The sequence below is a fragment of the Hylobates moloch genome, unplaced genomic scaffold (genome assembly GCF_009828535.3).
Source record: "Hylobates moloch isolate HMO894 unplaced genomic scaffold, HMol_V3 SCAFFOLD_2, whole genome shotgun sequence".
In the NCBI taxonomy this organism is placed as follows: domain Eukaryota; kingdom Metazoa; phylum Chordata; class Mammalia; order Primates; family Hylobatidae; genus Hylobates; species Hylobates moloch.
The window spans coordinates 156,090,923-157,032,925 of record NW_026652277.1 but is presented as its reverse complement, the minus strand read 5'-3'; the positions used below and the strand labels follow the sequence as shown (position 1 = coordinate 157,032,925).

Below are 942,003 nucleotides of genomic sequence, written 5' to 3'. Positions count from 1 at the left end.
TTTGAGACAGAGTTTTGCTCTCTTGCCCAGGCTGGAGTGCACAGGCACGATCTCAGCTCACTGCAACCTCTGCCTCCCGGGTTCAAGCGATTCTCCTGTCTCAGCCTCCCAAGTAGCTGACATTACAGGCATGATCCACCAGGTCCAGCTAATTTTGTATTTTTAATAGAGACGGGGGTTTCATCATTTTGGTCAGGCCGGTCTCGAACTCCTGGCCTCAGGTGATCCACCCTCCTCGGCCTACCAAAGTGCTGGGATTACAGGCGTGAGCCACCCAGCCTGGCCTAAAGACAAGTTTTCAAAAGGAACTTTCATTAATCTGAGAGAAAACAAAACAGCTTAAAGTTATAGAGAGGTACCTAAGTGTGCAATTTATAAGTTATATACATAACTATCAATTTTATAGTTAAATTGAAATGTATTAAATTCAACTATTTAATCTACATTTTCCTTAAAAAGAGCTAGAATGAAAGATCTTGAATATACAGAATAGGATTAATAATGAGTATAGATTTGGGGTCACGGTTGCCTATGCTACGGCTTTTACAAGAGCAACGTGAAAGTACAAATTCCAATTCTGACCAGCTGAGCTATTTTACTCAACTTTGCAGGCTTACAACAATCTCTCCTTCTTGTATAGCTCCAAGGACTCTTCCCACACAATAATTTATTGGAACAAACATTTATAGCTGGATGATGGTATCTACTCAGTTACCTGAAAAGGAATGGAGACTCAAGAGACAATCTTCAGCCCACGGTTCTTTCGAAACTATCCTGAGAGGCAAATCTCAATCCCGATCAACTGTTTACTCTCTTTAATGTCTTAGGCATAGTTTCTTCAAATTGAACTCTGTGTAGAATCAATCTTCTCCATAAAAAAGAACTCTGTTGTTCCTCTAAGTTACAAATGCATACATCAGCTCTCTCCTCCTTTGAAAGTATAGGACAGATTTCAGACTTCAGGTCTGGATTTCTCAATCTTTTACAAGAGTTTGGAAAAAAACACAAAACACAACCATCTGACCACTGGACACTGTTTTATTTTTCCTTTCAGTCTCACGAAGTAGTCAAATTAATGTCATAATCATGTTTTATTTTTCCTTTCAGTCTCACAAAGTAGTCAAATTAATGTCATAATCATGTTGGTATTCACACATTTTTCCTGTGTTTTTTCCCATGTGTGGGATCTTGGTATAGAAACCAGCTTTTGAATTTTTTTTTTTCCAGCCAGTATCTAACATTCTGGCAGAATGAGAATGAATAAGAGTGACATTGTGACAGACAGAGTTTTAATTTTAAATTTTTTAGAACTTGAGTATATTTTAGTCTTTTCAACTTATATGTGTATATGTGCATGTGTAAAAGATATTATTCAGATCTTAGTTAAACATAAGTATTCTTCCTTCCGAATAGGAAGATGTTTGAATTAGATATTTAGTTAGATATATATTGGTTGCATGTAAAAATGAACCTAAATTGGCCTAAACAAAAATTATATTTCTCCAAACATGGCTGGATTGAGGGTTCAAAAGCTGTCATCAAGTTGTCTTTTTACTCAGACTTCCCCTGTGCCGCTCTCTGTCTTTGGCTCTTTATGGAAGCAAAATAGGCAGCAGCACTAGGCGTTCCATTCCATGAGGCTTCTTGTTCAGCTGGGAAGCCGACCTTTTCCCAGAAATCGGAAAATGTCAGCATACCTGCTTGACTCAGATTGGGTGGCTGGACAATGTCTGAACCAATCAGAGAATGCAATGTAGAGATTGGTTCCACAAATTCCTGTTACCATAATGATGCATGGATGATAGGAAGCCAGAAAAACTACCTTCTTCTATGAAAAGTCCATTACAGGACATGAGTTGTCTTTAATTTTTGAAATACTTGTATTAAAATCTATGAGGGCAGTTGGAAAGCAGCTGCACTCACTACTTATGGTCTGAAGATTCAGCTTAGGATAAGCTATACTAAAATACTTTGAGACATATTTCAAATCTACAGAGACAATAAATTAAAAACTCCACTTAACAGGTCAGTTTATGGTGTAGGTATTGGTATATTTTGCAAATAATTCTCAGAATGTAATTATAACCAAAATTAGATTTGAGTAATGCCCTACTTAACCCAGAAACTCAATTTGGAAACTTGAGTAGGAGGCATAGGGGAAATAACTTTTTCTGCTTTATTTTAGTTCTATTACTATACATGATATTTGATAAGGACATGTTGACCTCTACTTGTTCCTTTTCTTAATAAACTCTGCCTTTCTTTTAGCTTAGTTCACCAGAAAGCAACATGCATATATTATCTTAACTCTTCCCTGAAATCCCTTTGTGAAAGTTTAATATTATCCTCTCAGAATCCATCAAAGGCTAATGCAGGAAATGGCCATTCATAGACCTTTTTAAAAATTTTACCTTACTTTAAGCATGTGCAGAATGTGCAGGTTTGTTACATAGGTATACACATGCCATGGTGGTTTGCTACACCTACCAACCTGTCATCTAGGTTTTAAGCCCTGCATGCATTAGATATTTGTCCTAATGCTCTCCCTCCCCTCACCTCCAAACCCCCAACAGGCTCTGATGTGTGTTTTTCCCTTTCCCGTGCCCATGTTTTCTCATTTATCAACTCTCATTTATGAGTGAGAACATGCGATGTTTGGTTTTCTGTTCCTGTGTTAGTGTACTGAGAATGATGGTTTCCAGCTTCATCCATGTCCTTGGAAAGGATATGATTTCATTCTTTTCTATGGCTGCATAGTATTCCATGGTGTATATGTGCCACATTTTCCCTATCCTCATAGACCTTTTTGCACCAACCTAATATCTTCCATAAAACAAAATTTAAAGGTACTGCTTACTGCGTTATCAGTTGCTTCTCTGCTCTGTATGAATCCCTGCAGGGAATTCCTCCTGGAACAGAATTCCTACCTGGCACACAATGTTTGGAATACTGAGGAGTTTTGTTTGTTGTTTGTATGTTTCTTTTATAATATTTAAAGGACCTCTAGAACCCATTCTGTTTCCTTTTTGGTCTTGTCTACAAGGAAACTAAAATATATATCTATATTGCTAAATTTATGTTAAATCTAAATCATATTTACATATAAAATTAATGATTCAGCATCAGGTTTTTTTTGTTTTTTTGAGACAGAGTCTGGCTGTGTTACCCAGGCTAGAGTGTAGTGGAGTGATCTTGGCTCACTGCAATCTCCGTCTCCCCCGTTCAAGCAATTCTGCCTCAGCCTCCCAAGTAGCTGGGAATACAGGTGCCCACCACCACACCTGGCTAATTTCTTGTATTTTTCTTTTTTTTTTTCCTTTTTTTTTTGAGATAGAGTCTTGCTCTGTCACCAGACTGGAGTGCAGTAGCATGATCTCGGCTCCCCACAACCTCTGACTCCCTGGTTCAAGCGATTCTCCTGCCTCAGTCTCCTGAGTCGCTGGGATTACAGGCACGCACCACGATTCCCAGCTAATTTTTATATTTTTAGTAGAGACAGGGTTTCACCATGTTGGCCAGGATAGTCTCAATCTTCTGACCTCATGATCAGCCCGCCTCAGCCTCCCAAAGTGCTGGGATTACAGGAGTGAGCCATTGCACCCAGCCCATTTTTGTATTTTTAGTAGACGAAGTTTCACCATGTTGTCTAGACTGGTCTCAAACTCTGGACCTCAGGTGATCCATCCACCTCGGCCTGCCAAAGTGCTGGGATTACAGGCATGAGCCACTGTGCCTGGCCTCAACATTAGATTTCTGTAGTAATCAATTTTCTTCTCTTAAAAGCCTAACTATTGCATTAATCTTTATACGAACTTATTTGTCTGATGTTTGAAAAATGTCTTAGTAGTATGATAGTGGCCTCAAATTTTACTTGGAAGTAAAGGTATAATAATAAATTTTAAATATACATTAACTTCTGAATTTACACATAAAGTTGATGAAAAGTTACGTACACAAATTTTTTATTGCTAAAGTGAAAAGTGTTGTGGAAATGGAGAGTAACGTGAAAGTTCACAAATCATAAAGTGTAGGTTTAAACATTTTTTTTTCTTTTTTTTTTTTGAGATGGAGTCTCGCTCTGTCACCCAGGCTGGAGTGCAGTGGTGCGATCTCGGCTCACTGCAAGCTCCGCCTTCCAGGTTCACACCACTCTCCTGCCTTAGCCTCCCGAGTAGCTGGGACTACAGGTGCCCACCACCACACCCGGCTAATTTCTTTTTGTATTTTTAGTAGAGACGGGGTTTCACCATGTTAGCCAGGATGGTCTCAATCTCCTGACCTCATGATCCGCCAGCCCTGGCCTCCCAAAGTGTTGGGATTACAGGCGTGAGCCACCACACCCGGCTGGTTTAAACTTTTTTCTAAAAACTGATGAGGAAACACGACTCCCAATTAAGTAGTGATTAATAATAAGCGAGATAACCTGAAATGAAATATCACACTGTTTCTTGATGTGGTACTCTAAATTTTGCTCCAATGTATTCATTGCTTAATTTATATTGTGTCTATACTGCCATCTAAACAAACAAAAAAAAAAAACAAAAAAACAAAACAACAACAAAAAAAAACCACTTTTAACACATATTGAGCTGTTAGGTCATTTATTCATTCTATTTATTCAGTCACTAATTCATTCGTTCAGCAGATACTTATTGAGCACCCACTAGGTGTTAGGCACTAAATTTTCAACCCCATTCTTATGAAACTAACAGCTAAATGAAAGAGACAGGCATCAAATAAACGAAAAAGTCAGCTAACTATATAGTGATAAAATAATAAGTGCTATGCAGAACTCAAAAACAGAGTGTTAGGGAAACACAGGAGATCACTGGTATCAGAGCATCAGAGAAAGCAACTCTGAGGAATCTGACATTTAGGCTGAATTCTGAAAGAATGGCGAGAGTTAGCCAAAACAAGGAGGTCAAGAGAGAGAAACTTCCAAGCTGAGGAAAAAGCCGGAAGAGCCAGAGGCAAGAAGGAGGCTGGCACATTTGAGGAAGTGAAAGGCCAGTATGGCTGCAGCTTGAGGAGTGAGGGGGAGGTGGCAGAAATGAACACCTGTTTAAACTGCCAGATCAGTCAAATAAAGCCAAAAGCGGGGCAGACAGTATAGGGGCTGAAAAGGTCAACAACAGAAAAGCATAACAAATTTGTTTTTTTGTTTTCTGAGACAGAGTCTCGCTCTGTTGCCTAGGCCAGAGTGCAGTGGTGCGATCTCGGCTCACTACAACCTCCACCTTCCGGGTTCAAGCAATTCTCCTGCCTCAGCCTCCCAAGTAGCTGGGACTACAGGTGCACACCACCACGCCCAGCTAATTTTTGTATTTTTAGTAGAGATAGGGTTTCACCATGTTGGCCAGGATGGTCTCGATCTCTTGACCTCGTGATCCGCCCCGCTTGGCCTCCCAAAGTGCTGGGATTACAGGCGTGAGCCACCGCGCCTGGCCAACAAATGTGTTTGATCACAGTTTTAGGTAACATGAGAGCCTTTGGAATGAAGACCCAAAAATATAGGGGAAATTATCAATTTTTATGCTTAGGTTAGACAAAGAATGGACAGCTATGTAAAAATGTGATCAGGCCAAAGGTTTTCCCCCAAGGACTAACGTGATAGACTGAGGAGGAAACCCAGGAAGTGTGGGCTCAGATTCTTGGCTTCTCTGTGTGGCATTCCTTCCTCCAGGTATGGGGGCAGGACCCCTCTAGAATGAGAGTCTTAATTTCTTTATGGCCAGCTATTACGCAGAAAGGTGGGAGAAGGTTAGAGTAACATATTTGGTCTTTATGCTTGCTTTGGGGAAAGGGAGTTCTGGTTTCTATGACCCACCATGGGGGAGAGAAATTCTAGTTTCTATGACTTGCCTCGGGGGACTTTGAAGGATGAGAGACAGGAGGGCAGGAGAAGGTCAGAGAGAAACTTTGCTTCTGAGGCCTTCATTCTGGGGTGTCATTTTCTGAGCCCCAACAACAGCAACAGATACGGTGAAGCAATTACCCTTAGACTCTCACTGTTAAACTATTGCATGAGAAATTAATATATGTGCTATGGTGCTGATTTTTTTAAAACTGCATTTTAATATGAGAAAAAAAATACATGACTGTTTGTTGCTAATTTATGGTGAGTTATTCCCTCATTAGTCAACACTCATTTATTGAGCACCTGCTTGGTACTGGCGCTGGGTATACAAAGATGAATAGGAGAGACACCTCTTTTTGCCTTCATGCAACCTGGAGTCTAGGGTAGATAAAGACAAACAAGCAGGCAAACACCTGGGACTTATTCACAGATCAGCAGTAGTGGAGGCAGCCGTTCCACAGAGGAAGGAGGGGAGTAACCAATGTCAGACAGTGGCCACAGCAGTGTGGGTAAAGCAGTTGTGAAGAATGAGCAGGAACCCAAGACCCCATAGCACAGGAAACATTCCCCAGCCAAGAGACACGGACCCTGGCTGACCCCCACTCACTTTAGCCAGGTATCAGGGAGGAGCTGTTTTGATATCACCATGTCAGGGCTGTCAGGAGCAATTCTGTCCTAATTCTTGATTATCCAGGGATGATTGATTTTATTTCCCTCATAAAACGAAGGCACTACTGACTTGGAGAAACATGCAGCTTTAGAGGTTGGGTTTTTAAAAGAAAACGATTTATGTTTTCTAACTACAACGTAAAATATTTGACAAATGTCAAATTATTTGACGCTGTGTGTTTGCATTTGAGAAAAATTGCAGCCATCAGCATGCATAAAATTAACACCCCTTGAAAAATGAGGAAGTACTATTGCAGTTAGTAAATTGTTTCCCTCTCTGACCACAGAAGCAGAGGCTGGCAACAAATTTGATTTACAGAGTAAATATAATTTCTACAGTTGGGCTGAGCCTGTTGTTTTCTTAAAGGAAATATATTTTAGTTTGCTCTATGAAAAACACACATTAGCATTTTTCAGAACATTAGGAACCAAACACAGTATCATAAAAACATAGAAAAAAAGGAACTAATTTTATCTTCTAGTCACAGATGATGTTCAGAATCAAAACGACATGTGACTAATAGTCAGATATCAAATTAGTGGGGCTCTGCTCTTAACCACATATTACTCCATATCTGTTTCTTTATGGTAGCAGAAGACAAGACTCCAGCAGTGGTTCAGCTGTATAATGGGAATATGAATATTCCAGAACTTTCTCTCTGCCAGGTGATTGAGAACAACAGTCTCTTAATATTATCTGGCTTTGAAAAGTATTGGCATACATTTGAACTAAAGATTTTTTTAAAAAATAAAATCTGGACGGGCACAATGGCTCACGCCTGTAATCCCAGCACTTTGGGAGGCGGAGACAGGAGGATCACGAGGTCAGGAGATCGAGACCATCCTAGCTAACATGGTGAAACCCCATCTCTACTAAAAATACAAAAAATTAGCAGGGCGTGGTGGCGGGCACTTGTAGTCCCAGCCACTCGGGAGGCTGAGGCAGGAGAATGGCATGAACCTGGGAGGTGGAGCTTGCAGTGAGTGGAGATGGTGCCACTGCACTCGAGCCTGGGCTACAGAGTGAGACTCCGTCCCCCCAAAAAATAAATGAATAAAAATAAAAAATGAAATAAAATCTAATCTCTTAAAGAAAATTATTCTGCATTCAAGTTAAAACCATTGAAGGTAGTCCCATGGGCCCTTGTCCTGGGAAAGCCACTATTCAATCAGCAACTATTTATGGGAGATTCAACACGGAGAAAAAACTAACAAAAATTCCTGCCTCCATGCAACATACAGGAGAGAGCAGAAGACACAGAATAAACAAGGAAATAAAACTTTCCTTTCCAGAAACAATAACAGACCAAAAATGGGATTTTGTAAAACGTCATCCTGAACTAGTCACAGTAAAAAAAAAATTTTTTAATAAAAAAAAATATATATACACATTGAATACACTCCACAAAAGAGGAGGCTCCTCTCTGTCCCCAGAGCTTGGAAGGAAGCTAGAAACTTCGGGCAGAGGATTCTGAAAACAAAGCAAAGCTCAAGCATTAATGGGCTGCATGTTTAACATTTGGGGCTAGGATAAGGTGGTCAAAGATGGGAATCGTAAAACAATGTCAGTATCCTCGAACACTTTTCCAAGTCAAAGTGGAGTTGAAACAGTTAAACAGACAGTCATCTGAATAAACAGGAACCCGTTTCTATGGAGATGACAATGGGGGACGGGCGTGACTCCCATCTACCTTCCCTTAGCAAAGCTTCTGGGGGCGTGTTTTGCTTTATGCGACCCTTTCCAAACCCTGACCACAGCAGACAGCACAGGGGTGAGCACTGATTGGAGCAATCTGTTTACTGTCCCCTGTTGTAAACCAGAGCTGCCTAATTTTGAGAAACAGAGGCCGAGCCATCAGATGTAGGGGAATGGAAGCTGATGCCAACGGAAGCCCGGAGGTAGACTAGGGCCCCGGAAAAACGAAGAGGAAACAGAAATTATGAGTAAGCAGCGGAAGTTGGTAAGTAAGCCTAGAGAACAGTGAGAAACCACGTGCCTCGTGATTCTTGGTGACTTTCCTGCTTGTCCCCAGCCCAGGTCCACGTTTCTTCATTATTATATAAGTAAATAAAAAAACTAAACAAGCCTGGGCACAGTGGCTCACGCCTGTAATCCCAGCACTTTGGGAGGCCGAGGCGGGCGGATCACGAGATCAGGAGATCGAGACCATCCTGGCTAAGACTGTGAAACCCCGTCTCTACTAAAAATACAAAAAATTAGCTGGGCATGGTGGCACGCACCTGTAGTCCCAGTTACTCAGGAGGCTGAGGCAGGAGAATTGCTTGAACCCTGGAGGCGGAGGTTGCAGTGAGCCTTGATCATGCCATTGCACTCCAGCCTAGGCGACAGAGCGAGACTCCATTTCAAAAAAAAAAAAAAAACTAAACAAATCCTTTTTCTTGGGGTCACTATAATACATCTCCAGAGGTTTCTTGCAAACAAAAGAGCCCAAACCACACACTGAGCCCCATCCCTTCTTCATCTCATGCTGAGCAGCAATGTCAACACCAAGAAAATGATTTCCTATGTCTTTAAGGAAGGATAATCATAGTCACTGGTCCAAAATGAAACTTCTTACTGAAATGACAATTGAAATTTTTCCTAGTCAGTTCACAGAAATGCTAGTTTCTTATTTTAAAATGAGGACAGATCCAGAAGAGATAAAGGGATTTAGGGAAATGGACATTTAGAAAAGTGATAGCCCCATGGGCCTCTGTCCTGGGGAAGCCACTATTCAATTAGCATCTGTTTATGGGGGATTCAACAGCAGGGAAAACCCAACGAAAATGCCTGTCCCCCTGCAACATACAGGCAAGAGAGGGAGACATAGAATAAACACAGCAAATAAGTAAAATGTACAGAAAATGTGCAGTGTGTTTTTTCTAAAGAGAAAGAAGGAACGATGGGGATATATAGCTGGGCTGGGGAGGCATGGATATTTTAGGGGAGTGGCCGGGAAGGCAGTTGTTACTAAGATAACTTGGATGAGAGGTGGTTGAACTCTGCACCGTATTGAGAATAGAACTAATGGGACTTTTGTGTTGGATCAAATGTGGGATGGAAAAGGAAGAGGGGAGTCAGGCATGAGTCCAAATTTTTGATCTGAGTAACTAAAGGATGGAGTTGCCATTTTCTATAATGGGGAAGACTGGAGGAGGAATTTCTTTGGCAGGAAGGTGGGGCCTAATGGGAGGTGTTTAGTTCATGAAGGCTCTGCTTTTATGAATGGATTAATAATGGATTAATGTCACTATGAAAAGGGCTGGCAGGAGTGGGTTCACTGTCTTCTGCCAATGTGAGGACACAACACTTGCCCCCCAACCCTTGCCCTTCTACCTTCTGCCATGTGAGGATGCAACAAGAAAGCCCTCATCAGATGCCAGGGTGTTGATCTTGATCTTCTCAGCCTCCAGGACGGTGTGAAATAAATTCCCGTTCTTTATAAATTACCCCGTCTGTGGTATTCTGTTATAGCAGTGCAACACAGCAGTGATAATACGTAAGTAGAGATGTCAATAGGGTGTGAAGTCAGGCATGGTGGTGCAGCTATAGTCACAACTCAGAAGGCTGAAGTGGTAGGATTGCTGGAGGCCAGGAGTGCAAGGCTTTAATGTGCTATGATAGTGCCTGTGAATAGCTACTGCACTCCAGCCTGGGCAACATAGTAAAACTCTGCCTATCTTTAAAAAAAAAAAATTAAATGAATCTGTAGTTCAAGAGAGTAGTCTGAGAGGCCGGGCACAATGGCTCACGCCTGTAATCCCAGCACTTTGGGAGACTGAGGCGGGTGGATCACGAGGTCAGGAGATCGAGACCATCCTGGCTAACACAATGAAACCTTGTCTGTACTAAAAATACAAAAAAATTAGCCAGGCATGGTGGTGGGCACCTGTAGTCCCAGCTACTTGGGAGGTTGAGGCAGGAGAATGGTGTGAACCCGGGAGGTGGAGCTTGCAGTGGGCCAAGATTGTGCCACTGCACTCCAGCCTGGGCAACGGACTCCATCTCAAAAAAAAAAAAGAGAGAGAGAGTAGTCTGGGCTGGAGACATAAATGTAAAAGTTTTCAGAAGTCTCTGTATATGAAGTCTCCATAGATTTAAAAAAAAAATAAAAGGAGAGATCTGTCATAGCCCATTTGGGCTGCTATACCAAAGTACCATAGACTGAGTATTTTATAAACAACCGAAATGTACTTCTTATAGTTTTGGAGGCCGGGAGACCCAAGATCAAGACATCAGCAGATTCGGTATCTGGTCAGAGCCCATTTTCTGATTCACAGATGGTGACTTCTCACTTTATCTTCATATGATAGAAGGCACAAGGCAACTCTCTGGAGCCTCTTTTGTAAGGGCACAAATCCCATTCATGAAGGCTCCACCCTCATGACCCATTCACCTCCAAAAAACCCCATCTCCTAATGCCATCATCTTGGGGGTTAGAATTACAACACCCGAATATTTTAGGGGACACCAACATTCAGACAATAGCAAGGTCCAGTGACGGAACCCTGGGGCACTTCTACACTGACAGGCTAGTATCAGGATTCAATCCATTGGATAAGGTAGAAAACCCAAATAATGGTGTCTGAAAGAACATGGATGTCTGGAGGTGAGTATTTCAGGCCTAGCAAGCAGGTGCATGACATTAACAGTGATCTAGGTTCCCTTTACTTCTCTGCTCTGCTGTCCCAAGCCCATGGCTTTCACCTTCACAGTTGCCTTAGAGGTGGAATATGGCCACTGTAGCTCTAACAAATACGTCTGCTTCAGGTAGGAAGAAGGAGAAAGTGGGAAAGGGCAGAAGAGCTTTCTTAGGAGTGTAACCCAATGACTTGTGCCTACGTAGCATGGGAGAGATACAGACTGAATTCACCTTGTCGAGTGAGAATCATGTCTGTACTAGTGCAGAGCTGGAAAGTCTTGAGCAAGTTGATAACTTGTCTCTGCCACAGATTTGTCTTTTGAAAATGGGAATAATCACGCTGCTCACCTCTAGGTTGGTAAAAAAAAAAAAAAAAAAAAAAGATTATATGCTTAGAAAATTTTCTGCCTACAGAAAATGCTCCAAAAGTAGAGTTTTACAAATTAAGTAAATGATAATCGAAATATAAAGGAATCATTTGATTTCCACTGTCTCATCTCCAACCCAGTCCCATGAATTTGGATTTTTGGTGATGGTAATATTTTAGTGGAGGAAACTTGAGTTCACTGGCAACAGTTGTGTTCCTCTAGGACTGAAAATATCAACTCATAACCAGCTAGCAAGGAAGGCAATTGTCTCACTAATTTTGTAAATATTCCTTGTGGTTTCCAGAAATTATTTGGAAACAGAAACCTAAAGGAAGAATAGATTAGTGCTCAAAATCGATAATATGAATGAGAATATAATGTAATTGTCTACTCCCAAATTGATGAATTAGGACCTATGTGTCATACAAAATTTTAGAAAACATATAGGCTTAGTCACCACTTAGAAGTTACTTAAGTAACTTTTATTTAAGGGAAAGAGAAGTTAGAAACCAGGCACTAATATTTATTTTAAAGAGTTAATAATTTAATACATTAGATTTTAATAACTTTAACAAATTATAATTTAAAACAAGATATACATATTCAATAACCACTAAAAATTAAGAGATATTTCAGTTATTTACATATATATGGCCATAAGCTAAATATTTATAAAGTAGTAGAAATGTATTTTTAATAACTTTTTTTTACTTTTTATCCACTTCACTATGCTGTGTATTGCTAAGCCTTTCTAAATGTCTCATTTCCTGTTGTAATTGTTAAATACTATAAATAGATTGTCATTTATTAATTCATGTAAAATACTCATTTAAAAGGATTTATTTGTTCTAATGTTGCTCCTTTTACTTATTTATTTTTTTAGAGACAGGGTCTCACTCTGTCACCCAGGCTGGAGTGCAGATGGCGCAATCAGGGCTCACTGTAGCTTTGACCTCCCAGGCTCAAGTGATCCTCCTGCCTCAGCCTCCCAAATAGCTGGAACACAGGTACATGCCACCATGCCCAACTAATTTTTAAATTTTTTTTGTAGAGATGGGGTCTCCCTATGTTGCCCAGGCTGGTCTCAGACTTCTGAGCTCAAGTGATCCTCCCAGCTCAGCCTCCCAAAGTGCTGGGGTGTGGTGTAAACCACCACAGCTAGCCTTATGTTGCTCCTTTAACAAAGGAGGTGTGGTCATGCCACTGCACTTCCAACCTGAGTGACAGAATGAGACCCTGTCTCAAAAAAAAAAGAAAGAAAGGAAGGATGGGTACAGTGGCTCACACCTATAATCCCAGAACTTCAGGAGGCCAAAGCAGGCAGATCGCTTGAGCTCAGGACTTTGAGACCAGCCTAAGCAACATGGCGAAACCACATCTCTGCAAAAAAAAAAAAAAAAAAAAAAAAAATTTAAAGGGAGGAAGACATTGGCTGGGTGTGGTGCTCATGCCTGTAATCCCAGCACTTTAGGAGGCCGAGGCGGGCAGATCACAAGGTCAGGAGTTCGAGACCAGACTGGCCAACATGGTGAAACCCCGTCTTTACTAAAAATACAAAAAATTAGCCGGGCATGGTGGTGCGTGCCTGTAGTCCCAGCTACTCAGAGGGCTGAGGCAGGAGAAGTGCTTGAACCCAGCAGGCTGAGGTTGCAGTGAGCCGAGATCATGCCATTGCACTCCAGCCTGGGCAACAGAGCAAGACTCCATCTCAAAAAAAAAAAAAAAAGGAAGGAAGACAATCTAATATCCTGAACAAAGCTTTAATTTCTTAAACTCAAAAAAAGGCTAACTACCATTTGTGAATTCATCATTTTAGTTTATTCATTTATATCAACTAATATTTATAGAGATTGCTACATCAATCAATTTTATGTGTATTTATTGGCAACAAATACACTCATATTTTGTCTGGAAAAAATGTCTTTACCTTCAGATGTTTGCACTGCTTATAGAATTCTAAGTTGGTTGGTATGCTAAAAATATCAGTCCATTGTCTTCCATTGTCATCTAGCTTTCATCAGTTTGTTTCTGCTTGGAAATAATGTGTTTTGTCCTCTGGATGCTTTTAATATTTTCTCTTTGTCTTTGGTTTTAAGCAGTTTTACCAAGGTACACACCTTGGTACCTTGATGTGCTTGGGTTTTATAGAGATTCTTGAATGTTTGACTGGATATCTTGTGTCAGTTTTGGAAGCTTCTCAGCCAGTATCCCTTCAATTATTGTTTATATCTCATTCTCTTTCTCTTTTCCTTTTGGGGATCTAATTACACATATGTAAGAATTATCACCATTTTTCATATATCTCTTCTTCTATTTTTCATCTTTTTAATTTTATATTTCTTATTTAGCAGTTCCATAATCCTTTCTTTTACTGTCAAATGTGCTGTTTACATCATCTGATGAGATCTTTTTTTCTTTTTTTAAAATTTTAAAAAAAATTCTCACAGTGTTGCCCAGGCTGGTCTCAAACTCCTGGCCTCAAGTGATCCTGTTGCCTCAGTCATCTGATGAGATCTTAATTTTGATTATTTATATTTCTCAACTTGGATCATTTTTATAGATTCCAGTTCTCTGGCAAAATTTTATATTTATAAATCTATTTTCTTAACTTCATTATTACCATTTAAAAGCCTCTGTCTTGGCCGGGCGCGGTGGCTCATGCCTGTAATCCCAGCACTTTGGGAGGCCGAGGCGGGCAGATCACAAGGTCAGGAGATCGAGATCATCCTGGCTAACACGGTGAAACCCCGTCTCTACTAAAAATACAAAAAACTAGCCGGGCGTGGTGGTGGGCGCCTATAGTCCTGGCTACTCGGGAGGCTGAGGCAGGAGAATGGCATGAACCCGGGAGGTGGAGCTGGCAGTGCGCCGAGATTGTGCCACTGCACTCTAGCCTGGGCAACAGAGCAAGACTCTGTCTCAAAAAAAAAAATAAATAAAGCCTCTGTCTTTATAACTCTAATATATAGGCCATCTATTGTTTCTGCTTTAGTATTTGCCCACTTTTTTTCCTGTCTCTCGGGATGTCTGGTAATTTTTTACTTAATGCCAATCATTGTGTATGATGAGTTATAAGATCACTGGATAATATCTTCTTTTAGAGATGACTTTTTTTTCTAAAAGACAGAGAAGCGACACATCATCTTGATCCAATCAGTGACTGAACTAACTAAAATATAAGAGGTCCTTGGAAATGTCTGAACTTAATTTTTGTCTCTCTCAAACACTGTGAAACTATCTCAAGTTCTGCTTGGTTTCTCAGCCTCTTAGCTTCCACTTTCTGCTTTATTGCTTATATTCTCACACTGGAAGCTCAGGAATAATCAAATTCCCCGAGGGAAAAAAAAAGAGTTGCAGAATATCAAACCCACTTTTCTGCAATTCCCTTTTCTCCAGTCTTGGCTCCTCAAGTACCTGACTAGTATTGAACTCCAACCTTTGCCTCTCCAGCCTTGTGAGCCTTAACCGTTCTAAGGCCTTTCCTTCTGCTTTTCCTCTCACCTGGGCCACTTACATATTGAAAAATGGCTTGAAAGGACAACCCACAAAGAATGTGAGGTTTACCTCAATGCATTTCCCTTGACTCCAGAATTTGTGCCATTAATTGCAACAGTCTTAGTTGTTCTCAGATGTCTCCAAAAGCTGTTTTTTAAAAAATACTTTTTACAAGCTTTTTTGTTATTCTTGTGTTAAAGAAAAGATTGTTCAATGATACTTGTTAAAGCACAGTAAGGAAGACTTTATTCAAGATCAGCAACATATGTTTAGGGACCACTGCAACAGGGTCTTGTAGTATGAAAGATTGGGCTCAATTCCAAATATAGCCTGGGCAAGTGGGAATTTATAGCTAAGAAAGAGGGTAGAGGGTCTGTGATAAGAAAAGAAAAATTACTAGCAGGAAACATCAGGGGTAAGGGAATTCTGACTAAACCCACCTAACAGGATTCTTGCTGAAGACAGGCCAGGGTGATCAAACATCACCTGTGGTGGGAGGGGAGGGATAAGAAATCTGATCATATATCAAGGGTGATCAGATATTAAAGGTAGGAGTTCTTGGTAAAATGACTTAATAGTGTTCTTTTCTAAAACTGGATTTTATAAGGAAGTGCATAGGTGGGCCTAAGAGAAGGTTCAGGACCCTGACTAAAGCTTAGCCAAGCAAAGAATCTTTGTCCCTTGTCAGAAGAGAGGGGTTAGTCCAATATAACCTACTGCCTCACAGATGCAAGTGGAAATTTTCTAACAAGATTTTTGCATTCTTCTCTGTATATTCTTACCAAATATTTTTTCTCCCTGTCATTTTTTACTTATTATTTAAACTTAATGAAGTTTCACTATTATTACTATATTATATAATTTAGTTTTCACATTTCTTATTTATTGAACTCTGTATCATTTTAAATTCTGTATCTTTTTGGCTTCTAACTTCATAATCCAAATTCTCTTTATAAGTTCTCTGTGTCTAAAATAACATCCATTTTAAGTCTGTTGATTAAATGGCTTTATTTCTAAATTTATAAGAAAGTAATTGTGATTTTTTAAAAAGCTGGCCCACATACATTTTATTCATCTCAGCATAAATTCTTTTTCTTCTATCATTTGCTTTATTCTCATGAAGAATTTTAAACTCCCTTGTCTGAATATTCATCCTTGCCTCTCACAATTTTTATAATATATTCTACTTAAAGGGAATCTGAAACTCGAACTTGCCTGGGATATTATAAATATTCTATTTGTTTGAACTTTGTATTCAAATAGTTGTTTCTTTATTACAACATTCATGTGAGTACTATTCTCAGCCAGAGGTCTAACAAATAATTACATGTTTGCAGATTTCATTCAAAGAATGCAGAGATCCATGAATTTTACTCATAACTTATTCTCTTTTATGTCAGTAACAAGTGGAGGAAAAAACAACATAACCGCCCAATGGGTTCACCTTGCCTGCTGCCTAGACAAAGCCAATTTATCAAGACAGGGCAATTGGAATGGCCAAAGAGTAATACACGCAGAGCCAGCTGTGTGGGAGACTGGGGTTTTATTATTACTCAAATCAGTCTCCCTGAGCAATTGGGGATCAGAGTTTTTAAAGATAATTTGGTGGGTAGGGGCTTAGGAAGTGAGGAGTATGGATTGGTCAGGTTGGAGGTGGAATCACAGGGGGTCAAAATGAGGTTTTCTTGCTGTCTTCTGTTCCTGGGTGGGATGGCAGAACTGGTTGAGCCAGATTACCGGTCCAGGTGGTGCCGGCTGATCCATTGAGTTCAGGGTCTGCAAAATATTTCAAGCACTGATCTTAGGTCCCCAGGAGCAATTTGGGGGGGTTCGGACTTTTGGAACCAAAGGTTGCATGACCCCTATGTTGTCATTTCGAATCTTGTAGCTAATTTGTTAGTCCTGCAAAGGCAGACTGGACCCCAGGCAAGAAAGGGGCCTTTTCGGGAAAGGGCTGCTATCAATTTTGTTTCAGAGTCAAACCACGAACCGAATTCCTTCCCAAAGTTAGTTTGCCCTACGCCCAGGAATGAACAAGGACAACTTGAGGGTTAGAAGCAAGATGGAGTTGGTTAGGTCTGATTTCTTTCACTGTCGTAATTTCCTCAGTTATAATTTTGCAAAGGCAGTTTCAAAACTACTCAGTATTTTTCCAGATACAAGTAATCACTGTCAATGGAAAAGAGTCAACTCTGTGAAATACCTGAAGGGATTTATTCCAAGCCAAATCTAAGTGACCAAGGCCCAAGGCACAGTCTCAAGAGGTCCTGAGAACATGTGGCCAAGGTGGTTGGGTTACAGCTTGGTTTTATACAGCACAGGGAGATACAAGATAGCCATCAGTGCATGTAAGGTAGACATTGGCGTCATCTGGAAAGGCAGGATAACTCGAAGCAGGAGCTTATAGGTCATAGGTACATTCAAAGACTTCTTGATTGGCAGTTGGTTGAAAGGGTTAAGCTTTGCTTGAAGAGTGTAAGTCAGCAGAAAGAAACGTCTGTAGTTAAGACAAGCAGGGGGTTGTGGAAGCCGAGGTTCTTGTTACATAGATGAAACTTCCAGGTCATAGGCTTCAGAGGAATATATGGTAAATGTCTCTTATCAGACTCTAAAAGGTCCCAGACTCTTAATTAAATCTCTTCTGTATCAGGAAAAGACCTGGAAAAGGAAGGGGATTCTCTACAGAATGTAGATTTTTCCCTGCAAGAGATAGCTTTGCAGGGCCATTTCAAAATATGTCCAAGCAATGTATTTTGGGGTAAAATGCTTTGATTTCTTTCAGGGCCTGCTATCTGTCACGTGATACTATACTCAGGCCAGGTTGGAATTTGGTATCTTATTGCTACAAGGAGTCTTTTTTGTCAGTCTTAAGATCTCTGTTTTAATGGTAATGCTGGTCGGCTGTGCCTGAATTCCAAAGGGAGGAGAGCAGAAAGAGGCAGGCCTGGACTCCCTCTTTCCATCACAGCATGAGCTAGTTTTAGTTTTTCGGGTTTTCTTTGGAACCCTTGGCTGAGAGGAGGGTTCATTCAGTCGGTTGGGGGGCTTAGAATTTTATTTTTGGTTTACATCACAAAGTTTGAAATCCTATTTTGTGAAAAAAATAAAATCTCATAAATGAATACTGGGGCTGCCTGCCACAGGGTGACTTAAAAAAAAAATATAGCAGCTCAATTGATAATTAAAATTTACCTTCCCAGCATAAACTTTCTAATAGCAAACTGCCCTCAGTTGTTTCTGAAAGCACACAGAGCTCTTTCTCACAGATGTTCAGCAATACCTCCTGTACCTGGTTCTTCTGCCCCAAACTCCTGGTCAAGGTACTCTTTTCTTGTCTCCTCACCTGATACACATGCTGAAATTGCTGTGATGCAAGAGCAGCTAAACTCTGTAGGGGAGGAAACTTTTTTCTTCCGGCCTTCCTAGGTTCTTGGCTAAAGTCCATGTAACAAAAGACAGATTAAAAAGAGAAAGACAGGCCGGGCGCGGTGGCTCACACCTGTAATCCCAGCACTTTGGGAGGCTGAGGCAGGCGGATCACAAGGTCAGGAGATTGAGACCATCCTGGCTAACACGGTGAAACCTCGTCTCTACTAAAAATACAAAAATTAGCCGGACGTGGTGGCGGGTGCCTGTAGTCCCAGCTACTCGGGAGGCTGAGGCAGGAGAATGGTTTGAACCCGGGAGGCGGAGCTTGCAGCGAGCCGAGATCGTGCCACTGCACTCCAGCCTGGGCGACAAAGCGAGACTCCATTTCAAAAAAAAAAAAGAGAGAGAAAGACAAATAGAAGTTTATTAACACGTACATCACATAAATACACATTAGAGAAACTCAGGGATGAGTAACTCAAAGAGGTGGCTAGAATTTGGGCTTAAATACCATCTTCAGTTAAAACAGTGTGCCAGAGGCAAGTTATTGGAAGGTGACCAGGAAAAGTACAGTAAACAAGGGTAAGATTTGTTATGCAGATTTCAGTCAGTGCCTTCTTCACGGATATGTCTTTCAGTCATCCTCTCCTCAGTCATCCTCTCCTCAGTACAGAGGGAGAAACCCTCACATGGATATTTCCTTTATAAATTATCCTTATAATTTATAAGGATATAATTTATAATTTATAAGGATATTTATATAAGGATATCACATGGATATTTCCTTTATAAATTATCCTTACAAAAGGGTAACATACTGTTTTCAAAGCTTCTCCTGCGTATGCTATGTAATCAGCTTAAAATAATCCTTATCCAGAGGGATGTTTTGGGGTTCATATTCAAGTGTCCTACTACTCCAAGGATGATGGCCATTGCTAACTCCACTCAGGCCTAGGGGTCAGCCTCTTCGCCTCAGTCTACATCATGCAGCTAACTTCAAACTGTAGCACTTAATAAAATTATACTGTCGTTTTTGAGGCAAGGTACCCAAATGGAAAGGCATCTTGCAAACACTACGAGAGGTGGCAACCCTCACAGTTTAATCTCAACTTAACTTCAGAATCCTCATAGAGTTGCCCCCAGCCAGCTTCAACAGAGTAAGGGTCACATTATTCCAACTAACAGGAATTATTTTTTTGATAATAACTGTGCCTAACAGTCCAGATCACCTAAGACAGCTTAAGAGAAAAAAAGAGATTGATTTTTACCTTTCCTCAAGTCTAATGTCCTAAGATCGGCTCTTCTTATTCAAGGAGAAGAGATGTCTCCTTCACAGGAAAGCCTACCCCTACCCATTGCAGCGTCATCTTGCATCACGACGGCATCAAAACTATGACACCAAAACATAATAGTGTAGTGTTCATCATCTTGGATTATTCACTCTTAACTCATATAGGACATAGGACATATTATGGACTGCATGTTTGTGTACCTCCAACATTCATATGTTGAAATCCTAAGCCCCAGTGACATGGTATTAGGAGGTGGGGTCTTTGGGAAGTGATTAGGTCATGAGGGTATGAGATTAGTGCCTTCATAAGAAGGAGAGAGACTAGAGTTCAGTCTCTCTATCATGTAATACACCATTTACAAAGCAGGAAGAGAGGTTTTAACAAGAACCTGGCCATCCTAGCCCACCCTGCTCTCGGATTTCCAGAACTGAGAGAAATAAATGTTTGTTGTTTAAGCCACCCAGCCTACGGTACTTTGCTGTTGTTGCCGGAACTGACTAAGACAGGCCACAAACAGTCCAGTTCAGGTGGAGCTGCAGACGACGTGGTCCTGTTCTTGATTGTTTTTCCTCTGTAAGAGGTAAATATTCCTTCTGGATGTCCTTCCTTCCAGTTTCTCCAGTTTAGTACATCTCATGTAAAAACGAAACTAACAACAATAAACTGCTTAAGGCAGAACATATGCAGCATCACAAGGTCAGCTAGAGGCTTTTTCAACAGTAGACTCTAAATTCATAATCACACACACACACACACACCCCAAAAATCACAAAGTAAAGTCTCAGAATCATGGCTTGGGCTTATGGACAAGTTACAGTTTCATCACCAAACAGAACACTCTGCAGCACCTGTCCTGCATTCAGATCTGCCCACAGATTCTTGATTTACATTTGTATAACTAAATTATCCATTCAAGATGTTTCATGCAAAAGAAAAGAAAGATATGGCTCAGAGATAAGCTGAAATCTCTTTTAGCAAGCAGACTTGCTTGCCACTTTTTGAAAAGTTTCTCCAGCTTCCACTGATCAAGATGTCAAAAAGCATTAGGGCCACATTTTCAACCAGCATTTGCAGTGACACAAAGTGCAGCATAGGCAGAGAGGGGATAGGCTGGCCAAACCAGCTCCAAACTGCAGGCTAGAAAGCTTGTGTGTCTGCCTCAGCTCCAGATGAAATGACTGACATTTAAGTTATTATTTCATCAATTATTATATCTTAGTACTTATACATAAACACAATAACGATTGTGTGGTATTGAAACAGAATGGGCCTGGCACGGTGGCTCACGCCTGTAATCCCAGCATTTTGGGAGACCGAGGCGGGTGGATCACCTGAGGTCAGGAGTTCGAGATCAGCCTGGCCAACATGGTGAAACCTTGTCTCTACTAAAAATACAAAAATTAGCTGGGCCTGGTGGCCAGCGCCTGTAATCCCAGCTACTCAGAAGGCTGAGGCAGGAGAATCACTTGAACCCGGGAGGCGGAGGTTGCAGTGTACTGGGATCGTACCACTGCACTCCAGCCTGGGCGACAGAGTGAGACTCTTGTCTCAAAAAAAACCAAACCAAACCAAAACAAAACAGAATGACATGGTTGTCTACAGTGCAACAATATTAAAATTTACTCAAAAGATATATACTTGTCCTTTTTAACAATTTAAACTCTTCTTCATTAGGTAGCTGGATGCTTTGAGCTTAATCTGAAGGCTTCGGAATTAGAGAGATAGAGTGGCTATCCTTAAACTGCCAGAAATTTACTTCTAATAGGTGTATTGTGTGAATTGTGGAAGAAGACATTTGTATGTAGGATGGATAGCTTCTGTTTTGGAAGGTATCACTTTAGTGAGTGTATAAAGTCATTCCTTATGATTAGTGATGTTGCACACCTTTTCATACACCTGTTGGCTATTTTATCTCTTCTGTGGAGAAATATCTGCTCAGGTCCATTGCCTATCTTTTATAAATCAGATTCTTTGTTTTTCTGCTATTGAGTTATAAAGAATTCTTTTATAAATCAGATTCTTTGTTTTTCTGCTATTGAGTTATAAAGAATTCTTTATAAATTTTGGATATTAAGCCCTCATCAGACATGGGGTTTGCAATTATTTTTTTCCCAGTCTGTAGGTTACTCTTTCATCCCGTCGATTGTTTCCTTTGCTGGACAGAGGTTTTCATTTGATGGAGCCCCATTTATTTATTTTTATTTTTGTAACCCGAAGTTTTGGTGTGATACCCAAAATATCATTGCCAAGGCCAATGTCAAGAAGCTTTTCCCCTATGTTCTCGTCTAGAAGCTTTATGGTTTCAGGTCTTACATTTAGGTCTTTATCTATTTCAAGTTGACTTTTGTGTGGTGTAAGACAAGAGTCCAGTTTCATTCTTTTGCATATGGTAATCTAGTTTTTCCAGCACCATTTATTGAAGAGACTGTTCTTTCCCCATTGTGTCTTCTTGATGCCCCTTTCAAAAATTTGTTGTCCATGTATGTTTGATTTTATTTATGGGTTTCCAGGGCCCTTTTATATTTTTTTAATTAATTTATTTATCTAAATAGAGACAGAGTCTCACTATGTTGCCCAAGCTGGTCTCCAACTCTTGGGCTCAAGCAATCCTCCCTCCTTAGCCTCCAAAAGTTTTGGGATTACAGGTATGAGCCACTGTGCCTGGCCCTTTTTGTATTTTAATGTCAAGACTCTTTGAGGAATTAATGATGAATTCTACTTTACTAAGTGTGTAGTTTGGACAAGAGGCAATATTGACTACTTTGTTTGTACAAGGTCACATGCTAAGCACCTTTATACTTATGTTAGTGAGAACAAATAGGCCTATCATGCAACTGGGAAAGGAAAGAAGAAAGAAAAGGAATTAACATTTAATATGCATCTACAAAGGCCTGTGATGTGTACTTCGTGTGTGTACACAAGATCTACTGTTTAGAAATCTTGTTGCAAACAAGAGAAACTGATTGGGGCATATTTAAACAGAAAGAGAATTCATAGCTAGCCTACTGAATCTAAGAAATATGGAAAATCAGGTTTGAGAAATGGTAAGGAATCATATAAATCTAAGCAGAAGAGTCCTGGCTCAGAAATAACTCTGATTAACATTTGCTGCTGAAACCTCTTCCCATAGTATTGGGGCTGCTGGAAATTCTCCACCCACTGGACAGTCACCACTGCACCAGGAAATAACCTCTGCTCCCTGTGTCATTGCATAACTGCCCAGATTCAAAGTTCCAGCTGGGAGTGTGATTGGACAAGGCTAGGCCATGTGCTACTCCTAGCTGTCAAATAGGGAATGGAATGTATGCCCCTCTTTACCTTTCACAGGGGTAGACAGAACCCTGCCCATCACCAAGACTTATCCTTATTCAAGGTTTGAAATAGAAAGAAGACTTGGATGCTGAGCAGTCAACACAATGGCAAGCATTCACTGTTGTTTTACTACTTTGGTTTCCTAATTTCTATATTTGTCACTTGTCCTTTATGGTAAAAATTTGCATGTTAAAATAAATATTCCTGTTTAACATGACTCATTACCTAGTGGGAAATTTACCCACCTCCTCAAAGGGAAATGACCCAACATCTCAATAATTTCTACATTCAGCTCCAAATCTAAGATCTCTGGGTGATACTCATTTCTCCTCTAGTGACCATATAAATCGATCTTCATGTAATGTAAGTATGGACTGAATTGGAAAGTAAACCACTAACAACATAGTCCATACACAGTAGTGTGGTTGGAAAACAACAAAAAACTTTTAAAAGGAGTATTAGTTGGAATATATAGCAAAACAAGGAAGTGAACACAAATAAAGGCTACAGTAGTCATATCTGTAACTCTTCACAAGATATTTTATGATGTGTGCAGTATTTACAGCTTCCCTCTTCCACTACCTACTGCATCTTGCCTTTGTTTTCAGTCAGCATCTGAGCTGGTCAGGGTTTGTCTTTGGAAGTCCTACCAATATAGTGATGCAGTTGGTCTTCATTAATTTTTGCAGCCAGGCAGGCAGTTGTATCGTTTAGGTTCCATCCATACTTTTATCTGTCCTTCTTATATAGCAATAACCATATATGCCCATGGTAGCCAGAGTCAGTGACTCCAAACAGTTTCTTAACAACCATCAGCCCTCCCACTCTGCCTACTTGCCTCTTCGTTTGATAGCATCTAGAGCTCTAAGTAGGTAGGTGTCCATTTAGCTTTCATTTTAAAAGAGCCATTATGGCCATGTGGAAGCATTGATCACTTGGGTTCTGAGATCTCGAATGCAGAAGAACCCAGATGTGAATATTATCCCCCCACTTCCACTCTGGGTCCCTAGACCCATGTGTTTTAATTAATCAGGAGCAAATTTGTGTTAAAACACGTCTGGATAAAAATCAGTTTAGCAAAATTGCTTTTAAGATATTTATACAGATAAAATGATATAATTATTTCTTAGTCTTTCATAATGAAGCCAACATTTAACAATAAATTCAATACTGCCTTTAAAAAGCCATTTGTTTAGATATCCAAAGAATACCCAATACCATGTTGAACAAGAATGAATAGAAGAGGAAAAAGATGAATGGGAATAATAAGGTTGTCCTGGAAATCTCCATATAGGCAAGAAAACTATAATTTGGAAAAGTATGTTACATCCTCTTATGAAAATAATTGAAAGGGCATAAGCTCACCTGAATATGTTACTATAGACAAAAACCACGATCTACTTTTCCTCAGCCAAATTTATGATTTAACTCATAAATATTTGTTGAGGCCATGCACAGTGGCTCATGCCTGTAATCCCAGCACTTTGGGAAGCTGAGGAAGGAGGATCACTTGAGGCCAGGAATTGGAGACCAGAGTGAGCAACATAGCAAGACCTTATTCCTACAAAAAATAAAAAATTAGCCAGGGGTGGTGTCATACACCTGTAGTTCCAGCTACTCAAGAGGCTGAGGCAGGAGGATTGCTTGAGCCCACGTTCAAAGCTGCAGTGAACTATGACTGTGCCAGCCTGAGCGGCAAAGTGAGACCCTATCTCTAAAAAACAAAACAAAACAAACAAAAAACCCCAATCATTTGTTGAGAACTAGTAGTGTGCTCTGGCTCTCTGTTCAACCTGTCTTGGTCAATACTTTTGTCAGTGAAGATATAGCCATAGGCTTATCAAAAGTATAGGTGGCAACAGTGTGATATTTAAAACATCTAATAGTAGAATCATGATTCCAGAATGGCACAATAAGCTGGAATAATGATCCAAATAGAGATACCAGTTAAATCCTTAGGTTCAAAATAGCAACTACATAAGCACAGAATTACAGAATCATGTTTTAAAACATCACAGAAAGAAACAACAACATAAAGCAAAACACAGGGGCTTGAGTTGGCTGCAAGTATGGTGAGAGTCAAGAACATGATAAGGCCACCAAACAGATAATGGCTGTTGGCTGCTGTAGAAGTGCAGTGCCCAGAAGCAGAGTAGGGTCCCCTGCTGCCTACCTTGGTCAGGCTACATCCCACATGCTGTGCTAGCTTCTGCATCTTTGCAACAATACAGGGATGAACTGTGGCAGGAAAATCAGGCTGAGGAAAGGTTTGGAGACTATGTCATATGAGGAACAATTGAAGTGGGAATATTTAGATCAAAGGCCCATATGGTTTTCAGACATTCGAAGGGCAGTCATGAGGAAGTGGTTTGAAATATCTGTGACTCCTGATAACAAATGCTTAGACAGGGTCTGAAAAAAACCTATCTTCATGCCTCAACCATTTGCCATTCAAGCCCAGTTGCTGGCAGGCACATTTTGTATAGCACATCCTTTCACAGAGAATGTCAGGGGCTGTGTCTCTGGAGCGTCCCAGAAGTTTGACCCTTCCCATCTGTGAGCATGCCCTGGAATAAACATGAAAGACATCAGAGAAAACTTTTCCTCTGTCTCTAGTACTTTCTGAAATGGCTGCAAGAGGGAGCGTTCAAAAATAGGAGCAGCTCAGTAGGACTGGAAGAAGACAGACTTTTCTCTGATCTTTGTGGAAGGAGACACTGATGGAAACCAAATCTCATTACAACCTTAAGGACCTCATTTATTCATTCATAGTTACTGGGCACTGACTCTGGGCCAGGCACTGTATTGAGTATACTCAAATAAAATACACCATTCTTGTTTCTAAGGAACTCACAGTTTCCTGGGGATGTAGGCAAATAAATCACTTCAATGAAAATTGTTGAAATGCTACAGTCAGGGCTATTTTCCTAGGTAGATCTAGTTTCCTACTTTACACAAATATTAATAAATCATTTTCATTCCTTTAAATTGTTCTATACTTAATTCCAAATATTCTGTGGATTAAAAAAATGCAAACTCATTAAGGAAGATGAATATCTTCCTAATTAATTGAGATTATTTACTATCAGAGACAGATGGAGGATCTGGATCCTTTCCCAAGACCTAATGATACATGCAAAAGTCTACTTATAGTTATTATGTTAATGATTCCACAACTCTAATAGAAGTTATCACTCAGCCAACTTCCTTGGGCTTACATTATACATAGTACCTAATTCTTCTATCTTCCTATAGAAATCTACGGCTACTGTCCAGGATGATCCATTCAATGTGTTTGGGATTTTTTAAATATGTGAATATCTTTCTGACTGTAACAATTTATAAACTGGTAACACTGTAAAAGATTTAGATGCCTTTTCATTGAACTGTTTTTTATAAATGAGTCTTTGTTCCATGGCCAATCCACAGATGTTATATAACTATGTGGAAGCAATTCTTAATACAAATACCAAAAAAAAATTTAAATGCATATGGTTATAATCCATAGCAATTTTTCTGGTGCCTTTCTATCTTAAAACCTGTAGGCAAATTGTCTTTAAATAGAGGATTGTAAAAGTCAATATTTTAAAATACTAGAAAGCTGTTAGATCTCATTTCCCTCCAATTTATGTCTTAATACATACACACCACATGCTCAAAAATTTCCAATCTTTCACAACACATCAATCAAGTAATAAGAAAAACTGGACTACCACTACCAAAGATGTCAAAGTTTCAATGGGAGAGTTATGAACAAGGAGAAGGCTTTTGGGGGAACAATTCTACTTAAGAGTGAGTGGAAAAGGTAATTTAAAACATTTAAGTTACGCTGAATTCATGATTATGATTTCAAATTGCTATTTAGTTATATTTCATATTGCAGGCTATCAAAATTGCCCTTCTGCAGCCTCTGGAATGTTAAGTTGACAAACGAGACAGTTATTTACCTCTTTAAAAAACAGGATTTACACACAAAAAGGCACCCACCTAAATATGTTTTATTAAAATGGAATGAGGTGGTATTTTCTCCTTTAAATTGTTTTCCTAGAGCTACCAAAAATTTGCATTTATAGAAGAGTGGACACAAATACCTCTGGGTTGATACAAACAGATATATGGAGACCAGCGGTGAGAGTTGGTTTATGACACTCATTGGACTTCACTTCTTTTTCATTTGGCTTCATTAGAGTCTGGACTCTCTTCATTGTTAGTTTCTCTGGTTTCTGCCAGAGTCTTCTTAAGTACTTGGATAACCGTCTCTACCTGCTTTACTTTTGTTTGCCTATTCTGTTTTGTTTGCATTCATTTTTGTCTGAAGATTGGTTCTATCCTGTTGCCTGTTGCCACTTGTTTCAGCTCACATGGGCAGGCTTGGTTGATAACCTTGCTCGTCACCTCTTGAGCCCTTCTTTTACTGCTCTTTTAGTGGAAGTGACCCCCTTTTGTGCATCGTGGTAGTGATCGCCTTTTCCATTTATCTCTAAAGACATCTGTACAGGATACATTTCTTCCTATTTCTTTGCATCATTTAAAAACTGATATAATTGAATTTTGGATACTTTCCATGGCTTTTGTCTGACTTGTAGTCACAAATTATGGAGTCTTTCTACTGATATTCTCACCTTGTGTCAGAAAATGCCTTTAACTGATATATTTATAGCATTATTCACTTCTGTATTCTTTATGGATACAATCGATGAGCCAATAATGCCAAATAAATAACAAAGCTCAGCAGTAATAACTTCTTCACCTTCTTTTCAAATACTTCCTGTTATTTCTTTTCTTTTTGTTCATTGCTAGGGAATCATGGCTGTTTAATAGATTTCAGTTGACTGGAAGATTTATTATAATTCTTAATGATACAACTTTGGCTAGTGGTAGTTTCTTTTAGGTAGGTTCTTACGTCTTTTTGACAGTACTTTAGAAAGTTTTGAAAGCTTTCTTGCTTTCTAGCACAAGGCAGTTCAAGCTATCTTGCACATTTCTGGGCCAAACAAAGACTGAGATGTTTCTCTTAAGAATCCTTAGTTTCTTTTAGTTAAAAAAAAAAAAAAAAAAGACCAGGAACTGGGTGATTGGCTGCAACATGGATTGACATTGTTCCTAGATTATTTCTGTATCAAAACTACAAATGTTTTCTTTTAAATTTAATATTTATGTTAATATTTCTACTTCTGTTCTAAAATTACAACATTCCTCATTAATTTGAGGAATTCTATAATTGTAGCACATTCTCTCTTATGTAAGAATACTTATATTTACTTTATATAAATGTTAAGTAATTTATAATTACTTATATTCTTCATTTGCCTGAGTGCCAAGATGCTAACACCAACATCAGTATGAACAATAAAGTACTGAGTTAAGCTTAACCTTTTCTACATAGTTACTTTTGTTTTTAGAAGGTTTTCCAGAAAGAAAATGCATTCCATTCTTTCCTGAGCCATAAACATTTCCTTGTATAGCATGCAACATTTCCTTATTCCCTCAGGAACCTAATATATCATGGAATGTTTTATTTGCATTTCATGAACCCAAGTCATTTGCCTAGTTAGTACTATGTATATGTGTACTTCCATCCAGCGCCAGACCAGTTCAAAGTGTTTCATTTTCTTGCAAGAAGATCAAGGAAAGACTTTGTAAGCGAGTAACATTACATGCAAACTCAGGCTTTTGAGGTTTAAACTGAAAGTCTCTTCTTTGACCCAAGATCCAAAATTCATATATATTAAATATGTTATCTGATGAATTATCACTCATCAAAAACACATTTGTTAATTACCAATGACACTACTACAGAACTCTAATTTTTCAGAGGTCTTTGGATAAATCAAAATATACATTACTTTAATATTTTATGAATTCAAAACTTTCAAAAACCACTTTGGAATATCAGAAAATAAGCAGAATGTGTCAAAATAAGACAGTTTAATACAAATACTATGTACATTTACATAAGGTAATTGCATATTTCTCTGTCAATTTTTATGCAGAAATCTGAATTTGTATCATTTATCCTTATACAGAAAAACCACAAAATCGCATTAATTTTCCAGTTTTATTACACAATATAAATGTAGTTACCTTTCAAAGCTTAACACGGCTTTTTTTGTTTTTTCTCTTTTCTTTTTTTTTTTTTTTCAAGACGTAGTTTCACTCTTGTTGCCCAAGCTGGAGTGCAATGGCACAGTCTCAGCTCACTGCAACCTCCTCCTCCCAGGTTCAAGTGAGTCTCTTGCCTCAGCCTCCCTCGTAGCTGGGATTTCAGGTGCCTGCCACCACGCCCAGCTGATTTTTTTTTTTTTTGTATTTTTGTATTTTTAGTAGAGATGGGGTTTCACTATGTTGGCCAGGCTGGTCTCGAACTCCTGACCTCAGGCAATCCACCCGCCTCAGCCTCCCAAAGTGCTGGGATTAAAGGTGTGAGCCACCGCATCCAGCTAACTTAACAGGTTTTTAATACAAAATCACCAAATTTTGGAAGAAATGTTATAGAAAACCCACTAGATTGATTTTTGTGGTTGCTGTTTTTCAAACTCTGTCTTTCTAGATGGGTTTCGCTGTTAGGGACTGATTTAAAACAGCTACTTTTTTTTTTTCTCCTCTCTCTCAGACCTTTACCCAGACCCAAGTTTCTAATCCCTTTGTTGGCCTTATTTTCCTCTTACTAACACAAAACTAAATTTCTCTTCTTATGCTTAAAAATCTGACTTAAAACGTATTTGTTAAAACAGCTTAATTCATATGATATTCAACTTTATATACCTACATGTATACTACCATCTTATTTTTAGCTAAATATACAAAAATTCATCTAAGCAAAATATTCAAATACATTTTTTTTTTTTTTTTGAGGTGGAGTCTTGCTGTGTCGCCCAGGTTGGAGTGCAGTGGCACGATCTCGGCTCACTGCAAGCTCCGACTCCCAGGTTCACACCATTCTCCTGCCTCAGCCTCCCGAGTGGCTGGGACTACAGGCGCCCGCCATGACGCCCGGCTAATTTTTTGTATTTTTAGTAGAGACGGGGTTTTACCGTGTTAGCCAAGATGGTCTCCATCTCCTGACCTCGTGATCCACCCCCCTCGGACTCCCAAAGTGCTGGGATTATAGGCGTGAGCCACTGCGCCCGGCCTCAAATACATTTTTTATCATATGTTTTTACCCAATAAGGCATCGTAGTTTCAATTAAGCATATATATATATATAGTTTGCTTCCCCCCCAAAAAACATTCATTCTTTAGATCCTAAGATCTCTGAATTTAAAATTTTGAATTCTAAGAACTTATATTATCAGCCTGTCAAGGGTTCCTTGCTTTGCTTTGTTTTTGTTTTGTTTTAGGGGAAGGGACAAATCTTTTTTTATTAATACGCACAGAGTTGCTTACTAAGTACTAAATAAATACTAAAATATGTACCATGGTCGGGGGGTGGGGATTAGTTCATTATTATCTATATCAAGTTACTGTGAAAGTAAAGGTCAGGCAGTGGAAGCATTGATTTCTGTGCACAGACTTGGTGGGGGCTTGTTGCCCCATTCAGTGTGGGGCACTAGAGTACAGCACTTTCTTTGGTGAGGACTCTGATGATTCCAAACCCATTATATCTTGGGTGTGCTCTTCTAACCCATGGAAGACTTAGTGATCACGTCTCAAGAGCTTACCCTTTTTTCCAGACCATCTATAGAAGATTTCCTGGCAGTCCTAGAGGAAAAATATATGGACGTTTATGGGGACTTCATAGGAAGGTAGCTCTGGAACTCAGGGGACAATGGAGTTGCAGAGGCTTACTCAGACACTCATGTCGCCAGTAGCAGGTATTATTACTTTTAATAATAGTAATATTTTCACCCCAATAAGGTCATCTAAGATGTCATCTTTTGTATTTGGTGGCACTATACAGATACCCGCGAAAATTCCCCTGCAATTTTTCCTTCATATTTTTTAATGATTTTGCAACCTCTCTTGGGTATGTATGAGAAAGACAACTAGGAGTTTGTCCTTCCCACAGAGACCATGATTTCGCCTAGCCATAGTTTCTGGTATCAAGGTCCCAAGTTGAGTCTAGGAACTCTATGTTCCACAAACCCAGGGGGTCCCACTTCCATTTTGTTTGAACAGTGACCCCTGGAGTTAGGTAACAAGGCATCTCAGCCAGGATCCAACTACAATTTGGGCTCCTAACTGGCACAATTCCAAATTTACACAGAATGGGGGCCCTGACACAGTTTAAAGAAGAATAGAAGAGATGTGGTGCTTCCTTTGTAGTCCTTGAGCTTGAATTAAGGAACACACAAGGGAAGTTATTCTCCTTTTTTTTTTTTGAGATGGAGTCTCGCTGTGTCGCCCAGGCTGGAGTGCAGTGGTGCGATCTCAGCTCACTGCAACCTCCGCCTCCCTGGTTCAAGTGATTCTCCTGCCTTAGCCTCCTGAGTAGCTGGGATTATAGCCGCGTGCCACCACGCTGGCTAATTTTTGTATTTTTAGTAGAGACAGGGTTTCACCATTTTGGTCAGGCTGGTCTCGAACCCCTGGCTTTGTGATCCACCACGTCAGCCTCCGAAAGTGCTGGGATTACAGGCGTGAGCCACCGTGCCTGGCCGAAGTTCTCTTCTAAGGACAAACCAGTCATATAAGATATATTAGGAGCAGAAAGGCTCTGAAAGCCTTTTGAAAGGCAGATAGGTTCAGGTAATGGGCTCTCTTTAAGCCTATCAATGGACAGTTAGCCTAGGCATCCCCTCACCATGAAAGGGAGGGAAAAAAGAGACATAATTGGGAAGATAAAGAGGCAAGGTAGCAGGAGTCGAAGCATTTGCTCACTCAGTCCCAATGCTGTTGACCATCTCTGCTGTTCCCAGGGTTTGTGTTGTTCTAGATCCTATCAAAGCCATACCAAATTATTACAGAGAAAAAGACCACACATAGAATTTAAAAATTAGTCCATGCTCTTTGATAAGAACTGCATTGCAAGAAGGAAGGAGTGTCCACCAGCTCAGAACTAGGTGACCACCACACACCTGTTTTCTAACACATCAAAATGACAGGCTTTCCTTTCAAGACAAGTTCAACCTTAGACCCCTCCTGAGAATTGCTTTGTGATCAGCAGGGGAGGAGGGGCTTCATGACACTCATGTAAGGGAGAGAAGAACTTCTGACCCTTAGGGAGGGGAATCAAAAGAACTTATCATACCATACAGAGAAGAGAAAAATGAACCTTATAGTTAGTTAGTTAGAAAACCTCAAAAAGGCTATTTGAAAGGGATGCTTTTATCAAACCTCTGAAAGGAGTCACAGTGCTTGTATGGTAAAACATCATGGATCTATCATCTTTAGAGACTTAACTATTTGGCAAGTAGTACTGTCTTATTTAAAAGAGCCAATTTTTTTTTTTCATCAAATGTCATCTACCTAAGGACAGATCAGGGTGGCTTAGACAGGACCTCTGAGTCCTGTCTAGTATCAAGGTCCCAAGTTGAGTCTATGAACACTATGTTCCACAAACCCAGGGGGTCCCACATCTATTTTGTCTGAACAGTGACCCCTGGAGTTAGGTAACAAGGCATCTCAGCCAGGCATCTCCCCAAGTGGGGAGATGATCTGTGAGTTCCCTTCCCTCACTAAGATTCTGCAGACCCCACGATAGCTGGCAAACCCCAGGACAAGGAGGAATGAGAAGAGGGGAGGGAGGGAAGAAATATCCCTGTCCAGGAGGTCCCAGTCCAAAACCATGGGTGGCCTGAGGACTTCAAAGTTGGGACTATTAACATTTGACATTTCAGTTAATCTGCATTATTGCCTTCTTCTTGTCATTAGTGAGGTTCATTTGGGTATCTTGTGGCCAGAGTTCTTTCAGGTGGGATATGTTTCCCAAGTTTCTTATAGGGCACATGAGCCAAAGGAAGCAGGATGCCACAAAAAGGGTGACATGAGCCCTTCGAGTTCAGCAACTTTTGCTCCCAGGGTTGTTGACTATTCACATACCAGCTGGTCTTTCCTACCCATGTGCAGCAATAAGGCGATCCATCCCCAGGAGCAGCTGGGGGCAAGCCAATGGGAACAAGCCAATGGCAACACAGATTGTCTTAGTCTGTTTGTGTTTCAATAAAGGGACACCTGAGGCTGGGTTGTTTATTTAAAAGGAGATATTTATTTGGTTCACAGTATTGCAGGCTGCACAAGACGCATGCCAGCATCTCCTTCTGGGGAGGGTTTCAGGAAGTTTCCACTCATGGTGGAAGGGGACGGGGAGCAGGCATCACATGGCAAGAGGGAGGAAGAAGGAGAGAATGTGGAGGAAGGTACCAGGTGCTTTTTAGCAATCAGTTCTTGTGGAAACTAATTGAGCAAGAACTTGATTCCAAGAGACTGGCACCTAGCCATTCATGAGAGATCTGCCTCCATGACCCAAAAGCCTCCACCTCCAACACTGGGGATCAAATTTCTACATGAGACTCTGAGGGGACAAATATCCAAACTATATCACATACTTTAACTGGGACCAATCACTTGACCTTCACTTCCTCTTGCTGGCATGCAGGGGTTGGAACAGTGGAGTCTGCTTTAGGGGAATGTCATTGCTGCAGCCCATAGTAGCCACTAAAATCCAACTCTACCCTCAGTGGACACTCTGGATGAACAAGTCAACATGCAGTTCTATGCTTCTGAATCTCTACTACATCCAGCAATGGGATAAGGAGGAGCTCTTCAAAGATGGGGAGGTCCAATATTCCTGCAAAATAACACACCTTATTCTGATCTTCCTTGAAGAAAATATTGACATGAGCCAAATGTCCCCTGTAGAATGCATGCAGCAGTTGTATTAATTTGAATTCAACAGAGAATTGGTATAAAGGAGCCTATCCTAGAATCTGTCTGCATTATTTATAAGAAGACTTTCATGATGAAATTGTTAATATAAAAGTGTAAGAGTAATAAGGCTACTTAAGAGGTGGGGCTCTTTGCAAGTACAAGTGTGGTACCCAATATTTATACAAATTTCAAACTATTTTATTTATGCAAGTCCATCTACTCTTTACTAGAAATAATATTTGCTTGCCTAATTTTGCTGAAAAGTGATAAAACTAAATTCTTTTCACAGGGTGGGAATCATAGTTCACTTTTAGTGCATATTAAAGAGTTGTCACCATGGGAATTGAATATTGTAACCTGCTGTATGGTTTTGTATTTGGATTAATACAAAATAATCTGTTTGATTACAAGCCCACATTTCCCTCCATTGTAGAAAGACAAAGGTGATGCCTGCTGAGTGGAAGCAGTATAGAACAATGTGCCCCCACCACCCCAAGCCAGATCTAGCCTAGGCCAAAAATATAAATACCACAACCAGGAGATGATACAATAGATTCCTTCACCTTGGTCCTACGCAGCAACAATTTGAAAATGTTATTGGTGTAGAAAATACTAATCCCCATTCACAGGCTTTATTTAAACACATAATTATTGGAATTAATTAACAAAGATTACATGTTTATATTAAACCACATTTACTGTGTTAATTTCATAACAATCATATACAATAGGTAGTCCCCCATTCTATGGAGTAGGAAATTGAAACTAAAGAAATTAAAATATAGCCCAAGTAAAAGACAGATCTGGAATTCACGTGGAAGCTATTTGATTTTAAGGCTCGTAATCTTAATTATTTAATGATTTCTGCTTCCTTTCAGCCCATGGTAGAATAGTACAGAATTTATAAACTTGTATACTTGAAAAAGATCTTAAGTGAGTCATTTAGTTTACCCCTGCCCCCTTTCCAGTCATTTCTTTATTAGTATTCCTCAAAGAAAGAACAACCAAGTCTCTACTGGATATTTCCAATGCTGATGCTTTTTATTTTGAGGGATAGGTCATTTCATCACTGGACTGCTACAATGGTTAAACACATCTTCATGGTAAAAATCAGAAAAGAAGACAATTCTGACTTCTTTCTTCTATAAAATTCACCAGTAAACAAGAAGAAGAAAAAAAGGCAGAAAAAGGGAAGCTCTAATGTTAGGGAAGCCAGAAGAATTGAATCCATTAACCCCAAACCACAACGGATGAGGACTAGAACACAATACATAGTGAGTGGTAAATGATTCAACAGGAAGTGTGCTTCACAGGGATGAGTTGGATGTAAGTGGGACAGGCTAGCAGTGAGAGGCAAGCTGATTTCCCTGGTAGACTGGAAACACTAAGGAATTTAAGGTTAATACTCTGCAAGTGGAGATACTATTGAAATTAGCAGTAAAGCAGGTGACTACAAATAGTAGGATGGTTTGATGGCTGTTGGGTTTGTTTGTTTGTTTTCAGAGATGGGGTCTCACTATGTTGCTCAGGCTGGATTTGAATTCCTGTGTTCAAATGATCCTCTCGCCCACCCCTGTCTTCCAAGTAGCTGCGACTACCACGTGCGCACCATCACACCTGGCTTGTTTGTTTGTTTCCAGTTAGGAGAAGGAACAGTTAGAACAAAGGGTCCTAAATGCCACCCTTCAAAATCAAGCCCCTTTCAGGATACCTGAGGATTGTTCTCTGAAGAAGCTTAACCAGAAAGGCTCTGAACTGAGTGATATGAGGCTCAGAGGAGGACAAGGGTGAGCAACAATGACGAAAAAGAGAAGAGGTTAAACATCTGAGTCTCCAGACATTAAAACCAAGTAAGCATCCAGAATAATAAATGAAAAAAAGATCTAAATCAAATTTAATCATTGTGAAACTTCAGAACATCATGATAAAGATGCCAAACAGTTCCAGAGAGGAAAAAAATGGATCATATCCAAAGGATTAAGAATAAGAATGACCTTGCATTTTTAAGAAACATTAAAGAATAAAAGACGGGAAAATAATATGTCTTAAGATTTTTAATAAAAATTATTTTCAACCTAAAAGGTTACATCTAGCCAAACTATCAATCAAGTAAGTATAAGGGTATCCAAAAGATATTTCAGGCATACACACAGTCTCCCATAAATGCTTTCTCAGGAAGCCACTAGAGGATATGTTTTCCTAAATGAGGAATTAAACCAAGAAAGAGGAAGAATGGGAGCCAGGAAACAGGAGAGAGGTAAAGGGAATTCCCAGAATGACAGTAGGGGAAGTGCCAGGACCACAGCTGTGTAGCAGGCCTAGAAGCCACCAGCCCAGGCTGGAGGAGGGGGGTCAAGTTTCTAAGAGTGTTTGTATGCGGGGATCATATCTCCAAAAAAATACTAGAATACATAAATTATTTGACACATTTGACCTTTGGGAATATTGTACAGAAAGATTTACAGGCCTCTTACGCTGTTTGGGAAGACACAGTATTCTCAATACTAGGCAAATGAAAAGAAAAGGAAATTATCAACTCCAGGAAAAACAGAAAGTTGCATATGAATAGAACTATAATCACAATGCTCTACCTGGTTTAACAGTAAACATTATTTCAATAAAGACAATATAGGGTATGAATTAAACATTGAGATATAATTTTATGGGGAAAATGAAGAGAGGAGAAAAAGGGGAGTGTAAATAATGAAAATCTTCATCTACCATCGTGAGAAGACAATAAATAATTTCAAAAATTGGTGAGTTGACAGATAGCAATCAAGGCATTTTATTTATAAATGATAAAGTAAATCCCCCCCAAAAAAAATCTACAACGGTTTTATGTTATTACCTCTAGAAAGCATCACAAGGTTGGAGGAAGCTGTAGGAACAAGGAGTTATTGTTTCTTGGGATAAGCTTTTTAGCATCATTTGAATTTTCAAATTATTTTCCTGTGATATTTGCGTAAACAGTTAAATGTATTTTCAAAAAATAAATGTATTCTTTACAAAAGTTCAAAGCCTTAGATGTGTAATTTGTGTTCTCTTAAGGTTGATTTTACAATAAAACACTGAGCTCTATTAATTTGCTGTCTTTATTAACCTATCCCAGTATTTTGGGCCCCTATCAGGCCACAGATAAATTCTTGGGAGTCACAGTTTTGCATGTTTGTATTCTTTTCAATTATACTTGAAAATGCATATGCCTGTTTTGGATCTGGGTAGCCACTGTGTAAGTGTTATTTTGATACCTCCACTATCATGTGTGTATCTATTCAAGTTAGGGCCAATTAGCACTACTTTAATAATTGCAGGACAATGAGAAAGAATAGGAGTTTCATCTATTCAGGCTGCTATAACAAAATACCATAAACTGAGTGACTAATAAACAATGGAATTTTTTTTTTTTTTTTTTTTTTTTGAGACAGAGTCTTGCTCTGTCGCCCAGGCTGGAGTGCAGTGGCACAATCTCGGCTCACTGCAACCTCTTTCTCCTGGGTTCAAATGATTCTCCTGCCCCAGCCTCCCCAGTAGCTGGGATTACAAGCATGCGCCACTACATCTAGCTAATTTCTGTATTTTAGTAGAGACAGGGTTTCACCATGATGGCCAGGCTGGTCTTGAACTCCTGACCTCAAGTGATCCACCTGCCTTGGCCTCCCAACGTGCCGGGATTACAGCCGTGAGCCACCGTGCCAGGCCAACAATGGAAATTTATTTCTCATAGTTCTGTAGGCTGGAAAGTCTAAGATCAAGGTGCAGGCGAATTCTGTGTCTGGTGACTTCCTCGTACAAGGCCTTCTTCTCACTGAAACCTCACATGGCAGAGGGGTAAGGGGTTTCTTTCAGATCTTTTTTTATAAGAACAGTAATCCCATTCATAAAAGCTCTACCCTCATAATCTAATCACTTCCCAAAGGCCCCGCCTCCTCATACCCTCACCTTGGGGTTTATGATTTCAACACGTGAATTTTGGGGGGACACAAACATTCAGACCATAGCAAGCAGTAAATGATGCACCTGTATCAAATGAAGTCCCCATGAAATCATAGCAGGCCATATGAATAAAAACTATGTAATAATTTGAATGAATCAAGTGTTGAGGAAATTCCCAAACCACATTGTAGTAGAGTACCAGAAACTCAAAAAACCCAGCAGTCAATATAGTATTCATGTTGCACGTAGCAATTTAAGTTCAGCAAAACAGTATCTGTCACATAAAAGTAGTGTTATTAATTTGAGTCACATTTATTGATTTTGTAGGCTTTAAAATATACACATTTTAAAATTTATATAACTAATGTAAGCATAAGGAGTTTATCGTATTTTCATTTTAGCAGTACATGTAGGTTCAAATAATAATACAATTCTTCAAATAATTTCCACATTATTTAAGTTATTCTGTTAAGTGAATCTATACATTATTTAAATTTGAAAAGCACTGACTTGTTTATATTTACTAAGAGATCTGATCAGGTCAGTTTGCTACGGTCCAGGATGGAATGCCACCCAATTTGTGGCACTCACCAAGTATTCATTAATTTAGAAGAAAGTACTTTTCTCTTTCATCAATTTTAATTCACCAACTTAATTATCAAATAATATAGTGAACAGCTTCATTGTCTTCAACACTGGAATTTCTTTATCCCGACTTCTGCTTGTTGGGTGCACTCATCTATATATAACTTATGCCTCCCCTAAACTCAGAGAATAAGTAGGACAAAACTGGGGGTGGGATGTTTTCATTTCCTTTTGTTGCCATAACACCTTATCACAAATTTAGCAGCTTAAAAACAACATAAGTTTGCTATTTTATATTTCTGGAGGTCAGAAATCCAAAACGAATTTCTTTGATCTAAAATCAGTGTCGCAGGATTGCATCCCCTCTGGAGGCTCTAGAGTAGAATCTGTTTCCTTGCCTTTCCCAGCTTCTAGAAGCTTCCTGACCTATGCTGAGGTCATCAAATCTCCTTTTCTGCCTCCAACCGTACTGCCTTCCTCCCTCATTTATAAAGACCCTTATGAGGCTGAGTGCAATGGCTCACGCTTATAATCCCAGCACTTTGGGAGGCCAAGGTGGGTGGATCATGAGGTCAGGAGTTCGAGACCAGCCTAGCCAACACATCGAAACCTGGTCTCTACTAAATATACAAAAATTAGCTGGATGTGGTGGCAGGCGCCTGTAATCCCAGCTACTCGGGAGGCTGAGGGAGGAGAATTGCATGAACCCGGGAGGTTGCAGTGAGCTGAGATTGCACCACTGCACTTCAGCCTGAGTGACAGAGCGAGACTCTGTCTCAATAAATAAATAAATAAATACCTTTATGATTACATTGAGCCCACTCAGATAGTTCAAGATAACCTCCCTACCTCAGGATCCTTACTCACATCTGCAAAGTCTCTTTTATCATGTAATGAAACATATTCACAGGTTCCAGGGAGTAGGACATGGAGATCTTTTGGGTGGCATTATTCTGCCTCCCACAAGGAATGCCACTATGCCTAGCCTGTCCCCAGAGCAGAAACTGATGGAGGAATCTGCTTTGGAAGTATGGGAACACAAGCTCCAGAAAGAAAAATAAAAGGCGAATGGATGTAAATTAATAGAGAGGCATTTTATGGTGAATCAGAAAAAAGTTTCTTTTTCTGAGGAGGATCAAGGAGCATGTTGAGGATTTACAAAGTGTGGGAAAGCTACCAACTAAGGAAGAAAAAGCAGACTGCTTCCCTGAGGGTTTGTTTGAGATGGGAACAGTTACCTGGGAAAGACTGTGCTCCAAGGTCACATCAATTACCACGCGCATGAAGGTTATACTCAGTTCAGCTCCAAAATCACCATCTACATGTTTATTTCAAACTTTGCAAACAAACCAAACAATGACATCAGAATTAAAATGGTTCCACCACCTCCCTGTTCTTATGCCATTGTTTTTCTTTTTCCATGATTCCTATAAGAAACCTGACACTAATTAAGCTAGCGCAAGAAAAAGAAGAAGATGAATCATCCACCACACTGGAGATAAACCAAGAAGTAAGAAAAACTGATCTCTACCCAAAAAGGACAACAATGGTGAAAGACTGCATTTGCAAAGGGGGTGATACACTCAGAGTTTAAATTTCCGAAAGGACAAACAAAACATGGAGAGTCTGATGAGATCTTCCAGCTGCTTCTCTCTGCTAAAATATTTCCCCTGGCGACAGCTAGGGAAGCTTGGGTGTATTTTCCCCTTGCTGTGTCATACGATGTTCCTTTCCCTACCCCCACCTCCTCCAGACTGCTGCCTCCATCAGTGCCTGTGGCATGTGTGTGTGTGTGCGCGCGTGTGTGTATGTGTGTGTGTGTATTGGGTTTCTCTCTCTCTTGTAAGAACACAGCCAGCCCGCCCTCTCCTGCTGTTGCTGCAGCTCTGACTTGCTTTTTCCTGCCTCTTTCCTCTCCTCTCTCTTCTTGCTTAGCTTCTTGCCTTCTGGTAAGTATGACAAACACTCCCCCAAGCCCTGTGAGAAGATGTAGGGTGCGGTTTGCGGTGTTCGAAACTTGCAACTTTGAGATTGCCAGTGAACTGTTGGAGAACTTTTCATTGTTGTATTTATAAATAAAATGTGTTGCTTAGGGAGGGATGTGTCTGTGATAGTCATCTGGAATAGCCAACACAAGTGAAAAGTTCTCTCCCTAGGGAGGGGAAAATAAGGCAATAAAGTTTATATAAGATAAAAGTTAGAAATAATTTCTTTGCCACATAATATAAAATGGATGATTGAAAAGTAACAAAGTTCTCTGACTTTGTTTTTTTCCTTCTTGTTAACTTGTCTTGAGGCTACTTTTAGGAATTTAATTATCCTGGGCTTTATAATGACTGTTCTGTTTTAAAGTAAATGTGGAACAGGAGTTTAAAGAATAGCCATGGAAGTAAGAATTTAAAAAATCAATGATTGTGGCATCTCATAAAGAATAAATCAAATACAAACAGCCACTTGCATTTAGACTAACCGAAGTAAAACTCCTATGGACAGCTTATCTTAAATTAATTATTTTGAAGTTCATTTTACTTGAGATTTTATTTCATCCTAAAATAGTCTCCCCGACTTTAAAACCCACGTATGGATTTAAGCCAGTAAATGTTTACTGTTTTCAATTTGACTGAAAAAGTATTCTCTTGATTTTCAAGGATGAAGTGCTAAATGGCATGACTCATTTTAGAATAGCTTAAAATAACTTCTGGATGGACAGCAGGTGCCGTGTGTCTTTCTCCGTGTTCAGGGGAGGCCTAAGTTATATATAGATGAGTGCAATCAACAAGTGAGGTCAGGATAAAGAAATCCCAGTGATGAAAATAATGAAACTGCTGCATTATTTGATAATCAAGTTGGTGAATTCAAATCAGTGAAAGAAGTAAAGTACTTCCTCTAAGTTATGAGTGTTTGGTGAGCATCACAAGTCGGTGGCAATGTCTGTGTGTTGAATTTTCTGTTCTTGTTGGTGTCCGAGCATTCGATTGACATCTACTGCCCTGAGAACAGGAAAAGGAAGCTGTGCAGTTGTAGAACAGTATGATTTTGTTTTCACTTTCATGTTACCACAACAGCAAAACCTGCGAATTATGAGGATCTTGCCATATTTTTATGCTGCTATTTAGCAGCATCACTGTTAAATATTATTTACTAATAAAATACACCATAACTTAAAGGCCTAAACCAAATCTATTGCAACCCTTGAAGTGGTAATAGTCAGAAACCCTGGAATCTCTGACTCAGTTCCATCTCTCACCCTTTCCTAAGCGCCCTTATTATTGCTGAATTATTTCTTGAGTTGGTCTCCTCGTTTATGAAACATTGCTACTTCTTAAAAATCATTGTTTTTCTAGAGCTTCCTGACTTAGAAGAGAAAGTTGTAATCTGTTTTTCTCTTTTAAAAAATTGGTTTACATGTTGGAATAAAAGAGTATTATAGAAATTTAAGGAATTGTTGTTATAAGCATCATCATGCTTTTGTTTTGTTTTGTTTTGTTTTTGAGACGAAGTCTTGCTCTGTCACCCAGGCTGGAGTGCAGTGGCGCAATCTTGGCTCACTACAACCTCCGCCTCCCAAGTTCAAGCAATTCTCATACCTCAGCCTCCCAAGGAGCTGGGACTACCGGTGCCCGCCACCACACCCAGCTAATTTTTGTATTTTTAGTAGAGACAGGGTTTCACCATGTTGGCCAGGCTGGTCTCCTGGCCTCAAGTGATCCACCCGCCTCGGCTTCCTAAAGTGCTGCAATTACAGACATGAGCCACAGCACCCGGCCCGTGTTTCCATACTACTTGGTTTATTTATTTATACCTTCCCTCATTCCCTGTCTTAATCTAAAAATGATGCCAGTTTAAGCCTCAAAAAAAGCATTTGTGTTGCTTATCTGAAAAAGAAAATGCCAGAAAAGTGAGAAATGTCTCCTCTATCCGGTGTAATAATGAATTTACATCAAAATATTCATACTAAGCAAAATATTGATTTATGGGTCAAATAGAGCTTAGAGATGTTATTGTTATGAGTCATTCAAATAAATTCAATGGCTCTTCTATTAAATATTTTAACTGAAAGAAAACTAATGCCACTTTAGATTTAAACATTTTAAATATATACAGTCATGTATCCCCAGTGATTGTTAATCTACATAGAATTATACAGGAAAATGATAACACAAACTGACGAGTGTAAGCAAAATGACAAATATGGCCACAAAAAAAAAGGCATGAATTACTTTCTTAATGTGAATAATAAGGAATACCACTGAAAATTGAAGATCAAAAGCAAAAATATGCCAGTAGCGTGACTTGATTTGGAAGAACAACTTTCCACTGTCCCTACTTTAATAATTGTAATGTAGCAGGACAAGCCACAGACAAAACCCTTCAGACACCAAGTTAAAGAAGGAAGCGGTTTAATTGGCCGGGAGCGTCAGCAAGACTCATGTGTCAAGAGTCGAGCTCCCCGAGTGAGCAATTCTTATCCCTTTTAAGGGCTCACAACTCTAAGGGGGTGCATGTGAGAGGGTCGTGATTGATTGAGCAAGCAGGGAGTATGTGACTGGGGGCTGCATGCACTGGTAATTAGATCAGAACAAAACAGGATAGGGATTTTCACCGTGCTTTTCTATACAATGTCTGTAATCTATAGATAACATAACCTAATTAATCTCTAGGTTATAATTATCTAATAATCTATAGATAACATAATTAGGTCAGGGGTCGATCTTTAACTACCAGGCCCAGGGCGTGGCATCAGGCTGTCTGCCTGTGGATTTCATTTCTGCCTTTTAGTTTTTACTTCTTTGGAGGCAGAAATCGGGCATAAGACGATATGAGGGGTGGTCTCCTCCCTTAGTAACATCAATGGTTTGTGAAAGGACATTCACTCTATGTTAGAGACCATAATTAGCTGGTATTCACTTGGGGGATATCCTTACCATTGAAATGTAGCATTGATATGTAGCAACTAGGTTAGCTATATAAAGCCTAACTGTGCTTACCACTAGATACTACTCCCAAGATGGAGGCTAATCACTCTGAACAGCTCTCAGCGGAAAGACAGTCAACACCTCCAGGTGACAGTTCATCATTACCCAGTCACGATGGCCTGGAGAAGGAAGATGGCCAGGATTCTTCAACCCCAGTCCAGCCATCAGAGAAAGAGGCAAGTGTGCACCCCGATATCTCTGAAGAGCTGAATCGACAGCTGGAAGACATCATTAACACTTATGGGTCTGCTGCCAGCACAGCAGGGAAAGAGGGCTCCGCCAGGGCCAGTGAGCAGCCTGAGAATGCAGAATCACCTGACAACGAGGATGGGGACTGTGAGGAAACAACTGAAGAGGCTGGAAGAGAACCCGTTGCTTCTGGAGAGCCATCCACTGTGAAAGAGCCCATCAGCAATAAAGAGCAAAAATTGGAAAAGAAAATCCTAAAAGGATTAGGCAAGTAGTTATGTTCAAACATGTGACTTTTCTGTATGGTATTCCTAAAAAAAGGGGCACTTCTTCCAACCTTCGCTAAAAGCCACATCTAATATTTGGATGACTGTAGTAGCCTTCTGTATTTTCCCTTGCTGTATTTGTCCCCAGCCCTTACCCCTCAATGGAGCTCAGATGAACTTTTCAGAGTGCTACCCATTGACCCTTAGTTCCATGGCCTCCTACTGCTCCAAAATCTTTAACATGTTCTCTAAGATCCTAATGATCTAACTCCAACCAGTCCCAGTTTTATCTCAGATTACTCTACCCTACAACATCACCTACCTGAACACTCTGTCTCTATTACCACTGCCACCACTACTGCCTAATAGCTAGTCATTCTGATCTTGTCTTTCAGGCCTTTGAACATGCTATGCTCCATCGCCCACAAGGCCTGTGTACATCCTAGTTTCTTTACCTAGAAATCTGTACCTATCTTCAAGTGCCCAATGAGTGTTTATTAATGCCTAGTCTTTGTAAGGCACTGTGCTAGGTGCACAAAGATAAATAAGTCATGGTCTTTTGGTCAAGGAGCTGTAAGTATAGAGAAACAGAAGACATGTAAATTAATTATATAGGAGAAGTGCAAAAACAGGAAAAGGAAAATTTTTTAGGAGAACATGGGAGATTGGTAACACCAACAATGGCTGTGAGAAAAGGGTGAGAATGTTAATTTTTTTAACTATGAGTGAAAGCATGTTACTGTACATAGGAAAGTCCCTCTGCTTGTTTTTCCTGGTGGAAACACTCACTACGAATACCCCCTCCTATGTGATACTTTCCCTGACATGCCCAGGTAGAGTTAGCATCACCTTCCTTAGTTTTCCATTAAATTTTCTGCAGCAATTGTTTGTTTATATACCCATCTCCCATGCTAGATGGAGAATCTATCAAGGGCAGAGACCACATCTTATTTGTTTCTGGAAGACTGTGTGGTAGAGTGAAAGATCATGAGCATTGGAGTCAGAACTGGGTTCAAACTCCAGTAACCAGATTATCTGTAAATCCAAGAATATCCCTATACTGGAGTAGAATATTTTTCTGCAGTGAGCAGGTATATACAAACCTACCCACAAAGACCAAGGGAGCTGAAGGCCAAAAACAGAGGCTGACAAATCCACTTTCTCAAAAGAAATATTTAATAGGGGCTTACAAACAGTAGTGCTGTCTTGGGCAGCAGTGAGACAGTGAATCCCTGCACCCACTCTCCAGTAAGTGTCCTTTACCTAGCAAGCTTTTAGGTAAAGTCATGTGCAGCTGGTCACATCTCAGAATTTCTTGCCAAAAGTCATGACCACTGGGAACGTTAGATAAGCATCTTTCTGAGGGATTGTCTATGTGACAGGCATTGTTTAAAGACCTTGCTGCAGAACAGCGGTCAACCTTTTTGGCACCAGGGAAGACAGTTTTTCCATGGACTGGGGAGGGATAGTTTCGGGATGATTCAAGTGCATTACATTTATTGTGCACTTTATTTCTATTATTATTACATTGTAATATATAATGAAATGATTATACAACTCACCGTAATGTAGAATCAGTGGGAGCCCTGAGCTTGTTTTCCTGCAACTAGACGGTCCCATCTGGGGGTGATAGGAGACAGTGACAGATCATCAGGCATTAGATTCTCACAGGGAGCATGCAACCTACATCCCTTGCATGTGCAGTTCACAATAGGGTTCGCGCTCCTATGAGAATCTAATGCCACCGCTGATCTGACAGGAGGTGGAGCTCAGGTGGTAATGTGAGTGATGGGGAGCAGCTGCAAATACAGATGAAGTTTTGCTCTGTCGCCTGCCACTCATCTCCTGCTGTGCAGCCCAGTTCCTAACAGGCCACGGACTGCTACCAGTCCGTGGCCTGGGGGTTGGACATATCTGCTGCAGAACACCTTGGTATGGAGGAGTCAAACGTTGGTCATCATGGCAGGTTTCCTTTAAGACGGCATCACTCTTGCCATGCAACAGGCTGTTTTCCTACAAATATAGCTATGATGCTAAAACCCATTGCTACAGTGCTTTCAAGAAGGGCTAAATGATACATTCAGATAGCATACTTGACACAACTAGTATAAAATTAAAAGAACCCAGGTAATAACTTTTAAGTATCTTCAAGTTCCAAAGTGCAGGGTTGGAATCACTCTAGTGTCTTGGAACATGGAAAAACATAATAAAATTGCTCTGTGTTACAGAGCAATTTTTTCTTCTCTGACCAAACATCTCAAATGTGTCCCTCTGCAAAGTTGGTCATTACTCAAGTTTCTGTAAGACAATATACAAAATCTCATTCCAGAGGTAAGCAACTTCAAGTGTTCCTAACCAGAAAAGTTATTTTTCAATCACCCTAAAACTTTTACATAGGAATTGGTGTGTGTGTGTGTGTGTGTGTGTGTGTGTGTGTGTGTGTGTGTGTGTTGAGGGGAAAGATATGAAGAAAGTAGGGATAAAGTTAAAATAACCAATTTGGGTTTCTACTTTCTTCCACGAGTTATTTCATAATCTGCATGAACCTTACAATTACCAAATAATCAGGATGATGTTTTTAAAAATTCCAACTCCCTAATTCTGCCGCTATTTACAAATTACCAAATTCCACCTGACTGTGTTTGACCAAAATCAATGCTTGTGGATTAGAGTATCTAGGTGTGTCCACTTTAATTGAGTGTGTGTGGGCTCATGACCTTTCTGTGCCTTCCCACTCACCATCATTAGCATATTATTGTAAACACTGTGCTATTTAACAGCTACATTATGCATGAAAACAACATTTTTAGGCTAACCGCAACTTGTAACCACCATTTTAAACTGTCAGTTGCTTGCAAGTAGCTTTGGCAGCCTTCTTAGCTACTTTTCAGTTAAGTGGTACTGTGCCATTGTCTAGACTAATGGTTTTCCAACTTAACTGTTTATTAGAATCAATTGCAAAATTTGTGAAAAATGCTGCTCCTGAGCCCCCACACACATATATTTGGAGTTTGTAGGCCTGGAGTGAACCTGATCTTGTCTCTCAGTTCTTTGAACATGCTATACTCTATCTCCCACAAGGCCTGTGCACATTCTAGTTTCTTTGCCTAGAAATTTCTACCTATCCTCAAATCCCCAATGAGTACTTATTTATTTATTTTTATTTATTTACTTTTTTTCTTTGAGACAGAGTCTCACTCTGTTGCCAGGCTGGAGTGCAGTGGCGCAATTTCGGCTCACTACAACCTCCGACTCCCTAGTTCAAGCGATTCTCCTGCCTCAGCCTCCCGAGTAGCTGGGATTACAGGCATGAGCCACCATGCCCAGCTAATTTTGGTATTTTTAGTAGAGACGGGATTTCACCAGGTTAGCCAGGATGGTCTTGATCTCCTGACCTCGTGATCCACCCGCCTCGGGCTCCTAAAGTACTGGGATTACAGGCGTGAGCCACCGTGCCTGGCCCACAATGAGTATTTATTAATGCCTAGTCTTTATGACGCACTGTGCTACGTGCACAAAGATAAATAAGTCATGGCTTTTAGTCAAGGATCTCTAGGTAGAGAGGAAAAAGAAGACACATAAGCTAATTGTCATATAGTATAAGTGCAAGACCAGGAACAGGAAAATTTTTAGGAGAGCATGGGAGATGTTCACCCTGGGTAATTTTGACACAAACAGATTGTGGAAGCAATGGTTCTGATTCTTCAGAAAGTGTTTTCTCCACTCTTTTGGAGAAAATATAAACATCTGGCTGTGGTCTCCTTTTATAACCTATTTGGACCTCTTAGAGAATTTTAATAAGTCATTCAACCCATATCTGAAGATATATTCTTAGATTTTGCTTATGTACTTGATCAAAGATGTCTTTAATCATTGCATTTATTAGATGCTATTTGCTTTACTGGTACATTTGAGATGCTAAAATGTTTTGACTCTCTACTGCAACATTTTCCAAAGTGTGTCTACTTTGGGATGCTTGAGATTTCACAAAGTTAAACAGTTTCTTTACTGCCAGAATTCTCTGACCTTTACTGTATACACAATGAAGATCTAAAATAGTGATGAGCATAGTTTCCATCATTTCTAAAACTTATTGACTGATTGGATCAACGAGAGACTTTTTTTTTTTTTGAGACGGAGTTTCACTCTTGTTGCCCAGGCTGGAGTGCAATGGTGCGATCTCAGCTCACAGCAACCTCCACCCTCCGGGTTCAAGCAATTCTCCTGCCTCAGCCTCCCAAGTAGCTGGGATTACAGGCATGTGCCACTACTCCCGGCTAATTTTGTATTTTTAATAGAGACAGGATTTCTCCATGTTGGTCAGGCTGGTCTCAAACTCCCGACCTCAGGTGATCTGCCTGCCTCGGCCTCCCAAAGTGCTGGGACTACAGGCATGAACCACCGTGCCTGGCCAAGAGCCTTTTTTTTTTTTTTTTTTTCCACAGAACACCTTGAATATTTGGGAAATGTCTCTACAACCTAAGCACCCAGGACTTATTTTTCCTTTTGAGGCTGCACATTCTCCTACAATAAACACAGTACTTACTGGAGCAGTTGGGGGAATATTTAAAAATCTCTCTTGTGGGTAAAGTCACTTTCCCCTTGGCATCTGAAATAAAAGAAGTGAAAACGGATTTCCCATTATGCAGCACCATGCCACGTTCACATCTGAAGTATCCCCTTTGTTCTCCTACTCGCATCCTCCAGGCTCAGAGGTATCTCTCATTTATCACTTCTTTGACATTATGTGGGCTGGGAGAAAAACAAAGCTCATTCACAGGGCTATTCTGAGCTCAGAATCCATCTAGTCAACCTACTAATTTTATAGACAGGGAAATTGAAGCCTAGGGAGTTTCAGAGTCCGCCAAAAAATGTTACTCATCTAGTTGATGTGATTGCGAGATTAGTCATAAAGCAAGGGATGGACCTTGTGTCACTGACATCGCAGGACCAAAGTGGTACAGAAGCAAGCATCATATTGGTTAAGGAGCATTTATTGCAGCTCAGTTAATGAATTTTGTCTTTCTAGTTACAAGTGAGCTTCAGTGGTACCTTCTGGGAGGCTCCTGACTAGGATATCAGTATTCTGAAATGTCTTCAGACATCCGTTTACATAGTCTTCCTTTATTTTTTGAGACGAAGTCTCACTCTGTCGCCCAGGCTGGAGTACAGTGGTGCAATCTCAGCTCACTGCAACCTCCACCTCCCAGGTTCAAGCGATTCTCCTGCCTCAGTCTCCCATGTAGCTAGGATTACAGCCACGTGCCACCATGCATGGCTAATTTTTATATTTTTAGTAGAGACGGGGTTTCACTATGTTGGCCAGACTCGTCTCAAACTCCTGACCTCAAGTGATCTGCCCACCTCACCCTCCCAAAGTGCTGGGATTGCAGACGTGAGCCACTGTGCCCGGCCCCTAGTCTTCCTTTGAACCATTCAGTCACTCTCCCAGATAGTCTGTTTCATAGGTTTTAGCTGGATTTCTAGTTTCTCTGAGAGAGTAATAACCTGCTGCTTTGATATTTTCTGAAGGAGATGGTATTTTCTGAAGGAGACTAAATTTTCTGAAGGAGATAAGAAGACCAGAGGAATTCAAGGGAAAGAGGAATAAGCAGAGACAAAGCTTGACAAGTAGATTCATAGAGAAGCTAGAACCTAGACCAGACCTTGATAGGGAGGAGAGTTTACAGAAGCAGATGGGAGAGAAAAGCCTTGAGGAAAATTATTAGTACTCTCTTCTGACCAAGGTAGGGAGTGGATGGATGAATATTTTACTGTTTTTTCTAATATTTTTATTTTTGTTATTGGTAATCGTGTATACACATCATCACCATTGACCTAATGAGAACTCCAGATCCACTCTTCTACTGAGCGAGAGGCCAAAGTTGCCCTACAAATACGACAAGGCCCCTGAAAGATAAGAGATAGAAAACGTCAGCCAAAGGGAACAACATCTGACAAGAAAACACAGGCTAGGTGGTATTTTTGAAACTGATAGAGGACTTAAAACCAAATGAAACAAGCAAATGAAAGCCCTGACAATGAGTGGTGACAGTGAGGAGTAAAAGAACCTTTGTAAATTTAAAAAGTGGACCGTAATAGTCTAAGATAACAAATATGCCATCCAAACAATGTTGCTTTTGTTTTGTTATCTAAATCAAGCTAAAAATGGTGAAAGCTATTTTAGTTGTGAAATGACCAAATCTTAAAGATTGAACTCAGAATCCATTTAGTCGAGCCACTAATTTTATAGACAGGGAAATTAAAGCCAGAGAGTTTGAGAGTCCACAAAAAAAAAAAAAATCACTCAACTAGTTGGTGGCAGAGTCAGTTCTGGAACCCAGGTCTCCTATCCTTAGTCCAGTGTGAATTTAATAATACTTTCCTTCCTATCCCCTGCATACATGAATTTTACTTCCCTTAAAAGATATCTATAGATGCTCAGGAATTATTTATCTCATGCTTATTTTTAGAAATCATATCATAGTAAAAGAAAAACAAAACTAACAGTGAAATATAAATCTAGGTCTAACATTTGAAAGAGGGACATTCACAGTCTTTTCTGGCTTTAAGTTTCTGCCACAATTCATGGAAATCAGGAAGGTGGTTAGAAAGGTACACAAGTACGTATTCATAATCAAATTTAACCCCAAAGTTCTAAAAAAAAAAATTTGGAAGAGAAAAGGCATACTTTTGTTTTTGAGAGATGGAGTCTCGCTCTGTCCCCCAGGCTGGAGTGGAATGGCCAATCTCAGCTCACTGCAACCTCTGCCGCTCAGGTTCAAGCAAGTCTCCTGCCTCAGTTTCCCAAGTAGCTGGGACTACAGACGTGGGCCACCACGCCCAGCTAATTTTTAGAATTTTTAGTAGAGACAGGGTTTTACTATATATTGGCCAGGCTGGTTCTCCTGACCTCTGGTGATCTGCCCACCTTGACCTCCCAAAGTGCTAGGATAACAGGTGTGAGCCACCGCGCCCGGCCAGAAAAGGCATAGTTTTGAACACATTAAGTCTGCATAAGTTGTCACCAAACTTAGTATAAACAATCATTACTATGCTAAAAGTTTCAGAAAAATCCTGGTCCACATTTCTGCAGCTGGCTTAGTTGCCTTTAATTTCAGGTTTTTTGTTTCTTTCTTTTTTTCTTTTTTCTTTTTTTTAGACAGTCTTGCTCTGTTGCCAGGCTGGAGTGCAGTGGCACAGTCTCAGCTCACTGTAGCTTCTGCCTCCCTGGTTCAAGCAATTCTCCTGCCTCAGCCTCTCGAGTAGCTGGGATTATAGGCACATGCCACAACACCAGCTAATTTTTGTATTTTTAGTAGAGGCAGGGTTTCACCATGTTGGCCAGGATGGTCTCGATCTCCTGACCTCGTGATCTGCCCGCCTTGGCCTCCCAAAGTGCTGGAATTACAAGCATGAGCCACCGCGCCCGGTCAGTTTTTTTGTTTCTTTGATGTAAAAATAATTTCTCCATCTTCCAATAAAACTGTGCCAGTGACCACAGCCTTATGCGACAGTGCTGTGTCTGCTGCACCGGTGGTTCCACTTTCATGTAGTCTTCCTACCATGCTGAGCATTTCGCAGTGTGGTGGCTACATGCTCACATGCCTTCCTAGCTTTCATGAGGAAGAAATGAAGCTTGCTTTGGAAGGACACATTAGGGAGAAGGCAGGTGATTCCTTCCTGATAAAGCGTCCCTGAATAAAGTCGGTTTTTCCTCTTGTGTTTGACACTGTCACCAAATGACCCCATTTCCATGGAGATGTAATGATAGCCTTTTGTAGATGATGAGCAAGTCTCTGTCTACTCCCCTCCTCCATGATTACTTCATACAGCACCCTAGTCCAACAACACCAATGGAAGTTTAAAAACTGAGGTCAGTGATGTTGTAATTTATGAATTCTGCACATGCCCATCTCCAGTTTCCTGGATTTTTTTTTTTAAATTAATCTCCAGTTTTAGTGCTTTTCCTGTGAGACTTACAAATAGAAATTCTGTTTTCCTGGATTTTTTGTTGAAGGGAGGAATAATTTTTGAAGGCATATTGATGCACCTTTTTTTTTTTTTTTTTTTTTGAGACAGAGTCTCACTCTGTCACCCAGGCTAGAGGTGCAGTGGCATGATCTCGGCTCACTGCAAGCTCCGCTTCCCAGGTTCATGCCATTCTCCTGTCTCAGCCTCCCGAGTAGCTGGGACTACAGGCGCCCGCCACCACGCCTGGCTAATTTTTTGTATTTTTAGTAGAGACAGGGTTTCACCGTGTTAGCCAGGAAGGTCTCGATCTCCTGACCTCGTGATCCACCCACCTTGGCCTCCCAAAGTGCTGGGATTACAGGCGTGAGCCACCACTCCCGGCCGATGCACCCGGATGTTAACCTTCTATACAAAACAACAGACTAGAGCAGAAATAGACCTCAGTGTGTGTGAAGATTAAAAAACAAAACAAAACCAAAAAGAAACCTCTTCTCACAGTTACAGAAAATAAAACCAAAAGGGAGAAGATACTTAATGTGGGAAGAAACAAGAACCTTTGAACTCACTCATTTCTATCCCTCCCAAACAAGACATGTAATGGTTTTACATGTCAGTACACACACTGAGAGGTATCCCAGGATACATAAAACATCACAGGTGAGAGTAAGACCTGTTTTTCCTCTAGTTGGTCACAAAAAAATTGTTTTCATGACAGTGTTTATTTGATTCACATGATACGAGTTTGAGCTATAGTTGGCTTTGATTTTTTTATTTGTTTGTTTGTTTTTTGCAGTGGAGTGCAGTGGTGCAATCTCAACTCACTGCAATCTCCACCTCCTGGGTTCAAGCGATTCCCCTGCCTCAGCCTCCCGAGCAGCTGGGACTACAGGCGTGTATCACCATGCCTAGCTAAGTTTTTGTATTTTAGTAGAGATGGGGTTTCACCATGTTGGCCAGGATGGTCTTGATCTCCTGACCTCGTGATCCGCCCGCCTCAGCCTCCCAAAGTGTTGGGATTACAGGCGTGAGCCACCACGCCTGGCCAGCTTTGTTTTATTCTATTATTATCATCATTTACTGAGCACTTGCCATGGGCCAAACACTGTGTTGCATCCTGGGCCAAGAATGATCAACAGTACAGTCTCTTGACTTTAATAGATGACACTCTAACTTGGGACTGTAGTCTTCATGTGGGCACCTTCCCTGGACTGAAGACAAGGGTGAAGGGATGGCCTGACCAATGCAAATCCATCCCTATCACTAGAGGGATAACCCAAAGCACATGCCTGGCAGGGGCGAGGCGTCAGTGATTATTAGCTGCAAATGCCACAAGCCATAATTGGAGAGCTGGGAGGGACCCTACTCACACTCACCTTCCCCTGTTTTAGGCTAATCTGAACTGACTCACTAGGCAAAGATAGACAAAACTAACTGTTGGGAATGAGGTCATTTTAAAAAAAAGTTTCCTTCTATTTCTCTAGGTTTCTCTAGCATCAGAATTCCACATGAGAGTGGAGTGACTTAGAACAAGTAGGCTAGCCTTGGATTCAAGCCTTCACTCTGCCAGCACTAATCATGTAACTTTGGACTTTTCTGGGCCTTAAATACTAAAATCCATAAAATTAACCTGTTAGTCTGGATGCTCCTTGAAATTCCTTCTAGACCCAAAATTCCTTGGTTCCATGTAAAGTTGCCAGGTTTAGCAAAGGAAAATACAGGATGTCTAGAAAAATTAGAATTTCAGGTAAACAACGAGTCATTTTTTAGTACAAATATGCCCCATGTCCTATATTTCATCTGGCAATCTTAATTTCATGACATATATGCCACTCCAAGATGAAAGCAAGTACTCTAGACAAGGGGAAATGTCTGTTCTTGGGGAAAAGATTGTCAAAGTTGTTAATTTTCTTAAGCAGATTTATATCAGGAAGTGTGGGCTTTGTTGTGTGGCTTGACCACCCTACTCTGATTAAACAGAGTGGTTTTCACAGATAGGTAGGGAAGGGAAAAATGCCCCACCTTTTTATAATTATTTAACAGGGTTAATTTTTTTTTTTTTTAGTGTAGCATAAACTCCAACTGGAAACAAAATGAAACTGCCAACGGATATTAAGGCCCTAGGTGGGGGAAAGGAAGGCCACAGAAGGCTGCGTCCATTATCACAGAGACACAAAAAGGCTTGTGGAAAGGCTCTCCATGTCTTCGCTTGGTTTTCTTTCTATAATGAGTTTATTCTATTTGGTAGGAAATAGGATCAGAGTTATTCCCACTCCAACGCCAGGGAATGGGTTTATGTACAAAAAGAGAAACTTGGTTCCCCCTGAAAGAGGGAAAAGAAGTACCAAAAGAACAAAAAACACAGGAAAAAATGGGCAGGCTACTTCATCAAGCTTCTCTGCTTTTGGCTGGAATCCTAGCAACTCCGTGTTCCTGTTTCATACTAGTCGGAAATTTTGATTGGCTGTTTTGCTTCCTTTTTGCTAATTCAAGTGGGAAAACGGGTGACGTATTCTTTCAGAAAGTATTTTTGATGTATTAAATCTTCTGATTCTGAAGAATACAGGGAGGAGAAATAAGAACGTATTCTTGTGATGAAAACTGGGAGACTTCTGTTATAGCAAACATTTATTGAGAGTCTGCCATGAACCTCACACCGTACCACACATTCACAAACTTCCCAACTAACGTTCACTCTGTAAGGTAGGTGTCATCATTTCTATAGGAAAGAAAATTACATCTGATAAGATGAATGGCTTAGCCAAGGTTGGGAATAATTAGCAAGTGGTCAATCTGAGACTCCAGCCCTTATCACCTGACTGTAAATTCAACACTTATTTTTTTCATGTCTTTTTTTTTAAGGCAAAGAAGCCAACCTACTAATGCAAAATCTGAACAAGTTGCAAACACCTGAAGAAAAGTTTGATTTTTTATTCAAGAAGTATGCTGAACTGGTAAGATCTTGGATTAGCTTCTTTTCTCAGAACGATTAGTGAGCCCAGTGCCTCTAGCTTCAAGGAGCAACAAACACCTGCCAATCCGAGAATGAATTGTAAACAGCAACATCTGAGGTCTGTGCGCTAACCCTGCAGATTATGAGACCCGCAGCTAAAGTGTGGCATTCTCTCTAGTAAAGCTAGGCAGTGGCCTTCTCCTTTATTTCTGCTTCTTAAAAAATTCTTTTGAAGGAATGCCCATCAGAATCTCTATCTGTTCCATTTGGTTATCTAAATCAGGGAATGAAAATAACCTGTATCACCCAATCCCAGTGACATAGGTACCTCTCCCTGAGATGCATTGTGACCAGAATCACTAGGTTAATTCTCACATGTTAGCACCTCACTAGCTCCTTTTGATTGTGTTGGTGTCATGTTGAGAAAAAGGTAAAATAAATCTTACCATACATTAAAAGTTCATACTAATAGTAGTGAAGTTAGATGGAGCAAACAATTGAACTTATTTTTATAGAAGTTACTGAGAATAATCTTTCTTTTGTACATATATGCATTTTTAGGTATATTGACATAGTTTGGGAAACTTTATTAAAGTCATTCAGTTGCCTGAGATTTTAATATTGGACTTGGCATTTATATATGTGCATCAACTCTGTTGGATACCGGAATACTATAGGAGTGGATGAGCTGTTCTAGCAACTTTCAGCATGTACTATATGGGACATATTTAAGTTATTTATAAACAAGGAAATCTATTTTATGTCATTGTTGTTTAGAAGAATTGCATGAAATCATGTAGTTGCAAATAAAAAGTAGTTTGAGGCAAAACAAAAATTCTTTCACTTACTTCTTTTGGAGAAACAGTGACAGGAGAATGCAACTTTAGAGACTACATCTAGCAAAAAATCCCTCCAGGCAGTAAGTTGAACTGCCCCCAACAGTAGATTTACCATTGCAGCTAAGGAAGCTTAAACCTGAGGACATCTCACTTGCATGGGCCCCCTTGAGGCCCGGGGCCTAATTCTCTTTAATTTTTTATTTTGAAGAGGGCCTCCAAAACTGAATAAGCTTCAGGCCCACAAACTCTTCATCCCTGTTGATGGAGTACACTTTACTAAGTGACTTGTTTTCTTTGTTTTTCACTCTGAATCTAGTCCTGTAATCTTTCTCTCCTTCTACCTAATGTGTCCTGTTATGCTGAACTACTATGCAGTAGATCCAGAAAAATTCTGAAACTCTACATGACTGGCTGTTTGCTTACCCCTGCCAACAGTATTTTTAAATTCTTTTTTAGACACACAAACTACATCATGAAGATATATAATGCTGAATACACAAAATAAACAAAAATATCTCTAATCCCTCATGTAAAATACAAACTTTGTTTTATGCATATTCTTTTCGTGTTCTACTGTGTATGCAGGTTTTTATTATAATTACAGTCATAAGGTATATATAAGTTGATATCTGGTTTTCTTACATGACAGGCCTTTTTCCATATAATATATAGTCTTCACAAATATATTTTGTAAAAGTTGTGTCATATTGCATTAAGCGGCTGTATCTACTGATTCAATAATTTGAATATATTTAAATTCCTCTCACTGTTTTGCTTTACCAAATATTTCTTCATTGAACACTATCACGTATTAGCTTTGTTCTTTTTCCTTTTTTCTGATTTTAAGAAAAATTTCCAGAAATAGGATTACTAAATTAAACAAGATGAGTGCTTTCTGGTTTTTAAACTTTATGGCCATATTGCTTTCCAAAAGAGCAGTAGAAACTCACAAAGCAAGTATCAGTGTATCAATTTTCTTGCAACTTGTATTGCACTGGCTATTAACAATTTCAATACTATAAAATAAGTTAGGTGTCAAAAATAATATTTTCTCCCCAAATCTGGCCCCCACTCTCACGTTTCCAGGTGATTGTCACCTATCCATCCTTGCTCTTTTTAGTATTTTCCGAGTCATTTTTCGTTTACCCCTTCAATTTACCAACTCATACCAAGGCCATTCATGTTTAGTTTCCAGCGCCATGTTCTATGCTTGAGGGGACTGGGCGGCATTCTAGGCTAATACAAGAAGTGATGTATGGTGTTACATTCCCACAACAGTACACTGGGGAAGCATCACTTTTCCAGACTTAACCGATATTTTCTCCATGAGCCAGGGTTGTTCATCCTGGTCTCAGGGAACTCCCTGTGTCTACTCATCCTCCTAGCAAAGCAGTCACCCCCAATAAACAGGAGATTGCTTTTCCAGAGACCATATTCAATTCAAGCCTTACTTGCTATACTTTGGCATTTGTATCATCTCATGTAATAAACTTTCAAACCTGAGAGATCATCCTAGAAAAAATGAATAGGAGAAAATTGACCCAAAAAACTTATTACATTTCCTTTTCAGAAAAGAAAAATTATGAGGAATTTCAATTTTTTACGTGGAGACTAAAGCCTATTTCCTTGCTCACTGATTTGGATATTAATATAGAAAACGACTGAAATATAAGTGTTCACATAGAATAAATCAGCAAATTCAAAGCTGTGAATCAAACTGCCACTCTAGCTCACTCATCCTTGCAGAGTCTAAATCCTGTAATATTATCTGACATTGTATTCATTAATAAATAAAGATAAGCTCATTAATAAGTAAGGACATTTCATGACTAAATTAGGAAATGGCCTGGGAGAAATATTTTTCGCATTTAATTTCCTCAATTCTTATGTAGTTAAGACAACATCAGTAATAGGATTTTAATTTAGTACTTAGCATTCATTTTACTTTTTAACTTAGTAAAAAAAGAGAAAGAAAACGAGAAATTACGGACAGAAATTCTATACGCCTATTACAATTGTACAGAAGAACTATGCTTAAGTTAAATCACAAAGCCAGCATTTGACTGAAGCTAGGCAGTAAGAACCTAGAGGGCAGGGAACGTGCATTTTTCATTGTCTTCAATGCCAAGAATCACTTGAATATTGGCTGAATTCTTTTGTTAATAATTTAAAATTTTTTAAATATAAAGGAAAGTTCTGAAGTATTATCTGGCTTAATATTAGAAACAAGATAAGCCAAGCACAGTGGCCCGTGCCTGTAATCCCAGCACTCTGGGAGGCCAAGGCAGGCGGATTCCTTGAGCTCAGGAGTTCAAGACCAGCCTGGACAATATGGCAAGAACCCATCTCTACAAAAAAATTAGCTGGGCATGGTGGCACACAACTGTTGTCCCAGCTACTCAGAAGGCTGAGGCAGGAGGCTGGCTGGAGCCAGGCATTTGAGGCTTCAGTGAACTATGAATGATTGTGCCACTGCACTCCAGCCTGGGTGACTGAGCAAGATGCTGTCTCTAAAAAATTAAAATTAAAAATAAAAATAAAACATTAAATGGATAATGAGCAAGCACAAATCATTTCTCTTTTCAATTTATGAAACACCTGTAGGGTGTCTTCCTCCTGACACTCAGATAAAGCCACATAGTGCAGAGTTCCCTAAACAGGGACAGTTTTGTTCACCAGGTGGCAATAGACATGTCTGTCTGGAGATATTTTGGGGTCTCGCAATTGGGCAGTGCTACTGGCATATAGCAGGTAGGGGCCAGGGATGGTGTTGAGCAACTTACAAGGCATAGGACAGCCCCAACAACAAAAAATTATCTGGCCCAATATGTTACTTGTGCTGGGATTCAGAAGCCCTGACATATGGTTTAATCTTCAGAAGGTAAAGTCTAAACCAGAATGGCAATAATAATCACAATATATAAATTTATTTTATTTTATTTTATTTTTTTGAGATGGAGTCTTGCTCTTGTCGCCCAGGCTGGAGTGCAATGGCACGATCTCAACTCACTGCAACTTCCGCCTCCCAGGCTCAAGCGATTCTCCTGCCTCAGCCTCCCGAGTAGCTGGGATTACAGGCGCCCGCCCCTAGGCCCGGCTAATTTTTGTATTTTTAGTAGAAATGAGGTTTCACCATGTTGGCCAGGCTGGTCTTGACTTCCTAACTTCAGGTGATCCGCCCGCCTGGGCCTCCCAAAGTGCTAGGATTACAGGCATGAGCCACCGTGCCCGGCCTACAATATATAAATTTCAAGAAAGGACAATAGTCATTTAAAATCCAAATATATGTACAAGAAATTTCATGCCGATCTAATAACTATGGTGCAAAATGAAAGGCTCACATCTATACTATGAGCAGCTTAGCATGAGAATATTTAATAACAGATTATTTATTTTCCAAGGAGGATATCTATTTCAATCAATATTTTTAGTAATATGGGTCTTGTTTTTACAATGCTAATTTCCACTAGTAGCTAGAAATTGCACATAAGTATGAAGATAGAATATCATATATACATATCCTTAGCTTTATCTGGCAAGGGTTTAAAATGCTTATTTTAGGGTGGCAGGAGGGAGAGAGGAAAGAAATAAAATGTGAACTGAAGAAAGTGTGACAGGTATTCATCTTGCTCAGAAAGAACAACTGCTTTTTTATTTATTATTATTGTTTTTTGAGATGGAGTCTTGCTCTGTCGCCCAGGCTGGAGTGCAGTGGCACAATATTGACTCACTGCAACCTCCATCTCCCTGGTTCAAGCAATTCTCCTGCCTCAGCCTTCCAAGTAGCTGGGATTATAGGTGTGCGCCCCCATGCTCGGCTAATTTTTGTATTTTTAGTAGAGATGGGGTTTCGCCATGTTGGCCAGGATGGTCTTGATCTCCTGAACTCATGATCCGCCCGCCTCAGCATCCCAAAGTGCTGGGATTACAGGCATGAGCCGCCACACCCGGCCCCAATGGCTTTTTAAAAATGGGGAAACTGAGGCATGTGTCAGGGCTCATGTGGCATCTGTATCCATTTGCATTAGGCTCTGTGAGGCACCAGAACACCTGAGGTCCAGAAGAACCAGGGCTTTTCCTTTCCGTTCACCAACAAAGTCGTTATCAGGACTAGTACTTACCTGACTTCAGCACCATCTGGACCCTAAAGGAACTGAGGCCAGTGTAGGAAATGGCACTAGACAAAGGGCTGCTGCCTGAATGTGGCCCCAGCGATGGTCAGTCTGAGATCGACACTCCTAGAGTCCACTGATCTCTCTCTGGAGGCTTCTGAGGTTGATCCCCATACTCCCCACACCAGGTCTAGAACTCCATAATAATGTTGCCAGATGTAACAAATAAAAATACAAAGTTTAAGTTTCAGATAAACACCAAATAACTTTTTGGCAAAAATATGTCTCATGCAATTTTTGGAATATATTAATACTTATGCTAAATATTATTTCTTATTTATTTGAAATTTAAGTTTAACTGGGTGTCCTGCATTTTACTGACAACCCTACCCTAGAACTTCAGCATCCAAGATGGAAAGTACAGTGGTAAGTTGGTTTCATGTTCCAAGGCAGTCCTGATACAGTACTTTAGTCGTGGCTGCTGGAGGAACGTGAGAAGAGTTCATCTGGGCTCAGCAGAAACCAGCAGAATGATTTATTTGTTATAAGCATAGAGCGGGTGCGGGTGGGGAGCAGCAAGGCATGTTACAGATATTTGCTATTCATGCTGTTGAATCATGCAGTAGCTATTTCTGATGCTTTGGTGAAAACCCGTCAATGCTTAGGTAGTGGAAGGGTACTTTCTCTTCTCCTTTCCCACACACAAACAATCCACACTCATAGCTCAAAATTATAAAGAAGAGGACTTCATCTTCTGTTCACCAGGAGGCTGCATTTCTCTTTCCTATTTTTAAAAATAGTGCTAGAAGCTTGTTTCAAGGAAGAATTAGGAAAACTAAATGCAACCCAAGCAGACAGACTGTTGGTCATTGCCTCAATGCAAGGCATCGTCATGAACTCTGGCGGTTTACAGATTCTGAGACATGCCTTTCTATTTTGTCTGGCTATTCAATATTGATTAGATAGACTCAGGAAAAGTATTTCTAGACCATCCAAAAGTAGATCAAAGTAAAAAGAGACTAATAATAATGAAAAACCTATCAACGCTGTGCTCTAAAAACTATATACCTTCAAGTACTACGAAGGTGACATTTGTGAATTTCATTTACTTCCAGAGGAAGAGATAATAGCAAAAAATGTTTCCAAACAACCACAGAGTAATCTTTAGGCTTGCTTTTTTTCTATCCACTCCAAGAAGATCCCTGCCATATTCTTTCATGTTTGTATCTCCATGTGTACAGCTGGATGAACATCGTACTGAGCAAAAGAAGTTAAAGCTCCTCCAAAAGAAACAGGTACAAATTCAAAAAGAAAAGGACCAGTTACAAGGTGAACACAGCAGAGCTATCCTCGCCCGAAGCAAATTGGAGAGTCTGTGCCGGGAGCTGCAGAGACACAACAAGACTCTGAAGGTATGTCCCCATGGCTCAGAATAACATACTTTCTTCAATGGGGCACAGAGACAGGCCTCTGCTACTCATGGAAAGAGTGTGAATGTTAGAATCAGAGAGGCTTGGCTTCAAATACTGCCTCTGCCCCTTGCTTGCTTGTGACCTTAAATAATTTTACCTCCTTGAGCTACTTTCTTCATCCGTAAAATGGAGATTAGACCAGCTTCACTGTGTGGCTGGGAAAAATTTAGATGAAGTTGAATATGTAAGGTACCCACACAGTACCTGACACGGTGCAGGCCCTTAATAAAATGCATACCATTCCCCTTACCTTTCTATTATGTTGAGTTTGTTTATAAGATGGGCCTTAGTTCTTTTTAAAAAATACATTTGTAAAGACTCAGCATTTTTGATGTTATAATGAATTCTGCATGACATGAGATAAATAGACACACACCAAATTGACACAATGAAGTGAGATTGAGAACCAAAATGTCAATAGTCATCTGAAAAAAAGGAAGCTATTGGAGAAAGCACTGAAGCTCTTCAGGTTTAATTATTCAATCTAAAAATAATAGACTGATCACTTCATTTGGTCTGCATGGGTTTCATTAATTACAGCGTAAGCCCTAGCAGTGTGGTTAATTTGATTACACAGAGACACTAGCTCCATTCAATATAGCAAGATGCAGAGCTCTCCAAGATGATACTGTGTGCATCCCCGATCCCTTTCCAGTGGAAGATCCTAAAGCTTTTGACAAATAATAATTAATTAGACACCAGTGTTCCTGTGAGGTAGTTATTATTATAAGCATTTAAAAGGAGATACTTCAAGAAACAGAGTACATGAAAATCATTGTTGAATTCGTACAATTTAGTTAGGAAGAAAAATAGAAGAGAATCATGGTTCCTCATCTTCCAAATTGTTTTTTGATATTTGGGAAATGGAGAACCAGTGTGATGAAGTCAAAGTCTCAAATGGCAAGTTTTAGGAGATGGGCTACTGGCATCTTGTCAACAATGGTACTGAAGACAGACACCTGGGCTGAATGGGGGCCTGAGGATGGAAGCATCGTCCTCAACTCAAGATTTGGATTCAAAGGATGCATAAATCTCTTGTGTGCCTACATAAATCCACTGTCTCTCAGTAATGTTACACAGTAAGGAGATAAAAATTAAATCAGATAGGGTGGGATCATTTATCAACAAAGAGATATAAAGAGTAGAATGATATAGCATGGTCTTCTTGGGTAGTATTGAAAGACAGAATGTTCAGCTGGTCACAGTGGGTCACATCTGTAATCCTAGCATTTTGGAAGGCCAAGGCAAGAGGATCACTTGAGCTTGGGAATTCGAGACCAGCCTGGGCAACATTTATGATAGCGAGACGTTGTCTCCACCAAAAATCAAGAAAATTAGCTGAGTGTGGCACGATCCTGCAGTGCCAGCTACTTGGGAGGCTGAAGCAGGAGGATCATTTGAGCCCAGAAGTTAGAGCCTGCAGTAAGTTATGACTGCACCACTACACTCCAACCTGAGTGACAGAGCAATGTCTTAGAAAAAAGAGAGAGAGAGATCTTATTAATACCATCCAACTGGCTAGAGACCCTCCTCCACCAAAAAAACAAAGACAGAATGATCAAAGTAGCAGGAGACCCTGTAAGTGTGCCCATATGCCCTCAGTAATGGCTTCTCATTATGAACAATGACATTAAGTATCATTATTATGCCAGAAGTTATGCTAAGTGCTTTACACACATTATTTCATTTAATCTTCATGATAACCCAGTGAAGGTTAATATCTCCACTTTATTGATGAAGAAACTGACACTCAGCAATCCAAATCAGTTGTCCAAGATCAAGCATATTTTAAATGTCAAAATCAGAATTCAAATTCAAAATATTTTCAAATTTTCTAATTTTTTCTTTGACCCAGGGATTATTTAGAAGTGCTATTTAATTTTTATAGCCTATCATACATGGTCTATCTTTATACCATATGTACTTCGAAACAATGTTTTTCAGATGTTGGGTGTAGTGTTCTATAAGTAACAATTAGCTTTAAATCATTTATGTCTTCTTTGAATTTTTTTATCTATCAATTGCTGAGAAATGAGAGTTAAAAATCTCCTCATATAATTGTGGGATTGTCCGCTTATTTTAATTATGTCAATTTCTGCTTTATGTACTTTGAAGCATTAATATTAGGTATATATACATTTATGATTATTATGTCCTCTTGATGAATTGGTGATTTTACCTTTATGAAATGTCCCTTAGTAGTCTTTTTTTTTTTTTTTTTTTTTGTGTGTGTGTGAGATGGAGTCTCACTCTGTCGCCCAGGCCGGAGTGTGGTGGTGCAATCTCGGCTCACTGCAACCTCCGCCTCCCGGGTTCAAGCAATTCTCTGCCTTAGCCTCCCGAGTAGCTGGAATTACAGGCACCCGCCACCATGCCTGGCTAGTTTTTGTATTTTCAGTAGAGATGGGGTTTCACCATCTTGTCCAGGCTGGCCTTGAACTCCTGACCTTGTGATCTGCCTGCCTTGGCCTCCCAAAGTGTTGGGATTACAGGTGTGAGCCACCACGCCTGACCAGTAATAATCTTTGTCTGGATGTCTACCTTATCTGATACCAATTTAGCCACTCTAGTTTTCTTACTCTTACTGTTTGCCTGGTGTATCTCTTTTCATCCATTCACTTTCAGCCTGGGTCTTTATATTTAAAGCGCATCCTTCCAAAACAGCATATAGCTGGCTCTTACTTCTTTTCATTCCTACAGTATCTGCCCTTTAATTGCAGTACTAATCCGTTAACATATAATGTACTTATTGATGTGGTTTGATATATGTCTACCATTTTATTATTTGTTTATGACTTGTCACCTCTACTTTATCTTGTTCTTTTCCTGCCTTCCTTTGGATATTTGAATATTTAAAAATTACATTTTATCTCTTGTATTTTTAAATTATGACACTACACATTATCTTTAGTAGTTGCTCTGTGATTACAATATACATTCTTAATTTTTCATAGTCTTCCTGGAGTTAATGTTGAATTACTTCACATAACATGTAGTAACACTGCAACTAAATAGATCAATTTACTCCCTCGGCCTTTAAGCTATCATCATATGTATTATATTTATATACTTTTGTAAAGCCAATGAGACATTGTTATAATTTTTACTTTAAACAATAATATGTATTTCTTCTTAAATTAAAGGCAAAACTATATCCCTTTTATCTACCCAGATGTTTACCATTCCTGATACTTCTTATTCATTCTGTAGCTTCACATTTCTGTCTGATGTCATTTCCCTCAGCCTAAAGTACTTCTTTTAGTATTTTTTATAGTACAAATCTGCTGGTAATCAATTCTCTTAGTTGTCTTTTATCTTTAAAACATCTTTATTTTTTTAAAAAAAATTGAAGGCTAAATTCATTGGATATAGAATTCTGCATTGAGAGAACCTATTAGTGGGTTTTTTCCTTTTAGCCTTAAATAAATGTGCCACTATACTGGCTTTTAAAATTTCTCATGAAAATCAACAATCATTTGAATTATTGTTCCCCCGTATGTGGTATGTCCTTTTTCTCTGCCCTTTTCAAGGTCTTTGTATTGATCTTTGGTTTTCAGAACTTTTACTGCTTTATGGCCAGGAGTGGTTTTTTTCATATGTATCCTACTTGGTATTTGCTAAGCTTTTTTGTATCTGTAATTATATGTCTTTTACCAAATTTGAATTTTTTTCAGCCCTTATTTCTTCAAATAGTTTTTCTGCTCCACTTCCTCTCCATCTTCTTTCCTTCTAAGATTCTAACTCTATGTGTGTTAGACCTTTTGATATTGTCCCACAGGTCGAGTCAATCTTCACATTCTTCACCAATACTTTTTCTCTTTTATTTTTAGATTATCTTATTTTGATTGGTCTATCTTCACATTCAGTGATTCTCTTCTCTCTCATTTTCATTCTGCTCTAAACCCATCCAGTGATGTTTACATTTCAGATTTTGCAATTTTTAATTTCAGAATTTCCATTTCATTCTTTTTATACACATAATCTCTCACCTGAGATTTTCTACCTTTTCATTCATTGAGATAATATTTTCCTTTACATCATTAACCATAGTTATAATACCTGTTTTAAAATATTTGTCTGCTAATTCCACATTTGCAGCATTGTATAACAGGCCTCCTCCAATTGTCTTTTCTTTTGAGAATAGGCCACATTTTCTTGGTTCTCCATATGTCAAGCCATTGTCTATTGGATCCTGGATGCTGTGACTATTATGTTGTGGAGAATCTGGATTCCACTATATGCTGAATACTTTTTATTTTTTTAAGCAGACAATTAATTTGGTTAGATTCAAACCATAAACTTTGTCTCTTGTTGAACAGCAGCTGAAATCTCAGTTCAGTTCTTTTTTACTTAGCTAGACTGCTTTGCACATGTGTGGCTCAAGGCCAATCAGATTTGTGTAAAGTTTATTCACAGGATCTGGGCTCTATGTCTCTGACTCTCTCTTTTTTGGGGTGATCTTCCCCTCACTGTTGAGGGACTATAGTTGTCCAGAACTCTGTATTCTTATTCTTCCAATATGAAAGATGGTATGTTTTATATGAGAATTTTGCCCACCTCATACTCCTGCCAACTGCAGATTTCCCTCAAGCTAAAAGCTATAAAAAATAGGAAACTCATGTACAAGTGCCAACTTCCCTCTAGAGTCTGTCTGATTTTGTTTACTCCCTAGTGTCATCATTGTTTCTTGCATTTCATCCAAAGTTTATAGTTGTTATTTGCAAAAGGGTCAACTTGATATGAGCTTCCTTGGCCATACTAGTGAAACAGCTTAAGTGTACCTAAATCTAAAATCCATGTGCTGGGAGCTTGGGAAGATATAGAAAGACAATGTATAACTAGGTATTTCCACCATCACAAATTTTAGCTTTTACTTTTCTTTATTAAAACCGCTTCTTTAATGAGTCAAACACACACACACACAGAACCTCACAATTTAGGATAACTTAAGAAAGGACTGATGAAAGTCTGAGACATGGGTTTGTTTCAAGAAAATGATACATATATTCGAAGTGATAAATCTGAGCCTCAAACTGTGCTGAAAAAGAACTGCCTAGTAAGAGAGGCGTAAGTGTCTCAGGGAGCACGATTTTCCTAAAGAAATGAGAAGCATTTGTTATCAGAATATCACAGAATTTTAATGTGGAAAAGACTGTAGGAATGATCTAGTCCAAGCTACTCACATGTCTGTACATAAATTAATAATTCATTGATTCATTAAATAAACATTTACTGAATACCTATGGATTATGTGCCAGGCACAGCACCAATTGTAAGATGCACAATCATGCTTGCAAGGTTTTTTTCTTTGTTATCTCAGACTTCGTCCCTCAATTTTATTGACATTATTTTGACTTTGAATAATGTATTTGATAAAGAAAATTTTATCTCAGACACTGTCCAAATGATTGAAAATCCTTTAACAATGGAATCAAATTTTGTAAGATTTTGCTAGATTTCTTTTTGTCTCATTGAAAAACAATATAGGCCAGGCGCAGTGGCTCAACGCCCATAATCCCAGAACTTTGGGAGGCCAAGGTAGGCAGATTATCTGAGGTTGGGAGTTTGAGACCAGCCTCACCAACATGGTGAAACCCCATCTCTACTAAAAATAAAAAAATTAGCTGGGCTTGGTGATGCGTGCCTGTAATCCCAGCTACTCAGGGGGCTGAGGCAGGAGCATCACTTGAACTCGGGTGGTGGAGGTTGCAGTGAGCCGAGATTGTGCCACTGCACTCCAGCCTGGGCGACAGAGTAAAAAAAAAAAAAAAAAAAAAAATATATAATATATATATATATATATAAAATATACATATATATATATATATAAATGCAAGATTACATCTTTTGGGCCAGGATTGGGGGTTATGATTGTTTGTTTGACATTTATTTAGTGCCAATCCTAACATCTGTACCTTCTTTCTATAGCCAGTTCCCAATTTAAAAAAAAAAAACAAAAAAAAACTCAGACTTGCATGGGGTGGTTCATTTATTCATTAATGGAATATTTGTAAATACAAATGGAATTCAAATCATGGTCTGTAGTTCTGATTCCAAACTTGCTGACTTCTAAGCTAATCAGGACCAATGAGGAAACAATCGCAATCACACATATATTTAGTTGCTCCTAACTGGTAGCCATAATCATTTTTAGCGAAACACATATAGTGTTAGTATACAAAGTTCAGGGAAATAACATCTCGGATAGTTTGTTTCGTCAGTTTAGGAAGTACAGATATCTTCAATACTCCTGAGAAGTTGTTGCTTAATAAAGGTTTATAACATGAATAAACTATGATTCTGACATCAGGAGTCACATTAGAGTTAGGAAATGTGTTGTTACTGTAGAGGAAAGAAGAAACCTAATGATAAAATATTTTCAGAGCATATATTTTCAGCATCAGTTTTTATTTGGGTCACATTATTCTGTTATGATAAAGGTCTGTACAATTACTTCTGTTAAAAATTATTTCTTTTAAAAAATCTTGTTACATAATTTGAACTTGGTAGGCAATCAAATGCAGTATAATTTTACTTGCCAACAACGAAGTAAGCTTTCATATTAACAATTAATCAGAACTGAAAGGAATCCTAAAATGTCTGTATCATTTGTCAGCCACGTAAATGTCTCTATCTTTGGTAGGATGTAGCAAGATTAAACTCTTTTATTCAAAAAGAATAAGAATAACAATCACAAAGCAATTCTCAATATAGATATGGAGGAAATTGGAGCTCATTGTTAGTGGCTAGCAATGAATGGAGAGTTTTGATTTAGGAGAAAAGAGAACAGAAATGATATAAAAGTTAATTTGCAATTCTTCAATGCAAAGCGGAAGAAGGAAAATTAGACGTTTCACTTTAGAGTTAAAGAAGATTTGAAACTTAATATTGCTTTCAGATTCAAAATTTACATTGAACATTTTAATTACCCTCTGTGACACATTTAATGATTGTTCTTTAAAAAACAAAAGAATATCCAGCATATTTGGAAAGATTCCCTTTTATATTCTTGAATGGCTGTAATTGAGCTATGCTATCTTAGTTTCCTTTTTTAAAGCTTTTTGATGAAAGTTTTTTCTCAGGAAGAGAAAATTTTTATTGTGATCACCCATATTTACAAAACTTGGTAATATAATTATGTGGTTAATATCCATGGTTTCTATAGAGAAATATAAGATCTATTGTTCTCCCTTTACCAAACCAGAGAAACACATGATCTGTCTCATCTATCAGTAAACTCAAGGGGCCTTTTTTCAGGCCACAGCCAAGAGATCGAAATCGTGTGGCTGTGTGTTTGTTAGAAATCGCTGCAGTTCATTCACTCAGCAAGAGACCTGTCATCTTTAAAACAAGTCTATTCATCACTGACTACAAATTCAAGGCCTTCACAGCACCTGTTCTGAGTAATTATGTACTCACAGCTGAAACCTTTACTCATACATTTATTTTGGGGCTGAGCAGCTTTAGCTCTAGAGAACTGAGAAAAAACATCCCATCTACTCTGCACACTAATCTCCTTTAGGTGACCTAATCCTGAGTTCTATAAACCCGGGGTGCATTTAAACAAAATGTTTTGCTTTTTATCCGCAGGAAGAGGCGCTTCAGCGGGCACGTGAGGAAGAAGAGAAAAGGAAAGAAATCACAAGCCATTTCCAGAGTACCCTCACGGACATCCAGGGCCAGATCGAGCAGCAGAGTGAGCGAAATATGAAGCTCTGTCAGGAGAACACAGAGCTTGCAGAAAAGCTGAAAAGCATCATCGATCAGTATGAGCTGAGAGAGGAGGTGAGAACCACATCAAACAACTTAGAACAGTACATAGATCCAGATCTGTGTGCTAAAGGTGGGAACTTGGTTAATAAGACAGTTATGGCCAGCCCTCTCAACTGATTAATGTTCAGGATTGGATTTCCTTGACTAGCCAAAATGAAGACAGATGGTCTTACAAAATACCTGACTGAAAGTTATATGGGATTTCTTCAAAACTGGCATCACTGCAAAGGCAATAAATAGAAAGTGATAGGCTGTGGGCACAGTTTTCCTTGAAAATAATATTTCTCAGCCTTTTAAAAATCCTCTCTGTATAGCCAAAAATAACTCACACACTCCCTCTTAAGAATTGCCATGTCATCTAAATTAAGAGTCTGTATTCTGGCTGGGCGCGGTGGCTCATGCCTGTAATCCCAGCACTTTGGGAGGCCAAGGCAGGTGGATCAAGAGGTCAGGACTTCGAGAACAGCCTGGCCAACATAGTGAAACCCCGTCTCTACTAAAAATGCAAAAAAAATTAGCCAGGCGTGGTGGTGGGCACCTGTAATCCCAGCTACTAGAGAGTCTGAGGCAGGAGAATCTCTTGAACCCAGGAGACGGAGGTTGCAGTGAGCTAAGATCACACCACTGCACTCTAGCCCAGGAAACAGTGTGAGACTCCGTCTCAAAAAAAAAAAAAAAGAATCTGTATTCTATGTACCCTACCAGGCCAATAATAGTATTAATAATGTAATCATTGTAATAATAATGATATCATTTATTAAGTGCTTAGTTTGTATCAGGCAATGTGCTAAGTGCTGTACTTAACATACCATATGGCATTTAATTGTCTCAACAATCTTATGCACTAGATAATAATATATTATCCATATCTTATAGATGAGAAGCAGAAGCTAAGAGATTAAACCACTTACCCACAGTCACAAGAGGCAAAAGCCTTTTACTTTGAATAGGTTATATTAGGGGGATGATCAAGGTCTTTTGTTATCCCCTTATATTTTAATATTTAATGTATTTTTAAGATTCCAGACACCCTCTCAGGATTTTTATACACCATATTCCTTTCCCTATCCCACCCAAATTTTAAATCTCTGCTTTAAAATGTAACATAACATAGTCAAAGCGGCTCTGTTGGCAACTTGCTAAGATTTTATCAAGCACAAAACTGAGCCAACAGCATATGGTCGCAGTGGTTAGGTAAATCAAGAAACTCCTCACAGTAAGCCAAAATGCCATGCTACCATTTTATCTTGTCACGAGGATCAATCCTGCTCCAGAATGGAGGTTCAGACTAAAGAAGAAAGGAAGGAGTGAAAGGAAAATGTCCATACTTTTCAGAGAGATCTCAGATGGGAATGGGCTGCTATACTACTTGTATATTCCTGGGACTGGTTCTAAGTAAAGCCCAAGGGTAGAATTCCATGTTCTGTTTCTGATGGGACCTCCCAGTGACCAGGAAGTTATCCATCCTGAGGTAGAGTTGGAAGTTTCTCTTCACCAAACTAGTCCAGAGGTCAAAAGGTGTGGCGAGGTCTGCACATTTGCAAATCAATTTCTCTATGACCCTTGGCCTTGTCATCCCCACCAGAGCAACAGAGTAGAATTCAGGGGGGCTGAGGCCTCACTCCCAGACCTCGGACCACATGCTGGCACCCCAAGGCTTTCTCACAACACCAGAGGCAAGAATGCGGAGAATTCATCATGATACATTGCACAAATGTTGCGATTAAAAGTGGTTTTATTTTCACAGAAAGAGCCAAAATACCAAATGATACAACTGCAGCCCCTGTATATTGTATACTGATACATCATTGTCTGTGCTGTCTAGCATAATAAATAGCATCATATCTAATAGTTACCAAATGTAGAAAAATATTGTATGGATCTTTTGGCGTTGACACTGCTTAACTCTGGGTTCTCTACCTTTTATAGCTACCTTTGTGTGTGTGGTGCAAAGTTGGGGGGAGGGGTTCACCAATTTACAGCTTTAGTATAAAGCTGTAAGTGATGCCAATGCATTTATCCCTCTCTTTTTTAAAATCTTAAAACCTGGGGAATGTGTATTAATGTGAATTATTTTACTCTGCATTTTTAAGCACCAATAATAAACCAAGCTTTCTATGTATACTTTATTTTTCTTAGCATCTGGACAAAATATTTAAACACAGAGAACTGCAGCAGAAGCTGGTGGATGCAAAGCTTGAGCAGGCCCAAGAAATGATGAAGGAAGCAGAGGAGCGACACAAACGAGAAAAGGAATATGTACTTATTATTTTAGTCATTGTGCATATCTGGTCTACCTCAGTGTCAGAGACACTCTGAGCAAGCTGTTTTGTATTTATTTATTTGAGACAGAGTCTCGCTCTGTCATTCAGGCTGAAATGCAGTGGTGCGATATCGGCTCACTGCAACCTTGGCCTCCAGGATTCCAGCGATTCTCCTGCCTCCCGAGTAGCTGGGATTACAGGTGCCCACCACCACGCCAGGCTACTTTTTTTGTATTTTTAGTAGAGATGGGATTTCACCATGTTGGCCAGGCTGGTCTTGAACTCCTGACCTCAGGTGATCCGCTTTCCTCGGCCTCCCAAAATGCTGGGATTACAGGCATGAGCCATTGCGCCCGGCCGAAAGTCGTTTTTATAATGGTCAAAGAGCACTAGACTGATGGAGAAAGAGCCCCAGCTTCTATGGAGAACTAAATTAGCCAGCCCAGTCTGAGGCACTGTATCTACACTACTTTCTACATAAAATAGTCATTCATCCATTCCACACATATTTTTCAAGGGCCTGTTATCTACTAAGCACTGTATTAGGTGCTGGGACATAGCCGTGAACAAGACAGAGAAGGGGCATCTCCCACTATGGAGATTAGAGTCTAACTGGAAAGAGACAGGCAATAGACAAGCAAACAAGGGAGGGTCATTTCAGACAATAATCACCACTAAGGAAGTAAGGAGAAACTGAGAAGGGGCCAAAGGGGACGTACTTTAGATTGAGTGACCAGGAAGGCCTCCTGGAGGGGAGAATGCTTGAGCTAAGCCTTGCCTGATGAGGAGCTGCCACTTGGAGCATCGTCTCCAGCATCTGCAGCAGCAACAAACGCCCTAATGCTAGAACCAGTTTGGTGTGCTCCAGAAACAGGAAAAGGTCAGGGAAGCAAAAGCATGGGGGAAAGGTTCAAAATGAAGTAGGAGAGGTAAGCAGGGGCCAAACTGTGTAGCTTTGTAGGGCTTAAAAAGTCGTTTGGATTTCATTCTAAATACAATGGGAAAGTACTGGGTGCTTCTGCAAAGGAAATGATGGCATGATCTGCTCTGCATCTGCTAAGATTAATTTGGCTCCTGGATGGAAAATAGACTGCAGAGGGACGAGAGAGCAAGAAGACAGTTAGGAGGCCACTATAGCAATCAGATGAAATATGACGATGACTTGGTTTAGGGATATGGCAGCAGAAAAGAGGGGTGGAGATGGATGAAAGTTGTTTTCAATGTGAAATCAACAGGCAGTGCTACAGACCTGAAGCTGGTGACAAAGAGAAAAGGAAAAAGTCAAGGATGACTCCTAAGTTTTGGGCTGAGGAAACTGAGTGGCAGTGTTTATTGATATCTCATTAATCCCAAGCACTCCCCAAAAAGCTGTAAGGTCATTCTACAGATGAGAGAATTGAGGCTCCAAGAAGATACGCAACTTGTTAAGGTCGCACACTGCTGACTGAGCAAGATGTGTTTTGATCTTATGTGCATCTGTTCCCAAAGCCCACACTCTCTGTGATGGTGCATCACACCCAGACGTGTGTTTCAGAGGTATAAGTTGACGCATATATCTGTTGCTGGGGTAAGAGAGAGGTAAAACATGGTCCATGGACCAATTATTCAAATTTGGCCATTTCACATTTTGATCTTGAGCTTTTCATTTACTTAATATCAGACCAGAATCAATTCAATTGATTAGAATAGTAATTTTAAAATAATTTTTCAAACATGGCAACAAAAAGACAAATTTTGGGCAACATAATCTGGTGGACATTGGATAATTTCAAATCAGAAGTCCATGTTCTCTTAAGAAAAAGATTAATTTATGAAATCCATCTACAACCTAGCTCTGAAAGCAAGAAATAAAACATTCAATCATTATTCACAATCCAAGAGAACAGAAATTCCACCATTGGTGTAATTACCCTCTTGGGTAAAATATGCTTCCCGCAGGATATCGATACTTTGCTATATAACACGAGACATGAAAGAGAAAGAACTAGACAAAGATGCACATGAGAGACATTGGAGAGCAGGTTTGAGACGACCCAGCCTTAGCAAGAAACTAGCACCTGTTTTGGTTCAGCAAAACAGATTTGAGTCAAAGAGAGGGAGCTCATCTCAGTTCTTAGAAGCTAGCCACCTACCTACCTGGGTTGCAGCTCGGACACCTCCTTTTGGAAGCAATGAGATATCAAGTCACTCAGGCAGAATAGGCAGCCACCAGCCTCCCTCGAGGTTGGGGGTCACCAATCACAACAAAGCTGCATAGCCAGCTCACAATAAGCAGGCACAGTGCCACCACTCCCCTCAGATGGCCAGAGGGGACACTGTAGGGCTTCTATTCCACAGCTGCCCCAGTCCTCTCATAGGACCAGTTGGTTGCACTTCTATGAGAATCAATCTTCATTGCACCCTAGGAGGCATAGAGGAACAAATGCAACCCATTTTACAAATGGAGAGGTTGGGTCATGGGAAAAAGACAAACTTAGATGAGGAAAAAGAAGCTTTCCAGTTTTAAAAAATAATGATTTTATTGTTAGTTTTTTTCGTTCTGATTATATAAGTAATACATAGACCTCGTGGACTTTTTTTACAATAGGGATAAACTAAAAGTAGGAAATTTTAATCAGCTTATCTTCATATACAAGAGAAACTTCTTAATTGATAGCCTCCAGACTGACTAGCCAGATTGATCTCTATGTTCACTATTCTCTCTGTAAAACGCACTGACCGATGCCCACAGTATGCTGACTCGCAGGTGTACCAAGCCACTCTCTGGAAGGGCTACAAAATTTGCCCCAGTTTAGTAAGGTGGAGCTTACCAAGAATCAGCTCTTTGCACAAACCTTTTCTTTCCAATTGCACTTGCTTTTGTGTAAATCAACAGGATGTTACATAAACTGATGAAATATAACTATGAAAACAAAAAACTGTGCAAATTATGCTTAGTGCTTTGAAAGACTAAATGCAAGCAAATGGCAAAAAACAACTGTAAAACTAGATATGAGTAGGTATAAAAGACTGGGGGGAAGTGGAAAACTCTAGAGAATTATCCAGACAAGCTGCTTCATAAGTATTTTTAGGTTCTAGCACTATTGCTAAACACACACGCACACAAGCCTAACAACCTAGAAATCTTATATGGCACACTATGGATGTGATTTTTAAAAATAATAATAAAAACCAAACAAAAAACCCTCTGAACTCTCATCAGAAGATCCATACCCAAAACAAAGACCACAGCCCTACCTCAAAATTGATAAATAGACATTCATCTTAAGTTAAAATTGCAAGCTTATATATGAACGTGTCATTGTATGCCCAAATCACCTTTCCAATTTAACCCATCAGCTCTCAGGGGCCAGCATTTAGACCAATAGGTCAAACTTCTAACCCATATTTCTCAACATGTAATCCACAGGCCACCAATATCCAGACCATTCTGGGTATTTTCTTTAAGCACAGAATTCAGTCACACTCTGTACTTCCTAAATCGTATTATCTGAGAGGCATCTGCATTTTAATATGTTCCATAGGAGATTCTGATGCATGTTAGAAGCTCTGTGTCAGGAATCAGGGACAAAGACCAAGGATATACGTATTTCTTATTGTATCACATGTGCTACGGTGGAGAATAGTCTAGGAGAATGACTCTGGGTGTACTATAAAGAAACAGTTGTTGGCTAGGCACAGTGGCTCACGCCTATGATCCCAGCACTTTGGGAGGCTGAGGAGGGCAGATCACGAGGTCAGGAGTTGGAGGCCAGCCTGGCCAACATGGCAAAACCCCGTCTCTACTAAAAATATAAAAATTAGCTGGGCATGGTGGCAGGTGTCTGTAATTCCAGCTACTGAGAAGGCTGAGGCAGGAGAATTGGTTGAACCCAGGAGGCAGAGGTTGCAGGGAGCTGAGGTCACACCACTGCATTCCAGCCTGGGCGACAAAAGAGAAACTCCGTCTCAAAGAAAAAAGAAAAGAAATAGTTGCTGACAAAAGTGCACCAAGTGGGGATGTTCTGGAGAGGTTCCAGCAGAGGCTGAATGATTGTTGGCCAGGATTGCTAGAGAAGGTTCCAGAATGTGGTGGGAAGTTGAATTTTTTGTGATTCATACTTGAGCTGGAGACTTTTTTTTTTTTTCATTAAAACCACTAGTTTATAGTTGAGAATCCAACTTCTTTAGACCAATTATTTTCTTAGCTTTCTTTTTCTTTTTCTTCCTTTTTTTTTTTTTAGAAATGGAGTCTCACTCTGTTGCCCAGGCTAGAGTGCAGCAGTGCCATCATAGGTCATTGCAACCTGGGATTCCTGGGCTCAAGTGATCCTCCTGCCTCAGCCTCTCGAGTTGCTGGGACTGCGGGCATGCACCACCACTCCTGACTAATTTTTGTATTTTTGTATTTTTTTTCAGTGACAAGGTCTCCCTATGTAGCCCAGGCTGTTCTCAAACTCCTGGCCTCCAGCAATCCTCCCAGCTCAGCCACCCGAAGTGCTGGGATTATAGGCATGAGTCATCATGCTGGGCCTGGTTTTTTAAGCTTTCTTAGATTCTCTTCAAAGTTCCAAAAAATTACTTAAGGAGGTTAATGAGCAGGTTAAGTTTTGTAGACAAATTACAGCCAAATAGTAATCTAAAAGGCAAATCTGACCATCTTTCCACACACCCTCTCTTCTCATAGTTGCTGAACCAGGCGGCAGAGTGGAAACTTCAGGCAAAAGTGCTGAAGGAGCAAGAGACAGTTCTGCAGGCTCAGGTGAGGCCAGGCGGACGAGGCATGGGGGCGCTGTCCTCACTGTCCCCAGATAAAAAGGCTGGGGCCAAAGGTGGGCAGCAGAAGTCCTCCTATGTGGCAGGGGATTGGGGGATGGAGTTGCAAATGAAGAACAACTTCACATTTATTCGTATTTTTAAGTAAAAATAAAAGCACAATATTATATCTATGAAAAAGAAATGTTCTGCGCCAGCAACATCCCGTCAAAGGTTTGTTGACAGACAATAGGGGACAGTACGATGGTCAACAGAGTCAGCCAATGTCCAGGTTCCCATCTAGGGCTTCTTATTTCCACTGTGTTTCCCCTCTCATTGCCCTGTTAAGAAGAAAACGTAAACTGCTCAGATGCACCATCTATGACTGGCTATTCTTAAAATGTCCTCATGTTTTGATATTATTTATCATAAAAAGAAAATGAGGCCGGGCGCAGTGGCTCATGCCTGTAACGTCAGCACTTCGGGAGGCCCAGGTGGGCGGATCACCTGAGGTCAGGAGTTCGAGACCAGCCTGGCCAACATAGTGAAACCCCGTCTCTATTAAAAAAATACAAACACTAGCCGGGTGTGGTAGCATGTGCCTGTAATCCCAGCCACCCAGGAGGCTGAGGCAGAAGAATCACTGGAACTCAAGAGGCAGAGGCTGCAGTGAGCCGAGATCACACCACTACACTCCAGCCTGGGCGACAGAGTGAGACTCCATCTCAATTAAAAAAAAAAAGAAAAGAAAAAAAAAGAAAGAAAAGAAAAGAAAATGAGAAAAATAGTCACCACTCAAGTTTCTGTGCCATCAGAGGTTGACCTTGTCAGTGGTGAATGGATAGAAGTGGCAGGCAAGTCAGGAACCATTTTGATTTGGCTGCATGGCAACTTTTATGTGCTTCTATTAGACTCTGGGGGTTCCTATTTCAGACTCAAAAAAAGGGGGGACCATTCTGGACATTTATGCCACAGCTGACTCTGGAAGAAAGCCAGACCTACCCATCTTCCCCCTACCTGGGGCTCTGCCTGTCCTAAATAATGGTCCCTGTGGGTTCCAGGAGTACCATGCTGCCACAGGCCACAGACTTCCACTGCCCTGGGAAACACCCAAGTGCTAAAGGGACTGTGAGGTCACAGGGAGAAATTCACCGAAGGCACGGAAATCAGAAACCTTCCAAGTTGGGCAGCATTAATTTAAGATTTATAAATGTTTATATGCTGACAGCTGAGTACTTGTTCATTGTAAACACACACACACACACACACACACGCACACAAACACACACACACACAAATCGTGTTCATTGTAAAAGATAAAAGCAAAAAAGAAATTTAAAATCACAGATTATACTACTACATAGACAAAAATATAGGGAACATTTTCATATCTAGCCTTCTTAAAGTATATTTCTGCAATGTATATATAGCAAAGCAATAATAAATTATTTTCTCCAGTATGAACTACTCTCTGATAATAAAGAAGAATTGTCTTAATACACTAGATACATAGAAGTTAGAACTATAATGTGTCTGAAGCAAAGGGCCCAGAGTTACAAACTCAAGATCATCCTTGAGGCAGTCACGGAACTCATCACATCATGGTGTAGGATGGGTAGCTGACTGCCGGCTGTCTAGCAGAAGGAAAGGGGGTGTGACCTCAAGGAATCAAACCAAGGCCTCTAATTCTATCTGTGCCTCATTCACCACACAGAGCCTTGAGGGGAACAATAAATAATACTTGAAGCTGTGCACTGTTCACATCATCTGCCACATGCAATCTCTACTCCTCCATGCAAAATGAAGACAATCAACTTGAGCAGAGTAGATTATATTGTTAAACTGTGGGCTACAGAGTGATTCACTCAGCTGGCATCAGAATTGAGGCCTCTAATGACCTGTACAATACAAATATAAAGGTTTTGATCTAATTTCCCGCTTATACCCCCTCAAACTTAAAAAACCATCCACTAGGGGTTCTAGATTCACTATTGTTCCTCATTCATCCCTGAGTCCAGGCACGGGGTTAGAGTCCTGGCTCTTTTACCGAGAAGCTGTGTGACCCCATGCAACTCACCTAAACCTCTGTGGAACTAAATTTCCTTGTCTGCAAAATGAAAATGCTATAATGAATCAATGACCCTAGCCTGGAGTCCTGCAACCCCTGAGAGGCCTTTGACTTTTCAGCGTTTCCAAAACATCAGCATATAACGTAGCAGCTAATATCTAAAATGTAGTTGTTTCTGATATTACTTCACCTCTTGCTCAGCAACTGTGGATGGAAATTATGCCTATGTTTAAGTTTTTAAAAGGAAAATCAGTTAATGCATATGTAATATATGTAGTTGGTTTTCAAATCATGCATGCAAAGCATTTTGCTCAGTGTCTGGACCAAAATAAGCATAATTAATTCAACCAGTATTTACTGAGCATCTACTAAGTGCTAGGCATGGTTCTAGGTTTGGCGATATAATCATCAATAAGAGAGAGAAAAATCTCTGCTTGACTATTAATTAGTGTATGAACTAGTAGTATTATTTCATAGGTAAGGATTCAAATAAGGAAATATGGAAATATGAGAGGGAAATATGAGACAACAGGAATCTTTTTTTGTTTGTTTTTGAGACGGAGTCTCACTCTGTTGCCCAGGCTGGAGTTCAGTGGCATGATGTCAGCTCACTGCAAGCTCCACCTCCGGGGTTCACGCCATTCTCCTGCCTCAGCCTCCTGAGTAGCTGGGACTACAGGCACCCGCCACCACATCTGGCTAATTTTTTGTATTTTTAGTAGAGACAGGGTTTCACCGTGTTAGCCAGGATGGTCTTGATCTCCTGGCCTCGTGATCAGCCCACCTCGGCCTCCCAAAGTGCTGGGATTACAGGCGTGAGCCACCGCGCCCGGCCCAACAGGAGTCTTCAGTTGCAAAAAAGTTGAAGAACCACTAGAAAAGATGATCTCAAGATGCTATTCAGCTGTAGTTCATGAGCATAGAGAACTTCCAGAGCTGAAGAAGTGTTGCCCTAAGCTAAGTTGACCCCGCCTTCTCCATTGCCCGCAGTGTTCCACAGTGCAGGCAGCCTCACTAATTGCAAGAACCCTCCTTTGTCTTTCTTTTTTGTCTCCAAGTTACCTTTGAAATTCCAATAATTACTTAAGCCTCAAGAAGAAAATAGAAGTCCTGAATCCCTATGTGTAATCATGTTTAAACAAGCTCCTCACTAAAAAGTATCAACATTATATTTCTAAAACTTCTAAACTTTGAAAACAAACTCTATCACAGATTCTTTCACATAACACTCCAACACTTCCTTTGGTTTTACGCTGTCTTTAAAGGGGTGGGAGTAGCAGGAGGCCAAGGCCAAGGCCTCATTTCTAAGGTCTGGGCAACAGAATTATCAAGGACAGATTATGTTATTTTCCTGGAAAAGTCACTTTTCAGTCATAAGACAACTGCTGGCCAGTTGGGGGCAGGCTTCTCACTTAAGGAAGCGATGCCTGGCTTTCAATTATACAAGCCAAGGCAACAGAATTAATGTCAGAGATGATCAATGGGATACAATTGTCACTACAAAATAGTGTTCTTTGGATCAACAAGGGTGAAGACAGTAGCAGATGTGGGAAGTCAGCAATATCTGATGTGGACACAAAATACTGCCCAAGGAGAAAGATGAGTGGGTAAATTGTGGAAAGCATGTAATCAGAGTCTTTAAAGTCTGAAATCCTCCCCATACCTCTACAGGTGAGAGAAGAGCACTGCTGCACCTGTTCTTGTCATAGGACTTACTCCCAAACCAAATCTCACAGGTTCACCAAGACGATTCCTGGACACAGTTGTTTCCCATCTCTATGAATGTCTGTAATTAAAATTTGGTGCTCAGTGAAAAATTGATGCAATTTTTGTTGTTGTTCTAATCATAGAAGAGTTTGTTTCTATTTCTGCCTCTGGCAGGGGAAATGCTGTGCATGACCTCTGGATGTCCTTCCCTGGCTCTGTGAAATACCAAAGTGAGACTGGGAACATGACACACGAAACCAAACATGTATCCTGTCAGCACGATAGTGAGAGGGAAGACACTACCAAACAAATATTCATTTAGTAAACAAGAAGTACAAACGTTTAGGAGAGTGTTAGAGTTATCTGAGAAATCCATAGTTTTTGCCACCAGACAGAGAGGTCAAATAGGAAGAAAAGCAAAATGTTAGACTGGTCACTGGAAGGAAGAAATGGGGAATTGTTGTTTAATGTGTATAAAGTTTCCATTTTGCAAGATGGAAAAAGTTCTGGAGATTGGTTGCACCACACTGGAAATATACTTAGCAATTCTGAACTATACACTTAAAAATGGTTAGGATGGTAACTTTTGTGTTATGTGTATTTTACTACAATTAATTTTTTTAATAGAAAGCAAAAATGAAAACCATAACTAGAAAAAGCACAGAAGAGCTGGTGATGAATCAAGACACTACTTCTCAGAACTCTGGGTGTGTCTGTCTTCTCCATGCTCATGAGCCAGCAACAAGAAAACATAAGAAAAGGAAACAAATTAATACACCCAGTTAATACACCACAAAGAACATTCTGCCTTTTTCTTTTTTAAAGCCTTTACTTTGAGACACGATGGAAAAATCTAACAGGTACAAATGGAAAAGTAAGACATGATGACAGCCTTACCCAGTTAAGTGAAGACAATCAAACCCGAGGGCTTTTAATGCCTGTTAGCTCATATTGAGGCTGAAGTCCTGGGGGTGGTTGTTCTTGCTGATTCCAACAAGGCTGCATCTGTGAGATGGACTAGACACGTGCTCACTCCTGCCCCGTCTGTCTGCAGCCCGCAACTACAGTGCTGCAAGAGGGATTGGGAGGACCAGCTCAGGAGACCACAGTGTCTGAGGCCTCTATGTAACTCTGCTAGAGTTACTGATAAGTTGGAAAAAGAATGGGGAGAAATTAAGGAAAAAGTTAAAAGAGGCCGGGCTGAGAATACAAATGAAAAGATTTTTGTGATAAAAGGTGACCAGAATCTGCTGGGGGTAGTTGTTCCCACCCTAGGCCAATGGATGATGTACAGGATAGGTAGCCAGTCCCCAAGAGCTAACCCTAGGGCACAGTATCTCAGACCAAGAGGTCTGACCCATTTGTGGGCCCTGAAATTAATTCTGGCCCACAGTGGATTCCAACCAGTATTTTGAAAAAAAAAAAAAAAGAAAACACAGTTGAACAGAATATGTCAGAGTGCCTTGCACATGATTGGCTGGGTACAGTGGCTCATGCCTGTAATGCCAACACTTTGGGATGTTGAGGCAGGAGGATTGCTTGAGGCCAGGAGTTTGAGACCAGCCTGTGTGGAAAAAAAAAAAAAAAAAAAAAAAAAAGCCAGGCATGGTGGCATGTGCCTGTATCCTAGCAACTCTGGAGGCTGATGCAGGAGGATCCCTTAAGCCCAGGAGGTTGAGGCTGCAGTGACCTAGAATCACACAATTGCACTCTAGCCTGGGTGACAGAATCAGACTGTCCCTTAAAAGAAAGAAAAAAAAAACCACAGTAAATATTGTCTTATGCACCATGCGTGTGTGTGTGTGTGTGTGTATGTGGGAGAGAGAGAGTGTGTGTGTCTCTCTGTGTGTGTAAAACCCTAGAGCCCCTTCTTGGCCATGAATTCCTTGATGCCCCTTTACTCTGTCTTCTTTAATCTGTGTGTCAAGGAATCATGAGAAACAAATTTTGGTTCTGTCACATACTCACAGTACTAAATGAGAGATTTCAAAATGATGATCAGCTGTCATTTGGCTTTTCTTTGGATAATCTGTATTCTATGGAAATGATTTATGTTATCATTGCTGTCTACTGCAGTAAAATCTCCACTACTCCAAATTATTGGGGAAAACCCATTCTAGATAAGCAATTTTCTGGGCTCTAGGGGTTGTTTGACTCATACATATTCCCTCTCACACCCACACCCCAAGACTGGAAACTCTCCAATCTGCCAGCTTTCATTCAGGGTGCTTTCTGTACTTTAAAAAAGACAGTCTCACTGATAACACCAGTCGGTGCCTTCCTTCCAGTTGATAACCCAGCCTTCCTGGTCTATCCAGTGCAGCCAGGGCCCTTGTTTATTGATGGATGCTGCAAGTCTGCTTCTTCATACAAAAAAAATATGTTGTATGAAAATGTTATACCCATTTGAAGACTTGGCACTATTCTGGACACTCAAGAGTACCAAAGATTCATTTGAAAATTGAGGCTTGACCAATCTGACTCATCCATACTAAATCCTCTCTCATTCAAAACATGCTACCCTAATATTATTTTCAAAGACAAGATTTTAATATTTTATCACTGTCATTAACGATCAAGTATTTACACACTTTCCTTCCCTGTGTTGCCCCATTTCCACCCCGAATGCAAGCACTGGAATTAAGGACTTGGCGATACAAATGCTCCTCGCTATATCTCTATGGTGAGCCACATACTTGGCAAATGCAAACCCATACAACGCTTCTCTGCAAATTAAAAAAAGGCATCTCTTTTTCAAGACTCATTACTTCCATCTGTGGAAAACTGATGTAATAAACTGATTTTGATAAAAAGGGACATTTAACTGCTATTGGCTAGAATGCTATATTCATAAACATACAAAACTCTGATGTCTGAAACAGAAATGCCAACTGCCTAGAGTGGCGTACAACCTGCATCACGGCAACGGCCCTCGTCCGTGTCCAGCCCACATTGCCTTTATCACGTCTTTTCATTTGTCTATTTTTTCCCTTCCTTCAAGACCAAGTTCCATGTTTACCTTCTCCATAAACATGTGGCTCACATGATCACCTGCCACGCTCACCTTCTCCGATCACCCACTGTCCTTGATTGACTTTGTAGCCATTGTCCCATAGTCAAGTTGTCTTTGAGATGGTCTTCCCATTAGAAGTGCAGGTCCCTCAAATGCAGATCCATGGGTTAAATACTTTTGTACATACAGTCCGTGCACGTAGTACTCAATAAATGTTGATAAAAGTTTTAATATAATGAAATAACATTTTTTTCTTTTTTTTTTTTTTTTTTTTGGAGACAGAGTTTTGCTCTTGTTGCCCAGGATGGAGTGCAATGGCGTGATCTCGGCTTACTGCAACCCCCGCCTCCTGGGTTCAAGTGATGCTCCTGCCTCAGCATCCCAAGTAGCTGGGATTACAGGTGCCCACCACCACGCCCGGCTAATTTTTGTATTTTTAGTAGAGACGGGGTTTCACCATGTTGGCCAGAATAGTCTCAAACTCTTTTTTTTTTTTTTTGAGACGTAGTCCCACTCTGTCGCCCAGGCTGGAGTGCAGTGGCATGATCTCGGCTCACTGCAAGCCCCGCCTCCCAGGTTCACGTCATTCTCCTGGTCTCAAATTCTTGACCTCAGGCGATCCATCTGCCTTGGCCTCCCAAAGTGCTGGCATTACAGGCATGAGCCACTGCGCTCGGACTATTTTTCCATTTTTCTTTAAAGAAGCATTTCAATCATGCTCACTGGCCTAGGTTAATGTTGTAGTAAATAAAATAATTAAACATATTACTAATACTATATTGAGAATTCCTTTAAATAATGAACAATGACATGTTTTCTTCTGGAAGTATTCTGAAAGATCCACTCTTTCCTCTGTTCACAGCTCACTCTCTACTCAGGAAGGTTTGAAGAATTCCAGAGCACACTAACTAAAAGCAACGAGGTGTTTGCCACGTTCAAACAGGAAATGGACAAAGTGAGTATTGCTTATCACCAACAAAATATTGACATTTTCTATTTTGACAGGCAAATTTCCTTTGGTTTCCTTTTTCTCTCACTAAGATATTTTGGTGCATTTTGCGAAGTAATGAAATGTTTATAGGTAGGAATGAGGTTTGGGCTGTATTTTTAAATTGGTAAGTATCTAGTGAATTAATCTGAGCAGGAGTCCAAAAATTCTAGGTTACATTTTCACTCTGAGGAAGAATAGTTCTTTTTCTAACCCATGGATAACTTAAAAAAAAAAAAAAAAAAAAAGACCAGAGCTAGCAATTTAACATTATGGTGTGTATACACTGAAGTCAAAATACAACCTTCTAAGAATTAAAAAACAAACAAACAAACAAAAAAAAAAACTTTTGGCCAGATGCGGTGGCTCACGCCTGTAATCCCAGCACTTTGGGAGCCCGAGGCATGTGGATCACAAGGTCAGGAGTTTGAGACCAGCCTGGCCAAGATGGTGAAACCCCGTCTCTACTAAAAACACAAAAATTAGCCAGGCGTGGTGGCATGTGCCTGTAGTCCCAGCTACTCAGGAGGGTGAGGCAGGAGAATCGCTTGAACCTGGGAGGCAGAGGTTGCAGCGAGTGAGATCATGCCACTGCACTCCGGCCTGGGCAACAGAGTGAGACTCTGTCTCAAAACAAAAACACAAAAAAACAAAAAAACTTCTATATAAATATACAAAAGTAGAATGTTAGAATAGGAAATACCATCTTATAAGAACCTTCTTAGAAGAGAATTTAACTTACGTAATTAATGTAATGTAACTGACAGAGCCTTGAATGAGAAGATGAAAGCCTGAATTCAATTCTGGTGTGTTCTTTCTCATCAAGTGGTCTTACTCATCAATTCACTTAACTTCCTGAATCTAATTTTTTTTTTTTTTGAGATGGAATTTCGCTCTTGTTGCCCAGGCTGGAGTGCAATGGTATGATCTTGGCTCACTGCAACCTCTGCCTTCTGGGTTCAAGCAATTCTCCTGCCTCAGTCTCCCGAGTAGCTGGGATTACAGGCATGTACCACCATGTCCGGCTAATTTCATATTTTTAGTAAAGACGGGGTTTCACAGTGTTAGTCAGGCTGGTCTCGAACTCCTGACCTCATGTTATTTCCCCCTCCGCGGCCTCTCAAAGTGCTGGGATTACAGGCATGAGCCACCATGCCTGGCCTCTAATTTTTTTAAATCCATGCAGATACTACTTTCCCTGCCTAACTCACAAGATTGTGAAGTTAAATTATACATTTTGGAAGGGATTTTAACTTTTTACGTATATTTTTCAAATATAAGGTGCCAGTATTATAATTTAATGTAATGTTTAAAGCTTGTTCAGTGTCTTCCCAACACAAAATCAGCCATCAGAACTGTTTCTAAACAGGGATAGGCATTAATGGTTTTGAAGTGTAGAAAACATCCTCTTAAAATATATTTTTAAAATATTATGATAAATTTTACAATGAGCAATCTGAAGAAGATTGACACTTGTTAAATGTTACAGTTCTCCCACTTCAGAATGGAACTATCCATTTTCTTAATTTTTTTTTGAAATTCTAGCATTTTAAGATTGGAATAAATTAGAACAGGAAAAAGTGTTTTTCAAAATTATGTAGTTTTAAGAGTGGAATAAATATTAAATCAGGAGTTCTTAATCTTGGGTCCATTTATGGACATTAGTAGTTTATCTGAGAACTCTCTAGAAATTACAAAAAACAATGATGCACATATGCACATTTTTGTGAAGTGTGGTCCCATAGCTTTCACCATTCTTAAAAAGATTGATGACCTTAAAGTTTACAAACAACTGGCTGGGCGCAGTGGCTCATGCCTGCAATCCCAGCATTTTGGGAGGCTGAGGCGGGTGGATCACTTCAGGAGTTCAAGACCGCCTGGCCAACATGGAGAAACCCTGTTTCTACTGAAAATACAAAAAATTAGCCGGATGTGGTGGCAGGCGCCTGTAATCCCAGCTACTCAGGAGGCTGAGGCAGGAGAATCGCTTGAACTCGGGAGGCAAAGTATGCAGTGAGCCAAGATCACGCCATTGCACTCCAGCCTGGGCAAAAGAGTGAAAAACAAACAAACAACAACAACAAAAACAAAAAACAAGAAAAAAAAGAAGTTTACAAACTACTAACTAAATTAAAATATGATCAAAATTAAAAACCTAGCTTGTCCATAGAGCCAGGGGCTGACAGTCTTGGGCGCAGCCTCTGGTCTCCGTGGGTACCCAGCTTCAGGCAGCTTGGCACCAAGCAGCGAGTGCCCAGCTATGTTTCATACAAGAAAACTGCACCTGAGTACATGCCTTGTTCTCCACTTCATCCAAACAAAGAAGAGATCCTACAAACAAGAATGTGAGTAGCCTCAGGTTCGAAAAAGACAGGCTGCATTTTATTCACTTCTTACTTCCTCGCACCCAGCCCAGGGCCTGGTGACCACCAGACATTCTATATGCTTCACTAAATGAAATAAAATAATGGCAGCCCCACTATTCTGTTAATTCACCTAAATATTACTCTACCTCTCCAAACTTCGGTTTCTCCATTTATAAAATGGGGGTAAAATAAATAATGCATGTAATCACATTTTGTGAACTCTACCTCACTCTATAAATGTAAAGACCCAGAAAATACAGAGACTGCTTTTGTGTAGCTACTTCTCAGATGTGCCCAGATATTATCAACATTTTAATGGCTAAAAAGGCCATACCAGCTTTCCCACTGTGATAGTCTTCTATTCAATACAGTAAATATCCTAAATTACAGGCTTGTTCACGGAACTCCATAAAGATATTCTTTTAAATGAAAGAAAAAGCAGTGACAAAACCATGTGCCCCTAAGTCATTTCCCGTTTCCTGAATTGGCTCAGGTGCAAATAAGTTTGCTCACCACTGCCCTAGATGGCTCAGAAATAAATCATGACTCTGCTGCAATCTTCATTCTTGACATTGAACATTTGTTTGCTTCAGCAGCTGGTAACAAAAGGACTTCTCCTGGTCTCACATGTGGAGCTAATAGCTTCCTTGATATGTTAACTCTTCAAGATTAACACACACTCACTCTAATTTCTGTAGACAACTAAGAAAATGAAGAAGCTGGAAAAGGACACAGCCACATGGAAAGCCCGATTTGAGAACTGTAACAAAGCTCTGTTGGACATGATTGAAGAGGTGAGGAAGTTTCTCCCTTAGCTTTAATCCTCTCTGTCTACTCAAAATATTCAGACTTATGATACAATTATAACCTAATAGTACAAATGGTTATGTGTGAAAAAGAGCTGAATTTGGTGTGGCAGGATGTGACATTTTAAATTGTAATAAGTATAATAAGAGCAAAGGTCATTTAGAATCAGGTCCAGACTCACAAAGAGTTTTGTGACCCTAAGTCACATGCTTACCTGTTGATTCTATAGCTGTACCCAGGGCAGCTGTCCCCTTTAAGGGCTGTGAATTCCTTAAAGGTAGGATGAGTGTCTTATTTTACTTTAAATTTCCCCAGTGTCTGACACATAACAGGTGCTGAATAAATTAATTAGTTGATTTGAACATACTGTGAGAAGACACCAGCCCAAGCGTCCAGTGCACGTGCTATTTTCTAATATAAACAGATATGGAGATATCTTTTTAATTCCTCCAATAGACATTTAAATACTGATCTCATGCCAGGCTCCAAGTAGGTTTTGAGAGTACAAAGGAAAAGATACATGGCCCCTGACCCGAGAAGTAGGGCTTACAGGTGAAGGTCTCTCCATGTATAACGAGTGGAGAAAAAAAGGTCTCAAAGGGACAGAGTAGCTTAGAGGTGAGGTGAAGGAGTGAGATAATCAGGAACATTTTCATGCACAAATAGACATTTCTAGAGGAAAAAATTGAACCGTTTGAGCAGCCAGCATCATGAATTAGTATATGGTGAATTTCTATGTTATAATTACTGTTCTAACAATTCTTCTCAAATTGCAACCAATTCCAAAGAGATATTACTCATCAACATAAATCAAGTGGCCGCTGGGATTAGCACATAGCAGTTTATTCATAGAATAGATAAGGAAGGCATTGCTGAAACCCAAGTCCCAATCCATCTCATTTATCTTGCCACAAGTCTTGCTTCTACCTTCTAAGTCTCAGAAGCAGAAAATTCATCCATAAGATTTGAGAGGCTATGGACCAAAGCAGAAGGAAGCCTGACCATCTTTCTTTCCCAATGAATAGGCTATGGTGATTAAAAAATCTACCAGTCTAGTACACAATGCCAAAAAAAAAAAAAAAAAAAGGAAGTGACGTCCATGACCAAGCGTCTGTTCAGCCTCTAGTAGACAAATTCTGGGACAAATAGTTTTGCTTGTTTCCAGAGAGCATCCTAGACATTTTGCTTATCATGTCATTTCATGTGTGTGTGTATGTGCGTGTGTTTTCACACCACAGAAAGCACTGAGAGCTAAAGAATATGAGTGCTTCGTGATGAAAATTGGGAGGCTAGAGAACCTCTGCCGTGCTTTACAAGAAGAGAGAAACGAACTCTACAAAAAAATTAGAGACGCAAAAATATCTGAAAAGGATGACCAAAGTCAGCACACCTCCGATGAAGAGCCAGAGTCAAATGTCTCTGTGGATCAAGAGATTGACGCAGAGGAGGTTAATAGTGTCCAAACCGCTGTGAAAAATCTGGCCACAGCCTTCATGATAATTCATCATCCAGAGTCAACCCCGCATCAGTCCAAAGAAACCCAACCCGAAATCGGCAGTTCCCAGGAGAGTGGTGACGCCGCTCTCAAGGAGCCAGAGCAATCCCCTCTGATCCCTTCACGGGATTCAGAGAGTCCCCTGCCTCCCCTAACTCCTCAGGCTGAAGCCGAAGGAGGCAGTGAGGCTGAACCTCCCTCCAAGGCCAGTAATTCTCCTGCCGTGTTGGGAGAAGAAACCCAATGCGAGGGTCTCCCTGTTGGCGCACAGGCTGATCAACAATCCTGGAAGCCAGAGGCAGAAGCTTCCGGTCAGGCCCCACAGGCTCCCACCGACGCCTCCCTACAGGAGATGGAGGCAGATGTGCCTGCTCCAGCATGCACAGCAGAAGAGCACGTTGCAGCCATGGTGCCTGCATGCGAGCCCAGTAGGCAGCCCCCACCAGCAGCAGCAGAGGAGCTGCCAGCAGGGGCCCAGCCGCGCAATGTGGCTAACACCAATCTGCAAGGCGTCGACTAAGCCTCGCCGTGCCTTCAGAGGCTTCTTCCTGCCTCTTTGCATATTCAGCATAACAGATTGACTTCTGAAAAAGGCATTAAGGGCTAGAGATGTCAAATGGAAGAGAATTAGGATCAAGACATTTTTTAATGTTAGGCAGAACACATTGATTCAGACTTTGCTATTTGTTGTCAATTTATAACTGATTTGAAGGTTTTCTATTTAACACTGGTTGACAGTATAATTTTCCCAAAGGGCAACAAAACATACAGATAGCAAATTTATATTACTTTTCTGTTAAGATAATACTTAAATTTGTTAATCACCAGTAAGATTTGATGTTTAAAGACTTCCACTGCAATATATAAATACTGAAAATGTGATGTTCTGCTTATTTGGATATATAGTTTAATAAGTTCCATAGTAATTTATGGATGTCCAGGTTACATTTAAACTATACATATACATAATATATACATATGTGTATATTTATATGTATATATACACATATGTATAGATGTGTGAATATGTGTTTATATACATATATGCACGTATATATTTATATGTATATATAAATGCATTATTACACATACATTTCTCTCACCCCTTAATGCATTTTTCTCAATGCAGAATATTTAGATGCTAATCAAAAAATGATCTCTTACTTGCACTTGGGACTATGGTAGACTAATGCTCTATAAATCCGAAGTGAGTTTGGACTGTACTTAGGCTATCATTATGTTGGGCAAAAACAAGTAACCCAATGGTAGATAAATGAATTCAACCAGTTGATCAAATGGCAGAAAAGCAGACTGCAATCTGTGCAGACAGCATGGACACAAAGATGGCCACAAGGAGCCCAAAACAGAAAAGAGAACACAAGCTCACCTCTTGCAGCTGCTTCTCCTACACTTCTCAGCCCATTGCTTTGCCGCCCCCTCATGTGCCAGGGCATCCCATTCCAGGCTTCCTGCAAGGAAAAGGGTTGGAAGTGGGAAAGGGAGCTAGGGACTGAGGGGTTAAGGGACCTCACACTAAGAAGGGCCTGTGCTTTGATCCCCTACCTCTTGCACTACCAATGTCTCAAGACAGAATATTCATATCTTGCTGTCAGACCCAGTCTATATTCTAAAAGCTTCTGCTCCTTCCTTCCCAATTTCTCCTTTGCAGCAGGAAATTACACCCAGCCCTCATCTCAATTAATGCTAAATAAACCTATTGTTTTTCCGAAACAGATATCTACACTGGGTCTCAATATCAGTGATGAGGCTTACAAACCAACACTTTTTCTGCCATGAGGATTTCTCTTCAGGCCAGAAGTACAAAACAAAAAACCAATGGATCTTAATCAAAATGATTTGAAATATAGGTGAGGATTCAGGAGAAAGCAAAAGCTAGAAACACTTGGGGTTGTCAATATGAGTATTACATTAACATTGCTTGATGAGAACCTCTAATGATACTGACAACATAAATTACCTAGGGTGAAGGATAGCTGCAACAATGAAACAGGAAAGGAGAGAGAGGAAAGGGAAGGAAGAAAGGAAGGAAGGAGAAGGGAAGAAAGAAACAATATCTAACCCAACCCCATCTTAAAAGTTGAACTCAAGTAGAAAAATGGATAGAAACAAAATTCTCTAGTACTCATCCAGGAAACCATTCTTCAATGTTGCATGTGGCTGTTTGCCAAGGCACACAAAGTACTTGTAGGCAGCAACCATATGCTACAAGAATTGTAAACTGCATACAGTTTGTTTGAAGTAGACACTGAGGATAATAGCAAAGTTGCTAGGCAGGAAAAAAAATCAGGAAAAAAGCTTGTCGCTATTTGAGAATCTGTATATTTTTAAAGGCTTAAAATATTATAACCACAGGGTAACCAGCCAAATTCAACATTACTGCAAGTCTTAGAGATTTAAACATTCATTTGATTCAGAGCTAAATATTCACCATAATCCAGGAGGGTCTCCTTCCCCACTGCAGAGGCAGAATGTCCAAGAATGGAGTAAGATTAGTCATAGTAAAGTCTCAGTCTGAATGTTTAGCAAGAGAAACAGGCAGGAGAGGAACCCGAAGGCAGTAAATCAAATATTCTAAAACCCAAAGTTCATTATTTTCATCCAAAAGACTTTCACAGAAACACATTACTCACAGCCACGTATATCTTGGACAGAGTTTCAGATGGAATGACTTGCCTGAAATTTGTAAAGCTTAATATAGGTTTTGGGGGAATTATTTTAATATTCAAAGAATGTTTTATTATAGTCCTTTGTGTTAAAATTCAGCCTTACTAATTATAACAACTCATAAAGTTCTAAATTCAGAAGGAATATCTGTTCTTTATCAAGTGTATGTAACTATTTTTTAGAAATGCCATCTACTTTCTAGAAACACTAAAGTTATTGTTTTCTAAATAACTGTAATTTATGTATCTATTAAAAAGGTACTTCTCTTCCCAAATTCTCTAGTAGTCATCTTTTTAACTTTGATCTATTTTTATTACTTCTATGTTTCAACAATACCTAATGAAAATTATGGTTTTATTCTGTAGTTAATTTTTTGGTCACTAAATAGAATTACGTGTAGTCAACACTTTGAAGACATTGGTGTGTGTGTGTGTGTGTGTGTGTGTGACAGAGACAGAGAGAGAAAGGGAGGGAGAAATAACAATGAGGCTACAGTTAAAAATCACGGAGGCCAGGCATGGTGGCTCACGTCTATAATCCCAGCACTTTGGAAACTAAGGTGGGAGCATCACTTGAGCCTGGGAGTTCAAGACCCGCCTAGGCAACATAGTAAAACCCCCATCTCTACATAAATTTTTTTTTTTTTAAATTAGCCAGACATAGTGGCACACGCCTCTGGTCCCAGCCACCTGGGAAGCTGAGGCAGGAGGATGGCTTGAGCCTGGAAGGTTGGGGCTGCAGTGAGCCATGATCATGCCACTGTACTCCAGCCTGGGTGACAGAGTGAGACCCTGTCTCAAAAAAAGAAAAAATCTCACTGAGGCCTACAAGAGAAAAGCACTGGAAACGGAGCGCCCAGGGCTAATAAGAAAACAAAACCCAGACTTCTCTGCCTGGCCCTGCAGCGCTGGTGGACAGTGCTCACGTGGCTGATCTGTTTCTCAGTACCAACCTCCCATTGTGTCTGGAATTTGTGGGTTCTTGGTCTCACTGACTTCAAGAATGAAGCCGCGGGCGGACCCTCGCGGTGAGTGTTACAGCTCTTAAGGTGGTGCGTCTGGAGTTTGTTCCTTTTGATGTTCAGATGTGTTCGGAGTTTCTTCCTTCTGGTGGGCTCGTGGTCTCGCTGGCTTCAGGAGTGAAGCTGCACACCTTCGCGGTGAGTGTTACAGCTTTTAAGGCAGCGCGTCTGGAGTTGTTCGTTCCGCCAGGTGGGCTCATGGTCTCGTTGGCTTCAGGAGTGAAGCTGCAGACCTTCGCGGTGAGTGTTACAGCTCTTAAGGCAGCACGTCTGGAGTTGTTCGTTCCTCCCGGTGGGCTCGTGGTCTCGCTGGCTTCAGGAGTGAAGTTGCAGACCTTCGCGGTGAGTGTTACAGCTCTTAAGGCAGCATGGACCCAAAGAGTGAGCAGTAGCAAGATTTATGACAAAGAGAGAAAGAACTAAGCTTCCAAGTGTGGAAAGGGACCCCAGCGGGTTGCCGCTGGGGCGTGGGCAGCCTGCTTTTATTCTCTTATCTGGCCCCACCCACGTCCTGCTGATTGGTAGAGCCCAGTGGTCTGTTTTGACAGGGCACTGATTGGTGGGTTTACAATCCCTGAGCTAGACATAAAGGTTCCTCACATCCCCACCAGATTAGCTAGGTACAGAGTGTGGACATAAAGGTTCTCCAAGGCCCCACCAGGGTAGCTAGATACAGAGTGTCGACTGGTGCACTCACAAACCTTGAGCTAGACACAGGGTGCTGAGTGGTGTGTTTACAAACCTTGAGCTAGATACAGAGTGCCAATTGGTGTATTTACAATCCCTCAGCTAGACATAAAGGTTCTCCAAGGCCCCACCAGACTCAGGAGCCCGGCTGGCTTCACCCAGTGGATCCTGCACCGGGGCTGCAGGTGGAGCTGCCCGCCAGTCCCGTGCCGTGGGCCTGCACTCCTCAGCCCTTGGGTGATCGATGGGACTGGGCCCCGTGGAGCAGGGGGTGGCGCTCGTAGTAGAGGCTCGGGCCGCACAGGAGCCCATGGAGGGGGTGGGAGGCTCAGGCATGGCTGCTGCAGGTCACGAACCCTGCCCCAAGGGAAGGCAGCTAAGGCCCGGCGAGAAATCGAGCGCAGCGCCGCTGGGCTGGCACTGCTGGGGGACCCAGTACACCCTCTGCAGCCGCTGGCCCGGGTGCTAAGCCCCTCATTGCCCGGGGCCGGCAGGGCCGGCCGGCTGCTCCGAGTGCAGGGCCCGCCAAGGACACGCCCACCCGGAACTCCAGCTGGCCCGCAAGCGCCGCGTGCAGCCCAGGTTCCCGCTCGCGCAAGCTCCTGCAAGCTGAGGGAGTGGGCTCCAGCCTTGGCCAGCTCGGAAAGGGGCTCCCACAGTGCAGCGGTGGGCTGAAGGGCTCCTCAAGTGCCGCCAAAGTGGGAGCCCAGGCAGAGGAGGCGCCGAGAGCGAGGGAGGGCTGTGAGGACGGCCAGTACGCTGTCACCTCTCACCATGAGACCACGTTTTCCACAGGCTTGTCTGCCCTGTGTCCTCCTGGAGGAAGGGAGGAACCGTAGAAGGTGCCGGTGCACTTTTCCTCTCTCCAGCCCTCCTGACTGCTCCAAGAATTTCATCGAACAAGACTCAAAGAGGCCCAGCTGCTCTGCCTTTTGATTCTTCTCCCTCTCTCAGTCCACACTGACCTGGGAGGAGCTTCTCAAGCACCACATTTCCTAGCATGCTGTGAGAACAGGATTGTGAGCTAGGAAGGGAGAGAAGGTAAGACCTGCCCGTAAGGCTGATTTTGCTCCTTTTGGCCTGGTATTGACGCACACGTTTTAAATACCCCCTTTTTTGAGATTATAAAAGTAACGTGTTCTTTGTAAAACTGATGGTGCTTTTCAATAAGACCAACAAGAAACAGGAGAGGCAGATGGTTTCAGGACAATTTTCCCAGCCCATTCTCCTCTAACCAGTAGTTAAATCCAGTATTTGGGAGAGTAAAATAATTTAAAATGTAAAGAATTTGCTAATGGAAGATGTGAAATGAAAATAAGGACTCTGGCCCCCGAAGTTCATTCTCATCATAAAGTGGTGAGGAGGATTTCACAGGGAAGTGGGGCATAAGAGTTCAATTTTCACAAGGTTTAAATAATTTCCATTTCTGTATTTTAGAACTTGAAAATTAAGGTTATCATCCATGAGAGCACTCTGTTGGAACAGAAGCTTTCATGTGATAATAAAGATTTTTCTCAACGCTATTAAGTTGTATCCTCAATACTGAAGTTAAGTCTCTTTGGTGGTATCTCTTGATAAAAGTTCTACAAATGCTAGCTTCTGTCACATGTGCATGTGAATGCACACACACATACATATACATAAATACGGAGGTATAAAATTTGACCTAAGTTTAATTCTGGTCCCATAGATGAGTATTTACACCAATATTTTCTTTTCTTTTTTCTTTTTTGTGAGACTGAGTCTCACTCTATTGCCCAGGCTGGAGTGCAGTGGCGTGATCTCGGCTTACTGCAAACTCCACCTCCCAGGTTTAAGCCAGTCTCGTGCCTCAGCCTCCTGAGTAGCTGGGATTACAGGCACCTGCCACCATGCCCGGCTAACTTTTGTATTTTTAGTAGAGACGGGGTTTCACCATGTTGGCCAGACTGGTCTCAAGCTCCTGACCTCAAGTAATCTGCCCGCCTCGGCCTCCCAAAGGGCTGGGATTGCAGGCATGAGCCACCATGCCTGGGCTCACACCAGTATTTTCGAAGGATACTTAGTATTATCTTTCCTGACAAGAAAAAACTATAAAAAAGAATCGTTTCCACCGAATAAGGATATTTGGTAGAAACATTTAACTAGCAAAATAAGCCTAGAAATTCATTGATCTATGGCACAAAAATTATTCACGAAGCTACTTCACCTTGCCAGGAGATAACAAAAAGGATAAATTATTTCAACAGCACAGTCAAGCTCGGCTAAACTCAAATGCAAGTCCTTCTTCCTGCTGGATTTTAGAGCCCAAGATTTCTATTCATGCCAACGTCTATTCCACTTTGACTTTTTTTAAGTGATATAATGTTCAATTACCTCAAATCATAACTAAAACATACTGACATGTAAAACTCATTATTTCAGAACTGACAGTCAGTTGATGACATTTTATGTCAAATAACACAAAAACTACTTGCTAGAAGCCAAGCAAGAAGACAATATAAGAGGAAAAAAGGGAAATACTTTCAATCTGATAGCTATTGTATCTATTACATATGTATATATGTTATAGGTAAAATATCTAGAATAGACACATTACATCATTTCTTTTTCTTTTTTTTTTAGATGGAGTCTCTCACTCCATCCCCCAGGCGCTGGACTGCAGTAGCACGATCTTGACTCACTGCAACCTCCGCCTCCCGGGTTCAAGCAATTCTCCTGCCTCAGCCTCCTGAGCAGCTGGGACTACAGGCATGTGCCACCACACCCAGCTAATATTTTGTATCTTTAGTAGAGACGGGGTTTCACTGTGTTAGCCAGGATGGTCTTGATCTCCTGACCTCCTGATCCACCTGCCTCAGCCTCCAAAAGTGCTGGGATTACAGGTGTGAGCCACTGCACCCAGCCAATACATTACATATTTTCAAAAATAATGTGAAAGAGTTCAAATCTATAAGCTATCATATAGAGGGTAAGACCTTAAGATAAGATATGACACATAAGATAAAACCGTAAGACTATTAAGAACAATGAAAGGAAGAGGGACATAAACTGGTGAGCCCTTTTGGGGAAGCATAATAGCAATAAAAAGCCCAACCCGTGATGACCTTAATGCACTTTAACACCACAGCTCCAACCTGGAGAATTTTTACACACAGGGTTTGTAGGGTTGCTGCCTTGTTTTCTTATTTGTGTTTCTTTTAGAATAATAAAGGTGGTCAGGCACAGTGGCTCAGGTCTGTAATCACAGGACCTTGGGAGGCCAAGGCGGGTGGATCAGGAGGATCACTTGAGCTCAGCAGTTGTAGATCAGCCTGAGCAACATGGCGAAATCCCATCTCTATAAAAATTACAAAATTAGCCAGGTGTGGTGGCAGGCACCTGTGGTCCCAGCTACTTGGGAGGCTGAGGCAGGAGGATCGCTTGAGCCTGTATATTAGTCTGTTTTCACACTGCTATGAAGAAATACACGAGACTGAGTAATTTATAAAGGAAAGAGGTTTGACTCACCGTTCTGCATGGCTTGGGAGGCCTCAGGAAACTTAAAATCATGGTAGAAGGCAAAGGAGATGCAGGTGCCTTCTTCACAGGGCAGCAGGATGCAGTGAGTTCAAGCAGGGGAAATTCCAGATGCTTATAAAACAATCAGATCTTGTGAGAACTCACTCACTATTGAAATGGGAAAAGTTTCCTTATCCCCATTGCAGGGCATGTGATGGGGGTGTGGCTTGCTTCTTATCCCCATTGCAGGGCGTGCCCTTCTGCATGCTCCCCTAAGGGTATGTATGTGTGGTTATTTGTGTGTTCATGTATTTATGTGTCAGTGTGTACTTGTGTGTGAGGGTGTGTATGAGTATTTGTATGTAAAACGTGCCGGTATGTGTAGTTTTCTGGGAGTGCATTGTATGTATGTAGTTCTATATGAATGCCTGTAGTTGCATGTAACTGTATTTATGCATAATAAAGTAATGGAGCCGATGTAAGGGTAATGATTATATGCAAGTTTACAATGGGTATGTGTTGGGGCTGGGAACTGAAAAGCTGAAACACTGCAGGTGTAATTTGAGTCATGTGGCTACCCACTTTTTCATAGGATCACATCTTGCTGCAGACTTTTGTTTGCTTAACTAATCCTCTTTTGCTTACAGTGTCACAAGGCTCTCACTATTTTGGCTTCTGAACAAACAGGCAGGTGTGTGAGGCTGCAAGTATAGTGTCAGCTATTCATGAAATAATTGCATGTACCACCAGCCCAATGTGACAGTCATCATGGACTCACAGCTCCATCCCCAGGCAAGGCAAGGAGTATGTCTTGAGAAATTCTCCACGCCATTCCTCACAGAGACCAGCTGCAGAGCACGGAGTACAAGAACTGGTAGCAAACAGGCTAAATTGATTCCGGCCTGCCTAAGCGGAGAGGAGCTCTTCAGATGGTTACTATCTTTAACTAGGGTGATGTCCTTGGAGGCAGAGTCCCAGTCTCCTTTTTCTCTGCTATTATCCAGCTGAAATCAAGCCCCTGAATAGTTTCCCTGAACCAAAAGCCAAAGAGAAATAGTGTCCAGTCCATTTATGTTTTAATCAGTGAGTCAGAAGGTAGCAAACCAGGACTGATTGTAGATCCTACTGGCCCATCAGCCATGCCCATAACTCATTCTTTGTGCCAAGAGATTTTTTGCTGTGATACAATTCATCTCCCCAAAATATTTAGCACTGACTAGCTATATAGTTGTAGGTGGACCATCTGGCTTCTCCCTTGCCCATTATTAGAAAACTGATATTGAAGTCCTTCAATTCAGTCTGGGAGTAATTTAAAGCAATACCCAGAGGAAGGAGAAGGAGAAGGAGAGCTTTTTATAGCAAATTAATTGTCTGCCATGCATGTTAATTAATTGTCTTCAAAAGTTAAAGGGAGCAAAATAGGTAAACATAAATAAAAGTCAAGGATAGAGTGGGAGAATATAGTCACAGTAAATACAATGAACCATTAATGTCCAGAAAAAAAAGAAATAGTACAAAATAATAAGAAAAGACAAACAACTCAGAAGAAAGTGGGCAAGGGGAATGGAAGGTGGGGTGGGAGGTGCATTGTCTATCAGAGAATATTTAATGGTAATAAGACCAACCACATGCCAGTCTGCTTTTTATTGTCATCATGCACAGCAGTCCCAAATAATGTGAGTGGTAGTTTTCCTCCCCACCAGAGATGATCACTCCCGCTGTGTGTCCCACCCTCATTTGTAAGCTCCTGGCAGGGGACATGAATGGACAGTTTGTAGAAGAAGAAATACAAATAACTAAAACACATCAGGTAAATAAAAATAAACAGGCCAGGCATGGTGGCTCACACATGTAATCCCAGCACTTTGGGAGGCCAAGGTGGGCAGATCACCTAAGGTCAGGAGTTTGAGACCAGCCTGGCCAACATGGTGAAGCCCTGTCTGTACTAAAAATACAAAAATTAGCTGGACATGTGGCAGGCACGTGTAATTCTAGCTACTTGGGAGGCTGAAGCAGGAGGATCACTTGAACCCGGGAGGTGGAGTTTGCAGTAAGCCGAGACCACGCCATTGCTCTCAAGCCTGGGCAACAAGAGAGAAACTCCATCTCAAAAATAAATAAACAAATAAATAAAAAATAAATAAATAAAATTTAAAAATGACACGCAATCACTTTTGCTCATTAGCCTGACAAAACTTTCATACTGATAATACCCAGTATTAGAAAGGATGAGGGCAAACGGGTATACTCAGAAACTGTCAGTATGGTATTGGGTCATCTGTCCTTTTCTTGTACATTTATAGGAGTTCTTTCAAAGGGCAATTTGGAAGTATTGATTATCTTTCCCTAATGTGCAAAAATAAAAATTATTTAGCAAAGAGCAGACATATTGCTTTTTCCTGCCCATGTCACTGCCTCGGAAAAAATACCGTGTCCTGGATACATGCAGTCTGGATGGGGCCGTCAAGCACAGAGCCCTACCCACTCACCCAGTCCTGGCCTCGAGGGACAGGCCTAAAACAGTGTAACACTTGATACAGTGTTTAGTTCGAAGACAGTGGCAGCTCCAGAACTGCCATAGAAGAGGGCTTATGGACTGCAATTGGGTTGAAAGTGGGGCAGGAGACTATTTGGCTTGTCATGAAGTTGCACTTTCACACTAATTTTATTCATACATTATCTGGGGGTTTGTGTGAACTGAAGCCACTCCGATCCAGTGTGCCCACATGTACCAAGTGGGGTCCGGTCTAACCTAGCTATTGGGTTTTTTTCTGCTGTAATTCTGCCTACCAAGAGGAATCACCTGCAGATAGAATCAAGCCAAGAGGAGGTGAGTGGAGTTGCAAGAAGAGAAACAATCCTGGTAACCATATTTCAGCCCCTGGAACATGTTGGTCTTTTAGATCCATTAATTTCCCCTTTTTTTTTTTTTTTTGAGATAGAGTTTCATTCTTGTTGTCCAGGCTGGGGTGCAGTGGCATGACCTCAGCTCACTGCAACCTCCGCCTCCCGGGTTCAAGTGATTCTCCTGCCTCAGCCTCCCAAGTACCTGGGATTACAGATGCCCACCACCATGCCCAGCTAATTTTTTGTATTTTTAGTAGAGATGGGGTTTCACTATGTTGGCCAGGCTGGCCAGGCTGATCTCAAATGCCTGAATTCAGGTGATCCACCCACCTCGGCCTCCTAAAGTGCTGGGATTACAGGTGTGAGCCACTGCGCCCAGCCTGTTTCCCTTTTTAAGAGGGTGTGTTTGCATTGCTGGATGGGTTGCTGTCATCTGCATCCAAACAGCAATGAATGGCAGAGATGAGAAGAAGCATGAATGGCTACACCATGGTGGCACACCAAAAGAAAAGGGGTCTAAATTCTAATAATTAACTTCTATGGAAATAGTTCCAAAATCTCATTTCTCATTTTAATTTCTCAACATACCTTTAAAAACTCTTTATTGCAAAAATGATGATTTATTACAAAGTGAATTCTCTCATGTAACCCACCACCTGGGTCAAGAAATAGAGCATAGTCAAGCATCCTACAGGTTACCCCTCCCTCCTTCTTAGAGAAAAGCACATTTGTTTTGCCTATGTGTGTAGATGAGTGCATGTGTATGTGTGCATTTGTGTGTGTAAGGGGGCTGTTTTTTGTTTTTGTTTTTACTTTGTGAAGGTATCCTTTTATGTCTGGCTTCTTTTGATCAAAACTATATATGTGCAATTCATCCATGTTTTGGCTTGTAGGAGTAGTTCATTGATTTTCATTGTCGTATAGTGATCTATAGTATGAATATACCACAACTTATCTATTCCAATGTTGACTGACATTGGAATTGTTTCCAATTAGTGTCCACTACAAATAATGTTGCCATGATATTTCCTATGTGTATATGTAGGAGATAAATTGGTGGGTTATATGACATGTGTCTATTTCAGATATAGGAGATACTACCAATCAGTTTTCCAAATAGATTGTAACAATTATTTCAATACCAGTGTATGAGTGTTCCCATTGATCTATGTCCTCCCTACACATCATGTATCAGTTGTTTTTATTTTAGCCATTTGGAAGTATATAGGAATATCTCACTGTCGTTTTTTTGTTTGTTTGTTTTATTTTGTTTTGTTTTTGAGACAGAGTCTCACTCTGTCTCCAGGCTGGAGTGCAGTGGTGTGATTTTGGCTCACTTCAACCTCCGCCTCCCGGGTTCAAGCGATTCTTGTGCCTCAGCCTCCTGAGTAACTGGGATTACAGGCACACACCACCACACCTGGCTAATTTTTGTGTTTTTAGTAGAGACGGGGTTCTGCCATGTTGGTCAGGCTGGCAAAACTCCTGACCTCATGATCCGCCCTCCTCAGCCTCCCAAAGTACTGGGATTACAGGTGTGAGCCACCACGCCTGGCCTCTCACTGTAGTTTTTTTTGTTTTGTTTTGTTTTGTTTTGAAACAGAGTCTTGCTCTGTCTCCCCAGCTGGAGTTCAGTGGTGCAATCTCGGCTCACGGCAACCTCCATCTCCTGGGCTCCAGCAATGCTCGTGCCTCAGCCTCCCGAGTAGCTGGGACTATGGACGTGTGCCACCACGCCTAGCTGATTTTTGTATTTTTTGTAGAGACGGGGTTTTGCCATGTTGCTTAGGCTGGTCTTGAACCCCTGACTTCAAGTGATGCGCCTGTCTCAGCCTCTTAAAGTGCTGGGATTACAGGCATAAGCCATGCACCTGACCCTCATTGTAGTTTTAATTGGCCTTTCCTGATGACTAATGAGGTTGAGCACCTTTTTGTATAGTTATTGGTCAAGTGTATAGCCTCTTTCGTGACATGCATATTCATGATTTTTTTTCCCTCATTTCCTATGGTTTATCTGTTTTTTCTTGTTCATGTGTAGTAATGCTTTATATTTCTGGAAAATAGTACTTTATTACTTAACACAATTACAAATCAGTTCTCCTATTCTGTGGTTTACCTTTTTATTCTCTTAATGATATACTTTGATAAAAAGAATTTATCAATTTTAATAGTGTTCAATTTATCAATCTTTTACCTTTTTTGACAAATACATTTGTATTTTGTTTTTGTCATCTTTGTGCTACTTTAGTCATAAATTGAATGTTCATGTATATGTGTGTCTTTTTCTCTTTTTTTTTTTTTTCTTTGAGACAGGATCTCACTCTGTGGCCCAGTCTGGAGTGCAGTGGTGTAGAGCAATCTCAGCTCACTGCAAACTCTGCATCCTGGGCTCAAGTGATCCTACCACCTCAGCCTGGGTAGGTGGGACTATAGGCGCGCATCACCAGCCTGACTAATTTTGGTATTTTTAGTAGAGACAGGGTTTCTCCATGTTCTCCAGGTCAGTCTTGAACTGTTATGCTCCAGCAATCCACATGCCTCGGCCTCCCAAAGTGCTGGGATTACCACTGCACCTGACCTATGTGTGTCTTTTTTCTAAACTCTATTCTGTTCAGTTGATTTGTTTATCCTTGCACCAATACCACATAATTTTAATTAGTGTAGCTTCATAATAAATCTTTATAGCTGATAATGTAAGTCTTCCTGCTTTGTTGTTCTTCAAAGTATTCTTAACTTCTTAGCCCTTTTACTTTCATATATAATTTAGAATCAGCTTGTCAGTCTACACACACACACACACACACACTGGGGTTTTCATGGGGATTGAATTTAATGTATAAATTAATCTGAAGAGAATTGAGGTTTTTACAATATTGAGTTTTCCAATCCAGGAATGCGGTAAATATCTCAATTTATTTAGTTTTTCTTTGACTATTTTCAGTAACATTTTATATTTTCTTGGTGTCTTTGTTTATTTTTCATTAGATTTAATTCTAGATGTTTGATGTTTTATGATACAATTGAAAATGACATAGTTATTTAAATTTCACTTCCTATTATTGTTTGCTGCTGATATACAGAAATATAATTTTTTAATGTATTGGCTTTGTAGCTAGCAACCTCATCAGATCCACTAGTTAATTACAATAGGCTATTTGTAGATGTTTTTGGATATTCCAAACACACAATCATGTCATCTAGAAATAATGGCATTTTTTTCTCCCTTTCCACTCACTGTCTCTTTTATTAATTTTTCTTGCATTATTGTACTTATAAGAACCTCTTGTAGAATTTGAATATTTATGGTGATAGTGGGCTTCTTAGCTTATTCCTGATCTCAAGGGAAAGTTTACATATTTTGCTATTAAATAGAATGTTTACTATATGGCATCTGTAGATATTTTCTATCAGATTAAGGACATTCACTTTTATTCCTAGTTTGCTATGAGTATTTGTCATAAATAGGTGCAAATTTAGCAAATGCATTTTCTGTTTCTATTTAGATAATCATGATTTTTCTCTTCTGTTAACGAGGTGGGTTACAGTGATTGATTTTCAAATGTCAAGCTAACTACATTTTTAGAACAAATTCAGGTTGGTAAAGAAGTAATATTCTTTTTACATTACTGGATTTGGTTTGCTAGTATTTTGTTTAGGATTCTTGCATCTATGTTCACGAGAGAGATTCTTTGTAATTTTCTTTTTTTACAACGTTCTTGCCATTATAAGTTGGGAAGTATGGCTTACTTTTCTATTTTGGGGGAAAAGTTTGTATATGTTGAGTGTTCTTTTTTTTCTTAAATATTTAGAAGAATTCTTTGATTAAGTTATCTAGATTTGGAGTTTTTTGTGGAAAGGACTTAAATTGTGGATTTAATTGTCTTTAATATATTTTCCATTGTCTGTGACAGTTGTGATATGCTATATTTTTCAAGATACTAATCTATTAAACCTAAATTTTCATATTTATTGGCACAAATTGTTTATTATATTCTCTTAATTTTAAAAATTCTGTAATATCTGCGGTAATTTTCCAATCCTGATAGTGATTATGTCTTCTCCCTATGCCTTATCAGAAAGCTATCAATTATATTATGATGTTCACAGACCAAATATTGGCCTTCGGTTTTCTCTATTTTATTTTCTTTATTGTACATTTGTTTTCTATTTCATTCATCGTGTTAATTTCTTAATACCTAATTTGTTGTTCTTTTTCTCATTTCTTGAGCTAGAGTCTTAGATCATTAATTTTCTTCCTTCCCCCATCCCAATAAATGCATTTAAGACTACCTAAGAATGGCTTTAACTGCATCCCACAAGTTTTGATCTATTATGTTTCTTAAAACTCCATTCAAAATATTTTTAAATTTTCTCTGTGATTTCGTCTTTCACATATGTTTAAAAGTGTATTGATTCATTTCTAAACATTAGAAATTTTCTACTTTTATCTTTTAATTAATAGTTTAATTGTGTTACAGTCATGGACTATACTATATGATTTAAATCATTCGAAACATGTTGAAACTATACAGTTTCACATACAGTCAATTTTGGTAAATGTTCCGCCTGCAGTTGTTGAGTGCAGGCAGTGTTCTATATGTATCAGTTAGGTCATTTTATTAATCCTGTTGTTCAAATCTTCTTTAACCCTATTGATTATTCATTTGTTTATTTATTTTTGGTCCATTGACCAAAATACCAGTTTTTGGTCCATTGACCAATAAATTCGGTCCTATCAGTTAAAGCTCTTACTATCAGTGTAGTTTTTGTTTTTGTTGTTATTGTTGTTGTGTTCTGAGATAGAGCCTCTCTGTTACCCAGGCTGGAGTGCAGTGGTGCAATCTCGGCTCACTGCGATCTCCACCTCCCGGGTTCTAAGCAATTCTCCTGCCTCAGCCTCTGGAGTAGCTGGGATTACATGTGTGTGCCACCAGGCCTGGCTAATTTTGTATTTTTGGTAGAGACAGGGTTTTGCCATGTTGGCTAGGCTGGTCTCAAACTCCTGACTTCAGATGATCCACCTGCCTCGGCCTCCCAAAGTGCTAGGATTACAGATTTGAGCCACTGCGCCCAGCCCGTTGTAGATTTTTATATGTCTCCATTTTGTTCTATCAGGTATTATCTTATTATTAGGTGTATAAAAATTTATACTTGTGATATCTTTATGTTGGATTGACCACTTTATTATGAAATATCTTTTTATCTGTAGTATTGCTTATTGCCTTAAAGTCCACTTTGTCTGAAAAAAGTATAGGTACATGAGCTTTCTTGTGGTTAATATTTTCATGCTGTATCTTTCTCCACACCTTTATTTTCAATTTTCCCAAATTATTTTAATTTGCAGTATGTACTTCTGTACAATATAGAGTCTTGTTTTATGTTGTTTGCTTTATCTAGTCTGACAATTTTTGTCTTCTAATTAGAGATTTTGATTCATATGTATAAAATTAAACTCACCACCTTGCTATTTATTTTATACTTGTGCCATCTGTTTTATGTTTATTTTTATTCCTTTTTAAATTCTTTTGGACTTTGGATTATATATTTTTATTATTTTTATTATATTCCCCTCACTGTTAGCTATTTTTAGTTATTCAATCTTTCCTTAAGCTTTTAATGGATACCATAGGCATTTCAACATTCATCTTTGACTTATTAAAGTCTAATGAATAATATTATTTTGCCACTTCCTGGCCAAAGCAAGGCCTTGGAACATTTTAACTCCATCTAATCCTTTACTCCTATCTTCTGATTCATCATCCAGTTTATGATCATTTTCTCTTTAATTATATCTAAGCCACTGTTATACCAATCCATTGAGTTCTTAATTTCAGCTATCATATTTTCCAGTTTTAGACATTGTATCTTTTTTTTTATAGTTTCCAGTTTTCTTGTACAATTCTCTATCTCATCGTTTAATTTATTGAATGTACAAATCATCATTATCTTAAACTCCACGTCCGATCGTTGCAATATCTGGATATCTTAAGTGTTTTTATCTTGGTTTTCAGCAATTTTGCCTAGAGATATACTAGATATTTTTTGTTTGAATGCAGAGCAGTTTCTGGAAAAAAAAAAAAAAAAGAAAGAAAGAAAGAAAAATGGAGATGATTTAAATCTCTGGAAAGTGTTGTCTTCCTGAAGAGAGTACTTATTTTAGCTTCCAGCAGGCAGTTAAGATGGAACCAGTTATCTTACCCAGTCATAAACTGAGGTGATTTGAAATTGGGCTTCAGACTTTTTAGGGAACTTTATTTTCTGTAGTGTAATTGTTTGAGGGTCCCAACTAAAAGCATGGAGTGTTTGCCAGGGCCCTAAACCGTTAACTAGCTCTAAAATCCAATTTTCGTTTCTGATGCCCCATGAAACTGTAGGATGCTTTGCTTAGTGTCTCCTCATCTCAGTCACAGGTTGCATATTTGCAAGAGCCTTCAAGGAGAAAACCAGTCCGAATGTTACTTCATTTCTCTTTTTGTTTTTCTTGACCCTTTCAAGTTTTTGTTGCCTAGGTAGCTCTCCAGTGCCTTCCAACAGACATTCTGCGTGTTTCATCCAGTTCTCCTAGTTATTCTTGGATGCAGGGTTACCCTGCAACAACTGATTCTACCCTTACAAGAAGCAGAATTCCCATCCAGCTTGTCTCTTGAGCATCAATTTCATTATCTTGAGATTCTGAAGATGCATCATATTTCCTTTGAGTTCTAGTATTTGGGTTCCATGATTTGGGCTCCTCTGAGTTTCTGTTTTATTTAAGAGCCAGCTATGGAGGACCAGGTTTGTTATTTTAGCTAAGATTTTGACCTTTATCATTATCTGATATAATGGAAATATTAAAGGTCAACCACGGTTGAAACTGGGCAAGTAAGTTTTATCCTATGTGCCAAAGAATCTGTCTGAGGCCAAAACTGGTCTGGGAGGAAAGTGTGCCATAATAAGTTAATAACGCCAACCCTAGAAGGAGGGGAAGGGGCAGCACATATGCCAGGCATTTGTCAGACGCAGATATGGTGACACACATATGGATCCAGCTCTCTAAGGAGCTGCTTCGTCTCCACTTAAATTTGAGAGACTCATGGCTACCTCACTCCTACCTCCCTTTGGATGGTATACAAGGATTCACTGAAATGGCAGATATTCACCCCATAAACTAAAGTACTAGCAAAAAACAAATCCCAGTGACCTGTGGTTTCCCATCACTTTGTGTAAGGATTTGAGAAGTTTGAATTAAATAGAAATTAAATAGCCTGTTCAGGCTTCTATAACAAAATACCATAGACTGGGTGGCTTACAAACAACAGAAATTTATTTCTTGCAGTACTAGAGGCTGAGAATTCCAGTATCAAGGTACCAGCAGATTCGGTGTGTGGGAGATCTGCTTCTTCATAGACGGCCATCTTCTCACGGTGACTTCACGTGGCAGAAGGGGCAAAAGATCTCTCCAAGGTCTCTTCTATAAGGGCACTAATCCCATTCATGAGGGGTCCACCCGCATGATCTAATTATCACCCAAAGGCCCCACTTCCTAATACCATCAGTTTGAGAGTAAGGATTTCAACATATGAATTTGAGGGGACACAGTTAGTCCATAATATCAGTTGAGATTCAGCTGTCAGGAAATGAAGGGTAATTATGGTGACCATATTTTCTAAACCACAAGTGAAAATCCGGTTGGACAAAGCCTAATACTCTTATATCAGCAAGAAAACAGAACATTAGAAATCAAGACTGACCAGGAAAAGCCAGCTCATAGGTATAACAAATATAATTCTGCCACCAGTTCAAGATACTCTAGATTTTTGCTGACTTGGTTCCAAGATGGGGCTTTAGAGAGTTTTCCATATTGATGGGATTTTCCAGACCAGAGTTATAAGAAGGAAAGGCCTGCCTGCCGTCTCAGCCTCCCAGCTGCTCCCAGACACATCTGTGGGGAACCAGATAACTGACTCCTAACCTGTTTATTTTAGCCCAGTGGCTTCGCTTCTTGACGTCTCCAGTCTCATGGTCACATTCCAAAGGCCCTCACTCTGAAACTGCCTGCAAGCAGGGACAAACAGCAGCAGCTGCCACCGCACTGATAATGGGTTTGTGTTGCTGCTTGCCCAGAAAGGCTGCTTTGAGCTGATGATTTGCATTTCTGCTTGCCCAAACATACAGCCTCCGTGCGGCCGCCAGCTTCTGCACAGAGAGAACAGCAGTGCCACCTACTGAACCGCTGGAGATGTAGCCAGCGACTCAGTCAGCTCAGGCCTGCTTGTCACTAAATCTGGCAGGACTGTGTACCCAGCAACCGGACTGAAAATCACCTTTGTACAGTGATTAATAAGTAGGCCTCCTCTTCTGCCAACTTGAGTGATTGTTTACCACTGTTAGGCTGAAAAAGTCTCAAGGAAGTTTATTTTTCTCTGAACAAATGAAACCAAATTGCGGTTGGGATCCAGGCTGTATCCCACTTCAGTGAGAAATGGGCGAGCCAGCAATTGTGGAGTTGAACATTGAATACAGTTAGTGAGTACTTACCCTGTGCTAGACACTGGGTGAGGCACCGGGATAGAAGTGTGAATGAACTACACTAGACAAGCAATAGAAAGATAATGAACCTATACCAGCATTCCACAATTGACAAAATACACTCAAATAACTCAGCCACAATTTACTCCACAGAGAGTATATCTCCAAGGATGGAATTTGGGGGAACCAGCTTTCTATTCTCCCATGGGTTCCATTGCTGCTGTTGCCAAGCTGAGATCCAGAAGCCATGATGACTTCTTCAATGGTTTTTTGGGTTTTTATAAATCATCAATTAACAAATAATATTATGGAATCTTTTTTTTTTTTAGACAGAGTTTTGCTCTGCCGCCCAGGCTAAAGTGCAATGGTGCAATCTCAGCTTACTGCAACCTCCACCTCCCAGGTTCAAGTGATTCTTCTCCCTCAGCCTCCCGAGTAGCTGGGATTACAGGCATGCTCTACCATGCCTGGCTAATTTTTTGTATTTAGTAGAGACAGGGTTTCACCATGTTGGTCAGGCTGGTCTCGAACTCCTGACCTCAGATGATCCATCCACCCTGGCCTCCCAAAGTGCGGGGATTACAGGCGTGAGCCACCGCGCCTGGCCTGTATTTGGAATCTTCTTCACAAAATTGCTGCTTTGCAGATGCCCTAAGTATCTGCTTGGCCTTCCTCCTGGAAAATCTTGCCTGGACAACTCTCAAAGTGCTAAATCTTTTTGCAGTATTCACAAACTCATCTATGTGTGTTAATAGCACATTTCTGACAATTATTAATAAAGTATATTTTATATGTTTTTGGTGTCTAATGACATCAGAAAACCTTACTTAAATATGTGCATACATACAAACGTACTTGTACTTGCTTATATAAGTTAGTAATTAAGCACCCTATTAAGTCAAGAACCCAACACATACTGAATTGGTCACACATTTGCTGCTGAGCAGCAGAAGCTGAACACCCTGAAGGGGACCCTACCATACTGAAAGACACTAATGCTTCAGCCACCATGTACAGCTGCCATCCAGTCATAGTCTAATGAGTTATGCAGGTGTGACTCCTCCTCTAAAAGGAGAGACCAGGTAAATACAAATTATTGGAAATGGGCAAATCAGTGTCATGTTGGACACAATGTTCATAGCTTTAAGACTGATTGCAATATTCACAAACTAAGCTAAAATTTCTTTTCTTTTTTTTTTTTTTTTTTGAGACAGACTCTTGCTCTGTCACTCAGGCTGGAGTGCAGTGGCACAATCTTGGCTTACTGCCACCTCCGCCTCCCAGGTTCAAGCGATTCTCCTGCCTTAGCCTCCCGAGTAGCTGGGATTACAGGCACCTGCCACCATGCCCAGCTAATTTTTTGTATTTTTTAATAGAAACGGGGTTTCACCGTGTTAGCCAGGATGGTCTCCATTTTCTGAGCTTGTGATCTGCCCACTTTGGCCTCCCAAAGTTCTGGGATTACAGGTGTGAGTCACCACGCCCAGCCTAAGCTAAAATTTCTTAAACAACTACTATGAAAATTATATGTGAAGCAGGATGAAGCAGACGTTAATCCTGCTAAAGTGTCTGGTATTTTACTATGATTTTACTTTTGAAGTGGGCAATAATTTAAATATTATGCATTAAATATTTACATTAGCTCTTATTTTCACTCATAAATATTCAGTTATCATGTTCCCTACCCATCCCCACTCCCTTCTTTTTGCAAGCTTCTGTGCAAAGTGGCTTTGCAAACATGTTTCCACTCAATCTTTCAGCTGCTGACTTCAGAGACTTTTCTTATACGACTTATTCTTTAATTCCCATGATGCAGTCAAAGGGAGGTTTTCAAGTACTAAATGTATAAGCGCAAGGCTGCTGTCAGCTGCTACAAGTCCACATTTAGCCATTAGGTGTGCTGCTAGGAGAATAGGCACATACCACCCTGGGCATCTCTCAGAACCTTCCACAAAATTCTGAGACCACTCCAGGCCTCATTCTCGCCAAAATACCTGCACTGTTCTAAGGATAGGCATTGTAGCTTATCTAGGTCCCTTTAATTTTTATTTTATTTCAATAGTTTTTGGGGTACAGGTGGTTTTTGTTACATGCATAAGTTCTTTAGTGGTGATTTCTGAGATTTTGGTGCATCAGGTACACCTGAGCAGTGTACACTGTACCCAATATGTAGTCTTTTATCCCTTACCCCCTCCAACTCTTCCCTGCAAGTCCCCAAAGTCCATTATATCATACTTATGCCTTTGCATCCTCATAGCTTAGCTTCCACTTATAAATGAAAACATATGATAATTGCTTTTTCATTCCTGAGTTACCTCACTGAGAATAATGGCCTCCAGCTCCATCCAAGTTGCTGCAAAGGCCATTATTTCATTCCATTTTATGGCTGAGTAGTATTCCATATTGTCTATATACCACATTTTCTTTTTTGTTCTTTTCTTTTTTTTATTATTATTATTATATTTTAAGTTTTAGGATACATGTGCACAACATGCAGGTTTGTTACATATGTATACATGTGCCATGTTGGTTTGCTGCACCCATTAACTCGTCATTTAGCATTAGGTATATCTCCTAATGCTGTCCCTCCCCCCTCCCCCCACCCTACAACAGTCCCCGGTGTGTGATGTTCCCCTTCCTGTGTCCATGTGTTCTCATTGTTCAATTCCCACCTATGAGTGAGAATATGTGGTGTTTGGTTTTTTGTCCTTGCGATAGTTTGCTGAGAGTGATGGTTTCCAGCTTCATCCATGTCCCTACAAAGGACATGAACTCATCCTTTTTTATGGCTGCATAGTATTCCATGGTGTATATGTGCCACAGTTTCCTAATCCAGTCTATCATTGTTGGACATTTGGGTTAGTTCCAAGTCTTTGCTATTGTGAATAGTGCTGCAATAAACATACATGTGCATGTGTCTTTATAGCAGTATGATTTATAATCCTTTGGGTATATACCCAGTAATGGGATGGCTGGGTCAAATGGTATTTCTAGCTCTAGATCCCTGAGGAATCGCCACACTGACTTCCACAATGGTTGAACTAGTTTACAGTCCCACCAACAGTGTAAAAGTGTTTCTATTTCTCCACATCCTCTCCAGCACCTGTTGTTTCCTGACTTTTTAATGATGGCCATTCTAACTGGTGTGAGATGGTATCTCATTGTGGTTTTGATTTGCATTTCTCTGATGGCCAGTGATGATGAGCATTTTTTCATGTGTTTTTTGGCTGCATAAATGTCTTCTTTTGCGAAGTGTCTGTTCATATCCTTTGCCCACTTTTTGATGGGGTTGTTTTTTTCTTGTAAATTTGTTGGAGTTCATTGTAGATTCTGGATATTAGCCCTTTGTCCAATGAGTAGGTTGAAAAAATTTTCTCCCATTCTGTAGGTTGCCTGTTCACTCTGATGGTGGTTTCTTTTGCTGTGCAGAAGCTCTTTAGTTTAATTAGATCCCATTTGTCAATTTTGTCTTTTGTTGCTATTGCTTTTGGTGTTTTAAACATGCAGTCCTTGCCCATGCCTATGTCCTGAATGGTATTGCCTAGGTTTTCTTCTAGGGTTTTTATGGTTTTAGGTCTAACATGTAAGTCTTTAATCCATCTTGAATTAATTTTTGTATAAGGTGTAAGGAAGGGATCCAGTTTCAGCTTTCTACATATGTCTAGCCAGTTTTCCCAGCACCATTTATTAAATAGGGAATCCTTTCCCCATTTCTTGTTTTTGTCAGGTTTGTCAAAGATCAGATAGTTGTAGATATGCGGCATTATTTCTGAGGCCTCTGTTCTGTTCCATTTGTCTATATCTCTGTTTTGGTACCAGTACCATGCTGTTTTGGTTACTGTAGCCTTGTAGTATAGTTTGAAGTCAGGTAGCATGATGCCTCCAGCTTTGTTCTTTTGGCTTAGGATTGACTTGGCGATGCAGGCTCTTTTTTGATTCCATATGAACTTTAAAGTAGTTTTTTCCAATTCTGTGAAGAACGTCATTGGTAGCTTGATGGGGATGGCATTGAATCTGTAAATTACCTTGGGCAGTATGGCCATTTTCACGATATTGATTCTTCCAACCCATGAGCATGGAATGTTCTTCCATTTGTTTGTATCCTCTTTTATTTCATTGTGCAGTGGTTTGTAGTTCTCCTTGAAGAGGTCCTTCACATCCCTTGTAAGTTGGATTCCTAGGTATTTTATTCTCTTTGAAGCAATTGTGAATGGGAGTTCACTCATGATTTGGCTCTCTGTTTGTCTGTTATTGGTGTATAAGAATGCTTGTGATTTTTCACATTGATTTTGTATCCTGAGACTTTGCTGAAGTCGATTATCAGCTTAATGAGATTTTGGGATGAGACAGTGGGGTTTTCTAGATACACAATCATGTCATCTGCAAACAGGGACAATTTAACTTCCTCTTTTCCTAATTGAATACCCTTCATTTTCTTCTCCTGCCTGATTGCCCTGGACAGAACTTCCAACACTGTGTTGAATAGGAGTGGTGAGAGAGGGCATCCCTGTCTTGTGCCAGTTTTCAAAGGGAATGCTTCCAGTTTTTGTCCATTCAGTATGATATTGGCTGTAGGTTTGTCATAGATAGCTCTTATTATTTTGAGATACATCCCATCAATACCTAATTTATTGAGAGTTTTTAGCATGAAGTGTTGTTGAATTTTGTCAAAGGCCTTTTCTGCATCTATTGAGATAATCATGTGGTTTTTGTCTTTGGTTCTGTTTATATGCTGGATTACGTTTATTGATTTGCGTATGTTGAGCCAGCCTTGCATCCCATGGATGAAGCCCACTTCATCATGGTGGATAAGCTTTTTGATGTGTTGCTGGATTCAGTTTGCTGGCATTTTACTGAGGATTTTTGCATTGATGTTCATCAAGGATATTGTTCTAAAATTCTCTTTTTTTGTTGTGTCTCTGCCAGGCTTTGGTCTCAGGATGATGCTGGCCTCATAAAATGAGTTAGGGAGGATTCCCTCTTTTTCTATTGATTGGAATAGTTTCAAGAGGAATGGTACCAGCTCCTCCTTGTACCTCTGGTAGAATTTGGCTGTGAATCCATCTGGTCCTGGACTTTTTTTGGTTGGTAAGCTATTAATTATTGCCTCAATTTCAGATCCTGTTATTGGTCTATTCAGAGATTCAACTTCTTCCTGGTTTAGTCTTGGGGGAGTGTATATGTCGAGGAATTTATCCATTTCTTCTAGATTTTCTAGTTTATTTGCGTAGAGGTGTTTATAGTATTCTCTGATGGTAGTTTGTATTTCTGTGGGATTGGTGGTGATATCCCCTTTGTCATTTTTTATTGTGTCTATTTTATTCTTCTCTCCTTTCTTCTTCATTAGTCTTGCTAGTGGTCTATCAATTTTGTTGCTCTTTACAAAAAACCAGCTCCTGGATTCGTTGATTTTTTGAAGGGTTTTTTGCATCTCTATTTCCTTCAGTTCTGCCCTGATCTTAGTTATTTCTTGCCTTCTGCTAGCTTTTGAATGTGCTTACTCTTGCTTCTCTAGGTCTTTTAATTGTGATGTTAGGGTGTCCATTTTAGATCTTTCCTGCTTTCTCTTGTGGGCATTTAGTGCTATAAATTTCCCTCTACACACTGCTTTGAATGTGTCCTAGAGATTTTGGTATGTTGTGTCTTTGTTCTTGTTGGTTTCAAAGAACATCTTTATTTCTGCCTTCATTTCATTATGTACCCAGTAGTCATTTAGGAGCAGATTGTTCAGTTTCCATGTAGTTGAGCGGTTTTGAGTGAGTTTCTTAATCCTGAGTTCTAGTTTGATTGCACTGTGGTCTGAGAGACAGTTTGTTATAATTTCTGTTCTTTTACATTTGCTGAGGAGTGTTTTACTTCCAACTATGTGGTCTATTTTGGAATATGTGTGGTGTGGTGCTGAAAAGAATGTATATTCTGTTGATTTGGGGTGGAGAGTTCTGTAGATGTCTATTAGGTCCGCTTGGTGCAGAGCTGAGTTCAATTCCTGGATATCCTTGTTAACTTTCTGTCTTGTTGATCTGTCTAATGTTGACAGTGGGGTGTTAAAATCTCCCATTATTATTGTGTGGGAGTCTAAGTCTCTTTGTAGGTCACTAAGGACTTGCTTTATGAATCTGGGTGCTCCTATACTGGGTGCATATATGTTTAGGATAGTTAGTTCTTCTTGTTGAATTGATCCCTTTACCATTATGTAATGGCCTTCTTTGTCTCTTTTGATCTTTGTTGGTTTAGAGTCTGTTTTATCAGAGACTAGGATTGCAACCCCCGCCTTTTTTTGTTTTCCATTTGCTTGATAGATCTTCTTCCATCCCTTTATTTTGAGCCTATGTGTGTCTCTGCACGTGAGATGGGTTTCCTGAATACAGCACACTGATGGGTCTTGACTCTTTATCCAATTTGCCAGTCTGTGCCTTTTAATTGGAGCATTTAGCCCATTTACATTTAAGGTTAGTATCGTTATGTGTGAATTTGATCCTGTCATTATGATGTTAGCTGGTTATTTTGCTCGTTAGTTGATGGAGTTTCTTCCTAGCCTTGATGGTCTTTACAATTTGGCATGTTTTTGCAGGGGCTGGTACCAGTTGTTCCTTTCCATGTTTAGTGCTTGTTTCAGGAGCTCTTTTAGGGCAGGCCTAGTGGTGACAAAATCACTCAGCATTTGCTTGTCTGTAAAGTATTTTATTTCTCCTTCACTTATGAAGCTTAGTTTGGCTGGATATGAAATTCTGGGTTGAAAATTCTTTTCTTTAACAATGTTGAATATTGGCCCCCACTCTCTTCTGGCTTGTAGAGTTTCTGCCGAGAGATCAGCTGTTAGTCTGATGGGCTTCCCTTTGTGGGTAACCCGACCTTTCTCTCTGGCTGCCCTTAACATTTTTTCCTTCATTTCAACTTTGGTAAATCTGACAATTATGTGTCTTGGAGTTGCTCTTCTCGAGGAGTATCTTTGTGGTGTTCTCTGTGTTTCCTAAATTTGAATGTTGGCCTGCCTTGCTAGATTGGGGAAGTTCTCCTGGATAATATCTTGCAGAGTGTTTTCCAACTTGGTTCCATTCTACCCGTCACTTTCAGGTACACCAATTAGATGCAGATTTGGTCTTTTCACATAGTCCCATATTTCTTGGAGGCTTTGTTCGTTTCTTTTTATTCTTTTTTCTCTAAACTTCTCTTCACGCTTCATTTCATTCATTTCATCTTCCATTGCTGATACCCTTTCTTCCAGTTGATCGCATCAGTTACTGAGGCTTGTGCATTCGTCACGTAGTTCTCGTGCCGTGGTTTTCAGCTCCATTAGGTCCTTTAAGGACTTCTCTGCATTGGTTATTCTAGTTATCCATTCGTCTAATTTTTCTCAAAGTTTTTAACTTCTTTGCCATTGGTTCGAACTTCCTCCTTTAGCTCGGAGTAGTTTGATCTTCTGAAGCCTTCCTCTCTCAACTCGTCAAAGTCATTCTCCGTCCAGCTTTGTTCCATTGCTGGTGAGGAGCTGTGTTCCTTTGGAGGAGGAGAGGTGCTCTGAATTTTAGAGTTTCTGGTTTTTCTGCTCTGTTTTTTCCCCATCTTTGTGGTTTTATCTACCTTTGGTCTTTGATGATGGTGACGTACAGATGGGGTTTTGGTGTGGATATCCTTTCTGTTTGTTAGTTTTCCTTCTAACAGTCAGGACCCTCAGCTTCAGGTCTGTTGGAGTTTACTGGAAGTCCACTCCAGACCCTGTTTGCCTGGGTATCAGCAGCAGGGGCTGCAGAACAGCGGATATTGGTGAACTGCAAATGCTGCTGCCTGATTGTTCCTCTGGAAGTTTTGTCTCAGAGGAGTACCCAGCCGTGTGAGGTATTAGTCTGCCCCTACTTGGGGGTGCCTCCCAGTTAGGCTACTCGGGGGTCAGGGACCCACTTGAGGACGCGGTCTGCCCGTTCTCAGATCTCAAGCTGCATGCTGGGAGAACCACTACTCTCTTCAAAGCTGTCAGACAGGGACATTTAAGACTGCAGAGGTTATTGCTGTCTTTTGTTTGTCTGTGCCCTGCCCCTAGAGGTGGAGCCTACAGAGGCAGGCAGGCCTCCTTGAGCTGTGGTGGGCTCCACCCAGTTCCAGCTTCCCGCCTCTTTGTTTACCTACTCAAGCCTGAGCAATGGTAGGTGCCCCTCCCCAGCCTCGCTGCCGCCTTGCAGTTTGATCTCAGACTGCTGTGCTAGCAATGAGTGAGGCTCTGTGGGCATAGGACCCTTCGAGCCAGGTGTGGGATATAATCTCCTGGTGTGCCATTTGTTAAGCCCATTGGAAGAGCGCAGTATTAGGGTGGGAGTGACCTGATTTTCCAGGTGCCATCTGTCACCCCTTTCTTTGACTAGGAAAGGGAATTCCCTGACCCCTTGCCCTTCCCAGGTGAGGCATTGCCTTGCCTTGCTTCGGCTCACGCACGGTTCACTGCACCCACTGTCCTGCACCCACTGTCCGGCACTCCCCAGTGAGATGAACCTGGTACCTCAGTTGGAAATGCAGAAATCACCCATCTTCTGCGTCGCTCACGCTGGGAGCTGTAGACTGGAGCTGTTCCTATTCGGCCATCTTGGCTCCACCCACATTTTCTTTATCTACTCGTTGGTTGATGGGCATTTAGGTTGGTTCCATATTTTTGCAATTGCGAACTGTGCTGCTGTAAATGTGTGTGCATGTGTCTTTTTAATAAAATGACTTCTTTTCCTTTGGGTAGATACCCAGTAGTGGGATTGCTAGATTGGATGGTAGTTCTACTTTTTGTTCTTTAAGGGATCTCCATACTGTTTTTCATAGTGGTTGAACTAGTTTACATTCCCACCAGCAGCATAAAAGTGTTCCCTCTCACCACACCCACTCCAACATCTGTTTTTTTTTAATTTTTTATTTATGGCCATTCTTGCAGGAATAAGGTGGTAGCTCATTGTGGTTTTAATTTGCATTTTCCTCATCATTAGTGATGTTGAGCATTTTTTCATATGTTTGTTGGCTGTTTGTATATCTTCTTTTGACAATTGTCTATTCATATTCTTTGCCCACTTTTTGATGGGAGTATTTTTTCTTGTTGATTTGTTTGAGTTCCTTGTGGACTCTGGATATTAATCCTTTGTCAGATGCGTAGTTTACAAATATTTTCTCCCATTCTGTGGGTTGTCTGTTTACAACACTGAATATTTCTTTTGCTGTGCAGAATCTTTTTGGTTTAATTAGGTCCCATTTATTTTTGTCTTTGTTGCATTTGCTTTTGAGTTCTTAGTCATGAATTCTTTGTCTATGCCAATGTCTAAAAGAGTTTTTCCAATGTTATCTTCTAGAATTTTTATGGTTTCAGGTCTTACATTTAAGTCTTTGATCCACCCTGAGTTGATTTTTGTATAAGGTGAGAGATGAGGATCCAGTTTCTTTCTTCTACATGTGGCTTGCCGGTTTTCCCAGCACCTTTTATTGAATAGGGTACCCTTTCCCCACTTTATCTTTTTGTAAGCTTTGTCAAAGATCAGTTGGCTATTAGTATTTGGCTTTATTTCTGGGTTCTCTATTCTGTTCCATTGGTCTATGTACATGATTCGTTCTTTTAGCTAAGCCTTGCTTTGGCTAGGTGGGCTCTTTTTTGGTTCCATATGAATTTTAGGTGTGTTTCTTCTAGTTCTGTGAAGTAGGATGATAGTATTTTGATGGGAATTGCATTAAATCTATAGATTGCTTTTGGCAGCATGGTCATTTTCACAATATTGATTCTACCCATCCATGAACATGGGTGTGTTTCCATTTGTGTGTGCCATCTATGATTTCTTTCAGCAGTGTTTTGTAGTTTTCCTTGTAGAGATCTTTCACCTCCTTGATTAGGTATATTCCTAAGTTTTTGTTTGTTTGTTTGTTTTTTACAGCTATTGTAAAAGAGGTTGAGTTCTTGATTTGATTCTCAGCTTGGTCATTGTTGGTGTATAGTAGGGTTACTGATTTGTGTACATTAATTTTGTATCCTGAAATATTGCTGAATTCATTTACCAGTTCTAGGAGCTTTTTGAATGAGTCTTTAGGGTTTCCTAGATATATGATCATGTCATCAGCAAACAGCTACAGTTTGACTTCCTCTTTACCAATTTGGATGTTCTTTATTTCCTTCTCTTGTCTAACTGCTGTGGCTAGGACTTCTAGTACTATGTTGAATAGAAGTGGTGAAAGTGGGCATCCTTGTCTTGTTCCAGTTCTCAGGGGGAATGCTTTCAACTTTTCCCCATTCAGTATAATACTGGCTGTGGGTTGTCATATATGGCTTGTATTACCTTCAGCTATGTCCCTTCTATGGCAATTTTGCTGAAGGTTTTTATAATAAAGGGATGCCAGATTTTGTTAAATGCTTTTCTGTGTCTATTGAGATGATCACATGATTTTTGTTTTTAATTGTGTTTATGTGATATATCACATTTACTGACTTGTATATGTTAAACCATCCCTGTAAACCCATATGAAACCCACTTGATCATGGTGGATTATCTTTTTGAAGGGATGTTGAATTTGGTTAGCTAGTATTTTGTTGAGGATTTTTGCATCTATGTTCATCAGGGATATTGGTCTGTAGTTTTTTTGTTATGTTCTTTTCTGGCTTTGGTATTAGGGTGATACTGGCTTCATAGAATGATATAGGAAGGATTCCCTCTTTCTCTGTCTTTTGGAATAGTTTCAGGATTGTCACGAATTCCTTTTTGGATATCTGGTAGAATTCAGCAGTGAATCCATCTGGTACTGTACTTTTTTTGTTGGTAATTTTTTAAATTACTGATTCAATCTCATTGCTTGTTATTGGTCTGTTTAGAGTTTCCATTTTTTTCCTGATTTAATCTAGAAGGGTTGTATATTTTCAGGAATTCATCCATCTCCTCTAGATTTCCTAGTTTGTGTGCATAAAGGTGTTCATAGTAGTCTTGAATGATCTTTTATATTTCAGTGGTATTGGCTGTAATATCTCTAGTTTCTCTCTCTCTCTCTTCTTTTTTTTTTTTTTTTTTTTTTTTTGAGACTGAGTCTCACTCTGTCACCCAGGCTGGAGTGCAATGGTGCGATCTCGGCTTACTGCAACCTCCACCTCCCAGGCTCAAGCAATTCTCATACCTCAGCCTCCCAACTAGCTGGGATTACAGGTGCACACCACCATGCCCAGCTAATTTTTATACTTTTAGTAGAAACAGGATTTTGCCATGTTGGCCAGGCTGGTCTCGAATTCCTGGCCTCAAGCGATCTGCCCACCTAGGCCTCCCAAAGTGCTGGGATTACAAGCGTGAGCCACTGCACCTGGCCCTGTTTCATTTCTAATTGAACTGGTTTGGATCTTCTCTCTTCTTTTCTCAGTTAGTCTCACTAATGGGCTATCAATTTTGTTGCTCTTTTCGAAGAACCAACTTTTTGTTTCATTTATCGTTTGTAGTTCTCTTTGTTTCAATTTTATTTCAGTCTGCTATGATCTTTGTTATTTCTTTTCTTCTACTGGGCTTGTATTTAGTTTGTTCTTGTTTCTCTAATTCCTTGAGGTGTGACATTGGGTCGTGTATTTGTGCTCTTTCAGACTCTTTGATGTAGATGTTTAATATTATGAACTTTCCTCTTAGCACTGCTTTTGCTGTTTCCCAGAGGTTTTGATAAGTTGTGTCACTATTATCATTCATTTCAAAGAATTGTTTAATTTCCATCTTGATTTCATTATTAATCCAAAGATCATTCAAGGGCAGATTATTTAATTTCCATGTATTTGTATAGTTTTGAGGATTCCTTTTGGAGTTAACTTCCAGTTTTATTCCATTGTGGTCTGAGAAGTTCCTTGATATGATTTTGATTTTCTTAAATATATTAAGACTTGTTTTGTGGCCTATCATATGGTCTTTTTTGGAGAATATTCCACATGCTGATGAGAATAATGAATATTCTGCAGTTATTGGGTAGAATTTTCTATAAATATCAGTTATGTCCATTTGTTCTAGGGTGTAGTTTAAGTCTATTTTTTCTCTGTTGACTTTCTGTCTTGATGATCTGCCTAGTGCTGTCAGTGGAGTACTGAAGTCCCGCACTATTATTTCGTTCCTATCTCTCTCATTTCTTAGGTCTCGTAGTAATTATTTTATAGATTTGGGAGCTCCAGTGTTAGGTGTATATATATTTAGGTGCATATGTAATATCTTCCTGTTGGACTAATCCTTCTATCATTATATAATGTCCTTCTTTGTCTATTTTTACTGTTGTTGGTTTAAAGCCTGCTTTATCTAAGAATAACTACTCCTGCTCACTTTTGGTTTCCATTTGTGTGGAATATCTTTTTCCAGCCCTTTACCTTAAGTCTATGTGAGGTCTTATGTGTTAGGTAAGTCTCTTGAAGACAGCAGACACTTGGTTGGCAGGTTTTCTTAAATCCATTCTGCCATTCTGTTAGCTTTTTTTTTTTTTTTTTTTTTTTTTTTGAGATGGAGTCTCACTCTGTCACCCAGGCTGGGGTGCAGTGGTGCAATCTCGGCTAACTGCAACCTCCGCCTCTGCCTCCTGGGTTGAAGTGATTCTCCTGCCTCAGCCTCCCAAGTAGCTGGGAATACAGGCACGTGCCACCACACCTGGCTAATTTTTTGTATTTTTAGTAGAGATGGGGTTTCACCATGTTAGCTAGGATGGTCTCAATCTCCTGACTTCGTGATCTGCCCGCCTTGGCCTCCCAAAGTGCTGGGATTACAGGCTTGAGCCACTGCACCCCCGACCCATTCTGTATCTTTTAGGTGGAGGATTTAGGCCATTTACATTCAATGTTAGTATTGAGATGTGAGGTACTGTTCTATTCATCATGTTAGTTGTTGCCTAAATACCTTGTTTTTTATCATTGTGTTGTTATTTTATAGGCCTTGTGAGACTTATGCTTTAAGAATGCTTGAGTTTACTGTATTTTCAGGTTTTGTTTCAAGACTTAGAAGTCCTTTTAGCATTTCTTTGTAGTGCTGGTTTGGTAGTGGCAAACTCTTTAAGCATTTGTTTGTTTGCAAAAGACTTTATCTCTCCTTCATTTATGAAGCTTAGTTTTGCTGGATACAAAATTCTTGGCTGACAATGATTTTGTTTCAGGCAGTTAAAGATAGGATCCCAATCCCTTCTGACTTGTAAGGTTTCTCCTGAGGAATCTGCTGTTAATCTGATAAGTTTTCCTTTATAGGTTACCTGATGCTTTTGTCTCATAGCTCTTTAGATTCTTTCCTTCATCTTAACTTTAGATAACCTGATGACTGTGTTCCTTAGTGATGATCTTCTGGCGATGACTTTTCCAGGAGAGCTTCTTATAGCTGGATGTCTAGATTCCTAGCAAGGCCAGGGAAGTTTTTCTCAGTTATTCCCTCAAATAGGTTTTCCAAACTTATAGATTTCTCTTCTTCCTCTGGAACACCAAATATTCTTAGGTTTGGACATTTTACTTAATCCCATATTTCTTGGAGACTTTGTTCTTTTTTTTTTTTTCTTTTTTTCTTTGTCTTTGTCTGATTGGGTTAATTCAAAAGCCTTTTCTTCCAGCTCTGAAATTCTTTCTTCTACTTGTTCTAGTCTATTGTAGAAACTTTCCACTGCATTTTGTATTTTGCTAAGTGTGTCTTTCATTTCCAGAAGTTCTGAATGTTTTTTTCTCTATGATATCTATTTTTCTGGAAAATTTTTCATCCATATCCTGGACTATTTTTTAAATTTCTTTAAGTAGCCTGTAATCCCAGCACTTTGGGAGGCTGCGGCGGGTGGATTACTTGAAGTCAGGAGTTTGAGACCAGCCTGGCCAACATGGTGTATAACCCCATCTCTACTAAAAATACAAAATTAGCCAGGTGTGGTGGTGCATGCCTATAATCCCAGTTACTCAGGAGTCTGAGGCAAGAGAATTGCTTGAACCCAGAGGGCTGCCAAGAGTTGCTGTAATTGCCCTGACTTGGTTGGCCTCCAGCCAGGAGGTGGCACTTGCAAGAGATCACCAGCTGTGGCAGTAACCAGTGGGATTTGAGCTTGCCCTGAGTTGGCCAGGGAAAGTATTCTGGTTTCTCAGGCAATGGGCTCCCAAGAGTTTATGTCCTTTGTGTTAAGCTATCAGGGCAGGTAGAGAAATACCATCAGGTGAGGGCAGGGTTAGGCAGGTCTGAGCTCAGACTCTCCTTGGGCAGGGCTTGCCACAGCCACTGTGGGGATGGGGGATGGTTCTCAGGCCACTGGGATAATGTTCCATAGGGGAGTACAACTGACTCTGGTATACACTAGAATTTACAAGGGGAGTGGAGAATAGCTGGGTGAATGATAGGCCTCACCCAGCTCCCATGCAGTTGGCAAGGCTGGTCTCAATCCTGCAGTGCCCTGCTAACAGTGCTGGGTTTAGATCCAGGCAGCCTGCACATAGAACTCAGACCTGCCCTAGGCTATAAGCTTCTGCACTGAGAAAGCAAGCAGGGCTTTTAGGCTTTGCCCCTCCCATCTGCCCACAATGCCAGGTGCCTAGCTCCTGTGCTTGTGTCTGCAGCACACTTCCCACTTGCCCCCCAGATTCTGATCAAGGGAGTTAATGCCCACTCAAAATCGTGTCACAAAATTCAGTTGGGAGCTTCTTTCACCCTGTGACCCCTCCCTGGGTCCACTGGCTGCCTTCCCCAAAGGCCCCTATGAGATACAGTCAGGGATGGCTTCCCTGGGCTCAAGCTGGAGAATGGGAGTGCTGCAGAGTGGGAGTGCTTCCATCAAGAAGAATATAACAATTAGGACATTAGGCTGGGAGCAGTGGCTCATGCCTGTAATCCCAGTACTTTGGGAGGGCGAGGTGGGTGGATTACAAGGTCAGGAGTTCACCACCAGCCTGGCCAACATGGTGAAACCCCATCTCTACTAAAAAATGCAAAAATTAGCCAGGCATGGTAGCCCTAGCAGGCACCTGTAATCCCAGCTACTTGGGAGGCAGAGGCAGGAGAATTGCTTGAACCTGGGAGGCGGAGGTTGCAGTGAGCTGAGATCGTACCACTGCACTCCAGCCTGGGCGACAGAGCAAGACTCCTTCTTGAAAAAAAAAAAAAAAATTAGGACATTAATGGAAACTTCATTTCAGCAAGCTGTCTAACATGTCAGAGAATAGAGAGATGCACTTGAAGTTTAGAGAAGCACAGTTTGCTCTAAACCAAGGCTTTAAATAGGAATGTTTTTTAAAAAATTCATACGTATACCAGAACACCGATGAATTTTTTTTCCTCTTGTCCCAATTTCAACTCAAGTCCCAAGACTAAGTATAAGTGCTAAGGTATCTCACATTCTAGAGTGGAACTGGACTGTCTTTGCAGAAATTTTAGGAAGTGGCCTCAAATCACCATCAGTGGTCAACCACCTTTAGCTTATATTTGAGAAAACATGAATGATGAAGAGGGGGAACACTGATGGGTGTGGATGACTTTGAGGAGAATTGTTAGACTCCTGAGCAATTTCTCTCTTCTTCCTTTGACAGGGTGTATAGTATGAGAAGACTTAAGAGATGGGTAGAGAAAAACTAAAAAGCATCCAGAGAGGTAGGGGGAAAAAAAGCTAGAAGAGTACATTGTCATGGAAACCAAGGGAAGAAAGTGTTTCAAGAAAAAGGGAGTAGGCAGCTTTATCAGGTGCTGCTGAGAGGTTAAGCTAAGAAGTGAAAAGCACTTATTGTATTTAGCAATTATGGGACATTGGCTTCCTTGATTAGAGCAATTTTCCCCAGAGTGGTAAGGGTGGAAGTGAGATTGCAGTAGGTGAAGCACTAATGAGAGAAAATCCAGACAATTCTTTGAATTAGGCTGTGAGAGAAAAAGGCTAATAACTGAACATGTAAATTCCAGGGAAGAACTTTTAAGATTTAAAATTAGGAGTATATTTATCCAAAGGAAAGAAAGTATGTATAGCGAAGAGATATCTGCACCCCCATGTTTATTGCAGCGTTATTCATAATAGACGTATTGTCATAATAGACAATACATGGAATCAACCTAAGTGTCCCTCAACAGATGACTGGATAAAGAAAGTGTGGTATTTATATACAAATAATGGAATACTATTCAGTCATAAAAAAGAATGAAATCCAGTCTTTCACAGCAACTTGAATGAGATTAGAGGATATTAAGTGAAATGAGCCAGGCACAGAAAGATAAATACTGTGTGTTCTCACTCATATGTGGGAGCTTAAAAAGTTCTGCTCCTAGAAGTAGAGAATAGAATGATAGTTACTAGAAGCTGGGAAGGCAGGGAGGGAGGATAGGGAGAGGCGGTTTACAGATACAAAATTACAGCTAGATAGAAGGAATAAGTTCTAGTGTTCTATACCGCTATAAGGTGACTAGTTAACAATAATTTCTTGTATATTTTCAAACAACTAGAAGAGATGATTTTGAATGTTCCTAACACAAAAAATGATAAATGTTGGAGGTGATGGATATGCTAATTATCCTGAATTGATGATTATACATTGTATACATGTATCAAAATATCACACTGTACTTTATAAATATGTACAATTATTACATGTCAATTTCAAAAGATTTACTAGAAAAATAAGAGTATAAAGCACTCAAGGAAAATTAACCTGCAATGTCGTATGTACTAAACAGAGACAATATCCTACAGCATAGTGAAAGCTGCGGGTCTTGAAGAGCTATATGTACATACACGTAACTTTTTAATAATCTTTAAAACAAAGATAAAAGTTTATTTGTTTAGGTCCCATTACACAACCAAAATAAAAATAAAATATAAAAGAAACCAAATGATTGAAGTTTGAAATTCCTAAAATGGCCAATTTGTACAATAGTGGAAAATTTGATCAAGGTTTCTGAGAAGTCCAGGGCTTTTTCAGCTAAACCAGAGGATACATGATGTGCATCACTGAAATGGTTCTTGGTTAGTCCAATAGAAAAGAATGTATAACCATGTATACATGGATATGATCTATGCCAGTTAGATTCCTGATAAACTCAGTCTGGGACAGATTTCTGAACTGTACTATGTAACTAGATACAAGTGAGAAACTTTCAAATGGAAATTTCATATGGCATCATTTCAATCAAAAGAAATAATAAAACTAAGAATATGTATCACTATTAGAGGAGAAAGCAGTGGTTATGGTGTGGGTACTGCAGTAAGTGACTGGCCATAGCATGCTAGGAAGGTCATATTGTAACGAGTAGGAAGCAGTTAATTTTCCCCAGTGCTTTCAGCTTTGAGGCCAGTCTAAGGCTTTTCTCCAACATGTTTATAGCAAAGTGTTTGAGTCAGCCAGTGTGAGCAGGGTAATGCTTTCTGTCTTCCATTTCTTTTTTCACACAGCCAAATAAAAACACAGACAAACCAACCAACCAAGCACTGACGAGCCAGTAAAGAGGGAACTGTGGAGGAATCAGGACTGAGAGAATCTCTGATACAGCAGCAGAAATAGGTAAAAGGTACTAGCGTTAGAGAAGTGTCAAAAGACAAAAATCTCAACAAATTTAGTTAAATGATTTAATTGGCATTTACTTGCAATTCATGAATTGGGCAGCATCTCATCTAGAAATAGGCATTATGCTGGGGGCATGTTGGAGCAGTCAGTTTTTGTAAGGTAGCTTGAGCAGGAATGAAAAAACAACATAGCACAAAGAGTGGATTGGTTAACATCAGGTTGTAAGGGTTAAAGCAGATGGGATTTCCTTATCATGCCAGCTAACACTGGCCTGTTTGGGGCATTTGTCTATCATCTCTCCTGATTTTTTGGAAGGTCAGATTACCAATTTAGTTTCAGTTTGGTGATGTGGAGCTTCAGCGTGAGTGACTCCATTTTGATTCCATCTGTTCTACTGGGGCCTAATGCAGGAGCTCAGTCCAAAATATTGGCCTCCATCAATTTCACTTCACAGGAAATTGGACAACTCTTTAAAGATAAGAAAGACAGAATAAAGTTCCAGATATTGTGAAGTTTGGTAATTTGGGGGCAAGAAGTTGAAGGATTTTTAAATTTATTTCAATGTAAAGTAAAAGTCAAGGTTATCTCCTGTGAATGAGGAGGAGGGGTTTGTGGGTTGGGTTTAAAGAGAATAGAGAAGAGATTTAAATATAAAAGCTGCCAGGAAGAATAGGGGAGGAAAAATGATTTAAAGAACGTGAGACTGTAGATCTATAGAGACTGGACAGAGACCAGGAAGGTAAAATGACCCAGACGCATGGTGTGGTGTGTTCTCTAGCAGCTGCCCAGGCCATGACTAGGCTCAGAGAAGGCAGCCCAAAGTTGGTGTTTTGTCACTGCAGTTACAAGGGGTAACAAGAAAAATATTGACAAGATGGGAATTGAAACACTAGGTCATGAAATTTAGGCTGGACTGGGGTATCAATCCCTCAATAAATCTTTGTTAACAGGGAAGTGAAAGAAAATAGAAACCTAACAGAGACATCCCACCAACCTAATCACTGAGCCCTACTGATTTTATATCCCAAATGTCTGTCCATTCTCTCCACCTCTCTCCACTTCCACTCTCACTACATGGTCACCAGCATCTCTTACCTCCTGACTCATCTCCCAACATCTACCATTAATCACGGCATCCCAAAATTACTTATTAAATACCTAAATCTTCATTGTTTTTCCCCGCTCAATATCCTTCCATGGTGTGCTAGACAGGGTCCTCGGTTAACATGGAGGTCCTTTGACCACGCTACATATGGCATGGTCTTTTATTTCTCTCACCCTACAGGCACTCTTATCTGCCATGCTCCAGGTAGCAAATGTCCCTCTTAAAATATATAGCCCAGATCCTAGACACCAAGACAGGATTAAACATGCAATGGTGTTATTAGGGGAGATGCCTGTGAGAGAAAATAGAGAAACAGAAGACACTGGAAGAGCTGTCGGTACACAATGCAGATCTCACCCCAAGTGTAGAAGAGAGGGAAGGAAGGTGGGAGTGCCTGGATTACTAGGGAGCCTGAGGAAAACCTGGCAAGGCTGCAGGGGAGGCCTCAGCTAAGGATGGCCTTCAAAGGAGTCCCGTGTCTTCCAGGAATGGGCCTGCCTTGATCACCTGGCTGTGCTCAGCTACTGGCTGGAGCTACCTATGAAAGTCTCAGAGCAAACACATTGATAGATTTCAGAGCATTGTTGCTGGGCCCCGGTATGATTTTGCTTCCTGTCATTGGAGGTCTTTGAGGCCCATTCTTAGAGCCACGAGAAATCACTTCCCATTAAAGTCTTAAAATTGAGTCTTAAATCCTTAAAAAAGCATCATGAATCCTATAAATTTTAGTCTCCACCCACCACTCAAGCCTTACCCCACCCCACTTTTTTACTGCTCCGGTCATACCAGGCTTCTCTCAATTCTAGAAATGCACCATGCTCTAGAAAGGCACCAATCGAGGCCTTTATTAATTCAGCATCCCTTACCAGCAAAGCTCACTCTGATCCCATCTCCACCTATGCCTGGCTATATTTTTACTGAGCCTTTGCTCATATCTTTGCTTAGATGCCATCTCCCCAACTCCTCTGCCTATCTCCCCCAGCCTGGGTTCAATGCACTATTATGTGTAGCGGTGAGTTCTTCTCCTTTTTAGATGAGTCACTCGAGCAATAGTCTGTCTGGCATCGAATTTCCTGCCAGATGAGGTGGCTCCACAGCAGCAGAGCCTGTCTGCTCATTCACCACTGGACCCCAGGGCCAAACCCAAGGTGATGCTCAAGAAATGTTCAATAACACATTTGACTAGCTGGTAAAAGGACATCAGGTAGACAGCAGCTGTTAGCAAGAAATTGGTAGAGTTGCAGGTTTAGAATGCTAGATAAGCTTGAAGCTTAGGAGAAAGAACTTAGTGAAAAACCTAGAACAGGAAGATTAGAAAGGAAAATTTTAAAAAATAATTTAGTTTGCAAAAAAAATTAAGGCAAAGATCTTACGATATGATCATTTTACTGAACTGAGTGTGAATCTAGGATCTAAATATAGGTATTTTTCTAACAACATGGGCCCTGTAGGCTACACCCGTCAGGATTAAATTTAGCTGCATACAGCAGGAAACCCAAATATGAACCTTTATCGGTTGGGGATCCCAGCATGAAAGAGATGGCACATTGACATTTTGGGCTGGATGATTAAAAAAAAACAACAAAAAAAGAAAGAAACAGATGGCATGTTCGAAAGAGTTTAACTGAAACAAAGTTTAAAGAAGCCAGTATTTATAGAGGTATGGACAGGGTTCAGGAAACAAAGAGGAATGATGATGCTCCCTGGGGTTAGCAGCAGTGGGAGGCCATTACCACCCCTAGGCTGAGGGATGGTGTGAATGGAGCCCATCAAGAGCTGCAGCCTGGGAGGAAGGGCTGCTGAGCAGGTGCTATGGCCATAGAAGAACAGAGCCTCTGCTAGACCCAAGACAATGCAAGCAGGGAGTGGGGGAAATAATCCTTCCCTTCTCTTGCATTGGTCTCCTGCCATGCACCTCAATTGGCCAAACCCAATTGGAAGCCAGAGAGCAATGGACCCTCCTAGGGCACAGATTATGGAAGACAGAGTGGAGGAGGGATCTTGGGGAGAGAGCTGCAAAAGGAAAATAACCAACACAACAGCTTACCTGTCTCACATTGTAACAATCTGGAGGTAGGCACCCTGGCCTGAGATGCTGACTCCAGGGTCCTCAGGAGCCCAGGCTTCCTTCCTTATAGTCACCTCCCATTCCAAGATGACTTCTGGAGCTCCTGACCTCTCACTCTTTTTCCAGGAAGCAAGAAGGAGAAAGGAGAGAAGGGGTACCTTCCAGTTGAGTAGGGCTTCTTTAAGAAGTTCCCCAGCAGCCCTACCCAGGACTTCCACATAGATTTAGTATTTTGTCTGGGCATGTTGCTTCCCAGAACAAAATCCGGGTTTATTAGTTAAGAAAAAAAGTACAATGGATATTGAGTAGGCCCTCCTAAAACCATGCTTGAGGAAACATTGCCAGAAATAGTTTTACTGAAAGATGGTAGGAGCTTTCTCAGGGATTTTTGTTTGTTTGTTTATGCTGCCTCTTATACCAACTGATAGGGGTTGAATGTTTGTCCCCTCCAAAACTCATGTTGAAATTTACTTGGCCAGTGTAACAGTATTCACGGGTGAGAACTTAAGAGATGATTAGGCCATAAGAGTTACGACCTCATGGGTGGGATTAATGCCATATAAAAGGAGAGTTCAGCCCACTTTTACATCTTGGTCCTTCTGCCTTCCGCCACGTGAGAATCCCGCCTTCCTCCCCTCCAGAGGATGCAGCATGCAGGGTGCCATCTTGGAAAAAGAGAATGGCTTCACCAGACACCGAACTTGCTGGAGCCTTAACCTTAGACTTCTCAGCCTCCAGAAATATGAGTCAATAAATTTCTGTTCCTTATGAATTATCCAGTCTCAGGTATTCTGTGATAGCAGCATAAATGGACTAAGACACTGACTTAATAACCTAACATCTGTTTGGGTTCCTCAGATTCCTGATTCCTCTGTACAACTTTCCTGGACTACAGAGACCTTTTTCTTTACATTTACATCGTCTTAGTCACATAATTGTCAAGGAATATTTGTCAATCAATGATTGATTGATTTCCGTAACTGATTGTAATGTATCATACCTCCAACTAGTGAAAGATGAAAAGTCTTCATTCACACACTCAAGAAATATTTATTGAGTGCTTACTAGGTGCCAGGTACTACTCCAGATGCTGGGAATACAGCAGTGAACAAATAAACAAAATCTCTGTCTACATGGAGCGTGCATTATAGTGAGGAAAACAGACAACAAATATGATACATAAATACAATATACAGGATGTTAGTTGGTCATAAGTGCCTTGGACAAAAATAAAACCAGTAGGGGAAATAGGAGGTTAGGCAGCAGTTGCATTTTCAACAGTCAGAAAAGACCTAATTGAGAAAAACACATCTCAGTAAAACTGTATAAGCGTGCATGATCTAGAGATAACTGAAGGGAGAGTAGAACAGGAAAAGAGAATAGTAAGGGTAGTTCCCTGAAGGGATATAATAGGTGGAATAATAACCCCCCACCCCCAAAGATGTCCATCCCCTAATCCCTAGAACCTGTGAACATGTTAGGTTATAGGACAAAGATTAATGAGAGTTGCAGACAGAATCAAGGTTGCTAGTCAGTTGACTAGCAAATAAGGGAATTATTCTGGATTATTGGGTGGGCCCACTATACTCACAAAGGTCCTTAAAAGTGAACATGGCTTGAATTCATTTTTTTTTTTCAGAATTGGAATTAAGAAAATAACCAAAGATAGTATAGAACTCAATAAGTGTTTTTGATGTCTTAGAAACTGCTATCTTGGCTGAGGTTTTAATTTACCTTTTAATTGAATATAAGGGACATTGCAGTAATATTTCCTATAAGTTATATATATTTATTAAGGTTTAAAGAGATCTGGGCCGGGTGTAGTGGCTCATGCCTGTAATCCCAGCACTTTGGGAGGCTGAGGCAGGTGGATCGCCTGAGGTCAGGAGTTCGAGACCAGCCTGGCCAACATAGTGAAATCCCATCTCTACTAAAAATACAAAAACTTAGCTGGGCATGGTGGTGGGCACCTGTAATCCCAGCTACTAGGGAGGCTGAGGCAGGAGAATCGCTTGAACCCGGGAGGCGGAGGTGGCAGCGAGCCAAGATCACGCCATTGCACTCCAGCCTGGGCAACAAGAGCAAAACTCCATCTCAAAAAAAAAAAGAGAGATCTGGAGATACTGTAGCTATGACTTCCTTTATTATTATAAAAATAGTATGATAAAGGTTAACAACAATAGCAATAATCATTATTGCTACTACTATTTTCTAAACTCTCATGTTCCAAACACTCTTAGTTGCTGGAAGTGTTGCTTCAAATATGTTTTAATGTATCCATGGAAGACTTATTATATGGCTTAATTGGAGCATTTAAGATTACTGCAATCTATATGGTAGATTCCTTTCCTTTTTTTTTCTTATCTCACCCTTTCCTCCCCAAAGAAAATATTTGCTGCTGACATCTATTATGTCTTACCTGTGCATTTTCAATGTTATTTTTGAGGTCTGGTGTCTTTCATAGTAGAGTGGTTAGGGACCATCAGCAATTTCCTAGAAGAGTATGATTTCTGTTGGATTCTTTAGAAGATCCCATCTAGTAGATTTTTAGAGAACATGATGGAAAAATGTCCTCTTTAGTTCATCTCAGCAGACGTATTTGGAGAAAACAGCAAAACAAGCAGAAGAACAAAGGGAAAATTGACCAATTCCTCAATATAACCATTTTTCAAGGAAATCACTCAAGTTAGCATACAAAGTCATCATTGGGCTTTTAATATCCAGTATTTACTCAACTTAACCATGCAACTATAATTATGGCATCAACTTGAAGTTTATCATTTCTGATCACTTTGTTTACATTAGGTTGTCTTCAGTTTTGTGGTTTAACTTTTTAATGTGATAGAATTATTTTTCAATGCAATTTTGTAAAGATGGACCTCATGTAAATCTGTCAGTTTTTCTGGTTCTTTTAAAATTTTTCACCACAGTTGGATGAAGGTATCTCTTGAACCTATTCAAATATACTGCACATATTCTGGATAATTCTGTGTTAGACACTCTAGCTGTGCACAGGCTTCTCAGACTTCACAACAATGTCACATGTAGAAAATAAAAATATGTGGCACACTGGGGTAAATTTGAGGAATTTTAGGGACATCTTACATGGGCCTAGGTGAAAATAATCATTGTGTTTTCTTTACATTATGTAACTGTCATAAAACTACCAAGTGAAAGGAATGATAATAAATATTGCTTCTATAAAACTTACAGAATAAAGTGTTTTAAAATTGTTTAAAAAGTGGACATGGGTGGCAGAAAATGAGGTTAGAGTGACACAATGTGAGAAGGACTCAATCCATCCTTGCTGGCATTCAAGATGGGGGAAGGGGCCATGAACCAAGAAACATAGATGGCCTCCAGGCATTGGAAAGGTCAAGGAAACAAATTCTCCCTGAAGGCCCTTGAGAAAGGAATGAAGCCCAGCTAACACTGATTTTAGCACAGCAAGACCTGGCCTGTGTCAGACTTCTGGCTACAGAACTGTAAGATAATAAATTTGTGTTGTTTTAAGCCACTGTGTTTGTGGTAATTTGTTACAGCAGTGAGAGAAAACAAATACAAGTGGCAACACACCTGGTATTTTAGAAGAATAGCAGGGAGACCTCACTGAGACAGAGCGAGCAAGGGAAAGAGTGGTAACACTTCCCTAAAAGTTTACAGAAGTAATTCGGGGCTGGATCAGGTAGATTCTTGTTGGCCATTTCAAGGATTTTGACTTTTACTCTGAAAGGAAAATATTATACAGTTTTGCAGACAGGGCTGTTTTGATGGAAATACATTGAGAGGCCAAGGCAGAAGCAGTTGGATCAACTGGAAGTCTATTGCAATAAGGTAAGCAAGAGACAATGACTCGTATCAAGCAGTAGTGCTGCGTTGTGTGAGGTGGTTGAATTCTAAACATATTTTGGTGACTGAATTGACAGGATTTTCTAAAACTTTGGGTATGGAATATAAAAAAGAAGAATTTAGTAGGATTCCAAGAATTCTGGTCTAAGCAATTGGAGTTGTCAGTAATTGAAATGGGGGAGAATGTAGAAGGAGCAAGTTTGGAGAGAAAGATCAAGAACTCCATGTTGGACATGCTAAGTCTGAAATGTCTAATAGATATTCTGTGAGACTATATTGTTATTCAAAATCATTCACTCCTTTCCAGTTGATGGAGTATACTCCTGTCTCATTGACTTTGGTCTTGGCCATGTGACATGCTTTGACCAATAGAATGTGAGAAGATGGACTAGGCACGGTGGCTCACCCCTGTAATTCCAGCACTTTGGAAGGCTGAGGTGGGTGGCTCATGAGGACAAGAGATCAAGACCATCCTGGCCAACATGGTGAAACCCCGTCTCTACTAAAAATATAAAAATTAGCCAGGCATGGTGGTGTGCACCTGTAATCCCAGCTACTCAGGAGGCTGAGGCAGGAGAATCACTTGAACCCGGGAGGTGGAGGTTGCAGTGAGCCGAGATCACACCACTGCACTCCAGCCTGGTGACAGAGCAAAACTCCGTCTTCAAAAAAAAAAAAGTGAGAAGATGTGACATATGCCATGTTAGAGGCATCAAAAACTTCCCCCTGCCCTCTTGCTCCTGCTCTCTGGTGCAATAGAATAGCACAGAGCAGATACAGATAGTGCCTTTGGCCTGGGGTCCTAGAATAAGAAGATCAAAAAGATCCACTTATGAAACAGGGAGAAAATGTAACCCAATCCACAGCTTGGAGCTGGGACGCAGCTGAGCTGAAAACCCATGAGCAAGAAATAGATGTTTGTTTCAGCTACTGACATTTAGAGGTTGTTTTCAAACTAATATAGTCTAGAGTTTAGAGGTCTAGTTTGATATATCTAACTCTAGGCTAGATATATCAATTTAGGAGTCTTCACTATATGGTTGTGATTTAAGCCATGAAACAGACTGAGGTCACCAAGACAATGATAAAAAAAAAAAAAAATGGAGAGGGTCAAAGACTGGGCACTGGGGTATTCAATTGTTGAGACTGGGAGAGGAAGAAGGACCACTTAAGGAGGAATTGAGAAGGAGCTAGCCAGTAAGTTAAGAGGAAAACCTGCGACAACTGGAGTCCTAGAAGAGGAAGTTATTGTATTAAAAGCTTTTAAGAATTTAAGTATGATGAGGACTGAGAAATGACCACAGGTTTTAACACATGGAGGTCACCAATGATCTTCACAACAGTAGGGTTTTTTGTTTTTTGTTTTTTGTTTTTTTTTGAGACAGAGTCTCGCTCTGTTGCCCAGGCTGGAGTGCAGTGGCGCAATCTTGGCTCACTGCAACCTCCGCCTACCAGGTTCAAGTGATTCTCCTGCCTCAGCCTCCCAAGTAGCTGGAAATATAGGCGTGTGCCACCAAGCCCAGCTAATTTTTTTTTTTTTTTTTTTTTTAGTAGAGACGGGGTTTTACTGTGTTAGCCAGGATGGTCTTGATCTCCTGACCTCATGATCCGCCTGCCTCGGCCTCCAAAAGTGCTGGGATTACAGGCGTGAGCCACCGTGCCCAACCCACAACAGTAGTTTTAATGGAGTGATCAAGTGAAAACAATCACTCTTTGTGATCATATTCACTTATTCATACATTCAATGACTATTTCTGGAGCATCTCCTATGTGACAAGCACTGTTCTAGACACTTGGCATATATCAGTGAAATAGACTCCCCCAAATCAAACAAATACCCATGTCCTTAACAGACTTAGATTTCAGTGGGAAGAGACACACAATAAACAATAAGCATGCTAAATGTGACAAAAGGTGATAAGTGTTATTGAAAAGGAGCCCAAAGGGTTGCAATTTAAATAGTGTGGTCAGGGTAGGCTTCATAAGAAGGTGACATTTAATTAATAGCTTTAAAGAGCTGACTTCTTGATCCAAGACTGTATTCAAGGATTTTTATTTTCCTCTATGCACTCAGTTTACAGTCCTCAGATGGCATTAAGCCATTAAGTATGTCTGCAAGACTAGTGACTCCAGAGGGTTCCCAAATTGTTAATTGGTTGAATAAATAAATCAGAAGTAAAAAACCAAGATTCAGCCTCCACTTATTTCACTGTTATACTTAGAATAATCCAATTAGTACTGTGATCTATGAGAACCACTCAATAAAGAAAAATCATCTTGGATTAAGTCCAGTGAAGGTTCCTAAAGGATTATCAACTCAAAAAAAGCCATTAATATTAGGTTATTAAAAAATGAATTAACTGTATGCTTAGCTGCTCACAGAAGAGGATAAATTGAGAGGGATGTTAGGAACTCCAGCTTTGGGAAGTTACTTTCGCTTGACACAGACCTGAAATTAGCCTTGTGTTTCTTAGGAGGCCAAGTGCGCCCTTTTCCATTCTGTCTCGCGTCCCTGTGGTTGCTTCTTTAAGGCTGTTAATGTCTGAATGAACTCAACACAACTCCCTGAGTCTCCCAGGTACACCGCCTCACACCCAGGATAACCAAAAATGAATAAGTAACAGAAATATTCCACACATTGTTTCTAATTTTCAATCATTTATTGAAATATGTGAAAGTGTTAAGGGCTAATAATTAGGAACCCATTCATTAAGGTTTTCACAGAGGAGAGGAAAGATTTTGGTGAAAAAATCTAGCCCAGCACTGTCCAATAGAACTTTCTCCAGTAATTGAAACGTTGTATAATGGGTGCTGTCCAATATGGTAGCCACTAGCCACATGTGACTACAGAGAACTTGAAATATCATTAGTGCAATTGATAAACTGGATTTTTTTTTTTTTTTTGAGACAGAGTTTTGCTCTTGTTGCCCAGGCTGGAGTGCAATGGTGCGATCTTGGCTCACTGCAACCTCCACCTCCCAGGTTCAGGCGATTCTCCTGCCTCAGCCTTCCCAAATAGCTGGGATTACAGGCATGTACCACCAAGCCTGGCTAAGTTTGTATTTTCAGTAGAGATGGGGTTTCTCCATGTGGGACAGGCTGGTCTTGAACTCCTGACCTCAGGTGATCCGCCCACCTTGGCCTCCCAAAGTGCTGGGATTACAGGCGTGAGCCACCGCGCCCGGCCAGATAAACTGGATTTTTAATTTAAAAAAAAATTTAAACTTCATTTGAACGGCAGTATGTGGCTAGGCTGCTGTACTGAATGGCACAGCTCTAGAGGTCTTGATTCTAAGCAATTCTTGTATCTGTCCCCCTTTCTATACAGTACAGGGATTGGGAAACAGGATTTTTAAGGTGCCTTCTTTTTCTGACGTTTTCTAACTTTTTAATCTTAACTACTTAAATAATCCCACACAGGAGCACTGCTATGGTCTGAACGCTTGTGCCTTCTCCTCCAAATTCATATGTTGAAACTCTAAGCCCCAAGGTGATGGCTTTTAGAGGTGGGACCTTCAACACCTGTGAAAAGAAGAGAAAAACAAAAGCAAAAAACAACAGAAGGGGTGGGGCCTTTTGGGAGGTCATTAGATTATCAGGATTCTGATCTAATCAGAATCAGTTTGGTGCCCTTAGAAGTCCAAGCATGCTTTGTTCACACCTTTGCCATGCGAGGACACAGCTAGAAGACATCATCTATAAGAAACAGGCCCTTGGCCAGGTGTGGTGGCTCACTCCTGTAATCCCAGCACTTTGGGAGGCCAAGGTGAGCGGATTACAAGGTCAGGAGTTCCAAACCAGCCTAGCCAATATGGTGAAACCCTGTCTCTATTAAAAATACCAAAAATTAGCTGGGCATGGTGGTGGGCACTTGTAGTCCCAGCTACTCGGGAGGCTGAGGCAGGAGAATCACTCGAACCCGGGAGGTGGAGGTTGCAGTGAGCCGAGATCGTGCCACTGCACTCCAGCCTAGGCAACATAGCGAGACTCTGTCACAAAAAAAAGAAAGAAACAGGCCCTCACCAGACACCAAATCTGTTGGCACCTTGATCTTAGACTCCTCAACCTCTATAACTGTAAATAATACATTTCTGTTGTTTATAAGTTACCCAGTCTAAGGTACTGTTATAGCAGCCTGAACGGACTAAGAATCACTTTTATTCTAAATGTGTAAGATGTGAAGGCAGTTCTTATGATCCAGGTATTTTCTTTACTGTTAATATTTTGACATTTGGTTTTCTGAAAGGAATCCCCAAGGAAGTAGGCACCAAAAACACAAAACTAGGAAAGAAAATTGTCTGAATTCCCCACAGCTGCCAGCACATTTGTTTGACAGACAGCTAATGGGCACAGCCCTATAGTAGGCATTATGGATAGTAGTTGTCAAAGACATAGCCCCTGCCCTAGAGGAGAGCCTACTTGGAGTGATATTCACATGGAATCCCATCACGTGACTTCCATAGTACAACAGCTAGCAATATCTCTGTATCCCCCATCTGAGTGACTTCATACCTGACAAGATCAACCTTGCTAAATGCTGACATAGATCCTATAAAACTCTATTTTCATCTGGCTCTGACCTCTCTCCCTGCAAACCTCCACAGCTGCAAAGACAATATTGTCTTTGAAGAGGTGAAAGCTTACGTCCTTGGCCCAAACTGGAAATCTGACCTGGAAGTTTGTATTTTCAAAAAGAGCACATCTCTACAAGTTGAGAACTCCATTTATTTCAGACCTTTCTTATTTCCTTTCTTTGGGTTTAATAATAAATTCTGAAATCCTCAGACTCATAATTAATATCTTGTTAATTAAAATTATATGTAAACCAAGAAAACTAAATGCCAAAGTACTTGCTCTAACCTCAATATAGAGGCAGTTCTAATAATAAAAAACACCAATTTGACTATTTTAAATATTCTTCTTAGATAAAATCATCCTTTTGAATTTTAATGCTTAGCAGTTTTGAATATAAGCTTTCTCATGTAGCTTAATTTTCTAGATATTTTCTTAAAACTTTCAACTAATGCAAATCCAAACATGCAACATGAAAAACATCAAAAGAGAAATCATAAACTTTTGGGCAACAGAATATGCCTGTCACCTCCTTTGCAATGCTTTTACCCCAAAAGCTATAATAAAACATTAGTGCTTCTTACGCTACACATCATATGATTGCTTACTGTTAAAACCCCAATTCCAAAGAACCACAGGTTATATCCCACCTACATAGAATACCAGGTTAAAGAAATCTGGGCCGGGCATGGTGGCTCACGCCTGTAATCCCAGCACTTTGAGAGGCTGAGGTGGGTGGATCACCTGAGGTCAGGAGTTTGAGGCCAGCCTGGCCAATGTGGTGAAACTCCATCTCTACTAAAAATACAAAAAATTAGCCAGGCATGGTGGCACATGCCTGTAATCCCAGCTACTCAGGAGGCCGAGACAGGAGAATTGCTTGAACCCTGGAGGCGGAGGTTGCAGTGAGCCGAGATCGTGCCATTGTATTCCAGCCTGGGCGACAGAGCCAGACTTCGTCTCAAAAAAAAAAAAAAGAAAGAAAAAAAAGAAATCTGGAAAACAATTGAGATTCCAACACAATTTTTCAAAAGCTCTTGCTTCCTAGCATACATACAAAGTGCTACATATGCATTAATAAATCTAACAAAAATGTAAAAGAGACGTTAGGAGTGAAATTTCTCTTTGAGAAATTTTTCAGTTCAATAAAATTTGTAAAATAAAAATGCAAACCTTATAAGTCAAATGCTTTGTCAGAATTTCAATTAGATTTTTTAAAAATAATCTACACTTAAAATTTCATGTTAGGGTAGATCATAGATCTGATGGGCAGCTGTTTGTTTTTACATAAGAGAAGCAAATGGATCATTTTTCCAACCAAAGAAGAAATAGGTTTTTGAGCACAGGTCTCAGTTTGAAGCTGACCCAACTAGGGAAAAAACAAATACGGCTGTCACAAAATTTCTATCCCTCCTTATGAAGACGGATTTTATCTGCCTACTAGTTGCACAACCTTCTCAACCCTCTTCTCATCTCACTGCCTCACTGAGGCCTGGTTTTATCTCCCTTTCCGTCAACACACCCATCGACTTGAGAGACATAAAGTAAAGCCACTCTCAGAAGCTCCTGTATCCACGACACAGGGTCTGCAATTCCTCCACTGCTATTAGAGAACTCTTCAGGAGCCTCTTAGTAAGAAAGCCCCTGGGAAGCTTTCTTAGGGGTTACCAACTGGTTGGTGATGGAAAAGGCCATCTAACATTGAGCCATTTTCCTCATCCGTAAAATAAAAGTGTTGTCAGACAATCTTGCCCTAACATAAGAATGCTTCCAGAAATAACATAAATGATCCTAACACGGAACATCTTTGGCACTTACTCCATGCCAGTGACTGCAATAAACACTTTATTTAATGATTTCATCATTTAACACCCCCAGGTAGGGACTCAATATTTACAGGTGAGGGAAGTAAGGATTTAAACGAGCTTGAGCAGTAGAATCTTCTCTCAATCAACCTTTCCTTAACCAATCCAGCAATTAACTGCCTCTAAATCGCTTTGTAAAGCCACACTGTGATGAATGACCTCGGCCAGATGAATGCTGGGAGCTGGGAGCCTCCTCGCTATCAGGTACCATCTACATATGGTTTCCCCCAGCAGAGTTGTGTACTTACCAAAAGTTACTCAGGTTTATTCCCAGACTTGCTTATGCCACAGTTACGTTTGCTATTGCAATGATGTTATTTAATAAAACAGTGCATAAACCAATGAAATATAATTATAAAAAGAAAATATGTGTTAATAACTCAGTAGGATGCTTTGAGCAGATGAGGCAAATCATATACACAAAATACTGAATGAAACATGGGGAAAAAAACAGCAAAAGATTAAAAAAATGGAAATCCTACGAGTCTAGAGAAGTTCTATATTTATAGTATTTCTCATGTGTCATTAAGTTCCAATTCCACCTTAAAGAGAACCAAATGGGAAGCATTCTTACAGTGCATCATAAATGAAGGTTTTGCAAGAAAGTGTAGTCCTACAACTAGAGGGCCTAAAGAACCAAATCTGTCAAATGAAATTGTATTACTGATTTAAATAAAATATGATATACAAGTTATCCTGGGTAGGGAGGTGTAGCGGGGAGAAGAGGGTATTTTTTTCTGGCTGATGGAGGTATAATTGACACAGAATAAACTAAACATATTTAAAGTATACAATTTAATAAGTTTGACAGATGTCTACATCTGGGAAACCCATAACTACAATCAAGACAATGAACACATCAGTCACCCCCAAATTCTCTCATGTCCTTTGCAATCATTTTCTTTCCCTTCTCATTAATATTCCTCCACCCATCTCCAGGCAACCACCAATCTGTCACCAGATTCATTTGCATTTTCTAGAGCTTTACATAAATGGAATCATACAGGGTGTAGTCTTTTTCTCTGGCTTCTTTCACTTTAATTATTTTGAGGTCCGTCCATGGTGTTGCATGTATGAAGAATCTGTTCCTTTTTGTTGCTGGGTAGTACTCTACAATTGCATATTGCACTTCTGTTCATTCTTCTGTTGATGGGTATTTGGATTGTTTCTGTTTGGGGCTATTACAAATAAAGCTGCTATAAACATTCATGAATGAGTCCTTGGGTAGACATATACTTTCATTTCTTGAATAAATGCACAGGAGTGGAATGGATGGGACATAGGTTAGGCACACGTTTAACTTCTTAAGAAAACTGTGTTAACTGTCCCACCAGCAGTGTAATAGAGTCCCAATTACTTCATATCTTTGCCAGCACTTGATATTATTTTTAATTTCAGCCATTAAAATGGGTGTGAAGTCGTACCTTATTGTGGTTTTAATTTGCATTTCCGTAATGACTGACAATATTGAGTACCTTGTGTCATCATTCCTTTTTCTGTTAACGTGTTTGTTCAAATGTTTTTTGGGGGAACTTTTTATGTATTCTGGATACAAGTCCTTTTCTTCCAGTCTGTGGTGCTTGTCTTTTTATTCTCCTAACAATATCTTTTGAGAAATTCTTAATTTTAATAATATCTAATCTATCCATTTTTGGATTTTACATTTATATCTGATCCATTTTGAGTTAGTTTTAAAAATATGGTGTAAATATGGATCCAGATTGGGTTACTTATATATTTTTGCATATGGATATCAAATTGTTCCAACTCCATTTGTTACATTTTCCTTTATTCAATGAATTCTCTTTGTACCTTTGCCGAAAATCAACTGATTATAGGGTCAACTTGTTGATCTTCTTGCTGATTGTAGGTAATTATTTTCTCAACTAACTTCTTTTTTGATTTGCTGACTAATTAATGTCTGGGTTTGTCAAGGAGCTTTTACTATATCCTGATAGTTAAGAAACTTGTTGCAACAGGAAGGACAAGAGAAAGGACAAAGTAGGAAAGAGAGAGATAAGGATAAGTAATATAGGCAAAACTATCACAACAGGTAGAAGAAAAAGGACTAGAAAAAAAGTGGAGGACATTATTTTAAATGGCATTTTCCCATCACCAAAGACCACCCTTAACCCAGTATGACTCTATCCTATGTTTTTGTGTGTTTTGTTTGTTTGAGACGGAGTCTTGCTCTGTCGCCCAGGCTGGAGTGCAGTGGCGCAATCTCAGCTCACTGCAAGCTCCGCCTCCCGGGTTCACGCCATTCTCCTGCCTCAGCCTCCTGAGTAGCTGGGACTACAGGCACCCTCCACCACGACTGGCTAATTTTTCATATTTTTAGTAGAGACGGGGTTTCACCGTGTTAGCCAGGATGGTCTCGATCTCCTGACCTCGTGATTCGCCCACCTCAGCCTCCCAAAGTGCCAGGATCACAGGCGTGAGTCACCACGCCCGGCCGCAACTCTATCCTGTGTTTCAAAAACTTACATCTTTAAAGTAAATTGCATTTATTAGGTAATTCATTTGTTTTCATATATTATTCATCAAAGGCATATGCTACTGCCAGTGTTTCTGAGCAGCTTGATAACCAAGATTGCTGTAACTCCTGCCAAAAGTAAACTGACCTAAACTGACCTTTTAGGTATCCTGTGCAGCCTTGTGGTGGGTAACTTTGTGATCTCCATTAAGTTTTCTGAAATATGCACAGTAGCCCCCAGGACTCCCACTATCCCACTCCCTGCCCAGGTCATTCTCTTTTTAGAACCATGGGGTTCTGGAGCCTCAGAGGAACGCAAGCCTATAGACTTCACCCGGCTTTACTTCCCTCATCAATCACCTGCAGTGTCATCAGAGCTTCAGAAAAATATGCAATTTGTTAATGTGATGAAAATAACAAAAAGGCATAAAGCATTTATTCAACCAATGGTTTGGCAGTAACTCAGAATACTGCTAATTAGCAAGGGACAGCCCCCAAACCATAAAAAAATTGTCATTCCTTAAGAGAAACATGTAACCAGCACTTTTTCCAAGACTATATGGAACTCCAATAAACCCTGATCAAGTCAAGCAACCCTCAACAGTCTGGGATACCAGAGCTTCTAACACGATTGTGAGAAATTGAAAATTAAACACACCTAAAGAAACTGTTAGAAAAGTTAGTCAAAAAGGAAAACCCTACCCAAACTGGATAGATCAATGCTATCAAATCCGACAGCTTGACATGTTTGAATCCAAAAATAACTCAGCTAGATCCCCAAGTGAACAAAATGATGAATTCTTGGTGTAGACTGTGAAAACGTCACCTTATACCGAGTTCTTAAGCAATCATCTATCTTAACAAAAGAACAGATGTCAACAAATTAATGCATTAAAAGATGAGGTGAAGACACAACTGTTGACTTCAATTTTTTTCCCTTTTAGAAAGTGTTCTTTTTCTAAAACGGGATGCTTCCAGTGTGCTCATCACTCCTATGCAGAGGGCCCAGGTAGGCCTCACAGAATTACTTCTATGTTGGCACCTGTGTTGCTGAAGCAAGGGCTACTATAGCTTTTAAATCTACTCCCTTGTCACAAGCCCAAATTATTTCTCAACTGAAAACGAGGTGCCCATCCACTGATACATATATTGACCAAATCTGTAGTTCCCACACCCACAAGGCTCCTCTCACTTACTTCTGGGGACTCCCTGCTGTGTACAATGTCCAGACACTTCTCCTTCCATGTTTGTGTATTACACCCAACCTCCTAGGAGACAGAGTAGCAAACATAAGCAGCCATGTCTGCTCATTTCTGCTTGCTAACATAATTTCACAAAGCGCTGACTCCACAATGTGCAGCTCTCTGAAAGCATGCTTTGAGGACAGACGTATTAGCAGACGGTCCTCCATGTCTCTTGCCTGGTCACTATATTCTTTAAAAGATAAATGACCCTAGTCCTTTCCTTTTCTAATATATAATGTCTGACAGGCTTAGTGCTTATGCTTCTGTAATCTATAACCAGATGTACTCTTACACCCAAACTTTGATGTCATTTTGCACGTACCGAACCTCCAGCATCTGTATATAAGCAGTGGGTTGAAGTATCTGTGCTGGAGCAGCCTGGCAGAACCTCTCTCAAAGGCTGCTCCTGGGCTACAGGCCTCAGCCTACAGTCTTCAGTAAGACTTCTGAATAAAACTACCTTTAATTCTTTAAAAGGTTGATATTTTTTCTTTAGTCAACATCAAGTTAGATAGATATTTACATATCTGGTAAAAGTGTACATGGCTGTAACTGACATTTTCTTTCCCTTAGTCTAAGTGCCATTCATATAGGCCCCCCAATTTGTTACCCTTAGCATCAGAAAATGAAATCAGTAAACACAAAATGAAAGCAACAACAAAAAAATTAACTTCAGGATCTAAAGTTCACATTTAAAACAGCTTCAAAAGTAACATGGACAACTGGCAACGATCTCTTCAGGCTACTAATGTCTAGATCTGACAGTTAATATGCTAAAGGTGGCCAGTATGCAAGTGGTAACAGAAAACAGAAGGGAAAACCGAAGAAAGCTCATGGATTCTCTACCTCTGAGCAAGAGTTAGCTAGCTGAATGTTACCGAATCTCACTTTGAGGACTAGGAGTGGGAATACAGATTTAATTCCTAGTTAGTCATTAACTATGTGAACTTATTTAGATTTAACTTCTTTGGGCCTCAGTTTACTTCTAAAATGAGTACAATTGTCAAAGAAATTTAACAAACATTTACCATGTGGGTAAAACAAAAAGCATAGCCCTTGCTCCAAATTCTGACACGTCGAAATTCTATGACTGTTATGGCTATGACTTTCTCACTCTTAGAATAATTGGGTTTATTAGGAATTACAATTAGTTGTATGCTTGATTTAGATATCTAAATTTTTAATCAAGTGTAACAGAACCGCTTGAGATGGTGCTCATCACCAAGAAATGGTGCTATGGTAGCCAATTCCATTTGAACACTGATGAATGTAACCAGTGTTGTTTTACTGAACTTCACGAGACAAACTGCCTTATTTTTACTTTTGCTGTTTCTGAGGCTTAGCAATGCCAGGTAGAGCTAATATAATTACCACAATGCTAAAAGTTTCTACTAAAGAAAAAATATGCCTTAAAAATACATTACTATTTCAAATATTACATCTGTACAGCACTTTATTGTCCTCAAAGGTAGTTCACATTCAGCAGTAAGGTTTACCTCACTGCAGAGTTGAGAGAACAGAAAAAGAAGAAAAGGTCAAGACAAGAATTTTTTCCCCCTTTGAAAATTTAACCCTTTACTAAACAGCCTACATAGTTAGCAATCTAATTGCTGCTGAATTTGCCAAATTTAAGTCAAAACAATATAAGCAAGATCTAAAGTAACGGAAACCACCAATAAGAAATAAGAATTTTCTTCCATTAAACTTAATGCTTACCAATCACCATTTAACTTCATTTTTTTCTGCAACTTTTTTCCTTCTGCAGTAAGAACTGTACTTCCCTTAAAATTTCAAAGGAATTTTGCTGACCATAAATTACATCAGTAGAAATCATATCCCAAGTCCTTTATAAGGCTTTAAATAAAGTAAAATTTATGCCTCAGACATCTGCATTAGTAAGTAGCAACACAGGCTTTGAATCCACTGGCAGACTCAGGACTTTCTTTACCCAGGTTTCCTCAACTTATCTTCTGTTCTAATGTTTGTGGATTTCAATCTATTGGCCAAGAATGATATTTGAATTGAAGAGGACAAGGAGATTTAAGGATAAACTATTCTTGATCACAGTATATGAAGTCAGCAAGACGTTCAATTAGACTTTTTTCTTTGCTTATAATGAAGAAGCATACGATCAAGTCTTTTCATTATGAAAATTGTTACAGGCCTAGGAAACAAAAACATCTGTAGAATAATCTATTGTCAAAAATAAAATCAGATCAAATTTTAAAATTGTATGTTTATTGTGCATACAAAAGAACAGTTGGAAAACCTGGAGACCTCAAACCAAAATGGTTAGAAGTCTGCGCACAGCAGTTACAGCACCATTTATAAAGCATAAGGAAGAAGTATTTTCACCCTCATTTATAAATGGCTATTACACGTTAACATTCTTTATAAGGAAAGCAGACCAGTTGTTGATTTGTCTACACAGTAGGCACTCCCTTATCCTTAGGGGATCCTTTCCAAGACCTTTCCTATACATTCATACCTATGATAAAGTTTATAAATTAAGCACAGTAAGAGATTAACAACAATGACTAGTAATAATATAGAACAAGTGTATGAGTATACCAGCATTACTCTTGCGCTTTGGGGTCATTTTTAGGTAAAATAAAGGTGACCTGAATACAAACACTGCAATACCAGGACTCATCTAGCAGCCTCGTAAGTGACTAATAGGCATCGGACATCTACAGCATGGATCCACTGGACAAAGGGATGATTCGCCTGCTGGACAGGATGGCACAGGACTTGAGATGTCATGATGCTACTCAGAAGGGTGCACAATTTAAACCATGTGAATTGTTTCTGGAATTTTCCATTTAGGTTGACCATGGGTTACTGAAACTGCAGAAGGCAAAACAGCAGATAAGGGGGGGACTACTGTAGCTAGTAAGTTTGATTTCACCAAATCATGCTGACAAGGCCTTGCACTTTGTTTTGTTTGATTAGAACTAGCATTTCAGGGAAATCAGGATGACTTAAGTTTTGGCTATGTGGCTATGGGTGGTTGACCTTGGGGTATATCTAATCTTTAACACTATACTATCTATCCAATAGAATTCCCTAAAACCAGAACAATAATTTTGGACTATTCATATAGAATCAACTTTGTCATACAGAAAGCTTTTATTGCAAAGTGAGTTTACATGTGATACATGACTTGCAAGCAGCATAAAAAGTTGGTAGTTTTTATTAGCTGCAGGAGTGACTTTGAAATGGTTACCCGAATAGTGATCAAAACCTCAGAAAGCTTTCTCTTCATCTTTTCTGACCAGACAATCCCACTGCTCAAAAATCTCAATGAAAAATAAGGTGACAAACTAAAGACAGAGTACAATGTTAGTTTCCGGAATTTTATTATTTTTAATACATACATTTCACAAACAGAAACCCTCTAAAACCACACACAATTCCACAACCAAATGTTTCAATTTTATCAACATTCTTTAACTATTTACACTGTCTTTCCTCAACAAAAGTGCAATCCAAGACATCTTGACAAGAAATCTTTACTGACAAGAATTTATTTTTGAGCTGGTTTTAATGGAGCCCATTCGTTATATTTTCTTTCAATTACCTGGAATATTCAGTGAACAGGACATAGAGATGAACTGGGTTAGGCAGCATCCTATTATAGGAAATAAAACACTAAACAAGAACACTTTCTCCTCACTTCCTTCCCAGCCTCCAATGAAAGTTACTCAACAGCTGCTACCAGGACACAAAACAGAAAAGCAAACTGGAGTTCTTGACCTAGACACAGGAGAACAGACTGTGTATTAAGCATCAGTCTTGCAGGACTAAACAAAAGATTTAGCAAATTAGTTTTGGTGCTCTAATAAGGTACATATCAGTCTTATCTGTTAGTTTTAGAGTTCAAATACCTAATTAATAAGATTCTTTTTTGATGAGTTAATTTTCACCCAACATATATGAAAATAACTTTTACTCAGAAAATGAACTTCTTGCACAAAACCTAGAAGTTAAAGGGCATTTAAGGAAAGCTCCTCTGTAACTAGAATGGGATAATTCACCCAACTCCCCAACTTCATGGCACCATGTCTATCTTTTAAAGTATAAAGCCATTATATCAACTGCTTCAAATGTAACAAGAGAATGAAGAGGTGAGATGGCCTGAAGAGAAAACAATCAGAAATTGTCCTCTCACTAAACTAAAGTAGATCTTTGTTACTTGTTCAAGGTATAAAACTCTTAAAAATAAATAATTAAAAAATATTAAGAGTAGACAAAAAATCACTTTGAAATTATTAGTCACTCTTAAGGCTGCTTCATTTTACTGAACACTATTCATCAGAAAAATAGAAATTGGATCTCTTGGGTAACTAATATCCTTTTAGTATCCTAACTACAACAAAAATAATAAACTTTTTTGATATATTCCAATTCCAACCAAAGTATTCAGGGCAAGCTTGGGGTATTAAGGTCAGTAGATTTCCAAAATAAGATTTATCTTCATGGTGTTGAATGCTCGATTACATGTTATTCCCAAATCGGCCAAATTTTGCCTCTAGACAAGAATGAGTCGTCTTAAAGGCAAAAGATATTCTCAGATATGCTTCATGCTCTCATGCTTTTCTACTTTAGCATCGAAATAATGTCCAAGAGTAAACTTTACCCAATTACAGTAAAACCTCATCCTATTTATTGTTCAGGGGGTAGAAAGCCATCTAAAAAGGCAACATGGAACACAGCATACACTACACCGACAGCAGTTCTAAATTCAGGAGCTTGCTGAATGCAATGTATAGGTCAATTGTAAGCTTCAGAACAACAATATAAAGCAGGTTTCACTATAAAATTTTAGGTGGGTTAAAGATCAGCATCATAAATATTTTACTATTTAAATTCAGAAATAAAATCCAAATGGTATTACGAGGACAAGAGAAACTTAGCACTTTTTGCATCTGGGTACAGGAGAGAATCAATAAGAAAATAGTTAATTCACCACTACAGCTTTGTGCATTAAAGACAAGTTTGCAGAAAGCTATGTCTTACAATCCTCTTTTAGTTGCATCAAACACTGTCAGTTCAATGACTTTCTACTTCTTATAGGCATTTTATGCATTTCTTCCCACTGAAATGTTTTTTCAGATGATCAAACACCAACCTAGATGCAGCAAACCAAATCATCCAAACTGAAAGATGAAAAGTATTAGTCAATAACATTGGTTCTTTAATGCTGCGTTGTTTCAAACAAAACATCAAATACTTCATATAGAACTGAAACTTGGCTGGGCGCGGTGGCTCACGCCTGTAATCCCAGCACTTTGGGAGGCTGAGGCAGGCGGATCACAAGGTCAGAAGATCTAGACCATCCTAGCTAATATAGTGAAATGCTGTCTCTACTAAAAATACAAAAAATTAGCTGGGCGTGGTGGCACACGCCTGCAGTCCCAGCTACTTGGGAGGCTGAGGCAGAAGAATTGCTTGAATCCGGGAGGCAGAGGTTGCAGTGAGCTGAGATCGCACCACTGCACTCCAGCCTGGATGACAGAGTGAGACTCCGTCTCAAAAAAAAAAAAAAAAGAACTGAAACTCACTTGCAATATTGCCTAAATACTTCTGAAAAGAAAAACCACACAGTAAAAAAAAAAAAAAAAAAAAGGTATAAACCGAATGAATAATATAAAATGTTCACATCAACCCCAAATTTGGCTATTCATAAAATGATTTTCAGCATTCTTTTAGCATATATGCACATCATACATGAAATTATCAAATTAATTTTTGAGAAATCATATTCCAATTCTATAAGGGTATGGGACGTCAGTCTACTTAAAGCATTAAAATCTACTGAACCAAAGGCTGTATTTTGGAATGCCCAATGCTCTGACTAATCAAGTTCTATATATATGATCATCTTTTTTCATCAACAGTAAGGTATCATGGGCTTTTTAGAATGGTCTATTTTTCAAACATACTGCTATACATTACAATCACTGATTTTCCAAAACATACTTTTAAAAGAAATAGTAAAATTATTTTCTTCATCATCCTTTCACACTTTTCCCTTCCCTCTTAAGGTCAAATCTTTGATTTTGGAAACTCAGAATTAAATGGGTTAAACATGGCCATAAGCAATTTTGAGGACAATAAGTGTGGCAATTATTGGTTCTGAAGCTCACCAGTTAGATTCTATGGCCGAGAGATTTACCTGTGAGAAGAATCTGACACCAAATGACACTTCAACAGTGCAACCTGCAATAAATCATCACTGCCCAAATCATGTTATTCATGGGTTCTCCTTAAGAGCTATATTACCAACTGCAAAGACACAATTCAAATGATTGAGTTCTGCCTTCTTGCATTATTTCCAAATTCATTTCACATATTCTGTTATAGGTCAGTTTACCTAAACATATTTGCAACACTAATATCTTTCATATGTCTTACAATTTGGATATTATTTTCAGCATGAAAAACGAACTGGCAAATTACAATAGCGATAGAAACAGCACTTGTGCCACTTTCAGGTCACCTGTCAGTGTGAGTAAACTGCCTGCCCACGTGTGCTGCAGAACACTAGGGTGAGATAGACTAATGCGCTATTAGCTCTCCAGGCACAGACTTACATTCACTTGTCACATATTTTTCCAAAGGCCCAAGGAAGATCTAAAAGAAGGTTTCCAGAAAGTTAACATTTTAGTAAGAGTTTCCTTCCAACTCCTATCAAGCTCTTAGTTTATAACCACAAATTCCTTTCCTAAATTCACCCCATCCTCCCCACCAACTTAAAGCTGCATCAAAGATTCTTGGTAAGAGTGAACCCCGACCCAAATGCACAGGATTACCCATCTGGGCTCTGGTCAAAACCACAGACTAACACTCGGGATCAAGACAGGGCAAGGGCAGCCCCTATTTTAGTGGCACACATACAACAAAGTAACTCTCCTTTAAATTAGAAAAGAAATTAATGTCACAGAATGTTTCCCTATAAAAGATATGTAATAAAGTAATAATATCAATAAAATAGCTATTACTAAAGCAAAGCTTTCATCAATAAGCTTCAAGAACTTTGAAGGAGGAAAATGGCTTCACGAAGTGGTAGTCCAGGTTCCCACAGTGTGGACACTGCTGGACGTTGCTATATTCGGAGAAGTACTGCATCCCGATCCTCACGTCGATCACCGGCTTCCCACAGTGCTTACAGTTCAGGCGGGCCTGGGGGAAACGGACACCATCAGCCACAACACCCCTCCGTTTCCCAACACTTGTCAAAGTCATCCAAACCAAAATGCTGGAAAACTGATCAAGGGCTTTGCAAAGCATCCCTTTTATTATCAAAAACAGGGAAATGGGGTATGCCTGAAAGACTCCCAACTTCTCTCCTGATATGCAGCACTGCTAGCTGTTTCACCTACTTATGAGAAGAAAATTCTAAACTACTACTGCCTAAACGCTCTCCACTGAAGTTCCCTAATAAGAAACCCCTCCCCCTGGATTTTAAGACAGTGGCTGATGCTGGCTTCCCTCACCCAAACCTCCACGAAACTTCTTTGAAATTTCATTTTTCATTCTACTCTATATGAAAGTTGCATTTTCTTTGATGTAAAAATAAAATCTCCCAAGATACTCAAGTAAAATTAGCAATCCAGGAAGTGCGGTGCTGGTCTGAGGCTTCTGGAGTTCCCAGCACCCTGCATCTTCACTCATGCCTAGCCTCTCCTTAACAGCACAGTCCTGGAACCTTTCAGCAACGGGTCCAGGACTTAAGTGAATAACCAGAAATTATACATAAAACAGACTCAATTTAGACTCATTTTTAAAATGTACTTAAAAAGTATAATCTCAACTTGTTCTCAAAATACTCATGGGAGGTAGGTAGTGTTAGCTGACTTTTAGATAATGCAACTGAAGCACATGTGATAAAGCACCACGCCAAAGACCACGGTTAGAAAGCAGCAAGGCAAGGCTGGAGTGAACCAAAGCAGCCTGCTGATCCTCAGCCACTGCAGGAACTACTTTTCTGTAACCTGAAATAAACACTCTTTTAACTACGTAATCTCTCTGAACAACATTAAAAGTGTGATTCTGAGCAAATCCGTCTTCACCCTGTTATACCTTTCTAAGAATCAGTTATTGCTTATTTTTGGCTACATCTTATTGAAGACTTCCCTTGATTCATTAGTAGCGTCTAACACTTGTATCCTCACTGATTTTTTTAAATTAACAATAATCGAACATATTTTCCATTTCAGTAGGGGGCCAGAAAAGAAAGGTCTGGGCTTCAATTGTTTTAAGGAAGAAATTCAGTGTATGGTGAATACCAAGAGGCTGGGTGTGGCAGGATGCTGTTCTGTTTTTCTTCCTAAAGACATGGAAATAACCTCATTGCCTTTCAGTGGTGTACCAGAAAGAACACCAGAACAGGAGTCACACGGTGCAGTCATGGCTGTGACACAATGTATGTAGACCTGGGTAAAACATCCCAAGTTTGTAGGCCTCCACTGTATGAGGAAATAAGGAGGTCGGTCTAAATCCCAGGTCCTTTCCAGTGCTAATCTTCTGAGTTAACAGGCTCAAACGTTCTTTCACTTCCTTATTTCTTTAATTTAAAAGATAATCCTCCACGGTGTGTGTGCAGAGGGGAGCCACTTCCTCTGGTTTCTCTCAAGAGCTGGCATTAAGGCACAATAACTATCATAAAATGCCACAGTGAATAACTACTGATAATAGTAAAGATACTCTCTTTACAAAAATCCAGCCATAATGCTAAAGACATAAAACTATACAGTAACTAATAAAGTATGTATCAGCTATTTGTACTAAAAAACCAGGCTGGAACACTTTAGAACAAAGAAAAATTTCTCTCCTGCCCATGAGAGTATCAAGGAATTATATAACAAGCTGTTTTCTTCCCTAAGCACTTGAAAATAAAGCAAGATATTTCCAAGGATTTTGTCTCCTGTGATTCTATAGGTTATTTGTGTTTTCATACGTGAATACTTCCCTCTTTTTCTGATGACAGCTAAATTTCAGATGTCCTCATAGCATGAGACAATGCCTCCTTTTAGTAGTGCTTTAAGGATTACAACCTCAAACACCTTACAAGGCAGGCAATTCCTGGATAACTGTACTATCCCACAGAAAGAAAACAAGAAAATCCTGTCTATTTAACAAAGTGACTTTCTTCCTTTTGAATAACTTTTTTTCTATTAGAAATTTAGTATAAGCTAATCATACAGAATCTTAGAAAATATACTCAAGCAAAAAGAAAACTAAAGGAACCATTCAGCCTCCCACCACTGAGACCATCTGGTAACAGGTTAGCAATTCCCTTTTCATGCTCACTTACTTACAAATGCAAGCATATTATTATGCCATTTTATAACCTGTTCTTTTGACCTAATATACTGGAAATGCTTCCCACATAATTATTTATTATTCTACAGTATTCCTTTTAATGACCACATAGTATTCCACTAAATGACTACATTACAAGTAGTAGCTCAGCCATCATCGCTGGACTGAATTTCTTCTTTATTGCCAGAAGCATCTTCCCTACATGCACTTGGGGACAGAAGCCTAATATCACCCAATGCTCCCTCAGTGTGTTCAATACCTACCTGACAACATGGAGAGGCAGCCAGGATGTCGTAGGTGTACATAGTGCCCAGCTGGTGCCAGCTGCCATCCCACCGTGACTTACACTTGATGCAGATGATCTTGTGAACCCCTTCCAGGCAGTCCACACACACCGCATACAGGTGCATGAGTCTCCCTGTGAACAGAAGACACAAGGCTCTGAGTGGCCATCATGGAAATCACATTTCATCTCCAAGGGGATAAAAATGTTTCATCTACCAATTATAAGCAAAGATTTTATCATTTGGATAAATATAAAAAGAAAAATCAATATTTAGTACACAAGCTGTCCTTTCAGGATAATGATGAATTACTAGCTGTTGTCAATAAAACATGTATTTTTAAGTTCAAGCATATTAAAAACTTGGCTTCAATTCACTTTTCCAAAAAGTGCTGCTGGACTTACGTAATGGGTCCATCCAAATTCAAGTAGCAAAGCCACATATACTCAAAACCAGCCTGTACTGTATTCATGCAGGACTTCCTGCTCAAAAGTTTATGTTTAGCATATAGAGACTTAACCAACAACAATGATCTTGTCACATGCTCTCACCCCCTGACAAGTCCCATCATAAAAATCAAAAGTCTGTCTTGGGGACTGATAGCCCAGAATTACACCACAACCAAAATTACTATGTTAACCATCCTTGTCCTCAAAATGCTCAGCCATCACCACATCTAATTTAGGAACCAGAATTATATCTTACTTGTAATTTTTTAAAAGAAGTTCAATGTCTTATTATTCACTGAGCTCTTAAAAGTTACAACATGATCCCCCTCCATTATTTGATAACATCTTAATGTTTACAAAGGAAAGATGTCATCCTAGTGTATATGGAAGCATCACAGTTTAAATAATTAGGAAAGAGTCAGAATGCCCAGAATCTGCCCAGGAAACGTATAACAGCAACATTTCTGCTCTCTGTGTGGAACCCAGGGCGCTTCCCCATGTTAAAAACTACCATCAGGATAACACGTAATCCTAAGTGGCCTTGTATTCAGAATGTGTTGCTCACTGCCATCAGTCAGACTATGGATCTTCAGCACTCAGTAGTAAGGACCAACCTGCTCCTTACCGGATGGAAAGGTATGTATGTTCTATCTACAGTACTTAGGGGGAGCCCTTCGTTTGCATTTGCTTGCATGACCCCCTTCCTCCTTGAGGGCAAGAACCATGTCTTATTCATCCTTGTAGACTCAGTGACTAGCACAATGTCTGGGATGTGGAAAGCACTTTATAAGTGTATGTTGGGTAAATGGATGGGGCATATTAACAGCCAAAGACAGATAACCTTGGGGGCCTTTACGCCAAAAGGGGGAAGGATGACAAGAACTTCTTGAAATACTGCCCACCTCTGCTCTACCGCATTGAAAATAAAAGGGTCTCACATGCCACATCTACTCTGGCCTCGCGGCATGTTAGGAAGTCCGTTCAAGGATCCAGGAGCCACTGGAAAAAACTTCATTTGCACTCTCTGTCCTGAGTACTCAATGCAATTCCCAAACATTCCCAGGTACAGAGGCCACAGCTGAGAAGGGTAAGGGCAGCCTTAGACACAGAAGTCAGGTGTTGCTAACAATGACCATAATGATGAAGACAGAATAACTTTTACTAAGAGTTAACCGAGGGTATGGCACTATGCTACCAGCTCCATGTGAATCATTTCATTTAACACTAACAGCAACATTACAAAATAGGCATTACTGTTGCTTCCACTTCTGAGAGTAGGAAGTGAGGCTTACAGAGCTGAGCAGCTTGCCCAAGTTCATAAGATAATTAAGTAGCAAGTCCAGACTGATTCATGTCTCTCAGATCCGTAACCTACAGGCAACTCACTGGAACACCTGGTCTGGACTGAGTCTAGATTTGTTTCAGTTCTGCTACACATTGTCCTGACCACAGAGAATTTTGAATTTCTAAACCCTTTGTGAATTTAAACAAAAAGCCGACTCTTCGGAGAACAATCATATGTGGTTCAAAGTGGTAAAGAAGCCCAATAAGAACTTCTTAATTAGATCAATCTTAATAAATTATTAAAGCTAAACAGAACCTATTTTCAGAGGAAAAGAGAGCAAACAAAGTCCAGAGACAGAGTCCGGGGAGGGCAGTGAGGGGTAGGGCAGGGCGAGGGAGTAGTAATCCAGAGAGAACCACTGAACACAGCAAGTACTGCAGCAGCATGTCAGCCCTGCATGCTGTGCAATCCTGTGGCCTGCAGTGTGGCCCTTCTATTGGAGTTGAAAATGCCTTAAAAAACACATGGTCAGGCTAGGTACAGTGGCTCATGCCTGTAATCTCAGCACTTTGGGAGGCTGAAATGGGATGATCATTTGAGGCCAGGAGTTCAAGACCAGCCTGGGCAATAATACAGTGAGACCCCATCTCTTAAAAAATTTTAGGGCTGGGCGCAGTGGCTCACGCCTGTAATCCCAGCACTTTGGGAGGCCAAAGCGGGTGGATCACCAGAGGTCAGGAGTTTGAGACCAGCCTGGCCAACATAGTGAAACCCTATCTCTACTAAAATATAAAAAAATTAGCTGGGCGTGGTGGCGGCGCCTGTAGTCCCAGCTACTCATGAGGCTGAGGCAGGAGAATCGCTTGAACCCAGAGGCAAAGGTTGCAGTGAGCCGAGATAGCACCATTGCACTCCAGCCTGGGCAACAAAAGTGAAACCCCGTCACAAAACAAAACAAAACAAAACAACAAACAACAACAACAACAAAAGTTTAAACAAATTAAATAAGCCGAATGTGGTGGCTTGAGCCTGTAGTCCCAGCTACTGGAGAAGCTGGGGCAGGAGGACTGCTTGAGCTCAGCAGTCCAAGGCTGCAGTAGCTATGATCACTCCGCTGCTTTCCAGCCAGGGTGATAGACTGAGATACTCAAAAAAAAAAAAAAAAAAAGAAAAAAGAAAAGAAAAATAGAAGAATGCGTGGTCAGTAATTGGTGATTAAAGACATGATTTACATTTTATTACTACAAATCAGATGGCATGGATTTCTCAAAGATGTGGCAATAAAAATGCTGATATGTGGTCAAGGCCTCACTTGTGGCAATGATGACTTCTCTGTTAATGATTAAACACCCTGATCTTCAGGTTTTACATCAAACCTGAAGTTTGTATCTTTGTGGTGCACATCTAATGTGTGCATTATCTATTTATGTATGTCTATGTTTTGATGTGTACATATACACACACGCAAGTACTCAGGCCTAATTTTCACCTCTTTCTTCATCTGCTCCCTGAAAGGTACTCTCAAGATTTGGTCGTGGGTTTATCATATCCTCCTTCCTTTTGTCTTTTCTTCCTATCCAAGAGCTCTTCCACCTTCAGGATTTTAACTACCACTGTTATAAACTCCCAGTGTTCAACCCAAATGCTTATTTTTAACCATGTTTGCTAGACATCTCCACACAGAAGTCCCAACATCCCTTCAAACCCAACACACAGAAACCTCATCTTCTGCCCGCAAAACCAGGTCCTTTCCCCACCTTTATCTACCCATCTCCTTTCTCTACTCTTGCACCATTTATCTGGTCTAGAAACAAAGTGAATTTTGTTTCTAAATTCACAAGCTGTAATTTTTCTTTAAAATAACCTCTTGACAATATCCCCTCCCTTCCATTCTGTCCACACCTTTTATCTCCTTGCATCTAGACTACAAAGTCTCAACTCGGTCTCTAGATCCCACCCCTTTCAATTCCCGCACCTTTCCTCCATGTGACTGCCTGCTTTAAAAACACACTGAAAATCTTTCCATTCACATTCATAAAGAACATATAGCAAAGTTCTTTATTATGGCTTGAAAGTACTTCTGCAATCTGTTCTCTCCCTTTTCTCCCTATCCTACTCCTTTCCCACTCTAGAACACCCTTGGCTCCAACCAACCAGTTCTCTCCCTATCTCCTGATCACAACCTGCCCTTCTTCTTTTTAACCACCCTTCCTTTGCTTGCAGGCACTCCCTCCTCATCAACAAACACCTGACCTGGGTAGACCCTCTGCTTACCAAGATCCAGTCTACCTTTTGACATCAGCATTCATACTGCCTCTTTTTATGAACCAAGCCAAAGTGGTCCCTTCCTCTGGAAATTATAGGACACTTAATGTACATCATATCCAGGTGTGATACTAGAACTTTAAGCCTGGTAAGTTAGTTACATTTTATAAAAGCATCTTATCCTAAGATTATAAATTGATGACAAGCAAGAACTGATAGTACCCAGCATGTGTGAAATCCGTAAGTTTGATCAACTGATGAATGGATTACATGAAAATAATTTGTCCATCATGGATAGAAAAAGAACACTACTATTCTCATATATGCTGTACCCATATTCATCTTCATAAAAAATGTTTCAAGTTTTACAATGGAGAAATAAAGGTGTTTCCATCCACTTTCCTCTAAAATTACCCCCAAACAGGATAAAAAACCAAAAACACAAACTCCATCTTCCATGAAACAATGAGGTTATTTCAACCCTGAATTAAACTATATGAAGTCAGAAAGTAGACTGAGGGATAGTAAATGGTTAAGCTCAGAAACTGGACAAGCACCGGGGAGTTCGTAGGGAGCAATAAATTACAAACAACCATAAATTCTATGCAGCATTTTCCATCAAAAAGCAGAGTATTTCAGCATCATCTGAACCTGGGCTAGACTTAGGACTTACACTGATCAACAAAATGTGACAGGAGTGATGTTACTCAGTTCCAAGCTTAAGCCTCTAGAGAGAGACTCTGCAGCTTCCACTTACATCTCTTGAATCCTATCCTGAGAGCAACATGTGAAAAAGTCCAAGCTAGCCTACTGGAAGATGAAAGACTACATGGAACAGAGACAAGCCATTCTGGCTGAGGCCCCCTAAGCCAACCTAACAATCCACCCACAGAATTGTGAGAAGTCATTAAATTATCCTTTTAAACTACTAAGTTTTGGAATGCTCTGCTTTATAACAAATGCTAAAAGATATAGGGAGTTAGGTACAATTCTCAAAATGAAAGAGACTACTCTCTGCAATTTCAGCTCCCTTTCCTTGCTCAGAAAGATGGCACAAGAAATTACATACATGAAACAAGAAGAGAACGCATTAAAAAGAGCTCTTGGAAATTAAAAATGTAAGAACAGAAAATTTTAAACTCCGTAAAAACACCAAAATAAAAAGTCAAAGAAATTTTCCATAAAGCAGAATAAAGAGATGAACAGGGCCATGTATATATTTATTATATATCCTTTATTATATATAAAATAAAGGAGTTCTCCACTCCAACAAAAAAATAATCTAAGGGGTCTAATATCTGATTAATCAGAGTTTCATAGAATTTTTTAAAAGTGAAAATAGGGTAGTGGAAATTATCAAAGAAATAATACAAAAGCAAATTTATCCAAATGGAAGATGGTAAGTTTATAGAGCCAAAGGGCCAAGAGAGTACAGAAAGCACGACAAATAGAGAAAACTGTGTAAAAGACCCACATATGGTGAAATTTCAGAACACTGGGGATATACAAAGAAAATCTTAAAACCTTCATGGAGGGGTGGAGATGGAGGCAAAGACAGGAATAAGAGTAACATCAGGCCTCTCAAAATAGCGACGTTGTAAGATGGGAGACAGTAAAGAAATGTCTTCAAAATTCCAATGGGAAAATATGTATAACTTAGAAGACTACAGCCAGCTAAATAGCGATGGAGAGTGAAGATAAAATCAAGATATTCTCAGGCGTTCAAAGTCTCAAATCATCTATTCCCATGCTCCCTTTCTCAAAAAGCTGCTGGGGGATGTTTCCTAAAAGCTGAGAGAATAAACTGAGAAAAAATAAAATATTGAGATCTAGGAAACAAGATTTTTAAAAATAGGACAGAAATGAAGGCATTCCTAGAAGGACAGCTATGTGGTACACCAGGTCCTGAGTGCACCAGGACAGGTAGAAGCAGGAGAGTAAGAGTCTCCACAAGGGGCATTTTCAGGGGCAAAAATTTTTTCCAAAAAAAATCTGACAGGTATGTGGAAATGTTTTTGAAAGATGGTTTGTAAAGCTGCTGGAGAGTGAGAACTAGCCAAAGTTAAAAAAAAAAAAAACTATGCAAATGAAGATAATCAATTAACCCTAATAAAAACAAAAGGAGTCCTAGAATATACGGTACTATACAATAAGATAAAACCCTATACTTCTTGGCTCAATATTAAATATATATATTCACATTAGTAAACATTAAGGATTTAACCAATAACTGTAGTATCTCATCCTGAGAGGAAGGAGGAGAGAGATGCACAGTCATCCACCTTCAAAGCCAGTCAATAAACAGATAATATGTAAATCTGGAGAATGAAGACAGCAGTATTTACAATCACGATGTCAAAAACTTGAAGCATCAGCTAAGATTTGAAAATGTTTGGGTACTGACATAGCAGGGTTGGTGGGAAGGAGACAGGTGGGGATATATCATTTTTACAACAAGCTTTTTAGCACACATTTAAAGTGTAAACATGTTATATGTGATATGTCTCATCTTTATGGAAGTTCAGTAGTTGTACATGAACTGACAGATTTCTTATACTAACCAACCTCGTGTCATTCAACTTCTGGCTGAACTGTACCAAGTCCTTATATGTCATCCATAGGAATAATAAGCTTCCCCATCGCCCCTCCTTCCACCACCACCACCGGGCTAATGCCTGAGCTTTCAATAATCCTGTTTACTTTTTGCTGCTATCAAGACACTCTCATCTTTCATAAACTTCAAAATTAATTCAACTAATCTAAAAATACCTTGGCCCTTTTCTGGCCACTGCTTTTCCTCATTGTTAGTTTATAAGGATCTAAGAGGACACACAGCTAGCTGGGCCCATTAAACAGGTTTACAGTAAGTGACAAATATGCAACAACTCCACTAATTTCCTTCCCCATTATGCAAAACCACACACTGGCAATCCTCTCTTCAAATTACAGAACACACAAAATTATCCGCTAGGGCAACTGTACTTGGTAATGTGACATCAGGGTAAAGAATCACCGCGTCACTGGGTGAAGCTGAAATATTCGAATGTTACCTAGCACCTGACTAGAACAAAAAAACATTGGTGAAAACTACGCCAAAACAGAGCAATCCGTCTTGTTTGCTGTTTGGTTTTTAACAAACAGAAAGCAGGCAAGGTGAATTAACACCTATACCTTGAAGGTGACAAGGAACATCATATTCGATCTCATCATGTCTCGACGGGCTTAGGAACAGAGTTCCATCCACCAGTGGGAACTGTTCAAACACCGGGAGCGCCCGGTGGCACAGGGCACAGTTTACCACGTTTCTGTGGCTGGCACTGAGCGCGGCCAGAATGAACTTCCGCAAGTCCTCCCCCTGGCCCACTTGGGCATCGTCTTCCATGCGCACGTGGAAAGTGTTCAGCTTGTGCCTGGGGATGTGAGTGAGGAGCTCGGAGAGGTCCAGCCGCCGAAGGAACTGCACGGGGGTGTCGAAGTGTCCCCCCCTGTGAACTGACAACCCCGCAGGGCTGTAATCAAAGTGGGCATTTCTGAACACATGGCCCCCAGCCATGGCCTTCTTGTGAGGCTCCAGATGGATGGCGTTCTTTAAGAACTCCCCGAGGTATCTGGAGGAGCGGGGGCCGCTAAAGTGGGCAGGAGAGAGGATGGAGTAGCCCGTGGGTGGGGACTGGCCTGGGGAGCCGCCGGGGGAACGGGCACCGTAGGCTGTGGTACCCACTGCCTTCTCCTGGGAGTTCTGCCGGTCCATGGAATGTCGGCGGGGGAGGTCGTGGCTCGGGCCTTTCTGGGGCTTATTTGGGGGCCTGCACTTTTTTGCCTCCTCCGCCGCCTCACCAGGAGGCCTCCCTGTGTTCTTCTCGGAGCCAGACTTCTTCTTTTTCTCGTCCTGCATCCGCTTCACCTGATACCAGTCTGTGTCCTTCTTCAAGTGGCCCTGGCCACAGCGGCAGGAGCAGAAGCGGAAGGCCAGGTCATAGCCCTTCTTTGTCCACATGTTCTGGCGGCATTGCTTCTCGTTCCAGCTGCGCGCGCGGCCGATGCAGTTGAACTGGACGAGGATGCTGCTCTCCCATTCGTAGAAGCACTGCAGGTGCATCCAGGTGCTGCAGGGGCAGTGCTCGTTGTTGCACACCACCTTCTGGTAGTCGTCCTTCTCCAGGTCCACCGGCCTCCCGAAGCTGCAGATCAGGGGAGTGGCACATGGGGCTTCTGGGGGAGGAATAAAGAGAGAACAGATTTCAGATTTTTGGATTAGGGATACTCAACCTGTACTTGCAACAGTATGCTATAAGGTTTTTCTAAGACATGAATATAATGAAAGGCAGTTCCAGGGTTCCTTTAAAAATGAATCACTCCAGTGAACCAGGGAATAATATGACGAAGGTACTTAACCAACCAGTCTGGTGGAATCTCTAAAAAGGACCTTTAAAGCCCTTCATCCCGAGCTTTAGGTTGTCCTGAATACCAGAAAGCCTCTGGAACATAGACGGTCTCATGCCCATTTCTCGTCTAAGGTGGTCTGACACCTAATGGCAGGGATATTGAATCAAACTAATTGTTGGTCTACACAAAATTACAAAGCCAGGCTGTGAAGGAAAAAAACAGAATTCTTCCAAAGCTATCAGGACAGGAAGTGGGAACAACATAGTTGTACTCTATCTTAAGTACATGTCCCACACACACAGTGCAAATAGCCAAGCCAGTTCCCAGAAAGGACAGAAAACATGGTGACAGAAAGTAGAATCCACTAACCCAATTCTTAAGAAATAAACATGATTCACGGATATGGGAACTCCACTGATTCCTTATAGCTATTCAATGATAACTGAACATCTGAGCTTAGAATTTATTTCTAAAATGTCAAAAAGACATGATAGAGTCAGTAAAAAAAAAAAAAAAAAAAAGTGGTTGCCACAGGGGGTAGGGGAGGAGCAGGTGAAGAACAGAGGATTTTTAGGGCAGTGAATCTATTCCTATGATACTATAATGGCAGATATATGTCATTATACATTTGTCAAAATCCATAGGATGTACAACACCAAAAGGGAACCCTAATGTCAACTATGAAATTAAGTGACAATGATGTATAAATGTAAGGTCATCGATTGTAACATATGTGCCATTCTGTGTTCACAGTAGGGGAGGCTGGAGGAGGGCAGGAGGTATATGGGAACACTCTATACTTCCAGTTTTTCTGTGAACTTAAATCTGTTCTAAAAAATAGAATCTGTTTTTTAAAATGAGAAATAAAAGGACATGTATGTATAAGTCCCGGTTCCATGAGATACTAGCTGTGTAAAAGTGAACTGGTTATTTCATCTGTTTAATCTTCGATTTCTTCAACCATAAATGGGCATAATTACAGTAGCTACCTTACAGAGATTTTCTGAAGATTAAAGAAGAAATGCTTATAAAGAGTTTAGCACAGTACCTGGCACATAAAGGACCATTACTGTTGTTGCTGCTGTTCTTGTCGTTAGCTGACTGTGACACAGCTTGGGATATTTTTATTTACAAAAGAAGCTGTGTAATGAGGTGGCCAGAGGTGGAAAGGGCTAATGCAGAGATGGCAAAACTGACCAAATGTGGGGCCAAACTGGGAGACTGAGAGTCTCATAGTGCAGGACCAAGGAAGCAAACCTGTTGCCATAGGCCCAAAAGAGTGGCTGCCGGTTGTACGAGCGGGGGTTAGTATGGCTTACAGGCCGGGATGACAAGGGTGCTTCAGGGAGTCATACAACTAACAGCCTTCCCCACTTGTGTCTTGGCATTTCTACAATTTTCAATACAATTCATCACTCCCTTACATTCTTGCTTGCATTTCCGTAGGGTTTTATACCATGCAGTTCTTTTGCCTCCCAATCCCCAAAATAAGTACTCTCCAGGACCAGTGCTCAGCATTTCTCTTCTCATCCTCTAGGCAGAAGCTAAAAACTACATCACCAATTCTTAATGAGGGCACTACTGGCATCTGGACAATTCTCTTCCTGTAATGCACTGGACAGCCCAGTCCAGCACACTACAGGAAGCAAGCATCACTGGGCCTGAGCACTCAGTATCTGTAGCCCACCCACCCCACCTTCCCCATCATGATACCCGCAATGTTCATAACACTTTCAAAGGGCAATACTACTACACTTTGAAGGGCAATACTACTCTCCCAATTGGGAACCACTGGGCTTGGTCATGAAGCAGTTTAGATTCTGTGTATAGATGACAGAAGCTAAAGGCAGACTCCCAGCCTCAAAGTTCTGCTCTAGAAAGCTCCCCTGGTGGCAGAGTGGGGCACGGTACTGGAAGTAAGGAGGCCAGAGGGAGGGTGCTGTGGGTTGAGAAATGAGGAGTGCCTGCGCTTCAGGAGCAATGTGAGAAGACGCTGAGAGAGAGAGAGAGAGAGAGAGAGTGTGTATGTGTGAGAGTCCATGCTGACGGACAGCAATGTGGGAGCAGCAGGGCAGGGAGGACGGAAAAAGACTTAGGGCTGCCCTATTTAGGACCCACCGATTTGGAAGTGCCTGTGTACCACCGAGGTGGAGAAGACATGAATTTGACTGGAGCTCAAGAGAGCTAGAGCTGTGAATACAGATGTGGAGTCACTCACCCACAGATGAAGGTCAAATCCCTAGGACTAATGAGATGCCCAAGAAAAATGTGAGGAGTGGGCAGAAACCACAGGCCAGGAAAAGAATCCTGGGATGCAAGGACTGGAACCAAGGCTGGAGGAGAAGATTCCCCTGCAGAGACTGGTAAGAAATGAACTCAGAATTTACTGAAAAACAAGTCAGGAGAGAATTATGTCCAGGCAGTCAGAGGACAGCACAGTGGCTCACGCCTGTAATCCCAGCACTTTTGAAGGCCGAGGTGGGTGGATCACCTGAGGTCAGGAGTTCGATACCAGCCTGGCCAACATGGTGAAATCCCATCTCTACTAAAAATACAAAAATTAGCTGTGTGTAGTGGTGCACACCTGTAATCCCAGCTACTCGGGAGGCTGAGGTGGGAGTATCATTTGAATCGGAAGACGAAGGTTGTAGTGAGTAGAGATTGTGCCACTGTACTCCAGCCTGAGTGGCACAGTGAGACTCCCTTTCAAAAAAAAAGAATGGAGAACTGCAAAATGTCCCAGAGCACCAGGTAACATCGGTGCTTCTCCACCTCTGCACTACAGACATTTGGGCTGGATCTCTGTTGTGGGAGCCATCCTGTAAGATGTCTAGCAGCAACCTCACTGTCCATCCCATAGAGGCCAGCCCCACTCAATGTCTCCAGGCACTGCCAGGTACCCCCTAGCGGGTAAAATCACCCCGAGTTAAGAACTCACTAGATGCAATAAGCCTGAAAAGTCCCAGCCAAAATGAGCGGTGAGCCAGGCACTGTCTCCTCAGGGAGAACAGCTCCAGTGGAGGGCAGGTAAGAGGTGGACAGTGAGGTGAAAAGGCAGAAACAGGGAGACTCCAGGAAACTCTTTCCAGAGGGTAACTGTAGGGCAGGGAAAGAGCATGGGCAGGGGACAGAAGACAGCAGAGGCTGAGCCTTAACACCATGTTCATGAGCTCAGGGAATACAGGCCAAAACCTCAGGACAGCTTCAAGACATATGAGAGGGAACAAACCACGTGACTCCTCTACTCAACAACGTTCCCAACCTTATCCCTGCACACTGAACCACAGACACAACATTCCACCAAATCAATCAGCAGAGGGTGGTGGCAATGTGGACCCATAAAGCCTGTACAAATATTAGTTCTGTCATATGTTACAACTATCCCCTTCAGGTGTGGGATTTCAGGGCCTTGGCAAAATGGCCCTACACCAATTTGTCTACCTCTATGTATTAATATTTGATCACCGTGGTTTCCCCTTAATCTTCATTTGTTCAAATCCCATTCAGCCACTGACAGCAATTCACAGTTCAGACTCCGCAACCAGACTGCCTGAGTTGGAATCCAGGCAGGATCATTTATGAGCTACATGCTCTTGGACAAGTTACTTAACTTCTCTTTGTGTCAGTTTCCTCTGTATAAAATGCAGAAAACAACAGAATGTACCTTAAATGGTTCAGAAGAATGAAATGAAAAAAACTATACACATGCTGAGAAAGCACCTGGCATCTAGTATACTTCCTTCCCATTCCTACTGCTTCAAGGCCCACCCCTCTACACACCAATTTTACCAGGATTGCCCCCCTATCCTGACTCCAACCCTTCTCCTCCCCTCCCCGATGGTCTGGCCCCAATCTTACTTGGGTCCCTCATCATAGGGACTCTCTTCATAATCCCCACCAGCTGACGACTCAGGAGAGGAAGGCTCTTACTCATCTTAGTGTTCCCGGCACCACTGGGCCCAGGCTTTGTAAAACTCCAGTGTTGAATAAAGTCGCATTAAAGACACTGGCTCACCAAACCCACACATGACAAGAGGAGCAGAAGTGAAAAAGAGAGCTGTAATCCTAGACAGTCAGACCTGGATGTACTGAAGCACACCAAAATAAGTAGAAGAGTGGTTTGAAACTGAGTAAATTCACCAGTCACCTGGGCTGTGACCTTTAGAGGCCTTTAAAATGTTAATTGGTCAATTATTAAGTGTAGTTGTTTTTATCTTGATCCTTCAGATGAAGAGCCTTGAAGTGAACGTCACTGAAATGTAACCACAATAACCAAATTTTACTAACCCAAGACCAATAAAATCAAATTAGGCCAAAGGAAGATCTAACTAACATTTGCATTCACAATATTCCAAGTGTAAATGCTGAGACTGACTTGATATTTCTTTGAAAAGTATTTTCACATTAAAGAAAGGTGGATTAAGAGAGGAAAAATTCTGTATCTTTTCAAAAAGCAGCAAATATATCATTTAAGCAATACTAAGCACTTCCTACATGCCAGGTCTTGAGCTAAGAGCCCTAATGGTCTAACAGAAGTGCACGCATGAAACACGGACGAGGTACCACAGCTGTGCCCCGTCCCTGTCCCTTTAACAGTGTTTGTCATGTTCACAGCCATGCTCCACTGTTTCCTAACCAGCAAGCCTCTTCCTTGTATAAAGAGCCCCCACTCCAACTTGCCAGCCCTGCTTGTTTATAGTCAGCCACTTTGATGTGGCCTTGCGGGTAGGCTTCAAAAACAAATACAAGGCCAAGAGCATGTTAAATATGCCCAGTAATACGCACAACAGACACCTCACCCTATTACACAGCAGCAGGGTGAGGCTCCCAGGGAGACAGGCAAAATGGGGTAACAGGGTGGGCCTCAGGAATAGTCAGGGGATGTCTGACAATGCTTTTGCCGAGGTGTGTTGTCCTCTAAACTCGGACATTATTTCCTTCAAGGCTGGGTTCAAACATACCTTCCTCCCTCATTAGCACCACCCCCGCCCCTGACACACACACACTACACACACACATTGTCCAAACTGGAAAAGCAGCAGGGAATAATAGAAGAGAGGTGTTTGGTGCCAGGTCTGCTCCTGATTAGTTGTTTGACATTGAGCAGTTTTGTTTCCCCATCTGTAAAGTGGGGATAAAATGCTTGCCCCATTCAGCTCATGTACATGTAAACACTTTATAAACAGTAAAGTTTCATAAAAATATTTACTTATATGCTACTTCTACCATAATTTTATACCACTGTATTTCACTCCCCAGATAAATGCAAACTGCTCCAATGCTTTCTACTTTTTCTAATGTTTTGAACATGCCATACAGTAAGTGTTTAGAAAATAAGTAAGTATGGCCAGGCATAGTGGCTCACGCCTGTAATTCCAGCACTTGGGAGACTGAGGCCAGAGAATCGCTTGAGGCCAGGAGTTAGAGAACAGCCTGGACAACATAGTGAGACCCCGTCTCCACAAAAATTTTAAAAAATTAGTTGGGCTCAGTGGCATGTGCCTATAGTCCCTGCTACTCAGGAGGCTGAGGTGGAAGGATCAAGTGAGTCGAGGAAATTGAGGCTGCAGTGAGCCTGGGCAATAGAGCGAAACCTTGTCTCCAAAGAAAAAAGAGAACAGCAGTCCCGCAAAGGCATAAATGGAATATAAATTGATCTGATACAACTAAATCTTCAACAGGAGAGATGGGAGAAGGGTATCATACACTTGTGCCACCAACTTCCCTTGGGGCATTAATCTAAACTGTGATAACCTAACAAGCAAAACAGAAAAATGCTCCTTTACACAGAGTTGGCATTGTTTAAAAAAGTATATAAACTTTCCAAGGCCTGTATTTTAGGTTCATCATCAAGTATTCAGTACCCAGCTTCTATTTCTCCTGCTCAAGTTAAAATAAATAGGGTTCATGTGATTCTGGGCAAAAATCTCAGTTTCAAGTCTGGACAACAGGGTAGCTGGGCTGAAGTCACCCGGGCCAAGCCTATCTCGTCTCCCCAGCTTTCTTACCCTGCATCCTGCCCTCACTTCAGAACTCTGTGCTCCTCACCTATTGGAAGAGGAGGATCACACTGACTGCCCAATGAGCCCAAATCCCCGGACAACCTCATTCACTGAGGAGCCTCATAAACTGGACATTGCTATTTTCAGCTTTTAAACTATGAGTTAAATATTTTTATCCCCCCTTAAATAGTTGCATCATAAGCAAGTGGCAAGTTGGGTGGAATGAAGGTAAGGAGGGTCTTAAGTCATATGAGGCTTTCCAGGCAAAATCTAAAGTAGGGACGACTTAGTCACATTCATCCTTGCAAACCCACTACTGCATAAGTAAGTGATTAATAAATCTTCTGATGAAGGAAAGAATGACCCAACCAGACTCAGTCCTCTGGTTGTGACCATAGTAACAGAGAGAGGGTGAACCCATGGGGAGAACCAGCCCAGCCGCTGGGGAGGCAGCTACAAAGCTCCAGCCAGGTCTCCTAGACTCAGTCCAGGCCTTCTCTGTCAGGACAGAGCCTGGCCCTCACCCTCACTTCCTCAAACTAACATCATTCCTGCTACCCTCCTTGTGGCACCCAGGTACCATTTTTTTTTTTTAAAGGAGAAAAAAAGGACATGTATGTGTAAGTCCCGGTTCCATGGGATACTAGCTGTGTAAAAGTGAACTGGTTATTACAAATGTAAGGTTTCAAAACTGTTTTATTATTCCTCTTATGTGGGAACAAATCCCCTTGTTTGCAGAGAGCATGGTCCTCTTAGGGTATGAATTTCTGACCAGTGTCCTCCATCTCCAGCTTCCCGACTCCAGACTGTGGGAGATGACATAGAGCCAGCCTGCCTGGATGTGACTCAGCTCTGCAACTTATTAAAGACCTTCGGCAAATCACCTAACTTCCCTGTGCCTCTGTTTCCTTACCTGTAAAATCCTGTAAAATGGCAGAAATAATAAATTTTTTTTCAAATTTTTTTTTTGAGACGGAGTTTCGCTCTTGTTGCCCAGGCTGGAGTGCAATGGTGCTTTCTCAGCTCACCACAACCTCCGCCTCCCAGGTTCAAGGGATTCTCCTGCCTTAGCTTCCTAAGTAGCTGAGATTACAGGTATGCGCCACCATGCCTGGCTAATTCTGTATTTTTAGTAGAGACAGGGTTTCTCCATGTTGGTCAGGCTGGTCTTGAACTCCCGACCTCAGGTGATCTGAGCACCTTGGCCTCCCAAAGTTCTGGGATTACAGGCGTGGGCCACTGCGCCTAGCCCAGAAATAGTAATATTAATACCTACCCCAAAAGGGTTGCCATGAGGAATGAAGAAGTTATTAAAGTAGTTAGAACAGTGCTTGGCACCTAAGCACCAATTTTTTTTTTTTTTTTTTTTTTTTTGAGACAGGGTCTCGCTCTGTTGCTCACACTGGAGTGCAGTGGCATGGTCATGGCTTACTGCAGCTTCAATCTGCCAGGCTCAAGCCATCCTCCCACCTCAGCATGGGACTATAGGGGCTGGGACTACAGGTGCATGCCACTATTCCCAGCTGATTTTTTTTTTTTTTTTTGGAGACAGAGTCTCGTGCAGCACATCTGCTCACTGCAAGTCTGCCTCCGGTTCACACCATCTTCTGCCTCAGCCTCCAAATACTGGAATACAGGCCCTGGGATTACAGGCGTGAGCCACCGCGCCCAGCCCCAGCTGACTTTTTATAAAAAAATTTTGTAGAGGTGGGGTCTCACTCTGTTACCCAGGCTGGTCTTGAACTCCTGGGCTTAAGTGATCCTCCTGCCTTAGCCTCCCAAAGTGCTGGGATCATAGGTGTGAGCCACTGCACCTGGCCAAGCACTGTTTAACTATAAGCAATTGTTAATAAATGCCATATCACTTTATATTACTTGTCATAAAAATCAAGAGATTTTGAACAAGTTCAGAGCAAAGCCACAACCAGGAAGTGGCCATCCATCCTCCTTTCTCCACGTTAAGTGCAAGGCTGGCCAAGCTCACCAGGAGTTGAGCACTTCAGTGTTATTATATTCACCCCCTCTCATTTGCCCCCTTTCGCTACATGCAGGCACACACCCTCCTCCACCTGTGCCTCACCTCAATCCTGTCCCAAGCCCAATCCCTTCCACATCTTCCCACAAGCCCAGGGAGGTGCCAGCCTTCTTAGCTGGGAAAGTACCATCCCACTCTCTACAGCCCTCTTGGGCCAAATGTTGCCACTTGCATGCTCTCCCAACTTACACTTTTGTCAATCATGACTTTTTATGTGTGCTTTAGGCTTATGAGGGGCAAGAAGTAGATTTCTTCTTCACAACAAAGCAGTACGGCATGCATAATTCACTCAATATTTATTGACTAGTTTCAAAGAAGTAGAAGGAAAAGGAGACCTTCGAAATTATCTTCCTCCAACCCCGTGAAGATGATGTTCTCAGTGTCAGACAAATAAGTACTCTGTTATATTGTCAAGAGGCATGTGAACTAGAGCAACTCTACCTTAAATAGGAGCTGGGTAAAATGAGGCTGAAACCTACTGGGCTGCATTCCCAGATAGTTAAGGCATTCTAAGTCACATGATGAGACAGGAGGTCGGCACAAAATACATATCATAAAGACCTTGCCGATAAAAACAGATTGCAGTAAAGGAGCCAGTCAAAACCCACCAAACCCAAAATGGTGACGAGAGTGACCTCTGGTCATTCTCACTGCTCCACTCCCACCAGTGCCATGACAGTTTACAAATGCCATGGCGACGTCCAGAAGTTACCCTATATGGTCTAAAAAGGGAAGGCATGAATAATCTACCACTTATTTAGCATATCATCAACAAATAACCATAAAGTGGGCAACGAGGGCTGCTCTGTCTATGGAGTAGCCATTCTTTTATTCCTTTACTTTCTTAATAAACTTGCTTTCACTTTGCACTGCAGACTCGCCCTGAATTCTTTCTTGTGCGAGATCCAAGAACCCTCTCTTGAGGTCTGGATCGCGACCTCTGTCCTGTAACAATATGTATTTTTAAACCTAAGCCATCTTTCCCTAGCATGGGTAACAGACATTCATGAAGCATGACTGCATTTTACTCATGGCACATGGTCCTGAAGAATTTACATAATTCAGAACAGATTATTCCATAGTCTAAGGAGACAGAGTATGAGGAATGCATACTCAGAACACAGAAATGTGCCATCGTGCTGTATTTCTGCTTTACTTATACTTTTTAATTCTATCAGCAAAAACTCTCATACTTCTGAGTTTATTTCATAAATTAACAGCATGTCATGTCCTGGTATCGTTTATCACATCTAATTTCTTTTCCAAAGTTACTGATTTCCAGGATGTTTTTCAGCACCAGTATTAGCACACTTAGGTGATATTTTGAAAGCTACAGGCTGGACACAATGGCTCACGCTTATAATTCCAGCATTTTAAGAGGCCAAGGCAGGAAGGTCACTTCGGCCCAGGAGTTCAAAACCAACCTGGGCGGCCGGGCACGGTGGCTCACGCTTGTAATCCCAGCACTTTGGGAGGCTGAGGCGGGCGGATCACGAGGTCAGGAGATCGAGACCACGGTGAAACCCCGTCTCTACTAAAAAAAATACAAAAAATTAGCCGGGCGTGAACCCGGGAGGCGGAGCTTGCAGTGAGCCGAGATTGCACCACTGCACTCCAGCCTGGGCGACAGAGCGAGACACCGTCTCAAGAAAAAAGAAAAAAAAAAACAAAACAAAAAACCAACCTGGGCAACATGGTGAGATCTCATCTCTATCAAAAAAAGAAAATACAAAAATTAGCCTGGTGTGGTGGTGCGTGCCTGTAGTCCCAGCTACTCAGGAGGCTGAGGTGGAAGCACTGCTTGAGCCTGGGAGGCGAAAGCTGCAGTGAGCCAAGATCATGCTACTACACCCCAGCCTGTACGACAGAGCCAGACCCTGTCAAAGAAAAAAAAAAAGAAAAAGCTATAATAAAGATTTTAAATTGTAACAGTGAATGTAAAAAATAATAATAATACAAAACGTCACCAAAATCCTTACAGAAGTTCTAGCAACAAGAAGAGTTCACATAATACTGCCACAAGTTAGTATTTCTGTTTATAAGATAAACATATAAAATATAAACATATAAAATATCAAAAATATAAATGGTGCCACTGGGTAAGAAAGCATTTTTATAATTCAGTTGACCTGACAGCTTTGAAAATATGAAATGGCTTCACACATAATTTGGGAAAACATGCTTGTTGAAATTTTGCACACAATGTGAAGCTTTTATTAATATTATTTATATGTGATTAGTTGAAATTTGCATAATTCAATTTGCATATAATGGGATCACACTGTACTAGAAAACAAATTAGCAGACTGCCTTTTCTCTTGTTTGGAGATTTAGATCTTGAGGGTACTAAATCATTGAAAACTACGCAGCATCCTAGCACGAACATGCTCTGCATAATGTGCTCTGAAGGAAATGTAGATTCAGGAGCTCTTGGAACCAAATCACACTATCATAAAATGGGAAGAGGACTCCAGACTGAGCATATGTGTAAGTGTATGTGTGTGTATATGTACGTGTGCATATACAGTCATGTGCCATATAATGACGTTTGATTCAACAATGAACTCTGTACACAACAGTGGTCCCATAAGATTATAACTGAACTGACAAATTCCTATTGCATAGTGACGTCCTAGTATACCTACCTCATTTTTCCCCTACATTTAGGGTAGCCTAAGTGTACAGTGTTTATCAAAGTCTACAGTAATGTAATGTCCTAGGCCTTCAGATTCACTCGCTGACTCAGCCAGAGTAACTTCCAGTCCTGCAAGCTCCTTTCATGTGTAGGTGCCCTACATGTGTGTACCACTGTTTATCTTTTGTACTGTATTTTTACTGTGCCTTTTCTATGTTTCTGTATGTTTAGATACATAAATACCATTGTGTTCCAATTGCCTACAGTATTCAACAAACCTGCTGTGCAGGTTTGTGGCATAGGAGCAACAGGGTATACCATCTGGCCTAGGTATGTAGCAGGCTATACTTTGTATAAGTATACTCTATGATGTACGCCTGATGATGAAATCACCAAATGACACACTTCTTAGAATGTATCCCTGTGATTAAGCAATGCATGACTGTATATATACAACTGCGGAGAAACTGTCCAACCAGTTGTTAAACAATCCTATTTTTAAAGACTTCATGTCAGTCTTTAGTACTGTATTCCAGTATTATCCTTGCTTAGGAGAAAATAAGCTTGATTTTGATTATCTATATTAATGTCCTCCTTTATCAGCACAAATATTCAAAATGTGGCAATACTCAAACCTCTTTATTCATAGTTTATCTATGTGATTTTCATTTACCATGTAAATTACAATGCAGTGTAAATGTTGGACCTGCTTCTTCTCTCTTGATGAGCCCCAAAATGGTGCTGGGAGGCCAAAGGCCATGGCCGATTTGGCCCCTTCCCCTTACCTCTGAAATCCCAATGACCTCTGCTGAAAAGACTAATGACTTTACCCCTTCCCTAGTCTGCCCAACAGGTAAAGCATAAGACTGCATGATTAACTGGCAACACGGGTCATGTGTAGACCAGTTACTGGTTAGAAAATACAACTCACGACTCCCTGCTGTTCAAAATATTCTAAAAGCTCAACTGATAATAGGTGATATGATGTCTACATATCCCCTAGATCAGAGTTCCAATGGGGAAGTTTGGCCTACATTGAGTCTTATTAAACCAGTCCAGAGTTTTTGTTTTGGAATGTGAATCAGAATGCTGTTTTGCTGCAGCACACATTCTCCAGGTAGCTAAGACTCCCTCTCCACCCCATTCATATGCACTCTGTCCTCTATATCTGTGGGTTCCACATCCATGGATTTGACCAATTGTCAATGGAAAATATTCATGGAAAAAAAATGGATAGTTGTGTCTGTATTGAACATACACAGGCTTATTTTTCTTGTCATTATTCCCTAAATATAGTATAACAACTATTTACATAGCAATTACATTACTTTGATACCACAGAGCTAGGGAGAGGGGGAGGTACTAACCAAGTTAAAACACCACAGCTCACTGTTTTTATTATGAGTCAGTCATTTCTCTTGAAAGAACACTCAGAAATACTGTAAGCCTTTGGTTAATTTCCAGAGTTCTGAAAAATTTAATTTTGGTAATTCTTGCCAGTGTTCTTATTGCTTTCATGGAGCAGCAAACTTCTGGAGGCCCTCACTCTGCCATCTCAGAAGTCCATCTTAATAAAAATTTAAGTTTTTATATATATATTTTGTTATAGGAAAATATGATAGGATGATCAGTAAAATACTTTTAAGCAGGACAATACCCTGTCTTAGGATCAAATTCTGAGTACAAACTGAATGGAAATAAAGAAAAGAATGTAAAATTTCTATTTTTTTTTAGGCCAGGTGTGGTGGCTCACACCTGTAATCCCAGCACTTTGGGAGGCTGAGGCGGGAGGAACACCTGAGGTCAGGAGTGACCAGCCTGACCAACATGGCGAAACCTCGTCTCTACTAAAAATACAAAAATTAGCTGGGCATGGTGGCACGTGCCTGTAATCCCAGCTACTCATGAGGCTGAGGCAGAAAAATCACTTGAACCTGGAAGGCGGAGACTGCAGTGAGCCGAGATCGCGCCACTGCACTCCAGCCTGGGCGACGAGAGCAAAACTCCGTCTCAAAAAAAAAAAAAATTATATTATTTTTTAAATGGATGATAATGGTTACCAAGTTACTATGATAATTAGGATTCTGTTTGCATAAATTACAATGTTTACAATGAACTGGAAACTGTATCTTCAGCATCTATTTAAGCCTTTAAAAAACTGGGTGTGACAACTTAAAAATGTACAAGAATGCTGTTTTTTTTCTAATTCTCTTAGGAGATACACAGCAAAAAAAGTTTGATTGATTAATACCTTCAGATCGGCATTCTGAAAACTTGACTATGATCATGTCATACACACATTCAGAAACCTCAGAAACTCAGACTAATGCTCCAAGTTCTTGGGTCATGTTCAAGGAGCTCCTGTAATTAGGCCCCAGCCTTGCTTTTCCATCTGATCACCAGCTAGGGTAAAGTCTCTGCTTCAGCCTTGGCCCATCCCTGTGGCTGTAACATGGAAATTAGATAAAACACAGGAGTGGACAAAGAAGCTAACTGCAACCCACTGATGCTCCACACTGTGCCTCAAATTCACAGGGTGTTAAGGAATCATTTCCTATATACTACTATGTACCCACAAAAATTAAAAATAAAAAAAATTTAAATAATCATTTCCTGATTAACTGGCAAGTATTATTTAAAGGAAAACTCAAAAGGTTTTAATATAAATTTCCTCAAATATTTTTAAGATCTTTTTCTCTACTAAAAATAAAGACACTAAGCACTACACATAAAGGAAGGCTAGTACTTACAAAAATATTTTGTCAACTTGTTTTAATTAGTATAGGAGCTCCAATGAGATCACTTAAGCTTATCTGTCTTAACCTTTGATGTAATTTAACCTCCCCTTATGTTATTTTAGTGTGTGAACCTGCTCCAAAGTGAGTAACAAATTGAACACAAGGCAATTACATTCAGTTAAACATGTTTTTCTTTGCTTACAGGAGGATTTAAACACAAAGCTTTTACTCAGGCAAACCACTCTGTCAAAATAAACATGGAAGCTACACACACACACACACACACACACACACACAACTCTTCAATACAGTTAACAACTTGGGTTTTTAACATTCTCTTAATATATTTAGTCTGTTCTCCTGGACCCACCCTTTTTTTACTTTGAAATCAAAACCCACAAGTCTACCCAGCCTCAAATTCAAACTAAATAAAAAACTACAGGCTTGTATTTTACCTGTTATTTCCATTCTGGCTCTGACACTCTGATCTCAGTAAGAAATCACATCAATAATGACTATGAAGTAGAAGATTCATATTTTCCTTGTCTAATAGAAGCCACCCAAAAGAATATGGACCCAGAATATGCCTGGTTTAGGCTGAACATCAGGATGAAGATAATGGTGTCATAGTTTCCTAAATGTTTCTTACAAGTATCAAAGTTTCACAGAATAGAAATAGGACAATCACTTTGGTCCAGATTCCACATACTCTTTCTGAGCACAGGAAGGCTCCTTTGGTGATGTGCCCAAGGTCATTCAGCTAGTAAGTGGCCTTCTCTCTTGTATTTCCACCCATACTGCACACAGGACAATTGAGAGCACAGAGCCAGCTTATATGGAGAGGTGCTGACCCCACAGCTTTGTGTAACCAGATTGTAGTATGTAGTTCTACAATTAAGAATAGTGTCTTATTCAAAATGTTCAATCCTCATATTAATCCTTAGAGTACTTAAAAAGTAGGTAAGAAAGTAATGGCAAAAATCGCAAATTACTTTTGCACCAACCTAAGTATACCACGTTAAAAAAGTACTTAAACTCAATTACAGTATAAAGGTTTCCTGACCCCAATCTTTGCACTCCTTAAAAATAACGACAAGAAAGTCAATCTGCTCTAGTTAATAGAATTGCTAAACTCAAAAGAGGAGGATTTTCCTTTGAAAGAATGTAAAGAAACACCATTCTCTCAGTATGGAGAATATCAAATTAAGTAGCAGAAAAAGCACTGCCGGGAGAAACAGAAGTTCAGCCTGCCTTGCCTGCATTCTGTTTAGGTAAACGGATTGAGTTAACACACCAACTCCCAAGATGATTTTAAGACTACTGTATTTAAATCAATAAAATCTCAGCACGATGTAGCTAAATTCACTTCTTTACCCTATCCATACCCTAAAATAAATGAAATCCTTACACTCCTTTGTTTTCCACAGGCCTTTTTCTGCCCTGCTGAACTTCCTGAAATATACTCTTTCTGCTCCCTGCGTCCCTTCAAAATAACCTGGTAAAATGCTTTATAGTGATCACTCTGGCAGTCATTCCGCTAGGTTCTGGGGAGAAAAGACAAAGCTTTTGCCTGGGGCCACACTGCACGGCCTATTTCTGAAAAGCTGCATCAGCAACCAACAGGCAAGTTATAGAATCTGTTGCAACAAGGAAAAACTTGTCAAAGAAGAGGGCATGTCTAAGTCTTATCTATACCTCAGTAAAAATGAAAAGTAGACTCAACAATCAGTCATGATTGTTGTGAACTAGCAGTTCACATATACTAACTTGAAGCAACTTGCTATAATACGGTTTGATTTCAAGGGAGTATTTCATAAAATTTTCTAAGGAAAATTAAGTAAACTTAGAGTTACAGACACCCATTGATAGTTTAGGCTAGTGATATTTTAACTAAATGTTCATTCCTTTTCCAATTACTAACTTTTGTGGAACACAGATATAATTTTAGGGTATGACCATTCTCGAAGACTCAAAACTATTCATTTCAAAACCAGAGGGGAAAAATAATATAACATTTGTGAAAAGAGTTACCAAAAAAATCTAAAACTTACTTTCTACTATTATAGAATTTGTTATATTACCTATGATTATATTCAACATATATATATTGTAAATGAATTCTAACTCGTATGTCCAAAATTGATCAAGAAAAAAATATTTAAAATTAATTATTTAAAAATTACTCAGTCATCTTTATCATCTATTTCTTTTTTTTTTTTAGCCCCACTCTCACCCCCAAAGTCATCTTTAGATCACATATATCACAGAACATTAAAATATAAGTTGAGGAAAACTGATTTATTCCAAAGCCAAAAATTTCAAATCTGAGTGTCTCTCATGAATGAAGCTAACAAATTGTTTTTTGTCAGCCTAACCCCGAGAAATATAATGATTCCATATAAAATACTGATACGTACACATGACCAGTATTTCATAACCACAGAAACTGTTTGGATAAAATCCACAATATAGTTTGGTAAATTCACAATTCTATAACCTAATTTAAAATGCAAAACCTAAAAGGGAGGTAAGGAAACCATGGAAGTCTGATGAACATTTCAAAATGCTTTTACAACAACATGCAAACTTCCACTCCATATGGCCCTAGAGGCAGGTAAAGAGGAGAAAGCAGAAAAGCCTGAAGTGAATCAAAATATAAACTATGTGAGGCATAATTACGAATCCAGATGCACACTGTACATCATGCAGCACAACAGGCCAAAAATAAGGCTCTGCTGATCAAATGGTTAAAATCTAAGTGGACTCTGCTGTTATAACAAAATCAGGAGAGCTCAGGGACAGGATTGATCCACAGATCACAACAAAAGAATTCCAAAGTCAGCTATGCTCACACTGGTGAAAGAACCCTCCTCAAGGCTTCAGTTACCTCAGTTTCTCCTCACTGTGGGGTAAGAAAGGCCGTTTGCAGTAGCTCCAGAAGGTCTCATTCAAAAAACTGGGCTTGCCCTGAGACCAGCAGGAGAATGAATACTACAGATTCTCTGGGCAAAATTTGCACAGCAAGAGCTCCCAGATCCAAACTTGCAGAGAAACGAAAGGCTCCCCCCAAGCAGCAGAATACAGATTTGGAAGACCAGCATTCACTGCAAACTCCCTGGGGGAAAGCCAACATCTGCACTGGTTCTTCCAACAAATCAGTGTGTGCATTCATCACTGGTTGGGAAGCAGCCACACTACACCACATTACAAACAGAGAACCAAAAACTCACCTAGAAAAAACTAAAATCCCCAAATCATGGCACAACGATTTGCTTTTCCAAACAGCTCTATGGTTTGAAAAAGAGCTCGTCACAAACAGTATCATGTTATGCTCACTTTCTGCAGATAAAACTTGGGCTTGGCAAGGTTTGGCAGCCTTGCAAAATGGCAGAGCCAGATCTCCACCTATAACCCATGTCTCCCAAATCTCACACTCTTTAGAACAGGAATGAGTTTGGAAACCTCTTCCAAATCACAGACATCTGAGAAAGCACAAAGGCTGCCTGGATCAGCATGATGCATGGTGTGTGAATAAACTCTTGGTTCAATCGAGTGCTATGTTCTCATTTTATTAATATACACATGTAATTTCAGTTCAACTGCCAGAAGGAGAAAAATGAGAACTTTCTTATGATTCAGCATTTAAGTCTGTTATCATGAGCAACTTATGGGCAATTTAGCCTTAAGAGGCCTCAGTTTGCAGCCTTGTTCTTGAGAAGAGGCAATTACAAGTAAATAATGAGTCTTTATCTACAAGTGTCAAAGTCCTACATAGCTGGAAAAAAACTACAAGGGATTTTAGAAATGTGCAAGAAGAGACGGGTATTGAGCAATGGAGCTCAGCTATTGACTCGACAGCAGCGAGTGGCCAGAGACTCGGAGAGGAGGTAAGGGAGGGCAGCAAGAGTTGCAACCAATTTTTTTTTTTTTTTTTTTTTTTTGGGAGACAGAGTCTCGCTTTAATGCCCAAGCTGGAGTTCAGAGGCATGATCTCAGCTCACTGCAACCTCTGCCTCCCAGGTTGAAGCGATTCTCCTTCCTCAACCTCATGAGTAGCTGGGATAACAGGCATGCGCCACCACGCCCAGCTAATTTTTGCATTTTTAGTAGTGACATGGGGTTTCACCATGTTGGCCAAGTTGGTCTCAAACTCTTGACCTCAAGTGATCTGCCTGCCTCGGCCTCCCAAAGTGCTGAGATTACAGGCGTGAGCCACCACACCCGGGCGGGTTGCAACCAATTCTGAGAAACAGAGCCTTCCAAATTAAAAAGTAAACACAACCTCATAAATGTAATAGCATTACTGTGCACTGGTATACAAATAAACTCAAAGTTGCTAACTTTATGCCACGCCCAAACTGCTTTGCCTACAAGTAATTTCACAACTTTCCTCACACTCCCTTACCTTTACCTTTATTTCTATACGGATGTTAACATAATCGTACAAAACTGTAAAATTTCTAACCAGCAAAGACAACCATAAACAAGGCTGAAAGACAAACAATAAACTAGGGAAAGCATATGTCAAAAAGTACCCTGAATACACAAACACTTTGCAAAAATCAGTAAGAACACAAATACCCTATTAGTAAAATGGACAAAAATCACAAATAAGAAAAAAATACAAATGATCAATATAAATATAAAAAGATATTCACTGATGATCCAAAAAATGCAAACATTATGACAATGAGATGTGATTTTTCATCCATCTGATTGGCAAAGATGAAAATGGTAATCAAAATTTAAATTACAGAGTGCGAAGGAACTGCACCACCACTGATGGGGTAAACTGGCAAACCTCGTCTGTAGGAGCAGTCTGGCAGTATGTATCAAACCAGTGATCCTACTGCTAGGACTTTACCCTAAAGATAATCACATGCTAGTTATGAACTCTGGTCCATTAAGAACAGGAAATGCCAGTTCAAATCTTCACAATCTCCCAAGCCAAGACCAGGAAGCCCTTCTGTGATAGAAGGATCAGATCAACATATGTGTACAATGTGTGAGTAAAGTGCTTCCTTGGTCAAGTATTTTCTTGTTTTACAAATGTAATTTCAGTTCAAGTACCAGAATGACAAGCACAAGGCTTTTTTCTTTTTTTAGACAGCATCTCGTTCTGTCGCCCAGGCTAGACGCAGCTCACTGCAACCCTTTCCTCCTAGGCTCAAGCGATCCTCCCACCTCAGCCTCCCGAGTAGCTGGGACTACAGGCACACACCACTACATCCAGCTAATTTTTGTATTTTTGCAGAGGTGGGGTTTTGTCATGTTGCCCAGGCTGGTTTCGACCTCCTGGACTCAAGTGTTTCACCCACCTCAGCTTCCTAAAGTGCTGGGATTACAGGCATGAGCTTACGCCCGACCCATAAAACCTTTTAAAAGTAATGTAAATGTGCCTATTCAGTATAAAAGCCGTATTGGTGTTTTTACACTGAATTTCAGTCTTCTCCTTTAAAAATCTGCATATAGTTTTTCATTATTTATGTACGTATGTGTGTGAGTCAAGATGGACCCAACATCAACAAGATTCCAACTATAAAGCATGGGGGTCAGGCACACTTCCCTACAGCCCAGCCTTTTCTGCAAGAAGGGAAGGCCATCTCTGAAGCTTAGTGTCCTCATACTCAAATGTAGACTGCAGACTGCAGGTGTCACACCTGACTCCTATTAAACACTCAAAAAGGGGAGCTGTGGCAACTTCACTGTTCCTGTCACTAGGAATGGCTGCTTCTCCTTTCTTAAGTTCTACAGCCCCAACACACCAATCACCCAGGAGTCTTCCCTAATTTGCTTCTGCACTACAGCACATCACCTTCACTACTAAAACTATATGCCTAACATAGTGGAACTGTATCATCACCGAGGTAAAGAAAGTCACTGTGACACGTAGGCACTGCCCAGTAAGAACGGATCCAAGGAGCTGGAAACCATTTGGAAGAATTCTTTGATCTTCCCTGTGTTTTTAGGCATGTACACTTCTGCCTCCACCACAGCAGGCACTTCTTATTTTTCAATGCCAGGCCCTCTTCATGGCTTCTGGCAGCACTGTTCTGGGCTCTCCATGTCTGTTCACTGACACCTATCACTAGCCATCTCAGGCTCCCGCTCTCAGATTACAGACTGTACCCGCTGCCAATCAACAATAGCCAGAACTTGATTCTGTACATTTCTGTTTTGACTTCTGCCCACTGAGCTGTGTTAGGCGTAACTAGTGTGTTACCTTAATAAGAAGTTGTGTTATACTAAATATTACATTGAAATAAGCATCACACTCAGGAGTGCTCATTTATAAAACGAAAACAAAGCTTGTGACTCAGTTTCAACATTAGTGTCCAAATATAAAGATGACTTTATAACTCGAAGGGACATGATCTAAAGTATGATCAAACCTATGCTTACCCTTAGGGAAAAATATACATTTTCAATGTGGCAAGTAGCTGCTTAACTTACCTGAGCAATTTGATACCTTACTACCTTTTGTCTGAATTCATCCTCTTGATCAGTGTTATGAAGGAATAGATCTTAAGGCATTCTATTTTTAATGAATTTCCAATAAAATGAAATAAAGAGAAATGTGAATTGTGACACCTGGACCATCTTTTCCTATCCGACTATCTGTAATTGTTCTTGGTGGGGGAGAGGGGGGTAATATGATTTGAGTGGCAATATATTGTGGGCGGGTCCAGAATATGCCACTGTGGCATAAAAATTAAAGAGCTGAAAGTGATTAAGTTCCTGAAATCTCTTACTGGCCTAAAAGCAGAGGCTCCCAAAAAGAATTCAATTAACATAAATCCCCTCCCCAAGAGCAACCAAGGAAGAGCGACTCATCACCAGAGATGAAAAGTCTTCACACCACGCCAAGCTGATATTACCACAAAACTATTGCATCTTCCATCTATTCTACTAAAGGCCCACTTATCTTTCCAAAAAGTCCTTTGTTTTCCCATAAGTTCCCTTTTCTCCCCTCCCCTTCCCCTATTAAAATAACATACAAGCCCCTACTTCTAACCATTCGTTTGACTCACATTTTTCTATGATTAAATGTCTTTTATCTTGCAATCTGTCTCTTGTCAATTTAATTTGCAGACCCTCAATCACTAAGCCTAAGAAAGTAGAGAGTTTTTCCTCCTTGACTATTTAAATCTATGAAATACACTATATTAGGTGTATATATGAGAACAATGCTAACTTTCTCATTAAATGCTATCTAAGCAATTATATGACTACATTTAACACTTCATCGTCCTCTTTCCTCACTTTTCTTTAAGCTTCCTCTTAATATCTTTCTTGTTTCTCACTCTTAGACTTTTCAAGTATTATCCTTATCTGTACAATTTAGCAAAAGTAATTTGTCTGAAAACTCGTAACATTTTAAAGTATTAGAAATGGTACTGACTTTTTGCTAGTTTATAAAAAGCTCTCAAGTACAATTAAGCTAAAACATCCTGTTGATTAAATAAAGCAAGTTGCTATTTCACTAACCACTGAAAACTGGAAGCTTTCTGAAATATATAAAATTAAAACACACAGTCACTCTGTACAAAATAGCATCTCCCCTCACCAGAGTTTATTGTTTTAAAGACTGGTAAGATGTTGACAAAAATAAAATGACAAACCAAGATAATTAGTACAACTTGGCACAGAGATATACACTTTCTACCTAGGTATGAAAAATAAACCATAGGGACAAGCCCCTGCCTCTAGAGAAAATCTTACTTGCTCAAATGGTCCCAATCCCTCCCACTGGCATCTAGTTCTCTGATGTTAACCTCAATTAGTAACCTCACATGGCTCAGAAAGCACTGGGCTGCTGCTGCCCACCAACTAAGATAGGCTTTCCATACAGCAGTCTTGGATCCTGCGACACTGTCATCCTGCTGGGCAGAAAAGCAGCATGTGCCATGTGCCCTCTGCTTCATTGAAAAACCACAATTGAGGGTCCATGGCAGGCTCCACCTCCAATCCTTTATTAGCTGTATTAAAAGATACTCATTCTGTTAAAATATATAATTTTACAAACTTGTCAACAACCTATGATTACCCCCTTTTCAAATTCAGCTGACCATGTCCTTGCTTATAAACCTAGGTGGGCGGTTCTCCACTGGCTACAAACATCCAGATTTGACTGTCTGACCCAGCCCCCTCTCCAGCCTCCAGTCCTACCACGGCGCCTGACACCGGCCACATCAAACTCCTGGAGCAACCAGAACTCAAAGCCCTTTTTCACTTCCCTCTGTTTGGAACATCCTTCCTCTATCTTTAGAATTCACTGTCTCTCTTCCTGCAAGACTCAGCTCAAATGTCCCCTCCTCCAGGAAACATCATTTTCCCCACTGGGTATCCACAGTACATTATCATGGCTCCTGTTGTTTCCATGTCTCTCTGCCAGCTTCACAGTGAGCCCTTGATGGTGTGGATTCTGATCCTCCCCAAGTATAATTTAACATTGTACTTCTCAGTCATAGGAGACAGTAGGTGCATAATAAATATGTAGTAAATGGATGAGTATATAAACAATGAATTAGGATCTAATGAATGAGGATCTAATGAATCCCGTAGTTGCCTGGAGAGAGGGAAGGATCCTGTGTTTAATTCTCAGTAACACTAAGCCCTGGCTGATCCCCCAAAATACATCCTGGGCTCCTCACCTCCTTTCAGCTACACAACTCCACATACTCATTTGACTTCTCCATCTTCAAATCCAATACTTACATTTAACCCAATATTTTGCCACATATGCTCCTGCTCTTTCACAGCTGCCCTTGTTTAATACGTGGAATAACTTACTTGCATTTCTTTCTTTTTTTTTTTTTGAGATGGAGTCTCGCTCTGTCACCAGACTGGAGTGCAGTGGCGCAATCTCGGCTCACTGCAATCTCCATCTCCCGGGTTCAAGCGATTTTCCTGCCTCAGCCTCCCGAGTAGCTGGGATTACAGGCACGTGCCACCACATTCAGCTAATTCTTCTATTCTTAGTAGAGATGGGGTTTCACCATGTTGGCCAGGATGGTCTCGATCTCCTGACCTGTGATCTGCCTGCCTCGGCCTCCCAAAGTGCTGGGATTACAGGCGTGAGCCACCACGCCCGGCAGCATTTATTTCTATATAAGGAAGATGTACCCATTTTTACATGTTGCTTTTTGTTTGCTTATTCTTAGCTAAATCATCTGATTTTTTCCCAGTAAACTATGATAAGAAAGGGAAGATGGGGGAAGAGTAGATAACCATTTTGAGTCAAAGCAGTGCTTGAATAAAAACTTGCATGGTACTACAGTCTTTTTCCGCATTAATGTCTCTCAGTGTCTGTTCTTAACAGCACAATGGCTTAACAAGCTTTTTAGTTGGATAAGGTTGAATAAACCACAAAATTTACAAAGCTGTTGTTGACAGGGCTCATATCTGCCAGGCCTTGTGCCAACATCTTTCACATATATTGTTTTCCTTCAAAAAAACACCTCAAAGGATTGCATTTAGAAAACAGAGGCTGAGAAAGGTTAAATAACCTGCCCCAAAGTCACTCTGCTATAGCGTAAGTTATGGCACCTAGCTTTACACCCAAGCCAGAAGTACCCAGTCTTTTTTCACTAAAGCTTTAAAAACTCCAGACCTTACTTTATAAGATTAGAATCATGATGCAGACAGAATTTCAAAGGTCTATGCTTTCATCTTCACTAACTCTATCACCAGTTACTAAAATATCATCTACCATTATTACTTTTGTTTTTGAGACAGAGTCTCATTCTGTCACCAGGCTGGAGTGCAATGGCGCAATCTCAGCTCACTGCAATCTCCGCCTCCTGGGTTCAAGTGATTCTCCTGCCTCAGCCCCCCGAGTAGCTGAGATTACCGGAGGCCGCCACCATGCCCAGCTAATTTTTGTATTTTTAGTAGAGAAACAGGGTTTCAGCATGTTGGTCAGCCTAGTCTCGAACTCCTGACCTCATGATCCGCCCACCTCGGCCTCCAAAAGTGCTGGGATTACAGTCATGAGCCAACATTGCCTGGCCACCATTACTACTTTTTAAAATCTCTGTTTGTTACCAAATCACTAAAGACTACAGAAGTCTCCAACAGAAATATATCCAGCCTTGGAAAGTCTCCCTATGTATGACAGCATCTGCTCCAAATTCCCGATGCAAATGGGGCCCTCCAGTTGCTGAGACATTTTGAATGTCTCAGAATTCACTGAGCAATTCTCCAGCATGCCTTTAAAACAACCAGGGAATGATGAGACCATGGGGAAAAGCACTCTAACCACAGCAATGTCAAACTGGTACAACCTTTCAATAAGGCAATCTGTCAGCATGTATTAAAAGTCATGAGAATATGCATATCCTCTGATATAGCAAGTCCATAGGAAGAATTTTTCCTAAGTACATGCTGTGGTTTGAATGTTTGTGTCCCTCCAAGATTCATGCTGAAACTTAATCCCCAGGGCAACAGTATTATGTAAGGTGGAGCCTTTAGAAGGTGTTCAGGCCATGGCCAGGCGCGGTGGCTCACCTGTAATCCCAGCACTTTGGGAGGCCAAGGCGAGTGGATCACGAGGTCAAGAGATCGAGACCATCCTGACCAATGTGGTGAAACCCTGTCTCTACTAAAAATACAAAAAATTAGCCGGGCGTGGTGGTGGGCGCCTGTAGTCCCAGCTACTTGGGAGGCTGAGGCAGGAGAATGGCGTGAACCCGGGAGGCGGAGCTTGCAGTGAGACGAGATCGCGCCACTGCACTCCAGCCTGGGCGACAGAGCAAGACTCCGTCTCAAAAAAAAAAAAAAAAATTAGCTGGGCATGGTGGCGCATGCCTGTAGTCCCAGCTACTAGGGAGGCTGAGGCAGGAGAATCGCTTGAACCTGGGAGGTGGAGGGGTGCAGTGAGCCGAGATCACACCACTGCACTCCAGCCTGGTGACATAGTGAGACTCTGTCTCAAAAAAAAAAAAAAAAGAAGGTGTTTAGGCCATGAGGGCTCTCATGAACGGGATTAGATCCCTCATAAAAGTGCTTGAAGGAACAAGTTCATCCTTTTCACCTTTTCTGCCATGTGAGGATGCTGTGATTTTCACCAACTACAGAATCTGTTGGCTGTGACCTTGGACTTCCCAGCTTCTAGAACTGTGAGAAATAAATTTCTATTGTTTATAAATTATCCAGACTGAGGTATTTTGTTGTGGCAGCAGAAACAAATTAAAACATGAAGTAATTAAGTGGACAAATGCCCAGAAATATATGAATAAGAACCTAAAGGTAAACAATAGTGGAATGATCAAATTTCCAAGGTGCAGACATATGATGATGCACCTGTATATTTACTGCTCTGCTAAAATGTCCACAAACTATTCTACGTGTAAAAATCAGATTATAAAATATATGATCTTCTTTTTGCAGAAACTATATACATACCTTTAAAAGTTTTCTGAGAAAAAAAATTTAAGGCTGCAAGAACATATATCAAAATATTAATAATGTTGATCTCTTAAGTGGTGGAATTATGTGTTTAACCAGAAAGGCAAAGAAAGCTTTTTTTCTACAATGCTTATTTTATTACTGGTAAAATAATAAAATAACACAATATTTTCAAACAAATAAAGCCCTTAAAAATGCCAAAGAGGGCCGGGCGCGCCAGCTGACGCCTGTAATCCCAGCACTTTGGGAGGCCGAGGTGGACAGATCTCGATGTCAGGAGATCAAGACCATCCTGGCTAACACGGAGAAACTCTGTCTCTACCAAAAATACAAAAAATTAGCCGGGCCTTGTGGCAGGTGCCTGTAGTCCCAGCTACTTGGGAGGCTGAGGCAGGAGAATGGTGTGAACCGGGGAGGTGGAGCTTGCAGTGAGCCAAGATAGTGCCACTGCACTCCAGCCTGGGTGACAGAGCGAGACTCCATCTCAAAAAACAAAAATGCCAGAGTCGGTGATCAAAATCAGTTAGGACAGATTTTTTTTTCTGCAAAGAATCTCTTCTGATACCTTCAAGTTCTTTAAATTATTCATAGCTAAAAGCCTGAAGTAAACTCATAGGAGGATTAAGCTGCAAGAGATTTTCCCGTTTATCTCCCGTTTTCAATTCTCCATGGAATGAAATATATTCTTGGCCTTACAGGAAAATTGACATTGGAGGTTTAGTTTCTAGAACTTAAGGACAGGTCACAGATCCTGTAACAAGTAAAGAATGAGAGAAAGACGAGACTGCGCATAGAGCACCATGAACGGCGCACAGAAGAGCTCTTCACTTTAACACACAAAGTGTACAGGAAGAATCTTTGATGCATGAGGCAATATTTTCTGCCAATCTCCATTAAAAAGGTGGATTTCAAAAGACAACATCCAAAGGCAAATACTTCTTGAGACCCAAAAAACTGACTTCTAGATAAGGCAAGAAAATGTTTTCTAAGATTATAATGGTAACCTATATACCTTAGATCCTCAACAGATATTCCTTGATTTGAAAATAAACAGCAAGCAAACATTTTTCATTTTCCTACTGATGGATATAGGTAATTCAAATGTAGCAGGAATTAAAGTAAACATCTAAAAAGAAACGATTTAAAATATACTACAAACCTGGGTTATAAAAAGTGTCTTTAGTGGCCTAAATATGCAGCAAAATACAAATCCTGTGCATAGGGAACAGGTGGTACTCCAAAAAAATCTACTTGTAAACAGATATATGGAATTCGGAACGCATTTTCCCATGAAAACACTGTTATAATGGTGGTTAATTCCCAGTCTCCTCCACAAAGCCTATTTAGTTGTTAGTGAGAAATATTTATCCCACACCTGTTTTATGTGAATGGTACTAGTGGTCTAAACCAAGACATCCATAATGCTAGGGGAATAAGAATGGCTCTCCTTTCACTCAGAACTGAAGCTTCTCAGGAGAGTCCCTCTCCATAAAGGGTTTCCAGGTAAAGAGATGCCACCCTCAAGATCATACTCTCTTCCTGGGGGGAGCCCAAGTCCAAATGACCAGTCAACTGGGAATTGGGGGAGTGTGTGGAAGGCCCTGCCCCTATTATTTAAGGTGAGATAACCCTGAAAGGCCATCCTACCTCCAGAGCTCCCCAAGAGAGGATCAACTGGGGTCTCTGTTACAGATGCATCACAGTTCAACTCTTGCTTCTGCCCAATCCTGCTTCCTTCCCTCCTCCACTAGGAATGATGTCAAGAGCCCTCTCCAGTAAACCTCCAGCACATGTATCTCTGCTCAGGCTATTTCCAGGATCTAAGACAAACAGCTAATACTTCATAAGCTGGTACTATAAATCAGACACTGTTCTAATCTATCTACTGTATGTAATCTATTTATTTTAAATATATTTAACAGATAGATATAGATATTTTACTACATCTGTATGGCTACAATCCCATTTTACAACGCAGAAACCAATGCTCAGAGAAGTTAAATGACTTGCCCAAGGTCATTTGACAAGTAATTTGAGAAGCCAGGATTTGAATCTAGGTCCACCAAATGGAAAGCCAATCTCTATGCAAACGAACTCCATCTGCTAGAAACAGTTCCATGAATTAAGGCAGACTCTGCTGCCCAAGGGTTCTAGTGGCAGTAAGGAATGAGTGGAGTGATGAACCATGGTCATCCAATAACAGGAATTTATAAAAGTACTTAAGATCCAGGCCCAATGAAAACTAGATATACTACGATCAAGGTTTCAAATATTTTTAGGCCTGATGCAAAAATGCAGAAGCCTAATGGAACCAGAATGAAACTACGTATCTACCTTTTGATAACTAGATTCTAAATATAACCATTGGTAATCTTGTGTACCTACAATGAAAATGCAAACAGTATGTGCAGACAGATTACTATGTAGGAAAAAGATGGGGTGGTCTTTTACTCCAGTCCCTGAAAAATAAGCCTCATAAACTAGTATCTTAAAATTAGTATCTAATAAATGTCTTATTAGCGGTATGATATCCTAAGAATTAATATTAAACTTACTCAAGATGCACAACTGCAGCCAGTTCAACTTCTCCAACCACAACTATACCGCAGCTTCCCCAAGCTCTCCCTAGCTAGTAATCTTCCTTTACAGAATAAGTATTTATTTATGCCCACTTGACAAACTGAACAACTAAAAGCTAATATTGCCCTGCCCTGGTGGCCCCACTGCCCAAGAGCTACAAGACACAAAACCATTCTATAAACTCCAAACAACTACAAATAAACACTATCAATTTTAAGCGAAGTCATTAAGTTTGCATGTTTGCAGATGCAGATAACTGACTTGAACAGTGAAAACAAACTATTTACAAGTTTCAAAGAATATCAAGTACCTCCTTTCTTGTAATAATCACTTGATTTGTAATTGCCGTAATTACAAAATCTAATGTCACAGTTAAAAAATTGAAATACACTTAAAACTACTACCAATAATAATTTTAACATTAAAAATCCAAATATTGGTCCTTAGTTGATTTTGAGAATTTACATGTCTCTTGCCCCTTCCTCTTTAAAAATTCACCAGTAACAACTCTCCCAAACCCCTACCTTATAAACTATAGCTTTAAATATCAAAGAAAAAAAGAAAGAAAGAAACGAAAAGGCATTTGATTTTGCACCCAGGAGTCCTCAACATCCAAGTTCAGTTATCATCAACTGCAGAACTGAGGGGGGTTCTTCAAATTAAGGTGAATCATTCACGAAGACTTCACATCACGTCAGAAACAAGAATCGGGCATCATAAAATTTGGCTCACTCCTCTAATATAAGTTACATCCTCTGACCCTGACTATGGGAATGGTGGCCCATTCCTTTTTCTCCCCGCCTTTCACTTAATAAAATAAGCTCCTAATCAGAAACAGCTCTTCACATACACCGTGCTGCTAAATATACTTGAGTTTGCCACTTCAGAGAATAATAATAGGGGCCCCTTAACCAGTTTGTTATGTACAAACTAGGGGGTACAAGTAGCCTAAGAAAAAAATTTCCTCACGCCACCTTAAAGTGGTCTAATCTTTTGGAGCAAGAAAAAAAAGGAAACTGCGAACTTGAAGCTTCCACACAGGCCAAAAAAAAAAGGAGCGGGTAGGGGGGTGGGCAGAGCAAACCAAAACCACCACCAGAACAGGAATGCAAGCTCCCTGAGGACCAGGATGTTTCGTTTTGATCACCGCTGGATCCCTTAGTATTGAACACGGTACTTGTAACACTGCAGGTAATCTTTTTTAAATGAATAAACGAAAGCTGTCATCATTGTTCATGCACTCTTCGTGAGAAACTTTAAGCTCATTATATATGTAACCTTTAAAATAACAAGAACTGGGAGCATAATAGGGAAGGGGCACTCTGAGCCTCTCAATAACAGTAGGAGGGAGCCAGGGTAATTTTTTTTTCAAGTTTACACATGAGGAAATTGAGGCTCTGGAAGACTGACCTTTCCAAGATGACAAAGTTCTAAATAGCTGAGCTAGAAGCCTGTCCTACCCAGAGTCTGAGCACCTTTCTCTCTGCCACATCAATACCAAAATGAAGGTTAAAGCTAGGAGAAAAACAAAAGAACATAAAGAACACAGGCTACCCAAAACTAGTATTCTGAAACATTCACAAACGGCGTATAAGTTTGTTTCTGAAAATAAACAAATAAATCTTCCTATTTCAATATTGCAGAGACACAGCCAACGGGGCCTACAGTTCTAACAGGCGACATTCAGCCGCCTATGGTCAGAGCACTGTACGCTGCTTTTAAGTGCAGGTGCCCTGTTTAAAAGGTGCCTGATCTGGCTGGGCGTGGTGACTCACGCCTGTAATCCCAGCACTTTGTGAGGCCGAGACGGGCGGATCACGAGGTCAGGAATTCGAGACCAGCCTGACCAATATGGTGAAACCCTGTCTCTACTAAAAATAACAAAAATTAGCAGGGCGTGGTGGCAGGCGCCTGTAATCCCAGCTACTCGGGAGGCTGAGGCAGGAGAATCGCTTCAGACCGGAAGACGGTGGCTGCAGTGAGCCGAGATCGCGCCACTACACTCCAGCCTGGGCGAAATTGCAACCTCCGTCTAAAAAAAAAAGTGCCTCATCTACATAAACAATGGCTTCAAAAGCTGAAGGTGTAAATTAAAAGTCAGATATAACAATTCAAATCTCCCTTCATTAAAATACCTACATTGTCTTCCTGGAAAAAGTGCCTGACTAGAGGAATTCAAAGAACTGTCCAAATAAGTAAAAGTGTTTGCCCAGCACCTTATAACGAAAACCATGGCTCTGTAATGAGAACAGAAATCCTGTCACATCTGGGCCAGTTCCTAAGTGTTCCCTCAAAAGGAGCATTCAGGCACTACCTAAGATTATGAGGCTTCCTTCTGAAAATGTTAAGCAGAATGACATAGAGAATGATTTTTCTTTTCTTTTTTTTTTTTTTTTTAACTGCGGGCTGAGAACGGAAGTCAAGTTCAGATTCTCTTCCTTCCTCAAGCAAGCCAAAAAATTAAAGAGCAAACACAGAGGCCCTAAATGTCTCGAGGCCTCTTCACCTGTGGCGATCGACGCAGCAAGCCTGGGTGTGCTGAGAATTGAGGCTCTCCTTCACTCCGGGGGTTACGGGTGGCCTGGGAGCACCGGGAAGAATTAACCGGTGCCTAAGTTTTCAATCGGATCATTCTTCTCAACTTGGGCGGCTCTTTCCTCCCTTCCTTCCTCTCTTCGGCCCGGCACACACGGCGGGGCAGTGCCAGCGCGGGCAGCCGGCTGGGCCCGAGGGCAGCGCTGCCGCAGCCAGGAGCCCCTCAGAGTGTGGGGCGCGGGCTGCCCCCTGCGCGGACACCGGACAGGGGTCGCAGATCCGTCCCCGCCGCCAGGCGTGGGGACCGCGAAGGGGCAGCCGCGGCGGGGCGGAGGGGCGGGGTGAGCACTTCCTGACTCTCGCATTGTCCACGCACCGCCCGCGCCACCCAGGGCCCCGCCACCGCGCCTTCCCCGTCGGGGAGGAAGTTGGCGCTCGCCCCGCCAGCCCCGTCTTACCGTTTTTGGCATCGCCTGCGGCCGCAGCCCCCGCGGCGGCCGTGGCGTTCGCCGGGCCCGCCGCCTCCGGGCCCGGCGCCGCCGCCCCAGCCCGAGCCGGCCGCCGCCAGGAGCCCCGGCCGCCGCCCGCCGGCCCGCCGTGCCAGGCCCCGGTCCTTTTCCTGTCGCTTGTTTTTGCGGCCGCCTTTGCTGTTTTTGGGGTTGGGCATCTCGCTCGCGAGCGTCCAGGTAGGTGCCCAGCGTCAGCGAAGGCGGATCCCAGCTGCACGGCCGCTCCCGGCCCTGCGCGAAGCCGGCTCCGGGAAAGAACGGAGGGCGCGAGCCGGCGGTTCCCTCGGCTCCCGTCTAGCCGCACGGCCCGTGCCGCGCCATCCCGGCCGCCGCGCCCTCTCCGGCTTCCTGGAGCCGGCACGCGGCCACCCGAGGCTTGCAGCCGCGCGGGCGCCGCGGGCCCGGGGCGCAAGCGAGACGCTCCCGAGCCGGAGGGAAAAGGCGGGTCTCCGGCTTGTTTTGATTCGGCTGCACTGACACGCTCTGGGCCCGCCCCCTCCCGTGACGACACTGGGGATTCGGCCTGGCCGCGCCCACCAGGTGACCTCACGGTTGACGGGACCGCCCGTGTGACGTCACGCCCCGCGCGGGGCCGGCCCACCTCGAGTGACGTCATCCAGGCGTTCCCCACCCCCGGCCTTCTGGGCTCCCGGACGTTCGTAAGCTACCCTTCTTAACTTGCTCCACCCGCCAGTGCAGTGGCATGTGGAGTTCTTCGGTGGCCTCCTGGCCTTAATGTAATTGAGGCTTAGAATAGTATAGTCTGGAAAAATAAGCTGTGACTAGAGCAAGAATGGAAAACAAAGGATTTTGGATTAATAACTCATTCAAAGGCTATGCCTTTCAGTAACAGTAATTAAAGAAACAGGGGACCGGGCGCCGTGGCTTATGCCTGTAATCCCAGCACTTTGGGAGGCCGAGGCGGGTCGATCACGAGGTCAAGAGATCGATACCATCCTGGCCAACGTGGTGAAACCCTGTCTCTACTAAAAATACAAAAAAAAATTGGCTGGGCGTGGTGGCGTGCGCCTGTAGTCCCAGAAACTCGGGAAGCTGAGGCAGAAGAATCACTTGAACCTGGGAGCCGAGATCACTCCAGCTTGAGCAACAGAGCGAGACTGTCTCAAAAAAAAAAAAAAAAAAAAAAAAGGAAAGAAAGAAAGAAACAGGGTAGAGTTCCCAGACAATGGGGATGAACACCAGGGTCCTGAATGGGAAGCCTTCACAGTCTGGTGGTGAAAACAATTCACTCAAACAAGACCCATCATCCAGAGATGTAACTAGATGTCGCCTGGACTCTGAAGCAGTCCTTGCTTGGGGGGAACCCGTCCCTGTGCATAGGGCTGAGTTGTCCTGAAAGATAGGTAGCCAGGTTATGAGCAGTAGGAAATTAGGTGACACTTGTGAAGACAGGCAATATGAGGGCAGGGGACCCCTGGGAAGAGCTCCCCTTGATCTCTTTCTGCAATTCTATTCTACCTTTTCGGCCAACACCTTCCCTTCCTTCAGGTCTCAGCTCAAATACATCACTTCCACAGAGACCTTCCCAGGAGAGCTGTCAGAAGTTCCACCCTGTTATTTTCCTCCTCCATCTCTAATTATGTTGGCAATGTACGTGTTTACTTATTTCTTGTATATCTCCCTCTCACTGAAATGAGACCTCCATGGATAGATTTTATCTGCCTTGGGCACATCAGAGAACAGCTGGCATAAATTTGTTGAATGTATAAATTAGGTTCCTTCCTCACGAACTTTGGAGGAAAGACTAGTTTAGCTGACAGCTTTACAGTGTTCCCCTTTTATAGTGTAATCTTTAATTCAGCCCTTTAGTAAAAGCTCTGTCACGGTGTTGTTGTTACCATTAGAGGGTCTTGACTGCAAGTCGTCCATGTTCTTGGCATTTTGAACACACAATTGGACCAAACGCCCAGCAAAGCAAGGAAAGAAGAAAGCAGGGATTTATTGAGAATGAAAGTACACTCCACAGTATGGAAGCGGCCCCAGCGGTGGCTCAAGGTTCCGGATACAGAATCTTCTGAGGTCCGAATACCCCCTTGGAGATTTCCCACTGGCCACTTCATCCTCACCTCATGTAAATTAAGTGGTGACCCACAATTAGTCTGATTGTTTGCTTTCGTTAACCAATCAGAGGCTGAAGTGGAGTTACAAAGGTCACACTTCTGTGCAAACACACTTTTTGCACACTTCTGTTTAAAAAGCAACCAATCAGAGGCTAAGGTGAAGTTACAAAGTTGCACTTCTATGCAAACAAAGACTCCACCCGCAATCAGTCTGATTGGTTTCTGACAGCCAATTTCCCATCTGCCACGCAGAAAAGGTGAGGGTTTGCAAAGGGAGCAGCTTCTGGTCCTTTTGTTACTCAGGTGTGGAAAGGTAGGGTTTTCCTTTCAATTTAGTTTAGGAAGTGGGGTGAAACGCCCTTAGGTTCCCTGCCTCCAGACTCTATTCTCTGCCTCATTGTGAACTATAGAGATACAGACAGGAAAGTACGAGAAACAATACTCTCCCCCACATTCAGGTAATGGAGACGGGATTCTGATTGTGAGCTCTGGGCAACCATAGCAGAGTGCATAACAGAGCCTGGAGCAGCAAGGAGGAGCAAGCACTGGATACTCAGGGGAAATTGCTGGTTGGACTGTTTAGTAGAAAAAAAAAAAAAAAAAGATGAAACTTTTAATTCCCTAATATGTGTTAGAGGATAGTGACCCTTTAGAAGGCCCTATTGATAGGTAGATATTTTGTGCTTATATTTTCATGTCTATTTCTTCCCAACCTTGAAATCCCCTAAGTGCTAAGAGAGCAGGGATTGTGCCTAGCTTTCCAACGCTACAGAGTCCAGCATAAACCTTGACCCACAGTAAGTATTCAATAAAAATTTGTTGCATGGAAGATACCTAAAGCACTGTTCTTCTGGCTACATTTTCCTGAACCTTAAAGTCTCAGCTAAATCATAAATTCTCTAGGAAATCTCTGACAACCCAAAACTAGACTTGTCCCCAGATACTCCCTGCACCTTCCTCACCACAGCAGCTTACACACTGGAATATTGCTTTGGTGGCCACTTGGACACCAAAAATGAGGGATGAAGGAGAGATTGAAGTCAAGAAATTCTGAAAATCAGAGGAAATGATGATGGTAGTTAATTAAAGGGAGACTTCCGGGGGAGGGCAGTGGATCTGTGGAGGAAGATATTGAATTACTGTTGCCCATTCAGACTTAGCTTAATTTCATTATTGATACCACTAGAGGTCTCAAAATATGTTGGTGATGTTAGCTTTGGCGTTTCTTTTTTTTTTTCTGGTTTTTTGTTTTTTTTTTTTAAGTCGTGAAGGTGAAGACATTTTGGGTTAGAGTACAAGAAAATTGAGATAATTATTTTCTTGAATAAGCACATTGCTGTCATGCCATATTGGATCAGAGTTAGTATTCATGTACCCTGCAGACAGACATTCACACCAGCTGCCTCCCACCTCTACATAACTGAGAATTAAGAATTGGAAACCTTCCACAAAAATATCCTAATTGGCTCAAAGCACCCAGACATCCAGCCAGTTGCTGTTCTGGTTAATTGTGTGAGCTACCTCCTTCTATTCAAACTGAAACAAAATGAAAAGGAGGAAGGAGAAGCTTGCCACTTCTTCCATGCTCAACCTCGCTAATCTATTTTTAGCCTTAGTCAAATTTGATGCAGAGGCAATAGTTCTGATTTTATTGCTACAAAGACAATATACTAAAATCTAGGAATCTACTAAAACTAGAAACAAAATTTAGGTGAAGTTAAAGGACTCCATTTCCTGTGTTCTATCCTGCTGTCCTAGCCCTTTTCCCACCATTTCTGAAGGTGAGAGAGAGAGACAGCATACCAAAAGACAAAAGATGGCAGATGGTACAATGGACCATTCCCCTTAGAAACTTCCAGAAGTATAAAGAACTCCAAGGAACTGAGGAAGCCACTCCGTTCTGTACATCTACACTTGCCTTCTCATTCTTCAATTTCCCTGATCAACTTGTGCTCTGAAATAAACTTCAAAAAAATTATACCTCTATCCCAGGTTTCCTTCCCCCAAACCTCACTCATCCTATTGCTCACTTCTCTGCAAAAACAAAATAAAGCACAGCAACAAATCAAGGGCATCAAAAGCAAACAATTTACACCCTTAAGAAAGGGGTGGGCTAATCTTCAGGCTGAACTGGAATAAGCAGTCATTGTTTCAGTGCCCTAGTTTTGTTCATTTGACGTTTTGTGCCTGTCTTCTGAGCTCTTGGGGTCAGCTATGTTTGGGTTAGGTTTAAAGTACAAAATATATGTGTTAAGGATAATTGAAGACTTAGAACATAGGTAAGAAGCCAAATATCCAAATACACCTTGATCCAAAAAATCATATAGGAACTCAGAAGGAATTCTGCAGATAACACAGTAATGCACCCAAGAATATGTCCACAATTGAAACATAAGCTAAAAGGTACTAAAGCCTGATCTGCTAAAAAGTCACTTCAAATAAATACACCTGGAGCAATGCATTGTCTTTATGCATCAGTTTTTTCTTCTGGAAATAGCCTCTCCTATGGCTACAGGTTTTCTTTGAGGAATAATGACAATTGTGATTATAAAAACTTTGGAAAAAATGGAATATTAAAGCAAATAATAATATTGATTAATAAATCCCATGGATCCACTCTCCCTTTAGGCTGTTCCCAATTACCAATATTAATATTTTTCTCAAATATTTGCCCTTAAAATCTCTTTTCCATCCTTTAGTTGTCACTTTTACATTATTTTCATCATCTACAAAAGCAGTCGTAAAAAAAGGTCAGAATTTTGTTCAGTGATCCCTGAACTTGCTGCTTACTCCAACTTCTATGCCTTCCTTGCTCACACTATTGTCCCAGTTCAGCATCAATACTATCTTAGTCCCCAGTAATCCCAAAAGAACATTTCCTTCAACAGATTTATTTATTTATTTACTTTTTTTTTTTTTTTTTTTTTTTGAGATGGAGTCTCACTCTGTCGCCCAGGCTGGAGCGCAGTAGCGCAGTCTCGGATCACTGCAACCTCCACCTCCCGAGTTCAAGTGATTCTCCTGCCACAGCCTCCTGAATAGCTGGGATTACAGGTGTGCGACAGCAAGCCCAGCTAATTTTTGTATTTTTAGTAGAGATGGGGTTTCACCATATTGGCCAGGCTGGTCTTGAACTCCTGACCTTGTGACCTGCCCGCCTCAGCCTTCCAAAGTGCTGAGATTACAGGTGTCAGCCATCTAAGAGGCTGCGCCCGGCCTAAGAGATTTATTTTTATGTTTATTAACTTTGTTTACTGTCTGTCCTTCCACACTAGAATGTAAGTTTCAAGAGGGTGAGGATTTCTCTGTTAATCTTCTGTACCTAAAACAGGGCCTGGCATATAGTTAAGAGTTTAATACATATTCATTCAATAAAAGAGAATGGAGAGGAGCACCTAAAAGAATAATTTGAGCCAGATCTCATGAAGAAATAAAAGAATTCTTCTAAAACCACATTTTTATGTTCAGCTAGCATAATATTTAAACCAAGAAGGGATGGCTCAGTTTGGTCTAGATTTGTATAACAAGAACCCATATAATAGCAATACCTTCATCTGCAATTGCAGTGGCCATGGAATTATCCATTTCTACACCTTGTATTTCTGATATCTCCTCTGGAGTGTCACTGAAATCTCAAAGATTTTTGTCACCTAATTTTTATCAATATCCCTTATGTTTATTCCCAGTTAAAATCAGCACTTTTCTATTCTGCCATTCTAAAGCTTGACTTAACCACAGTGCTTCTGAAGGCTGTCTGCAAGATTTGACTTGGATAATACAGCATTGGCCCTCTCTAAATGCCTCTTTTAATATGGCACTAGTTATCTATTGCTGCCTAACAAATGACCCCACAATTTAACAGCTTAAAACAAAAAACGTTTATTATCTCACAGTTTCTGCGAATCAGTAATCTAGAGATGGCTTAGCTGAGTTCTCACAAAGCTACAGTCAGCCAACTGGGGGAGGATCCATTTCCAAACTCAGTCCTAGGGTTGTGAGCAGGATTCAATATTCCTCGTGGGCTGCTGGCCCCAGACCTCCCCTCAGTTCTTTATCACAGAAGCCTCAGCCTGGTGCAGCTCACAACAGGGCAGCTGGTTTCATCCAAGGGAGAAAAACAGGGAGCATGAGAGAGTAAACAAGACAGATGCCAATCTTTTTTGTAATCTAATCTCAGAAGTAACATCCATCATTTTGCTGTACTGTTTCTTGGAAGCAAGTCACCAGGTTTAGCCCAAGCTTGGGTGGAGGAGAGTACACAAGGGCATGAACACGAAGGGATGGGGATCATTACAAGTCATCTTAGGGCCAGGCACAGTGGCTCACGCCTGTAGTCCCAGCACTTTGAGAAGCCAAGGTGGGTGGATCCCGAGGTCAGGAGTTTGAGACTAGCCTGGCCAAGATGGTGAAACCCTGTCTCTACTAAAAATACAGAAATTATCTGGGCATGGTGGCACGCACCTGTAATCCCAGCTAATTGGGAGGCTGAGGCAGGAGAATCACTTGAACCCGGGAGGCGGAGGTTGCAGTAAGCCGAGATCACGCCACTGCGCTCCAGCCTGGGCGACAGAGCAAGACTCTGTTTCAACAACAACAACAACAACAAAAAACCATCTTAGAAGCTACCTACCACAAATATATTAATATACTGCTTGCACTCTAAGTTCTCATTTTCAAGGGCTTCAAGTTTAGTTTATAAGATAAAAAGCATGGAAAAAGTTAAGACCTTATTCCAGTTCTTCCTTTCCACACTGCTGTTTCAACTGATGAAACTTTGATGATCTTGGATGATAAAATTTCATGAATTTACAATAACTTTTGCAAAAGATCTTTGGCTTAAGTGTTTCAGGCCTCTATAGTTAAAGAACTATTGACTTTTAGAACAAACACAATGTGTAGTTAGTTCATTGTTGGATCTGAGGATCTACTTCAAGGACACCTATTTTTTTTCTAAGTGCTAAGGCTACTGCTCTGCTTGTTTCTGGAGTTAATTTTGATTGATCTTGGCTAGAATTTTCTCTCAAGATTCAGCTTCCTCCTTTATTTCTACTTGGAATGATTTCTACCAAGAATATTCTGAGGAACACTAGTTATATAAGACATGCCTCTATTTCTGTGGTAAAATAAGTCTAGGAAACACTGTATATTGCATGAGTCACAATATATATTAGCATAGTAAAGATCCTAAAAGTCCAGCAGTAAAGAAACCTGTTTACTCTCAACTTAGAATTTCCCAAATGTATATAACCTATAAATCCTTTTACATGTAATGCTCATTAACATTCTGTGGAAGTAGAGTCCTGCTGAATATTTTTAGGGGAAATAATGCCTTGGAACAACAACAACAAAAATCTGTTTCTAGCTGGGCACAGTGGCTCACACCTGTAATCCCAGCACTTTGGGAGGCTGAGACAGGCAGATCACTTGAGGTCAGGAGTTTGAGACCAGCCTGGCCAACATGGTGAACCCCCCCGCCCCGCATCTCTACCAAAAGTATAACAATTAGCTGGGTGTGGTGTCAGGTGCCTGTAATCCCAGCTACTCGGGAGGCTGAGGCAGGAGAATCTCTTGAACCTGAGAGGCAGAGGTTGCGGTGAGCCCAGATGGTGCCACTGCACTCCAGCCTGGGCGACAGAGTGAGACTCCATCTCAAAAAAAAAAAAAAAAAAAAAGAAGAAGAAGAAAAAGAAAAGAAAACAATCTACTTCTGGCACTAGCAATCAGGTGAGTATTGATACAATGGTGAAAAGACAGATACTGAATCCCTCTTGTAAACAACCAGTTCTTTAGAAAACTTCTTGGGAAATATCTTCAAAACTATAAAACTGAAACTGTCAGAAGATATAACACATTAAGTACTAATTCTAAATGATGTACACAGTTAAACATTCATGGTATTGCTTCCATTTTAAGAAATTTCAAATATGCTGTAATTGTTATATGTAACAAAAATTTACCACCACATGAGCAATCAGTTTCACATTTAGTCCAGTAGTGACTGCTATGTATGGTTCTGGAGTTAATTTCAATCAATCTTGAATAGAATTTTGTCTTAAGATTTCCTTTCCTCCTGCAGAATATTTGTTCTAAGTCCTTAAATGCAAACATGGTACTGCATGGATTAGAGATGAACACAAATGTGCTACTCCTCTCTTCAAAAGGTGGAGTCTGTTTGCCTTCCCCTTAAACCTAACTTGGCCCTGTGACTTGCTTTGACCAATTAGAAATGCAGCAAAAGTGCATCAGGCTGTAGTCTGGACCCTAAATTTGCTTTTGCTCTCCCAAAAGCCAGCCACCATGCTGCAAAGAAACTTGAGCCAGACTATGGAATGATGAGAGGCCACATGGAGAAGGTGACAAAGCCTCTGTCCTTAACCAAACTTGAGTCAGGCCCCTCTGATTCCTCTTTTTGACTAGGCCCCAACCTTGCCTTGCCCTTGGCCTGCTTAGTTCTGTTTTAGCAAGAATCTTGCTGGGTCAATTTCATAAAAATCCCCAACTTTCCATATGAGATCAGCCTGGCCTGCCTTCAGCAAGAATCCTCTCAAGTCAGTTTGGCCACAATCCCCCTAACCTTTATGTTTCCTCTTAGTAACTGTCTATCCAATGACTCCCACCCCTGCTCCTTGGCTATAAATCCCCACTTTTCCTTGTTGTATTTGGAGTTGAGCCCAATCTTTCTCTCCTAATACAAAACTCCATGGTAGTAGTTCCCCGAAAAGTTTGCCTTACCATCTCTAACAATTGTCATGAATAACATTTTTCTTTAATAAAAGATCATGCACATGTGGAAGATGAGAAGGGATATTCGTGTTCCAGCCCCAGCCAAGCTCTTAGTTTCGTGGCAATTTTGCCTTCAGGGACATTTAGCAATGTCCAGGGACATTTTTGGTTGTCACTTCTAGCATCTAGTAGGTTGAGGCCAGAGATGCTGCTCAACAGCCTACCAATGCACAGGACACAACAACAAACAATTATCCAGCTCCAAATCTAGTGCCAAGCTTGAGAAATCCTATCTTAGCTGAATATAGATATATGAGTCACCACAGCTTTACCACATGGAACAGATTGCCCGGATGAGCCTAGTCAACCCACAGAATTGTGAGAAATAATAAATAGTTGCTGTTTTAAGCAACTCTTGGGGTAGTTTTAGTGCTGTGCTGTTGCTAAACTGGCTGGGAAGGGAGGTGGGAGGGAACTCTGATTTGTAGCATTTCTAGTTGCCCATGGTATAAATACTCCTACTGTGGCCAATTTTAGGTTATCAGCACAAGCCGCTGAACTCAAGGTTGGGAAGAGATGTGCACAACCAGCTCTTATGAGCCAATGGGAAATGATTAAATTGTTATATTATAGTAGGCAACGGAGGCAACATCCCATGTACAAGATCTTCTTATGCCTGAAAGTCTAGGTATGGCCACTTCCTATATGCTGTTGATCACCTAGTCATAGTTCTCTACTTGTATATTGTGTTAACATTTCTACTAGAAAATTCTATTTTAAATGCTGAGACATTGATTCTGCAGCCTTCCTGGCTTGGGCCATTTTTTTGCACCATTAAAGTTGCCAAGTTGGGTTTAGTCAACAGTCTCCCACAGAGGATCACAGCATGGACTGTACTCCAAACCAATCCTACCACACTCTCCAATTTGTAATATTGTGGCCCATGGTCTGGTTTGGGTTAAAACATTGCCCTTGGTAATCTGTGGGGTTTCTTTGTAAAATGAAACACCTGATCAATACCTAAAGGAGCTGCTCAAAAGTGGAAGCAAGGGTGACAAGAGTACCACTGTGTCTTGTTTGGACCCACACTACGGTGTGCTTTTGTTAAAACAAAACAAAACAAAACAAAACCTTTCCCTTCAAGATAGAGGAAATTCCTTCCAGCATATAAGCAGAAAACATTTGTTATTCCCTAGAGCAGGCACTTCTCAGGTTTCAGGGTAGATGCCAGCTTTAGATCCAATGAAGAGTTATTATAGTTTTGTGGTTAGGGGTGTGTGTATGGAGCCAGACTTTCCGAGTTGCAGTTTTGGCTTGCTAGCTGTGTGATCTTGGGCAAGGTATTTGTGAAATGGGGATAATGGTATCTATTTCAGAGTTAAGACTGATAATGTATGTGTAGTGCCTAGTGCATAGTAAGCTCTCAATAAATAGTGGTTGTTATTACCAGGAGCATTTACATTTTATATTCTTTGTTGCTATTTGCCTTTCTTCTTTTTAACTGTAAGTGCTATTTAACTTTCTCATTTTTAACTGTAAACAAGATTTTTTTTTTTTCTAAAAGCAGTACTAGTTCTAGGTCAAGGATAAACTCTTTTCAGCATACAACTGTAGTCTCATCCCAGAACAAACCACATCCCACTTCCTGTTGCATGCAGATACAGATACCTTAAAGGGACAGTTTGTACCAGGGACCCAAGCAGGATGCTAAGATTGCAACAGAGCGCACTCTGGTGTACAAAGCTGGGAGCCGGCGGGGAGGAGATTATGAGAAGCAATGCTTTGCCCAAGTTTGAAGTTGATTTGTCCAGCTCTAAGAAGTTATTGTAAGTTACTAGATAAGAATGATGTGATGAAAACATCATTTTGGAAAAATACTCTGATAGTAACATTCAGGATTGATTTGATAGGAAAAGCGGTGACAAGGAAGCCAGCTGAAAATCTATTGTATCATTGTTGGGATGAGACGATGAGAATTTGGGGTTAGGGAGTTAAAAGGAGAACCGAGGAAAAGGATGACTATAGGAGACATTTTAAAGGGAAAAAAAAATCAGAGGACTTAAAGACAAACATTTGATCTTAAAGAAAAGCCATCCCACCAACATCTTATTCTGTTTAGGTCATACCGTAAGTTTCAGTACCCACAAATAAATTGCTAGCATTTTCTATTCTAGTAAAGCCTGTAAGTGGAAAAAATAACCCAACATTTGCTATGTTGGTTTGTTTTCTTTTAAAGGACAAAATTAATCTACTATGAATCAAGACTTGAAAGTTCTAGGTGAACATAGCACTTATTCCAAAATTGACCACATAGTTGGAAGTAAAGCACTCCTTAGCAAATGTAAAAGAACAGAAATTATAACAAACTGTCTCTCAGACCACAGTGCAATCAAACTAGAACTCAGGATTAAGAAACTCACTCAAAACCACTCAACTACATGGAAACTGAACAACCTGCTCCTGAAGGACTACTGGGTACATAACGAAATGAAGGCAGAAATAACGAGAACAAAGACACAACATACCAGAATCTCTGGACACATTTAAAGCAGTGTGTCTCGGGAAATCTATAGCACTATAAGCCCACAAGAGAAAGCAAGAAGAAAAACCCTTCAAAAAATCAATGAAGCTATGTATTTTTTGTAGAGATGGGGTTTCATTATGTTGGCCAGGCTGATTATATATATATATATATAATTTTTTATTTATCTATTCATCCATTGATGGACTTGGGGTTGATTCCATATCTTTGCTATTGTAAACAGTGTTGTGAAAAACAAATGAGTATCTTTATGATATAATGATTTCCTTTTCATTGGGTAGATACCCAGTGGGATTGCTGGATCTAATGGTAACTCTATTTTTAGTTCCTTAAGAAATCTTCATACTATTATCTATAGAGGTTGTACTAATTTACATTCCCACCAACAGTGTATAAGTATTTCTTTTTCTCCACATCCTTGCCAACATCTGTTTTTTTTTTTTTACTTTTTTTTAAAGACAGAGTCTCACTTTATCTCCCAGGCAGGAGTGCAGTGGTACAGGCTCAGCTCACTGCCACCTCTGCCTCCTGGGTTCAAGCGATTCTCATGCTTCAGCCTCCTGAGTAGTTAGGATTACAGGTATGTGCCAACACACCCAACCAATTTTTTGTATTTTTTGTAGAGATGGGGTTTCACCATGTTGGCCAGGCTGGTCTTGAACTCCTGGCACTAAGTGATCCACCTGCCTTGGCCTCCCAAAATGCTGGGATTATAGGCATGAGCCACCACACCCTGCCTTCATGTTTTAATAATAGCTATTCTGACTAATGTACGATAGATTCTCATTGTGGTTTTAATTTGCGTTTCTCTGATGATTAGTGATGTTGAGCATTTTTTTCATATGTTTGTTGGCCATTTGTATGTGTTCTTTTGAAAAATGTCTAGTCATGTCCTTTGTCCACTTTTTAATGAGGTTATTTGTTTTGCTGTTGTTGTTTGAGTTCCTTGTATATTCTGGATATTTGCCCCCTGCTGGATACATTGTTTGCAAGTATCTTCTCCCGCTCTGGAGGCTGTTCGCTGTGTTGATTATTTCTTTTGCTGTGCAGAAGCTTTTGTTTAATTAAGCCCCATTTGCCTGCTTTGTTTTTGTTGCTTGTGCTTTTGTCTTACTCACGAATTTTTTGCCTAGAGCAATATCCAGAAGAGTTTTCACCAAGTTTTCTTCTAGTATTTTTATAGTTTCAGCTCTTACATTTTATTATATTATATCTCAATATGGGCTGATGGCTTGAAAACCAAACCCCAGTTCAGTAAAAGCGAGTCTACAGAGTTTACTTAAGCAGACAATTTCATTATGAAGTGGTAAGTACAATGACAAAAATATGCTTAAGGTGCTGTGAGATAACAGAGGGGACACAACTCTGGTTTTATTTTTCAGGGTTGGAGCAGAAATATCATTGAGAAGAGATTCTGGAGACTTCTACAGTTTCTAAAGGAAATATACACATTTTGTTGCAAACACCTAACTTGCTGCAACTATTTATTATGGATGGAATATTGTGTTTAAAAGGCTATCCCATCACAACGAACAAGCTTCATATGAAAAAATCAAAGCAGGTTTTAATTGAAAGATTCTCACTTTCTTTTTACTTTGCATATCTTGTCTTTTCCTTAATATTAAATATAAGAAATAATAAATTAAGAAAGTAGAGTCTATCTGTCTGAGAGGTGGGTGTCTAAAGAATCAATAAGGTTTTAGAGTTATATCAAGTGAAAGCAGATTTTCTCAGAAATCCAAGACCACAAAACAATAGGTGTTCTTTGGAGAATCGTTCTGGTCCCATGTTGAATTGCACTTTTTAAAAATGATTTGGTCAAGAGTTATATCTCTACCTAATAATAGAAAGAGAAGAATAAAACAGAAAAGGGAATTTTAAACATAAAATAACCTGCACATCTGGTGTCAAAGAAAAAGTCTTAGGTTTCTAACCCATTCAATAAAAAAGAGTAACAAGATTTGCCTTGAAGCGAAAGAAAAGTAGAGGGAAGGTAATATGCTTCTATGATTGGTTTTATGAAGGTAGTGTTTTCCTTCAGGATTCAGCCAGATATGAAAGAAAAGTAGCACGTTCCAGCCTTTTCATAGCGTGACTAGCTTCCTCATCAACAGATACAGAGGAGCCTCCGTGCTCAGTCCAGGTATGTGGCAGACGGGACCTCCACAGCAATGTGATTGGCACTAACACCAGATAACCAAGGATAATGTTAGGTTCCCACAGATAAAAATGCACAAAATGAGAATGAGTGGCACAGTTGAGAAATCTGAGACCTCCCTTGCTGACCACCTGAGGACCTTTGGAACCATTTGCATAGACTCCTCTGTCTTGAAGTACTTGTAATTATTTGCTGAGATGACAAAACTGTTATTTAATATCTTTACCCAGCAGTGCTTTAGATGCCAAGGTTGACAACATTTGGGGGTGTCCCAGAAATAAAAACTGAGTGTTTAAAATTCATCTGTCACTCTGAAAGGGGGTGGATCATTTAGCGAAAGGATCTTTTGTTTGCTGAGCACACATGAAGTCATCCTCAGGACTGCAGACACTTGAAGACAATATTAAGAGATGGGTGAGGAGGAGACGGGGTGAGATACATTTCTATGCATATGAGAATGGAAAGGTAGGTGGGGAGAAAACCAGGAAAAGAAAGAAGCTGGAGATCGTATGAGGGGGAGGGAGGATGAAAGAGTAAGAGTCCCATCAACTGCAAGTGGGGACAGAGATCTGGGGGAGGAAATGGATTTGGAGGAGGAGACCTGTCTCAGTAGTGAAACATCTTGCCCTGTAACTACTTTCTACCCACCCCAGTCTCCACCTACTCACACGTACATATATAAAATCACAAGTCAGATACCAACTTCTCAACACTGGGATATGAAGTAGATTTTCTTTTGGGAATCAATAGTCATGTTCAATCCTACACTACGTGTGAGGAGAGACACATTCTTCCTTTATGTTTTCTTAACTCTGGCAAACTAGTAAAAATAACTGAAAAATGGCTGTCCTCTTTGGCTTCACCTCACTCTTGCCAACTTTAGCCATCGAATGCCCAGGCCCTGTGGATTCTGCGTCCACAGTCCCTCACAAGTAGACTGCCCTCTGTTCCGTTCCCACTGCCAGTTCCCTGATGTGACCTTCCTTGGCTTCTGGAAGAATGCTGTCTCTACCTCTCATTACCCATGACACTATTCTCTACTTCACTTACCCTGTTGTGCCCATTCCAGCTTATATTTGAATAATTTATGAAGATGCCATATCCCTTAGTGCAGTAACTGCTGTATAAGAGCTGCCTTTTTTTCCACCTTTATAGATTTGAGATGACCTTACACAAAGATTTTAAGTGTTTTAGGAAATCTTTGTGAAAGCGAAGGAGAAAAAAAGGATAAAGTGAAGGAAAAGGGAACCAGAAGGACACAGAAAGGAACAGAATGGAAAGGGAGGGAAGGGAAGGGAGTGGAAGAAATTCGGTAGTGTCTTTTTATGTGGGGTATAAAATAGACCTTCAGAACAAGTCTAATTTTATTCCTTTTCAAAATAAGCTTCTTTATACCCTTTATTTTTCCAAAAACGGATCCTCATTTTCTTTGGAATGAGCATCTCAGTTGTACCTTCTAAGAACTTAAGTCACACAACATTTACACATATCCAAATACCAATGTTTAGTGCCATATTTTTCACTTACTCAAATACCTCTTCTAGTTTGTTTTCCTTTAGAATCAGTGTTTTTTATTCTTAATAGAAAAGTGCACTAAATAGTTTGGAGACTGTTCAAAGTAATCGTATTTTACTCTTTACTTCATTTAGCCTTCTTTAGTATCTGAGGTATTTCATGAAGGCTAGTATGTCATAGATCTACAATGATTGTTTCCTCATTTCTGTGGCTCAGAAAAATCTGACAAGAACCTCTGCAGCTGCATGGTTATAGTCTCAGACTGTGATCCCCAGCCAGGTGCAAAAACAATGGCTGCCTATTAATATCCCCGTGCCAGCTGTTATCCCTACACGTGCAACATCCGGGTGCTGAGGGGGAAAACATCGTTTTATCTGCAGCCTCCCCTTTTTTGGTAAGGAATAAACTTTGCTGTCAACTTTTAAATGGCTCCTAATGAGTTAAAAGAAATAAATTATGTTTTATGCAATGTATTTTTCATTCAAAGGACTAATGACAGACCCTTTTAGGACCATCCTTATGTTTGAGGCATATACAGAGCACAGGACTTCCAGCCGCAAAGGTTATTGGTGGAAATGATATATGTGATTTCACTCAGGTCTGCAATGGAAATCAATCTTCCATGAAAGTACTCTGTAATCAGGTATAATTGACATAATGAATAGGTAAAACATGAAACAGAAGAACACATTGGCAGGTAAGAGGTAAGGGGGGGCCAGGGAAACATATGTAAATGGAATCCAAAACCATAAACTAGTTAATATTTCAGTTTTTGAAAGTTACTAACAGTCTAAGGGACACCCAATAAAATGTGATGGGCTCCAGCTTAAAAATAAGCCATACTCTTTATTCTTGATGAGCTGAATTATCTAAAGTCAGAAATGTGGCACCAACCAAAGTATTCAGTGTCAGATTTATTTTATTCAAAGTCATATAATTTTACATTGGGAAGAGACCTTGCAATCCAACCTTTCATCAAGCACTGGAATTCCTTCCACTATATCCCAAGCAGATGGACATTCAGTGTTAGCTTGACTCCTGACTTAACCTGATCATTTAGACATAGCTTGAGCTTCTCCTACAACAGTGAGCTAGGCACTCTGTAAGGCAGTCTACTATATTATTGGATGTTTTTGGTTCCCAGAAAGTTCCTTTTTAGGTTGAGATGAATCTTGCATTTCTATAATTTCTGTCCATAGTTCATGGCTTTGCTATTTGGAAGATGCTGTATTCTAATTTTGGGGGCAGCCTTAGGTTGCCTAGGTTTGATAGGGTGATGGTTTAAGATATCCTAGGTCCAAAGTGTAGGGAATTAAGAGAGGTGAAATAAGTACATACTTTTAAATCCAGCAATTCTTTTTGGGTCTAAGTAAATAGCATAGGTCATTATTATAACTTATATTTAAGGTATATTCAGAGTTAAGCATAGATAGTTAAGATTTAAAGACCTGTAACACTTAAGTACAATGCAATACTTTCTCATCATTTAATTTTTTATGTTTATCTAATATCTGTAATCTCCCCAGCCTAAGCTCAAGCAGGTTAAAAGTTTTGGGAGTAGGAGACGTAGGAGACTTTTTGGTGAAGAATTTTTCCCCAAAATATATTATTGGATAGAATTTACTTTCCAGTCCAAAAAACTTGATGTTGAAATTGTCACTTATAATCAGAGGTCTCAGTAGACATCTGCATTGTTCCAGCCTCGGTAGAGCTTTGGATTCTGCAAGCAACAATCAAACTCTACCACTTACCCTGCTTCTGAGGTTAAAAGCAAGTGCCTGTCCTCATTTTGATAGTTAAGATCTTATCTTCTCTTGTTTTTCTACCTCTGATAGGCTGTTCTGGTATTTATCCTGGGGGCAAAACAGAAATGTGGTTGATTTCTTTGTGGCTCAAACTGAAAGATCATCAGGAACATGCACAACACACACACACACATACACACACACACACACACACACACACACACACACACACACACACACACACACACACACACACACACACACACACACACACACACACACACACAAAAGCATTAAGCTCCCTGAGGCCTTGAGGCCCCTACTGTCACTGCATTTCTTTTCTTTTTTGAGATGGAATTTCACTCTTGTTGCCCAGGCTGGAGTTGCAGTGGCACGATCTCGGCTCACCACAACCTCTGCCTCCCAGGTTCAAGCAATTCTCCTGCCTCAGCCTCCCAAGTAGCTGGGATTATAGGTATGCACCACCACACCTGGATTATTATATATTTTTAGTAGAAATGGGGTTTCACCATGTTGGTCAGGCTCGTCTCAAACTCCTGACCTCAGGTGATCCACCCGCCTCGGCCTCCCAAAGTGCTGAGATTACAGGTGTGAGCCACCGTGCCCAGTCTCTCACCACATTTCTAACTCTCCTTCTTCATTGGTAATGGATAAATCACCATGTCTTCTATCTGCTTTGGGTTTTTCTTCTTCCTCTAAACAAATTTTTCAAAGGGTTATATTGTAAACATTATAGATTCGTACTTTTATAGGTGACTAATATGCTAAATTCTTTCTGGACAACAGTGGAGCTTGTATTTCTTTCAGATGCTTCAAAGAATATAGAAATGTAAGCTCCAGGAAGCATGCCAGAAACACTTTTGAATCCAAATGGCCTGGTTGAGCTAGGTTATACTGAGAAATTTGAGATATTTAAAAGTCATTAGAGCTGACAGAATAATAAACACCTATTCAAATGCAAAATAGTTCTTTTTCTCTTTACCTTTTAAAGTCAGTGAAAGAAGGTTCTCACGATTTTACAGCTGTTAAAAAATTTAACTATATGTCACCCACTTTCATAAATATTTACCCAATTTAATCCTTAAAACAAGCCTCGAGGCATTACTCTCTGCATTTTTGAAAATAAGGAAACTGGCTTAAAGAGGAAGAGTTGAGACATGCCTGACAATCCCAGGAGTTGAAGTTGAGGGAGTCTCATGACTTCAGAGCCCAGGCTGTTCACTCTATCATGACTGTTCCAGTGATCTGCAGGCTCACTTTGGTCTGCTATTACAAATAAAAGAGACCCTTGAATTTGCTTTCTAAATAATTATCTTCATGCCAGTCACCGTGGCTCACGCCTGTAATTCCATCACTTTGGGAGGCTGAGGTGGGAGACTGCTTGAGCCCAGGAGTTCAAGACTAGCCTGGGTAACATAGTGAGACTTTGTCTCTACAAAAAATACAAAATTGGTCAGGTATGGTGGCACACACCGGTAGTCCCAGCTACCCAAGAGGCTGAGGTGGGAAGATCGCTTGAGCCTGGGAGGTTGAGGCTGCAGTGAACTGTGATCTTACCACTGCACTCCAGCCTGGGCAACAGCGCAAGACCCTGTCTAAAGTAATAATCATCATGATAATAACAATAATATTCCAAACATCTTTTGCCCAGTAAATTTTGATGTTTTGGTTCTCAATCTATGGGCTGGGTAAGACATGTCTTTTGCTGGAGATTTCCACAGGTAAATTGGAAGAAATGACATTTAAGACATGTTTCAACTCTTATGATGGTTAGTTTTATGTCAACTTTACTGGGCTAAGGAGTGCCCGGATAGATGGTAAAACACTATTTCTGGTGTGTTTATAAGGGTACCTCCTGAAGAGATTAGCATCTGAATCTGTACACCAAGCAAGGAAGATCATCCTCACCAATGTGGGCAGGTATCACCTAATCCATGGAGGGCTCAAATAGAACAAAAAGGTAGAGGAAAAGTGAATTTGTTCTTTCTGCTTGAGCTAGGACTTCTATTTCTCTCTTACCCTTGGACATCCGCATTCCTGGTTCCTGGGCTTCCAGGCTCAGACCAGGACTTACACCTTCCACCTGATTCTCAGGCTTTCAGACTCTGACTGAATCACAGCACCAGCTTGCCTGGTTCTCTAGCCTGTAGACAGCAGATTGTGGGGCATAAGCCAACTCCCATAATAAATCTTTATGTATATGTGTGTGTGTGTATGTATGTGTGTGTATCACCTATTGTTCTGTTTCTTTGGAGAACCCAAATACAACTTTAAAACGTGATTTTGTGAGATTACATATAACAAAAAAGAAAAGAAAAATAAAGAAACATATACTTAAGTATAGACATATTAAGGTAAGTGAGAGTCCTGCTTTGTTTAAGACAAGTCTCACCTGTGAACAAATCTTTACGTGACCTAAAAACTTTAAAAAACAAATTGTGGGAGGCTTGCCTTCAGAGATTATGATTCCCAATTTTGTTCTTTTATTTTGTTTTTTGTTTTTGTTTTTGTTTTACAGCTACCAGGGACACCAAATTTTAAGAATCTTTGGCTTCTTAAAAGTAACCTTTTTAAAGCTCCCCAGGGAATTTTACTGTGCAGCCAAAATTGAGAGCCACTGATTTGGGGTGTATAGGGAAGGCCTGTGGTGGGAGGTGTTGGGGAATGGGACCTGGACAGAGGATGGCCCTCTTGAGAGTCTACGTTTCTGCTTGTGATAAAGAGATTGTGGGAATAAATACCACAACAGGCATTAATCTGCATTGTCTGCGAAGGCTAATTAAAGGAGATGAAGCTTGAGCAGAGTTTTGAAAGATAACAGAGTATAATTTTATTACAAGCAAAAAGGAGGCAAGATTAGGTCAGAAACTTAGATGTGTCAGAGTGAATTATGTTCAGAGTTGGAACAAAGCTTTAAGCTGAGAACGGTTAAAGAATACCGAGAAACCCACGATCCAAACTTTGTTTCCTTTAGGCACTCAGTAAGTAGTAATTACATTTCACTGTAGTTGAATTGAAGTAATCTTAGTGGAAAACCATCAAGTGGCTCAGATTAAATTTTTGTATTTACCACTGTATCCATTTAATCCTGGATCCACTCTCTCGGATTTAGAAATTCTAAAACCCAGGAATTGCTCTGTTCATTCTCCTTCCCATTGCGTGTCATCTTTGTAGCAGCACAATGAGTGGAAATAGATACTATTAGCAACTTCTACTTCCTGTCTTGAGCAGATCAAATATCTCCCTAACCCCATTCAATGAAAGATAATGGGATCTTTAAACTGTCCCAATATCCACAAACATAGTGCATCATTGCTCTTAAGGGTCCTTATGATGATGGTCCCATGACTACAGGAGAGAAAGATCACATTTTAACAAAACATTTCCACTGAATTTTATAATCTAATAGTACCTTAAGAATTACGTCTAGTTCCTTGAAAAAAATTATAAAACATTTTCCATCCTGTTTTAAATATTACTTTTTTGTTCAAAGTCCATAAGTCAAATATGGATAGTTTATGAAATACATAAAGGACTTTTCACTAGCTAATGAATTTAGAGTGAAATTTTAATACTTACCTGAAAATCAAACATGACTTTCCTGTCATGTTTGTCCTGTATATTAATCCATTCTCACGCTGCTATAAAGAACTGCCTGAGACTGGGTAATTTATAAAGGAAAGAGGTTTAACCGACTCACAGTTCAGCATGACTGGGGAGGCCTCAGGAAACTTACAATCATGGTGGAAGGGGAAGCAAACACGTCCGTCTCCACATGGTGGCACAAGAGAGAGGTGCTGAGTAAAGGGGGAAAAGCCTCTTATAAAAGCACCAGATCTCCTAAGAACTCACTCACTATCACAAGAACTGCATGGAGGTAACTGCCCCCATGATTCAATTACCTCCCACCGGTTCCCTCTCCCAACACGTAGGGATTATGGGAACTGCAATTCAAGATGAGATTTGGGTGGGGACACAGCCAAACCATATCATCCTGTGCTTCCCTTAGGGACTGTGCAATCAACGCTTAAAGATCAGCAAACTGTAGCCCCAGCATCCAATCAACGCAACAAGCTTTTACCAGCAGTCACTATTCACAAGTAGCAAGGCATGGCAGAACAAAAGATCCTAATTGTCTTTACGTGGACATGTCATAAGGTATGCTGGACTCATTAATATGATTTGTGAAAATAGTGGAATATCTGACCTTGAAAAACACAGAAACAATCACAGTTTGTCTTTAGTGCCACCATCTCTCAATCATAAATTCATTCATTCACAAAATCATTCATTCAACAAACACTTCATGAGGCTGTACTATGTGCCAGACACATGTTTGTGCTGTGTATTAATCCGTTCTCATGCTGCTATAAAGCACTGCCTGAGACTGGGTAATTTATAAAGGAAAGAGGTTTAATTGACTCACAGTTCAGCAAGGCTAGGGAGGCCTCAGGAAACTTACCATCATGGTGGAAGGGGAAGCAAACACATCCCTCTTCACATGGTGGCACAAGATTTTTTTTTCATAGAGACTGAGTCTCGCTATGTTGCCCAGGCTGGTCTTGAACTCCTGGGCTCATGAGGCAGTTATCTCCATGCTGTTCTTGTGCTAGTGAGTGAGTTCTCAGGAGACTAAAAGCAAGACAGGCTATTCTCTGCTTTCATAGAGTTTAGTGAGGAAAACTAGCAATTAAGAGTTAAATAAAAATTATAATTTAAAATTGAAACGTAAGTGGTATAAAGGTAATTAACAGTGGGTTATGTGAGACATGTGTAAGAAGGAACCAACTCTGCACATAGAGAGAAGAAGGCTCTAGATGAGGCTGAAGAGTGAGGTGGTCACAGCCAGGTTTTATAGACCTCTTTTCTATTCAGCTTGGATCCTATCTGCTGCCCAGCGCCAGGAGCTGAGACTAGCCAAGGACACCTTCTGCAGAGCCCAGACTGAGCTGGAGCCTTCCTGTCTCCTTGGTGAAAACTCTCCCGCAGCAGACTCAGTGTTGCATTATGTATGCATGCATGCTCCCGTCAGGGGTGTCGGTGGAGCAGGGGCGGGGTGGTGGGCCTATTTCTCCATGTGTCTCTGTGTGTTGGTGGGGGTGCATATTGCTAGCATAATTCACAGGTTTTAATTTATTTTATTTATTTATTTTTTGAGACAGAGTTTCACTCTGTCTCCCAGGCTAGAATGCAGCATTGCAATCATGGCTCACTGCAGCCTCAACCTGCCAGGCTCAAGTGATTCTCCTGCCTCAGCCTCCCAAGTGGCTGGGACCACAGGTGTGTGCCACCACACCCAGCTAATTAAAAAAATTTTTTTTTTCATACAGACAGGATCTTGCTACGTTGCCCAGGCTGGTCTTGAACTCCTGGACTCAAGTGATCCTCCCACCTGGGCTTCCCAGAGTGCTGGCTGGGATTACAGACATGAGCCACTGCACCCAGCCTCAGCGTTTTTAAAAATAAAGTTAATTATTTTTTTCTCCTGTAGCTACAAACTTAATTTTTTTAAGAAAACTAAATGGGTGATTATTCTTCACATTCATTGCTTGCCAGAAAGCCCAAACATACTGACAGTGTGGAAGCCACTTCAGAGAGGCCTATGGAACCTCTGACCCACTAACTTTTTGAGGTAAATAGGGGATAGGGAATAGGAATTCTACAACAAGAGCTTTGAAGTCTGTGATTCATGTCAGCGAGTTAGGGAACATCTCAGGGGGACCTATGTGACAAGCCATCAGCTGTGGCTGCACCATTTAGCTTTGAAGTCCTTAACTTTTTAAAACCGGCACCCCTTTTGATACACATAAGAAACTCATACACTCTGTTACTGGTTGAATTGTGTCCCACTGAAAACATGTTGAAGCTCTAGCCCCCAGTATTTGTGAATGTGACCTCATTTGGAAATAGAATCTTTCAGATGATCAAGCTAAGATGAGGTCATTCGGATGAGCCCTGATTCAATATGACTGCATCCTAATAAAAAGGGGAAATTGGACACACAGGGAGAATGCCATGTAAAGGCAAGGTGATGCATTGACAAGTCAAGGAAAGCCAAAGGCTGTCAGCAAACCACAGAAGCTCAGCAAGAGGCATGGAAACTTCTTGGAAAAGAGAGAGCAGATGAAGCCAAATTGACAAACCAGATTGAGAAGTGTCAGATCTGTATCAGGGCCTATGCTTTCCCTAACCAATCCTTTTCCCCCTTCATTTTATTTTTCCCAAGGTTTATACCCTAATAAACCTCCTACAGTTAAAATAGTTTTTCAGCATCTGCTTCCCAGAGAACACGATGACACAGCTGTACATATGATCACAAAATTTCTGATCTCAAATTATTTCTTTTAATTCCAAAAACATACTGGAAAAGAGAAGAATAAGAATCACAGTGGCATCAGACTTCTCAGCTGCTAGACAGGGTGTTGAAAATAATAGGCCTATTTCCGCAAAATTTAAGTATAACAGATTTTGTGGCTATACCATAGTTCTATACTCAAACTGTAGGGCTTAAAGGGAAAAATGATACACATACATGGAATCAAAAAGCTATCCTGCCACATGAACTTTTGGGGAAAAAAATTCTTAAATATTTTCTCCAGAAACATTGAAAATAAATAATCAGATAAGACATATTAATTAAATATTTTTTGTTTGTTTGCAAATAACGGGAATCTATGTGAACTAGCTAGGCAAAAAGGTGAGTTTTTATAAGGAAACAAAGTTATGTGGACCGGCAAGGTGGCTCACGCCTATAATCCCAGCACTTTGGGAGGCTGAAGTGGGTGGATCACTTGAGGTCAGGAGTTTGAGACCAGCCTGGCCAACATGGTGAAACCCTGTCTCTACAAAAAATACAAAATTAGTTGCGCGTGGTGGTGCGCACCTGTAATCCTAGCCACTCAGGAGGCTGAGGCAGGAGAATCGCTTGAACCAGGGAGGCAGAGGTTGCAGTGAGCCAAGACTGCACCACTGCATTCCAGCCTTGGCATCTCAAAAAAAAAAAAAAAAAAAAAAAAGCTATTTTACAAAATCTGTCTTACATTGGGTTCCCTAGAAACCAAAGGCTGAAGCAAAATCTCATGTGCTACTATTTTATTAGAGCATACAAGCCTAGGAAGGAGAGAGGGGACAAAGCCAAGAAGGGAAGGAGGGAGAGCAACAACATGAGTGTGTTACCAAGCGTGTCATCCTTTGGTATCCAAAGAGATAAACTACCAGATCTGACGGGAGTCTCTATTTTCCAGGGAGCTTTATAAATGACTGAATATCAGGACAGTCTGTCCAACAGCTCCCGACTCCACTGGACAGTGGATGGCTCCACAGCGAGTTGACGTCTTTGTACTTTTAAGTTGCACCATCATAAATGGGCACCACACAGATCCTGAAATTTCTCAATGCTTTAGAATCAAAGGGGAAGCCCCAGAAAGCAGGTGACCTGTGCAAGGGGAGAGGCAACCGGTGTTGGCAGCAGGGCCCTGTCTGATTGTGCATATGAGAAGTCTGAGCCCACCTATAGCTACTTACTTGTTGGTCGCAACAAGAATTAGCCAAAGATTCTCGAGACAGGCAGAGGTGAAAGGATCTGAAGTGCATTTTATTTATTTATTTATTTTGTTTGGTTTTGGGTTTTTTTGAGATGGAGTCTCACTCTGTTGCTCAGGCTGGAGTGCAATGGCACAATCTCAGCTCACTGCAACCTCCACCTCCCAGGTTCAAGAGGTTCTCCTGCCTCAGCCTCCCAAGTAGCTAAGATTACAGGCACCCTCCACCATGCCCAGCTAATTTTTTGTGTTTAGTAGAGACAGGGTTTCACCATGTTGGCCAGGCTGGTCTCAAACTCTTGACCTCAGGTGATCCACCTGCCTGGAATTACAGGTGTAAGCCACTGTGCCAGGCCTGAAGTGCGCTTTAGAGGTATCTGAATCAGAGTCCAGGATAGAGTCAGGCCTCTGCAATAGAGTAAATCCAGTGGCTGAGACCCAGGAAGAGCACAGCCACCCTTGTTTTTCATTTCTCTTTTTGCTCCTCTCTCAATGTCAGGCCTCCTCAATCAAGGTCAACTTGATTCTCTATGGCTACAGATGGAATTCCTCAGACATGAAAAGTGATTTAAAATAAAGTAAGAGAATAGCTTTGTACAAACCAAAGATGATGAGGAGAACACTCAACTCTCTGAATCTAAGTTTAAAAAAAAAAAGAAAGAAAGAAATAACCGGAATAACACATCATATGACTAGATGAAAGCCCAGCTATTATGAAGACATAAATATTTTCAAATTAATTTATGGATTTAGTGTGATCGCAATCACTGTTGCAATGGAATTTGGAAGAGGATCTAAAAAGATTTTATTTTTAGCCAGAGAAATCAGTGAGATTAACTTTTAAAATGAAAATCAAGGGTAGTATGAATAAATTAGATATTCCAGCTGTTAAAGTCAGTCCTAACTTAAGGACTTGGAGAGGTTCTTGGAAGCTGTGACTTTAAGTGAAACAATGTATAACAAAACCAACTGTGGCTGAGCATGGTGGCTCACGCCTGTAATCCCAGCACTTTGGGAGGCCAAAGTGGGTGGATCACTTGAGGTCAGCAGTTTAAGACCAGCCTGGCCAACATGGCGAAACCCTGTTCCTACTAAAAATACAAAAATTAGCCAGGTGTGGTGGAGCATGCCTGTAATCCTAGCTACTCAGGAGGCTGAGGCAGGAGAATCACTTAAACCTGGGAGGCGGAGGCAGAGGTTGCAGTGAGCCGAGATCATGCCATTGCACTCCAGTCTGGGCGACAGAGACTGTCTCAAAAAAAAAAAAAAAAAAATTCTCATAAACTTTATTACTAATGACATTGAAAGAAATGATATTATTCAAGGATCTGTTCTACATTGTTGGGCTTAAAATTAGTTTGCAAGAACCTATTTATGACATTGAGGACCTATTATATATCCCATTATATTTAGGCTGACATAAGAATAAACAGATCATGAGAGAGCAACGTACAAAATAGATAGACAAGAATAGCCAGATAGCCCAGAATGTCTCTGGGCTATTAAAATTAAAATTACATTAACATAAAAATTCAAGTTATTAAGCCAATACTGAATCTGATAATACTTCAACTTGGGACTGTCATAGTTTTAGCTTGTGCATTTACTGCTCTCAATCTTTGCCATTTAGGAATTTCCTCTTCTTATGAACTCAAGATGACATTAAAGTTGTTATTTTTATGGCCACAGTGCCATAAAAAGACAGAGGCAGTGGCTACCCTTCCCAATTGCTTCTACTCAATGATGTTGGCTTGTCAGGCCAAGATAACTGCCATGTGCATAAATGATAACTGGTACAAATCAAAGTAGAGATGTATGAGTTAGATGTGTTTGGTACCACTAGAGCCTACTGACCTTTCTCAATTGGGGTTCTGTGAGAAAGTTAAGAGAAAATGATTTTGATTATGTCTCAATTGCACACACCCCCCCACCCAGATGATACATTGCTAATGCCATTACAGACACATAAGAAAGAAGTTAATTTGGCCAGGCACAGTGGCTCATGCCTATAATCCCAACACTTTGGGAGGCCAAGGCAGGTGGATCACCTGACGTCAGGAGTTTCAAGACCAGCCTGGCAAACATGGTGAAACTCCGCCTCTACTAAAAATACAAAAATTAGCCAGGTGTGGTGGCAGGTGCCTGTAATCCCAGCTACTTGGGAGGCTGAGGCAGGAGAATTGCTTGAACCTGGGAGGTGGAGGTTACAGTGAGCTGAGATTGCACCACTGCACTCCAGCCTGGGCAACACAGCAAGACTGTCAGAAAGAAAGAAAGAAAGAAAGAAAGAAAGAAAGAAAGAAAGAAAGAAAGAAAGAAAGAAAGAAAGAAAGAAAGAAAGAAAGAAAGAAAGAGAAAGAAAGAGAGGAAGGAAAGAAGGAAGGAAGAGAGAAAGAGAGAGAGAGAAAGACAGAAAGACAGAGAGAAAGAAAGAGAAAGAAGAAAGAAGAAAGAAAGAAGAAAGAAAGAAAGAAAGAAAGAAAGAAAGAAAGAAAGAAAGAGAGGAAAGGAGGAAAGAAGTTAATTCATTGTGTACGTTGAATACTTCCAAGCTTAATCCTCTCATGAAATCTTACTTGGGAAGTGTTAACATAGAATACACTTGCACAGAGCAAAATGGGCCACTTTTTTTGAGTAATTTGATGTTTCAATCTGTTACCGGACCCCACCGCTTACTCAAAGTTAGCCTTTAGCTTGGGGGTTTCCTCAGTATTGTCCCTTCCGTGGTTGCCAGAAAGATGTTAGCAGAAAGGGGTCCCGATCTGGACCCCAACAGAGGCTTCTTGGATCTCACACAAGAAAGAATTCAGGGAGAATCCATACAGTAAAGCAAAGGCAAGTTTATTAAGAAAGTAAAGGAATAAAAGAATGGCTACTCCATAGACAGAGCAACCCCGACGGCTGATGGCTGCCCATTTTTATGGTTATTTTTTGATGACATGCTAAACAAGGAGTGGCTTATTTGTGCCTCCCCTTTTTAGACCGTATAGGGTAACTTCCTGACGTTGCCATGGCATTTGTAAACTGTCATGGCACTAGTGGGAGTGTAGCAGTGAGGACGACCAGCGATCACTCTTGTCGTCATCTTGGTTTTGGTGGGTTTGGGCTGGCTTCTTTACAGCAAGCTGTTTTATCAGCAAGGTCTTTGTGACCTGTGTCTTGTGCCAACCTTCTATCTCATCCTGTGACTTAGAATGCCCAGTAGGTCTCAGCCTTATTTTACCCAGCCCCTATTCAAGATGGAGTTGCTTTGGTTCAAATGCCTCTGACAAATCCAATAAGTACTAGACAGGCAAAATTGTAAGACAAATAACCTATTTTAGCATCTGTGTTATGGCCTCAGGAAATCTTGTGGCCTAAAAAGTTTAATCTCCATCAGGTTTTTATTAGTTCACTAGGATTGCTGTAACAAAGTACCACAAACAGAGTGTCTGAAACTAATGTATTGTGTCACAGTTCTGCAGACTAGAAAGTCTGAAATCAAGGTTTTGGCAGGGTTGGTTCCTTCTGAGGGCTGTGAAGAGAAGAGCTATTTCAGGCTTCTTTCCCTGCCTCGTAGACAGCCATCTTCATGTTCCCATGGCATTCTCCCTGTATGGCTGGCTGTGCCCAAATTTCACCTTCGTATGAGGAGTTGGATTAGAGCCCACCTCAATGACCTCATTTTAACTTTACTAACTCTATAAAGACCCTGTTTCCAAATAAGATCACATTATATGGGAGTGGGGGTGGGACTTCAAGAGATGAATTTGTCAGGTTGCATTCTGGCTATTTAACCCGTAACATAGGCTGTACAGGGAACTGTTAGTTTTGAACTGAAATCTTCTTTTCAGTAATGTTTTTCAAAAATCACCACTGCTTCCAGGAGTAGACATACAATACAGACTTGAACAATCAGAGAAGCCTATTGCTGTGGCATTATGGTTGGTTTAGGGATGGCCACATGACTCAAATCAAGCCAATCAAAACCCTCGCTGGGACTTTCACTGTTACTATCAGGAAAGATTGCAGGGGCCGAGGACCACCATGTAAGCCTAACTGCAGATTGCCATCTTGGGTGGCACATGGATAGATGCTGCCTGAAAATAAAGTCAACTGTACTGGATGAATGGCACACTGCCCAAATCACTCCCTCTGGACTGGGGCATTGATGTTTCCAGCTGCTTGGAATATTGGCAGCTGATGGCTCTCAGCTAAGTTGTTCTGCATGAATTGCCCTCAGCAAGAAAAGCCACCTCGCCCAAGGACTGATGGATATGGGGCTGAGAGCTTATAAAGGCCCAGTCCCCTTTCCTCAAGACCAAACAACCCTAGATAGGTTTATTCAGTACCAGAGCTCATCACAGAATCAGCTGCCTCCCATGCCCAATCTTGCTTTCTTTACTCCCCTTAGCCATGTTTCTATTGAGAGCACTTCCCAGCCAACTGCCTGCATTCAACAAATACTCATCTCAAACCTATGACACCAGCACAGAGGAAAGTGGCATTGTGAGATCTTGATTACTTGTATCAGACTATGGATTCAACCCTTGCACCTGTTGGCTATACGAGCCAATATATTTCCTTTTTTATTTTTTATTTTACTTATTATATTTTATTTATTTATTTATTTTGAGGCAGGATCTTGTTCTGCCACCCAGGCTAGAGTGCAGTAACACTATCTCGGCTCACTGCAACCTCCGCCTCCAGGCTTAAGCCATCCTCCCACCTCAGCCTCCTGAGTAACTGGGACTACGGGCATATACCACCATGCCCAGCTAATTTTTGCATTTTTTGTAGAGATGGGGTTTCTCCATGTTGCCCAGGCTAGTCTTGAACTCCTGTGTTCAAGAGATCTAGCTAGCATCCCCTCTCAAAGTGCTGGGATTACAAGCATGAGCCACCGCCACCAGCTAGGCTACATTTTAATGACAGAAAAGGAAAATAAGCAAGTAAGAAATTAAAAAGTAGGTCTTCAGTTCCAAGATGGCTGAATAAGAACAGCTCCAGTCTGCAGTTCCCAGTGTGATCGACGCAGAAGATGGGTGATTTCTACATTTCCAACTGAGGTACCTGGTTCATCTCATTGGGACTGCTTGGACAGTGGGTGCAGCCCACGGAGGGTGAGCCGAAGCAGGGTGGGGTGTTGCCTCACCCAGGAAGTGTAAGGGGTGAGGGGATTTCCCTTTCCTAGCCAAGGAAAGCCGTGACAAACTGTACCTGGAAAAATGGGACACTCTTGCCCTAATGCTGTGCTTTTCCCACAGTCTTAGCAACCGGGAGACCAGGAAATTTTCTCCTGTGCCTGGTTCAGTGGGTCCCACACCCATGGAGCCTTGCTCACTGCTAGTGCAGCAGTCTGAGATCAACCTGCAAGGCTGCAGTGTGGCTGGGGGAGGGGCATCCACCATTGCTGAGGCTTGAGTAGGTAAACAAAGTGGCTGGGAAGCTCAAACTGAGCAGAGCTCACTGCAGCTCAGCAAGGACTACTACCTCTATAGACTCCACCTCTGTAGGAAGGGCATAGCTGAACAAAAGGCAGCAGAAACTTCTGCAGACTTAAATGTCCCTGTCAGACAGCTCTGAAGAGAGCAGTGGTTCTCCCAGCATGGCGTTTGAGCTCTGAGAATGGACAGACTGCCTTCTCAAGTGGGTCTCCAACCCCCATGTAGCTTAACTGGGAGACACCTCGCAGTAGGGGCCGAGAGACACCTCATACAGGCGGGTCCCCCTCTGGGACAAAGCTTCCAGAGGAAGGATCAGGTAGCAATATTTGCTGTTCTGCAGCCTCTGCTGATGATACCCAGGCAAACAGGGTCTGGAGTAGACCTCCAGCAATCTCCAACAGACCTGCAGCTGAGGGACCTGACTGTTAGAAGGAAAACTAACAAACAGAAAGGAACACCATTAACACCCACAAAAAGGACATCTACACCAAAACTCCATCTGTAGGTCACCAACATCAAAGGCCAAAGGTAGATAAAACCACAAAGATGGGGAGAAACCAGAGCAGAAAAGCTGAAAACTCTAAAAACCAGAGTGCCTCTTCTCCTCCAAAGGACTGCAGCTCCTCACCAGTAAAGGAACAAAGCTGGACAGAGAATGACTTTGACAAGTTGACATAAGTAGGCTTCAGAAGGTCGGTAATAACAAACTTCTCCGAGCTAAAGGAGCATGTTCAAACTCATCACGAGGAAGCTAAAAACCTTAAAAAAGATTAGATGAATGGCTAACTAGAATAAACGGTGTAGAGAAGACATTAAATGACCTGATGGAACTGAAAACCGTGGCACGAGAACTTCATGACGCATGCACAAGCTTCAATAGCCAATTCGATCAAGTGAAAGAAAGGGTATCAGTGATTGAAGATCAAATGAATGAAATAAAGTGAGAAGATAAGTTTAGAGAAAAAAAAGAGTAAAAAGAAAGCCTCCAAGAAATATGGGACTATGTGAAAAGACCAAATCTACATTTGATTGGTATACCTGAAAGTGATGGGGAGAATGGAATCAATTTGGAAAACACTCTTCAGGATATTATCCAGGAGAACTTCCCCAACCTAGCAAGGCAGGCCAACATTCAAATTCAGGAAATACAGAGAATGCCACAAAGATACTCCTCAAGAAAAGCAACCCCAAAACACATAATTGTCAGATTCACCAAGGTTGAAATGAAGGAAAAAATGTTAAGGGCAGCCAGAGAGAAAGGTCGGGTTACCCACAAAAGGAAGCCCATCAGACTAACAGCAGATTTCTCTGCAGAAACCCTACAAGCCAGAAGAGAGTGGCGGCCAATATTCAACATTCTTAAAGAAAGGAATTTTCAACCCAGAATTTCATATCCAGCCAAACTAAGCTTCATAAGTGAAGGAGAAATAAAATTTACAGACAAGCAAATGCTGAGAGATTTTGTCACCACCAGGCCTGCCTTACCAGAGCTCCTGAAGGAAGCACTAAACATGGAAAGGAGCAATGGGTACCAGCCACTGCAAAAACATGCCAAATTGTAAAGACCATCGATGCTAGGAAGAAACTGCATCAACTAACGAGCAAAATAACCAGCTAATATCATAATGACAGGATCAAATTCACACATAACAACATTAACCTTAAATGTAAATAGGCTAAATGCCCCAGTTAAAAGGCACAGACTGGCAAATTGGATAAAGAGTCAAGACCCATCAGTGTGCTGTGTTCAGGAGACCCATCTCACGTGCAGAGACACACATAGGCTCAAAATAAAGGGATAGAGGAAGATCTAACAAGCAAATGGAAAGCAAAAAAAGGCAGGGGTTGCAATCCTAGTCTCTGATAAAGCAGACTTTAAATCAACAAAGATCAAAAGAGATAAAGAAAGCCATTACGTAATGGTAAAGGGATCAATGCAGCAAGAAGAACTAACTATCGGCCGGGCATGGTGGCTCACGCCTGTAATCCCAGCACTTTGGGAGGCCGAGGCGGGTGGATCACAAGGTCAGGAGATCGAGACCATCCTGGCTAACACGGTGAAACCCCGTCTCTACTAAAAATACAAAAAATTAGCCGGGCGAGGTGGCAGGCGCCTGTAGTCCCAGCTACTCGGGAGGCTGAGGCAGGAGAATGGCGTGAACCCGGGGGGCGGAGCCTGCAGTGAGTCGAGATCGCGCCACTGCACACCAGCCTGGGCGACAGCGAGACTCCGTCTCAAAAAAAAAAAAAAAAAAAAGAAGAGCTAACTATCCTAAATATATATGCACCCAATACAGGAGCACAAAGATTCATAAAGCAAGTCCTTGGAGACCTACAAAGAGACTTAGACTTCCACACAAAAAAATGGGAGACTTTAACATCCCAGTATCAATATTAGACAGATCAATGAGACAGAAGGTTAACAAGGATATCCAGGACTCAAACTCAGCTCTGCACCAAGAGGACCTGATAGACATCTACAGAACTCTCCACCCCAAATCAACAGAATATACATTCTTCTCAGCACCACGTCACACTTATTCTAAAATTGACCACATAATTGGAAGTAAAGCACTCCTCAGCAAATAAAGAATGGAAATCACAACAAACTGTCACTCAGACCACAGTGCAAATTAGAAACTCACTCAAAACAGCACAACTACATGGAAACTGAACAACCTGCTCCTGAATGACTACTGGGTAAATAACAAAATGAAGGAAGAAATAAAGTTGTTCTTTGAAACCAATAAGAACAAAGAGACAATGTACCAGAATCTCTCGGACACATTTAAAGCAGTGTGTAGAGGGAAATTTATAGCACTAAATGCCCACAAAAGAAAGCAGGAAAGATCTAAAATCAACACCCTAACATCCTATTAAAAGAACTAGAGAAGCAAGAGCAAACACATTCAAAAGCTAGCAGAAGGCAAGAAATAACTAAGATCAGAGCAGAACTGAAGGAAATAGAGACACAAAAAACCCTTCAAAAAATCAATGAATCCAGGAGCTGGTTTTTTGAAAAGATCAACAAAAGTGATAGACCACTAGCAAGACTCATAAAGAAGAAAAGAGACAAGAATCAAATAGACACAATAAAAAATGATAAAGGGGATATCACCACCGATCCCACTGAAATACAAACTACCATCAGAGAATACTATAAACACCACTACACAAATAAACTAGAAAATCTAGAAGAAATGGATAAATTCCTGGACACATACACCCTTCCAAGACTAAACAAAGAGGAAGTTGAATCCCTGAATAGACCAATAACAGGCTGTGAAATTGAGGCAATAATTAATAGCCTACCAACCAACAAAATTCCAGGACCAGATGGATTCACAACCGAATTCTACCAGAGGTACAAAGAGGAGCTGGTACCATTCCTTCTGAAACTATTCCAATCAATGGAAAAAGAGGGAATCCTCCCTAACTCATTTTATGAGGCCAGCATCATCCTGATACCAAAGCCTGGCAGAGACACAACAAAAAAAGAGAATTTTAGACCAATATCCCTGATAAACATCAGTGCAAAAATCCTCAATAAAATACTGGCAAACCGAATCCAGCAGCACATCAAAAAGCTTATCCACCAAGATCAAGTTGGCTTCATCCCTGGGACGCAAGGCTGGTTCAACATACGCAAATCAATAAATGTAATCCATCATATAACAGAACCAAAGACAAAAACCACATGATTATCTCAATAGATGCAGAAAAGGCCTTTGACAAAATTAAACAGCCCTTCATGCTAAAAACTCTCAATAAACTAGGTACTGATGGAACGTATCTCAAAATAATAAGAGCTATTTAAGACAAACCCACAGCCAGTATCACACTGAATGGGCAGACACTGGAAGCATTCCCTCTGAAAACTGGCACAAGACAGGGATGCCCTCTCTCACCACGCCTATTCAACCTAGTGTTGGAATTTCTGGCCAGGGCAATCAGGCAAGAGGAAGAAATAAAGGGTATTCAATTAGGAAAAGAGGAAGTCAAATTGTCCCTGTTTGCAGATGACATGATTGTATATTTAGAAAACCCCATCGTCTCAGCCCAAAATCTCCTTAAGCTGATAAGCAACTTCAGCAAAGTCTCAGGATACAAAATCAATGTGCAAAAATCACAAGCATTCCTATACACCATTAACAGACAGAGAGCCAAATCATGAGTGAACTCCCATTCACAATTGCTACAAAGATAATAAAATACCTAGAAATCCAACTTACAAGGGATGTGAAGGACCTCTTCAAGGAGAATTACAAACCACTGCTCAATGAAATAAAAGAGGACACAAACAAACGGAAGAACATTCCATGCTCATGGATAGGAAGAATCAATATTGTGAAAATGGCCATACTGCCCAAGGTAATTTATAGATTCAATGCCATCCCCATCAAGCTACCAATGACTTTCTTCACAGAATTGGAAAAAAACTACTTTAAAGTTCACATGGAACCAAAAAAGAGCCTGCATAGCCAAGACAATCCTAAGCCAAAAGAACAAAGCTAAAGGCATCATGCTACCTGACTTCAAACTATACTACAAGGATAGAGTAACCAAAACAGCATGGTACTGGTACCAAAATAGATATAGAGGCCAATGGAACAGAACAGAGGCCTAAGAAATAACACCACACAGCTACAACCATCTGATCTTTGACAAACGTGACAAAAACAAGAAATGGGGAAAGGATTCCCTATTTAATAAATGGTGCTGGGAAAACTGGTTAGTCATATGTAGAAAGCTGAAACTGGATCCCTTCCTTACACCTTATACAAAAATTAATTCAAGATGGATTAAAGACTTAAATGTTAGACCTAAAACCATAAAAACCCTAGAAGAAAACCTAGGCAATACCTTTCAGGACATAGGCATGGGCAAAGACTTCATGACTAAAACACCAAAAGCAATGGCAACAAAAGCCAAAATAGACAAATGAGATCTAATCAAACTAAAGAGCTTCTGCATGGCAAAGGAAACTACCATCAGAATGAACAGGCAACCTACAGAATGGGAGAAAATTTTTGCAATCTACTCATCTGACAAAGGGCTAATGTCCAGAATCTACAAAGAACTTGAACAAATTTACAAGAAAAAACCACCCCATTGAAAAGTGGGCAAAGGATGTGAACAGACACTTCTCAAAAGAAGACATTTATGCAGCCAACAGACACATGAAAAAATGCTCATCATTACTGGTCATCAGAGAAATGCAAATCAAAACCACAATGAGATACCATCTCACACTAGTTAGAATGGAGATCATTAAAAAGTCAGGAAACAACAGATGCTGGAGAGGATGTGGAGAAATAGGAACACTTTTACACTGTTGGTGGGAGTCTAAATTAGTTCAGCCGTTGTGGAAGTCAGTGTGGCGATTCCTCAGGGATCTAGAACTAGAAATACCATTTGACCCAGCCATCTCATTACTGGGTATATATCCAAAGGATTATAAATCATGCTACTATAAAGACACATGCACACATATGTTTATTGCGACACTATTCACAATAGCAAAGACTTGGGACCAACCCAAATGTCCATCGGTGATGGACTGGATTAAGAAAATGTGGCACATATTCACCATGGAATACTATGCAGCCATAAAAAGTATGAGTTCATGTCCTTTACAGGGACATGGATGAAGCTGGAAACCATCATTCTAAGCAAACTATCACAAGGACAGAAAACCAAACACCACATGTTCTCACTCATAGGTGGGAATTGAACAATGAGAACACTTGGACACAGGGTGGGGAACATCACACACCAGGGCGTGTTGGGGGCTAGGGGGCTAGGGGAGGGATAGCATTAGGAGAAATACCTAATGTAAATGATGAGTTGATGGGTGTGGCAAACCAACATGGCACATGTATACATATGTAACAAACCTGCACGTTGTGCACATGTACCCTAGAACTTAAAGTATAATAATAATAATAAAAAGCAGACAGAAAAAAACTTAAAAGGTACAATTTTAAGTAAAGGCTACACATCCAAAGCTAGCCTTAGGGGAGTGGGCTGCCACAGAGGCTGGCTCTACCAAGTTGGATGGCATAATTATATTTGAGCAGAAGGGGCCATTCCCAGGTTCTGTACTTATGTCACAAAGGCTCTTTGAAAGGCTACTATGACTAATTTAAAATCATCCACGGAGTCTGGGAGGGGCCTTGCAATCACCATGCTGCCCTCTGGTGCTACCTTTGACCAACACCTAGCTAGGCAACTCCAGAGATGACTATCTTAACATCCCTGGAACTTTGTCTCCATGGACTTCACCTCAGTCCTGCCCGTCTCAGATCATCCCAAATGCCTTATGTGGATTATTTCACTTAGCACTCAAAAACCCCTGTGAGTGGACATTGCTATCTTCTCTGATAGGTAAGAAATCCGAGCCACAGAGAGAGTAAGTAACTCCTCCCAGGTCAGAAAATGATGGAGTGGTTCTGGTCCCAGGCAGTTTGACTCCAGAGACCTTCGCAGTCCCTTTGGAAGCCTGCACAACTTAGCGATACTTGGCCCATGGTCACACCTGTCAGGGTGCCCATCAGACTTACACCTGAGTCTGTGTTTCTGGCAACGTCAAAATCAAGAGAAAAGAGACTAACACGTATTGGCCACCTACCTCATTCCAAATGATTTTTTTTGTGTAAGTCCATTTAATCTAATTTTTTTTTTTTTTTTTTTTTTTTTGAGACAGAGTCTCACTCTGTTGGCCAGACTGCAGTGCAGTGGTGCCATCTTGGCTCACTGCAACCTTCGTCTCCTGAACTCAAGCAATTCTCCTGCCTCAGCCTCCTGAGTAGCTGGATTACAGGCATATGCCACCATGCCCAGCTAATTTGTATGTATGTATGTATGTACGTATGTATGTATGTATGTATTTATTTTTGAGATGGAGTCTTGTTCTGCCGCCAGGCTGGAGTGCAGTGGCACCATCTCAGCTCACTGCAACCTCCGCCTCCCAGGTTCAAATGGTTCTTCTGCCTCAGCCTCCGAAGTAGCTGTGACTACAGGCACACTCCACCAAGCCCAGCTAATTTTTTTTTTTTTTTTTTTGGTATTTTTAGTAGAGACGGGGTTTCACCACGTTGGCCAGGATGGTCTCCATCTCTTGACTTCGTGATCCGCCCGCCTGGGCCTCTCAAAGTGCTGGGATTACAGGCATGAGCCACGGCGCCCATCTTAATTTTTGTATTTTTAGTAGAGACGGGGTTTCTCCATGTTGGCCAGGCTGGTCTCGAACTCCTAACCTCAGGTAATTTGCCCGCCTTGGCCTCCCAAAAGTGCTGGGATTACAGGCATGAGCCACTGCACCCAGCCTAATCTTAAAAATTTTTAAACCTGCAAAATTGACATCATTGTTCCCAATTTTCACAGGAGGAATTCATGCCAGTAGAGTTTAATTAATGAGCTCACAGTCCTCCACTTAGTGCTGGAGATAGGTCTCAGACCTGAATCTGGCTGACTCCAAAACATGCACTCTTATTAAAACTGCAATTTAACCAGGCTATTTTTTCAAGCAAATGGTCTTCTTGGTCTATTGAGATTCAGTTATTTATTTTCATTCAGTTTCCTCTTTAATAACAACTGAATAGAATTCTTTATGTTGGAGATTGAGAGTATAAAGAGATTAATTGGGAAGAATCCAGGCCACGCTACGGATTTGCCCTGCTCTTAGCCTGGATAAATATTCGTGTCCTGCTATTTTTAAGGAGTAACAAGCAGGGGTGGTTACCATGCAGTCCGTACATGCTTTCTCATTAAAGAACTGGTAAATGTTTCCAGTCCCAGGTGAGCAGGGCCAGAGCCTTGTCTTTGTCACAGTTTCTAGCCTCACCCTTTCCCCACTTCTAGGCCTGACCTTGCCAGATTACTCTTTTGAAGTAGTCCTGACTTTGCAAGATTCTCCCTGCAATTTCCTTAGGCTTTTTGCCTTCCATCAGGTGACCATAGTAACTGCAGGGCTATTATTTCGCATTTCCTGTCACTGCTGGCATTTGTGTTCATTCATATACAGTATTAAACCCGTCACTGATTGCAGGATCCTTCGCTGTCAGGTCCTGAAGATTTTTGGACTCCTGATCTGTTCTGTAATTTTTTTGTTCTTTGCTCTGCCTTCTCAAACCAGCGATTTCTCTGTGTCCACCAACACCTGAAGACGATCTTCCAAGGAAACGCACCTTGGCTCCAGTACCACAAGGTCAGTGACCCCTTTCTGGCTCTCTGCACCCTCTCGTCCATCCCTACTACCAGGCTCGGTAGACATCCGGTCTCTTCCTGGGTGTCTGTTGTTCACTCTAATTATCAGCTCTCATGCTCCTATTGTCTTCCTGAATCTTGGATCTGTGCTCACATCATGCTTAGAAGAGCCATTTCTGCCACCCCTGTGGTTTTTGGTGGAGAGGATTAAGTTCCTTAGGAATAGATGGCTCTTTTCTCTATAGTTGCTTCCTGGATCCCCTTTGAAAAGATCTCTTCCACAGCTTCAGGGTAAGGGACAAAAAGATCTGCATTTAATATGCAGGCTTTGCAACCAGCCTTGCAACTGCTTTTCCTGCAGAAAACCCTTATAGTACCTAAAAATTATTTTACTATTTCATATTCTGCCCCCTTGCATATAGGTTACACATTTTTATCGCCAAGTTATAAATTATGTAATGTACTTTTTAATATAGTTAATATAAGTACAATATACTAAAAGAGCTGATGCTGCTCTTTAAGCATCGAAGTTAAGCTATAAAATACAGACTTGAACTTTGGTGCTGATAGTAAACACCATTTTTCTGTTATTTTGTCATGATATAGTTACGAGTGCTTTGATAAATAACATATGCTTATTACTCATGCCATTTCCTCCAAAATGAACTCTTTAAAAATTTAAACACAAGTCTATTACAATAACATTTCACAACATGGCTAAAAATAAAAAGAATCACATTTGATGAGCATTTACTATATGCCATGCTCTGAGCTAAGCACTTTGCAGACATTAGCTCATGTAGTTCCTCAACAACAAGAGGCTGGTGCTATAACAATAATTGTTAGTGAGCCAGCTGAAGCTCAGAGGAGTTAAATAACTTTCAAGTCTCAGAACAAGGCCACAATGGAGCTTAACTCCAAAGTTCAAACCTTAACTATCAAGTCATATTTGCCTCCCAAAACTAGATAAAGATAAAAGGTGTGTTTGTGCATCTGTGTGTGTGTGGGGGGGGTGTGTGTATGTTAAAGAGAGAGAGTCAGAGAATCAGTTACTCAGAGCATAACAAACTGCAGAGTCTCACCAAATAGTTTACTACGAAGAAATCCTCATTCTAGATTCAAAACACTTACAGATAGTAAGCCAAAAAAAAGACGGTATTTTTATTATACATAACCTATCATTTATACAATTTTATGGTGTTGCAGGAAATTTCTTAAGGCATAGTACTAACAATCAGATTTGTTTTCATTGTTTAAATGTGGCTCATGAGAAATAAACAGCAAATGAGTCCAATAATTCCTTAAGTCCAAACCATGGTTAATGGTAAGGTGCACAGGAAGTTGAGTTAAGTTTTTCCCCCTTTCAGCCTACAAAATTACCGTTTGGTATATTGCCACTTTACAGTGACAAATAGGCAACTACTTTACCCAGATTTCACTGTAAAGGGTTGTGATGTTAATAACAGCATTCACAGTGAGTCATTGTGCCAATAGCACCAGCCACCACAGTCATGATACTATATTTATTACAGGGAGATGGTGTTATTAAGGCTACAAAATCAGAACATGCCATTTGTCATCTTGCCATTAATCTGGAAAAAAGCAAATGACTCCAGTTCAGCCCCAGAGTAGGTCCAAGAAGTTCTCATTTGTCCCTAGATTGACGAGAAAGTGCCAGGGTCTCTTTAATCCCTTCCCTATTTTGCCATTTCAGTCAATGCTGGCCCTTGAGAGTTGTGTTGGCACAGTCTATATTGCCTGCCCTTGCTGGAGGCCTTGGGGGCATCAACTATTGCATGCTGGCATTCACAAAGGGGCTCTGGGATTTTCCAGAAAACAAAACAAAACAAAACCACTTTTCCCCCAAGTTACAGGAAATAAGTCTTTCTAACTGGACACCAAGATCTCCTAAATCAACATCACTGAAACTCACAGTGAAATTACTTATCAAAATAGACACTCCTTTATAAACCTTGTGATGGAGACTGTGAGTTGGCTGCCTCAACATGCAACTCCTCCTCCTTCTGATTAGAAAGATTGGACATCTAAAAATGATCTTTCCAAACCCCCTTACGGCTTGGGTTCTGGATATGCATTGTACTCTGCCCAGTACATGAATCTTGTGAGAAGCAGAAGGGAGAAATGAGATGGAGGCCATATTGCTGCCAATGTTTTGGTCATTTTTTTCTGCAGCAATGTCCCAGTTCCTGTTCTCAGCTTCCTAGGTGTGGAGGGCAGTTGAGCAGCAATGGTCATGCCTTGATTCCAGCTTCCTGACCACTGCAACACAGCTGCAAAGCTGCATTCTTGAACTCACAGCTCTAGTAGCAGTCTCAGGAAGAGTACCTCCCCAGGGTGTCAGATCCATACGTTCTTGGACCTTTAAAGCAACCCAAGCCTTTAATGTTGCACTAACAGGATTGTCTGCCACAGGAAGGGCACACTCTCAGTGAGGCTAGCCTCAGTGAGGCTAGTGGACCAACAGAGCAAAGACATGAGCTGTGGAGGAAATTGGACAGGAATGCTCCTTCCAGGAAGCAGATCTAGGGCCTAATCAAGGACCTCACTTCATTGCCAGGACTCAAGTTTTCCCTATTTCCACCTAGCAGGAATTCATAATTCTCATTAACTAATGACTGCCATGCGCTTCCCATTCTTTGCTTTTCTAAATGAAATACCTATGGAAGTTACCCCGTTCCTACTTCTCCATTGTATTTTGGACGTGGGGTGGAGAACAGAACACTTTTCTATTCATTTATGGGCCAGCAAACCAAAAGATCCACTTCCAGCCCTGCTGGAGAGGATGGCACACCACCCAGAGATCTTGGACTCTGAGTCGGTTTTAGTCACTGGAAGGGTGTTTGGATTGTCTCCTTCAGGGAAGGAGTGAATGTGTTCAGTATGTGAGAAGAGTATGCATATTTGGAAAGCAAGAGAGAGGGACTGTGGTAAAGACTAATTGTCCACTAAAATCCATTAAGGGACAATGACTGACACAGTATCAAATCTATCTATCAGCATCCCTTACAGTTTAGTATTGTCATGTTAGTAAATTCTGGCTGATGGAATGTGAATAGAAGTAACTTCTGTCTCTTTGTAGTGCCCCGCAAAAGGAAGGGGTGTGTGCTCCCCGCCCTTTCCCCTTTCCTGCTGCCTGGGAGATGAGCTTTGGGAAAGACAAGACACTTATTGAGCATGGCAGAGCATCCCACTGGTACTGACCTGATTAATTCTGGACTGTTAGGTGACAGATTTATATTGCTGTCTTATTCAAGCCATTGTATATTTGGATTGCTTCACTATAAAAGCTTATTTCGTACTTTAATATTTGTATTTTATACTAATGCAGAAACAAATAGAAAAGCTGATGACTAGCTGAACCTAGGACAAAATCTGGCAAACTAGAAATAGAAATTAAAAACACATATAATATTACCAGTTCTTACTGTTACAACTCCAACTCCTGGGACTTTGTATTTCTGTGGTGTTTGTTGTAATCTGGTTTTTTTTTTTTTTTTTTTTGGAGACGGAGTCTTACTCTGTTGCCCAGGCTGAAGTGCAATGGTGTGATCTCAGCTCACTGCAACCTCCACTTCCTGCGTTCCAGTGATTCTCCTGCCTCAGCCTCCCAAGTAGCTGGGATTACAGGAGTGTGCCACCACGCCTGGCTAACTTTTGTATTTTTAGTAGAGATGAGGTTTCACTATGTTGGCCAGGCTGGTCTCAAACTCCCGACCTCAGGCAATCCACCCGCCTTGGCCTCCCAAAGTCCTGGAATTACAGGCATGAGCCACCGCTTCTGGCCGGTCTGTTGTGATCTCCAAGGCATCTTCATTTCCATCTCCTCCTGTCTCTTTTCAGAAGCTGGTATCCTCATAATCTTTCCATTGTCCCTTTCTCTGAACCCATCAGTATAAATGGAGAATAGAAGACAACTCCTAAATATTGGGCACTTTCTCCATGCCTGTCACTTTGCTGAGCACTTTATATGATGCAAGGTATACAGTATTATTATCACTATTTCTCAGATGAGAAAAGTGCAGCTCAGAGATACTTATTAATTTCACCTAAAGTCATTTGTCTAAGTGACTAGTGGCACCTAGCTAAAAGTCAGTTTTTCTGACTTTAAAACTTAGAGATACACAGTTATACACAGCTCTATTAATGCAATTTCAGGTGTCACTGAGTTGAATAGAAAGTGGGTTTCCTATCTGTTATCTGTAGAGTCCCTGTATCATGACACATAAATATTCACATATTTTTGGAAAGCACATTAACCCTTCAGCTCTTTGGGGGACTTTTTTTTTTGAGACGGAGTCTCGCTCTGTTGCCCAGGCTGGAGTGCCGTGGCACGATCTTGATCTCGGCTCACTGCAAGCTCGACCTCCCGGGTTCACGCCATTCTCCTGACTCAGCCTCCCAAGTAGCTGGGACTACAGGCACCCGCCACCATGCCTGGCTAATTTTTTGTATTTTTAGTGGAGACAGGGTTTCACTGTGTTGGCCAGGATGGTCTCAATCTCCTGACCTCGTGATCCACCCACCTCAGCCTTCCAAAGTGCTGGGATTACAGGTGTGAGCCACCGCGCCCAGCCTGGGGGACTTTTATTTAATGTAGTAATGATGCCAATATAAGACAAGTGGCATTGATGCCTTTTTTGCATTAATTATTAAACACTTTAGGTATTTTTCAATATATAATGTACTCTCTTTCCTTTAGGAGCATCTAGTGTTTTCCATCCTGCAGATTTATTGAAAAGAACATAGCATCCTAATGAAATTGATTTTTTCATAGCCCAATCTTTAAAAAATTGAACAAAATAGAGTGGACTCTACCCAGAAATAAAATATCAAAATGTATTGTGAACAATATAGGTAAGCGTTATTTTGGGGAAACATTCTAATGTATACACACACAAGAAAGATAGAGAGAGAGAGAAAAAAATAAATATATATATATATAGTGTCCTAGGGCTGCCATAACAAAATACTACAAACTGGATGATGCTGGCAGGGACGTGTTCTCCCTGAAGCCTCCAGGGGAGAACCCTTCCTTGCCTCTTCCTGGCCTCTGGTGGTTGCTGGCAATCCTTGGTCTTCTTTGGCTTGCAGCTGTGTAACTGCAATCTCTGTCCTCTTCTCCACGTGCCCTTCCCTGTGTGTGTCTGTTCTGTGTCTCTTCTCCTCTTCTTATAAGGACAACAGTCATGTTAGACTGAGGGCCCACTCCACTTCAGTATGGCCTCATCTTAACTAATTATGTCTGCAATAACCCTATTTCCAAATAAGGCCACATTCTGAGATTCCAGGTGAATATGCATTTTGGGGGGACACAATTCAACCAAGTAAAACCAAAAGAAAAGCATATATATATATATGCTTTTTAAATATAATGTGTATGTTTATCTACTGAGCCAATAAAAAATGTAATTCTTCCTGTGGGTCCTGATCACAAGTATGAAATCCTTTGATTCTCGTTGAAAGGGACGTGGCATCTGCTTCTCACAGTATCAGCCAACTACGACCACACATACTGAACACATAAGTCCTAAGAGGATGCCAAGTAGACAAGTGAACTGAGCCATGTGTAGGCTCAACTTAACACCCACTTTCACATTTATTTGATGATAGATGTGTGGTTGTCTGGATCAGTGAGTGGAACTCATGATAAAATTTTGGAAACAGATGATGTCTAAATTACTCTAATGATAGTCTTTATGATGTCGGTGAACATGAGGAATTGTAATTATTTTTCAGCCACTCAAGTGATTTCGAGCCAAATTTGAACTGGTAACCTAGAAAGGAGTTTCTTGAGTATACTGATGATACTTCAAGGATTTCAAACTTCAAGGTAGTCATAACGTAAACATAGAAAGTTTCAACTGTATATTATTATGAAACCCACACGACCAAGGACCAGAAACTGGTAAATTTCAAGGATACGATGAGCAGTGCCTGCTTTTATTTTTAAAAATTTCTTTCACACCATAATATCATGTTTTCCTAAACTAAAACATTTCTGATATATTGCTGATACAGTTAGAAGTTCATTGGGAAGAGCTGAAGCAAATATAGCAAAATGATGACATCCAATTATGGTGAGTAGAACATGGATACTTCCCATAATATCCTCCATATTTTTCTGTATGCTAAAAACATTTTTGTCTTTCTTTTTTAAAGAAATGAGTTGTGCCAAACAGTATCATTTTGCTTATGCAGACCTCAAAGCCTCGACTCAATGGCTGCTGGGTTCCATTTTCAAAGCTCCTGAATCCTCCCAACCTCTTCTCTGGCCTTTGATGTCACATAGTCTTCAATGTCACCAGAAGACTTAAGCCTTAAGTCCCCATTGTGGAGTGTCATCCAGGGTTCTCTCCAGCTATCTGGTTAGTTCTCATAGTCTCAGAATGCCTTCAGTATCAGCTCCTGGGGAGCCCCAAAAGGGCTTGCCACAATAATATCCCCTCCTAGGGAAAGCGTGGAGCCTGGGCACTGACCCCAGCTCTGAAAGAGGAACCAGGCACACAAGTGTGATGTGTATGTTGAGCATGGCAAACTGACATGGGGACTTGTGTTCAGGGGCATCTAAAGGTCCAGCTTCAACAGGGCCCCATGGCTCACGCCTGTAATCCCAGCAATTTGTGTGGCTAAGGCAAGATCACTAAGGCCAGTCTCTACAAAAAAAAATTTTTTTTGTTTGAGACAGAGTCTCGCTCTGTCGCCATGCTGGAGTGCAGTGGTGCGATCTTGGCTCACTGCAACCTCTGCCTCCCGGGTTCAAGCAATTCTTCTGCCTCAGCCTCCCAAGTTGCTGGGACTACAGGCATGCGCCACCATGCCCAGCTAATTTTTGTATTTTTGGTAGAGACAGGGTTTCACCATGTTGGCCAGGATTGTCTCGATCTCTTGCCCTCATGATCTGCCTGCCTCGGCCTCCCAAAGTGCTGGGATTACAGGCATGAACCACGGTGCCCAGCCAAAAAAAAAAATTTTTTTTTTTTTAATTAGCCTGGCACACACCTATAGTCCCAGCCCAAGGTGGTGATTGCAGGTGAGCTGGAGCAGAAGGATCAGTTGAGTCCAGGAGTTCAGGGTTTCAGTGCTATGATCACGCCACTGCACTTCAGCCTGGGTGACAGAACTAGACCCTGTCTTAAAAAAAATAAAAAAATAAAAAACGAAGGGCCATGAATGACAACGGGATATGGTAGTGGTATTCAAACTACATTTTGCTCTGCTGCCTTAAAAGAATTTGTAAAATTGGCCAAGGGCAGTGGCTCCCGCCTGTAATGCTAGCACTTCGGGAGGCTGAGGAGGGCAGATGGCCTGAGCTCAGGAGTTCAAGACCAGCCTGGGCAACACCGTGAAAACCCATCTCTACTAAAATACAAAAGAAGTTGGGAGGCCGAGGCGGGCGGATCACGAGGTCAGGAGATCGAGACCATCCTGGCCAACACGGTGAAACCCCGTCTCTACTAAAAAAAAAATACAAAATATTAGCTGGGCATGGTGGCGGGCGCCTATAGTCCCAGCTACGAGGGAGGCTGAGGCAGGAGAATGGTGTGATCCTGGGAGGTGGAGCTTGCAGGGAGCCGAGATCACGCCACTGCACTCCAGCCTGGGTGACAGAGCAAGACTCTGTCACAAAAAAAAAGATTTTGTAAAATTATGTACTGCTTCACACATTTTATTCCTGATTCCAGAAGTACAGAATGAAGCATTAGATTCTCATAGGAGTGCTACCCCATTGTGAACTGTGCATGCGAGGGATGTAGGTTGCAAGTTCCTTATGAGAATCTAATGCCTGATGATCTGTCACTGTCTGCCATCACCCCAGATGGAACTGTCTAGTCGCAGGAAAACAAGCTCAGGGCTCCCACTGATTCTACATTATGGTGAGTTGTATAATTATTTCATTATATATTAAAATGTAATAATAATAGAAATAAAGTGCACAATAAATGTAATGCACTTGAATCATCCAGAAACTATCCCCTCCCCCGATTCACAGAAAAATTGTCTCCCACCAAACCGGTCCCTGGTGTCAAAAAGGTTGAGGACTGCTGCCCTAGAAGTTTGATACTCATAAGTATATGGTTTTAAAAGATCTGAACAAGAAGTTGCTTTTAGCAGTCAAAAATTTCACTTTGTCCCCTGCTAACTCCATTCTACCTCCTCCACATAAATTTATCCAAATGTAGTATCATTCTATGCTTAAAAATCTTTTATAGATCACCACACTGTATGATCTGCACAATTGTGTATATACATTGAACATTTTTTACTTTATGTGCCCATAATGCTCTAATTAACATTTTCTGCCATTACAATTGCTAATACACAGTTGATCAAAACAGATCAACATGCTGACACTTGATAGATAATTATTAAACATAAAAGAAAATTTTTGTTGGGAGTGCATCTCTTTATGAGATGAATGTGCTTTGTTTTTAAAATTAGTTCTTATGTCTATCCATGAATAGTATTTATCAATAATATGAAAATGATTTGACGTCATTTTTGTTTTCATTTTATAAATGTAAGGGCTAAGAAATCTTGCTTATGTGAATAAATGGGGATAGAAAAGGTTTTGCTGAAACAAAAATCAGTCAATCCTTTCAACTCATTCTAAATTTTATGTCAAAAATCACCTAGTGATCTATCATAACATTATTTTTCATGTTCTAGCAAATGACAACTTGATTAAGCTTGTCTTCAATTTTGATAGAAGAAAAGAGTTGGAAACCACCTGGCTTGCAAAAGAGGTTTTTATCCAGGTATCAGGGTTTTCTCCAAGAAAGGCTTGCCAAGACTTATCAAATGGTTATTAAATATGTATGTTATTTTTGGCTCAAAGGCATTTTCTAAAGTAAGATATATTCAAAGGGGTTGGGAAAATAAAAATTCTGTCTTTTAATGTACCTTAGCCAATTCAGAATTTTTAATAAAATTATTTCTATCTTCTCACATGTTTTCAATATGTTTTACGTCAAAACTTTGATGACCTAAGACAACAGATTTAGCTCACCGAATCTGTGGAAAATGTTTGCCATCCAACCTGATTGGCAAAGGCAACATTAGGCTTACATTCTTCAGAAGGACTTCAGTTTCCAATTCTAATAAATATGTTGATATGGATTTTAAGGAACATTACAAAAACCATTAAATTTAAATTTAATAATTTAAATTTATTAAATTATGAAGAATATGTTATAAAGTAGATTGCTAAAAGTCATAAAGTCATTATGTAGAGGTAATAGGATTTTTAATTTTTTTTTTTTTTTTGAGACGGAGTCTCGCTCTGTCACCCAGGCTGGAGTGCAGTGGCGCAATCTCGGCTCACTGCAAGCTCCGCCTCCTGGGTTCACGCCATTCTCCTGCCTCAGCCTCTCCGAGTAGCTGAGACTACAGGCGCCCGCCACCACGGGCTAATTTTTTGCATTTTTCGTAGAGACGGGGTTTCACCGTGGTCTCGATCTCCTGACCTCGTGATCCGCCCTCCTCGGCCTCCCAAAGTGCTGGGATTACAAGCGTGAGCCACTGCGCCCGGCCGATTTTTTCATTTTTATAATAAATTATAAAACAAGAAAATAATGCGATTTCTTACAACAAATCTATAGTTAAGTGATGTAATATAAAATTCTGGCTTGGTAGAGGTCCCTAAAGTGGGAGAAGGAGTTCTGTGGAAGTGGGTGACAATGAAGACCCTTCCTAAATGTGGCAGCCAGTTCTCAGGCAGATCAGTTTCAAGTAAGAGTATGTATGGAATTTGAGAACCTAGAAATTGATTCCCTTAGAACTGTGTGCTCACATGACCCTTGGAAAGTCTTCAGGTACTCCCAGGAATATTCTAGTTTGAAGGCCACTGCTATTAAGAACCAAATAACCAACCTGCTTTGATACCTAAAAAAAATCAAACACATAATCAGTAACAATTATTATTGAGAAGGGCCAACTCTCATCTATAGGTCAAGAACCCCCCCACCCCAGATTATCATTAGTCGTGCTTGTTCAACTGAATATCTCAGCTGGATAACTCATAGTAACCTCAAATGCAACACATCCATAACTGAATTTGTTGTCTTTCCACTGAGGCCTGCTACTCATCCTATATTTCCTGTCTCAGAGCATGAAACTAGCATCTCCACAACGATCTGTGGGAAACGCTGTTGTTGGCCACTCAGTATCCATTCTTCACTAACAGAATCACTTTTAGTTCAGAGAAGCAATCTATTCAGCTTAAAAACTTTCTTGGAAATATATGCAATTTTTTATTTTAAAAAATAATAAGTAAACAAAGACACATAAAAAATAAAATAATTCAACAACCAAAAAATAAAGAACCTCCCTTGCAACTAGGGGTAGCTAAGCAAACTTCTCAGGCTACTGCATATCATAATGACGTGGGTGGGACATCCAGGAAGGCTTTTTTTTTTTTTTTTTGAGATGGAGTCTCACTCTGTTGCCCAGGCTGAAGTGTAGTGGTGTGATCTCAGCTCACTGAAACCTCCGCCTCCTGGGTTCAAGCAACTTTTCTGCCTCAGCCTCCCAAGTAGCTGGGATCACAGGCATGCACCACCATCCCCAGCTAATTTTTGTATTTTTAGTAGAGATGGGGGTTTCACCATTTTGGCCAGGCTGGTCTCGAACTCCTGACCTCAGATGACCCACCCACCTCAGCCTCCCAAAATACTGGGATTACAGGCATGAGCCACCTTGCCTGGCCCAGGAAGGCTCTTTTTAAAAGGGCTGTCTCTGCCTTTGGCCCTTCAACCCTTCCCTTCATCCAGCCTGGACCAATGTGATGCTGAAAGTAGCACATGCATCTTACATTAACAGGATGACAAGCACGAGGATGAAAAGCCATTCTAGAGAAGGTTGCACAGAAAGCTAGGAGAGGCATCACAAATCTGCAGAATAGCAATAGATTGTGTTGCCAACTGTGATAGTCAAGCACAATCCTGACATCATAACCAACCCAAAAACCTGGACCATTCCCCATGGCTCCTTCTCTCTCACTCCCGACATCCACCTAGTAGCCAAACCTTGATTCTTTTATATCCCTAACATCCCTACTGTCACTCCTGCTTTCTCTAACCCTGTAGCTAACTGCCTTAGTTTGAGACCTTGCTTTTTGGTTTTCCCGTTTTTCTGATGGCAAGCTTTTCTTATTAGAGTCTCAGCTTGCGCCAAAGCTTTAAATAGCTTTTGTTGCCTGCGTCATGAAGCACCAACTTCTTCAAGAGAAACACTAGATCTTAGCATATGCTCTGACTCTTCTTTGCCTTGCTAGACTGATTTTTGACCATATTTCTCCCATCCTTCACTCCAGACAAACTGAGCTACACTAAGTTGTCCTTTGTCTTTGGACCCTTTCTCTCTCTCCTCTGTCCGCTGAAATAAACTTAATCCCTCACTCCATCATGGCAAACATCTACTCTTCTCTTTTTTTTAGAGACAGGGTCTCACTCTGTTGCCCAGGCTGTAGTGAAGTGGCATGATCAGAGCTCACTGCAGCCTTAACCTCCCAGGCTCAAGTGATCCTTCCACCTCAGCCTCCCAAGTAGCTGGGATTGCAGGCACATGCAACCATGCTCCAATAATTTTTTAAAAAAATTTCTGTAGAGACATGGTCTCCTTATTTTGCCCAGCCTGGTCTCAAACTCCTGTGCTCAAACAGTCCTCCCACCTTGGCCTCCCAAAGTATTGGGATTACAGGTGTGTGCCACTCAAGTTAGATCACTCTTGAAGCCTTTCCCAGATCCACTCCCCCCTTGTTGAAAAACATAAAGATAATTATGGGATTAGTAAAATGATTTAATTATTGCATTCTTTCTGAGACATGGGAATTTAAAATGCCACAATCTACTATATGGGTGTAGAAAAATTATTGTTAACTATTTCTGTATCTCTCTATGTTCTATATCTATCTATCTCTGCCTATAAATGACAGTTGGCCTTTCTCAGCATAATAATAATTGTTACTGAGTATATGCCTGGTGTTTTTAGATGTCAAGGAAGTTTGGTTGTTTGGTTTTTTTTTTTTTTTTTTTTTTTGAGACAGGGTCTCACTCTGTCGCCCAGGCTGGAGTGCAGTGGCGCGATCCCAGCTCATTGCAAGCTCCGCTTCCCAGATTCACGCCATTCTCCTGTCTCAGCCTCCCGAGTAGCTGGGACTACAGGAGCCCACCACCACGCCTGGCTAATTTTTTGTATTTTTAGTAGAGACAGGGTTTCACCGTGTTAGCCAGGATGGTCTCAATCTCCTGATCCGCCCGCCTCGGTCTTCCAAAGTGCTGGGATTACAGGGGTGAGCCACCGCGCTCGGCCATTTATTTGGTTCTTAATAGTAGTGGTCTTCAAACTAGTAGTGGTCTTCAAACTTGAGTACTCCTGGGGATACCTGAAGACTTTCCAAGGGTCATGTGAGCAAAGATGGTTTTAAGGGAATCAATTTCTAGGTTCTCAAATCCCATACATACTCTTACTTGAAATTGATCTGCCTGAGAACCGGCTGCCATGTTTAGGAAAGTTCTTCATTGTCATCCACCTTCCCAAAAGTCATTCTCCTATTTTAAGGAGAAAAATGGACCTCCGCCCAGCCAGAATTTTATATTACATTACTTAATTGTTAATGTAGATCACTTTACATACATGAAATTTTATCAATTTATGGATTTATGAATATATCACTTAATGTATACCAATTTAAATTCAAACTATGCCCTTTGAATTCATCCCATTATGGCTGACATAATTGGTTATGATTTAATTGTTTTGCTGTGTTAAAAACAGATCAAATTTTAAAATTGTTCCTAGGGAAAATATCTATTCAACTATCCCCCATATCAACAATAGTTTATTGTCAGAACATTTTCTGTCACTGGCACAATTTCACTGGAAATCGTGTGTAGTGTGCACATTCACTTTGAATGTTTGTTTTTTTGGAATTTCTTGTATAAGGCAACTTGCACAAATAATATTGCCCTGTTTACTTCAAATATTTTCCCCCTTAAGCCATGACTTTATTTGCTTTGTTGAATAATAAACATAACAGATGAAAAAAATAAAAGAAACTAACTGTAGAAATTTATCGTGCACAAAGGAACAGCTGGAGAACAAGGAGACCTGAAATAAAATATGGTAAAACGTCCTGTTTGTGGCAGTTATGGAACAGTTTATAGAGCATTAAAGGAGCAAGTATTTTGACTTTTTTCATGACTGGCCTTTGGACATTAATGTTCTTTTTAAGGCAAGCAGAGCTGTTTAAGCTTATTTGTCTACAGCTAATTGGTTTAATTTCACTGAATCATGTTGACAAGGATGTAAAGCTTATATTTTGTGTTTCATTTATAAATAGAGCTAGCATTTGGGAAAATCAGGATGACTTAAGTGTTGGCTACATGAGTATGGATAGATGGCCTTGAGGGATATCTAAACTGTGGCCTCCATTTTTTATCCCTTTTAATGTCAAAATTATCATTTTCTTAGAAGCTAATGGTATGACAGAATCAGCCAAGTAATTTCTAAAAATTGCCTCTTAGACTAACATCATTATTTTGTATATCTTATTAACATTGCTGTTAATGTTGGGTAGTGAATGATGCCTGGGTGGTTACCTGCTTATTAATTTGCTTTATGTAGGCTCTGATCACAGCTCCACCAATATATCAGCATTTAATAAACATTTGGGGATGATAATTGTATACTAACAATGTCAGTCATTCATTTAGCCATCACAATACAGATACCATCATGCTTTATGTGTTGATTATGTACTCAGAGTTGAGAAGGGATAATGATACCCAGATTTTTGCTTGATTGTGTTAAAATAAACACTGAGTTTGAAACATCTGGCCCGTCTTTGTTTTTCTATAATATCCATTGATTAGTAACCATTTTTAAAGGCCCTTTCTATAATGTCCATAAACCCTGGTATAATGTACCAATTAAAAAAAAAAAAAGGCCGGGCGTGGTGGCTCACACCTTTAATCTCAGCACTTTGGGAGGCCGATGCATATGGATCATCTAAGGTCAGGAGTTCGAGACCAGCCTGACCAATATAGTGAAACCCCAACTCTACTAAAATTACAAAAATTAGCTGGGTGTGGTGGTGCACACCTGTAGTCCCAACTACTTAGGAGGCTGAGACAGGAGAATTGCTTGAACCTGGGAGGCAGAGGTTGCAGTGAGCTGAGATCAAGCCACTACACTCCAGCCTGGATGACAGAGTGAGAGTCCATTCCAAAAAAAAAAAAAAAAATGGGGTCTGGCACAGTGGCTCATGCCAGTAATTCCAGCACTTTTGGAGGCCAAAGCAGGCAGATTACTTGAGCCCAGGAGTTGGAGACCAACCTGGACAACATGGCAAGACCCCCATCTCAAGAAAAAATACAAAAATTAGCCAGACGTGGTGGTACACACCTGTGCTCCCAGCTACTCGGGAGGCAGAGGTGGGAGGATTGCTTGAATCTAGGAGTTTGCAGTGAGGTGAGATCGTACCACTACACTCCCCAGGTGACAGAGCGAGACCCTGTCTGAAGAAGAAGCAGGAAGAGGAGGAGGAGGACGAGGAGAGGGGGAGGGGGAGGGGGAGGGGGAGGAGGAGACTTAACCTATTTCCTTAGCTTGTTGGGCATTTATTTTAAATTATCATATAATTCACTTAATTAAAACACACTTGCAAAAACAGGGCACAATGCTCCAGGAATGGGGTGTCAAACATACAAAGAGAATAGAAGCATCTGCCCTTGCTCCTCAGCACGCATAGCATAAAACTGAGCCCAGTCAAGTTGCTTCAGAAAGAGCTTTTTCTTCCAGTCCAATACAGAACTTTCTTCTTCTTCTTTCCCATGACGGCCACTGCTCAGTGTCCCCTTTGCCACTTCTCACTCTCCCCATTAAGCACAGTCTCCAGCTTTTATTCCCATCAAGTGCCTGTCTGGGAACAAGATCAGCAAGACTGTTTGAAAGAGGGAGGAAATGGGAGAAAGGAGTAGAATAAAATGGACCAGAAAATTCGAGGGATGAAGAAGAGAGAAAAAGAGAGTCCTTCTCCCCATTCACCTTCTTTATGGAGACTCTTAAAGAGAGAGAAGGGGCTGGAAAGATGAGGGGAAACTTCTCCTGGCTCCTCCCTCACCCCATCTTTCAGGCGGCGTCCCAGGGCCACTACTCTAAACACTGTCCCAGAACCCTAGCCCCAGCCTCTTGCCACCTAAGTGTAAGTGTAAACTCTCACCAGGAGATGGAGGCAGGGAAGACCTGCTCTCACTGCCTTGCTGCTGAAAAAAACTTGCAGCCAGGATGGCAGGAAGGAGAGAGCAATAGAGATAAAGAGAGGGAAAGGTAGAGGGGAGGAGAAGAAAAGGGAAAGGAAAAGAAAAAGGAAAAAGGAGGAAAGGAATATGGAGAGAAGGAGGAAGGGAGAAAGGAAGACAGGTAGGCAGGTGGGCAAGGAAAGGAAGGAAAGACAGGGATCCCAGGAGGTTTAAGGAATGAGGCCTTCTGCTGGGCGCGGTGGCTCACACCTGAAATCCCAGCACTTTGGGAAGCTGAGGCGGGCGGATCACGAGGTCAGGAGTTCGAGATCAGCCTGACCAACAGGGTGAAATCCTGTCTCTACTAAAACTACAAAAATTAGTTGGGCCTGGTGGCGGGCCCCTGTAATCCAGCTACTCGGGAGGCTGAGACAGGAGAATCGCTTGAACCTGGGAGGCAGAGGTTGCAGGAGCCGAGATGGAGCCATTGCACTCCAACCTGGACAACAAAGTGAGACTCCATCTCAAAAAAAAACAAAAGGAAAAAAAAAAGGAATGAGGCCTTCTTCCTCCATGGGGAAGGGGGTTTAAGGAATAAGGCCTTCTTCCTCCAGACCTTGTGGAAAGGGATTTGGCAACTCATGTGCTGGGCATGTGTCCCTTAGGACAGTAGCTACAACACTATGTAGACTGTTTCATCTTGGCTGGCAAGAGGAGGGAAATAAAGGCCTTAAAGCCCAATAGCAGACACTGGATCTGTGACAGTAGCCCTAGCAAGGTGACAGCTGTAGCTGTCTGCGACAGAGGTCACATTTCAAATGCCTACAGGGCCAGACTGGTAACATGACAGTAAAGCCAGCCAAGGGGTGGCTCTGGGGACCGGGGGAGCCCAAGCCACAGCTGTCTTTGTTTTCCTCCTGCCAGATCTGTTTTATTGTTTTAAGAGAATCCAGGAATCCATGTTTTTTGAGAAATCTCCTGATTTTTACATGTCAACAACTAATTGTTATTGTTTTTAAACATATGTATCAAAAGGAAGTACTTCTACGGGCCATACGTAATCAATAGGTTCAATGTCAACTAAACATTTTTTTCTGTTCATACAACTTTGTGGCAAAAGACCTGATCACCCATTTTTGATATTTTCAGGAGGTCTAGGAAAGGGAAATAGGCAATCAAGAAATTAATTGTGAAAACAATTACCTAAGGAAATGGTTAAAGTTACATAAATAGGGATACCATCTATGTGCACCTGGGAACATAATAGCTCCCATTTATAATGTTATTTTGGAGGGGAAAAAAAAAACATTTTTCAACTTCCAATAACAACAACAAAAAGAAACAAACTTTTGGAATTCAACCCCTTCATTGATTGAAGGATACTTTTATATACAGTAGTTTGATATAGGAGGGTTTGCTATGCGATATGATCTAAAGACATTTTGGAGAATTCCTGAAGACTTAGCTTGCTATCTGATGTTCTTGATATAACATAAATATCTAGTCGCCGCTATAACTAAGCTACTTCAGCCAAGATTAGTATCATTGCCCATGGCCCATGCAACACTAAACCATAAGATCATATATCACTCGGAACAGGATATAAATATCTTCCAGAAGATTGATGTGTTCTGCCTAAATATATAGTGAGGGCCATTTAAGCTGAGTACAAAGCTATTTTAACTCTAAGCAGGATTTATAGATGCTGTGATGGTTAATTTTATGTGTCAACATGGCTAGGCTATGGTACCCAAATAGATGTTGCTATGAAGGTATTTTTTCAATGTGATTAATTTTTATAATCATTTGGATTAAGTAAAGAAGATTACCCTCCGTAATGTGTATGGGCCTCATCCAATCAGTTGAAGGCCTTAAGGGCAAAAAATGAGGTTTCCCAGAGAAGAAGGAATTCTGCCTCAAGATTGTTAGAATTCCTGCCAGAATTTCCAGCCTGCATGCCTGTCCTAGAAATTTCAGACTCACCAGCCTTGACAATCACATGAGCCAATTCATTAAAATCTCTCTTTCTCTCTCTCCATCTATATATATGGTCTCTCTCTCTCTCTCTATATATATACACACACACACATACATATATATATATATCATACCTTAGGTATATATATAACGTATCTTAGCTATAAAGGAGACTAGATATTTATGTTATATCAAGAACATCAGATAGCTAGCTACATTTCAAGAATTCTCCAAAATCTTGTTAGATCATATCTCGTATATATGTATGTGTGTGTATATATATGTGTGTGTATATGCATGTATGTACATACTTGTGTCTATATATGTGTTTATATGGATGTGTGTGTCTACACATATATATATATACGCACACATATAGACACACATACATATAAACACACATGCACATACATATGAACACACACACATATACCCACATGAAAAAACGTATTGGCTCTCTTTCTTTCAAGCATCTTTACTGGCAAAATGCCCATCAGTGAGGTCTGGAAACTACCCTTCCTCCAGTTAATCTCTCCCACCTAATCGTCAGTTCTACTCTAAAGCATTATTTTTCTAATGTAAGGCTTTTATCTCAGACAAAATGTGAACATGATGAAGTTAATACTTTATAATGTGGCTGTTTTCATGTTGCATTATAAGTTCTAATTCTACCATTGTCTGTATCTCTTACTCTATGGTGAAATAAGAGCAAAGGACCTAATCTTTATTCAGCAGGTACTTTTTTTTTTTTTTTTTTTGAGATGGAGTCTCATTCTATTGCCCAGGCTGGAGGGCAGTGGTGTGATCTTGGCTCACTGCAACCTCCGCCTCCCGGGTTCAACTGATTCTTCTGCCTCAGCCTCCTGAGTAGCTGAGACTAGAGGCACACGCCACCATGCCTGGCTAATTTTTATATTTTTAGTATAGACGGAGTTTCACCATATTGGCCAGGCTGGTCTCCAACTCCTGACTTCGTGATCCACCCGCCTCAGCCTCCCAAAGTGCTGGGATTACAGGCGTGAGCCACCATGCTCAGCCCAGCAGATGCTTTTTATACTTTAGTCTACCAAACTTCTGAAGTAGACATTATTTTTATTATTGTCTCCATTTTTACAGAGAAGAAACCCATTTCTATTGCACATACCTATTTACAGCTTGATCAATTTTCAGTCTGAGCACATGTGTAGCAAGCAGCTAGATCAAGGAACAGAACGAGACCAGTACCCCAAAAATGTCCTCAAGTACTACATTGTGTATGTGCACGTGTGCATATAAAAATGTATGTGTGTATGTGTATGAATGTATATATATGCATGTACACATCCAGATATCCACATAAAACCTGCATTTTAACAAGATCCTCAGGTGATGTAACTGCTACCCAGATCAAGACAGAAAATCTTTCCAGGCCGAGCACGATGGCTTACACTTGTCATCCCAAAACTTTGGGAGGCTGAGGTGGGAGGATTGTTTCAGCTCAGGAGCTCGGGACCAGCCCGGGCAATAGAGTGAGACTCCCATCTACACAAAAAAATTTTTAAAATAGCCAGTCATGGTGGTATGCACCTGTAGTTCCAGCTACTTAGAAGGCTGAGGTGGGAGGATTGCTTGAGCCAGGGAGATTGAAGCTACAGCGAGCCGTGATTGCACCACTGCACTCAATCCTGAGTGATGGAGTAAGGCTCTGTCTCAAAATAATAATTATTATTATCAAAATAATAATAAATATCATTATCAAAATAATAATAATTATTATTATTATTTCCAGCACTCCAAATAGGCTCCCCTTGAATCTCTCCTAGTCACTGCCTCCTCTCAAAGGTAATCATGATCCTCACTTCCAGTAGCAAAGATTAGTTTTGCTTGTTTTTATACTATTTATAAATGGAATCATACAGTGGGTATACCGTTTTTGGTTCCAGCTTCTTTCCCTCAGCCTCATTGTAGGATTCACTTACGTTGTTAACATAAAATTGCAGTTCATTACGCTCAGACTCAGAGATTGCAAACCATCACTGAAATCATATAAGTAAGTTATTTGACCAAGATCACATAGCTGTAGTAAGCAACAGAGCCAAGATTCCAACCCAAGAGTGTCTTAAGCCAACGTCCATGGCTTTCTTCTGCTCTACCAATGTTTCCCAAAATAGCATATGGGAAATAATTTTAGGAGGTGCATGGGTGAAGATTAATAGTTATGCTTTTCTTTTCTTTCTTTTTTTTTTTTTTTTGAGACAGAGTCTTACTTTGTCACCCAGGCTGGAGTTCAGTGGAGTGATCTCAGCTCACTGCAACTTCCACCTCCCGTGTTCAAGCGATTCTCCTGCCTCAGCCTCCCAAGTAGCTGGGATTACAGGTGCCTGCTACCATACCCAGCTAATTTTTGTATTTTTAGTAGAGATACAGTTTCACCATGTTGGCCAGGGTGATCTCAAACTCCTGTTCTCAAATGATCCACCCACCTTATCCTCCCACAATGCTGGGATTACAGGTGTGAGCCACCAGGCCCAGCCTTACAATTCCATTTTTATGAAGTTCAAGAAGAGGCAAAACTAATGTGCATAACAGGTGGCAGAACAATGATCACGTGAGAGAGTGATATTCACTGGGAAGGGGCATGAGGGAGCCTTCTGGGGCTAAGAAATGTTTTCTATCTTGATAGGAGTGGTAGTTATCTCTCTCTGTGTGGGGGGGTATAAAAATTCATGACGCTATATACATAAGACTTGTGCACTTTATCACATATTCTAAAAAAATCAATACAATTCAAAACAAATAAATGCATTTCCACTTCTCTTTTAAATTTAATTTATTTTTTAACTTTTATTTTAGGTTCGGGGTACATGTGCAGGTTTGTTATATAGGTAAACTATGGGGGTGACATGGGGGTTTGGTGCACAGATTGTTTTGTCACCCAGGCACTAAGCATAGCAACAGATAGTTTCCTTCCTTCCTTCCTTCCTTCCTTCCTTCCTTCCTTCCTTTCTTCCTTCCTTCCTTCCTTCCTTTCTCCCTCCCTCCCTCCATCTCTCTCTCTCTTTTTCTTTCTTTCTCTCTCTTTCTCTTCCTTCCTTCCTTCCTTTCTTTCTTCTTTCTTTCTTTTCTTTTTGAGACGGAGTCTCCCTCTTGTCGCCCAGGCTGGAGTGCAATGGCGCGATCTCAGTTCACTGCAACCTCCGCCTCCCGGGCCCAAGTGATTCTCCTGCTTCAGCCTCCCAGGTAGCTGGGATTACAGGTCTGGGATTAGCCACTACACCGGGCTAATTTTTGTATTTTTAGTAGAGATGAGGTTTCACCACATTGGCCAGGCTTGTCTCCACCTCCTAACCTCAGGTGATCTGCCAGCCTCGGCCTCCCAAAGTGCTGGGATTACAGGCGTGAGCCACCAAGCCCAGCCCAGATAGTTATTTTTTCTGATCCTCTCCCTCAACCTACCCTCCACCCTCAAATAGGCCCCAGTGTCTGTTGTTCCCCTCTTTGTGTCCATGTGTTCTCAATATTTATCTCCCTCTTCTAGGTGAGAACATGCGCTATTTGGTTTTCTGTTTCTGAGTTAGTTTGCTAAGGATGATGGCTTCCAGGTCCATCTATGTTCCGGCAAAGGACATAATCTTGTTCTTTTTATGGCTGCAGAATGTCTCATCATGTATATGTACCACATTTTCTTTATCCAGTCTACCAGTGATGGGCGTTTTAGGTTGATTCCATGACTTTGCTATTGTGAATAGTACTTCCATGAACGTTCATGTGCATGTGTCTCTCTAGTAAAACGATTTCTATTCCTTTGGATATATACCCAGGATATATAATAAGACTGCTGGGTCGAATGATAGTTCTGTTTTTAGTTCTTTGAGGAATCACCACACTGTTTTCCACGATGGTTGAACTGATATACACTCCCACCAGCAGTGTGTGTTTCCCTTTCTCCGCAACCTCGCCAGCGTCTGTTTTTTTTTACTTTTTAGTAATAGCCGTTCTGACTGGTGTGAGATGGTTATCTCACTGTGATTTTGATTTACTTTCTTTAACAATTAGTAGTATTGAGCATTTTTTCATACGCTTGTTGGCTGCATGTATGTCTTCTTTTGAAAAGCGTCTGTTTATGTCCTATGCCCACTTATTAATGGGGTTGTTTTTTGCTTGTAAATTTGTTTAAGTTCCTTATTGATTCTGGATATTAGACCTGTATCAGATGCATACTTTGCAAATATTTTCTCCCATTCTTTAGATTATCTCTTTACTCTGTTGATTGTTTCTTTTGCTGTGGAGACGCTCTTTCATTTAATTAGATCCCGTTTGTCAATTTTTGCTTTTGTTCCTATTGCTTTTGGTGTCTTTGTCATGAAATCTTTGCCAATTCCTATGTCCAGAATGGTATTTCCTAGGTTTTCTTCCAGGGTTTTTAGAGTTTTACTTTTTACATTTAAGTCGTTAATGCATCTTGAGTTGATTTCCATACTTAAAAAGTCAGTCTACTTAATCAAAAACCCTAAATGAAGAATACTTCCAGTGTTCTGTAAGTATTGTGAGAACTAGGAAGATGAGAGTCACTTTGTAAGAGGTATTTGGGGCACATTGCCCTAGACCACAGCAGCCTCTAGCAACAGCAATGCCTGAGAAGGGGAAAGGGGATGTAAACTTGTTTCTCAAAGCATAGTGTGAGGGCCAGCAGTGTTGGCATCACCTGGGAGCTTTTTAGACCTGCAGTATTTTGTGGCTCACTTCACACATGCTGAAACAGAACTTGCACTTTAACAAGATCCTCAGATGATTCATCTGCCCTGAATGGAAAACAAAAGCACTCCTAGAGAAAGTAGGAAGACTAATTGTTTCACTAGCATCGGTTTCATCCTCCTAACTGGATTGTAACCTTCTTGAGGACAGCACTGAATAGGATCGGAGCACTCAGACTCACACTTATGCTTCTTCCTAGCAGAATAACTTTGGGGTTTACTAGATTCCCTCAGAATATGAAGTGGGAATAATAATAACAGTATCATTATTAATACATACTTCATTGGGTGTTGTAAAGATTAAATAAAATAATGTTTGTGCATTGAAAGTACATGTTTTAAAAGAGCTGTAGGCTTCCATGGCTAGATGGTCTGTTAGAGTCAGAAATCTGAACACTGTCCTTTTATTCACACAGCATGCTTTGAGAGGTTTTAAGAATTCCAGCCTCACAACAGATGCTTGCAATACCTTTTGGTGGGTAAGATTCCTAAGAGAGAAGAAATTAGGTCTCCTCATTTTTATCCTCTGCAACAGTGTTTCTAAAACTTTCACATTTAGAACAATCAGCTGGATAGTTCATAACAATCTGTTATGACAGATTCTTGAGTTCCATCTGCAACGTCATGCTGATCCTGGCAGTCAGTGGATCAGAGTTGGAGTAACATTTATCCACTGTATTAGTATACTTCGTACTTGGTGTTTGTTCAACACATTACTTTTCTTAATTTTTTTGTTTTTTGAAGACAAGGGCTTGCCCTGGAGTGCAGTGGCATGATCTTGGCTCACTGCAGCCTCGAGCTCCTGGGCTCAACTCAGTCCTCCCACCTCATCCTCTTAAATAGCTGGGACTTCAGGCACGTGCCCCTACACCCTGCTAATTTTTTTTTTTTAATTTTTTTGTAGCCAAAAGATCTCACCCTGTTTCCCAGACTCAAAACTCCTGGGCTCAAGCGGTTCCCCTGCCTTGGTCTCCCAATGTGCTGGGATCACAGGCATGAGCCACCACACCTGTCCATTATTTCTTTATAGTGACTATTAAACATATATAGGCAATGTATAATTGGTAGAACATAGTTTATGAAACAGTGCGTTAATTGTGGGCAGTGAAGAATCATTGAAGTTGTGAAATTTGTATGTTAAGTAGATCATTGTAGTATGGTAAAATGATTAGGAAAGAGAAAGCTATTTTGACTAACTGTTCATGATAGGAGATATTGACTGTGATGTACATGTACGTTCAGTGTTTCTTTAGGTATACTTGACTTATTCATTGAACACCTATCCACTAATCTCAAAAGTATTCCTTGGGATAGTCTCCACTCCTATCATTTTTCCTCCTATTCATGAGAAGGAAAGATTATGACAATGGTACAGAGTTGTATCTAGGAAATGAAGAACTAGAACATTGAATTGAAAGGTTTTGAAAGGGTTCATAATTTCTTTTCACTTTCTATTAATGTATTCTTTTAAATTCTCTTAATAATAAAACTCTTTTGTCTAAAAAATAATAATAATAATAATAACATTTGTGGCCAGGTGTGGTGGCTCACACCTATAATCCCAGCACTTCAGGAGGCTGAGGCGGGCAGATCACGAGGTCAAGAGATTGAGACCATCCTGGTCAACATGGTGAAACCGTGTCTCTACTAAAAATACAAAAATTAGCTGGGCATGGTAGCGCACACCAGTAATCCCATCTACTTGGGAGGCTGAGGCAGGAGAATCACTTGAACCTGGGAGGCAGAGGTTGCAGTGAGCTGAGATCCTGCCACTGCACTCCAGCCTGGAGAGAGAGTAAGACTCTGTCTCAAAAAAAAAAAAAACAAAAACAAAAACCAGTTTGTAAAGTAGTTAGTACATTGCCAAGTACATAGTAAAATATTAATAAATGTTAGCTATTATTATCACCTCCATTCATAATGAATGAGGCGAAGGACATTTGTTCATTTGTTCAACAATTTTTATTTAGCACCTATTATGTGCCTGGTATTGTTTTAGTCACTAAAGACACAACTCTGAACGAAACACACCAAAAAAAATCCCTGCATTGTTGGGGCTCCTGTTCTGGTGTGAAGGATCGTGGTGTGCAGCAGATGAGACCCTCCAGAGAGAAATATAGGAGGCACTCAGGAAAATCTCCTAATTGAGCCTTGAGATATCTGGTATCACTGTGTACTGATTTTTCCTCCCAGATGGGCTGTGACCACCGTTAGTAAAAGAAGTGTGCCAAGATCTTTTCACACCTTCCCTAGAGACAGGCTGCAATGAAAGAAAATGTAGCACCTGCAAATCTCTGGCTTAAAAATTCTTTTTAAAGACATCTTTCTTGTTCTTTTGATGTTTGTGTCTCTACAAATAAATTGGGAAGAAATGTGTCCATTTTGTATCTCAAAGAAAGAAAAATAATGACAGAACATCACATGGCACCATGATTTCTGCCCCAGGGAGGTGATAACAAGGTCATAATCCTCCCTGCACAGCTGGAACAGTTGCCTAGGTGGGCAGAACTACCTTGTGTTCACCCACTGTCTAAATGAACCACACCTGCTCTGGGATGCAGGCCTATCACAGCTATCCACGTCTGGAAGGAGGCTGAAAGCAATGCAGGTAATACTTGAATATTTAGCGTTTGATTTGATGGGGAACAAAAGGAAAAGGAACTCTTTCACACTTCTCTGTCTCTTGGTGTTCTTCTATTTTTGTCCTATTGTATTTGAAAGAAACCTGTAGTCTAGCCCAAAATGAAGAGTCATCTTGGATTCTGGCAGATCCTAAAAGACAGGCTAGTAAGTTGCTTTGGAGGACCTTTTTGTAGTCTCTTCTCCCTGCCCCTCATCCGCTTCCCCCATTACATGGGCCACTGCATAATAAGCCGCTGAGAACACCTAAACCTGTCCAGAAAATCATTCCTGGGCTCAGACCTTCATTCCCAGCATTCTTGTCCCTCTCTTCTCATGTTGTCACGTTTCAATTTGGGTTGGGTTGAGCCCTGTAGAAATGCTAACAGCAGGGAGTAATTAGACCTGGAATACAAATAGTCTAGGGCCATCAATGTTTTTGTTCAGTTAACAATCTAGGAATCTGGACTCAAATTCTGGATTCAAGTAACCTCCAATGTCAGACTATCTGGATTGCAGGAATTTATATCCTAATTCACTCAATTTGGAATTTCCCACCTCCCCAGATACCACGTTCTTAGAAACTCAAGCTACAGGGTTGTTTGCTTCCTTAGCCCCAGACTTACCAGATCGCTTTCTCCTTTTTCCTCCTGCTTCACACTGGTCTATCTGCATGCTTTGCAGTCAAGTCTTCCTGAATCACAACACCTACACTTCCAAGCATTTGATAATAAAAGTGAAATTAAGACTTTTACAGTAACCTAATAATTTTCAGTGGAATTTTGGCTCTTTAGGACATTTCCCTAAATATCAACAACATACAAGTAGACACCTTTTGTTAAAAGTTTTACCAAGCTATTTGCTTGAACATTGTTTTTATTTATTTATTTTTAGAGACAGGGTCTCACTCTGTCACCCACACTGGAGTGCAATGGCACTGCCCTAGGTCACTACAGGCTTGAACTCTTGGGCTTAAGTGATCCTCCTTCCTCAGCCTCCTGAGTAGCCAGGACTACTGGTGGGTGCCACCACATCTGCCTTTTTTTTTTTTTTTTTGAGATGGAGTCTCACTCTGTTGCCCAGGCTGGAGTGCAGTGGCACAATCTCGGCTCACTGCAACCTCTGCCTCCCGGGTTAAAGAGATTCTCCTGGCTCTGCCTCCCCAGTAGCTGGGACTACAGGCACCCGCCACCACGCCTGGCTAATTTTTTTGTATTTTTAGTAGAGACGGGGTTTCACCGTGTTAGCCAGGATGGTCTCAATCTCCTGACCTCGTGATCCACCCACCTCAGCCTCCCAAAGTGCTGGGATTACAGGCGTGAGCCACCACACCCAGCCTAAACATTGTATCTCAAACTATTTGGACTATAGTTCATCCAAGTAAGGAAAATGACCCCATGCTCCACCAAGTCTGATTTTCAGTAAGAGAAAGAACTGAGTGATAAAAATAAGCCATCACTCTATAAGCAAACACAGTGGGTTTTCTCTATACATCTACTCTAGCAATAGAGTGTAAATTGTCTACATCTCGAGTTCTAGTTTTGGGAAAAATTAAGCCCCAAATAGCACTGCTACAAATATATGTCACTACTTGCAAATGTCTAATCAAACAACCAACAAATTTATAGTAACAAAGCTAAATTCAGTTAGTCATTAAATAGCCAGAATGGTAGCAACTGAAAATCATGACCAATTCAAGAAAACGTTGATGATGCACCGTTAACAAAGTACCCTTTCAAAAAAGTGTAAGAATTCCAACCATCATCACGTGCATATGCAATACAAGCTCCACAACACGTACACGTGTGGTATTGGGAGTCAACCAGACTTGTCGGTAGACTACTGAATTCAATTTTTCATCAACTCTAATAGTACATTACTTTTAGTTTATAAATGGCTATGTTTAGCAACCCTTAGCTTTCTTAGTAGGTTACTAGTGAGCATCTCTTAGCCTTAAGTAAAATGAAAGTCACTTGTCCCTAAGCACCAAAAAAATACCTGGCGTGTTTCGATCAGCTTTGAGCTCCTCAAGAGGACCCTACAGTGGGCCCCATTTTGAAAACCATGGTACTAACTTAGAACATGCAAACTAACGGTTCCTTGAGGCCACTTGCTGCCCCGTTCCTCCTTTATTGATATCGCTGCCCCAAACCTACTACATAAACTCCCCTTTCTTAACTCACTGTCTAGTTTTCTCTTTGTTATCTAGTCTCTCTCAACCCAGAGTTTGAGGCCTCTCTAAACTTCTACCTTTATCCAAATCTTCCATTTCTTACTCTTATATTCTTTAATTACCCGGGGAATGTTCTACTCAACAACAGCTTCATCAGCCAGACCTGTCCGTGGTGGAACCCCTATCAGCTACAGCTCTCTGGGAGAACAGCTACCACCCTTTCTGCCCCTGCAGCAAACTCCTGTGTGTGTATGGCTCTTGCTCCCTCATTCACACATACCTAAGACTAGATTGTTCTTTATTCATCCCCAAACTTTTCACTTTTGACAAAGGTTTATTTTTATTTTTCTAATTATAAAACATTGCTCTAAAAATTCAGCAATGAGATGAAAGGTTTGTCATTTCATAAAATATAGGAGACATGTGTTACCTTTCTGCAACAAAGTAGTCATTTATCATCCAAACATTGTATGATAAAAGTTGCCAAAACACTGATAATTTTTAAAAAACTATAGAACACCCCCAATCAAGGAAAAATAATTGCCAACCCATATTCTCTCTTGTTATTTCAAGCTGTAAGTAACCATGGCACATGAGCTTCTGGTGCACAAAACAGCAACCACGGCAAACAAACTCTTCTTCCTCATTCATTCATCCATGCATCCGTTCATTCATCCATTCATTCAACAACTATTTATTAAGCACCTAGTATTTCTAGTGCTGCTGTAGTCATTGGAGGGTCATCAGTAAACAAACAGTCTTTGTAGGATGGACAAAAGTACAGTGAGTTATGAGAGACAGAGATTTGGCCTTCAAACAAAAATCTACCAAAGGAGAAGCTAACAATCGTAAATGTGTCTCTGAATTTAGTCCCATAACTTTCAGTAACCTTCGTTTCCTCCCCTTGAAGGCAGATGACGTTAGATGTTGGCCAGTGACTACCTCCTCCATTTAGTATAAGTCGCCTTCAAGGCCCAGGTTACCTTCAGAACTTCATGAAACAAATAATGGTAACAATTATAACTCCAGCAACAATTTTCCTGCCAAAAGAAATAATAATAACAACTAACATTTATTGAGCAATTACTATATTTCAGACGTTTAATCCCCACAATAATCCTACGAGTTAGGAGTAATTATTTTCTCCACTTTACAGGTAAGAAGAGACCAAGACTTAGAGGTTATTAGATTTATCCACCATTCCAAGCAAAAGATCTATTTCCTCGATCTGCTGAATGCTTTCTGGCTGGTATGGAGAGTCCTAAACTCGGTGGCTGACTCCAGCTCCAAAAATATTTCATTGTTATCAGGGTCCTTTGTACCAATACTCTTTGCAGCCAGCTGTCAATAAGCTCCTTTTCTGCTGATTATAACATCAACAGACAATAAATATTTAATACATGTGTAGACTGTTTACTATTCTAATCAAATAGTGCATTTCTCAAAGTTAATTTGGTACCTATTTAAGGAGACACATAATTGGTATTGAATTGCATGGCAATTAGATAAAGCTATTCCAATAAATTCTGTGATTGGCCCCCAAATAATTGTCTTGCATTTTTATTCTCATTTAAAGAAAATTTCCTGCTGGGCACGGTGGCTCATGCCTGTAATCCCAGCACTTTGGGAGGCTGAGGTGGGTGGATCACCTGAGGTCGGGAGTTCAAGACAAGCCTGACCAACATGGAGAAACCCTGTCTCTACTAAAAATACAAAATTAGCTGGGTGTAGTGGCGCATGCCTGTAATCTCAGCTGCTTGGGAAGCTGAGGCAAGAGAATTGCTGGAACCCAGGAGGTGGAGATTGCAGTGAGCCGAGATCGCGCCATCGTACTCCAGCCTGGGCAACAAGAGCAAAACCCCATCTCAAAAAAACAAAAAAAATTCCAAGATCTATCATTTTCTGCTATGATGTGCACTTTCTTCACCTTTTCTTTCTACATGTCCTCTTCCTCTGTTTCTTCAGAACACACTCACGTGAAATAAAACATAACAAGTCTAGGTTATATTTCCCAGTGGCCTAAATCCCACATTTCCCAGTGATGAGATCTTCCTGGGTTTCTCCTAGCACACTATACCTTCTTTCTGGATCCTCATCTCTGCCAGGATGCCCTAGAGGCTGAAGGATTGAGAAACAGCAGAAGTCAGGCAGAGCTTGCCTTGAGAGGGCTACAGATGTTTAGTATGCTGGAGAGTCACATGAGAGTGATCTCCACCACCGATGATGACAAAGTGAGCTTAAAAATGAACTCTGGATTGCCTGCATTTGCGATCTGGGAGTCTAAGAGCAAAAAAATTAAAGAAAACATTTTGGACTGCAAAAAGGAGAGAGGTTTTCCAGATAAGTATGGCAAATCAATTAGCACTTTAATATTCTGTTTCTCCTGAACCATTTTTAAATGCAGCAAATACACGAAGACAGTCACAAATTCACAAGGACAAAGAAAATATGAGAGGTGACAATAGCTGATGAGCAACATCAATAATCTTTTGAAGTTAAGAAAGCAGAGAGAAGAGTAGGAATAGGCTTAAGATTAAGCTGCCGCCTACGCACCTATGGATAGGGATACCAGTAGGAATTGAGCCAATCTACCCTCACAGAGGCCTAGCGAGGCTCAGGACCCTTGTATACCTGGTATTTTCAGGGAACTCTTAAGGCAGGAAAAAGGTGTGTGATTGGAATTAGGAGGTTGGTTGCTCATCTACATACTACACTGGTAGACCGGCCCCTGGTCCCATCATCCTTCCCTTGAATTCAAGTAACTCTTCCTCCTCCTGACTACACTTGGAGTTCAAGGTCTCCAAAAAAATGGAGAGGAAGTATTTCCATACCAGAGGATCTCAGGCATAGTAGACAGCAAGGGTGGGGAGCAAGGCTGAAGAGAGGAGTGAATAAATTTTGGTAATTGAACGGTAGGGCTCCAGTTTCTTCCCCTGCTTCCAGAATGCCTGCACCCACGAGATACACCCAAGCAGAAATTAGCAGACCTCTTCAGAAACAACCCTGAAACCCTACAATTTTGATGTTTGGAATTTTCACAATGAAAAGCTTGCTTACCAACTGACTACCATATAACAAAGCTCAGTTAGTATCTGTTGGCAAAAACTGGCCACCAATACAGAGCCTCTGATCAGTTTCCTAGTGACTCACCGTTAAATATGAAGAGATAGCCAAAGATCTCTAGATATTTGAGGAAATACTCAGCATAAACACACAAAAATAGAGATACAAACAAATAAATTGACAAAAAAGGACCTCATTTGAACAGACAGGAGGCAGTAGAAAACATCGATGAAGTCATGATTAATATCCTCAGGGAGATGAAACAAAGCGTCATATTCATGAAACAGGAACAGAATTCTATCCTTTAATAAAAGTGATGGAAATTAAAATCCAAAAATGGAATTAACTCTTAATTTTTAACAAGAAAGCAAAGTAAATTTCTTAGAAAAAAGAACAAAAAAGCCCACAAAAGACAAGAGGGAAAACTTAGAATATTAAAGTACCAATTCAGAAGTGCCAGCATCCAACTAGTAAGAGTTCCAGGGAGAAGAAAAAAGAAGAAAATAGAGAGAAATAAACTATCAAGGAAATGACACAAGAAAACATCCCTAAAGTAAAGAACATAAGTTTCTGTATAAACAAAAGATAAAAAAAGATGCATGCCCAGGTTTAATATGGCAGCACATCAGAACCTAGGGATTAAAAGATTCCAAAAAGTCCCACAATTTTAAAAAGTCACATAAAAATGATAAAGGATTAGAATGCTACCTGACTTCTCAGCATCAGCACTGGAAGGTGGTTGACAATGGATTAATCTATGATGGCTACTTTCTCCTCCCAGAGCTTTCCTTTCTCTCTCAAATCTCTTTCCCTCTCTCCCTCTTTTTCCAAGGAGTCATGCTACCTCAGAAGTTGTTGGCAGCTATTTTTTGACCGGGAAGAAAGCCAGACTTAGAAAGAAAGAAATAAAACATATTACAGATGGCAGAATGGAGAAAGAAGGAAATCAGGATTTAGGGGCAACGTCATTGACTTGCTTGATCAAATCATCCCCAAGGTCCTCCCTCTCTCCCAACATTATATTACATGTGCCAAATAGTTACTCTATAGCGATTTGTGGCCCAGCCTCAGAAATCATTAGGATCATTGCACTGTATTCTATCTGTTGAATCAGTCATAAGTCTGCCCGGATTCAAGGGGAGGAGATGTAGAACAACCACAGGTTCTGAGAACTGAAATGAGCAGTAGGCCCTGAGGCTCAAATGCAGGCGTTCATGATCTAGGCAATGTGTTTATTGTACCACAAAAGCATTCATAACCCGTGGACAAAGCACCCTAAGGAACCAGAGTTATTTCAAGGAATCCAGGAAACCGTGTGTACCAAGCATTGTTAACTTAAAAAAAAAAATCACAAGATCTATAAATTTGGAAAAGGAGACTTTATTTCTTATAAAGGGTTACAACCTGCAAGGTGGCCATCTGGCAAGCTGGGAGGGCTACACCAAAGACAGGCACTTTGAAGGAGAAGGGACTGGGGGAGAAGATACATGATGAATGGGTTAGCTAAACATACATATTCAACAGGAGCTATGGATATTCATGAAGATGGTCCTGATGCAGGCTAGGGAACAAACATGCATGTTACACACGACCCAGGTTCACCTGCAGGTGGAGACAAAACATTTAAATGCATTACAATTAGGCCGAATTGTGTCTTTTCAGGACATAATTTTGCTCTCTTCAAGACACAAAGACACAAGTGTGCAGCCTCTGTAAACTGGCCAGAATCAGTCCATGGTCAGTGGTCTTATGAGGAGAAAGTTACTGAAATCGGTCTTTTGCCCAATCAAAGATGTAGTTATGTCTTGTGGGAAAAGGGTTGGGGGTCAGTTAGTCAGCATCTAGTGGAGCTGCAAATTGTTATAATATCGTTTCTCTCAAGGCCAGTGCTTGTTTAGCTGCCAGAGAAGAAGAAAAGCCTCCTGGATGTCAGAACACAGTTATTCTTTAAGTGCAAGAGTGCATGACTTAACCCTTGCCTAGCATGGCCTCTTGTTTATAATTTGGTATCTTACTGCCACAAAGAGTGTTCTGTCAGACTTATGATCTCTACTATAACATTAATGCTGGCAAGTTGTTGTGTCTAAACTCCTAAAGAGTTTAGACAACATAATAGGGAGTCATAATGTGTTGTGTCTGACGTCCTGTCCTGACATGCTGGGAACTCAATTTTTAAGTTTTTTCCGAGGTCTTCCCAAAAGGGAATTCATTAGGTCAGTAGGGAGTTTAGGATTTTATTTTTGGTTTATACATTTTCTGTAGATTGAATAAATAATGTACCTTTTATACATAAATAAATGTATTATTAGCTTTAAAGTGTAAGTATTAACTTTATGATTAGTAACTCATGTAAAACCTTTGCTAGGCCAGGTGCGGTGGCTCATGCCTGTAATCCCTGCACTTTGGGAGCCCGAAGCGGGTGAATCATCTGAGGTCAGGAGTTCAAGACCAGCCTGGCCAACATGATGAAACCCCATCTCTACTAAAAACACAAAAAATTAGCTGGGCGTGGTGGTGTGTGCCTGTAATCCCAGCTACTCAGGAGGCTGAGGCAGGAGAATCACTTGAACCCAGGAGGTGGAAGTTGCAGTGAGCCGAGATCATGCCACTGCACTCCAGCCTGGGCAACAAGAGCAAAACTCTGTCTCACAAAAAGAAAAGAACAAAAAAACAAAAACAAACAAAAAAAACCTTTGCTAAAGGTAAAACAAAGCTTTGTATTTTTGTACTATGTTTTATTATATTATGTATTTTATTCATCATAGATACTGCAAGTACAACAAACAGGTGAAGGTGACATTTTTTATGTTTAAAAAGGGTGATCATATCTTCCAAGTTGAAAGTTACTGTCTTCATATTCTACCATAAATCCCGGAGAACCTCTGAGAAGAGGCTTGTTAGAATGCAACCACAATGCCTGCCGGATCCACAGGCACTGCGGAGGCAGCTCAGCTCCCTGATCCTGTTGCAGGAACTCTAGACAGCCATTTACCCAACTCTTCCCTCCCCTAATCACAGCCATAACTGATTGGACCAGGGGTAGGCAGCCGACCCAGCCAATCCCAGGCTGATCAATGACCTATGAGGTGGCTTGGAGCATAAAGTTACCAACTAGAGACAAACTGAGCTACTCAGGATTTTTCTATCTATTTGAATTCAGACCTTATACAGCATAAGATCACTAGCAGCAAGAACCAGCACCAATAAATCAAAATAATGAGGGAACAAACCAAAGATTAAATAGAAGCTATGAATTAGAGAAAAGATAGAGGTTGAGGAAGCTAATTAGAAGCATAAAGAGAAGCAAACAGAAAGAACTGTGTTTTAGTCCATTTTTACACTGCTGATAAAGACATACTTGAGACTGGGTAATTTATAAACAAAAAGAGGTTTAACAGACTCACAGTTCCATGTGGCAGGGGAGGCCTTACAATCATGGTAGAAGGTGAAAGGCACGTCTTACATGGCAGCAGGCAAAAAAGAGAATAAGAACCAAGCAAAAGGAGTTTCCCCTTATAAAACCATCAGATCTCGTGAATCTTACTCACTATCACAAGAACAGTATGGGGGAAAACCGCCCCCGTGATTCAATTATCTCCCACCGGGTCCCTCTCACAACACATGGGAATCATAGGAGCTACAATTCAAGATGAGATTTGGGTGGGAACACAGCCAAACCATATCAAACTGGATCTGTGAAAACAACAGAGTGGTGTTAACCGGGAGGCCCCAGTGCGGTAAAGGCTGATTCTTCACCAGAGCTGCCCATCAGAATCAGCCTGGGAAACTCTTCATGGAAATGCTTGGGCCCCATCCAGACCTACTGAATCAGAATCTCCAGAGTATTCATTCATTCATTTATATTTTTTTATTTTTTTTTTTTATTTTTTTGAGATGGAGTCTGGCTCTGTCACCCAGGCTGGAGTGCAGTGGCCTGATCTCGGCTCACTGCAACTTCCACCTCCCAGGATGAAGTGATTCTCCTGCCTCAGCTTCCTGAGTAGCTGGGATTACAGGCATGTGCCACTACGCCTGGCTAATTGTTGTATTTTTAGTACAGATGGGATTTCACCATGTTAGCCAGACTGGTCTGGAACTCCTGACCTCAGGCAATCCTCCCACCTCGGCCTCCCAAAGTGCTGGGATTACAGGCGTAAGTCAACACACCCAGCCGCCAGAGTATTTAGATGTTGAAAGAGCTACAAAAGCCATTCAGACACGTTCTGGTTAAGAGCCCTCAGTCTGTAGAGGCCCCATCATGGTAAAGGGCCCTCTGTTGGCTTTCAGTGGAGTCCCATATCTTCCTAGTTGCCCTGTATACATCCTGATGGTTAACCCCTTTTACCTGGCTAAGTGAATCTCCACTCCGTCTAGCCCAAAGTGTCTAACTAAAACATTCAATGAAAAGAGGACTACAAAAAAAAATTATTCTTTAAGGAATCTTTTATTGAAGCTGCTAGAGATAAAAACAACAGTAGAGGAATTTTCAGATAGATCCGCCTTCCAGACAAGTGTGGTTGTTTCAGATTTCTCATCATAAAAGGCTCCTGAGGAGCTGGTTTTCTTTGAAGAGTTGTTTATAGCCTTTTTTAAGAAAGTGGAAACCCAGAGATTATTTGCCTATAAATAAATTAAAGGTACACACATTTCTCTTGACTTTTTCTCGATTTATGAGGCTATAATGAGTCCAATGCCTCATGCCACAGAGAAGCCAGCTTGTTCCTTTGCCATGAAATATTTGTATTTTGTCCGTCAATTCATTGAACTGTTCCTCCTTATTGTCTGGAATTGTAGGAATTGTGCTCAGACACTAGGGAGATCTGGGATGTCAGTGTTTCCTTACGACAAAGTCCTCAGATCCACATTTCTGTAACTTTTTTTTTTTTTTTTGCTGGCTCGTAAATGTTATAACTGCTGTTGATAGTAGAATCTTAGATTCTGAAATAATTTCTTTTCAAAAGTTAATTTTACATTTTGCCATGGTAGCTTCAGTGACTCAGCCATTGTCCTGAAAATGAGATAACAACGTCAGACGTCTTTAAATTACGTTAAATAGGCATTTGTTGAACCCTCAGTTTATCCAGTTTGGAAATTATCTAATCTATTCCACCTTTTCAACCCTGCTCAATCACTTGCCCCACTCCTGTTTTCTAATTTTGGCTATTGTAATGGTATATGGACAACTATCAGCTGATGGAATGAAAAGACAATTGCATCAATATATTAAGTTACCTGGTCTGTAATTTAATTAATTAATTTTTTTTTTTTTTAAGACAGAGTCTCCCTCTGTCGCCAGGCTAGAGTGCAGCGGCACGATCGTGGCTTACTGCGACCTCCGCCTCCCGAGTTCAAGTGATTCTCCTGCCTCAGCCTTCCCAGTAGCTGGGACTACAGGTGTGTGCCGCCACGCCCAGCTAATTTTTGTATTTTTAGCAGAGTCAGGGTTTCACCATGTTGCCAGGACAGTCTCGATCTCTTACATCGTGATCCACACACCTCGGCCTCCCAAAGTGCTGGGATTACAGGCGTGAGCCACCGCACCTAGCCATTAATTATTTATTTCTTTAGAGGCAGAATTTCACTCTGACACCCAGGCTGGCGTGTAGTGGCACTATCATGGCTCACAGCAGCCTTGAATTCCTAGGTATCCATGAAAGCCTCCCAAGTAGTGGAGACTGTAGTGGGTCACGCCACCACAACCAGTCAATTTTTTAAATATTTTGTAGAGATGGGGTCTTGTTATGGTCTGGAAATCCAGCACTCAAATGATCCTCCTGCCTTGGCCTCCCAAAGCGCTGGGATAAGTGTGAAACACTGTACTCAGCCAGTAACTTATTTTTAAATTGTAACTCCAGGACACTAGGGTATGCTTGGACTTTCTATGACAGGAACTTAAGAAAATTCAAGAATGCAAACGTGTAATGTAACTTTAATCAGTTTTCAATGAACAGTCATTCACTATGAAGATGATAAGCTATAATTATAGATTGTCTTACTTAATCTCAATACACAAAATAGCAATGTTACAGAACTTAAAAATTAAAGTTTCTTTATAATTAGTGGTACTTATCAAATTATTTTATGTAAGCTTTTTTACAGTTCTTTGTAATTCACGATTATTAAGACATACACTTAGAATTGTTTCTTCTGTCCTAAAGGTTCAAAATAATGTCCCAACCTTCCTTTCTAGCCTCGACTGTTGTTACACCACTTTCCTTCTGTCCCTCAAATTACTTGCCTTTCTCTGACTTTGTATGCAGCAGCAACTCTACCCCTAAAGTCCTACCCTGTTATTCTATTGCTTTAAAGCCCCAGGAAACGTCACTTTATCCATGAAAGCCCCCCAGGTCCCCTCAGGAATGATTCTTTATCTTTGCACCCATATCTCTATATCATTTACCCAAAGCTTCTTTTATACTATTTATTAATAATATATAGTACTAATTGGGGTTTTTTGAGGACTAGAATAGAATTTTGTTTATTCTTATTGTGCTTTGCTTTAGTCCTTCCTAACGCCTAGAACAGTGACTTGAACAAAGTAGATGTTCCATATTTTCATTGCGTGAATAAAGGAATGTTGGTATACAACTGTTGATAATCTCTAATTCCCAGCCAACTGTAGCCAATGGCACTTATTACTGACATAATTAACTGCAATGCAGCTTATGGCCAAGAAAGAGTATTTTCACTGTGAATATAGCTCAAAAAAATCAAATCTATGATTTTAAATTTTAAGACCATGATCCAGATAAAACAACTATGTATATGTGAAGTTGATACAAAGAACTAACCATCTTGAATCTAAAGGAAAATACATAAAACTGTATCATGGATATCAATGGTAGATAGAAATGATATTCTGTCAGTTTTCTTACAATAACTGAACAATCACATGAATATACCTTTTCTGGAAGATGTTCATTAAATGTTAAATCATCAAGGGCTGAAAACTAAATTTCATTTGATGCTCCCCAAGAAGACATTAAACAAATCATGACAGATTAATAATTTCAACTTCTATAGATTTTTTAAGATTCTTTTTGATTACACAAGGTCAGCTGCCTCATAAAATTCTGTTAGATGTCTTTGGGCTTCCTACATTGCTTCCATCTAAAGGTTGCTTCAATTTCTCAGCCTAGACTTTTACAAAGCCTGTAGATTGTTTGTCTTTTGTATTTTCTAAGTGCCTGATAATTAAAATTTCAATTTAATGGTAATGAGAGTCAGAAGTAGAATTATCTATACAAATCAAAATTAAGGTGAAAATCAACCATGAACCGTAATTCCCAAGTCTCTGTCTACACTCCTATGCCTTTACTTAGCCTGGGTTCTAGAAGAAAATCCTCACCTACTTACTACACGTTTCTACTTTAACTACCTGAAGTTTACCATGCCCAGATCAAACTCCCTGAAACTAGCCCTCCTTCTCCATCCAATTTTCCCACCTCTGTTAATTAGTTCATTATTCTCTCAGTCACTGAGGGCATATATGACGGTAGCTTTTGACCATTGCTTCTCATTTACCTTTTCATTTTCTGCCACATAATCGTAAGGATTCATTCTTCAAAAGGTCTCTTATTTCTACAGTGAACCCATGTTGTTCCCATGTAGCCAACATCGTTTCCTTTAGAAAACTACCCTTTTCTTATTTGAAATGAGGTTGTGAAGCACAATAACTCACCCCATCCCCACTGAGAAACCAGCATGTTACCTGTGGCCTGTCAGTTCAAGGTGTCTCATCTCCTTGGTAAATGCCATTGGTCAAAGGGGTAGGTTTATATTGCAGTGGAAACAATTAGAATTCCTTTCTTGGAATTCATAATTAGATATTATAATAAATGTTCCTGCCGGGCGCAGTGGCTCACGCCTGTAATCCCAGCACTTCGGGAGGCCGAGGCAGGTGGATCACGAGGTCAAGAGATCGAGACCATCCTGGCCAACATGGTGAAACCCCGTCTCTACTAACTATACAAAAAATTAGCCGGGCGTGGTGGCGGGTGCCTGTAGTTCCAGCTACTCGGGAGGCTGAGGCAGGAGAATGGCGTGAACCCGGGAGGCGGAGCTTGCAGTGAGCCGAGATTTCGCCACTGCACTCCAGACTGGGCGACAGAGCGAGACTCCATCTAAAAAAAAAAAGTGCTCCCTCTACTAGAATTGCTAATCTAGAAATAAGTGAATTTGCAACTACTAGCAGCATCTTCCCAGCTATATGCAGGGAGCCTATTTACAGTAGAAAGACATCAAATCAGAGAACGCATGAGAGCCAATATGGAAAGGCAGAGAGTTTTGACAGTTTAGTCCCTGGAGCCAGCCACGCTCAGTCTACGCCATCCCCGGAATTGCCAGTTAGAAGAGTCCAATTTCAAAATGCAGACTCTACAACTTTCTACCTAGGTGAACTTGGACAAGCTACTTAACCTTTCCGTGCCTCACTTACCTCATCTATAAAATGGAAGGTACTATTAGTACCTACCTCACAGGGTTATATAAGAATTGGCATTGTAAATGCTCAATAAATGTTAGCAATAACCAGCAAGTGCCAGTGAATGCTAATGTTGTTTGATCTACTTTGAATTGGGGTCCTGTCACAGCAGAAAGAGTACAGATGAGAGGGCTTTGATTTTAAAAACATGCTTGGAGTTCATTCTTCCCCCACCTTTGCATTATGGTCACCCCCATGAGATTCCTGAGCAACATTTCAGCTGGCTTGTCTGACCACTTGTTCACTCTCTACAATCCACCTGAATCACTAGTGTGAGGGCCATCTGCACTAAACATCACTGTCATCATGGAATGACCTGGCTCCAATTTCTGTTCAGATTCCTCTTCCTGGTTTCCCAGGTCCCACTTTCATTGTCCAGTGAACCACCTCTCTCCCCAGCATTCTGGTCGGCCTCATATCCTGCCTTTCACGAGATCATGCCTTGCCGATTTGCGTCCTGCCTTTCCTTCAGTCATCACCCTCATCATCCCGTCTTTTTTTCCCTCGAGATAATCAGCTGCAATCATTCCTCGATGCAAGTTCTGCCCCCTCCAGGGTATCTCCCCTGGCCATTGTGGCTCTCACTGCTTTTATTCTCCTTGGTATTCCAAGTCATTTTAAATTCTGTAACATGCAGAGATTATCCCATATTGTTTCAGATGGGTGTAACCCAACTAGAATGTGAAGTTTTTAGGTTAGATTTTTTTGGCCTGTCCCCTAACTCAGCCGTAAGCACACAATCAGCCTCAAAATAAATATTTTGTATAGGGTCCAACCATAACACTAACCATTCCTTTTTTTTTTTTTTTTTGTGAGACCAAGTCTCGCTCTGTCACCCAGGCTGGAGTGCCGTGGGGCGATCTCAGCTCACTGCAACCTCCACCTCCTGGGTTCAGGTGATCCTTGTGCCTCAGCCTCCGCAGTAGTGGGTATTACAGATGTGTGCCATCACGCCCAGCTAATTTTTGTATTTTTAGTAGAGTATATTTTTGTATATTTAGTTTCACCATGTTGGCCAGGCTGTCTCGAACTCCCAACCTCAGGTGATCTGCCCACCTCAGCCTCCCAAATTGCTGGGATTATAGGTGTGAGCCACCGTGCCCAGCCCTTCCTATTACTTAAATTTGGTAGTTTTGAGAGAATTTGTTTCAGATTAACATAACTTTTACTGCAGTTACCTAATCTTCATGCAAAAACTCATTCTGAGAAGCACACAATTACTTAAATGACAAAATAAGGCAAATTTAAGACAGTTACATGTCTTTATTACATAAACATTATAATATTTCTCATAGGAGTTGGTCTTCAGTTTGCTTGTTGCTTTCGCGGAATGTCAAATATCTATAGAAAATGTCTAATTATTTATGAAACAAACATTCCCCTGTCCCTGGCGCCCAAAAAATCTCATTGCCTACAATTCCCAACCAGATTCCTGAGAAAAATAATAGGATTTGTTTATTTTATAGCATCATACATAAATTTTCTTTCAAGATATCAAAAAGGACAGACTTCTAAAACATGAATCTCCTTTTGTTTACAAAGTTCTATAAAAATACATTAAGTATGTTCAAATGTTTGTTCTCTCACTTTATATTCCAGTTTACCAGAAACAAAAAATGGCAGTACATAAAGATAATGTAAACCACATTAATCTTGCAGTAATATAATGTCAACATCATCATGAACACCTTGCAGAAGCAGCTCTCCTGGATATGTTACAATCTTCCTTCGTTTTGCAGCTTTGAGAGTTCCTACCAATGCTTCAAAGAGGTTGGCACATTTATCATCTCGGAAGAGGACCCCAAATTTCACGCTTAACTTTCCATCAGCATCTAGTTTCAGAAAATACATTGTTAGCAAATGCAAAGTCTGTTTCATACCCTCAAGTATGGAAGATTTACAAAATCTTTAACAAATTTCTAACTATGGGCTATCCAAGATTACAATTTAACACTTAACAGTCATAAATTCAACATATTATCTTCCCTGATCCAAAAAGTAATGGAATAAATACATGTTATATGCCTCTTAGCCTTAGGATTATCCAAAGACTGAGAACCAACATTTACAAAAGTTGAATACTGCAGATGAATTTCTCTCTATTTTTATTTGTTAATTGTTATGTGAGTTTTTGAATCAATAAAGACTACAAATAAAAGAGAAAACCAGGATCAAGAGCAGTGTTTCTCTAAGTGTGTTCTGAACACTCAGAATCCCCAGGGTTGGAGTGGGGGGCTCCTTAAAAGTGCATAATCATCAGCCATTCATCAGGACCACTGAATCTGAATTCCCGGTAGTAGACTCAGAAATCTGTATTTCATATGAGCCCTAGATTATCTTATTTGGAGGCCAGTTTTTAACATAGACATTGAAAGTTAAGATAGACCAAAAGTACATCTGCTGTTAAAAATCAATAACCTGAAAACCTGGAGGCAAGAGTAATCTGGGAGACACCTCCCTATCCTTGGGTGATTCCTTTGACCACTTGACTGAATCCCTGACCTCTTCCTACCCCTCTACTCCAAGTTCTTCCCTTCCAAGGTTACACCCACTGTCAAGAGGATGGCCATCACAGTGAGGGGAGGACCATTCCTTGACCAAAGGTTCTTGAGTTCCCATGCTCCCTGGCTAGAACTTCCGACTGGATGCTTGGCAAACTCCTACTGTGAATGCAGCACTGTGTTAGACACTAGAGGCAGACATAAGTAGAGAATCACTTTCTAGCTTTCAAAGCAATGACTTCGATTCCCATGAGGAAATAAGGACTATACACATAACAAAGCAACAGTACAAAGCAGTATGTGATTGGATGCCAAATGAGAAGCAAAGAAAATACATCCCGGCCGAGTGCAGTGGCTCATGCCTGTAATCCCAGCACTTTGGGAGGCCAAGGTAGGAGGATACCTTGAGCCCAGAAGTTTGACACCAACCTGAGCAACATAGTGAGACCGCGTCTCTCCTAAAAAAAAAAAAAAAAAAAAAAAAAAAATAGCTGGGTCTGGTGGAGTTCACCTGTGATCCCGGCTACTCAGGAAGCTGAAGCAGAGGGCTGTTTGAGCCCAGGAGTTCAAGGCTGCAGTGAGTCATGATCGTGCTAGTGCACTCCAGCCTGGGCAACAGAGTGAGACCCTGTCTCAATAAAAAAAAGAAGAAAAAAAGAAAATATATTTTACAGTTTGGAGGAGGGCAAGATGTCTTTGGGCAAGAATGGTAAGGAAGACTTCATGGAGGAGGCAGTACCTCTTCTGGACTTTAAAGGAGACAATAACCGGAGCTTTTTTCTTTTTCCTCATCTTCATTGTGATGATATACATGGAGCTTTTTAAAAACCTAACAGTCCTCAGTTGAAATCTCTGCCATCTACTAGTCGTTTGGCCTTGGGCAACTTGTTTAAAGCTCCCTAAGCCTTGGCTTCCTCCTGTGTAAAATGGAGACCTGAACATCTTTTTCTCAGTGCTGCCAGGAGACACGGTTCAAAAGCACTCGGCACAGTGCCTGGCACATACTGAGCATCAGCAACCAGGGGCTCTGTTGTGACTGAGACAAACGGGGAGAGTGTGCCAAGCCACAGGCAAGGCTGAAAACGAGTAAGGTGGCTGGGGGAACAGTGACCAGCGTGCGTAGTTTACTCACCTGAAGTAGATCATCTAAGATGAGAAGGAGGACAAAAGATGTTCTAAAGGGAAAACAGGGAATCTGACCATGTTTGGCCTGGAAAGCAAAGATGCACCTCTTTGATTTTTCAACTTCTACCTACATGACACTGTGTGCAACAGGAACCTGTCACTGATTACAGGTAGAAGTGGAGCTGCTGGTAACCTCAGGCAAGTCCTCTAAGCTCTCTGAACTTCAGGTATCCATCAAATGAGGGTAAAAATACCTCTCACAGGGCTGTTGCAAGGATTAACAGACATAATAAAGATAAAGCCTCTTATAGAGTGCCCAGCATATAATAAATTCTCAACTTTGGTTAAAATTTCTAAAGGCACCAAGGACAGAAACCTGGGTGTAATCTTGGAGTTCTCATGGCCCCTCACCCCTCAATCTGATAAATGTTTGGGTGATTCCACCTTCTTTGTGCCTTCTGTGGCTACTGCCTCTCCTCTCCAGTGACAGTTAATTCCTTGGTTCAGGCCCTAAGTGTTTCTCACCTGCATCGCTGCAAGCTGCTCACTGAGAACTCTGTACCAGCCTCCTTTTCCGCATTTTTGCCCCTCAATACATCCTCCACATGGGTGTGGAAGAAAAAATGCGGAAGAAACTTTATGAGATGCAAAGCTCATTGTTACTCTTCTACTTTAATCCCTCTTTCTTTCTTTTTTCTTGAGACAGGGTGTCGATCTGTTGCCCAGGCTGGAGTGCAGTGGTGTGATCACAGCTCACTGCAACCTCGAACTCCTGGACTCAAGAGATCCTCTTGAGCCTTCCAAGCCTCCCATGTAGCTGGGACTACAGGCGTGCACCACCAAACCTAATTTATTTTTATTTTTAATAAAGATGAGGTCTCGAACTCCTGGGCTCAAGCAATCCTCCAGCCTTGGCCTCCCACAGTGCTGGGATTACAGGTGTGAGCCATCTCATCAAGCCTACTTTAATATTTCAATGGCTCCCTATGACCTTCTAAATAAAGGGGAGTCCATGGCCTCACAGAAGAGGTTCTTCATCCTCTGGCCTTGCATCTATCACTTGCCTGGTCTTCTGCCATATCACTGCACGTACCTTCTGATCCAGTCACAATGAACTACTTGCCGTGCCTAAGATTATATGACAGATTCTACCTTTGTAACAGTGCCCATGTTCAGTCGTCTGCCCAGAAACCCAGAAACTTCCTAGCTAAATTCTTTTTCTTCAGGAATGAATTCAAATGCCATCTCTTCTAGAAGTCCTTCATGATCCCCTCAGTTGAGTGAATAGCTCTTCTTATAAAACTGAGTATCTATCTATCAAAGCACTCACCATCATTTATAGTATTAATAGCTAACACTTATTGAGTGCTTGCTATGATCCAGAACTGTTCCATGCATTTTACAGTCATCAAAATTCACTTAATCTGTATTTCATGGAAGATAAGACACAATTGATTACAAGAAGCATCATTATTTTATATTATAATTAAACTGCCAATTTAACCATAGCATGCCATGTACTATAAGACGCATTTTTATTTTAGAGTTTTTTTTTCTTTTGAGATGGAGTTTCCTTTTTGTTGCCCAGGCTGGAGTGTAATGGTGTGGTCTTGGCTCACTGCAACCTCCGCCTCCCAGGTTCAAGCGATTCTCCTGCCTCAGCTTCCCAAGTAGCTGGGATTACAGGCACCCGCCACCAGGGCCAGCTAATTTTTGTATTTTTAGTAGAGACGGGGTTTCACCATGTTGGCCAAGCTGGTCTCGAACCCCTGACCTCAGGCAATCTGCCTGCCTTGGCCTCCCAAAGTGCTGGGATTACAGGCGTGAGCCACCACACCTGGCCTATTTTAGAGATTTTTTGATGTGAAGAACTGTGTCCTTGAAATAGAGTATTATTGTTTTACGAATAAGGAAAACAAGGCACAGAAAAGTTTAGTAAAGTAGCCAAGGTCACACAGCAAGTATGTAGAGGAGCTGGGATTCATTTCCAGAGAGTCTGACTTTACAGCCCATGTTAATGACTTCCCTCTAGGTACTTCCAGTTTGTCTGTCTTTCAGCTACCTAAAGAGGACCTCAAAGATGGAGATGGAATTTTGTTTATTTTTACATCTCCAGCACTTGAGCACAAAGGGGACACTAAAAAAAATTTGTCGAATGAAAGAATTTAAATTTCCAAGTGCTCTCTCCCCATTTAATCTTTTTTCGCTATATGAAAAATGAGACTTTAAGGAATTTGACTTTGAATGAAAAGATAAAACTAAATTCATCAGTTTTCATCTTGAGCTCATACATCATATGTAGACTAAAGCAAAATTACTCCAGATACAACTTAAATAATTAACCATAACTTGTTCAAAGATAACACATATCTATATATGCTTTCAAACTCAATAAGTCATCTTTTGCCAGGAATGAGAAAGTCAAGGTATCCTGATGAAGCTGCGAAATTAAAAGTATTTCCATGCTTATAGAAGTTATGATAATTATCTTAAGTCTTCTAATGTGAAAGCTAATTTTGAAGTGGAATTTCAGTTTGCCTTACCAGAATAATGACACTCTTCTAGTAATGTAAAGGTCAGAATTTAAAAACTAATTGAATATGACCAATAAACACTAGGCTGACATGGATAAAGAAAAGAAAACCCTACAAATCTTTGGAAATCTGCCTATAACACCTATAACTATCCAAACAATAGTAATGCACGGCTGGGCCCAGCAGCTCACGTCTACAATCCCAGCACTTTGGAAGGCTGAGGCGGGTGGATCACATGAGGCCAGGAGTTCGAGACCAGCCTGGCCAACATGGCGAAAAACTGCCTCTAGTAAAAATACAAAAATTAGCTGGGGGTGGTGGCGGATGCCTGTAATCCCAGCTACTCAGGAGGCTGAGGCAGGAGAATTGTTTGAACCCAGGAGACAGAGGTTGCAGTGAGCCAAGATCACACCATTGTACTCCAGCCCGGGCGACCGAGCAAGACTCTATCCCAGAAAAAAAAAAAGAAAAAAGAAAAAACCAATAATAATGCTGCCAAGAGTAAGATGACCTCACTGAGCTCAGGAAAAATCAGGAGTGTGGGAGGAGGAACAGGAGGGACACCACTGTGGAAAATAAGACTCATCAGGCCTCCATCAAGTGGGTGTGGTGAAATGGGTGGGAGAAAAACCGAGTTAGGGAAGATTGTTGATTTCTTTGATTAGGAAACTAAATACATTATGGCTGGACGAAGCGGCTCACGTCTGTAATCCCAACACTTTGGGAGACCGAGGCAGGCAGATCACTTGAGGCCAGAAGTTCGAGACCAGCCTGGCCAACATGGCAAAACCCCATCTCTACTAAAAATACAAAATTTAACCAGGCGTGGTGGTAGACACCTGTAATACCAGCTAACAGGCAGGCTGAGGCACAAGAATTGCCTGCACTCAGAAGACAAGAGGTTGCAGTGAGCCAAGACGGTGCCACTGCACTCCAGCCCAGGCAACAGAGCGAGACTCCATCTCAAAAAAGAAACTAAATAAATTACATTTTCCAATGTCTTCTTGGTGTTCTCTTCAAACAATACATTCATTCCCATTCCAAAACCAACTCATGGATTTCCCCCTAAACTGACCTGCCCTACACTTCAAAGTCCTACCTGAGATGCAAGACTTCATTGAGTGCCCCCAACTACTACAACTTCCAATAATCCATTTTGAAGGAACCGTACTGCATGTCAGCACTTCATAGTTCAGCATACCATTTTTTTTTTTTTTGGATAATTGCCTCATGAGTTTTTTATTGTTTTTGTTTTTGTTTTGAGACAGGGTCTCACTCTGTCCCCCAGGATGGAGTGCAATGGCTTGAACACGGCTCACTGCAGCCTCGACGTCCTGAACTCATGCAATCCTCCTGCCTCAGCCTCCAGTATAGCTGGGACCACAGTTGCATGCCACCATGCCTGGCTAATTTTTCAATTTTTTTGTAGACATGGGATCCCCCTTCGTTGCCCAGGCTGGTCTTGAATTCCTGGGCTTACGTGATCCTCCCACCTTGGCCTCCTGATGTGCTAGTATTACAGGCCTGAGCCATGGCACCTGGACTATGAGATTTTATCTGTTTTCATCAACTAAGTAGTAAAATCCCTGAGGAAAAGGAATACACTTTATACCACTTGTACTACACAGTTATTAGCATATATAGATACTCAATAAGTATTAACTGATCATATGATTCAACTCAGTTGTTGACTAACTTAGGGCTTAGAGTCCATACCAGCTTTAATATGCCTCATTTATCTTTCCTTGGTACATTTCAGTAATGATGACTCGGGTTTGATACAGAAATAGAGTGACTAAGACAAAAAAGAGGGAGTAGTAAGAAGAATAAAGGCCCCCGAAGATATCCATGTCCCAATCCCTAGAATCTGTATGTTACCTTACATGGCAAAAGGGACTTTTCAGATGCAATTCAATTAAGGACCCTACGACAGGGAGGTATCCTAGATTATCTGGGTGAGCCCAGTGTAATCCAAAAAGTCCTTAAAACAGAAGAGGGAGGCAGGCCAGGCACGGTGGCTCACACCTGTAATCCCAGCACTTTGGGAGGCTGAGGCAGGTGGATCACTTGAGGCCAGGAGTTCACGACCAGCCTGGCCAACATGGTGAAACCCCATCTCTTTAATGTTTGTTTGTTTGTTGAGACGAAGTCTCGCCCCATCACCCAGGCTGGAGTGCAGTGGCACAATCTTGGCTCACTGCAACCTCTGCCTCCTGGGTTCAAGTGATTCTCCTGCCTCAGCCTCCCTAGTAGCTGGGATTACAGGCACACGCCAGCACTCCTGGCTAATTTTTTTCTGTATCTTTAGTAGAGACAGGGTTTCACCATGTTGGCCAGGCTGGTCTCAAATTCCTGACCTCATGATCCAATCGCCTCAGCCTCCCAAAGTGCTGGGATTACAGGCATGAGCCACAGCGCCCGGCCGGTGAAACCCCATCTCTAATAAAAATACAAGAAACTAGACTGGGTGTGGTGGCTCACACCTGTAATCCTAGCATTTTGGGAGGCCGAGGCAGGTGGGTCACCTGAGGTCAGGAGTTCAAGACCAGCCTGGCCAACATGGTGAAATCCCATCTCTACTAAAAATACAAAAATTAGCTGAGCGTGGTGGCAGGTGCCTATAATCCCAGCTACCTGGGAGGCTGAGGCAGGAGAATCGCTTGAACCCGGGAGGCGGAGGTTGCAGTGAGCCGAGATTGCACCACTGCACTCCAGCCTGAGTGACAGGGTAAGATTCCGTCTTGAAAAAAGAAAAAAATTAAAAGTGGAGGATGTCAGTATGATGCAATGTGTGGACTCAATCAGCTCTTGCTCGCTTTGAAGAGAGAGAAAGGGAGTCATGAGCCAAGGCAACCTCTAGAAGCTGGAAAAGGCAAGGAAATTGATTCCCTCCTGGAACCTATAGAAAGGAGTCCCCTGCCAACACCTTAATCTTACTCCAGCAGGACCCTTGTCAAACTCCTGACCTACAGAACTCTTAAGATATTAAATGTGTTGTTTTACGTCACTAAATTTGTGGCAATCTGTTACAGCAGGAACAGAAAACCATTGCAGGGGACATTTGATATTAATGGCTTAATGGAATTTTCCAGGTGTGTCCTGTTACTTCAAAGGATTTGTGATTCGGGAACAGATAGTGCTTTAAGAAGAATCAAACTATAATGACACAGATCCTGAGAGCTTGTGAGGTACTTTCTAGAACTGTTTTTCACTTACATGATGTAATTTTAAAACTTAGAGTTCTATCATCCTAGTTGTTGCTGAATGTGTCTATTATTCTTATTATTTTCAAAATGCTCCCCAAATTCTTGCATATCTCATCTGAGATGTACCAAATACCTAAAGCCACAAGTATAATAGTAATTTTCATTACGACTTAGGAAGACACTAACACTACCAATTTTGCATGTCACTATCTTCAAGGAAGCTGCCTAGTTATTGCTGAAGAAAAAGATAATTTTTCTTAAACACTACCTAAAGGATGATTTATTTTAGTTATATTACTTAATATCTGATTATACAAAAAAGATTTGGAGAAAATAAAGACAATTTAGTATAATTTAGTATAATTTCAATGTAAATCCCTAGTCATTTAGAAGTTTGTAAAACGATGACATTTTAGATAAGATGATTTAAAAAAAAAGAAGTTTGTAAAATGACAGCAGAACAAAGCAGAAAACATGAATTTTAATAGTATGATAAGTAAAAATTTGAACATGATTCAACTACCAAATTTCAATGCAGTCAAATAAAAGAAGCTTGGTAATTTGCTTTCTATTGAAAAATAATGAAATATCTCAACCATTCCCTGCATCAGAATCACAATACCTCAAAAGCCCCGTGTCTCCAGATGTCAATTCCTGGCTAAGGGCAGTTATAACCTGGGGTTGTGGGCAGAGCTGCCACACCTGTGTCCTGAAGCCCTGGGTGACCCCTTCATAGGCTTCTCCAGCATGCCAGTCTCACCTGTTCCAAGGTAAAGCCAAGATAAATACTCTATCTCTGTTAGATACTTACTTTTTGAACCCAAACGATGAATTTCCTCCACTAAGAGGTTAACCTCATGATCCACATTCATTGCTGCCTGGGAGAGAAAAAGGAAGTCTAAATTATCACCATTACATTCCATTAAGCACATCTAAATCCAAAAGCCCTTTGTCTTGTTCAGGTCGCATTTGTCACTATTAATTTACCATGTTCCTTTTCCTAAAAATATTTGTGTGATGCATGTGGCACTGAAGTGTCCCCATTTTCCCTCTACCTTTGTAACCGCCCCCTCAGCTCCCTGCACTCCTATTCTCCACGTCTGTGGGGGAGAATACAGCCATTCTCCTTGCACCCACGATTCACTCTGAGTAGGTCCTCTTCATGGTACCCTGCCAGGCACCAAAAATACAAAAGGTGTGTAGCACAGGATCTGCCCTCGGGGATCTCACATTCTAAAGGCAGATGAGGGCCTGCAATGAAGAGCAATGAGACGAATACTCTTTGAATGGTGGGTCCAAGGCATATGGAAGCACAAAGGAGGAAGCAGCAGGAGCCTTCCTGGAGGTCACTGGGGAGGAGTGGTCCAGCCAGACAGGTGGGGTAGGGCACTCTATACAGGAGGAAGTGCATACACAAAGCAAGGCAACAAAGGAGAAAACGCACAGCACACTTGAGGCAGGCCTAAGCTAGCGGCTGGGCACCCCAGAATAAACTGACAAACACTCCCTGCCCTTTAGGAGCCTGTAGTCTAGTGGGGGAAGCAGATCAATACAACAGCAATTTTAATACCATCCGGTCAATCCAGTGACGTACAGGGACGTCATGGCCTTCTCTGGGCAGTGCCCAGTAAATCTGATTGCAATAAATAGCTCGTGCGTGGCAGCGGGCGCCTGTAGTCCCAGCTACGCGGGAGGCTGAGGCAGGAGAATGGCGTGAACCCCGGGGGGCGGAGCCTGCAGTGAGCCGAGATCGCGCCACTGCACTCTAGCCTGGGTGAAAGAGCGAGACTCCTTCTCAAAAAAAAAAAAAAAAAAAATAGCTCGTGGTGAAGATCATTCATCTGCAGATAAGGAGGAGTTCAGAATAAAACAAAAGCTGAGCCTTACCTTGGTTCACTAAGTCCTCCACGAGCTGGATTCCGCACACTGTTCCAGCCTCTTCCACCCCCTTGAACTCTAGGCTGTAGCCACGTGGGACTTTTTAATCTCTCAAATGCCCCTTTGTTCTCTTACCTCCAGCCTTCACACATACTGTGGCTTCAACCCAGACTATAGCTATTCCTCCTTCCAGGAGCTAATTCACACACATCCTGCTCCAGCTTAAATAAAAGCCTTCCCTGAAACCCTGGAGGAGGAGCACCTCCCTCACTGTGTGTTCCCACAGCACCGGGTGCTCCTCTTCATTTCACTCAATTGGAATTACATTTCTGGACTTTCACTTCTACAGGGTAAGCTCCCCTCTGCAGGGATCTGACTATAATGCTCACTGCTCTATCATGTCTGGCACTAAGAGTAGAGGGTAAAGAAATATTGACCTCATGAACTGAAAAGAACACGCAAAGGCATGAGACGGATTGGAAGTACACCTGCAGGATGTCAGGAAGTATGAGCAACTGGGTAGAAGATGCATCAGTTCACAGTCTGTTTTCAAATCATAATTTTTTCAAATCATATAAAGGACCAAAAAGGTGGAGTTGTGTGTATGGTTTCCTTTGGGGTGATAATTTGGAAGAAAGAACTTTATCCAGATGGATTGTGACTAATTCTTGCTAGCTGTTAAAAACAAGAGTGACACCTATGACTATATACCACCTGCTTACATGATATGGATTGGGGCACTAGATTTTCTATCTGCTAATTATTAAAAGTGCCACTACCATCTGCTCTGTTGCTTGTGCGAATATTATAATTTAAGAAGCTTAGATTGCAATAAAATGCAAAATGTTCAATTAAATGCATCTTCATAAAACTTAATATGAAAATTTATAGTGTTCAAATATTGGGGACTTTGTGTTGGTGAAGTAATATCTGTAACATTATATGCAATTCAAGACATAGTTTAAGAGAGATACTAAAAAGCTAAAATATACACAGAGTACACAGCCACTAGGCCTGAACACCATGCCATGAGAATAAAAGTAGGAAAGCCCGGGCGCGGTGGCTCACGCCTATAATCCCAGCACTTTAGGAGGCCGAGGTGGGTGAATCACGAGGTCAGGAGATCGAGACTATCCTGGCTAACACAGTGAAACCCCGTCTCTACTAAAAATACAAAAAAAAATTAGCCGGGCGTGGTGGCAGGCACCTGTAGTCTCAGCTACTAGGGAGGCTGAGGCAGGAGAATGGCATGAACCCGGGAGGCGGAGCTTGCAGTGAGCCGAGATCAGGCCACTGCACTCCAACCTGGGCGACAGAGCGAGACTCTGTCCCAAAAAAAAAAAGTAGGAAAAAACTATTAATAGCAGTGTGGTGGGCAACTGTTGTTTTGTCTGCCCAGCACCCATTTCCCATTCTGGCACCAGCAGCCTATGTTTTGTTTGGATAAAGCCTTTCCCTCCTTATGCTAAACCCACGTATCCTGGTAGAGTCTTACCCTGGGCTCCAGAAGCAGTTCAGGGCCAGAATGATTGGTTTGAGGCATGAGGTAGCTGAGCCCATCCAGAACAATGAGGTTCAGCCCTGTGATTTTGCTAGAACTATTAGTAAAATGACACTCTCCTTTCACTGGGTTCTAAGATATTAGTTTATAGTCCCTGATGTCAATGGCCACCACATGAGAACAGCTTGCCAGGAATAAAGCTAACACAAAGAAATGTCCAGCCATATAACAATGACTGAGCCTATATATGACCCTGGACTTTCCAGCTCTGTGAACTAGTATCTTTCCTCTTTTTGCTTGTGTTGGTTTGATTGAGTTTCTATTACTTGCAGTCTAAAGAATCTTGACCCATAAAGTTAGCTTAGAGAAGAACTGCTGCTTTAAAAAGAAAACAAAAAAAACTAAAGCTCTTTTTTATGTACTTATACGAATAGTATTTCTTTGTGTTCCTCTACTGGGTAGGGTGGATAAGTGTAATAGAAAGGCAGATTTGAGAGCCATATAAAAAAGTTCTCTAGCAATTAAAATTGCCCAACAATGAATAAAGTTTGCACCCTGTTCCTAGAAATATTAATGCAGACATAGTAAGGATCTGTGAGGGATGATGAGGAAATTAGCCTGTACTGGACAAAGGGAGAATGAAAATGTCCAGAGAAATTAAGGAACTTTCCAATTCTCTGATTCCCGACCCCCTGGAAAGATGTTACCTCTTTAACACCCTTTTTCGCTCCTTCCTCCCACCACCAGCAGCACACTTCAGACTTAGCTCTCATTGAATAATGAGAATCAAAGGGGAAATTCATCTATTATATATAGTACGCATACCTGCATTATATTAAGCAGATGCACGTTCATCCAATTTTAAGCATGAAAGGCAACCAGCGTTTCTTTATAATTAATTACACATCAGGCTCCTTATCTACGTTAATTCGTGTAGTTCTAAGAACCTTGCAAGGCATTTATTTATCCCCATTTTAAGGATAACGAAACAGGGGTTAACGCCCCACAATCAAATGCTGTTTCCACCACATCGTGGTGGCTCTTCTTTCACCCCTTCCTCTTCCTCTTTTGCCATTATGCAAATACACTAAATATAATAGTGAGTGGTATTTGTATGAAATGTGACATGCTGAGCTCTTACCAAGGCAGAACACTTACAAAGCAAGAAAGGCTCCCTGCCCAGACCACCATAAATAGGAAAATAACAGGTTTAGAAACAATTGCTAGCATACATAATTTGACGTTTTATTTATTTAATATTTAGGAGAGGGGCAAAGGGGGAAAAATACCTATTGTGACACAATCCTTGAAAGACCCATGGCCTTTTATAATAAGGACAGAATCCCAGGACTGCAGTGAGCAAGATGAAGAACAATGAAGGGGCGGAGGGATGAAGAGAGGTTGATGGGTATAAATACAGTTAGAAGAAATAAGACCTGGTGTTGCATTGATCAGTGCGGTGACCATAGTTCACATTAATGGATTGTACACTTCCAAATGGCTAAAAGCAAGTAAGTTGAATGTTCCTAGCATAAAGAAGAGATAAATATTTAAGATGATGGATATCCCAATTACCCTGATTTGGTTATATGAATGTAACACATTCTCACGAGTACCGTGAAACTATGTCTAAGAAAAAAAAAAAAGAACAATGAGGAGAGGTGAGAAGCAGAGCAAGTCTAAGGGGAAGAGCTTAACGGTGAGAGGCTGGGCCAGAAGACAGGAAAAGGCTCCAGGGAAGGCGAGGCAGATGCCGGCCAGGCACTCTAACTGTCGTCGCAGAATCGATTTCGGCTTTGTGCGTGGGAAACACAAAGGAAGCGGAAAGTCGGAGGACTAGGCAGAACCTTCCCCCAGGGCATTGTTATTTTTCAAAAGTTCGGAGGCAATGCATGGAGATTTTCTAATATCCAAGGAAATAAAGCCTACTGGAATAGATATGTCTGGAACCAGGAACCAACTTTACACACTCGGGCTGGGCACGTTTTCCCAGCCCTCCTTCGCAATCGCGGACAAGCAGCTGGTGCGGGTCAACGGATGACTGGGCTCCTTCCTCCCTGGGGCGCGCTCACTCCATATTTGGCCATCCTGCTCCCAGTTTGGGGTTCTGCCTGGTAGAGGTCCCCTAACCCCGTGCCCTGCAGCCCATTATCACACGGTCACCGCCGGCACCAGTGCAGGGCTGGGGAGCGCGGAGCTGGGCCCCCAGTTGCGGGGCGGCACCGCCAGCGCCCGGGAAGGGCCGCGTCCCGGAAGCCTTTGTCTCCGCAGCTCCCGGCCCGGCGCCGCGGGTCCGTCTCCCCTGTGGCCCGGGCGCCCCGAAGCGCCGCGAGAGCGAGCACCCAAACCGGGCGACGAAAACGTACCCTGCCCCGGGCTCCACGAGCCCCTGCTGTCCCCTCACGACTCTGCACCCCCTGACCTGGGGCGCACAGAGCCGCACCCACCTCCGGGGCTGCAGAGTCCACTGCCCTGAGGCCACCACGTTCCTCTGGGCAGCCTCTCCCCTCGCCCCCAGCCCTTCCCCACCCAGCTCTGCAGAACTGGCTCCTGAACCACCGCCAAGTGCAAAGCCGACACGTCGCACCGCGGTAAAAATCGTTCCATTTCTGCCGGCTTCCCAGTCCGCCCCCGGCCGGCGAAACGTCACGTGAGCCGAGTGCGGAAGTCGGCCCGAGAGGTGGGAACGTGGGCGGCGCGCGCCTCCCGGGACCCCAGCCCGCGAGGTCTCAGCCCAGCCGGTCGCAGCCTCCGCGCGCTCTGGGCCCCCTCCCGGCCCCCTCCTGACCCGACTCTCACCGCAGCCCGCGGTGCCCGGCGGCGCACCACGGACACCCGGTCCATCCCTGCTACCTAAGCCACATCTGCCCGGGCGCTCACGCACCTCTCTGCCCTGTTTTCCTTCCCGCCGGAGAACTGGTGCCGCTTGGGTCCGGACCCGGTTACCTTCTTCAGTGCACTGGGGAGGGCGAAGCCAAGGAAGGAAGTGGCTGAGGCAAAGAGAAAGACGGCTGTGGAGGAGGAGGAGCAGGGTAGGGGGAAAAGTAAGTGTTTCTGCGCTCAAGAAAGGGGCCGCCCACACTCCCAGGGACAAGCCTATGAGGAGGAAACTCAGGGGAGGAGACGTCCAAGAAAGGGGCTGACTCCAGACAGGTGAAGCGCCCTGGGCTCCTAGGAAAACGGGCCTAGAGCCTCGATTACCCCACTTTTCCACCGTGCTACTCAGAGCCAAGGATCCCAGGATCTGCATCTGATCCTGGGCGTCGATTTCCTGCAGGATTTCTCTCTCAACGTAAGAAACAAAGAGCCCCCAAATTGCTGAAGGCTGCTAGAAAGAACGTGGCATTCATGGGTTCCGGATGTCGGGGGCCTCCAGAAAACTACGACTCATGGCTTAATTCGCAAAACGAAATGCAATCTTGAAAGCCAATTTGTCAGACTGCAAAGAAATTTTACTTGGACATAGGTAGTTGTTGACCCTGAGTCAGTATCGGTTTCTTCCCTTGTTCATTCATTATTTCCTACATTTAACTTCGTAATTCAATTTATTCATACTCCCTTTGTTTTAGTCACTGTTATTTTACTACATGCGTGTGTGAGAGAGAGATGCTTACCATACCCAGAGTCCTTTTGGAAAGGAAACAGTTACCCAAACTATTTCTAGAGCAGGGGTTGCACAAATAACTACAAAAAACGTTCCTTACCCCCTCCCCACCCTGAGCACAGCTAATTGAAATTAAGAGTGATCACGTGACCCAAGAGCGCACAATCCATGATGTAGTCATCATCCTGTGAGGTGACCTGGAGCAAACAGTTCTCATCAAACACGGACTCTGTTTAAGTTAATTAGACTGTTTAATTAGTAAGCCAATCAGACTCTCCCTTGGAAATGGAAAGTGGAGAATGCAGAGACGGAGCTATCTGATGTAAGAGAAAGGTTGGAGCTAAGAGAGGGTAAGGCAGAAGGGGCCAAAATGGGCTTCGGATGCAAAACATTTGAGTAAGCAGAAACCAGGAGAATGTAGCAGCAGGTTGGGTGGAGGCACAAGTGGTAGAAGCCAGTCACAGACAAGCTGAGACCAAGTGATGGAAGGAGAGCAACAACGACCTGCTTCCCAGGGCCATGTGAGTATCCAGTTCCCTGGGGCTCCACTGGATCCATCCACTTCCCACGCTTCATTCTAGTCTTTAGGGTGAACACCTGTCTCTTGGGTGTGAGTGAATGAGTCTCTGTTCTGTAATCTTCAACAAAGGTCTGATTCTTCTAAGTGTCTCATGGCAGATAAAGTTTAAGGTGACTCCAAGATCCTTTAAGACCTATTTTTTCTTTTACTTGTTTTATATTGTTACCAAAATGATTGAGGCCTATTTTTTTCTCACCAAAAGAAAGCTGAGAAGTAAGCCGGGCGCGGTGGCTCACGCTTGTAATCCCAGCACTTTGGGAGGCCGAGGCGGGCGGATCACGAGGTCAGGAGATCGAGACCACGGCGAAACCCCATCTCTGCTAAAAAATACAAAAAATTAGCCGGGCGTGGTGGCGGGCGCCTGTAGTCCCAGCTATTCAGAGAGGCTGAGGCAGGAGAATGGCGTGAACCCGGGAGGCGGAGCTTGCAGTGAGCCGAGATTGCGCCACTGCACTCCAGCCTGGGCGACAGAGCGAGACTCTGTCTCAAAAAAAAAAAGAAAAAAGAAAGAAAGCTGAGAAGTTATAGTTTATATCTTTCACAGTCGACTTAAGGCAAAAAAATATAATTCAAGAAAAATTTATTTAGCAATTATCCAAGCAGGACCTCGCTATTTTGGCCTGTGACGGGGATCACAATTCATCAGTCAGATAATATCCAATGATAGGAATAATGAGTCTGGAGTGCACCACTTCTGTTATGATCAGGTAATTAGTATTGCCCTAATTGCCAACCAAAGAAAAAGAAATAGGTTACTTTACCTAAAGAAGTAAACATCCTTGTTAATATAAAAATAAACTCACCCAAAAGATACTTTGTTTACACGTATGCTAAACTAACTATAACACAAGCTTTATGTTAATCTATAAGGAATTACAATTTAAGAAAATTGTTTTGTCGGCTGGGCGCGGTGGCTCATGCCTATAATCCCAACGCTTTGGGAGGCCAAGGTGGGCGGATCACCTGAGGTCAGGAGTTCGAGACCAGCCTGCCCAACATGACAAAACCCCGTCTCTACTAAAACTACAAAAATTAGCTGGGCATGGTGGCACATGCTGTAATCCCAGCTACTCGGGAGGCTGAGGCAGAAGCATCACTAGAACCCAGGAGGCGAAGGTTGCAGTGACCCGAGAGCGTGCCGCTGCACTCAAGCATGGGCAACAGAGCGAGGCTGCATCTCAAAAAAAAAAAAAAAAAAGAAAGAAAAAAAGAGAGAAAAAAGAAAGCTGTTTTGATAAAAGAAATATTAAAAAATCTTAACTAATATTTTTCTTATCCAATCCTACTCCAAACAGACTTTTGTTATCTTTTCTTATTCCCTCAGGAATATCATCATGTACAATGTATACAACGTGGAAGTTTAACCTAAAAAGAAAATAATACAATTTATCAAATTAAAGAGTATTTAATATCTTTTAAATAAATGTGGCAGCCACAAAGCGCCAATACTAAATGGTCCAAAGTAGCCCATGACCTGTCCTTTGTCAAACAGAACTGAAAGTAATGTACATTTGAAATATTAAAACAATCCTTATCCATGTATTTAATTGCATAGTATGGACCAGCACTTTCCGAAGGAAATAAAATTGTGAACAACACGTCCAATTTAAAATTTCTGGTAGCCACATTTTTTTAAAAAAAGGTGAGATTTATTTTAATAATATGTTTTATTTCACCCAGTATATCCAAAGTACTATCATTTCAACCTGTAATGGATATTTTGAAATTATTAATAAGATATTGTACATTCTTTATTTCGTACTAAATCTTGTAGGTCTGTTTTGTATTTTACATTTACCCAACATTTCAGGTGCTCAATAGCCTTCTATGGCTAGTGGCTACTGTATTAGACAGTGTAGCTATAGACAATTCCAGAATAAAGCATTATATTATATGCTAATACTTTACTTAAAAACTTACTACATGTTCCTGGAATTAGAAAAATAACACTATGATATTTAAACGCTCATGGAAAATCGAAGTCATTATTTTAAAAATGCATTGTCTCCACTGTAATGAATAGAAAAAAACTTTTCTATTTTCTCCTCTATCTTGAAGGATCTCTAGGATGGCAATTCCATCCTGGGTACATACCCAACAGAAAAGGGGGATATATTCACCAGGAGACATGTACAAAATATTCACAGGAGCACTGACTGTGCATATTTCTTTCTTCTTTTTTTTTTTTTTTTTTGAGATGAAGTTTCATTCTTGTCTCCCAGGCTGGAATGCAGAGGTGCAATCTTCACTCACTGCAACCTCGGCCTCCCAGGTTCAAGTGATTCTCCTGCCTCAGCCTCCTGAGTAGCTGGGATTACAGACATGCACCACCATGTCCAGCTAATCTTTGTATTTTTAATAGAGATGGGTTTTGCCATGTTGGTCAGGCTGGTCTTGAACTCCTGACCTCAGGTGATCCACCCACCTCAACCTCCCAGAGTGCTGGGATTACAGGCATGAGCCACTGTGTCTGGCTGTATTTCTAAAATACATAATATTTCTAAAATACAGTGACTCAATCCCCCAATAACATCAGAATAAATTGATAAATGCGGTACATTCATATAATGGGCTATTATCCACCAAGGAGAACAAACAACCAACAGCTGCATGCAACATGATGAATCTCACAAATACAGTATTGAGTGAAATGAGGGTGACTATTATTCCTTTACGCAAAGTTTTAAAAGCAGGTTAAACTAATCAGAAGTGTTGGGAGTTAGGATAGTGGTTATTCCTGTTGGATAGTGAAGGGTAGTGACTGAGAGGGGGCACGATAGTGGCCTTATGAGGGGCTGATAATGTTCTGCTTCTTGACCTGTGTACTGGTTACATTAGTGTTTTATTTTTAAGAATTCATTAAGCCAAATACTTTAGATAAATATGTATACTTATATATGTATGTATATATATATATATGTATGTGTGTGTGTGCGTGTGTGTGTGTATATATATATGTATATTTTTTTCCTGTTTTAAAAAAAACATTTTTAAAAATAAAGTGTAGTTGTCAGGCTATGCTTAAGAAATATAAAAAATAAAAATGAAGAATAGAGTATCACGATCAAGCAAGGCATATTCCAGGAATGTAGGGATTATTCAACAACATTAAGAAATGTAATAATCCCCTATGGCCTTATCTCCAAATTTTATCTTATTCCTTAAAATGAGGTTTCTCGTTTGGACTTTTCATTCTAGTTCAGAATGTCATCACCTTGTGTTCTCATTTATGAGGATAGCAATGATAATGATGGTTACATATGTTGGGCACTAGTTCTTGATCCAATTGTAGTATGGCTTGAGTGCCTTGGATGATACACAGAAGTAAAAGTAAACTCTGTGCCCTTAAGAAATAATGTAAAAAGAATTATACGCCATAAGCAAGTGGGATTTCTCCCAGGAATGCACAGTTGCTTCAACTTACAAAAATTAATGTTAAATAATTAATTATATTAATATATATAAATTAAATAAATAGAAAAATCTGCATAATCATTTTATTAGATGCAGAAAGAGCATTTGACAAAATTCATTATCCTTTCATGATTAACTGGGAATACAAGGGAACTAGAAATGGAAGGGAATTTCCTCAACCTAATGAAGGGCTGCTACAAAAAAACCACAGTAACATCATACTTAATGGTAAAAGACTGAAAGCTTTTCCCCTAAGATGAAGAACAAGACATGGATGTCTGCAAAAGAATCCACTAATAAGCTAATAGAACAAATAAACTAATTCAAAAAGATTGCAAGATATAATATCAATATACAGAAATCAGATGTATTTCTATATACTAGCAATGAAAAATCTGAAATGAAAATTTTTTTAAAATTCTACTCCAATAGCATCAAAAAGAATTTTTGCGCAGGCAACAAAAGCAAAAATAGACAAAAGAAATGACATCAAACTAAAAATCTTCTGCACAGCAAAGGAAACAACCTACAGAGTGAAGAGACAACCTGTAGAGTGGGAGAAAATATTTGCAGACCATACATCTGATCAGGGGTTAAGATCCAAAATATGTAAGGAATTCAAACAACTCAATAGCGAGAAAACAACGTGATTTTAAAATGGGGAAAGGCACTGGGCGTTCCTTTAATCGCGTGTCTGTAATCCCAGCACTTTGGAAGGCCGAGGCAGGCTGATAGCTTGAGCCCAGGAATTCAAGAGCAGCCTGGGCAACACTGTGAAACCTCTTCTCCCCCCCAAAATGCAAAAATTAGCTGGGTGGGTGGTGCATGCCTATAGTCACAGTTACTCAGGAGGCTGAGGTGGGAGAATTGCTTGAGCTCGGGAGGCAGAAGTTGCAGTGAGCCAAGATCATGCCAGCACACTCCAGCCTGGGTGACAAAGGGAGAGCCTGTCTCAAAAATAAATAAATAAAAGGCAAAGAACCTGAGTAGACATTTCTCAAAAGAAGCCATACAAGTGACCAACAGGCATATGAAAAAAATGCTCAACATCACTCATCATCAGGGAAAAGCAAATTAAAATCGCAATGAGATATCACCTCTCACCTGTTAGAATGGTAATTTTCAGAAAGGCAAAATATAACAAAGTGTTCCGAGGATGTGGAGAAAAGGGAGCCCTCATACACTGTTGGTGGGAATGTAAATTGGTACAGGCATTATGAACAAGAGTGTGGAGGTTCCTCAAAAAATTAAAAATAGAGCTATCATGTGATCCAGCAATGTCACTTCTGGGTATATATCCAAAGGAAATCAGTATCCTGAAGAAATATGAGGCCAGGTGCAGTGGCTCAACGCCTGTAATCCTAGCACTTTGGAAGGCCGAAGTGGGTGGATCATGAGGTCAGGAGTTCAAGACCAGCCTGGCCAACATAGTGAAACCCTGTCTCTACTAAAAATACAAAAATTAGCTGGGCATGGTGGCGTGTGCCTGTAGTCCCAGCTACTTGGGAGGCTGAGGCAGGAGAATAGCTTGAACCCACAAGGTGAAGGTTGCAGTGAGCCAAGATTGCACCACTGCACTCCAGCTTGGGCAACAGAATACTTCTCAAAAAAAGAAAAGAAAAAAAGAAATATCTACCTTCCCATATTCATTACAGCACTATTCACAGTAGCTAAGATACGGAATCAATACAAGTGTTAATCAACAGATGAATGGATAAAAAAAAACAGTTTACACATTATATGGTTTGGCTCTGTGTCTCCACCCAAATCTCATTGCAAATTGTAATCCCCATAATCCCCACATATCAAAGTAGGGACCTGATGGGAGGTGATTGGATCATGGGGGCAATTTCCCCCATGCTGTTCTCATGATAGTAAGTGAATTCTCATGAGATCTGGTGGTTTTTTGGGAGTTCCTCCTTCACTTTCACTCACCTGCTGCCATGTAAGATGTGCCTGCTCCCACTTCCACTATGATTGTAAGTTTCCTGAGGCCTTTCCAGGCATTTGGAACTATGAGTCAATTAAGCCTCTTTTCTTTATAAATTTCCCAGTCTTGGCTATGTCTTTATAGCAGTGTGAAAACGGACTAATACAACACACACACATCCCCAGTGAAATACTATTCAGCCTTAAAAAAGAAGATCTTGTCATTTGCAACAGCATGGATGAACCTGGAGGACATTATGTTAAGTGAAGTAAGGCCAGCAGAGAAAGACAAATACTGTGTGATCTCATTATATTCAGAATCTAAAAAGGTTAAACTCTTGGGAGGCTGAGGTGGGTGGATCACTCGAGGCCAGGATTTCAAGACCCACCTGGCCAACATGGTGAAACCCCATCTCTACTAAAAATACAAAAATTAGCCGAGCGTGGTGGCGCATGCCATTAATCCCAGCTACTCGGGAGGCTGAGGCAGGAGAATCACTTGAACCTGGGAGGTGGAGGTTGCGGTGAGCCAAGATTGCGCCTCTGCACTCCAGCCTGGGTGACAGAGCGAGATTCCGTCCCCAAAAAAAAAAAAAAAAAAAAGAGTTGAACTCACAGAAGCAAAGAGTAGAATAGTGGTTACCAGGGGCTGGGAGCAGGGCAAGGGATGGAAAGATGTTGGTTAAAGTATACAAAGTTTTAGTTAGACAGAATGAATAAATTCTGAAGATTAACAATGTATTGTATATTTGAAAATTGCTAAAAGATTAGAACTTTTTTTTTTTTTGAGATAGAGTTACGCTCTTGTTGCCCAGGCTGGAGTGCTCTTGTTGCCCAGGCTGGAGGGCAATGGCGCAATCTTGGCTCACTGCAACTTCTGCCTCCTGGGTTCAAGTGATTCTCCTGCCTCAGCCTCCTGAGTAGCTGGGATTACAGGCATGTGCCACCATGCCCAGCTAATTTTTGTATTTTTAGTAGAGACGGGATTTCTCCATGTTGGTCAGGCTGTTTTTGAACTCCCGAACTCAAGTGATCTGCCCACCTCAGCCTCCCAAAATGCTGGGATTAGAGGCGTGAGCCACCGCACCTGAGATTAGATCTTAAAGTTTCTTACAACAAAGAAATGATAAGTATGTAAGGTGATGATATGTTAATGAGCTTGATAAAATCATTTTACAATGTAAACATATTCAAAACACATTGTTCACCTAAATAAATATAATTTTCGTCAATTATACCTTAAAACAAATTTTAATACTCAGAAAAAAGAATAAAATGCTTAGTAATAAGTTTAATTAAAGGAATGCAAAATTTGTACACTGAAGACTAGAAAATATTGTTGAAAGAAAACTTTATTTAGAAAATCTAATTAAATAGAATGACATCCCATGTTCATAGATTGAAACACTTAATATTGTGGTGATGACAAAACTCCCTCAAATGATCTACAGGTTTGATGTTATCCCTGTCAAAATTCTAACTTACTTTTCTCAGAAATTGACAAGCTGATCCTAAAATTTATATAGAGATGAAAGGGACCCAAAAAGCCAAAACAGTCTTGAAAAAAAAAACAAAGTTAAAGGATTCACACTCCCTGATTTCAGTTTGCTGCAAAGCTACAATCAGTGGTACTGGCATAAGGATAAACATACAGATCATGGGATAGAATTGAGAGTCCAGTAATAAACCTATTCATTGATGGTGAACTGATTTTTCACAAGAGTGCCAAGACCATTTAATGGGGAAAGATGGTATTTTCTTTTTGTCTTTTCTTTTCTTTTTTTTTTTGAGATGGAGTCTCACTCTGTCACCCAGGCTGGAGTGCAGTAGCACGATCTCAGCTCACTGCAACCTCCGCGTCCTGGATTCAAGCAATTCTCCTGCTTCAGCCTCCCGAGTAGCTGGGATTACAGGCATGTGCCACCATGCCCGGCTAATTTTTTTGTATTTTTAGTGGAGACTGGGTTTCACCGTATTGGCCAGGCTGGTCTCGAACTCCTGACCTTGTGATCCACCCACCTCGACCTCCCAAAGTGCTGGGATTACAGGTGTGAGCCACCGTGCCCAGCCAAGATGGTATTTTCAAAAATGGTGCCGGGTCACTGGATATTCACATGGAAAAGAATAAATTGGACCCCTATTTCATACCATTATATTAAAACTCAAAATGCATTAAAACCTAAATGTAAGAGCAAAAATCATAAAACTGTTACGAGACACAGGTGTAAGCTTCATGACTGTAGTTTAGGCAATATTTTCTGAGATATGACACCAAAAGCACAAGCAACCAAAGAAAAAACAGATAAATTAGATTTCATCGAAATTAAAACATCTGTGCCTCAAAGGACAATCAGGTGAAAAGACAACTTACAGAATGAAAGAAAATATTTGCAAATCATATAACTGATAAAGATCACATATCCAGAATGTGTGAAGAACTCTTAAAACTCAATAATTTTTAAAAATCCAACTTTAAAATGGGCATTTTGAAGTCTTTTTAAGTAAAGACTTTTTAGTCTTAACTAAAGTTAAGACTTTAAAGTAAAGACTTTTTAAAGTCTTTTAAAGTCTATTTAAGAATTTAAATAGACATTTCTCCAAAGGAGATACACAAATGGCCAATAAGCACATGAAAAGATGCTTGACCTCATTAGTGATCAGAGAAACGCAAATCAAAACCACAATAAGATGCTACTTCACTATATAAATAAGATTATACCCACTAGGATGGGTATAATCAAAAAAATGAACAATAATGAGTCGATGAGGATGTGGAAAAAGTTAAGCCCTCATATATTACTGGCAAGCATTAAAATGGTACAGTTTCTGTGGAAAACAGTTTGGCAGTTCCTCAACAAGTTAAATATATATTTTACGTTCTTTTTTAAGTGTCATATACATATATTATATACAGGATATATTAAATATATATAATATATATATTAGAGACAGGATCTCATTCTGTGGCCCAGGCTGGAGTGCAGAGGTGTGATCATAGCTCACTGCAGCCTCCAACCCTCGGACTCAAGCGATCCTCCTGCCTTAGCGCCACCCCCCCAACCCCTAAGTAACTAGGACTATAGGTACACTCCGCCACACCCAGCCAATTGTTCACATTTTTTTGTAGAAACAGGGTCTCATTTTCTTGTCCAGGCTGGTCTCGAACTCCTGGCCTCAAGCAACCCTCTCACCTTGGCCTCCCAAAGCCCTGAGATTACACACATGAGCCACTGTGCCCAGCCTAGATTTTACATTCTTTGATCCAGCATTTCCATTTTTGGTTATATACCCAAGAGTACCAAAAGCATATGGGCTGTGCACAGTGGCTCATGCCTGTAATCCCAGCACTTTGGGAGGGCAAGGCCGGTGGATCACTTGAGCCTAGGCATTCGAGACAAGCCTGGGCAACATGGTGAAATCCTGTCTCTACAAAAAATACAAAAATTAGCCAGGCATGGTGGCACGTGTCTCTAGTCTCAGCTTCTCGGGAGGCTGAGGTGGGAGGATCACCTGAGCCTGGGGAGGCTGAGGCTACACTGAGCCGTGATCACACTGCTGTACTCCAGCCAATGCAACAGAGTGAGACCCTGTCTCTAAATAAATAAATAAATAGAATGAAAGCATATGCACACATTAAAAACTTGTACGTAAATGTTCATAACAGCATTATTCATAATGGTCAAAAGGTAGAAACAACCTAGCTTGTGAAGAAATAAAATGTGGTACATCTACACAATGGTCTGTTATTCAGCCATAAAAAGGAATAAATGCTGATACATGCTATAACACAAATAAATCCTGAAAACATCATTCTAAATGAAAAAAGCCAGAAAAAAAAGGCCCCATATTGTATACGTTTATTTATATGATAGCAGATAAATTCAGATCAAGCAAATCCACAGAAAAAGCAGGTGGATCTGTGGTTTTCAGAGGCTAACAGGAGGTAAGCAGTTACTGGGTGCAGAGTTGGTGTGTGTATGGGGGGGAGGTGATTTAAAATGTTCTGGAATTAGATAGTGGTGAAGGTCGCACAGTCTTGTGAATACACTAAAAACCGCTGAATTGCACAGTTTAAAATGGTGGATTTTATGATATGTGAATTATATCTCAATTTGATCTTTTTTTAAAAAAAAGAAACAATGGGAAGACAAGACTAATAGATGATTAATAATTAAAAGCTAAATCAGAGACCAAATAAAGATAATTTAGCTGAAATTTTTTTTTTTTTTTGAGACGGAGTCTCACTCTGTCGCCCAGGCTGGAGTGCAGTGGTGCGATCTCAGCTCACTGCAAGTTCTGCCTCCCAGGTTCATGCCATTCTCCTGCCTCAGCCTCCCAAGTAGCTGGGACTAGAGCCACCTGCCACCATGCTTGGCTGATTTTTTGCAGTTTTAGTAGAGTAGGGTTTTCACCGTGTTAGCCAGGATGGTCTCAATCTCCTGACCTCCTGATCTGCCCGCCTTGGCCTCCCAAAGTGTTGGAATTACAGGCGTGAGCCACCACGCCTGGCCTGAAAAAAATCTCAGACAAAAGGATTGATTAGACTGTTCTAGGAAGGTGTTGCCTGTCCCCACTGCTGCTTTATTCATTCATTCATTTATTTACTCATTCATCAAATATTGACTGAAAACCATTATGTGGCAAGTCTCATGTGTCTCCCTCCCAAAACTTGGTCAAAGACAACAACCTTCTCATATGAAGGAGGATCATTCTTTGTCAAATGAAGACGAGGACTCTTCTAAACTGGCTTATTATACAAAACATATCACCATTATTTCTAGAATTTTCATGGAATTTTCCTGTTTTTCTTTTATCCTTCCTCCATATCTTGCTTTATTATTTTTTTCTCTTCTCTAACTCCCAAATTGGAAACAATGTCTTCAACAAAGCTCTTTAATTGTAAGACATGGAAACATATTAAACTAGCTCCAGTAATTGAGTTATTGAAAGGTTACAACAGAGATTCTCATGGATATCCAAGAATAAGAAACAAAAACATGCAAGTGACCTTGGCCTTAGAATGGAAACGTTAGGACCAAAGCACTATTGTCTCCCATGAGACAACTCTCTATCCCTCCCTCCCTCCCGTCCTTCTTTTACTACGTGATTTCTAATCCCCACCAGCTCCCCAGTAACTGACGTTGCAAATGGCCTTGGTCTCCTATGGCACAGCCTCTACTGACAACCCTACTGGTAATGGTTCAACTCACCATTACCAAATGAATACAGTCTTTTAGTATCTTAATTCCAGACTTTTTTTTTTTTTTTTTTTGAGACAGGGTCTCATTCTGTCACCCAGGTTGGAGTGCAATGGCACAATCATAGTTCACTACAGCCTTGAACGCCTCGGCTCAACCAGTCCTCCTACCTCAGCCTCCCAAGTAGCTAAGACTACAGGAGCACCACCATGCCCGGCTAATTTTTTATTTTTTGTAGAAATGAGGACTTACTACGTTGTCCAGGCTGATCTTGAACTCCTGGGCTCAAGCGATTCTCTCACCATGGCCTCCCCAAATGCTGAGATTACAGCACGAGCCACTATCTTGGCCTCCAGATTCTTTAAAGAGAGAACCTAACTGACCTAGTTTGGATGGATTATTAGTCATGCTCTCCCCATGCCCTGTCAAATCTGCTATGCCCACTACTAGGGCTGCTCCTTCCAAAAGAGATGCATGAGATCGTTTCTCTGTGAAGGACCTGTGAGAGAGGAGTCACCCCTACATGTGTCTAACAAAGAAAACAGCAACTCTTATTGTTCGGTAAGTAGCTACGAGACCCACATGGATATTTTCTTTTTCATTCTTTTTTTAAAACATTTTTTAGAGATAGGGTCTTGTTATGTTGCCAAGGTTGGTCTCAAACTCTAGCCTCAAGCGACCCTCCCGACTTAGCCTCCTTAGTAGCTGGGACTACAGGTGAGATACACGGCACCTGGCTCTAATTTTCATTTACACTTAAATTAGTTAAAATGAAATAATATTAAAACTTCAGATCCTCAGTCATAGTAGCCACATTTCAAGTGCTCAATTGCCACAGGGGATTAATGACAACTGTATTGGATAGCACAGAAATTTTCTACTGTCTGAGAAAGTTCTACTGGACAGAGTTGTTATAGATGGTAAAAACAACAACAACAACAAAAAATAAAACAAAACAAACAAACAAAAAAACCACAGGAACATTGCTAAGAACTCTAAGATGATAACCACTATTAATTTTTCCAATTCATCCCCCACTTTCAACCCACCAACTAACAAATTTACAAATAACCTTTTTTTCTAGGCCTCCTAATCTTCTGATAAGAAATCTAAACTATTACCCCAAAATAATCCATTGAAAAGGCAAAATCTAGGACAGCCCTAGTCAGTTTGGGACAACTAGTCACCCCACCCAGGGTTCACCCTTCTTTTTTGTAAATTTCTTTCATTCAGTATACAGTCCTTCTACTTCCTTTTTTCTGAGTCTTTGTTGTAGCTCCAGTAAGAGAGAGGCTACATTATCCTTTATTGAGCCTAGGCCAAATGGTCAGTGCTGCCAACTGAGAATAAAATTTCCAGATCATTAAATTCAGTCATGAGGGCTTAAGTGCTAGGTGCAAAGAGCAGCCAGACAGGCAGCTGTGGTGATCACAGTGGAGTCAGGGGTCAAGGAGGGCACCAAGAAGCACAATTTCTAACCAAATATCTAAGGTGCTGTCTCGGGAGTCTACAAAGCCTCGAGTGGAAGGGGTTAATGCCACAAAGCATTGCAGTGGCAATTAATCTGACTACACATTAGGATCACCTGCCAAGCTTAAAAAGCAGTACCTAGGACTCACTCAAACCAATTAATTCAGAATCTCTGGGACACCCATGTTTTAAGGTTCCGAAGTAATTCTAATGCGCAGTTAAGATTGAGAACTACTTGGTCTAGACAAGCTTGTGAAGCCAGCAGCCAGTGAAAGCTCACAGCAGCAGCTGCTCCAAGGAATTCAAAAAAACTGCCGCTGCTTTTCAGCTAGAGGGGCTCACTGATGTCTTTCTAATGTATCCCACAGAATGTAAAGTGTCTCTGCTGCTCTCTTCCTGGGCTCCATCATTCATGGTATCCCTAGGAGGGGCACTCTTTCAGGATGAACAGAGGATAGACTTATACCTCGGCAACGCAGAGGCCCAGCCACATCGCAAAATTTAAAGCGTGTTCAGGAGTGTCTCTTTCGCCATAAAATATCTCCACACCATGATTTTTCACATGGAATTCCAGTATTTACACATATAGATCGCTGTCTGTATATGTATATACACACACACAAACATGTCAAATAAGCATACAGTTTGCAAAATCAGGTGTCTATAGAGACAGGCAAATAACAGTGATTGAAATAAGCCTGGCTGACTTCCTCTTTTGAAGGCGGAGCTCCTGTTCCGCTGCATGTGGGAGTGTAGACCCAGTGTTACTAGACTGTACCGTTTTCCAAGAAAAGATAGAAATCTGGATTTTTTGAAAAACCAAAACTTTCCTTTTAGAAACAGATGCGGCAACTCATTAAAATGTTTTAAAAACAATGTCCAGGCCCAGTGAAATCTTCCTGCAGGCTGGAAAAAGTCCCTTCAAAAATAGAAATGTCTTTGGGAGTAGCAACAGAAGATTTGCTTTCTCTTGTCTCTCTGTTGGGAAATTTTTCTTTTTCTACAAAGCAAATATTTCCTTCAGTTTATTCACGAACCCCTCCCTCAATCCTGCTGAGGGCTCAAGATTCCGTTTTCTCTTTGTCTTGACATTTTCAGAAAGTACTTGAAGTTTGCTGCTTCTATCCCTCACCACCTACCATTTATTTCACTACTTATAATCTGGCTTCTACCTTCACCTTCTTTCTTCCATTTTTTTTTTTTTTTTTTTTTTTTTTTGAGATGGAGTCTCACTCTTGTTACCCAGGCTGGAGTGCATGGCATGATCTCGGTTCACTGCAACCTCCCTCTCCATTTCAAGTGATCATCTGGCCTCAGCTTCCCGAGTAGCTGGGACAGGCGCCTGCCACCATGACCAGCTAATTTTTTATTTTTTTATATTTAGTAGAGACGGGGTTTCCCATGTTGGCCAGACTGGTTTCAAACTCCTGACCTCAGGGGATCCGCCCACCTCAGCCTCCCAAAGTGTTGGGATTACAGGTGTGAGCCACCGCACCTGGCCTACCTTCACCTTCTTACTAAAGCTGTTCTCTCTAGCCTAAGGTCACTAATGACTCCCAACTGGCAAACACAACAGCTTGTTCCCATTTCTCAATATTCTGCAGCTCTCCATAGCACTGGACATTGTCACCAGTCCCCTCAGTCACGGTCATCCCCCATCATGGAGACTAAGTGGTTCAGGCATACTGCTGGCTTGGAATCTGGGCTGCTGGAGATCGGAAAGAGCCCACTCCAGCTTCCTTGTGTCAGAATCTCTAGGGAGCTTCTTAGAAATGCAGAATGTTAGACCTAGAAATACAGAAGTCTGCGTTACATGAAGTTTAAGATGCTCTGTTCTGGGCTACCCTTCAGTCTAATGTCAGGTTAATTTTCTGAAAGTACAGCTTCAAAATTTCCACATGGTCTATTAAATCAAATAAAAGCTTTTCACCACCTTTTAAAACCTTCCACAACTTGACCACTATTACCTTCCAGAGTGCTGACCCTCCAGTGCCATCTGTGATAAACCATGGATCTATCAAACTGCACTACATCCTATTCCTGCATCTGGTCCAGACTATAGTGAGGGCATGGGGTGGAGATCAGTTTCGTTCTGTAAATGTTTATTTAGTACGTTCTTGCCTTCCTGCCTTTGCTCTGATTGTTCCCTCTGCTGCCTGCTGAGTCCTCCCCTCCCACCCTACCTTTGCCTACTGAAATCCAAGGCCAAACTTTAGTGCCAGCTCTGGCACTGAAGCTCCATGTGCATGTACAAAGCAGAGGCAACCCAGTCACGCAGGCTGGCTGTAGTTCTGTTTGCATGTGTTCTTGGAAAAATTACAAACCTCTATGAGCCTCAGTTTTCTATTCTAAAACTTAGTGATAATGAAATCTGCTTGCGGAGTTGTTGCAATGGAGAAATAAAATTGTGTGTGTGTGGTGTTTGTTTGTTTGTTTGTTTTGACACGAAGTCTCACTCTGTTGCCCAAGCTGGAATGCAGTAGCGAGATCTTGACTCACTGCAACCTCCACCTCCTGGGTTCAAGTGATTCTCCTGCCTCAGCCTCCCATCTCATACCACTTTTATGTAATGCAAATATCACCCTCACCTTGACTGTACTCAAGTTCATGATTCCATATCCTCTAGGAAGTTCAATGCTCTTCCTTATATTTTTGGAAATTCTTGGGATATATGTTCTCATGCTTTCTGCTGGTTCTGAGTTCTCTAATTCCAGTTACTTCTCACATTTCATGGATGTTCAACCATTTCCCCCAAAAAACAAGCATGAAAGAGCTCCATTTCTTAATTTATTCCCCATATCAACCTCTGTCCACCCACCCAAGAAAAAAACTAGCATTTGGGGCTGGGCATGGTGGCTCAACCCTGTAATCCTAGCACTTTGTGAGGCCGAGGCAGGCAGGTAACCTGAGGTCAGGAGTTCGAGACCAGCCTGGCCAATGTGGTGAAACCCCGTCTCTACTAAAAATATAAAAAATTAGCCAGGCGTGGTGGCATGTGCCTGTAATCCCAGCTGCTGAGGCAGGAGAATCGTTTGAACCCAGGAGGCAGAGGTTGCAGTGAGCTGAGGTCGCACCACTGCACTCCAGCCTGGGCCACAGAGTGAGACCTTGTCAAGAAGGAAGGAAGGAAGGGAGGAAGGGAGGGAGGGAGGGAAGGAAGGAAGGAAGGAAGGAATGAAGGAAGGAAGGAAGGGGAAGAGGAAAGGAAGGGAAAGGAAGGAAGGGAGGGAAGGAAGGGAAAGAAAGGAAAGAAAAAAGAAAAGAAAGAAAAGAAGAAATGTCCTACCTATTTCAAAATCCGTTTAGGTGCCCCCCACCCCACCTGTGGACTTGCTCAGGGCCCCTGCTCCTCCTAGCTCCGGCCTCCTACCTGCTGCCAAGCCCTGTCCTCACCAATCCCTGTCTGTTTCCAAGTTCCTACTCCTCAGGCACCAGAACTTCCAGTTCTCTCCTTTGTTATGCAGAGCAGTTTAGTTTTCTAGTCCAAAATCCAAAGCCTCATTAATGTGCTCTGCTGGGAACACAAAAACAAACAAAAACAAAACACCTTTGCCTCTGACCCTTGGGCAGCTTGGAAGACCTAGCAGAGGCTTCACAATTTATCTTTTTTCCCTTTATTTCATTTTTCTTTCTTCTTTTTTCTTGCCCATCTCCAGCCTAAATCTCTATCAGTGAAAGTAAGCTTTATAGCAACTTGTTTTCTCAGTGACGTGAATTACGGCAACCCTCTTGGAAGACAAAGGTGCTAAATGTGTTGTTTTAAGTAACACATTTATGTAAGCTTGTATTGGAACTTGTATCATAGTCGTTTCCCCTTAGCAGACTACGGTTATTGAGGGTGGACAATGTCTTATTCATTTTGTGTCTTTGCAATGCTTGGCCCCATGCCTGACAGGGAGTGGGCGCTCAATAACTGTTTAGTTGAATGGACTTGAGGGTGGACTATCTAACCTCTTGACCCTCCTCAGGGCTATTTGAAATGCAAGATTAGATGTATGAATCAATTATCTTAGCCATTATAGACTAAATATCTGTTTAAATTTTCACCAAAATTTAAACAAATTTCTAGGGAAGAGGTAATGTTTTAAAATTTGCTATGTATTAAATACATATAATTATCTGCATTTATATTCCATTTCCACTGTCTTTTTAGTAAGATCAATGTCTAGTATCTCTACCCTTGCTGTCTCTGGATCATATTCAATTGAAAGAAGCCACTAAAATTTGTAAAAGCTAGTTGCAAACATTTTTGATGGGCAAAGTGGCAAGTAATCACCACAATAAAAGTTTCATTGATATTCTAATTTCCAATACGATGTGAATTTTAAATGTCATTAATTGCATGTAAAATCCTTCATAATAGCTGCCTTTTAGCTATCAGTTATTAGTGAGTGGTCATAATACACATTTATTAACTCTTCCTGAGAGAAATTACAGAGACAACAGAATTATGGGTTGATATATTTTGTGAACATAAATTTAAAAGATCTACAACAGTAAATTTCTTTAACTCTTTTGGCAGTCTTTTCTATATATTTAATTGAGGGATAAAACAGCAAAAACATGTGAGGGAGGAACATAGACCACATTCTTTTCTTCTTGGTCTTAGCAGTGTTGATTAAAGCTGTTTAGGGTGTTCTAAATATAAGCCGCTGGAATTCTTTGATAGAGATTTTTTTTTTTCTACAACAAATTCCAATCTCTTCACTGATTTCTTAAATGCTCACAACATGGTTTTCATTGCCACAAACTTCCTTAAAATAGCTAATTGCCTTCCTTGGGCTTATGAAGTCCAATTCAGCATGACAGGTTATCACTCAAATATTTGGATTTCAATTTAAAAATTCAAACATCTAGATGTTTCTAGATGGGTTTCTTTTCTAAGTATTTAGGTGGCTTTGGGGTGCTCCTCCACGTATGACACATATCAAGAAGACTGATTAATGTTAATCAAGTGTAAGAGGATTTTATTTATTTATTTGTTTGTTTGTTTATTTTTTGAGACAAGGTCTCTCTCCATTGCCCAGGCTAGAGAACAGTGGTGCCATTTCAGCTCACTGCAACCTCCACCTCCTGGGCTCAAGCGATCCTCCCACTTCAGCCTCCTGAGTAGCTGGGACTACAGGTGCATGCCACCACGTCCAGCTAATTTTTGTTTTTTTGTTTTGTTTTGTGTTTTTTTGGTAGAGACAGGGTTTCGCCATGTTGGCCAGGCTGATCTCAAACTCCTGGGCTCAAGTGATTCGCCTACCTTGGCCTCTCAAAGCCCTGGGATTCCAGGTGTGAGCCACTGTGCCCAGCCAGAAGATTATCTTTGAAACATCAATATTAATATACAGGAAAAACTTCAACTGTATGAAAAATTATGTTATCCACCTAGGGTCATCTATGATCTACAAACAGTATTGCTATACATGCAAAATCAGATTGTTTTCACAAAAGTGGTTTTAATATTCATAGAATTAAAAACAGAATAACTTGGATTTCCTAGTGGTTAATCTAATTTCCAACATATTAATAAGATTTAAAGCTTATGAGAGAAAAGAAGGACGATGAGTAGGTATGTAATAGTATTGCAAAAATTTAATACTAGTATTTTGGCCGTTCAGTTATATTTGTCAGTGGTAATTATAACCATTAAACAAACATTTATTAAACAAATATTTATTGAGTACCTGCTGTGAACTTAATAAGTCACTTTTTCTCCCTAGCAAGGGGTTTTTGGTCTGATATCGAGGACCATTCACTCTCTGGTATCTACTAGATAATGCTTGACCTAAAATTCTCTAAGTCCCTTATTAAACTCTCTCTTCTCAATACTTTACAATGATCTTCAGAAGCTTTTGTCAGGCTGTTAAACTATTGTTCTGTCCCCGTCAAGAGTAGAGAACCTCTGATAGCTAGCTAAATCCAAGCTGATTTGCAAACAAATTAAGGCTAAAGATGCTGTGAATATACATGGAGTGAGGCAGCCATTTGTGTGGAAAGATTTGAGATAAGAAATATCTTCTACTAAGAATACCAGTTGCTGGCTGCAGTGGCTTATGCCTACAATCCTAGCCCTCTAGGAGGCCAAGGCAGGAGGATGGCTTGAGCCCAGGAATTTGAGACCAGCCTGGACATCATAACAAAATTAAGAAAAAGGCCGGGCACAGTGGCTCGTGCCTGTAATCCCAGCACTTTGGGAGGCTGAGGTGGGCAGATCACGAGGTCAGGAGATCGAGACTATCCTGGCTAACATGATGAAACCCCCTCTCTACTAAAAATACAAAAAATTAGCCGGGCATTGTGGCATGTACCTGTAGTCCCAGCTACTCTGCAGGCTGAGGCAGGAGAATCATTTGAATCTGGGAGGCAGAGGTTGCAGTGAGCCAAGATTGGGCCACTGCACTCCAGCCTGGGTGACAGAGTGAGACTCTGTCTCAAAAAAAAAAAAAAAAAATTAAGAAAAAAATTAGCCTGGAGTGTTGGAGTGCACCTGAAGTCCTAGCTACTTGGGAGGCTGAGGTTTAGAAGATTCTACTTTTTAATGATCAAATGTCTATTTAACTATGTTTATAATGAATTATAAATGACTTTAAGTACATAATTATTGACTGTGTATCACTGTATATTTGCATCAGTTTTATCTGTGGCCCATAATTTTCCAATAAGCCACTGCCAAATGACATGTATTGAAAAACACCTCAAATTTGCTTTATGGTAACGTTTAATTCACTATATGCTCCCAATGGGTCTATACTATGGAATTAACTTTCATCATACTTACATACTTACTCACTTATACTTAAGTGAAGTATAATAACTTACTGTGCTACTTTGCCATTTATAGATATTGTTTTAAGATATATGAAATGTGTAGAGGCCCTTATTCCTGTAAATAAGCTAAATGTTACAAGGTAGAAGTTTACTATAGTTTTTTTATTCTCTTTAGGTTTTTATTATCAAAAAGTGTTTTGTTTTTTGTTTTCCCCAACAAGAAAAAGTAGGTCCAGAGAAGCTGGTGCCTTCATCCAACACTTGTGAAATGTTAAAGCACACACTTTGGTGCCCAATAAGCCAACTCTACCACTTAATGTGTGTCCTTGGGCTCAATGTCTCATATCCCTCATACATAAAATGGGAATAATAATACCTTCTCGGTAGAGTAGTAGTGAGGCTTAAGTTGTACCTAGACCTTCAAAGCAATTATTCAATGAATAGTAGCCATTATTATTGTGTACTTTGTGATTAAATGATGAACCTAACCTCACACCTGTAAACCCAGCACTTTGGGAGGCCAAGGTGGGTGGATTGCTTGAGACTAAGAGTTTGAGATCAACCTGGGCAACATAGTGAGTGAGACCCGTGTCCCTAAAAAATAATGTAAAATTAGCCAGGTGTAGTGGCATGTGACTGTAGTCCCATCTACTTGGGAGGCTGAGGTAGGAGGATTGCTTGAGCCTGGGAGGTTGAGGCTGCCGTGAGTCATGATTGTGCCACTACGCTCCAGCCTAGATGAGAGAGAAAGACCCTGTCTCAAAAATAAAAATTAAAAAGATGAACCTTGCCTGCCCAGGCCTTGGGAGACACCTAGCCTAGGGTGAGGCCAGGCAGACTATCATGGAATTGGTAGGTGGGATTTTTGTGTTGTAGCCTAGGTCCAACACAAGAAAGTTGGTGCCATGCTCCTTGTACTGACTTGCATGTTTTAGGGATCCAGGAAGCTGAAGGAAATTGCCATGCTGTCACAGCGGGAACTTCTGATCTTGCACAGACATGGTAACCCAATTTTCTATTTAGCTATAGAGGGGTTAATATGGATTATACAGAAACCCCCTTGGCCTTCTTCTTATCAACTGGATGAGACATTCCAGGACTTGCAAAGAGGCCCTTTCAAATAATATCAGGTGCTCAAGGGGATAAGTAAGAGTGTGTCTTAAGCCCATGAGTTTGAGCTTTCATGGTGTGCCAGAGCAGCTTACTCACAGCCTGGTTTTCTACCTGTACAGCAGAATACAGGAAGCTGTTCCTCAGAAATTGCTAGGAAGCTAGTATGGTTCAGGAAACTAATGAGCATAATTACTCAAAGGAACTTGACAGGTGGACCCTACAGGTAGGCTAAACTGGAAACAGGGTAGTGGTACAGATAACCTTGACTTTGTCCTAAAGCTCAAGGATAGGGCCTGAATCTCTCCCTTCCCTTTGGGGAGAGGAGGGGAGAACTTAGCTTGATTAGGACACTGGCCAAGGAGCACAGGGTAAGCTGGGGCTTCACTGGGCGAGAAACACAGAAGTTATAGGAGCAGAAAAAGTCAAAATTATGCAGGACAGCTGATATGGTGTGGGAGTGTCCCTATCTAAATCTCAACTTAAATTGTATCTCCCAGAATTCCCACATGTTGTGGGAGGGACCCAGTGGGAGGTAATTGAATCGTGGGGGCCAGTCTTTCCCATGCTATTCTTGTAATAGCGAATAAGTCTCACGAGATCTGAAGGTTTTATCAGGTGTTTCCGCTTTTGCTTCTTCCTCATTTTTCTTTTGCTGCCGCCATGTAAGAAGTGCCTTTCACCTCCCACCATGATTCTGAGGCCTCCCCAGCCATGTGGAACTGTAAGTTCAATTAAACCTTTTTTTTGTTCCCAGTTTCACATATGTCTTTATCAGCAGCATGAAAACAGACTAATACAATGGCCAAGATCCAAAGGGCCAGAAGTGTAAAGAGCACCAAATCTAGGGGTTTAGTTCAGAAAAAAGGCAGCTAATACAAGAAAAGGCAGAATATAAGCAAGGCAGAATGAAATGTGGTAGAGGGGTACAAAAGGGAGAGAAAGGAATGGAGTTTCTGAAACATTTTCTAGAATATCATTTAATGACTTGTTACAGGGACTGAAGAGGTGTTGATGGCAAATGCTGTGTGTGGGTGAGCACAGATTAAAGGGTCTGGGATAAAGCAGGCAGGTAAGAGGGAGGTCAGTTATTATCTCAGCCGAGGCTGGTTTTAAACTTCTGTGGTTCAGCTCTTGATCCAGAACGGGGAACTTCCCACCTCTTCTCCTTCCCCACCAAAAGCAAAGCCCTTGTGTCTGCTGAGCAGACCATGGGTGGAGTCATGTCTGCATTGGTGTGGACAGGAAGGATGACTGGTTTGGTCCCTGAGTGTAGACAAAGGGGTTCTCTAGTAAGTCTCTGTTTTTAGCCTCTTATTCACGGGCCCTTAAACAGTGCCCCTCTTTTTATGTTTGTTTGTTTGTTTTCTTTCTTTTCTTTTTCTTTTTTTTTTTTTTTGAGACAGGGTCTCACTCTGTCACCCAGGCTAGAGTGCAGTGGTGCAATCTCAGCTTACTGCAGCCTTGACCTCCCTCGGGCTCAAGCAATCTTCCCACTTCAGCCTCCCAAGTAGGTGGGACTACAGGCGTGCACCACCACACTCAGCAGATTTTGTTTATTTTTGTAGAGGTGATGTCTCACTATATTGCCCAGGCTGGTCTCCCACTCCTGGGCTCAAGCAATCACCCACTACGGCCTGCCAAAGTACTGGGATTACTAGGATAAGCGGCCATGCCCACCTTGGTGGTCCTTTCTGAGATCTGCTCACCTTGCTCCTCTTGAGCAATGATGCAAAGGCTTCTTCTTAGGCCTCTTCTCCAGGATCAACTCCAGATTCCCAAAGGGTCCTCCGGTAAGCCCCTCCCACGGGAAACCCCTCTCATGGGACAAGCCTTCCTCCCCTACTTCTTTTTTCTCTCTGAGGCATTGCTTGTCTTCCTTTACATTGCCTTTATTTCCTGTGACACTTTCGCAATATATTTTGAGAATTTAGAAATTAGTTTACTAATTAAAAACTGAAAACTTCACATTCCTTGAGGGAAGGGAGAGCTTAACTCCACATCCTCCCTGGCAGTGAGGTGGAACATTCACATTCCAACTTTCTACTGCAGACAAGCAAGGGAAGACAGGTTTCCACAGGGAGCAGTCTGAAAGTTTGTAAGCTACGGCAAAATGTTCACATGAAAGGGGATCAAAGGCCGTTAGAGGAGAACCTGACATCCTCAAACCAGGAACAAAACCAAGTTTGGACTTAGAGCTAGAAGCAGGGGTGGGGAGCTGCATAGATAGAAAGTGCAACAGAGGGGAGAAAAGTTAACTAGCATATATTTGTCTTCTCCACTGTATTATAAATTCCTCAATGGCAGGGATCGTGTTATTTGACTTTGTGTTCTCAGCATCTAGTAGTTATTAACACATAGTATTGTGAGCATTGGTATTAGGCAAAAACAATCAGACAAACAAACAAAACACATAATAAATGCTCAATAAATATTTATGAAATGAATTAAACTGACCAAACTGTTTTCATGGTAGGAATTAATACATATGTTCAAAGCCCCAGGCTGCCTTAAAATTCCTAGCATCTCAGATAACTTTTGGGGATTCAAGAGTTCATTGAGATACATTCTAGTTTTTATTTTTTATTTTTTTATTTTTATTTATTTTTGGAGATGGAGTCTTGCTCTGTCGCCCAGGCTGGAGTGCAGTGGTGCAATCTCATCTCACTGCAACCTCCGCCTTCTAGGTTCAGGCGATTCTCATGCCTCAGCCTCCCGAGTAGCTGGGATTACAGGCGCGAGCCACCATGCCTGGCTAATTTTTGTATTTTTAGTAGAGACGGGGTTTCACCATATTGGCCAGTCTGGTCTCGAACTCCTGACCTCAAGTGATCCACCTGCCTTGGCCTCCCAAAGTGCTGGGATTACAGGCGTGAGCCACCTAACATACATTCATTTAATGTTTCAATACATCTTGAAACATTAATTGAGATTCCACAACCTTTTGGAGATTCAAAATATATTGAAACATTAAATGAATGTATATCAATGAAGGTCCTGAGAACTAGGAGAAAGACAAAAGGAAATAGGCAGATAAGTACCTTGGTATAGAAAAATAAAGTAAGTGATGACTTTTTTATTCCAAAGGCTGTTGCCTTTTAATTCCACTCTACTTGATCTAACTAGAGCACAGCTAGAAATATGGAATAAATAATGCTTATCTCCAAAAAGCATTCTTTATCAAAATGATGAAGGCAATAGGGCAGGAACTACAAAAAGGAAAATGTCACATAGGTTCTGGGGTCTGACTGGTGTGGAGAATCAATCACTTTGCTAAGGCTCAGTCCGGTCAGCACAAGGATTTGTGTTGTGGGAATATTGTTTTGCTTTTCTCTTTATTTCATCCTTCTGTCTATTTTTACTCACGCTCTTCCATTTCCCTTTGCTTCCAAGGCCACCTCTAGTTCTATTCTCCACTTCCCCACCTTCAGTGACCCAATATGAAACGTCATCACGTTAATTTTGTTAACTCTCACATGTCCTGTTCAATCTGTCAAAGTATAGATAGTCATCCTGCAGTTCCTTCCGGAAGGAGGGGTCAAAACATGAAACTGACCTACTTCTGGCCACTCCAGGCCTGTGCAGGACAACTTTGCTATATATTCTAAAAGTACTCTTTTTCTCTATTAGACCATGCACCATGCCGTAGCGTAATTACTTGTTTACTCATAGTGAATGTCACCATCATTTGCTTCTTTGCTATTTAAAGGCAAGAAATGTTTTCTTTAAATCTTCAAATTTAGCACAGTGTCTGACATACAGTAAGTATTTAATAAATGAGTGAAAGGGATGAAGGGAGGAGAGAAGGAGGGAGCAAAGGAAAAAAGGAAGGAACAAAGGAGGAGGAAAAAAGTTAATTAATTAGTTGGGAAATTCTATCCAAAAAAGAGAGTAAAATTTGATACTAGATGATTTGTGGAAACCAATTATTCATAGGCAAACAAAATCACTGTAACTGCTCCTTAGCCTGGTCACTTGAAGTGAACTGGCTAATTAGGGAGGACATCTTGAGTTAGATCAGAGAGACTAACATCATAAGATCACGATATGTTGCAGCCTGCAGAGTAAGGTAGGAAATTTAAGCAATTGTTTATTTCTGTTTTTTTAAGGATCCTTAATTCTACAAATACAACCATTAACAAACACTAAGCCGAACTAACCAAATAACAAACTTCATTTGTTTTTCAGGCAACTTAAGGGAAGTTTTATTTTTGACTTTGTAGCTGCATTTCTCTAGTTCTCTTATTTCTCGTTGTACATATAATGATTATCTTAATGACTGCCTTCCTCACAAATAATCCTTTGAAAGTGATCCACTTTAGGCTGGGCGCGGTGGCTCACACCTGTAATCCCAACAGTTTGGGAGGCTGAGACGAGTGGATCACCTGAGATCAGGAGCTTGAGACCATCCTGGCCAACATGGCAAAACCCCGTCTCTACTAAAAATACAATAAGCTGGGTGTAGTGGCACGCACCTGTAGTCCCAGCTACTCGGGAGCCTGAGGGAGGAGAATTGCTTGAGCCTAGGAGGCAGAGGTTGCAGTGAGCAGAGATCGCAGCATTGCACTCCAGCCTGGGTGACAGAGTGAGACTCAGTCTCAAAAAAAGAAAGAAAGAAAGAAAGAAAATGATTTATTTGAAATAAATTAGTTTATTGAATTAGAAGAGGAGATTTTCCCAAAAAAACTACTTTGGTAAAATAAATAACTTTCTGTCTTTAAATCAAAATATTGTTCCAGGAAACATGGGTTTTGTGAATCCTGGGGCCACTGAGACTAAGTATTCTTATTGGCTTCTTATTGGATTGACACTTTGAATGTCTTTATTATATGTCCCCTTCTCTCTTCCAACCAAGAAATCATGTAAGCTGATCTCAACCCCTAACCTCCATTGACCCCCATGACATCTGGGAGAAGAGCAAGGAAAAGAGGAAGTGCTGGAGGCTGAGCTATAAGTGAAAGACACTGTATTACTTAAATGATTACAATTTAACAGAAAGATCCTGAGATATGATTAGTGACAAAATTAAGTTCAACCTGGTTGCTGCTACTGAGGAAGATTATATTCCCTGGAGAAGATTTTTAAAGCTACATATAGTGTTTAGAATGTTTGGTCCCAAAACACTGATGTACCTGCATCAAAATAATTATTTAAAAAAGACAAGTAGATTTTAGGCACTAAATGCTTACAGGCTGTAACACTTGTTGATAGTACCCAAATTACTAGACATGGTCAGGCTTTCTTTGTGCAGTGGATTTACAGAACAGTAACAACTTGAAGACTAGGAGGAAATTGATATTATAGATGATAATGATATGTTGTAAATAATTGTTTATGTCTTAATAAAGGATCTCCTCCTGGTTGTTTAAATTATTTGAACAATAAGCAAGAACAAATATAAATAATCCAGATTTTAATTAATTATGTTTGTCTTTGATAATAGTTGCCAGTTGTTAAACACCACTGAGATAACAATTTTGACATACGTTATCTCTTATGGTTACTCTGACCAAATAAGGCATCCCTTTTTACAGAAGAAGAAAATGAGGCTAAGAGAGATTAAACTTGCCCCAGATTATTCAGCTAATAATTTCCAGAATCAGGCTTCAAACCCAGGTGTATTTTACCTCAAACTAGGACCATTCTGTTTCTCTTTCAACTTATTGCCTTCTTATTGTTACAGCCAATCAAGATTTATACTCGTTTTTACTTTCCACAGTTTTAGTTTTTAAGATTGCGCAGAGACAACCACCAACAGTCCTTGGAAATTGAAACATGGACAACAGCAAAGCATGCCATAGTTTTAAATGGAAATAGGCGCGGTGGCTCATGCCTGTAATCCCAGCACTTTGGGAGACCAAGGCGGGTGGATCACCTGAGGTCAGGAGTTCAAGACCAGCCTGACCCACATGGAGAAACCCCGTCTCTACTAAAAATACAAAATTAGCCTGGTGTGGTGGCACATGCCTGTAATCTCAGCTACTCAGGAGGCTGAGGCAGGAGAACTGCTTGAACCTGGGAGGCAGAAGTTGTGCGCGGTGAGCCGAGATTGCACCATTGCACTCCAGCCTGGGGAAACTCTGTCTCAAAAAAAAAAAAAAAAAAAAAGGAAATAGACTTTACAAAGCAAATAACCTATAGCTCTAAGCCTGACAAAGGGTGATGAAACGTATAACAATGTAAAATATTCTCATGGCAGGACCATGGGGAATTAAAGAAAATAGTGAAGGTTATAGAAGTAGCACAAAGGTCAGGTTACTTTTTGTTGTTGTTGTTAATAGTTTGAAAAGATCAAGTGTTTGGAGATGATCCTATCCAAGTGCAAAGGTTTTGCTTTTGAAAAACTACTAATGGTAAGCAACATGCATTTAGCTTTTCCTACAACTACTTCTGCATGTTTCGGTCCTAATATTATAAAGACAAAGAGGAAACCACTTTGACTTTTTTCAGGTTAAAAATTCAAAATCCTGAAAGCACACGCAATTGAGAATATTTACAAAGGAAACTTAGAGGAAAATTGCCTTGCATAGGGTAGATAAGTCATAACCATTTGTTGGTTTGACTTTTGTTGGAAGGAAAATGCTTTTTTAATTTTTGGTTAATCTCTTCTGATAATTTTATTTATACAAAAAGTTGATTTATTTTTCCTCTACCAACAGTTTCATAAAGGTTTCCATGCCTTTGCTCCTGATAAATCTAATGCTAATATGAGATCTTAAATTTATCTGGCATTTTCTATTTCATGATTAAACTACTGATTTATAAGTGCAACATCCAAAAAATAATAAGTTTATGATTCTCTCCTAGTTAGGTAATGGAAATATATCCCATTAGTAACATTGCCTCATGTGGTTTCTAGAGAATAACAGTTGTTTTTCTTAAGTTAATCTTATTGTATCATTTATATTAATGACTTCAGAAGAAGAAAATAAATAAGATTCATAGTTGAACACACAAGACTTGCTACAAAAGATATAACAAAGAAATAAGCGAGGCTGGGCGTGGTGGCTCGCGCCTGTAATCCCAGCACTTTGGGAGGCCGAGGTGGGTGGATCATGAGGTCAGGAGATCGAGACCATCCTGGCTAACATGGTGAAATCCTGTCTCTACTAAAAATACAAAAAAAATTAGCCGGGCGAGGTGGCGGGCGCCTGTAGTCCCAGCTACTTGGGAGGCTGAGGCAGGAGAATGGTGTGAACCCGGGAGGCGGAGCTTGCAGTGAGTCGAGATCGCACCACTGCACTCCAGCCTGAGCAACAGAAAGAGACTCTGTCTCAAAAGAAAAAAAAAAAAAAAAACCAAAGAAATAAGCATACAATGTCAAATAAATGGATGCATTTTCTACATAAATACATTTATATTACATGTAATACCTATATATAGTAATTATACAATGCATTTATTTGATATATTTGACTATATGACATATAGTAATACATACACATACAGGATGTAATGTGGATCTATTTATATGTGTAACACATCCATTTATTTGGCATTGTACATGCCTTTTTTGTGTATTTTAAACAAATGATGTTAAGAAGGATATTCACTGAAATGAGGTTGCCTGTGGATGGTGGGATTACAGGTAATTTTTATTTTTTATTTTCTAAGTTGTTTTGAGTTTTTACAATAAACATGTTTACTTTTACAAAAATAATAGATTTCTCAAAAATAAAAAACAGAAATTATAATTACAAGGAATAAATTACACTCCATCCTAAATTCTACATCAAACAAGAAGCATACATTAAACACCTGGATACCATGTTGTTCTGAGACAGAGTCTTGCTCTGTCTGTCACCCAAGCTGGAGTACAGTGGTGCGATCACGGCTCACTGCCTCCTGGGTTCAAGCGATTCTCATGCCTCAGCCTCAAGTAGCTGGGGTTACAGACATGGGCCACCATGCCTGGCCAATTTTTGTATTTTTAATAGAGACTGGGTCTCACCATGTTAGCCAGGCTGGTCTTGAACTCCTGACCTCAAGTGATCCATTCACCTTGACCTCCCAAAGTGTTGGGATTGCAGGTGTGAGCCACCACGCCTGGCCCCAACTCCAAGTCTTTATGAGAAAATGCCACAGATAATTCAACAGCAACTATTCCTAGCAATTTACCATCGTAGTGTCTTCCCAAAGCATCATTCTTGATTTTTATAGACACAAAAATAACTTTCTGTTTTCATATTTAATGTGTTTATGTAACATTTAATCCAATTATAATAATTACAATAATAAGTATAAGAGGATGGTAAGCACCAGCTAACTCAACTAATGAGAGCAGAAGTGTGTAGGTGGCTTTCTTAGATCGGGTTTCCCAGGAAACCTGATGGAGATTTGGAGATAAGAGGTTCACTGGTAATTGTCAGAACAACACTCATGAGGAAGACAAGAAAGCCCAAAATTGGGCAGAGGGAAAACTGTAATGTGGTAGCAATGGAGGCCCCCACCAATCCCTGGAAGATCTCTGAAGCTGAAATGACTCTTCAAAGTTGTCCCAAAACAACAAGGACCTTTAGGCTCCTAAATCCACTGACTAGTCATTGGATGTGGACTGCCCCTGTGGCAGAGGTATAACTTGAGTAAGACAACTTGGTTCTCCCAAGGGCATTTCCTGGAGAGGGATTCAGCTGTGGGTCCCTGACATCTCAATACTTTCAGTAGCTAAAAATACGAGCGCGTCAGTCCTGGTGGGTGTGGTAATCTGGGTTGCATACCACAGCCAGCAGCCACCACAGCCCGTGCTGGCACCACACAGATCCACATGCTTTATATATTTACTCCATATGGGAATAACTCTTCTAGCATTCTGATTGGTCTCATTTCCTGGAAACTGTTACAAGAGGAAGGTTAGTGGAATGAACTACATTTGCCACCCCTGTAGCTCATGACAAGGCCACATCTGATCCTCATTGTCTCCTTTCTACTTCTCATTCTACATCCCCCTCACCCTTAGCCAACACCTCTGCTACTCTAGGTGGCTATTCTTGCAGGGTGACCCAGATTCTCATCCCCCTGGTCTGAGTCCTTTGTCACCACACCCTTCTCAGACTATGGCAGTTACACTTATCCATTTACCATCAACACTGAACAGGGCAGTGTTAAAGAAAAAATTATTCAATGACATTTGTTAAAGCATGGTAAAGCAGACTTTATTCGGAACCATGCAGAGAGGCATAGGAACCACTGCAATCAGATTTTGCAGTAAGGCAAAGAGATTGGGCTCAACTCCAAATGCAGCTTGGGCAAAGTGGGAATTTATAGCCAAGGAGCAGAGTGGGGCTCAGTGGATGGAAATTACATAAAGGAAACATCAAAGGTAAGGGGGATTCTCTGGCTAAATCGACTGAACAGGATTCTTGCTAAAGACAGAGCAGGATGATCAGACATCACGTGGGGAGAAAATGGAAGATGAAGAACAGGATCAGCTTTTCAGGTTGATCAGATTGATCAGAATCAGCTTTCCAGGTTGGTCAGATTTTCCAGGTTGATCAGATATTGAGGCTGGGGGGTTCTTGCTAAACTGACTTAGCAGGTTCTTTGCTAAAACTGAATTTTACAAGGAAGTGCACAGATGGGCCTAGAAGAAGTTTTAGGAGCCTGACTAAAGTTTGGCCAAGCCAAAAATTTTTATCAGGGGTAACAAGAGATATCAATCCCAATAGATCTCTTAGGTGTTTAACTTATTCTTTCCTGCCTTAATTGTGTAAAATAAGTGTTATTTCCTTCTGATGAGTAAATTCAATTACCCTCAGGTATGTTAATCATTTTGTTCTCTATTAAGGAGCCCTTAGTAACCGGATTGCATTTGTGGCTGAAATTTTAATGGGACTAGTAATAAGCCTCATAGTGGAAGCACTCCTCTTTGACAGCTAGGACCTCCAGACGCCCAAAGCCTAGGCCTGGAAGGGGTCTCCAAGTGGGTCACTCCTAACAAAGGCAAGTGGGGCCAATCTAACTTTCACCACTTGGTTCCCTGTCTCATAGAGAGCCCACTGATCGGGGACACTGTAGCATATACAGTCATTAATTTAGTGTCCTCTCTTGGCAGAGTATCATCTCCAAGCTGACACACAGCTACACCTTCAAAAGACCATTCTATTACTCTACTGGTCAGCAGCTTCCATGGGGTATAGTATGTGAGAGGTCCCATGGTCACGTGTTCAGTGATGTACCTGTAAGCCACCTAGAGCAGCAGAGGTGTTGGCTGAGGGTGAGGGGATCTAGAATGAGGAGTAGAAAGGAGACAATGAGGATCAGTTGTGGCCTTGCCATGATCTTCCAAACTGTCTCCTTCGAAGCCCCTGACCAACCAGCCAAACTCTTTGTTACTGTCCCTGGGTTTAAAGTATATACTCATCTTGGTCCACCTCTCATTGATGTGAATGGGGTCTTTTGTTCTGAAGAAATATTACACAGATTCCAGGTTGATGATATAAATATTCTGCTAAAACACCCTCCAATAGTGGTGCCAGCTGAGGCCCTGAGGGCAGAAAAGCAAACATATGCCCAGAATATATTTGATTATAGTAAAGATAAATCAATTTGTCACCAAGTATCCGATTGGTCTCCTTGAGGAATGATCCTGTGTCGGGAACTGAACTTGGGTCTCGCTGGCAGGTTGGACATATGGCATTGGTAAGTGGGAATCTATGGTATAGGGCCCACGTGTAGCTTCCGTTGCTGCTGCAGAAGCCATTCAGTTCTCGAACCCAGTGTGCCAACATGGGGGTGGCTGATTGCAGGGGCTGCCTGACAGTAACTCGCCAGGTCGTTTTGTCCACTTGGTTGTCTTGTGCCTGCTCTCTACTTAGTTGTCTTGGGTGTGAACATGTAGTACAAAGATATTCCCACTTCATGTCCCTTCCATAGGCTCAACCACATGCTTTTCCCCCAGATATCCTCCACTCTGATCTTCTAAACTGTCTCCTTCCAAGCCCCTGACCAACCAGCCAAACCCTTTGTTACTGTCCCTGGGTTTAATGCATATGCTTATCCTGGGCCACTTCTCATACACAAAGTGAATGACTAAGTGCCTTAACTGAAACCCTCTCCAGTAAATTTCCGCTCACTAATGTTCTTTAGGTCCCCATACAAGTTGGGCTAACCCAATTTTTAACTATTCTGTTCTGTAGAAGACACTCCTAAGTGAATAAAAAGGCAAGCCACAGACTTTAGAAAATACTTGCAAATCACATCTAACCAAAAAAAACTTGTATAAACAATGTATAAAGGATATTCAAAACTCAACAATAAGAAAACAAAGAACTCAATACAGGCCAGGCACAGTGGCTCATGCCTGTAATCCCAGCACTTTGGGAGACTGAGGCTGGTGGATCACTTGAGGTCAGGAGTTCAAGACCAGCTAGGCCAACATGATGAAACCCATCTCTACTAAAAATAAAAAAAAATTAGCCAGGCTTGCTAGTACATGCCTGTAATCCAGCTACTTGGGAGGTTGAGGTAAGAGAATCGCTTGAACCCCCTGCAATGAGCTGAGATTGCACCACTGCACTCTGGCCTGGGCAACAGAGCGAAACACTGTCTCAAAACAAACAAACAAAAACAAAACCAAAAAAATCCGCAATATAAAATGGGAAAAACTTTGAATAGACACTTCACCAAAGAAGATATTCAGATGGCAAGTAAGTACATGAAATGGTGATCATTTGTTTTAGGGAAATGCAAATTTAAATCACAGTGAGATGCCACTACACACCTATTAGAATGACATTAGAATGGTTTATGAGGTTGTAGAACAAAACTAAAATTCGGATGCACTTCTGGTGGGAATGCAAAATAGTTCAGCCATTTTGAAAAAATGACATTTTTTTGAAATAAAGTTAAACACATTAAGCATTCACCAAACAATCCCACTCCTAGATATTTTATTAATAATCACCCCAAACTGGGAGTAACCCCAATGTCCTTCAACTAGTGAATGGATAAACAAACTGTAATCATCCATACAACAGAATACTGTTCAGTGCTTAAACCACTGATGCAAGCAAGAACATGGAAGAATCTCAAATGCATTAATCTATGTGAAAAAAATCCAGACTTAAGAGGCTACATACTACATGATTCCATGTATATGACATCTTTGGCAGAAGAATAGGAACAGCAAACAAATCAGTGGCTGCGGGGGGCTGAGGGTGGAGAGTGGAGCTGAGTACAAAAGGGCAGCACAAAGGAATTTTTTTGGATTGTGGAATTCTATATCTTGATTTTGATGGTGGCTGCACGACTGTTTGCATTTGTCAAATTTTACTGTACATAATTTATTTATTTTAAAAACGATATTAAAGATTTTCAGTTAAAAAACAGCTGATGTATTTGCTGGCAGTAACCAACTAGTTGGTTTTACCTGAAAACCAGCATTTTAAAATCTGTAGCTATATAATATAGACCACCTGTATTAAAATAGCTTTCTCGGTCGGGTGCGGTGGCTCACGCCTGTAATCCCAGCACTTTGGGAGGCCGAGGCAGGCAGATCATGAGGTCAGGACATCGAGACCATCCTGGCTAACACAGTGAAACCCCATCTCTACTAAAAACACAAAAAATTAGCCGGGCGTGGTGACGGGCGCCTGTAGTCCCAGCTACTCAGGAGGCTGAGGCAGGAGAATGGCATGAACCTGGGAGGCAGAGCTTGCAGTGAGCCGAGATCGTGCCACTACACTCCAACCTGGGAGACAGCACAAGACTCCGTCTCAAAAAAAAAAAAAAAAAAAGAATAAAATAAAATAAAATCGCTTTCTCATGATGTCACTTTTAAAACTGATATTACTAAAAATGTGTAGGAAAGATTAGGCTTGAACTCAAAGGGCCAATGTGTTACATCGTATTTCTTTTCCTTTATAATTGTAAATATGAATTTAAGTGACAGATCTAGAGAAAAGTTTAATTCATTGTGAAACTGTTAGCCCTCTACCACTCAGCCCACCCAGTATCCATCTGGGAACTGAGGAGACAGGCTCCTCCTCTTGCAGGCTTCCCTGTCTTTCTGGGCTCCTGCTTCCATGGGGGAGTATGTATTTGTTTGGAGGGGCTCTCACACAGACACACTGCTTCTCATAGACTGATGACATCTAGGACTCTGCCTCCATCCGGGGATGTGTATGTGCAGGTTGAGGCAGTGGTTGCTGGCAGTAAGGTCCATTCAGTTGCCTCCTAGTAAGCCCATAAGGAAAGGAGTCTGACTTTATTATTTTTCTTTAGAATGTGTGGTACTCGTGACTTTTGGTCTTCAGCTTGGCCTTGGTTGTCACTGAGAAAACTACTCCATGTTCTGTTACAATAGGAAAGCCTCATAGAGCAATAGAACCATTGGAAGAGTCCCTCTCAAAATCTGATAACACACATGTTGTGGCCAATTCAGTTATTTGGCCAGGGGTAGGGGGAAGGAGTGCATGAAGGAATCAAGGGTGCTAGCAGAGTACCCTGGACATAATGACAACAAGGTCTCTGAACTGTATGATCCCTGAGGACAAGACCATGAAGTTTGTTTTACAATGGCACAAGATGTTCAAAGTATATTTTTGAATACATTAACTATGTGCTGGTATTGAGGAGAACCTGAAGTTTATAAGGAGCATGTTAGTCCATTCTCATGCTGCTAATAAAGACATGCCTGAGACTGGGTAATTTATGAAGGAAAGAGGTTTAATTGACTCACAGTTTAGCATGGCCAAGGAGACCTCAGGAAACTTACAATCATGGCGGAAGGGGAAGCAAACTTACCCTTCGTCACATGGTGGCAAGGAGAAGTGCCAAGCAAAAGGGGAAAAGCCCCTTATAAAATCATTAGATCTCGTGCTTACTCACTATCACAAGAACGGCATGGAGGTAACTGCCCCCATGATTCGATTACCTCCCACCAGTCCCTCCAGCAACATGTGGGGATTATGGAAACTACAGTTCTAGATGGGATTTGGGTGGGGACACAGCCAAATCATATAATTCTGCTGCTGGTCCCTTCCAAATCTCTTATCTTCACATTTCAAAACACAATCATGCCTATCCAACAGTCTCCCAGTCTTAACTCATTCCAACATTAACCCAAAAGTCCATAGTCCAAAGTCTCACCGGAGACAAGGGAAGTCCCTTCGGCTTATGAGCCTGTAAAATCAAAAGCAAGTTAGTTACTTCCTAGATATAATGAGGATACAGGCATTGGGTAAACACACCAGTTCCAAATGGGAGAAATTGGCCAAAACAAAGGGGTTACAAGCCCCATGCAAATCTGAAATCCAGCAGAACAGTCAAATCTTAAAGCTCCAAAATGATCTCCTTTGACTCCAGGTCTCACATCCAGGTCACACTGATGCAAGAGGTGGGTTCCCATGGTCTTGGGCAGCTCCACCCCTGTGGCTTTGCAAGGTACAGCCCCCCTCCTGGCTGCTTTCATGCGTTGGCATTGAGTGTCTGTGGCTTTTCCAGGCACATGGTGCAAACTGTAACTGGATCTACCATTCTGGGGTCTGGAGGATGGTGGCCCTGTTCTCACAGCTCCACTAGGCAGTGCCCCAGTGGGGTCTCTGTGTGGGGGCTCCCACTGCACATTTCCCTTCTGCACTGCCCTAGCAGAGGTTCTCCATCGGGGCATCACCCTTGCAGCAAAATTTTGCCTGGGCATCCAGGCATTTCCATACATCCTCTGAAATCTAGGCAGAGGTTTCCAAACCTCAGTTCTTGACTACTGTGCACCCACAGGCTCAACACCACGTGGAAGATGCAAAGGCTTTGTTCTTATGCCCTCTGAAGCCACGACCTGAGCTGTACCTTGGCCCCTTTTAGCCACAGCTGGAGTGGCTGGGACACAAGGCACCAGGTCTTTCTGCTGCACACAGCATGGGGGCCCTGGGCCCAGCCCATGAAACCATTTTTCCCTCCTAGGTTTCTGGGCCTGTGGTGGCAGGGGCTGATGCAAAGGTCTCTGACATGCCCTGGAAACATTTTCCCATTGTCTTGGTGATTAACATTCAGCTCCTTGTAACATATGCAAATTTCTGCAGTGGGCTTGAATTTCTCCCCAGAAGATGGGGTTTGCTTTTCTACTGCATCATCAGGCTTCAAATTTTCCAAACTTTTATGCTCTGGTTCTTCTTGAACACTTTGCCACTTGTAAATTTCTTCTGCCAGGTGCCCTAAATCATCTCTCTCAAGTTCAAAGTTCCACAGATCTTTAGGGCAGGGGCAAAATGCCACCAGTCTCTTTGCATAGGAAGAGGGACCTTTACTCCAGTTCCCAAAAATTTCTTCATCTCCATCTGACACCACCTCAGCCTGGAATTTATTGTCCAGATTATTATCAACATTTTGGTCAAAGCCATTCAACAAGTCTCTAGGAAGTTCAAAACTTTCCCACATCTTCCTGTCTTCTGAGCCCTCCAAATCTCTAGGAGGTTCTAAACTTTCCCACATTTTTCTATTTTCTTCTGAACCCGCCACACTTTTCCAACCTCTGCCTGTTACCCAGTTCCAAAGCCACTTCCACATTTTCAGGTAACTTTACAGCAGCACCCCACTCTTTGCAGTCCCAATTAATCGTATTACTCTGTTCTCATGCTGCTAATAAAGACATACCCAAGGCTGGGAAGTTTATAAAGGAAAGAGGTTTAATTGACTCAGTTTAGCATGGCTAGGAGGCCTCAGAAAACTTGGCAGAAGCGGAAGCAAACACATCCTTCTTCACATGGTGGCAGTAAGGAGAAGTGCTGAGCAAAAGGGGAGAAGCCCCTTACAAAACCATCAGATCTCCTGAGAACTCATTCATTAACAGGAGGACAGCATGGGGGTAACCGCCCCCATGATTCTGTTACCTCCCAACGGGTTCCTCCCACGACACATGGGAATTATGGAAACTACAATTCAAGATGAGATTTTGGGTGGGAACACAGCCAAACCATATCAGGAGCAAGTTTTTTTTGTTTGTTTTGTTTTTTGTTTTTTTTTGTTTTGTTTTTTGAGACGGAGTCTCGCCTTGTCACCCAGGCTGGAGCACAATGGTGTGATCTCAGCTCGCTGCAACCTCTGCCTCCCGGGTTCAAGCGATTCTCCTGCCTCAGCTTCCTGAATAGCGGGGATTACAGGCGCACACCACTATGCCCAGCTAAATTTTTTTTGTAATTTTAGTAGAGGTGGGATTTCGCCATGTTGGCCAGGCTGGTCTCGAACTTTTGACCTCAGGTGACCCACCCGCCTCAGACTCCCAAAATGTTGAGACTACATGTGTGAGCCATCGTGCCCAGCCTAGGGTGCCTGCTTATTTGAGGACTGGAACGTGAGAGTGAAAGGACAGCATGTTATGGACTGAGAAAGAAGTTTCAGAGTTCCAGAACTTGGAAGTGAAGCGATCCCATAATTACTTTGGGTTGCTAAAGAGGAGTGGTGCTGGAGGTTTCTAAGGTTAAGGGTGCAAAACTAGGAGGAGATTAGAAGACAACGGGTCCTTCAATAGCAACATTGTTTCATTATAACATTGATGAGAAAAAATAAATCCATTCCCTGCAGGGACCACTGTCTGGATGCTCTCCCTATGTCTGTGTGGGTTTTCTCTGAATCCTCAGGTGTCCTTCCACATCCCAAAGATGTGCACATTAGATAAGTCAGGGTGTCTAAATGGTCCCAGTGTGAGTGAGCGTGGATGTGTGTGTGTGTGTGTGTGTGTACCCTGTGATGCAATCACATCCTAGACAGGGGCTGGGGCCTATCTGTCCCACGAGCCACTGGGATAGGCTCCTGCTACCCACAACCCCGAACTGGAATAAGTAGGTAGGAAAATGAATGTAAGTGACTGAAAAATAAAAATGTGTAAAGCACATGATGATCATACAGATACAAAACAGTAAACAAGGTGGTGCCAGAGAGCTCAGCAAGCCACCATGTTTGCAATGATTTTGAACTTCACTTTGCAGACATTTATTCCTTGATTTAACCCACCACCAGGACAACCATGGTAACTCACCAACACACCAAAAATAGGGTAAGTAGTTATTTTTTTTAGTTAATCATTTTAGTTGCATGTGTAACTTACCTTTACTTAAATGTTTAATATTAGAAGTGTTTTGGTCTCGATTTAGAAATTTGGTGATTTTATGACCAGAAATATGTCACAGGAAGTTAACTCTTGTTTGTAGCAAATTATCAATTAGCCTATGATAAAATTGGTTTCGTGATACCGTAACCAAGTGCAGGCTTGGCTGCTCGCCCCTTGCAAACCCAGTAACAAGGGGTGAAAGGAAAGTGACTTTATTTTTCAAAGCTAGCAGTGGGGAAACAGCAAGCTTACACCTCTGGGAACTGCTTCAAAAGTCTGGGCTGAAGGCAGAGGTTTCAAAAAGGCAAGCTTGATATGGGAGACATGCAAGAGTTGTGCCAGGAGCAGGGGCTGTGTGTCTTGCTTCAATGCCTATCTTGAGTTATGGTCCATCTAAAATGCAGGCTGGCGTCATCTCGCCTGTGGCCAGGCTGCAGATTATCTATCTTGAGGCAATCTTTAAGTGGGGGACAATTCTGCAGCTGGGCCTTTGTGCCTAGTTCATTTTAAATTAGCCCCTGGAATTTTTAAAAAGCATATAGTTAGATAAATGTGCATTGGGTAAGGGAGTACATTGTGGGAAATAGAAGGGAGTGGAGTTTCAAAGTATGTTTCAAGGCTATATTTTAAGACTAAAGAGAAAAGGTTTCTACGGTTTGTTTCAAGGTTACATCTTGAGACTGGCAAGAAAGAAGAAAAGAAAAAAAGTTTTGTTTTGAAGCTAAACTACTTGGTTACAATACCTTGTTTTGCTTAAAATTAGTTTCCACGGACCTATCCACAATAACGTTAATTGAGGACTTACTGTATTGAATGGCTTATCACATCAATGTCGAAATTGATGCTTTCATTCATTCAACAAATTATTATTGATACACATTATGTGTTACATACTGGGATTTGGCACTGTGGCGATGAAGAAATATTTTCCTTCTTTTCTTGCTTGCTTTCTCTCTCTCTCTCTCTCTTTCTTCTTCTTTTTTTTTTTGATACAGAGTCTCGTCCTGTCTCCCAGGTTGGAGTGCAGTGGCACAATCATTGCTCACTGCAGCCTCTATCTCCTGGGCTCCAGTGATCCTCCCACCTCAGCCTCCCGAGTAGTTGGGACCACAGGTGCACACCATCACGCCTGGCTATTTTTGTATTTTTGGTGGAGATGGTGTTTCACCGTGTTACCCAGTCTGGTCTTGAACTCCTTAGCTCAAGCAATCCACCCACCTCAGCCTCCCAAAGTGCTGGGATTACAGGTATGAGCCACCATGCCTGGTGAAGAAATATTTTCTTAATAACAAACTTAATAAAGAAATTAAGCAAGATAGGGTAGTGATTTTTAGAGTTGAGACAGCCTGGAGTTTGAATCCCAGATCCGGGTATTTAATAGCAACATGACTTACACAATACTTAACCCATTTTGCCTCAGTTTCCTAATCTGTCAAAAAAAAAACCAAAACCTAGTAGTACCACTTAATAGGGTTGTTGTGAATAATGTGGTAATTAGTGTAAAGCTTTAGAACAATGCCTGAAACTTAGTAATTATTCAATAATTAGCTATTAAAAATGTAACAGCTATATACGTAATGTCAGATAGTGAAAAGTGTTATAAAGAAAAAGAATTCAGGTTGGGTGCAGCAGCTCATGCCTGTAATCCCAGCACTTTGGGAGGCTGAGGTGGGTGAGCCCAAGAGTTTGAGACCAGCCTGAGTAACATGGCAAAACTCTGTTTCTACAAAAGCCATACACACAAAATTTAGGTGGGCATGGTGTCCTGGGCTTGTGGTCCCAGCTACCTGGGAGGCTGAGGTGGGAGAATCACCTGAGCCTGGGAGGTCGAAGCTACAGTGAGCCAAGATAATGCCACTGCACTCCAGCCTGGGCGACAGTGGGAGACTCTGTCTCAAAAGAAAAAAAAAAAGAATTCAGATAAGGGGATAGTGCATTGTGGGATTATTTTAGAGCAGCTGTTGCAGGAAGGCTGCTCTGAGGAGGTGACACATGAGCAGGGACCGGAAACCATGTGACAGAATACTCCATGCCATGGTTTGTGGAAGGACTATTTTAGATGGCAGGAACAAAGGCCCTGGGGCCGACAAGAGCTGCAAGGCCTAGGAAAGGTGGCAGAGAAAAAGATGCCAAGACAATTGTGAGCCAATCCCTACCCCACTGTGCTCGTCCGGTTTACACCGTTGGAAGGCAGCTGTCTTGGGGGGCTCTGATCACTTGCTGCAGGTGCCCTGAAAGGGCACATGAGGGGCTGCTGTAGCAAACTGAAAGTCTTAGAGATGGGAAATAAGCTTAATGGATAGTATTTACTTACCTTTATCAAATATACTAGCCAAGTCAGAAGACATTGACAGGTCTACAATCCCTTATCTTTCTTAAAAAATAGATAATAGAATGCCTGTGACTGTGTACATATTAACATTCTACAAAGACCTGGAGTGAAATGAATAAATATTGACACTAAGTGGCATCCATTAAGGCTAGAAATAGCTTCATGCAAGCTTAGTTTAGATTTTGCCTCCAAATGAGGCAGGGCAGGTTTTACTTCCAAAGGGTTACAAAAAAAAGTCTTGGGTTTTCAGTGCTCTTTGAATTTTGCAATTACAGATAAATGACTGGGAACCTGTAATAATTTCCTCATATATGTCATTTATAGGATCCGCACTCTGGGAAACAACTTGTAGAAGACAAAATAAAAACCAAAACTCTGTGTAATTCTGCCTTAGCTCCCGTCTTTGAAGTATTTTATATTTGCTAAAGTATAAATTCTTAAGATATTCTACTTGAAATAGCTGAAGAATCCCCTCTCTGGGACAGGTGCAGATTAAAAGAGTGCCACTCCATGATTTTCATAAAGGAGAAAATAAGGAAGGCAGCCCCTGTGGGCAGCCCCGGACCTACACGAGTTGACAGAGTTGAAGGTATAAATGTAGAGTATTAAGTTCCCAGAGACCGGAATGACCTTGTGAACAAAGAGGACAACTTTGCCAGTTTTCCCCTCTATTCAGCACATTTTGTTTCTCAGGTGAACATGGCTTGAAGCACTAATGAGATGAAGCCTCAGTGTTGGTGTCTACGTGGAGGCTTGCCGGATAGCCTGGATGTTCACAGTCCTTCCGAACAGATGGAAATACTGCATTTATCTTCATCTGTACCAAAAAGGTACAGATAGAATGATAATAACCTGAACAAGGCTCCCCTTTCAATCCAATTATTTAGACGCTTAGGACCAGAAACTGCGAAACATAAAAACTGCAACCCGTATCTTAGTTATCTCGGTTTTAATGAGCTGCCGGCTGTTTCCTGCTGCACCCCCCTTTCCGGGGGTCTTGCTGCTGAGATCTCCGCGCACAGGGCGGCTCGGTCATCCCGCCGCCGGGCGCCGACCACCAGGGGGCGCTGCGGCCTCCTCCCTCTCCCGGGAGCGGCCAAGCCAGCCCGGTGGGTGTTTCTCTCTCCCTCTCGCGCTCTCTCCTCCCGGCCTCACATCCGGGTCTGGAGCGCGGCCGCCGCTGTCACTGTTGGTGCGGGCGCGTCGGGGCCGGGCCGGGGCGCTGTAAATGGCGGCGGAGGGAGGCGGAACGGCGGCCACGCTCAGCCCAGATCCCCCGAAACTTTAGGTTCGAAGCCCCACAACTTTCCGGGAAGCGCTGCCGCTCCGGAGGCGTGGACGGAAGGGGAAGCCGAGGCGGGAAGTCTGGGGGAATCGGCAGGGAGCCGGGGAGACTCGAACCCGCGGCGGGGGCGGAGTCCACCAGTGCCTCGCGCCTCCGCGGCCCCCGCCTCTTTCTCTGCACCCTCCCCGCGGCCGCGGCCGGGGCCGGAGTCGGAGCCGCAGTCGCAGCCGCAGCCGCGCGCTGCGCCGAGCCCGGGACTGCGCCGGGCCTCACAGGCGGCGGCGCGCCGAGCGCAGCCGGGCCCCCTCCTCGCGACCTCCGGGCCCTGTTGCTCGGGCGCACCTGGCGCGTGTGAGGCCGGGGCCGGCGGCATCGGGAAGCTAGCAGGAGGCCGGGCCACGGGCAACCCCTGCCGGCCCAGGGTCCTGGGGCCGGGCCCCGAGTAGTGCATGCGGGGCGGGGCGGCCGTGAGCCGGAGGCGAAGATGGAAGGCTTAACGCTGAGCGATGCGGAGCAGAAATACTATTCAGATCTCTTCTCCTACTGCGACATTGAGAGCACCAAGAAGGTGGTGGTCAACGGGCGGGTGCTGGAGCTGTTCCGGGCCGCGCAGCTGCCCAACGACGTGGTCCTACAGGTAACGTCGCGTCCCGGGGCCGGCGGGCGGCTCAGGCCTGCAGTCGCCGGCCTCCGGGAGTGGGAGTGGGCTCCGATTCCTTGGGGGCCCGGCGGGGGGCTGGTTCCTCGGGGGTCCCCGCAGCGGGCAGGGGCCGCAGGTGCCCGGGAGGCCTGGACTCGCGCCGCGGCCAAGGGGGAGGGAGTTGCCCTTAGAAGACGGAACTCCTGTGGTGGGGATCTGAAGAGCCTCAGCCGGTATCCCCCACGACCCTGAGAATCTGTGCTCTTACACTGCAAGAGCTATCTCACGTGAAGGATCTTAGGTTGTTAATGTGTGTGAATCCTAGAACCTGGCATATACAGAGCTTTTCGGATCCTGCAGAGTAGTGAAGTTATCAGTACGGGCAAAATGGTTTTTTTAATTCTTGAATTAACCGAGAAGACGCGATAAAGTGAGTTTTATAGATTTAGGAATCGAAGAAGCAGTTTTTTTAAAGGAAGCAAAATTCTTAGGGAAATTTTTAAAAATGTGAACTAGTTAGTAGTTTTACAAGTAGGCAGACAAGAAGTTGTAATGATCTGTAGAACATGTGTATGTGATGAGACTGAACAATGTTTTTCAACAGGCATTCGAAAGCATTTGTGGAACTTGTGGATTTGGGTTGGGAGATGAGTATTGAACAGCTGGTAGGCAGAAGTGCGTATTTGCGCTCATCTGAAGCCCTGGAGGAGCAAGCCCTATAGGTTTAAAGCCTTCTTTATCATTATCTGCTTTTGCAACAGAAGACTTCCTAGAAGTTCTTATCTAATGTATGTGGTGAGCATTAATGCTACTCTGTTTAATGATTCATAGCTGCTAGTAGGAGTCTGTCTAAACAGCATATTAGGAACAGGTTTTAAGCTTTCATCTTTTATATTGAACCAAGCTAGTTATCCACATCTCCAAAACTTAAAGCCACATGTATAGGTGTATGTAGTGGACTGCAGAGCATTGGACCAGGGTTTTGAGGGCTGAGTCCTTGACCCTACTCTGCTGTTAACCAGCAACGTGACTTTGGGTCAGGCTCTTTCCCTTTTCAAGCATAAGTATGTTCATCCACAGAATGAAAGCAAGTTTTTTCCAACAAAAATTCTGTGAAGTATAAAAATGTCCACACACAGGCCTCTGTTTTAGAAGTTAAGTCTGCATTAACTATGACTAAGTTGAACGAGTTCGATCTTTTTGAATGTTCTTGTGTTTTATATTGCTTTTTTAAAGGTGGGATGTCTTATGTGCCAGTGAAGGGCAATGAGGAGTCCCAAATTCGTTCTGTTGAAAAGGGACAAATAGTAAATATTTTGGGCTTTGCTGGCCGTATATGCTCTCTGTTGCATATTCTTCTTTATGTGTTTACAAAACACAAAAATGTAAAACCATTCTTAGCTCAGAGACATACAAAACAGAGCCTGTAGTCTGCTAACGAAGGGTGCTGGTAGTGTGGTCTATGGTACTCTCCTCTTACAGCTTTAGAGTAGAACTTAAAGATCTGGTCAGAACATGCTCATTAATGATACTCTTTTTGCTCCTTTTGAAGAAATAACAAAGTATACCTTCAAGTTAGGATCTAAATAAAATTAAGAAAAAGCCTTCTCTGTTCTATTTTGGTTTGTCTTTGGGGTGAGAAGGAGTTGAAATAAAACTTTCAATCTTTTTAATGGTACACAAAGACTTTAGAACTTGAAATGTAATTTTTAGGACAGACACATTTGCATTAGTGAATCTTTACTTGAAACATGTTTAATCCAATGCAAGTTATTTTTATGTTTTGCTCAATTTTATTAACATTCAAAAAATAAATTTCCATTGTCTTTTGGCATAAAGAGAGAACTTAAATATTCAGGGTTCAGTTACAATTTGGAACTCCCTGAAAGCAGAACTCTTACAGTAATGTATACTAAATAGCAATCTAGATATCTTGAAGGCAATTTACTTAAAAATTGGTCTAAGACATAGAAATATGAGACAAAAGGAAAATGTGTGCTTAATTCTCTTAAGGGAGTTTGGGATTGTCTGAAAACACGGTCCTCCATTGCTTTCTAAGTGGGAAACATTTGGGGCAGCTCATATCTAATGCTTAGTTCTCTACTTAACACTGGGCTAGGCATTGCAGGCATCAGAAGAGTAAGAAGCTCTTAAGGATCTTGTCAATTATAGGAGTACTCATGTATAACATAAGGTAGAACGTATGCCATAGGAGAGGTGCCAAGTGTTATGAAATACTAAGGAGGTATGACCAAGAAAGGCTTTTTGACTTAATTCAGATGGACTTTAAATTAGAGTGGAGTGAGGGGAGTGGAATTATGAGGGCTTCCAGGCAGAGAAAAAACGTGATCAAAAGTGGAAAGTGTAGGAGCCTTTTCAAGGACTAGTGTTTTCAGGATAACAGAACATAAAATTAGAAAGAGGCCATATTAGGAAAGACTCTGAAGAAGGGCAGCAGATACGATATTTCAGCAAGCAATGGAGACCCATTGAAAAGTTTTTGACTTTGAGTGGCAGAAAGGGTAAGGAATGACACTCTTTCAGTGGTCTGGATTGGGTGCTAGGTCATGGACATCCAGCCAGGGTGACAGCAGTAGAATAGAAAGGGAGAGACTGGATACGTTATTGAAGGACTGCTGGGTAGCCACTGTATGAGGTGCTTTGTGGAATAATGTTTAATTGAGGCCAGACTATCAAGGTTGGATGGAGAGCTTTGAACTAATTGTGTAGGTAACAGGGAGTGGTAGGTTTAAGAGAAATGACTCATAAAGCAGTGCTTTAGGAGTCGTTTGTCAGGGCCACAGGAATTAGAGGAATAAAACTGTAGACTTAACTTGGGGGCTGATTTTGTATGGCAGATACGAAGTGAGAAGCTGGGTCAGTGGTACTCAAACATGGGAATGAGGGTGACGGTGGGGAAGAGGCATTTGGCAGTGTCTAAAGACATTTTTGATTGTCATAACTAGAGGGGAGAGAGCAGTTCTACTGGCATCTAGTGGGTAGAGGCCAGAAATGTTGCCAAACATCCTGCAGTGCACAGGATAGCCTCCACAAGAATTGTGTGCCCAGGATGTCAACAGTGCTGAGACTGAGAAACCCTAACCTGGACTGTAGTGGTGGGAGTGGGACAAATCAGATATGGGCTGGGCACGGTGGCTCATGCCTGTAATCCCACCACTTTGGGAGGCTGAGGCAGGTGGATCACCTGAGGTCAGGAGTTCGAGACCAACCTGGCCAACATGGTGGCGCATGCCTGTAATCCCAGCTACTCCGGAGGCTGAGGCAGGAGAATCACTTAGAACCTGGGAGGAGGAGGAGGTTGCAGTGAGCCAAGATCGTGCCACTGCACTCCAGCCTAGATGACAGAGCAAGACGCTGCCTCAAAAAAAAAAAAAAAAAGAGAGAGAGAGAGCGAGAGATGGTAGAGATTATGAAGGTAAACTTGATAGGCCTGGGTTTTTTGGCAGTGTTTTGGTGAGAGTACAAGGGGGCAAGGATTATTCTTTGGACACCACTCACAGTTAGAAAAGGGGCAGGAAGAGGGCTTACTTTTCAAAAGAGACAATGGTGAGTTTGGTTTCATACATTTTTAGATGGCAATTCAGATCTCTTGGAGACAGTTGGAAGTGGGTGGAGATTTGTCCACCCCGACTGCTCGTTCTTACAGCAGTTTAGGTTCAGAGGTTTGGGATTTCTTCCTCTGTTTTGCTCACCTAAGTGTTTAGGGGCGGGAGACAGTGTCACATAGACTGGGCATGCACATACATATCAGGACCTTGGTTGCTACAGTAGTTTTCAGTGTTTGTTAGTAAAAGTTAGTAGGAGACTGAGTCATTTGGGGTCATGAGTGTAGAGAACAAATAACACTGAGTCCACAACCGAACGAGGAAGGAGCTGGCATTTATTGAGTGCCTATTACGTTCCTTTAACCAGGCAAATCATTTTCATGGAAGAACTCATTTGATTCTTGCAACAACCTTGTGAAGTGGGTGTTATTCTTGTTTATTTTTATTTTTATTTTTTGAGACAGAGTCTCGCTCTGTTGCCCAGGCTGGAGTGCAGTGGTGCAATCTTGGCTCACTGCAACCTCCACCTCCCAGGCTCAAGCGATTCTCCTGCCTCAGCCTCCTGGGTAGCTGGGACTACAGGCATATGCCACCACCACACTCGGCTAATTTTTGTATTTTTAGTAGAGACAGGGTTTCACCGTATTGGCCAGGCTGGTCTTGAACTCCTGACCTTGTGATCCGCCCACCTCGACCTCCCAGAGTGCTGGGATTACAGGCTTATTCTTGTTTACTAACTAAGAACTTGATAGCAGAGAAGTTAAATAATTTATTTGTGAATATTCATATCTCTCCCTTACTATTATTCACATCCCAGCTCTTACCTTCTCTGGTCATGTGGTTTGGGAGCAGGGTGAGGAATAAAATTCAGTTGGTCTGATTTTGACTTGCCCATAGTTCTTATGAACAGTAGGGATTTTAGAATATCTGATTTTGAGTTACGTATCAACTTCCTCCTTTGCGTAGTAAGTAGTTAAACGTATGATGATGTCTTGAAACACAGCCACTTCAGAGAAAGAGGGAGATTCTTGTAGTTGGTATTCGGGGCACACACAGATACAATTTTTCTTTATTACCACTGTCAGATGTTTTAAGGTGTGTTCATTACATTTGCTTTGGAATAGCAGAGGAAAATCTATTCTGAGTTTAAGAGTTTGTTTTTGAAGACAGAATATCAATAGACAAAGTGAAGGAGTGGATGCTTTGTAAAATTATGCTCCATGCCACATAACAGCAAGATGAGGGGGAGAAAAATCTGGCTCATAGGATTTAATCATGAGGAATTTTGCTGTCTGCTGAGCAAGAAAATATTCAGTGTTGTGGCTTAAAAGTCAGCTTTTCCCAAAGTAGTTTATTTTATTTTTTAAAGATTAGGAAAAATGTACTATTTACCACACTAATCAGAATGTTTTCTTAGCTTTCACCAAAAGCTTCTGTTTTGGGAAATGTCTTAAACCTTCATACAGACTTTGAATGCATAATAGGTTGATAAAAGGTTCTAGCACTAACTGTTCTTTCATTGAGGTTTGTAAGCAATGTACCTTGTTAATGAAGCTGAAAATCTTTAGATCATTTGTGTTGAGCAATATCTTGTTAGAATATTTGCATAACACATAAATTTAATGGGGAAAAGCAATAACAGTGAAACAAACCATTTTGTTTTTCTCTTGAAACTTGTTTAAATCAATTACAAGATCTGGCATTAGTGAGAAGTTTAAAAATAGGAAAGCAGAGCTCATTTCTGTGTTGAAAGTTATAAACTTAATAAGTCTCAGGTTTGTTATTCTGGAGTAGTGGTTTTTAGTTCTGAATCACTAAAATAATTGTAATAAACTACAGAAATAATCTTGCCTTAATCACTTACCTATACACAGTTGAAAAAGATACTGTTTGTGAAAGAAGTCACAGTCAATGTCTTTCTGTAGTGTCCTATTTATTTACTTTTAAAATTTCTGTCTTCTTGAGTTTCTTGTGCTAGTTTCAGTCATTTTGTTTGTTTGTTTGTTTGTTTTAATCAATAGCTCAGAGTTAGAGTTTTAGTATATTGGGAATTCATGCCAAACATTTGATGAGCGACACAAGAGCATGAGAAGCTGGTATAAAGAGCACTAACTGTGGGAGGCAAGTTCCAGTTCTGGCATTAGCTAACTTTGTGACCCTGAACAAATCACAGAATGTCTGATTTAGCTATGGGATTGGGTTTTCATGATTTCTGACTCAAATGAGAGTATCTTTGTGTAGGAGCGGCTAATCTATTCCAGCCACACCTCTTTAAAAGTAGCACAAAGTCGGCCGGGCGCGGTGGCTCACGCTTGTAATCCCAGCACTTTGGGAGGCTGAGGCGGGCGGATCACGAGGTCAGGAGATCGAGATCACGGTGAAACCCCGTTTCTACTAAAAGTACAAAAAAATTAGCCGGGCGTGGTGGCGGGCGCCTGTAGTCCCAGCTACTCGGAGAGGCTGAGGCAAGAGAATGGTGTGAACCCGGGAGGCGGAGCTTGCAGTGAGCTGAGATCGCGCCACTGCACTCCAGCCTGGGTGAGAGAGCGAGACTCCGTCTCAAGAAATAAAAATAAAAAAAAGTAGCACAAAGTCTTGTGGTTAATTGCTCCACTATCTTGACACTGGAACAGGATTATTTGACATTCTTTGAGGAATATAAAGAGCAGATACATACAAGAGGAAACTGATGAAAGGGTCATAAATCCATGGGTGCTTAGTTCTTCAGGGCCGTGAGAATTTGAAATGGGTGATAAGACTTGTCATTTCTGATGTTTTCCCTTATATATGTTTTATTTTCTGTAGCCTTTCCTATTATAGATGCATCTTCACTCATCTTTTCCCTCTGTGTAAGAAATTTTTCTAATGGAAGTTAAACTGTATACCAGATTTCATTGAGATTTGATAAATTCTAAGACTTAGGCTTTTTAAAATTAAGAATACTACATCTCTTCTCCATTTTGTTTCGAGAATTAGCCAGGTGTTGAATTTGGGGTCTGTCTCATTAAATAATGAAGCCCGAATTTATTAGTCTGTCTCTTTTGGGTTGTTGGTTCCATTGAGATTCTGCTGCACACACTGGACATCTTCTTAGAAAACATAGTTCCAGGGGACTGTTGTGGAGTTGGGGGAGGGGGGAGGGACAGCATTAGGAGATATACCTAATTCTAAATGACGAGTTAATGGGTGCAGCAAAACAACATGGCACATGGATACATATGTAACAAACCTGCACATTGTGCACATGTACCCTAAAACCTAAAGTATAATAATAATAAAAAAAAAAAGGGAAAAAAAAAAAAGAAAACGTAGTTCCACAGAATTTTGCACTTAATTTGTGATTTCCAACCTTCCCCTAATTGAGTCAAGCTCATCTTATGGACTTCTACATTAATTCAATTTTAAGGAAGAGCAGGCTGACCTGTGAAATGCTAAACATTTCTTTGTCTTAAATCAGTTTTAAATACTTTGAACAAAGACCTCCTTGTGGCTGTTCTTTGTATTGGGGGTATACATGCAGTGGTGAAGGATCAAGACATCTTCTCTGACTTGTGCCAATGTCAAAAAGAAAAAGAACTGGCCAGGCATGGTGGCCTGCACCTGTAGTCTCAGTTACGTGAGAGGCAGAGGCAGGAGGATCACTTGAGCCTGGGAAGTCGAGGCTGCAGTGAGACAGTGAGACATAGTAGACATAGTAGTGTCATTGCACTCCAGCCTGGGTGACAGAGCAAGTCTCCGTTCCCCGCCCCACCACCACCCCCCTTCTCCCCCCACAAAAAAAAAGGAAAAAAAGAACTGTGTACAATAATAGAGAATCATTGGGTGGTAGAATCAGAGGAGGTAGTGGGGACCTACTTAGGTGTAAGGGAAGGCCCCTTAGAGGACGCCTGGATAGGGGGACAGGGGAGGGAGAATAAGGTGTTTCTCCCTTGAGAGAACTGGGAAGGGCCTGAGGCTGTGAAGAACGCAGTGTGAAGAGCACAGTGTGTTTAAGGAACTGAAACTATGGACAAGAGGGGAGAATGGCGGGGACTGCATAAGGCAGGCCCTTGTACTCAGTGATAAGGAATTTGGATTTTAGTGGAAATATACTGAAAGTTTTTATTTGGGGGTGTAGCATCATCTGAATTATACTTTAAAAGATCATGCTGACTGATGTATGAGCAAAAAGAATACTGGGGGCAAGTGGAAGCAGATAGGCTAGTGGATATGCAGCAGTCCAGTCAGCAGACAGCAATGGCTTAGATTAGCGAGGTGGCAGTAGGATAGAGAGCAGTGGACATATCTGAGAATTTTTTAGGTGGTAGAAATATGAAGGCATAAATAGGGTTGGATATGGAACATAAGGGAGGGGAAAGAACTCAAGGATGTTGCTGGAAGTTGCCACTATTGGATGGTTGGAAGAGGAGTGGATTTTGGGGGGGTTGTTTCGTGGGAGAGGTAAGGGTGAATTCAGCAGTTCTCCTTTTGTCTATCTTAGTTCTCAGAAGCCTGTAAGATTGTCAAGGAGGCCTGTTAGAGAGATCGATACATCTTTAGGAATTCAGAGATACTTGGCTTAGAGATGTCAGTTTGAAGATTGTCACTATGTTAGTGATACTTAAGGTAATGAAAATGAATGAAATAATTGAAGGAAAGATTATAAAGAAGAAAGAAAGATTGACTAGAATTGGAATCCTGAGGAATGCTGAACATTTCCAAGTTGGGTAAACTGGAAGGCTTCTTGGAAGGAGGCTAGGAAGCACACAATCAGAGTGGTGCAAATTGGGAATGTGTAAGGTACAGTATTATCATGTCATGGATGCCAAATAATGTAAGTATTTCAAGGCGGGTGGGTAGCCAGCTGTATTGAGTTTCACTGAGAGGCTGAGAACATGTGGGCAGGAATGTGGCCATTGGATTTTGGCAACCTGGAAGTTATTAGTAACTTCAGTGAGCCAGTTTCATGGACTAGTGTAGATGGATGCCAGATTTGAGTGATTTGAGGGATAAATGATGGCTGAGGAACTAGAGACAGGGTGTATAGGTAGCTTTTAAAGAAGTTTGCCTATGAAAGGGAATATATACAGGGTAGAAGCTAGAGATGTATGAGGATATAAATGAAATCTTTTTGTTTGTTTCTTTTTGAGTGTGAGAAATTCTGCAGAATGATTTTAGTTGTTAGGATTGCTAAGATAAGGGAGATGAGAAGTCCTTGAGAAAGCAGGAGTGGTCAGGATCCTGACTGCACAGAGTCCTTTGATAGGAAGGGGATACTTTCTCCGTTTTTTTTTTTTCTTTTGTGATGGATTCCCACTCTGTCGCCCAGGCTGGAGTGCAGTGGTGTGGTCTTGGCTCACTGCAACCTCCGCCTCCCAGGTTCAAGCGATTCTCCTGCCACAGGCTTCAGAGTTGCTGGGATTACAGGTGCCCACCACCACGCCTGGCTGATTTTTGTCTTTTTAGTAGAGACAAGGTTTCACCATGTTGGCCAGGCTGGTCTCGAACTGCTGACCTTGTGATCTGCCTGCCTTGGACTCCCGAAGTGCCGGGATTACAGGCATGAGCCACTGTGCCCAGCCACTTCCTCAGTTTTAACAGTGGGGAAGAAAGAACAACATGGTTACAGACGCAAGTAGGAATATAGATTTAGTGGGTGGAATATAGATTTAGTGGGAGGATGTTCTGGCCTAATGGCTTTTATTTGTTTTTTACAAACTGAGGCGGGATTAACAGTATAGTAGTGACATAAAATCTTAATATGAAAGTAAGAAAAAAATACATTCACATTAGCTTTAAAGAGGCCTAACATACTTAGGAATAAACTTAAGAAAAGAGTCACCAAGATTTTTGTATTTAAAACTACAAAACAGGGCTGGGCACAGTGACTTACGCCTGTAATCCTAGCACTTTGTGAGGTCGAGGCGGGCAGATCACTTGAGCCCAGGAGTTTGAGACCAATCTGGGCAACATAGGGAGACCCCTGCCTGTAAAAAAAGATAAAATAAATTAGCTGGGTGTGGTGGTGTGCACCTGTGGTCCCAGCTACTTGGGAGGCTGAGGCAGGAGGATGGTTTAAGCCTGGGAGGCAGAGGTCAGGGAGGCAGAGGTCAGAGAGACCCGAGATTGCGCCAGTGGACTCCATCCTGGGCAACAGAGCCAGACCATGTCTCAAAAAAAAAAAAAAAAGGAAAAGAAAAGAAACAAATAATTGGGCTTTATTAAATATTTTTAAAACTTTTACACTTGAGAGGATCCTTAAGAAAGTATAAAAAGATAAGCTGCAGATTGGGGAGAAATATTTGCATATTATAAACATGGTAAAGGTCTTTAGAATATGTTTGAAAAATCTTACAACTCACTTATAAAGAAAAAAAAAAAAAACTCAGCGAAAGCCCATTCTTAGGCTTAAGCCCATTAAATAGGTATTTCACCAAAGACAACAATAAGAGTGGCCAATAAGCATATGAAAAGATGTTAACACCATTAATCATTAGGGAAATGCAAATTAAATCACAGTGATATACTATCACGCGCTGACCAGAGTGGCTATAATTAAAAAGACTGACAATACCTAGTATTTGTATTGTTGAGAAACTGGAACCCTTAGACACTTCTTGGGACTGTAAATGACACAGCCACATTGGGAAACAGTTTGGCTTTTTCTTAAAAAGTTAAGCATAAATTTGCCACAGCAACCAGCAGTTCCACTCTTAGGAATCTGCCCAAGAGAAATGAAAATACATGTGCAAATAAAGAAAGGTATGTACATATCTGTTAGCATTATTCACAATAGTCAAAAACTGGAAAACAATTCAAATATCCATCATATGCTGTTTGAATAAAATGCGGAAAACTATTCTGCAATAAAAAAGAAACAAATTAGTGATATATGTTATAACAAACATGAATGTCAAAAACATGGCTCTGGGCAACATAGCAAGACCCTGTCCCAAAAAATTAATAAATAAAATTAGCCAAATGTGATGGCACCCGCATATCATTGAAGCTATTCTTGGAAGGCTGAGGAAAGAGGATAGCTTAAGCCCAGGTGTTTGAGGCTGCAGTGAGCTGTGTTCACGCCACTACACTCTAGCCTGGGTGACAGAGCAAGACCTCATCTGTAATAACAACATGCTAACTGTCAAACCAAATACAAAAGAGTACATATTGTGTGGTTACATTTATATGGACTGTCTACAAAAAGCAAATCTATAGAGATACAGCAGATTAGTGGTTGCCTGAGGCCACAGCAAGAGAAATGGTCTGGAGGAAAATACTTGGGTGACAGAAAAATTCTAAAATTAGATTGCAGTGATAGTGCTCTATACACTCTATAATTTTCTTAAAACTCAATGAATTGTACACGTACGATGGTTGAATTTTATGGTGTATAAATTATACCTCAAAGCTATGAATTAAAAATTACAAAATAGTCATCTTGGAGAATGTAAAGGTTGAGTGTGGTGGAGAATGAAGGACTGTGTACTGCTTACATAGTTTAATTACAAAACTTCAGCATAATGTAATCTGGCATTTGATAAAAGATTTAAATTTTGAAAGATGATGTACTGATAGATTTTTACGTGTAGAGGAGATTGCCATATCTCATCTTCCAAGATTCATTAGAACTGAGTATATTTACATTACATTAGCATGAAGCTAACATTTATTCACTGTTCTGTGTGACAGGGACTGCTCTGCATGCTTTATATGTGTTATTTTACAAGTACATTATTTATTGACCTTAGAAGGGGCTAAAAATAATATGATTTAGAATGAAGACCAGTTTCCATCTATTGACCTTTGGTGGTATGATGAATTTTTGTACACTTAACTCAGATATCTTAATATTATGGGAAATTACAGAAATACAACACCTCAAAGAATAATGCGAGTTTGAAGTAGTCATGACTGACAAGTAATAATTTTAATGAAATAGTAGTTTCAATCTACAGGACTATTTTGGGTTGCTTTGTCCACTGGAATAATCACTGTCACTATCATGAATCTTTTTGTGGGCCATTCTAATGTTACTTAAAGGGACTGATTTGGTGTCTTTGTATTTTGAAATAGCTGTATTCAATCTGAGTTTGCATAAGTAGCTAGATCTTGGGCCCAATCCTCACAATTATAATAGCATGTTCCTTTGGAGAAAAAAAAATTGCATAAAGTGATTATTGCTTCTTTTTGTCCATGGGTTATGCAAAACGTCGTACTTGGAAATAGAAATATCTATATCCTTGAAACAAGAAATCATTGTCTGGAAACTAAGAGTATACTAGTTTTTCTTGGTGTCTCATTTGTGACTGAAAGGATCAGAGGTTTGACTTCAAAGTGTTTATTGATACTGTATATTAATAGCTGATTTAGAAGGATGCATATTTTTTCTGAAGCACTTCATTATATTCCATAGAAAAGTAATTACAACACCCTAGTAATTTTCTGTGTCAGCAAGTATTGAGTGTAGTCAAAATAGCAGACTTTGGAATATGACAGTTCTAGATTTTGAATCTCCAGTTGGTGCTTATTAACTTCTCATCTTTTGTAAGTACTTAACCTCTCTTGAGATTTTATTTCCTCATCTGTAAACTGAAGCTAATACCATTTCTGAAGGTTTTTTTTTTTTTTTTTTTTTTTTGAGACGGAGTCTGGCTCTGTCCCCCAGGCTGGAGGGCAATGGCACAATCTCGACTCACTGCACCCTCCGCCTCCCAGGTTCAAGTGATTCTCCTGCCTCAGCCTCTCAAGGAGCTGGAATTACAGGCGCCTGCAACCGCGCCCAGCTAATTTTCGTACTTTTTAGTAGAGATGGGGTTTCATCATGTTGGCCAGGCTGGTCTCGAACTCCTAACCTCAGGTGATCCTCCGCCTTGGCCATTTCTGAAGTTTTAATACTACCAAACTGATAGTGCCTGGTTCTTAGAAGGTGATCAAGTAAGTTTCACTCACTCAAGCTCTGCTTTATAGGAGAAAACACAGAATTTGTAGAATCTTGGCTTTAGTACTACAGAAAATTGTCTGTTGTTCTTCAAACCTAGCTTTATACCTTTCGTTGATTTTGTTGTGTGAACTTAATAATGCTTTCCCAACCCTTTTATTCTGTCAGTAAGCCTTTTGTTTTGCCCTTTCACTGGATAATGAATTTGAGGGTTTGCTCTCTTGAAGTGAAGTTTACCACTAGAGGACTCAAAGAATGATTCTGAGGTTTTGAGCCTACAGAATGGTGATGCCATTAACATGGAAATAAAGAAGCAGAGGGCAGGGTGGGGGGTTTGGGGAGAAGATAACGTGGTGAATTTTGTATGTGCTGAGTGTGATGCCGTGTTCATTCCTTCTGGGCAGCAGAGTTAGGAGGGCATTTGAAAGCTTGAGAGTAGTAGCTGGGTGGCTTTAGAAGCGTGTGCAGACTTAGTGGTGGTTCCTGAGTGAGGCTGTTCACTAAAAATGAGGACTGCAAGCCTAATTTTTTTTTTTTTTTTTTGAGACAGGGTCTCACTCTGTCACCTAGGCTGGAGTGCGGTGGCATGGCATGATCATGGCTCACTGCAGCCTCAACCTCCCAGGCTCAAGGGATCCTCCCACCTCAGCTTTCCAAGTAGCTAGGACTACAGGCACATGTCACCATGCCCAGCTAATTTTTGTATTTTTTAGCTGTTGTTAAACTCCTGGACTCAAGTGAGGATTACAGGCATGAACCACCATGTCCGGCCTTAAAGTCTTTATATTTGAAATACCTTTCAGAGTTAATTAACTCTGATATTGTCCCAGAGATTTAGGTTTCTGTTTTCACTTAAGACCTCAGGAGTTTTCTGAAACTTTCTTGAAACTGTTAGGAAGGCCATGTGGGTGTGGAAGTATAATGTCTTCATCTGAAATTAGGTCAGCCTCCAAAGACTTGAATCTTGGATGTTAAACCCAAAGGCACCTTACATTTTAAACTCAAAACACATTTGGACATTTAACATAAGAGGTTTTAGCTATTTGTATAAGCAACCGCTAAACACCTGGACACATAGTCATTGTATTTAGCTGAGGAGTGAGCCTTGGAGCTGAAGAATCTAGCCTACCTCTTCACATCAGCATCTCATTTGCAGCTTTGTGATTCTCATGTAACACAGGATCTCATTTAATCCTTGTAATAAGCGTGCCATTTCATTATCAATAGGAAAGTGTATCCTCTTACGATATTCAAGAATTGATAGATTCTTGAAGGTTTGTAGACAGATTTCTTGAGGTTTAGTTAACCTGTGGCATTGCTGTACCATTTGTTCAGGGCATGGATCTATTGAATTCCTATTCTCCATATATTCAGAATTTTTTTTTCAATTTAATACCCTATAATTACACCCTTCATTAATTCAACAAACACCATTAAACAACTGCTGTGCTCCAGGGTATGTACCTAGGGCACTGGGTTTGCAGAGGTGAGTGAAGGAGACATGGTTCCTGTTCTGGAAAACTGAATCTTCTAAGCTCCAAGGGGTCACTGTGCCTGTCTGCTTCCTGACTGTACTCCTGGCACATTGTCAGTAGTGAATATTTGTTGAATGAGTGAACATGATTTATCTTTTTTCCCCAAAAATATGTTTGCTTATCTCTAACCTTAATATACATTGCCAGCCAATTCAAATGATAGTAATAATTAATGCTGATGTAGTGCCTACTATATCAGCATTGTTTGTGGCCCTTTATATATGATAATTCATTTTACTTTCAATGATCTGAAGTGGATACAGTTTATTATCTTTATTTTTAAAATGACACAGAGGATAAGTAACTTCTGTACGATTACACCGCTAGTAAGTCGTAGAGCTGGGATTTAAGGAGTCCTGCTTTAAACTACTACACTCTATGTATGTTTCATGGAGGCTTAAGAGTGAAAGTCAGATTACTTTCTGACAAGCTTGTGTATTACTCCTTCAAAAATGTTTTCTTGGCCGGGCGCGGTGGCTCACGCTTGTAATCCCAGCACTTTGGGAGGCCGAGGCGGGCGGATCACGAGGTCAGGAGATCGAGACCACGGTGAAACCCCGTCTCTACTAAAAATACAAAAAATTAGCCGGGCGTGGTGGCGGGCGCCTGTAGTCCCAGCTACTCGGAGAGGCTGAGGCAGGAGAATGGCGTGAACCTGGGAGGCGGAGCTTGCAGTGAGCCGAGATTGCGCCATTGCACTCCAGCCTGGGTGACAGAGCAAGACTCCGTCTCAAAAAAAAAAAAAAAATGTTTTCTCATTCAGACTTTGATTCCCAGTAGAATTTTTTACAGTCTTTATATTATTGCTGAGGTTGTATTAAACTTACTGTATTTTTTCTTGGGATCCAGAGCAAATTCTTCCTACAATGAATTCCTTTCTACATTGAGATATTTATAGACTAACTCATTTTATAGTCCTTTGGTTTCCTTCATAATTTTTATCACAGGCTTACTTACCTAAATTTGAATCATCAAGTTATATCTCTAGAATGTTGTATCATCTTTCATGAATTAGAAAGGTCTTTGAAATAATTTTTGAACTTTCACTTAAAATGCCATGTGTTTTTTGTTTTTTAGTTTGACATCCTACTTGAACTTTTTCCTGATCATCCCAACCAGATAACCCCTCCTTCTGTAGTCTCCCAACTCTATTCTGTATGTTTGCACTTGGATACAATTTGTACTTTAGGTTATTCTTCCTGTGTATCTGTTTCCCTTGATAGGTGGCAAACAATTTGAGGGTAAGTTTTAGCCCTGTTTGTTTCCTTTATTATCACTTCGTTCCCGTTAGGCATTCACTCAAAACCTATTAGACTGCTTAGTTGGTGCTTTAGAACTTCATTCCTCATCAGTACATTGATGGGTCCTAGCCTAGCCTCTTCATTTTATCATACCACTTAAAAAATTCCAAATTATAATTAATGAGTTTTTTTCAACAGTATGGAACTCTGAGACCAGACCGCGTAGTGCTTTCAATTAGACTGTGAATATTCTCGTTAATACTTTTAAAGTTGGTGAGGTGATGCTAGTCAAACACACTGAGCATGCTTGCTAATAACTTTAAGGAATTGTTACGTCAAGGCTGTTCTCTTAATTTTTTTTTTTTTTTTTTTTTTTTTAGTGGTATCGTGGCTCACTTTAGTAGTAAACTCACATGCATTTCTCTGCCCTGCAGAGGCATAATTTTTCAATTGTTGAACTTGACAGTGAGCAAGCAGTGGTAGACAAGCATGTAGTCTGAATAAGAAAACAGGTCAGTGGAGTTTCTCATTTAATTTAGTTAACTCTTTTGGAGGGAAGGTATAGCATGCCCATAAAATGAATGGTGATAACAGAGAGCATTTCAAATCTGAGTAGTCATGCGTAATCAGCCTTAAAAGCTTCTACCAACCCACTGCTACCTCTCACAGGCTTGTTTCTGATTATTCTCCTAATAGGGACTTTGTGTTCCTTCCCAGCAGATCTGTTTTTCTGTTTCTCACACAGCTTTTACTTGTTCTTTATCTATTCTTCTTTATCATGTAACTTCCCTCATCTACAGGACTCTCTCCTCACTTTCGTGCTTATTCCGCCCCCCTTTTCAAAACATGGCTTAATTGACTTTTGTAGGTTTTGGAAATTAATTTGAACAACTTCACTCTCACTGAGACCAGTTTCCCTCCTGCCTATCCTTTTGTATATGTTTTGTACTATATTGATTTTTGTTCATTTATGCTGTTGCTTGGTGTGTTTATGCCATTGCATGGCTGCTTCTCCAGTATCTCTATATCCCAGCAATATTGTGAGCAAGTTGTGAATAAAACTCAGATTTCTTTTCTTTCTTGATGCGCAGAACAGCAAAAACACATAATAGATGTTTAGAAAACATAGTCAACTTTTTAGGGCAAGCCATTTGCTTAGCCCTGCTTTGCTGTGCATTCATAGACGTGATTGGGATGATGACTTAAGGCAATTCTGGGCTCCTCACCCAGGGAAGTGAAAAGTGGGGGTGGTGAAGCTTGAAGCCTTGGATGTTCCACTGCCTAGCACTATGGGTACTCTCTCCCCACCCCAATCAACATTCTGGGCATGAGAAGAGAAGGAGGCAGTAAGAACAGAACAATAGCACAGAATTCTCTGAGCTCTGACTTCGCTGCTTTGCTGACAAGACGTTGCTGCTTTCCGCTCCCTCCCTTTCAGGATCTTTTTCCCTTACCTACCCCCACTTTTTTTTATATATAGCAGAGTAATTGTAAGACATTTTTTAAAAACTGGTAATTTATTGGCAACTAAAAAAATAAATTATGGTAGAATCTGGATACCTTGGCACTATAGCGTATACTTTTTTTTTCATAAAATATAATGAGGCACAACTAATGCAGAGTTCCAGTGTGCCTGGCTGCAAGTGGAGGCCCACAAGTCAATTTAGAGATGAGGGTGCTGGGTTGGGTCATGGTACACACAGGATTTCACACATTCCCTATCACAGGCCACTGAGACATGTGCCATGTCAGAGTTACAGATTGTACTACTTGTCATTATCTCATAGGAATAGTAGAAACTGCAGATCTTAAACCTTTGAAAGCTAATGACCCACTGTATTCTGTGCCTTCCTTCAGAACACTGAAGAATTAATGGCTGGTGGAAGGGAGCTTATGGTTAGATTTTTTCTGTTTACCACCCACAGTTTTGAACCCTGAGAGATAGAAATCTTTTACTTCCCTAAGTACATTTCCCTGTAAGATTTGATTCTGGAGTGAATCCAAACTTAGCGTTTCTCACTAGCACTTAACAAATGGCAAAAAGGGAATTGTCATAGTTACTAATTGTATTGTTTCATGGTTATTTTCTACATAATGTTCCTTTTTGCTTCTGGTGTTACTCATTTGACCCTGCACACCCATCTAGCTGCCTTCCTATTTTTCTTCTTCCTTTTACTGCCAAATAACAAATGACCTGATTTCTTCTCTACTGCCCGTAACCTGGGCACTAGTAATCTAACTTTTATTTTTATTTGCTGATTTATCTTTTGAGACAGGGTCTTGCTCTTTCACCCAAGCTGGAGTGCAATGGCATGATCTTGGTTCACTGCACCTCTGTTACCTGAGCTTAAGTGATCCTCCCACCTTAGCCTCCCGAGTAGCTGGGACTACAGGTGTGCACCACCATGCCCGGCCTTTTTTTTGGTATTTTTATTAGAGATGGGGTTTCGCCATGTTGGCCAGGCTGGTCTCGGACTCCTCAGCTTAAAAGCAATCTGCCTGCATTGGCCTCCCAAAGTGCTGGGATTTTAGGTGTGAGCCACTGTGCTTGATGTAATTTAACGTTTATATTCCCACCTCCCCCCTTTTTTAAAGATATTCTTAAAGTTCATTGTTATCCTAATCACCACATCCAGTGACCTTTCACTTTCCTTGCAATTGGCAGTGAATCACTACTCGGTGGATATTGTCTCTTCTTGTTCATCATGGAGCTGAAATACTCTGTCTTTAACATCCTGATTGTCTTCCTGCTGTCTGCTTTGGAGTCAGCTTTGATTCCTCTTTTCCATTTATCCAACTTACAAAGTCCTTCAGATTCTCTTTGAAAGGACTTAGCCATTCTTTTCTGTTCTTAGTGTTACTCTAATCCAAGCTCTGAACGCCTCATTGATAAACTACTATAGTGGCCTCCTAAATCTTAAGCTTTTCTGTGATTGCTGAAGAATAGATTAGTGAATTATAAATTATATGCTACTCTTCTGAAATGTTCAGTGAAAATTAGTGTGGCATTTAGAGCCTTCATCATCTAGCTTCAGTGTACCACCTAGCCACCACTACGGTCCTTGCATTGACCTATTGGCACCCTGAATTGTATTGCCTCTCTTGTTTTGACTGATCAAAAACCTGCCCATTCTTTAAGGTCTAGAGATGAGGTACTTACTAAAAAAAGAAAAATCCCAATTCACAGTAACCTCTCTCTTTATTTAATTATTACAGGGGCCAAGTACTAATTATATAGCACCTATAATGGACCAGACATCAAGCTATTTGACATATATTTAACTTTACATTTAGAGATACATATTTCAGTTTTTCAACTGAGAAACCTTGAGCTACAGAGAGGCTACATGTGCAACATGAGCTGGGATTCAAATTCAGTTTCATGTAATGGCAAAGCTTGTGCTCAGGTTGCCAACCATTTTGATGCTTAAAATTACAGCCTTACTGGGCACAGTGGCGCATGGCTGTAATCCCAGCACTTTGGGAGGCCGAGGCAGATGGCTCACTTGAGACCAGGAGTTTGAGACCAGCCTCGGCAACATAGTGAGACCCCATCTCTACAAAAAAAAAAAAAAATTGGCCAGATGCAGTGGTGCACGCCTGTTAGCTGCTCAGGAGGCTAAGTCAGGAGGGGTTTGAACCAAGGTTGAGGATGCAGTGAGCTGAGATCACGCCACTGCACTCCAGCCTGTAAGACAGACCTGGGAGACAGAGCAAGACCTATCTCAAAAAAAAAAAAAAAAAAAAAAAAAATTACAGCCTTATATCATAGATTGTGTGTTGTTTGCAACTAGGGCAGAAAGTTTTTGACAAAAAGGGTTCTGTGTTAAAATTTTGTTTTCCTCCCAGGGCCAAGTATGTATTTTCAACATTGTATGTAAGTACTTAAGAGGAGAAGACTTTGATGAGACGTTTCTATAATGCTACTAGGTACAATAACTAGTCTGCTATTCAGTGTTAGCACATTCTATACAATATTGAGAATACATGAAAGACTGCAGATATGGGCGGGTACTTGAATCAAGGAGAGGCAGTAGAGCAGCCTTATGTTTTGTTCTGCAAAACGTGAGATGTGTACCCAATTCTTGCACATAGTGAGGAAGCTGTTCTCTTGTTGTTTTTCACATCTGATTATTCATGGAGAAAGTTGCAGCTTGGAGCTAGTAAATTTTTTTTTTAACACCGTTCTCATATTATTTGCTCTCTTCTTTTAATAAAGGACAGGTAGGCCTTGATGTAGCTGTAAGCACATTTAGCAGACAGTGGTATTTGGCTGAAATTACAGTTTTGTTTTCATCGAATATATTATTTTTTATCTCTATTTCAAGTGAAGTAGAATTTTCCATTTATACATGATACAAAGTTTCTTTTAAAATACGTTTAACTTTAAAAAAGTGTCTCATTTAAAGAAAAAATACTAAGTACATAATAGTGCAAGTGGTCCATGAACATGACAGAATTTGTGAAGGTGGTATGCAAGTGTCTGAAATTTGGGAGATACTGGCATAGTGAAAAAAGCCAGGCTTTGGAGTTCTACAAAACTGGGTTCATATCTTGGCTCTGCTAATTTCTAGTCAATATCCTTGGGCAAGAACTTTCTCTTTGCCCATTACTTTGATTTGTAAAATGAAAATAACAATGCGTAATTTTTAGGGTCATTTTTGAGGATTGTATTAAAGAAGTACTGATACACCACTCAATAAATGATAGCTTTTTCATCATTGTCACTTTTATTTTATTTTCATTTAGTCAGCTTAAAATCCTTGTTGGAATTTTTAAGTTGAAGTTTAATTCTTAGGAGTTACCACCATCAAGCAAGTACAGATGGTCCCTGACTTAACAATGATTTAATTTAGGATTTTTCACATTTACAGTGGTGTGAAAGCGATACACATTCAGTACACTCCTCAACTTGTGATGGAATCACGTTCCAGTAAACCCATCATAAGGTGAAAATATTGTAAGTCGAAAACATACTTTTGACTTGGGATATTTTCAGCTTAGATTGGGTTTATTGGGATATGACCCCATCATAAGTTAAGGAGCATCTGTACTTAACTGCTCTGAGCCTTAGTTTCTCTGGGCATTAATTAGTTTTTTTCTTCCTGCGTTTGGGGAATAAAGGTAACCCCTGCCTCATAGGATTGTTTTGAGGACTAAATGAATTCATTCATAAAGGACCTGGAACAGCGCCTGGTACTTGGAATAGTGCTTTATATAGCTGTTAGCTACTACTGTTGTTATTCTGGTAGGAAGCAGCTTTTTGCAGATCCTGAGGCTCTTTTTCTTTGTTCTTATCATGTGTTGGGGATGGAGTGTGTTTAGTGATGTTTGTATGTGTTCATTAAGTACCTACTGAGTATAAAGTGTTGCTGCACTGGGATTATGGTAAATAGGCAAGGGAGAATGAGAAAGTCTTCAGCAAAACTACTCTGAACTACCTTTACCCTAAAATTATTGCTGCATACAGCTATAGAAACTCAAAAGGAAGACACTAATAAATCCCAGCAGATCGAGTGGCCTAAGGTTGAGTCAACCTCAACTTTTGTGTGTGATACTGTACTTTTTAATTGAGTGAAATGTGAATATAACTTCTTGTATGTTTGATCTCATAATCATATTTAAATAACCATCTGTGTTATTTTTCAAAGGAGTCACATATCTAATCTATGTCTGGCACTTTGGCAGAAATAGATTTTTAAAGATTAGATGTTGTCTTATCCATTTTATGTTGCTATTTTAAACAGAATACCATAGACTGGGTAATTGTTAATGAAAAAAAGATTATTTCTTACAGTTCTGGGGGCTGGGAAGTCCAGGGTCGAGGAGCTCGTATCTGGCTAGGGCCTTCTTGTTGCATTATCCCATGATGGAAAGCAGAAGGGCAAGAGAGCACAATTGCATGCTCAGGAGCAGGCCCAAATTGCCTTTTATAATGAATCAACTGTGATAAATTACATTAATCTATTCACGAAGGCAGGGCCCTTGTGACCTAATCACCTCTTAAAGGTCCTGCCTCTCAACACTGTTGTTGTATTGGAGATTAAATTTCCAAAGCATGAACTTCAAACCGTAGCCTGTGGTTTAAAGCATATCTTCAAACCATAGCAGATGTTTTCAGCAGGTAGTTTGTGTTGTAGTTATATGAAATGTTAGGAAATTTGCATTCAGAGAAATGATATTTGTATTAGAAGGGACCTTAGAGATAAAATTCAACGTTTTCATTTTTTTAGGCAGAAGCTCGAGAAATATGATACCTATCAAAACTTGGTTCTGCGGCCTTCCAACCAAAAACTTAACAACTCTTGTTTTATGATGTAACATACTAAAACTCTGTTATAATGCAGCTTATTGGATGAATGTACTACTGGGCAACTATGATCCCTTATTAAATAATGAAGTGATAAAGAGCATGGGTTTGAATCTAAGTTCTGTCACTTGCTGTGTGTCCTTGAGCAAGTATGGTCAGTTCTCTCAGCTATAAAACAGTACCTACCTCATAGGGTTGTTAGGATGATTAGGTTAGTTAACACGTTACGAGCTTGGGACAGTACCTGACACATGGTGTGTGCACAGTTAATGCTTGTCATTATTATAATAATCATCTTTTTTGTCATTCTCACCCTGTGATAACCCATAGCACTGGTGTAGTACATTATCCTAACAGTGGAATGGGTTTCTCTTTATCATATTATAAGTAAAGAAATTTCCCTGTCCCATTTGCTCCTGCTTGACCAGTGGTAACAGATATATACCAGAAATTATATCATGCTTAACTCTGTTTAACCACGATTCTACTCACTTGAGATACTTGAGAGCTCCACTGTATTCTGTGCACTTAGGAATAATTGTGGGCTCCTGCTTCTCCCACTAGAGGAGCAGTAGTGGCAACATAGTACAGTTGGTGAAAACACACTCTGGAATCTTCAACTTCATCACTTACTGTGACCAGGGATAAATTACTGAGCCTCTCTGTACTTCAATTTTCTCATCTGTAAAATAGGATAGAAATCTCTGTCCTTCTGGGCTAAGATGATTAAATGAGCTATAAAGTGCTTAAAATGATGCCTGGCCCACTGTGTTTAAATGTTTTATTGTAAACTTTTATGATTTTTTAAAATTTCTGATCAGGAGTCGTTGTAGTTCTGGAATAATCAAGTTTCCATGTAAGAAAAGAGAGGTTTGATTATTAGTAACTGGTTCTTGAAAAATACTACTCCTTAATCAAAACATTAATATTTTATGTGGCATATTGTAAGGCAGCAGTTTGCAGGTGTTGTCTTTCCATGTCACCCTACACACTTTATTGGTTGAATGGGATTATTTATCTTCAATGAGTTTTACAAGCAATTATGTCTGGGTTTGCTTAAGACAGTCCTGGTTTATGCCTCTTGTTTAGGCATAATTATAAACAGTGCCTCTTTCACTCTACACATGTCTCAGTTTGGATGTAAATTTTATGATCACCCTAAGTAAAGATAGTGATCAAATTAATTTTATTGGACTATCTTCATACCCCATCATATTTTCTAAAGGCAGCTAGTACTATTTCAAGCTTCAGTTTTAGGTGGTTGTAGTATTTTTCAAACTACTTTTGCGTACTTGTGGTTTTTCTCGTTTCTTACCTTTAATCTTTTTTTTTTTTTAAAGCCTTTTTGTCGTCGTTGTTGTTGTCATTGTTAATGTAGATAATACAAATAATTATTTTAATTGGGAATTTGAGACCTGGATCAAACTATCAAACTTTAAAAGTAGTCATACTATTTTTCACATTGGAGTTCTTATGTTTGAGGCTATCAGAAGTGTTTTATTTGTTTAGATAACAATGACAGTGAGACTGATTATAAGCAGTAAAATATTTATTGGCCTGTATGTACTACTTTTATCAGAGTAGACTGACAGTGGGAGTTTCTATTTCCTAAAGCAAGAATTTATAGCCAAAGAACCAGGAATCACATACTGCTAAGGAGAATCTCTTTAACTACATATACTATGCAGAAATTGAAGTCAAGAACTATAAACTTCTTAAGCTGCTTCAGTCCTCTTACATTGGTTGTTTGACTCAACCCGTTCTTTATGATTCCCTTCCATAGCAGGTAGAGTGAATTCTACCCTCCCAATATTAAGAAGCTTCTAGGTCCTATAGCAGTAATCTATATTGTGATGGTGAGTTCTCTTGATGAATTTCTATGAAAATATTAGTAGAGGAAGAAGAATATGTATATATATTTGAACTTTCTGTGCTGAAAAGTTACAGAAGACATTTCTAGGGGTTTTTTTTTTGTATTGAGAAATATACCTTTTTTATATGTATATGCTAATACTTGTATAGAAAGGAAATTCTTATCTCGTACTTACGTAGTTTTTCTTGTCTATTTTTAAAATTTTTCCTTAACTGACAAAAATTGTGTATATTATGTACAACATATTTTGAAATATGTATACATTGTAGAATGGCTAAATTGAGTTAATTAACATACTTATTTTGTGTGTGCACGTGGTTCTAATATTTCTGTGTTTAAGTACCTAATATGCAGTAAGGGCTCAAGAAAAGTCTAATGGTACTATTTAGCTGTAATTCTTCTGTGATGAATTTTATGCATTTCTTATTTTTTGAGTTATATGGACATCATTACGTCCATCATTACGTCAACATCATAACATATAGACAGTTAATTTTACCTAAGGACATAGTGTTGGGGGAAAGACATGGAGAATTTTCCCTCACTGAGGTAGGAAAGTGGTTGAAATGTAAAATGGAAGTTATAGATAAGTAAAATGGAGTTTGGGTGAAAGGTAAAAAAAAAAAAAAAACAAGAGAATGTCTGTTTACGTAAGTGTTAAGATAAAATCATGGCAGGAGAAAGGAAAGATGCAATGTGGTCTTGGTGTGCAGGCTTGAAATCAAGGAGCATTTGAGTTGTGTAAGCAAAGCAATGAGCAGTTAAAAGTTTTAGATGAGAAGTGTAGTGAAAGTGAGATGAGCTATTTGCTCTAATATAACTGATAAGTATCTCAAAAGGGTTGAAATGATTGCATTTCACTTTAGAAAGGAGTAAGGAGTTTAGGAGGGAATTGGCAGTGGGGTTGGTCACTAAGGCATAGCAAGAGTCACTGAGGAATATATACATGGCTTATGAATACAGTAATAGATATGAATTACCCTCTTGTTTGTTGGATTGTGCTAAGTATTGAAATGAAGTTGTTTTTGTAAGGAAAGAAAATATTAGAGATTAGTATGTACCCGAAGCTACACATAGTCTGTTTTGATAGCAGAAAGGAAACAGCCATTTTGGAATGACTGTGCTTTGGCATGTGTCCGTCCTCTTTGCCACTGATTGTTTTTCCTTGGACTTTTCTAACAGTGTACTTCAATGCTGAAGATGATGTAAAGGTGTACGTGGATTGTGTGTAATCAAAGCCACTTGGACAAAGCAAACATTGTTTATTATTAGAAAATGTTTAATTTTTAAAGAAATGGTGAACATGATCTTTCCAAGTAAGAAGGGGTTGATTCAAATGAAGACTAACAATGAATTCGGTAAACCAGGAGGGTATGGGCATGACAAGGAGCAATTCCCTTCAATAGGTATTAAGTGCCTACCATGTGCAAAGAACATTGCCAGACCTTGCAGTGGATTTCAGTGTACCTAAGCCATAGTCCTGCCCCCAAGGAGCTTAGTGGAGGGGAATGTGGGTATGGAATGTGTGGTGTGGTTAATGTAATAAATGGATAATACTAGTAACTCAAGTGGTAAAAGTTGGGGTACTAGCACAGAGAAAGAAAAGATCATTTGGTTATGGAGTGGGATGGATAGAAAATGTTACAGGAAGGAAGTAGGTCTTAAGATGTATCATGAAAGAAGGAAGGGTCTAATTTTATTATTTATTTGTTTATTTCGAGATAGAGTCTTGCTCTGTCACCCAGAGGTAGGACAGCCCAATCTAGGTTGGCCAAAGTAAGTTTGGGGAGGAAGGTTGGGGTTATATATTATGGAGAATCTTGAATGCTGAACTTAGAAGTTTGTTCTTTAAAATACAATAAAGTTATGTGGAGCTATACGTTAGGACTGTTAATCTTGTAGCCTGTGTGTAGGAGTGGAGAGGGACCACAGAAAAATTAATCATAAATAACATTTCATTCATCCAACCAACAAATATATATTGACACTGTGTGTCAGGAGTTGGTGTAGGTGCTGGGAATATAAGAGGCCTTCCTTATTCTCTTGACTCTCATTCTTTTGGGAGAAACACAATAAATAACAGTAGAGTGCTTACGGAAGGCCTCTGAAAGCATGACACTTAAGGTGAAACCTGAATGACAGAAGAGGTCTGAGAGGAAAACATACTGAAGATACAGCAAGTGTGAAGCAGTCTTGACTTACTGAAGAAAGAAGGGAAGAGGTATTTTAGAATTCTTGTATTATTTATTCTATTGGAATATGTATTTAAGGGCTGTACTGACATACTGGTGAAGGATGAGATAATGTATTTTTTAGTAATTAATTTCCCTTGGTTACTACTCAATTGTCTTAATACCTTGAGTCATTTTGCCAGATAACAAGATCTTATATAAAGCTATTATATTTTATATATATAAAAATATATAATAATTCATTGATGGCCTTAGAATAATTTTTTTTCTGGGTATCCAGTGTCTTAGGCAGCTGAAACTCTCTAGGACCATTATATAATTGGGAAGGCAGGTTAATATATAATAATGCCTGTATGTAAGATTATCTTTCATGAAACTTGGTCTTACCCTTCTTTCCTACCCTGCCCTTAACCTACTTGCTAAAGGACACAAAGGGACATTATTGCAGTCTTGCCATTTATTTTATTGCCATTTTTCCGTATTATGAATACCTTTGGGACAGAACATGCAAGTAGGTCATCCAAGTGTTGTGTTTGGTCTGCATATTTAAAAAAATTCTTTTGACTCCACACTAGCATTTGAAAATGGGAATATATTATAGAAAATTCCGTGTATCCAACTTTAGAAGAATCTCTTCATGGTGTCATTAGGCAAGTATTCTTCAATAGCAGCAGTTAGCTAGAGTTGAATAGCAGCTGCTTCCTTTACACCTGCACTCCTTAGTTCACTACTTTCCTCACCTTGCCAGTTTTGCTAATTCATATTAATTGCTTGCTCCCATAAGACATGGTTTTCAGTGGCTGCTTTAAGGGAGGTGTAGTACACAGTGATGGGATCAAAACCAAGAATTCCTTTTATCACTGTCCTCTATTTTCACTCTGTAATAGCATTTCTCAAAGTATGGTCTCCAGACCCTGGTCTGTGAGGTCAAAGTTATTTTCCTAACAATAGTATTATTAATTACCTTTTTTACTGCGCTGACACTTGCATTGATGGTGTAAAAGTCAGGGCAGATAAAACTTTTGGTTTCTTAGCACAAATCAAGGCAGTAGCACCAGACTGTGCTAATATTGTATGCTGGACTGCCAAGCAGTGTCACTTAAGAATGCCCTTTGAGCTGGGCATGGTGGCTCATGCCCAGCACTTTGGGAGGCCAAGGCAGGTGGATCACGAGGTCAAGAGATCGAGACCATCCTGGATCCCCGTCTCTACTAAAAATACAATAAAATTAGCCAGGCGTGGTGGTGGGAGCCTGTAATCCCAGCTACTAGAGAGGCTGAGGCGGGAGAATGCCGTGAACCTGGGAGGCGGAGCTTGCAGTGAGCCGAGATCGTGCCACTGCACTCCAGCCTGGGCGACAAAAAAATAAAGCCCTTTGAGTAGCAATAAAAATTACTAATTTTATTAAAATTTGACCCTAAGCATACATCTTTTTAATATTTTATGTGATAAAATGCTAAATGTGAATAAAACACTTTGGTTCCATAATGCCTGTCTTGAGAAGTAATTACATAATTGTGTGTGTTGAGAGCTAAAGTAACTACTTTTTTCATGAGCATCATTTTTCTTGAAAGAATAGCTGACTTAGGTATTGGGCAGACAGTTTCTTGAAAATGAAGGAAGTGGGCCTGCCATTTAAGGAAAACAGGTGATGTTCTTTGTTGCTAATGATAAAATTCAAGCTTTCCAGTGAAAATTACGATTTTAAAGAACTTTTATCTACTACCATGTGCAGATACTTCCAATACTTAATGACTTTTCTGGTGAGATCAGTAGTGATATTAACAAATGTGATTTGTAAAATATTTTACAAGCAAAATTGTCACATTTAGAAAAGTTTGTTGATGTGGTTTCGGATTTATATTGAAATTAACCTTTAAGCAGCTACCACTTGTTGAATTTTGATGTAGTATCGAAGAATAATCATCAAAATTACCTAAAAAGCTATCTAAATACTCCTTTTCCAGCATGTATCTGTGCAAAGTGTGAATTTCCTCTACACTTTAAATGAAGCAGCATATCAATAAATTGAATACAAAGGCAGAGAAGAGAACCTTTTCCTAAGCTAGACATTAAGGAAATTTGCATGTTTGTAAAATGATACACTCTTCTCACTTTATTTTATTTATTTATTTTTTTTTAGTTTTGGAAAATAGTTATTTGTATAAAACTGTGTTACATGTGATAGGATTATTATTGTTTTACATGAATTTATTGATACCTTTTTATTTCCCATTTTAAATTCTCATATGGTAATATCAATAAATATAACCCACAAAAACAAAAACTTAGGGAAAGGGGTCCTCGGTAGTTTTTTAAAGCATGTATAAGGGATCCTAAGACCAAAATTACTAAGAATCACTGCTCTAGAGTCTACAACATTGAATCCCAAAGTGTTTTATATAGAGCCTCTGATACATAGACCATTGGCTCTAAAGCATTTTTGTAGGTATTAAACCAAAAGGGGGTTTGTTTCTAGATGGCAGGATTTTTTAAAATTACCTCTTGTGGGCTAAAAATGCATTCTGAAGTCTCCAAAGAGGCTGTTACATACCTCAACTTACTCGACTACAGAACCTTTAACTGGACTGGTGTTGTTTGGAATACATTTTGAAACTACTACTCCATAAGCAAGTACCATTGAAGTTCTGTCTAGCTATGTCTTGGAGGCTTATGGGAACAGGGAGTCTTCAGACTACCCTGGCGTTGAATCCTAACTCCGCCACTTACTAGCCTCGGTTTTCTTTCCTATGAACCGGGGATAATGCTAGCCAACATTAGAGGATCGTTCTGAGCATTAAGTAGAATAACACGTAAACACTCCTAATAATAGGTATTTGCTATAATTGTTCCATCCTTTATTGTAGATGTGAATCTTCATTACAAGGATTCCCATGTTACTTAAGTTAGTGAGTCAGAATTGTGGGGCCTAGTCTAACAAGTTAGTAGAACAATAGAAGTTATAGTGACTGGCTAGCCAGTGTTGTACATTTATAAGTCGATCAGACCAGGCTTTTAAGGCATCAAAAAACATAGCATGCCCACTGACCCAGTTCCATTTAAACGGAATAATTTTTACGAAAATGAAAGCGGTAGAATAAACTTCTCATTTTTAACCTATGAATGACTGAAAAGGGAAGATCCTAATTTTGATTCCATTTTATTATATTAAACTCATTCATAAAATTTCATTTTGGAAAGGATATTGGCAGCTTATCTCAATATTGTGTATAGTTCCAGTGCAGTCGTCATTGTGTCTTTTGAGTTTTTTTGTTTTGTGATTCAGCTCATGGATTCAGGCTCTTACATGTAATTGAGCATCTACTTGACTTCGGTCTTTTCTCACCAGGAATAAGAAGTAACTTCCGTGTACCCTTATTGTTCTTAGCGTTCCCTGCAGTCTCATTCTGGGCATAGGAACAGAGAACCTCACTATGCACTTAACCACTCTTTGCGGTCACTATGTGCTAAGCACTGTGGAAAATCAAAACATGCTTCAGGACTTCTCGGGGGTACTTGCCCTGAGGAAGCTGACATTATCCTGGCAAAGAGATCAGGTATAGCATGTCATGGTGGAAGAAGAAAGGCATACATTTTTATTATAACTCTGCCATTTATTGGGCCCTCTGGCCTTAGGCAAGTTGCTTTTCTCTTTTTTCCTCTGTAAAATGATAGTACCAATTCTACTCCATTATATCTGGAAGTAAAAATAGATGCTCATGTAATTTTCTCCTTGGAGAGTTCTTTGGGTCCTTATTAAAGAACTATTCTTGTTTTATAGTTTTAAAAACCCACTTCTGTTTTTAAGCCTATGGCATACAAGGCAAAAGGGCAACAACTAGAGACTGCTGATAGAGCAAAAAACGATAGTTTGGCAACAAGAAAAAAGTCACAGATTATTACAAAGAACAAAACAAAAACTGTTAATAGTGTTATTCCATTATGTGAAAGAAAAACATTCCACTTTTTTTAAGGCCTTGAATACATAATTGCATTATACTACAGTGTACTAATATGTTTACAAAATTTGCATTGTCAAAAATCTATATGCTTTTGTTCTCACTCATAAGTGGGAGTTGAACCGTGAGAACACATGGACACAGGGAGGGGAGCAGCACACACCAGGGCCTGTTGGGGAGTGGGGGGCGAGGGGAGGTAACTTAGAGGACTGGTCAATAGGTGCAGCAAACCACCATGGCACACGTATACCTATGTGACAAACGTGCACGTTCTGCCATGTATCCTGGAACTTAAAGTAAAAATGGTTTCCATAAAAATAATTTCTGCTCATGGTTTTAAAAAGTCAGATAGTTCACAAGAACTTACAATAAAAAGCAACCATTTCCTCTGCTTTCCCTTTTCCTGTATTACTTAGTGTTGTTTCCTGCAAAAACCACTTCAAACTTATTAAACGCTTTCTTCAATGATTATTTCCATATCTCTTAAAACTCCACTTTATCTAGGTTTATCATTTATAGACATTATCCAAATATAGAAAGTAAATGAAGATTTCATTCAAGTTACTTCTCTGTATTCCCTCAAGTTTTATGACAGGTTCTCTGTTACCTTTGAAACTTTCTTTCTTCTTGTCCTGTTAACACTTTTCTAAGTTGAGAATGTGAGCCAATGCCTTTTCCTTTCACCTTTCTTATACTTCTCCCACTCGGTTTCTTAGTGGTACTTTCACATATGTAATATTAATAACATTTATATTGTTCTGTAACCATAATTAATTGTTTAATATGTTTTGACTTTAGGTTGAATCTAAAAGTTGAAAATGAACCAAAAATATTCATGTGATGGCTATATAAATATTTTCATGGCAGAGCCAATTATTCAGTATTGTACTATGATTACAGCTTTTCCCCTGGGGTTTCTTAACTGTCTTTCCTTTGTTCTCACAGTTTGCCTTCATAGCCGTTGCATTCTTCTTCCTCTTTATTTTTCCTGAAAGCTTCCTCCTGGAGACTTCTGTCATTGTACGTTGATCTGGAGTGGTTGCTCTGTAGGCTGGTTGCGTAGCTGACATCCTGCAACTTTTTTTCTCTGTTTTGTTGGCATGTATCTACTTTTTCCTGGAAGCTGTGTCTTCACACTTTGCTGAATGACATCCTTCAGTATGTTTCCAAGAATGGGTTCATAGGAGATAAACATTTAAAAGTTTCTGCGTGGTTGAAAGTGTCCATTCTTTCCATGATCTTGATGATAGTTTGGATAGAATTCTAGGTTGAAAATTTTTTTTCTTAGAACTCTCTGGATATTGCTTTATTGTTTTCTGATATTCAGCGTTACTGCCAAGTCTCATTCCAGTCTACTCAGTATTTCTTACATGATTAACACTTCTCCGCCATCTCTAATGTTCTCCTCCCATCTCTAAATGTTTTAGGATCTTTGTTTTCTCCTTGCTGTTCTGAAGTTCACAGTAATGTGTTTAGGAATGTTTTTGGTTCATTTTGAGCACTCTGGATCTTCACAATCTTTAAAACTTGTGTCCTTTAGCTTTGGGCAAAATATCTTACCTTAATTATTTACTCTTCTATTTTCTCTGTATTTGTAGACCTTATTTTAATAAAAATTTGGTCCTTCTAGATGAATTCTTTTTTTTTTTGTATTTTTCTAATTTATCTTTAATCTTCCTACTTCTGGAGACATTTTTCTCTATTTTATCTTCTAGTGTTTCTGTTGAGCTTTGTATATTTCAAGATATCTTGTTCTCTGTTCTTTTAACATAGTATCTTGTTCTTGTTTTACAAATGGAGTATTTTCTAAAATCTATCAGAGAATAGGCAGTAGAATATTTTTAAGATTCTTTCCCTCTGTGTGGTTTTTTTTTTCTGTTTGTAAATTTGGCAGTCCTCTTCAACTTTATAGGCTTTCCCCAGGTGCTTATTGATCTTTGGTAAGCTGTTCATATTTAAGGATGAGGCAATAGAAAAACTGACTGAGTTCTGTGCACTTGGGTGTAGCTTATCTTTTTTTGAGGGAGCGGGGAATAGCTTCTTAAAAGGCTGTCTTACTTTAGGTGGGGTGGGTCAGGTGCTGATTCTTAACTGGGATTGGTAAGTTCTAGAAAGACTTACCAGAGGCAACAACAAAGTCTATACCAGCTGTCCTAGTTTTTCTCTAACGTTTCATTCTTTTAGATATACCATCCAGTGCTTGTCTGTTTGCTTTTGTTTGGAGGGTAGGGTCTGGTTGCTAGTATCTGTGAGCAGCAGTAGAGATGGGGGTCTTCATTCTCTGTCTCAGTCCCATCCCTAGTCATACCTAGCATTTCTGGGTGAGTCTTTGGATTTTGTTGGGCAAATTGTTTCTTCGTGGGTATTCTTGGCACTCATTTCTTCTACCTTACTTCATTAGTCACTATTCTGTTTTCTAATTGCAAAAATTTATTGAAATTTTCTGGCAGCTAACTTCCCCTTTATTATTGTGGGTTTATTCCCTTACTGTCATTATAATGAGAGTCCTGAAGGCAGAGCAGGTAAAATCCTGGGCTCAGAACTTGCAAATACTTAGGAAGACATGAGAGCATCCTATATTTTAGAAGGCTTTCCATCAGAAATTATAACACTCATCTTAGTGCATAAAGGCGTTAACTCTTGGCTCTCAAGAAAATGTGGTTTTCAAAAATAATTTAGTCTTTGAAGTCTCTATATAAAGTCCACTATGATCAGGGTAGTAAATGGAAAGTAATAATGATATTTCTGGGCCAGATACTTTATTGAATACAGTCTCATTGAATCAAGTGCTTTATTGAATACAGTCTCACTGAATGCTCACAGCAACTGAATGAAGTAGTGTATTATTTTCCTCAGTTAATATATGAAGAAACTGAGGCACAGTAAAGTTACATTCTTGCTCAAATACTGTATGAATGACATAAACCATGATTTCCTAGCCGTGTTGATCTGTACAGGTGTTAAGTGAACTACAGTCTAGTTTATCTTTTTTCCTAGAAGTTAGTGGTTTTTTGTTAAATATTATGGAATGAAACATTTAGAAAAGTAGTCAGTACTGACTTCTCTAGGCTGATATTCCTTGGTAAAGCCAGTAAAGTTGAGGAAAACATTAACTTCCCTCTCTTATCTCAGACCACAGAGCCAGGATTTTGTGCTGGTCAGTTAGATGTAATAGTCACTCATAGTATTTAGTACTTTACTGTTATTTACACACACACACACACACACACACTTTTTTTTTTTTTTTTAAGAGACAGGGTTTAATTCTGTTGCCCAAGCTGCACAATTCCTAGCTCACTGCTATCTGAGCTCCTGGGCTCAAGTGATCTTCCCACCTCAGCTTCCCTAGTAGCTAGCAGTTCTTGTAGAGACAGGGTCTCACCATGTTGCCCAGGCTGATCTTGAAATGCTGGCCTCAAGCAATCCTCCTGCCTCAGCTCCCAAAATATTGAGATTACAGGTGTGAGCCATCATACCTGGTGGACTATGTTACATATTTAAAGCATATTCCATTTCTAGAGATGTGTTCTATAGTTGTACAAGTGCACAAAGACATGCACAAAAATGTTTACGATATTATTTGTAATAGAACACTGGGAAAACCTAAATATCCATCAGTAGGGGATTGGTTAATTTGTGATAGGCACATCCATCCACACAATGAAATGCTTTATAAAAAAAATGAGATGTATGCGGATAGAGAAAAATCTTTGAGTAATATATGAAAAAATCATGTACAGTGACCCTACCTGTGTAAGATGTATGTATTATGTGTGCTTGTGTGTTTGTGTACATGTAGAAAAAAATTAGAATATATGAAAGGAAGTGTTACTTTAAGTTTACCAATGTGGTAGCTTTATTACAAGTTGCTTTCAGATTTATATTGCATAGCTAATAGGATACCTTGGGATTAAAAAGTTACCTGTCTTATGTAATCACCTTTTATTTTCATTTTATTTAAAAGAATTAATAATTGTACATATTCCTGGGATACATAGTGATGTTTCAAATATATAATGCGAGTTTGTCCAGTCTGCAGCCCACGGGCTGTATGTGGCCCAGGATAGCTTTAGAATGCAGCCCAACACAAATTTGTAAACTTTCTTAAAGCATCATGAGATTTTTTGGGGGATTCTTTTTTTTTTTTTTTTAAGCTCATCAGCTATTGTTAGTTTTAGTGTATTTTATATGTGGCCCAAAACAGTTATTCTTCCAGTGTGGCCCAGGGAAGCCAAAAGATTGGATACCCCTAATACAATGTATAGTGATGAAATCAGGGTAATTAGCATATCTATCATCTCAAACATTTATCATTTCTTTGTGTTAGGAGCATTCAATATCCTTCTCCTAGCTATGTGAAACTATATATTATTGTTAACTATAGCCATCCTAGAGTGGTAGAACTTATTCCTCCTATCTAGTTGTCATTTTGTATCCCTTAACAAATCTCTCCTTATTCCTCCCTTTGTCTACCCTTCCTAGCCTGTGGTATACTCTGTTCTTCTTTTTACTTCTATGAGATCAACTTTTTTTTTTTTCCCCACATATGAGTTTGACTTTCTGTTCCTGGATTTTATTTCACCTAACATAATGTCCTCCAGTTCCATCCATGTTGCCATGAATGACAGAATTTCATTCTTTTTTATGGCTGAATAGTATTCCATGGTATATATTATATAGCACATTTTCTTTATCCACTCATCTGTTGTTGGACACCTGGGTTAATTTCGTATCTTGGCTATTGTGAATAGTAACACAGTAAACATGGGGGTGCAGTGTCTCTCTGATATAATGATTTCCTTTCCTTGGATAAATTCTCAGTAGTAGGATTGCTGGATCATATGGTAGTTCTATCTGTAGCTTTTTGAGGGACCTCATACTGTTCTTCATAGTGGTTATAACTAGTTTGCATTCCCACCCAAAGTATATGAGCTCCCTTTTTTCTGCAGCCTCGCCAGCATTTGTTTTTTTGTTTGTTTGTTTGTTTGTTTGTTTGTTTTTGATAATAGCCAGCCTACCTGGGGTGAGATGATACCTCATTGTGGTTTTGATTTGCATTTCCCTGATGATTGGTAGTGATGAGCAGTTTTTCATATATTTGTTGACCATGCATATGACTTCTTTGAGAAATGTCTTTTGGGATCATTTGCCCATTTTAAAATCAGTTTTGTTTTGTTTTTTGCTGTTGAGAAATTTAGCTCCTTGTATATTTTAGATATTAATCTTCTGTTGGATTGTTAGTTTCCAGATATTTTCTCCCATTCTGTAAGTTGTCTTTTACTGTTGATTGCTTTCTTTGCTGTGCAGAAGTTTTTAGTTTGATACAATCCCATTTGTTTATTTTTGCTTTTGTTGCCTATGCTTTTGAGATCTTATTTATAAAATACTTGCCCACACTGATGTACTGAAGCATTTCCCATATGTTTTCTTCTAGTAGTTTTATTATTTTGGGTGCTATATTTAGGTATTAGATGCATTTTGAGTTGATTTTTATATAGGGTGAGAGGTAGGCATCTAATTTCATTCATAAAATATATAATTTGGCACGATGGCTCACACCTGTAATCCCAGCACTTTGGGAGGCTGAGGCGGGCAGATCTCTTGAGGTCGGGAGTTCGAGACTGACCAACATGGAGAAACCCCATTTCTACTAAAAATACAAAATTAGCCGGGTGTGGTGGCACGTGCCTGTAATCCTAGCTACTTGGGATGCTGAGACAGGAGAATTGCTTGAACCTAGGAGGTGGAGGTTGTGGTGAGCCGAGATTGTGCCATTGCACTCCAGCCTGGGTGACAAAAGTTTTTTGAGGAACTCTGTCTCAAAAAAAAAAAAAAAATCTATCTGTATCTCTGTATTTCATATGGATATCCAGTTTTTCCAGCACTGTTTATTGAAGAGACTGTCCTTTCCCCAATGAGTGTTCTTGGCACCTTTGTCAAAAATCATTTGGCTGTAGGCTGAGTGTGGTGGCTTATGCCTGTAATCCTAGCACTTTGAGAGACTGAGGCAGGCGGATCACTTGAGGTCAGGAGATCAAGACCAGCCTGGCCAACATGGTGAAACTCCATCTCTACTAAAAATACAAAAATTAGCCAGGGGTGTTGGTGGACACCTGTAATCCCAGCTACTCAGGAGGCTGAGGCAGGAGAATCGCTTGAATCCAGGAGGTGGAGGTTGCAGTCAGCCAAGATCACGCCATTGCTCTCCAGCTCTGGGTGACAGAGCAGGACTCTGTCTCAGAGGAAAAAAAAAAAGGAAAAAAAATGCTACTGATTTTTGTATATTGGTTTTGTTATTTTGCAGCTTTACTGAGTTTATCAGATCTGAGAGTTTTTTGGTAGAGTCTTTAGATTTTTCCATTTATATAAGATCATATTACCTGCAAACAGGGACAATTTGACTTCTTCCTTTCCAGTTCGGATGCCCTTTCTTTCTTTCTCTTGCCTAATTGCCCTAGCTAGGAGGAATTGTTACGTCTGATGGGGAATGTAGGATCTTTAAATTCTATATCCTTAGCTATTTTATTTTACCATGAGCATGTACATTTTATAACATTAAAAAAACAAAGCGTGATAGTTTTCAGTATTATAGCAGCAATCACTAACTGGCCCGCGGTGATTTAGATTTCCTTGGTGAGTTAGAAATCTAATGGGAGCAGTTTGGGAATCTATATCCTAATAGGTATTTCAAGTGGTTCCCATGGTCAGATAACTGTGCTAGAGTAAAAGTGAACTGCATACAAATATGCATAATTAAGATTAAGAGGAAATCACTATAGAAAAAGAATGAGACTGCTTTGAATGATGCTCAACTAAGAAATTATAAAATTTGGAGATGATAAATGATTCTCTAGGAAATTATTAAATCTTAGAGATGGTAAACCTAGCTTATTTCAGATAGAATGGAAGAAACTGAAAAACATACGAGAGCTATTGCCTCACCTGTATCACAGGTGAATTATTTCAAATCTTCATGAAACACCTAATTCCTAATCTATTTAAAGTATTTCGGAGCAGAGAGAAAAAAGTAGTTTGCGAGCTCTGCTGAAAAAGCCAATATAACACCAACTCCAAAGCATGGCAAAGATTATGTATGCTTTAAAACTTAATTGTTCTAAGATTGTGGTTAAAATATTTTATAAATATTATTTGAAAAAGTAATACACCATGTCTAAATGAAATTCATTCCAGGAATCAAAGGATGGTTCTATGTTAGGAAATCTGTTAATATACTTACTTATATCTTAATATACTTACTGATATCAATGGACCAAAGAGAAAAATTATGATCTTTTAGTTTTCTGCGCAAAATCCGCATATGATAAAATTAACATCTATGTGGTTTTTGAAAATATAAAACCCAAGACAAGATTCTTAGAAGAACAGAACTAGAACTAGCTTTTTTTTTTTTGAGATGGAGTTTCCCTGTTGTTGCCCAGGCTGGAGTGCAATGGCGTGATCTCGGCTCACCACAACCTCTGCCCCCCGGGTTCAAATGATTCTTCTGCCTCAGCGTCCTGAGTAGCTGGGATTACAGGCATGTGCTACCACGCCCAGATAATTTTGTGTTTTTAGTAGAGACAGAGTTTCTTCATGTTGGTCAGGCTGGCCTCGAACTCCTGACTTCGTGATCTGCCCACCTTGGCTCCCAAAATGCTGCGATTACAGGCGTGAGCCACCGCACCCGGCCTTAAGAGTTTCTTTAACCAAAGATATTGGCAGAGTGTTAGCCAGTATCATGCTTAATGATAAAATACTAGAAATTATCTTGTTAAAGTTTGGAACAAGACCATAAATCAGTTGCTGCCCCAAGTAAAATCTCAGTTTATTCTGACAAATGATTCTAAGGATTATTTAGAAGAATAAGTATATGAGGATAATTCAGAAATTTCTAAACAGCAAAAAAATTGAGTGGTGGACTAATCCTATCAGATGTTTAAATATAAAGGTAAAGTAATTAAAACATTGGGTTACAGCTCCAGGACTAGCATACAAAACTGTAACATAAGGAGCCCAGAAATAAGCGCATATAAATATAGGAGTTGCTTTTCAAGTTAATGGAGAAAAGATGAGTTTTTAAATAAATGGTTAACTTTTTCTTTCTTTTTTTTTTTTTGCGGGGGGAGACAGAGTCTTGCTCTGTTGCCCAGGCTTAAGTGAAGTAAAACCATCATAGCTTACTGCAGCTTCGAACTCCTAGGCAAAAGTGATCCTCCCACCTCAGCCTCCTGAGTAGTTGGGACTATAGGTATGTGCCACGACATTCAGTTAATTTTTAACTAAATTTTTTTTTCATATAGATGAGATCTCACCATGTTGCTAGGGATGGTCTTGAACTCCTGGCCTCAAGCAGTCCTCCTACCTTGGCCTCCCAGAGTGTTGCAATTACAGGCATGAACCATTGCTCCTGGCCTCAATAGTTAACTATTGAGGAGGATCAAAAGGATATCTGATTTGTTTCTCATTCCAAAATAAATTCCAGTTTGGTCAGACTTGTATATTTTCAATATTAATCATAAACATTCTAGAAGAAAACATGTATAAAGACCTTTTTTCTAAGTCTAGCAAACCCAAAAGTCCTAAAGGGGAAATGACAAACTTGTATAAAAATTGGAAAATTCTGTATCACCAAAATAGCTTTTTTGGAAAAAACAGATAAACTAGAAAACAACATGTGCAATATGATCTGGCTTCTGCCTAAGTCATCAGCTCCATCTGCTGCATTCCCTCCTCCTCATCAATTCTACACACACTTACAGCTACACTCTGGTCTTTCCTTCCTGTGGGTGCTCAGTAAATAGTCATTGAATAAATGAATTAATTCCATGACAGTTTGCAGGTCAATACGTATAATATAATAAAACCTTTTTTTATGAGATGGAGTTTCAGTCTGTCACCCAGTCTGGAGGGCAGTGGCGTGATCTCAGCTCACTGCAACCTCCATCTCCGAGTTCAAATGATCCTCTCACCTCAGCCCCCCGAGTAGTTAGAATTACCAGTGTGCACCACCACACTTGGCTAACTTTTGTATTTTTAGTAGAGATGGGTTTCACCATGTTGGCCAGACTGGTCTTGAACTCTTGATCCCAAGTGATCTGCCCTCCTTGGCCTCCCAAAGTGCTGTGATTACAGGCATGAGCCACCACCCCGGCCATAATAAAACTTCTTAAAATGAATAAAGAAGATTAACCATCCATTTAAAGTTGCCAGAGAACAAGTTGGGCAAGTCAGGAAAAGAAATGCAAATGGCTAACAAATATAAAACTTTTAATAAATACCAATTAAAACAGCATTGAGATTCTGTTTCCCTTCTTGAACCCTACCTCCGCATTTCTAACCATTTCCCTGGTATCTTCCCAAAATGTCAACAAACCATACTGTGATCTCCTTTTAGGTCTTCCCTATGTCTAGCATATACCTGGCATATATTAGATGCATTGTTATATAAACAAAAGTATTTAAGATATGTAATGATCCTCTAAGAGGTGTCAAGTGGGCAGAAAAGAGTAGAGGATTGGGGCTGCCTGACCTTCCCTTTTTAAACTCCCCTTTTCCTCATAGTTCACTTGATGGTGTTAACCTGCCTGTTTATTCTCTTTGCCCTTTTACATTTCTTCAGAAGGACATGCTCCTTAGTGGCAGGAACAGGAACTTCTTCCAGTGCTGGTCAGCCAGCAAAAATGACTTTTTTGTGTATGTAAACAAATGGCTGTTATTGTTGTGATACAATTGCTTAATCGTTAATAGGTGCTTTTTTTGAAGTCCTGTGAATACTTTTGTTCAGACTTAATACCACAACATCTCAGATACCTTATCTTCCTTTGAGTGTTTTGGAAAAATAGACTAAAACTGCTCTCTCTATACAAAAGTTTGTGTTATTTGAAAAGATACAACAGGAATGCCTAGTGTTTATTTTAAGATAAGATTATAATATCTGCATAGTAGAAACCTCCAGCTTTCAGAGTTATGATTTTGTAATCTGAAATCCTATTTTTTGAGTCTAATATTTACTTGTGCTAGCAAGTCTAGAAATACTTGTTGAAAGACTGGAATGATTAATGTAGATCCTTGAACACTTTCATGCTGTAAAAAAAAAAGGACAGACAAATTTTGTTTGTTTTAAAGAAGAGTAGTGTAGCCATATTAAACACATTTGGAAAACGAGGGAAAACCCGACGCTTAATCTCATCTAAAAAAATTGTGATAGACTTTCTAAAAATAGTTTCCAAATTTGTATTTATGTGGTTAAAATTAGGTATCTTGCCTTTCTTCCCCACTTGATAAATCCTTAGCATTTTTCCATGTTGTTATATCATTTAAAGACCATCACTTTAAATGGCTGCATAATAGTCTCTTAGTCACATGGTCCTATTGTATGTGCAGTGCTTAAGAAGAGTGGGTGGTACGTTGTTTCTTTAAAAATGTGACTCATAACAAAAAATTTATTCTAAGAAAATTGCTAATCATATGGATTTTGATAAATAGGAGAATGATGACCTTATTGCAAAGCAGTGACTTTTTGTTTGTAAACATATGAACCTGAAACTTGAGGAAGTTGGTTGTCAGTTGTGAGTATTATACCATCTATTAGATAGATACTTTGAGACGTTACAAACAAGTTGGGTAGCTGCTTATTTTTGAAGGGAGATTTTTGTTGTGAATCTTAATGTTAACATTATGTTATTTTATAGATCATGGAGCTTTGTGGTGCAACAAGACTTGGTTATTTTGGAAGAAGTCAGTTCTACATTGCTTTGAAACTTGTAGCTGTTGCCCAGTCTGGTTTCCCTTTAAGAGTGGAAAGTATAAATACAGGTAAATAAAGAGTACACTAGTAACTGAAAGAAAATAGGCTTCTATTACAAATGAAGTCAAGTCAATAGAACTCTTGTGTCTTTCTGATCTTATAGTGGCATTTGTGACCTTGAGTGAAGTGTCGTGACTTTATTCCCACTACCTTGCATTTCTCACTTGAAAATACTAGAAAAATATGTCTGTCCTGTATTACGGCACAGTATACGTACTTCATCTGTATTTGACTATACGTACTGTCCAAATGGTGATTTTTTAAGAATTAATTTACCAAAAGTTGTTTAGAAATATTTTAGGTGAATAGTTTTATTAAGGTAAATGATAAATTACAGCAACCATCTTCATATATAGCATCCCTGTGTTCTTCATTTCTAATAAAACAACATTATACTTTGTATTTTTGTTTGTTTGTTTGTTTGGGAAGGCTGTGGAGGCTCCAGCGGAAATTAAGAAGTAACAGTTAACCTAAACTTTTTGATCGATAGAGACAATATTAAAATATTGGCAGATTAAAATCTAGTTACAGACATCTGACCACATTACAAGTTTGTATTTGTCCATTTTCACACTGCTATAAAGAAATCCCTGAGACTGGATAATGTATAAACAAGAGAGGTTTAATTGACTCACTTCTGCATGGCTCAGGAGGCCACAGGAAACCTACAGTCGTGGCAGAAGGTAAATGGAAAGCAAGGCATATCTTACGTGGCCACAGGAGAGAGAGAGAGAGAGAGAGAGAGAGCAAGGCGGAATAGCCACAGACATTTAAACCATCAGATCTCATGAGAACTTGCTCACTATCACAAGAGCAGCATGGGGGAACCGCCCCCATGATCTAATCACCCCCTATGTGGGAATTACAATTCAAGATGAGATTTGGGTGGGAACACAGTCAAACCATATCAAAGTGTTACATCAGATAATTTGTTTTTCAAGTATTTAGAGGCTTGTTGATGTGAAAGAAGATAGAAATTCTATAAAGATAGGCACTTAAATGCAGAGGGTTCTTCATTTTCATAGAGTAAAAGGGAAAGAGAAAAATTAAGATTTTAAAAATAAATCTGTACAGAAAAATTTCTGTAAAATTCTGTAAATATCAGAATTTGTAGAAATAGTTTTAAGTACCAGTTTAGTTTATTGGTCAGCGGAGGTTTCCATTGTGGACCTCTAGTTTGCCACACATCATTCTTCTAGTGTTGGGAGTTTACATTCTTTTCAGGTAATTTTGAATTCTTTTACATGTATATTGAATAAGCTTAATAGTTTCCCTCCTTCATATGGAGGTTCTAAAGAGAGACGAAGGTAATCATATAATGGAGGTAAGTACGCTTTCCTCTGAAATGATTTTGTAGCTGTATTTTTTCTGGTCTAAAAGTATCACTTATGATTTACCTGCAAACAGTTTCTCAGTCCTTCATCTTTCTCCTCTATTTAAAATTGAATGTAGAATATTTGGCTGTAGGAGAGCCATAAGCCAGACTGCAGTGGATAGATAAATACTCTGTACCATGTTTTTGGTGGGTGAACAATAAGGTATTTTTAGGAATTTCTGCCATGAAAATTTCTAAATCTAGTCTCAGTGACATATTCTGTGTTTTACTTAGAGGTCTAAAATCTTACTTTAAAGACCCGGTGTGAGTAGAAGCAGCCTAGGCTTTGGGGTCTGACTGATCTAGGTTTAGATCCTAACTGTCAGTTACTACAAGCATGACCTTGGCATCATGGAGGCTCAGTTTGCTTATCTGTAAATAGGAGCTTTGCAGGAGTACTGTGGTTATGAGGTGAAATAAATATTCAATGACAAGTATAAGGCCAAACATATGTAAACATTTGATGTAGCCATTGTTATCACTCATTAGAAGGAGAATTTGGTTTTATTACTTTTCTAGATAAGAGTCTCCCTAAATAATGTAAGGGAGATGATGGTCCAAATTTTGTGATGATAGACATTTTGTGCCTCTTGTTTCTGTATCCATTTTTACAAAAATTCTAATATCTAATTCATGTCTTATTTTAGTTTTCAACATGTATGTCGTTTTTTATTTTGAAGTAATGATTATTTTGTGGTTAACAGTAAAGGACCTTCCTCTGCCAAGATTTGTTGCTTCAAAGAATGAACAGGAATCTCGCCTTGCAGCCTCATATTCTTCAGATTCTGATAATCAAGGGTCGTATTCTGGTGTAATTCCCCCACCACCTGGCAGGGGGCAAGTGAAAAAGGGATCCGTAAGCCACGATACGGTTCAGCCTCGTACATCTGCAGATGCACAGGTAATCACATGCATGTAAATATTGGCAGCTGATGCCCTGTGCAAATGCTTCACTAAAGCTCTTATTGGTAGCTTAATAATTAAAATGTCTCCTTAAAATTAAAATTTTAAAATAATATTCTTTTCTAGGAACCTGCATCCCCAGTAGTTTCACCACAGCAATCCCCACCAACTTCTCCACACACATGGAGGAAGCACAGCCGTCATCCCAGCGGTGGGAATAGTGAGAGGCCTCTTGCGGGACCTGGGCCATTTTGGTCTCCCTTTGGTGAAGCACAATCAGGTATTTAGAGATTGATTGATTAGAGTGTCATTGTGTTGCCCAGGCTGGTCTTGCACTCCTGGGTTCAAATGATCCTCCTGCCTCAGCCTCCTGAGTAGGTGGGGATTATAGGCTTGTGCCACAGAACCTGGCTTAGAGATTTTTTAAAAGTAACAATTATTTAGGGTTGTAAATTGAAGGAAACCTGGTAATATTCCTTCAGGAGTTGCCTCCAAGATAGTTTTTAATTGTAAGTTTAAGTTAAATAGAAGCAAAAACCAACTGGAAATTTGTAAGTGGATACATTGCTTTGAAAAGTGGTAATTGCATTTATGTGTATCTATGATGTTTAGACAAGTTTATGGATACCAGATTCTCTAAAGGTAAAATGAATAATTATTTCCCAGAATATTATGTATATATTACATAAATTTTATTGACAAGGAGAGCACAAAATAATTGAAGATATTTAAATGAGGTATAATTTCTAATTGAACAGAAAAGATTCCATTTTGGAAATTGTTAGATTTCTTCAGAGTAAGAGTTTGAAAGAAAACTTCCTGGTAACTTAAGTTTTTTCCTCAAACATGAGTCAGCATGTTTACCCATTCTCCTTATAGGTTCTTCTGCTGGTGATGCAGTGTGGTCAGGGCATTCCCCACCTCCACCTCAAGAAAACTGGGTCAGTTTTGCAGATACTCCACCAACCAGTACTCTTTTAACCATGCATCCTGCTTCTGTCCAGGTGTGACATTTTATTGGTATTGCATTTTTATTTGCTTCATTCAGAGTGTTGCTCCAGTCATCGTTTTTATATTTTGCTGTTGCAGATTTTATAAATGCAAATCCACTCATTTATTTAAAAGCAAAATTCTGCTCTGTGCATTTCAAATCTGTTATCATTGGAATGTTTCAGCTGATTTTATTTCTGTTTCTGATTTCCTAGTGAAGTTTTGAAAGGTTTCTGCATCTGGAAATATATTTGCTTGGCTTTCTTAGCACATTTTCATAACTTTCTGTTGCTTACATAATTGCTGTCATTCTACTCATTTCTATAATCATTGTGCAAAAACATATCCAATAATCTGACTGTAACAGATATGTGGTTTTACATTTTAAATATACACAAAAAGCAAGTTTTACTTTCAAAGATAAATAACCTAGCAATCTTGGTCCATATAATCATGTAGGTAGATATTGTACTGAGGAAAAAATGTTTCATTACAGGACCAGACAACAGTACGAACTGTAGCATCAGCTACAACTGCCATTGAAATTCGTAGGCAATCCAGTAGTTATGATGATCCCTGGAAAATAACAGATGAACAAAGACAGTATTATGTAAATCAGTTTAAAACCATTCAGCCTGATCTAAACGGATTTATTCCAGGTGAGTTGTTGAAAACAGAAGTTCTTCTAGATGGGACAGGACAATCTCAATTTCATAATCTCAAAGACATTGTTTTATTGGTCATAGATTTTAATTATAAAATAATTATCAGATTATCTAAAAAAATTTATAATCACTGGGGGCCAAAAACGTGACATATTCACATTTTAAAAATATCTTTTCCCAGTTAAAAAAGTCTAAGACTCTTACATTCTGTTTGTGGATCCGTAAGTTCAGAATAACGTTAAACAACACTGTTTTAATATTTCAGGATCTGCAGCTAAAGAGTTTTTTACAAAATCAAAACTTCCTATTCTTGAACTTTCTCATATTTGGTAAGTGTGGTATATCATTAGTTGGGTAACTGGGTTGCTTCCAAGGAGTTTCTAGCAGATAGATTTTAGAGCCTTAAAAAATAAACAACTAACCCCTTCAAGAATGCTGTCAAAGAACTCAGTATTGCCTTACAATAGCCAGCTTCTCTCTTATTCTGCAGAAAAGAAATAAGTGATACTGATACAGTAGTTCTTTGTAAAGGGCTAAAATTCTTTAAGCTGCATCAGCTGTTTTTTTGTTGCTAGCATAATGCATGAGATAAAAGTTTGCACATACATGGTTATATTTATCCCATTGGTTTTTTATCAAGTTTAGTAAGTCCTATACCATGCCATAAGTTTAGGAATGGTGTTAGCTTCCATTTAACCAGAGACTTAAGAATAGCTGTGTTGGAATATCGTTCGAATTGGCTATTAGAACACAAAGTGTAATCACAAATTACTTTATAAAAACAGGCCAGGGCCGGGTGCGGTGGATCATACCTGTAATCTTAGCACTTTGGGAGGCCGAGGCAGGCAGATTGCCTGAGCTCAGGAGTTTGAGACCAGCCTGGGCAACATGGTGAAACCTTGTTTCTACAGAAAAATTAGCCAGGCATGGTGGCACACGCCTGTAATCCCAACTACTGGGGAGGCTGAGGCACGAGAATCACTTGAACCTGGGAGGTGGACGTTGCAGTGAGCCGAGATTGTGCCACTTCACTCCAGCCAGGGTGACAGAACGAGATTCTGTCTCAAAAAAACAAAAACAAACAAAAAGAAAACACAAGCTGGGTGTGGTGGTTCACGCCTGTAATTCCAGCACTTTGGGAAGCCGAGGCAGGCAGATTGCTTGAGCCCAGGAGTTCAAGAACAGCCTGAGCAACATGGTGAAACCCCGTCTCTATAAAAAATTAAAAAATTAGCAAGGTGTGGTGGTGCAAGCCTGTAGTCCTGGCTACTTGGGAGGCTTACATGGGAGGATTGCTTGAGTCCAGGAAGCAGAGTTTGCAGTGAGCTGAGATCATACCACAGCACTGTAGCCTGGGCAACAGAGTGAGTCTGTCTCAAAAATAAATAAAAAACAATTATCAGATAAACATAAATGTTAATTCCAGTGTGTATCAATGTTATTTCTCTATATTCTAAATCATTTTTAATAGGTTTTTGGTAGCATAGAGTGCTGTAGTACAAGGTAGGTAGATAATACCTAAAACTGAAAACTCAAAAACTGGTAATATATGCATGCTATTTATAGTTTAAGGCAATAAAGACAAAAGTGGTTGTCTGTATCCAGGAAAGGGCATAGACAGAAGGTGGAGTGGCTGTATTTCTGTTTTAAGCCTTGCAGTTCTACTCAGTGATTTAAAGTACGTACATGTCAGCCAGGTGCGGTGGCTCACGCTTATAATCCCAGCACTTTGGGAGCCCGAGGCAGGTGGATCACATGAGGTCAGGAGTTCGAGACCAGCCTGGCCAAAATTAGCCAGGCATGGTGGCGCGTGCCTGTAATCCCAGCTACTCAGGAAGCTGAGGCAAGGGAATCGCTTGAACCCAGGAGGTGGAGGTTGCAGTGAGCCGAGATCGCGCCACTGCACTCCAGCCTGGGTGACAGAGCGAGATTCCATCTCAAAAAAATAAAAACAAAAAATAAAGTACATATATGATGAATTTTGATAACATAAAAACAAACTTTTAAAAAATGTCACTAACTTATTACGTATGCCTTCTAAAAATGCATGTGAGTTACAGGTCATTCTTTTTGGTGACCTTAATTATTGGGGCCGCTTTTTAGAGAATTTCAAACACACAGGAAAGCTTAAAGAAGAGTACCATAAGCATTCATATACTACCACCTAGATTCTGCAGGTAACATTTTGCTACATTTGCTATATTACACATCTTTCTGTGTATGGGATTTTTATAATTACAGAGTTTTTGCACTATCTCATGGAAAATATTTCTCTTGATTCTTTTTGAGAAATAAAAGGATCCAAAGCGGAATCTGATTATATTCACAATAAACTTATCTTCTAGGGAACTCTCAGACTTTGATAAAGATGGTGCATTGACACTGGATGAGTTTTGTGCTGCTTTTCATCTGGTGGTTGCTAGGAAGAATGGCTATGATTTACCAGAAAAACTTCCTGAAAGCTTAATGCCCAAACTGATTGATTTGGAAGATTCAGCAGGTAAGATTGGGAGCTGAAGAGAGTTGTTTGCATGCCTTGATAAACATAATGCTTGATTCTGAAAGAAAAATCAAGATAGAAGTTAACCTTAGCTTAATAGCTTAGATATTTCATCAAGTGTACATAGATTTGTCATCAGAATAGGATGTATGGGCCAAGCTTGGATTTGTCTTATTCAGTCTATTTTAAAAAATAAAGATGAGTAATATATACCACTATTTTACCTTTGTATTTGTGACTTGCCGAGATTTGAAGAGCATTTCAGTGTCTTGTTATTTTGCTATCCTTTAATTGTGATATATATTGTCTCAAGTGGGTAAAGTAACCCATCTTCGTTATAAACATTTTTCTCTTTAATACGTCTAAATTTGTTGAAGGGAAATTACCTGGTTCATCATTAGACCTTTACAGTTGTAAGTATTTTTCTTTAAAATACCAAGCTCTCTTCTGCAGACTCTAAAGAAATCTGGACTTTTTGTGTATGATTTTAGAGAATGCTGTGTTGTTAACAAGAATGCTAAATGTTCATATTTATTGGGACCTTTCTTTCTTTCTTCCTTTTCTTTTTTTTTGAGATGGAGTCTCGTTCTGTCACCAGGCTGGAGTGCAGTGGCACGATCTCGGCTCACTGCAGTCTCCACCTCCCGGGTTCAAGCGATTCTCCTGCCTCAGCCTCCTGAGTAGATGGGACTACAGGCACACACCACCATGCCCCGCTAATTTTTGTATTTTTAGTAGAGACGGGGTTTCACCATGTTGGCCAGGATGGTCTCTATCTCTTGACCTCATGATCTGCCCGCCTCGGCCTCCCAAAGTGCTAGGATTACAGCCGTGAGCCACCATGCCCGGCCTGGACCTTTCTTTAAAAAGAAAAAGAGTATCAGGGGTTAAAAATTAGTACATTTTTCTTAAATTCTGAGTGAATAAAAGGAAACCTAATGTTTAATTCTTAATGAGCCTAATTAAAATAAATTATTGTCTTCAGTGTTTCTATCTAAATTCTCACTTGGATATGATGATGGAAAGAATTTTATACTTTTAAAAGGGAAGTTCAAATAGAATTTGGCTCTCAAATGGGCATTTATCTATCAGGCAGCATCTCTTTAACCTAAAAATATACATGGTCTGACTTACTTGTCTAAATTACACAGAAGGAATCAGATACATGAAATCACTGTCACAAAGAGAACAGTCTCCTTGGAGTCAATAATCTGAATGTGCTTCTAGTTTTGCTAATTTCATCTGTGACCTTGGGCAAGTTCTAGTCATTTACTATGTTTTTCTCTTCTGTTTCTCCACCTGAAATGTGGATTTGATGCCATTCACATTTCAGTACCTGAATTGTACACTGATCTTTTATCAACCAATAGGTTGATTCTAAAAATATGACATTGATTTTAATTTCTTAAGCACATTTTTCTATGATAATCCTAGGATTTTGGGATCATTTCAGTTAGTTGTGAAGCGTCAGCCTCTGACTTGAGCTGAAAGCTTAGTATCTTTATTAGGTAATTTTGATTCAAAGTACTTTGATTTACCTACTTAAGAAATAAAAACAACTTCTTTGTTAAACACCTATGATAGTAACCAAAAGAGAAGAACATGTGGTAACTTCACACTTTCAGTGTCATTGATTTAGAAATTGGATTTGGACCTAGAGCTTTTATATGACTTCAAGCCTTTGAAAACCGACAGCACAGTAATACAAGAAACTAATTTAAATGAAGTTTAATCTCTTGTAGGTGATTTTGTAGAGGCTTGTCTGATTCTGTCGTCTGTTATATTTGTCAATGAATCTGGCTTTTGCATATATTTAATGCAAATATTCCTTTATTTAATTTAAATAAAAAACAAGTTCTTTGTAAATTGGATCTATAAGGTTGATGGTTCAGGAAGAAGTTTTTTTCTGGGCATTTGTCTTTTTGTCTAATTTTACACCTGTTAGATCTGTTTAGCAAAGACAGACTGATTTTATTGCCTGTGTATATCTGTGCACTGTTGCTCTAAATATAATTTTAAAAGTATCACAGACCCAGATAGTTTTTTTCCCCCTCACAGCATATGGTTTTCTGACCAAATTTGTTGTAAACATTTGGATCACACGGTATTATATTACATTCAAATCTGCTTTTCATATTTACAAATGATCAATTTTGGTATTCTGTTGATTCTGGGGTGATGTAATATAAATTTTCATTTTTCTTCCACCTATCATAAACCTGAGATTCACATGGCAAAAGGTCCTTTGAATATAGAAATTGTCTTGTGACACTGTGGGTCCGTCAGTATCCATAAAAATCATTATAAAAAAATTAGCGGGGTGTGGTGGTGTGCACTTGTTGTCCCAGCTACTCGGGAAGCTGAGGCAGGAGAATTGCTTGAACCCAGGAGGTGGAGGTTACAGTGAGCCGAGATCACATCACTGCATTCCAGCCTGGGTAACAGAGTGAGGCTCCGTCTAAGAAAAAAAAAAAATAGCTGTGTTTTTAAAAGGTCACGGTTAAGAGGGTAATACTCAAATAGTTTCTTTTGGCTGACATTAGAATTTATTGTAAATATTATTCTGTGGAGCCTTTCTGACTATAGGCAGAGGTGGTTTCTCTCGTTTCTGATCTCTCATAGCATTTTCTACATGCTAATTACTGAAACATACCACACTAAATCCTGTTTTGTTTTTTTCCCCCTTTCTATCACTATACTCTGAATTCCTTGAAACAAGGGAAATGTATCCTATTTATTGTAGTATGCTCAAAACATACAACTTTGCCAGGCACTGCACTAATATTGGATGAATTAATTCTACATGTGTGCCATTTTCAAAGGAAGATATTTTTCTTGACGTTTTTCTACATTTGAAAAATATAGCGATTTGTTATCCTAGGTTTATGATGTTGGGACATACTAAAATATTAGTTCCACAAATTATTCTATACTTAAAGTTTAACTCTTAGAAGCAAATAGATGGTGAGCAGTGGTCATTTGAGTTACAGCTCCTTGGAGTAACATGCTAGGCTTTCTATAGGCATGCAAACATGGGTGGGGTAAATGTGCGTTTTTTCCAAAATTACTTGAACAGGTATGCAGGGTTAAATCATAGATAAAATAGAACTACTAAGGATTATAGGTAGAAGTACTTCTGTTGACCTGAACTAGAATATTTAATAATATCAGCACCGAATTTAACATTGAAAATAGAAAGGGAAACTTGATTTTTGTTGTCTTACAAAAGAAAGCATACAAAAATTCATCTGCAGAAAGAGCTTTCTGAAGCTGAATTAAAGAATATTTAGCTTTTTAAGAATGTTTGTCTTTAAAAAAAAAAAAGATTAAGATGACCTGCTACAAACACGTTGAGGTACTCTACATTTTAATATCTAAAGAATCTTCTCCTTTGCAAAGCACAGTTACAATTACTTCTGTGATTGTTTGTTACATATCTTTCTCTCAAACTAGACTAGAGCCTTCTAGGAAGGTAGGAACTGGATCAGTTTTGTTCGTTATATCTCAATGCCTAGCGAGGTGCAAATTGAGTACAGGAATAGACAGACATTCACATTGTTGAAATGATTAAATGACTGAGGCAATGATTTTTAACTATTTTTTACCTTTACACCACACTGCTCACATGTGCAATTCAGCAATCTCTGTTTGAGATGCTGAAAGAAGGAAAGGGATGTGTGCTTCCCTGTCTCCATCTCCTTCTGCATGATCCCTACTTCACACAGTAGATTTGGGCACATGTTTCATTGTTGTTTATAGGGTGCATTGCATGGATCTACAAACTCTGAGAAGTACTTCCAACATGAATTTTTTTTTTAAGCCAGAGAAGAGAAGACACATGAGACTTTCCATGAATAGTTTACTAGAAATCCACATAAATTCAGATTTGAGACTACCTTGGTGCAAGTAAATCACTGTTAAGAGTTTCTCTTATATTCATCCAGAAATTTTTAACATATATATAAAAACCTACACACAGGTATTGGTGTTTATACAAATGCACTCATACTATATATCCTTGATTGTTTTTTTCTTATAATATTGGACATCTTTATACTTTATAATTGATATGGTTTGGCTGCGTCCCCACCCAAATCTCATCTTGAATTCTCACATTTGTGGGAGGGACCCAGTGGGAGGTAATTGAATCATGGGGGCAGGTCTTTCCCATGCTTTCTCATAATAGTAAATAGTCTCACGAGATCTGATGGTGTTGTAAGGGGAGTTTCCCTGCACAAGCTCTCTCTTTGCCTCCTGCCATCCATGTAAGATGTGACTTGCTCCTCCTTGCCTTCCACCATGATTGTGAAGCCTCCCCAGCCATGTGGAACTGTAAGTTCATTAAACCTCTTTCTTTTGTAAATTGCCCAGTCTCGGTATGTCTTTATCAGCAATGTGAAAATGGACTAATAGAATAATATATAGAGCTATCACATTTATGATTCAAGGTATTCCATAATATGATGTACCTTAATCAGTTTCTTATTGATGGATTTTGGGGTTGTTTTCTGGCTTTATCTTTAAAACACTGCTGCAGTGAACATGCTTATATGTATATCTTTGTTTTGTACAAATAACCTAGAATCTTTGTTTTTGAAAATTCATTATTCAGGTACCCTTAGTTGCAGAGGAAAAAATAATGAAAATATGCACTAATGCTTGTCATTAGCTTTCTAATTAAGAAATTACTTCTCAAACCACCCCTACCCCCCAAACATACTCTGTCCCTGTCTGTCTCCCCCGACCCTGCCGTCTCTCTCTGTCATGTGTCATTTCTTTCCAGATATTTGGGTATTGTAGCTGATAAATCAGTACAGTTGAATTACAGATATTAGTAAAGATACACCATTTAATGAAATTGGTCAAAGTAAATAGAACTCAAATCCTGACAAAGACATTGACAAGCAAGGGCAGATAATACTTGAAGGGCAAAAACTCTATGAGGGTGATAGCAATAGTAGGGGCTTTAAAAGATTATGGTTTTGGCCAGGCACAGTGGCTCCCAGAAGCGCTTTGGTAGGCCAAGGTGGGAGGATCACTTGAGGCCAGGAGTTTGAGGTTACAGTAAGCTATGATCTCACCACTGCACTTTAGCCTGGGTGACAAAGCGAGACCCTGTCTCTAAAAAAAAGATTATGATTTCAAATTCAGTGGATTAGTAAGTGTCCTTGGGAGTAACTAATGATACTCATAATTATTTTTTGTAGAAGTGAGCTTTTTCCTTTGCAATTGTGCTATGAAAGTCAAAAGTGAAAGATGAACATCTCTGTCTTCCTCTGTTAGAGAACTCCATGGGAATGGGACCCTTGTCTTGCTCACTACTGGATCTTGAGAGCCTGGAACCCTATAGGCCTTCAGTAAATGTTCACTGACTCAATTAGTGCTTTTTAATTTTGCCACCAAATTATACCCCCCAAAAAAGTAACATTATCTTTCTCCCTGCACACCCTCCCGGCAAGATAGAGTCTTGCTCTGTTGCCCAGGCTGGAGTGCTGTGGTGCGATCTTGGCTCACTGCAACCTCCCCCTCCCAGGTTCAAGCAATTCTCCTGCCTCAGCCTCCCGAGTAGCTGGGATTACAGGCATGCGCCACCACGCCTGGCTAATTTTTGTATTTTTAGTAGAGACGGGGTTTCACCATATTGGCCAGGCTGGTCTTGAACTTCTGACCTTGTGAAGCGCCCGCCTCGGCCTTCCATTCCCAAAGTGTTGGGATTACAGGCATGAGCCACCACTTTATCTTTCATTCTTTGTTCTTTATACTCCATTTCCACTATTTCCTCTGTAAAATTTTAAGATAAAGCTCCAATTAACTGTTTTCCTCTTTATGGAATTTTAGTATTTATTTTGAATGGATTAACTTTAAATGGATTTTTTCCCATGTTTAGCTATCTTTGGATAATAGGAACCCCCTATATATTGTAGGTAATATTCTTTGAACTATAATAGTTGAGTCAGATGTTGATCAGTACTGTCAAATGTTGATCAATACTGTAAAAAGTCAGCAAGTTCAGTTTAATAAGAATTTTGGGCGAATATTTTGTTTCTTTTCAAATCTTGTTGGACACGTTTTTACGTTGATTTTTTTAAACCTTTGGTTTTCATTGAAAACAATTAGTCTCCTACATAGACCCTCTTTTAAGGTAGTCTTACTGAATAGGTTTCATAAACCCTCTTAAGGTCTGCTTACTAAGTTTCCATTTTGTGAAGTGTTGGGGAAAGGTGGAGTTCATTTTGGAAATAGAACTTACTAGTTTTTTGATGCATATAATATCATTCAAGAAAAAACAAAGCACATCTTAAATTTTATCTTTCTACATATGCATTGCTTATGCCTGAATTTTAAATATGAATGAAAAAGTTACCATTTATAGTTTTCCTTGAAGACGTAAAAGTCATGAACACTTGATTGTTTTTCATTTTCCATTTTTTTCTTACAAGAATAATACTCTTCAAATAAAAGTTATTTTTGCCTTGATAAAGTTATTAAATGAGGTTGGAACATTGAACCTTCGTTATTGAATAGCTTTCTAGATTTGTTTGCTGCTTGAAAGCAAAATAAGGTTTAAACTGTAAGACTTTAAGGGAGTATATATATTTCTGTAAGATTAATAACAGCCAGCAGTCACTTTTCAGACAATTTTTTAGTATATCAATTATAATACTAAGAAAATAAAAGAAATTTAGGATGTGTAGGTTACAAAGCTAGAATAAAACCAAAGCTCTGAGAAAGAAGTTGTTTAGCAGGTACACTGTACTGAATTGAATCAGGGAACTTTCCAGATTCTTTGAAAGGATAGAAAGGTGAAACTTCTTCCAGTGTTTGCAAACTTAAAATAAATGTAGAATAAGCTGTAGGTCAGTGTGATCATACTGGGTTGTCTCTTTCAGACACACTTTTATACGTGGAAATACTTTTTGCATAACAGCCCTTTTGGGGTTAACTTTAACGAATAATTTAGGCTCATGCTCTTCTTTTTCAGCCCTGATGCTCTGATGATGTCAGGGGCAGAGCAGAACCCACAGGAGGGAGGCAGGGTTGACACAGTGTTCCAGCAGGAGGCTAGGTTGGAACACTGCATCAGGTAAGAGTAAAACTACACCCCTGCCTCCGGAAAAATACAGTCTTAAAGACTAACATTTGTGGGTGGGCAGGAAGCTCTTTGTTGGAGTACTTATTTGGAGCAAAGTTGAAGGAGGTACAGTTTATTTCTAGACTGCATGGTTGTCCATAGACTCTTGGTTTCTAGAACATAGGAAAGAAGCAATGTGTAATTTTGCTAATTTATCCCAGAAACAATTTTTGGATTTTCTAGGACAGCAATTTTTCAAACTTTTAAATCTTTTTTTGTTTGGTTGGTTTTTGTTGTTGTTGTCGTCGTTGGTTATTTCAATGTGGAATAAACTTTTAAATCTTAACCCTTTAGGCATTCTTAAAATTTATGGACCCCAAGAGTCTTCGTTTACCTGGGTTAAATCTATCAATACTTACATTATTAGAAATTAAAACTGATTAATTTTTGTTTTTACTTTATGTAAAAAAGCAGTAACAAATCCATTACCTATTGGCATAAATATTTTTAGGAAAATAACCGTATTCTCCAAAATTAAAGAAAAAATTGTAAAAGGGGTGGCATGATTTTACATTTTTGCAAATTTCTTTTACATCTGTCTTAATAGAAGACAACGAAATTGTCATATTTGCTTCCACATTGTCTGTTGGATATGTTGTTTTGTTTGAGGTATACCAGGGGTCTAAAAACTAAGCCCTGTGAGATCCAGCTTGCTGCTCATTTTTGACTAGCCCACAAGCTGAGAATATTTTTTCTTTTTAACTGTTGAAAAGAAATCAAAAGAATAATATTTTATTACACATTAAAAATTGTATGAAATTCAAATTTCAGTGTCCATAAAAATTGTATTAGAACACAGCAGTGCTCATCATTTATTTATGAATTGTCTAGGACTACCTTTGCACCATAATGGTGGAGTTGAATTGTTGCAACAGATACCTTATAACCACAAAACCTAAAATAGTTACTATCTGGCCTAATATAGAAAAAAGTTTCCAAATTAAATCTAGCCTCACACAATAAAAGGAAGGACTATTTCATGGCTTTTTCAGATAATGTAATTATTCTTTGGTACTACATCAAAGCACAAATGGTAATTTCTTAAAGGTTACTTGCAGTGTGGAAGCTGAAGCCACTTTAATGCATTTTTTGTACTTAACTTGATTTTATACCATAATGCATTGGATATTTGTAAAATATCAGTTCATTGAGTTACACACATCTTTCAGATGTTGACATCTTTCATTATAAAATATTTAAAAAGTGTATTTGCTGATTTCACAACATATCAAGCCTTTAAGTTCTGGAAGCTCTTGAGATTATGGACATGGATATACATTTTCCAAAATTTGAGTTTTCCCTTGAAACCTTCAGCGTTGTCATTAGTAACAATTGGACACAAATACTGCAAACATTGCTTTCCTTGAAATGACAAGCTCACTTTGTTCAAGCTCACTTTGTTCATTTTTGAGAAAATGCCTGCTCAATACCCAAGTCTGAATTATTATAGATTATCAGCTATTCTTTCAGGAAAAATGGTGTTCCACGAAAAAAGTGGCTTGTTCAGCTTACAACTGAATCACACAAGTACTTTTCTGTGAGACAACCATTGTACTTTCATATGCAGCAGAAATGCTGTGTATATGTATTTTCCATTTTGACACATAGAGGAAGATGTGTTTTTAGGGCTGAGATTTAATAAAATTGATTTGTACTGCTTCATGAACATTCATAAGTGAGATCAGCATGCATATTTTCATTTATATTTAATGCTTATGTATGTGGGGGGGTAAGGAATACAATAACTAAGTGAAGAGTACAATAACTATATTTTGTCGCCACTGCCTTGATTCAGTGCAAATGTCAACATGGGAAAAGCATTATTACAGGAATAGTTTTCACTTTTCAGATCTCTAAAAGAGTCTTTTGAGGACTCTTAGAAAGGAGTCTGTGGTCCACAGTTTGAGGTCCACAACTCTAGGAAAATAACTCTATTGAAATAGCGATAAAGTATAATTATTTGGGTGACTAGCATTTCACTTTGCAGCCTCAAGCAGCTAGACCCACTGCAGCTTTGTACCAGTGAACCAGAAATACTCCCAGAATCTGTCCCAAATCATAACTGCCCTGAGGTGGGGGTGTGGTACAGCCTGGCCCTAAATTTGTCAGTAGAAGAAATCATGAGAACTGTGGTCTTGAAAGCCCAACCAGGACTTCCAGATTGCCCTAAGATTGATGTTTAAAAATAAAGTAATAGAGTCTTGCTTTAAATAAATTCTTTTGAAAATTAGTCATCTTGTAGTTAATACTGTTTTAATTCTGTTTATTTTCTTCAGTACTCACCTGCTTTGGGGAATCCCTTAAAGATACTTCTTTATTATTCTCCTAGTAGATTTTCACTTTCAGTATATTGTCAAATTTATAGCTACTGTTTCCCTTTCCCTTTGTTATCACTGGGGATAAAGTTTCATAATTTTTTTTTTCCCACTGAAAACTATCCAATGAGGAATTTGGTACTATTGTTTATCCTAGGTAATTTTTTCATAAGTTCTTCTCTAAGAACTTTGAGTTGAGGTCCTCATAGAATAGTATGTGAAGTCTTCCTACTTCTGTACTACCCAGACACTTCTATTGAGAAGATAAGGACTTAAGAAAGAAATAATTTCTGATCTTAGAAAACAAAAATCAGTCAGAATACAATTCTGGACTGTAGATTAGAACTTGCAGTGTGGTATAATTATAAAGGTATAATGTCTGGGTAAGTAAAAAGGAAGTATTTTGAGGGAGGCATGTAACAGAATAGCAGAAAGGACATTTTGAGAACTTTTTCAACTGTCAATACGTAATTGTGGTCCTAGGAAAATGACAGTAAAGGTGAATGAAGTTAAATAAAAACGAATACACAAGGCAACTGATTCAGTAAGTACTGAGTGCCCGTATGTATTAGGCCCTATGTTAGGACCTAAAACTTAAAGGATTTACTAATGAATAGATTGAAAAGTTAAAAGTTATACATTGCTAGATTATATTATATGGATGTCCATTTAGAAATCTGAAGTATAGTGCTAACATTTAATGGCAGCTGTCTTTCTGATGGAGAAACTCAGGTGCTGTTTTATTCAACTTGCCCAGGGTCAGACACAATGATATTGGAACGATATTTTTGATATGAGTTCTAAACCGATTAGGTACTCCCTGTTGACTGGGGTTATATTCAAAGCCAGCTTGGAAGAATTGGAATGAGAGTTTAGTGACCTTTGAAATTCCTTCTGTTTTTAAACATAATTTAGAGTTATTTTAAATTAAGCTTAACTGTGCTTAAAAGTAGAATATGATACCTCAAAATACTTTAAAAACAATTTTGAAATAGTATAATGGATTTGTAACTATCTCAGTTAAGTCTGTAAGTGCCAGTGAGCTTAATAATAAAAGTTAAATTTCATACAGGGCTTATTGACTTTGCTTTTTTCCCGTGGCTGGGGACTCTCTCCTTTTGCTGTGTGCCTTGCAAGTATGTGCTGTTTTTTTGTTAACAAGGGAGATTTGTAGAGGATATGTGAGTGAATTAGTATAAATCAGCAGTTCCCAAAGTATATTCCAAGGGAATACTGAAGGATTTTATTTGATGAAAAGGATGTGTGTCTGGAAAAAAAAAGTGATTTAAACAAAGCTTATTTACTTTGAGACATCACAAGTCTTGATATACAAATGTGCATACGGATGCTCCAACAGAGAATTATTGTTTCCCCAAACTTGAGCAGAAAACCTAATTTTTCAAAGCCACCTTACTGATGAGTATTCCATGGAATAGAATACACTTTGGGAAACTGGTATAAATCTATTTCTGTTATCAGAAAATGATTTTAAAGCATGTGACCTATTGTAATATAACTATGTATAACCTTCTTCTTTTTATTCCTAACGAGATTTTATTTTCATGAAAAGCTGTGGTTTGGGGTAGACCACAAGTAGCAGGAATAAGTAATATCTGTTACAATGCTTACTCTGAGAACATGAGGAAAGGAGATTTAGATTATATATTACTACTTGTGAAAATAATCTGTTAGCTTTTTTTTATAAGTAAATTTGCCTAAAATAAACTACAATGTAGTCTTTATAGAAAATTTCTCTATTTTTAAATTGCAGATGTTGGGGATCAGCCAGGTGAGGTAGGTTATTCAGGCTCTCCTGCTGAAGCTCCTCCAAGCAAGTCACCATCGATGCCATCACTAAACCAGACATGGCCTGAGCTGAATCAGAGCAGTGAGGTTAGCAAAGCTTTCCTTTTCTTTCATTAAAAGTTAATCTTTTAAGGTAAGATGTTCCAAAGAGGGTAATTTCAATCTGTTTCTTCCAGCATGCATGCATAATTGAGAGAACATATCAGATACACTATGATAAATGTAATTATGTGACTTTTTCGAGGTTTTCAAAGTATACTGTTGTTTGATTTCCACCACTTATCCCCTTTAAAACTTTGTGAGTTTAGAGAGGCAGATTCAGGAAGTTTAACCATCAAAAGGTAAATGACTTGGCCAAGATCTCATATCCAGTGAGGGACAAGAGTTAGGATTTGAACGTAAGTCCTTTGATATCTAGTCAACTGCCACATCCACCGTGTCACACTGCCTTCTCAGTCCTGTAAACAAGGTATGTAATAGTACATTTGGGATCTTAGCATTGGAAATGATAAGTGACTGATTCAGTTTCCATATGAAGAAAGTATGTTTTACAACCCAAAACTCTGTATAATTAGTTTTCTTCAATATAGAATGTTTAGCCATATTAACTGCATTAAAGATGTGTCATATATGACCAAGCACAGTATGCAAAATGGAATTTGGGACAAATGCACTGTTCCCCAGTTTCTTTGAAACTCCATTATGTAAAGCATCAAAAGGGCCACTGATTAGCATAAGGGAAGAGGACCTGAGGCCCTGCCTCCCCTAAAACACCTGCTTAGGCCCTTCTGTTAAATTTTAGTGCCCTGGAGAGCTCCATGTAGAAACCACTGCTCTAGCCTATTAGAGCAGTTTTCTTTGTGAACAAGTTACATTTTTTTCTTATTTTTTTTTCTTTTTGTAGCATGTAGGAAATGCTAAAAATGCAAAAGTTTGTTCACTTTCAGGAAGAAGTTTTAAGCTTCTGTCCTTTCCATGCCTTTTTTTTTTGAGAGGGAGTCTGGCACTGTCGTCCAGGCTGGAGTGCAGTGGCGCAATCTCGGCTTACTGCAAGCTCCGCCTCCCGGGTTCACGTCATTCTCCTGCCTCAGCCTCTCCAAGTAGCTGGGACTACAGGCGCCCGCCACCACGCCCGGCTAATTTTTTTTGTATTTTTAGTAGAGACGGGGTTTCACTGTGATCTCGATCTCCTGACCTCGTGATCCGCCCGCCTCGGCCTCCCAAAGTGCTGGGATTACAACCGTGAGCCACCGTGCCCGGCCTCCATGCCTTTTAAAGCCAGAAAAATGCTGGATTAAAGAGCATGCTAGATAATTTTGGACAGTTGGAAAACAGAAGTAACTGGTGGTTTTTTACTATTTCCTGCTTTATGACATAATTGCAGCCAAGATACTTGTGTCTGAGACATTATAACATCACACCATCCGTCCTACTATTGGATGCAAAACCATTAATACATGTGTTTTTCTAGATGAAGGGATTAAACCTTGAAAGAGTTTGCTAAAAGGGTTTATGGAAAGTAAGGTAATTGTTGTTGAGACACTACTATTTTTGCTGCATCTATTCATTTTGTGTGTTTTTTAAAAACCAGTATTACATTAAAAGAATATTTGTATTCCATTGATATCAGTTTGTAAATAAAAACAATTCTTAAGCATCTTAAATCTAAAGCCCATGTTCATTCTGAATAAAATCATATGTGATCATTAGAGACAGAAATGGAAGTCCCTTCTAAATTCAGATAGTAGTAGTTGCATTTTCCCTGCTTAAATATTCCCATCAAGTTTTATTTATAGTATTGGTAATGAGGTCATGAATGTCGTAATTTTTTTCGATATGTGAAAAATCAAAATGTTAATAAATCATTGATTTTGAGACATCTAATGATATTTCTAAAAATATCTAGTTAGGATATGGAATTTAGATTACATCTTAATTGTCTTCCACAAAGCACTAGTAATCTTTCAACATAGATTTATTTAGCACCTGTGGTTATGGATGAGACAGTATAGGAGATGACCCTAATAATCTCTAACCTTTATGGAGCACTTTTGATATGTCAGTTCTGTTTAAAAAACAATACAAAAACAAACTCTTTATGTATATTAACTCTTTTAGTCCTCTGAACAATCTTATGAGGTAGATATTATGTTACAGATGGAGAAACTGAAGCACACAGAAGTTATATAACTTACCCAAGTTTGCACAGCATAACTGGGATTCCAGTAGTCTGGTTCCACAGCTGTGAGCCCTTAAAAATTAAGTACGAAGATGATAAGAGAGTCCCTTTGTCCTCCAGGTAACTTACATGCAGTCTTGTGAAACTAAGTTAAACTTCATGCCACCCAAATGAGGTACACAAGTAAATACCTTCTTTTTGGCAAAAATCTTCTGTAAACTTTTCTCCACAGTTAGATAATTAGGATTTTAAAACTTCCTTCTGTGTCCCTGTAACAATAATTATTGAGGAAAAAACTAATTATATTAACAGATATTGATAAGTAACTTTCCTGAAGTGATGCCACATGATAAAAGTAATTATTGTGGGATTTTAAATTCATGAAATACTTTGGATCAGTATTTCTCAGAATATCTTAATTTTCATATGAAAACTAATCTGTAGGAAAAGTCGTTGAATTATTGTATTAGCCATTTTTGTAGGTAATTTTCACCAGTGTGCTCATTTGCTAATATTTAATTTTTACATATCTCTTCTCAACTTAAATGTCACTATTTTAAATAGTAAGTTGAACTTTGAAGCATAAAAATGTGTACTTTCCCAAAGAGGATTTTGGTTTATGGGGTAGTTTTGTCTTTGTGTAAATATTCGTGTGTATACATTGTATGTGTGTAGATGTTTTTTCCTCTTTAGAGGATAACTGATAATTCTTAAGAATCAGATTTAAATGATAATTTTAATGCAATTTTGATGTAAAAATTCTATACCATTTTATTACTAAGATCTCCCAAACAAATGGAATTTACTATAATTAATATTGACTTATCACTCCACCTGTTTTAAGAGGTATGATATTTTTTTGTGTACCTCTTTTAGTAGAGTAGTGTTTCATACCAAAATACATCTTCTGTATATAACTCATGCTCAGATGCTTGATTTGCTCTCATTGTGGCCGCATTCTGATTTTTCTAGCATGGGGTAGGGAGTGGGGAAGCGGGGGTGTCTGATTGGCATTTCTGTCTTGTGGTCTGGCATGGCCCTGTTTGTAGTGCTGATTGCAGGGGTTGACTTGCTACAGATTGACATAAGCTCTACATATATTAATTCCAGAATTCTTTGCATTTTATCTCAGTTATATTTTATTAAATATCTATACATATGTGTAAAGTATGTGCACGTACATAATAGAATCATCTTTCAGGGGTCGCACTGGCAAGTCGCACTGACTTGCTTTGTTTTGAACAAAACTTTGATTCATTAGGATCACAAAATCAGTACATTAACATTTGAATGTTCAAAGAAGGATTTGATGTTATTCTTTCTTTAGTCAAGGCATGCCTCTTTAGCATTTTTACTTGGTGGACATTTATATCACTTAGACTTTGTTCCTGTATTGTGTTTTATTTTAATTCTGTAAGGCTTTAAATCTTTTCCATAGAGATTGCAATAAATCATTACTATACTTTTAATTGTGAAGCTCCTCACCTTACATTACAAGATGACCCAGAATAAATATAAAATATTGATGGAAAAATAGAAATTACTGAATTTTGTTAAACCTATGAAACACAACTTGCAGTGCAACCTCTGAATTACTTTGCTAAATCTTCTCCAGTGATCTTTTACTCCATCTTTCTCATCATGCTGACTTGTCTCTCCTCTGTCTGTTCAGCAGTGGGAGACATTTAGTGAACGCTCTTCAAGCTCACAAACTCTGACCCAATTTGATTCTAACATTGCACCAGCTGATCCTGTAAGTCAATCACTTAGCTTGCTTGTTTGAGATTAATTTTATTAACCCAAATTTCCATTCATTATCGTTTTTAGCTGATATGCATGATTCAGTGGAGTGCTTAGAGGGAAGTGGCGGCAGGCTTTTCAGTTTTTGTGTGCTTAATGGTGGGAAAGACATTTTTTGCCATTCCTTTTTTCTAGTTATTTTGTTGAGAGAAAACTATGTTTTTAAAATCTGGTACATGTGTCTAGAGAAGCATTTTTTGTGACAATCTATTTGGTTAACCTTATCATTTGCTAATTAAGTGTATATTTTATATACATAGTGTTTATTTCAGTGTAGTGACACTTTATGTATTATTTGTATGCTTACACATCATGTAATATGTCCTACATATGTAACTATGCAATGTCATCTTTTATTTTGACATGCCAAATGACACGGCTTTTATTTAATTAGTATGTTGAGTCCTGTTAGAGAGAATCAAGTTCAGCAATACAAGATGTTGGTCAAATATTCCCCTTATGCAAAGGAGCCTCTGTCTTGTCTTCTTGTGGCTTACTGTGTTGCTTTGAAAATGCTACAAAGTTCACATCCTGATTTAAAAATAAATTCTGTCCCCATAGAGTTAATTTAATATATGCTACACCTGTCCCTTTGGTTTTTTGAAAACCTTAGCTGTTAATCGTTCTTCTCCCTGTTCACTTCTCTGCTTTTTCTTTTTCTTTTTCTCTCTCTCTTTTTTTTTTAAAGACAAGGATGTGCTAATAAGCGCTTTCCAAAAAAAAAAGAGGGAGTAAGCAGGAAGTGAAGAAGTGTGTAAAGGCAGGATTTTAAAAATGAGCTGAGTAGAAAGATGGAGAAAATGACATAAGTCATTCTTTCTAGATGATCTGATCAAAGACAGCCAGCATTTATTAATTAAATGTAAAAATGGTCTTGTCATCTAAAGAGATTTTGAAGAAGTGGCATTTAAAGATAAAGTATACCTTTAGCAGTTAATGGGCCTTTGATGTGGTTTGTTTTTTGTTTTTTGTTTTTTGTTTTTGTTTTTTGAGATGGAGCTTCGCACTGTCGCCCAAGCTGGAGTGCAGTGGTGCGATCTCAGCTCACTGCAACCTCTGCCTCCTGGGTTCAACTGATTCTGCTACCTTAGCCTCCTGAGTAGCTGGGACTACAGGTGTCCGCCACCACGCCTGGCTAATTGTGTGTGTGTGTGTGTGTGTGTGTGTGTGTGTGTGTATTTTAGTAGAGGCGGGGTTTCACCATGTTGGCCAGGCTGATCTTGAACTCCTGACCTCCAGTGATCCACCCACCTCAGCCTCCCAAAGTGCTGGGATTACAGGCCTGAGCCACCACCCCTGGCCTGATGTGTTTTATCATTTTAAAGAATTTATATGAAATCTAGAGGCTGCTGTTATATTTATTGAATTCAAACAGATAATGTACCTTTTTAAAATGTTTATTTTATAGTCTATTAATTATTCAAGGACCAGTTGATATGTAGATTATCTCTGCCTTTTGCTTCTCATTTCTTGCTACATTTAAGGCATTTATTTTTTATTTTAGTCTCTGAAAAATGTAGGAGAAATACAAGGCAATGATTGAAAACTTTGCTGCTTATTGGCAGCTATAATTAAGATCTCTTAGGAATTGACTAGTTCTGTAAATTAGAAGTTTTACCTTTATGTTTTCTTTTTAAGTTTAAAGTTTTACCTTTAAGCTTTAAGTTTTGCTTCTCTATATTATTCCTGTCTGATTATTGTACAGTTAAGCTAATATGAAAGTACTGTATATGGGAAGGAAGGTTTGATGTAGCAATAAAGAAATGATTATATTCTCTAACCCTTAAAAAATAGTGACAATAATCACTCATAGTATTATGATTCTTTGTCAGGCCAGGCAAGAACATTATGTATAAAAATCTAGAACTCAGAAACAAAATAAATTGACCTATGACTGACAGGAAATGTAGAGAAATAGTTGGTTGAATAGCAGTGATATTATTGACATTTCTTGGAAATAATATTCATATTTGCAGCTCTAGTGTCTAAAATTACGTGGCTCAATACTTTGTTATCTCTAGTGTGTCAGGAGGCTCTAGGAAAATAGAGTGATTAATTTGCTTTTTAAACTTGAATTTAGACCTCTGAATTGGATTTTAAAAAATTGTCATTCTTAAATATTTATGTTTATAATGTAATGCCTAGAAATATCTTATTTATTTTATGGTGGCAAACTTCAATCTGAACTTTGTTTCCCAACCAGTATTCTTACTTTAAATTTTCAGTTAGAAGAGTAGCCTGCTTTCTCTTAGTTGTGTCCTACAGTGTCTAAGTTTCTTAACCTTCATTTAATACTTACCTGAAGTATTACCCATCTACAGACCCACTACAGCCTTTAGCCACAATCCCACATGATCCTTTGCAAGGCTTTGTATAAATAAGGATTATAAGTAAGTAAATAAGGCACATTCAGATTACAAGGGAATCACCTAGGGGGGAAAAATTCTACTCTTCTATTATGAATTTAACATTTCTTACAGTATTGGAAATATTTAACATACTATTAAAAAGAAACTAAATTATAATAATTAGCCATTTGCTCAGTCTATGCAAAGTTCCAAACTGGTCTGTAGCATTTAGAGACAACCACTACGCAGTGCAGTGACCCCATTTGCAAACCAGATGGTTAGTTATTAAGCTTTCATAGTTCTGATGAAATTGAGATTCTGATGGTCTTGTTTCCAGAAACTTGATCTCTTTTCTTCAACTGCTTGTCAGTTAGTAGCCTTTGGTAGAATCTGCTTCTGCTAGGATATACATGAATGAAAACACTAGGAAAATTGTAGGCGGATGAGAAGTGTAATGCGTTAGTCTTTGTTGTAATTGATTGCACTGCAAATATATGAAAATGCTAGTTAACATTCCCAGCTGTTCCAAGCTTTATAAATCTGATTTTATATACACATACACATACATCAAATATAGATTAGATGAATGTTATGAATTAAAGCATCTAAGAAGTTTTTCTTTTTTAAAATTCCTAGTTTGCTTTGTATTTGGAATAAGAACTTACTTTCGCATGAACTATCATTTTTTTCTCCTTTGATCTTGCCTTATAAAGGTAAATTCTGATTTTCTTAACAGTTATTTCTGGTATTAAATGTAAATTAAGAAAATAGTAGAGTTGCTCCTAAAGCCATGTTTTTATAACCAACATATAACTTGATATCTTAAAGGTATTCTTACAAATACTTTCCTGAGAATGACTCATTATTATGACAAATCTAAACTTTCATCCATCTATAATGTTAATATTATTTGTAACTATAATTTTTGAGTTGTAGGGCAAATGTTAGGTTGGTTGGTTAAGTACATGAACCCTGTCCAGATTCTCCCTGGTGTAGAGGCAAGAAATTACTTTGAATGAATTTGTTAGTATAACAGATGTAAAGAATTTGTTACAAGTTGTTTGAATTCAGAGATGAGCATAAGGCAAGGAGATATGTCAGATAAGAGAGGGTATGCTGGAACTTCGCTTTCTCAAGCAAGGGCTTGGTGTTAGCACAGTACTGCCTCACCAAAACAGTTTCCAACTTAAACTGAAAGGCCATTATCCTCCACACTAAATTATAAACTTAATTCATTACTAGATATTCAAAATTTAGAATCTCAAATTCAGTCTTTAGCAGCCGCATATACAGAGTGTGAACTGACCCCTCATAGAAGGAGCTGAGCCCCCTTGGTGATGTTTCTCAGCTGGTCTATTGCTGTTGAGCCAGGTGCTTGATCTGGTTCTGGTTTCTGCCCTGAGAGTCTCAGTCCCCAAGATCAGGCCTACCTGTGTCCCAGGTATACCTCTCTTTTTCTTCTTTTTCTGAGAGGCTACCATTGTCTTCATTCTCTCATCCTTTCTTTTGTGCTTTCATTCTAGTCAGAAGTCTTTACTATCAATTCCTTTAGTCCTCTAACTAGACTAGACTCTCATGAAGTTTAGAAATATCAACTGTATTACAGTAATGAAAAAGGTTTAAGGAAAGTATTAGCTTGTTAGAATGGGAATCTTGTTCTTCTTAAAAAAATGGATTCCTTTGTGGCAGTTTCATGCTAAATTTTGAGACAATCAAATTTAAACACTTTTAATTAATCCATAGGAAGTTTGTATTGTGCCTACTATTGCAATGTCATAGGCATCTCATTAACTTTGTTTTATAGGTTAAAGAAAGTGTCAAATTTTCTTGAGCAGTTTACTGAAAATGAGTTTTCAGTCTGTTAGTTTTTGGATTCTCATGAAATAGTTTATTTTAACCTCAAGGCTTACATTCGCATAATTTTATCAGATCATTCCTCACTTTTTAATATTGTCTTGAACTGTGTTTTTATAAGAGCATTTTTTAATGTAAATCTTACACACACACATACACACACACACACACACACACACACACACACACACACACACACACACACACACACACACACACACACACACACACACACACACACACACACACTTTTTGAGATGTGGTCTAGCTCTGTCACCTAGGCTGAAATGACATGGCATGATCACAGCTCACTGCAGGTTCTACTCCCCAGGCTCAAGGATCCTCCTACCTGGCCGGGCACAGTGGCTCACGCCTGTAATCCCAGCACTTTTGTAGGCCGAGGTGGGCGGATCACAAGGTCAGGAGTTCGAGACCAGCCTGGCCAGCATGGTGAAACCCTGTCTCTACTAAAAATATAAAAATTAGCCGGGCGTGGTGGCAGGTGCCTATAATCCCGGCTACTTGGGAGGCTGAGGCAGGAGAATCGCTTGTACCTGGGAGGCGGAAGGTTGCAGTGAGCCAAGATCGCACCACTGCACTCCAGCCTGGGTGACAGAGTGAGACTCCATCTCAAAAAAAAAAAAAAGGATCCTCTTACCTAAGCATCGTGAGTAGCTGGGACTATAAGTCATGGGCCATGCCCAGATAATTTTTATATTTTTTTAAGAGACAGGGTTTCACTGTGTTGCTTAGGCTATTCTCTGGGCTCCAGTGATTCTCCTGCCTTGGCCTCCCAAAGTGCTGGCATTACAGGTGTGAGCCTTGGTGCCCAGCTTTCATGTAAATCTTTAATCACTCCACTTAAAATGTTTTTTTTTTTTAATTAAGCAGATATTAGGCATATATGGTGAGCTTGATTTTTAAATAGAATTCTGGAGCTTTTAACTTACAAAGCTTATCTTCATGCCTGCCTTTGTGTAAATGGGAAAGCCTGTCCACTGGTTTTTAGTTTTGTTTGTTTTGATTATTGCATGGCATTAGCTTGACATTTTAATACAAATTCTTTATTTCCTCCCATTTGTCTCTAGGATACTGCTATTGTTCATCCAGTTCCCATTCGTATGACTCCAAGCAAAATCCACATGCAGGAAATGGAACTTAAAAGAACTGGCAGTGGTAAGGAAGCTGTTGCTGGTTTGTATTTTAGTTTTACATCAAACTAAAATACGTAAGTAATCATTCTGTCAAGGTTCAAATTTCTTTCATCGCTTATTTTTTAAGCTAGTACTTTCTACAATTATGTATATGTTCATGCATATTTATTTATGTTGCTGTTTTTAAAAGGAATTTATTTTAAATTATGGAGTTTTAAAATAAGGACATTTGAAAATATGACATTTCTAATACCCTGTGGGTTTTTATGTTCACCCTTGTAAATTTACATTTAAAATATGTTAAAACTTTAACTGAAGAGATATATGTTAAAATAAATTTTGGCTTTGAAATTATATATTTTGCTTGAACTCTTGGAATGTTTCATTTTAGACTAAATGTTTCAGGGTTTCTCAAAGGTAGATTTTTTTTGTTTAAGTCAGCATTATAAATTAACTTACTTTACAGTTTACATGTGTAGCGTTTTGTTTAAGTGTGCTACAGGAATAAAATTAAGTGTGAACATGCAAATAAACTTTTTCATTATGAACTATCTTCTATTATGGCAGAAAATAAAATTATAAATAAACAGTTTTACATTTATTTTTATTAAAAATATTATTTTGTCTTACATTTTATGGATTTACCTGCCACTTCTTTGGATATTTAAATGAAGTCTTATACTCTGAGCTTTATGAGTTTATCTGTTCAAATACCTATATCTTGTATTTTTACCTGTTAATTCTCTATTAGATCATACAAATCCCACTAGCCCATTACTTGTGAAACCATCTGACCTTTCAGAAGAAAATAAGATAAATTCATCGGTGAAATTTGCTTCTGGTAATACTGTAGGTAAGTGAAGTTTACTAAGTCTGGATTTAGAGTCTGACTATTTCAGATGTGTACCCATTTAATACTGTCTTCACTAGATAAAGTAGAGGAGAGTGAACCCTTTCGAACACTTTGCCCTATCAGTGAATAAATGGTTGCCCATTGACTCCTGCTTCAGTGCAGGCTTCCTGTTTGCCATCCCTCTCTGTGTAGCCAGGTTTGATCTTATGGCTCTTCCTCAGTAGTTCCTTCCTTTTCTATCACACAAGAAATTGTATATACTTTCATTCAGCCAGTGTTCATTGGATACAGTATGCTGAGATCTGTTCTAGGCACTGGGGATTGAACAGTAAAAAAAGTCTTTGCTGCTATAGAGTTTACATTCTGTAAGGGAGATAAAAGGGGGATAAAAAATAACTCAGAAAGTAACTAATACTGTGGATAAAAATAAAGCTGGGAAAGGGTGGAGAGAGTGCCATTTTAAATAGGATGGTCAAGGAAGTCCTTCCAAAAAAATGTCATTTGAGTGAAAACTTGAAGGAGATGAATTCAGCTGTACAAATCCAGAAGGAAAATTAAGGCACAGCAAATAGCAAATGTAGAGCCCTAAGGCAGGACCTGCTTCTACTAGAATAGCGAGCAAATACCTGGAATAGAATTAGTTAGCAAATTTGACAGGGAAAGGTAGCAGTGGTAGGATAGTAACAGGAGGCAGTGTCAGACTTTCTTTGACTTAGATGAAAAGCCAATCGAAGGTTTGAGTGGAGGAGTGGCATGATTTGAGCCTCCTTTTTAACTGGGTCACTCTGGCTGTCCTAATGATAATAGGCCAAAAGAAGGCGAGACAAAACAGGACACAATTTAGGAGACAGGGGTAATCAGGCAAGGGAAGATGGTGACAGCTTGGTGTCTAGGGTGCAAGCAGTGGAAGTAATGAGAAGTGGCTGGACTGTGGCTATATTGTGTACATTGTGGAGGAAAAGACCTCAGGAGTTGCTTTTACCTGTGTGCTATAGGATGTAAGAGAGAAAGGAGTCAAGGGTGGTTCCATGGTTTTTGGCCTGGACAACAGGAAAATGAGGAAAACTGATAGCCATAGGTTTGTAGGGAAAGAATCAAGTTCAGTTTCATATGCATTAAACTTGAGGTGCCTGTTAAAATATCCAGATGGAAATATGTTCATTTTAATGTCATTCTTGTACCAACTAGATGATTCTGTGATTTACAAGAAAAAGGAAAGAGATACATTTTGAAATACAACTAAAATAACCAGTCCCTTCAACTTATGACTCTTGAATGTATGTAGTAATATTCCTTCAGATTGTCTCTAGATTTTCTATCTTAAAATTTCTTTTTTCTGTCACAACTCTTAGTCTATTTCTGGGATTCTCTTCTGCTTCATAAGACTTTGAGGAAATTGAAAATAAATGTTTCCTCTGCAGAAAAAGCTGGGATCCTTGGCTAATTTCATAATTGTTATTATTGTATAAGCACATTTTATTCCCATGTCAAATTTTTAATTTTCACATTAACAATTTTAAAATTACTTTTATTCAAAACATTTCTAATTTGTTCTTTAAAAGTGACCTTTTTGTCCATTACAGAAGTAACATATTTATTGTAGAAATGTAATAGATAAAAATGAAATAATTATTCATATTCTCACTATTCCACAAATGTCTATGATTAACAGATTCATTGTCAACTTTAGTTCTCATTCTGCACATATGTAAGTTATGTTTGTATCTAATGTGAAATTGTAATACAGTCATCCCTCAATATGTTTAGGGAATTGGTTCCAGGACCCCCATGGGTACCAAAATCTGTGAATGCTCAGCTCTCTGATATGTAGAATGGTGTACTATTTGCATGTAACCTATGCACATCCTCCTGTATACTTTAAATCGTCTCTAGATTTCTTATAATACTTAATACAATGTAAATAGTTGTTTTATTGGGCCAGGCACGGTGGCTCACACCTGTAATCCCAGCACTTTGGGAAATCAAGGCAGGAGGATTGCTTAAACCCAGGAGTTAGAGACCAGACTGGACAATATAGCGAGACCTCATTTCTACCAAAAAAAAAAGTATGTACACACACACACACGCACACACACACACACGCATGCAAACTGTATTAAAAGAAAAAGTGGTCATGCTGTATGGTTTTTTATTTGTGTTATTTTTATTGTTGTATTGTTACTTTATTTTCTAATATTTTCTGTTTGCGGTTGGTTGAATCCTCAGCTGTGGAACCCACAGATACAGAACCACAGATTTGGAGGGCCACATTGTATATGTACTATTTTGTGACTTATTTTGAATATTTCTGCATCATTAAGTGTTCATTATTTTTTCTAGACTATAACTTGCTTTGTCTACTGTGTAAATATGCCATGATGGATTTGTAGTAAATTTTTTACAGTTAATAACACTAGGATGAACTGTTAGCTTATTATCCAATCTTTGATTATCTCTGGCTTGAAATAGCATATCACTTATATTTGTTTGGAGTAGATAGAGCAAAAAGTAAAGAAATGATTATTATTAAATAGGACATATCCCATTTATCAGCAGATGGTTACAGTAGTTCAGACTCTTTTACTTCTGACCCAGAACAGATCGGGAGCAATGTAACTCGTCAAAGGTCAGTATTTCTGTCAATGAAAAGCATGTTAAACTATCTTGCTGCATTTTAATGTTTAAGACTAGAACCAAGCACAAATGATTTTGTTCTCTGAAAGCTGTTAGGTTACTTTTTGATTTATGTAAAAGACAAGTAATTTTGATCCTTTCCAACTTGAATAGAAAAACAAAAAGAACCCTGACTTTCTAAATGGTATTTTGTGGAAGCTCTAAAAAGAGGTGATAACTTCTTGGTGATAGAAGTTTTATAAGTCCTTTTTGTACCTAAACATTGAGAGTCTGTTAAGTAATACATGTATAGCCTTATGGTAAGTACCAAAAGAATTCTATGTTTTAAAACACCATCCAAAAGCACAGCCCAGTGGTGGGCCACCTCCCCACCCTGAAGTTCTGCGTTACATATAACCTTTCAGGCACAAACAAGAAAGGTGTGGGATAGGGTGGAGGAGGCTAGAGATTTGTCTGCAAGGGCTTTAACATCCACAGAAAGCTGTGTGCAGGACAGAAACATCTTTCTCTCCTCACTTTTTGCACATGTTGAGTATCATTTTGCTGCACGCCTGGTGGATGTAGCGAGGATGCAGAATCTCCAAACAGCTTAGAGTCAGAAGGCTGCTTGTCTTCCTTTCTGATTCTTCATGTAGTTCTTCCTGTGTTTCTTAGCATTCTCAGTCATCTTGGATTTTACTCTGCTGTTTATTCCCATATTAGCAGATCAGATTACCAGAGTCTTTGGAGACTCTTTTCAGAATATGAAAGACTTTGGTAGCAAAGAAGTGAATCTCTAGGGTGAGTTGAGTTTGAGCATAGTCACCTCTAAAATGAGATGGCCTGTGCGGACACATGAAAGGGTACTTCAGCTTACCAAAATCCAGACCTTAATAGGTTGAAAGCTAACCATATCTGAAAGTAGACTTCCCTTTTTACAATTTTTTTCAGACTATTATTACTTTTAATTGAATGGGAAAGTGTAACACTAAGTATGCAGTCTATTATGAAATCATGTTGACAACTAAGTTTCTTTTCAAAATTTTTGAGGCAGGGCACTTCTGTAATCCTAGCACTTTGGGAGGCTGAGGTGGGTGGATCACCTGAAGTCAGGAGTTCGAGACCAGCCTGGCCAACATGGTGAAACTCTGTCTCTACTAAAAATACAAAAATTAGCCGGGCATGGTAGCATGCGCCTGTAATCCCAGCTACTCGGGAGGCTGAAGCAGGAGAATCGTTTGAACCCAGGAGGCGGAGGTTGCAGTGAGCCAAGATGGCGTCACTGCACTCCAGCGCCTGGGCAACAGAGTGAGACTGTTTAAAAAAAAAAAAAGGAAATTTTGCTTAATAACTTTATTAAAAAAATTGTTAGCCACATAAAATAATCAGTTGTTTAGGGTACATCATAAGCAGTGCTATCTTAATTTATTGTAACACTTACATACTTGAGTGTTGAGAAAATGTCATGCTAATAAGATCCTTTGCTGCTTAGCCAAGTTTGAATGTTTAAAAAGAAAAAAGCTCTGATACCAGTAGCATGACCAATTATGATGGGGTGAATTTTGCAGGTCTCATTCAGGAACGTCGCCTGATAACACTGCACCACCACCTCCCCCTCCAAGGCCACAGCCCTCTCATTCTAGATCATCATCTTTAGATATGAATCGGACCTTTACAGTCACCACAGGTAGGGGCTAGAGAACCGTAATGTACATTATCATTTAATTTTAAAGTTAATCCAACACACATACACATTTTATTTTTGTTTCTATTAATATGTCTTTTAAAAATATTGATCTGGTCGAGTGTGGTTGCTCACGCCTGTAATCCCAGCACTTTGAGAGGCAGGCAGATCACCTGAGGTTATGAGTTTGAGACCAGCCTGGCCAACATGGTGAAACTCCATCTCTACTAAAAATACAAAAATTAGCCGGATGTGGTGGTGCATGTCTGTGGTCCCAGCTACTCGGGAGGCCGAGGTGGGAGAGTCCCTTGAACCTGGGAAGCAGAGGTTGCAGTGAGCCAAGATTGTATCACTGCACTCCAGCCTGGGTGACAGAGTGAGACCCTGTCTCCAAAAGAAATTTACAGAAAGGAATTGTATTATAAAATGCAGAGGGGGCAATGTTTTTCTTAAGACTAAATTTGTTTGATCAAAGATGAATGGCAGTAAGAAAAGTTAGGGCAGAGGATGATGAAGTTATGTTTTAGTCACTATGAGTTTAGAATGGTGAGGAAAAGTGAAGTGTTAAGTGAAAGGGAAAATTTGGAAGTTTTCATTTGATACCTAAACAGCAGTCAGAGATATGCGAAGAAAATCAAGATTGTGTGCTATTATGGAAACAGGCAGGAGTATGCCAGGAGGGCTTCATGTAATAGAGGTAAGAAGCAAAGTGAGATCTGATGAAAGGCTGTGAGATTTGGTATTTAGGTTACATACAGACCATGTAACAAGTTAGTACTTGCCTTCTAATACTTAACAAACATTCTTAGAAATCTTTATCATGTAGTCACATTCATTCAGCCTATTTCTTCTATTAACAAAGTGGTGATACAGTTACTAAAAAGAAGACTTTTGTATTCATGCAGGACAACAACAGGCTGGAGTTGTTGCCCATCCTCCTGCAGTGCCTCCAAGACCACAGCCCTCACAGGTAATTCTTCAAGGTATTTATTACTAAATGTCCCATGATCACTTTGCCTGCTAGGTATTTAATTCTATTCTCAAATTATTTGGAAGGTCAGGAATGATCTGTTGGTAATCTTTAATGAGCATTTAATTCAGTGAGGCTAAATCTCATTTTGAAAGATGCACATTTCAAGAATGATCTGAGTTATTTTTTGAAAGAGCCTTAAAAGTGAAACAAGTGATAATGTCTTGACAGAGAAGAGTTTAGTGGAAACAACAAAGGATTGGGAGATAGGAAATATCCATTAATGTCCTGGGTCTAGCAGTGACTCACAAAATCACTTCACCGGGCTGGGTGCAGTGGTTCACAGCTGTAATTGCAGCACTTTGGGAGGCTAAGGCAGTAGGATTTCTCAAGCCAGGAGTTCCAGACCAGCCTGGGCAACATAGTGAGACCCCCGTCTCTAAAAACAAAACAAAACAAAAAAATTAGTCGGGTGTGGTGGTGTGCACCTGTAGTCCCAGCTACTTGGGAGGCCGAGGTGGGAGGATCTCTTGAGCCTGGGAGATCAAGGCTGCAGTGAGCTGTGATTGCACCACTGCACTCCAGCCTGGGTGACAGAGTGAGACCCTGCCTCAAAACAAAACGAAATACCCCAAAATAACCTCACTGCATCTCTCTGGATGTGTTTACTACATGAGTTAAGGAAGTATAATGACCCCTGCATCCCTTCCACATCAAAATTAGAGTGCTGTAGGAGACATTTATAAAATGCTTTGGGACAGCCTTAGTGGCTAAAGTTAAGGATCACATTATACATAAAATGAAGGAATGAGACTTAGCAGGGACTTGAAAGATAAAGTGGAATTTATTGGAGAGCAAGTATTCCAAACCGAAGGTATGACATCCACAAAGCCGTGGAAGTTTGTGTTAAGCCTGGCACATTCCTCATGGGAAAACAAGTTAGTTCAGCACAACAGGAGTAGATGTGTGGAGTGATGAGAAATGAAGCTGTCCATATCGTAGTAAGAAGGATAGAGTTTTTCTTAGAGGAGATGAAGAATTTTTAAAGGGAAGAGACTTCAGATTTCTTTCTTTAGTATCCTTTACTTCCTTTGTTATAAAACATCTCACACTCTATTTTAATTTCTTATTTACTTATTCTCTTCTCCTGCTCCGGACTGTCAACTTTATTAGGGTATAAGTGGGCCTCATTTGTTTTGTTCACAAATAGATATTCAGTAAACATATTTTTAGACTGAAGATGGAGCAGCATTGGTCTGGCAAAGGAGTGGAAGATGAAGGGAAATGTTCCTGACATGTTGGGAGAATGGAGCAGTGGTTTTCACACTTTAAAAAGAGCAATCTTTTTAAGAAACATAGTGAAACATTAAAAAAAATATTTAAGGAAGAAACTATTGTACATTAGCCCAATTAAGAAAAAAATACATGCAAATGGAGAATGGGGGTAGGGCCAAACCTACCCTCTCCTTCAGTGTACTTTGTTTGCATTACAGTTTTTGAAAAAAATATCTTTTTATTGGAGGTTTATTATCTTAATTTTTTTTTTGGTGTCTTAGCATTTCACTTATGGTTTAATCATTTATGTAGAGCTAAATGTTACTGTAATACACCTCTCTGAACTTACAGATAATAAAACAGGGCATCTTTATATACTAAGTTTTCAAAGAAGAAGATGACTCTGTGACACTGATAGGCTGTTAAAATGTGTGTTCCTCTGTTTTGAACCATTGCACAGGCTCCTGGTCCCACTGTGCATCGCCCAGTGGATGCCGATGGCCTCATAACTCACACTAGTACCTCACCTCAGCAGATACCAGAGCAACCAAATTTTGCAGATTTCAGCCAGTTTGAAGTATTTGCTGCATCAAATGTAAATGAAGAACAAGATGATGAAGCCGAGAAACATCCAGAAGTCCTGCCGGTCAGTTTTCGAGGGCTTGGCTAATTTTCTGCAGGCAGTCACTTCCCATACCATGTTGTGTCAACAGAGCAGATATTAGAGGGGACATCAGTGAGTAAAATATTCCTTGGGTTAGTGTTTCTCAACTTTTTTATTGGCCTCCAATATCTGCTGGTTGCAGTGTAATGCTTACTAAGTATCAGAGTCTGGTGGGGGTGGGGGATTGTTATCACATGCAAAGACACCACCACCTGGCCGTGGCTAAAACGCTGCTTTGGGGGTTTCCATCTTAATGCCAAGCATCTGTCTGTGTGATTTGGTGAAGATTTCCCTGTCATAAGAGGCCATGGTTACCATAGCTCCACTCATTGCAACTTTTCCCCAAGGGGAATTTCGCTAGATGTAACTTTTAGATCTAATTACAACTTTAACTAAAAACAAATTTCAGCCAAACTTCTAATAAAAGCATTTAAAATTTGTATGAGAGTAAGTTGCCTTAGTTAAGCAAAGACTATAGGATACCAAAATTTAATATTCACAGTGTTCTAGGACATTCTATTGTAGTTCCAATGGCAAGAACCTCTCTAGGAATCTCTGACCTAAATTGCTGAGCATAAATATGGAGTTGGAGAGACCAGAGGAGTTCTGCAATCTCTTTATATAGGTCATAGCCATGGAAAATTTCCTACTAGCTCCCTTTTAAAACTTATAACTTTCTGCCGTGTCCATTAGGGACTGGGCTGCATCTAGGAGGGTCAGAGTGGGCATGTAGAGGTGTGCACAGGGTACCGTACCCACTCCCCTGGGTGGATGCCTGCCTTCTCCCAACCATGAAGACTTCCCAGACTAACCACTTAGAGGTTCGGTGCAGTGGCTGCATCCTCACCCCGTCCTTCATTCCCTCACACATTTATGACCCGCGTCCTCGCCTGTTCTCCTTTCTCTCACACATCTATTACATAGCTGCATCCTCGCCCCCTCCTCCTCTCCCTCACACATCTACTACCTGCATCCTCGCCCCCTCCTCCTCTCCCTCACACATCTACTACCTGCATCCTCGCCCCGTCCTCCTCTCCCTCACACATCTATTACCTGCATCCTCGCCCCCTCCTCCTCTCCCTCACACATCTATTACCTGCATCTTCACCCCGTCCTCCTCTCCCTCACACATCTACTACCTGCATCCTCGCCCCGTCCTCCTCTCCCTCACACATCTACTACCTGCATCCTCGCCCCGTCCTCCTCTCCCTCACACATCTATTACCTGCATCCTCGCCCCGTCCTCCTCTCCCTCACACATCTATTACCTGCATCCTCGCTCTGTCCTCGTCTCCCTCACACATCTGTTACATAGCTGCATCCTCACTCTGTCCTCCTCTCCCTCACACATCTATTACCTGCTCTCCCCTCTGCCTTTCAGTAGCAGAGAAAGCTCATTTAATAAAGTTTCTTCAAGTTTCTTATCATCATCTCAGTTTTCTTGTCAGAATATTTAACATTTTACTCTGATCTGTTACATATTCTATATGCATAATTACATGTTATGTATAATTAATAGTGATAAATATATTCATTTTTAGGCTGAAAAAGCTTCTGATCCTGCAAGTTCTCTTCGAGTTGCCAAAACAGATAGTAAAACTGAAGAAAAGACAGCTGCTAGTGCTCCTGCCAATGTGGTATGCAAAATGTCTTTTATAATAATAATTTTGTACATCATAAGTTATGTGAAATAATTTTTAGAAATAAGGTCAACCAGAAATCATCTAACCCATTTCTCTGCCTTTAACTGTAGTATAGTCAGTCTAGCTCAGAACAAAGTCTGCATATTTAATGGAGATGATATTCTGTAATCTATGTTAAATATGTGTCACAGGTTCTCAAAATTTAAGTGGTTATTACATTCTTCCCAATATATAAGGTAGAACTTCTTTATAGGTGAAATTCAGTTTCTTTTATTGTAGTCTTCAATATAATAAAGAAAAATTATCAACCCTCTAAGGTTGTTGTTATTCCCTGTTCTCTTAACTTGTTCTTTAACTGTTTTAGGTCTAATTTTTTCCCCAGCATTTTATTATGAAAACGTTTAAGCATACAGAAAAATTGAAACAATTTTTCATTGTACATCAGTAAATTCACTACCTTATACCATTATTATTTTAGTATACTTGCTTTAATACATATCTCTCCATGCCATCTGTTCATCCGTCAATCCTTATCTGTTTTATGTATGTGTTAGTCCGTCTGCATTGCTATAAAGGAATATGTGAGACTGGGTAATCTGTAAAAAAAAGAGGTTATGCCGGACACAGTGGCTCACACCAGTAATCCCAGCACTTTGAGAGTCCAAGGCAGACAGATCACTTGAGCTCAGGAGTTTGAGACCAGCCTGGGCAATGTGGTGAAACCGTCTCTATAAAAAGTACAAAAATTAGCCGTTTGTGGTGGTACGCGCCTGTAGTCCCAGCTACTTGGCAGGCTGAAGTGGGGGGATCGCTTGAGCCTGGGAGGTGGAGGTTGCTGTGAGCTGAGATAGTGCCCTACACTCCACCCTGGGTGACAGAGTGAGACCCTGTCTCAAAAAAGGAAAAGAGGTTTATTTTGCCTCATGGTTCTGCAGGCTGTACAGGAAGCATGGTACCAGCATCTGCTTCTTGTGAAGCCGCAGGAAACTTAGAATCATGGCAGAAGGCAAAGTGGGAGTAGGTGTGTCACATGGCAAGTGAGGGAGCAAGGAGAGATGCCAGGCTCTTTAAACAGCCAGCTCTCATGTGAAATCAGAGTGAGAACTCATTCATTACCTTGAGAAGGGCACCAAGCCATTCATGAGGGATCTATCTCCATGACCCAAACACCTCCCACTAGGCCCACCTCCAACATTAGAGGTCGCATTTCACATGAGATTTGGAGGGGACAAATATCTAAACTATATCAGTGTACTTTAGATTGCAAATATCAGTACACTTTCCCTTTGAGGGAATAATTTTGGTAACTTTTTTTTTCTGTTATCTAGACATTCCCAATAGTTATAAAAACAGCATGTGTTTCTGAAGTGCTGAAATTCTACTTTCTGGACGCTGTGTGTGTATTAGTCTGTTTTCGCACTGCTATAAAGATACAACCTGAGACTGGGTAATTTATAAACAAAAGAGATTTAATTGATCACAGCTCCACATGGCTGGGGAGGCCTCAGGAAATTTACAGTTATGGCGGAAGGCAAAGGGGAAGCAGGTGGCAGCATAGAAAAAGAGTGAGGAAGTGCCTCACTTTAAAACCATTAGCTCTTGTGAGAACTCCCTCACTCTCGTAAGAACAGCATGGGGGACCACCCCCATGACCCAGTCACCTCCCACCAGGCCCCTCCCTTGACACATGGGGATTACAATTTGAAGTGAGATTTGGGGACACAGAGCCAAACCATATCACTATGTTTTATTACATTAGTAGTCCTGTGAGTTTTTAAGTAATGAACTTTATTTTTGTCAACTCACAGTAACAAATTAAAAATATCACTTAACTAAAGAGATAGCAGTTGACTATTGTTTTTATTTATTTACAGGTAAATCAAGTTACGGTAACTGCCAAAATGCTGTTTTTTATTCTGCCAAGGGCAGATTCATAATCACCAACAAACTGTCAACTCATTTTTAAAAGTTGTAATTACTGTGCATATTAATAGTGATGTTTTTGGTTTTTTAAAGAGTTGCCTAGCTTTCCATTACTTTATAATGTTATTTTATTCATTAAGATAAATGTTAGTATTTTTGAGTAAGAAATCCTATGGTGATAATGCATAGATATTTCTGGAGACTGCCTTTGTTTATTGTTGAACAGGTATATATTGATTCTGTATCATATTTATGTTAAAACTGTGAATATTACAGTCTTGCATCAATATGTTGCTCTAAAAATATTTATATTGCAGGTATATTCATGATTGTGGTGTCAACTAGAAACATCTTTTCCCACTGTAATTTAAGTTAGCTCTTGCCACAAATATATAGATTTAAAGTAGGACAAGTAACTTTCAATTTTCCAAGAGCAAATGGCTTAAAGAAAGCAAATGGTGTTGCAAAGTGCTAACTATGAATGTCTTCAGAAATGCTTATTATTAATGAAATTCTTGTCTTAAAGAGCAAAGGCACAACACCACTTGCTCCACCACCTAAACCTGTTCGAAGAAGATTAAAATCAGAAGATGAATTAAGGCCAGAAGTTGATGAACATACACAAAAGACGGGTGTCTTAGCTGCTGTTCTTGCATCACAACCTTCTATTCCCAGGTAATCAAAGCTATTCCTAGACACATTTAATTACTAGGAAGAAAAAGCACAACAATTAAAAATAATCAAACTGCGCCAGGCATGGTGGCTCACACCTGTAATCCCAGCACTTTGGGAGGCTGAGCTGGGCAGATCATTTGTGGTCAGGAGTTAGACCAGCCTGACCAACATGGTGAAACCCCGTCTCTGCTAAAAATACAAAAAAATTAGCCGGGTGTGGTGGTGCACACCTGTAGTCCCAGCTACTCGGGAGGCCGAGGCAGGAGAATTGCTTGAACCCAGGAGGCGGAGGTTGCAGTGAGCCAAGATGGCACCACTGCACTCCAGCCTGGGTAACAGAGCAAGACTCCATCTCGAAAATAATAATAATAACAATAATCAGACTGAAGTAAATTATGGTCAGACTAGTTCTTTAATTGAGCAGAGCCTTGTTATGTATGGGTAGGTATTCTTCCCATGTTTCCCCCTTTATTATTAAGTTGAATTTCAATTCTATTTTAACACCCTGTTTCAAACCCCGTAGCAGTACATTTTTTAAACTTGATAGTTTATAGTAAAACTGGTATTTTAATTATGGTGTTCTAGGCCAGGAATCAGCAGATTAAGTCTTAATGGGCCAAATTCAGCCTATGGCCTGTTTTTGTATAGTCCATGAGCTAAGAATGACTTTTTCTTTTTTGTAGAAGAGAGAAGAAAAAATAGAAGAGAAAAGAAAACAAAAAACTAGAATATGAGACACAAACTCTTTAGCCCACAAAGCCTGAAATTATTTGCTATCTGGTTTTTTACAGAAAAGGTTTGCCAGTACCTACTTTAGACTCTTTTACTTAAATTCAGGTGATTCTACAGAAGAAGAACTTTTTTAATAATTTCTTTTTTTTTTTTAACCTTTCCTATGGTGCTGAAGCTTATATACTACTGCAACTGAGCAAGTGAGGTTGAGCTGTGCTAGTAAGGAAAAAGATGCTCTTTTTGCTTCTCGTGTTTAGAAATAGATCAGGAAGGAATAGAGAGGATTTAAGATAAGAAATGAAGGTTATGGGTTTTTTTGCCTTCTTTATCTTCTCAGATCTATTGGGAAAGATAAGAAAGCTATTCAGGCATCAATTAGACGTAATAAGGAAACCAACACCGTTTTGGCCAGATTGAATAGTGAATTGCAGCAACAATTAAAGGTAATATAGTTTCTGAATCTTTATAATGTTCCTTATCTTAGTAAAGAAGCCTAAAGAGAAGGAATGTGACCTCAGATACCTCCAAGATCACATATATGATTCTCTTCTCTAATTTTCTAGATGCTTTGACTGTGGTTAGTTTACCCCTCCCCGCCACACACACACACACACACTCACACACACACACACACACACACACACACACACTTTTTTTTTTTTTTTAAGAGACACGATCTCGCTCTATCACCCTGGCAACCTGGGCTCAAGCTATCTTCCCACTTCAGCCTCCTGAGTAGCTGGGATTACAGGCGTGAGCCACTGCACCCAGGTCCTAGTTTGTCCTTTTATCAAAGACAACTCAGATTCCATTAAAGGGACTTAAACAGGTCTAAAGAAGAAGAGAAGTGGCAGCAATTTCAGTCGTCTTGCATGTGGAAAGAGAAAAGGCAAGCCTTAAATAGAAATGCTGCTTATGCAGTGTGTACTACTGTTATCTAATACCTGAGAGGAATGTGTTTGTTTTCTAGTAACTATAATTTCTTTGCATCCCTAGAAATAAAAATTACTCCTACTTACTCCTTCCTTATTGAGTCAAAAAAAAAAAAAAATTACTCCCAGAATCGCTTATGGTTTCCCAGCATTATTAGGTACTCATGTCCTACAAACCAGTGGTTCTCAAACCTTAAGACATATACAGGTAATCTTGGGTCATGTTAAAATGAAGATTGTGGTTTTTGTAGAGCTAAGGTGGGACCTGGGAATTCTGCATTTCTCATAAGCTTCCAGGCAGTGGAGATGTTGGAGCACTGTTGGCCCCACTTGGAATAGAACAAAGATGAGATGAGAGTCCATGGAAATGAAAAATGAATGCAGTTAGTTAATTCTTGTAACATTCTGTTCATGCTCCTCATTTAGCATTTATTACACTGTCCTGAAATTATTATCTGTGACACATTTGTCTCTCTGTCCTACTACAGTGAACTCATTGAGGGTAAATCATAATCATTTCTGTTTAGGAAGACCACGTAATATACCATCCAAATCAAGACACTTTTGAGAGGAAAAAAAGAGGGTTGAATTATTATTATTTAGGCCAAGACACTGGGTATAAACTGGGATTGTCCTAGATAAACTTATGACCATCTTGTCCCTGTCCTCGAAACCTGGTATGTTAGGCATTTGTTAATGTCTGTTGAATGAATGATATAAACTTATGACCACTTTGTGTCTATCCCCAAAACCTAGATCATATGTTAGGCATTTGGTAAACATCTATTGAATGAATGATATTCTTGTATAACTCTGTGATCAAAGGAGAAGGCATTTTTAGTTATATGATTATTAATTTAGTCCATTGTACAGGAAAAAAGAACTTAAAGACAAGCTTAGTAGTATAATACCATGAAGATGAAAATTTTGTTAATGCATGTTTTTCTGAACCAGGGAAGACCATTGAAACAAGTATATAGAAGCTATTTTGAAAAATTACTTTTTTCCTTACTTCTGAGAACAGAAAATGGGAAGTAAGGTACAAAATAGAGGTAGTTCTGGTTAAAACACAATACTGTCCATTTGAAAGAGAAAAAAAGGAAAGTAAGTAAGTTAGAATATGGTGGCTAACTGAAAAGACTGCCTAAAATCAACATTGATTAAAAATTCTGAATGCAAAGTTATTCTTTGGGAAACTAAAGCTCAAAATGAGATCTAGGAGTTGATGTAGCCAGATGTCATCACTAGGGAAAAGAAGCTACATTAACAAATTCATCTACAGTTAACCCAGGGGGCAGGTTTATTGCAAAATTCAGGTGTTAATACCCATTTGTTGCAAACAGTGACTTTTCTAATAACTAGACATTCTATTACCCTGATTTGTGTAATAAGAAAATATTTGAAATTACTAGGATCTTATTTTAATATTAAACATATAAAGAAACTACATTTCTAAAGTGAAGTATACTTTTAACATATGAATAAGCTCTCCCTTAGTTGTCTTGACAAATTTAAATTGTTTTCTTGAAGCAGAGCTGTTGTTAGATATTTCTTCATTTTTATATACTTTGAAACATAACTTGGCCTTTGCATCTTTTTCAGGATGTTCTTGAGGAGAGAATTTCCCTGGAAGTTCAACTGGAACAACTTCGACCATTCTCTCACCTATAAGCCAATTGCCGTTAACTGTGAACATACTTGTTTTTAAGTGGTTTTGGGTTCAAAGCCAATTTGGAGACCCAAACATTCAGCTCACTGCTTAATTCAACATTAAATTTTATGATTCTGTTTTGCCCTATATGTTCACCATTGTATTTAAGTATCTTTTATTTTTTAATTTCGACAATAAAAAGGTCAGGATGACGTTTTCTGGAGGGTAGATTGTGTTTGTTGGCACACCCACCTTTTCTGTTCCATAGCATCTGGGATACGCAGTGCTTCTATGGCTAATACCACACACCAATTTAATTTATAGAATGGGCTGCTCATTTACGTCTCAGTCACAGACTCAGAAATAAATTGTCAGTTTGTCCGTTTATGTTTAATATTTTACATAAAGCCTCTATTCTATAAAAATCTTTAGAAAGAATTTCCCATTTAATTTTTGATTTTAAAGAATTATATTGGATAAGGCGGTTTTCACCATAAGCTAATTTACTCTCTGCAGCCATCTACATTCTTCACAAATCATGTGGTACGTTCAAGCCTCTTTTACATGTCAACTTGTGACAAATATAAACATGTCAGATTTTATATTTTCCTTGTGGAAATGTGATCAACTTCATCAGCGACTTCGAACTATTTTATGTGAGCTTGAATAAATCAGTAGTCATGTAAACTTATGAAATAGGTATGAGTAATGGCCTTTCTTAATTTTTTTTAAGTATTGTTTTAAAACTTCTGAGGATCTCAGTTATTCCCAGAATAAAGGGAAATTCCTTAAGATTTCTAGTTTACCTTTAGCCATCTTGTCACTCATTCTTTTGCTATACAGACAAGTTTTTCCTATTAATGAGTTTCTGAAGTATGCCTTATTCAGGACAGTATACTGTTGTAGATTTTGTTTAATATTATATGATATATACATTTTGATCCATTGCTAACAGCAGGTATTCCCTTTACGATTTATTCTGTCTATAGGATCATAGATGTTAAACTGCATGGATATATCTTGGCAGAATCAGAAGTGTGGTTTTACACCAATAAAACAGCATACTATTTTAACTTTTGTTCATCTTTTTAACAAGATTTAAAGTTTTAAGAAATAGAAGATTTTGCATTTTCATTTCTGAAAGAAAAATGTTTAAATACTGTAGATTCACAGTCCTAAACTGCAGCGATAGATTTTGTTACTATAAACAAGAATATGGAGAACAAGGGAAACTGACAACTTCAGCCAAGTGGCTTTCAGTAAGGCTTTAGTTGTTAAATAATCAATTTAAAGCATTAAAGGCCCAGGAAACTACTCAACACCTATTTTTTTGAGAGTGTTTGTTTTAAAAGACATTTTTACTCAGCTGCATTTCATTACAAGCAAGTTTTGCTGTTTCTATTTATTTTTGTTTTTTAAAATTTGCTTTTTAAAAATAGCCTTCTAATTTAACAATGTCAAAAATATTTTTTAAAGCTTCTTAGAATTTAGCCTTCCAATAAATAACACTTAAAAATTATAGAAAACTTTTTAGTACTTTGTAGTGGTATATCTTTAATGCTCCCTAGAGGAGTACATTCGTATTAAGGATAAGTGTGACAAGTTTTTGAGGAAATTGCCATTTGTATTTCTTGTCCTTTTTTTTTTTCTTTTTTTTTTTTTGAGACAGAGGTTTGCTCTTGTCACCCAGGCTGGAGTGCAATGGAGCCATCTCAGCTTACTACAACCTCCTACTCCCGGGTACAAGTGATTCTTCTCCTGCCTCAGCCTTGCAAGTAGCAGGGACTACGGGCGTGTGCCACCATGTCTGGCTAATTTTGTATTTTTAGTAGAGATGGGGTTTCTCCATGTTGATGAGGCTGGTCTCAAACTCCTGACCTCAGGTAATCCACCGCCTCGGCCTCCCAAAGTGCTGGGATTACAGGCTTGAGTCACCAGCGCTCTTATCCATATTTTAAATCAATAATTGTTTCATGAAAATGTTAAAAATGGTAAATCACCAACAAATTAAAATATCTTTCTAGACTGATCACTTAAGAAACACTTTCATTCTGCTTTTTTCATTAGATCATAAAACAAAGCTTTACACAACGTGCTTGCTCTGTCTTAGGTTTCATCACATCAAATTACTCTAAATAATATTATCCATGAAATATAGCTACCAAAAGAAGTAGTTCAAAATTTTGGACTCAAAATGCACTTACACATTCTACATAAGTGAGCACAAGTGATAAAGTTTAGAAGTTGGAAAGATCGTATGGGTCATCTTAGTTTATCTCATCATCCATGACAGTTACTCTGTTTCTTACTAGGTATTTTGGAACAGAGCATACATGTTGTCTGTCTTTGCTGGGGAGAATTGGCACCCCTGAAGTTTTCAAGTTCAGTCTCACTTCTCCATACTGCTTTTGATTGCATTTTGAAGTACTGACAGCCATAGGAACTTATCATCCTCTATTTCTGTAGCACAAATCCATTTATATTTTGGGCCTTGAAGAATAAATGCATTCTTGGCATCTGTAAAAGCATTTGAGGTATACTAATTAATCTTTGCAGGTAACAATCAAAATGAGAAAAAATGTTAATACTCAAAAATCATCATCTTTAAGAATTTTTTAAAACCTAAAAAGAAATACATATCCAGTGTAGAATATAGCTTCCTAAAATTACTGAATAATTCAAATGCAGTGTAAAATGATGTCTTTATATTACAGTTATTGTAGTTAGCAATTATTTTAAAGACTAACGGATAGATGATGTAATGTTTTTTAATTCCTTGTCTCAGTCACTCCAGAAGGAACTGGAATCAGTAACAGTCTTTACTGATAGTTGTTATAAATAAAGATGCTAAGAGCTAGACCTAGACAACCTCAGTATGAGAGCCAGTGACAGAATCAAGCCAGCTACTGAGCTGAATGCCCACTATCTATTAGGTTACTTAACAATGTTTTGACATAGGTCACAGCTGATTGTCATGATAGGAGGGGAACTGAAGGAGACATGTTTCATACACTAACCATACCCAGTGATGATAGGTAATTAAGCCTTTTTAACCTGAGTTTGTATTCTAGTTGGAAATACTCATATTTTTCTCAGGCTCAGATTTAGAATGGGGCTGAAGCCACTGGGAAATAGCCCTTTTATTTAGTTTGGTACTTCTGTAAGGTCTTGGGTTCCAACTTTAACCAAAAGTCCTGTCTTTACATGCAGTGAAAAACATTGGAATGAGAGATGTTACATTCAGATTGCCTGGCCTAACAGATACCAGAATAAGATATAGATGTAGATCCTTTTAAGCTTGGGAAGTAAAGTATAGGATAATAACAAAATAGATATAGTGGGTTTAAGTAGGATTTCGTTTTTGTGACAAAATGATATTTCTATTGGAATTATTGTGCGTGAATAATTTACCAAGCATCCTTTGCATATCTGTTGATTATTTAACAATTCCCAGCTTAGATGCAAACTTTTTTTTTTTTTTTTTTTTTTTTGGGAGACGGAGTCTCGCTCTGTCACCCAGGCTGGAGTGCAGTGGCGCAATGTTGGCTCACTGCAAGCTCCGTCTCCTAGGTTCACGCCATTCTCCTGCCTCAGCCTCTCCGAGTAGCTGGGACTACAGACGCCCGCCACCATGCCTGGCTAACTTTTTTGTATTTTTTAATAGAGACGGGGTTTCACCGTGGTCTCGATCTCCTGACCTCGTGATCCGCCCGCCTCGGCCTCCCAAAGTGCTGGGATTACAAGCGTGAGCCACCGCGCCCGGCCACACTTAGATGCAAACTTAAGGAGGAAAAGGTAGTGTCAAATATGTAATAATCACTTAGTCCTAGTAGAATGGGAAAGTAATAGATAAAAATTTAAAATATGCTTTAAGACTGTGGCATCTTCAGACAGTATAGAATAGTGGTTGAGAGCTCCAGCTCTCATGCCACTGCTTCAAAGAACGGTAATATGGGGCCTTGCCTCCCTTTGTGATTTTTGAAAGCTGTTTTCCTAATATCTTAAGGTTCGTATCTGAATGCCAGAAGCCCTGTCTTTAACTATTTCAAAGGTAGATGAAAGTTTACATTGTTTAATGAAATTCTAATATTGGGGGAATTATTTGCAACCTGGTAAATTATAATTCCAGTCGTTTTTCTACTGTTCTGTTAAGAGCTTTACATTATATAGCTTTTTGAAGGTATCTGTCTCTTGGAAGGAAAAGAATACATACACTTGGAATCTGGAATATTTTCTATGAGTAACCGATGAAGGGCCACTGACGCAATGAACTGGTAGGTTGTTTTTGAAGTCCTCTCAAATGGAGTATGAGATGTGCCCCGACTAGAAATGAGCAGTGCATCATTGAAGAGGAAAAGGCTGAGATCATGGATGTGTTCATAGAGCCTGTGTTAAAATGGAGAAGGTACAGTTTTAATACATAACATACATGCTTTGTTACATAGTTAACCATCTTGAAATTGATAAGTCACTAGTCAAAGCTTTTACCCCACTACTGACATTGTGAATGGCTGGTTGAAGTTCTCAGTATAATATTCCTCCTGATGTGATTCACCCCTCCTGTGTCTCTGAGGTCAGGTTAGTACTGTGGGCCATCAGGGCTCCTGGTGAAGTGCTTTGAGTTTGTCCATGGGACAAGTATTTGATAATCCATGTGGAAAAAATTTTGAACACTGACTTTCCCTTCTTTATGAAATGAATTACTTTGTGTCTGTGTTGTTAAATTTTTGTCAGTGTTGGTATTTTGATGTATTTGGGCAATCTGAAGAATATAAGTCTTTTGTTTTGTTTCACCTTTAAGGATAACAAGGCTGGGCGTGGTTACTCACGCCTGTAATCCTAGCACTTTGGGAGGCCAAGGCAGGCTGATTATGAGGTCAGGAGTTCCAAAACCAGCCTGGCCAACATAGTGAAACCCCGTCTCTACTAAAAACACAAAAATTAGCCATGCATGGTGGCACGTGCCTGTAGTCCCACCTACTTGGGAGGCTGAGGCAGGAGAATCACTTGAACCTGGGAGTCAGAGATTGGAGTGAGTTGAGATTGCGCCACTGCACTCCAGCCTGGGCGACAGAGCGAGACTCCATCTCAAAAAAAAAAAAAAAAAAGGATAACAAGTTGGGGTAGAGAGAAACACAAGAACTGATGTGGCATGAGGTATATTAATAGGAGAAAAAAGCATTTATGTAGAAGTAAATATAAACATTTTTACTTTTGATTGGAAAGTAGTAGATAACCTAATATAGTTCATTGTTTGAAAGGTAAAAATTAAATAGTTCTTTGTTTTTGCTGAGGTTGCTACCATGGTCAACTGTAGGCATATTTATCAAGGGGCAAAATTTGGTGTCCTCAACCTCCCATCTGTTATCCTCTTTGCTTTTCTGTCATTGGAGCGAGATTGCTGTGTTGGGCAGGCCTCACTGTGCTCTAGTGTGGGTTAGTCCCACTGAACTCTCCTGTGGGAGTGTTCTAGCCGAGCAGTGAGTGGCGATAGCCTGGGAGGAGCTTGGGGAACCCCACCCCACCGTCCAACTCCCCAATTCCCCCTCCCCACCAGGGGTGGCTAAGTGAAGCAAACTAAATGTTTTAATAGAGCATAATTGTTTTCCTTCCAGAAGCATCAAGCAACCCTCAGGAAGTTACTCTAATGAAGAGTCTATATATTTATGCTTGTTCAGGTCTCTTATTTTTCATCTTCACCATTTTCGTTTAATTTTTAAGTTGTCAGAACATAAAGTGTTACCAAACGCTTAAGTGACATCGATCCCTGCTATTGGCTTTTATTTAGTGTGCCTCTTTCCCCTCTACTTTTCCACATAGCACGGCCTCACCCCTGTCTTCACTCAGGTCACCCAAGTTACCAACCTAGTACATATCCTTCCACTGTTTTGTACTTGCTCGGGTAAACACACACACACACACATCTATGTACAGGAAAGGTTATTGCCATTATCTTACAAAAATCTAAGATTTTCTCTACTCTTTTCTTGCTTTTCTCACTCAGCAATGGAAATCACTTCAAGTTAATGGATAGGACTTTTATTCCGTCTTTTGAATGGCTAACTAGTACTTCATGGTGTGGGTGCACCATCATTTATTCAACTCTTCCACTATTGATGGGTGTTCTCTTTGATGGACATTTGCTTTGTTTAGAGGCTTGGGTCCCCTCCTTTTTTCCCTCCCTCTCTCGCTTACTTCATTTTTTTTTTTTCTCTATTTCCACTGTGAATGTTGCAACGAACAGATTTCTTACATAGAAACAAAGTCCTAATATTTGTTCTTCTGTCAGATACAATTCCTGAGAGTAGGACGGATTGGTCAAAGGCTACACAATAGTCCCTCCTTATTTATGGTTTCCGTTTCCACAGATAAACCTATACATAACTGTTACTACTTTATGTCATTATAATTGTTCTATTTTATTAAATATTGTTAATCTCTTATGGTACCTAATTTTTAAACTAAACTTTATCATAAGTATGTATGTACATCAAAAAACGTGATGTTATAGGGTTCAGTACTCTGAGGTTTCAGCCATCTACTGAGGGTCTTGAAAGGTATTTTCATGGATAAGGGGGGACTGCTGTGTATATTTTTATCAAAGACCTCCAGGTTGTTCTTCATAAAAGCTGCTATAATTCATATTTATAACTCACTTTATATAGTAATGGCTTTAATTTGCTTCTGATTTACCTGGTGATTTTGTTAAAATGCAAATTCTGATTGAGTAGAGCTAGGGTGGCCTGAGAATTCTGCATTTCTGGCAAGCTCCCTGGTGATGCTGAGTCCACACACTTTCCTAAGGAGCAAGGCACTTCAGTCATTTGTTAGTTACAGCTATGCCTAAGAACTGGGCAAAGGACTGGATCAGGTAGTTTAAAAATGTCCAAGAGTACCATGTTTCAGGTTCAGCTACTTGGACAGCGTTAGGAAGTAGGAGTTGTTTAGGTGTGTGGGTCAATGGAAACATAGTGGTCACCCAGCCACTAGAGCTAGCTCTTTCTTGCAAACATTTTCTGCTTGTCTTTGGTTATGATTTAGGCTGGAAGGAGTGGGGTGCTTCACATTTACTGATATCTTGCAAAAAAAATATTTCTAGATCAAGTCAATAGGTTATTCTGAGAATAAAGGAATGAATAGAACTAAGGATGAGGGAGAGAGGAAGCAAGAAAGGCAGGAGGTGCATTTTAAGTCAGTGATGGGCAGTCTGTGGTGAGTAGCCATTTTGAATAGGCGAAAGAATTCTACCATGGTCTTGCTTTTTTGGGGGAGAAGGGGAGCCATATTTTTTTTTTTTTACCATATCCATGATAAGAACAATTATTTCTCCTATCATAGAAGTTTAGAAAATGGTTTAAATCTGTAATAAAACTGCTGTATCCGAATTATCAGGAAATATGCCAACAGAGTGCTTTGAAGAAGTAGCATTCAAAGAGGTACTTGCTTTGGTAAGTTGGTGTTCAGTTTTTTTCCTTTGGAAGGGACAGCGCTGATATTAGAGGTGAATGAAAGAGAATTCCAGTTTTGTGACCCACTTGGACCAGGTGGATGGTTGGCCCAGGGAAGGAATGGAGCAGCCACACTAACTTGAGCTTAGAATTGAGCCGTTTGTAATCCAAGGACATGAGTGAGGGAAAGACACAATGAGGTTATTATTTCATTCTGATTCTGAGAGGGCTATTTTATGTATGATTTTTATCTAGAAAAACTTTTCAAAAGCCATTTACTAAATTAAGCCCCTCAAGATCTCCAACAATGTTTATCCACAGACCAAACACCAAAAACTCTAAAAATTTAACCGTTCCTCTAAATACGCAAAAGCAGATACAGTCATCCCTTGATATCCGTGAGGAATGTGTTCCAGGACCTCCTGCGAAAACCAAATTCTGAGGATGCTTGGTATTTGCATATAATCTGCATATTATCTCTAGATTACTTATGATATCTAATACAATGTAAACACTATGTGAATACTTATACTGTATGAGGTTTTTATTTGTTTTTTTAATTGTATTTATTTATTTTTTAATGTTTTCCATCCTCAGTTGAACCTATGGGTGTGGGGCCTGCAGATATGGCTGTAATTTCACCTTTAGTATTGACATAATGGAGTAGCTGCAGTGGCTCTTAGTGTTTCACAAATCTGCCTCTGCTCACACTCAGAACCAACTGAGTTTTGTTCTGAACTTGAGTAGAGTTTCTTTGCTTGTTTACAGATAGATTCAGTGATTCAGCAAAATGGAACACAGCTACTATAATGTACATTCTTAACTCCATTCTAGAAGTGTTTTGTTATTGTTGTTAAACTACTGTATTAGCCAGCACAAGAGACACAGAGAAAGGCAAGAAGTACCCAACTTATATAAATACATAAAACTTTAAAAGAAAGTTTTAGGCCGGGTGCAGTGGCTCACACCTGTAATCCCAGCACTTTGGGAGGCCGAGGTGGGCAGATCACAAAGTCAGGAGTTCGAGACTAGCCTGGCCAACATGGTGAAACCCCATCTCTCCTAAAAATACAAAAATGAGCCAGGTGTGGTGGTGCACGCCTGTAGTCCCAGCTACTTGGGAGGCTGAGGCAGGAGAATCGCTTGAACCCAGGAGGTGGAGGTTGCAGTGAGCCGAGATCATGCCATTGCACTCCAGCCTGGGCAACAAGAATGAAACTCTCTCAAAAAGAGAGTTTCAGTACATGGACAACAGCAGGTCATCAGCACCACTGTGAGCTGACCTGAGTCAAAACTGTTTATCACCTAGCCTGGTAGATCACAGTGGCATTTGGGGTCCCCAAAATGAGTCAATTCTGGACCAAAGTCTAGTATCCTTGAGAAGCCTGGGTACATTTTCTCCGATGCATAGTTACCCTGCTAAGTGACTGTAGATCCCTTTGGGGAAGGCTAAGAGGAAATTTACAGTATATCTTTTTGGCAGTATAATAGGATATTTCCCCAAGGAATATTGGCCTGGGAAGTGGATGGCTCTATTTGATGAACAAGGCCAGGCCTCTATTCACCAGTCCTGCACTACTTTTGTACCTTTGGCAAGACTCCATTGGAAGAAAAAAAGGCATGCTTAAAAATCAGCAAGTTTCGGCCATGTGCAGTGGCTCACGCCTGTAATCCCAGTACTTTGGGAGGCCGAGTTGGGAGGATCATCTGAGCCAAGGAATTCAAGACCAGCCGGGCCAGCATGGGAAGACCCCATCTCGTTAAGGAAAAAAAAAAAAATTCAGCAAGCTTAAAATCACAGACATGAAAATTAGTGTTTATGAAAAAAAACGATAACACAGAAGTTCCAAGGTATAAAATATATTCTAAAAGCTTAACATACCCAAAATAATGGTCCATGTCCTCAGAGGAACAAATTGCCCTCTGAATTTCCCAGCTCTTAAAATAACTGTATGACTTCATCTCTATTTTAAATTTCATTTAGAATGCGAACACTTACTCGTTCTTTTTGTGTCATAGTTATTGTTTGTTATTTGTGGCCAGGTGCAGTGGCTCACACATGGCCAAGATGGGTGGATCACTTGAGGCCAGGAGTTCAAGATGAGCCTGGCCAACATGGTGAAACCCCATCTCTACTAAAAATACAAAAAAATTAGCTGGGAGTGGTGGCACGCCCCTGTACTTCAAGCTGTTTTGGGGAGGCTGAGGCATGAGAATCGCTTGAACCTGGGAGGCAGAGGTTGCAGCGAGCCGAGATAACACCACTGCACTCCAGCCTGGGCAACAGAACAAGACTCTGTCTCAGAAAAAGAAAAAAATATATATGTGTTTAGTAATTGTTACTGTGTTAGTGAGATTATTATGAGGAAGGCTTGGTTCACCTTTCTACCTTCTGGTCCAATCACTGGAAACAGCACTGCCTGTGCACTGGGAGACCTGGTTCTAAATTCCAGACCAGCACTTATTCTATGACTTTAGGCAACTTACTTAAGCCAGATTGCCCACCCATAATGTGGTTCCTGGCCTACCTGCCTCATCAGGTAATTGTAATTAAATCTATCAAATGAGAGAAGCTAACATATGGTAAAGTGTAAATCCTTATATGAATTGGTCTGTATGTATAAATACAAGCAGAGTATGTTTCCTCTAAGTAAAAATTCCTGGTAGAAATCATGGGGATGGCATTCCTTGGGTTTTATGTGATTTTCTAAAATGACAGAAAACAAAGTTGCAGGCTAAGTATTGTGTGATATCTTTTGGAATATGAGCCTGTTTGCGTTTACCTAATTTCAAAACTTTTTTTTCCCCTGTAGAGACGGGGTCTAACTATGTTGCCTAGGCTGGTCTAGAACTCCTGGCCTCAAGTGATCCTCCCACCTCAGCCTCCCAAAGTGCTGGGATTACGGGAATGAGCCACCACACCCAGCCAATTTCAAATATTAATTTGAAATTACATTTAAATGTATTAGCAAATAATATAAATGTAATCACTGAGACAGTGTTGTTGACCTAAAAGGAAGAAGCTGAGGCAAAATCAATATAAGTAGAGTTTATTTGGGCTATTGGGGACTGCAACCCTGGAGCATAGATTCAGTTACCAGGAATATACACCCCAATTAGTAGCATTTACAAGTGGATTTTTAAAGAAAAAGAAGGGGCAGTTCCAGAGTTACCAAGATTTTATACTAAAATAGCACAAGCTATTGATTGACTATAATTGTTCTTTGTCTACAATTTCCAGTAATGTGAAGATAATGGGTGAGGCAGCCCAGGAACAATTACGCCTAGGCAAGCATGGATGGGGAGGTGTGACTGAAGTCCCATACTCATGTCTCTCTGGGCCTGGTAAATTTTTCATACCTCATACCTCATAGCTCAGAGTAGTGCCTATTTAAATATAAATGTACCTCACAATTAGAGCGTAAAATGGTTTTGGATTATCCTAAATCTTCAAAGTATTCTCATTTGTCCAAGTACTGAAGACCAAAGTCTAATTTCTAATAACTAGACCTCCAGCTTCCAGTCCACATGTAAAGAGCTGGGAAGTTGTAGGCCAGGTGTGGTGGCTCACTCCTGTAATCCCAGCACTTTGGGAGGTTGAGGCGGCGGGGGGGGGGGTCACAAGGTCAAGAGATTGAGACCATCCTGGCCAACATGGCAAAACCCCATCTCTACTAAAAATACAAAACTTAGCTAGGTGTGGTGGCGCGTGCCTGTAGTCCCAGCTACTTGGGAGGCTGAGGCAGGAGAATCGCTTGAACCTGGGAGGTGGAGGTTGCAGTGAGCTGAGATTGCGGCACTGCATTCCAGACTGGCAACAGAGCAAGACTCCGTCTCAAAAAAATAATAATTAAAAAGAAAGAGCTTGGAAGTTGTCAATTCTGTCCTCACAACAACAACAACAAAAAGTAGCTGAAGAACTCAGAATCAACAGCTTTTCTCCCATCCTTTATAGAATTGAAGTTATCACCCCAAAAGCTGGAATGATAGGCTGCTACAGAGAATCAAAGCTTATCAGAAACAGAAATTGCCTGCATGGAGTAGGGATGCTTGAAGGGTATTGGCTTAATTACTAGAGATAAAGTGTGGACTAGCTTTAGCATTTAATAACTCTGGGCTCGCACACTGGTGTGAATTTTGCCTCTAGGAGCCTGCCAGATTCTTGCAATGAAGAGCTAATAAAAATTTCCTTATTCTGGCTGGGCGTGGTGGCTCACGCCTGTAATCCCAGCACTTTGGGAGGCCAAGGCAGGTGGATCATTTGAGGTCAGGAGTTCGAGACCAGCCTGGCCAACGTGGTAAAACCCCATCTCTACTAAAAATACAAAAATTAGCCAAGGAGTAATGGCGTGCACCTGTAATCCCAGCTACTCAGGTGGCTGAGGCGGGAGAATCCCTTGAGCTTGAGAGGCAGAGGTTGCGGTGAGCCGAGCTCAGGCCACTGCATTCCAGTCTGGGTGAAAGAGTGAGACCCTGTCTCAAAAAAAAAAAAAAAATTTTTATATATATACATATATATATTCTTACATGGTAGAGAGGAGAAAAGTACCATTTTGAAATATGCCCAGAGTATTTTGTTCTTAACAAAGGCGTGACCTCAAGGGAAACTTGTACTAGAACCTAACCAACTGGGACTTTACCAGCACCTAATCAACCTGGGAGAAGGGAAATACCCAACTCCAGCCACCTCTAACCTTACTGTCTCATGTTAGAGGTGGGAAAAAAAAAAACAAAAACAAAAACTGAGAAGCACTTGTGAAGGTCACAGTCCAGAAGTGACAGACTCATTGAAAGACTGAAAATTGATCATAGAACTATAGAATGTTTCTCCTCCTCTGACATCTTAACTACCACAGCAGTAGGACTCTGGTATAATAATGGGATTACAGCTAAAATAACTGCAAGTTTCAGACCCTATTTAAGAAGGGGTCTCTAAGGAAACCCAAAGCTGATAGGGAGAGAAAAGGACGCTGGAGAAAACTGTAGCCTCTGATGCCAAGCTGCAGCAAACAGTAAATGTGACCTAACTCCCAGCCAGATAAACATAAAACTTCACACTGAAGGCCTGTTTAGTTCCTTTTACCTGACACATCATGTCTGCTATTCAACAAAAAATTATAAGGGGTGCTGGCTGGGCATGGTGGCTCACTCCTTTAATCCTAGCACTTTGAGAAGCCGAGGTGGGCAGATCACCTAAGGTCAAGAGTTCAAGACCAGCCTAGTCAACGTGGTGAACCCCCATCTCTACTAAAAATACAAAAATTAGCCAGACATGGTGGCATGTGCCTGTAATCCCAGCTACCCAGAAGCCTGAGGCAGGAGAATTGCTGGAACCCAGGAGGCAGAGGCTGCACCACTGCACTCCAGTCTGGGTGACAGAGTGACACTCCGTTTCAAAAAAAAAAAAAAATTATAAGGGGTACTAAGAGGCAACATACACAGACTGAAGAGACAGGGCAAGCATCATAACTAGGCTCAGATACAGTAGAGATTTTGGAATTATCAGAGCAGAAACTTAAATATGATTAATATGTTAAGGGCTTTAATGGAAAAAGTAGACAACCTGCAAGAACAGACAGGTAATGTAAGAAGAGAAACCAAAACTCTAAGAAAGAAAAGGTAATACCAGAAATAAATATAACAGAAATGAATGCCTTTGGTGGGGTCATTAATACATTGGACACAGCTGAGGAAAGAATCAGTGAGCTTGAAGATATGTCAACAGAAGCTTACCAAGCTGAAAAGCAGAGAGAAAAAAGACCAGGGACAAAGTAGGGGTAGCGGGTAGGGACCACCAGGGGAAAGAACAGAATATCCAAGTAATAGGGACAGTTACAAAAGGCAAATCATATGCATAACGGGAATACCAGATGAAGAGAGACAGAAGAAATATCTGGAGTAATAATGACTGGAGATTTTACAAAATTATTGACAGCAAACTATAGGTCCAGGAAGCTCAGAGAACACAAAACGATAAAAAAAATCTACATCTAGGCATAATACATTCAGATGTAGAAAATAAAAGAGAAAATCCTTGTCACTTCAGAGAATACAAAAACAAAAACCCACCTTACTGTCAACAAAGAGTCAAACTCTGTAAAATAAAGAGATTTATTCTGAGCCAAATATGGGTGACCAGGGCCTGAGTCAGTCTCAAGAAGTCCTGAGAAAATGTGCCCAAGATGGTTGGGTTACAGCTTGATTTTATAAATTTTAGGGGGACAGAAGTTACAGGCAAACATCAGTCAATACATGTAAGGTATACATTCATTTGATCCAGAAAGATGGGATAACTTGAATTAAGGGCTCCTAGGTCATGGGGGGATTCAAAAGATTTTTTGATTGGCAATTGGTTGAAAGAGTTGTTATCTAAAGATCTGGAATCAATAGAAAGGAGTGTATGGCTTTAGATAAGAGATTTGTGGAGACCAGTGTTCTTAGGTAGATGAAGCCTCCAGGTAGCAGGCTTCAGGGAGAATAGATGGTAAACGTCTCTTATCAGACTTAAAAGATAACATACTCTTAGCTAAGTCTCTCCTGGATCAGGAAAAGACCTGGAAAGAGGAGATTCTCTACAAAATGGAGATTTTCCCCAAAAGAGATGACTTTGCAGGGCCATTTCAAAATATGTCAAATAAATATATTTTGAGGTAAACCATGATTTATTGCAGGGTCTGCTATCTGCCATGTGATACTATACTAGAGTTGGGTTAGAATTTGGTATCTTATTTCTACAAGGATTTCATTTTATCAGTCTTAAGATCTCTGTTTCAATGTTAGTTTTGGTCAGTTGTGCCTGAATTCTTAAGGGAGGAGAGTATAATGTGGCATATCCAATCCCCCCTTCCTATCATGGCCTGAACTCATTTTTCAGGTTTACTTTGGAATCCCCTTGGCGGAGAGGAGGAGTCTATTCAGTCGGTTGGGAGGCTTAGAATTTTATTGTTGGTTTCTATTAGCCATAGAGGAACAAGGATAAAAATTACACTGGACTTCTCTTCAGAAACCATGTAAGTAAGAAGGAATGAAATAAGGAAAGTGTTAAAAGAAAAAACCACCAACCTAGAATTCTGTATCCAGCAAAATTTCCTTCAAACAATAAATTTTTTACACACAAAAAATTGGAGAGAATTCATTGACCTTAGTAGAACATTAGGAAATGTTAAAAGAAGTTCTGCAGAGAGAAGGAAAATGATATAGAAAATCAAACTTATGTAAAGAAAGGAAGAGTGTTTGAGAAGGAATACATGAATGCAGAATAATCTAATAATCAAAAACTGGAATCATCATAGAATGTCTTCTACCAAACCAGTGTGTTTAGAATTGCTGGTTTGGTAGCTAGTTTCTTTCCATCACTGTAGCTCTTTTCTATTGCTACTGACCAAAAAAAAAAAAAAAAAAAAAGATCAAAGAAAACAAAAATGTCATGACAATGAGAAAAGTGACATATTGTGTGATTTGATTTTCATTTACGATCTAGTCTAGGTAAGGATGGAGGTGAGGGGACTGATTTCTTCCACCTACTCTGCTACCCTGTGCCTTTGAGGATCATTTGTTGAAATATTCATTGAAATAACAAATCAATTTTTATTACATTTATTGGAGTTGAACAAATTAAAGGAGTTAATTCCCCTCCCTTTGGTTGCTGTTTGCTGAATCACTCTTTATCATTAATACTGAAAATCAAACTTATGTAAAGAAACGAAGAATGTTTGAGAATAGAATTTTATTTGATTCTATTATTTTGTTATTTATTTTATTTCTATTTTATTCATAGTTTGATGAACAGTTTTCTAAAGCAGAGATCACCACACTATGGCCCACACCTGTTTTTGTAAATGAAGTTTAATTGGAACATAGTCATGTTTGTTCATTTATATCTTGTACTGTTTATGAATAGTGTATTACTTGTTATGTGTTGTGTTATTGATAGAGCTGCTTTTGTTTTACAATAGCAAAGTTGGGTAGTTGCCACAGATATCATCTGGCCAGCAAAATCTGAAATATTTACTACGTGAACCTTTACAGAAAAGTTTGCCCATCCTTGTTCTAAAGGAGTAAAGGGGATACTAACTTATAAAAATTAGCATCCTTCCATCTTTTTTTCTTACGCTGCTCTGAGCATCGTGCAAACTAAATAGTGTAAGGTATTTTTAAAAACTGACCGCAATAACTATCTGAGGATAATAAATTGGTCCTCTCTTTCTTACATTTGAGCAGATCATTGGTGTGAAAATCCCACAACACTTGGAGCTTAGCTAAGTAGAAGAGTGGCCGGGTGCAGTGGCTCATGCCTGTAATCCCAGCAGTTTGGGAGGCCGAGGCAGGTGGACCACTGGAGATCAGGAGTTTGAGACCAACCTGGCCAACATGGTGAAACCCTATCTCTACTAAAAAGACAAAAATTAGCTGGGCGTGGTGGCGGGTGCCTGTAATTTCAGCTACTTGGGAGGCTGACGCAGGAGAATAGCTTGGAGGCAGAGGCTGCAGTGAGCCAAAGTTGCGCCACTGCACTCCAGCCTGGGCAGCAGTGAGTGAGACTCCATCTCAAAAAAAAAAAAAAAAAGAAAAAAGAAAAGTGACCAACCTTTAGAATGGCTGCTTATGTGGAGTTTGTGGTCCTGGCAGGGACAATTTACTTCTCCCATTCTATCCAGTAGCTGGCTGGAATGCGAACATGGTGATAAAATACCCTACACTATCTCAGAGGAAGTCGTCTGTAACTTTTCAGTCCAATGCATAGATACGTTTCAAACCTACTGTGTCAGACATTGTACTGAATGCTGGAGCTACAGGACGAGTAAGACAGTCACCTGCTTGGAAGGTGTCCACAGCCTTAGGATAGTTAACTATTGTTTACCTTAAAGAGAAACTTATTTCTTCATCACAGCAATGAAGTTGGGCTACATCTTGTACCCTAATCAGATATCTGTTTACTTCTGATAGAGTCTATAAAATCAAAAACAAAATTAGAAGTACATATAAATTTTTTTAAATAAAAAAACTTACTACTGCAAACCATTTTATATCCCAGAATATGCAAATGTTAACTAAAACACAGTTCAAGTATGAAAAAGTGAATGTTTTCACTGTTTATGAAACAGGTTTTCTTAGAAAGATCACAGTATTGACAAAGAAAACGATATTTAAGGGAAAAAATAGTAATTTTTGTCAAAGTTTTAAAACTACTGACATGATAGTTTTATTTGTAAGTGCTTTCCTAATACCAAAAACAAAGTTGGGGTTGAGGGATAAGAAGGTAGCTATTAAGAAAAAGAAGTAGGCTGGGCGCGGTGGCTCATGCCTGTAATCCCAGCACTTTGGAAGGCCGAGGTGGGTGGATCACCTGAGGTCAGGAGTTGGAGACCAGCCTGGCTAATATGGTGAAACCCTGTCTCTACTAAAAATACAAAAAAATTAGCCAGGCGTGGTGGTGCATGCCGGTAGTCCTAGCTACTTGGGAGGCTGAGGTAAGAGAATTGCTTGAACCCTGGAGGCAGAGGTTGCAGTGAGCCGAGATTGCACCACTGCACTCCAGCCTGGGCAACAGAGTGAGACTCCATCTCAAAAAAAAAAAAAAAGAAAAAGAAAAAGAAGTGAATGAATTGGTACGGAATAAGAAGTCAAACCTTTATATTGATCTAGTTATGGGGATGAGCTCTTGGTGTGAACAGTGATCCAGAGAGAGTTTTGTAAACTCTGTGAGTTTCAAGAATTTGGGTCTTTGCAGTCCAATCAACCTCAATTATCTTTCCCTATAAAATGTCCAGACCAAAATTATGACAAAACAACTTCATCTTGCTTCCCCAGTTTGACTAAATAAAAATATTTCTAATCAATTGATACTTTAATTCAACATAACTCACATCCTGAGCTCCTCCTATATGCCAGACATGAGAAAGCAAGTAAATCATAGCTCACACATGATGGAGCTCACAGTTTCATGAATAAAGGATTGCAGTAAAATGTAACAGGGATGTTCAGGATGCAAAATCCCTACAAAGAAGCCGCTCACAGCTGGAAATGCTGGGGGAAACTTTGCAAAGGAGATGATGATTGAACTAGATTTTTATAGAATGAATAGGAGTTTATCCAGTGAAATAGGAAAGAAAAGCAATTTCAGAGAAGAAAGAGTATGTGCAAAGCACAAATGTGTGAAAAGAGGTTAATATTAGAGAATCGCGAGTGGATCTGTGTGGTATGATTATAAGGAAGTCAGGGAAACTAAGAGATAAGGGAGGGTGGGGCCAGATGAAATTCTATAGGTTAACAGGTCGCTAGCAGAGGCCTTCTAAAGCTTTTTCAGATACCATCAGGGTGCAGAATCCTACACCAGGTACCATATGCAGGGAGATAGAAAACAAGAACACGGCTGGGTGCGGTGGCTCACGCCTGTAATCCCAGCACTGGGAGGCCGAGGCGGGCGGATGACGAGGTCAGGAGATCAAGACTATCCTGGCTAACATGGTGAAACCCCATCTCTACTAAAAATACAAAAAATTAGCCCGGCGTGGTGGTGGACACCTGTAGTCCCAGCTACTCGGGAGGCTGGGGAAGGAGAATGGTGTGAACCCGGGAGTGGAGCTTGCAGTGAGCTGAGATTGCGCCACTGCACTCCAGCCTGGGCGACAGTGCAAGACTCCATCTCAAAAAAAGAAAAGAAAACAAGTAGAACACATGGCCCCTTTCCTCAAAGGGCATCGTGATCACAGTAATACCAATAAAGGAGCAAAGATTGCCGAAAAGTTATGGGATAGGGACAAGCTCACTTGTCCCCTTCTTATAGAGCAACCTTGCAGATAACAAGGATGTGAAATGGGAGAGCATGGCAGTGCCTGGCACGTAGCAGGCATTCCACAAATGCTAGCTGCCTTGGGATCTGTAGGTCTCCTTTTGCCAGTGACTGGAGGTTGTATTCATGAGCAGAAGATACAGCAAGTTCCTAAGAATACATACAGGGCATCCCCCGATGATTCTCTGTATATCTGACAGATGATCCTTCATATTGATGTTTTGCTTCATCTAGGGGAAAAAAAGTACTTTTAGGCAAACTAAAATTGTGACATTTTTATTCATAAAAGAAATAGATTAAAATATTTTATGGCACTTGATACAGGGCTTGGTATTTTCATATGTTATAATAGAAAGTTTCAGATTTCTGGGCCGGATGCAGTGACTTTCATCTGTAATCCCAGCACTTTGGGAGGCTGAGGTGGGCGGATAGCTTGAGCTCAGGAGTTCAAGACCAGCCTGGGCAACATGGTGAAACCTCGTCTCTACACACACGAAAAAAAGCCAAGCATGGTGGCATCTGCCTGTGGTCCCAGCTACCCAAGAGGCTGAGGTGGGAGGATTGCTTGAATCAGGGAGGCAGAGGTTGCAGTGAGCCGAGATCATACCACTACACTCAAGCCTTGGTGACAGAGCCAGACCCTGTCTCAAAAAAGGAAAAAAAAATTTTTTTTTCAACTTTCTGTACCCAATGTTTTAAAACAAAGGCAAGTGACAAAACTGGATGCAAAAAAGTATCTGCACAGAAAAACGTGGTAGCAGTTTATATTCAGCCCAGATGCCTGTTTACAGTATGCACAGTATAATGATAATATGTTCAGAATGATAGTACTGTACTCCAAGGTGCTTAATTACTTCTTCAGAGAATAATTATGATGACCATTGTACTCACTGAGGCAGGAAAGCTAATTAATGCATTGAAAGTACTTTCAGAAACAAAGGATTTTACTTTTTTTTTGCCTTTTAGTTGTGTAAAAAATCAGTCCAAATACTTCATTCTTCAAACTTTCATAAAAATTTTATTATATTTGTACAAATATCTGAAAACATTGTCTCATGTTGCTTGGCTTAGAATAGATGCCCTTAGTGTTGGAAATCACTGAACACACTATTGATTTAGCATTAAAAGGATGAAAGACTTTAAAGCAAAGAACCCCACAAGAAGATAAGGTGTCTCAGGATCTTTGAGTGGGAGTACCACAAAGGCATTGTAACATGTTTAAAGGACACAGATTCTTATCAGCAACCAACCTGATCTATATAACCTTTATATTTTTCGATTTGGTCTATTGCAGTGGTCAAGTCCCCACGGTCAACATGCTCTGCAGGGGTATGAAGCCTGACAGCGTAGAGAAGATTAAGGTATTCTTCAAATCTTCGGGATGGGTACAGCAGCAGCTCCGGCAGGCTGTATGAGGCATAGAGAAGGGAGCTCTGGTCTCTGAAGGCCCAGGAATGCCCTCTCGCCGGGGGGGGGGGCCCTGCTGTGCTCTCCCTCAGAACATACCTCAGCATTTTGGTAACAATGGTCTTATCATGCCTCTTCAGGAAAGTTCGGAATGCTGGTATCATTTCTCTGCACTAAAAGGTGAGGATTATATTGTCAAAACTTTATGAGATAGTTGTAAAGTCCACTGTTCCACTGAGCAAGTGCGATCTCTGGTATGCCTGAAGCAAAAGGGCAACACCTATGTCTAACCAGTTAGACTATTAGTAGTGCCATTGGTGTCTTCCTAATATGTTAAGAATGTGTGTTGGCTGGGCGCTGTGGCTCATGCCTGTAATTCCAGCACTTTGGGAGGCCGAGGCAGGCGGATCACGAGGTCAGGAGATTGAAACCATCCTGTCTAACACGGTGAAACCCCATCTGTACTAAAAACACAAAAAATTAGCCGAGTGTGGTGGCAGGCGCCTGTAGTCCTAGCTACTTGGGAGGCTGAGGCAGAAGAATGGCGTGAACCTGTGAGGTGGAGCTCACAGTGATCCAAGATCGTGCCACCGCACTCCAGCCTGGGCAACAGAGCGAGACTCTGTCTCAAAAAAAAAAAAAAAAAAAAGAATGTGTGTTATTTATACATGAACCTGACCCTATTCATTGAACTTAATCAGTATAGACAAATAAGAACGTACTTTGCAACCAGGTGGGCCTGGATTTGAATTAGAATAAATCAAATATATAACCTTGTCAAATTACTTAACTTTTCTGAGCCTCAGTTTTCTCATCTGTAACATGGATATCATCTCTAATGCTTGTGGTGTGGAAAAAAAAAATCCTATCCATAAAGTGGCTGTCAAATAGTAAATGTTATTTCAGTATAGTAAGATCTTGACTATTAATGGTATTCACCTTTAATACTTCTGTTAATTATGTTTTCCATAGTAATATTTATTTTACAGGTGTTCTGCTATACTTAATATTTTTTTTGTTTTTTGTTTTTTTGAGACAGAGTCTTGCTCTGTCACCCAGGCTGGAGTAGAGTGGCATAATCTCGGCTCACTGCAACCTCTGCCTCCTGGGTTCAAGCGGTTCTCCTGTCTCAGCCTCCCAAGTAGCTGGGATTACAGGTGCCCGCCACTATGCCTGGCTAATTTTTGCATTTTTAGTAGAGACGGGGTTTCGCCATGTTGGCCAGGCTGGTCTTGAACTCCTGACCTCAGGTGATCCGCCTGCCTAGGCCTCTCAAAGTGCTGGGATTACAGGCATGAGCCACCGCACCGAGCCTTAATATCTGTTTTAAAATGTATTCATTTATCACTATTAGAGCACCTGTGAAGTTACCTCCCTTTCCATGCCTAAAAGATGTCAGCAATGCTAACTTATAGAAATAAAATATTCACTGATTTCATTATTAGACTTTCGGCTAAGGCCAAGTGAAATATTCATGGATTTCAATCATATTAATAGCTAACATTGGCTGGCATGGTGGCCCACACCTGTAATCCCCGCACTTTGGGAGATAGAGTTGGGCGGATTGCTTGAGCCCAGGAGTTTAAGACCAGCCTGGACAACATGGTGACACCCCGTCTCTATAAAAAATACAAAAAAAAATAGCCAGGTATGGTGGCACATGCCTGTAGTCCTAGATACTTGGTAGGCTGCGGTGGGAGGATCACCGGAGCCTGGGGAAGTCGAGGCTGCAGTGAGCTGTAATCATGCCACTGCACCTCAGCCTAGGTGACAGAGGGAGACCCTATCTCAAAACAAACCCCACAACCAAATAACTAACATTTAAGCTAAGTACTTACTTGTGTGCACACACTGGGCTAGTGAACTAGGCATCATTATCTATAGCTAAAAAAGTTTAGGCACCAGTGTGTTCCTGATACCATGTGATACTTTGCTCCAGTTCTTGTCTCCAAGGTCAGTTCTAGGAAACTACCTTATTTATGTAACTTTTGAATCATCAAGTTGTCCAGCAGTGACTAGACTCCCTGGGTGGGGTAGAAGGAATACTACAAAGGAAGCTGTCCAAGGGCAGGAGCCCTCCAAAGGCCTCTCAGCCCACAGGCCTTTCCTGCAGGGCCTCAGTGAAGACGAGTGGTCACAGTGGACTCTGGCAGAAGTGTGCTGCCATGTGACAAGGTAGCCTTTTCTAGGCTTTGGCTACCAATTGAGGAGGGAAAAAAGAGGGATTTTATCCCCATCAGAAGGTATCCCCACAAGAGCAGCAAGTGGTACATAAGGGAATTGGATATTCCTGCTCAGATTAAATAATGGCAGAAATTGCAACAGGGAAAACTGTTAATAATTTACCCTCTAGGAAATGTAAGACCAAGACATTCCTTACTTGATAGTGACATTTCATAAATTGATTGTTCTTCCATGAAAGACATGGATGATTAATTTATTTTCTACATGAGAGGGTGAACTTGTCAAGGATACACAGGATTGTAGTAGCAGAGTGGATTCCAAGCTCAATTGTGGAGCATTTTCCTGTAAGCTGAGGGTATCTGGGGCAGGTGAAAGCCTGGCCGTTTGCATGAGGATGAGTTCAGTTTAAGAACCAGTTCCTGGCAATGCTGGGTGTCAAATATTGTGCTAGCTCCTAAGTCAGGGTTCCTGTCCTCAGAGGTCACAGTATGGGAAGAGAGCTGGGAGCTAAGAGCAGAGAAGCCTTTCTTATTAACGCTGGTCTTTCAGGTTCCACACGTAACTTCCTTTCTAGCTCAGGTCTCATAGAATGATGGAATTGAAACTCATTTACCTTCTCAATAGTTTTCAGAATGACAGGGTAATTGTTGAAGAAATTGGTATATGTGTTCAACTGGCTTCCAAACTTCGTGACTATTTCTCCCACACAGTGAGCTGGGCCCCATTCCTGCAGTCTGTCTCTCAGGTTATCTAGAAACTGCCTGTGGTATGAGAAGAGCATAAGCATGAAATATTCACTTGTGATAACTTACAAACCCAAATATCCATTGTCATCAGCATGGACATTTTCACCCTAGTCCTTTATGGTAGGGTTTTGGTCAAGTCATTTCTTCTTAACACAGAGAAGTGCAGATTTGACAGGAAAGGGAACTGGGACGTGAAGGAGTAGGTTGGCCGGGGTGGAATCCCATCTCTTCACCTCAGTTCCTTGAGTCAGAACCACACAGTGGCCACGATACAGCTGCCGCCTAATGTCCTAGTCTCTTGCCTCCAGATAGGCAGATGGGTGAAAGTTCTTACAGTTTTTAGAAGAGAGTGCTCCACTGTCTTTAACAGCTGAATGCCATAGCCTCTGCTTAGCCCATTTCCCCAGGGCTCTAAGAAAATCCCTCATTCATCCATCAGAGGCCTTGAACAGTGGAAGAGGCCTAGTTCAACCTCTTCACTGTAGGAGCTGGGGCCCATTGAGAGGAAGGAACTTGTTCCAAGTTACCTAGAGAGTTACCATCAGGGAAGCACATACTCAGGTTGCCTCCCTTTACCACAGGCAGAAATGATCACTTTTCTCTCTCATGTTATGCACTTGAAAATATGTTGTTATTAAACTGACCCCCAGCCTTGGGCTTTCTAAGCTAAGTGTCCTGGTGGCTTAATCCCATTAAATCCTTCTGGTTTTTTCCCGTTGCTCAACTGAACATTGCTGATTAGGAACGAGCATATGGCTCTCCTCCTTCCTGCTATCTTTTGCATGGACAGTCTGTTGGTTACAGCAAGGGTTCCCAGCCCCCAGTCCGTGGATAGGTACCGGTCTGTGGCCTCTTAGGAACCAGGCTGCATAGCAGGAGGTGAGTGGGGGTTGAGTGAGTGAAGCTTCACTGATATTTACAACTGCTCCCTGTTGCTTGCATTACTGCCTGAGCTCCAGATCAGCAGTGGCATTAGATTCTCACAGGAGTGCAAACACTATGGTGAACTGCACATTCGAAGGATCTAGGTTGCATGCTCCTTATGAGAATCTAATGCCTGATGATTTGTCCCTGTCTCCCATCACCCCAAGACAGAACCATCTAGTTGCAGGAAAACAAGCTCGGGGCTCCCACTGGTTTACATGATGGTGAGTTGTATAATTATTTTATTATATATTACAATGTAATAATAATAGAAATAAAGTACACAATAACTGTAATGCGCTTGAATCATCCTGAAGCCATTCCCCCCACCCCTGGTCTGTGTTAAATATTGTCTTCCATGAAACTGGTTCCTGGTGCCAAAAAGGTTGGGGACCACTGGATTACAAAATGCCTAGGTCCTGAATGCCACTCCTTGCACCGTGGCTGTGAACGGGGGAAGAGTTGTCCTTGGGAATCACTACTGGTTGCAGCCCAGTAGGTAATGTGATGAGGATCTCTCTGCTATAATCAGGGTCCCTAAAAGGGGCAGAGCATCATTGCACCTCCATACCGCTTTTGAAACAATGAAGCATGGGCTCTTCTCAGTGCACAATGAATATTTTAAAAAATACATATTCAGCGTTTACCTGTTGAGACTTAAAATCTGTAGAATATCAGAGAAAATGATCTGGATATTGGCAGCACTCAGAATTGCCCTGTTTGATGACAATGCTGCCTTCAGTGGTGCGACATAAACATCTCTCACAATTTCCAGCATCTGCACGTATTTTCTCTCACTCTGTAAGAGTTCCCTGACAACTCTAGCTCGCTTTTCTGCTGAGTCCTTCTGGAGTATTCTCTCCTGTAGAGAAGCGTTAAGAACTCAAGTCAGTGATGGAGAAGTAGAAGTGCTGAGCAGTCAGGCAGCTACACGGAGACCCCCCTTGCTGGTTTGTGCTGTTCAGGTTGAAGGGGACTTCACTGGGGCTGCGGAGGACCCTGCTGTCCATCACTTGTCCCCAGTATCACCAAAGACTCCCTCATATCAGGCCAGCCTGATGGCCAAGTAGAGAAGGGACTTTTAATCTTGGATCTAAAGGAAGGCAGTTTGAAACTTATTTTTATCCATCTGTCCATCCAAATCCATATTAGGTGTCTTATGCTGGTGCTGGCCATGTAATGATGAGAACAAGACAGAGTCCTGTCTTCATGAAGGTTACAGTCTAGTGAGGAAGCCTTTGGCTCATCTACTCTTGTTTGTTTTTCTATTTCTTTTTCCAAGTAGTGTTTTATTGATTATCCTGCAAACAGAAGAACTGAAATGAGCTAGCCGTCTGCTACAGTTTGAATGTGTCCCTTCCAAAATTCAGGTGTAGCCAATGTGACAGTATTAAGAAATGGAGCAGTGAAAAGATGACTGGGTCATGAGGACTCCTCCTTCATGAATGGGATCAGGTGCCCTTAGAAAGGGGCTTGGCAGAGGGAGTTGGTCCTCTCTTGCGTTCCACCATGTGAGCACTCCAAGAGAAGGCCCTTGACAGATGTTAGCATCTTGATCTTAGACTTCCCTACCTCCATAAAGAATTTCTGTTCTTCGTAAATTACCCAGTCTCAGGTATTATATTGCAGCAGCATGAACAGGTAAAGACACTTTTTCTTTTTTTTTTTTTGAGACGGAGTCTCGCTCTGTCGCCCAGGCTGGAGTGCAGTGGCGCAATCTCGGCTCACTGCAAGCTCCACCTCCCGGGTTCACGCCATTCTCCTGCCTCAGCCTCTCCGAGTAGCTGGGACTACAGGCGCCCGCCACCACGCCCGGCTAATTTTTTTTGTATTTTTAGTAGAGACGGGGTTTCACCGTGGTCTCGATCTCCTGACCTCGTGATCCGCCCGCCTTGGCCTCCCAAAGTGCTGGGATTACAAGCGTGAGCCACCGTGCCCGGCCGACACTTTTTCATTATTAGCTAATTTGCTTCCCCAGCTGACATATGAAAAATCTGAAGCATATGCTCTTCTTTCAGTATTAAGGATCTAACTTCAGTATTAAGGATAGACTTGGAGCTATGAGCCCATCTCTCCTGGCTAGCCAGGTTGCCAGATGTGCTATGTTATGTTTCCAACTCTTGTTTTATGTATTTATTTATTTATTTATTTTTCTTTTGATACGGAGTCTTACTCTCTTGTCCAGGCTGGAGTGCAGTGGTGTGATCTCAGCTCACTGCAACCTCCGCCTCCCGGGTTCAAGCGATTCTCTTGCCTCAACCTCCCGAGTAGCTGGGACTACAGGTGCATGCCACCATGCCCAGCTAATTTTTGTATTTTTAGTAGAGACGGGGTTTCACCATGTTGGCCAGAATGTTCTCAATCTCTTGACCTTGTGATCCACACACCTCAGCCTCCCAAAGTGCTGGGATTACAGGAGTGAGCCACCTTGCCCAGCCTCTTGTTTTATTTTTTAATGCAGAGGTGAAAATCATACACTGGCCTAAAGAAATTCCATAGCCTGATGTTATTTGTGCTATGTTTATATGGAGAGAGAAATTAATTTTTATTGCTGGTACTAGATAATTTTTCTTTTATCTGCATATTTCAAAAGCTATAAAATGAGCATCTTTATACCAGAAAAGTTATAATATCTAAATTTCAAAAACATAATGTCCTTCAACTTGAGCCTAGAATTATTATTTTCCCTCCAGCCCTAAGTATACCCCACACTGCCCCCAATAAAATATGGCAATACTGCTTCTGCCACTCCTGGTGCTGCTTGTGTTCTCATTCACTGCAGACCTGAGGTGACTCCAGCACTCAGCATGGTGAACAGAAAGCTCAAGGAAGGGTCAGAACTGCTCATATTAATTTTAGGGTGGTGGGCAGGGTGGTTCCTTGGTTCAATTTAACATTAACAGGCATACACCACTTAGTAAACTAATGAAAGCCTATTGTGAATAGCAAGGCTTGTCAATGAGGCGGATCAGATTCCAGTTTGTCAGATGGCCAATCAATGAAACAGACACACCCGCAGAGTTGGAAATGGAGGTTAAAGATACAATTGATGTGTTTCAGCAGCAGGCAGGAGGGGTCCAGTAAAAAGAGAACTTGCTGCTTTACGCCAGAGGCTATTCTTACAGACCAAGACCGCATTCTCAACTAAAAAACTGCAATCTTAGCCGGGCGCGGTGGCTCACGCCTGTAATCCCAGCACTTTGGGAGGCTGAGGCGGGCGGATCACGAGGTCAGGAGATCGAGACCATCCTGGCTAACATAGTGAAACCCCATCTCTACTAAAAATACAAAAAAATTAGCCAGGCGTGGTGGCGGGCGCCTGTAATCCCAGCTACTCGGGAGGCTGAGGCAGGAGAATGGCGTGAACCCGGGAGGCAGAGCTTGCAGTGAGCCGAGATCACGCCACTGCACTCCAGCCTGGGCAAGAGCCAGACTCTGTCTCAAAAAAAAAAAAAAAAAAACTGCAATCTGGTTCCACTACATCCTAACTATTACAGTATAGTTTGCTCTATTCTTTCATTTCCTTCCCCATTCCTTTATTGTACATAAGGTAACTGATGAATATGCACAAGCATTTTTAAAAAAATTAGTGGCTAATGGTATGGCTAATGTATTAGTGGCTAATGGTATACCATCAACATCAAATGGAGATGAGAAGGGGAAAAATGCTTCTGTGAAAAGACTTCCTTGGCCACGTGCAGTGGTAATCCCAGCACTTTGGGAGGCCGAGGCGGGTGGATCACTTGAGCTCAGGAGTTCGAGACCAGCCTGACCAACATGGCAAAACTCTGTTTCTACTAAAAATACAAAATTAGCCGGGTGTGGTAGCACATGCCTGTAATCCCAGCTACTCAGGAGGCTGAGGCAGTAGAATCACTGGAACCTGGGAAGCAGAGGTTGCAGTGAGCCGAGGTCATGCCACCACACTCCAGCCTGGGCAACAGAGCGAGACTCCATCTCAAAAACAAAAAACAAAAAACAAAAAAACCTCCTTTCTCCTTTCATGGCATGCTCATTCAGCAGTTATCTTTATATTCCAATCTGTTATTTTGCTCTCATTGTTTAACAACAGCAATATATGTATATATGTGTGTGTGTGTGTGTGTGTGTGTGTGTGTGTGTATCTGTATCTAAATCCTTGCATACCTTGTTCAGTTGGAGAATTCTAATGTTTTTCATTTATCATTGTAACACGAAGGGCACATTTTATAATGTTTTCATACATACCTCTTATATGTAGGGCAATCTGTCTTTAAGTGAGGATCAATTAGTTGATAAAAATGATTCCCAGATAGTTTTTCCTTCAAGTCAAACACCCTGTTGTTTAAATAAGTGTCTTGTTTAAAATGAAAAAATGTGTAATGCTATGTGATCTTCACAAAGATGAGTTAACCATAATTTCATTAACTGGAATTATAATGTAAAAATAACTTAAGAGAAAAATGAGAGAACTCACTGTATTTGAAATGTTATAAACACACTCTTCTTTTTTTTATTTTTTTATTTTGAGACAGGGTCTCCCTCTGTCACCCAGGCTGAAGTGCAGTAGTGCAATCATGGCTCACTGCAGCCTCGACCTCCCGGGCTCAAGCAATCCTCCTGCCTCAGCCACCAGAGTAGCCACCACAACAGGCTAATTTTTATAATTTTTTTGTAGAGACAGGCTTTTTCTGTGTTGCCCAGGCTGGTCTCAAACTCCTCTGCTTAAGTGATGCACCCGCCTTGGCCTCCCAAAGTGCTGGGATTACAAGCATGAGCTGCCAAACTCTTCTTGTTTGTTTTCCAAACACATGGTCTGTATAGAATACCTATTTAGAAATATCTAATGAGGTAAAAAATACATCTGCATCCCACTTGGCAGGTGGCTTACAGTCCATATTTTTTTTTATATTATATGTGTATTTCTGTATGTATATATTTTTAAATATTGGAGTTATCCAACATTTATAATCATTTTGAACTAAGGTTTTCATTGTCAAACCTTGTGGTGTTATCTTGAAACCACTATCAGGTATTATTACCAATAGTCAGATGAGATACCCTCATATCCACTGCTCTATGGAAAATGCTCCTCCTGGGTGTTCCTAGGGATGGGTTTGGGGCAAGTGGGCATCCATGTCCTGGGGCTCCACGGCCTGCACTGTCTGCAGCAGATGGACACAGCCAGGGTGTCTGGGGCTGGAAAAGAGCCCCAGGTCTGAGCTCAGGGCTGCAGGACTTAAGATTTTTCTTGCCCAATTGTCTGGCCTTAGGGAAGTCATTTGACCTTTTTTCCCCCATGTAACTTTTCTTAACTCTAGTTCTTTATCTATAAAATGTGGCTAGGGATGTGTCCTTTATAGGATTCTGAGAATGAAAGGTGATAATAAGTGTGTTTGTGTGTTGAAGAAAACAAAACAACACACCCATGCCGTGGGTTACACAGGACGGGACCCGCCCCTGCTGAGGCTGCAGCTTCCTCCACACTTTACTTTTGACACAGAAAGACGGAGCCCTAGACATTGTGTTCATTAGACTCAACTTTTGAAGTCAGACTGTAAGTTGGTAGATTAATTAGAAACTGTGAGCCTTTGTCCATGTGCCATTTCTTTAAAAGACATCCTAGTATCATAAAGGAAAGTCAGGGAGTAACATACAGATTGGTTTTGCTCCAAGATGTTACACTGCTATCCTTCTGGCTCAACTTCTTTTCATTCCAGGGCTTATTTGAAAAAAAAAGTCTGCCAGCTGAATTCTCTCTAATAATTTTTGAGGTTTTTTTTTTTTTTTTTTTAATCCCCCAAAGGGAAATTTTCAAGGAAAACGAAGAACTAACCAGAATAAAGGCTGAAATTTCACTATCAGGAGCAAGACCAATGGTAAAGTTACATTATGTAATAGCTTACCAGATTAATCAGTGCTTCAAAATTTAAATCATTTTTGCTGAGCCTGGACTTTGTGTCCCAAGAATTGTCTTCTACAACATTTCTTTCCTGAAGATTGAATGGAAACTTGGTTATTGGAGGCAGGTCTTGACATCTCTGAAAACTCAGTACTGTGTCCACAGGAGGCCCTCAGAAGCCTCTGCCTTCAGCCCCAACCACAGCATTCCCTACACACAATGAGTTAAGTGCTTGCAAATGGGATGCCACTCTTAAATTCAATTTTATGTTTTTTAAAAATAGCCTTTGCTTCCTTTGAACTACATAATATTTGAGAACTAAATCCAGCCTAGCTCCCTCTTCCCTGGGAGCCAGGGGAGTGATGCTGGGCTGGGGCTCCTCCCAGGCTTAAAGACTCACACACATTCCTGGGTAACAGCCTTCTTTTTCTTTTCTTTTTCTTGAGACAGAGTCTCACTCTGTCACCCAGGCTGGAGTGCAATGGCACAATCTCGGCTCACTGCAACCTCCGCCTCCCGGGTTCAAGCGATTCTCCTGCCTCAATCTCCTGAGTAGCAGGCTTACAGGGCCCACTACCATGCCCCACTAATTTTTGTATTTTTAGTAGAGATGGGGTTTCATCATGTTGGCCAGGCTGGTCTGGAACTCCTGACCTCAGGTAATCTGCCCGCCTCGGCCTCCCAAGGTGCTGGGGTTACAGGCATGAGCCACCGAGCCTGGCCAGGTAACAGACTTCTGCCTCAGCTCTGCTCTGTTCCTTCTCAGTTGAGGGCAAATAGGTTATTTTATTTTTAAGATCCAGAAGGAAAAGCTCACAAAACTCACTCCTTTTTTTGCTACCAAGTGAAAATATGTCATAAACAGTTCACATACCCTTTCTAGACCTGCACATTTAAATAAGGCTTATTCTTTCTTCACTTTACCTTGTTAGCTATTCTTGCTGTGGCCTCCCTAAAACTTAGCACATTTTTTTAAAGCCCTCCACCCCCACCCCTGCTGCCTGCAGCATCCCAGGTCAGCAACAGAGCAGTGGTCCTGTGTTTATGTTGAGGGATGATGATGGTCAGTGGTCGTTATTGCTGCCTTCCTCATCAAAGACAAAACTACCAATGGCAACCCTTGGATGTCCAGGGATGAGGCTGGAAGAATAACTTCAATTTGTAACTAAGACTCCTTTTACCTTACTCTACTGAGGCAAAAGCGAATTTTTATTTTGGAGATGCCACATTGCTCTGGCAGCCTGAGCCTCTGCAGAAGAACCCTGGTCTGCAAAGCTGCAGCCAGCTAGCTCAGTCCTAGATGGCAGGAGGTCTCACCTGAGCCTGAGTGCTTCCTGTCTGCTCCAGGGAGTCTTCTAATGATTTCTTTTGTCCTCTGCACCTGTGGCTGTCTCATACCAGCCTGGCATGTATCCATACTTATGGCTTGGGGCCGGGGGAGGAGATCTACTTGTTTTTGTTTTGTTTCGAGGCAGGGTCTCACTGTTTACCCATGCTGGAGTGCAGTGGTGCAATATTGGCTCACTGCAGCCTCGACCTCCAAAGCTCAATTGATCTCCCACCTGAGCCTCCCAAGTAGCTGAGACTACAGGCATGTGCCACCATGCCTGGCTAATTTTGTTCATTTTTTTTAGAGACAAGGTCTCACTATGTTGCCCAGGCTGATCTCAAATTCAAGTGATCCTCCTGCCTTGGGATCCCAAAGTGATGGGATTACAGGCACGAGCCACTGTGCCCACCCAGTATCCTGCACTCCAGCGTGGGTGATGGAGTGAGGCTGTCTCAAAAAACAAAAACAAAAACTCTCAGGTTGGGCCAAGATTAAGATAACCCAAACAGCACACAGTTGTATTGTGGATCTCACAGATAAGGGAGCCATCTTTCTCTGGGAGATCACCTGACTGTACAGGCTTACATGAAAATTTATGCACTAAAATTCAGGTGTCATCACGGACCCCCCCATACCATCTTGGCTATTTTAGAACCTGCTCCCTTACAACTGGGCTTTGTTTCACATTCCGGCTCAGCAGCAACTTACTTTTTTAAATATAATTTTTTTCTTTGTGGATAGGACATTGATTTGGCATAGTAATTTTGTTTGAACCTAAAATTGGCAAGTTCACTCATTTTGTATTATATGTTTAATTGCCAGAATTTTTACAGCTTAATTTTAGATTCCGATGCTGTCTTTTACTTAGTTTTTATGGATGAATTCAGAGGAAGAAACATGGCAGAAACTTTGCACATTTATAAAACAATTATCATTTTGGGTTGGTGGGTCTTTGCCTTGGCTCTCCAGGACATATAAGGAAGACCATTTAAAAAAAGCTCACAGAACATGTTAGGAATTTTTCCCTAGGATGGAGCATAGGCAGACACTATTTTCCAGAGACATTCTAGTCATTGCTGATGCTTCTGCCAGCAAACACTCAGCTGCCTGGATAAGGGGCCAGAAATAGTTGTGAAAATGACAGGTAGAGTTCAGGAACAACTGTAATTCTGGCGGGCAGTCATCACCATGGTTGCATGGTATCAGTGTAAACATTATAGGCAGACAAAAACCAGGAGCAAATAATGATTGGGCAGCAGAATGATAGGTAGGTAGGTAGGTAGGTGGATGGATGGATAGATACATGGATGGACACACACGCACACACAGTCCTGGATTTGACAGATAATCCGTATTACACAAGCCTCTCTGGGAGGGTTTTTTGTTTGTTTGTTTGTTTGTTTTTGAGAAGGAGTCTTGCTCTTGTCGCCCAGGCTGGAATGCAGTGCTGCAATCTTGGCTCACTGCAACCTCCGCCTCCCAGGTTCAAGGGATTCTCCTGCCTCAGCCTCCCGAGTAGCTGGGATTACAGGCGCCTGCCACCACGCCCAGCTAATTTTTGTGCTTTTAGCAGGGACAAGGTTTCACCATGTTGGTCTCGAACTCCTGACCTCAGGTAATCCACCCACCTCAGCCTCCCAAAGTGCCAGGATTACAGGCGTGAGCCACTGCGCCTGGCTGGAAGGGTCTTTAAAGCAATTATCTCAGAGAAGCTTTCATTTTCCCCTCCTTTGTCTCCTGAGGCTTCTGAATGAATATCCAGCTTTAAAAATAAACCCTAACGTAAGGAAAATCAGTTTTTCTATTTTTATCCTAATGCAACACTGACGTTTAGCTGTGGTTCTTCCTCCTAGAGGTCTCCGCATTTGTTCTGTGGACTTCGTGCCCAAGCTCTTTAGTGTTAAATAGTAGAGAATCAAATGAGAATCTAATATGTATTTGTTTCTAATTCGATTTTTTTTTTAAATCAAATTTCCAGGCATTAAGGAGTTTTGCATTTTTCCAGTTTTATTACAGGCAGACAGTGTAGCAATAGAGGGCCTGATTTCTAGCAATGAGGAACTTTCAGCCCAAATTTCATGCATTATTTTATGAACATGATGAGCTGTTCGGATCAACAGCCAGTTGAAAAGACTTCATTCATTTTGAATTTTATTTGGCAGAGGAACTCGAGGAGAAAGTGTCTCAGAGGAAGTGCTCCAAGTGATCATTTCCTCAGGTGTCAATGAGCCCAGAAACGGTTCTCACCGAGTTAGGTCTTTCACATGTGAGAGAGTGGCACTTCAGAGGAGGAAGCACCTTAGTTTGGTCCTTATTGCTTTCTTGTTCCAAAGAGGGGCTTTTTTTATGCCTGAGTTTTGAGGTAATAGCTTCACTCTTAGGAATAAAGGTGGGTGAAAGAATCCAATAAAGTTTCCAGGGAGTCAGGAATCAGCAGATGTTGAAAGGACTTTGGAAGAATTTGGAACCTGTGTAATGTGGTTATATGTTGATCATTCCCTTTAGTGAACCAAGGAAAAATGAGTGGTATTAGAGACCTGGGTGCTGTTTTTCAGGTTTTCATAGGCTAAAGGATGGATGGAGACTATGTCCACCCTTTTGGGAGAATAACCTCCAAGAATTTCAAAGAGATGGTGGCTAGCATAATGAGACGAAAGCAGCAGCCTCCGAGAAGCAGAAAGAGGAGTCTGGACTAAATGCCCATCTGGCGTTCCCACCCCGGGGTTCCCATCCCAGCCCGTGGGTTCTGTTAACAGGCGCTAATCATGCTGCACCACCTATTTGTGTATCAGCCTCATCCTCCACAAAGGCAGGAACTGTCTTACCTTGCTGTCTAGTCCCAGGATTTAGCAGAAGGTCTAGCACGTGGTTAGCTCCTGCAAATATTTAGAGAATGGAACTAAAAAGATGATGAATTGTCCTCTGCCTGAGAAGTTTCCTGAAAATATCGATTTAGGGGCAGGGCAGCCAGCAAGCAGGGCTTCAACCTGTAAAGGGCTTAGATATCCCTGGAAAGGCATTTAGACTCCTCTTGGGATGGCCAGGCGTGGTGGCTCAGGCCTATAATCCCAGCACATTGGGAGGCTGAGACAGGAGGATGGCTTCAGCCCAGGAGTTCAAGGCTATGGTGAGCTATAATTGTGCCACTGTACCCCAGCATGGGTGACAGAGCGAGGCCCCATCTCAAAAAAAAAAAAAAAAAATTAAAAAATAAAGACTCTTCTCTCAGGGAGATGCTTGTGGTTGGGAAGAATAAGCCACTTGGGCACTTTGTGGGGGAGGGGAGGATTAAAGTAAGGGTTGTGCTATGGTAACAGCAGAAGGGTAGGTCTTTTTTTTTTTTTTTTTTTGAGATAGGGTCTCACTCTATTGCCCAGTCTGGAGTGCAATGGTGCAATCTTGGCTCACTGTAACCTCTACCTCCCTGGTTCAGCAATTCTCCTGCCTTAGCCTCCCAAGTAGCTGGAAGTACAGGTGTGCCCCACCATGCCCGGCTAATTTTAGTATTTTTAGTAGAGACGGGGTCTCACCATGTTGGCCAGGCTGGTCTCAAATTCCTGGCCTCAAGTGATCCACCCGCCTCTGCCTCCCAAAGGGCTGGGATTACAGGCATGGGCCAAGGATGGGTCTTAATGATGGCAGGCCGTGTGCTGCTGAGTTCATTTGGGGCAGCAGGCAGAGGGGATGCTGCCTCCAGCAGTTCTCCGTGTCTGCTCCTGCCCTGCCCTGCACTGTCCTTTAAAGAAGCATTAACAAATACTTTCAGAATATCAGGTTAATAGGGCAAAAATGATTTGCCTGCTAGAGGTGCTCACAAGTCTCTTACCCCCAGCAGCCCTCCATGGTGAGATTGTGTTAGGGACTGCCATCCCACGCCTTCAAACATCAAAGACAGGTGACTTTTCTATGGACATAAAATGGTTCTAAAATCGTATTTTCCCCTACATAGAAATCAACTATGTGAATGACAAGGTGATTCTCAGCATTTCTTGAATCCTGGTTATTTCATGTAACCAAGAATGCTTGGATTCCTAATATAGTACTGGCAAAATTATCCTTTTTGGCCTGATGAACTAGCTTTATTTATTTATTTACGACAGAGTCTCACTCTGTCACCCAGGCTGGAGTAAAGTGGTGGGACCTTGGCTCACTGCAACCTCTGCTCACTGAACCTCCCCGGGTTCAAGCGAACCTTGGCTCACTGAACCTCCCTGGGTTCAAGTGATTCTCCTGCCTCAGCCTGCTGAGTAGTTGGGATTATAGGCGTGCCACCATGCCCAGCTAATTTTTGTATTTTTAGTAGAGACGGGGTTTCACCATGTTGGCCAGGCTGGTCTCAAACTCCTGACCTCAAATGATCTGCCCGCCTGGGCCTCCCAAAGTGCTGGGATTGCAAGCGTGAGCTACCGCGCCCAGCCAGAACTCGCTTTAAACCCATTTTTTTTCTTTAATGAATTTGAATCTCAACTAAGAAAAAAAAGAACTATTCTTAGTTTCAGCCCCCGCAAAAAAAAATTCCCCTTAAGTTCTCTCAGGGCTCAATTGTATAAATGGCAAAGCAAAATGCAAATTTCTACCTTTCTCCCCACAACCAAATAGTGTTACTCAAGTTAACATGTTGCAGTTTATGCTTTTAAGCGGCTTAAATGTTACTCATATTATGAAACTACAAAACACCCTATTTTAATAATACTTCATGAAAATAAAATTCTTCGGAGAAATGACAAGTTAAAGCTTCCCAGTAGAGCTCATATAATGATTTATGAATTTCTTTATCACATGTGCCTAACTCTACAGAAAAGCAATGGCATAAAAATTCAGCAGCAACTTTACCTTCATGAATAAACTGAATGTTGTCTTTGGGTCACATTTTGTTGGAATAACATTTCCTTCAAAATCTTTGATCTTTTTACCACATTTCTTCAGCAGAAAATATGACAAAAATTCCAGAGGTTTGTCCTAAAGAATGCCCACGCCCCCAAGAAAAATTCCCATTTAAAACATTCATCTGAAATACAGGTGTCAATAGTGCAGCAGAAGAGAGAACACACTTTTTAGCAGGGATTTCAGCTTTCTACCTAATTAATTGACATGTCCAGAAAACAGAGTGACTAGTGCTCAATTCGAGTCAGTACATGAGACTTTCTAGTTAATCTCATATTCCAGTGACCATATATACTCTTGGTTCTCAACAATTTGTCACAATCCAGTTAAGACACCAAAATTTTATGGGAGGGTCTCTCAAGATCTTTGGAACCAAAGTGACCCACACCAACCCCTTGGCCAAATGAGGAAAGGGGACAGGAGGGATCTTGTCGTCTTTCGGGGGAAGAAGAAGGCCTGGGAGAGAGGCTGCAATAGCAGAATTGCTGGGAAAAACATGCTGGGGCTCTTAAATTTGGTTCCCTCTCAGGCTATAGATTTGAGCACCATCCAAATTATATTATACATGGTTATTTTTAAATAATTAGGTGGAAATAAGTACACTGAACCGACACCAAGCACGCTGAGTAATCCTTCAGTGTTTTGGGAGACAGTGCGGGGGCATCTCTGTGAATATCCCTGCTCATTTTATCAGCAAGGCTTGCCAAAGGCCTTTCGTCACTGGGCTGCCTGAGCCTCACTGCAGAGCTGAGACTTCACAGGAAACAAACTACAGCTAACGCAGCTTCGCAGCCCCCACCCAGTGCAGGACAGCTACGCCCAGAAATGCCTGGTGCAGACCCAGGAAGCCACACTGAAACAGGAGCAGATACTTGATAATAAGGAGAGAGAGAATGAGTGCAGAGACAATGTTAAATTCACCCACAAAGTCGAATTATGATGGTGGAAGAGAAAGATTTGAGACTCTCCTTGAGAATTCCTTGGAAACTAGAGAATTTAGATTATTGAATATGTTAACAGCAGCCCTATCTCCATTCTATTCCTGACTCTCCTCAGATGGAGAGCTGCACGTTGCATTTTCTTTTCTTTTTTTCTTTTTTTTTGAGACAAGAGTCTTGCTTTGTCACCTAGGCTGGAGTGCAGTGGCACGATCCCAGCTCACTGCAACCGTCACCTCCTAGGTTCGAACAATTCTCAGGCCTCAGCCCCCTGAGTAGATGGGATTACAGGCACCCACCACCATGCCTGGCTAGTTTTTGTATTTTTAGTAGAGACGGGGTTTCACCATGTTAGCCGGGCTGGTCTCCAACTCCTGATCTCAAATGATCTGCCTGCCTTGGCCTCCCAAAGTGCTGTGATTACAGGCGTGAGCCACCACGCCCGGCCACATTGCATTTTCCTATAGCCATGCTGTCCTCTTTTGGGGGTGGGAGAGCTGTCTGGAGACTGGCCTCTCCTCACCATTTTCTGAAATGTGGACTGGCTTCTTCTCACTGTTTTCTGAAGTGTAGACTGACCTTAATGAGAGAGAAACTTGGATCTGTGTCTGATGAAATTATTTCTTTGGGCTTCTCCTACACCCATCCCCAGCCGAATTACTGATTTGCTTCTTTCTGTTCTGTTGTGCTCTCTTTCCCTTCCTCTCTCATCTAGCCCCCTTTCTCTTCATCTTTTCACATCTGGGTCACACTTTCTCCGGTTTCTCCCCAAACTAGGAATTGGTTTCTCTGTTGAGTAAAGTTTATGTGAAATATAAAGCCACTAACATGTTTTATTAAAAAAAAAAAGTCACCTCTGACTGAAATTAAGCACAAGACAGAAAACAGGGCACAATGTAATAAACTTTAAATAACCTAGAAGATTTTCCTACTTGTCTGTTTTGTGTACTTAACACATCTTGGGCCCAGAATCTCTTAGTGGCTGTTTTTATAAACTGATGTAATTTCTCTGAGGAACTGTGCTCTGAAAGGGATAAACTGGTCAAAAAAATTAATAATAACTGCAAACAATTTATTTAAATGTTGGTTTTCATAGTTTACTTTCTTCAAAGAAACACTTACAGAATCTTCTTTTGACAACTCCATCAATCCATCTGCCAGAGCTTGCGCAGTCTCTTGGTTGTTTAGAATGTTGGTCATACCCATGGTGTCAAACATAAACTGCCCTGTAAATATAAGGCCACATGCCCTATAATTGATTTATGTAAGAAATGAGATTTAAAAACAACTCAGTCCTCACAGTTGCACTTTTTTTTTTTTTTTTTTTTTTTTGAGACAGTATCTTACTCTGTTGCCTAGGCTGGGGTGCTGTGGCAAAATCATAGCTCACTCAGCCTTGATTCCTTGAGCTCAAGTGATCCTCCCACCTCAGCCTCTCAAGTAACTGGGACTATAAGCATGCACCACCGTGCCTGCTTAATTTTTAAACTTTTATTTATTTGTTTTTTTTGAGATGAAGTCTCGCTCTTGTCACCCAGGCTGGAGTGCAGTGGCACAATCTGGGCTCACTGCAACCTCTACCTCCTGGGTTCAAGCAATTCTCCTTCTTCAGCCTCCTGAGTAGCTGGGATTACAGGTGCCTGCCACCACGCCCATCTAATTTTTTTTTTTTTTTTGTAGTTTTAGGAGAGATCAGGTTTCACCATGTTGGCCAGGCTGGTCTCGAATTCCTGACTTCAAGTGATCCTCCTGCCTCAGCCTCCCAAAGTGCTGGGATTACAGGCGTGAGCCACTGTGGCCAGCCAATTTTTTAACTTTTTGTAGAGATGGGGTCTTGCTATGTTTCCCAGGCTGGTCCCAAACTCCTGGCCTCAAGCAATCTGCCCACCTCAGCCTCCCAAAGCATTGGGACTACAGACATGAGCCACCGTACTGGACCCACAGTTGTTTTTTAGTGGATAAAAAGGCAAAGAATAGCAGTAAAAATTCTATTATGCAATGAGGATTTCTACTATGATAAAATATAAAATGAACCAAAGTAATTTAAATGTCTAGCCTATAAAAAGTGCCCACTCTGGCAAAGCTGATATTGAATGAAATGTATAAATTGGACAATTAAGGAGAGAGCATGTGAAAAGGAGCTCAGTAAGTTTAAATGTAAGACTCTGGATCCTACCAGAAGTTCCTCTATATTCTCCTTTATCTTTGTGCTCAAGTAGGCATTTTTTTTTGTTTTTTGAGACAATGTCTCACTCTGTTGCCCAGGCTGGAGTGCAGTGATGCGATCTCAGCTCACTGCAACCTCTGCCTCCCCGGCTCAAGCAATTCTCATGGCTCAGCCTCCTGAGTAGCTGGGATTACAGGCACACGTCACCATGCCCAGCTAATTTTTGTATTTTTCTGTGGGGACAGTGTTTTGCCATGTTGCCCAGGCTGGTCTCAAATTCCTGAGCTCAAGCAATCCACCTGCCTTGGCTTCCCAAACTGCTGGGATTACAGGCATGAGCCACTACACTAGGCTTCAAATATATAAATATTTTAAAGTCCAAAGTAAATAACACGCAAACATACATACACAGACATCTTTTAATTTTTAAAATATTTTTAACACCATGCAGTTATTTAAAAAATTGTTTTTCCATTTTCTTCTCATTGCCTACATATATTATATAATAAATACTCTTATCTTTAGCCAGGTGTGGCAACTACTTGGGAGGCTGAGGCGGGTGGATCACTTGAGGTCAGGAGTTCGAGACCAACCTGGCCAACATGGTGAAACCCCGTCTCTACTAAGAATACAAAAAATAGGCTGGGCACAGTGGCTCACACCTGTAATCCCAGCACTCTGGGAAGCCAAGATGGGCGGATCACTTGAGGTCAGGAGTTTGAGACCAGCCTGGCCAACATGGTGAAACCCTGTCTCTACTAAAAATGCAAAAATTAGTTGGGTGTGGTGGTGCACGCCTGTAATCCCAGCTACTTGGGAGGCCCAGCCTGGGCCACAGAATGAGACTCCATCTAAAAAATAAAAATAAAATAAAAATTGGCCAGCCATGGTGGTACATGCCTATAATCCCAGCTACTCAGGAGGCTGAGGGAGGAGAATCCCTTGAACCCGGGAGGCGGAGGTTGCAGTGAGCCAAGATCACACCATTGCACTCCAGCCTGGGGGACAAGAGTGAAACTCTGTCTCAAAAAAAAAAAAAAAAAACTAGGAGAAATACTTTCTCCCTGTTTACAACTTCATAACCATTTTAAAATAATGGTTGAACACCTTCTAAATGTGATAGAGTAGGTAGTACAAATAAGCAGGAAGGCAAATCCCTGTTTTGGAAGCATTTATGTAAAGAGATATTGGACATATATTGACAGATACCTGCTTGCACGCTTGTGTGTTACAGCTCTTGTGTAGATAGTAACTATGTAAACAGACCTTAAATATGGAGCTGGGCAGAGGAAAAGAAGAAAGGCATAGATAGAGGGTGATTTGATTCATACGGTGTTTTAGTCAGGCGGAAAGTAGTAGGGGAAAAATTGAATAGATATGAATAGTTGCAGCTGAGAAAAAGAAAAACTCTTTACCTAGATGGTGAAATATACTTAAAGAATGGACTAATTTAGGTAAAGATGCAAAATTGAGGAAGTAAATTGTTTTCAAAGGGCTCTGCTGTGATCATTCATTCCATCATGGGGCTGGGGTGTGAATGGAAAAATTCATTCAACCATGTTCAATAGGCTCAGCAAAGGCCCATGGAGCCCATCACTAAAATATATTTTAGATAGAAAATAAATAGAACTTAAATTGTAGAACAATTTATGTAATAGGTGCTGGGGTATAAGAGGTGCTTAACTTTCAGAGCAAATTCTAGTGGGAAAAGTGCACAGCTCTCTGGCTTAGCAAACAGCAAATTGTGTCTAGGTAAATAAGTGACAAACAAGAATTAATAAGATGGTAAAATGTTAAAATAAGAACGAGCTTCAACATTTTGAACCTGAATATATTACCCTGCAACACAAGTAGCAAGACTGCTTACCTATCATCCTGCCACTGATGCTCTTCTGCAGTTCCCTGAAGAGAGGATACAGCTGCTTCCTTACTGTTTTCAAGGTTTCTTCTAGGAAGTCGGTGAAGCTGGACCACGTCTGTAGCTTCGATTCGCAGAAGTAGATGGAAGAGGGGGCCTTTCCCCATTGGGATCCCAGCCAGTCACTAAGAACTGACATGATTTTCTTCTGTTATTATTGCAGGCTTGAGCTCAGATGAAAGAATTCTATGTCTTGTTTAAAGTACAACAAAATCTTAGTTGCATTTGTATTGAGTTTATTATTGTATCTCATTAGAAGACTAATAAGACAAACACCCATCCTCTGTTTTCAAAGGTAAAATTAGAAACTTGAAAAGGATTCAATGAATCATCTCAAATGCATGTCTACTCTTTGATAGCTGAGGCTGACATATTCCATTCAAAGTTTAAAAAAAAAAAAAAAACAGCTGCTGGATTGTGCATTGGGAAGCTGAACTGTCATCTGAGGAAGAATGCACTGCTTTATCTTTTCAGTCTAAAAGTGAAAGCACAAGAAATCCCACGCTACACGGCTTCCCCATCAGGCCATTGGAAGTCAACCCTGTCATCGCCAAATCCTTATCTTTCTTAAATTATGTCAAACTGCTACCTCGCTCTACAAATCTGTCTACAGGACTGTAGCAGGTGCTTAAAGAAAGTTTCTCTTCTTAAAAAACAGTTGCTGGATGATGCAGTGGTGTGTTAAATTTGATTTTCTGTCCTGAATGGATATATAGCGTATTTGTTTTGTTTCCTCTACTGTTACTGATAGACATGTGAAAAAGTTCACAACATGTTTTTGTTTTTGTTTGAGACAGAGTCTTGCTCTGTCGCCCAGTTTGGAGTATGGTGGCACGACCTCGGCTCACTGCAACCTTCACCTCCCGGGTTCAGGCAATTCTCGTGCCTCAGCCTCCCGAGTAGCTGGGATTACAGATGTGTGCCACTACTGCCCAGCTAATTTTTGTATTTTTAGTAGAGATGGGGTTTCACCATGTTGGGCAGGCTGATCTCGAACTCCTGACCTCAGGTGATCTGCCTGCTTCAGCCTCCCAAAGTGCTAGGATTACAGGCATGAGCCACTGCACCCAGCCACAACATGCTTTTTTTTTTTTTTTTTTAATAAGGAGAATGAGAACAAGAGAGGGAAAAGGAGGGTGAACAGGAGGAAGGGAAGGCAGAGGAGGAGAAAAAGAAGAAACCCTGTTCCCAGCCAGATGCGGTGGCTCACGCCTGTAATCCCAACACTTTGGGAGGCCGAGGCAGGTGGATCACAAGGTCAAGAGATTGAGACCATCCAGGCCAACATGGTGAAACCCCGTCTCTACTAAAAATACAAAAATTAGTCGAGCGTGGTGGCACACGCTTGTAGTCCCAGCTACTCAGGAGGCTGAGGCAGGAGAATCGCCTGAACCCAGGAGGTGGAGGTTGCAGTGAGCCGAGATCGAGAACGTGCCACTGCACTCCAGCCTGGCAACAGTGTGAGACTGTCTCAAAAAAAAAAAAAAAAAAAGAAAGAAAACCTGTTCCCTATTACCAGCAACAGTGTTCATACCCTGCTGTGCTCTGCTAGGCCAGTTCCTCTCTCCACAGAGCCAAATATGCTATCATTTGGTGATGTTGCTATATTAACTAAAATTAGCAAGTGACCTCTGCTTCAAAACTATGTTAGGTCAATGCACTTTTGTTATAGCTACAAAGAATCTTTTCCCTTACCAGTTTCACAGTTGTGCCAGTTTTCCCAAGTTCTAAAAGGCCCTTGGCATTTGGGAGTAGAGAAGCAATGATTTATATAGTTTCTGCATTGCTCTCAGCCCTACTTGATAGGGATCAAGGGTGTTTTAAAGAAGAAAATGAGTGGCGTCAGTGTAACAAAGCAATTTGGTTCTCTTGTTGGGCAGCTTGTGTTACATTTTAATCTAAATTTGCAGCTTTAGTATCTAAATGAAAGTTTGCTTTCAGGTATATTTTCTCTGATTGTTTTTCCTCTGAGATAATGCTACTGTAATGGAAGCTAAGCCAGCCTTTTTGCCATCTCTTTGTAGCTACAATTTATTTTCCAAATAAAACTATATTGACTATATATATGTTACTAAGAAAAGTTTTTCTTTGTACTTCTTATTTTTCTAGATCAGCAACTTTGCTTAATTGTTAAAGATTATGTTTTCAACAGAGTTTTTGTAAATGATGGTTTGGGGCAAATATGTACAAAAAATAATCCTCTTCTAAGCAAATGACTGAATGATATGAGATTACCTCGTTTGGAAAGTAATAGCGTTCCTTCAGGGGAGGAATGAAAGAGAGTAATGGATATCAGCCATACCAGTACTATTAACTGGATTTTGTCTTTTGGTGATTCTGGAGTTGGCTTGTGTTATTGGACATGGCGCTCAGCTCCCGTAACACTTACTGTGCTGGTAAGAGCCAGTTGCAATCCCAGTGGGGGCCGTAAAGAACGTGCCAGTTAGTTGAGACAGCTGGGAAAGAACTTCAATTCCTGCCTCTGCATAGTCAAAAACACTTTCGTTAGTTTCCTCATATGTTTTGCCATGGAAGATCATATAACTTGGATATTTGTTCCCTCCAAATCTCATGTTGAAATCTAATCCCCAGCGTTGGAGGTGGGGCCTGGCAGGAGGGATCATGGGGGCGGATCCCTCATGAATGACTAGTGCCATCCCCTTAGTGATGAGTGAGTTCTCACACTGAGTTCACACAAGATCTGGTTGTTTAAAAGTGTGTGGCACTTCCTCCCTCTCTCTTGTTCCTGCTTTTGCCATGTGACACGCCAGCTGCCCCTTCACCTTCTGCCGTGATTATAAGCTCCCTGAGGCCTTCACCAGATGCCAAGCAGATGCCAGTGGCATGCTTCCTATACAGCCTGGAGAACCATGAAGTAATTAAACCTCTTTTCTTTATAAATTACCCACCCTCAGGTATGTCTTTATAGCAATGCAAGAACAGACTAATCCAGAGCAGTTAAATATTACATAGGGGCACTAAAGAGATGGCCAAGAAAGGCCGCTAGCAGTTCTCATCTTCCGTTCAAACCTCTCCATTGAACAGTCCATGAACACTTTATCGTTCACCCCTAAATACTGAAGCTGAAACAGTCTGAGGACTAAACTACAGGATGGGGAAAGAGGGCATGGAGTTTGATCTGAGGCTGATTCTCAGATTTGGAATACCCAGCCCAAAGAAAGAGAAAAATCTATATATTTTTTCTAAAATAGTCTGACTCAAAGGAGAAGTCTCATTGTAAGAGGACAGATTTTAAAAAGTTAAGCACAGGATGGAATATGATGGTTAAAATTTAGCCCCTTCCCGGGGCAAAGACTTCATGACTAAAACACCAAAAGCAATTGCAACAAAAGCCAGAATTGACAAGTGGGATCTAATTAAACTAAAGAGCTTCTGCACAGCAAAAGAAACTATCATCAGGGTGAACAGGCACTCTACAGAATGGGAGAAAATTTTTGCAATCTATCCATCTGACAAAGGGCTAATATCCAGAATCTACAAGGAACTTAAACAAATTTACAAGAAAAAATCCCCATCAAAATGTGGGCGAAGGATGTCAACAGACACTTCTCAAAAGAAGACATTTATGCCACCGTCAAACACATGAAAAAAAGCTCATCATCACTGGTCATTAGAGAAATGCAAATCAAAACCACAATGAGATAGCATCTCACGCCAGTTAGAATGGTGATTATTAAAAAGTCGGAAACAACAGATGCTAGCGAGGCTGTGGAGAAATAGGAATACTTTTACACTGTTGGTGGGAGTGTAAATTAGTTCAACCATTGTGGAAGACAGTGTGGCGATTCCTCAAGGATCTAGAACCAGAAATACCATTTGACCCAGGAATCCCATTACTGGGTATATACCCAAAGGATTATAAATCATTCTACCATAAAGACACATGAACATGTATGTTTATTGCAGCACTATTTACAATAGCAAAGACTTGGAACCAACCCAAATGTCCATCAGTGGTAGGCTGGATAAAGAAAATGTGGCACATATACACCATGGAATACTAGGCAGCCATAAAAAAGAATGAGTTCATGTCTTTTGCAGGGACATGGATGAAACTGGAAGCCATCATCCCCAGCAAACTAACACAGGAACAGAAAACCAAACACTGCATGTTCTCACTCATAAGTGGAAGTTGAACAATGAGAACACATGGATGCAGGGAGGGGAACATCACACACTGGGGCCTGTCAGGGGGTTGGGGGGAAAGGGGAGGGAGAGCATTAGGACAAATACCTAATGCATGCAGGGCTTAAAACCTAGACGATGGGTTGATAGGTGCAGCAAACCACCATGGCACATGTATACCTATGTAACAAAGCTACACACACTGCACTTGTATCCCAGAACTTAAAGTAAAAAAAAAAAAAAAAAAAAAAAATAGCCCTTTCAGTGGCACAACATATAGATTGAATTATTTAATTCAGCATACAGGTTGAATTACTTGGAATGAAGTGGGTAATTTATTTTAACTATTTGTGGTCCTAGAATAAATAAATACTCCAAAATGCTTCAATTACTGCATGAAACAGAATGACAGCAGCTGAAAGTTTGGGATGTCTCTCACTGATGTCTATAGCACTTTCATTGACAAATTCATCAATGAAATCCAATAGAGAGTCCAATGTACATATACATAGTCAATAGATTTCAACAAAGGTGCAAATGAAATTCATTGGAAAAAGGATAGTAGTTACAAGGAATGGTGATGAAACAACTAGCCATATGTAAAAAAAAAATTAACCTCTATCCATATCTCATATATTACATTAAAAAAATAGTCAAGTGGATCACAGACCTAAAAGTCAAACTTAAAACTATAAATCATTTAGAAAAAACATAGGAGAAAATCTTAGTGGCCTTTGATTAGGTAAATCGTTTTTAGATATTATGCCAAAGCATGATCTATACAAGAACATTTGATATAATTGATTTCATTGAAATTAAGAACTGTGCTTCAGGCTGGGCGCGGTGGCTCATGCCTGTAATCCCAGCACTTTGGGAGGCCGAGGTGGGCAGATCACTTGAGGTCAGGAGTTCAAGACCAGCCTGGCCAACATGGTGAAACCCTGTCTCTACTAAAAATATTAAAAAATTAGCCGGGCATGGTGGCGGGCATCTGTAATCTTGTAATCCCAGCTACTCAGGAGGCTGAGGCAGGAGAATCGCTTGAACCTGGGAGGCAGAAGTTGCCCTGAGCCAAGATCGCGCCATTGCACTCCAGTCTGGGTAACAAGAATGAAACTCTGTCTCAAAAAAAAAGAAGAAAAAAAAAGAACTGTGCATCAAAAGAAACTGTTCAGAGAAGGAAAAAATATTTTCTACAGACTGTAGAAAATATTTTTATCCAGTATGTATAAAGAGCTCTTAAAGCTGAATAAGAAAACAAGCAACCTAGTTTTTAAGATGGTCAAAAGAATGGCAAATAAGCACATGAAAAGATCTTGAGCATCATGAGTCATTAGGAAAATGCAAATTAAAACTGCAATGAGATACCACCACATACCCACCCAAATGGCTAAAATTAAAAAGACTGGCCATACCAAGTGTTAAAATGATAGGCAACTAGAGTTCTCAGATACTGATTGTGGAAATGTAAAATGCTAAAGTCATTTTGGAAATCAGTTTAGCTGGTGTTTTCATAAAGTTAAACATACACCTACATATAACCTTGCCACTCTACTCCCAGGTATTCATCCAAGAGAAATGAAAGCATAAGTTCATAGCAGCTTTATTTGTAAAAGCAGAAACCAGGAAGAACTCAAATTTATCTATCAACAAATTAATGGATAAACAAATTGTGGTATACGTGTACAATGTAATAATTCCCAGTAGTAAAAAGGAGATATTGATACATGCATCGGATGGGTAAATCTGAAATAATGATTGAATGAAGAAAGACAGAGAATACATACGGTATGATGCCATTTACAGAAGATTCTAGGCCAGTGCTTGCTTTGGCAGCACATATACTAAAATTGGAACAATACAGAGAAGATTAGCATGGCCTCTGCACAAGGATGACCTGCAAATTTTTGAGCTGTTCCATATTAAAAAAGAAAAAAAGGAAAAGGAAAATTCTAGGCCAGGCGGGATGGTGCACACCTGTGATCCCAGCAGGCTGAGGAAGGAGAATTGCTTGAGCCTAGGAGCTCAAGACGAGCCTGGGAAACATAGGGAGACCCTGTCTCTACTAAAAATAAAAAAATTAGCCAAGCATGGCATTGTGTGCCTGTAGTCCCAGCTACTCAGGAGGCTGAGGTGGGAGGATCACTTGACCCCGGGAAGTTGAGGCTGCACTGAGCTGTGATTTCACCACTGCACTCCAGCCTGGGCAACAAAGCAGACCCTGTCTCAAAAAAAAAAAAAAAAAAAGAAAATTCTAGAAGATGAAAACTAATATATGTGAAAGAAAGACCAGTGGTTGCCTCAGGTTGGGGGTGGGGAGAAGCAGGAGAGAGAAATTATGGAATGGCATGAGGAAACTTTTGGGGGTAATGAATGTGTTCATTTTCTTGATTTTTCTTATGGTTTCATGGGGTAGGCCTACATATGTCAGATTTAGTCAATTGCACACTTTAATTATGTACAGTTTATTGTATATTATATTTCAATAACGCTGTTTAAAAATGTTAATGCCAAAAAGAATGAGTCTCAGATTCTTAGATTTTTGGCTTATGGGGTAACTGTTGAATGATATTTTTACTGAGGAATCTGGGAAAGGAGTAGGTTTGGTGCTGGGGAGGCAATCAAGGGTTTGATTTAACTTTGAGATGTCTATTAGATGTGAAAATTAAACATCCAGTATGAAGATTCCAAGTGGGAATCAGATATGAGTCTGCAGCTCAGAGATTTCAGAGCTGGAGACATAAATTTGGGGGTCCTCAGCATATAAATTACATTTAGAGTCATAGTGATATGGTTTGGCTGTGTCCCCACCCAAAATCTCATCTTGAATGGTAATAATCCTCACGTGTCAAGGGTGGGACCAGGTGGAGATAATTGAATTAAGGGCGCAATCTCCCCCATCCTCTTCTCATGAGAGCGAGTGAGTTCTCACGAGATCTGATGGTTTTATAAGGAGCTTCCTCTTTTGCTCAACTCTCATTCTTCGTCCTCCTGCCACCACGTGAAGAGGGATGTGTTTGCTTCCCCAGCCCTGCAGAACTGTGAGTCAAGTAAACCTCTTTCCTTTATAAATTACTCAGCCTCGGGCAGTTATTCATAGCAGCGTGAGAATAGAATAATACACATAGGAATAGTGAGACTGCCTAGGGAGGAGAGTGCGTATGTGGAAAAGGAGAGAGGCTAGGATCAAGCCCTAGGGAATATTTAAGGATCTTGCGGAGAAAGAAGAGCCTGCAAAGGAGATTGAGAAGAGGGCACTGAGGTGGGAGGAAACAGGGAGAGTGTGGTATTAGGGACAGCAAGAGAAGGAGTATTTCAAGAAGGGGCGTTCCTCTGCATCAGATGCTTCCATGAAGTCAAAGCGAGGTGGGAATGGAGCAGGGACCACTGGATTTGAGCACATGGAAGTCACTTACAGTCCTCCAAAAGTAGCACCAGTAGAGACAGAGACTCATTGGAGGAGCTTGAGGAGAGTGGGGGAGGTGAGGATGGAGGGCCTAGAGGCAGCAGCATCACCATCACCTGGAAAGTTGATAGGAAAATTCTCTAGCCCCACCCCAGACTTAACTGAGTCTGAAACTCTAGGTGGGACCCAGCAGTGTGTAGTTTAACCAGCCCTCCAGGTGATATGGATGCACACTCAAGTCTGAGAACCTCTGGTCTTGTCAATTTAAAAAGTGGTGAGGGAAAACTTATCGTCCTTTTATTTTTTTAAGGCAGGAGATACCACAGGTGTTTCTGACTTGATAGAAACAATCCACTAAAGAGAGAAATGAGGGCATAGGAGAGGATTGGATGTAGAAGTCTGGAGAAGATGAAAGGCAATGGGCTAGATTCCAAGTGCAGTATCTGATCTTGTTTGAGAGGGGTGCTTCTTCCATCAGGGCAGAAGGGAAGACAGAATAAAAAGTAAAAGGTGGAGCTGGTGGTGGATTCGACGGTGGGAGGAAAATTAGGGAGTTCCCATATGATTCAGTTTTCTTGGGGAAGTAAAAGGTGAGGTCAAAGCTGAGAGGGTTATTGAAAGATTGTCTAAAAAGAGATAAAATTGTCATCTCAAAGAGTGTGAAAATGAATTTACCAAGGAAATTGCTCATCAGTGTTGCAATCCCATTTGACAGTTATGTCACCAAAGTAAAGTTAGACTAATCAGAACAGTTATATCACTTATTCTAACAGTCTTTAAAGCTGCTTTAGTACCCACAGGTATAGCGTGTGCAGAGAGTTGTGTTTTAACCAAATGAATTGAGATTTAGCCAAAAAAGAGAGATAAGGAAGTTCAGATTCTTTGCAAGGGAGTGATGATAAAGTTGGGCCATTAAATCCAAGTTTAACAAGGAAGGAAGCAAAAATGAAGACGTGATGATAGTGAAAAAGTTGGAGTGTGTAGGCTGGAGGTCTTAGACAGAGAATTGCTGGGCCAGGTGTGGTGGCTCATGCCTGTAATCCCAGCACTTTGGGAGGCTGAGGTGGATGGATAATGAGGTCAGAAGTTCTAGACCAGCCTGGCCAATATGGTGAAACCCCGTCTCTACTAAAATTACAAAAATTAGCCAAGTGTGGTGGCGCATGCCTGTAGGTCCCAGCTACTTGGAGGCTGAGGCAGAAGACTCACTTGAGACCGGGAGGCGGAGGGTTGCAGTGAGCCAAGATCGCGCCACTGCACTCCAGCCTGGGCGACAGAGCGAGACATCTCGGGGGGAAAAAAGAAAGACAAAAAGAATTGCTGTGGTGGGGGTATTTGAGTACATGATTTGAAAATGGCTCTCAAAGATAAATACTTGAAATCAAGATTTTAGGAGTGATGCAGCTACTGGGCTGACAAGCCTAAGAGGGATGCCTGAAGTGGTGGAAGAGAGACATTTGGACTGAGAAGTCAATGATCTTTGATGCATCCAGGTGGATATTACATTTGATGGGAATTTCGGGGCCCAGAATGGTGATAGGAAGCCTATTTTTTGAGTGTCGTTAAGTTTCACTTGAGACAATTTTTATGTCACCAAATCCACTTTTCCCGCTTTATTCTTACTCTGCCTTTCAATACTTTCCCAAGTCCTTTCTTTTACTTCTCCACTTAAAATATTTGCTTTGTTATTATTATAAAAGTAATATGAGTTCATTACAGGAAATTGAGACAAAATACATTTTTTAAAAGGGAGAAAAAAAGGAAAACTCACTTATATCCAACTAGTGTGAACACCTTGGTATACATCCTTCCAAATCTTTTTCTATACATACACCACCTCACACATATGCATGTTTTAAACAATGAGATCACACCATCCAACTCTTTGTAACCTAGTCTTTTAAAACTAATTTCAAAAGTAGAAAAGTAGAAAAATTATAAAACACATCTAGAAATAGGTGCTGTTAATATTTTGGTATATTTCCTTTTGGATTTTTCTGTGCATATTTTTCTTTCTTTTTTTTTTTCCTGAGGTGGAGTCTCATTCTGTTGCCCAGGCTAGAGTGTAGTGGTGCAATCTTGGCTCACTGCAACCTCTGCCTCCCAGGTTCAAGTGATTCTCCTGCCTCAGCCTCCCGAGTAGCTGGGATTACAAGTGCCTGCCACCATGCCCAGCTAATTTTTTCTATTTTTAGTAGAGATGGGGTTTCATCATGTTGGCCAGGCTAGTCTCGAACTCCTGACCTCAGTTGACCTGCCCACCTTGGCCTCCCAAAGTACTGGGAATACAGGCGTGAGCCACTGCACCCGACCAGCATGTTTTCTACATAATTGAGATTTAATATATATATGTATATAAATATAATTGGAATAACTTTGTAAATTTACACGTTTAAAACAATTCTTTCCCATTCTTTTTATTTTTTCCTGTCCCCTGATTGAAGCCTGCCAGGGGGCTTGCTTTGCATATGTTGAACAGTCGTGTGAAATTCGAGGAGTAGAAAGAATTTTAAAACTCACAGTTCCCCAAGGAATGGCTAACAACAACAACAACAACAAAGTATGAGAAAATTTAATTTCACATTCTCTCTCCCCTGCTCTGCTTGTAAACATTGTGCATGAATGCAGAGCTTTTATTGAACAGATCTCCAAAGAGTGAATTTGACTTAATGCTTCTGAAGTTTCTCTTCGAGCATAGAAATCAACTTTGAATCACAGTTGCTGATTCTAGACAGGCAGCCATTTAAAATGATATCAGCAACCTCAGTTGTCATTAGCTATACTCATCTTTACAAAGCACTTCACTGTTTTTAATATTATCTAAGAATTTACACTATGTTTATTATTTAAATATGTCATCTTGATATTCACAAGTCCTTCAGATACACTAAGGTACTGTTGTTCCAAATTTCATATGAGGAAATGGAGGTCCACAAGTTTGCCTAATGCCACAAAGCTAAACAGTGACGTTGGCGGGACTCAAGTTCAGGTTCTTGGTCACCAAAGTTCATGCCTACTGCAGGTTCAGAAGGCGGCAGGGGGTGTTTTCTCGGATTGAATGATTATGGCTCCTATGATGGTCAGGCACTTTCCCTTATATCCTGGATACTGGTGTTATTGTGTTTTCCAGAATAAATATAAATAATGCTCCTGGGTCTTGCCATTTAGGGACCATATTTCTGTAGAGACAGGTTACTCTCATCACTATCCCTCACTGCTACTTTCCTGAAATACCTGGATATCTGAAGTATAAAGAAAAAAGAAATTGACACGTGAAATGTGACTGAATCATTTGACCCAGGGACACTTCAATAATTAACAACATATCCCCATGAAGTGGCATGGCCACTGTCTCTCTATAAGGTGTTCTGAGCTAACCTGATGCTCCAAGGGGCACGAAGAAGTCCACGTGACCCCCTTCTTCTTCAGTGGCCACATAGCTTCCTAATTTCTCCCAGAAATCTCTCACTTCAGGCCTTAGTAAATTTTTAATACCAATTTTATAGCCTGAGGAAAAAAAATCAAAATGTCATATTAGTTTGTAACATAATCCTGAACAGAAATTATTAGCAGTTTGTGAAAATATAAGCACAAAATCAAAATGCCATCTGCCTGTAAGACCAAGATACCTGAGGCATCTCTCCTTCCTCCCGCACCGTGTTGGGGCCGTCTCCATAGCCCTGGTCTCCTTCACATCCTGGGTAGATTGGACACTATGCACTCAGGTTTATAACATTGCATTTCTGCCTCCACTGTGCAGCAGGGTAGGATATCAGGCGCTTGCAGGGTTTAGGGGGATGGCCAGCAAGTCTTGGAATTTTGCAGCCAAGTTCCAAAGTAGAAATGTTTCCCAGGATTGTCAATCAAAAAATAAGTAGTGCAGAGCAGAAGTTAAGACTCCCAGAGATGGTAAACAGCAAGTGAAACTCTCCTTTTCTCTCACTTCCCGACAATTCTGTGTGATGATTCCACTAAGCTGCATGGGTCTGGACTCATTTCTAAAGGAGTCCTGGAAGCTCCGCATCCCCAGGCTCCCATGATGAAATGAAAACAGGCAAAGAATTCTGGTGTTTCACTCCCTCCCACTGGCAGGTCTAGATAGGGTAGCAGACTTTGTTTTGATGTTGTTTTTAAAGCAAAAGCTTTTGGGAAAACACCACAATTATATAGAAGGAAACTAGTTCTTTGAGGTATTTTGTTATTGTTACTGTTGCTTAAGAGAAACAAAATAAGGGCCAGGCGCGGTGGCTCACTCCTGTAATCCCAACACTTTGGGAGGCCGAGGCAGGTGGATCACAAGGTCAGGAGTTTGAGATCAGCCTGGCCAATATGGTGAAACCCCATCTCTACTAAAAATACGAAAGTTAGCTGGGCGTGGTGGTGCACGCCTGTAGTCCCAGGTACTCAGGAGGCTGAGGCAGAAGAATCGCTTGAACCCAGGAGGCGGAGGTTGCAGTGAGCCAAGATCGCGCCACTGTACTCCAGCCTGGGCGACAGAGCGAGACTCCATCTCAAACAAAAACAAAACAAACAAAAAACACCCAGAATGAGGAAAAGGCAGAGTTTGAAAACTTTTCTTACTTGGAGAACAAAAAGGCTGAGATCAAGAAACTCTAATAGGACATTCCACATAAGATAAACTTACTCCCATCATATAAACTTGCCAATATCTCTGCACCATTTAGAGAAGCGTTACCATGTCATTATAAATTTAAACCCCAAACAAATAGTATCTGTGCTTTACTTTGGGAGGACATAGGAAACTGATGTGGAACACAACTTGCCCCAGGCACAGGTAAGCTAAACAAGGAAAACCAGAAGTAAGGTAAAGCGAAACAAAAGTCAATTAGTTTCTGCCAATGATAAATTTCACTGAAACTTTCCAAGTACACGAAGTCCCAACCACGGAGATGGCAATTTGACGGGTGACTCAGGGACTCACTTTGCCATTTTGCTGGTTTACTCCAGCCATATCTGGGACGATCTTATTCCTTCTCTCCTCTCATCCCACAATAATGGAAGATTTCATTTGAGTAAGTTTTAAAACAATTTTACTTTAAGTATAAGCAAGGAAGAATGCAAGCTATAAGAAAAAAATAGAAACTAGACGTCTACTTCTAAAACATTCATCATCTCTTTCTCCCGAAAACAAAAAAAGTAACAGTTGAGGTTTGTTTTGAGGGGCAGAGGGCTGGGGGTTTTTTGGTTTGCTTTTGTTTTTCTTTAAGACGGGGTCTTGCTCTGTAGCCCAGGCTGGAGTTCAGTGGCTCAATGGCTGACTTCAACTCTGCCCTGCCAGGATCCTCCCAAGGAGTAGCTGGGACTACAGAGGTGTGTGCCACCACACCCAGCTAATTTTTTTGTACTTTTTGTACAGATGGGGTGTCGCCATGTTGCCCAGGCTGCTATGGGCTCCTGGGCTCCAGAGAGCCACCTACCTCAGCCTCCCAAAGTGCCAGGATTACAGGGGTGAGCCAGCATGCTCCACCCCATTGAGATGTTTGATGGCTGCCCTGTAACAAGTTGATGGTATCAGCCATTCTTTTCCTTTGTAGTATAAGCCAACTAGGAATATAATAAATGTTGTTAGTGTACACCAATTTATAGATCTTGGTATTTGCTATTAAAATTGCTGCACTTTCATCAAATTTAAAACTTTTGTGCATCAAAGTGTACAATCAACAGAGTGAAAATGAAATCTATGCAATGGGAGAAAATATTTGCAAATCATATATTTGATAAGGGAATAATATTTGGAATCTATGAACTCCTATAACTCAACAGTGAAAAAAATCAAATAACCCAGTTTTTAAAAATGTGCAAAGGACTTGAATAGACATTTCTCTGAAGGAGATAACCAAATGGCCAACAAGCCTATGAAAAGATGCTTGACATCACTAATCAGAGAAATGCAAATCAAAACCACAATGAGATATTACATCCATGAGGATGGCTACTATTTAAAAAAAAAAAAAAAGGCTAGGCGCAGTGGCTCACACCTGTAATTCTAGCACATTAGGGGCTGAGGTGGAAGGATTGCTTGAGGCTAGGGGTTCCAGACCAGCCTGGACAATATAGTGGGACCCCATCTCTAAAAAATAAAAATAGAAAGAAATTAGCTGGATATGATGGTGTGCATCAGCTACTTAGGACACACTGAGGAAAAAGGATCACTTGAGCCTAGGAGTTCGAGGCTACAATGAACTATGATCACGCCACTGCATTTCGCCTTAGGCAACAGAGTGAGGCTCTGTCTCCAAAAAAACCCAACAAAACAAAACAAAAAGCACAGATACACACAGAAAATAAGTGTTGGCAAGGATGTGGGATGTGTAGAGATTGTAATCGTTGTGCACTGTTGGTGGGATTATGAAATAATGCAACTGCTATGGAAAACAGCATCGAGATTTCGAGATTTCTTTTTCTTTCTTTCTCTTTTTTTTTTTTTTTTTTTTGAGATGGAGTTTTGCTCTTATTGCCCAGGCTGGAGGTGCGATCTCGGCTCACCGCAACCTCCGGCTCCCGGGTTCAAGCGATTCTCCTGCCTCAGCCTCCCGAGTAGCTGGGATTTCAGGCATGTACTACCACGCCCAGCTAATTTTGTATTTTTAGTAGAGGCGGGGTTTCTCTATGTTGGTCAGGCTGGTCTCGAACTCCTGACCTCGGATGATCCACCTGCCTCAGCCTCCCAAAGCGTTGGGATTATAGGCATGAGCCACTGCACCAGGCTGGAGATTTCTTTAAAAGGTAAAAATAGAACTAAAATATAATTCATCAATCCCACTTCTGGGTATATATCCAAAATTGAAAGCAGGATCTCAAAGAGATGGTTGCATACCCATATTCAACAATAGCAGCACTATTCACAATAGAAGTGGAAGCAACCCAATTTCCATCAGTGGATGAACAGATAAACAAAACATACTATATACATACATGCCCTTAAAAGGAACACATACAACACGGATGACCTTTCAGGACATTATACCAAGGGACATAAGCCAGTCACGGCTGGGCAAAGTGGCTCATGCCTGTAATCCCAGCACTTTGGGAGGCCGAGGCAGGTGGATCACTGGAGGTCATGAGTGCAAGACCATCCTGGCCAACATAGTGGAACCCTATCTCTACCAAAAATACAAAAATTAGCCAGGCATGGTGGTGGACGCCTGTAATCACAGATACTTGGGAGGCTGAAGCAGGAGAATCGCTTGAACCCCAGAAGCAGAGAGAGGTTGCAGTGAGCTGAGACTGTGCCGCTGCACTCCAGCCTGGGCGACAAGAGCAAGACTCTGTCTCAAAAAAAAAAAAGTCACAAAAAGACAAGACAAATACTGTGTGACTCCCCTATAAGAGTTATCTAAAATACTCAAATTCATAGAAACAAAGTAGAATGGTGGTTGCCAGGGCCTGTGGAGAGGAGAAAAGAGAAGTTTTTTTTCAGTGGGCACAGAGTTTCAGTTTTGCAAGATGGAAAATTTTTGGAGAGCTGTTTCACAACAATATGAACAAACAATACTGAACTGCACACTTCAAAATGGTTAAGACAGTAACGTGTTTCTTTAATCAAAACTTGAAAAAACGGTCATCAAAAAAATTGCTTCACAGTTAGGGTGTGGTGGCTCACCCCTGTAATCCCAGCACTTTGAGAGGCTAAGGCAGGAGAATCACTTGAGCCCAGGAGTTTGGGACCAACATGGGCAACATGGAGAAACCCTATCTCTACAAAAAATACAAAAATTAGCTGGGCGTGGCGGCACACACCTGTGGTCCCAGCTGCTCAGGAGGCTGAGGTGGGTGGATCACTTGAGCCTGGGAAGTCCAGGCTGCAGTGAGCCGTGATCACACCACTGCACTCCAGCCTGGGTGACAGAGACCCTGAATTTAAAAAAAAAAAAAGAAAAACTTCACTTTTTTCATAAAGCCAAAAAATCAACACGTCTTAGCAACTTGGAACTGAAATAGTCCTCCAAAAGTCACACTGTGGACAAACTGCACAGCACGAAGTTCCATGGTTGTTCATCCGCCAATCCCCAGGCTTACCTTGGAGTAAATTGATTTCTCTGCTATCTCCATCGCTAAATATTCCCATGCTCTGTGCCTTCTGCCCATCCAGAGCTTTCTCTATAAGATACAGCAGGCTTTCTAAGGTTACGCTGTGTTCATATACCACAGAAACAACACCAGACTTCACACTCGCCACCACCATCTGGAGAATGAAACCAAAGCTGTAAGAGCCGAGACTCACTATTTTAGAATATTTATTAATGAAAGAAATAGAACGGATACAAAATATGCCGTGATTTCTAAAGAATTTTCTTTTCAGAGATTACGGAAGAAGATAAGCTTCCTCCTTGGTTTCTATTAAAATTAGTTTATTTCTAATTATAAGAGGAGAAAATTAAGTACACATGTAAGTCCACTCAGAGATAAATACTATTAACAATTTAGATTATTTTCTTCCAGCCTTTTTATCTTTGTGCACACCATGCACAAAGACATATAAATAACTTTTAAAAAGTAATAGTGGGCAAGCACAGTGGCTTACACTTGTAATCCCAGCACTCTGGGAGACCGAGGCTGACAGATAACTTGAGCTCAAGAGTTCGAGACCAGCCTGGGCAACATGGTGAAACCCCGTCTCTACAAAAAATACAAAAATTATGTGGGTGTGGTGGCATGTACCTGTAGTCCCAGCAATTATCCTGCCTTTGCCTCCTAAAGTGTTGGGATTATAGGTGTGAGCCACCATTCCCGGCCAGCATGATGCATTGTTAAACACTGGAAACTATGGCCCACATGGAGATCAAAGATCTGATCTTAGTTTCATGTGGATCCACTGAGCTCACCGGTTATCAGTGATTAGAGCTGACTCCTAGATGCCCGGAAGAGTGAGTTCATATCTTAAAAGGAGCCATTTTGTTACAAATAGAAACTTTTCTAAGTATATATCCCTATGTGTGCATATTAATACATGCAGGTACACACATACACATACATATACACTCACATATATAGATACAAAGGTCGTCTTTGTGCTTCCTTTTTTATATTATTCATATTAAAATTATATAACTTCATTATAGAAAAGCCAAACAGGATTTCTGACATTCTTTTTTGAGATGGTGGTTACATAATACTATTTGGGAATTTCAGAGAAGTTTTAAAGTAATTCTTAATCAGCATGCTCCTTTTTTGGATTAAATGCAACAAATCCAATTCAACAAAAATTTATTGGACATGCACACTGATATGGTCTGGCTTTGTGTTCCCACCCAAATCTCATCTTGAATTGTAATCCCCATAATCCCTGTGTGTTGAGGGAGGGACCTGGTGGGAGGTGACTGGATCATGGGGGCGGTTTCCCACATGCTGTTTTCATGACACTGAGTGAGTTTTCATGAGATCTGATGGTTTCATAAGTGTCTGGCATTTCCCCTGCTCATTCTTCTCTCTCCTGCTGTCATGTGAAGAAGGTCCTTGCTTCCCCTTAGCCTTCTGCCATGACTGTAAGTTTCCTGAGGCCTCCTCGCCATGTGAAACTGTGAGTCAATTAAACCTCTTTCCTTTATAAATTACCCAATCTTGGGTATTTTTTATAGCAGTGTGAGAACGGACTAATACACATACACGCTCACAAATGTTCAGACACAGAGGTCTACATGTAGCATCAATGGGTGAAGCTAAATGAGTGTTGGAATTTTAGAATTTTAGGTTCTATTGTTTGCAACTTTGACACTTGAGTAAGTTGTCACCTCTCAGTTAAAAGTTTGGGCCTTTAGGCCAGGCACGGTGGCTCACGCCTGTAATCCCAGCACTTTGGGAGGCCAAGGCGGGTGGATCACGAGGTCAGGAGATCGAGACCATCCTGGCTAACACGGTGAAACCCTGTCTCTACTAAAAAAAAAAAAAAAAAATTAGCTGGGCGTGGTGGCGGGCGCCTGTAGTCCCAGCTACTCAGGAGGCTGAGGCAGGAGAATGGCATGAACCCAGGAGGCAGAGCTGGCAGTGAGCCGAGATCACGCCACTGCACGAGACTCTGACTCAAAAAAAAAAAAAAAAAAAAAAAAAAAAGTTTGGGCCTTTAATGCTTTTTCAAAATAATTTTGATTTATGATTACCTTTATTGCTTCTAGTGTCTTACTCTGTCACCCAGGTTGGAGTGCAGTGTCCTGATCACTACAATGTCCACCTCCTGGGTTCAAGCGATTCTCATGCCTCACCCTCCCGAGTAGCTGGGACTACAGGTGCACGCCACCACACCCGGCTATTTTTTTTTGTACTTTTAGTAGAGATGGGGTTTTGCCATGTTGGCCAGGCTGGTCTTGAACTCCTGACCTCAGGTGATCCACCTACCCTGACCTCCCAAAGTGCTGGGATGATAGGCGTGAGTCACTGCACCCAGCCTTTTATTTTTTTGTAGAAACAGAGTCTCACTCTGTTGCCCAGGCTGGAGTGCAGTGGTGTGATCACAGCTCATTGCAGCCTCCATCTCCTGGGCTCCAGTGATCCTCCCACCTCAGCCTTCTGAATAGCTGGGACTACAGTTATGTGCCACCACACCTGGCTTGATTTTCCTTTTATAAGTTGAATCATTTTTCATACACATGGTGGCCAAAAGCTTGTCACACACCCTCTAGTCTAGATGAAAAAAAAAAAAAAATCAGGACAGGACTGGCCTCATAACATACTCTACCTCATACGCAGGAATCCGGGATGATATTAACATGAAGTGTGGCCGGAGAGCATATGAAGAGCTGTCATCATTTTTATGAACTCCATGCCAATTTTTCTTTGATAATAAAGGGTAGGAATGGCTTCCAGAAATATTGCTTCTACGGAGAAAAAGGAAATACAAGAAGTTTTCATTTTCTCTTACCTTGAGTTTGGTAAGCATGCAGCATATGTCTCTGGGCATCAGCTCTACTCTACAAGGCACGTGGCCTCCATGCCTCAGCCTCACCCTGTGTTTTGTGGGGACAGTGGCAAATGGAGCTCCTGGGTGGGGTGAGGCCAACTCTGTTCTCTGAGCCTGTCCTCCACCACATGTGGGATGCTGGAACAGTCTCTTGGAACTTACTTACCTCTTATTGGGCACTTAAATGAATGTAATGACATATTTGGGAGTTCAAAAAGATATTTAAAAAGAGGCAGGTGAGAGACTTTGAATTTCCTTCTAGGCCTCAGTTGTTCCTGAATAATGTCTTCATTCTCTCCACAGCCGCCCTTACCCCCAACAATACCAGGAGTAGGGGCTGCCCTGTGCTCCTTAAAATTCTTGTTATGAAAAAAAATTTTTTAAGTGACAGGGCCTTGCTCTGTCACCCAGGCTGGAGTGTAGTTGTGTCATCACAGTCCACTGCAGCCTCAACTTCCCAGGCTCAAGCAATCCTCCCACCTCAGCCTCCCGAGCAGCTGAGACCACAGGTGTGTGCCATCACACCCAGCTTTTTTTTTTTTTTTTTTGGTGGAGAGGTAGGGTCTCGCTATGTTGCCTAGGCTGGTCTCCAACTCCTGAATTCAAGTGATCCTCCCACCTCGGCCTCCCAAAGTGCTGGGATTATAGGTGTGAGCCACCATGCCTGGGGTCTTAAAATTCTTAATGTGCCTTGAACAAGCAAATGTACATGTACACATTCACAAATGTTCAGACACACAGAGATCCATATGTAGCATCAGTGGGTGAAGTTGAAAGTGTTAGAATTTTAGAGTTTTAGGTTCTAGTGTTTGACACTTTGACATGTGGATAAGTCATGTCACCTTCCTAGGCCTCAGTTTCCACATTTGAAACATAGGTGAGTGAGATTACATTATCTCAATAATCCAAAGTTGGCTGGGCATGGTGGCTTACATCTGTAACCCCAGCACTTTGGGAGGCTGAGGCCAGTGGATCACCTGAGGTCAGGAGTTCGAGACCAGCCTGGCCAATATGGTGAAACCCCGTCTCTACTACAAAATACAAAAATTAGCCAGGCATGGTAGTGTGCGCCTGTAGTCCCAGCTACTCGGGAGGCTGAGGCAGAAGAATCGCTTGAACCCAGGAGGCGGAGGTTGCCGTAAGCTGAGATCGTGCCACTGTACTCCAGCCTGGGTGACAGAGTGAGACTCCGTCTCAAAAAACAAACAAAAAACTCCAAAGTTAAAAGTTAAAAAGAGATTCTAAGCAGATGCACAATGGTGATGGTTATGAATCTCAGATAGAATTGAATTTCTGGTAATTTCACTCTATAGTAGGGTTTGGTAACTGAATGCAGCTGATGTTTCTCTATTTTGGGTAATAAAAGAATTATATTTGTACATACAAATATAAGTGGAAGTTATATTTGGATACTCTTACTTCGTGGAAAACACTTGTGGAAAAATGTTATTTTTGCTCAATAACTTAATACAGAAAATATACTACATCCACAATATAGCTTCAATGCAGAGTTGAGAATATGTAAAGCCGGGCTCAGTGGCACATGCCTGTAATCACAGCTATTTGGGAGGATGGCGGGAGGATTGCTTGAGCCCACAAGTTTCACACCAGCCTGGGCAATGTGGCAAGACCTCATCTCAAAAAAAAAAAAAAAAAAAAAGAATATTTAAAATGTCAGTTTTGTATGTTACATGTTTACCTCTTCAGAAGGCATGTTTGACTACTGTTCTAGAAAATTAATTATCTTTACTGATATTTCATAGGATATGAGCCACAGAATTACACAAGATTTCTGCGTGATAGCTAAATTTGTTCTAGAGTGAATTATTGGTATTGGGATGGTGTTGAGCCTTCAGTAGATGGAATTTTGCTTACCGCTTGGGCAAGGTTTCTAACGATGTCAAAACAAGCTGTTTCTCCAAAGCTTCGTGTAATCCCACTCGCTCCCTTACAGTCTGGGAGAGGCGTGGTTGGCATCCGGGCTTTAGCATGCTAGAGCAGCAAGTTCCACTCACCCAAGGGGGTCGAACTTTGAATAACTCCTCTGAAAAACAAAGAGCAGCAGGCAGGGCTGATTACTTCATACTTCTCCCAGCCAAGTCCACACAGATAAAGGCATCAAAAATAAAGCTGTACCAGGGCAAGTTTCCAAATGACAATAATTACAGCCATTTTCATGCACTCGGTTTGGATTTCTCATCCTCTCGGCACTGCAGCTGTGAGCTACCAGTCATTTCAGGTCAAGAAACAAAGCTCAGAGAACAAGCAACCCTTTTCTTGTGGAGACCAGTTAATCAACTGATAGGTGTTACATTCATTTGTGCCCTTCTTCTTGCCTTCAAGCAATTCCTTATTTGTCACGATCTCACCAGAGGGTGAGTTAGTGGGAAGAAAGCATGGGACAACTCAAATCAGTTTTGCTGTTTTCTTTTACACGCTGCGTAAAGCATGAGGCCTAGCTGAGGTTGGGCACCGTGGCTCTGCCTGTAATCACAGCGCCTTGGGAGGCCAGGGTGGGTGGGACACTTGAGCCCAGGAATTCGGGACCAGCATGGCCAACATGGAGAAACCCCATCTCTACAAAAATACAAGAAATTAGCAGGGTGTGGTGGTGTGCACCTGTGGTCCCAGCTACTCAGGAGGCTGAGGTGGGAGGATCACTTGAGCCTCAGAAGTCGAGGCTGCAGTGAGCCAGAGATCATACCATTGCACAGCCTGGGTGACAGAGTGAGACCCTGTCTCAAAAATAAAATTAAATAGGGCACGGTGGCTCATGCCTGTAATCCCAGCACTTTGGGAGGCAGAGGCGGGTGGATCAGGAGGTCAGGAGATCAAGACCATCCTGGCTAACACGGTGAAACCCCATCTCTACTAAAAATACAAAAAATTAGCTGTGCGTGGTGGCGGGCGCCTGTGGTCCCAGCTACTCGGGAGGCTGAGGCAGGAGAATGGCGTGAACCTGGAAGGCGGAGCTTGCAGTGAGCTGAGATTGCGCCACTGCACTCCAGCATGGGCGACAGAGCAAGACTCTGTCTCAAAAAAAATAAATAAAATAAAATAAATAAATAAATAGGGGGCTTAACTGAAAGAGGCTTTAAAAAGAGCAGAAAGAGCTGTCCTCTTTCTCCTTTTTTAAATGCTATTTTCCCTGCTTCCATTTTCACTTGCATTTCTCCTCCTCTTTTCACCACTCCCAATTCCTCTGTTTTGAACCTATTTATTTGCTCTTTGCCCATGTTCAAGCATCTTTCCCCTCTTTGTTTTTGATCTTATAAGCCTGAGAGGAGCCAGAATAGCAATGGAGGTACTGATATTTAACCTTATATATATTGTCTGAAATCTTTGTTTTTCTCGTCAATTAACTTGAAATATACAATAAAGAAAAAGGCTCATCTGGAAAATACTTAAGACCGCCACTCAGAGTGTTCCAAAAGACAGGGCTGTCCTCTGTGGGAATTTGTATGTGAATCCATTTGTGTCTATATTATTTACCTAAGATATAAAGGTTTAAAATGCTACTTACTCTTACGTAGTGCAATTTTCTCCCAAATTCTTTTCCTCAGGCACTTTTCTCTTTGTCTCTCCAGTAGTTCCTCATCTTCTGTTTTGGGTTCATTCAGCGTCCCATAAGTAGCAGCAGCCTCCCTAGGTGTCAGCCAGTCTAAGTGGGACACACAAGCAACGTAATGGCGCTTCCAAGCACCATACTCATTATCTGTTGGAGTATAGGGCAGAAACCATCCGAACTTAATGCATTTGGGCATCCACAAGCAATCCTTCAGAAACAAGAGGAAGATGAGTCACAAATTGTTTACAGACAGTTTTCTAGCAATAATATTTTCAGGTACACAGATACTTTTTCATTACACTGAGATTTCTGGTACAAAAATCTCAGAATTTGTATGCAAATCCATTTGTTTCTACAATGTTTATATTTGATTTTTTTATATTTTATTTTATTTAACTTATTTATTTTGAGACAGAGTCTCACTCTGTTGCCCAGGCTGGAGTACAGTGGCGTGATCTCGGCTCATTGCAAGCTTTGCCTCCTGGGTTCACGCCATTCTCCTGCCTCAGCCTCCCGAGTAGCTGGGACTACAGGTGCCCGCCACCACACCTGGCTAATTTTTTTGTATTTTTAGTAGAGACGAGGTTTCACAGTGTTAGCCAGGATGGTCTCGATCTCCTGACCTCGTGATCTGTCCGCCTCGGCCTCCCAAAGTGCTGGGATTACAGGTGTGAGCCACCGCGCCCAGCCTTTTATTTTTATTTCTATGTTTTTTTGAGATGGAGTCCCGCTCTGTCGCCCAGGCTGGAGTGCAGTGGCACGATCTCAGCTCACTACAACCTCTGCCTCCTGAGTTCAAGCAATTCTTTTGCCTCTGCCTCCTGAGTAGCTAGGATTACAGGCACATGCCACCATGCCCAGCTAGTCTTTTTGTATTTTTACTAGAGACGGGGTTTTGCCCTGTTGGACAGGCTGGTCTGGAACTCCTGACTTCAGGTGATCCACCCGCTTCAGCCTCCCAAAGTGCTGGGATTACAGGTGTGAGCCACTGCACCTGGCCAGATATAAGGTTTTTAAATGCTACTACTGACTTACTATCTGAACTTGACTTGGAAATAAGAAGCATGTTTTGTTCCACAGGAAAAATGTTATTTGATGAATATATACGTTATATGTGAATGTATGTATTAGACATCTTTGTGACACTTATCCAGCGTTCCAATAGCATTTGGTTACGTTAACCCTAGATTCTGAGAATTCAGATTCTAGCAATAGTGGAATAGTTTCTTTCAGATTAACCCTCTCATTGAGAATAATTTTGACTGAAGCGTACGATATTGCCAATATGCAGCCATTTTGACATATGAAAAGAGAAAATTTCATGTGGTTTGAACTAATGAAATATCTAGACCAAATATTATACAAACAGTTATTTGAAGGCTATATTATAGAGCTATCAATGCAATAAGGACTTGTTCAACCAAGACCCCAGAAAGAAGGGAAACCCAGAGAGGTAAGCCTGATATTTGGCATCACTTTTTACTTCAAGGCGTTTGTCAGTTCCAAAGCAAAGCTTGTTAGGCTGAGAAGCAGAACAGAAAGTTATGACTAAAAGACTTAGATGCTAAAAAAGAATCTTAGGCATTCTCACAGGGAAGAGAGGACACTAATGGAAATTTAGGGCCCACTAAGAGGGGAGAGCCTTGGTAATCACACCAGCTTTCAGTTAAGATTCTTTTCAGGAAAGATAATACTGAATTAGACAAACTCTCACAAAGACTGAAGCCAGCTTTGAAATATCTCATTCCTTGACTGGATTTGTAGGATTTGTTCCTAGCACTAGATGTGCCAGAAGCAAAAGTAAATTCTCTCTGAAGGAAGATAACATCACCCAGAGACTCAAAGGATCACATTAATTTTGTATACTCAGTATCTGGTACTCAATGAAAATTAACTAGAACACACAATAGACAAGAATTCTTTTTTCTTTTTGGTTTTTAATAACTATAGAGAGATCCTCAGGTGATCCAAATATTGTAATCATCAGACATGAACTTTGCGGAAATAAATAATATATCTAAAATAAATGACTAGGTAGAAAATTTTGGCAAAAGAATTAAATCAATATTCTAGAACTGAAAATATAACTGAAATTTACAACTCAATGGATGGGTTTAAGATCAGATTAGAATCTAGCTAAAGAAACAATTAGTAAACTGAAAGATAGGTCCAAAGAAAATCCAGACTGAAATATTGAAGGTCACAGAAATGGAAAATGTGTATAAAAGAATATGAAAGTTATGAGACATGGCGAATCTTTCCAACCTATAAGTATTGGAATACTAGAAAAAGGGAGAGAATGGGGCAGAATCAATATGAAGAAATAACATCTGAGAACATTTCAAAACTGATGAAAGACATTAAGTGTCAGACTCAAAAATCACTACAAAACGAGATACATACAAACACCTAGGTGTATCAGAATAACATTACTGAAAATGAAAGAAAAAAAAAGTCCAAAAAGCAGCTAGAGATGATAGAAATGTTACCTTTAAAGGATCAACAATAAAACTTCTGACTTCTCAAGAAAAAAAAAATATATTTTCAAAGTTCTATAAAAAAAATTAGCTGCCAACCTAGAATTTAAATTTCTTATTGAAATAATTGTCTAAGTATGAAGATGAAATAGATATTTTCAGACACACAAAAACTAAGAAAATTTATCAGCAGCACACCTGTACTAGAGGTAATATTAAATAGAATGCAAAAGGAAAATGATCCCAAATGGAAACTCAGAGATACAGAAACAGAAAAAAATGAGCTACAGAAAAAAAATATGGTCACATACAAATATTGACTACATAAAACAATAGTAATAAAGATTTGTGAGATATGTGTTCATGTGTTATATATGTTTATTTTATACACTTGAACAATGGGTTTGAACTGCATACGTGCATTTATATGCACTTTCTTCCACCTCTGCTGCCCCCAAGACAGCAAGACCAACCCCTCCTCTTCCTCAGCTTCCTCAGCCTACTCAACATGAGATGATGAGGGTGAAGATCTTTACAATGATCCATTTCCACTTAATAGTAAATATATCTTCTCATGAATTTTTAAATAACAATCTCTTTTGCCATATTGAAGAAACAGTATATAGTACATATACAAAATGCGTGTTAATCGACTGTTAGTGTTATCAGTAAGTCTTCTGGTCAACAGTAGGCTATTATTAGTATATATAAAATAAAAATCTTTAACAAAAGCATGGAAACTGAGAGGAGGGTAAATGAATTTAAAGTGTTTTAAGCTCCCTGCATTGTCTTAGAAATGGTAAGATAACTCAAGGCTATATGTTGTACTCTATGGTAACCATGAAAGAACTGTTAAAGAATCCATAATTAACCATTGAAAAAAGTTTAATTCACACAAAGGAAGACAGGGAGGAGGAAAAAAACATAAATGGGACAAACAAAAAATAAATAGTAAAATGATGGATTAAACACAAATATATCAGTGTTTACAGAAATAGAAACAGACTAGGCCAGGCACGGTGGCTCATGCCTGTAATCCCAGTACTTTGAGAGGCCGAGGTGGGTGGATCTCTTGAGCCCAGGAGTTCGAGACCAGCCTGGCCAACATGGCGAAACCCCCTCTCTACTAAAAATACAAAAATTAGCTGGGCATGTCTATAGTCCCAGGTACTTGGGAGGTTGAGGTGAGAGGGTCTCTTGAGCCTGGAAGACAGAGGTTGCAGTGAGCCAGATTGCATCACTGTATTCCAGCCTGGGTGACAGAATGAGATCCTGTCTCAGTAAAAAAAAAAAAAAAGTATGCGTATAATTACATTTTATTAAATATTTTTACAAGAAAATGAAGAGACAACGAGGCCAGAGGCAGACTTAATGGCAAAAGATGTTGATTTTAAACAGCTGCTGCTGTTAACTGCTTTCAACTGCTGTTAACAATCTCAATGTATGTTCTTTAACAGATGTTAAGACAATAAGGGATTAGTTGAGGCTGTGGTTGTGTAGCAGTTTCTAGAGCTGAGTTATCAGAGATAAAATAATATACAAAATCTAAAGCATAAATCATTTTTCATGAAGAAAAGTGAACTTCTTGGCTGGGCGTGGTGGCTCATGCCTGTAATCTCAGCACTTTGGGAGGCCGAGGTGGGCGGATCACAAGGTCAGGAGTTCGAGACCAGCCTGACCAACATGGTGAAACCCTGTCTCTACTAAAAATACAAAAATTAGCTGGGCGTGGTGGCGCATGCCTGTAATCCCAGCTACTCAGGAGGCTGAGGCTGGAGAGTCACTTGAACCCAGGAAGCAGAGGTTGTAGTGAGTTGAGATCGTGCCACTGCACTCCAGCCTGGGCGACAGAGCAAGACTCCGTCTCAAAAAAAAAAAAAAAAAGGGAACTTCTTTAACCAAGATAAAATGTTTTCTAAATAATTATACTGCATATTTAAAGATTTTTTAAGTAACAGGAATTATTGGACTAGTCTATATTCCTTATTTATTTACAGAAATACATTATTGTATTTCACAGGAATTATTGGACTAGTCTATATTCCTTATTTATTTATAGAAATACATTATTGTATTTCACTTATCCCCATTTTTTCTCTCAAGGGTAAGTTAATGACGGATCAGGTACCCTCAGCTATTGTCTTCAGGGAAGGGAGCTACCTCAGTAGCCTCATTAGAGATTACAGCTGTACTTGTGCCCTATTACTAGGAAGTGACAAATAGTAAACCTGTTCAGTTAAAAACTTCCAGGGCCAGCTGACTTGGGCAGCGGCACACAAATCTTTCGGACTCAAAAAGGAAAAGATATATAGAGAAATGAAGCGTGGTAACACTGTAGAGAAGTCCACTTTGGCCACTTGCATCCTTTCTGAAAACCAGTCTTGGACAAACCTAAAAAGAAAGAGAAATTTAGTTTAGAACACTAATGTCTAAAATTAACTAAAAAGTCAGCATAAATATTGGTCATTGATCGTCCTCCAATGTTCTACCTATAAAAAATAAATCCTAACAAAACATAAATCTAGATTTAAAAAATTTTCAGGCCAGGTGCAGCAACTCATGCCTGTAATCCCGGCACTTTGAGAGGCCAAGGTGGGTGGATCACTTGAGGTTAGGGGTTCAAGACCAGCCTAGCCAACACGGCAAAACTCTGTCTTTACTAAAAATACAAAAAATTAGCTGAGTATGGTGGTGCATGCCTGTAATCCCAGCTACTCGGAATGCTGAGGCAGAATTACTTGAATCCGGGAAGCTGAGGTTGCAGTGAGCTGAGATCGTGCTACTGCACTCCAGCCTGGGCAACAGAGTGAGACTCTGTCTTAAAAAAAAAAAAAGTATTCGCTTTGAATTTATCCGTTCTAAAAAGGAAGACAAATAGCAAGAATATCTAAAATTCACAGGAATAAACAGTCTTGGAGTAAACCTAGTTTGGTTTGATTTTCAAGAGAAAAAGACTATAAAACCTTTTCACTATCAATTTAAAACTGAACTCAAGATTTTTAATGGAGTTGAAATTCAAAGCAAAGATATATTCACTGAGATTTTCTTGTGTGTGGACGTTTTTTGTTTTTTTTTATTTTTTTTATTTTTTATGAGACCAGTGCTTCTAGAAGAAATTTATTTTTCCTTTTAAGTGGCTGCCTGTATTATAAGACCAAATTCTCTTCCCCACTGGACCTAACACATTATATTATGTGATTTATTTAATCCTTCTTTTGACACAAAGCTGGCCACATTCTGAAATGCCAATCGTTTCTCCTGAATGGGTAGCAGGTATAGAAGAGACTAGTGTGCTGTTACGGGTCAGTAACAGGGTTTGCTCAGCCTGGCGTGGCCACAGGAAGAGTGCGGAGAGACTCAGTGGGGCAATAGCCATGTGCAGAAGGGGAGAAGGAGATGATGGCTTCTGAATGGCTGGAAGATTGGTTGTTTACAGGGGGTTGGGAAAAATCTAAAGATTATGGGAGCTAGGTTTCTCACTTTTGGAAAAAGGATCTACAAATATGTAAAGGAGGAAAGCTAGACTAATCTATATGGAGTTGGAGAGAAATTGGAGATATCACTGTAAAATCTCATGTTTTAAAATATGTATATAAATGAATGATACACAGACAGATGGCTGTATATGTACACGTGTGTACATATATTTCATCTTAGAGCACCTAAAAGCAATGACATCCCAGAAGCAATGAACACACCATAAACTCAGATCTTGGTTTCTCAATTCCATTTCCTAATAAAATAAACCAGAGCTTACTGGAGAAATGGCTGATACCAGGGCAGGGACAAGGAAAGTATAAGATGGGTCTGGAAAATCTTGACACCAGAAAATAAGGAAGTACTTAAAGAATCATGGACATACCAAAAGAATACAGAAGCCAATTTATTAATAAAGTCACTCCCACTGGCAAAATATGGAATAATTTGAGTATCAAAGTAAATAATTAATGTAATATAGCCTATTGAATAAAATAGGCGTTCCTGAGTCCATACCGATATAAATATACCCATGAATGAATAAATAAGGGAGAAGGAAAACTGCCTCACAGCAGAACACCAATTAATACATGCAGAAGGAATTAAGAAATTAGGAAATCACCATTTGAAGGCCATCATAGTAATAATTGCTTCAAATAAGAATCATCAATGGGTGGCTCACGCCTGTAATCCCAGCACTTTGGGAGGCCGAGGCGGGTGGATCACCTGAGGTCAGGAGTTTGAAACCAGCCTGGCCAATGTGGTGAAACCCTGTCTGTACTAAAAATATGAAAGTTAGCTGGGCATGGTGGTATATGCTTGTAATCTCAGCTACTCAGGAGGCTGAGGCAGGAGAATCGCTTGAACACAGGAGGTGGAGGTTGCAGTGAGCCGAGATCGCGCCACTGCACTCCAGCCTGGGTGACAAGAGCAAAACTCCATCTCAAAAAAAAAAAAAAAAAATTAATGAACGCTAAAACTAGTGGGTGAAAGCTTGATAAGAAACAGGATATACATAGAATGGTTTTTGATTACTTTAAAATTAATCAAATACTTTTAAATTGTTTATTAAATATAAATTAAGTACAAAATAATTAGCTATCTTAACCAAGGGATATAATCACTAGCTATGGGACAAATGGACATGCTATGCCCCCCGATGCGATCCACTGAGAACACAGCAGCATTTCCGTGCTATTCCTGCCAAGAAGGCATAACCTGAGCGTAATCTTGAGGAACCATCACCCAACCAGAAATTGAGGGTCATTCAACAAAGCAGCAGGCCTGTGCTCTTCAAAAGTATCAAGTCATAAGAGACAAGGAAAACCTGAGCATTTGTTCCACATGGAAGGCAGATCTAGAGACATGGAAACTAAATACAGTAGATAACCCTGGGCTGGATTCTGGACCAAATGGAAAAGGATGATTATAAAGGACATTGCTGGAGCAATCAGGAATATGGGAATGGAGTCTGCAGGGTGGATGTAGTATTGTATCAGTGCTGATTTCCTGGTAATGCTGGATATACTTTGATTTTTCAGCAGTGTGTCCTTATGTTTTAGGAAACACACATTGACACACTTAAGGTAATGGGCATCATGTTCGTAATTTACTCTCAAGTGATTCTAAATAATAAGGCAAAAATGGTAAAATGTTAGCTATTAAACTGTTAACTATTTTTTTTTTTTTTTTGAGACAGGGCCTGGCTCTGTCACCCAGGCTGGAGGGCAGTGGCGCGATCTCAGCTCACTGCAACCTCTGCCTCCCGGCCTCAAGCAATCCTCCCTCCTCAGCCTCCCAAATTGCTGGGGACTCCAGGCATGGACCACCACACCCGGCTAATTTTTTTGTATCTTTAATGGAGATGTGGTTTCACTATGTTGCCCAGGCTGGTCTTGAACTCTTAAGCTCAAGCGATCCTCCTGCCTTGGCCTCCCAAAGTGCTGGGATTACAGGCATGAGCCACTGTGCCTGGCCATAACTATTAAAATGTTAACTAAATGAGGAAGTCCAGGTGAAAGGGATAAAGACATTATTTGTACTATTCTTGCAACTTTTCTGTAAGTTAAAAATTATTGCAAAATGAGAAGATTTTTTTTAAGTGGCTAAAATATTTTAAGTTTGCTTCAGTTCCAAGTTTTAACGATTGCTGATTTATTTTCTGTGTTCTTCCTCCCCTGGCCTTAAGTCACTGCTGTTTTTTTGATCCCTGTCCATGTAGCCTTGTCACATCCTGAGACAAAACAGAGTGGCGTAAAATGAACCTGTTGGCATGCCGTTGTGAGGAAAGAAACAGAGAGAGTGAGAGTGTTTGTGTGTGTGTGTGTGTGTGTGTGTGTGTGTGTGTGTGTGTGTGTAAACGGCAAAGAATGGAGCCAGGCCTGTACTGGTAGCATGTAGTATCCACAGACAGAAGTGTCACTTGAGGATCTTGTCAGTATCAACAATAAAGCACAGGTAATAACTGTCATTTCCTTAGAGATTAACATTCAAGCTGAACAAGACTGTGACAATGCCAAGAACAGTTAATCTCTAATGAATTACTGTCCTCATGGCCTGAGTTAAACTTCAGGATCATTTTGCTAGCCTTTGAGATAAGTTTTACTCTCATTTACTTGGAATTATAAAATAGATTAATAAAATAAGAGGCAAAACAGAGATGTTTCCGGCCTCCTTTCCAAAGAAGGGTCTCAGTATCTTTAGATTTTCATGTCTACTACCTTCCCACCTCACAGCATCTATTGTTCCATCCCAGCAGAGCAAAGGAGAATTGAATATGAATTTCTTCCAAAAGTAAACCTTGGTTATACATATTTTATATTTGTTCCTATTCTATGCTGCTACAAGGACACGTTTGAGTATAATGAATCTTATGAAGAAAGAAAAATGCTTCCGTCACATTAAAAAAAAAACATAATCAGCAGAACTAAGGTAGGGTAGTTTGTAGTAATGACATTGCGGGGCTCATCACATTTTAGTTAATGTTGCAAAGTAAGAAATCTGTGAAGAGAAATAACATGTAAGGAGACAGTGAAAAAACGTGTTTTGCTCATTTATTGTGATGAGGATGGTGTCATTTAAATAATTCATGATAGTGCTTCACAGTGTGCCACTGAATGTACAACGTGTACTTTGCAAAAATAACAAAGCTTAGTAATGTGGGACTTGAATTTAATTCTCTGCTCTTAAATTTCTGATAAGTAGAAAGAAGCTGCCAAAATTGTGATGAAAATGACTAGGAGAACAGCTTGGAGAGAGGCCTGTGGAGGGGAGAGTGGATTTGGCAGAGGTCCCTGTTTTCTGGTTGCCTAGGCAGCACCTCTAAGCCTTGTCTGGTGGCTTCTTTACAAACACTTTTATGGCTTGGTCAGGGTCTGGGGTGCTGTTCATACCCCAGTTTCAGTCCCTGGTGCATGTTGTTTTTTTTAAAATTATTTATTTATTTATTTTTGAGATGGAGTCTTGCTCTGTCACCCAGGCTGTAGTACTATGGCGTGATCTCTGCTCACTGCAACCTTCACCTTCTGGATTCAAGTGATTCTGCTATCTCAGCCTCCTGAGCAGCTGGGATTACAGGTGCGTGCCACCAAGCCCGGCTAATTTTTGTATTTTTAGCAGAGACAGGGTTTTGCCATGTTGGCCAGGCTGGTCTCGAACTCCTGACCTCAGGTGATCCTCTGGTGCATGTTTTAATGGGGCCAAAAGGAGATGACACAAGGGCAAGGGGAACCATAGGCATCTGTGCAACTCCTGAGTTGCATGAAAAGGAAGACAAGTTGGCAAGTGACAAATACCAGAGGCCATACAAATGTGCTTTTGGATCCAACAATTTGTCTTCTAGGGGTTTCCCTAAAACAATGATTAAAGATATGTCTAAGGATTTAGCTAAAGGATGTTCCTCTAAATGTTGTTTTTAGTAGCAAAAGCTGGGGAAAATAAGCTAAATGTCTGAGATAAGTTATGGCATATATATAAAATCTAATCTTCCTAGAAATCAGTAGACTGAGCTGAAAGGGAAATCTATGTGATATGGTTTCGCTTTATGTCCCCACCCAAATCTCATCTCGAATTTTAATCTCCATAATCCCCACATGTCAAGGGAGGGACCTGGTGGTGGGTGAGTGGATCATGGAGGTGGTTTCCCCCATGCTTTTCCTGTGATAGTGAGTTCTCACGAGATCCGATGTTTTATTGGTGTTTAACAGTTCCTCCTTTTCTCTCTTTTGCCTGCCGCCACGTAAGATGTGCCTGCTTCCCCTTCCACCATAATTGTTAAGTTTCCTGAGGCCCCCCCACCCATGCAGAACTCTGAGCCAATTAATGCTTTTATCTTTATAAATTACCCAGTCTCAGGCAGTTCTTTATAGCAGTGTGAAATGGACTAATACACTATGAACTAATTTCAAACAGCTAAAAGCGCTGGGATTATAAAGCATAATCTCTTCAAACGGAAGAGTAATGAAAAAAGAAATCAAGTTATAAATTAAAAAAAAAAAACACAAGGACACTAAATGGGAGCTGAAATTGAGAAATTCACAGAAGAATTGGGCCCAGTCTTGATGAGTAGTGCTAGGCTTTCCTACTGACAGGAGTCCAGACCTTGCAGGGAAGAAGCAAGGAAGCACACCTTCTCCTGGGCTGCTAAAGGAAAGGGAGACCTGGGGGAAATCAGAACAGGCCTGTACCTTGCATGGGCTTAAGTCCATATTAAATCTCCTGGCACGTTAGAGACCCTGAGCTACCATAGAAACATAAACGCTGGTGAGAAAATAAGAAACCCAAGGGGTTCTCGGAGAGGAAGATACACATGTGAACCACCCCATGTGCCTCCACAACCCAGGGCAGTTATCCTCCCTTTGGAAAATAACCTCAGACTAAAACACCATGAGGGAAGGCCAGCAAATGAACCAAACAAGGGATCTGTCACCTCCAGAACCGAAGGTAATGAAATAATCCAAGAGATTTTAACATAAACATGCTGAAAATATTCAAAGAGAAATCAAGGTAATAATAGGAGTGAATGTTTGAAATGTTCATTTGGAAAAAAAAAAACCAGACATTTGAAGTAAAAAATATATAGTTTTTGAAATTAAGAGAAAACTGAGTAAGTTGGATAATAAACTTGAAACCAAAGGAGGGAAAACTAGAGAATCTTAAGCAAAATCTGTACCGTTGAATATTATGAAGTCATTTAAAATGATAAAAAAAATTGAAGACATTTCACTTAGTTTAATGCACTATTATCCATATGAGAGTTTCATGCAGCATACAAAGTTCCTGAAATGTGTGGTAAATTTTGTATCTGTGCACCTATGTGTCTTTCCTGGGGGGAAGATTTATAGTTTTTGGTGCAATTTGAATACCTCTTCTCAAAGGAATACATGATCTAAAATTGTTTAATTAAATTGGTATGTGCATGTTTACTGTGATTGTACAGTTCACTGATTCACTTATTAAATCAACATTATTTTGAATCCCTTCTTATATTCTGGGGTTTTAATGAGACAAAAAAAGAAAAATGACACAATTCCTGCCTTTATGGAGCCTACAGTATGGTTAGGGACAGCACCAATTTTAAAAAAAATCTAATAAATAAAGGTGAAATTACAACTGTCGTTAATCTGCTGAAGAAAAAGTACATGTGTGGAAAGGCTTCCCTGCAGGAGCTAAGTGGGTTAAAGGCAACTGGGAGAAGAAGGCAGTGGAGGTAGAAGAGCCTCCTAGGTAGAGGGCAATGTCAAGGGCAAAGGCAGCATCCCTGAGGAGCTGGACGAAGGTGAGTTGGGCTGAAGCACCAGGAACTATGGAGAAAGAGGGAAGAGGGGAAGCTGAAGGGGTGGTTAGAGCCATATCCCTGCAGGGCCTTGGATGCCATGTTAAAGGTTACAATTTTTTAAACTAAAACTTTTAAACAGGGGCATGATGACATGGTCTCAGGGCCATTTGAGAAGCCAACACTGACTGCACAGGGAGGGGTGACAGAGTCCAGAATGATGGGGAGACCAGTTAGAAGGCCATGGCCATAGCCCAGGCCAGAAATAATGGTAGGTTGGCCTAAGGTGGTATTGATAGAGATGTAGAAAATTGAACACATGAAAGATATTGGGGGTAAATTGATAAGTGGTGATTAGATGAGTCTTGGGTTTCTAACTTTTGAAACTGGATGGCTGGTGGTACCATTAAAATAGAGAATATAGTCACATTGTGCCTACAACGATTATATATACTTGCACATGTTGGTTTTGGAGTGTTTTCAAGACATTCAAAATTAAATATCAAGTAAGCAGCTGGATATATAATTAGGAACTCAAAGGCAATGACTGGGCCAAAGATAAAAATTGCCTGATCACTGTTATAGAAATACTAAATAAAGGCCCGGGTATGGATCAAGTGCTCTACACAGACAGCACAGAGTGAAAAGAGAAGCAGAGTTCCCACAGGCTGGAGGAATGCCCACATTTAACGACACGTAGAGGATTTGTCATTAAACAGCATGGAAAGGACAGAGAGGTAGGAGGAAGCCAGGTGAATCTTCTATCACGGCATCCACAGGAAGATTGTCATTTCGAGGAGTGAGTACTTGTTCGTACTGAAAACTGCAGAGAGGACAAGCAAGATAACTGAAAAAAATCCAAGAGTCCTTTGGATTCAGCCATATGGACTTAAAAGGGCAAAAACCAGTTTAGGATGGGGTGAGTAGTGAGTTGAAACTGGGGATCCGGGGACAGTCCCTGCAGATGACTCCAGAGCAGGGGTATGGCCTGTGGACTATATCTATTCGTTTTTGACATCCCTTTTTGCAAAATGTTACTGGAACACAACCACACCCATTTACTTACATATTGCCTGTGGTGGCCTTCATACTGCATCGATAAAGCTAAGTCGTTGAAGCAGGGATCACAGGGCCCACAAGGCCTAAGATTGTTGCTATCTGGCCCTTTAGAAAAAGCTTGTCCACCCTAGTTGTGGAGAGATTTGGAGGGAGGGAACAGAGCACAGAACACAGTGGTAGAAGCTAGATTTTTCTGAATATACCTTGTTTTCTAGATGTGACTTCTGTAACCATATGTCTTTTAATATTAAATTATCAAACAAAATTGGATTTGATAAAGGCAATCCCTAAAATTCAAAAGCAAGGCAAAACAAACTTAATTGTGTATTGAATTAGTTGAATAGCCATACAGATTGGGATTATTCCATTTTAAAACACAGAAATTTAGGCTGGGTGCGGTGGCTCACGCCTGTAATCCCAGCACTTTGGGAGGCCAAGATGGGCAGATCACTTCAGGTCAGGAGTTTGAGACCAGCCTGGCTAACATGGTGAAACCCCATCTCTACTAAAAATACAAAAAATTAGCCGGGCATGGTGGCGAGCGCCTGTAGCATACTACCTACTCTGGAGGCTGAGGTGGGAGAGTCGCTGGAACCCGGGAGGCAGAGGTTGCAGTGAGCTGAGATTGTGCCACTGCACTCCAGCCTGGGAAACAGAGTGAGACTCTGTCTCAAAAAAAAAAAAAAAAAACCACAGAAATTTGACTCTATGTCCCTAAATGTGGCACATCTTAAGGACAACAAGCACTGCAAAAATTATTTTTAACTGATTTCAGTAATGATATATAGGGAGTGGTAGTGATGGTTTTGTTGTTTTGGGAATGTTGTGCATGTATTATTATGGAACAAAGGAAATGAGTAATAACGTCATTGGGAACCAAGATTTCCTATGTGAAATCCTATGTGAATTTCCTATGTGAAAGAGATATGGATGCAATACAGAAAGGTTCAATACAAATCCTGTTGACTTGAGTTTGAATTGAGAGTATGGATCCGAACTCTTGATGCATTGTAACTTTTCTTTAAAGTTATTTTCTAGTTCTGTGTACTAAAAATTCCTAGAAACTATGAACCACCTTATAAGATACTTATAAGAGTGCCCTATTGGGGCAATACCTAATACCAAATATTATTTCCCACCGAAGGAAACAGCTCCTTGGAGAAATGGTGATCCCAAGTCAAGCAGGAAAAGGACAAGATGAGCGCAGAAGATTTTATCACACCAGAAAGAAAAGAAAGTATTAGAAACCAACAGGTGTGGTGGCTCACGTCCTGTAATCCCAGCACTTTGGTAGGCCAAAGTAGGAGGATAATTTGAGGCCAGGAGTTCGAGACCAGCCTGGGCAACATAGTGAGACTCCCATCTCTACAAACAAACAAACAAACAAAAAAATAACTTAGCCAGCACCTTAGCCTGAGTGACAGAGTGAGACCCTGTCTCAAAATAAAAAAAGATGAGAAATTAACGTGTCAAAAGAAGTCAAGAGTTATCTTGAGGAGCCTCCCCTGGCCAGGAACAACACAATTTGAATACCAACAAGAAAATAACTGAAATGGATTGAAACATAAGATACTTAAGTTCATGCGTTTATAATACTACAAAGAACTCAGTGATCAATTTTGGAGGATGACATAAATCCAAGCTATTGGTTAGAAAATTGGTAAATAAAATCAACATGTGTCTTTCCTGTGTGAACTCTACCTCAGAGGAAAGCAACTCATTAATGAGGGAAAGTTTCTCTTTATAGAAGTATTCTAACTAGTAGACAGAAAAGGAAGGACGAGGTAGTATGTCGACATTTTGTAACCCCTAATGAAATAGTGGACCCATGCAAAGATTGCCAATGGCAGCTAACGGCACACAGAAAAACCAGTGGAACTCGCCAGCTTCTGAAGGAAGAACAAAACACCACCTTTGAAGTATTCTTATGAAAAAATCAAACCTGACTTTCATCAGGCCCCAAACTACCAGTTTTCAGGAAAAGGGGAGGCAGAAGGTTACATTCAGCAAAATGCAGACTGTGGGAAACTCTACAAGACAAGGGAGAAAAGAAAAAGAGTGAGGGGAGAAAACCTATACATTAAAAGAAGTCTAGACATCATATTAATCAATTGCAATGTATGAACCTTATTGGGTCCTGAGTTAAATAAATTATTTTTAAAGTAAGAAGTTATGAGATCATTGAGGAAAACTGATTACTGACTAGACATTTGATAATTATGAATTTTTTCAGGCTGATAATGCAATTGTGATTATATTTTTAAAAATAGTCCTTTATAACACAGGAAGGGGAACATCACACACTGGGACCTGTCATGGGGTAGGGGAAGGGATAGCATTAGGAGATATACCTAATGTAAATGACGAGTTAATGGGTGCAGCACACCAACATGGCACATGTATACATATGTAACAAACCTGCACGTTGTGCACGTGTACCCTAGAACTTAAAAGTATATAAAAAAAAGTCCTTTATAAAAAAGTTATGTACTGGAATATTAAAGTAAGAAATGACATGATCTCTAGAGTTTGCTTTAAAATAATTCAGGGGGTGGGCGTGGTGGCTTATGCCTGTAATCCTAGCACTTTGGGAGGCTGAGGCGGGTGGATCACAAGGTCAGGAGTTTGAAACCAGTCTGGCCAACATGGTGAAACCCCGTCTCTACTAAAAATATAAAAATAAGCTGGGTGTGGTGGCTCGCACCTGTAATCCCAGCTACTTGAAGGCTCAGAGGCAGGAAGACCGCTTGAACCTGGAAGGTGGAGATTGCAATGAGCCAAGATTGTGCTGCTGCACTCCAGCCTGGGGGACAGAGAGAGACTCCATCTCAAAAAACAACAAATAATAACCCAGGGTATACAGGGAGGTTACAACTTTGGGAAAATAGATGAAATAATATGAACCATGAGCTGATGATTGTTAAAAATGGGTGCTGAATATACTGGGGTCCCTTATATTGTTTGTATATGTGTTAGGCCCTTTCTGTGTTGCTATAAAGAAATACCCGAGACTGGGTGGTTTTTTTTTTTTTTTTCTGTTTTGTTTTGTTTTGTTTTGTTTGAGACAGAGTCTCACCCTGTTGCCCAGGCTGGAGTGCAATGGTGTGATCTCAGCTCACTACAACCTCCGCCTCCCAGATTCAAGCGATTCTCCTGCCTCAGCCTCCAGAGTAGCTGGGATTACAGGCATGCGCTACCACACCTGGCTAATCTTTTGTATCTTTAGTAGAGATGGGGTTTCACCATGTTGGCTAGGCTGGTCTTGAACCCCTGACCTCATGATCTGCCCATCTTGGCCTCCCAAAGTGCTGGGATTACAGGTGTGAGCCACCACACCTGGCTGAGACTGGGTAGTTTATAAAGAGGAGAGGTTTAATTGGCTCACGGTTCTGCAGGCTTTACAGGAAGCATGGTGCTGGCATCTGCTTGGTTTCTCAGGAGGCCTCAGGAAGCTTCCAATCACGGTGGAAGGTGAAGGCAAAGCAGGCACATCACATGAAGAAAGCAGGAGCAAGAGAGTGAGACAGTGGGGGATGGGAGGAGGTGCCACACACTTTTAAATGACCAGATCTCTCAGGAACTCACTATCACGAAGACAGCACCAAACCATGAGGGATCTGCCCCCATGACCCAAACACCTCCTGCCAGATCTCACCTTCAGTATTGGGGATTACAATTCAACATGAGATTTGGGTGGGAACTAATATCCAAACTCAATCAGTATAGTTTGGTTTTCTTTTTTTTTTTGAGATGGAGTGTCTGTTGCCTGGGCTGGAGTGCAATGACGTGATCTTGGCTCACTGCAACCTCTGCCTCCTGGGTTCAAGAGGTTCTCCTGCCTCAGCCTCCCAAATTACAGACAACTGCCACCACACCCAGCTGAGTTTTGTATTTTTAGTCGAGTCAAGGTTTCACCATGTTGGCCAGGCTGGTCTCGAACTCCTGACCTCAAGTGATCCACCCACCTCAGCCTCCCAAAGTGCTGGGATTACAGGCATGAGCCACCACACTCAGCATTATCTGTATGTTCTAATGCTTCTACAAAAGCCTGGTATTGGTGTTGAGCAGGCAAAGAAGAATCAGGGCTCTCCCACATGCTGTCCTCTCCAGATAGAACAGTCATTCTCTAAGTCTTTGCTTGTCTGACTCCTGCTCATCCTTCAGACTCCAGTGTAAATATCCCATCCTCAGGGCAGCTTTCCCTGACCATCTGGCCTAGGTGAGGTCCCATTACTTTTCCTTTGTCACTTCTCACAGTCATAGCTACTTCTTTGTTATGTCAGGCTGGCCAGGCCGGCCTTGGATCATGGGAAATGACGCATAATGCATGCACACACACCTACTGTTGTTACCTAATTGCAGTTTGACTTCCTGTGTGTTCATAATAACTTAGGGCCAATGAGGTGATATGGTTCCGGGGGGTGGAGCCAGAAGTAGCTGGAACCAGTATAGTGGGTTAGAGTCCTGTGGCTGGTGAAAGCTATTTTGGCAACAACACAGGCAACCAGATCAGGTGATGATAGTGGAGTTTTAGAGTGACATGTCTGGGGTACAGCCAGAATCTCCCCATCTCCTCAACAACCATTCCTGCTGCCCACACGCGTCCCTATGGGAGTCTGGCTGACACTGAGCACTCCTGCTTAATGCCATCTCATAGCCTTTGCTGAAACCTGTGTCCTTTACACTTGATGTGCATTACAGTGTAATCTAAGCGCTGTTTCGTGTTTTTATTCTTGCTGACCCAGTCCTTTTTCAGGCTCCACCATTTTTATTTATTTATTTATTTATTTATCTATTTATTTATTTAAGACAGGGTCTCTGGCTCTGTTGCCCAGGCTGGACTGTAATCGTATAATCCCGGTTCACTGCAACCTCCACCTCCCAGGCTCAAGCAATTCCCCTGCGTCAGCCTCCTAAGTAGCTGGGACCACAGGCACACGCCACAGCACCCAGCTAATTTTTGTATTTTTTAGTAGACACAGGGTTTCACCATGTTGCCCCGGCTGGTCTTGAACTCCTAAGCTCAAGTAATCCGCCGGCCTCAGCCTCCCAAAATGCTAAGATTACAGGCGTGAGCCACTGCGCCCGGCCTCCTTCACCATGTAATGTCTGTCTCTATTATTGTCTTGTTCACTGCTCTGTCCCTGGCAACTGGCAGAGTGCTTGCAGCATGGCTGGGGCTAAATAAATGTGTGTAAACTAAAATAATAAATGAAAAAGAATAAATGTTGAAAAATAGAAAAAGAAAATCACTGCTTGTATTAGTTTCTTGTTGCTGCTCTAACAAATTTGTAAACAAAGCTACCACAAATGTAGTGGCTTAAAGCAACACAGACGGATCTTATGGTTCTGGAGGTCAGAAGTCTGAAGTCATTTTCTCTGGGCTACAGTCAGTCCCCGTGTCTTTTCTTGCTCCTGGCAGCTGCCTGCCTTCCTTGGCTCATGTCCTCTTCCTCCGTCTTCAAAACCAGCAGTGGAGCCTCTTCGGCCTCCCCATCAAGGGGCCAGAAGCTTTGATGTCTGGCTGCTTCCAGGGTTCACCCTTTTTCTATCTTAGTTTTATTCCACTAGAATATAAACTGCAGTTGGGCAGGCCCTTTTCCGCTCTGCTCACTGTTGAGTCCCATGCACTCAGAACTGTTCTTGGTCCATGGTGGGCACTCAGTCAATATTTGTTCAATGCTAAATGAAGAAACTAGCTTTTGTCATGCTTCATGTACTTACCCTTCTGTAGGTGAAATAACCCTAATTTCTATTTGGCAGTGCACACAATTCTAAAGAAGCTGACACCACAGCTCTGAAAAGCACATGATCAAGATACAGGCCAATCCCCTGGCCACAGCAAGTGGCCAGAAGTGGGCATGGGCCTAAATGAGTCGAATCAGAGTAAAGCCCAAACAAATGTTTTTTTTTTCTTCTGGACACGTCTGAGGGAATGGAAGGAGAAAGCCATGGCTACAGAGGCAGAACAGAGGCGCAGGAAGAAACAAGCCATTGGTTTCACTACGGAAGCGCTGCAAGAAGCTTCAGCTGCAGGAAGACCCATATCTGGAGTTTTCAATGATGTGAGAATAAACTATTTCCTTCATTATTCACGTCAAGTTCGGGCTGCCTGCAGTGAAACACATTCTAAAGCCAGTAGGTAGCATCATAAGTGCAAAATGAAAAAGGCACCCACAGAACTGGAACAAATTTTGTTTCATTGCACTGAGACTAGAAGGGATGAGACAGCTGATGTGATCTGCGTTCCTGACTCCAAGCAGGAGTAGAATCGAGATGGAAGACGCCTTGGGGCTTTCAGGTCTCCCACGCCTGTGTCTGACCCTTGGCTGTACACCAGATCACCTGGGGAACTTTGTAAAAACAGCTTCTTCCACCCCATTCCATTGTGTTGAGCCAAAATCTCTAGGGGTGAGGCTCATTATCTGTCTCACAAACTCCAAGTGATTCTGAGGGACCATCCCTTAACAACTGTGAACTTCCCATTGGTAGAAGGAAGCAGTATAGCAGATCCTAATGCTAATGCTGACATCAAATTCAAAGCACTGAATGTATGTATCGTGGTCTTAGAAGTATGTATAACTCATTTCTGAATCACTTTATTGAAGTCCCAAATTAATTAAATACTTAGACTATGCATGAGAGTCTGAAGGCCTTTCTCTTGTGTGTAAAAGGAATCTGTTTCACTGCTAAATGCTTTTTGTTTTTTCCTTCCTGGTTCTCAGATAAAATTTGGAGAGTTGAGATGACCAGAGAAGTGACTACTAGATAAATAGACTGTTATGGACCATTTTCAACCTATTTTTCTTCCTTTCACTGTAAACAATTAACGGCAACTTCAGATTTAGCAAATTCAAGGAATCAATGATGTTATCAAGGGCCAAAGATTTTTTTATATTTTCACTTTGCCATCCTCAACTGTTTACTTTGGTCCTCGGGCTTGTCCCAAAATAGTTCTCAAATAACTAACTGCAGAGAGCATTGGTCTTCACAAAACAGTGACCACAGCTAGCAGGATGGAAGAAAAGATGTTCATCCTCAAATCTTGTTTAAGTTTCTTTCAGCAAGAAGACGACTCTCCACCCTTATGTCTCCTTGGGCAGAATTAATATCTACATACCCTTTCCTAAAGCAGACACCATCCAGGGGAGGCAGTGATCATGATGAATTTAGTCCAACCCTGACCCACCCTTGGTAGGGTGGGGGTTACTTACCAGCCACCCCTGAAGCATAGAATGCCTGGGGGTGGGGGGGAATCAGGGTTTCTGTCGGGAAGAGGGAGAGGAATGTGGAATGGCTTGGCTGAGCCGGTAATCAACAGTGTCTAACCCGGTAAGCAGGAATTGAAGAAAGACAAGGGGAAAGATTTCTCCAGCCATCTTGAATTAAGTAATGAAAACCTGAATGATGCAAAGTATTAGTAATCTCCTATATTCTAACACTTGGTTTTTTGTTTTTTGTTTTTTTGTACATGAAGTCTTGCTCTGTAGCCCAGGCTGGAGTGCAATGGTGCGATCTCAGCTCATTGCAACCTCCACCTCCCAGGTTCAAGCGACTCTCCTGCCTCAGCCTCCCGAGTAGCTGGGATTAGAGGTGCCCACCACCACGCCCGGCTAATTTTTTTTTAATTAAAACTTGGAATATTTTGAAAAACTCCTTCCTCCTATAAAGCTACCAAATGAAAATTTTTTTCTGATTATCTTCTTGTCATTTTTGGAATTAGGAGTGCTTTAGATATCTGAATTCATTCAACAAGTGTTTATTGAGTGGCTGCTATGTGCCTGGTATGGCTCTAAGTGCTAGAGATGAAAAGAGTCACCAAAGTCTTTGCTGTCATGGAGCCGTCATTCTAATGGGGTAGGCAGACTGCAAATAAGTCCTGCATGTCACATAGTGTCAGGTGGTGTCAAGCGGTAGACAGAGAAGCTCAACATGAGAAAGGGGGAGAGAGCAGCTCCACACACTCACAAAATGGGAGTGAGAACTTCAAGCCAGTGGATGTTGCCTAATATAGGCCAATAACCTTCCCTCCATCCACACAAAGAGCTTTGGCTTTCTGCTTTCTCCCTTCCTTTTAAAACTCAATTATTTTCTTTTTTTTTTTTTTAAGCATCATCCACCTCTAAAAACCATCCCAATCGCAAATGCTAATAATTCATGCAGTTATCCTTAACCAGCCCATGTGGGTAGAAGGGCAGGAACATGTGCAGAATACTGGGCAAAGGGGAAGGAAGTGAAGATGACTCAAATTTCCAGACTTGCCTTGGATACTTAGAAAACAGTCGTTTTAGATACAAGTGTACACTTTCACTTTGAATACTCCCCTCTCCTCTTTGACAAAGATTCTCTGCTTGACCAAACTTTAGTCAAGCTTCTGAAACTTCCCCTTGGCCCACCTGTGTGCACTTCCTTATAAAATTCTGCTTTAGTAAAGAGCCCTGTTAAGTCAGTTTAGGAAGAACCCCCTCCCTCGGATATCTTACCAGGTTCCTCATCCTCCACCCTCCCCCAGGTGTTGTCTGAGCACCCTGGCCTGTCATCAGCGAGAGTCTTGTTGGGTCAGTGTATTCAGATCCCCGCTTACCCCTGATGTTTCCTCGAGTAATTTTCCATCCACTGAGCCCCATCCTGCTCCTTGGCTATCTGCCCATGCTGCATTTGAAGTTGAGCCCAATCTCTCTCCCCTGACGCCATGCAGGAGTCCCTATAGCTATCTCCAAGGTTCTCAATAACGTCCACCTTACTGTCTTCAGCAAGTTTCATTCGATGTTTTTTTCTTTAACCTCTTTACCATCTCCACACAGAAATACTCTCCTTTTAAATGGACATTCAGTAACTGAGAGTGATGTGGCTGCTCTATATTTAAAATTAACCTAGGAGTATGTTGTCTCTGAAAAACTGCACACCAGATTGCTTCACAGATCACAGCTGAGACAGACGTCCTTCAAGTGAGCCCTCACAGGCTGCGTGGGAAGAATGGAAGAGGGGGTATTGAAGTGGGAGAGGGGGCTGTTCTCTCTTAATACACCTTGGTGGATATTTTTCTGCCCTCCAACCCCATTTCAAGTCTGCTCTGATGGAGACAAGTGACGAAAGCAAATCCTTCATGGGCTGTTTATGATCTCACACGCACACGCACATTCACACCTGGGTCAATGCATTCCCCCTCTAGGGAATGCAGTTGCATGAAAGCTGCCCCACCCACCAGGAAAGCTGCAAGTTTGAGCAGCTCCGGCTCTGGAACCAAAGGCCTTTGTTTGAGGAATTACCAGGCACTAAGCAGAGGCAATTCAAAACCAGTCCCACCAGTGTGGCAAGGAGACTGATTCAAACTCCTCACGGGTTTCTCCGAGTGTAACAGACACAAGCAGCCCAGTTTCCTTTAAGGAGTCACAGGAAAGGTCAACCTAGTCAAGTGGTAGGGGAAAGACATCACTGGAAACCATTAGTCATGTGGACGACAAGGGGCCATAACATACTGAGAAAAGCCATAATTGAGGTATAAAGTTGCTAGGCATGAAAGACAAGCAGAGAAGGCTTCCCAGGAGAAAAGACATTTTAATTTGCCAGAAGGATGGTTTATGAAGCTGAACCTTTAAAAAATGTCTTAAATATCATAAAATTCTACTTAGGAAATCATCTTAAAATTTAACAATAGGGAATACTTATTAGGACAGGAAAGAAAACTCTAAGATATTCGAATATATCTCATAGAGATTAAGAATAATTTTTTAAAAGAAAATTGTGTTGACAGTTTCCATCAATATTGCAATACCCTGTTTATAACTGAATTAAAACAAAATTATTTGGAAATTATAAAACCATCTAAAACAATGGCCTCTCTACCTTGAAAGAAACGTATTGCACAAATATAGCCTAGCTTACATATAAAGATTTCAAGTATTCAAATAATGCTAATTTCTTTCATTTATTAATTTATTTACAGTCATTGGGTAAGCAAGACTATGGGAATAATTGATTCAAAAGAAATGCTTAATAATTAAAAATTGATTGCACTACCATTGGACCCAGCAATTCCACTCCTATATGTATAGCTAAGAGAAAACATCCCTATGCAAAACTTGGACACAGATGTTCATAGCAGCACTATTTATAATATTTACAATAATCAACTGAGGAGTGGATAAAATATGGCACATCCATATAATGGGATAATATTTGGCAATAAAGGAAAGAAGTACTGACGTGCAACAAAATGGATGAACCTTGAGAACACTATAATATGTGAAAGAAGCCAGTCACAAAAGACCACATACTGTCTAATTCTATTTATATGAAAAGTCCAGAATAGGCAAATTTATAGAGACAGCAGATTTGTGTTTGCCCAGATCTAGAGGGATGGAGATGAGTTAATGGGTAGGGGGGTTCTTTGTGGGATGATGAGATGGTCTAAACATGTGGTGATGATCACACAACTCTGCGAATGTACCGGAACCACTGAATTGTACCGTAAATGGATGACTTTTATTGTATGTGAATTATATCTCAATAAAGATGTTTAGGCCGGGCGCGGTGGCTCATGCCTGTAATCCCAGCACTTTGGGAGGCCGAGGCAGGCAGATCATGAGGTCAGGAGATCGAGACCATCCTGGCTAACACGGTGAAACCCCGTCTGTACTAAAAACACAAAAAAAGTAGCCGGGCGTGGTGGTGGGCGCCTGTAGTCCCAGTTACTCAGGAGGCTGAGGCAGGAGAATGGTGTGAACCCCGGGGGCGGAGCTTGCAGTGAGCCAAGATTGCGTCACTGCACTCCAGCCTGGGCGACAGAGTGAGACTCCGTCTCAAAAAAAAAAAAAAAAAAAAAAGCCTGGGCGCGGTGGCTCACGCCTGTAATCCCAGCACTTTGGGAGGCCGAGGCGGGCGGATCACCAGATCAGGAGATCGACACCATCCTGGCTAACACGGTGAAACCCTGTCTCTACTAAAAATACAAAAAATTAGCCAGGTGCGGTGGCGGGTGCCTGTAGTCCCAGCTACTCGGGAGGCTGAGGCAGGAGAATGGTGTGAACCCGGGAGGTGGAGCTTGCAGTGAGCCAAGATAGCGGCACTGCACTCCGGCCTGGGAGAAACAGCGAGACTCTTTCTCAAAAAAAAAAAAAATATGTTTAAAGGAAATTTGTACTAACTTTCATGGAACTATGAAATACAGTCTGCTCTCTGAAGAAATGCTGCTGCTATCCAAAACAAAACAAAACAAAACAAAAAAACAAAGTACTTTCACTGAACAGGTTAGTTTTATATTTTTGTCTCACAGAAAAAAGAATTCAGTTACCGGACAAAGGATGCAATTTCCAGTGACAAAAAGTCAGGCCTAAGTTAAGCTGCTTCAAAATATACCACAAGATCTCTAATGACCTCCAGTGGTCACAACTAAAATTGCCTGGTTTATGATACGTGAGCCTAGAACATGATGCACAAAGTGGTTATAAATGTGAGGTCTGGTCTGTTATTTTCTTATCTTGAAAGCTGCAAAGTTGGAGTAAAAGGAAACATAGCCAATGACTATCATAAAATGTCTCTTCCCCCTGATTTTTCAACATTGACTGAGGGGCCTGTTTATCTGTGCCCTGTCTTTGCAGCCTCTTTCAACAGAGCCAGGAAGATGCCTGTCTCCTTCCAGTGACTCCATGGGGAGAGTCTGTTAACAATCTGCTTTGCACCCACAGATGCAGGAGTAGCTGACAGGTGAGGAGGAGTGAAAAAATGGCTGATCAAAAGAGACTGGCAGGAAAACGTGTAAGAAAGAACAAGAAGCAAGTACTCCACCTAAAATATGCCAATTTGATCATGCAAAACTCTCAGATATTTTTGCTGGGTCTCTAAGACATCCGAAGGTTACCCTCTCCTGCAAGCTCACCACCAAGTTCTAGTGAAAGTACCTAACATCAAATGATGCCATACCTAGAGTTTTTCTAAACAAACATTAGTAAATAAGCCCAAACCACTTCACAGTCTCCTCTGTAGGCCTGATGAAGTCCCAGCTCTCTCTCCTCTGCGTAAAAGATTCATTCGAAAGGACAGTGTTTCAGAAATAGTATTCTATTATTTTTACCCTCACTGTTGGCCTCGGGCTACCAGAAATCCTCCAGACTAACATAAGGCCTTTTATTTGGCATTGAGGGCTGGAAAACCATCCTGCCACATACCTGCTACCAGCCTGGCTGGATTCTTCAACCACACCCAGGCAAGCTGGAGGGCTCTCTAGAATATTTCGGTCAGCCCACACATATCTTGAATTTCACAAAAGAGAGTCCGTTTCTAACATTCATCTGGCTGGTTAACAAGCCACGGGTTGTTTTGAGAATAATGTCTGATATTTGCTATGCTAATTAGTAAAGTATCTGATAACTCAGGTATTGTGACCTTCCAATCTAGAGCTGGCTAATGACCCCTAGGGTATTCATTCCTGACCAGAACCGGAGCTGACCCCGGGCATAACTTCAACTCACAGATGTCACACCGTCTGTGCTGAGTGTTTTAAAGTAAATTATAGACATGACATGAGGAAAGGGGAAGAAAGAGAAAGAGAACCCTCCTGGCAATCCTTGACTAGGGCTGTATAAGTCTTGCCCATATTCCTAAATGTTTCAACCACTGTCACTTGTCGTATATTTTGTAGATCCATCCATTCATTTAATGATTATGCCTACCTATGTCCCAGACATCCATTTGCAATATATTGTCTGTCTGATGGTTCCAAGGAAAATTTAATATGCTAAGAACGTCAAAAATTCACTGACTGAAGCCATTCTGTTTTTGCCAACATGAAACAGTCCCACCATAGTATGAAAGCGTTAAATCCTCCCCAAGGCTTCGTTTTAGCCTCAAGGCAAAAGCAGGCACTGGAAGAGTCTGTTTATAAATCTTAAAATATCAATTACCTAGTTTTTTTTTTTCTCCCTAGGAACAAAAAATCTCTTAAAGGTTATATAAACATTTATATACAGTTTTCTTTAAGAATCAATGTTAATTACATCATTAGGCTACATTTACCTTAATTGTGATTTAGTGCATCTTAAAAAAATCGCAAATAAGAATTCTTGACGTTGCTTGTTAGTCCAGAGGTCAAACCAATGACTTATAAGAGCCACTCTTTCCTGAAAGAGCTATAAGGGGGAGGGGGAGAAGTGACATTTGCTGTACAGTTCATTGTTTTTAATTGCTAAGCAATCTTTAGACAATCTACCAGCAACCTCACAGCTAATATTTGCAGAGTGCATTACAGTTCACAGAGCGCTTTCACATATATAGAGAAAGGTCTCTCCTTTCAGGTTAAACTTTTTACCCAGGGATACTGACAGGCCCAGGCTTGTTGGGTGGGTTGATGTGAAAGACTGGCAGGGGTGTAATTATAGAGGGGCCCAAGAAGGGCCTCTGGAAAACAAAGAGGTAATGATTCCTGGATCTTGTTTCTACCTAGGCTAATGTGGCCTAGGGAAACAGAGTCCACACATTTCATTTTGAAAACATATACGGGCTACACTCATTTAATTGTGAAAACAGGACCATTTGAGGTAGGTATAACTTCACTAACTCACAACCCTGGATCTTTATAGCACCCACCAAGATGAAAGTAAGTATCGCTAAATAGCCAACAGAGACGTGTCTCTAGGGAAGACATACATTAAGGACCAGAATCCCCCAAACCTGGGTTTCAGTCCAGCTTTGCTCAGATAGAGATAACAAACTCACCGTTATTATCATAGGTCAGGCTTTAGTCCCAGCCTGGTCTAGTCTCCTTCCCTGGTGAATGAGGCTGAACTCACAAGAGCACCCATGAGAGCTCTGAGCACTCAGTTTGCCTTCTCTATTGCCAGAGCCACCATAGGCCATTAAATGATGACTTCCTGAATTACCTTAAAATAGGAGAGGCATCCCCAGGCCACATGGAACCATCCAGTTGGCACAGGAGGGAAGAGAGAATTACAGAAATACACAGGAACACATTGCATGAACACTCCCAGCCCCCACCACCAAAAGCACCTTCTCATCTCCTCCCCTGTCTACAGCAACTGTGTATCCTGGAGGTCTCTATTTTGCTCCTGGAGGTACTGAGTGGAAAGGGAGGCCATCTAGAACCTCCCTTAAGGTAGGAGATGAGGACTGGGGTGAGAAGAGACTGTCTTTGGGACAAAGCTAAGTTTATTTTTGTTTAAACTGAAAAGCTAAATTCTTTAGAGAGTTTTTCTTTAAAAATATGGCAACATGAGACCCAATATATCACAGTAAAATTAACCTTACGAATTAAACTTGTTCTGTTTTAAAGTATGTAACTTACCTGTCTATTTAATGACTTGTTGCTAAAAGGTGTCCAGGCACTAAATCTTGTGTGGAAGCTCTCCATTTCTGGAGTTCTCCAGGAAGAATCCCCAGCTGATGTCTCAGCAGATTTTCTTCCACTTCTAGAAACTACAGGTTTATTTCAATAGGTGTGCAATTAAGATCACCTAGAAATATCCAATATGTTAATGTCCTTATAGGAATTATATAATTATAGAAATTCACATATAACATATAGATAGAATTATAATTCATGCGTGTACATGTGTATATATACAATTCATCTGTGTAGACGATAAGCCATACAAATATACACAGAAATCCCATTAACTTCAAATCATTGCAATTATTCTATTCTTACCTACTTTCACCCAAATCTGAATTTAAACAAAAGTTGTTTTTTACTTTGCTGGGAAAATGGGAAGCATTAAAAAGGTTTCAGGAAATGCTACTTAGAAACTGACATGATTCATCAGCCAAGGAGGTTGACTTTTTCTTTACCTGGAAAATAAGAATTTGTTATTTTGTTTTTTCAAGATGGGGTCTCGCTCTGTTGTCCAGGCTGGAGTGCAGTGGAGCAATCTTGGCTCACTACAACCTCCGCCTCCTAGGTTCAATCCATTCTCCTGCCTCGGCCTGTGGAGTAGCTGGGATTACAGGTGTGCACCACCATGCCCGGCTAATTTTTGTATTTTTAATAGAGACAAGGTTTCACCATGTTGGCCAGGCTGGTCTCGAACTCACAGACCTCAAATGATCTGCCTGCCTCAGCCTCTCCAAGTGCTGGGATTACAGGCATGAGCCACTGCGTCTGTCTGAAAGTAAGAATTTGAAGTACTAGAAGATGACATTCCACCTGCCCATCTTTTCAGGACAGAGGTCAAAGAGAATATAAAGAAAAACAAAATAGGCTAATGTATTATTTATTGCGGCATAGCAAATTACTCCAACATTTTTCAGCTTAAAACAACAAACACTTATTTCAAAGCTTCTGTGGTTCAAGAATCCAGGCACAATTTAGGGGGGTACTGTCTTAGTCTAACAGCGCTACCATAACAAATTACCACAGACTGGGTGACTTGCACAACAGAAATTTATTTTCTCACAGTTCTAGGGGCTATAATTCCAAGATTAAGATGTCATTAGCATTGGTTTGAGGAGGCTTCTCTTCCTGGCTTGTAGGCAGCTGTCTTCTCACTGTGTCCTCATGTGGACTTTCTTCCATGTGCATGCAGAAACAGAGATCTCTGGTGTTTCTTCTTCTTTCTGCTTCTCCTTTTCCTTCTTTTGAGACAGTGTCTTGCTTCTGTTGTTCAGACTGGAGTGCAGTGGTGCAATCATAGCTCACTGAGCCGGGTGCGGTGGTTCATGCCTGTAATCCCAGCACTTTGGGAGGCTGAGGTGGGTGGATCACTTGAGGCCAGGAGTTTGAGACCAGCCTGGCCAACATGATGAAACCCCGTCTCTACTAAAAATGCAAAAATTAGCCGGGCATAGTGGCACACAGCTGTAATCCCAGCTACTTGGGAGGCTGAGGCAGGAGAATCGCTTGAACCGGGAAGCAGCGGTTGCAGTGAGCCATGATCGCGCCACTGCACTCCATCACTGACATCCATCACTGACAGCAAGAGTCCATCTCAATAAATAAAATAAAAATCATAGCTTGCTGTAACTTTTAAACTTTTGGGCTCAAGGGTTCTTCCCATCTCAGCTTCCCTAAACACTGGGATTACAGATGCAAGCTGCACCTGGTCTCTTCTTATAAGGACACCAGTCCTCTCAGATTAAAGCGCCATGACCTTGTTTAACCTTTATTCCTTATAGGCACTATCTGCAAATACAATAATAATGGGGGTGAAGGCTTCAACATATAATTTGTGGGGAAAGGGGATACATTTCAGTTCATAACCAGTACCTCTGTGTCAAGGCTCTTATAAGGCTACAGTCAAGGTGTTTGTGGGGACCGCGCAGTCTCACTGAAGGCCCTGCAGCTCATTCATGTGGTTGTTGGCAGGATTCCTTTCCTCATGCTCTGTTGGACTGAAGACTGCAGTGCTCACCAGCTGTTGGCTGGAGGCCTCCCTTGCTTTCCTTGCTACATGGTTCTCTCCATAGGGCAGCTCCCATGGCAGCAGGCTTCCATCACAGTGAGCAAATGAGAAAGCAAGAGAGGGCACACCAGAGGGAAGCCACAGTCTCTTTGTAACCTAACCTCAGAAGGGACATCCCATCAGTTTTGCTATATACTGTTGGTTAAAAGCAAGTCACCAGGTCCAGCCCACACTCAAGGGGAGAGGATTAGATGACAGCGTGAATAGTAATACAGCCTGTCATAGTTTACCCTTTGGGTCAGTTCCTTTCCTTTCCCATATGCAGAACACACTCACACATTTTTAAGGAAAACAACCCCAAAGTTCCATCTCATCAATATTTTTAGCACAGAGCTCATGAGCTAAGAATGATTCACAGGGGTCTCTCTATAGATACAGGTATAGCTCCCTTTGATCCAAATACCTTTGAACTAAAAAGATAAGTTATCTGGTCCTTGCCTCTGTAAACAACATATATCATGGTAGAACAAGGAAAGGATAACTGCAATAGATGGTCCCATTTTTTTTTTTTTTTTTTGAGATGGAGTCTTGCTCTGTCCCCCAGGCTGGAGTGCAGTGGCGCAATCTCGGCTCACTGCAAGCTCCGCCTCCCGGGTTCACGCCATTCTCCTGCCTCAGCCTCCCGAGTAGCTGGGACCACAGGCGCCCGCCAACACGCCTGGCTAATTTTTTTGTATTTTTAGTAGAGACAGGGTTTCACCATGTTAGCCAGGATGGTCTCGATCTCCTGACCTCGTGATCCGCCCGCCTCAGCCTCCCAAAGTGCTGGGATTACAGGCTTGAGCCACCGCGCCCGGCCATAGATAGTCCCATTCTTAAAGAAGGATGACATATAAAAGGATTCATAGCGATCCTGAAACGCAGTTTCAGAAGGCTGGGGCGCAGTGATCATTTTGTCTCCAACAATCACATTCTCTTTTAGACCATGCCAGTGATTCCCTTGACAATGTCAACTTCTCAAAATATATCCCAAATTATATATTTGATTCTAAGTAGTGCTATGTGCCGCAATTGTTTAGAGACACTTTTTTCTCTCTAAGTTGACTGCAGATATTTTGAGCATATCAGGCTTCCTTAGAAAAAGCCAAACCCTACGTCTTTCTTCCCTGAGATGTTTTTCCAACTCAAAGTATTTCCTGGGTACCACCTTGTTCCATTCAGAGATCCTAACAATGGTGTGACAACCATACTTTTGACTGGTCCTTGCCAATAGGCGTAGTTTTCAGCATCATTTATTGCTCAAAGGCCTTCTCAGTTTTTTCTTTACTAGTTGAAGATGTGAGTCAGTTATTCCTTCCAACTGCAAATCCCTCAGTTTTGAGACTCTCTCTGAATTCTTTTATATTCCTGCTTACAAACCAGCCAAATATTTTCTGAGCTCCTCTATTTCTTCCAGTACTTTGGCAAACGTGACCTGTAGTAATAAACTCATTCTAATAACATTCATTTTCTACCTCTTTGCATAAAGTACAAGCTCATTGGTATATAATATGCCCTTTAATCTATTCCAGGCTATAGTTTTACAACTTTTTCCCACTGCATCACATGGATTGCCATCTTTTCAGGTCTTCCACAACAATTTCATGCTGTCAGACTGGATGGTAATGCCACATAATATAGAATGTGTTGCTGTTGTTATGGCAACATCCTACTTCTGGAACCGATTTCTGTATCTACTAAACGTTCAAGGAAGAAATAACACTACACTTACACAAAATCTTCCAGAGAATAGAAAAAGTGAGAATGATTCCCAAGTTCTTTTATAAAGTTGGTATAACCTTTATATAATCTTAACACCAAAACCCAAGGACTTTACAAGAAAGAAAGATTACAAGCATATTACCAAAAATATAGATGCATAAATCCTACCAAATATGAGAACACCAAACTCAGTAATACATAAAAACAGATCATATATCACCAGCAAGTTGGATTTATATAAATTTTGTTTGACATTACAAAATCAATGTACTTCTAATGAACAAAAAAAGAAAATTATATGATAATCTCAGTATATACAAAAAGTTTTCTTTTTGTTTGTTTAGACAGGATCTTGCTCTGTTGCCCAGGCTGGAGGGCAGTGGCTTGATCTTAGCTCATTGCAGCCTCAACCTCCCAGACTCATGCAAGCCTCCCACCTCAGCCTCAGCTGAGACCGCAGGCATGCACCACTGTGCCTTGGCCTCCCAAAGTGCTGGGATTACAGGTATGAGCCCCGCAGCTGGCCCAACAAGTGTTTTTGATAAACCTCAATACCCGTTCATGACAAGATCTCAGCAAACCAGGACTAGAAGGGAATTTCCTAATCTGAATAAGGGCAAATACAATAACCTATAGCAGACATGACACTAATGGTAAAACGATAAAACTTTCTCTCTGTTCACTACCACTATCTTTGTTTAACATTGTTCTGGAGGGTCTTTCCAATGTGATAAACCAATAAAATAAAATGTATAATAATTTAAAAGGAAAAAATAGGCCAGGCGCAGTGGCTCACGCCTGTAATCCCAACACTTTGGGAGGCTAAGGCAGGTGGATCACTTGAGGCCAGGAGTTTGAGACCAGCCTGGCCAACATAGCAAAACTCCATCTGTACTAAAAATAGAAAAAGTAGCTGGGCATGGTGGTGCATGCCTGTAGTCCCAGCTACTCAGGAGGCTGAGGCAAGAGAATTGCTTGAATCGGGGAGGCGGAGGTTGCAGCGAGTCGAGATTGCGCCACTGAACTCCAGCCTGAGTGACGAGGTGAGACACTGTCTCAAAAAGGAAAGAGAAAGGAAAAAATTAAATTGTCATTATGTATTATTAACATAATTGTATGTAGAAAAATATTAAAGAATTTACAGATAAATTGACAGATTTAAAACACAAGCTTGGCAAGGTTGCTGCACACTAGGCTTACGTACAGAAATCAATTGTTTTTCTGTATACTAACAACATTTAATAAGCAACAATATATCATTTATAACAGCATTTAAAAATCCAATATGGGCAGAGGCAGGAGGATTACTTGAGTCTGAGAGTTTGAGACTAGCCTGTGCAACATAGCAAGACCATGTGTCTACAAAATTTTTTAAAGAAAATTAGCCAGGAATGGTGGTGCATGCCTGTAGTCCCACCTACTCTGGAGGCTGAGGTAGGAGGATCACTTGAGTCCTGGAGGTTGAAGTTGCACTGAGCTGTTATCTTGTCCTTGCACTCCAGCCTGGGCAACCGAATGAGACCCTGTCTCCAAAACAAAAACAAAAACAATCCAATATAAATCAAGGTGGGACAAGTATTCCAAATAGAATACTAAAAATTTTATCCAGATAAAAATTTTAAAGACCTAAAGAAGAGTATACATCTGTGAAGATATTGATTCTTCTAAATTAATCTATTACTCAATACAGTCTCATGAAAACCCAGCAAGTGTGGGGTGTGTGTGTGTGTGTGTGTGTGTGTGTGCATGGCTGTGTGTGTGTTTGACAAACTGATTATAAAATGTGTATGAAAATGCAAAGGGTCAAGACTAGCAAAGACAACTTTAAAAAGAACAAAGTGGTTGGACTTACTCTACTTGATATCAGGACTTACTTATTATAAAGCTAGTGTAAATAACAGCATGAGATATTGGCATATGAATAAACAAATAAACCAGTGGAACACAGCAATTATTCAGAAACAGACCCACATACATATGGACACTCTACCTATGACAAAGGTGGCACTGCAGAGCAGTGGGATAGGATGGCTCCAGTCAGTAACACATGGGGTAGAACAATGAGAACCATGAGAAATAATAAATGATTATTGTTTAAAGCCATTAGATTTTGGGATGGTTTGTTATCCAGCAGTAACAAAAAAAATTGGTACCTGGAAGTAGATTATTGCCATAATTAAACTGAAAACCTATGATACTGGCGTTGGGACTGGGAAGCAAGTGGAAATTAAAAGGGTGTGGAGGAGATGGTGTAGTGGAATCTAGAGTAGGGCTAGTGAGAAGATGACCGGCATTATGTAGCAGTGGGAAGTTAGTAACACTGTTACCTGCACTAATGTGGAGGATAGAAAATGTGTCAATGAATTTATAGACCTGGCTAAAGAAATTCTGAGTAGGATGTAGAAAGTGCTGATTGGCTCCTTTTGCTGTCCAAGGTGAGAGATATGAATTAAACTAAAAGATCTGTTTAGTTTTGCGGCAAATTTTAGTGATAAAGAATGTCTAGGCCGGGTGCGGTGGCTCATGCCTATAATCCTAGCACTTTGGGAAGCTCAGACAGGTGAATTGCTTGAGCTCAGGAGTTTGAGACAAGCTTGGGCAATATGGCAAAACCCTGTCTCTACAAAAAAATACAACGATTAGTGGGGTTAAAAAAAAAATTACCCCTGGGACAGCAAGACCAACCCTTCCTCTTTCTCTTCCTCCTCAGCCTACTCAACATGAAGATAAGGATAAAGACCTTGTCATGATCCACTTCCACTTAATGAACAGTGAATATATTTTCTCTTCCTTATGATTTTCTTAATAACATTTTCTTTAGTTTACTTTCTTGAGAGAATACAGTATATAATACACATAACATACATTATATGTTAATCGGCTGTGTTATCATTAAGGCTTCCAGTCAACAATAGGCTATCAGTAGTTAAGTTTTGGGGAAGTCAAAAGTTACACATGGCCAGGTGCGGTGGCTCATGACTGTAATCCCAGCACTTTGGGAGGCGGAGGTGGGCGGATCACCTGAGGTCAGGCGTTTGAGACCAGCTTGGCCAACATGGCAAAACCTCGTCTCTACTAAAAATAGAAAAATTAGCTGGGCGTCTTGGTGGGCACCTGTAATCCTAGCTACTCGAGAGACCAAGACAGGAGAATCGCTTGAACCTGGGAGGCGGAGGTGGCAGTGAGTTGAGATTTCACCACTGCACTCCAGCCTGGGGGACAGAGCGTGACTCCATCTCAAAAAAAAAAAAAATGTGAATTTTCAGCTGCACAGGGGATCTGTGCCCCTAACTCCCACATTGGTCAAGGGTCAACTGTAAAATAGTTTTAAAGAATCTTAAAGTCTTTGTCCCATAGCACCCCAATCCATAGTCCAAAGCAGAGAAGGACCTGTCTCAAAGAGACTTGTGGATATAGCTTTTGTCTAATAGAATAAATTACAATTACATACATACAAAGCCCACAAAATTGTCAAGAGCCTTGTTCTCATGAAAGCATGCCCAGCTTGAAATAAGAAGGACCAAGAAATTTTGAAATAAAAAGTCTCTGAGCTACCATTTTAAGCTGGGTGTCTGGGGAAACAGATAACGTGTCTTTTGAGCTCACAGGTCTCCAGATTGAGAGGAGTTATGAACAAGGAGCCTCATTTGCAACTGGACCTGACGGAGATCACAAGAGACTGGGCTTCAAGCCTCATACCATAATTGGAAGACACTTTGGTGGTGTCTTGGTATGAAATAAATGTATTCTGTGTGCTGCAACTATGAATTGTGGCTAGAGGGAGGAACACAGTATATTGTTTGTGCACATGGCCAGGAACAATTGCTCCCATCCCTGTACCCACATACCAGTTCTCCATCAAGAGGTGGAGTCTATTCTTCGCCCTCTCCTTGAATCAATCTGCACTACCACTGGCTTGTTTTAACCAATGGATGTTGTGGAAGTGATGATGTGTGACTTCTGGGCATGGACCTTAAAAAGACTTGCACCTTCTATTTTTGCACTCTTGGAATCCAGCTGCCATGTAAATAAGCCTGGGCTGGGATACTGGATGACAAGGGACCATATGGAGAGAGATTGAGCCAGCCCCCAGCTGTTTCAGCCACCCCCGTCAAAGCACCAGATGTGCAAATGAAGTCATCTTGGATATTTCAGTTGCAACTAAGCTCCCAGGTGCAACCACATGAATCACCCCAGCCCCCAACACACAAAGAAGAACTGCCCAGATGAGGCCAGCCAACCCATAGAATTGTGAAAAATAACATGTTTCCTATTTCAAGCTACTAAACTTTGGAATGGTTTGTTATCCAGAACAGACTGACAAAGCCATGTGTTGGTGAGCATCCAGAGCTCTCACACAGCTGGTGAAAGTGCAAATTGGTATATGTACTTTGAAAAACTATTTGGCGTTATTTCTAGAATAATGCCAAACTTGACCCAACTGGAAAAAATATACATGTGGACTAAAATATATCACCAAGAAGATGCACAGCTGCACTGGATAGCTCCAAACTGGAGACAACCCAAGCATCCACCAATAGTCCAGTGGATAAATCTACTGTCATGCATTCACGCAACAGAATACTATATGTCAATGAAATGAACAGCCTGCTGCTACACAAAACAGTAGGGATGAATCACACAACACATTACACAGAGGAAGCTGCGAATAAAATAATACATGTGGCACGGGTTCATTTACCAAAGTTCTACCCTGTAGTGTTAGACATCAAGATAAGGTTTACCTTTGGGGAGGAAAGAGAGGGTAATGATTGGAAGGGGGACACAAGAGGTTATTCTGCATGCTGGTGCTGATGTAGAGAGGGAGCCCTAGACTTCCCTGCATGCTGTGATTCATTGAACGTTACACTCATGATCTGCATGTTTTCTATGTCCTGTATTTCAATCAAGAAGTTTATAAAATGATATTTACAATAACATCAAGTACTACTAAGTACCTGGAAAAAATTAAGAGTGCCAACTTTATGAAGAAAATTATAAAACTTTATTGAAAAATACTTTTAAAGTCCTAAATAAATGGAGAGATATGTCTTATTCATGGATTAGGGGACTCAGTAGAGTGAAGAGATTAACTCCCTCAACTTGATCTACAGATTCAATGCAATCTCAGTAACAAATTCCAAGAAATATTGTGTGTGTGTGTGTGTGTGTGTGTGTAAAACTTCAAAGCTGATTCTAAAATATTTATGGAACTTTAAAGGGCCAAAACCAGTAGTCTTGATAAACAAGGAAGGGAGCTGTGTTTCTAGATACCAAGACTTACTATAAAGCTGTAGTAATAAGATGATAAAGGTATTAGTTTGGGGACAGAAAACAAAACCTGTGGAACAGAAGAGAAACTCCAAAATAGACCCAGGTATACAGGGGCACTTGTTAGATGACAAATCAGAAGGGGAAGGGTGGATTGTTTCATTTATAGAAAACAGATTATCTGTTTTATAAAAGAAAAGAAATTGGACCCCTTTCTCACACTATATACACACACGTCAACTATCTAAAGTTTTTTCATATATATAAAATCAGTTACACATGGTCTGTGAATCCCCAGAAGACAAAATTAGGAACAGTGGATGATGTCAGAGAGGAAGATTTTGGCTCAATCTAAGTGGGAAAAAAATCACTCCACAGCTCTCGCTGTCTCCAGAGATTATGTCCATTACTGGAGTTGGTAAAACTCAAGGTGGACAACCACTTGTCAGTGATTTTCTAGCTGGGATTCAAGCATCACAAACATCTAAGTTTCTAAGGAACCCTCTGTTGCTATAAATTCCAAGAAGAGAGAGTACAATGTGGCTTGGTGTAGCTGAAGAAACTTTATTAAAGAGTCAGAATAATTCCAGAATAAGACAGACATTTGCAGTGCGTCTGCTGTTATTACATGTCAAGAGAAGAAGCACATTTTTTCAATGAATATATTAGAAAGGCATGTATCGTATTAGGAACAATTTTAGAAATGTTACAGACGAGCAGCATGGCATAGTGAGCACCAGATTTGGATCTCTGCTCTGACTCCCCAAAATTGAGGCTTTACAAGTGATTTAGTATTTGGGCCTCAGTTTCCTCACGTGTAAAGCAAGACAGTAATGTGTCTTGGCAAACTATATTATAATAATGTGTTGTTCAGATAGAAACCTCTTGGCAATGTGGGAAACTAAATACCTCCTTCTGAATCAACACTAAATGAAAACAAATTCTTAGTTTCATAAGATGCCCAGCTGTTGTTATGTGAAATCCCTCCAAGAGCCAACATATGGGATTTTTATTTAGCAAGTTCTCAAAATTGTTATTATACTCTGTGTTAAGGGATTACTGAGTTATATAATGAGCTGAACATTACAGAAAGAATAGTCGCTGTCTCTGCTGGTGGGCTTAAATATATGAGCATAGTATAGTATATTGTGTGTGTGTGTGTGTGTGTACATGCATATATGTACAAATTTGAACAGGATTATTTTCTCTTTCCTTTTGTTTCTTTAGAGTTGGGATTTCACTGTGTCGTTCAGACTAGAGTGCTTTGGCACAATCATGGTTGCTGCAGCCTCAAGCTTCTGCCTCAAGTGATTCTCTGGCCCCATCCTCCCGGGTAGCTGGGGCTACAGGCATGACCAACTGCTCCTGGCTCAGGGTTATTATCATTATTATTATTATTATTTTTTGAGACAGAGTCTCTCTGTGTCACCCAGGTTGGAGTGCAGTGGTGCAATCTCGGCTCACTGCAATGTCCGCCTTCTGGGTTCAAGCGATTTTCCTGCCTCAGCTTCCTGAGTAGCTGGGATTACAGGTGCACACCACCATGCCTGGCTAATTTTTGTATTTTCAGTAGAGATGGGGTTTCACCATATTGGCCAGGCTGTCTTGAACTCCTGGCCTCAAGTGATCTGCCCACCTCGGCCTCCCAAAGTGCTGAGATTACAGGCATGAGCCACCGTGCGCTGCCTGCCTCATATTATTTTGATTATGTGAAGATATTAGTTTTGTTGACTATTCAACCCAGGGAGAAATGGCAGCCTGGCAATTACTACTTCTTTAATGGAATAATTTCTTTTCATATTCTAGCCTTTTACATTCCTCCAAATAGTAGTTCCATAAGATATTAATGAGTATTTCCCCAGAAAACAGGATCTGTGATTAAATGATTGAGATATTAAACTTATTTCTTTTTTGTAGGATGTTTTGGATGTTTTAATATGCTTAATGTTCATAATGAATCTCCAAAAGGGGAAAATAATACCCAGCATTTTCCTTTGTTCGTTGTTATATGGAGACTATCATAGTGTGTATTGATTATCTAATGGGGTTATCATACTGTTTATTTAATGCTGTGTAACAAATTGTCCCAAAACTCAGTGGCTTAAAATAACACTTATTATCTCACAGTTTCTATGAGTGACAAGTGTAGACATAGCTTAGCTGGGTCCCCCAGCTTAGGGTCTCTCACCATCCAAGTGTCAGCTGAGGATGCCACAGCTGGACTGGGGAAGAATTAACTTCCAAGCTCACGTAAGTGATTGTTGGCGGGATACAGTTCCTCCTAAACTGTTGGAATGAGAGACTCAGTTCTTCGCTGGTTGTTGGCCACAGGCTCCCCTCCCATGTGGGCCTCTCTATAGTTTAGCTCACAAAATGGCAAATCACTTCCACCCAAGTGAGTAAGCAAGAGAGCAAGAGCGGGCAGGCAAAGTGGAAGCCGCAGCCCTTGCGTGGCGTAACCTCAGAAGTGACAAGTGACACACCATCACTTTCTGATTCATCAGAACTGGGGTTTAGCAAACACAGTCAGCAGGCCACATCTGGCCCACCACCAGATTTTATAAAGTGTAATTGGGATACAGACAATCTCATTTGTGTATTATCTGTGGTTGCTTTTCTTCAATAAATTTCATTTATGAGTCTCTTGTTTTCCTATTGTTTCCATATTTACTCAGTATTTTTCTTCATCTACTTACTGGAGAATTTTTTTTCTTTTTTCTTTTTTCTTTTTTGAGACAGAGTCTCGCTCTGTCACCCAGGCTGGAGTGTAGTGGCATGATCTTGGCTCACTGCAACCTCCATCTCCCTGGTTCAAGCAATTCCCCTGCCTCAGCTACCCACGCCACCATGCCTGGCTAATGATTTTTTTCTTTTCAGTACAGACGGGGTTTCACCATGTTGGCCAGACTGGTCTTGAACTCCTGACCTCAGGCAATCTGCCCACTTCAGCCTCCCAAAGTGCTGGGATTACATGTGTGAGCCATCACACCTGGCCTCTGTGGTTGCTTTTTTGGCTACAACAAAATTAAGTAATCGGGAGAAAGACCATATGGCTCAGAAAGCAAAAAATATTTATTATCTGGGCCTTTACTGAAAAGGTTTGTCAACTCCTGCATTATAGGCATCTACCCACATCAAAGGGGAGGGGATTCACATAAGCCATACAGACCAGGAAGCTGAGGTCATTGGGAGCCATTTTAGAAGCTTCCTCCCACAATAGTGTCTGCCATAGAATAGGTATTTGGCAAGTATTTGCTGAATGAATAAACGGATAATTGTTCTATAATTGCAGTTCAAACCATAATTGCTATGGTTTGAATGTGCCACCTCCAAATATCAGGTTTCGAACCTTAATGGCCAACATAATGATATGAAGAGGTTGGGCCTTTAAGAGATAGGTCATGAGGGCTCCTTCCCTTGTGAACTGGAATTCAGACCCTTATAAGGCTTCACACAGCATTCACCTCACTTGCCCTTCCACCTTCTGCCATGTGAGGGCAGAGCATTCCTCCCCTGCAGAGAATGCAACAACAAGGCATCGTCTTGGAAGCAGAGAGCAGCCCTCGCCAGCCAACCAGACCTGTCAGCACCTTGACCTTGGATTTACCAACCTCCAGAACTGTGAGAAAGATATTCCTATTCTTTATAAATTACCCAGTCTCAGGTATTTTATTATAGCAGCACAAATAGAGACATGCATCTGCCAATTTTCCAAATTCAGGGGCTAAAAAAGCAAGTTATTAGTAAGAAAAAAACAAATTCTTTCACCATTAGGATTTGACAACTGTGTCACAACTGTGACAATTTATCAACTCTGTGATCTTCTTACTAGCAATTTCCATCATTATGTTAAATGAGTCATATGGTAAAATAAGCTTAGAATTGAATTAAATGTAGATTTGACAGATTATTCTTTCATGACATCAGCAAATTAGAAAAAAGGAAGCATTTTATGGGATTCATTTGAGATAAGAATTCATTCTAGGGCAAGAATACTTATTGTGCATTCTGGTTACAATACAGCAGTCACCAGTATCTTCTATATACCAAGAGAGGCTCAAAACCTTAGTGTACAAAACCAAACTCTCAACCATTTTTCATCCTTTCTGTGTGTCTTTTCTACAGAAGCTAAAATACTGTGCCACGAAGTTTTTCCTTGATCATTTAAGAATGATCTTGTTCTTCTACAAAGTGGCATGTCTCTACTGGAAAAGTAAACGTTGTGGCTGCCATCTCACAGCCCAGCTTTTTACTTCGAATTGAAACTCCAGTGTGGGTGATGCAAACTGGAGGCCCCTTTGTTACCTCGCTCTGTAAAGCAGGGGCCTAAATGCTTCTAAAGTCTGTTGCAAGAAAGGAATAAAATAGAAGACCCCAATCTGTGTCTCTCCTCATTTGTAACTGGATCCAACAAACATGCTAAGTAACAAGATCAAAATGGGGAGGGGGACGTGTAATAAATGTATTTAACATCTTAATGTTTGTCTATACTGACTAACACGGCACTAGAAAATCTCTTCCCCTGTACACTGGCTCATTGAATCCTCAGAATCACCCTGGGAGTTAGATTATAGAAGAGAAGGACATGGCAGAGAAAACCATCCAGTTGGCATGCAGTGGCTCACACTTGTAATCCAGGCATTTTGGGAGGCCAAAGTGGGTGGATTGTTTGAGCTCAGGAGTTCCAGATCAGCCTGGCCAATATGGCAAAGCCCCATCTCTACAAAAATCAGTCAGGTGTGGTGGCATTCGCCTGTAGTCTTAGCTAGTTGGGAGGCTGGAATGGGAGGACTGCTTGAGCCCAGGAGGCAGAGGTTACAGTGAACCAAGGTCCACGATTGTGCCACTGCACTCCAGCCTGGGCAATACAGTGAGGCCCTGACTCAAAAAAAAAGAAAAGAAAATCAGAAAATCATCCAAGTTTACACAGGTAGTAATCGGCTATCAAGTTTCAAAATTATACTAGATTTTTCCTAAAGTCTAAGTGTAACTTGAATTGGATATAAAACGGTATTAAAAGAAAAACTTCAGCCGAATTAAATTTAAAAGAGTTTAATTGAGCAATGAATGATTTGTGAATCAGGCAGCTCCCAGAATCACAGCAGATTCAGAGAGGCTCCCGGGGTGCCTTATAGTCGGAACAAATCTATAGACAAAAAAGTGAAGTGATGTACAGAAATCAGAAATTAGGTACAGAAACAGCTGGATTGGTTACAGCTCAGCATTTGCCTTATTTGAACACAGTTTGAACACTCAGCAGTGTATGAGTGGTTGAAGTATGGCTCCTGGGATTGGCCAAGACTCAGAGATTGTTACAGGCACATACTCCTAAGTTAGGTTTTCATTCTTGTCTACCTATTAAATTAGGTTGCAATTCATCCACAAGGATTCAAATATAAAAGTACAGAGTCCATCTCAGGCCATATTTAGTTTGCTTTAACAACTGCTACGGATGTATTTGGAAATACATTTCTATGTCATGGCTGACTATCCTTTACAACTGGTATATGATGAGGAACTTGGAAATTGACATTGGCATTTCTATGCTTAGTCAAAAGAAGGATGGGGCCTGTTGTGTGACAACCTGTGATATGGCAGAATAATAAGAAATATATATATTGGTCTTTGTCCCTGGTTCCTGACATAGAGCTCCTAAAACTCTTGTAGATAGGGATGCTAGGAGAATCTTTTGTTCTATTACTTGGTTTTTGACCCCAGTTCCTGACACAGAGCTCCGAAATCCCTTGGAATTTCCTGGGTGATAGGAGCATCTTTTGTTCAGATGAAGTGAATCTTGGTGGACCCCTAGATAGCTTCAGGATGGGGGCTGGTTACCAGGAAACCAACCATGTGATTATGCAGCTGGAACTTTCAGCGCCATCCTCTGACCTCTGGGGAGGAGAGAAGGGCTCAAGTTGAGTGATCACCAATGGCCAATGATGTCATCAATTGTGCCTATGAATGAATCCTCCATTAAAATCCCAAAGGACAAGATTCAGGGGTCTTTGGGATAGCTGAACATGTGGAGGGGCTGAGAAGGCATGCAAGTTCCGCACCCTTGCCCACATACCTTTCTCTGGGCATCTCTTCTATCTGGCTATTCATCTGTGTCCTTTGTAATATCCTTTATAATAAATGGGCAAACATAAGTGTTTCCTTGAATTCCGTGAGTCACTCTAGCAAATTAATCAAACCAGAGGAGGGGCTTGTGGGAACCCAGATTTGTAACTGGTTGGTTAATCATAAACAACATATAGTCACAACCTGGGACTTGTGATTGGCATTTGAAGTGGAGGGCAGTCTTTTGGGACTGAGCCCTGAACCTATGGGATCTGACACTAACTCCAGGCACACAGTGTCAGAACTGAGTTAAATTATAGGACGTAGAGTTGGTGGACACTGGAGAATTGGTTGTTGGTGGGAAGAAATTCCCATACATTTTGGTGACAAGAGGTGAAGGGCTGTACTGAGTGTGTGAGAGTAAAGAGAAAAAAGTTTTTTTTTTTTTCCTCTCAGAACAACCAAAGCCAGATTAAAAGATGAAATGGCTGAACAATTGCCAGCCCATATAGAGAGCTAAATCCTCACTGGGATCACACAGAAGAGCCATGATGTCAATTAACTGTTTCCACAGGTGATCTGTTATACAGCTGGAGAAATGCAAGTTAGTCTCGTCCTTCTCCACTACAGTAGACAGAGTGGCTTAGAAATTAAAACATTGCTCCTTGGCAGAGGTATGTACCTACATTCGCGTACTTCTGCAATTCATACATGCAAATTGTACAATGATTCCTTTATTTATAAAAAATTTACTTCCTTAAATATGCTTCCAAAAAGGTATCTGGTTCTAAAGATTGCACAAAAGAACGGGAGTAGAAGAAAACTAAGTGTGCTTGGTGAAAAAACAGAAATGAAAGACAATTCCAGTTGAGTTAAATGTCCCACATTTAGGGCATGTAAAAATACATGCCAGTATATAATTTTTATTAAGTACACACTAAGCAATGGATAATGAAAATAATGGCGTGTTTTGAGGAAACCTGGGCTATTTATAGTACAGGTGGTGATAGAAAATACCATACTTGTGCTGGTATTTTCAAATGGTGGATGTGCTCACTGATTTATAAGTTCAAAGCTATAAAATTAAAGCTGTAACAAACAAGATGCAACTGTTGCTATAAAACTTCCAAGTCCTTAACCCTTCTTCCTCCCACTGAAATAATTGTTTTTAGAGCATGATTTTTGAGGTTTCTGTGGAGCACAAATGTCAGTTCCTGCAAAACAGACTTTAACAGGCTTAGATACAATTGCACGGGTTGCAGTGAACTTTAATACCGATGATGTCAGGATATTGTGTTCTGATACATATGCAAAGTTTATTAATAAGCACAGCATCGGTATTTTAAAGTCGATAGTTTAAAGTACCACTGTTTTATTTGTCCTGTTCATCAAATCTTAGCTTATTAACTCTTAGAGCTATCCTTACAACCACGACCTGTATTCACAGTGGATTTTTTGTATTTCTCCTTCACTCCCCCAACCCAGCCCCCACCCTACTCCCTACATTTTTGGACCCCACAGGAGGAAAAAGGGCGAGAACTGTCAGAAGGAAGAAGGCAGTTGGTGTGAACCTATGAAAATCAGCGTTTTCCAAAGTGCTCAGGAACTTTACTTAGATCCCAAACCAGTTCTCTGGAGGAGGTAAGAGTTTACTTGCCATGGCCCGATGCAAACCCTACCCTACCCGTGGATTTTGTTTCTCCCCAGAGCCTCTTGAGAATCTTGGTTAATTCCAGAGCTGCTAAGGGACTCCAGGGTAGCGGAGGGAGGACCCTGCGCCCCTCAGCGCTGCTTAGGGTCTTCCTGGGCGGCTGCACTGGGAAACTAAGCCGGCCCAGGCGATGTGCCCCGGGCGACCCCAAGAAAGACTAGCGGCTCAGAAGCCACGGGCTTTACCTCTAGGAAGTGGCCATGAGGCCCGGTACAGTGGCGGTTGTCTCCTCTTGGAACCGCGCAGTGAAAAGCGAGTGCGCCAACTCGGGCCGCAGCTCCGGAGAGGGGTGGGGCAGGGACAGGGTCATCTCCATAGGGATCCAACAACACGGAGCCACCACCCCGCCCCTCAGGCCCGCAGCCCCTCCCGCCGCCGCGCCCCGACGGCCAACCTGGATCTCCCCAGCCGCAGTAAGCAAAGCCGCCCGCGCCGTGCGAACCACCGCCCTTCTCTCCGCAGCCGCAGCGCGAGGCCAGCTAGGCTCGGGTCCCGGCTCCTTTCCCTGCCTCCAGGGAGCTTGCGGTGGGAGAAAGCTTCCGTGGGGTCCCGTGGGTCGCGGCACGTCTCAGAAGCCCTTCGAGGTGCCAGACCCAAGGCCGTGGGACCCCAAGAAGAGACTTGGACACTGAAGCCAACGTTTGCTTGATCTCAAAGCCAGCGATGTTAATTAAGGCTGTGTGATGAGGAAAGTGGAGTTTCTTATTTTTTGTCATGTTCATCTTCAGCAGATCCTCAGAAAATGTTAATATTTACTGCAGAATTACCAATTTCAGCATTATACAGGAGATACAAAAACAAAATTGCAAAAACAAAACCAAAAAACTCTTCCTCATAGTTTCTGGTCAAAATGCCTTTTAAGTATTTGTTGTGAAGCCTGTTTTTTTCTTTTGTATGTAATAGTTATGGCCACGAAAAGATGCTCACAATACATTACTTACAAAAAGCAGCTTAGAAAACCACCAGAATGGTAGGATCTATTTTTTTTGCAACGTGTTTAAGAAATCTGGGAGTATGTACACAAATAGGTTAAATGGTTTGCTCTGGTAGTTCTAAAAATCATCTGTAATTCAATTTTTTCTACAATGAATAAGCAACATCTATGTAATAAACCATAAGTTTCATTCTAGTAAAGTTTCTTATGAGAGATGGGATCTTGCTATGCTGCCTAGGCTGGAGTGCAGTGGCTACTCACAGGCCTGGTCACTGTGCACTATATTTTTATTTTTATTTCAATTATCTTTTTCATCTGTATGCCAGTAAAATCATCATCATACATATAGCCTAGAACTCCTGGGCTCAAGCAATCCTCCTGCCTCAGCCTCCAGAGTAGCTAAAAGTACTGGTGCCTGTCACCAAACCAGGCCTTAAATTTTATTCTAATCCAGGCACTGCATTTTTTCCTGTTTCCTTGAACATATGTTTAGTGTGAAAGGATACAAACTAGATAGATAAGCTAATATTTCGCTACCCGGGACCCATCTAGGGCCCTGTGACACAAAAGGCGAATTAAGCAAGTGAATAAACAAGGTCAATCCACTGCTCTGTCACAACCCACAGGAACCAGCTTTTTGCTTTACTCTATCTCAGGACCAATCCCAGAAAAACATGTCACATGACAAAGTGTCCTTTCGCCCTGTCAGACCCTAGAGTACTACTTTTTCCCCTTAAATCCCTATTCTCACAATCCAAATGAAGTTTCCTCCGTGATGCTGTAATTTTTAAAAGGGATATTAAAAAGACCAATTAACTGATCAAAATACTTTGAATTCAGAAAGCCAAAAATTATTAAAATCAAGATCTGAAAAATATTCAATAAGTCCCTCTCTTCCCCTCCCCCAATTAGGTGCTTATTTCTGTGGCCTGGAAACAAGGAGACAGAAGCATGACCATCTTCTGCAACATAAAGGTAACTGAGCTATAAATAAGCAAAATTTGTTCTATCCATACCATGGTGTATGATTCAGCCAAAAAAAGAAATGAAGTACATGCAATAACATGGATGAAGCTTAAATCCTTGAAAACATCATGCTAAGTAAATGAAACCAGTCACAAAAGGCCACGTGTTATATGATTCCATTTATATGAAATGTCTAGAATAGAAAATCCAGAGAGCTGGAAAGGAGGTTAGTGGCTGCCAAAGGCTGAGGGGTTTGGGGGACAAGGAGTGACTGTTAATGGGATTCTTTTTAGTGTGATGAAAATGTTCTACAATTAGATAGATCACGGTGATGGGTATATAACTCTATGAATCTACTAACAATTGCTGAATTGTACACTTTAAAGGGGTACATTTTATGACACGGATTATTGTTTCAATAAAGCTGTTTTTAAAAGGTGGTGAAATGAATGTTTACCGAGCATTACTGGTGTCAGCTATTGTGCTAGGCATTTCTCTTTTTTTTTTTTTTTTTTTGAGACAGTCTTGCTCTGTCACCCAGGCTAGAGTGCAGTGGTACAATTTCGGCTCACTGCAACCTCTCTGCCTCCTGGGTTCAAGCAATTCTTGTGTCTCAGCCTCCCCGATAGCTGGGATTACAGGAGCCCACCACCACGTCTGGCTAATTTGTATGTGTTTTTAGCGGAGATGGGGTTTCACCATGTTGGCCAGTCTGGATATTGAACCCCTGACCTCAAGTGATCCACCTGCCTCAGCCTCCCAAAGTGCTGGGATTACAGGCATGAGCCACCACGCCCAGCTTGTGCTAAGCATCCTGTATGCGCTTTTTCACTTACTCCCCGTACAACCACTACCAACTTGGTTCTGACCTCATTTTCTAGATTAAAAAAAAAAACAAACCCCAACCTGAGTAAACGTGCATGAACACAAAGTTAAGGGGGCAGAATGGCGATTCAAATTAAGGTCTAAGTAACTTTAAAGCTCACATTCTTTCACCATACCAGTATTTACATGTACACAAGGTACAGAATTTGCAAGGAAGTTCTAGAACCTCAAATTTTATAAACACAGTTTACTTTTAAGGATTGAACCGTTGTATTTCCCAGATTGAAGACTATATGGGTTTCTTCAAAACAGACAACAGAGATTAATTTAAAACAATTACTTTATTAAAAAATAGCAAATCTCACAAATACTTATTTAATTTCTTATCACTGGCCACTGGAAAACACACCAGCGTGTGTACTGATTGTCTAACATAAACTGAAGCTGGGCTTGCCACAAGACGCCTGTGCATCATCAGCTTGCGATCAACACTGGAATAAGTTTGGTGAGCTCGGGAAAGAGAAGTCCCTCAGCCCCGTCAAGAACATTAGCACAATGCATTTCAAGTATAATCCCATAAGGCAACAATATGAAGCATAGCAGCACAATCTCTGCATCGCATTTCCTGATTAAGCCTTCAACAAGGCCTAGGCCTCCAGTTATGGCGAATTATAGCGAGTCACATTTACTAAAAGCATAAGTGAAAACGATCATTGCACTTGCACTTTAATTACTTTAATTCCTTGTTGAGGAAGATATTCCGCTACTGGATTTGGCTGGAAAGTAAAGACTGCTGCTTCTCTTCAAATCACAAGAAAGCAAACTGCATTTCATTTTAGCTAGCAGAAGTATTTGGAACATCTTGTGCATCTGCCAAATGGAGTTTTTGTCTGAATTCATCAGTTAAGAAGATTTTCATTCTATACGGGGTACTTCTTTTACATTTCTGAAAATTACATTCAGGAGCAAAGAGAAAGAGGTATTTAAAAAAGAGATATGTTCTTGCCGGGCGGGGTGGTTCTCGCCTGTAATCCCAGCACTTTGGGAGGCCGAGGTGGGTGGATCACGAGGTCAGGAGATCGAGACCATCCTGGCTAACACGGTGAAACCCATCTCTACTAAAAATACAAAAAATTAGCCGGGCATGGTGGCGGGCGCCTGTAGTCCCAGCTACTCGGGAGGCTGAGGCAGGAGAATGGCATGAACCTGGGGGGGGGGGGGGGCGCGGGGGAGAGGGGGGGCCCCCCCCCCCCCCACCCGGGGGGGAAAAAAAGACCCCCCCCCTCAAAAAAAAAAAAAAAAAAAAAAAAAAAAAAGAGATATGTTCAAAGGAAAAGCTCTTGTGTTGCTACTGAGACACTCAGATGTGGTAAGACAACTTTTAAATGTAGTAAATTATACTCTATCTAGAATTTGAAGACTTTTTTTTTTTTTTATTTTAGAGATAAGGACTCACTTTGTTGCCCTGGCTGGAATGCAGTAGTACGATCATACTTCACTGCAGCCTCGAACCCCTGGTCTCAAGCAATCCTCCCACCTCAGCCTCCCAAAGGCATGTGCCAACACACCTGGCTAATTTTTCTATTCTTTGTTAGAGATGGGGGAGGAGTCTCACTATGTTGCCCAGGCTGGTCTTGAACTCCTGGCCTCAAGCAACCTTCCTGCCTCGGCCTCCCAAAGTGCTGGGATTACAGGTGTGAGCCACCACACCTGGCCCAGAATTATTTTTAATGTGTCAATAATCATTTTCACAGTAAGGAGCTGATTAGAGACAAACATGACAAGACACTAGATTAAAAAAATCTTTTGAGAAGACACCACTTTATCATCTTTGGGAAAACAATTCTGTTTAAAAGTCCAAAAATAAAATCATTACAGCTCTAAAATCTTTTCTATAATTCTCTTAATTGTTCCTCAAGAAGACTGGAAATAGGATGGGAATCTTGCATGGCTTACTCATCCTTTCTTACAATCACTGTCTTCCATTTTTCTCACTGACCTGTATTTATCCACCTGTTACTTATTTTTTAAGACCCAATTCAATGATATGAATACACTGAAGGCAACTAAATGCTTGCAGTACATGTATGGCAGAGGTTGCAAAAATGTACAGACATAAGCATTGCCATCAAAGACATTCTTGTCCAGTTGGAAGGCTGAGATTTAACACATGTAAAAATCAACAGATAATAATATAAGGCAGAATGCTAGGTTAAGGTACAAATGAAATCCTTTATGGAAGTGGTCAGCTTTAATGTAATGTGATAAGGAGAACAAGGAGGTGAGAGTAACTCTAGGTAGGAGGTACAACCTGAACAAAGGCATTATGATGAGAATGAACATGATGTGTTTCTTGGGCATCCAGAAAACCAGACTGAGGGGAATGAAAAAGAAAGAAAAATACAACAGCATGTACAGGTTGTGACCAAATTATTAAGAACCTTTAAAATAGTTGACATGGTTAAAAAAATGGTAAAAAATAGAAATGGCAGGAAGAAAGTGATGTTTCAAGAATATTAATTTTGTAGCAATACCTAAAGTTTAGAGCAACACTGTCCAGTAGAAATACAATGCTGGCTGGGCGCGGTGACTCACACCCGGAATCCCAGCACTTTGGGAGGCTGAGGCAGGAGGACTGCTTGAGCCCAGGAGTTTGAGACCAATCTGGGCAACATAGCAAGACCCCATCTCTAAAAAAAAAAAAAAAAAATAGCTGGGCATAACGTACACCTGTAGTCCCAGCTACTCAGGAGTCTGAGGTGGGAGATCAACTGAGCCCAAGAAGTCGAGGCTGCAGTGAGCCATGATCATGTCACTGCACTCCAGCCCGGGTGACAGAGCAAGGCCCTGTCTCAGAAACATATATATATATATATATATATATGTGTGTGTGTATATATATATATATATATATACACACACATATATATGTATATAATATTTTAAGAATTATTTCAACATGTAATCATTATAAAAATTGAGATATTTTATGTTCTTTTAAGGATATTAAGTCTTTGAAATGGCTTAGTGGCTACTATATTGAACAGTGCAACTCTAGACCTGGAACAGAAAATTGAAAACGTATGGAATCAGGTGACGAGGTCCTGGATTATCATGTAGCGAGTGAAGGAAGAATAGAAGCAGAACTGATGATACTGACGATACCTGACAACTGTAATAAAGAGATGGCAAACAGACTTCATATCCAGATCCAGGCTCAATGGCAGAGAATGCCATGTGTGATCAGCAATGTCTGCCATGGTCCTCGAAGGCATTTAAAAATATTCTTGGAGACTGAATTAACAGAGACAGCCGACAGAGAGGGAAATTAGGAGGGGAAAGTTTAAGTCTGATAGAACACCTATTACAGGTGAGGAAACTATGGTTGCCAGATTTTGTTCAAGGTTACACGGCTGCCTACCAAGCATTCCAAAGCCTACACTCTTATATTATATAGGGTATTATGCTGCTATGTTTGTGGTGGGTAAATTCCACCACAGGTTAAGTCACAGAAAGTGGTAAAACAAAACAAAATTCTAAATGTTTAACAAAAACTCACAAAAAAGGGCCAGGCGTGGTGGCTAATGCCTGTAATCCCAATACTTTGGGAGGCCGAGGCAGGCAGATCACCTGAGTCGGGAGTTCAAGACCAGCCTGGCCAACATGGTGAAACCCCTCTCTACTGAAAATACAAAAATTAGCTGGGCGTGGTGGCAGGCACCTGTAATCCCAGCTATTCAGGAGGCTGAGGCAGGAGAATTGCTTGAACCTGGGAGGCGGAGGTTGCAGTGAGCGGAGATCACGCTACTGCTACAGCCTGGGCCACAGGGCGAGACTCGTATCAAAACAAACAACCAACCAACCAACCAACCAACCAACCAACCAACCAATCAACCACATAAAAGGACAGGAAATACTTAAGTGTCATGGCAGAGAAAGAATATAAAGCATTGAAGGAATATAGTAAAAAGAACTTCTTGCAGGAAAAGCCCCTTGATTAACTCAAATCTTACCCTCTTCTTTAACTCTTTCTTGACAATAATATCTTACATTAATCTCTCCCCACAGTTTACGTAGCATCTTATTTTCTTCATCTGCAAAATGAGGGGCATAACACCACCTACTTCCAAGTAGGGCCAAATAAGATAATGCACATATCCCCTTATACAGTACTGGGAAAATAGTAAGTATTCATGAAGATTAGCTATTAATCGCCATTACAGGACTTGGATATACTTCCTGATTTCTTTTGCCCAGGATGGAAATGGCACGATCCCTACTCACTGCAACCTCCGCCTCTGAGGTTCAAGCAATTCTCCTGCCTCAGCCTCCCGAGTAGCTGGGATTATAGGTGCCCTCCACCACACCTGGCTAATTTTTGTATTTTTAGTAGAGAGAGGGGTTCACGATGTTGGCCAGGCTGGTCTCGAACTCCTGACCTCAAGTGATCCACCCGCCTCAGCCTCCCACAGTGCTGGGATTACGGGCATGAGCCACTGTGCCTGGCCCCAATTTCTTAATTGTTGTTACTGCACAATTCAGCAGTTGATAACAGTATGAATATAATCTTATAGCAATAATTTATATATATATAGTTTGGAAATTTTCACATATGCATCAGCAGTTAATAACAGTATGAATATAATCTTATAGCAATAATTTATATATATATAGTTTGGAAATTTTCACATATGCATCATCACATGTAGCAATTACCCTGTATTACAGAGAACACTTTGAGACGTTAAACAATTTGCCCAAGGTTACATGATCAAAATGTAGAACCAAACTTCAAAAATCAAATCTCTACAACCAGTATCCTTTCTATGTCAATAACTGGTTCAAAGGGGATGTCTTACCTCTCAAATTAAATTATTTTATAGGCAGGATCATTTCTCATTGTTCTTTTGTACCTTACCATTGTGCCTGTTAGGTTCAAAAATACATTTTGAAAAGTTCTTAAAATAATTGCTTTAAATTGAAATGTCAAAACCTGAATATTCTACATGTGTCTTGGTGATCTCCTTTAAGCTAATCCTATAATACACTAAGTACATTTAATTATGGAATGTCATTTCACAAGCTATGTAAGCATCCCTCGAAGCCTGCATTTTAATAATGTCTAGTTTTCAATTTTATGCACCTAAAATATCCTATGTGATGATATTAAGTATAGTATATTATCTCTGAATATCTCACTGCCAGTTAGCCTCAGAATCTAAGCTTCAAAATAATTTACATAGCAACTAACCTAATCCTCAGTTCTCATGATAAAAAATAATTTGTCTTAAAAATTCAAAAACAGTACAAAGCAAAGCAGAACAAACCAGAAACAAAATTTCAGCATAGAAAACAACAAGAAAATTCCATTTGGAACCCAAAGTGGGCAGGGAATGGTGTCTCATGCCTGTAATCCCAGCACTTTGGGAGGCTGAAGGGGGAAGATCGCTTGAGCCTGGGAGGTTGAGACTGTGGTGAGCCATGATCGTGGCACTGCACTCTAGCCTGGGCCACTGAGCGAGACCCTGTCTCTAAAAAAAAAAAAAAAAGAAAAAGGAAAAAGGAAAGAAAACCAAAGAGGAAGAGTGACGGCCTTAGTGAATAATACTATGTGTCTTTTTTCCACCATATCTAAATAACACATCTCTCTAAAACTTGATTGAGATTATTCACCAGAAATTGTAAGTTGTAAACTTTTCACTGTTGATAGTAGGCAAAGGATACATGGAAGAATTCAATTCTTCTAACTGTAAAACAAAGAAACAAATTTATTTTTAATTTTTATAAGATCAATATAAATAGTTGTTAACTATTTCTTTTTAAATAAATTATTTTTCATTTAAGCTTTCCTGTGCTGGTCACGGTGACCCGTGCTTATAATCCTGGCACTTTGGGAGGCCAAGGCAGGAGAACTGCTTGAGCCCAGGAGCTCCAGACTAGCCTGGGCAACATGGTAAGACCTCATCTCTACAAAAAATAAAAAAATTAGACAGGTGTGGTGATGCACACCTGAGGTCCAGCTACTTAGGAGGCTGAGGTGGGAGGATTGTTTGGGCCCAGGAGTTTAAGGCTGCAGTGAGCTCTGTTAGTGCCACTGCACTCCAGCCTGGGTGACAGAATGAGACGCTGTGTCGAAAAAAAAAAAAAGCTTTCTGTAAATGAAAAAGCAAAGTACTAAAGAAAAAAACTTTCAAAAAATTTTCAGGCTAAAAAGTTCCTTTTTGCAAAAATAATTATAAAGTAGCATTGACATGTATGAAACAAGAATATGAGGAGAGAGGCCAGGCATGCTCTTGCCTGTAATCCCAGCACTTCGGAAGGCTGAGGGGAGAGGACTGCTTCAGCCCAGTAGTTTAAGTCCAGCCTGAGCAACATAACAAGACCCTGTCTCTACAAAAAAATTAAAAGAATATGAGGACAGAATGAAACCAGATTATAAAAACTGAGTTTTATAAGTATTCCTAAAACCAGGCATAATAACAATAATCTCTAATAAAGTTTTTAAAAGAAAAAAATTGCCATTTTAATGATTAAAATCTTTAAAACCATCATAGATCACAAAAAGATTTCATGTCACTTAATTTTCTATATGAGGTAGAATTCATCACTCCTTGTCTTTGTCTGTTTGGGCTGCTATAACAAACACCATAAACTGGTGGCTTATAAACAACAGAAATTTACCTCTCATAGTTCTACAGGTAGGAAAGTTCAAAATTAAGGAGTCAGCAGATCTGGTGTCTGGGGAGGGCATGAACCACTTCCTGGTTCATGGAACAGGAGGGCTTTCTCCCCATGTCCTCACATGGTAGAAGGGGTAGGAGGTTTCTCTTGGGCCTCTTTTATAAGGACATTAATCACATTCTTGCCTGAATCACCTCCCAAAGGCCCCATCTCCTCCTACCATCGCCTTCTAAGTTAAGATTTCAACATATGCTTTCCGGGGAGGACATAAACATTTAGACTACAGCATTTTTATCTTACAGAAGGAAACATTTGAATTACAAAAATGTTAACTAAATGGCTCAATGTTGTTCAGTTATAACCCAAATGCAAACGCTGAACTAAACGAAGTCTTTCTGGTTTCAAATTCAGTGTTCTTTTCACTGTACCACTGTTATTCTCCTAAATGTATAGCAAGTTATACTTATTATCTGTTAAGAGGAAAAAAATGTAAAACATGAATTGGTAAGGCCAGACACCGTGGCTCACACTTGTAATCCCAGCACTTGGGGAGGCCAGGGTGGGCGGATCACTTGAGTCCAGGAGTTCTAGACCAGCCTGTGCAACATGGTGAAACCCCATCTCTACTAAAAACACAAAAATTAGCTGGGCGTGGTGGCATGTGCTTATAGTCCCAGCTACTTGGGGGTGCTGAGGCAGGAGGATCGCTTGAGTTCAGGAAGTTGAGGCTGCAGTGAGCCCAGATGGTGCCACTACACTCCAGCCTGGGTGACAAAGTGAGACCCTGTCTCAAAAAACAAACCAACCATGAACTGTAAATGGAAATACTTGCAAGACTGAGTAAGACAGACATGAAATAAAAAGATTATAGACTTGAAATAGTGAAAGTATTGGCATACAAGTTCCCCCACATTTACTTATTCAAGAGAGAGAAAAACAGTAGAAATTAACCCTTTTTCTCAACGGTTAATAGGGAATCTAAAACTAACGTGTGTTGAATTCAATTTTTATTTATTTTTGTTCCAAAAAGGATTTAAAGAGGCAAATTTAGTTAACATTTCTCAGTATAAAAATCATACCTCGTCTTATATGCTAAACAGTGTACCCTCCAAAATTCATGTCTTAGTCCTCACCCCCAGTATCTCAGAATGTGAGTAGATTTGAAGACAGGGGTTTTAAAGAGGTAATTAAGTCACAATGAGGTCATTAGGGTGGGCCCTCATCCAGTGTGACTGGCAGGAAAAGCAAAGTTGGACACTTGGCATAGAGGAAGAAGCCATGTGAACATGACGGCTACTACAAACTGAGAGGCCTCAGAAAAAAGCAACCCTGCCACCCTGAGCTCCAACTTTAGCCTCCGGAATCGTGAGAAAATAAATTTCTGTTGTTAAAGCCACCCAGTCTGCGGTACTTTGTTTTGGCAGCCCTGGCAAAGTAATACATATGGCAATGTACTAAATTAGCAGAAATACCAAATGTAGTTCTGTATTTAAAAACAAGTCACCACCATCTGAGTAAATAACACAAAATGTATTAATCACATCAGGAAAGGTCTTTTTGACTACTATCTTCTGTATCTTAAGATTTTATTATATCTGTACAGAAGCAAATATTTTGCTTTCAGATTTGCCAGCATCTGTATTCTGAGAATACATGCTTAGATGTAAATATGATAACTTCGTTGGAATATATTTCTTGAAAAAAAAGAGGAAAGTTTTTATAACATGGATGAAACTTGAACATCAAGTAAAATAATCCATTTAGGCCACATACTGTATAATTCCAGTGATATGAAATGTCCACAATAGGCAAATCCATAAAGGCAGAAAGTAGATTAGGGGTTGCTAGGGGATGAGGAGATGAGAGAATTGAAAGGTACAGGGTTTCCTTTTGGGGTGGTGAACATGTTCCACAATTCAACAGCGATCTGCACAACACTGTGAATATGCTAAAAAACACATGATTGTATAAATTAAAATAGTTCAAAAGGTACATTTTTTGCAACAAAAAATTTTTTTAAAGAACAAAGAAAAAGAATTACACTTACATCTGACAGAAGCCTATCCAGATTGGAGTCACTGGCTATTTTTCTCTTATCCTCAGGAAGTTCCTCTAACTCCCCATAGAGCTCCAAATTCAAGCGAGCTAATTTCTCCTGCATTCCCCGAACATGTTCCATCTGTTCAATGGAACATTCATTTCCTTGGGAACATTCCAGAACATTAATAATGATTAGGACGGTTCAAACTAACAGCATTGGGTAAAAACACTTAAACTCTAGGTGCTCTAAAAGAAACAGGTTTTGTTTCTTCTGTAAATTAGATAATCATTAATATTTTCTGTGTTTAATAACAAATCAAATTTCTGACCAAGAAAACAATGACCCACTTAAGAAATGACCTTGGGTACTAAAGAAAATCATATGGGAAATATTTCAGGCCAGGCGTTGTGGTTCACGCCTGTTATCCCAGTACTTTGGGAGGCTGAAGCAGGTGGATCATGAGGTCAGGAGATCAACACCATCCTGGCCAACATGGTGAAACCTAGTCTCTACTAAAAATACAAAAATTAGCTGGGCATGGTGGCACGTGCCTGTAGTCCCAGCTATTCGGGAGGCTGAGACAAGAGAATCGCTTGAACCCGGGAGGCAGAGGTTGCAGTGAGCCAAGATCGCGCCATTGCACTCCACCCTGGCAATAGGGCGAGACTCTGTCTCAAAAAAAAAAAAGCAAAATCAGGCTGGGCATGGTGGCTCATGCCTATAATCCCCACACTTTGGGAGGTTGAGGCAGTAGGACTGCTTGAGCCCAGGAGTTCAAGACCAGCCTGGCAACATGGCAAGACCCTACCGCTACAAAAACATTTTTAAAAAAACACACATTAGCTAGGCATGGTAGTGCATGCCTCTGGTCCCAGCTACTCAGGAGACTGAGGCAGGAGGATTGCTTGAGCCCAGCAGGTGAAGGTTGCGGTGAGCTGTGTTCAAGCCACTGTACTCAAGCCTAGGTGACAGAGTGAGACCTTGTCTCAAAAAAAAAAAAAAAAAGAAAAAAAATCATCCCATAAGTAGAGAAATATATTTTCTTCAACAGTAATATAATATGTAGAAGCAAAACAGCACCATCTAATCATCTCCAGTTTGACAACTACCATTTTAACTGAGTGACCCAACATTTTGTAATAATTTGAGTAAAATTCAGAGTTCTAGGCCCAAGTGGCTCATGCCTGTAATCCTAGCACTTTGAGAGGCGAAGGCTGACAGATCCCTTGAACCCAGGAGTTCGACATCAGCCTGGGCAACATGGCGAAACCTTGTCTCTACTAAAAATACAAAAAATCAGCCAATTAGCTAGGCGTGGTGGCACGTGCCTGTAATCCCAGCTACTTGGGAGGTTGAGGTGGGAGGATCACATAAGCCTGGGGAGGTTGAGGCTGCAGTGAACCATGATCACACCACTGCACTCCAGCCTGAGTAACAGAGCGAGACCCTATCTCAAAAAAAAAAAAAAAAAAAAGAGTTCTGGCTGGGCATGGTGGCTCACGCCTGTAATCTTAACACACTTTGAGAGGCCAAGGTGTGAGAACTGCTTGAGTCCAGGAGTTCAAGACCAGTCTGTGAAATATGGCGAAACCTCATCTCTATAAAAAAATACAAAAATTAGCCGGGTGTGGTGGTGTGTGCCTGTAGCACCAGCTACTTGGGAGGCTGAGGTGGGAAGATGGCTTGAGCCCAAGGAGGCCGAGGCTGCAGTGAGCTGTGATCGTACCACTGCACTCCAGCCTAGGTGACAGAGAGATACTCTAGCTCAAAAAAAAAAAAAAAGTTCAATAACGACTTCCGATGTGAATCATTGTTTCAACCAATTATGTATTCTTCCTTTAAGAAATATAAATAAAAACATTTATGAAGCATGAAGAATGTTATGAAGCATGAGCAACACTATGTAATATTTTTAACTGTATACACAGTTGTCAACACAACTTAATTGCTAAAGGATAGGTCTTACATTACGTATTGACCAAGAGTCCTCTGAAGTGACATTATCTGCCCAGAGCAACTAATTTATACACATAACATATTATCTTTTCATTCAGTTTAAGTACAGACTCTGCAATGATAGTATAATTTTTTCAAAAAAAAAAAAAAAAACCTTTCTATTTTTCCTAAAGGTACTATACAGGTAAAATATACCTCAGCCAAAGTTGAAGTACATATCCTGAATAAATATGAATTAATGTAAATTATGCTAGTTACCTCTAGCCAGCTTTATAACATCTTCATAAATGGACTATATGACGTTATGTTAAGGACTACTAATGTTGAAGCTAGTTATGGCTCTCTCAAAATCGTCCTTTCTTCACAGTAAAATATGTCACATTTCCTCTATTTTAATCATGTTTTTCAACATTAGTAACCTGGAAGGTCAAGTGGAAGAAACAGAAATATCTCAAGATATGTGTTTGTGTGTATGTATGTTTGTTTGTATGTATGTAAACGTACAGTAAAAATATAAAGAGGTAGAAATCATACGGGAAAAGATGGGAGTCAGAGGACGGATCTAGGTGACCTACCATGAGAACAATAGAAGCTTCAGAGGCTAAAAAGGAAGAGATGGAAGAAAAATAATAAACAATAGAAAATATGTTACGTGAGATGAAAGATGAGTCAGCAGATATGAAGGGCTCACTGATTCCCAGGCAGATTGATGAGAAAAGACACAGTCCTAAGCATATCCTGGAAAATGCCTAACCTTTAAAGATAAAAGAAAAACATCTTTTAATCATCGAGACAGAAAAATATAAATTACCTGCTAAGAAAGAATCTGACTGGCAATGGAATTCTCATCTGCAACACTTATTACGAAGAGTAATCAGTAGGATAACAGACATAGACAAGAAAGGACTTCAATCCAAAAACACAAAGGCAACATACAGTAGGGGAGGAAAGGTGCTGGGAAAATGCAAAGACGTGGAAGTGGTCCAAAGATTACATCTCAAGGGTAGGAGGGAAGAAGGGAAGAGAGGGGAAGTGAAAATACTCTGAAGATACCACCTTACTGGGATGGGCTAAAGCAAGGAGGTAGGGGTACAATAAAGTATTTTGTGAAATAATCTGCTTTTAATATCTTCTTTTCAAATATTAGCATAACCAAGACTGGAAATCCAGCAACTATTGAAAGAAAAGATACAGACATGTTTGGGAATGCAAAAAGTAAAAACTTTTACAAGGTTAAATATACCATAAACAAAGTGCACAGACACAACAAATTTGGTAAACAAAAATAAATACGTAATAGAGGTCAGAGGGTTAGTATCTAAAACACAAAAGGCTCTTTACAAGTGACAACAACAAAAGGATAAATAACCAAGTAGAAAACTGACAAAAGGTCCTGAAAAGGACCTATCAAACAATCTACCAAACACACACGGATCTTCACACTCAATTGTAATAAAAGACATTTCACTTTACACCAAGAGAATGGCAAAAATTAAAAGACGAATAATACCTACTGCTTGGTGGGAATTCAAGGAAAAGCATTTCTTCATAAATTGTTTATGGAACCTAGAAGTGCAGTATTGTTTTTTTTTGCAAAGCAATCTGCATACTTCTATTAAAGTTAAAATTACATATATGCTTTGACCCAGCAATCCCACTCATGAGAATCAATCCCAAAAGAATAGAGGCACCAGCCTAAAGATCTATGTAAAAAGATGTTGACTACGCCATTGTGTTTGGTGGCTCAAAATGAGAAACAAAGTAATGCCTCTCAATAGGGACATGGTTGAATAAACTAGAGTATATTCACAACTTGGAATATTATGTTGCCATTAAAAAAGAATGAACTAGAGCCATCCTAGGTGCATTAGAGAGATTTCCATCAGATATTCTTTAGTGCAGGAAAGCAAGATACAGAATATCTTATATACCATTTGTATTAAATAATGAAAATAAAAATATGAAAAGATATATACCTGGATTGTTAACAAATGGTTGGGATGAGGGGAAGTGGAAGTAGCAGAAGGGATAAGAGGGAATGGGGAAGTCAAGTAACAAAAACATGGGGGAGGGAAAGAATACTTAAAAAAATCAATATGTATGTGGACATTTACGCATTTGTATAAGATTATGCATCTTCTAAAAAACTGGGGAAGTTAAAATTTTTTTAAAAGATTATGCATATTATTGAAATTGCTTTTTAAAATATTGAGAAATAGGCCAGGCACAGTGGCTCACGCCTGTAATCCCAGCACCTTGGGAGGCCGAGGCTGGCAGATCATGAGGTCAGGAGATGGAGACCATCCTGGCTAACACAGTGAAACTCCATCTCTAGTAAAAATACAAAAAATTAGCTGGCCGTGGTGGCACATGGCTGTAGTCTCAGCTACTGGGGAGGTTGAGGCAGGAGAATCACTTGAACCCGAGAGGTAGAGGTTGCAGTGAGCTGAGATCGCGCCATGGAACTCTAACCTGGGCGTCAGAGCCACACTCTGTCTCAAAAAAAAAAAAAAAAAAAAAAGATTGGGAATAATCTTATCATTAGAAAAAGCTTACAAATAAGTTCCAAACTGCACATGAAAAATCTGACTATCTTTTGTGAACTCTGTGACTATGAAAAAGTACCTATTCAGAATTTTTAATGGGACAATCAGTTAACTATTCTTATATCCTCATGAAAAAACAAGGAAACAGGATTCTTTTAATTCCTAACTTTAAATCAGGAATCCCAGGCAAGAAACAAGTTTAAGCTTAAGAGGGTAAGGGAAAATGATCTCGATACTTTCAAAATGAAGACACTAAGTCTAAAATATTTTAACTGACCAAGACTGTCCCTCTTATTTGTTAAACTTGCAAGATACTTATTCCATAATGGCAATCCTACTTCAACATTTCAACTAACCCTCCCTCTTAAAAAAAAAAAAAACTTTTTCCCAGAAGTTTTAGAAGGCAAATTATATTCTAAGACAAAATCTAGGATGATTGCCTTTATGCCTGTGGGCTCTTTTTTTCTTAAAAGAAACTGGCACTTTGAAAAGGAGAGTAAAATACACACAGAAAATAGGATGCAAACATCTTAGAGAAAAAAATAGTAGAGAAACATCTATTGCTTACCAAATGCTTGAAGTTTTCCAGAGTGGAAATCATTCAAAAGACTGAGCAGCCCTCTCTCCATCTCCTGAACATCTGAGACATCAGTGAGGAAGGAGTGCTGAATCGGAGTTGACTGAGCGCCTTTTCCCTCTCCGCCCTGAGGTTTGGTCTTTTCTTTCATTACTCTGTAAAGACGATGCAATTAACTTTAATTCTATCTTTTTTTTTTTTTTTTTTTTTTGAGACGGAGTCTTTCTCTGTCCCCCAGGCTGGAGTGCGGTGGCGCGATCTCGGCTCACCGCAACCTCCACCTCCTGGGTTCACGCCATTCTCCTGCCTCAGCCTCCCGAGTAGCTGGGACCACAGGCGCCCGCCAACACGCCCGGCTAATTTTTTTGTATTTTTTTAGTAGAGACGGGGTTTCACCGTGTTAGCCAGGATGGTCTCGATCTCCTGACCTCATGATCCACCCGCCTCGGCCTCCCAAAGTGCTGGGATTACAGGCTTGAGCTACCGTGCCCGGCCAACTTTAATTCTATCTTTTTAGGCTATTCTAGATTAAGCTTTTGCTTAATTTTTTAGTGAAGTAAATGGAATTTCCCTTAAAAGCAAGAAATCAAATAGAGTCAATACTAAATAAAACCAGAAACTCCAAGCCAGAAACCAAAAGAAAAAACAGGTTGTGAAAAACCTCAAACAAACGTATAAAATATAACTACGAAGGCATATAAAAAGTTTGATTAATACATTTATATAATATGCTAATTCTTTGGACTGCAGAAAAGAAAACTTGTAAGTCTCTATTATCCTATGCTTTATATTTCATTTCTCAGTAAAACATATTACACCTTTCCCTTCTAAACTTTATTTGTTCCTTGAACTCTCAGTAGTTTTACAAATGGTTATGGGGTCCCTACTCTGTAGCCGACATTATCTACAAATGCCCAGTCTAAAGAGAAGGGAAAATATTTAAGTTCATAATCACCATGTAATGGAATACTAAAAACTTGTTATCAGCCTTGACTCCTCCGACTTCCTAAGGCTCCTACATGCAGTCATGAAGTCCTATCAATTATACCCACAAAATATCTAATCTCTCCATTTCTCTTTCTCCCATGCCACCATCCCATCTCTTAACCAAATAGCTTCCCAACCAGTCTCCCTATCTCTGTGGGTGATCCCTGATCACCCCACGTGGCAGCCAAGTCCATTTCCAAAAAGTAAAATCAGATCATATAATTTGCTTAATTAAAAATGCTTCAGTAGGCTGGGCACGGTGGCTCATGCCTGTAATTCCAACACTTTGGGAGGCCCAGGCAGGAGGATCACCTGAGGTCAAGAGTTCAAGACCAACCTGGCCAACGTGGCAAAACCCTGTCTCTACTAAAAATACAAAAATTAGCCTGGTGTGGTGGCCCACACCTGTAGTCCCAGCTACTTGGGAGGCTGAGGCAGGAGAATCCTTTGAACCCAGGAGCTGGAGGTTGCAGTGAGTTGAGACTGTACCACTGCACCCCAGCCTGGGTGAGAGTGAGACTCTGTGTCAAAAAAAAAAAAAAAAAAAAGCTTTAGTAGCTTTGCATTGCCTGATGAATATAATCTAATAGCCCTAAGAAACCCTATCCTCATCTATGCTCTAGCTACTGAATCTCTTTAGTTTCCTAGAAATCCATTATCTTATCTTCTTCTTACGTGCTAATCCTCTGCCTACATTAGCATCCTTCCACTTACTGCCATCTTTGGCATGCTACCTCCCACACATCTTCAGTTTAAATGCTATTTCCTCAGGAAGGCCTTTTTGGAACCCCTACCTAAATTAGTCCCTATTACACATGTCTGACATATACCAGGCTCTCAAATACTTAAGTGATGATGTTATACACACTGCAATATAGGAAGGGAGAGAAGCAGTTCATTCAGTGTGGGGCCAACCAGAGAAGGCTTCCTAAAAGTGATAAGTAAGCAAAGACTTAAGGAACAGGTAGGGGCTAAACTGGCAAAATGGGAGAAAGAGTAATTTATCTTTATAACCCAATGCACATTACAAATCCCGACATAGAAGTATATTCAGTACTCAATTTTAACATAATGTTGAATGAAGACATCTTCAACACAGCTGTCCTCACCACAATAACGATAAGATAAATAGGGTATATATATGCCCAGGGAAGGTAGGGGAGGGCGGATACCAGAAAGAGACTATAATATGAAAGAAGTTTAGAATACATACATTGTTGACCGTAGGTCAATAACACTTCTTCCCAAAGCAAGGGCTGCATTTTATGTATTATATACATTATGTAATACCTTGTTGCTCAAAGTGCTGCCCATGACCCATAGAATCAATCTCACTTGTGAGCTTCTTAGAAATGCTCATCTGAAGCCCCCCATCTCACACTGCTGCGGAATTTGTATTCTAAAAAAAATCCCTGAGAGATGCATATTCACATTTAAAATCTGAGATAAACTATTACAGAGTATAAGGTTTCAGCATGACAAACGTATTTTTTCCTCTCAAATTTGGAAGTTTTCTCCGAGTAAACTTTCACATCAGTTCATCATTTAATAACCCTCTCAGAAAACAAACACAAAAGATTAAACAAAAACCTGTTTATTCCTGCTTCAATGTTATGTCACACTCTCACTTTATGTTAACATAATTCAACAATAAAGCAAGCACACAGTGAAATAATACGATGTGCAAAGCCCCACTGTAAGTACTGTCAGGCACACAGTGATAATCCAGATAGTCCCGGCCCTCAGAAGCCTACATCTACAAGAGGGTATGGAAATAAAACCACCAATAAAAACGACAATGATGCAAACAAACTGCTTTTAAAAATATAGAGAAAGGAGTGATTACTTTTAAAATCTCTTGGTTTTCTTTTTCCACCAACTGTAAACTTATTCAAAATCTGACCCTAATTAAACTCCTCCATGACAAAAACCCCATTCTGATAATTTATTCGAAGGAAATCCTCAAAACTCCTGTTTATCATTTGGTACTCATTGGAATACTTCTTCCAAATATTCTTGTCTTTGGTATGTCCCTTCTGTTTCGATAAAGAGAGATCATCATCAAGGCAGTAATCTCATCTTTTATTAGGTGTAAACCCAGCGGCTACAGAATGCAACAGGCATTTCCTTAGCTAACTTGCCAGGGTGAGATTGGATGTGAGAGTAAATTTATTTAATAATTAGAAAGAAGATTGACATTATACAATACTTTTTTTCCTCTAAAGCTATAATCTTCCCTTCCAAATATCTAATCTTCCCTTCCAAATATCTAATACTATAAAATACTCACATATATGTAACAGTAACATATAACATAGTTAAACTTGTCACTTCTGTTTCCTTTAAATATCCTGAATGCAAATGATGTTCACCAAATATTAATAATGATTATTTCTAGGTGGTAGAATTTTCGCATTTTGAATTTCTTCTTTGAATTTTTCCAGTTTGAATTTTTATAAAAAAACAGATTATTTATACAAAAACAATGACATCATTATTTTTTAGAAATAAAAACTGCAAGCTGGGTGTGGTGGCACATACGTGCAGTCACAGCCCCTCAGAAGACTGAGGCAGGAGGATCCCTTGAGCCCAGAGGTTCAAGGCCGGCCTGGGCAACACAGCGAGACCCCATATTTAAAAATATATGTGTGTAAAATAAAATAAATTGAGAAAACTACCAAGGCACAAACACTCAGCTTAAAGAAAAAAGAGAGAAAGAAAGAAAGAGAACAAAAAACCCTGCTGACTTCTTCACTTTTTCCATTTCTGACTAGCTCATCAACACAGTCAAAAAGTTTTCTTGTTCTGTATATTTTAATATGAGACAAAGTAAGGGCCTTCAAACCATAACTCATTTTGCATTTTCTAGTATCTATACACTGTAACTTTCATAAATTTTTCTTCTAAATCACACATAATGGGTGCCTCAACTGTTTTAAAAGTCAAGCCAAGACTAAAAAAGTGTTTAAGAAGAGTTGAGTCAGGATTTACTTTAATGGTATTTTACTGTAAACATGTAAAATAAAAGAATTCACCTTTTTAACTTTGGTCGCTGTGAAGTTGACTGTGATGCAGGATTTGAAAACCCTGTGCTTTTACTCACTGGAATGGCATTTTTTTTGGCATTGACAACCTGAGTACAGTGGGCACTAAAAGACTTAGGACTCCTCCTCTTCACTTTCCGCTCTTCCATTGTTTTAAGTTCCTTATTGCACCACGGCCAGCTTCTTAAGACCTAAATAAGGAAATACAGCAATTATATACGTATGCTATCATATGCAAACATGAAAGAAATTCAAAGACCCATTTCACAGGTCAAAAGAGGATCAATAATTCCAGAGGGCATAAAAGAAAGTTAGAAAATGGGTCTCTTAAGTTTAATCTACTCTACTATGTACCCATAAGCCCTTAGCAAAATTGTCTGGTAGACAGTTTTTTTTGTTGTTGTTGCTGTTTTCTTTTTTACCATTGTCTTTATTCCTTCATCCTACAAATATTTACTGATTCTCTTCCACAAGCCAGACACTATTGTGGGTACTGGGAAGACGGCACTGAACAAGGTGTTTGCCCTCAAGAAGCCTACATTTTGCAAGGGGCACAATATATAAACAATAAACAAATGATCCACATAATATTCCCAGCCTGATTCAAGCTTCAGGTGGCCTTTAGGTCTTTCTTCCAAAATGTATGCTCAAGAAGAACCAACTAGATTCAAACAGATGTATAATTGTCAGGGGGATTTTACTAGCATTTTAAAAATCAACTAGAAGCCTTACTTCAACTACTAAACAGAAACTCAGTTTCTAGCTAGGGCTAATAATGATTCTAGCTTGGTGATAAGTGAAGTTCTAGAAAATCAAACTTGTTCGTTGCCTATTTTGAATATACTTTCTCATAACCATTTCCCAACAAACACGAATTTTATGATATATATTTGGTTTTGCCCGTATCAAAAAAGTTAACAATGTGAAGTTACAGATGGCCCTTCCATGGGGAATATGTGTAAGGCCTCCTAGTTATCCCTACACAATCCCCTTACTTTATATATTCATCTGCTCTATTTTCTAAAATCCATCTATTTAAAAATACCCTTCTGGCCGGGCTCACGCCTGTAATCCCAGCACTTTGGGAGGCCGAGGCTGGCGGATCACGAGGTCAGGAGATTGAGACCATCCTGGCTAACACGGTGAAACCCCGTCTCTACTAAAAATACAAAAAATCAGCCGGGCGTGGTGGCGGGCGCCTGTAGTCCCAGCTACTCAGGAGGCTGAGGCAGGAGAATGGCGTGAACCCGGGAGGCGGAGCTTGCCGTGAGCCGAGATGGCGCCACTGCACTCCAGCCTGGGAGACAGAGCGAGACTCCGTCTAAAAAAAAACAACAAAAAACACTTCCATATTTTATTTGTGTATAGTTAAATTTTTCTTAACTTCATTATTTCATGTATCATAATGAAGAATTTATACGGCTATCTACCTCATCAGGTTGCAAATTGCCTTCTAGAAACATTAGGCCGTTTTTGGCATGTTGTGTTTAATTTGGGCATGCCATGACCATTCAAAAAGATTCAAACCCATTGCTATCGCTTAAAATAATTATTTGAGAAATTCAATAAATTTTTTTTTCCTTTTGCCTGGACTTAGTGCCACTGGCACTGCAATTTAAACCACTGAGCTTAAATTGGCTGACGCTAGACAATTACAACTGGAGCTACAATACTGCCAAAGAAGAGGCTTTCTGGGAAAGGCTCCAATGCCCAGTCTCTAATCCCAGATACCACTGGGTGTCAATCCACTTAAACCTTGGCTAACAATTTTTCTTTTAAGAAGCATTTGGTAACAGAACATTAATTCTGGTGTTGTTTCAACATGCAACACAAATCAAAGTTTGAACGATGCCTGAATAGAGACGATTAGTTCTCTGAAGAGGCAAAGATCTGAAAATATTTATGATACGCATAAACACGCTGGCCTGAAATTTAACGATGCTACTACACACTTGGTGGTACAAGAAAAAAAAATCTAGGAAGTAAAGCAATGCAAATAAACCAATGGTGGTCTAAACCACAATATTCCGGGGAGCCAGCACTCGCGATTTCCTCGTTTTTGGAAAGCTACATCTGTCACAAGAGCACTGAAACCCTTCTTGTATATAAAACAGCAAAGAATGTTTTAGAGAAGGCATAATAAGTAAACTGCTCATAGTTACTTATTCACACAGTGGTTTTAAGTGCCAGGTCTTGCCTCCAAGCAGTACCACTGGGCATCCCTCTTGACATCACCTCATTCCCCTTCCCCAATCTACCGAAGCGATGACCCTTCACCGCCCAGTACCCAGCAGTGACCAGAGTGGTGGGAAGGGCCTAAAGGGGCAGGTTGCAGAGGTTCCTTTGCTTCCACTACATACCTGAAGAAGAAGGGTATTGGGGCCCCCTTCCGCAACCCGCAAAGACCCGACAGCCTCAGAAGCCACCGCCGCAGCCACAAGTAGAGCCCCGGTCACATCCCGGGACCCGCGCCTCCGCAGCGCCCTTTGTTTACGGAAGTGACGTGAGAGGCACAGCCTCCTTGCCCCAAGCGGAAGCCCCGCCTTTTCCTGCTCCCCCAGTGTCGCTCTTGTCTCCGCCCTCGGCATTTCATTGCTTCCCCTGTCCTGCGTTTAGCTGTAACTCCGACGGGCGTGTTGGGCGTGTTGTTTTAGGCTCTGTGACCCAAGAGCAAGACGCATTAAGCGGGTGCAGTGGAGGTAGAAACGGGAAATGCAGTACCCTTTCTGGAAGCTACTCCTCCCCTGGGTGAGTGTTAGAGCCCCCCCCAAGAACTACAATTCCCAGAATGCTGTTCGAGCACGCCCGAAGGCGGAACCAGAGTGTCGTCATGCAACTGTTGCTTGGTTGTTTCCGATTGGTTACCCGGACTTCTCGCGGTTAAACTAACTGGCTCCAAGGCGGCGTGAAGAGTGTGATTCTGTTCAGCGACCGTGATTTTGTTCAGCGACCGTGATTTTGTTCAGCGACCATGATGCTTGAGCCCCTAATTGAGAGTCTGTTACCACTATTAATAGGTACTCTTTTCGGGCCCTACACATAACGGTACATCTAAACCTCTCTACAATTTTATGGGTAGGTGTTATAATCTTTTACAAATGGGGAATTTGAGGCTCAGAAAGGCTAATTGATGCAGGTGTCTCTCTGTCTTCAAAGGTAGTTCTACTTCTACTATACTTAAAGCCTCTGGAGAAGGAATTGCAGGCTGAGAGAAAGAGATCTATCTTAAATGAGGGAAGAAATGCACGTTTCATTGCCTGGTCTGGGTAGCCTTACCGGTGTGGGAGTGGGAGGTAGGAAGGTTTTAGATTCACAGGTCCTTAGATTGAAGGCACTCTGGAGGAACACCATATAGCACCCCCCGCATTAGCTAGTGGGGAAACCATATCTAGAGATTGTATCCATGCCAGAAAAGGCAGAGCAAAGACAACTCCAGTCTCTTGGCTTCTAGGATAGGATGTTCTTCCGCCACCCGCCATTTAAAAAAAAACAAAAAACTATTGAAATGTTTTAAAAAGAAAAGCACAGAGTAAACACTTAACGCACCCACTATCCAGAACGAACAGATTTATGAATGAAAGAAATGGAGCATTACAGATAAAGCAGGTGTTCCCTATTCTCAGTCCCACTCTACTACCACCCTCAGAGAGGCAACCAGGATCATGAATTTGATATGTATCTTGCCAATCTAGGTTTCTATATTTAAATTATTACTATGTATTATAAACAGTATGTAGAATGGTTTGGGGCATTTGAAGTTTTACATGATTGCTATTATATTTTGTGTATTGATCTGCAACTTGATTTTTTCACCAAATTCTGTTTTTGAGAGCTATCCACATTGATAAATATAGCTAGACTTTATCAAATAGATTTGCCACAAATTATTTGGGAATTCCCATAGTGATGGATGTTTAGGTTGTTTCCCATTTTTCACCATTACAAACACTACTGTATAGTCTGCTCAATATCTTTTCCCAGTTTCTCCTTTTAATTAATCTCGAACTGTCTTATTTGTATGAACAGAGCTTGCAACTGGTGATTCACATGCTACTTTTTTTTTTTCAAATTGGTTGCTAACAGCTAAAATTGAAAGAATAAAAACAATGGATCTGTGGCATCCCATGAATTAATGGGAAGATCTGACTACATTAGATCTGCGTTGTAGCCTGGCAACAATCGTTCAAGCTGAAAAGCATCTGCCTCCTTTACATCAGTTCAAGTAATATGAAGTTTTTCTTTGTCTTTAGTACCCATCGGAGCCCTGTAGCATTTGTGTTTACAACCTCCAACATGATGTAGGAACACAGGAAAGTACACTTCTAAATGTACATATTTCAGGTATTCAGAAATAGGTATTCAGGTCCCTCTTTTAGCCACACCCTGTGATAGGTGGTCAGGATGCATCTATCATCAAAAGGTACAGGAGCTTTATAGTCAGAGATCTTATATTCCTGATGTAAGAGACTGACAATAAATTAGTATGCAAATAAAATAGTTTCATTTAGTCAGATGAGAGTCCTGAAATAACAGCTTAAGGTCAAAAGTAGTTTGTACTGAAGGAGAAGTATCAGGGAAGGCCTTCCTGAAAATGCAGCTTTGAGGTAGAGATATGAATAAAGTGCATGAGCCAGCCATGGAATGATCTGAGGAAAAAGAGTCCTTGAGTGCCAGGCACGGTGGCTTTTGCCTGTAATCCAGCACTTTGGGAGGCTGAGGCAGACAAATAGCTTGAACCTAGGGGTTGGAGACCAGCCTGGGCAACATAGCAATTCCCCGTCTTTACAAAAAATACAAAAATTAGCTGGGCATGGTGATGCAGGCCTGTAGTTCCAGCTACTTGGGAGGCTGAGGTGGGAGGAACACCTGAACCCAGGAGGTCAAGGCTGCAGTGAGCCATGATCATGTCACTGTGCTCCAGCCTGGGTTACAAAATGAGACCCTGTCTCAAATAAATAAATAAATAAATAAATGAATAAGAAGGAGAAGGAGAAGAAAAGAAGCATCCTTGGATAAAACATATGGCTAAAATGCAGGCCATTAGGCAAAATGAACTTTAACATGTTTGAGGAAGCAGAGGGTTAGTGTGGTGAATTGTACTGGGCTAGGGACAGAGTGACGCGAGATAGAGTTGTTGTAGAGGTAAAATTTCAAGTGTGATTTCTTCAATCTAAAATCTAGAGTTCCTCCCTGAGAGAGATGATCTTTCAGATTTTCTAGATTTTCCTTTAATTCCTTTAAACTGTAAACATCCATTCTTTGGATTAACTGTTAAATGCAGACCTTGTATAAATTACTCCAGTCAGATACTTTCTTCCTTAGGATTATATTTAGAGGATGGGAGCTTTGATTAACAAGACCCTTTCCCTGCCTCCCAGTACTCATACATTATGTAGCATAGGTAGGTAAGGAGGAGTACTGCTGGCGAATTTCCTAGTAGTGGCAGTGGAGAGCCATTGAGACAAGAATCTGCTGGGGGCCCAGAAATCTCTATTTAAAAAACTATTTGTCTTATGGAAAATTTCAAACATACATACCGAGGCAGACAGAAGACTGTAATGAATCCCTCATCCAGCCATTAACCCCTGGCCAATGATGTCAATTATACTTGTTATCAGTGATGTTGACCCTCATCCTTTGTGGAATGGAATTTTTGTTATGTTATGTTTTAGGGTGCTATGACGATAAGAAAAGAAACAGGGATTTGAGAAGAAAATTATAACTGAATTTATACTTACAGATTTTTGATACCATAATCTCAGGTGATTCACATGGACACACGTAAACACATCCACAAGTGCAGCTAGAAGTAAATCACCCAGAAACTGTCATTGTCCTTGTGCATTGTATATACAATGTAATAATTTCATACCTTGGCCAGAAAACTGTGATGTCTGTCTTGCAAAGCTGTATGTAGTAGATAATGTGATAACCTGTAATATTGATATGATAAATATGTATTGAGATGAAACCTGTAAAAAAAAAAAAAGCCCCTCTTCTGACATTTTTCAGTCTCTAGTATTATATTGAAGTAAATCTCAGATATAATTTAATCCCTAATATTTTAATATAGATTGCTAAAAGATTAAAACTTTTAAAGACTTCACCACAATGCCTTTATGATTCCTAAGCAGCAATGAATGATTAATGTTATTAAATAGTAAGTATTCAAATTTCCATTCGAATCATAAGTGTCATAACTTTTTTCACATTTTGCTTGAGTCAGGAACCTCTCTTTCTGTAAGGTCCTCAGGTGATGGATGGGTTTGGAAGCCTCTCTTGTACAGCCTCATTAGTTGAGCTACAAACATGCATTGTCCTTTCCCTTCAGAAAGTTAGGGCGCTATGAAAGCAGGAGTCCCCAGCCTCCAGCTGTAGACTGGGACTAGTCTGTGGCCTGTTAGGAACTGGGCCACACAGCAGGAGGTGAGTGGCCAGTGAGGGAGCATTACCACCTGAGCTCCCACCTATTGTCAGATCAGCGGTGGCATGAGATTCTCGTAGGAGCCTGATCCCTAATGTGAACTGCGCATGCGAGGGATCTAGGTGGGCGGCGCTTCTTATGAGAATCTAAGGAAACCCTGATGATCTCAGGTGGAACAGTTTCAGTTTCATCCCCAACCCCCACCCTCCCCATGCATGGAAAGATTGTCTTCCACAAAACCGGTCCCTGGTGCCAAAAAGATTGGGGACTGTTGCTCTAAAGGGGAAGGCAGGTATCTCAAAGCAAATGTATACTCTACCTCAGTGCCTGAAGTACCATCATTCCTGTATTGTCCTTTGTGGTTCTTATAGGGAAGAGATGTTGTTTCTTGTTTTTGTTTGTTTTTACCCGGAAGCCTATCCATCATTTTCTAAGTATGCCTCCACTTCCATTTCCCCTGATGCCAGAATGCCTTGGCCAAGATAGTAACTGCTTAATGCTTCTTTGCATGTCTGGCTCAGGAAACAGCTAAGAAAAAAGATAAGAAGTCATAAAGCAGAAATGAGCTTGGCATGTTCACGGAACTGAAAGAATCCCAGCGTAGTGGTCTGGAGTGCAGGGGAACAAGGAGAAGTAGTATGAGATGAAGCCTCCAAGGTTGCCAGAGGGTCAGGTCAGGAAGGGTTTTTTAAACCAACGAAATCTGTATTTTTTCCCCTAAGCACAGCAATAGGCATTGGAGAGTTTTAAGGCATGACATGGTCTAAGTTACATTTTTAAAAGATTATTATATAGAAGAATGGAAACAGGAAGGCCAGTTAAGAGAAATGGGCCATAGTGTGGTGGTATATAGGCTTCATTTACAGCTCAGACCTGAAAAGATAAGTTATTTCAAAAGTCATGCTGTACTATGACTACTATTATGAAATTTGGTAAGATTCCTTCTTTGAGGCACCCTCTAAAAAGGGTGCCAAGTGATTGGATCTGAACTATCCAGCACTGAAGGCCTTCAGAGAGCTGTGCTATTGTAGATGAGCAAGCCTTTTGGGAACTGTTAATAGTGAAAGGAAGAACTCTTGGTGAAGAGCTGTGAGCCACCATTTCTGGAGGAGCATGATATGGTGTCATGGAAAGTGCACCAGACCAGGAGTTGGGGTAAACCCCGTCTCTTGTCTACTCCAGGCTGTACACTTTTTTTTTTTTTTTTTTTTTGAGATAGAGATAGAGTCTCACTCTGTCACCAGGCTTGAGTGCAGTGGCAGGATCTTGGCTGACTGCAACCTCCACCTCCCAGGTTCAAGCGATTCTCGTGCCTCAGCCTCCTGAGTAGCTGGGATTACAGGCAGGTGCCACCACACCCAGCTAATTTTTGTATTTTTAGTAAAGACAGGGTTTTACCATGTTGGCCAGGATGGTCTCAATCTCCTGACCTCGTGATCCCCCCCGCCTCGGCCTCCCAAAGTGCTGGGATTACAGGCGTGAGCTACTGTGCCCAGCCTCTAGGCTGTACGTCTTAAGCATTAGTGAGAGGCCCAAAAATGAACACAGAGGCTCTCACCATTTTAAGTATTTTGTTGTTGTTGTTGTTAATAGCTTTGGAAAAACAAGGGGCAAAATCAGACTTTAAAAGTTATATGGGCCAGGTGTAGTGGCTCATGCCTGTAATCCCAGCACTTTGGGAGGCTGAGGCAGGCGGATCACGAGGTCAAGAGGTGGAGACCATCCTGGCCAACATGGTGAAACCTTGTCTGTACTAAAAATACAAAAATTAGCTGGGTGTGGTGGCACATGCCTGTAGTCCCAGCTACTTGGGAGGCTGAGGCAGGAGAATCGCTTGAACACGGGAGGTGGAGGTTACAGTGAGCCGTGATTGCGCCACTGCACTCCAGCCTGGTGACAGAGCGAGACTCCGTCTCAAAAAGAAAAAGTTATATGGACAGACATTTACAACATTCCTACATATATGGTTATTTATAAACTTGCCTTCATCACTAGGCTATAACTTCCTTGAGGGAAAATATGTTTTATTTGATTTTTGTATCCTAAGCACATTGCAAAGAACATGACATAAAGTAGGTGCTCAATAAATGAGGCAGGAATGAATGAAGCTTCCTGATTTTATTTCCGAAAGTAAAGTGATTCCAGCAACCCCTCTTTAAACCAAAGTAGGCCCAGTCATAATGCTAATCAGATGGCATCACTACTGCCCAGGCAAGTGCTCTTTTTTTCTTAGCAGAGCAATTCTGGCTACACCAGCCTTTCTGCCAAGTGGTTTGAAGAAGAAACCCATCCTAAAGCTTAGGGGAATCATTGACTGATTGGTTCTTAAAAAAAAAAAAAAGCGTAATATTTGGGATGGTTTCAGGTTATGATTCTACAAAATTTACTTTTAATCCAATTTCAAGTTCAGACTTCCTTTTTAAGGCCAAGAGTAAACAGGATTGAGGGATGGTTATCAGCAAGATAGGAAGATGATTCGTTTTCCCAATATCCTGTCTCCAGGTTCTTGGTTCTTGCCATAGGAACACTCCAGCTTTAGAAGAAGGTTTGTGTTGCAGACTTAGCCAGACAGCAAAGGATATCATGGGTCAGCAAACTAGCAGTAGTGCATTACAACCCTTCCTTCAGTTTTCTCTTTTTTTCTTGAATTTTAGTCCAAATTCAGCAGTGTTATCATCAAGAACCACAAGACTGCTAAGAAATATGTGTAGAGATAGCTTACGATATAGCAGAAGAAGAGGAAGGAAGGGAGGTAAGAAAGAAGAAAGGAAAGAAGAAGAAAGAGAGGGAAGGAGGAAGGGAAGCAAAGGAAAAGCTTCCATAACACTTCGTTTATATCTCTATTTTAAAGTAGTTATTTAAAACCCAAACTGCTACCACTCTGAATTTTAAGAAATTGACATAATTCCTGTCAGTGGGGAAATATTAAATATAGGGGCAGGAGAAAGGATGAGACTCTAGGTAGAAGACCCATTGTGTTGTCTGAGAGTTGGATGTGCACAGGTGGGCAGGAGGCTGAGTTTAAGGATATGAGATTGAGAACGTTGAATTATTCTATATAATAAAGTTGGAAGAATTGTTCACTGGGGTGAGTTTGGGGGTTGGGATTGTTGCTAAGAGATAGCCAAAAAAAAAAAAAAAAAAAAAGAGGTCGGGGGCAGAGGGAGAAAGGCCTGTCAAAGTGGTAGGAAGGAGGAAGACTTTAAAAAGAGAAAGAAAGTCTATTATTCAATTTGCAACTGTTAATGTTACTGTAAATGGACACACCAACACACACACACATGCACACACATCTCCCATGCTCCCAGACATCAGAATAAATCCTCTATAAGCTCACAGCTTGTCATGAATGAATCATTATGATAATCAAAGAAAGGGGGTTGTGTTCCACATCTTTGGGAGATTTCTTGGAGATTGAAGATGAAATGGGTGTAACAATAAGGAAGTCCAAAAACTGAACTGTGTCAGATGAAGCAGGAGCTAAGACTAAGTCCAAGTTGAATGGGAAAATGACAAACCACTCAAAGGAAGGAAGTAGGTCATATACATCTTTATATTCTCAAAGCTTAGCATAGTGTCTGGCATGTAACAGAAACTTAGCAAATGTTCATTAAATGAATGAATAAATGAGGAAAAATTAGATTCATATGATAGCAAGTGGCAGAATGGCATTATTAAATCAAATGTCAACATAACTCACATTTCTTATTCCAGAATTGGAAATCAGGTTCATCTTAGTCATACCTGCCTCTGATCTCCAGGTGGCAGTATTTTATCATATTAAATTGTTTTGAGACAACAGATTCCATTTACTTTTTGAGAAAGGAGAACATAAATGTATTTAAAATAAAAATTCAATTCTGTAGCTCATTTCTATAATTGTACAGAACTAAGTAAGCAATAGAATATGATTACATGAGATTATAGATTTATTCCCCAATTTCAATATAAATGAGAATTATTGGTAGTTCCTGAATTCAACCAGTTTTCTAAACCTTGAAGGTAAATACAAATTGGTGTGCTTTGTTTACAAAATGTATATATTTCTTCAAAGTATGAAAATCTGTGTGTGTGTGTGAAAGAGAGAGAGAGTGAGAGAGAGGAGAGAGAGAGACACAGGGACAGAAAGAGACAGAGAGCAGTAATATGTTTAGAAGTAGTTCACTTCCAGGCCAAGCATGGTGGCTCATTCCTGTAATCCTAGCATTTTGGGAGGCTGAGATGGAAGGATTGCTTGAGCCCAGGAGTTCAAGACCAACCTGGGCAACACAGTGAGACCCTGACTCTATTTTTTTTTCGTAAAGAAGTAATTAACTTTCAACAAACAGGGTAACCAGATGAAGTAGAATGGGCAGTCAAATCTAAATTTCAGATAAACAAGGAATATTTTATTCATATGTCTCGTGCAATATGTAGTGCATACACTAAAAAAGTCTTCCTTATTTTTCTGAAATTCAGATTTAGCTGAGAGATCTGTAATTTCCTTAGCTAAATCTGGCAACCTTACCAACAAATATTCTTTTGTTACTGTTAATCCCAAAATAACAGAACGTTAAGGGAGGCCCCACTTCTACCAAAAATAAAAAATTTAGCCCGACACAGTGGTGTGCACCTGTAGTTACAGCGATTTGGGAGGCCGAGGCAGGAGGATCGCTTGAGCCCAGGGGTTCGAAGTGGTAGTGCACCATGATGGTGCCATTGCACTCCAGCCTAGGTGATATCTCTAAATAAATAAACAAATAAAACAGAACTTCAAGTCTGCAAGGCAAAAAATCGTGTTTCCTTATTTGGAGAGATAAAAAGGAAGTAGCAGGCAGGGGCAGCTTTCTTGTAAGTCTAACTTGATTGCTTTTTGTGCTCTACCCATTCGGAGTCAAGCCCCTCAGCTGAGTAACTTATCTTCGGGAAACTGAGCTCTCTAGCAAGTGCAGATGGTAAAGCCTAATTATTTTATATAAATGCAGTGTTTTACAGCACCCGTGAGTCTGGTTGCAAAAGCCAGACCCTGTGAACAATGGAAAAGATCCCAGGCCCCTTCACCCTCTAATTTATATTTTCCAGGAGTACCTGATCCATAGCAGCTATGATAACAGAAACAGATGAATTGCTTAGGAAGTAAATTCTCTTTCAAAATGTAAAGGACTTTCTGGTAAATCAAATGAGATATAGATTTATACACATTTGGATATTTAATATAAACATTCTATCTTCCAGGTAAACTATGCTTCAAAATTTCATTCGTAAATAAATTCCTGAACTCAAATTTTCCATAGAAACAATATTATGAGTGACAGTCAGGTCTTTTGGTTACCTAGTAAAGGTATATAATTAATTGATTATATGACTGAAACACTGTATTTGCAGTTAAAGCATGCTTTTTTTTTTTAAAGGTTGTAATAGTATTTTTTAAGAGTAAAAATTTAAAACCTTTTTTTTTTCTTTGAGACAGAGTCTTGCTCTGTCGCCCAGGCTAGAGTGCAGTGGTATCATCTGGGCTCACTGCAACCTCCACTTCCTGGATTCAAGCAATTCTCATGCCACAGCCTCCCATGTAGCTGGGACTACAGGCGCGCACCACCATGCCTGGCTAATTTTTGTATTTTTAGTAGAGACGGGTTCGCCGTGCTGGCCAGGCTGGTCTCGAGCTCTTGCCCTCAAGTGATCCACCTGCCTCAGCCTCCGAAAGTGCCGGATTGCATGTGTGAGCCACCACGTCCGCCCATTGAAAAGCTTTTTAAATATTGAATGTTCATGTTTGAAAAAATATAACCTACGTTTATTTTGCTCTTGCCTTGTTCCTGACCATTCTTAAGTGCTTATATGAATTAACCCTTTTAATTCTTATAACCCTAGGAGGCAGATTCCGTTATGATCCCTTTTTACAGATAAGGAAATTGGGGCAAAGGTTAAATAGCTGCCCCAAATTATACAGCTACTGAGTAGTGGAACTGGGATTTGGACCAACCACAGGCACATTAACCACTGTACAGCACAGTTTCATTAGCTTAGGATAAAGAAGGACCTGAACCGTCTGAGAAGATTGTGAAGGGGACATCTGAACACCATCTAGGGTGGTACATGGTATTGTTCTCTGAGCCTAGAACGGTTCAAGGTAAATGGCTGGTCTTTCCCTTAATTTAGGTATATGATGAATAGTACTTTTGTGCTTGTCAACTGTAGTGGAGTTGTTTTGGAGTTTATAAATGGAACAAAGGCTGTCAGAAAGAGAAAGATTTACTTGAGTAACTGGATAGTGGTTAAGAAAAGCTGGAAGGGGATTAACAAGTACATGCTTGTGGGGTGTGAGAAAGAGATTGCTGGGGTGGAAATAACTGAGCTGAGACCTGGAAAGAAAAAAGAGGGAAGAATTTGACTTTACATAATTATTTACATGAAAAGGGAGGGGAAAATGGGAGGGATATTGCCCTGTATTATGGTTTGTTCTAACTTGTTCAGATGTGTGATAACCCACTGTGGTTCATGTACCACAGCCATGGCAATAGTGCATTTACCAGGGGCCCCGACTCCAAATGATAGTCTTATGTCCTTAAGAAAGAGTCCAATTTCGACCTCAAAGTGGTTGTCTTTGGACACCCCTTCTACCCTCTTTCCTCTCCCAGAGCATTAGATATGAAGTCATGAGAGTGAAGGGGAAAGAGTCCTGGACTTATTGTTGGGGGAACAGAGTTCCAACCCTGCTACCTAACTAGTTCTCCTTTTGTGAGTTGAAGTATTTGAGCCCCTCTTTCCTAAGCTGCGAAAACAGGGATGATTTTACCCACTTCATGGTTTTGTTGTAAGCATTAGGCGAGGTGCTGTATGTGACAGCATTGAATAGAAAGCATGACTGGGGGTCAGGAGGGGCAATGATCCATATTCATTCTGTGATCCATATTCATCTGTGGCCATGATAGGGGCCTCTCTCACTTAACCACCAGTAACTGTTGACTAAGGGAAGGATCTAGATATTTATTTACCATCTACTATGTATGCTATAGAGTGTTAGTGTTAGCCAGGAGCTTGGGTTCAGAGATGGGCTGCCTGGGTTCAAATCCTAGTTCTAGCTGTGTAATTTTGGGCAAATAATTTGAACTCTCAGAACCCTGTTTCTTTCCAGTGAAGCCAGAGTCATAATGAGACCTTCCTCAGAGGTTAGCTGTGAGGTAGGAGACAGTCTGTAGGAGTTCACAGTCTATTGGGAGAGACAGGTTTGTAAACAAGTGATCACAATGCACCACGTGGTAACGTGTAGTCATGGAGACAGGAATAAAATGCTTTGGTAGCATGGGGAGGGGAGGGGAGGAAGTGGGGACTAACCTGGCATAAAGGTTCAATGAGAGACATGAGACGTGTGTGTGTGTGTGTGTTCATATGTATATATAGACATATACACCTGTTTGGCCAAACAAAACCGTTCCTGTCTTCAGGCCTAAGGATGAAGCTGAACTGGCTCACCAGGTCCTTTATGCTTGGGCTCTGTGATCTCCACACCCCCTTACTCTGCCGCCACTTGCTATTCTCTGCCTTTGGAGGCATTCCATGACTCTGTTTTTGCACATTCTGTTCCCTGACATAGAATGCTCTTCCATATCTAAACACCTCCAGAGCTCAACAGAGATAGCAAAAATATCATCAAGAGTACAAGAATAGCCAAATCAACAATACAAATAATTTCAGCAGTTTAGAGTTAATAAATACCCGTGATTTACATGCACAGTCTCATCTATGCCTTTTTGTTTTTTCTTCTTCTTTTTTTTTAAGATGGAATCTCGCTTTGTTGCCCAGGCTGGAGTGCAGTGGTGCAATCTCAGCTCACTGCAATCTCCACATCCCGGGTTCAAGTGATTCTCCTGCCTCAGCCTCCTCAGTAGCTGGGATTGCAGGCACCCGTCACCATGTCTGGCTATCATCTAAGCCTTTTTAAAGCCTTAGAAGACAAGTACTGTATTTAACCCTATTTTAAAGTGAGGATTATTGTAGGTAAAATATACTAACTAGCCTTTTGTAAGTCACACAACTGGCCAGTAGCACAGCTAGGATTTTTACCTAGCTCTGGCTAATCCTAGAGCTCGCCTCTTAACTTCTGTTGTCTCTCAAAATTAATTCCTTGGGCTGGGCGTGGTGGCACACGCCTGTAATCCCAGCACTTTGGGAGGCCAAGGTGGGCAGACCACATGAGGTCAGGAGTTTGAGACCAGCCTGGCCAACATGGCAAAACCCCGTCTCTACTGAAAATACAAAAATTAGCCAGGCGTGGTGGTACACACCTGTAGTCCCTGCTTCTCAGGAGGCTGAGGCAGGAGAATCGCTTGAGCCTGGGAGGTGGAGGTTGCAGTGAGCTGAGATCGTACCACTGCACTCCAGCCCTCCAGCCTGGGTGACAGGGCAAGACTCTGTCTCAAAAAAAAAAAAAAAAAAAAAAGGCCGGGCGCAGTGGTTCACGCCTGTAATTCCAGCACTTTGGGAGGCCAAGGTGGGTGGATCACCTGAGGTCGGGAGGTCAAGACCAGGCTGACCAACATGGAAAAACCCCATCTGTACTAAAAATACAAAATTAGCTGGGCGTGGTGGCGCATGCATGTAATCCTTGCTACTCAGGAGGCTGAGGCAGGAGAATCGCTTGAACCCGGGAGGCAGAGGTTGGGTGAGCCGAGATTGCGCCATTGCACTCCAGCCTGGGCAACAAGAGTGAAATTCCATCTCAAAAAAATAATAATAAAATTAATTAACTCCTTAGTAAAGTAATTCTGCAACTTAAATATCAAAAACAAAAATTCTCCTCATATGTAATCTATTAGTTTTATTGCCTTTCTTATTACAATACCCATCATAATTGTTTTATTTTATTTTTCTAAATTGCAAAAGTAAAGTTTATTATAGAGAGTTAGAAAATATAAATAACCAATATAACAAGAGTAAGGAAATTATTATCCATAATTTCACATTCTAAAGGGGAAACCCCCAATTTTAATCAATAGGGTATATCCTGTATGATTTCATTTTTATGACATCCTAGAAAAGGCCAAAACTATAGGGAAAGAAACAGTGGTTGCCAGGATCTGGGCTACAAAAGGCATCAGGGCAAATGGAAATGTCCTATATGTTGATTGTGGTGGTGGTTACATGAGTGTATGTTTTATTAAAATTAATAGAACTGTACACTAAAAATAGTACATTTTATTATAAATTATACCTCAATAAACCTGACTGAAAAAAATTAAAACCTTGCCATACATCTTTCCACTTCCACACTTTTCTTATGCATATATAGTAAATATATATCTTTTTATTTTTTAGAGACGGAGTCTCAATTCTGTCACCCAGACTGGAGTGCAGTGGTGTGATCTCGGCTCACTGCAACCTCTGCCTCCCGGGTTCAAGCGATTTTCCTGCCTCAGCCTTCAGAGTAGCTGGGATTACAGGCTCACAACCACACCTGGCTGACTTTTGTATTTTTAGTTGAGGCGAGGTTTCACCGTGTTAGCCAGACTGTTCTCGAACTCCTGACCTCAGCCCACCTCGGCCTCCTGAAGTGCTGGGATTACAGTTGTAAGCCACTGCACTCAGCCAGTAAATATATGTCTTCTAAAAATAGTTTACACTATATTATTTTTCATTAAATATACTTCAGGTTTTAAAGCATTTCTAGACTTATACAAAAATTGCAAAGACACTATGGGGGTCCCATATTCATTCCACCACATTATTAACATGTTACATTAGTATGATACATTTGTTATGATTAGTGAGCCAGTGTTGATGCATTGTTAGCTGAAATCTGTAGATTATTGTGATTTCCTTAGTGTTTACCTCATGTTATCGTTCTGTTTTCGAATCCCATCCAGGATACCACATTACTTTTTGTTGTCATACCTCCTTGGAGACCTCTTGGTTTTGACATTTTCTAGAGTTTCCTGTGTTGATGACTGATATGATTTGGCTCTGTGTCCCCCTCCAAATCTCATCTCGAATTATAATCCACACGTGTCGAGGGAGGGAAGTGATTGGATTATGGGGTCAGTTTCCCCCATGTTGTTCTCATGATAATGAGTGAATTCTCAGGAGATCTGATGGTTTTATAAATGGTAGTTTTTTCCTGGACTCTCACACTCACTCCCTCCTGCTGCCTTATGAAGAAGGTGCCTGCTTCCCCTTCGGCCACTATTATAGGTTTCCTGAGGCCTCCCCAGCCATGTGGAATTGTGAATCCATTAAACCTCTTTCCTTTATAAATTACCCAGTCTCAGGTATTTCTTTATAGCAGTGTGAGAACAGACTAATTACAAAGAACTTGGAAATTTTGAAGAGTACTGGTCAGGGATATTGTAGGATGTCCCTTTACTGGAATTTACTTTTCTGATGTTTTCCCCATAGTTAGACTGGGGTAATAGGTTGTGAGGAGGAAGACCACAAAGGTAAAGTACCATTTTCATCACATCTATTTTATGTTTTGTAACCTTTTTTCACTCAAATATGTATCAAAAGCATGTTTTTTACTTGATACATATAAATCTGTAGCCTTCTTGATGGTGATAATTGTATTCTGTTGTATGGATGTAGCATATAATCACCTATTACTGGACACTTAGAGATTCACTGTGGCGTTTTCACTATTACAACAAATGCTACAATAGATATATTTGTGCAAACATCTTTTCAAATTTGTCCAATAATTATTATTGTGTTTAGACACAGGTTCTCACTTTGTCGCCCTGGCTGGAGTGCAGTAGTGTGATCAAAGCCCACTGTGGCCTTGAACTGCTGGGCTCAAGTAATCCTCCTTTCTCAGCCTCCCAAGTAGCTGGGCCTACAGGTGCACCCCACCATGCCTGGCTGCTTTTTAAAATATGTTTTGTAGAGATGGGGTCTTTCTGTATTGCCCATGATGGTCACAATTGTCTGATTGTTCTGTTAGGTAATCCTGAGTGATGTAGAGTGTCTGAAGCAAACTGCATTCACTTTTTTTTTTTTAAAGGGCTTTTGGTACATAGTACTAAATTGTCCTCCAGAAAAGTTGTTACCTATTTGGTGCTCTGTTTCCTCAAATTCTAGCTAATAGTGGATATTATTTTTCATTTCAACCTTTGCCAATTGTAGTAGAAAAATGTATTGTGTTGCATTGTATTTAATTGTTTCCCTGTTGGTATCTTCTTCCAGATAGTGAGGTCCTAAAGGAAAAAGACTATATTCTATTCATTTTCAGATACCCAGAGTCTAAGTTACTGCCTGAAAGAAATAGGCACTCAGCAGAAGGAAGAGAGGGAGCAAGGGAGAGAGGGAGGGCCTGAATCCAAGAGCGATTGTGTGATCTGACAAGATAATTCATGCTAAGGAGAGGAAGGGTTTTCACCATCACTGGGTGCAATTGTATCCTTCTGGGCCAATGGCCCATATGTATTATGTAATCTGAAGGGGTGGCACTACTAATGTGAGCTTCAGACCAGGTAGGAGAGAAATCTACACTAGATAAAAAGAAGGTAAACAGGATCTTACCGTTTTCCTCAAATCACAAGAACAATAACTAGGGATTTGTTTGACCAACTCTGAAAGGGAGGATCACAGTCCCTTTAAGCTGTAATGCCATTCATGTATTCTCTATTATAGCTTTTTGAAACAATTAGGTACATTTGTGATTTTCAGATCTTTTCCTATTTTCCTTCTTTCTGTCAGTACCATCTTATATATGTCACCTTGCTTATTTTCAGTCATGGCTGCCAAAAATCTTACTGTTTTCTCCCTGCACACTTCCCCAATATTTTATTTATATATTTTCTTATAAAACCTTGACTTTCTCTTCTTCTACATGCTTTGAAGCTATCCTAAATCTTGATGTCACTTGTAAATTTACTATACCAACATAGTGATAAATGTTACTTTTTCAATTTATCACCGGAAGAATGATAAAACAGTATAGAAAAGGAATATGTGTTTTTGGCTGGGCCCAGTGGCTCACACTTGTAATTCCAGCACTTTGGGAGGCTGAGGCAAGCAGATCACCTGAGGTCAGGGGTTTGAGACCAGCCTGGCCAACATGGTGAAACCCCATCTCTACCAAAAATATGAAAAATTAGCCGGGTGTCGGTGGTGGGTGCCTGTAATTCCAGCTACTTAGGAGGCTGAGGCAGGAGAATCGCATGAACCCAGGGAGCAGAGGTTGCAGTGGGCCAAGATCACGCCATTGTACTCTGTCTTGAAAAAAAAAAAAAGAAAAGGAATATGTGTTTTTATATTAAATATTTTAGTTTTATTTTCTAGTTTTGCAAGGTTGATTCATTTACTAGGGTCTCAAAAAAGAAAAATGTTCTTGGAATGCTGATGGTAATTCAGTAATTGTTAAATTTTTCAGTTTTCAATCGGAGATTTTCTCAAGAGGACTCTGTTTAGAGTACACTTCCTATCTAAGAATTCCCATATGTGCTTCAGAGTGATTCCATGTCCCTGCCAGTTATCATTTACTCTCTCCCTGGAATGTGGGAGTGCCCTTACTATTCTTCCAGTCTGACCTAACAGAGACTAGGCCCCAACTTGTAATACAGAATTTGTTTCCTGCTAAATAAAACAACAATTTTTTCACAAATTAGCAAAATGATAAAAAAAGAGAGCATATTACACACTAGCACACGATGAAGAGAAATTCAAAGAGCTAGACATGTTTCTGGAGTAAGAAGCTCTGCAGTGTTAAAATTAATTTACCATCTTTTTATGGTCTATAATGTATCTCTCTAATTATTTATTATTTATTTATTTATTTTTTTGAGACAGAGTCTTGCCCTGTCGCCCAGGCTAGAGTGCAGTGGTGCGATCTCAGCTCACTGCAACCTCCGCCTCCCAGGTTCAAGTGATTCTGCTGCCTCAGCCTCCCGAGTAGCAAGGATTACAGACATTTTTGTATTTTTGTATTTTTTGGTAGAGATGGGTTTCACCATCTTAGGCTGGTCTCGAACTCCTGACCTCATGATCCACCTGCCTCGGCCTCCCAAAGTGCTGGGATTACAGGCATGAGCCACTGTGCCTGGCTTATTTATTTATTTTTTGAGACGGGGTCACACTTTGTCTCCCAGGCTGTAGTGCAGTGCTGCGAGATCACCGTCGATTTATATTTATCTTATACAAATTAAAAATAAATTTGTTTCTTTGTTTTGCAGCTAGAAGAATTGAATTCTTCCACATATCCTTTGCCAACTGTCAGTAGTGAAAAGTTTACAATTTATAATTTCTGGTGAATAGTCTCAATCAAGTTTTAGAAAGATGTGTTATTAGATATGGTGAAAAAGGACACATAGTATTATTCACTAGGGCCATCACTCTTACTCTTTGGTTTATTTTCTTTTTTTTTTTTTTCATTTTAAGAGACAGGTCTCTCTCAGTGGTCCAGGCTGGAGTGCAGTGGCATGATCACTGCTCAGTGCAGCTGCAACCTCCTAGGCTCAAGTGATCCTGTCACTTCAGCTTCCTGGGTAGCTGGGACTGTAGGTGCTGCCACCATGCCTGGCTAATTTTTTAATTCATTGTAGATACAGGGTCTCACTATGTTGCACAGGCTGGTCTCAAACTCCTGGCCTCAAGCAGTGCTCCTGCTTTGGCCTCCCAAAGTGCTGGAATTACTGCGTCCAGGCTATAATGAATCTCTTAATAGCTGAATCTATTAGCAGAGGGAAATAGTTGATGCTACCTTATTACATAAACTAGAGCATTTATAGGATGGTGATAAAATTAAAGCACGCATTTCTTAGTGAAACAAACCATTGTTCCTGATTGTTCATCAGATAATTTATCATAAAATTATTTTTCCTTTGTACACATGTGGAGTTATAGACATTTATATTGCTTTAAAATTGTCTTTAGTTTTTTCTCATATTGCCTTAGTTTGTAGTAATTTAGAGTAATTAGAGTAATATGAGTAATTAGAGTAATTTCTCATAGTCTTAGTTTGATTACTTATAAATTATTCAGTACTTTCTTTCATTAAAACATTATTAATAATATGATATTTGAAAAGGTAATATTCTCTATTGAAGTTAAATTAGTTTATGTTCTCATAGCACATTTTTTGTTGATCTGAATAAGTTATTTTACTTGGCTAACAATGCCTAGACAACCTTACTATTAACTCTAGCAATCTAGGATGTATAATTGTGTTGAGATAAGTAGAAGTCAAAAGAAATAAAAGGTGGGAATCAATGAAGAAATTAAACATCATTTAAATTATCAACATGTCCACCTGAGACTGTAATTGAGAAGGAAAAAAGAGGATCAGAATTGAGTTTCAAGAAGCAGCCTCTTAATTTTCCTATCTGTAAAGGATCAAACTTGATAAGGAATCTAGAGTGTTTCCTTGACAATCTGAGGGAAGGAACTGTGGGCTCATGGCCTACTCTGTCATGCTAAAGTTTAGGCATTTAATAATCCATTGATAATCATCAGGCATTTAGGTAAACGAAAGTGAACATATCTGCCTGGATCCCATTACTTCATTTCAAATCTGAAATCTTTTGTAATAACCAGAACATTACAACAGCAGTAAGCCTTTCATAGATGAAGTAATGTATTACCGTAGAGGGATTTCCTAGGCTCTTGGTGGAGTAGTATGCAGAATGACTTCAGCCTCCTCTAATGTTTGGATAAAACGAAACCTTCAAATGGAATAAGTTCCACTGTTGTATAAATCAGTCAAGATTTTTTAAACAACTATGTAAGCTCAAGATGGTGGAGGCAAAATCCCCCACATAAAACATTAAGAGAACAATAAGAAGTATTCTCTGCTCCTATGCTCTGCTTCCATCATGTCTGTACTCTGCTCAAAAACCTCCTGTCCTGAGCCACAGTGTGGTGCCATATGCCTGGACTCCCACCTACCTGGGAGGATGAGTTGGGAGAATTGCCTGAGCCAGGAGTTCGAGGCCAGCCTGGGTAATATAGTGAGACCTTGTCTCTAAAAATAAACTTTAAGCAAACAAAAAACACCCTAAAAACTCTCCTGTCCATCCCTCTTTTTTAGAGAAGCATGTCCCCAAATCTGTGCATGGAAGACATGTATTCTATAAGATAGTAACAGATTTTGCTGAAAAATAAATGCCTGTGTAGTTTTTCCAAAATATATTTTTAAATCTATATATGTAAGAAAAATTCTAAGCACCTTTAAGATGTAATTAACATGGGATAATTTGTCTTTAAGAAATGGAACTAACTTCTGTGCATCAAAAAACCACTTTTAAAAAGTTATAAAAGACAATTGGCCAGGCACGGTGGCTCACGCCTGTAATCCCAGCACTTTGGGAGGCCAAGGCAGGTGGATCACCTGAGGTCAGGAGTTTGAGACCAGCCTGGCCAACGTGGTGAAACCTCGTCTCTACTAAAAATACAAAAATTAGCTGAGCATAGTGGCGTGTGCCTGTAATCCCAGCTACTCGGGAGGCTGAGGCAGGAGAATCGCTTGAGCCCAGGAAGCAGAGGTTACAGTGAGCCGAGATCACGCCACTGCACTCCAGCCTGGGTGACAGAGTGAGACTCCGTCTCAAAAAAAAAAAAAAAAAGTTATAAGAGACAATGATAAACACTGTAGAAGATACGTGCTGCACATAAAACTGATAAAATATTGATACCCAGAATATATTAAAAATGCTGGCAAAAAAAATATGAGCAGGCAATTCACAGGGAAGAAAGTCAAAATGACCAATAAACACACAAAAGATGTCCAAACTCACTAGTAACTAGGTCAATGCAAATTAAAACTAAAATGAAATACCATGTCTTATACTGGCAAAAAATTAAGTCTGATAATGTTAAGTAATGTCAAGGTGAAACAGGGGTCACATACCTTGCAGGTGGGAATACAAATAAGTACCACTTTGGAGAGTGGATTGGTAATAACTAGTAAATTAAAGATGTGCCTAATCCATGATACAGTAGTTCCACTTCTAGATAAACTCACATGTGCACAAGGAAATATATACAAAAATGTCCATCACATCATTGTTTGTAACAGCCGAAATTGGAAGCAATATACATGTCTAAACGTACCTAAACAGGAGAATGGCTATATTGTGAAATAGTCATTTGTTGATTCAATGAATATTTATTGAGCACCTGCAGTATGCTAGTGCTTTCTGAGTATTAGAAATATATCAGTAAACAAAATACCTGCCCTCGCAGAGCTTATGTGTTATTGATAGGGAAGAGGGAGTGATGGGTGGGTAGACAATATAAGGCCGGCTGCAGTGGCTCACGCCTGTAATCTTAGCACTTTGGGAGGCCAAGGCAGGTAGATTGCTTGAGCTCAGGAGTTGGAGACCAGCCTGGGCAATATGGCAAGACTCCATCTCTACCAAAAACATACAAAAATTAGCCAGGTGTGGTGGTATGCACCTGTAGTCCCAGCTATTTGGGAGGCTGAGGTAGGAGAATCACTGGAACCTGGGAGGTTAAGGCTGCAGTGAGTTGAGATCTTGCCACTGCACTCCAGCCTGGGTGACAGAGCCAGATCCTGTCTCAAAAAAAGAAAAATATGACTTATAAGATGGTGACGTGGTATGGAGAAAGAAAAAACAGAGGAGGAGGAAGAGAGAGTACTTCTCAGTGGTAATGGAAGATCCCACTATGAAGGTGACATCTGAGCAGGACCTGGAGTGGTGAGGGAGCCAGCCATGCAGATAACGGGAAGAGCATTTGGGACCTAGGAAGCTGCACATACAAAGACTTTGAGGCGGGAGGATTCCTGGCATGGTTGAGAAAAAGCAAGGGGGCAGGTGCTTAGAGCCAGGCAGGCCTTAGCCCATTTTGAAGACTGCTGCTGTAATCCATGGAGCAAACATTTATTGAGTACTCACAATATGCCAGGCATCATTCTAAGCTTTTTTTTTAATACATATTTTTTCTGGTTTTTTTTTTTTCACTGCAGCCTTTGCCTCCCGGATTCAAGCGATTCTCCTGCTTCAGCCTCCTGAGTAGCTGGGACTACAGGCATGTGCCACCATGCCCAGCTGATTTTTGTGTTTTTAGTAGAGATGGAGTTTCACCAGGTTAGCTAGGCTGGTCTTGAACTTGTGACCTCAGGTGATCTGCTCGCCTCAGCCTCCCAAAGTGCTGGGATTACAGCCGTGAGCCACTGCACCTGGCCCATATTTTTTCATTTAATGCTTATAGTCTTCTTAGGGAGGCAGTATTTAGCCTCATATCATAGATGAGGAAACTGAGTCACAGAGAGAGTAACTCATTCCACATCAGTATACTGTGGTGTGCTGATTCAAATGCAGCTGACTCCGTAGGCAAATCTGTTAGTTACTGGTGAGCTGCCTCTTGCATTTGTTCTCTCTGGAGTGTTGCCCCTGTGCCGTTTGTCTTTCCTACCATTCCAGGCTATGCCTGGGGTCACCTACTGGCCCTGTCCACTGTTGTCACCTGGAGTTTGGGTACCCTTCTTAGTCTGTCTTATGTTGCTACAACACATTACCACAGTCTTGGTAATTTATGATGTACAGAAATGTATTTGGCTCATAGTTCTGGAGGCTGGGGGGAAATCTAGCAGCCTGGTGCCAGCACCTGGTGAAAGCCTTTGTGCCGTCTCCCCCCCGTGGTGGGAGGTAGAAGAGCAAGAGTGGGCAACAGAGCAAGAGCAGAGGGGGATGAACTGAGCTTTAATTGTTAGGAACCCACTGTAGTGATAACAGCACGAATCCATTCATCCCCTAATCACTTCTTAACACCATCAAAATGTCAACAAGAGTTTTGCAGGAGACAGTCAAACCATAGCACCTTCTTCTTGGGAATCTTGGAATAGATGAGGTGGGACAGTCCTTCTTTTCCCTGGCCTCCTTATCTTTTCCATCTCTTCAATGCTAGCCCAGCAGGCTGTACAGGCCTATGCAAATTTCCTTGATGAAGAGCTGGAGCAATTTCGCAAAGGAATTTCACCACATCAGACTTTCTCTTGAGTGTCAAAAGAGAAGGCAAATTAACTTAAGCCGTTGGCTGGGCGCAGTGGCTCATACCTGTAATCCCAGGACTTTAGGAGGTTGAAGTGGGCAGATCGTGAGGTCAGGAGACCAAGACCATCCTGGCCAACATGGTCAAACTCCATCTCTACTAAAAATACAAAAATTAGCCAGGTATGGTGGCAGGCACCTGTAATCCCAGCTACTCGGGAGACTGAGGCAGAATTGCTCGAACCCAGGAGGTGGAGGCTGCAATGAGCCGAGATCACACCACTGCACTCTAGCCTGGGTGACAGAGTGAGACTCCGTCTCAGAAAAAAAAAAAAAAAAAAAGAAAGAAAGACTTAGGCCGTTACAGAAAGAGGGTCCCTACTGAATACTTTCACTGTTCTTAATAGAAGAATGTTAAGATGGCTTGTTTGTACCCCTCCTTTTAAGCACCTCCTTCTGTGGAATCTATTATCTGGGCATAAGCTTCAAACTTGATTAGATTGTTTTAACTCACTAGTTCTTTCTCTTGATTTGGTGGCAGTAGTGTTTTCCTCTTCCTTCTACCACACGTTTATGATGTTACTCTATTTCTATTATAAATTAAACTTTTGTAGCCACACTCATTCCCCGTGAATTTGTGGCTGAAAGAAGCCAATTTTCAAAGAAAATCCTTCTTGGGTTTCTTACATTGTGCCTGAATCCAAATGCAGAGCTCTGAATACTTTAAAGTGAAGCTGAACAATGGCACCAGTAGTTTATAAAGAGCTAGGAAGAAAGTGACAGAAACAAGGGCCAGAGTGGTGTTTATGGTGTGTGCTCCCATTTGAGTGTAAAGATATTCTCTCTGCAAGGACACCTGAGACACAGAGAGCAGTGGGTCTCTGGGGAGGTGAACTAAGATATTATAGCTCAAGGGTAGGAGAAAGGGAAACTTGCTGTTTACGCTTTTCCTTTTTGTACAATTAGACATTTAGGGTTTTTTGTTTGTTTTGTTTACCATTATGCACAATACATTTTTCAAAAAAAAGTAATATAAACTCAAATTAACATTCTGGAAATGAGCTATTGAAAATATTACAGTAATTTTTGGAACAGCCTATTTCAAAAGTACTTAAATATTGCAAAATATGCTTTTTGCTTTTTCCCTTTGCTACAATGAACCTTGTGAAATGCAATTTTTACACTATACAGCAGTGAAAGCAAAATGAAGGAGCAGACCTGAGGCAGTGCCTGATATAAGAACCTGACCCGCAACATTACTCTTAATATCAGGTGGTCACATTATGGGGAAAGAGATCCCCTCCTCGTGTAAAATGTTTTTGCATGTTGTTTTGTATAATAAAAGTGTGAAATGGGTGAGATTTAGCATTATCTTAAATTTGTTCTTACCAAAGTAAGTGTTTTGATTTTTCTGTGGGTTAGGTGTGTAAAAACTGGAGAAAAAACAAATTTTGATCACTTATCTGAGGGGACATTTTTGGCTGCTTGCTTTAATCCAGGCAGGCACCATATCTACAGATCTTCTGATGGTGTTTCATCAAGATGTTGTATTCAAAAGCTTTTAATTTCCTTTTTTTTTTTTTGAGATGGAATCTCACTCTGGCGCAATCTCGGCTCACTGCAAGCTCCGACTCCTGGATTTAAGTGATTCTCCTGCTTCAACCTCCCAAGTAGCTGGGACGACAGGCACACACCACCATGCCCAGGTAATTATTGTATTTTTAGTAGAGATGGGGTTTCACTGTGTTAGCCAGGAAGGTCTCAATCTCCTGACCTCGTGATCTGCCCGCCTCAGCCTCTCACAAGTGCTGGGATTAAGGCATGAGCCACCACACCCGGCCAAATCTTTTAATTTCTAATGGTCCTCCAATCAATACATTATAAAGTTTCAAACCATTCTGGGATCAGTTAGTTTTGAAAAAGGATAGGGATCAAACTCCCCAGCCCTTCTTATTCTGGCTCCTGTTCACACTTCTTCCTTCTTTTGTGAACCTGTTCTTCAGCCAAAATATTCTACTCTTTGTCCCCAGTCCCACTTCACACCTTACATTCTCCAGGCCTTGTTCTTACACCTTCTGTCACCCGAATACCCCTTCTCCCGCTGTGTTCAAATTTTAAAACTGAATCTCTCCTTTAATGGCCAGAGTAAATCTACCTTTTTCTTTCAGCCTTTCCTGACCATCCTCAGCTGCAGTGACATTAAACTCCACGGAATCTTCATGTACCGTTTCTTTATCTTACTTGGTCTTTATAATTTACTAGGTGAAGTATGCAGAGTGATGGCTGATCATAGTTTATTTGGGCTGTCATAACAAAAATAGTATAGACTGAGTGGATTGTAAACAGAAATTTCTTTCTTGCGGTTCTGGAAGCTGGGAAGTCCAACATCAAGGCACTGGCAGATTCAGCCAGTGGTGAGTGTGCACCTTCTGTTTCATAGGCATCTTCTTACTGTGTCCTCATATGAGAGAAGGGACGAGGGAGCTCTCTGGCTCCCTTTTTATCCCATTCATGAGAGCTTTGCCCTCATGACCTAATCACCTCCCAAAGGCTCCACCTCCTAATACCATCACACTGGGGGATTAGGTTTTGATAAATATATGGATTTTGGGGGATAGAAACATTCAGTCTATAGCAGTCCCCAAAGATGTCCACCTCCTGTTTCCCAGAACCTGTATATGTTAGCTTACATGGTAAAGAGAAATTAAGGTTGCCGATCAAGCCAGAGTTGCTAATCAGCTGATCTTGAGGTAGGGAGATTATCCTGAATTATCCAAGCTCCCTAATGTAGTCACAAGAGTTCTTAAAACTGGAAGAGGGAGGCAGAAGACAGAATCAGAAAGATGCAGCATGGGGGGCACTCAGCACAACATTGCTGGCTTTGAAGGGGGCCACAAGCCAAGGAATGTGGGTGGCCTGTAGAAGTTGCAAAAGGCAAGGAAAGGCTGGGCGCGGTGGCTCACGCCTGTAATCCCAGCACTTTGGGAGGCCGAGGTGGGCAGGATTGCCTGAGGTCAGGAGTTCAAGACCAGCCTGGCCAACGTGGTGAAACCTCATCTCTACTAAAAATACAAAAATTCACTGAGCATGGTGGCGTGTGCCTGTAATCTCAGCTACTTAGGAGGCTGAGGCAGGAGAATCGCTTGAACCTGGGAGGCGGGGGTTGCAGTGAGCCGAGATTGTGCCACTGCACTCCAGCCTGGGTGTCAAGAACGAAACTCCGTCTCAAAAAAAAAAAGGCAAGGAAACAGATACCTTCCAAGCCTCCAGAACATATGCAGCCCTGCTGCTTCCTTGATTTTAACCCAGTGAGTTTCATTTCAGACTTCTAACCTCCCAAACTGTAAGATAATAAGTGTATTTTGTTTAAGCCACTAAATTTGTGGTTATTTTGTTACCAGCAGCAATAGAAAACTAATATACTAGAATCACCTAGGTATCTTAGGTATTTTGACATCATCCTTTTAAGTGATTTTGAATTCTGAGAAGATGGATACCAAGCCTTACATATCTTTATAGGCCAATATCCTAACAGTGTACTGAGCATAAGAAATGTTGCAATCTGATTCTAATAATCAGGACAGAGAGGTGAGAGTTAGCCCCCTAAGAGATTGATTGTATACTGATTTTTAAATGTTATACCTGCATACACAAGCTACCCAGGAGGGTAGTCATTCTCAGCTTTAATGGTTCTAATAGCAGCCTTAAGGATTTGTACTTGTATTGTACAAGACTGCTGAACCAAAGCTGAAGGAGAGGCATGTGGCATGTGTGCAGCTTCATTCATTTATTCAATCCATATTGATGTGCAGGGCTTCAGATTGTTCTTTAAGGATGTGGTGCCATTGCTGCACTGATGTTTGCAAGGCCCATATCTAACATTTACTGCATGCTTATTAAGAACCAAGTATGGTTCAGGTTGCTTGACATATATTACATCCCAAAAGGTGTATCATCCCCATTCTGAGGAACCTGAGAGACAGAGAGATTAAATTGCCCAGTGACATAGAGCTTGTGAGTAGTGGAGCAGTGATTCAACCCCAGGCAGCCTGTCTTCAGAACCCTAGCTTTGAATTTTAACTTGTGCTCTCCTAGCAGTTTATCACAAATTCTTTTATGCCTCAGGCGTTGTAGTGTTTAGTAAAAGGTCAACAAATGTTCAGTATAGGTGGCTCTTGTTCCCACCTCTTTCTAGTCAGATTTGTTTCCTGATCAGAATTTGGAAAATTTACCCAACTTACATCTCTATGCTTTTCTGCATAATTTGCTCTTTTCAAAAACCACTCCTTTGTGAACATTTGGGTTAGAAATTAAATTTGACATTTGGGTTCCCAAAGAGTATGTTTTATTCCATTTGTTAACATTAGATTCTCATTTATATAAAATACATTATATATCTGGTTGGCGAAATTGTGGGTGACTTTTGCGTTCTGTGACCTTTATTATCCAGATTTTTAAAATGAATGTGAAACTTTTATGATTAAAAATGCTAGGAAAGGGCTGGGAACGGTGGCTCACTGGCTCACACCTGTAATCCCAGTACTTTGGGAGAACAAGGTGAGTGGATTGCTTGAGCCCAGGAATTTGAGACCAGCCTGGGCATCATAAGGAAACCTCTTGTCTACAAAAAATACAGACATTATCCGGGTGTGGTGGTACACACCTGTAGTCCCAGCTACTCAGGAAACTGAAGTGGTAGGATTGCTTGAGCCTGGGAGGTGGAGGCTGCAGTGGACTCCAGGCTAGGCAACAAAGCGAGACTCTGTCTCAAGAAAAGAAAAGAAAAGAAAAACGCTATTAAAGTGTTAAATTCACAAAATGAGTCGTACTTTGTAAATTTTGTTTTCCACTTTGCTGTATTTTATTTTTTATTTTTATGTTTTATTATTTATTTATTTATTTGTTTATTTATTTTTTGAGGCGGAATCTCGCTCTGTTGCCCAGGCTGGAGTGCAGTGGGGCTATCTTGGCTCCCTGCAAGCTCCATTCTCCTGCCTCAGCCTCCCGAGTAGCTGGGACTACAGGTGCCTGCCACCACACCCGGCTAATTTTTTGTATTTTTAGTAGATAGGGTTTCACTGTGTTAGCCAGGATGGTCTCAATCTCCTGACCTTGTGATCTGCCCGCCTTGGCCTCCCAAAGTGCTAGGATTACAGGCATGAGCCACCACGCCTGGCCCACTTTGCTATATTTTAAACACATTCCCATCTTATTATACTACTTCAGTGACACTATCCTGTTTTATATGAATATGTCACAGTTTCCTTTGCCAATATCTAATCACTTTTGCCCCACATTTAAATTGTGAGGAACAATTTCACCATAACATCCTTGTAACTAAATATCTATGTACTTTTAACATTTCCTTAAGATCTATTTCTAGACCTGAAAATGCTGTGCCAAAGATTTGTAGGTTTTTAGAACAGATTTTTATGGCATTTTTAATATACGCTAAATTCTCCTCCAGAAAGTTTGTAACACATTTTTTTCCCCACTAGCAGTGTTTGAGAGGTTAGATTTTCCTCTCTCTTGATAATACCTGATATTTTATTTTTTCCTTGTGCATCTAAACATTTTCTTGTCGTGCATTCATGTCTTATTAATTACCTGCTTTGAGTTTTTTATTTTAAAATATTTATTTTTCTTATTAATTGATAAAATCTTATATAGTAAAGATATTAGTCCCCCCTGCCTTTTTTTTTTTTTTTGAGACAGGGTCTCTCTCTGTCACCCAGGCTGGAGTGCAGTGGTGTGATCTCAGCTCACTGCAACCTCCATCTCCTGGGCTCAAATGATCCTCCCACTTCAGCCTCCCAAGTAGCTGGGACTAAAGGTGTGTGCCACCATGCCTGGCTAATTTTTGTATTTTTAGTAGAGACAAGGTTTCGCTATGTCATCCAGGCTCGTCTCAAACTTGTGAACTCAAGCCATCCGTCTGCCTCGGCTTCCCAAAGTGCTGGAATTACAAGTCTGAGCCACCATGCCTGGCCTGTTTGTTTTGTTTTTGTTTTTTAAATATTTTCCATAGTTTTAAATTTGCCTTTGTGGCCAGGTGTGGTGGCTCATGCCTGTAATCCAAGCAGTTTGGGAGGCTGAGGCAGGAGGATCGCTTGAGTCCAGGAATTTGAGATCAGTCTGGGCAACATAATGCGTCCTCATCTCTACTAAAAATGAAAACAAAAAAAGTAGCTGGAGGTGGTGGTTTGCACCTGTGATCCCAGCTACTCAGGAGGGAGGCTGAGGCGGGAGGATTGCTTGAACCCTGGAAGGTTGAGGCTACAGTGAGCTGTGATCTTGCCACTGCACTCTAGCCTGGGCAATGGAGTGAGACCCTGTCTCAAAAAAAAAATTGCCTTTGCATTCTGTTCATGGTAGAGTTTTTTGGTTTATTTGTTTGGTCTTGGATCAGAGAGATGGACTACACATACTTCTTGGTTTATGACACACTATTATCACTGTTTCATTTAAGGTGCCACTGATATGTTATAATTTTTTTTTGTATTTTCCAATATCCTCTTCCATTTCTATTGTCCTATATCTACTCCCAGTCTTGGGCTCCTGCTCTAGAATGTGATGCCATTAATAACATATCCTTGAACATGTATATATTTTTTAAATATCTACATATATATGTAGATAGTGTTTTATATGTGCAACCTTTACATACTCATGAATTGCACTATGCTATAGATCTTGCTCTATTCTTTTTGTTTTTACTCGATGGTATCATTTTAAGATGAATTCATGTTTTAGATGTACATGTGTAGTATTTCATAATGTGGGATAAACTTCAGCATTTAACTTATTCATTCTAATGATGAACACATAGTTTACCACCAACTCCTGTCAGTGATAGATAACATTGGCCTAAACATCCCTGCATATGCCTAGGCACCTCTGTGTGAGTTTCTTTGGGACAGGGTTCTCAATCATGTTTGTGCTATGACTCCTTTAGCAGTCTGCAAAAACCAGATGGATCTTGATGGCTAATGGTGATATATTCAGCTTAACCACTTAGTGAACCCTCTTTATAATTGATATCAAAAAGAAAATGGTTTTTGTTTTTGTTTTTTGTTTTTTGAGATGCAGTTTCACTCTTGTTACTCAGGCTGGAGTGCAGTGGCTTGATCTCGGCTCACTGTAACCTCCGCCTCCCAGGTTCAAGTGATTCTCCTGCCTCAGCCTCCTGAGTAGCTGGGATGACAGGCATGCACCACCACTCCTGGCTAACTTTGTATTTTCTTTTTAGTAGAGATGGGGTGTCACCATGTTGGTCAGGCTGGTCTTGAACTCCTGACCTCAGGTGATCCACCTGCCTCGGCCTCCCAAATTGCTAGTATTACAGGCATGAGCCATCACGCCCGGCCCGAAAAGAACATGTTTGGAAGATCAAGTTATACATTGTGTGCCAGAGCTTGTACTGATCTTTTCTGTTAAATTTAACCAGTTAGTAAAACTCTTTCTCAAAATAACATTCTTAAAGGCATAAGATAAAATATATAGAATTACAAAAGAAACAACTTAATATACAGTAAATGTTTACTTTATTAATGAATTAAATAACAAGATATCATCACTATGACAATTTCAAAGTAGAGATAGCCACAAGTAATAATGTAAAATGAAAATATTTATGATTTCTGTTCATCACAATGTCAGTATTGCTGTGGTTTATTGTCTACCTATATAATTAAATAAAATGCTAAATTTTATTAGCACACATAGCTCTGCCTCTGGAAGGATTTTTCCTTTACTGCTATCCTTTTGCACCATTCTTGGGTAGAGTTGTGTGTTCCAGCAGTCCATTCGTGGCTCACAACAACATCCTGAGTGAACCCATCTGACAACCAAGCCTAAGTCATATCTTCCCCCATCAGTTGGTCATAGGTGCAAAGTGAGTCATTATTGCAACAGAAATAGGAGACATGGGCCTGGGCGTGGTGGCTCACGTCTATAATCCTATCACTTTGGGAGGCTGGGGTGGGTGGATCACCTGAGGTCAGGAGTTCGAGACCAGCCTGGCTAACATGGTGAAACCCCGTCTCTACTAAAAATACAAAAATTAGCTGGGCGTGGTGGCAGGCTCCTGTAATCTCAGCTACTTAGGAGGCTGAGGCAGAAGAATCGCCTGAACCCAAGAGGCAGAGGTTGCAGTGAGCTGAGATTGCACCATTGCGTGATCTGGCCTGGGCAACAGAGTGAAACTCTGTCTCAAAAAAAAAAAAAAAAAAAAAAAAAAGAAGAAAAGAAAAAGAAATAAGAGACAATGGAGCTTGGGCCACCTGCTTATGTAATTTGCTTGTGGCCCATGGACATGCTGGACTTTATTTTGTATGCTCCATTTGCATTTTATAAGGACTTGCTGCTTCACTCATCTGAATCTATAGTTTAATGGCTCTTATACCCATGGTGGGTAGCTCTAGTCACACAGTCATTTGATGTCCCATGTCAGAAGCTCAGTCTCTATTAGGGCCTAGTAGCACACCTGAAGTTGCTATCCAAATGACAAACATCACTTTCTCTGCCCCCAGAAGGATCACATTCTGTCAGAATCCTAGGGTCTGGGTTGTAACTCTTCTATTAAAGTTTGCCAGCAATCTACAATATCCTTAAATTATTAAATGTCAAGGATACATCTAACATCATTGATTCATAGTTAGCATATGACCCAAGTGGCCTAAAACTGCTGATGTGTCTTCTCTTCCTCTTGGACCCACTCAAAGCTGGCAGCCTTCTGAATCACTTAATAAACAGGTTGGAGCAATATTCCCAAATTCAGTATATGCTGAAATCTAAACAGGCCCACCGAACTCTGTGCCTCTTTCTTTTTTTTTTTTTTTTTGAGACGGAGTCTCACTGTCGCCCAGGCTGGAGTGCAGTGGCGCGATCTCGGCTCACCGCAAGCTCTGCCTCCTGGGTTCACGCCATTCTCCTGCCTCAGCCTCCCGAGTAGCTGGGACTACAGGCGCCCGCCACCTTGCCTGGCTAATTTTTTGTATTTTTAGTAGAGATGGGGTTTCACCGTGTTAGCCAGGGTGGTCTTGATCTCCTGACCTCGTGATCTGCCCACGTCGGCCTCCCAAAGTGCTGGGATTACAGGCATGAGCCACTGCGCCCGGCCCTGTGCCTCTTTCTTAATGGTAGATGTGTAAGGTGCAACAAGTTTTCCAGTTCCTTAGGACTATCCGTGACTTCTCAGAATATTGGACCTCCAAAACCTTTGTAGTATTTATCTGCCATCCTCTGGCATACATGGGTCCTACCTGGTCATCCATAGTACTTGTTACTTTCTTTTTTTTTTTTTTTTTTCTTTGAGAAAGGGTCTTGTCCTGTCGCCCAGGCTGCAGTGCTGTAGCACAGTCATGGCTCACTGCAGCCTCAATCTTCCAGGCTCAAGTGACCTCTCACCTCAGCCTCCCAAGTAGCTGAGATTACAGGTGCTCACAACCATGCCTGGCTAACTTGTCCCTTTTTATTCACCAAGTCTATGTAGTATGACATCATAGTGGACCCACTTGATTTCCTAGAAAATATTGAGATCATCAAGAATTTTGTGGGCCGTACTATGAAGAAAGCAGAAGAGGTTATTGACCCTGGGTCAAGATAGTAAAATGTACTTCTGACTTTCTCATGTAAAAGTATTTTTATCTTTATAGTGAGATATTGAAAAGAACATGTTTGTAAGATCAAGAGCTATACACTATGTGCTAAAGCTTGTGCTGATTTTTTTTATTCAAGATGCTACATTCAGCCCCTCAACTGCAGTTGAAGCTACCAGGTGGTTAAATTTAATATATCACCATTGCTTCAGGTGGAGGCAGAGACTTCAAGGGCTAGGGGAGCTCCTCTGAAGACTGGTCTGTCCCTCTCCTTGCTCTGAGCCGCTGTCTCCAGACCACTTTCCATCATTCATTCATTCATTCATTCATTCATTCATTCATTCATTCATTCATCTGTCCCTGCCACCTGTTCCACATGGCTGGCCCAGCATCAGAGGAGGGGTGGGAGTGACAGAGCGGGGTACAGACACTGCCAGCAGGGTATGGTCAGGACCTGGTGGAATGAGGAACTGGGGAGGGGCACTCACCTGGGAGGAGAAAGGGAAGGCTCCTTGGAGGAGATGGTCTTAGAGCTGAACCTTGCAAAACTGTGCTCTGACCCACGAAGCCTCTCATGCATGGGTGAGATTTGGGAAAGGAAAATGTGGGACTGTGAAGGCCTTCAAATGCCAGTAAGGAGGGTGTCAGAAAGATCTGTGTATCTGAAATATTCCTTAGGGGCTGGCGAGAGGGCTAGACCAGAGGGGAAGACAGGGTGGGGAGGCCTCGAAGGAGGATGGGCATGGTCCAGGCGGTAGAGAATGGGGCTCAAGTCTAGGCAACTAGGAGGAGCAGATACACAGGGAAGGTACAAAGGCAGATTTGGGACATGTTCACTCTGAGGGGGCTGGACCCTAGGGGCAGGGACCTAGAAGCATCTTATGGGCTAAAGACAAAGATGGTCCAGGAAGCATCAGTGTGTGGTGGGGGATGGAGGCACTGAAGCGGGGAGAGAGGATGATGTCTCCCTAGAACACAGTGGAGAACAAGGCCTGAGACTGAGCCCTGGGGCTCCTAACATCTCAGAGACAGGCAGAGAACACAAGAAAGTGACAAATACTCTGGATGCCCAAGTAGGAGGTGAACCAGGTAAGGGTGGTGTCCTAGCAGTGGAAAAGGGAGAAGCATCAAGGAGCAGTGATGGAGTTCTTGGCATCAAAAGCTGCTGGGATGTGTGAAAGGACTGAGCCATGCAGATCCCAACGTCATGAGGGAGGAAAGCTGAGAGTCAGGGCTGGGGACAGAGGGCTTGGCTGCTCTGAGTGAGGTTAAGCAGGGATGGGGAGGGAAGATGGGGACCCTGGTTGGGGGACTGAGGGTGGCTAAAATGAAAATGAAAAAAATATATCACTATTAACCATCATGATCTATCTGGTATTGCAGGAGTCATATAGGTAAATTAAACAGGGATGTGATGGAAACCAACACCTCTGCATCCTTTAGATATCTGAGTTGTGCTTATTCCCAAAATTCCTCTTGAGATGTGTTTCTGATTTGCTATCTTGGCATTTTGGTGGCAGGAGGTGTTTTTCAGGGTTATTTTCTAGCTACTCTTACCATAATAACTTTTACACAATAGGTCAGGGGCTGTAAAAGTTTGGCCAACTGGCAAGTGTGTCTATTCAAACTTCACATATGAGAACTGGGAATATAGCCACAGAATAGGTTATTTCCTATTCTTCAGGATTCTATTTTGTAGAATTTTTGGACTCACAGTGATATGGCTTCTCTGTGTCCCCACCCAAATCTCATCTTGAATTCCCACGTGTTGTGGGAGGGACCTGGTGGGAGATAATTGAATCATGAGGGCAGGCTTTCCCATGCTGTTCTCATGATAGCGAATAAGTCTCATGAGATTCTTCGGTATTATAAGGGGGAGTTTCCCTGCCCAATCTCTCTCTCTGCCTGCCGCCATCCACGTGGAATGTGACTTGCTCCTTCTTGCCTTCCGCCATGATTGTGAGGCCTCCCCAGCCATGTGGAACTGTAAGTCATTAAACCTCTTTCTTTTGTAAATTGTCCAGTCTTGGGTACGTCTTCAGCAGCAGCATGAAAATGGACTAATACACACGGTAACGAGGACTAGGGCCAGAACTGCATTTATCACCTGGCCTCCATACGTCCTTTCTCTACCCAGTGGTCTATGATGGCATTTTATGTTTGCTTGTTTTGGTGGCAGTTCAGACCCTGTTATGTAACAGCCCTCAAAATGCCTGGAAAATGCCTTTCCCCAGTGTACAGTTTTTTTTTAGTAAATGGCTGCAAGAGCTTCTGGGGAATGATTGGGGGCATGTTTATGGTACATACTTGAGCAGGTTTTAGATGGTCCTTCCTCAAGGAGACATATACTTCCTTTTAATCACAGGCTGTCACCTATGAACTTGCTAAAAACTGGGTGAGAGACCACAATATTTTTCCACTTTGCAGCCGATGTCAGTCTTCTCTTCAATTGTTTTGTGTTTTATTTTATAAAAGATAAATAAGTAACATCCTGATTGATTGGGTGTCCATCTGTCTTGCTCCTAGGAACAGCATAATCTATTAACCATCACCACAGATGTCTGTAGGTCAAGCCACTCTGACCGCCATTCTAGCCTTGCTATCTATTATAGCAGTGATGTCCGTATTGCCTCTGTTAGGTGCCACTCCCTGACCTCTGCCATTCCAGAATCTTCTTATGTCCATTGATACTAGAAGGCCAGTTTCAAGACTGCATCTCTTCAACATATAGAAGAAATGTGTCATTGAGTTTCTGAACGATCCCAGTACAAACTTCCTTGGTGCATTTCTTACTGCTTTAGTGAAGCAAATATCTTTCAGGGATTCCTGGGAAATATAATCAGATAGTGGGTTTTCTAATCATATTTAGTAAGTGTAATACATATGTTTTTGTTTTAACATTTTCACTGCCATGTGCCTTATTACTCCCTCCTCAATATTCTGCCAAAGTAGTTCTGGCATCTCCACCTCATTTACATAGGACATCAACATGGCCAAGCGTCAAGAGCAGCATATTAGAGTAACTCTGGTGGGATGCAGTGGCTCACACCTATAATTCCAGGAGGATTGCTTGAGTCCAGGAGTTCAAGACCAGCTTGGGCAACATGGCAAGATCCCGTCTCCACAAAAAATAAGAAAATATTTAGCTGGGTGTGGTGGTACACTCCTGTGGTCCCAGCTACTTGGGGGAGCTGAGGCAGGAGGGTGGCTTGAGCCCAGGAGATGGAGGTTGAAGTGAGCCGTGATCACGCCTCTGCACTCCAGCCTGGGTGACAGGGTGAGACCCTGTCTCAAAAAAATAAAAATAAAAAATAAGAAAAAAGTATGACTCCATATTTTTTTTCCAGGAGGCTAAACCCCAAGTCACAGGAGAGTGCTCCAGTGTCAACAAGCTTTTCACTTTTTTTTTTTTTTTTTTTTTTTTTTGAGATGGAGTCTCACTCTGTCGCTAGGCTGGAGTGCAGTAGCACAATCTCAGCTCACTACAACCTCTGCCTCCCAGGTTCAAGTGATTCTCATGCCTCGGCATCCTGAGGAGCTGGGATTACAGATGCCCACCACCACGCCCAGCTCATTTTTTTTTAATTTTTATTTTTAGTAGAGACAGAATTTCACCATGTTGACCAGGCCAGTCTCGAACTCCTCACATCGAATGATCCTCCTGCCTCAGCCTCCCAAAGTGCTGGATTACAGGTGTGAGCCACCACACCTGGCCACTGCACAGATTTATATTTTATCCCCTCATCACTCTCCTGGTTCAATACCCTTGAGATTCACTCTCATACATGTTCATCCATTCTTGCTAGTACTTCTTATTTTGGTCCTGTAATTGTTTTGATTGTGTAAGCCATTTCCTTCTAGAGTAGGAAATGCATTTTCCCTCTAGACCCTTGCTATTCCTAAGGTAATGAAGGATGTGGTGGCAGATCTTGGACAGAAAAAAAGCATTGTCTTCCAAGACACCTGACTCAGGTGAGGTTTCTGCAAAGCTTCCAGGGATTGTGGAATTTTCCTCTCTAGCAAGAAGGAGAGTACGGCTTCTTCTGGAAGAAGATTTGGGGGAATTTGTGGGTTCCAGATACTGAGGTTATCTACCCAAATGTCACTATGCCAGCTTTCAGGAAATCACTTTTCTTATCAAGTCCTCAGCTTTGGCATAGATTTTTTTTTTTTTTAGATGGAGTCCCGCTCTTTCGCCCAGGCTGGAGTGCAGTGGCACGATCTTGGCTCACTGCAACCTCTGCCTCCCGAGTTCAAGCAATTCTCCTGCCTCAGCCTCCTGAGTAGCTGGGGCTACAGGTGCATGCCACTGCACCCAGCTAATTTTTTTGTATTTTTACTAGAGATGGGTTTCACTGTGTTAGCCAGGATGGTCTTGATCTCCTGACCTCATGATCCACCTGCCTTGGCTTCCCAAAGTGCTGAGATTACAGGCATAAGCCACCGTGCCCAGCCCGGCATAGACTTTTTGAGGCTATGCATTCAGTCTCCTTTGCAGTTTTGCTGCTCTTACCGTTGAATCCTGGGCCTGATTTTTCAGCATATATTTCTCTACAGCTACAGGAAATGAGGATCATTTTCTTTTCATTTCCCCCGCTTTTTTTGTTTATTTAGTTTTTCCCCCAAAGTATAACTCACACGCAGCAAAGTACACACATCTAAATGTAGAGCTTGATATGTTTATGACATACTTATACACCCTTATAACTACTGCTCAATCAAGTTGCAGACCATTTCCAGCATTTCAGAAAGCTTCTTCATGCCTTCCCACAATCAGCATTTCCCCCACAAAGGTATCACTATTTTACTTCTTTCACCAGAAATTCATTTTCCCTATTCTTTAACCTTACCTAAATGGATTCATGGCTTGTGATCATGATGTCTGGGAGATACGTGCATGTTGTTGTGCAAAGCAGTAGTTCTTTTTTTTTTTTTTTTTTCTGAGACTGAGTCTCACTTTGTCACTCAGGCTGGAGTGCAGTGTTGCGATCTTGGCCCACTGCAACCTTCGCCTCCTGGGTTTAAGTGATTCTCCTCCATCAGCCTCCTGAGTAGCTGGGACGACAGGCATGTGCAAACCATACCTGGCTAATTTTTGTATTTTTAGTAGAGACGGGGTTTCACCATGTTGACCAGGCTAGTCTCTAACTCCTGATCTCAAGTGATCCACTCTCCTCGGCCTCCCAAAGAGCTGGGATTACAGGCATGAGCCACTATGCCTGGCCCAAAGCAGCAGTACTTGTTAGTTGCTGTTTAGCATTACACAGTATATTGCAACTTATTTATTTATTCTCCTGTTGATGGGTATTTGGGCTATTTTCAGTTTGTGCTATTATGATAAAACGGCTATGAAAATTCTTCTTTTTTTTTGAGACAGGGTCTCACTCTATCGACCAGGCTAGAGTGCAGTGGCATGATCTCAGCTCATCGCAACCTCTGCCTCCCAGGTTCAAGCAATTATCTCACTTCAGCCTCCTGAGTAACCAGGACTACAGGTGCTCGCCACTACACTCGGCTACTTTTTGTACTTTTTAGTAGAGACAGGGTTTCACTGTGTTGCCCAGGTTGGTGAAAGTTCTTATATACAACTTCTGGTGTATATAAACGCTCATTTGTTTTGAGAGTAGAATTTTTCAGGAGTAGAATTTGCTGAGTCATGTGCATATAATTTTAGATAAAAACTGCCAGTTTTCCAAAGTGGTTGTACTGACTTAAACTCCCCCACCACAACATAAAATGTTCCAGATGCTCCACATCATCGAGTACTTACTTTGTGTTGACAGTCCTTTGAATTTAAGTCATTCTCATGGGAGTGTAATAGCATCAGATTATAGTTTGTGCATTTCCTTGATGAATAATGACTTAATTGCCTTTTCCTATGCATTTTGCCCTTCGTTTATCTTCATTGTGAAAAGAGTTTTGGGTACAGTTTTTTTAAATTGGGCTATATGGGGTTTTTTTCTTAGCGATTTGTAGGAATTTTTTTATACTCTAGATCTAAGTATTGTGTTGAACTATGTTCCAAGTTTTTGGCTTGCTTTTTAACTCTCCCAGTAGTGTCTTTTGAGGAACAGAAGTTCTTAATGAAGTCCAATATATTAACCTTCTCTTATAGCTAGTGCCCTTTGTTCCATTTAATCCCAAGGTCATAAATAGGATTTGTGTTTTCTCCTAGAAGCTTAATTTTTTTACCATCTACATTTATGTCCATGATCCATCTAGAATTAATTTGGGGGTGTAGTGTGAAGTAGAGGTCAAAGCTTGTTTTTTTCACATGGCTATCCAGCACCAATTATCAAAAAGACTATCTTTTATTTGGAAGTGTCTTTTATTATTATTATTATTTGAGACGGAGTCTCGCTCTGTCACCCAGACTGGAGTACAGTGGCATGATCTCGGCTCACTGCAACCTCTGCCTCCCAGGTTTAAGCGATTCTCCTGCCTCAACCTCCCGAGTAGCTGTGATTACAGGCAAGCACCACCATGCCCGGATAATTTTTGTATTTTCAGTAGAGATGGGGTTTTGCCATGTTGGCCAGGATGGTCTCGATCTCCTTACCTCAGGTGATCTGCCTACCTCGGCCTCCCAAAGTGCTGTGTGAACCACTATGCCAGGCCTCAGAGTATCCACTGCCATGGAGGACTCTATTTTTATAGTGGGCAGCTACGTGACATGAGTATGTTGATTTCTTTTTTTTTTTTTTTTTGAGACAGTTTCTCACTCTGTCCCCAGTCTGGAGTGCAGCAGTGGCACAATCTTGGCTCACTGCAACCTCTGCCTCCCGGGTTCAAGCTATTCTCCCGCCTCAGCCTCCTGAGTAGCTGGGACTACGGGTGCGTACCACCGTGTCCAGCTAATTTTTGTATTTTTAGTAGAGATGGGGTTTCACCATGTTGGCCAGGCTGGTCTTGATTTCCTGACCTCATGATCCACCTGCCTCGGCCTCCCAAAGTGCTGGGATTACAGGCGTGAGCCACCATGCCTGGCCGAGTATGTTGATTGCTTTTATCAAGAGTTTAAAAGCAGCTAACCAAAGCCAAACCATTCTATAATTCATTTTAAAAATAATTTTTATGATGACTATTGCAAACTCTTCCAGTGCTAGAATACCACATATTCTTTGTCTTCTGCCTCCACCACATTCCAATCAAATGTAGACAGTGGCAATCAGGGAAGCCATTTTGTGAAGCATCCAGAGAGTATAGCCCTCTCACACGTTACCAGTGATGGATTTGTTTTTGCTGCCTGACCACGTTTAGAATCTTGTCTCGAGGGCATTCTTTCTATGGCCACTTCTGTGGCCACACTTGCTTCTTCTGGGTTTCCCCCAAAGCAGAGCCTGGGCCTAGGGCTGCATGCAGGTGCTTGATTTGGTATGCGATTCCAGGGAGCAGGAGTGAGGGGCCAAGGAAAGTGAAGTCAGGAAGGAGAAAAAGGCAATGCTAGACTGCATTATTGGGTTGGCCCTGTTGCAGGAGATTGGTGTTTATTTCTGCTGACACCTGCAGATCTCTATCTGAGGGACAAAAGAGAAAGCATTCTTCACTTCACACTGGTGGTGAACACTTCTGGGTGCCTCAGTCAGTCCCAGTGGGCTCCTGTGTTGTCCTACACCAAGGCATCACTGAAGACCATGGGCAGGAAGCAAGAGAGTGTGACCCACTCTCTCTTTTTTTTTTTTTAGATTCAGTCGTGCTGTGTCACCCAGTTTGGAGTGCAATGGCGCAATCTCGGTTCACTGCAATCTCTGCCTCCTGGATTCAGGCGATTCTCATGCCTCGGCCTCCTGAGTAACTGAGACTACAGGCACCCACCACCAAGCCTGGCTAATTTTTGTGTTTTTAGTAGAGATGGGGTTTCGCCATGTTGACCAGGCTGGTGTGGAACTCCTGACCTCAGGCGATCTGCCCGCTTCAGTCTCCCAAAGTGCTGGGATTACAGGCCTGAGCCAATGCGCCCGGCCTGCCCATTCTTGAGGTGAGATACTGAGAGAGAAAAAGAGTAAAAGTCTATGTGGAATCATTTACATCACAACCAGATGTGAGCAAGAAGAGGCGCGCAAAAGCTTTCCAATGCATGTGTCGATACATGCAGCTCCTTGCACCCAAGGACAACAATGCAGTCAGGTATTGAAGTCAAGTACCTGAAATGCCATAATGTGCTCTCTCCACATCTGCATTTCTCTGTGCATCTGCTTCACTTTTATCTCTCAACAATACAGCTTTCTTTGCTTCACAAGTACAAGATGGGTGGAAAACGACCATTTCATCTGTTTTGTGTTTACCTGTTTCCTACTGAATAGAGCAGCTGGACTGAACCAGAGATCTTTGTTCCAAGTCCAAATACCCTGTAAAGGAAATCTGATTGCTTCAGGTTGGGTCCGGTATCAAGGGCTAGTGGAGTAGAATCATGTCGTTCTAACACAGTTGCTAAGAATCCAGTTCTATGGATTGGGTATAGGGCAGAGTTTTTGTCTCCTGAGCTAACTCCCTTTTGGAGGGGATTGCCTTTTAAGGTATCCACTACATTAATCAAGCTCATCAAAATCTTATTATTTCTATCTTTGGTGTAATAATGCTGAGAAAGTCTTACTCTACCCTATGATTGTATAAACATTCATTTTACATTTTCTTCATATATGTGTTTATTTAATTAATTAATTTATTTTTTTGAGACAGCATCTTGCTCTGTCGCCCAGGCTGGAGTGCAGTGGGATGAGCATGGCTCACTGCAATCTCAAGCTCCTAGGCTCAGGTGATCTTCCTGCTTCTGCCTCCTGAGTAGCTAGGATTTCAGGTGCTCACCACCACACCAGGCTATTTTTTTAAATTGTTTTTTGTAGAGACAGGGTCTTGCTATGTTGCCCAGGCTAGTCTCAAGTCATCCTCATGCATCAGCCTCCCAAAGTGTTGGGATTACAGGCATGAGCCACTGTGCCCAGCCTTCTAATATTTTTGTGATTTTTAAAATTTAAATATTTAATCCACCTGGAATCCATTTAGGTACAAATTATGCAATAAGGACCTAGCTTTTGAAAATATGATTAGTTATTTCACCACCAATTATTTAATAATTCATTCTCCTCCCACTGATTTAAAATCCCCAATTTTTTACTATACCAAATTCTTTTATATATATATATATATACACACACACACACACACACGCATGCACATGGCAGCGTGTGTGTAGTACTGCTTCCGATCTTTTCCTTGCTTGGTTCATTACTGTTTGAAAACAAGTTTAAAAACAAGTAATCCCACTGGTTTTAAATTTCTTTAGAGGGCCAGACACTGAGGCTCACACCTTTAATCCCAACACTTTGGGAAATTGAGACAGGAGGATCCCTTGAGCTCAGGAGTTCGAGACCAGCCTGGGCAACATGGCGAAACCTTGTCTCTACAAAAAATACAAAACTTAGTTGGGTGTGGTGGCACACCTGTAGTCCCAGCTACTTGCTTGAGCCTGGGAAGTCAAGGCTGCAGTGAGACATGATCATGCCACTGCACTCCAGCCTGGGTGACAAAGCAAGACCCTGTCTTAAAAATGGCCAGGTACGGTGGCTCACGCTTGTAATCCCAGCGTGGATCCAGGGTCTGAGTCGAGAAATGTTAAACCCAGTCTATAAAATAAAAAAAAATATCCAGGGTGGTGGCAGGTGCCTGTAGTCCACACACACACACACACACACACAATCTAGCAGTTTCTTATGCATACTAGATAATGCTAACAATTATAGTTTATATATAAGAATATATATGCATGATTAAATATAAGATATGTATTACTTTATAGCTTTCATAAATTGCATATCATCAGGAAAAGATTATATCAATATATTGATACATGTTTCTGGGTGATAGTTTCCATGGTAACCAGTTATCTTTTATTATTGTTTTAAGTAATTTCCTTTCCTGAGAGAGGATTACACATATCTCTGCCCATAATAACTCACAGTGCCTTTGATATGGTCTGGCTGTGTCCCCACCCAAATCTCATCTTGAATTGTACTCCCATAATCCCCATGTGTTGTGGGAGGGACCAGGTGGGAGATAATTTGAATCATGGGGGCGGCTTCCCCCATGCTGTTCTCATGGTAGTGAATAAGTCTCATGAGATCTGATGGTTTTATCAGGGGTTTCTGCTTTTGCATCTTCCTCATTTTCTCTTGCCACCGCCATGTAAGAAGTGCCTTTCACCCCCCGCCATGACTCTGAGGCCTCCCCAGCCATGTGTAACTGTAAGTCCAATTAAACCTCTTTTTCTTCCCAATCTCAGGCATGTCTTTATCAGCAGGATGAAAAAGGACTAATACAGTAAATTGGTACCAGTAGAGTGGGGCATTGCTGAAAAGATACCTGAAAGTGTGGAAGCAACTTTGGAACTGGGTAACAGGCAGAGGTTGGAACAGTTTGGAGGGCTCAGAAGAAGACAGGAAAATGTGGGAAAGTTTGGAACTTCCTAGAGACTTGTTGAATGGCTTTGACTGAAAGCCTGAAGCAGTATGGACAATAAGGTCCAGTCTGAGGTGGTCTCAGATGGAGATGAGGAATTTGTTGGGAACTAGAATAAAGATGACTCTTGTTATGTTTTAGCAGAGACTGGTGGCATTTTGCCCCTGCCCTAGAGATTTGAGGAACTTTAAATTTGAGAGAGATGATTTAGGGTATCTGGAGGAAGAAATTTCTTTCTTTTTTTTTTTTTTTCCCGAGATGGAGTCTTGCTCTGTTGCCGAGGCTGGAGTGCAGTGGCGCAATCTCAGCTCACTGCAACCTCTGCCTCCCGGGTTTAAGCAGTGCTCCTACCTCAGCCTCCAGAGTAGCTGGGATTACAGGTGTGTACCACCACACGCAGCTAATTTTTGTATTTTTAGTAGAGATGGGGTTTCACCATGTTGGCCAGGCTGGTCTTGAGCTCCTGACATCAGGTGATCCTCCTGCCTCGGCCTCCCAAAGTGCTGGGATTACAGGCACAAGCCACCGCACTGGCGGAGGAAGAAATTTCTAAGCAGCAAAGCATTATTCAAGAGGTGACTTGAGTGCTGTTAAAGGCATTCAGTTTTATAAGGGAAGCAGAGCATAAACGGTTGGAAAATTTGCAGCCTGACAATGTGATAGAAAAGAAAAACCCATTTTCTGAGGAGAAATTCAAGCTGGCTGCAGAAATTTGCACAAGTAAGGAGGAGCCAAATTTAAGCCCCAAGACAATGGAGAAAATGTCTCCAGGGCATGTTGGAGGTCTTCACGGCATCTCCTCCCGTCACAGGCCTAGAGGCCTAGGAGAAAATGGTTTTGTTGACCAGGCCCAGGTCCCTGTGCTGTGTGTAGCCCAGGGACTTGGTGCCCTGTGTCCCAGCTGCTCCAGCTGTGGCTAAAAGGTGCCAACATAGAGTTCGGGCTGTGGCTTCAGAGGGTGCAAGCCCCAAGCCTTGGCAGCTTCCATGTGGTGTTGAGTCTGCAAGTCAGGAATTGGGGTTTGGGAACCTCCGTGTAGATTTCAGAAAATATATGGAAACACCTAGATGCCCAGGCAGAAGTTTGCTGCAGGGTTGATGCCCTCATTGAGAACCTCTGCATGGTTCAGGACAGTGCAGAAGGGAAATGTGGGGTCAGAGCCCCCACACAGAGTTCCTACTGGGGCATCACCAAGTGGAGCCTTGAGGAGAGGGCTACCGTCCTCCAGACCCCAGAATGGTAGACCCACCAACAGCTTGCACTGTGCACCTGGAAAAGCCACAAACACTCAACACCAGCCTGTGAAAGCAACTGGAGGAAGGGAGGCTGTACCCTGCAAAGCCACAGGGGTGGAGCTGCCCAAGACCGTGGGAATCCACCTCTTGCATCAGCGTGACCTGGATGTGAGACCTGGAGTCAAAGGATATCATTTTGGAACTTTAAAATTTGACTGCCCTACTGGATTTTGGACTTGCAAGGGCCCTGTAACCCCTTTGTTTTGGCCAATTTCTCCCATTTGGAATGGCTGTATTTACCTAATACCGGTATACCCATTGTATCTAGAAAGTTAACTAGCTTGCTTTTGATTTTACAGGCTCATAGGCGAAAGGGACTTGCCTTGTCTCAGATGAGACTTTGGACTGTGGACTTTTGGGTTAATGCTGAAATGAGTTAAGACTTTGAGGGACTGTTGGCAAGGGATGATTAGTTTTGAAATGTGAGAACATGAGATTTGGAGGGGCCAGGGGTGGAATGATATGGTTTGGCTGTGTCCCTACCCAAATCTCATCTTGAATTGTACTCCCATAATTCCCTCATGTTTTGGGAGGGACCTGGTGGGAGATAATTTGAATCATGGTCGGGGGATCTTTATCAGCAGTGTGAAAACGGGCTAATACAACCTTCTATGGAAAAAGCACACATTCCTGCTCCATTGATGTTGCTCTTCGATATGTGGCTTGTTTTGGCCAATGGCAGGTGAGCGGATGTGACTTACATTATGTTGAAATAAAAGTGTTGATTGTTCTTGTGTGTTTTTACCAACTCTCTTGTCTTTTCCCTGTGCCCTGAGAATGGCACATCTCAGATATTGAAGAAGACACATGGAGCAGAAGAATTGCCATCAACCCATGGCTAATGAGCAACATGAATGAGATATAATCCTTCATTGTTTTAAACCATGGTGATTTGGGGATTGTTACTGCAGCCTTCCTAGTAAACGCTGACGAGGACACCTGGCATGCTCACTGTTGACGGTCACATTTTGACTGCAATTATCATTTGGGTCAATCTGACTGACATAGCTATCTTTTGTAATAACCCAACACAGTTCTTTAACTCAATACTTTTTATAAATATGGCAAAAAAAGATTAATTAGAATAACTGAGACCTCAATGGGCATACAGCACATAAACTTTACTCAACGGTTATCTTAAATATAGTCAAGCTGGCTGGGCGCGGTGGCTCATGCCTGTAATCCCAGCACTTTGGGAGGCTGAGGCAGGCGGATCTGAGGTCTGGAGTTTGAGATCAGCCTGACCAACATGGAGAAACCCCATCTCTACTAAAAATACAAAATTAGCCGGGTGTGGTGGTACATTCCAGCAACTCAGGAGGCTGAGGCAGGAGAACTATTTGAACCCAGGACACGCAGGTTGCGGTGAGCTGAGATCGCGCCATTGCACTCTAGCCTGGGCAACAAGAGCGAAACTTCAGCTCAAACACACACACACACACACACACACACACACACACACACACACACACAACACACACACACACACACACACACACACACACACACACACACACACACAGTCAAGCTGTTAAGCTCTTCAGATTGTAAATAAAAGAGACATCCTTCAGCATTATCTAGCAATGGTGATTATTATAAATATATATTTGGCAAAAAGAGACACAGAATCTCAAAGAAACCAAAGACCAACAGATATCTTCAGAATCTGGACTGATTCCATGGCAGCTAAGGGACAGTGCATTATCCTTGTCATTTGAGTGCTGTGGTATTACTAACATGGCTCTGATACTCTTGATCTCTGCTCCTCTTAGTGTCCTTTTGCTTCTTTTTCTGCTACCAGCTGACTTCCTTATGGTTTATTCCACACCATTTCCCTTCCTCAAAGCTTCTGCTGTAACTACCATTTATGATTTTTCGTACTTTTATCTTGCTCATAAGTTTGGTTTGCTCCAGGCTCCTCCTGCCCTTCCCTTCTAGGATATCTTTTAAACTTCGACTCCCACTATTAGTTGCCCCATTTCAAATTCCTGAGAGTATGATTTTATTGAACCCGGCTCTAGTGGGTTAAATGTCTCTCCCTCCAATATTCATGTCCACTTGGAACCTCAGAATGTGACCTTGTTTGAAATAATCTGGGGATTTTTTGTTTTGTTTGTTTGTTTTGAGACAGTCTCGCTCTGTCACCCAGGCTGGAATGCAGTGGTGAGATCACGGCTCACTGCAGCCTCGACCTCCTGGGCTCAGGCAATCCTCCCTCCTCAGCCTCCCGAGTAGCTGGGACTATAGGCACATGCCATGACACCCGGCTTATTTTTGTATATTTTGTAGAGATGGAATCTCACTATGTTGCCCAGGCTGGTCTTGAACTCCTGGGCTCAAGCAATCCTCCTGCTTCGGCCTCCCAATGTGCTGGGATTATAGGTGTGAGCCACTGCACCCGGCCTAAAACCCAATCTTTATTGCATCTCTTTCTGCTAACCAACTGGCTTCTTTACAATAAATAATTTAATTTATTACAATAAATATTTATTGATTGACGTACATTATTTTCTTATTTAGTAATTATTATTACTGATTAACAGATAGTAATTTGAGCCTGAAAATAGTGGGTTGTATAAGAACAGGCAGTAGGATAAGTTTGGCCCATGGGCCATAGTTTGCCAACTCCTGCTATTGAAGAGAGTTGCTGTTGCTTGTTCACCAAAAATAAATCTTATTTTCCTGAGAGGACCCTAATTTCCTTCTGGGAACCTTTCTCCTAGCCCCACCTGTCATTGAAAATGATCAGTGTGCACACTTCCAGTAATGCCACAGAAGCATGAGGCCCTGGCTACAGTGATTGGTTCCATCTGAGTGAATATTACAGTTGCATGGTGTCTAGTTTTTCTTTTTTGAGACAGCATCTTTGTCGCCCAGGCTGGAGTGCAGTGGTGAGATCATAGCTCACTGTAGCCTTGACCTCCAAAGCTCAAGCAATCCTCCCACCTCAGCCTCCCGAGCAGTTGGGACCACAGACACATGCCACCATACCTGGCTAATTTTTAAAATTTGGGGTAGAGATAAGGTCTCTCTAGGTTGCCCAGGCTCGTCTCAAATTCCTGGGCTTAAGTGATCCAACTGCCTCGCCCTCCCAAAGTGCTGAGATGACAGGCTGAGCCACCACACACCCCGCCTCATTTTTCTTTTTCCACAGGAACCTGTGGTGATAAGGCAGATGTGAGCCTGGAAATACAGAAGCTACCACATGAATGTTAAAAATGAAGCTGACACAGCAAAAGGCAGTGCCAAGGAACTAAAAGAAAACAAATTTTGATTACATTTTTGGAGTTCCTGGGTCAAGCAGTTCATGACACTGAGGCTTTTCCGCTACATGAGTAAGTACTTTTTCTTTCCCATTAAAGTGGATTTGTGCTGGCTTCTCTATCACTCACAACAACTGGATACTAACTGAGGCAACACTTCCTACCTCTTACACACATTACACCCATAAAACAGAAACAACATCTAAGATTAGATTTCAACACAACTACCAAGCAGAAAAGTTCAAATCAGCAAGTTATGGATAATGTTTTATTGAAACTACATTTCTCCTCCCGATGTGAGTATGGTGTTGGCGAACATGTTGCGTGTTGATTCTGCTTGCCTTTGTGTCCTACACATAGGATGTGTGCTGTGTAATGAATCGTTTCTTCATTATTTTTCTCAGCTTGCATGGTTGCCTCACCTCCATTCACAGAGCTCACTGTGACAGCATTCAACCTTGTCTTGGTACAAGTGTGTAATTTACATAATAGTCGCCTCTGTACTTTCCTCAGTAACTTAAACAAAGAAGACCATCACTCACTGTGCTTGCCTTTCAAATTAGATTTGATATCAAATTAAAGTCTCATTTTATTAAATTTCTGAAGCCAAAGTCTTTGACCTATGAAAGTATGTTTCAATTATGAATGGAAAAGAGAAGCTTTGTGTTATTAACAGGAAAAGAATTCAAGTGTGACGGTTGTGTCAATGCCATTGGGACATGCCAGTACTCAGTAACTCAACAGACAAGCCTACTAGACCTCCTTTACTCATTTGTGGCCCTGTTTCTTCACTTTCTACTGACTCCCACCATAATTCTCTACATTGATATGGTTTATTACTTCTAATAGGGATCTTAAACTAATTGTGCAACTTGTTAGAGCCTCTTTATGTAAAATACATAGTCTTCATACTATTAGAATGTTATAATCTGGACCTACCAATGTGAACAAGTGAAAATATGTGCTGTTTATTTTAACCAGCGGTGGTGTTTTAGTTAGCTGTTTATCTTCTTATCTCCAAAAACACTCAGTAGTTTACAACATGAAGCTTTTTTTTTTTTTTTTTTTTTTTTTGCTTACAGGTCTGTGGGTCAGCTGGGATAACTGCTTCAGGCTGTGGGTCATCTTGGCTTGGCAGACTTTAGGTTAAACATAAGACTGTGTGTCTCATTCTGGGGTCCAGACTGAAGGGATAGCAGCTGGCTGGTGCATGCTGTCTTCGTGGCAGTCACAGGGGTGCGAGAGGCGGAGCTGAAGGACACAAGCACATTTAAGTCTTTTGCGTGTGTCATGTTCAGTGACATTCCATGTCCAGAGCCAGCTACATGGGTGGATCATGAATAGAGGGGAGAAATACACCCCACCCACTTCAGTGAGCTTTAGGTTTACATGACTGAGGGATGGAGGGAAGAATTTTGGACAATAATCTCATCTAGTACATATGGCTTCAATTTGTATGAACCCTATCTCTACTCCTGCAACCCTCTGATCTCAATTGCTATTGCTAATATGCCCTGTGGGAGCGAGAGGGCTTTCTATAACTAGGCTGAATTTTAAAGGAAGAGAATGACTTCCAGATAGCTTATTGGCCATCAATCTAGGAGCTGTTACAGCTGAGAAACATTTTGACCCAACCCTCTGGCTTCTTTGTTGATTTATTTTTCTGATAAAATTCATGTTTTTAAATATTAAGCTTTAAGAAGTACATGTGTTTTAATGCAGTAAAAAATAAAGCATATATGATTTAATCATTTATAAATATACAATATAACTAGTAAGAAATAAAGGGTCTCATTCACACCCAGATTTATAGGACCCAGCACTATGTGCTGGGTATATAATAGAAGCTCAGTAAGTATTTGTTGATTGAAGTACCTTTTCTTATTTACTAATGATTATTGATTAACAGATAATAATTTGGGCCTGAAATAGACATTTCCTTTTTTAATATAATTATATATATGTGCATATATATATCATCAATATCCTCTGACTTTATTAGTGACTGTTAACTACGTCAAAAAAAGTAAAGATGTTTATTATGCATGCATAGAAAAATGATATGTTTGTGTTTGCTCTTTTTAGGACCAAGAAAAAATTATTGGTTGCTGTTTTCTCAGTTTTGGTATTTTTAAAAATAAATTTTACTGTGCATATTTGAGTTTTACAACATCAACATTATGTTATGAGATACATATAGATAGTAACATGATTACTATATTCTCAGTTTTGTTTTAAAAGAACACTTCTTTATATATCCTTTTGATGTGGTAAGAGACCTTAGGAGAATATCTAAATGGATAGTTAGAAATATGTCTCATATAAGCAAAATCAAATATTCAACATTGTAAGTATCAGCCAATGAAAATGCCAGTTAAAATTACTTTTAAGCAGCATTTAAAATTAAAATTATGTATGATATAGATATAAAAGATATAATTTTTTTATATAAATCAAAAAATTGTTTTCTTCATGGAAGGAAATAAACTAATTCCTAGAGTTGATTTTATGAAAACTGAACGCATCATAAAACAAAAATAACTTAATTGAAAGATAGTTTGCTTTGTGTCATAGGTCATCTGTTTAGAAGAGCAATACTGAAGTAACTAAATGCCTTCTTGGGCTTCCTTCAATGATTCTGACGTTCCAGGCTATTTCCTTCGCTTTCTTCTAGGAAACATTTATTATGGCTTAAATATACACTAATATTTCAAGTTATAATCATCTTTCCAGATATACTTATGGCATAAAGACAGGAAGAAAACTAATACTCATGAAGGGTCTATTATATATCTCTGGTAAGGTGTTAAAAGCAATGCCTTGTTGAGATGAGAAAGATTCCCATTTCGGAAGAGCGAAAACTAGGCTTAGAAAGTTGAAATGGCAGTTTTTTCTACTCCAAAATCATGTGCTTTGGCATGAGCCAAAACCTGAGACAACTGTCCACGGGATAGTGCAGTAAACTGGTATGAACTCCCCTTGCAAGTTCAATAATTGCAGTGTAGTAAAATCAAGCTTTGTTTAGAGATAAACAAACGACTGTATGCATATGTTTTGCAATACACAAATCACAATAGTCCAAAGTCCTACAGTGATATTCCCCAATGCCACAGAAGAGGCCCTGAGGAACAGTTCAAATGTGGATCTACCCGCTAAATGCTCCCCAGGCATGGGCGGCCCCTCCTGGCTGGAATTTCTCTTGTGGTTATTCCTGCAGTGTCTGCAGCACTGACCTTATTCCTGGCCTCAAAATCCACTTCCTCTTCTAGTGAATATCTTGTTTTTCTCATGCTTCCTGACCCACTTTCCTAGTCTAGTGACACCTCCAGACATTTTTCTTCAACATTTCTTGATTTGTAAGAATGCTTCCAAACTCCTACACCAGGTAGGAGTTATCTCTTTTATCAAATACTTTTTCCCTTATCTTATCAATGACAAACATTTAGCAAGTATTTGTTGCCTTCACAGTCTACTTCTAATCTGTGCATCCTTTTCTCAGATAATGTATAATCAAGCTAAGGAGAAGAGCTATTCCCATAAAAATAATGAGATCTGAAGATAAGAATAAGTTGTGTTACAAGACTTCAAAGGAGGGGCCAGGCGTGGTGGCTCACGCCTGGCAGGTGGATCACCTGAGGTCACAGCAGCCTGGCCAGCATGGTGAAACCCCATCTCTACTAAAAATACGAAAATTAGCTGGGCATGGTGGCAGGCGCCTGTAATCCCAGCTACTCGGAAGGCTGAGACAGGAGAATCGCTTAAACCTGGGAGGTGGAGGTTGCAATAAGCCAAGATCGTGCCACTGCATTCTAGCCTGGGCAACAAAGCAAGACTCTGTCTCAAAAAAAAAAAAAAAAAAAAAGAGACTTCATAGGAGGGAAGGATGAACATGTACTAAGGAAGTTGAAAGTAGATGGAGCCAGGCCGGGCGCGGTGGCTCACGCTGGTAATCCCAGCACTTTGGGAGGCCGAGGCGGGCGGATCACGAGGTCAGGAGATCGAGACCACAATGAAACCCCGTCTCTACTAAAAATACAAAAAATTAGCCGGGCGTGGTGGCGGGCGCCTGTAGTCCCAGCTACTCGGAGAGGCTGAGGCAGGAGAATGGCGTCAACCCGGGAGGCGGAGCTTGCAGTGAGCCGAGATTGCGCCACTGCACTCCAGCCTGGGCGACAGAGCGAGACTCCGTCTCAAAAAAAAAAATAAAAAAAAATAAAGTAGATGGAGCCTTGAAAGCATATGTTGACCACAGCACCCTCCCCACCACCCTGTTCCCATAATCTAACATCTTGCAGTGGCCGGCATTAAAGGACACATCAAAGATGTCAGGAACACAATGAGGCCATCATTCTGGAGGAACAAAGGCATCAACGCACTCTTTCTCTTGTGCTGAGTCATCTTCCCTCTCATAAAGTTCCCTGCAGAGCTTTAAGAGGGTTTGTTTTCTCTTTGGACTGTGGCTTTACTCTCTAAGCCCCGAGCTTATGAGAAAAGATGCCCTGACTTTGCTCTGAGCCTAAAGGGAAGACATACTTGTGGTTTCTACCTTGTCTAGCCCAGCTCACAGAGTAGATGAATATCTGGCAGAAACTTTGGTCCTAGGAATAATAAATGTGCATTTCCTTGGAAAGGGCTCTGCGTCATATCTCTCTAGAGACTTTTATGCTATGCCAAGACAGTATAGCAATGGTAAATGACTAAGGGCTTGGGGTTTGAAGTCAACAGACCTGTTACGTGTCTCCGAGATGGTTGCAGTCAGTATAGCCATGAGAGTTGAGAGAGCCCCAGAGGACTTCAACAGAGCTAACAGCAGAATTTGGAAAAATACCGGATTATTGTTCTACTGCCCTAGAATAAGTTAGCAGACCTTGGTGCTCAGGATACCTGGGATCTGAGACTTTCTGTGTTGCTATGTGGTTCACACATGTTCATGTGAACAATCACCTGGTGAGGTAGTAGCTTTATTTTTACAAACTAGATGAGTTAATTTGCCCACATTTATGAAACTATTACGTGACTGATTGATTAAATACTTTTGGGGATGTGAATGTAAGTTCATGGTTGCACTAGTTTTTAATTAATGCAATTAAAGAATTAGCAACCTGAAAGTCAAATGAATAGTTTGTTTTCTCCACTGTTCTTATTTACTAATCCAAGTAAACTTTAAAGTGTATGGGAATGTTGCTGAATAAATGTGTTGCCCCTCCCAAGTCATATATTTGCATTTATAAGTGGCACTAGGACGTGTCTTAATCCAGTTATTAATTTTTAAAAGAAAATCAGTATAAACTTGCTGCAGTGAAATCTTACTCCAGAGTCCCTTAAATATAACTGCATGATGACTCTAACTCAAATGTGGTGGTGGTGGAGGGATATTATATGGAAGGGGGGTGATCTTATGAGGTCTTTTTTCCCTCCATATCTGTAGGTTTTTTTTTCCCCTGAGTTAGCCCCTGGGTGACCCCACCCTATGCCCTAAATTATACAATTATATGTGTGATGACCAACTACTAACTTAATCCCAGGGGCATGAGAACTTTGATCTGGCAGGTGTACAGAGGCCTTAAAATACCCACAGATGGATATTGGGCCCTTTCATGGGAGGTAAACCCTGCCTGTAGTTCAAAAGTCTCTATTTTGAGGAAATCAGTCTAATAAAGATAGTAGTAACTTTTCTCCAGTTTATAATACCATTAAGTAATTTTAATTACAAAAATTAGAAATAATCTAGAACTGTCTCCAAAATGTACATCGTAAATTCAGGAGGAAAGGGGTGGGGCAGGGAGTGGTAGAGCTTGGAAAATCCCCATATTTTGTTCTAAGAGATGCACATATTTATTTACTTCATCTACCCCACCCCCAGTGTGAAAAACATTGTGTAATTGTAGGGCCAAGCGTGGTGGCTCACGCCTGTAATCCAGCACTTTGGGAGGCTGAGGTGGGTGGATAACTTGAGGTTAGGAGTTCGAGACCAACCTGGCCAACATGATGAAACCCTATCTCTACAAAAAATACAAATATTAGCTGGGCATGGTGGTACACACCGGTAATCCCAGCTACTCGGGAGGCTGAGGCAGGAGAATCACTTGAACCCCGGTGGCAGAGGTTGCAGTGAGCCAAGATCGTGTCATTGCACTCCAGCCTGGGCAACAGAGTCAAACTCTGTCTCAAGAAAAACAAAACAAACAAAAAGAAAAACATTATGTAATTGTTATGTTTTTTACCTTCCTTAGGAAAAGAAAACTGAAAAGATACTATGTATTGACATTACAATTTCATTGATATTCTCTTAAAATTATATACATCAGCCTTCTGTATTCATGAGTTCTACACCCGTGGATTCAATCAACTGCAGATAAAAAAACTTTTAAAATTACCTCTGTACTGAACATGAACAGACTTTTTTGCTTGTCATTATTCCCTAAACAGTTCAGTATAATGACTATTTACATAGAATTTCCATTGTATTAGGTATTATAAGTAATGGTATTATAAGATGATTTAAAGTACATGGGGAGGATGTGTGTAGGTTATTTGCAAATAATACTATGCCATTTTATATTAGGGTCTTGAGCATCCCTGAATTTAGATATCAGTGGGGGGGTCCTAGGACAAATCTTCCACAGGTACTGAAGGATGACTGTATTCATTCTACGTGTCAATAAAAAATTTCAAAACTGTTAGCTTTGTTTTTTCATTAGAGTTGATTTTGGTAATAAGCACAGGAAAGAAAAATTCACATTTCACACCATGTATATCAAGTTTCTCAGGCATTCCTAGTGCAATCTGATGAAAACATCTTTCCTTAAGGTGCTTTATAGTCTCTGGAAAAATAAATTGCTACTTTTTTTAGTGACAGGTTATTGCTGTGTCACCCAGGCTGGGAGTGCAATGGTGCAATCATAGCTTACTGCAGCACTGACTTCCTGGGCTTAAGTGATCCCACTGCCTCAGCGTCCTGAGTAGCTAGGCTCATGCCACCACACCGACCAATTTTTTTTTTTTTTAGAGACAAGTTGCCATTATGTTGCCCAGGCTTAGTCTCCTGTCTTCAAGTGATCCTCCAACTTCGGCCTTCCAAAGGTCTGGGATTTACAGGCATGACCCACTGTGCCCAGCCTACTTTTATCAGTTACAAGTGTGTTTGCCTGCAAGAAACTGAAGACCCAAGAAAGATAGGTTTATTTATTTATATTTTATTTTATTTTATTTTCTGAGATGGAGTCTTGCTCTTGTCACCCAGGCTGGAGTGCAATGGTGCGATCTTGGCTCACTGCAACCTCAGCTCACTGCAACCTCCGCCTCCCAGGTTCAAGTGATTCTCCTGCCTCAGCCTCCCGAGTAGCTGGGATTACAGGTGCCTGCCACCACACCCAGCTAATTTTTGTATTTTTAGTAGAGATGAGGTTTCATCATGTTGGCCAGGCTGGTCTCAAACTCCTGACCTCAGGTGATCCACCCGCCTTGGCCTCCCAAAGTGCTGGAATTACAGGCGTGAGCTACTGCGCCTGGCCAGAAAGGTAGGTTTAAATAAGTAAGGAGTTTATTTGCCTCAAGTGACAAAGATATCTAGAGACAAGTTTCCAGGCCTGAGATGGTGGCTCAACCATGTCTTCATGTGGCTCTCATTTGTGTGAAAAATAGCTTCACTTCAGGCATCTTGTCAGTGTCCCAAGTGGGAAGAAAGAGGAAGAAGAAGGTGAAAAGTGTGGTGGAAGTTGCCAGCCCAACCTTTATTTGATTTTTTGTTTTGTTTTGTTTTGTTTTTGAGACAGGGTCTTGTTCTGTTACTTAGGCTGGAGTGCAGTGGTGCCATCATGGCTCACTGCAGCCTTGACCTCCTAGGCTCTCACAATCCTCTCACCTCAGCCTTTCAAGTAGCTGGGACCATAGGCTCGCACCACCATGCCCGGCTAACTTTTAAATTTTTCTGTAGAGACGGGTTCTCCCTGTGTTGCCTAGGCTGGTCTTAAACTCCTGTGTTCTTGTGATCCTCCTGCCTCGGCCTCTCAAAGTGCTGAGATTACAAGTGTGAGCCACGGGGCCCAGCCTGCCCAGCCTTTAAAATAGCATTTCTAAGAAGCCTCAAGCAGAGACTTCTGTTTATACTTCATTGGGCAGAACTGGGCCACGTGGCTATTCTACCTCCATCGCATGGAGTGTAGGAAAGCAAGTGTCTCACTTTGCAACCTGCATATGTGTAGAGGAGGCTGGTTAGAAAGGCAGTGAAGTGGGTGGTCAGAAAGCCAGCTCTTAATATGCCATCACTAATGTGGGATTCTTCTCTTACTGATTTCTTGTCATGTGGAATTACTTTAAACAAACAAAGTTTTCAGTTCAGAAGTTCTAGTTTAGGAATGCAATGTCCTCACCACTTATTTCCTCTTTTAAATGATAGATTTGGGCTGTCTTGTCTTGAAATAGCTACTTATTGTAGCTTGTGTTTTGAGAGCAGCCTATCTAAGATCAAATGACAGAATGAAGGGAAACATCTTGTGACCTTTTTGGTTTTAGTCATTTGGGATCTATTTCTTGCCAGGACAGACAGTTCAGTATTTTGAAATATTCTGGTGTTTATTTTTTCAAGACCAAGACAGAACCATCATGAATAATGAATATACAAAAAAAGAACCACGGCATGAAATATACATTTTTGAAACTCACTTGGGTCTGTTGAACTAAGTCAGTTCCAATTAAAGAACTCTATTATCTTTTTCTTTGGAAGCAAAAATTGTATTAACTTACAAGGGTAAAATTTCCTTAATTGTAGTTCTTAAACTCTACTAAAGACATCTGAACATTGTCGATTGATCATAAAAATGTCTCATTTGAGTAGCAGATCATACTATAATTCTAGTCATCAGATTATTGCAACTCATACCTTTAAAAATATTTCTCTTTACAATTAGAATAAAATGCTCTTATTAGAGAATCTTATTGTAAATGATGAGAGACTGTCCTTTTATACATGCCCTATTATGAATACTTAACATTTTGATGTACTTTTGTTTATGAAAAGAAAATAATCAGAGTTATTATTAATTGAATATATATTCTATACCAATAATTTAACATTTAACTTAATCCTCTCAAAAAGTCTAGGAGCTAGGTACGGTTTTGTCCCCATATTTACAGATGAAGATAGTTACAATTAAGTAATTTGTTCAAAGTCACATGGCAAGTAGCACAGCTGGATGTGAACTTAGAAAGTCTTCAAAACTTCAACATTTTGAGGACCTGCCAGTTTCAAGAATCTAGGAAGCTGAAGTAGACAGATACAAGGGTTTACCAATATTTTTCTTATATCACTTGATTGAAGATTCTGATTTTCAGAAAAGATTGATAACACATCTGTCCATTAGTAGCCTATATCTGAGAGTTACGTTGGTCCTTGTTCTTCCTAAGGGCTGAAATTTCATGTATCCCTAGATTCTGTGAGCTCCTCTGTAGCATTCAACAAATTTTTGCCTTAGTTTCTGGAGTGTTTCTGATGTGTCCTATTACAGAACACTGATAGAACAGATTTTGTGACTTGGAAATCTAAACATCCTTTCTGGGGGAAAATTCATTGAGTTTCCAACAAGGAACCTATAGATGAGCTTCTGAAAAACCATCCATTAGTCAGATATTCTATTCATAAATATAAAACATTGTCTGTTCCTTATATCCTATCCTAATTGACCTTCTAAAAAAAGTCTCTTTTTTTAGTATTACTTGATCACTTTATTATTGGAAGTTATGAGCATAAGTCCCTAATATATTGACTCTAAAACTGTGTACATGTAGCCATTTCCATTTGGCAGAGACCTTATCTATTTTACATAATAGCTAGTACACCATTTACACTCAGTAAAATTATTAATACTCTTTCGTTTTAGTTAAACAAGTTCTAGTGAATTTATTTATGTGCAAACAATTCAAACAAAACAGATGTAGTGAAAGGCTCCTTTTAACTGCTTCCAATCCCCATCTCCGCAGAGGTAAACCCAATTAACAGTTGGAGGTGGAAACTTCCAGTTCTTTTGTATACATTTACTTATATGTGCATGTTCCCATGTAGAAATATAGAGGGTTTTTGGTGTATTTTATTTTAAACACTAAATATGCTAATGATTTGATTTGCTTATTTTACATAGCAATGTCTTGTAGTTCTTTCCATGTCAGTGCAAACAGATCCATCTCATTCTTTTTAACTATTGCCAGGCATTGCATGATATGAATCTTTGTGTATGTATGTATGTATTTATGAGACAGAGTCTTGCTCTGTCATCCAGGCCGGAGTGCAAGTGGCATAATCATGGCTCACTGCAGCCTCGAACTCCTGCGCTCAAGCTCCACCTCAGCCTCTTGAGTAGCTGGGACTACTGGTGTGTGTAGTTTTTTTTTTTGTAGAGATAGGGGTATTCTTATGTTGTCCAGGCTGGTCTTGAACTCCTGGCCTCAAGCAATCCTCCTGCATTGCCCTCCCGAAGTGCTGGGATTACAGGCATGAGCCACCTAGCGCATCTACGATATGAATCTACAATGGATTGCATAACTAGTCCTTTTTTGATGGACAACTCAGTTGTTTATAATTGTGTTATTATTACAATGAAGCTGTGGCAAAATCTTTACACATTTCTCTTGGTGCACAGGTTTATCTAGGGTCAATATCTAGCAGTTAATTTTTTTTGGATTGAAATATGTGTGCTTTAAAAATTTTAGGGAGGAGGAAGGGAGGGGGCTGAGGGCTGAGGGACTGCCTGTTGGGTGCTGTGCTCACCGCCTGGGTAATGGGATCATCCATACCCCAAACCTTAGCATCATGCAGCGTTACCATGTGACAGAACTGCACATGTACCCCCAAATCTAAAATAAAAGTTGAAATTATTTTTTAAAAATAGAATACATACTCAGTAAAAAAATGAACCTGGCCAGGCGCAGTGGCTCATGCCTGTAATCCCAGCACTCTGGGAGGCCGAGGCGGGTGGATCACTTGAGGTCAGGAGTTTGAGACCAGCCTGGTCAACATGGTGAAACCCTGTCTCTACTAAAAAAACAAAAGTTATCCGGGTGTGGGGACACATGCCTGTAATCCAAGCTACTCAGGAGACTGAGGCAGGAGAATCACTTGAACCTGGGAGGCAGAGGTTACAGTGAGCTAAGATCATGCCACTGCACTCCAGCCTGGGTGATACAGACTCTGTCTCAAAAACAAACAAGCAAACAAACCAACAAAACAAAACTAAACTCATAGCCAAGTGTATGATCAAGTTAGCCACCAGTTCTTGTGATCACACTAAATCTTTTGTTTTTCGATAGTTATTCTTTTTTTTTTTTTTTTGAGACAGAGTCTCGCTGTCGCCCAGGCTGGAGTGCAGTGGCGTGATCTCGGCTCACTGCAGGCTCCTCCCCCCCGGGGTTCACGCCATTCTCCTGCCTCAGCCTCCCGAGTAGCTGGGACTACAGGCGCCCGCCATCTCGCCCGGCTAATTTTTTGTATTTTTAGTAGAGACGGGGTTTCACTGTGTTAGCCAGGATGGTCTCGATCTCCTGACCTTGTGATCCGCCCGCCTTGGCCTCCCAAAGTGCTGGGACTACAGGCCTGAGCCACTGCGCCCGGCCTAGTTATTCTTATAGAAAAATCATTTTTATGTTCCATCTTTTGGATCCTCTCTCTCATACTTCCATTCCTCTAAATGAGGATGTATTTTTGGTGATAAGTAATAGAAACCTTACATGAACCAGACAGAAAGGGTAATTTATGGGTTCATGTAACCAAACTGGGGAAGCCCCAGTCTAGGTACATCTCAGGGCAACCAACATTTAGGGTCAGAATGCTGCCAGTACTCATTTTGCTTCTCAATTTCACTCTTTTACTGCAGGGCAACTTCTTTTTTTTTAAGAGTTCTTTGTATTCTAATACAAGTCCTTTATTAGATATGTGCTTTGCAAGTATTTTCTCCCAATCTATGGTCTGTCTTTTATTTCTCTTAACAGTATCCATCAAAGAGCATTTTTAAATTTTGATTAAGTCCAATATATTAGTTTTTAAAAAATGGATTATAATTTTGGTGTTGTATCTAAGAAATCATTGCTTAACCCATGGTCACAAAGATTTTCTCCTATGTTAGCATCTAGAAGTTTTTTAGCTTTAGGTTTTACATTTAGGTCAATGATCAATTTGGGGCTAATTTTTGTATATGGTGCATGGCATGGATAAAAGGTTATTATTATTGCATATGGATGTTTTATTATTCCAGCACCATTTTTTGAAAAGAGGATCCCTTCTCCACTGAATTGCCTTTGCACCTTTGTTGAAAATCAGTTTTCCATTTATGTGTGGGCGTGTTTCTCCACTCTCTTTTCTGTTTCACTAATTTATTTGTCTACCTTTACTTCTATCTCACACTGTCTTGAACAATATATCTTTATAGGAAGCATTGAAATCAGGTAGAGTTAGCTCTCCAACTTTGTTTTGCTTTTTCAAAGTTGCTTTGGCCATTCAGGTCTTGATATGGTTTGGGTCTGTGTCTCCACCCAAATCTCATGTTGAGTTGTAATCTCTAGTGTTGGAGGAGGGGCCTGGTGGGAGGTAATTGGATCATGGGGGTGGACTTCCCCCTTGCTGTTCTCATGATAGTGAGTTCTCACGAGATCTGCTTGTTTAAAAGTATGTAGCATTTCCCCCTTCCCTCTTTCTTCACAAGCTCTGTCATGTGAAGATGTGCCTGCTTCCCCTTCACCTTCCACCATGATTGTAAGTTTCCTGAGGCCTCCCCAGCCATGCTTCCTGTACAGCCTGCAGAATTGTGAGTCAATTAAACCTCTTTTCTTCATAAATTATCCAGTCTCAGGTAGTTCCTTATAGCAATAAGAGAATGAACTGATACAGAAAATTGGTACCGGGAAGTGGGGCATTGCTATAAAGATACCTGAAAATGTGGAAGCATCGTTGGAACTGGGTAATGGGCAGAGGTTGGAACAGTTTGGAGAGCTCGGAAGAAGACAGGAAGATGAGGGGAAGTTTGGAACTTCCTAGAGACTTGTTAAATTGTTGTGACCAAATGCTGATAGTGATATAGACAATGAAGTCCAGGCTGAGGTGGTCTCAGACAGAGATGTAGAACTTATTGGGAGCTGGAGTAAAGGTTGCTCTTGCTATGCTTTAGCAAAGAGACTGTCAGCTCTAGGGATCTTTGGAACTTTGAACTTGAAAGAGATGACTTAGAGTTTCTGGCAGAAGAAATTTCTAAGCAGCAAAGCATTCAAGATGTGGCCTGGTTGCTTCTAACAGTATATACTCATATGCATGAGCAAAGAGATAAGCTGAAACAAACTTAGATTTAAAAGAAAAATGGAAAGAACTTCAAAGAAAATAACTTTCTCAAAATTTAATGAAGCATCTGTGCACCAAATAAAATCCTGTCACAGACTGCCAGAGATTCTGTTTCAAACTTTGGGAAACGTTGGCATAATGTTTCTCAGCTCTTGAGTCCAAGTTTTTGAGGCCAGCAGGCTAAGTTTAAATCCAGGGTCTTTCCCTCATGTACTAGCTGTTTGCTGCTATGCTTCCCCTCTGAATCTGTTTCCTTACCTGCAAATAACAGTACTAATAAAATTGCCTGTTTGTACATATAAAATGAGATAAGGCATAAAAAGCCCTTGGCATAATCCCCAGTAAATGGTAGGTGCCTTGAAAATGTCAGTCATTTTTAAGGCAGGAAATCAATGTCATAACTCAAAAATACGGGCCCTTTCTGTTATGGTCAGCTTTCTACTCTCCATTCTTACCCTCAAGTTTGAGACACTTGGCCTTGAGTTAATCTCTTCACTCTCAAGGTGTAAAAGCACTTCACCAAACCTTGTATTTCAACAATAGAATCAGGACCATGACTCACATGTAAGTGACTGTGCAAGTTGATCTGGGTGGGATTGTGAGCCAGATCATCCAGAGTCAGTCTTGGTTTGCCATAATTGTCATGGTATCATTACCAACAGATATTTAGGGGTGAGCACCCATTATAGGTAAAACTCCATGACAGCTTCTGGGAGCACTATTCTAGATGGTCATAGTGAGCTTTTGGCTGGATGTCTGCAACACACTCTAAGAGCCCAGCTGGAAGCTGTGGACCAGGCAGACTAGAGCCACTTTGCAGTGGAGAGGCACAAACTACAAGGAATAAAATTATAGCTTGCTAGAATTGTAGTCTACATTTCCCTTTGGCTGCCTGTTTATTTCTCGATATAATTTGAAGTGTTGACTATAGACCACAAAAACCTAGGTGGTTTTGGGTACCAAGCTGTCTTATGAATTACCTTTCTCTCTTTCTAACTTCCTGGTAGCTAAGATTAGCAAGCATGGTTGGGATTATAATTGCTGCATTTAAACTACAGAAAGAATGTTTTTTGATGAAAGATTCTCATATTTCATAAATGTTCTAATTTGATAAAACTTTAATGTCCTTACCAACAGGTCATAATGGACATGTAACTTTTTATGTTCTTACTACATTGGTTATTTTTAAAGTATACTTTGTTCTGAAAGTATATTTGTTCTCAAATCTTTAGAGGCACAAATTTTTATAAATCTGATCATATCTATTACCAGATCAGTTGTATATTTGTATTATAGCCAAGTTCCCCTAGTTTACAAGGCAATGTGAATTATGGATAAATTATTAATACAAGTTAAAAGATAATTATTGAAATTACAATGGGGCTTATTTGAATATTTAAAAATCCTGGCTGGGGCATGGTGGCTCATGCCTGTAATCCCAGCACTTTGGGAAGTCGAGGTGGGCAGATCACCTGAGGTCAGGAGTTTGAGACCAGCCTGACCAACATGGTGAAACACCGTCTCTACTAAAAACACAAAAATTAGCTGGGCATGGTGGCAGGTGCCTGTAGTCATCGCTACTCAGGAGGCTGAGAGAGGAGAATTGCTTGAACCTGGGAGGCAGAGGTTGCAGTGAGCTGACATTGCGCCACTGCATTCCAGCCTGGGCAACAGAGTGAGACTCCATCTCAAAAAAAAATAATAAAAAATAAAAATCCTGGCTGGGCATAGTGGCTCACACCTATAATCCCAGCACTTTGGGAGGCTGAGGCAGGCAGATCCTTTGAGCTCAAGAGTTTTAGACCAGCCTGGGCAACATGGCAAAACCCCGTACAAAAAATTAGCCAGACATGGTGGTGCGCACCTGTAGTCCTAGCTACTTGGGAGGCTGAAGTAGGACAATTGCTTGAGCCTGGGAGGTTGAGTCTGCAGTGAGCTGAGATTGGGCCACAGGACTCTAGCCTGGGCAAATGAATAAGACCCTGTCTCAAAAAATAATAATAAAAACCTTTTCTCTAGATTATAGTTTTGTATTACTTTAATAATAGCTTTATATAAATGAACCAAATAGATGCATATTTTTCTTCAGTTGTAAGCAATTAAAACGGTATTTTATAGATGAGAGCTGCTTTGCTGTAGTTACAATCTTACTTTGGAGAAAATACACTGCTGAATTGCTTTTCATTGAGATGAGGCATAAATCTAGGTTTTAGGTATCCTGAATCATGTGCAATTTTGGAGTCCCTCTTCAAGAAAAAAGAATATCAGGCTGAGCCTAGTGGCTCACACTCGTAATCCTAGCACTTTGAGAGGCCGAGGCAGGCTGATCACTTGAGCTCAGGAGTTGGAGACCAGCCTAGGCAACATGGCAAAACTCCATCTCTACAAAAAGTACAAAAATTAGCCAGATGTGGTGGTACATGCCTGTAGTCACAGCTACTTGGTAGGCTGATGTGAGAGGATTGCTTGAGCCCAGGAAGTGGAGGCTGCAGTGAGCTGTGTTTGAGCCACTGCACTCCAGCCTAGGTGACATGGCAAGACCTTGTCACACACATGCCAAAAAAAAAAAAAAAAAAAAAAACACCAAAAAAAACAAACAAAAAGAAAAGAAAAGAAAAAAAAGTCAGGCATGGTGGTTCACGCCTGTAATCCTAGCACACTGAGGTGGGAGGATTGCTTGAGGCCAAGAGTTCAAGACCTACCTGGCCAAAATAGTGAGATCCTGTCTCTAAAAAAAAAAAGAGAAAAGTAGAGGAAATTTTGAAGATGGCCGAATAGGAACAGCTCTGGTCTGCAGCTCCCAGCATGATTGATGCAGAAGACGGGTGATTTCTACATTTCCAACTGAAGTACCTGGTTCATCTCATTGGGATTGGTTGGACAGTGGGTGCAGCCCACAGAGGGCAAGCTGAGGCAGGGCAGGGCCTTGCCTCACCCGGGAAGCATAAGGGGTCAGGGGATTTCCCTTTCCTAGCCAAGGGAAGCCGTGACAGACTACCTGGAAAAATGGGGCACTCATGCCCAAATACTGTGCTTTTCCCAAGGTCTTAGCAAACGGCAGACAAGGTGATTCTCTCCCGTGCTTGGCTTGGTGGGTCCCACACCCATGGAGCCTTGCTCACTGCTAGTGCGAGGTGGCAGCCTGGCTGGGGGAAGGGTGTTTGCCATTGCTGAGGCTTGAGTAGGTAAACAAAGCAGCCAGGAAGCTTGAACTGGGTGCCCACTGCAGCTAAACAAGGCCTACTGCCTCTAGACTGCATCTCTATGGGCAGGGAATAGCTGAACAAAAGGCAATAGACAACTTCTGCAGACTTAAACGTCCCTGTCTGACAGCTCTGAAGAGAGCAGTGGTTCTCGTTGCATGGTGTTTGAGCTCTGAGAATGGACAGACTGCCTCTTCAAGTGGGTCCCCAACCCCCGTATAGCCTAACTGGGAGACACTTCCCAGTAGGGGCCGACAGACACCTCATATAGGTGGCTGCTCCTCTGGGACAAAGCTTCCAGAGGAAGGATCAGGCAGCAATATTTGCTGTTCTGTAATATTTGCTATTCTGCAGACTCCACTGGTGATACCCAGGCAAACAGAGTCTGGAGTGGAACTCCAGCAAACTCCAACAGACCTGCAGCTGAGGGACATGACTGTTAGAAGGAAAACTAACAAACAGAAAGTAATAGCACCAACATCAACAAAAAGCTCAGCTACACCAAAATCCCATCTGTAGGTCACCAACATCAAAGACCAAAAGTAGATAAAACCACAAAGATGGGGAGAAACCAGAGCAGAAGAGCTGAAAATTCTAAAAATCAAGCGCCTCTTCTCCTCCAAAGGATCACAGCTCCTCACCAGCAAGGGAACAAAGCTGGACAGAGAATGACTTTGATGAGTTGACAGAAGTAGGCTTCAGGAGGTCGGTAATAACAAACTTCTCCGAGCTAAAGGAGGATGTTCGAACCATCACAAGGAGGCTAAAAACCTTGAAAAAAGATTAGACGAATGGCTAACTAGAATAAACAGTGTAGAGAAGACGTTAAATGACCTGGTGGAGCTGAAAACCGTGGCATGAGAACTTTGTGATACACGCACAAGCTTCAATAACTGATTTGATCAAGTGGAAGAAAGGGTATCAGTGATTGAAGATCAAATTAATGAAATAAAGTGAGAAGACAAGGTTAGAGAAAAAAGAGTAAAAAGGAATGCACAAAGCCTCCAAGAAATATGGGACTATGTGAAAAGACCAAATCTACATTTGATTGGTGTACCTGAAAGTGATGGGGAGAATGGAACCAATTTGGAAAACACTCTTCAGGATATTATCCAGGAGAACTTCCCCAACCTAGCAAGGCAGGCCAACATTCAAATTCAGGAAATACAGCGAACACCACAAAGATACTCCTTGAGAAGAGCAACCCCAAGACACATAATTTTCAGATTCACCAAGGTGGAAATGGAGGAAAAAGTGTTAAGGGCAGCCAGAAAGAAAGGTTGAGTTACCCACAAAGGGAAGCCCATCAGACTAACAGCGGATCTCTTGGCAGAAACCCTACAAGCCAGAAGAGAGTGTGGGCCAATATTCAACATTCTTAAAGAAAAGAATTTTTGATCCAGCATTTCATATCCAGCCAAACTAAGCTTCATAAGTAAAGGAGAAATAAAATCCTTTACAGACAAGCAAATGCTGAGAGATTTTGTCACCCCCAGGCTTGCCTTACAAGAGCTCCTGAAGGAAGCACTAACCATGGAACGAAAAAACCGGTACCAGCCACTGCAAAAACATGCCAGATTGTAAAAACCATTGATGCTATAAAGAAATCTATTAACGGGCAAAATAACCAGCTAACATCATAATGACAGGATCAGATTCACACATAACAATATTAACCTTAAATGTAAATAGGTTAAATGCCCCAATTAAAAGACACAGACTGGCAAATTGGATAAAGAGTCAAGATCCATCAGTGTGCTGTATTCAGGAGACCCATCTCACGTGCAAAGACACATATAGGCTCAAAATAAATGGATGGAGGAAGATCTACTAAGCAAATGGAAAGCAAAAGAAAGCAGGGGTTGCAATCCTAGTCTCTGATAAAACAGACTTTAAACCAACAAAGATCAAAAGAGACAAAAGAAAGCCATTACATAATGGTAAAGGGATCAATGCAACAAGAAGAGCTAACTATCCTAAATATATATGCACCCAATACAGGAGCATCCAGATTCATAAAGCAAGTCCTTAGAGACCTACAAAGAGACTTAAACTTCCACACAAGAATAATGGGAGACTTTAACACCCCACTGTCAATATTAGACAGATCAACGAGACATAGGGTTAGCAAGGATATCCAGGACCTGAACTCAGCTCTGCAGCAAGCAGGCCTAATAGACATCTATAGAACTCTCCACCCCAAATCAACAGAATATACATTCTTCTCAGCACCACATCGCACTTATTCTAAAATTGACCACATAGTTGGAAGTAAAGCACTCCTTAGCAAATGTAAAAGAAAAGAAATCACAACAGACTGTCTCTCAGACCACAGTGCAATCAAATTAGAACTCAGGATTAAGAAACTCACTCAAAACCACACAACTACATGGAAACTGAACAACCTCCTCCTGAGACTACTGGGTAAATAACAAAATGAAGGCAGAAATAAAGATGTTCTTTGAGACCAATGAGAACAAAGACACAATGCACCAGAATCTATGGAACGCATTTAAAGCAGTATGTAGGCCGGGTGTGGTGGCTCACACTTGTAATCCCAGCACTTTGGGAGGCCGAGGCGGGTGGATCACGAGGTCAGGAGATCGAGACCACGGTGAAACCCCGTCTCTACTAAAAATACAAAAAAAAAAAAAAAATTAGCCGGGCGTGGTGGCGGGCGCCTGTAGTCCCAGCTACTCGGAGAGGCTGAGGCAGGAGAATGGCGTGAACCTGGGAGGCGGAGCTTGCAGTGAGCCGAGATTGTGCCACTGCACTCCAGCCTGGGCGACAGAGTGAGACTCCGTCTCAAAATAAATAAATAAATAAATAAATAAACAAATAAATAAAGCAGTGTGTAGAGGGAAATTTATAGCACTAAATGCCCACAAGAGAAAGCAGGAAAGATCTAAAATTGAACTAGAGAAGCAAGAACAAACAAGTTCAAAAGCCAGCAGAAGGCAAGAAATAACTAAGATCAGAGCAGAACTGAAAGAGATAGAGACACAAAAAACCCTTCAAAAAATCAGTGAATCCAGGAGCTGGTTTTTTGAAAAGATCAACAAAATTGATAGACCACTATCAAGACTAATAAAGAAGAAAAGAGAATCAAATAGATGCAATAAAAACAATAAAGGGGATATCACCACCAATTTCACAGAAATACAAACTACCATCAGAGAATACTATAAACACCTCTACACAAATAAACTAGAGAATCTAGAAGAAATGGATAAATTCCTGGACACATACACCTTCCCAAGACTAAACCAGGAAGAAGTTGAATCCCTGAGTAGACCAGTAACAGGCTCTGAAATTGAGGCAATAATTAATAGTCTACCAATCAAAAAAAGTCCAGGACCAGACGGATTCACAGCTGAATTCTAGCAGAGGTACAAAGAAGAGCTGGCACCATTCCTTCTGAAACTATTCCAATCAATAGAAAAAGAGGGAATCCTCCCTAACTCATTTTATGATGCCAACATCATCGTGATACCAAAGCCTGGCAGAGACAACAACAAAAAAAGAGAATTTTTGACCAATATCCCTGATGAACATTGATGCAAAAATCCTCAATAAAATACTGGCAAACTGAATCCAGCAGCACATCAAAAAGCTTACTTACCACAATCAAGTCGGCTTCATACCTGGGATGCAAGGCTGGTTCAACATACACAAATCAATACACGTAATCCATCACATAAACAGAACCAATGACAAAAACCACATGATTACATGATTATCTCAATAGATGCAAAAAAGGCCTTTGACAAAATTTGACAGCCCTTCATGCTAAAAACTCTCAATAAACTAGGTATTGATGAAACATATCTCAAAATAATAAGAGCTATTTATGACAAACCCACAGCCAATATCATACTGAATGGGCAAAAACTGGAAGCATTCCTTTTGAAAACTGGCACAAGATGCCCTCTCTCACCACTCCTATTCAACACAGTGTTGGAAGTTCTGGCCAGGGCAGTCAGGCAGGAGAAAGAAAGGGTATTCAATTAAGAAAAGGGGAAGTCAAATTGTCCCTGTTTGCAGATGACATGATTGTATATCTAGAAAACCCCATCATCTCAGCCCAAAATCTTTTTTTTTGAGACAAGGTCTTGCTCTGTCGCCCAGGCTGGAGTGCAGTGGCGCAATCTCGGCTCACTGCAAGCCCTGCCTCCCGGGTTCACGCCATTCTCCTGCCTCAGCCTCTCCAAGTAGCTGGGACTACAGGCGCCCGCCACCACGCCCGGCTAATTTTTTTTGTATTTTTAGTAGAGATGGGGTTTCACTGTGGTCTCGATCTCCTGACCTCGTGATCCGCCCGCCTCGGCCTCCCAAAGTGCTGGGATTACAAGCGTGAGCCACCGCGCCCGGCCCCAAAATCTTCTTAAGCTGATAAGCAACTTCAGCAAAGTCTCAGGATATAAAATCAATGTGCAAAAACCACAAGCAATCCTATACACCATTAATAGACAAACAGAGAGACAAATCATGAGTGAACTCCCATTCACAATTGCTACAAAGAGAATATAATACCTAGGAATCCAACTTACAAGGGATTTGAAGGACCTCTTCAAGGAGAACTACAAACCACTGCTCAACAAAATAAAAGAGGACGCAAACAAATGGAAGAATATTCCATGCTCATGGATAGGAAGAATCAATATCAGGAAAATGGCCATACTGCCCGAAGTAATTTATAGATCCAATGCCATCCCCATCAAGCTACCAATGACTTTCTTCACAGAATTGGAAAAAGCTACTTTAAAGTTCATATAGAACAAAAAAGAGCCTGCATTGCCAAGACAACCCTAAGCCAAAAGAACAAAGCTGGAGGCATCATGCTACCTGACTTCAAACTATACTACAAGGCTACAGTTACCAAAACAGCATGGTACTGGTACCAAAACAGATATAGAGACCAATGGAACAGAACCGAGGCCTCAGAAATAACACCACACATCTACAACCATCTGATCTTTGACAAACCTGACAAAAACAAGAAATGGGGAAAGGATTCCCTATTTAATAAATGGTGCTGGGAAAACTGGCTAGCCATATGTAGAAAGCTGAAACTGGATCCTTTCCTTACACCTTATACAAAAATTAATTCGAGATGGATTAAAGACTTAAATGTTAGACCTAAAACCATAAAAACCCTAGAAGAAAACCTAGGCAATACCATTCAGGACATAGGCGTGGGGAAGGACTTCATGACTAAAACACCGAAAGCAATGGCAACAAAAGCCAAAATAGACAAATGGGATCTAATTAAACTAAAGAGCTTCTGCATGGCAAAAGAAACTGCCATCAGAGTGAATGGGCAAACTACAGAATGGGAGAAAATTTCTGCAATCTACCCATCTGACAAAGGGCTAATATCTAGAATCTACAAAGAATTCAAACAAATTTACAAGAAAAAAAAAAAAAACCCATCAAAAAGTGGGCAAAGGGTATGAACAGACACTTCTCAAAAGAAGACATCTATGCAGTCAACAGACACATGAAAAAATGCTCATCATCACTGGTCATCAGAGAAATGCAAGTCAAAACCACAATGAGATACCATCTCACACCAGTTAGAATGGCAATCATTAAAAAGTCAAGAAACAACAGATGCTGGAGAGGATGTGGAGAAATAGGAACTCTTTTACACTGTTGGGTGGGAGTGTAAATTAGTTCAACCATTGTGGAAGACAGTCTCGTGATTCCTCAAGGATCTAGAACTAGAATTACCATTTGACCCAGTGATCTCATTACTGGGTATATACCCAGAGGATTATAAATCATGCTACCATAAAGACACATGGATACGTATGTTTATTGCAGCACTATTCACAATAGCAAAGACTTGGAACCAACCCAAATGTCCATCAATGATAGACTAGATTAAGAAAATGTGGCACATATATATCATGGAATAGTATGCAGCCACAAAGAAGGATGAGTTCATGTCCTTTGCAGGGACATGGGTGAAGCTGGAAACCATCATTCTAAGCAAACTATCACAAGGACAGAAAACCAAACACCACGTGTTCTCACTCATAGATGGGAATTGAACAATGAGAACACTTGGACACAGGGTGGGGAACATCACACACGGGGGCCTGTCATGGGGTGGGAGGCTGGCAGAGGGATAGCATTAGGAGAAATACGTAATGTAAATGATGAGTTCATGGGTGCAGCAAACCAGCGTGGCACATGTATACTTATGTGACAAACCTGCATGTTATGCACATGTACCCTAGAACTTAAAGTATATAAAAAAAAAATGTGACCCTTACATTGATAGGGCCTCCAGGGCCTAAGAAAAAAAAAATGAAGGGCTCTGAGGCTTCACCTTCATCATCTTCGCGGTAAACCCACTTCTGGCCAAGATATATTATTGTGGAATTTTCTGAGAATGCTCCAGTTTCTTGAATTAATGAAAAAGCTCTTCAGTTTTGATACTTGGAGATGGGTAATATTACAAATAATCAGTTGCCTGCCCAAGATGATGGATTATTCTGTTACTGACAGTGTTCCCTTTTCAAGTTTTATTTGTTGAAGTATGATCATTCAAAAACTCCAGCATTTTGCATTGTTCAAAAAAAAAAGAAAGAGCCCAAATTACGATTAGCCACTTTCACGGGGTGTGAGAAATGGAAACAAAGGATTATACTTATCCAAAAGCATTGTTTTTCTGAGTATAAAATTTTCTCCTGGAGACTTAATAAGTAAGAAAATTGTATCTTGCTTGTGTTTGCGTACTTTCTCCAAGAAAATTACATACAAATATTAGATTTAATTGGTTGTTGAAAATGAGGAAAGAAAATAGTAAAGCAAGGAGCCTAAACTCATTAGAATAACTTCTCCAAAACTGGGAAAAAGCCATTTTTCATGCCTTGCTTAGATTTCCATGGTCGGTAAGAAGTGGAAAATTTAGATAATTACTGTAGGTAGGAAATACAGTCTCTATAGATAATTCTAGAAGAAACTTTTTTTCAGGACGTCACAAATCAAAAAATAATTTCCTTGATTTTATGCTTTTACTACAGAGCACTGGTCTTTAATTTTTTTCCCGTCTCAGGTACAGTTTTAACAGTCTAATATTTGGCCATGTTTTCCTCACTTCCTTCCGAGGATAAAGAATGAAGTAATTAAATGGCCAAAAGAGGGATGGAGGAGAGGTACAGAATGAGGATTCTCAAGAGAAATTGGAAAATAAAGATAATATGAATTTGTGGAATAATAAATTTGTCTGGTGTGATGGTTAATACTGAGTGTCAACTTGATTGGATTAAAGGATGCAAAGTATTGTTCCTGGGTGTGTCTGTGAGGGTGTTGTCAAAGGAGATTAACATTCGAGTCAGTAGACTGGGACAGGCTGACCCACCCTCAATCTGGGTGAGCACCATCCAATCAGCTGCCACCATAAAGGCAGGAATGGAAAGAACAGACTGCCTGAGTCTTCTGGCTTTCATTTTTCTCCTGTGCTGGATGCTTCCTGCCCTTGAACATCAGACTCCAAGTTCTTCAGCTTTTGGACTCTTGGACTTACACCAGTGGTTTGCCAGTGGCTCCCGGGCCTCCAGCCACAGACTCAAGACTGCACTGTTGGCTTCCCTACTTTTGAGGTTTTGGGACTCAGAGTGGCTTCCCTGCTCCTCAGCTTGCACATGGCCTATTGTGGGACTTCACTTTGTGATCGTGTGAGTCAATGCTCCTTAATAACTTCCTTTCATGTATACATTTATCCTATTAGTCCCGTCTTTCTAGAGAACGAATACATCTGCCCTCCCTATCATCTTCTCAAACTATATTGGAGTATGGACTCTGGAAGAGAGAGGCCTACTGTTTGGATAAGATGGTCAGGCATCAATCAGGGACTTGGTTGGTCTGTCCAGTCTGGGCAGTAGGGTGGTCACTGCATTCGTCAGGTGGGCTTAATCAGTTCACTTGCCTCCTGTTGATAATGCATAAACAGTGTTTGCAACCTTAGAACATCAAAAATAATGTGAGGGGTTAATTGGGAATAATGGTACCCATATTAAATAATTGATTCACCAATAAACTAAATGTAATGCACACTTCATCTTCTTCACCAAGAATTTGAGGCAGCTCACCAGATACACTTGTCAAAAAGTAAATAGAAATTTTAAAGTGTGTGGCAATGGAAAATAGAATAGTAGGTTAGTAATCATGGTGGTGGGGATATTGGGTACTGGGCAAATAGAACACAAACATCCCATCCAGGAGGGCCTGCCCAGACATGAAAATACAATGAATTTGACTCTGAAACCAAATTTGTTATCAAAACCAGTGATAAGAGAACTAGGGTTAGTTTAAAACTTTGATTAATCATGAGAGAGAGAAAAAAACTTGTTTCTTCTAGGAAGCAATGCTATTCCTATTATTGCTTTTAAAAGGAATTTCTCAAGTAAATATTCATAGCAAACAAAATAATAGATTTATAAACTTTCTTGTATTGTCAGTTGACAAAGGCCAGCTGAGTTTTCAAAGGCTTCTGGGTGAAAGCAGCTCTTCAGGGAGTAATCCATAACTAGATACAGTTTCCTAAACGGTTCACCCAAGCATACATAGGAAAACAACAAACTAAAAAGAACACCTACTGTAATTCTGGTACTTCTGATTCCTTCTCAATATGGTGTTGGTAAAATTGGCTAAGAGAAACGCTTCTGCCCTAGTTCTGATTCAGGTTTTCTTTTCTTTTTGTCCATGTTCTTTATAAACATTATGTATTATAGTTGAATAACTGTAGAAAATTTGTTTCTAATTGCTCTTGTTGAGATTTTAAAGGATATTTATTTGCTGCATTTTACTATTTTTTTAAGACAGGGTCTCATTCTGTCATCCAGGCTGGAGTGCAGTGGCACTACCTTGGTTCACTGCAGCCTTGACCTCCTCCTGGGCTCAGGTGATCCTCCCACCTCAGCCTCCTGGGTAGCTGGGACCACAAGCGTGTGCCACCACACCCAGCTGATGTTTTGTATTTTTTGTAGAGATGGGGTTTTGCCATGTTGCCCAGGCTGGTCTTGAACTCCTGAACTCCGGGGATTCTCGCACTTTGGCTTTGGCCTCTCAAAGTGTTGGAATTACAGTGTGAGCCACCATGCCTAGTCTGCATTTCATTTTCTATAGCTATTTTCTCTCTTTGGATAACAGAAGCTTAGTTTCTTTTTGAGATGGTAACTTGTAGAACAGAAGAATGGCAACATGGTTTCTATAAGGTTAATAGACTCCCAATACTTTTATAGATAAGATAGAGGAATATAATTTGGGCGGCTGATTTGTAACCAACTCAATAACTCTATCCCAAGGATGTAGGCCGTCATTCTGCATGGAGGACTCTGGCATGCTGTGAGGATTAGTTCAGGTATAAGAAATGCAGAAGGAAGGGTAGTGGAGTAGATAGAGCTCAATTTTTGGATATATATGTTGGAGGTTCAGGTTGAAATTTCCTTTATTAGTTGAATATATTGATTTGGGGACAGAGAGAAAGAGACAGAGAAGGGGTAAGAGGGAATGGGGAGAGAAAGGGGAAGAGGAAGGTATCTAGTGACATAACAAACATTTGAGATATTATACCCACTAGAATGGCTGTAATAAAAAAGACATAAAAATTAGTGTTGCTGAGGATGTGAAGAAACTGGAACCCTCATACATTGCTGGTTGGGAGGTAAAATGGCACAGTCACTTCGGAAAACAGATTGGCACCATGACTCATCAATTCCATTCCTCGGTTTGTACCCAAGAGAAATGAAAACAAACGTCCACACAAAAACTTGTACACACATGTTCACAGCAGCATTAATCATAACAGCCAAAAAGTGGACACCCAAATGTCCATTAACTGATGAATGGATAAACAAAATGTGGCATATCCAAACAATGGGATATTATGCATCCTTAAAAAAAGAATCAAAACTGATCCATGCTACTCCATGGATAAACTTCGAAAACATTACACTAAGTGAAAGAAGCCAGTCACAAACAATCACACATTGTATGATTTCATTGATATGAAACCTTTAGAATGGGCAAATCCATAGACACATGAGTGGTTGCAATTGGCTAGTGATGGTTTGGGAGGGAGGTAACTGAGTACTAAAGAGAACTGTTTTTTTTGAGACTGGTGTGATTAAAATGTTCTAAAAGTGATTATGGTGATGTTTGCACAACATTGTAAATATACTAAAAAGCACTGAATTATACACTTTAAATAGGCAAATTATATTGTGTATATATATATATATATATATTTTTTTTTTTTTTTTTTTTTTTTTTTTTAAGACAGAGTCTGGCTTTGTTGCCCAGGCTGGAGTGCAACCGCACGATCTCGGCTCACTGCAACCTCCGCCTCCTGGGTTCAAGCGATTCTCCTGCCTCAGCCTCCAGAGTAGCTGGGATTACAGGCCCCTACCACCACGCCCGGCTAATTTTTGTATTTTTAGTAGAGACGGGGTTTCACCATGTTGGCCAGGCTGGTCTCAAACTCCTGACCTCAGGCTATCCGCCCTCCTCGGCCTCCCAAAGTGCTGGGATTACAGGCGTGAGCCACAGTGCCTGGCCATATTGTATACAATTTAAAAATGTTATGCATGGTCTACTACACGACAGTCACATGATGGCAGGGACAGAGCCAGCTTTGCACATTACCTTATCTCTAGCCAGTGCCCAACACACAGGCACTCAACTAGTATTTCTTGAGGAAGTAGTATGCTTTTACACTGTTCCTGATGTTTATCCAGTGCTTCATAAATTGCAAAGCATGTTTTTTTCCACAGACAGCAGCAGTTCCTTTGAGCCTCATAACAACCCTGAAGGTGGTCAGAGTAGGTGATATGAAATAGTTACTGGCCCACATTGTAAAAAATGAGGCGCTGTACAACAGGATAAAGACCAAAACACCACCACCACCACCACCACCACAACCCGTATCTGTCTAATGTTTTATCTGGAGGAGCTCTTTCCCAAGCCCATTTGTCTCCCACTGCTCCTGTCCCCCAGGGAGGGAACGCGCTTCTCATTACAATCAGCGCTGCTCTGGGAGACTGACTCCCAAAATGCCATGAAACAGAGGAGCAACCAGGGTCAACTGGAAAGCAGAAACCAAAGAACCCAGATTCCTTTTCTGAGCAAACACAGCGATAGGCCAGTGGGATTTTAGCTTGGGGACATTGGACCTAGTCTTCTCAAATACTTCCTACCAGAAGGTTTGTGTTAGCGGGTGTCCCATGACCACGATCTCAATAGCATGTGGCTTACGTATCTTCCAGGCACGAATTAAGGGTTCTAGGTTCTAGTCCTCCACCCCTAACTAACATGCTTGGTGGAAGAAACTCAGATTAGTCGCATTTCAGCTTGGACCTTTCCAGCTGTAGTAGCAGGCAGCCACAGGCGAGTCAACTTGCTGAAAAAAAACTCACTGGACACCCCCTGAAAAGAGGTCTTGAGAAGTTCCGATTCGGACGCTGACTCCTAGTCGGCTACAGAACCCCCGACCACTGGACATTTAAAGACGTTCTCTTTGAGGTCCACCCGGGCGGCCCAGAAGTGTTGGCCACCTTCCAGAAGGGAAGTAGGAGAGACCAGGGGTACCCCGAGGGGCCCGGGGCGTTCCTCGCCGGGCGGGGCGCTCCTGACTGCAGAGCGCCGTGGGCAGGGGCGCAGGTGAGCAGAGCGAGCGGAGCTGGTCGCGGCCGTCCTGGCGCCTCCGCCTTCGCGGCGCCCGCACTGCTCTCCACCCCGGCCTGGGGGGCGGGCGAGGGCTCTGCCCCACCGCCCGGGGGCTGCCAAGGGGAGTTGGGGCGGCGACGTGGGCGTCCCGGGACTGTGCGCCCGCGCCCGCCCCGGCAGGGTGCGCTGAGGCGCCGGGGCCGCCACTGGCTTCGGGCGCTGGGCGCGGCGGCCGCGGGAGCCGCAGGTGGTTCCCGGGCCGGCCCTTTTCTCCTCCCCCTTTCCTTTCTTTCGCCTCCCCTCCCTCTCGCCCGGTGTCGGCGGCACTTCCCTCGCTTCCTCCTCCCTCTCCAATCCGGAGGGAGGGAAGGAGCAGCCGGCGCTTTCCTGCCCGCCTGCAAACTTCAGCGGGACTCGCGGTTCCCCTCGCTGCCGCGGCCGCCGCCGCCCGGAGCTGCCCCTGGAACTTCCTCTCGCCGCGCGGCCCGCGAAGCCCTGCGGGTGGAGGAACGCCGCCGGGAGTCAGGCAGCCGCGGCTCGGACCCCAGCCCTGCCCCGCGCCGCCCGGGTGCCCGCTCGCCCGCGCGCCCGTCCGTCCGTCCTTCCTGCCCGCCCGGCCTCTCCCTTGCGGGCAGGGGCCGCCAGGCTTCCCTCGGCGCCCCGCCGCTGCCTGAGACTTCCTTTGTGTTGGATGCAGGCTGGCGCCCCACGCCGACTGGGGGCGGACTGAGGGATCCCGCGCCGCCGGCCCGCCCCCGCCATGCCCTTCCACCAGAGGACCCTGGAGCCCGCGCGGCTGCGCCGGCCCGAGGCGGCGGGGGCCGGGGCTGCGGGCGCGCCGCTCTTCCGCTCGCTGGAGCAGGTCAGCTCGCATGCCCTGGGCTGCCTGCTGGCGCAGCTGGCCGACCTGTCGCGCTGCGCCGGAGACATCTTCGGCGAGCTCGAGGGCCAGGCGGCAGCGCTGGGCCACCGCACCGCCGCGCTGCACCGCCGCCTCGACGCCCTGCAAGCCGCCGCTGCGCGCCTGGACCACCGCCGAGTGAAAATCCGTGAGTGGCCGGCGGGCCGGGGGAGGGGAACCGGCGGGGGAGGCACCCGGAGAGCTGCTCCCGCCCGCCCCCTGGCGGCCCTGGGTCGGCGCGGGGTCCGCGCAATCCCGCGATGTCGGGGTCTCCAGTGGGGACTGCCGGACCGCAGCGGGAGGCTGGGCAGGTGGCAGGCGCGCAGAGCGCTCTGTGACTCTCGAACTCCTAGAGAGTCTTGGCTACCTCCAGAGAGTGGGCGCGGAGGGTGGGAATTGGACAGTCCCCCTGTCCGCTCCTTCTTTCTGTCTGTCTGTGTCTGTGTGGGAGACCCCGGGGCGCTGTAGACAGAGGAGGAGCCAAGGTCGTGGGAAAAGGGTCACAGGCAGGTAGCCTGTTGGAAAAGCCAGGGGAGAATATATATTTGGGCATATAGTAGTTACAGTTTTGGAGACTTCAGGACGATCCGTTTGTAAAACCCTAGGGATCTCGGCGAGCGTTGGGGCTGCTTGCCACCTCTCTTCCCGCCGCCTCCCTGTGTTCTTACCTACAAGCAAAACTATGCAGACTTTAAAGGTTTTCCCATTTGGCGCTGAATTTTCTTTCTTCTCCTGGACTGACCCACCAGCTCTTTGTGATTCAGAAGACCTTGACCTTGAGTTCAGGCTCTGAATCCCATTCATCTTTGTCTGGCTTCCTCCAACCCTGAAAGTCAAGTCTATGTCCTGATACAGTGACCTCTCCGATGATCCATTTCATTTCAGCAGCTTAACTGGCTCCAATGAATGAAACAACTGGAATTTCCTGCTGGCCCAAAGCAGAGAAACTTTCAGTGTGATGTCTCTGTGGTTTCTCCCTTTTAATTACGTGAACTTGGTCATAATCCTAAGTGTAAAGAATAAATTGGAGATGGTTGATGGGCTGCTGGGTGGGAGGGGAGATGTTGGTGTAACACACGCCTAGATTTCAGCAGCTCTGGATGAAATAGCTTTTTTCCTAGAATCACTTCATATGCAATCTCAAATAGCTCGTTTTCCAGCTAGCTAGAAAAACTTAGCTATATTTTAACTACCTTACAGCCTAAGAGTTCAAAATTTTCAATTATTTAATTTCAGTGAGATTGCTTGCTATAATACATCTTTCTCCAAGTTGTGTAATTATCATGTGGCAGTTTTACATTTTTGCGTTCATCTCTTTGATTGTACTGTCAACACATTCATATGAATTGTGGACAGTTCCCAACCTAGGAGAGCCTCCCCCTCTAAGAAAAAAAAATCAGTGGGGAGGAATCAAAGTGATCTCATAAAGTTGTTGACATAATCAGAATATATCTACTTAATGTGAGTGATGACTTCATGCATATGGTAGGATGTACTGTCCTAGTAGGATGTCATGGTCTACGCGGCAATCACGAGTTGCTTGTGTGCGTTTTCTGTCTAGGGTGTAGGTACGTGGGAGAACCAGAATTTCACCCTTGACAAAGAATGTGATGAGGGAGATCTGATTGATAGGTGAACTGATCTATTGTGGTAATTAAAAAACAAGAGAAAACTCCCTGAAGGTCAAGAACTCCTTCCTTTACTAGTTTGGTTTTACATTTAAATGTATCACTTTTCTCTATTCTTTAGTACATATGCCCCAATAGGCTACTGTCCATAGCCAGAAATCCCCCAAATTCTCCATATTAACTAAGGTTGTTTTAATTACAGTAACTGAAATAACTCTTTTCAAAACTTTTCACAAGTTTGTTTGAATCTTAAATGGTTGTGATTTCATACCTGTTGTCCAGGCTGGAGTGCTGTGGTGCGATCTCAGCTCACTGCACCCTCCGCCTCCTGCGTTCAAGCCATCCTCCTGCCTCAGCCTCTAGAGTACCTGGGATTACAGGCTCCCATCACCACGCCCGGCTAATTTTTGTATTTTTAGTAGAGACAGGGTTTCGCCATGTTTGTCAGGCTGGTCTTTAACTCCCAACCTCAGGTGATCCACCTGCCTCGACCTCCCAAAGTGCTGGGATTACAGGTGTGAGCTACCACACCTGGCCCCATTTTTTTTTAAAATAATCATGCAAGAGGGCTTTTTATTGAATATAATTATGCCTGAGTATAAATGTACATGTAGAGAAGAAAGCTGACTATAAAGACATTAATTTTTGTGGTTTCTTTCACCTTCACACACTTTGCTTTTTTATATGCTTAAAAACAGTGAAATGCCTATGCATTACCATCTGTTAGGATTCTTTTAAAACAATGCCTCAAACCTTGTTCCTATGTAAAAACTACAGTTTGAAGTTGTTCTGCCATTTTAGGCAGGTCTTCAGAATAACATACTCCATTAGTATGGATGGCTAGACTTTTAGACTTGGAATTGACCGTAAAGGCCATCCATTTCGTGAACTCTTACCCAGAGAGGAAATCCAGTCCAACAGCATTGCAGTTAATTCACCCCAGGTTAGGCTGTGGGTTAATGACACATCCGGGCCTGAAGCCCAAACCTTCTGATTGTCTCGCCTGTCGTCCCACTGCCTGTGTTCCTTCCCTTTAGAAGAGTGTGGGGCCAGGCACAGTGGCTCATGCCTGTAATCCCAGCACTTTGGGAGACCAAGGTGGGCAGATCATTTGAGGCTAGGAGTTCAAGATCAGCCTGGCCAATATGGCGAAACCCCATCTCTACCAAAAATACAAAAATTAGCGAGACTGTCTCCAAAAAAAAAAAAAAAAAAAGGTGTGGAAATGGGGAGCAAAGTTTAGATATGTTCCTTAAACAGTCCTAAGGATAACTGTGACCGTTAATTCCACCCTTCTTGTCAGATAAACCTTTTAATGAGTCTCCCCAGGAGCAATTAACAGAATCCAGCAGTTTACCAAAAGCCTCTAGCAGTTGGGGACAGCATATTTCAGTGACCAATAATAGCTTTCTACCATAAGAAAGGATGTGAGAATGTCAGTGGAACAATTTTAAAAAATGTATAAACAACTCTTTGCAATACAGAGACAGTATTTTAGTCCGGTGGGCTGGCCCTGCTGGCCTCAATGATCCTGAGAGGTATTTCATCAAGTTTGCCATTCCTCAAAATCTCATGGGTAGAAAGTTATCCAAAATAATTTTTTGTCATGCCTTGGGGAGAATGCATGTTATTATTCTGTTCATTGAAGACTCCTACTTTCTTTCCCTGACACCCCCAGGTTGAGGGGATGTTCCCATGGCATTGGTTCACCTCGATCACCACATTTACCAAGGGGACTTCTGCATCCCTCTGCCAGACAGCAGGACCTTTGAGGTCCAGGATGGCTGAGTCTTTGTTTTTCTAGAGCTTAGAACAATGCCTGGATGTGATAGCTCAATAGATGTTTGAATTGAATTAATACTTAGTGACTTAGTGCTTACTGTCAGGAAGAATAACTATAAAAACCTTAGGGAGGAAGGAGGATGGATCTTTTGAGGCAGGTGGATCAGTTGAGGCCAGGAGCTCAAGACTAACCTGGCCAATATGTCGAAACCCTGTCCCTACTAAAAATACAGTACTAAATACAATACTAAGTACAAGTACAAAAATACAATACTAAAAATACAATACTGCTACCAATGTAAGTGATTGAGACAATTACTTTACAAAAATAAAAATGTAAACTTTCTGCCTGTAACGTTTAGTGCTTAACCACCAATCTCTGATGCTGTCTGTAAAAGTCAGACTTCATTAATTTTGCTGACACAGTAAGTTCTCATGGAAAATAGTGACAACAGCCAGCAATGTGAATAGTTACATCTTGGCTCTGTAAACATCAAAACAGACTTTGCTAAGCAGAAATCAATAGACACTCGATCTAATAGTCCTGTTTTAATTTTTTTATTTTTATTTTTATTTTATTGAGATGGAGCCTTACTCTGTCGCCTGGGATGGAGTGCAGTGGCGCGATCTCAGCTCACTGCAACCTCTGCCTCCCGGGTTCAAGCAATTCCCTGCCTCATCCTCCTGAGTAGCTGGGATTACAGATGCCCACCACCATGCCTGGCTAATTTTTGTATTTTTAGTAGAGACGGGGTTTCACCATCTTGACCAGGCTGGTCTTGAACTCCTGACCTCGTGATCCACCCGCCTCGGCCTCCCAAAGTGCTGAGATTACAGGCGTGAGCCACTGTGCCTGGCCTGTGTTTTTATTTTTAAGCCCTGTGTTACTGGGTTTTCTTTCTCTTTAAAAATAGTTTTGTTGAAATAAAATTTACACACCATACAATTCACCCACTTAAAGCATACTGTTTGGCCAGGTGGGGTGGCTCACACCTGTAATTACAGTACTTTGGGAGGCCAAGGTGGGCCGATCACTTGAGGCCAGGAGTTCGAGACCAGCCTGGCCAACATGGCAAAACTCTGTCTCTACTAAAAATACAAAAATTAGCTGGGCATAGGGGCACATGCCTGTAATCTCAGCTACTTGGGAGGCTGAGGCATGAGAATGACTTGAACCCAGGAGGTGGATATTGCAGTGACCCGAGATGGCACCACTGCACCCCAGCCTGGGAGATAGAGCAAGACTCTGTGTCCAAAAAAAAAAAAGTGTACAGTTTAGGGGTTTTTAGTGTATTCACAGAGTTGTGCAACCATTACCACAATTTTAGAACATTTTTATCACCCCAAAAGAAACCCCATACTCATAACTAGTCATTCCCCATTTCCTGTTAACCCTCCCATTCCCAAGCAACCACTGATCTACTTTCTGCCTCTATAGATTGACTTTTCTGGACATTTCATACAGATGGAATCATGTGCCTGGCTTTTTTTACTTAGCACAGTGAACTTTTCGAAGTTCATAATTTGTTTCTTTTTATAATTAAGAGTATTTTATGATTGAAAAAGTATCATTCATATTTATTACTTGATTAAAAACCTTGTGAGATAAGAGGGAAGGCCAGGTTATATTATACACATTTATTACTTTTTAATTGATACATAATAATTGTACATATTTATCATTGTACATTTGCAAATACAGTCTTTGCATAAACAGGACTGAGAATTTGGCAGACACAGTAGGCTCATAGTTCTGAGGAGTATTTTAGGTGTTGAGATGCATTCTCATACCTCACAACAGACTGTCCCCTCACCTAACCAGTGGGTTGGCTGGTCCTGATGTCAGAATATCTTTGCTTCTTCCTCAGAATGCAAGGCACTTGTTAGAGTTCTAAAGACAGAGTGTTCACTGCACTTCTTCTCCTTTTTTTTTTTTTAATTTAAAAAGAGATGAGGTTTCCATACGTTGTACAGGCTGGTCTGGAACTCCTGGGCTCAAGCGATCCTCCCTCCTTGGCCTCCCTAAAGAGCTGGGATTACTGATGTGAGCCACCATGCCTGACTGACTGCATAAGAATAGGTTGTATGGCTGTTTTTGTGCCTGACTACTCATAAATGTTTGGCGAAATTGGCACAGGATTTGCTTTCGTTGACACATACCACATGCTAGAGAGGATGTTGGTGGCTGTGTGGCCCCCACCCCCCTCTAATCCCAGTCCCTCAATTTATTAAGAGAAACTGACAGTAGCTGAGTGGTCAGATTGCACCATCAGGTTAAGGAGGCCAGGTGGTTTCTATACTTGACTAACTTTAAGAACTGCTTGGAACTTTTGTTAAAATTAGAGATTCCCAGACCCTTCCAAAGCCCTGTTGAGCCAGAGTCTCCAGTATGGTTTTTTTTTTTTTTTGAGACGGAGTCTCACTCTGTCGCCCAGGCTGGAGTGCAGTGGCGCAATCTCGGCTCACTGCAAGCTCCGCCTCCCGGGTTCACGCCATTCTCCTGTCTCAGCCTCTCCGAGTAGCTGGGACTACAGGCGCCCGCCACTACGCCCGGCTAATTTTTTTGTATTTTTAGTAGAGACGGGGTTTCACCGTGGTCTCGATCTCCTGACCTCGTGATCCGCCCGCCTCGGCCTCCCAAAGTGCTGGGATTACAAGCGTGAGCCACCGCGCCCGGCTCCAGTATGTTTAACAATGCCGTGCTGTCCTTTGGCCACGCAAATCGAGGAGCATTGCAATAGTCTAGAAAGCTCATTGGATTAGGAATTGGGAGACCTGAGGTTGGCTTCACCTCTGCCATTTTCTAACACAGATTTTGAGCAATTTATTCAACACCTCAGGGCCTTAGTTTTCTTATCTGTAAACAGAGACCTTGACAAAAATAATCTCTACTGGCCTTTCCAATTTTGGCATTTTGTGATTCTACTGAGGGATTTAAAAAGTTTTAATTTATTTTGACAAAATAAATAGGAAAATTAAAGTTGCATGTATTTATGGGAAACAACTATTTTATTTTATTGTTATTATTTTTTAGGCAGGATCTGGTTGTTGCCCAGGCTGGAGTGCCCAGGCTGGAGTTCAATGGCTCAAGTGATCCTCCCACCTCAGCCTCGCTAGTAGCCTGGACTATAGGTACACGCCACCATGCCAGACTAATTTTTGTGTTTTTAATAGAGACAGGGTTTTACTGTGTTGCCCAGGCTGGTTTCAAACTCCTGGGCTCAAGCATCTGCCCGTTTTGACCAATATCTCTCCAATACCTTCTTCCTACAGCCCTTGGTAACTATCATTTTACTCTCTGCTTCTATGAGTTTCATTTTGACTATTTGATAATACTATTTGAAGTGGATACTATTATTTCGGTGTGACAGATGATATAACTAAGGCACAAATAATTTGTTTGCCCATGTTGATAGCTGGTAAGCAATGGATCTGGGCTTTGAATCCAGACAGGGTTTAAGTTCAGATGAATTTGTAAGTACAACTTTGATAAATAATCCCTTTGATTCTTTTGATGAGGGATTAAAAAAAAAAACTTTGTGTCTGAAATAAACTCTTCATGACCGTATGGACTCTTTTTACATTTAAAAAATTATTTATTTATTTTCAGAAATCAGTGTCTCACTGTGTTGCTTAGGCTCATCTCAAACTCTGGCCTCAAGCAATCCTCCCACCTTGGCCTCTCAAAAGTACTGGGATTATAGGGGTAAGCCAGCACACCCAGCCTGTATGGGCTCTTGTAGCTAATACTTTATTCACACAGAGTGCGTGGATTGTCACATGTTGAGGGATTAGTCACTTGCCAAGCAGATCAGGCAGGTACTTGTTTCTAATTTGTGTATATTCTGCCCACAATACATTCATAGCTTCCTCCTCAGCTTTAAAAAGTGCAACGCCATTATGGAAAGAGAATTATGTTTAAATGCATTTGCCAAATATTCAGATTTCTAGGAGTTGTTTTTTGAATTATGAGAGTATATCCTTTAAATCAAAACGTCAGTCTCCTCGTTGACTCTTGGGTATTGGGAAAATAATAACCTGGCTTAAAAAGCTACCTACATTTAGGTTGAAATTATTTATCTAGCAGTAATCTAGTTTTCTGCTATATTAAAGAAAACACTAATATTAACATTTTAGCTGTATATATTTTAAAATCGTGACTAACAAATGAAAAAAATTAACAAAAGAGAAACATTTGAGTTTTTAATATTTTGGGGAGAAAATTCAGAAACAAAAATAATGCAATATTTGCCTCTGGCAGTCATTTTATTATGTTTAAAAAACCAAGTTTTCCAGCAGTGAAGGTGTAAAAAGAAAAAATATTGTTTTAAGTATAAAATAAAATGGCTTGCACCTAACTAGGACCCTAGTAACTTATTTAATTCTGTTTCTCCTCAAATTGTTTTCTATCCTGGAATGAATGACTTCTGCAGGAACTGAAGTTCAGATGCAGCAGGAGGGTGCTGACCACCATCTTGTTCCACATGCCGGTTTCATTTGTGGTCTGCACCTGTCACAGTGCGCACTTCAGCTGCGCTTTGGGCAAAGGTAGAAGAGCTGGAGCTTCTGTGTTTGACTGAGGAACTCTCTGAGAAAAGGAGCTTACAGGCCCCCCATGTTTTTTTTTTTTTCTGAGACGGAGTCTCACTCTGTTGCCCAGGCTGGAGTGCAGTGGCACGATCTCGGCTCACTGCAACCTCTGCCTCCCGGGTTCAAGTGATTCTTCTGCCTCAGCCTACTGAGTAGCTGGGATTATAGGCGTGTGCCACCACGCCCAACTAATTTTGTATTTTCAGTAGAGATGGGGTTACGCCATGTTGACCAGACTGGTCTCGAACTCCTGACCTTGTGATCTGCCCACCTTGGCCTCCCAAAGTGCTGGGATTACAGGTGTAAGTCACCACGCCCACAGGCCTCCCCCTTTTTTTTGGACAAATGATGTGTCTATGAAAGCCTTTGGCATTATTCAAACAAAATATGTCATTACTGTTACCAATATCAAGGCAGTAGCATAATTCTGCCTTCCGATGTCAGACTGCCTTTGCAGGGTTTTTTTTTTTTTTTTTTTTTTTCTTTTTGAGAGGGAGTCTTGCTCTGTCTCCCAGGCTGGAGTGCAGTGGTGCGATCTCGGCTCACTGCAACCTCTGCCTCCTGGGTTCAAGTAATTATCCTGCCTCAGCCTCTTCACCATGTTGGCCAGGCTGGTCTCAAACTGCTGACCTCAAGTGATCTGCTCGCCTTGGCGTCCCAAAATGCTAGGATTACAGGCATGAGCCACTGTGCCCAGCCCTTTGCAGGGATTTTGTATTGCCTGGTGATGCTGTCGACGAATGCTGGACATTGGCCATATGCCAAGCACCTTAATATGTACAATGGCTCTGTGAGGTAGATATTTCTGTGTGACAGTGATACAGTGAAGGCACAAATAACTTGTTTGCCCACATTCACAGCTGGTAAGCAGTGGAGCTAGGCTTTGAACCAGGCCAGAGCTGTCTCCAGGATTAGTCTGCCCAAACATCGCGTGGCACTGTCTCTCTGTTACCTGATCTAACTTCAAATTATGACCTTCCCATACTCAGATGAGGCCAGGAAGATACAGTGAAAACCTGTCAAATATCTGAGGAAAAAACAAGAAGGCTTTTGGGCTTTTCCCTTTTCCTTCTCTTTGTTTAGAAACCTCTCAAACTACTAGCAGATGGCCAAGAAATTTGAGACATGCATCAAAAGTACTTACTTAGCATAGCGCCTGGCACATAGCTAACATTTATTTAACATTTGCTGCTGTTGTTTTGGTGACATTGAAGGCTGAGTTAGCATGTGTGTGCGTCTGTGTCTCTGTATCACCACAGATGGCCCAGTCTGCAGGAGGCTGTGCCACTGAAGCCTGGAAGATGAAAGCTGACCACGGCTACATGAGAGCTGGTGTCAGAGATAAACACAAAAATACCTCTGGTTGGAAAACCAGAGAGTTCTGCACAGGCATGTGAAAGTATATGTGGCTCCCGACAGCAGTGTGTGGAGGGCTGTTGCTTTCTGTCTGCCTCACTGGGGCCGGGGAAGCCAGGCCTGTTCCCGGGGCCTTTTTATGGACATGGACACGGGCTTGCTTTCACAGAGCCCTCTCGCCCCCATTTCCTCCTGCCGTGGGAACTGGAGGGCCGCTCAGCTCCCACCTCGCTTCCTAGCTATGGGAGAGCTGTCGCCTGTGCCTCCTGGGGTTGGCTATCCGAGCCCCCAGTGTCACGTTTTTACCCGGAACTTGACGGGCTCAGCTTGCACCTCGGCTTTCCTCGGGCGTCTTGGAACCTGCAGCAGCTGTTCATCTCCGGGTTACCCACACTTTCTGAATCATCGGAGTCACTGGGGGCTTGGTGAAAAACATCCCCAGGCGGCCCACGCCCCTGGAGATTCTGAGTCAGCACAGCCGAGTGAAGCCAGGAACAGGCCTCCCTAGCAAGGACCCCCAGGTAATTCCAATGAGGCGAATTTGGGAAACACCCATCTAGGCCGTGTGTGAGGCATCTTGTTTATTCAGGGTGGCAAGACATTCATCCATTCATCCATTCATGAACTGTATTTTGAGTTATTCTGTTAGTGCTAAGTGGTGAGGATTACACAGGGTCCTTCCTTGAGGTACTTGACAGTTTCATGTGGATGATTAGATATATAACTAAATAATAAGGAATAGAATGACCATTTATAACATTGTTTCTAGAAGAAAATCTGTTCTGAATTCCAAATCGCCAATTTAAATTGCATTTTGAGACTACATCAAACTTAGAAAAGCTGAATGTAAGTTTCTGGGATGATGGCACTCCTACACATATAAAATAATGATTTTAAATGTTTACAGCATATTTTGTCTAAAAATTAAACTCTGAGAAACAAATATAAACCCTTCTGGAATAATTTTATTTTTCCTTTGGGATGGTGGAAATTTTCTTCTGTTTTATTTTCACTTACTCTTTTGATTGGTTTCATAAGACATTTCCACCCATGTAGAAAAGCAGTGTTTCCAGCCTGGCCAACATGGTGAAACCCCATATCTACTAAAAATACAAAAATTAACTGGGCTTGGTGGCAGGTGCCTGTAATCTCGGGAGGTTGAGGCAGGAGTATTGCTTGAACCTGGGAGGTGGAGGTTGCAGTGAGCCAAGATCACGCCACTGCACTCTAGCCTGGGTGACAAGATCAAAACTCCATCTCAAAAAAAAAAAAAAAAAAAAGAAAAGAAAAGCAGTATCTTACTTTGGAAGGATAGACAATGGTTTTAGATTATTCCTGCAGGGAAATCCTTTATTATACTTCACTTCCCCTGCACTCCCCGTTATGATTAAAAATTGTTAAAGGTGTTGTCAGTAATATGCAGAGGGCTGTGTAGTAACTAGCTAATTTAAATTACAATAACATGGTAAAATATGAAGGCTTTCTGCATGACGACATTACACATCTGATAAAATGTTCTGAGGACTCAGAGACCACGATGTGTAAAAAAAAGGAAATAGAATTAAGTGAGGGTATGTTATGCATAATCCAATTATACCTGATTATGTTGGCATCTGAGAACTGCTGTGGAGGTGCGCTGCGGTTTCTCAGCTGATGGTCTTGCTGCTGGGACCACCATCCAGGCAAGGGCACTAGCCTGTGTCTCCCAGTATATTCCAGGTGTGCTCATTAGCTAGTTGGTGGGCCCTCAGCTCCAGGCAGCCTGACTCCATAGCCTGTGCTCCTTACCTTTATATTACATGAGGACCAAGGTCAGTGGAAAAATCATGATGCAGCCCAAGTAACCTCAGCATAAATTTTCATGTAATTTATTTAATAGGCAATAATTTACATTGTTAAAAAATATGCATACACAAAGGCCATGCAGTGAAAAGTCTCACTCCTTCTGTCCAGCATCAACTCCCCACTCCAGATAACCATGTTTACTAGTTTCTTCACATACTTCCAGAGGTTTCTGTATACAAATATGAAAATATTAATTTATGTTATTTTCCCCTCTATTTTTTATACACACAATTTCTGGGTTATCCTGTTGCTCTTCTTCATTCATATATATAATCCAAAGTATTATTTTCCTCATTGTTCTATATGTCTTTTAGCTGGTTTCTTTTTTGTGAGATCTCAGTTACATCTCGTTGTTGTTAGGGAAGTCTTTTGATTTGGGAAAAAAGATTAATTAACATTGGAATAAATTGTTAAACTCTTAATTTTTTTATTGCTTGATTTTTAGGAATAGTTTATGAGCTTCCCAAGAGATGATTAAGCCTTTCCTATATTAAGAAAGGTAAAGGGGGCTGGGCACAGTGGCTCATGCCTGCCATCCCAACACTTTGGGAGGCTGAGGCGGGAAGATCACTGTGACTCAAGAGTTCAAGACCAGCCTGGGCAACATGGTGAAAGCCCGTCTCTACATTAAATACAAAAATTAGCTGGGTGTGGTGGCTTGTGCCTGTGGTCCCAGCTAACTGGGAGGCTGAGGCTGGAGGGTCGCTTGAACCTGGGAAGCAGAGGTTGCAGTGAGCCAAGATCGCACCACTGCCCTCCAGCCTGGGTGACAGAGTGACACACTTAAAAAAAAAAAAAAAAGGAAAAGAAAAGGGAGGAGAGGCTTCTGTTAAATGTCTGTAACAATGTAGTTGGGTTTATTTAAAAGTAGGCATTTTCTGTCTTTTAATCTAGATATCCACATGCTGAATGTGAATTGCTTTCTGACTTAAGAGTGTGTTCGTATCTAGAACTGTGTTTGAATTTTAGTGTGGAATGTTTTACTCTGAGATGGTGACTTCATTTGCTAAGTAAATGCAATTGGTCATGAGGCCTGTTTGGTGTATTTAATTTCACTGGGTTGGTTTTAACTACCTGACTGCAGTGTACTAGGTGGTGCTGCGACAGTGCGGAGTGACACTGACAGACATTTGAATAGAGCAGCCATGGTCAGTGGAGTTATTTTTGTCTAGTGGTTAGCCTGTTTAAGACCCAAAGATTTGTGCTGAATTACTACAGAAATGACTAAAAAGAGCATTATTCACAAGTATAGGCTCAGACACACAATCATTGAATTGCATAACCCACCATGTAAGTTTTGTGTAAATAAAAATACATCAACAAGTTTTCAGTCTTACAAAGTATGCCGTAAAATGTTTCTGATGATAAAATTAAGGTATATTCATCCTAAATTCCAAACTTGTAAAGTGCAGAAAATATAATGAAGAAAAAAATCATAACCTAGAGAGTATTGCTTCATTTTCTCTCTTTTTTTGGCCAATATATTTATATGTTTGGATCTATCTATATTTAATTATAGTAATCAATAGCATTTTAAACTGAAGTGGGTGCATCTTTCTCTGTTCATGAGAACAGAGAAATTTGTGTCCTGAATTTTGAAAGTGTAGCTTATATCGTGAGCTGTTCCCCCATATTGTAAATATCTGTTTTAAATAGGAGAGGCATTGGGGTGCATCTCTCTGACAATCTATTTTGTTTTGGATCCCAAGTAAAGCCCTTTTGATGTCCTCAGGGGTCTGTGTGTTCACACAAGGGTTATCAAGTGGACAAAAGTTTGTTATTCTTCTGGGCTTCCTAGGGCCTCTTCTTCAAGGATTTAGTTATTTGTGAACCTTTAAATTGTACTCATGATGTGGTATTTAGGAGTAGATGTGTTTTTCTATCAATTAGTGTAGTATTAATATATTGCGAACTCTTAGAAGTGGCCACCATTATCTTCTAAACAAAAAACATATTTTATGTCTAAGATTATTTACCTATGAGGACAGTTCTCTGTATAATTATAGCTAACAGATTGAGTCAAAAAAGATAGTTGTCTCCTTACTTCCTTACGGTTCTTTACTTGAGCAGCATGCCTGCTGATCTAATCAATTATTATGTTGCTTTTTTTTCTTTGAAGTGATGTTTCTCTTTCCTTCTTAAAAAGCATGTGGAGTTTTCCCTTTCCCCTTCACCAAAATGGCAGTCTGACATCTGTCTCAACTTTTCTCACCTTGGTGGGTGCCTGCTTTTGGCAACTTATGGGGTCTGTTTAGATTTAGCTCGACAAGATTTTAAAACAAAGGTCTGTTGCATCTCTTCCTGCAAATTTGGTTCTTGTCTTATGGAAAGATGAGGATTAAGCCTAGATCTTCTCCTCTTATTCTAAATGTTGGACTGTTTAATTGAAAAACATAGCTTATAGAATAATTGGGGGACTCTGGGCTAATTCAGTCATGATAGAGGTGGCAGGCGATGAAGGTGTGAAATGGGGTGGGAAAAATGTCTTTGAGTGCCTTTAGTACTTTTCACGTAATCTAAACACATTGTTTTGCAAATTTGCAAGTTCTGATTAATATTAATAATTTATAGTAACACATATAGGATAACATTTGTAGCTAACACTTATAGGATACTTACTATGTGCCCATTTTATTTAATCCTCACAAAAATTGTAAGAGAGGAACATTACCAACCCTCCATTTTACTGATGAGGAAACAGTGGCAAGGATAGGCAAAGTAATTTGCCTCAGGTCACACAGCTGGTCAGTGATAGAGATGAAATGATGAAGTATGGTATAGGTGAGTTCATACTGCCTCTGTAATGTGTTTAAATACTTCATCTGCATAATTTTATGTTTTAATTTTTGTGAACTTTTAAATTCATTTTAATTTTGAAAAATTTCTGAGTTTGCCTAGGGGTTAATAGATATTTTCTGTCCTTAGCCTGATTATTTTAAATCGTTGTGGTACTAGTCCAATGGCATGACTCAGGGAGGTGAATTAATGGCCCATGTGACAATGCTATTATGAATCTATAGAGAATTCAGAAAGTTTCTCTGGTTCTTTGAGCTGCACTGATGAAAGGTCATCTAGTCTCTAAATACAAAGTCTTTTTGTTAGTGTTGCCTATCATTCTGGCCTCTTTTGCCAGACATTCATGATCAGTGTCAGAAGATAGGTGATATAGGAACAAAGGAAATTTCTGGCTCATTTTTATTTATGATATGTTAGGGGGAAAAAATCTTCTTCTTTTTTCCCTTTTCCCTAAACTTGCAATATTTAAATAGTATGACACCATAAAATGCCACCTCGAGCCTGCATTTCAAGGAAATTGCTGAATTTTCCTTGCTAATGAGTGGAGGATGAGAGCAGCGACGAGAACTAGCTAGTTGTTACTCTGCTCTGCAATACTCTGCTCTCTCTTTACTGACAGAAAGTACCTTTAATTCTGTGGTGCTTGCTGGTGGCACCAGCCAAGAGAATGGTGACCCATACCCCTTGACTTACATCAGTGGTTCTCAAAATGTGGCCTCAGGACCAGCGTCATAAGCATCTCCTGGGAACTTGCTAGAAACGCAAAATCTTGGCCCCACCACAGACCTACTAAATCAGAATCACTGGGGGTGGGCCCAGCAGACGTGACATAAAGAGTCCTCCAGGTGATTCTAACACACGCAGCAGTTTGAGAAGCAGCAGTTTGAGAATACCATTTGCAGTATCCACTGGCCCAGGGCCAGAGGAGTGAATCTGCGTAGACACCTTAGCATGTGGGCTCTGCTTGCTGCAGTGATTGGAGCTGCCAACACTAAATTTCCAGAGGGTTCTTTAAAAAGCTTTTGCTTCTGGTCAGAACAGTACTTTAAAGGCTTAAGAACTAACGCTTATCATGCAACAGTGAGTCTTGTTTTAAGAACCCATTTGTTCTTTAGAGGTACACTTGGTAGCAGGCCTTCACTATTTCAAGATTACTAACACGGCCACTGGCTTGTTCATGGGCCTTTGGGCTTAGGGCAAACTCTCTTGATTTCCCTTTTCCTAGAACTTTAAACAGCATCCGGAGAGCTGAGAGGTGACTCAATACAATCACAGGGTAGGGACATACTTTTTAAACAAAATTGGAGGAGAGAGGACTATGCTCTCTAAAGACTGATTGCATAAAACCCTCATTTTGATATCTTAGAATGCCTCCTAAAAAATGTAACTAGGAAAACTTGAGGCAGACATAGGAAATTTTGCTTGTGGATGGGACATAAAAACATTTGAATAAACATGAGAAAAATTTACAAGCACGAAACTTACTGAGTAGTTGATGTTCTTTTGCTTTTAGTGGAATCCTGCTTTGCTTTACCTAATTCAGCTTTATAATTTATTACTTAATTCTGTAATTAAGTAATAATTAGCTGTTAGTACAGTATAATCCACTGTAATTTGGAGAGGTTAAACATAATTGAAACAGTTTGATAAAAGGCAGCAGATGGTCAGGTGCAGTGGCTCACGCCTGTAATCCCAGCACTTTGGAGGGCCGAGGCGGGTGGATCACCTGAAGTCAGGAGTTTGAGACCAGCCTGGCCAACATAGTGAAACCTCGTCTCTACTAAAAATACAAAAATTAGCCAGGTGTAGTGGCGTGTTCCTGGAGTCCCAGCTACTCAGGAGGCTGAGGCAGGAGAATCACTTGAACCCGGGAGGTGGAGGTTGTAGTGAGCTGAGATTGTGCTGCTGCACTCCAGCCTGGGTGACAGAGCTAGACTCAGTCTCAAAAAACAAACAAACAAAAAAATGGAGGCAGTAGAGCATGGCATGTAAGAGATAAAATTTACTAGCTGTATGACCTTGACTATATTACCCTCTCTGCTTAAGTTTTTTCCTCTGTAAAATGGGCATCGTACTAATACTCGAGATGGTAATTGTGTGGATAAAATGAGATATAGAACAGTGCCTGTTCTATAATAAACAATAAATATTAGCTGATATTTTGGATTGGACCTTACTATTTTTTAGACTAGTTTTATTTTTTTTCTGAGTGTATTTTAAAAATAAAGTTAAGATGTTAGAATAAAGGACTGGAGTTTAATAATGTAAAGTTTCCTAGTGAGTGTCCTTATGTTCTGGTTGAGTTTTCTCGATAGCTAATGGTTAGATTTGTTAATTGGGTTATTTTGAGGTTTTTGGATCTTTTTTTGATATCATGATATTCCATTCTGAAAGTATAGAATATTGGATTAAATTTATTCAGCATGTTCTCTAAAATGGTGTTTTGAGTACGTCTCTAATGTGAATTTATTTTGATGTCATTTTCCTCTTTTCAAATCGAGATCCAGTAAAATCAAGTTAGTTAGGGTTTTGCTTAGTTGGGTTCCAATTAGTTTAATTATATGTAGGTAATCTCTAATTTAGAAACACGTTGAGATGCAGAAGTTAATTTTTAAGTTATTTTGAATTTGTAATATATTTCCTCTTAAAAACTGTATTTCCAAAGCATGACCAGGCATAGGGCAACCCCCAAAAGCCTGTTCAACCTCGAATATAGATATGTAGACCTACAGTGCGGTGAGATATAATCATGTAAGAATTTTAGGCCAGGTGCGGTGGCTCATGCCTGTAATCCCAGCACTTTGGGAAGCCAAAGCAGGTGAATCACCTGAGGTCAGGAGTTCCAGACCAGCCTGGCCAACATGGTGAAACCCCATCCCTACTAAAAATACAAAAATCAGCTGGTGTGGGGGCATGCGCCTGTAATCCCAGCTATTTGGGAGGCTGAGGCAGGAGAATCACTTGAACCCAGGAGACGGAGGTTCCAGTGAGCTGAGATCACACCACTGCACTCCAGTCTGGGTGACAGAGTGAGACTCTGTCTCAAAAATAAATAAATAAATTATGTAAGAATTTTCTGTGGGAAAATGAATTATAGGTGACAATCAGTATACCAAGATGACATTTTCCTACTCCTCCCACCCTCTTCCCTAAGCTATGTGACCCTGACCTCGTCTATAACATGAGTGATTTGGGTCAGGCCTCCACTTGCCTTTTGGAGGGTGAAGGGGGTTCCTGTGGTATCATGGTGGCAAGATATGTGGGTGTGAAGCTTTGGAAGCAGGAGATAGCTTTAGGGTAGTTTCTAGGGTGCTTTGGCTTATGGGACTGAGAGCTTTAGGCTCTAGAGTCTCAGCTATGGGGATTCATTGTAGATGAGAGCACCAGGCCAGAAGAGGGAAGGGGAGCCACCAGCAGCCTGCAGATCCACTGTCAGGCAATTGGCGACCGTATGCAGAGTATTTCTATCTGAGTGTTTGTAAATAGGGGGCTGCTTATAGTGCCTCTTTTAATTTTTTCCTGGGGGATTTTTTTTTTTTTTTTTAAGAGACTGGTGGCCTAGGTTGGAGTACAATGACAGGATTATAGTTCTCATAGCTCACTTAACCTTGAACTTCTGGGCTCAAGCCATCCTCTCACTAAGCCTCTGGAGTAGCTGGGACTATGGCTGCGTGCCACCCTGCTGAGCTGCTGGGGAACTTTTAAATGGATGACGGCCAGAAGTTTTATCAGTCTTTACCCAGCAATCCCATTACTGGGTATATAGCCAAAGGAATATAAATCATTCTGTTATAAATATACATGCACGCATATGTTCATTGTAGCACTGTTCACAATAGCAAAGACATGGAGTCAACCCAAATGCCCATTAATGATAGCCTGGATAAAGAAAATGTGGCATGTATATGCCATGGAATACTATGCAGCCATAAAAAGGAACAAGATCATGTCCTTTGCAGAGACATGGATGAAGCTGAAGCCATTATCCTCAGCAAACTAACGCAGGAATGGAAAACTAAATGCTGCATGTTCTCACTTATAAGTGGGAGCTGAACAATGAGAATATATGGACACAGGGAGGGGAACAACACTTACTGGGGCCTGTGCAGGGAGGGTGGGGTAGGGGAGAGCATTAGGAAAAACAGCTGCCGGGCGCGGTGGCTCACACTTGTAATCCCAGCACTTTGGGAGGCCGAGGCGGGCGGATCACGAGGTCAGGAGATCGAGACCATGGTGAAACCCCGTCTCTACTAAAAATACAAAAAAATTAGCCAGGCGTGGTGGCGGGCGCCTGTAGTCCCAGCTACTCAGAGAGGCTGAGGCAGGAGAATGGCGTGAACCCGGGAGGCGGAGCTTGCAGTGGCCCGAGATTGTGCCACTGCACTCCAGCCTGGGCGACAGAGCGAGACTCCGTCTCAAAAAAAAAAAAACAGCTAATGCACGCTGGGCTTAATACCTAGGTGATGGGTTGTTAGGTGCAGCAAACCACCATGGCACATGCTTACCTACGTAACAAACCTGCACATCCTGCACATGTACCCTGGAACTTAAAAAAAAAAACAAAAAACAATAAAACCAAATTACACCCTTTAAAAATTATATCAACAGATGCAGAAAGAGCATTCAATACAATTCAACATCCTTTTCTCATAAAAACTCTCAGTAAATTAAAAGGAGAATTTTTACCTAATAAAGGATATATTTTAAAAATTGAAAAAAATTTTGTTGCTTTTTTTACTTAGCTGTATTTCTGGAAATGATTATTTTCATGTATATGTAGTTTTATCCTTACTTTGAATACCATACCTCAGTTTATAGCTTTGTATCTATAATCCCATTTATCTACTGATAAAATACAAGGAAACATTCAATTTTATGAGGGCATCCATTTACCTTTAATTTCTGTTTAAAGGTTGTGGTGTGTGTGTGTTTTAACAAACAGCATGCTGACCATTAAAAGCCCTTCCCACTTGCACTATGCAGTCTTTGTAAAAGGATCTGAATGTTTATAGAATCCTGCAAGCTTTTGGTAAAGTACATGTTTTTAAATCATGTTAGTCATGTAAAGAAAAGACAGACTTGAGCTTGTTAAAAATTATTCCTGTCAAGTGCCATGTAGCTTCACATGTCAAACATGACTTGAAAATGTTTTCCCCAAGTGGCCATGTCTTAACAATTTATGTTCCAGAAGGAGTTTCTTGGAAGGAATTAAGTAATGAGAGGTGACATTTTTCTTTCAAGTTCGATTTCCAAAGTGAAAATTAACTTCTGTTTTTTAACTTAAACTTGAAAAAAATTTAGTGAGAGCCTTTAGACTTGTGCAATGATTGTGTTATATGGAATTGGGCTTCCCTATCTCTGTTGCCAGAAATGAAACTTGACTGTTTTTTTTTTTTTGTAGCTGTAAAAATGAAGAAATAGAAGAATTAAAAAATGCTGAGTCTGGGAAACTGTTCTAGTCACTTAAATCTTAGCTACATAAATGTGTGTTTATATTAATGGGGCAGGGCAAAATAAGGAGTCTTTTTTTTTTTTTTCTGGTTAAATACCGCCCCCTCCCCCCCACTCACCAAATATTGCTTTGCAAATTCCTCAGACTTTCTCATTGAAAATATATGAATAGCTAAAAATGAGTATTTAGCATGATTAGAAAATATCATACAGTTTTTACAGTGAAATTCCAATCAAGTTACTGGATTCCAAGTTACAGGAATTCCAGTTGGTTATTCATTTTTTCTTGATATTTGAGCTAATGGAGAAGAGAGATGATAGATAGATAATGTTTCTAGATTATATCTATCTATCTATCTATCTATCTATCTATCTATCTATCTATCTATCTATGTATCTATCTGTCTATCTATGAGACAGTCTTGCTCTGTCTCCCAGACTGGAGTGCAGTGGTGTGATCTCGGCTCACTGCAACCTCTGCCTCCCTGGTTCAAGCAATTCTCCTGCCTCAGCTGCCCGAGTAGCTGGGACTACAAGTGCGTGCCACCATGCCCAGCTAACTTTTGTATTTTTAGTAGAGACGAGGTTTCACCATGTTGGCGGGGCTGGTCTTGATCTCATGACCTCGTGATCCGCCCACCTTGGCCTCCCAAAGTGCTGGGATTACAGGCATGAGCCACCACGCCCAGCTGAAACATTTTTATTATAAGTCCTCGAAAAGGAATATATCTCATGTTTTAGGAGACATAATGTAGTATTTGAAATTGAAATATGGTGAATGTCTGTTTCAGAAAGAAGTGGAAAGTGTTCTGAATTAGCTGTTATGTTCCTTTTGCTCAGATACTCTGCTTGTACTTGATTCCATGTTAGAATTAGATCATATTGCCCCTCAGATGGCTTCACAGACCTAGACCAAGCTGAAGTATTCTTTTAGTATATTATGGTTTTTAAAAATTTTTTTCCTGGGTTATAGATAATAATTACCTAATTCCATTTTTAATTTTATTGTTGAGTGGTGGGTGGTCAGAGGAATAACTATGGAGGGGAAAGAAAATCATAGGGAGGAGGTAGTGATGAAATTCCTTCTTGACTGATAGTTATTGCACACTTTAAAAAATAATGTATTCTCCTTAGCATTCAAAGATCTAACTGTTATGAGATTGTTAAACTGCCTTCTTTGACTTTTTCCCCAATGGTTGTAGAGGATTTATGGTGAAAAAGTTTTCATTTCATGCTGTATACAGTCTGTCTTGGTGAATGAGTTGACTGCATGGCCACAGACATGAGCACTGGGCATGAGCCAGTGTGAAAAACCTATGGTCATGGGTAGTCATTCAGAAATTTTAGCTGATTTTAAAGAAATTTTCCTCTGTATCTCCAAACATCATGCTCCTTTTGCTCTTTTGTGGTTTTTTAGTTTTAAGTATTGGTATCTATTGACCTCTCAAGATGAGGATTTAGCCCTTTTTTCCTTCCCTCAACCCACCCCCCATAGGTATACCTCCCATCCCATATCTTCCTTATCCTCTTTCATTGCTTTGTTTAGTTGTATAGCGTTAAGGCAGTGTCCACCATTCGAGCAGAGCCACGTCATCAAACACGATTGCTTTTTCTTTATTTTACAACTTTTGTCTCTCCTGACATAAATAATGGCTTTTTGGGGTGTGTATATTTCTATGTGTTTATTGTTGTTTCAACTTCCAACTCTGCCCTATCAGTATCTTCTTTTTGCCTTAAGAATTCACTCAGTTTTGTCTTCTTGGAGATATGACTCCTAGAGCCTTCCAATCTGATTTAATCTAATCTAGACGAGTGTTCCTCCATGGCTGGTTCTCAGCCATCTGTGTGACCTCCTTCACTGTCATCCTGGAGACTTCCTTTCTCTTCTGATGCCTGTCTCCCCTAATAACTTTCTTGGTTTACTTCTTCATTTGGTGGAGCCCTGCCTCTGATATCTTTTTTTTTTTTTTTTGGAGACAGATTCTCGCTTTGTTGCCCAGGCTGGAGTGCAGTGGCGTGATCTCGGCTTACTGCCACCTCCACCTCCTTGGTTCAAGTGATTCTCCTGCCTTAGTCTCCTGAGTAGCTGGGATTACAGGCATGTACCACCACACCCGGCTAATTTTTGTGTTTTTTAAGTAGAGATGGGGTTTCACCATGTTGGCCAGGCTGGTCTCAAACTCATGAGCTCAAGCAGTCTTCCTGCCTGGGCCTCCCAAAGTGCTGGGATTACAGGCATTACTGTGCCCGGCCCTCTGGTATCTTTCTAAGATTAGTAGATGCGTATTTTGTCCATGTCTCCTCTCTCATTTAATGGACAGTTTTACTGGCTAAGAAGTTCTAAATTAAAAATCCCTTACCCTTTCTATTTTGAAGACATTGTTTCTTTAGCTTCTTTAACCTTTTAGTTTCCAGTGTTGGTGGTGAGAAGCTTAAGATGTTCTGATTCCTGCTCATTGGTATGTATCTTTCTTTTCCTTGATAAAAACTTTTGTGATCGGTTTTTTAATCCCAATGTTTTGAAATTTCACAGTAATGTCCCTTGAGGTGTGTGTTTTTTTTTTTTTTTTTTTTTTTTTTTTGAGATGGAGTCTTGCTCTGTCGCCCAGGCTGGAGTACAGTGGCGCTCTCTCGGCTCACCGCAAGCTCCGCCTCCCGGGTTCACGCCATTCTCCTGCCTCAGCCTCTCCGAGTAGCTGGGACTACAGGTGCCCGCCACCACGCCCGGCTAATTTTTTGTATTTTTAGTAGAGACGGGGTTTCACCGTGGTCTTGATCTCCTGACCTCGTGATCCGCCCGCCTCGGCCTCCCAAAGTGCTGGGATTACAAGCGTGAGCCACTGTGCCCGGCCTGAGGTGTGTGTGTTTTAATTAATATTTGTTGGGTACTTGATGAGTTCTTTGAATCTAGAAGCTCTTTTCCTTTAGTGCTGAAATATTTTTTTATTTAATTCTTAATTTCTAATTATTTTTCTCTCTTTGTATTTTCAGATGTTAGATCTCTTGGACTGATCCTTAAACTTTCTTTTCTCTATGCTTTTCTGTCTCATTGTATTTTACTTTCTTGGCCATTTCTTTCTTTCTTTTTTTTTTTAATTTTGTTTTTGTCTACATAGCAAAGACATTGATATTTATTTTTGTTTATTTATTTTTTTGAGACAGAGTCTTGCTCTGTCACCCAGGCTGGAGTGCAGTGGCGCGATCTTGGCTCACTGCAATCTCTGCCTCCTGGGTTCAAGCAATTCTTCTGCCTCAGCCTCCCGAGTAGCTGGGATTACAGGCACATGTCGTCATGCCTGGCTAATTTTTGTATTTTTAGTAGAGACGGGGTTTCACCATGTTGGCCAGGCTGGTCTCGAACTCCTGACCTTAAGTGATCTGCCCGCCTCGGCCTCCCAAAGTGTTGGGATTCCAGGCGTGAGCCACCACACCCAACCTATTTTTGTTTTATTTTTTAGAGATAGAATCTTGCTCTGTCACTCAGGGTGGAGTGTAGTGGCATGTTCATAGCGCACTGCAGCCTCAAACTCCTGGCCTCAAGTGATCCTCCTGCCTCAGCCTCCTGGGAGTATCTGGGACTCCAGACATGCACCACCATGCCTGGCTAAGTTTTAAAACACTTTTTGTAGAGGTAGGTGTCTCACTATGTTGCTCATCTTGAACTCCTGGCCTCAGCAATCCTTCCTCCTCAGTCTCCCCGGGTGCTGGGATTACAGGCATTGAGCCACTGTGCTTGGCCTATCTGGTCCATTTCTTATTCTTTCTTTTTCAGTCCTTCTACTGAGCTTTTCATTTCTGCTGTCGGGTTTTTCATTTGCAAGAGCTTGTTTTGTTGTTCTTGTTCTGGGTATTCTTTTATATAACATCCTGCTTTTAGTTTATTGATGTACTGTCTCTTCATATCTCTGAGACTGAGTTTTTAAAGTTTTTTTTTTTTTTTTTTTTTTTTTTACCTTCAACGGTGTTTGCTGCAAGTTGTTTTTTTTCTGTTTGGATCTCTTTTCCATTTGAATGATTTTCCTAAGGTGTCTAGTAGTCTCTGACTGTCTCTATTCATGTAAGAGGGTGGGGGACTCAAAGGCTGCTTGGAAGGTCTGAGTGTTTGAAGGGGGCTTGTTGGCTGGGTGGGAGTGTTGTGGGGAAGAGGACCTGTCAGTAACTTTATTGATTGATTGATTGATTTTATTTTTATTTTAGTTTTTGGGATGGAGTCTCACTCTGTCACCCAGGCTGGAGTGCAGTGGCGTGATTTAGGCTCACTGCAACCTCCACCTCCTGGGTTCAAGCAATTCTCCTGCCTCAGTCTCCCAAGTAGCTGGGATTACAGGCACATGCTACCTTGCCTGGCTAAATTTTGTATTTTTAGTAGAGACAGGGTTTGACCATATTGGCCATGCTGGTCTCAAACTCCTGACCTCGGGTGATCCACCCACCTTGGCCTCCCAAAGTGCTAGGATTACAGGTGTGAGCCACCGCACCCGGCCTGTCAGTAACTTTATTTAGGTCATCTTAGGCAGCTCAGTTTCTCCAAAGAAGACCCCTCTACTCTCTTAGCTGGCTGGTAAGGCCCAACTGTCAGCTTTCCAGGAGCTGTGTGGAAAGAAGCCTGGGTCTCAGCATTCAGAATGCATCTTTTTACTTACTTCCTCTATGTTTGGTAGGTTCTCAACTGTGCTTTGTATTCTCAGACCAGAAACCTTCTGTTTTAACCCTTTAACAGCCAGTTTCCTGCCAGGATGGGAAGGGTGGCCACTTGTGGCTAGGAATGTGGTCAGGAGATGTAGGGAGTTAACAATTTTCAACCAATTCTTATTTTAGCTGTTCCTTCTTCCCCAAGAAAATCAATTCACCTCTATTTCCAGAAGTCCTTGTTACCACCAATACCTGCACTTTGGGAACTCGGCAGTATAAATGGCATAGGTTCTTAGCTTCCCCGCCGAGTTGGTTTAGGATTGTCTTCATCAAGTCACCAGTCTGTTATGGCTCAACTTTTATTCTCCACTTTACAGAAATTGTCTTCCCCCATTCTCTCCATCTTCTTAAAACAACCTCTTTGCTGCAGTTTCAGTGGGGGCTTTGAGAGGGGTCTAGATTTGACATCTGTGTTCAGTTCGTCCCCTTTGCTAGAACTCCAGGACACTTTTTATGTGTGTGTTTTCCTATCTTCTCAAGCAGACTACCTTTCCCCATGCTTTCCTCGCCTCCCCTGTTCTATGAAGGATACCACCATGCTTTTAGCCATCAGACCAGAACTTAAGGGTCAGCTTAAGTGTGGAATGTTTTACTCTGAGATGGTGACTTCATTTGCTAAGTAAATGCAATTGGTCATGAGGCCAATTTCCCTTGCTTCCTCCATCGTGTATCCAACCAGTGAACGATTTTTCTTGTTTCTAGGGCCGGGTACGGTGGCTCACACCTGTAATCCCAGCACTTTGGGAGGCCGAGGTGGGCGATCACAAGGTCAGGAGATTGAGACCATCCTGGCCAACGTGGTGAAACCCTTTCTCTACTAAAAATACAAAAATTAGCTGGGTGTGGTGGCACGTGCCTGTAGTCCCAGCTACACGGGAGACTGAGGCAGGAGAATCGCTTAACCTGGGAGGCGGAGGTTGCAGTGAGCCGAGACTGCGCCACTGTACTCCAGCCTGGCTACAGAGCAAGACTCTGTTTCAAAAAAAAAAAAAAAAAAGAAAAAAATTTCTTGTTTTTAAATTCTTTTTTTCTTTCCTTTGAAAAAGTTTATTTCATTTTTAATTGACAGATAATAATTGCATATGTTTATGGGGTGCAACGTGATGTTTTGATAATGTATATATGGTGAAATGATGAAATCAGGCTAGTTAGCAAAACAATTTCTTTTCTTTTTTTTGAGATGGAGTTTCGCTCTTGCTGGCCAGGTTGGAGTGCAATGGCACGATCTCGGCTCACTGCAACCTCCGCCTCCCAGGTTCAAGCGATTCTCCTGCCTCATCCTCCCTAGTAGCTGCGACTACAGGCGTGAGCCACCATGCTTGGCTAATTTTGTATTTTTAGTAGAGACGGGGTATTTTGTATTTTTAGTAGAGACGAACCCCTGACCTCAGGTGATCCACCGACCTCGGCCTCCCAAAGTGCTGGGATTGCAGGTGTGAGCTATCGTGCCCAGCCACAATTTCTTTTCTAACAAGGTCTCTCACTCTGTCTGATAAGTCACCAGGTCCCCATGTTCCTGGAGGGGCTGCCCATGCTGGTTTAACCTGTGGTGTGTATGTCCACTAAAATGAGTTCTTTCTGAGTGGTCCTAAGTGTACCACACAGTCAAAAACAAAGATGTTAGAATATTTTTTTGATTTCAAAGGAAGTTAAATATTAACTGTTAAAATTACAGAACTGTATAAAATTACAGAGCTATGAAGAAAGTAGTGAACTTTTTTCATAGTTCTAACCCTCAGATATAATCACTGTTAGCAGTTGGTACATAACAGAAGCATTTGAAAATCAAGAATATTTTCTAATTATCAGCACTTCATTTGATATTCTCCTCTCTACATTAATGTTAGTGAGAAAATAGAAAGGACATGAAAGAAGAGAAGATAATGAACAAAATATACATTCCTTGAGCAGGCGATTAAAGAGTCTGAAATTCTTTTTGTTAGCTGTTTTGCATTTTGATTTACTTGGAATTTGGTGAGTGAATGAAATTCTAGAAGAGAGCTGAAAACATTGTGGCTGAACAAACATTGACATTTTATCCTCCTTTTCTTTCCCTCTTTAGAATAATGTCTCAAGTATATGCATTTCCAGTCAGTCTTTTCTAGAGAAATTAACGTAATGCTGAGTGATGGTTATGCTATCCTCCTTAATTTTTTATATACAGCTCAACAGCAGTTTCATTGACATGATTTTTGCATTGTCTCAGATTATGGTATCATGTATAAAAATCCAAGGTTTTCGTGTAGAGTAGAAAGCAGTTCTTAGTGTTGAAATTTTCCGTGACTTCAGGTTATCTTTTAATAATTTAAAAAATTTACTTTGGTTTTTCTTGTTATGCTTGTTCTATTAATTAAAGTTAGAAATGGGACTCCTCTTGCCTCTTTCTACATTTAGAGCTGCAGCTGGGGTTGCAATTCTAGTTCTTCGCCTTTGCTGAGGAATTGCCATATTTTAGAAATATTGACAGCAGGTGGTATTGAGGGCCCCACATTATCTGGTGGAACACAGCTCTGGAACGCTAATGGTTGCAAGTGGAAAGATGCAATTGGACATTAAAAAAAAACTGACAAAAATTCTGTACATTTCAGTGAAAGCATTCTTTTCATAATAGTCACTTGAGAGAATATGTGTTTAATTCAGTATTGTTGGTGTTGCTAGAAACATTGTTGGATTTAAAAAAAATTGAATCTGGAATCCGTGAATACATTTATATTTTTAGTCTGTACTCTTATTGGTGGTATGATTAAATTCCCATGGAAAAGATTCCAGCGTTATAGAATTTATGCCCTGCACGCCTCACTGCAGAGCGAGTCATCGTCAACATTTGAGTGTCCATCCTCACATTCTGTGTTATTGTTCCCCTTCTGTGTCTCAATATACATATATACATTCCTTTCTTTAAAAAAAAATGACTGGGATCATATTATATATAAATTGTGACTTGAGTGTTTTTTCTTTTAACAATATATCTCACAGTTTTCCATGTCTGTTCATACAGATTTGTCACATCTTCTTTTTTTTTGTTTTTGAGACGGAGGCTTGCTCTGTCTCTAGGCTGGAATGCAGTGGTGCAATCTCGGCTCACTGCAAGCTCCGCCTCCCAGGTTCACGTCATTCTCCTGCCTCAGCCTCCCTAGTAGCTGGTACTACAGGCGCCCACCACCACGCCTGGCTAATTTTTTTGTATTTTTAGTAGAGACGGGGTTTCACCGTGTTAGCCAGAATGGTCTCGATCTCTTGACCTCATGATCTGCCTGCCCAAAGTGCTGGGATTACAGGCGGGAGCCTCCGCACTTGGCCCTTGTTTTTGTTTTTGAGATGGAGTTTTGCTCTTGTTGTCCAGGCTGGAGTATAATGGCGCAATCTCGGCTCACTGCAACCTCCGCCTCCCGGTTTCAAGTGATTCTTCTGCCTCAGCCTCCCGAGTAGGTGGGATTACAGGCGTGTACCACCACATCTGGCTAATTTTGTATTTTTAGTAGAGACAGAGTTTCTCCATGTTGGTCAGGCTGGTCTCGAACTCCCGACTTCAGGTGATCTGCCCGCCTTGGCCTCCCAAAGTGCTGGGATTACAGGCGTGAGCCACCGCACCCAGCCAGTTCTTTCTTTACTGTGTGTGTCTTTATGGATTGAGCACCTCAAGAGCTAGCATTGTCTTATGGATAATTTTATTCTCAATAGACACAGTGTATGACTGAATAGTGGGGTTAACTACAGAGAGAGCCTGGGGCTTAAACTGGGGAGAAACTTAATCACTTGGGGGTAAAGCTTGTGGTTAATTCAGTGGGAAAATAAAGTTTTTTTTTTTTTTAATTAGAGGGGCGATAGGATTATAGCTCTAATTAGAAAGATTAAGTGTTAGTAATGTCTAGGATGCAATAGAAAACTGAGACAGAAGTTAAAACAAATGGGGATATGATGAAAGTGATCTGGCTTATATTTGTGTAGTAATAATGGAAAAAAAGGGAATTAGTATTAATAATTTGGAATATAATTTACCATAATTGACAAGTTATTGTGTTCAACATTCATTAATTCATTCATTCATCCATCCATCCAGCCAACTTGCTGAGCAGCACTGTGAGTCAGGTAGTGTGCTGGGCATTGCTGGTAAAGTGCAAAGGACAGGCTGAACCAAAGGTGCTGAGCGGGCCTTGCAGAGTAGGTGGCCTCTATGAAGATGAGGCCGACCACAGAAGTTGTAAAGTCGAGAAGAAGGAACTAGTTTTGTCCGACAATTTTGTTAGCTTTTAGACTCACAGATGTTAAGCTTCCAGTGGATATTCAGCAGGATATTGGCAATATGAATATTTTGAAATAGATTTTGAGTTTAGTCTGTGTGGTTGAAGATGGTTGAAGCCACAGAAGTGAAAAATGGCAAAGAATTAGAATCAGAGTTATTGGAAAGTTAAGTTGATCTGTGTTATGACACAGCACATAAGCCAAGTGTTACTAGAAATAGAAATAAAAACTGAGAAATTAACGCTGAATTTGAGTGAAAAAAGAGAAGATGGAAAATAGACAAAATAACTCCTAATTTTATTGCATCTGTCTCTTCACTTTTCTGACTTGGCTTTGGTGATGGTTAATATGATGTGTCTACTTGCTAGGCTATAGTACCCAGATGTTTGGTCAAACATCAGATTAGATGTTGCTGTGAAGCAAGTTTTTTTTTTTTTCATTTGAGTAAAGCTGGGTGGGCCTCATCCAATCAGTTGAATGTCTTCACATAAAAAGCTAAGTTTCCCCACACCCTGACCCCAGGGAGAAGTTCTGTCTCCAGACTGCCTTCTGACTTGAGCTGCAACATCAACTCTTTCCTGGGGCTCCAGCCTGCTGGCTGCTTTGCAGATTTCAGATTAGCCAGCTCCCACAATTGCATGAGCCAATTTTAAAAATAAATCTTTCTTTTTCTAGGCTGATCAGTAGATAAAGATAGAGCTACAGATTGGTCTGTATGTTTGCCTATATCTTTCTGTTGATTTGTGTCATATTGGTTCTGTTTCTCCGGAAGACCTTGACTAATACAGATTTTCACATAGCTTGAGTCAACATTGTGTTTTCTATTTATTGAGCTTGTTCTTTAGCATTTAGCTCCATCCCTGATTCTTTGAGTCTTTTGACAGACAATTCCTCTCTTTCCAGGCAGTTATCTGACTTTCCTTTTGCTCAGTAAGTGCTCTGTGTGTACCTCTCTTAGGCCATTATGTTATTGTAATTCTTGGCATATGTGTTTTTTCCCTAAAACTGATCTGTGAACTTCTTGCAAACTAGGAGCTGCTCCTACTAGCTTGTGTGGCTTGGGTACCCAGCCTAGTTGGCATGTAAGAATTTGTCACTGTGTGTCTGTTGAGTGAAAGGTTAGCTCTGATCTAACTCTTAAGTATGATACTAGGAAAGAAATGAAAAGGAGAAACATTAAAATGTAAAGTAAATGTGACCAAAAAGCCAGGAGAGGTTGGCAAGCACATGGTGAATATCTTCTGGATCTTCTCCTGGAATGCAGGTGTGAAATTTGTTGTGGTGATCTCTGGAACACCACAGTGACCATTATCTAATCCGCATTTGTTTGTTTTTCAAGTTGTCAATCTTTATCCAGACTTGACTTTGCCCAGTGATGGCCAGATAAAGCCAGACTTTAAAATATTTCAGACATTTTCAGGAAAACACAGAAGTATCAGGAAGGACAAATAAATGCTTGTAACCTCATTATCCATGGTTAACTATGAATATGTTTTGTGTAGATTTTCCTAGAATGTTTTTTTTTCTTTGAGACAGAATCTTGCTCTGTCACCAAGGCTGGAGTGCAGTGGCGCAATCTCGGCTCACTGCAACCTCCGCCTCCCAGATTTAAGCAATTCTGTTGCTTTGACCTCCTGAGTAGCTGGGACTACAGGCGCTCACCACCACGCCTGGCTATTTTTTGTATTTTTTAGTAGAGACGGGGTTTCACCATGTTGACCAGGCTGGTCTCAAACTCCTGATCTCAGATGATCCACCCGCCTCAGCCTTCCAAAGTGTTGAGATTGCAGGCGTGAGCCACCGTGCCTGGCCTAGAATTTTTTTTTTTTTTTTTGAGATGGAATTTTGCTCTTGTTGCCCAGGCTGGACTGCAGTGACATGATCTCAGTTCAGCACAACGTCTGCCTCCCAGGTTCGAGTGATTCTCCTGCCTCAGCCTCCCGTGTAGCTGGGATTACAGGCATGTGCCACCACGCCTGGCTAATTTTGTATTTTTAGTAGAGACAGGGTTTCTCCATGTTGATCAGGCTGGTCTTGAACTCCCGATCTAAGGTAATCTGCCTGCCTTGGCCTCCCAAAGTGCTGGGATTACAGGTGTGAGCCACCACGCCCAGCCTAGAATTTTTAATATACACAGACATATACAATGATAGCATACCATATATGCTGTTTTGTTACTTGCTTTTTTCAAGTAAATGTCGTAACATCTTTTGCTGTTACTAACTAGACATTATTTTTAATACCTGCATAGTATTCCACTACAGGGAAATATGTATTATTTGACAAATATCTGATTATTAGACATTTAATATTTCTTTTTCTTTTTCTTTTTTTTTTGCCATGAGTTCGGTGAACATATTTGCACATGTAGCTTTGTGTACTTGGCTATTATTTCCTGAAAATGGATTGTTAAAAGTAGAGTTCCTGGGTCACAGGTAACCATTTTTTTTTTTTAAAGGGGGTTTTTGCTATTTGTTACCTAAGTGGCCTCTAGAAATTTTTTTACCAATATACATCAATTCCAGCAGTGTATGAGAGTTGAAGTGTGTTCTTACAACAGGTATAGGTACATGACTGATTTTTTTTTTTTCTTCTGAGACAGGTTTTTTTCCCCTAAGTCTTGAATATTCTATATCAGATCTTGTTCAACCTGTTAAGCCTATTAGTGATTTTACCAGGATAAATGAATAGTCATCATATATCCATGCTTGTTTGAACAAAATACTCAAGCATCCAAAATATGAGTAGCCAGTCTTGCAGCATTTGTGAATGACTCACTTGTTTGTTTGAAATGAGAAAACATAGGAGGAGGCAAGTCAAATGACCATGAATCTTCTTTAAAGGAGCCATAATACAGTATGTAAGACCGAAGGACTAGCCCCAGTCCCAGCCTTTGGGGGATATACATTCAATCATGTTTTATTTATTGCGATACAATTGCAAACTAAAACAAAGGATACAACTATCAGTTAAAAATAATGGCTTTCCAAGGACCAGGATCCTAACCTTTCAGTTTGTACCTTAATGTGCCTCTGAGAAGAAATGTTAAAAGAGTAATATTATAGGTTCATTGGATTTTTCTCATGGATTATGGTTAAACTACACTTGTAATGTTATTTAATAACAATCCAGGAATCTTTTAGATTAGAAAGGAATCTGTGAAAGCTATGGTGTTTATTCTTTTTGTTTGTTTGTTTATAAAGATAACTATTTAGGGCAAAGGATTATCATTCTCAGATTTTTTTTCTGAAAAAAGTTTGTTCTAGAATTAAATTTGTTTCTAGCTGAAATTATTATTATTATTGTTATTATTATTTTTTTAGAGATGTGTCTCCATCTGTTGTCCAGGCTGTAGTGCAGTGATACAGTCATATCTCACTGCAGCCTCAAACTTCTGGGCTCAAGTGATCCTTCTACCTCAGCCTCTCAAGTAGCTGAGGCTACAGGTGTGTGCCACCACTTCTGGCTAATTATTTTCTAATTTTTTGTAGAGACAGAATCTTATTTGGTTACCCAGACTGGTCTCGAATTCTTGGCCTCAATCAAGCAGTCTTCCCACCTTAGCCTCTCAAAGTGCTGGGATAATAGGCATGAGCCACCTACCTGTCCCAAGCTGAAATTATTAAAGAATCTTTTTCCTGCTTAGATTTACTTCATTCTCTATTTAATGAAGACATGCTTTGACAGAATTAGTTGTGGTGTTTCTTTCTTTTTTTTTTTTTTTTATTTGAGACAAGGTCTCACTCTGTTGCTTAGTCTGGAGGGCAGTGGCACAATCATGGCTCACTGCAGCCTTGACTTCCTGGGCTCAAACGATCCTCTCACTTCAGCCTCCTGGGTACTTGGGACTACATGTGTGGGCCACCATGTCCAGCTAATCTTTTTTTTGAGATGGGGGCTTGCACTGTCGCCCAGGCTGGAGTGGAATGGCATGATCTCAGCTCACTGCAACCTCTGCTTCCTGGGTTCAAGTGATTCTCCTGCCTCAGCCTCCCGCGTAGCTGGAATTACAGGCTCACCACCTTGCCTGGCTAATTTTTTAAAAGTTGAACTTCTACACAGAGTACAATGGTGTTACCAGGGGCTGGAGTGGGAGGTGGGAGAAATAGGAGATGTTGGTCAAAGGATATACAGTTTCAGTTACGCAGGAGGAATACATTCTGGGGGATCTAACATACAGCCTGGTAACTATACATGATAATGTATGAAATTTGTTAAGAGAATACATCTTAAGAGTATTCTCTTGTTAAGAATACTTGTTAAGAGAATTCCACCATACACATACATAAAAAAAGTAGCTATGGGAGGTGTTGGATCTGTTAATTAGCTTGATTGTGGTAATCATCTCAGAATGTATATCAAATCGTGTATGAATCTTCTTTAAAGAAGCCATAATGGGCCGGGTGCGGTGGCTCACGCTTGTAATCCCAGCACTTTGGGAGGCCGAGGCGGGTGGATCACGAGGTCAGGAGATCGAGACCACGGTGAAACCCCGTCTCTACTAAAAATACAAAAAAAAATTAGCCGGGCGTGGTGGCGGGCGCCTGTAGTCCCAGCTACTTGGAGAGGCTGAGGCAGGAGAATGGCATGAACCCGGGAGGCGGAGCTTGCAGTGACCCAAGATTGCACCACTGCACTCCAGCCTGGGCGACAGAGCGAGACTCCGTCTCAAAAAAAAAAAAAAAAAAAAAAAGAAGCCATAATGTAGTATGTAAGGCCAAAGGACTAGCCCCAGTCCCAGCTGGGACTACAGGTGTGTGCCACCATGCCCAGCTAATTTTTGTAGTTTTAGTAGACACGGGGTTTCACCATGTTGGCCAGGCTGGTTTCGAACTCCTGACCTCATGGTCCACCAGTCTCGGCCTCCCAAAGTGCTGGGATTACAGGCATGAGCCATCGTGCCTGGCCAATTTTTATATATTTTTTTTGTAGAGACAGGGTTTCACCGTGTTGCCCAGGCTGGTCTCAAACAACTGGGCTCAAGTGATCCACCTGCCTGGGCCTCCCAAAATGCTGGAATTATAGGTGTGAGCCACCACGCCCAGCCTTGTGGTAGTATTTCTTTTTTTTTGTTTTTTTTTGAGATGGAGTCTTGCTCTGTTGCCCAGGCTGGAGTGCAGTGGCGCGATCTCGGCTCACTGCAAGCTCCACCTCCTGGGTTCATGCCATTCTCCTGCCTCAGCCTCGATGGTGGTATTTCTTATCTCTCTTTACTGCTGTTAAATTAAGGAGGTATAGGGGATGGAATAAATATTGCTTTCTGTGTCTTTGGTCAGGGTCTGTATTTTTCTCTCCCAGATTTCAAGGGTGGAGTACTTTTATTATATAAATGGTTTTGTGTAATCAAGTCTGAGTTTGATTCCTTAAATATTCAAGTGGAAGTACTGAGACACATGTCAACCTTAGATTCAAGTAATAGATCACTGACACCTTAGATGTTTCAACACAGCTCAGTTAAGTAGAGGAAGTATACAAAATGAATAAAGGATTTAAAAGCAGTGCTGATACTGGGTATGCTACTGCAGAAAGGAACTACGTAGGTGTATATCCTCGTGCTAGCTGTAGTTAAAACTGCTAGGTTAAGCCACTGGAGCTCATGGGTCTTCAGAGATGCAGTGTTTTGAATCAGCCATGGAGTAAGAGGAATGTGAGGTGTTATTTGAAGGAAGGACATCATACAGGTGTTTTAGAGAAGATGTTGTAGGAATGGCCAGGCATGGTGGCTCGCACCTGTAATCCCAGTATGTTGGGAGGCCAAGGCAGGTGGATTATTTGAGGTCAGGAGTTTGAGACCAGCCTGGCCAACATGGTGAAACCCCATCTCTACCAAAAAATACAAAAATTAGTTGTGATGGTGCATGCCTGTAATCCCAATTACTCAGGAGGCTGAAGTGAGATTTGCTTGAACCCGGGAGGCAGAGGTTGCAGTGAGCTGAGATCACTCTACTGCACTCCATCTTGGATGACAGAGTGAGACTCTGTCTCAAAAAAAAAAAAAAAAAAAAAGATGTGGTAGGAAAAATAACTCTTAATTAGCTCATTATGTTAGTTGCTAGACTTAGATTATATTCAATTAATGTAATAAGCAAAACGTCATGAAGTATTTTTACCACTGGGTATTTTTATAATTCCTGTGCTCTTCCATCCTCAAAGAGTCAACTGTTAGGTGTTAGAGCATCATTCTTTCAACCCCAGATGCATAACTTGGCAGGAAGTGCCCAGCGTTTTCTTGGCTATTCTTTGGTTTTGGAGAAATATTAATTCTCCTTCACAGCTGACATTCAGAAATACCTTAAATTTTAAAATATGTTCAGTAGTAGCCAAAAGGAGCATGAGGGTGATTTTTACAAACATTAAGAATTACAGTCTAGGCTGGGCACCATGGCTCACACCTATAATCCCACTACTTTGGGAGGCCGAGGCAGGCGGATCACCTGAGGTCAGGAGTTCGAGACCAGCCTGGCCAACATGGTGAAACCCCATCTTTACTAAAAATACAAAAATTTGCCGGATATGGTGGCGGGTGCCTGTAATCCCAGCGACTCAGGAGGCTGAGGCAGGAGAATCACTTGAACCCAGGAAGTGGAGGTTGCAGTGAGCCGAGATCGTGCCACTACACTCCAGCCTGGGTGACAGAGCGAGACTCTGTCTCCAAAAAAAAAAAAAAAGAATTATAGTCCACTTCTCAAGCATGTTATACATAGTGACTTCCTTATTCCCTTGCCCTTTGTCAGTATATGTCAATGTTTGGTTGGTGTCCAGCCCTGTCTTGGTTACAGATAAAGTACAGGTCACTTTACCAGGCTGTGGACATAATAGGTATGGGGGAAACAGGGATACAACTATAAATTTAAAATAAACAAAACGTAAGAAAAGTCCATTTCCTTCCTACTAGCTCCAAGAAATTCCTTTGGTCATCAGAGTGGATTTTGTTAAGTTATTTACAATTCCTTTAATCTCAATTTAAAATTAGAAGGATTTGGATGGTCTTATTTATGGACCCAGCAATCCCACTACTGGGTATATATCCAAAGGAAATGAAAAAAATCACCACATCAAAGAGATACCTGCACTGCCATGTTCATTACAGCATTATTTGCAATACCAAGATATGGAAACAACCTTTGTCTTTCAGTGGATGCATGGATAAAGAAAATGTGGTGTTTATTTACAATGGAATATTATCCAGCCTTACAAATAAGGAAAGCCCACTATTTGCTACAATGTGGATAAGCCTGGAGAGGATGTTATGTAAAGTGAAATCAGCTAGACATAGAGTCACATACTGCATGGTATCACTTATAAGTGGAATTTTTAAAAAGTTGAACTTCTACAGAGAGTACAATGGTGTTACCAGGGGCTAGAGTGGGAGGTGGGAGAAATAGGAGATGTTGGTCAAGGGGTATACAGTTTTAGTTATGTAGGAGGAATACATTCTGGGGGATCTAACATACAGCCTGGTAACTATATATGATAACGTATGAAATTTGTTAAGAGAATCATCTCAGAATGTATATCAAATAGTGTTGTACACCTTAAATATATACAATTTTTATTTGTCAATTATACCTCAGTAAAGGTGAGGGCAGAGGAGGAAGTGGAGAGTTAGAGAGACTCCTGTAGCCTCATTTATGGACCATAATAGAACTCAATAACAGCTAGAGACTTCACTTTCAGGAGATGGCTGTAGATAGCAAAAGATTTCTGCCAAGATAGTTTTACAATTTCCTCATCACTAGTTTTATTATTTTATTCTTTTGTAAACTAAGAAATATGTTGTTTTTTCTTTTAATATTTTTAAATATTAAATCTTATGTTGAATTATATGTTAAACTCTTTTTTTGGCAGTTGTTTTCTCATCGAAATTATTTATAGACTCTTTTTTTTTTTTTTTTGAGACGGAGTCTCGCTCTGTCGCCCAGGCTGGAGTGCAGTGGCGCAATCTCGGCTCACTGCAAGCTCCGCCTCCTGGGTTCACACCATTCTCCTGCCTCTGCCTCCCGAGTAGCTGGGACCACAGGTGCCCACGACCACGCCCGGCTAACTTTTTTGGTATTTTTAGTAGAGACGGGGTTTCACCGTGTTAGCCAGGATGGTCTCGATCTCCTAACCTCGTGATCCGCCCGCCTCAGCCTGCCAAAGTGCTGGGATTACAGGCATGAGCCACCGCGCCCGGCCTAGACTCTTTTTTCTTACCTATATTTAGTTCATTTTTCAAATAGTTCAGAGATATTGTAGAAGCACCCAACTTCCAGACAGAAATTGAAGAAGTGTTTCATACAGACAAGGTGAATCAGCCCTAGTATTGCTTCCCTCTCTTTACTGTGTTAACAAGTGTAATAAAAGGTAAATCTATGAGAAATGAAATATAAATGTTTTCATGTTTGATCATTCTTACTATTTAAAAGAAAAAGCATTGGCTTTAGGGCTGACAGCCTGCCAGGATGTGTGGATCTTCTAAAATAGGAGGAGCCAGGTCCTGAATGACGTTGTTGAGCAGCTGCACTAATCTTGGATGGATGGACAGACTGCAGACTGGACGTTCTGTTACATGAGGAAAAAAAATGTCTGTTTACCCCAATGCAGGGTTTTTTTTTTGTTGCAGGTGAAAGCATTCCTAATGATACGTTATCTATGGGGAAAAATTAGCACCACACTTTTCATTGATCTTGTTACTGAGACTTGAAGAGCATTTAGAATATTATGGGGAAATGGAAGCTCTGATCTAGATAGTAAATCCACATATGAATGAGAAGAGAGAAACAATAGTTGCTAATGTGTAATGAGGTGATAGACACAGGCACACTGAGGATTCGTGTTTGCAGTTGACCCCTAAATAAAATTGACATTCCATCTCCAGGCTTGGGTATACTCAGGCTTCCCTTTTTTGGCAGCTTCTTTTGAAGCTGAATGCTTTTTTGGATCACATCAATAGCACATCCTAATTAGCCAGCTAGGAAAACATTATTAAGAAACCCGAGGCAGGTTCTCAACACCACAAATTATCCTAGGAGGACAACCACAAAGAAAACTTATGTTTCCTTACACACCATGTTTTAATTACTCATTTCCATGTTTATCAGCTGCAGTAATCCAATCTCATCTATAGAAGATTTAAACCTGACATGTTATCACTTGAATCTGTCTTCACTATCCTCCACCCTGTAAAATACGTACATTTCAGCTCACAGGTGCTGATCTTCTGCAGTTTGAACTGGATTTCCATGCTGACCGTACTCATGCGTAATTGGGCAATCACACAAATGCATTGCTCTGAGAGGGCCACATGATTTACAGCCAAAACATCTTAGGAAGTTTCCGATACCGAGGCACCTGAAAAATCAACACAGATTTTGTTCTGTTGAAAAACCAGTTTTATAAAATTGGAGTTAACGCATTTTTAATTCTCATTTTATTGAGCTTTTCTATAATTTTGTAAAAGAAACTCGTAAGTTTTCAGAAAAGTTTTATAAGCAAATTATCAGAGGCCTTGGATGACATTAGAAACACAGTGCCAAAGATTCATGTTTGTAAAGATACCAGAAGTCATTCCTTTCATCAAGGACCGGTGCTTAAGCATTTTAGATCCACAGTTTCTGTCTTTGTCACATGGGTTTCTCCTCGGAGTCACGAGTTGCCTGCGGCATCTCCAGGACCCATTGAAGGCAGAAAGAAGAGGAAAGAGGGAGGGCTTTCTCTGAATGAGGTTTTTTGGGGGAGGTAAGCTCTTTCTGGTGACTTCTGCTTTCATCACATTAGAACTGTGTATGTCAACTTCCGGCTGCCTCGGTGGGGGTCTTGTGTTTTTATCAGGGCACATGGCTGCCCTAGAAAGTAATTGGTGTTGTATTAATACAAAAAGAGAGGGCAGTGGGTACTGGATTGGTACAACAGTATATGCCATGGTATGCTGTTACAATTTTGTTGATTTTATTTGGATATAATCCTTTTGAATAATTGCTCCCATCAAAGTGGTAGTACTTCATGTGGCTTTGCTTAAATCTTTTTTTAGTTTCAAAGTTATGAAAATAAACTTAGTACTCATTGTATTAGCAAGTAAAGGACAACTGTAATTTTGTTTTCAACTATTGCTGTTGAATGTGATCCATTTTTCTCTGACTCATCTTAGTGTTGTAAACCAGTTAAAAGTCATGCCAAGTTAGGTGTCTGTTTCACGGATTTTTAAAACATCATTCCACAGCCTCTTAGGAAGCAGCTACTTTTCTAGGGAGAATGGACAGCAAGAGATCAGTGGATGGGAATGATAAGAAATATCCTCTGACCTCAAAGAGCTTCTAATCTGCTGGGCCAAGCGGGAGAGCAGTTGGTAACTATAGTGAAAGGAAGCATGAAATACAAGCTAGATATGGAGGTTAAAGGAAACATTTCTACAAGTCCTGCGGGAAGAGAGTGACAGTGAGGACATAAAACAGAGGTAATGTTATTGTTTCATTTCCATATTTTTAATTGTATTTTTATGAAACTCAGTATATTACAGAAAGATCTTGTCACTTTAGTGAGGAAGGAAAAGGGACTTTATGAGTCAAGGATGTCATTAGAACATGTTAATTCCTCTTAGTCTCTTTCCTTCCTTGTTTTAGAGCTCTGCCAACTCCCAGTGCTTCAAATAGCCACTTTCAGTGGGTGAATATGTTATGGATTTTAGTTTCCCCAAATAAAATATTGTAACCTAATCAAATTATCCACCAGTATGGAGATAAATTCTTAAAAATCAAAGCTTATAGAGCAGACACTGTCAACCTCTTTTCACACATCCTCTGACTCATATCATTCATGTGCACACCCCTCAGAGCGTGGGTGGTTTCTTTTCACATAATTAGAATCATACTATATGTATTGTTCTGCAACTGGCTTTTCCCCACCTCGTAACAGCTTTTAAAAATTCTTTTCTCCTCAGTATCCATGGAATAGTGTTTTGTTTTGTTTTGTTTTGTTTTTCAGTCAAGGCCGGTACCACCCTTACCTGGGGATTTAAAAAACAAAATATGTGGGAGCATTTTATGGAGAAATAGTTGGCCCAGAATACTAATAACATCTCATTGAGAAACAATGATATGTGTACTGAAAAGAAGTTGAATTTGTTACATAAAAAAAAGAGAGAATGATATGGAAATATCTGCTGTTCTTAATATTTCTTTAAAAAAATTAAAATAATTTAAAAAATATGATTGTACCATAAGTGTTTTCTTATCAATGGCCAGTGTCTTTACGCATCTATTGGTTTGCATGTACAAGAGCATAGCACAAACTAGAAGAATTGCTGGGTCAAAGGATATGCGTGTTCAAAATTTAATGATGCTCTCAAATCACTCTCCAAAAATGCTGTACAAAATTGCAGTCCTAATAACAGCATACACATTTTCCCACATCCTTTTCAACACTTGATAGTATCAGTTAATTTTTTTTGCAAGCATATTAAGAAAAAATAAAGTCTTGTTTAAATTTCCATTTTCCTGTCCAAAAAAAGTCTGCAACAGAGTACTTTCAGTTTAATGATAAATGACTAATTTGCTCTTAGATATGCAGTTAGTGCTCATCTGCTCTGGATTCTCTGCTGCCTATTTCATTCATGTTTCAAAAACAGACTCATTTACAAATCAGTCACCTCTTTGGAGTGTCTTTTTAGTCTCATCTGCACAGGGTGTCACACTGATCCTCATTGGCAGGAGTAAATTTTATGAAGAACTATGAATTGGTATTTGCATAGAGGGAGCTGTATTTTCCAAACTGTGGTTGCTACTGCATCACTGGGTTGGTGGAATCAAATTAGGGACAATGAGCAATGTAAACAAAGAAATAGAATGTAAAATATTGGAGCATATCATACAGTAAGGGTAAGACATGTTTTGTGAAACATTTCATATGTATTTGTGTTTTGAATATGGGTTTCTATGTACATATATATGCATATATAATATGCATACTGCGTTGTGATGTGAAATATCTCTGAGCTAAGGAATGCTGGTATGGAGAATCTCAGCTTTAAACATTTATTCAAAGCACAGTTTATTTCTGCCCTGCCTGAGGCAACAGTTTCATACTTGATTGTGGTATTTCAGAAAATAAGTTGCCAATCATAACAATACTTTGTGATGGATTAAAGACTAAGGCTTTTTTTTTTTTTTTTTTTTGAGACGGAGTCTTGCTGTGTTGCCAGGCTGGAGTGCGGTGCTGCGATCTCGGCATCTCAGCTCACTGCAATCTCCGCCTTCTGGGTTCAAGTGATTCTTCTGCCTCAGCCTCCCGCATAGCTGGGACTACAGGCACGCGCCACTACGCCTGGCTAATTTTTGTATTTTTAGTAGAGACGGGGTTTCACCTTGTTGGCCAGGATGGTCTTGATCTCTTGACCTCGTGATCCACCCTCCTCGGCCTCCCATAGTGCTGAGATTACAGGCTTGAGCCACTGTGCCTGGCCAAGACTAAGGCTTTTTAAGAGGAACTTAAATGCTTAGAGATACATGTCACCTAGTTGGACCTGGAAATATAATAGGTGTGGAAAGTCAAATTGTCTTGAGTGCAGAATGAAGAAATGAAGTTTTACACCCTACTAAATTTAATTTCACTGAGCAATTTAATTTTTCCTTGCTCCAGTGCAGTTACTGAACTTGACTCTGTGGTAGCTGTTCAGCTCTGCAGGCAAGATAATGCGGAGGAAATCCTTGAATTTCAACAGCCTCTCCCTGTGAGTGGGCACAAGTGCAACTGATTATCCAAAAGTAGTTGCTTAAACTAATTTAGACTATTTAGTTAACCTCAATCCCAGTGCTGATCTTATGTTGCGTAGAAAATTACCTGTTGGTGATTATAATAAATGGAGGTAATTAAAATTTAAAAAAGTGATGGAACATTCTGCAAGTGGGTGTATTTAATTATCTGGCAGGTGTTCATATTTCTACAGTGTGAAACTTGTGCATAAACAATGGCCTTTCTGATAGAAATTCTATTCACACTTTTGTGTTTCTCCCCTTTTAGAGGTAGGTATTTTCAATTGCTTGGAGAATAACAGTGATGATTTAACTAATTTGTTTTGCATTGTGTGTTTCCTAAGTGGTTATATATTTTTTTGCTTGTTTTACTTCAACTGATTCTAACTTTTCTTACTTGAATTACTGTTGTTCAGTAATTGCATCTTCATACAAAATGATATGAATGGAAACATGATTTTCTAGATTTTAAAGTACTTTTAGAAAAATTGGGCTTTTAAAGTTCTGTGATACAGCCATACCTTAATTTTTTTTTTTTTTTTTGAGATGGGGTTTCACTCTTGTTGCCCAGGCTGGAGTGTAATGGCCTGATCTCGGCTCACTGCAACCTATGCCTCCCGGGTTCAAGTGATTCTCCTGCCTCAACCTCCTGAGAAGCTGGGATTACAGGCATGAGCCACCACGCCTGGCTAATTTTGTATTTTTAGTAGAGATGGGGTTTCTCCATATTGGTCAGGCTGGTCTCGAACTCCTGACCTCAGGTGATCTGCCCACCTCAGCCTCCCAAAGTGCTGGGATTACAGGCGTGAACCACCGCGCCTGGCCAGCCATACCTTAATTTAAATTTTATAAGGTATTACTGATACATTTTAACAAATGTAAACACAAAATAATAAATATTATTTCATCTAGCAAAGAAGATGAAGTGAAAGTTCTTTAAGGACTATCAACCAGAACATAAAATTATTGAATACTAATGTTCTGATACAGTTTCATGGTCTGTATTGTTAATAAGAAATAGAAGCAGTATTAACATTGAGTATACTTATTGTGTTACTTTAAATTTAGGTAAAATTATTTAACCCCAAAAAAGTGTGAAATAATTTTATACATACTCAGTCTAATCGTATCTTTGTGATGGTATTTTCTGTTGATCTCATTTGTGTTTGGTCAGTGGTAGCAAGGTATCTGATACCTATTGTGATTTCCAGTGGGCACCTCCTGTCAATGTAACTTTGCTCATGTAAGCGCCTTGAGCTCTTTGCTGGTGGTGAGTGCGACGACTGACATTTCTGTCATGTAGCTTCTGGAATGTTGTTAGGAGATCCTTCACATGAGTATATGGATAGTATATATGCTCTGGATCCATGTTATCACCCTTTTCCCCTTCCTCTTGGAAAACGTTCCTTTCCATTCACCTTCCATCTAAAGAAGCTGCTGCTCATCTGGAAAGAGGAGACAAGGTTAGGGTTAGGTGATTTCTGAATGAGCATTGAAGTTTCGTTTCTACAACTGTTCTATTTTGTTAACGTGTGTCATAACTTAAAATGATGTAAATGCTAATTAAACCAATTGGCTTGATGAAAGAAGCTTGCATATTACAAAAAGAAAGTCTTATTAGTAGACGTTTAGAAATACAAAGGAAAACTGTCATACAACAGTTTGTGCTCCAAAATTTATTTTGTGAGTTTCTTTGAATAGAATTCTTTGTGTTCCTTAACGTTTTTGCTTTTCCTAAGATTTGACGTCTCCAAATTTAAATAAGAAATGGAAAAAGCTTGTCAACATTTAGGTTAAACTGAAGAAATACCAATAAAGGTCAGTTGTAATACATATGCGTTTTTTTCTTTGAAAAATATTAGATATTACATTAAGTTGGTTGGCATGTGTAGCTATTAAAGCTTAACAGATGAGTTTTATGGCATGTTATCAAAATACGAGGTAATTTAGAAGAACTTTGTTACAATGAGATCGAACTTGCTTTAATTAAGGAAGACCCAAACACAAAGCCTTATGTGCTGGGGAGGAAGGTCCTCTATCTGCCAAGCTTCTTCACCTACGCCAAATATGTTGTGCAAGTGGATGGTAAGATAGGGCTGTTCCGAGGCCTGAGGCCCCGGCTGATGTCCAATGCCCTCTTCACTGTGACCCGCGTAGCATGAAGAAAGCTTTCCCTCTGGATGAGATCTAGCAGGTTGCCAACAAGGGTGATATGAAGACTTCCCTGAAGAAAGTTGTGAAGGAGACCTTCTATGGGATAATGATGCAGTGCGTGTCCCGCATGTTGGCCCACCCCCTGCATGTCATCTCAATGTGCTGGATGGTCCAGTTTGTGGGATGGGAAGCCAAGGACAGTGGCGTGCTGAGCTCCACTGGGAAGCTTTTCAAAGAGGAAGGGCTGCTGGGATTTGTTGGATTAATCCCTCACCTCCTGGGTGATGTGGTTTTCTTGTGAGGCTGTAACCTACTGGCCCACTTCATCAGTGCCTACCTGGTGGATGACAGCTTCCACCAGGCCCTGGCCATCCGGAGCCACACCAAGTGCTGGACAGGGATTGCAGTGAGCATGCTGACCTACCGCTTCCTGCCAGTTGGCGACCTCATGGCTGTGAACAACTGTGGGCTTCAGGCTGGGCTCCCCCGTTACTCCCCGGTGTTCAAATCCTGGATTCACTGCTAGAAGTACCTGAGTATGCAGGGCCAGCTCTTCCGAGGCTCCAGCCAGCTTTTCTGCTGGGTGTCATTAGGATCATGCTTTGCCCCGGAGTAACCTGAATCATCTAAAAAACACAGTCTTAACCTGGCCACCATGAGTGAGGCCTGACCATCTCGGGATACCTGCAAGACTACTACAACCCAACAACAACCAGATGTGCTCCAGCCCAGCCGGGCTTCAGTTTCCATATTTGCCATGTGTCTATCCAGGTGTGGAGTTGGGTGGAGGTGAGGCTGCACCCAGTGGATTGGGTCACCTGCCAGACCTCGGAAAGGTCGGGGGAAATGGGGAGTTGGCAGAATCCCTGTACCTCCTGGATTTCCTGAGTCTGTCTTGTGCAGAGGGCCAGAGAATGGCTCGTGGGGGCCCAGGTTGGACAGGGAAAGGATAATGGGGTCAGAACCCACTCCATCCACCCCTCCAGTCAGCCCAGAGCCCATCCTGCAGCTCAGCTGGGAGCATCATTCTTCTTTGTAAATAGGGCGTGATCCCCTGGCACACGGCCACCATCATGTCTGGGCCTATGCTGGTAGGCAAATGCTAGGCTCTGCCTGCGTTTTTCTCAACACTACTCTTTTTAAGGAGGGCAGCACCTTCCTCTGAATGGGAAATCATGTGACTACTCAGAATGTGTCCTCCTCATCTAATGCTCATCTGTTTAATGGCGATGCCTCACATATAGGATCTGGTTACCTGTGGAGTTGTGAATACCCAGAGGTTGGGCAGATCAGCATCTCTAGTCCTATCCAGTTCATGGTAAGATTTGACCCCATCTCCTGCAAATAAATGTGTTGATGGTGGAAAAAAGAAAAAAAAAAAAAAGAAATAGAATTCCCTGTTTTTTTTTTTTTTGATGGCTTTACAGAAGGAAATAAAGATATATATTACATATAGGTCCAATTTAAGGAAGATCCATAAAGTATCAAGTTTCAGAATGGCTTCATTGACTTGAGGAAGTAAAGCTATTGAATACAAAGGGTATGTGGAATGAGAGTATTCTCTGCCTTTCCTATTGAGAGACTGACTAGATGAAGTGTATATAGAGCCGACACCCTCCCAGGCTAGTGGACTGTGAGAGGTTCTGGATGAAAGGTTAAAAGATTGCTTGTTCTTGTCTTTCCACTGATTCTGCTGGTTAGCCTGACACTCACCCTAATGGTGGATGAAGTGTAGTGTATACACTTTCCTATAAGAAACCTAGTGTATCATTTCCCTTGTTCAGCTTCTTGAAGATTACATGTTGCGTAATAACTAAGCCTCTATATACAACTCCTTAATTTTACCAGTAAACAAGTTACATTAAAAGGTATATGAAGGACTACATTTTTATACTAATGCTGTTCAGATATGCTATTTTATAGTTGACCATATTCATTCCTCACCCCCAATCTACTACTCATCTATTGCCTTGCTTTCAAATATTTTCCCAGAAATTAAAAAAAAAAAATTCTTGCCTCTTCTATGCTCTTAGCCCCCAGGAATACAGTATAAGTTCTGAAGATGGAATATAAATTGCTCTTATGATCTGTTACAGCTTTCAGTATTTACACCATTGGGTAGGCCCTTCCTTCTGTGTGTGGCATAAGTCTGAGACTTTAACTGATAAAATCAGCAGAATCAATACTGTGCAAGTTCCGGGCCTAAGTTTTGAGAAGTCCCAGCAATTATATCTAAGTAGTCCAGTTATTTTAGTGGGAGGTCACATGAATGGAGAGAGGCCCTAGGACTATATGCTGGCAGAGAGGGAGGCTTGGCCATCCAAGTATCCTACCCGGTCTTGGTCAGCTAAATGCAGCCTTATATGATGGCTGGGGAGGTGAGCAGAAGAACTGTTCAGCTGAGCCTTGCCTGGATTGCAGAATCTTGAGCAAAACAATCCATTGTTTTTTTTAAGCCATTAAGTTTTAGAGTGGTTAGTTAATGCAGCAGTAGATAAGTGAAAACACTCCTACGTTGATGTTTGTTGATAGATGCACTTTAATAACTACTTAGCAACTGTGTGTGTGTGCGTACAGTCTGGAAAGGTAAAATATATATTTTGCTAATCAGCTACAAAAATAGGTTCATCAGTGTATTATGTGCTATTTACTAATATAGTTACACCAAGAGGGAAGGAAACAATGAAGCTGAAGAGATTTGAATGTCATGCAGTGCTGTTATAATTAAATGCAAGCTTCCATAACTCCTTAAAAGTAGTGGTGACTTTGAAAAATTTGGCAACAATTTAAACTGCAAAGATGAAAGAGAAATGTGTGTAAGAAATTTAGACACCGGTGCAGTGGCGCACGCCTGTAATCCCAGCATTTTGGGAGGCCGAGGCAGGTCAATCACTTGAGGTCAGGAGTTTGAGACCAGCCTTGCCAACATGGTGAAACCCTGTCTCTAGTGAAAATACTAAAATTAGCCGAGCATGGCGTGCACCTGTAATCCCAGCTACTCGGGAGGCGGAGGCAGGAGAATCACTTGAACCCTGAGGTGGGGTTGCATTGAGGCGAGATTATGCCACTGCACTCTAGCCTGGGCACACAGCGAGTCTCCATCTCAGGAAAAAAAAAAAAAAGTGAGAAATATTTTTTGATGGGATCAATTTTTAAGTTATTTTTCCTCACAAAATTGTTTTCCATTGACATTTCAAGCAAAATGCCTCTGTAGGTTGACTGATTACAAATGTTTTCACTCAAGCACACCGGCTTCTAAATCTGTCTGTAAGCTGCTTTCTTAAAAAAGTGAATAAGCTTAGGAAATAATTATTCCTCAAAGTACACAAAACTCCCGAGCAAGCTTTTGTTCTGTAGACAGATCTGATTCATCAAGAAACATCAAGATAATTGTCACGATTTAAAATTTTGAAAGGAACCAAGGAGTCTTGGCTTAAGTATAAAACTTTCTGTTGCTTTCTTGGCATGATGCCTCCAGTTGAATATTTTGTGCTGTACGTTGCTCCATTTTTTTGTTTTGTTTTGTATTTTCGCCCCCAGGACAGGAAACTACAGAACAAAATATATTCGTTTTGGTAACCAATGCTGGTCTTTTGGTGATTCACTGTTTTTGGGAGATTAGTACAGAAAGTAGAAGCTGAGAGTTGGATGCTGTGTCCTAGTGGATGCAAATGATGACCAAGATTTTACTCTCTGTCACAGATGTTTGTAAAACTGGGAATCACAATTTTGATACAGGAAGAACAACATTCACGTTAAAGTACTCACGTCTCATAATTCATTTATTTCAGGCAGTAGTGTGTGCCATTTTAATTAAAATTCTTAATAAGCTCAAACAGTTCTTATTTGAATACACCAGTGTTTCCTCCTTCTTGGGACTGTGTGATTGTGTAAAAGTAGAGAAATGTTTTCTTACTAGGTTGTAAGCTGCAGGAGAGCAGAGTCACGTTTCATTTGCTGATGACTGTAAACCTAGAATGGAGGACAGACCCTCACATTTGTAAGTACACACTCAATTTTTTTTTTTGAATTAATGAATTTAGCTTTTTAATCAGTTTACCCCTCACCCCTTACCCTCAGGAGTTGCTGATTTAGGTAGAACTTCAACAATTCCAGATTGGCAGATTATATTGAGGGAGTTGTGTTTTCCTACTTCTTCCTCCATGGATAGTCACTGATTTATTCTACCACATTTCCATGAAGTATTGGTAAGAATTTTTTTTTTTTTTCCTCGAGACAGTGTGTTGCTCTGCCGCTCAGGCTGGAGTGCAGTGGTGCAATCCGCAGGGGCTTACGCAACCTCTGCCCCCCAGGCTCATATGATCCTCCCACCTCAGCCTCCCAAGTGGCTGGTTGATAAGAATTTTTAGTTCAAGTACCTGTATATGCTGAGTCTTTTCAATATGTTATTTCTAATTCTTACAACAGGTTCTTTGGAGTTAGGAGTTAAAAATATTGGTGTATTTAATTTTCTTATAATTCCGTATTGAAAACCTATAACAAGGGATTTACGTGGTATGTAACAAGGGATTTGTGTGGTATGTTGAGAATGTTGAGATGTTTCTGGAATTACTGAGTTGGAAGATGCTTGAGTAAGAAAGACGCATTGGAAAGGCTATTGTATTCCTATAATTGTAGGTTCTTGAGAACTTGTACTAAGATTCTATGGTAACTGCTTGTATTTAAGTTTTTCTCCCACCTAAAAGAGTATAAAGAAATGTTGGTTCTAGGTTTATCTTTTTGCTGATTATATCATACACTCATTCTTTTAAAACATTTTTAACAACATACATTGAGCACTTATTTTCTGCCAGACACCTTTAAAATTCTTCAGGTTCTTCAGTGAACAAAAAGACCAAAATTCCTGCTCTGGTGATGTTTGTGGAGGCAGAGAGAAAACACTACAGGCCAGGTGGGGTGGCTCACGCCTGTAATCCCAGCACTTTGGGAGGCTGAGGTGAGTAGATCACAAGGTCAGGAGATCAAGACCATCGTGGCCAACGTGGTGAAACCCTATCTCTACTAAAAATACAAAAATTAGCTGGGCATGGCAGTGCGCACCTGTAGTCCCAGCTACTCAGAAGGCTGAGGCAGGAGAAGTGCTTGAACCCAGGAGGTGGGGGCTGCAATGAGCTGAGATCACGCTACTGCACTCCAGCCTGGGCAACCGAGCAAGACTCTGTCTCAAACAAACGAACAAACAAAAATAACAAAAAGTCAATATTATAGTAGGTTATAGGGTGATTAGTGCTATAGAACAAATAAAACAGGCTAATGGACATCCAGGAGAGAGAGAGAGGGTTATAATTTTCAGTAGGCTGGGTAGGCCTCATTAAGGTGACTTTTGAGAAAAGATGGGAGAGGAGCCAGAGAACCTTTGTGGTTTAGGGAAGGGCCAGAGTGTTGAGTGCCTGGGGCCCTGTTGCACTGGAGGAATGCATTGACGTTTCAGTGTGGTCCACATTGCTGTCAGATCATGCTGGTGTTCGTGGACCTTATTGAAAATGATTATCATATATAACTCTATTATCCTGTCATCAAATCATACAATAACACTAAACAGAGACATCATTAGAATAGAACCACATAGTAAGATGTGACCTGGAAACATTTATTTTGCCTTTTATGGTTTTAAAGGTTTACACACATCATGCTGTGCCTCAGTGACAGATGACTCTTGTTCCAGAATTCCTGGTCAGGCCCCAGTGGCCTTTTAGATGTTTAGGTTTCAAAATTATTGACTCTGTATTCAAGGTTAGAGACCATATAAATCACCTGTAGGATAAAGGAGTTGAAGCATGTAAAATTCCTTAAATCTGTGCCTATACATAGTAAGTATTCTACCAATATTAATTGACTCTAGAACAAACATTTTAAGTTAGTAGATACATTTAAAATATGTACCCATGTAAAAAACACATAAACTAAGTTGACTTTTATTAAGAAATAATAATTTATCGTTTGTCTCCTTCATTTTGTTTCTTATCACCCTATTTCCTTATTTCATAGTCCCTGCTCCTTTTAAGTAAAAACCAGATTTTCAGATAATAACAGTATTAATAACACAGCAATGCCTGTGTCTCTTTTTTGAAAAGGTGGTTTTATTTGTATGTTTTATGTTTTTAAACTTTTCAATACAGATGACTTTTTCAACTATTTGATACTTCAGAAGAAATTGCTTTTTTTTGTTGTTGAGATGGAGTCTCGCTCTGTTGCCCAGGCTAGAGTGCAATGGCACAGTCTCGGCTCACTGCAACCTCTGCCTCTTGAGTTCAAGTGATTCTCCTGCCTCAGCCTCCTGAGTAGTTGGGATTACAGGCGTGCACCACCATGCCTGGCTAATTTTTGTATTTTTAGTAGACACCAGGTTTCGCCATGTTGGTCAGACTGGTCTCGAACTCCTGACCTCGTGATCGACCCTCCTCAGCCTCCCAAAGTGCTGGGATTACAGGTGTGAGCCACCGCGCCCAGGCAGAAATTGCTTCTTATTGAATATTATAATTTGAAAATAAGTGTTTTTGAGAATTGTTTTGCAGTCTTGTTCAATGATTTCCTTTTTAAATGACTAATTATATAAATTTGAGAAATAAGTTTTGTTTATAATAAAAAGATACAATTCTCAAATAACCAGAATACTTTTCTGAATCCCAAGATAGAAGGCACTTGAGCTGCTTAGCTTTTTTTTTTTTTTCTCTTATATGGAGTCTTGCTCTGTTGCCGGGGCTGGAGTGCAGTGGCACGATCTTGGCTCACAGCAGCCTCCGCCTCCTGGGTTCAAGCAGTTCTCCTGCCTCAGCCTCCTGGGTAGCTGGGATTACAGGCACCCGTCACCATGCCTAGCTAACTTTTGTATTTTTAGTAGGGATGGGTTTCACCATGTTGGCTAGGCTGGTCTCAAACTCTTGACCTCAAGTGATTGACCTGCCTCAGCCTGCCAAAGTGCTGGGATTACAGGCATGAGCCACCAAGCTGCTTAACTTTTATTGAAAGTGTAAATCCTCCAATTCTGTTAAAATAGTACCTAATTATATCGTAATTTTGATGACTGAGATATATTTATTAAAAGCATACTATTTGTTAGAGGTTCTAAGTGCTAATTCAGGTATGTTTCCATCTTATGCAACACATACAGTATGGGTTTGAATATTGGCTCTGCTAGTTTTAAAGATGTATGCTTCTTCAGGTTGATCATTTAATTGTTAGACTGAGTTTAATAGTAGATACACATTATTATGTATTTGTCCAGACACATAAAATGTCAACACCAAGAGTGAACCCTAGTGTGAACTATGGACTCTGGGTGATAATGACGGGTCAGTGTTGGCTCATCAGTTGTAACAAATGCACCACCCCATGGAGGATGTGGATAAAGGAGGAAGCTGTGCAGGTGTGGAAGTAGGGAGGCTGGGATCTGTATCTCCCTCTCAATTTTGCTATGAACCTAAAACTGCTCTAAAAAAAATAAAGTCTTAGAAAAGGAACTAATGATACCTACAGAATTGTGAGGAGGAAAGATGATGTTGGCAGAAGGCCTAGCACAGTGTTTCACACATAGTAAGCCCTCAGTAAATGGTAGCTGCTGCTAAAAAATATCATCTGTCTATCGTATTGGCTTGATCTGTTTTCTTTAAAACATCTTTAAGATGTCGTCTACCTGATGTTTTAAGCTCATGGTAGGGATAGGTAAGCTTAAAACATCAGCCTTTTGAAAATAACCACTTGTGTTTGATGAGGACGTTTATGAAGCAGATCCAATATTTAAAGGAATCTTAGAGTGAAATACTTTGGGAATGGTTACCCTTTAATTATGGTGTCCTTCTTTGAACTCTCAAGCTTCCTTTGTATGATTTTCTCCCCCTAGCAACCCACCGCCCTTATCTCCGTGTGCCTACATCACTGTCTGAGCCTTCTTTTGGCTCTCCCTACTAATTACCACCTCCCTCTGCTGCTCGCCCTCTTCACTGCTGTTCTAATCTTTACATTGTTGACAGACCTAATTCTCTAAAACATCTCTCCACTCTTTTATTTTCTTAAAATTTACATTGGCTTAAAAACAAAACAAAACAAACAAAAAAACCAAGTCTGAACTCCTTTGCCTAAATTTCATGTTCACTACAATCTGGAATAATCATATTTTTTCTTTATTCAGTTTGACTTTCTATGATTTCTAAACCATTTAGTGGAGACACACATCAACCAACACTGTACATTTCACGTGCGTTCCTTGAAGCTTTTTGCCTGTGCCGTTCTTGCCTCTTAGATTGTTCTTCATCTTCTCTTCCTTAAGTCAACATTTTATAAGGGTGTATTCAAGTTCTATGTTGTCTTTCAAAGTCTTTTCCTGACTCATCCAGGTTTTGGTGTTTTTTTGCATGTGTGTATAAAATTGTAAATTAATTAGAGAATGTATACAGCATGAAGTGCTCATTTTAATCTAGCACTTGAGGAGAAATATGAATTAAAAATTTTAATTTTTAGTTTTTGTGGGTAGAGAAATATAAATTCTTGTAGAATTAGGTATTCCATAACAGAGTCTGGCCAAGTATTGACAATTCAAAAATTTAAGTGATTTGATTCTCTAAACTCTTATTTTTAAAAATTGATTTTTTTGCATGAATTTGGGAACATAATATGAGTTATCAGAGAAAGTTTAATGAGATGTCAACTGAATTTTTAAAAAGAATTCATTTGTAATAAATGTAAACATAATACCTTAAATTTTTTCTTTTTATAGTCGGAAATGATATGTTACAGAACATGGAAATTTGTTACTTCAGAAAACTTTTTATGTGGGAGAAGCATTGAAATATTGAAATATGAAATCGAAGAAAATATAGGAGACAGGAGGTGGGGACTGAGAGTGAGGGAATATCTTTTCAGACAGGAGTAGAAAGGGGCTTCATATCTTCACAAGCCAGAGGAATTCAGCAAAGAATGAGGGACACTTGATCATTTAAGGGAGGAAGAAAGGTTGGGTGCAGTATTCCTGGGAAGGCAGTGATGGGTTTGGTTAGGGCATACTGAAAGCAGAGGAGTTCCCCTGACTGCCATGATTTTTTTTTTTTGAGACGGAGTCTCACTTTGTCGCCCAGGCTGGAGTGCAGTGGCACGATCTCAGCTCACTGCAACATCTGCCTCCTGGGTTCAAGCGATTCTCCTGCATCAGCCTCCTGAATATTTTTTCTTTATTCAGTTTGACTTTCCATGATTTCTAAACCGTTTAGTGGAGACACACACCGATCAACACTGTACATTTCACATGCATTCCTTGAAGCTTTTTTGCCTGTGCCATTCTTTCCTCTTAGATGGTTCTTCATCTTTTCTGCCTTAAGTCAACATTTTATAAGGGTTTATTCACGTTCTGCGTTCTCTTCAAAGTCTATTCCTGACTCATCCAGGTTTCGATGTTTTCCTCTGTGTATAAAATTGTAAATTAGAGAATGTATACAGCACTAAGTGCTCATTTTAGTAATCGCATTGAGCTGGGATCCCATTGAACTGGGATTACAGGCATGTGCCACCACACCTGGCTAATTTTTGATTTTTAATATAGATGGGGTTTCACCATGTTGGTCAGGCTGGTCTGGAACTCATGATCTGCCTGCCTCAACTAAGAGTGGCAAGAATCTTCATCAGCTGAGATTGGCTTTGAGGTGGGAGGACTGTTTTGTTTCCCATTAGCTTTTAAATTCTGCTTTTGACCAAGTCTACAATATTTTGGAAACATTATTTTTCAGTTAGAAAACCATTGCCCATTGATGTCAGCAAAGCTGAGTTTGTGTATGTTGAGAGAATTCAATCTGGTAATGGATCAGCCCATGTGCTTGAATGGATTCAAGATTGAAGGTGGCCTCAGTTTTATCAACCAGTAAATACAGTTGACCCTTGAACAACTGGGAGTGGGGGTTTAGGGGAACCGACCTTGTACATTTGAAAATCTTTGTATAACTTTGACTTTCTGAAAACTTAGCTACTAATGACCTTCTGTTGACCAGAAGCCTTACCAATTACATAGTCAATTGACACGGATTTGCATGTTACATATATACTGTATTCTTACAGTAAGGAAAGCTAGATAAAGGAAAATGTTATTAGGAAAATCATAAAGAAGAGAAAATATATTTACTATTCATTAGTGGAAGTGGATCATCATAAAGCTTTTCATCTTTATCATATTCTGAGGAGGATGAGGAGAGGAGGGATTGGTCTTGCTGTCTCAGGGGTGGCAGAGGCCAAAGAAAATCTGCATATAAGTGGACCCATGTACTTCAAACTTGTGTTGTTCAGGGGTCATTTGTGTTTTTTAAATGTCTACTACATGCTAGGGATTTTGATAGGTGCTATGAAAATGCTGAGAAGTAATAAGAAATTACAGAAAAAGTTTGTTTGCCCTAGCCTAAAAGTCAGAATAGTTAGGCTCCTTTCACTTTCTAGCTATACCATTTTGTAACGTAAGGGAAGTTTTGCCTTGGGATTTCTTTAACTGTATAATAGAGGGTGCAGACTAGATGGGCACCAAGATGCTATAAGATGGAGAAAAACTAATCCATACTTGGTATAGACCATGTGACCTATAGATTATTCAGAAGGGGGACATGCTACAGAAATGTGCAGCGCTTTACCAATTTGCATGTAACACAAAAAGTTCCAAGATAGGCTTGTTTGCAGCTCTCCATGAGATTATAGTCTGTACAATACGATGATGAGAATTTTGAAATACTGATAGACCTTTATCAGGTATTTATGATGAAATACAGCATTGTGGAGAAAAAGCTGCATTTTGTAAAAAAAAAAAAAAACTAAAATTTGAAAAATGGTTTGTAAGAATGAGAAGGTTATATATATACATATACATCAACTTTTTTTTTTTTTTTTTAAGATGGAGTCTCGCTCTGTCGCCTGGCTGGAGTTGTGATCTTGGCTCACTGCAACCTCCGCCTCCCAGGTTCAAGTGATTCTTCAGCTTCAGCCTCTCAAGTAGCTGGGACTACAGGTGTGTGCCGCCATGCCCAGCTAGTTTTTGTATTTTTTTTTTTTTTTTTTTTTTTGAGACAGAGTCTCACTCTGTTGCCCAGGCTGGAGTGCAGTGGCCCGATCTCAGCTCACTGCAAGCTCTGCCTCCCAAGTTCATGCCATTCTCCTGCCTCAGCCTCCTGAGTAGCTGGGGCTACAGGCGCCCACCACCACGCCCGGCTATTTTTTTCTTTTTTCTTTTTTGTATTTTTAGTAGAGACGGGGTTTCACCGCGTTAGCCAGGATGGTCTCGATCTCCTGACTTCGTGATCTGCCTGCCTCAGCCTCCCAAAATGCTGGGATTACAGGCCTGAGCCACCACGCCCAGCCATACATCAACTTAAAAAAAAAATCAATGAATAAAAGTTGTTATAGGGGAATTATTTATTTTGTGGCAAATGAAATATACTTTATACCAAATTCTCAAGTTTTTAGATAATGTGTTTTAAGATATTTTCAGGGAATAGCCATAATTGCTCCCAGGAGTAGGTAGAGAAAAGAAGTTCTTTGACAGCGCTTCCAGATGGCTCTTAAAAAAATAATAAATTCCTTCAAGTTCTTGATTCCTAACACGATGGATTTTGTTGTATCTCCAAACAAATCAAGTAATTCTGATGTAAGTATGAAGCTGCTGTAACCCAGATTTACCTTTATTAAAACAAATAGTACAAAAAAAGAAAACTATTTTACCATCCCCTTTGGGCACAAAGCTCAAACTTATTTATCCCCATCCAAAGGCAGTTTCTCTCTGGTTTGGCCTGACTTCTGGGAGCCCAGAACTCTTAAAAGATGTTTTCTTGAAAATAGTGAGCTCTTTTCTTGTCTGTCCTAGTATTCTTGGCCGAGTTTCCTATATTCTGGCTGCTCCTACTCATTAATATGCAGCTTGATCCATAGTGGCTGGGAAGACAGCAGAGGGTTGGAAGTTAGTGCAATGAAAGCTCCTATGCGGGCTTTCTGAGGAAAGATGCAAATGTACCCAGGAATAGTGTACCCAAGTTTCATTTTCTCAGGTCAGTTGAATAATTGAAGCTTTCAACAGATTTAAATAGAAAGTTTCTTTTTTTCTTTTTCTTTTGATGTAGATTCAATTAGGACTTAACTTTCCTACCTCCTTGACAGTAAGTATACTTTTCTTGTTGACAATAAAATGATTAATCAAGTTAAGTATTGCACGTATCTTTTTAATTTTTAATTTTTGTGGGTGCATAGTAAGTGTATATGTTTATGAGGTACATGAGATGTTTTGATACAGGCATGCTATGCATGGTAATCACATCATAGAAAACGAGGTATCCATCCATTCCGCAAGCATTTATTCTTTGTGTTACAAAAAATCCAATTATACTCTTTTAGTTTAAAATGGACAATTATTGACTATAGTCACTCTGTTGTGCTATCAAATACTATGTCTTATTCTTTCTATTTTTTTATACCTATTAACCATCACCCACCAACCCCACTGCCCTTCCAGCTTCTGGTAACCATCCTACTCTCTATCTTTGTGAGTTCAATTGTTTTAATTTTTAGATCCCATATATAAGTGAGAACATGTTATGTTTGTCTTTCTGCGCCTGGCTTATTTCACTTAACATAATGACCTCTAGTTCCATCCATGTTGTAAATGACAGGATCTAATTCTTTTTAATGGCTGAATAGTACTCCATTGTGTATAAGTACTATATTTAAAAAATCCATTCATTTGTGGTTGCTTCCAAATCTTGGCTACTGTGAACAGTGCTGCAACAAATATGGTAGATATCTCTTTGATTTTCCTTTATTTTGGGTATATACCTAGTAGTAGGATTGCTGGATAATATGGTAGCTCTATTTTTAGATTTTTGAGGAACCTCCAAACTGCTTTTTATAGTGGTTGTACTAATTTATATTCCTACTAACTGTACGAGGGTTCCCTTTTCTCCCCATCCTCTGCAGCATTTGTTATTGCCTGTCTTTTGGAAATAAGGCATCTTAACTGGGATGAGATGATATCTCATTGTAGTATTGATTGGTGTTTCTCTGATGATCAGTGATGTTGAGCACCTTTTCATATGCCTGTTAGCCATTTGCATGTCTTGTTTTGAGAAATCTCTATTTAAATCTTTTGCCCATTTTTTAATTGGATTAGATTTTTTGCTGATAGAGGTGGGTTTGTTACATATTCTGGTTATTAATCACTTGTCAGATTGATAGTTTGCAAATATTTTCTCCCATTCTGTGGCTTGTTACTTCACTTTGTTGATTGTATCATTTACTGTGCAGAAGCTGTTTAACTTGATGTGATCCAATGTGTTCATTTTTGCTTTGGTTGCCTGTGCTTGCGGGGTATTGCTCGAGAAATTTTTGCTCAGACCAATGTTCTGGAAAGTTTTCCCAATGTTTTCTTGTAGTAGTTTCATAGTTTGAGATCTAAGATTGAAGTCTTTAATCTTTGATTTGATTTTTGTATATGGTGAGAGATACAGGATCTAGTTTCATTATTCTGCCTATGGATATCCAGTTTTCCCAGCGCCATTTATTGAAGAGACTATCCTTTCCCTAACATATTTTTGGCACTTTTGTAAAAAATGAATTAACGGTAGATGTGTGGATTTGTTTCTGGTTTCTCTGTTCTGTTCCATTGGTCTATGTGTCTATTCTTATGCCACTACTGTGCTGTTTTGATTACTCTGTAGTATCATTTGACGTCAGGAAATGCGTTTCCTCTAGTTTTGTTCTTTTTGCTTAGGATAGATTTTGCTATTCTGGGTCTTTCATGGTTCCATATAAATTTTAGGATTGTTTCTTCTATCTCTGTGAAGAATGTTGTTTGTATTTTGATAGGGATTGCATTGAATCTGTAGATTGCTTTGGATAGTATGAACATTTTAACAATGTTGATTTTTTCCAATCCATGAACGTGGAATATTTTTCCATTTTTTTGGTGTCCTCTTCAATTTCTTTCATCAGTATTTTATTGTTTTCATTATAGAGATCTTCCACTTCTTTGGTTAATTCTTATGTGTTTGATTTTCAGTGTGGCTATTGTGAATGGGATTACTTTTAAAATTTCTCTTTCAGATTGTTCACTGTTGGCATAGAGAAATGCTACTGATTTTTGTATGATGATTTTGTGTCCTGCAACTTTACTGAATTTGCATACCAGTCCCAATAGTTTTTTGGTGGTCTTCAGTTTTTTCCGAATATAAGGTTATATAATCTGCAAACAAGGAGAATTTGACTTCTTCCTTTCCAATTTGGATGCCCTTTCTTTCTTTCTCTTGTCTGATTGCTCTAGCTAGGACTTGCAGTACTATGTTGAGCAATAGTGGTGAAAGTGGGTATCCTTGTCATGTTGCAGATCTTAGAGGAAAGCCTTTCACTTTTTCCCTGTTCATTATATTAGCTATGGGTCTGTTGTATGTGGCATTTATTATGTTGAGGTATGTTCCTTTTATACCCAGTTTTTTTTTTTTTTTAAGACAGAGTCTCGCTGTTGCCCAGGCTGGAGTGCAGTGGCGCGATTTCGGCTCACTGCAGGCTCCACCCCCTGGGGTTCACGCCATTCTCCTGCCTCAGCCTCCCGAGTAGCTGGGACTACAGGCGCCTGCCACCACGCCCGGCTAATTTTTTGTATTTTTAGTAGAGACAGGGTTTCACCGTGTTAGCCAGGATGGTCTCGATCTCCTGACCTCGTGATCCGCCTGCCTAGGCCTCCCAAAGTGCTGGGATTACAGGCGTGAGCCTATACCCAGTTTTTTTAAAGGTGTTTATCATGAAGGGATGTTGAATTTTGTCAAATACTTTTTCAGCATCAATTGAAATGACCATATTTTTTTTTCCTTCATTCTGTTGATGTATTTTTTTTTTTTTTTTTTTGAGACAGAGTCTCACTATGTCGCCCAGGCTGGAGTACAGTGGCACTATCTCATCTCACTGCAACCTTCGCCTCCTGGGTTCAGGTGATTCTCCTGCCTCAGCCTCCTGAGTAGCTGGAATTACAGGCCTGCACCACCACATCTGGCTAATTTTTTTTGTTTTTTGTTTTTTTTTTGGTAGAGATGGCATTTCACTATTTGACCAGGCTGGTCTCGAGCTCCTGATCTCAAGTGATCTGCTCACCTCGGCCTCCCAAAGTGCTGGGATTACTGGTGTGAGCCAATGTGCCTGGCCTCTAATGTATTGTCGAGGTCAGTTTGCTAGTATTTTATTTAGCATTTTTGCATCAATATTCTTCAGAGATATTGTCCTGTAGTTTTTTTTTTGTTTGTTTTTGTTTGTGTTTTGATGTGTCTGTGTTTTTGGTATCAGCGTAATACTGGCCTTGTAGAATGAGTTTGGAACTATCCCCTCATTCTCTATTTTTCAGAATAGTTTGAGTAGGATTGGTATTAATATTAGTTCTTCTTTAAATGTTTGGTAGAATTTAGCAGTTAAACCATTGGGTCTTGGGCTTTTGTTTACTGAGAAACTTCTTTGATCTCATTGCTTCTATTGGTCTGTTCAGGTTTTGGATTTCTTCATGGTTCAATCTTGGTATTGTATATTTCTTGGAATTTGTCCATTTCTTCTAGATTTTCCAATTTATTGGCATATAATTGCTCATAGTAGCCACTAATGATCCTTTGAATTTCCGCAGTACCAGTTGTAATGTCTCATTTTTCATATCTGATTTTATTTATTTGGATATTTTCTTTTCTTAGTCTGGCTAAAGGTTTGTCAGTTTTGTTTCACTTTTCCAAAAAACCAATGTTTTGTTTCATTGATCTTCTGTATTCTTGATTTCAATTTTATTTCTGCTCTGATCTTTTATTATTTCTTCTAGGAATTTTGGGTTTGGTTTGCTCTTGCTTTTCTAATTAAGATGTATTGTTAGGTTGTTTATTTCAAGTTTTTTTTTTTTTTTTGATGTAGGTACTTGAGGTAGCTATAAACTTTCCTCTTAGTACTGCTTTTGTTGTATCCCATAGGTTTTGATGTGTTGTATTTCCATTATCATTTAATAAATTTTTCAATTTCATTCTTAACTTCTTCATTGACCCACTGGTCATTCAGAAGCATGTTGTTTAATTTGCATGTGTTTATATAGTTTCCAAAATTCCTCTTATTGATCTCTAGTTTTTATTGTGGTCAGAGATGTTTGATATTACTTTTTTTTTTTTTTTGAATGTTTTAGGACTTGTTCTGTGACCTAACATATGGTCTATCCTTGAGTATGATCCATGCGATAAGGAAAAGCATGTGTATTCTGCAGCCATTGGATGAAATGTTCTGTAAATATCTCTTAGGTCTATTTGGTCTACAGTGCAGATTAAATCCAGTGTTTCTTTTTCTGTCTGGACGAACTGTCTAATGCTGAAAGTGGGGTGTTGAAGTCTCCAGCTATTATTGTATTGGGATCTCTCTCTTTTTAGCTCAAATAATATTTACATATCTGGGTGCTTCAGTGCTGGGTGCATATATGTTTAAAATTGTTATATCCTCTTGCTGAATTGACACCTTTATCATTATATGGTGACCTTTGTCTCCTATAGTTTTTGTCTTGAAATCTGTTTTGTCTGATACAAGTATAGCTACTCCTGCTCTTTTTGTTTGTTTTCGTTGGCATGGAATATCTTTTTCTATCCCTTTATTTTTGGTCTATGTGTGTCTTTGTAGGTGAATTGTGTTTCTTGGAGGCAACAGATTATTGAGTCTTGTTTTTTATCCATTCAACTGCTGTCTTTTGATTGGAGAGTTTAGTCTATTTACATTCAAAGTTATTGATAAATAAGGACTTACTCTTGCCATTTTGTTGTTTTCTGGTTGTTTTGGTCTTCTCCTTTCTTTCCTTCCTGTCTTCCTTTCGGTGAAGGTGATTTTCTCTGGTGATATGATTAGTTTCTTTCTTTTTATTTTTGCGTATCTTTTATGTTTTTTGGTTTGAGTTTACCATAAAGCGTGCAAATATTATAACCCATTATTTTGAGCGGATAACTTAACACTTTGCGTAAACAAGCAAAAATAAAACTAATAAAAACTCTATGTCTTAACTTTATCCCCCTGCTTTTTAACTTTTTGTTGTTTCTATTTATATCTTATTGTACTTTGTGTCTTGAATAGTTGTTGTATTTATTTTTTGTTTGACTCATTGTTTAGTTTTGCTACTTAGAATAAGAGTAGTTTACACACCACAATTACAGTGTTAGAATATTCTGTGTTTTTCTGTGTGCTTACTATTACCAGTGAGTTTTGCACCTTTAGGTGATTTCTTATTGCTTGTTAACTTCCTTTTCCTTCTGATTGAAATTCTCCCTTTAGCATTTCTTGTAGAATAGTTCTGGTATTGAAATCCGTCAGCTTTTGTCTGGGGAAGTCTTTATTTCTCCTTTATCTTTGAAGAATATTTCACCAGGTATACTATTCTAGGGTAAAAGTTGTTTTCCTTCAGCACTTTAAGTATGTCATGCCACTCTCTCCTGGTCTGCAAGGTTTCCACTGAAAAGTCCACTGCCAGATGTATCAGAGCTCCATTGTATGCTGTTTCTTTTTCCTTGCTGCTTTTAGGATTTTTTCTTTATCCTTTGGGAGTTTATTAACTGCCTTGAGGTGGTCTTTTTGGATTAAACCCACTTGATGTTCTATATAACCTTCTTGTACTTGGCTATTGATATCTTCATCTAAGTTTGGGAAATTCTCTGTTATTATCCCTTTGAATAAATTTTCTGCCCCTGTCTCTTTCTCTACCTCCTCTTTAAGGCCAGTAAGTCTTACATTTGTCTCTTTGAGGCTATTTTTTGTAAATCCTGTAGGCATGCTTCATTGTTTTTTGTTCTTTTGTCTCCTCTGTGTATTTTCGCATAGCCTGTCTTCAAACTAATTCCTTTTTCTGCTTGATCAGTTCTGCTATTAAAAGACTCTGATGCATTCTTCAGTAGGCTAATTGCATTTTTTTTATCTCCAGAATTTCTGCTTGATTATTTTTAATTATTTCAGTCTCTTTCTTAAATTTGATAGAATTCTGATTCCTTTTCTGTGTTATCTTGAATTTGAGTTTCCTTTAAAAAGCTATTTTGAATTTTCTGTCTGAAAGGTCACATATCTCTTTCTCCAGGATTGGTCCCTGGTGCTTTATTTAGTATATTTGGTGAGGTCATGTTTTCCTGGAATGTCTTGATATTTAAAGATGTTTGTCTGTGTCTGGGTATTGAAGAGTTAGATATTTATTGTAGTCTTTGCAGTCTGGGCTTGATGTACCAATCCTTCTTGGGAAGGCTTTCTAGATGTTCAGAAGGACTTGGGTGTTGTGCTGTAAGCTGTGAGTGCTTTAGGGGGCACACGAAGCCCAGTAACACTATGGTTCTTTCAGACTCGTAGAGGTAACACCTTGATGATTTTGTACAAGATCTGGAAGAATTCTTTGCATTACCAGGCAGAAACTCTTGTTCTCTTCCCTTTCTCCCAAAAAAAGTTCCTCTTTCTGTTCTGAGCCACCTGGATGGGGATGGAGTGACACACCACCCCTTTGGTTACCATCCACTAGGACCACACTGAATCAGACCTGAAGTCAGCCTAGCAGTGGGTCTCACCCAAGGCCTGCTGTAACTACTCCCTGGCTACCACCTATGTTCACTCAAGGCCTTGGGGTTCTACAATCAGTAGGTGGCAACGTGGGCCAGGCCTGTGTCCTTGCCTTCAGGGTGGCAAGTTTCCCCAGGCCCTGGGTGGGTCCAGGTGCTGTCTGGGAGTCAGGGACTGGAGTCAAAAACCTTACAAGTCTACCTGGTTTTCTAATGTACTGTGGCTCAACTGGCACTCAAATCACAAGACGCAGTCCTTCCCACTTTTCCCTCCCCTTTCCCAAGGCAGAGGAGCTTCCTCCCATGGGCATTGCCACCACAGGCCCATGGACAGTACTGCCAGACTACTGCCAATGTTCCCTTAAGGCCCAAGGGCTCTTCAGTGAGCTACTGGTGAATGCTGCCTGGCCTAGGACTTGCCATTCAGGGCAGTGGTTTCTCTCTGGCCCAAGGCAGGTCCAGAGATACTGTCCAAGAGCCAAGTTCTAGAATCGGGGACCCTAAGAGCCCGCTTGGTGCTCTACCTCCCTATGGCCGAGATGGCACCTGAGATGCAAGTCTAAGCCCTCTTTACTTTTCCCTCTGCTTTTCTCAAGTAGAAGGAGCCTTGCCCCTTAGCAAGGGAATGTGCTAGGTCATACATACCTGAAACCTACAAGTCTCAGAGGCTCACCAAGGCCCTTGACGTAGTACCTAGGTATTGCTGCTGGTTATTTAGGGCCCAAGGGCTCTTCAGTTAGCAGGTGATGAATTCTGCCAGGAGTAGGTCCTTCCTTTCAAGGAAACAAGTTTCCTTCTGGCCCAGGATGTGTCTAGAAATGTTGTCTTAGAGCTAGGGCCTGGGAAGGGGGCCTCATGACTTTGACCGTTGCCCTATTCTGCTGTGGCTGACCTGGTATTCAAGATGCAAGACAATGTCCTCCCCACTGTTCTCTCTCCTCGCCTCAAATGGAAGGAAGGGGTCTCTTTTGGAGCCACGAGCTGTGCAGCCTGGCGTTCAGGGAAGGGTAATGCCAGCACTCTTAGCTTCCCCAACTGGTGTCCCAATAGATCAAAAGCCCTGCCTAGTCCTCTGGCTCTGGGCCTAGTCCAGCATGACTTGCCTAGAAGTTGTAGTCTTTGTGGCCTAGTCTGCCTTAACGTTTATGGTGAGCCCCAGAGCACTTTAGCTTGTGGTGGTGAGGCTTGCAGTAGCTCAAGATCTGACTGCTGGAATCGGTGATTCCCCTCTGTCTAGAGTTGGTTTAAATGCTCCCTGCGTGGGCGGGCGTCAGCTGAGTTTGGTCCGGTTTTTCTTTCTGCTATAGCAGAGCAACACAAGAGTTCAGTGCCTCACAATTGCTGACTGTCCCTCTCCCCAGAGCACAGGAACACTGTCCATACCACGCTGCCACTGGGGGATGGTGGAGGGATGGCATCTGTGATTCAAGACTTTTTCCTACCTCCTCAGTGTCTCCTTCTGCTGATCTGAAGTTAAAACCAGGTACTGTGGGTGCTCACCCGATTTTTGGTTCTTATGAAGGTGCTTTTTTTGTATAGATAGTTGTTAAATTGGTGCTTTTGCAGGATGATGGGTGGAGCCTTCTATTCCACCATCTTGCCTTGCCCCTCTTCCCATTGCAAATTTCTTAGCTCAAGCTTATTTACAGAGTGACAAATACTAAGTTGTTTTAGGAATCGCTGTCAGCAATTTAGCTAAAATGAAATTGATTATAAAAATGGAAACTTAAGGCCGGGTGCGTTACTCACACCTGTAATCCTAGCATTTTGGGAGGCCAACGCGGGCCGATCACCTGAGGTTAGGAGTTCGAGACCAGCCTGAACAACATGGAGAAACCCCATCTCTACAAAAAATACAAAGTTAGCCAGGCATGGTGGCGCATGCCTGTAATCGCAGCTACTCGGGAGGCTGAGACAGGAGAATCGTGTGAACCAGGGAGGCGGAGGTTGCGTTGATCTCAGCTGGGCACTGTAGACTGGGCAATAAGAGCAAAACTCCATCTCAATAAAACAAACAAAAAAACACAAGAAACTTCAGACTTCAGAAGGAGTTTTCCTTTAAAGCATATTGAAAAAAACCACATTTAGATATTCATCCAAGGATAAATTATTTCATTCAAAGGTGGTTTTGAAAAAGATAATCAACATACGTGGTTTACAAGGCTTTACAGTGTGATTTTTTTTTTTTTTTTTTTTTTTTTTTTTTTTTGGTGGGCGTGGGCAGGGAGACAAGGTCTTACTCTGTCACTCAGGCTGGAGCTGCAGCATGGCTCACTGCAGCCTCTAACTCCCAAGCTCAAGTGATCCTCCCACCTTAGCCTCCCAAGTACCTGAGACTGCAGTCATGCGCCACCATGCCAGGGTAATTTAAAAATATTTTTTGTAGAGACAGGGTCTCACTGTGTTGCCCAGGCAGTTCTCAAACTTCTGGCCTCAAGCCCAGCCAGTTAGTGTAAATCTTTTAATCAAAACTTTGGTTTGTCTATTTTGGAGAAAGTAATTGTGTACTATTAAAAAATCTGAAAAATATGTAATGTGTTATTTCTGTAGACTATACAACTTTATGAAGCCTAGTTTTATAGAAATCAATTTCTACTTACTATGTGTTTCCTTATTAAGGCTTGAAGCTTCACATATGGTTAGAAAGAAATCCACTTACCACAAATGCCTTCTGTAACAATTGCCACAACAACTAAATCTGTGCATTAAATTCAGGCATTTGCTTCTCTTCTAAGAAATACCGATGTAAGGCCGGGCGTGGTGGCTCACGCCTGTAATCCCAACACTTTGGGAGGCCAAGGTGAGTGGATCACCTGAGGTCAGGAGTTCGAGACCAGCCTGGCCAACATGGTGAAACCCCATGTCTATTAAAAATAGAAAAATTAACTGGGTGTGGTGGCGCACTCCTGTAGTCCCAGCTACATGGGAGGCCGAGGCAGGAGGATTGCTTGAACCCAGGAGGCGGAGGTTGCGGTGAGCCAAGATTGCGTCACTGCACTCCAGCCTGGGCAACAAGAGCGAGATTCCATCTCAAAAAAAAAGAAAGAAAGAAATACTGATGTAAAATTATTGGGCTACAAATAAATTTGGTGCTTTCAGGACATAATAGGATATGACTGTCATTGAAATAATTAGTAGTGAAGATTCCTTGCTTCCTCATTTACAGCTCAGTTGTCCAACATAGTAGCTTCTGGAAGAGCTGATGGGAAAGCAGCAGATACCATCGTCTCCCTCTCAGAGGATAACTTTATTCAGTTGCATTATAAGGAGACTACTCCTATGTGTACAGGCGGCAGAGCTTAAGATTATTTGAATTTCAACACTTTTTTTGAGGTTGCAACCATGGAAGAAAACTGTGCTTTACTGGAATTCTGTCTGTGCCTCTCAGAGGCTGGCGTGGAATGACTGAAAGTAGTTGAGCTCCATAGTGACATGTCTAATGTTTTCTTCTCAGTCTTGTCAGTGTTCTAATAAAAATTGTTGAGTTTATTCAGTATTTATTCATCCCATCGATACTTACTAAATGCCCAGTTATGTGCAAGGGACCAAATTTTCTTGGAGTTATTTGAGTTTGTAGTAAGTAAGCATTTCTGCTAACAAGCGTGGTTTCAAATAAATTTTAGTCTTGGTTAGTGGTTACTGTGGAAAAGAAATGGAGGAACTTTTTAATTTTCTTTTTGAAACAGGGTCTTACTCTGTCACCCAGGTTGCAGTGCAGTGGTGCAATCTCAGCTCACTGCAACCTCCGCCTTACAGGTTCAAGCGATTCTCCTGCCTCAACCTTCCATGTACCTGGGATTACAGGTGGAACATTTTTAAATTAATAATCCAGAACCAGTATTTCTGGTCACATAATTGAATAATTCTCATGAGTACTCAGGGTAAAATACTGAAATGAAATTTGCTTAACCAGGGTAGGATGCAGTATTACAAAGTGTGAAGATAAAGCTATCGTCTTCAACTCCATACAGTAACTAAAAATTGCCTTGCCGTTTGTAATGCCAAACGTTAGCATGCTTCCCAAAATATGCATATTAAAGATGGAATATAGGAAATCATGAATATGGATCTATGGATATACTCTTTTTTTTTTTTCTTTGAGATGGAGTTTCACTCTTGTTGCCCAGGCTGGAGTGCAATGGCAGATTTTAGCTCACCACAACCTCCACCTCCCAGGTTCAAGCAATTATCCTGCCTCAGCCTCCCGAGTAGCTGGGATTACAGGCATGTGCCACCATGCCTGGCTAATTTTGTATTTTTAGTAGAGATGGGGTTTCTCCACATTGGTCAGGCTGGTCTTGAACTCCCAACCTCAGGTGATCCACCCACCTCAGGCACCCACCTCGGCCTCCCAAAGTGCTGGGATTATAGGCATGAGCCACTGTGCCTGGCCGGATGTACATTTTATGTATATGTGTGTATGTATTTGAAAACTTAAAAGTAACTTTGAGCTTTTCCAGATAAAATATGTTGACAAGAATATTTTAAATAAGCTGTAGAGCTCATATAAATGAATTTTTTTTTTTTTTAGACGGAGTCTCACTCTGTCACCCAGGCTGGAGTGCAATGGCACGATCTCGACTCACTGTAACCTCTGCCTCCCAGGTTCAAGTGATTTTCCTGCCTCAGCCTCCTGAGTAGCTGGAATTACAGGCGCCCGCCACCACGCGGTGGTAGAGACGGGGTTTCACCATGTTGGCCAGGCTGTTCTCAAACTCCTGACCTCGTGATCCGCCTGCCTCAGCCTCCCAAAGTGCTGGGATTACAGGCGTGAGCCACTGCGCCTGGCCATAAATGAATTTCTTATACCTGGTATACTACTGATATATTGGAATACTACGAAAATTTAGATTTTTTTCTGATGATTAAAAAAGTTTTAGTTTATATATACAAAATGTATGATGTGTGCATGAGACAGATGTTTTGTCCTAATATAAATTCAACAATGTATTAATAGTTGAGCTACTACAACAATAGTAGTCTATAATGTTAATACAGTGGATATTACAATTATTTACAAAGAATAATACATTCAGGAACATTCTATTAAGTACTATTGTTGGTACATATCAAAAAACTTTTTGTGTATTATTTATCCTTAAAACACAGACCAAAAGCAGTATTTTCTTGATTATAGTAACTTATATAAATTGACAGACTGTGTGGTAGGTAGCTTGAGAATTTAATTTTCTAGGTGTAGAATTTAATCCTGTTCCTCTTGGGAACAGGTTTGACATAGTTTGGTATTTTTGCAGAGAGCAGTGTTGCATAGAGAAGACAATTTCTCATCAACATCTCATTAATCCTATTATTTCCCTTAGAGTAGAAAGAAATGGCAAATGTTCTAAATTGTTTTAGGTGTTTTATGTGCAGCAGAATTTTAGACTTTCAATAAGAAGGTGTGCATGATATACAGTAATGTTTTTGTTTAGTCTTGATTGCTTATAGTGGCAGTTACAATTTTTTTTAAGAAAGTTTCTTTGATTATATAAACAATATTTGCTAACGCTGAGAATCTGGAAAATGTAGAACTTACCACGTGGACTTGAGCCCTCAATCCCAAAGGGCTTGAAGAGGTGTTTTTACTTTTTAAATTCTGTGTTTTAATGGATGCAAATGTCTTCTTAATATTTACTTAAAGCTGTGCCTTCACAGAGAATAGTCAGGTGTGTCTGGTGATTTAGTAAAATTTATGGACTACATAGTCAACGTATCTACCACTGTTAACGGTGAGAAAATGACTGGCTCTTTCAAGATTTTGCCTTGCGAGGGAAGAGATTCCTGTCTTAACATCCTACCTAAAGAGTTTGTTTCCAAAAGCTAAGTGAGTTTTTAGAATTAAAGCAAGTGGACTGATCAGGCAGAACTGGATGGTTGTTTCCGTATGTTGCTTTCACTGATCAAAACTGATTTGTTGGCTAGGAAAACAGGTGGAATAATTTGGACACCTCAGTGCCAGGGATCATTTGATCAATTAAAACCAGGCTGTCCAGGGACAGCCTTCTGCCTCTTCTTGAGTCTAACAATGGATTTTTATAGCCAGTAATGCCTCAGTGTAGGAACAAGAAGCTGGACTGTTGCTGAAGGCAGAAGAACTGAACTAATTTTCCATTGAGAAAAGCTAAGATAAGGAAACAACATTCATTCAACAAATACTTTCAGCTGGGTGCGGTGGGTCACACCTGTATTCCCAGCACTTTGAGAGTCCTAAGCAGGAGGATTTCTTGAGGCCAAGAGTTTGAGACCCACCTGGGGAACAGGTGAGACCCTATCTCTATAGAACATTTATAAAAATTAGCTGGGCATGGTGGTGTGTGCCTATAGTCTTAGCATCTAGGAAGACTGAGGTGGGAGGATCTTGAGCCCAGGAGTTTTAGGTGGCAGTGAGGTATGATCACTGCACTGCACTCAAGTCTGGGTGACAGCAAGAATTTGTCTCTGACTTTTTTTTTAAATTAAAAAAGCACAAAAACAAGTACTTTAGAGCTCATACTGTACTCATGGCACTATACTATTCTTCAAGAATATATACAGAGAAAATAAAATTGCTACTGTCTAGGAAGGGAAGATAGTAGTTACCCAGTAAGGAGTGGTGATAAGTTCTAGACCAGAAGTGTGAAAAAGACCTAAACGCTGGAAAAGCAATGTCCATCTGTAATCAAGAAACAGCAAATTAACAGTTCACACTTTGGGAGGCCAAGGTGGGTGGATCACTTGAGGTCAAGAGTTTGAGACCAGCCTGGTCAACATGGTGAAACCCTGTCTCTACTAAAAATACAAAAATGAGCCAGTCGTGGTGGCGCACACCTGTAGTCCCAGCTACTCAGGAGGCTGAGGCACAAGAGTCGCTTGAACCTGGGAGGTGGAGGTTGCAGTGAGCTGAGATCGCACACTGCACTCCAGCCTGGGTAACAGAGCAAGACCCTGTCTCAAAAAAAGCAAAGTGAAACAAAACAAGAAAAAAAACCTGTTAATTGATGATTTAATTATTTAAATTAATTTTAATATCTTTGTAAATTAATATCCACTGTATTAACATTTTAGTTTAATTATTAATACAGTTGATTTTATATTAAGACACAATATCTCTCTTTCACACACATACACTATATTTTTTATATATAAACTAAAAGAGTTCTTTAATCATCAATTCTGGCCTTTTATTCCATGATGACCTGCAGAACTTCAGAAAAACCTGTAACTGAAAGCGGTAGAGACAGGTATAGCTATTATAAGAAATGTGGTTCTGATGAATAACCCTTCCAAGGATCTACCAAAGCTTTTGCAAACACCTCCTCTGCTGCAGTTTAGGATGCTCAGCAATATTAAGTTCATCAGTTCACTTGCATGAGGAAGAAATGTTAGACGAGGTTTGATTTTACTTAATTCAGGTGGGTGAAGTGTCAGAAGGAGGCTATTTCTAAGCAGGGCAGAGCCTCAGTGATCTGAGTGTCACTCAGCAAAAGGTTTCTGAGAGATCTTAGTTGTCCATTCAGGAAAAATGGGACACCCATTGTTGTGCCTTGAGATTACACGGTTTCCCTAGGTAATCTAATTTCATTCTTCCTTTTTTTGTAGTGTGTATACATGAATGAATTATTCTCAATTCTCTATGTAGCTCCAGGTAGACTACCAGACTCATATATCCAGCCTCAGTGACCCAGAGTCAGCTGTGTCATACAATGAATGCTTACATTTGCCCTCCTTCCCTTCTCTTTTCTCTGATTCTTGGTGCTTTCAAATCCTTGCTTCTCAAAATGTGGTCCATGACACATCAGTGTCACCGACGCTTGTTAGAAATGCAGAGGCTCAGGCACAACCCTAGACCTACTGAATTAGGATCTGCATTTTAATAAGCTGTCTAGGTGATCCTTTGCATGTTAAAGGTGGAGATGCACTCTCTTAGCCTCCACCATCGCTGCTGCCTCTTCATAGCCAATCAATCAATAACATCAAAGATTGTACCTCTTTGATTACCTCTTGTATTAGTCTGTTCTCACACTGTTATGAATAAATACCTGAGACTAGGTAATTTATAAAGGAAAGAGGCTTAACTGACTCACAGTTCCACATGGCTGGGGCGGCCTCAGGAAACTTACAATCATGGTGGAAGGCAAAGAAGCAGCAGGCACCTTCTTCACAGGACAGCAGGATGGAGTGAATGCAAGCGGGGGAAATGCCAGACGCTTATAAAACCATCAGATCTCGTGAGATTCACTCACTGTCACCAGAACAGCATGTGGAAAACCACCCCCGTGATCCAGTCACCTCCACCTGGTCCTACCCTTGAGACGTGGAGGTTATTGGGATTATAGAGATTACAATTCAAGATGATTTTGGGTGGGGACACAGCCAAACTATATCACCTCTGTAATCAGGATTGTGAGTTTGGCTTGTAAACCGTAAAACAAAGGGAGAGACTGGGAAGATGTTGGTCAAAGGATACAAAATTTCAGTTAGGATAATAATTTTAGGAGAGCTATTATACAACATGATAACTATAGTTAATAACAATGTATTGTATTCAAAATTGCTAAGAGTAGACCTTTATTCTCACCACAAAAAAATAAGTATGTGAGGTAATGTGTTAATTGGTTTGATTTAGCATTCTATAATGTATACATATATCAAAACATCATGTTGTACACCATAAACATAACTTTTATAAATTAAATAAATGAATAAACAAACCAGACAGACACTGTAGAGGGATAAGCTCCCTGCACCTCTCTATTGCACTCCGTACCCTGTTGTCTCTTTGTTTCCTTCAGTCATTTACCTGCCTGCCTCTCAGTTTCTGAGCAGTGCGCCCCATCCACCCTCACTTCACTATGCCAGTGCAGGCCTTCATTTTCTGTGCTCCGAATGACTGTAAGGGCCTCTAAACTGGCCTTTTGCCCACATTCCCATCTCATTGTTCTCAGATCCACGTCATTAATGCAATGATTTTGCAAATCCAAATTGCACACCTGCTCAACATCCTTGGCGATTTCATCACTTGCTGCCCTTTTTTCTAAGTGGCTTTCTGAACACGCCTGGCTGTTTCAGGGCCCTGTATTACGCATGTGCTACTTTCCCATATCCCCCTTTCTCCTTTCCTTTCCTTTGCTTAGAATTCACTGTAGTGTTACCTACTTTATCGCCTCTGCCCTGTGCTCCATTACTTCTCTAGCAACCACCCAAAGGAATGCTTAGTGTGTGCTGTGCCTCTCCCACACTAAAAGTGAACCCCTTGGGAGCAGGAACTGTATTTATATTTATCTCTGATATCTGGTGTACCAAGCATAGGCTCTGATAATTATAGTGAGTAATCAATAGATGTTTGTCAACTTGCATTGGTTACACTGACTAGGAAATTTCATTTGCTTTCTTGGAATTACTAAAAGATAGCTAAGTATTTTTTTTCCCCTTCTGAAATTCAGGTACACATAATTAGATTAATTGTAGTCCTCGGCTTATGACATATTTTTATCTTTGGTCCATACTTGCCCCCACTTTTGTTTTATTTAATATTAAGTTAATGTACCCTCATGAAACACCCCCACATGGGAACCAAAAGGTTATTGTTTTTTTCTTTCTTTTTTGAGACAGAGTCTTGCTCTGTCACTCGGGCTGGAGTGCAGTGGCACGATCTTGGCTCCGGGTTCATGCCATTCTCCTGCCTCAGCCTCCCCAGCAGCTGGGACTACAGGCACATGCCGCCACTCCTGGCTATTTTTTTTGTATTTTTAGTAGAGACGAGGTTTCACCGTGTTAGCCAGGATGGTGTCGATCTCCTGACCTCGTGATCCGCCCCGCTGGGCCTCCCAAAGTGCTGGGATTACAGGCGTGAGCCACCACGCCCAGCCAAAAGGTTATTGTTAATCTTTACCTATGCAGTTCTTCTTCATATCATTCCCTCCTCACCTTCTTCCTTCCCCATCCTTCCTTCCTTGATGATTTCTTCTTGAATTTCCTGTTTGCTTTAAGACACTCCAAAGTTCTTCGATTTCATTATAGCTAGTTTTTTTGAATGCCCACTACATAGGAGGGTGGTCACTTTCACACACCTTACCTCATTTGGTCTTCACGGGATCCCTGCAAATTAGGTGGCATTATTCTCATTGTGTAGAGGCTGAAGCTGAGGCACTCAAGCTGGACACGTTTCTCCGAGTCACACACATGGCAGGAGAGGGATCTGGACCTAGTGCTGCCACCTTGCTAGGGCTGGCCCTGAAGCATGGCCTTTCTATGACAGTGACAGTAGGATTGTTCCTTTACTCTGGGTTTTGTACAGACTGGGTATATCTGGGACTGCCCCCTTTTGGTTTGCATGCATATTTTTTTTGGATAGCTAATCAATCACATTAGAGGCGGACAGATCATGAGGTCAGGAGTTGGAGACCAGCCTGGCCAACATGGTGAAACCCCATCTCTACTAATTTAAAAATTAGCTGGGTGTGGTGGCACCTACCTGTATTCCCTGCTACTCAGGAGGCTGAGGCAGGGGAATCATTTGAAACTGGAGGTGTAGGTTGCAGTGAACTGAGGTGGAGCCGCTGCACTCCAGCCTTGGCAACAGAGCAAGGCTACATCTTGGGGGAAAAGAAAAAAAAAAATCAATGATACTTTCTAAAAATTTTAATTTAACTTTTTTACATTTGAAAGATTTCATAACAAAAGTGACCAGATGTAAAGGAGATCTTTGTGTTATTCTCCACTATTCTTTCAGTGTTCGCATTTTTCTTGCTTTGGTCCTTCTGGGATGGACTTAAAGCTTTGACTTTCCATGGAACTAAATTGGATGGTAATGAATGATGCATACTTATTAAAGACAGTTTTGAACTTTCATGTTTGACTTGCATACCATTTGTAGCAAAACTAACCCTTTTCAGCAATCTCTTTATTCAGGATTCCGTCTTCAGGTTTCTCAACTAATGTTAATAGAGCAGCAGTATCTGGGGGAAGCTGGCGGGGGGCAGGAGCCAAGCAAGCATGGTGGTGCCACTGGGGCCTGGTGTGTCCACCTTTCTCCTCCTTCTTACTTCTCCCTTATCCCTGACACTAGCACCTTGGAGTCCTACAGCATGTCCCCTCACTCAACCCATCTGTCCTCCCCAGCTGCAGTTTCTGTGTGAAGCCAGGTGGAATTGCTCTCTCTTTACTCCTGCTCTAGATTCCCAGCGTGTGGGATGATGTTTGAAGACTGGAGACTGGCTCACAGGATGTGGGAGGGTCCGGCAATTGGGAGATCCATCTACTGTAGTCTCAGTAAACGTTGCCACGCGCTGCTGGGGCAGATGGAAGTTATATTTACTGGCACAATTAGAAGTATTATTATATGTTTTTTTAAGTTCTAGAATTCTCTCCTTGCAGAATGGAAAAGTATATTTGTTCTAATGTTAGATGTTTTTCAACATGCTTTTGGATTGTTATATACAGATAAAGGAAATGCTTCAATTTCCATTTTTTCCATTAACATTTTTAGTAAAATTGTTTAATTCTTCTCATGTTAGCAACTACCATATTGACCTATTTTCTAGAAATGATATAAAGTTTAGCTTTTTGACTTTGTCATATTTCATCATTGTAGTAATATAATCCTTTGTGAAGTTCTGTCCTTACCCCTTACCCTTCTCAAAAAAACAACTAATGTTATAAATAATTGTATTAATAACATTTTGCTCACATTAAATTCCTTTTGGGGAAGGCCTGAGTTTCATTCATAAACACTTTTTACTTTATTGCTTTTGTTGTGCCCTTCTCAGATGTTGATCATGTTGACAAATTGTTTCAGATCATTTAGGTCATGAAATATTTTTCTTGTTTCAACAAAAAGGGCTTTGCCTCACTGCTGGGCCGGTGGTGACTACTTGCCTTGTGCAGATTTTCTTTCAGGCTCTTCTTTCTCTTTACCTAAATCTGAAGGATTCTTTTGTTTCCATCTTAAATGTTATCTTGTTGTCTCATCTTCTTTCTTGGCAGGTGCTAAGGAGTATCTTTAAAAAAAATTAATACAGTTTAAAAACTGATTATTAGGTTATGGTTGTTTGTTTTTGCTTTTGTTTGAGTGGTTTTAACTTGGAGATTGCTATTTTTTTTTTTTTTTTTTGTGATGCAGTTTCGCTCTGTTGCCCAAGCTGGAGTGCAGTGGCACGATCTCAGCTCACTGCAACCTCCGCTTCCCAGGTTCAACCAATTCTCCTGCCTCAGCCTCCAGAGTAGCTGGGACTACAGGCACACGCCACCACGCCTGGCTAATTTTTGTATTTTTAGTAGAGATGGGGTTTCACCATGTTGGCCAGGATGGTCTCGATCTCTTGACCTTGTGATCTGTCTCAAATTCCTGGCCTCAAGCGGTCCTACTGCCTTGTCCTCCCGAAGTGGTGGGATTACAGGTTTGAGTCACCATGCCTGGCCACTCCTTTTTAAAAAACACCATGGAGAATGTACTATTTGTACACTCCTCAAACTTGGTTTTCCACTTAAACATATATTGTGGGTATCTTTAGCAGGTTCTTTAATTAGGTGGGAATAGTAGGTACGAAAAGTAACAGTCAACCAATCTCTCCCATAACTTCTGGATTTAATGATTTTTGTTCTACTTCTAAATTAACTAGCTTTAATCTTAGCACATTAAGGATTATTTGCTGCTCCTATAAATAGGTCTTGGTCTTGAGAAATCTTGATGGACCAGTTGTTAGTTATACTTTTTTTTTTTTGAGACAGAGTTTTGCTCTTGTCATCCAGGCTGGAGTGCAATGGCGTGATCTCGGCTCACTGCAACCTCTGACTCCTGGGTTCAAGCGATTCCCCTGCCTCAGCCTCCCGAGAAGCTGGGATTACAGGCTTCCACCACCACGCCTGGCTAATTTTTGTGTTTTTAGTAGAGATGGGGTTTCACCATGTTGGTGGGGCTGATCTCAAATTCCTGACCTCAGGTGATCCACCTGCCTTGGCCTTCCAAAGTGCTGGGATTACAAGCGTGAGCCACCGTACCTGGCCAACATTTTTCATTTTATTTTAAGTTACCTGTGTCCTCCTCTTTCTTGCTCTCCTATAAGAGAAAAACGCAGAGGAAATGGTAGGAACTCCTGCAGCAGGTAGAGTGACACCCAAGGCCCCAGGGGCTGAGGCAAATGACTTGGAAATGAGAGGGTCATGACATGTGGTCTTTAGCTTCTTAGGTGATTATATCTATTTTAAATGCCAAGTGTGACAAATTAGATTTAGTAAACAATTATTGCTCAGCTGTCTGGATGTGTTGAAGTGCTGCCTCCAGTAGGCAGATCACTCTGTACAAGTCATTATTTCTTTTATATAAAAGTGTTTTGAAAGAGCAGACAATTCTAGATAGGCAGAAGAAAGAAGAAAGGGAAATATTCTTCCCTTCCATAATGGTGTTTATTTCCTTTTCTACCTTTCTCTTCTGAATATCATAGTTAAATGTGTTCATTTAAAAAAAAACTGATTTTGTGTCTTGTTGCTAAGATATCATACATCTGTCTGGTTGTGTTAGGCAGGTGAGTAGCTTTTCTCCAATGACCTAAACAGCTAGTCAGAAAAACAGTTGCTCTCAGCTTAGTATATTTATTTGAAAAGTGCTTCCCCTTTTAGATTGGACGGGACTGGAACACAACTACTGATGAGTGTCCACAGATTGCCTGAAGTCTTCTCAGGAATTCAAAACAGTGGTTTTAAGTCAGGTTTTAATTGTGTGTCACAACCAGTTGGAGGAGCTTTTTGAAAATATACACATCTGCACATCATTCTTGTCCTACTTAATCAGAATCCCCAGGAGTTGGGGCCTGGGCGTGTAGCTATTAGCAAAATCTCCTTGGGTAGCTGATGTATAGCCTTGATTAGGAAGAACTGATTTAACAGGTATTCTTCCTTTAGCATTACCAAGAATGTTTGCATACTTTTTCCCTGCAGGAAGGTCTCTGTTATAAGTTTATGTAAATTAATGCTTATAAAATTGTGGCATATAAAATTATACCCATATGAAAATATCAGTATACTCTTAGTGAATTTGCTAACAGAGATTTTCTATTTTTGACACTTCTTTTTAGCTGTGTCCCTCTGCATCTCCATGGTGCTTCATGAGAAATGTTTGGTGGTGAGGTCCAACCCTTGTGCATCAGTGATGGCTGCAGATGTGAGAATCAAGCTGCCATCACCTTGCAGTTCCCTGCACCCCACTGGGCACAAGTTATTTGGAACAGTGATGGGCTGTGTTGAGATCTGACAGGGAGAGGGACGCACATCATTCCATGGGACTCGGCCTGTCCTCCAGGAGTAATGGGAAGACAGTACCTGCAGTTGTGTAGAATTCTTGACCTTCTCAGAAGCTCTGCCAAGCTTAGCTAATAGTTGTCTAGTATCTTCATTGTGTTTGTGTATGTGTGTATGCGTGCGCATTGTTCTCATTGTCTGTTTGTTTCACAAGCATGCATTCCTCTTCTCAGCAGTCCTCAACATGAAGGATTCATGTTGTTCTAGAAAACAATGTTTGCTCTATGTACAAATACTGGACAGAAGGAGAAATAGATTAATAGATGAGCAAATGAAAGTGTACTTGATGCCTTTGAATTAGTGGGGGTGAAAGGGGAGAGACAGAGTGAGACCAAGAAACTGACCTTTTCAGTGAGTGTAGGAAGTAATGTGGATTTCATTAGGGTGTGGAGAATGCAGTTTGTCTTCTTCCCTGTGAGGTCTCTCTTGCAGCAAAGAGGAGCAATGGCAACTTCATGTACATGTTACCTGTGTCCCTTCCCACCGCCTGAAAGATCCCCTTTCCATCTCTGATTAGCCAACATTTTCCATTATATATAAGTCTTGGTCATTATGATATAAAAGTCCCATTCTACATGTCTCACCATTGCCATGTGGTCACCTTTTCCTCCTCACCCCCTAGTTACTATAGTACTTGAGTTGCCCTACCCAGCTTTTGCACTTAATTATAGTTGCTCATGATTTGCTTATTGTTTTATATGAACCATATAATTTATCTTCCTAAATAGACAGTAACCTTTTAAAGAATAGCGCTGCATTTTAGGCTACTTCTGCATTTCCTGTTGCACCTAGGAGAGCCATGCCAGTACTTCCAGGTCCTTCTGAGAGCTGCTGGGAGCACTTCCTTTAAGCTAGTGTCTTAATGGGTGGTTGACAGAGTAAACTCTACCCCTGACTGCTCAGCTCTAACAACATAACTTGAGTCCATTGTGTTTCTTTGACCTGGTTCTGCCAGATTAGGCTCTTTTCTTAGACAGTTTACTTACAGTCTTGGTAGGAGGAGGTAGGGTTATAGACTTGTTTCAAAAATTCTAAAGATCTAGCAAGACTTGTTCTGGCCTCTCCCCTTGGGTTCATGTGTTGTCAAGTGGGCTCTATGATCTGGTTTATCCAGACTTGGTGGAGCACCCCTACACATGCTAAATGCTGACCCAAATACTTGGGATGAGAAGGTACACCCAAATCAGCTTTCTCCTTTGTGCTCTCTCTTGCTCACTTGCTCTCTCTCTCTCTCTCTCTCTGTCTCTGCCTGCCCCCTTGTTCCCTCTTCCTCTCTCCCTCCCCCTTTCTCTATTTACTCGTTCCTACCACCATCCCAAGAATTTGTAATACCACAAACTGGCTTGTATTGCCTCTGCTATAAATGTCGCTACTCATCCGAGTGAGTATTCTCCTTGAATTAACTGTTGTTCATTGACTGATATCTTGGTATTCAAGGAATACAATGTTGTAGGCTAAGTATCTAATATTTATGAAGTCACACTTTGAAAATTTAAACCTTAGGTAGCTGTGCAATAATAATTTAGGTGTGCCACAATGTATATAGTCTGCATGTGGTCTCTTCAGCATGTATTTTAGAAATCATATTGATAAAAAAATTTGTGTATGAATTTGTTCATTATTTGCTCTGATTTCAAAAGAGTAGCAAATCAGAATAGATTTATTATTTCTGGGACATTGGTAAATTTGATTAGAGCAAATGTTTTGAAATAGGGTAGTAATGGTTTTCTTTTCTTTTTTAAAAAATAAAGATGGGGTCTTGCTATGTTACCCAGGCCGGTGTCAAACTCCCGGGCTCAAGCACTCCTTCTGCCTTGAACTCCCTAAGTGCTGGGACTACAGACATAAGTGCCTGGAGTAGTAATCTAAGTCAGTACAGTTATAACCAGGAGTCACAGGTATTGATGTAAACTTGGACATTGCCCCTCCATTCAGTTGGTATCCGTTTGGATTTGCATTTTCCTCCTCTTCCTGCTTCTCTTCTTATTTTAAGAACCTGACTTGGGACAGGTGCCGTGGCTCACGCCTGTAATCCCAACACTTCGGGAGGCCAAGGAAGGCGGATCATGAGGTCAGGAGATCGAGACCATCCTGGCTAACACGGTGAAACCCGTCTCTACTAAAAATACAAAAAGTTAGCCACGCATGGTGGCATGCGCCTGTAGTCCTAGCTACTCAGGAGGCTGAAGCAGGAGAATTTCTTGAACCCGGGGGGTGGAGGTTGCAGTGAGCCGAGATGGTGCCACTGCACTCCACCCTGGGCGACAGAGTGAGACTCCGTCTCAAAAAGAAAAAAAGAACCTGACTTGCTTGCATGCTTGGGTTATTTCCATATAAAAAAGTTGTTTCCTAAACTGGTGTCTCCATTCATAGATAACCTGAATGTCTTTTTGTAGCCAAAGAAGATTGGGAGTATGTGTATGAATAGAATCATAATTTCCACCAGCAAAATAGCAATGTTGACAACAAGGGGCTGGAAAGCAACATTGTAAACATATGATAAGAGTGCCTTGAACAAGCAACAACAAAATTTTCCTCAAGTTGCTTCCTGGAGGGTGTGGGCTGGAAGGCTTTCCTAGCTGGAGAGACAATACGGATGGATGGCACTGACCTGGCTCACGCCCTGCTGCAGCCTGTGGGGCCTGAGGTTTCCATAATTTTGCAAGCTGAGATCTGGGGAGGACTGGGCTCTCTCGTTCTTTCCCATCACCTTGGTGTTTGCCTGTCTGAACTCAAATTCCAGCTTTGCCATTTGCCAGCTTTGTGATCTAGGGCAGTGGTCCTCAACCTTTTTGGCACCAGGGACCAGTTTCTTGGAAGACAGTTTTCCCACAGACCTGGGGTAGGGCGGGTGAGTGGTGGTGGTGGTTTCGAGATGAAACTACTTCAACTTAGCTCATCAGGCATTAGATTCTCATAAGAAGCATTCAACCTAGATCCCTCCCATGCGCAGTTCACAATAGGGTTCATGCTTCTATGAGAATCTGATGCCGCCACTGATCTGACAGGAGGTCATGCTTGCTTGCCTGCCGCTCATCTCCTGCTGTGTGGCCCAGTTCCTAACAAGCAACAGACCAGACTGGTACTGGTCCGTGGCCTGGGGGTTGTGGAGCCCCTGACATGGAGTATTTTATTTAAATTCACTGTGTCTCAGTTTCCTCGGTTGAAATCGGAATATGGGTAGTAGCTACCTTGTAGGGTCATTGAGAGGATTCAGTGGGTAACTTACTTAGAACAAGGCCTGCTTGTATAGTAAGCAGTTGTTTCCTTGAGTTACTATGCAGCTGCAAGTAACAGATCCCAAACACCAGTGATTAACACTTGTGGATGTTTATTTTTCTCACGTAATGAGAAGTTCAGAAGTAGGCAGCCCAGGGCTAGGATGGTTTCACGAGGCTATCACGAGACTCTAGTATTTCCACTCAGCTTTCCTTAGTGTATGTTTGTCATCTCACAATCACAAGGTGGCTGCCTCATCTCCAGCATCATCCTTACATCCCAGCAGGAAGAAGAGGAAGGTCAGAGAGCAAATGGTGAGCACCAGCTGAATTGCCTCTCTTTATAAAGAGATTTCCTGAAAGCCTCACACATAAATTTCTATTTACATTACATTGGCCAAAATTATATCACATGATCGTATCTATAAGGAAAGAAAGGAAGTATAGTTTTTAATTGAGCATGTTATCATTCCCCCAAACATCAAGGCTGTTATTGGTAGTAAGGAAGAATTAGAAAAGGGATATTGGGTAGGCAAACCAGCCATGTCTGCTGCAGCACTCAACATTGTTACCATAGAAATTGTCCTTGAATGTGGCTGTCCCTAGAGATAGGGACCTTGCAGGAAGAAGGTTTCAGGATTCTGATTAAGAATCATGGAAATCTGTAGAAGCAGCAGCATTCACTTCCAGGCCATCCTGCACTAAATGTGGGCCTACGACTGACCCATTCTACATCTTTCTCCTGCTTTCTCAGCCTAATTCCCTTCCCCTCTCCTATTACTGCCCAGGGACTTAAATGTCTTATCAAATGTCCTTATTCTGTTGCCTGCAAATTCCAGGCTGCTTTGGGGGAACACCTGGAGGCAGTGGCAGTCTGGTGGCCCCGCTAGCACTGAAGACAGGATGCAGGGCAGTCCGTTTATCCGCAAGACGTGGGACTGGACAGGTAGCATGGCCATGGGGGATTTGTCCAGTTCCAGCTCTCCACTTGCTGCACGTTGTCCTCCTCGAATCGAACACTTAGGTGCACATACTCCCTCAGTTTTACTGGCATTCCATTCCCATGCTGCGTGTTGATGAAATGAAAAAGAGCCTTTGCCTGCATTTGTCAGCAGGGGAAAACTTGGCTCACACTCTCAGACCCAGGCATGGTGTTTCCCATCTGTGGTGGCCATCACTGACTGGAGCGGCATGCTTCTAATACACATCCGTCAGGGGTTCTAAGCTTGGGGAAGGGCAGAAGGCCAGATACCATCATCTAAAACTCCACCTTGATCAGAAACAGTGAAAACTTTCTCAAGATGTGCACAACTACCTAAAATGTTGGCTTGGGCTTTGTTACAGGCCGCTTCATTAATGGCCAATATTTTGGCCTGCAGTTAGTCAAAAGCATAATACCAGCCAACCTTGAAGCAGCGTTCCATACCTGTTTGCATCATCTTATTTCCACTCCAGAATCAGCAAACTTTCCATTAAGAAAATGGGCCTGGTGTGGTGGTTTCTCAGGGTTTGCTTCAAATCTTTTTCTACTTCCATTAGCTCTCAATACAGAGCTACTGCAAATTCAATAAACGATGGCTCATGATGAAGGCGTAAATGCTTTGTGGTCCGACTAAGACTAAAAGTGGTATCTCCACGCCCTTTCCTTAAAAAAGAGATAGTTTTCCTCAATCAAAGAGCTTTGTATCAGCAAGGGCAGTTAATTTTTGAAAAAAACTAAATTCATTTAGTGCTATTTAAACTCCACAAACTCACTCATTTTGTAAAAGGAAGATAGATTTTTAAAGTTCACAAATAAAAGGTAAGTGCTACTGTGTCAGGTTAGTTAAAAGGGAAGATGATTGAGAGGGCAGTGTGTCATTAATTTTTTTGTGTGTGTATACAGAAGCTTTCTCAGAGAAATTCAAATATTACAATTCTCCTTGACCAGCCCTTCCTCAGAGGTAACCAGTATTTTCACTCTCTCATGTATCGTCTAAGACTTTCTATGCATTTATATTTTTTCCATGGAAATTATCTTTAAAACTGTATATGGTATTATGCTGTGCATTATACAACTTTCAGCTTTTAACAGTGGTATATCTTGAAGGTTATTACATACTGGTACATTTATACTTATTCTTTTTCATTGCTGCATATACCATGGTTTTAATCCTTCCCCGGGCACTTAGTTGTTGCTAATGCTTTTGTTTCTGGCTTTGTTTTTTGGGTATTACAATTACACAGTTCTTGTATTAGTGTTTCTGTACATATGTGTGAGTGTTTCTCCTCGATAGATACTAAGAAGTAAAATATTTGAGGCAAATGGTATATGCATTTCAAATTTTAATAGATACTTCCAAATTTCCTTCTAAAGTGGCAATACTAATATACTCTCCCATCAGCAGTATGTATACAAGAGTTTCAACTTACTTTTTTTTTTTTTTTTTTTTGGAGATGGAGTCTTGCTCTGTTGCTCAGGCTGGAGTGCAGTGCCGTGATCTTGGCTCACTGCAACTGCCGCCTCCTGGGTTCAAGCAATTTTCCTCCCTTAGCCTCCTGAGTAGCTGGGATTACAGGTGGCCATCACCACGCCTGGCTAATTTTTGTATTTTTAGTAGAGACGGAGTTTCACCATGTTGACCAGGCTGGTCTCAAACTCCTGACCTCAGATGACCCACCTGCTCTGGCCTTGCAAAGTGCTGGGATTACAGGCATGAACCACTGTGCTTGGCCTCAACATATTTTTTAGTGTCGCATTTATTTCTAGGTGTTTAGGCAGCCTTTATTTTTTTATTTTTATTTTATTTTATTTTTTTTGAGACAGAGTCTCGCTTTTTCGCCCAGGCTGGAGTGCAGTGGCGCGATCTCAGCTCACTGCAAGCTCCGCCTCCTGGGTTCACGCCATTCTCCTGCCTCAGCCTCCCGAGTGGCTGGGACTACAGGAGCCCCCCACTGCGCCCAGCTAATTTTTTGTATTTTTAATAGAGATGGAATTTCACCGTGTTAGCCAGGATGGTCTCGATCTCCTGACCTCGTGATCCACCCGCCTCAGCCTCCCAAAGTGCTGGGATTACAGGCGTGAGCCACCGCGCCCAGCATGGCAGCCTTTAATGTTTACCTTCTGCATACATTTCTATTATATGGTGTGTTCTAGGACTACAGTTAGCACATACCTATTTAGTAATGCTTTTAATTTGAAATAGTGGTAAATATGAAATCATTCCTATACCACTGAAGCAGCAGCAGCACACTGAGAAATTGTGTCACCTTTAAGTCTCTCTCCTTTAGTGAGGCATATGTGGAACACTATTAAAATGCTGCCTGTTGATTGCTATTTATAGTTGACACTGATGGTTTCCTACCAAGCATTCATCTTCCCAATCCATTTCTTATTAGTAGAAGCCCCTGCCTCCTTTTTCTTCAGAAAAATGACCCCAATTCAGAGATGAATTGTTGAAATACCATTCTCCTTGCCACTTTTTTTTTTTTTTGGAGAGAGTCTCTCTCTGTCACTTACTGGAGTGCAGTGGTGCGATCTCAGCTCATTGCAACCTCCACCTTCTGATTTCAAGTGATTCTTCTGCCTCAGCCTCCTGAGTAGCTGGAATTAGGCATGCGCCACCACACCCGGCTAATTTTTGTACTTTTATTAGAGATGGGGTTTCACCATGTTGGTCAGGCTGGTCTTGAACTCCTGACCTCAGATGATCCACTCATCTCAGCCTCCCAAAGTGCTGGGATTACAGGCATGAGCCACTGTGCCCAGCCAGTAATGCCTTTATTTTCAGATGCAGGGAGGCCACCTGTCTCATTCTTGGCTTCTTTGGCTTTTGGAATAGATGAGTAAGTGTGGACAGATGCCCCAGGTCTAGCCATAGTTACCTATGAGTCTTTGGGTGGAACTATCGGGATAGGATGAAACTAACACAAAGGAAAATGGAGCTGAGAAGGAGTTCTGTGATCACCTGTTGTTTGCTTTCTTTTCTTTATATATATATATATATATATTTTATTATACTTTTAGTTCTAGGGTACATGTGCTCAACGTGCAGGTTTGTTACATATGTATACATGTGCCATGTTGGTGTGCTGCACCCATTAACTCGTCATTTACATTAGGTATATCTCCTAATGCTATCCCTCCCCCTTCCCCCCACCCCACTACAGGCCCCGGTGTGTGATGTTCCCCTTCCTGTTTCCAAGTGTTCTCATTATTCAATTCCCACCTATAAGTGAGAACATGCTGTGTTTGGTTTTTTGTTCTTGCGATAGTTTGCTGAGAATGATGATCTCTGGACTCTTCACATTTTGTTTGTCTTCTAAGTTGTGGTTTTAGTATTTGCTACTGTATGCCTAACATATTGCTTCCAAATCTAGCTTTTCTTGCTCCTCATGTTTTGGTTGGCTTGGAAGGGGACATTTTGGGATGAGGCATTACTGGGGCCCTGTGGGAGCAAACAGCCAACCTCTTTCTTGTGCAAGTTGAAACAGGTGGGGGTGATATGGGGAAGAAAAGTGAGAATTTCCTGTAAACCCTCAGGCTCAACATCATAAAGGAGGAGTGTGGCAGGGGGCCTAAGATGCATCATGCAACTGAACACATCTGTGCCTTAAAATAGACATTTCATGGAAGGATGGCATTGATGGTAGTCACCATCTACTACTATAGCCATACTGGCAGTAGTAATAACAATGAAAATTATTGAGTATTGGTGCCTGCCAGGTGCTGCGCTGAGCATTTTACATTTATGATCTCACTTAATCTCTGTAATAATGGTCTGAGATAGATGACATGGATAGCACCATTTTTTTTTTTTTTTTGAGACAGAGTCTCGCTCTGTTACCCAGGCTGGAGTGCAGTGGCGCAATCTTGGCTCACTGCAAGCTCCGCCTCCCGAGTTCACACCATTCTCCTGCCTTAGCCTCCCAAATAGCTGGGACTACAGGTGCCTGCCACCAGGCCTGGCTAATTTTTGTATTTTTAGTAGAGATGGGTTTTCACCATGTTAGCCAGGATGGTCTCAATCTCCTGACCTCGTGATCTGCCCGCCTTGGCCTCCCAAAGTGCTGGGATTACAGGCATGAGCCACCGTGCCCGGCCGGATAGCATTATTTTTTAGAGGAAAATGAAGTTAGGAAAGTTGATCAAGGCCACATGGTCAGTGGTAATGGTGGGGCTTGAGCAGCCTGATTCTTGGGCTGTGCGTGAGCCCCAGCGGTGCATTGCCAGCTTTCCCGAGCAGCCTCGACTCTGTGTCTCACATTCTTCCTGACATCCACATTCCTCCATAGCTTTGGTCCTAGCTCACCCTTGCACAATGTCCAGCACCATTTCTATGAGCTCTGACCTATGCATTCTGCCCACCCTTAGAGGCCTAGGCAACATCCATTTGCTTGTCTGCCTTTCTTAGCCACTTTGTTTGTAAGTAATATATTTATTGGGAACTCTCCAGCATATATTGTCTGTATCAGCATTTCTTAATCTTTGGGGATCGTGGACCCTTTAGATAGGCATTATTCTCCCTAACAAAAAAAGTGTATATAGTGTATGCATGTAAATTTGCATGCAATTTCATGGAGTTACAAATACTCTGAAAACCAGTTTCTCTTTACATGCCTAGCATCTTCTAGTAACCAACAGAGTAGATGGGCAAGACAGTGGGGTTGAATGAAATGTTCCTGTCGTGTAAATATCTTTCCTGTGTTTAAGATTTCTTCCTAATCCCCTAAAAGGGAGGGATGGTCTCAATCTTTGAATATATTTGTATATTATGATATAACTGGCACAGTTATTTGTCTTATAAATTATGGAGCTTTGTTTGTAGTGGCAGCTGAAGGAGGCTGCTCTGCTTTGTTTTCTGCCAAATTATTTTTATTACAAGTAACTGCAGTTCGTAGTTAGTAGTCATTGATCAGGAATTTTCTTTATGGGAAGTTAACTGGACAAATTAGAAATAAAATTTTCAGTATGGATAACAAGTTATATCAAACTTAATAGGCTCAAGAAAGGATTTTGTGCTACAGGTCCTACTACATTATAATGATGCCTATTTTATAGAGAAAGCAGGAATTATTGAGTTCACATTGAGCTGAAACTCATTTTAAAATTTTCAACACCATTTTTTATCTGTTTCAACTGACTTGTACATAGGGAACTTGAAAATGACCTAATTTCTTCCAAGGCCAACTGTTAAAATTCTCCTTCATGTATGAATTACAGCTTTTGTGTTTGGATTATTGGTGCTAAGATTTAGAATCTTGAGGCTGTCTTGTTGGAAACTGACTTCCTTTATCTCAGAAATTACTCAGTATGAGAAACATGTCATTCAAAGTAATTTTCGTGATTTTCTGACAGGCAGACATGTTAGTGCCTTTCAAACAAACTAAAGCCTTCATTTAGTAAGATTTATCCTCTCGCGAGCTAAAATATGTCCTTCGAGAAAGTGTTTTCTTGGTCTAGAATTCTTTTGTTGGGGCTCACTGTTGCAGAAGAGTGTTCCCTGCTGCGCAGTTCCGCTTGGTCCTGCGGCTAGACAGTGAGCGGAGCTGACAGGGTTGAAGGTTAGCATCCTAGGACTTGGAGGAGCTCAGCCCTTCTGTTGGGGTGCATGGGAATGCCACAGTGTCTCACAGGAGGACCTCTAAGGTCCAAAAGAGGCATCCTGCTCCCTCCTTCTGTCACTTATCTTTGGAGCCTCATTCGTGAAACTTTTGATTCTGTTTCTTAGGAGGTATGAATTTGAAGACGTCACAAAGCACCCTTTTGGTCTCCTGAATATAATTCCTTGGAGTAGTTGGCCTTCCGAAACAGAAGCATTTAACTTCAAAGCCTCATGGGAAGGAAGGAAGCCGACAAGAAACCCCACTCTGTGATTATGACTCCCGGCGCTCCTTGCATGTATGAGGCATCGGCCACAGCTTTTGTTCTTGCTTTTGTTCCATGTACCACAACTTGTTTTTCTAGAATTCCCCAAGCTTTTGTATGCTGAAGAAAAAAATCAAACCATCGCAATTTTAATCCTGGTTATATTCCATCTCACTTCCAACTCAACTTCATAAAAACATGCACAGTTTTAGCCGGGCGCGGTGGCTCACGCCTGTAATCCCAGCACTTTGGGAGGCCGAGGTGGGCGGATCACGAGGTCAGGAGATCGAGACCACGATGAAACCCCGTCTCTACTAAAAATACAAAAAAATTAGCCGGGCGTGGTGGCGGGCGCCTGTAGTCCCAGCTACTTGGAGAGGCTGAGGCAGGAGAATGGCGTGAACCCGGGAGGTGGAGCTTGCAGTGAGCCGAGATGCACCACTGCACTCCAGCCTGGGCGACAGAGCGAGACTCTGTCTCAAAAAAAAAAACAAAAAACAAAACAAAAAACAAAACAAAACAAAACAAAAAAAACATGCACAGTTTTAAGGTGTGGTATGCTAAATTGAAAATTACATTGCTATAATATTCTTTGTTTGCTTTTTTTGTTTATGAACCAAATGAAGTAGTTTGACCTCTCACTTGTTTCAAGGCTAATCTGGGTAAATACTTTTGTTTTTGTTTTTTTTGGTTGGTTTTGTCCGATGATAGTGTATTTAGAAATAATGTTCATAGCAATAAGGTCAGAGACTTGTAAGAGGGAGACTGACTGATTCATCTTTCTGTTCACAGCATTAACACCATAGCTTGTGTTCAGTGAATGGATGCATTTATTACTTGAGCACTTAAGAGTGTCAGGTGTGATGCTAATTTCCAGAGATCCAAAGTTGAATGAAATGGAAAAGGGAAATAAAGAAGAGGAAATAATTCCCGAACAGTGTGGAGTGTTACATACAGATGCATAGGTTTTGATGGTAGCACCTGGAGGCACCTCCTCTTTGAGGATGTCCTATCATCGAGACCATCCTGGCTAACATGGTGAAACCCCGTCTCTACTAAAAATACAAAAAAATTAGCTGGGCGTGGTGGCGGGCGCCTGTAGTCCCAGCTATTCGGGAGGCTGAGGCAGGAGAATGGTGTGAACCTGGGAGGCGGAGCTTTCAGTGAGCCGAGATTGCGCCACTGCAGTCCAGACTGGGCAACAGAGTGAGACTCTGTCTCAAAAAAAAAAAAAAAAAAAGAAAAAGAAGTAGCCAGATGAAAGTGGTGTACGGATACTGCCAGTCACAAAAAGCATGGAGGCAATAAATGGCATGATTTTGCTGGGGAATATGGGCACTGGGGACACAATGCTAGGTGGCTGGTGTCAAGAGACCTATGAAGTGGGTCTGTGATAAGGACCCTTGTCATAGACAGCTTTGTAAAGCATACGAAAGAGATTTAATCCCAGCCTATTTAATTGATCAAGAATGACAAGGGCAATATGCCGAAGCTGCTGCTGATTCTGTAAGCTTACTAAATCAATAGACATTTTAAAAATCCATCATCATGGATGCTGTGGGGCTTAGAATCATTTTGTTATTTTGAAATGTTGTGATGATAGTTGATGAAATTAATTAATCATATTCTATCGCAGACGGAAATGAGACAATGGTAACAGTTCTTTCTCTGTGGGGAATGAAGTATTTTGGTTGCAAGAAGAGGATGAAGGTGCAAGCTCTTTCCTCTGCAGCCTCTTCAGGCCAGAGGAGCCTGTGTGGGTTGTGATGTGTGGGTGGCTTGTCATTCTGTGGGTGGCAGGCACAGCAGGGGGCTGTGAGAATGCAGCAACAACTTGTATACACAAAGCACTTTGCAGTTTTGTGAAGCCCCTTCATCCATGTTATTGATTCTGAGCTCACAAAATCCCTATTTAAAAAGCAGAACAGCAAACCTCTCCAGTTATTCCTATAGTTGAAGTTCAGAGAAGTTAAATGAGATGTTCAAGGATATGCAATTGGAAATCAAAGGATATTACATAAACCCCAAATTTGTGACTCTGGTACTCACGCACTTTCCACATTACCACACTTCTGCCTTACTTGATAGCTATTCAAGAGACCTGGCCATTTTCCTCTCAAAACTAAGAGTAGTTGCCTTCAGCGGAGACACTATTGAGTGAACAGATTCTTAACAGTGTAAAAACTTACCTTAATCAAATGAATATGGTGTTGAGTCTGCTCTCTGAAAGCAAAATTATTTTAGTCATATGATGCTTCTCTTTGATGAATTGTTGCCTTTATATTTGTGCCTGATGTCTTAGAAATAGCTTTCAAATCAAAGTCGTGGTGGGGAGACACAATATGAGTGAAGCTGGAGCTAGAACAGTTTTAAGATAGCTGACACCTTTGTCTTTTTATGCTTTGAGTTGATGAAAATCTGTTCCATTTTTGACTGCCACAGTATTTTAATTCTGGTAAACTTTTCTTGCGGGGGGTGGGAATGCGAGAGTTTATATTTTTATTTGCTTATATGAAAAGGTAATTATACAAAAAAGAAATTAGTCAAGCGTGTTGGCACACACCTGTCCTCCTGGCCACCTGGGAGGCTGAGGTGGGAGGATTGCTTGAGCCCAGGAGGTTGAGGCTGCTGTGATCTGTGATAACACCACTGCACTCCAGCCTAGGCAACAGAGCAAAACCCTGTCTCAAAAAAAAAACAACAAAGGTAGTTAAATGAATACATGCAAAAAATGGTGAAATCCAAGTCAGGTCCGTTGCCTAGTTAACTGTGCTTTGTGCCAGTCAGTTTTCTGCTTTTGATAATGCAATGCAGGTTATGTAAGATGTTACTACTGGGGGAAGCTGAGTGAGGAGTGTACCAATCTTTGTACTATTTTGGCAATTTCTTGTGAGCCTATAATTATTTCAGAAGAAAACGTAAAAGAAAAGTAATTAGGATATGTCAGTCAAGTAAGTCAGATATTTTCCTTAAATTTGAAACAATTTGTCATGACTAAATTGTAGTGCACGCTGGGCGTGGTGGCTCCTAGCACTTTGGAGTCCGAGGTGGGCGGATCACCTGAGGTCAGGAGTTCGAGATTAGCCTGGCCAACATGGTGAAACCCTGTCTCTACTAAAAATACAAAAATTAGCCAGGCTTGGTGGCACATGCCTGTAGTTCCAGCTACTCAGGTGGCTGAGGCACGAGAATCGCTTGAACCCAGGAGGCAGAGGTTGCAGTGAGCCGAGATCATGCCACTGCACTCCAGTCTGGGCGACAGTACGAGACTGTCTTAAAAAAAATTATTTTAAATAAATAAATAAATCGTAGTGCAAATAACATACTCATAATTCATTCATTCATTCACCAAATAATTGTTGACTTATTTACTTTCTGCCAGGCATTATTTTAGTTGCAGAATCAGAGAGCTGTGCCTTACTGTAAGGGGTTAACCAGAAAGAGCCTTCCCTCCTTGCTTCTTAGTTGTAGAGCAGGGCTTCTTAACCCTAAGCTGTGGATTTTAGGGATAACATTTGTGCTTTCTGCAGAAAGTATCCTTAGTGTTCATTAGATTTTTGAAGTTTAAGGACTGCTGCCTTAGATGATTACTTCTCATACAGGGCTTTTCATGAATATAGGGAAGCCTCTGGCATTCTGAATGCGTTAACCTCCTGATTAATTGTCTTTGGGAAACTTGAGCTTTGCAAGGTTCCTATCAAACTTCCTTATTTTTCTTTTTAGTTGACTGATGGGAAAGGTGTTGGATACTTAGAAACAGTTTGACTTCTGAAACAAAAATATTTAGAGCTACTTAAGTTGATCCACGTTAGCTCTGATTTTTGGGGTGGTCAACTCACTTAGCAAAACTTAACGCTGATGATGAAGCTTCTAAAATGTTTTTGCAGGAGCTCTTGTGTAAGTGTCATACTGAACACTGTATTGGTACTGAACACATTTTTATTGCCCCATCCATTCCAAGGGGCCAATGTGCCTGACACATCTTTTGTTCAGAGTCTGTGTGGTGTTTAAAATTAGTTCCAGGTAAGACTTAAAATTCATGATATGTTTTACACGTTCTCTCTTTTATATGTGGTTGGTGCAGGTATGTGATTTTTCTCTTAAAGAAAAATGAAAACCAATCTTAAACTTCCATCAAATTACATTGCCTTGCAACTATACATATTTTCCTTGGTAGCATTTAGTGTGCCTGACATGCTTCTGTTTTAAAGGGTTGAGAGTCTCTTAGAATAAGAGACTTAAAGTATGAGAAGGGGAGTTTGGACTAAAATAAGTCTGACTATATCTACAATAATTTATAATGGTAATTTTCAAGTTTGTCTCCTGTCATTAGACTTTGAGCCCCTTGAGGGCAAGGCTGAGCTCATTTATGTCTGTTTATTCCTCGGCTCCTAGTGTGGGATCGAGCAGCCTGTAGGTAGGTGTTCAGGAATTGTCTGTTAAAAGACCTTCAAAACACTATTTACAGGTACCACCAAACCTCATAGTGCTCACCCAGGAATGCATGGGAAACCTTTACACTAATCAAAGATCCCTGTTGGCTAGAGCACTGTGTGTGGTGGTGTTTTTAAAATGCTCAGAATCCAGGCTGGTGCAGTTGGCTCATCCCTGTGATCCCAGCACTTTGGGAGGCTGAGATGGGTGGATTGCTTCACCTCAGGAGTTCAAGACCAGCCTGGGCAACATGACAAACCTCATCTCTACAAAAAATAAAAAAAATGTAAAATTACAAAAAACCCCTCAGAATCCTCAAATGACATAAATATTCCCCTCTCAACATACTCTTTGACTTTAAAAGCTTAAAACTGATAGTTATATTTTGGCCATTGCTTAAGTAGCTAATTTTGGGAGTGGAAGGTATCTTCTTTCCATAAAAAGAAACCAGCAAACCACAATGTGAACTGAATTAATTTTTGTTTATAATGTAATTTCTCTGTTTGTTTGGAGGGCTTTTTCTGTGGGTGCTTCATAGATTTAGCCATGATGATTTCCATTTTAGATTTATGAACTGTCCAGGAAGGAATTCTGTTTTAATTTGTCACAACACCACAGTCCCTTGAAGGCATGGATTCTTAATGCATCTGATGAGGAGAATGTAATTTTAAACACTTACACCTACCAATGATGAAAAGAACAAAAGGCATGCTATATTCAGTTCCAAGTGGATTCTCTTTATCCATGGGAAATGATAAATGCCCCATATTGTTGGGAAAAAAAATTAGATGAAACAAACATTTGTAAATCTAACAAAATTTGCATTTCCATAGAAACTGAAATTAAAAATACAATAACTGGCTGGGCATGGTGGCTCATGCCTGTAATCCCAGCACTTTGGGAGGTTGAGATGGGCAGGATCGTCAGAGGTCAGGAGTTCGAGAGCAGCTTGGCCAACATGGTGAAACCCCTTCTCTACTAAAAATACAAAAATTAGCTGGGCGTGGTGGCAGGAGCCTGTAATTCCAGCTACTCCGGAGGCTGAGGCAGGAGAATTGCTTGAACCTGGGAGATGGAGGTTGCAGTGAGCTGAGATAGTGCCACTACACTCCAGCCTGACGACAGAGTGAGACTCTGTCTCAAAACAAAAACAAAAACAGAAAACAATAACCATATTTGCACATAAGAAAGTGAAATACTTAGGGATAAATCTAATGAAACATACAAAATCTGTATGCTGAAAATTACAAAATGCTGATGGATAAAATCAAAGACCTGAATACGTGGAGAGACATATCATGTTCATGGATTGGAAGACTCACCGTAGTAAAGATATCAATTCTGCAAATTATTCTATAAATTTGACACAACTTTTTGTAAATTGATAGTGACATCAGAATAACAAGCTTAAAAACATAAGCCTGATATTTCATCATCACATCTTAAAAATTCCAGCTTAATTAGTAGTTACCATTTTTCTGTATGCTGCTATCTCATTGTAGTCCTATGAAATAATGATAAACTTACCGGCTTTATAGGTTTGCAGTCTGATAGATCTTTTAATGAAAAAGTTAAAGTGTGTATATTTTCTTATTCTTTAGCCTTAGTTTTTTGTTTTTGTTATTAAATAAATTCTTGAGTTTTTGTGATACTGTTGCTGGATTTAAGAAAAACTCTTTTTTGAGATGGAGTCTTGCTCTGTCGCCAGGCTGGAATCCAGTGGCGTGATCTCGGTTCACTGCAACCTCCACCTCCTGGGTTCAAGCAATTTTCCTGCCTCAGCCTCTGGAGTAGCTGGGACTACATGTGTGTACCACCACACCCAGCCAATTTTTGCATTTTTAGTAGAGACAGGGTTTCACCATGTTGGCCAGGATGGTCTCGATCTCTTGACCTTGTTATCTGCCCGCCTTGGCCTCCCAGAGTGCTGGGATTACAGGCATGAGCCACCATGCCTGGCCAAGAAAAACTCTTATAATCAGTATTAATCATTTTAGATTCACCTAAGAGTAAATTTTTTAAAATAATACTCCTCTTGTATGAGTTTTCTGCATGACAGGTGCAATTGAGCAATAGCCACACAAGTGTCTAGGGATGGCACTGAATGTGTAACAAAAGGTTAAAGGGTTTTCTAACAGATTGCCAGCAGTGTTTTACATTTCCTGAATGATCTAAGTGTTGGTTTAGCTTGGGACTGGAGAACATAATAGATTTAAAAAATAACAATGAATATGGTTGCTATGTGAGAATTAAAGAGTTATTTAAATAAAGTCAGGCCAGGGAGTATAATCAAAAGATTCCCAACAATCCTGGTGAGTTTTATTTTAGAAAAAAGTTCTGGGATAAGTGATTCAGATTTATAGTGGAACCAGATTTTATATTCATTTCTTTCCAGTTAATCCAGATTCTATTTTATACATTTAGTACCTTAAAAAGTAAATGAAGGGACATACATTTGAATAGAATCCTTTGTTTTCTGTTGAATTTAATGCTTTCATAATCATTATGAGAAAATACTTTCAAATGATTTGCACATGATTTAGAAATTCAGGCAGCCCTTTCCAAGTGGTTATTGTATTCTGACACACAGTGATTTTTGTAGATATATCATGTTACAGAACGAAGTGGCCATTTTTGTGGGATGAATTTTCTAAAGAACATGTTGAAATATTGGAAGTTAGGGTTATTTTAAAACACGAGTTTCTCCTCTCACAAATTAAAGTGTTTGATCCCTATAATTGCCAGACCATAAGCTCTAATAGGGATAGTAAGATCTAAGTGTCGGTTTAGCAACGACATTAAGAAAATTTTAAGTATAGCTCTGACTTTTAAAAGGTATTAATATTATTTTTCATTTAAATTTATAGTAATTTCGTGAGAAACAAATGGCTTAAACCCAGGGAAGCAAGGATTATAATTGATTTTTTTGAGCAATGTTCTCTTTTGGTTACAAAGTAAAAGGTAAAATAAAAGTTTAAAAGCATTTGGAAAGAATGTTCTTTGTTTTTTTCACTCAGTAACCTAAAGTTTAATGACACTTTACAGTGCTGATAAACACTTAAATTTTTGCAGTAGACATTGCTAGTTCAAATTGAAGGAAGGTTGCCGGGCTCATGCCTATAGTCCCAACTACTTAGGAGGCTAAGGCAGGGGGATCCCTTGAGGCCAGGAGTTCAGGGCTGCCATGAGTCATCATCGTGCTACTGCACTCCAGCCTGGACAACAGAGTGAGAACTGGTCTCGAAAAGAAAAAAGAAGAGAAAAGAAAAGAAAAGCAAAAAGAAAAGAGAGGAGAGGAGTGAGTGGACCTTAAAATACCTCTGTGTTGCTTCATTTTAATTAATTAATTAATTTTTTTTTTTTTTTGAGATGGAGTCTTGCTCTGTTGACCAGGCTGGAGTGCAGTGGTGCAATCTTGGCTCACTGCAACCTCTGCCTCCTGGATTCAAGCAATTCTCCTGCTTCAGCTTCCCTAGTAGCTGGAGCTACAGGTGCATGCCAACATGCCCAGCTAATTTTTGTATTTTTTTTAGTAGAGATGGGGTTTCACCATGTTGGCCAGGCTGGTCTCGAACTCCTGACCTCAGGTGATCCGCCCGCCTCGGCCTCTCAAAGTGCTGGGATTACAGGCATGAGCCACTATGCCCAGCCTGCTTCATTTTAAAGGTACTTCATTCTTCCTTGTATCCTGAAATCTCTCAGCACCAACAGGGAAGGCATTTAGGTGATATTCGAAAGTTACTTTCTGAATCCTTCTATAGGTACTAAGCTGACCCTGCCTGAGACCTTGCCTTGAGATCAGATTGGACTTAACTGAGCATTTGTCATTTGATCATCTTAAGGTATCTCAAGCACTGAATGAGAAACTGGAAGTTTCTTGTGTATCTGGGTTATACACTTGGTCCATTCTAATTTCAATAGCACCATTATTTCTGCATATGTTATATAAGGAGAAAAAGACCTTAAAGAGTTCTAAATCTTTCTGGTTTTTTTTGAGATGGAGTCTTGCTGTGTTGCCCAGGCTGGAGTGCAATGGCACAATCTCGGCTCGCTGCAGCCTAAGTCTCCCGCGTTCAGGTGATTCTCCTGCCTCAGCCTCCCAAGTAGCTGGAATTACAGGCACCTGCCACCACACGCAGCTACTTTTTATACTTTTAGTAGAGATGGGCTTTCAGCATATTGGCCAGGCTGGTCTCGAACTCTTGACCTCAGGTGATCCACCCACTGCGGCCTCCCAAAGGGCTGGGATTACAGGCATGAGCCACTGCACCCGGCCTTACATCTTTTTATATAGTACAGGTTACCATAAAACACTATATTATGTAGAATTTGTTTTGAAAAAAATATATAATAGAATTCAAACAATTAGGTAGCTCAGAATGTTTTCTTAGGTTATACTCTGTGCCTGGGTCAAGAGGTAACAGACAAATAGGATCCAAATTTTACAGCTAGATGACTTGGACACACAGACAGTATGTGATTTGCTGATGATTAAACAGGGAATATGATGGATCCAGGCCCTGAGCTCTGGCCTTGGACTCTTGCACTGTTTGCAGTCTAATGTTTGGAAACATAGGGGTGAACCTGAATTAAAGAGAAATACATGTAAGTCCATTTACTTTAATTTCATCTTCATTATTGTACTTAGAGTGTGAGGATGCTGTCTTCTTTGAATGAAGGCAGAGTTCAGTATTAGTGGGATTGTATAGCTTCTCCCACCCTACTACAAAGGGATGAGGAAACGCTGGACGTCGTTTTAGTCTGTTCAGCAAATCCAAATCTGTGAGCATTGAAAGGGTCTATGTTCACATATATTTTTAGTAGTTCTTAGAAGAAAGACAAATGCTGCTTTTTTTTTTTTTTTTTTTTTTAAGGTGAAGCCTTGCTTTGTTGCCCAGGCTGCTGGAGTGCAGTGGCATGGTCATGGCTCACTGCAGCCTCAAACTTCTGGACTTAAGCCATCTTCTGACCTCAGCCTCCAGACTAGCTGAGACTACAGGTGTGCACCACCACATCTGGCTATTTTTTTTTTCCAAGATGGAGTCTTGCTTTGTTGCCCAGGCTGGAGTGCAGTGGCGCGATCTTGACTCACTGCAACTGCCGCCTCCCAGGCTCAAGCGATTCTCCTGCCTTAGCCTCCCAAGTAGTTGGGACTACGGGTGCCCACCACCACGCCCGGCTAATTTTTGTATTTTTGTAGAGACAGGGTTTCACCATGTTGGCCTGATGGGTCTTGAACTCTTGGCCTCAAGTGATCCACCCACCTCAGCTTCCCAAAGTGCTGGGATTACAGGAGTGAGCCACCACGCCCGGCCTAATTTTTTAAAAAATTATTATTTGTAGAGATGGGGTATCACCATGTTGCCTGAGCTGGTCTTGAACTCCTGGGCTCCTATGATCCTCCTGCCTCGGCCTCCGAGAGTGCTGGGATTACAAGCATGCGCCACTGTGCCCTGCCAAAAGCTGATTTTTAAGAAGGTGGGAGACAGTTTCACCTGCACCGCCTTCTCTGCTGGGAATCATCATCAAGGTCACTGATGACATTATCATCGTCACTGGGGAAATGCTGGCATAACCTGTAGGTCAGTGCTTCTCACTCATAAGAAATATTTTTAATATCTTTTTTCTACCCTGAAATGAGTATTGCATAGCCAATATAATACATCTATTCATGCATACTTAAAAAGTCAATATAATGTCCTACCTGCAATGTAAGGAGAAATTAAAGAAGGCCATTTCTACCTTTTCATATTCATTGCTCAGACAAAACTGTACTTACTGGAAGATGGAATGAAACCATTAGATGCTTACATGTGTGTGGAATTACCACGATGAAAAAGCTAGTGACTCAAACGCTACAAGCGGTTAGGTGGTCAGTGATACGATTTTTCAGAAATGGTGAACAATTCTTGACAAAATTCCAAAGTAAGCAAACTAAAGTGATCTTTCTATTCAGTGTTAGCTGTGTTCCTGGAAATTTTGGCATACGTTAAAGTCAAACACAAACATTGTATTTTTATGTAATAAAAATATCATGATATGAGAGGTTTTTTAACCAACGTAAACATCTAAAGCCTTTTAAATCTATCAGAACATAGGACAATATACTGTCATACACATTGTATGATTTTTAGTAAACCAGCTGGCTGCCCACCAAATGCCAGTGGTGTTACCCAACTATCCTGATGACCCAGAATGCCCTACACATTTCCAAGATGCCTGCTAGGATGAGGCACTACTCTTGTTGAGAACTTCCTTTCATTTTCTCCTGCTTTTTGATGATTTGCTTACTGTTTAGAAGTAGGCACTCTGTCATACCTTCCAATTTTTCTTGCTGTCATAGGGTGGTGTTGTGTGGGGGCATGGTGAAGGAAGAAGAAAAAATTGTAGTTTGTAGTGGTGGGGAAGGATCTGTATCAGTATTTTGAAGATTTTCTTTTTTTTGTTTGTTTGCATTCAAGAGGGAAGGTGAAACTCTATCCTTAATAGTGTTTGACACCTCAAAGCACTATTTGATGTGAAGCAAAAATTTGCTTTTTGCATTTTTTAAAGCAAATGGGAAATAAATCATTTGACCCCATTATTCTTCCTAGTTAACCTGGAGATTATGTTCAATACTGTTGTGAAAGGAGTGTGAATTGAAATGTTTCTTAGGAACACCTATTTAATATTATTGTCTGTAAAATTTCAAAGCCTGGCAACCACTGAATTTTGGGCATCACAGTAGAATCAGTCATGACCCCTGGGTGTGACTCTGTCACTTATAAGAGTGTTGCTGTATTTGACTTGTGTGTACCAGCAATCAAGCTGATAGAGTTGAAACAGTATTTGCTATGACATAATAGCAGGGGCTTTTTATAATATTGTCCCCAAATCATGACAGTTGTATTGCATTTGAGATTTATACCTTATAAGGATGCACTTCTCTGCATCCCCGATGCCCAAAGCCATGTTTGTTCAAGGAGCCTGGTCCCCAGTTTCAGTGGAGTAGATGAGGTTGAACAGCAGTCCCAAGATGGCAGAGTTTCCTCCTAGTAACTGTTATTGAAATGGAAGAGGAAGGGAGAGGAACAAGGAGAGAATGAGTGGGAGAGAGCGAAACTGAGAGATCCTATTTCTCTGGGTGGTCGATTTGGGTGCTTGGGCTGAAATCAAGATGTTGGCGTGGTTTATTCCTTCTGAGGGCTGTGAGGGAAGGATCTGTTCCAGGCCACTCTCCTTGGCTTGTAGATGGTCGTCTTCTCCCTGCGTGTTTTTACACTGTCTTCCCTCTATGCATCTGTCTCCGTGGCCAAATTTCCCCATTCAATAAGGACCAGTCATACTGAATTAGGGCTTACTTTAATGACCTTATTTTAACTTGATTACCTCTGTAAAGACCCTATCTCCAAATATGGTATTAGGGTTTAGGACTCCGCCGTCTTTTTTCAGAGGACACAGTTCAACACCTAAGAGGTGCTCTAAGCCACTGCCCTGCTGTATGGACTGGGAAGTACAGGAAGGTGATTTGCAGAGAGAAAGAGTAAGGCACAAACAACATGGAAAGAAACGACTTCACAAATTATTGACTCTTTCCCATTTTTCCTGGACATGAGTTGTATTCCTAACCTTGGATTCGGTGAGCTAGCATTGTGGGCTTCTAACATGTTCCCATTGCTTAAATGTAGTTGCTGTTATGTTTAGCTAAAAAATGCTAACTAATATGATAACCAGATTGGGACAGGCATTGTAGTATGACACTCTTAAGGATCTGGGTGTTACCTGCGGGTCTTGTGAAGCCATCTCTGGTTAGATGAACTGGAAAATGGGAAGCAGGAAGAACTATTAGAAGCCCATTCTCATGGAATTATGAGGTAAGGGAGAGTAAGGAGGAATGGAACCTGTAGGTTTTGGTTCTTTTTAGAGTACCTGTTACTATACAAATCCTTTCATTTAACTGGGGCCCAAATTAAGGACATGGATTAAAGAGATTCAAAGAGAGAGAGGGAGGAACCCATGTTGACTTAGAACTTTCTACCTTGGCCGGGCGCGGTGGCTCACGCCTGTAATCCCAGCACTTTGGGAGGCCGAGGTGGGCGGATCACGAGGTCAGGAGATAGAGACCATCCTGGCTAACACGGTGAAACCCCATCTCTACTAAAAATACAAAAAATTAGCCGGGCATGGTGGCAGGTGCCTTTAGTCCCAGCTACTTGGGAGGCTGAGGCAGGAGAATGGTGTGAGCCCGGGAGGTGGAGCTTGCAGTGAGCCGAGATCGCGCCACTGCACTCCAGCCTGGACAACAGAGCGAGACTCTGTCTCAAAAAAAAAAAAAAAAAAAAAATTCTACCTTAGGCAGTGGGGTTGATAGGTTTGGTGTTAACTTGACAGAGACTGTGTTTGAGGAGAGACAGAATTCTTATTTGGAAATGTTGAGTTGAGGATATAGGCATCCAGGAAAGCTGGGCATGGTGACTGAGGTGTCGGTGCTGAAAGCATTTTTGGAGAATCATTGTAACATGTTACGGTGGTGGAAACTATGTTGACTGGAAGCTATCACCAGGGAAAAGAAGAGAGAATCCCAGAAAGGGCCATGTATAAACATCACCTTTGGAGGTGCAGTCTGAAGAAAAGGGTCAGCAAAGAAGGTGAAAGCAAAGAAGCAGTTACCGGATGTAGCAGTGAGGCTTAAACACACTCTGCAGACATTTATAATTTATAAGCATAGTGGGGGCAAAAGTTGTGAAGTTGTGTGCTGTGGGTGGAGGCAAGAATTGTGCATTAAAAAAAAAAAATGGAAGCATGGCTGGGCATGTGGTCTTGGCATTTTGGGAGACCAAGGCAAGAGGACCGCTTGAGGCCAGGAGTTTTGAGACCAGCCTGTGAAGCATAGTGAGACCCTGTCTCTATAGGGGGGTGGGGGAAACTACTCTGGAGGCTGAGGTGGAAGAGTTGCCTGAACCCACGATTTCAAGGCTACAGTGAGTTGTGATCACACCACTGCACTCCAGCCTGGGCAACAGAGCAAGACCCTGTCTTTGAAAATAAAAACACAATAACAAAAAAAATAAAGGCAACAGCATAGATTGTTCCTTCAAGATTTCTAGAAGAATAGAGAATGACTGCTTGAAAGGAAGGCAGGATGGAAGAAATATTCCCACAGGAAGGGGGAAGCCCACATTCCTCCAGATATATGCTACTTAAAATAGCCACTATTTTAGTGCAGCACTGACTAAATGCTTTATATACATTCTCCAAGCTGCCCCTTCACACACACGTGGAGCTTGAGAGGAAATGCCGGGCAAGTTACCAGATCCTTCTGTGTCCCTCAGATTCGTACAGTTTATACAAGATCAAACCAATTAAAAAGCTCAGGTCTATCTAAATCTAAAGCCACCCCATCCCTCCCTGAAAAATCTCTCGATAACAAAAATGAATTCAGAGTATCAGCTAAATACAAAAACAAAACAAGCAAAACAAAACAAAAAAAACCCGGAATTAAATTCAGCCCATCTCTTGGAAATTTTTGAATGGGATTTGCCAGGCATTCTGCATTATTGAATTAAGTGAATGACAATAGGCTAAAAAGTAAACGTAGAAATGGCAGTAAGAGGCAGAGGCATCCTGCTTGGTTTGGAAAGAAATTGATCTGGGGTTAGACATGTCAATGAACTAATAGGAGTGAAACTTCAGACTTCCTAGGTGGCAATTTGGGGAAAAATATCAGGTAATAGAAAGCTAGGCCAGCACTTTCCATAAGGTCTCCAATACTTGTCAATACCAAAAGGAGAACTAAGCAATGTAGATGATGAGTGTCAGAAAGCAAGAAAGACATGAGTTTGAAACCAGACTAGGAGATGAGAAAATCAAAGATGAACAAAGGAAAATAAAATAGAAAGGAGAGAGTGAAAGAGACCCTCCAACCCCCTCAAACGACCACTATCAGTAAGAATGAAAAGGACAAATTCCATTTATTCATTAGTGAATTCCATTAATTAGTTCTCCATTGGGTAACGTTAATACATGCCACATCTTTTATTGTATATATAAAAGGGTATATGTAAAATAAAACCATGCATTTCACAAATTTCAAAGTTACGTACCATTTGTTGTAATTGTGCCTACTCACTCACATTCCACTGCCTTACTGTCTTCCTGAGTGTTAACCCCACTAAGATCAGACCACCTGTTGCCCTCCTTCATCCCTGGGTCTTTAGCAGTTAGTTTCCTCTCTACCTGGTGTGTGGGGCCCTCAAGAAATACGTTCATTCTATATGTTAATTCATTTCCACTTAATGCAGGAAAATTAAGATTGAGGTCTTCATTAGAGGATTTCAGATACCTATCAACAGTGCACTAGCTCAGTAAAATACATACTTTTGTTTTATCTGGAGTTGGAATTAAGAAATATGAAATTGGAAGTTTACATTAGATTTCCACATTTTTAGAATGTTGTCTGTTAACCCTTAGCTTTTGATTACGAATCTGCATTTCTCTTACTTTTAACCCCAAATGACCGATTGGTAAACCTACTAGATACTTTTATATTTAAATGTAGCTGTCAGATTGATATAAGGCTATATGTGACATAAAGAACAATGTTTGTTTTTGTTTTTTTGACACAGGGTCTTGCTCTGTCGCTCTGGCTGGAGTACAATGGCGTAATCTTGGCTCACTGCAACTTTTGCCTGCCAGGTTCAAGCTATCCTCCCACCTCAGCCTCCTGAATAGCTGGGATTACAGGAATGCCCCACCACACCTGGCTAATTTTTGCTTTTTTTGTAGAGATGGGGTTTCACCTGGTTGGCCAGGCTGGTTTACAATTCCTGAGCTCAAGTGATCCTCCTGTCTCAGCCTCCCAAAATGTTGGGATTACAGGCATGAGCCTCTGTGCCCGGCCATAGCAATGTTTTGAGTTTTTTTGTTTTTTAATTTTTTTTAACTTTTAATTGGAAGATAACATGCATATAGGGAAGTGTGCATACTTCATTGCTTTCAGGTGTGCCAAGGCCAGCTTTTCACAGTAGAGGGTGATCGGTTTGTTCTGCTGCTTTACAGGTACTTTACCAGCTCATAATGTTCACTTCTTGGTCTCTCTAATGTGCAGCTGCTGAAGGAAGCAAGGGGGCCACACTAAAATAACCAAAAAGGAACAACATGTACCTGGGACCTGGAAGTGAGGCATATGGTGATGTTTGATTTGAATTTTGGACTAAAGTTCTGTGACGATTAATAGCACAGGCAGCCAAATGAAAAACTTGTCAAATCAATAGTTATATAGATTTTACTATTAAAAGGAAATAACAGTATCTGAGATGGAATTAAAATTTCCAGGCTCCTAAAATCATTTCCTGTAAATTCTTTGTTCTTTAGGCTATATGACACCAGATCAAAACTTCGGAAACTAACCAGCCATTTTTATGGATTGATGCTTCATATGCCAGCACTTAATTAAGCTTTTGTATTCTATTCGCTATTTGCAGGTCTTAACTTTTTGTTTTTCTTTTTGAGACAGAATCTTACTCTGTCACCCAGGCTGGAGTACCGTGGTGCGATCTTGGCTCACTGCAGCCTCTGCCTCCCAGGTTCAAGCGATTCTCCTGCCTCAGCCTCCTGAGTATCTGGGATTACAGACACCTGCCACCACACCCGGCTAATTTCTTATATTTTTTGGTGGAAACAGGGTTTCGCCACCTGGGCCAGGCTGGTCTCGATCTCCCGGGAGGTCTTAACTTTTAATTGCAAGGCGGGAACCCTGAGCACTTCAAACTCTGCTTGAGAGAGTTTTTCTGTCATGCTTAACTCATGCAAGGTAGGAATGAATAATTTGCTGCTGCCGCTGCCTCTAGAGACTATTTTAAAGGATTATCTCATGGAAGCTTTCAGAACTTCCCCCCCACCCCCGCCAATTGATTGTGGGTGAGAAACGGATGTGAACTTAAAAACTTACCAAGCTTGGTTCACCTCTTAGGAGCAGCTCTGCTTAAATTAGCTGCATTGAGCTCCTCGATGTCCTTTTGTGGCGCTGCTGATTCTTTCAAGAACCTTGGCTACCTTGCCAAATGTATCACTCCTTTATAATCTTAAGCGTTTTAACAAATGAAATACAGTTCAGTTTCTGCACTTGGTTTCACATGTCATGATGTGTCTCAGCAATCCACTTAGTCCATCAAAATCACATTTTGGCTTGTCCACATAATCCTTTTAGACTGTTTCTGGATGTATTAAGTGCTTTTCATGCAGTTGATGAAAAAGCTTTCATTTTAAAAATAATTTCCACATGACGCTGGAGGCCTCCCATTGTAGTTTAACAATAGTTGAGATGTCGTATTGTTTATTCAAAACTGCCAAGTAGCGTCAGTGCTGGTGGATGGGAACCCTGGATGGAATGCTGGGAGAGCCCTGGGGAGGTAATTTAACCCCTTCGTTGTTCAGTCCTGATGTCCAGTGGGTTTCAGCGGTGTGTCTAGGTTTACTCCATTGCCAGGCAGAGGTAGATTCTGCCTCCTCTGCCCCTTTGCCTTCCTTGGATCGACTATTGACTACTGGAAGGCGTTCAGACCATTACCTTTCTATGCCTTTTCCTTTGCATAAGACCTGCAAAGGAAAACATACTTTCATCCTGGATATTTTTTGGTTTTAGCTTCCAAGCAGGGGTTATGGCCTTTTTTTCTCTTGGGGTTGGGAAGAAGGGCAGTGTTGGAGGGGAAGAGCCCCAGAAACACCACCATGCTAATAATGAGGAGGAGAAAGTCGGGCCATATTGGAGTCCGTCTGCCAATTATATAGATCATGGAGCATAGGTGCAAGGGTGGCATGGCAGCCTCTGGATCCCTCACTTTCCACTTTCTCTTACCCATTGTCTCCATAGGACTCAGCGGTTTGTTTCCGAAATCTTCCAACTTCACCTGTATGCTATGCTATTCTTACCCATTCATTGTACCTAAATATCTTTTCTGCTGATTAAAAAATTCAAGAAAGGAAAGAGGGAGAGAATCTTTTTATAATTGGTTCCAGGTTCCCCTATGATATTGAAGTTATTGAAATTCACTTTTGTAAAAAAGACTTACTATATCTGTTTTAAAAAAAGACATAGGGTGTCACTCTGTTGCCTAGGCTAGAGTACAGTGACAGGATCACAGCTTACTGCAGCCTAGAACTCCTGGGGCGCAAGTGATCCACCTTGGCCTCCTGAGTAGCTGGGACTACAAGTGCTTGCCACCACACCCGACTAATTTTTAAATATTTTTTGCAGAGACAAGATCTCGTTATGTTGCCCAGGCTGGTCTCACACTCCTGACCTCAAGTGACCCTCCTGCCTTGGCCTCCCAAAGTGCTAGGATTGCAGGCATGAGCCACTGTACCCAGCCTGTATCTTTAATTTCAACTCTCTTCCTCTTCTTAGTGGCTGGTCCTTTTCCTGACATATACTGCCTGGAGACTGTATGCATAAAATAGCTCAAGTAAATATTATTTAGAAGGAAAATGGTTTTCAAAAAATCACTTTTTATCTTCTGTAGGTGATTGACGTACTTAGAAGACCTGCAGAGGCCTACACCCTGTGATGTATATTGTACAGTAGGCTTGGCTTCAGCATAGTGGCAATCTCTGGTTTTGAATTTCTAAAGTGGCTTGCAAAGGTCCAAGACATATAGTGAAATGTTGAGTTGCAAATTAGGGTCACGTGCTGGATGGGGCTTGTGCTGGGGAACAGGGTCTGGGCTCACGTGTGAACCAGCAGCCAGCTGACCACAGCAGGCGGCCCCTGAACGATTTTGTGGTGCACTCCTTGTTTTAAGCACTTTGCTCCTTTCAAAGTACATTTTTCTTTTTTTGTGAAAATCATCTAGAAAAGAAAAAGTCCACTTTTGAGTGAGTGATACAGAGAAATCTGTAAACTTGGGGTCTCATTAAAATCTTGCTATGTAGCCCTTTCCTTGTCAGTGTCAATGTGCGCAATTTAAAGTACACACCCTCTCAATTATTTGTCTATTGTCTAGCTCTCCCTAGGAAGCAGAAGAGTGGTTTTCAGCTCTGGGTGCTGCTTGTGGGAATCGTATTGTATTTTGTGGATTTGGCAATGGGCCCATACATCTGTAGAGTGAAAAGCTCCCTAGGTGATTCTGATGTACAGCCATGGTCAAAAAACATTGAAATAGACAAGTGCATGAAGATCAAAGAGGTGAGGGAAAATACTCAACGACGTCACGTCAGTCCCCAAGAACAGGTACAGGGGTTGTTTTTGCTTAGAGCCAGGGAGGAGTTGCAGAAGCCCCGCGAAATTGGCAGTCCTATTGGCAGTAAGTTAAGCTCTCAAGGATTTAGTTCTATGTAGCTTCATTCTCCCCAATGATTGAATAGATACTCCCACCTTGTCCTGAAATAGTTGTGAATGAGAGTCTAACTGTTCTTTGCTACTGAATACCAAAAATACTGGTACTTTAGCCAAACCCTTTCTCTGTTGCTTAGAAGCTGCTGAATCAGTGTAGTGCATTTCTCCTATTTTATCCACATCCCCCAACTACATGATTAATGTGATCAAAATAAACTGACCCCCACCACATCCCTGGAAATTTACAGCAACATTAGCATGTCAAAGGCTGGGAAAGTCCTGTAGTGAACAAGACAAAAAACCTTTTAAAAACTTTGTTTGCCCTAAGCTTATTTGCATAGGAAGATACTTTTTGCTCCTATACCTACAATTGAACAGTTTTTCCTTAACATCAGTTTGGGAAAAACTGCCCAAGTCACTTTTTGATTCAGCGGTTTTCTTAGAGTTAATTTCTGACAGCTGAACCTCTCTTTAAAATCCTCTTTGAAGTTGGACTGAATTAACAAATGGAAGGTTTGGCAAAGCAGTTTACTAATTCATAACTGTCCCTCAGCTTTCTTTGTGTTGCTAAATACTATAATCTTTGACCCGAAAGGAAGAATACTGCTAACAAGTAAATATTTGAAAGGTCCCATGAAATATAATGTGCATGAGTTTGTGCCTGGGGAGACTGTCTACTGGAAGAAAGAAATGACTCACTTTTCATCTGCTAATGAAAGTGAGTTTGTTGTTTTACAGTAGGTTGAAAGGAAGTATTTTGAGTGCTAAGGGCTAGATTTCCTTTTATTTTTAAATTTAGTTAGCCGTTGGCCTCACTGATTTGAGGGTTGTGTGTTAAGTCGTAATTCCTAAGTGCGTTAGCACTCTCTCTGTATGAGTGAATTAGCATGATTGTGAATGAATGAACTCTGTGCTACCAAAGCCCAGCGTTTGGAACAGTGAGAGGAAACGGAAACGTGACTCACTGATGTACTTGAAGACTATCAACGGGGAATCGTGAACTTCAGAGCCAGACCTGAAGCATGAGAGAGTGGGCAGAGCCTGGACTGGGGCAAGGACAATGGGATTCTAGTCCCAGCAGTGCTCCTGACTGCCTCTGTGTCAGTGCTGGAATCACAGAACCCATCTACCTCCTATGAATAATAGGAGATGTGAATTATTTGTCACTCGGATCATTTCCAGCTTCAAGATTCAATAAGTCTTTGAATTCTACTGATTCTCTGGTTTGTGTGGAAGTGGGTGTGTGTGTTTTAATGGCTTTCAGATGGGATTCATCAAGGCTCCATTAAATAAACTTTATTTTAATTTTGAAGTGAACTGCTGTGACAGAGTTTGGCTAGGAAAGTCTGTAACAGAAAATGAGGAAGCAAGTAAACTTTGATTTATAAGGCTGTGGGCAACTGACTTCCTGTGGCTGTGGCATTTGATATATAGAATGATATATATGTGATGCTTTTGGAGAAAGGTTAATTATTGTCTACAGGCAAAAGTTTTGCTCCATCACAATTGCTTTTAGAAAGCTGAAATAGCAGCTCCTAGCCACCCTGTTTCATATGTCTTACGATATTTAGAAAATATTTAGACCAGCCTACTAAAATATATCCACACACCTTTTTCCTTAAGGGCAATTACCTGCATACTTGTCAGTTTTCACTTTTAGTTCTGGACATGTAGGGTTTTTTTTTTGTTGTTGTTGCTTGTTTTTTTTTTGTTGTTTTTTTGTTTTTTTGTGGGACAGTCTCGCTCTGTCGCCCAAGCTGGAGTGCAGTGGAGCAATCTTGGCTCACTGCAGCCTCCACCTCCCAGGCTCAAGTGATTCTCATGTCTCAGCCTGAGACTGTAGTAGCTGGGATTACAGGTGCCTGCCACCACCCCCAGCCAATTTTTGTATTTTTAGTAGAGACGGGGTTTCGCCATGCTGGCCAGGCTGGTCTCAAACTCCTGGCCTCAAGTGATCCACCCTCCTCAGCCTCCCAAAGTGCTGGGATTATAGGTGTGAGCTACCGTGCCTGGCCTATGTAGTTTTTACACAGTCATTTTTGTATATGAAGAATCTTGTGTTCTATTTTCATTCAGTTGTTTTCTTTCATGCAGGCTAAATTGACAGGTACCTTGAAATGTGGGTGTGGGACCTATTAGAAATTACCTATGCAATCTTGAAAAGTGATAATGTGGGTATTTAATATTGTGTTTTGGGGAGCAGGAAACTGTAGTTTTCTTGAGGGCGATAATTAAATTCTCTTTAGTTTGATTATGGCTATGAGAATGCATTTATTGTCATGGAATAATTGAGCAAAAAACCCAAAAAACATTTTCAAATGGGAACTTTGAAAGTTAAAATAGTCTCCCTTTATCCATGAGGGATAGGTTCCAAAACCCTCGTGGATGCCTGAAACCGTGGATCCTACGGAACTCTAGATACATTATGTTTTTCCAATTTGATAACCGAGTAGTCTGTTCAGTAACTCAGGAGAGTGTGTGTCCATAGCGTGGATCCGCTGCACAAAAGGATGATTCATGTGAACGTGCAGGGCTGGACAGAGCAGGACGGTGGGAGATTTCATCACGCGACTTAGAACCACACTCAATTGAAAACTTATGAATTAGCTGGGCAGGGTGGCTCACCACTGTAATCCCAGCACGTTGGGAGGCTGAGGCAGGCAGATCACTTGAGCCCAGGAGTTTAAGACCAGCCTGGGAAACACAGAGAGATAGCTCTACCAAAACAAAAAACAAAAAACCCCCAAAATCAGCCAGGCATGGGGGCGTGTACTTGTGGTCTCAGCCACTCAAGAGGCTGAGGTGGGAGGATTGCTTGAGCTTTAGAGGTGGAGGCTGCAGTGAGCTGTGATCAACACGCCACTGCACTCCAGCCTGGACAACATTGTGAGACTCCATCTCAAATAATAAAAGAAAAAAAGAGAAAACTTATGAATTGTTGATTTCTGGAATTTTTCATTTAATGTTTTAGACCACAGTTGACCTCAGGTACCTGAATTCAACTGCAGAAAGCAAAACTACAGGTAAAGGGGAGGGACTACTTTAATAATATTTAAAAGCTTTCATAATTTTATCCCTTTTTTCTGCAACTTAAGCCACAGTATAATATTTAGTACCAGTGTTTCCCCCCTTGATAACTGGTATCAATAGCCCCTTACCTATTCCTTTTGCTGATTATATCCTGCAAATTCTCAAGTTCAGAAAGGTAGGTCTGAGTGCCTCCTGAGTGCTCCGTGCTTGCCCCATATAGTCACTAGGTGGCAGTATTGCTGTTCTTTTTCTTGAGAGGAGGCAATTCCCAGAGGATTGCCCGAGATCAATGGTCAATACACAGGCCTGCTGAAATCAGGATTACAACCCAGCCCTGCCTGATTAAAATATTTGTGCTATTTGCCTCTCTCTGTGTTGTTCCAGCATATTTTTGAGAGGGGAAAGGAAAGGACTAAAGCCTTGCTTCTTACATTATCCAATAAAATTTTACTGACCATCCACAAAGTTAAATTTTTTCTTAACGAACTGATTATCACTGATGGACAGGAGAGGTGTCAGTGGTCTGACATCAGTAACCAACGGTGCAAAGGAGGGAAATCCCATATGACCAGGCTTCCTGGTACTATGCCGGTTCTCCCAATGGAGAGGGTAAACAGCCGCTTCAAGGGTCAGGGATGATGCTGAAGAGGATGGAGAACTGAGGAGTCCATACAGACAGGTTGGACTCTGTTGTGGGGGATGAAATGGGAGGCAGAGGAGCTTGGGTTTGATGAGGTAGAGGCCCCGGGACAGCAGTTTGACAAGATCAGGGCTGGAGTTGGTGGTTGATTGGGCAGGATGTGTAGGCCGAAAGGAAGAACCAGAGGGAAGAGGGGCAGGGGCTTTCCTCAGGGAGTGAAGGGAAAGGGAGAAAGGAGGGGCTTGACTCTTTGTAGTTTTATGCAAAGGGAGATTATCTTTGAGTTTGGGAGTGAAGGTGGGAGTAGGCTTCAGGGAAAACCTAAAGGTTTGGAACAACCAGAGCAACATGAAAGGTATGAGTAGGCCGGGTGCAGTGGCTCACTCCTGGAATCTCAGCGCTTTTGGAGGCCAAGGCCAACGGATAACCTGAGGTCGGGAGTTTGAGACCAGCCTGGCCAACATGGAGAAATGCTGTCTCTACTAAAAATACAAAAATTAGCCAGGCATGGTGATGGGCATCTGTAGTCCCAGCTACTTGGGAGGCTGAGGCAGGAGAATTGCTTGAACCCAGGAGGCAGAGGTTGCAGTGAGCTGAGATTGCACTACTGGACTTCAGCCTGGGCAACAGAGTGAGACCCTGTCTCAAAAAAAAAAAAAAAAAAAAAAGAGTAGAAATATTGTAGAAAAACACTAGAGGCTGGCAATCAGGCTCAGAGCTAGCCTGGTCAGCACGTTCAGTGTCTTCATTTCTGAGGTGGCTGGGGACCCACAGAAGGATCAGTGTGGATGCCAACATGGAAGGGCCAAGGACGAGGGTGTGCTGGGGATGCAGAGGCTGGGGCTGTGCCAACTCAGAGGAGCAGCCGGCTGAGGAGAGGCGATTTGCTGTCTGATGTGGAGGATCAGAGGTTGTCAGCTGAGGGAAAGGAGCGTATTATCTAGAAAAAGAGATTGAAGATGCACAGGAGGAAACCAATTCATTCCTACTGCGAGAAGGAGGTGGAATGAACAGGACAGGGAAGGCATAGATGAGGGTTTAGGGTAAAAGGAGGCTGGGGAGGTGTAGGTACAGAGACTGTCACAGGCGACCCTACTGAACCCTCTGTGTGCTGAGCAGCGAGGGGCAAGCGAGTCTCTGCCAAGCCTCTACATTGCTGCCTACCCTGAGCATGTGGTAGAAGGTGACTCCTTACCTGTGGGCAGGTTATGGCAGTGCCGTAGTGCACAAGCCAGCCGGGCCCCCACTTGGCTGATGAGGTCCCCAGGTGATTCTCTGGTCCTCTCCTCACATACTCTGGTTGTCTAGGGTGGGCCCCAGGTCTGTATTTTAATAAGCACCCCGCATCATTTGGGGATCAGGTCATTTGATATGGCCCCAGGGATGCTGGCATGGCCTCTGTGCTCTCTCCTTCACGCCTCACCTATACTGTCCAGTGAATGCACAGGACACACTTCTGAGTGTTAATCTCCAGGTTGTTGAAGCTAATGGATACTTGACTGCTTTCATTTTATGAGCCACCAGCAGGTTTTAGTTGGATGCAGGATCCTTTGCGGGTTCCTACTGCAATTTTGGCGGGTGTTAGGATACAAATACTCCTTCCCTGATGGTCCACCCGCCAGTTCTCTTCCCCTGCCTGTGGCTTTCTTGAGGATGGTTTGTTCTGTTCTGCCACCTGCTGGTCAATTACAGGCACTGCACGTCGTGTTCTGAGGGTGGCTCCATATGGAAGGCGGGATTTCAAACGATTTTCAGTGGGGTGTGTGGATGAGGTAAAAAGTCTTACTTCGGACAGGCGGGGATACTAACCACGATACTGACAAGAAGCCGTTGAAAGTCTTATTTCTAATAGAGCCATCTGCTCTAAGTCAAACCATTTACCCTTAATGTTGCAATATAACAAAGTTAATTTCCTCTTCTCTAGAGCTTTCTTTTCACCCAAACTGTTAAAATTTAATAACAACAACACGTTTTAAGAGATCAGCTTGCTGTATTAATCTCAGAAGGAATGTTTTCTAATATGCCAAGTGTCTGTTCTATGGACAGATGATTCTGGCGATTCAAGTCAGTGGTGAAGACGGATAGGTTCAACCTCCATGCTGCTGGAGGTGTATGACCTTGGAAAATGGCTTCACTTAGACTCAGTTTGTTTTCAGTGTAGTTGCAGTGTCGTTATTTTATTTTTTATTTATTATTTTTGAGATGAAGTCTTGCTCTGTCACCCAGACTGGAGAGCAGTAGCGTGATCTCGGCTCACTGCAACCTCTGCCTCCTGGGTTCAAGCGATTCTCTTACCTCAACCTTCCCAGTTGCTGGATTACAAGCACACACCACCACACCCAGCTAATTTTTGTATTTTTAGTAGAGACAGGGTTTCACCATGTTGCCCAGGCTGGTCTTGAACTCTTGACCTCAAGTGATCTGCCGCCTGGGCTTCCCAAAGTGCTGAGATTACAGGTGCGAGCCACACCAGGCCCAGCCAGTTATTATTGTTATTATTTTAAACTGTGTCTGTTTCTGGGTCCCAACTTTGCTGATGACCTAGCCCTGAGAATTAATTTCTAAGGATTTTATGGAGTACCTGCTAGGTGCTGGGCCACACAGCAGTAGACTGCTGAGATGTGATTCCTGCCGCCAAGGGGCAAGCATCACTGCTAGCACATGACCTTTCTGGTTCTGTTTCCTCATCTGTACCATGAAGGTGTGTGATGGGATTATCTCTAAGCCCTTCTTGGGCCCCAAGGTTCTGTAACTTAAACAAACAAACAGTATAAAGTGTTTGGCTTAACTTTCCTAGTGACCATGGGAGGCAGTGTCTGTTGTTGTGTCCTTCCTGATGGAGCCAGGTTGTGTCCTTTTAGACTCAGAGACGCATTGACCTTGGCATGTTCCATGGGAAGCTTCCAAGGCAGTGAATTTCAGGCTTTGCATCTGATGCGCATTTAAACATTTTAAAGTATTAGAATCGAAAAAATGGCAGGCTTCTTCATTTTCTTTGTCTTTTAAATATTATCGTTTGAAACACAGAATCAGCTTTTAACTTGGCAGCTCTATCTATAAACAGAATGTAAACTTTCTTAAAGATCAGTAGTTCTTAAATGTAGGGTAGGAGGCTTACCTTACACAGAGCATGAAGCTTCTTTTTTTTTGACAAAGTTTTGCTCTTGATGCCCTCCCGAGTAGCTGGGATTACAGGTGCCTGCCATCATACCTGGCTAATTTTTTGTATTTTTAGTAGAGATGGGGGTTTCACCATGTTGGCCAGGCTGGTCTTGAACTCCTGACCTCAGGTGATCCACCCACTTCAGCTTCCCAAAGTGCTGGGATTACAGGTGTGAGCCACTGCTCCAGGCGCATGAAGCTGTTTAAAAACACAAGTGCCTCCAGGTGTGGTGGCTCACGCCTGTAATCCCAACACTTTGGGAGGCCGAGGTGGGCGGATCACCTGAGATCATGAGTTTGAGACCAGCCTGGCCAACATGGCAAAACCCCGCCTCTACTAAAAATACAAAAATTAGCCGGGCGTGGTGGCCGGTGCCTGTAATCCCAGCTACTGGAGAGGTTGAGACAGGAGAATCGCTTGAACCTAGAGGGTGGAGGTTGCAGTGAGCAGAGATTGTACCGCTGCACTCCAGCATGGACAACAGAACGAGACTCCGTCCCCACCCAAAAAAAACACATGCGTCAAACAAGAAACCTCAAACCCACTCTATCCATAACCTATTGAATAAGAACCTTTATGAAAGATGGCTCTGATGTTCAGCCATGGGTGAGAATGAAAGCACTGACGCAGTTTCATTTGGGCCTGACCCATCCTGTGTGGTTTGTTTTTGAGCAGCACGAGGCTGTCAAACACAGGGTACTCACAGTGTCCCAAGCCCTGTGCTTGGCTCTGGATCCTAAACCTGCAAATGCTTACTGATCATCCCCTCTTTCACATTCTCCCCACTACCTTTATCAGGCTGGTGGCAGAACATTTGATGAGACTATTGATTTCTCTAGGTAGACTTTATTATGAAGCTTACCCTTGTTAAGTAAATTAGATTTTAATCTTTCCTCAGACCTCATTGTAATCTCATTTTGTAAAGGGCGTGTCTTCTGGAAGTGGCTGAGCATACACTGACATTAATTCTTAAGTGACTTTGCTACTTTTTAAGTGATGTTACTTACTGTACCTCAAGTGTAGGCTATACCCTGCTGTAATTCCCTATGTGCTGAATAACTGGTGTTGGACTATGTTATAAATTAAAGATTTTGGGCTGGGCATGGTGGCTCATGCCTGTAGTCCCAGCACTCTGGGAGGCCAAGGTGTGCAGATCACTTGAGATCAGGAGTTCGAGACCAGACTGGTCAACATGGTGAAACCCTGTCGTTACTAAAAATACAAAAATTAGCTGGATGTTGTGGTAGGTGCCTGTAATTCCAGCTATTTGGGAGGATGAGGCAGGAGAATCTCTTGAACCTGGGTAGTGGAGGTTGCAGTGAGCCAAGATTGCACCACTGCACTCCAGCCTGGGCAAGAGCAAGACTCCATCTAAAAAAAAAAAAAAAAGATTTTGGCATTAACTTTTTTTTGTTATTTGTTTTTGTTTTTAGAGTTGGGGTCTTGCTCTGTCGCCCAGGCTAGAGTGCAGTGGCACAATCACAGCTCCACTGCAACCTTGAACTCCTGGGCTCAAGTGATCCTCCTGTCTCTGGCTCCCTTGTAGCTGGAACTATAGGCATTCACAACCACACCCAGCTAATTTTTAAGTTTTCTTTTTTTGTAGACACTGGGACTTGCCGTGTTTCCCTGGTCTTGAGCTTCTGGCCTCAAGCAGTCCTCCCACCTCAGCCTCCCAAAGTGCTGGGATTACAGGTGTGAGCTAACATTCCTTACCTTTTCCTCCTATTTTGAAATGTAGCTCACTTTTAACTAAGCATTTTCTTATCAACTGTAACCAATGGTGTGTATTTTATGGAGCGATTCAGTGCCTGGTATTTTTCTTCTGTGTTCATTTTTTTTTTCTCTAGAAAAGTTATCAGTGAAACAAACTTTAGGATGGAACATGAGAGAGAGAGAAGTTTGACCAAATTTGGAGTTTTCAATTTTTTAAATTTTTCAGTCATTTAACTGACATTCCTTATGAGGTAAGGTAGCTATACTTGTGCTATTTTTGTAGTAATTTCTTTTAACTTGTTGGAATTTCACGCTTTTCTTTGAACCATTCCTTGCCTCACATCCTTTAGTGAAGAAAAATATGCCTAACAACTAGGTGAGATGACACAAGTTGGTCACTTGTAGAATTGTATTATTACAGATGAGACTTGGGTGCTCACTTCTTTTCCTCATAATTCTGGCAGGAGTGAAATATCTCCCTGATGGGAAGTATTTTCCTGATGGGAATCTGACTCTCAATCCCAGCTCACCTCCCGCTCCCTGTACACACCAGGTGTAATTAATCATCTGCTTCCAGCCTTAGCCAATCATCTGTGCTGGTCCACCAGCCACATCTATTTCAAGGACTGCTCCTGCTGTTGCTGGAAATAACCTATCAGTTACTGAGTGCTAATAATGTGCATTTCTCACTTAGTTTTCATAACAACTCTAAGAAATAAAGGCCCGGTGTCTGTAGCATGCCGGGGTTCAAGGAGAGAAATGAGAGCCAAGGGTTAAGGCCCTGTGGTCCTTACCCACACAGGTGCATTTTGCGGCAGCTCTGTTGTAGTTCTTCCTGTGTTTCAGGGAAATGCCTGTGTGGCTGGGCTGGGAGGAGGACGATTAGGAAGGAGAATCTCTGGAACAAATGTCTCCGTTTGTGCTTGCCAGTCTCCGTCAGCCCACTCCAGTCTGCCATCAGTGGAAAGGGCATGGTGTTTACTTTGTAGAGGTACTTCGTCCTTCTTTGAAGTTCTTCTTGATGGCATATCTTCTATAGCATATAATGGTAATAGAAGTTGTCTTGATTTAACCTACCCAGTTTTGATCCTGGGGAACAAGTGTTTCAACCTCAAATTTCTGAGTGTCGTAAGTGTTCTTTAGGCCTTTTGTTCTCTACATTTCTCCTTATCGAATGAGTTCATTACTTTAAGACTGTAACAAAAGTAATTGCACAGGGACCACTGAAGTAGTCATTATCAAATTGGATTCCCCTTCACTAAATAGCCCTTCTATTTATGGATTTTGATGACTGTCGGGAGAGTTGGCAGTGCACATGGCTGTAAAAAAGTGTTGAGCTGAAGAGAAAAATATACAAAGATACAGTCGTCTTAAATTTTTTAAGTTTTAAAAGAGTGAAATTTTAATAGCTAGTATGTGAGAGAAACACAAACAGCTATACTCTTAATCAGATTTGCAAATTGAATATAGAAACATAGAAATCAATTTTTAGATCGTGCTGTGAAGTGTTCATTTAATTACACAAACAAGGTTGTAGGAAAAGGATCAGGTGAATTAGTTTATAAGAGATACCAAGTCTATAGTTCTTTAGTTGCAGAGTGAGTGGAAAGTTTTTAATATTATTTTTATTTATTTATTTACTCGAGATAGAATCTTGCTCTGTTGCCCAGGCTGGAGTGCAGTGGTGCATTCATAACTCACTGCAGCCTCAAACTCCTGGGCTCACATGATCTTCCTGCCTCAGCTTCCTGAGTAGCTGGGACTGTAGGCGAGCACCACCACACCCAGCTTATTTTATTTTTTGTAGAGACAAGGTGGGAGGTGGGGTGTGAGGAGTGTCTGACTTTGTTGTCCAGGCTGCTCTCTGACTCCTGGCCTCAAGTGATCCTCCCACCTTGGCCTCCCTCATATGGCAGATTGAGTTGTTGCAGTGGGGACTATAGAGTTGACAAAGCCTTAAAATATATGCTGTCTGGCTCTGTATCTAATCAGGCCAGATTAGATTATGTGGGGGAATATCAAAGGAGGTCCAGTAAAGAAACTTGAGTTCATCTGTCAGGAGAGAGTTGAACCTGACGATGAACAGCATATGATGGACTAGTGCAGTTTAACAAACATTAATTTAGTGCTTACTGTATGCTGGGTCCTGGGCACACAGTGACAAAAGCCTCAGTTCTTTCTCTTGGGTGGTTTACAGTCTGGAATGGCAAATGCATAATTTCAGATGCGACGGGTGAAGTGAAGCATCTCTCTGCGTGGGGTGTTACGGGAACACACAGCAGGGGTACCTCACATAGCCCAATCCCTGAGGTCAGGAATGGTGTTTTTGGAGCCTTTAACCCTTGGTAACTTGCCCAAGTAGGTGCCTGTGGTAGATGAGATTCAGAAATATTCACCCCCTGTCCCCACTTCCTTGGGCAGGTGGAGTTATTTCCCTGCCCCATGATGCTGGGCTTGGGCACATGACCTGCTTTGGCCAGTGGAAAGTGAGCAGCCCTCCTGCCTAGGAAGCTTCTGCAGCTGAGCTTGTGCTCTCTGGTGCCGTTGCCATGGAAAAGACAGGCTTGGACTGGCCTGCTAGTCCTAGGAGCGGGGGGACACCTGGAGGTCACCGCCAAGGTGACCAGCCATCCCCTGTACCCACGACTTCCCCCATTTTAAAACTGCAGTTCCATGTCCCAGAAAATTCCTCATTTTCAGGCACACAGGGACAGCCACCTTGGAGCAAAGCCACCCTCAGCCGAGTTCAGCTGAGATTCACTGCCCTCCAGATGACCCACTAGCTTGTGAGAAATTGTAAGTGATGACGCTTTAAGCCACTGGGTTTTGTGGGAGTTTGGGAGGCAGCAGTAGTTAAGTGATACAGGACCCAATAAACATTTGCTTATTTGAATTGAGACAGCTCCCAGCAGAAGTTTTGAAGGGTGAGTAAAAGTAAAGCTGGTGGAAAAGATGAGAAATGTTCCAGAGATGGAGGAGATAAAGAGTCAAGGGCGTGGAGGCATGGAGCGTGGTGTGCCTGGTCGTGGGGAGGACAAATTGAAGGTGCACAGCCAAAAGCTGGTTGCCGAGTTCCGGGGGCATGGCAGTAGCCCAGGGGAGACACCCGCAGGCAGTGGTCCTCAGCACAGTTAAAGGGAAGGCTCTTGACTTGGGGTTGGGCGGATGCTCAGCTCAGGACCTTAGGGGAGATACTTCATCACATTCTTCCTCAGTATCTTCACCTATCAAATACATCTACACTACCAAGATGGCAGCAGTGATCAATCTAGAACAGGGTGACTGAAAGCAAATGGGTCATTATGACTGTTTGCTTACTGGTTTCAAAATTTTTCGAAGTTTTTTTTGTCCCATCTCTTTTTTTTTTTTTGGTCCCATCTCTTTTTTTTCTTTTCTTTTTTAAATATTTTACATTCTCATTCATGGTCATCCAGTTATTCCTCAGGGGAAAAGGGATTTTTTGGTCTTGAAATGGAGTGCCCTGAAATTGTTGAAGATTATTTATAGTATTCCATTTACATATTCTCAGTGATTTAAAAACTGCTCTTTAAATTAAGATCACTTTGGGCCAGGCACGGTGGCTCACGCCTATAATCCCAGCACTTTGGGAGGCTGAGTCGGGCGAATCACTTGAGATCAGGAGTTCCAGACCAGCCTGGCCAACATAGTGAAAGCCCGTCTCTACTAAAAATACAAAAATTAGCCACGCGTGGTGGTGTACGCCTGTAATCCCAACTACTTGGGAGGTGGAGGCTCGAGAATCGCTTGAACTTGGGAGGCAGAGGCCGCAGTGGCCGAGATCGTGCCACTACACTCCAGCCTGAGCAATAGAGCAAGACTGACTCAAAAAAAAAAAAAAAAAAAAAAAAAAGAAAAAGTAGAACCTCAAAATCTAATTTTTTTCCTCATTCAGAGCATGCTGATATAACAGAGTAGACTACAAGATTCAGAAAGTAAGAGCCTGAGGCCACACCAACCCAGTGTCACTGCCTCACAACACTTGGTGTAAATGCTTGCAGATCCTGCTTTGATTTTTTTTCCTGATTTTTTTTTTTTTTTTTTTTTTTTGGAGACGGAGTCTCACTCTGTCACCCAGGCTGGAGTACAGTGGCATGATCTCGGCTCACAGCAACCTCAGTCTCCCGTGTTCAAGCAATTCTCCTGCCTCTGCCTCCCAAGTAGCTGGGATTACAGGCACACACGACCATGCCCGGCTAATTTTTGTATTTTCAGTAGAGACGGGGTTTCACCATGTTGGCCAGGCTGGTCTCGAACTTTTGACCTCAGATGATCCTCTCACCTTGGCCTCCCAAACTGCTGGGATTACAGGTGTGAGCCACCGTGCTCAGGCCTGTGAAAAATTTCTCTAAATTGCTAGTTGTTGGCAACTTAAACTGCCTCTACTCATTCCCTGTTAGGCCTAGTCTTCCAAACTTTTGCTTTTATAAACAACACCAAAAAAGGACTGATAACGAATTAGAAAATTTGAAAAGTATGAGAGTGCAAAAAATCTCAGAATTCTTACAAAATGAACAGAAATGCTTAAACATAGAGCAGGTTGAAAAACTCCCATTGGTACTCCACTGCATCAATTTCCTACGGCTGCTCTAAAAAACCACCACAAACTTGGTGGCTTAAAACAATGGAAATTTACTCCCTCATAGCTCTGGAGGCCAGAAGTCTGAAATCAAAGTGTTGGCAGGGCTGCACTCCCTCCAGAGTTTCTAGGGAAGATCCAGTTCTTCGCTTCTTCCAGCTCTGGTGGCTGAATCACTTCGATCTCAGCCTCTGTGGTCACATTGCCTTTTTCTCTTCTGGCTGAAACCTCCCCCTGCTCCTCTCTTTGAAAGGACACATGTGATTGCGTTTATAGCCCACCCAGCTAATCCACGATAGTCTACATCTCCAGATCCTTAACTGAATCATACCTACGTATCTTTTTCCCATGTCAGGTAACATTTATAGATTTCTCTCCCTCCACCCATGCTAATACTTAAGGAATTGGTGATTGTGGGGCTATTAATTTTCTACCAAGTTATTGTGTTTGCCAAAAGATTGCGTTGGCCAAATTCAGTGGTGTACTGGAGCCAGCACATACTGACTGTGGGAGCCAGTTCTTAAATTTCAAGATTTTAGCAGGCTGGTTGTTAAATTGTTGGTAGCTTGAAAGTGGCCATAGTGGGAGCCTTTATATCATGGAAACTGGCAAATATGTATTATAAGTCATGGCTTCCCATGTCCCTCATCCCCACCCCAGAGAGCCAGTTTACTAACACACCACTGGTTGGCTAAATCTCCTGACCACTAGAAAACTCAGCTAGAGAGTACATCTCATCCCGAAGAAATTACTCAAGCCCAGAGGCTTGACTTAGGCCTACTACTTGTTTCTTGTATTTATTTTTTTGCAGTATGTTGAAAGTAACTGTGCATATCTGTCTCCTACAACACATTTTATACTCATCTAGGGGAGGGCCCTATCTTTTGTGCTTTAGAATCAGCCTGCCTGGCCCATCTCCTAGCAAGAGATCAATAAATATTTGAACTGATCCCTATAACTGGGCTCTTTGCCATTTCTGGAGGTGATGCACATACTGATGCCTAGCTGCAGTAATTCTAAATATATGTATTTTCATTTCTGTCTCTTTCCTTGTTTGGAAACATACTCGATGTTTTTGCTTCCTGGGTGCTCCTGATTAAAGAATTTTAGTTAATATTCAATTCTGTTAATAGATTATTAAAAGTAAGATTTATCTGCTTCACTGGAAATCACTGCTTGTATCAAGCAATGTGTCACATATATTTAGCATGTAGGAGTAGCACAGTAAAAGTAGGCTGAATTGATAAAATGTTAAAAGTCAGATATATTCAGTATAAGCACTATAGAGCCATAGTGAGTATAGTTTTAAAGATAGAGTTAAATAGAATAAATGCTTTAGAAGGTCACATAAGGTCGATTGGAAAATTCTTTGTAATTTTTTAAACATCTACTAGGAAAAACTGATGTAAAAAAATTTTTCCACTGGCATGGAGCAATTCAATTCACCTAGCAGAACCCAGCAGATCCCAGCCTGTGTGTGGATTATCAGGTAGAATGTGGGCTGCTTTTTGATTTGGCTCACTGTTGGTTGTACTGGGCTGGCCTGGATCATTGGATTCTGAAGTTTTCGTGGATGGAAGCAGTGAAGATGTCCTAATAAATGAAGAAATGCATACGCCTATCAGTTAATAACCTTCTTTCTTCCCAAAGTGAAACAGTATGGCCTTATGAATGGGGTTTTATTATTAACCCTTTAATTCAGATTGTATACTTTTTGCCAGTTTATACATTTTACTTTTGCTTTTTGTGATTTAGTGATAAAGGAATGATTGCTATAAAGGCCTAATTATCTCCTTACACTGAAACTTGTTAAGATCAAAATAAAAAGATAACATGGAAATGATGGATGGTTCCATTTTTTCACCTTGTCAACCAACATTGGCTAAATGCTGGCTGTGTGTAAGGTATTATAAGGCAGGGGTCCCCAAACCCCAGGCCATGGCCTGTTAGGAACCAGGCAGCTCAGCAGGAGGTGAGCTGTGGGCAAGTGAGCATTACTGCCTGAGCTTCACCTCCTGTCAGACGGGCAGCGGCATTAGATTCTCATAGGAGTGCGAACCCTGTTGTGAGCCATGCATGCCAGGGATCTAGGTTGCACACTGTTTATGAGAATCTCATGCTACTGATAAGCTGAGGTGGAAGTTTCATCCTGAAACCACCCCCTACCCTGCTGTCCATGGAAAAATGGTCTTCCATGAAACTGGTGCCTGGTGCCAGAAAGGTTGGGGACCACTGCTATAAGGGACAGGAAGATGACAGATGAGCTTCCTGGCCTCAGGGGCATTATAATCTAGCACTGTGCTAACTTAAACACGGTCTGTGCACTAGCATCACTTGGGCGCTTCTAGGAGTTCAGAATTTCAGTCCCTTCCCCAGACCTGAATCACACTCTGCGTTTCAGTAAGATCTCCTATGATTTTAAGTGCTTAATACAATTTGCAAAAAAAAAAAACAAAAAAAACTGGTTGAGTAGATTAAAAAAAATAACCACAGTGATCACTGGAGAGGCTGTAGGAAAGATATCAAGAACAAAGGAAATCATGATTTTTAAAAAAATTATTTATTTGGAATTTTATTTTGATCTCAGAATAAGTTTGCCCTTGGTCTTCTTATATTAGAAGAATCTCAAAGTTGATGCTGTTTTAGGGTTTCTTGTAATCTGAACTCCTTAGATTGGGGGCATTTTCTTGGTGAAAGTTGGTACGGATGTCGCATTCTTGGTTATGTACTGCTTACCAAGCCGCTGACGTCCATGTTCTCTGTCAGTGGCTGCTTCTTTACCAGCGACATCCTTTATCCCCTTGCACCTCAGGGGACTGAGAACAATAATCTGTCATATTGCTTCTGTATCAAGTGATGCCATGGGGACAGTGCAGCTAAGGCTTAGGATGTCAGATCTGTTCGCCCTTTTCAGGCATGAAGGCTTTGAAAGGTGGGAGTTGGGCTGGTGGTGATACATATGCATAAATGTTTGTGTTGAGTCTTTCCCTTTGAGGGGAACAACACTATTAATTCCATTGAAGGCACTGTGGCTTTTAAAGCCAGGGTTTAATGAGAAGTCAGTGCTTTTCCTTCTTTTAAGTTTTAAAGCAGTGGTAGTTGAGGGCAACCTGAAAACAGGACCGGCGCTGATTAGGTAATTAGCTCTGTTTTGCCTTCCACTACTTCTTTCTAGAGTACAATCACTTGTTTCATTCCTTGGTGGGTGGAAAGGTGGATAAAGGAAGAAGGATTTAATGTACTATGGGGAGCGTGTTTGCTGTGGTCCTGGGGGTAATACGGTTTGGTTGGTTTGTTTTTTTAGTTATAAATATCTGGCTCAAAGTATTTACTTTTGATATTGAGATAAGCTTTCATTATTCGTGTGTACAAATTACCTCATAGAAAGATTTCCATTTAAGTGTACTCTTAAATTATTCACAGGAGATGACAGTTGGAAAACCTCATGTACCCTGTCCTAAGCTAAAGGTCCCTGTGGGTTGTCTGGGTGATTCATGTGGTAATCTGATGAGAGGCACACTTCACTGCTCCCAGCCCAGGAAGGGCCACTTCAGAACATGACACCATTGAGAGTAGTCCTCTTCTCTGCTCTATGTGGTTCTCTTTGCACCTTTGTCTCTGTTCACATGCCTTCTGTTTATGTGCCTCACTCCCAGCCAAACCAGCCAAGCCCAGCAGCTCTTGCAATCCAGCCGTGTTTTCCCATTGATTTCTAACTTCAGGGAGCTGCCTCTCTTGTTCTCTTTTCTAGGTTTGACAGAGCAGGCAAGCTACACATGGAAATGAAAAGTCACAGTGCTCATTTGTGGCCTGTGAGGCCAAAAAACTGATGGCACTTGAAATTAGTTCCTATTTTTGGCTGGCGTTTTGCACAGATGGCGAGTAGAGCAATTACATGCCTGGTTGCATTGAAAGGTTTGTCTAATCCTATATCCTGTCCTCTTTAACACTTTTTATTAAGTCTCCAACTTTCATTTATGATAAACTCCTTTTTCAGGATGCCAGTATATGTTGAAACATAAAATATTGTGTCTTATGGCAAGAACCTTCCAAACATATTCATTCTATTCCTTTGACTCTTGGTAGAAGCATAGATAAATCTTTCCAAATTAATGGACGTTTGACTTAGGAATTCCCAAAGGAGATGATTCTAGAACTTCCTCTAGTAATTTATTCTGGTGCCTCCAGATTTTATAGTTAAATTTTCCTTAATGTATTACTTAAATCATTTCTGAAATATATAGAGTAATATAGAGTAATTTCTTGTCCCTTTGTCAGCAGTGATATGTAAGTGACCCTCAAGTGCGGAGAACTTAGTATAAAAGATGCAATTGATCATAAACTTGGTGTAAAGATCCACCTGGGGGTCATTATGCAGGGTCTGCTCCTCCAGCAATTTCAACCCTGGGGCTTCCGTCCTGCTGGTGAAGGAGGGGGGTGCTGGCCAAAGGCAGCTGTGACAAAGCCCTTCCACAGAGGCTCTGCCTTTTATTCCGTGAGCCCTCATTAACTCCCACTAAACATGTAATTTAAACAAGCCTGTTTATGTGATTCCTAAGGCCTGAAGCTCAGCAGTGGCCAAGTGGTAGGAAGGGAGCAGTTATTGGCACATGTGATGACAGCAGAAGTTCGAATTTGACAGCCTGACAGAGGGGAGGGGGCAGCCCAGCATGGTAAGGAAGGCAGATAAAATCTGTTCAGCACGTCTGCCTCACATGGGGACAAGGCAGTCTAATGTAGGTTTTTTTGGGGAAAAATAGCTACATTAAGATGTTTTCATTACTTTGAAGATTATAGCTGAAGTTATTTTTTTAAAAAACCAATTACTGTAAAAGTAGGATTTGCAGGCGGGGAGCGGTGGGTCATGCCTGTAATCCCAGCACTTCGGGAGGCTGAGGTGGGCAGATCACCTGACATCAGGAGTTTGAGATCAGACTGGCCAACGTGGCAAAACCCTGTCTCTGCTAAAAATACAAAAATTAGCCAGGCATGGAGGTGCACACCTATAGTTCCAGCTACTTGGGAGGCTGAGGAAAGAGAATAGCTTAAACCCGGGAGGTGAAGGTTGCAGTGAGCCAAGATCGCGCCACTGCGCTCCAGCCCGAGTGACAGAGTGAGACTCCGCCTCAAATAAATAAATAAATAAATGTAGAGCTTTTTCCATGGCAGGGTTATTGTGAAGATTAGCAATAATATACAGGAAGCTTTTGGCACAAAGTAGCCTTGGCCCTGCTGCTGGGAGGGGCTGATTTGTATGGCTCTTGGGTTGATAATCCACATAACTAAAATGTGGAGTTCATTGTGGTTACTAAACAAATATAGCTTGAGTGAATATAGTAGCTTCTTAAGAAACCCACTTAGGATGTTCTAAGCTAATTAGAGTATATATCTAATATGCATAGTTAAGATCTAATGATTACCTACAAAGCTGATTTAAACCATTATATTCTCTTGACCAACAGGAACTCTGATCCACTTGTAAAAGTAGTTCATTTATTTGACTTTCTTAGATAAATGAAGATTTAATAATCAAGGCCCAATATAACAGAATTATGGACTAGCCAGTAGACAGGGAATTGGTTATTATGCAAACGTATCCCTAGGTCTAATGATTTGTGGGTGCACGGTTTCTGAAAATCTGGCACACGTGGGCACTTACTTTGAGGGAGAGTCATGAGTCTAGTCCCTGAATGGACTAGTTATCATTTTGGCTGCTTGGCAGGAAATGTTCCTTTTGCTTCTCCTATTAACCCTTTCCTTGAAGTGTACAGGGATGGGGACATTGGAGGAAAACATGCCAGTTACTAATGATACCAGTTCACCTTTGCTGCTGTGTGTATGCACACTCCATGGAGGGGGAGTTGAGGAGAGCGCTCAATAGCACTTCTGGTAAATAAAAAACAGCACTTGGGCTGGGCACGGTGGCTCACGTCTGTAATCCCAGCACTTTGGGAGGCCGAGGCAGGCAGATCACCTGAGGTTGGGAGTTCGAGACCAGCCTGACCAACATGGAGAAACCCCGTCTCTACTAAAAATACAAAATTAGCTGGGCGTGGTGGCACATGCCTGTAATCCCAGCTACTCGGGAGGCTGAGGGAGGAGAATCACTTGAACCCGAGGGGCAGAGGTTGCTGTGAGCTGAGATTGTGCCATTGCACTCCAGCCTGGGCAACAAGAGGGAAGCTCCATCTCCAAAAAAAGAACACACAAGGTTTAAGCATATATATAATTTTTTATTTTTATTTATTTATTTTGAGGTAGGGTCTCACTCTGTCACTCAGGCTGGAGTGCAGTGGTGCAGCCACAGCTCACTGCAGCCTCGATTTCCTGGGCTCAAGCGATCCTCCCACCTCAGCCTCCTGAGTAGCTGGGACCACAGGCAAGTACCACCATGCTTGACTTAACTTTTTTTTCTTTTTTTTTTTTGGCATTATTTGTAGACACGGGGTTTTGCCATGTTTCCCAGGCCGGGCTTGAACTCCTGAGCTCAAACGATTCATCTACCTTGGCCTCCCAAAGTGCTGGCATTACAGACGTAAGCTACCGTGCTAGGCCAGATATTTTTAAATTAAAAATGCAGCTGCAGGATGTAGAGAGTAGGGAAAAGAGAATTGTGTTCATTGTTTGGCTTCCATGGCTCCTTTGAGTGTGCACAGATGTGTGGCAGGGGGTCTCGTGAACCAGTGAAATGGTAAACAGCATTTGGGGCATTAATGGATTTCTCTGGTGAGATGGCCTTTTTTTACTTTTCCTTTTATATTTTGAGACTCTCAAACAGTGTTTTCTACTCAGAAAGAAGAGAGTGGATGTTTGATGTTAGCCACTGGTGTTATGCACAACTGTTTTTTACCTTTGCCTTTATAATGGTAGTCAGCCAGGCGCGGTGGCTCACGTCTGTAATCCCAGCACCTTGGGAGGCCGAGGCGGGTGGATCACGAGGCCAGGGGATCGACACCATCCTGGCTAACATGGTGAAACCCTGTCTCTACAGGCGTGGTGGCACGCGCCTGTGGTCCCAGCTACTCGGGAGGCTGTGGCAGGAGAATGGCGTGAAACCGGGAAGCAGAGCTTGCAGTGAGCCCAGATCATGCCCCTGCACTCCAGTCTGGGCGACAGAGTGAGACTCCGTCTCAAAAAAGGAAAAAAAAATAATAGTAGTCAAAGTGGAGATATTATTCCAATTAATAACTGAAACAGGCCCAGAGCACTTGGGGATGTAGCAGGCATCCCTGGTAAGTGTGTGAATCTCTGATCCCAGTGGTGTCGGATGCAGCCTGGTCCTCATTACTGACTTCTCTGTGTGACATTGGGTATGAGCATACTTTCTCTGGGCCTGAGCTTTCCTATCTGAAAATCAAGGAGTTTAAACTACGTGATCTCAAGGACTCTTTTAGCTTTTAAACTGAGGCTGCTTTGTAGCTTCTCCCTTAGTAGTACCTGTTCTCTGTCATTATTTACATGGTGTAATATGAACTGCCTATCCTAGGAACGCTTTGTGGAACTTCCGACTCTCTTCTACAAGTGTTCCTGTCCCAGTAAGTTTGTAGAGCCTTTTTCTTAAAATCTCAGTGAATTGGAGTAGATGTATGATGCAAAATCCTGGTTTTAAAATTTTTAATCAGTTTATTTTCTATTGCAGTTTGTTAATTTTAATGTATTTGATTGATGCTGAGTAAAGCAAAGTGCTACAGACCTAGTTCTCTACTTGTTGCTTATGTGCCTTACTCCAAATAACACTTGGGAGAAGGAGATGCCGACCCAAGTCTCTATGATGGAAAGTTGCAGGGACTTTTAACACCCCTAGGACCATGGAATTGCAGTAAGTTAGGCTTGGGTGAAATGCTACACCCAAATGCATTGCAAGTTGTGGCTCTAGATAGTTTGCAGAGGAGGCTCAGGGCTAGAGCCTGCAGCTAAGTGCCACTAGCATAGCTCTCTGATGACTCTTTGTGATAGGATGATCATTCAAGGTTGGAGAGGAATAACCCCCAGGGGCTCCCAGTGACAGGGCAGAGGAGAATCCTCAGCCCCACACTCTGGCTGCTGGTGACAGGCAGGAGTGACAATAACAGGTACAATAATGGCTGCGTTTCGCCTTTGCTGGAAGCTGGGAGTGAATAGCCAGGTCTGTTATATTCTCTTTGGAAATATACTTCCTTAAATGATGGACATTCCTAAATCTATCTAGGAATGTTGGATCGATCGATCTATCTATCTATCTATCTATCTATCTATCTATCTATCTATCTATCTATCTATGTATCTATCTAATCTATCTACTGTATTAACCCTCTTCTCAAACTTACAGTTTCAGAAGTGTGGTTTGATAATTCATAATCAAGTTCTTTTTCTTTATGCCCAGAAGTCTGTATTCTGCACAGACTTGCATACCCCTAGCTGCGCTAAAGTTCAGAAGTTTGAGCTGCCACTGAAGTATTGACTATGGAGAGGCGGGGTTTTCTGTCTCCAATGAGGTGCCTTTGGTTCTGGGAAAGCCTATCGTCTTTCGCAGGAGTGCTTTCTCTGTAATCCAAGCAATAGCCACGCAGCCAGTTTTATTGTTTGCGGAGTCCTGCGGCTCTGAACGAGCGCTTCACAGACGGAAAGGAAAGCAAGTGGGCGGTTTGTGATTCTGCCCTGTGCTGGGGCGAGTGAGCTGAGCTCTTTGATTTCTCCCAAGTAACCGTGTGGGTGAACTGTAAACTGGGTGCCTGGCTTGACCCTGACTCTTTTTCTCTAGGGTGAGGAGTTACTTCTTTCTGCAACCGACAGCTGGCTTTCTGCCCTGGTGGGGAAAGATGCCCAGAAGAGGAGTAGGATTACAATTTGGGATGCTAGGGACACGCCAAAGAGTCGGGGTGCCTTGGTTTTGTGTTTTGCAAAGTCCTGACAAGTGCTCCTGAAATGAACACGCTGCTTCATTTTTTAAATTATACTTTTATTTATTTATTATTTTTTGGCCGTGGATATCACGGATCTAGAAACGGAGTCCACAGTGTGGCTAGGGTAAAACATTTTTCTTTTCTTTCTTAACCCCTCCTTTTCCCTTTCTTTTTAATTGGGTGACACAGAAGCCGTCTTTTTGGATAATGCGGTGCCTGACTGTCAGCGTTGTCTAAGAGGGAAATAGCAGGCTCGTGGAGAGGACCTGGGCCAATGCAAAAAACCCGGCGTTTTGTTTGCTGGGCTGTTCTTTGTCTCTAGTTGATTTTGAAAAGAAGATGAAAAAGGAAGGCTCTTCAGGTTCCTTCAGACTCAAGCCGAATACAGGTTCTCTCTCACGTGCTGTGAGTTGGATAAATTTCTCCTCCTTGTCCAGGCAGACAAAGAGGCTGTTTCGCAGTGATGGAGAGCTCTCGGTTTGTGGGCAGCAGGTGGAAGTGGATGACGAAAACTGGATATACAGAGCCCAGCCCAGAAAAGGTGACTCGATTTTTAAAAAATTTAAACATTTGAAAAAGTTTGTTATGTGGAATTCTTTGTGTCTATCACTCCCCCTTCATGATTTTTGCCCCCATTAGGAGTTTCTTTTGAAATGTTTGTTTTTGTATTGGAATTCGGCATCATTTGTTTACATGTCTAAAATAAAAATGCTCTTCCTCAGCTTGAGCTTGTATCTTGTATCATTCAAAGAAAGATAAAGTAGCTGTTATTTGTTCTCGGCAGCCTCCCTCCCTCCATCAGAGCCACATGCTCATGTGACTTGTGAAAAGTTCAATGATAAACCACCACCCTAGCTAGAGAGAATCTTCTGCCCTTATAGCAATCTGGGGCTAGAACGTGGAGCTCTTGTGAAACTGCACTGAAAAACTTCGGGAATCGTACATAGTCTTCTTGCATCCTTCTTCTAAGATTGATGAATTACATGAATGCTTGAATTAAACCGGTGTTGGGCTGTGACATCAAGGAAAATGAACACGCAAGGGGCTTAACCCTGATATGTTGGTCCCAAGGAGTTTCTGGATTTTGTTTTTCTTTCTCCTTTCCTTCTTTTAACCAGAGTTTTTAGATTTCTATCAAGTTTCTTTTCAGACCGATGTTGGCTGTGTTCTCAGGATTAACATGTTTTGCCTCCAAGATGAAAAAAAAAAAATGCGAGTCCTGCTGGGAGAGAGGGAAACAGTTCAATATTTCTTAACACACCCCTATTTTACATTTAGATTTTCTGAGGTCTTCCTCTTAGTGTGTGTAGGGACTGAATTGTTAAGCTCTAAAATGGTTTCTCCATTCGGTGCAGTGGGCAAAGCCCAGTAGGGGAGTGCTATTTAAGTATCACAAAGGAATCAAGTCCAGACATTCTGCGTGATTGTGTTTTCCCTGTTTATCACATTCTTGTGCCAAGAGAAACCTTGCTGGAGTCTTTCAGGGACCTGTGCTTCCCCCTGCTTTGGAAAGCAAAACTACTGAAACGTGAGAGAATCAACTAAATACGTGCTTATGAGTATAGTAATTATATCGCACAGGCTGAGCGTTAATGCAGCCCTTCTTCAGGGTGAATGTGTGTGTAAACTATTTGTTCTTGTCTATTAAACTATGGCACAGGAGGGACTAGCTAATAATCTTTGAAGATATCAGTTGTTTATTATATCAATAAGGTGATCAACAATGAGCCACTGATTCTGAGCTTAAAAATGTGGGTTTTCAGTTCAAATGCTCTGTGATTGCCAGGCTTAGAAAAGGCATTTGTGCTTTCTGGCTGGAGTTGTATAGTTTAGTAAGTCCGTGAACTTTACTTTTCTAATTCAGGAATAAGCTGTGGTTTTGGTAAATGATTGGGTTGTAATGTTTGAAACAAAAATGCTTGGAGGGTGGATTCAGTAGTGCTGTGGTTGCAAGAGGGTATAGTTTTGTTTCCTTTGGGCTTTGCCAAAGGTTGCTTTTTAGGACTTGTTTGACTTTAAGTCAACCACTGTCAAGTCTCTGTTAACGATTGTATACATGTGAGCATGAGGCTGTAGGGTTTCTACTGTAGATGCTTCATCTGAATTAGCATTAAAGGAACAGAGACTGAATTTGTGTGTATTAGTTTTAGTTGGGAAATAAAGCAAATACTGTACACGTGACTTGTGGAAAATAAAGAAGTCATTGTAAAGGACAGGGGCAACTTGTGAAGGGAGGACTTGCTTACGTAGCGATATAAAAGATTGTGCCCTTTATCCCTTAATGGAATTGGGGATACAGTAGCTTCATGAAGATAAATGGAAGCATAATACAGGGTGTAAGTTTATATGTGTGTTTTTTTAAATAATTGGGCATGAATAATATGATTTTTGACATACGGTGTCAGAAAGAATCCTTAAAAAGCTGCTTATACATCAAAACTCGTGGCATTATATTCTGTTTTCGCATTTGACTTACAAAAGAAAATTGGCTTCCAACTTTGACATCTTGTCTCAGGGGCATGTTATAACAGTTGATCTTTATTCCACACAATTCCTTCCGTTGGAGAAATACAGAAGTGACATTTGTTAATGCAAGCAGATCAAAAGAGGAAAAGTCTTCAAGAAAAATTATGCAGAAATGAAGTTTTCTCATAGAAGCATCAAATAGGCTGAAACTCTAGCAAGGATTATCAGTCAATACTAAGAATGCCCAATGGCCATGTTAGGATTTGGTTGCAAATAAATATGCACTGGGAGACACACTGGTCTGATGGGAATGTGTAGCATCTTTTATATCTCTCTGCCCAAATCACGCACAGCCTAATCCACCTTTCTTTCAATTTATTCTGCAACCCCCCTAACTTACATAAACATTTTTTGATTTACACAGATTGCCAAAAACCTGCTCTCCCTCCTCCCTGCTCTCTCGCTCTCTCTCTCTCTCTCTGTCTCTTTCTCTCTGTCACACACACACACACACACACACACACACACACACACACACACACAACCATCATGCAGTGACAGCTAGACGTAGGGCAACTGTAACCAGCCTCGCATCAGTGGTCCCCCTGCGGGATCTCTGGTTGGCGGGGGTCGGGTTCTGCAGCTCCTGGTGTTCTCCCTCCCCTCCAGCAGCTGCTGCCAGGCCACACTGCTTGCCTGTTCCCTGCCCACTGTCTCCAGGTATGCTTTGCACCATTAGCCTGCTGAGCTCCTACCGTCAGTGTGGATAGTGTGTTGTATGACACACATTCAATTTCTGAAACAGAAATTCCCTTTTAATAGGGAATTTCTCTGCTGGATTGTTATCAGGAACATCAAAATAAAGTTTTTAAGTGGTTACCCTTATGGATATCTTTCAGTACAACAAACCCATAGCTTTATGATTTAATGTCAAGAAACTAAGGATAAAATTATAGTGCTTGATATTCTTTTTCTTTTGAGAATCTTTTTATAAGATTAGAAGCTACTATTATGCATTTTCTGATTAGACTACTGTTCCTGAGCTTAAAAAGTAATTACAAGATACATACTGATAGTTCCAAAGCAGCCACCAGTAAGCATCTGTATGTTTTCTTTCGTATGTATGTTTGACAGCACACTACAAGTTTCAAAATTCTCTTGAGTCCCATCCCCGTTTATACTCAGAGACGTAAGAATGACTTGGGTAACAGCAATGATCAATTCTTATATTCTTAGTATGATATGACCCACTACAGTAATAGATGATGTTTTGACTTAATTAGCCATACAAATCAAGGGTGTGAATCAGTATCTTCTTTATAGTAAAAAAAGTGGAATGCAGTGGTAGATAAGGCAATACATAACTTTTCACATGAAGTTGTAAGAGCATTTATTGGTGGAATCATTACTGAATACTATGTGTAGGATACAAGAAAGATAGCACGCAGGCCCTGAAGTCATGGAGTTCATGCTTAAACGGAGAAGCAGATAAGACCTCTAAAGCAGGGGGGTTAAAGAGAAAATGTAGGATAATTATGAAAAAGTGCAACACGATGACCTAGATGAGAAGGTCCACATAAAGGAACTTCATCTGGAACATTTTCATGTTTTGCATGGTCTTCTAACTGTTAGCATTTAACTGAACAAGATTTAATGAGTACCTGCGGCTTTTCCAGCACTGTGGAAGGTCCTTGAGGAAAACTAATGACTAGTAGTATTTTTTCTGTGCTTTCCCTTTCTTGCTCACGGAAATAAAACTAAAAGAGGTGGAATCATAATGGAGTGTCCGTCCTGTCATTGAGCAGAGCTTGTTTTGTTGTATCCCCAGCTCTCCATTTAGCTGGGCAGAAGCGTGATTGATGATCCTGGTATTGGCAGGTCAGCAGATAGAGAGGGTAACTGACGTGCAAAGCCCTGCTTTAAACAATGTTTCATCCTTTCCTTCTGGAGTTTATGGTACAGACTAGTAATGTTACCAGCTTTGAATCATTTGAATGTCAGTGTGCTCCCTTCTCAGCCACTACAAAAATGGCCAGAGAATGGCCATACTAAGTATCAAGGGTAATGAATAATCCATATACTAGATAATCAATTTTTGAGTGTGGGAGTTAGATCTATTTAAAGTAATTTCATCCCAGTTTTTCTCCTAATAAAATAGTTGCAGAAAGCAGGATCCTTGCACATAATTAGATTACTAATGACCAGATATTACAGTGGAGAAAAATGACATGAAAGACCAAAAGTAGCTAGGTCAAAAGTCAACATCCTGTTTCCATGTAAATAGCTGTGAATTTATTTCTGATAATAAAATCCTTAAATTGGTGGGATTTAGGAATAGCTTCCTGGGCCAGGCGTGATGGCTCATGGCTGTTATCCCAACACTTTCAGAGGCTGAAGTGGGCATAACACTTGAGCCCTGGAGTTCAAAACCAGCCTGGGGAACACGACGAAACCTGGTCTCTACAAAAGATAGAAAAAGTAGTCAAATGTGGTGGTGTGCGCCTGTAATTCCAGCTACTCAGGAGGCTGAGGTGGGAGGATCGCTTGAGCCTGGGAGGTCAAGTCTGCAGTGAGCCGAGATCACACCACTGCATTCCAGCCTGGGTAACACAGCGAGACTAGGTCTCAAAACCAAACAAACATAAAGACTAGGTCTCAAACCAAAAAAAAAAAATCCTCCATAAAAAATAGCTTCTTTATGGCATTAAGAAAACCTAGGAAATATTGACAAATATTGTCAAGTAGCATCACAAATTCAAGAGTGAAACAAGATCACTAAGTTTTATTTATTCTGAGGGTTACTACATATATTGGAAAAACAGCCAAAGGAAGTTTACCTTTGTGTCTTAACAAAAGAGATCAGTGAATGTCATGGTTTTCCTCTTACTTCCTACTGAATTTGACACTCTGTGAAAGAAACACACAGTGAGTACCACTTAATGTTTTATCTGATCCATTGAGACTGCCCTTTATTGATCTTTGATTATTATTATTTTTTCTTCTGAAGTTGGGACTCTGTTGTCTCACTGCCTTGTTTTATTGTAATATGTATTTATTTGCAAATTAAATTGTTGTTCAATTTAAATAATATTTTATCTACTATCCTTCCTTTTTTAAAAACTTTGTACATTTGTTTTGAGAAGAGGCATTTAAATTATGAAAAATCTTTCTTTTTAATTATGAAAAGTATCTTAAGAGTGATAAAAAGAAGCAACTTGTTTTCAGGGCTTGGGTTTGGAAGTGAGTAACCTGTATTCTTTTCCATTAAAATGTCTTTGCTAAGTTACGGAAACCTTCTTTGAAACTGATCTTTGTGAACAGTTTACTTTTATTTATTTATTTGTTTTGAGACAGAGTCTTGTTCTGTCGCCCAGGCTGGAGTGCAGTGGCACAATCTTGGCTCACTGCAGCCTCTGCCTCCCAGGTTCTAGTGATTCTCCTGCCTCAGCCTCCTGGGTAGCTGGGATTACAGGCACCCGCCACCACGCCCGGCTAATTTTTGTATTTTTAGTAGAGATGGGGTTTCACCATGTTGGCCAGGCTGGTCTTGAACTCCTGACCTCAGGTGATCTGCCCACCTCAGCCTCCCAAAGTGTTGGGATTACGGGCGCGAACCACCACGCCCGGCCAACAGTTTGCTTTTAATAATTTTAAAAGATCCTGCATATTATTTAGGGTTAATTTTTATGTCTCATGCAATTATTGTAAAATATATTTCCATGTAATTTCAGGGTGTTTTGGTTTAACTATAACATGTTCTGTCAAATTAGAGGGGTTTGTTGGTTTGCGTTTTTTTAGAAACAGGGTCTTGCTTTGTTGTCCAGGCTGGAGTGCAGTGGCATAATCATAGCTCCCTGTAACCTTGAACTCCCAGGCTCAAGGGATCCTCCCTGCTCCTGAGTAGCTAGGACTATAGGCACAGGGTACCATGCCTTTCTAATTTTTTATTTTATTTTATTTTTGTAGAGATGGGGTCTCTCTCTTTTGCTCAGGCTGAAATTGAACATCTGGCCTCAAGTGATCCTCCTGACTTGGCCTCCCAAAATGCTGGGATTATAAGCGTAGAGTTTTTTTGAAAACTACAGTATTTTCTATCAAATACTTCAGTTTAATCTCCTAAAGGTCTGCTGTGTTTGCACCTAGATGTCCGTCCTCATAGAGTTTAGGCTTCATCAGCTCTTACCTGGACTTCTAAATGATCTTCTGTCCTCTCTTGCTTTCTCCACTCTTGTTCCCCTTTGATCCATCCATGAGTCTACACTGTTTCCAGAGTGATCTTCCTAAAATACAAAATCCAGCTGGGACCAGTGGCTCAAGCCTATAATCCCAGCACTTGGGGAGGCCGAGGTGGGAGGAACATTTGAACTCAGGGGTTCATGACCAGCCTGGCCAACATGGTGAAACCCCGTCTCTACTAAAAATACAAAAATTAGTCGGGTTTATTGGTGCATACCTGTAATCCCAGCTACTTGGGAGGCTGAGACAGGAGAATCGCTTGAACCTGGGAGGCGGAGGCTGCAGTGAGCCGAGATCTCACCACTTCACTCCAGCCTGGGTGACAGAGCAAGACTCTGTCTCAGAAAAACAAAAAACAGAAAAACCCATAAAAACAACTGGATCACCTTTCTGTAGCTCCGCATTGCCTACAAAATGAAGCCCACATCACTTTACATGGCGTGAAACCTTACGAGATCTGCCGCCATCCTCTCCCGTGCAGAACTAGCATACAGCCTCATTGCTTTTTCACAACTCCAGAAACTAGCACCTCCCATTCCCTCTTATTCCCTGTGCCAGGGTGCTCCAGTTGCCTCCCCTGCCTGTTGACCTCCTACTTACCCTTCTAGACTCGCTTTAAAACTCTATGAAGTCTTCTCTAACATCCTCAGGCAGAGCTGATGGCTCTTGTCTCTATGTTATTTCTCTGCCTTCTTCATTTCCTCTCTAATCGTGTTTATCATACACTGGATTATGCTTACTTGTTTACTTGTCTGTGTCTTGAACTAGCCGTGACCTGTTTTAGGATGGAGACGCAATCTTATCTTTTTTTTTAATCCCCAAGGCTAAGTGCTCAATAAATGGTTGCTGAATGGGTAAACTTAACACATCTGGGACTCGGTTAACTGGTGCTTTGTGCACAGGCTAATGTGCTAAGCAAATACTTTCTGAATTTGGCTTAGGCCGGCTAGTTTTTGTATTTTTCATAGAGATGGGTTTCAGCATGTTGGCCAGGTTGGTCTTGAACTCCTGGCCTCAAGTGATCCACCTGCCTCGGCTTCCCAAAGTGCTCGGATTACAGGCTTGGCTTGAGCCACTGCCCCCAGCCTGTTTTTATGTTTTGGGAAGATCACTCTAGAAACAGTGTAGACTCGAGGATGGATCAAAGGGGAACAAGAGTGGAGACAGCGAGAGAGGACAGAAGACCATTCAGAAGTCCAAGTTATAGGTAGCACTATATGCTTATTACCAGTGCTCTCAACTCTGGACTTTTTTGAGTGTAATAAAAGAGAGGATTCTGTTTGTGGGAACATAATTTCGATGGCATACTTTTGGTGTTTTCTGTTGCTTCACTCACACTATGCATGTATCAAGCACTTTGGATAAAAAAAAAATTTGATCAGGGCTGTTTTGACCAATTAGTAAAGTTGGCTTTAGTGAACAGAGAGATATGGAATTAACGATGCCAAGCCTGATAAGAAGAGGCTCCATGGTGCTATTGCAATCTTTTCTTAACTGGTTTCCCTGCTTTCACCTTTGTACACACCGCTCCCCTCCCCACCAATTGGTCTGATCTTAACCTAGCAGCCTCAGTGATCCTGTTAAACCTCAAATATGAGTCATATGTAACTTCACTGCTTGAAACCCCTCAGGTGCTTTCCTTCTGCAGGGAGTTGTTGAATAGCTAAGCCTTGACAATACTCTCTTAAGCCCTATACATTCTGCTTCCCTTACCCCATTGCCTCCTTGTGCTTCCTCCTCACTCTCTCCTCCACACTGTAAAATGGGCTAATACCTATTCATCATACATACATACCAGTAGCAGGTACAATTTATTTATTGAATAAATGAATGTTCGTTTTATAGATATGCTGTAAGCCTACAAATTCGATCTATTGCATTTAATGATACTGGCCATTGGATTGATAATCTTTTCACTATCAATAGTTGAGTCAAAAAATGTCTTTATCCTAGTGTAGACTATGCTATTATCTAGAATTTCCAGTTGTGGAAGTGTCTTCGGAGTGCTTGTATAACCTAGGCAACTCAAGTGGAACCTATCACTTCCTTTACTTAATCCTTCAAGGAATTTGTATCTCAGTGTTGACATCAAATCCTGAAATGATTAAAATACTAAATTGAAAGTCATGTCTGAATCAGTCGACCTATCCATAAGCTTAACAATAGCTAATATTTAGTGAATGTTTACCATGGTGAGACACTATTATTAAAACTTTACATGAGTTCATTCATTTAATAAACATAGTCTGGGTATCATAAGTGACCAATAAAAACAATAGTTGGTTTGGTAAGGAAGGGTCAGATCATTAGAGAGAACTGAAAACTAGGCAGAGAAACAGATGTGGGGAGACAGGGAACCGAGTATAGTTCTTCAAATGACATTGAAAGCACCTAGGATGTTTTGGCGTCAAGGACTTAATAACTTTTGGTTTAAGGGCAAATACTCTGCTTTGAGAATATTTGAGTATGTGCTTCATACTTCTCCTAGATTTGAAGCCCTTGGAAGTCTAGCCTGTGTCTTTTTCAAGTGCCTTGCACTTTGCAGATAGTAAGTAAATATCTATTGTGAATACTCAGTTGAAGCTGTATTGGAGGGAAACTGCTCTGGTTATGGTGTGCAGAAGGGATTGGAGCATTAGGGGTTAGAACCAGGTCATCTAGGGGCTGTTGTAACCGAGAAAAGACAAAGTTCTGGTTGAAGGGATTATATAGGCACATGAGGAAAAGTAGTAATGAAATCACAGATTTTCATGTTAGGCTATCTTTTTTTGTGTGTGTGTGAGACAGAGTCTTACTCTGTCCCCCAGACTGGAGTGGACTAGTGCGATCTCGGCTCACTGCAGCCTCCACCTCCAGGGTTCAAGCGATTCTCGTGCCTCAACCTCCCCAGTAGCTGGGATTACAGGCGTGTGCCACCACGCCTGGCTAATTTTTGTTGTTGTTGTTGTTGTGTTTGTAGTAGAGATGGCGTTTCACCATGTTGGCCAGACTGGTCTCAAACTCCTGACCTCGGGTGATCCACCCGCCTCAGCCTCCCAAAGTGCTGGGATTACAGGCATGAGCAATCACACCTGGCCATGTTAGGGTATCTTTATTAAGAGAAGTCACAGATTTTCATAATTACTTTTTCCCTTAGCAACGGCATCTGTAATTTTTTCCAATGTATAGTTATACTTTTTCTAGCCTTGTGAACTATGGGTGGTCTTTACCTTATATTTCTAATCTCCTTAATTAAAGATTATATTTATGGCAATCACTGTCTTAATAAATGTGATTGGAACATTTATGTATAATCAACGTACACACTGTTCATATACACAAATGTGTGTGGTGTGAGGCTGGGGATGCCTGAAGCTGGTTGCAGTGAGGTAGCTGTGGTCTGCCCCTCTTCAGCCCGTACCACACCTCTTCTCTGTTCCGTTGAATTCAGCATCTCTGAGCATTCTCTATCAGTTCATTGCTGACATTTGATGACTGACTAGTAGATATCATAGACATTAAACCAACATTTATTTATTTAGTTTTTGCTAAAATTTGTTACTGTGCTGGCTGCATCTTGCTTTAGATATTTAGGCCGTAAGAGAAATGGTGAATGCTTGCCTAGGCAAGCAGTTGTCTGAGACCATCTTCCCCCTGTGGTTGTAGGGGGAGGATTTGTTGGCCAAGTCTCCCAGCCAGTGCTTCTCCTACCAATACCATCATTTGCTGGGCTCATTTCTAGTGTTTGGGTGCATGCTTGGGTGTGCGCCTCATGTGGCGGGCACATCGTGGGTTCTTGTGTTTGGAGAGCCCCTCGTGCTGCATACACTTGATATAAAGCAACCTTCTGAGTAACTCACACTGAGGAGCGACACTTTCCCAAAGTCAATGTGAAAATGGCTTGAATTGTGAAGTTACCGGGAGCAACCTGGCCTACAAGGCGTTTCCTAGAGTGGGAGCTCTTTAGGGTTGGTGGAATGGAGAGGGACTCTACTTTCCCATTTTCATGCCCTCTTATTTTTGAAAAAGACTGTATTGGGAATGGTAGTGAATGGAAGAAGCTGGCAGTAACCTGGAGGGAAGAGGAGGGAATAAGCTATAAGGAAAGAAGAGATCATGACTCCTATATTGATCCGGTTCCACGCCCCCCGCCCGCCGCCGCTTAGCTAAGACTTTTTGGATTCCCATCCCCTAAGTAATCATGGTTTGTGGGAGCTTGGTCAAATTTCTGAATATGCTGCTTGCATCGCTAATTGTACACTTGTAGTATTGTAGGTTTATTTGTTTTTATGTTTTAAGACATAGCTGAATAAGTTTTTGTGCATTATTGAAAAAAGGTATAGAACAAGAATAAAGGCTAATCTATACACTGGTTAAAATAATTTTAGTGGTACAAGTAAATTGTCAGGTTTGGGCTTAATATATGTTGGCTTTCTTGAAGGAAAACTCACAAGTATTAATAAAAGCCACAAGCAGTTGAGATTTCTTTAAACAGTATCACTTGAGTTTTGTCTTTTCCATAAACTTGACTAGAGAACATGAGAATAAGTATATTTTATTGTCGATTCAGTTCCCTTGCCTCTATTCCCTAAGCTTCTCTTTCACTTTGTAACTAGAAACGCCTCAGCTAAAGCAGAAACTGGGTATCTGGTGTTTCTGGATTGCCTTCTGAGATAAACCAGCATTCCTTCCTGAGTACGGGTCGGTATTACCTTAGTCTTGATTGGTTGGGGATTCTTTTACAAAGCAGACACAAGGCAATTTGTGAATTTACCTTGTGGGTGGTTGTGGCTGGTGCTTAGTTTGGTTGCTGTGATCATCTTGCCTGGTAGTTATTTATTTACATAAGTTTTTCACCAGGAGAAAGTACATAGAATGCTCTGACTTCCTGGAAAAAGAACTTTGATTTCTACCATAAAGTCATTTCATTGCTGAGTTCTTCAACACACTCTATTCCCGTTATAAAAAGATGTTTTAAATATTTTTTCCTTGCTAGCTTCCCAAGTCCAACTCTTTGTCCTTAAGTGTGCATGCCTGAGTGTTGTTCTGTCATAAGGATCTTAGCTCTGTTCCATTTGCAAGCCACTTTTGAGCCACTGTGTCTCATTTGTGTGCTGTTGATGCTTTATGAAGCTGGCGAGGTTGGGGTTTCTGTCCTTCAACATTCCTTTGGATCAGCAGACCTTGGTTACATCGCCACTCTGGAGAATGTGTTGGTTTATTCAGTTGATCTGTGTTCTTATGTCACCGTAACCAGGGGAAGGTTATGCCACTGACTTTAGAAATCTCAAAGGTTATGTTCCAACTCCAATAAAGGTTTGAACAAAAATCCAATTAGTAAATTCTTCTCTAGTAGTTTTCTCTAGAATCCATGCTTGTTTCAAATGGGGGAAATAATCTCCTACAGGAACTATGGTGTGAGTGTTTTGGGGTTTTCAGGGCCTGAAAAGTTTAATTATAGTTTACTTTTTAAGTCAGAGAGTTTAAAAAGTTTTGTTTATGTCCAAAGTAATAAATACACTTTACATTGGTTCCCATGCCACACATGGCATATATGCATGGCATGCGTACATGGTATCGCTTTGTGGAATGATTTACCTTTACTGTGTGTCTACATATGATACTGTTTTCTCTGTTTATTCTATTTTATGTTATCAAACAGAAAATGTCAGTCCTGACTTACTACTTGATTTATGACCCTCAAAAATGGTGCTTTCGGTAGACTTCACTTCTTTCAGTAGGGTGTTATTATGCATGTGTATCACATAGCTTTTTTTCCTCAATATTTAGAAGTTACAAGCTATGACGGAATTTCTGTAGATAGTCTGCTGTTGTCTTGGTGTTGGAGAAAGGCCTGGTGTACCAGGAGTACTTTGAGAAACAGTGTAGAGTAGTGATGCCTCTCAGAAAACCATCTGGCCCAAAACCCAGCTTGTGACTCTGAGCCACCTACGCATTCACCCACCATAGGAAGTCCTTTTCTGAGTTCCCCTCTGTGCCCCTAGTCCAGGACCCTGTTGGTGTATAAGCCTTGAAAGTTGGCAGCAGGACCGAGTGATTTCCAACAGGAGCCTTGCTGCCTGCTGCCGGGCAGTGTGGAAGAGCCTGCTAATGCACTCAGGCTGATTCCCTGCACCTGCTCACTGGCCCTAGGGAAAGCCCATGAATAGCAATGTCTGGCCAGTTTCTGCCCTGATCCTGTAGATTTCTCTGTCATTATGCTTACCAGCCTACTGTCCATCCCCCATAGGGGAAAATTAGTTGTGAAGTTTAGTCCAAAACTTTAACTTCCAATTTTTGGATTCTAGCCTGTATGTAGCAGAGATCCTATGTCGGAACTGGAAAACAAAAGCAATGTTTTGGTGGTTTTCTTTTTTTTTTTTTCTTTTTAAAGAGATAGAGTCTCCGTCTGTCGTCCAGGCTGGAGTGCAGTGGTGCAGTCATAGGTTATTGTAACCTGAACTCTAGGGCTTAAGGAATTCTCCTGCCTCAGCCTCCCAAGTAGCTGGGACTACAGGGGCCTGCCACCATGCCTGGCTACTTTATTTTATTTTGTTTTTTTGTAGAGAAGGGGTCTTGCTATGTTGCCCAGGCTGGTCTTCACTCTTAGCCTAAAGTGATTTTCCCACTTCAGCCTCCCAAAGTGCTGGGAATATAGGCGTGAGCTACTGCCTGGCTGTAGTGTTTTCTTTGAAACAGTTACTGTAAAAAACTGGTAATTGGGGCCAGGCACTCTAGCTCGCGCCTGTAATCCCAGCACTTTGGGAAGCTGAGGCAGGCGGATCACGAGGTCAGGAGATCAAGACCGTCCTGAACATGGTGAAACCCTGTCTCTACTAAACATACAAAAATTAGCTGGGCATGGTGGTGCGCTCCTGTAGTCCCAGCTACTCGGGAGGCTGAGGGAGGAGAATTGCTCGAGCCCAGGAGGCGGAGGTTGCAGTGAGCTGAGATTGTGCTACTGCACTCCAGCCTGGGCGACAGAGTGAGACTCTGTCTCAGGGAAAAAAAAAAAAAAAAAAAAAAAAAAGCATGGGCACAGTGGCTTACGCCTGTAATCCCAGCACTTTGGGAGGCCAACGCGGGTGGATCACGAGGTCAGGAGATCGAAACCATCCTGGCTAACATGGTGAAACTCCGTCTCTACTAAAAATACAAAAAATTAGCCAGGCATGGTGGTGGGCGCCTGTAGTCCCAGCTACTCCGGAGGCTGAGGCAGGAGAATCACTTGAATCCAGGAGGTGGAGGTTGCAGTCAGCCGAGATCGCACCACTGCACTCCAGCCTGGGCAACAGAACAAGACTCCATCTCAAACACCCCCCCCCCCCCCCAAAAAAAAAAAAAAAACCCTGGTAATTGGTTAGAGATACTTTTCTAAATTGTGATCATATGGACTAGATGTTAACTTGTATAAAATACTAGAGGAGTATGCCTTTTACTTATTTGTAGTTCCATATAACAGAAGCTTGCCTCGTTCATCTTTCAGAATTCTAAAACAATTGAAAATATTTTTTAATGAACATCTTTCTAAAGTATAGTCTACACCCAGAGCCTGTTTACAGGTCATGGTTTGTGCAGTAGTCATGCATGGTCTTTTTTCATCATGAGGATAGTTCTGTGGGAGTGGCAGGACAGGTGGCATTGCCCCTTTTTGTTGTGAGCAAGCAGTTCCTGCAATATTAAGACTTGCCTGAAGCCATAGAGATAATTGGCATAGACTGGATTTGAATCCACTTCTCGTGACTTAGTCCCACACTCTTTTCATGACACTTCAACAACTCTGCTCAAAGAGTACAATTTAACCTTGTTTTAATGCCCTGGTGTCACTGTGACTAGTCATTGGACCTTGTAATAATCTGGTGATGCCCTGGTGGCCGCTGAATATTATAGGGATCTTTGCTTTGGCATGAAATGGATCTCCGCAGTGTTCTTTAACTTCCAGTGACTGTTTTGTATTTCACTTTTGCTGGAAGCCTTTCTCTTTCGACAGTGTACTTGCGCCTGTCTCTGGTAGTCCCCACCACTCTTTGGCTTGGTGTTGCTCATGTGTTACTTTGTGTGAGGGGTCTGGGTAACCCAGTGTATTGCAACAGTATTGACTGGAAGATGCATGAGATCCCGAGCCACAATCCTGTGGGCAATGCTGTCTGGTTGGAGGCCATTTTGATTTCTTCTTTGCCATATTTTGAGTGGTTGAATTTGTCAGAAAAATGATCCGTTGATAAGTGGATGTTACTCTAATATGTAACTATGTTTTTTACATGTTTATCTTCTGTTGGCTTTTCGTTTTGGTACGGTGGAATAAAGTACATGTTTGTGTTAACATCATGGACTAGTGACTGTATTTGGCCATCCTGGTGTTTTCTGTAAACATTACATTTTAATCACTCCTGTAAAAATCACTCTGAGTTTTCAAGGAGGATTATCATCTACTGCTTTGTTTCACTTACTAAGCAAGTATGCTTTTAAACCTTGACTTCACCATTAACCACTTTCTCTAATAACATGTCGATTGTCACTCTCTTTTCTCCATCTGATATTTAGACACCAAGTTTATTTACTCATTTTTCATTTGGTTGAAATTGCATCCCCCAGATTTCTATTTCGTGTTTTTGTTCATATCCTCTATATTTAAAAAGTCAAGAAATAGTGAAGATAAGACATATTTCAATTATTTAAAACCACTTCTACTCTACTAAACATTTTTGGCCAAATACTTTAAATGATATTTGAGCCTCATGAATGCGAATGGGAATGATATAAAATGTGGCTGAAAAAGCTGATCTGACTCTCTGGTTTTCCATGAATTTGTTAATGAACCACTAATATCCCAGTACAGAGAATTCACATGACTTTTTTCTAGTTTGTGTTGAAATGCTATAATCCCCATTTTGCATTTAGATCCACAGTGTTTGCTCAGAGTACTTTGATTTGCACATAGGAGACCTACAAAAATGTTTAAATGCAACCTGAATTAATTGAAAATAGAGATTACAGAAAATTCTGTGATTCAAGAAAACAGGGCTCAGAGAAAAGAAAAATAGTTTCCAAAAGCATTGTTATTCCTTCTCTCAGTCTCTAAACATTGAAGAATTGACAGAAGAGTCTCACTCCTGATAGGAAAAGCTTTTGGTACTTTACATGGTTACTCTCTATTTTGGTTGTAAAATATCAGAGATGGTGACAGTTTTAAAGGTGTCTTTCTTTTCTAATGAAATGAAAACTCAAAAAATTCTGACTTTTGTGTTTACCTAATGAGAGAAATCAACTTTAGTAATTATTTAGAGAGAGCTCTTATGGAAGCAACGACCACACATTTTCTTCTCTTGGTACCATTTGAAGCATTTTAGTAAATATTTGTACACAGTCTCTAAATTGGACATGTGAAGGGATCCAAGTAGAGTTAGCTTAACAACAAGGCTAACTAACGTGTCAGGGCTGGAAGGAACCTCCGAGATACCCTGTCTGATCCCTTGTTTGGCAGCTAAGAAGGGAGAATGCAGAAAAGTGAGTTAGTTGCTCAAGGCCTGTACCCAACAGGGCCCAGTGAGGCTATGTCCTTACATTCCTTTGTCCCCTCTTAAGGTATTGAGAGTGTGTTCCTTTCTATTAGTCTCTTTAATTTTGACATTCCTGACTGCCCTTGAGGGTCAAGTGACAAATTCCTTTTCTGACCTTACGGAGCAGGTTTTGGAAGCGTCTTAGTCACTCTGTATCACACAGAAAGTTTTCTGAGCAGATGTGCAGAAGATAAGCAACTTACCATAGCAAAGACAAAAGGGGAAGAAAGCCAGTCCTGAAAACAGGCTTTCTCATGTCACTTTTATTCCACACAAACAGAATTCATTCAGTTTTCAAAGAACGAAAGAGGAAAAAGAAAACAAAAACAAAAAACCAACCCAAGGGCACCAGGCCGCAGCCTTTCTTTGTTAGGAACTGAAGTCCCTAGAGACAGTTGAGTAACTTAATAGAGCTGTCGGAAGCACACCTGCCTCGAAAGCAATAGATGCATTTTAAAACTTTAAACTTAGCATTCTATTTTTGACTTGGAACTTTTTCCCTCTTGAGTGGCTGTAGACTTATTATAGTTAATAGCTGAGTTTACAAAGATGCATTAAATAAAAATGGAACACAAAGTAAATCCCAGCCATTACCATTAACAGAATGGTAAGTTACTTCTACTAGAACTTTATTGACTTTAAGCTAGAGAGAAAGAGAAAGAGAGAGGTAAAACAAAAATAAAAAAGGAAAAGGCCCAGATCATGTTCGGCATGATCAAGAGGAGGATCAGAAGAGCTGTTTTCGTGGGCCGCACTGTGCTCTGTGGCTCTCGTAACTCTGTGATTATCATGCACCATGGCAAGACTCCACCCCTGAAGATGGTCTGCCGATTTGAAGAATCATTTTCTTGCTTATTTTTAAACTCTTAAAGACAGGGAAAAAGACTGAAGGAGCCTAAATGCTGTGGTTTCCTCAAACCATTATCGTTGTAAATCCTATGGGTCCTGAAGTAACTCACTATTCCCGAAGTTCCAAATTGCCTCACGACTCAGAAGGCTTGGCAGTTGAAAGGGAAATTATTAGCTTCTTCCTTGAAACGTTGTCACAAGGTTAAAGGGGGACAAAAGTTGGTGAATGTGGTGAATTTCAGCAGTAAACTACCTTTTTATAGAAATTCCATAGTTCTTTAGAGAGCTTTGAGTTTTTCAAATACTTAGTTGGTTTCAAAACACAATATTTTAAACAAGTAGGCCTTAAAGAAATTAAATATTAGAATAATATATTCAATTATCTATGCAGAAGTTACCAGAAGCCTGGACATTTAACTTGGCATACCTTGCTCTTAATATCTTAGTATGTCTTCTGGAATTTTATCTTTTTGTTTGATGATTAAAAGTAATTATAGTCCAGTTACTCTCTCTGGTTATGTTTTACTAACACATACATTGTGGCAGAACTGTGGTCCGCCTGGTTGGTTGGTATGTGAACTTGAATAATTCTTGATTTTGTGGGTGGAGGAGTTGCACCTGTTTCTGTAGTTGAAGGTTGATTATGGTTTTTACTTCCTCAGATTACTCAGATGCTGAGGAGAAAATGACACAAATGACTTTTTTTGGTGGGTGGAGGGTCCCATTCATCTGTATATATTGCAAGTCAGTTTATCAAGGAGCACGTTGAAGAAATACACAACGTGAAAGGACCTACTGTTGTATCTTTCCTATGAGGTTATTTTTATGTGCTTTAACCTAAACCCTCCGAAATATAATACACATATGTTAGGCATAGTGGCAATGGCAAAGAGAAAACAACTTAGACTCCAGTGGTTTTGTCTTTCTCTCCTGTAATACTGTTCCTTATAAGTTTACTAAGAAAGGGAATTTGGGGACATTATTATGACATCTTTCGGTATCCTCCCTCCATCTGGACATACCGGTGTTAATTCTTTTGTAAGAGATATTTCCAGAAAATATTTTTCTTCCTTTTTCACTTCCATCATCCTTCAAATATTTAATTCAGGCAGAATGAGGGTAGGAAAAACTGCTTTCTGAGTTTGCTGTGGTGAAGTTGCCTGGAGAGAGAATGGTATCTGTGTTTGTGTGTTTGTAAATGAGACTCTTTCAGATTATTAATCCTTTAAGGAAACGATAGTTTATAAAGATTTCACCATAAAGTTTAACTATTAATGATCGCTGACTTTCATTTAATAATGAGTTTTAATACTGTCATGTGTAGGGAAAATACGTCTATTTAATTGTAAGGAAGATATGACTTTTCATAGGAATCTATGCTGGTGGTTATGTGTCTTATCTAGGTTTTATATACTTTCCACTAATGATTTGCTTTTGGATGAAACAGCAAAGTAATAATAATTCTGCTTTACATATCTGCGCAACAAACATGGATCACCTATCATGTTCCAGCGCCCTGAAAACTACCGGAAGTTAAGTGTGAATGAGCAAGTTGCTGCTTTAAGGAACACTCACGCTGGGTGGGCAGAATTGTAATACCATGCCAGCCACGTGAATAAAGTGCCATGGGACATAGTGCAAGCTTGAGATTGATCCTGCTACTGGAGAGGAGCATGGTTAGAGGAGGCTTTAGAGAAGTAAAAAGCAGAGTATAGGGGTAAGGGCTGCATTCCAGACAAAGGGGGCAATAGCCTGATTCAAGACAATAGAGGTACAAGACCCTATGGAATATGACGCAGAGCTTACCAAGGGGGTCACTTAATGGGATACGTCCAGAATAGTTTGGAAAAAAAATACTGAGTACAAGTCCAGACAGGCCTTTATTTGCTACATGAGGAGTTTAGGATTTATCCTTATCTTGTGTTTTTTACATAAGTAGAAGCATGATTTTTTTTTCCTCTGGAGGGAAAGGATGGTGCAATTGGAGTTATTTTGGAAAGATGTAATATGTGTGAAGGTAGATTAAAAGGTCAGATTTCCAAAGAAAAAATATCAACTACAAAGGTACCAAGGAATGCTCTGTCTCAAAGAAACATCTCAGCCACAGGCACTATGCTTTGAAGCGACATCAGGGCTGGATAAATAGCCCAAGGTTCCATAGTAAAATCTCCTTTCTGCACTGCTGCTCATGAGGTATCACGGTGCTTCTGAGGAAATGAGTGGAGTTACAGACTGGAGCTCAGTGGACAGCAGTGGAAGTCAAGGCAGCTTGCCACAGCTAAGGGCAACCAAAAGAGGCTGGAAGGTTATCTAAGCCAAGAGCCCAGGTCAACTTGGAAACTCATCTTTACCTTCCCTGGGAAGATGAAACCAGAAGGACCTAAAGGTTCTTACAAAAAAAAAAAAAAAGAGAGAGAGAGAGAAAAATCTAACACTTTGGGTGTTAGGAGAGCTAGCTAGGGTGCCATGAACGAAGGCACAAATTTCATGAAAAGGAACCAAATGAGGGCTACTTTCTTGACTGTGATGTCGAGAGACCTAGGCTTGGCTACAAAGAAAAAAAAAGTTGAAATAACCTCAAGAACTGGCTCAGGAGGGTGTATATAGATATCTATATCTCTCCTGGGAGACGGAGCCTCGCTTTGTCCCCCAGGCTGGAGTGCAGTGGCACGATCTCAGCTCACTGCAACCTCTGCCTCCCGGGTTCAAGCGATTCCCCTGCCTCAGCCTTCTGAGTAGCTGAGACTTACAGGCGTGCACCACTACACCCAGCTAATTTTTGTATTTTGAGTAGAGACGAGGTTTCACCATGTTGGCCAGGATGGTCTTGATCTCCTGACCTCGTGGTCTGCCCGCCTCGGCCTCCCAAAGTGCTGGGATTACAGGCATGAGCCACTGTGCCCGGCCCCAGGAGGGTATATTTTTAAATGGTGAATTACAGCAGAGCTCCCATGATTCAGGGAGGAAATACAGTAATGTGAATGTGTCTACCCAAGGCCAGAGGCCATTGAAGAGCCTCCATGAAGCATTTGTGTAGTTGCCTTACTGCTCCATGGTTAGTTTGAGTCCAGCACAAAATACCCCAGGATTCAGCTGTTTCCTAAAAGAAAATGCAAAGAGGATGAAGGTTACCCTTGGGACTCAGTAGATCAGGCCTGGCTCTGGAGTGGAGAAAACTCAAACAGGATACAGGCTCAGATGATGTTGGGAAGAGGCAGTGTCCAGAGCAAAAACTCGCATTCCATATTCCCCTGCCTACAGAGCTGGACGGACTGAGGGCACTAAAATGGGGACTGGGTTTAAATCAGTTTCCCTGGTGAGCCAGGGAGAAAGTGAAATTAGCCAGTTTAAAGTTACAATGCTATAATTCTTTTCTTCTTTCTCTTGTGCCTGAGGTAGTAATAAATATATAGAAAATTACCCAGATTAAGTCTCTTGTCTGAGAGATTCAGAATACTGGTGAAACTAGAAGTATTGTAGAATAGTAGGGGAGTGGAGAACGACTAAAACTTGGGTAAAATGTGTTAGTCATGGTCATAGGTGCCACCAGAGTGGATTCTTCTCTAGGGAATTGGTTTAACCTGGTCATTCTCATCTTAAAAGTGTCAGAGGGTTTCAGCATCTCCAATCTCTTGCATCCAGGGGGAAATGGAAAGCACTGTGATGGGAAATATGTCTTCAGGCTCCTCCAACTTCACAAGCTTCTCATGCTTTAAAAGCATGTCTAGAGATACGGCTATGAAAATAAGCATTGCCTGTCTGAATACAGTAGCCCCACCTTATCCTTGGGGGATACGTTCCAAGATCACCCAGTGGATGCCTGAAACCACACATAGTACCAAACCCTATATATACTATATTTTTCTTATACATCCATACCTATGATAGTTTAATTTATGAATTAGACACAGTAAGATTAACAACATAACTATAATAATAAAATAGAAAAATTAAAATAAAATTATAACAGTGTGCTGTAATAAAATTAATATAAATGTGGTCTCTTTGCCTCTGTCTTGATATCTCTCTCTGTTTTAATATTTTTGGACCTCAGTTGACCGGGGTAACTGAAAGCACCGAAAGCAAAACCTCAGATAAGGGAGGACTACTGTACTGTACTTTGCATTGAGGTGAAACAGACCTGTGAATGGGTATGGAGAAGGATTTTTTCCATCTTTATCTGGACTTTTTGGCAAGAGTAAGAGGATACATAGGGAGGAGATATGGTTTGCCTGTTTTTCTTGTATAATTTTGTTTTGTGTTTTGCCAGGAATGAAGTCAAATTTTGAGCTGATCTAGACACACTGATTCTGTGTGTTATGCAAACTAATTTCTAATTTTTTCTCATCCCCACTATTTTATGGAAATCAAAATTAAACTGGTAGCACACAAGTGAAATCACACTGGAGTGGTTTTGAAGACATAATTATCTAAATATTTTTGGCTGCATGTGTGGATACCGCTCCCTCTTGTAGAGATAATAATGTTAAACTTTAACATGATGCTGGATGTTGTAATCCTACAAGGGAGAGAAGTGGTTGCCGCCCTGAGGTCATGGTTGGCAAAGGCAAGACCTTTGTGCTGTCCAGAGGGCTACAAATCCTGTGAGTGTGCATCATCTTGGACCTACTCCCTTTCACAAAAGCTTCCTAGGTATTTATTTTTCAATCTCAGTAGCAATGATCAATGGTGGCAGACAATCATAATTTCAATGGATAGTTCTTATTTTTTCCTAGTTTGAACAGTGTGCCTTTTCATGTTTTATTCTCAAACATACAGTTGTAAACACAAGGACTTTTTAAAAATTATTATTTTATTTTATTTTTCTTTTGAGACAGAGTCTCACTCTGTTGCCCAGGCTGTAGTGCAGTGGCACGATCCCAGCTCACCGCAACCTCTGCCTGCCAGGTTCAAGCGATTCTCCTGCCTCAGCTTCCCGAGTAGCTGGGATTACAGGTGTACGACACCACGCCTGGCTAATTTTATATTTTTAGTAGAGATGGGGTTTCACCATGTTGGCCAGGCTGGTCTTGAACTCCTGACCTCAGGTGATCAGCCTGCCTCGTCCTCCTAAAGTGCTGGGATTAGAGGCGTAAGCCACTGTGCCCGGCCCACAAGGGATTTTTTTTAATATGATAACTTTATATTTGACTTTAAGAAAAACCCCTTTTGTTGTTATTGCTTGAGATTAATGCTGTGAAGTTTTCAGGTAGTGATACCTCTAATTTCAGCAATTTAATAGAGGTTGGTATTTGTGCTGTTTAGAAGTGCTGTAACATTTTGCTGCAGTAAGTACAAGGGTATGGAAAAAATAGGTTTTAAGCCTATGTAATCATAAATTGAAGACAATTTAAAAGAAAAACAAATCATGCCCATCTCACATAATTATTACCTTGCTAAATGTATAAGTTCCCCGGGGTCACTGTAACAAATTACCCCAAGCGTGGTGGCTTAAAATAACTAGTTTATTCTCTCCCTGTTCAGGAACCTGAGTTCTAAAATCAAGGTGGTAGCAGAGTCCTGCTCCCACCAGAGGCACTAAGGGAGAATCCTGTCCTGCCTCTTCCAGCCTCCGCTGGTGCCAGGTGTTCCTTATCATCTGTGACAGCATCCCTCCAGTCTCTGCCTCCATCTTTTATGACCTTCACTGTGTCTCTGTGTATACTTTTCTCTCTCTCTCTCTCTCTCCTTTTTTTTTTTTTTGAGACAGAGGTTCGCTCTTGTTGCCCAGGCTGGAGTTCAGTGGCGCAATCTTGGCTCACTGCAACCTCCGCCTCCCAGGTTCAAGCGATTCTCCTGCCTCAGCCTCCCATGTAGCTGGGATTACAGGCATGCGCCACCATGCCTGGCTAATTTTGTGTTTTTAGTAGCGACAGGGTTTCTCCATGTTGGTTAGGTTGGTCTCGAACTCCTGACCTCAGGTGATCCACCCGCCTTGGCCTCCTAAAGTGCTGGGATTACAGGCATGAGCCACCATGCCCGGCTCCGTTTTCTCTCTTACTAGGACACTCTGAGTGGATTTAGGGCCCACCCTAATGCAGTATCATCTCATCTTGATTCTTACCTTCCTTAACTTATGAAGACTTTATTTCCAAGTAAGGCCACACTCTGAGGGTGGACATGAATTTGGGGTGGACACTATTCAACCCACTACATTAAATTATATATGCTTTAACTTTAGGAGACTAGCTTAATTAGATTGCAGTAGGCAAGAACTACCATTGATAATTATTAATTTTGTGTATTCTTCTGTTATGTGACTTACCACACTGAATTATATTTATTCCACTCATGTCTTGCACTAAACCACAAGAAGGCAAAGATTCTTTTCCTGTGACCTGACATAATGTACCTAATAGTATGTGTGTGTATTCATACCAAAAATAAAAAATTAATGAGTTAAGATGGAACCTTAGAGTTAATTTAGTCCCCTTGTTCTATTCAGTCTTCACATTTACAGGCCATGAACTGCTGTAGATATTAACTATTGGGGCATCCAATCTTTTGACTTCCCTGGGGCCACATTGGAAGAAGGATTGTCTTGGGCCACACATAAAATACACCAACCATAATGATAGCTGATGAACTTTAAAATTGCAAAACAATCTCATAATGTTTCAGAAAGTTTACGAATTTGTGTTGGGTCACATTCAAAGCTGTCCTGGGCTGCATGTGGGCCACAGGTTGGACAAGCTTGAACTAGTGATATAGATATGACTGGAATGAGATTCTCTTTACTTTTCAATCCACTGTTCTTTCCAGCATATAAAGTCATCTCTATTTAAAAAGGCTTAAACGGCCAGGTGCAGTGGCTCATGCCTGTAATCCCAGCATTTTGGGAAGCTGAGGTGGGTGGATCACGAGGTCAGGAGTTCAAGACCAGCCTGGCCAAGATGGTGAAACCTTGTCTCTACTAAAAATACAAAAAAAAAAAAATTAGCCAGGCATGGTGGCAGGCGCCTGTAATCCCAGCTACTTGGGAGGCTGAGGCAGAGAATTGCTTGAACTCAGGAGGTAGAGGTTACAGTGAGCCGAGATCGCGCCACTGCACTCCAGCCAGAGCGAGACTCCATCTCAAAAAAAAAAAAAAAAAAAAAAAAAAAGGCTTAAATTGTGAGTATTCAGAGTGCTGTTAAATATGCCTAATTACCTGAGACCCTGTGTATTAGCCTGTGTTAAAAAGTCTTAAGTCTCTAAGGTAGGAGTTCCCTTCTGTCTCTGTACAATTCGAAAAGTTGAATGTAACCCATGAAAATATTTTCAGGAATACCTCTGTAATTCGTAAATTACATGGGAGAGACTACTCAGAACAGGAGAGGACAGAGAATAACTCAGATCAGCCATGGAGGGAGTCCCGTGGTGAGATGGAAGAGGCTAATCAGCTGGTCTGGTTTTGACCTTGTTTGTTAGGTGAATCAATCACCTCACGGTTTACACAAATGAAATGAGCTATGAGGTTCCCTCCCATTCTGTTCTAAGAGTTAATATCAGGCCCGGCGTGGTGGCTCACGCCTGTAATCCCAGCACTTTGGGAGGCCAAGGCAGGTGGATCACAAGGTCAGGAGATCGACACCATCCTGGCTAACATGGTGAAACCCCATCTCTGCTAAAAATACAAAAAAATTAGCCGGGCATGGTGGCAGGCATCTGTAGTCCCAGCTACTCAGGAGGCTGAGGCAGGAGAATGGCGAGAACCTGGGAGACGGAGCTTGCAGTGAGCCGAGATTGTTCCACTGCACTCCAGCCTGGGCAACAGAGTGAAACTCCCTCTCAAAAAAAAAAAAAAATAGTTAATAACACTGTTCATCATTCCCCATGCGGTTTTTTTTTTTTTAAATCCTAACTAGCTTCTGGCTAGAGACCTCTTATATATTCTTGTGATCATAGAAACTAGTACAGTGACTCCCTTATGGTAGACAACATACTTGTTACCCAGGTGCTATTGGTGATTCATGGTGACAGAGAGCAGAAACCCAGCTGGGATATGCTGCACCGTATATTGAAAACCAAAAGAACATAGAGCATCCTTACTGTGTGGCAGTGAGCACCCCAGGACACAGACAGATAGATAGATTGGTTCTGTGAGTCAGTTTCCTGCATCCTGTGGAGTCAAAAGGAAGACCTGCGAACAGCAACGGGTCTTGTGAACAATGGCCACTTCCTGAGCCAGGAGACTCTCACGTCTCTGTGGGGAAGGACCACGGGGCCACTTAGGGTTCAGACGGTACTTTTCAAGCAGGGTGCTCCTGAGGCAGTATTTGTGGACTGTTTCTCATCAGATCTGTCATAAGATTCCTTCTGCCACTTTCCACCTGTGTTTGAGAGTTCACAGTCAAGTAACCTTGAACTTGCCAGAGTGAATTTAGCTTTCCAGCGGAGGGGAAGAAATGTACTGATCTGATCACAGCCACAGTAGAGTTGGAAATTCTCATACTCTAATGCTGCCTTTGTTTCCTCATTTGAAAAAATGACATTGCCATAGGAGTGTAACATGCTTCACATTTTTATCCTAATACTCAAGTGGTTTTCTTGTTTTTTGTTTGTTTTTTTGTTTTGAGACAAGGTCTCACTCTGTTGCCCGGGCTGGAGTGCAGTGGTGTGATCATGGCCCAATGCAGTCTCGACCTCTTGGTCTCAAGCAATCCTCCCACCTCAGCCTTCCAAGTAGCTGGGACCACAGGTGCATGCCTCCATGCCCAGCTTGTTTTTTTTTTTTTTTTTGTAGAGATGGGGTCTCACTGTGTTGCCTAGACTGATCTCAAACTCCTGGGCTCAAGTGATATTCCTGCCTTGGTCTCCCAAAGTTCTGGGATTATAGGTGTGAGCCACCATGCCCGCCCCATTTTTAAATAGCAGTATGTAGTAGTAATGATAGCACTTACTTAGTGCTTATGATTTGTCTGGGACTAAAAGAGCATTTCATATATATTCTCTCATTTACATAGACAACGGAGTGCGTAGTTTCCTATTATAATGTGCAGTGTTAATTATGTACCAGTCTATGGTGTGTTCTATATTAGAAAAAAAAGGGGAGCATGTGAACAGAAAAGGAATAATGAAGTCAGTGAACAGTAAGTCATAATAGCAAAAGGTTAAACTGAATCGAGTGATTTCTTTTTTGTGTTGTTGATCACGTGAAGAGCTGCATCCGCTGTGGTGGAAAATGCTGAGAGAGAAGCACAAACAAATGGGCTCACCCTTGGGCTGGTCTGCACTGCACTGTATGAACGGTGACTGCTAACCCCTGGCTCCTTTCCCCTTTCAAGATGATCGCAGGCTGATTCCATGGTGTGAAATAACCCAGGAGAGATAGGGAGGTGTCAGCAGCACAGCCCAGCAGGCTGGGGATTGGGCAGTGGCTTCCTGGAGTAACAGGCGCTGGCTGGCCGCCCCGCTCTCTGGCAGTGAGTGCTGAGGAGGTGGGCTGGGAGACAGCTGTGCCTAGCACTGCAGGCTTCATCAGACCACAGAGCACAGCCCCTCCATGGAACTGCTGCAGAATGTTCTGCCTGAAAGGTGAGGGGACTTCGTGTCCATTTGGGTGGCAAAGTTCTACTTGGGGAAGATTGTCATTTAGCATCAGAGTCTAAATCACAGAGCTGGTTCCAGTAAAAATCAAAGTTTGAGGGAGTTTTGTAAGTATGAAAGTGAAAAAGTCATTGTTCTTTTTTGTTGCAAACAGGAAGAAAGACCTCCTGCTGGGGAGATGGAATTCTCTTCTAGACAGAAAGGATATTTCTGTGTTTGAATGTGTTTTGTGTGTGTTTTGTTATAGACAAAAGTAGCTAAAAGTTTAAAAGAAGGTTTTAAAAATCAACTTAATAAATATAGGAATAGTTTACAGCGGTAGTATGAGTCTATTAGAGAAGTTTTCATGTAAGGAGTGGTTCATGTAAAGGGTTAGAAGGAGTAGAAAAGGGTAAAGGATTCTATTGCTTTAAGCTTTACTGTGTGAACTTAGGAGTGAAATTAATTTGACTATAGAACATACTTCTAGGCTGGGCATGGTGGCGGGTGCCTGTAATCCCAGCTGCTTGGGAGGCTGAGGCAGGAGAATTGCTTGAACCCAGGAGGCGGATGTTGCAGTGAGCCGAGATCGCGCCACTGCACTCCAGCCTGGGCAACAAGAGTGAAACTCGGTCTCAAAAAAAAAAAAAAAGAAAAAAAAAAGAAAAGAACATACTTCTTGTTCTGGCCACATATGGATTATAATACTTCCTAAGTACTATAAGATGGTGATTATATGAGTATATGTCGTCATTCCCTGATTAGTCAAGGAGTATTTTCTCTCTTTAGGCATTTATTTTTTCCATCAACTCTATTTTTCTTCCAACTCTTGTTATAATGTAATTAATGTAGGCATGTGAGAGTGTGTTTGTCTATGTGATTGTTGAAATGGTCGGGGGTAGAGGGGGAGATGAATTTCCTTGGAACTGTTCTGTTCATATCTTTCAGTGTATGTCATTCTGTTGATGGGAAATTCTTGACATTTTTTTAAGTTTTGAAAATAAAGTGGTCCTGGCTTATTTGCTTTGTGGATTGCTCCTTTGTCCTCAAAGTCTGTTCATGAGGTATAGACATGGATTTTGCAGACCCAGCCTTTGCAGTTTTCACCTTATTTTGACACCTTAAAACCTACCAGTTTTTAATATTGAACTTGGTGTTTGGGATATTTCTTTATATAGATGGTGCAGATTTGGTGAAATTGAGGGGGTAAGAACAAAAAGGAACATCACATTTTTCTGTCCTCAAGCATTCAATTAATTCTTACTACAGAGAGTATCTAGTTGCAGTGGATTTCCAAGGAGTCATGGGCTGACATGAATTTAAGTATTTCTGAAAAATAATTTTAGATGAAAGGCATTATGAGCTCTCATGACACTGTTTCTTCAAAAAATTGTTCTAAAAAAAGTTTAGGTATGAAGAGTCAGTGGTATTATTGGATGAAGGTACATGCTACCTAGTGTAATTTCCACAGTGCAATTGAAATCATTACAATCCAATGATAGCTTAAGGTTTACAATTTTTAATTGAATATGGGTGTGGAATTGTTACTGGGTAGGACATCTGCAGCTTCAACATACTTTTCTCCACCTATTCCCATAACAGCCATTTCATTTTATTAAAGAATCTCTCATTTTCTTGGACTCTTAGTTTCTGTGGTAATTCAGAAAATTTAAAAAACTCAAACGTATGGCATGTGATGACAACTAAGTGCTTTTACGCTGAAGTGTGTGTTCTAATCAGGAATCCACAGTTGCACCCTTTTAAAGCCTACTCTCTGATCTCCCAGCAGCTAGGACAAACAGTTGACATTCTACTTTCTTCCTGTGACTTATAGCTTCTTGATTTACAATAATGATTTTTAAGTTGTCCTTTGCCCTACATATGAAGCAAGCCCGTGATAAAATAAGGGTGAGTGAGATTAAGCAGAAGAATAGTAAGAGCTACTTGTTGATGCTTTGTGTTCTTACTTTGGAAAAGTGGCTTTAATTCATTGGTCTGTGGCTAGGCAAGGTCCTAGGGGCTATTGCATATGCGGTTGTGATTAGCATTGATTTTAAAGGAAACATGATTGCTCTTCCTTTGGTTTAAATCATGTTCCTGTGTATTTCTTGTAATTGCTGAAAGAAAACATTTAAATCAGATCGCTTCCCACATTGATGCAGGATTTCCTTTTCTCTTCTTAGACTTTCTTTTCTGAAGCCAGGTCTACTCAGCTTTTTGTCAATCTGACCTTCCTTGAAGAAGGATGCCATCTTTCTCATTACTGTCACTATGGTAACTCATATAGTTGCAATCACTCTTTGCTATTGAAGTATCTCAGATACATCAGCTTCTCCCAACTGCATTTTGTATGTGCAACATTTGAGCACTCAGTCTTTGAGAAGATGTTCTGTGAAGTTCAGCTAAGGTCTCTGTGGCTAACAAAGGCATGGTACGTTCCTTCACTGTGTAGCAAGTGATCCATTATGGTCTGGGAAGTGAATTATGGCTAATCAAATAATATGATTAATAGCAAATAATATGATTAATAACAAACTACCATGTGTACCATTCACAGATTATTCTAAGAAGTAGAATAGGCCAGGTGCCATGTCTCAAGCCTATAATCCCAATGCTTTAGAAGGCCAAGGAGGGAGGATCACTTGAGGCCCTGAGTTCGAGACCAGCCTGGCTAACACAGAGAGACCATGTCTCCACAAAAAAATTAAAAAATTAGCCAGATGTGGTGATATGGAACTGTAGTCCCAGCTACTTGGGAGGCTGAGGCAGGAGGATTGCTTGAGGCTAGGAGTTCGAGGCTGCAGTGAGTCATGATTGTGCCCCTGCACTCTAGCCTGGGCAATAGAGTTGAGACCCGGTCTCGAAAAAAGTTTTTAAAGAATAAATAAAAATTAGAATAAAATATTTTTACTACTAAAGCTACGTGGAACATAATTACACTTCTCTGAAGTAGTTCCGAATGCAAATTTCTTAATTATAGTACATCAGCTTTAACTTTATAAATACTAATTATCTTTGCAGTGCTTCTCTAACTTCGGTGAAGACTTTTTAAAAGAAATTTCCAAACCATTACAGACTGATGTTTTGTAAAACACAAAATCATGTGCTTGTGTGATATCACCACATTGTCAAACAGCTATAAAAGTTCTTAAACATTTAATCTCATTTCCTGTACTAATCTTATTGTGGACTGGTAGTGAAGTATTGTCCTACTGGCACTGGTTAGTAGACAAATCTGCATTAGTTTCCCAGAGCTGTCATAACAAATTACTGCTTAGCGAGTGGCTTATCCAGAAATGTATTCTCTCAGAGTTCTAGAGGCTAGAAGTCTGAAATCAAGGAGTTGGCAGGGCCTTGCTCCCTCTGAAGGCTCCAGGAAAGACTCTTCCTTGCCTCTTCCACTTCCTGATGGCTCCAGGCATTTCTTGGCTTTTGGTAGCATCACTTGAGTTTCTGCCTCTCTTCCTACAGCCTTCTTTCCTGTGTGTTTCTCTGTGTCTCTGTGTCAGATGTTTTTCTTAAAAGGACACTACTCATTGGACTTAGGGCTCACCCTTAATCCAGTATATCACTTCACCTTAACTAATTACATCTGCAAAGACCCTATTTCCAAATAAGGTCATATTCCAGGGTTGTGAGTGGACGTGATTTTGGGAGGACGCTATTCAACCCAATTCAGTGGACTACATGTAAAATCACATAGCCTGAGGGCAGCTGCATGGGAGGTGTGTTTAATGGAGAACTGTAAGAATGATATCCAACATAGCTCCTTTGAGGATGCCTTTGAAACTATGGCAATGCAAATTTAAGATGAGTTTGTATGTGTAGGTAGAAGAGTTGAAAATGTACATACCCATTATGATCAGTCATGCAAAGGAAAATGTTGCCTTTTTATTTCCTTTAATCGATTTGGCTTCTTTCATGAACTCTTATCCCGCTGAGAAGGGGAAAAACCAAAAACAAAATTGAACTTAAGTTCACTGCAGTCAACTCAGTGTGAGCTAAAAATTTAAACGGTTGCATTAGATAGCTCAGTCTGTTGGATGACTCAGTCTTTCAACATTCTCCTGCTTATCCTCCTTCTCTTCAAAGGGGACTCTGTTGCTAAGTCCCCCTTATTAGTATAACAGAAGTGAACCATGCTAAAATACGTACTTTTGAAATCATTGGTGTGATTATTACACAATTTTGAAAATTTTAAAGCAGACTCTCTGCTGTTGAGTTTTAAAAATGAGGTAATATTTTTTAAATGATGTTGCTTTTATTCTTATTTTTTTTTTTAGACAGTCTCGCTCTGTTGCCCAGGCTGGAGTGCAGTAGTGCAATCTTGGCTCACTGCAACCTCTGCCTCCCGGGTTCAAGTGATTCTCTTGCCTGAGCCTCCCGAGTAGCTGGGACTACAGGCATACACCACCTTGCCCGGCTAATTTTTGTATTTTTATTAGAGATGAAGTTTCACTCTGTTGGCCAGGCTGATCTCGACCTCCTGACCTCAAGTGATTCACCGCCTCAGCCTCCCGAAGTGTTGGGATTATAGGCGTGAGCCACCACGCCTGGCCTGATGTTGCTTTTAATATGGACAGGATGCATACATATATCCTTCTGTGCTCCAGGAATAATTTCACTATAAGCATCATAGACCGCAAGTTCCTGGATTTACTAATGGATTTTACCGGATTTTGCATTCTCTCTAGGAACTTCTAACCTGGTTTGTGTTAGACTAGGTTCTTTCCCTTCCTCAGCCTTTATGTGTCTTCCAAGAGGTAGAAATCTAGTTTCATGGAGCAGAAAAGTGAATTCTGTGGAATTGGGTGTGTCCCAGCTGCCTGCATGCCCCAAACGATAGGGTCCTATACTCTTTTCTGCTTCACAAGTTACTGATTTAGGAAGGCCTTTAAGTTGTCTAATAATAGCAGAGTTATGTTGGAGATTACAGCTATGAACAATCTCAGGCATGTGCCTCTGCTCCCACAAGGGCAGTTCATATTAGAAACTAACTCTATCCTTCCTCATCGTGCACCCTGTAACAGATCACAGGCCTCTTTCCAGTTGTCTTGTGTATGTTGTGTATGTAAAAGAATTCCTTAGATTCTTTTCTTGGCAGCATTTGGAAAATAATGTTAGGAATCAGAAACAGATTTGTTATTTCTGTGCTGAAACAAGTGCATTTTTCAAGTGAGCTAGTAAGCAACCATTTGCTCTGGAAGGTCCCTAGCCCCTTCTTAAATCTGGTAATAAGCTATCAGATAATCAGTGAGCAAAGTTTATGCTAGTCAATTCTGAGCACCATTCTGAAAGACTTTTAAAAATCAAAATGCAAAGCAACCCTGGGAATATTGCATCTGTGTGACTCTGGACATTTTACTATAATACATTTAGATGTCTAGTTTTATATAAATTGTCAGTGGCTTTTAGAACCATTGTTCTACAATTCTTCCTGGTTCTTTCCTCCTCCTTTCATTTAAAATTGCATATAATTGTTAGTGGGTAATCTATAGCTACCAAGGGGAATTCCCATTTGCTCAATCTGCAATTTAAAGTAGCACTTTTAATAAACACAGTGGTAATAACATGCATTTTTCAAACTGGTGGGGAAAGCCCTTGGAATTTAATAAATGAAACAAAGCTGGCTAGCCCTTTATTTCTTTTGTCTTTCCCTTGAAAACGTTATCATGCTTTTTAGTTCTCTTTTTTTCCTTCCATGAATAGTCAAAATCTGTTTCTTAAATCTGTTGCAGTAGAAGCCAGATTACCATGCTAAATAGATTGTGTAATACTACAAATTGAGATGCTACCCTATGGATTGAAAGAGCAGTTAACAGAGTTTTGCTGCCTAAAACGAGGAGAACTTGGGGTCTGCTTGTTTCTGGAGCATGCTCTGTGCAAGGATTCATGCTCTGGGTAATTTTGTGGAACTGAATCAAATGACTTGAATTACTGAAAGCATTAGCTAAGATTTCAGTTAAACTCTTCATTTTAATATCTCCTGTTCTGTTTCCTTTAGTTGCTGATTTTCATGTTTGTCTTTTTTAGGCCCCCTAACTCGCCCTAGCTGTCTTCCTCTGTGATGGCTCATTGGGGGAGCAGTATTACACCTAAGCCATATTGAACTCCTTCTGGTTACAAGGATGTGATCAGTAGTCTACACACTCATTAGTAAAGGTGATAGTTAATAGGCAAGGCAGATGGACCCGTGTGATAAAGGCAGTTTACCTCTCAGGACATCATGTCACCACCATTAACCAGGTACAAAGGTATGCAGGGGTATGTATTTTTCTATGTTAAACATCAGAAGAAAATACTGCTGAAAACAACCTGAGGGTCTTTGAGCAATTAATAGATTTTGCATGATTAAACAGTTTGGCAGGATATGGTATTGGGGATGTGGGGTGTAAGATGGGTAGTCTTAAATTGGGAACATTAATTATTTTATAAAATCGTATGTAGCAATTGCATTTAAAATTAAGAGATCTTAATTTGACAGCCAACAGAATGACAAACTATTTGATTTAATGTCAGCAGCGTTCATCTTCTATCTGGTGATTACGTGACATTTATCAGTCTTTGTTAACTTAGATTACATTTAGAACTTTTTTTGTTGTTGTTACTGTCAAAATGTGGTTAACCCTGAGAGCCATTGAGACAAAAGGCCAGAGTGACTTGACTGTGGGTTTAACTTGGGGGAGGGGGTGCATGATAAGAGAAACGTGATGCTCATCACCACTTTTTCTTTGGAATGTCTTCTTATAACAAAAAGATATAAATAGCATAAAGTGAGCTTTAGGAGCCACAAGTTGCAGTACACTTTAAGTGAATTTATATATACACAGAATAGTTTTCAAAAGATCAGATGATAACATATGTTTGTACTTGTGAAATTTTGCAAGACAGCATTTGAGAGCAAAAGAGAAAATCTCGGCTTTGCTGGCCACAAGAGGCCATCTATGTTCTTCATCATTTTGTTTCACTGAGTGAACTGTGCAAGGTTCATTGTTGCTGGAACTTTCAGAATAAAAGTTGGGACAGACGCCTGTGCTCTCTCGAGGGCACGAGCATTGGGAGCAGGGTCAGGGGTGGATGAACAGTGACTTAATGAGTGGTCTCTTAGGAAAGGGAAGGCAAAGGGGACCACAGGAGCCTGGCTGACGAGCCTGGCAGATGCCCAGAGGATGCTTGACTTGGTGGATCACGTGGGGAAACTGGGTTATACCAGACATTGAGAGTAGCAACTTTTCTAATTCCAAACAGAGCAAATGGGAGAGGGGCCTCAGAAAATGCCTTGGTGTTAGCTATGTGGGATGGCATGGCAAAAGAAAATGAAGTATATGAACACACCTAGCCCCCAGTGGTGGTACTCTATCTCTCCTTCCTTAGCCATCTCCTACAGATTTGCACTTTTGCTTTATCTAGACCCTTTCCTAATTTTAAGAGGACAAAGGAAGCGCAAGTCCCTTCTTTTTTCCTGGAAAAGTTTTGCTGTAACAGAATACCCAGTATTTTATGCAAAAGAGATCAGTATTGTCCCAAGGTGGCTAATTTATATGTCAAAGGGTATCCAAGATTTGTCGACATTTTGAAATGCCTCTGAAGTTCATCAACTCTGACCAAAATATTTTGATAGAATTTGGGGTGTGTTATTTCATTGCGTGTTGATGAGCACTTACCATGTGCCAGTCACTGTTCCTACTCCCAGGAAACTCTTCCTGTCTGATGCTCTGGATTCACCGGCCTGGTGGGTCTCTGCAGCCCCAAGACTTCTGGTTGTTTTCCTGCCCACTGTAAAGGTGCTACTGCTTGTGCCAGCTTTTGGCGGTTCTTTCCCCAAGATTGACTTTGGGAACAAAGCAAAGCCAGAGACTTTGTAAAGAGTTTCCCTGCTAATCATGACCCAAATAACAAAAATAATTAACACAGGTTTGTAAAGAAAATTCAAGAAATCCCAGCTCTATCCATTAATCATATCAGCTTATCCCTTGAGTAAAGATCTCCTTAGCTCTGAGAATGGATCTACCTAATAAAATATTGAGGATTAAGTAACAACTTACATAAGATGCTGGTATTTTCTCTGTAATATATAGTGATGTTATTTAAATTTGACCTCTCTAAGGGCTTAATTTGGTCTTTGAAAGTGAAGACTGATTTGTACCTTAATTTGCAAATGTGGTATTTCTACATAGTGAGAAGGGCAGATGTATTTCTCAGTTTTCATCACAGCATATTTACGCCAACTTTTAAAAAGTTTTCTGGATCTACACAGTTGTATAAATACATCCAGATGAATAAAAAAGTATTACAAGTCACATATATTGGCAAAGGAGCGTGGTAGCAACACAAATATTTTGAAAGCTATGTGAGCCAGTGAGAGTATCCTGATACTGCTCTAACAGCTCCAACGGAAGTGTTTGCTGCCACAGCAATTGAGACAAAACCTTTCCTTTTTGGAAATGTTTCCTGGCAGAACAAATACTTGATAAAAATTTAAAACAAGATTTGAACTGCTCAAGATGGTGCCTTTTATAAAATTGTTTTTATTTTTACAAACTCTCTCCACATCAGGAAGAGAGAAATCTATGGGTGGATGGTTTTATCCTTATATAAGTGGAAATGTCCTTATTTTAGGTTGACTGCTGTCCTGAGGAATTGGGAATGAGCTCCCCTTAATTATTGGGTTATTTCTGTTCTCGTTGTATTTCTTCTCCTATCAATAATTGGCAGCCTATTTTTCATCTTAGAGAAGAGGCCAGGGAGTGTAAGAGCTGTCCAACTGAATTGTCAGTCAGTAAATTACGATGGAAGTTTAAAAACAAGTAGCATACTCAGAAGATGACATATGTCCGGAGTCTGGGGAAAGGGGAGGGAGAGCATTAGGACAAATCCCTAATGTGTGCAGGGCTTAAAACCTAGATGACGGGTTGATAGGTGCAGCAAACCACCATGGCACATGTATACCTATGTAACAAACCTGCACGTTCTGCACATGTATCCCAGAACTTAAAGTAAAAAAAAAAAAAAAAGATGACATATGTCCATCTCTCCAAAACCACGGAATCTATAAATGCTGAAAAGATTGAATGCAGATGATTAAATTTGTGATGTCTGTAAGCATGATTTAAATATAAAACATTAGTTTGATGTTTGCCATCACTTTTAGGTTTGGGTTTACAAGACTGCTCCTGTAGACATGGCTGATAGAGATGGCTGCTTTTCCGTGTTCAGTGAGAACTTTTAATGCTAAAACATCCAGTGTCGTTTCTGCTTGCCACAGAAAGTCAATGTTGGTTGGTATGGCAAATATCATAAATCCTTATTTGTGTGTTATTTGACTTACGATAACACACTTGGCTGAAAATGAGTTTGTCTTAGTCGCTCCCCAGTCCTCACTCACCTTTGTGAAATCATAGAATGGATCCATTGTTGGTGTGTTATCTGCAAAAGATAAAGTGTCTATGAGCTGGGGGATAACTGGAGCCCCTAAAATAAATGAGATTCCTTTAACACATGCCATACCACAGGTTTCTCCCAGACTGCTGTTTTGGACTATATTTGACTAGATTTCCTTTACTCTAATTTTCCCTTGCCCTCTTTTTAATTTTGGAAAGCGACCTTCAGCCTCTGTGTGTGAATAGCCACCCTCCTTTGTCTCTTGCTTGACGTTGGCCCCCCAGCAACTAGCTCAGTGTCATGTCTAAAATTAGATCAGTCTGTATGGATGCCCTGTAGGGAAGTGAGAGAACAGGCTCTCTCTGCCGGAGCAGATGCTCACCACACAATGAAAATTCTCAGTTTACCATAATTCCCTAGTCAATGTGATGAGTCTTTTGCTGTTTTACAGTAAGGCAGTCTGGTATTTGGTGTACTGAACTGCAGATATGAATACCTAGCTGCCACATTTTCACCTAGATGTCTAACTGACCTCATGAACATATCAAAATTCCTGTCCCCCACCCCTATCTGTCCCACTGCAGACTTCCCCATTTCGTGGCAAATCCATCCTTCCAGTTGCTTAGCCCAAAAACCTTGAGGTCATTTATGACTTCTTTTTTTGGTAAGGGGGTGTCGGGGAGGGGAGACAGGGTCTTCTTGTTCTGTTGCCCAGTCTGGAGTGCAGTGGCACAATTACAGCTCACTGCAGCCTCGACCTCTTGGGCTCAAGTAATCTTCTCACCTCAGCTTCTTGAATAGCTGGGACTACAGACATGCACCATCATACCTGGCTAATTTTTTTTATTTTTGTCGAGTTGGGGTTTTACTGTGTTACCCAGACTGGTCTCGAACTCCTTGGCTCAGGCAATCCTCCTGCCTTTATGTCCCATAGTGCTGGAATTATAGGTGTGAGCCAGTGCGCCCAGCCAACAACTACTTTTTTTTTCTTATTCCTACATTCAATTTGGCAGAAAATTCTATTGACTGTATTAATTTTTTTCCCCATTATCTGACTACCTCTCACCATCTCAACTGCTACCTGGTTGGCCTGAATTTCACCTGGATTATGATAATAGCTTCCCTTTACAGCCTACTGTCAACCCAATAGCCAGAGTAAGTCTTTTAAGACAAGCGATATCATGCCAGTCTTTGGCTTTAAAGCCTCATTTCACTCGGAGTAAAAGCTCGTCTTGGCAATTTCTCTTTATTTTTGAAATATCAATCACAGGCCTGAAATAAACCTAGGAGGAGAAAGTCTGTTTTCTAAGCTACAGAACTTGCAGCCGCATCAAACCTTTAGTCTGGCAGAAAAGGAAAAGGTTTCCCTGCCGGAACTACAGTCCCAGCCGAGTCGTGTTCTTGTTTGATGCTCCTAGAAGGTATGGTCTTTAATGAGACTCCTCCATCTTTTCCTTAATGCAGGTGAGGATTGTTCCACTCCATCTCATTTTATCATTAAAAGTGGCAATCTGTGTACTAAATGCAGCCACAGAGATTTGCCTTTGGGCTTTATTAACTAAGTTTGATAGAGTTTCTGTTGGAATTTTGGAAAACTGATTTCCATGGCTTTATTGATAGGGATTAAGTTAGGAATAAACAGCAGGGAGCCTATAGAAGTTAGAGAACTAACTTAAATGTTGGAGCAGGTTAGTTTTTATTTGTATGCATATATCTGTTGTGCTGAGGTTGATGTGTGATGAAGTCCATGAAAAAGACTGCTGGTAAATACAGGGTATTTTACCCCTTCAGTGCTCCTTTGCTTTCATAGCATTATTAAAATGGAGAGTAGGATCCAACCCAACTCACTGAGTGGGATTTGCACGTTCTATGGGACTTGAACCCTCTGTTTTTGTGTGGTCGTCATGTACCAAGGGTCCTTTGGTTTGACTACTAGATTGTAAGCTCCTTGAGGGCTCAGTTCATTAACTTGATCCAGAGGAATTCCAATAGATAATTGCTGATAAAAGGAATGAAATATTAATATTTAATCTAGTTTGGGTAAAAAGACTTTAACCATCACTCTCTATGAAAACAAATGGACTTTTTTAAGAATAGCTTAAAATATAAAAGTAGATTGTACTACTTTCAATGGGACTGAAAATACGCAGGCTATTAATTAGCAGAGCAAGAAAGATTTTTAATTCTGAGTTTCATTTTTTGTAGCAACACAACCAAAAAATCTGATGAAACAGTTTTAATCATTAATGGCCTCTAGCATGTGGAAGCTGGTCATAGAGGAGGAGAAAAGTTAATGTGTTTCTAGAAATTTAAACATTCAGAACAAATGAGTCTCAGCTTCGTGGTGACTGGAAGGAAGATAAGCGTCCCATGTAGCTTCTTGGTCTTAGAAGTAGCAGGTCATCTGGAAAATGGCCCATTCCCTGCTGGCCCTTCTCAAGCATCACTCTGAAGTGGCTACACTTCTCTTGACTAAAAAGGATTAAGGATTTACTCACCAAGGAAAAACACACCCTTTATCTAAGCACTTTCCTCCCTCTTGGGTTTTCAATGTTTTAGAAAAACACTCCAATGCATAGTCCCATGAATGGGCAGTTGAACATAGACAGAAAAAAATTATTTTCAGAAGTAGGAGATTATTTCTCTTAGCAAATCATCATTTAAATGTCTATTCTTTTAAATTTGGTTTTTATTTTTTTGAGATGGAGTTTTGCTCTTCTTGCCCAGGCTGGAGTGCAGTGGCGTGATCTCGGCTCACCGTAACCTCTGCCTCCCAGGTTCAAGCAATTACCCTGCCTCAGCCTCCCTAGTAGCTGGGATTACAGGCCTGGCTAATTTTATATTTTTAGTAGAGATGAGGTTTCTCCATGTTGGTCAGGCTGTTCTTGAACTCCTGACCTCAGTGATTCGCCCACCTCAACCTCCCAAAGTGCTGGGATTACAGGCGTGAGCCACCATGTCTGGCCGTAATTTTTTAAAATAATAATATTCATTGAAATTTTATTTCATTTGGTCTTTCTACCCTTTGTTCTAAATGTTTAGGTCCATTTGATTATTTTCTAGGGTTCCCCTGTATGTATGTCTTTCTATTGCCATTACATTTGTTCCTCATTTTCTCTAAATGTGTTCAATCAAGTCACTGTGTGTTTTTGTCTGTATTAGGTACTATTTGAGCGAGTTGATTATTACTCAAGACCCCAAGTCAGAGTGCACCTAGAGGTACTCTGTTAATCTGTTGAGTAATTAAGTGCTTAGCTACCTTAAGGACTTCATTCCTTCCCCTTTATTTCTGTGAACTGTTATGGTTATTAAAAGTTATAGGAACCTTGACCTCTGATAGGCTGCCTTTTCAGCTTCTGTCTTGTAAGTGGGCTCATCATTTTAATGTCCAGTTGAGATCTTATTAGATTACACATTCGGGATGAGCCTGGAATCTTCCATGATGCTATTAGCCATGAGTAAAATTTCTGCATGTAAAACAGAAAGACCCCTAACCTAGGAAACAGAGTTTCTGATCCCAAGTCTAGCATTTGTTGACTCAGAATAAGCCACCTAACTACTCTGAGCCATTTGTTGCCATCTAATAAATAGAAGTGATTGCCCTGCTTGCTTGATGGGGTAATTTTGTGGGGGATCAAATGAGATAAGACACCCAGAATGTAGCCAGAAACTAGCAACCCTCTTTCCCGCTCCTCTCCCGTTCTCTTGTACTTCTTGTCAATTCCATCCCTTCTCTCCAGCCCTTGGGTCACCACTGCCTCAGTGAGATGACTGTTAGCATCTCATGCCTTTATTCGGCTCCTGACTCATGGATCCTAGGCTAATTACCTAGCATCCCTTCTCCAAACTCTATCCAGAATGAAAAAACAGATCACAACTGTTTCTTCTCTGGTTAAAAAGTCTTCGGTTCCCTACCACCACTGTTCCATTGCCTTCAGGATAAAGTGTCAATTCCCTAACATGATATAGAGGAGCCCTTCATGACAGGATGCCTCCTTATTTTCTTCTTGAGCTTCAATTCTCAGTAGCCTCTTCCCCCATCCATATTTCCCATTGTGTTCACCTTCCTTGGCAATGGGCCAGGACCCTCTGCCTTGAGGGAATATCTGCTTTTCCCCTGTTGCTTCAACCTCATCTTTAGATTAGACTTATAGGATTCAGTTCAGATGTTACCTCCTCTTGGAAGTTCTCTATAATATTCCAATGCTGGTTAGTAACCCCTTCTCTGAGTTGCCTATCACAGTGTCACACATCTGTCTGTTTTCTTGTGCTAGGCAATAAGAACCTAGAGGGCAGGGAATGTGTATTGTTCATTACCATTGATGCCAAGAAGCACATAAATGTTGGCTATATTACTTTGTTAATAATTGAAAAAAATTTAAGATATAAAGGAAAATTCTGGTGTATCATCTGGTTTAATATCAGAAAAAGAATTAGCCAGGTATTTTGGCTCACACTTGTAATCCCAGCACTTTAGAAGGCTGAGGCAGGCGGATCACTTGAGGTCAGGAATTGAAGACCCAACTAAGCAACATGGCAAAACCCTGTCCCTACAAAAACAAAAAACAAAAAGACAAAAAAATTAGCCAGGTGTGGTGGCACATACCTGTGGTCTCAGCTACTGTGGAGGCTGAAATGGGAGGTCAAGGCTACATTGAGCCAAGATGGTGCCACTGCACTCCAGCCTGGGCAACAGAGCAAGACCCTGTTTCAGGAAAAAAAAAAAAAGAGAGAGAAACAAAATGGTTGACAAATGAAGTAGATCTAAGAAAAACAGAAACAAAGTGGAAAGCGTTACCCTGCCCCCTTATTTGAAGTTACAAAAGTTACAAACTAACTGTTCTTTCCTGGAATACCATGCCTTGCCCTGGAAAATTGTATTTAAGAGGGAGTATCACAGTATTCTGTAAGAGTAAATTAGCATGGATATTGTCAACCAAAGGCAGTTTTTCAAGACTAGGAGTGATGCTGTTTATTACCTGGAATGGTGGTGAAAACTAAAAATATGAACCCATTCAAGAAAATACAGACAAACAGTTTAATGATTGATTTATATCTTAGTTCGGACTGCTATAACAAAGTACCATAGACTGGGTGACCTATAAACCACAAATTTCTCACAGTTCTATAGGCTGGAAGTCTGAGATCAAGGTATCAGTGTGAATTCTGTTGAGGTTCCTCTTCCAGGTTGCAGACTGCTGTCTCCACATAGTATCTTCACATGGAAAAAGAGAGGAGAAAGCTGTGACCCTTTTTAAAAAAACAAATTATTTTTAATTTTATTTCAATAGTCAAAAACTATTGAACAGGTGGTTTTTGGTTGCATGGATAAGTTCTTTAGTGACAATTTCTGAGATTTTGGTGCACTTGCCACCTGAGCAGTGTATACCCTACCCAACATGTGGTCTTTTATCCCTCACCCCACTCCCATCCTTTCCCCGAGTCCCCAAAGTCCATTATACCATTTTTATGCCTTTGCATCCTCATAGCTATATATCACTATATTTGGTAACTCAGTAGCTACCACTTATAGGTGAGAACATACAATATTTGGTTTTCCATCCCTGAGTTACTTCAGTTAGAATAATGGTCTCCATCTCCATCCAAGTTGCTGCAAAGACCATTATTTCATTCTACTTTATGGCTGAGTAGTATTCCATGGTGTATATATATCACATTTTCTTTATCTACTCTTCGGTTGTTGGGCATTTAGGCTGGTTCCACATTTTTGCAATTGCAAATTGTGCTGCTATAAACATGCATGTGTATGTATCTTTTTCATGTAGTGACCTCTTTTCCTTTGGGTAGATATCCAATAGTAGTATTACTGGATGGAATGGTACTTCTTCTTTGAGTTCTTTAAGAAATCTCCATACTGTTTTCCATAGTGGTTGTACTAGTTTACAGTTCTGCCAGCAGTGTGGAAGTGTTCCTTTTCACCATATCCATGCCAACACGGTCATTCTTGCAAGAGTAAGGTGGAATCTCATTGCAGTTTTAATTTGCATTTCTCTGGGGCCTCTTTTATAGGTGCACTAATTTTATAGGTGTACTAATTCCATTCATGGGGTCTCCACTCTGATGACCTAATCACCTTCTAAAGGCCCCACCTCCTAATACCATCACATTGGGGCTTAGGATTTTAACATAAGAATTTTGGGGAGACAAACATTCAGACCATTGTAATCTATAATTGATTATTAAGGCAAAACGGTCTGTTTGAGTATTCTGAAATTAAATAATTCAAATAATGGAAAACAACTCCAGTCTACTGAATATGATAGGCAAAAATTTTTACCCCTGTGACTTTTATTCCTGCCATGCCTGTCAGTATGTTACACTACATGGCAAAAAGGGACTTTTCAGATGGCATTATAGTTACTAATCAATGACCTTACCAAAGGGAGATTAGCCTGGATTATCCAAGTGGGCCTAATGTAATCACAGGAGCACTGAAAAGCAGAGCTGTCTCTGGTTGATGGCAGAGTGGAAGTTGAGAGATTTTGTGAGTGAGGAGTCAGTGCGCTGTTGCTGGCTTGAAGATAGAGGGAGCAATAGGAGACTGAGAAGGAACTGAATTCTGCCAACAATGGGGTTGGAAGCTGATTCTTCTGCACAGCCTTCAGATAAAAGCCCAGCTGGCCGACACTTAAGTTCAGGTCTTGTGAGACCCTAAGGAAGGCCCCCAGCCAAGTCTGCTGGACTGCTAACCTGCAGAACTGTGAGATAATAAATGGGTATTATCTGCAGGTGCTAAATTCATGGTAAGTTGTTATAATAGCACGTGACATGGCTCTCATCCAAGGCAACATTGAGAATGAGCCTTTAGAAAGGCTGTAGAAAACTACTACATCATTAAAACAAAACAAAAAATGGAGTTGAGGGACAGGAGTGTCTTGCTTTGGGAACCTTTCTATTAGAAAGATTTGATTTCCAGTAGACCTTAATATTGGACGATGTCTGACAAACACCAAAATTGAATGACCTTTCTGACACCTGCAAGGGAGTCTTTATTTCTGGCTGATGCAAGAGATCTTTCCTTGACCCCTGGAACATCATAGTTGACCCAATGCAAGCTCCGGAGTGTGTCTCAGACTTCTAAAGGCCCCAGTGAGACATCAATCAAGGGAATCTTATGCTATTATATGCTGACTTTGTGCAGGAGAGGTTAACAATAATAAATTCAAGGAATGAAGATTGTTTTGGGTAGTAGAATATCAAAGGCTCATTCTCAATTTTTCCAAGTGTTTTGTAAAAAATAGGACATTTGAGATGTTTACTTCTTTTCAGAACTGTTTTTCTAATGTCACCTTTATGAGGGCCATGCTGTTTGTCAAAGGCTCCCTTGAACCTCAAACACTGGAAACATACTAATCTTGTTAATGAGAAGAGAGGATTTGATTTTGACTTCGTTCCGGAAATACTGTATTCTCTTACTGCAATTCCAAAAACCATTCATTTTAGTTGTAATGTACAGGATAGACAAAGACTTAAGTCTGGTCTGTGTTTTGCCAGTGTGGTGAATCCATCCATATTAAATATTAAAACAGTTGACTTGGTATCAAAATAGAGAACAGTTTTGTCTGTATAGGATGATAATTAATAGCGGTTAGAAATTAACAGTTGATAATCCTGTTTAATCCCTCACCTTTGTAGAAGTTAAGTGGTTACTGCCTACATTTGTCTAGAGAACAAATCATGAATTATACGTTTATCCCTCTCAAAACATCAATTAACAAGAATTATAGATAACTTCTTGAATGACTAGCCAAAGAATGAAAATTTAAAAGGCAGGTTAGGTTGGCAGGTAAATTGTCACTCTCCACTTCCTTTCTTCCTGGACTCCAGAACTTGGCACAGTTGTCAACTCATATCTGCCTTGATTTTTTTTCTCTTCTAGAGATGACCTCATCCCTTCCTTCTGAATGGATACCTCTGGCTCTTTCACTCTGTTCTGCAGCTCTCCTTTGCTTCTCTGTTACTCTGGCTATTCTCTGAGTATTAGGAGTATATCTTAAGAAGTAATACAAGAAATAAAATCTTGGTATTTTAGGCTTATCATGTAATCATCTGGAATTATATTTACTTATACAGCTTTATAATTATGTCAAATAACTTGCTTTCTCTCCACAATCATCCTGAGTTTTATATGTATAATTTACCAGTTTCCAGTACACTACAAAATATGGAATGGAATATGGCCCGCTTAGCTCAGAGGAGGAATGTAAGAAGCACAAATAAAAAGAAAAGTCTGGCATTCGTTCACAGGCTCTTGTTTGAGGCTTTCTAATCACTAATGACTTTGGCTTAGCCAGTAGAAGTATGTGGCAAGTCACTTAACTTCCCAAGGTCCCAGCTCTTTCATCTCGACTACACAGATGGTAATTCCCTAACTCATAAGAGCTTCATGAACTTTAAGTGGGGCAATGCATGCAAAGCTTGCCTGGAACCTGGCTAGACCCAGGAACTGTTAACTACTATTTTTCTTTCTGTCATGTGTGTGTGTTCAGTGCTACATAGCCTCTGAAAATCTAACTGGTATTTGTCACGCTAGAGCCTCAAAGAGGATCTTTTCACTTTGGGTTTTCAGTCTGCTAAGTGGATTGGTAAGGGGCGTAGTATGTACCCACTTCTTTCCACTGTTCATATGTAAATGCTTTCAACAAATGCCTGGACACTGGTAATCCGGCTGCTCTCTGACTTGCCATTTATCTTGAGCTATAAATTCAGCTGCTATTCACGGATGCAAATGAGGGGATTTGTTTTCATGGTGCTGCAAGCCTCATAAGCCTTATTACTCTTTTGTCACTTCAGATTAAAAAAAGAACAGAAACTTTTTAAAAAATTTTTTGGGGCAGGCAGCACTTTTGCCCTCCTTCTTTTAGATTCCCAGACTGCCGTTTGTGAGCAAACTCAGAACGATCCTCTAAATGTCTGTATGATTTTGGTGTTTCATAGTGTTTTTTTTTTCCCTTCTGTACTTAACCTTAGTTTCCCAAATATGTAACCATGAAAAAAATCCTTATCTGCACAAAATCCAGTGCAGCCTGCCAGCGCTGGTCTTGACCTCTTATGTCAATAGGATAAAGAGGAGGAGGAGACTGAAGAGCGACAGCTCAGATTTGTGTGCTGCCTACACAGCTGGCTCAGTTTGCTTTCTTGTTTAAACGCCTCAAAGCAAAGACAAAGACGCTAATGTTAGACACATGACAGGGTGGAGTGCCGTTCTGAAGTGTATCTTTAAGCCCAAAGAAGCAGGATAAATGCTGGTGGAATTTCCAAAACTACCATGAATGACGAACTTTATCGATACTATCAAGATGGATTCTGTTCAATTTCAGACCATGTATCAGCTGATTTTGAAATTCATTAGTATAGTGGTTAAAAACACAAAGAAAAGAGGATATCTAAATTTTAAAAGCAGATTTTTTAAGAAATAAATGATATAAAGTTACATTTCAAAACTCATGGGATGTGGCCAAAACTATATGCAGAGGGAAATTAGTAAGCTCATATATTTTTAAAATAAAAAAGAATAAAAATTAAGCACCCAAGTCAAGGTAAAGTATAAAGAAACATTGAAAAAGCTTATCATAAAAATAGGAGAAAAATGACAAACCCACTGGAGTTTGTTGCATATATTTACAGGTGTTCTGGGTAAAAGTAGAGAGGGCAGGGAAGTGGCAAGTACAATATAAAAAGGGAGAAGAGTGGGCACTGTGTGTGGTAAAATAGGAAGTTTTGTTGGTTTTTCCAGACAGGACTCACTCTATCAGCCAGGCTGGAGTGCAGTGGTGCAGTCTTGGCTCACTGCAGCCTTGACTTCCCAGGCTCAAGTGATCCTCTCACCTCAGCCTTCCCAGTAGTTGGGACTACAGGTGAGCACCACCAGGCTTGGCTAATTTTTGTATATTTTAGAGACAGAGGTTTGCCATGTTGCCCAGGCTGGTCCCGAACTCCTAAGCTCAAGTGATCCATCCACCTCAGCCTCCCAAAGTGCTGGGATTACAGGTGTGAGCCATTGCACCTGGCTACAAAATAGAATGTTTTAACATTATGATCTGGGAACTCAAGGGCATGTTTAAAATTCTATTCTTTTTATTTTATTTTTGCCCAAATCTTTTCTTTCTTTCTTTTTTTTTTTTTTTTTTTTTTTGAGACAGAGTCTCACTCTGTTGCTCAGGATAGAGTGCGGTGGGATGATCTCGGCTCACTGCAACCTCCTCGTTCAAGCGATTCTCATGCCTCAGCCTCCAGAGTAGCTGAGATTACAGGCTCCTCCCACCACAGCTAATTTTTGTATTTTTAGTAGAGATGGGTTTTCACCGTGTTGGCCAGGCTGGTCTCGAACTCCTGACCTCAGGTGATCCGCCCACCTTGGCCTCCCAAAGTGCTGGGATTACAGGTGTGAGCCACTGCACCTGGCCAGGTCAGATATTTTCAAATCATTCTTTTTTCTAAAAGCCTTCCTTATCAGATCCCAAAGTATTTCTCTAACACTTAAGTTGTCATTAAAACTCCCCTATGTACTCTCATTGTATCAACCCAGCTAACCTTCATTTTTATTTTGTTTTTTATTTGGCAACAAAGTACGTCCTAATTTTATATATTCTAGCTTTGGATACATTATAAAGAGTGAGCATATAGGACTGCATCTTTCCCTTTTTTTTTTTTTTTTGAGACAAGGTCTCACTTTGTTGTTCAGGCTGGAATGTAGTGGAATGATTTCAGCTCGCTACATCCTGGACTTCCTGGGCTCTGGTGATCTTCCCCACTCAGCTACCCTGAGTAGCTGGGACTACAGGTGTGCACCACCACACCTGGCTACTTTTTAATTTTTTTGTAGAGAGAGAGAGAGTTGCTATGTTGCACAGGCTGGTCTCCAACTCCCGGGCTCAAGCAGTGTGTACACTTTGGCTTCCCAAAGTGCTGGGATTATAAGCGTAAGCCACCGTGCTCAGCCCCTTCCTGTTTTTGATAGGGCCGAAACATTATCTTTTTTGTCTGTATGACATAATATTGCACCCAGAATCGAACTTAGAGCTCAACTAGTGGGACCCTATCATTACAGAGGTGAAAAATCCAACGCCCAGAGACATTAAGCTTCCAGGACTCACATGGCAAGGTGAGGACTAGAAATGTCCACAGTGGGCCAAAGCTGCTCTGTCTCCATCATAGTCCGTAGCCGCCCATTTGCCACTTACACGTACCCTTTCAAGATCCTTTCAGCCAAATTTTTCTTTAGCTTTTATTACACGAACCTTTGGCAAGCAGGGCTCCCGTCATTCAGATGATTTTTAAGTATTTTTTTTAATTTATTTCTGTTGTTTAAGAATGGGTTTCTGATAACGTTTTATGAGATCCTTCAATATTTTTTTGTGTGCGCGTTTGCTAGGGAAGAAAACCTTTAAATCACTCTACTAGTGTTTCCTATTTGGGAAACTTGTTGGCAATATCTCCTGAAGCTGACTATGCACACACTCTGACCCAGCAAATTCCCCTTCTGGGATTATACCCACCATAACGAGATAATGTTTACCAAATGACATGCATGAGAATGTTCATAGTGCACTATTCCTAAAAGCCCCAAACTGGAAAAAAAACACGAAATGTCCATTAATAATACAATAGATAAGTAATTCTTTTAACGTACCAATAAGAATAAACATATTACTGCTACACACGACCACATAGGTGAATCTCACAAACACAGAAGAGTGTGATTCCAACCATATAAAGTTCAAAAGCAGGCGAAACTAATATATGGTGATTTTATTAGGGTAATCTTTATATGTGGGGATGGGGCTAGTGGCTGCAAGGAGGGCATGAACAAGAGGTCTTGACAGCTGGTAACGATCTCTATCTTGATCTGGGTGCTGGTTACATGGGCATTCACTTTGTGGCAATTTGTTGAGCTGCATACATAATTTGTGCTCTTTTCTGTACCCACTGAAAAGTCTGCTTAACACCAGGCTTAATTTTAGCTTTCAGTACCCCTGTCTTGTGTGAGCCTGTGTGGGGCTTGCTTCTTGATTTACTCAGGTAAGTGCTCATTCTTCAGAGGTAAATAGGAGGGAACCTTCAGGGTCCCAGACCTGGCTTGAATTCCCACCCCACCACTTGGCAAGCTTAAGGCCTTTGGAAATTACTTAGCTTCCTACTTAGTCTTCATTTCCTCGACTCCAAAAATGGGCATAATCACAGCTCACACATCTCAGGTCTGTAATGTGAGTTCAATGAGATCATTCACATAAAATTCCCAGCCTGGTGAAAGCACTATTAACTTCTTGCTATTATTCTTATTTTGCTTCCCTAAAGACTATTCTATGCGTTTATGACACAAGCAATCTTGCCATTTGGCCGCCGGCTAGACCTACAGCATGGACCTATAGCATAGGATTTGGGCTTTCCCATTCAAAGGAGATGTCACATCCCAAATGACTCATCTTCTTCAGTACTTCAGATTCATGATGATTTCATGTCAGTAAAACCAACCAAGAATTCCCCTGTCTCAGTCTCCTGTCTTCTATTCCTGGAGCTTTTAGCTCTGGTTTTTTTTTTTTTTTTTCCTCTTTAAAACATTTCTAGGCTGGGTGTGGTGGCTCATGCCTGTAATCCCAGCACTTTGGGAGGCCAAAGCGGGAAGATGGCTTGAGTCCAGGAGTTTGAGACCAGCCTGGGCAACATAGTGAGACCCTGTCTCGACAAAAAGTTTAAAGAGTTAGCTGGGTGGTGGCTCGCACTTGTAGTCCCAGCTACTTGGAAGGCTGAAGCAGGAGGATCACTTGAGCCCAGGAGTTCGAGGCTACAGTGAGCTATGATCTCACCACTACACTGCAGCCTAGATGACAGAGTGAGACCCTATTTCTAAAACATAATAAAATAAAAACAAAATTTAGAAACTCTCTTTAATTCACTGCCTTCTCTGGCTCCCTTTCTGTCCCCACCATTCCCCTGCCCCACCATTAATTTTTTTTCTCATAAATACAGAAAATACTTGGTGTGCCGCAAAACTTTATTGGCCTGACTTCCCCTAAGGACCTTAGTGGGTATATTCTGCCCAAATGAGTAATTCCTCCCAGGAATGTTCTGGAATCTGCACCAAGCCAGTTAGTTGATGGTAGACTACAGAATGTTATACAGAGAGATCATGAAAGGGTGGAGGTGGGGGGACGGAGACCCTTCCTTTTATTTTATTAATGAAACTCATTCATTCAGGAAATAATTCCTAGCCTTTCCGCCTGAAGATTATTGTCATTCATTAACCCAGATTGTTAAATCTTGTTTTGTTATGTAAATCTAAAAAGGCTTTTCATTTTCCATGCACCATGGACTGAAACAAATTAAGAGGGCTCAAAGAGAAAGTAAACTTTTTTTCCAGACAGGATCTTGCTCTGTCAGCAGTCTGGAGTACAGTGGCACAGTCACGGCTCACTGCAGCCTCAGCTGCCTGAGCTCAAGCGACCTTCCCAGCTCAGCCTCCTGAGTAGCTGAAACCACATGTGCGCCACCACACCTGAGTAAATTATTTTATTTTATTTTATTTGAGATGGAGTTTCACTCTTGTCACCCAGGCTGGAGTGCAATGGCGTGATCTCGGCTCACTGCAACCTCTGCCTCCCGGGTTCAAGCGATTCTCCTGCCTCAGCCTCCCGATTACAGGGATTACAGGTGCTTGCCACCACGGCTCACTAATTTTTGTATTCTTAGTAGAAATGGGGTTTCACCATGTTGGCCAGGCTGGTCTTGAACTCCTGACCTTAGGTGATCTATCCGCCTCGGCCTCCCAAAGTGCTGGGATTACAGGCGTGAGCCACCGCACCTGGCCTAAATTTTATATTTTTGTAGATACGGGTTTTGCTATGTTGCCCAGGCTCCAAACATTCTTTGAACAAGAAAGTTACAGTGATGGATTTCCATTTTTGAAGTTACTTTCTTGACTTCACATGTCCTTCAGGGGCCATCCAGTTTTCTATTTATCTTCAGAGCAAAATTTAATAATAAAAAAGTCTGCATCTGATCTTCTGCTTTCTCACCCCCTCTTCAGTGCATCTGACTCTGGATTTCTGGCTCCACAGTGTTATAGGATTCTCCTCCAGGGTGTTCACGGTTTCCACGTGGCCAGATGCAATGCTCACTTTTCTGACTTTGCCGCACTTACTAGCGTATTCTAGGGAGCTGAAACAGTTTCCTCTGTTGGATTTCCTGAAGTCGTTGGCCGCACTTCTGGGCCTCCTGCAAGGGGCCTCCTCTTCTTTCTGACCAAGAGTCTTCCTCTTTTCTCTTCCTGCCCTCTTTCCTTTGATGTTCTCTTTAAGTGGCTTTAAGTATCTTTTTATAGGCTAATTTTAAAGTTTTTTAAATCTCCTGCCCTGACCTCTGTTATGACGCAGACTCCATGCCCATATGAGATGTTCCACTTTGCCCATCTAATTATCTTCTAGCCACTCTTTCCTCCGGGCTCTCCTCCCCAATAAATAGCACCACCAGCCTGCACTCAGGCACCTTCAGCAAAAAACTCTAATCCTCTTTGATTCCTCTTTCTTCTGTCCCACATCTAATCCTTTCCAGTGCCAACCTAAAGTGTGTGACAGAGACCAACTCTTCCAAAGCAAAGAATTTATTTGGGAATAGCAGGGGATTGCAATCCAGAATACTCATGCTATGGCAAACCATAGGCATATTCCAGGCAGGTGAGGCAGGGGATAGCTGTTTCGTTTTGTTTTGTTTGAGGCAGTGTCTCACTTTGCTGCCCAGGCTGGAGGGCAGTGGTGTGAACATGGGACACTGCAGCCTCAACCTTCTGGGCTCAAGGGGTCTTCCCGCTTCAACCTCTTAAGTAGCTGCGACCACAGGTATGCACAACTACACCTGGTGAATTTTTTTATTTTTATTTTTGTAGAGATGGGGTCTCACTATGTTGCCCAGGCTGGTCTCGAATTTCTGGAATTACAGATGTGAGCCACCACGCCTGGCCTGGGGGAGGCTTTTAAAGGCAAAAAGGAAAAGTCCACCTAAGCCATTTAGAAACAAATACTATTGGTTACAGGGATTTGTTGTAGATGTTGGCATTAGCTAATTGGTGGAGACAATCACACCTGATAGGTGTGCACTTGTGCAGAAAGTTTATCTGGAATACTGTGGTTTTGAGGAGTCCCTTACATAGTTCCCATTATAGGCATACCTGTATGAGGGCCCTGCCTTCATGGTCTCTCGGCTTCAGTTTTTTGGGTTTGACATTAGTGGCTCCATTTTGATACTGATAACTTTCACACTGATCTGCCTCCAAATTATATCCAATCCACCCATTTGTCTCATTTCTAACAGGGGTTCAAGCTACCATATTTCTTTCCTAGTTGATGATAGTAGCTTCCTACTTTTACTTGCCCATACACAATCTGTTCTCCACACAGTGGCCAAAGAGATCTGGTTGAAGCCCATGTGTTTGTCACAAAAAGTAGAAATCAGTTGTTCTTTCAGGCTCTGTCATCGGCAGTATCTGTGGTAAAATACTTGGAAAATATTTTTGAGAAATATCCTCATTTTTACCAGCAGAGGGAGATTAACTTGGTCAAGGTTATATACAAGTGTAAAAAGAATTAAACTGCCGGGCGCAGTGGCTCCCGTCTGTAATCTCAGCACTTTGGGAGGCCGAGGCGGGCAGATTGCCTGAGGTCAGGAGTTCGAGACCAGCCTGGCCAACATGGTGAAACCCCATCTCTACTAAAAATACAAAAATTAGCTGGGTATGGTGGCACACGCCTGTAGTCCCAGCTACTTGGGAGGTAGAGGCAGGAGAATCGCTTGAACCCGGGAGGCAGAGGTTGCAGTGAGTTGAGATTGCACCACTGCACTCCAGCCTGGCGATAGAGTGGGACTCCATCTAAAAAAAAAAAAGAATTAAACTAGGCAGTGTATTCTGGCACTCAGTGTTGGGAGAGCTGTGTCCAATTTCGAAATTTTATTGGTTATTAATATTTATTTTGGTATGATTTTATATGCCAAGACTGTGTAGATTTATATTTTATTCTTTTAAAACAATCTATTTTGCATTATTATGTTATTATTGTCATTATTCTTTGTCACTAACCTTAACATACAACAGTTGGATTTGGGCAATAATGAATTGTATACTGAATGCCAACGTTTATGGGAAAAACCCCGTATTCCCCTTGTTTCAGAAAGGATTGAAGGCAGCTGGGAAAGTATAAAACGTGAAAAAGGTTGAGAGGGGGTAGGAAAATTTTTGATCAACTAGTCTTCATCTTTATCAACTTTTTAAGGGATGGCTCTCAAATATGTATTTTTAAAACAAAGAGTATTTCGGTAATATAAATATGGAACAAAGAGTTGCCAATCAACTGTATCTGAGTACTGAAATGGAGGGAATGGGAAATACTGCCCGTGTAAGTGTTCTAGATCTTTCTCCAGCTACCTTGCTAGAGACCCCTAGGTATGTGTGAAGATGTATCCTTTCTGAAGTGCAAGAAGAAGCTAGCACCAGACGACAACCTGCAGACACTGTGCTTGTTTGTAAAAATTGTTCACCAGATTTTCCTGCTCCCCTGTTGATTTTCTAACAGTGTTGATGTATCATGGACAACGGGAAAAAAATCTTGTGCAAATGTCATTCCAGCCTTGCATATTAAATTATTCATGTATTGTGATGGTAGCAAATTACTTTCTTCATCCAAGATATTTCTCTGGTTAAAAAAAAGAAACAAGAATGTTAATATTTAATGCTTTTATTACAATATTTGGGTGTTTATGAAGAAATAAATATTTTTGAGTTATGAGAGACATAAAAATTCCATTTGTTTTTGATAACACATTTTTTTTAAGGTCACTGCTTTATCAAAAGGAAAATTGGGTGGCAGAGTAGATTTTGTTTTTGAAGATTCACTTTCTTTTAAATTTCTACTACTAAATTATGCTTTGAAAAAAATACTATTGAAGTTGTTGTTACTATATACATGGTAAGGCTTTTTTTTTTCTGTCATTCAAAGGAGGCTTATTTACGCAGTGGTGCTCAGAAAAGTTATCTTTTCCCATTAGATGGTTAGCTGTGGAGTGTTTTATTCTAAAGTGGCATTTTATTTATATATATATATTTATTTATTTATTTATTTATTTTTGAGACAGTGTCTTGCTCTGTCACCCAGGCTGGAGCGCAGTGGTGCGATCTTGGCTCACTGCATCCCCCACCTCCCCGGTTCAAGTGATTCTCCTGCCTCAGCCTCCTGAGTAGCTGGGATTACAGGCATGCACCACCACACCCAGCTAATTTTTGTATTTTTAGTAGAGACGGGGTTTCACCACGTTGGCCAGGCTGGTCTTGAACTCCTGACCTCAGGCGATCTGCCCGCCTTGGCCTCCCAAAGTGCTGGGATTACAGGCGTGAGCTACTGTGCCTGGCCTTCAGTGGCATTCTAGAATGTTCTATTGAAGTTACTATGTCAGTGCTTGGATTTCTTACCTTCTTCCCCATTAGAACACAGTATGTAGTGAAGAATTAAAGCCAAACGTAAACATTTCTAGTTTTGTTTTTGTTTTTTTTTCCAACTTTAATTATATAGGTTAGCTGGAGGAGTGAGTTAATTTAACTTGTTCTTTTAATTTCTGAAGTGAGATTGCAACAACCCATGAAATACTCTGGGTTTTTCTAAAAAAAAAAAAAAAATCATTCCTGTGGACATTCTACCTTCACTTCTATTATTTTTCTTATATAATGTGAATTTGTGCATCTCTTAAAAAAAAAAAAAAAAACCTGCTATAATTTTTTAAAGCTCTCCAGAAAGAGTCCATGGAAAGAAACCAAACCTGGACTGTGTTGAGATGATAGACTTAGCAGGTGACACTGTTAAATGCTACTGAGTGAATTCTTGTGGGCCACTGATACAATTTGAGTCAAAGAGTTCTCTGACATTCCCAGTTTCTGATTCAGGAAGTTCAGATGTATTAATAAATAACTGTATTTCTGGATTTGAAGCAAAACTGAAATAAGAGACCACAAATCTCAGGTGACTTTGGAACCTATATTAGTAATTGTTCTTACTGAAGAACTTGTCCAGAAATCTTGCAGCAGCTTCTCACTCCGGTCCTGTCCCACTCCCCACTGCCACTCCCCACTGCCCCTCCCCACCATCTGACCTGACTTCCTCTCCTAACCAGCCACAGAACTAACAACATTCGCTTCCCGGACTCCCTTGCAGCTACAGTGCAGGTATGTGAGCTAGGCTCTGCCACCCTGACCCACTCATTGAACGTGGATGTCAAACTGAGGGATGTTAGGCAGTAGCTGAGTAGGTTGTCTGGATCTACTGGCAAGCCCAGCAGCACTGGCCTTCTGCTCTGGGAGCCGCTTCAGTGGCTCCAGAAGTGTAGGCATCCACACTTGCGCATGCTCTGTGATGACCAGCAGGTGGCAACAGCAGCAGTGTTTCACTGTTACAGTCCTGGCTGTGCAGCAGGTAAACTTATCCTCTGGTCCTCCTGGAGATTATGAGAACTCCTTAATACCTCTTAATAAATAGGATTTGGTTAATTAATATGATGAGACTGGATTCTATTGTTTGCCTCTAAGTGCTCAGACATTGCTTTCATATCTGCTTTAACAAGGCACTGGCTGTCTTGTTTCAGTTATCTGATGTTCTTTCCTTAAAGAAAAGGATTTACATGTTCTTTATCAGAATTTATGCAATAGTTGAGAACTGTATATAACTAAAATTGGGGAGAACTCAGCATTTAAAAAATGAATACAGGGAAAGATTTTTATGTCATTGTTACTTTCCATTCATGGGCTTTAATCATGACCATCCAGTTTCTGCAAACCCTACTTGTAGAAAAAAATGAGTCTGACAAGGCAGGTAATAATCAGGAACTGAAATATTCATCCAGAATTCTCCAACAACATGAAATCAGAGAGTCTGGTGAGAACAGAGGCTAAGTAGAGTCAGAATGTGACAGTATCCTACCTCCTGGACTGTTGGTGTCGTCTTGGACTAGGTAACACACTTAAGAGAGGCAGAAAGTGTTATGATACAGTCAAAGAGCAGGCACGGGGGAAATCATTGTGCAGAAGATAGACTGTTTACTTCCATCCCTTTCTCATCAACATTATGGTTCACCTTGGATTTAAACATTTTGTCTATGTTTTAAATTTAGTTTTCTATGTCTCTAACGTTTTTCTAAAACACAGACTATTTTGCAGAAAACTTTCATGTTGCCCGGATGCAGTGGCTCACGCCTGTAATCCCAGCACTTTGGGAGGCTGAGGCACAGGATTGCTTGAGCTCATGAGTTTGAGACCAGCCTGGGCAACATGGTGAAACCCTGTCTCTAAAAAAAATACTAAGATTAGCCGGGCATGGTGGCATGCACTTGTAGTCCCAACTACCTGGGAGGTTGAGGTGGGAGGATGACTTGAGCCCAGGAGGTAGAGGTTGCAATGAGCCAAGATCACACCACTGCACTCCAGCCTGGGCAAGAGAGCTAGACCTTGTCTCAAACAAACAAAAACACGAATTGCCTATTTTCCTAAATTAAAAACAACAACAACAAAAAAACAACTTCGATGTTCAACCATTGCTACCTGGGAGTTCTAAGGTCTTTGGCTTGACACCAGTGATGACTTAACTTTTCTAGCCATATCTCCCACAGCCATTGCCACAAACCCCACTTTGTCATCCCACCAGGCCAGCAGATGGTCTCAGGCAGGTTCAGTTGCAGACAACATTGTAAGCAGACGGGGATTTAAAATAGAGTATATGAATGATATCTACATGATCATTGTAAAAACCTTTAGGAATAGGCCCAAGCTGAACACCCAGGCATGGCTCTCTCGGCTGGCCAAAAGAGCTGTTATCTCTACCGCAGTGAAAGCTGGCACCCAGGTTTTGGCTCCACGCCCACACTGCCTCAGCTGTGTACCTTACCAGCAAAATGATCACCACATGCCTTGCTTCCCACCTCCATGAAAGTAGGGATGGCACACTGAGACTTCAGTTACCTCAACAGTCAGACTTAGCAGCAGAAACAGCCGAAGCAGCAGGAACATGGAAATGAGGACTTATGTCATCAGCCACGTGCATCTGCTTTGCAAATGCTAGGCCGGCTGCTGAGGCCCCTGTGTCAAATAGTCTGGGAAATGTGGTTTCCAACTCCCAGCCTCTCATTGTGGTGCACTGGACAAGGAGGTGGCTTGCCTGGGACTGTGAGAGACAGCGTGCACCATCATGACACACACACTCAGTGTTCCCAACTCCAGACGATTCACTATCTTCTTTATGCCTTCTTGTTGAGTTGGAATGTGTTTCATATCCGTTTTCCTCTAGCAAACCTTTACCTACCCATCTGGGCCTAGCTCACATGTCACCTGCTATGTCAAGTTTTCCCCGATACTATTAACTTCCAGCCATTAGAGTTATGCACTTCCTAATTTAAAATGTACGTTATTCCCATTGTATTGAATTCTGTCTTCTTCCATCCAACAGAATGCCTGATGGACAAGAAATAGATAGTTTATTTCTTTATTGCATCATTTGATCAACTAACTTACTGGCATCTCCAAAGCCAATATGGCCCAGTTCCTGTCCTCCAGGAGCACAGCTCCTAGCAGGGAAGACAAATGAGCACAATTATGGACCAGATAAGCCATAAATAAGTGAAAAATCCACTCTCCTGGGGAGAGGATGTGAAAGATTAAAAAGTCAGAGAAGGCTTCATAAGAGAAGGTTGTCTTTGTTTTGGTGTCTCCGGTGCCTAGAGTATTGTTTAGTGTGTTGAGTCCTTAATGAATGAGATGAGGCTGAAGATGAATGAACTGATTTCTGTGAATGAACTTTTGTCTCCAGTTAAAAGCTCCCTGCCGATCTGAGTGGCTGCAGATATTTTACAGTGGTCTCCCGTTAGCCTCGGTTTTTGCTTCTCGTGGTTTCGGTTACCCATGGTCAACTGAGATCTGAAAATATTAAGTAGAAAATTTTAGAAATAATAATACATAAGTTTTGAATTGTGTGCTGTTCTGAGAAGTGTGGTGAACTCTCTTACCCTCCTGCCCCATCCTGCCCAGGATGTGGTCAGCTAATCCACACTGTAGACACTGTCTGCCCGTCAGTCACAGTTAACAGATCTGTCATGATATCTCATCGTGTCGACATTTTTTTTTTTTTATCTCACGTCCTTGGAAGAAGGGTGAATTCAGTACAATAAGATTTTTTTTGTTGTTGTTGTTGTGTGAGACAGGGTCTTGCATTGTCGCCCAGGCTGGAATGCAGTGGTGCAACCACAGCTCACTGCAGCCTCGAACTTCTGGGCTCAAGCTATCCTCCCACTTCAGCCTCCCGAGTAGCTGGAACCACAGGTGTGAGCCACCACATCTGGCTGATTTGTATTTTTTATTTTTTGTAGAGATAGAGTCTCCCTATGTTCCCCTGGCTGGTCTTGAACTCCTAGGCTCAAGCCATCCACCTGCCTCGGCCTCCTAAAGTGCTGAGATTGCAGGAGTGAGCCACCATACCTGGCCACAATAAGATATTTTGAGAGAGAGAAAAAGAGAGAGGGAGACCACATCCACATAACTTTTACTATAGTATACTGTTGTCATTGTTCTGTTTTATTATTGTTAATCTCTTACTGTGCCTAACTTATAAATGAAACTTTATCGTGGGTATGTATGTGTAGGAATAAATGTAGCACATGTAGGGTTTGGTACCATCTGTGGTTTTAGGCATCCACTGGAAGTCTTAGAGTGTATTCCTTGTGGATAAGGGAGAACTACTGTATTTTCTTTAACATCCTAAGAATAAAGTTTTGTTGTTGTTGTTTTTGTTTGTTTGTTTGTTTGTTTGTTTTGAGATGGAGTCTTGCTCTGTCACTTAGGCTGGAGCACAGTGGTGTGATCTTGGCTGACTGCAACCCCCTCCTCCCGGGTTCAAGCAATTCTCCTGCCTCAGCCTCCTGAGTACCTGGCACTACAGGTGCTCACCACCACGCCTGGCTAATTTTTGTTATTTTTAGTAGAGACAGGGTTTCACCATGTTGGTCAGGCTGGTCTCGAACTCCTGACCTCAGGTGATCCGCCCGCCTTGGCCTCCCAAAGTGCTGGGATTACAGGCATGAGCCACTACGCCTGGCCAAGAATAAAGTCTTTAGAGTTGGTAATGTAAACTATTTCTTTTCCTGCTGTATTAAATTCATTCATTTAATAAAATAATATGAATTGCATGCCCACAGTGTGTCAAACCTGGCACTGGGCCCCTTGTTGCTGTAGGTTCAGTGAGTCATGGCCTCTGTATCATGGTCCAGATCATGTGTTTAGTGGGAGACTGAACAAATTAGTCACTGAACAAATCACTACACAAAAACAAGTAGTAGTGATATGGAAGAAAAGTATAGGTTTCAATGAAAGTGAACAACAGGAGGTCTAAATAGAGTCCATTTCAGACCATGAAGAAATGGCAAATTAATCTGAGACCCGAAGGATAATGGGAAGAGAGTGGGTAAAATGCCAACCCACTGGCCCTCTGTCTCTTTACACAGCAACTAAGATAACTCTTGCTTCTTCCTTTGCCCACCAGCCCCTGTAATCATTTGATTGCCAAAATATCTGGTATTCAAGAAAATAAAATCCAATTTCAACACACAGGGAAACTTTTCAAAAAGTTACTTATCCCAGCTACTTGGGAGGCCGAAGCAGGAGGATTGCTTGAGCCCAGGAGTTGGAGACTGTGGTGAACTAGGATCTGCACTCTAGCCTGGGTGACAGAGTGAGACCCTGTCTCTGGAAAAAGAAAAAAAAAAAAAGTTACATATATTCATGGATAAATGTTAGGTTTATTCATAAATGTGTGGACATTTTTGTTTAGTATTTGCAAGGCGTTTCTTAAGGAAAATTTTTATAGAGGTTAGAAAATTATGGCACTATGGGACAAGAATGCTTTAGAGTTCTCCAGGCTCTTTTCCTTCCCAACCCATTTCTATGAGTGTTACCTGTTGTCCCATTGTATCCATTTTCACAACAGCTGGTTTTGCATGGCACCGAGGTTGGCACTGTGCAAAGTGAAGGGCATGGAGTTGGCTCTGGCCCTCCAGGAGCTTCCAGAAATATCAGAGGGGGTGTCTGCCGTGTGTAGAACACATAGCACATCGAGTATGAATTTTAAATAAACATGTTAGTTTAGGTCTGGGTAATTGATGGCAGAACATGAACAGATTGAGGGTATGTGTATTTTATTAGGAAAGCAGGAGGAAAAAACACATTAGTTGTGGAGAAGGGAGGTAACACTGGGGAAAATCCCATCTAGACAGGGCAGGCTGAGGGGAATTAGTGATTCCTCCTTTGATCACTGTGGGAATCTTCTGAAACCTTTCTCTCGCCATTTGCATAGACCTGAGAAGAATTTGCAGGCGAGGGCTGAAAGCGGTCGTCTGCCCCAAGACTTCTTAATGATCTCCTTTGCCACTGTGATGTTTTTAGGACATTCTACACATTTTGTTTCTCTCTGAATGAAGCATTCACGTTGCCATTGAACACATCTAGTTTGGGGTGCATTCTAAGTTGAATTATACAAGAAGCTATTTGTGGCATTCAGCAGCTGCAGAAAGAAGAGGCTGGGTTTTTTTTTTTTTTTTTTTTTTTTTTTTGGTGTCGGAGGGTGTTAAAAACAATTCAAGTAAAGCTAGAAAGTTCAGAATATAGAGTTATCCTGTTGACGAGCAGTTAGAATTGTATTAATGAAGAAGAAGAGAGAGGTTACTGAGCAAAGAAGTGAATTTTATCCTATTTTAACATGGGACATTGTGCCGGAATGAGTTCTCCGGAGATGCTCTGGGATTTATTTTGATAATGAATGTAATATATTGTCTGGAGTCTGTGACCGATTCCTCTTTCCTGTGGGGTGCAGTTGGTGAGTATCTCTCTTCAGAAAGCAGTTGTAATAAGATAATTAAATTTGTCTGATTAAAAATGATTGTGCATAAACATTAAGCATGGGAAAGTGCAGGTATTTTAAAACTGCCGTCAGTAGCCTAAATGTATACTTAATTAAATATGGTTTGCTAATGAGAATTGATTGTGGCAGCTTTATTTAAACTTGTTTTATCACATAATGATTATATGCATTGCAGCACACAAAGAGATAGGTGTTTCAGATGAGGTGATAAAAGTGGATCCATCTGACTCTTCTGAGAGCTGCTATGCAATTTTAGAGAAGTTTGGAAAAACTACTTGGCATTGGAAGACCCTGCTTATTTTCTCCCTCAGATATCTTATTTTTCAAGACAGGATCTCGCTCTGTTGCCCAGGCTGGAGTGCGGTGGCACAATCTCAGCTCACTGCAACCTTGGCCTCCCAAGCAGCTGGGATTACAGGCAGGCGTGTGCCACTGTGCTCTGCTAATTTTTGTATTTTTTGTAGAGACGGGTTTTTGCCATGTTGCCCAGGCTGGTCTTGAACTACTGGGCTCAAGTGATCTGCCCACCTTGACTTTCTAAAGTGCTATTATTACAGGCATGAGCCACTTTGCCTGGCCTATTACTTTTCTTTTACTAGTTCAGGAAGACATCGATTGTCTTCATTGTCGGTCAAATTCTTGTAGTGGCTGGGCGTGGTGGCTCATGCCTGTAATCCCAGCAGTTTGGGAGGCTGTGGTGGGCAGATCACTTGAGCCCAGGAGTTGGAGACCAGCATGGGCAGCAGCGGGAGACCCCATAGACCTACTTTCTTCAAAACACACTCACACACACATACACACTCTCACACACACATACACACACACACACACACACACACACACTGTCTCTCTCTCAGTGGTTTTTTATCTACCTCACCTTTTTTCTTTAGTAAAGAACAAACATTGGACCAAATTATGAAATCTACATACCTGCCTTTACAATGCCAAGTTTCAGTTTTGGCTGCAAGTTAAAAATATTATTAGGTACACAAGGAAGCTTGCTGATCTTAGTCCTTCCAAATATGATTTTATTTGCTAAGATATGAAGAATTCCATTGTTATTTTTCTGCTTTCTGTTCCAAGCCTTCATGATGCTGATGAAGAGGAACTAAGCGTATCATTTTTACAAAGTCAGTGCCATTACCTAGAATTAGCATTATCGTTTCTCTTCCTGGTTGATTTTTTTTCTCAGATTCTGTGTGGGCCAAATTATGTGGGATCTGCAATCAATGCACCTTCCTTCCCTTCCATCTGTGCCCAATTGTATTGCCCTCTAGTAACAGGGAATACCCACAAGCCTGGAGGTACTTCTGTGGCATCAAATCAGAAATCTACATTGTGACATCCTTGCTTTAGAAATACCAGGGTACATTGGTCCAATGTTTAGTACTAGACATACTAAACAATATGTCTCCATACAATGATTGTGTTTTTGTTCTTGTCCCTTGCCTTTATTTGATGTTTACTTATTAAAAATGGTCTTTTCAATATGAATTGAAAAGAAAAATCAGTGAACGAATATGAAAAATTGAGGTTATAGGAAGGTTTTTATTTACTTAAAAAGTCTTTGGCTAACTGACATTAATGGAAGTTCTGTACTTTTTAGGTGAATTCAAATATCATCTTAGGTCAGGCTGAGCTTCTTTGCTCTTATGCCTCACTTCTGCCATAATTCTAAAACCCTTGTAGCACTCATGCTTCATAAGAACCTGTGATTTTGCTGTTTGGAGAATTTTGCTGCCGTGTATTCTGTAGTTTAGGACAATGAAAAAAATGTTTTGAAAAGATCCAACACTAATCAAATGAAATATTATCCTCATTTAGATTAACCTTTACCATTATTAGAAAACCAGTACAGCTGGAGACTTAACTATAAGTCTTGCTGTTGGTTCATCAGCAAACCAAAATGGTCTAATTTGTCTCATTACCATTTTGCATATGAACCAGCTGTCCTCTTAACAAAAGCAGTTGAGCACACCAGCCGAGTAATTGTAGCATTCATCTTACCCATATGTGAAACAATGTTAGAAATCACAGGAAACAGAGAAAAGAAAAACCGAACAGCCAGTTAATCTTCAGAACACAGGTTCACAGCGATTGTTTCATGGCTCACTAAGTGATTAACTCTATCCTTTTTCTGTAAATCTTTATACTTATTGATTATTAATTGGAAAGAAGTTAGGCAGTAATAAATCTGATTTGCCTTCAGTCATTTTAGGTTGTATTTTGTATTCTTGGACAGAGTGATTTCAGAACTTCATCAGTCCAAATGAAAACAGTTTTTGGATTCCTTTGTGTAAGGCTTTACCTTTTGGTTATAAATTGATGTTGATTTTTTTCTTAGCCCTGTTATTCAGTTAAATACAGCTGCCCCCTTATTGATTTAGAAATGTTTTGTATAACTCAGGGGTACTTCCTTAATGTGGGCTTGGTTGCAGACACTAGGTGGTTTATGAATATTCACAAATCTTTTTGAAGGTGATGATGTCAATGTTGTCCGAATTGAGGCTCAAAAGGGCACAGGGATCATAGAATGTGTGTTCCTCTGGTGGAGGAAGACAAGGATATTCTTTTGAGATGTGACCATGAATGAGAGCATGTTGTCTTCTGTAAATGACAGCTGGGGGAATCATTTTCATGCACCAGTGTGTCTTTGAGTGTCGTGGTGTCCCCTGTAGATGGCGACCTTCTACTTTATTTTGTCAGTTTCTCCTGGTAGTCTTTATTAGGAAGTCTTCCTTTGCTCTCATTTTTTTCTATGTAAAAAATTCCTTTCGAGTATAGGTTCTTTGTAGGTTTTACCACACCATCAATCAAGCAGGTTCTTAATATTATCCAATTTTAAAAATACAAGGGAGCTCAGAGTATAAAGCACTTAGCTAATCACAATCCTTTTAAATTAGATCTCTAGGATCATCATATTATACTTTGGCTTTTCATTCCACAATGAGATTTTCTTCCCTGAAGATTTTAGAAGAAAGGTTGCATCAGTTTCTTTATAAAATTTCAATTCATTGTTTGAATTACTGTTATTGTAAATGTATGATTATGTTAAGTATAAATAGCACAGGAAATAAATTTTAATTTCTAAGTGATTGAAAAGTATTCTCTAAGATGTTCTAGACCCTTTATAGGCATTCAGAAAATGTGTTTTGAATGACTGAATTGGGAAAGGCCAAGTGAGTTAACTTTACAGTTGAGTTCATCAATATGTAGCTCTACTTACATACATTATTTCTCTCCTGAAATGAGCCTTTATATACCTAGTATAGCCTTTGAGAATGAATTAGATGAATTTGTACTACTTGGGTAGATGGATTAGGGCTGTATAACATGTCACAAAGAATAACTGGTTCAAGTATAAGAGATTACAGTTAATGAAATTATTCTCTTTCTGCAAGAAAGACATAGCTCACTTTGGGGGAAGTTATCCTTGAAATAAAGTGACATATTTTTGAAATAAAGAGTGACAGTCTGTCAAGGAATGCTTCTTAAGAAAGGTTAACATTTGAATTATAACTTGTAAAATGAATAGAGGTATGCCAAGTGGATAAGTGGAGGATCAAGCATCCCAGGCAGATTAATAGCATGTGCAAAGGCATAGAGGTGGAAAGAGTGTGGACAGTGGGATCCCTCACCTCACTGGCCCTTACTGAAGGCAGCAAGTAGCACATTGAATTGAAAACTGGACCACAAGATGGGTTATCAATACAGATGTTGGGTGGCCCTGTGATTACTGCAGGTCACTTATTTGTAAAATTGTCTTAAATGTTCCTTATGACTTTCTTCAGCTCTAACTTTCTAGGGGCCTATGAAATCTCCCTTTTTTGATTTGCCTGTGCTGTTTCCATACTCACCAATAATTCCAACATCAGTGCCATCCCTTTCACAAAGCTCTTCCACGTTAGCCCGACCTCATTTCTAGCATCTCAGGACAGTCTCTGGATGATCCCAGCCATGCACTAGAGCAACTTTACAGCCTTCCATTCCTGCAGGCATGGTTGAACTTTGAATGCTGTGTCAGCAGGGCTCCCTTTGTGTTTTGGACTTTTGATTTGGGTTTCTTTTTTTCATGGCATGTTTTCTGTCTGCCTCGCCTTTCATTTGTTCAACATTTGTCACATGAATATTGTGGCTTGACTAAACCAGTCACAGTGATAGCAGATGTTTTGAAATTTACCGAGCTGATGGCAGCAATGATATTGGATTAAATTATTAACTAGGATCCACAGCAGAAGCCTTTAGCTTCAGCATATGCAGAGTAAAGGGTGTTTCCTAGCATCAAAATTAACTGGCAAAGTGGATGCCAGATCAAGTTTCTTATAAAGAATTGATACATTATCATCTCCTAAGGTTCCCCTTTCTGTCCCCAACCACTCCCCCGACCCCATAATTGATGAAGAGAGAGATTTCCATTTGTCTTTTTTTCAGTATGTCATATGTTTCATCATTAAAGATTAATTCAGAAACAGAAGAAAGAAAAGGTCATTGTACCAATGAGATTCTAGAATATTGGTGATTTTTAACATGCTTTTATGAAATAACATTTGTGGGACAGTTAAAATAAGTCTTCATGAGTATCTGTTATCAGATTCCTGTTTTCATTCTGTGGACAGTATCTCTGCATTACCTTTTAAATGTGTATGTGTTTCTGTTTACCTCATTATGCAACTGTAAAAATTGAGAGCATAAGGGTAAGATCACACCCAGTGTCTATTCAGTTTTTTCCACTTATCTGTAAAAGACTTTATAGCTAGTTTATCCAAAACTAGCATCCCATCCAGGATGATGTTGTGATGTTCTTTAAATCTCTTCTAATCTGGCACATTCCCCTTATTATGAGTAGTAGTGTTAATTATTTGATAAGTTATTGGAGAGGCCAGATCAGCATAATGTCCCACTTTAAGTTAAGACTGATTGCTTTTGCTTTTTCTTCCAGCTCTTTTATTTCCTGTAACCTGGGATAATTTAACTTGCCAAAAAAAACTTTGATTTACCATAGGTGATGTTTATACTTGGTACTTCATCACATCAGTGGACATAAAATATCAGTTGCCCACCATTAGTGTTTGCTGGATTAGGGAGATGCCTGGCTGGTTCTTCCACTGTGTGGCTGCTCTAATATTCCTCTTACATGGCAGCTCTTCAGTAGGGAGTTAAAACTGACAAAGAAAGATAGAAGGTTCAAATACCTAAGACTTAGACTACTAAGAAATGAATAGTAGTAATCTGTAAGAAAAATGCCGGATGCAAAAAAATTAGAGATTGATTCTTAAGGCACAAGTGACCAATTTGTCTTTTGGTTTGTTTCTAGTCAAAATAAATGCCCAGCAGCAGGAACTTTGTAAGTACACTCAGTTTGTCTTGATTAATCTTAAGTAGTTTTTTTAATCTGCCATATCAAATAAAGTTATTTTTAACAGTATAAATTATAATTGTATTAACTTTTACTGTAGATTTTTGAAAATTCCTTTAATAATGTCAACTTTTGAAGAATAAATCTTAATTACTAACCAATGATTTTTCTTCCAGCTATTCCTATCCAACTCTTACTATTCTATGACCTTAGATAATTTTTTTAAATTGTACTTTAAGATTTCCAGATTAACCAAATACAAGATGCCCACTTACATTTAAATGTCAGAGAAACAATGAATTATATTTTAGCGTAAGTATATCCCATTCAATATTTGGGACATTGTATATTTAAAAATTATTTTTTATCTATCTGGAATTCAACTTTATTTGGACATCATATGTTTTATCTGGCAGCCCTGTTTTTTTTTTTTGAGACGGAGTCTTGCTCTGTCACCCAGGCTGGAGTGCGGTGGTGCGATCTCGGCTCACTGCAAGCTCTGCCTCCCGGGTTCACACCATTCTCCTGCCTCAGCCTCTCCGAGTAGCTGGGACTACAGGCGCCCGCCACCACGTCCGGCTAATTTTTTGTGTTTTTAGTAGAGACGGGGTTTCACCGTGGTCTCGATCTCCTGACCTCATGATCTGCCCGCCTCGGCCTCCCAAAGTGCTGGGACTACAAGTGTGAGCCACCATGCCCGGCCTGGCAGCCCTATTTTTAAAAGTTGCTGTTTTAATTACACATTTATTGACTGTATTAATTTACCTGCCTATGTTACTAGTTTGCTTTGCAGCTTCAATAATTTAATAATAATTGTTTGAATAATTCAAAACCATTATTTTTCTAGACAAGAATTACAGACTGTACATAATTGCTCTCAGTGTGAAACTATTCATAAAAACATGAAACATAATTCTTACCTTCAAGAGTTAACATTGTAGGAAGAGTTTGTTCCTTAATAAACAGGATAGGCCTAAATTATCTTTATCTATTGGTAAAACATTATGAATGTTTATTAAGTAGATGATGTAAATTTTTAGAAATGTCTAAAATCCCTTACTACTCTGTACATTTTATTTTATTGGCCCAGAAGGCATGGGTTGTGCTTTCTGCTGTGATGTTTTCCAATGTTCCAATGAGTCTGAAAAGCATAAGAATGAATGGGTGTGTCTATAGATTTAAAAATTATATTTGAAGTATTTTAACCATGCATAAAGATGAGTACATCTAAATTACCTTAGTCATATACAGTCTTCTATGCTAGATGTTAAACTTGATTTTTAAAAATACCCTAAAATGAATTAACAATCAGTAAAAGCACCATTTGTAGATAAGGTTGCCCTGAAAAATTTTCTATTTGAAGAGCTAAATTCCTTTGAGAAGCATTTCAAATGATCATTTAATACACAGCCCTAAGCAGAACTCTGTTATGTCTGATTTTTATTTCCCCTTTCTCCTCTTCAGCTTGGAAGAAAATAATGATCTTTATTGATTGTATATTTCATATTCTTTTTATTTTTTTTTGAGATGGAATCTAGCTCTGTCGCCCAGGCTGGTGCAGTGGCGCGATCTCAGCTCACTGCAACCTCCGCCTCCCAGGTTCAAGTGATTCTCCTGCCTCAGCCTCCCGAGTAGCTGGGACTACAGGCACGTGCAACCTCACCTGGCTAATTTTTTGTAGTTTTAGTAGAGACAGGGTTTCACCATTTTTGCCAGGATGGTCTCGATCTCCTGACCTCGTGATCTGCCTGTCTTGGCCTCCCAAAGTGCTGGGATTACAGGCATGAGCTACCATGCCCAGCCCCTATTTCATTTTCAGTTGCTCAAAGATTCAAATTTTATCTAATTCAAAATGCGTGCATATGAAATAAACATGGCTCATTTCTGCATAAACTCCTGTGTACAATATTTTAAAATGACCCTTTTTAGTCGATATTGTTTAACAGTATTTGTGAAAAAGTTCTTGGCTTCCAAATAGAGACTTTCAGTGCCTTAACTGCATTTGATACACTGAGGAGGGCCTGTGGGTTTGTGTAAATCGGGATGGGGGCGGGAATGGGCAAGGCTATGTCTATGAGTTCTAGAAGCTGTAGACAGCTCTGCTCTTAAGAAGCTTTTGGGTTTAGACATATAATCTTTGGCCTTCATAAAAATAATGAGGGTGTACTTTAAGATCGTACTAAAGATAAAAGCATGGGTGGTAACAGAGTCATTTATTTAAGTGGCCAAGGTTTAATTTTTTGAACTTTATACTTTAGGTTTATTTGGTTCCTGAAACATTTTACAGATGGTGAAACACAGTCTGATAAAACCAAGTTGTTCTAGAGAAAGAAAGTTATTCTGAGCTGAGAATGAATTCTGACCTCTTCACCTTTTGTGTGGATTGTGGCACCATTTTCTCTCCCCGCCTCTGGTCAAGCCTATTCAAACCTACTTGTCATTTGACACCAGAATTCTAGTTAAAATGCAACACTGGCCCTACAGGTTCCCCTCTGATCCTCCATCAGGGACCCCCTTGCCCACCACCTGCCACTCACCCACGGTGGCAAGCAAGACCCTGCGGGTCTGCCCTGCCTCTCTCCATCTTCCCCACCACCTTTCCCCACAGGGCAGTCCCATGACCTTTCACCAAAGTTTCAGCATATCTCCCCACATCCCAGGTCTGGGCTTTACCCAAGAGTCTCTTCTCTGTACTCTAATAGCAGGTGGTCCTTTAAATGAGGTGGGTGTGTGTTATCATTTTACCTAGGAACTTCACCATCATCTCTCTCTCGCCAGACTTAATCTTTATGTCATAATTTTTATCTGTGTGGGTGTGTCTTTTCCTCTAGACTGTGAACTTCCAAAGGTCAGTGATCATGTTTGATTAATTTTTAACCTGGACACCTAACACAAGGCAGCGAATATGTTCTCTCTCTCTCTCTCTCTCTCTCTATTTCTTTTAAGAGACAAGGTCTCATTCTCTCACCCAGGCTGGAGTGCAGTGGTGTGATCGTAGCTCACTGCAACCTCAAACTTCTGGGCTTAAGCAATCTTCCTGCCTCAGCTTCCTGAGTAGCTAGGACTACAGGCATGAACCACCACACCGGGCTAATTTTTTTTTGTATTTTTGGTGGGATAGGGTCTCTCTGTGTTGCCTAGGTTGGTATTGAACACCTGGCTTCACTCAGTCCTCCTGCCTCAGCCTCCCAAAGCTCTGGGATTATAGGTGTGAGCCATCACGTCCAGCCTCAGTTTTTTCTTTTTTAACTGGGGATTAAATTTACCTCTCTGGTTCATGGGGAAAAAAAAAAAAGATGATAGTCCTAATAGATGTAAAAATAGTTCCTGAGAAAGTTTGGGGGGAAAAGCAGATTGTCTCAAATTAGATATGTTGAACTTGAGATAATGTGAAATCTGAGTAGAGGTTAGCAAATGGAACTGAGGGCAGACAAATGAAAGATAATAGAAATGAAGGTTGAGTAGGATGTTTAAAGGCGGTAGCTTAAGCCATGGGCCAGCCGTCTTTTTCTCTTAAAGGTCCGGATAGTAAATATTTTCACTTTTGAGGGCCATACAGCCTTAGTCGTAGCCGCTCAACCCTGCTGTTACAACCCAAGAGCAGCCTTAGACAATATTTCAACAATTATTTGAACAAATGGGTGTGGTGGTGTTCCATTACAACTTTATTATTGGACATTGACATTTGAATTTCATGTACTTTTCACGTTATGAAATATTCTTCTTCTTTTACTTTAAAAAAATCATTTAATGGCTGGATTTGGCCAAAGGGTCATAATTTGCTCACTTCTGCTCTATGCTAACAAAACCATTCAAGTGTCAAGGGGAAATAAGTAAATAGCATAGGACAAAGGCTTAGGGACTAGATCTTTGAAGCTTGGTTAGACTTCGTTGGAATTCGGAGAAGGAGCCATCATATGTAGGAGAGGAACTAGTGTGTTGCAGTGTCAATGAAGAGGATCAAGAGCTGGGTGGTTGGAAGTATATGATGAAGAAGATCATTAGGAAGGTGAGGAGAAAGAAAAACACCATTAGTAGGAGTCAGAAATTCACCGATGACCACTGAGAATTTTTTAAAAATTGAAATAAAATCTTAGACAATAGAAAAGATAGTATGTGGATATAAATTGGAAGCAGGGGATATAGAGCAATTACTCGAGGTGTTGGCAGTTTAAGTCAGAGATAAGTAGGAAGACAGCCATGGGGTCTGCCACACTGATTCCCTTGCATGAAAGCCTGGCCCTTTATTAAGCAGAAGGCTGCTAAGCTATCTCTTGAGATTTTATTCATTGATTTAACATACACTTACATATGTTTACATACCAGGTACTGTTCTAAGGAGTTTATCAATAATAACTCTTAGTTCTCATCATGACCTGGTGATATAAACACTGTTGTTATCCCGTTTTACAGATGAGCAAACCAAGGCATGGAGGGGTCACTCCTCTAGTCAGTGGCTGGTAACCTGGGTAGGATGGTTCCAGAGGGGGACTGCTTTTCGCTATTATGCATTAATGTCAAGTTTTTCATGTCTAGTTCGTTAGAACATTTCTTTTTCTTTTTTTGCCCTGTGCAATGGGCCTTGCTTGTAATCCAAACACTTTGGGAGGCTGAGGTGGGAGGATTGCTTGAGGCCAGGAGTTTGAGAACAGCCAGGCAACATAGCACCCTATCTTTACCAAAACTTTTTTTTTTCCGCCACTGTCATACATGGCTGAAGTTGGCATCGGAAGTACCATGGATTTATATCTTTTCTGTTGCACGTATAAATTGAACAATTAAAAAATACACTTCCAGAAGAATACGGCTCTTCCATCAACCACAGCGTTGAGGCATGCAAATTATATGATGAAAACATTTCCCTGTGCTCATGCTCATATCAAGGATGTAAAGGAAGTGCTGGCAATTGATTGGGGGAAACTTTCTAATTAATAAGCACTTTCAAAATACAACTTAATATAGAACGCAGGAAATGTGATAGTTTATTTGGTTTATTTCCTGAAGATCTGGATTTTATGGTGTTACGTGGCAGTGTGGAATAATGCGCAGAGGATGAGATGTCCTAGGATGCTGGGATGGAAGCCTGCATTCTCCCCCAGGTTTACCACTTACTCGTGTGTAACCAAGTACAGTTGGCTCTCCATATCTGTGGGTTCCACTTCTGTGGATTCAAGCAACCATGGAGCAAAAAGATTTGGGGAAAGAACCACAATAAAAGTAATGCAGCAATGAAAAAAATACATATTTTAAAACCAACACAGTATAACAACTACTTACATAGCATTTACATTGTATTAGGTACTATAAGTAATGTAGAGATTATTTAAAGTATACGGGAAAAATGTGCATAGGTTGCATGCAAATACTACAATATTTTATATCAGGGACAGGAGCATCCAAGGATTTTGGTATCCAAGGGGCATCCTGGAATGAATACAGAGGAACAACTGCGGCCACTTTCTATCACACTTAATATTGAGTGAGAAAGGAAATTACTCCACGCAAGATTCTTCCTACAGTTCATTTTCTGAGAGGAAAGAGCACTTCTCTGGTCCTGGGGGATGGAAATGTGTCTCACAGCCTGAGGAATCTCTCTCTCTTTAAAATGAGAGCCAATGAGATTCATTATCCAGAGTTTTGTTTTTCTGCCATTGCCTCCTTCAAGGTTTTGCTCAAATCTCACCTTTTCATGAGGACCACCCTGACTCCTACGATCCTGCAGCCTGGCCACCCTCAAACCCCCTTTTATGTTGCTCAATTTTTTTATTTTGTCTATTGCATTCAACTCCTCCTAATGTACCATAAAATTGTAATTTAGTGTCAAATAATTTAAGCTCCATGAGGGCAGGGATCTTACCTATTTTGTCCAATGACATATCCCAACTAAATGAAAGAGTAGCAGTTAGCATCGGTGCCCAGTATTTATCTTTCTGATGAATGAATCTATATTCAGATGCCATTGTTGAGCACACGGAAAGCTACGTGCTATGGAGGATTGAGCATAATCAGGGTTTCTCAAAAGAACAATTTCTGTTTTCACTGGACATTTGCATGGTGACACTTAACCTCAAACACTTGTGGATTTTGCATATGAGTGTTTTTGCCCACAACTCTCCTTGTGTCTAATGCAATGAGCAGAGCGAGGTCACTCTTGCAGATAAATTTGTTTTCCAAAGGGGAACTTTGCCTGCTAATTTAAGGCAGCCACATAATCTGACTTACAGGCTCAGTCGTTTCTCATTTGCCATCTGGCAATTTAATTACTTTAAAATAAAGCTATATATAGAATGAAATAACACAAGTTGGAAATCTGTGATAATATGTATGATAAGATGGTAACGTTTCTATTTGTTTTTTGTTTTGTCGTTGTTGAAAAAATAAAGGGCATAGAAGGACTTGAGAAGGAATCATTTCAAAGCTTTCCCTAGACAGAGCCCGTTATATAAATTTTATTCTTTGACTAAGAGCCTTTGTTATAAACTAAATGTTTTGAATTAGTGGATTATTACATTTTTCCATTGAGTTATAAGTCTGGCCCAAAGCTATGAAGTAAGCGTTGTCTAAATTGTTTCAAAAGTGTTTGGCCATGAAGTGGAACTGGGCTGAGATTTGAGGAAGGTTCTTTTCCTTTTTCCCTTGTCATAGTATTTCCGGATCTATATTCTCCTTTTTTTTCCTATCTCTTTACCCCTGGAATATGTTTTTTCAGTGCCTTCTTATACTCTGTTTCTGATTTCTCCGTCTCTGCTTGTGCTTGCCTAGTTCTCTGTGGTTAATTGCCAATGGGCAAAAGAACCAGTGCTCTGGATGGTAGATTCAAGTTAAAGAGTAACTCAGATAATGTTTGTTTGAGAGGACTGTGAGGGAAGGGCGATTGTGGAATTCTGAAAACCAGGAGCTTAAGTGACAATTACATTTAAAATAAAGATTAAAATGATTAGGGTACTTTATCTAATTTATCATTTGGAGTGGGGAAGTTGTATTTTTTTTGGTGGATTTTTTTTTTCTTGATTGTTGTGGCAGCTAGATGCAAATAAGATCACGCTTTGGAACACACAATGCTGATTCTCAATCACTGGCAAAGAAGAAGGAGAAGACAGAGCATCCTAATTTGCACAAAAATGCAACCAAGTCATCATTTGCAGCTCCTTGGAGATTCCATTCTAAAGTTTTACTGCTTGTACAAGTTCCTTTGGTATGGAAGGCAGAGCCTGGGGCGTGGTTGGGAAGCAATAGTTTGGCTTTTTTCCCCCGCTAAATCAGTTCAAATCCCATATACCCTGAATTAACTGGAATTGCTCTCAGACTTGGCAGCTCCTGTAAAAGATCTGGGTGTTCACAGTGGCCTAATGAAATGGGGAACACATTTGTTTCATCTTGACTTCCGTAGAGGAAAATCTGCACTATTTTTGTGGGCTCAGAGAGGAGGAACTTCTGATCTGTTGGAGAGAAAACTGAATGAATGGGCACTGAGGCAGAAAGCCTGATGTGGCTGTCATGCAAATAAGAACCGTGATTGGCTTTCTCTTTCTTTCTGCGCACGATGTCACTGGCTGCTCTCAGCCTTAAAGATTAGGTTTCAGTATGAGTTTTTCAGGTTCAAGGACTATTAATGGTTTGTAACTGCCTGACAATAAGCTCAACCTCAAAGTTACATCAGCCTGGGCAGATGTCTAAGGATATGAGACCGGGGGAAGAAAAGTTAGAATCTGTAGCAGAAGGACGAAGCTTGCCACCTGCCTACTGGGCTGAGCTTTTAATGTGATTTACATTTCTAAGCTCTATGTAGGTGCCCTGGAAATGGTGGTCTTCATTAATACAAAGATTAAGTCTTTAATTAAACTTTTTAAGAAGAAAAGTAAGTAGTTCCTTTTCTCTGTACTACCTATTGTGTGCATGTTTCCATATGTGTATATTTCCGTGTGTGTGTGTGTGTGTGTGTGTGTGTGTCCATGTGTGTGTTTTAGGTCCTTCGTTCTTTTGTGTGAAGAAATTAGAGTTTGAAACAGCATAATAGGCATGAATTAAACTCTACTCTATACCAGGTTGTTTAAATACCTCAGACTTTTTTAACTGTAGGACGGTATTGTGTGATCTTAGCATGTCTTATTTATTTATGATTAGGGTTTTAAGTGAATTCACTTCTTTTGTGCTTTTCAAAAGAAGTCCTTTGAAGAGGGGGGAAATTCTTGTACTTAATTTATGTTTCCCTTGATATCCAGTGTATGATTTTTTGATTCTTTGGCTAAATATGCAGCTGAGGTAAGGGAGCCTCTGTGTAATGTATCACGTATTTCTCGTGGAGATAATCCCCTAAAACTCCCTGGCACTCTTTGTTGTGTATTTAAGAGCTCGAGCACAAACTGTCTAGACTGATCAGTGATTGTTGTAAGGTACAGAGCTTTTGTGGTGTGGCTCTATTGTGTACTTACAATTGACTTACATTTCTTTAATGTAGGTGCTTCTTCATTCTCTTGAAAATAATTATTTTTATAACTACTTGGCTTTGTTTTTACATAGTCGGTGGTTTATTTTATTTTAGTTTAGTTTAGTGTTTGGACCAGTGACTTACACTGGATAAATGTGCATGGGTAGGGGCATTGGTAAGAGGAGCTTTGGAGAAAGCTACAAAGAGCAGCACGGTGGGCTGATTTTCTGCAGCTCCTTGCTGAAGGCTGCCTTTGGATGAACAGATTAAAAGTGGCCCTGGCGAGAGTGAGGAACACCAGGGGAAGAGACTTTTTCATAGGAGCCAGTTGGTAGCTGTGCAGTGGGGCCGATGGTGCAATTGATGGTGCAGACACGAATGCCATTAACTTGGATTTGATTTGAAATTGTCGAATAGGAAAAGTTTCCATTTTCAATAGTTTCTAACTCTGAAGTATGGTAACTCAGTCTTTAAAATAAATGGACGTCAGCACAAAACACTGTGATGAACTCTGGCTACACTCTGGGGGGACATACGGTGAGTTTGGCCCAATGCTAGATTCTTCTGAAACACAAATGAGGGTTAAGTCAGGTCTTTGTGGATTTTGTGTATTAAGATTGATAGTTGTATGCACCATGCAAAACATTTGCTCAACAAGAGTTTATGTGAAATACTAGGTGCCGAATTCACATACTGCTTTTGTCAAATACTAAGCAGAAAGCACAATGGACATTTCCGTTTTTAACTTGATATCTAGTTCTCAATGTTTATTTTCTCATTTAGCAACTTATGGAGAAGGTGGGGTCCTTTTGAAAATGAGTTATCCTGTTCAGATTCATAAGACTGTAAAATTTAGTAGCTGCAGAAAAGATGGTATGTGAGATGAGCGCTAGTGTGTGGCCCAGGTTTACAAGAGACAGTGACAGTTCGAAGTTTGGGGCCTCATTAGAATAATTTTTACTCTTCCTGCCACAACCATGTTTTGAGTTATTTCTTGAGCTAAGTACTTTATGTATATTGGTTCATTTGGTCTTTAGAGTAGCCCTAACTGTGCTATAGAGTATGTTTAGTGAATTTTAGATATGCTCAAATGGATTTAATAGTTTATGTGTGTGTTCTCACGTTACTTTGAGAATTCATTTTATGGTCTAGTTTCCAGGTACATGTTATGTTGGGGACATGGATACGCCCAGTGTGAACTCTGTAGCATAGATCAGAGTCAGGAAGACTTGCTCCTCACTCACAATTCAAATATCTGCTGGCTTTACAGGGGTTAGACTTGCTACCTCAAGCAAATGCCTCAGCACAAGGACTTTCTCCAATACCTTTCTAGTCTCTCTTATGCGTGGGTTACATGGCAGATATATAGAAAGTATTAAAACATTGTTGATGAATTTGTTTTGGTGCTGTCGGCCTCATTTTGGGCTCCACTGATGCCCCAACTTAGCTTATGTTGTCAGGAAAAATGAATTAGAGAGGTCTCAAGCCTCCGAGGATTTAAAGAAAAATTATTGTAGAGATTTATCTTAGTCTCAGGACTTTACCTGTTATTTTATCCTCTAGTGTCTTGGTCTCTTCTGTGCTGGGAAAATTTAGTTGAATTGGATTGTTTTGGGAAGAGTCAATTGCATTGTAATTTAAAAAATTTTTAGTATAAAAGGGTTTCATGAAAGCAAGAAATGCAGAGAGAATTTTGTAACACAAATGGATCTCCACATGTATTAGCTATGTCATTTACATGTAAATTGAATGTTTACGCTTAATTTTTAAAAAATGTAATTGAGTTTATAACAGTGATGCTCTTTAAATAATGCTGTAGAGGGAGAATATTTGCTATAAACCTCCTGGTAGGAAATTCATTTCTATCAGGACAGTCTAACATTTACTGTTGCAATGGCATTATACAGTTGAGTAACTGCTATTTGTTGTGTGTGTGGAAGGGGGGTTAAGTAGGAATTGGAGGCCTCTATCAGTTCTGTCAAATGTTTTCAAACATTGGAGTAAAGGGAGGACCTAAAATGCTGGGAAGCAGTTAACTGAGCAAATGATTCTATGAAAACATTGTTTGGAGGGTGGACACTTTCAGCTTTTCCTTTATAAATAAAACACTGTGGGCAAGACCCCTGGAATCTAAGATCAAATCTCATTTAGGATTTGCTCCATTGCTCCCTTGCTGGCCCTTACCCTTGGATGTGTTAGGCATGGAAACACATCATGATGTAATGAACTTGTAGCCAATGAAGTTGACACCTGAATGTATTGTATCTTTTTTTCTGTAGCGGTTTCCAACCTAGATGAGGAAAGCCGATGGACAGTCCACTACACTGCCCCATGGCACCAGCAGGAGAATGTGTTCCTTCCCACCACAAGACCCCCCTGCGTTGAGGACCTGCACCGCCAAGCCAAGCTCAACCTCAAATCAGTACTGAGGGGTAAGATGGCATCCTCTGTGAGGATTTTTCTTGGGTTACTGGCTGCTGAGAGCATAAATTTGATATCTATCTATAAAACCAGATCTACTTTTATTGAATGTATAGTGTGCTACGTCTTTATACGATATCATAAATACAACCTAATACATGCTGATATGGTTTGGCTGTGTCCCCACCCAAATCTCATCTTGAATTGTAGCTCCCATAATTCTCCTGTGTTGTAGGTGGGACCCAACGGGAGATAATTGAATCATGGGGGCAGTTTCCCCCATACTGTTCTCGTGGTAGTGAATAAGTCTCATGAAATCTGATGGTTTTATAAGGGGACACCCCTTTTGCTTGGCTGTCAATTCTCTCTTGTCTGCCGCCATGTAAGACGTGCCTTTCACCTTCCACCATGATTGTGTGGCCTCCCCAACCATGTGGAACTATGAGTCCATTAAACCTCTTTTTCTTTATAAATTTCCCAGTCTTGGGTATATCTTTTTCAGCAGTGTGAAAATGGTATAATACACATGCCTAAGATGTTCTGGTCTCTGCAGAAACTTGCCTATTTTCAGATATGCAAATCTATTTCCAGGAGCCCACACCTTCTTAGAAACACTTTAGCATGTTTAACCGCCAGTGTTAATTTGGTCCAAATAAACCACTGCTGACATGGGCAGTTTTGCCACTGTCTTTTTAAAACCATTGTAAGTATTCAAAACCAATTTGTTTTTTTGAACACACTTATTTGTTCTGTTTAGTTCAAGCTGGCTGGAAAAAGGACCTATATATAGACTTTGAAGACATGCTGAATGGTTTGATTTATCGGAACTGGGCTATCATCCATCTGGGCTCCTCTGAGCCGAGGTTCTGCCAGCAGATGAGCAAGGTATACTTGGTCAAGTAGAAAATTTAGGAAGAGTGTATTCCTATATCTAGTTTAAAATTCTCATTTTTACTTCAGTTTATTGTGGTTTGTTTTTCTTACTGAGATGGAGTCTCACTCTGTCACCCTGGCTGGAGTGCAGTGGCGTGATCTCGGCTCACTGCAACCTGCACCTCCCAGGTTCGAGCCATTCTCCTGCCTCAGCCTTCTGAGTAGCTGGGATTACAGGAGTGCATCACCACACCTGGCTAATTTTTGTATTTTTAGTAGAGATGGGGTTTCACCACATTGCCCAGGCTGGTCTCAAACTCCTGACCTCATGTGATCCACCCATCTCAGCCTCCCAACATGCTAGGATTACAGACATGAGCCACTGCACCTGGCCCAATTTATTGTTGATGTTAAAAAGCAAATGTGTGGCAAGGAGGGCAGCCTAAAGGTGATAAAGAAGGAAAGTAGTTCTTCAAAGAGGAAGGAGTAACTTGTAAAATTCAGACTTTTTCCTAGTACAACAAACCAAACTTCTTATTCTACCAGATGCTGCTCCTACCAGACTTCTCCTACCATGCAGTATTTGGGACATTAGTATACCAAAGAAGTATTTGTTATTTATCTGAAATTTAATTTAACTGGGGCTCCTGTATTTTATCTAATTGTGGAAGACTTGACTTTGGGAGAAATTCTGTCATTGATTCAAGGAAAATTTAGAAAAATAATTTTATCTTGTATGTCAGTCACTTATGAAGTGATTCATTCTGTAATGTACCACCACTATGATGACTGATAACACTTATTAAACACTTAACTCTAATGCCAGGTACTGTTCTAAGCCCACTAAATGTATTATCTCTTTTAATTTTCCCGAAGATCCTACTGCTTACGGTTACTGTGCCCAGATGGAAAAATAGAAGCACAACGATCAGAAACTTTCCCAAGATCTCTAAGTTAATTAGCAGTAGGACCAGGATTTAAACTTGGACAGTCTGAGGCTGTGGAGCTCATATTCTTAACTGCTACACTATACTGCCTTTAACAACGATTTATTTATTGGGAATCTGTTATTCTGGCAGAAGTGCAGAGTACAAAGGCACGGTCCTAGCTCTCAAACACAATGTGGAAAATACTGAGGAGACAAATCAAAAATTGCTGTATGGGAATTAACGAGGGCAGATAATTTCTGCTTGGAGAGAGAAAGAATAACTTTCCATAGGTTCACCATAGATTTGGTGTTCTGAACAGAACTGTGCAGACATTTCAGATCATGGCTCTATTTTTTGTTCCTTTAATCTTTTGTAATGCTTAGATTATCTAATGTATCTTCCAGTATCTTGTATCTCATAACTTTGCTATTGGACTATCCAGAAATGAGGGCATTGTTCGTTTCCCTTTTTATTTAGCCTGAGTAACCTCTGTCTTTAGTGACTTCAGTCTTAAATGAGAAGAATGGCATTCGTTTGGTTCTTTTGTAAATGGCCTTGGAGTTGTGCTTTGAGCTTTGTTGCTGTCATAATATTGGTCCCTTAATGTACCTAAATCCAACCGAAGTTTCTTCTAGATCCCTTTACTTCCTTGTGATTTATCTTTAGTAAATTGTGACCAGGAACTTCTTTACTTATAGTTCACCTTCCTCCACCAAATTACTAATAAGAATGTTAAATGGCACCGTTCCCAGGACAAATCCCCGAGGCAGTGCCTGGTTAGCATTTCTCTGCCCAGCTCCTAAGCAACAGAGCACTACATGGTCTGGCTTGTAGAAAACGCTTTCGTGAAGGTATGTGTGAGTTTGAATATTCAGGCTCGGCTGTTTTTGATCACTTTCCAGGAAACTGTGCTTCACTCCCATTTCGTGTATTTTCAAGTTCCAGATCAGGACTTGACTTTTCTCCCCTTGAAAAACTGAACATCTGTTTATAGGCATTTCTGCTTTTCTTTTTGAATATGCAGTACGTCTATATGAAATGTCATCTATCCCCACTGGTTTTGCCTAAACTTGAATTTTATTTTGAAAAGATAAATGCTTTCATAATTGCTTTAATGCTCTAAAATGGTTCATCAAAGGGATTTACTATTAATAAAATTAATAACTTTGGAAAATTCCTGGAGCGCAACCTTTAAAGTCTGGATTTAAAAACTTCGTAAGAGATTTTAGATAAATTATAGACTTATGAACAGTGGTTGGGAAGGATGAAATGAGAAAGATTATCTGAGTTCTTTTGTTCTCATTTACTTTTAACCACATGTACAGAACTTCACGTACCTCTTCCCCTATATCATCTTAGCAACCTGAAATAAACACAACGTGAGTGCAAGGTATTTATTACCTCATTATCAGTGCAGATTAAAAAAAATCAGTCTCTGAATATGTGGCACTATTAAGATTTGATGTTATATAAATTATCAGTCTAAGTTCATTCAACCTCAGCATTCTCTACTGAAAAGTATAGAAAGGTAGCTAGGTATTCACAGTGAGTAATCTATTTTGTTTCTTCTTCTATTCTTACTGTGTCCATAATTTTAAGAAAAGAATACCATTCTTTAATATTAAACAGATTATTGCTTTTTCATCGCCATTAAATGCTTATTGTAGGAATTAGTCTGTCAGTTTTTATGGGGAGCTAGTCTACTCTTGGGAACCATAAAGTGTGAAGGGAAACGGCACAGCGAGTATCAATAAATGCATAATGAAATGTAAACATATACTTTTTAAAACAATGCATAAATCCTTAGTAGTTAACAGATTAACTGAAGAAGCCACCGAATTACTGGAAAATGTTTTGTGAAAAAACTGAGTTTGACTTAGTACATAAAAGCAGATAATAGACATAAATTAATCAATATTGAGCATCTGTTCGGTTCTATGTCAGGAGTGTTTAAATGAACGGATGAAAGTTCCTGGGTCCTCAACTTTAAAGAGCCAGGCCTGCTGTCTTGGCAGCAGCTTGTAGCAAAGCTTGTCTTGAGGTTTGCTACTGCAAGCTTACTGTCTTACAGTAGTAAACAGGCAGTAGTGTGATGGAGGTGCGCATGAGGTACGTTGTGCACACAGGGAGAGAGGGCTCAGTCAGAGAACAAAGAAAAGCACTGGGAGGTCCCCTCACTCCGCCTCTCCCTCCTGCTCCCATCCCCACATGAGAGAGGAGATAGTCTTTCAAGATGTGTAAAATGGCATTTGGAGCAGGCTCTTGTTCATGTATAATTTCGCTTTACTCTGATCTGAATATAGCAGATATCTTTTGTATTTACAGCTGGAGAGTCTCTGGAGACTTTGATAAAATTTGATGGTCACAGGCTTAGATTAAATGTCTTGGTTTTGTTTGTTGATTTGTTACTGGAGATTTAGATAATGATTCACTGCTAATGAAGATACAAACATGTACAGGTTGAACATCCCTAATCTGAAAATTAGAAATCTGAAATGCTCCAAAATCCAAAACTTTTTAAGCACTGACATGATGCTCAAAGGAAGTACTCATTTGAGCATTTTGGGTTTTGGGATTAGGGATTCTCACTCAGTAGTTATAATGCAAATATTCCAAAATCAGAAAAAAACCCAAATCTGAAACATTTCTGGTCCCAAGCATTTCGGATAAGAGATACTCAACATTTACCCAGATTTAAAAATGGCATTTTAATATTTGCTTCAATAGACATCTGGCTAGCAACAAAAAATAAATTTTTGAAGATGGATCCCATTATCTGTGAAGAATTCACTCAGCTCCTTACTGAGTTTCCAAAAGAAGTCTACCGTTTTTACATCCATCATTGTTTGAATCCTTCATGAACTTCATTGGAGATAGCTGTGATGATAAGTAACCTAAATCTGGCTAAATTTTTATCTGCGTAGTTTTTAGCTTTATGGGAAGGGCTACAACTAAGTGGAAAAGAAATCAAAAGATAGGAGTAAGCTGAATGAGAGGTTCAGATTTTGCTTTTTTGTAACCTGTAGACCTCATTTGACAACTATGACCATATTAAAGGCTGAAATAAAGACATGTCACTTTTAAGGCTCCATCCCCAAAAAGCCCAACTTGAGAGAGAGATAAACATAATTTCTCACAGTATGTTTAACAGGCACTTTAGTTACTGTCTCTGTGTACACTCCTGCCTGAATTAGTTCACAGAGCAGCTGTTGTTGGCGTCAGAAATGTTCTCTAGTCACACCTCTTTCCTGAAGAAATGCATTTTAGCAGGTCAGCGTGTTCTATGGCTCTAGAATTTAAAAAGTGTGAGCACAAGGAGGAGTGTTGAATCTGGCCTATGTCATTCAAAGTCAGAGGGTTATATTTATTATACCAGAAAGGATAGGAGTTGAGAATTTATTACACAATGTGAAAAAATAACTACTTACACGAAGTGATTAAAAACAATGGTGCACACATGGACCTGTTTAACATTAAAGAATGATTTACCATCTGGGCGCAGTGGCCCACACCTATAATCCCAGCACTTTGGGAGGCCAAGGCGGACGGATCTGAGGTCAGGAGATAGATACCATCCTGGCCAACGTGGTGAAACCCCGTCTCTACTAAAAATACAAAAATTAGCGGGGTGTGGTGGCGCATGCCTGTAGTACCAGCTACTCAGGAGGCTGAGGCAGGAGAATCGCTTGAACTCAGGAGGTGGAGGCTGCAGTGGGCCGAGATCGCGCCACTGCACTCCAGCCTGGTGACAGAGCGAGACTGTCTCAAAAAAAAAAAAAAAGAGAGAATGATTTACCTTTCCTAAAATTATGGACTAGATTTCCAAGTTGTTCCAGCCAGATTTCTCTACAGTTACCGACAGCAGACTTTGAGGGTGACTGCATCCACCCTTAGTTGTCATGAAGCCTCCTAGCTCCCTTTTGGCGTAGACAAGTATGTTTGTTTTGGGAGAGATTATGGGCCTCCTTCTGGTTTGATGAGGGTGCTTGTCTGTCTTATTTATCTGCCTAGAGCACATGGGTCCCTGAGATACCGCAGATACCCCTTGTCTTTCGCCATCGGTTCTCCACTTGAAGGTCCTGTGGCACTTTCCCAGGACTGTCTAGGAGGTGCCTTTGTAGGAATGGCCTGTGGACATTGATTGAGAGCTCTCCCTGATGGCATGATGCATCTGCCCACCACCTCAGACAGGCCCAAGATGAACATCTGCTTTGCCCACCTTGTGCTAACCACATTGAATTCTTCATCTTTTTTTCTGTAACTTAAAAAAAATATGACATATAACAGAGAGAGGTACATAAAACATGTATGGCTTAAGAAATAGAGTGAACACCTGTATAACCTTTACCTAGGTCAAAATGTGACCTAAGCTTCAGAAGCTTCCTGTTCCTGCTTGCTTGCCTTTCTTTTTTCTTTTTTTCTTTTTTTCTTTTTTTTTTTTTTTGAGACAGGGTCTTGCTCTGTTGCCCAGGCTGGAGTGCAGCAATGTGATCATGGCTCACTGCAGCCTTGACTTCCCGGGCCCAATCCATCCTCCCACCTCAGCTCCCTGAGTAGCTGGGACTACAGGCACACAACACCGTGCCAAGCTAGCTTTTGTATTTGTAGAGATGGGGTTTTGCCATGTTGCCCAGTCTGGTCTTACACTCCTGGGCTCAAGTCATCCACCTGCCTCGGCCTCCCATAGTGCTGGCATTACAGGTGTGAGCCTCCACACCCAGCCATCTTCCTGCTTTCTAACAGGAGAAGTCCGGGTGTCATGTGAAGTACTTTGAGTCACATCTAAATTCCAATCCTGACTCTGTTACATACTAGGTATAGGTTACTTGAGTTTAATTTTGTTTGTTTCTTCAACATTTTGATCTTGTTTTCTCATCTATAAAGACCATAATATCTGTTTACATGGGAATGAAATGAACATATTCATGTAAAGTATTAATATCTCAATGTACCTGCCCCTCAATGCGGAAGGGAGGGGTGCATTTTAATTGAAGTGCAGTGGAACACAGATATAATTTTATAAATCTCAAATGGCCTCATGATTTAATTGGGGCTTTCTCTCCTACCTGTTGTGCTCCAGAGATATACTGTGGGGAGGAGGGATAAAGGAACAGAACAAAGAACACCTTCTGATGACAGTGACAGACGCTTAATACTCAGGTTCGTTTCATCCACATGAGCAAGATGCCTTTCCCCACTCACCATCAACCTCTGAAAGACCCCTAGAATGCTGGAGCTGGAGGGAGCCTCCCAGTCCTCTGGTCAGTCCCCCTTTCCATTTTGTAGATAAGCAAAACAAGACCCAGAGAAGTTAAGGGTTGCCGGTGCTCACACATGCTGGCCTATTCTGATCTCGGACCTCATGAGCGCTGAAGAGACCTGTCCCTTTGATGCCCTTTCAGCTGCCCTGCACTTTATGGAAGTTCACAGGGACAAAGCTCACCCTGGGAATCTCATGGCCAAAGATGGATTTGGTTTCTTTAGCCAGTTAATTTAGAAATGCAAATTGGCACATTGTTGCCTAAAGGTGGTGACTTCATGGTTGCTCCTCAAGTCTCCTCACTCACTCCTGATTTCATTAAAATTCAAATAAGTCTAAGAGAAATAAAGGAAGCATCACATGACATGTTTGATTAATATCTATAACCATTCTTTCATCTTAATGGCGTTTGGTGCTTATTTTTAGGGTTATAATTGGTCATTAGTAACTCAGTAGACTTAAAAAAAATAGGCACAGGTTGCAAGGGAAGGAAAGATAAACATTTGAAATTAATAAATACACTAATGATTTAGCACTTGCAGCTGAGTTTACAATTTGCCTAGTTTGCTACTTCCCAAAGAATACTTCAGTAAAATTGATGTGCAAAAGGAGAAGGTCAGATGTCTCTGGCTAAGGTATTTAAAATCTTTTTTTTTTTTGAGACAGAGTCTTGCTCTGGTGCCCAGGCTGGAGTGCAGTGGTGTGATCTCGGCTCACTGCAACCTCCGCCTCCTAGGTTCAAGTGATTCTCATGCTGCAGCATCCCAAGTAACTGGGACTACAAGTGTGCACCACCATGCCCAGCTAATTTTTGTATTTTTAGTACAGACAGGATTTTGCCATGTTGGCCAGGCTGGTCACTAACTCCTGACCTCAGGTGATCTGCCTGCCTCAGCCTCCCAAAGTGCTGGGATTATAGACGTGAGCCACCACGCCCAGCCACTTAAGATTCAAGCAAGACACTTTCGATTACTTATATTCATTTATACAATTTTAAATCATTTTCTAGTTGAAACAAATATTGGCATAGAATTGGGGGGCAGGAGGAGTGCTATGTTATTCTGAAAAAGCAACTGAACAGAGGAAGGAAGTATAATTGTCTCATATTTCGCAAAACCGCAGTAGCACTGACATCTTGTTTTGTTGTCATTAACGATTCCAGAAGATGAGACGGGAGACCAGAATTCTGGTTGCAGTGTTGTCAGTGGCAAGCTGCAGGATATTGGAAGTCACGTCCCATCTTCGTACTTGGCTTCCGCCTCTGAAAAACAATTTATGATCTCTATGTTCCCTTCTAAGCTCTAAAATTCTGATTGGCTTCTCAGTACTTAACTGTTTAAGGGTAATATGTGTGAAGTTAACTGACACAAAGATATTACTGACGGCTGAGCCTAAGTCCTGACAAACTGGGATGTGTAATCTTAAGTTTGTGTGGATGGAAAAATTGTCTAAGTGCATACTGCAAGTGAAGCACTGGGCTGGATGTTACAGTGCAATCAAAGATGAATGACGTTAATGCTTTCCTCCAGAAGCTGAAAGCTAGCCAGAGATAAGATGTATGTATGACTAGCTTATGTACAAGGTTCATAGCGGTGGTATTATTAAGCCTCACCCCTGGGTGTTATCTTTAAAACAAACTTGGTCAGCCTGCCCTAGTTAAAAATTCTTTACCAGCTCCCCATTACTAACAGAATATAACCTAAGCTCTTAGCATCTGGAAACCTTCCTGAACTCAAGCCTGTTTGTCTCATCTCATCTGCAGAATCACCTTTGCTCTCCAGACATCTCTGCTCCTCCACCCAATTTTTTTTACTTTGTGCCTTCATGTGTAATGATAAAGTCCTTCAGTTGGAATGCTAGCTTGTCTTGTTCTTCTTTCTGTCTACTGCATGTCCCAAGCCATACTTCTCCCTTCTGAACCACAACCTCTCACACCTGGCCAACTCCTGTTTCCCCTTTGTGAGTCATCCTTGGGTGCTAGAGTCACCCACAACCTTTCCTGGATTTCCCCTGGGTAGCGTCAGGAAGCCCCTTTCTACCTTGTCATGGAAGCTTACACTCCACCATTCCACTGCTTATGATACACTATATAATTGTGTTTGCATGTTTATCTCCCCACTTGACAGTAACATCCATGGGAACAGGGCTTTGTCTTTTCACTTGTGTGTCCCCAGCACACAGTCCAGTGACTGGGACTGCAAATACTGTTGTGTTTGTAGAGGGCCTGAAAATGTTTGGAAAAGTCACCTAAAACACAGGAGAGAGATCAGAGTCAAAGCCGGGGAACAAGTGGTGAGAATGTGGAGTGATGAGATCAGGGATGGAGAGGGCCAGTGGTGAGGAGGAGGGAGGGTTGAGGCTTGGAAGCTTTACTTTAGGGCACTGGGAGAGACAAGTCTGCAAAAGAGCACAACTGGGGAAGAAGAAAGTCAGCCAGGATGAGGCAGTCATCGTGGCGCTCACAGGTGGGGAGAGAGTCATTGTGAGAAGAGGCTGTTGAATCGGTTGTTAGGTGGTGATTGGTGACCTTTGAAAGGGCAGTTTCAAGGAAGTCTTTAGATTAAGAAGCCAGATTTCCTGAGATAAGAATGATTTTTATAAGCAGAAAAACCATAAAAGTAATTTTTTTTTAAAGAAAGAAAGGTGAGTGAATGATGCCAACAGAGCAGAGAGGGAAGGGATAGTATTTTGAGGCGGTGGCAGGGTACAACTGATATTATTACATGTTTTAAAAACTAGAGCTTATGAAAACAGGGCCGTTGACAAAAGGAGTCAACAGGAGGGGAAAGGATTGCAGATACACAAAGAGAATGGGAGGATGTTCCCTGAAGAAGCAGGAAGGAGGCAGTCAACTCAGGGCAAAGCGGAGGGTCGGAGGTTGCAGCCTCTGTCTCCTAGAGGGAATTGGGGAAGTATGTTATGAGACGGAGCCGGAGATTGAGGCTGTTCATTACATGGTGTGGGAACCTTGCTTGCAATGTGGCCCCCGCCATGTTGTTAGTTCTTTGGTGAAAAGGACTGGTATCTACTTTTAGTCCCTAAAGACTTTATTTGGTGCTCTCTTGCTCAGGTCTTGTGAATTTAATTAGCTGACTTTTCAAAGACAAATGATGTTATTAAAGGCTTAAAAAAAATATGTGTGGTATTTCATTTGGCTCTATTGGAATTTTTGTCCTGAGGGAGAGTTGCCCAGCCGGATGAAACCATGGATTAAATGCCCTATTGAGAAAAAGAAAAGAGCAGACAAAAATATGGGATTAACAGAATGGGAATTATATACAAAAAGGGGCTATCTAACTTCTCCTATTGGATTTGATGGCACGGAATTTTCTATAATACTAAGTACTACTCTGGGGACAGTAACCCCGAAAGAAGTGCTTTCCTTGGTGTCCTTAACTTGGGAGGGGGATGTTGGATGCAAGAGCAAAGGAAAAATGAACAATCATTGCTTTTTCGGATCGTTAAAGATACGTGTTGCCCCCAACCCCATACCTTTTTTTTTTTTTTTTTTTTTTTTTTTTTTTTTTTTTTTTTTTTTTTTTTTTTTGTTTTAACGGTAAGCAACACAGAAAAGATAGAATGGCAAAGACAGTCATTTAAATGATCCAGGTCTTAACAAAGCACTACGGATTGTTTAAACAAAAGGCTTTTTGTTTGTTTTTGTGTCTGTAGCCAGTCTGCTGTTTCAGCAATTCTATTTTAACTCCCGATAAAGTAAGTAACTTGAGTGGCCTCTATATTTCACTCAGGGCAGCATAAAAACACTACATTGAAGGTACTGTGGATAAGGTTTGTTATTCACGGTACAACCGAAGTCTCCGGTGTTGGCTTAGAATCTTTGCAGGCGATTTGATCTTGAGTAACCTTGGTGATGCTCCTCTGCTGCCAGTGATATGACTTTTTAATTCTAAAGTGAAATGAGATCGCTTCCAATTTGGCGGCTCTCTCTGGTGGTGCTCAACTAGGACTTGCAGACTCTCAGCACACTCACATTAATCATGGCATCAGAAAGCTTTCACCTTAATTTAAATTAGATTTAGTTCTTCAAGGCTTCTTAAATTCATTTGGGCATGTGACAAGAAGAAATGTTAAAAGCTGGTTTTCTGCAATGGCAAATGACATTTTAATAGTAATTCTTGCCATGGTGTGCAATGAAAAACAAAGCTAACAAACAGTTTATCCAGTGGCTCAAGTTTTAATGTTTAACTCCTAAGGTTTTTTGCTGTTGTTTGTTTGTTTTGTTTTGGGAGGTTTTAACACTCTAATAGGAATTAATCACAGAGCAAGAATATTAATCAAAATGGCCTTTTATTTTTAACCCTTCTACATAAAATGAGATTGTCTGTGGTGTTTAATGTCAGTGACAGAGATATTGATCCCAAGACATGGGGGAAAACCAGTCTTTCTAAAATGGGTTAATGCATTGTTAACAAATTCATTTCCAGTTTGACTGTTGAGCCGATGACCACAATTAGTAGTGTATTTTCCTTCTGTGGTTCTTCCCAACCTGGTCATTTTATTTTGCTACATATATAATGTAAATTGAAATGAGAAGTCACTTGGAGTTGTGTTATTATAAAATAATTTTTAGGCAGTCTGCTTATCATTCCTTTTTTTCCCCCCTCCCCTGGCAAAGAAACCTGTCCATTTCAAAGGTAGCATTCTGTCACCACCTCCTCTCTTCCATCTTACTCCCCGCCTAAACTTGCCTGCAAGCTTTTTCTGAAAATGCAGCTTTCCTGTGGCATCTGTTCTGTCTGACTAGAAAGCTTTGGGGAGTTGCCCATGATGCAGTTAGCTTTTTAATCCTAGATTGGTCAGTTTCCCTGAAATTCTACTGAGGCCAAATTTCCTTGGATAGATAACCATGGTGGTGCACCAGACATCATCTTCCTTATTCCTTCTATTCCACCTACTCTCCTCTCATCCTCTTATTACTCAAATGTGTGAGTTGTGGATGGGAGAAGAGGCCCATTTAATGGGAGGTCGGGTCATATGCGTTGGGTTAATGAAGGCGGAAAATGTGGCCGAGGATAAAATCTACCTGGGTGACCAATGGGGCCATCACCTTTGTCATATAATTACAGTACCCTTTCAAGCACGCTACTGAACAAATACAGATCATTCATTCATTTAAGGAACTCACTGAGCACCAGCCAGCCACCCACATTGAGCCAGATCATGTAGGGCTTAGAAACCATTAGGAGGATTTTGGCTTTTACATTCAGAGCATGGAGAGATTTGAACTTAGAAGTGACATAATCTGACTCATTATTTTGAAATGGGTCAATCTGATTGTGCGTTGAAAGTTCACAGTAAAGGAGACAGGGGTGTCAAAGTAGGAGACCAGGTGGAGGTCACCATCAGGCGAGAGATGGTGGTGGCCTGACCAGGAAGCTTTCCCAGCAGTTGCAGCTGGAGTGGAATGTTAAAATTAAGAACCCTCCCAGCATTTTAAGGAAATCTTGACATGTAAGACACACTTCTACAGTAGCAAAGCTAAAGCTTTTCCTGAAACAGAATGGCATTCTTTAGGGACTAAAAGTAGATACCAGATATAGCATTCCCCCACCATTGATCTGTACCATATCAGCTAAATTCTTTATCCTATGTTCCCTTTTAAGTTATTCGCTTGGCGAGTGTGGATCATTTGTGACATAATAAAAAGAACAGACCAACCCTCTTTTCCTTTGGGCCTTTTATCATTTGTCACATGGAATATGTAGGAAGCAAAATTCTATTGCCGTCTTTGGGAGCCCCACCTAATACCTCCTCTAAGTAGAGAAGACTTCTCTTTCACTTTCACTTCCACCCTAAATGGAGACCATGTTGATCCCTTTAATTTTATTTCTACTTCTCTTTAGGTGTTTGCCTTACTCTGAAACAGTTTTCTCACGGTGTGGCTCACAGGACAGCTGCATCAGCATTGACTGAGGACTTGCTAGGAATCCAAGTTCTCAGGCTCCACCCCAGACCTACTGAATCAGATACGGGAGTGGACTCAGCAGTATTTTTATAACAAGCCCTCCCATGGATTGTGATGCACCTTAATTTGGGACGCCACTGCTCTGTACATTGGCCTGTGAATTTGTTTAATCAGGCAGCTAAACTATAAGCACCTTGAAGGCTGGAGGGTAACCCTTTAGTCCCACTACCCATTACAAACTACAAGTTAGGATTCCAAGACACAGCTACCCAGTTTCAGAGTTGGAGCTCTTGACTGCTGCTGCTCTTCTCTCTAGTTGGTGGCAAAGGTGACTCGAGAAACTGGTGTTGATGCCTCTGTGTATTCATTCTATGTTTTCTCCAAGGTAGCTCTGCCTTGACTGGAAGAAGAGTATTCAGAGGTTTAGAAAGAAATGGCTGGCCAAAGCACAGGTCAAGAGAATCAATGAACCTGGAGGTTGGAAAGAAAACATAGTTGTCACCAGCTTGACTTTCTCTTTTCCAACTTTCTGGTGGTATAAGTCTAGATAACTTTCATCCTCTTTTTTTTTTTGAGACGAGTCCCACTCTGTCACCCAGGCTGGAGTGCAGTGGTGCCATCTCAGCTCACTGCAACCTCTGCCTCCCGGGTTCAAGCAATTCTCCTGCCTCAGCCTCCTGAGTAGCTGGGACTACAGGCACCCGCCACCATGCCCAGCTAATTTTTGTATTTTTAGTAGAGATGGGGTTTCACCATATTGACCAGGCTGGTCTTGAACTCCTGACCTTGTGATCCACCCACCTTGGCCTCTCAAATGTTGGGATTACAGGCGTGAGCCACCACACCCAGCCTTCTCTTCCTTTTTTAAGGCAAAGTAAGACTTAGTCCCTTCAGGAAGTTTCCCTTTTCCCTGACACCAGGGTGATAGTTGGCATACTTTCATATTGGCCCTCTTTTTTTAGCTTCACCTGCAGCTAAGCACATTGTACTCCATTATCTGGAATGTTTTGTCTTTATAGATTCCATTAAGAGATAAAATATTTACTTTTAGAACTTCTAGAAAGTCTTGGGCTTAATCGTTAAAGGCATATATTTTCTCTTTTTTATGTTTTATGTCGCTTTGAATGCTGTGTCGTTGAAGTGATAATTGGTGAAGAAGTGGTCTTACGGGCTCAAATTTGCATTTATTAGGAGGTAAATTTGAGTTTAATACTTGAAATATAAAAGCATGCTTTTATGCTGTTATACATATTCCCATATAGCTACATAACAACTCTTGCTGTAAAAAGAGGGGAAGGGAGAAAAGAATAAATCATTAGTCTAATAATAAACCAAAAGGGCCTATTTATTTGAAACTTATTATTTAAAACTACTATAAATTATAAAGGAAAATATTCATAGAAAAGATCTGTATTAAATACACAGTGTCTTTAAGATTTAAAACAGCTTTTCACCTCTTTGATATGCCACACACAACTGAATAACTTAAATGTTTGAACATCTATTGTCTTTTAATTATGTTCTAGTTTGTTTATTGTTGAAGACAGTTTAAATAAATTGAAGTTCAACTGCTTTGAAGAATTTATGGAAAATCTAAATATATTTTTGGAAAATTCATTGTGCATGAGTGACAAGGGAGAATCCTAACTATATCAGTATGATTTCTTTCTCTTTTTCAGTATTGCCAAGCCCAACAAATTAATGAAGCGGTAGGTAAATAAATCCCTTCTATTTTAAATGCACTTTGGTTTGATTTTTCATTAAGAAAATAAGTTCTCTAATATTCACAATACATGATATTCAGGTGCAGTCAGTTTTTCCTATGTATTCGAAAGCTCAAACTAGATTATTTAGCTATACAATACTTCATTCAGCTATTGGACTGGAATTTATTTTCTTCTAAACATGAATGTTTATAGTCTTATGTATTCTCAGTCCTTCTGGACTAAGATGAAGTTTTGTGATAGAACTGGCCTTTTACCCTGTTATTATTAATCTGGTACATTATTAACTGGGATAGAAGTTTAAAAACTTTGATCTACCAGAAACTTTATACCTGGGCTTCAGAATCTGTAAGACTGATATAGTAACTGCTTTCCTTCAATTCTCAGAGAATTATTGTAAACACAGATCAGATAATGATAGCAAGAGGCTTTCAGTTTAGACAAGTGTCAGTAGTATTAGCTTTAAAAATCAGTCATCTGAAAAAAAGAGTTTTTAGACTCTAGATCCTCATAAGACTTTCTCACTGAAGCAGTACATCATGACTGCTATTTTTATAATTAACTTTGGAACTGGAGTCCTCCCAATGTTTAATGACCTTGAATTACAGTAGGAAGGTTGCAAAAGATTTAATGCTATTAAAAATAAACCATATTCAGATTTTAAAATATGGTATATGTAGAATACCATGCTAGAAATACCAAATTATGCTTTGACCTGAATGTTTCAAAACTTTCCTAGGATCTCATACTCATACACGTCAACGCTACCCATGACCTGAAAAATGACAACTGGTCTACCGAACTGGTCCTTCTGGCTTTTCACACTGCAGTGCTTGTTTTAAATACAGTTGACCCTTGAACACAACACATTTGAGCTTGGAGGGTCCACTTATATGGATTTTTTCAATACAGTCAGCTCTCCATACATTCTGGGTCCTGCAACCAAAACCAAATGTGAATAGAAAATACAATACTGAGGTATTTTCTGCATCTCAAACCAAATGAGAATGGAAAATACAGTATTCACAGGGTGCGAAACCTGCATTATACAGAAAGCCGACTTTCTGGGTCTGTGATTTGCAGGAGTTTAGTATGCATGGATTTTGGACTCTGGGGTCCTGGAACCAATCCCCCTCCAATACAGAGGAGTGGCTGCTTCTTCCGTCAGTTCTTTCCCTTTCTCACATGATCTAAGAAGTCAACAAACTTCTTACTTTTTTTCTTTTAGCATCCTCTCATCTTCCCATATCATTTTCTTGGGAAATAGAAAAACAATCCCATCTTATTCCACTTTGCATTCAATTTCTGTTTCTTCTATTTCTCCATCTCCCTCTCATTTAAGCAGGTCATACTTAGTAACCATGTGTTTAAGAACTTTGCCCCTTCAGATTATATTTCAGAATCTTTATAATAAACTTGGGAAAATTTTCACTGCATCGTATGTTTTCTTTTGTGGAATTATACGTATGAAGAAATCAATCATGACAAATTACAGAAGTCAGTGGTAAAAATGTCCACGTACTTTTATCAGCATCACTAAGCACCTTGCATTTTCCTCATGTAGATAATAGCATGTTTAAAGTAGTCCTCTCTTATTTGTGGTTTCACTTTCCATAGTTTCAGCTACCTGCAGTCAACCATGGTCTGAAAATTTTAAATGGAAAATTCCAGAAATAAACAATTTATAAGTTTAAAGTTTTTGCCATTCTGAGCAGTGTGATGAAATCTCACACCAGACCCCTCCATCCTGCCTAAGACGTGAAACCTCCCATTGTCCATCGGATCCACACTGCAGACACTGCCCGTCCATCAGTCAGTTTGTAGCCAGCTTGGTTATCTGATTGCCTGTCAGCATCTCAGTGCTTGTATTCATGTCACCTTTATTTTACTTAATAATGGCCCCAAAGGACAAGAGGAGTAATGCTGGCCATTTGGATATGCCAAAGAAGCTGTCAGGTGTCTCCTTTAAGTGAAAAGGTGAAAGCTTTTGACTTAATAAGGACAGAAAAAGAAAATCATATGTTGAGGTTGCTAAGATCTGTGGTAAAAATGAATCTTCCATCTGAGAAATTGTGAAAAAGGAAAAAGAAGCTCCTGCTAGTTTTCCTGTCACACCTCAAACATTATCATAGGTATAGATGTCTAGGAAAAAAACATAGCAATAGATAGGGTTTGGTACTGTCTGTGGTTTCAGGCATCCACCAGGGGTCTTGGAACATATACCCTGAGTATAAGTCAGGGACTACTATATTAAAAATTGAATGACTAAAGAATATCTTAATGCATAGAGATTTGGAGGCCACAGCAGCAATAAATTCATGTGAGAGTCAGATGACCATCTAGCACTATGACATTATTTTTTTCTTCTGTATTTAAAACTTTGATCTACCAAGAAATGTTTGTCCCTTGTTCTTGTGCTACGGAAAATGGATTGACGTGAAAGAAAGGAGGAGGAAATTTAAGGTTGGAAAACTAGAGGACACAACCAACAGTGATACCTTTATCCAAGCAGAACTGTGAGAACAATAACACAGTTTTAGTCTAAATTTATGTTGCAAGAAGAGTATGTGTGAACGATTGGTCTTCTTTTACATTTAGGATCTTGTTTCTAGCCTGTGATCGCAGGCATAACCTGGCTTTAAATTATGCTGTGCTTTGCAGTTACTCTCTCAGTTCAATATTTAAAAAGTCTTTGCTTATTCATGATGGCTTGCTGTCACTTTTGTTTCACTCCACAGACAATAAACTCCAATTCTAATAAACAAAACCATGGTTTTAGAACCTGAGATCTGTTGCAACTTGACAAGGGGAGAATTTTCTAAATTTCCCCTAAAGTTGAAATAAATGACAGTGGAATTTGATGAGTTTACTAGATTTCAGAAATTTGATAAGAGCAAAAAAAATTGGTCAGCTGCCATAAATTTATATTGTCTAGTCTTATCTTAGATCCAGCATCATATTTCATTTGTTTTACTATCGTTTATTATACTGCTATTAAAACATTTTTGTGGCCGGCATGGTGGTTCACGCTTGTAATCCCAGCACTTTGGGAGGCCGAGGCAGGCAGATCACCTGAGGTCAGGACTTTGAGACCAGCCTGACCAACACAGAGAATCCCAGTCTCTACTAAAAATACAAAAATTAGCCAGGCATGGTGGTACATGCCTGTAATCCCAGCTACTCAGGAGGCTGAGGCAGGAGAATCACTTGAACCTGGGAGGTAGAGGTTGTGATAAGCCGAGATTGCGCCATTGCAGTCCACTCCAGCCTGAGCAAAAAGAGCGAAACTCTGTCTCAAAAAAAAAAAAAAAAAATTGTGACATAAATTTCATGGTGAAAAAAAGATGCATTGTCTTTTAAACTGGGCTCAAAAAGGTGACACACGCTGGAAGTAGTAATAGTTGCTGGTCTTTCATGCTTTTAAGTTGTGGATGATGATTTTGCAATATTTGGTCTTTTAAAATGTAACACGTGTCAAGTCATTTTGGCTATTTTCAATATTATTGCCAAGAATATAAAACTAATAATCACCCTTAGAAATGGTCTTGCCCAGCAGTCTCTTCTTATTTCCCAGGGAAACATCCTCTTGAAACATAGTCTTGCTGGGCGTGGTGGCTGACGCCTGTAATCCCAGCACTTTGGGAGGCTGAGGCGGGTGGATCACGAGGTCAGGAGGATCAAGACCATCCTGGCGAACACGGTGAAACCCCGTCTCTACTAAACACATAAAAAATTAGCTGGGTGTGGTGGCGGGCTCCTGTAGTCCCAGATACTCGGGAGGCTGAGGCAGGAGAATGGCATGAACATGAACCCAGGAGGCAGAACTTGCAGTGAGCCGAGATTGCGCCACTGCACTCCAGCCTGGGCGACAGAGCAAGACTCCATCTCAAAAAAAAAAAAAGAAACACAGTCTTACATGGTATCCAATACATTACATAGATTTGTAAAAGTAATGTTTGAGTAGTGTTAAGTTTTATAATTTAAACTTTTAAAACATAATTATTTATTATTAGTCATTTTACTATTATTATACATTTTAGAGGCGTGGTCTTGCTCTGTCTCCCAGGCTGGAGTGCAGTAGCCCGATCAAAGCTCACCACAGCTTCAAACTCCTGGGCTCAAACAATGCCCCTGCCTCAGCCTCCTGAGTAGCTAGGACTACAGGCACATGCCACCACGCCCGGCTAATTAAAAAGAATTTTTTTCTAGAAATGCGGTCTCACTATGTTGTTCAGGCTGGTCTTGAACTGGCCTCAAGCAATCCTCCCACCTCGGCCTCCCAAAGCAGTGGGATTACAGGTGTGACCCACTGTGCCCTACCCTATAATTTAAACTTCTTATAGGGTTCATTTGATGAAGCAAATAAAACAGTTTGAACAACAAATTAATTTAGTGTAAAAGGGCTTCGGACTTCTCTTTATATTTGTAAAGTATTTGAAAACCCTGAATTACATAGATAAGTAGCTGCAAATGGTAATAGTTTATATTGGTTTATTTTACAAGTTTCACTCTGATCTTTAGACTTTAGTTTTACAGAGATAGCAGGAACAGCTTTATTTCTAGGACCACAGGAAAGTTAATTTAGCAGCATAGTTAATAAATTAATTCCTTCATTGTCTTAAAATTTGGTATGTAAAACTATTGAACTTGAGTCTTTTTTTTTTTTTTTTTTTTTTAGATTCAGGGAGTATATGTGCAGGTTTGTTACATGGGTATATTGTGCAGTCTCTGCCTCCCGAGTTCAAGCAATTCACCTGCCTCAGCCTTCCAAGTAGCTGGGGTTACAGGTACCCACCACGATACCCAGCTAATTTTTGTATTTTTAGTAGAGACAGGGTTTTTCTATGTTGGCCAGGCTGGTCTCTAACTCCTGACCCCAGGTGATCCGCCTGCCCCGGCTTCCCATAGTGCTTGGTTTACAGGCGTGAGCTACTGGCGCGGGCCCCCAATAGGTAATTTTTAACCCTCACCCTCCTTCCAACCTCCCTCCCTTTGGAGTCCCCAGCGTCTATTTATTTCCATCTGTGTGTCCATGTGTATCAATTGTTTGGCTCCCACTAATAAGGTGAGAACATGCACTATTTGATATTCTGTTTCTGAGTTATTTCACTTAGGATAATGGCCTCTGACTCTGTCCAGGTTGCTGCAAATGATATGATTTAATTCTTTTTTATGGCTGCATAGTATTCCATGATGTGTATCTACCACATTTTCTTTATCCAATTAACTATTGATGGATACTTAGGTTGATTCCATAACTCTGCTATTGTGAATACTGCTGCGATAAACATATGGGTGCAGGTATCTTTTTTCTATAATAATTTCTTTTCCTTTGGATAGATGCTCAGTAGTGGGATTGCTGGGTCGAATGGTCGTTCTATTTTTAGTTCTTTGAGAAATCTCCATACTGTTTTCCATAGAAGTTGTACTAATATACATTCCCACCAATGGTGTGTAAATGTTTCCTTTTGTCTACATCCATGCCAACATTTGTTGCTTTTGACTTTTGTTTTGCTTTGTTTTTTGAGACAGAGTCTCACTCTGTTGCCCAGGCTGGAGTGCAGGGGTGTAATCTCAGCTCACTGCAACCTCTGCCTCCCGGCTTCAAGCAATTCTCCTGCCTCAGCCTATGGAGTAGCTGGGATTACAGGCATGTGACACCATACCTGGCTTTTTTTTTTTTTTTTTTTTTTTTTTTTTTGTATTTTTAGTAGAGACGGGGTTTTGCCATATTGCCCAGGCTGGTCTCAAACTCCTAGCCCCGAGGGATCCACCCGCCTCAACCTCCCAAAGCGCTGGGATTACAGGTGTGAGCCACCGTGCCTGGCCTTGCTTTTTAATTATAGCCATTCTTGAGTGTTATTTTTTAATCTTAGCTTTGAGGTGGCTATTTAAAGGAAATCTAATCCAGTATTCACAGAATCCCAGAACTCTGCAGAAAATACCGTTTGAAAACTACTAGTCAGGCCGGGTTCAGTGGCTTATGGCTGTAATCTCAGTACTTTGGGAGGCCAAGGTGGAAGGATCGCTTGAGTCCAGGAGTTCAAGACCAGCCTAGGCAAAATAGTGAGTCCCCGTATCTAAAAAATAAAAAAAATAATTTAAAAAAAATGCCAGGCGTGATGGCATGTACCTATAGTTCCAGCTACTCAGAAAGCTGAGGTGGGAGGATCACTTGAGCCCAGGAGGTTGAGGCTGAAGTGAGCAGTGATCATCATGCTACTGCACTCCAGCCTGCATGACAGAGTAAGACCCTGTCTCAAAAAAAAAAAAAAAAAAGAAAAGAAGAAAAAAACTACTAATCATGCTTTATATAACATATAACATTATCTCTGTAGAGTGAGATTACATTTTTTTTTTTTTTTGAGACTGAGTTTCGTTCTTGTTGCCCTGGCTGGAGTGCAGTGGTGTGATCTCAGCTCACCGCAACTTCTGCCTCCCGGGTTCAAGCGATTCTCCTTCCTCGACCTTCCTGAGTAGCTGGGATTACAGGCATGCGCCACCACACCTGGCTAATTCTGTATTTTTAGTAGAGACAGGGTTTCTCCATGTTGGTTAGGCTGGTCTCGAACTCCCGACCTCAGATGATCCTCCTGCCTCAGCCTCCCAAAGTGCTAGGATTACAGGCGTGAGCCACCGTGCCCAGCCTGAGAATATAGTTTCTAATCATACTCTTTATTTCAGGAAAATTGTCAAATGGAGAAAATGTGAAAATATTTCTTTTAAAGGGTTAGATTAATATGAGTAAATTCTCATTAAAAATATGTTGTGTTCTGAAATTTACAGAAATTTTCTTTAATATCAATTTTAATCAATATTACAAGTAGTTGCCAGCCCAGACTACAAAATTTTTGACCTATAAGTAATCTGAAGCAGTATTAGTTAGCTATTTTATGATTACATTTGCATTTTTTCATTAGTTTGCCATGCTAACAGATCCTCATTTTGTCTGATTTGCAGTTCCGAATTGTAAACGTTGTCCTTCCACTCCCACTGTGAGGTAGCAAAGGAGATTTAGGAATTTTTTTTTATCCCCTGGCTTATTTAAAATTGGTCTAATATTTTTAGCCCTCCACTGAAGTGACTGCCGTCTCCTCTTTGAGGAAGAATCATGGATCCTGATGTCAGAAAGGGACTCTGAAGATGCCCTAGTTTAGTTCTGTGCCTGTAGGTGCATGGTTTTTATAAAGCTGTGCAAAGAGAAAACTTTTCCAAAACCACACACGTTTTGTGCTCCTTTAGAAAGCTGGATATTTAAAGGAACCCTGTGGCAAATCGTTTTTTGAGGCAAATGCTCCTTTGTGCATCTCGTTGCATTAAAGAGCCATTGGAAGTTTTCTTACAGCACCAGCCCCCACCCATGAGAGCCACCAGCGCAGTGCTTTCCCCTCGAAGAGGATCCTCCTTTCCACACAGCCAGTGGCCCCAGTACCCCAAGATCCATGGCACCATAGTGGTGCCACGCATTCCTCTGTGGACTGGCAGATGTCTCAGGCTGTCACCTGCCTTCCTATTAAATTCCACACAGCATTTACAGGCTGTTTGACATCAAAATTAAATTGAGAAAATTAATATAAAATGAGAGCATTATAATCCATGATCTCATGTGTCACTTCCAGCTAATGAGTCTAGGAAACAAGCATAGCATGAGCATCGCTTTTTTTTTTTTATGTGGAATAATAGCATCACATAATCTAGTAACTAAGGCCCTGGGTTAATATTCCGAGTCCACTGGTCACTTGCATAACATTATTGAGCAAATAACATAATTACCCTAAACTTCAATGTCCTGTGAGTAAAGTAGAATTAATGATGGTGTCTACCTCACAGGATGGTTGTGAGCTCTGAATACAATCTTATCAAGTATTAATTTAATATTAATACTTAATTGAAATATGGTATGTTGCATGTAGTAGGTACTTCAATAATTCTTAGCTGTTTTTATCATTATTTTAAAATCCTATTAATGCCTAGAAAAATATAACTTTAAAAAGTAAAAAAGAGGAGTAAACGTAAAGTAAGCAAAGAGGAGTACAGCTTTTTAATGGCCTTCTTCCCCTCCCTGCGTGCCCCTCTGCAGAATGTGATAAGTTGCGGCATGATGGCTACCGCAGTTCTCAGTACTACTCTCAGGGACCCACCTTTGCGGCCAACGCCAGCCCTTTCTGTGATGATTACCAAGACGAAGATGAAGAAACAGATCAAAAGGTAAGCTTCAAAGTTCAACATGGGGTCCTGGGTTGGGTCCCAGAACAGAGAAAGGATATATGTGGACAAACTGGTGAAATCAAAACTGAGCCTGTATTTTAATCAATAGTATTGTCTCAAGTGAATTTCTTGGTTTTGACAAATGTGCCATAATTATGTAAGAGTAACATAAATGGAAACTGGGTAAAGAGTACACAGGAAGCTTTTAATACTCTTTGCAGCTTTTCAGAAAATATAAAACTATCCTAATTTTTTAAAAGGTAAGATTAGAATCTAAGGAATTCATAAAGGAGACATAAAATGAGTGTATTTGTGCATCTCAAATAATTCTTTTTTGGTTAGAAAAATAAAGGGCTTATTTCTGTTGTTTGAGTTTTCATATGACCAAGAACTCAGTTGTATGACAAAGAAGAACTCTGATCATAATAGCAGAACCCACTGTTTACAGTGGTCAGTGTTATTAATAGAGACAGAATAGAAGAAGGGCATTTGCTTAATATTATTGCACTAGCCAATTCATTTAGTGATGCTATTTTACATTTGGGTTCCTTTTCCTCTACCATCTCTGGTGATATGCACAAACCACTTAAGATAAGTAATTTTCTCAATACTTAATACATATGAAAGAATAAAAATGTATAACGATTTTGATTTATGTAGTTTTATTTTCATTTACTAAGTAATGTGGATTGACACTGGAATTACTTAAAATAAGATTTGATGAATAGTGTTTTGTTTCACAACCATTTTTAATTAATTAAAAACTTTCAATGGAATTAGGCCAATTTATAAATGCCTTATTGATTGAAGAACATTATTCAAAATTTATTGTCCTTTTCCTCAAATAGGTAACTTCAGAGAATAAAATAAGATAATAGTTGATCAAAAAATGGGAAATTAAGCCAGGCATTGTGGCATGCATCTGTTGTATCAACTACTTGGAAGGGTAAGACAGGAGGATCCCTTGAGCCCAGGAATTTGAGTTGTGGTCACTCCATTGTACTCCAACCTGGGCAGCAAAACAAGACCCTGCCTCAAAAAGCAAAAGGGAAATTACTACCTTAAATTTTTGATCTTCAAATGATCTTCACCCACATTGTTTTTTAGATTCTTTTCTTTTTCGGTGAGATCTTGCTTGCTCTGTCGTCCAGGCTGGAGTGCAGTGATGCAGTCTTGGCTCACTGCAAACTCCACCTCCCAGGTTCAAGCAATTCTCGTACCTCAGCCTCCCAAGTAGCTGGAATTACAGGCACACGCCATCATGCTTGGCAGATTTTTGTATTTTCAGTAGATACGGGGTTTCACCATATTGGCTAGGCTGGTCTTGAATTCCTGACCTCAAGTGATCCTCCCACCTCAGCCTCCCAAAGTGCTGGGATTACAGGCGTGAGTCACCGCACCTGGTCTACATTTTTAATTAATATTTTAAATTGATAAATCATAATTATATACATTTATGGAGCACAATGTGATGATTTGATATAGGTATACAATATGGAATGATTAAATCAGACTAACATCTGTCACTGTGCTTACCTATTTTTTTATGGCAAGACATTTGAAATTTACACTCTTAGTTATTTTGAAATATACAATTTATTATTAGAGATTGCAGTCATCCTGCTGTGCAATAGATCTAAAAACTTATTCCTCCTGTCTGAAATGTTGTCCCCTTTGATCAACAACTTCCTATTCCTCACCTCCCCACCCAGATTTTTATCACAGAATGTTTTTCCTATTTCTTGAAAGGTATTTTCACATATTGGATTACTCCTTTGAGCCTTTAAAATATACAAAGACAGTCTCTTACTATAATGAGTAAATCAGCCATTTCAAAATTAATCTGAACTTTAATTTTGAAAATTTTTATTTTTCTCTTGTTGGCATGAGTGGAAAATGAAAACCAGAAGGTGAATTACAGAGTGAGACTTTTGTTTATCCAGATACACTTTAGCCTTATACTGATGCTCGGAGAAGGAAGAGAAGTTTATAGTGGGGCCCAGTGAGACAGATGGCTTCTGGGTGTACAGAGTCCACTAGCAAATTGGCATCGCCGTGACAGCATCCTAAGATTTTTCTGGAGAATGGAAAAATAATTTCTAAATTCTCACGTAGCTCTTTGCTTACCATGACACTCAACTCTGAGGGAAGTTAGCCTCTGCATTAGTTTCTACTCCTCTGTACCATTGCCACGGACGCTGACGGCCAAGCAGCCCTCTCCCAGACCTGTGTGAGAGTGTGGACAAATCACCCCCAAGAAAACAGGCTCCTATCCTGCTGAAAATGAGTGCGAAGAAAATGGTCGTATATAAGGGAATATATATAAAAGTCATCCTTTATATGATGTGATATGTCACGACATCGCAGTAAACACAAATGTTTCCATAATAATTACCTTAGTGTGATTTGCTGGCACTGGCATCACTAGACCAGGAATGAGAAGTTGACTGTGGGACCCTTGACAGGTCTCCTTGGGACCCACAGCATCCTTCTTTTTGTGAAAGGGAGGAGGTAGGCAGTGGGAGGACCTACCTGGTGTGTGTGGGAGGAGAGCTATTTTCTGGGGCCCCTCCCAACCCTCTCCAAGTTACAGTGTCTGCCCTCATGGCTTTCCTATATTTGGTCTCTTACAAAAGCACCTAGCCACTTTCAAATCTTAACTTTCTTTGCTGCTATAAAATTTTTGTTACTTTTGTGATTTTCAAAAATCCAGGTTTAATTGGGCATGGTGGCTCACACCTGTAATCCTAGCACTTTGGGAGGCCAAGGTGGCCAGATCACTTGAGCTCAGGAATTCAAGACTAGCCTGGGCAATGTAGCAAGACCTTGTCTCTACAAAAAATAGAACAAAAACTAGCTGGGTGTGGTAGCGCACCTGTAGTGCCACCTACTCGGGAGGCTAAGGTGGGAGGATTGCGTAAGCCCGGGAAGTCAAGGCTACAGTGAGACATGTTTGCACCACTGCACTCCAGCCTGGGCAACTGAGTGAGACCCTGTCTCAAAAAATAAAAATAAAAATTCAAGTTAATCTTGTTCTTGGATAAAAGTATTTTGAAATCCTTGGAATATATCATTAGAGATATTTATGGGGAACTTGTATTTTTCCTTTTCTTAAAATATGTAGAACCAAGTTGAAGTATATTAGAAAAATGTTAAATCATTAGATCTGAATGTCATCTCAAGGCAATCTCTGTTAAGAAATTGGTTTCAGAATAAAATAAATATCAAATTATTTTATCAAATATAGATTAATTAGACATTGTTATATACTAATTAAATATCAGCTAACAAATTGTACTATCATAATAGCTAACTGCCTGCTTCCCCTTCCTGCCTCCCCCACTCCCTTCTTTCCTTCTTTCCTTAACATTCTGAGCTACCTCATTCAGTGTTGTATTAACTTAACCATTTCTTGATTCTGTGGAGCATCAAAAAAGCCACTTGCCACTCACTATAACATAACCAATTCGATGATCTTAGGACACATTTTCCATCCTTTTGCTTATTCATCATGATTAGATTAATTGCAGCACTCTGTTTTTTGTGTTTTTGTTGTTGTTGTTGTTGTTGTTTTCTTTTTTGGTTTTGAGACTGGGTCTCACTCTGTTGAGTCTGTTGCCCAGCCTGGAGTGCAGTGGCACAGTCACAGTTCACTGTAGCCTCAACATCCTGGGTTCAAGTGATCCTCCTGCCTCAGCCTCCCGAGTAGCTGAGACTATAGGTACACATCACCATGCCCAGCTAATTCTTGTATTTTTTTGTAGAGATGGGGTTTTGCTATGTTGCCCAGGCTGGTCTAGAACTCCTAGGCTCAAGCAATCTGCCCACTTTGGCCTCCCAAAGTTCTAGGCTTTACAGGCGTGAGTCATCACACTCAGCCTTGTTCTTCTTAACTATATAAAGTTAACAAGTCTTAGTGCTGCTGTCATTGACAAAGATCCTGAAATTGGTGTGGAAATTAGACGCATAAGCCTTATGTTTTCTCTACCGCTTCCTACAGGTCTCACTCCATAACTCATGTGTGAATGTCTTCAGGTTGAAGTGAGGGTTTCATTTGTGTGCATCCGCATAGTATGTGATTGGCTGCTTAGTCGGCTAATTCATTCAACAGTAATTCCTTGAGTTATTACTACTAAGTAAATATTTGCCCTGAGTCCAAATCTTTATTAATCTTTATGGCCCTTCCTGCCATTCACTAGGTCACTGTGATGCACGGATGCATCCAAGCTGTACATCCAGCAGTGGTGGTCATTTAGGACTCAGAAACACTCCTCACCCCTCCATAATGTGTTCTGAAAAAGAGCTCCTTCAAGCACAAAATTATAATTCCTTTGTAAAATAAGGACTTACTGATCACCTTCTATGTGCCAGAGACTATTCTAGGTGTTGGAGATGTAACAGTAAACCAAATGCAAGAAATCTGTGTCCTTGATGGAGCTTTGATTTCACAGGGAGGCACTAAGAACAAATACAGTCATGCATTGTGTAATGACAGGGATACATGTTGAGAAATGCATTGTTAGGTGATTGGTCATTGTGCAAATATCATAGGGTGCACTTACACAAACCTAGATGGTACAGCCTACTACACACCTAGGCTAGATGAGATAACCCAGTGGCCCCCAGCTTTTTTGTCACCAAGGACCAGTTTCATGGAAGACTATTTTTTCATGGACCAGGCTGGGGTGGGTGGGGCAGTTTTGGGATGAAACTGTTCCATGTAAGATCATCAGACATTAGTTAGATTCTCATAAGGAGCGCACAACCTAGATCCCTCACATGCACAGTTCACAATAGGGTTTGCGCTCCTATGAGAATCTAATGCTGCCGCTGATCTGACAGGAGGCGGAGCTCAGGCAGTAATGCTTACCCGCCTGCCAGTCACCTCCTGTTCAGCCCAGTTCCTAACAGTCCACAGATGGGTACAAGTGCACAGCCTTGGGGCTGGGGACCTCCGGTATATAGCCTATTGCTCCTAGGCTACGGCATGTTATTATACTGAATACTCTAGATAATTGTAATACAATGGTGAGTATTTGTGTTTCTGAACATAGAAAAGGCACAATAAAAATGCAGTAGAAATGATGAAAAATGGTACACCTCAATAGGGCACATACCATGAATGGGGCTTGCAGGACTGGAAGTTGCTCTGGGTGAGTCAGTGAGTGTGGTGAGTGAATGTGAAGGCCTAGAGCATTATTGTACTCTATTGTAGGCTTTATAAACACTGTACACTTAGGCTGCACTACATTTATATAGAAAAAATTTTCTAGCCAGTTTCGGTGGCTCACGCCTGTAATCCCAGCACTTTGAGAGGCCAAGGTGGGAGGATTGCATGAGTCCAGGAATTCAAGACTAGACTGGGCAACAAGCTGAGACCCCATCTCCACAAAAGAGAAATATGTTTCTTTCTTCAATAGTAAATTAGCCTTAGCTTACTGTAACTCTTTTACTTTATAAGCTTTTAAATTTTTTAAACTTTTTGACTGTCTTGTAATACAGCTTAAAACATAAATACATTGTATAGCTGTACAAAGATATTTTCTTTATATTCTTATTCTGTAACCATTTTTCTATTTAAAATGTTTTCCTTTTTAAACTTTCTTATTAAACACTAAGACACAAACACACGTTAGCCTTGGCCTACACAGGATACAGCGTCAGCAGCATCAATATCACTGTTTTCCCCTCTACATCTTGTCCTACTGGAAGTTCCTCAGGGGCAATAACACCCATGGAGCTGTCATCTCCTATGACAACAATACCCACTTCTGGAATATCTTCTGAAGGACCAGGCTGAGACTGTTTTACAGTTAACTTTTTTTCACAAGTAGGAATACCTTCTAAAATAACAAAAAATATAGTATGGTAAATACATAAACCAGTAGCATAGTCACTTGTTATCGTTATCAAGTGTGTTGTATTATGCATAATTGTGTCAAATTTTGTTTTTTTGCTTGTTTGTGTGTTTTGAGACGGAGTTTCGCTCTTGTCACCCAGGCTGGAGTGCAGGGCACGATCTCAGCTCACTGCAACCTCCGCCACCTGGGTTCTAGCAATTCTTAGCAGATTTTTAGTAGAGATGGGGTTTCACCACGTTGTCCAGGCTGGTCTCAAACTCCTGATCTCAGGTGATCCACCCGCCTCGCCCTACCAAAGTGCTGAGATTGTAGGCATGAGCCACCACACCGGGCCTCAACTGTGTCATATTTTTATAAGACTCTCAGGGCAGTGGGTTTGTTTACACCAGCATCACCACAAGCAGGAGTAATGCGCTGTGCTGTGTTATGATGGCCGCAGCATCACTAGGCAATGGAAATTTGTCAGCTCCGTTATGATCTTATGCGACCACCATCGTATATGTGGCCTGTTGTTGACTGAAATGTCATTATGCTGCACATGACTGTAAGTAATTTTGCTCTCTTAGAAAGTGGCATATGCTCTGGAGCAAAATAAACTGGAGGGACAGTTGCAATGTTAAATGAAAAGGATAGGCCTTACTCAGCATAGAGGTGACTGGGATTGAAAGAATGAGCATTTCTGGAAGAATATTTTAGGAACAGAAAAATCATTCATTTCTGGAAGAATGTTTTATAAACAGAAAGCAGCCAGTGCGATAAATGTTTCTTAAGAGTGTATGTGGGGGCAGTGGCTCATGCCTGTAATCCCAGCACTTTGGGAGGCCGAGGCGGGTGGATCACGAGGTCAGGAGATCGAGACCACTCTGGCTAACATGGTGAAACCCCGTCTCTACTAAAAAGACAAAAAAAATTAGGTGGGCGTGATGGTAGACACCTGTAGTCCCAGCTAGTTGGGAGGCTGAGGCAGGAGAATGGTATGAACCCGGGAGGTGGAGCTTGCAGTGAGCTGAGATTGCACCACTGCACTCCAGCCTGGGCGACTGAGCAAGACTCCGTCTCAAAAAAAAAAAAAAAAAAAAAAGGAGTGTATGTGGGGCCGGGCACAATGGCACACGCCTGTAATCCCAGCACTTTGGAAGGCTGAGGTGGGTGGATCACCTAAGGTCAGGAGTTCGAGACCAGCCTGGACAACATGGTAAAATCCCGTCTCTACTAAAAATACAAAAATTAGCTGGGCATGGTGGCAGGCACCTGTAATCCCAGCTACTTGGGAGGCTGAGGCAGGAGAATTGCTTGAACCCAGGAGGCAGAGGTTGCAATGAGCCAAGATCATGCCACTGCACTCCAGCCTAGGCGACAGAGCCACACTCTGTCTCAAAACAAAACAAAAAAAAAAGTGTATGATATATCAGATGCTGCAAAATGCAAAGATTAGTAAGATACATGCCTTAAGGATTTTACAGCTCTCCAGGGTAGGGAGAACTAAGTAGAATAAAAAGCATTATATATAACCTGCTGTTATAAGTGTTTGGCATACAGTACTAGGTGAGAAAAAAATTCTTCTGACTTGGATAGTCAGGAAATGGGGAAGGGATCCAGAGAGGGTAAAGTATGTAAGAAGAATAGTTATGGGTCTGTTGCAACAGGCAAAATGGCACTGAGGACTGAGACCAAAAGTGTAGTTGTGTGAATGACGAGAAAGGGGGTAGTTAGGAGATGGTGGCATTCCAGAGTTTCAAGTTCAATTCTGCCACTTGCTGTGTTTCTTTGGATGCATCACACCCCTTTAAGGCATTAATTTCCTTATGTAGAAAGTGGGGAGTGGAATAAGATTGTTCTCTGTGAGCTTGCAGGACTGGAAGTTGCTCTGGGTGAGTCAGTGAGTGTGGTGAGTGAATGTGAAAGCCTAGGGTATTATTGTACTCTGTGAGCTTTTTGAACAAGCAGTTTATTCATTCTTTTTTTTTTTTTTTTTTTTTGGAGGCATACACATTGCTTTATTTAAAAAATATGGTAAAGAGAGCCAGGCAAGGTGGCTCATGCCTGTAATCCCAGCACTTTGGGAGGCTGAGGTGGGTGGATCACCTGAGGCCAGGAGTTTGAGACCAACCTGGACAACATGGTGAAACCCCGCCTCTACTAAAAATACAAAAATTAGCTAGGCATGGTGGCACGCACCTGTAATCTCAGCTACTAGGGAGGCTGAGGCAGAAGAATCACTTGAACCTTGGAGGCAGAGGTTGCAGTGAGCCAAGATCATGCCACTGCACTCCAGCCTGGGTGACAGAGCCAGACTCCATCTCAAAAAAAAAAAAAAAAAAAAAGAAGGTGAAGAGAAAATATCTAGCTATTTGAATGTAATTATTACAAACATAGAAAACACACAGTTAAAACAAGTGAAGGAAAGCTACTATAAAATAACAGCTTAGATACTTTTTAAGGATCACTTATAGTAAATCTAGAAAAGGAAAATAAAATCACAGAGACAGAATTTGTTTAGAGCTAAGTGCAAATGCTGCTGAGATGTTAGTGCACTGAGGCTCAGAATTTAAGCACTGCAGCTGTTCTCCAGCGGCCTAGGGCTGCTCTCTTCTCCAGCGCTCCCATCCTCGGCCTTCCTGCCCTGACGTCTCTTCAGAAGCGCCTGGCCAAGGCAGCGATGGAGACCACCTGCAAGATGGCCTCCACGCCGTGGGGCACCAGGAGTGTGGTACTGAGGGCCCAGGCCACCCACAATACCAGGGTCTGCCAAAGCAGGAAGTGGGCAGAGAGGAGGACGGTGCCGGCCGCGATGGCCAGGCTGGCGGCCAGCAGCCTCTCAGCCTCTGTCAGGTTGTCCCTGGTGCCCAGGTATAACTGTACTACTTCCAGAGTCCCCATCAGAAACAACGGAGTGAGATCGAGGACCAGGTAGCCGTGAGGATAGCTGAACACCTGACCTCGCACGTGGCCGCCATCTTGCTCACCCCCTCGTTCATTTACTGAGTAAATATTTATTCAGTCTTGCCCATATGCCAAGCCTTGTTCTAAGTCCTGAGAAGCCATCAAGTGAACCAAAGCCCCTTCTACTGAAGGGAAGATCATGGTTAACAAACAAGCATCATGCAACACCAGGTGGTGATGTGTTATGAAGGTAAATAAAACAGTAGTAAGGAGAGTTCTAGAGCAACAGGACTGCCATTGTAGATTGAGTGTCCAAGAAGGACTCTGAGAGTCGTGATTAGAGCAGACCATCGAGTGACATATAAGAACGTCACCCAAGTGGGAGTTGACCAGTGAAAACACATGGACACAGGGAGGGGAACTTCACACACCAGGGCCTGTCAGTGGGGTGGGGAGAAAGGGGAGTGAGAGCATTAGGGCAAATACCTAATGCATGTGGGACTTAAAACCTAGACGATGGGTTGATAGGTGCAGCAAACCACCATGGCATATGTATACCTATGTAACAAGCCTGCAACAAGTTCAGCTCATGTATCCCAGAACTTAAAGTAAAATAAAAAATAAAACATTAAAAAAAAAAAAAGAACATGACACATGGGAAGGCCTGGAAACCTTATTGTAGTTATCCTGTGAGAAGAATAGTCACACACCAGAGAAGGTAGGCACTGAGCAAGGGGAAGAGTGGCGATAATGACTTTGGAGGAAATAACCAAGGACCAGATCACATAGGACCTAATTAGCCATAGTAAAGATTTTGGATTAGTTGCTCCTGGGTGAGATGGGGAGTCACTGGAGGAGTTGAGCAGGAAAGTAACATGATCTGATTGATTATTTAACGGGATTTGTCTGTAGGAAAATTAGACCATAGAGAGTGGAAGACAGAAGCACAGAGACAAGACTATAGGCCCTTGCAGTAATCCAGGCAAGCGATAGCCAAGAGTGGCTGGGACCAGAGTGGCAGTGGTGGGGTTTCTAGGTTTATTTGGAAAGTGAATCCTACAGGATTTGCTTAAGTTATGAGACAAAGAAGAGTTAAGGGTAACTCCATCTGCTATTTTTCTAGCTTGGTCTCTCTAGAATCTCATTACAAAAATTATTTGACCCCCTGAGAAATTCTCACCCATTAACCCTGCCCTCTTCATGTCCACACTCATCCTTCCCTGGCTTATATTACATGGCCTGCCATTGCACTCACTTCTTTGCACACATTTTCAACTCTGCTGGCTCCTTTCTTCTTCTGCCACTTTCCTGGCAAAGAACTCAACTCCAGTTTGATCCAACTTTTCCCTACTTTGCACTAAAGCCTGATTGGTTAGTTAAACGAGGCTAGAGAAGAACGCCAGGGTCTCTTTCACTGTAAATGTATGACCTCAAGCCTCAAGTGCTGCCTAGCAGTCCTACTATATTAACTCATCAGTTCATTCTTGCACTCTCCCAAGTAATACTTCACACCTTCTCAAATCTCCAAACACAACTTCTTCTGCTTCACTTGCAGATCCTGCCTGCTGTGGTTTGGATATGGATGGAGTTTGTCCCCACGAAAACTCATGTTGAAATGTGATCCCACTGTGGTAGTGTTGGAAGTTGGGGCCTAGTAAGGAAGTGTCTGGGCTATGGAGGAACATCCCTCATGAATAGCTTGGTGGTGTTCTCTGGCTTGGTAGTGAGTTTCTGCCCTCTCTCTCTTGATGGGATTGGTTCTTGTGGGAATAGATTAGTTCCAGTGAGAGTCAGTTGTTATAAAGCCAGGAGCCCCTCAGGTCCTCCCCTCATTGCACATGCCTGCTTCCCTTTTGATCATCTCCACCATGTTGTGACACAGCATGAGAGCCCTTGCCAGAAGCCAGGGCCATGCCCTTGGACTTCTCAATCTGCGAAACCATAAACTAAATAAACCTCTACTCTTTATACACTGCCCAGTCTCAGATATTCTTTCATAGTGACAGAAAACAGACTCAGACTCTACCCTTGGTATTTGCTGCACTAGGAAAACAAAAGCAATCAGGGGTCATATCTTTTCACCACCAAACCCATCAAACTTCTTACATCTCCTCCTTAATGGACTCACCCTTTCCCGGCATTGCAATGCCCTGCTGCGTCCCAAGTGCCTAGCTCAGGGCCTGGCACACAGTAGGCACTCAGTATTTTTCCAGTGGGATGAATAAGGCCAACCTCTCAAGGACTTCATATTTGCCGTTCATCCCTCTCTCTTAGCCCTAATCAATTTTCTGTCTTGATTGCATCACAACCATCATCATACAAACATGCTATAGTTTCTTTCATCTTAAAGAAACCTTACTTTGACCTTTCATCCCCCTCAAAATTTCTACCACATTGTTCAGTTCAACTTTATAATTAAACATGTCCAAAGAACTGTCTAGACTTGCCATCTCCACTTCCTTTCTTCACGATCTCTTTTGAAGCCCCTCCAAACAAACTTTTATCCCCAGCGCACACTGAAACTACTCTTGTTAAGTCTACCAGTCACCTCCATGTTGCCAAATCTAATATTTAATAGTTAATTCTCAGGCCTCATCTTACTCAACCTCTCAGCATTTGACATTGTTTATGATTCTTTTCTTCTAAGAATACTTGGCTCTCATGACACGACAGACTCCTGGTTTTCCTCTTCCCTCACTAGCCATTGCCTCTCAATCATTTGTTGGATAGTCCTTTTCTTCCAAATATCTAAAAGTTGGTTTAACTCAGGGCTCAAACCTTGTACCCCTGCTACTCTGTAACAGGCTCACTCCTTGGGTGACTTCATCAAGTCCCGTGGCTTTAAGTACCATGCGTTGATGTTTCCTAAGTGTATATCTTTAGCCCAGACTCATGCAGTTATCTGCTTACTGTCCATCTCCACTGAAATGTCTTACAGGTATCTCAAACTTGTCCAAATCCAAATATGTGATTCTGACATTTCCAAAAAAAAAAAAAAAACTTCCTTCTTTCATAGTTTTTCAAAACCACCTCAGTAAACCACAACTCCATTCTACCAGTCACTTAAGTCAAAAACATTGGGCATGGTCTCGATTCTTTTCTTTTTCTCACACCTTCAGCAACTTCTGTAGGATTACCAATTTTTGAAACACCTTTGTAACCTCAATTCAGGCATCCTGCAATGGGTAGGTCAGGGAGTATGTCCATAGAGTAGGCAGCCAAGGCAGGTTAGAAGTGAGGCTGTGAAGGATTCAGGTAGGTGTTGGATGGGCCGTGCTATGGATATTGAGTTCACCAGGAGTGATAACAGGAGTGCTGGTGGAGGGAGGCTGAGGTGCGCTCACAGAGGGGCAGTGCTAAGTGAAGGAATTCCTTTATTGCATAGCTAACAGGAAATCTCTAACACATTTTTTTAAGCAGAGAATTTTATGATTAGGAATAAAAATTATATACAGTAATCTGTCAGTATCCATGGGCAACTGGTTCCAGGATTTACCACAAATACCCAAATCTATGGATGCTCAAGTCCCTTATATCAGATGATGTAGTATTTGCATATAACCTACACATATCCTCTCATATATTAGATGACCTCTAGATTACTTATAATAACTAATATAATGTAAATGCTATGTAAACAGTTGTTGGCCGGGCGCAGTGGCTCACGCTTGTAATCCCAGCACTTTGGGAGGCCGAGGTGGGCGGATCACGAGGTCAGGAGATCGAGACCACGGTGAAACCCCGTCTCTACTAAAAATACAAAAAAAATTAGCCGGGCGTGGTGGCAGGCGCCTGTAGTCCCAGCTAGTCGGAGAGGCTGAGGCAGGAGAATGGTGTGAACCCGGGAGGCGGAGCTTGCAGCGAGCCGAGATTGCGCCACTGCACTCCAGCCTGGGCGACAGCGAGCCTCTGTCTCAAAAAAAAAAAAAAACAGTTGTTATACTGTATTGTTTAGGGAATAATGACACAAAAAATGACTGTATATGTATTCAGTTACAGACACAGCCATTCTTTTATTTTTTGTTCAAATACTTTTAATCCATGGTTGGTTGAATGCACAGATACAGAACCCACAATATAGAGGGCTGACGTATATCATCTTTTGATAGATGGGAGATACATAGGTAATTTTGAAACTGATTTTCCAGTTTATACAGTGTATCAAAACTGACCCTAGAAAAGAGGAAATATTTTATCAGAGTGATTACCATAAAAAAAAGAAATCTTATCAAACGTTTACATCAAATTGAAAAAAGTACCAAGCCCAGATGGTCTTGTGTATGTTGGGTGGGGGCAGTCTTCTACCAAAGATTTTAAAGAGTAGGTAAGTCCAATGCTTAAAACTTTTTCAGAGCAAAGGGAAAAAGGGAAAAAGTGCAGTTCTTTTTAATGAATTAGTTTAACACTGATGCCAAAACCTGGCAAAGACTGTACAAAGCAGAAAATTAACTGGCTAGTCTCACTCATGAATATTGGCATTAGAGATCATAAATAACACATTAGGAAACGTAATCTAACAGCTCATTAAAAGAAATATTCCAAAATCAACCTGGGTTTATTCCGATAGCAATGCAAGGATGCTTGATACTAGGTAATCTAATTATATATTAATAATATTAATAGATCTGAAGAGAAATCTTTTATATAGTCAAAACTGTAGATATTGACAAGTTATTTGGTACAATTTATTGGCCATTCTTGATTAAAAAAATATAGCAGAACTTAACAAAGTTTATCTGCCTTGTCCTCCAAATCCAACAATTTTTAATGGGCTGTTCCCACTAGAATAAGATATAAGAGAAGGACATTCACTATCATTATTACCACTTAGCATAGTATAGAAAGAGGTAGCCAACACAATCAGGAAAGCTGTAGTATAAAAAGTGCAAAAGTGAGAAAGATTGAGATTATATTATCACTCTTTGTTCGTGGTTAAGTCTTTCTTGGGTAAATCCAAGAGAGTAATATTTCAAAACTTCTATAAATAACAGTTCAATGATATAGTAAGGTATAAAATTAATATACAGCAATCAATAACTTTCATATCTACAAAGTCAAATTAGAAGATATAACAGGAAAAATCTATTTAAAATAGCTATTGCAAAGTACAGATGCATTTAATAAGAAAAGGACAAGATCTATATGAAACTTTAAAAAATACTATATGGTCCGGCTTGGGGCTCATGCCTGTAATACCAGCACTTTGGGAGGCAAAGTTGGGTGAATCACCTGAGATCAGGAGTTCAAGACCAGCCTGGCCAACATGGCGAAACCCCATCTCTACTAAAAATACAAAAATCAGCTGGGCATGGTTGTGTGTGCCTGTAATCCCAGCTACTTGGCATGAGGAAGGAGAACCCAGGAGGTGGAGGTTGCTGTGAGCCGGGAGTGTGCCCCTGCACTTCAGCCTGGGTGACAAGAGCACGACTCTTGTCTCAAAAACAAAAACAAACTATGGAACACAAATAAGATTTGAATAACTGAAAAGACATATCACATCCTCAGAGGTGTTAATATCAAAAAGCTCACCATTCTGCCCAAGTTAATTTATAAGATTAACACAATACCAATAAAAACATGAGTAGATTTTTTCTGTTTTTTTGTTTTTTTTGTTTTTTTGAGACAGAGTCTCACTTACTCTGTTGTCCAGGCTGGAGTGCAGTGGTGTGAACGTGGCTCACTGCAACCTCTACCTCCCAGGTTCAAGCGATTCTCCTGGCTCAGCCTCCCGAGTAGCTGGGACTACAGGCTCATGCCACCACACCCAGCTAATTTTTGTATTGGTAGTGGAGACTGGGTTTCACCATGTTGGCCAGGATGGTCTCGATCTCCTGACCTTGTGATCCGCCCTCCTTGGCCTCCCAAAGTGCTGGGGTTACAGGCGTGAGCCACCACGCCCAGCCAAATTTTTGTACTTTTAGTAGAGATGGAGTTTCACCATTCTGGCCAGGCTGGTCTCAAACCCCTGACCTCAAGTGATCTGCCTACCTTGGCCTCCCAAAGTGCTGGGATTATAGGCGTGAGCCACCACACCCAGCTTAATTTTTGTGCTTTTAGTAGAGATGCGGTTTCACCATTTTGGCCAGGCTGGTCTCGAACCCCTGACCTCAAGTGATCCGCCTACCTTGGCCTCCCAAAGTGCTGGGATTATAGGCTGTTCTGTTTTGTCTTGATCTGAGGCTACTTTAAGGGGTTAGAGGAGGAGAGAGAGGACTAAGGAAACTGAATCTGAAGTTTGTATAGCTAGGAAAGCTGTAAAACAAAAGAGCAGTAAGGAAGAACTGATTTGACCAGGTATGAGAACATAGAGTTAGGGATTCCTCCATTGTGGCAGCTGAATGTACAAACCAGTATAACAGAATATTAAAAACAGAATAGAAGTCTAGAAATAGACCTAAGTTTTCACGGGATTTAGTAGATCATCAAGCTGTCATTTGAAATCAGGTGGGAATCCAGTAACTGTTGAAAGGGGCTCCAAGCCAGCAGTATGGTCTTCCGTGTTAAGACTAAGGCTCCTAACCGTGGTTCATGTTCTTAACATCACCCTAACAGTTGGGATTTTTTTTTTTTTTTTTTTTTTTTCAGTTGGAGTTTCACTCTGTTACCTAGTCTGGAGTACAGTGGCACGATCTTGACTCACCACAACCTCCACCTCCTGGGTTCAAGAGATTCTCCTGCCTCAGCCTCCTGAGTAGCTGGGACCACAGGCGCGCGCCACTACACCCAGCTAATTTTTGTATTTTTAGTAGAGACGGGGTTTCACTATGTTGACCAGGCTGGTCTGGAGCTCCTGACCTCGTGATCTGCCCGCCTTGGCCTCCCAAAGCGGGGATCATTTTAAATATAGAGTGTGTAGAAGTCAATTTGGAAGGGAAATTCGATCTGGAAAACCTTTATTTTATATTTCCTAGTAGGTGTTGAGGGGAGGGGTGTGGTACAAAGAGCAGTGACTATATGGAAGAAGGGATGCATGAGTTAACAAATTATCAACATTAAAAGAGGTATTTCTTACAAAAATCATCTAATTTGCATTCAACAAATATAAAAATCCATTATGTGCTTAATTGAGTTGCTAATAAGGCAAAGGTTAAGGACATATAAATTAGAAAAGAGAACCTAGAGGACGTCTATTCTGGTTATTTACTCTGGCTAATTGTTCTAGAATAATTATCCTCATTATCCTAATGTGAAACACCAAGTAGGACTTTATGTGTTATGTTATGAAGAAAGATGTTTTGCTAATGAGATCCACACATATCTTTGATGTTCAAAGTGGGAATATAGTGTAACAAGAAGAAAATTGTTTAAAATATTTCCAATTGTATATGTTATGCGTATCATCTAAACATAAACATGATGCATTGAAAAAAATGCTGTTGGCAAAGCAATTTAGAAATAAGCCAGGTGTGGTGGTGCGTCCTGTAATCCCAGCACTTTGGGAGGCTGAGGCAGGCGGATCCCTTGAAGTCAGGAGTTCCAGACTAGGCTGGCCAACATGGTGAAACCCTTTCTCTACTGAAAATATAAAAATTAGCCAGGCTTGGTGGCATGCACCTGTAGTCCCAGCTACTCAGGCTGAGGCAGGAGAATTGCTTGAATCTGGGAGGTGGAGATTGCAGTGAGCTGAGATCGCACCACTGCACTCCAGCCTGGGTGGCAGAGTGAGTGAGACTCCCTCTCCAAAAAAAAAAAGAAAGAAAGAAATTCCAGAAAATACCTTTTCATTCAACTCTGAAATGAAAGAGTATGCCATTGCTTTGTGTTCTATTTTTGACTTTTTTCTCTTTTCAGTTTTCAGCATATGCCAAGTACTGCCAAAGAGGTTCTTGCATTTGAAGGCAGGTCAGTTATCAGTGCCAAAATACTTACTGTGAGTCGATAGGGAATTTTTCCACCTGCCATTATTGGAAGTTATATTTGATGATGTGTTCACTGAATCTGGGAAACATTCACAGAATTCCCATTATCTTAGCAGAAAGGATATCAGTCATGAGTTATGCAATCTCGTGTAAAATTCACCCCTGAAGAGTTGTATTAGATCTAGATTTTTGGCAGTGAACAGTTGGCTTTAATAGCCGTGATAGAAATCGAAATTTCCCTGTTTCCTGTTATTCTTTGAACTGGCATGTCAGCTTCTGTTTTAGGCTTTGTTGATAAGAAATATTTAAATCAAAGGAAGACTTTGAAGAAAAGGCAGTAACCTTGCTGCCATACCTGTAAACACAGGAGGCTTATTTAACATGATGCTTGAGAGCGTAGGTTTGGGGCAGCTTTTCCACCTGTCAGAGCTCAGTGGCCTTGGATAAGTTGCTTTCGTCTGTGAGGTTCAGTTTCCTCAACTGTAAAGAGATATAAACCACATGTTCTGGTTTGCTTAGGACAGCCCTGGTTTACAGCTGTTATTCTGTGTAATTATTAATTGCACCCCCTTTCACTCTCAGAGGTGTTCTAGTTTCTATAAAATTACATAGTTACCCTACCTACCTTGGAGAGTTGGTGTGAGGTTGAAGTAAATTAATGTTTGTGAAACCCTTAGCACAGTGCCTGGCACGTAGTAGATGCTCAAATGATGATGATAAGTATTATTAAGCTGATTGGTATTTCAAACCACGCTTCAAAGAAAATGATTCAATAGACATGTCTGTTTTTATAAAAATTTGGCCACTCTCCCAATCATCTTGTCTTTTGTTCCACCCACATAGAATTCCCTGCCCAAGGCAATAAATTTGAGAGGTTTCAGCAGCTACTGATGAATTTCTGATTGTCATGGCTTTACAGATTATCTATGTGTGGAACTACCAGTGTTTATGCTATTGCTAGCTTGTTCGTCGGGGTACACGTTAGGATATAGAACTTTTTCACAAATTAGATCTTATTTTCCACAAACAGCCCCATGAAACAGATTATTTTAATAGCTATTACTATGATTTTAATCTGGAAACGGAGACTCAGAAATATGAAATGGCTTTCTCAAGATCACATAGCTCGAAAGCACCAGGAAGCATGCGAAGGCGGGGCTTCTTGCAGGGAGCATGTGAAGGCGGGGCTTCTTGGAGCTCGTTTCTTTTCATTGCACCGTGCTAGTTAAGCAGAAGGGCAAGATTACTCAGTTACCCCAATTCCTCCTCATTATGCCCAATTTTGTCATCTCTTATTCCTCTTTGACTTGTCTGGTATGCGTCACTCAATTTTTTTTTTCCCCGAAAAAAGTTTTTAAGTGCTACTTGGTCTCAGTATATGGATCCCATTCTTGACCTAGGGTAGCTTACAGTCAAGAAGTGATTACTCCGTATCCAATCATGTATTACTGGGTCTCTGTGAGTAATTTCAGGAAACTGTAGAAACATAAATGAGTCGGTGCTCACTGCTCTGCAGTTATGGCACCTTCTTATTCTATACCATTGCAGGCAAAAATGAGAATATTGGGGTCTGTCATTCCCACGCCTTTTTGCCTGCAAACCAGCGAGAATGTCTCCAATGACCCACTCCAGTTTCTCTTGCTGTTTCCATCCCACTACTCTATAATCAGGGTCTGTTTATACCTGCCTTCTCTTCTAGATTAGTGGACAGCATCCCTATCTTTTTGATCTCTGTGTTTCCAGTATGATGCCAAGCACCTGGCACATGGAAAGGCTCAGGCACCAGGGACTGTGCTCAGTGCTGTATGTGAATATATTCAGTGTTTATTGCAACCATGCAAAGTAGCTTTGATTATGCCCATATCATCGACGAGAAAACTGTATCTTGGAGAGATTAGATCACTTGCCTAAGATCACATAGTTTTTAAATACTGAAACAAGATCTTTCTTTATTAAAACACCTTTTATTGAAGTATAACTTACATAAAATAATCTATACACATTTAAATCTATATATAAAGTATACAAATAATAAATTTTGACATATGTGTACACACAGGAGACCATTAGCATAATCAAGAGAGTGAACACATCTATCACCCCTAAAAGCAAAACCAGGATTTAAACCGAGACTTACGACTCATGTTTTTCCCCCAGTAGTGAGTGTATGGGGAGTAGAGCCTTTGCCACAGCCCTTTCCTCCTAACCATTCTCATTCTCTTATGGGGAGTTTTGCATTGTTGAGATAATACAAAGAGCATCTTTTACAACCCAATTGTCCATCAATAAAAAATGTGAATAAATTAGTACTAGAGTGGAATGTATACCCCAGTGAAATGAATGAATTATAGTTTCACACAACTATGTGGATGTGTCTTAGAAAGATAATAGTAAGAAAAACACAAAGAGAATAATACTATTTTTGTAAAAGTCAAAGCAGGTTTATGCACGCACACACACACGCGCACACATATAACAAGGAGTAATTAGGAACACAAAATTCAGGCTAGTGGTCACCTCTGGGGAAGCAGGGAGATGGGATGGGGCATGGAGGGAGATGCAGGTTATTAGTAATATTTTAGGTCATGGGTTGAGTAGTGAGTTCTTGAATATTCATTATGTTGTGTGATTTTAATACATAATTTGTTATACTAAAATATGATTACAAACAACTTACTATATCAGTTTAAACATATGTGTTCTAATTAAGTATTTTCCTTCATTTGAGGAAAGGATTGCTTAATATGGGATAGTTAAGATCCAAAATATTTTAATTCACTGTGTGATAAGAAAGTTTAGAGCTCTTAGGGCCTGGTGCAGTGGCTCAAGCCTGTAATTCCAGCACTTTGGCGGCTGAGGCAGGAGGATGGCTTGAGCCTAGGAGTTCAAGACCAGCCTGGGCAACATAGCAGGACGCTGTCTCTACAGAAAGTTTTCAAAAATTAGCCGGGCATGGTGGCTTGTGCCGGTCATCCAGTTACTTGGGAGGCTGAGGTGGGAGGATCGCTTGAACCCAGGAGTTTGAGTCTGCAGTGAGTTGTGATTCTGTCACTGCACTCTAGCCTGGGTGACAGAGTAAGACCCTGTCTCAAAAAAATAATAATACAATAAAAATAAATGAAAAATAAATAAATTAGCCAGGGATGCTGGTGCACATCCATAGTCCCAGCTACTTGGGAAGCTGAGGCAGGAGGATTGCTTGAGCCCAGGAATCTGAGGCTGCCGTGAGCTGTAATCACTCTGCTGCACTCTAGCCTGGGCAAGAGGGCAAGACCTCTTCTCAAAAACAACAACAAAAGAAAGTTTAAAGCTCTTGATAAAGCAATTAGATTTGAGGTAAAGGGACTAATATAATACATATGAAAGAATGAACAATTAGGCTGGGCACGGTGGCTCACACTTGAAATCCCAACACTTTGGAGGCTGAGGCTGGCGGATTACCTGAGGTCAAGAGTTTGAGACCAGCCTGGCCAATGTGGTGAAACCCCATCTCTACTAAAAATACAAAAATTAGCCAGGCATGGTGGCACGTGCCTGTAATCCCAGCTACTTGGGAGGCTGAGGCTGGAGAATTGCTTGAACCTGGGAGGCGGAGATGCAGTGAGCCAAGATTGCGCCACTACACTGCACTCTAGCCTGGGCGACAGAGTGAGACTCCGTCTTAAAAGAAAAAAAGAATGAACAATTAAAGTTACTTAATAATATGGATGTGGAAGTCACCTGTTGGCCATCATGGAGTTGCTGGATGAACCATGAACTGTGCTTCTACATGGATTCATTTCCACTACCCCCACTTTTTCTGTTGTTGTTGGCGCCAGGAGAAAAAAAAAAAAAAGAATGCACAGAGAACAGAAATAAGTGAGGGTCTCTTGTGTCTAAATCTACTAAAGACAGAAGAAGCATATAGCCAAAAAAGGCTGCAGACGTTTTGGCACCCTATGAAACTATTAAGGATTTTGAAAACCAAGAGTCAACACAAGAGGTTTAATTCTGGGAGGAAGAGCATCAAAGACTAAGTGTCTTCCAAAAAGGACTGGAATGTATGTGGCTGTCTTCTTAAAGACATCAACTATATAGTTCTGTATAGTTGATATGTTCTATATAGTTTCATCTGTTCTCTATTTTCATGTAATAATTCTAAATGAATACTAAGTTTAGCTCTGGCTATAATTCAGTTTTCTAACTTTTACTAACAAATCAAAACAAAAAAGACTGAATTAATCTGTGTTTCTTAGTTAATCCCACTTTTGGATCAGTTGGCTGTTCTGAGAAAGAGAGCATATTTCGTATGAGAATATATGGGAAAGAGACCCTATTTCAGGCTCCACACTGTCCATCTGGTGAGAGCTTGTCTGATTTCCGGGTAGAACCTAGAAATCTCTAAAATGCAGGTCTTCCAGCATCCAAAAATTACAAAGTAACTGTCAGTGTTGCCTGTTTCTCTCCCTTTCTAAATGAAGCAATTTGACACAAGGAATCATGGCTTATGTTTCATTTGTGACTCTCCATTCCTTCCAGGACCAGGATATGGGGTATTGGTGAACATTATTGACCAACTGACAGATCTCAAAATTGCATTTAAGTTCTGAGAGCAAGGCAATTTTGAACTCAATTTTTTAAAAAGTCACCCTATATTGAGGGATTTCATTAACATGAAGCATTTGAATGCTACTTGGGTCATTCTGTTCTCTGTATGGGGAGATTGAGTTGATCAAAACATACAGCTAGTAAGTGACAGTGCCAGGATGCTGGTACACACTGTTTTTTGACTTGTGTAGCTTTTCAAAAGGTTTCGTTCTTATTTACAGATATAAAGGGAGATTTTGTTTTGAGATCAGAAGACCTAGTAGTTTATTGTAAATATTGCCACATTGTTATTTTACACTGTTTCACAGGAGAGACTGTGGGGTCAGTTCTGGCTTCTAATCTCAACTGCCCACTTGTGAACTTTCCAAAAGTCAAGTTACTTTACTCCTTTGAGTCTCCACTTCCTTATTATTAAACAAGGCAAACACTGTGAAGATTAAATGAGATAAGTTCTATAAAGTCCCCACCAAGGGCAAGGCATATAGCCATCAGTTACTAAATGGTGGCCCTTCTGGAGCTCAAATTCTGAAATAACCTTCTATGCAATTCTGATTCGAAGCTTCATGGAACTTATATTCTTGTCGGAGAGACAAGATACATAAATAAAATATATGTGTACTAGTTATATGTACTAAAGAGAAAAAAAGAGAGCAGGGAAAGGGGATACAAAATATTAGGAAGAGGTTGAAATTGAATAGGATGAACAGGTAAGACTCCAACAAAAGAGGACTCTTAAGGGGACCTAAAGAAAAAGAAGGGGCTACCTGTGTGGATGTCTACGGGAAGAGCATTTGAGGCTGTGGGAACAGCAAGTGCAAAGGCCCTGAGGCAGGAGTGTGCATGGAAGGTACAAGGTACAGCATGGAGGATGATGTGGCTGGAGTAGAACAAATATGGGAAAGAACAGTAGGAAATGCAGTCAGGGAGATAACAGTGGTCAGCTGGTAGATCATGTAGGGTCTTGGAGGTCATAGTAAGGACTTTGGAGGGTTTGAATAGAGGAGCAACATGATCTGACTTACATTTCTAAAAGGATCCCTTTGCCTGCTGTGTTGAGAGTAGACTATTGGAAGAGAAGGAGCAGGGGAGGATGGTCAACAAGGGCAGAAAAATGGAGGTAGTTAAGAGGCCAGTGTAATAATCTGATATTAGTATGTCCATCTTAACGGGCTAATCATGTTGTGTTCTGCCATTGAAATGAGGGAGGTTTTTCTGTGCCCCTGCTCTGTTTATACACACTGGGAGGCGTGAAAGTCACATCATCGTGGAAGTCATCCATGCTGGTGTTTTACTGTCATTTAGTAGATTGTGAGACCTAACAGTCACATTTGCATATAACTTTATCTGTGCCCTGCTTGTCTGGGAAATTTTCTTGTAAGAGAAAGGAGCACTTTACAAAATGGACTCTCTTTGTAGTTGTCATACTGGAGTGATCCGTGGCAATTGTCCCTACGGGGAAGTGCTGTTTCATTATGAGAGTTATCGATTCTGACACTATCAGTCAACTAGAAGAAAAGTAGGTTAGTGGGGCTGATGAGCACCATTGAGATGCTTACAAACGGTAGACAGTGCTTCATCCTGCCCCCACAGCAGACGTCATGTGGAAAAGGGAGCCCTTGCTACAGGGCATAGAGAGCCGTAGCCTGAAAGCTTTACTTTGCTTTCTTTTAAACCTTTCTGGTTAGGATTTGCTTCTTATTGCCTTCAAGCTTTATACGGTAGTTGAAGGTTGCTTGAAAAATTATATTTATGTGTATGTATCAGGAAATTGGAGTAATCCTCTAATTTACTAGCTTGAGATTCAAACTCAGACATGTGGCCTTTATACAAACTGCCATGAAATTCTTCAGTGACATTAATTTTAAGTGTGTGTGTGTGTGTGTGTGTGTGCATCTCAAGGGTAGAGAATATGTATTATAAATCAAACTTAAGTGTCACAACTGCAAAACAGCTGGAAATAATTGATTTACATCAGTATGGCTTAGCTGCTGCTGACTCAAAAACCCCTTTGATTGTCTTTTAGGATCTGTGTGAGTTTTAACCCTTTTAACCAGAATCAGATCAAGTATCAATTGATATAGTGCAATTTAGTATTATAAGACACCAACAACACGCTCAGTTTATAAATTGAGTATATTTGTCAATTTAATTACAAACATTATTTCACATTTTCCTTAGGTGGAAAAGAAACTGGATGATCATTTTATGTGTTTTATGTATTAAGAACATCAAGTAAATGTATTGAGATATCTAATTATATGATTTATCTTTTCCACATGCCTTTATTATTGTTAGTCTCCTTGTGGTAAAAGAAAAAAAAGTGAGTACATGTCAATTCATTACTTTGCTTTTCTAAAGTCATATTTATATCAGCACTACCTCCATATCCACGTTTTTTTTTTTTTTTTTGAGACAAGAGTCTCGCTCTCTTGCCATGCTGGAGTGCAGTGGCGCAACCTCGGCTCACTGCAGCCTCAGCCTCCCGAGTTCAAGCAATTCTCCTGCCTTAACCTCCCGAGTAGCTGAGACTACAGGTGCACACCACTACGCCCAGCTAATTTTTTTTTTTTTATTTTAGTAGAGACTGAGTTTCACCATTTTGGCCAGGATGGTCTCAATCTCATGACTTTGTGATCTGCCCGCCTCAGCCTTCCAAAGTGCTGGGATTACAGGCATGAGCCACCACGCCTGGCCCATATCCATGAGATTTAACAGTCATAGACACTTTCACATTTATCGTCTTATTGGGTCCTAAGAGCACCTCTGTGGATGCACAAAGGTAGGCTGTATAGCCCCATTTTACAGCAAAGGAAACATCAAAGTTTAGGAACAGACTCAGGTCTTTGGATTCTTAGTCTAGGGCCCTATCGCCAACAGCAAACTATTTTCATTAGCTCTTACCTAGTCTTTTTCAGATTTATAGAGCTCTAGTAGTTGTAGAATAAATACAGTTTTTTGCAGCAAGATGAATGCAGTAGCAGTAAACAGTGATGACAGTATTCTTGTGTTTAAATTTTTTTTTTTTTTTGAGACAGAATTTTGCTCTTGTTGCCCAGGCTGGGGTGCAATGGTTTGATCTCGGCTCACTGCAACCTCCTCCTCCTGGGTTCAAGTGATTCTCCTGCCTCAGCCTCCCCAATAGCTGGGATTACAGGCATGCGCCAGCATGCCCAGCTAATTTTGTATTTTTAGGAGAGACAGGTTTTCTCCATGTTGCTCAGGCTGGTCTCGAACTCCCGATCTCAGGTGATCTGCCCGCCTCGGCCTCCCAGGGTGCTGGGATTACAGGCGTGAGCCATAGCGCCTGGCCTAAAATTTCTAACCAATGTATTTCTTTGTATTTCTCATCTGTGTCCTCTTAGAGACTTGCATTAAATCCAGAAAGGTTAAAACATGCCTTGTAAAGTTAGATAAATCCTCACAAACAACGTTAAATGAAATAAATAGGTCACAAAAGAGAACAGACAGTGCGATTCCCTTTACAGAAAGTTCAAATATAGGCAAAACAAAGCTGTGGTATTAGAAGTTGGCATAGCAGTTACCCTCGTTTGGGGGTATGTGGTTGGGGTAGGGGGTGTATTGAACTGGGTGCTGGTTGTACAGGTATTCCCTTTGGGAAGGTTCACTGACTTTTTATTCTCCAGTGAAATTCTTTCTAAAAGCTTTATTTTCATAAGTGGTAGTTCAGTTTAAATGCTTTGGACTTAAATGTGTAACTTTATTTTATATTATAAGCTGTCATTTCCCCCACGAAAGTCGATTACCCTTTTTTGTTGTGTTCCTAAGCACCTTGCACTCATTTGGCCTTCTTGGAGCATCTTAGTCACAGAACCAGCTGCTGTGGAGCCAGGTTGAAGTCCATCAAAAAAATGCTTGCCAACACAACTTTCTTGCTTACACTTTTTAAGGTGTTATGGGAAAGAAAGGTATTGAAGAAGGGCTCTTCAGTGGGAATGTTAATCTGTATCAAAACAGATACTGCTAGAAATGTTTTTGTAGAATTCTGATATGGCTCAGAGCAGAGCTTTAGTCAGTGCCGTATAAGTTAACAATTTCACACTGATTTTTTCCCATATAAATGGCTTCGGAAGAGCACAAATAGTTGAACAACAATAGCTCTGTCATTTTTGAAATGTCCCTTGAAGTCAGAGCCTAAAGGAAATAAGATTGAGGCTAGAAATTACTTTGAGCAAAACTAAATTTTAATAAAAATGGAAACTGATGGCCACAGCCATGATGTTTTTCTCTAGGCTTCTAATGTTAAACTAAACCCACGAGCTTGCTTTCTTTTTTAAATTTTTTTTGAGACAGAGTCTCACTCTTTTGCCCAGGCTGGAGTGCAGTGGCACGATCTTGGCTCACTGCAACCTCTGCCTCCCGGCTTCAAGCAATCCTCCTGCCTCAGCCTCCCAAGTAGGTGAGATTACAGGTGCCCACCACCACGCCTGACTAAATTTTTTATTTTTAGTAGAGATGGGGTTTCACCATGTTGGCCAGCTGGTCTTGAACTCCTGACCTCAAGTGATCCACCCTCCTCAGCCTCCCAAAGTGCTGGGATTACAGGCATGAGCCACCACGCCGGCCATTCCATGAGCTTTCCGACCACAGTAGATAGAGGGAAAGCAGAAAGGACTTCAAAGATTTTGTGGGTCAGCAGAACCTTTTGCAGTCCTCACAGTTTACAGACTAAGGCTAGTGTGAATTATGCATATTATAGGTCAGACTCAAGAGGCTGAGCAAACCATTGCTTCTCTTCCTAAAAGCGATCAATTATTTTGGCTTCTTTTAAACCAATCCAATTTTTTTAAAAATAAGAAATATATTCTAAAAGGTTTCTGCCAGCTCTGTATACACTGTGGCTGCTGCTTCTTTTTTCTCTGCAGTGTTCTCTGTCTTCATCAGAAGAAGAAAGATTTCTTTCCATCAGGAGACCTAAAACACCAACCTCAAGTGACTTCTCTGACCTTAATACTCAGACGAACTGGACCAAGTCGCTTCCACTGCCAACACCAGAAGAGAAGATGCGACAGCAAGCCCAAACAGTCCAGGCTGATGTGGTGCCTATTAACATAACTGGTACGCTTTGCTAGCCAGACAGGTTCAGAATGTACTTGGGAGAATGACTACAGCTTTTTGTTATATGCTGTTAGCATTTCATTGCTACATCAAAGGTAAATAGCTGTGGTCCAATGTCATGCTCTTTGTTTAATGAAAGGAATATTAAAACTACATATGTGTGTGCATATAAAATGTCTACTTCTTGTTGGGTTCGAAGACTATGTCGCCAAACACTGGCGTCAAAGAACTCAGTGGTCCAACCGTTCATCTTAAGATTGTCTCTTTTAATTAAATTGCTTTTTAGTAAGCCTTTGGTTATATAGAAACATCTTATAAATGTGGTCCTAGGTATGAAGAAAAAGTATATATTTCCCTTCTAAAGGGTTAAGTAATATTTACAGAAGTAAATAAGTAATTATTTTGTGATGTTTCTAATGATAGATTTTCTAGAAATTTCCTAAAGTAGAAAAAAGGAGACATTACTTAATCGAAATTTCTTCTGAATATGAAATTTTCAGAATATGTTATATTAAGCTAGACTACAAATATTAATTGCCAAACCTGAAATTCAAGTTCTTATGGAATATTATACTCAGCCTGTAATCATTTGTGACAATTAAGGTGACAAGATACATAAAATTCAAAGATGATCTTCCATGAACTTAGGAGAGCTGCTAAAAAGATAGCAAAATTGGCTGGGCATGGTGGCTCACACCTGTAATCCCAGCACTTTGGGAGGCTGAGGCGGGCGGATCACCTGAGGTCAGGAGTTCAAGACCAGCCTGGCCAATATGGTGAAACCCTGTCTCTACTAAAAATACAAAATTAGCAGGGCATGGTGGCATGTGCCTGTAATCCCAGCTACTCTGGAGTCTGAGGCAGGAGAACTGCTTGAACCCGGGAGGCAGAGGTTGCAGTGAGCCGAGAGATCGCGCCATTGTACTCCAGCCTGGGCAAAAAGGAGCAAAACTTCAACTCAAAGAAAAAAAAAAAAAACATCAAAATTTTCCTGCCTTATCACCTCCGTAGCCCACAAGGAGCATGGGTTAGTGGTTTGGGGAGGGCACAAAGTGCAAAATAGACATGTGAAGGGTTAATAGCTTCAACTATTAATTGAATTGTATGTTTGATGGAAATAGATGACTAATAGTGGTCATTGATAATCAGTTCATACAAAGCAGGGCCCTTAAGGCCAGAAGCTAATGAAAAAACTAGGTGACCAAAAAGAATGAGTTTTCCTGAACATTTACTCTGGAAACCCATAGGATCCTTGCTGTGCTTCTGAGGCTACTGCTGTTAGAAAGCTTTAGAAAGCTTTTTGCCATGGCATCGGTGAGCTTGTAAGGGGCTAATAGCATTTTCATAGTCGCTGAAGATTTTTTTTAAAACCTTACCAGATATTTAGAAATTACATTTAGAACTCATATTTTAAATTCCACAGAAATTTTATAAATAAGTGCATGAATTATTTTCAATTCAGTATATATTTTTCCACATTTATTTTACTTAAATCTTAAGAGAATAGCAGGGCATTTTAAGCCATTTTCTCAGCAAACAATGTTATTGATCTTTCTGAATATGTTTCTTATTTACCTAGATCATATTTTTTAAAGATTATTTTTAAAAGTCTAACTATGTTTTAGAACAAAGTATAATGTTTACTGGTCAATGAAATACATGGCTGCTTATTTTCTATAAGAAAATGAATTACATTATTTGATTGATTAAATGCAGCAGAAATGTAATTACATTATATGTAATTAAGTGCCTATGAAATAATATTATAAGATAAGAAGATTGTGCAATGAAATATGACAATCCTTAATGGAATTAAGGTGAAATGCATTATCTTGAGATTAAGAGATTTAAAAGAGTAATTAGAGTTTCAGGAATGAAGAATCATTTGCAATGAATTACACTGTCACAACAGAAGACAGTGTCATGTCTCTGAGCTTTAATTCTATCCTATCTGATGACTAAGTAGAGATGAATTAGAGTTTAAAGAGAGGCCTTTAAAATGCTACTCAGGAAAGGTGAATGAAAATAAAGAAAGAGCAATATGAGTTATGTCAAAATGTAATTTACTTTTAATCGAGTGATTAACATTTTGCAGAAATACCAAAAGTAAATATAATACCTAATCACATATTTATTGATCCATTTTCTACATCTGTGTGTTTACATATACACACATATTTCTTAAAGAATTAGTTTTTCTAATCTGTCATAAAGAAGCAATAAGTTTAAAATTTTCACTTTTAGTGGTTGAATTGACATAGGTTATACAGCTTCCTGCTCTTTAAATTATATATTTCTAAAGTCCTAGAAGATATTTGAGATTAAAAAAAGAAAATTCCTCTAGGGAACTGTCACGTGCTCATTCGTTGGGATGAGCATTGAGCCTCTAGTTTGATTTTCCTAGTAAGGCTCAGCAGGAAAAAAAAAAAAAAAAAAAAAATGGCAATTTCAAATCCAGAGTGCAGCCCACCACGCATAGAGGTAGAATGTTAGCACCATGAGCTGCTGGCTTGAAAATTGATTTAATCCCTTTAGTTATAGTCTTGTGGGCACTCGGCATGTTCTAAAACTTGAGGAAAAAATACTTAAGTTAGTATGTACATGTAAATGTGTTCTATCATCTGCTATGTGGGACAACAACTCTTCCACCTGGAAGACAAGTGTAGAGGTTAAACATACTTAAGTAATTTTTACAAACTGGCTTTGTACTGGTGTTTGAGCTATCCAAGTTTATTTATTTTTTTTTAATTTAAAAGAGTTTAATTGAGCAATGAACAATTCATGAATTGGGCAGCCTCCAGAGCCAGAGTATACCCACAGACTTTCAAGTTTATTTCTAAATAGTAACCATGACTGATGAACGCCATTTTTCAATTAAAGGCAGTGATTAAATTCAACAGATATTTATTGAATAACTGCTTTGTGCCAGGCATTAGCTGAGTGCCATAGGGGATGCTAAAGTACATGCATCACAGTCTGTACCCTCAAAAAATGTATAATCCAGTAGAAGAGACAGACTTTTTTTAGGTCATGATGCAAGATCAAGCATTTGGTGCCTTCAATGACGTGTGTCTTAGGTGTTCATCCTCAAATGGTTTGTTTCTTAATTTTCTGGGAGCTTGAGTGATTTTATCTTTTGTCTAGGAAGCAAAACTGGAGACTAAATGCAATTTTATTTTATTTTTTGATATGGAGGTCTCACTCTGTCGCCCATGCTGGCGTGCAGTGGCACAATCTCGGCTCACTGCAACCTCCGCCTCCCAGGCTCAAGCGATCCTCTCACCTCAGCCTCCTGAGTAGGTGGGACTACGGGCGCATGCCACCACACCCAGATACTTTTTTGTATTTTTGGTAGAGACAGGATTTTACCATGTTGCTTAGGCTGGTCTTGAACCCCTGAGTTCAAGTGATCCACCCACCTCAGCTCTCCAACGTGCTGGGATTATAGGTATGAGCCACCACACTGGCCTAAGCGTAACTTTCTATTAATGTTTTGTCAGTTCTTAATGTCTTGATACAGGGAAGTTTTTTCTTCTGCTGCAGGGAACTAATGAAGCACTGCAGTTGTGACTTGCCCCTCACATGCGCCATTTATGCCATTGCACTTAGTGACCCAGTTTTTCACAGCATTGGCACCTTCTGGTATTCAAGGGTCTTCTCTCAGTCATTTCTATTTTTCTCCATTAGCGACAAGGTTGTAAGCATTTGTAAGCATGGAAGCATTTATTTAAGTTTGTTCCTCAGTAGGGGAAATGTGTTTTGATCATTCAGATGTTTTATTCTCTGTTTTGATTAGATAAGGTTCCCAATTTTTTCTTACCAAAATAGAAGTTACATTGTGCACAACATACCTACGTTGAATGTGTGTCAATAATGCTAAAAGTGAATATTTTATACTTTTATGCATAAAATGATAGAAGTTTGTAATGTGTATGTGTATATATATATATATGTATATTTGAAAATAACTTTTTGAGGAAAATAACCATTCAAAAAGGTCGGTGCTGTAAGACTTTAAAATGGCAGGTAATTTAAAACAGATCAATCAATAACAGATGTTGTTACATACTTTATTATTTTATGGTTTCTCATGATGTGTTAATCAAACACACCTACACTCTAGAAGGAAAAAAAGAAGTCCCATGATGTGGCATTCCAGGTTTGATTGCAAAATCACCTGAAATGTCTGAATTAAGATCAACTTTAAAAAGTAATTATGAAATAGAAGCAATTCATCTTTAACAACAGCAGTGCTACTGGGTCTCATTGTGGTAAAAGTACTTTATCATTATAAGGCGTTTCATTTTTCACTATGGTCGTATGTCACACCACAACAATTACCACAGTCTATCCAAATTGTCAGCCTCCTTGATTGAAGAAAAAGCTTTTCATTCAAGAAATCTTTATTAAGTTACTTATTTCATCACACAAGACAAGAAATTAATGTTGATCTCTGCAAGATGACCAGATGAATGAAACATACTCATTACCATCACCACCTACACACTAATGTAGAGTGGTTTTGGTGACCAGAGGATGTATATGAAACACTTCCAAAATTTTGTTTTGTTAAATAACACAGAGTGACTCTTCCAGTGTGTTACTAAATTTGCATTTGCTACTCCAGCTCATTTGAAAATGAGATCAAGGTGCTTCCTTTGGAAGGCAGAACTTGGAAAACAGCCTTACTGTGATAATGTGCTTTCCTTCCTTTTTTGCCCTTCAGCATTCATCATCATATGACTAGCTAACATTATTAATACCTTCTTATCATTACAACAAGCTTCTGGAAGAAAGTGCATGGTGTCAGCTTGCTTGAAAATAACATTGCTTTGCTTGTTCTACTACTCTACATTAGGGGAGAATTTCGATCGCCAGGCCAGCCTTCGGCGGTCTCTAATTTACACAGACACTCTGGTAAGACGACCGAAGAAAGTCAAAAGGAGAAAGACTATTACAGGAGTCCCTGACAACATACAGAAGGAGCTAGGTATGGCTCATCAGAACTGTATTCTGTTGCCCCTCACTGATGCTCGGCCTTACTGCGCTAACCTCATTCGTGGTGCTTATAAAATCGATACATTCTGATAGCCGTTTTGGTGCCCCAATGGGCCAGCTTCCTTCCTGAATGAGGCATTAGGTGCAAATCTTAACATCCCATGGAGAGAGATGATTGAATTTTGGGGAGAAGGTACAAGGTACAAGGAGAGGGAAGAGCTTAGATGAAAACGATTAACTGGGATGATAGAAATTCATAGTTACCTCATCATCGCTATGTGACATGGAACGTTGGTTATTCCCACAATTAAATTTACTTGTCATTTAGATCTTAAGTTTTCATGAAACAGAAAAGTCATTCTAGGATGTCAAATTACGAATATGGACTTTCACTGTAACTATAATGAGACTACTGGTGGCATTTTGTCATCAGAAACAACAGTCGGATTATTGGTAAATGTCGATAAGATAGAAAATAGTCATTTATGTTGGATGGTGCCTTTATTACTTTCAGTGAAACAATTTCATAGCTTCTTTATTCTTAATTCTTTATGTTCAACCTGTGTTTGGCTGGTGAAGAGGGTTGTTTAATTACCTACTCATTTTGTTTCTGGTTATCTTTATAAACGTTTTGGATAATCCTTTCATTTTCCTCTTTCTAGATCAGCTTCCTCTAATAGGGCCCATAATACCAGAATGTCTGCAGAGGTACCATAGCATAGCTCCTGGGTTAGGACTAAGGACTCAAGTGCCAGCCCGCTTGGTTGAGCCCTAAATCTGCCACTTGCTCTCCGGGTGACCTCAGTTAACTTCATCTCTCTGAGTCTACTTCCTCATTTAACAAACAGGCTTGGTGATGTTACTAGAACCTACCTCTTAGGGTTGATTGAGGACAATTTGTGCATGTGAGGCCCTTGGTACTTGGTTAGTACCTGGTACTACCATAAACATAATAGCTACTGTGGTCGTTATTATAGGAAACTTAATACTACCTGTCTTGAAATGTGTCCTTTCCTCTTTGGCCAACCTATGAACTTATTTCCTAATAGTTACTTTCACTCGATGTTTTTATTTACTCTCAAAAGTTACACTGTAGAAACTCGGAGTCATTATTTCTAAAGTTTGCAGTTAGTCTTTTAGTCAAAATGAGTTTAACCAGCAATAGTGATCTATCTGTAATAGCACCTTGAGGTTGTATGTCAGCTTCTGGGTGCTACAGACATTGTGCTTCTCTATTTGTTTTCCCAAACATCCCTGATTGAATGCCTTGTATCAGAGAGCACAGACTCGCTTATCTTTAGCTGGCATTTTCTCCTTTACTGCCATCCACTTGTGTAGTATATATGCTCTGCCTTCTATGCTGTAGCAACAGTCAGATGAGAATAGCAATGCTCTGCCTTTGCTACAGGCAGCCACAGTGACCCAGATGGTATACAGGTGTTCGCCCTGTTCTATCATGGATTGGTTTATTACGAACAAAGGCAAGACTGCAGCTGCTCCTGTGGGATTGTGAAGTCTGTCTTTGGTTCGTGCCCCACATGCTGCTGCTATTAGTGGCCTGGTTCCTCTGTGGCTACCTCAGGTCTCCAGGCACCTTCCCTCAACCTACCTTAAGGAAACGTGTGCTTTCTCTCTCTCCTCTCAGTTTATGCCTTATTCTTTCAGACTCTTTTTTCCAGTCTTGAAGTGACAGCTAACTAATTTGGAAACTAATCTGTACTCATATGTTCAGTAGATAGTTAATGGAGTAATTATCTAAAGCACTCCAGCAACATTTATACTTTAGCTGGTCTTTTTAGGAGATGTGCCTTCAAGGAGTGACTTTAAAGACAGGCTTTTAGGCCCTTTGTAAGATCAGAAGGATAGTGTGGCCTAAATAAAGATGCACATACACATAAGTATTCCATATGCATTGTCTATATGCGTACGTAATATGACATCTAGAATGAGAGTTACAAATTTTTATCACTTTTATTACTGAACCAACCAGTATGGAAGGCAATAACTCAGTTGTTTCTTTGATCTTACTAGAATGTTCTGGCCAGCTAGATAAATCGTATCTTTTGTAATTTTAGTATTTTTTAAATCAGTGATTAAAATCTCTGGAATCCACGTTCATTTCTTTTACATGTGACATGAAACTGCCACTAATGCTGGAGGGAAGAAAATAGCTTTCCCCACATCATCTGGGTTGTGACAGTTGCCAGACACGAGACAGTCAATATCATTGCGGTCGATGACATGACCTGGATTAGAACTGGAGGTCAACGAGACAACTGTATCTAAGAGCTAGTTTTTTTAAAAAAAAGATAATTAGACAAGGACTCTAGTTTTGTAGATAGGCTAGTTTGGAGGATTACTGGATAGAATGAGGAGTTAACATTTATATACAATTTTATTTAGCAAAAATATTGGATTACATATTTATTTGTTCTGTCCTTTCAGGACTTCTGGTTGACCTTGCCTTTTTTCCCAGTATTTTACACTTACAAGGACTCCGGTTTGGAAGTCTCAAACTACCAAAGTAGTATATCTAGGTAATGATGATCAAAAATAGACACTTTATATTTTCTTTAAAATTAATCTTCTTCTAGATATAAGACATACAGGGGAAGTATAACAAACAAATTAGACAAAAAAGAAAATGATGGCCCAAAGGAACAGCATTCACTAGGAGAGATGCACCCTGTCCAAAAGACATTGCCCAAGTTGCCAGGGGCTTTGGATTTTTTAAAAAATCTAACCATAGAGAGGTACTTCCATGAATTAGAAAGGTATATTATCTTAATTATATGCAGTTTTTATTTCAAAATCCATAAATAATAGACTCTGGAGACTAGCCAGTATATAACACTTTAAAATCAAGGTATGATATTAATGCTTACTTCCAAAACTTATCTGATAAACTAAAATTTGTTGCCTTTCGTTTCAGTGAATTGGACATTTTGAATTTTTTCTTTTATCTTAAATCTGTACAGAAATGTATCTGAACGTCACATTATTAGGTTTCATCTTTTAGAATCAGATAGGATTATTTTGTTGATATATATATTACACTTGGCTAGTGAACTTATCCCCATACATATTCTCTAAGCAGAAAAGGCCTCATCTAAAGGAATCCCTTTATGAATAATTTTTGGTAGTTTATACTAAGAAACTATCTACTTGACAAGACTTTTTAAAAACTCATAGCCTAAACCTTAAATAAACTAACTGGTAAATACTCAGCATCCTTAATTACATTATTTTTTAGAAATTCAAAATATTATTAATAAAAGAAAAAGTATAAATAATTATTTCTGTACATTAGGTCTTAAAATCAGATAAATTCCATCAAGTTTGACCAGCACCTAAGTGGTCTACACTTGTTTGTAGTTGTCTTTTTGTAGTTTGTTCTGTCCTTTAACCTGTAAAGACATACCTCAGGGATACTGCAGCTATAGTTCCAGACCACTACAATAAAGTGAATGTTGCAATATAGCAAGTCACACGAATTTTTTGGTTTTCCAGTACCTGTAAAAGTTACGTTTACACTGTGCTGTGGTCTACTAAGTATGCAATAGCATTATGTTAAAAAAAATGTACAGTGTAGAAATACCTGATTGCTAAAAAATACTAAGGATCCCCTGAGCCTACAGACAGTCGCAATCTTTTTGCTGGTAACGGGTCTTGCCTCGTCGTTGATGGCTGCTGACTGATCAGGGTGGTGGTTGCTGAAGGTAGAAATGACTGTGGCAGTTTCCTAAAATAAGACAACAGTGACATTTGCCACATTGACAGATCCTTCCTTTCTTGAAAGATTTCTCTGTAGCACGTAATACTGTTTACTAGCATTTTACCGACAGTAGAACTACTTTCAAAATTTGAGTCAATCTCTCAAAACCTGCTGCTGCTTTATCAACTAAGTTCATATAATATTCTGAATCCTTTGTTGTCATTTTAACGATGTTCACAGCATCTTCACTAGTAGAGTCCATCTCAAGAAAGCATTTTCATTGCTCATCTGTAAGAAGCAATGCCTCCTTGTTCAAGTTTGATCATGAGATTGCAGCAATTCAGCCACATCTTCAGGCTCCACTTCTAACTCTAGTTCCTTGCTGTTTCTACCACATCTGGAGTCACTTCCTTCACTTCAGTCTTGATCCTCTCAAAGTTATCTACGAGAGCTGGAATCAATTTCTTCCAGACTCTTACTAATGTTGATATTTTGACTTTCTCCCATGAATTAAAATTGTTCTTACTGTGCTAGAGTAGTGAATCCTTTTCAGGTTTCCAACTTTGCTCAGATCTATCAGAGGAATCACTATCTATGGCACCTTTGGCCTTACAAAATGCATTACAAAATTAAGACTTGAAAGTCAAAATTACTCTTTAAGCCATGGGCTGCAGAATGAATGTTGTGTTAACAGGCATGAAAACATTTATGTCTTTGTACATCTTCATCAGAGCTCTGGGGTGATTAGGTGCATTGTATTTTGTGTGTGTGTGTGTGTGTGTATGTTTGGTTTTTTTTTGAGACGGAGTTTCACTCTTGTTGCCCAGGCTGGAGTGCAATGGTGCGATCTTAGCTCACTGCAACCTCCGCCTCCTGGGTTCAAGCGATTCTCCTGCCTCAGCCTCCCAAGCAGCTGGGATTACAGACATGCGCCACCACGCCTGGCTAATTTTTTTGTATTTTTAGTAGAGACAGGGTTTCTTTATGTTGTTCAGGCTGGTCTCGAACTCCTAACCTCAGGTGATCTGCCTGCCTTGGCCTCCCAAAGTGCTGGGATTACAGGCGTGAGCCACTGCGCCCCGGCCTAGGTGCATTGTAAATGAAATAAATCTTTTTTTTTTCTGAGCAGTAGATCTCAACTGTGGACTTCAAAGTATTCAGTAAATCATGCTGTAAGCTGACATGCTGTCATCCAGGCTTTGTTGTTCCATTTACAGAGCACAGGCAGACTCTATTTAGCATAATTCTTAAGGACTCTAGGATTTTCAGAATGGTAAAAGAGCATTGGCTTCAACTTAAAGTCACCAGCTACTTTGGCTGTAACAAGAGTCAATTTGTGCTTTGAAGCTTTGAAGACAGGCATCGACTCCTCCTCTTGTAGCTTTGAAAGTCCTAGATGCCATCTTCCATTAGAAAGTCGTTTCATCTACATTGAAAACCTGTTGTCGAGTATAACCACGTTCATCAATTAACCTACCTAGATTCTCTAGATAAATTTCTGCAGCTTTTCCATCAGCATTTGCTGCTTCACTTTTATGTTATAGAAATGGCTCCTTTCCTTCAACCTCATGAAACAACCTCTGCTAGCTTCCAGCTCTTCTTCTATAGCTTCCTCACCTCTCTCAGCTTTCACAGAATTGAAGAGAGTTAGGGCCTTGCTCTGGGTTAGGCTTTGGCTTAAGGGGAATGTTGTGGCTGGTTTGATTTTCTGTCCAGACCATTAAGACTTTCTCCATATCAGCAATAGAGCTGTGTTTTTATTTGTGTGTGTGCTGGAGGAGTACTCTTCATTTCCTTCAAGCACTTTTCCTTTGCAGTCACAGCTCAGTTAACTATTTGGCACGAGAGGCCTAGCTTTTGGCCTGTCTTAGCTTTTGACATGCCTTCCTCACTAAGCTTAATCATTTCTAACTTTTGATTTAAAGTGAGAGACATGCAACTCTTCCTTTCGCTTGAACCCTCAGAGGCCATTGTAGGGTTATTAATTGACCTAATTTCATTATTGTTGTATCTCAGGGAATAGAGAAGCCCAAGAAGAGGGAGAGAAACTGGGAAACAGCTGGTCAGTGGAGCAGTCAGAACACACACAACATATATCAATTACATTTGCTGTCTTATGTGGGTGTGATTTGTGGCACCCCAAAACAATTACAATAGTAATATCAAAGATCACTGGTCACAGATCACCATAACAGATCTAATAACAATGAAAAAGTTTGAAATATTGCAAGAATTACCAAAACGTGACACAGAGACACACAGGAAGCACGTTAGAAAAATGGCATCAATAGACTTGCTCAACACAGGGTTGCCACAAACCTTCGACTTGTAAAAAAATAAAAATAAAAAAACACACAGTTATCTGCAATGCACAATAAAGCTAAGCACAGTAAAAAGATGTATGCATGTATAGCATTCATCTGTTTCCTATCATATTCTGAAACTTTTTATACTGTGAAAATATTGGAGGGTCTGTTTTGGGAATAGAATTTTGGTGGTCCTTGTGATAAGATACATTAGTTTTTTCATATGCTTTTTAAGGTCTTTAGGAAATGTTTTTGTTTTAATAAGAAAGTTATACTTAGCTGTAGAGGGTGATAAAATAGCTGTATTTCCATTTTTTTTACATGCCTAGAATGGTTTCACATTTAAAACTGCTACCCAAAAGTATCAGGATTTTGTTTATGCTACTTAAAGACAGTTAAAAATCTACCACTAACTCCATGCAAAAACTAGTACAATTTTGAAAGAAAAACATGTATTTGTTTATATGAGTTCAATTCCAAACACTCAAAACTTATTGTTGAATGGAATGAGGTATTTTGAGTGTTTGGAATTGAACTCGTATACACTGATACACCGATACCAGTCAACTTCCCATCTTCTAAATTACTAAATGGCAAAATTTTGCACCTCCTCAAAGTGGGTTTTTCTTCTGTCCTGCCCTTTTGCCCATTTCCCTCTCTGTGTGGGACAGCCTTGTGTGTGTGTGTGTGTGTCTGTCTGTCTATCTGTCTTCAGCGAGTGAGTACTTTTTGAAAGAGGGTAGAGAGAGGAAATAGATCATCTTTGCTAAAAATACAAGCATAAAAATTCCTCTCCATCATCACAGTGAAGGAGAAGGCTTTATGCCAGGATCCTTCCTTCCAGGGTGCCATCTCCTTTGAGGTTGATACAAGCACATTGCTGCCATTTCAATACTACCCTCTGCTATCTGAGTGAGCAACAGGCATTCTATATCCAGTCCATGCCCTGGTTAGATTATGTGTTGGGAGAGGGAAGCCTTAGGAACCCCATCAGTCCTAGGGTCACATCCAGGTGTCCACTGACACAGAGAGGTGTGCTTGACTTGCGTTGCTCAGCAAAGCCCGTGTTGAGATAGATACTTTTGGGTCCTTGTTGGATGGAGATAACAGGGAGAACTACAGTTTTACTACTATTTTTAGAGATTCGATTTGTCTTAAGGATTGACTTTTTTTTTTCTCAGTACACTTTGGGTAGATTCTTGTCTTTGTGATTTTTTTTTTTTCTCATAAGCTCTGTTCTTTCCTTGGTAGCTTGAAATCTAACTGTTTACACTTAAGGTTTACCTCGTCCACGTCCCTCTCTGTTGGCTCTTCCTTGTGTTTCTTTCTTTCTGTCTTTTTTTGTTTTTTTTTCTTAACATACTATTCTCTGTTTGGTTGTAAAACTCCAACGAATAAATCATCCTAATTTGAGGAAATGTTCACTGGATCAGTTCCTGCTGGTTTCCCCGACTAGAACACAACAGATTGCTGTTGAATTTTGAATGTCACCAACAGACAGATAATGGCTTCAGATGGATAACGAAATGTTTGGAACACAGATGGGCCTGTAAATCAATTTTCTTTGCCTTAGAATTTCCTTCTGACATAAAGAATTAATGTAATTAACACTGTTTTATGCCAGTACCCCTCAAATATGGTATCTCTGTGGCCCTATTGTTCAATTACTACATTCATCTGCCTTTGGGAAAGATGTGTCACTGCTTGATAGATGGTCTGCACAGTCACCCAGTGGGCGAAAGGCTACCTTGAAGACTTTACTGAAAGGTGATTATTTCAAAGTAAATCCTCCTCCAAGCCCTCAGCAGCCTTGATCTTGAAGGGATACCCTGAGAATTCCATACGCAGCACTCAAGCCATAGGAGGATTGGAGGCACAAGTTAAGAGAAGTACCTGACATTCATGACAATAATTTTTGTTTTAGAGCTATCAGTATCTTTTTAAATGTACTTAGATACCTACAGGAGAAAGGAAATTAAATCAAATAGAAAAATTTTTTAAAAATTCTGTCAGAGAGGGGTGAGGGTACACTTGATGAACTATGGATTTTATTTTCAGGTAACAAGCCTCTTTCTGCTTTATCTCCAGCATCAGGCACTGGCCAAGATGATGTTGATGGCCACTCAGTGTACACCCCTGATCACTACTCTACACTAGGAAGGTTCGATAGCTATCGGTCTGCTGGGCAGCGCTCAGAAACCAGGGACTCCAGCTGTCAGACGGAGGATGTGAAGGTCGTACCACCTTCCATGAGGAGAATCAGGGCACAGAAGGGGCAAGGCATTGCTGCCCAGATGGGCCACTTCTCAGGTTCCTCTGGCAACATGTCTGTGCTGAGCGATTCTGCGGGGATTGTATTCCCTTCCCGCCTCAACAGTGATGCTGGCTTCCATAGTCTTCCGCGTTCTGGAGCAAGGGCAAACATTCAGTCTCTTGAGCCGAGGCTGGGTGCCCTCGGCCCTGCAGGAGACATGAATGGCACTTTCCTCTACCAGAGAGGTCACCCACAAGCAGGTGAAAACTTAGGCCATTTAGGAGGTGCCTCAGGGACTGGAACACTTTTGAGACCCAAATCCCAGGAGCTGAGACACTTCGAGAGTGAAAATGTAATGAGCCCAGCGTGTGTGGTTTCTCCTCACGCAACCTACTCCACCAGCATCATCCCAAATGCCACACTGTCTTCCTCTTCCGAGGTCATCGCTATTCCCACTGCTCAGAGTGCAGGGCAGCGGGAAAGTAAAAGTTCCGGCTCATCACATGCAAGGATAAAATCCAGAGACCACCTCATCTCCAGGCATGCTGTGAAAGATGATCATCAGCCTGCCGGTCACCACTGGAATGAGGGCCACACCACCATTCTTTCACAGGCCTTAGACCCTCATTCCTCTGGTGAACCCACACTGTTGTCCCTGTGTGACTCAGCAGTCTCTCTAAATGCTCCAGCAAATAGGGAGAATGGGTCCCAAGCCATGCCGTATAATTGTAGAAACAACCTGGCCTTCCCAGCCCACCCCCAAGATGTGGATGGCAAGAGTGAATCTAGTTATTCAGGGGGCGGAGGGCACAGCAGCTCGGAGCCCTGGGAATACAAGTCCTCAGGTAATGGAAGGGCATCCCCCCTGAAGCTGCATTTAGCAACTCCTGGCTACTCCACTCCCACAAGTAACATAAGCAGCTGCAGTTTGGACCAAACGTCCAACAAAGAGGATGCTGGGTCACTGTATTCCGAGGACCACGATGGCTACTGCGCATCTGTGCACACTGACTCTGGACATGGATCTGGGAATCTGTGCAATAGCAGCGATGGCTTTGGGAACCCCAGGCACAGTGTGGTCAATGTTTTTGATGGAAGAGCTCAGAAAAACCAAGGGGACCGGTCCAATTACCAGGATAAATCCCTAGCAAGAAACATCTCTTTGAAGAAAGCAAAGAAGCCTCCCCTGCCACCCTCCCGGACAGACTCCCTCCGCAGGATTCCCAGGAAGAGCAGCCAGTCTAATGGGCAGGTGCTCAACGAGAGCCTGATCGCCACACTCCAGCACTCACTGCAGCTGAGCCTCCCAGGCAAGGGTGGCAGCTCGCCCTCCCAGAGCCCCTGCAGTGACTTGGAAGAGCCCTGGCTGCCCCGCTCCCGGAGCCAGAGCACGGTTAGCGCTGGCAGCAGCATGACTTCCGCCACCACCCCCAATGTCTACTCCCTGTGTGGGGCCACGCCATCGCAGAGTGACACAAGCAGCGTCAAGTCAGAGTACACGGACCCCTGGGGTTATTACATTGACTACACGGGCATGCAGGAAGATCCGGGGAACCCAGCAGGGGGCTGTTCAACCAGCAGTGGGGTGCCCACTGGGAATGGGCCAGTCCACCATGTCCAAGAAGGGTCCAGAGCCACAATGCCCCAAGTGCCCAGTGGTTCAGTCAAACCAAAGATCATGTCACCAGAGAAGTCACACAGAGTCATTTCTCCATCCAGTGGGTATTCCAGCCAGTCGAATACACCCACAGCACTCACCCCTGTGCCTGTGTTTTTAAAATCAATGTCACCAGCAAATGGGAAGGGGAAGCCCAAGCCCAAGGTACCAGAAAGGAAGTCCTCTCTGATATCTTCAGTATCCATTTCCTCATCGTCCACTTCTCTTTCCTCTAATACTTCTACTGAAGGAAGTGGCACTATGAAGAAGCTGGATCCAGCCGTGGGCTCTCCCCTGGCTCCTCCTCCTCCTGTTCCCTCTCCTCCATCCCTTTGTCCTGCAGACAGGTCTCCTTTTCTTCCTCCCCCACCTCCTGTAGCAGATTGCTTCCAGGGCTCTCCTCTGCCTCACTCTCCTGTGTTCCCCCCTCCGCCGCCAGAAGCTCTCATTCCTTTCTGCTCCCCACCTGATTGGTGCCTTTCTCCTCCCCGCCCTGCACTGAGCCCCATTCTTCCAGATTCACCTGTGTCCTTGCCATTGCCCCCACCTCTCTTACCTTCCTCGGTACCCCCACCCGCCCCACCTCTTGACCCCAAATTCATGAAAGACACCAGGCCGCCTTTCACAAATTCTGGCCAGCCAGAATCCTCCCGGGGATCCTTGAGGCCGCCTTCTACCAAGGAGGAGACCAGCAGGCCCCCCATGCCCCTGATAACCACGGAAGCATTGCAGATGGTGCAGTTGAGGCCCGTGAGAAAGAACTCAGGCGCTGAGGCAGCACAGTTGTCTGAACGAACAGCTCAGGAACAACGAACTCCAGTTGCTCCACAGTACCACTTAAAGCCATCTGCTTTCCTGAAATCCCGAAATAGCACAAATGAAATGGAGAGTGAAAGCCAGCCTGCCTCTGTGACAAGCTCGCTTCCGAAGCCTGCCAAGAGCTCGAGTCAGGGTGACCATGGCAGTGCGGCCGAGCGCGGTGGCCCTGTGAGCCGCAGCCCTGGAGCTCCAAGCGCTGGCGAGGCAGAGGCTCGGCCCAGCCCCAACACCACCCCACTCCCAGACTCTTCACCCAGCAGGAAGCCACCCCCCACTTCCAAGAAGCCCAAACTGTTCCTGGTGGTGCCACCTCCGCACAAAGATTTTGCAGTGGAGCCCGCAGAGAACGTGAGCGAAGCCCTCCGATCTGTGCCCAGCCCCACGAGGGGAGAGGAGGGCTCTGTGCACAGCAGGGAGGCAAAAGAGAGTTCTGCAGCCCAAGCTGGCTCTCATGCCACGCACCCTGGCACCTCGGTTCTTGAGGGAGGAGCTGCAGGATCCATGTCTCCCGGCAGAGTGGAAGCCAATGTCCCCATGGTTCAGCCTGATGTCTCACCAGCCCCCAAGCCGGAGGAGCCAGCCGAGAACAGTGCGGATACTGGGGGCGATGGGGAGAGCTGCCTATCTCAACAGGACGGAGCAGGTGAGTCTGGCTTCCTGGCTTCTCTCTCCTGTGCCCTCTGCCCATATGCAGCTGAACCAGATAGGGTTGTTGAATGCTCACACGTGGAAAGAACCCAGGTAGATCAGATTCATGTTAAAGCTAGCAGTATGTAGGCTTCTGTTCTAAAACACAGATTAAGTTACCAACTTTGCATTTTGTTATTATTTTTAAAATCTAGACCTAAAGGCATGGCAGAAAATAGGGGGGTGGAGATGATCTGCAGCAGGCTGGGTATTAAATAGCAATGGGCAACACTCCCTTCCAAAGAGCCGCGCAAAGAAACGTTGCAACAAAATTTAAGAGAGATGCCATGGGCGTTCTATACTTTAACAAAGAATGAGCTCTGGCTCTCAGGCTAGTGTCATTTCCTCCCTTCTTTGTAAACTATCAAACTACAGACCCACGGCATCTCCCTGTAGTTCTCACATTGTTGGGAATGGCAGGGAAGCAGCATATTTAGAAGCTTGGCTGAGGACTGAAATTCTAGTCACTTGTGCGTCTTGTGTGCCTGCCTGCTTTTCTGTAGCTGGGGTGCCGGAGACCAACGCAGCCGGTTCATCCTCAGAGGCCTGTGACTTCCTCAAGGAAGACGGGAGTGATGAGGTAATGACCCCCAGTCGACCCAGGACCACAGAAGACCTTTTTGCAGCTATTCACAGGTATTTCAAACTCCTTCCTCTGACTTTAATCTACTGTGTATAATTCCTTCCTTCCAAGCAGCACCTCAATTTACTTTTCTTCCTTGAGGTTTCTTCTGTCACCCAATCATAACTCTTTAACTTTACTGTTGATTTTTTAGTGGGTTTCTATAGTTTTATTTCCTCTGACTCCAATTTCTGTTTTACTTTGTCTCACTGATTTTTGTGACATTGGGGACAGTGGCTCAATGTGATACCTTCTGGTAGGCGCTGCTCTTCCTGGCAAGGAGCGCAGTGTGGCAGTCATAAGACAGAGTATATTAACAAGAGTCAGATTAAAGCGACTGACAGTGCAGTCAGGAGGAGGAATGCTATGTTCTGTGGACTCAGGATGCACAGACTAGCTCCATGGGACTCTCTTCCTAAAGATGTTTTAGTTTATTCTAATTTTTTTCGTTTTACAGAAAAACCACGATTATACAGTGCAATTTCTTTGGCCGCTTAAGTGTTTCTATAAGAGTACGACCCTTTAAGCAGGAGCAAAAGAATGATTTGTGCTTGTTAATATACCACTAGTGCCATCTACTGGCATCAGAAATCGTTGGGTTTAAAAACAAAAAAGGGTAAAATTTTCAAAGTAATGGCCTGAACTGTTATACTTTTTATATGTGGTCACCTTTAAGAGTAAATATGACTTAGCACTAAGGTTTTACTTATTGCACCATTTTTCTGATTGTAAACAGCTGAGTACTCCCACAACAGTGTCATTGTAAAAACTGATGACTGTGTATGTGCAACTACGTTAAGCCGTAATGCTGCATAAACCTTTTGCTTCCTTCTAGACTTCTCTACCACAGTATTTCCAGGTAACTCTAATGAATGTCCTTATGCTGCCAAGGCCTTATTTTGCCCTGAATGAAGATCCTTTTTTTTTTTTAACCTCCTGAAACAAAGCATCCTGTAGAATCATTTGATTCTGTGTGTGAATGATCTTATGTCAGCATTGCTTTCCCAATTCTTGGACTCTCCCTGAAAAGACTACTGCATAAGATGAAAAACATAGTGCTGTACCTACCTGAAACTCTTCATGCAACACATAAACATCTAACTTGGTGTGGGGGGAACGAAGCTGGTGAATTCATGTGCTTGTCAAGAATTATGCTCTTTATGTCGCTCCTGTAGTGTTGGTATAATAGATCCTACAGACTGCCCCCTTTAATGTGGACTGGTTTCTTTAATCTCATTAGAAGTGAAAAGGTAGCTAGTTGTCCAATTATTTCTCAAAACAGAGAAATGATAAATGATGCATGCTTTGAAACTTCACTGGCAATTCTAGAAGTTCCCATAGATGTTTCTAACTCTTAACCACGCTGGACACATAAGAAGCACTCAATAAATATTTCCTGAATTAAATGAAACCAACTGTATTTAACCATTAGAAGATTCTTCCAAGACTCAGAGTATTTCATTTAGTATGGAATGCCCTGGGTTGCTAAATATACAGGCATATCTATCTATTTATAATAGCCATCCACGGAGAAGATTTGCGTGGCCTGGTTGTTCTGTGTACTAGATACTTGGTTCCAGTGAGGAAACCCAACTGTTGTGGGTCCAAATTACTGCGTATTTTTTCCCAAAAACTTGCTAAAGGCCTCTTCTGTATTTTGGCAACCTTCTTAAGGCACCGAAAAATGTGTGGTTTCTCTTACTAGGGCGTTACATCGACTGCAGATGTAGAATTCGGTCAGTTGGTATTATTCAGTGCACGTATGAGAGAAGTCAAAGCCAAGTAGGCCTTAGGAATGGATTGCAGAGAGAGAGTGAGGACACATGCTAATTTCTGTTGTAGCGTTGAGAATAAATTAGCAGACATAGTAAAAATCCATCTACTGTCTGTGCTTTTTTAGGGCTTTATTTTTATGTCCTTCAGTGCTTAAGCTCATAATTTAAAATAAAGAATATCTAAGTTGAAACACAGCTTCCAAATTTTATAATGCAAATTAATTCGCTTCAGATCTAAAGCCAGATGGAAAATGTAGAACACCAGTTGAGGTGTGAAGTTTTTATATTTATTGAAGTAATTAGTTTTAAAATCAGTGTTAACTGTTTAAGCACTTTTTATAGCCGTCTTCATTAAAAATACATATTCGTGTGTGTGTGTGTGTATGTATATGCAAAGAATTTGTACGTTTAGATTTAATCATTTTAGTGGGCACCTGCTCTTGAGAGATGGCAGTGCTTTCATAAAATCCCATCTTTCTTCCTTTTTTTTTTTTTTTCTTTTTGATACAGAGTCTCACTCACTCTGTCACCCAGGCTGGAGTGCAGTGGTGTGATCTTGGCTCACTGCAACCTCTGCCTCCCAGATTCGAATGATTCTCCTGCCTCAGCATCCCAAGTAGCTGGGATTTTAGGCGTGTGCCATGCCCGGCTAATTTTCATATTTGTAGTAGAGACATGGTTTCACCATGTTGCTCAGGCTGGTCACCCCATCTTCTTTCTTAATTCCATGTCTACAATTAAAGGTCATAGTTTTACTCAAGTTTAGTTGTGACTTGTTCAGTGGATCTCAGCATAGTCTCACCATTTAAAATCTAAATTACAAGTTAAGTCACCAGCCAATACCTAAAAGAATGAAATGAGCAGAGCTGCTTTGGGGAGTCGACCATGTAAGTGGTGAGGCCATGTGCTATAAGCTCCAGTCCTAGTTGTCATACTGACAAGTTACCTTTCCTCAGTTACCTTTTCTGAAACCCAAAGTGGTTGGACTAGACCATTTCTAACGTCTTTTCTAGCTCTACAATTTCGAGATGTTAGGATGTCTGTAGTTTTTTCGGCCGATCCTAACTCTTATCAGGGCACTGCTCTTGTTAACTACTGAGCGGGACCATGAAACCTGTGTCATAGGCCATGTTCTGCAGTCCCAAAGAGTCTGGTGCCCTGTCCACTCTGGCCACCCTTCAGACTCTGTATTGGGTCCTTACCATTTCCCAGCTTCTGCTTTAGTGGCATCTTTTTGACCAGAAGAATGGAGATGACCCCAGGAACACTAAGCCCAGGGCAGCCAGCATGGGCCCATGCTGCCCTCTGTCTTGCTGTGTAAGCCACGTAAAAACTAAATCCATTTTCTATGTGACATTCAAAGGTTTGTTAAGCACCTGCTCTATGCCTGACCAATTATGGCTATCACTGCATTCATGTGTACTGACAAACTGTGACCTATATACTGTTATTCCCCTTTTTGTGACAGGAAAAATACACAGTCAGAAATGTTAACTTGTCCAAGGTGACAGAACAAGGAAGCTTTAGCAGTGGGAGTTATGTAGCTAGCTTCTTTATTTCACTTAATCTTCACAAACCTGTGAGGTTGGTATCTTATAAGTGAGGAGGCACGGCATGCATGGGTAATTTGTCCCAGGTCACACAGCGAGAGGTGGGAAGAGTCTGGTTTCAACTCTTAATCTGTATGTACAGATATCATACTCTCAACCTTTCCCTGCTGCATATTCTACAATTTTATAGCAGGAAAAGAGATACCCACGTCTTTATTCTATTAACTGTGTTGAGTTTCCTTAAAACAAGTTCTCCTGCACTTAGCTAAGAGACACACACTGAGTTGTTGTCATGAAGAGACCAGCAAGGGGCCACTTGGCTCATTGGCTTCATCATCTCTTTGTCACTGGCAATGGAAAGCACATTGAACAGTGAGGTTCTTAGAGACTCAGGACAAGAAATACCTACAGGAAACCTTCAGCTTTCTTTGATTGCCCGTTCGTCTTCCCCACCCCACCCCACCCCTCACATTTTCTTGATCAGTGCAAGGTTTGCTGAGCCGATCATGAAGCAGGGTCTGGCATGGAGGGTTCGCCTTTGTTTTCTGGAAGGCTGGATTTTAGAAGTTGGCACATGGTCCTGGAAGAGCTGAGGAAGACTGGTCTGATGGCAACTTCTAGAATAACTGAGAATGTGAAGCTGAGGAGTTGTTCTAGGACATGGAGTGGGGTACATCTTAGTACAGGGGATATTCTGCCATGGAACAAGAAAAGGAAGCATAGAAAGAAAGGAGGGTCAGCATGTGAAATTCACTCCGGATCAGCCCGTCTAGGAGAGACCAAGGAAACCTGGCCATTATTAAAACTTTTGGTCCTATCCAAAGTAAGTTAATACAGTGTCTAAGATTTGTTTCAAATAGGGAGGGTGGAGACAAAAGAAGGGTGACAGTAATTAATGATTATCATAGGTGAGTTATGGGCTCATGTGGTCTTGCAATGAGCTGTTCTCTTTTGTGTGGGTGTTTGAAATTTTCCAAAGTTAAAAATAAATTATTTGCCGGGCACGGTGGCTCACACCTATAATCCCAGCACTTTGGGAGGCCGAGGCAGGCAGATCACGTGAGGTCAGGAGTTCGAGACCAGCCTGGCCAACATGGCAAAACCCCGTCTCTACTAAAAATACAAAAATTAGCTGGGCGTGGTGGCAGGCGCCTATAATCCCAGCTACTTGGGAGGCTGAGGCAGGGAGAACCGCTTGAATCCGGGAGGCAGACGTTGCAATGAGCTGAGATTGCGCCATTGCATTCCAGCCTGAGCGACAGAGCAAGACTCTGTCTCAAAAAAATAAATTATGCATTTATTACTTTTTCTTTTTTTTGAATAGAGATAAGGTCTTACTGTGTTGCCTAGGCTGGTTTCGAACTCCAAGTTCAAGTGATCCTCCCACCTTGGCCTCCCAAAATGCTGGGATTATAGGTGTGAGCCACCGTGCCCTGTCAAAAATAATTTTTTTGAAAGTGAATCTTAAGTAGATGGTGACCTGAAGATGCAATAAAAGAAGCAGAGTGGTGTGGCTGATAGCCTGTGGTCCCATGGGAATTAACCTTTTTCTTAATGTTATTAAATCTCAGATCCAAAAGGAAAGTCCTCGGCCGTAGAGATTCAGATGATGACCATTCCCGAAACCATTCTCCCTCCCCGCCCGTGACACCCACCGGTGCTGCCCCGAGCCTGGCCTCTCCAAAGCAAGTGGGGTCGATTCAGAGAAGCATCCGAAAGAGCAGCACCAGCAGTGACAACTTTAAAGCTCTGCTGCTAAAAAAGGGCAGTCGTTCAGACACCAGCGCCCGCATGTCTGCAGCAGAGATGCTCAAGAACACAGACCCTAGATTCCAGAGGTCGAGGTCAGAGCCTTCACCAGATGCCCCCGAGAGCCCTTCAAGCTGTTCCCCAAGCAAGAACAGAAGGGCGCAGGAGGAGTGGGCCAAGAACGAAGGCTTGATGCCTCGGAGTCTGTCCTTTTCCGGCCCCAGGTACGGCCGCAGCCGAACGCCGCCGTCTGCCGCCAGCAGCAGGTACAGCATGCGGAACCGGATCCAGAGCAGCCCCATGACCGTCATCTCGGAGGGAGAAGGGGAAGCCGTGGAGCCTGTGGACAGCATAGCCCACGGGGCTCTGGGCGCTGCGGAGGGATGTTCCCTGGACGGACTGGCGAGGGAGGAGATGGACGAGGGTGGTCTGCTCTGTGGGGAGGGTCCTGCCGCCTCCCTGCAGCCCCAGGCCCCCGAACCTGTGGATGGGACAGCCAGTGCAGAGGGCAGAGAGCCCTCCCCACAGTGTGGCGGTTCTCTGAGCGAGAAGAGTTAGGGCCAAGAACATAACTCTCCCAGGTGACACGGGGGGAGATGAGCAATGCAGCACTCTAGGAAGCCTGCTAGGCGCCCTTCCCTGGCTCACCCGGGGAGCCCACTCTGCTTCTGTGCTGTGGGCCCCGGGGTTGCCAGCCCTGCAGTGTGAGTGAAGGGTTATTTAGGACTCACTTGGCACTTGCCCTGTGGCTTAAGAACAAGTAGAAGCTTAAACTTCTGAAAGTGCTTCCTGGGGAAGATTTTTTTTTTTTTTTTTGCTAAATGCTGGGTGTGTGTGTGTGCATTTTCAACACATTTTAATTTTTAAAAAATACACATATACACAAACAACATGTACAGAAATAGAAGAAAGCAAGCCAGACTTAAGCTTGGTAGAGTAACGGAGTCCTCTGGACTAGGCGGTAATTGCTTTCAGAGCATTACGTTTATGGAAATCAGCAAGTTCTGTAAGAAAGGAGAAGATGTTACTTCTAAGAAAGAGGCAGTAGAGTTGCTGGTTCTTAATGCACAGAACACACAGATATATGTACACGTGTGCTGCTGAGGTGAGGCAGGTCTGGTGAGCACGGAGAGGCTGGGAAGGGGCTAAGTGACTAATTGGTTCAGGTACTTTTTTCTGGGGAAGGTAGACTTTGCTTCTTTTTTGTAAAAATGACAAACATGTAGAAGTGGCAATGCTGTAACCTGGTGCCTGCTGCTGTGCAGCCACATACACACAATTGTAGCCTGATTTTTAGAAGTGTGGGTAATTTTTTAATGAATTTCCTCCTTGAGTAGCAGCTGAGGTCATTGACAACTGAAGTGATGGTGTGGACATAGAGAGAGGGGAAGGGTTGGAAAGGACTAAGTGATACACTGTTGGAATTTGTTTCCTGCCTATGAAATAAAATTATTTTTCAGAATTAAATTTGAAAACTTGCACTACAGAACTATGGGTGGAGCTTTTCCTTTTACTACAGTTTTTTTGTTTTTTTTTTTTAACCAGAGTTTAAACTCCCATTAGGCAATTTCCTGTCACTTGAAATGTCAACATTTGCTAATTTTTGGATATCCTTTTGGTTACACCAAAGAAAAAGTTATGGCTATTTTTTTTGCCTACAGTATCATGTCCTAATTCAGAAAGATTTATCAAAATCTATTATATATTATCTTACTTTGAAGAAAATGCTGAATAGCTCTTGTTAGTCAAATAAACTGATAAAAATTGGTAGGGCCTGGCTATCAATTAGCCCTGGGAAATGAATTTTTAGATTAAAAAGGTTTTTTTGCATCATTTGGTTTGTGCGTTTTTATATTTGTTTATAAATAATTGAGCTGCTAATTATCTTCTAATCTTCTCCAATCAGATTTTCAACAATTTTAGAAATGGGACACAAGTGTGCGAAGTCTTTATTTTAATGTAATAATCTCATTACCCCCACCCTTACTCCCTTAACTTCCATGTACTTAGACTCCTTTATTTGTTAAATAAGCCAGAGTATTGTCTTCTTCATTAGAAGGACCTAGGATGACAATGCGGAGATTCTTGGTCTGAACCTAGTGCGACTACCACCTGCCAGCTTTTGGGGGGTATGGAAATACTATCTAAAAGTTGGACTGCACGAGTCAAATCATTATGAGACTTATAAACTAAAACTTTAGATACCCATTAAGAAATGTCTTTGAGGCAAAAACAAACCTAAAGAATGAAGACTCTTTCCCTTCTCTGAAAAAAACAAAACACTGCTCTTCACACAACCAGAAGCCAAGACCAGAGATTTGGAGCAATTGTCTACTAATTTGGCACAAAGATCGTTTGTTCTTTAGAAAAGTGGCGTTGGCTTTTGAATATGAAATCTTCTCATAGCTGCCTAAAAAAGACTAGAATGTATATGGATATCAGAAACCTTTAATACATAATTTATGCAAAGATAAGGTAAAGCAACATAACACTAATTATAAAACTTTTTAAATCCCCATTTTTAATGAAAAATATACATTTGTATTTAATTTGCTTTGAATAAAACAATTGTAAATATTTGAAACATTTCTTTTTGTTTATACATGCATTTTTTTTGAATAATGAGATAGGTCTTCTTGTACAGAATTGTTGAGTGTTTTGCTGGATACAAACAGAAAAGCAGTGAGACCAGAAGGTCTCTGGGGGAGGTGACAACCCAACAGAAGAGGTGGAACATCACAGACACTGGATGGCGCCATCTACAAGGGCAAGTGGAAAAACAAGTCCACATCGTGTCCTATGGACTTTGGAATAAAATACAAATAACCTATCGACTGGTGGTTCAGATGACGTGGCATGTGGAGAGACATGAGAACTTCTCACAGGCATGGATGAAATACAGGGAGAGAAGAATCAAGACTCATCCCGGAAACATGGCACCTTCCGTGTGGCTGCTCTACTCTGTGGGGCCTGCTTCTGTTATGGCCCGCTCCTTAAAAAGCACCACAGGGGTAGATCTGATGGCTCTCATACCCTCATACTTTAAGTTCCAGATAATCATAGACAGAAGCCCCAGCCCTAAATTATTTCCACTTTATTTTTACTATCAGTGGGGAGAGAAACAAATGACTGTTTGGTCTGTCAGTTGGAAACAACCTCAATGTGATCTGCTTTCTGCCATCCTATTATTTCTGAAGAATCTTGATTGAACTCTTGCTTTTCCTATGGGGGTGACTGTATATTCCTTAGGAGAATCACAGCGAAAAGGAGACGTTTCTGTGTCTCCGTCTTTCTCCCCACCCACCACTGGCACCCTGCTCTGTGGTGGCATCTTAGGAGGAGAGGGGAAAGAGTGGCTTTCTTGGTTCTGCGGTAGTAGGGGTTCAGCCTGCATGCAATGCTGATTCCATCATCAAATGAGCACAGCAGCATAATTTGCTTTGGCAGATGTGAGGATGTTGTGGAGGGAATGGAGGGTCATTTGAATGAAACATGGACCTGATTCTTGCACCACTTTCCTTAATAAGCCACTCAGTAACTGTAATACCGTTTCTCTCAGTTGCCTGCTCTGACTTACCTTCCACAGCGGCCAGCCTTTATTCACAGGATAAGGAGTAGAGCAATCTGTAGTCATTTGTTCAGCAATGGGAAAAAAACAAAGTCCTAATAAATGCTTCTCATGTGCTAGGCAAAGACAAGGAGGCCCAAAGATAGAAAATGTGGTTGAGCTATCAGTAAGGGGCATGATCCTACTGCCAGTTTAGATTCTTCAAGAAGTAGACACTGAGATAGTTAGAATACCAAAGGTTTTATTATTGGAGTAAGCACCTTTGAAAGGAAAAGAGGAAGCAGGAGGAGGCAAGGAGAGCAGGCGAGCTGCCATCCCAGGGGAACTCTGGGAAGAAGGTCACTCATTGGAGGAGTCCTGGGTTGGATTGAAACAGCTAGGTCCTTGTACCACGGCCTTGCTTGGTCTTTGGCAAGAGGGCCCCCTCAGAAAAGCATGCTCTCAATTTCCATAATTTAGTGAAATCATTGGCCACCAACCTCTCCTGTCTTGAGAATAGTGTGACCTCAGCTTGAAAGCTAAGGTGGATCCTGGTGAAGTAGCAGCTGGTGGCTGCTGGCTACCCACACTCCTCGCAGCTGGATGGCATGTCTTGTCTTGAAGGAGGATCTAAGTGGCACCTCTCCATGCCTGCCATGGTCCACCCTTTGCCTATGTGGATCCATTCCCCCAAAAACACGCAGAGAGTGACTGTTCCAGGGCACCAATGGCGCTCTCTTCCTGAGGATAAATGTTGAAAGAGGAGTTTGGTAGGACCAACTATAGCACCTTCCTGCAAATGGTTTTGGAACCACAACTGGTCCTCATTACTCCTCGCTTCATTCTAAATTCCTCTCACCCATAACTGTCATCTTTGCTGGTCTTGGTGGCTTTTTTGACAGTATAAATCAAGTTCTCATTCCTGAGGGTCCTGAGCTCCTGGGAGCCAAACCCTTCTCAGACCAGGGTTGCTGCACTAGTCCATTCACTAGTTACAACTGGGCAAGGAGTACAGAGGGTCCATTCACTAGTTTACAACTGGGCAAAGAGTACAGAGGGTGCGTCCAGTGGATCCGCTAAGTTCCACACACATTGGTCTTGCCCCCATCCTCTGACAGCAGGCTTACCTCCTCTTGCAGTTTAGGGTCAGTTACCCTTGACTAGATGGTGACTTCTTGCCTACTGGCCCCTGAACACAAAAGAGTCCAAAGTGCCCACATAGTAGCCGCAGACTGTAGTTCAATGGGATTCTTGCAGTATTGCCTAGAGAAGATATACACTCTCTGAGAACTAGGACTTCGGATGCTGTAGAACCTGGAGTTGCAGGCATGGGAAGTACTAAGTCCCTCAGTGGTTCATTGGGTGTGATGGTAAGTGGGGTCACTCCTGCCTCCACTCCTTGGTTCTGAAATCTATATATCCCTGGTGTAGACACAGCATCATACAGGCTTTCTGATTCAATAAGTATACTGTGTGCAGGAGATGGTGGCACATCTTGGCAGGGTATTGTCTCCCACCTGGCGCTAAAGCAGGCCATGCCAACATTCCATCAGGCTAGCAGCTTCTAGGTGGCGCAGTATGTGATTGGAGCAGTGGATCCTATGGCCATTGGCAAACTCTCCCTGATTGGGTGCTAACATGTATAGATCACGTATTCAACAAATCCATGCTGACAGGTCAGATGTTTTGTAAGTAAGTCCCTAGATTGTGTTCGCACACCGTAGGCCCGAAAGGAACCACATACCTAGAATAGGAAGTCTGTCCTTGTGTGAATAAACTGCTGGTGCTTCTAGGAAAGAATGGGCCTACCATAGTGAATTTGCTATCAAGTGACCAGTTGGTCCTCACAGCCTTGTAAGGGTCTCAGCATTGGTGTCTATTGCTGGCAGGTTGGATAGTCAGAGTGAGCAGTGTCTAAGTTGGCCTCAGTAAGTGGCAGCCCATGTTGGTGGGTTCCATGCACAGCCTCCATCTTTGCCACCACTGCCACTTTGTGTGTGCATTTTACCAGCACTGAGGTGGGCACTGGCAAGAGCTAATAGAACAGGCTAAGTCATTTCATCTACTTGGTTGTTTAGTGTCTCTTCTGTGGTGGGTGCTATCTGGTGGGCATTAACATGTGATACAGTTTTTCAAGTTCTGTGTCCACTCCATATGCCCATCCACGTCTCTACCCCAGACCTCCTAATCATCCATGTTTTTTCCTCCCAAACTCCTGATCAGCTGGCACGCCATTTTCTGCCATTTCCATAAATATTACCTGTCCTCCCTCACAAAGTGAATGATCCGGTGTACCTCAAAAAATTCTGCCCAGTTTTTGCAGGAAGATTGCAATTTTGTTCCTGTTTTTCAATGTCACCTTTGAGTGAGGGTCCATTTTCAGCTTGCAACTACAGAAGAAGATAACTAATCAATAAACCAAGCCCAAGCATTCCTCTTCCTTCAGTGGATCATACAGGTCCTCCAACAACCACAGGGAGGGGGGGATGTAGGTGCCACTGTGCAGACATGGCGGTTGGGATAATTGCTCTTGCAGTTTGCTTATGTCCTCCGGTCCGGCTTGGAACTGCTCCTGTACATATCATTTCCATCTTCCAATGGGCTGCTGCCGATCCTACTAGCTTATGACTTAGTGCTTCCCACAGGACCTAGTTAAGATGAGCAGTTCTGGATATAGCATCACTGGGTCTCAAAGTTCCGTGTCTACCAGGGCCCAGTAGCACAGCAGAGGCTGTTTTTCAAAAAGCATATGATTCTCTCCTGCGGTTAGAACCACCTTGCTTCAGGGCCCCAGGGACCTGCACTGTGATTCTCTCATTGGGCCTTGTCATCTATTCCACACTGCATCTTCTTTCCCCCTACCTCCAATACATAAGATCTGCCACATCACATAATTCAAGCGGCTAATTTCTTCATATCTGTCACTTCTGGGTCTACTTCTAATGATTACTCTTTTTTTCCTAATTATGGGCCATAATTTATATTTCTCTTTGTTTCCAGTAATTTTTTACGGAATGTTGGGAATTATGAGTGTTATGTTGTTTGTTGATGGATTTTGTTATATTCCTATAAATGGTATTGGGCTTTATTCTGATTCACAGTTAAGTTTCTTGAAATCAGTTTGATCCTTCCAAGGCTTGCCTTTAAGCTTTGTTAGGGGAAGTCCAAAGAAGCCTTTGGTCTAGGGACAATTTGACCTCAGTACTAAGGCAACACCCTTTGGAGGACTCCACCTGATGACCCACGCATTATGAGTTATTTCTACTGTAGCTAGTGAAAACAAACTTTTCCCAGCCCCATAGATGATCTGTAAATTATTTGCTCTACTACTTTGCAGTTACTCATTTCTTGGCTTAAGTAGTTTCTTCTAACACCTTCACTCAACCAAGGACTCTAGGGGACCCACTGCAGACCTACAGCACTCTCTGTGTGTGTGCTGCTTCATTCTCTCCTCTCACTTACTCACCTTGGCCTCTGGTGACACTGATCTCCATCTCCTCAACACAGCAGGACCACTGGTCTCTGGCTTCCCCCTCCCTGCTTTGCTGCCTAGAAACTGCCTCCAGGCCATTAGCTTGAGCAATCACTGGACTCACCTCATTATTCCCCCTTCTCGCAGAGATCACAGTCCTGTACTATGAACTTTCAGTGTCTGAAAACCATTGTTTCATATATTTTGTCTGGGCTTTTAGTTGTTTAAGAGGGACAGGTAAATTGGGTTCCCAATTCATCATCATGGCCAGAAGCAGATGTTCACCTGAGGTGCTTAAAAAACACTGTTCAAGGCAATATTTATTATGGTTTACTGCCCTGATTGGAGGAGAGGGAGTTTAGAAGCTTATACTCTTTCCCCACAGGTCAAGGAACAAATGTAGGGGTTATTCTGCCTGCCAAGGATGTCAGTCTCAATTATACAGTCAGAGATTGGGCAGATAACCTGCAGGCCCAGGAGATCTGCTTTAAGCCAAACTTTGATTAGAACTACATTTACTTTCTAACCTCTGTATGCTCCCATTTTAATGGGAAGAGGAGGAACTGTAATGACACTTTGGGTTTCTGGGTATCAGACATTAACTTAGACCCTGACGTATCCAGGTATTCCTCTTTCCCCAGGATAGAGCCACCTGAGTAAACGGCCATAGATCCTTTAGAAAAAGAGTGAGGGGATCATTACTGTGTACACCTGCTGAAATGTTGCAGGAAACTTTCCCCTAGGATACAGTCACCTCTGCAATTAATGAGCTCTAGGTCAGAACACTGAACTAGAAACTGGCAAGGAATCGTGTTTTTGTTTTTTAATTGGAGTGATCTCTCTCAGTCCCCTGCTCATCCTTGTTGATTAGTCAGCTGTTTTGTCCCTAGGAATGCCTTGTTCTACCAACTATTTCCATGAGACTTTACAGGTCAGGGCCCCTTGGCTGCCATTTGGAGCTTAGTGGTTAACAGGATACTGACGGCACCCTGGCTTCTGTGGCTGGCACTGCCACCTGGGCTCTTCAAGGTCTCATCATCATCCACATTGCTCTCAGCAAGCAAAGTTCCATCAGAGCCCTTCCTGCCAGCCCCAGCCTGCCGAGGAGAGCCACCGCTGAGCTCCTTCATGATGCTCAAGCCCGCTTATTAGTGCATTCCCAGGGGCCTTGCTGAAGGATGGGTCCCCTGGGCCTTCCCGTGGAACATAATTGTCTGATGGGTCACCTTGCCTCATATATCCATGCTGGCATGCTCCCTTCCCTGAGCCTTCTCATTCCTGTCTCTATTGTTTGTCCCAGCCATTCAGGCATTTCAACATTTTGATCACTCTTTCTAGGCTTCTACCAAGCTGCCCTAGAGCAGTGAGTCTGTATTATCTCCTGGCATTTTTCTCATGGTGTGAAATCCTCTATCCTGAGAGCCCGAAGTCAATATACCCTCTCCTTTATCTAGTTGTATAAACCCAGCCCCTTTGACCATGCACCCTCAGGATCCAGTCCCAAGAGTACACCCCTGGCCCCTGCAGTACATGCCACCAGGTTAGGTGGCTCCTCTGGCATAGAGTCCATTTCTCCCTCATCAGACCCCTCAGCCGCAATCAGTTATGTTGTGACTTAAGTCTCGTTATAGGCCTGGTAGCCGGGAGAAGGGGAGGGACCAATCCTGAGGGGCACCTGTTGCTTCATGGGGAAAGACCTTGGACACTGTCTTCCCTTGTGTTAGGGAAGAGGCAGGAAGGGAGGGTAGTTCCAGCTTTTCATGGGGAAGGGTGGGCCTCTTCTGAAGGATCTGAATATTCAGGGAGTCTCCTAGGGAGGCAGATGGTTGGGGATATCCACTAAATGCTCCCATCCCATGTTTTAGGTTCCCAAGTTTGATTCCGACCTTGATCTAACAGGCCTGGCTTGGTTGAGTATTTGTTGGCTGTTAGCTACTTTTACCATCAAATCCTGTGCTTGACCTTCAGCTTGCTCTGCTTGGCTACAGCATGAGATGAGGATTGTTGGCAAGCTACCACAGAGACTCTGCCGCTCACACTTAGTTTTGTTTGTTAATTGACCTCAGCTTTTCATTATCCACTTGCAGGACGTCAATCCAACTCAGCAATAACCATGGAAGCCCATTGTCCTTGTCTGTTTTATCCACCCTTCCCATATTTGAGACACCCAAATCACCCACCAGTCACTGCGTTCCCCTGCACCAGCATGCCATTTCATCTGAAGTCTTCCATCACTGGACAGCCTTCTTGTGCCAGGGACTGTCTGTGCCACCTATCCACCAGGGATGGGGGCCTCCGAGCCAGCCAGACAGTGAGTCACTCAGCCTGCAAATGCTGTCTTACCACCTACGTTCGTGGGCCACTGGTACCAATTGTGCCAATTTTAGGCTGAGATGGAGTTAGGAGTACAAAACTGGTGAAGTGACATCTCTGAAAGGAAAAGGGAAAAGCAGGATTGAGCAGAGGAACCGTACGATCTAACAAAGTCTCTACCAGCCCACCAAAAAGCTCCAGAGCAGAGACTGCTTATTAGAGGGGTTTCGAGTTGGTAGAAATGACTAGGTCTTTTTTTTTTTCTTTCTGAGACAGGATCTTGCTCTATCACCCAGGCTGGAGTGCAGTGGCATGATCATGACTCACTGCAACCTCCGCCTCCCGAGCTCAAGCAATCCTTTCGCCTCAGGAGCTGGGACTACAGGCGTGTGCCACCAGGTTTGGCTAATTTTTTATTTTTTGGACAGTCTCACTAGGTTGCCATGACTGGTCTTGAACTTCTGGGCTCAAGCAATCCTCCCACCTTAGCCTCCCAAAGTGCTAGAATTACAGATGTGAGCCACTGCACCTGGCCTAAATGGCTAGGTCGTATACCACCACCTTGCTCAGTTATTGGCTGGAAGTTGCCAGAAAAAAGCGTGCTGTCAGCTACGACTGCCTTGCTCAGTTACAGACTAGGTCCCCCTTTCTCCCATAGAATAGTGTGTCCTTATCTTGAAATCTGGCGTGGACTCTGAAGGCAGTAACAGGGGAGACTGTCGGCAAACCACACCCCTCACAGCTGGGCGGCTGGTACTTTCTTGAAGCTAAATTTGAGTGGCACACCTCACGCTGTCAGCCACAACTTCAAATCCCAGAATAAAACTGACCATTCTTTGGCCACAGTAACAATTAAGTACCAGAAACAATCAATGACAATTTCACATCAGTAACCTCACCTCTAAACGAGGCTTCCAAATCATGCTAATCAGCAGCAGCCTCACTCTGGTAACCTGCATCTCCACAATTAAAGCTCGATCAACTCCTAAATGCTTTTGAAATTCTGTTAATCCTTCCTAAAACCCTGCATAAGGTCAGCAGTTTTCTTTCTCCGAGAGACTGTGCCCTACAAGAGCAGTGCTCTCTTGCTCAGCAAGCAGTGTGTGCAGCTTTTTGTTCTGGGTACCAAACGTGGCCTCTCCCTTTAACACTGTCACCTCTGCCCCTGGCTTTCATCTGACTCCTCCTGGTCATTCAAGTCTCAACTGTCTCTTGAGAGGCCTTTGCTGACCACCTTATGTGATTCCACCACACCCCACCTAACCACACTCTACCCCACTGCCCTATTTCAGTTCTTCATCACGCTTGCCAATTTCAAGTATCTTATTTGTGTTGAACTCCCTCACCCTCTAGAATGTAAACTCCATGAGGCCAGGGGCCTTGTCTGTGGTGTTCACAGTGGGAGGGTGAATGAAATAGTTAGTTAAGGAGGTGGAACAATGTTGCTGGAGTTAGTGAAGAGGAAGTCAGTGATGAGGGGCTTGGGACACAGATTTTCTTACCACCTCCCAGTCCTTAGCAGAGTGCTTGGAACACAGCAGGGACTCCCTACAATGAGTTAAAGAATGAATGCAAATACGTGACGGTTCAGTGAAATGTTTAGGGGAAAAAGCAAGATTTTTAGGGGGTTAAGTGGAGACTAGAAAGAAAGGAATGAACTCACTACATTTAAATGGAGTTAAATGGAGTATTCTTGTGCAGTGGGGCAGTGTGGCAGTGGGAGGATGCGGGAGGGAATGTAATACATACAACAGAGAATGTAATGGTGGCAGCCACAGAAGACAATTTGATTTTTGTGTCCAACTGAATTTCACCTCTCCGGGCCTGACAGCCTAGTGGTTCCACACAAGATAAATCTTAAACATTTTTATTGATACTATCTGGAGGGGATATCATCCAACTAACACAAATCCACGAAAAAAAAAAGGGAATATGATTGTGATGCAGTGAAGAAGAGGGAAGTGATGTGAAATTTCCCTAGATGCTCACAGAAATAAAGACCACCATAGTTATGACCAATTTATGTTTACAGACTACTGTCCTGTTACCTGTGTATGTAGATAAAACTTCAAGCATTAAAAAGGCACATTGGAAATAAGCTTAATTAACAGTAGTACTCTCAATAGAAGACACTAGATACGCACTTTACTTATAGGTCATGTTGACGTCTATGATAAACAGACGTTTTGCCTCTGACAGCGGAACTTCCTTTCATTTTCTCATTCGTTTTCTTTGGTGGGCTCATTTTTTTGAATCAACCACACTTCATTATTTCTATTAAGCAATTTGAAAGGACTGTTGTAGCCTGCAGTGTAGTAAACCTTCTCATCAAAAACTTTTCCATCTTCCCTCAAAATGCTTGCTAACGTCAGAAGTTGTTCTTGATTCTTTTGGGCACTAGAAAATCCATCGAAAGACCTACAAAGGAGAAAGGAAATAACCGTGAATGATTTTAATACTGATGTGAATGTCAGCCTGAAGCAAAGAGCAGGCGCTGGTACTGTGAATGCTGGGTGAAGGGCAGCTTCAAAGTTACTCCCTCTTGGCCAGCTTCCAAGTTAATCCCTCTTGGCCAGGCGAGGTGGCTCACAACTGTAATCCCAGCACTTTGGGAGGCCAAGGTGGGTGGATCACTTGAGGTCAGGAGTTCGAGACCAGCCTGGCCAACATGGTAAAACCCCATCTCTAATAAAAATACAAAAATTAGCCAGGTGTGGTGGCGGACGCCTGTAGTCCCAGTTACTTGGGAGGCTGAAGCAGGAGAATCGCTTGAACCTGGGAGGTGGAGGTTGCAATGAGCCAAGATCGCGTCACTGCACTCCAGCCTGGGCGACAGAGTGCAAGACTCTTTCTCAAAAAACAAAAATAAAAAAAGCTACTCACTCTCAGCAGATGAACTGACCGCTCCTGCCTGTGATTCCTGGTCTTCGTGTGACCTCAGAAGCACTGAGGAAACCCAGGAGGATGCATCCCCTCCTCCCATCTGTTGACAGGTGGATTTGGAACCTACACAATTTCAAGTGCTCTACCCTGTGCTTCTCAAACCTTTAACGTGCTTACGGGTCACCTGGGGATTTTGCTATGATGCAGATTCAGGTCTGGGGTGGGGCCTGAGAGTGTGTATTTCTACCGAGCTCCCACATCCATGCCGGTGCTGCTGATCAGAGAACTACACCGACAGCCCTGCAGAAGCCCCTTTTCCAGACTCAATTTTCACTTGAACATTGCCGCTTTTTCCCTCTCCTAGGGAATGGAATAAACACTGGATTACAGACGAATATGATATAGTTTTCACCTCTCTGAATTTATGATCCAACAGAAGAGATCAACATTTTGGCAGCTCTCTCTATACATCCTGAGGTTTTTTTGTTTGTTTTTTTGAGATAGGGTCTCACTCTGTCTGTCACCCTGGCTGGAATATAGTGGCACAGCGTACTGCATCCTTGACTTCCTGGGCTCAAGCAGTCCTCCCACCTCAGCCTCCCGAGTTGCTGGAACCACGGGTGCACACCGGACTAATTTTTTTTAAAAACCTGTAAAGACAGGGTCTTACTATGTTACCCAGGCTGGTCTCAAACTCCTGAGCTCAAGTGATCCACCTGCCTTGGCCTCCCAAAGCGTTGAGATTACAGGCATGAGCCACCATGCCTGGCCTCTGAGAAGGGTTTTAAACAGGGACAGGATCAAAGTGTTGTGGGAGCGTTGAGGATGTGATTAAATCTGGGGTAAGGAGAGTCATCTGAGTTGGGCCTGAATGGAGGATGGTTTTGCTGAACAAAGAAAGGGGAGTGATAGGAAAGAGACCAGGGGAGGGATAGCATTAGGAGATATACCTAATGCTAAATGACGAATTTATGGGTGTAGCACACCAACATGGCACATGTATACATAGGTAACAAACCTGCATGTTGTGCACATGTACCCTAAAACTTAAAGTATAATAATAATAAAAAAAAATCTAAAAATACCAAGTGTTTTCATAGTGAGACATAAAATGAGGCCAGGAAGGTGAGTGAGAGCTAGATGGAAGAACCCTGTGCATTAGCCTAAGGCCTTTTGAGGTTATTTCCAAGGACGTTGAGCTGAAATGTGCAACTTGATCAGATCTGGATTAGAATATAGGCAGAGAGATAATAGACTGGCAAGGAAGGATCCAGTCAGGAGGCTGCTGTGGGGATGTGGAAGAAAAGACAGTCAAAAGGTGAAAACAAAAAGTGGGAAAAGAGAATAAAAGTTTAAGTATACATTTTACAGTATATAAACAAAAACATCCTGAGATTAAATCATGACAGCGCTGACCTAGCTGAGCTGCTGACATGCAAGCATGATGAATTTGATTTTGAGGGTTCAGAATAAGAAACACTGAGAAACAAAAATTTTCCTAATATGCCTTCTTTGGTATAAGTTCTATTATCAATGTGCCAGTGCAAAAAATCAATCCTACCATGCTTCAGATGAGGTGTCACCTTTCAAGGGTACAAACCATGTCTGTTTTATATAACAATGTCTACCCAGCACCCAGAACCATTCCTGGCATGCAGTTCCCTTTTAATCCTGTCAAGTGTAGGAATCTCTGCATGCACATGTATGCAAAATAAAAACACTGCAGGTGAGTTGATATAACTCTTCCGTTCTATCATTTTCATGTCGATTGAATATAATTCTGAACCATGGGTTAAGAAACATTTTGGGCCAGGCATGGTGGCTCACGCCTGTAGTCCCAATAGTTTGAGAAGCCAAGGCGGGTGGATTGCCTGAGGTCAGGAGTTCCAGACCAGCCTGGCCAAGATGGTGAAACCCCATCTCTACTAAAAATACAAACATTAGCCAGGCATAGTGAGGGGGGCAACTGTAATCCCAGCTACTCAGGAGGCTGAGGCAGATGAATCACTTTGAACCTGGGAGGCGGACGTTGCAGTGAGCTGAGATTGCGCCATTGTATTCCAGCTTGCACAACAAGAGTGAAACTCCATCTCAAAAAAAAAAAAAAAAAAAGAAAGAAAGAAACATTTTGGCTCCTAAATGTATTATTTATTTCCTTAATGAATAACCAATGCTTAGCATGTTCTGCCTAAAAGGAATTTGTTTTCAAATTCATTTTCCCTTAAAATCAAATATTGAACCCTCTAATTAGAAATAAGCTTTTGTTCTCTGAATGTGTGTTGTTTCACAATGATCTATTCACTGTTTTATTCAGAACACAGACGACATATATGGTGCCCGCCTCCCTCACCCCCATGTGCCTGCCTTGCCAGGGGCTGGAATATATGGACATAGTAACATGCTGTCATATTCTCGAAGAAGTTTCCATCTATAAATAAGTCACTATTACTTAGAAGAAGAATAGAAGGAAGGGCACCAGGACAGAGTAGCTAGCAAGGTGGAGAAACTGAAGAAGGCATCACAGAAAAGATGTCATTTGTCCTGTAGGGTGGCAGTGGGCTCTCCAGGAAGAGGAAGAAGAGAGTACTAGAGCGAGGAATGCGTGATGTTCATGTTCCAAGTGTTTTACATCAATTAACTCATCCGATCTTCATGGCAACCCTATGAGATAAGTATTATGATCACATGCATTTTAAAACAGGAAAATTTTAGCAAGGAAAAGTGGACTAACGTGCCTGAGGTCAAAGGTAACAAGATGTGGAAGAACATGGCATGTTCCGTGAAAGGTGAGAAGCCCAAGTGGTGGGAAGGGGAGCTGCTGAGACAGGGCTGGGCCAGGTGATATGTGGCACTGTGCACTGTATGAACAATCTGAGCTTCCCTGGGGAGGCAAGAGGAATCCGACGGAGATTTTGGGCTTCTGTCATTGTGGTAAGAAAGATCACAGTTCCAGTGTGGAAGAGGAGAGGAAAGACTGGTGGCAGGGAAGACGGCTTGCAGGCTACTGAAGTGAAATAGTCAAGAAATAATTCAGTTGAGATGAATCAACATCCCAGTATCTACTGGGAGTGTCAGGCATGTGCCGAGAACTGGGGTACACAAAGATGACTTAGTGCGGTCCCTAGAAGATGAAGACCCGAGTAAGTCACAATGGCGATAGAAGGGAACAAAGCCCTGAATCATTTTTGAGGTGAATGGGCCAGATGTGAGAACCAATTGTCAGGAACATTGTGCTGATGGTGACTGTAAATTCCTTGCTCAGGAAGCTGTCTTGACTGGGCATGGTGGCTCATGCTTGTAAATCCAATGCTTTGGGAGGCTGAGAGAAGCAGATTGCTTGAGCCCAGGAGTTCAAGACCAGCTTGGGCAACATAGTGAGATCCTGTCCCTACAAAAAATAATAAATTAGCTGGGCATGGTGGTGGCACATGCTACTCAGGAGGCTGAAGTGGGAGGATCCCTTGAGCCCAGATGTTCCAGGCTGCAGTGAGCTATGATCATGCCACTATACTCCAGCCTAGACAACAGAGCGAGACTCTGTCTCAGAAAAAAAGAAAAAAAAAGAGGAGCCTATCCGGCTGATGAGGCCCTCGACTGAGACAGGCACTATAAGATCAGAGATTTGGGAATTGGGGGAAGGCTCATTTTTAGGGTTGTTGAGTTTGATTCCCCCAACCCCAAAGACAGATGTCCAACAAGTAGGGAAATCAGATCTGGAGACACTTAATAGATTTGAGAATCATTCGACTCAGGGAGTTGAAGCAATATGAATGGATCGCTCAGAACAAGTCGGCTATGAAATGAGGGTCTAAAACAGTCATCGACAGTGATCCTAGGGTAGGGAGCTGAGGAGGAGCCAATGAAGGTAAAGAAATGGGACAGGAGAAATGACAAGAGGGTGACACTCTGAAAGTTAAAGGATAAGCAAGTATTAAGGGAACAGATTGGTCCACACATGACTGCTGTAAGGGTCATGTGGGAGAGGACAGTAACCACGTGACAGATACAGAGGCACTGCTGAGGATGGCAAGGGCAGTCTAAGGAGAGGGTGGGAGTCATACCGGATCATGGTGGTTTGAGGTAAAGGCCATTCTGATAAGGTCTCAGATGGAAATGAGGAACATTTGTTGGAACTTGGAGGAAAGGTGACCCTTGTCATGACATGGCAAAGAAACTGTGTTTGTGTCCCAGTGTAATGTGGACAGTACAACTTGTGAGTTATGAAATAGGATATTTGGCTGAACATTTTCTAAGCAAAATGTGAATGGAAGATGTGGCTTGGCTTCTCTTGATAGTAAAATACAAGAGAGAATTTAAAGAGTAAATTTTTAATCAAAAGGGAAGCAGAACTTAAACATTTGGAAAATTCTTAGACTATCCATATTAAAAGAAATGAGAAAGCTTGTTCGAGAGAGAACAAGGGTAAGGCCAAGCAACCCTTTGATAACGAGCTTAATGTGGAACTGCCATCTAAACAGAAACCAGGACCTATTCTCCAGCATAATGGAAGAACGGTGCCAAAGGCATTTTAGAAATTATGAGCTGCCTCTCCCATCACATGCCAAGTTTCAGTGCCTGGGGAGGGCAGAACAATTTCAAAGGAGGGTCTTTGGGCACCTGGGGGGCCTTGGAACTCACTGCCTAGCACTGCCTCACCAATCTGCTTCCTGCATTCCAGTGCAGCCCTCCTTGGATGCCCCAGGTTCAGTTCCAGTGGGCTGAGGTGTGGCCTGGGCTGCAATGGCTGTCCCTCCAGAAGGCACAGGCAGTTAACCTCAGCAGCATCCATGTGGTGCCACCTCTGCCAGTATATGAGCTGTGGGGGTGTGGCTACCTCCACCTTGAAGGGTGGAGCTGCCCAGGGCCTTGGGTATGTGACCCAAGCAGAGGGCCACAGTGAGAGCAAGCCACTGCAGTGAGTCCCCAACAGGGAAATGGCTAGCAGAGCCATGGGAGCAGGGCACACCAGACTGGGAGGGCCACCGGTGTGCAATTCGAGCCTGGTAGAGCTGCAGGGGGGGTCCCTCCAACTGCGAGAGCTGCAGTGTGGTTGGGCCATCCAAAGCCACGGGCAGGGTCATTTGAAGCCTTGGGGGCCAAACCTCTGTTCAGCAGAGCTTCACAAGTGGGACCTTCATCCCAGTGGGCACAGAGGGAAGAGCTTTGAGTCAAAGAAAATTAATCTGGAGATTTAGAACTTACTTGGAACCTGTTACCCATTTCTTTTTTCCCATTTCCTCCTTTTGGAGTGCAGTATTTATCCTATGTCTGTCCCACCATTGTATTTTGGAAGCATATAACATGTTTGATTTCACGGGTTCATAGATGGAGGGGAATCGGCCTCAGGAAGAACTGTACCGTGAGCCTCAGATTTGATTTTGATGATCTTTAGATGAATTTAGGCTTTTGAGTTGATGCTGGAATGAATTAAGACTTTTGGGGCTATTGGGATAGAATGAATGTATTCTGCATGTGAGATGATACGAATTTTACAGGGTCAGGGCAGAATGCCATGAACTCTATGTTTGTGTCTCCCCAAAATTCATATATACATTTTTCTTTTTGTTGAGACAGGGTCTCACTCTGTCACCCAGGCTAGAGTGCATTGGGTGCAATTACGGCTCACTGCAGCCTCGACCTCCTGGGCCCAAGTGATCCTCCTACCTCAGCCTCCCAAGTAGCTGGGACCACAGGCATGTGCCACCAGTCCTGGCTAATATATATATATATATATATATATTTGGTAGAGATGGGGTCTTGCCATGTTGCCCAGGCTGGTCTGTAACTCTCAGGCTCAAGTGATCCACCTGCCTCAGCCTCCAAAAGTGCTGGGCCTCAAAATTCATATTTTGAAAACCTAATCACTAATGTGATAGTATTAGGAGATGAGGCCTTTGGAAAGTGATTAGGTCATGAGGGTAGAGCCTTGTAAAACATGTCCAATAAAGCTGCCTTGCCTCTTCCACCACATGAGGGCATTTCTGAGAAGGTTCCATCTATGAACCAGGAAACGGGCCCTCACCAGTCACTGAAACTGCCAGCACCTTAAACTTGAACTTCCTTGTCTCCAGAAATGTGAGAGATAAATTTCTGTTTTTCATAAACTACCCAGCCTATGGTATTTTGTTACAGCAGCCTGAACAAACTAAGACTTCTGTTTTAAGGTACTTTTGTTCAGGTCTAACTATATTGCAGTCTTTTGTTTGGGGAGCATATAATTTGCACCGTGCCTCATATGAAGGGCATGCAATAGACTCATTAAATGAAGTGATTATTATCTTGTGACAGACCTCAGTAACATATACAACAAAGCCAGTAGGAAAACATCACAAAATGCATTAGACCTGATTTTATGGAAGGGTGAAAAGCCTTTTGAAATTGCATTGGAGCTAAACTGTGAGTGCACGCAAGTAAAACTAGCAGTCGGCAAAGCTATAAATTATCTACCACTTACCGTACAAACACAGTCATTTCGGCTCTATCTTCAATGAAGACATCTGACTCTAAAGGCCTGGGTGGATCAAATTGCTGTTCAGAGGGAATATACAGGGAAATGGTAATGGTAGACTCACTAAAAGGACCTGAACCAGGCTCCACGTAGCTTGTCACTGGAGCTGTCATCTTTATTTTCATCTCTGTGACATAAAAATGAAAGCAAATTTAGTGTACTTTTGACAGCTTTAAACATTTAACCTATTCTTTTTTGATCTGGGTTTCTTGATTTACTTCACATTATTGACATATTTACCTTTAAGATAATTTTCATCTTAAAACAGTAAGGCCAAAATTACTCAATTGCTCACTGCCCACATTAAACCACTTTCTGTAATACTGATATTCTGGGTTAATAAATTCTTAATTTTTAGAGATAAAAAGGGAAATTAGAGATTACATGGTCAGTAAATTATTTTTTCTTACCATTCAGAAAATGAGGTCCCACAGGCTAAGAGACCTGCTAAAATATAAATAGCGGCAAAGCCAGACCAAAAGCTATGACTTGATGCTTCTAATCTTGGTACCTTCTTGCCTCCCGACGTCTCTGATCCTACCAGTCACCAAATTATCTTGAAGTGTTAGCCATGGAAAAGGACTTATCACGAGTTACACCAAACCCCAGTTCATCCAGCAAAATCAGAGAACAGAGGTTGAAAAGTAATACCTAGTATAACCCTGGTCCTGAGGAGTCTTGTCTGAAAACAAGACAAGTCTTTGATGACTTGCTTATTTTTCTATTATAAAGGATATTTTTTTAATAAGCTAAAACTCAATAATAAGCCCGGGGACTTTTCACAATATGCATAATTACAAGGAAAACTGCTTTTACCTTTCTCGTTTTTGCCTTGAATGTAACTGTTCAGTTTCGTAAAGCCCGTCTGGATGGCTGAATCCCAGTCCATAGACTCCACGGACGTGCTGACCCACTTGGCTGGTCCATAATGTCGGATCTCATAACTTCCGGGCTAAAGTGGAACAGAGAAAACTTCGAGAAGCAATTCTAAGAGGGTAGGAGTGAGATGAAAAAATACCGGTGCCGTGATCTCGGGTCGACCTGGAGCCGGCCTGTCTAGGGGCTGCACCGGCCCCGGGTCCGGCCTGAGGTCCCCGCTCCTTAGGTCTGGGAGGTGTCCCTCCACGAGGTTCCCCTCCTTGCGATTAGGGACCGCAGCGGCCCCAACCCCACACGCTGGGGACTCGAATCAAACTTTTACACCCCCTCGGTTCGGAGGGTTCCACCGCGCGTTCTGGGACGTAACCCGTTCCTCCCCACCCCACCACCCCGCAAAAACAAGAAATTGAGATGGGACCTGCACTGGGGGTAGGGGGGAGGGTAGAGCTAAATGACCGAGGTTTCTCGTTTGCGTAGCTTAGCGGGTAGGGACTCGGACCATTTAAAAAAATTGTACTTTTTACTTAACTCTATGGGATCCGCTGGCCTCACTGCAAATCAGCCCAAAGGCGGGCCCAGCCCCTCCGCTCCCGAGTCGGCGCCTACCTGGGGGCCGGCGTCCTCCGGGGCCTTCCAGTCCGGCGTCTCCACGGCTTGGGCCGCCCCGGGGTCTGGCTGCAGCGGCTCGGCCATGGGCGGCGCTGAGGTTCTCGGAGCCTGGCCAGCCGCGCCGAGGGTCCGCACCCCGGGCCGCCGCGCCTGCGTGTGCGCACCCCGCCGAGGCCCCGAGGCCCCGAGTCCCCGCCCCGCAGACCCGGTCCCTCCTCCCCGCCGGGCTGGAGACCCGAGCCCGCCCGATGCGCCTGGCTCTGGACCGCGAGGGGGCGCCGCCACCAAGGCGGGGCCGGCTCACGACCCAGGACAGCTTCCGCCGGAGTTGCGCGCCCTGCCCCGCCCCTCCGCGGGGACAGGGAGCCGCACCTCGCTTCGGCCCGCCTTCTTTTGCGGCACCTCCCGCCCCCGCCCCTGCCTTTGTTTTTGACGGAAAGGCATGTACAAGTGGCCCCGCGGGCAGTCGGGGGTGGCGCTGTTTCTGTGCAACCGGTTTGGGCGCCTCTGCCAGGGCCCCGCCCGCGCCGGGAACCGCGGGCGCTGAGCCGCCTCGAGGGTGTCCCAGCGCACCGCGGGCAGAGAAAGGCCGGAGGGGGCGGCTGGCGACCCGAACCCCGCGGCCCCTGCCCTCACTCCTGGGGCTCAGCCAGGGCGAATGGCCGTACTCATCCCAAGAAGGTGTCCTAGGTCCCAGACAGCTTTCAGGGTCCTTTGCGGAGGAGGTGGTGGGACCACAGACACGTGGGGAGAATGTGGAACTGTTCTGGTTTCTGAACTTTTCCCCGACAGGACCCCAGACCCTCTGAGTCATCGCCTCAGGCTTAACGGGACTCGGGGAGAGTTAGTGCCGAGGCCAGGCACTAGTGCTTTTCAAGAATTTTGGTTACCAGGGCTTTCCGGAGCCGAGTGGGGTGCGGTTCTGTTCCCCAGCACCCCCCTTCCGCCGGCCAGGCGGACCCCGCGTTACTGGCTCCGGCGCCCCTAGAAGACTCCCATCGTGGGCAGCCAGAGCTCCGAGGCTCCCGGGGCGACGTGACCGCCGCAGAGGCAGCAGGCACTCCCCACGCGAAAGCCAACGGACAGGAGGGTGGCCACGTGAAAAGCAATGGTGACCTCCCCCAAGGGTGAAGGGGAGTCGGCCTCTGTGAACAGAAGAGGCAACCGGGGCCACTGGCAATATCATGGAGCCAGCACCCCCTAGCCAGGGTGCTGAGGCCAAAGGGGAGGCTCCCTCCCCGTCAAGGAGACTTCCAAGAAGACGAAATTGCCTTTCAAGGCCGGGCACGGTGGCTCACGCCTGTAATCCCTGCATTTTGGGAGGCCAAGACGGAGGTGATCGCTTGGGCCCAGGAGTTCGAGACCAGACTGGGCAACATGGCGAAAACCCGTCTCTACAAAAATACAATAAAATAGCGTTGATAGTATAGTGGTGAGCATAGCAGCCTTCCAAAAAAAAAAAGCCGGGTGTGCTGGGGTTGTGATCTCAGCTACTTGGGAGGCTGAGGTGGGAGGATCAGCTTGAGCCTGGGGAGGTCGAAGCTGCAGTGAGCCGAGATCGCGCCACTGCACTCTAGCTTGGGTAACAGAGGGATACCCTGTCTAAAAAAATAAAAATAAATAAATAAATAAATAATTCTCTTTCAAGAAGGCTTTCTAAGAGCAGCTTGTCCTTCAAGAGAAATGGGAAGGAGGGTAGGGTGATTCTTCTGCCTCCTCACCTATGGAGGAAGAGCAGGAGCGGGGGGAGACCAATGCCTGCAGCGACAAGGGCACTGCCCAGGAAGGGAAGGCTGTTGCCACCCCTGAGAGCCAGGAGCCCCAGGCCAAGGGCACAGAGGCAGTACTGCCTCAGAAGAAGAGGCAGGGCCCCAGGCTACAGAGCTGTCCACTCCCTTGGGGCAGAGAGTGGCCCTACACCAGCCCACGCTGAGCAGAATGAGTAGCTGGGTGGGCCAGGTGGGTGATCTCTAAGCTGCAAAAACTGCTGTTCTTGTGAGGTTACTGCCTGGACCTGGTGCCCTGGCTGCCCTCCTGTGCCCAGAAAGGAAGGGGCTATTGCATCCTACCAGCTACATTCCCTTTCCTTCTCTTCCTCCTGTGGATTCTCCAATTGGCCATCTGGCTTTCCTCTTAAGGCCAGTTGGAGATGGTTCCTCACAGCCTCTCAAGTTAGATTAGTGACATGAAATGCGCCTTTCCCTGGCCCTGCCTCCTTCCCTGTCCCCAGCCCTGCAGAAGGTTTTCTTCCTCAATTCTTTTCCAAGTAGGTTTTGTTTACCCTACTCCCCAAATCCCTGAGCCAGAGGTTGGGTGCTTAAACTCCCAAACCTTGAGGGTCCGGCCTCCTCCTTGTTGAGTTTTTACTCTCTGGTGCTGTGCCTAGTGGCACCTGTGCGGGGGAGGACGTTGCCCTGCCTAGGGTTCTATTCAAGTTCAAACCTTCAGCTTGTGAATCAACTGTGTCTCTTTTTTGACTTGGTAAGCACATATTAGGCTTTGGGTCCAGGGAGAGGTCTGTAATGTGAAATAACTTCTTGCCCTTTCTTCTCTCATTTTTATAAATAACTTTTAATGACCAAACCCCAGATTTGTGTGTTTTTTTCCTAACTGCTAAAACCATTCTCTTCCACCTGGTTTTATTATAGCAATTGGAAAAGGAATAAATGTCCCTTAAATTTTTTTTGTTAGATGTATTCTTTGTTTTTTCTGATTTATTAAGATATAATGCATATACCATATAGTTCACCCATTTAAAGTGTACTAGTCAATGGTTTTTAGGATCTTTAGAGCAACAATCATCACAAGGTGAGAACATTTTCATCACTCCCCACCCTTAAAGTAACTCTATAACCTTTAGCCACCACCTCCCAATTCCCCATTCCCCATGCCTAGGCAACTACTGATTTGTTCTCTGTCTCTATAGTTTTGTCTGTTTGGAACATTTCATATGAATGGACTCATAATAGTATGTGCTCCTTTGTGACTGGTTTCTTTAACTTGGCAAAGTGTTTTCAAGGTTCATCTGTGTTGTGGCAGGTACTCCATTTCTTTTTATAACTGATTAATAGTCCATTGGATAAACATTTTATTTATCAGTTCATCAGATGAGGGCCATTTGAGCCATTTTCAACTTTAGGCTATTATAAGTAAAGCTGCTATACACGTTTATGTACATGTTTCTGTGTGCATGTATGTTTTCATGTCTCTTGGGTAAATATCTAGGAGTGGAAGTTCTGGGTCAAATGGTAACTTTATGTTTAACTTTTTGAGGAACTGCCAGCCTGTTTTTTTTGCCACTTTACATTCTCACCAGCAGGATATGAGCATTCTATTTCTCCACATCCCCATCAACACGTGTTATTATCTGGCTTTTGGATTATAATCATCCTAGTGGAGGTATGCTATGGTTTGAATGTTCGTCTCTTCGGAAACTCATGTTGAAACTTAAGCCCCAATGTGGCAGTATTGAAAGGTGGGGCCTTAAGAGGTGATTGGGTGATGAAATTAATCCATTCATGGGTTAATGGGTTAATGGATTATTGGGTTAGCACAAGAATGGGACTTGTGGTTTTATAAGAGGAAGAAGAGAGACCTGTGCTAGCACACTGAACCCCATCACCATGTAATGCTCTGTGTTGTCATGGAACTCTGAAGAGAGTCCCCACCAGCAGGAAGGCCCTCACCAGATGCGGACCCTTGACCTTGAACTTCCCAACCTTCATAACTGTAGGAAATAAATTCTTTTTATTTATAAATTACCCAGACTCAGATTTTCTGTTATCAGCAATAGAAAATAGACTAAAACAGTGCACCTGGTGCTTTAAAATATTTTTTGAGGTATGATTCGCATAGCATCAGTCACTATTTTAAAGTGTACGATTCAGTGGTTTTTAGTATATTCACTATGATGTACAAACATCATTACTACTATATAATTCTAATTATAGAACATTCCGTCAGTCCAAACAGAAACTCCATGTAGCTTAGCAGTCACTCTTCATCTCCTTTACCCCAATCCCTTGCAGCCACTAACCTACTTTCTGTCTCTATGGATTTGCCTCTTCTGGATATTTCGTACAAATGGAATCATGTATTATAATATGTGATTTTTAGGCCAGGTGTGGTCACTCACGCCTGTAATCCCAGCACTTTGGGAGGCCGAGGAGGGCGGATCACCTGAGGTTGGGAGTTCGAGACCAGCCTGACCAACATGGAGAAACCCCCATCTCTACTAAAAATACAAAATTAGCCAGGCGTGGTGGCGCATGCCTGTAATCCCAGCTACTCGGGAGACTGAAGCAGGAGAATCACCTGAACCTGGGAGGCGGAGATTGCAGTGAGCCAAGATCCCACCATTGCACTCCAGCCTGGGCAACAAGAGTGAAACTCTGTCTCAAAACAAACCAACAAAAATAATATGCGATATTTTGTGACTGGCTGCCTGCTCTTAGTGTAATGTTTTCATCTATGTTGTAGCATGTACCAGTACTTAATTTTTTTTTAATTGCCAGAAAATACCCCATGTATGGGCCTAGTGCTTCTAAAGCAATTGATGTCTTCTCTTTTCCTTGCCCTTCGCTGCCCAAACAACTGTGCAGTGGCCTGAGGGCTCATGGCACTTTCTAGTGGTTCTGTCAGATCTATTATTATGCAGAGCTAAGTTCGTAAAGGCTAAATAATGAATTTTTAACTTATTTTTTAAAATAGCTTGTTTAGTTTGACTATGTAACAGATGTAATCCATTGCTTAGATGACTTTGAAAAGTTGAAAATATAACTTTATCACAGGTTTTTTTTTTAAAAAGAAAAAGGATGTAATTTACATCATTGCTTAAGAAATCTGTTATTTTAATCTACAGAGTATCTTTTACATTTATCAATGTCTTTTTTGGAGGGCAATATTTTATTTGCAGAAAATCTAAGGCTAAATTTGGAGACTTTATTTTTTAGGGTTTGGAATATGCAATTAGTGAAGGTAACAGAGGTGACTACGCTGCATTATCTGTATTTACAAGGCAGTAACTAGTCATATAAAGAACAGAGGAAGGAAAGAAAAGGATTTATTTCAAAATAATAGGATTTCAGTTTAGAACAAGTTTAATAAAGTTTAGTAAAGTTTAATAAACTTTAAATGATTTAAATTATTTAAAGTTAATAAACAATCTTCATTCAACTTTTATATTGTTATTTCAAAATAATCGAGTTAGTTTTAGTTTTCTTGTTGATTAATTATAGTAATTTTTTATTTGCTTATATTTCATCAATGATTATATGACACTATGAAGCAGATATTTTATTTAAGCCGTACAGCAAATTTTGAGATAAGTTCTATTTTCCACATTTTGAAATCTGTGAAGCTGATGGAGGAGGAGCAGAGTACCCAAATGTTTCTTCTTTTTGTCTTTCAAAAGTACTATTTATCTTCAGTTAACAAGCAATATTTTATTTTTGTATTTATTCATTTATTTATTTACTTAGAGACAAGGTCTTACTCCATCACCCAAGCTGGAGTGCAGTGGTGCAATCACGGCTCATGCAGCCTCGGCCTCCCAAGGATCCAGCAATCCTCCTACTTCAGCCTCCTGAGTAACTGGGATTACAGGCACGTGCTACCACACCTGGCTAATTTTTTTGTTGGTTTTGTATAGACAGGGTTTTGCCACGTTGCCCAGGCTGGTCTTGAACTCCTGGGCTCAAGCAATCCACTCACCTTGGCCTCAGAACGTGCTAGGATTATAGGCATGAGCCACCGTGCCTGGCCTTACAAGCGTTATTTTCGGAACAGATATTTAGTGGTGTGTTTGGTGAGGAAAGGCTAAGTTATGCTGTGGAAACAACTGCACATAGCACTGGCCATAAGCAACAGCTGATTCCTTGCTCATGCAGAGTCCTCTCTGGGTCTGAATGAGGATTTTGGATAGCCCCTTTCCATGAGATGGTACAGTGTGGCACCTTTATATCAACAGATACCTCCACAATCACCCTGGCAAGGGAAGAGAGCACTGAGAGACCCACACCAATAATACAGCTGGTTCTCATTATTTGTGGTAGTTACATTCCTTAAAGTAACCATCAACACCGATTTAGCAAATACTGAACAATTGCTCCTAGGGGAAATATAGAGTTAGGTTCCTGTAAGCCTCTGGTCACAGTATTTTTAGTAACCAGTCAATACATAACCTTGTTTTATGTGTGTTTCTGCATAAAGATATCTTATTTAACAGGTGTTATTGATTCACTAACATTGAACTCACGACCAACAGCACTATAACTCATGCCTGAATGACACATATATCTCCTCTGTAAGGCACATCACAGCCTTCTTGCACTGAGGAACACTAGACAGCACTTCAGCCCTAAGCCTGGGGGCTGTTTTAAACAGCAAACAAAAGCACAGAAATGCAAAAACGGTGGCACTCCATAGACTGTAAAATGGACATGGTCTACCGCACGAGAGCTAGAACAAACAGAGCTTGCCTTATCCAACTTCAGCTGGGAATGTGTGCACTGGGCAACCTGCATTTTCCAAAGCTGTGTGCATGCATATGTCTGTGAGTGACCAGAAAATGCTGTGAGTATTGACTGTGGAGTTACAAAGTTTTGTAACTTTTGGCAAGCAGGCAAATTTGCAAATACGGAATTTGTGAATAATGAGGATCAACTGTAAATGCTTCCTGCAGTAAGTTACATAAGTTGTTTCCATCCACTTTCATTGACCAGAGTAAGTCACCGGGCCTTGATTAACCTCAAGGGAGTGCAAAAATACTATCAATCTGTGTTTTTAAAGGAGAGCCTAAAATATTTGAGAAAAGCCCTGTCTGTAATATCATTGAGTCACACGTTGTTTATTTATTCCATACTTGTGGCAGATTTTTATTTCCCAAAGATAGTTGCAACATTATCTTCCATCCAATGTGCTATTCTTATAACGTGACTTTGACATACCTCTAATTAAGAGGTGGACATCTCTTCTCCCTTTCCTTGAAACTTGGCAGGCTTATGATGACAGTAGAAGGCTGGATCATTAAAGTTGTTCACCTAGTTTTCTTTGGGACACTTGCTCTTAGAATCCAACAGCCATGCTGAAGGGAACCCCAAGCAGCTCCATGGAGAGCTATGTGTAGTATATCCCAGCTGAGGACCTGGCTGACAGCTGGCATCAACCACTGCTCATGTTGAGTAAGCAAGTGTTCAGATGATTCCTGCCCACCACTGAGTCACCTCTAGACATCCTTGAGTCTTCCCCACCGAGGTCCCAGAAGTCATACAGGAGATACAGGCTATCCCTGCAGTACCCACAGAAACTGTGAGGATAAGAAAACGGTTATTTTTAAAAATAACATTATGTTTGGGGTAATGTTTTATAGAAAGAATAACTTGAAAAATATTTATTCTATGCAGTATTGTAGTAGGTGTTGCTGGGTGATAGGGTTTGGCTCTGTGTCCCCACTCAAATCTCATTTTGAATTGTAATCCCCACATGTCGGGGAAAGGGGCTGGTGGGAGGTGATTGGATCATGGGAGTGGACTTGCCCCTTGCTGTTCTTGTGATAGTAAGTGAATTCTCACAAGATCTGGTTGTTTGAAAGTGTGTGGCACTTCTCCCTTCATTTTCTGTCTCCTATTCCGTCATGGTAAGACGTGCTTGCTTCCCCTTCACCTTTTGCCATGATTGTAAGTTTTCTGAGGCCTCCTAACCATGCTTCCTATAAAGTCTGCAGATCTATGAGTCAATTAAACCTATTTTCTTCATAAATTACCCAGTCCCAGTAATTCTTTACAGCAGTGTGAGAATGGACTAATACAGTGGGTTTTAGCAACAAATAGTATTTGATTTTGGCCTTTCTGGGGTCATCCATGCACTCATAACATAGTTAAATATCTGGTCTTCTTTTCTTTTCTTTTTTTTAAAGACAGGGCCTCGCTATGTTGCCCAAGTTGGAGTGCAGTGGCTATTCACAGGCACAATCACAGAGCACTACAGCCTTGAACTGCTGTGCTCAAGGGATCCTCCCACCTCAGCCTCCTGAGTAGCCAGGACTACAGCTGCATGCCACCGCTGTCAGCAGTTACCTGGTTATCTGGTCCCCTTATAGTTACCACTGTCTCATATGTGGTAACTGTAAAATGGGTAGCAACTTGGTATTCTAACAAGAAATTTAGTCTTTTCTTTTGGCTGGCTTCTTCTTCAGTTTCGATGAGAATTAGAATACCCATTAATGATTTAGACACAAAGCAACCCGTGAAGCGCCTCCTACACTGAGCGCTTTGCTCTGTGCCTGATCCATAATTGCATAATAAATGTTGAATGAATGCCAGTCATAGAATTTGGCAGACACATAGATAGGAATTGAGTGTTTTTAGGAACACCTGGGAACCACCTTTCTTATCTGCCACAGAAAATGAAGAGACATTGAGTTGTGGGGTTGAGGATAAAAAAGCTAAAGTCTAAAGCTGGAAATGCTTTTAAAAATTAAAATACCAATTTTAATCAGAGTGAGGCTTGATATAACTTCTAAGTCTGTTGGAGGTGTTTATGAAAAAAGGGGCTCATCCATACTGATTTTAAAAGGTTTATGCTTTGAAGTTAAAAATAGATGAACAAATATATCACAACTAGATAGCTCACATTCTCAAAAGCACTTAAAGGGAACTAATCTTTGATGCAGCTAAGATAAAATGTTTCTAATAGATCACTTGATGAAAGACCATTTCCCAAAAATTTAGGGCTGCTAAGATGTTTCGTTGAACTATTAAATGTGGGGTTTTCACTGTTGCAGTAGAATTATTGTATTCTTCCTTTCTTTTTTCTTTTTCTTTTCTTTTCTTTTTAGAAATAGGGTCTTGCTCTATCACCCAGGCTGGAGTGCAGTGGCACGATCCTGGGCTCAAGCAATCCTCCCATCTCAGCCTTCAGAGTAGCTGGGACTATAGGTGCACACTACCATGGCTGGCAATTTCTTTAAAAATTTCTTTTAGAAATGGGGTCTTTAACTCCTGGGCTCAAGTGATCCTCCAGCCTCAGCCTCTCAAAGTGCTGGGATTACAGGTGTGAGCCACCATGCCTGGCCTGCATTATTTCTTTATTAAGATAAATTAAAGAATTAGTGGGAATTGGACTTGACTCCCTAATGACTTTGAGAACATAGGTGTTACAGAGGTTCAGTGTCCAAATTCCCAGAAGAGGAGTTCCTCTGCCTGCATCTTTAACAGATCTGCAAACTAGTCAGTTCTCAGCCTGCTCGTAAGTCCTGCATAATGGTCTCCCCAGGTTGTTCTACAGTTGAGTGTCTACATGTGGGCAATGAGACCCAGGCCCAGAAGAGATAAGTAACAGATTAAAAATTGCCTCCAAGGTCATGCGTGTTGGCTCATACCTGCAATCCCAGCACTTTAGGAGGCTGAGACAGGAGGATCACTTGAGCTCAGGAGTTTGATACCAGCCCGAGCAACATAATGAGACCATGTCTCGACAAAAAAATTTTTTTTAAAAAATTAGCTGGGCATGGTGGCTGAGCCTATAGTCCTAACTACTAGTGGGGCTGAGGTGGGAAGATCACTTGAGCTCTGGAGGTCAAGGATGCAGTGAGCCATGATCACACCACTACACTCGAGCTTCGGTGATAGATCAAGACCCTGTTAAAAAAAAAATCCACTACCATGGAGAAAAGGTTTAGTAGTAATGCCTAGAATATCTCATCTTCTAGATCAGTGCCTCTCAAGCTATCTGCAATGAAAGATCCTTTATATATTTTTTTAAATTTCTAGTTCATCTTAAACCAACATGAGTGCCTACTGCACAGGACCATGTGCAGCTCATACTATAGGCTACTGAACCCACAAGTTCTGTAGTAATTTAATTGGTCTATATCATCAGTATATCATCAGTGAGATGAGTCCACTGATCACATGCATGGATTTTGTAAAAAATAAGTTGCTATAAATGTCTCTAAACATGAAACCAGCCCAACTGTGCCATAGAACTGATGTTCATGGTTTCTTTTGAATAAACATAGAAATTGGCCCAGTCTTAAAACTTCAGAAAGTTATCTTTGCCGTATTTGAGTTCCTTTCTCAGGAAACCAACCATCAGACCTCCCAGATAGTATCAAGGAACTGAAACTTACAAGATCATTGCATCATTGCATCTGGCCAGTGAGGCCAGACCCCTTACCCTTCATGATTGTCTAACCGACAACTTGCCTCTTGTTAACCAACTCCTCTTCCTTACCCCTTCCTAACTCCTGTTTTCCCACATATAGTTATATTTCTTCCCGCTATATACACCCCTAATTTTAGTTGGTTGGGGATTTGGACAGATCTCTCATCTCTTCAGCTGCAGCACCTGAATAAAGACTTCCCTGCCAGTACTTGTCTCAGTGATTGGCTTTCTGTTTGGTGAGCCATGGGACTTAGATGGAACCCCTGGTATTTTAGTAACAAATGTTTACTCTCAACTTCTCTTATTATCTTATCTCAGACTGTCAACAAGTAGCTTGTGAGCCAGCATCAGTTCATGGACCATGCCTCGAAGAAAACTAATTTAGATGACTATCCCTTTCTCTTGCCCAACTGAAACCTGATCTAGCCTTTCCAATCATTGCAGTACTTTTGAGGTTGACTCTCTGGATACTTAGCTTGTATCTATACTTAAGGAAGACTATTGTGTATTAATGTGGATTATATGATATTATTTTGTAGTCTATACTCATCATTTTCATTGCTATAAATTTAAATATATAAAATATATTTTACTTGGTTTTATTATTTGCTTATTTAATATTTAGAAATATGTTTTTTTCCAGGTTCACATGATGAGCCAACATTATTAGCTTCTTCAGGCATTAGGACTTAATGGATGAGGTACAGATAGGCTGGAATCCATTAATGTTGCTTTCACAGCTAACGTTTCTTTAGACATTCACTTAAAGTATAGGACAATCAAAGTCATGCCCCTTTTTGTGGCTAGTACACAATTCATTCTACTTGTGAGAGTGTTAAGTGTTGGGATATTGTTAACACCAGTGAACAGGAATTGGGCATCAGTTTCTGGACTGCCATGATTTTAGTCTCACCACAGTCACAAAATCTGTAGCCTGCGTCCTTCAACGTGGGCAGCCACCCTCCACCAGGTCAGAAGAGGGTGCTCTGCTTGGCTTAAACTCACATGTAAGAATCTGGGTTTCCATCTGAGCTCTGCCACTTTCTGGTCCTGGGCACGAGATTCAGCCTCACCAAATCTCTTTCTTCATTGGTACAAATAGCTGGTATTCATCACATACAATTTTGAGGATTCTAAGAGGAAATGCCCAGTTATCACTTAGCCCAATATTTTGCATGTTGTGTCCCCATAAGTGATAGTTGTGAGTATGGTTTTTTTGTGAATGAAAACTCTGGGCCATTTCATTAAGCCCTGAGATCTGTTAATTGAACTCTCTTGGTCCTCTGCCCATTAGCTTCTCCAGGCATGAGAACTTAGTGGATGATGTACAGAAATGTTGGAATCCATTTGTATTGCTTTCACAGCTAGAGTTCCTTTAGACCTTCACTTGATGTAGAGGACACTCCATTTGCAATAGTTGCTCTGTCCTTCAGGCAGATGTGTGTTTGAACACTGGATTGTACCAATAAACCTCTGAAGTAGATCCTATTAATATGATAAAGGAATAAATGAATAATGAATAATTTAGAGACAAGATTCAATGACATATGTTCTTATACATTCTGCATATAGAAGAAAACTTATTAACATCACTTTATAACTTATTGTTATGATGGCATTAGCAAAATGGGAGAAAATAAGGGAATGAAAGTCTGGCTAGGACCACTGAATGTGTGTTGGGGAGGAAAGAGAAATTAATTCTTATTTTCTCTGAAAAAAACATCCAATTTCTTGTTTCCTTGCCTGAATTTTGCTTACATTGAATCAGGATAACCTGCTTCCCAGGGCTACGTTGTGACTGTTGCAGGCCTAAGGCACTTTTGCCTTTGTGGTTTCCTTCTTCCACACGAAAATTATAAAATATACGAATTACATTTTATGACTGTATTGGTGTAAAGACGAATATAATCTTTGATCCCAAAAGTTTTTTTTCTTCTGATTTTAAAATAAATTAAAACATTTTCATGGGACCCTAAAAGTAAGGTGAGCTTTGGGGATGGTGCCTGGTGTACCTGATTGGCCCTGGTCCCACCACAAGCAATTCAGATGTTTTAGTTTCCTTAAGAGAGAGTGAGAGTGCTTGATGTATAACATGGGTTGGTAAATACAGAGAGGAGCTGATACTTGCTCTGTCCTTAGGCTGGTGTGTGTTTTAACACTGGATTGTCCCAATAACCCTCAGATCCTAGTAATATGATAAAGGAACAAATAAATAATGAACAATGTAGAGAAAGGAAGATTCAGCGCTTCAAATCAGAATATTTAATTTTTTCTCCACTTTGTTCCAAATCCAGTAGACGAAGAATGCAAATATTGGCCCTTCCAAACATCCAACTATGTGCATTGTATAAAAACTTTGAGGGGCCGGTGCAGTGGCCCATGCCTGTAATCCCAGCAGTTTAGGAGGCCGAGGCAGGCGGATCATGAGGTCAAGAGATGGAGACCATCCTGGCCAACATGGTGAAACCCCGTCTCTACTAAAAATATAAAAATTATCTGGCCATGGTGGCACATGCCTGTAGTCCCAGCTACTCAGGAGGCTGAGGCATAAGAATCCTCTGAACCCAGGAGGCAGAGGTTGCAGTGAGCCGAGATTGTGCCACTGCACTCCAGCCTGGGCGACAGAGCAAGACTCCATCTCAAAAACAAAACAGAACAGAACAAAACAAAACAAAACAAAATACCCAAACTCTGAGGAATTGAGGACATGAAGATATATTTTACCTGTATGGCAGAGTCCTCCCCCCAGCAGCAAGAACACTGTGGGACTTCAGAGGTTTTCCACTCTGTTGCCCAGGTTGGAGTGCAGTGGCACGGTCATGGCTCAATGCAGCCTCCACCTCCTGGGCTCAAGCTCAAGTGATCCTCCCACCTCAGCCTCCTGAGTAGCTGGGACCACAGGTGTACACCACCACGCCTGGCTAATTAAAAAAAAAATTTTTTGTAGAGATGGCCTATCGCCTCTTGCCCAGGCTGGTCTCAAACTCCTGGCCTCAAGCTGTCCTCCTGCCTCAGCCTCCCAAATTGCTGGGATTACAGGCATGAGCTACCATGCTAAGTCCTTTTGTGGTTTTCACTGAGCACTTTATATGGTTCTATTTTCTCTGATTTCTTAACACATCTATTATTCTCATTTTTTAGTGGTTGGCCTAGAATTTCCAAAATGTATTTACAACTAATCCAAATCCTCTTTCAAATAATATTATACTGCTTCAGAGATAGTGCAAGTACTTCATAACAATAAAATTCTCCTAATTCCTCCCTCCTGTCTCTTATATTATTGCTGTCATGTATTTCACTTATATATAAGCATACGTAATCAAGCAGGTTGTTGCTATTATTATTTAGAACAATTAAGACTTTTATCAATTAAGAATAGAACATATACAAAATTACTTTACCTTTATTTATTCCCTCTATAATCCTCTTCCTTTCTTTTTCATTTTGTTTTTTGAGACAGGGTTTCACTTTGTTGCCCAGTCTGGAGTGCAGTGGTGCGATCATAGCTCACTGTAATCACCAGCTCCTGGGATCAAGCGATCCTCTTCTCACCTTAGTCTCTCGAGTAGCTGGGACTACAGGAGTGCACCACCATGCCAGGCTGTTTTTATTCTTTTTTTAGATGGAGTTTTGCTCTTGTCACCCAGGCTGGAGTGCAGTGGCGCAATCTTGGCTCACTGAAACCTCCACCTCCTGGGTTCAAGCCATCATCTCACCTCAGCCTCCCCAGTAGCTGGGAATATAGGCACACAATACCATGCCAGGCTAATTTTTGTATTTTTTTTTTTTAGAGATGGGGTTTTGCTATGTTGCCCAGGCTGGTCTCGAACTTGTGAGCTCAAGCGATCTGCCCGCCTCAGCCTCCCAAAGTGCTAGGATTATAGACATGAGCCACCGTGCCCAGCCAGAAAGAAGCATATTTCTGATGACCACGATTCAATTGTCATCTAAAACATGTTATACTATTCAAGTTCAGGGTACCCCACTTTTTCCTCATCTTCCTTAAATCATAAACTAAAACACTTTTCAGCCATAAATCGATCAATCCAGAGAGTATTTCCCAAGCAATGAATCATTTTTTATTTTTTATTAAAAAAAATTTTTTTTTTGAGATATAGTTTTGCTCTCATTGCCCAGGCTCAAGTGCAATGGTGCAATCTCAGCTCACTGCAACCTCCACCACCTGGGTTCAAGCAATTCTCCTGCCTCAGCCTCTCAAGTAGCTGGGATTACAGGCGCCCACGACCATGCCTGGCTAATTTTTGTAATTTTAGTAGAGATGGAATTTCACCATTTTGACCAAGCTGGTCCCAAACTCCTGACCTCAGATGATCCGCCCGCCTTGGTCTCCCAAAGTGCTGGGATTACAGGCATGAGCCACCGCACCTGGCCTCATTTAAAAAATTTTTAAGTTTGTAGAGATAAGGTCTCACTATGCTGCTCAGGCTGGTCTCGAACTCCTGGCCTCAAGTGATTCTCTTTTCTCAGGCTCCCAAAGTGCTGAGATTACAGCCGTGAGCCACCACACCCTGCCGTCTTTCTCCCTTTATCCAAATTTCTGACCTATGTCATTTTCCTTATCTATGAAGAATTTATTTTAATATTTCTTACAAAGCAGATGGCTTGGCAACAAATTCGCTCAATTTTTGTTCCTGTGAGCAAGTTTTTCTTCATCCTTCACTTTTGAAGAATAATTTTGTAGAATACAGAATTCTAAGTTGGTATTTTCTTCCTGTCAATACTTTAAATATTTCATTCTACTCCACTTGCTTGCATGGTTTCTGAGAAGTTGAATGTCATTCTTGTCTTTGCTCTTCTATGGGTAGTGTTTCTTTTTCCCCCCTGACTTCAAGATTTTTCCTTATGTTTAATTTCCTGCAGTTTAAATATGATATGCCTAAGTGTAGTTTTGGGACAATTATCCTACTTATTCTCAGGCTTCCCAGATCTGTGGTTTGGTATCTGACATTAATTTGGAGACATTTGCAGTCATTATTGCTTCAAATATTTTTTCTCTTCCTTTCTCCTTCAGGTATTCATATGCGTATGTAACATCATTTGTAATTGTTCCACAGTTCTCGGATGTTGTTCCTTTTTTCAGTTTTCTTTTCTTCTTCGCTTTTCCATTTTGAAGTCTCTATTGACAAATCCTCATGCTCAGAGATTCTTTCTTCAGCTGTGTCTCATCTACTAATAAGCCATCAAAGACATTCTTCATTTGTTACAGTGGTTTTGATCTCCAGCGTTTTTTGATTTTTTCTTGCAATGTCCATCTCTCTGCTTATGTTACTCATCTGTTCCTGCATGTGGTCTACTTTTTCCATTAGAGTACTTAGCATATTAATCGTGGTTGTTTCACATTTTGGCCTGAGAATTTCAACATTCTGCCCTATCTGAGTTTGCTTCTGATACATGCTCTGCCTCTTCAAACTGTGGTTTTGTTTTTGCTTTTGCCATTTAGTATGCCTTGTAATTTCTAGTTGAAAAGTGGACATGATGTAAAAGGAACTCTGATAATTAGGCCTTTAGTAATGTGGAGGTAAAATGTGGGGAAGGGTGTATTCTATAGCCCTTTAATTAGGTCCCCTGGTTTAGCAAGCCTCTGCTCCTGGGCGGTAAGCTTCACGGGTGCTTCTCATTATTTCCCTCCCTCTTTAGGTGGGACAGGAGGGTGAGAGGGGCGAGAGCAAGTAGTTCCCTTCTCCATGTGGAAGGCTAGTGGGAGCTGCAGCTGGGAATTTCCCTTCCCCTAGGTCAGTTAGACTCTAGTAAAATAAATTTCCTGAGGGTAGGCCTTGTTAAGAACAGAACGCTCTGGTGCATTCCAAAATGGTTGCTTCCTCCTGTCCCTGCCAGAAGCACAAGGGGATTTTCTCTGATTTTCACTGTGAGAACCTAATAGGTAGGGTTCCTGAAGGTAACACTCACAAAAGCGCAGGGGCCCTCCATGAATGGCACCCCTAGAGTTTTTAATTCTCAGAGCTTCCAGCAATTCATCAATTACAGTTCAGGTTTTCTGCCCTCAGCTGGTTCCTGGAGGTTTCTGCTCAGGTAAGTTGTGATTCTCTGTGTCTATCTGTCTGTCTCTCCAACTTTGGGGACAGTGGTTTGTCCTGTGACCTCAGTTCTCTAATGGATTTAAGAAGAAGAGTTGATTTTTCTGTTTGTTCAGCTTTTTATTGTTAGGATGACTTCCAAGTTCCTTACAAGTCAGGGTGGAAAGCAGACTTCATTTCCTTTTTATAAAATGATAAAGATATTTTCTGGTCCACTGTTGCATTTAGTGAAATGTCCACATTCTATTCACTAATTCTATTTCTGATTCTTAACGTTTTCTTGCTAAAATTATTTTTTCCCAAAATACTTCTTAGTGGTTAACAGTTTAATTCCTCTATTTGCGAATTTTCTTCAACTCCACTTTTTCTTGGAGTGCTAACAACCAGATTACTTGTGTTTGCCAGTCGTGTCCACATTTAAACAAGGTTGTACTGTTTACACTGTTGTTCCCCATGTTCTGCCTGCAAATCCTGCTTTGCGAGTTGAATTGGCTGCAGCTGCATGTTTGGTTAATGGCGTCAGGAAACAGTTTACAGAGAATGTTGGGTTATAAGTGAAGGCACAAAACTGTATATACAGATCTCATTTTCTCTAAATCTGTTAACATTAATCTGTCCACATTGAAACTCACCTGTATTTTGTGGCTCACTCATATTACCTAGAGTAATTGCTTTCAATCTTGGCTTCATATTAGAATCACTGGCTCTATTTCTTGTTTTTATTTTTTTTTAATTGAAACTTTTTTGGTAGAGATGGGTTCTCGCTATGTTGCCCAGGCTGGTCTCGAACTCCTGGGCTCAAGTCATCCTCCTGCCTCAGCCTCCCAAAGTGCTGGGATTACAGGCATAAGCCACCGCACCTGGCCACTACTGGCTCTATTTCTATGTAATTGGTCTGTGTGGGTCCTGGTATCAGATTTCTGAAAGTCCCTCCAAGTGATTTTACTATGCAATTAAAGTTAAAATCCAAGAGCTAGAAAACTTTTTTTTTAATATATTTTTAAAATTTTTGTAGAGATGGTGGGGGGGCCTTGCTATGTTGCCCAGGCGAGTCTTAAACTCCTGGCCTCAAGCAGTCCTCCCTCCTCAGCCTCCCAAAGTGGTTACAGGCATGAGCCACTGTGTCCAGTCACCAGCAAACTTTTTCTCTGAAGGATCAGACAGTAAATGCTTTAGGCTTTGAGGGTCAAATAGTCTCTGTTGCAACGACTCAACTCTAACCTCTTAGCATGAAAACAGCCACAGGCAAGTGAACATGGCTGTGTTTAATAAAACCTTATTTCTAGACACTGAGATTTGAATTTATGTAATTTTCATGTGTCATGAAATATTCTCCTTTTTATGTTTTTTCAACTATTTGAAAATGTGAAAATTGTCTTGCAGGATATACAGAAACAGGTTGCAAGTGGGATTTGCTCTGCAGGCCAGATAGTCTGGCAACCCCTGGTTTATAGTTTATTTGCTTCACTGCTTCAGTTTGGTTCCATAAGATAAAATGTGTCTTTCCCTAAATCACTGATAACATTTTTAATGAGTCCTAGCATTGGTTACTTATTTTACATGTCTTATCAGAACATTTTAAAACATGGCAATGCATCTCCTTAACTAGAAATTGTAGCAGCCAGGCGCAGGGGCTCACGCCTGTAATTCTAGCACTTTGGGAGGCTGAGGCAGGCGGTTCACTTGAGGTCAGGAGTTCGAGACCAGCCTGGCCAACATGGTGAAACCCTGTCTCTACTAAAAATACAAAAATTAGCTGGGCTTGGTGACACGTTCCTGTAGTCCCAGTTACCTGGGAGGCAGGAGAATCACTGGAGCCCGGGAGGTGGAGGCTGCAGTGAGCCAAGACTGCACCACTACACTCCAGCCTAGGTGACAGAGTGAGACTCTGTCTCAAAGAAAAAAAAAAGAGAAATTGTGGCAGTTGGGATGCTTTTGTCTTCAAGTAGCAAGCCTGGCTTAAATGGCTTAAAACAGTAGGAAAGGGCTGGGTATGGTAGCTCATGCCTGTAATCCCAGCAGCACTTTGGGAAGCTGAGGCGGGTGGATCGCTTGAGCCCAGGTGTTCAAGACCATCCTCGGCAACGTGGCAAAACTCTATCTCTACAAAAAATACAAAAATTAGCCAGGTGTAGTGGCACATGCCTGTAGTCCCAGCTATTCAGGGAGCTGAGGCAGGATGGCTTGAGCCCAGGAGGTTGAAGCTGCACTGAGCCAAGATTGTGCCACTGCACTCCAGCCTGGCAGACAGAGCAAGGCCCTATCTCAAAAAACAAAAAAAAAGCAGTAGGAAAGGTATTCTATCATTAAAATATAGACAGTTGCAGGTTAGTTCAGCTGCTCTACAACATCATCAGAGACAGATGCGCATCCAGCAGAGAGCAAGGGGGATTTCTTTCCATGTGTTTATTTCTAATAGTAAGGCACACTTTTCTAGAATGAGCCCCTCCTCCCTTGTAGGTATCCCGTTAGGTCCCAAAGACCAAATCAGTCCCTGGTGAGTGAATTAAAAATCGCCTAATTAAATGTCATGATGCACCCCCAGGGTTTTAGAAGGGCCCATCCTGCCTTAAGCAGGTAGTCTCAGGATCCCAGAACCGTTCTGGGAGCAAGGAGGAAGGAAGAATGGCAATTGGGAAACCATCAACTGGGTCTCTCACAGAACTAGATTCTTGGGATTAAAAAAAATTGTGGGCCAGGCATGGTGGCTCATGCCTGTAATCCTAGCACTTTGGGAGACTGAGGTGGGTGGTCAGGTCAGGAGTTTCAGACCAACCTGGTCAACATGGTGAAACCCCATTTCTACTGAAAACACAAAAATTAGCTGGGTGTGATGGTGGATGCCTGTAATTCCAGCTACTTGGGAGGCTGAGGCAGGAGAATCACTTGAACCTGGGAGGCAGAGATTGCAGTAAGCCCAGCTCACGCCACTGCACTCCAGCCTGGGTGACAGAGCGAGACTCTGTAACAACAACAACAAAAAATCTGAAGAAGGCTGTGTGCTGAGTTTCTTGAATTTCCATTTGTTTATTTCCTTTAAATAACACTAGAGAATTGGTCAGTACCATTTCCCTAAAAGAAAACCTATTGATTTTCACCTAAATAGATTATATTTTGCTTTAGTCTTCAAAACCACAATTATTATTTCTATGAGGTTACATTTTAAAAAATATTCTATTTTTGCCTTTGTTGTTTTAAACTTTACCACATTGCATATCTAGTATAAAAATGTTCATGCTAAAATGACTTTTTTTTTTTTGAGACAGGAGCTAGTTCTGTCACCTATACTAGAGTGCATGACACGATCACAGCCCATTGCAGCTTCAACATCCTGGGCCCAAGCAATCTTCCCACCTCAGCCTCTCAAGTAGGTGAGACCACAGGTATGCACCACCACACCCAGCTAATTTTTTTTTTTTTTTTTTGGAGAAATGGTGTCTCACTGTGTTGCCCAGGCAGGAGATCCTCCCACCTCAGCCTCCCCAAATGCCAGAATTACAGGTGTGAGCCACCATGCCTGGCCCCAAAATGATTTTTTTAAGCCACCATTTTTTGTTCATTTTGAAACATCAAACAATGTCTAGTTTTGAATTTTGCATTGTGAAAATAATAAAAATTGTTTTCAAGAATATTCTAGCATTGAATAAGAGTTTAAGACTATACATGTCACTTCCTGCTTTCCCTTGTCACCTCCATGGGTATTTTGATGTACCTCCCAAGTGGTAATACCCAACTATGTCTCCTTACTTGAAAAACCACTGAGGAGGCCAGGCGTGGTGGCTCACACCTGTAATTCTAGCACTTTGGGAGGCTGAGACGGGAGGACTGCTTGAGCCTAAGAGTTTAAGACTAGCCTGGGCAAGAAGGCAAGATCCTGTCTCTATAAAAATAAAAAATAAAAAATTAGCTGAGCATGGTGGGAGGATCACTTGAGCCCAGGAGGTCAAGGCAGCAGTTAGCCATATTTGTGCCACTGCACTCCAGCCTGGGTGACAGAGCAAGACCCTATCTCAAGAAAGAAAAAGAAAAATCACAGAGGGAGATCTTGTATCATTATCAATTCCACTCTCAACTGTGCTAATCCTTCTGAGAGCCCTGATCCTCCAGAAGCCTGGGCTGAAATTCGACCTTTGCAATTTTCTGGGGAGAACATCTGGCACAGTGGAAGATGCTTCTGCTCAGGACAGAGAGGCCAGGCTTCTGTTCTTGGCTCTGCCTCTTATGAGGTATGTTACGTTGGACAAGTCACTTAACCTCTCTAAGCTCTAGCTTTGATGTCTATAAAGCAAGAATTTGAACTATGTTGCTATAAGGTCCCTATTGGAACTAATAGTTTTTTCTTTACCATGTAATCCAAAATATTGACCTTTCCTTTCCAATGTTAACCTGATTTCTACTGTCATTGTTGCTTGGTGAAGCCTACAGATTCTGTCACAGTGCTATACACGACGTATTATATGGTGGTGTCATATAATACGAGTGATATCTAATAAGATAATGTATTATAGCAGAAGCTCTCTCTTGCCACAGCACTGTCAGATGACCCATAATATCCTAGTATGAGACATTCCCATGTCACTAAGCCACATCCTTCCCCCATTCGAGGAAGCAAATCAGAGGGCAAATAAGCAAGGTGACACTACAAAGAAGATAACTTTGGACAGCTTTATTATTATTTTTTAACTAAAATGCTTGCAAATAGCTATACATTCATTGCTAATACTGTAATATATTTCACTGTTATTTACAACACAACTATCCCCTGCAGCTCTAGAGATGTCTTTTACTCCTTCTAGAACTCTCTGTATCTTGGAGCATTCATAGAGAAGTGAAACAAACCATGAAACCCTGAAAAACTGGTGTGGGAAGAAAAGTTCTATTTGGTAGCAAAAGTAGTTACCTTTGGCTGGTCCAGATTTTTTTTCTTGCCCTTCAGAGCCCGTCCCTGTGCTCATAAGTAATTCAGTGTTTGTTTGTTTTTTTTCAACTCACATAGAACTTTCCTTTTTTTCTCAGGAGTGTTATACATTTTAGGAGAGTGCAGTCATCTGTAGAAGAACCTGGGAAACTTTCCCCTAAGGAACGTGAAGATAGGTTAATTAGATTGGCATTTGTCAAGCTTTGCCCTCAGCCTGAAGTGCCCCATTGGCAGAGGTTGGCCAATGAATAGCAGCTTCTTGGGTCTAGGGGCCCTTCTCCCTCTTCTCATGGGTGCTCTATTAAAGATGGAGAGCTATGTTTTATATGATTCCCAAGAGCAGTTTATTTTTGCTCTTCCAGTCCAGGTGAGCCCTTTTCATACTGAAGGACTGCATCCCTGGGCCTCCTCCCCAGGAGGATTTCTGGTGGCCTCTTCGTAGGAGGGCGGTAAACACTGGGAGGGGAGGGTGGCCTCCAGAGGCAGTGGGGAGTAGGGGAAGTCCTCACTGCTCCAGGCCAGGCCAGGCAGGAGGTCTGTCACCGCTCCGGCAGGTGTGTGCTCTGGTAGGTCAATGCTGAACGCCTGCCCCTGGGATGGCGGGGACTTGCAGCGGCGGTACAGGAACAACAGCAGAAACGCCAGGAAGAGCAGGATGGTGGCCGGCAGAAGGATACACAGGAAGGGCTCCACATCCTCCTGGGTGGAGCTCACCCCCTGGGTGCCCTGGAGTTAGGGAAGGAAGCCTAGTTAGGAGATGTGGAAAGAAGGGCTTGCATTTCTTTTTTTTTTTCTTTTTCTTTTCTTTTTTTTTTTTGAGACACAGTCTTGCTCTGTCACCCAGGCTGGAGTGCAATGGCGCAATCTTGGCTCACTACAACTTCCGTCCCCAGGGTTCAAGCAATTCTCCTGCCTCAGCCTCCCGAGTAGCTGGCATTACAGGCATGCACCACCACACTCGGCTAATTTTTGTATTTTTAATAGAGACAGCGTTTCATCATGTTGGCCAGACTGGTCTCAAACTCCTGACCTCAAGTGATCCACCTGCCTTGGCCTCCCAAAGTGCTGGGATTATAGGCGTGAGCCACTGCACCCGGCCAAGGCCTCGCATTTCTAAGGCCCTGAAGTTCCCTCTCATCTTTCATTCTTCTTTCCATTATTACACACTCTAAAAGTCACTATCATTTTCTTATGCCAGTGAGCTTGAGCCTATATGAAATAATGTTAATTTACACAATAAAGTGTGAATTCAGAATGTCAAAAAGTACACGTTGGTGAGATCTTACAAAATTTCCACAAACTAAAAATAGTGAAATAAATTTTAGTTGGTAGGTCCACTATTCATTTTCTTGAATGAAAATTCTTACTATTTATGTACTTATTTTATTTAGAATGAGACCAATTATGACTTATTGCCACTAACGGATCATGTGGGACCCACTTAAGTTCTCTAATTTTGGAACAAAATCTCGTTATGTGTTCATATCGCATGTAAATATTACATGCATGTCAAATGTAAATAACTGAATTTGGATTTGATGGTGCTTATGATGAATGAGATTTTAAAAATTCTTTAAATTTGTTTTTGTAAAACTTGTAGGATAAATATGAAAACATTTTATCTTTTTAAAGACAAAGAATTACAGATAAATTCTTGGGGAACCTAAAAGGTATTGATTTTATAATATTAGCTCACAGAAATGATAATGGCTCCTGATGGCATAAATAATACAATAGGCATGAAATGATGCTTAAACAGCAAAGTAGAAAAGCAACGTTAAAAAAAAAAATACTGTTCCTAATTGCAGAGATTGCCTTTAATAAGGCTACTAAGAAATAATGAAGTATTAAAAAGTTTCTCTCTTTTATAAAGCATATAGTAACAAGTGTAAATGTTAGTATCCACTATGGAGGAAAATAAAATATTTCAAAGCCTTATAATTCATGTTTAAAATAAGCAAACAGAATATTAAGCTCCTTACTTATTTAAAAGAAAACCTAGGCCAGGCTCAGTGGCTCACGCCTGTAATCCCAGGACTTTGGGAAGCTGAGGTGGGAGGATCACTTGAGGTCAGGAGTTTGAAACCAGCCTGGCCAACATGGTAAAACCCCATCTCTACTAAAAGTACAAAAAAAATTAGCAGGGCGTGGTGGTGGGCGCCTGTAATCCTAGCTACTGGGGAGGCTGAGGCAAGAGAATCATTTGAACCCAGGAGGCAGAGCTTGCAGTGAGCTGAGATCGTGCCACTTCACTCCAGCCTGGGTGACAAGCGCGAGACTCCATCTCAAAACAAACAAACAAACATAAAATTGTACACTACACTAAGAATTCTATACTGTGAAAAGCAACAGAAGAAAGGGTCACATATATGCAAATACCTGGTCACTATATCTCTGAGTATCAGCTCACACACTATTAAGTAAAAATAACATTGGCCAACTAGATGCTGAATTTTAAAAACATGAATAAAAAATTAGCGCCTGTAATCCTAGCTACTGGGGACAAATAAGTCTCTTACCCAAGTGACCCCAGAAGCCAGGGCTGGAAGTGAGCTGAGATCGGCCCCTTCAACCCCGCCCTGGGGGAAAAAGGGAGATCCGGTTAAAAAAAAAAAAGAAAAAAAAAAAGAAAAAAAAAACCCTAATAAACTATGAGAGATGAGGTTCACTCCTTGATTTTGGTGGAAAGGACACGTTTTGCTGGTCATGACCTCTTAGGAGACTGGTTTATCTAGCCTGCATTTTATTTATTTATTTATTTATTTATTTATTTATTTATTTATTTATTTATTTAGAGACGGAGTCTCGCTCCGTCGCCCAGACTGGAGTGCAGTGGTGCAATCTCGGCTCACTGCAAGCTCCACTTCCCGGGTTCACCCCATTCTCCTGCCTCAGCCTCCCAAGTAGCTGGGACTACAGGCACCCGCCACCATGCCTGGCTAATTTTTTGTATTTTTAGTACAGACGGGGTTTCACCGTGTTAGCCAGGATGGTCTCGATCTCCTGCCCTCATGATCTGCCCCCCTCAGCCTCCCAAAGTGCTGGGATTACAGGCATGAACCACTGCACCCGGCCCTAGCCAGCATTTTATAATGCTAGATGTTTGTATAATCTTTTGTTATTTCCAAAAGACTTTATAACTATATGTGTGGTTTTGACTTGAAATTAGATGGTTTATTTAATATTTATATTTCCAGATATTTTGTCCTTGGTAAGATATGAATTAAGATATTTTAGCTTAAAGAACATAAAAATAGTGTTCTTGAGAAGCAGAGCATCATCTTTGGGGGTTGACAGCTCTGTGTTTGAATTCCTATAATGTTCTAACACCTGTGTGACTATGGACTGTTCACTTGCCTTCTCTGGGCCTAGGCTTTCTCTTCTATAAAATGGAATTAATAACATCCGTTATCAAGGGTTAGCATGAGAAGTAAATGAATTAAAGTGCATAAAGCACTTGGTGATAGTACTTATATATTTATATCTCAGTGACTCAAGCAGTCAAGTTTACTAAACCTAAAATGCTAAAGATAATCAGAGAAATCTAGAAATTTATTGGTGTGGCTAGAAAATAAAATCTGGCATAACTAAATTTATATTTTAATAAATACATATTTTCAAAAAAGTCTCTTATGTTTTATATATGTGATTGTTAAATTTCTAAACTATAAATTCCTTCTGTTTTCTTACATATAATCTAATTTGATATCAGAATTATTAACTTAAAATCTGTTGTGACATAATAAGGACTTTGATTACAAAAACTGTAAGAGTAGATGAACTCATAAATTTGCTATAATTATTAAGAAATCAAGTTGGAGTAAGAACATTTTAACTATAATTTGCTTTTTCTTTCTAGATGAATCACCAAAAAATATTTTAACATTTTTAATGATTAAATAATAGCTTTATCGCTTATACTAGCTTAATAATTCAATAATAGCTTTGGCCATTATCTCTTTTAATACTTAAACCCTGATAAGCATGGGCCATTTCTCATAATCTATTTTTATTTCATTCTCTATCAATAATATGGATGATAACAGTTTCTGATCAGTTGTGGCCATACATTTTAAATTCTCTATTATATCATAGAAAGTCAGTATGCATAGAATATAGAGATACTTAATGTTCTATTTAAAAGGTTTTATGTAATAGACCCTTTGTTTATAATTACGCTACTTAAGGTTTTCTCAATACTAGTTGCAAAAATTTGGGAAATGAGAAATACCACAGTCCCTGCTGTAATCAGTTATTCCACTGGCTGAGTTAAATTTGTCCACATAGCAAGTGGCATTAGAAGACTTTTATACAGCAAACTAGGACAATTTCTTGAGACAAAGGACTTTTCCAGTTAAGAGAGGCCCAGCGCTATCGGAAAAATTCATTACAGTATCCTTAATTTGCTTATTTAATTATTTATGGTATGTTGCTTAAAATCGTTGGATTTTTTTTTTAATGTGGAAAGGATGTCTTGCTTACCCGCCTCAAAGTTATTTTTTAACTTTTAATGTTTCTCTGACGTTTATATTGGCTAAAGAGATTTGTTGTTCAGGGGATGTTTTAAAGAAATGTTCAATTAAAGGTGTAACTGCTAAGGATATCTCAATATTCACATCAATATATATTTATGTATTTTTTTTTGTAAAATGTGGTTTTGGAGAACTTAAATACTAATCTCACCAGTTGGTTTTCCAGAAAGCAAGAAAATAGTCTGATTTCCTTCTTTCTTGTGTTGTCGGCGGTGTCACTCATTTCTCCTCTGATTATAAAATTAATTCTTAGGTTTTAGGTTTGTACAAATATTTGTCCTTAGTGCTGCTTCCTACGGAGACTGCACTGGTGATTTGCCAGACAAAGCAAAAGCAGCTGCTGCATTTCTTAGTGAGAGACAAAATCTCTTTAACCCCCTGCTGTCTTACCTGAAGTAAGATGCATGGTTTCTGCCAACACTTAAAAACAGTGGTTAATACACAGCCAGGACCAAAGAGAGGCTCTTATTTTTGTATATGTAGACATTGCTTACTGAGCAAAGAACAAAGTTGTAACACTGAGGCATTTCTGTTGTAACACCTCTGTTGACTGCTGCTTTCAGGTGTTCTTCAACATATTTCAGATATCAAGTGTTCTTAGGATACAGTTGTGCCAAGTTTTACTTGAATGTATCCTTGTCCAAAAATAACAACTTTCAATTTATTCCCTTTAGACCATGCCAATCAGTGAATTCCTATTTTTGTTATAGCTGTAAGACAAAATGCTGCCACTACATTTTAAGATCCTAAAACCATAGATATTATGGATTTTAAAACTGATGAAGATGCTTTGGGGAAGAAAAGACTTAAGTCATAAGTACAGACCTGCAGCTGGGTCTCCAGGAGAGGCAGGCTGGGCTCGCTGGTTAACCACTCATATGTCCCCCGGCCAGCATGTCCAAACTTCTTCCAGCTGCTGCCCAGCAGTCCCCGCATGTTTTCATCCAGCTGATGCCCTGGCCACCCTTCCACCTTGCTGCCCAGATTTCAACAATGCTGCTTGCTCTTGGCCTGGATCCAGTTTGGATGTGCTTGGCTGATGGCTGTTGGTAAACTCGTCCTCTGATGAATGGCAACAGGGAAAACAACCAGAGAGACCTCTCCGGACTGACTGTTTAGATTCGGTGCCTCTGGATTTCTGTCTGTGGCCTTTATCACTATAGGGGTTGGCATCAGATATCAGATATGGAATAGATTTCAGACAAGAGAGTTTTCTGCACCAGCATTACTACAGTGCAAAGAATGGCCTCAGTGAATAAAGAGCTGTTTATATTTAGGATGTAAATAAGACCCTTTCCCTTTGGTTACCACACCTCTCTCCAGAGACCTATCTGACCAAGGAAAACTACTCAAGCTGAATTTCCCACTAATTATTTCTGGATTCTGTTTTACAGACAGAAGGGATATTTGGTAGAAAAGCAAAGACTCATTATTACTATTTTACTGAATTATTCAGATGAAAGATGCCTAGTGATAAAGTTGTACAGAAGACAGACCATAGCTTAGATTGTTTGGATGGAATGTTTGCCAATTTCAATTTTTTAAAAAATCGAATTACCAGTACCTAAATAGTCTTCCTTCTGATTATCTTGTGAACTTCATAAAGTTATTGATACCAAGCTTGAAACAAGGAGTTTTCAATTTGAATGTTCACTGAGTTGATTTTGGGATACTTGATTCTAGATATTATTTAACATTTAAGATATGGTGGTTGAATTCTCTTTAAGTAGAATAAACTTCAGCTTCAAAGATTTGCACAATTGTTATAGAGAAGTCCAAGCAATTTAAAAAGAAAAAAAACAAAGATCTATGCAAAATATTATAACTCAGTGTTACAATCACCCACATCCTTATCTAAGCATCATTTCTGTACAAGTGATTATCATGCCGAAATAATATTTCTTAACCAGGATTCTTTTTTTAATCTTGATTGAGATTCTTAAGGACTGGCCTGTGGTGGTTCATGCATAGGTTTCAGGAGGTGGTAGACTCTCCAAACTTTGTAGATATGTGCAATTTTCTTGGGAGAAACCATAGTTTTCATTACCTTTTCAGATGAGATCCAGCACGTTCAGGGTGGTATGGCCATAGACTTCTTACCTTTTCAAACACAGCTGCCTTCCCAAACAGAATTTAGTACTTTGTCAACTTTTTATGGTGAAAGTTTTCATTAAGTGTCCCAGTACCTCAGTCAGTATCCTTGTGTGGAACTCTTTTCATTTCATTTCATCTTCTTCTTATTGTGGAGTAAGCTGATTTTGTGCTTTCCATTAAAATATTGCTTTGTTCCATTTATGTGTTCCTATTTTAAATAGATCCTGTATCCCACCCTTGATACATCAGAAACACCTGGCATCCAGTGCACCATTTTGCTTTCTTGCATTTCAGTGTCTTTGTCAATACTGTGGCCTCAACATGAGCCATCCTTCTCCACCTTGTCTACTTATTTAAACACTGTACCTTCATTTCTTTAGAAGCAAATTGGAGGTCTGCATTAAAAGCATTAAATATGTATCTGTAACATTGCCTGTCTTCCAGTATTGAACAAATTAGAGAAAAATTCCTGCACTTATGAATACATTTTGGGGTCCAAAAAAATAACAAATTGCACAAATAAAAAAATGTATCAGAAGAAGAGAAATATTATGGGAAAAAAGCAGAAAATGGACAGTAAACATTGAAGGGAGGAGGCCCTTTGAAAAGAGGACATCACTTAGAACCTCAGAGGTAAAGTGGTATTTGAGCAAAGACCTGAAGGCAGCAAGGGACCGAGCTATGAAGATATTGGATGAAAAAACATTGCAGACCCAGGGAACAGCCAGTGCAAAGGCCCTGAAGCAGGCACATGCATGGTTCCTTCACCAAATGGCTAGTAGGTCTGGGTGGGCTGGAGCAGTGAACTAGGAGAAAAAAAGTAGAGGATGAAATCAAAGAGGATCTGTAGGGGGTCAGAAGGTAACATTGAGTTCAGGGTTTATAGAGCATTGGGAGAATTTTGGCTTTTACTCTAAGTGAAATGGAAGAGCTATACAGAGTTTTGAGCAGAGGAGTGGTAAGATCTGACTTCCTTTTTTTCTTTTTTTTTTTTTTTTTTTTTTTTTGAGACAGAGTCTTGCTCTGTCATCCAGGCTGGAGTGCAGTGGCACGATCTCGGCTCACTGCAAGCTCTGCCTCCCGGGTTCATGCCATTCTCTTGCCTCAGCCTCTTGAGTAGCAGGGACTACCGGCACCTGCCACCATGCCCGGCTAATTTTTTTGTATTTTTAGTGGAGATGGGGTTTCATTGTGTTAGCCAGGATGGTCTCGATCTCCTGACCTCGTGATCTGTCCACCTCAGCCTCTCAAAGTGCTGGGATTATGGGCACGAGCCACCACATCCGGCCCTGACTTCCATTTTAAAAGGATCACTCAGGCCTCTGTGTTGTAACTAGATATAGGGATTAAGGGCAAATGCAGGGAGACTATTTAGGGGCTCTTAATAATTCAGGAAAGGAATACCAGACCAGAGTAGGAGCAGTAAAAGTGATGGAGACAGGAGGCAGAGAAACTAGGCAGACATGGGCAGGTCCCTTGCAAAGCCCCAGCTTCAAGCCCAAAAACCTGAAACCCGTGGCTCAAAGTGAGAACTTCTCTTCCTGTTTGCCTGCTCTCTCCTGATTAGTTCTTTCTGAAGAATGTCTTTTTACCAATCGAATGTTGCCTTTTCCAAAACTATCTGTGGTCTGCTCCCCCTGATCCTGTGCCTATAAAGACCCCAGACTCAGCTGGTAGAGAGGAGAAACAGCTGGACATTGAGAGGTCACTTGACTTCAGAGACAATGGCTGGATGTTAAGAGAGGCAACTTGACTTCAGGGGAGAGTGACCTGCCCTTCCCATCACCTTTCCAGCTCCTCTCTTTACTGAGAACCCCTTTCACTGCTCAATAAAATTCTTCACTTTCCCTATCCTTCATTTGGTCTGCGTGACCTCATTCTTCTTGGGCACCGGACAAGAATTCGGGACCCACCAAGTGAAGGTACCCAAAAAGACTGTCACACTGGCCCTTTGCCCTGGCTGGTGAAAGGCAGCCACCCCATGTGACAAGGCAAAGGGCCCACTGAGCTGATAACACACTGCTGTCTGCAGATGGTGGAGCTAAGAGAGCATTGCAACATGCCCTCTGGGGCCTTGAGGTTTGGTACTGCTGGCACTAAAGCGGCTGGCCAGTTCCTGCACTTGCTTGCCTACATGCTCCCTCCCACGAGGGACCAAACGGGGTGGGCTGAGTAAATGGACACCCCTGTCATGAGTCCCGCAAAGGGGTCAAAAAAACATCCTGCGTCTAAAGTGGTGAGAGTCTAGATTCTAAATATGTTTTAGGGATAGAGACAATAAGATTTCTTGAAAAACTGAAGGTGGTGTAAGATAAAGAATGATTTAGAATAATTCTAAGGTCTTAGGCTTGAGCAGCTGCAGGGATGGCCATTGTTATTTACAGAGAAAGGAAAGACTGGGGTGGGGTTTTGTTTTTTAAAGCAGGAGGAGGAATAAAGATCAGGAGTTGGTAATAGATATGGTAAGTTTTCAGTGTGCATAAGTTTGGATATTTGTGTTTTAGTTTAAGGGTGAGGACTAGACAAGAGACACTAGTTGGAACTTATAGGCAAGGAGATGGTTTTTAAAGCTAGGAGACTTAATGAGATCACCCAGAGAATGTGGGTCAATAGGATGAGGAGGCAGAGTGAGTGTCCAGTGAGCTGAAAGGGAAACCAAGAGTGTGTGGTGTCCTGGAATCCAAGTGAGAAAATGTATCTGGAAGGGGAAAATGATCATCTGTCTCAAAAGTTACTGTCTGATCAAGTAAGATGATGAATGAGATTTAATATTGGATTTAACACAATGTGAGTATGTGTATATATGGGGGGGGGCATGATGGTTGGTTATTTGGACAAGACGAGTTTTGATGGAGTGGCTGGGGGGAAAGCCTGATTAGAATGGTTTTAAGAGGGAAAGGAGAAGAATTGGAGATTCTTTAAACACCTAGGGTTATTCTGCTCGAAAACGGAACAGAGAAATGGTGTGGTAGCTGGACAGTGACATGTCATGAAGAAAGTGATATACTCGGAACAAGTTAATAGATTTTAGAGAAAAGAGAACATTGGTAACTATGGTGTCAGCCCTCAGCAAATCCACTTCTAGGGATTCCTCCTAAAAGATAATCTGATAGGCCGGGCACAGTGGCTCACGTCTGTAATCTCAGCACTTCAGGAGGCTGAGGTTGGCGGATCATGAGGTCAGGAGTTCGAGACCAGCCTGGCCAACATGATGAAACCCCATCTCTGCTAAAAATACAAAAATTAGCCAGGCGCACCTGTAGTCCCAGCTACTTGGGAGGCTGAGACAGGAGAATAGCTTGAACTTGGGAGGCAGAGGTTGCAGTGAGCCAAGATCACACCACTGCACTCCAGCCTGGGCTACAGAGAAAGACTCTATCTCAAATAAAATAAAATAATAATAATAATCTGATGAATATTCAAAGATATAATCTAAGTACTCAAAGATATATATTGTTGAAGGATATTTTAACACATCTTACATGTCTATACCAACAAACAGCTGGAAAGAAAATGTCTACAAAATGAGATCTGGCTAATTTAAGATATAAACATATAAGGATATATTATCACCCGAAAGTAAATACCAGAAAGATGCAAACATGTTCACAACATACTATAAGAAATGTGTCAGGAAACTGCATATTTAGGCCAGGTGTGTCGGCTGGGCAACATAGTGAGATCCCATCTCTCCCTCTCTATGTGCGCGCGCACACACACGCACACACACACACACACACACAGAGAGAAAACTGCATGTTTATTATAAATTTGCATATCTCTGCATATAGAAGCACTTTTTTTCTAAGTAGTGAAATTAGGGTTGTTTTCCATAGGACTATGGATTTTATTTCTGAGGATCCACATTTTGTAATTTTTCTATGCATATGTGTTGCATAAGCAAGACAATAGTTCTCAGATTTGCCTATCTTTGAAGAACTGCATAAAAGCCACCCTGTGGTAATATTCTGTAATTTCCTGCCCTCCACCTGAATTAGAATGAATCACTATTTCCTCTGAATTCCCACAGCACGTTGGTTAATCCAATATTACAGAGTTATTTGAATCAGCTTTGTGTTATTTCAAAAGTAAATTAGGAGATTGTTAGCTGACTTACAAAAGGACTCACTGAGGAGGGGCATGAAATAGTGGTCTCTGCTGTGACTGACAGCTTATGAAGACATGCTTAGCCTATAGAGCCAATAGCCTTTACCTGCTATAATGGCTTACAGAAATGCTGTCATATTTCAACTCTAGAAAGCTGCTGTATTTCAATTCTAAAATCTGTAGATTTTTAAGGATCGCAGTCTTTTTTTTAGATCTCCACAGCATATGCTCATTTGTTTTTCACGAATTATTTATTTTTTACACTAAAAGGCAGAACGCTTCCTTTTATTTCCATGAGTTTTTAACCATCTCACATTCTCCTGTTCAGAACTTTTATAGACTGATGTTAATTACAAACGCTGACTACAATTTCTGAAGATCATATTAGCTATCTATAAAACTTCTTTAGGTGTTTCAGAGCTGAGAATAGAATAGTATTCATATTTTCTACTTTATTCTTTTACTTCTTTTTTGAAAATGAATTGAGGTTTTCATCCATTTGGCTGCTCTGTTTTTTTTTTTTTTCCTTCCTTAATTTCCTTGAACTCGACACAGTTGATTTGCTATTATGTTTTCAAGAACTACTGAGACTTCTACATTTTTTGGTCTTATTGGTTGTGGGTTTGTTAGCTGTAGGGAAGTTTGTCGTTGTGTTACACATTTCACCCTCTGGGCCAATAATAGAGAAAAAGCCCCAGAAAACTAATGGTCAGAGATGATTCAAGTAAACCAGATGACTATAAAAAAGGTAGCTTTTCCCCCCTACATTCAATTTCCAGATTAGCAAATGCATTTGAATTTTTAGTAAACTGGTCATTGTACTATCTCAAGATGCTGTTATGAATTAAATAAGCTTATATTTGATTAGGGTGACAGAAAAACTAATCAGTAGACTGCAAGCAGTACTGTGACTAATCACCCTGCCTGAATCAGACTTCCACGGAGACCCAGGGTTCATCTAAGGGTCACAGATCTGGTCTTTGTTTTTCTTAAACTTTGGCCGTGATAATCTAGAAGGAAAGCGACAAAGAGTTCGAATGAATCCATTGGCAATATGGATGGAAAGAGGAAGATAAACGAGTGATTTTTGAAAAACCAACCAAGAATGATGATGACAAAAGAAAAATGATTGATATAAAATTTACTTTGGAAAAGTATAGGCATCTATGAAATTGGAAGTTTGAACAGAAGATTTAAAAACATTTTTGTCTGTGGAGGAATAATTAACCTAAAATACAAGGCAAAGATCTTCTGTGTTCAGTTTGATGAATTTTGACAGTTTTAGTCATGCTTGTAATTACCACCTAAAACAAGATATAAAGCATTTCCATCACACTAGAAATTTCCCTCATGCCTTTTTCTGATCATTTCACTTTCTTCCTCAGTCAACTATTCTCTGACTTCTATCTAAAATGGATAAATATTTTTAAAGATCTAAATTCTTCAAAAAATCAAGGAGCAGGATATGAAATTTATAAGTATATGGTGTTCTCTGGTAATGAACTATGGTATTTCAAATATTTGGCCTTTAGTTTCTCTTAATCTGGAATTAAGGAAAAATATAGATATATTGAAAATAATGATCACAAGTGTTTGGTTGATAAAATGGTATTCTTGAATTTAAAACAGAAAATAGTAGATAGACATATTAAAATTCCTCATGTAATTTGTCTAGCATATTTTCTTTATTAAACTATATGACAGGGAATTGGTTAGGGTGAAGGAATACCGTTATTTATTACCTAAATTGTCAAATATTATTATTTTTTGAGGCAGGGTCTTGATCTGATGCCCAGGCTGGAGTGCGGTAACAGGATCATGCAGGCTCAACCTCCTGGGCTCAAGTGATCCTCCCACCTCAGTCTCTTGAGTAGCTGGGACCACAGGCACATGCCACCATGCCTGGCTAATTTTGAAAATTTTGAGTAAGGACACGGTCTATGTTGTTAGGCTGGTCTGGAGTTCCTGGGATCAAGTGTCCTATTATCTGTTTACCTTTCTTCCTTTCCTATCCTTTCCTTCCCTTCCCCCTTCCCTTATCCCCTTCCCCCTATTCCCCTTCCCTTCCCCCTATTCCCCTTCCCTTCCCCCTATTCCCCTTCCCTTCCCCCTATTCCCCTTCCCTTCCCCCCTTCCCTTCCCCCCTTCCCTTCCCCCCATCCCTTCCCCCTTCCCCCTTCCCTTCCCCCTTCCCCTCCCTCCCCCATTCCCTTGCCTTCCCCTGCCTTCCCCCTTCCCTTGCCTTCCCCTGCCTTCCCCCTTCCCTTCCCCTTTCCCTTCCCCCTTCCCTTCCCCTTTCCCTTCCCCC

At 40.9% G+C, this 942,003-nt stretch overlaps 9 protein-coding genes, 1 long non-coding RNA gene, 1 other non-coding gene and 1 pseudogene across 30 annotated transcripts; 6 read left to right on the top strand and 6 right to left on the bottom strand.

Moving 5' to 3' along the window:
* The first annotated feature begins 8,227 nt into the window (after positions 1–8,227).
* On the top strand, positions 8,228–91,284 carry TXLNB (taxilin beta). The gene is made up of 11 exons (XM_058430757.1): positions 8,228–8,487; positions 30,679–30,819; positions 43,327–43,764; positions 54,597–54,688; positions 60,880–61,050; positions 68,701–68,895; positions 71,023–71,142; positions 75,814–75,888; positions 83,532–83,624; positions 86,722–86,817; positions 88,069–91,284. Exons 2-11 carry the CDS (start codon positions 30,774–30,776, stop codon positions 88,843–88,845), a joined length of 2,103 nt encoding a protein of 700 aa, XP_058286740.1. The 5' UTR covers positions 8,228–8,487; positions 30,679–30,773; the 3' UTR covers positions 88,846–91,284.
* A 54,233-nt stretch (positions 91,285–145,517) lies between these two features.
* HECA (hdc homolog, cell cycle regulator) lies at positions 145,518–191,230 on the bottom strand. Its single transcript, XM_032160382.2, has 4 exons — positions 190,564–191,230; positions 158,957–159,997; positions 151,766–151,920; positions 145,518–149,360 (listed from the first exon to the last, which is right to left on the bottom strand). Exons 1-4 carry the CDS (start codon positions 191,228–191,230, stop codon positions 149,196–149,198), a joined length of 2,028 nt encoding a protein of 675 aa, XP_032016273.2. The 3' UTR covers positions 145,518–149,195.
* A 35,384-nt stretch (positions 191,231–226,614) lies between these two features.
* On the top strand, positions 226,615–236,606 carry LOC131381844 (uncharacterized). 2 transcript variants are annotated; one of them, XR_009210832.1, is made up of 6 exons: positions 226,615–226,753; positions 227,073–227,216; positions 228,504–228,575; positions 234,614–234,672; positions 234,794–234,960; positions 236,412–236,606. It is a non-coding gene; the product is annotated as an uncharacterized LOC131381844 (long non-coding RNA). The 2 variants fall into 2 exon arrangements; XR_009210833.1 differs by having other exon boundaries at positions 227,073–227,220.
* Positions 236,607–268,121: 31,515 nt separating this feature from the next.
* Positions 268,122–282,780, bottom strand: ABRACL (ABRA C-terminal like). Its single transcript, XM_032160370.2, has 3 exons — positions 282,511–282,780; positions 277,059–277,125; positions 268,122–268,713 (listed from the first exon to the last, which is right to left on the bottom strand). Exons 2-3 carry the CDS (start codon positions 277,117–277,119, stop codon positions 268,529–268,531), a joined length of 246 nt encoding a protein of 81 aa, XP_032016261.2. The 5' UTR covers positions 277,120–277,125; positions 282,511–282,780; the 3' UTR covers positions 268,122–268,528.
* A 41,836-nt stretch (positions 282,781–324,616) lies between these two features.
* REPS1 (RALBP1 associated Eps domain containing 1) lies at positions 324,617–408,244 on the top strand. Of its 6 annotated transcripts, none has more exons than XM_032160336.2 (20): positions 324,617–324,985; positions 365,276–365,399; positions 367,471–367,667; positions 367,796–367,949; positions 368,549–368,610; positions 369,156–369,318; positions 369,590–369,653; positions 371,670–371,824; positions 383,043–383,164; positions 386,929–387,009; positions 392,347–392,434; positions 393,164–393,265; positions 395,819–395,891; positions 397,447–397,565; positions 398,468–398,532; positions 400,268–400,453; positions 402,013–402,108; positions 404,564–404,712; positions 405,782–405,887; positions 407,979–408,244. In XM_032160336.2, exons 1-20 carry the CDS (start codon positions 324,833–324,835, stop codon positions 408,045–408,047), a joined length of 2,328 nt encoding a protein of 775 aa, XP_032016227.1. In that variant the 5' UTR covers positions 324,617–324,832; the 3' UTR covers positions 408,048–408,244. The 6 variants fall into 6 exon arrangements, with proteins under 6 accessions (XP_032016227.1, XP_058291581.1, XP_032016216.1 ...); XM_058435598.1 differs by having other exon boundaries at positions 368,549–368,673; positions 386,932–387,009; XM_032160325.2 differs by having other exon boundaries at positions 368,549–368,673; positions 395,822–395,891.
* Positions 408,245–410,349: 2,105 nt separating this feature from the next.
* ECT2L (epithelial cell transforming 2 like) lies at positions 410,350–514,830 on the bottom strand. Its single transcript, XM_032160304.2, has 21 exons — positions 514,808–514,830; positions 497,767–497,935; positions 496,482–496,594; positions 475,387–475,549; positions 470,637–470,889; positions 468,989–469,157; positions 466,892–467,030; positions 464,239–464,404; positions 459,577–459,705; positions 451,036–451,128; positions 448,596–448,778; positions 445,684–445,787; positions 437,414–437,500; positions 432,176–432,390; positions 430,472–430,619; positions 427,774–427,847; positions 427,518–427,674; positions 426,432–426,497; positions 424,336–424,424; positions 412,241–412,413; positions 410,350–410,544 (listed from the first exon to the last, which is right to left on the bottom strand). The coding sequence occupies exons 2-21, from the start codon at positions 497,830–497,832 to the stop codon at positions 410,417–410,419; spliced, it is 2,715 nt and encodes a 904-aa protein (XP_032016195.1). The 5' UTR covers positions 497,833–497,935; positions 514,808–514,830; the 3' UTR covers positions 410,350–410,416.
* Positions 454,613–454,719, top strand: LOC116477096 (U6 spliceosomal RNA). The gene has a single exon (XR_004250347.1). It is a non-coding gene; the product is annotated as a U6 spliceosomal RNA (small nuclear RNA).
* A 2,839-nt stretch (positions 514,831–517,669) lies between the features above and the next one.
* On the bottom strand, positions 517,670–537,781 carry CCDC28A (coiled-coil domain containing 28A). 6 transcript variants are annotated; one of them, XM_032160281.2, is made up of 6 exons: positions 537,540–537,781; positions 535,171–535,370; positions 531,140–531,303; positions 526,076–526,230; positions 523,072–523,094; positions 517,670–518,237 (listed from the first exon to the last, which is right to left on the bottom strand). In XM_032160281.2, the coding sequence occupies exons 1-6, from the start codon at positions 537,765–537,767 to the stop codon at positions 518,183–518,185; spliced, it is 825 nt and encodes a 274-aa protein (XP_032016172.1). In that variant the 5' UTR covers positions 537,768–537,781; the 3' UTR covers positions 517,670–518,182. The 6 variants fall into 6 exon arrangements, 5 of the variants coding, with proteins under 5 accessions (XP_032016172.1, XP_058291585.1, XP_058291583.1 ...); XM_058435602.1 differs by lacking the exon at positions 517,670–518,237 and adding an exon at positions 518,273–518,293 and having other exon boundaries at positions 523,021–523,094; XM_058435600.1 differs by lacking the exon at positions 517,670–518,237 and adding an exon at positions 520,255–520,451.
* On the top strand, positions 531,151–890,328 carry NHSL1 (NHS like 1). 8 transcript variants are annotated; one of them, XM_058435592.1, is made up of 9 exons: positions 531,151–531,280; positions 584,028–584,208; positions 816,154–816,306; positions 839,088–839,215; positions 865,289–865,481; positions 870,340–870,471; positions 878,589–881,873; positions 882,421–882,553; positions 887,436–888,423. In XM_058435592.1, the coding sequence occupies exons 2-9, from the start codon at positions 584,181–584,183 to the stop codon at positions 888,169–888,171; spliced, it is 4,788 nt and encodes a 1,595-aa protein (XP_058291575.1). In that variant the 5' UTR covers positions 531,151–531,280; positions 584,028–584,180; the 3' UTR covers positions 888,172–888,423. The 8 variants fall into 8 exon arrangements, with proteins under 8 accessions (XP_058291575.1, XP_058291576.1, XP_058291577.1 ...); XM_058435593.1 differs by lacking the exon at positions 531,151–531,280 and adding an exon at positions 538,076–538,254; XM_058435594.1 differs by lacking the exon at positions 531,151–531,280 and adding an exon at positions 545,072–545,137.
* Positions 656,453–657,114, top strand: LOC116472951 (mitochondrial carrier homolog 1-like; annotated as a pseudogene).
* An 8,761-nt stretch (positions 890,329–899,089) lies between the features above and the next one.
* On the bottom strand, positions 899,090–908,356 carry HEBP2 (heme binding protein 2). 2 transcript variants are annotated; one of them, XM_032160258.2, is made up of 4 exons: positions 907,822–908,356; positions 907,153–907,288; positions 906,401–906,463; positions 899,090–899,363 (listed from the first exon to the last, which is right to left on the bottom strand). In XM_032160258.2, the coding sequence occupies exons 1-4, from the start codon at positions 907,906–907,908 to the stop codon at positions 899,314–899,316; spliced, it is 336 nt and encodes a 111-aa protein (XP_032016149.1). In that variant the 5' UTR covers positions 907,909–908,356; the 3' UTR covers positions 899,090–899,313. The 2 variants fall into 2 exon arrangements, with proteins under 2 accessions (XP_032016149.1, XP_032016139.1); XM_032160248.2 differs by having other exon boundaries at positions 906,283–906,463; positions 907,822–908,343.
* A 20,343-nt stretch (positions 908,357–928,699) lies between these two features.
* On the bottom strand, positions 928,700–934,593 carry SMIM28 (small integral membrane protein 28). The gene is made up of 2 exons (XM_032160204.2): positions 934,320–934,593; positions 928,700–929,688 (listed from the first exon to the last, which is right to left on the bottom strand). The coding sequence occupies exons 1-2, from the start codon at positions 934,428–934,430 to the stop codon at positions 929,341–929,343; spliced, it is 459 nt and encodes a 152-aa protein (XP_032016095.1). The 5' UTR covers positions 934,431–934,593; the 3' UTR covers positions 928,700–929,340.
* Between the last annotated feature and the right edge of the window lie 7,410 nt (positions 934,594–942,003).

What these genes read in the sequence shown, in the direction of transcription:
- HECA (XM_032160382.2), bottom strand. Translation starts at nt 191,230, where the DNA reads ATGACGTCACTCGAGGTGGGCCGGCCCCGCGCGGGGCGTGACGTCACA. An exon ending in CGCAGGCGATGCCAAAAACG is followed by an intron (nt 159,998 to 190,563) that starts GTAAGACGGGGC and finishes TTCCTCCCCCAG; the next exon opens with AAGCCCCATGTGCCACTCCC. An exon ending in TGTTCCTTGTCACCTTCAAG is followed by an intron (nt 151,921 to 158,956) that starts GTATAGGTGTTA and finishes TTCTGTTCACAG; the next exon opens with GGAGACTCATGCACCTGTAT.
- NHSL1 (XM_032160227.2), top strand. Translation starts at nt 740,501, where the DNA reads ATGAAAAAGGAAGGCTCTTCAGGTTCCTTCAGACTCAAGCCGAATACA. An exon ending in ATGAAGAAACAGATCAAAAG is followed by an intron (nt 839,216 to 865,288) that starts GTAAGCTTCAAA and finishes TTTTCTCTGCAG; the next exon opens with TGTTCTCTGTCTTCATCAGA. An exon ending in CTTTTTGCAGCTATTCACAG is followed by an intron (nt 882,554 to 887,435) that starts GTATTTCAAACT and finishes ATTAAATCTCAG; the next exon opens with ATCCAAAAGGAAAGTCCTCG.
- ECT2L (XM_032160304.2), bottom strand. Translation starts at nt 497,832, where the DNA reads ATGGAGAGCTTCCACACAAGATTTAGTGCCTGGACACCTTTTAGCAAC. An exon ending in GGAAGTTTTTAACTGAACAG is followed by an intron (nt 470,890 to 475,386) that starts GTTTACTATTTG and finishes TTGTTTCTGAAG; the next exon opens with GATTGCTTGTGGATGCCCAA. An exon ending in CATCAGTGGCAGGATGATAG is followed by an intron (nt 445,788 to 448,595) that starts GTAAGCAGTCTT and finishes TTATATTTACAG; the next exon opens with GGCAGTTTATGTTTGACACC.
- HEBP2 (XM_032160248.2), bottom strand. Translation starts at nt 907,908, where the DNA reads ATGGCCGAGCCGCTGCAGCCAGACCCCGGGGCGGCCCAAGCCGTGGAG. An exon ending in TCAAGGCAAAAACGAGAAAG is followed by an intron (nt 906,464 to 907,152) that starts GTAAAAGCAGTT and finishes TTTATGTCACAG; the next exon opens with AGATGAAAATAAAGATGACA. An exon ending in GAAATGACTGTGTTTGTACG is followed by an intron (nt 899,364 to 906,282) that starts GTAAGTGGTAGA and finishes TCTCCTTTGTAG; the next exon opens with GTCTTTCGATGGATTTTCTA.
- REPS1 (XM_032160317.3), top strand. Translation starts at nt 324,833, where the DNA reads ATGGAAGGCTTAACGCTGAGCGATGCGGAGCAGAAATACTATTCAGAT. An exon ending in TGCATCCTGCTTCTGTCCAG is followed by an intron (nt 368,674 to 369,155) that starts GTGTGACATTTT and finishes GTTTCATTACAG; the next exon opens with GACCAGACAACAGTACGAAC. An exon ending in AGCAATGTAACTCGTCAAAG is followed by an intron (nt 395,892 to 397,446) that starts GTCAGTATTTCT and finishes TGAATTTTGCAG; the next exon opens with GTCTCATTCAGGAACGTCGC.
- SMIM28 (XM_032160204.2), bottom strand. Translation starts at nt 934,430, where the DNA reads ATGCGGGGACTGCTGGGCAGCAGCTGGAAGAAGTTTGGACATGCTGGC. An exon ending in TCCTGGAGACCCAGCTGCAG is followed by an intron (nt 929,689 to 934,319) that starts GTCTGTACTTAT and finishes CCCTAACTCCAG; the next exon opens with GGCACCCAGGGGGTGAGCTC.
- TXLNB (XM_058430757.1), top strand. Translation starts at nt 30,774, where the DNA reads ATGGAGTTGCAGAGGCTTACTCAGACACTCATGTCGCCAGTAGCAG. An exon ending in ACTCATGTCGCCAGTAGCAG is followed by an intron (nt 30,820 to 43,326) that starts GTATTATTACTT and finishes GCTTACCACTAG; the next exon opens with ATACTACTCCCAAGATGGAG. An exon ending in TCAAGAAGTATGCTGAACTG is followed by an intron (nt 54,689 to 60,879) that starts GTAAGATCTTGG and finishes CCATGTGTACAG; the next exon opens with CTGGATGAACATCGTACTGA.
- CCDC28A (XM_058435599.1), bottom strand. Translation starts at nt 537,767, where the DNA reads ATGCCGAGGGCGGAGACAAGAGCGACACTGGGGGAGCAGGAAAAGGCG. An exon ending in CCAATACCCTTCTTCTTCAG is followed by an intron (nt 535,371 to 537,539) that starts GTATGTAGTGGA and finishes TTCCTTATTTAG; the next exon opens with GTCTTAAGAAGCTGGCCGTG. An exon ending in TGGATAGGCTTCTGTCAGAT is followed by an intron (nt 525,977 to 526,075) that starts GTAAGTGTAATT and finishes TGTGTTTTTTAG; the next exon opens with CATATTCACAGTGTTGTGCA.
- ABRACL (XM_032160370.2), bottom strand. Translation starts at nt 277,119, where the DNA reads ATGAATGTGGATCATGAGGTTAACCTCTTAGTGGAGGAAATTCATCGT. An exon ending in TCATCGTTTGGGTTCAAAAA is followed by an intron (nt 268,714 to 277,058) that starts GTAAGTATCTAA and finishes TTCTGAAACTAG; the next exon opens with ATGCTGATGGAAAGTTAAGC.